Here is a 987,590-nt window from a genome sequence, read left to right as displayed (position 1 = left end):
GATGGTCATCAGTGAAGGACTACCACACGTTTGTTTGGGCACCAGCTCCCGCCAACTATGAACCGCAAACCGAGGTCAACTGTTGTGCTCAATTCCATGGTACTCGTTTACTCTCCATCAAATCCCACAATTAGACAATACATAAATCTATGAACGGATGGATGCATTTGAAATCTGCTACTAACATTGAGGTAGAAATGCAGACCTACCACATTACAATATTTACCTGACATCTCATTTGGTAAATTAGGACAATCTCATGAGATTACGATACAAAGAAAGCGCTGTATGAAAAGTTCTGCATTCATTTTAAGTTTTGAGGCAGTTGACACAACCCATGCTATGAATATTGCTAAATAGTTTTTTAAATCAGCTGAAAAATAAATACATGTAATTGCTGCTGTACATTTGACCTTTTATGGTTTCATATTGCTGTTTAAAAAAAAAAGAAAAAAAGAAAATCAACACATTTCTTTATTCAGACTTAATATCCAGAAAAGGGTGAATTCAACTTGTCGACCTTCAGGAGGTTTTATCATAATTTAGACTGTGACAAAAGCAGGGCTTGTTTTCTTTCAATTGAGACACAACAGAGAACTACTTCCATTACACAAATACATTGAAACAATATTTACTTAAAAGTTTACACATACAAACATAAAGGGCTGTCTGATTGATGTTAAATTAGACTTAAATCTTGTCAGGGGAATTAAGGTTACATTATGTAGATGTGGCCAGATGTGCAGTGAATGGCTGAATTGAAACATTTGAAAGCTATTGTCTTTTTTTTTTGTGTGTGTGTGTGATTGAAATCCTATCTGTTAAAATTTCGGATTCAAATAATGTAAGATTGTAGATCTTCTCGTAAGCGGGTCAAATTTGTATTAATCTGTTGAGTCTCTGTTGGTGGTTGAATGCCTTTCTTCAGGCAGGACGGTGGGTAATGACAGTGGCCAAGACAATGGCGTGGGGTCCACCCAGTCTTGTCAGTGGCCGCCGTTGAGCATGATTCAGTGTGAACGGCGCAGGTACAGCAGATGAGGAGCTGACCTCTGCAGAAGTGATTAATCGCAAACCTGAGCATATTGTCATTGTTACTTTTGATTGAAAGAGTAACAGAAGCGAAGAAACTCCCAAGGAAATTGTATGATGTTACTCATCGATGAGAGTCATTTAAAAAGATGTTGCCCCAAATGTGACCCATGTTAGCGCAGTGAATAACAATACAGCTCGTAAATTTGGTGCGTGATTGCCTTGTCTGCTTTTTTTTTTTTTTTTTTGCCTTGTCTGCTTTCCCATCCGCATCCCAATTGGTGCATGTGTGTTGTTGCAGGGAATATGCGTAAATTATTCCTCATTAATGTGTTGTAGATTTATATTAGTTCAGCTTTCTTTATGGTCTGTAGTTACTTCAGCTGGCGGGACACTGGTCACATTTACACACATTTAATTCTGTAAAAAAAGAAGGAAATAAAATAAAAGGAAGATACAGAAAACCTGAAATTAGTGTTGATGGACAGACACACTACAGAGCTATGGCTAGCTAAATATAGTAGTGATAAAACATGTGGCACAAAATTGGTTTAGTTCTATGTGTCACGATTGATAGTAGTAGCAACGTGACAAGATTTCCCCAAAAAGTCTGCCAAAATGTTGAGTCACGTTGGAATGGCCACTTCAACCCGAGTAGGCCTACAACGCGCCAAGATTTTAACCTGGTACCTCAGGGATTGTATTCGCGCATTAGCGCTAGCCATGTTTTTAAAACGAAACCTGTTTTGCATTCAAATATACCATTTGTGTAATTCTTCTTGTTTGTTTAGTTTTACAGCAAATTACAAATTGGGGTATCATTTTACAGCTTAAATGACGCTTAAGGAACGGCGGCAGGATTACATACGATAGCTTCCTACGCAAGCAACATAGTGCATTCGGGGTACTTTCAGAACGTAGGAAACTTGTAAACGCACCGCGGCGTTTTGCACAGTAATCGTTGAGAGAAGCCAACATTGAAATCACTATTATCGTTTCAGGCGCTGCCATTTTACAAGAGTAGTCTTGATATTTACCCTGCTGAAGCACGCAACGTATGAATGATGATACTAGAAAACAAGTCAAAGGAAGGTGGAGACATGTTTACAAATCTTGTCGCAACAGACCAGTAGAATAGTAGATTCCTGATATTGCTGCAAACTGCCACTATAGATTTTTGGTGCTTGCAGGTATTTTTAAACACTACTTCATCATAGCTAACGTTCTCCAGTTTTAGATTTTTTTTTTTCATTAACAGGTAACATATCGTACATAAAATTTCAGGCTTTAGGGTATTTCAAAATGATGTAAATTGTCATTACTCACTTATGAAATCAAATTTAACAGCTGAATCATAAATTGTGCTGTCACAAAGATAACAATGCTCATTTTGATCATTTAGAAGCTCTCAGTATGATCGTTCCTCAGTTCCTCTCAACTGCAGAACCACACCGTGACCATAATAATAAAAAAAAATCAATTAATATGCCTCTGCATGATGCAGTACATTTACCACTATTGAAACAAAAACAAAAAAAGCCGATACTCTAGTTAGCATGTAACATGCATCTGCAAATTGTTAAATTAATATGAGAGGGATATTTTAAATTGTTCATCATTAGTTGAAAATGTTTAACTCTTTGACTGCCAAAAACGTTAAATAACGTTTAGTAAAATCCTACGGAGGAGTGCCAAAGACGTTAAAAGATGTTTTCTTTTTCAAAACAGAGGTGAAACTAACCATTTTCTATTGTTGATTACTGAAAAACGGAATAAGGTAGAAACAAACTTTTTGTTCTGATGAAGGATGAGAGTCCAATCTTTCATTTGGTAGTATGTGTGTTTCCATAGTCCAAACACATAATTTTCTATGGACCTTGAAAGATCAGTCAAAAATGCTTAAATCGGCTGGCACCCACGGCATCCCTTTTCTGAAAACGTCTGGCAGTCAAAGAGTTAAATACAGATGTTGTGGTCAATATCCTGACGTAAACAAACTTTTTTAACCCCTATCAACTCCTTTTTAGCATCCTACCTTCCCAACCTTAGTGCCCAAGAGTATGAATTTGTATACGTCGACGCCAAAGGGGAAGTTTGCTCCAGAAGCTCTAAATTTACATTTTGCGCCCCCAAACCCCTGGAGGATCTGGTGACCCTTGAAGAAGAGCCACATGGGGGGGAAGAAGCCACAGACATTCTGCTGGTTGTACCTCATGCTGAAGTACTAAAGGTAAAGAAATAATATGAGCGGAGTAGTGAACAGAATCAATGTTTTTGAGTGACATCTTCTTTCCTTTTCCCTCGTCAGAGCCGACTGCAGGAATGTTTGCGAGAGCAGGCTGAGCTGCTGCAGATGCAAGAGGTAGCAAATGAGGAAAAGGAGAAAGAGAGGGAAGACTTCAACAGAGAGAGGGTTGCCTGGAGCAGAATTCACAGAGAGCTCGATACCGGCATCAGCAGGCTGCACGAAGAACTGAAGAGGAGCCAGGAAAAGATGATGGAGATGGCCAGACGGCAGACGGTATATTCATAGGCTGGATGCCATATCTAATATCATCCAATACAATAGATCTATGCCTTTCTTTTTTTATTATAATCTCAATCAGAGAGGTATTCACTATGTTTTTTAATTTAATATGTTTGTAGTTTGCTGTGGTGTAGGTTAATGCACTGTATTATACTAAGAACTGTTTCTAATATTTTTGGTTACCTCCTTTTTTTAAATTATGTATGTGCTGAGATACATTAATGATGCCTTTGGTCACTTAGGAGGAAATGTCTGTGGGGGAATGTCTTGCACAAGAAAAAAGTGCTTTATTGGAAGTGAGAGAAGCCAACAAAGTGCAAATTCAACAACTGGAAGAGGACATCCAAATAGTGACACAAAGAGCTTTGGAACGAGAGACAGAGTTGGAAAGGTGAGTTGCTATTTTTACTTAAAAAAAAAAAGATTCTTTACCCAGGTATAAATCATTTTAAATGTGTGCAGGCTAAAGGAGAGAGCTAAAAGGACAGCAGCCCAGTTGAAAGAAGAGGAGATTGACAGAAAGATACTGCAGGTGCTTTCTCACGGAAATACTACAATTAGTGTGTCTTTTTTGTTTTTCTCACATTTCTCCCCTGTATGATCTCCGCTTAGACCAAGCTGGAGCAGACGGAGGGTGATCTTCGAAGTTTTTCCAAAGAGTTCCATGATTTGAGGAACTCCCTGGCCCAGAGAGACACCAGTGTGCTGCAACTCCAGAACACCATCAGTACCCTCACGCAGAAACTAACTACAGCCCACAGGAAAGAGGTCTGTGGAAATCAAAATGGGCACAATTGATAGCAAGCACTTTATGAAAAAATAAAGATACACCTCAGCAGTAATTACTCCGCATGCTGCGCCAGCGCACAAACCAAGGTCTTGAAATGCATGGCCTGTACAGAACTTTCACCTCATCTCCCTTTGGGTTGTCCAGAAGGATGAGAAGACCAACTCCATAGTAAATTTTGTGGCAAACATTTAACATATTTATTAGGGGTGTGCCCAAAAAATTGCTTCTCATAAGAATCGCGATTCTCATTTAGTACGATTCAGAATCGATTTTAAATGTCCCAAAATCGATTTTATTTAAATTATTTTATACTGTCTTCCCTTTGTTTGTGTGTGCCTTTATTGGGAGCGCTGTTCATGTTGTACCCGATTTGGCCACTTAAGGGCAGTGTGGTTCCACGCGGTCTGATACACTGTTAAGTTGTAGCCACATTAGAGAGTAGAAGGAAAAAGTCACGATCAAGTTATTCTATATAAAGTTATTATATATATTATATATTAAAAAAAAAAATTCAGCGTGGAGCTGTTCTTTTGAGTGATAAAAGGGCCGCGAGTAGCATGCTACTTAGTCAGACTGGAGTAGATCATTAAGATTTTTTGAAAATCTATAAATTGAACCAAAAATCATTGTCTGACTAATCATTTTGAAGCAAAAATCAACCCTAATCGAAAATCGATTCTGAATCGAATTGCACACCCAAAAATCGAGATTGAATCGAATCGTGAGACAGTCAAAGATTCCCACCCCTAATATTTATGCCATATTCCGCACATCTCACTCAAAACTTTTATTCCAAGTCACAACTGGAATTTCGTATCAAACCACTCCCAAGATAGCATTTGGTTATATATGTTTTTGTTGTCAGACATTGAACGAGGCAATGCTGAGTGAGATGAGGAGCCTGCAGGAGCGTCTGGATGCAAGTGAGCGCGCCATGGACATCCTGAAGAGCAATCTAAGTGCAATGGCTGCCGAAAGAGATCGCGGGCAGGCTGAACTGCATCAGGCCCGTCTTCAAGCTGCCCAGCTTACCTTGCAACTTGCAGATTCCAGTCTGACTCTGAGAGAAGGCAGGGCTCAATGGGCTCAGGAAAAACAAAGTCTGCAGCACACCTTCGAGGTACGGTGATTGAGAATAATTCTTTTGGGGTCTCTTGTTGTTTAATGTTATGATGGGTGTGTGCCGCCCCGACAGAAGGAGCATGAGCAACTAGAAAGCCTTACTGCCGAGATGCAGACGATAGAGGAAAAGCTTCAGGAGGAGAGGACAGAGAGAGTGAAGCTTGAGGTCGAACTTGGGAGAGAAAAGGATTGCAACAGGGTGAGAAAGATCACAAAGTCAACTAACACACTCATTCAGAAGAACACTCAGCACTCAACATGTGTCACCTGGGAATTTTCTTCTTACCGGTTCCACACAATTGCGTTGTTGAAGTTTAAGACAATACAATTAAGTTAATGTTCGGTCAACACAAACATAATACAATCCTGTGGAAATAGTTTACAAGATAATATTCATTGAAGTCAACACTTAATTTTACCAAGTGCATATAAAAGGAGGACACATAAATAAAATATAATCAAATACAAAGACAAGATTATCATAGGCATCCAAACAGCAATGCATTTTCCCTTTTTTAAATTTTTTTTTTTTATTATTAAATTTCTTTTTGGAGAGCTCAATATTGTTCATTCATTCATTTTACTGATTTGACATGTCATCATCATTGCTCTCTCTTTTTTTATTTTTTATTTTATTTTTATTTTTTTTGTATGTGCGTGTGTGCGTGCGTGTGTATTTGTTAGTTCACCTAAAACCTATTAAAAAAATCCCATACCATTCACCTAAACCAGTGGTGTCCAAACTCGGTCCTCGGGGGCCGGTAGTCCCGCAGGTTTTGGAGGTTTCCCTGCTCCAACGCACCTGTTTCAATCAACAGGATTGTTATCAGGCTTAGTAGAGCTTGCTGATGAGCTTCAGCTGTGTTGGAGGAGAGAAATATCCAAAACCTGCGGGACTACCGGCCCCCGAGGACCGAGTTTGGACACCACTGACCTAAACCGAACACTTCCAGCCAGAGTCGTGAGGCCGTCAGGAGACCCGAGGAAGGACCAAAGAAAAGAAAAGAAAGCAATGCATTTTCCATAGCGTTGGAGCCTATCCGATTCCGAGCTGCCTTTGGGCAAGAAGTTAGGTACATCAGTCATCTAAACATGTGAAAATTGTTATTTAACAGAAATGGGTTGCATGTTTTAAACTTCTGATCCTGCATCACATAGAAACATTTATTTCGCATAACTTTCAAAAGAAACATTTGCAGTCATTCAGACTAGCTTCATTGGTTTGTGTACTGTGACTAAAATGTTTTAAGGAGTCTGTAAGAATTTTCACAAAGTTGTAAAACACAGGTGTCAAACTCAAGGTCCCGGGGGCCAGATACGGCCCACCACATCATTTTATGTGGCCCGCGAAATCGAATCAAACATGTCAACTTCCACGACGCTTGCTAAAATCTGTACCTAAATTTCAAATTGTCATATGTAATAAATAACATTGCGATATTGCAAGCATTTGCTTGTTACCAAACCGTTTATTACAGTAACTGGACCAACAGTTGAGCAAACTATTATTCTTGACTTCTGATTTCAATCCAACAATTTGTTGTGTACTGCATATGTAATAATATGAGGAGGTACATTTATATGGTTTCACATGGCCTTATGCGGCCTGTGACAAAAATGAGTACCATCCATGATGTGGGGGTAAAATATCCATGTTGATTTTTCAAAACCGTCGACGGGATGTTGCACACAATTTGTCGGGTTTCGGGGTGTTAGTGTTGAACCAAAAGGTAGACCTAAGCACAAAGAAGCAGGGAGGCAAAACTGTATCTCTCTCTCTCTCTCTCTCTCTCTCTCTCATATATATATATACTGTATATATATATATATATATATATATATATATATATATATATATATATATATATATACACACACACACAAATCGGAACAAAAAGGTGTGGGAAAAATACTTAATTAACAAAGTCCAACAAAAAAGAAGTTCAAATTATTGAACGAAAATGGGGAATGGCCTCACCACGACAGTAAACGTGACATGACTAACGAACAGACACAGCCTGTAACGAGCTGGTTGGTAAGCAATAAAAACGGGGCTGATGAGAACAGGTGGGGATGAAAACCTGATGAGAAGACAAGACTTGGAAAAAGGGACACAAGCAAACATGACATAACATGAGAAAGAATAAAAAATATGTCCAAGACAAAGTCAACAAAAACTGACTATGACACACACACACACACAAAAAACAAATAATCTCACGTTATTGAAAACATTATGCAAGCGAAATCATCTGACTTGCCCTGTATTCTTTATGGCATCTGCAGGTCCAACTAAGTGAACTGCGCAGGGAACTCCAAGAGCTGAAGGCCAGCCTGAGGGTTGCCCAGAAGGAGAAGGAGCACCTGTGTTGTGAGAAAAAAGTAACGAGCAGTCCAGTTGCCACAGTTGTTGAATATCCTTAATGCACCGTTTATGTTCTCTTTGTAATCAGCTGATAAGCTCCAGAGGCGACTTAATGGCTTGTATGGATTAACAAATAAATAGCGGTTGTTTTTCCCCTTCTTGAGACTAGTACTCCCATTAAACTGCTACTTCATTCAACTGCAGTCATTATCAGCTTTAAATTTAGTCCAGGTAACAGTTCGTATCACTCTCTAGTTCCCAGTAGCGATATTATTGCTATTAATAAACCAATCGATTATTGAATTGGGGCGATTACAGAGACAAGCGTACTGTTCTTGCTAACGTCCCAGTTGTCGGGCATCTTTGGTCCGTTGTTGTCTTTTCAGTCGTTATTGTGCGGCGTAAAACGTTTATGGCGTAATATAAATCAGCGCTTTTCAGGGCAGTCAGTGCTGCTGTTAAAACGCCTGCAGAGTTTTGTCGTTAGCTAACCGCTATCGCTTTGGCCCGCCACTTTGGACGGCGTCGACGGCCAATGTTTTTAAAAACGCCGGTCCGGTTTATGTAAACGCTCATCATGTGCCACAATGGCAGTTGTCGGGAACATAAAATAAATCTCTCCAATGGAATAATGTTTGACGTGTAGTAGTAGTTGTAAAGCGCGTGTTTACATAACAGCAAACGGCGGCGTATTGTGTAGCGTGCGTGTCCACTTTATGTGGCAGACATATGGGGGTTATGAGAGCACTAGCGACTGAAGCTGTGATTACGGAAGGCCCGCCCCGCTGTGTGCAATGATGGCTGTATTCCCCACCACAGGACTTGATGGACTACATCTGTCAGTTGGAGCAAAAGATGGGAACAGCAGCCAGTGCCAAGTGGAGCGCTCCCCCCGCCGCTTCCACAGGTGAATGAAGCCACATTAATCTACCCAACACCCTGCAGATGGGAACAGTAAAAGTGTTAACTTTCATTCAGCGACAACACTAAATAGCCTTCCAGATTGCCTGACTCGGGCGGCGCTCTGTGCTTGTGTTCCTTGTCATCTGTAGGCCGCGCTGACGACGCCTTGTCAGACTCGTCGGAGGATAACGACCCGGAGGCCTCGCAGCCTTTCGGACCGACGAGACCTCTGGGAAAGTACAGCTTGTACACCACCCCTCCGCCCTCCCCGCGAGAGCTGGAGATGAGCGGCGTTGTTATCAGCCAGCCAGCTCCTCTCTCCTTGTCTCACGAGCCCAGATCCTCTTCTCTGGCACTCGGCTCGGATTCGGTGAGACCCGAAAGCTGAGCGGCAGTTATGTGTGATAATGAAAATGGCATATGCCACTACACCTGCCAACGCAGCCAGCAGATCATTGAATAAAGATGTCAACCCAGTGAGGCAATTATGTGTGAGTTAGTTTGTTAATAACTGTGTGTGTGTACGTGTGCATGTGTGTGTGTGTGTAGGAGGAAGAACCTGATCCACTTAAATGTGTAAGAAGACACAGCTATGGAGAAGAATTGGCACAGCTTTCTGATACCACGGACACAATGCTAAGGTGAAACACACGCACAATGCATTAAAATGTCCAGAAATGACATTTGATGCCAATTTCATACGTAAAAGTTCACGTACTAAAGTATACCGCTTCATTTCAGTGGCTTGTATACTTACTTTGGTTTTAGTACCTCCCAAAAAATAGAGCGTGAATAAAACTAATAGCAATAAGGTCAAATAACTTGCAAATTGTGTGCAAGTGTTATTTGTTGTTTGTAGACATAGCTGCTCAGCTAGATAATAGGCTGTATGATAATACATAAAATAAACCATGTGTGCAACAGAAACTTTAAATCTCTTCCTAGTTTGCCTCCAGGCCGAGGTTGTAAATAACCTGCACTGAGCAGACCTCGCAGGAATGTATCAAATAGAATAGAACAGAACCGTGAAGAACAGTTTTAGCAGCTCTCTCATAATTATAAAAGATCTTTAATGAACAAGCCGTGTCGATTGCCGGCTAGTTTAACGTGGTTTTAAAAAGTCAAGGTTTCAATTACTGCTTTTCTTTGTTTTTCTGTTTGAGGGGACTTCAGGCAACAGCAATATGATTGGCTGCTTGCAGAGATCACATAATGAGTTGCTTTTTTGATGTTAATGATGAAAGGCCAGCCACTGTTTTTTTCCCCTCTACTTGACTGAGCAGAGAGGGGAGTGGTGAGCAGTTGTAGGGAGAGGAAGGAGACGACAAGAGAAACTGCTAATTCCAGCATTCTTACGGATGCCTGTGCTATGTCGATAACTTTTCGCTCTAAAAAAAAAAAAATAACTTACCAATAAGAAGAATTTAAACAGAAACAATGGTAATATTTATCACTTAACATGGTACACAGTTCGTAACTCATTTGCTCCCCAAAACGTATAAATACGTTCCATTTTAAATGTTCTAAGTGTCCCAAAGACGCATTTATACGTTTTAAGGTTGTTTTTATGCTAGAGCATACAGAAGGCTTTGATGCAGCCTCTGAACTGTAGAGTAAGGTTGAAGAAAAAGAAAAAAAACTGACAGCCGATGGCAGCAGAGCAAAAGAGATCAACCAGGACCATTTTTAAAATTGTTTAAAAAACAAACTAGATTTGTGGATAATGATGAAACTTAGCTATATTCTAATGCTAATTGCTGCAAAACGGAAACGGATAGAAATATACTTTTTTTTCCTGATGAAATAAGAGACTTTAATCTTTCTTTTGGTAGATTTCATGTTTTTATATCAATAGAACACAATATTCTGTGGGCATAACATTATAAAACAAACATATTAGATGCAGAAACAATAAAGCAACAAATTATATGAATAAAACTATAGTATTATCAATTGTAAGTATAGGTTTAGAAATGAACAGCATAATGAATGTAAAAAGTTATCTTGGGCTATGATCACACTACAGCTCAATTTAGATTTTTTTTTTGGATGATATGTGACGTGTATCAGATTTTATACAGACTTTGTTTTATTTATTTATTTTTTAAATCTGTTGTGACCTATATGTTACCAAAGCCCAACATGTACTCTGGTGCGGGCAGGGGAGCAAAAATTGGACATTTGTGGTGATGGTAGTAATTCAGCCACACAGACGGTTCATTAATAATGCACAGCAATGACGTCGCCATAATTAGGGCGAGCTGCATCATATCCCCAAAATGTTTCTACCTCCTCCCAACTCGCTCCTTTATCAATATGTTAAGATGAATCCCTACACGTGGGATCCTATTTACTTCCGTAAACACTGTGCCATGTGACGTGGTGCGCATGAGTGTCACATCACGGACGCATTTCCTTTACATTAGAAGCCGTATTTGTTTTTGTAAAGTGAACCAGTAGTAAAAAGAGCGTATTTTTACAAAAAATCATTTTGCCCTGCAGTGTGAACGGAGCCTTAACTCTTTGACTGCTAGACGTTTTCAGAAAAGGGATGCCGTGGATGCCAGCCGATTTAAGCATTTTGACTGATCTTTCAAGGTCCACAGAAAATTATGTATTTGGACTATGGAAACACACATACTACCAAATGAAAGATTGGACTCTCATCTTTCATCAGAAAAAAAAAGTTTGTTTCTACCTTATTCCGTTTTTCAGTAATCAACAATAGAAAGTGGTTAGTTTCACCTCTGTTTTGAAAAAAACGTCTTTTAACGTCTTTGGCACTCCTCCATAGGATTTAACATTTTCAACTAATGATGAACAATTTAAAATATCCCTCTCATATTAATTTAACAATTTGCAGATGCATGTTACATGCTAACTAGTGTATCGGCTTTTTTTGTTTTTTATTCAATAGTGGTAAATGTACTGCATCATGCAGAGGCATATTAATTGATTTTTTTTATTATTATGGTCACGGTGTGGTTCTGCAGTTGAGTTCACCTCTGTTTTGAAACAAACGTCTTTTAACGTCTTTGGCACTCCTCCATAGGATTTTACTAAACGTTATTTAACGTTTTTTGGCAGTCAAAGAGTTAAAGAGATACTTGACTCATTGAGCCAGTTAATATTTTGTTCAGAATGAATTTGGTAACTTCATTCATTTTCTTGTACAATTAATACCTTAAAATAGATGAAGATGACATAACCTGTGCTGAGGAAGTGGGTAATGACCAATTATGGCTCAGTTTGCTGACCAAACCCAGAAAACAGGTGAGCCACGATTGGACATTACCTACTTCCTCAGCACAGGTGATGTCATCTTCAGTCGACAACAAGTGGAAAAATTAATTTTTAAAGTTATTAAAATTATCAAATTAAAACTGGGCAAAATATTAACTTTTTACTGCTGAAAATGGCTCAATGAGTCAAGTATCCCTTTAATTTCGAAATAAGATCGTGACAGCTCTAATTGATCCAGTGAGAATTGTGTTTTTGGTGAACCAGCTGACTAACTACTTTGAAAGACTCAAATTAAAACTATGCTTTTAAACATATAGATATTCCCCTATGCAGTGGACATTTAAGATGTATAGTAAAAAACTACACTCCCTTTTAAATGCCGGGTTTTTGCGATATCAAAAAATGTGACCAACGCAAATAATTTCAAAACTTTTCCCACCATTTTAACTCGTATAAGTAATGTGGTTGCACGTGTGTGCATATCATCTTATAACTGGGGGTGTGGTTGCATTCAGAATTAACCAGTCACATTCAAACTCAGGTTAAATGGGAGTTAGCACACACTTGCCATGATTTAAAGTGCCTCTAATTAACCCCAAATTAAGTTCAGATGTTGTGTTTTAGTGGGCTTTTCATGTCATTGTGGTCTTCCCATCTTACAGCACAAGACAGAGTCTGCAGAGAGCTCTCATTGTTCAACTTCATGAGTTAGTTACAAAAGAATCCCAAGACATTAAATATCCTGTGGAACACAGTACAACCAGTTCAGGGTGTACCCCGCCTACTGCCCGAAGCCAGCTGGGATAGGCTCCAGCACCCCCGCGACCCTAGTGAGGAAAAGCGGCCAAGAAAATGGATGGATGGATGGATGGAACACAGTAAAAACAGTCATCATCAAGTGGAGAAAAGATGGCGTAACAGTGACATCACCATTGACAGAACATGGGCCCTTAGTCAAAGTGGAGGGAATTATGAATAGTTTCAAATAACAGTGTTGGCACAAAGCCTTACGGTCTCAGGATGTCAGGAAAAGCTTAGTAGAACATCTCAACTTTATTTGGGCATAATCAGAGGCACTTGAAATGGTGGCAGGCACCGAACAGCACTTTTTGTATCTAACAATGCTGCAGCGATTTACATCACAACTGAGATTGTTGTACGTTACGATTACTCACTCACCAGCCTCCACACTCTTGCATTGTTGGAGGTGTTTGATGTCGCCAGTTATGCGAGTATTTAGGTGTTATAGGCTCTAAAGCGGAAATGGCTGAGAAAACATACAGTATACTGTCTGAAGTCGAAAAGCTTCAAGGTCATCCTGCGTTGGCCTCCCAGTCGAAGGCCAAGGTCAGACACAAACGCTACAAATGGAGCACAATTGAAGATTTAAAGTGAAGGAATTTAGATTTGCATTATTGACGCCATATTAAAATGAACAGTTCTTTTGAACAAGCCTACAAATTTGCCCCCTGTCACGGTGGCTGATTTAAACATGAGCAATGCATCACACTTTATGAGCCCGCCACTTGATTTGTGTGTACAACCTCACTCTGCAAAGTAATTAGTGAACCCAGCCAGCGGGAAGATGCAGCCGAGTAAAAAGTAACATATTTCTCCTTGAAATATAGCGAAGCAAAAGAATAAAGAATCCCAAAATGATGGAATTAAGTGCCTCCACTAAATTGTACCTCACACATCTGGCCTCACACAAAAAAATGACTTCTCCAATGAATCCTGAGCTCACTAATGCACACAGACAAAACGCCAGCAATTATTTATGGTGACAGGGTGAGTATGGCCGGAAGATGAAAGTTTTGAATATGTGCTCGTAAAAGAAGTTGAGGCGGGGGGTGAGACAGTAGGGAGGGGGGCTTGGGAGGGCCGAGATGGGAGGACAAGGGGACAGATAAGTTGACAGCAGGCCGTAGCAATGATTTACCTGCGGGGGTGTAGCGCCGTCACGGGCCAATTTTCAGCATCATTAAAGCCCTCGCTCTCCCTCTCAGGCACTCCCTCCGTCTAACCTTTTGCAACCACACTGTGCGTTTCTCTCACTTTTGCACACTCTGCTCTGTGTCCCCACCCCACCCCCCGCCCCTTCCCACCAGTGATCTGTCCAACATGTCGTCATGGTAACCAGCGGAGCGGACATCCCACACGTGAGAAGCAGCAGCTCCTTTTTTGTTCTTCCATTATTTCTCCACAGACTCAATGTGGATATGCAATCTTTCTCATTTTTTTTGTTCTCTTTTGGGGGGGGGGGAGAAAAAAACAGATCAAGCCGACGTTTACGATAGGCATAAGATGCTGGCCCAGGTGGACGGAGCGTGCGTTTAGGCTCCGCTTCGCAGGTTGTAGCCGAATGCTTCCAGTTGAATCATTGCTACGTCGAGAGCTTTACGGCGGATGTTATGTCGTTTTTATGACATTTGTGATTAGGAGTCATGACAGGCACCGTAATTATGATGTTTTGTGCAGGGCCGGGCCCCGCTGAAAATCATGGCAAAGCTCCCTCGCAAGCATTAAATTCTCCCCATCGCAGCTTTGAATGCGATTCATGACAGCATAAAGCATTGATACAGCACCGTGCTGGAATTATTTTGCAGTAAGCCAACGCTATGATGTTATATTGCTCCTCCATTTACTCCTGGACTAAGATTTTAAAATGCACTTTCTTAGACACGTTAGCAGGTGATGAGCACGCAGTAAAAATTTAGAGTCGCCGAGGTGCTTAAAGATGTTTTTGCAATCAAACGCTCGTTGAACAGATTGAAGTTGACAGAAACTTTGTATGAATAATATTCTAACTTAGATGCCTTCGTTTTAGACCAGCTGAACTAGCATTTACTTGCCGCTCGCAGGAAGGCTTTAATACATTCTTCTGCTCTTAATTCACATTCACACAGCTCTAAATTTGTGCATAAATAATTGAAGAGCAGTCTTATGAAAGAAAATCTTTATAGATACCGATATCATCACGTGCTGTCAGTTTGTATCCTGAGGCCTGTGGCAAGATACTGCCGAGTAGAAATTGCTGCCTAGTAAAAATTGCTGCCTATCTTTATATCAATACTGTATGCATTTTTTTAGATTTTCTATTTGTAATATAGTCCAGTTGTTCTGCAGTTAAGCTCAATTTGGCTGATTTCAAAGAAGTTGCCACACTTGGCGATGAAACCTTGATAAGTTTATGTGCTAATTTTGCACCTTATTTTTACTGTAATAAGGTTTTTAAAGTAACTTTTTTTAAGTTAATGCACGGATTAGGGATGGGTAGATTGAATCATTATTCAACTCACTGATTTTTTAGAATTTGGTTGAGTGTGTGGAATTGTTGATGAGCCACATCTTGAAGCAATCCGCTATTTGTGGAACGTCACGTGACCAAATCTGGAAAACAGGTTAGCGGCTTCCTGTTTATGCTGCAATAACTAGCATAACCTCAGGCTGATGGTTTGAAGCTGAACTTGCTTGCTAAAATTTAGTTTTCTTTACGACACTGTTGTCTTTGGACAAAAGTTAAATACATGTATATCATTTATTTATACAAATAAATATGTAAACACAAAGCCTAAACATCTGATATTGTCATCTTGTGCAAATCAAGACATTTGAAGTTCCTACAGGTGTGTTGTCCTGGTGTCCTTCTATAGGGTTCCGCCATGCCGAAAGGAACAGCTTCACCTTTTTTTGCTAAAAGCAAAAGTTTGTTGTACATAAACCGAATTGGGGCAATGGGGAAATGCAATACCTGGCTGCAACCAGCAGAGGTGCTGTTCAGACTCAAGTAATTTGTCTAAAAAAAAAGAAGTTTTTTTTAATTGTCCTTTCTGAGAAAAATGAGCTACATTGCACACTCTAGCTATTGAAACAGGAGTTCAGCACATTCAGAGAGAAATTCCAACTGATCAAGTAATTGAGCATTACTTTCCCCCTTTGTCAACCAAAGAAATGTAGCTAAATGCCCATCCCTAATATGTATACCTAAAGTGCATTTTAATCTTTATCTTGATCCTGACATGTTGTGTTTACTTATGTCTACACTATTTTTTTTTGACTTTGTCAAGATTTTATATCAAGATCTGTTTTATTGTAAGGGAAGAATGTCAGTTTATTGAAGTGAAGCTAGAAGGGAAATGGATTAATAATGTGCAAAAGAAATGGATTTTAATGTTTAATCTTCTTTCTGTGGGATTATTGAAAAAGTCGTAACTGAGCAGGTTTAGTAGGCCAATCTCTCACTGTCCGTGTGTTATTCTGGTGTTCATCCTTTGTTTGAAATGGTTTTAAAAGCACACTACATGTATCTTGTTATGTGTTTATAATGCAACTTTTAAAGTTTTTTAAACTATTTCTTGGCGGTCACTACAGAAGGCCGTCACATCGCAATAAAGCACCAATAGTTAGGGTTTGTTTTGGAATTTGTGTTCATGCCGCCATGTATTTTCTTTCTATCAGCCATGTAACAGGTTTTGGGCTGGGGTTCTTGTATAATAAAACGGTTTATGTATCCATTATTGGGCGTAATGTGTCTTATTCTGGCCAAAGATCATGGCAATATTTGGATCCTGGCGTGACATTTCACCGGCAATTAACTGTGCCATTTCTTCAGCGCTGCTACATTCCCTTCTGGCTCATTGTCTGCTTCAAACACACTTCTCATTCAAGGTGTGTGTGTGTGTGTCTGTGTGTGGGGGTTCTCCCTTGGCCCCCTCCCTGAGGCTCCACCACCTTCCCCTCTCAGGGCCGAGCTGCTCCTCATCGTCATCTTCATCCTCACGCCTCGCTGCTCCACTTGACGGTCGCCTCCTTTTTTTTTTTTTTTGAATTTCTTCTCAAGCACACTCCCTTCGTCTTGAGTGTGGGGTGACGATAGCTAATTATAAAATCAATGATGCCGGGCTGCCTAGTTTACAGCCCCCTCTAAAACCTTAACTGGGAAATCACTGTGGGATTGATGACTCCCTCACTCTTTATCTCTTTTAATTAGAAATGTAAAAGATATGAAAGAGCCAGAGGCCAGAACACATCTCCGAGTTTTTTATGATCCCGCCTCCTCCTGCCCAAATCACCTCTTCCCTCTACCTGGGCCTTGTTTATTTCCTCTTACTTCATTTTCCTCCCTGCTGGCACACCCTCCATCCTCACGCTCCTCGCCAGCCGCTTCTCCATCACTTGTTCCATTACCCTTTCTTTAAGATGGCCCACACACACACACACACACACACGCACACGGGGGAAGGCGTTAAATTTATGGTCTTTGCACTTGAGAGCGTTCCTCACCTTCCCCTCACCTCTCCTCTCTTTTCCCTTGACTGAGCCGCAACCCTCGCCGCGTTCGCCGCATGTGTAACAAATGAGGAGCACGTCCTTTCTGTCTGCTCTGACCCAAGCAGGAGCTGTAAAATGATGTCGCGTCACACGTAACGACCCCTGCTGCCACATGAGTGCAGTCGACATATTGTATGACTCACACGTCTCTGTCTTGTATACGGCGTTGCTTCGGTCCGTGTCTTCATATCGCATCAAGTTGCGGTCACACCTTCGGTCTGGGACTTTATTGGGGTCAAAGGTCAAAACATTCCTCTCGTAATATTTGACTTCAGTGAGCTTTATCAGTCAACTACTTATCTGATATTGCTTGTGGTTGATTTTGTTCTATTACCAACCAATGGGATAAACTAAGCAAAATTTGGAGGCCAGTAATATGTAAAAATAATAAACCAACAGGGACTAATCTATGGAATCACTTGTGAAAAAATATCAAATTGACCAAATTTGGATGTGGATGCCTCTTCCCCCCGAGAAATGATTTCACCAAGAATATGCTAACGTAAACACTGCTGTAGCCAAAAACATTCAAGTTTTAAGTGTCAAAAATGTTTGGGCCAAACAATGGCAATATAATGTAAGATAACATGAAAGTGATTGGACAGTTCCCACCAAACTGAGATGAAAATGTATAATCCCTACTTCACAGCCAACCATGTTACTTAACTCATTCACTGCCACTAGTAACAAGTAAACTTGTCGTCAATTACGCTTTTTCAACGAGATGGGAGGAGGCGTGTCTGACGCTACTCCACTGTGAATGTCAAACTTGGAAACAACTTAACTGATGCACAACCACCAGTAGATGGCATCGATGCCCCATTTTAGACATGAGATTAGTGCTGTTTGAGTCCACGGGGAAAAACAGCTACATTTTGTGCAGTCTATGTGTTTACTACTGCTGATTATAAAATTGTATTGATTATTACTATTATTGTTATTATTATTATTATTATTATTACTACTATTACAATAACGCGACATAAAGAAAACACACCATGACGTTACACGTACTTCCGGAGCCACCAGTAGAGAAATCCTCTATGTCGTTTGACCAAAACAGAGCGAGTAAGAAAAACTAATTATATAAAAAAATAAAACTAGTTACGGCAACGAAGCCTAATTTATGGCTTCGTTGCCATAACTAGTTTGAACGCATGAAGTATGCGTTGAAAAGAAGATGTGTCAGGATAGGAAGTCAGAAAGGCTGAGGGGGAAAAAACGACACCTACACTAATGCTTTTAGTGGTAAAAGACTTCACAGCAGAGCTGCAGAGCCATGACGCAAAGATCGAGACAGACAAGGTTATTAATAATGTAACATTTTCTTGCTAATTTGCATTTTCATTTATTTACATTTGGCGAGTATTTATTATTTATATATTATATTTATTACTATTGCTTACCAATTACGTAACCACAAAGCTCGATGTAATGCCTGCTGACAATACAGTACATCCGACATACCCTTATAAATTTTTGCAATACAGTACAACGTACATTAAAAAATGTCACATTCTCAGATGTCTTGAAAAGGTGAGCATTTTACTTCATTCTACATTAGTTAACATTGTGTTAAAATAGGGGAAGTTTTCACTGGGCTAAGTCCTTGGAACGTACTGTTGAACGTATTGGTAAAACGTAGGCTAAATGCTAAAAACGTTTTAAAAAATTTGTCATAATGTCTCGGTGTATTGACTTGGGCCTGCACAATTTTGGCATTATGGGAAAAAAAGCTATGTTTTTAGCATTTGGCCTACATTTTACCATTACAGTACGTTGGATTTGAATGACTTTATCAATACGCTCGAATGACTTTGCAGTACATTCAAATGACATATGCCTGTCCTAACTGTTTAGTCCACATTGTCATTTCCACGCTTTCATATAAGTAAATATACATATAAAGTATACTATATTATACTTCAATTATTTATTTCTTCTCAATGCCAAATGTGTATGAAACTTTTCCTTTCATCAGGTCATCATCATCACATATTCACTGTACAGTATTGTGATTCGGTCACTGGCAAAATTTAGAAAGTTCCTCCACTTATTTCATTGACCCTTATGTCACAATGTTTGCTGGCCAAGCATCACTGTTATCACTAAGGTCCTATGAAGCTTAACACATTTGATGTTACAGTAGATGAGGGGGCCGCATGGTGCCCAGGTGGTTTGCGAGGTCCCGGATTTGAATCTCGGCCAAGGCCTTCAGTGTTCTCCCTCTGCCTGTGAGGGTTTCCCCCTCATACTCCGGCTTACTCCTCTTCCAAAAACAAACATGTCAGGTTCATTAAATATGACAAATTAATTGGGACAGCGGGGCGGCCATTTAAACAGCGTGACAACATGGACGTTCATTATGCAGCCTCCTAATCGGGCAGCTTATGACACCTCTTAATTAACCTTTTCTATGCCCAGTGCACAAAGTATTGGCCCAATACTTGTCCAAATAATCTTGAGCTTGTGGATGACCTACATGACTACATTCTAATGCTCTTTGCCCTTCACAATCAAATTAACATCCTTTTTCCCCACTTCGACTTCACATAATCAAGTATGGCTGAGCTGGGTGCCTGTGTGCGCATGCCTCTTTTGAAAGCACCCCCCTTTCGGTTACCGTGGCAACCCCCTACCAGAGGCTTGGTATATGAGGCCATTTGATTGTTCCTTGTAAAATAGTGTATAATGTATGGGCCTTATTTTAATTTGAGTCTGGCATTATTGATCTGTCTTTAATGATAGTTAATTAAAGCAATCATATAATTGATAGAATCTCATCTCTGTTTATCACCCTGCGCTATCTATTAATAAAATCAAGGTGAGGTGTTTGTATCTGAATGGCACACTGGGGCGGGGGGGAAGGGGGGGGATAAAAAATAAAAATAAAAAAGATGTTTACTACGAGTATAGCTGCTTCGCTCCTTTGAGAATTTATGAGAATATCAAAATAAACGGATCTGATCAGCTGAGGTATGCATTGTAAACTTTGTGCTAAACGCATAAATCATGATTATTGACGTGACATTTACACAGGCCATCACAAAGGGTTCTTTTATTCATTTGCTTGTTTCTGATGTGCTTTGGACAAACATTTAAAAGGTGCTATTGTGACAAACGTGATACTGTTTAACTTTAAGGCCCTGATGGCCTATAATTTGTCACAGATTGGGTGTCAGATCTCAGAGGACTCTGCTATCTTATCTCATAAAAACAAACAAGACGCTGTCTTCGACAAGATTAAGTATCACTTGGGCATCTCCGGGCTCCAAAATCAATAAAATTTGGGACATTTCCCGGCCGAGGGTTGACTATTCAGATTTACAATTTACTTCGTCGACTATATATCTCATACATACACATATCTCCCCTTTTATTTGCACGTTTGACCTTTTCCACAAGTGTTGCCTGTGCTGTGCTGCGATGCACACCTATTCCAGGAGCTTCTCTATTGCATGTTGTCCTTAAATTCATGTCATAAATTACCAAAGACAAGTTTAGCTTACAGCTAGCAGAGCACTCCATCTTTGAGGAAAAAAAACTATAGTGGAGCCAAACATGAGTAAACCTGCAATGAGGTCCTATTAATGCTAGCAGCTGCCTTCCTTCCAAGTGCACTGTGAACAAGCATTAAGAGCAGACCTTTATCTGATGTCCTTGTTCACCAGGAGCTTGTGATTTATGAGCCACTGCACCCACTTCTCCACATGACCTTAGCACCCATGCATCTCTTTTTTCCCCCCTCCTCACACAGCCACAAGGGCGAGTCACGGTGCACGACTTCCCTCTAGTGGCGAAACTTGCTAATTTCTGCTCGAATTCCCTCAGTGACGGGATGACTAGATTTAGGTGGGGGAAATGTGCTCGCACGCTGCTGTGCATGAGTAAAAGTACAGATACTGGTGAAAAATGTATAAATCATTTGCGCAAGTAAAATTAACAAGTAGACTCTGTGATATATTTTTAAAACGACAGCTTTATTTGTTTATATATTATTATTATTATTAATATTATTATTATGCCCCATTTTAGACATGATATTAGCACTGTTTGAGTCCACGGGGGAAAACAGTTACATTTTGTGCAGCCTATGTTTTTACTACTGCTGATTATAAAATTGTATTTATTATTATTACATTTTGTGCAGCCTATGTTTTTACTACTGCTGATTATAAAATTGTATTTATTATTATTATGATTATTATGATGATTATTATTATTATTATTATTACAATAACGTGACACAAAGAAAACACACCTTCTCACCATGACGTCACACGTACTTTCGGAGCCATCTCAAATGGCGCCACCAGTAGAGAAATCCTCCATGACGTTTGACCAAAACAGAGCGAGTAAGAAAAACTCGTCTCCGTAACTGTAGTTTGAACGTGTGAAGTTTCCGTTGAAAAGAAGATGTGTCAGGATAGGAAGTTAATTCCTTGGAAGCGAAACGGACCGCTCACTGTAATGTACATTTTAATAAGTAAGTTGATGATGCAATTGTGGCTAGCTAGCAGGCTAACCATTTTGTTTATCTAAAACTCAATTAAAAATGTTTTATGGACCTGTAACTTAAGAAAACGCCTTCCACAAACCTACTAGAAGAGGTTTGGGTTGGTTCCAAGGCAGTCTTGAAATCTCTGCAACCATTTACAACTTGGACTCCATTTATCCTACTCATGCACAGGTTACAATGAATTGATTTTTATTTCTGTATTTTATCTTTAAAGGAAAAAGTGGTATATCTGGCAGTGCAACGTGAAACACAACAGGCTTTTGTCATCAGTTTCTGTTAAGGTAAGCAGCTAATAGTAAATGGTCTTATATGTTACTGCTTCTTTCTTCTTTTCTTTTTTAACCAAGAGTTTTTAGTCTACTTTTATGCTATGAATGCATGTTTCCATAGCTTTGGTAACATTGTGAATTGACAAAAAACAAACAAACAAACGAAACGATAAATTAGCCAATGATGCCTTGTATGGTATGTTTTATTTATTTATTTATTGTTAGATTGAATGCCAGAAACCAGTGGGGTTTTTTTAAGTTGGCACAATCAGCATTTTTTTTTTTAAATATCTTGCTTTTCTGAATCTGTTTTGTTGTTGTTAATTATTGCATTCCATGTTACTGCTTGCTGTCCCTTTAGCTTGATAAAACCACAAGATTTCACTCGATCAAGATTTAGATCTTTTGCTTCTCTATTTACATCTCTTATAATTCACATAGGTTGACAAAAGTAACAAGCCTATTTTGACAAAGTAAGTAGTAGTAGTAATAGTACAGATATATGTTTACAAATGTAGGGAGTCAAGTAAAACATCATTGGAAACATAGATAAGTTAAGTACAGATATCAGAAAAAAACTATCTTCTGGTACGGTAATGAAGTACTGTATTTGTAATTTAACGTTTTACCACCATTGCGATCAGGGACCATTTAGTGCATAGAGGGTTCGCTAATATAATGCAACAATTTGACTAATGTTTATTATGATTTATATGTTGTATTAAATGTTTTTTGGGGGGGGGGGGGTGTCATATTAGTAACCAGTCCAGAGTGTACTCAGCCTCTTGCACAATATAATATGAAATGTGTTATAGAAATGCATTGGTGGATTTTGGTGGTTAGTCAGATCAAATTCTGTCAGCGATTGCCCAGAAACAGCCGATTCATCCTCCCTTATACTGTACTTGATGCTGAAGCTTCAGCTGAAGAGCTGAAGCAGTAGTCCCAAAATGCATTCCTATTTCAAAGCTGTGACATGCTAGCATCAGACAGATTATGTATATATATATTATCCACAATAATTTTGTGTAATTCAATGTTTAGTATTTTTTTGAATGAAATTATGTTTGACTTTTTAATGAAAAAAAAGGTATCCATAAATCTCACAAAAGTAGTTTATTGTGCCTCTTACTGTTTATATGGCTTTTCTTTGTATAACAAGAGTTGACATAAACAATGGGTACACAACACATTGGCCATGTTGAAAAAGTAGAATGATGAAAATAGCATCATCTCAAGTGTTCTGCCTGCATCAACATTACGTTAACATGGTAACAGCCCAGCAGAGAGTCAACACACAAAGACACTTTAGTGTGTGACAGCACCGTAACAGCGGACATCCTATGGCTGAAAACACGCTCACGCACAGTTAGCCCAAAGTCATTCATGACCCCCCTACATTTTGAGTGAATTGAAATTAAATTTTTATTTGGTGAATGGTGAAGACATTTTCATGATTTTTTTTTTTTTTTACATTTTCAATATATTCATAACCCTAATCTTAAGATAAATGTGTGGAAACAATACTTTACAGCACCTTTCTAAATGATCCAGATAACTGCTAGCATAATCTACAACTATTCTAAACAGTGATTCTCAGCAGAGCTTCAGCCAGTGGTATGCAAAGCCTACTACCAATATCTATATTGGCTAAGTTTGTCTCCTTTGGGTATCCGTAGCAGAAAGATGGCGGCGAAACATGTCAGCCTTCTGTAAGGTGGGGCACGACCCATGTAATATAATTAATTATTATATTTAAAAAATGTATGTTGTGATAGTAGTAGCTATTTTTTCATACTATTGAACTTAATAGTAGCTTTTTAAAATGAACATTGAAAAAAAAAATGCTACACGTCCTTTTAAGTTCAAAAGATTTTCAAACATTTATGAGGATAAAGTTTAATTGTAATTTTATGTGCAATGCATTTTTATTGAATAATTATTAAAACAGTTTTGTTTAGTTTTTTACGATGTTTGAGCGCAATCTTCCAAGTTCTTACTGTTAATAATGTTACATTGGCTGATGGCAATTGAGTTATTGGGTTAAAAATTTGAGAATCACTGATCCAGTGGGATGCATGAGAAGAAAACGGATGTGAATATTTGGAAGTTTAAAAAACAATTTCACTACTTTCAAAGATAAATGCATTTAAAAATTCACATAAACTCAAAATGCAGCTTACGTACGAATCATTTTGGGCTTAACTGTACACACGCACGCATGCACACGCCCACACACACAACTGAAAATGAGGAGACCCGCCCACATTCACGTTATGGGTCCTCTCGTCTCATCGTCGCTACAGTTCATATTGCTTGAAAGAGAAGAAGAAAAGTAAAATTCTGTATATCAGCTGCTTTTCCCACCACTAATTGCCAAATGAGACATTTTGGCAATATAGAAATATAGAAATGATTCATAAAAACACATACTCCTACACATTTAAAGAGAAGTGAGGATATACACAAGAAATGATATCATGATGGCTTTTTGGGATGAGAAGGCAGCGTGTTGCATGGATGCCGGCCTGAGCGGAGGTGACGATGCCCATGGGCACGCCGGCATCCACGCTACCTGCTCAGACTTCTATGTCTCCTTCTATGTACACGCAAAAGGGGTTGAGCTGATCAAAACGGCGTCAAGAATACACATAAATATTGCCTGTTCCTAGTGCTTGCAAGCAGCTAGTGTTTGGTCCTCACCGAAAAGCCCTGAGTCTTATTCCAAAATATCTTCCGTAAGAATTTTCCTGCTTTCCACTTGCATATGTGTGTTCGATTGCTGCGCTCATGTATTTTTTTTTTGTTTGTTTGTTTGTTTATTTCTCCCTCCATGTCTACTGACATCATTGGAAAGAATCCGAGGTTGATTGTATTGCCGGTTGAACATGCCAATGCGTTAGTCTTGTACAAAAGTGCTACATGTACGATCAGGTGTAAATCTGTAACAGCTGAAAGAGGAGCGTGTGTACGAATTGTGGACCTGCCAGTAGTCAAACTCCCCCCCACCCCTCAAAATTTGAACTTTCCCTAACTTTGGCACAACATTGAATTCAAAAGTGGCAGCCTGAAAGAGCCAAGCAAAACAAATCGCCGCCAATTTGTCAAACAACAGAGTCGTGATTATTCACTGCAACGTGACAACAGTTCTCACGGTTTGATTATCACTGTCGGCCACAGTGAGTCCCTCTTCCCCTTTCCTGCTCTGTTAAAAAAAAAAACACCAAAAAAAGCCTGTTGAACTGTTACGGAAGACCCAGACTGCATTTTGCTTTCCCTCTGAATATCCTCTCAGGAAAGCTCTTGAAAAATAATAAACAAGGAGTGTTTATATATATATATATATATATATATATATATATATATATATATATATATATATATATATATATATATATATAAAACAAATAAAGACATAACTATAAAGGTAAATATATATATATATATATGGACTTTCATAAATTGAGAAAGAAAAACAATAGTCAAGCAATAACCACAAAAACAAAGGTTAACATAATGTGATTTGGTTTTGCCTTGTACTCGCGTTTGTTTTGAGAAATGTGCTTTGTCCTCTAAAGATTGGAACAACAATAGTTGAGACATGAGAGCTTCGCTTCGTTTTGTCATGTAACATCCCCCTTGGCCTTGACAGGAGTTTGCACGTGTGTGTGTGTGTGTGTATGAGTGTGTGTGTGTTTTACTGTCATCTCTCCTTTGCTTGATGTGTCTGGAGTTCATTTGTCATGGAGCATGTGGGCCACAGTTTAATGCTTCTGAACTCATAAGGCTCCACTGTGGAGGACATCAGGATGTGGGGGAGGGGGGCGAAGGTGGGTGAGAAGGCCAGCTTTTTATTGAGGTGGGAGATGGAGTGAGGTGATCTGTGTGTGTTTGTGTGTATGTGTGTGTGTGTATGTCATCAATCAGTGCATGTGTATGAAATGGGCTGTTCACTGAGCCTTCCCTACAAGGCCTTTCCTGGTGCCGTCTAAATCGATGGCATCCAGAACCCCCCACTGCTCCCCGTCGCTGTCCGAGCCCCTGTCTCTCTCTTCATCGCCCACGTCGTCATCGTCGTCGTCCTCCTCTTCCTCCTCCGGCGACGGCTCGCTGCCGTTCTCCGTAGCCCAGCTGTCATCCTCGTCCTCGGCCTCCTGCTTCACAAGGGTGGGGGGCAGAGGTGGCTGCGGGGGCGGCGGCGGGCTGTCGTTGCGCTCCGTTTGGTCCTCGAAAGCCTCCGGGTTCTCCAGCATCTCCCTGATCAGAGGAGGCATCGGGCCTGGGATTTCCATCTTCAGAGTGATGGCTCTCTCCGCACCTAAAAAAATATGGTGGTGTCATGTCAGTGCATATCATGATTTAACATGGGTCAGCTTTATTATGCGATATAGTTCAGTTCATCTTTGATACGATAAACCTTGATCTCGCTTCTGTTACTCGTTGATGTACAACTGTTTTTATAAATAAAGTAGCTAGCTAGCTATTTGTAATAGTGGTTAGCCTAGGCCTTCCTTTGTGCAGTTGGCATGTTGTGGATTCTCTCCAGGTAGACTAGCTTCCTCCCACATTCCCAAAACATTTATTGACAATCTGAATTGTCCAAATGTGTGAATGTGAGTGTTGAATGTATGTTTGTTTATTTGTGTCCTGTGATTGGCTGGTGACCTGTCCAGGGTGTAACTGTACTCTTGGCCAAAGTCAGCTGGGATTTGCTCCAGCTCACCTGTGACCCTAATGAGGATAAACTGTTTTTTTAAAAAAAAAAAAGGATCACGGATGGATTTTTAATGAGTTTGGAGAATCTCACTGTCTTCTGATTGTTCATCCATTGTTGTAGCAGTTGTTTCATAGAAGGAATGTAGGTCAATTTCCCATAGCTGACGACATGTTGCCTCTTATTTAGGCTGTAAGCTAGTAAAAGCTAGATAAACAGCATCTCTGTTGGTTGCAGCCAAGCCAAGTAAAGTGGGGCACTCCCTTTTGTCTCAGTTAATCAATTCCAGACAATAAATGCATTCCAAACAATCAATTGATTATTATCCCTTGGTGTGTGAGAGAGAGAGAGAGAGAGAGAGAGAGAGAGAGAGAGAGAGAGAGAGAGAGAGAGAGAGAGAGAGAGAGAGAGAGAGAGAGAGAGAGAGAGAGAGAGAGAGAGAGAGAGAGAGAGAGAGAGAGAGAGAGAGAGAGAGAGAGAGAGAGAGAGAGAGAGAGAGAGAGAGAGAGAGAGAGAGAGAGAGAGAGAGAGAGAAGTCCTCCACTATTGAACAAGGATGCAACAGTAAGCAAAGGACAACGATGGAGGACATACTGTAGAAGCCATTATTATTATGGCTGCTGTTCATCAGGTTGACCTCTAGGTGTCGCTTTTGTCGCATCAACAGTTTTGAGATGCTTGAGGTGAAATGTGTTCATTGTATTGGTGATTGTTTTATTATGAAGACTGGTTTCAGGCTCTTGAATGAGATAAGCAGTAAACAATACATAATTGTCAAAGTTGAATCTTTTTCACTAGACAAGAGCCACCCTTCGGGAAACATATTTCTTTGTTTTGCTATTGTCATCTCGATAGAAGAATATGTATCTGATCAAATACAAGCTGCCTTTACCCTTGGTGCTGATGCCCCTGAGGTCCGTAATCTTCATGAGCATGCGGGGGAACATGTGGGGCTTGTTGGGGCGACGGCGGCGGGCGTAAATCTTTAAAGCCTCAAGCAAAGGCTCTTGCAGCTTATCTACTTTCTGGGGCTCCTCCAGATCCATACGATCTGATGAAGAATGTAGAGAGCACTCCTTAAAAGTATGTACTTTACCATACAGGTCGTCAATAATAAGATGCGCACAAATCCCCTTGCTCAGACAGTGCCAATGACAAATCAGGTTGCAGTACCTCCACAAATGAGGCAGATGGCGCTGAGGAGGCCGGTTTCAGTGTCATCCATCTCCAAAGGTAAAAGCTGGCCAGCAAAGGCGAACACCAAGTCGGTCAACGGTCCAAAACCAGCGTTGTGCATCTGAGTTCGGTTTAGAGTCAGGCCATCAGAGAAGGTCATCGTGTCCTGGTCTGGTGTGTAGCGTGTGCAGATCCTCAGCATCTGTGGAGGGGTGGGTAGGGGTAGCACTTGTTACTTACTGTAATTATTAATTGACTTAAAGTTCAACAAAATATTGTCAGAAGAAAAAAGTGACGCCTTATTTGTGTCAATTTAGTCTCATAACCAATACACATCAAGGTCAATATAGAACAGGCAAGTCCTCTTGAATTACCTAAGATGTCCACCAGGTGCCAGTATTTTTTGTCAAATCATTTCTAAGGCAAGATGGGGGGGGGGACTCACCAGAATGTCCAGGCAGGCAGACTTAAGAAGGGTGATCTGGTCAGCGATGGTGAGGGTGGTGAAACCAGGCAGCCGTTTGGCGAATTCCACAATTTTGATGATGCATTTTGTGGAGAGCTCACTGAACTTGTCCCATAGACCCAGATCAAGCTGGACACGGTGGTCTGAGCTGGAGTTCTGAACACACACACAAAGCACAGACGAATGAGCGTCCTGCCTGCGGAGGCGGTGGGCAACCCTGTTTGCATCGAGCGTGTTTCCGAGCCCTCACAGCCCATTTACATTTTACATCCATCAACGAGGCGAAATCTATTTACATGTTGCATCAATCATTGGAGGAGGCCTCACAGATGGCTAAATGGGGAACTGAATTAGTTAAGCCACCACAACGTTGGGAAAGCTACGGTGAATTTATGGATTTAAATGCAACTTAGGAACTGTTGATAACGCTCGAAAAAGAAAAAAGAAAAAAAGAAGGTCAGGGGTACATCAGCGTGTGCGTGCGTGCGTGCGTGCGTGCGTGCGTGCGTGCGTGCGTGCGTGCGTGCGTGCGTGCGTGCGTGCGTGCGTGCGACTTACGGTGGTGTATTTGCCCAGTTGGCCCAGTGACGGGAAGGTTTCTTGATGAGCTTTGCTGACTTTATTGACCAACTCCTCAAGCTCTCCGCTGAGCTCATAGCTCTCTGGGAGCACCACCTCCTCCTTCACATCCTTCTTCTTCTTGTTTCTGTCATTGCGTACCGCTAAATGGAGGGGAGGGGCGGTGTAGAAAAGAAAACAATTTTCCTCGTGAAAGCAGCAAAGAGTTCTCTTGTGATCACATGTGACAAGACTCATGCTTTGTGTTGTTTTTACCAGCATCACGACTCACTAACAACTGAGGTTGCCCTTAACAGTATTAACATATTTCCTTTAGCACTGCTTGGTCGTTGACTATCTCCATTTTATCGCCACTCTCTTCCTTGTCCATCTCTCTATCAATTTGATAGGCCAGTCTACTCTCTCTCTCCTCTCCCTCCTCCCATTCTTTCCTTCCTCTCAGGATATCCAGTAATAGCAGAGGCACAATGTGATCCCGGTCTTAACGTACATCCCACGCAAAACATTACACCCACGTGCGTGTCCCAGGGGTTGTGCGCGGGGCGACAAACTGCTATTTGCACCCAGACGTCCACCCCGACTTCTGAAAAGGGCATCAGACCGATACCACTGTTACATTAAATTCCCACCAAAAATGACAGATAATATGAAAGAAATACCTATATATTCCAATAAAAAAAAATGAAATTAATGGCAATTTTCTGTTCCTCTAATTTTTAATTTCTAGTTCTTGATCTTCAATTTAAGTATTTTGAACAGAGACTAAAACTCAAGGAGTAGTATGTTTTATTTTACACTTTTGTTTCAATCCTAAATTCAGAGTGAGTTGTTTGTGTTTTCTTTTGGACTTAAATTTTCTATTGCAGAGTAATTATGTTCTCCCTTTTGTCATGACTAACAAAATATATTTATTTAAATGATCTGTCATGGGTTTAATAGAAATGTTATGTATCAAATTTAGTAGTAGCATTGGCATCAGTGAGTACTCATACTGGTACTGGTCTGAAAAAAAATGTTATGAAACATCCCTAATAAAAAAACAACTGCAATATTGCAGGGCATGGACGGTGAAACTATGAAACAATGAGATAAAATTTGTCGCTATTCTTTTGTTTGTCATGCTGTTTTTGTTGGTAAAGCAAACTGTAGAATGGGGAGCTGAACTGTACCACCCGTTGGCTTAAATCAGTCATCTTGTGCATGAAAATATAATGAAATGTAGTCAAATGCCCATCCCTCTTTCAGAGTCAAATCATCAACTCCTGATGTGTTTGTGACTTAGTATATGAACTGGAATTGTAGCACTCACCTTCCTTGGACATGCCGACCTCAAAGCACTTCTGCAGCCTGCAATACTGGCAGCGGTTGCGTGTGACCTTGTTAATCTGACAGTTCTTGTCTCGGTGGCAGGTGTACACCATGTTCTTCTGGATACTGCGACGGAAGAAACCCTAAAGCATTGGGAGGGGCCGAGACAAAAGGGGAGATGACAAGAGAGATGTTCTCCATTATAGTCAAGCCATCAAATTATGTGACATTTTAATTGCAAGCCACCCTCTATTTTTAAACTTTGCAGTTCTACGCCCTGTCTTTCTTTGCAATTTCATTTCCTCAGGTAATAGAAGCCTGAGCAATTTTCCAAATGCTAGAGAGCAGAGTAGTGTTACTACAGGGGGATCTTCTCACCTTGCAACCCTCACAGGAGCTGACCCCATAGTGATACCCTGAGGACTTGTCCTGGCACACAAAGCAGGGCTTGTAGATACGAGGTGGGGGAGGTGGAGATGGAGAACTGGGTACCATCTCCTCTGAGCTGGTGCTCTGGGTCTCCACCGCTACAGAAGAGGGGTGGGGGGAGGAAGAAAAAGAGCAGAACACATGAGCATGTGATATGTCACAAACCATTGTCCTGCGGCGGTGATGTGCTCGTTGGGGTACATGAAGCATGATGACTGTTTAGAATTGCTTTCAAGGATGAAATGACAGCCAGTGGCATTTCTCTTCTCTGTGATTGATTTGTTTTGATTTGTGAACCCAGCAACAGATGTTGAGTCGTAGATATAATGGATGGATGCATGGATGGATTATTTTTACCTCCACCCAGTGGTTATGTAGAAAATCTATACTGTCAATATTTGTAATGATAATGAATTATATTTTAATGAACCCATATTGGTTTGCAATGTGTATGCAATGTGAGAAACGTTAATGCCAAACTTACTCACATCCCAAACTGATCTAGATTGTCTATTTAATAGCAATTTAAGTATAACATGAAACGTCCCGTTAATGTGTCAATAATAAAGATTTCACCCTAAAGATATGAAGATACAGATATGATTTCAAAAATTAAAGAAGGACATGTATACACTTCTCAACTCAAAGAAACAAAATGAATGTTGTATAATATATCCCAAATTAACTTTGTAAGAAGCTTATTTTAAAGTCCCTCTGTGAAACATACAAAAGTTGTATTCTTACATACAAATATTGGACAGTACACAGAGATGAATAAAATATGAACTACAGTACCGGACTTAATTTCGGAAGCCAATTACAATCCTGAGTAATTGTGAGGACAATATGACTGCTTGACATTTGAGTCAGAACAGTTTTTCTGTTTTGCCGTTGATTGACAGATCATCAGATAAGGCCAGGTGACAGAATGAGTCAAAACTGGCTGCTCATCATTCCACAGACTGACATTTGCTCATGAGTACATCTAACACACACACACACACACACACACAGCTGGCAGTGTATATTGTATGTGCTAAAAGTGACACCAGCACCACAATTGTGACATCAGTAATGTGACCTCAAGTCATACGCTGTATTTGTTACGCTAGATTAAACTTGAGTATTTTATACCAATGGGTCTGATACGGGCCAAATATACATGGATCTTAAGTTCCTCTGCAACATGTGCTGACGCACATACAGCACTAGGCCCTCTTCACACATGCAACTCTTTCAACTTTCCCCATTAGTCACCCTTAAACTTCAACCCCCCCTTCAACTTGGTATCCCGCCACCCCCTGACACACAAACCCTATTTTTCTCTTGTTTCCTGGCCCTAAATTCCTCGGTGCAGCCCTGCCAGGTTTTAATAGAGGCCTCGGCTCGTAAGGCGGCCTATAAAGGCGGTCCCATAGCCTGGCTGGAGGCCCCGGCCAGGCTGGCCTTCACTTTATTGGGACTCGGTCACCTTGGGCAGCTATTCACTCACACCAGCTGTAGCTCCCCACCCGTAAAAAAAGCCAATAATAAAATGAAAACAGGGAGGCTCTAAAATTCGTACTTTTACTACACCCACCTCCCCCCAGTACCCTCAATGGACAGCTCAGAGGGCTAGCCTAAACTTAACCTACAACCCCCCCTACTCCCACCCCCTTGTTCCCCCTCTCTCACACCCAAGTCTGCAGCGAAAACCACCAGCTTGGATTTTTACAAGGGAGAGAAGACTTCAAAAAGAAGAAAGAGGGACATAAATGGAGGAATTTGATTGGGAAGAGAAAAAGGGGGAGGGGGCAGGGGAGAGAGGTCACAGTGAAGGAAAGTCTTGTTCAAGACCAAACTGACCAATAGCACCACTTGTATGGTGGCCAACGACGAGCTCATTGATGACTCGAACAGAAATATGTCAGACATTTTTCATCTCGTCGGCTGCAGCTCAAACATCTGTTATTCATATAATTGGACTGTTCCAATTGAACTTTTAGGAATCCGCTTGTAATTTTGTTCCTCAAAGCATTACGTTGCTGGAGGTCAAAAATATTTTCCATTGTTTTACACAGCAAGCTCAAAGCCAAATGTTGAAAACTTTGGTGGCAGTCCTCATCATCTTGGCGGGAGTGTCAGAAAAAAGCGGGGGTCGAGGAGAGAGCAGCAACCCTCTGAACGTGCCATGAACCTCTGTGTTTATGCAATAATAACAGCAGCAAATGAGGCTTCTGCATGAGTGCTGACAAGCGTGTAGAAAAAGGACCAGCCATATGTGCTGTAACGCATATCATCAACATCATCAAAAGCCAGCCAAAGAGAGACCATCTTGGAGAGCGCTTTTTGGATGGTGGACACTTGGGCCCAACCGATAATGGATATTTTTAGGCTGATGCTGATTTTTGACAGAAAAAAAATATATATACCGATTGCTGTTTAAATCGGCTAATTAAAATATATAAATATAATTTATATAATAATTAGAATAATAAATTGAATTTTGAATCGCTACTGCCACCTGTGACCGAAAAATGAAACTGCATTTTCTCTACTTTACGTACACAATGCACATACGACATCACATCAGCTGTCATGGGGCGGGAAATTCCAACTTGAATTCAGTCAAATAAAATGGTTATTGTAAGGATATTTGGGGGCAAATTGTTACAAAATGCAGCTTTAAACAACATTTTATGAATCTCTTCTCATATGTGTTTTTGTATAACCATTATTTGTGTCATATTTAACAAATTGATCTTTGATTTGTTGCACTATTTTTAGTATTTTAAACAAACCGTGACTTTAGGTTTTGTGTCAACAAAAAATAAAAAGACTGGAAAAAAAACTTGCATGGCTTACCCAAGCCTTGCTTTTAAGACTTAATATTTTTGTTTTGAAGGACAAGTAAATAGAATGACCTTACCGACAAATTTCATGATATATTCAGTATTTAGTGATAAAAGGTTATGTATATTAAACAATGAGACCAGTGTCACTTGTGTACAACTGTTGTTAAGTGGTTAGAGTACATAAAGGTAAAAATAAGTGGCAAACAAACAAGGGCCATAATCGTCCAATCTAATCAACTGGGGGATTAATTGGCCGGGTGCGAAGGCAACAAGTTTGAAGGTGGCTTCTCAGGAGTTCACAACTCTTGGACTTCTGACTTCTGACCTCATTCAGTTTGCGCTGGTCAATTCACCCACAACCACTTGGCGCCACAGTAAGAGGACCCATTCAGGCAGCTGCTATGAGCCCCTTTCGCCGGTCTCCTCAACTCAGCTCATCACTGTTTAGAAAACAAAGCCCTGTGAAATGAGAGGCCCTTCTTATCAGCGCTCCGATGCCTAGGGCACCATTTGCATGACAATCCGCCTGCAGAAGCCTGTGAGCCGATGATGGACGGATGAGATGAGAGGATGAGAGGATAGGTGGGTGGCTTCTGTTGTTTAGGAAAGGGATGGGAGGCAAAAAAAAAGAGGGCCAGTTGACTTATCAGTAGCCACTGTTGGTTTTCTGCCAGGTATCAACTTGCTAATCCTTTCTCTCATTGCGGCCCAACTGCAGTGACCAGGCTTAATGCATACACGCACAACCTGATACTATCAGTGGCTACAAACACCAGGAACAAACTAACAAACAAGCAATCCACCTGGACTACATTGCACTTAAGTACTTGACACTGGGTGGGAATGAGTGGAATCATTAGCCTCATTATACGGAAATATGAACTGACAGAAATAGCATTTTAGTTGGAGGTGACCTCACAAAGGTCAATTATTTTAAATTCTGGGTCGTGTCAGTCGATCTACTTTAGGTTGGACGTATATAATAGCAGAGGGAAAAGGGCAGCGTTCAGGAAGAGGAGCGTGTGGAGTTTCTGGTAACACTGAAGGCGCCTGTTGTTCACTAACTGGAACTGGGAGTGTTTCTTAAGTATGCGAGCAAAAGCGTGACTATGCGGCTCGTGCTTGGTGTTGCAACAGCCTGCTTTTAACTGTGTAGCATATGACAGTCTGGCAGCGTAACAAGTACTCTTTCACAATAGGCCTGTAGATCTTGTCTATGTGACTCGTCAGTGGGAGTGAATCTTTGATGGGATGCTGCTACGTAAGTGCAACGCTGGCATACCTGGCTGAACAGCGTGAGAACAATGTTCCATATCGTGTGTGAGTGATTGGCACGCACGGTCCTGTTTGAAGGTGTTCCTGCTCTCGTGGGTTTATGTGCACAAGGCACGCTCACAGCCGCCTCCACGTTTGATTTGTAAAAGACAGACTGTTCCTAACATTGTACCAGTGCGCTCCACTGTTCCCCATTAAAATATTCTGTGTGTGAGGGCCTCATTATGTTCATGTTTTTGCTGTTCGTGTGACGGCGAGCGTGGGCATGTGGGGCCTTTGTCTCCATCTTTACCTTCATTAAACAGGCTGCAAAGCTTGCGTGTTCCTGACGCAATTTGCTGAGCGCTAAAATATTGTGCGAGGCTTGGCGGCGACGCGTGAGAGAGGGGCACAAAGTAGGGCTCTCTGTTCAAAGAGGGGTGTTTTACTGGGCAGGCAGAAGGGGCAGAAGGGGAGCAGATTGAGCGGGAGGAGGATAAACAGTGGGTTGGAGGACTTGCTGGCACCTTTGTGGGTGTTCTTGGCTCTCTACCTCAGTACACACCGAGTGGCACAGCAGCAGATCTGCACCAAGAGCTGGGACTTAAAAAAAAAAATTTAAAAAAGAGGAAAAGAAAGTACCACACCCTTGTCGTAGTGCCACTTTCCTCTTTGTCTTTCAACCCACGTCTTCCTGCCATCCCTCTGAGGCCTCTGCTGCAAGGTCCAGCATACAACACACTCATTTCCTTCCCCTTTTTTTGGAACCAGTTTTTTCCTGAGGATCTCCGTCACTGCTTTTGTGGCTGTGTCTATGTCCCGCTTACATTTCCCACCGCTCACATCATTCCACTGTTTCGCTCAAGGTCTGTTGCACACAGTTGAGTCACCTGCAAGCTTTCATGTAAGAAGTCTATCAAGAGTCCATTGTGTGACTTACACAAGGCTTAGGTCCTGGACAAGAGCACACACAATGCAACCTGCCCACAATAGGATAAGAAATGGTTTGTATACTATAGTGTTGCAGTCAAAAGCCAGGAGAGAGGAATTTGTGTGTTGACAAGGAGGAGGTAATACTTTCATTAAAGGTGCTGAGCAGTAGACAAGGTTGTCAACAGCTGTCGTAAACCTCATTACCTGCGACACACCCTAAACTCCGCCTAGCTGATTTGTGAAATCAGTCAAATAGATCCATGGACAAAAGTATGAGGCAACTTGGTGTTCTCTAAGCTGGCCAGTAGTTGTAGGAAAAAACACACGCAGACACATCCATCCAGGAATTGACACCAGTCTGTTAGAATCAGCAGAAAGTCAAGAAACGAGAGAGACAGGCATGTGAACGGATGATGCAAACATATAATCTGAGAACAGATTTTGTAAAACGTTTTAGTGTTTGCTCACAGGTGCCGTAGTGGCTGCAGAGGAAATCTTGGACTTTTGTGTACAACATGGCGTACAAACACACACACACACACGCTGCCCTGATAAAAGTGCACAAAGGCATAGCAAGAAAGGCAGCATGTCGAATAAGACGATCTCCTCAGGGCACATTTCGTTAGCCTAATAGCATAGTTGCTAAAGTCGTATTTGAACATTTTCGAAAACTTTTTTTAAAATTTATTGCTGATATTGTAAGAATAAGTTTAAAAAAAACATGGGTAATTATGCTGACGCAAACAATAAAAAAAAAAAAAGTGGCATTATCCTTGCAGTCAGCTCACACTCTCAAAAGACACTTTCTTCTTTACAACACCTCATAAAAGAGCCTTTTGATATTTTCTTGATGGAGTCAGCCAAGCCGACATTTGGCAACAAGCCTCCCCTTTTCCTGCAACACACAACCCTGTCAAACACACACGCACGTTGGCTTCAAACGCCAAACGGTCTGTCCCCAATGAACCCAGTAAAAAGGTTTCCTTCAAATGTCCTTGAGCAAGGAGACATCTTTAAAAAAGAGTTAGGGAGGGACAATATGGAGCATATGTAATTAAAATCAAAAGGATTTTAGACACTGGATTTTCATGGCAAACGCGGGCAAAAGAAAACAGTCAAGTGCAGTTGTGTGGAAAATATGTGGCCTCCCATCCCTGTGGTGAGCTCCAGCTGATTGTTCATCTGCCCACCAGAAGAGAATGGAGCACAGCTTTAGTTCACTGACTGGAGAGTGAACCCAAACCTGGCAATATGGCTTAGCCTTGGGCCATTGATCATGTCAAGAACACAGGAACAAGCGACGGGCAGGCAAGGAAGCCGGCAGCAAGCGGAGGAAGCAGGCGGGCGAGACAAGGAGAGAAGAGAGTCATCGAGGGAAGCCCACAGCCTTTGATCCTCTGGTTGTTTCTCGTCCTTACAGACTTCCTCTCACCATCTGTAGCCCTGGCTCTCACCTGTCTGTCTCTGGCAAGGTCTCCAGTACTCATTCAATGGCTATTGCTTCCTCTCCACAACAATAGAAACCTACAAAAGTAGAAGTACCACGGCCGTGGCTGCAGCCTTGCTCTGTCAGAGGAAGTGAGGGGAGAGGAGGTTAATGTAAACAACAACAGTAGTACTCACTCCCACCCATTAGGGAAGCGCTGTAGACCAAAATGAGCAAATGAAAGCCTTAAATGGGACCAGACTAGAACAGAGCTCATTCCCAATGTGATTGGACTTGTATACGGTTTTACAAAAATAAAGCGATCAAAAAACTGGACAAAAGCTCTGAGAAACTTGTTGTAATGTATGAATCAATCAGAAGCTGGGCTTAGTACACTAAAACATTTAGGAAAATTCTGTACTACATTTTCAGTTTCGCCATGACTATGCCCAAATGCAGCAAGCGCACAAAACTGAGTTACAAAGAATCTGAGAGTTTTGACCTCAAACCCATCACCGTGCTGAACTAACAACAGAGATTAGGAGTCTGACACTCCCCTTGTCCAATATAAGTGACATCTGACTTCACAAAAATCTTGTGGAAAGTCTTCCTGGAAAGCCAAAGTTTTTTTGACTGCCAAACTCTTTCCCTATCTACTTCCTGTGTCACAATATATTTCCCAGTAGTGTGCAACTACCAATCTAGCTTCAAGTATAATAACGTGAAAAGCAACAATTTAATCAAGCCAAGCTGAGGAGGAAGAATGGCAAACGAGAGAGCGCCCAACAACTGTGGCTTTCCGGTGCTTAAATGATTTGCCATCCGTGTCACTGTGGGGACTTCTGAAACTAAAACAACGGGCACAAACCAACCTCAAACTTGCTCATGGGCGTATGACTACAGTAATGTGTGAGTTATTCTGAGAAGTTGTTTTCTGGCAACAGATTGCCTAGCTGTGGCTTAGAAGCAACAACCTTCAATGTAATTTTTAGAGGGGCTCATGGTGGAACATTTTGCAATGTGAGAATATGTCGCAAAGAAAAGTAAATTTTTAGTCTGTTCTCTGTTTATAAGGAGAATAGCTGAATCCACGTCACTCCCGTGTGTGATGCTAGTGCAAGAGCAACATCCAAGAATAAAAAAAAAAAGCACTATATACACACTCTGAGAAACTTGCCCATGAGAGTGTACCTTGCAGTCATTGAGCATTCTTGAAGAAAGCATAAATCATCCCCAGCAGCGCCTCACTGCTTTGCTGGATGACTTCCTGTCTGTCAATATAGCAGGCTTCTTCTCCCAGTGTTTTTTGGCATACATGCTCAAACTTTGGAGCTAGAGTTGACACGTCCTGGCCTACAGACAGCAGGACTACAGTGACGATAAAGCATCTAGAGAGCACCTACCTGCTTCTGAATGTGCCATGTGTGCATAGTGAGAATGTGCTTTTTGTGGAAGATATGTACCCAGTTTCCACTGACACCTGGTTAATGTCAGAATCTGCCGAGAGATTAGGAAAGATGTTGGGCAGTGGCTGCAGGGGTAGCCTGATTAAATGAGTTTATAATGCATTCACAAAATGTGCAAAAGAGACCAGCATTGGGAAAGCTGCAGTGAAATGAAAGGAAATATAATCGCTGTGGCAGGGAAAACCTTATATCCAAAGTAAATAAATACAAATCTGACTATAACAGAACCCGAGACTAAAATAAACATGGACATTTCCACATCTGTGCACAAGCTATTTGCAGAGTTCACAGTGAGGCAAAAAAATGTGTGGTCCTGGTTCGAAGATATGACAGTAGGTTAGGGAGAAATCTGATGACTGAGCAGCTGTAAGATGTGAACATGTTCTCTAGTTTCCTGCTTTGAGCAGAACACACACAAAGGCTTATTTATCCTTAGGGTGCCCATTCACATTCGTAGCATTAAAAAAATTAAGCTCAGTGTACATTAGCAGCCTGCACACCTTCGCCCTCACTTACAGGTAAACAAATACCCCAAAAAATAGGACTTGTGACAGTTGCAGAATCCGTCTTCTACCACGTCGTCTACCAATTCCTTCATCACCATTCGCCCATAAGCCCCGACAATAGTTGTACAACATCAGCCGCCCACCATTCCCTGCCAAAAAACTGCTGCACAAACACAGGCCATTCACACAGGGAGAACAGTGAAGCTCGTCTGGCTTCGGAGGCCCGTCTTGGCCTCGGCTTCTCATAACAGTCAGCCCCTAGCAACGCTGGAGCCAAGCTGTCAGTCAATAACATGGTGATAACAGGGCTGCTCTCTTCACACATGGCTCCGAGGTGATACACGCATGCTCCTATATACACTGTACACACATCTATCTCAAAATGTTGCGGGCTTGCCGTTGTATACACACAAATGTGCACACGCACACACACACACAAAGACTGCCAATTGCCCACACCTAAAAGCGAGGGATTCTGTTCTCAGTAAACAGCAACAATAGCAGCAGCCAGATATGAAGTATGCAAACTATTGTGAAAAGTCCACATTTTGCACTATGCTGATATGCGAGGCTGTTGGCTTGGATTGCTGAGTTTCATGTTTTGTTAGCTTTGCTCAGATTTTTTCAACTTGCTTGTAGGCAAGCACTCGGTGTGAAATACTGCAAAGAGATTTTAATAAGATGGACGGGAAGGTTCTGTGATTCAGTGTTACGTGACATATTCAGTCTGTGCATGGTTGATGAGTTTTATTTACAGCCGTGTGACTGACGCCGCTGAGGAGGGCTATAAACTGCCATTAGGGCCGCAACAGATTCCAACACGGGGTTGTGGAATCCAGCCTGGCACATTGACTGTCTCTGGATTGGACGCAGCAGTGTAGGTGCCCAAACAGGCACATAAACACTGCAGTCATTGACATATAGGAGATTGCATATAGAATCCAACCACGCAAGCCTGGTATCGCCGCCTGCCATTTGTCTATAAGCAGAATAGCGCATGAAAAAGCTTGTGGAGAAAGCAACTGGAAAGACTAAATGTGTTTATTTATAGGCAGTGTTGTTTATTTGTCAGTTGGTGGGATACCGCAACACAAGCATGTCTACTGAAAAACGCTTCTTGTGAGCACTCACTGACCGCAACATTAGGTACCCTGACACAGTGGACAACATATTAGAAAACTTCCATTCTCCACCCCTGCAAATGGATGACATGGTTTGTTATTAGATTATGCAGGTGTGCTTAAAGCGGAAGTCAACCATAAGCATTTCTTGACAATAATATGTTACATGTGACCTCTCTCGTCCAAACATGACATTCTGATTAATATTACATTTGTGGAATATGAGTTATGTAGCAAAATCCAGCCGTTTTTATCCATCTCAGGGGGCAGCCATTTTGCCACTTGCTGTCGAGTGAAAATGACATCACAGCTGCTCACAGCGAGGTCTCAGGTAACAACCAATCACAGCGCAGTTTTCGAAAATAGGTGAACTGTGATTGGCCATTGCCTGAGCCCTGAGCAACTGAGATCTCATCTTCAGTCGACAGCAAGTGGCAAAATGGCTGCCCTCTGAGATGGATAAAAATGTCTGGATTTTGCTACTGTACATAACTCATATTTCACAAATGTAATATTAACCAGAATACCGTATTTAGACAAGTGGGGCTGTATAGAACATATTATTATCAATAATTTTTTGAGGGGGTTGACTTCCCCTTTAATTAATGATGTATCTATTGTGATGTAAGACATTTAACTATGCAATTGTGGGTATAATATCCCCATGCTCAGTCTGTTTGATAAGAAATACTATTTACTTACACAGCAAAAAGCAGTATGCAAAATAAGATTTGTGCTGGCGCCAACCCAATGGCGTGTTATGCTGAGTGTCAAATTACAGAATAATTAAGGATCGGGGGCTTGGAACATGTCACTCTAAACAACACTGAAGTTGTGGGAATGCTCTGGTTTACATAGCTTGTGTGCTTTGTTGGAGCATAATAGTTTACTGAAACAAGTAAGAGTCCGCCCCACTCTCATATCCATTGCAACCCAATGACCTTGGAGTAGCTGACTACTTAACCCTTTTAACTTTAGCACATTCATTTGACATTATCTTGAAAGGATCAACAGGGTTTATGTATATAGCAGCACGGACAAGTCCTCATTAGAAGCGCAAGCTTTGTAGCACAAGTCTCCTGCATGCTCTCCCCCGTGCATACACCCCCACCCAGCAACACCGCCACGAGAAAGATAGCACTATCTATCCTTCGTCCGGGCCCCCCAGGCATTCTAATCTTTTAATTGAATCTTTTGTAATTATAATGAAATAACTGTGGACTTCCATCAGGGGGGAAATGATCTGGGCCAGAATGTAGCAGTGGTCAGAGGTACAGTAGCTCTTATTTTTCTTGCCATTTCTGTTCAAATTTACAGGCATTCCAATCAGCTTGTGTTTGAACGGCGCATTAAGGGAAAACAAAGAAGTGTGTTCTCACACAGTTGACGGATCTGTTAGCATCTCATTAGTTTCTTCAGAGTATCACTTGCAAGCATCATGCTTGAGATCCAAATAAATGTGAGGATCCAGGGGTATGTTTTGGTGGAAGAGAATCACATCCCCTTGTTGTGACCCTGGAGAACTGCGAAACGTAATTGCCTCATTCTTCTAAGCAAATGAACATTGACAGAGAGGCGATTGGTCTGCTCGGGCTCCCTCAAATGGCTTCCCTGGCAGTTGACTAATTCAGTTCTCATTGACGTATGACTAAATCAGTGTCCATTATCTTTACGTGTAAGGCAGCTCAGATGTAGTAGCAGCCCCATGGCATAAGGCACTTAAGGGCATTACACAAGTCAAGCTGGTTGAAAGGGTCCCCTTTTCAGCACGCTCACAAGGCTGCCACACATGGAGCAGAACTGACATTGGCCAGGCCGCAGCCCCTGACTAACCTCTGACATTGAGGTCTCTCTCTGGTGAACAAAAAACAGGAAAACTGACCACACACTTTTAAATCCTCCGATTGTTCCGAGGCTGACAGCCAACAGTAGTGACACTTATCACCTCCAGAGATTTACCACCAACACAATAGCATGCACTCATTTTGTTGCCAGATTTAGGGAGGATACATTTTTTTTATGGCACTTTGTGTCCCCTCAAATAGAATACATTTTCAAATTGAACTGTACTTTATTCCAATTACTTAAACAAAATGACACCAATGTTTGACTACTAATTAATTCTGCAACTCTTTACAAACCATGCGGTTATTTTGGTGTGTGCTACCATGAAGCAGGCAGGTTTTTGTGCAGGGCAGCTGGACCGTCTAATGAGATATCAGCCTCAAACATCAATTCATCAACCTCATTGATGAGGACAATGAGGAGCAACTGCTTCGGTAAAGAGAGGCATTATGGCTCCTCGTGTAGGGATAGGGTAGCCTTGTTTACAAAGGTTATTGGTCTTGAAACAGTACACCACAGCAGCCTCCACTTTGCTCTGCTCTGCTAGACTCCACTCCCTTCCCCTCGGGCCACTTTCTCAGGACTTTTTTTTTTCCCCCCTCTCTTTGATTTTCTGGAACAAAGCACGAATGAAAAAATTTACTTCTGGAATCCAGAGGTCTAATATTTGAGTGTGTGCATATGTGTGAATGGGTAAAGGGGGAGGGGTCATAGATGCCTGATTGATTAAATAAACAAATCTCATCTTGTTATCATCAGGACTCCCCTCACTAAGCAGAGCAGGCCGTGCTGGCTGGAGTCCCCCCTGGCCTCTGACTTCACTGACAGGGCATCTGTCTTCATTAAAGCTGAGCCAGTGTGCATGACAGCCACTGAAACGCTGGTGTCTTCACGATTAATGAAGACAGATGACTCAACAGCACCCCCCCAACCCAACAACCCCAGGCAGTGAAAAGGAACAAAAAGCAGGAGAGTGGACAAACAGAAATAAATGAAAAATGATCAGAGGCCAATTCTGTTTACCCAACTGTCCCGTCTCTAAGATTTGTTTCCACTGTCGCGTCTCGCTTTTTGCTTGCTTCACACTTCTTCCACCATATCATGCAGATAGAGATGCTCACTCCGTTTCAAATCTGGCATGTTCTCTCACACAGCACCAGTGGCCCCCTGGAAGTGCATAGAAATGGGCCACAGTTTTGTCTGTCCACAGCTGGGCCAGTTGTTGAAATTGGAGGGGCGAGATGAGACGATTGAGAGAAGAAGGAAAAAAAATCTTCCAGTGCGCATTCCGCATTTCTGATTTATTCATCCATTTGCCCGTTAAATAATTCATCTACTTATTAATTCATGGCTTCATGTTAGACTCTAGAGGAATATCATTATCCATCTAGTATCCAAAAGCGTAAACAAACCTTCGACCTTTCGACGCTGCGGCAGCCTACGTTCAACTTTTATCATCTGTTATATTGAGCAGGCTTCATTTGTCATTAACATTTCATGAGAACCACACCAGAACCCTTCTTTCTGGTGTCGAGCCCACATGACGAAATGTGGATTAAGGCCAGGCAAGCACGCAAAGACACTCACTCTCACACACATACACACACACACACACACTGAGCATATCATATCATAGCACAGAGTTTCTCTCAGATGGCTGAGCAGCTCAAACCAGCTGTGGGCTGAGGGGTGTGGGAAGAGGAGGAGAGGAGACTGTCTGTCCCAGTCTCTTCCTGTGCTGCTCGCTAGCCCCTGACAGCAGCCCCCTTGGCCGAGCCCTGAGGGGTAAACAAGCCAGCTCTGAAAGAGAGCGAACTAGGGAGTGTGTGTGTGTTTGAGAGAAAGCGTGAGAGAGAGAGGAACGGTTGTGTCATGTGAGAAAGCCAGACAGGATGCCACTTACACTGAACGCTGGCACTGCCTGTCCAAGCGAAGGGGTCCAGCCCCGCGAAGAAGGGGCTCGCCTTCCGCAGCATGCATGTGCCACGGCTGGTGACATCATAGAGCTGGCGGGGGCCCATTCCCAACGCCTCCATGCAGTCGAACATGGCACCCCCCACCCCTCAGGAAAAATCTCTTTACAAGCCCTCAGTCTCGTCTGCACTGCTCACGTCAGCGGGTGCAACAAACTGCAGCAACAGCTCATGGAAATGCCGCCGTTCCGTTCTTGCCTTGAGTTCCACTCTTCCCCTCTCAGCTGGAATGCAGATCTAGTTCCTGCCTGACCGAGCGACGCTGGGCTGGGCTGGGCTGAGCTGAGCGTGACTCTCGTGTCTCCCCCTGCCTGTCCTGCCTGAGCTGCTCCCCGTCTGCTGTAACAGACCTAAATAACAGCCTCTCGCAGCCCTCCCTGAGACCCAGACACTGCGGAGTGAACCAACTGCCTCTGCGTGACGCTCACAGAGAGGGGAGGAGAGAGAGCTAGAATGTCAGAGAGGGAGGGGAGAGCTGGAGAGGAGGATCAGCAGAGCCTGCACAAGAGGAAGAGATGATCTGGTTAAATGGACAAAACTTTATTCCCATTCTTTCTTTCTTTTTTGCCGTTTTGCCTAACCACTTTTGTGTTACGTATTTCAAACCCCAAACACAAACAAACATAGCCCACCCCCTCCTCCTTCATTCAAACCTGGTCCCTGTCCTGTCTTGATCGCACCTCCCCCAGTTGGCCCTGCAGTAAACATGAGCCCCCTCCACTCCCTCCTCTGAGCCCCCGTCTCTAATCATAACCATATTAAACTCTAGCCACTAGCCTGGTGTGTACGTGAGTGTGTGAGAAAGAGAAAGACAGAGTAAAGTGGGGAAGGGGGGGTGCATTGTGCTGAGGTTGAACCCAGAAACCAGATGCCAGGGCAAGTCCCTCCCTCCTCGTAGTTTTCCGAGAGAACAGAGGATGGGTAGCTCTCTGGAAGTGTTTTAACAGTGATGAATGAGAGTTGCCTTGCTCAATCCCTGCAGTGCATTTACACAGACAAATAGCGCTGATACACAAACACACCATGTGCTGGACACACTTCTCACAGGTTCACTTAACCCCGCTCCTAGATGCACACGTGATGGATTCCTTCAGGTGAACTGATTTTTGAGAAGCCCGTTTTTCCACTCGAGGCATTATTGCACATTCAGTCTCTACTCATTTTCCCCCATTTAGCTCCACCAATTACATTTAAACAGCACAGCCATGCCCTTGCGGGGCTAATTCATCAAAAGCAAATCAATAGGTGCTCCGCTGACCATAAATAAGGCCAGTCCTAACTGTTGCTCAGCAGACAGATAGACTCTGGTGGTGCTAAAGCAAATAGCCTTATACAATGGGAGATATATGATAATACAATGGCTTCAGTCTGTGAGCTCTTCACATTCATCTCCCCCTGTCAGATCAGTACAAGTGGTACAGCCCAGCAGGCAAAAAAGACACAATTTCCTGTCAATCTGTGCTGCTGGCTAGGCTCTCCATAAACACACAGTGCATTTTGCCCCCTCCTCTTCCTCCTCCCCAGTCTAACGCTTCACTCCTTTTCCTGTTTCATGAAAGAAAAATCACTTTCACATCTTGACTAATTTGGATTGAGCTGCTTATTGACGTGAAACTTTTCCTTAAAGGGACTACACCGTGGTATTTTAAGCCCTTCCACAGTTAACTTTAGGCATATAATGATGAAATCTTACCTTTGACACAATCGCGATGTCATTTCTTATAAAATATGAGTTATATATCGGTGGCTATTTTTCTTACCCGCAAGTCAAACGCTCGGTTCAGTAAAACCCCGCCTCTCTCCTTGTGGCTGCCGCGTCCCTCTCATGACGTTGTCCGAGCCGGCTGCTTCGCTCAACACCCACGAAACATACAGATACCGTAGGTTTTAAGCCAATTTTAAAAATTGACTCTAAATTTCACGGGCTGCTCGATCGCTGCATTTGGTCACGCAAGCCATCAATTCTTGAATAAACATTTGAAACAAAACGGGTCCTTGCCGCAAGAAATCGTGGAAGAGGAGGGGATCAGAGAGGTTAGAGGAAAGGAGAAGGGGGGAAAAAAAAGCACCACAGCGGGTCACGAACCCGCGCCCTGTTGCGTATGGCGCACTATCCACTACACCATCCATTCATTTAAATTCATCAGCGCAAATGTTTTACTTGTAGTTTACACTAGTGTCAGCCAATGGATTTTATGACAGCCAATTGTCATTTCTTTGCATTCTGGCATTGCAAATGTGAAGAATAATTGATTGCTTTGAATTGATTTGGACAGAATGTTTATTGATAAAGGCTACTTTTTGTCATTATCCCATGGAGGGATGTCTCAGAGAAAGTGGGCGTGCGTTTAGTCCGCAGAGGCGGTGCGGGGTTGGGGCCGCGCGCAATGACGTCAAACCGTGCCAACAGCTCGTTTTCTCAGGTTGGGAGGGGCTAGTGCTTGGAGAGCAGAATAACCTAGAATTTCTCATACAGGGGCGAATGGAGCAAAACACGATTTTGGTCATGTTTTTGGTGAGGAATTAGCATTTTAACATGGCTAAAAGCTCCAAAAAAATAGATTTTTAATGTTGCAGTCCCTTTAAGTAGAGAACACTTGTCTTTTTCCAGGTTGAGTAGTAGAGTAGTCCACGTGCGTTGACACACGCACACACAGGGTCACACGTTCTTTGTTGCAACAAACAGTAAACAACATCAGTAGTTTTTTTGGGTTCCTCATACAGTTGTCAGGTCATAAAGAGGAAGCTTAACAGCAACAATAGGACAGTAAGGTTAGATAACAAAGCATTATCTATCAAAGATGCCTCTGACAATTTGTTGTCAAAATGTTTCTTCTTTTGTTTTTCTCTGCACAATACCGGGTTTTGCTCTGGATGTGTTTCAAGATGAAATAATCACAACCACAAGTCACATATTTATGATTCACAAGCTCTGCTCTCACATATCTTTCATCTCCTTCCTGCCTTTTTTCGTATAGCAGCTCATTTCACAGCATCCTGGAAAATAAGGCTAACTAATCCCTTGGTGTTCACATGTTCACTGTAATATCAGCGTTTGCCAGGACTGTGCTCCAGACCGATGAGCTGCAACGCAACCAATTTATAATACAGCACAGAGGGCCAAATCTTGAAACTCTTGTTTTTGGAGATTAATGGGCCATAGTCTTCTCTTCTGGTTTTACCATTGGACTGTGCTCGAGAATAGAATACAAACGCCTAAAGCCAGGTTGTCCACTTATGAGCCCACCGCACATAGAGCCGAGAGTCCTGCCAGCGTTTGAGAGGCTTTTGTGGAGTGAGTTTAGACATCTAATCTACACATACTCACACATTCTGCTGCTGACCTAGGCCTGTCCCTGCCTCCCCGCCCTCCTCCCCTTCCTTCCCGGCCAGAGAGATTGAACTCGAGAAGAAACCCCCCCTGGGCCACTAACTTTCCCCCCCCAAAAAAAACGTATCTTGCCCTGGTTCCTCACTTTCTGGCTCACAAGTCTCTCCATCGCTCTCTGTTGCTTCCCCCTCTGCGCATACCCCCGCCGTTTCAACAAGTTCCCCATAGCCAGTTTTCCCTGACTGCATGATTTGTTTTGGTTGACAAAGTTCTACGCTTTTGCTTTGAATTCGGGGAATGTTTCGAAGTTGTGAGACGGTCTCTGTGTTGGGAGGGAAAATGCCAGCTTTTGTTCACTCTGCCTCTTGTGATATGATTTTCTAACAATCACGTGTGACTTCTCCATCTATACACCCCACAAGGAAGCCAACAGTGGCCATAAAGTATACACCTGTGTTGGAGTCCAAGAAAATCAGGCTTTACTACTGTCTGGCGCGCTGATGCCGATTACAGATAAGACGTATGCAACACATTGTTGCCACTTCCTCAGTATACAATCATTGAGGTTCCAGCCAAACAGTCAACAACACAGTGGTGTGTGAGGCAATAAAAGATGGCTTATTTTTAAACTGCAAATGCAGCACGCTGCCTCTGCGAGAGGAGGAATGCAACACTTTTTCCACTACTGAAGCATGTGTGCAGTGTGTGGACATGCCGAAACAGATTGGCGGTGATGATAGAGACAGTGAACACCAGTCCAGAGCGCCGTCACAGCCAGATTCAAGTTACACGCATGGATTCCCAAACACATTCTAATGACCAATTTTAAAGGTGTCGCTTAGCTGATCAGAGAAAACCGTGTAATCCTACATAGTAAATTCTGTAGAATAAATTTTGAGGTTTTTTAGTCACACTCTAATTAGAGTAAAATTTACACTTGGAAGAGAGTTATTTTTATTTTTATTGAAGACTCAAGGGGTGAAGAACAAACCCACAACTTCAGATTGGGAGACAGCCAATCTACTCCCCGAGCCACGCAGCTCCTGCGATGTTTTTGGTCTCCTCTTGGATTTAAGTAAACAGTAGTCGTGGCATAGCTCAGGTGGTAGAGTGGCAGTCTCCCAAGTTGAAGGTTGTGAGTTTGTTCCTCAACCCGTGTGTAACTTAAAAAAAAAAAGAATAATGATAATAATAAACTAGTAAAATTTAGTCAAAATCTCTCCTCGAAAAAATTACTTAGAATTTCTGAGTGAAAAATCTTTAATAGTTTTTTTTCATGTGATAGCAAATTTCTTTCGTACACACTAAAAATACTTTTTGAGTCAAATTTACTCTGAATATTTTACTCTTTTTCCAAGTGTAAATTTTACTCTATTTAGAGTGGGACAAAATAGGCCTTGGTCAGACTGGCAGCCCAAATCAGATTTTTAGCCCATTCAGATTGAATGTGGATGGCTCTTTTGTAGTCTGAACAGTCACAAAGCACATAAAATCCATGGGAATTTTGCAGGACGGATTGAAACCACATGCGGGAGGTAGTTTCATATCCGATTTGGACAGGATGCGTCTCAGTCTGATCAGCTCGAAACACTCAGAACGGATTTGATTGTCCTGACGTCACTCTACGCGTGCAAAACCCAATGCGCCCGCGCTGTCAATATCCAATCGGTTCGCTGCCTGGCTGTTTCCTCGCATACTCGGCAGTCAATCGCCTTGACGGCTCCACTGCCCCGTCGGCTCCTGTCATGCTCACCCGGAAATACACTGACAGTTTACGTTACTTGCGCTGAAGCCTGTCTTGCTACCCCATCAGATCTTCACATGCGCAACCGGAAATAGCGAAATAGTGCTATACTCGTAGCCATAGATATATGGTAGTTAAAAAAAAAAGAAAGAAAAATAAAAGAAAATCGCTTAAAGGTGCATTGTGCTGTTTAAAAAGGTAATATTAAAGCTTTTTTCTACATCATGCATGCTCCACCAACGCCCAGATGAGTACAAAGAGCCATGACTGTTTTACTCTGACTGCACCTATCAGCTTATATCTTCCCTTTATAGTAGAGTGTGCGGACCTGCACCCTCCACAGTTTCTTTAGCGAGGGGTGTGGAGGAGTTTTTCTTACCTCATTTAAAGTCATGTTTTGCTTTGTCATCTGTGGCTGTCGCTTTAAGATTGTGCACATACTCGCATGCGCACCGTGAATGAGACTGACACAGATGCTGCAGTTAAGGTTTGGGCCAGAGGTGGTAGTCGCGAGTAAAAAAGTGACAAACTGCACAAAGATCCTTAAACGCGCTTGCGAGGAACAGGAAGTACAGAGCGGTAAACAGCGTCGCATGATGTCAAACACTACACGCGCTGGGCATCGCCTCCGTTCGACGTTGTTGCTACAGCAACCAGTTGGACAAATGCTAAAAACAGCCCTAAAAATCGGATTTGAGGAGGAATCTGATTTTCCTGCAGTCTGAACACAGCCATAGATTCAGTTCAGAGTAAAATCTAGAATTTTCTGTGTCGTGTTCCTCGTCACATCCATCAAGCAGCAGCCAGTTCCACACATGTTGAGCTTTCACACAACATGTAATCTTTTTCAGTCATCTAACTCTTACACAATATATCTCTGAGAGAAATACAATACGTCAGTGAGCAGGGAAATGGTCAGAAAGATGCATGTGAGTTATGAGAGAGTGTCAGTGGCGGCTATGTTCATCTCTGTTCACATGCTCGCCCCCCAAAGGCTTAACACAGTGCTACTTTTCACAACATTATCAGTCCTGGACATCTTTCAGCAGCCTTTTTCTCTCTGTGTGGCTCCACTATCATGACATTTTGCTACTCGTGTTGTGTGGATGACAAAAAAAAAAAAAAAAGTATTTTAGCAGCTTGGCCCCAAAAAACAATTCTGTCTATTTCATATACAGCATGACGGACGGGCAGGCTTGCATCACGGTGCACGCCCACGATTTCCTCTCCCAGTTTTCATAGTAGCCTCTTTATCTACATAAGTCATCTTGTCAGGGCTGCAGCACAATTTGTAGCCTCTCCTTTAGCAGCAACCTCAGCTGACTTTCCTTTCCTCTCCTCTCCTCCTCCAAAGCAGGCATAAGCGCTCAAAAAGTTTCTGCAAGTTTCCAGGACTTAGGGCGATTGGCTCAAACTTGAAAAAGGGGATAACAAGAGGAAATCCAAGGGGAAGGCTGCTGAGAAAGCGAGAGGAGAGAGAAGCGAGCGAGGGAACTTGAGAGTGCATAAGCCACCAGGGTTTAGTTGGATATCATTGGAGAAGCAGATCTCGCATGGACTATCCATTTCACAAAAACCTCCTGAGTGCTTAAATTGTCAGGAAAACAAAGGGGGTCTTTCTGTCCAATCCTGCTTTATTTGGTGAATCATGACCGGCATCGGTTAAAACCAAAAAGGAGCAACGTGGGGGGAATTTCTTTCCAAAAAGGAGCCTCAGTAAGCTGCCATGCTATGACTGGTGGCGGCCCGGGGAGATGAAAGTGTGGATGTCAGATGATGCCGAATTGTTTATGAAAGGCGAGGCGGCTGCAGCGTCACTGATAGATCAAGGACAAGCAGCGCTGCACAAGCTGTCACCAGCACAAGAGCACACAAATGGACCAGGGCTAGCATGGCTAATTCCCTGTGTAGATCATGGCCGCCAGAGCAGGGATGACAGGAGGCAGATGGCTCTTTTATTTCTGATGAGGTTTTGGCACTCATAACATTTAATTGGGTGCGCCGCAATTAGCAGAAAGTCATGACTTTCAGTGCTTGCGTGCAGTTGGTGAATAGAGGTCACAGTTACTTAAATATATTGTCAATTTTCAAGCAGTTTATACCTGCACAGTTTGGTTACCTATCGTCACAGTCAATTATAGTGTATGCTGTTCTTCACTGTTCGCAGGCCAGCCCGTTCTTATCCCCTGCGAATAGCGAGGGTCCACTGTACTGTAGTGGTCGATAAATAAGCTTGTTATTAGGGCTGGGTATCTATTCTAATTTCATCATTCGATTTGATTTTGATTCAAAAGAATTCAGTTCGATTCGATTTTTATTTTTTTCTGATTCGATTAACTTCAATTCAATCTGCCATTACATATCAAGGAAGTTTAAAAAAATAATAATAATAATTAACTCCACAAACATTAAATTCCAAATTACATTTTGTGGAGCAGTAACTGGTTAAATTATTTAGTTTATTCATTAAAAGTAACACATGTTCTATTCACTTGTTACATGGATGGATGAGATGAAAATTTTTCATAATTCAAATTCAATAATTGTAAATATAAATTAAAAAGATTCTGAATTGCCATAAAATGCAATCAGTCTGGTATTTCATTAATGTAAGAAAATACTTTTAAATTCATGTGAATAGTAAATGTCAAGGAAACAGTAAGCTACAAAAAATAATGATTTAAAAAAAAAAATCTTTAATTTAATAAAAATTTTAAATTCTATTTTCTTAAGAATGTATGCGAAAAATAGATGTATAAAATAATCGATTAATGGTTTTATTAATCGATATCACGCTCAAAAAGGAAAATCGACTCGATATTAATTATTAGATTTTTTTAAAACCCAGCTCTATTTATTATGAAAATGAACAGTTAACGATTGGGGGGAAAAAAGATGTCATTGATTAGTCAAAGTCGACTTGACTGTCATCATCTTAGTGTCGACTCTAGACTATGTCAAGTCATTCAAACCCCATACTACACTAACACTAGCTTCATTAGGTAGTAATAGTAGTCTTTGCTTCCTACCTTCCTCCATTTTCAGCATAATTCTTCCGATACGGCCACTATCATTTTTATTATTATTATTATGCTGTCCCTCATCATGTCCATCCTCGTCACAAAGAGAATCTCGACATCTTCAACTCTGCCGCCTCCACTTGTCTCCTGTCTTCTGGCCATTGCTACTGTCGCCAAACCTTACAGCATGGTTGGTCTCATTAATGCCGTACTGTATAAATCTTTCCTTTCACTTTAGAATTCCTACATCAAAGTCGCGCTCAATTCACTAGTAGTCAGAGCCTGATCGTGTGTTCTGCAGCAGTTTTTTTTATCAAAAAGTGAGGCGACAATACCTTTGTAAATTCAGGAATAGCACAGGGCAGGTTGGGTCATCTTGGCTTATGAGGGAAGTGAGAGGTAGTAAAGTTGAGCTCGTGCTCATGCACAACTAAATGTTGCCTGTTAAGTATATGTGTGCTCACATAATCAGAAAAATATGCTTTCACGCAAATCAAAATTAATGTTCTTGACGGCTACCTTGGGCAAGGCTGAAACCCGGCACTTCAATCTTTATTCAAATAAATAAAGCGCTACAATGTGCTGTTTGTGCTGTGCTGACCCCCACCCCATCAAAGGACGCTTCACTCAGATATTCAACATCCTTTCCTGCTGTCCTTCGCCGCAGTTTCAATGTACATTCTCTCACAAACCACATTCCCTACAAAAATGGCTTTTATATAACTCCCTAAGCTCCATATGCCAACAAGAAGTCTGAATGTTTGTTTCCGAGGAATGTAAGGAGTGTTTTGAATTATGTCACTTTTCCTTTTCACAGCCATTGTGACTGAAGATTGTGTAGGCGCAAGTATGTTCTTCATGCATGAATTCATGCCTGGCAGCGACGACAGTGTATGTTAATGCCTGTGCATCTGTGTGGGTGTGAGCTTTTCCAATCTATATGTGACATACATTAAAACGTAACTCAAGACGGCTGTTCCTCTCGTCTCCACAAGAGGCAGAAGTGAGCAGATGCGGGGAGTTCTTAGCACAAGTTCCAACAAGCCGTTCATTCCAGTCCATGAATACAATGCTTTTAATTTCATTCCACCACCTTCCAGTTCTCGCATCTGAGCCTCACATTTTCATGTCACGTCAGCAGACATATAACTTGACATGAGGCTTTGAACAGTCAGTCAGAGACCTCAGCATTCGGTCTTGGCCATGTGGGCTGAAGGAAATGACCGAACAGCTTCTCAAAACATCCCTGTGGCTGACTGGGAGGCAAGGGCTCCGGCCCCGATTGGCGAAAGCTTAGAGAGGTGTTTCACTGGCTCAGTGGCGATGTTATCACATAGTAAGTGGCCTTAATGGGCTTCCAACTGTTTGTTTGAAGGACTCACATAATGACAGGGATCAACTGATACTGGTCTCCACTACAGCACACTGAGAAGAGATTCCTCTCATGGATGAACAAACTTCTTTCCCGGCTATTAAGCGCATTTGGACGAATCACTCTCCTGTGACGTCCAGCACGATTGTATGACCCACAGGTCATTTCAAAATGATGCCAAGCCATCACTCTCTACACGTGCAAACACAGGCCGGCCACGACATCCCTCCTCTGCTGTCGCTTGCCACCTCTGTGCCAAACAGGTATTTCCAAAGACACACTGGTGCCAAAAGAGTGCAACGGCGGGAGGTGCTCCGACCTGTTGGCACAGCGCTCAACAATAGAAGGTGTCGCCTGGGTAATTATACAGAGAGCTATGAAACTGGGCAAGAATGCAGCGCTATTTGCTACAAACACAAATATCTACAGCTCTACTCTCTTTATGTTTCTCAGTCTGGCCCACAGAGGCTCCTGACAACAATGAGCAGGCTTGTTAAAGCGACTCCTGGAGAAGAAGTGGAAGGAGAAGAAAAACAGGGTCTGAGGAATGTCCAAACGGGGCCTTTTGTTCTGTGTACGAACATTTTGTAAGCAATGGCGGTGCTATTAGTAAACGAGTCACTAATGTTGTATGATTAACATAATAGTGATCATTGAGTGGCACAAGAGTGACAATGTTGGTCAAAACTGTCGCTTCGTCACAGCCTAGGTCAAGTAGAGTTTGTTAAATCTAGCGCATATGATCGTATTGTGCATGTTTCTTCCGAAATATATTTTATGTACATGCATATTTCCAGAGAGGATCAGGTATACACTATAAGAAAAAAACTGAGTAAGAAGTTTTAAAGTACTTTTTTATATCATAAAGTTATTATCAAACTTCACAAACGTAATCATCTGTAATGAGCCGCCGCTGTTTTTCGCTTGAGAAATGTCATCTATTCATTGGGTAATAATTAGGTACTTTATTGTTTGTGAAACTTATCAACGCTTAACAGGCCTTGTCAGGACAAGTTCGTTTACACTTGTTACATCACAACTTCCTTCTTCCTCCTTAATCATAATGTTACACATTTGTTGACAAAATTGGGACGTTATTTTCAACATTCTATCACTTATGCTATTTTTTGGTGTGTTTATTTTCATTGGAGCGCTATCACTCGTTCTACGAAATACAGACCCCGTCTCATTACTTACAGTGAACGTGATTAATTTACTGCAAAAGGTCATGAATTATTTTTCATTCCATAACACTCACTTGTTGTGCTCTAGAACAGTAATTATAATCTATTTATTGTTGCGACACATCCCGGTTAACAATAATAATAATGATGATGATTAAAAACTGCACGGTGATTGAATGGTGAACACAATTGCCACACAGTTCTGAGGTTTGATGTTCGAATCTCTTCGACCATCGTTCTGTGTGGAGTTTGCATGTTCCCTTGCTTGTGTGGCTTTTCTCTGGATACTCAAAATTCCTCACTCAATCCAAAAACATGCATGCTAGGTTTATTGAAAACTCAAAATTGTCTTCAAGTGTGAATGTGAGTGACTACATTTACATGCAGTCAATATTCGGGGTAAGTGTCAAAATGCTAATTTCGGAAACATTTGGGATAAAACGTTTACATACGTAGGCCGATAGAATTACTCCCGTATACAACACATACCCCGATCTAAACCGTGACATACGGACAACGTTGTTTTTAACTTTTTATGGTGAATATATTCTTGACACTCACCAAAATAATAAAGTGGGTTTCCTCCTCGCTCCAAAAGTGTGCTGCTGTGCTTGCGTCTGAGTTTCTCCATGTCTGTTTACCTCTGCTTGTGTATTTCCGGTGGGTTGCGTGCCAGACGCATGGACTTATATACTTACAAATATGTGTGTATATATACACATTGTGGCATTTTCTCCATAGGGACAGTAAATGACATGAAAATGTCACGGAGAAATCAATGTATCTATGTTAGGCTCGTTTAGCGAGTGGCAACGTAAGATGGCCGCCTCGCATACTAGTTCCTGTACTGTAGCCAAAAAATTCCTTGCAAATAGAGCCTGCACAGAACACAAAAGGCATGATTTGTGTATTATACAAGTATTTGGGTTAGAAAAGGGATAGCCCAAGGGTCTTCTTGGGGATTTGGAAAACCCGAATAAGAGCATATTAGCTAGTTAGTTAGTTAGCATATAGTTTTTGCACGTTTACATGGCCATTCAGTACTCGAATACTGGCAATAATGGGGTTTTGAAAGGGTTGTTGACTGCATGTAAACATAGTCATTGAGAATGTTTGTTTGTCTACATTTGCCCTGCAATTGGTTGCCAACTAGCCCAGGCTGCTCTCAGCTGGGATAGGCTCCAGTTCACCTGCAACCCAAACTGACATAAGCAGTATAGTGAATGAAAATAAGCACGATTTAAAAAAAATAATAATAAGAATAATAGCTACAAGCAGACCACAAATCACTTTAAGATGTAATAAATAGTACAAAATTACTACACTAGTTCATCAGCCAAGACATGTATACATCTCTGCCTGTACAGAAGCTAATTGTCACAATGAGCCTGACTTAAACTTTAACCCTGGCTTTGTTGAAGCTCGGCTCGAGGGCTCAGTCTTTGCCCCCTTTACCCTTGTGAGCGACAGTCCCTCCACGCGGCATGGATGTGTGAGCACAAGCCTTCACGTATGAACCTCCGGCGCGTGTTCTTGCTTGTGCTTTGATACTTGTTTTTTGTTTGATGCCACTATTGAAACACCAAAAAGACTCCATCTGTCAGTGCACTGGGATTTCATTCTGCATCAAGGGGGGGGCAGCTTTAGTTTTTGGATGAAAGACGTGCTGTGTGAGTCCAGGGGAGAGAGTGGGAAGGAAGAGTGTCTCTGCTCATGTGTATGCATCTGCTTATGTGTATGTTTTCCTAGCAGGGTGTGTGCTCTTGGATTCCACCACACTGGGACATCACCCCCAGGTGCTCGCTCTCTCTCTCTCTCTCTCTCTCTCTCTCTCTCTCTCTCTCTCTCTCTCTCTCTCTCTCTCTCTCTCTCTCTCTCTCTCTCTCTCTCTCTCTCTCTCTCTCTCTCTCTCTCTCTCTCTCTCTCTCTCTCTCTCTCTCTCTCTCTCTCGTTATGTGAAAATACCTAGAGGATTAGGTGGGCAGCGTCTACAAAGTGTGTGTGGGGGGGGGCAAGGTAGTGATTGACGGCTGAAAGACTGGAGAGTTGCTCAGGCATGCTGTGGTTAAGGGGGGGCGGTATGCACACACAAGCAGGGTTGGTTTGGCTTGGCGGGGGGTACTCAGCTGTTGCCACCCACACCCATTATAGCACCTCCACTCCACCAACACCTGCCACCTCTTTCAGTCTGCACAAGGATAAGATTTTAAATCTCTTGTGCTCACCTTTACCTCTACACAAAACTATACGCTGCTTCTCTGATGTCCTTTTCTCGAAACACAATCCCAAACTGCAAGTATTGCAGCAGATGTGTCATAGTCCTCAGACTTGATTTGAAATAACTACCATGACTTCAGCATTTCGGCGGGGAGTGATCTACTCTCTTCCATGACATAAAAACACTCTTGATTGCCAACAATCTCCTCTTTGTGCTGGATCTCCCATACATCATCATCAGCCCATCCTGACACTCCAGAGGACAGCAGTGCCTCCTGTGGACACGATTGAAAGTACAACCCAGAAGCATGCATTCGGAACTTGAGAATGACAGCCTCCCAACAAAAGCGAATGGTTCTAATTTTAATTTCCCTTATGCTAATCTTTAAAAAAGCAGCTAGATTAGTCAGAGGCTCCTCTTTCAACATTTGTTGCATATTCTTGAATATTTGTTGGTGCTCGGGGCACTCATCTCCTCACACTGGAAGAATGTTGTTTTGTCTCTAATTGCAGACTTGTGGCTTGACTGCCCTAAAAGCCCTACAAGCTTGCACACATACAGATGCAGAGCTTGCGCACATAACCGCACCATATACAAACCTCTATAAGGGGCTGCGTAACCACTGTGTTGATTAAAGTGGATTTTTTCCTTATGGTTTCGCTGTGGGATATTTTTTACACTGCGTGTCCTATATCACAAGCTGATCGTCCAGTTTTCCGTGTCTACAAAATTACATGTAATGAAGTCCATTTTAAGTAACCATATTTTCCACTTTGCAGTGGATGTCTAAATTGCTAAATGAGTGTGGGCCATATACTGTATGTAGTCAGGGCTGGAATGGAAAATGACACATGAGGGGAAGAACAAGTCAAACATGTTCACTAATGCGAAGGACTTACAGAGTGCAGCCATCTCTTTGGGCAGGTCGGCACCAAATCTCCCGAAAAGGCTACTGTTGGCCAGCAGGTCAAAGGGAGAGTGGCTTCTCATGGAGTTGAAGGCGAAGGGGTAGACAGCAGGTGGGAAGCCTGTCATGTGGCCCACCTGCTGTTCCCTGTTGGTAGCCATGGCGACGACGCACCAGCAGGCCCACTGGCGGATGGGAACGCGCTCACCAGTCACCCCTGGAAATCCCCGCTAAAGTTTTGTGTCCTCCCGAAGGCTCTCAGGATGTGGGAGAATGGATGAGTAAGGACGTAGGGTTCTTGTTTAGTGGGGGAACAACAAACTCCTCTTGAGTGGAAACATCCAGTTTCTGGGGAAGAAAAGAAAGACAGACTTGTTATTTCTCATTTCACCGCATAAAACACAAGGATAAATCCATTTGATTGGCATGAACATTATACATAAGTGGTTTCTGCTGGGACCACAAACATGTTTAACCTCGCGTCAACTCCGAGACCCTTGAGCCATCCTCGCTGTGGGACGTCGAAAAGTTTATCCACAGTTATAATGCAAGAAGGATGTGCAAAATATGAACAGGTAAGAGGAAAAAGAAAGAAGGAAGAAAGGCAAGCAAAAGAGAAAAAGATGTGTGAGAAGAAGAGTAAGCCAGAGGAAAATCCAGAAAAATTGGGACTGGGTGAGGGGAAAATAAGATAAGAGACGGTTGGAAAAAGTTGTAACAGAAAAGCAGGGGGAGGGAGGAGGGGGGGTGGGGTAGAAAAAGAGAGCACTCTTGTTCCTTCAGTATTGAAGAGCTTCCAGACTTGTGCACTGATTCCAGGCTATGCCATATGATTTAAATCACCAGAACTCTGCTATAAAGAGCTCCTCTGTTCCTGCTGCCAGCCTAGCACAGCAGCCTGCCTCCCTCTCCCTCTGACGCTTCCCCCCTAGACCAGAGGCCCAGACACGGGGTCCATGGGGGTGGCGGGAGAGAGAAAATGAGATCCACTGATTGCTAACTGCTGCTGTCACTTCCAACAAGCTTGTGTTGAAGTAAGGCTCTCACCCCACAAAGTCATTTTGGCTCAAATCCCCCGCAGCCCACTCGTCACTTTGACGCCGCACAGTAGGCACGGACAAGGAAGCAGTCATGCACTGCTGTTGATTGTTAATACAGGAGGGTAAAACGCCAGAGAAAAGCCTCCCCATTTTCTTTTTCATGTTTTTGCAGACCGCTCCCTGAGTGTGACTTTATGAGTGGGTGGTGTGATGAGCTTGTTTTTACAAATGTGGCTTTGAAAAGCGGCAGGGCCAAAGAATTTGGTACTGCCGCAGTAAAATTTGTAGAGTAAATTTTAATCTAAAAACAATATTTTTGGTCCTACTCTAAACAGAGTAAAATTCACACTTGGAAGAGAGTATAATAATTCAGATATTATATTTAATATTCAAACAACATTTTTGTGTGTACGAGAGAATTTGCCATGCCATCCCATGAAAAAAAATTATTAAAGATTTTTCACTCAGAAATTCAAAGTAAAATTTGCAAGGAGAGATTTTGACTAAATTGTACTAGTTTATTTATAATAATAATAAAGTCACTCAAGGGTTGAGGAACAAACCCACAACTTCAGGTTGGGAGACAGCCAATCTACTCCCTGAGCCACGCCGCTCCTACTACTAGTGTTAGTATATCGTAGCCTGGCAAGCCACACCCACTTTCTTGAAAGAGAAAGTGGGTCTGGACAGGCATCCATAGACATTCGGCACCATTCGAAAACAGGCCGGCCAATCAAATATAACATAACATAAGTCATTCACTACTGTCTCTCTTTGGCTGACTTGGCTCATCTTTCAGTGTTTGCAGCGTTTGTATTGCCGTCACAAACTATTGCTACCGACATCAACAGCATAACTTCGTCCTGAAATCATGTTCAATTGCCAATTACGGGCACAAAAAAAAAGTTAATTACGCTGACATTGTACTGTACACGTTCAGTGGCAGCTACAGCATTTAGCGGCTAGCAGCGCTCAAGTGTCCCATCAAGCCATCGGAATACTTTTCAAAGGCAGTTTAATAGACATAAATGACAGCCTGACGGAGTTGCCGTTCATACTGATGACTTTTTAACAAACCAGGCTTGCTCAAATATGCTCTTTTGGCCGGCAAAATCGCTACTGTGGTTGTGATGTCATTGTCTCATGACCAAAATCTATGGGGAGAGATGTGTCTAAAATCTCACTATGTTTCCAGAGAGGAAAATAGTGTGCTGCTAAGCACAGCTTAAATTTAAGTTTAAAAACAACAACAACGTTTATTGTATGACAACCAGTTGGTCATTCTTTGTTAAGGGGAAATGTGTTTTTATAATTCTTGTTTAACCAAACAAAAATATATCTTTTTAATTTTGATCCGAAGACCCCATTATTCCATAGAATTTTCAGTAGACTATCCGTATAAATATTCCATAGCTGCAACCCTATCAAAATATAACAGATGAACAGTGGCAAAGTCTGGGCACTGGGGGGCACTGTGAGGCGGCGCCATGCCCTGATGAGAAAACAGGCAGGGAGCTTTCCAAGACGCTTATATGTATACCGCAAAGTCTGAAATACATAGTACATACACATGCAATCACGCACTTGGAAAGAAAAAAATACATGTGTTAAAACACACACACACACATCTCTCACCCTTGCATCTTTTCCAGAGCTCTGGCTCGATCCCGTTGCTCTCTTTCTTTCAACAGAGCCAGTTAATTACACCCTACTGCTGCAGGCAGCTTCAAACCACCACTAATTTAGAGTTCCATTACAGTAAACTGTTCCACATGTGCATTGAGGGCCCAGGCAGGCTCGGGTGACCACGTTTCAGGAAGGAGCAGCCGTCGATAGGCACCAACCCCCATCCTGCCAACATAGCCATACTTCCATCTTTCTTTTCATTTTTTTTTTTATTTGCTTTTGTAGCCTCAAGTCCCTCTTCATAATCATGGTCCTATGGCCAATCCACACTGCCATCTCCATCCATCAGTACAACAGAACAGCTTGTACTGGGTCCCCGTAGGTCAGTGGGTCCAGTCATTAGCAAACAAACAAAAAGATGGCAGACGACTTCGTGGCGGGCCTAAAGAGAGAGGACGTATAGTGCGGGACGGAAAATCAAAAGTGTGCATGATGTGTTTGGCCCATTTTGGGTAACTGCCTCATGCACTCTTCAAAGAAAGCAAAATCTGCCAGTTCTGAGAGAAGAGAGTAGGATAGAGGCTTTTGTATTCTCACAGGAGTAAACAAGAGTGTATTGATCCATCTATTCATCCAGTATTGCCGCCATGAATACAAAGGAGCGCTAAGCTACTGAAGCTACTCAGAGAATGCAAACTTAGCACAATTACCCACAGATGGAAAGGGCCTAATAAAGAAAGAGGGAAGGAGCGGAGAGGCAGCCTTTTAAAATAGAACACAGCAGGCTTACTCTCCTCCCTAAACACAATAATGAATTAATAAAAACAAAAAAAGATGGCGCCAGTGTTTTTTAATGAGCCACATCAGTCCAGAAACTTTTTAAAGAGTCATGTGTGTTTTATTACAGGGTCCTGTGGTAGGCTCGCTTCGCCACTGGGTCTGGGTCTATAAGGGGATTGGGGGGGAATTTGGAGTGACCTCATCCCCTGTTAGCCAGGGCCAAATGGGCATAGAGGCCCTCCCCACTTCCCCTGAGCCTGGGGGGGGGCACACAGGAGGCAGCAGGCGGGCGAGGAGGACCACCAGGGCCGGGCTATGGGAGGGTTCTAGGCTACAGCGGGGACTTTCCCGACCATCCCGACCGGGACAGGCGCACTGAAGCAGAGTGTCCGACCTCACATTGCGCGCCGGTGTGCTGCAGCAGACATGCTGATTACACTTTATAGATTATCCACAGAGTTTATCAAGACGCTGCGTGTAGCAAATGAATCAAGTTAGTAGTTTGAAGATGGCTCAACAAGACGAGGCATGTTTTGACAGAATGAGACTCAGTGTTCTGATGCGTTTTGGTTGTGACCAAAAAAACAACAAAGAATTGCAAAATAATAAAAGTGAAAAGAGCACTGATCTCTGCTATTGTCAAACAATAAGATAGTGAAGTGAAAAAAAAATCTTTACAATAATACTTTATGTTCTGTGCTGCCTCATTAGTGTAAACAGTCTGCTTAATATTGTGTTTGTGGAATATGAATTATACATCATCATCCACTTGTTTTTATCCACCTGGTGGCAGCCATTTTGCCACTTGCTGTTGGCTGGAAATGACATCACAGTTGCTCAGGCTCAGGTATCGACCAATCACGGCTCACCCGTTTTCTGAGTTTGCTCATGTGACATTCCCAAGCAGAGCTGTGATTAGTTACCTGAGCCATGAGATGTCATTTTCAGTCAATAGCAAGTGGTAAAATGGCCGCTCCCTGGGATGAATAAAAATGGGTGGATTTTGCAGCTCAATTCAATAGAACATATTATTATTAAGAAAATTTAGGGGTCAACTTCCCCTTTAATAAAAGCCACAGTAAGTTCTGTTGTAAAGATGTCGTAGTCAATATTTTTTCCTCCACTCCTGCAGGGGGCGGCAATGTGCAGTACAAAGTGTTTAATAACTTTTAAAGAATTTGAGGAGAAGAAATTGTGTCTGTTGCATGTCCATAGATCAGAGCCTATAAATGAGCTGCAGCGATCTTACTGGTTTTATTCTTAACAAAGACAGACTCCAACCCCTGTACACTAAATTCTTACTCAAAATGGAAATAATAGTTGTTGTAGCCTTAGTGTTGACTGAATTTCCTTGATGAATTAAAAAATATTTTTTTGTAATGGGATGGAAGGTCAAAAACTCGAAAATTGTCAGAATTGAATGAAGTGTGAATGAATGTGACTGTCCGGGTTGTAGCCCAACCTCTTGCCCAAAGTCATCTGGACTCCATAAGCAGTACATGAACTGTTTGAATGGAATAGAAAAACCTCTCTCGGTTTGATGCCAGTGGTGTACTGAGCAGAGGAGTTGTGCAATAACGGAGGTCTGCGTGGATGTCGCTGCTGATGTCATATTCTTCGTCAGACCACAAACTAGTTGAGACTGAATCACCTCTTCTGGTTGAAGCTTCAATTTAATTCCACGGTTTTACGCAGAATTATCAACGATCAATCAAGTGATTCTTATACCCAGCCCACAATTGGGAAAAACCTGTCAGCACTAGGGTATATACACATAAATCTGTATGTTTGTAGTATGAGATAATTCATAATCCACACTCAGAAAAGCATTACTGTATAGTAATTATTTGCAACTTTGGAAGGAGTGTACATTTACTTTTTCTTCCCACTGGAAATTTGACACTGAATTTTTTTGTGACCTTCTCCTTCCTGCCATGACGGAGTTGAGGATACTTATTGGTTTTCATTTGTCTGCCAGCAAGCTTGACAGACTTCACAGGTTTTCTTTGAGTATCCTGAACTCTATAAAAGTCTACAATGTGCAATTTTAAGAGGGCTATTTATTTTTTTCTTTCAGATAAAAATGTGTGTCAAAACCTTTAGTGGAACAGTTGACTTCACAGCCTCCAGATAAATGAAAAGTACCTTGTATCCTGGCAGGAAAACCTTGGCAGATTCTTAAATGTTTTTTTAAACCTCGGACTTGCCCACTCATGCTCATTTTTCAACAGTAAGCTAAGCATGTCTTCCAGGCACAGTCATCTAATTGTCAACATCACAATGATTTATGCTCCATAACTTTGTAAAGGAAGTGACTGGAAACACACAAGGTTATGTTTTAAGGTCTGGGTCACAGGTAAGGTCAAAATACTACATCAGTAAAACAATTCTTTGAATCAGGTGCAAAATAACAACTTAGAAGTGATGTTGTTGCAGGCGACATTTTGTCTGTGGAAAGCGTACCCGAAACACATTACTGCTCAATGCTGAGCTGACAGTTTGGCGTCTTTCAACAAGTGTGTGGCTAATGGCTCTGAGACAGACACTCAGTGACAGACGACTTGGTGTGTCCAAACACACCTGCATTCCATCACCTCAAACTTGTTTGACATCTGCCTGCTCTTGGCATCACACAAACACATATTTGCTTACACGCAACAATGCAAAGTAGCACTTGGGTGTAATTATTTGACGTTTAAAGAACAGCTTGTTCCCCAGGAGTGCGAATGGGATTTAATTATAGTAATAATTTACACAGGAAACCAACCTACGACAGATACATTTAAAACCGTCGAAATTAGGGATGTTCGATACCACTTTTTTTCAGATCGATACCAATACGTATAATCAACTCTTGGGTAGTCACTGATACCGATACCAAGTATCGAGACTTTTGATACATCAACTTAACCCCCCCAAAAAAAACAATGAAAGATAATTTTAAAGAAAGACCTAGATGTATCAAAATAGCATTTTTCCTTAAAATTACATAAGACCAAGTAACGTCCTAATACTGATGCTTGGTAGTGATACTCCGCCCATCCCTAACTAAAATGATCAATTAACAATATGTTGTATACGTTGCACATACATTGCTTTTAGATCAGACTAGCGACTAGACGACAACTAGTAATCAATTATCAAATTACTTATTTTGATAATCGATTCATCATTTATAGATCTTGTTTAATTTAAAATAGTCCAAATCCTCAGAAAATAAAAAAAATAAATACTTTTGCAAACACGTTTTTACTTTGGAAAACAATGATATGACATGTTACAGCCCAAACTAGTAATTCATTTTTCATTTTCTGCACTCTCAAAATAAAATCAAGCCCTGATTTTAATAATTAAAATATATGTGTGTGTGGTGTTGTTTTTTTGCCTGATTCATTGATTAGTCCACAAAATAATCAACAGAAAAGTCGATTATTAAAATAATCCTTAGTTGCACCCCTAATTGCTTCTTTTGCATAGTGGCACTAAAAGGGCTAAGTTGAGTTGCACAGCGGAGAGAAGATTATGGAAAGAGTTTGAACTCAGCGAGACATAAAACACTTTCTTAAAAGATGAAGTCATCCTCACAATTTTCTCTTTCCATGATGTGGTAGAGAACTCTGGCGTACTAAGGCACACTCTCCAACTTTGGGTCCAGCAAAACAAGAACACGCACACACCACAACAGGAAAAGACAGATGATGGAATCCAATTTTCAGACATAAATACAACCAGAGCGGCAGAAAATCACTCAAGAAAAAAACAAACAGCCTCTCCTTTTTCATTTAGGGGAGAGAGCAAGAGAGTATGGTGGTGTTTGTATTCCTCAGCTCAGAGAGAAAACAAGTCTTCCTCTGCATGAAGACGACTTCCATGTCTGATTGTAGCCCCAGGAACCACAGCAACACAAAGCGGGCCCAAACAAACACATGCAAAACACACAACAAAGCGCTAGCAGACGTCTTAATAAACGCTCAGCCTATCTGAGCATGCAAATAGGCACAAAGACACCTGTAAAAATAACTATAGGGGATGACTTTCAAATTGTTTCCTTGTTAATTATAGTGCTGTGGCGGAAAGATAACGTCCCTGCACATCCCCTCAAAAAAAAAAAAAAACACACACACCTGTGTAAACTACCCATCCATTGGGTTATAATGGCGAAAAACAACAGGTATCAACAAAGGTCAAGAATGGCAGCCGGTATTATAATGTGAGCTGCTAGCTGAGTTGCACAGATGAATAAATAAAACTAATTTCTGTACAAATCTACAATCAACAAAAATGTGATTTTAACCTGGACAACGCTTCATTGATGACCTTACTTCTCCTTCCACGCCAGAGGTCTCCTCCTCCGAGTCCAACTGGCACGCTTCCGCACGCGTCTTCACTTAGCCATGCTGTTACTTTTCCTCTCTTTTTTTACTATCCCTCACACTTACGTCAGGTCCACCGGGGGGAGATAAAACTGCAGATGGCAGGTGCGGCGCTCGCGAGCCGCCACTGCGCTGAAGCTACACGGACATGCGAAACAAGTAAAAACATGCCGTGACAACAGGCGCCGGGATCTCTCTGATACGCACGGCGGTAGCAAGTGGAACCTGTTAACTGAGGCAGTACGCCCGAGAATCGGGAGGTGCGATTCCCTGACAATGAATGAACCTCCAAGTCGACTAAGAGCAGAGCCGCACGCACACAAGTCAAAAGGAGCCCGTGCTACTAAAATGTGGAAAACAAAACTGGTCTTTTCCAAGTTTCCAGCATGTTCGTTATAATAAAAAAGGTCAAGGACCGGTGACTCCTCTAGTGAATAGACATCAAACACATGCAGGCGTGTACACACTAACACACGCACATATGCTAATAATAAAGAGCTCCACAGGCGCTGGGTAACAGCCACTAATAAGCACATGTGTGCGTGGAGGAACATGCAGGCACACTCACGTCCTCAAGTACATTTTCATATCAATATGCTGTCTCGTCCATGAATCCTAATGAAAGAAATGTGTATGAGGATATTTTCGCGTTTGCTCATGGAGATCCAGTTTGATTGAGGCAAGTGCGAAAGTATCTCTGTCTTCAATTAAAGAACCACCGCCGCAAAAAAAAAAAAAAAAAACCTCTTGCTGCTAACAAAGGCAGGCTGAGGGAAAATAAAAATAAACACGGGCACAAGTTTTCAGGCTTTTCAAACTTTTTGCGTGTGAACTACTCACTGATTCTGGTGCGGACAAGGTAGGCGGACAGATGAATGACTTGAGGGAAGGGTCCGATGCGCGGCGCTAGCCTGGAGGGGGAAAAAACGGAGACAAGATGTGTGCACGTTCATCAGAGTCCTTCTGACAGCACCAGCAGGGCAGCAGCCAGACTCGCTCTCTCCCCCTCCCTCTCTCTCTCTCTCTCTCTCTCTCTCTCTCTCCCTCCCCAAATCAATCTCTCACTCCTCTCTTCACACTCACTCTCACTCGCTGGGAAATAGGGTTTATACTGTCTGATTCATAACGTCGTCCCGACACTTCAAATATACAGCACATTTTTTCACAAGCCACAAAATGTCTGCAGGGGGAAAAAAGGGCCCATAGAGCTTAAGTTTCTGTTTTTAATTCTCTCTCTTCTTTGTCTCTCGGCTGGGCACTTTTTCTTTCCTTTATCTGCTCCGCTACTAAGTTGTTTACCTACTAACAATTTGTGCATGTCGAGGGAAGGAGAGCTGCGTTGTCATGTGACATCGTAATCAGTGATTTTGCAGCTCTTGAAGAAGATACTACAATATCTTGAGCACCACAGATTATCCATGTTGTTAAATTTTGATCTGACCCAGGTTAAATTTTTTTTCCTTAAGCAACATAATCCAATCATTTTTATCCATCTCAGGTGGCGGCCATTTTGCCACTCTCAGGTCTCAGGTAACGACTAATCACTGTTCATCTGTTTTTCTGAGCTTGGTCATGTGACTTTCACAAGCTGAGACATGATTGGTCGTTACCTGAGCCCTGAGCAACCGTGATGCCATTTTTAGTCCACAGCAAGTGGCAAAATGGCCGCTCCATGAGATGGATAAAAACGGGTGGATTTTGCTGTTTAATTCATATTCCACAAACAGAATGCTATGTTTAGACTAGTGGGGCTGCATAGAACATATTCTTGTGAAAAAATGTTTTTGGTTGAGCTCCTCTTTAAGAAGTAGTCACTCCTGTCTCGAGTGATTCACCTTCATCAAACCTTATGCCAAATTTCAGCCCTACCTGTTTTCATAGTGGCAATATTTACCGTTTCCCCAAACCACTACTACCAAGACCATAGCAGAGCAGATGTGACTCAATACTAAAGAAACTCTGGGAACTTAATGGGGAAGTAAACTGAAAGCATTCTGCTCTTATTGAGGATAAATTAAATCCAGAATGTGTCTTTCAAAGCATTTTTGGGGATATACAACATCTGTCCACATCCTGCCAAACATTGCGCAGTTGAAAATGTCTTATAGCTCAAGGTGGCTTTTGTGAAACTGAATGGCCTCAAGTAAAATGGTGGCACGACAGTTTAAGGGGAAGTTGTGTATGATGGCAGAGTTCAGCAGTGACAAGTTTGGGTGTGCCCCTGAGCGTGCCCCCTCTTAGCCATATGAGATCATATGTTTCAGATCTGTTTATGTGTTTGTGGTTCTGGGCGTGTGCTTGGCTTTTCTGAATGTAATGTTTCTCAAGTTGTTTTGCTTATGAGAAGCACCTCACAACTAGGAGGAGACGAGAGGACACACCTTAGCTGGCACCTCAACAGGAACTTTTACTAAGCGCAGGTCAACTTTTCCCCAGAGTGCAAGCGAATGTTATTTAAAATGTATTCTTCTTGCAACTGTCAAGCTAGTGATGGGAACTCAGCCACCATTCACGAGCAAAATGTTTGTGAGTGTGTTTTCTTTGCTTGTATTGCATTTACGTTAAGAAACTGAATACTATTCCCCTCAATTCCATTATTATACGTAATGCAGCAACAGCAACAACTATGTAACCTCGCAACTAGTTGTGTAGTCATCAAATGCTAACCTGTGGACTGCTGACACTTATATTAACTTATTCCCAGCAGGCTATTCTGTTCCGTTTTTAGCATTTCTCTTGGCTGCACTGCTTCCAATAAATTTATGTAGAAGTGGATGTTAGACTTTTTCGTCCAATCAGATTTCAGACTCTTGCCTTGGGCCTTTACGGTCACTAGTGCTGGCGGTTGATTAGAAATGGGATTGTTTTTTAACTCCCTCACTGTCATGGCTATTTAGATTTGTCAAGTGGAATCCCAGCATTTACTGACACCGACAAATCTGTTTGTCAAGTACATTTTCAACAGGTAGGAGTGGAAGAGGGTCTTGGCATCCCTGTAGTTACATCGATTTGGATTTGAGATCAGCACAGCTTTTAGAAGAGTAGAAAATAAAGACTACGTGGTGAATCTCAGCTTGTCCACTTTAGGCAACCCCTAAGACTCGCATTTTTTACTTGGGCCCACCGGCCCTGCCCGGCTCCTGCCTAACAATGTAGTTCTGCCATTGATGGATGATGTTTCAGCTTGTCATCTATATTCGAACTGGATTAACGGACTGGTTCCTCTAAATTGTGGGCCAGTCTTTTGGGGTAAAATGCAGGAAAATAACACTGCATCCGCCCAAAAGAAGCCAGCCCACCGGGCATCTGCCCTGCATGCCGGATGGCCAGTCCAGCCCTATATGGGAGGAGCGTGAGGGGCTTTTATTGTGAAGAATGTGCCTGAAATCTGACATTTAAGCAAAATTAGGACATCTTGATATGAATCTCTAAACTCTACAAACAGAAGTCAGCTGTTAAAGCTGAACCTTCAGAGGGTTGCCAATAGACTGGCATGAATAGGATGGAAATTTTAGCCATTGCAAACGAGTACGTAGTTACAATACTGTACTGTACTTGAATTGCCAATGTTATGTAAACAACTTATTCTAATTATAGTGAGTAGTGTGAAGTGCGGAGCTTTAAAAAAATAAGTTTATGCATGCATGACTTGTAAAGCCTCATGGAATATGATGCCCCACAGTCATATTGTCCCTACATAACAGTCTCACAGATCTATGAAAACTTTCCAGATCGGGCTAGGCAAAAAAAAAAATCTTTTTAAGTGCTTGTTTTCCCCCTTCAAGAAAAAAAAAACCCGCAAATGAGAACGACATACATCATTTAAAACTTTGAGAATGTCACTCTGTAAAAATAAGCCTTAATAATTTCAATAAAGCGTTTGAAATCTGAGTGTGCTGGCTCAGTAAAGGAATAATGTATGCTCGCTCTTTCATCCTTTTTTTATGTACAGTTAGATATGCTCATACAAAATGTGCGTACATGACTGAATAAGCAGTCAGAGGCGCGCTGCTGCTTTTCTTTTTTTTCAGAAAGCTAATATTCAGGAAGCGCCCATCTTAACCACTCTGCAAAAAGCACCTCCACAGATCCTTATCTCGTTTACATTTGATTCATGTGTTGCTTATGAGGCCACTGAAGCTAAAAGAAATCCCTTAACTGTTTATATAGCGGCGCTAAATCAGCAATTGCGTAACGTGGAACAAGAAGGTAAATACCTCCGTGGGACCTTTAAAGACTAACTGTATCAGTCGTTCGAGTGATGTGAATTTCAAGTCAGTGTGATAGCATCGAGCTGACTGAAAGCATACACAAGTGACTGAATGTGCAGTCAAGTGCATGAGGATGGTGTCAGTGTGCAGGCTGGGCCGTGGCCCTTATTAAATTGCGACAGAGGGAGGGAATTGTGTGTGTGTGTGTTACAGCATGCACTTGAATGTGCGTTGGTGTCTGGAGCGTGGATGAGTGTGCGCAGGCAGTAGCAGCAAGAGGGTCAGAGGTTACTAGTGTTTGTGTTTCAGTGTCAGTGAAGTGTGCTTCAGGCAGAGATTTATGATCATTGTGTCTGGGAGGCTAGAGAATGGGGGATAATGAAGACAGATCAGGGTGCTATCTGGCTCTCTGGGCACCACTGGAAACATGGCCTATTGCCCCCTCCATTCGTGTGTCATTAACTTCAACCAGTGACATCACAACGCGCCGCCCTGACATCAAACCTAACACGACTGCGACGATCTCGATTCCTTACAAGAAGTCATCCGGCAAACGCGGGCGTTGTTAGGCGCGAAGCGCTGCAGCTCCTCTGGATGTGTTTATGAAGGTATGAAATATTCATAAGAGCCGGTCGTGTGTTTCCACTTAAGATTCAACATATTTGCATTCACCGAAGCAATGTAGCTGAGGCCCCGGGGCTTGCAGGCTGAGGAAAAGGAGCAAAGGCAGAAGAGGAAAGAGCAAAGAGTGATGACAGAGGAGGCAAGAAAGGGAGGAAGTGAGGTCAGTTGGTTTTACGGGGAAAATGGTTGACAAAAAGACGACAGACGGTACAGTGAGCGCGAGAGAAAGAGGTGCGAAATAGGACAGAGTGGGGGCTGATGCGATTGGCGTTGGTGGTGTGGCGAGGATGCAAGAATGGAACGGGTTCCTGTGGTGGCAGGTTTTAATCAGTAACAAGCTGCCTGCATTGAGATCACTGTTTCCCCATGTTAATGTTATTGATGACATGTCAATTTTGGTAGTGCCGCGAGACGTAAAGCGCATTTGGCTCACCTCTATCAGGGTTTCCATTAAAAAGCATTTTAAAAAAGCATTAAATGGAATTCGATAAAATGAAGGCCTTAAATGACATTAAGAAACATGAAATATCATGTCAAGAAGCTTTAAATGTTTAAATACAATTGTTTATGCTTTATTTTACATACAATGTTGTGCAAAAGAGTCACCATAACCCAATCTAGCAAAAATAAAAGTGATAAAAATATATGTATTTTGTAAGGACAGGTGACTTAATTTTGATTTATAATGAACAAAATGTCCTGGGGTCCACGAGTTGCTTCACGTTCTATATCCCTGAATTTGAAACGAAAAATGTACTGCTCCTGTCACCAATGTCCAACATGAAACACTAATGCCACCCAGTGGAAGAAAATTACCTCAACACTAATCTATGACTCAACGTATCACACTCCTTTTAACTGTAACTTCATGAATTACTTACTATAAAATTACTGTGTCAATTAACCAAAAGATGGAACCACGTTTGTATTTGGTAGCCATATTTGTCCACTTTCATGTTAATTAACAAGAGTATGTAAAACTTGAAAATAATATTTTATTGTACATTTAGAACAGATATAATGAGCAATTCATTTACAATTAATCATGAGTTAACTATGGACAGAATCATACAATTAATCACGATTAAAATGATATTCTATTGACAGCCCTAATCAGTATTATGCATATTGTCACTGCTATGCGAAAAACACTTATGTCCATTTGTGTGTGTTGGGGGTGGGGGGGGGGGGTGTTTTGTTTTTGTTTTCCATTTTTATGTTTTTGGGATGAAACTGAATGGGCACATATTTAAAAATAAATAAATTGCACACAAGTGTTTTTCACAAAACAGTGACGATATGTATGTATGTATGTATGTATGTATGTATATTTGTGCATGTGTATATACAGTATGGCATGGGCATTCAATTATGTGTTTTAAGTTGCATTAAAAATAGCATTAAAAAGCATTAAATTTGATTTGATGATACCTGCACAAACCCTTATACACTTACAAACACTTTCTTGGTTGTAGAATGAAACACACATTCGCAGAAATGAAGGAGCTCATTCATCCTCGCCTGGCAAACTCTGCTCATTTATGGTCCAACTACCTTGAAGTCCACTGTGGAATACGCACCGGAAAATGACTTACTCATTGCAAAGGAGAAATGTAAGTGTTAAGGGCCAGGACAGGTTTTTACCACAATGAACTATTGGAGCAAAAACAAATGAGCACAAAGTTTGGAAGAAAATGCCTCTTTTAGTACACTGGAAACTGCAGGGGGAAAAGGGGGGGACTGGAGTGTGCATAATTTTGGGGTGCATTCAGAGGTTGCGGACACAGCTACCAGTGTGTGTGCCAGCAAATGAGCGCTCTCGCCTCTTCCCCAACATGTGTATCCAATGAAAGGTGAACGTCTCTCCTGTCTATACTTTCCTCAAAAATCAGCCATGATGTCACCATGAACCCATCTTGAACCCACCTCTGTCAAAAAGCATTACTCCAGCCCTCCCTTTCCCTCAGCTTCATTTTCTGTTCCACCTCTCCCTCCTTCACGCTCTGCTCCTGCCTCGCAAATTCTTCACTGAGCTTCCATTCTTTCCCTTTTCCTCCTTTTTCAGATTTCCGTATTTTCGGCGTTTCCCCTCTCCGTGTCTGTCCGCGTCTCGCCTCGCTCGCTCCTCTTTCAAAAAGTTTGCATGCATATTTTTGGCAAGTGTGGTTAATTTAATCACCCAATAAACAGTGGTCGTTTGCCAAAAATGCCAGGATGTTCTGATTACCATAAACATTGTTTAAGCTGTGGTTTGACCCCCCCAAAAAATGCTCACGAGTGCATGAAGGGAAGCCAAACAAAATAAAAGTAGCAAAAGTAAGGGATAAAGGGAGAATGCAAATGTAAGAAGGAACAGAAGAAGTAGAGAGAGAGGGAAAGAGGGGTGGTGGGGGCAGCGAGAAGGCAGCCAGAGATCCACATATGGAAGTGATTCTGTAATTACTGCAAATCTGTGAGCTCAAAGGGAAAGGTCTTCTTTTCCATGCCTCTTTCCCTGCGCATAAAACTGCCCTTGTGAAAAAGCTGGCCACTCTACACTGCTGCAGCAGAAAATGCATTTACTTTTGGCGCGTGTGGTTCATATATAAACATGTAGTATTTTCGAATTTGAGTCTGCTTTTAGCCACAAGAAGAAAGCGCGGTTGATTATGCATGGGCTTACTTTTCTGTTTTCATTGCTAACTGGCTCTGCTTTTTTCTTTTTCTTTTTCTTTTTTGGGGTGATCTCAATCAGCTACCCTGCCAGCTAATCTAAAACAAACTGGAAGGTTCTGCGTGGAATAAATTTAAATCTCTCATCGGCCACGCAACGAGCTGTCATTACTCACATAAAGACCACATTCAACAAGTTGCAAGAGGGAGGGGCGCCGAGGGGCTGGGTGGCAGGCAGACAGACAAGGGGACGGTGATGAAGGTTGGCTTTGGAGCCCTGGGGCGAAGCTGCGCTTTGCAGGTGTGTTTCAGCTACTTGTGCTCCACTCCGAGCCCGGGAAACACTCGGTGCAACCTGTAATTACGCTGTGCTGTGCCGGAACGTGTTCTCTTGATGAGTGCGCACATCTGACACATTTATAAAACGGTAAACACACACTCAGCTTGCAATGGCGTCACTTTTTTTTTCTCCGTGGCACGTCTAATTAACGAGGCAATAATTTATGTGGTATGCAAAGCCTACCTTTTCTTCCGCCTGCAGCTGCGTGCCGTGTGTCGGTTTCAAGTACATTCCCCACAAGTTAGAGATTCGGGCGAGTGACTGACAGGCAGACCGACAGACAGCAGCAGACTTGACTGTGAAGGAGACGACAAGCAAAGTCACGGTTAATCTTCACAGGAGTCTCCTTCCGCAGACGCGTCAAGAGAAGCTGACACCATTTGCTCACAGATCAACGTTGGAGTCATTTGTCAGGTTTACCTCGACGGTTGCCATTGCCAATCCGTCAACGAGTCCCGAGCAGATTAGGGGCGTCGATGGGAGCCAACGAGTGCGCACATTCCTGGCACGGTGACTCCGCCTAGCGGCGAGAGAGAGCGCTGCAGAATGTACACTGATGCACACATTGCTTTCAAAAGTTAGAAACTAAAATTAGTTATAAACTTAACACATCGATTTAATTTGACCTTTGAATGCACATGTCCAACTGCTCAATGTTTCAATACTTTTTTGCACAATGTTAAGAACAATTAAATACAATTGAGAGTTCCTAAACTGAAACTAGATTTCATGTTTAACTAAAACTAAGTATAATTATAGCAAAAATATCCATCCTTTTAATATTTGTTAAATAGTGTTGTACTTCAGCTTTTGTGGTTTATTTGAAATGTATTCAGTCGTTTGGGAATTGTATTGTACCTTACTTATTACAGTAAATGATAATTGGTGACCTTTTTTTATACAAATACCGATACTCCATATATTTAAAAAACAAAACAAAAACACTATAAAACTAAACTAAAATGAAGCATTTTTGAAAAATAAAAACTGTATAACTAGCAAACCCGCTCTAAAAGCTAATTAAAAGTATTTTAATTTTAAAAAAAAATGTCAAAATGAAATAAAAACTCCTGACCCTGAACAGGGTAAGCAGCATAAATGGTCGGAAAATCAAAATTAATCCGGCAGAGCATGTGGGTGTGAACGACAAGGTCAGTGGATGACGTAAATAATTGCAGAAAAGATGGCAAGACTGCCTGGTTGTTTTCAAGTAATTTAGCAAAACATAATGGCAAGTGGTTGCTGTCTGACGAGCACATCTCCCTCACAGTTCTGAGGTTGTGAGTTCAAATCCAGGCCCCAGTCTTCCTGTGTGACGTTTGCATTTCTCACACATGCAAAAAGATGCATGGTAAATTGTTTTTGAATGTGAATGGATGTTTGTCTATTTATACCCTGTGATTGGCTGTCGACCAGTTCAGGGTGTATCCCGCCTCTCGCCCACAGTTAGCTGGCAGAGACTCCAGCACACCTGTGACCTAGTGAGGATAAGTGAGCGGTCCAGAGAATGGACGGGAGGGTAATAGGAAGCTTGCCATTCATTTTGACAGTCAAAAAAGCATGCCTGTGCCATTAATCATAGCAACAAAAAAGTAAATTAATTAGCCAATTCCTCAGTGAATGTCAATAAGGCAAGCATTATGTGTCTCTTCCAAGAAATGTAGGATGTTTGCAAAAAGATGTCAGGTTCCAAAAGAAAGACTGACAAAACAAAAATGTCACATAACAATCCTAGTGCAGGAGAGAGAGAAATAACAAAAATTTATGAGCAGAGCTCATCGAGTTTTATATCCGAAACCAACAAGTGCTGTACACATTCTGCTGCAGCTAGCGTTATCTCCTTTGAGCTCACATCGTTTACATTTTCCTTGACTCCCAGAAAAGATTTTAAAATTCTGCTAATGATCTGTAAATCACTGAATGTTTGGGGCCTGAATACTTTAAATAAATGCTATAAACCCAGTAAAGCACTGAGGTCTGCAGACTCAGGTAAGTGGAATCCAGGTTTCAAAGCAAACATGGTGAAGCGGCATTTGGCTGTTATGCTGCATGCAAAGGGGGAACTCAACCCCCCCTTCCCCGAAAAATTCTTGACAATGTTATGTTCTATGCAACTTCACGAGTCTAAATATGGTATTCTGGTTAATATTGCGTTAGTGGAATATGAGTTAAGCCGCTAAATGCAGCAGTTTTTATCTATATCAGAAGGTGGCCATTTTGCCACTTGCTGTCGACTGAAAATTACATCACGGTTGCTCAGAGTTCAGGTAACAACCAATTACAGCTCAGCTTCAGAAAACAGGTTAGCTGTTATTGAGTCCTGAGCAACTGTGATGTCATCTTCAATCAACAGCAAGTGCCAAAATGGTTGCCTCCTGAGATGGAAGGCTAAAAAGCAAAAAATAAATAAAAATAATACCTTACTTAAAAAAACAACAACAGCTGGATTTTGCTTTATAACTCATCTTCCACAAATGTAATATTAATCAGAATGTCATGTGAGGTCACATTTTATATATTACTGTCAATAAATGCTTAAGGTTGATTCTCCTTTAAGCACTTATAAAAATCAATTTCACTGTATGAGCTTTTAGTCATTTTAGAAAGCTACTTTTTAATTTCTTGTTTTTAAATGTTTTTAAGCATTTTGTTTGCAAATGTGTTTACATTTTGTCAATGTATGTTCTTAATACTGTTTTTGTTTTCTTTGCTCTGCCTTTGAATATATCTGTTTTGTTTGTGAATGATTTTAGGTGTTGTGCTTTTGAATCACATTGTGTATTAAGTGTCCTGCTATAACTAAAGCTGCCTTGCCTTATAAGTCGTATTTTATTCTATTTGTCTGTAGGCCTACACTTTGTCCAAATACTTCTGACAGACTGAAAATTGAGTTACTCTGCATAAACTCTTATGTATTTTTTATTGATTTTTTTGGGAAAGCTTAAAGCTGAAAGTCAACAACCTCAACCATACATATATTGCAGTAGCGTTTACCGTTTAACAGCAAAAATTGTATCAAATGTAGGTCATTATAGCTATAGCCAATTGCGTGTCATAGTAACCTCTAAACGTGGAACGAACTTATCATGTTTGGCACCTCTTCGTGTTTACCGCCTCGAGCTGTTCAGGGGAAGTCACGGTGAGCCACGCCCATTATCCATGTGCTTCATCCTCTCGGCTCCAATGCCCTGTGCGTCACACGCTCGGCGTTTTGCATAAAATGTGTATCAGTGGGGCAGCACATGGAGAGCGCACATGTTGCCTGGCTTTACTGAACACACCGCGCGGTCGAACAAAGCACGTCGAACTCCTCTCCGTGTCACAGCCCCCACCAATGAAAACGCACCGAAACGTGCGCGAGGAACCGAGAAGGGGAGGGAGGGGATGAAAGAGAGGGAGGGAGAGAGAGAGAGGACCGGGCGAGGTACAAAGCGTGAGCCAGATCACACCCACGCGTACACACAAGTTGGGGGCGCTCACATTTCCTACTCACCTGCAAACGTGACGGATGTGGGTGTTTGTATCAGTGGGTGTGTGTGTCACGCGCATGACGAGCGGATGTGTTGACTCCACTTTCTTGGAAGACACGAGAATGGTTTGATCCTCCCTCTTGCGCATCCAGGTTAGCTCCAAGAAGCCGCTCGAAGTGCATGTTCACAACTCGCATTAGAGACTCAGACAAGGCTGCACGCAATTAACAGCCGGAAATCACTCGCGCCCACTGGACACTCTTCCATCGCGTGCAGTATTTTTGCTCCACTGAGCAGGTGTTTTGGGACTTTTTCATCTTTTTTTTTGGTTTTAGTTTTTTGACCAGACGCCTGCTTTTAACTGATTTGAAACTTTACTTTCAACATCTCCAAAGAAATGGACAACAGCCCTGGTGGTGGTAAGTGAATTTTAAAAAATCATTATATTATATGGATTTTGATTGTCTATCAACATTTACAAGTGCCAGATGCGTTAGTAAATTTCAACCATCAAACATGAAAAGTGACTACGTGACCCGATTTGAGAGTTGCAAATGTGTCCAAAATACTCATTTAATTGTCACAGTATGCTCCACACGACACAGTGATGCTGTCCACTTCCTGCTGAGCTCCATGAAAACAAACTCACGTGCAGTTGAAGGGCTGTCACTGCTATTGGCACGGTTCTCATGACCTGCCAGTGACACTCGCGTGCAAAGTTGCATTATCAACAAACAAACAAGCAAGCAAATGTTGGCACAGAGAAGTGAGTTTGTTTCCATTGTCAAAGCCAACCTAAAAGTTAACGGCATGGGACTGCCCTCACTTAAGTGGCATTGGGCAGCGCTTTGTCGAGGTCAGCCCAAGTGCACGTCCTCCGCTTTGCTCTTCCTTCCTAATTGTTGGTGAATCATTAATAGTGTTGTGCAGTCACGTTCCTGTACAGGTGACCTTTAAGGTGATACATATAGTAGCCTACTGTACATAAAACACTCAGTTGGTTACGGCTGCTTTGTTTATGCATATTGATGAATGTGGGTTAGTGTTTTGACATTTGAGTGAGTGTCGGATTGATCAAGCACAGTGAAGATGCACAGTAGACTGTGAAAGCATTACCTACCTATATTGACATATATGCGAAGTTGAAGCATACCACTCAGGTCACCTTCTGACAGATAGCTAAAATGACTTGACAGCCTTCAAATGCAAAGTCTAGTGTGGTTAGAAAAGGTTGAACCAAAAGCTGACTTTTTCCTTTTCACATTTTGGCTTTACAGATATAATAGCTCCCATTTGCGAGGTATTGCAGCCACATTTTTAGAAACAGCTCTCAGTCTGATGCAATGCAGTTCAGTGCAGCTTTCGTGAACTTAATGAAATGAATAAATGAATGAGTGTGCTAAAATAGGGCTTTTTAAATGTAGTATTTTCTGTACTCACATTGGAAGGTGGTTTGTCAAGACAGCCCATTACATTACAAAGTGACACCAACCTTTTAGAAACGGACAGCTAGCGATGGGTGAGTACAGATGGTATCAGTAATGGGTTATTAGGAAAAATTAATTGCAATTATTTTCACACAATTTTATGGAAAAATACTAAATTGGGGTATTAAGTCTTTATCTAAAATGAGCTTTCATTGTTTTGTGAGGGAACATTTTATTTATCAAAGTACTATCGGTACTTGTTATTGGTACCGGTGACTACTCAAGAGTCCCGTACTCGTACTAATAATGGTCTGGAAAAAAAGTAGTATCTATCAACCATCCCTACTGAAAGCTACTTCTTGGGTACCGATTAAGGTGAAGAGCTACCAGTTTGATACACACTTCTGAAAAAGCAAATTTTTCTCAAATTGCCTTTAATAATAATAATTATTATTATTATTAATTATTATTATTATATAATTATTATTATAATAATAATAATATAATAATAATAATTATTATTATTATTATACAGCACTATGCATTTTGTACTTTGTATGTTGCTTGTATGTAATTTTAACTTGTTCCGTTATTTTATTCTCAGGGGACTACAAATGGAAACTAGCATAGTGCTAAATATGGTGCAGCCATCTTTTTAATGTTACAGAACATTGTCCTTTTAATAAACTAAACTGGAACTGAATAATCATGCAAACTGTTGTATCCCATTTAATAATTATAATTTATATGAAGACAGTGATCATGTTAACAAATTCTCACAATAATTAGGAAACAGGTGAATATCAATATGTAACACTATATTTCACATTTTAAAATGACTACTTCTACAAAATTCGTAGGAAATCACAATGTTCCATTCCTGGTTAGCTTCTTTTTTTTTTTAATGCCCAAGGGCTACTCATGTGGTCCCTGGGGGGCTACCAGGTGTCCGCAGTGTCGTGCATTATGGCATGTATGGGGATCAAATCCAGATCTGTGATTTTCAACAATGTTGCTATTTAGGACATGCAACAAAGCATCCTGTGCAAATAGATGCACATATTTAAATTGAACAAAAACAAACATGTAGTGCCTGTACATGTCAATTAAAAAAAAAAAAAAAATTAAATAAAGGAGGGGGGGGGGGACTCCTCTTAATTAGTATAAATCAGACGACCTCTAACAAAAATGCCTCGATAGACCACCCGGAAGCCAACATGCTGCCCCAGTTTGATTGTCTCTGTCATCATTATACCCTCGTTAAACCCTCACAAATCTCTGCCTCCTGACTGGAGAGAAGTTGTTGCATGTTCCTTTTGAAAACTCCAGTTAAAAAAAAAAAAAAACTCACGTGGCAACCCTCGCAGAGCCGCGTGCAACGCGTGAGCTGCTAAAGCCCCGCCCACCGCTCGCTGCCCGTTCCGAGCTCTCACGGGCGCTGTGTTGTTGTTGCCGCCTCCGGAGTTTGGTCAGTGGGTCAGCGATTTCATGCATTCAAGTGCAGTGTTTGTTTAGTTTTTTCCCCTCCCTACTTCATTCAGTCACGTTTTCCCGCCTCATGCGCCTTCTGCGTGTGTCGAAAGTCAAGTGCTAGCCCCGCCCCCTCGTGCACAGGAGGCTGAGTCGATGTTGTCTCTTGTTGTCAGTGCAGCATCTGTCCCCGTGTCATCGTTTCAGGGCAAATATCCGATTAGGGCGCGTTTGCCGCTGGAACGTGACTGTGTTTTGAAACCAAACGGATTTCCTCTGACATAGATAGCAGCATAAGGAGAAGGAAAAAAGGGGGGGGGGGGGGGGTTGACTGCAGGCTCAAACGGATGTTTTTAATCCAGGTGAATTGAAGTGGAGATTGCTGTATGAGGGGACAAAAATAGCCAATGTCTGACCCTCAAAGTAAAATCTATAATTATTGGACAGCGTTTCCCAACCTTTATTGAGCCGAGCCACATATAGTAATTTTACCCCTAAATTTACATTTACAGAATTTGGAAGATTGTTTTCAAGAATACATATGTAATCAGGCAAAACACATTTCTTTCACTTGAAATGGTAAATTTCAGAATAGTACAATCATTAAACATACAGTAGCATTAAAGAAAATTAGATGATCCCATTTACTTATCAGTCTTATTTTCCCCCAAATTTGACAAATTCTGTCCGGGTATGTAAACTGATTACAACTGTTAAGTGATACCTCGACTGAAGAGTTTAATTTGTTCTGTGGCCAAGCTCTTAACTCAATTTACTAATATAGTAGAACCTCAAGTTACAAACTATAATTGGTTTGGTTTGATGAGCCTGTTTGTAACCTGAAAATGAATGGCAACATTTGGAAATGCAGTTTTATCGTACCTTCTGCCATCTAGTGGAAGAGCATGTCATTGTTTCTGTCTGTCACTGTACATCGCTGGCATAGATATACAAAGATAAGTAGACTTGGTTAAATTCCTTCAGCTGATCTGTAACAACACAATGGGTAGAAAACACTGCTCTAAATTGTTTCCAGTGAGGTGTGTTCAACGGGTACAAAAGTATTAACCTGAAAAGGCACTCGATACCGAAATTTAAGATTCTAAGATGACTTGTATTTTCAACTGCGGCTGCCATAAGGGGAATTGAACCAGCACCCGCTAACAATCCACAACTGCCTCACATATTCATTACTATTTCACAAAAGTAAAACTAGGCTGCATGTATAAGCAGGCTGCTGAGAAGACATCTCACAGAATTAATTAGGTTAGTGTGAGGCTCGCAGGAAAGAGGCAGATGCACGAATAAGCAGATCAAATCAATTTCATTCTCACATTATACGGATTATATTGTGTGTTGGAATTATTATTTTTTTCCAATTATATGACAAGCACAGCAACATTTATGAATTTCCATGTTATTTATCAACTCCAAAAAAGATTCACCGTCCCTTATAATGAGCCAGAAGTAGGGTGATGCAGCATCAGTTTGGAGAGAGGCTTGAGGCAGGTTCCTGTGATATTGACCTACTTACTCACTTTGAGTTCATGTGTTCGCTGCAAACACCCAAGGAGTCCTTATAACATCAGTAGCGCACGTTTCCAATGGCCCGTATCATTTCGTTTTACATAACAATATGCATATTGCTAGGGAACCATTATTCGGCTTTGTCACATGCCACATTAACAAGCGCCTTTCTCTGCGTGACTGCAAAAGTAGGCAATAAGGGGGGAAAGAGAGAAGGGCATGTACCCGTGAAGTTCTTCCCCGCTCACGTTGTTTCTCTGCCTGACTCCAGTCACAGGCAGATTAGCGCATGCACGGGTAAGTTTAAGATTGGCATTGAAGCCTCATTGTCTCTTCAATTAATGCTGTCTACAGTGACCCAAATTCAAAGTGGCTTGTGCCAAGTGACAGTGTGCAAGTCAATCCCATTTGGCCGGCGTGGGAAATCCCAAAGTGGATGAAGGGAAACGGTGGGAAAAGCGATCGTTGCGTAAACAATTCAGCAGGCATACGAATGCATCATGAAAGATGACTTTCTTGTATTTGCGTTTACCCAATATTTCTTCTTTTTTTTTGTTCCGTTCAGAACGAACACAATGTATTTTTAATTATGATTCATATTTATTGAAAAATTACATAGGGACTTTTACAAGGCCAAAAATACATGTTTTGCAAATTTGACAGAGAAGAGTGTTGTTTATGATTAGCAAGTTTATAAAACAAGGTGTCCAAAAATATATTCATTAAAAGCCTCCATCGGCTGGGATATGGCAGGTCTTTTTTTACGCCACAACAATGAGGCACTCTAAAGCTGCCATGCCAGCGGACCATCCGAAGAGAAGATGTATTTTCAAGATGAAGGCATAGCAAGCTATAAAAAAAAAAGATGACTTTCTTGTATTTGCGTTTACCCAATATTTCTTCTTTTTTTTTTGTTCCGTTCAGAACGAACACAATGCATTTTAGATTATGATTCATATTTATTGAAAAATTACATAGGGACTTTTACGAGGCCAAAAATACATGTTTTGCAAATTTGACAGAGAAGAGTGTTGTTTATGATTAGCAAGTTTATAAAACAAGGTGTCCAAAAATATATTCATTAAAAGCCTCCATCGGCTGGGATATGGCAGGTCTTTTTTACGCCACAACGATGAGGCACTCTAAAGCTGCCATGCCAGCGGACCATCCGAAGAGAAGATGTATTTTCAAGATGAAGGCATAGCAAGCTATATAAAAAAAAAGATGACTTTCTTGTATTTGCGTTTACCCAATATTTCTTCTTTTTGTTTTTGTTCCGTTCAGAACGAACACAATGTATTTTAAATTATGATTAATATTTATTGAAAAATTACATAGGGACTTTTACAAGGCCAAAAATACATGTTTTGCAAATTTGACAGAGAAGAGTGTTGTTTATGATTAGCAAGTTTATAAAACAAGGTGTCCAAAAATATATTCATTAAAAGCCTCCATCGGCTGGGATATGGCAGGTATTTTTTACGCCACAACGATGAGGCACTCTAAAGCTGCCATGCCAGCGGACCATCCGAAGAGAAGATGTATTTTCAAGATGAAGGCATAGCAAGCTATAAAAAAAAAAGATGACTTTCTTGTATTTGCGTTTACCCAGTATTTCTTCTTTTTTTTTTTTGTTCCGTTCAGAACGAACACAATGCATTTTAAATTATGATTCATATTTATTGAAAAATTACATAGGGACTTTTACAAGGCCAAAAATACATGTTTTGCAAATTTGACAGAGAAGAGTGTTGTTTATGATTAGCAAGTTTATAAAACAAGGTGTCAAAAAATATATTCACTTAAAGCCTCCATCGGCTGGGATATGGCAGGTCCTTTTTACGCCACAACAATGAGGCACTCTAAAGCTGCCATGCTAGCGGACTATCCGAAGGGAAGATAGATAGCTAAACCAGGGTGGAGGGGCCATGTTGGACTCCAAAGTGGGTCACAATAGGCAACTGAAAACGGTGTAGTAGTTCCCAGTTTGCAAGGTCTTGAATGCGTATTCAAAATATCCGATGGCCACTAGCCCACTTGGCTGTAGGGTTCGTTCATAAACATTTACCGCACATGTGAACCCTCAGGTGGACAGGCCATGTGTTGGGGGCGAGGCGAGGGGCTGGCCTTGGGCTCAGCCTGTCTTGTATGTAAGTCGTGGAAGAGGTGAGGTTCAGGCCGGCCGTTTGTTGGGTCTGGCTGGCATGAGTCAACAAATCCAGCAACACGTGCTGGCTGAGGGATTATCTCAGCGTTTCAGCTCAACAAATACCTTGTGCACTTACACCAATACAGGAGGGGTGGTCCTTGACATTATGTCCACTTGAACATGACATATAGTAAGTGCGAGTACCATAATTCAGAACTGTGTAAATTATTGCAGAGTTGTAAAAATTTGCAGTTACACGTGCAGCCCACCCTATAATTCCATTTTATTGCCTTTATCAGATGGAATATTGAGCACATGCAAGCAAATCGCTCAGTTATTTTGTTGTGTTGCATTCCAACCCACACAGTTGCTTCTCCTATGCACAAAAAAAAAAAAAGACTAACTGTTGGCGGTGCATTATAACAGCAATGTTTGAAAGCCCTGACTTGGATATTGTCGGTCATCTCAACACGAGACCACGGATTTGTTTCAAGCTGAAACCGTGTCAGGAGTTGCACGCATGTGAGGCGGCAGTCAGGTGTCATGCGGCTTGCCGGCACTGGGCGCGGTGCCAGGGGAGAGCGAGCGCGGCTATTATTGGAGCGGAGGAGGCAGCGGAGCCGGCAGACACGTGAGTGCGTGTCTCAGCTCATCCACAACGCATGACTAGAAGTGGGGGGGGCAGGAAAGAGAAAACTCAAATGCAAGTACAGTTGAACGGGAAAAACAACATTCTGAATTGTGTGCGCACCAGCATCATACTGTATTGTTAGTAGTGGTATTGTGTATATATATATATATTTTTTTTTTTTAATAAACATGCGTCTGGTGTTTCCGGGGAATGTGATTGCGGTTTGCCTGCTGTCTTCCCGTGCCACCAGTTGTATTTTTAAGTGTGCACGTTTTGTCAGGTTGAGCGCCCCATTCCGCCTTTTACACTCAGGACGAAGCTTCTCACGAAGCCTTTCCCTGTTGCCCACCGAGCTTGTGCAACGTTACATGACAATATGACATCACGTCTTGTCGTGTAGGTGAACAATTTCCTTTCTTGGAAATTAGGCAAAGGACAAAGTGCACTCATGCAGTGTTTCTCAGCGTTTATTTATTTATTTATATTATTATTATTATTATTTTTACCAAGGCACACTTTTGCACACAAAACACTACTGTATACTGAAATGATGATCTCTCTGTTTACTCACAATTGCTTAGTAGGCCTGTTTAGTTGAACACAAACCTAGTATATTAATTACAACAGGTGAATTGATAGGCAGGTTCATTGAACTTTCCACCATCTAATGAAGGAGCGTTTCATTATTCTGCCTGTCACTATACATTGCCAGATGAAAAAGGATGCATTATTTTTAGTTAATAAATAATAATCACAGTAAGCTCAATTGTAATTTTTTTCACGGCAAACCAATGGGCTGCAAATCATTGGTTAGGAATCATTTTACTAAATGTACCCAATTGGGATCCAATAGTACTTTTTAACCAGTTAAATTCAGCAAAAAGACATACTTTAACATTACAGTCCAAACATCCATTATTTGTAGAACTTTTTTTTTTGCTGTTGATGCCTCAAAAGGGAAAAGCTGCCATTTCCATTCTCTTCACATATCAGCTACCTGACTGTGAGTGCATCTGCCTAGCGACGCTCTTGTTTGGTAATGTACCACAAATGTTGGTAACTACTGCAGCAAGCCATTTTATAAACAAGTTGAACCAAAATTGTGATTTGCGGAACAGTCTCCAAAAATATCATTTTGTGAGGTTAATGACGCAAATTAACTAACCCGGTCCACTCTTTACCTCATTTGCAGGAGTCATCCTCTATGCAAGCTCCTCCGGAAGCTGCAGCCCCAGCCCGGGGAGCCCCTCCAGTGGGTACCAGACGCAATCGCCTTCCTCGCACTCGCAGCCATCCTCGCCAGAGGAAGTTACCTTCACAGAGATCGGTGCCCTAAAAGAGGGGGCAGCCGGGTCAACCACTCCAACCTCAAAACTCGTGTTCCAGTTCCCCGAGGTCTATCGTGGCTCTCCTGCAGCAGCTACTCCTCCTCAGCACACCTATGCACATCCGATTGCTGGAAAAAGGCCGTGCGGTTTCCATGGAACTTTCACTAGTATGTATTTTTCAATGTTCTGATTGACATTTTATTTGGGGAAGAAAAATATAGCAGATTAGCAATACCATCAATATTGGGCTGATACCCAGCCTTATTGCAAGGTATCAATACCCTCGGCGGTGGACTATACCAGCTTTGACTGCCCGCTTGTGGCCGTTTTATGATCAAAAACTAAAAATTAGACAAATAGAAAGTTGCCATCTTGCAATTTTAACTCATTCACTGCCATTGACGCCTAATTTTTAATAATCTTTTTTTTTTTTTTAATCATGAGTTGTTAACGAGTGAAGTCACGCGATTAATCACAATTAATTTTAATCACCTGACACCCCTAATTTTTAATAATCTTTTCTTCTTTTTTTTTAAAAAAGAAAAGATTTTAAAAAAGATCATAAAAAATTAGGGGCGTCAGGCGATTAAGAATTTGTAATCGTAATTAATCGCATGGTTTCACTAGTTAACTCACGATTAATCGGAAATTTTATATCTGTTCCAAATGTACAATAAAAAAATTCTAGGTTTTCATACTCTTGTTAACAAAAGTGGAAAAAAATGTTAAACTAATTGAAATAGTTCAAATTAATTTTTGACGTCTATAGCGCCAATGCAGTGAATGAGTTAAGGAAAAATGCTATATTGTGATTATTGCTGTCAAGCGATTCAATTTTTAGTCGCATAATGCTACATAATTAATTGCGATTCATCGCATTTTCCTACTTGTGCTTCTACTATATTCTCCAAAGCTTGTAACAGATATTTACTTTTGGAGTTAATGTCAAATCACAAAACCGACACAGCTTTATAGGCATCTTTTGTCTCATAGAAACAGTTCTCCAAAATTCCAAGTTTAGTTTTGCCCACAAGCAGCAAGCACACTCTATCATGGTGACGTTTATAGGCCGCGACAGGAAGTAAATATAATTGAGTTTTTTTTTTTTTTTACACTTTAAAGAATTTTAATCAATCTCCAGAGTCAATGTTTTAATTTTGAGAGCCCTGATTGCGAGATATAGGAATGACCGTCTTTTTGTCCTTCCGCAGAAAATGGTGGAATGGTCCTACTGTGTAAGGTCTGCGGAGACATCGCGTCTGGTTTCCACTACGGTGTCCATGCATGTGAAGGATGCAAGGTAAGCCCTTTGAACAGAGGAATTTAGCCGAGTTTTCCACTTTTGTTTTATAGATGTTTCACGCGGTACCTTCTCGTTTTAGGGTTTTTTCCGTCGCAGCATCCAGCAGAACATCAACTACAAGATGTGCGTGAAGAACGAGACCTGCCTGATCATGCGCATGAACCGCAATCGGTGCCAGCACTGTCGCTTCAAGAAGTGCCTGTCTGTTGGCATGTCACGAGACGGTGAGACATCTTGACACATTTTAATGCCAAAGTGCCTCTTGTGAAGTTTGGCCATGGTGCTCCGATTAGCCAACACGGCGGGGAAATGGCCGAGATATGCGACCGAGTCAAAAATATAACACGGGAAGTTCTTTGAGGTGTTGTACCTGCTTTGCCCTGAATCCTGGTCCTCACTCGACGAGTAGATTCGTCAGTGGCAGTAAACTGTTAGATTCCAGTTGATGACTATAAACGACCACACTGTGAATGAGTTAAAAGTTGTGAAATATCTTTCTATGACCCCTGAACCGTATCCTCCAACAATACTCGCGGATGGATGCTCCTGTTTAGCACAGCACCTCCTCCTCCATGTACCCCACCGCGCTCCCTCATCCCTCCTCCACCCCCCTGTCAGCCAATGATTTATGAGTACAGGAGCCTTGAAATCCCCGAAGCTATTTATCATCCAGGAAAGTTGCTGTTAACACAGGATTTATTTTAAGAAATTGGAACAGGGTCGACTTGATTACCTCGCGTATGCTCGTAAAACATCATTGGGGATAGGGAAACAATTAAGCCCGAGATGCAGAAAGCTGTTCGATGTGCGACAGTGTTTTTATCACATCTCCTTGATTGCTGCACACTGATTGATCACTCATCACAGCAAATTTGAAAAACAACCAGGCTGACCCAGAAAAATACCAAATTGAGCTCATAATGTTCTTGTACGTGTGACCTAGTTGCTGTAGTTTGCCAGCTTTTCTTCTTCTTGCTAGTTTTTGTTTATTTCCACCTCTAGTATGGAGACCACAAGTGTCACACTCAATGCCCAGGACCACATCCGTTTTTTTTAACTTTCGTGGTTCTTGCTCAAATCTTTACCAACTTTAATTTTTTTTGTTACAACCCCAATTTTTCTAGTAACGTGGTCCGCTACAAAAATGATCGTAACACCCCTCCCTTGCCCATACTGTTATTTTTTGCATGTGTCTGACACTCAAGGTGCAGGAACAGTTGAGTGGCAAAACGCAACAAAAATGTCGGTAAAAGCAGTTAGCCTGACCCTTTTAATGTGGCATCTTTTTTTTTTACGACTCCAGGACCGCAACCTAAAAACCCACTTTTACTCTGTTTCAACCATTACAAAAACAGGAAAACCACATGCAACTGCCTACATCGCTAGACCGCCCCGATTTCGCAGGCAGGCGGGCACCAAGCCTTACAACTTCATATGCAAATATAAGTCAGCACGCCATGATGAAAGGTTTTTTTTCCCCTCTATGCTGGTTCTATATTGCAGGAAGTAAGAAAATGAGTGTGTATTTGGTAAACAGCAACAGTCCAGTAAATCATCTCACCCGCGTGATTTTTTATTTTTTTTTGTGCCGAGGCATTTCCAGCACAAGGTCAAAAGTTTTGCCATTTCAAAACTTTGGTGTTACCTCGCGTAACCCAGACACACGCAAACACTCTTACTTTCCTTCCATTTTTTTTTCTATGAGGCCGCGTCTGTCCCTTTAGAGCCCAACTCTTCTCATCTTTCTGCTCGCAAGCTCAGTACCAGTGACATCACGCTCACGTTGCTCCACTGCCCTACTTACAACAGAGGGAGAGGTGGATGGAGGAGAGAATGAGGCAGATGCGAGCGGGGAGTCTATAAATAGCTTCTCCAGCTGATGGTTACCGTGGGAAGAGGGAAGGGGAGACGAATGAGGAGAAGGAAGTTTGCATCTTGCAACACGCATGATCCTCTGCGAAAGCCTGCAACACTTCTGTCCGTTCCTATTACATCATGTATTTTGAGTTTTTGTGCACAGTAAATTCTGTAAATTTGACTCTATTTAGAGTGGGATTAAATAGACTCAGTTTAGATTCAAATTTACACTTGGAAGAGAGTAAAATAAAAGTCACTCAAGGTTTGAGGAACAAACTCACGACCTTCAGCTTGGGAGCTTAGCCACTCTACCACCTGAGCTGTGCCACTCCTACTGTTTGCTAATATCCAAAAAGAGACCAATTTTTTTTAAATATTCCAGCTGAGACGAGCGATACACAAAGTAAGAGCTGCGTGGCTCAGGGAGTAGATTCTGAAGTTGTGGTAAAAAATGTACTCTACTGAATTTACTGTGTAGCCAATAGAAATAAACCATGAGTCCAAATTCTGACCAATTCACTTCCTGTGTTTCCCGCAGCTGTACGTTTTGGCCGCATCCCTAAAAGAGAGAAGCAGCGACTTCTGGATGAGATGCAGAGCTACATGAACAGCCTAAATGAGTCTGCTGCCATGGACATGGACGCGGCGGCCGCGAAAGATGCGCCCCCCAGCCAAGAAGACTCCAAGGAGGCCATCGGGGCCATCTCCCGAGCCTACCAGGACATCTTCAGCGGCAGCAGCCAGGAGAGGACGGCCAAGAGGGCTAAAATCAGCCCCGCCAACAACGCCGCTTCTCAAGATTGTCATTTCCGGCAGATTTCAGGACAAGCCAACTCCGTGCACAGTTACAATTATTGCCCAATTGCTCCTGAAGACAACCAAGTGACTTTCCACAACATGAACAATAATCGCTACACATATGTCGTGTCAACAAATCCAAATCATCAACCAAGTGTTGACGCTCCTCAAAGAGGGTCTATCAATTATTCGTGCAAGACAGAGAGTGCCACTCCTCAACCCTCCTGCCCATGGAAGTTAGCTCCGGGAGCTAAAGTGTTGGTAAGTAAAGGGGAAAAAAAGCAACATTTCTGCGTTCTCTCAGCTAATTCAAAACTCATTTATTTAATTTCTATTTCTCTCCCTCAGGCCTGTCCTCTGAACGCATGCCCGGTATCTGGGGCAGAGCGCAGCAGTCAGGAGATTTGGGAGTCCTTTTCTCAGTGTTTCACTCCTGCTGTCAAGGAGGTGGTCGAGTTCGCCAAAGGCATCCCAGGATTTCAAGAGCTTAGCCAACAGGACCAAGTCATGCTGCTTAAATCAGGCACCTTCCAGGTAGCACATTCATCATAGCTATACTCTCGAGCCATATGTTGACCTGAATCCAAAATGCAGAAGTTGCAGAAATAAACAGAATCTTTTTTTTTTGGGGGGTGTTCTTAGGTTCTGATGGTGAGGTTCTGCACCTTGTTCAATGCTGCAGAGCGTACGGTGACCTTCCTGAATGGTCAAACGTACCCCTTGTCCACCCTACGCGCTTTGGGCATGGGCTCCCTACTCGATGCGATGTTCGACTTCAGTGAGAAGCTGGCCTCCATGGGGTTAGAGCCTGACGAAATGGCCCTCTTCATGGCTGTGGTGTTGGTCTCAGCAGGTGCGAAATGTTCACAACATGATTATGCTAATCGAATACTGTAGCCACTTACAGTGGCGCCTTGAGATACAAGTGACTTGACTTACATGGCTTTTGAGATACGGTACAAACCATCGTTTGGCTGATTAATTTTTTCACTTGTGAGCAAAAAAAATGGAAATATGAGCACTGTATGGTGAAAGTGAACTCGAAGCTGCAGATTATGTTTTTTAAACAACCACACAACTGCCATTAATTCTGCTAGCTTAATGCTAACACTTAATGGGACATTCCATAGACGGGCTAATGAATAGCATTTCTGTGGTGGCATTATAACACTTTCAGGATATTCTATTTAAATTAAATGATTTTTACAGTGTATTTACAGTCCTTAAAATAAATCTGTGAATGTCAAATTAATTGAATTAAATCAAGTAAAATGTATGAATATAGGCTGGGCAAATATACAGCACCTTGAGTTTATTGGCCTGTTTACATTAAATTTGAAGTAATTCAAATGGATGGAAATTTCATATGCAATTCAAATATATAAATTTTAAGAATTAGCATTAAAAATTCCTGTGAGTGTGCGTGACTGTTTACTGCCACCTGGATTGAAACGCAATTCATTAATCATGATGCACAAACTGTTTAATTATTTACATTCCATGTATTATTTATTTATTACTGTATGTTTTTATAAAGCACAATATAAGAGTGCTATTTTACTTAAACACATCACAAAAATATTTGCTTTTTTTTTTGGCGAAGGCATGAATGGATTAATGCCATTTCCATTTATGTCAATGGGGAAAGAGGATTTGCAATATGAGTGTTTTGCATTACGAGCGTAATCACAGATCAAAGATGTTATTTCATGGCACCATTGTCTAATATTTGATAGGCCACATTCTCACACCAGCATCCTCTTATCTCCTCAGATCGTTACGGCATCTCAGACATGCTCGCTGTCGAGCAGCTCCAGGAGGGTCTTATCCGAGCTCTGCGGTCACTGATCAGCCGGCGCCATCCAAATGACAGCTCGCTCTTCTCCAAACTTCTCCTGCGACTTCCAGACCTCCGCACCCTCAACAATCTGCACTCCGATAAACTTTTGGCCTTTCGCATCGACCCTTGAGCGAACGAGCTCAGCATCATGCATCCACAACACACTTTACCTTCCAAAAGTGGGACTTTCCTTGTGAGAGGGGAACAAAGGAATGGTGCAATCCAATGAGTGTTCTGTTTTGTTTTGAATGAAAAAGGTAGCTTTTTTTTTTTTGTCCAGGTTCCCTCTCCTCTTTTGGGATACATGAACATGCTCACACAAAGTGATGTGTGCACACAAACCGCAACACCTCTTTAGAATAAAAAATAAAATGAAATGAAAATATTCCAGTATCAATGTAACTCATTGTGTAAAGTTGATAACACACTGTTGAACAAATCATTTTTAGGTTAAGTATTTATAACTAGTTTAGGTAAGACTTACACAGGCCATCTCTGAACAGATAACTGTCATATATCCATGATCTTAGGGACCATTTGTGATAACATGTTATGAGTCAGTTTGTTTTGAAGAGAAAGGGAATGTGTATATAAATACATAGCATAACCGGGGGGGAAAAATAGTGTATCACTGTTTCACCATCCACATTAATACTGGAATGAGACCATCCATATATTGTTACCTGTACACGACATTGTATATGCAAAATGTATCTAAAGGCATTTCAAATTATTCCACATAAGCATTGCATTGACAACAGTATCCAAAATGCCTAAAGTTATGGAAAGTGTCTGTGCATGTTTTGTAGTTCTATTGATTATTTTTCTTGGTGTTTATATGATGTTTGTCCAAATGCGACTGAACAGATATAATAGATGGGAGTTTGGTTAAAAAAAAAAAGAAATAAGAATGTTCTGCTGACCTTCCAGTACAAGGTGGTGGTTTTGGGGTAGGGGGCTTTGCACAGGAGAACACGTAGTAGGGATTCTAGACGGACCTTTTACACACTGCCTGCATTGAGATGATGTAACCAACCAGCATAATCCCTGGAATCACCAGCACTCACTCCACATGCACCCTGCGCCTGCCCCCAATGTTTGTCATACAAACTACAGAGATATTTTAGTGTGGAAGATCTTATTTGATTGGTCGTCTCACTGATTGCTTGATTGATCATGGCTGATTGAGCACTTGTACAGTTTGTAAATCTTTGTTCTTTAATAGAAACAATATAAACCTCAGATTGTGTATTAATATGCTTTTGTGTCATTTGTTTAATTCAACATCCATCCATTTTTGATGTAGGTCTACTCAATGACCCGTAGCCTTTCCCAGATGACTTTGGTACAACCTTGACTGGTCGCCAGCCAATCACTAGACACATATAGACAACCATTCACACTCTATTCAGTCTTCCAAGAACCTGACAAGCATCGTTTTTAATCATAAGAAATATAAAATAAGTCATTGCTTAAAAAATGTAGTCTTTAAATTTATTTACATTGAATGTGGGAGTCGCAACCTAAAACAATGTTGTCTACATTGCGCAATAAATATGCAAATGTCCTTTTTATTAAGACAAGAGGACAAAAACTTTACTTTAATGAAAAGCTAACTCATTTCCTTGCACGTAGTACGACTGCCTCCTAGTGGCGAAATACGAGACCCGGAAGTAAACGTTCTCTTGTTAAAAGGCAACGGCATACTTTTTTGCATTCAACACTTCCACTGCTAGTTTATTATGCTTAATGACATAAGCTGCGCTTTCGTGTCAAAACAATGGAACCGTCTCACAGCTGGGTAAGACATATTACTACATTAGTTAAGAATAAAAAAACGAGTGAGTTACCGTAGTAGCAAGTTAGCTCGGATGCTAGCGTCAGCTAAACAACAACAACACGCGACACAATCGAATTAACGACGCATGTTATATCCGTGATGTACTGACTGTTATAATACAGATGATATGCTGAAATGTAATTGTGAACTCTACTGTTTATATAAACGTAGCCATTTATCTCCTCAACAGATGCTGACAATAAAAAATAAAGGAGTGGTAAACGTCCAAAGAAAGCAGGTTTGAAGTCTTTGACGTCATGTTGGTGACGGCGTACCTTGCCATAATTGTCCTGCTTGCCCTGTGTGCTGGCCTGGAGCTGACAGCACGTCGTCTCAGCCCGCCTCAACCGACTCAGACGGCCGCAGCCAACCCAGCCTTCCGCCGCTTCCAGAGCATCTTCCTCCGGGCCTACCTCCTGGCCCTGTGGGCAGACTGGCTCCAGGGTCCTTACCTGTATAAGCTGTACCGCCACTACAGCTTTCTGGAGTCTCAAATCGCCATCATTTATGTGTGCGGCTTGGCCTCTTGTGTGCTTTTTGCTCCTTTTTCAGGCTGGCTCCCCCAAGTCCTGGGCCATAGACAGACTTGTCTACTCTTCTGTCTGTCTTACTCTGCTTGCTGTCTCACCAAGCTATCCCGAGACTATTTTGTTCTGATCCTCGGCCGCATCCTGGGCGGTCTGTCCACATCCCTGCTCTCCACCACATTTGAGGCCTGGTATGTGCACCGGCATGTTGACGTCCACGATTTCCCTAAGGAGTGGATTCCTAGCACCTTCAGCAAAGCTGCCACGTGGAATCATGGGCTCGCTGTGGGAGCTGGCCTGGTGGCGAACTTGCTCGCTGAGTGGCTCCACCTGGGCCCGGTGGCTCCCTTTCTTCTGGCTGTCCCCTGTTTGGGATGCTGTGCCTGGGTGGTGTTGACCGACTGGGGGAAGGAAGAAGCAGAAGAAGGACCCAAAGGTGACAAACAGACGCCACTCCTCGGAGATTTGACTCGTATGTCCGCAAAGGCCCGGTTCTCACGCAGCTGCCTTGATGGACTCCGATGTTTGCTGTCAGACAGGAGGGTCATGCTCTTGGGTGGCGTGCAGGCTCTATTTGAAAGTGTCCTCTACATATTTGTTTTCCTGTGGACCCCAGTACTGGACCCGCATGGACCTCCCTTAGGCATCGTATTTTCCTGTCTAATGGCCGCCTCAATGGTTGGCTCCTTAATGTACCGCCTGGCCACTTCCACGCACTACCACCTACAGCCCGGCCACGTCCTCTGCTTGGCTGTTTTGATGGCGTTTTTCTCGTTCTTCATGCTGACTTTTTCAACCACGCCAGGCCAGCCGAGACCTCACGAATCCTTTTTCGCCTTCCTCCTGCTGGAGCTGGCCTGTGGCCTCTACTTTCCTGCCGTCAGCTTCCTTCAGGCCAGGGTGATTCCAGAGGAGAAGCGAGCTGGAGTGCTGGCCTGGTTCCGCCTACCTCTGCTTCTGCTGGCCTGTATTGGGCTGCTGGCGCTCCATGGCGAGGTGTCGGGCACAGGCGGCGGGGAAGGGGGCGGCGGTACCAGACACATGTTTGGAGGCTGCGCTGTCATGATGCTGGCAGCGTTGATGGCTGTGGTCAGTTTGTTCACGCTGGGAAGAAATGACTCGGACCTCAGGCTGGAGGGAGCCAGAGGAGAAGGCGAAATGGACTGAAGGTCAACAAATAAATTATATGTCAAATGTAATTAGGTACTTTTTTTTTCTTTTTTACCTGAATGACAATGTCATATCTGACCGCAAACTCCTAATGCAAGATCTGAATCATTTTTATTTAATTAATTTACAAGGTATAGTATGTGTGTTGACATGAATCAGAATACAGAAATCTGTATGTAAGCATCAATATTTTCTTTTTGTTACATTTTCAAAGCATTTAAACAGCAACACTCAGTGAGCCGACCTACTTGACAGTTCTTTTTTTTTAAGGAAGACTTTTTGAAGTTTGTAAATGTTTTAATGATAGCAATATGAAATGGGTGTAATTGACAGCAAATTAAATGGTGTGCAACTAGTTCTGAGGTTTGAAAAACAAGTGCATTAATTTGATATGAGGTCTCAAAAGTCAAATATAAACATTGCAAAATGCAGTAAAGTATATAGCAAAACGGACTCGCATAATGTTGCATGATTTATGTAATGGTTATTAACACCAAAGGTTATCTTTAATGTGGGGTAGATTTACAATAAACACTTTTGATGGACCTTGATTATCATAATTAATGCACACTGAAATTGGTTGGTCGGTTAACACAATACAAAATAGTATTCAGTGCTCAACCTTAATGAATTAAAACGTGAATTTCTAGTAAAGCTGAATTTTAGAAAATTTAACAGGTGAGTTGCAATCCAAATTTTACGTGTTCTATAAATTAAGCTTCCCTGGTCAAATACTGCGTTTATATCACTGTTTTACTAAGCAAAAAACTGTTAAAATAAAAAACAACATGCTGAGGCCATTTGTCGTGAGAGGCAGTATAGATAATGCCATCCACATTTTATTTGTGCGTAATATTTGCTTCGTATTACCAGATTAAAATGCTATTCTCGGTTTAGAATAGTTGTGACGTCGCATAATACGTTTGACAGGTAGAACTTTCCATCGACACATGCACACAGATGTCTCCTACACAGACAGTCCATTTGTCTCATACGGGGAAGGGATTGGGTCCCACTTCCAGCATCGTGTATCCTGCAACTTCCCCTGGATGCTGCGAGAACATGCCTTCGTGGGTGAGGGAGGGGCAGAGCAGAGTTGCGCGCAGTGCACTGCAATAAAAGAGGCAGCGTTGTCCGCTCGTCCATCTGGCACTCCAGTCCAAGTGGCGTAGATCAACCGTAGCGTTCCGGCCAGAATCATGACGCAGGACAAGGTAGGAGCTCCATCGTTAGCCCAAGATTACGTAACACACGCGTCTTTTAATCTTCATCACACAGCGCCACATGGGAAATGTCGCTAATTCGAGCCTTATTTGATTAACGGTGGCATGTAATAATTGATGATTCATTTGATTGTTGTTCAGTGTATCGGAACAAGTCGTTCATTTAGGTTACCATTATAATACGTCATTATTAACTTAATTGCTCTCTAGCCTACCATGTGACCGTGGCCCGTGAACATCGCCACAACTTTAGGGACAATAGCTGTATCATTCTTAATTTTAATTTAAACATCGTGTTTATTATATAAACGCAATGCATCATACGGAGAACTCATTTCTAGTAGTTTGATTTAGCTAATTTACCTACGGCAATGAAGAACAGATCAGATCTCGATGTAACACATGTGGATAGATATGCTAACATATTGTGTCTACACAATTTATTCTATTTAGGATTTTTTCTAATTCTATTTAGAGTGGGACCAAATAGTACTGCGCCCCTCTGGTGCCAGGATATGATTTTTTTTGTTGATTTATTTTGTTTGGGGGGGGGGGGGGCTAATCTGTACCCACCGTTTACTAATCTGTTCCCATAGTTTAGTAATCTGTACCCATAGTTTAGCAATCTGTACCTGCAGTTTACTAATCTGACCACAGTTTAGCAATATGTACCCACAGTTTACTTATCTATTCCCACAGTTTACTAATTTGTGCCCACAGTTTAGTAATCTGTACCCACAGTTTAGTAATCTGTACCCACAGTTTAGCAATCTGTACCCACCGTTTACTAATCTGTTCCCACAGTTTAGTAATCTGTACCCATAGTTAAGCAATCTGTACCTGCACTTTACTAATCTGTGCCCACAGTTTAGCAATCTGTACCCACAGTTTACTTATCTATTCCCACAGTTTACTAATTTGTGCCCACAGTTTAGTCATTTGTACCCACAGTTTAGTAATCTGTAGCCACAGTCTACTCCTCTGTACCCACAGTTTACTTATCTATTCTCACAGTTTACTAATTTATGACCACAGTTTAGTAATCTGTGCCCAGAGTTTAGCAATCTGTGCCCACAGTTTAGTAATCTGTACCCACAATTTAGCAATCTGTAGCCACAGTTTACTAATCTATTCCCACAGTTTACTAATCTGTTCCCACCGTTTAGCACGTCAATAACAAACAAAGTTTAGCACGTCAATAACAAACAAAGAAGAACACTCAAACATATAGATACAAGTTTGATTTATTTGCGAAAACTATTGTTGACCAGTCGACTAGCAAAATACAGTAATTGTCTGTGGCAGCCTGGTGTACGGATTAGAGTCGGTGGTACTGAAGAAACGACAGGAAGCAGAACTGGTAGTTGCGGAAATTAAGATGCTAGTTAAAGATTTCTTGATGGGTGACCAGGAGGGATAGGATTAGAAATGTGCTCATCCATACATGCTCTGCAATTGGCTGGGAACCAGCCCAGGTTGTACCCCACCTCTCACCCGTCACCCGAATGAAGGCAGGAGCTAAAATCGATGGATGGTTGAGCCCATCATGTGGTTCAGACTGTGTTGGAAAATATACAGAAGATATTTTAAGACATGCCCGTCAAGTACTTGTACTTGTGTTATTGATTTCATTTCAAGCCTGTTAACTAAACATTTTGTTTTCAGACCACCCTCGCTAACAAGCAGCAGGCATCAGTGTCACCTGCTCCTCCCAGCTATGAGGAAGCCACTGCAGGTTGTTTGGAGCTGAATTTGCTCAGATACATTGGGATCTCTCTGAAACTGATAATTATAATCATGTTTTTTTTTTTTTTTTTTTTCTCTTATTTTGCAGATGTCCCAAAGATGCTGGCCAGTGAGTGCATTATGTATTGTCTTTGGTTATCTTTGAGTTTTGTCAGGGTGGGTGGCCAACATACAATACGACTCTCGAGACACATATAGTAAAGAATCTGTGTATTTTAGTCAAACGAAATGTAGATGCTAATGCTGATAAGGGAGGGTGTGAAGGAGGGCATACTAATAGTTAAGCACATTTTCATTATGGTTAGTTTGGATTTTCAAGATTTGCAAAATTTTGCAAATAGCTAAATTGCATTGCTGTGTCTAATATTGTGACTGCTACGAGAAGCCATTTGTTGGGTGGCTTTTTGTGATGGGGCGGCCTATATTTTTGTGGTCATCAGAGATTACATATAAATCGTTGTCCTCTTCATATAATGGATTACAGGCACCAGCGAGCTTTGCTACAATGATGGGGAGATGTTAACAGAGTTTACCTGGGATGATCGGAACATCCGGAGGGTCTTCATACGTAAGGTATCATGAGCTTTTATGTTTGGGGTTATTTAAGACAGTGATAGATGACTCTTTTGAAAAGCAGAATAATGTGTGTTCATTTGGTTGTAGGTGTACACCATCCTGTTGATCCAGCTCTTGGTAACTCTCGCTATTGTGTCTCTTTTCACTTTCTGGTGAGACGGCCTTTTTCTCTTACATTAAGTTCCAAAACACCATATTTCACACCCTTAATTTTTATTTTTTTTATTTTAGCAATCCCATTAAGGACTACATTCAAACAAACCCGGGGTGGTACTGGGCCTCTTAGTGAGTACAGCCAGCCGAGTTACATTCTTAGCTTCATCTAACATTAACTGCCATTGACGGCTGTAGACGTCAAATATTCATTTGAACTATTTCTAGTAGTTTAACATTTTTTCCACTTTTGTTAACAGGAGTATGAAAACCTAGAAACAATTGTTATTGTACATTTACAACAGATATAAACTGTGTGATTAATCGTGAGTTAACTATTGAAGTCATGCAGTTAATTACCATCCAAAAATTTAATCGCCTGACACTATTTAAAAAAAAAGAAGAAAAAAAAAGATTATTAAAAATTAGGTACGTCGGGCGATTCAATTTTTTAATCGTAATTAATCGCATGACTTCACTAGTTAACTCACTATTAATCACAAATTTTATATCACTATATCAAACAAAAAAAATCACTTTCGTTAACAATAAAAACCTATATTTTTTTTAATTATATATTTAGAACATATATAAAATTTGTGATTAATAGTGAGTTAACTAGTGAAGTCATGCGATTAATTACGATTAAAAAAAATAATCGCCTGACGTCCCTAATTTTTAATAATCTTTTCTTTTTTTAATCTTGTTCGGCGATTTAAATTTTTGATGGTAATTAACTGCATGACTTCAATAGTTAACTCACGATTAATCACAAATTTTATATCGGTTGTAAATGTACAATAACATTTTTTTTCTAGGTTTCCATACTCTTGTTAAAAAAAGTGGAAAAAATGTTAAACTATTAAAAATAATTCAAATGAATTTTTAACGTCTATAGCCGTCAATGGCAGTGAATGAGTATAACATTGTTTTTGTGTTACAGCGGGGTGTTCTTTGTTACATATTTGACTCTGTCTTGCTGCTCTGGACTGAGGTAAAGTGTCACATGAACAACAACACCGAAAACAAATCTTACATTCATCATGACGTCATAAACCCCATTCGCTCACTCCTACAGGAGACAGTTTCCATGGAACCTCATTCTGCTTGCCATCTTTGTAAGTACAAAACATTTTCCACATATTTCATTCTATAAGTAAACTGCTTGTCACCGCAATACAAAATGAAGTTTACATAATTGCAATGTAATAAAAATAAATAGTAAAGCATGTCAATGTACACTCCAGACACAGTGGTAACCGCCCATCTCATATTATTAACTATAGAACTGAAGTAAATAATATAACGTATAATAAATCTGACAATATCAAATCTTGAGATTACATGTGTAAAGGCAGACTTTTTGCTTTAACTCCTGTATCAGATCTCATTGAATTGTGTAAGTGTACCTATATTGTGTTCTAATGTTTTATGGCTGTTGCTGCTGTCGCGACAATGACATAAGACGTTTTGTCTTGTGTTCTGTTACAGACCCTCTCGCTCTCGTACATGACTGGGATGCTGTCCAGGTACAATTTGTTTGTAGATGGACGATTATTTCCCCCTTACATTATCATCGAAGAAAACCCTTTCCGACGCTGTGAAAGTACCCTTGAATGCACCATTTTGCTTGCCTAGCATTAGCAACTAGCAAGTGTGTAGGGTATGTTATTCAGGTTATTCTGTTGCCCCTTAGGCTGTTTAATGACACCCCCGTTGGAGGTAACGGTAAAACTAAACACATGACCATAAGAATTACATCTACTATATATTTAATTTGTATTTGTTTTTAAAACAGCTAAATGCTAAAAGCAAAAGAGAGGATCAAAGGCTAACAGGAAGTTAGCATCGACTTCGGGAGTGTTTTTCCTTCAATTAACGAACATTCACGCACAAATGCTGTGGGAACACATACCCACATGTAAGATAACACTACGCAAAGGCACAAATTCTTCCCAATGTGTTTTTTAAATAGAATTCAATCAGAGTCCAGTCCATGAACTTTCTTCTGTACTCACTTTAAGTGTGTACATCATGGATGCACGGCACCACACTGCCCCCAAGAGGCCAAAACGCACAGGAACAATCAGTATTTGTTCTAACTGTTTTTTCAGTTGCTATTATTTTTGTTTATTATATTCTTATTTCCCTTTCTTATTGTTTTATTTTGTCATTGTCCTTACAAGTTATATTTAAAGTTGATATTTCAATAATTCAAAGACTTTATTTTCTCAAAATTCAGGGATGCAAACATCTAAGGATATATTTTTAAATAATTGGCCATTTAATCGGTAATTGGTATTTTTTATGTTAAAAATCGGCATCGGCCTAAAAAAAATGCATATCGGTCGCCGGTCGGGCTCTAATGCACTTTGACTTGGCAACAACCATATTTTGCTGCTTGTTCAAAAAGCTTCTACAACACCAAGTCGGTGATCATGTGTCTGGGCATCACCGCCGCGGTCTGTCTCCTTGTCACGATCCTGAGTTTCCAAACTAAGGTGACATTTTGACCTTTGCTCCCTTTTGCTTTGCATTTGATACAACACATGACACAGCATAGAGTGAAAACATGCCCTCTCCATCCAGATTGACGTGACATCATACCAAGGCGTGCTTCTTATCTTCTGTATGGTCTTGTTCATCTCTGGGCTGGTGCTTGCTGTTGTCCTTCCCTTTCATTATGTAAGTCACATTCCTTTTATGGACAGTGCAGCATTACAAAAGCAGTAACTTCTTCATCCAATCAAATATTTTAAAGTCTTGAATAAACCACAATCCTAATGCGTAATTGATGTGATTTTAGGTACCCTGGTTGCATACCACCTATGCTGTTTTGGGAGCCATATTGTTCACCATGGTAAGTTTCCAGTGTCAGATCAAAGAGGAGATTATGTGATTACAGCCCGAATTTACTTGTATGTGTATTGTATTGCCTTTGCAGTTCTTGGCATTTGACACCCAACTCCTCATAGGCAACAAGCGGTACACGGTGAGCCCAGAAGACTACATCTTCGCCACTCTCAGCATATACCTAGACATCATCTACATCTTCTCTTTCTTACTCCAAATCTTTGGAACAAGACGGGAGTAAGACATCAACCTTAAGGGAGTATTAATAATAGTAAATATTGGTCGGTAGGTAGCAAAAGCTTTTTCTGTAAATGTGGTGACAAATCCTTGAGTTGTAACTCCAACATTTGTTATTGCCGGATATACATATTACTGTGAAACGTGTATAGTGGACTACTGTATGTACACATCTGTCAGCATGACGTTAGTATGTTATGCAGTGCTTCAATCAAATAACCAGAACATTCTGCATACTGTATTAACACACAAAATAGATCTAATTAACTCATTCACTCCCGTTCTTTTTCACTGAAGCAACCACCTTCGCTCCCAGCTGTTTTACTGGATTTTGACGGATTTGGCAAGGCCCGCAGAATTATGTCTGTTATGTTTCTATTGCTAGAAAAACATGGAACATACTAAAAGAAAGATTAGAGTCTCTCTTTTCATCAGTAAAAAAAAAAAAAAGCTTCTATCAGATAACATTTTGCAGCAATTAGCATTAGAACATAACTAAGTTTCATCGAAATTTACATTCCTGGTAAATGAGCTTTTTTCAACCTGGCTTTGGCTGATCTCTTATACTCTGCTGCCACCTGCTGGCCGTTATTTTTTATTTATTTATTTTATTTTTAACATAACTACCATTGCCATAAGCCACCTCTTCATGTAAAAGCCTTCTGTATGCTCTTGCATATGAAAAAGTAAAAAAATCCAACGTATAAATACGTTTTGGGGAATGAAGGACAAAGTATTAAAAAACATATTTACACGTTTTTGGGTTTGAATGAGTTAATGATGTGCAGCATTTGCAGTACACCATGCATGACAAAAATACCTTTGCGGATGTATATTGCCATTTTGTTATCAGATTAAGGTTATTGTAAAAGTTTTATTTTGATTTTGACTGATGGATTATGTTTGTTTCGTAAGAAACACCTACATTGTTAATGTGGATCAAATGTTGTTACATGATTACAATCATGTTAAAATGTAATTGAGCAATTTGTGTAGGCAATTTTACAACCTTTTTGCATTCTGATTTGTTGTTTGGGTAGCATGTTATTTGAGTGGTTAGCACATCTGCCTCACACTTCTGTTGCTAGTTTGAATCTGGGCTCCGGCTTCCCTGTGCGGAGGTTGCATGTTCACACTGCGCTTGTGTGTTGTTGTTTTTTCGGGTACTCCGGTTCCTTCCACATTCCAAAAACAGATCAGGTGTGTCCAAACTTTTTCATCGGAAGTTCACATACAGAAAAATGGAAGAATGTGAGGGCCGCTTTGAAATCCTTTGACATTAATAGAGATTTTGGTGTTGCCTGGGTGGGCAATCTCGGTCCTCGAGGGCCGGAGTCCTGCAGGTTTTGGAGGTTTCTCACTTCCAACCAGGGTTATTCTAGTTTGGGAATTTTTCATTTTAGTTAGTTTTTATTTCTTTTTGAGTTTTGGTTTTTAAATTTAGTTAGTTTTCAAGGTGGTTCTGTTAGTTTTTATTAGTTTTAGGTATTTTATAAATGCTTAGTTTTAGTTTCAGTATTAGTTTTAGCTTTTTAAATTTTATTTATGTGTATTACTTGTGCGTAATATTTAAAAAACACCATGGGAGCAACGTCATCTGAAGGTGCTTTTCTATTGGCTGCTGCTAGATGACGTCACTTTTGTGTAACTGACACACTTTCAAATATCCTTATTGCGGTTAATATACAAAATAAATCTACTTAAAATCACATTTAAAATCATCCCCAAAGGCTCATGCATTACATTTATTACCAAAGACTAAAACGAAGGACATTTTTGCTATAATTATAGTTATAGAGTTACATTCTCAGCTTCATCTAACATTAACTCATTCGCTGCCATTGACGACTATAGACGTCAAATATTCATTTGAACAATTTTTATTAGTTTAAATTTTTTTCCACTTTTGTTAACAAGAGTAGGAAAACCTAGAATTATTATTATTTTTGTACATTTACAAAAGATATAAAATGTGTGATTAATCGTGAGTTAACTATTGAAGTCATGCAGTTAATTGCCATCAAAAATTTTAATCGCCTGACACAATTTAAAAAAAAGAAAGAAAGAAAGAAAAGATTATTAAAAATTAGGGACATCAGGTGATTAAAATTTTTAATCGTAATTAATCGCATGACTTCGCTAGTTAACTCACTATTAATCACAAATTTTATATCACTATATCACACAAAAAAAAATTCACTTTCGTTAACAATAAAAAACTATTTTTTTATTGTACATTTAGAACATATATAAAATTTGTGATTAATAGTGAGTTAACTACTGAAGTCATGCGATTAATTACGATTAAAAATTTTAATCGCCTGACGTCCCTAATTTTTAATAATCTTTTCTTTTCTTTTTTTAAATCTTGTTAGGCGATTTAAATTTTTGATGGTAATTAACTGCATGACTTTAATAGTTAACTCACGATTAATCACAAATTTTATATCGGTTGTAAATGTACAATAACATTTAAAATCATCCCCAAAGGCTCATGCATTACATTTATTACCAAAGACTAAAACGAAGGACATTTTTGCTATAATTATTAGTTATAGTTAGTTTTGTAAATGTAGTTTCAGTTAGTTTTCGTTTTCTTAAAAGCATTTTTGTTTTTATTTTATTTAGTTAACGGAATTGTTTTTTTTAAGTTTTAGTTTTTTCGTTAGTTTTAGTTAACTAAAATAACTTTGCTTTCAACACAAGCTGATTCCAATCAACAGGATCGTTATCAGGCTTATGCAGAGCGTGCTAATGAGCTGATGTTGGAAAAGGACAACATGCAAGACCTGCAGGACTCCGGCCCTCAATGCCCACCTCTGATCTAGACTAAATCCACTCCTGCAGTGGACAGCGACCAAATCTCTACATTCGTAAAAAAACTGTTACTTGAGGATCATTAATGTTCATAAATCTGACCTTGACAGAGCAGAAAGTGGAAGAAACTATTTTTGCTTAAATTTTATTTTATTTTTTACTATATATCGCGGGCCGCAAATGGCCCCCAGGCCGTAGTTTGGTCATCCGGTTTCACTGGAGGTGTGATAAGCAGACACTTGTTTGTCTGTGTGTGATCAGGCGACCAATCCAAGTTGTACCCTGCCCGTTTGCCAAAATCAGCTGGGATTGACTCCAGCCCGCCTCCGACCTTAGTGAGGTTAATAAGGGTAAGCAGTAAAGCACTATAGAAAATGAATGGATGGATAGATTTGTTGTTATCTGATCACGAGATTCTTACAATAGTGCCATTGACAAAGGCCTGATCTTGAGGAGGGCTAATAGTATATATTTTAGCTTTATTTTCTATGACAGAACTATATACTGTATTTTAGAATGGCCTGTACAGTGAAAGAATATTTATTTTTGAAAGTCAAATGAAGTGGCCTTGGAATTCATGTTAAATGCACAATAAAGTGTGACCACTGCATTTCAATCTAGTACAACTGTTCATTATTAAAGGTTTAAAAGTGTACAGGGGTGGACTGACCTTTGGGACTTTCTTTTATTATTATTTTTTTTTTTTTGCGCCCCTAATCCTACGTGTTTTGCAATACACACAGACAGATTTTAAGAAAATATATGTACATCTTACTAATTTATAAATACAAGCCGAGACGCCGAGTTATCGCCTAATACAGGTTTACCTGTCAAAATGTAAACAAAGAAGCAAACTCGGAGCAATGTGATTTTTGGTGGGGGGGGGGGGTCAAAATATTTTTCCGTTCCGTCTTCAATTCCGCTTATCTGGGGTCGGGTCGCGGGGGCAGCAGCTTTAGCAGGGAAGCCCAGACTTCCCTCTCCCCAGCCACTTCAGCCAGCTCCTCCGACGGGACCCCAAGGCGTTCCCAGGTCAGCCGAGAGACGTTGTCTCTCCAGGGTGTCCTGGGTCGTCCCCGGGGCCTCCCGCTGGTAGGACATGCCCGGAACACCTCCCCAGGGAGGCGTCCAGGAGGCATCCGAACCAGATGCCTGAGCCACCTCAACTGGTTCCTCTCAACGTGGAGGAGTAGCGGCTCGACGCTGAGTCCCTCCCGGATGACCGAGCTTCTCACCCTATCTCTAAGGGAGAGCCCGGCTACCCTGCGGAGGAAACTCATTTAGGCCGCTTGTATCCGGGATTCGAATCCCCTGTCAAAATATTTTTAAAAATATTTGTGACTTTTATTGAATACTGCTGTTATTGGTTAATTGTATGCTCTGTTCATTGCATATTTAGTTTGGAAGATTTTGTCATGGTTATCTCATATGACGTATGTTTGACACTTTTTTTATGCTTGTCATTATAATTTGCACTATGCATATATGTGATTTGACTACCTTAGCTACTATTGCATTCAACTGCACAATAATTGTATTTATTACATTACATTTCCCCTTTAGATTGAATGTGCCTTACTTATTTTTGCATGTACCACTTGGTTACATCCCGTTTCTGTATTTTGTTTTCTGAGCTTCTAAATAACCAATTTCTGATGTTAAACTTTTTGAAAAGTAGTTCACAATTTAAAACAGGCCACTGACGTGTACTGCTTGAGTTCACAACCGTTTGCCACTTTGATTTTTCGTTTTAAATTTAGTTTCACAGTTAAATAGGCCCTACGTGGTTTCGTAGGGTCTATTAACTCACTGGAATTACATTAACAACAACAAAACAGAATATTGATTACCAGCCAATGTGCTGTGCTTCTTTACTGTGTGCTGCTAAAAAAAATCACTTAATTGATCCGTAAATTATTTATGTAGGCTACTGTAAACTAGATAATGTATTTTTGTTCTACTAATTTGTGTGGCTCAATATAGATTGGGAAACTTGGGAAACACTACTGGGACTTCGTGTGCCCCCTCCCTCCAGTTACGGCTATCTGTTTACAAAAATAGTTTGTTTTTCCACGTAGTCGAAAGAAAAAATGTCACGATCGACGCCGGTAACTGTGACGTCAAAATCAAAAGCTCACTTCCGGATCCGCACCCGCCAGTAATATGGCGACATAGTCATTTACACGTCGTCCAGCTATCCAATCGAATCTTCCAATAGTGGAACGCACCGTTCAGCCATGTTGTGGTTTTGAATGAGGAAGAAGCGGGAGATAGTAGTCTTCAACGAGTTTTTTCGCCAAATAACGTGTCGTTAAGGATACTAAACGGCTTCGTGTGAGACACAACACCATAACGTGCATTCCGAATGCAGTTATTGCCACCTCTCGCCTCCCTGTAGTAATTTACACATAGTTCTGTAAATTAGCCGCGTTGCTAACAACGTTGGCTAGCAAGCTCGTTAGCATTGCTAGCAACTAGGCTAGCGAAGTGTCCGTTAGCTAACTATCGGTCAGTGGAAACTTTCGCCCCGTTTAAAACCGTCTCGCTCGAATGACTCGCGCTAGGTTCATTTGTGTTGGCTCCAAAGACCGCTAGACGGCACTCGAAGCTTTTTATTTCTAAACCGGTGGCGTGATTTAGCAAACTTAAAACCATGCTGAATAAATTGTACGAATGGGTAGAGTCGAGCGTTGCCAGTCTTCGCAATGGTGTTCCAGCAGTGGAACCGTCTCATACTGACCAGCCACTTGGAGATGATGACATTCGATTGAGACGGAAAAGACGGATTGACTGGTAAGTGTTATTTGATCACTAGGTCACTTCGTTCATCGGTCATTCTGTTGTCTAATTACCTGCATCACTCTTTTTAAGCGACAAAGACGGACATGTAGGCGACCAACATGAACTGACAGCTAAAAGATCTCGAATGGGTAATTTGGATCACCGCATTAGCCATTATCAGCATTGTTGTTTTGTTTTTCAACTCCACTAACACTCTTGCTTTTGTGTTAGGAGATCTGATTGACACTGTCAAGATCGCAGCTGAAGGACTAAAGAATCGTAGCTCCACTGTGGCGACATGGATGAAGAACAGTGTGAGTCCCACCTTGACAAACATACTGCCTGCAGCCTCTGGTCACCCTCTTGAACTTCAGTCACAGCCATCAACATCAGCAGCAAGATGGACACCTCTTTCTGTAAGTCAAGAATTTAGGGTGCACACAAGTAGCCTGGGCTGGGCAATCAATCAAGTTCATTTGTCCGGACAATTAAAGTAGTAGTTCAATGTGAGTCCCATCTAACATGGCTGTTATCAGGGTGGAGCTAGGTTACAATTTAAGCACAATCACCAAATTTGAAACCTTGCTGCTTTTTTTTTTTCATAGAGCTTGACCAATATGGGATTTTTGGGGCCATGGGACTAAGAAAAAGTTCCACATACACAGGATATATACTTGTCAGTATATGGACACACATTCTCATTAATACCTGAAATAAAATTAAAGTTAAAGAACTACTGTTTACATTAAGCTTGTGCGGGCCGTATTTCTGAGGGTTTCTATAAAGGGGTCACAATGAACAATCACTTAATGCAAGTCCATCAAAACCAACATTTTATACTGTCTTATTTTCTCAAGAACTCAGAAGTAAGATCCCCGGATTGGACTTTTGCTGCTCCTGCTACAACTTTGGAATGGAAAATGCCCAAATCAGGTGAGTTTATTTCCCAATGTGTTGCATTTGGTTTTTTAAGCTTTGTTTGGAAAGTATATTTTTTTGTCATGTTCAACTATGCACCTACTAACCCTACAGTGGCTATTTATTAACTAGTTTGTTTGGGTATGTAAAGTTTGTAGGCGACATGTGCACATGAGTCCAACACATCAGGAAGTCCCAAAAATAAATGGGCACCCATGCAGCTCGCCGCCTACCATCACACCAAAATTGCCCCCCTCTGCTCGGCTCGGCAGACCCATAAACATCAGAAAGTACAGCACAGCGAGGTATGAGAAACATTTGCCGTAGCTGATAGTATGTATAAGCTCTCGCATTTGGTTAGATACATGTATTCTTTTTGTTTAGCGTGCTTAGTGGAGGGTCCACAACAAGCAGCTCCTGCACCAGCATGTATGACAAGACATTTCCAATCAAAGTACCACAGAGGCCGTCACGCAGAACTTCAGCGGGTCACGTGCACCAGGCCAAAGCCCGTTGCACAGCACAGGAGGTGAGACGTTACATCAACATTCCATTCTAGTCACTTGTTGGTGATGTTGTTTCAAGGTCTGTTGGCTCATCACATTTTGTCCAGTCTGTTCATTTAGAGGAGAAGGAAGCATACAGGCAGCTTCTGACCATGGTCTCGGGCAGTCAGTCTTGTCTTTTCAACGGCCACTCGCATTCCATCGCGAGGTCACAGAGAGATTTGTACGTATGCATGCGCCAATACTTTTTGTCACCTATCAACATGTCAAACCCAGAACTGAAACGTGCTCAACCCGAAACGACACAATTGCGTAACTTAATGGTCAACAACGGATTAAGTGCTCACATTTTAAAGAATTAACATGGATTTGTTGGTTATAATTAGTCTTGTGTATATACCTCCACAGTTATATAGTTGATAAATGTTTCCAGTATATATAAAAAAAGAAAGAAGTCATCCTTTTTACATTCTCATCAGCACCAGCTTCCTGAGCCCCAGCCGGAGACTGCTACACTTCTCTTCATTCGCCAGTTCAGCAGCAGGGGATACATCCGAAGAACCCAGCAGCCCCCCCAGCTCCAGGGGGGCGTCCAGCCCGAGTTCCAGTAACCTTCCCAGCCCGGTGGCCGCTGACCTCAGCTCCAGTCAACCATCCCCATCCGCTGTGCTGGACACCTGTTCTCAGGATACTCAATCATCAGGTAAATTGGCATCAGTCTTGTTTTGACTTTCAATTGAATTGTTCAATACATTTGACATTGACTCTCTTTTGCCTTACAGGCCATGATGGCGATTCTGTTATTATTGTAAATGAGCAAAAGAGTACAAAGCAAGATGCCACAAGGTTTGGATTTATTTCAATATGAATAAACTGAAATGAAATGATACACAAGATGTCTTACACATCATTGTTAAAGCTGCTAATTTTATGTCCACTGTCGTTTCTTATTATGAATGTATTATACGAATAATCACACTTGTCTAATTAAAGGCTTAAAATCCGGTCACATGTAATGTTGTTGGAAATGACAACATTCTCTTTTCTTCCCAGCATGCCATGTTTCCAAGCTGAGTTGTGGATTAAAGAATTGTAAGTAAATAAGTTATGTTTTATTTGTGGTCAATATGCTTCTTTTAGACATTTGAAAAATTGTTTATCGCATCCTGTGACTTTAGAACAAGTATTTATGACTCTCGGGCAAGAGAAAGGCGAAGACAGATCGATGAGCAGGAGGCTTTGACTGCCCAGCTGCTGCGACAGGTGATTACATAACACAGTGTCAGACTGCTGTTCACTCAGGTTGCTAGTCGGCCATTTTGGATGTCACCTACTTGTGTTGCCATTGGCTTTTAGCGCCTATCTGAAGGAGGCCAACGCAGCACGGATGTGGAGGTTCATGTTCGAGTTCCTTTGGAGAAGGAGATTCCTTTGACTCTAGTTATAGAAGAGTGCAAGTCTTTGGACGATAAGCCAGAATTCCCAGAACTCACAGAGGTATGATTACCTGCACGTTGTAGTGTGTGTGTGTGTATGTACAGTACATGTATCAAATTAACGCTTTGAAAATAAAAACTCTAATCTAAGTTTCAAATGCCTATTATTGTCATTTTTTTTTTAGACTTGTTTACTGCCTTACTTGAGCTTTTTGCTCTTTTCCGCTCAGGAAATGGAGGCACAAGTGGACAGGGTGTTAAGAGACGGGTGTCCTGATGAAGTCTTCAGTGAGGGTTTCGGTCTCAGCCTGACACGCAAAGATCTGCGGACTCTCGGCGGCCTCAGCTGGCTAAACGATGAGGTGAGCTCAGACTGGACTGAACAACACGCCGAGGCGTTTGTTACCAAAAGAATGTTTTCAATCAGAATGTCCGCCCTTTTTTCGTGTGCATCCGAGTCACTTGATTTTAATCTATCCATACAAATGACATTTAAATATCTCATCTTAAATAACTAAAATCTAGAAAAGTAAAAGTAAACTTAGTGCAGTAACAAAATTCTTAGGAATAAGAAAAAAGAGAAATATGATTTTTTAAGTCTCATCATGTATTCAGTAATTCCTTTTTGTAATAAACTTAAATAACTAAAATCTAGAAAAGTAAAAGTAAACTTAGTGCAGTAACAAAATTCTTAGGAATAAGAAAAAAGAGAAATATGATTTTTTAAGTCTCATCATGTATTCAGTAATTCCTTTTTGTAATAAAACAGACAAATTGTTGTGTAGTTGGAGATGCCCAACTATTCTCTCCCAAATCTGCAAAGAAAGTACTCCGGACATCTACAACTAAATTGATCGTCTTGGCTCAACAGTTTTACTTTGAATAAAAACAAAACATTTAATAATATAATATTAAATAAATAGATGAAATGTTACATGTGGACTGGAGCTATCCTTCGATGTTGGATTGGTCCAGTAAAATCGTAACTTCCTTGTCTATCCTTTTCTCAGGTGATCAATTTTTACATGAATCTGCTGGTGGAGCGAAGCAAGAGCCCCAAGCTGCCTTCCGTCAACACGTTCAGCACCTTCTTCTATCCCAAACTGCGCAGCAGCGGCTACACCGCCGTCCGCCGCTGGACCAAAAAGATGGACATCTTTTCCAAAGACATCCTGTTGGTTCCTGTCCACCTGAGAATGCACTGGTGCCTCTCTGTAAGTCTTACTAGAATCTTAACCCCCCCACTAAGGTTCGTTGGGCACGTTGGAAGCGTCATTCAACTCTTTTTCTCAGGTGGTGGATTTCCGTAAAAAGGCTGTCACGTATTTTGACTCTATGGGAGGAAACAATGATGAAGCATGCAAACTGTTGTTGTAAGTTCAACAAGTATACTGTTGAAGGGAGATACTTTTTCTTCTTCTGCATATTGACTTTTTTTTTTTTTTTAATGCTATTGAGTGTCAAGACTAATCCAGTGTATTGTCTCCAGTGATTACCTGCAACAAGAAAGCAGAGACAAAAAGGGCAAAAAACTGGATACTACAGGCTGGACTTTACACAGCAAAAAGCGCAATGTAAGTTCTGCATGTAGTCAGGTTGAGACCAATAAGTGTACTTTCCAGGACCGAGACATTTGTTTGTTTGTCTTTTTAACTGATGCTTATGGGGAATTTTTCTTCAACTGTCAAATTTCCCAAGTGAATTGAAAGCGTGTTACCAGTTTGTCCACCAGGTGTCACTGTAGGCCAATGTGTCTCTTCCTGGTAGTTAAACTCCAATACACCAGGTGGCAGTAAGACACCTCTGCTGGTTTACATGCACTGGGGGGAAAGCAAGCACAGCTGCTTCAAATCCAGTGTCACCACAATGGCCCTGTTTGTTTGATTTACTAAATTTTTACATGTGTAAATCATTGGGAGAGACATCGACAGGGAAGAGGAAATCAACGCGAGAGTGTAGTGTTTGAATAACAACTTTAAACCTAATTGATAATTAATACTTTATTCTTTAATAGTATCATAATCATATCATAATCAATAATAAATCTGCTCTTCCTATGCTAGTTGTGAACTTCTTTTGAGCTGATGACAACATTTCAAAATTGCATATTTTTCATTCATGTTACCTGTTTGAGCTACAGTGCGAAGCCTTTTTAATCAAACAATAATGCAGTTAATAAAGAGTCCATCTGCAGAGGTTACCATAAGGAGTGGAAATTTTCTAGCAAGTTTTCATGACCAGGAGTTGCATCGACAGTATTATCATTTATGTTCATCCTTTGCCCTCACAGGAAATCCCACAGCAGATGAACGGCAGTGACTGCGGAATGTTCACATGCAAATATGCAGATTACATTACCAAAGACAAGCCCATCACGTTCACACAGGTATGTGCTAGCATTGTTGTGCGGAAGCATCATGACAGCGAGCCAGTTCTGAATATATTCGCCGTTGTCTTCGCAGAAGCAGATGCCATATTTCAGGAGGAGGATGGTTTGGGAGATAGTGAATCGGAAGCTGTTATGAAAATTTTGCAGGACACGTTTTTAGACTTCTTGCCAAAAGCATTGCAACACCAGCCCATCGGATCAGGGACCGAACCTGCAACTCTGTATCTTCAGAGGGCTCTCAGAATTTGGCCTACAGGATGCTGCTGGAGCACCAAGCACTGCCACCCCGTCCTCCACCAGGGTTCAAGTTATGTTTAGGTCTAAGAAAGAAAAAAAAAGCTTAGTCTTTTCAAGCTATGACAGCCTTTATCATGGAACTCATGTTTGAGTTCTGCCATTTCAAAAAACAAAAAAAAAAGATCTTCACATAATGACATTTCTTGTCTGATTAGCAGTGAATACATTTGATACAAGTAAGTTCAATATTGATATGTGATGTGGATAAAAGATTCCCGCACAATTGACTGTCTTAATGAGAGATCAGGTGCATAACTCCTCAGGCCCACTTTGGGGTTTTATTGTGACTGTTGGCTCACACATGGAGCATTCAAATAGTACCTCAAATGCTGCAGGTTTTGTCAGCAAAGTCAATCTCGTTCACCACCTTCAGTTACAGCGTTGAATTTGAAGCAGGCACATTTTTTGTGGGAGAGAAGTGTGTGTATGTTATGCTTCTGGCCAGCAAAATGGGTCAAAAATTTTGTATTGGGCCGCAAATGTATGTTATTTGCTTCTTGTAATATGCATATTTACATTAAACAATATAATTATTTTTGTAATTTGATTAAAATGCACAGAGGTTTTTGAATTGCCTTGGAGGATGACTTGGAATTCTGCTTTGGTTTGCTGTTGACCAGCATGTGAACAAGTACAGTATCTGCTTTCGTCTTAATATCCACATGAAAAAGGAAGGGTAAAAACGTAATTTCCTCACTCATGAGTCTTGCTAAAAGATTGTAAATTAAGGTTCAAAATCTATTTTATGTGTGAGTCAACAGATTTTTGGTATAAATAAATATATTTCAAACTTTGTATATATTTTAAATGTCATCTTGGAACTTTTTTGTACTTCCTATTTTTATGTAAGAAGTCTCTTGTAATAAATTCTCATGTATGGTTCTTAAGTCTGAAGCATTTTTTTTTTTTTACAAGCTTGGGGACAAATGGAATACATGTACCGCCGTTACGTAGTCAGATTCCCCCCAAAATGTAACTAATCCCTTACAGTTACAGTACAGGAAAAATATGTAATCAGATTACAGGTACATTTCTTTAAAATGGGGATTACAATTTCTACGACGAGAGAGAGAGAGAGAGAGAGAGAGAGAGAGAGAGAGAGAGAGAGAGAGAGAGAGCGAGCGCGTGCACGCCCGCCCGCGCGAGTGGGACCGTTGCTAGATGTCGGGTAGGTGGGGACAAATGAACTGACTAGTCGTGTCCTCCACACGAGGGCAGTTTGAAAAAGCTTCACGGACGGGAGGAGGAAATGCGACCGCTATTCACTGGAATTTACTGGGAGCGAAAGTTTGAGCTGAGAGTCCAGCGGCATGCTACGCGCTGTAGCTTCTTGCTAGCTAGCCCGCTAGCCTACAACCATAACGTGAGTTACACCTTACAAACAAATCTTCCTCCCACCAATTCACTATTTAAACACCATACACAACATATACACGGTTAAACTTGTGACTGGGATAAAAGTTAATTTTGCAGTTGATGTCACACATTGTCAACCTCATTGGACGACTATCTATCTATCTATGCTTTCAGTGACAGTTCGAAATCAGCAAATGGACATCAATCAACCAACCAACCAACCATCTATAGCCTACATGGTTTTTAATCACACAAGGATTTTTGCTATTTGCAGGCTGCCCGGGTCTCTAATACCCCCGCAAATAGCAAGGGCACATTGTATAGAATATATATTGTGGTGATATTTATTTTTATTTTGTCTTCATGAGCATACTCTGTATTGGAGTAATCCAAAATCATGTTAAATTAATTTAATGTTATGGTAGTTGGATTACGTTACTAACTACATTTTTTAGCAGGTAACTTGTAACTGTAATGGAATACATTTTAAAAGTAACCCTCCCAACCATTACAGTATATCATATACACAAGAACCCGTTCATGTGTCCTGGCAGAACTAGAGGAAATTAAATCCAAATGTGGCCCAGAGAGATGACACTGCTACAAAAATGAGATTGAAATTAGACACATTGACACGCATGGCTGAAAACATATGCCTCCTTGGTGGAGGTCAACATTTATTTTACAAAAGGACAGTTCGTCAAAGTCAATAGCTGTTGGGGTTCTCCCAAGGGGCGGATGGAAAGAGCGGCATCATGGCACAAACACAAATTGAAATGTGAACTGACCCCAATATTTGACGTGGCAAAAGATTCCTAAAAGCGGAGCCATCCAAAATTAGCAGCAACCATTCATTAGTCCCAGTGAACCACCTCAACATTTTGAAAATCACACACAAAAAAATGGAATGACTGTACATAAAGCGGCAATAAAATGCTCCAAATGTGATATTGCTAAAAAAAATTAATAATAATAATAATTCCAAGTGGTTCTACATAACCAACAACATGACCGTTACAAGCCAGCCAATCAAATCCATCGTTCCGGTGGATCTAAGGCATTACCGCGATGTGGAATTTGGCTCTGAAAGCAAGCGGGAGCAGCTTCATGGTTCACGGAGATGACTTCAATTGCCCCTTTGTTGTGATTGGCCAGTCTGCGTGTCCGGGGTGTGGCTTAGCAAAAGGTCAATTACAGGACGAGAAAAACAACACAGCACACAAGACATGAGTGACCTTAGTGAAACAAAACTGCCAATAGTGGATGGTAAAAGACCCGACGTCATCCAGGTCCGAGCATTTCAACAACAACAACAACCCCATCACAAGTTCCCTTTTTTATGCAGCCTCTATTTGTCATTGTACTAAACGTGCCCTTCTAGGCTCACTGTGAGGTCATCTTTTTTTTTTTTTTTTTTTGGAGGTGTAGGTATTGCATTTGTAAGGACAATAAATTAATTGCATAGATCGTCAGACCTTGGACTGGATTAGCAAAGTTTGGACGGCATACAGGATATTGACACAGTACCAGCTGTGAACAGCCTACGAAAACTGCTTATTGCCTGTAAGCCCTTATACAAAACTGAATCTGTGTGGATGAGGTAAGTTTGTTTGTAGCATCTAAACCTTAACGCTACATTTACGCTAAGTTCACAGTAGCCGCGGCAGCAACATGCACGAAACAGGACAGTCATATGGAGAAGAGAAGCGCAAACTTACTCAACATAAATCTTTTATTTATTTATTTTCTGATAAACTCTATTATAAACTGGTGTCTACTGATGCTGTCTACATCCTGGCATTTTAGTGCATATTTGTTGAAAGCTTTAATTGTTGTGTGTTTGGCGCCATCTAAAGGTTAAACACTGGGATAAACACAATTTGGCTGTTTGTCATCTCATAACAATGAGAAATCAGTTGTTGTTGTTTTAAGTCTAAAATCTACATTTTGGGCAAACGTGGCTGCCGGGAACTTAGCGTAAATGTATAGACAAAACAAAGAATTGATTCCAGATCAGGAGTCGTGCTTATGTTTGTAACAGACACAATAGAAACATCTGGAGAAAAAAAAAGACACGTTAAAGCCTCTTGACATTGAATGTACACAGAAAGACAGAAAATCAAAAAAGAATGTGTGCAAACATACCAAAAATATGGAAACAATTGATGCGTGCAACACACTATCAAAAATCAAAATCAAAGTTTCTTTGAAAATAGGACACATCTGAAAAGCATCATAAATGAATAAAAGAGAAAACATTTAAATAATATAAAAATAGCACACACACACAAAAAGCAGTCACATAAAAAAATGCCACAAGAAGTCAGAGCGATGCTTTGTACAATTGATGTCTATCTTTTTGCTATGGATTTGGACAGTTTGGCATAAAAACAAGTGGAGGATTGGAGATGTCAGCCCTTTTAAAAAAAAAATATATATATTTTTTTTAATTAAAGCATCCGGGTGTAGAAAATGCACTCGTCGTGACGTGCAGGCAGACTTTTAAAATATTCCAAGAAGCGCGGCATGACTGTACGACGGAAATCAACATGATTACTACATCAACGCTTCTCGGTACGAGCAAAGATATTCGCTGGAATGATTTCAATCGATGTTGCTTTTCTCTCGGTAATCAAGCACCGTGTTTACAGGGATTGTCTGATTGTCTGAAGCGTTGTCAAAATGCTTGCATCTGGAAATGACTCGAAGGCAACACCCCCCTCTCTCTTCTGCTTAGCTTTCACAACGGAATACGCTGCCATCGTATCATTTTACCCCCCCCCCCCCCCAAAAAAAATTGAGGAGCTAGCTGTCAAAATTATGAGTGAATGGCTCTTTAAATGACTCAAGTTGCTTTGTGTTTACAAACATTCAGCGCAAAAGAAGCAAGAATCACACCAAAATAACACAAATATGTACAACAAAAAGAGACGTGAAAAGTCTTATCATCGTAGCTCCCCATAGACAAAACAAATCATGTTTGCTTGAAATGTGTGTTTAACAAAATACACTTGCCTACTTCTTTCTCTCAGGCGCCTTTTTTTCGCCTGACATTCACCATTTTTTTTGCCCGACCGGAGTAAAAGTGTAGCTCAGGAAAAAAAAAGAAAAAAAGTGTCCTTTTTTGTGTAACAGTCCATGCTCTTCAAAAGAGAGATCTAAAAACACAAAAGGTTACTTTTAGAGAAGTAAAGTTAAAAAAAAAACAACAAAAAAAGTATGCATGTTGCCAATATGCCGACTCACTGTTGTCTTCACTTGGTAGGCTGGTAGGAGTAGCTTGTGTGTTCAGTGGGCGTCTCTATCGCAACAGGTTGGACGGCACTTTCCTGACATGGGGGAAGTCAACGTGAGGGACTGTAGTAGCATACTGGACACTTGTTGTATGTTAGACTCTCAATGGCTGCTTACCTCAACTGAGATGTTGGTGGGAGGCACTTGGGTGTACTGGGGGACGTACGTCCCTTGCATAGATGTGTTTGCAGGCATGTACTGAAAAACAATTGCCACGTACAGGACGTTACAGGAGAAGACAGGACAGCATCGCTGCTAACTTTAAAAAGGGATGTCAACATTAAACATTTCTTGATAATAATATGTCATATGTGACCTCACTAGTCTAAACATGACATTCTGATTAATATTACATTTGTGGAATATGAGTTTTGCAGCGAAATCCAGCCATTTTTATCCGTCTCAGGGGGCGGCCATTTTGCTACTTGTTGTCAACTGCAGATGACATCACAGTTGTTCAGGCAACGAGCAATGACAGCTCACCTGTTTTCTGAATCTGAGCTATGATTGCTTGTTAACTGAGCAACTGTGATGTCATTTTCACTCGACAGCAAGTGGCAAAATGGCCGCCTTCTGATAGTGATAAAAACTGCTGCATTTAGCGGCTTAACTCATATTCCGCTAACGCAATATTAACCAGAATACCGTATCTAGACTAGTGAAGCTGCATAGAACATAACATTGTCAATAATTTTTCGGGGAAGGGTGAGTTACCCCTTTGCATGCAGCATAACAGCCAAATGCCGCTTTACCATGTTTGCTTTGAAACCTGGATTCCACTGACCTGCTGTATTTTGCTGCTTAAGTCATAGTCCATTGGTTGATTTGTTTGATAAACACATTTTGATAAATTAATCAATTAAATAATAAGAATGAAATTGATGCATTAAACCCTGTTCAGAACACCCCTAATATATATATATATATATATATATATATATATATATATATATATATACTGTATATAATGTATTCATTTATTTAAATTAAACTACTTTTCATACACCGTATCTTTTGAGTAGAGCTGTCAAACGATTACATTTTTAAATCAGATTAATCACATCTTAGAATTTTGATTAATCATAATGAATCACTTAATTAAAAAGGCTTTTATCAACATTTCTTTGCCCGCCAAATTTAAAGAGCATCTGTAATGTGGTAATTATTTTTACATTTAATGTTATAAGGACGTCTTCCACATTTTTTGATCCACTGCACGCTCTCATCCTCTTTTTCGAATCAGTTAATTACTTGCATAATTTAAAATGAAAAAATGACTCCAATATTTTAACTAGAACAAATATTCTGAATGTTATACGCAAACTTTTTATTAAATGCTTTACTGTAGTTATGTTTATTATTTATAACACAACCTGCACTACCTTAACTTATTTGTTCCCAAAAACGTATAAATACGTTCTATTTGAAATGTTTTAAGTGTCCCCAAAGACGTATTTATACCTGTTCTATGTTTTTTTTTTAATGCTAGAGCATACATAAGGCTTTGATGCAGCCTCTCAACTGCAGAGAACAGTTGAAGAAATGGCTTAAAAAACGGCCAGCAGGTGGCAGCAGAGCAAAAGAGATCAACCAGGGCCAGGTTGAAAAAAGCTCATTTACCCACAGTTCTAAAGAGATTTGTGAATAATGATGAAGCTTAGCTATATTCTAATGTTAATTGTTGCAAAGCGGAAACAAATAGAAATAAACTTAAAATCCAGTAAAACAGTTGGGAGCAAAGGGGGGTTGCTTTAGTGAAAATGGCTGGGAGTGAATGAGTTAAACATAAACATGCGTTGTCAAGCTAAATGATCATCAGGCGGTCAAAATTATTAGTGTGATTAATCTGTGTTAACACATAATTAATGCGATCATTTTTGTGATTAATCAATGAGTTAACGCTTAAACTTTGACAGCCCTAATTTTGAGTCCATTTCGTTTTTGCAACCACATCTACGATTACCTCCGTTTTAAAAACCACACGGAATTTACACACAAAAGCAGATTGGTGGAACAATGTGCAGATTACTGACTGTGCCGCTGCTGCCCAAAGAGAGGTGGCTGAGCTGCTGTGCTAGGGGCCCCATCAAGGACGTGGGCTGGATGGACATGGTGTGGTCCATCCCTGGCGTCAGGACCGCTCCCTTTTGAGAGAACGGCAAAAAATGTCTTTTCACTGACCCCGCCCCCAAAAAAAGTGCGCCATCGGATTGGCGATGCTCACCGTCGGCGGCATGATGTATGATTGGTGGTGGAGCCAGGAAGGGTTGTGTACCTGGCAAGGACCGCAAACGGAACCGTTGAGCCACATTGGAATTTAGTCGCATACATTTTGTGCACTCGCGTGTACCTGATAGGTGGACACGGGCGAATGCATGTAAGGAGAAAGCGAGGCGGGCCCGATCATCCGGTTGGGGGCGATGCTGTAAGGAGACGAGTAGAACCTGGAGGGATGAGAACGCTTGCAGTCAGACACCACAAAGTCGCGTGTCCGTGCACACGCTTGCTTACTGACCCGTTGGGCAGGCCTGTGCTGGGGTCGTACGTGAGGGTCATTCCACCCTGAAGGGATAGACATCGATTTTTTTGTTTTCAAAATTAGGCTCTTCATTTCTTAACATTAATTTAGAAATAGCCTAAACCAAAAGTTTAGCATACAAAGTCACACTTAAGAAAAAGGAACTCACAGTCTCTCCATCTCTGGTCCAGCTTCCTCCATTTTGCAGATATTTTCCTTGACTCTGGCGCTTCTTCTGGCCTCCATCAGCAAATTTACATAATAAAGGCTCTGGTGGAACTGAATCAAGACATTGAAGAATGCTTTATTTGAAGACATTCTGAATATGCACTTCTATAAATGTATAAAACCCCATTACAATATAAACAGTGCCAAATTATTCTGGAGTTTATTGCAAACTGTAGGACGTTCTCTTTTTGTTGATTGTTTCCTTTTTTTTGTTTTTGTAGTGTTTTCATGCCAAATATTTACTGCAATTATGACATTACTTCTGCGCTGGCATAAAATAGCAATAAAGAAAAAGATGGCTTTTTCTAATTATTGTCAGGGATTTTTCGCCAAAAAATGACAAATAGATTTCATCAATATCTTAGACAAAACATCTTTTGCCAGAGCAAAAGTCACTTCAACTCAAAATTTGTTCGAGGTATGAAAAGATATAAAAAAATTTAATTTGCAATTCATCAGTTTTTCAGCAGTTGCGTGTAGCCACAGTTTTGGTTGTTTCTGAATTGTGTGTGTAATAAGTGACCACTAGATGTCGCTATATCATAGCATGTAGCCAAAGCGCATGAATTCTGTAGAACGCAAATTACGGTGGCTCAGAGAGACCGCACTTCGCAAGACAACCAACAATTCCTTTTTTGCGTGAGCGAACGAGCATCTCTGAGCGACCCCCGAAAGACCGAGCGAGCCCGATTTAGCCGGAACAGCTAACAAGAGCTGCTAGCGGGAGAAGCTAGTAGTAGTTCAAAAAAAAAATCTTGCACCTGCAGGCCCACCCGTGGAAGGTAAGCGACGCTCGACCCGTTGGGTCAGACACTTGATGCAAGCATCATCAGGGCTAACTACGTTCGCAAAGTTGTCCTTTGGGCATCGGTAGCAGGAAGATGGCGGCGAAACATGCCAGCCTTTTGAAAGGGTGAGGCTCCATCCATGTAGACATACCAATGCAAGAAAAATGAAGTACATATTTTTCACATATTACTGAATATACAGTTGTGCGTTTTTAAATGGAATGTATTAGTTCACCACTAGATGGCGCAAAATATTACACTGTCAGTTGAACATTTAGTACCGTCAACACGTTGGTTGTTATTTTACTGATATCCTAGCGCAACCCTGGTCCTCGAGAGCCACTGTCCTGCCTGTTTTCCATGTCTCCCTCTATCAACACACCTGATAGATGAACAAGATCCTTATCAGACTTCTACAGAGCTTTCTTATTAGCTGATCATTTAGAGTCGGCTGTGTTTGAGGAGAGAGACATGGAAAACAGGCAGGTCCCCAAACGGCCCATGACTAATCTACTACTCCTCTTTATAAAATACCCCCCCCCCAAAAAAAAAAGCCCCCCCCCCCCTTTCTGTTTCTGTGTATAATACGTTCCGCCAATCTGCTGTTATCTTTTATTATCAGAATGAATAATATAAGTAAATAAAATGTCAGAACTTACCAATAAAGTGTAACTGCCTCTAAATCCAGTTTCAAAACTATGCTCTTTTGCCATACATACGATTTAAGGTTAAAAGCATTTTTAAAATCACGTTTTCCAAAATCTTGTTTTTAGTAACTTTAGTAAGCAATGTTTTTTTTCTTTAATGTGCTTTTAAATATCTATCACTGTTTGCAATCTCTAGATACTGGTGAACTTCTGTTAAATGTGAAATTTAATTTTTTTATTATTTTATTATTATTGTTATTTTTATTTTTTTTTTATCATTAAGTGCTTTCTTTTTTTAAAATGCAATTCACGGGAAATTACGGTCAATCAAGGTCAATCAGAAAATCTGTTACCTGAAACTCCGGGTGGAGTCTTGATATATTTTCCATTGAAATGCTGGATGATGGCCTCACATTTCTCTGTTGACTCCATTCTGCAAAAGAAATGAATAGATTGATGGATAAATGGTGAAAAAATGGAAATGATGAACCAACGTTGACTCCATGCTGTGCTGACATTACGTAGGAAAAAAATATAGATAGATAGATTTTTTTTGTAAATAATTTTGTAGGAATAAATAATTAATATTTAGGTTTTTTTTAACCCGACATAATGTAATATCCCGAGTTTGTACCTGGCAAAGCCCACTCCTCTGCTGATTCCATTCATGTCCCGAAGGATGCGTGTAGAAATAGCTTGGCTGAAGGGCTTGAGCATGTTCTCCAGCTCCAGCTCATCCATGGAGAGCGGCAGGTTGGAAATGTACAAATTGGTGGGGTCCTGCTCCTGTTGCTGAAGACAGCGATGCCAAATAAGGATTAAGAAATGGTGTCACAATCACGGCCTTGACAGTAATACTCTGTGAAAGCTGCCAGGGAAGCAAACGTTAGGCTCGGAATTTCCTAATTTGAACAGGAAAATTGATATCACTTGTACATCTCCAAGCTTGTGTGGGATAAACCATCAAAAGACAGGATACAGAATGTCCCTTTAAGAGGTTGGGCCTATTGAGATGGCATGTGACTGTTTGGGTGTGACGTGTGGAAGCATTTAAAAATCAGCATTGAACAGCACAGGATCCAGTCATGTGATACAAGCGCAAAATGAGTGTTCCTTTTGTGCTCTCGCTCAGTTGAAAATCAACTTTGGACAAAGAGCTTTGGAAATGGCCTGACAAGCATCTAAACGGAATTTAGTCTGCTTTTTATGACCAAATTAGCGATGCGCTTGTTTTGATTTAGCTGAAGGAAGTTCTGGTTCACCCACTTGTTAATTTGCTCGATCGTGTGTCATCTGCATGATAACAAACATTGGTGTTCTGATACATTTGACCCAAAGGTAACATATACAGACTGGACAAAAAGGGTCCAAGGACTGACCCTTGAGGGACACCACATTTGACCAGACTCCAAAAATCTAAATAAAATAAATTTGAACAATGGAAAAGTGAGGAGAAAAATAAAATCACTGCACACAGCTTTGCTATTGCTAAATTCTGACAGGGAAATAAAAACCAAAACTAACAAAAAATGCTAAATTAGCTAATGATAACAAGTGAAAAAAATTTTTTTTCACATTAGATGTGAAAGAAGGCGAGAAGCTGGCGGTTTTGAGGCTTGCACAAGACACAACACATTTGCCACAAATTGGGCGAATATCTTGCTTCTCAGAATCAGTTGCATCATTGTCATGCTACCAGGTTAACTTTCCCTCTCTCTATTTACATTTTTTTTAACCTGATGAAGTTGAAAACTGTAACAAGCCTGTTTTGCTAAAGAAATAAACAGAAAGTACAGATGTCTGTTTCAAATGCAGGGAGTAAAAGAAAAAATATGAAGTAAAGTACGTATGGATAGCAGGGGTGTGCCAAAAAATCGATTCTCATAAGAATCACGATTCTCATTTAGTACGATTCAGAATAGATTTTAAATGTTTCAAAATCGATTTTATTTATTATTTATTATTTGATACTGTCTTGCCTTTGTCTGTGTGTGCCTTTATTTGGAGCGCTGTTCATGTTGTACCCGGTTTGGCCACTGAGGGGCAGTGTGGTTCCACGCGGTCTAATACACTGTTCAGTCTTAGCCACATTAGAGAGTAGAAGGAAAAAGTCACAATCACATTATTCCAATAAAAGTTGTTATTTTTTTCAGCGTGGAGCCGTTCTTTTGAGTGATAAAAGTGCCGCGAGTAGTAGACGAGAGTAGACCATTACAATTCCTTGCACATCTATAAGATTGAAGCAAAAATCATTGTCAATCAAATCATTTAGAATCAAAAATCGTTCTTAATCGAAAATCGATTCTGAATCGAATCGCAGACCCAAAAATCTGAATCGAATCGAATCGTGAGACATTCAAAAATTCCCACCCCTAATGGATTGTACCTGAAAATATAATCAAGTATTTTCACTTCGTCACGTCCCACCACGGCATAAAAGCATGCCCTTGAGATGACGTGTGATTATCCTGACCTTGAGCACCGACCCTAAACTGAAAGCACCTTCATTTTCTTGCCGTAATTACACCGAAACTTTAAATAATGAGAAAATAAACCTACTTCACGATATGTTCGCTCATCAAAGCAGCACAATATCATTAAAAATAAAGTGCGCAGCCCTTTACCCACGATGCATATTCATGATCTCACACTGTAGATGGGATTAAAACTTGTAAACGCAGTGTGAATTAATTTCCATTCCATTAGCAATGCACGCGTGACAGCTGTGACCTGCGGTGAAGGTGAGCCCCCCCCACCCCACCCCCTTCACTCCCCCCTTCGCCACCATGACAGCCAATGCAGGGGATCGAGAGCCGCGCCGTGGCTTTCAAGCGCCAATGAGTCCGAGAGTAATCTGACGCAAACATAAGCCCGCTTGTAAACCCACCGTGAAGGGGTGAGTGAAAATCAAGTTATTTTGCGAGCGGGAAGAAGCCGTATGAATGTCAGTGATCCAGCTTAACGGCAGATCGGCTTTCCCATGGTGTGTATGTGAATGTGGGAGACTGTTATAATCTGTTTGGGGTAAGGCCATTGAAATATATGTGTGGTTCTCTACCTCTCTTCCTCTGTGTGCGTGTGCGTGTGTGTGTGTGTGTGTGTGCGCATATGTGTGTGTGTTGGACGGCTGGGCACTGGGCCCTGCTGACTGGGGAGCTGCTCAGACACTGAGTCAGATGCCACCAGGGAGAACAGGCAGCTCCTTTGTACTGGGAAACGTTCCCTGTAGCGCCGCCACCACTATGAAGCATGACACACACATACACACACACACACACACACACACGTCATACACAATTATACCTGTGTGCATTCACGGAGTGTTGTTTGTGCGCTCATGTATTCTACTGTGCATTAACACCCATAAATACACCCACCGGTTGAAGCGTGTGGACGCCCATGCACGTCAACGTAAACACACGTGCACGCGCATGCACACATGAGCAGGGGCCCTAATTGGCTTTTTTGTTTGTGCAGCACGGCTCGTATGTGACAGAAGGGAAAAACAGGAAGGAGCCACGTTGCGGCTTGGGAGATCGCTGCGTTGGTGCTCAAAAGTTTTGGGACACTTGTGAGGTCATCGTCACGCTATATGGGAGGGGGAGGGACCAAACACACAACAGCGAAAGCAAAGTTTACAATTGCATATATTCATCATTTAAACCAGAGGTGGGCATCGAGGGCCGAAGTCCTGCAGGTTTTGCATGTTGCCCTTCTCCAACACAGCTGATATATGATCAGCTCATCAGCAAGCTCTGCATAAGCCTGATAACGATCCTGTTGATTGGAATCAGCTTATGTTGGAAGTGAGAAACCTCCAAAACCTGCAGGACTCCAGCCCTCGAGGACCGAGATTGCCCACGTCTGAATTTTAAACCATAAACATACTGTAACAAGCTAGGGGTGGGAATTGCCTCGTACCTGGCGATTCGATCCGTATCACGATGCATAGGTCACAATTCGATTAGATACCAATTAATCATGATATGAATCTATAAGTCGATCATTGCGATTTTTTTCCCTTCAAAATTTAGAAAATACTCATCAATAGTGATAGACAAATGAAGCTTCATGAAACACTTGTGATATTGTTTGACTCCTCTAGATGGCACTCTTGGTTTAAATGGGCCAGCTAGCTAGCTAGCTAAACAGCTAACCAGACAGACAGACAAAATTAAGCTTTATGAAGCACCTGTGATATTTTTTGACTCCTCTAGATGGCACTCTTATTTAAAGATGCTAGCTGGCTAAACAGCTAACTAGACAGACAGACAGATGAAGCTTTTTGAAGCACCTGTGATATTGTGTAACTCCTCTAGATGGCACTCTTGGTTTAAAGGTGCTAGCTAGCTAAACAGCTAACCAGACAGACAGACAAATTAAGCTTTATGAAGCACCTGTGATATTATGTGACTCCTCTAGATGGCACTCTTGATTTAAAGGTGGTAGCTAGATTGATAGCTAAGCAGCTAAACAGACAGACGGACAAATGAAGCTTCATGAAACACTTGTGATATTGTTTGACTCCTCTAGATGGCACTCTTGGTTTAAATGGGCCAGCTAGCTAGCTAGCTAAACAGCTAACCAGACAGACAAAATGAAGCTTTATGAAGCACATGTGATATTTTTTTGACTCCTCTAGATGGCACTCTTATTTAAAGATGCTAGCTGGCTAAACAGCTAACTAGACAGACAGACAGATGAAGCTTTTTGAAGCACCTGTGATATTGTGTAACTCCTCTAGATGGCACTCTTGGTTTAAAGGTGCTAGCTAGCTAAACAGCTAACCAGACAGACAGACAAATTAAGCTTCATGAAGCACCTGTGATATTATGTGACTCCTCTAGATGGCACTCTTGATTTAAAGGTGGTAGCTAGATTGATAGCTAAGCAGCTAAACAGACAGACGGACAAATGAAGCTTCATGAAACACTTGTGATATTGTTTGACTCCTCTAGATGGCACTCTTGGTTTAAATGTGCCAGCTAGCTAGCTAGCTAAACAGCTAACCAGACAGACAGACAAAATGAAGCTTTATGAAGCACCTGTGATATTTTTTGACTCCTCTAGATGGCACTCTTATTTAAAGATGCTAGCTGGCTAAACAGCTAACTAGACAGTCAGACAGATGAAGCTTTATGAAGCACCTGTGATATTGTGTAACTCCTCTAGATGGCACTCTTGGTTTAAAGGTGCTAGCTAGTTAAACAGCTAACCAGACAGACAGACAAATTAAGCTTTATGAAGCACCTGTGATATTATGTGACTCCTCTAGATGGCACTCTTGATTTAAAGGTGGTAGCTAGATTGATAGCTAAGCAGCTAAACAGACAGACGGACAAATGAAGCTTCATGAAACACTTGTGATATTGTTTGACTCCTCTAGATGGCACTCTTGGTTTAAATGGGCCAGCTAGCTAGCTAGCTAAACAGCTAACCAGACAGACAAAATGAAGCTTTATGAAGCACCTGGGATATTTTTTGACTCCTCTAGATGGCACTCTTATTTAAAGATGCTAGCTGGCTAAACAGCTAACTAGACAGACAGACAGATGAAGCTTTATGAAGCACCTGTGATATTGTGTAACTCCTCTAGATGGCACTCTTGGTTTAAAGGTGCTAGCTAGCTAGATAGCTAGCTAAACAGCTAACCAGACAGACAGACAAATTAAGCTTTATGAAGCACCTGTGATATTATGTGACTCCTTTAGATGGCACTCTTGATTTAAAGGTGCTAGCTAGCTAGATAGCTAAACAGCTAACCAGACAGACGGACAAATGAAGCTTCATGAAAAACCTGTGATATTTTTGACTCCTCTAGATTCCGATTGATTGTGAATGGGCGGTGTTAGCAGGCTATGATGTCGAGACTTAATTAAATGAAGATGATGGATTAAAAGTACAACTGAAAGGAAGCCATCAGGTGCCCAGTTTAGAAAAAGGAACGAAGAGGAGAAACAGAAAAGGTAGGCCGATTTCTATGAGTGCATGATGTGAGTGACAGCTGGCAATCGGCTATTTATTAGCCTCTTGCTAATATGTTGCTCAGCCACAAAACTCGACTGCATTTTTCATTTGGTATTTAGTTTTGCTAGACTAGCAACTATTAGAATTGAGGCATCATGTGATGGAACTAATTTCACCTATAGGCAACCTAGTTGAGTGTGTAGTTGACATACATCTGGCTGATGTTGACTTACTTGCCAACTTCTAACATACTTTGACATGACATTTTGTAAGCTACATGTGATGTAGATGTTTAAATAATTTCTAGTTTGTTATTATTAATCTTATTATAAAAGGTAGATGAGGTCCACTATGTGACAGGGGCGTCTCTCTGGGTTTGTCATCAGCATCAATCAAACAGTTGTACAACATATTTTGTATGATGATGTCATTGATGATTTTGCATCAAAGAAGGCTAGAAAAGTCAAGTTTTCGATTGCACTTCACACTTGTTAACGTTAATGCCAGTTCTAAACTGGGTGAAAAACCCAGGTTCATAAATAGTTAACTGCAGGAATATACAATATATATTGTTCTATGTTCCCTATTATTGTTATTATTATTAAGCTTTCTTCAGGAATTTCTCGAGCATGTGCAATTTCTTGTATTTTATATTTATTGATAATTTTTTTCTTTGTTCTAGTTACGTTTTTGTATTATGATTATATGCAATGAAATAATGCGTTGGTAGCGGGATTTGGTGGCAAGTCCATTTTTGGTGGGGGTGTGGGGGATCGGTGGTTTGGGGGGGTGCAACATTATGTGGGGTTGGGGGTGGGGGGATGTTTATATGTGTGTGTGTGTGTGTGGTGGGGGGTGCGCTCAGTGATTGCATATCACTGTCGGTCAGACTGTGTGACATTGATAAGTTCCTGAGAGTTTTTGCGAAGGGAAATAGGAGACTGTTGTTGTAGGGTGGAATGGAGAGAAAAGAGAGTGGAGCAGAGTGATAGAAATGAAAGAGGAGTGGAGAGGAGTGAGCCAAGGGAAATGAAAGTGTGAGAGGAATGAAAGAGTGGAGAGAACTGTAAAAAATACAAAAATAAAAAGCTGAAAAAATAAAAGAAAACATTAAATGTTTGTATCTGTTTTGTTTTGTAAATTTGTTTGAGAAGTATTTATTTAAGACTGCTTTTCAGTGTTGTAAATATTTATTATAGTGTGTGAAGTCTTACTTAAGGTGAAAATTTGTTTGAGAATTAGGCCATCCAGTTAAGATATATGCATTTTTGTTGCTTGATAAAATCTGGATGAAGGATATTTTATTTTTATTTTTAAGTTTTCCCCCCTTGAGGGATTGCCACCTTATTGTGGTTCGTGTGCCTCAGTGACCGTCAGAGCTATACCAGCAGGCGCTTAGTCTTAGTCAGGCGCGACACCCAAGTTGTCCAGGCCTGACTAAGTGCAATTCACTTCTCTACGTTGGGGCTGGACACATCGCTAACACCCCAATTCAATCAAAAAACGGTTTTACTGTAAGCACAGGGAGAAAAAGTTCTGGCGCGTGATGTGTACATATGATGCCCTTTTTACATTTTTAACTGCCCCCTCAGATAAGCCTGCTTACAACCGTCCCTGCGTGGCCTTTTGTTTTTTTGTACTGTATCTATTGTGTCATCAAACACAGTAGATCGCAATTATCTACCAAGTATCGTTTTTAATATCTATAACAGACAGTGCTACAGCCGTAAAAAGGTCGCGTTGAGTGAGTTCTGTAACAAAATACGGACAAACTGTTACAGTTGGCAGCTCTGCATATCCTGATTGTCCCTCAGACCAGAAGTACATCAATTCATCTTCCTTGACACATGCTTTCATACTTATTACGCTCCTAACAACCCTGGGGGAGGACATTTTCTGCGTCCCAGCACACAAAGCAAGGCCGACAAAGACAACCATTTAGACGAGCTTGGTGTGGAAGAACTTGACCTGATCAGAACCCCATCAAACACTCTCAGTGACCTCTCATGTCACGGATCATTTCTGCCATAATGTGACAACTGCAACTTTATGTTCTTTCATTTTCAATCACCAAACCAAATATTTTTCGTATATTCAGTATAGCTACCATTTAAAATGAGTGATGGACATTTCTATGGGTCTGTTTAACTATTGACTGCACGTGGTGATGAATACCATGGAGGTATCCAGTGGAGCTCGTACCTTGGCCATCTGAGCCTGCACGCCCACCGCCTTCAGCGCCGTCACGGCCTTCTGAGCCGAAGCTGGACTGTCAAAGTCAACAAAGCCGTAGCCTGCGAAAACACAATATGAAATACATTCAGTAACCATCTATAGCGTTGGTTATTCTTATAATTTATAGTGATGGGAAGCGGGAGTGTGACTATGCAGAGGGTGACAAACTCCATAAACGCTTATTAGCAATGTATAGTGAGTACGAAGGAAACTTTCTTCAATTAGGACAAACTGCCTAACAGAGTAAACACATCGACAATAAACCTTATTAACTCTTTCACTGCCACTGACGTTTAAAGACATCAAGTAAAAACCTACGCTTCACTGCCAATGACGTCAAAAGACGTCATCCAATGATTTTTTTTTTTTTTTTGAAACGGGTAGAGGAAACCCTTCCGCATGTCTGGTGAAAGTTTCAAGTCTGTCTGTTGTGCCTAATGACTATTTTTGGCCCCTAGAGGGCAGCGATGACTCTCTTTTGACAAGATCGGGTGGGCGTCAGTAGAGGCGGAGCTAGAGCGTCGAGCAGGAGATGAGAATGGAAGACAAAGGAAAAATGGCGGCCGGTCGCGAGGAGCTCACGCCCGAGACGTTTTTTTTTCAAAGACCAAAAGCATCGCTGAAAAAGCACATTGTTGACGACGATGATCATCATCGATGATGAAGATGAGGGTGGTGACTTCGTGGTTGAGAAGCATTGACGCGGCAGTAGAAGACGTTAGCTGGAGCTAGATGGAGGAGGGAACGGGCAATGGCGAGCGTTTGCAAGCAGCTCTACACTTACAAGACGAAAGGCATCGACCAACGCTAAAATAGTACATTGATGACGACGGTGATCATCCTCGATGATGATGAAGGTGAATCCGAGCTTGACGGCAAAATTGGAACCGCTGACGCGGCGGCTATGACGGTGTCGTAACGCGGAACGCAACCGAGCACGCACAGGCGGACGTTCGATCGGACGACGGAGAGTGCCCCGAGTCCAATGCATATTCATCGGAGGAAGTGTGTACAGTCTGCTACTTGCTTTTTATTCCCCGGAAAAAAAGGCCATCAAGAAAGTGTAACGTTTGCACGCAAAACGGACCAATGTGAAAGTGAAAGTAAACTGTTGTGCGCGTCCTGGCGTCTCCTTGCACGCAGGAGAGCGTTACAAAAGGAAAAACTGTATTTGAAACATCCACATAATTGTAAGTAGTACCACAGTTGCACACATTTGTAAATAGTTTGCGAAATTGTTTTGTCAAATTGTTACACTGTTGAATGGAAATAAACGTATTTTGCAATCAAAAAACACTTTTTCATTGTTGGTGAAAGCGTTTTACAGAAGTAAAGCACTATTTAGGTGTTTGTGGCATCATTCATGGACAAAAAGAAGTGTACAATTCACTAGAGTGCATGAAATAACATCGTTTCACAAAAAGCTCTTTTTCCCCGTTTTTTGTTTCAAAAGAGAGAATTTCGGTGAAAGTAACCATTTTCTATTGTTGATTACTGAAGAACGGAACAAGGTAGAAACAAACTTTTTTTTCTGATGAAAGCTGAGAGTCCAATCTTTCATTTGGTAGTATGTGTGTTTCCATAGTCCAAACACAACATTTTCTGTGGACCTTGAAAGATCACTCAAAATGCTTAAATCGGCTGGCAGTGGGGACAACCCGTTTCTGAAAACGTCTGGCAGTGAAAGAGTTAAACATATCATTCACCGACTTTGTTCCTGCATAATGTTTTTGTTCATATTATTCACGTAGCTTGGATGACCTCTGAGTAACCCGCAGCCTGGGAAGGACAGTACATATTTGAACATGAAAGCTTTTGTGAAAATTCACTAAAAAATACTGTTAATTATGACAATGCAACTATTAGATGTAAGAAATGCTTCTTCTTCTTTTCTTTTTTTTTGTGCTCCATTTTCACCTTTGCACTTGTTGGTTGTCTTGTCCAGTATAGCCTTCGTGGATACAATTTTCCCATAGCTGCGAAAAACAAGAAACAGGAAGCATTATTTAATTAGATCAAATGCTTGCATGATAAAAGGGCCCACAGTATCTCTGTAGGCTTGTGCATGCCGTGTAATATGATACGGGCTGTCCTGCGCAATGTTGGCTCTCAGCCACATTCTCATTCCGCTCGGCAAGCTCACTCCGGGCAGCTTCACGCAGCCTTCACTCGCTGCTATCCATCCACACTGCGCCACTGACACATTTCATGTCCACTCGAAATTCATTTCATCATTAAGGATGTAGGCTACGGCTGTAAATATCTCACAGAGTGTTAAATTCTTTAACCAAAACTAAACAAAAATATTTTCGTCAACACACTTTTTTTTTTACCGGATGAAAACCAGAGTTAGACTAGACTAAAACCCTCATTAATAAACAACAACTGGGACTAAATCAGCATGTATTTTCATTGACTAATGAAGACGAGACGAAAATGCACTTCACTTCATAAAAACTGGACTAAAATATATGGACATTTTATTTCATGAACAAAGAAGAGACGAAAATTGTATAATTTTGTAAAATCCTGTCTCTGTCATGTCATGTGACACGCCCACTTTCAAATCTGCAGCATAGCGAGTGCAACATGGACAAACACATGATTCAGGGTGAAAGGTAAAAAAAAAAAAAAGAGTAAATTATACCAACGTAACATTAATCCAACTGCTATAACGTTCCAACAATAATGTTAATCTGACTGCTAACTAATACTGGCTAACTAGCTTGTAGCCATAGTAGCCACTTGTTGATATGCTGCAAATGCATGAAGTCATCAAAAAGATGAGATTTTTTTTTATTTGAAATAGTTTTAGATCCGAAATGTTCAACATTATGACTAAAAAAAAATAGACGGGCAAAATGATTGCCTTGACTAAAACTAGATGAATAAAATTATGTTTAAAATAAAGACTAAAATGCTAGATTTATAGTCGACTAAAACTTGACAAAATAAAAACAGGATGAGGTTGACTTGATGCATGATTGCAACTGGACTAAAACTGAGACTAAATTTAAAAATGTCTAATAAAATTAACACTAGATTGTGGCAAATCGGATAGGAAGTAAGGAAATGCAGTCAAATGTCTATTCATGTGTCAATGAGAAATTCATTGTTATCGTCCACTGGTTGCTTAAGTGCCCATCTGTATTATTTATATGACCTCCTGCAAGACATGACTATTTCATGCTTTCTTTTCCAACTCCAAGCCAAACCCAGCGACTGCAAAACAACAACGTCGCGCCTTCCATCTCCTCGAGCCATGCAAATGCTTTAGATGAGTCGAAAGGATTTATGATGGCAGCTCTCTGCCCGCTGACTGAATTGCGTTCCACGTGATGGCAGGGCAGGAGACTCAGCCATGTGTGAGGATCGAGAGTATCCAGGGATGAGCCCGATGTCCATCCGCGGTCAACAACCAGCGATGGACCCGAGCCACAGAGCAAGCAGCACCCGGGGATACAACTGCAGGCCAACCCCCATCCACTCCCTCTCATCTGCCGACACAGTACAAGTGGGGGAGGGGCGCTGTACTCTGATTGTATGCTGAAACTTTAGCAAAGTGAGTCTAATTCCATATATGCCGCAACTCCATGCATGTTCTGCTATAGTCGTAATAATGAATATACTATATTCCTTCCAGTAAATGTCATCGGAAACACAATCCTCTTTGAGCAGAGTCAACGTAAGGCCCTAATGTGCTGTGCTAAAAGGCAAATTTCATGCAGTGATTTTATCAGGCTGTGTAAAAGCAGAAATATGAGAACCACCCCCGCAGAACTGAACACCACCTGACCCACAAAGTCACTCCAAGCCCTCTGATTCTCTCCATCCACGTACCCCCCCCCCCCCACTCCCCTTCATGCCATTGCCGTGTTTGTCTTTCCCTTTCCCCTGGGCTCGCCGTTTCCTGTAGGGTTGGGCAGCCTCATGTGAGCCATATCTTCCAGACAGCTGTAAAATAGCAGACCTCTCCCTCCCTTTTCCCTCCTTTTCTCTCACTCTACTCCTCGCTCACATTTTCTCCGCTCCGCTGGCTCTCATCACCAGGCTCCAGTCCTCAATTAAGCTCGCATGGATCATTCATCTCTGCCATACTTGTTTTAATGACTTCCACTAGAGCTCTAACAAACATGTCCGATTGACTGGTTTATACCGCTGTTTGATGTCAGAGCGCTTTTTAAAAACTCCCAGAACATCATGTGGCATTTAAAAGAAGGGCAGACGATATCAAGCAACTCATACAAGAAATCATCACACTGAGCGAGACATAAGTTGTTGGAAAGTTTGTGCACAGCTGCAGCAAACTGAGTGGCCTTTTTCCCCCCGCACAACATTACGGGAATGAACTTTTCCATGCCAGAAATGACTGCAACAGTGAATTTCATCATTCATACTTATTTCACCTTGAACTGGATTTTTCCATCCAAACACATTGAGACCTCCGGCTATGCATTCAGCCATCGCTCTCTTCTCTGTTCCTAATAACCTCTGCTCCTCTAATCAACTTTATGTGGGCACACAAAGAGATTTATAGGGCGCACATTTATGGATAAATTTGAAATCTTTGGGTAAACAGTTTATTGGGTGACTTACGGCTGACAGAGTTTGACCAGATCATGGTCTGTGGTTCCGGGGTGGAGGCCACGGATGTAAAGGTTGGTTTTGCTCAGCTGCTCCCCGCCATTATTGCTGCTGTTGCTGCCATTGCTGATGGTGCTGGTGTTGCCGCTGTTGCTGTTCGGGCTTGGAGGAGCCATCTGATGATTGGAGGGAGATGCATACGTCTGCTGGAAAAGACATTTAGGCATTTAGGTGGTGCAGTTGGATTTATGGCCCTTCGCTTCATGCACAATATTGCTTCCCGTTCAGTGCATACAAGGCGACATAGAAACAACGCTGGATGGAAGACCCAGAGGTTGGCTTGAAAAGTCATCCAATTTTTGACCAGAAGCTCATTTAAAAAACACAAACATTCTATTTTTAACATGTTTTGTGTTTAGTTGGTGCAGTTGGATTTATGACCCTTTGCTGATGCACAATATTGCTTCCCGTTCAGTGCATACACTAACCAACAGTGGCTGGTAATCCCAAGGTTGGCCTGGAAAGTCATCCAATTTTGACTGGAAGCACGTTAAAAACACAAAAAATATATTTTAACATGTTTTGTGCTTAGGTGGTACAGTTGGATTTATGAACCTTCGCTCATAAACGGTATTACCTCCCGATATAAGGCGATATAGAAAACCCAAGTTTGACTTGAAAAATCATCCAATTGGCAAACCAGCACATTACTGCCACCAACTGATATTGTCCTTGCACTGCAAGGAATCCAATGTGACTTGTTGGTGGTCGGATGTTGTGAAGTGGTGGGAGTCTGAAGCGCACTTGTGTCTCCATTTTTTTGCTCGTGCATGCTCATATCTCAAGACAAGCAACGGCTTGTACCGCTAAAAAAAAGTCAAGGTACTTGTATCCCAAGAGATAATTGTATACATTTGTCAATTTCAATGTCAGAGTATAGTATCTCTCTCTTGTTAAAACTGTGTAATGTACACACAATAAAAACAAAACAACGGAAATAAAAATTCATCCTTTTGGGATACATAAAAGCTGCGATAAGTGAGATCACATTTCTACTCTACTTGCTTTCCTGCCCCGCCTCTAAATGTTAAACTGAATTTAAAATCCCTTCCACTCCCTTAACCAAGCAAGCACAAAACGACCAAGTATAATATCGTGAAAAATTAAGTGAATTAAATACGCTGAAACCACTCCATTAAGAATTTTTCTGAAGCCTACACATCCCCATACTGTATGTTTGAGGTGCGACACTATAGGACGATATCTGCTTAATGCTCCCGCTAGCTGGAATATTTCCCTCCGAGTCGTCGCAGGTCTTTCCACGTCCTAACGAGATGAGCTAGTCACCAGCTAGCTCGCATGCTAACAGGCTTCTTGGTGTTAGACACTTAACATAAAGTCATCTATTTATTGAACACACTCATGACATTTGAGCATAATACTTGCATTACGGTAGTCTGACTATCACATAATACACAACTTTTGGGAATTTTAAATTTAAAAAACACGGAGCTGTTCTGTAAATTGTGGCATCGCGAGAAGATGCAGTTTTGGGGTGTATGCACAGTTAGCTAGCTAGCTAAACTGCACGCTGTAGCGGTACAACTCAACGCAATTGTGGAGGGCGATCGTACTGGGTGCTGTTTTAGCCGACCTCAAAATATCAGGAAACCTGAAATGATGAAAACATCTAACACTATATATCCACAATTCAGTACTATTCCTCAGTCTCAAGCAGTCAGTCCACGGTTTCGTCGATTATCGTCAAACATGTACAATGTATCTCTAGAAACAAATACATGTGGTGGTTCTCAGAAACTGTCAAAGCAGAATGGGTGGACCGTAGAACGTTCACATACCAGCCTTACATATCTGTGTGCGGGGGACTCCATTAACATCAATAAGAGTAGCTTTAAATCAGCCCCCCCCTCTTTTTTTTTAATAATAAAGCAATACACTCAGGCTTAGACCCTTGTGTGAGGAGAATGATCCTGATTCCCGCCTGAAATTACTCTCAACTGCAGATTTCAATAAATGGGAGGCTTTTGCCCTGTTCTTGGTTCAATCATTGTTAGTAATATCAATTAAAATGACTTTATTTCAAGCCTCGAGGATCAAAGACATTTGGTTGAGCGGAAGAGTGACCACTAAAACTTAATAGTGCCCGTGGGATTTAAATGTGCATCATTTATTATGGTGATTTATACCTAATCAAACTTGTCCTAAAATGTAAAAATAATAATGGCTGCATTATTCAAACTGTCTGGAGTTCATTTCTGCTCTCACACTTTCATGTGGTGGGTAGTAGATGATTTTATTGTGACAATTATTTGTAAAAGTTCCAATGGAAACTGCTTGCTCTGAAGTCTGTGGATGCATACAAAGAATTCAGGACAGTGTTCCTGAAAACAAACATTTTGACGGAGGGTTGCGCATTAGACTTGTGACTGACTGGTGACCAGTCTGGGGTGTCATCTGCCTTTTACTAACACAGAACAACCAAAAACCATTCATCTAAACAACTAAACGATTTTTGCTACAATTGTACTGATCCTCCTGCTTCATGCTTTATTTACTGTACTATATACACAAGGTAGATCAAGATGCTTTACATATTCAAAAGAATCCATACACAATTTTTTTTAGGCCTTTAAAAGCAACGGGGATGTTAATAATTTAAGACATTTAAAAGCAAAGTACAGATTAAGAAATAAAAAAAAGTAGTTTACCCAAATTACTAAAATAACTGGCAGGTCAGTCATGCCTTTTTAAAAGCTTCTGGTGGTCTTGCTAAAGTGCATTATTATTGCCATGTCCTGTTACTGTTCTTTTAGACCAATAGTTGCAAATTAACTGCAGTGCTTGGCCTGGGTTCTGCCCCAGTGTGACAGTGCCGGAGGAGGAGGACGGACTGTTTGATTAGTCAGGGTCAGCAGGGCTGGCCTGGGAACAATGGGAGAGCTTGTTGGACACCACAAGGACCAGCATCTTGTGAACAGAGACAGAGACTTGGCAACAGACAGACAAGCTAATTCCGACTCTCCATTTGTCACTGCTACAAATGTGAATAAATGGCTCATCCCCCCCATTTCAAACTCCCAAACTAAAATTGATCGTCATCTATTGATGAAAAACAAGGTTGTTAATTCATACTCTACAGATGAAATATAAAAATGTTACAAATAAATTATAGATAGATAGATAGATAGATAGTAGGGGTGTTAAAAAACTCGATTCGGCAATATATCGCAATATTACAGTGCACAATTCTTGAATCGATATTTAAACATAATTTTTTAATGGGAATATTCAACAAAACCTCTTACTTAGGGTTAGGGTTCACACGTTAAGCATGGAAGAATGTTATATTAATGAAACAATAAGCCTTAATATTTTATTTCAATGCTGTTCAAACATGAAACAGATTGCAACAGATTGTTTGTTAACTGCAGTGGCTCACGGTTATAAGCCTGACGTTTCAGATAAATAAATAAATATTCATACAAATCTTACAGTGTACATGTGCAAGTTTACTGATTAGTATTTTCTAAATTTGAGTGAAGTTTTTGTTGTTGTTGCAATAATCAACTTATAGATTCGTATCAGGATTAATCGTGTCGAATCGTGACTTTTGAATCGTGATACGGATCGAATCGCCAGGTACGAGGCAATTCACACCCCGGATGGATGGATGGATGGATAGATAGATAGAACGCAGTATACAGTACAGTTGGGGAGTCATGAATTTATAATAGTGTGCAAGTTGCATTGTGTATGTTAAAATACATTACCCTGATATTGGCTGGCAGTTCAATTGACACCAACCTTGTATTAAATTATTTTTTGTTAACAAAACCTCGAGGTACAGTTGAAGGAGTTATGGTGAAAAAAGTATAGAAGAGTAGCACTTTGCATCCACTTTAGCATATTAAAGTAGAACTTGGATGGAACATTGAGCACGTCATAATTTTTCAAATAAACTGACAGATTAGGTTTTATCGATGTTCGCATTCTAGAAGGAACGTTTTACGTATCTGATGTCTTATTTCACAATACAGTACTAATCCCCTTATTTTTGTTATCCCAAAGCTTGTCTCAATTCGCCTCCCCCCCCCCCCCTTATTTTTTTTTTGACCAGCCTGAAAAAAAAATCCCACAACCCATTCATCTCTGTCCTCCCGTTTCATCTCCCTCTCGCTTCTTTAGCATCAATGGCGCACTGTTTGTATTAGCACAATCGCAGCTCCTTGCAGTGCTTTCTGTTGCTTCACGCCGACTATCAGGTGGGACGCACCTGCAGGCCCCGCGGAGATTCAATCTGATGCCTGGCAAGTGAGGCTCGTCTAATAGGGATCGGGGCTTGTTAGCGCTAAAGTGCTAATCCCCCTCATGTGCTCTCCAGTCAGAAGGTAGTGTCTCATTAAAAGTGCTCCTTGTCAGAAAAGCTTGTCAGTGAGTCGCATCCAAATCTGCCTCGGTGGTCACACCTGAGCCCAGCTGTAAAGAGTTTCCCACCCATGTAAGGTTGGACCCAAAAAGTTTCTGTAGTGCAAGTCGAGCGAGTCGTCATATTATGCTAGTTTGTCCGAGTTCCCTGTTCCGCTGGCCTGCTCTTTTCCTCTATCACATTTGCCATCTCGGAGCATTTTCTCCGTTCCGGCGCAATCCAAAAATGTTTTGTTTCTGTTCCTGTCCTGCTGGGGGTGAACGTGATGCTTTTAAGATTAGGGCTCAAGCTGTCAATCGTAAATTCATTCAGGCGTTTTTTCAACAACTACAAGAGACCTCACTGTGCACACACACACACACACACGCACACACATTCACGTAAAACAGCTGCCATCTAAAGTGATAAAGGGCCAGTCCGCCATTCCCATAGCAATAAGGGTTTATCCAGGTATTAGTTGCAGAGGGACAAAAGCAGCACCTTCAAATATTTTTCCTACATTCTAAATGATCTGCAGAGGTATAAATGATGTGGATGCAAAAGACGGGTGTGTAAGGGGTTACCCACAGATGACGCAGGGACTTTCATATCCAAGACTGGATGTATTTTATGAGCCAGGTTGCATCTGCCGTACAAACCTGCAGTGTGACTGACACTGAAGATCTTAGAATAAACATGAGATCTTTGAGTTTGCCATTTTATATATATATATATATATATATATATATATATATATATATATATATATATATATATATATATATATATATATGCTCACTTTTGACTGACACCGTCAGATTGGTATTAATTCAACAAAAGGCTGATTACAATTTGCCCCTTTAATGTATCATAGTTACCATAAATTCTGAAGATTAACACACACTCATGTATATTACCCCCGCCTTAAAAAAAAGAAAATCTCTTTGTACTGTATTTTAATTATGTATTATACAGTCCTCAGAATTGCTGGAACCCACGCTCAAAATGTGAAGTATTACCCACATCGTCATTTAATAGATTGTGATTTCTTTTACTCTGACTTTCGACTGTCATAATTTTCACTGCTCAAGAATCAGTGTGTTTTTTTTACTGAAACGGGTCGAGGCAAGGAACAAGGAAATGGCCGTAAATAAAAACAAATATGTCCCACCCGATAGACTGACAGCTAGCGAGGTGGCCGTATTAGGCGTCGAGGTGTTAGCGGTATGTGTAAAGTGTGGTGTTACGCAACTCCATGCTCACAAAGTATAATAATGATGATGATGAAAATATTGTGTATATATATATATATATATATATATATATATATATATATATATATATATATATATATATATATATATAATAACAATGCATTCAACAAATTGATTTCTAAAATGATTCCGAGGCTTCAATGCTTGCTGTTGATATATTTATGAATGATATGACGACATCCACCACAAATTCACAAAAATCGTGTTAGACAATTGGTCTGCCTTGCCAAATTTAGACATAGTCCGAGGCATAAGTAGCGAATGACTTTCAGCCACCCAATTGTCAGATGGGCCGGGCGCATTGGCAAAGGACACGCCCACACTACGTCGGAAGTCCCAGCATGGCATAGAGCAGTCGGACAAATTCCCAAACAAGTGAGTGAGGCTTACGCATTTCCACGTTGGCCAAAAATACAGCCTTAGTTGTTTACATGCTGACAGGAAGTTAACATCTCACACCAAAGTCATAAATATTGTACATACCCACCCCAACAACCACAATAATAAATTTACTGATAAAATAATACTTCTCATACTGCTTTCTACTTTGTGCACCTATAATAGTACAATGAAGAAGAAGTTGTCAAAGATTTCACTAGCAATTTTTTTGTAGCAAAATAAATACTTTAGCATCTTACCGGTTTTGCAAAGGAAATCTTAAAAGGCACAGTGGAGAAAATCATAGCGCAAAGTGACGTAATCTTGTGATAGGCCGTTGCAAAATACAAAAAAAAAAGTGGATCCTTGGTGTCCAAGTATTTAAGTTCTATTTAAAAACAAATCAGCAGGAAAGTGGGCGCACGCTCTAAAAGTCAATTTTACACAATCTTCCAGCATCCTGAGGAAGAACAATCTCAGAGAAATAATCATATCCTCTTCACATGAGCTAGAGTACAGAGGAAATAAAGGTATGGGAAAAGCAGGGGGGGGGGGGGGGGGAGAAAAATGTGTGGAAGTTAATAGAAAGCAGAGGAAAAGGGGGGAGAAATCTTTTAATCCTTTTCTGGTCTCCGCCCTCTCCTCGGAGTCAAAGACACAAACCAGGAGTTAGCACTTGAAGCTGGCTTTACAAGGCCTGCCTCTGTGTGACTTTGGCGCTCTGACAATGTAAAATGTGTCCAAATAAAGTGGTGCATGTCTTCTTTCAAGGAAGATGTTTGCAGAACCTCTCTTGAAGGAAGCATATTGTCTAAATCCAGGATTCCACAGATTCCAAGCTATTAAAAGTGCGCAATCTGACTCCCAGCCACCCGTGAGGCCGGGATGGGAATAACACACAGGGAGAGAGTGTAGGGAAGGTGTTTGATTTCAGCATTGTTCAAGCCTTAGTATAGAACATGATGTATATTTGCACATATTCAATCACAGCTTTGGGCTTCAAGCTTAATTTCTAGATTGTTCCATCGCATATGCAGCCATATAGCATCTAATTGTTCTAAAATATATGCCGCCATCTGTAGTTCCATTAATACCACAATGGAAAGAGATCTAGTTCTACAGTTTATATAGCGGCTTTAAAAATAGATTACATTATGTCAACTCATGAATAATTCATTTCAGCCATCCAGTCAATCATTGTTGGAGTTTATATCGGTCCGCCTCTAATCTTGTTGCACTGAAATCGATCTTGTCCATATGACCCAATGTAAGGCGACGTATGAACTTTTCTTTTATACAGCCTGTGTGCGTGCAAAGCCCCTCTCGGTTATTATTAAGGGAATTGAAGGGGTGGGGCATGTCGCTAGGCATAAAAAAAGCAAAGAAAAAAAACTTTGCCAACTTGTGATTAATGACATGAAAACGTCATCCAAGCTCGGCAATACATAAATGTATGAATGAAAATAGTATTTTGAATCAGAAGTACCGGCCCTTTTGATGTTGTTGAAACGAGCACAGTTCTTATTCTTGTGCGCAGTAAAGGAAGGGCGAGCACAAGCGAACAGAATCAAAAGCAACAACCTCACATCTTCAATGTTATATTTACGACCGCGCCGTGTAAAATTCATCGGAAAATATTCCACGCAGCCAGGCGTGTTGTCGAAAGTAGGGTCGCCCGTGGTTCACTTCTCTCAAGGACACTGCAGCTTCGCGCGGCCCCGAACTGGCGCCGAGCTCGCAACGAGATGTCTGACCGGCATTACGACAGCAAAGCGAGTGACGGGAGCAAAGTTTACCTTCTTGATGCTTTTGCCCGGGTAGCCGTTGTACGCGTTCACTCCTCCGGTCCTGGGCGGCACAGAGAGCAGCATTTTGACGCGGCGCCGTGGGCGGTGGAGCGGAGAGCCGAGAGCAGCCAGCAAGCTGACGTCAGCCGGGGAAAGTGAGCCAGGAGCGGCGCTGCTGATTGGAGTCGCCTCTTTTTCCCGGCACTCGGACGCTCACCGCACTCCACATGCACGGCTGGGATAGCTCGCGGACTCTCACGACGGTGCGTGCGCAGGACACCCCCCCACCACTCCCCTGTTCAATCACCACAAAATATTCAATACATACAGTATACTGTATATGGGTCATTACATAGTTGGAGGACAGCCCCCCCCCCCCCGTCACATTTAAAATAAACCATTTACGAAAACCGAAACATGCTGTGTAAATTATAGTAATCCTTACACAAATTGGAATTTGTAAAAGTGATTCCTTGAATATTAATAGAATACAAAAGAACTCTGGAGGACCCACTAAAATGGCTCTTCTATATGATTTTGTTGATCAAGCTAACTTTTGGTGATATGATGCTTAGTTTGCACATCTGCTTCACGGTTCAGAGGTCAGTCAGGTCAGTAACCTCGGGTGTTCTGTGTGCGGAGCTTGCGATGACTTTGCCCAGGTACTCTGGTTCCATCCCACATACCAAAAGCATTTGGCTTTAGCTATTTGAAGAATCCTTAATAAATATGCTCTGAAGTTGTGGCTCTCAACACCCAAGCCTCTTACTAAAACTTTTTAAGCCATATAGAGGAGGAGAAAAAAAATAAACTTTTGTTTTTTATTTACCTGTACTAGAATAAAGTGCAATTTCACATCCACTACAGTAGGTGGCAGTGGCGCTCATTGTCAGAGTGTGCATGGAGTATCAGCTCCTCTGCAGAGGTGTAGGCCTATACTTACAACAATTTTAAAGACAAATGACATTATAGTCACGTTGTATGTATCCTTCTTCCCGGGGGGAAGTAACAAAAAAAATATTGAGAATCACTGCCATAGTGTAACAATAGGGTAAGTATTTTTTTAAGTGTTCTCATACATAACGGAGTGTGTCATTGAAACCAGCGTAACATTGTTGCTCATATTAGCCTATCACAAAAAATATATATTTTTTAATGATTTTGTTCTTGACCAGTTAGCATATATTAGCTAACACAGCAAGCATGTACTCTTGAGAAAAAACACTTAACAGTGCCATTAATTTGCAACCCTGTTACTTGCGGCCAGGGCTGGACTGACCATCTGGCATTGAGGGCAGATGCCCGGTGGGCCAGTCTCTTTTGGGGACAATGTAGTGCTTTTTAATCCTAAATATTATCCCTAAAGACTGGCCCCCAATTAAGAGGGACCAGTCCATTAATCCAAAAAACATCTGTGGCAGAACTACATGTTAAGTAGGAGTTGGGTTTAGCCAGTGGGCCTAAGTCAAAATGCCAGGGCCGATTTTTTTTGTGCCAGTCCAGCCCTGCTTGCGATAATGGTACAGTAATAGAGTATTACTCAAATTAGCATTCAAATACAATTTTACATCATTTATTTAATTGCAAATGACAATATTTATTCAGCAATGGTGTCCGAGTACTGTATCTGTATAGGTTTGGGCCTAACATGGCAAAATATGTGCCACCCCCCACCCCCCCAAAAAAAAAAACTATCCCAAAAAATGTGTACCATTGAATACTAAACTGGACAAATTAACTTATTATGATGGTCAATTATCTTGTTTTTCTTGAAAACATAAGCGCAAATATAAAATATATGGTCACATTTTCAAAGATTGTCCTCTAATTATGAAATACCCAAAATAAATGAAAGTACTTTTATTATAATTGGTATGATTGAAGTTAATCTATAACTTGAAGTATACATTGTACCTGAGAGTTACTTTTTTTCCTTAAAAAAATGAAGTTCCAGTAATCCCCTCATGGCTCACTATTCACAAATAAATATAGTGTCTCTCTATATGATGCTACATCACCATGATTCAAACCACAAGCCTCAGAAGCGTCAGGTGGATGTGCTAACTGTGCTGCCTCAGTTGAATGAAAGAGGCCTGGAAAAAAAAAGAATACAGCTTGTGATCACCAGATGATTTTCAACATTTTTTAATTTATTTTTTAGGTCAATGGAAGATGCTCAGGCTAGAAGCAATTATTTTCTCAGGTCATTTTAAAATGTTTCATTTTACAACGATTCTGAAGAGGAGTGGTTGCTTGCAGATCACAATCACATTTGGCGAAAGTATGGTTTACTCCTTAGTTCCATTGTCCACAGTTTTTTTTTTTTTAACAATTAGTCTAAATGAGCCATGCACAGAAAATGGCCGTGCATCAGGCACACACAATACTCTGAGAGTGAATATTGTAATAGGCCTACGAAGGAATCTGCACACCAATAAATCATCTATGACTACGTGTCTGGAAAGACTGCATGTTAAAAATCCATATGACATCTGGCCACAATGTACTGTTTGTTAGAAGCCATTTGAGTTCAAACTTTGAGTTCATTCAAGGTATTTGCATTCTATGTAAATATATTCATCATTCTTTACACTAAGCCAAGTGAACTAATAACATAAAAAAATTACATTTTTGAGTGTGGGAAGAATAATAACAAACCAAGTTACATGAAAGGTATGAGAAACTGATATTTAAACGAAATGTAAAACCAACTATATGATCACCGAGGAATCCTATAATGTTGCATATAAAACTGGCTTTGACACCAGTGCCTCATACACAATTCCACTGAAGCAAAGTCACGTGAGGAAAATGCAGTATATCACCAGGGACAACCTTAAATCAAGGCTCTCCTGGAGTCAGATTATAGCCGCATCTTTCTTATCATGTATGCTATACGTATGGGGGAGTTTGCATTAAAACTGCTAGCAAGATTAGAATGTAGCCTCACTTCATTAGCTCCCCCACCACCCCACAGTCTCTGACCAAAGCCAGATGTGCATGAGCATGATTCTCAAACATTGCCGTGCAATTATGAAAGGTCATAGTTGATAGTCACAGAGAATGCATGTCCAGTGTCAGCAAAATAGCAGTGCTAGCAATAATAAGTTAGCAAATAGCACTCTTAGCAAGGCTGCAAGATTGCTAGCATGATTTATTTATAACGGAGAGTGTAACAATAAACATGATACATTTTAAGTAGTAGTTTTTCTTGGAAAAATGTACAATCAATTAAAAATCAACAAAGGGTGATAACATGAGTTGCAGAAGAGAAATGGAGCTAAATGCGCGTAGCTTCTGAATCTTCTCAGCTGACTGAGGTCTCTTCACTTTTTCCTGTTAGTCTTGAGGGATGAGCATAAAAAAAAAATATTGTGCCATAGTTTCAGGAAAACTCCTTAAATCCAAATTTGTTTTTTGTTTTTTAAATCACAAACTCCTCTTTTTGCTTCAACAAATTTACTTTCCAAGTTCAGTTGGAAAAGCCGAGAAAATTTAAGTCAACAGATCAAAAAACAAATTTTTTTTTTTTTTTAGATGAGCATAAGTTGCTTGGCAACTAAATCCCCTGACCCTTTTTTGCCTTGTCTTGCGTAGCATGACTGATAAGCCCTCAAGTGAATAAACATATGCAAGTGTTCATTCAGCCATCCATCCAGCCACTGTGTTCTTTTGAGCTCATTTGCATAATTTCTCTGGTGCTGTGAACCTCAGCTGTACAGAGAAGTAGAGGACAGGCCTGCATGTGCGCGCGGTGATCTACATGCACGGGGGATTTCAACTAGATTTCATCATGACGGTCTAGTCAGAAAACTGGGCGAGGCGCGGCAGAATTGATAATCTCTCTGTCTCTCTCTCTCTATCCCTGTGTCTCCCACACACACACGCTCAATGTCAAAACTTCAATGCATTTGCATAAAAACAATATTATTCTGCAGGCCGTTATTAGCCGCAGACGGGTATTGACGCCGTTTTGCCAGGAAGGTTTTGCCCATTGCAATGAGGTCATTCAGACTTGTTCAGTCGCTCTGTTTCAATCTATGCTGTGTTTTGATATGAGCATTCAGCCAGATGGGCTATGAGCTCCGCAACAGCTCAAGGACAGTTTGGGGAGGGGTTCACAGTCTGCAGAATCCCTGAGCCAGCCAACCCCCAAACACACACACACACACACACTGAATAGCGGGGCCTTCCAGGTGGTACTGGGATCAGATGCATGTACTTTACAGTACAATACTGTGCAAAGTTCTTAACCTAAAACCAGATTGGCTTTATAGTTTTATTGACCTTTTCGCGGCAGTCATTTGTTAAAAATAGCTAATACTGGAGCAGGAATTCTCTAGGCTGCCATGCCTTTTAAATTTGATAATACATTAGTCATCAGTCTCAGGAATGCTTCTCACAGACATTACGCACTAGGAGTACAGGCATGTAGATGATGAACATGTGTGTGTGTGCGTGCAATTTTTTTCCCCACCTTCTCTCGATGGTGTGTGCGCACTCATAGCTGACAACGAGGCACTCTAAAGTGGCCACGCCATCATAATAAGGGAAGATGCATTTTTCGGTTTATAAGCATAGCTAGCTAGCTATTTTTATATATATAACTTGTTTCGAATGAAATCTCTGAATACACTTTACAGAGTCTTTATAGCAATCAAAATTTGATTTGATTAAGATGTTGGAAGACGAACAATCCACTGTTTGTCTGTTCTGGTCAAATAGCGTCAATGCCACACAACACCTGCTAGTGTCTACCAAGCCAGACAGATGAGAAAATGTCAAGTTGATCTTAGCTAGTGGATAGGGAATGCTTGCCAGGGAGTTGTGTATGGGGGAGGGTTGCAGAGGTGGAATGGGGGAGGGCCATGGTGGAAGGGGGCGGCGGTTGGGAGAACACAGGCTGCCGGTACATGCTCGGCATTCCTCAGGTGTTGTCAGCATAGCTCGCTCAGTAATTGCCTGGCTCTGAAAACACACTTCACTAGCAAACTGAAAGGTGCGAGGGGGGACACAAGGCGGGTGGTAGTCAATATATAATTAGATTTAGGCATAATGCGAAGCAGATTGATTCTTTTTTTTTTTTTTTTAAAGAACGAGCATGCCAGAGTGGTATCTGTTGAGTAATGACACAAATAACGGCATGTGGTGCAGCTCCAGATGCAGATTGTGGCTGAAAGTCAGGAGCTTGATTTATGCTGCAATCCATCCAAAGATTGGGGAGCTCGGCTAACGAGTGAAGCCAAGCAGCAGACCCGGTGTGGTGGTCAGGCATCCTTCACAGAATTGATCATCTAAGATCTCTATTGATTTGCATATACAATATACTGGGCCAGATGTCGTCACTTTCATCCTTGACACCACAATCACAGAAGAAGCAGGTTCTTCCTGTCTGGGAAGGCTTCTTAACCCCCCCCCCCCCCCTCCTTGGCTGGCTGACTGGATGAAAGATGGGGGATTGTGTGCAGATGTGGCTGGAGAGAGGCCAGCCCTTCTGCCCTGAGAGAACATGTGGTCTGGGAGTGTTTACGCTGGCGCTCTTTCAAGCCTTCTCCCGCACAGCATGCTGGCGTCGGGCTCCATATGACAGAGGACACTCTCAGGTTGCGGTGACACCAGCAATTGTTGATTCGCTGTGTTGACATGGAGGAGCAACAACAACGTCAACAAAACCCATTGCGACCTGAAATAACCCCTAAAAGTGGTGTAAAAAAAACAGTTCCTTAAAATACATGCCCTATTACCACAACTATCCGTGTGTTGTGTGGACAAAATCTTCTGGGATTCTTCAAATAAAATAACACTTAGTCGCCCCCCCCCCCCCCCTCTACAGATTCCCCACATACTTAACATTCTGCTTTGTGATTTAGGCCCAGAGTAAAGAGCAGTGAACAGAAAAAGAGTCAAAGAGGCATGTTCGCTTCAGTGGCACTGAGCCTCCTAATGTCAATTTGTCTCAAACACTCACCTGTTGTTTTGGCGGCCGCTCTTAAATGCAAGTGAGAACCAGGGGCACTTTCTGAACAAAAATAAATTTAGAACCTCTCTAAGGTCCTCTCACACTTCCCTTGCATATTTATTCATTAAAATAAAGTAAAAACATATCACATCATATCACATATCACGGAATGGCTGCATGGATACAAACGACCCCCGCCCCCTTCCCCAATAAAAAAGTATTTTGTGGTTGTGTTTTTTAAACGAGCACATCAACACGCGAACTGACTTCTCTCACTCATGTAAGTATTTAGCGCCCCCTGCAGGTTGGGATTATTCAACATAGAGACGCAATTGACTTTTGAAATATATTTCAATGAACGAATACATACAAATTTGGTAATTTGTCACATCCTTCCAACAATATTTATACCATTTGTAAATAAGAAACTGTATGATAGTTGAATGGGGACAGTCTTACAATCAACTGAATAAGTGTTTTACTGCAGATTAAACGCTCATATCTATTAATGATATAAGAGGATAAATTCTGCAGTGTGTGTGGGTAATACACACCCTCTCTTAGGCGTCACTGGGTTATACAATTTGCAATATAAAATACATTATGTCATAAATGTATTTTCTTTTAACAAATAAGAAGCAATGCGTGAAATGCTGTCACAATGCCGTAAAATTTCTTCTTTTAATACATTAAATCTTCTCATATCAGCTTTAGGTGCTACTAGTAATTCAGCATAGCAATAAACGTTTCATGGAAGTAAAAATGTGTGTGGGGAAAAAAAAACGTTTTTTCCTGAGCCACAAAATTCACACTGTTCGTTTAAATGTTATATTGTTAATTTTTTAAGAAAAGAACGATCAAAGTTCAACGCTTCAAAAAATGTTCATTTTTCATCTCAATGCGGTTAATGAATTGACCATTTAGATTGAATTGACCGTTATATGTCCATTTATTCACCAACAGAGGGCGCCATTTGTCATGAAAAGCAGAGCTCCGGTCAATGGCCTTCACCCAACGACTTTCTCTTTACACTTATGAATTACTGTTCAGTAGTGTGCCAATACGTGGGTAAAAATTTGTGAAACGAAACATAAATAATAATAATAATCATAGTTGTAGGCTACAAAATTCCCCATAAATGCCATAATGATACAGTTTTATTGGAAAATGGTGAACACACATGTATAGGCGTGAGGCTTATACAGTAAATAAATCTCTTCCCGAAATAAGCCCCCTCCCCACTCCCACGGTCCCACCTCGACTGTTGGCTAAAAAAGCACAAGAAAAGGGAGGTGTGCTAGCGCATGCGCATACGCCCTCCGCCGCTCACTTCTCCGTTTTTTTGTGTGGAACCAAGCTGATTACGTCACGGGCTCGTCCACGGTGCTCGGAACTGGACATTTAGCATCCACTCATGCGGTTGCACGTTTGAGGAGACCCTTTTGGCGCTCCGGGGACGAAAGCGCCTTTTATTTTGGCATCTTTGTGTTTGCCCCTCATTTCATTTGCGGAATCCTGTGAGGGGAGCCGGTGTGCTCGCGTGTTTGAGTGTGTGCTCGCGAGCTTGGAGAGGTGGTGGCATGGTGGTGAGTGTGTGCTGAGAGGAGCCACACTGTGCATCATGTTTGAAAGCTGAGCGCCCTTTCCAATTTTTTACATGACAGTACTGCTGCAGCGCTTCGTCTAACCTGAGAGGCTTCTCCACTTATTCCTCCCCCGAAGTAGAAAAAGAGGAGGCGTGCTGGACCGAGGGTGCAGAGGAACCAAGTCACGATCCCACCCGGATCATCGGAGCTGTGGCTCGGATGAGGTGCTCGATTGGACTAATTTGGGTTTAGAGATCCAGTCGAGTCCCCCCCCCCCCCCCCACAACCACTCCGCCTCCACTGCTCCTTTTCCCAATAGCAGTGCCGTCGAGGCATTGCTCAGGAGATGGCGATGAGCTGGCTCTATCTGGGATTTCTACTCAGCCTGGGGGTCATCGCTCCTAACGGTGCAGCCGAAGGTAAGTCGCCTGTTGGCTGCTCCAGCACTGTCATACTCCTACGAAAGCGTGACCACTTTGTTCTGTTCACATCTAAACGCAGGCCTGTGCGGTCTACAAGCACACGTAAAGCGATAACAGCACGGCGGCATACAGTACATGCAACCTCCTTGGAATGCTAAGATCGATTCATTCATCATTTGAAAGTGGTGCAAAAAAAGCAAGCATTTGGCCTAGATCTGATTTGATTCAAGGGCCTGCTTGCCTACCTTGTAAAGCAAAGCAGACCATGAGGCAATTCACAAAATGAGCTGGGAGCTTTTTTTTTTGACAGCATTCACATACAAGGGAGCACAATCAAACATATCCTCATGTTTTGTTTTGGTCTCCCCTCCTTTTAATGTAGCTACACTGTGTGTTCCTTATGAATGATTAGTCACTCTACCTGAGGTTGTGATTCCTCCGAGGTGCCTCTGACAGCACAGTATGCCATAAAATAATGACCCTGCATCCTCCTTGACTTGACTAATGAGATTTTAACAGCATCGACCTGTTGAACCGCTCAGCTTGCCGGCATGCATCGGGCCACAATCTAATGTAATTATGGGCAGTCCTCTACAGTGTGTTATTTACCGCACACAACTTGGATGCATGATTGTTTGGATTGCAAAGGAAGAGTGTGCTTCATTTAGAGGAGTCAGTGTGGAATGTATGCATTTATTGTCACATTGCATATGTCCTCCAAAGACAGATACCTCATTTCTGTGTCATTATATAAGCGAAATGATGTACAGTACAGTACCGGGGGAAGTTTTTTTTTTTTTTTTTTCAAAGTGCAAGCCACAGCTGGGGTTAGTGAAGTCACATACTGTAGCTCCTCCCTGCTCCTCCATCAGTAGTATGTAACATCTGGGCACAGGAATACCATTAATCCAACTTAGATGTGACTGCTGAGAGGGGGAGGGACCAGCTGAAAAGTGAAATAAACCTCAGATGGGGGGGGGATTTGTTGAAACGGACACGTGGTTACATCACACGGGGGAAACGGGCCTGGCAATGATATGGAAGTTATATATTTGTTCCCAGAGCACATTTGATTTGAATTTGAGTTTGAAATAGTCCAAAGACCAAAGAGAAGTAGTCTAGAGTCCAAATGATAAACCACAGGGGGCACAGCTGTATTTTATGAATGAGAGGGGATTAGCGAGAGGAAGGTCAAAAAGTCAGAACGGTTCAATGCTGAACAGACGGCTTTTTACTTGTGGCGGCGCTTTCACGGTTGTAAAAGTGTTGCCTTTAGAACGGTTCTGGCCAGAAAATGTGCTGCGTAAAGTCAAGCCCTGGACTGACAGTCTTGTGTGTGATGGTGGAATGGAATCCCTCAAACTTAGATGTTTTCCTTACTGTAGTCTGTAGACTCGAACAGTTAAATATGTTGTCCTTAATCAGTTAAAATGCTCACCTCATTTCGCCGCATTTGATGTATCTAAACGGGATTATTTTTCCCTGTGCTGTAAATAAATGGACTGTCTTAAAATATGAAGTGGCATTACTGTAAAATAAATATAAGTGGCCACATAAAACAAACCTTCAAATCATTCGCGATTCGTGGCTGTGCTGCCGCAGTAGATCACATTACAAATCGAGCTTCTGATAAGGTCGGCCTCAGTGTTTGTTAATGAAACTTCTGATTGATAAGGTTGACATTGGAGAGCGTTGTCGAAGACCGCTTTGAGGCCTTTTGTGTCATTTTTTTGTGTCCTAATTGGAGGTACTAATTCAGGATTTCCATCCAAGGTGGCATTATAATTAGTGAACTTGCATAAGTGACCTCAGCAGCATTTAGGAGCGGCACAATGCCTGTGGTGAAAAGGGTGAATGTGGGTCAGGGGCTAAAGACTTTGAAATTCTTGAGCAGCCTACATTGTGTTTGCCTCACCCTTGTAATTGCGCCTGGCCTTGTAGAACTGCAAATATCTGCTGGTAAAAATTCAGCAGATGATATCGAGGGCTGCAGTGATTATTCAAATAACTCGAATAATTCAATTATAAAAATAAAAAAAAAGGTTGAAGCAAAATCTTGGACCCAAAGCTTTTCAGGGATCATTTTGGTACATGGATGAAACAAGTTGGAACAATGGTGGCAAGACAGGAGAAGTTGGACATCATTTCACACTTAAGAAAAGAAGAGTGACATGTGTACCAAAACAACATGTTAGCGATTGCCAACACAAAAGGTCAAGTATCAGTGTTAGCTAATTTAATATAGCCTACCATCGATGGTTAAAATACATTGTAATCCCTCTGCAAGTGGTCAAAAATAGACACAGCTGTCAGTTTACTTTCAATTGCTTTACTGAACATATCGACGGCTTCTTAAAATAATCTCCTTTCAGATTTTTCAAGAAACACAAAAATTAAACTATTTGCATTATGAGGAAATGATTTTGGCATTTCATTTTTTGTTGTTGCAAAAAAAAGACAATTATTTTAAGAGGCTGACGATATGGTAAAAAATGCAAACAAACAGATAGTAAGGCTATTCATATACGAGCTGCTGATGGTCACAGGTCACACCGAGACAAGCTAACTCTACATTGTAAGTCGCTGACACCCATGTCACTCACAAGGCCAGGCCCCGCTTTTTAAAGCCGTGCAGACTCAAAAGTACAGATACTACAGTAGCGTGTAATGTTAACCCCAAGTGAGCAAAATATCACCTAATCGACAACTCACTTACATGGTACCGTGTCTAATAATAAACCAGATAATCAATAGAATGTTGCTGTTTTCCATTCTGTGAAAAAATAATTGCTCAAGACGAAGGTGCTGAAATTAGCCTGCTTCTACTTCCTTCACTTCCTTCAACTGTGACCCAAAAAAATCAGATTAGCATCAATGTTGCATAGTTTATGAGTGAGGCCTGTGAGCCTGCAGATGAAAGCGCGTTTGTTGATTCCTAATTGCCGGGGTGTGGTGTAATTGGTGTTTTCTGTTCACCACATCAGTGTTTACCCTCATCCCTAAAAGGAAAAGATTGTCTTCTATAACCGAGTAGAGTGATTCATGGCCATAGTCGTTCTCTTGATGACGTCCTGCTTTATTATTCCTTTCATTAATTTAACAATTGAGAGTGTGAAGAGATGTGCCTTTACAGACGTGACATCAACTCATTTGCTCCCAAAAACGTATAAATATGTTCTATTTTTAATGTTTTAAGTGTCCCAAAGATGTATCTATACGTTTTTTTATGTTTGTATTTTATTTTTTATGCCAGAGCATACAGAAGGCTTTGATGCAGCCCCTCAACTGCAGAGAACGGTTGAGAAAATGGTAGTTATTACAAAAACAGACAGCAGGTAGCAGAGAGATCAACCAGGGCCATGTTGAAAAAAATAGCTAATTTACCAACAGTTCTAAACAGATACGTGAATAATGATGAAACTTAGGTATATTTTATTGCTAATTGCTGCAAATCATTTGGTAGGTTGCGTGTTTTTATAGCTATAGAACACAATATTCTGTGGGCCTTGCAAAATCAGTCAAAATCCAGCAAGACAGCCGGGAGCGAAGGGGGTTGCGTCAGTGAAAATGGCTGGGAGTGAATGAGTTAATGTCACACTTCTTGAATGGAGTACAGTGCACAGTCTTGTTCAAATGTAGCAGGAGGCTGTGATGTTTTCCTGACACCTGGAGCAGCTGTGAGTGGTGCTTTGCGGCTCAACATCACTAATAGTGAACTCCTCACCCGATGCCTCCAGCTGACCACCCAGAGTTTGGTTTAGTGCCGTAATGGGTTAGATTGGTTGAGGCTCTTGCTACAAACCATCAACTCCATGTTTGTAATCTAATCTAATCTAATCTAATCTAATCTAATCTAATCTATCTATCTATCTATCTATCTATCTATCTATCTATCTATCTATCTATCTATCTATCTATCTATCTATCTATCTATCTATCTATCTATCTATCTATCGCGCTCTCTATTCTCTCGCTCTATCTCTCTCGCTCTATCTCCCATCCATCCATCTACCCATCTATGTATACTCAACAAAAATATAATCATGACATTTTTGCTTTTGTTGAAAGACAAGGTTTGTGAACAATATTTGAGAGAAACGGCAATCTTGTACATGTGGAAGAAGTTCTAAATATTTGAGGTCATCTCATAAAAAAATGGCAGCAAAAACAAAAGTGTTGCGTTCATATTTAGTTTTTATGTATGGAGATGCGCTTTGGAGCAAGCTATGCTAACCCATCGTAGTGCACTGGCGGCCACTGGCTCTTAGTCACGCATGTACGTTCCCGTGTTCCAGCAACCCGGGGGGTGTCGGCCGATGCCAATACCGTACCGATACCGCACTGTTTGAAAAAAATATTTTGTTGTTTTTTTAATTCTAAAGAACTGCATAGGATGTAAAATCATTGGTAAGGCTCTGCTTAAAATCCTTTGTGAAACAGGAAATGCATGCACCGAACCCCTATGATCACACATCAGTCAGTGTGTGCTGCGTTCAAATTTCTATACTAATATAGGGAGCGCACGGTTGGGGGGGAGCAGGAGTGGGGGTGCGAGTGTTGGAACGCTGGCCGGAAACGGCGCTGATGTGTAAAACCCGGAAGTCGGAAGTCCGTGGCATCGACCCCATTGGTAAATGGCATCGACCTGTTTTTGGTTTGTACTCGCCGATACCGAAGCAAGCGTTTTAATGCAGTATCGGGGTCCCTCCAATACTGGTATCGGTATTGGCACAACACTGCTTTGCTGTAATGAAATATAACTGTATTTTTAAGTTTAAAGCGTTTTTTTTTTTAAAAAGCTTAGCAAACTATTAGAGTGCTCTTATTCTTAACAAAAACAAAAATGACATTTCCATTTTTTTCACTTTGGAAAGATGATTTGAGTTACGAGTGGTCACATAGCAAAATAAACCTGTATCTCAAGTCACCGCTGTAACTATATGTATTTTGCCTCAATATGACTTTGAAGTATGAGTATTTCCTTTAAGAGCTAACGAGAGAATGTTTTACGAAGTGCCACAGCATTAATGACCAAAACATGAGGACAACATTGAACAATGTTTTTATTGAAGTCCTTGTAGCGCTTGCTGGCTTGGCTCGTGTTCAACTTCAATAAAGCTTAAGAGATTGCCTCTGTCTGCAGTGAGAATGTTGAGTAATTCGCCCCATTGGGCTTCATACTCTTCAGCTGCTACACATATTAATACTCTGTAACTTCACTTTTGTATTCCATAATATATCCCAAAGGCCTTGACTGTGCTCCATCTGAATTATTAATGCGGCACAAAAATTCAGGAATAACAACTTCCATCTGCCCTCTTCTCCCCTCATGTTATTCCTTAGAATGCAAATGGTCCTGCTTTGGGATCCAGCTCAAGTGTGTGCAGCTACACCACTTTTACATTTGACCTTGAGGGGTCTAATTACATGACGCTGCTGCTAAGACGAATCCATTTCCTCAAAAGAGGAAAAGGACACAATTCAATGTGTGCCCGGGTTTCGATATCGCCATATAAAACAAATTCATCAAGACCGATTTATATGGCAAGCCCTTTGAGCATTTATTCCATATCCTTGATATCAGACAGTAGTGTTTCTTAACTAGCGCAGTCTTCGTCAGAACTAGGTGGACATTCAGCCATACTAGTTCTGCGCTTTGTCGTACTACTTGTACAAAAACACTGACATGTCACTCATTTTCTGCAACTTGTGCCACTTTTATCCAACTAGTGCTGACGCAAGTCTAACTAGTGACACATACAAGCATGCATGTCGTGCCAAACTCACAGCTAGTCAGCTTTTTTATGCACTAGTTGCCCACTCAACCAAACAAGTAATGTTCAAAGTCTTACTAGTTAACTAGTAAGGCACAAAAGCTCTAACATGTTTACTAGTTGACCGTGAATAGTTCTAACATGTTAACTAGTTACCTCTGATTTCCTGCACTAGCTAACTAGTGAGAGCTGAAATACCTTGTTAACTAGTGAATGACAAAACACTGACATGTTAACTAGTGAAAGCCTCTTAAAGTCTACATGTTGAACTAGTGACACTCAAACACTTTTACAAGTTGACTAGTGAGCATGTCGGCATCCACTAGTTGTACTAGTGAACGTTTTGGACCTCACTAGTTGAACTAGTTCAGTTAAAATGTCTCACTAGTGTAACTAGTGGATATTTGGGGCATCACTAGTAAAACATTTGCGTGTCACTAGTTCAACATGTAGACTTCAAGAGCCATTCACTAGTTAACTTGTCAGTGTTTTGTCTTTCACTAGTTAAAACTAGTGGGTGTTTCAGCTCTCACAACCTAACTAGTGCAAGGAAATCATAAGACATGTCACTAGTGAGAATAATTCACATTTGACTAATTAACACGTTGCTGAAAATGAGCGACTAGTCAGGGTTTCTGTGCAACTAGTATGACAAAGTGCATAGCCAGTGTGGCTAATTGTCCAACTAGTGCTAACAAAGACTGAACTAGTGAGAAACACTACTGTCTGATATCAAGGATATGGAATAAATGCTGAAAGGGCTTGCCATAGATTTATCCGATTCCTTTCAGGATGTCAACTTTTCACTGCAGCATCAGCAACTTTTAACAGCAGTCCAACAAACACAGCTCAATAATATTGCTGATCCCAAAAATGATCTGCGGTAATACCTTGAACCTACATAAAGTTTGTTTTGAGAAGAGTAACTTTCGGTTTAGTTTTTCGCCCGAATCCACCCAGGATGTGTTCAGGCAGCATAGTGTGCGTAGAAGACCTGCGATTTGGAAGCGCCCGAAGCCAGAGAAGTAATCCTTGTATTGACACACACAAAGAAGAGGAAAATCTCATAAAACACGAGTCGAATATAAACTTTTGCCTAGCGGGCTTGATTAAAACGCATCTCCTATCATCCAGCAGGCAACACGGCAATGTGCACTATGTAGAGGGTGTCTCAAAAATCCATTTTCAGAACCGCTTATTCCTCATGAGGGTCGCGGGGGGTGCTGGAGCCTATCCCAGCTTTCTTTGGGTACACCCTGAACGGGTTGCCAGCCAATCGCAGCAGAGTATAATGAGTTAAATACAATCAATTTACATGATGTATTTTTTCAATGGAATAAAATTAGTTTTCTGTTATTTGTCGTACATGCAGAACAATAGCAATTTTTGAAAAAGTGTGTGTGTGTGTGTGGGGGGGGGGGGGGTAGTACAATGGGGGCGGACACTTGGTTTTTGCTTGTTTTGCAGCTTGGACATCAACCTTTCATTTCAATCCAACTATAAATCTATTTGTCTGTACAGTAACACACTGCCTTTTTTTTTCCCACACGTGACATCAATTAGAAGGTGCCAGAATGTCCCTGCAGTGAATTTGTTGTGCAGTGATGGCCATATTGAGAGCGACATATTGAGGGAAAATGGGTCAGTGTTGGGCCCAGCTGGTGATGGTGACTGGAGGCCTCTCCATTGCTTGGATCACCATTTCCTCCTGTTCCGTCCCACAGGCTTCCGTTCAGCCTTCAAGATTGTTTGGACAATTTTTTCGGCCCGCACATTAAAATCAACACCACCTGAGGTTCCTCCTTGCTTATAAAGACACGGGTACCAAAGTATTTCCTTTTTCTCCTCAAGACTCCCAGTCGGGATGTAACTGTCAGAGCAGGACTTGTGTACGTTCATGCATTTGCTCACTCGCTCGTGTTTAATGCTTTTTGCCACGAACAGCGCTTGCGGGCAATTCAGTGTGCACTGTTTGGACAGCGCAGTGCTCCACTGGCCCTGCATGAGGAAACTCAGAATCCAACCAAATCCGCCAGCTTGAGCCAGAACCGCATACCAGGAAGTCTTGTGCGTAGTTCATACAAATGAATCATACAGTACGATGTATAAATGAGTATTTGTGCAGCAAAGGCTTCAAATAGATCTCAGAAGGCTAGAACTTTTATTTTTATTTTTTGGTGTGTTCGTTTGTATTTTGATGCAGACCCTGAAAACGACTAATTTGGAATTGGGTGTGAGTTTAATAGGATAATGAAGAAACTGTTTAGTAATGCTTCAATAGTGTCCGCGCCGTCCCCGCCCGCCTAAAAATCGCAAAGTTAGCAACTTCTACAGGAGGGTGTTAAGCTTTGATTGCGATCAGTAACTTGGTGTTTTGAGATTCTGTGGAAAATTAGTCAACAATTTTACAAGTAACATTTTAGCATAGTCAGCAAAAAGTTCCAAGTAACCATTCTTAATGGTTAAACAATAAAGCTTTTTGCCTTATTATTACTTATAGCTTTGTTAGAAATAAAGTTTTTAAATACGCGATTCACATTTTGGACCACATATTCATTGGAATTTCCAAAATGCAATATGTTTGCGTCCTGAAACGTTCAAATCCCAACAGCACACTGTCCTGTTAAGTACACATTGTTGCAGATAAGATAGTTTTTTCTGAAAATGGTTGAGAAACAGCGTTTTTTGGGGGGTTATTGTGCACTCAAATCAAAACGAATTAAGTAACAAACTAGCTATAGACTGGCATACGTGCTCCAATTGTGAAATCTTCATAAAAGGTTCTGAATGACTAAACTATTTAGATTCAGAACCCCATCAATGTTTTCCAAATCAAATATGCTTGAGGTAACTCATGTCAGTGTGTAGTTCTTTTGTGTAAAGTTTCCAAACTTAGTTGTTTTTATTGACTACTGTAGAGTAATGACCTTTTCCATCCACATTTCTTGGTAAGAACCTTTTAATTCTATTAATCTTCTTAGTTTAATCCTTATTTGTTTGCTGCCATGTACCCAGATTGCCTTTCATTTCCTATTTTGTTGAACTCGGATAGCTTACCATTTTTAGCTCTTCTAGCATTCTGGCAATTTACTCTGGAATAAAAGGGAATTTCTGGCTGAATCACGAAATCATATCTCAGTGTGAAATATTTCGGTGAAAGAGCTCCGTCCGGTTGAGGCTGCCCGTCTTTTCCCTCCCTAGTCGCTCACCCCTCCTCAGCCATAATATCCAATTAGGCTTAAAGGTTCTCTCCTCTGTCAAAATGTCAGGCTGTGCTGGAAAGCAATGGCTAAATTAGAAGCCACAATGTTTTATTTACAGTTTTATGCCTACTCTTGGGGAACAAAGGGCTCAGTCCAATCACTTTATACCGAAGATTGCGAAAGAATGCCTAATTCACACAACAGCCTGTCAGCGGGTTCGATGCTTTTATTTATTTGAGCTCAGGAGTCAGTCAGTTGGATTCAGGCCATGGCTAGCAAGCCTCCCTCTCATTCCTGCATGGAGTCCTCGAAACAGATTCAATCAACAATGGCGGATTTGCTGACATCTCGTACAGCATCATTTACCAATCTGGCAATAATCTTTGACTGACCTTATTATACCACGAAACATGTTCAAATCCAGTTTTAACGGAAGTTACCATGTTTGATGTAAACATGTTTTCTTGTCCCTTGAATGTACAGGGTGTCCATAAAGTCTCTTTACCATTTCAAAAATGTATTAAAAATGCAATTGATTAGATATTTTATTTAGATTTGTTCTATTGTATTCAGCGTTTATTCAAGTTTTTTTTTTTATCACACTGCATTTGTGTGTTTCAGGGATCCTGTTTGTCAAAGGTCAAAGGTCGCCCACTCCTTCCTTTATCTAACACTGTCCCCGTCTCCATAAATTTCTTGTGGCATGCACGAATTGACGGACGTGATGGTGGATTTCTTCCATACTTAGTTCCGTAGTTTCGCTGAGTCTGCCTATCCGATTTTGTTTCAATAAACCATGAGACACGTTGCGCCTTCTCTTGAGGGGTAGCCATTTTGTAGGGGTTCATTCAACATCACCTCTTTGTCAAACAGGATCCCTGAAACACACAAATGCAGTGTGATAAAAAAAAACTTTAATAAACACTGAATACAATAGAACTAATCTGAATAAAATAGCTAATCAATTGCATTTTTAATATTTTTTTTAAATGGTAAAGAGACTTTATGGACACCCTGTACTTTAAGACCAGGGTTTAAACCCCTTGAGCAAGGCAGCTAGAAAGAGACGTGATTGCAATGATACACTAGCTTCATGCTTTCTTGTGATTTAATTCCCATCCCATTTGGTCCCGCCCCCAACCCCCCCCCCCCCACCACCAACACCTCTCTGCCTGCCAAGCACGTAGGGTAGGCAAGTCATCCAGGGCGAGGGAGGGCTTCCGTGCCTGCTGAGAATCACAATGAGACCTTTGCTACTGTCCTTTCCAGAGCATTACTGCAGTACAGTCGTGCAAAATAACTCCTTCGACTTGAAATTGGGCCATTTGTGATGTTTTCCTAACACACTATTTCAGTATTTTGTTTAGAAGTTTCCCTTCTTTTCCTTCCTTTTTAAAGTAAAACGGTTTGCTCAGGTAAAATGAATATAATATAAAATCATATCTAGTAAATTAGTCCGTTCTAACTGCTAACATTTTAGTGTATGGTTCATGCAATTTGTATTGTGATGGATGATGATGATTCTGATTGGATGATGGAACTGCCTGTTAGCCTATAAAAGAACAACTCTAGATCACAATTGCTGTTTCACTGGAGCAAACAGAACGGAACGGCGAAAGTGAGGGCTTGCAGAAGGAATCATAACTTGGCAATGTGTCGCCTGCAGAGTTCATGCGCAAAGACGTAACCCAACTCACCTATGGGGACCGCTCGTCAGATGTCATCGGGTTCAAGAGAACCATTTTTTCATTTCTTCCTATATTGTTGAAAACACCCAAACAGATGTGGAGCTCTACAAATTGCCGGGCTGACAGATTGACAGGTTGAATGAAGAAAACAAAATGGCGGCTCAGTCAAGATATTTTCATGCATCATTTAGTCAGCCTGTCACTGTAGCTTGATTAGGGACATTTTTTGACATTTTTTGACAAATTATGTCTGTTTATTGCCATCAAAATTTTTGGTCAGTAAATTCCCCATAATGTTTTAGAACATTTTGATTGATCTTTCAAGACCCACGCAACATTTTATGACGTTTTATGTCATTGTTGTACTTCCATGCATCCATCCATTTTCCAAACCGTTTATCCTCACTAGGGTAGCGGCTCGCGGGCGTACTATAGCCTTCTTTATGTAATTGCATATTGTGTCCAGCAGGGGGCTTTCATATTGGGCATTGCAGGGGAAAAAAAAAGACTCAGTCAGGCAGTGTTGAAGCTTCAGAATCACACGTTTATTGTCAGTTTTTTTGTTAGATGTTAAAGCAGTCTTCAAAAGCATGAATGGACTTAAGTGGATGACTACCAACTTGGACAAAATACAGTAGATGCGCATAAGCCAAGACTAACAGCGTGTTAGTGTTAACACGGTTTGTGTGAGGTGCCTAAATCTATCTGACTTGTTGCCACTTTTGTCCCTCATAATAGTTAAGGCAATGCAGCGTTATTGTCATACACAAAGCAACTCATTGTGCTTCATACCAGGCAACAAACATCTTTCACTTAAAAGCTGTACCGGTCTCTAAACCAAATCGCTGCAATGCTGCCGTCTACAGGGATCTGTTAGTTTATAATGGTTTACAAACCTGAATTTTTATAGACAAGTTGGTCAAATCTAACCTTGGCAGCAAACCGAATTCTCGCGGTATTTGTTCACAAACACTACGAGAATACATCTTTTACTGCTCCCGCTGACACCTTCACAACCGACCGTTTTTTAGGTCGGACCAATCAGGCGTTGTTTAGGGTGGGACGTACAGCTGTGACAAAACCACGCCGGGGGAAACAAACAAACCTAACACGGACGAATGGACGCTGCAATTAATTCTCGCAGAATTACTCACCGTTTCCTTGTTGAATGTTGAACAGCGAGAGGCGCTATTTGGGAAAGATGTTCATGCTTTTTTTTCTTCCCCCCCTAAGACGAGACCGAAGACGACGTTTTCATCCGTTTTCCGTGATTGGTCAAAACAAACGTGCACAAGATGTCGCATCGTCCAATCAGCAGTATTGTACAGCAAGTCCCCTCCTTTCCTGAACGGATCTAGCGAGCGAAGTTACAGATTGATAATGTGAAGAACTCCCTTGAATGAATCACAATTATCAATCTGGCTTGTTGAGGTCAGGGCAAATCCCTCTTCTACACCGTTCCACCCATTTGAAAAACCTACTTGACAAATATATTCGTCAGTGGCACTAATGGTTGAATTCCAATTGACAAATACAAAAGTGCATACCAGTGAATGAGGTTAGTGAATAGTTTTCTCTAATGGCTTTAAAAAATGGGCCGAGTGAGCTCTTATTGGTTGAGTCTGAAGGGAAGGGCGTCCAGTTTGGTCCAGTGCGCAAGGCCTTTCTCCATTGACCCTAAAGCCCCGAGTCATTAGAATGTTTCACAAGGCATCAGGCCTGCCTGCCTTGCCGCTGCTTGTACTTTGCAGAAAGCTGTAAAGCCTTCCTGTGCGTTGCCGCTGCTGACTAATGTAGCTAGCGCTTTTCCAGCCTCCCTTAAAGCATGTCAGCAATGGCGAACTGCTGATGGATCACGAGCGTTGCCACGGAGACGCTTCATGGTGGTACACCGCAACAATCTCTTGCTGACCGAAAGCCCAACTTTTATCGTCTGCCGCAGGACAAATAGATAAATCGACTCTTGATTACATAACTCTGTGTTGTGACATTCCAAATATCCTCTGTGGCAAAAGTTGAATAACACTTAAAAGTAGTAAAAACAAACAAACACAAAATTAAAAGGCACCGCTGTTGATTGAAAACTTGCTGAAGTGAGTGTGACTTTGAGATTTGTCTTTAATTTTCACAACTGACTTTTCAATGCAGTGGCTGAGAGAGTTTGAAACTATTGCATGTTAAACATCCAATTTTACACAGTCGTTTTCTTAATCGGTTGATAAATCAGTTTCCTTTTAAAACAATTATAATCCAATGGTAGACCAACCCAATTTCAAGTCATTTGTTTTCTTCACAGCTCCCAAAGCCGACAACCAAACCAGGACCTGCAGTCCTAAGCAGTTTGTGTGTAAGGACCAGACAACCTGCATTTCCAAAGGCTGGCGCTGTGACGGGGAGAAGGACTGTCCAGATGGCTCAGACGAGTCCCCAGACATATGTAAGTTTCACAAAAGTATTTTTCTTACAGCATATCATAAGACTTACACATACATAAAAATATTAGCGTCGATGTCGATGGGTTTCCATGTGTAAAGCAGAGCTTTGCAGTCTATTGTATGCCAACTGTGACTTTTGACTTAATGTGTGATTTAGGGTTAACTTCTTTCTTGTAAATTCATGTTTGATATAACGTTCACGCACCACAAGTGTGCCCTACAAGACGTTTTCCTTACATGAAAGTGGCAGATGTAAATATTACCTTATAGGATATTTCACCTCTAAATGAATTAGACGACTCGAGTGTTGTTCATTAAGCTGAATATATAAGAGACATGTTTTGCCCTTTCCAGGAAGTACATGGGCTCGCAGTGTGTGCTAAGGCTGCTCTGCTGAATTATAGTGCTAATTATGCAGCCTTGTTTTGTCAAAGTGTTCAGGGATGTGTCTGCTCTTGTCTGGACTCTTGCTGGATCCTTGACAATCTTGTACTAGCCTCTCACATGTGTTGGCATCTCTGTCCTGCCTCCGTAAATTGTGCAAGGTGAAGTCTGCGTTTTGTTTACATGTGGGCTTTTATTGCAAGTTTACTGTCAGCATGTGCCACGCCTTAAAACTGTCATGCCACAAGCACTTTCTCAATACTCTGACATGTAGAGACAGGCAGATGACACCTAGCTTTAAGGGTCTTGTTATTTTGGGTGAGAACACTTTTAAAAGATTTCATATGTGCTAACTTTGCTAAAACATTCCGTAATGAAAAAAAAAACTTCATAAAATAATAATGGTCAGTTTTTAATTGGCGAATTGACACGGTCAGAGATGTATATTATTCTTGTTGTTTGCACTATTGGTGTACAACTGCACTGCATTTTGACATTTAGCAACATTAGCGTGGAAGGCTAAACTATTATCACATTTATTTTCATTAATTTTTCACTCATCACCCTGTCATAAGAGAAATGTTTCTAAATATGATTATACATCTTGAAGATAATTGCTGAAAACATGCAAATGCTTAGAGCTAAAGTACTGAAATGTGGAGATGCGTTAAACTGTTTTCCAGCATTTCACTTTTCATATTTTATATTTTTTGGGGTGTGGCCAAAACACTGCCACTTGAAGCACTTTGGAGACTGGCCCGAGTTGATCTTTCCCCACGATATAAGAGCTTGAGCGCCTTTGTTCGCTTCACTGGTTGTCTGGCGCTATTGTGACATGCAGTTAGCTAGCTCGCTATCGCTACAACCCAGAAATGCATCTTGCCCTTTGAGCAACTTGTTGCCGGCTGTGAGTGCTCACATATCACAGAAAAAGGGTGGAAGAGCAAGATAAAAAATAAAATAAAAAAAAAGAAGTCTAACATGACAGCCAACGTTTTAGGATAAGGGCTTCTCGTGGCGTGGTCGCTATATAGCGTCTCGATGTGACGAAAACGCCTCAGTGGGATATATTCCAGCCACCAGAGGCTTGAAGTGGATATATTTATTATGTGTAGGCATAAGAAAAATGCTAGACAAAACTGCATTCATTTTTCCATGTCTGTGGTATTTGAATGACAGTTGACAGTTGAGCCGGGCCTGGTTTCTGGGAGAATGGCTTGAGTTTTTGTTTTTAATTTTGAAGACTCATTTTATAAACTTGCCAATATTTTTAATCTTTCAAATTTGGTATATTGTTAACATCAAATTGAGAAAATATGGGCGTATTTATTTTAACAGGGACTTAAAAATGTTCAGCTACTTTGTAAATATAATTGACAGAATGGTCCATTCAAGTACTATGTTGCTGTGGTGTGACACACTCCAAACTTTAAGGTCTTCAAAAATTCTGTTGATAAAACAAGCACGGGCAATTAATTTCTTCTCCTTTTCTGCTAAGCAAATGATCTGAATGAGTTTTCTGAGGTGCTTATGTAATGTGGTGACAGACAGTAGTGTTATTAATCTTCTGCATGATGAGCTGTCGAGCAGCGTTTCACCGCACCATCAATATACGTTCTGCTCAATTAGCCTCTTCCCATGCGCTCGATTCTGCTTGCCACTTTGCTTTTAGTTGGTGTGCTTCTCAATTCACAAGACATCCATAATAATTAAATACATCTTCTTACTGAAATTGATGCATTTTTTTCTTCTCTTTGAACAAGCTTGGCCTAAGAAGTCCCCTAAAAACCTTAAACCTAGTTGTTGAGATGATCTGTCCATTTAATGTGAGCAGGAAAGGAAAGTACTACATTTGAATGAGTCTGTGACAACATCAATGGAGACGAGAGTTTGGAGGAAAAGGTTATTTTAAGTCCTGCTGTGACTCAGAGGAATGGAAAAGTATCATTCTTTTCTTCCGGGATTTGCCATTTACAGTCTTGATTTCTTCTTTGCGGGGAACACATCAGAACAGGAAATCTGAAGTCTGCTCCGAACTCACTCATTGAGGTTGTAAGGATTATCGTTATCTATATGGGACAGGACTGATCTACAGTATACAATAGAGGGTCATCTGGAGACTTTTAATTTGAAAGGACAAGGGGTCATCTGCTCAGGCTCTTAAACCTTTTTACTTTATAACAAATACAAATTAAAAAAAAATCCCAAAACAAACATTTCCTCTAAACTTGAGCTCAATGTTTGTGTGTTTCCATTCACATGTAATTACTGTTCACTACAACTACAATTAAAAGATTATCTCCTGTTCAAAGTTAATTCCTAACTACAGGCCCAAAAGAAGGCCAAAGTTATAAAGCAAAGATTTAGCTTCCTCTTCCTTTCCTCAATGCCCTGTTATTGTTATAGAGCTTTGTATGAATCAGGCCTTTGTGCTGTTATTATTATTTTTTGTGAATAGCATGTAAACATATTAAGTTTGATGATCTAATTTGATCATTTAATTAGATGTAGCCCCCTTCACTCAATTCGGTTCTGTACAGGTTGACTGTGACACTCACCGTTCAACCTGGTGGCCAAATTTGCATTGGAGTTGAACTGGTGATGGCTACTAAAATATACAAATGGGATCTTCAAATACTTTCCAACTCAAGTATATGACTCTGCCTAGGTTACAGAGAGGCCACGCTAGCTATATGACTATTTTTGTGCTGTTCTATGAGCTTAAATACTTCCGTGCAAAATTTATAGCACCCTACATTGACGTATAGCATTTTAAAACACTTGAATCACAGCTGCATGAAATTATGAATGAATAGTTCCGTTTGTCGGGTACCAATCGTTGGCGCGCTTGTTGGAGCTCATTTATAATCCACAAGGAAAAGTTTGAATACTCACAGATTCCTTGAGATCCGATTATCGTTAGTTCAAACCTTCTGCAGTGCAGTTTGCTAACATAGCCGCGGAAATCCTCGAGTCCTGAGCACTTCTAGCAGCGCCACGAAGCACACTTTATCCCGAAGCACACTATCAACAAGATTCACAAGCCTTTATGAACTCACTGTCTTTACAAACGTCCACAAATTCACCTCTCCTGGGTTTATACTCACTCAGAAGCTTGTTGCAAAACACTCTTTCCCGCACACGCGCTTCAGCTTGTTCCCACGTTGAGCTAAGCAGCAGCTAACTGCTCATAGCAGAGCTTTGTTTGAGGTTATGACTCGGCACAATTAACGGACATTCATTTTACGCGACGGATTCTCTCATGTCATCTCAATAAGTAAAATAAACGGTTAAAAGCACGGCAATTGCCGTAGTTGAACCAGTAACACTTAACTGTAAACACACACTATTTATCTCTCGTACATCGAATTCTATTTTTCTTTCCCTCTCGTTCTTTTAGGTTACACCTCAACAGTCATCTGATTGGCTGTCCATCGTTATAGCTTAAACAAATGCACACGTAAAAAAAAAAAAACGAGGTGAACTTTACAATGTAAACAATCAAAGAAAAAATAGCAGAGTGCTACATAGGAAACTATAACTACCAATTATTTCCAGTATTATCACCTTTAGGGTCAAGTGTACATATGCAAACCATGCTATATACGTCTCAACAGGAGCTTTGTTATATGCAGTACTTTACATTTACAGTAATTAACCCTGGAGAACCCACGGGGTCAAATTTGGCCCTTATAAATTCTGCAACAAATAAAACAAAAAAATTATATTGTTCAATGTAGCTTTGTGTTTGATTGCTTATTTTCTTAAATTCTAAATAGTTTACTGACAGTTTTTGTTATTCTGATTTTTTGAAATGATACCCCAAAATCCCAAAAGGGTCAAATTTCGCCCTAATCCTTAATTAGGGAATAAATCGTTAAAATAAGTAAGCATTTTTTACATATGATATTATCATTTTAACCCTGGAGAACCCACGGGGTCAAATTTGGCCCCTATAAATTCTGCTACTCAAATAACAAAGACCTTTTTTTTTTTTTTTTACAAATTTAACTTCCAAAGTCCAGAGTGCCACTTCTGACCCCTGCATGGGGCCATCTAGTGGATGAATATTGCACTTACATGAGCCAGAGTGGTGGTGACAAGATGGCTGGCAACATGCTGTTTTGTTGAGCTGGAAATCAATCCAAACAAAACCATCTTCTCAGCAAACCATCAGATTTTTTTTTTGTTAATCTATTTCATATCATGTTGCAGAATGCCTAGGAGTATGTTATATATATATATTTTGATAAATTAGCAACTCTGAGCTAGTTAAAAAAAAAGGGTTAAAATTGAAAAAACATATATTTTGGTGTTCAGTGAACTTATAGCAGTCATTTAATGTATAATTCATAATTTTCCAAAGAAGAAAAGGGTTCTTGGGTTCTCCAGGGTTAAAAGTGAAAAGCCAATCTTCCTCATCGTCATGCAGCAGTGTATGGTTAAAACTTGGCAATGTTAGGTGTCATTTAGTTTTAGTTGTCGTACCTGCCACTGCAAGCCACCTGTTTTGTTTACGATGACGACAGCGAGCAAAACTGCCACAACGGCGGCGTGTGTTTTTGTCTGCAGTGGCTCTTTTGACGCGCACCTCTTGATACCCACGCAGCAAGAAAGTGTTCTCGCCAGCATCACACTGTCTGAACATCTAATTGCCTGTCATTTCCCAACCATTCATGTGTGCTGTAATTACCTCTGAGGCAATGAAAGACACCGCGGCGGGTTTTTAACATGACATCACCGAGCCGTCAGCGATGCCGAGCGAGAGCTCATCGACGGACGCTGTGAATGTAGTGGTCGGGTTTGGGCTGATTGTGGTCAGCTGTAACAGCCTCGTGTTGACAACACCTCGAGGGAAGCGATAAACGCTTCCCTCTTCGACAGGTGGAACCACGTTGTCCTCTGGCAGGGGCAGCTCTCATGCTCCCTCGCAGCTTGCCTTCAATTGGTTTCACTTACAGTCAGCCTAAGGGTGCAGGAAGCGGTTAACAAGCATGCCCGGGGCGGGGGTTTATGCACTGTACTTTACTGTGAACCTGCTCTGCGCTGGATTGACACTTTTTAAGCACTCTGGGCTGCTTGTGTTAACTTGGTGTTTTCTCCTGCAGACAAAGTGAAGTGTTGGGGATAGATTAAGGCTTCTTTTGAAATGAATGTGGGTTTTTCTGTGAGGTGTGGGTTTATACAGTAGCATTTAAACAAGTATAGGGATTGTAAACATGACACTGGGTTACATTTCTGCCCCCCCCTGTATTAATCCTACAAAGGTCATTTTGAAGTTTATAGAGTTTTCCAATGCACAGTACTTACAAGATATTGCATCTCTGACATTACATTTTACATTATTGGCAGCAACTACAGTTGTTTTTTCAAGCCTTTTCCTATTTTTTTCATGATGTTGTCAAAATTAAAAATGCTGTGTCAGAGCTTTAATTTCTTTTTTTTTTTTTTAACTCAGTTGGAGTCCTTTCAGTAAAAAAAAAAAAAAAAAAAAGCACCGGCTCTATGTCTTCAACCCAAGTCTGCATGCAATTATGATTCTTGCGTGAACCGCATTCATTGTGGTGGAGCAGATGTTTGAGTAAGCCTTAGCATGTTTCCCCGTCAGGAGAAGTTCTTGCCGTGAAGGAATCCCTTTCAACATCAAAAAACGTTATGCAACAGTTGTCTGCTTCTAACGTTTTAGCTCCCAGTTTAGCATAAAAATTACCTTATCGAGGATTCCTGAGCAAGGTGGCGAAAATTGTTACAATCATGCAAATTTACTTGTTGTTGGAAATGAAAAGCAACTCCTATCATACTGTTAAGTTGTCATTAAAGTGGCCCCCAGAGCTCATAATAGTGACAGAAAAAAATATTATTAATCGTCTACTTGATGCTGGCAAGTCATTTGAGGGGATTTCTGCTGGAATGTAGACCTTCATAAATTGGGCGAGATGTTTTTAATATTAAACTGACAATCTGAACCGTATGAGACCACTCAAACAGTCTTCCCCTTTTGTTAAACCTTGTCGTTTACCCACCTGTATACATGCAAGCTGGCGCTTCTCGGCGGTTTGTGGCCGGGGCTAGGAGGAAAGATGGACTTATCGTCGCCACGCAGCTGCTTGAGGCGGTCGTGGCCCACACGCAGTTATCTGTGCTTTTCTTCCCTTTTTGCGTCTCGCCGGCCTTTCCCGGCCAACCGAGGCAGGACGAGATGACTGCAGAAGGCGGTCGGCCGGGAAGGAGTCACGGAGCCATGTGGAGAGGGGGATGATTCTACAGAAAAGGGCTTTGTGTAGCAGAAAATGAGCAGATTAGCTTGTAGGCCGTGAGGGAGAATTTGGATGGTTTTATGTGCTTTTAAACCTTCTTCTATAGCGGGCATCCTTTTACAGTTAAGTTAGTTGGGGGAATCCTTTTACAACCTGTAATCACAGTCATGTAACTGTACATGCTATATGGGGGGGGGACACTCTGCCTCCACAGAGGAAGGAGCAAAGCCCTGTAAATCCGCCCCGGTCTGCGACCCTGAGGCCTCCTCATCTTCACCGACCCATCAACATAACGAGGGAGAGAGAGCGCACAGGACTTTCTCACGCCACTCAGGCAACACTTCCCCTTTGCCGCTGTCTCCTCTTCTTTTTTCCTTCTTTTTGATGTGCCCCCCACACACACTTCAGTGTTCTTCTTGGCCTGTCAAAAAGGCGCAGAAACTCGGCTCCCGGTTCCTCCTATCTGCTTCCCAGTCTTTCCTCTCTTGCCCAATCAGCTTCCCCCTGATGGAGTCTTGCTTGGCTGGGCTTCCAGCTTCCTCTTTGTAAGTTACTCTGGTGAGATGCACTTTCTTTTGGGTAACTTTCATCAGTGAATCCCCAACAAGACTGTACATCTGCCCAGTTAAAAGAATGACCATGCGTAATCCTTCTTATCCATGTATGTATACATTTGACGTCACCTAATTCAATCAAATTTGATGAAAATAAGTCAAGCGCATTTTGATAGCCCCTTACGTACATTGTTACAATTCCATAGCTGCATTGCTAACAGTTAGCAGTTAATGACTATGTTTAAAATCAGTTAATATTCGGGTTAAGGTCACAATTCCGGTTTCTGAAACAATCAAGGTAACACGTTTACATGCGTGGCGGACAGAGTTACTCCTGTATGCATGCTCATTTGTGCTCGATTGGAATACCCCGTTCGGTAATATAATAACATAATTATGTCAAAAACGTAATTTCCGCTTTTTACTTACTATACCAGGGATGTGATTTTTCCGCTAATTCGCGGAATTCCGCTTTATTTTATCTCCCCCCCCCCCCCAAAAAAAAAATCCGTATTTTTTTTTAATTTTTTTTTTAGTAGTTCATTGTGTATGCACATGACTCCGACAGATAACATCTTCTGCTATAACAAAGACATTTGTGGTATGCTCTAATATGAGTTACTTTTCATTTGGTCATGATACAATTATTTGTTCATGAAATTTGAACTCTTCAACATTATTTATGTGTTAACTTAGTAATCACATTAGTTAGATATGATGATATTCTCAGTGATAGTTTTTAAAAGCAAAGGCAGTCCAATGTTTTTGAATGTGACTGATTTTGAGTTGACTAAAACTGCCATTTTATATGGGATAGTTCAATATACATTGAAAATTTATGCTGTTGTTTTGTCTATTTCTTTGTCATGTGAGTGCATTGAAAGTGCCAGCGGCCCCCAGACCCCCGGCTAAATTTTCAGATAATTTCACTTTGGTCAAATCACATCCCTGACTATACTTTCATTTGTTTTCTTCTCTCTTTTTATGTGTATGTGCGTGCGAGTGTGTGTGTATTCATTAGTTCACCTAAAACCTATTAAAAAAAAATCCCATACCGTTCACCTAAACCGAACACTTCCAGCCAGAGTCGTGAGGCCGTCAGGAGACCCGAGGAAGGACCAAAGAACTCACTATACTTTCAATAAAAGACATATTTATGTCACTCGTCACACTAAATAAAGTAGTCGGTTACCTCCTCGCTTCAGAAGTGTGGTTCTTTGCTGCGGGCGTCATGTTTGTTGACATCGGCGTTGAGTATTTCCCGCGGGTTACACGCCAGAAGCATGGACTTATATTCTTGTATTTATTGTATGTGTATATAGGCACAAACTGTGGCATTTTCGCCGTACAGCCAGAAAATACCGTGGAAACTGAGCTGAGAAATCAATGTATTCGAGGGAGGGTCCTTTAGCGAGTAGGACGGCGCTGCACAGTTGTTACTACAAAGACCAGGATTCCTTGCGAATACAAATAAGCGAAGAAGAGGAAAAGGAGACGAAGAAGAGGTTGTGTGAGCATGCGCACGACAAAAAGCAATGCCCTCGTTGATTCGAGGTATTCCGTTCATATGAACCAGCATTCCGGTTATGAAAGGAGTAAGATGCTCTGTAATAGTATCGGCAGCATAAAAACAACAACAATGATAACGTCCTTTGGTCTCTTGAGGTCTCCCTGATTTGTTGGAATTTGGATGTTTCTGGGGTTGGTGAAGGACTCTGGTTGGCGGCCTGGTGGGTGGAGTCTGGTCGGTGCTGGATTTCACTTTCCTTTCTTTTCTTTGGTCCTTCCTCGGGTCCCCTGACGGCCTCACGACTCTGGCTGGAAGTGTTCGGTTTAGGTGAACGGTATGGGATTTTTTAATAGGTTTTAGGTGAACTAATGAACACACACACACGCACGCACACACATACTCACCCACATACCGAGAAAAAAAAGAAAAAAAAAAGCAATAATGAAGACATGTCAAATCGGTAAAATTACCGAATGAACACTACTGAGCTCTCCAGAAAAAAAAAATGAAGGGAGTAAGTTATGTTTGATTTGAAAGTAAACTTAAACCGAGAGTATGCTGTAGCTGGGGTGCCAACGAGGAACTACGATATAGCAGGACTTCAATGTACTCGTATACAATATTAACACATCTTTTATTTTGTATTGATACAGGCAATGAAAGTGTTGGTTTAAACGGCATAAGACTTCTTCAGCCACAGTGTGTGTACAGTAAACCTTTCCTAGCTAGCATTCAATGAGGATAAAACATATGTAGGGTGACGTGAGGTTTTGTGGTTGTCTTTCTCGTGAAGCCGCTGCTCCTTTCAGTTTCAATTTGACAGCACAATGATGTAATCGACATAATACGCCTATATAGCAGTTGTAACATGTCTTTATTGCTGACTGTTAGAAGGAATGTACCCTTGTGTCCCCTGTTCCCAAATAGCAAAAAAAAAAAAAACTGGACTGGCTTCGAGTGTGTTCACATTTTCACATTTATTTATTTATTTTTTTAAAAAAAAAATTCTGGAGAGCTCAGTATTGTTCATTCGGTAATTTTACCATCATCATTGCGCTCCCTTTTTTTTTTTTCACATTATACATTTAAATGACAATCACTTCCTTTTATGAAGACAATGGATTTGGACCTTTGGAAGCTGTGGGCGCTCTTTGAATGCAAATCCAGCAAAGTTGTTTCCATGCTGCTCAGATTGTTGTCATGATTAATCCACTAAGTGTTTTTGGAGCAAAAACCCTCCATAAACATTCAGCACTGGTTCCCCGCACTGTGAAGTCCTGTCCTGTGCGCCGCCTCGAATGTCACAACCGTATGCATGCTGCTCAAAAAGAAGACTCCCGCGGTGGGGAGAGTCACTCGGTGGGAAGGCCCGCGTGTCACCCAGCCTAACATTTTCATTCAAGCTGACAGTAGACTTTATGGGAGTCAATCAGGGGCTGCCATGGAAGCGGAGAGACGGGAACAAAAGCACGCGTTTATGCTCAAGAACAAAAGATCAACAGGGGATCCAAGGAAAGGTCATTGCATAACTGAGGGGCAGGGGGAGGTGCTCTAGAGGTTCACACCCTCTGTGTGAAAAGGCATTTTCTCTGATTATTATACACATTTAGATTTTACCCATTAGACTTGTGCAATACCGGTTTCAATACAGTGGACCAGATCTTCTAGAGTATGATTCTCTCTAAAAGAGGACTTCGCTAACTCAAATCCTTTTAAACAAATGTTCAACGACGATGCTAGATGCATGCTACTGGGGGGGTAAGTTCAGCCTCATGCAAATCCACAGGTATATATTTTTTTAAGCCAAGAAGAACTTTTTACTCCAGGCAAGATGAAAGGAAATTGCTATATTGAAAAAGGAGTTTGCTGTTTTAAAACCGCTAGCAAGATTTTAATGTCCTCACTTTGTTTACTAATCCCTTCGCCCCCTTCGAGTCTCTGACCAAAGCCATGCCCCTCACTGTTGTCGGTTCTCAGACATGGCCATTCATAATGGCATTGGATTATGAAATTGTGTCGTTCGTGATAAATAGCCACAGAGAATGCTCTTCAGGTTCTCCAAAATAGCAGCACTACATTAGCAATGCTAAATTAGCATTAGCACTGTAAACATGTAAATGTCGTTAGGCACGACTGCTACGTTGGAATTGACCGATTCAAAATTGTTCTTTTTTTATTTGGAATGTATAATCAATTGAAACTCAAATGTGAGATGTGAGAAACATACCCGTGCAGCAGAGATGTTCCTAATTCTGCGTCCTCAACTACTTTATCTGCTAGCCCTGTTCTTAGCAAACGAGGAGTGAGCATTTTTTTACCCATATACCAAAGTTGGATATTCTGCCGTAGTTTCAGCAAAGCTCCTGTAGGCAAAGCTAACCGGTCAGTGAGAGGTTGTGGGCTTGTGCCGGTTATCGGCTACAAGTGTGCTTGCAAGTGCATGGCAATTTTTTTTTTTTACACCTTGTAACTAAGTCACGCCCTCTGTCTCCGATTGGGTATTTTTCCTCAAATGCGATCGTTTCTTTAAAAAGCTAATTAAATGTACAAGATGGGGTCAGACGGTTAACATTATTTTACTCAGGGACTATTAACTTTAAACAATTTGCTGACCAAATCCAGAGAACAGGTAAGCCGCGATTGGTCGTTACCTATTTCCTCAGCTGGCGTGACGTCAGCTTCAATCGACAGCATGTGGGAAAATTTGTTTTTTTTAAAGTATTAATTGTACATGAAAAATAATAAATTTCTAATTAATTCTGGATAAAATATTAACTCTTTACTGTAAGTATCCCTTTAAATAGAATGTGCTCCTCTTACATCAGATAATTTTGTGGTTTGTCCCATTGCGATGTGTAGTGCAGCTCATACAATGTCATTAACTCAGCAGAAGCCACCAAAGAGCCTTCGCAGGGGGTTCAGTTCCAAAGTGCAAGTGCATTCCTGGTAGTGCAGTTCATGTGGAGTTGGCCATTTATTGAATGGAAATCAGGCTGGCTTAGAGGCTGAGGCAGCGAGCTGCTAATATGCTAGCATCCCCCAAGACGGCAGAGCTGCTCATCTGCTCAGACTCTCTAAGACGGACGGATGTACAACTACAATAACAACTTTTTTTTTTTTTTTTATCTGGCAGACCAGAAAGTAACAATGATGAAATTAGAAAAGGACCAAAAAAGGATGAAAATTTGAAAGGGACTTGATACTGTTGACATACCTGTGTAGATACGGAATCATCTAGGAGAGTTGGCTATGGAATTTTTCACCCGGTTGTTTGAAAAATGAGTTCTAAAGGGTCAGAAAATGCCTGAGGAATGGCGGAAAAGTGTGTGGTTCACATTTTTAAGAGCAAAAGTGATGTGCACAGTTGTGGGAAATATTGATTAATCAAGTTAAAGGGGAAGTCAATGCCCCAATTTTTTTCTCCAATAATATGTTCTATGCAGCCCCACTAGTCTAAATGTGTAATTCTGTTTAATATTGTGTTAGTGGAATATGAGTTAAGCAGCAAAATCCAGACGTTTTCATCCATCTCATAGGGCGGCCATTTTGCCACTTGCTGTCGACTGAAGATGACATCAATGTTACTTATGTCTCAGGTAACAACCAATCACAGCACAGCTTCAGAAAGCAGGTGAGCTTGTGATTGGTCGTTGCCTGCATGAGCCCTGAGCAACATTTATGTCATCTTCAGTCGACAGCAAGTGGCAAAATGGAGATGGATAAAAACGGCTGGATTTTGCCTCGGAACTCAAATTCCACAAATGTAATATTAATCAGAATGTTATGTTTAGACTAAGTGAGGTCACACATAACAGATTATTGGCAATAAATGTTTAAGGTTGACTTCCACTTTATTGAGGCACACAATGAAGTTTTGGGAAAGAAATAAGACAGGATGAATAAGAGGGGTGGAGGAGGAAGAGTGAAAAGATAGCGAGGGCGGAGGACTTTAAATACTTGGAGTCAACAGTCAAGAGTCAAGAGTGTGGTTAAAGAGGTGAAGAAGTGATAGACGAGTCTCTGCTGGCATGAAGGGGAACATTTTGAGGTCATGATGTCAGACAGCGGCACAGGTGACGGAAATGAAGATGCTGAGGTTTTCTTTGAGTGCCACCAGGATGGATAGGATTAGAAATGAGCTCATCAGAGGGGACAGCCAAGGTTAGAGGTTCGGGGGAAAAAGTTACACAGAGCAGATTTAGATGGTTTGGACACGTCCAGAAGAAAAAGTGTGAGTATATTGCTTGATGGGATGAGTATGGATCTGCCGGGAAAGAGAGCGAGAGGAGGACCCAAGAGAAGTTTGATATTTGTAGTGAGGAAAGACATGGACACGGGAATGTTTTTTTATTTTTATTTTATTTTTTTATTTTTATTTTATTTTTTTTACTAATGTGACACTTTTTCTATGCTGCAAAAAAATAAATAAAATACTAATATTTTGGCTACATTAGGCCCTATCGCCCCGCCGGGCTGGTCCCATATGCCCGCCGGGGTCCCGGTGGGGTGGATGGGGGTTTGGTGGGCTGGGTGCGCCTCCTGCGCCCACCCGGTTTGGGGGAGGGGCTCCGCTGTTCGCTCCTCTTAACTCACTGCACTAGTTTTGCACAATACACTTTTATAGACATATAGGGCACATAACACACTTGGGGGGGCTTTGTCGGGTGGAAACACCGTCTTCGCCCTACAACTCCCCTCCAATTTTATAAATAAAATACTAATATTTTGGCTACATTAGGCCCTATCGCCCCGCCGGGCTGGTCCCATATGCCCGCCGGGGTCCCGGTGGGGTGGATGGGGGTTTGGTGGGCCGGGTGCGCCTCCCGTGCCCGCCCGGTTTGGGGGGGGGGGGCTCCGCTGGTCGCTCCTCTTAACTCACTGCACTAGTTTTGCACAATACACTTTTATAGACATATAGGGCACATAACACACTTGGGGGGGGGGCTTTGTCGGGTGGAAACACCGTCTTCGCCCTACAACTCCCCTCCAATTTTATAAATAAAATACTAATAGTTTGGCTACATTAGGCACCATCAAATGATGTTCAAAATGTAAAATGCTTTATTTATTTATTTATTTATTCATTCATTCATTTTAAATGATATATACAGAGCTGTTAGATGAGACAGTTCCGTTTAAAGGGGTACAAAGCATGACAATGATCTGCTTTCTGGGTTGCGCATCTGTTCAACATTGTAATATTTTCGGCGTTGGCTGTTTGAGAATCACAAGGTAGCATTTTAAGAAACTGTGATCTTCGGATTTCAGCACCAGCACCCGCCGCATAACCCACGGAACTCGCATCGTTTTCTTCCGAAGGAGGTGAACTGCACCTTGGTTGCTCCAGCGTTTTGGTAAAATGGGTCAGCAGATGTAGGAAACAGAGAGAAAGACGAGGGAGGAGGAGGCGGAGGAAGAAAAAAAACAGCCAAAGCAAACTGTTTGTTCTGCAGTGTGGGCTGAGAAATGGAGAGAAGTGTGGGAGACATTGAGGCAAAGAGACCACAATCTACTGTATATTCCAAACTGGCAATGTTCGAAATAAATAAATAAATAAAAATGTTCCTCATGAGCTTTTTTGGGAAACATTAAACAATTTAGGTAGAAACCAATATATCTTTTGTGCACTTTTGCCTGGTACAAAGTCAAGTTTTGTCTTTGACCACAATCCGTTCCACGATGCTGGTTTAACTTCAATTTATTCGACTGTTAAAAATTATATTTGGCGTGATTTAATCTAGAATCCATACATGTAAACACACAGTTTTAAAACTGAACATTGTACTTGTTTTCCAGGCTTGCACAACCGTGTGAACAAGTGTCCCGTCAATGAGCACGGCTGCTTGGACGTGGACGTTTGCCTCCACATGAGCAAACTGTGCGACGGAGTCCCCGACTGCTCCGATGGCTGGGATGAGGGTCCTCACTGCAGAGGTAATTCACACTTTTTTTTTTTGCTGGGGATGAAAAAAAAAGAAAACTGCTTATTGTCGTAGTGTTCTCAGAGGCAAGAGTTGCTGCCTGCTTGTCTTCCCATTCAAAATTGTAATCTCTATCCTGTAATCGCCTCTATTAGGCCCCTTAATGAGCTGGCCTGCCTTGGCTTCTTTTGAATGCAAGGAAGTTCTTATTTCTGGGGGGAAAAGTCATTAATTTATCAATCAGCTTAGTGCTTCACTGTGTGTGTGTGTTTTTTTTTTAAAGTTAAGCATTCAGGCAACTGAAGAAGAATCCCATCCAAACCCCCTCTATTAATTACAGACAATAGAAGAATGGAGGCTTCAACATATTGTGTCCATATTGTCTTTGTTGCAGTTTAAGAACCAAAAATTGGTTGTCTCTGTATTACATTCTGATTTGTTTTGTCTCGGGTTCACCCTGCAGTTGTGAAGTCTCTTTTCAAACATTTTTGCTATAAACAAACAGCAACGGTACAAATTCAAACACAAGTGATAATCACAGCTCACCTCATGTCTTGAAATACTCAATACAGGCTATTTTGCGTTTTTTAAGAAACATTTTCACATTCTTTACTGTCACTCAAATGTACGAAGAAGTTGACCGTAGTAAAATGTAAAAACAATGACAACAGATGTGGCCATAGTCGAAGTCTTACTGTTTTGAATGCGAGTCTGCTTACTTGCGGTGTATATTGACCTTCTTTTTGTGGCGTTGCAAAAGCCAAAGGAAAAGTATCACACGCCCAGAGTGATACTGTGATGCTGTGGCTTCACGCGAAATGTTTACATCTCACGTGTATTCCAAAAATAATGATGATTCACTTTTTTTATACATATTTTCCAGGAACATTTTGGTCAAATTCTGATATGCTGTAGACTATTCATAAATTCACCAATTCACTTTTTTTTCTTCTGTGGAACCGATCTCCAGCTATTCTTATTTGATGGTATATTTAGGGTTTTAAAGTGCTATTAACTCATTCACTGCCAGCTGTTTTCAGAGCAGATTTATTTATTTTGCCAACTGCTCTTGAGTATTTTGACTAATCTTTCAAAAGTCACAGAATATTGTGTTACCCACCAAAAACAGTTTATCTTCTTTTACCAGAAAAAAGTTTGTTTCTAGTTTTTTCTGTTCTTTATTAATCATCCGTAGACTATTGGTTAGGTCACCAAAAACACTGATTTGACCAAAAAGGCAAAAATAAGCTTTTTGGTGAAAAGAAGCACATCAAGCAGAACAGGCACTTTGAGGCTAATATATTTTTGTGTCTCTTTTGTGACACATCAGAGTATAAAACAACAAAAATAAGACTGAGGGCTTTTGATGGAAAACAAGTTATTTACAGATAGATATTTATAAAGCGTGAGCAACATTGACTCACCACATGGCTTAAGTCAGATGCTTTTTTTTTTTTACACGGCATTCCTCATTCGCTCCATGAACTGTCATCTTTTCTCATAATTGTGATGATGATCTATTAGCTTTTGTGACACTCAGTCTGTTATTACCATACATAAACATACTATGGTCAAATCTTTTTTTTTTTTCTTTTTTCTGGAGAGCTCAGTATTGTTCATTCGGTAATTTTACCGATTTGACATGTCATCATCATTGCTCTCTTTTTTTTTTTGTATGTGCGTGCGTGCGAGTGTGTGTGTGTGTATTCATTAGTTCACCTAAAACCTATTAAAAAAATCCCATACCGTTCACCTAAACCGAACACTTCCAGCCAGAGTCGTGAGGCCGTCGGGAGACCCGAGGAAGGACCAAAGAAAGGAAAGTGACTATGGTCAAATCTGATGTGCATAAACTTCCAAGACTTTAAACATGTTGGCATTTCTAGCCCTCATAATTTCATCCTCAACTCTTAAAAAAAATAAAAAATAAATAAATAAATAAAGTGTCGTACCGCTGCCATCTGCAAGGCTCTGTCTGTCATTACAGTTTTTAAAAAACGTCTTCGTTACGGACAAGCTTGGCGAGACCGTCCTCCATTCCTACCATGGGAACACGTACTTCACGCTGATAGACGTCAATGGCAGCGATCAGTTGGATTCCAGTTAATGACTATAGACGTCATAGCACTATTGATGTCCATGGCCAGTGACTGAGATAATATAGTAAATTATAAAGGATTTTAAACGGGGCATCAATAACCATTATCATTATTTTCTTTCTTTTTTTTCTTTTTTTTTTTCCTGGAAAGCTCAGTATTGTTCATTCGGTAATTTTACCGATTTGACATGTCATCATCATTGCGCTCTCTTTTTTTTTTTTTTTTTTTGTATGTGCGTGCGTGCGAGTGTGTGTGTATTCATTAGTTCACCTAAAACCTATTTAAAAAATCCCATACCATTCACCTAAACCGAACACTTCCAGCCAGAGTCGTGAGGCCGTCAGGAGACCCGAGGAAGGACCAAAGAAAGGAAAGTGAAATCCAGCACCCCCCATTATTTTCTGTAAAACAAAGGAAAGGAACCGTTTTTGTTTTGGACAATATCTGATCAAGTTAGCTTAACGATTCAAAATGCTAATATTCTAGATGTTCTACATTGGAGATCGCTGATTGATTCTATCAGCCAATCACAGTAAGGCATGTCTCCCTTTTGTGAGTACACAAGTCATCAGTAAAGCAGCAGTCAACTCGACCTATGTGCCACTAGTATTGCATGCGCGCACCCCCACGTGCACCCAAACATGCACTCTCACATGGTCACATTCTTGCAAACACACACCCAAACACACCCATTTCCCCCCACACACACACCAGCAGTGTGTCCAGAACCCATTTCAGGGAAAGTTCTGGTCCTTCACAACCATCCTAGTGTTTGCTTGTACAAACTGGCGGCTTGTGCTAGCGTACGCCGCGGCTGATGTCTGAAAGCGCACTTTGTCACTCACCATGTCCACGTAATTCTGTCCCAAGTTGTTGACACGAGCGGTCAAGTAAAGCAACTTTATCTCGCTCCATTAATGTGTTTTAGATTTCTATTAGGAATTTATTATTAAATAATGACAGACCGTCAGAAGAGATCATTGCTTTTAGTGTTCATAATTATTTGTGACATTTTTGTTTGGGGAGTATGGACACTTACGGAATAAAATTCCTGATCATGGTCTTTGGCACTTCTGCGGTTTTCTTGTCTCATGGCCGATAGTGGTGTGCCTTCATTGATCTGCAGGCCGGCTTTTGTGCATTGACTGTCATTTTGAGGGTGATGGGGCCTCTCCAGGGGGCAAAGGTCGTGTTCCTCAGAAGTGACTGATTTATGGCAAAAAGAAAAAAATGGGGTCATGACAGTACTCCTGAAAGCTTTCCCCTTTTTTTGCTTGTTCCCTCAAAGGGAGCCCTTATTATCGCCACGCAATTGTTTATGCATGCGGTGGGATGTCTTTGTCCTTCATGTCTCAGTAAATGCGGAATGAGAGCCGCTCATAGTCAACTTGACTTGGCCTGCGGAAAGGGCCACATTTTCATCTTTATTCATGAGCGGGTTTTGACCCGAACGGTTTTATTGGCTGCGGTCTTGCATGACAAGACCTGTTATGTCTTTAACTGCCAGGCTTTGGCCATCACTGTATGCGGGGGGGGGGGTGGGGTGGGGGGGGGATACAGTGCTTTCAAACTCACAAAGGAAGTGGGAGCAAGTGAAGCGTTAACAAGCAGAGCTCCACAAAATGTTTGTTGCCTTTTGGATGTTTGTGTTTAAAGTCTAAAAGTGGTTGCACTGTTTGTGGTTCTGATAGACATTGTTTGCTCATTACTCAAGCTGCCGCTCCGATTGCGTTTGTCATTGATGCCTTTGCCCTCTTGACTCCACATCCACAAAGTCCAGCAAATACACTTTTGCGCGGAATTAGCCCCCATGTCAAACTTATGTCCGGACAAAAGCGTATGAACTCAACTTAAAGGCATTTCGTGCTCCCAAAGGGGGTTTCATAGGCTTGAGGTTCCCACGAAACCTGAAGCATACGATTGTCTAAAATGTGCTTGTAAAACAAATACTTTAAATTCAAGGCTTATTAAGCGATCAAATCTAACCCCTAACTGATTAAATATAAAGACTTGTGTTTCAATACTTTTGCCTATTTTATTTACCCGACTATACACATTAGCTACATGTTGCCTGGGGGTTTTGTACCTCAGACAGACAATGAGAATCCATGCTTGATTTGTTTGTATTAAGGAGATTTGATAAAAATAAATAAAGAAAATAATAATAAAAAAATAAATACTTTCCTTTCTCTTCTTTGGTCCTTCCTCGGGTCTCCCGACGGCCTCACGACTCTGGCTGGAAGTGTTTGGTTTAGGTGAACGGTATGGGATTTTTTTTTAATAGGTTTTAGGTGAACTAATGAATACACGCACGCACGCACGCACGCACGCACGCACGCACGCACGCACGCACATACACATTCTCACCCACATACAAAAAAAATAAATAAAGGAGAGCAATGATGATGACATGTCAAATCGGTAAAATTACCGAATGAACAATACTGAGCTCCCCCCAAAAAATAAAAATAAAAATAATTTAAAAAATAATAATAATAAAAAAATAAAAATTTAAAAATTAAACATATTTTTTTAGTAGGAGCTCTCTCTTAATTCTTTTATTTACTAAAAAAAAATAAAAAAATACTATATGAAATAACAGAAAAACCTCATTATTCATGGGCACATTTGACACTGTTTGTATAGTTCTATGTGACACTATCGGGAAGATGCAACAGGTAGAGTACATCGGAGGACACGTGCAGACTTGTTTCCAGACGGTGAAGGTACAAAGGGAGGAATGTCCTGGGAAGAAGCGTCCTACCAATGTCACACGCTGGCGTGGCCGCTTTACACAGTTGAGTTCAGTTACAGCTGCGGGATAAGACTGGAAACTTGAAAAAACTTTTTTCATTGTTGTTTTGATTTTTGCCCGTAATTTAAACAATTGTTTGTAATATTAAATGAAATATTCAAATTTAGTTTTATTTAAATGTATTTTTACTTAAACTCCTCATACATGAAAAGAAAAGCAACTAAACCCCACATAGGCTAAGAAGGTGGCGACGGACTAAAACTCCCCATTGGAAGACATTCTAATCTACATGTCAACATGGTCTCATTGCAGCTCCCAACTGAAAAGAACACAACACAAACATGTCCTGTGCTTGTCAAACATGTCCGATAAAGATGTTTTCATTCTGACCGCAGCCTCTTTTCACGTTATCCCACTCGTGTAGGGGAGATAAGTGAGGAACGCTGGACGGGAATTTACACAAACTTGGCAAGAATGATGTGAGAGCTTTAAAGGTCAAGGTCACTGCGACCTCACATCTGTCCTATTCTCCTGAACATGACATCAGCTAAAAATTTAAAGGCAATTTGTCTTTTCAAGATAGAGCCTGTAAAAATATATTTGATGTTTTTGAAACTGGATGTATTTGGTTTGAACTGAACACCAGAAACAACCTACTAAGTGTTAACTTTGGGGAGCACCAACGCGGAAGTAGACAAAAATGAGTGACTTGAATATTAACCATTAGCATTAGCATTGGCATTAGCATTAGCATCGGCCAGGATTGACTCGTCCCCTCCATGAATTATATTGACACCATTTTTAATGGTCTACAGTGTAAAAAATAAAGAAGTATTTGTTCCCCTGCTGATTGTGAAAGTTTTCATACTAAGAAAAAAATGAAGAGTCTCAGATTTTTATGGCGACTTTATTTGAACAGTGATAAAAAGAATATCAGGGATTTTTTTTTTTACATGGAATAAAAAATAATAATATATATTTTGCATTTCATTGAGGGGAAATAAGTATTTGACCCCCTGGCAAAAAAATGATTTAATACTTGTATATGTATTGTAAATGTTTCTTGTAGTTGTTTACTCGGTTGGCAGACACATCAGGAGTCATTTTAGTCCACTCTTTTCTGCATATCATCTCCAAAAGCTGGCGTTTTTTTGCGACTGGTGTTTGGAAACTTGAAGCTCCGCCTCTTTCCACAGATTTTCTATAGAATTAAGGTCAGGAGACTGGCTAGGCCATGCCATGACCTTGATGGCACTCTTCTGGAGCCACTGTTGTTTTTCTTGGCTTATACATTTTGGATTGGTGTCATGCCGGAAGAACCATCCACAAGCCATTTTCAGGGTGTTGGCGCAGGCAAGGGATTGTCAGCCATGATTTTGCGATACATGAATCCAGTGTTTACAAAATCTATTCTTAGAAAAACAAACAAAAAAAAACATAAAACACAAACAAAATGTAATTTTTGTATGCATGTAAAATATGGACAATAATCCGCATGATTATTCTTTTATTATGAGTTGAGTTGAGGCCAAAGAGCTTGATTTTGGTCTCATCTGACCGCAGCATCTACTCCCAGTCTCGCTCAAAATCATGAATATGTTCGTTGGCAAAGTTGACCCTGCGGGCCTGCAGGTTCTGCAGGATTTTAAATGATTGTGTGTGTGTATTACCAGCTGTCTTCAAATCATTAACCAGGTCCACCCATGTTACCTCTAACTGACCTCTAACCTTTCTCCTGATCTTTGAGAGCCCACGAGGGGACATCTTGCGTGGAGCCCTCAGCCAAGATGGATTGACAGTCATGTTGTACTACTTTCCACTTTAGCTTCTTACTTATGGTTTTGTTGCTGCGAAGTCAACAGTTTGATCAGTTTTGAAATCTTTTGACAGCTCTTTTTGGCCTGTCACGGAGTCTGTCGGCGCGGGGCTTTTTATACAGGTGATCATCTGGGATGGGTGTTTCTCATGCAGGTAATGACTTGGAGCCAACATTGCTCATAGTTGTTATAGGGGATATAGGGGATGTATAGTCATAGGGGTCAAATACTTATTTCCTTCAATGAAATGCAAGTTATTTTGTATTTCTTATTTCATGTTTTTTTTCTTCAAAAATCTTCCTGATATTCTTTCTATCACTGTTAAAATGAAGCTGTTCATTTATTTTTTTAGTATGGGGGATCAAATACTTATTTCCTCCACTGTTGTATTTTTTGTTTTTTTTGTGTTGTTTTAATATTCTGTCCCATTGGTAAATAATTTGTCAGTTTTTTTTTTAATCCACATTTGGAAGAGTCCGTCAAAAGGATAAATGGCATTGTTGGCACGCTTGTTTGGATTTTGTTGAAGAAATGAAATATTTTTCTTCCGCGTGTTCGTTGTTTTTCAGGTAGAGAGAATGTTGGTTATCCGAATACAGGCTGGAGATCGGTGAACAGTCCCTTCAAATGTTTTATTTTACAGAATATTCCGGACACAAGCGAGTTCCCAGCAATGGTGGCAACCTCTCACAAGTGTGTCGATTACAGACACTTACAAGCTTTTTATACTATCTTGAAGGGCGGTTCCAAAAAGCCCACCTGGAGTTCACCGTACATGAGATAAGACTTTAAACACATCATTGATTACAGACACTTGGCAGAAATTGCGACATCACTCACAAAGACACATCCACAGATAAAAGTTCTACTGAGGAAATAAATAAATTAAAACAGTTATGTCTAAATCTGGGCAGAAGACCCTCTTCAATTTGAAGGCCTCTTTCTCTGTCTGTGTAATTCCTTTGCTTCCTTCATTGACCTGCGGTCCAAAGTCTGCTGCTGCTGTTTGCTTGGAGGTGGAAGGTTCCGACACGCCTCCTCATCCTGAAGCTCTTCGGGTGCCACTCTTCAATTCTCTTGGCATCTTTTGTTTTCTTATACATTCACGTCAGTAAAATCCTGATGTGATTGCACAGCTTATGACCAGGGGAAAGTTCTTGACTCACTTGTTTCATTACCTAAAGTAAGCATTTTTTACATACGATATTATCATTTTAAACCTGGAGAACCCACGGGGTCAAATTTGGCCCCTATAAATTCTGCTACTCAAATAATAGCAGAGCTTTGTTTGAAGTTATGACTCTGCGACGGATTCTCTCATGTCATCTCAATAAGTAAAATAAACGGTTAAAAGCACGGCAATTGCCTTAGTTGAACCAGTAACACTTAACTGTAAACACACACTATTTATCTCTCGTATTTCGAATTCTCGTTTTCTTTCCCTCTCGTTCTTTTAGGTTACACCTCAACAGTCATCTGATTGGCTGTCCATCGGTATAGCTTAAACAAATGCACACGGAAAAAAAAAACCCGAGGTGAACTTTACAATGTAAACAATCAAAGAAAAAATAGCAGAGTGTTTCATACATAGGAAACTATAACTACCAATTATTTCCAGTATTATCACCTTTTAGGGTCAAGTGTACATATGCAAAACATGCTATATACTGTACGTCTCAACAGGAGCTTTGTTATATGCAGTACTTCACATTTACAGTAATTAACCCTGGAGAACCCATGGGGTCAAATTTGGCCCCAAAAATTGTGCTACTCAAATAACAAAGAACTTTTTTTTATTTTACAAATTTAACTTCAAAAGTCCAGAGTGCCACTTCTGACCCCTGCATGGGGCCATCTAGTGGATGAATATTGCAATTACATGAGCCAGAGTGGTGACAAGATGGCTAAAATGCAACAAATAAAACAAAAAAATGATGTTGTTCAATGTAGCTGTGTATTTGATTGATTATTTTCTTAAATTCTAAATAGTTTACTGGCAGTTTTTGTTATTCTGATTTTTCGAAATGATACCCCGAAATCCCAAAAGGGTCAAATTTCGCCCTAATCCTTAATTAGGGAATAAAGGGTTAAAATAAGTAAGCATTTTTTACATACGATATTATCATTTTAACCCTGGAGAACCCACGGGGTCAAATTTGGCCCCTATAAATTCTGCTACTCTAAAAACAAAGACCTTTTTTCTTTTTTTTTTACAAATTTAACTTCAAAAGTCCAGAGTGCCACTTCTGACCCCTGCATGGGGCCATCTAGTGGATGAATATTGCACTTACATGAGCCAGAGTGGTGGTGACAAGATGGCTAAAATGCAACAAATAAAACAAAAAAATGATATTGTTCAATGTAGCTGTGTATTTGATTGATTATTTTCTTAAATTCTAAATAGTTTACTGACAGTTTTTGTTATTCTGATTTTTCGAAATGATACCCCGAAATCCCAAAAGGGTCAAATTTCGCCCTAATCCTTAATTAGGGAATAAAGGGTTAAAATAAGTAAGCATTTTTTACATACGATATTATCATTTTAACCCTGGAGAACCCACGGGGTCAAATTTGGCCCCTATAAATTCTGCTACTCAAATAACAGACCTTTTTTTTCTTACAAATTTAACTTCAAAAGTCCAGAGTGCCACTTCTGACCCCTGCATGGGGCCATCTAGTGGATGAATATTGCAATTACATGAGCCAGAGTGGTGTTGACAAGATGGATAAAATGCAACAAATAAAACAAAAAAATGATATTGTTCAATGAAGCTGTGTATTTGATTGATTATTTTCTTAAATTCTAAATAGTTTACTGACAGTTTTTGTTATTCTGATTTTTCTAAATGATACCCCGAAATCCCAAAAGGGTCAAATTTCGCCCTAATCCTAAATTAGGGAATAAAGGGTTAAAATTGAAAAAACATATATTTTGGTGTTCAGTGAACTTATAGCAGTCATTTAATGTATAATTCATAATTTTCCAAGGAAGAAAAGGCTTCTTGGGTTCTCCAGGGTTAAGATGACATTGCTTTCGCTGACCAACATTATAGATTGACGAGTTGGACAATTTTTTTCCATATTTTGACATTTAAGCAGGTGCCTAACGGAGGGGAAAAAAATACAACATGGTCAACGTCTTTGGGGGCTCTTTTTGCCTTCCAATGGCCCCCGGGGGTCTTCCACACTGTGAGACCCGGTGAATGGATTGGATATGGGCCACCCATTTTTGCTGGGGGACTCTTCCTTTCAGCGGGGTCGCAACAAAAGGGCTATTGTGGCCCCGCTGCGCTGCTGGCTTTAAATAATGAAAGCGCCTTCATCGGCCGAAGCCGTCTCAACTGCAGCAGTGTGGAGATTGCTTAGCTGGATTCGCACTGTACAGTATCATATTATTGTGGAAGGGAATGCTTAGTTATTCATTTCATTCACTCGGTTGTTGTTGTTTTTCCTCCAAGAACGTTGAATTTGAGACGGGCAATGTATAAACGCCGATTATTGCGCCCGCATGCATAAGAATGAGAGGAGGAGAAGATCTGAATGAAATAAAGAAATAAATTCACCTGGTAGCGAGACTTGGGGATGATTCAGGAAAAGCTGGTGCCAGCTCGAACCTTGAACTTTTTTTATCCGCACCATTCTTATGACGATCGTTATTTTCAGTTCACTTCCTGCAGCAATTCTGAATCGTTTCTTTATCGCATTATGACTCCAATGTCCGTCTCCCCCCACCCCCCCCCCCCACGGCCCCACCCCCGTTTCTTTTATGCTTGTGGATATTCTCCCTCATCCGGGTCATTTCTTTCTCAGGGCATTGAATGGAGGGCAAGTGGACTGCCGTGTTTGTCTTCGGCGTTCCGCCTCTCTTTGTCTTCGATGTCATTTTAATGACTCTACTTGCTCATGCTATGACGTGAGGAGTAGGAAAATTTGTCTGTGCTGATTCCTAGCACACACTTTTAAATCATTCATGAATAAGAAATGTATTTACTGTATGTGTTTTATTCACAAATACTAATAAAGCTGTTGATAATAGAGGCCTAAATTAAATACTAGAAAAATTCCCGCGGAAATTTTGAATGGGACTGCTGACTCTTGTAAATGAGCTGAATAGTTTAAAATTTAAACCACTGCATCGCTCAAGAAAAGTGGAAGTTAACCATAATCAACGTCAACTAAAAGTATCTCACTGTCCCTTTAAGAAAAATGCACTTTCACGCACACACATTTGACTTAGAGACGTCACGCACCCAACATTCCATTGAGATTGTATGAGAGACGCACACCTGGAACAAAAGCCTCTCACGGCTTAACAGTTCAGGATACAGATTCAAGAAATAGCTCGTTAGAACGGCAAGGGTTTGGGGAACACGAGCATGTTCTCATTTTTTTAATCGGATGAAAAATGACCAAATGAGAGCAGGTTGAAAACTTATGATTTATCAGAAATGAAGAGGAAAAAGGAGGCGAATTTAACATGGAAGAGATAGGCGAGTTAGTCCGACTTCTCCTCGCTTAAAGTGAAAATAAAGGTACTAAATGACACCTTAGCCAAATAAAAGTTAGTTTGTCTGAAAGAAGAGACTTGTCACTACAAAATGTGAGAATTTGATGTCTAGTGAGCAAAGATTGTGGCCATGGTGACGAGTTGAAGTGAAACTTTTGCAAATAGAAGTAGACTTTTTTTGTTCCCGCCACGCAAAGCCTAATTGCTCAACAGAGTGTGTTAGAAGCCTATTTCACTCACTGTCTTTGAACCCGCACAGGGGAGAGAGCTTTCATTCCTTAAAAAAGATTTCGACACTGAGCTAAAGATGGGAAAAATTGCTACAAAATGAGCTAAAATTCATATCGGTCGGTTAACGTATGCGCGTGCAGCGTGTCTTGGAAAAAGGTGCTTGATCTGTAATTTGTTCCCCCTTTCTCCATTCATTTCCTATGGGACGTTTTTTTGGGAGTTTTTTGGGCATTGCGTCGCCATGGTAAGTCGGAATTCCTAGAAAAATAATGCCGCACCGAGTCAGATCGAGCCGCATCGTTTGATACCTCATTCGTGCCGGTGCGATCTACGGCACGGGCCGCATTCTTACGCTCAGCAGTCCCATAATAAGTGGAATCTTTCACCTTCACGTTCTTCAATTTCCTCCAAGTTAATCTCTGGGCTTCATGTGCTGTTTTTCTGAACTTTTTGGAAACGACTCACACAGTCCGGATCACTGGGCCGTCCTATATGGGCCTGCGTTAGGAAAAATTCCCAAAGCTGAATTTAATCTACTGTACCATTCACACTTCATTGACGCTTGCTCCAAATTCCCTTTTAGGAAAGCTTCCCCTATATATATATATATATATATTTTATTATTTTTTTTATTTTTTTTCACTGTACATGAAAACATGAAACACAGATGGAGCAATGACCTCAAACGCTTCATTTTGCCTTCTTTTTGTCGTTGAGGAAATTGTGGCCGTCGTGTAACCTCGCAGTGTTTTCTGTGCTCTGTATGTTTTAGAAAACGCGCCGGCCTGCGCCTTGTTTCGGTGCCAGCATCAATGCGCGGTGACTCACGACGGGCCCAAGTGTTACTGCAGCAATGGCTATGAGGTGGCTGCAAATGGAAAGTCATGTCAAGGTGAGTGGCCATTTTGGTTTTGCTGCTAATGCTTTTCTAATGGCCAAGAATGTCTTCATCATATTTAAAAAAAAATAAAAAAATAAAAATCTAATTATGAACTGTAAATCTTTTTAAAATGGTTTAATAGTCTGAAATGGCAAAATGGAAATTGTTTCAGGGAAAAGGGAATGCGTATTTTTTAGAACTAAAATTTTTCTTACTAATAATTTAGAATGTGCCGATGTCGATAACCGATAAGTAAGCCGATATTTGTTTGCAAAATTAACTTGAATACAAATATACTTTCGAGTCCTACTAGAAGAACAAATACATCAAAACATTGTGTAAAGCACCACGAAGCTGAATTTTATTAATATCTCTGCTTCAAAGACAACCAGTAAGTAATTTTGAGTTTGCCAAAACAAAACAGTCATGTTTTAAAAAATGCAACAAAAAACTGTGAGGGTAACATTTTGGGGAGACAAATCTTGAGCCACAACCACAACAGATGGGCCAACGCGGCAAGTCGATTATTATTGGCGGATTTCTTTATTATCTGGTTTACCCGTTTGACGTCAAATTGGTCGATATTTGACGATAATTATCGGCTGATTTCTTCATTACCTGGTTTATCCGTTTGACGTCAAATTGGTCCATATTTGACGATAATTATCGGCGGATTTCTTTATTATCTGGTTTGTCCGTTTTTAACGTCAAATTAGTCGATATTTGACGATAATTATCGGCTGATTTCTTCATTATCTGGTTTATCCGTTTGACGTCAAATTGGTCGATATTTGACGATAATTATCGGCGGATTTCTTTATTATCTGGTTTATCCGTTTGACGTCAAATTGGTCGATATTTGACGATAATTATCGGCGGATTTCTTTATTATCTGGTTTATCCGTTTTTAACGTCAAATTGGTCGATATTGACGATAATTATCGGCGGATTTCTTTATTATCTGGTTTATCCGTTTGACGTCAAATTGGTCGATATTTGACGATAATTATCGGCGGATTTCTTTATTATCTGGTTCATCCGTTTGACGTCAAATTGGTCGATATTTGATGTCAAATTGGTCGATATTTGACGATAATTATCGGCGGATTTCTTTATTATCTGGTTTATCCGTTTTTAACGTCAAATTGGTCGATATTTGACGATAATTATCGGCGGATTTCTTTATTATCTGGTTTATCCGTTTGACGTCAAATTGGTCGATATTTGACGATAATTATCGGCGGATTTCTTTATTATCTGGTTTATCCGTTTTTAACGTCAAATTGGTCGATATTTGACGATAATTATCGGCTGATTTCTTCATTATCTGGTTTATCCGTTTGACGTCAAATTGGTCGATATTTGACGATAATTATCGGCGGATTTCTTCATTATCTGGTTTATCCGTTTGACGTCAAATTGGTCGATAAATGCCGATAATTAATGGCCACCGATATTATCGCGCATCCCTAATTACCACCATTTTAATCGCATATGTAAAATAAAAAAACATTGAAAAAAAAAATCTATTTTCAACACAAGTCAACACATTTCGGTGTGAAACAATGACATTTAGGTTATTTCTATTGCTGTCAAATGTCGAAGGGTGCCAAACTTGACACAAAATATTTATACAGGTTAAGCACGGCCTGTTTGTCTTTAACGTCATGACCATCACATTCTTCTCCTGGTAGATTTCAATGAGTGCAGTGTGTATGGAACATGCAGTCAGACGTGCAAAAACACGGAGGGCTCCTACCAATGCAGCTGCGTGGAGGGCTACCTGCTGCAGCCGGACAACCGCTCCTGCAAAGCCAAAAATGGTGAGACCTGCTATTTATCTTCACACATTGATCCCCCCCGCCCCCTCCCTCCGTCTCACGGCCGTTGCGTTCCCCTCACCACCCCCAGAGCCGGTAGATCGTCTCCCGATGCTCTTGATAGCGAATCTGCACGACATCCGCTGCACTTCGCTGAGCGGCTCCACGTCGCGGCTGCCCTCCATCGCCACCAAGCAGACCATGGCCATGGACTTCATTTATGCCGAGGAGACCGTCTGCTGGATCGACGTGGGGGAAACGCCGGCGGCCACGCAGCTGAAATGCGCCAGCATTCCCGGCCTCAAGACCGTCACCGACGTCCGCACCATTAACATTTCCATCACCCTGCATCGTGAGTAGCGCTGTTGACACAACAGGGAAATATTTGGGTTACTCGTTATTGTGATTTTTTTTTTATTCTCCACACTTTTTTTTGCCGTGAAACAACTCCCACATAATGCTTGCTTCAAAAATTCATGCCTCCCGGATTATATATCATCTGATTCCACATTACTTGCAGTATTCACACACTTTAACGTTAAATATCAACTTTCCCCCCATTCTTTTTTAATGGGACTGACATTGAACAAGTACTACTTTCCACGCCCACTTCCATGCATACAGCTGATCAGCATTGCCAGGTGGCGCAGTTGGTAAAGTGCATTGTCCAGTTACCAGGAGGTTGCAGGTTCTAAACCCACCTTCAAACTGTACATTGCAAATATATACATAGCCATTAAGTGATATAAATGTATACCAACTGACTACCATATCAAGAAATGCACTGCAAAAGGGAAAATTTGAGAAAAAAATAGAGTAAAATTAAAAAAATTATTAATTCAAATAAGCAAAATGATCTGCCAACAGGACAAGAAAATCTTACTTAAATTTACCTGTAAGAAAATACTAGGTTTCACATCAACCACAGCGCTCTTGAAAATAGTATTTTTAGACTAAAAACAAGTAATAATAACATTGATTAAAATATATTCACATTAATTTGGCCAACTTGATTTTAATGTCAAGCATGGAGGTACAAGGTTCCATTTAAATAAATAATTAAAAAATATATATATATATTTTTAAATGGTATGACCAAGGCAGGGATTGAACCCACAACCTCCGAGACTTAGGGTAGACTCTACCACTAGACCACTGAGCTAGTACTATATTGGCCGGAAAGAAGAAAAACGATCTTAGTAAATACTGTATATCGACACCACAAAGTGATGATTTTTACAAGAAAAAAATGCTTACAATAAAGTACTATATTGAATTTTTGTCTGATTATTTTCACCCTTATTTTATTACTAGATTATGCAAAATCCTAAAATAAGAAATTCAATTTATGAAACCCCAGTTCAGGGCCTTAAAACAAGACTGCTTGATCAAATAAGATCATTAAGTAATAAGTATCTTAAAACAAACACAATGATATTTATTGCCTGTAAAAATAACTTGTCAAATCAAAGATCATTTAGGTTAAATGTAAGAATTGACATCTTACTTAAGATTTTCGTTTTTTTGCAGTGTGGATTATAATTTCACTAAAATGATTAAATGCATGTTAGCTTTTAGCATCAGATAAATACGTCATTAGCCACAAATTTGAACAAGTCACGTTAGCTCAGTGCTTAGCGCATTTGTCTTACACCACAGAGAACCCGGGTTCCAACCCCGCTTGGACCATATTTTAGTACATTTGATGGTTCGATACCAACTAACTATCATAACAGGAAATGGATTAGAATTTCTCTGAAATGATTAAATCCCACCTTTGACAAATTCAAGTTCAAATTTCCTTTTTAATCATTTTGTTATTCAACTACAATTAAAAAATTGTAATTTTCACATATTTTTTTATTATTATTATTATTTTTTATTTTTTTCCTGGAGAAAAACGACAATCAAAAATGAGTAATTTTTACATCATTTATCTTTCAATTGACTTTATTTTTATTTTTTTATTTTTGTTTTTTTAATTATTATTATTTTTCCTGGAGAAAAAAATATATAAAAAAATTGACATTATAAGCACATGCATTCAAATCTTTTGGGCATTCCCGCACAATTTCTGCAGAAATTTGCACTTTAATTTTTTGTTTTCAGGCTTTTGAAGCCTTAAAAAGTCTCAAATTAAATGTGATTAATCTCGATCATTAATCATTTAAAGAGCAACATATTTTCTACTTGTTCACACGCACAAACCTTCTGAACATTTATTTGACAGAGGCTAAAAATTTTAAATTTAAATATAAAAATTAAAAAGTTTGGACTTTATGAACCTAAATGTTGTCTACACTCCCAGTAATAAATTCATCTTGTGATATGAAATACGAAGTTTTGTCACCACAGCCGAGAGCATCAACGGAAAATAGAAAACGCCCCAAACGATGTCATCGGTTGACGTTGTCAGCCTGTGTACGTAAAAGATGGTCAACTTTCTATTTTTACCCGAAAAACAAATCTCAGATGCTCATCGCAGCACTGATGCACCAAACGCAATATGCTGACGTTGCTTAATTTTTCTTGACAGTTGGTCTTTGAAAAGCGGGGATGCGAATTGCCGCGTCGCTGACTTCTGGTTTTCTGTGCCAGCATGTCGCCGAGCATTAATTTTTCAAATATGCAACTTTGTGATCCTTCATACACAGTATGTTGTTGTGTTGCTGAAATGAAGAATGTCTGCTGTTTCAGTCCAATGTCCCGTATTTTTCTTCTTCTTCAATTGATCGAATGGTATTAGCTATTGGATTTTCTCTTAATCCTGGAGAACCCAAGAAGCCTTTTCTCCTTTGGAAAATTATGAATTATACATTAAATGACTGCTATAAGTTCACTGAACACCAAAATATTTTTCAATTTTAACCCTTTTTTTTTAACTAGCTCAGAGTTGCTAATTTATCAAAATATATATAGAAAATACTCCTAGGCATTTTGCAACATGATATGAAATAGATTAACAAAAAATAAATAAATTTTACCATCTGATGGTTTGCTGAGAAGATGGTTTTGTTTGGATTGATTTCCAGCTCAACAAAACAGCATGTTGCCAGCCATCTTGTCACCACCACTCTGGCTCATGTAAGTGCAATATTCATCCACTAGATGGCCCCATGCAGGGGTCAGAAGTGGCACTCTGGACTTTTGAAGTTAAATTTGTAAAAAAAAAAAAAGGTCTTTGTTATTTGAGTAGCAGAATTTATAGGGGCCAAATTTGACCCCGTGGGTTCTCCAGGGTTAAAATGATAATATCGTATGTAAAAAAATGCTTACTTATTTTAACCCTTTATTCCCTAATTAAGGATTAGGGCGAAATTTGACCCTTTTGGGATTACGGGGTATCATTTCGAAAAATCAGAATAACAAAAACTGTCAGTAAACTGTTTAGAATTTAAGAAAATAAGCAATCAAATACAAAGCTACATTGAACAATATATATTTTTTGTTTTATTTGTTGCATTTTAGCCATCTTGTCACCACCACTCTGGCTCATGTAAGTGCAATATTCATCCACTAGATGGCCCCATGCAGGGGTCAGAAGTGGCACTCTGGACTTTTGAAGTTAAATTTGTAAAAAAAAGAAAGAAGAAAAAGGTCTTTGTTATTTGAGTAGCAGAATTTTTGGGGCCAAATTTGACCCCGTGGGTTCTCCAGGGTTAAATGACAGACAATTCTTTCATTTACTGCTGGATATGTAGCATCGCTATTGCTCTCATTAAGTAACATTTACGATGTCATTGCGGTGGTAAAACAAGAATGGAACATACTAAAGGTCACATCATGCAATCTCAGTACAAATTGTGAAACTATTTTCAGGTTACAACATTTTTTAATGATCTATTAGCTACATGTGTGTTGCACGTCAATAAACATGGTGGCTATGGATTATTACTGTATTTTATGTAGTTTTATTTGTTGCATTTTAGCCATCTTGTCACCGCCACTCTGGCTCATGTAAGTGCAATATTCATCCACTAGATGGCCCCATGCAGGGGTCAGAAGTGGCACTCTGGACTTTTGAAGTTAAATTTGTAAAAAAAAAAGAAGAAAAAAAAGGTCTTTGTTATTTGAGTAGCAGAATTTATAGGGGCCAAATTTGACCCCGTGGGTTCTCCAGGGTTAAAAAGCCCCATTTGCTTTCCTTCCATTCCATTCCAATGTCCTAAAAAGGTCATGGAGACGACGCCGCAAAATGTCGTTGCTCTCCATTTTTCCCGCACTCGCAAACTGTGTAAAAGCAGCATGTGTGTGCGTAACGCTCCATTGAAATTGGATGTGCACGGGAAACAAGTGGATGCAGTGGGCATGTCCACCCCGGGACCCGAGCCCTGTGTCATGTTTTAGAGGTGATTTGACTCCTATCCACCTTCAGTGGAACTTGAGAAGCTCGCTGTGCTCTCATGCGTTGCTTTCTGAGAAATGATTTGAGGGGTTCCTGGTAGCTCGGGGGGGGGGGGGGGGGGGGTCCATCCGAGGGGACAGAAGCAATTGCCGGAAATGATGACTTTCTGCCGTTTGTCTGAACAAGCGTTACATCCCCGAAGCTGTTTTAAGTCCTGTCCAGTCGGGTCATACATCATGCACGGGCTGACCCAAATACCTTTGAGTCGCCGGCGCAGTACTTGGTAACATATTACCTTTTATTTTATCTTCATGAGCAACTCTAAAATGATGACATTTTGTGTAAGCAAAATCAGCTTTTGATTGGAGCAGCTACAAAACAAGCCAATGAATTGACCAGAACGTCAAAATATAGTCATGTGACTTTTTCCTCCTTGTAGACGTATTGTACATCTTGCATCACCACTGAAAACAATAGTTTCATTTATTAGATTTGTTTGACATTTGGAAGAACACACCCTAATTGATTCTGGAGAATAAGCTAATATTAACTCATTCATTGCCATTGACGGCTATAGACGTCAAAAAATCATTTGAACTATTTCTATTAGTTTCACCTTTTTTTTCCACTTTTGTTAACAAGAGTAGTTAATTACGATTAAAGATTGTAATTGCCTGACGCCCCTAATTTTTAATAATATTTTCTTTTAAATCGTTTTAGGCTATTTTTGATGGTAATTACCTGCTTGACTTCAATAGTCAACTCACAAATTTTATATCTTTTTTAAATGTATAATAAAAAAAATTAACAAAAGTGGAAAAAAAAAAGTTAAACTAATAGAAATAGTTCAAATAATTTTTTTAACTATTTCTATTAGTTTCACCTTTTTTTTCCACTTTTGTTAGCAAGAGTATGAAAACCTTAATTTTTTTTATTGTACATTTAGAACAGATATAAAATCTGTGATTAATCGTGAGTTAACTAGTGAAGACATGCGATTAATTACGATTAAAGATTGTAATCGCCTGACGCCCCTAATTTTTAATAATATTTTCTTTTAAATCGTTTTAGGCTATTTTTGATGGTAATTACCTGCTTGACTTCAATAGTCAACTCACAAATTTTATATATTTTTTTAAATGTATAATAAAAAAAATTTAACAAAAGTGGAAAAAAAAAAGTTAAACTAATAGAAATAGTTCAAATAATTTTTTGAACTATATCTATTAGTTTCACCTTTTTTTTCCACTTTTGTTAACAAGAGTATGAAAACCTAGAATTTTTTTTATTGTACATTTAGAACAGATATAAAATGTGTGATTAATCGTGAGTTAACTAGTGAAGTCATGCGATTAATTACGATTAAAGATTGTAATCGCCTGACGCCCCTAATTTTTAATAATATTTTCTTTTAAATCGTTTTAGGCTATTTTTGATGGTAATTACCTGCTTGACTTCAATAGTCAACTCACAAATTTTATATCTTTTTTAAATGTATAATAAAAAAAATTAACAAAAGTGGAAAAAAAAAAGTTAAACTAATAGAAATAGTTCAAAGAATTTTTTGAACTATTTCTATTAGTTTCACCTTTTTTTTCCACTTTTGTTAACAAGAGTATGAAAACCTAGAATTTTTTTTATTGTACATTTAGAGCAGATATAAAATGTGTGATTAATCGTGAGTTAACTAGTGAAGTCATGCGATTAATTACGATTAAAGATTGTAATCGCCTGACTCCCCTAATTTTTAATAATATTTTCTTTTAAATCGTTTTAGGCTATTTTTGATGGTAATTACCTGCTTGACTTCAACAGTCAACTCAAAAATTTTATATATTTTTTTAAATGTATAATAAAAAAATTAACAAAAGTGGAAAAAAAAGTTAAACTAATAGAAATAGTTCAAATAATTTTTTGAACTATTTCTATTAGTTTCACCTTTTTTTTCCACTTTTGTTAACAAGAGTATGAAAACCTTAATTTTTTTTATTGTACATTTAGAGCAGATATAAAATGTGTGATTAATCGTGAGTTAACTAGTGAAGTCATGCGATTAATTACGATTAAAGATTGTAATCGCCTGACTCCCCTAATTTTTAATAATATTTTCTTTTAAATCGTTTTAGGCTATTTTTGATGGTAATTACCTGCTTGACTTCAACAGTCAACTCACAAATTTTATATCTTTTTTTAAATGTATAATAAAAAAATTAACAAAAGTGGAAAAAAAAGTTAAACTAATAGAAATAGTTCAAATAATTTTTTGAACTATTTCTATTAGTTTCACCTTTTTTTTCCACTTTTGTTAACAAGAATATGAAAACCTTAATTTTTTTTATTGTACATTTAGAACAGATATAAAATGTGTGATTAATCGTGAGTTAACTAGTGAAGACATGCGATTAATTACGATTAAAGATTGTAATCGCCTGACGCCCCTAATTTTTAATAATATTTTCTTTTAAATCGTTTTAGGCTATTTTTGATGGTAATTACCTGCTTGACTTCAATAGTCAACTCACAAATTTTATATATTTTTTTAAATGTATAATAAATTTTTTTTAACAAAAGTGGAAAAAAAAAAGGTAAACTAATAGAAATAGTTCAAATAATTTTTTGAACTATATCTATTAGTTTCACCTTTTTTTTCCACTTTTGTTAACAAGAGTATGAAAACCTAGAATTTTTTTTATTGTACATTTAGAACAGATATAAAATGTGTGATTAATCGTGAGTTAACTAGTGAAGTCATGCGATTAATTACGATTAAAGATTGTAATCGCCTGACACCCCTAATTTTTAATAATATTTTCTTTTAAATCGTTTTAGGCTATTTTTGATGGTAATTACCTGCTTGACTTCAATAGTCAACTCACAAATTTTATATCTTTTTTTAAATGTATAATAAAAAAAATTAACAAAAGTGGGGGAAAAAAAAGTTAAACTAATAGAAATAGTTCAAATAATTTTTTGAACTATTTCTATTAGTTTCACCTTTTTTTCCCACTTTTGTTAACAAGAGTATGAAAACCTAGAATTTTTTTTATTGTACATTTAGAACAGATATAAAATGTGTGATTAATCGTTAGTTAACTAGTGAAGTCATGCGATTAATTACGATTAAAGATTGTAATCGCCTGGCGCCCCTAATTTTTAATAATATTTTCTTTTAAATCGTTTTAGGCTATTTTTGATGGTAATTACCTGCATGACTTCAATAGTCAACTCACAAATTTTATATCTTTTTTAAATGTATAATAAAAAAAATTAACAAAAGTGGAAAAAAAAGTTAAACTAATAGAAATAGTTCAAATAATTTTTTGAACTATTTCTATTAGTTTCACCTTTTTTTTCCACTTTTGTTAACAAGAGTATGAAAACCTTAATTTTTTTATTGTACATTTAGAACAGATATAAAATGTGTGATTAATCGTGAGTTAACTAGTAAAGTCATGCGATTAATTATGATTAAAGATTGGAATCGCCTGGCGCCCCTAATTTTTAATAATATTTTCTTTTAAATCGTTTTAGGCTATTTTTGATGGTAATTACCTGCATGACTTCAACAGTCAACTCATAAATTTTATATCTGTTCTAAATGTATAATAATAATAAAAAAAAATCTAGGTTTTCATACTCTTGTTAACAAAAGTGGAAAAAAAAAGTTAAACTAATAGAAATAGTTCAAATAATTTTTTGAACGTCAATAGCCGTCAATGGCAGCGAATGAGTTAAAATGTGCTGTATGTCAGGACCAGCATAGCAAAATTCATTTGCATCAGCCAGCTCAACACGATGAATCCCATTTTGAAATTCAACTTTTATTTATGGGAGTGATTCGGTGGTGAGTCGCTGAGCCAGGATACGAACTATAGAATATGGATGGCACTACGAATATAACAATTGCTTCGAACTGCATGAATGGAACCAAAGTGGAAATCTACTGCCATGTGAAATTGAACCAATTAGGTCGTTATGGAATCTGCTGACTCATATTTACATGCCACGCTGATAACCACTTCCGTGTGTTTAGAGGGATGTGGTTACGATGAAGCTCTGGAGGTTGGCAGTTTGAAGCAACGTTCACACACACACACACACACATACACACACACACACTCACACACACACACACACACACACACACACACAAGGTGATTTATTGCCTCGGAGAGCACGACAGATGACTAGACGGAAGGTTCCAGATGTAGCGTGCTCTGACTGCATGTCTGGGAAGATAAAAGGGGAGAGCGAAGCCCGGCCCATCCCGTCCCGTCCTCCCCACCATGCGAGCCCAAGCCCACAGCAGGCCCCCGTCACTTCACCCCGCGTCCCGCTGTTCATCATTTAGTCACTAGTCCTCTCTTCTTGCCCTTTGGTTCGAAGGCAAACGCCATCTTAAGTGCATCCTGTGTCGGTATGCTTGAGTTCTGGTGATTGAATGGGTTTGAATTTGCACACAGTTAGAAAAGCCGCCCGATGGATTGTAGTGGCGCTCCCAAGCTTAAGTTTAAAACATCAACACTTGAGACAAAAAAAAAGTTTCTTCGGACTCTACAGCTGTCAAAGTGAATCAATTAATCAACAAGTAATCGTTGATCAAATTAATCGACAACTATTTTAGTAATCAAGTCATTGTTTGGAGTCATTTTTTTTAAATTCAAAATTGTCCAAATCCTCTGATTTCAGCATAGCAACAGTAATTATTCACTGATTTCTAGGGGTGTTCGAGAAAAAAAAATCGATTTGGCGATATATCGCGATATTACAGCGCGCAATTCTCAAATCGATTCGATATGCGGCCGAATCGATTTTTAAGCATCAATTTTTCATGGGAATATTCAACAAAATGTCTTATTTAGGGTTAGGATTCACACATTAAGCATGGAAGAATGTTATTGTAATGCAACATTAAGCCTTAATATTTGATTTCAGTGCTGTTCAGACATGAAACAGCCTGCAACCTGTTTGTGAAAAGACAGAATTTTCAGATAAATCAAAACATTTTCATACAAATCTTAGTGTACATGTACAAGTTTACTGATTAGTATTTACTAAATTTGAGTAAAAAAAAAAAAAAAGCACAATATTCAATTTATAGATTCGTACCGGGATTAATCGGAATCGAATCGTGACCGATGAATCGTGATACGAATCGTGATACGAATCGAATCGCCAGGTACTAGGCAATTCAAACCCCCACTAATTTCTGTAGTCCTTGATGAAAGAAGACTGATTATCTTCTGTGTTTAATCAAAATAAGACAAACATCCCTTTTTAATTTGGAAAACAATGACCGAACCGGTAACATAGCACAACATCAATCCCCGATTTCTTAATCGCTATAAGAATGCAAAGTATGATATAAACACCAAGCACTGGTTAATAAACAGTAATCAGGGAGAAAAATGCTCTTTTAATACACTTCAATGCAAAATTGATTAGTCGATTAATCGATTGAATAATCAGTAGATTAGTCGATTCTTAAAAATAGTGACAGCACTAGAAGAAAGATATCACAAGACGACAGTATATTCACTTTCCGGAATTTTATGTAAGCATCTAATCAATGCAGTACAGTGTTTATTTCTTTTATTTTTTTTTAGAGTAGGCTTCAAATTGATACTGTTGGACGTCTCATTATCCCGCTTAACTTAATGTCAACCCTTTTCTGTCAAACTTTGTGTTTGTGTTTTAAAACATCTTGTACTGTTTTGTTCTTCCTCCCCTTTGGTATTTTGTTGATGATTTCTTTTATTGGCTTGTATGTTTTCACTTACCTCCCTTTTGTACTGGAAGGCCGCCTTTGTAGACAGCCCTGAATTATTTCTGGCTCGGAGGCGCGCCAGAATTTCCCATGTTCTCTTCAACAAATCCATTTGGGCTTCTCTCCAGATGACGCGCCGTTATGCCAGCCCGCCATTATTTCTATTCTCGCGTGCTGAAGGTCCCAGTTGGGACTCGCCACTTGAAGCTATGCATGATTTCGAATTGGGGCGGAGGGTGGGGGGGGGGGGATTTTGTACATTAGGCCCAGATGGTGCATTGTATGTACTGCGATGTGGAGCTCGCAATGTGCTGCTGTTTAATTCCGCTTTGAGATGCTGACTGCAGCATTCCTGCGTCGAAGGACGGATGTCAAAATTGTTCTTTGCTCGTGAGTCTTGTGTGATGTGCAGCGCTTTGAAAGTAAGTGCGTGGCGGCAGCTGTAAAAACATGAAGTCAAAAATTTCTCCCGCTCGCTGTGGGGGGATTTTCGTGTCGATTCGCGCAATTTTAGCTGAGGCATAAGTTTGCATGCAAGGTTCCTCTTTCTTGCAAGGTTAGGTTAGTTTTTTTTTTAAGATCCTTTTTGAAAGAAGCTGTTGTTATTTTCGGTCACTTGATGTTCTTAGTGATCCGTGTCATGCACGGCTTATTTGAACAGGGTCGGATCCTCCATCAAACAAAAAGAATGAAGAACTATCTGACATAATGTCACTTCAACGGACTTTCATTCGTTTATCACAATATTTGAGTCAGGCATCCTGTTGATTATCTAGTTGACTCGCATAACATGCCATTGTCCTGTGTCAATTTTGCTTCACAAACTGTCATCATTAACTCATTCGCTGCCATTGACGGCTATCGACGTCAAAAATTATTTTGAACTATTTCAATTAGTTAAACTTTTTTTTTTCCACTTTTGCTAACAAGAGTATGAAAACCTAGAATTGTTTTTATTGTACATTTAGAGCAGATATAAAATTTGTGATTATCATGTAATTAGTTACAATTAAAAAATGTAATCGCCTGACGCCCCTAATTTAAAAAAAAAAGGGGGCGTCAGACTATTACAATTTTTAATCGTAATTAATCGCATGACTTCAATAGTAATCACAAATTTTATATCTAATATAAATGTACAATAAACTTTTTTTCTAGGTTTTCATAAAAAAATTAATGAAATGAATTTTTTTTAAACCAATAGAAATAGTTCACATGAACTTTTGACGTCTATAGTCGTCAATGGCAGTGAATGAGTTAAATGCTATAGGTGCAGTACTGCACACATTAAATAGCTTTTATTTGTGGATGTCTGAGGGAAATTCTACTCTTAATATGTCATAGGCTGCAAAACTTTGAGACATCCTGTTCTAGTGTAGACCAAGTGAGCGTTATTGTAATCTCTTTTTTATAGGATTGAAGGAGAAACAACTTTTTGTATGTGCTGCAGGAACGGCAATAATCCAAATTCCGACCACATTCCTCAATGCCAGCTAGCTCAGGATTAAGGGTAAAAATAGGAAATGCTTTGCTCAGCTTAAATCATAATCTTTGATTAATTGGAAATGTTATTCTTTCAAGAAAGTACATAGCAGAAGGAAACTTTTGACTTAAGCATTATTACAGAAGTTTGATTTGTGATAAAAACAAAAAAAAAGTGTTTCTCTCTTTATGAATGTAACTTGCTTGATTAACAATCAATTTCTTCCATTGATGGACACAATATAGTTACAGGTAGGGGTGTGAATTGCCTAGTACCTGGCGATTCGATTCGTATCACGATTTGATTCGATACCGATTAATCCCGATTCGAATCTATAAATTGATTATTACGATTTTTTATTTTTTTATTTTTTTACTCAAATTTAGAAAATACTAATCAGTACATGTACACTGTAAGATTTGTATGAAAATGTATTTATTTATTTAAAAAAATCTGGTTTATAACAAACAGGTTGCAGTCCGTTTCATGTTTGAACAGCATTTAAATAAAATATTAAGGCTTAATGCTCCATGAATATAACATTCTTCCATGCTTAATGTGTGAATCCTAACCCAAAATAAAACGTTTTGTTGAATATTCCCATAAAATAATTGATTTGTAAAAATCGATTTGTAAAAAACGATTCGGCCACATATCGAATCGATTCGAGAATTGCGCGCTGTAATATCGCGATATATTGCCGAATCGATTTTTATTTTTTTTTCTAACACCCCTACTTACAGGTAGTGATTACAATTGCGGAACCAACACGCAACGTGACAGGTTGTGCCGCTTGGAACGTTAATGACTTTAACTTGAGTTCTTGGTGTTTCTGTGCGTCTTCTTTTTTTCACCCTTCAGACGTGGAACAGATGGCGATCGACTGGCTGACGGGAAACTTCTACTTTGTGGATGATGTGGACGACTGGGTGTTTGTCTGCAACAAGAACGGCCAGACGTGCGTGACGCTGCTGGACCAAGAACTGTACAACCCGAAAGGCATCGCCTTGGACCCGGCGATGGGGTGCGTGACCTGACGTTACCTCGAAATTACCCTTTTAGCAACACATTGAAGAAAATGCTGTTGTATTAGGAGCAGTGTGCTGATCCAATTTGTTTTTGAACTCAAGTTCCCTTTTTAAAAAGTGTCACTTCCTAATTGTGATCCTTCTGAAAATGATTCATTTCCTTCTCTTCCTCTTTTCTCATCTTGCAGAAAAGTCTTCTTTACAGATTATGGATCCACACCCAGAGTGGAGCGTTGTGACATGGATGGTCAGAACCGCACAAAGCTGGTGGACAGTAAAATCGTCTTCCCCCACGGCATCACTCTGGACCTGGTCAACCGGCTGGTGTACTGGGCCGATGCCTACCTGGACTACATTGAAGTGGTGGACTATGAGGGCAAGAACAGACACACCATCATTCAGGGCCTTCTGGTGAGATTTGAATGATAAATTGTGTGGAGCTTTAACAAGCACAAATAACAAACACTTATTAAAAAAAAAAGAAGTCTCAGCATTTGATAGAACTACAACACACATTAGGCACAATTTGGTCTGAACCAATCAGATAAAGGGCATGGCCACCCTCTAATTGGTAGTGGATTTCACTTTCCTCTCCTTTCTTTGGTCCTTCCTCGGGTCTCCTGACGGCCTCACGACTCTGGCTGGAAGTGTTCGGTTTAGGTGAACGGTATGGGATTTTTTTAATAGGTTTTAGGTGAACTAATGAATACACACTCACCCACATACAAAATAAAAAAAATAATAATAAAAAAAAAAAGAGAGCAATGATGATGACATGTCAAATCGGTAAAATTACCGAATGAACAATACTGAGCTCTCCAGAAAAAAAAAGAAAGAAAGAAAATAATGATAATGGTTATTGATGCCCCGTTTAAAATCCTTTATAATTTACTTTATTATCTCAGTCACTGGCCATGGACATCAATAGTGCTATGACGTCTATAGTCGTCAACTGGAGTCTAACTGATCGCTGCCATTGACGTCTATCAGCGTGAAGTACGTGTTCCCATGGTAGGAATGGAGGACGTCCTCGCCAAGCTTGTCCGTAACGAAGACGTTTTTTAAAAACTGTAATGACGGACAGAGCCTTGCAGATGGCAGCGTTACGACACTTTATTTATTTTTATTTTATTTATTTTTTTAAGAGTTGAGGATGAAATTATGAGGGCTAGAAATGCCAACACGTTTAAAGTCTTGGAAGTTTATGCACATCAGATTTGACCATAGTCACTTTCCTTTCTTTGGTCCTTCCTCGGGTCTCCTGACGGCCTCACGACTCTGGCTGGAAGTGTTCGGTTTAGGTGAACGGTATGGGATTTTTTAATAGGTTTTAGGTGAACTAATGAATACACACACACACACATACAAAATAAAAAAATAATAATAATAAAAAAAAAAGAGAGAGCAATGATGATGACATGTCAAATCGGTAAAATTACCGAATGAACAATACTGAGCTCTCCAGGAAAAAAAAAAAAAGTAGTGGTCTACATGTTTGCGCGCATGTATTTGAAGATGAAAAAATTCCATTGAGGAGCTCGGCGAGAGAAGCAAGAAATGTTTAAAGGGAAATGAAACTATTGCTCATTGAGGCGTCGACTAAAAGACGATGTGGCGTCATTGACACGTGACATAAAAAGAAGCGTCTGCTTGGCTCAATTATGACCACAAATATCCATGACAATGTTTCAAGTGGGATCAAATTCAACTCAAAAATTAACATTTGGTACTCTTCACAACTTTGCAGACACGGCGACGCCCCCACCCCCCGTGGGCCCCGTCCGTCCCCGAGTGGCTCATAAATATGGAAAAAGCATTGATGTGTTGCTAATGAATGACGTTCAAAACATTTTTATTTTGTTGATGTGGCCAAAATGCATTTGACAAAATGATAGCCTAAATGTTAGTAACAGGTGCTTGCTTTGACATTGTTAACTAACTGAAAACTTAATTATTATTATATTTCCTGTTGAGGCATTAGTAACTCTCTATAACTCAAATGTGCCATATTTTATATTTATGAACGATCCTGAGTGTTTTATTTATATATTTTCTTTAATTAAGATATTGCATTTATTGTTCTACAGTTTGCGATATTCTTGAGAATGAAACAATACAAACAACAACAATTATAACGTCCTTTGGTCTCTTGAGGTCTCCCTGATTTGTTGGAATTTGGATGTTTCAGGGGTTGGTGAAGTACTCTGGTTGGTGGCCTGGTGGGTGGTGGGTGGTCGGTGCTTGATTTCACTTTCCTTTCTTTTCTTTGATCCTTCCTCTGGTCTCCTGACGGCCTCACGGCTCTGGCTGGGTTCTGAAGTGTTCGGTTTAGGTGAACGGTATGGGATTTTTTTAATAGGTTTTAGCTGAACTAATGAGTACACACTCGCATGCACGCGCACATACACCTACACATACTCACCCACATACAAAATAAAAATTAATAAAAAAAACAAAAAACAATGATAACGTTCATCATGATAGTTTCTTGGAAAGTACATAAAAAAAAAGAAGACTTATTGATTTTTTTCAAAAATTGAGTTATTGATTTTTTTTTTTTCAGGAAAGCTCAGTATTGTTCATTCGATTTGACATCATCATTGCTCTCCTTTTTTTATTTTTTTATTTAAAAAAAAAAAGAAAAATTATTTTATATATGTATATATATAGAAAAGAGTGTTATTGATTGACACATGCCCGTCAGATATGGAATGGAAATAGCTGCAGCTGATGAGATGATAAGAACGATTAACTTCTTAAATGTTAAGTTCCCAACAGTCAAGTCAGAGCAATTTTGCACCATTATTTTTGAGTAAGTCAATCTGTCTTGCGGAATTGTGCTTCAAATAAAGCATTTTTTTGATGACCAGATTGTTAGTTAATCATTTACCAGTCAATACTGACTAAAAAGACTGCAAGTGATTTTTTTTTTTTTTTTAAGAGTGAACCTAAAACTGCTGTGTTGAATGCAATCCAGTTGAAAATTTGGGTGCAACCTAACTGTTTAGTCACGAGCCCTGAATGTCTGTCTGTCGCACTCACTCCATTTACTGATGAATTAAAAGTAAAACCCTCATTTAATTGCACCAAATGCCCGTTTGTATCCTCATAATACAGTATTTCAACTCATCACGTTTTCAGACCTGTGGTTCTGGTTTTGTCTCTACTCTACTAATGTGAGAAGTCCTTTTTATTGCTTTGATTGATACAACTTAAGAATGTGATTTTCTTGGCTAATGCCTCTCTAAACATATTAGTCTGGCTCTAGTGACGCTCATCTCAAACCCGTAGTCGTGTAATGGTCTTAATGAAATCAGGACTGAAGTGGAGGGAGAGAGGAAAGGAGGCAGTGTGTGTTGTGCGCGCCTTTGTCTTTGCTACATTGTGGGGCCCATACAGGCGTGATTTTCCTGGTTTAACTACCGTTTTAGGGACCGACTTGAAATTGTGGGGTTTGAATCGGGTTATGGTTGAGGTTAGGGTAAGGAATGAGGGGTAGGCAATCATTTTGGATGGTTGGGGGAAGGGGCTAGGAAATGCATCATGTCAATGAGATGTCCCCATGATGACACAAAGATGTGTGTGTGTGTGTTATTAAGAGAGGCCGGAACTTTTGGAGAACTTTTCAATTTACCTTGGTAAAATTCAGTTTGCGCGTTTTTCCACCAACAAAAATTTCCGATGTAATTAAATTCCCCAGGTGGCATCCGAGTACTAGCAGCAGGGTCTTGCTGAAACAAGCTGGAACTTTGAGCGGACGGGCTTATGGAGGACCAAAACTGCCCAAATTAAAAATAAATGATGAAATAAATAAATACATGACTAAAAGTCAAAATAAAAACGGATACCAAAAATTATTTTCAAAAATTAAATAAATATAAATGGAAATAAAATAACAACAATATATATATATGCATAAATAAATAAATACAAGTAAAAAAAATAATAAAAAATAAAAACGAGATTCAAAAAAAAATAATATAAAAATAAATGTCCAAATAAATACACAAATAAATATATTAATAGAATTAAATATCAATTAATAAATAGCATTTCATCCTTGCAGAACGTCTGCAGCATGAAAAAAATAAATGTAAGAGCAGAGTCTTTTTATTGATTGATTGATATTTAATTCTATTTGTATATTTATTTTTGACATTTGTTTTTATGTTTATTTTTTGAATCTCGTTTTTTGTTTTTGTATAGATTTTTACTTTTATCTATGGATATATATATATATATATATATTATAATATTTATTTTTGGGGATTAAATTTTTGAATTATATTTTTTAATATCTGTTTTTATTTTCACTTTTAGTCATTTATTTATTTTGTCAATTATTTATTTACAATTTTGGCAATTTTGGTCCTCCATATGCACTGACCAAGGTATATTTACATCGGCTGGGCTCATCAAACTCATACGTCATCCAACTCGTTTGAATTAATTACCGAGAACTCTAAAGACGCCGTGGAAACACAAATGATAAATTCCCTGCGGAACTTTTACAACCAAGAACTTCCTTTACCCACAACTCAAAGATCCCGGGCTTGACAGATCTGCATAGAAACAAACTCTTGCCAGAGGGAAGACGTCCGCTAAAACCAAAAAGTTCAAATGAATCCCCAGATTTCGTTGAAATAAATACAAATTGGTGGCCCTGTTTTTGCACATCAAATTTGTGTGATTCTTGTTTCCTTTCATGAAGTGCTTTCTATCACCGCCTTTCAGATTGAGCACCTGTACGGGCTGACTGTCTTTGAGAACTACCTGTACGCCACCAACTCCGACGAAGGCAACCTTAACCCCAAGACAAGCGTGATCCGAGTGAACCGCTTCAACAGTTCCGACTTCCAGGTGGTGACGCGGGTTGACCGTGGCGCTGCGCTGCACGTATACCATCAGAGACGCCAACCTCGAGGTATCCAGTCTATAATCCACTTTTTTTTTTTTCAATGTTATATCTACAGTACGTTATGTATATAACTGTACTGTTTGGGCAGTGCGTAGCCATGCATGTGCCTTGGATCCGTTTGGAAAAGCTGGAGGTTGTTCCGACATCTGTTTACTGGGCAACAGTCACAAGACGCGCACCTGCCGCTGCCGTTTTGGCTTCAGCCTGGGCAATGATGGCAAGTCTTGCAAAAGTGAGTAAAAAAATCTCCACTTGAGGTGCATCCCTTCTGGCTGTTTCCATTTCGCTAACGGTGGCACATTTTCTTTCTTCTCTAGAACCAGACCACGAGTTGTTCTTGGTATATGGTAAGGGTCGCCCTGGAATCATCAGGGGCATGGATATGAATGCAAAAGTACCGGATGAGTACATGATCCCCATCGAGAACCTCATGAACCCTCGAGCTTTGGATTTTCACGCCGCCAGTGAATTCATCTACTTTGCCGATGCTACCAGCTACATTATTGGTCGGCAGAAGATAGACGGGTCAGAGAGAGACACCATACTGAAAGACGGTAAGAATTTTAATCAATCAATCAATTTAATGATAATGCATATATTTATGGAGACTGGGGTCAAGTTGTATTTTGCAATTTTGAAAATGTGCAGAATTTCACAAAGTTCCTTCATGTTAAAGGTTAGATAGTAGGGGTGTGCAAAAAACAACCACGATTCTTATTTAGTACGATTCAGAATCGATTTTGAATGTCTCAAAATCGATTTTATTTAAATTATTTTATACTGTCTTCCCTTTGTTTGTGTGTGCCTTTATTGGGAGCGCTATTCATGTTGTACTCGATTTGGCCACTTAGGGGCAGTGTGTTTTCACGCGGTCTGATACACTGTTAAGTTGTACCCACATTAGAGAGTAGAAGGAAAAAGTCACGATCAAGTTATTCCAATAAAAGTTTGTTTTTTTTGCAGTGTGGAGCCGTTCTTTTGAGTGCTAAAAGTGCCACGAGTAGCGCGCTAATTAGCATTAGCGAGTCAGACTGGAGTAGATCATTACGATTCTTTGCACATCTATAAATTTGAGCAAAAATCACTGTCAATCATATCATTTTGAATCGAAAGTCGATTCTGAATCGAATCCCAGACCCAGAAATCTGAATCGAATTGAATCGTGAGACAGTCAAAGATTCCCACCCCTATTAGATAGCTCTTAATATGAAAAGAAAAATGCACTGAGCTGTCACCATTGTCTTACAAATGCAAGTATGCCATCTTGTGGCAGAAAAATGACTTCAACACAAATCCATATCACACTCATTTTTTTTACAGTACAGTACATATTTTTAATTTTAATTCAATTTTATGAGTTATGAAATTACTGTATCAATGACCAAAAGATGCAGCTAATATTTCTATTAGTTTAACACCCCCCCTCCACCACACACACTTTTAAGTTAACAAGAGTATGAAAACTTAGAAAACAATATTTTACTCTACATTTTATTGTATATTTAGAACAGATAAAAATGTACTATTGAAGTTGTGCGATTAATTACGATTAAAAATTGTGATCACCTGACACCTTTACTTTAAATATTACTGTATAAGTTCATGAAAAGAGGCTGTAGCGATCATAGCCACACTATACACCAATTCTCAATCAATACAGGAACTATTTAATAATCCTACCATCACCTGTTTGCTGCAGGAACGCTTTAGAATGATGTTTTTTTTTTTAAATTTGAGTTAACAAAGCTATTTTCTCTCCATATCTCAGGTATCCACACAGTGGAGGGGCTGGCAGTAGACTGGATGGGAGGTAACCTCTACTGGACAGATGACGGGCCGAAGAAAACCATCAGCGTTGCCAGACTGGAAAAGGCTTCTCAGACTCGCAAGACGCTGATCGAGGGCAAGATGAGCCACCCTCGTGCCATTGTGGTGGATCCCCTACATGGGTGAGCCACTTGTTTGGGAAAAACTCTGTCAAATGAATTCTGAGATTTCTTTCTAACTGTATTCGACTGCACATTTTAGAAGATAATTGCTTGAAATGAAACAAAAAAAATGCGATGATTGTATAGTTTGTTCCTGCAATCACATGGCTCACATCGATTTTTCTTCAAAGAGCACCGATATGACGGACTGCCAGCTTTATCTGGCTTTTGACTGAAATGATCTCCCACCATCTTCCAGGTGGATGTACTGGACCGACTGGGAGGAGGATCCCACCGAGAGCAATCGAGGCAAGATCAAGAAAGCTTGGATGGACGGATCCAATCATCAAGTTTTCCTGACCAGCAAGACGGTGCTGTGGCCTAACGGCTTGAGTCTGGACATTCCGCAGGGTATTTTATACTGGGTCGACGCTTATTACGACCGCATCGAGATGGTTTACCTCAACACGACTGAACGGAAGGTTGGTTTTCTTTTTTCCTCAATTTTATCCATGGTATGACGATGTGAGCGATCCACCTGTGGTTCCTCGTTAAACAGGTGGTGTACGAGGGCCAGGAGCTGAATCACGCCTTTGGTTTGTGTCACTATAAACAATTCCTCTTTTGGAATGAATATCGTGGAGGAAGCATCTACAAACTGGACCAAGTCACAAAGACAGTCACGCTACTCCGGAATGAGAGGCCGCCTATCTTTGAAATCCGGGTGTATGACGCGCACCAGCAGCAAGGTTACCGCAACATTCAGGACTCGGTATTCATTTCACACCGACTGATGGTACTCATGGCCAATTTCTGTCCTTTTCTTGTAAAGGCACCAATTTATGCAGAGCTATGAACGGGGGATGCAGCAGTCTGTGCCTTGCCATCCCGAATGGCAGGTCGTGTGGCTGTGCTGACGATCAAATCCTGGATGGGGATAACATCACCTGCAAAGGTGAGACGGCACAGAGGGCTAGTGGTTACCGTTGTGGTCTCACTTCAATGGGGTTCCGGGTTCAATACCAATTACTTGCATGTCAGCTTTTCTGTGATTTTTAGGGGTGTCAGGCACTTACATTTTTTTAATCGTAATTAATCGCGTGACTTCAATAATTAATCAACAATTAATCGCACATTTTATATCTGTTCTAAAAAAAAATTAAAAATTCCCAAGTTTTCATACTCTTGTTAATTTGTGGACTGATTTTGGAACTGACCTGAAAAGATGTCAGTCACTTGCTGAATTAAAAAAAAAAATGTTTAAAAGCAAAGTAAAAAAAAAAAAACTTACATCAGCTAGTGGTTATCGTTGTGGTCTCACTTCAATGGGGTTCCGGGTTCAATACCAATTACTTGCATGTCAGCTTTTCTGTGATTTTTAGGGGTGTCAGGCACTTACATTTTTTTAATCGTAATTAATCGCGCGACTTCAATAATTAATCAACAATTAATCGCACATTTTATATCTGTTCTAAAAAAAAAAAAAAATTCCCAAGTTTTCATACTCTTGTTAATTTGTGGACTGATTTTGGAACTGACCTGAAAAGATGTCAGTCACTTGCTGAATTAAAAAAAAATGTTAAAAGCAAAGTAAAAAAATAAAAATAAAAAATACTTACATCAGCTAGTGGTTACCGTTGTGGTCTCACTTCAATGGGGTTCCGGGTTCAATACCAATTACTTGCATGTCAGCTTTTCTGTGATTTTTAGGGGTGTCAGGCACCTACATTTTTTTAATCGTAATTAATCGCGCGACTTCAATAATTAATCAACAATTAATCGCACATTTTATATCTGTTCTAAAAAAAAAAAAAATTCCCAAGTTTTCATACTCTTGTTAATTTGTGGACTGATTTTGGAACTGACCTGAAAAGATGTCAGTCACTTGCTGAATTAAAAAAAAAATGTTTAAAAGCAAAGTAAAAAAAATAAAATAAAAAAATACTTACATCAGCTAGTGGTTACCGTTGTGGTCTCACTTCAATGGGGTTCCGGGTTCAATATCAATTACTTGCATGTCAGCTTTTCTGTGATTTTTAGGGGTGTCAGGCACTTACATTTTTTTAATCGTAATTAATCGCGTGACTTCAATAATTAATCAACAATTAATCGCACATTTTATATCTGTTCTAAAAAAAATAATAATAATTCCCAAGTTTTCATACTCTTGTTAATTTGTGGACTGATTTTGGAACTGACCTGAAAAGATGTCAGTCACTTGCTGAATTTTTATTTTAATTTTTTTAAAGCAAAGTAAATAAAATAAAAAAAACTTACATCAGATATGAGCTGTTAAAATTGTATACATGCTGTAATTTCTTTGGATTTATCGGTATGAGTGTAATGAAAATTGTATATGTGAGTATGAGGATATGATTTATAAATGTATTATGGTATATGCCTATGAATTTCATGCACATATGTCGCTGGCAAATGTGCGTATGTTGTATATATGATTAGGTTTATACATTTCCTTTTGTTTAAATACATTAACCTTATCATTTTATTAACATAAAACGAATAAGGGGTAGGACTAGATACGTTTTTCACTTCCTCCTACCCCTTTTGAACATATAAACTCTTTTCTTTCTTCCTATTCTTGTTTTCTTTTTGACGTCAACTTACATTTTAGACTTGAAATGTCTTTTCTTTGTGTTTATATGTTCAATAAAACCATAAACCAAACATAAAAGTGGAAAAAATGTTAACTAATAGAAATATGGCTGCATCTTTTGGTCATTGATACATTCATTTCATAATTTATAATTTACTTAAAATTAAAAAGATGTAATGTATTTTAAAGATGAGTGTGAATTTGATTTGTGCTGAGGTCATTTTTCTGCCACTATACGGCATAATTGCATTTGTAAGACATGAATGCATTTTTCTTTTCATATTAAGAGCTATCTAATCTTTAACATGAACGTGTCTGCTGTGTTGCCACTGGAATTCCTCCAAATAAGGGCCGGGCAATAATTTTAAAAATTTGTGGCGTTAAAGGAACTTTAAATTCACGCAAAATGAATGCACTAATTCTGACACCCCTAGTAACTTAAGTTAGAAATTGCAGCAAAGATAGACTACAAAACTAAACTGTTGACAATCTGTAGGATTGTGACAACTGCATGTATGAAATTGAACAAAGAAAAACTGTGCAAGTTGATTAACTCATTCACTGCCATTGACGCCTATAAACGTCAAAAATCCATTTGAACTATTTCTATGTTTCCACTTTTGTTAACAAGAGTATGAAAACCTAGACATTTTTTTTATAATCTTTTTTTGTTGTTTAAAAAATTTAAATTAAAAAATTAGGGTCATTTTCAATTGTAATTAATCACATGACTTCAATAGTTAACTCACGATTAATCACAAATTTTATATCTGTTCTAAATGTACTATAATTTTTTTTCTAGGTTTTCATACTCTTGTTAACAAAAGTGGAAAAACGTTTTAAACTAATATGAATAGTTCAAATGAATTTTTGACATCTATAGCCGTCAATGCCAGTGAATGAGTTAATTGTTGTCAGTGCCTACATTCTTTTAGTAATTCAATAATCTAGATTTTCAACAAAAGTGGAAAAAATGTTTAACTAATAGAAATAGTTCAAATGAATTTTTGACGTTTATAGCCATCAACGGCAGTGAATGAATAAAAAAAATTAAATAAAATTTTATTAAAAAATCGGGGCGTCGGGCGATTGAAGTTTTTAATCGTAATTAATTGCATGACTTCACTAGTTAACTCGCGATTAATCACAAATTTTATGTAGAATAGTTCAAATGAATTTTTGACGTCTATAGCCGTCAATGGCAGTGAATGAGTTAAGGCCCACCTATTCATAACATAAGTGCAAAATATACATTTTAAAAACCCTGCTTTGGGTCGGGTTTTCAAAATAAGAGATTTTTTAAGCAAGAGAAGTTTACAATAAATCTTTTTTCTTATTTATTTTTGACTCGCTGTGCAACATCTCCCTTTTTATACGCCAAATCATCCGAGAGAGGCTCATGCTCTCAACACAGGTTGAGTTCTATAGAATTGGAACGGTTTGTTGGCATTTTCAAGCTCAACGTGGACTTTTAATGGAAAATGAATCACTCGGCAGGGGTGGAGTCTGTTAAAGCGTTCTAGACTTCGCTTTCCACCCACAAACGATACACTACACAATATAGTTTTACAGTATAACTGCCAGATCTGTGGGAGGGGATCTTCAAATGTTATTGCATCTTTAAAATGAACAAAACCCGACCTATCCGCCAGTAGGCCGTTGTGAGGAACTCTGGTCTCAATGGCCCATCTGTTTCTGCTCCTACCCCTGATCCCGTCCTGCAGCCAACCCCTCCTACGTGCCCCCGCCGCAGTGCCAGCCCGGGGAGTTTGCCTGCAAGAACAACCGCTGCATCCAAGAGCGCTGGAAGTGTGACGGGGACAACGATTGTCTGGACAACAGTGACGAGGCCTCCGAGCTTTGCCGTAAGTGTTCCGTGCCTCCGTCGCGGTTGCTCGGCAACGCAGAAATAAACACACTGTTGTTGCTAATGCAAAGCCAGCGAGCGCTAGCTGGCGCTTCCAAAATTGTTTCCTTCAAGCAGCTTGATGTGGATAGAATGTCATTGGCAACTTTTCATCTCATTAGGAAGCATGTATCTGCCTTGCACGTTTTTGTCAAATTTCACAATAAAATGTCATATCGGAAACTGCCTTATGACCAAATTTAGTCTGTTTCTTCAATACTATTGGTCAAACATTACAAATTACTGACCATGCAAAGTTAATGCATTTTTCGGTTGGTTTTGCTTCAAAATTCTCCCTGACTCCAGCAATTTTTCTTTTTCACACAAAAATATTTATCAATATACATGACTCACAAATTGAGCTGTCCAGTTAAATATCTGGATGAACCTAAGATGCACTACAATCTTTACAGGTGAATTTTTTTGATGTCAAAAAAAAAATTAAATCATTTTTTTGTTTCTTTTCTATATTTTTTACACAACTTGCTAAAGCTCAACATATACATTCACATATTTTGCCATTTAGCTTCTTGATAGAGAACAAGTTGTGCAAAAAGTCATGACATTGGACATGTCATTCAAAAAATTTCAAAAGGTCAAATTGACCTGTAACGGTTCATTTTAGTTTCATCCTGAAATTTCAGATCCTTAACTTTTCATGAGTAGTAAATCTGGAAACAAAACCAATCAACTCATTCCCGTCTGGTTGTACTCATTGTGCTCCTGATGTCTCCCACAAGACCAGCACACCTGTCCGGCAGACCGATTTAAATGCGAGAATAACCGCTGCATCCCTCTGCGCTGGCTTTGTGACGGCGACAACGACTGCGGCAATGATGAGGACGAATCAAACACCACATGTTCTGGTATGCTTCAAGTCTGTACCACCTTTCATTTGTATTCTCTGTCAACGGCTGTTTAAGTCAAAGTTTATTTTGGAAAAATGAGGGACTATATTAATATAGAAAAATGTCAATACACAATATTTCATGACTAATTTCCACTTTAGTCCCTTGACTAGTGGATGGACCCTGAATAAATAAAAGCAATGCTACATAAGCAAAGAGAATCACAACAAGTTGGCTGAATTAACCCTGGAGAACCCACGGGGTCAAATTTGGCCCGTATAAATTCTGCTACTCAAATAACAAAGACCTTTTTATTTTTATTTTTATTTTTACAAATTTAACTTCAAAAGTCCAGAGTGCCACTTCTGACCCCTGCGTGGGGCCATCTAGTGGATGAATATTGCACTTACATGAGCCAGAGTGGCGGTGACAAGATGGCTAAAATGCAACAAATAAAACAAAAAAATTGTATTGTTCAATCTAGATGTGTATTTGATTGATTATTTTCTTAAATTCTAAATAGTTTACTGACAGTTTTTGTTATTGTGATTTTTCGAAATGATACCCCTAAATCCCAAAGGGTCAAATTTCGCCCTAATCCTAAATTAGGGAATAAATTGAAAAAAACATTGAAAAAACATATATTTTGGTGTTCAGTGAATTTATAGCAGTCATTTAATGTATAATTCATAATTATCCAAAGAAGAAAAGGGTTCTTGGGTTCTCCAGGGTTAAAGTGCATTGTGTTATGTCATCAGATAAGGTAGACAGCAGTTTATGTGAGGTTATGGTCAAAAATTTGATTATCCACTAAATGTAAATAGTACTTTAGGTGTTTCAACAATGAGCTAAGTGTTGAGAGATCAGTTACAATACATTCTATGAATGATGTTGTTGGCTGTATTGCGGGAGTTTTGAACCAGGGGTGTGAAAAACATGGATTAGCCAGCTTTTAAATGTAATGTATTAGGCCAGGCCAGTGCTTTTCATACTTTTGGGGTAACAAGGGCTTACAATGGAAAAATTTATACCAAGCTCCAACTCATAAGCCTAAAACCGACTAAACATAACGACCACATATATTCTTAAGTGCCAAAGGAATTAAAAACGTGCCCATTTCTGAGAAAAAAAATGTTTCAATAACAAATCTGAAGTTTTTAGAGGGAAAAAAAGTTAGAATGTTATGAGAATAGCTGTATTTTTTTTCCAAGGAAAAAAAGAAAGAAAGACGCGTCTACGTGGCGGCCATGTTGGGGAGGTTGATGCTCCCATCTAATGCAATGCATGGATCTTGAAATGAAGTCCTAACTTCATTTTTTCATGAGGTTTACTCCCCCCCCCCCCCCCCCACGCCAATTCGCCAAAGACTGAGACCTCCTAGCAAGCTCAAGCATTGACAGCCGAAAATGTTAGCAAGAGAAAACATACGTGCACATTATTCATAAGAAGTGAAAAAACTGCTTTGCGGTCATAAGCTTCAGCTTGCGCACTTCCACTTGTCTGGGGGCCTCAGTTTGAGAAACACAGAATTAGTGTATATCTGGGTTTTTTTTTTTACCAGGAGCATTTTTGTGTTTCGCTTCATTTCTCATGCCCTGCGTGCACGTTGCGACACACGCTGAAACATGTTTGACACTTTGTCACCTGGCAGCACGCACATGCCCTCCAAATCAGTACCCTTGCGCCAGCGGTCGTTGCATCCCCATCTCCTGGACATGTGACCTAGATGACGACTGCGGAGACCGCTCAGACGAACCCGACTCATGTGGTGCGTTATTTTACCGCCTCACAACGTTGTCATGTTGAATAACTCAGAGACGAGTCACTCATTTATTTTTATTTTTATTTTTTCTGGAGAAATTACCGAATGAACAATACTGAGCTCTCCAGGAAAAAAAAAAAAAAAAACGAGTCATTCGTTTCTAACCCGCCCCTCTTCTTACCTTGTCTCCAGCCTATCCCACATGTTTCCCTCTCACCCAGTTCACCTGCGCTAATGGCCGCTGCATCAACATCAACTGGCGTTGTGATAATGGTAAGCAATAACACATCTCACAACTCCTTTTTTTATTTATTTGAAGATAACCCATTTTTATAATGGATACTCATGTTTTGTGTGTGTTCTTCTGCACAGACAACGACTGTGGGGATAACAGCGATGAAGCCGGCTGCAGTCATTCCTGCTCCAGTGTGCAGTTTAAATGCAACAGTGGTCGCTGTATCCCGGAATATTGGACTTGCGATGGCGATAATGACTGCGGAGACTACAGTGATGAGACGCATGCCAACTGCACCAATCAAGGTGAACAACATTATTATATGCTGGTTGTTTTCACATCATGTTTCCAAATGTTTCCTGTTTGAATCGTTTTAGAAGAATATTTAGTGAATGTTACCATGAAGTGAGCGGCCTCACAGGCAAAGCAGAAAATAACTTTTTTTAAAGTGAGTGTTTCGCTGTCATGCTTGTTGGAGATGATGGCCAAAAGTCCTGTGGATGACTCAGCTGGAGTGTTATTTTGGTAGCATGCTCTTCCTGTTATTTAAAAAAAAAACAGTTGACATTGAGGTTGAGGTTTTTGTGAACGTTTGTGTGACAGAGTGTTTAAAGACTGCTTGTCATTTATAAAAGATTCATCCTGACGGCCTCACGGCTCTGGCTGGGTTCTGAAGTGTTCGGTTTAGGTGAACGGTATGGGATTTTTCAATAGGTTTTAGGTGAACTAATGAATACACACTCACACGCACGCACGCACAAAAAAATAAAAAATAATAAATAAATAATAAAAGATTAATTCAATAAACGGGAAACTTTTGCTTGCACTTGACAAATAATAAATCACATTTAAAGATATGTTCTATGTGACTACACTCGTCTAAACATGACATTCGGATTAATTATTGTGTTTGTGGAATACAGCCAAAGTTTTTAATCCATTTGCTGTTGTGTAAAGGCTAGGGCTCAGATAACAACCAATCAGGGCTCACCTGTTTTCTGGGTTTGGTCATGTGACATACGCAAGTTGAGCTCTTTGGCACTGTGAAGTAATTTAAAACAACCTTGTTGGGTCAAATTGACTCAATTTTGTTTTGTATCAAAACAACAAAACAATCCATTGTTGGGTTAAATTGACCCAAGTCGTGGGTCGATCCATTTTTTTAAATTTTTTTTTTTTACCAAAATTGGGTTATTTTTGACCCAGCAATTTTAAGTGTGCAAGATGGACAAAAATTAGTGTTTTTTTGCTTAATTCATATTTCATGAATATAATATTCATCACAATGCTGTGTTTGGACTATGAGGGCCGCATAAAGCTTATTGTAAAAAAAAAAAAAATAATAATAAAAAATGTAGACTTGTCTTCCTATTTAAAATGTGTGTCATACAATGGTGAGTGTTTTGACTGTGGAACAAGCTCTCTGGTCAAAATGACAATTTGTTGTTTGCTTTGTTATAAAACCGACCAAATCAAAGTTCACCCAACGCCACAGAATGGATTGCGATCCAACTTGGTGCAGTTTGTGTGTTTCTGTGTGCGCCTGGAAGGCTGTCACATTCAAGAGATTCATCTTCCTTCACGCCACATTTCCCCTCTAATTGGCCTCGAGTTTCGCTTTATCGTTTTCGGCAAAACCTCTTAGTAGTGTCTGTTAAGGATGTGGTTATGTTCTGAGGTTAGCTAATAATTAGACTGTTTTGTGGTGCGCAAATGACACAGATGTTTAACATTTTCAAATCTCCATTGGCCGTTTTTGGAAGATCGGGTCTCTCTGGTTAACCACCGTGACAGCATTATAGAAGAGCGCACACCGCTGTGCACTGTGTGTGTGTTCTGCTGTTTAATGTGCTGCTTGATCCATGCAGAATCCCAGCCAAGTGCTGTCAAATCCCAGCATGCAGTAAACAAGGCTCAGCATGACCTGTTGGCTTAATGAGCAATCTGCGCGCTGTATGTTTGCAGCCCCGCCCCCTGATGTCATTACCAGAAATGAAAAAGCAATACCAGCCCCCCCCCCAGTCTACTTTACTGATCTGCTCTTCTGAGAGGCCCAAGGTGGCCTGCTATGCTGTGATATGTGCCAAATGCTGACCTTTGTATGAGGGGCAGGCATTGTGTCGCCACCTCAGAAGTGCCCTTTGTCCTCTTGTGACATCATTCACAGAACTGTGTACTTTTGTTGTTTGACTTGGCACGGCGTCGGGTCGTTGGCCGCATCGTATCAACACAATAATTAATGGCTGTCCTCTGTCCTTGCCAAGTGCATCCGCTCTGTGGGTCTGTCCTGTAACGTCTTCTTCAGTGTTGACACAAAAACGAAAACACTGCCAGATATGAACTTAACAAACAAATAAATAATTACTAGAAAGTGATGGATGGAGCTGCTTCACTCGTTATGATTGCAAAATCTGATTGCCACAATGTGATCATAGAAATACAAACATAGCAGCCCCCATTTTTTTTATTTTATTGCTGTAAATAGTTCAACTTTGATGTTTGTTAGGCAGACTTGCGTTTTGACACTTTGGCTAATTTAAGTCACCCCCTCCCCCACCCCTCCCACTCGTCTGCGCAGCTACTCGTCCCCCAGGTGGCTGCCATGTGGATGAGTTCCAGTGTCGCATGGACGGCTTGTGCATCCCCATGCGGTGGCGCTGCGACGGTGACACAGACTGCATGGACTTAAGTGATGAGAACAACTGCGAGGGTGTCACTCACATGTGCGACCCAACTGTCAAGTTCAGTTGCAGGGATTCAGGTGAGGAAGCTCTGAACTTGTTTTACACTTGAATTTTTTGGGGGATGATGTTCATCTTGATAGCAATAAAGCTTGTTCATATCATGCCAATCCAAAGGCATTACCTTCCTTAAAGCAAATCTAAAGGAGTTTTTAGTATGGAAAATTTGGGAGAGTACCGCGAGAGCAAAATGATGATGGAATTGGAAGTGTTAGTGGAAGAGTTACAGAGAATGAATTCATCACTCCCATCACTGCAAACCTGAAAAACTGCTCTAGGAGAGGCTAGTAAAAATGATAACCGTGCGCTGAAATGTCACAATTAATGCAGAGTTCAACCGAGCTTTCTCATATGACTCCTTCTTGTGACTGGCTCCATTTAGCCTGCACCTCACTGATTTAAACCTACCATTCATCTTAGGTTTGATAAATAACATAGTGCGGGTCAAATTAATCTATTTGTCTCTTTTTTTTTTTCTGGAGAGCTGGGTACTGTTCATTCTGTAATTTTACCGATTTGACATGTCATCATCATTGCTCTTTTTTATTTTTATTTTTTTTATTTAAAAAAAAATCTATTTGTCTCTATTCCTCCCAGAACGTGGAAAATGAACTGTGTAGCAATTTTTTGTCACCATTTTTGTGCAAATCAGGCCAGATAGATTTGCAACGGAGATTAGTTGTAGACGGAGGCTGAAGGTTGCCATTTTGTGATCTCGTCAGCTCGCTGTATCAGCAAGGCCTGGGTGTGCGACGGCGATAGTGACTGCGAGGACAACTCGGATGAGGTCAACTGTGACGCGCTGGTGTGCAAGTTGTCTCACCACGTGTGCGCCACCAACGACTCCATCTGTCTTCCTGCCGAGAAGCTGTGCGACGGCACTGACGATTGTCCAGATGGCTCTGATGAAAAGCTTTGTGGTATGTCACCTTTGCACATATGAAGGGACACATGAGTAGTCAGTACTTAATTATTTTAGAGTGGGGAATTGAATAACTTTTGCTCAGAAAACAAATGAAAGCTATCTGCTGGTCACCGCTTCATTTCAAAGTATTGAAGTATACACAGACGATCAGTTTCTTTCACTCATCTTCGATAAAAACACTGCATTAAAAACCACGTTTGTCGTGCAGACTTGTGTTCGCTGGACAACGGCGGCTGTAGTCACAACTGTAGCATCATTCCGGGCGAAGGCTTCATGTGTTCCTGTCCGTTGGGCATGGAGCTCGGAGCAGACAACAAAACCTGCCAGATTCAGAGCTTCTGTGCCAAACACCTCAAATGTAGCCAAAAATGCGAGCAGGAAAAATCGAGTGTCAAGTGCTCCTGTTATGAGGGCTGGGAACTGGAGTCTGACATGGAGAGCTGCAAAAGCACCGGTGAGGACAAATAGTCTCAACTAAGGCTGAAACTAATAATAACAATTGTTAAAACACTATTATTTGGCTCTCTTGTACACTTTCATTTTCATTAGATCCCTTCAAGCCTTTCATCATATTTTCCAACCGTCATGAGATCAGAAAGATTGAGCTTCACAAGGGGGAGTTCAGTGTCCTGGTACCAGGCCTTAGGAACACAATTGCTTTGGACTTTCACCTGAGCCAAAACACATTATACTGGACGGATGTCGTAGAGGACAAGATCTACCGTGGGAAACTGTCGGACAACGGAGGTGAGTTGGCAACAAAAGTCAATACAAAATGTTTACATTAGGATTCTTGCATTGCAGTATTTTTTACGAAAGGCCAAAAAGGGCCACTCTAAAAAAAGAATGACACTCCGAGAATGAATTTTGTAAGATTACAATCATAACTGTGCTTGGTTTTGTTGTAGACCTTGTTAGGTTTCACAAACCATGACATGCTTTGGCACATCAACACCAACTCTAGACTTCAATGAAAAAAAGAAACTACAGAGTCTGAAAAAATAGCCTGTTTTGTTGGGTTGAGGGAAAAAAAACACGTGAGCGGGAGCATTACACGTGTACAAATAAAGAGGGAAATTTGTTTGACACGTTTTTATGCCGGATGTCCTTCTTGTTGCAACCCACCCATTTTTTTATTTTTATATATAGTTTTCCGCTCATCCGGGCTTAGTGGCTTGGCTGTGCCTGGTCATCTGCCTGAAGTGTAGAAGCCTTTACCACATTGCAGTCCAATTTCAATATATACTGTGTAGTAAATAAACACCAGGGCAGAAAACAGTATCTTTGTTTATCCACGTTTCCATCGTGAGAAATGATCAATGGATCATATGTTATGATTTAATTGGTTTCCCATTTGGACAAAATCGATTGTGATCAAAGCATAGCATAGCATAGCATAGCATAGCACAGCACAGCACAACACAGCACAACAGAACATATAACAACACAACTAATAATGGAGATGATGAATCCTTGCGGTTTTTGTTTTATTCTCCTACCAAGTAAACAACAATGAAAACCTTTATGGAGGAAAAATGCTTGACTGGGTATTTTAACCTCCCCCCCCCCTCCCAAAAAAAAGAAAAAGACAAATCAGAATACAGTGTCAGCAGAGGTGGTCTGTGACCCAGAACTAATCTCCTAAGTCATGACTGGCCTTTCCTCCTCTAGAAGTCCAGGTTTCCTTGCCAATCAAGGTTGCGTTCCCAGCACAGCACTCGGGGGGCACACGGAAGGCTTTGTCTCTTCCCATTTGTCTCAGCGCTGTCTGTGCGTGACTGCAGCCTGCAGCACTGATCTAGCGTAGGAGGCACAACTCCCAACTCTTCCAGTTCCCAGTCGGCTCCAATAGCGTTGTATCGCCACTTCTCCCCAAGCTATTTAATATTTTTTTACAGTACTGCTGCCAGATGAACATACAAACACGTCGAAGATCGCCAACAACTGCAGTATTCCTTTGAGCAAACCCGGTGGAGTTGTAATTGCAGTGCCACTTGAAGGGCCTGTGAAGAACTCGCCTAATCGCCCTCAGCCAGAGATGATTATACATTCTGGCTTCGCACTTAGTTTGCATGAGAGCCAGTTGTTTCTGGGAAATAATAAAAGAGGGCAGTCTGGCATTGAAGGCTGGTTTTCTTAAAAGTTTGGCTGTGTGGTGGGGAAGATATTGTGTTGGGCAAAGCCGCGCTGACAAACACCGCAGCAGTGCGTGCCGTTCTTCGCTGATGGATTCCATAAGCGTTAGGAATTCTAAACAAGTCATCGTGTGATCTGCTTCGAAATGAAACATAAAATATGTTCTCTCATCTGGAATCAAGGTCATACTCTTTGTGTAAATGAGAATCAGTACAGGCATCAAAATTTATGGTACAAAAAGGAAATGAGCCGGTGATTAAATAAAAATTTTCTCATTGTGTGCTGTGTAGCTCTGACTACTTTTGAAGTAGTTATCCAGTATGGGCTGGCAACTCCCGAAGGCCTAGCGGTAGACTGGATTGCAGAAAACATCTACTGGGTGGAGAGCAACTTGGACCAGATTGAGGTGGCCAAACTGAATGGGACCATGCGAACAACGCTGCTGGCCGGGGAGGTCGAGCACCCCCGAGCTATCGCCCTGGACCCACGTGACGGGTAAAGACGGCTATATTGGGCTGAAGATTCATCCCCATTGCTGTATTTCACCATATAGGTGACAGTCCATACTCACGTGTATCTTGTGTGTTGTCAGTATTCTATTTTGGACAGACTGGGATGCCAGCCTGCCCAGGATCGAGGCAGCGTCTATGAGCGGCGAGGGCAGACGCACCATCCACAAGGAGACTGGCAGCGGCGGCTGGCCCAATGGACTCACTGTTGATTATATGGAGAGACGCATTGTCTGGATCGATGCCAGGTATTGTTGACCTCTTTTACTCATACAGGTCATATCACACACTCACAGATACAAATACCATCGTAAATAAGGGTAGAAATCTTGGGACACACGTCTTAGTCAATATCTTAATCAGAGGTTCAGTTCCCAGACCTCCTAAATGCCACCTGAATATCAAAGGGGCGATTGCAGGGCTAAAACTGCTAGCAAGATTTGAATGTAGCCTCACTTTTCTAATCCTTCTCCCCCTCTTGAGTCTGTGACCAAAGTGAGTAATCGTGATAGTTGCAGAGAACACATAGCCAGCTTCAATAAAATAGCAGTGCTTGCAATGTAAAGCTAGCATTAGCACTCTAAACAACAGCATTAGCCATAGCTTTTTCATTACTAGCATGACTCGTCATAATGGAGTGTTCCTGTATTTTCAGGTGTCCGAATGTTTTTGTCCATAATGCCAATTAATCCACATTTGTTTTCTTCCTCTTGTAGATCAGACGCTATCTACTCTGCCATGTATTAAAGCTCTAAAGCTAGCATTAGTACTCTAAATAGCATTAGCCATAGCTGTTACATTGCTAGCATGACTCGTCATAATGTAGTGTTCCTGTATTTCCAGGTGTCCAAATACTTTTGTCCATAATGCTAATTAATCCACATTTGTTTTCTTCCTCTTATAGATCAGACGCTATCTACTCTGCCATGTATTAAAGCTCTAAAGCTAGCATTAGCACTCTAAACAACAACATTAACCATAGCTTTTTCATTACTAGCATGACTCGTCATAATGGAGTGTTCCTGGATTTTCAGGTGTCCAAATGCTTTTGTCCATAATGCCAATTAATCCACATTTGTTTTCTTCCTCTTATAGATCAGACGCTATCTACTCTGCCATGTATGACGGCTCTGGGCTCATTGAGGTGTTGCGGGGTCACGAGTACTTGTCCCACCCATTTGCTGTCACCATGTATGGAGGTGAAGTTTACTGGACTGACTGGAGGACCAACACTCTGGCCAAAGCCAACAAATGGACAGGGCACAACGTCACTGTGGTCCAACGTACCAACACACAACCTTTTGACTTGCAGGTCTATCACCCGTCGAGGCAACCCCAGGGTAGGTTGTTCACTCACTCATTTATTTTTTTGCTCCCTTTGTGCAAATCTATTGGCAGTGTAACATATTGAACAAAAAAGGATGCAATGATTCAGATACCAGTATTCGTATCACTGCTGACACTATAAATCTGAATTTGCGGGAAATGTGGCATATCAAGAATTAAGTGACAATGTGAGGAATTATCACTTCGGTAGGATTGTTGATTGACAGTTTTAACAAATTTTCCTTGACATGTGATACAATTATTTTTTTTTCACAGCTCCGAACCCATGTGCCACCACTGACGGCACAGGCCCTTGCTCCCACCTTTGTCTCATCAACTTTAACCAAACGTTTTCCTGTGCCTGTCCTCATCTCATGAAGCTGCAAGCTGACAAACGCACCTGTGTTGGTAAATTCAACTTCATTTGATACGCGCATTTCTGAAATAACCAATTTGCTTTACCTAAAGTGATTTATTATTGTTAATGAATGATATTTATCTATGTGGAGAACTTGACCATGTTAATGATTTCGCACAATAATTATCAACAATGACTTGCAACATGTCTTAGTTGTACTGTCATTGTCTCCAAACAGCATTCCTGGTGTTCTTAGTCATTTCAAACTTTGCAATATCCATCCAAATGTAATCTAGTAGTCATTGTGTGTTCATATTTGTGTTGCAGAGTCCCGCAAGTTCCTTCTGTATGCTCGTCAGATCGAGATCCGGGGCGTGGACATCGACAACCCCTACTACAATTACATCATCTCCTTCACCGTGCCCGACATCGACAATGTGACAGCGGTGGACTACGATGCGGTGGAGCATCGAATCTACTGGTCGGATGTCCGAACGCAGACCATTAAAAGAGCGTTCATCAATGGCACTGGCGTGGAAACTGTTGTCTCTGCTGGTAAGACATCTAACGGGAATGTCTACAATTGCAGGTTGATTACATTTCCAATGTCTCTTTGTGTGGTAGCTCTAACATTTTGTGTGATTGTGACATTCATTAGACCTTCCGAATGCTCATGGGCTAGCAGTCGACTGGGTGTCCAGGAACCTTTTCTGGACCAGCTACGATGCCAATAAGAAGCAGATCAATGTGGCCAGACTGGATGGTTCTTTTAAGAATGCTGTCATCCAGGGTTTAGACAAGCCCCATTGTCTGGTGCTGCATCCTCAATTAGGGTGGGTCTTGTTTTTGTTGCTGTTGTACTAGTTCACCTCGTTTGTGTCTAAGTTTGAAAAGTTTTTGAAGTTCACAACATGAGCAAATCTAAGAGAACACATCGTTTGGATAGCATACAAGTCAAGTCTAGCTAGCTCTTAACTCATTCACTGCCATTGACGGTTATAGACGTCAAATATTCATTTGAACTATTTCTATTAGTTTAACATTTTTTTCCACTTTTGTTAACAAGAGTATGAAAACCTAGAATTTTTTGGGGCACATTTAGAACAGATATAAAATTTGTGATTAATTGCGAGTTAACTCATGAAGTCATGCAATTAATTACGATTAAAAAATGTAATTGCCTGGCGCTCCTAATTTTTTAATAATCTTTTATTTTCTTTTTTTTAATGGCGATTAAATTTTTTAATTGTAATTAATCGCATGACTTCAATAGTTAACTCACAATTAATCATAAATTGTATATCTGTTCTACATGTACAATCAAAAAATTCTAGGTTTTCATACTCTTGTTAACAAAAGTGGAAAAAATGTTAAACTAATAGAAATAGTTAAAATACATTTTCGACATCAATAGCCGTCAATGGCAGTGAATGAGTTAAAGAACATGCAACATATAACCTGATTTTGATCATTATTCAATGTATGAGCACTACTTGACTCAATAAAACGAGGAATCTATTTCGAGTGTTTCTCTTTTGCCAAGTTCAAAACAGTCATTGCATATAATTGGCAGTAAAAAAAATTTTTTTTTTTTTATATTTCTTTATATACTCAAGTTGTATCAATTTTTCCGCTCCTGCCCACAGAAAGTTGTACTGGACTGATGGCGACAACATAAGCATGTCCAACATGGATGGCACAAACCGCACTACACTATTCATCGACCAGAAAGGACCAGTTGGTGAGGAGCTGTATAACATAAAACCTGCATTTCACCCTAAAATAAATGAATGGATTCAGCATATCAGATATGCGAGTACATTAGTGTCTAATTAATATTTCCACCCAGGCCTATCAATCGACTACGACAAAGAGCAGCTGTACTGGATCAGCTCTGCAAACGGCACCATTAATCGCTGTCAGCTGGACGGATCTAAACTGGAAATCCTGGATGGGGCTAAAGGCAAACTTAACAAGGCCACCGCATTGGCTATAATGGGTAAGATCATAGTTCGAAAAGCCTTTGTCGCCTTTTTCACCTCATAACAAGATCAATGATCTCCCTCTCGGTAGGAGACAAGCTGTGGTGGGCAGACCAGGCGACTGATCAGATTGGAACATGCGACAAGAAGGACGGAGGCAACTGGAAGGTTTTAAGGAATAACACGTCTCCTATGATGCATATGACCATCTACGATGAAGACGTACAGAAAGGTAAGCCAGCCTTCCGTGTCACATCGTGGCTTGTCATTATAAACTACAATTGTACCAAACCCAGGAGATTACAGCTTTAATACGCATTCACGAGATTCTAGAAGTCACACACACTTTACAACTCGCATGAAGGCATGTTTATTTCACAATTAGGGCCAAAAAGTTCAATCTTGGTTTCATCAGAATGTAGTGCATTTTTCGAAATGTATTTGGGAGCTGTCAAGTGTGTTTTTGCAAAATGTGGCCTGGCTTGGAGGATTTTTGTAAAATAAGGCATCCATTTTGCCACCCTACCTCACTGGCCAAACATATGAGATTTTTGTGATACACTTAGTTGCGCTCACGAGACATGAACTTGCGCATGTGATGTCAAAAATATAACATTGTAAGATACATACTTTTGTGACACTCATTTCATTTCTGGTGATCATTGTTAATGCAGAATGTTTGGTGTCAATTAAATGTCAGAAAATGTATTAAATTAAGTTATGCTCATTGAGTGTACAATAAATCCCAGCTTCTTCATGGATCAGCGCTTTTCAAGAATTCACACATTCTCATTTTTTCTTTTCCTCATCTATAAATAGGAGGGAAATCAATTGCTCGTGTTTTTTCGCTATTTGTGGCCGGGCTCGGTCCCTATCCACTGCAAATTGTTTTTTTTGGCGGGGTGGGGGGCATATTTTACGCGTTGGAAAATTAATGTAATATAATTTGCTCCTCTGTCATCTTTTTTTCCCCCTTCAGCAAGTGTCAATCTGTGTAGTAACAACAATGGAGACTGTTCCCAGTTGTGTCTGCCCACATCGCCAACCAGCAGGGCCTGCATGTGCACTGCCGGTTACAGCCTCAAGACGGGACAGCAGTCGTGTGAAGGTAACACAAGCTGCCTTTCATCGCAAGGGCTTTTTAGTAGGGGGGGAGTATGTTGCCAAATCTAAATAAACTCTCTCTCTTTCTTTCTTTCTTTCTTTTCTTTCTGAACAGGCATGGGCTCTTTCCTACTTTATTCGGTCCATGAGGGAATCCGAGGAATTCCACTTGACCCGGCCGACAAATCTGACGCCTTGGTGCCAGTGTCGGGCACCTCCCTGGCTGTCGGCATCGACTTCCACGCTGGTGAGCGGCACTAGTGAGACGCACCGTTAATCAAGATGGCCTCACTGTAATGATACTAGCTCTGCCACTCTCCCGATGAAGCATCAATAGGTAGCATACTGGTCTTTTTTCAGAGAACGACACCATCTACTGGGTAGACATGGGCCTGAGCACCATCAGCAGGGCCAAGAGAGATCAAACGTGGAGAGAAGACGTGGTCACCAATGGCATCGGCAGAGTGGAGGGCATTACTGTTGACTGGATTGCAGGTCTGCTTGTGTACATTTTGCACCATTTTACATGCAGCGGACAATGTTGTCATCGGCAGCTGACTAACTGAAAAAGAACAGGCAACAATTTATTTTTTATTTTTTATTTTTATTTTTTTATTTTTTTTTATTTATTTTTTTTTATTTTTTATAATTTTTTCCTGGAGAGTTCAGTATTGTTCATTCGGTAATTTTACCGATTTGACATGTCATCATCATTGCTCTCTTTTTTTTCTTTTTTTTTGTATGTGTGTGTGTGCGTGCGTGCGAGTGTGTGTGTATTCATTAGTTCAACAATTTATTTTATCCAAAAAATAAATAACGGGAAACTTGGATTTTGAAGAAACATTTTGAAATCCACATTGAAACATCTATGTTTTGTTGTAATCAAATGTCTTAATAACAAAGCATGTGTTTTTTATATTTTGATAAAATAATCTATACGGACAAATTGCTCTTATAGGAAACATTTACTGGACCGACCAGGGCTTTGACGTAATTGAGGTGGCCAGGCTGAACGGTTCTTTCCGCTATGTGGTCGTTTCCCAGGGCCTGGATAAGCCCAGGGCCATCACTGTCCACCCAGTGAAAGGGTAAGGCTTGCTTGCCAACTGCTTACTTTTGTGTTGCTTCAAGCAAATTGCTCCAAATGTGTGACTCTTTTAGATACAGTGAAGCAAGAATATCAAGGATCTTCTGTTCTGTTTTGTTAAGGTATCTGTTCTGGACAGAATGGGGTCAGTACCCTCGTATAGAGCGCTCTCGACTGGATGGCTCTGAGAGGTTGGTCCTGGTCAACGTAAGCATCAGTTGGCCCAATGGAATCTCCATTGACTACACGGTAGGGAGGTTTTTGACTCATTTCTCCCATTAGTCTTTTTTTTTTTTTTCCAGGAGAGCTCAGTATTGTTCATTCGATTTGACATCATCATTGCTCTCCTTTTTTAAATAAATAAATAAATTTAAAAAAAATAAGTTTTTTTTTCTTTCTCTTTTTTTTTTTTAAATATATATACATATATATACATATAAACTCACATATATATACTTTTTTTTTGTATGTGGGTGAGCATGTGCATGTGCGTGCGTGCGTGCGTGTGCGTGCGTGCGTGCGTGTGTGTATTCATCAGTTCACCTAAAGCCCATTAAAAAAAAAATCCCATACTAATAATATAATATAATAATAGATTGCCAAATGTAGAAACATCAATGTAAGTTATCACGATGTAGTGGCTCTCGCTAACAGACAGAATTAAGTAACCAGAATTAGGTTAAAAAATTCTATATACGTAGACCATGTTTCTATAAATTTTGATATTTGGTTTTTATTTGAGGCAGATATTTTTTCCATTAAAATGTGATTTCTGAGGAGGTTAGACCATTGGTCGATATTCAGAGTTTGTTTATTTTTCCAGTTAACAAGAATTGTTTTTTTAGCGATAGTAAGGGCTACAAGTGTAGATTGAAATTGTTTATGTGGTAAGTCAGTTGTTGTTAGGTCACCTAGCAAACACAAGTTTGGAGATAAAGGTATCCTACAGTCCAAAATAGCGGAAAGTTTTTCTAAGACTTTAGTCCAGAAATACATAACCGGAGTACATAACCATAAAGCATGAACATAAGTGTCTGTGGTGTTTTGTAAACATTGGAGACAAATGTCGGAGTCTGAGAGTCCCATTAGTCATTAAAGACGTGTCTTATTTGTTTATCTTGACACAAGCTGTTGTATGGGGTCTACATGTGTAGGAGGGGCTGTTGTATTGGTGCGATGCCAGGACAGACAAGATTGAGCGCATCAACCTGGAGACTGGGGAGAATAGAGAATTGGTGCTGGCCAACAACAACATGGATATGTTTGCAGTTTCTGTTTTTGAGGGATACATCTACTGGAGTGACAGGTCAGACTATAAAATTGATTACAGAAGTCAGAACTGGTTACTGATTATAAATATTCGTCTGTATTGTAATAATGACTTCAACTACTTTGTCAGTCCAGCATGCTTGATTTTTTTTTTTTTTAATGTTAATTGAGAGTATCATTGGATTTTGCACAGGACTCATGCGAATGGCTCAATTAAAAGAGGCAGTAAAGACAACGCCACAGATGCAGTCCAACTCAGGACTGGGATTGGTGTACAACTAAAAGACATTAAAGTTTTTAACAGGGCCAGGCAGCAAGGTAAGAAAACTTTATTTTCATTACATAACATTCGCTTCCCATAAATAGTAAGACATATTCAGCTTTCGGGTAAAATTTCAAGTTGAAGCTAAAATTCATTATAATCATTACAGGTGAATTCACTTTGTTTTTCTGTCAACTTTTGAGTGCACGTGACATGCCCAACTGTTTGATGTTTCAGTACACAGGCGCTGAACATCACAATTGAAAACAGGTGTTTGGGCCAATAATTGACCTATATATTATCAAAGACATCTACATCTATGCCTTTCAGTGACTCTTCCAGTCAGTCAGTCAATCAATCAATCTTTAATGTTGTCTTAGTCTCATGATGTCAAAATGTGAACAGCACGACGAAGAGGACTTTTAACTTTGCTCATTGTTCTCCCCAGGCACTAACATCTGCAAACATAACAACGGCGATTGTGAACAACTTTGCCTTTACCGCGGCAACGGGCTTCACACGTGCGCCTGCGCTCACGGCATGCTGGCCGAGGACAACCGCAGCTGCCGCGATTACGACGGCTACCTCCTCTACTCGGAGCGCACCATCCTGAAGAGCATCCACCTGTCCGACGAGACCAATTTAAACGCGCCCATAAAGCCGTTTGAAGACCCGGACCACATGAAGAACGTCATCGCCCTGAGCTTTGACTACCACGGAGGCGGCGGCAAAGGATCCAACCGCATTTTCTTCAGCGACATTCACTTTGGAAATATCCAGCAGATCAATGACGACGGCACGGACCGCAAGATTGTGGTGGATAGTAAGTATGGAGTCATTTGGCAAAAAAATAAAAAATCTCGAGGAGTTCACCTAGTGGCCACAACCTCAATCACACTCACAATGTAACTTGATCAAAGGGTAACCCGCCCAAAATTTTCCAAAACGTCCATTTAATCATAGTCAAGTCAACATAATAAATTATTATGTTCTATGTGGCCCTAGTCTAAAAATTATTCAGATTGATTTTGTATTTGTGGAATATGAGCTAATCAGCAAAATTCACCCGTTTTTATCCATCTCAGGTGGCGGCCATTTTGCCACTTGTCAACTGAAAATCAAATCACAGTTGCTACGCGCTCATGTAACGACCAATCACGGCTCATTTGTTGTTTGAAGCTGAGCTGTGATTGGTCGCTGGCTGAGTCCTAAGCAATAATGTTATCGTCAAAAAAATGTAAAAGACAAAAAAGAACTGACAATTGTCATTTGTCAAAATTGTAGCATTAGGAGGTTATAAGCTTTTTCTGTCCAAAAACATACATTTTAATATAGAATTCTTTATTTGACAGCAGCTTCACAATTCTTACAATGAACTTGTGAGTTTTTAGAGTTTCAATTTCTTTGCATGCTGTCAAGAATAGCCTCCCAGGGTTGCTGTTTGAATGTGAACTGACTCTCATCCTCATAGATCCGACAGTTGATGGCTTCAAGATTTTACAGTTTTTTTTTTTTTGCATTCATTATTTTGAAGAGGGGAAAAAATTGCATAGTAACTTGGAATACAGTGAGTCAGTTTAAACTTCAGAGCTCGTGTCCAACTCAAAGGTCTGCACCATGTCCCCGCCCATCATCATGTGAGGACAAGCAGTCAGAGAGTTTTTGCAAAAGGTCCATCGTTCTCTCCCCAACTTCAGCAACTCTCTTCTGAACTTCTGAGACATAAATCCATACAGCACGGGGTTTACCACCGCGACCGAGGATGCCAGCAATCGGGCCAAAATGGCGATTGTATTGTAGCCCTTGGAGCCCTGAATGGTTCCTCCGATAAAGGAGAACATGAGAGCGTAGGACGGCAGCCAGAGGAGCGTGAAGACCAGGACCAAGAGAGCTGATGTGTGAGTGACCTGGCTCTGATAGCGCTCCAGCTGAGGGGCATTTCCGAACAGCCGCGCGTGTCGAAGAAAGCAGTAGATCTTTGCATACATCAGCACGATTATTCCCAGTGGTAGCGCAAAGCCAAAGAAGAAGAGGCTGATGCTGTAGACAAGCTGGCTGAAGTTGGAGAGAACGGCAAAGCAGTACACAGCCCTGGATGTTGTAACCGTGCGGAAGGCAAACTGCGGCGCCGCCAAGGCTGAGGCGGGAAGCCACAGAAGCGCCACCGTCACCTTGACCCGCCGGTGCATTCTGGAGCGGTACGTCCAGGTGGGGTGCACCACCGTCAGGTAGCGAGTCACAGCCAGCGCCGCCAAGGTAAATACGGACGCAGATGAGCAGGCTACGCCGAGGAAGCTGACACTTTTGCACAGGAAGCTCCCGAAAGGCCAAAATCCCAACGTGATGGCCGACGTGTGGAAGGGCAGGCAGAGAAGCAGTAGCAAGTCAGCCGCGCTCAGGGCTAGCAGCAGGGTGTCGGTACCATGCGGGGGGTGGTGGTCTTTCCGCCTGCGCCCCGTTAGGGTGGTGATAACCAGGATTTGTCCTACCAGGCCAGTCACCAGTATTAAAGCATCCAGAATGGGCACTACCACCTTAATCACAGCTTCCTCTTCTCTGTTCCTTTGTCCCAGTTCACTGTTGTTTACATACGGCCCCGACATCTCCATGTGTTCCCAATTCAAGTCAATTAACTCATTAATCTAATAGCCTGTTAATGCTAAGCATCAGAGTGAGACTTTCACACAGCATCAGGGGAATCACAATGGCCTGGCTCCATTAAGGCAACCTACCCTCTCGTAATGATAGCAATTAGTAAAGCACATCTACTGCTCACTTCTTCATTAAAAATGTCACATCAGCTGTTGCTGCTTGACAACCATTTTCCAGAGCACTCACTAAAAGCTGCCGAATGCCCAGTTTTGCTATAAAACATAAAAGCATGACCTTAAAGAGCAGTCATCAGCATGTTCTTCATAATCCCTTGGAGCACTTTTTGTCAGAGATTTCCCACACAGGAGTACTTACTCCATGTCCGGATTGATTTCTTGGCACCAGGCAACAATGGTCAAATTCATTCCGAGATTTGCTAACGGTCCTTCCACTTTAAAGGCAGTCAATTCCACTTGATGCTAAGTGCTCACTGCGGCAGGAGGCACCTTGTCCACTTAGAGGCTCCTGGCAGGCGTGTAGCATGTAGACTCCGCTGGCAAAAAAAGAACTGTGATACAACGAGCGCCCATCAATGTATTCATAAAGAATAATGATCCTGAAAGTAATAATAGTAACAAAAGCCTGTTAATTCTCCATACTATGCGATCCCTATGCCTGCTGAGAGTGCTAATGCGCTTCAAGCAGGTTTCTCCCACTGTTTGCACAGTATCCATGGTACGAGCTAAGCAAGGGGAGTGTTGCTATAATATCCCCACCTTATATAACACCGTTGACAACTTATTTGATCTTTTTTTGCTTTTCCTGATTCTAAGCAATTGTTAGCTTGTACAAGCAAGGGGGATAAAACGAGTGATTATCTGTGCGTTTAGTTTGTTAACCTGCCTTTTAAAGTAGATGCATTCGTTCAACTTGGTATTCACCGACAGATTTGTCTTCCATTTAGATAATCTACGGCTCTGTCATTCATCACAAATGTCTCAAAAGGCTTTATTGACTTTCTGCAGAGCGCAAACAGCAGCTTGGAGTGTTCGTCTCTTTATGGTGATGTTGAGTGGTCATGAAGGTTGTAACAAACAAATAGATGCACGCATTGGAGCCGATAGGATGAAATATTAGAGTGAATTTCCATGTTGTGTGAAAAGTGGGCACGGTGTTTTTGAAATCTTCAGGAAGGATCCGACTTGAACAGCTGCACTGTCTTGGCCTCCCCCAAGGCTCACTTGTCAAGCTGTTCCATGTCAGTTCTCTTCCCAACCATGAATGAGGGGGATCCACAGCGAGCTGTATTTGTATGTGCAGGCAGTCAGCCATGAAGTGTCAGGACGACACACGCGCTTTAAACTCACGCCAGGAACAGCAGTTGTTGTGCGCACATGCACTGTGCTGTGTCCTTTCCCCCTTTTTAAAATGATGGCAATTTCTTTTCAGAATTTGGGAAAATACCTGCTGTATGCAACTCTGATTGTTTAATTGACGGCTTTCTCAAAGCATGACCGTTAAAGCAGCTTGGAAAAATAAAGACTATGGTCAAATATTAGCTATTATACACATTCAGCTGATTAAAACTAAATAAATAGATTTTCAGCTCCTACATTAAGAGTCTATGGCAAGAACAAAATAGGTTCTATTTTGAGGTTCACTGTCCCGCATGTTGAAAACCCCTACCATAGATTACTAGAATGTAAAAAAAACTAAAGTAAGTCCAAAGTTATCCACAAAACCTCCTTCACAAACTTTGCAGAAGTAACAAATGAAACAATGTATCCTTCTCTCCTTTCTTGACAGGACTCAATTGTGATTCTTACTGACTGGCTTGACAGTTCGACACCGTCTTGGAAATGTTCTTTAAATCCCACTTCCTCCTTCTCTTCCACAGATGTCGGTTCTGTCGAGGGCCTGGCGTACCACCGCGGTTGGGATACGCTCTATTGGACCAGTTACACAACCTCCACCATCACTCGCCACACTGTGGACCAGAGCCGCTCTGTGGCCTATAACCGCAACACTGTGGTCACCATGTCTGGAGAGGACCACCCCAGAGCCTTTGTGCTGGACGAGTGTCAGGAGTGAGTCATTAAGATCGAAACGCGGCCGGGCTGGGCCCAGTTCCAGCTACTTTTTCACTCTGCATTCTTCTCACCAAGCCATTTGTTTCACTCCACTCAGCCGTTACTTTTCTTCCATGGCCTGTTTTGGCAAGGCTCGCCGCAGATAATATTATCACGGTGTTTGTTTTTGTGTTTCTCACCACAGTCTCATGTTCTGGACAAACTGGAACGAGCAGACTCCCAGCATCATGAGGGCTTCCCTGAATGGCGCCAATGTGCTGGCAATCATCGGCAGTGATATTAAAACTCCCAACGGTCTCGCTATAGATCACCGAGCAGAGAAGCTCTACTTCTCTGACGCCACCCTGGACAAGATAGAACGCTGTGAATACGACGGGAGCAGCCGATATGTAAGGACTCTTTCTGGTGGAAGTCAAAAAGAGACGATGATTTTTCTTAATACGTTGAGGATGTGATCATTAAATATAATTCAGACTATATATAATATATAATAATATAGTTCAGACTTGGATCTATTACTGGAGTCCAGGTTTTGAAGCAAACATGGTGAAACAGCATTTAACTGTTATGCTGCACACAAATTAAATAAGTTGCCAGTGGAAGTGAAGTCAGTAAATGTTTTTAAATTTGGGTAAAATATATGCTTTTTTTTTTGTCATTCCTTTGAATAAGATGTATTAGACATTTTTAAAATCAATTTCACTCTACGTATTTTTACTAATTTCAGAAAGCTACCTTATATATCTCTGCTTTTCCTTTTAAAGTCTTTAAAAATATTTGGTTGTAAATGTGCTTCAATGTTTTCAATGTACAGAAATTTCTGGACTATAAGGCGCACCTGACTATAAGCCGCGCTAGCTAAATTTGGGGAGTTTGTTATACATATAAGCCGCACCTGACTGTAAGCCATGTCAGGTGTTTTAATGTTACCGCACCGGGTTCCCGCTACTTTCTTTACCATAATGAGGGCGCAAATTTTCTCGCTCTCGTTCTGTCTCTCCGACTGTATTTGGGCTCATTTGATTTGTTTTGCTCTGCCTGACGCTCTTGCGCTTCCTTTATAGGGCGCCCCCTTGTGATCTGATGGATAAGCCGCACCTTTGTATTAGCTGCAGGGTCGAATGCAAGTGAAAAAAGTAGCGGCTTACAGTCCAGAAATTACTATGTACTTTTAGTCATTTTAATAGGCTACATTTGTTCCCTTTGTTTTTCAAATTACTTCAGTTGTGTTTGTTGTGATTTATTGTGTGAAGCACGTTGAGTTGGCTTATGTATGAAATGTGCTGTATAAAAAAACATTGCTTTGCCTTATTTGGACCGACACCTCAACTGTTCTCCCTTATAGGTTTTGCTGAAGAATGAGCCGGTGCATCCGTTTGGCCTGGCCGTGTACGGAGACTTCATTTTCTGGACAGATTGGGTGAGGAGGGCGGTGCTTAGAGCGGACAAGTACACAGGTGGCGACATGAAAGTGCTGCGGGCCGACATCCCCCAGCAGCCAATGGGAATTGTTGCAGTGGCCAATGACACCAACAGCTGTGAGTTGCCTTCACCGCTGTTCATTTTCCGTAATTGATTCGCTCGCTTACATTCTTTGAGATGGTTTTCCCTCCGCTGAGTCATCAATAGAATTCTCACTCTAACAAAACTCCCCCCTCGTTTGTCACGCATCCATCAGGTGAGTTTTCTCCTTGCCGCACAAATAACGGAGGCTGCCAAGACCTGTGTCTGCCCACATCTGATGGGAGGGTCAACTGCAGCTGTCGTGGAGACAGACGACTTCTGGAAGACAACACCTGTTCTTGTAAGAAGGAGAAAAGAAAATGCATTTTATTGAGAAGACAAATGTGGTTTTAATGATGAAACTCCATGCATGTTTGCACCTCGCCAGCACTGAACATGTCTTGCGGGAGTGTGGATGACTTTGAGTGTGGAAACGGGGATTGCATCAACTACAGCCTGACCTGTGACGGCATGGCCCACTGCAAGGACAAGTCTGATGAGAAGCAGTCCTACTGTGGTGAGGATGTGTGCAATTTATGGAACTCTAACATCTCATATAGTATGTTTGTTATGGTCAAGTCCAAAAACGTCAGAGCAGCTTTCTGAGGAGGAGATTTATAATTCACTAAATAATCAACAGAGACGTTTTCAGGTTTAACAGTAGGGCTCTGGTTTTATTTACATTTGCAATTCTCTGTGCTTGACTTCAAACACTGAGCAAATAAAAAGAAAAATTTATTGACATTTTGAAATATTCATTTTCTTGTTTTGTTGGCTGCCTTAAAAAAACGGATTTCTCCATTATTGCACAAATAAATCTTTCACTTCCATACTATACAGTAGTGCTGCTGTAATGTGATCTACTAGCTTGAATGCAATGAGTTGATAAATAGCTATAAGCTTAGCGCAGAAAGAGAAATAGAAAAGATCAGCTTAATAGCCTTTTTTTTTCCTTCCCAGCCAATCGAATTTGTAAGAGGGGCTACAGACGCTGCATGAATGGTCGCTGCATTGGCCACCAGTTCTGGTGTGACGGCACAGACGACTGTGGCGACCACTCTGATGAAATGCCTTGCAACAGTAAGTCATCCCTGCTTCCATCATTATATTTTATTTTTATTTTATTTTTTTATACAATGCTATTGTTACTGTGTGATCCTGTGAGAGTCGCACACATGTCTGAGCTGCTATTCTAAATACACTGACTTCAGATGAAAAGATAGAGATTGGTTTGCTAGGCTGTTTTGATAAATTCATGAATTGCTTTGGAACTGGTTCAAGTAAAAGGAAGTTGATCTGTACTTATATTATGCTCACTTCTACGATTTCAACCTTGTAGTGACCCTGTGCAAAGTAGGCGAATTCCAGTGCAAAGATGGCAGCTGTATCTCCAACTTCAGCCGCTGTGACCAAGTGGTCAACTGCGAGGATGCCAGCGATGAAATGAACTGCCGTAAGACCGCTTAAAAAAGATGCTTGAGATCAAATGAAGGTTGGCGAAAACGTCTTTGGTTTGTCCTCAGAACCTACCGACTGCTCCCGTTTCTTCCGCCTGGGAGTGAAAGGCGCTTCTTTCCAGAGCTGTGAGAAAACCACTCTGTGTTATCTGTCCTCGTGGGTGTGTGACGGCAACAATGACTGCGGGGACTTCTCTGATGAGAGGAACTGCCCGGGTGCGGCGCTCGGCCTGCTTTTATGCCTCCAGTCTGTTTAGAAGCATTCAAGCCAACTTCTGATTTCTTTGTCTGGTCTTACAGATAAGCGCAAGCTTAAATGTCCAGTGAACTTCTTTGCTTGCCCCAGTGGCCGCTGCATCCCGATGAGCTGGACTTGTGATAAAGAAAATGACTGTGAGAATGGAGCTGACGAGACGCACTGCGGTCAGTCTGATGTTAATTCAAAGTGTCCTTAAACTTAATAGCATGAGAACATACAGCACCGCATTTATCAAGTTCTGCATTTACAAAGCTAGTAATTTGTGTGCATTTGCATCATATTTAGAGTTGTGACATTTGTAACAGAGGTGCAACATTTGGGGAATTTGGCACAAATGAGAAACTGTGTTGTCCTTTGCAGACAAATTTTGTCCATCCACCCAGTTTGAATGTGGAAACCACCGCTGCATTTCCAGCCATTGGGTGTGCGATGGTGCCGATGATTGTGGTGATGGATCGGACGAGGATGACAAATGCAGTAAGTGATGCATGTCACTCAATGTGAACCATTTTGTTTTGTTATACGCAGACATCCTTGTAATATAATACAATGTCATTTCAACAGATTTATTTGTCAATAGAACTTTATCAAATTATTTTTTTGGGGGGGGGAATAATTAATTATTTAATTGAAGGTCCAAAACATGAATGTCAAGTTAAATATTCTTCATCCTCCGAGCCCAACCTCTTCAAAAACTCTTCATTCATCAAATAAGTAGATAGTGTATGTCACTACATGAACGTAACACTTAACAACAGTTGTCTGGCAATTTTTGTCCATAATATCAAATAATCCTTTCATTATTATGCTAAAATATATTTTACAGGAAGTTATCTATTAAGAGCCAGCCTTCAATTAGGCCTTCTATACATTCCTGTTACAGTAATTTCTGGACTATAAGCCGCTACTTTTTTCACTTGCATTCGACCCTGCGGCTAATACAAAAGGGGGCGTACAATAAAGGAAGCACAAGAGCGTTGGGCAGAGCAAAACAAACCAAGTGAACCCAAATACAGTAGGACGAGACAATTTGCGCCCTCATGGAAAAGAAAGTAGCGGGAACCCTTATATACCGGTGCGGTAATATTAAAACACCTGCGGCTTACAGTCGGGTGCGCCTTATAGTCCAGAAATTATTGTAATTGCCATTAAGAATTTCTGACTTTGAAAATAGAAACAAAAATATTGCAAACCTCGCCATTACATAATATCCTTCACATTTTCCATGAACCCAGAATCCAAAACCTGCAGTCCCGAAGCCTTCCAGTGTCCCGGCTCGCACATGTGTGTGCCACAGCGCTGGAAGTGTGATGGAGACAAGGACTGTCCTGATGGAGCTGACGAGAGTGTCAAAGCCGGATGCCGTGAGTCGGACATGTGCATTATAGACAGTTTGTCTTCATGATCTTGGATTCAATTCCTTGAAACTTTCCATCAATGTATTCTTTTCCGCTTGCAGTGTACACCAACAACACTTGTGACGACAATGAATTCATGTGCCAGAATAGACTGTGTATTCCCAAGCACTTTGTGTGCGATCATGACATTGACTGCGCTGATGGCTCAGATGAGTCTCCTGAATGTGGTGAGTGTGTTTAGTCTATGGCCAGAAACTTGATACAGAAAACATCACCCACTACGGTTGGGAATATTGAAGCCACTTTGTTTTCTTTTGCAGAATATCCAACATGCGGTCCTGATGAGTTCCGCTGTGCCAATGGCCGCTGCCTCAATCAAAAGAAATGGGAGTGTGATGGAGAGTTTGACTGTCAGGATCATTCTGATGAAGCGCCCAAGAACCCGCGGTGCACCGACTCAGGTTGGAATTGTCGCTAGAAAAAAAATTACCTCTATTTACGTACTATTTTTAGTATACGAACAGTCTTGGCATGGATTAACGGATGGATTTACCGTATTTTCCGGACTATAAGTATACTTTTTTTTATAGTTTGCCTGTTCCTGCAACTTATACACGAAAAAAAAAAAAAATACTTGGGGGTAGGGGGTGGGAGTTCTATAATTTTGCAGACAGCCACAAGAGGGCACTCTAGGCTTATACTATAATATACTATATATATACTTAATACGGCTTATATTCCATTGCGACTTATGTATGTTTTTTTTCTACCTAATTATGCATTTTTAGCCTAGTGCGATTTATACTCCGGAGCGACTTGTAGTCCGGAAAATACGGAATGTTGTGCTTCTTCTTCTGCCTCGTAACCTTCGTTGGCAACATGTATAATACATTGCTATAAACTGGGAAATAGTTTTTTTTCCTCCGCGGCAGAATGCGGAAAGCCGTTGCATATTTAGGCGGAACTTCCGCCTCTACGTCCTCAATCATCCAATCACGAATGATTGATTTAGTAGTTTAATAGAATTCCAAAAATCTTTTTTATTTTCATTGGAAAATACCATCTACATTACGTGTGTTATTTATTAAACTAGCGAAGAAACGAACGGTTAATGTTGCACAGGTCAAAATCGTTGCCCGCGCATGTTTTTGCTAAACAACGCACAATTGTATGCATTTGGTGCACCTCCACGTGCAGAAATGTGAACAAACGTCTACAAATATGCATTTCTCACGTGCACCTCTACCACAGTATCGCCCTTTCCTATGTCCATTGCGCATCAGACGGCGCCATTTGTGTTTGTGATTGTAGAGAGGAAGTGTAACGAATCGGCCTTCATGTGCCGCAACGGAAATTGTTTGAACGAGACTCTGCTGTGCGACCGCAACGACGACTGCGGCGACGGCTCCGACGAACTCAACTGCTTCATCAACGAGTGTCTCAACAGTAAACTGAGCGGCTGCTCGCAACTCTGCGATGACCTTAAGATCGGATACAAGGTAAGCAAGCCACTGCAGTGTTTTTTTTTTCTTGTTGTTTTCTTATAGTAAATACAAGCAAACACTGATTGGCCAAGTATACAGTTTATGCTCAGTATATCAATTACTGTAAACTGCGGCACCTTGACCCAGCTGAGTGACCAAACACTATTTAATGTACGCACTTCCCTGACAAGTGGGGCGCAAATGTTGGGAACTGACTTCAGGCATGTGCTTGTGTAAGACCATGTTTTGGCTCTCCATTCTGAAAGTAGGAGGTGCGTAAAGAACAGCTTGAACTAAGCATGAACTTTTGTGTTTGTAGTAGCGAGGCTGCGGTCAGAGCTTCTTTTGAAAATCATTAAGCGTATGTGCCTGCTCCCTAGCGATGGGCCAGCATGAATCAGCATGTAAATTCTGTGTTTACACATGTAGGAGATTTGTAATGTGAACTGGGTGCCCTTTGTTATTGACTTAATGACTTTGGTTAAATATCAAACTTGGAATGTGCTTGTATTGACACAAGCTTACAGTCCTTAGCCTTTCTTGTGTCATTACCATCAAAAACATATTCACCAAATAATTAATCCATACATCCATTTTCTTAACCGCTTGTCCTGATAAGGGTCGCGGGGGGGGCGCTGGAGCCTATCCCAGCTGGCTTCGGGCAGTAGGCGGGCTACACCTGGTTGCCAACCAATCGCAGGGCACTCAGAGACAAACAACCATCCACACTCACAATCACACCTATGGACAATTTGGAGTGTTCAATTGACCTCACATGCATGCATGTCTTTGGAATGTGGGAAGAAACCGGAGTACCCGGAGAAAACCCACGCAAGCACGGGGAGAACATGCAAACTCCACCCAGGAAGGCCGAAGCCCGTAGACGTGCTAACCAGTCATCCACCCAAATAAAAATTCACTTTCTTAAAATGTGGCCAGAGTGAATAATTTTGCTCTTAGCTGTATGTATGGCGCTTTTTATTGGTGGTGGAAATTGTTGTGTAATTCTTTACATTCTGTTTAATTAGTATTACATTTATATTTTTAAGTATAGTACTGAAACGTGCTTTTTTTTTGTTGTTGTTATGGAAAGGGTTAAAACTCCATAACCCGCTGACTGTCACCGGTAAGAGTGAGAGGGGACTTCTAGAGCCACCTCTTTGAAATTAATTGCCTCCAATTAACTAATTGCTTCCGATGAGACCAACCCCCCCCCCCCCCAAAGAGAAGGGGAAGGATTATCAATTATCTACAAAGGAGGAGGATGCCTTTTTGCGCCCTTAATTAGTGTGCAATGTCCATTAAAAAAAATGTTGCCAGCAGATACTAGTTAGCCCCAAGGATAGCATGAGTAGGCCACTGGTCTGTTCTAAAAATAGCTCACCAGTGGTAGGACACTGTGATTCACCAAAATTTTGAACTAAAGAAGAATGTTAAGATATATTAAAACTTAACATGATACATATCTGTTCTGTAGCAAATATTCTATATTTTGTTTAAAAATAAAATAAAAATGTTGTTTTTAATTAGCCAACTATAAAAATATAATAAAAAAGTCATTTTGGAGCTATACTCTTAAGACTTTCATATTTTTGCTCACATTATCTAATATTGGCCCATCACTCGTCACAAGTATATAAGTGAGGCTTCGTAATGTGTTTTTTTCTAACATGCTGACGTCTCTTGTGCGCTTGGCACATTCAGTGCAGGTGCCATCCTGGTTTCCAGCTGAAGCGTGACGGGAAGACGTGCGTGGATGTGGACGAGTGCACCACCACTTACCCTTGCACTCAGCGCTGTATCAACACACACGGCAGCTTCCACTGTCTCTGCGTGGATGGCTTTGAAATCAGCCCCAATGATCCCAACATCTGCAAATCCACGTCAGGTACGGCACCCAGTTGGCAATTAAAAACATGTTATTGGGTTGCTTACAGTCTCCTTACATGCTGAAAATGTTCCTCTTGTTTTGTGTGTGCAGAGGAGGAGGCCTATTTGATCTTTGCTAACCGATACTACTTGAGAAAGCTCAACCTGGATGGTTCCAACTACACTCTTATCAAACAGGTAGAGGAGAAAAAAACACATTGTTATTTTCTTTCTTTTTTTTTTTTTTTCTGGAGAGCTCAGTATTGTTCATTCAGTAATTTTACCGATTTGACATGTCATCATCATTGCTCTCTTTTTTTTTCTTCTTTTTTTTTATATTTTCTTTTGTATGTGCATGTGTGTTATTTTCTTTCTTAGCCTCTGTGAACGCATACTCGCCTCTGTTTTAGGGTCTAAATAATGCCGTGGCACTGGACTTCCACTATGCAGAACAGATGATCTACTGGACTGATGTCACCACTCAGGGCAGCATGATCCGACGAATGCGCATGAACGGCAGCAACTTGGAGGTCAGGAAATATATGTAAAAAGAAACCTGAGTTTTGGGCGATGCACGTGCGGTAAACATTGGCGTATTTATCACAGGTTTTGCACCGGACCTCTCTGAGTAACCCGGACGGCGTGGCTGTGGATTGGGTTGGCAGCAACTTGTATTGGTGTGACAAAGGTCGGGACACCATCGAAGTGTCCAAACTTAACGGAGCCTACAGGACGGTGCTGGTCAACAGCGGGCTGAGAGAACCTCGCGCCGTGGCCGTGGATGTGCGCTACGGGTGAGAACCAATGCGTGGTATTTATGCTTTGAAGGACGTGTTTATTTACATTTTTAAAAAAAATGATGTTTTTATTTCTAGCTACCTGTACTGGTCTGACTGGGGCGACAACCCCCATATTGGAAGAATCGGCATGGATGGCACCAACAGAAGTGTGCTGATAGAGGATAAGATCACATGGCCCAATGGTCTGACCTTGGACTTTATCAACGACCGCATTTACTGGGCAGACGCCCGGGAGGATTACATTGAGTTTGCCAGTCTGGATGGCACCAGCAGACACACAGGTTGTTTATCTTTCTGCACTTATGACATTTTGGACCATTTACAGGATAGGAAATAAGTCATGTGAATGTTTAAAAAAGTAGAACATTTCACAAAGTAACATGCTGCCAAATTTTGCACAACTTTAACCCTGGAGAACCCAAGAACCCTTTTCTTCTTTGGAAAATTATGAATTATACATTAAATGACTGCTATAAATTCACTGAACACCAAAATATATGTTTTTTCAATGTTTTTTTCAATTTATTCCCTAATTTAGGATTAGGGCGAAATTTGAGATTGGGATTTAGGGGTATCATTTCGAAAAATCTGAATAACAAAAACTGTCAGTAAACTATTTAGAATTTAAGAAAATAATCAATCAAATACACAGCTAGATTGAACAATATCATTTTTTAGTTTTATTTGTTGCATTTTAGCCATCTTGTCACCACCACTCTGGCTCATGTAAGTGCAATATTCATCCACTAGATGGCCCCATGCAGGGGTCAGAAGTGGCACTCTGGACTTTTGAAGTTAAATTTGTAAAAAAAAAGAAAAAAAAAAGGTCTTTGTTATTTGAGTAACAGAATTTATAGAGGCCAAATTTGACCCCGTGGGTTCTCCAGGGTTAAATGACAGACAATTCTTTCATTTACTGCTGGATATGTAGCATCGCTATTGCTCTCATTAAGTAACATTTACGATGTCATTGCGGTGGTAAAACAAGGATGGAACATACTAAAGGTCACATCATGCAATCTCAGTACAAATTGTGAAACTATTCCTAGGTTACAACATTTTTTAATGAGCTATTAGCCACATGTGTGTTGCACATCAATAAACATGGTGGCTATGGATTATTAATGTATTTTACAACCGAAGCGAATTGTGTGTGTGTGTGTGTGTGTGTGTGTGACGTGTTTGGGCCAAACACAGAAAGCAAACGCATGCTATGCCGAGAGTATCGGAGCAGAAAGAGCACATTTAGAGTGTAAAACCTAATCGGGTGTATCGAAAATTGCATAACGCTTTAGATATAGCGTTGGTCGTTTTGCTGCGCACCCACTCAGCTTTTATTTAATAGTAACACAGCCTCCTTATCTGCTCAGCCACATTGCAGCTGCAACATTAAAATGTCAAATCCCTGGAATTATTTAGTATTGACAATTCAAGTCCTCAATGAATTTCTAACCTATTTAATTGAACATACCCAATCCAATCTGAGATTAGGTAACAATATTTGGCCAATATTATATAATGGTAAAGCACTTGTGAACTGTGAAATGTGTTTTTGTCCTGTGGCAGTTCTTAGCCAAGACATCCCACACATCTTTGCCATGACATTGTTTGAAGAGTATATCTACTGGACCGACTGGGAGACCAAATCCATCAACAGAGCTCACAAGACTCTGGGGACCAACAAGACCACCCTTATCAGCACCCTGCACCGGCCCATGGATGTCCACATTTACCATCCCTATCGCCAGCCACAGGGTGAGAGACTCGGTATAGAGCAGTGCTTCACAATTGTTTTTTGTTACACCTACCGAGAGAGAAAAAAATATTTTTCAATATTTCAACCGCTGTGACTACAAATATTATCATTTTTCTACAAAATTGTTGTAAGTGCAGCTCTGCAGTGGAGCTAACACTCCTTGCTCACTGCCACCTACTGGAGTGGATGTGAAATTACATTTTATTCTAGTATGGAAAAAAAAAGAAAGAAAAGTTTTATAAATTAAATGTCATAATCATTGGAAGACATTCAGGGATATAGCAGAAAATCTTTAGCGGTATCGAGCATTTCTTCAATGTGATGTGTTCGCCAGTGAGCGGCCACCCGTGCCAGACGAACAACGGCGGCTGCAGTAACCTGTGCCTGGTCTCTCCCGGAGGGGGCTACAAATGCGCATGTCCCACCAACTTCTACCTCGCCAACGACAAGCGTACGTGCATGTCGAACTGCACAGCCAGCCAGGTGATGGGAACTTCGCAAACATCCTCGTCGTCACCATGATGTGCTTTTTTGTTAATTTTCCCTTTTTTTTGTTTTGTAGTTTGTTTGCAAGAACGACAAGTGCATTCCATTCTGGTGGAAATGTGACACAGAGGACGATTGTGGCGATCGCTCGGACGAACCCGCTGACTGTTGTGAGTGTCGATTTTACAACTGTGTTGGAATTGTTAGGTTCAAGCAAGGGGTCAGCAACCTTTCCTGTCAAAAGAGCCATTGAGAACACTTAAATAAGCAAAAATGTGCCTGCAGCCACAAAACATTTGAATATTGTGTGTTTGTATTATTCTAATGTACTGAAGGCCCTAAGAGCTAATTAGATCTGCACCACAATAGAAAATAATGACAGCAGCATCCAATATGTACAGACTCATTTTTTTCATTCATTCATTTTTAATTTTTTTTTTGTTTTATTTTTTGTGTGTAATTTTTCAGACTTCATTTTTCATAATTTTTTGGACATTTCTGCTTTTCTGTCAAATGTCTAACATTTTTGGCAATTTTATGGATATATGGTCAGATTTTCTGTCTTTTTTGCAATCAATTTTTAGACATTTTTGGCAATTTTATGGATCTATGGTCATTTTTTGACATATTTTCTGTCTTTTTTGCTATCGATTTTCTGACATTTTTGGCAATTTTATGGATCTATGGTCATTTTTTGACATATTTTCTGTCTTTTTTGCTATCAATTTTCTGACATTTTTTGGATGTATGGTCATATTTTGACATATTTTCTGTCTTTTTTGCTATCAATTTTCTGACATTTTTGGCAATTTTGTAGACATTTTATGGTACTTTTCTGCTTTTCTTTTGTTCTGTGACAGTTTATAGTTTGTTCAATTCCCATTTTGGGCAATTTCGTGGATGTTTCATGGTCATTTTTTAAAACTTTTTTAAATCTACCTTTCGTCTCTCTTTTTGGACAATTTTAAAATTTTGATTTTTTGGGGGGAATATTGAATTATTCTTTAAAAATATATATATAAATATTTAATTAATTTAAATAATATTTTATCTAAAAATAACTATGTAAAAAAAAAAAATCTACAATTTTATTTAGTTTTTTTCTAGATCAACAGGGACCAACAGATGAGGGGCCAAGGAGCCACATGTTGCAGACCCCTGAGTTTGAGTCATAATTTGTTCTTGCTTTGATTACAGCCGAGTTCAAGTGCCGACCGGGCCAGTTCCAGTGCGGCACAGGCATCTGCACCAACCCTGCGTACATATGTGATGGAGACAACGACTGTCAGGATAATTCAGATGAGGCCAACTGCGGTACAGCTCATATTCTGACTTAGAATATTATCGTTCCAACGACATTTCACATATGCTGATTGTGTATTTGTGTAACTACACCGCAGATATTCATGTTTGCCTGCCCAGCCAGTTCAAATGTTCCCACCCAAGTCGCTGCATCCCAGGAATCTTCCGCTGTAACGGCCAAGACAACTGCGGAGAGGGCGAGGACGAGAAGGACTGCCGTGAGTGTTTTTCACTTTCCCCCCCCCGCTCGAATGCTTCATTTCTCACCATCATAAAATATTTGCTGGCTTCTCTCTGCAGCTGAGGTCACTTGCGCACCCACCCAGTTCCAGTGTGCCATCACCAAACGTTGCATTCCTCGCGTCTGGGTGTGCGACCGTGACAACGACTGCGTGGACGGATCTGATGAACCCGCCAATTGCAGTAAGCACAAGAACTATTTGGTTCCTGCATATTTAACTCTAAACTCTCCTTCTAGTGTCGCAACATTTTTGTCCTCAATCTGCTGGACAGACTTCTTTGCTTGTTCCATAGGTGGCAGTTTAGAATTAATATTTAACAAATAACATGACAAGAAATTTAATAATAATAATAATAATAATTAAAGCATCTGAATCACCAGGGATGCTCATAAAATTAATATTACAGGGGCCTGCACTATGGATTGTGAAGCCAACTGGGCAGATTAGATTGACATGGCAACACAGAAAGGCTGAAATCCGATTGGACCAAAATAAAATAACCAGACGTGCACATGCAGGAACAAGTGCAGCCAAGAGAAACGCTGCAAATGAATAGAATAGACATCGATGACATTGAACAAATATTCAAATTTAGGTTGTAAATATAAAATCATTAAAACATGACATACTTGGTTCATCTCCAGAACTCGTAGCCGTCTCCAGCCATGCAATCTTTAGTGAAAGCACTCTCATAATGTTCCCAACTCCAGCCCAGATGACATGCGGCGTGGACGAGTTCCGTTGCAAAGACTCCGGACGCTGCATCCCGGCTCGCTGGAAGTGCGACGGTGAAGATGACTGCGGCGATGCCTCCGACGAACCCAAGGAGGAGTGCGGTGAGTTGCGACACGTGCCAAATATTTTGTCTCCGGGCGTGTCACGATGCCCGTTTGTCCCGTTTGCTCAGCCGAGAGGACGTGTGAGCCGTACCAGTTCCGGTGCAAAAACAACCGCTGCGTCCCGGGCCGCTGGCAGTGCGACTACGACAACGACTGCGGCGACAACTCGGATGAAGACAAATGCGGTTGGTGTCGCGTCTCGCCTCTGCCCTCGAACCCTCGACTCCCTTTGCGCTATCGTGTTTACTGTGTCGACAACATCCAGTCGCTGTCACGGCAAATGCATTTCATCTCATCTGATGTCTGTTTCATTTCATACTGTCCTGTTGGCATGAACAAGAGGTGAGTCTCTTCCACGTTCACAAGTCAAACATTTCAGTTTTCCTGTCAGTTCCCTGTCATGCTTTTGTGAGCCCTGTTGTGAGAGTCTGCAAGGAGACTTGGATTTAGTCATTGTGCGTCGTATGCTTTCCGTCTGTCACTGTCACTTGTGTAATTGATGCAAAAATTACTTAAATTGACCTCTTACAAAGATGTCATAGAGGTATTAATTTAGCAATGTGTCTGTTTTTGTAGTTACCGAGACCGACAGCTGTTTCTAATATCAATATTGTTTTCGATCTAGTTGTGCCGAGCTCCTTTCATTCTCTCCCCTGACCAACTTCTGTCGTGTCTTGGTGCAGTAGTGGGCAAACTCGGGTCCTCGGGGGCCCGAGTCCTGCAGGTTTTGAGTGTTTCCCTGCTCCAACGCAGCTGATTCCAATCAACCGGATCGTTTATCAGGCTTATGCAGAGCTTGCTGATGAGCTGATCATATATCAGCTGTGTTGGAGAAGGGAAACATCCAAAGCCGGCAGGACTCCGGCCCTCGAGGACCGAGTGTGCCCACCCCTGTCTTGGTGGAACGCAAGACGCATAAGTAGTAGGGATAGACCGATTATCGGCCGGGCCGATTATCAGTGCCGATATTTGGTATTTTGACGAATATTGGCATTATTTTCAAGTCAGAAGGCCGATAAAGCTGCTATATCACTGAGCGGCGAATTCTTGTGAACTTAGTCAATTTTGGGCTTTCGTCAGGGTTGGTAAAATGTTGCAAAAGGTTGCAAAGATGTGAACAGACATTTTTCTTATTCTAAAGAAATGTTCAGACAAATTTTCACTGTTTGCGAACATCTTTGGAAAACTTTTAAGAACCCTAACGGAAACCCAAAATTTACTAAGTTCGCAAGCATTCGGCTCTCATTGATCTTAACAGATGAATTTAAAACTGGGAACTTTTTATTTATGTATCTATTTAAAATTTCACTTCATGAGAGATGCTGCCACGGCTGGGAATTCCCTGTACTTTTAGTTTTTGTTCAAAATTTAAACAAAAATAAGTGAAAGTTTAAATTTTTTTTTTTTTCAAACATAGCTGTTTTTTCTCTCCATATGTTTAAGTTAAAAGAAAAAATACATTTAACAAATATGCTCAATGGCATTTCAGTTTGTTTGTTTTTTACATTAACTCATTCACTGCCATTGACGGGTATAGACGTCAAAAATTCATTTGAACTATTTCTATTAATTTAACATTTTTTCCACTTTTGTTAACAAGAGTATGAAAACCTAGAAAAAAATTATTGTTCTATTAGAACGGATATAAAATTTGTGATTAATCGTGAGTTAACTATTGAAGTCATGCAATTGATTACAATTTTAAAAAAAATATCGCCTGACGCGATAAAAAAAAAAAGAGAAAAGATTATAAAAAAAATTAGGGGCGTCAGGCGATTAAAAATTTGAATCATAATTAATCGCATGACTTCACTAGTTAACTTACGATTATTCACAAATTTTTATATCTGTTCTAAATGTCCAATAAGGATTTCATACTCTTGTAAACAAAAGTGGGGGAAAAAAAATTCAACTAATAGAAATAATTCAAATGATTTTTTGACGTCTATAGCCGTCAATGGCAGTGAATGAGTTAATATTTGATGTTTTACTGCAATGAAATATCAGCTCCAAATATCGTTTATCGGCCTGCTTGACTTGTAATAATCGGTATCGGCCCCGGAAAAGACACATCGGTCTATCACTAATAAGTCGCTTGTCACCAACATGAGCCGTGTTTCGCCTTTTCCGCGCAGTGCCTCGGCAATGTTCCGAAAGCGAGTTCGCCTGCACCAACGGCCGCTGCATCTCCGGGCGGTGGAAGTGCGACGGAGACCACGACTGCGCCGATGGATCCGATGAGGTGGCTTGAATTCTTGTGTTCCGTTTTTAATTCACCAGGATCAAGTCTGACCCGAGTTTCTTTTTCCTCTAGGATGGCTGCGAACTCAAATGTGACAACGACCAGTTCCAGTGTAAGAATGGACACTGTATTCCGATTCGCTGGCGGTGTGACGCTGACCCAGACTGCATGGATGGCAGCGATGAGGAGAACTGCGATATTGCTGGTGAGCGCACAATTATTTTATTTTTTGCTGCTCTTTTCTTGTTTCGGAGCTCACATTCTATCCGATTGAGTTGTATCCATTTTGACGGAGCTAAAGCGCGAGTCACTTCCTGTTCTCTCAGCTGGACGTCACTGTCCGTTGGATGAATTCCAGTGCAACAACACGCTGTGCAAACCTCTCGCCTGGAAGTGCGACGGAGAGGATGACTGTGGGGACAACTCTGACGAGAGTCCGGAAGAATGCAGTGAGTGCCTGCGTTCGAATCTCACAAGTCATTCAGAAGCCATCATAAAGTTTTAATGGGATTTTCATTATGTAGCAGGCACAAACCCATAGATTGGCATTATTGTTTTTATTAATAATAAGTGTTTTCTCAACCTTTATAGAGCCATGGCAAATATTTGACATAGCTCTCACAGCACACCATCAACAATTTCCCAACATTTTTTTTATACTGAATGATGCTAATTGACTCATAAATTCACTTGCTTGGTGTGGGAAGTTATTGTGTTGTATGAACGACAACAGATTGATGCAAAGATTATCGTACATTCTGCCATCTAGTGGAAGGCATTTAATTGTTCTGCCTGTCTATGTAGCTGTCATAAGCAGGTTAAAAAACATACTGTCAATTATTTGTAGTGACTAAATATTTTTTAGACCAATTGATGGAATTTAAATAAGTTGTCGTGTCCTTTTTTTCTTTTCTTTGAGAGCTCAGTATTGTTCATTCGGTAATTTTACCGATTTGACATGTGAAAGAGGCAAATTATTTGTCCTCTTTTGCGTGTTCCAAAAATTTGAAGACAGATTTCTTGTAAGAAAAAACACCTTGCAAGGATGATTTATTAAACAGAGAATTCTCCGGTCACCGCAACAACACTGAACATCACGTAATGGTGACCCCGACGTGATTAATAATGTATAACACATGTCATCATCATTGCTCTCTCTTTTTTTCTTCTTTTTTTTTGTATGTGCGGGTGTGTGTGATTGTGTACTCAATAATTCACCTAAAACCTATTAAAAATCCCATACCATTTACCTAAACCGAATACTTCAGAATCCAGCTAGAGTCGTGAGGTTGTCAGGAGACCCGAGGAAGGATCAAAGAAAGGAAAGTGAAATCCAGCACCGGCCAGACCTTACCTACTACCCACCAACCAGAGTCTTTCACCAACCTCAGAAACATCTAAATTCCAACAAATTAGGGAGACCTCAAGAGACCAAAGGAAAGACTGAGGAAATGAAGGAAGGACAGACGAAGCAGAGTGAGATCCACAGACATCAGCCTCCACCGATTCAACGACCAGAAGAAGAAGCAGATTGTGTTTGAATTTCGGTAGATGCTGGTGTGGTGGATCTGGCATGCCTCTTGTCATGTTTTAATGAGATTCAATACAAGAGTTGTCGTGATGATCTCTCATGACACACTAAGTGGGGGAGAATCACTACTTTATACGAATAATATAGCATATGCAGTGAGAATCACGGGCACAAACATAGAACCCAAAAAAACAAAACAAAAGTAAACCCCGAAGCATTTATTTACCAATTGAATCACTGTTGTACTGTCTATTAAATAAGAAATACATTTTGGAAAGAGAGAGAGAAGTTCAGACTGCTGAATCAATATCCTCATCGCTCAATTCAACCCCTTTTAATCAAACTTGTCCCCGTGTGATGCATAGGGAAGTTCCAGTGTCCTCCCACCAGAGCGTTCCGCTGCCAAAATGACCGCGTATGTCTTCAGATGTCAAAGAGATGTGACGGCATCAATCACTGCGGCGACAAATCGGACGAGCTGAATTGTGGTAAGCGGCTCAGTAGCTTGAAAACCAACCCAGCTACTTCCACGCCGCTAATGTTTTGAGACAATTTGCTGAGTCGTTTGTGTGTGTGTGTGTGTGTGTGTGTGTGTGTGTGTGTGTGTGTGTGTGTGTCTGTGTGTGTGTGTCTGTGTGTGTGTGTGTGTGTCTGTGTGTGTGTGTGTGTGCGCGCGCGCACACTTCCCACAGAAGTCCATCCAGCTGTTCCTGCTTGCGAGAAAGACGAGTTCTTGTGTGCAAATGGGAAATGCATCAGCTCCACTTTGAGATGCAACGTCTTTAATGACTGCGAGGACTACGGCTCGGATGAGATCAACTGCAAAACAGGTTCAATTTGAGAGTTAATTGTCGGGGTGTGACCAAAAAAATCGATTCTCGTTTAGTACGATTCAGAATCTATTTTAAATGTCCCAAAATCGATTTTATTTAAATTATTTTATACTGTCTTGCCTTTGTCTGTGTGTGCCTTCATTTGGAGCGCTGTTCAAGTTGTACCTGGTTTGGCCACTGAGGGGCAGTGTGGTTCCACGCGGTCTAATACACTGTTAAGTTGTAGCCACATTAGAGAGTAGAAGGAAAAAGTCACAATCAAGTTATTGCAATAAAAGGGTTTTTTTTTTCAGCGTGGAGCCATTCTTTTGAGCGATAAAAGTGCCGCGAGTAGCGCGCTAATTAGCATTAGCGAGTCAGACTGGAGTAGATCATTACAATTCCTTGCACATCTATAGATTGAAACAAAAATCATTGTCAGCCAAATCATTTTGAATCCAAAATCGTTCTTGATCGAAAATCTATTCTGAATTGAATCGCAGACCCAAAAATCGGAATCGAATCTTGAGACATTAAAGACTCCCACCCCTAGTTAATTGAGAGAAATGTGGGTCCTTTAGATCTGAATTCATCTTACCAGTACATTTTGGACAAATGTACTCCTCAAACTTTTTGGGGAAAGTTTGGCATCGTAAAAGCGTGCTTGAATGAGGTTGGTCGAGGTTGCTAACAAATCAGCGTGTGCGTCAACAGAAACCAAGCTGAACGACTGCAGGAGTAACAGGACTCAGTGCGGCGATGGGGACGAGGCCCACTGCGTCACCAACGGCACCGACGCCTTCTGCTCGTGTAAACCGGGCTTCCGCAAAATCGGATATCGCACGTGCGGAGGTAAACGTGGACACAAAAGCTTTCAAGACAATTATTTTGATAGCCTGATTTTATTTAACGACTTGGATTCGTTCCTGTTTTTTAGACAAGAATGAGTGTCTTCAGTTTGGGGCGTGTTCCCACATCTGCAACAACACGAAGGGCTCTTACAAATGCAGCTGTTACAAGTACTTCACAAGGATCAATGACACCTGCAAAGCCGACAGTGAGCACCAACATACGTTTCCTTGAAAGCCTTTATGCAGCTGTTCAGTCCGATAGTGCTTGCTGAGGTATCCTTTGTGTATAAGAGGCGGCATTATAGTCAATCGTATCGCCTCATATTCGTGCAACACCTTCGCATATAGTAATCTCGCACCTGTTTGTGGTTTGCTAGTCACATTTTGGGGGGGAAACCTATACTTAGTTATTTGCTGAAAATTTGGAACAATCATACGCAAACTCATTTTTGGTGGCTGACACGCCTACTTCTGTACAAAAGCATTACAGCTATTCATTTTTAACAAAACTGGCTAACTCAAATGTATTTAACTTATACGACGGCGTATTAGGGCCACGTATAAATTTTATTTAATTTTTTTGGAGGGCGGGGGCAATATTCCGAGAAAAAAACTCGCAAATTTAACACTTTATAAACTCGTAAATTTGCAAGTTTAGAAAGTGACAAATTTGACACTTTATACGGTGGCAGATTTGCGAGAGAAAAAAATCTCAAAAATTTACAAGAAATACGCGTAGCGTACTACTCGTACTTTCGTTCGGGTTTCCAAATAAGGAGATAGTAATTGCTTTAGCAGAGATTAACCATATGATGTTAAGCATTCGCTCTTTGAAGCGTGTACGGCCACTGGCCAGCGACAAAGACGCCTCGTTTTGCGAAGGTCCACACCCGGACAATCAAGCGTTTAAGTTAATTTGTTAAAATGTATATTTACTTGTACATTTATGTTTCCAGAATTATTATTTAAACATTCATACATTTTGGTATTTTTTTGTACAAGTATCTAAATTGATGTGTCGAATCTGCCGCTCTCCATCATTCATTAGCATTTACCTATGGTATGCTAGCATCTGATTGGATAGTGTTGGTCAGCTGATATGGGATCAGGAAGTGTTGTAGCTCTGACTGCGGTGAATGACGAGTAAAGTTTTCATTTAAGAATGAATCCGTCTCCATCCTGCCTTTTCATTTTATTAACAGTGTCCCATTAACCACCATCGAATCCTCAGATGATTAGAATGTAGTGTAGCTACGTGTATTTCTCGTACGTTTTTTTCTCGCAAATCTGCCATTATATAAAGTGGCAAATTTGCACACTCTTTAAACCCGGAAATTTGCCACTTTATGAAGTGGCAAATTTGCGAGAAAAAAACTTTTTAAAGTGGCAGATTTGCCACTTTTTAAACTTGCAAATTTGCCACTTTATAAAGTCGCAAATTTGTTAGAATTTTTTTTGTAAATTTGCGAGTTTATAAAGTGACTAATATGCAAGTTTTTTTCTCGGAATATTGCCCCCACCCTCTAAAAAATATATATATATATATATTTATACGTGCCCCTAATACGTCGTAAACCTAACTATTTTCTCTCATTAAAAAAAAAAAAAAAAAAAGATCAAGAATTTCAATCTTGATGTGGCATAATGCCACACGGCTCCCGCAGAAGGAAGAGGTGGAGTTTACAACACTTCTCCAATAGTTCAAATGCCCAAGAGATTTAATATATTTGTTCTCGAGCTATTACAAAAACTTTAAATGGATTATTGTGCAAAAATAACGAACAATCGATTTTGTAAAAAAAAAAAAAATCTACAATTAACCATATTTAGACATACAGGATTTCTACCTGACAGTGATGATAAACACAATATGGTCTTCTGTCCTGCAGACATGAACAGCACTCAGCAGGTTCTCTACATCGCCGACGACAACGAAATCCGCAGCCTGGATCCCGGCATGCCCAACTGGCGCTACGAGCAAACCTTCCAAGGGGACGCTAGCGTGCGGATTGATGCGATGGACCTGCACGTGAAGACCAACCGCATCTTCTGGACTAACTGGCACACGGGCCGCATCTCCTCCTACGAACTTCCCGGCCAGTCTACTTTGTCGTCCAACTCTCACCGTAACAGACGGCAAAGTGCGGGCAGGATCACCAACCTGCAGGTACGGGGGGGGGGGGGGAGCTTGAAATCTCTTTTTTTTTGAAGAATTATTTACCATCTGCCACGTAGCTGCTAGTTGTGAAGCAATTTGAGTTAGCGGGCTCCTCTCTCCTAAATTTTTTTGCTCGCCGTCAAAAGAAACCTCTCTCATATCCTCCAGATTAAAGAGCTGAAGATGCCTCGAGGAATAGCTGTGGACTGGGTCGCCGGTAACCTGTACTGGACCGACTCGGGTCGAGATGTCATTGAGGTGGCTCAGATGTCAGGCCAGCATTGCAAGACGCTCATCTCTGGCATGATAGACGAACCATACGCCATCGTCGTGGATCCACAGAGAGGGTACAACATTAACTTGATCGTGTTTTTGTTCACTGAGGCTTAAGATTTTCATTTGTTTCAGCACCATGTACTGGGCAGATTGGGGGAACCATCCAAAAATTGAGACGGCTGCCATGGATGGAACGCTGAGACAGACTCTTGTCCATGAGAACATCCAGTGGCCGACAGGTCAAATTTATTAATGCTCCAAATACGCAATGTATACTGTATACTACAATGTCTTTTGACTCCCCAGGTTTGGCAGTGGATTACTTCAACGAGCGTCTTTACTGGGCGGATGCAAAGCTATCGGTCATTGGAAGCGTTCGTCTAGATGGCTCCGATCCCGTCATAGCTGTCTCTGGCATCAAAAACAGTTGAGTTCTTTCATTTGAAAAAAAGCAGTAACTTATGACACAGGGTTGGGAGGGTTACTTTTAAAATGTAATCCGTTACAGTTACAAGCTACCTGCTAAAAAAATGGCGTTAGTAACGTAATCAAATTACCATAATATTAAAGTCATGTAACTGGATTACTTTTGGATTACTCCAATATAATAAAATAAAAATAAATATCACCACAATATATATTCTATACAATGTGCCCTTGCCATTTGCGGGTGATAGGGACCCGGGCAGCCTACAAATAGCAAAAAGCTGTTTTCGAACTGTCACTGAAAGCAACCACACCTGATAGATGGATGAATGGATGGATAGATAGATAGGTAGTTTAGCCGTGTATATGTTGTGTATGATGTTTAAATAGTGAATTGGTGGGAGGAAGATTTGTTTGTAAGGTGTAACTCACATTATGGTTGTAGGCTAGCGGGCTAGCTAACAAGAAGCTACAGCGCGTAGCATGCCGCTGGACTCTCATCTTAAACTTTTGCGCCGAGTAAATTCCAGTGAATAGCGGTCGTCATTCCCTCCTCCCGTCCGTGAAGCTTTTTCAAACTGCCCGCGTGTGGAGGACACGACTAGTCAGTTCGTTTGTCCCCACCTACCCGACATGTAGCAACGGTCCCACTCGCACGGACGCGCACGCACTCTCTCTCTCGCTTTCTCTCCCTCTTTCACACTCTCTCTCATTGTAGAAATTGTAATCCCTCAAAGTAATCCCCATTTGTAATAAATGTACCTGTAATCTGATGACATGTTTTTTCCTGTAACTGTAAGGGAATAGTTACTTTTTTTGTAATCTGATTACATAACGGCGGTACATGTATTCCGTTACTCCCCAAGCCTTGCTTTTGACATTAATAAACAACTAGCAGTCAAATAAAAGTGTGCCTATATTAACATTGTTTGCTCTTTGTTGACTTCCAGACCTGGCCCATCCGTTTAGCATTGATATCTTTGAGGACTACATCTATGGAGTCACGCTAGTCAATAACTTTGTTTTCCGGGTGGACAAGTTTGGAAAAGGGCCCATGGAGACTCTCACTACAGGCATCAACCACGCTACTGACATCGTCTTGTACCACCGATACAAGCAGCCAGAAAGTAAGTTGTGGAATCCGTATTTTATTTGGCATACTGTGCCAACATTGAAGGCCATCAGCACTTTGGTATTGATCAACTTGACCAATAAAAAGAAAAGAAAATCCATCTACGTCCACCCCCGTCACTTGTTGTGTTTGCACTTCTGTCTCTCTGCATTACAGTGACCAACCCATGTGACAGGAAGAAATGCGAGTGGCTGTGTCTGCTCAGCCCCAGCGGACCGGTTTGCACCTGCCCCAACAACTACATTGCCGACAACGGCACGTGTGTGGAGAGGTCCGGCCCAACCCAGTCGCCGTTCTGTAAGTCTGCTTTTATCTACTGGCTATAGATGCTCACGTAACTACTCACAATGGCCTCTAAATGCTGTGTGTCCGTTCTCCACAGCTCCCCCATCGGGACCGTGTGACATTCAGTGTCAGAATGGAGGGAGCTGCTTCCTCAACGCCCGACATATGGCCAAATGTCGCTGCCAGCCCAGCTACACCGGAGAAAGGTGCGAAATCAACCAGTGCAGGGACTACTGCAAGAACGGCGGCACCTGCACCGCGTCTCATACAGGTGAATGGACAGACAGTCAAGAGTTCACTAAAAGGTCACAATTCTCACCCTCCGATTGGTCTGCAGAACCCCCCCACTGCTATCAATAATCACCAAATCAGTTTTCTTTCTTTCAACAATTCATCATGCTAAACATGACTTTTCCTTCCATCAGTAATAATAGATTACTTGCATTCTTTGGTAATCGTTACAAGTGATATGTTCGTCTCAGGTGCGCCGACATGCAGGTGTCCAAAAGGCTTCACGGGGCCCACCTGCAACCGTCACACTTGTCAGAACTACTGCCAGAATGGAGGCAACTGTTCGGTCAACTCGGGCAATCAGCCAACCTGCAGCTGCCCGACAGAGTACCACGGAGATCAATGCCAGTACAGTAAGTGGATATACCAGACATTCACGCTATATAAATGATTTGGCACCTATTATTATTATTACCTTTTCACAGGCAAATGTGAAGGTTATTGTGAAAATGACGGAACATGCTTGCAAACCTCAAACGGCACCAAAGTGTGTCAGTGCTCCAGTCAGTACATCGGACACCAGTGTGAGCTGGACAAATGTGTCTTCTGTGGCACGGGTCGGTGTTTGACATCCTCCTCGGGAGAAGTCTCCTGCAGGTAAACACACGCTGCAGCCCAGACATATTAAATGTGTAAATATTGGTTAAAAGTCTCCATCCGGCTGACCGGCGCCACACGGGCCAACTTCAGGCCCTCTTTGTCAATTTATTGGTCCACAAATGCTAACCACAATTTGTCCTAGACCTGTTTTCAAAACTAGCCTTACAATTAACAATAATATTCAAATGCTAGGGCCAATTGTAATATGATGGGATCCTTATTGGGGTTCCCACACTGAATGTAAGGTAAGGGTACACAAGTTGAAATGTCTGCTAGCATAACTGGTAGCTCAGCTTGTGGCAGATCTCGTCTCAACTCAATTTTTTTTTGTATAGTGCTTTAAGAACAACTGCAGCTCCAACAAAGACTTAAATACAACTAGTATTGTCACTATCGAATCTCTCTAAAATGGATTACCTTATCAATTTTTTCATCGAATAATCAAGTAATCGCCCCTCCCCCGTTGTAATAATCCACTAACGTTGGACGTAAATTGAATTGAGAATTATCTACATATGCCTCATTAAACACGAACAAAATTAGCCTATGCTAAAGGTTAGCAATCACGATTAGCATTAGCGTGTAAGCGATTACTATTTCACAAACATTACCATTTAGTTCACGCATACATCATTATATCTACATTACACATATAATAGTGTCTTAAAAGTCCCTTCAGAGATGATGCTTCAACAGTATTCCATGAGTAAACAAGGGTAGAGGTAGCTGTTAGCTACATGATGTCAATAACTTCCTGTTACTGTCTTCTTCTGGGTTTCGGCGTGACTGCCCTCTACTGGATAAGTGATGAACATCTAAAACCGAATGGCAGGTTATATTTTGGAATAATTACAGCTCAATGTGCTTTTTGGAAGTTCAGATGAGAACTTCCTTTCCTGTGTTTTGGGGAAGCTCAATGCGCTGTATTGTCTTTAATTTAAAAAAAAAAAAACAGTGAGTACTAAGTGTAACAGCCACTATTCAGCAACTAGATGGTGCACTAAGCCCAAAAATGGTTCGGAGCCGGTAGAACATTTCAACCTATTTTTCAACCTAAGTCAACATATCCGACTTGTTGGACTCAAACATACTGTATTTTCACCCCTCGTCAAAATAGAATTATTATCTTTGTAAAGGCGATTTCCCCCCAAAAAAACGCATTTATTTAGTGACTCTTTGTTTGTGTACGTGTATGTGTGTAGCTGCCCCAATGGTCAGACGCAACCCAGCTGCTATACCTGCTTGGACTACTGCTCCAATGGACAATGTACAGTTGACACTCGTACGCTATTGCCTCAGTGCAAGTAAGATAAGACACTCTCTCCAAACATGTCTTTCTTCTGTTATGTATAAACTATACCAAAAATAGCACATAAACATGCACACGCAAACAAAGTCGCTGTGTCTCACGGTGTGTCCAGGTGTCCCGAAGCATGGAGAGGTTACAGGTGTGAAATTGTGTCTTCCGTGGATTCCTCTGCATCCAGCGGAAGTGAGTCATGCACTTCTATGTCTTTTCTTGATAAAAACTTGCACTTTGGCCGAATTTGCTGACATTTATTGCTCTCTCAGATACGGCCTCAGTGGTGGTCCCCGTGCTTCTACTGCTCTTACTGGCACTGCTGGTGGTTGGCGCCATCGTGTGGTACAAGCGGAGAATGCGAGGGTAGGCTTTGTCAATATTTTTGTTGTTGCGTTTTTAATCTTTTCTTCTTTCCATCTCCATCAACCATCTCTTTCCTTTCTCCCAGGTCTCTATGGCCGGGCAAATTTCGCTCTCAGTGCTCGCGGTAACTTTACACTGTAATGATGTAACCCTGTAAAGTTGACAGGGTTACATCATTCACTGGTTCAGACTTTGTTAACCTCACCCCCTCCCTTATATCACGATGGGTCATGCTGGACATCCATCCATCCCTCTCAACATTCTGTTATGACTTTGTCTGTCCTTGCCTGCCTTTTGCTTCCCAAGAAACCTAAAGGTGCATTTCAACCACAGGAACTTTACTGTTGAGCTAGGAACTTTTTTTTTTTAGGAAATTTTGGGTAATTTATACGAAGACTCCAAAAAAGCCCAGGCATATTCAAGGATAAAAACTCATTTTGTGCTACATAATTATTTTATTGTAAATAAAATGCAATCTGCCTTGCTGCTTTGTATCAACGTCATGGTGCTTTCTACTGCCACCTACCTCAGTGCAGTGATAGTGCAGGCACTTGTGCTGTATCATCAGCCAATTTACTGTTGCGCAAATGGTCGCCACAGTGGGCCCACAGGAGCAAAGAACCAAAAGATCCTGGAATTTGAAATAGTTGAAATGCATCTTAAGAGTCTGTTGACTCCTACTGAGAGTGTTTGTTTTTTTGCATCTCCATACTGTTCCCTGTTGTACATGTTAAGTTTATGCTGTGTGCTTGCTTGGTGAAGTATTTAACTGTCTCTCAATGAACAATAATGGCGTCTAAACTGCCCAGCATTCTCTCCAATGCTGTAGTGTTAATCACATGGGCCTTTTGACAAAAAAAAGAAGCTCATTTGATCAACTTTGTGTCTCAATTTTGTGGATTAAGTTACTTCCTGCTTGATTTTTTTTTTTTTTGTACGAATATGTTGCTTCTTCAGTTTTTTTATCATCCGTTATGTTTGTTTCAGTGCCAAGGGCTTCCAGCACCACAGAATGACGAACGGCGCCATGAATGTCGAGATCGGTAATCCTGCCTATAAAATCTACGAGGGAGACCCTGACGATGACGCTGGGGAGCTCCTGGATTCAGACTTTGCTTTGGACCCGGAGAAAGTAAGAAGAATGCAATATATCTAATATAATATGTAAGCAACTATGCACTCTAAAAACAGTTGGGTCAAAAGTAACCCAATTATGGATTAAAAATGGACCGATCCACTTTGAGTCAATTTGACCCAACTTCATTGGTTGTTTTATACAAAATGACCCAATTTTTTTTACCCATGTTAAGGATCTGACCAATATTTATGAGTTGTTTTACACTAAAAGACCAATTTCTTGACTCAAAGTTGGGTCAAATTGACCCAAGTAAAGGATCGGTCCACATTTTGACCCAACTGTTTTTAGAGTGTGTCATTTCACAACACAGAGAAAACTAGACTATAGGGTTTGAGCAACCAGGGGAGGGATGAGAGAACAATGGGTTCGACAGCCATAAATCTGTAACAGTTACTATGACAGCAGCAACAATAATAAAATCACTTGTATAAAAATAAAAGTTCAAATGTATGAAACAGTGTTGAATAAAATAATCAATCAATTTCAAACAATTACAGTGCTTAAATAATGATGTAACCGAACAGAGGTATTTGAAAGAGTATTACAAAAATGTTCTTAAAATAGACTAATATAAAGTTTAATAAGTTATTAAAACTATGGAAAAGTGTGCCAAAGCACTAAATTAGATACCTTAACTCAAACATTATTTTAACCACTAGGGAGCCCCCTAGTGGTTATAGGGCTCTAAAACACTATAACCACTAGGGAGCCCCCTAGTGGTTATAGGGCTCTATGCAGGTTCTTTCTTCTTTTCTGTCTGGCCTAAATTAGTTTAGCTGCTACTCAAGTGGCCCACCTATATACACAGTGCATATAAAAACACAGTGCATATAAAAAGTCTACACACCCCTGTTAAATTGCCAGATTTCTTTTTTTTTTTTTTTTATTAAAATTTCAAATGAACTTTTTCCACCTATTTGACCTTTAATCTGTGCAACTTTCATCAGAGGAAGTAAAAACAAACCACTGAAATAATGTGGTTGAGCACGATTTGATCTTACCAGGGGTGTGTTGACTTTTTATATCCACTGTAGAATTGACCTCTATGCCCATTTGCCTTAAACGGTCTTGTCTGCGCTCCGCAGCCCACCAACTTCACCAACCCCGTGTACGCCAGCCTCTACATGGGCGCCCACAACAGCAACAACTCCCTGGCCAGCACCGACGAAAAGAAGGAACTCCTTTCCCAGGGCGACGAGAGCATGAGCGACCCCCTGGCGTAGAGCCTCCCCACCCCCTGAACTGTGCCGGCAATCGCCCTGCCCAGCCAGTGCTGAGCCCAAAAGCTCCCTCATCTTATGCCTTTCCCACCTGCAAAGAAAAACAGCGTACGAAATCGGGAATACTGTATAAAATGTATAAAATGAAGGACTACTTTTTTAAGTGATTGCAGTATTATATTTTGTTCTTTGACAACAACAAAAGATCATCTGGTGACGCAAAAGGAACCATTTTATAGACATTTACTCTTTGATTTGACATTTCTGCTCACCTCCCCGCAGCTCTCCCTTCTCTCTCATGCATTTAGCCACTACCTCTGTGCATAAGTAAACGAAAGCGATACAAATTGCAGTGGAATATTTTTTTCCATTATTTTTATATGAATTGCAAAACCGAGCAAAGGAAAGAATATTGTTCCATCTCAGAAAACATTTCCACCCAATTAAGTCCTTGTGTTGTGGATAAACGGGCGTCCGTGTCACTTTCAGGTCCAGCAATGAGATGTTTTTGTTTTTCCAGCTGAACTCAACATGTACCCGTGGAGGTCTTGCTACATTCAAGTGATTGTCTTTTGCCTCCTTGCACAGACAAAAGTTCTATATATTTGCATATAGATGATATATATACACGCAAACCTATTAACAAAGTGTCTTGAAAGTATACCCAGGAACATCAGTAACAAATAGCAGTCTGTACTTTATAACAATTTTCAAGTCCTTTACAGCGTATGAGCGTGTGAGTGAGTGATGATGATGATGATGAAGATTGTAACGTTCCAGAATGAGACATCTGGGATGGACACTGTGGCCTTGGATTACTGTAGGAGGCTAATTATGTTCTAGAAGGTGACAGCAGATTTACCATATGTTAAGTTTAAAAAAAAAAGAAAAAAAAAAGAAGACTGACAAATAATTAGAAGAGAATTGTTGAATTTAGCTTTTATTCCTTCTTTGTTGACCGCAACTGTACTTTGAGGAAATGCCAGGGTTATCATTGGATGGTACGTATCTTTATGGGAGACTATTTCTTTTCATTATGTGTAATTACATGGTTGTGTGATTTAGGTTAATTCTCACAGTTAAGTGCATTCCCAGGACGGAGACTGATAAGCTTCCTGATAAGCATTCCTTTGTTAAAGCCTTCGCCTTGCTGCTAATGCTAACCATCTGTTTGTCTCAAGAATGTTCTTCTCGCTGTGTCGCACTGTTAGCCGTTCTGCTTTAACTGAGCTTGTGGGCCCTAACCTGCCATATAACTGCATGGTGCTCACATTCACTCATACACACACACACACACACACATACGCGCACACACAGACAGTACATTCAGAGGAAAGCGGGTTTACCCCTCCACGTTTTAACAGTGTTTTCTTTTTTTAACATCTGACCACGTTAATTAGAACAATCATCATTCAGTTGGAGAAATGTATTTGCTGGCAAAAACCCACATGGATTTGTGTGGTTCTGATTGTTTTTATGATTCTATTTCTTTTTGATATAAGAAATTAAATGGATTTTTATAGTAGAAATGTACAGTGGCTCATGTCTGTCATTTGAAGCCAGGGATGGTGGCGGTACTTGGGCAGTGACAGTAATTTCCCACCACTGCCCTGAAAGATTAACCTTGCCCTGCAAGATTAATTCTCGTGGTATTTGTGAGTTCACAAATTCCTGAGAATACATTTTGTACCGATCCCACTGATCTGAATACAGTACTGTATATGACTGGATAGATAGCCGATAGCCAACACACGCCCGTGCAAGCCATTGAAGTCACAGGGCATCCATCTTGCTCCTCCCATCTCGCGAGCAGACTCCTGTATAAACTATACGGTATACGTACGGTACAGATTAGTCTAGGGGCAAGGGATGGTCACTGTTTTTTTTTTAACAAGTAAAAAATTAATTAATTAATTAACAAGAGGATAGTACGTACTGCTTTGAAGACCCCCTTTTTCTTTTATCGCTTAGTTCCTTCCTTATATTAGATTTGGCAGAGGCATCTTTTGCTGAATTACAGTTTTAATTCTTTACTAAAAAATATACAAGTTTCATGTATTTAAGGCAAGTTGTCAAATGAACATCATAAATATGCCGTTTCTTCTTCTACTACTGCTACTAAGTACTGTTTCAAATGTTCTCCAATTTCGATACTGTAAATGTATAGGATCGCATGCTGAGAAACGTTTCTTGGCAGGAGCAATATGGCGGCCTCGCGGCTTCAAAAGTCTTGGCCTATCGGCTATCTAGTCATATATTCAGATCAGTGACAGATCCGTACACTTTTTGTACGGACCAATCACAAAGCGGTTGTGTTTGGGGGCGGGATATGCAACTGTGACAAAACCAGAAAGCACCGAGGCCATGGGAAACAAAACCTTTTGATTGTTTGTATTAAATTGTCAATTAAAAAAATGAAAAGAAACAAACCTAAAACGTACGCTGCAATTATTTATGTTCTCGCAGAATTACTCACCGTTTCCTTGTTGAATGTTGAACAGCGAGAGGTGTTTTATTTTAAATCCGTTGCCGTGATTGGTCAAAACAACAGTTAGTTAGACGTGCACTTTTCCCGAACAAATCATTGTGGAGCAGTCCCAGATTAATATAGTGGAGAACTCCCTTGAGTGATTCACAATTATCAATCTGGCTATTGCCAGTTTACTTGTGTGTGTGGGGTGGGAAATTATCCAATGTCACCCAAATATTGTTTTCTATGTAGTAGTGACAGGCAAGACAAACAAATGTGCTTCTATTGAAAGACAAAAAAAAAAAAGAAAGACAAAAGGTCATTCATACAAAAATAATCTTTTACAAAAACACACAGGTTTTACATCATTTTTTATTACACAGAAAAGATCATTTTTCTAGTAAATGTCTCAATTTGATTGTACATTAATTAATAGGAAGTCATCTTTATATATTGTCATAGGAATTAGTGTAAAAATGGTCACTCCATCTCCACTGAGATTAGGAAAAAAATGAAAACATCCTTCGTCCGTCAGCACGCTGGCTAACAGCAGTCCACCAGCAATCTTCTTCATGCACGCGTCTCTTCTAAAGTGTCACTTGGTGTGGCAGAAAGTGTTGTCAAGTTCAGACAAGGCACGCGTCTGATAGATGCACTTTTGCATATTGATTCAGTATCATAAGGCTACTATTATAGTACAAGGCAGTAGAAATACATTCTTAAAAGGTGTAAAATACCATACAAATATTAAGACATAACACTGTTTCCACCAAAGGCACATATGAAGCAAAACATGAAACTTGTTTTTTGGTTTTACATTGGTCCAGATATATGCATACGATAGCCAATAAGAACTGACGTGACGTGGCTTCCAGTGAGGGAAACCCCCGAATGTCTCATGCAATATCGCTGTAGTAAGCACTTGCTATTTTTATAAGCAAAAAAAAATATCCCAACTGTTGCCTTGACGTCCATGTTGGTGTGCAGTTAGCAAGATTCCGCTGCTGTGTTCTGCTTCCTCTCACTGGCCGACTCAAACAGAGCGAGGAAAGTCCAGAAGTGAATGATCCTTTGTGCTTCACTTCCATTAAAGTGGCTGTAAAAAGGCCTTCATAAATAAATAAATTACCCAGCTAAAACAAGGCCTCTGTCCTGACACCCCCCTTTTTCTTTTCAGTCTTTGTGATGTGCAGCCCCAGGGTCGAGACGGACCGTTGGCCACACGGCCAGGAGGGTTATAGCAAAGGAAAGGGGAGGGGGGAGGGGGGGAGGTTGAGTGGTTTAGGGTCTCTTCCAACCGTTCCGGATCAAGGCATCAGCTCGCAGGTAAGGCTGGTTTCTCAGATCTGTGAGTACGCATGAAGAGAGGGAGGGGTGGGCGGACAAATGTTAGACGACACACGGGTTCAAATGTACAACAGAGAAATAATATTCACATATAGGCTGTTGCTTGTGGATTGTTTGCTGCACGAGTGAATTACGGCAAATTCCCAAAGCCTTGGATGTCAACAGACTGTGTGTGAGGTCCGTCGAAATACAAAGCTTTGAGGAATTGAACCGAAGCAAAAAGTCAAAACGGTGACAATCATGATTGCGTTTCGAGTACAACGGTCAACAGGCTCTTTATTAGGCACAACACAATTCAGATATTACTTTCTGTAAATAGATTTTCTGATATTTTTTGTGGACACCCATTAGCACCAACTATTTTTTTCAATTGAACAAACTATTTTTTTTATACTATTAGAAACACGTCTCAATATAATGATACTGTACACTAATACAATTTATACACTATTGATAACCTAATAGCTAAAAATATGATTTTTGTGAAAGTAAAAAAAAGTGTAATAATATAATATAAAATATAATATAAAATAATACATTAAAAAAAGGAAAAAAAATATTAAAACATGACAAGAGGCATGCCACATCCACCACACCAGCATCTACCGAAATTCAAACACAATCTGCTTCTTCTTCTGGTCGTTGAATCGGTGGAGGCTGATGTCTGTGGATCTCACTCTGCTTCGTCTGTCCTTCCTTCCTTTCCTCAGTTTCTCTTTTGGTCTCTTGAGGTCTCCCTAATTTGTTGGAATTTAGATGTTTTTGGGGTTGGCAACCCGGTGGGTTGTAGGTAATGTCTGGTCGGTGCTGGATTTCACTTTCCTTTCTTTTCTTTGATCCTTCCTCGGGTCTCCTGACAACGTCACAACTCTAGCTGGATTCTAAAGTATTCGGTTTAGGTTAACGGTATCGGACTTTTAATAGGTTTTAGGTGAATTAATGAGCATACACTCACACACACGCACATAAAAAAAATAAAAAAAAAGAGCGCAATGATGACATGTCGAATCGGTAAGATTACCGAATGAACAATACTGAGCTCTCTCAGGAAGAAATAATCTCATTAAAACGTTCAGGTGTACCTAATGTTGTGTCCAGTGGTCGTATTTGTATGTTGTGCCATTAGAGCCTGTTGACCGCCGGCAACAATTAACACAAAACGTGGTTTGATGACAGAGAGTTGACTGAACGCTGGACGACATGCAACATAAAGAGAGTGAATGAGGATGATGATGGAGAACGGAATGGGGGTGCACTGATTCTGAAAATGGCCATTTCTGTGCCATATACTGTCTTAATATATTTGTTTGTTTGTGTTATGCAATATGAGGTTGATTGTTTGCACGAGGCTGAAGCAGCTGACAGCGGCACACACATCGGGCAGGGACAGCTTTCAGCCGGGCTACCTTCCTTACCCTTGCTTAGGAAATACTGTCAAAAATCTTCTTTTCGGCTGGAAGGGGAGATGACAAACAATGGGTGGTTGAGGAAGGAAGAGTCACGTTAGCGGGAAAACCCAGCACCAAACATGTTAGTTAGTCTCATGGAACAAAGCATTGTGGGTAAAAACCTAGCCAAACCTCTTCATGATGTTAACGTAACGCACAGCCATTTACGTTCCATGCGGGAAGCTTCCACTCAGTACTTCCTGAGGGGAAGTGTTATCTTTGCTTGTACTTGTAGCGTATCAGCATATTTTGTATTTTGTTGACGCTCCCTAAAGAGGTTTGGCTGACTCTCATCACCAGATAAAGAGCCTTTCATGTCAAACACAAACAAAATGACGGCCCAAGTTAGTGCACACTGGCTGTGGGGATGGAGTGATGGGGATCATGCTGCATGCAAAGTGGAGATGGGGGGGGGGGGTTGCATACGAGAGACACCTGGACAACCTTGGCGTTAAAGGGGGAGGGGCTAGCAGTTGGCGTCGTCGCAGAGGTTGGCTTCACAGAAGAACCGTGAGCCGCGTTTAGCCGTGCGGGCTGTGAAAGGCACGCTCTTCAGTACTGAGGGGGAGGGGGGAGGAGAGGGGGTGGGGGGAGAGAACATTTCTTTATCAGCGGGGAGGGCCAAATACTGGAACACATTCACACGGCATTAAGGAGATGGTCATGACAGCTGCATGTTGGCTGGATGGAGGTTGCAAAACTTTTCCTTCAGTGAAGTGAAACGTCGGTTATTAATTCCAGCGTCACTTGTTTACATTTGAAGCATTGATTAAAAGAAAACAACAGTTAGTGTATGCGTTAACCCTGAGGCTCCGCTTCAACATCCTGTGAAGAGTTTACATCTGTAGTGGTAAAAAAAAAAAAAAAAAGTCTACACACCCCTGTTGTATTGTTAATTCTTTGTTATTAAATAAAAAAAAATGAGAGCAAGATAATCATTTCAAAACTTTTCCCACCACTAACAACTTGTATAACACAACTGAAAAATAACTGGAACAAACAGCTGAAAATATGTGGTTGCAAAAGTGTGCACACCCTCTTATATGGGGACGTGGCAGTGTTCAGAATTAACCAATCACATGCAAACTCATGTTAAATAGGATTCTGCACAAACATGCACACAGATGTTCTAGTAGGCTTTAATAATATTTATTTATTTTTCCTTTTTAGCAGAAGCCTGACGGTTTTGTGCTAACTTTGCTATTTGGAACTGTTCATAATTCCATTCATTCCCTTCACCTTGACTAAGGCTTGCCTTAGTGATGTGCAGTGTTGTGTGTCAAACAATGGCTCAAGAAATGTTTCATTGGTTTCCTAACATATTTATCCACAAGTGGTTCAAGTTTGAATCATCTGAAAGGAAAAATAGCTAATAAGCTAAGGCTTCCGTATTGTTTTTTCGTCCATTTTAGGACGTCTAATTCTTGTGCCAAATTCTCTCCACTTGATGACTGTTTTCACTGTGTTCTATGGTATCTTAATGCCAATCTTAATCTCAATCGTAATGAATTCCAAATGATTGTTTAGCCTTTAAACAACGGGATCCATCTGATGCCACAAAAATCAAGATGGTTGAATAAATACAGTACCATGAAACAATCTGAACTTTATTTTGGGTTAATGGACGGCAGTTGTGTGCCGACTCCCATTTTACATGAGTTGAAATGCGATTGGTTAATTCTGAACACTGCCGCATTCCATTTATAAAAGTTGGGGCCAGGCTAATGTTTTTAATGTGCTACCAGAGCTAGCACAGTAGTTAGGGTGTGCACACTTGTGCAACCACAATATCTCAGCTGTTTATCTTTATTAACCCCTCTAAAATAAACACAATAATGGTGGAAAGAGTTTCAAATGGATTTATCTTTATCAGGAAAACCTGACATTTGAATAGAGGTGTGTAGACTTTTTCTATTTGCTTTATGTTCTGCAATTTAACACTCAATGTCCATAACATTCAGTATACCTGCACAATCCATTTTGGTGAATCATCCTGAGAGCTGTGTATAATATTTTCTTATGACTCTGATGTAGCTAAATGAAGCCATCAAAGTATCAGAATTGGCTATATTAAAAAAAAAAAAATGAACGAATCATTTCTGACAATGCTTTTGTTTGTAGCTCATTGTGAAGATGTGCCTAATGGGAGTGTCTATTCAATGTGGGCAACTTTTTCTTTTTTTTTTTTATAAAAGTGTGAAGAACACAAAAGCACACAAAGAAGCTTCTCTGTAATGGAATAGCTTGGCTAGTAGCAGTTATTGTTTTGCTTCCTGTTTTTGCTCATAACATCCAGCAAAAAAACGACTACTGCAGATTTCTGTCCCTCACCTGATTACCTTATTTCCCCTATTTTTGTTACTAGCTTGCACATGAAAAAAAAAGTCCTGAGGTCTTTTAACCAATCAGCATGAATAACTAACATATTGTAAATAAGGATGAGTTTGTAGCCTATCATATAGGACACTCCTTGATATTCTCAACCCTGGAGAACCCACGGGGTCAAATTTGGCCCCTATAAATTCTGCTACTCAAATAACAAAGACCTTTTTTTTTTCTTTTCTTTTTTTTACAAATTTAACTTCAAAGGTCCAGAGTGCCACTTCTGACCCCTGCATGGGGCCATCTAGTGGATGAATATTGCACTTACATGAGCCAGAGTGGTGGTGACAAGATGGCTGTCAACATGCTGTTTTGTTGAGCTGGAAATCAATCCAAACAAAACCATCTTCTCAGCAAACCATCAGATGGTAAAATTGTGTTTTTTTTGTTAAACTATTTCATATCATGTTGCAGAATGCCTAGGAGTATGTTATATATATATATATTTTGATAAATTAGCAACTTTGAGCTAGTTCAAAAAACAAGGGTTAAAATTGAAAAAAATATGTTTTTGGTGTTCAGTGAATTTATAGCAGTCATTTAATGTATAATTCATAATTTTCCAAAGAAGAAAAGGGTTCTCCAGGGTTAAAGTGAAAGTGAGGCTTTCACATTATATGTTTTCTAAATTTCAATGTTGAATGCAACGCTCATCAGTCTTTTTAGGTAAACCAATTGAGTAAATAAATCCCTCAGCAGTTAACCACTCCCACTTCTCAAACTGCTTGGTTGCACACGTGAGAACTTTGCCAGACGGCACGTCACGGAATACCCGCTACGTGTTGGATTCCAGATGTGAGGGCGAGTGCACCACATAGCACAAGGTGCATTTCAAAGGAGCCGAACAGCGAATGACCACGGTGGTCCCGGGCCGGCGACGGGACCTCGGAGGGGTGCAGTCTGGCCCACCTGTGATGATGTCTTCAATGGTGCCGTCTTTGCCCTCGTACACGGGCCGGTGGTCTTTGGCCTGCCGCTTGCGCAGCTCTGCGATCAGCTCCTGTTGCTGGTGCCGCTTCTTTTGGGCCTGAACCTGAAACGCAGCCGGCAGAAAGCGTTTGGAGCGTTTCCGTCTGCCTTTTTGGACACGGCGCAATGCTTCATTTAGCAGCGCACATACAAAAAATAAAAATAAAAAATAAAAAAATAAACAAATAAAAAAAATAAACAAATAAAAAAAATAAAAAAATAAAAAACTTAAAAAAAAATAAAAAATAAAAAATAAAAAATAAAGGAGAGCAATGATGATGACATGTCAAATCGGTAAAATTACCGAATGAACAATACTGAGCTCTCCAGAAAAGAAATTAATTAATTAATTAATTAAAAAAAAAAAATTAAAAAAAAGTTTTTTTAAAAAGCAGCGCACCTTCGGGTCGTGCTGTTTAGCCTCTTGAGCCAGTAACTTTTCTCTCATGGCTTCCTCCTGCTTTTTCCTTTGTTCGTTGTCCCCCACCGCATCCTGATGAGATGAGGAAAAAAAAAAATCAGCTATCAGCAACAAGAAAGTCAAATAAAAGTCAATGCGGTCGTGGGGCTTTAATTGGAACAGGAAATAAACAAAGCACCTCTTCGAAAGGTCAAATCTTCTAACTCTTATCGCGTTGCCTTACCTAACCTTTGTGGAAAATTGTTATTGGGTCAAGGCCAGGTGAAAAAGTGCTTCCTTTCCTACACTACACGTTTCTTAACTGGTGTCATCGCAGGACAACCAATATCTGAACTGGTGATGACCGTATGTCTCTACTATTTGTTTTTTATGTCCTTTTCCTTTCTCACTCAAACATCTGCATTTTAAAATCGGACATGTTTACAGCTGTTTTTGTTCATCTTAAAATTGTTATGTTCGCATGGCTATTATTCTGTCCGATTGTATTCTTGGGGTATGTTTCTTTATACAGTATATGTATATCGTTTTTTGTACTGTTTTGTGACTTTCCAAAATGAAACCCTTTCATAGAGTGGGTAAACTTCGTCGGTTGCCAAAAAGGATTATTACGGAAGCGTATTGCATTCACTTGAAAAAAAAAAAAACAACTCCTGTTTTACTGACTAATTTATTGGGGGGAGCTTTGTTTTTTTTTTTTTTTTTTTTTTAAATTTTTCTGTTTTTCTGAATATTTTTTTCTGTTCTACTGAATGTTTTTCTGTCCAAAAAACATTCCAAAAAACAAGCTGAAAAAAATTATTCAGAAAAACAGGAGGAAAAATTACTGTGAAAAACAGGCGGGGGAGGTTATTCAGAAAAACAGAAAAATTAATTATTCAAAAAAACTGAATTTAAAAATGTTCCGAAAAACAGCTGATGTTCTGTTTTTCTGAATTATTTTTATTTTTTTACCTCTGAACTCCAAGTGACTTGTTGCAGACTCGCTAATAGCGGAAGCGGACACTTTCCCGCATACCTCCATATGCAATAAGATGGTCGTGTTTACTTACTGGCTCTCAATAAAGGAATGAATGTGTATATTGTAATGTGGTTTGTTCTCTAATCTCTGAGGGAAATCCCCTTTAAAAAATTCTCAGAAAAGCAGAAAAAAAATATTCAGAAAAATAATTATTTTATAAAACAGGGAAACATTACTTAAAAAAACTGAAAAAAAATATTCAGAAAAACAAGATTTTTTTTTTTTAGAAACAGAAAAAAATATTTAAAAAAACAAAGCTCCCCCCAAAAATTAGTCAGAAAAAAATGACTTTTTTTTTTTAAGTAAATGCAATACGCTTCCATAGATTATGGCTAACATCCTTTCGTCAATGGCCGGTCAGTTTCATTTTGACTTATGTTTTTGTTGTTGTTTTTTCGTAAGATAAGCGGTTCAGAAAATGGATAGATGGATGGATAGTTTTAATTAAACTAATTATTTTTAGAGTGGGTTTGTTAATTTTAATTAATTTATTTTTCATTTTTGCACCCCCCTCAGATAAATAAATAAATACTGTAACCCTTAAAAAACAGGGGGGGGGGGGGTTGTCTGTACTTGTGTATAATACCCCCAATTTGCTGGTACCCTTTATTAGTGTGATTCACACTGTGTGAATAATATAAATGAATGAAGATTCAAAACATACAAATAAAATGTAAATGCTTTTAAAACTATGCTCTTTTCCCATGACTATGATTTAAGTCTTTCCAAGTATTTTTAAATCCAGTTTTTGAAAATACTGTACACTGTAATTTTATTTCTTTACTTTGACCCCTGTATAATGCACGGTGGCACAAAGCAAAAAGTGGAATCCAAAGAGGCCCAAACCTTATGGATCTTCCCTCTTAATTGAAGACAAGAAAAGACAATTGCTTTATCAGACCCCTGTACACACAAGCCCTTGTGCTGCACATTTCCGTAAGCAGATGCCATAAATCTGGAGTGAGAACAATCTCAGGAAGTGTGCTGTGTGGCGGGGCAGCGCAAAGCCGTGCACGAGTGCAGGGGAGGCGTGGACGAGAGGGAAGAAGCCGTCTAAACACTGCAGCTGCAGCTCAACAGTCAGACCCAGCTGGCCTTTCCTGTTATTTGGCCTCAGACTGAGCGCCACGTCCTGTGGCACCGGGGCGGCCAAAATTCTGCCCCGTCTGTCCGGGGAACTTCCTGAAATCTGCATTGTGTGAGTGCAGGGGGGTTAAGACAGATGCTGCATGTGTGTGCTGTCACCTTGTAGGCCTTGATAAAGCGCACAAACACGGGGAAGAACACTGACGGTGGAGTCGTCTTGGCGCTCTCTCCAAAGTAGTTCACCACATTATTAAAGGCTTCCTGGAAGACGAATGACAACAGTGTCAGCCATGGATCAATATGAGCATCCAGTCATGTTTAGTTGTGTGTAAGGTTGGATTTACACTACATTGGCGATACAATTTCAATTGTTTTGCTCCTAACTCATTTGCTCCCAAAAACGTATAAAATATTTTCTATTTTAAGTGCCCCAAAGACGTATTTATACGTTGTTTATGTTTTTGTTTTTTTTATGCTAGAGCATACAGCAGCCTCTCAACTTGCAAAGAACGGTTGAAGAAATGGTAGTTATTACACAAACGGCCAGCAGCTGGCAGCAGAGCAAAATAGATCAACCAGGGCCATGTTGAAAAAAAGCTATTTTACTTCCTGTTCTAAATAGATTTGTGAATAATGATGAAATTTAGCTATATTCTAATGCTAATTGCTGCATAACGGAAACAGATAGAAACATTTTCTTTTCTTGTTGAAAGAAGAGACTCTAATCTTTTTTTTTTTTGGTAGGTTCCATGTTTTTATAGCAATAGAACACAATATTCTGTGGACCTTGCAAAATCAGTCAAAATCCAGTAAAACAGCCGGGAGTGAAGGGGATTGCTTCAGTGAAAATGGCTGGGAGTGAATGAGCTAAGTGGCACAATTGGTATGTGTAATGGCAGCGGAAACAGATAAAACAATGCATGAAATGGGACATTGTCAGAACCAGGACTCTTTTAAACAGGAACAAAAAATATATTATTATCTACCACTATGTCTGCAGTTTAAATGGACGTTATTAGATCTATCATGTCAAAAAAACATGCCTAAAAGAAAATTACAGCATTACAGATCCTTTTTAATGTAAATGAATGTCGTCTGTGTTGTCGTTGCCTGATATTGACACTTGATTTTTTTTTTTTAAGTGTAAATCCAGCCTATGTATGGAGGTTGCTAAGCAATTTTTTGTGTCAGAGGTTTCTTGCTATCGAGGGCAGCGTCTCCTACCTCTGCTGTCTTGGCATCCCTTTGCAGCTTATCCAGCTGGGCGTCACTCGCCTGGACAAAGCCCTTAAGGACCGAGTGGTCATGAAGACTACATTCTCTCCGGATCAGCTCCATGCCTTTTCCCAGCTCTCGCACATCCAGCAGAACATTTTCCAGCGACACTTTGTGCACAGTCAAGGAAATAAGTCACATCTAAAAAAAATTCACTGGCATGATAAAATAAGTGAAGCCATTCTAAAACTTTAGATAGGGTAGTGGAGGGCAACTGGCAGACCGCGACCACATTGTGAGTCACCACTTGATGAATTTTGAAAAAAAAAAGTTTTGGGGGGGGAAAAAAGTTTTTGAATTTAAAAAAAAAAAGGTTTTGGGGGGAAAAAAGGTTTTCAAAAATTTTCTTTGCAAACCCCCCAAAAATTATTATTATTAAAAATACTGATAAACATTCAATAAACTGTATGTTTTCCATGAAAAATGGGAGTTAATGGGGAAAAGAATCCTAGAGTAACTGGAAAAAACTAAACAAATTCTAATTATAATTTTTTTTATTAAAAAAATCAGTGAATATGCATCGACTCTAGCTTTAAGATGTAATACTACCACACGCCACTAGATGGCATACATGGCTTTTATAGTTCTACACTACACGAGTAGGGCTGATTATTTTTGCGGATTTAGAATGATACAGCAGTTCCCACACGCCCTTCCAGCATTTAGTGAGTCACCACTTGATGAATATTGAAAAAAAAAGTTTTGGGGGGGAAAAAAGGTTTTGGGAGGAAAAAAGGTTCTCAAAAATTTTCTTTGCAAACCCCCCAAAAATTATTATTATTAAAAATACTGATAAACATTCAATAAACTGTATGTTTTCCATGAAAAATGGGAGTTAATGGGGAAAAGAATCCTAGAGTAACTGGAAAAAACTAAACAAATTCTAATTATAATTTTTTTTATTAAAAAAATCAGTGAATATGCATCGACTCTAGCTTTAAGATGTAATACTACCACACGCCACTAGATGGCATACATGGCTTTTATAGTTCTACACTACACGAGTAGGGCTGATTATTTTTGCGGATTTAGAATGATACAGCAGTTCCCACACGCCCTTCCAGCATTTAGTGAGTCACCACTTGATGAATATTGAAAAAAAAAGTTTTGGGGGGGAAAAAAGTTTTTGAATTAAAAAAAAAAAAAGGTTTTGGGAGGAAAAAAGGTTCTCAAAAATTTTCTTTGCAAACCCCCCAAAAATTATTATTATTAAAAATACTGATAAACATTCAATAAACTGTATGTTTTCCATGAAAAATGGGAGTTAATGGGGAAAAGAATCCTAGAGTAACTGGAAAAAACTAAACAAATTCTAATTATAATTTTTTTTATTAAAAAAATCAGTGAATATGCATCGACTCTAGCTTTAAGATGTAATACTACCACACGCCACTAGATGGCATACATGGCTTTTACAGTTCTACACTACACGAGTAGGGCTGATTATTTTTGCGGATTTAGAATGATACAGCAGTTCCCACACGCCCTTCCAGCATTTAGTGAGTCACCCCTTGATGAATAAAAAAAAAAAAAAGTTTTGGGGGGGAAAAAGTTTTTGAATTAAAAAAAAAGGTTTTGGGGGGAAAAAAGTTTTTCAAAAATTTTCTTTGCAAACCCCCCAAAAATTATTCTTATTAAAAATACTGATAAACATTCAATAAACTGTATGTTTTCCATGAAAAATGGGAGTTAATGGGGAAAAAAATCCTAGAGTAACTGGAAAAAAATTAAACAAATTATAATTATAATTTTTTTTTATTTAAAAAATCTGTGAATATGCAAATTTGCAGCTGCCGAACTACGAATATGCATCAACTCTAGCTTTAAGATGTAATACTACCACACGCCACTAGATGGCACACATGGCTTTTACGGTTCTACACTACAACACGAGTAGGGCTGATTATTTTTGCGTATTTATGTAGGAATGATATGTAGGACAAACATACAGCAGTTCCCACACGCCCTTCCAGCATTTAAATTGACCATCCCTGAAGTAGGATTTTGCCGTTGATATGCAACTTCCGATCTACATGTTTGTTAAAACAACAACAACAAACAACTTGCTGTCTTTCTCATCCCATCACAACTGTTTGTTTTGACCGAATATGCCCTCACCTGCTGCGGCTTTATCCACAAAGTGCAGTTCATTGTAGAAGTTGGCCAACTCCACATATTTCTCCTTCACAATGAGAGCTATGTAGTGGAGCAGCGTCATTTTCCTGTCTGTAGATTTGGTGTCCAACAGCTGTGCCGCAAAAGAAAGGAATCAAAGCCATCCCGCAAGCGTAAACTGCGTAGGAAGATGATGAATGAGCGCAAGTGCCCATAAATGTTTGCTGTGTTACTCACCAGATCAAGACTTTGCAGTTTGAAGCCATAAACGCACCCTCGCTTGCTGCTATTCATATAGTTGCCCAAGGCTAAGATGATCTGAAAGTCCATCAGAGGAGTTAACGCACATTCCCGTTCGCAGCGACTCCAAAATAATAGAAAACAAACCTCGAGCATTCTTTTTAACTTTGGCGCGGATTTGACCGAGCCAGAAGCGGCGATGATGGCGTTGAGTTGCGGCGTGAGCATGCTGACGTTGTCGGCGAAGTTCCCGACGAAGGTGATGATGTTCATCCTCTGCGTCAGCCTCTCGATCTTGCTGAACAACAGCATGAAGCGATCCTCCTCGGCCAGCTGGTCCAGGGGACGCCGCTCCCGCTCGTACTGACGGAGCACCTTCACCTCGGCTTCCGTGGGCAGGAAGCGCATCAGACACTCCACAAAGTCCACCGGTAAGGCCTTCAAGTCAAATCTAGGCAGGAATTAGGATATGGTGTTGGTTGTAATGGTAGAAAAGTCAAGCAATTTCGCTGTAATGCAGTACAATTTCAGTGAAAAATATTCTACTCATTACAATGTGATGCAACATTTTTTTCTCTTTGTTTTAAATCTATTTCATACATTGATTAAAAGCAAATATTGTGTTACGGTCCCAGTAAAGTGACAATAAAAACGTTGTCTATATTTGATACACAGAGTGAAAGCCCCGCTCAATTTTTTATTACATACTTCTATACTACGACCTAGAAAACTCAATGCTACTTTGTCTGTCTACAAATAATATAATTAAATGATTTAGCCTTAAAGCCTAGAATAGAATATATCCCACCAGGTTGTCATGGAGATTTTCCATGCCATGACAACGAGGCACTCTAACCCTAGTCTAGTGCAAAGCTAGCTAGCTTGCTAGCTAACCGCATAGTAAAAGTGCGCTTGATTACAGCTAAAATGCAAACATGTCAGAAATTTCTTCAAACACATATAATGTATTTGGAAACTAGGGGTGTCAAAATTAGTGTGTTCATTTTGAGTTAATTTAAAGTTCCTTTAACTCATTCACTGCCACTGACGGCTATAGACGTCAAAAATTTATTTAAACTATTTCTATTAGTTTAACATTTTTTCCCACTTTTGTTAACAAGAGTATGAAAACCTAGAAAAATATTATTTTTTAACCGCCTGATGCCCTAACTTTTAATAATCTTTTCTTTTTTTTTCTTTTTTAAATGGCAACAGGCGATTAACATTTTTTATTGTAATTAATCGTGACTTCAATAGTTAACTCAAAATTAATAACCAACGTAATATCTGTTCTAAATGTACAATTAACATTTTTTCTAGGTTTTCATACTTTTGTTAACAAAAGTGGAAAAAATGTTAAACTAATAGAAATAGTTCAAATGTATTGTTGACGCATATAGCCGTCAATGGCAGTGAATGAGTTAATGGCACTATTTTTTTTTTAATGCGCAATTAATGACGGCCCCTTACTTAGAAAGCGTATACTGAAGGAATTCCAGTCACAACGTAGCAAACATGTCCACGTCAAAATTTAGCAAGAATAAATTTAATCATGCATTTATATGTGGAGAGTGGGGTCAAGTTGTATTTTACAATTTAAAAAATGTGCATAATTTCACAAGTTCCTTCATGTTACAAATTAGATAGCTCTTAATTTGAAAACAAAAATGCACTGAGCTGTCGCCAATGTCTTACAAATGCAATTATGCCATCTAGTGGCAGAAAAATGACGTAAACACTCGTTTTTTACAGTACACTACATATTTAATTTTAACTCAAGTTTATGAATCATTATGAAGTTACTCAATCAATGACTAAAAGATGCAACCATGTTTCTATTAGTTTAACATTTTTGCCACTTTTAAGTTAAGAGTATGAAAACTTAAAACATATTTAGATTATAGATAGATAGATTTTTTTTATTGTACATTTAGAACAGATAAAAATTTGTGATTAATCTTGAGTTAACTATTGAAGTCATGCGATTAATTACAATTTAAAAATTTCACACCTGACACCCCTATTGGAAACAAATCTCTGAATTCACTTAACAGGCTCTTTATAAGAACAAAAATAAATAAATGATTGAATACTTCTCTATTGCTTTGCAGATCTCTTCTGTGGTCTTGTTGGCCTTCCTCAGTGTGATGGCCAAGTTCTTGGAGCGATTGGCGTCCAGCAGCGTTACTTTGTTTGCCGCCTTCTGAGCGACTTTGCTCTTTGTGCACGACAGATCCACAATAGGACCCTGTGCACGCGTTTTAAACAGCTCCTCGAACCTCTCCAAATCCAGTTCCTGTACACAAGTGATCATTCACAAATTTAACTCCACCCTCTGAATTGAAAGACACAAGAAATTAATTTGACGGGACATGAGTCGCTTGAGATACCTCTAGCACCCGTTCATCATCAATCTCATTAAAAACGGTGCCGTTAATTTGATTGGGCTTTAAGGCGGTCCAGTTAAATACAGGCAGGCGGAACTTTGTCTTGATGGGCTTCTTGATTCTAATAGCTGCAAGAAAGTACAAACGTATTGAGTTTGGCTCCACTAGTTGCGGTAAAGAGGAGTAGCAAGTGTTCTTACCTGAGAGACCAACACTCAGGATGACCGAAGGAGAAGCTTCAGGCAGAGGAGGAGCGAGAGGAGGCAGAGGAGGGGGCGGTGGCGGTGGAGTGGGCGCACTAAGGTCTGCAGTAAATGAGGTTTAAGAACAGGTGGAACATTTAGTACAACATTTATTTTTACTAGTGCTATCAAACGATTCATTAAAAAAAAATAATAATAATAATAATCACACAATTTTCTGTAATTAATTGCGATTAATCACGATTATTCAAATTTTTCTACTTTTACTTCTATCTTTTCCTTCAAACAGATATAGTGGTACCTCTGAGTTTGAACATAATTCGTTCCTGCGAAGTGTTCAAAGTCCGAATTGTTCAACCTCCGAAACATTTTTTCCCATAGGAAATAATGTAAATGCAATTAATCCGTTCCCAAGCTCCAAAAACAGAAAATTCCTATTTTAATTACTATTTATGTTTTTTACATTTACAGTACAGTACAGTATTTAAACAATAAAAAAAAATACCTTACCTTACCTGTTGTGGGGTGATGGCATCAGATGACGATAAATGCTATGTTAATGCTAGCTTTAGTTCAGTGCTGAGTTTGTGTATTTTACATTGGGCATTTTGTTAGACTACTAAGCGGTCCTTGCGTGCATTGTTTCAAATCCAAATGCACTCGCGAGTATGGAGCACCTCCGGGAGTATTTATGATCTGACTGGAAATGAGCAGTGCATCGTCTCAACTGTCTCAACGTGAGCATTCGGCATCGCTCGGCTTCACTCGTTTACCTGTTTTCAAGGTACGTTCGGTTTAGCTCGCTTTGCTTGGGTGTTCGAACTCCGAAAATGAGTTCAAACTCCCGAGGCATTTTTTTACTCCGATTTTTGGGTTGAAGTCCGAATTGTACGAGTTCCGAAACTCTGAGGTTCCACTGTATTTACTTGAGTAAAATCTTGGAATAAATGTAAAATAATCAAATAGAAAGAAGAAGAAGACTGTTCTAAAAGCTGTCTTTGACCTTTGAATAGAATACTTCTCCAAAAAATACAACTATATGAATTTGGCTCTGCAGAGTGCACATATTACTTTTAGAGTTCTCCAACAAGCAAGTTAATCAGAAAGTAAATCCACAAACCCAATTCCCAAAAAGTTGGGACACTATACAAGTTGTGAATAAAAACTGAATGCAATTATGTGGAAGTGCCAAATTTCCATATTTTGTTCAGAATAGAACATAGATGAACAGGTCAAAAGTTTAAACTGAGAAAATGCATCATTTTAAGGGAAGAATATGTTGATTGTAAATTTCATGGTGCCAAAAAATCTCAAAAAAGTTGGGACTGGTAGCAATAGAGGCTGGAAAAGTCCATTGCAAAAACAGCTGGAAGACCAATTACCACTAATGAGGTCCATTGACAACTTGATTGGAGTATAAAAAAAGCTTCTCGCAGTGGCAGTGTCTCTCACAATTTGCATAGTGTCCCAACTTTTTGGGAATTGGGTTTGTATCTATAGTCACTGTTTTTTCATCTTCCCGCCAGTCGCTCCTGCAAGTTTGGCTGCACACCGAGCGAGTTAATAATAATAAAAAAAAAAAGCTTTAATGATTTAAAATGTATTTCCAGAGTTAACTAAAAGAAGCCCACCCTTCTCATAAACATGTGAAAAAAGTTGCGCGTCTGCTCACTTGTGGTAGAAGGAAGTGGCGGAGGCGGTGGAGGTGGCGGAGGCGGTGGGGGTGGAGCTTCACTGGCCGGGGGCAAGCTGGGATCGAGCACCCCCGGTTCCGAAATCGCCGAGACGGAACCCAAAGGTAGCGTCCCGATGCCAAGGCCGACGCCCGCCGCGCCCCCGACGCCGAGCGGCTCGATGGCGATGTCGCCGTCGGGTTTCTTGTGCAGGCGGATGGTGCCTTGCTGCTCCAGCTCCAGCAGCCGCCTCTCGATGTTGAAGTGCCTCTGGAAGGCGGCGTCCTTCTCCTTGAGCACCCTCCGCAGGGTGTTGACCTGCGTGTTGGTCGACTCGTACGTCTCCTGAGCGGTCACAGGGGGGCGACGTAGAGCGCAGGATGATGACTTCACAAGCTGAAAAAACATCCTGCTTCCTGCCTGCCTCATTTGCTATCATACTGATTTAGTGAAATGCTTCTGAAAATGATCGACGCCACTTGAGCCTTTTAACCCGTGAGTATTAATCTTCCGTCAATATGACCTCGAGCTTACCCGTATCGCTTGAAGATCTTTATCCTTGTGGAGGAGCATCTTCTCCAAGTCAGCCACTTTCATCATCGTTTCATTCTCAACTTCCAGAAGCTTCTCGGTCACCTGGGAAAAAATACACGGAGGCCATCGCGATCAGAGGAGGTGAATTCCACATCGGCAGCAGCAGCAGCTGCAGCATCATCGATCCCTCCCACGCTCCCGTTGAGCATCATCAATGAGAAATATGATCCAGCCGGCCGATGCAGCAAGCGTGTGACGCAGCTTTTATTTTGAATATGAAAAGACTGCACATGTTGCGCTGGAATTCGTCCTCCTTCATCATTCCTCCCCCCCTGAGAGAAGAGTTTGTTATGAAATTCCTCCAATGATGTCAGGGCTGCCCACGTTCTTTTCCATGTGTAGACGGACTTTACAAGGCAGCGTGGGATGCAAAGATGGAAGGAGCCGGCATGAGAACAACATCGGGATTGTTAAGTGAAAAAAAAAAAGAAAAAAGAAAAAAAAAAAGGGATTGTTACGTGGATCACATTTTCCAAACTTCTCCACCCCGTGATTACGCGAAACCACTTATAAAGCCAAAACACTGTGCGTTAAAATTATAGCGTTGGAGCAGTTATGTTATTGTATACTGTACGCGCACACACAGACGAAATGATGCAAAATCGTTGGTGGTCTCGAGCGGGTGGTGCACTTACATGAGACAGGTGCTCCTCTAGTTCCTCCACCTTTTCCAGTGCCGCATTCTTGGTCTCGGCATCTTCCAGCAGACCACCCACGTCGAACACGTTGTCCAGGTAGGCCTGGATCTGCACCGACAACTTGTCACTCTCGGTGTGTTTACATCTCTGAGGGTGGTAAAGCACATCGCATGGTTCGTGATGCCGAACATCGTCTCCACGTGATCTCAACTGGTTCACCTCCAGATAGTCGTCCAGTCCCAGCTTGGTGAATTCGAACTGCAGGTGGACTCTGAAGTTCATGTCCTCCACTGAGTGGACCACAATGTTGATGAACTGCATGCAAGCAACCTGCGTCCCCGGATAAAGACACGTTTAGATGCGAGCCGCGGGAACATTAAAAGAATGCACAGCGGCTTTTACCATAAAGTCGATGTTTCCCTCCTCGCTGCGGAAGAAATCCATCAGGCGCTCAAAACGATGCTTCTCCTTACAGACCTAAAAAAAAAAAAAATGTTACCATTCTAATATAAAATGATTTGTATTCTAATAGTGGTTTGTTGTCATATGACACTGAACATGAGCCACATATACAATTCTATATATAGAAAAGCTGCATCCTTTAATTATTTGCTCTATGCATTGTAGATTGTATTTCTATCAACACAATTCAATTTGAATATTTTTTTTTGCTTAAGTAATTAGTTGGTGAAAGCAATTTTACCTTAATTTGCCTTAACTCCTTCACTGCCATTGACGCCTATAGACGTCAAAAATTCATTTGAACTATTACTATTAGTTTAACTTTTTTTTTCACTTTTGTTAACAAGAGTATGAAAACCTAGATTTTTTTTATTGCACTTTTAGAACAGATATAAAATGTGTTATTAATCGTGAGTTAACTAGTGACGTCATGCGATTAATTAAAAATGTAAAAAATTTAATCACCTGATGCCCCTAATTTTTAATAATATTTTCTTTTCTTTTTTTTATCGTGAGTTAACTAGTAAAGTCATGTGATTAATTACAATTGAAATTTTAATCACCTGACGCCCCTAATTTTTAATAATCTTTTCTTCTTAAAAAAAAGATTTAAAAAAGAAAAGATTATTAAAAATCAGGCGATTAAAATTTGTCATCGTAATTAATCCCATGCCTCCACTAGTTAACTCACGATTTTATATCTGTTCTAAATATACAATTAAAAAAATATATAGGTCTGCATACTCTTGTTAACAAAAGTGGAAAAAAAAGTTAAACTAATAGAAATAGTTAATATAATTTTTTGACGTCTATAGCCGTCAATGGCAGTGAATGAGTTAATGTCTACTTATCATCATCATCAATCAACACATTAAAACATTTTAACATCAATTACCCATCTGAGAAGCTGAGAAGCGTTTTAAAATAATTTATTCTTATCCTCACCAGTCACAGCAAGGCAAAAATAAGAATAAATAAGGGGCACAAATCATCTGACCAAAAATACCCAGAGAAAAGCACAAACAAACAATGGCATGTTTTCCCAGTAAATTCTTTTGCTATTTTTTTTTAGGGCTTAATCAAATAAAAATGAACGGCCATTATGAACTACCAGTGGATGGCTTCTTTAAAATGCTCAGAAAAAATGACTTTTGCAAAATACCGCAATAAGTGGGCTCATTCTCTCTTTCTGCCATTTTCCCCTTGTTTTGGTATTTCGATGTCTGAGCAGGAAGACGCTCAGACAGAGTTAGGAGTTCCTAGGCTGTCACCAGGGAGTCGATCCTGATTATTGTTCAAGGTTGTCTCACATCTGGTGTCCTAATGAGATGAATGACCTCTAACAGGTCGCCACTGATCTTCCCTTCCACCCTCTGCGGAGGTGACAACTCCCAGAGCTTCTCAACTTTCATCCCTCCATGCTGGCCCTGCAGTCCTCCGCGCATCTTAGCTCTATGCGGGGCCATTCACTAGCCTTTTCTTAAAATGATCAACCGATGTGTAAGAACAGATTACTCAAAGACACAATACAGCCAGGTCATTTTAAACATCAAAATAAACGTTGACTTAAATGGTATATGGCTACGTTTGCTGTTTTAAGTCTATTTCCTTTGCATTACAACAACAGGACTCTGAACTTTTTGACTGAAACGAATAATAAGATAGCTCAAATTGCATGGAGTCTGGCTTTGGGCACCTCTTTGAAGTTGTCAAACGCTGACAGGATGATCTCGTGACCTCCTCGAACGAGGCAGACGGCAGCCAGCAGCTCAAGGACCAATGCTTTTGTCCTGAAAGAGGGAGGTGGGGGCACCCAGTAGGACAGCACAGAAATGTCAAAAACAAGCACTGAACTCACTTTCAAATTTGTAAAGCAGGAAAGTTCACTCTAGCTCATTCACTGCCAATGACGGCTATAGACGTCAAAATGTCATTTTATCGTATTTTTCACAATGTAAGGCGCACATTCAATGAATGGCCTATTTAAAAAGAAGACGCACTGTTGGTTTGTGAGAAAATTAAAAGCTTTTAGGTGCGCCTTAAAATGTGGAAAATACGTAACTATTTCTATTAGTTTAACATTTTTTCCCCACTTTTGTTAACAAGAGTATGAAAATCTAGGGGGGGGGGGGATTTTTACATTTAGAACAGATCAAAATGTGTTCCATGTTCTCCCGTACATTACATTCCGAGAAAAAACTCGTAAATTTGCCATTTTATAAAATGTCAAATTTGCGCGAAATATTTTTTTGTTAATTTGCCACTTTATAAAGCAGGAAATTTGCTAATTTAAAGTGAGAAAAAAACTCATAAACCTGCGAGTTCATAAAGTAGCAAATTTGCGGAAAAAAAACCATTATATTATAAATTTATAAAGTGGAAAATTTGCCACTTTATAAAGTGAGAAATAAAACTTGTAAAGTGGCAAATTTTATATCTGTTCTAAATGTATAACAAAACAATTCTAGGTTTTTATACTCTTAACAAAACTGGAAGAAAAAAAAGTTAAACTAATAGAAATAGTTCAAATTCATTTTGACGTCTATAGCCGTCAATGGCATTGAGTGAGCTAGACTACAGGAATAAATGTGTGTCAATCTCATAAGTGGTGTATGATTGCAAGCCGAGTGTTGATCTTGTGAAGTGATCAACCGCTGACTGACGTTTCAGCACTAATCTCCTTTTAGTCAACATTCCACTAACTGTCTGCATGGACGCCTCTCATTCCCAACTTCAGAGAACAAGTGAGCAGCATGGAGAAAGGGAGGCATATCATATGAACAGCTTGCTGAATTTCCCCCCAGGGGCAAATCTAGGAACTAGCAACTGAACTTGTAAAGCATACAGTCCAATGCACATAACAAATGAGCAAAATCCTTAATTATAAAAACACTATCTGTAAATTGATATTTGCCATAAATAGTGGAACATTTTTCACCTTGGAAAACAACAATTTGTCACAACATAAAATCATTAAATTATAATGTAGTCAATATTACACATTGTTGTTCACTACTGACCATATTAATTGACTAACTCTTGTAACAAGTTCAACCTTTACAGCGAAGTGCTTTGCCGGATTCTTTTTGTCCTACTTTTTTTTTTTGACAGACACAATTTGGATTACTAATAAACTTGTTAACTTGTCACTTGTGTCATAAAATGAACATTTTTCCAATTTGATTCCAAATGAGCAAGATAACGTCGTAGTGAGGACTCGGGCTGCTCAATTATGAAGAAAATAATAATCACAATTAATTTGTTAATAATTGAAAGCACAATTTGGACGATCATTTGCTTTTTGGTGCAAAACAAGAAAATGTTTAAACGTAAAAAATATTAAGACAAATACATTTCTTTGAAACACTATAATTATTAGGGGTGGGAATCTTTGAATGTCTCACGATTTGATTCAATTCAGAATAGATTTTCGATTAAGACTGATTTTTTATTCAAAATGATTTGATTGACAATGATTTTTGCTTCAATTTGTAGATGTTCAAGGAATTGTAATGATCTACTCCAGTCTGACTCGCTAATGCTAATCAGCGCGCTACTCGCGGCACTTTTATCACTCAAACGAACGGCTGCACACTGCAAAAAAACAACTTTTATTGCAATAACTTGATTGTGACTTTTTCCTTCTATTCTCCAATGTGGCTACAGTTTAACAGTGTATTATACTGCGTGGAACCACACTGCCCCTAAGTGGCCAAATCGGGTACAACACGAACAGCGCTCCAAATAAAGGCACAAACAGACAAAGGCAAGACAGTATAAAATAATTTAAATAAAATCGATTTTGGGACATTTCAAATAGATTTTGAATCGTACTAAATGAGAATCACGATTCTTATGAGAATCGATTTTTGGGCACACCCCTAATAATTATGCATGTTTCTTTTGGACCAAACAAGATTTATTAAATTAGTTATATTAAAATAAATTTAAAAAAAAAATGTGCAAAAACTTACATTTAAAAAATTCAAAATTAGTATTAATATTATACTGTATAAGATTATGCCAATTTTGTAATTATGGAGTGTACTAATTGAAATTGTAATTAAATTGTGATTAATTGCGCAGCCCTAGTGATTGCCAATTGTGACATTCCGCCAGCTGTTGCAGTGCATTGTGGAACTTGTAGTAAAATAATTCAAATTAAAGATGTGAAAAAATATTGTGTTGTCAAATTACCAATGCAGCATGAAATGATAATAAAATACAGTTTCAGGGATGCTGTAATTGAAATAAAAATGATCTAAATGTGCCTTTGCTTTCTTTTATTATACGAGCCAGCCCAGCATTAAAGGTGATGCCTACACATCAGTTCTTACCGTGAGCTCTTATTGTTCAAACTGAGAGCAATTTCATTGACCGCATGAGCATGAGACATGACCATATTGAAGCCGTACTGCATGAAAAGGAGAGAGACAGACAACAGGATGTGGTGAGACAAAAACGGGCCATCAATGCAACACATCACAGACACAGGAAGCATACACGTGTCACGACCGATAAATATATCACGATGCATGTACGAGCCTTCGGGTCGCTGAGCAACACTGTTTTGATACCTGGTAGTTCATAATGGCTCTCAAGCACATGATGCACACATGCACGTCATCCTTCTGGCTGACAAGTCGGGAGTTCTTGATGGTTTTGCTGCTGGAGACGGAGCCGTAACTGCAACACATGGTGAAAGTTATCACACGGCCACGACGCAGCGCTTCAAATATGCTTTTTCATAGCGCCGCTTGGCTGATTTATTCCTCCGCGTTTATTTGCCGGTCACATGACGCTTGTGTGTGTCACGTGCCGAGAGGCGTGAGCGAGAATGAGGTCTGGCAGAATTAAAAGTCAGAGATGGTTTTTGAGGTTAGCAGTGCATGATGGGAGATGCCTGCTTTTCTCGCCACTGTCAACGGGCAATTATGTAACTGACTCGTACAGTCAACATGTGCACATTACATTAGTAGCTTATGCATTCCGCGGGCGGGTTCAGTTTCATTTCACTTTTTTGAATTCTTTACTGCGCATATATTATAATTAAAAGTCATTTCGTTAGGCACATATGATCATTCTGAACAAAATCCACTCTTTTTCTTTCAAATTCAATAAGGCTAAGTTCTGATTAGAAAGAGAATACATCATCAAAATGTTATGATTTATAGGGGCTAAATAAAAACAGCTACTGTCCACCATGCAAATAACAATAATGATATTATAAAAAAATATTTACATTATAGAGATACTTTTCTGACATTCAATGCAATTCAAATCGAAATCTTTATTTCATTCTTTTCAAAAAATGAAAGGAGACAGAAAGAAGTGAAACTTGCACCTGCCCCTGATCAAAAAAGAAAATAAATGAAATAAAATAAAAATGGTCAATAAGATAAGAATATTTCTGTTTCTAAAGGGAGGATAACACCCCTGAAATTGGATGTCATTGTTTGAGTCATACCTAATGTTATCCCAGTGAGTGTAATCATTCATTACAGTATGTATATATATATATTTTTTGTCCCAAACATAATTTTAAAGAGGAAGTCAACATTAAACTCTTGACAATAATATGTTATATGTGACCTCACTAGTCTAAAGACGACATTCTGATTAATATTACATTTGTGGGAACATGAGTTATGAAGCAAAATATAGCCATTTGTATCCATCTCAGGGGGCGGCCATTTTGCCACTTGCTGTCGACTTAAAATGACATCACAGTTACTCAGGTCTCAGGTAACAACCAATCACAGCTCAGCTTCAGAAAACAGATGAGCTGTGATTGGTCGCTGCCTGAGCCCTGAGCAACAGTGATGTCATCTTCAGTTGACAGCAAGTGGCAAAATGGCCGCCTCTTGAGATGGATACAAATGGCTATATTTTGCTTCATAACTCATTTTCCACCAATGTAATAATAATCTGAATGGCCGCCTTCTGATATTGATTTAAAAAAAAAAAGGCAATATTAACCAGAATACCGTATTTAGACTAGTGGGGCTGCATCGAACATATTATTGTCAATAATTTTGGGGGGAGTTGAGGAATAAGCGGTTAAGAAAATGGATGGATGGATGGATGGACTTTCCCTTTAATAATAATTTGAATTTATATTTTAATGCTCTATCTGGACCTTTTAACAGTGATGCAAGACTCATGTAAGCAACTAATCGCGTTTAGCCTTCCCATAGCCCAGATAGCACCAGCACAACAAACTAGCATGCTGATGCTAACAGCGCACGTTAGCTTAGCAGGGCAAGTTATTAACAGGTAATAGCAGACAGAAGCCAGCTCAGCGATACATACCGGAGGACAGACTGGCGGGCCGACCGCACCAGCGTGTTGCAGAAGGGCTGAGTGCTCATATGATGCAAATCCTCTATGGACCTGCTCCAAGATTTTGCCTTGTCCATGAAGCCATCCTCCCCATTCTCCAGCCCATCAAAATCCAACCTGGGCCATACGCACACAGGCAGACACAAAAGCGCAGCGGGGGTATAGAGACCAGATGCGGGGGGGGCAGGTTAGGTGAGCGAGGCAGAAAGGGGGGTTATCACAAGAACATTATACGGCTGCATGAGAAAGCTCAGCAAAGACAATTTTGTCTTATTTGGGTAAAGCTTAACAATACACATAACAGCATTGGGACAAAATCTTGGGACACACGGCTTAACCAATTAGTTCATCAGTTAGTGTGTTGACCAGAGAAACTCGGGGCCTCTTCGGATTTTGGCTTTTGCTTAGAAGCTTTCTTGTCCTTTCTTATCTGAGTGAGATGGCCTAAAAGTACTTAGAGCAGACCTTATCAAATAGGGGGGTTGCGTGTGACCCCAAGGTAAGATTTTTTTTCTTATTTTTTTCCCCAATAGAGTGTAATTGCACATCCACTCCAGTAGGTGGCAGTGGAACTTTCATTGTCAGAATGCCAAAGGAGTATTGGCTCTTCTGCAGAGGTGTATTTTCAACAATTTTATAGACATTTTTTTTTTTTTGGGGGGGGGGGGGGGGGTCCTGGAAATATTTGTATTCTTCCTGGGGGAGTGAAACCAAAAAAATGACAGAAAAGTACTGACTCAGAGGAAAGGTTGCTTATATTCTAAAAATGCCTCAGTTCCTTCATTCTATAGGTTAGTCCTAACCAACCTTAGCAAGTGACTCATAATTGTTTACGGCAGCAATATTTGAAGCAACAGGCCACTGATGAAGTTAGCCAACTCTACATGGAAATGCTCACATAAAGAAGCAAAAGAAACCACCTCGAAATAATAAGCAGCAAATCATAAGTTACAGTTATTCTACACATCAATAACTCACAATGTTGATATTAGACAACATAACTTAATTCATAAGAAAACAAAAACGACTTCACATTTAGGAAAGACTACTCGGACCAGATTTTTGGCGACAACCTGATATGATGAAATAAGTATGACGATCACACATGGATTAAAGGAGCACGTATTCTTAAGTCTTTCTTCAGAAAATGGAAGATTCGCGCTACTGATTTACGTCAGCAATACTCGCCATTGCGCTATGACGGCAGTCGAATTCATTAGAAATGGTGTTGATGACGTTTTCCAAATAGATTCAGAAAAGGTGCTATAAAGGTTTATTTTTTATTTTTATTATTATTATTTTTTTTTTTTATAAAGGACTTTCCAAAGAGGCCCTTATAGTGATTTGGACAATTCTATGAATATGGCCCAGCCAACAAAGCGAGTCCATACTGTATAAGGGCATGATTGAATGAGCTTAGTGTGGCGGGAAAATGAACTATAACAATGATTGTATCCAATCATCATTTTCCCATGAAGAGAAGAGGAAAGAGAAATTTTCCAATTGGTGTACTGACCAGGTGTCCCAATACTTGTGTCCAAGTATGCAACAAGGTAAACAAACACATCCAAAAGAATGCAATGAGCCCACAGCACTTTTTTTTTTTTTGATGCACAAGCAGCTCATTAGGCCCTGCGGGACGTAACGTGCTTACTCAGCGGCTGCAGCCCAACCCAGTTAGTTCCTTTTAGGAAAAGTTCATGGCAAAAATCAGCAGGCGTGGCCGTGTGTAAAAATACTCACATGACAGCACACTGGGCAAAGGAGAGGTACTCCACCAAGACGTCAAGACCTCTGTTCTCATCGTTGAGGAACTCCCTGACCCACCTATGACGTGGGGGGGACACAGAAGTCAAGAGTGCAACCTTATTAAATGGAAAGCAGAGACAAACACTAAAAGTGGACAGTAAGAAAAATTGCATGCAAACTTTTGAGTCTCTTCTTGTCACTCTCCAGTTAAATAAGGATAAATAGGGTTTAAATGTGATTATGTGGTCATTTCCAGCAACAGCAATTCCTCTTGTGGTCCTAATGTATTATCCTTTGAGTTAGCTCTGAAGGGGGTCCCCCCTTCCCTGACAGGAAGACCTTGGCAAAGATGGAACAGAAAGCAAACTAGGACAAGGCCTCTGATTTCCAGCCAATTCAACTCACGTTTTTATGGAAACTCAAAACAAAGAAATGATCAGTAGAGGGTGGAAAATGTGATGGAATACGTTTCTTCTTCAAACACAAGCATTTCGTGTAAAAAAAAACGTCCTAAAATAGAAATAAATGTCTCTTATTGGAATGATTGCTGGGGATGGACGGGAAAGCAAGCAGGAGTGTCGGAAGGAAGCCGGGCGAGGAAAAGGGAAAGGGAGGTGAGGGATGGAACAGAGGAAACGAACAAAGCTGTTTAGGTGGAGGGGGAAGAGGAGGGTGGTGGTGGTTGGGGGAGGGGGGGGGGGAGCAGGCGGGCACGATCATTGGTTTCCTGTCTACAAACTCCCCCCTTCTTTGCCTCTGACCCTGTCTTCGCACACCAGCTCTCGCCCCACCCGGCAACGGCTCGCTCACATTTTCTTAGCCAAGTCAGGAATAAGACTCAGACACGGCAATAAAGCACACAAGCGCCCATCCACACGCTCGCCATTCTCCTTCCTGAAAGCGATCCCACCTTATTCCTCTTCTGGGAAACGCATTGAAAGCATTTTTTTTTCTTTTAGTCAGACAAGCGCTCTGGAAAACTTGAAGCCATCTTTCTGCTCCTGGAATCTCAGCAGCAAATCTACGTTGCAAAGGGGCAATGGCGCACCAGATGGCACTGTTATTCCTAATTGCATAATATTTTGAGTAAATACAGAGCAGCCTCACAATCCTTAACAAGAAATGCGGATTGAATAAAAAGCCACAGTGCTTTAATGTCTGCAGAAGCGAGTCAATTAGAGAAACCCAGAGTTCAAAGCAAACATGGCGATGCAGCATTTAGCTGTTATGCTGCAGATAAATAAAATAAGATGCCAACAAAAGTTAAATTAGTTTGTGTAAACACTTTCTAATCCAGGTTAAATATGTTGCCCCCCCCCCCATATGTTTGAGTAAAGCACTTTTATTTTCTTACTTTACTTTTATATGTTTATAGCCATTTGTTAATGTGTTACACCATTCACTGCCATTGACGGCTATAGACGTCAAAAATTCATTTAAGCTATTTCTATTAGTTTACCATATTTTTTCACTTTTGTTAACAAGAGTATGAAAACCTAGGGAAACAAAATATTGTACATTTAGAACAGATATAAAATTTGTGATTAATCGTGAGTTAACTAGTGAAGTCATGCGATTAATTACAATTTAAAAAAATGATCGCTTGACGCCCCTAATATATATATATATATATATATATATAAATATTTTTTTCTTTTTTTTAATCGTGTCAGGCGATTATTTTTTTTAATTGTAATTAATCGCATGACTTCACTAGTTAACTCCCGATTAATCGCAAATTTTTATATCTGTTCAAAATGTACCAAAAAAAATTCTAGGTTTCCATACTCTTGTTAACAAAAGTAGAAAAAAATGGTAAACTAATAGAAATAGTTCAAATGAATTTTGGACGTCTATAGCCGTCAATGCCAGTGAATGAGTTAATTGTTGTCAGTGCCTACATTCTTTTAGTAATTTTGGTAAGCTACTTTTATTTTATTTTTTCCTATTTTGCTTCTGAATGTCATTAAGCTGTTGTTTGTAAATGCTTTCAGAGTGTTGTCTCTTTGCTTGTGTGAAGCACATTGAGTTGCCTTGTATATGAAATGTTATATAAATAAAGATCATAACTCTTTTTAACGCTTGATCTCAAATCATTTTTCTGCATTGGAATGCCAATAATATGTTCCAAAAATAGAATTTAATATTGCGTTCTATAAAAATATATAGTAATAACATAAAAAAAAAAAAGTTTGTGCGTCATTATTCATTTGTTGTGGCTACTGGTATGCACGACAAAAACAAAGAAGAGATTTACAACTATTATAAATGACCCAGTAATTTTCACAAATAGTAGTCGTTCTTTGAAGAAGATGAGCAACTTGGTGGGCATATTGTTTACGACCCATCATTGACAGATGCCCACCAGATACTGCAGCGCATCATTTTAACAAGGTAAAACTGTAACTAAAATGGTTGAATATTTGTAATGTAATGACATCATAATAGACGATGACTGAAGTATAGGTGTAAAATGTCTAAACTTGCAAATATCCTCGTGTGTGCTTTTTTACTTTCAAAGGTTCACCAGCCAGTCTTCCTGTCCTTCTGGCATACACAACAAAGCTTCCTGTTCAACACTTCATGGGGGAGTGGACGCGGCAACACAATGGCTACCATCTGGGCATTCTGAGGATCGGCCTTATGAAGTAGAGCTGCAGAGCTTGGCAACTTCAAACAATGGGAGGGAGATCCGGGCACCAGAGAGAGAGCAAACAAAGGTCTATTCCTCACCAGGGGAAACAATACTAGGCTTTCCTTGAGCCTTATACAGTAATAAACAGATGCAGAGCAGGAAAATGGACACGTACCCAATGTGGTTTGTCCTCAAAGATATCTCCAGCTCTCTTAATACTTTGGTAGACTCTTGTACCCTCCTGCGGAACTTCTGAGAGACACAATGAAAGCAGAGTGTTAATTTATGTAGACTTTTAGGTAGCCGATTGGATGATTTGTTGTTAGAAGAGTTCCCAACCTTTCTGGTGACAGCGGGGTCTAAGTAGCCTCGTATTTTCTGGATGTAAGTGTGAGGTGGATTCTTCACTTGAAACCTTTCCTGCGTGTCAAACAGGATTAATGTATGCGATTTTATTTGTTCATTAAGTTGAGTCTACTGAAGCCGTGTGTATGTGGTAAGTCCAATGTACCTGGTCACAAATCAGGTCCCACTTCTTCTCATTGTCATACTGCCTGAGGAGCCGGGCTTTGTCCGGAGGCAGGTTCATAGAATTCTGAAAAAATATACAGTGCACATAAAAATGTTAGCGAGTTAACGCGTCTGGCACATCGACGTAGGTTTAACTTCAATGAGTGACAAAGATCTCAAAACACTTGAACACATTCAAAAACATCTGGAGAGATGTACTCAAAACAATAACTATGGATGAGGGAATTATGAACAATTACAGTATAATTTGGAAGATTAGAAGATTTATTTAACCCTGACTCAATAATGACATGGAAATCGGTTAACCAATTTATTTTGAGTCTTAAAAAAACTGAAAATTGAATTCTACTGCTCTTGCCCTTTATCGACTTTATCTTAAATTACCAAATATAATACACAGCATGATATTTAATCTAACTGGCTACATTATTGTTTTAAAATGTGATGGCTGTTGTGCCATGAATGAGCTATTGGGTTGACGAAAATGCATGGAACATTTTTGAGTTCATGTTAAATCTAACTCAAAACATACCAGTAAAGTCAAATATGTGTGTTATTTTTAAAATTCTTAATGGTTTAGTGGGTGGCGGGAACTTTATAGCCCAGCGCTATCAACGTCAGAGCCCAGTTTAAATTTGGGGGACTTTCATGATGATCTCACTTCCTGTGTTGACATTCAACATCCTTCCACAGGAGACGGCCTTCAGTTTCAGTGCGTCTCAGTATTGAGGCCACGCTTGCCCTTTAACCACCACAACCACAATCAGAACCAAGAGCCGTCATCTAATCCTGCAGTTAAACAAAAAAAACACCACACATACCAAGGTAGAAAGTTTTCTAATATTCAACTCCAACCGCTCCCATTTGTGTTTGAAGACATACTATAAATATGTTTTACGTCCTCATGACGATTGTTAGGGACTAGGCTCCCTTTTTTTTTTGTACTATATAATAGTATAGTAAAATCAGAGCTCGGACTTGCACCCAAATTCCTGTTCCCTATATCGTGTTGCCAGCCGCAAACGTGTTCTGATTGGATTCAAATCTTCCACTTCAAGCTAACAAATATGTTTGTTTGTTTGTTTTTAATGGCTTACCTTAAGGTAAAGGTGGTGGCAATGCACCAAAAGTATTTGCCAACTGTTAAAGTAGAAGAAAAAGAAGATGAAGAAGAAGGAGTAATGGCAAGTTTGGCAACTAATTTGTGACATATACAACTAGCTATCTAGCTAGCTAGCTAGTTTAGCATGCAGCATATACCACAACAGCAATTTAGTTTTTACAGCATCTAAAGATGCAATAATTAGTATTCTACCTTTGGCCACAATGACCCAAGAAGTAGAGGTAAACCATTTTAAACTAAAAAGAAAAACTCTTCTGTAGTTAGAAGCTGAAGATTCAAATTCAAGCGAAACTCGTTCGCTGCCGTCTTCATGATTGTGGATGCAAATCTGAGCTCTACTGGTCTTGGATTTTATAAAATAAATGTCACCAAAAAAAATACGACATAGTCCACCACGACTTGTGTTTTTTTTCTTTTTTTCTTCGTGCTACTTTTTTAAAGGAACAATTTATATTCCGGAGCGACTAATAGTCTGAAAAATACAGTACCGGTAATTCAACTTGTAAACAGGATGTAACGTGATTGCCTAAGAAGAAACTTTCATGTTTGTTTGCACTGGTATCTTTTTTTTACATCTACATCAACAGTGCCCTCGAGAGTAAAAAAAAAACACAAACCACCTGTCAACTTGACTCTTAACCCGTGACCATCAAACACAGCCTCGGGTCTCAAGCGCAACAAACTGATATGTGAATCCACAATGTCCACGTAGCTGGTCAATAAGTGTGAATGCATATGGAAAAACACATGTTCCCATGACAGATACGGGAATATCCCATGAGAGCATTTTCAGCTGATTTTTCCCGCATTGCCCGCTCATGAATCACGTTGTCTGCAGTGAACCAAAAACACATGAGTGCATCGCTTTTGCTTTCACATACACTCACAGGTTACTTCATTTGGTACACTTGCACAGCTAATGAAAAAAATGTATATATATAAAAAATAAAAAATAAATTAAAAAAAGGAGAGCAATGATGATGACATGTCAAATCGGTAAAATTACCGAATGAACAATACTGAGCTCTCCAGGAATTTCTTTTTTAAAAAAAATGTAATGCTCAGTTTTGGAGATACGGTATACATTTGGAAATATGATTATTATTCTGGTTGTAATTTCCAATGCTTTAGTGCATCATACTGAATAATGTTTCTATACGTTTTATAAAGCTACGGAAGAGCATCAATCAAAAACAGTATTAACATTGAAAAGACACATTTTAAACATTGATCAATCATCATGGATAAGATAACATTCCTGCTTAGTACACACTGTAGTGTCAATAGATAGTAATAGTAAAAACAGCTCAAAATTACTTTCATCTATAAACAGTTCAAGCTAAAAAACCGCTGGAAGCTACCAATGAGGCAAATGCGCAGATGTTGATAAATTGAGTTTAACAAAAGCCACACAGGAGAAAAAAAGAGAAGCAACATGCATACCAGATGTCCAGAATTACAGCAGGAATGTGTGGTGTTTATACAACTAAATTTGATCACAACTTGCTTGTCTAGTCTGCCCCACTCCTCCTTTTTTTAGGCCTTCTGGGAAACATATTACCTACGACTATCTCAGCATCTTGCGCATTTGTCTTCATCAATATCTAAGAGCATCAATAACATCAAGCAGATTTCATTTGCCATTATTGACATCATCAGCAATATTTTGGAGAACAAAAACAAACACTGCGCAGATACATGACACATTTGTACTAAGTGGATTTATTTAATGCCACCCAGATTATGTAACACAAGACTGATCAACGAAAAACAAAAATCGATTAAATCCAGATATCAGCCCCAGCATCTGTGCAGGCCTGGAACTGAGCTGTTTGTCTTGTTTTCTTAGCCAGTCATGCATACTAAAAGCACAGGCAAAGAGACAGAGGCCTTTTTTTTTTGTACTTGCTTAATACTGAATAAGTGAAAAGAATTAGAGCAGACACACACAATCGATTGGGCAAAACAACATCTCATACACTCTTACTGGATTTGATGAACAAATCAATTGGGCGTGTAGAAACATCGTGTCTGCAAGTGGGTGACCAAGAAACATAAAACACTCTGATGGCCTTTCTTACACCGTGTCAGTTGGCGCCTGAGGCGCAGATGTGTGTCAAGTTAAACACCTGAAATGGGCGGAAAATAACAATAACAAATTTAAGAAGGTAAGATGACGAGGTCAAAAAGCAGAGCGGATATTTCCTGGAGGACCTGATAAATGTCATTTCAGCCAAGTAACTGAATTTAGCTAACTTCATTTTGCTTTCTCCTGCAGCAATACAATTCTGCACTTCCTGTGTTTATAAGAAGCTAAAAAAGAAGCAAGGGAACGAGCAGATGTGCTTTATTTATTACTTGGCCCATTTTAGAGGTAAAATACTACAGTAATGTGAAAAATGTTTGTTATGCACTACCCACGTATTCTCCCCCGACGAGGCCCTTCTGCTCTGACCTGACTCCATTCAATGCAAAGCTTTGTTTTGATTTGGTGCCGTGCCATTCCCATCCTTTGACATTTGAGACATTTTTTTTCTCCTTATACAAAATGGCTAACAATAGATGGTGGGCAGGGTCGCGGTTTGCCCCCAGTACTGTTCAGACGAAAATCCAAGCACAATACGCAACCTGATGAACTGGTTGGATTAGCGACAGTATCTTCTTCCATCTCTGGGGCTCATGCTTTTTTCAGTAGGAGAAAAAGGATACCAAGTACTGAATAAGCACAAGAGTGCAAAAGTCTAAGGTCATCAAAATATTTGTTGTTTTGGCACTGCTAACCATATATAATTATTTTTCCAGCTCTTTATTAGTAAAATACATTTGGAGAGTGCACAAAAAGTAGAACATCTTAAAATTATATTTGCTAGTATTTCATGTCATTGTGTATTAACTCATTCACTGCCATTGACGGCTATAAAAGTCCACAATTCATTTTAACTATTCTACATAAAATTTGTGATTAATTGCGAGTTAACTAGTGAAGTCATGCAATTAATTACGATTAAAAACTTTAATCGCCTGACGCCCCGAATTTTTTATAATATTTTCTTTTCTTTTTTTTTATTCATTCACTGCCTTTGATGGCTATAAACGTCAAAAATTCATTTGAACTATTTCTATTAGTTTAACATTTGTTTCCACTTTTGTTAACAAGAGTATGGAAACCTAGATTTTTTTTTATTGTTAGAACATATAGAATTTGTGATTAATCGTGAGTTAACTAGTGAAGTCATGTGATTCATTACAATTTTAAAATGGTATCGCCTTTTGCCCCTAATGTATATATATATATATTTTTTTTTTTTTAATGGATTAATGGCAGTGAATGAGTTAATATATAAGGTACAGTACATACTTATTGTATAGCATGCCATGCTGTAACAGTGATTGGACATGACAATGTTGTTAATGATGATCTAGTTTGGAATCAACCTGTGCATGGCGTTTAGCATTGTTTGTTAGCATTAAGCTAAGCAGACTTTGCTAAGAGCTATGTTTTTGTTTTAAATGCACAACATGCAACTCACTTTGTTTTATGTAACTTCACTAACTATAACTTCAACTAGGAGTGGCAATAATCAGCTTGCTTTTTTTTTTTTTTTTTACTATATGCCAAACTGCTGCTTGCTATGTAGTGAATTGAGCTTTTTTCCCAAGAAGTCAAAGAAAAAATAATCAATCGAATGACAACGTATATCAAAAAAAATCCTAAAACAGGTTTCGTATCTCAAAGCGCTGATGTAGTAGAATTGCTTATAAAGGAATTGTTGTTCAAAGTTGGCTGGTGCAGAGCCAAATAGCGGATTGTTGTTATTGGCACTTACATCACCTACAGTAAAAGCAACGTGAGTAGTAAAATAATGACATCAGACAACTCCGACTGATTAAACGTGATGACACACCAGAATTCATCTCAATGGGAAAGGGCGATGACAAAAGATATCAAGTCATGCTAAGTGCAGGCGTATGGAAAACAGGGGGGAAAGTTAGGTTTAAAATGTCAAGCAGTTGATGGGGTTCAGGTTGTGGGGATGGGGGTAGAGTTCAGGTCTGCAATCACGCTCAGACCCCCACACATAAGGGGAGCAGGTGGGGGTGTAAGCGCTGGCGCACAAATGGCGACTCAATTGGGCGAGTCAAACTGCCCTGAACTGGACGGCTTCCTAATCCGATCTGATTTATGACATTGCCTGAGCCGACTTTATGACCTTCAAATCCCGCTGGAGGAGCCTAGAGAGACGACTGGAAAAGAGGGATAGATGTTTTCCTACAGGATCTTTCTCTCCTTTACACTTGGATAAGGGAGAATGTCATCAACGTATGCCAAACTAAACCAAGCTCTCTTCTACAGTCTATCCTACTGAAGATTTAAGTGCCAGTGGATATCATACAGAAAGTTGTTTAGACCAAAATCTGTCTTTTCTTTTCAACTGTGTTTTCATATGGATAAAAATAGTCAGCTAAATACCAGGACAACTACTGAAGGTTTTTTTTTTTTCTTAAAACTTCCAGTTTCTTTTTCATTTTTCTTACCAAACCGCATGTCCACCAACAATATTGCTCAGATTGCGTACAAATAGTTGAGTCTTCTGTTGTCATCCTATTTCTGAAAATGTGGGGGGATATAATTTAGTGGTGGATGCACGACTCGTTTGCAGTCTGTATATGCACCCCCCTGCTCTGGAAGGAGTCGCAGAGTCTCCAGACGTCTTCAATAACCCACACCCCCGAAAACAAAAAACAAAACAAAACAAAACTACTTCTGCTTCTAAAATGTCAAAGATTGCATGCGCGCCCCCTGAGATAATTCAATAAGGGATTGAAAGGAGCCGTTTCCACTGATGGAAGTCGGCTGTGTTCACTCCCACAACGGTGTAAACGCTGGCGCACATCTACAGAAAAATGTCAGTGACCTTTTAGGACACTTGGGAATTGTTTTAGATTGTTTTATTGCTCCATTAGCCTTGTGTAAAAATGCCCCCTTCGTGTATTTATTTCCACGCCCATAATGGCTCTTAATATATTTTTACAGTGTGTTGCTGTAGTGTTTCCTTTTTCCTCACAGACTAGACATAGTTGTCATCAGCTTAGAGGGAAAAGAGTGGGCGGCCTCACAGTTCACGATCAGAGCAGCTCAGACACGGACGGACCCAGACGGCCCGCTTTACCCCCAAACAAATCACAGCGTCTGCTCATCAGGGTGGGTCCGGAAGCACGGGCTCTACTGGAGATGGATCAAGGACCTCAGATAAAGACAACCGTGCATTAGCATTAGCTCAGCTAGCATCTCTATTACAGAGATGTGGTCTTTTTTTATTTTTATTGCAAGCATTCACAAAAGAGAACAACAACACAAGAGCTTTCTCTTGTAAAGCATAATTAAGAAAAACTAACAGACCTATTACAACTCCTGATTGATTTGTTAATTGATTAAAAAAATGTGTATCAAACATCCTTAAAAAGTGTAAATAGCCTGTGAGGCCAGAAAAAAAAAAGCCAAGCTAATGCCAACCAGGAAGTGGAGCCAACAAGGGGACAAAGAAAACAGGTTAAATATGGGGTCTATTAACTGAACATATTTTAAGCTTTCAAAATAAGACAAAATAGAATAAAATAAAATAATATGCCAGGGTTGCCTGGATGTAGTTCAGCTGGAGTGCGTTTGTGGGAAATGAAAGTCGGACAAAGGAAAGAAACATAAATAGCAGCATACGCCTACAGAAACACACCAAACCAAAGCGTGAGCGGTGACATCATCTGTTCAGGATGACATCACACGTATGAAATAATTGACCCCTACCATAAACATCATGCTGGCTTTTTATTAATGAATCTCAGTGACATTGTTTAACGTTCTTTTTTCCTCTCTGTGAAAACACAATGGAGCTGCTTGGGCTTCCTGAACATGGCAGGAAATCAAAAAGTGACCTAAATGACTTTTGTCAGGTTTGTTCTAAAGCTGCGGCCTGTAATGTGACCGCTTGCGTCTTCGTGCATCAAACAGAACAATGTGTAAATGAATTGTGGGTGTTTTTTCCACGAGAGTGTGAGAAAACATTTCCCGCTTTTCTTTGAGCAGACATCCGATCAGGCTATCGCGCTTTGGATTGGTAATCTGAACTAGGTGGTCACAACAAAGCAGGAATTTTAAACAAAGATGCTCGAAGAATGTAACCAAACAAAGATGATGCTCCTGAGGGTTTTTCTATTATGCCTCTTGATGTTTGTTTGCAAACAAAACACTGGAATACTCACGAGCTTATTGAGCAATCTTTTAACAGTTCACAGCAGGTTTGTCATTTATATGAAAATACGGTTTGCACAAAATAGTCAACTTTACTACTCGACAATGTTTTTAGCGTGATGTCGACTAGTCGCTAATCACGTGTTTTTGCAGAGCCACTTGCAGCATCAGATGAGTGCGCTGAATAAAATGTGTCCACCTTAACTGATTTAAATTGTCTTCTATTTTTTTGAATGTGCAGCTTCAGTAAAGAACTTCATAACTTTTTTGGCCACCACCTATCAAAGTGGAAAGAACGGAATTATTTGACCGCACACTAAGAGGTCTGTGATTATTTGTATTGTCCACTCATTTGCTACGATGCTTATTTTGATTAGGGTAGCGGATGTACTGGGAAAAACACTGCAAATTCATTCATTCCATTCTATTTAATGATTTACATGTGTTAGATAAGGTGTGTGAATGAAAACAGCAGTATTAAACTAAAAACAGTTGTCAGTGAAAACAGAGAAAAATGCACTTGTGTTAAGTGTCATCCTGACATTCGACATTCCAGAAAAGTGGGAATAACACAGTGGAACACCGCTCAAATTCCTACTTGCAAACTTGTTAGTCTGGGAACACTTGATTGATAACGATCCTATAATGACCAATTACAAGAAGTACCTTGTGTTTGATTTAATGATGAACTAGTCAATCAGTAGCTAAGCCTCTCAAACGCTCATCAGTGGACAAATGGTTCGAAAGGATCTTTTCCTAATAAGCGTTACAACGCCAGTTAGCAAGTGTGAAATCCCCCAAAGACGACACCGTTTACAGCTGCAGGGCCGCTTTTCTTTCACTTTCTTCTCGCATATCAGCCTCCTCACGTTCCCTCCTCATCACATTTGATTTCACCACCAAATGGACCTTAACACTTTCTGGCCTCTCACGGCAACACAAAGTGGGTTAAATGGCATATTTGTCTCTTCAAGCTAGAGACTGTAATCATCACAAGGCCTTCTTGAAGGCCGAGTGATAAAGAACCAAATATCGTGAGCTGACAGTCCAGACAGAGCCAGATGTTCATGGCGCTCTGAATGCACTCTAAGCGAACCTGAAAGGCAGTTTAGTGAGAGGCCTTTAATCAACTGGCATCCAAAACCATGGAAAAATCAAGAAACATGAACAGAAGCGTAAGGGATTGAGTTAAAAATAACTGCAGGGATCGCTCATGAATCAGAGAAAGGAAGTATTCCTTCATTCCTGTGAGGCCGACATCCTGTTTGTTCTCCTCTGTGCGTCCATGCGGGGCCGAGGGAAGCCCCCGCCGACGGACGATATTCACCAGGAATGACAAGAATGCAGGTACATGAACGCCTCAATTACTCATGTCGGCCATGCTCTTTGACAAGCTGCCCATGCAGTTACAAAAAAAAAAAAAAAAAGGTCAGCCAGAGAGAAGGAGCAACAAATGTGTGTCTTGGGATAGAAGCCCAATAATTCGAAGAGGAGATCAAAAAGTAAAGATTTGACAACTTTCTGAAACTGGGAGAAATAAGTAGTAAAACTAAAACAAATCAAACGTGGTCCAAAAATCAAAAATCTATTGGCTTTTTAAAAGAGTAATATTTACTTGAAAAACCTAGTAAAGTTTTATTTCAGCGTTTCGAGTACATTTGACCAGTTTATTTAAAAACTAAAAGGTACTGAAGGGCTGAGGAACAAACCCACAACCTTAAGGTTGTGAGACGACCACTCTACCACCAGAGCCATGCCGCTCCTGCTGTGTTAGTAGCCTATATTGTTGGTGTCAGGAGGAATCCTTGGCCTTGCAGGGGGGGGGGGGGGGGGGGGGGTTGTGCTTGCTCTGTCCTGGCTGGGGTCGACGGCTCCCCTCTTTGGTTGAGGTTTTCATGCATGCCAGATCCACCACACCAGCATCTATCGAAATTCAAACACAATTTGCTTCTTCCTCTGGTCGTTGAATCGATGGAGGCTGATGTCTGTGGATCTCACTCTGCTTCATCTATTCTTCCTTCCTTTCCTCAGTCTTTCCTTTGGTCTCTTGAGGTCTCCCTAATTTGTTGGAATTTAGATGTTTCTGGGGTTGGTGAAAGATTCTGGTTGGTAACCCGGTGGGTAGTAGGTAAGGTCTGGTCGGTGCTGGATTTCACTTTCCTTTCTTCGCTTTGATCCTTCCTCTGGTCTCCTGACAACCTCACGACTCTAGCTGCATTCTGAAGTATTCGGTGAGCGGTATGGGATTTTTTTTTATAGGTTTTAGGTGAATTAATGAGTACACACTCACACGCGCGCACACATGCACACACATACTCACGCACATACAAAAAAAAAGAAAAAAAAGAGAGCAATGATGATAATGACATGTCGAATCGGTAAGATTACTGAATGAACAATACTGAGCTCTCTCTCTAAAAAAAAAAAAAAGGAATCCTTGTACTTCCAAAAGACCTGTTTTCGGTCTCATTTTGGACACACCAGCAATGCAGTATAGTGGCTAACAGCAAGAGTGGCATAGCTCAGGTGTTAGCGTGGCTGTCCCATAAGATGAAAGTTATGAGTTCCTCAACACTTGAATACATTTGTAAAATGTACTAAAATTTTACTTTAAATTTTTGACTGAAAAAAACTTTCTTAGTTGTTTTTTTATTTTTGTAAATATTACTCTGTTCGTTTTGTTTTGTTTTACAGTGCACATTGGGAGAAAAAGTGTACAGGAACACAAAGGGCACCGGGGGGATGAGGCCCCTTTACTGAAACAACACCGACTGACAGAGTCCCCATTGTACTGAGGAGGAAACCATTTCTCTAACCGACTGCCTTGCAGTTTGCAGAAGCATTAGAGCAGTTTGACACCCTTCACATATGCGCGCACACACACGCCATCTTTCAATTAGAGACTTGAATCATGTCAAGCATGCGAGTTCGTCTGTGTTCCTGCACGATGCGACTGAGCCTGCACACAAAGCCACACATGTTGTAAGATAATTGCAGACATGTTGTATCTGCTCAGTCGCGCACTTTAACTTGACCTCTGCTTTCCAAATAACTGCAAGGACAGAATTACAGAAGCACTAAAACTGCCCATAAAATGTGGCCCACTTGGGGAACGGCAGCCCGAGGGTGCGCACAGCCAGGTGGACGGCTAAAAGCCAAAGTTAACTGCATTCACCCAAGTCCCATAATCCCCCTTTTCCTCCGAGGACGCGGCGGTGGGTGCAGGCGCCAGATGTACGCACAGACAGAAAAGAGGTGCGTGAAGTTGGGAAAAAAAGATGAACGGCAATAAATAACACTAATCTACGTTTATGCTCACTAAACACTTCTCGCATCTTGATTTCATTAGTTCCACTTATCAGACGCCGCGGCTTTCTTCGGATTTGAAGAAGCAGCGAGTGAGTCACTCCGTCAATGTTGAACCTCCTCATGTGGATTGTGAATGATGCAACTTGATGTCAGCGACTGTGCTGGCACTGGAGTAGTGTGACCAATCAGTTAGGATGCTCTCTATAGCAGAAACTAAAGCGTTCCCATGTAGCTCCCTCGGCAAACAATTGAAGACGTGTGTGCTGCTTAAAAAAAAAGAAGGGGGAAAAAAGAAAACGTTGGTAAAGTCATTACCACTGAGAACAGTGGCAGGCGGCCATGCAGTTCAAAGGGAAAATTTCCCTCTCCGAGTTCTCCTGCAGTTTCAGTCCCGACTAGACCGCAGGAATCCAGCGGTGGACGGCACGGTGAAAGAGGATCCGATGCCAGACGCGCACCTTTGAAAGTGCCACCCACTCCTCTCACATCGTTTTCATAAGCGCCGACTCATATGGAGAAGCTTATTTTTGAGCTCTGGGAATGTGGAGGTAGGAAACACTGACTGGGTGAATGAGCCATAAGATTGTGTTTCAATTGAGGAAGTGAGTAAGAGTTACCAACATATTGGAAAAACTAAGAATACTACTGAGCTATAGCCACAACTAGGGATGGGCATGCTCGTTGATTAATTGATTGTTGTTTTGTTGTACTTTGAAGAAACTGAGGCAAAATGGAGTAGTGTCTCACTTAGTTTATGGTAAAAGTTGAAAAACACTATGGTTGGGTTATCAGAACATCTCCAGTCCTAAAAGATTTACAGTTGTAGAATAGACTGAAAAATTCTGCTACTGGTCTTTAAAATCACTGAATGGTTTATCATGAACACATTCAAGAAATGCTAATTGAAAGTTCTGAGGTCTGCAGACTAGGGTCAGTTTGTGGAGCCCAGAGTGCAAAGCAAACATGGTGAAGCAGCATCTAGCTGTTATGCTGCACGCAAATGGAATAAGATGCCAACAGAAGTTAAGTGAGCCCCAAGTGTAAATACTTTTAAATCCAGGTTAATATATATATAAACATAGATATATATATATATATATATATATATATATATATATATATACGCATATTGAATCGATTCGAGAATTATATATATATATATAATTCTCGAATCGATTCGATATGCGGCCGAATTGATTTTTAAACATAATTTTTTTTTATGGGAATATTTAACAAAACGTCTTACTTAGGGTTAGGATTCACACATTAAGCATGGAAAAATGTTATATTAATGGAACATTAACCCTTAATATTTTATTTCAGTGCTGTTCAAACATGCAACCTGTTTGTTAAATACAGTGGCTCAGTTATAAGCCTGAATTTTCAGATAAATAAATAAATGTTTATACAAATCTTACAGTGTACATGTACAAGTTTACTGATTAGTATTTTAAAATTTTGAGTAAAAAGACAAATAAAAAAATCGCAATAATCAATTTATAGATTTGTATCTGGATTAATCGGTATCGAATCTAATCGGGACCTATGAATCGTGATACGAATTGAATCGCCAGGTACTAGGCAATTCATACCCCTAATATATATCTATATAAATATATATAAATATATGTCTACAAAATGCTTCCCATGGATGACAGCTTGAGCTTGAACAACAGGGAGAAAGAATCACATGAAACCAGGTTTGGTGATTGGGGAAGTTGCTTCCAACACACTGATGATTTTCTTGGCCAGGAAGTGTCAGATGCTCCGGGCAGTGTGAGCAGTCTGTCCTGCCACTACTACACAAATCGCCGCAATCCTTCCATTAATCATTTATACCGCACATCTTTGCAGCTATGGAGGTGTACAATTTCATGCTGATCCAAATAAGTTTTGTTCAAATGGATTGTTGTTAGTTTACTTGTAGTTATACCTAATGAAGTGGCCAGTGAGTGGCGATGGAAGAAGACATTGCAAATCAATGGATGGAAAATGCCAAGCAGCTGTTTCCAGCCACAGAAGACAGAAAGTGAGGGGTGAGAAGAATAGTGAAGACAACAAGTATTCAGCTTGGCTTGCATTTGATTTGCAGGAATCCAACTCCTCCTCCGCCGGGGTCCTGCTAGAGTCATCAGGGCAGCAGCAATATTACTACAGCAAGCGAAGACTGCTGCACACATGACATCATTCTGGTCTGCTGTCGTCCCCCTGGGAGAGCCGTGCGCTTTTGTCCAGGAGGATGGGCAGTCACAGTGGACGCACACACACATCCATTTACTCCCGTTCACACCAGAAGACCGTCATGCAACAGGCAGCGGTCCAGCAGAGGGGGAATACAGCCAATGTCAAAATACCCTTTTTTGAACTCAGTGCAGCCGCTTTGATGGCAGCTACGAAAACATACAGCAGGAAGCAATCTGCCTAATTTAGAATATTTTGGTGGAAGTATAAAAATAAAAGCACCAAACCCATTGCCAGATGAAAGAAGAGCGACCTTGTCTTCCTGAAAAGCCTCAATTGATGTATCTTTATCTCACAGGCCACCATTGTTTGATAAGACGACTAAAATATACAAGCTTGTTATGCTTTCCCACCAAGTGGAGGAAATGTCGCTATACTAGGGAGCAGGGCGGAGAACTTGTGACAGAATCACAACATAAATGTTGAGTCTACTGTCGCCTTGCCGAGAAATCTTCACTGTGTGGCTGCACATAATAACAGTGACAGACTTGGACTTGTGAGCGTACGTGCACTTTGGTGATAAATGTGAGGATTTCAAGATTTGTTTGCCGGCGACGCCATGACTACGGACGGACGTCAAACCATCAGTCACATGTATAAGAAAAGTACAGTAATGAAAATGACTCAAGTGGTGAGTCTTGCTGTGTTGTAATGTGTCTGACGCTTTTGACAAATTTGGACAAGCTGGTGTTTAATGGATTCTTGAAGAGTAAAATCTTGCTTATAAATGTCACTCAAAGTGATGTCATTATTTTATTCTTAGAAAAGGTATGTCATTGTTTAATGGTCTCCTATTCCTGACGATGTAAAGGTGTTGGTTTCTTTACATCAAAGCTGCAACATCAACACAGGTAGACTTTATGAGGACATTCAAATTCTATGACATATAAAAGGCAGCCAGTCAACTAAAAAAAAAAAAAAAAGTTTACCCTACAGAGAAGGGAAACTCTGTGGAAATTTCTTCACTTTGTCATCAACAGTAGAACAATCAAAACAAAAACACAAGAAGAACCAAAAGTGGAAAGTCTTTTCATGTTGTAAAAGCCCCCAAAACTTCACACTGGATGACAGTCACTTGACAGTAGAAGTGGGTGTTGACTGGAAGCTCATCATTACAAGAGCTCAACTTCTGTGTGATGAACGTGTTTGTATGTGAGAGAGAGAGAGAGAGAAAGGGCGAGCGAGAGGGAGAATGTTGTTTTTACATGTTTAGCCTGCAGTACCCACACAGAATGCGTTTAATACAATCACATCCCCACAACCCTCCCATTTGTGCCGCGCTGCGTTCACGGTTTCAGCCAAATGCTGAGTTGTCTGACTTTTTGGGGGAGACAAAAGAACCACAGGAGAGGAGGGGGTATCAGAGGCGGTATAAGGGGCGGGCCACCGCAGGTCTCATTTCAAATACAAATTGTTTATAATTAAAAAAACGAAAAAAAGTTTTATTAGCCAACGTTTTATCTTTCTTTTAGGTGCAATAAAGGGCTCGTGAGAGATCACACGTGGGGTGAACTACAAAGTTTTTACACATTCAACGTAGCTCAGTGTCATTTTGATACCAATATGAAATGGTTTAAATTTTTTTTAAAAAAAAGACAAGAAAAAGGCAAAACTTACCAAAACGATAGCGAACTTCTCCTCCAGCTCGGTGGGGTCCGGCATGGGCACCTTCAGTGGCATAATATGATGCTTCATCTCCGACTGGCCGTCCACACTTTCAATATTACCCATTTTTGTTGTCCCAGCAGTGTCGTATTCTCTTTATTAGACACTTTGCAAAACTGTTTTAAATTAATCCAAGCCACACAAAAAGTATTCCAGTGATGTGATCAACGTAATAATCCAAAAGATCCACTTCTCCCATGTAAAAACTGACAGTGCAGTAGTCTCGTTTTACAAAGTCCAAATGCCATTTATTCACGCGTTTGCAGTCCACTCTTCTTTGGTACTGTTTTCTGTTCCGGGCCCAAGTTTCCGCTTTTCCTTCCACGGCTGTTTCGCGTCTAACTTTCAAAATCGCAAGCAGCACTTGAGAAGTTGCTGCTTGACTTTCTTTCTTGGCTACGACGTGTTTCCATTCATTATTGTTGTGTGATCCTGATTAGGCTCCACAAAGTAGGTGGGGCTTCTTGTGTCGGACACACCGCAAGCTGCCAGTGCGAGAATGGCTATTGGTCCAAACACATGTCAATCACGCCCTCACCCTGCCCACGCCTCTCACATCTGTAGCCACAGTCCCCAAAGCAGCGCTGGAAGCAGCTGGTCCAAGATAGGTAGCAGATTGGCTCCACCTTGAGGTAACATACGGTTATTGCAGTTAAACGTTGCTTAGGCACTCGTTGCCGTTGAATACAGTAAACCCCCGGTATTCGCGAAGAAACTTCATACCACAAACCATTATCCCTAAAACACTTGAATATCAATGGAATCAACTCATCTTTAGTATATTTTTTTCTCCAAGTGAAATAATTGTAAAATAAATTTTTATTATAAAAAAAAAAGTTTGAATTTCAGAAAATCCTCCTATTTCCTCAGTTCGATAAAGTCCTTAAAAATCCTCATCTTTCCAGTAATTGACAAGAACATTAATTAACATTTAATATTGTTTACCATTTTGTCCGTCATCACATCTTGATGTTGGGAAATATATATTTTTGCTTTATTGCAGCCTCCTCAGCTGACACCGACAGCATTGCTTCATTTTCATCACAATGCGCCAACACGTTTTTTGCTAACTACTCACTGAATCATTTCAGAACATGCACAGTAAGAAGATGGAATAGATGCGGATCGATAGCATGAAAAGGGAGGATTGAACACTCGCACTCCAAACAATTATGATAGATTAACCGTTTTGATATGTTTTAAGCATGTGAAGTGAAACAACAGTTGAAACATTAATCTTTATTAAAAACTCATTCACTGCCATTGACGGCTTTCGACGTCAAAAATTCATTTGAACTATTTTGATTAGTTTCAAATTTTTGTTCCACTTTTGTTAACAAGAGTTTGAAAACCTAGATTTTTTTTATTGTATATTTAGAACAGATATAAAATTTGTGATTAATCGCGAATGACTATTGAAGTCATGCGATTAATTACAATTAAAAATGTTAATCATCTGACACCTCCTCATTTTTAATAATCTTTTCTTTTTTTTAATTAGGGGCATCAGGCGATTTTTTTTTTTTTTTTTTATTGTAATCAATCACATGACTTCACTAGCTAACTCACGATCAATCACAAATTTTATATCTGTTCTAAATATACAATATTTTTTTCTAGGTTTTCATACTCTTGTTTTAAAAAAGTGGGAAAATATGTTAAAGTAATGGAAATAGTTCAAATGAATTTTTTTACGTCTATAGCCGTCAATGGCAGTGAATGAGTTAATTATCTATCGATCCATCCTCAAAATTTCAGGCCCTAATGTTAAGTCCGCCCTTGATATTACGTTCCCATTAACAGTAACTGGCCACACATGATTTGATTACAAATAATAATGGCCAGTGTATGTCGGCGCTTCACAAGCTCTTTACTTACACAGCCCCAAAACACACTGAGGTGATTCTACTACTTAATAGTGGGACATTTGGAATTCATTTTGACTAAAATGAAAAGACAAACAAACCAATCATGGGAATGCAAACTTTATTCAACAACTTCAAAGCTGATATTCTATTTTGTAAATTAAGTTCTAAAAATACAGCAGTTTTTAATGTCACCATTAAGACAGTTTTCTTTTCCAAATGCACATGAGTGTCAAGAGGGTCTTCGTGATAAAGTGACAGCCGTGCAACACAAAAAGTCCGACTACGACTTCCTACTCTATTTTCTAATTTCTTGCAGTGAAAACAGCTGCTTTGTGTGATAAACAAAGCGAAGACCTAGCATGAGAAATGCAAGAGAGCAAGCATGCCATGAGGTTGAAGTACCGTCAAAGTGTCATCTCCATAAAAGCACAGTGATTGAGACTGCTTACAGTTCCATAGCTCTGTCGTCAAAGGTAGATACCAGGTTCTCATTTTTGTAATACTTCAATTTATAAAAGCAACAATCATCACAAAACTCCGGCTAAAGCATATAAAACTTCATTTGGAAGATCGTTGTGAAACGCTGATAAACCATTCAAAGTTGTGTAATACTTAAGGCAACAATATAAACACACAAACAAAGCAATATCAGCATCTGTATTAAGATTGTAAAAAAACAAAATTGGAATCTCTTTCAGTCAAGTTGGAGGCTATAAATTTGTACAACATTGCCATACCTTTGGATGTTAAGCCTTTTTAAGAATACAATTATAATAGGACTTTTACAGGCTTATATAGGATCTTTTCATATAATTGTATGTAACATACAAACTGGTCATTTGTGCAACATAGTTGCATTATTAAACATCTATTCAGCCAAATATTCTACTGAAGAATGTGTCTAAGACAGCAAGGGTGCGAAACCATATAGCTGACAAGCTAGCATCTCCTCATAAATACTGATGGATTGCTGTTTTATGAAGCAGATGTTTTCTCGTTTTTTTTTCTTCTTCTTCTTCAGCAAAGTTGGAAAATGCCATTAAAGCCGAATATACACGCACAATTCACAGAACACACAAGCAACACTAAATGTTAAATAGGACCGAAGATCAGCAATTCCTTCTTCTAGGTCGACTCTGGTACCAAATCATACCTGCAAAAAAAAGAGAAAAACTTGCTGACTGGTTGGCATATATTTGAACAGTCCTCATTGCATCAAGCAGTTTCAATGTTTACCATTGTGTGACACCAGTCTTCAGGTCCATTTGGTCCAGGTCCAGCTGCAGCTGCAGGCAATGAGGCACTTGTTGAGAAAAAACTTTCAAATATGCTAGCTTTGTGTATGTTGTTTGTTCATATGTATTTTCAAATGTAAACTAGGAATGCACATATTATATGCCCTAGGGAGTGGAGTATTTTGACACCGTCACAGAGGTGACAGTGGGATTTGCTTAACTACTTTAACAGTACTTATTGTCACTGCCAGGTGGAAAACTCACGTGTCCAAATTTGGTGACTCCCCCTAACCATCCACCACCACAACTCAACACTATTGGTCTTTTCTAGGGGCGCAATAATACGTGTATCTGTGTAGAATTGTTCGATATGACTGATAAGAACACACAGAAGATTGGTGATTTATCAAATTAATTTTCGATTTTCAAGGTGCCTTTTTATTTTGACATATATTGTATATATGGTTCTAACTTCTAAGTATGAACAGCAGAAAATGAGGCAGGTATTGCTATACCATACTTAAAGCTATACCATATTTGAAAATTGTACTTTTCGGTCGAAACAAAAATGTTGGTAATTTCAATAAACCACAAATTAAATAAAATTTACTGGGGGGGGCTTGTAACGTAAAAAAATATTGAACCAAACAGTGAATTTTGTGTATCGTTGTACTGTTTTCTCCCATGTTACAATATTAAATGATAATTAACTCATTCACTGCCATTGACGACTATAGACGTAAAAAATTCATGTGAACTATTTCTATTAGTTTAACTTTTTTTTTCTTCATTTCATTAAATGTTTTATGAAAACCTAGATTATTTTATTGTACATTTATAACATATAAAATTATCATGGGATTAATTAAGAGTAAACGCCCCTTATTTATTTTATTTTTTTAATTAGGCCCATCAGGTGATTCCAATTTTTAATTGGAATTAATCACATGACTTCACTTGTTAACTAACGATTAATCACAAATTTTATATCTGTTCTAAATTTACAATATTTTTTTTCTAGGTTTTCATACTCTTGTTAGCAAAAGTGGGTGAAAAAATGTTAAACTCATAGAAATAGTTAAAATGAATTTTTGACGTCTATAGCTGTCAATGGCAGTGAATGAGTAAAAAAAAAAAGAAGTGAGGTTAGATGCATTTGAGACCTGTTTTGTCAAACTCAATGGTATACCACTAAGTTTGTTGTGGTATAGCTATGGCTGTTAATTACTATGTTTTACTGCAGAATGCAGTTGATGATAGCACTGCTTACTTTGCCAATAAGCTCCCTCTCTCTGCTCATGAAGGAGACGCTGTTTTTCACAGACAGGTCCAGCTTCCTCTGCGCTGACTCCTCCAAAGAGAGGTCAAAGTCAAACCTACAGAAAAGGAGAAGGCACAAGTGGCATCACTGAAAGGACGCATACTGTATTATAAAAGGAAAAAAAACTTTTTTCAGTGATGTAACACCTGTGAAATATTTTTTCAGCCAAGTACCTTCTAACCAGCGCAAAGCATTTTTGATTGAAGAAAAAAGAAAAAGAAAAAAAGAAAACCCAGTGCTGTATCTGATTTATTATTTAACTTTGGAACTCTATTTGTATTTATGTGGTCTCTTGATTTATTTGGAAATAAAAAAAATTGAATAAAAATAAATACATAAATAATTTAATTATATACAATAAAACATAAAATGTCATCTTTTGGAATTTTAAATAAAGTTTTCAAGTGATTGACGGGTGATTCTAGGTAGCATATGAAAAGTTGGGTCGAACCATTCTGGCGTGGGGGGAATGCTGGGTTTTTAGGACACTGAAATTCAATTGCTTATTGAATATAAAATTCATTTTATTAAGTTATATATGTTTTAGAAATATTTATATATACTTTTTTAAAACCGAGTAGTTTCAACAGCACTGATACAAGTCAAATCCTGTCATTCTTTATCCTTCGCCTTATTTTGACATTTTTACTAAATAGCAATTTTCACAGAAACGGCGAATTACAGCTAATACAAGCAAAACCCAAATCAAATAAATGGGGGGAAAAAATCCAGTCTTACTGGAATGTCTGCTTCACAAAATTGTTTAAAAACAAGATGGCATAGGACTGCATAACTCGACAACCTTATAGATTTACTTTGAAGAACATAAAAAAAAAAAAAGTCAGCAGGCCACAGAACAGAAAATGACACCTGTTTAAAACTGTGAATAAAATACACACACAATATGTTTGCTTTAATGTCTCACCTCTCGTTAAATTCTGGGTTGAGGTCCCTCTTCTTGGTGGCAGTTCTCCTCTTAGTGGTTGCTTTCTTGTCAGGCAGCAGCATGAAAGTAACATAAGGGTCGGCTCCATCTTTGGAGCAGGCTATCAGGGCTCTGCAGGTGTGTACACAAAATTTTTACAAACGGTTCTCAGTGGAAAATAGCGGTGAAATATCACACGTGGGAATAGAAAGTGAGACCTGCAAGCGTGGACGGTGATGAAAAGTCTGCTCTCCTCTGTGGAGTATGCGATGGTGAGCTTCACTTGGCTTGAAATATTTGTGGTATCGCTGCCCCTTAAGACCACAAATAACATGTTGAGTAATGTATCTATTAGGGGTGGGAATCTTTGATTGTCTCACGATTCGATTCCGATTTTTGGGCCTGCGATTCGATTCAGAATCGATTTTCGATTGAAAACGCTCTTTGATTCAAAATGATTTGATTGACAATGATTTTTGCTTCAATCTATAGATGTGCAAGGAATCGTAATGATCTACTCCAGTCTGACTCGCTAATGCTAATTAGCGCGCTACACGCGGCACTTTTATCACTCAAAAGAACGGCTCCTCACTGAAAAAAGAACTTTTATTGGAAAAACTTGATCGTGACTTTTTCCTTCTACTCTCTAATGTGGCGACAACCAAACAGTGTATTAGATTGCGTGGAACCACACTGCCCCTCAGTGGCCAAACTGGGTACAACATGAACAGCGCTCTAAATAAAGGCACACACAGACAAAGACAAGACAGTATAAAATAATTTAAATAAAATCGATTTTGGGACATTTAAAATCGATTCTGAATCGTACTAAATGAGAATCGATTTTTTGGGCACACCCCTAGTATCAATCATTACCAACGGTATGTATTGATCATCGGTGATTTAATTCTAATCAAATAGCCTACAATACGATTCACAATGGAGCAATGATTACTCACATAGTGAAGCCAGTTCGGTGCCTTAGGTCCAGATGGGAGGGATCCCATCTGGGAATGCCCACGACGTCTCCGGGGCTGTCATTATCCCCTGGGGCCCTGCGGCATACCGCCAACTGAGTGTCCAAGATCTGCAATAATAGAAGACAACAACACAATAGCACATGTTGCTTTTGCATTTGAGCAAACAAGCAACTGCCGTATCATGTTACAATGACTATTTACAGTATCTCATTTACAGTACAAGCTATATGATAGCCAGTGTTTTGTCATCCCTTGTAATCACCATTGTTTGAAATAAAAATAGATATGATGACAAATAAATATGTGCAAACTTGCAAAAATAATCATCACCTAAAATAGAACATTGTGTACAAGTGAAACTATATGCAGGCAGCATTGACAGCACCTTGAGCGTCACCCTCAGCAGGATCTGGCTCTCGGGCAGAGCTCCATCCAAGGCAAGCCAGCGGTCCAGCACCAAATTCGGCTCAGCCATCACCTCTCTGAGAGCGAGGGTCAAAGAACCAAGAGCCTGGCCCCAACTATGAGAGAGCTAATGGGAAACACACACAAATTCATTGGCTGCTGCAGTTAAAAAAAAAAAAAAAATTTAACTGTAATGTACCAGAATTGTACTTTTTATTTTACAGTTTATGTCCTGTATTTTAAAAATACCATTTGATTTTCCCCAAATAAACTCTGATTTTGCATGTAAAATGTAAATTAACATGAAATCACTGTAACTGTAAAAACACACAATATTTCTGTGCTTTTACAAAAAAAAACTCCATTAAAAATCGTTAAAAAACGTTCACAAATGTATTGTAATTTTTGTCATTTATTGTTATTTAAGGGAATAAAATGTCAAATTCAACTTTAAAACCCTAAAAAAGAAAGAAAAAACATTTATATTTACTGAGAAATTAACTGTAAAAATTTTACCATCATTTCTTTGTGAATTCACAAATAAAAAAAAAAATTCTGTAATGACCTATAGATGGTAGCATTCATTGTATTATCATTTGTTTTAAAAGGATATCTAATGAGATATTCACTATAAAAAAATAAAAAGTAAAAAAAAACGGTAATTTTCCGGCAGCTGGGGTGCCAGAAAAATACCACGAAATAACATAAAATTACTTTCTCGTAAAAACACAGGTTTGTTTTTCCATAATTAATATACAGTTTTTAACTGTAATTTTAACAAGATTGAGAGGGATGAATAATAACCAAAGCAAACAATTGGACTTACGAATGCTTCCTCTGCTGAGGCATCAGCACTACCAAGTATACATTTCATGAGATCTAAAATTGTTGTGTATCTTTGAGCAAAATGCTAAACTCCTAATGCTGTGTCATTAGAAGGTGAATGACGAGTCAACATGTAAAATGGTTTGAGAGCCTTGGACAAATGCTATATAAATGAATTACCCTAACAGTAAACTGTTGCAATTTTAAACCCAATATCTAGTTTTTCAACAGTTATTGGCCATGTTTTGAAAGATTAATCACTTTTTATTGGTCATATACTGTTATATTACATACAATCTTGTTAAAATTACAGTTAAAAACTGTACTTTAATTAAGGAAAAAAAATGTGTTTTGAGAAAGTAATTTTCTGTTATTTCACAGTATTTTTCTGGCGCACCAGCTGCCGGAAAATTACCCATTTTTTTAACGATTCTTAGTTTTTTTACAGTGTGCCTCATCCGTAGAAAAAGCCGATGACTCTCACCTTCATTGTGAGCGTTTCATCTCTGGGATCTCGAACCAAGAAATTAAATGCTTCATCCCATCGAGGCGATGTGGAGCGCTCACAGACCTTAGCAAAAAGTTTGACAGGCCTCAGGACATGTCAGGGTGCATTCACACACACATTGTCTTACCTTAGTTCGGTGGGATACGTTCTTTAGAAAAACCTCCGCTCCAATTTTTGGCTCTTTTCCATTTTTCTTCAACTGAAATTCAGAAAAGTGTTAAAAAAAATTTTTTTTTTTAAAAGGCAGGCGTGCAAGTGCAAGCAGATATATTTTATGAAAATAAAAAATGTTAAATAAATTAATTTCAAATAAATAAGAATTAATTACAATTTAGAAATTCCCCACTATTAGCATTATTCTCTTCACTTGTAACACTTTATATTCCCTAATATGCTTATTGTTACGTGCCTTAAAACATGCTGATGTCCAGTCAGTCAACCTTTCCCCACTTTGTGGTCTTTTCTTTTTTTTTTTTTTTCTGGAGAGCTCAGTATTGTTCATTCGATTTGACATGTCATCATTGCTCTCCTTTTTTTTATATATATATATATATATATATATATATATATATATATATATATATATATATATATTTTTTTTATTATTATTATTATTTTTTTTTTTGTATGTGGGTGAGTATGTGTATGTGCGTGTTCCCACTTTGTGGTCTTACCGGCAGGCCGTGAGCACGCTCCACATAAACAAAGAGCACGGCTGCCGACGGCACCGCTTTGTTCTGGAATAACTGCTGTGACTGGTACTGCAGAATCTTAATAAAAGTGGGAGAAAAAAAAGAGAGATTCATTCAGAGTGAAGAAAAATACTCCAGGGATTCCCTATGGGTGATATTTAATTTTATTTTCAGCCAAACCTGTTCCAGTCTGGGTAGGTCAGACACCCTTGGCAGCCATTCTAGCAGCAGGTGAACTCGACCGGACTTGACGTCATTCAAAGTGTACCACTGCAACAACATCGGCATGAATCAACCATAAAAAATAAAAAAAACAGCTTCAAATCGATTCTGCAACATGTCGCATACCGTATCGATGAACTGTGCACTGATGATATCACGTAAATTCAGTTTGAACCTGCAAAGAGATGACTCGGTTGTGTGCTGTGCAAGATAGCGTTTCGATTTGTAAAGTGAGGACTCACCTTCCCAGAAAGTCATCCTGATCGATGTCCTTATCAAATAATTCAAACTGGATCTCTTGGCCAGGAAGCTGCGTCAGAATCACCTGAGAATCACGTGAACATTGTATGACGTTTGTTGTGAGCCACCCAAGCACACACACACAATAAATACATTTAAAATAAAACAGACAAAACCTCATAGAGTTCATTCCAGATTGGATTGAGGTTCTCTTTGATGGTGTGGCTGCGGAAGGTCATACCAGCCACACGGATCTTGACATAAGGGTCACTCTTCCCTTTGACCATGCCCCCCATGAAGTTGTCCTTGGCTATCAGATTTTGGGCCTCCAGTAGATGCATTCGAAGCACGCCCTGTGGATAAAGCAGGCATTGTTCACTATCTGACAATTCTTCATTTCCTGCAACTAAATGCTTACCCTGGAGAACCCACGGGGTCAAATTTGGCCCCTTTAAATTCTGCTACTCAAATAACAAAGACCTTTTTTTTTTTGGGGGGCTTTCACTCTGAGGTAGTTTTATTTTACATTTCTTGTCCAACATGGTTTACAAAGGTTCAATTTCCATAAAAAATATATTCCCAACTGAAACCATTAACCGTTTTAAAACATGTTACCTTTACGGGCTATGATTTTAAGTCAATCATTCAATCAACCAAAACCTTAAAAAATAAAAACACACAGAGACAGAAGTCTCATTTTCAAGGCTTTCTTCGTTAGCAACAAGTTATGTCACAAGTATTATAGTATGTATACACGTACACAAAAATGAAATAAGATTTTAGACTAGACTACAAGATTACCATAAGTAGCAATATTTCAAATTATTGAACACGTAACAAACATAACATCGTTCGTATATAATGTTAAAATGTGAGTGACTCGCTAAGGAGGTCTCAAGTGTTGTTTAACAACCACATGTCGACTGAACCAATCGGGTCAGGCGCACAAACCGAGACCTCGTTTGTCACCGGTCAGGTGATTTTCTTTTATTTTGTATGGCCACTTTTGCTCGAGACGCTCCCAAGACTCAAATCATTTGGCCCTTGTAGTCACAACCAATGGTTGACCTCCATTTTTTTCCCCAGCATATTTTCCTAAAAATATTTTTTTTATCTAACCCTGGAGAACCCACGGGGTCAAATTTGGCCCCTATAAATTCTGCTACTCAAATAACAAAGACCTTTTTTTTTTTTTTTACAAATTTAACTTCAAAAGTCCAGAGTGCCACTTCTGACCCCTGCATGGAGCCATCTAGTGGATGAATATTGCACTTACATGAGCCAGAGTGGTGGTGACAAGATGGCTGGCAACATGCTGTTTTGTTGAGCTGGAAATCAATCCAAACAAAACCATCTTCTCAGCAAACCATCAGATGGTAAAATTGTGTTTTTTTTGTTAATCTATTTCATATCATGTTGCAGAATGCCTAGGCGTATGTTTTATATATATATTTTGATAAATTAGCAACTCTGAGCTAGTTCAAAAAAAGGGTTACAATTGAAAAAACATATATTTTGGTGTTCAGTGAACTTATAGCAGTCATTTAATGTATAATTCATAATTTTCTAACGAACAAAAGGGTTCTTGGGTTCTCCAGGGTTAAAATGACCATTTTTGTTCCAAATCTGTTTTGATGACTACCTCAGTTGCAAACTCAGGGTCGGGTGTGGTGTGCTGCGGGCGTGACGGTGGAGGTTTCGCTAACCCGCCGGGCCCCATCGGGTTGAGCTGTGCTGTGATCCCCCCGTGACCAGGACCTGAACCTGGAGTTAATGGGCGGGGCGAAGGTGTGGTGGGTGTTGCATCATCGCTAAGCCACAGAACCTAGAGGCATACAAAAGATTGTCAGTAGCAAGAAGAGTTAAGAAAAGTTGCCGTGAAGTCAAATGCATTTTGACTACACATACTCACCCACATACAAAAAAAAAAAAGAGAGCAATGATGATGACAGGCCAAATCGGTAAAATTACCGAATGAACAATACTGAGCTCTCCAGAAAAAAAAAAAAAAATGCATTTGTCAGATAAACACGGTCCAATTTGAAGCTTCATGATGCAAGAAAGAGGCAATAGACTACAACATGGATAATATAAGCCTCTTGCAATGCTTTCTACATTTTGAAAAAATGCTTGACAGTTTGGAGGAATATTTTTCACCCTGCAAAGCCTTCTAAACAACCATGAATTTAGAAAATTGGATATGCATAGATGTACCAAAAAGATATGTAATAGTGGCAATATTATTACAAATACTATTTAACTGCCCTGCTGTATTTTCAATAGAGCAGGGTTTGAATTTGTGCGATTACCTACAGTGCAACATGAGCTTTTGTGCAAATAACCAACCCTCAGAACAATTTTGATGTAGATGCGGCTAGCAGAACCCGAATTCTCCAACTGGAACCACTGGTCCATGGTGAGTTCAGGGGACACCAGGAGGCGTGCCAGGGGGATGGTCAGACTGCCCAGTGAGAACGCTCGGTCGTCATCCTTAACCTGATTTGACACACAGCAGGAACAGCATGAGAAGCTACGCTAACACTTCCATGTTGTTGAGGGACAAGAAACAGAGAGAAGGGGGAAAAAAATCAATATAGGTGGAGTGATGAAAGTCAATCATCGAAACACTTACTTGAATGTCGATATCTTGTTTGCGAGGATCCTGAATGAAGAAGGTAAATGCATCCTCCCACACAGGGTTGCTGCAACCGTAACACGTCTGTAGAGGAAACGCGTCAAATATCATTTCGCTAGCAAGTTGATTTTCTGTTACAATCAGGGTTGGGAGGGTTACTTTTAAAATGTATTCCGTTACAGTTACAAGTTACCTGCTAAAAAATGTAGTTAGTAACGTAATCCAAGTACCATGATATTAAAGTAACATAACTTGATTACTTTGAATTACTTTTGGATTACTCCAATACAGAGTATGCTCATGAAGACAAAATAAAAATAAATATGACCACAATCTATATTCTATACAATGTGCCCTTGCTATTTGCGGGGGTGATAGGGACCCGGGCAGCCTGCAAATAACAATAATGCTAGCGTAATTAAAAAGCATGTAGGCTACTGATTGATTGACTGACTGATTGATTGATTGATAGATAGAAAGATTGATTGATTGATGTCCATATGCTGTTTTCGAACTGTCACTGAAAGCATAGATAGATAGATAGATAGATAGATAGATAGATAGATAGATATCCAATGAAAAATGAACTTTTATCCCAGTCACAAGTTTAGCCGTGTATATGTTGTGTATGATGTTTGAATAGTGAATTGGTGGGAGGAAGATTTGTTTGTAAGGTGTAACTCACATTATGGTTTTAGGCTAGCGGGCTAGCTAGCAAGAAGCTACAGCGCGTAGCATGCTGCTGGACTCTCAGCTCAAACGTTCACTCCGAGTAAGTTCCAGTCAATACCGGTCGCCATTTCCTCCTCTCGTCCGTAAAGCTTTTTCAAACTGCTCGCGTGTGGAGGACACGACTAGTCAGTTAATTTGTCCCCACCTACCCGACATGTAGCAACGGTCCCACTTGCGCGGGCGTGCGTGCACGCGTTCTCTCTCTCTCTCTCATCATAGAAATTGTAATCCTCATTTTTATTAAATGTACCTGTAATCTGAATACACGTTTTTTCCTGTAACTGTAAGGGAATACAGTAAAAAAAAAAAAAAAGTAATCTGATTATGTAACGGCGGTACATGTATTCCGTTACTCCCCAAGCCTGGTTACAATAAACACTTTCAATCACCTTGCTCTCTCTAGTTGTATCCTGAATGGAAATTTGCACCATTGGACTTGGGTCCTTATTGCCTTTTCGCATCTGAAACATGATCAAATCATATGACAATGTGCATATGTTAAAAAATACAGCATAAAAGAGAGAACCATCTTACAGGCAGCTCATGAGCTTGATCGAGATAGATAGCCAAGATGGCAGCTGATGGTGGATCTGCGGTTTTGCTGGTCAGGTTCTGGTTTCTCTGGGTCACCTGGAGGACAAAGAAGAAGAAAGGAGACACAAGAAAGATAAGTTAAAATTTCCATTCATGTTAAGTGTTGGTTGACAGCTCCCGGGTGAGTTCAACTATTTGTGGTCCCCAACCACCAGGTCGCGGACTGAGACCTGTACATGGGATATTGGGTACTGACTGGGCCACACAGAACCCAAAAAATATTTTATTGGTCTATCAGCCAGCAAGAAGTTTTATTTTGAAAATAAAAAGTGGGGATCCCCATGGACGAAGGGGCCCGATGTGCAGTGCGTCATCTGTGTTATGGGAGCGGCAAACCTGTTTGATATGGACGGAAAAACTAAATACTAAACTAGAATATTTAAAAATGTATTGTTAAATCTGAATAAGACAGTTGCTCCATCAACAGATCTACAAGTAAAAAAAATTTTTTTTTAAAGACTATAATTTAGCATTGAGCGTTGTGTACATTGGGTGAAATACAACAGAGAAAAAGACGAATGAATACAGTACTTTAAATAAATATACAGTATGAGAACGCTATAAATAAAAACCTGTAAACACCTGCTGGAATGTGATTATTTTATATATGGCATTACCTGTGCTGAGGAAGTAGATAACGAGTCTAACGACCAATCATGGCTCAGTTTTCCTGACCAAATCCAGAGAACAGGTGAGCCATGATTGGTCGTTACCTATTTCCTCAGCACATGTGATGTCATCTTCAATCGACAACAAGTGGAAACATTAGTTTTTAAAAGTATTAATTGTACAAGAAAAATAAGGAAGTTATCAAATTCATTCTGGACAAAATCTCTTTTTACTGCTGAAAATAGCTCAATGACTAAAGTATCCCTTTAAGCACTAATGTTCCTGGGTCATTTGGATCTGCTATGCAAAAGTGCCAGAAACAAAAATAAATTACAATGAACATTTATTTTTATTTTTTTACAATAATATGTTATATGCAACCCCATTAGTATAAATATGGTATTTTGGTTAATATTATGTTAGTGGGATACGAGTTAAGCAGCAAAATCGTTTTATTTTGTCCGAAGGCGGCCATTTTGCCACTTGCTGTCGAGTGAAAATGACATCACAGTTGCTCAGAGAACAACCAATCACAGCTCACCTTCAGAAAACAGCTGAGCGGTGATTGATCGTTGCCTGACCTTGAGCAACTGTGAACTGTGAAAGCAAGTGGCAAAATGGCCGCCTCCGGGATGGATGAAACGGGCTGGATTTTGCTTCATAACCCATATTCCACAAATGTAATATTAATCAGAATGTCATGTCACATATGCCTAATTATTGTCATGAAATGTTTAAAAGGTTGACTTCTCTTTTAAAATATGCCAATATGATGAAATGAACATGCTTTGAACTGCACTTTAGGATTTAATACTACCATGACTATTCAGTGTCTCCAGTAAAAAAAATATTTAATTTTGAATAAAGTCAAACAAGACTCCAATGCTGTATGATAATTTCGTTTCACCTCAGTCAACCTGTCAGCAGAAGACAGCAGAGACAGCCACTCCAGTCGGAGGTGAACGCTGCCGGAGGGGACATCGCTCAGATTGAACCACTGTACACAAAAACATCCCAGTCACATAAACACAACACATATTTGTGTCCTTTCATCACAAATTCCAATCCCAAAGAGGGTGCCAGAGAGGGTCACAAGAATTTACATGTGACCCTCGTCTGGCGTCACATGCTAACAGGATTACAAAAGTCTTGCTCGGCCTTTTTTTTTTTTAAAAGTGTAAGCACTTGAAGTACGAGCAAGACAAAAACAAACCAAATTGGACGCTAAAGCCATTAGGAGCAACTTACGTCATCCACAACTCTGGCTTGTTTCACGATATCAAGATCCACCTTCACTCTGAAAGAGACACGAGAAGCTGGATGAAACGGACGAGACCGGATTGACCGATTGACCATCAAACATGCGACGTGATGTGAGACACATAAATTACATGAGAATGAGTAAGATACCTGCCCAGGAAGTCATCCTGGTCTGGGTCTTTGTCAAAGACTTCCACTTCCAACTCCTGACCAGGAACTTCATGGACAATCACCTGACACACGCGCAGTCACATCAATGGACAACACACACACACACACACACAGTAAACACTGAGCAACACATCACAACAAGACAACACAATCACAATGGCCACAAAAAAAATGCTACTGTACTCAATTTCATAATTTAGAGTGAGTTTTGGTTGAACTTTTAAGTGGCACAAATGTTTGTCCCCAACCAAGGGAGAAGACAAACATACCCATGAGAGAAACGTTTCCGCAAAGACTTGCTTATCACAGAAGTTGCGATTTCCTGCTTCAAGTAAAGATCAAATCTCCACGAAAGTGTTTATCTCTGAAAGCGTGCGCAGTGCAAAGTCAGAAACTTACTGAATCATTCACTAGAAGAAGTCAAAGCAGCACCAAATAAACCGTTATGCCGACTCATACGTTCGATGAAGTACAGCACTCGGTTACCACGGTAACGCCACCTATCTCATGTCGTGGGCGTATTTGGAAGAGAATAAGTACAATATTTAAATTTTAATCAAAGTATTTTTAGTGTGGACAAGTGAATTTGAGTATCCCATGAAAAAAAATAGTAAATATTTTGCAAGGAGAGATTTTGACAAAATTTTACTAGTTTTCTTTTTTTTTAAGTCACTCAAGGGTTGAGGAACAACAAACCCGCAACTTCAGGTTGGGAGACTGAAAAATCAAGCTGTTCTACTGAATGCACTGAAACCACACCCCAATCAACTGTCAACGATCGAGCAAATACCACTACTACGACCTGATAAAGTGGATGCTACCATCGTCTAGCTAGCATCTTCCTTGTAGGCTACACAGGCAATTTTGTAGAGTAGATTTTACTCAACAAAAAAAAAAAGGCTATTTGGTCCCACTCTAAACAGAGTAAAATTTAAACATGGAAGAGGATAAGTACAGTAATTAAATTTTAATCAATTTATTTTTAGTCTGGACAAGAGAATTTGCCTATCCCATGAAAAAAAACTAGTAAAGATTTTGCAAGGATAGACAAAATTTTACTTTTTTTTTTTTTGTAAAGTCACTCAAGGGTTGAGGAACAACAAACCCGCAACTTCAGACAGCCAATCTACTTCCTGAGCCATGCCACCCCTACTGTGTTTTAATTAGTATGTCGCTTGTGTCAGCTGGAATATTCGTACCTCATCGTTTTTTGGTCTCCTTTTGGATGTTAGCAAAAAGTAGGCAAAAGGAGTGACATAGCTCAAGTGGTAGAGTGGCTGTTTCCCAAGCTGAAGGTTGTGTGTTCATTCCTCAACCCTTGTGTAACTTTTTAAAATAATAAATAAACTAATAAAATGTATTAAAAGAAAAAAGTCATTCTAAAATAAAAAAAATAAAAATTGATAGGTTTTTGTCATGGGATAGGCAATTACACTATAAAAATACTTTGAGCAAAATTGAATCTGATTATTTTACTCTCTTCCAAGTGTAAATTTGACTCTGTTTAGAGTAGGACCAAATAAACTCTTTTTAGGGTCAAATGTACTCTACAATCGTATCATATATATATCATGAAATCGCGATATTAAACCTGCCACAATATTGTCATCATCATGCCACGATATTAAAAGCAGCACACATCTGTTAAAAAAACAAAGTCAGCTTGATTTCCTTTTGTGCAGTTCTAGCACCCTCTGGCGGCTAGTTTTTTTTTGTGCAGTTTAATTTTCACAAGGCATGTTTTGGCCCTTCTATGTTTAAAATCCACGTTTGTGAACCGAGTCAATATGTGGATAGTAATAATAATAAGTGCCTCAATATTAAGTGGTATTAGAGATTGTAGGTTGATTATACGCATTGTTGTTATGTAAAAAAGCACAATATTTTCATAAAAACACACCACTCTCACCTCATACATTTCCCTCCACTGTGGGTTGAGGTTGCTGTCCACATGATGTGAGGTAAAGATTTGTGTTCCCACACGAAGCACAGCATACGGGTCTGACTTGCCATCAATCAGGCCCTTGATGACGGTGTCCTTAGCGGTCAGATCCTCGGCCTCCAGCAGGTGTATACGCACAACTCCCTAATATTTGCAGACAGGTGCAGAAAGGCATCAATTCCAGTCTGCCGCGTGGCATTCAGGTTATGCGTTTTCTGGAATTGCGTCAGTTCCCCAGGCCATGTATGACAGAGACGGTTACCCTTGGGAGAGGGGAGCGGAGCTGCGCAACCTGCAGGTCGGCCACCAGGGGAACGGTGAGACGGTTGGGGAGGACCAGCTGGGAGGCTATTGCATCCATTATCATAGTGTCCGACATGGCACTGCAATGAATGCAAGGATGATGTTGGGGACACACGGGGAAGGGACACACGGACAAAACAGGAAGCGTCTACAGCGCTGCAAACAGTGACGGCTTTCAAAATCGTAGCCAACACTCGCTGGCTGTACACAGTGACAATGCAATTTTGAAACTGACATGTTATTTATCACCATAACAGTGTTGCCAAAATTGCATTTTCACTCATTTGAATTTTGAAAAATGAGCTTGTGTCATTTTTGACGGTTCCACTCCCATTTATTTATTTATTTTAATCACATTCATACGGAAGTGTATTGCATTTACTTGAAAAAAAAAAAGTCCTGTTTTTCTGACAAATTTTTGGGGGGAGCTTTGTTTTTTGAGTATTATTACATTATTAGTATTATTGTTTTGTTTGATTTTTTCCCCTGTTTTTTTATTTTTTATTTATTTTATTTTATTTTTTAAATATATTTTCCTCTGTTTTTCTGAATATTTTTGTTCCTGTTTTTCAGAGTAATTTTCTCTTGTTTTATAAAAAAAATTTTTTTAAAGGGGTTTTTCCTCAGAGATTAGAGAACAAACCACAATACAGTATAAACATTCATTCCTTTATTGAGAGCCAGTAAGTAACCATGACCATCTTATTGCATATGCAAAATTTTATTGCATAAAAAAAATATTTAAAAAAACTGAAAAAAAAATATACTTTTTTTTTTTTTTTCAGTTTTTTTAAATATTTTTTTTTCTGCTCCCCACAACCCCCCACCCCACGTTACTGTTTTTCTCAGTAATTTCTCCTCCTGGTTTTCTGAATAATTTTTTCCAGCCTGTTTTTCGGAATATTTTTTTATGGAAAAAAAATTCTGAAAAACAGAAAAAAAAAAAAACCTCAATAAAACAAAGTTCCCCCAAAAAATTGTCTTCAAAACAGGAGTTGTTTTTTTTGTTTCCAAGTGAATGCAATATGCTTCCGTACATTTAGGATGAATTTACATTGTTTAAAGACAATGAATTATGGGGCCTTCAAATGAATGAAGTCTTAAAATGAGGTGGGTTATAAAGACAAAAATATTATTGCAACAAGTTGCAACATGCAAGGCTGGCATCAAACCAAATTCTGCAATGATTTAAATGCCAAAATACAGTGAATAACATATTTACTTGAATATGTCTCAAACAACTGCAAAATAATACTTGTTTTTTACTAACACCATGAGCGGTATTAATAATATTAATAATATTAGTAAATGTTGTTCATTATTGCTGTTATGTAGTAGTGCACTGCATCAAAATGAATAATATTTTAATATTTTGGTTACGTCAATAAGTAGCACGAAGGAGGCAAAAATATTAACTCATTCACTGCCATTGACGGCTATAGACGTCAAAAATTAAAATTTTATCTTTTTTTTCCACTTTTGTTAACAATAGTATGGAAACCTAGAAAAAAATATTGTACATTTAGAGCAGATATCACTATTGAAGTCATGTGATTAATTACAATTTAAAAATTTAATCGCCTGACGCGACTTACAGATTATTAAAAAATCGATTAATTTTTTTTTATAGTAATTAATCGCATGACTTCACTAGTTAACTCACAATTAATCACTTATTTTATATCTGTTCTAAATGTACAATAAAAAAATATAGGTTTTCATACGCTTGTTGACAAAAGTAGAAACAAATGTTAAACTAATAGAAATAGTTCAAATGAATTTTTGACATCTAGAGCCATCAATGGCAGTGAATGAGTTAAAAAAAAAAAAATCTCACTTTGATGCAATTGATTGTGGATCTCTCCATTGCAGCATATTTGCAACTTTGCTGTGCAGTGCAGGGTGAAACGTGAAATTGTCAACTCACTTCAATCCAGGAATATCCAATAGGTTGGTCAGGCCAGTCCAGTTGATGTCCAGTTTCTATCACACAATGAGAGTTGAGAAACCATATGCAAATGAGAAGCAGTTAACATTTCCCTATGACACACACCCAAAGCTAGGACAGACCAATCACAGTGCAGCAACACTCTAACACTCTAACATTTCACCATGTTCCTATTTTGGACTTAAAGTGTTTTTGCGCATTTTCATGGTTAAAGGTTGCGCTTGTGACAAGTGATACACATTTTACAGAGTTTTTCTGTTTCCAAAAAATAAACACACACTTTTATTTGTTCCAAGGTGAGAAATCTGTAAAATAATGCTGACTTGAGTGAAAGTTAGCCGAAGTGAAACTCACCGGTCGGCGGATAAAGAACATGGTGATGGCTCCAACTAGCGGAATGTCTCCAATCAGAGGCTCAAGGATCACACGAAGCTTGCCATTGAGCTTTGGAGGAAAGCACTGGGATCATTCACTGAACTACAACGTCGGTGTGAGAAAATGTTATGCTGCACAGTGGTGCCTTGAGATATGAGTGACACAAACATGGCCCAACAGTTAGCGGGCTGCTTCAGTGCACTGGTGTACTCGTTTAGTGAAACTCTTTGTTTGGCTTCATAATTGTATTATACTGCCCCCGGTGGCCAAGTCACGCAACCCAAAAGGAGCTGCAATTAATTTATTGCAAATTATTTTTACATTCTATTCGATTATACTATGACTCTATGTTTTTGTTAAGTACAATATTATAGAATGTTATTATATTTATTAAAAATATTTATTTTATAGGGAGACTGGAATTTACTTCAATGAGGAAATATGATTTGAGATACGGGAATGGTCATCTCAAGGCACCACTGTATGTCCATACCTGAATTCCTTTGACGCCAGCTTTGCAGAAGTACTTTTTGATTTCTACGTTGATCTCGGTGTCACCAGCATAGCTGCAGGAAGACGCGTGTTTAAATAAGGAAAGCAGCTGATGTGATGAGATTATGAGACTGTTTTGTCTTAAATAAACACGCAAGGACAAACTTCTTGAGCTGAAGGACCATCTCACTGTCTGACTAGACAGACTGGTTTCATACACAAAATTACCTGAGGTACAAATCCAACATGACTTGTCTCCTATCGTGTTCTGTGTGAGCCTTCACGCCGACTACTTTTAAAGCCTGTGAACACAACAGCTGCGATTACACACACCAAAGGCAAACAGGCATTTTTCTGGTCAACAACTGCTCATTTTTTAAGATGCATGGGGGCCAAGCCGATACCTTGTCCCCTAGATTGACTTTGGTGAAGCTGAGGGTTTGCAGATGAATACTGGAGGCTCGGATGGTTGGGGCGATGGTCTCCAGAAGTAACTTTTCCAGAAACTGGCCTATGAAGGGCCACGCTTGCTGCAGGATCTACACAAAGAAGGTTTATTGATTAAAGCTAAATATAAAAGCACGGAAGCGTATTGCATTCACTTGGGGGGAAAAAAAGTCCTGTTTTTCTGACTAATTTTTGGGGGGGGAGCTTTGTTTTTTGGAGTATTTTTTTCTGTTTATTGATTTTTTTCTGTTTTATTGAATATTTTTTCTCAGTTTTTTTTTGTTTTTTTCTGTTAAAAAATTTTTCCTCTGTTTTTCTGAATATTTTTTTTTCAGTTTTTCTGAGTAATTGTTCCCTGTTTTATAAAATAATTATTTTTCTGTTTTTCTGAATATTTTTTTTGAAAGGATTTTCCCTCAGAGATTAGAGAACAAACCACAATACAGTATACACATTCATTCCTTTAGTGAGAGCCAGTAAGTAAACATGACCATCTTATTGCATATGGAGCTATGCGGGAAAGTGTCTGCTTCTGCTATTAGCGAGTCTGCAACAAGTCACTTGGAGTTCAGTGGTAAAAAAAAATATTAAAAAATTTACTCTGAAAAACAGAACACCAGCTCTGTTTTTCAGAGTACATTTTTTAAATAATAATAATATTTTAATATTTTTTTTCTGTTTTCTTGAATTTTTTTTTCCTGTTTTTTAAAATATTTTTTTGCCCTGTTTTTCTGAGTATTTTTTCCTCCTGTTTTTCTGAAGAAAAAAATTCAGACTGTTTTTCTGAATTTTTTTGTCAGAAAAAAATAGAATAGAAAATAACAAAATTTCTTTGAGCTAAAATCCCCTTAAAAGAAAAGTCAACCGCAAACATTTATTGACAATAATAAGTTATATTTTGACATGATATTTTGATTAATATTGCATTTGTGGAATATGAGTAATGCAGCAAAATCTGGTCCATCTCAGGGGGCGGCCATTTTGCCACTTGCTGCTGACTTAAGATGACATCACAGTTGCTCAGGGCTCAGGCAACGGCCAATCACCACTCAGCTGTTTTCTGAAGCTGAACTGTGAGTGGTGGTTACCTGAGACCTGAGCAACTTTGATGTAATTTTCACTTGATAGCAAGTGGCAAAATGGCCGCCTTTTGATATTGATCAAAACGGCTGGATCCTTAAGTCATATTCCACTAACGCAATATTAACCAGAATATTGTATTGAAACTAGCAAGGCTGCATAGAACTTATTATTGTCTCAACGAATATTTCCTGATTAAATAAAAGTAAGATGAATCTTCTTCTTTTTTTTTCCTTTCGGCTTTTCTCTTCATACTACATGTACGATACGATACGATACGATACGATATACTTTTATTTTCCCCGTGGGGAACTTTTTCCTGGACTCCGTCCAGCTGCAGTTTACAGTAAGGAAAAAACAACAGAATAGAAAGAGATGAAATCAAAATTAAATAAGAAGTGCAGCAGTAGTTTACAGTAAGAAAAACAACAGAATAGAGAGATAATTAAAATAAATAAATAATAAATAAAATAAATATATAAAAAATAAATAATACACACACACTCCTATATATATATATTGCACCACTTAGTTAATGTCGGTTATTAAATAATTTGATGGATGTCGGCAGGAATGAGTTCTTGAACAAAGCAACTATCCACCCACACATCACAGCAAAGGGCAAAAGTGTGGTAAACACAAGCTGGTTGTTTCCGTTGCAGCTGCAAAAAAAAAAAAGCATCGCAGCGAAAACAACCTAAATGCTGCTCTCAATCATCACTAATTCAGTTTTGTTATTTAACAAATTCAATGAAAAACATATGCAGATTTTCAGGTTTCCACCTTCAACTCACAACACGAAAACAACGTTCATTTTCTAAAAAGCTCCCATCCAACACGCCGGTGTTGTTAACGTCAGCATTTGGGTGTGAAGTGTAGCGTGAGGCCACCGTAGGGCTTTAACGCTCCGCTGACCTGCACCTCCAAACTCCTCATGAGCCCGCATGGTGACGCGTTCAGGCTTACAGTGTGTCACACGGCCACCGAAAATCATGAGTGTGATCATGCGGCACAGATCAAAACTGCGAGACAATATCTTCATCTGCAGAACTGTAGAACGTTCAAGCTACGAAGAAGAAAAATCTGCACTATTGAAAAACAAATTCAACCAATTACTCTCAAGACAATGTAGGCCTCTGACATTAAAGTTCATCATATTTTTCCTTCCACAAGGACATTCGCAGTATTAGTATTCACATCCACATTTTGCCTTTGTTGATGTGAGGTTTGCGCACTGGCAGAAAGGCTGAGATATCGTTCCAGCCACTTTCCCTGCAGCTTAATTACACAAGTGAATAGTCGGCGCTGCGCTGATGGAGAGGGTGCAAAAGGAAGCGGGGGTCATCTCAAGTCCACAAAAGCATTCTTTACTGAGTAGGTGCAAAATGTTCAAAATATTCAAGTGAATTATGAAACATTAAGAATTGTTTGTCCAGAATATCTATGGCCTATATACTGTATGCCCTAAACTGGTCGCCATAAATAAATAAATAAATAAAAACTGACCTTGTTCAGCCACTCTGCTTTTTCCACATCTGGGAAGTTGACCTGTAAAGAATTAACAAAGGTCAGACAGGAAGCGTGAAATGATCAGCAGCTTATATAGTAGAATCATTGGGAACAACATATTAATTCCTCAGCATAGTTGTTTTGAATACAGCAAAAACTCCAAAGTCGGTCCAACCGACATTTTAGGGAACAAAGATCATATTATTTGAGACTTAGCATCTAAAACGATTAACTGCACGTGTTTTGCTTTGTATTTGGCTATTTATGCTTTTTTTTTTTTTTGTGGACATCAGTGAGGGTAAAGAGGAAAAAGTTGATGATGAGCCTTGGAAATGGAAATTTAAGGTACTGTGACAAAGTATCACATGCATTTTTGGCCTAGCTGCTCATTTTGTGTTTGGCTAAAGCAACAATAAGTAAACATAAAAAAAGTAGACCTGAATACTTATATGAATTTAATGATGAGAATATAATTTGTTGTTTACTGTATTGTTGTCTTATTGATAAAATGGTACGGTATGTGACGTATGTCCAATATGAATGTGCATCGGCCTCTTTTTTGTTTTGATGGCCGATATATTAAAAACTGTTATTTTTACTCCGACGGGCGCTTTTTTCCTCCGTCTGCTCTGAGTCAGCGGCTGTTGACTCCCTCCGCCCACAGCACCATCTGATTGGTTGCTCGTGCAGTGCTAACAGCCAATAAGCAGCAATTAGCATCTATAAGCCCGTGAGCTAACTGTTAGCTTGCGGGCTATTAGTTTAGCTCGCGGGCTAACCTAATAGCCTAAGATATATTCTAATGCTAATTGCTGCAAAACGAAAACAGATACAAATAGTTTTTTTCCTGATGAAAGAAGACTCTAATCTTTCTTTTTGTAGGTTCCATGTTTTTATAGCAATAGAACACAATATTCTGTGGGCCTTGCAAAATCAGTCAAAATCCAGTAAAACAGCCAGGAGCGAAGGGGATTGCTTCTGTGAAAATGGCTGGGAGTGAATGAGTTAAGCAGTCAAGTGCTGGAGTTTTTATTATTGTTTTATTAATAAAAATTGACACCAACTTTTTTTTCTGCTAATGTATATCGGCTTCAAATATCGGTTATTGACCTCCCTGACTACCGATAATCGGTATCGGTCCTGAAAAAAAAGCATAGTATCTCTATTTGAAAATGTTAAAATGCTACTTAAAAACATTGGCTGTCTCGTAAATAAAGGTTTCATAAGGTTGATGGTTAATTTTCATTAGAAATTCGAAGCAACTGGACTCTAATATAATTAAACTTCTCTTTTCCTGAATGTTGAATGCTAATTCTGATGCAATTTGTCAAGTGACAATGGCATGAGAATGAAAGAGAAATGGCAGGAACTGCAGCCAAAAACACACTCCGAAAGCAGTAGATCACACTGAAGGCGACAATGGATTTTGCACCCCTGACACTTGATGTTTTACAGCTTGGGAACATGTGTACCCTTTTGGGCCCTGGAAAAGGTCCAAGCAGCTACTTCAGATTTCAGTAATTAGCTCTCGTGGGTGTGTTAGTGGCAATTGCACCTTTCTCAGCTCACACTGTGCGTCTGAGATCATTCGATTGTCTTTTTCTCTCTAACACACACACACACATATACAGTAGCTTATCCTCTCACGCTTTCTTTCCAGATATGGTGGTCCTGGTCCACCGCTCATAAGTTCATGAGCTACTCCATGCATTTTTTTCTTCATGTGTAATCTCCAAATGTCTCTTTTCCCACTGGCGTCAAATCCTATTCAGTTGGGAATAGACGAATTAACTAGGCACTGCATACTTAAAAATGTGCTAGTCAAGGGAGGAGGCTAAATTAAAACAAACTTGCTCTGAGGTCTTATTAAGAGGTAATAATAAGCACCCAATAAGCGATACACAGTGGGCACCTCAGGCTGACTTTGACACGCGAAACTGCGGAGAATGGCCACGCGGTGGGAGTTGACTTCATAGTCCTTACCCAGGGAGGCAGATCCCGTTTGAGTCGGAAGATCTTCTCCGTCGTGAACTCCATCTCGTTTTCCAAGAGGTACATGGCCGCGTTGAGCCTCCTCGCTTTATCCTGTCGGCTGTGCTTCCATCCCATGTAGACGACGAGCCCGACCAGGACCACGGTGATACCGAGGCCGTAATATCCAGCCAGGTAGACGGGCACGAGCGCGCCCAGGCATTTGGCGAAGGACCACAGGGCGCCCACCGCGCGTTCTCCTGCGGGAGCTTGTTCCGGGGGCGAGGTCCGAGCCGCCCCCGCTGTGCCTCCTCTCATGCCCGCCTGTGCCTCCTCTTCCGCGGATGGCATCGCACGCACGACCCGTTACTTCTCCGCTTTTGACTTCAGCTCGCACCGCCCCTTCTTTATTTATTTTTTTCTTACCCTCCGCTTATTCGAGTTATCTCACAACGTGGACAGATGGCCGCTTGCGAGGCAGCTTGCGCGGATTAAATCATGATGAGCTTCCGCTCTTCATTCTCTCTCGCCTCGGTTCCGCAGAGCACCAAAAAAACGACCAATTCGCGTTCGGTGGACGTGTCTTCTGCAGGCAGCGGCGAGCTTTTGAGGGCGGGCTCTCCGCTCCCAGCCCTCTTGCGCGTCAAAATCGGCGGATTGACGCTAAATCCCGCAATTAACTCACATGCGCCAGCGTGGCCCTCATGCGCAGCAAGGACCATCAAACAAATATACGCGTCAAAATGATCACGCACGCACGCGCACGCACACACGCCTCAGCATCTCGCCATGCAACGACGGGCCCGTAATATCTTTACATAACGGGCACGGGAGCTGCATGCTTGCTTGCATGCACAAGTGATCATCTACTGCGGCAGCCTGCTGAGCACGATAACAGGTTGATAATAGAGCGGCCGACAAACTTCATGTACTGCACACGCAAGCGACACTCCCTTACCAAGAAAATGACTTGATATGTGTCAGAGAGGTGTTATGGTAAAATGACCCATATGCCATTAAAATCCAACTTTTGCCCGCACTGCTTTATTATGCCTAGTATAGGTCAAAATGAGTCTGTGAGTTTGTCATTTGCATGCAAAAGACACAATTAATTTGAGTGTCGTGATATAGACTTTCATTATTCACGTGTTTGCCCACTTCATATATGCTTGCACGAAACGGCCACTGAATTGGGGGGGAAATGGCTGAAACATGATAACGCACTTGTATCTTGTGCAAAGCCAAAACTTGGCATCTCAGAGGAGTTGCAGTTGGCGTGGCTGCTTTCGAGTGCCTCGTTGTCACACATTGGAAAAGCCGGTGGGATTTATTTATTAAATTGAAAGTCAGAGGAGGTATTTTATTGACATTTGAGCAAGGCATGATTTCAGCACTTTCAACAAACATGTCCACATTTTCAAGGGAGCAGGGAAAATGGCCCAATTTTTTTATTACAATTTTGAAGCCTTGTTGTATATGTTAAGTGATTTTTTTTTACCATTTGAATTTGGCAGGGTTGTTATCGGCTGGGGCTGGGTTGGGGTGGATGGGGGGCGGGGTTGTCGTGGGGGGGGGGGGTGTTTGGATGTTTCTGGGGTTGGTGAAGGACTCTGGTTGGTGGCCCGGTGGGTGGTGTCTGGTCGGTGCTGGATTTCACTTTCCTTTCTTTTCTTTGGTCCTTCCTCGGGTCTCCTGACAGCCTCACGGCTCTGGCTGGGTTCTGAAGTGTTTGGTTTAGGTGAACGGTATGGGATTTTTAAATAGGTTTTAGGTGAACTAATACACACACGCACATACAAAATAAAAATTAATTAAAAAAATAAATATATATATATTTTATTTTTTTTTTTTAAAAAAAGAGAGCAATGATGATGACATGTCAAATCGGTAAAATTACAGAATGAACAATACTGAGCTCTCCAGAAAAAAAGGAGAGAGAAAAAAAGAAGATATAATACCAAAAGATAAGAATTTGCAGGATTCGGTTTGGAGAAACAAACATGCAAAAGTCGAGGGAAAATAAACCGCACACGCCAAAGGTAGAGAAAAAAAAGGTAGCTGATACTTATCCAATCAAGATCCTTGAGCGGAAACTCCAGTGTGCACAGATGTTTGTTTTTTTTGTCTTTGTTATAACATTTTTGCTGTGTCATTCAAATATGAGGGCTTCTTGTGCAAGTTGGACGAACACAAGCACTCACATGGTGACCTGTCAGCTGAGGAACAATAACCTCACAGACGCGAGAACCAGAAGCTGCAGTCACGGGTGTTTTGATCACTTGTTTAGTTTTTTTTTTTTTAAAGATATTTTGACATCACATAAATGCAGGGGCGGCATGGTGGTGAGCATGCCTGCCTCACACTTGATTCTTAATTCGAAACTCAGTTTAGACCCGGGGGTCAATCCTGATGGGGTCAAGCAGCAGCCTATATAAAATTGATGTCCGGATAGTGTATCGCGGATCATCAATCATTTTTGTAAATACTGAGAAGTCCATCTTGTGTGTACTGTACACGCAAATTATTTTGTAAACTCCTCCTAGGGCCTCTGGACAAAAGGTTGTGACATTCCCACAGCCATGCAAGTCATGGGATGTGGATCACATCAGAATTTTTTTTCTATTAAAATTAGAAATTGACCAGTGCCCTCCGAGAGCTGCAATCCATCACATCGTTTTTTTCGGTGGGAATGGTAGTGAGTTTCTATTGGATACATGTCAGTCTATTTGTCTTTGATTTCTCTCAAAATAAAAACATCCTCATCGATTTGGAAAATAACCATTCTGACGTGCATTAACCAGCACTGTTAAATTCAGCCCATAGCAGCTGAAAAGAGCCATCAGTAAAAAAAAAAAAAATTTTTAATGCTCACCACTGGTTTTAAAATTGTTACATTTTCAAACCATAAGACTCAATGGTGTAGGATAAGTGGATAAGAAGAAAAAAAACACTTAATCAATTAGGCTCATTTCTTTGTGACTGCTTCTGCCATGATTCAATATTCCACATTACTTATTTTACCGGTTATGAGCCATTCAGATATTTGAGAGTCCCAAGTACATTGTGGCAAGGGATAATCCCTCGGAACATGTTGACATAATTGTCAGTAAATTTACAACGGCCACCGACCAAAAGCCAAAATTCCCCGTCTACAAATCCCGATGTATAAAAGTTTGACAGCAGTGCTTGCATCAAAGACTCTTAAGGATACTAATTGGACATGATAAATAATTAAGTCATCCTATTAATTCAAAATAACTACTTACTGCTGAAAATGCCCAAGTCAAGAATCCCTTTAAGTACCAATGGAAATATGACCAAAACAGTACAAACTCATTGAATTGTTTTTACACCCAAACCTTTAATCAACATAGAAAAGCTTGAACGATTAACCAAGGTTGAGAGCGCAAACAAGAGCCGAGAAAAGTCCATCAACCTGCAGGTGTTCACTCAAGTCTGAGAAGGACACGTTGATTGCTCTCATGACTTCTACATGAAGGCGCTCCTGCTGCATCCATCGTCCGTCTACCGGCAAATTACGAGTGCACAGTTGGCTTCCAGGGGACGGATCACTTGGATCTCTGCCTCATCTTTCTCCTTTTGCGCTTCAGTCTATTATGCAATATCATGTATCAAGATTACTTATTGGAAAGGGGTAAAAACATAAGGAAAAGAAGTGACTAACCAACCAGCATAACTTCAATTGCTCACCTGCGCATGCGCTTCTTTCTCCACTGCCAAAGACGAAAACATTTGTAAATGTGAAAATAGCCACGTATACGGTGAACAATGATTCACATCAAATTGCAAAGAAAATCCACAAGAATATATTTCAACTTCATTAAATACGTTGCTATATATTCTTCTTTACACTAATTTCGAAAACTACGGTAGCAAGCTAACAAACGTTAGCGCCACCAAGATTGTGATTTTGTCATATTGAGGGGAAAAATAGCATACCTTTGCTCGCATAGCGAATGGGTCAGTCTGAAAAGAGTGGGGTACAAGGCAAAAATCAGTTAGATTTTATTTCTAATAAAGGGATTACCTCGGATTCTGGCGTCAACATACTATAGTACATACCGACCAGGGTAAGGCCGCCTCAGCACTGACGTCATAAAACAAGCGTCATAAACACGAGGCTGAAACGTCACTGAAGAGTGGTGCAATCTGGGAAATTGAGTTCAGTATTTCTGATAACGGCGTATTAACTTGGTGATGGTGTTGTCGTGTTTCTTTTGCACTTTTAATAAATATAGTAATAGACATGTTACATTTAGCTAACAATCCACATTGGATACCTCATAAAACAAGCCAAAAACAGATCGACATCAAATCAAAATTAGGAATTCAGCAGCATTTTAAATGATTCACTTTCATAAGCACAGCTATTTAAACAGCATTCAAAAATGTAATGTAAAAATTTACTTTGTCTCCTATTGCATCCAGATGACCTAAAAAAACAACAACCCGATATATTCATGTAGCTATGGACAGTTCAGAACATCCGTCCATTTATGTTATTTCAGTAAGTCAAAGCTTCCATTTACATGGTGAAAAAAAATGGCGTATTGCTTTTCCCAGTGGAGTAGATTGTTATATTAGTCAAAAGACATTTCATCACATTTTGAAATCAAAGTAATCCTCACAAATCAAATTACAACGGTCCAAAGGTAAATCGATGTGATCATTTAGTCTTATTTTTAAAAGAGGCCCCCTGGGTATAATTGAAGCAAAATATTTTTGTTGCATCCTGGAGTGATCAATTATCCTTGTTGAACTCGTACAGCTCCAAAAAACTCTATATGGTATCGACTCAGCTTTTATTTCAGGAAATACTTACAATGTGAGTTGGGTGGCTTTACACATGTAAGCTAGAAGTTTTTTTTTTTTTATATACTAAGAGTACACAAGGAATCACAAATCAAATGAAAAAAATGCAGTCTGGAGTGTCTTTGTGACGAGATGGCCATCAGTTCACTCACTTAAGGTGAGAGCGAATGATTCCAGAAACGCTGTAGCCAGAATCTGGGCACAATCGTCTGACACCATTCCCTTACTGTTCATATCTTTCAAGAGAGTCGTTAAGCTCTTCACCTTCGTCCTCAAACGTCGCGTTTTCTGATTTGTAACCTTAAGTTTTTTCTGCAGGCTTAGGATTGTATCCATGGCAGTGTTAAGCTTCCACTTCACCTTTTGGGGGCTGATGTCAAGGCAGTAGTTGTGATCTAGTGATATGATTAATGTAGAGGCTTTAATTTGTGACATTGGTGCAGCTGTGACGTCTGGTTCAGGAGTTAGGTGTGTGTTGGCCGGTGGTTTCCGTTCCGTCAATTTCTGTAATAAAAAAAAGGGACAAATTAGCAGTACTAAATGCTTAGAGTAGCCCTAAACATTTGACTGCAACTACACCGATTCTAAGCACTTTTTTTTTTTTTTTTTTTACAAAATGGTTTGAATTTTTAACAAAATTCGCAGTTTAATGATGCAGCGTTTTATGATGTCACGTTTATTCATTTATTTTTTTAACACTTATTGGAGCATTCACAAACCCTCAACCCTCAGTCAGTCAGGGAAGAGCTAACTAAACGTGAAGGAAGTGGTCAAAACAGCCATTTTGACATCAATTTTTTGCTGATTAAAGGGTCATAGAGCCACAGAAGCACGTCCAGCGTGTTCAGGGGTCCTGAAAATAGGGGAGTCCATGCTAGCTCTGAATGTCTAGGCCACTGGCTGCAAAAGTTGTGGTCAAAAACAAAGAAATAGATAAAAATGAGTGGGATGAGTGCAGTACCACATGTCCCCAAAAGATGGAGCACTCCCTGGATGGTTGAGGTTCGTGTTTGGATTCAGTCAGTTTCAAATTTTTGAAGTTCAATTAAGTGTTAAAACAATAAGTGTGCCGTCTGTCATAAGACTCGCATCATTGTCCAATAGAAATGGTTTCAATTTGAGTCAGAAACGCCACACTGTACTGTAAAAATAAATAAATAAATCAACTAAAAACGCAGAATCCCGCAATTTTTTGCAGATTTTCTATCCGCAAAGTAGTCAGTTTTTAAAATGGCACATTTTTCATATAAATTATGACCCAGAAGAATTTATATTCTGGGATTTCAAATAAATTAATAGACCAAAAATGGCAAAACTGAATGAATACGCTTCTCAAATATCTTTTCTCAGAGAAACGGACTTCTTTTGAAAACCAAGCTACCATTCTTGATAACTAAATGGACCGATTATCGGTGAGACAGTTTACATTGTTTTTCAAAAGTCAAGGTTTCAATAACTGCTAATACTGGCTGTCACTGGTCATGTGCTCTTCTCTTTTTTGGGAGGACGTCAAAGCAGAGTACAATATGATTGGCTGCTTGCAGAGTTTAGTAAACAAGCCACCTCTTTGAAATGATCTGCCTCCAATTAAGTTTTTTTCCCCGCCTTCTCAGTGCACAAACAGCAATGAGCCTGGAGGAGGAGGAGCAAGACAAAGATGAGACTGCAAACATTGTTGCATTGTCCTAAAAAAGAAAAAAAAAACATCAGGCACTAGTTAGCCCCAAGGACAACATGAGTAGCTGTTCAAAAAAACTAGCTCACCAGGGATGGGACACTTGACTCACTGAGATAAAGATTATTTAAACAATAATATTTCTTTAAAAATGCTGTTTTTATCCACCCAAAATATATATTTTTAATTAATTAATAAATAAAATGCTTATTTCATTTCAGAGCTGGAATTTTAATACCGTGACACCTCGTTATTTTTGCTAACTGTTGTCATATTGTCAGAATATATCAACCCAGAATGGCTAGTGCACACAATTTTGGGATTGACAAACACAGGATAAATCGCATATTGACAATTCCAAACATTTCTGATATTTCCGCAATGCAAATGCTTCCTTTACACGGTGTAAACTAACATCATATTGTATTGCTTTTACTTTTGCATGTGACTACCACACAAACCAGGCAGATTTTTAAAGTAGTCAAACGACATTTCATCACATTTTGAAATCAAAATAATCCTCACAACAATTCAAAGTCCAATGCTTTTCAATGAGCGGTGTTTCACCGAGTTGACCACCATTTTTGATTTGTGACATTTTGATAAACTTTGAATACCAACCTTTTGGAAACGTGCGGGAAATCTAAAGATGCTAGGTATCACGCCTTGCTTGATCCGCGTTGTCTGGCCACTTCGGTCAAAGTCGGCGTCCAGGAAATGGTCGCTACAGATTAATGTGACACCGGGTTTCGCTGTGAAGTTCTTCCTCCTCAAAGCCTGGACCCATTCTTTGCACATCTTTTCATCCTTTGGGAATCTGTTGAGAAACACTCCAAACTTTAGACGCACACCGGGACAGACCACGCAGACCTGCGGATTTTTAATTGGAGGGGAGCGGGGGGCATTTTTAATTAAATTCTTACCGATGAAACGTGCACCCACTGCCTTTCCCAGATTTATTGGCACAATTGTACGCCACACACTGTGGCATTTTCGCCGTGGAGACTATAATAGTATAAATAACGTCAAAACGCGGCGCAGATACGTCTGTATTCGACGAGGCGCGTTTAGCTACTGGCAACGCAAAATGACTGCCGGCGCATTTCCGGTGTCGTAGTTCTCTTATATTTCCGACAGTGTATACGCTATTTTGCGTACTACTGCCCCCCTCAGCTATATGCCTCAATTACAACTTTAAGGACTTCAGTTTTCGCAATTGTCCAGGTTATTTTTAGACATCAGTGTGATTTAATGTGCACGTATTCAGCGATTTAGAGCTATTAATTATTATATACATGTTACGTTTATCCAACAAGCCACATTGGTGACCTCATATAAACATATTTAAAGTAGTAAAAAAAAAAGAGAAGATAATATCGTCAGTGTCAAATTTCTATAATAGGATGATGCGCCGTAAAACAAAACACGTCAATAGACCCAGGTCATATTAAGATTAGGAATTTAAATTCTGTGGTGGCCATGGCTCAGGAGGTAGAACCGGTCGTCCAATAACCGAAAGGGTGGCTGTTCGATCCCCGCTCTCCCCATGTGTCGTTCTGTCCTTGGGCAAGACACTTTACGTTGCCTCCAGTGCCACTCAGACTGATGATTGAAAGGTGCGAATGTTTGGTGGTGGTCGGAGGGGCCGTAGGCGCACACAGGCAGCCACGCATTAGTTACTTAAGTAGCTCACTGCCTACAGTGTGAATGTGTGAGTGAATGATGTATCCATTGTAATGCTTCTTTTGAGTGTCCAGAAAGGCACTAAATAAATCTGATGCATAGAATAGGAATTTAGCAGCAATTCAAATCAGCTTTTTAAAGTGTAGTGAATTTACTTTGTCCCACATTGCATCCAGAATATAAAAAAAAAAAACACCAGATACGTACAAGACCTTCCATTTCAAAATAACATTGGTTGAATGACCAGACTTTATTAAAGAAAAATTATATATATATATATATATATATATATATATATATATTTTTTTTTTACTTTAATAAATATAAATATAATTCAAAATGACCCACAGTCCAAAACATACACAAATTATGTCAGGTGGCTTTTTATTGATTGTTCCAAAAATAGTTTCTGAAACTGTGCTTTGTTTTTACAAAAGCATCCATATTTGGACTTCTTATGTAAACACAGACTGTCAGACCTGCTGGAGGCACAAAACTGACTGTAGAACCTGTACAAGGTTGGAGAATGCAGAGTTGAGAAAATATATATTTTCCCTTATCTGTTAAATTGATACTTGTCAATATTGCCCACCAAGTATCCTTGACGCCTTGAAGTGTATAGAAAGACGGAGCAGCACAATATTATGCTTACTGTTGGGTGTCATAACTATAACTCGGGCGACAGTAGTTCCATCAGGATTTAACATTCCGACAACAAAATGACCGCACAATTCCATTTTTTTGCCTTGCTTTAGGTCAATGAGGCTATCACACTGACACCATTTTGAGCATTCTTCCTCCTCGGCATCGCAGTCAAAGTCATTTTATTTGACAATATCCTTTCATGCGGCAAAAGTGGGATGAGGCTCGAGGGCAAGTGGCTAAACGTTCCAGTGAGAATTTGCTCTGTATGAGTTGTGCCCACTGTTGCAGACTCAAATTCTCTCGCAAAGACAATACGATTTACTTGGTGTGTGTGTGTGTGTGTGTGTGTGTGTGTGTAGTAAAATCAAAAAATTTAAGAGCAGCCTCATCCCAGACTGACATCTGTTGGATTTCAGAGGTGTCACCGGGCCTCTAGGGCCTCCGACAGCCGGGACAAGCGAATATGACGTCTGTTCCTAGGTTGCATCACAAATTATTCAATGGTGATACATATTCTGCAGCTTCCGTCTCCGTTGACTGTCCTGTCGCGTTCTCCACAGTCTTTGAGGCCTTGATGGAAGGACGAGAAAGTGTCTTTCGGTCAAAATGAGAGGCACACCAATGACAAAACTCCATCCATCTTCCGAACCGCTTATCTCACCTTCTTTTTCTTCTTCTTCTGCGCCTTACGACTTGCTGAGCTTTGAAGCAAAGTCTTAACGAACAAGAAAAAAAAAAAAAACGCCTTTGATGACCTCATAAGGACCAGGACACGGTACATCAACATTTAATGGCTGTGAAAATGCCAAGTCGGCTCTACGAGGGTCCATTAAGTCAGACGCGGTCGTCTCTGGCAGAGGATGCGGTATCACATTCATCAAACGCTTCTTACCTTCAACTCCGCGTCCTCCACCTCGCTCTCCGACTTGTACAGCTCGGGTTCATAGAGGCTGTTTGTGATCCGCAGTGGTCCGTTGGCCATGAGCATCACGGTGAACTTGAACTGAGCTACAAACTCACCTGCACACAAAGAGGGGCTGAGCGAGGTTATATAATCATAAGAAGGGCAAACAAGATGGCGACTCACCTTCCTTCTCCTGGAGAACGTTGAACGGCTGCAGCAGCTCGTGTTTGGTGCACTCCACCACGCCCAGCCTGGCTTTGCCCTCATCTTCAAACGCTCTGAGGCGATAAAGAAGAGCAAAAAGTGGAAAATCACATGTAGGACTTGGACAGGGTGGACTTTGGCAAAAAAAAACAAAAAAACATTTTCTAAGTATGCCTGGATCATATTTAGCGTTAGAAAATCTTTAATGATTTGAGATACAAGGTGTTTTAAGCTACTAGCATGGTCCTGGAGCAAATCAATTTCATATCTCAAAGGCACCTTCCGAAGTTAAATACAATTTTAATTTTCAGGAAAATATGCTGGGGGAAAAAATGGAGGACAACCACATTGGTTGTGACTACAAGGGCCAAATGGTTTGAGTCTTGGGAGCGTCTCGAGCAAAAGTGGCCGCACAAAATTAACCCTGGACAACCCAAGAACCCTTTTCTTAATTATGAATTATACATTAAATGACTGTTATAAGTTCACTGAACACCAAAATATATATATTTTTTCAATTTTAACCCTTTTTTTTTTAACTAGCTCAGAGTTGCTAATTTATCTATATATATATATATATATAGATATATCTATATCTATATATATATCTATATATATATCTATATATATATATATATATATAGATATATATATAGATATATCTATATCTATATATATCTATATAGATATATCTATATCTATATATATATATATATATATATATATATAAAACATACTCCTAGGCATTCTGCAACATGATATGAAATAGATTGACAAAAAAAACACAATTTTACCATCTGATGGTTTGCTGAGAAGATGGTTTTGTTTGGATTGATTTCCAGCTCAACAAAACAGCATGTTGCCAGCCATCTTGTCACCACCACTCTGGCTCATGTAAGTGCAATATTCATCCACTAGATGGCCCCATGCAGGGGTCAGAAGTGGCACTCTGGACTTTTGAAGTTAAATTTGTAAAAAAAAAAAAAAAAAAAAAAAAAAAGGTCTTTGTTATTTGAGTAGCATAATTTATAGGGGCCAAATTTTGACCACGTGGGTTCTCCAGGGTTAAATAAAAAAATAATTTTCAGGAAAATATGCTGGGGAAAAAAATGGAGGTCAACCATTGATTGTGACTACAAGGGCCAAATGATTTGTGTCTTGGGAGCGTCTCGAGCAAAAGTGGCCGTACAAAATTAAAGAAAATCCCCTGACCGGTGACAAACGAGGTCTCGGTTTGTGCGCCTGACCCGATTGGTTCAGTCGACATATGATTGTTAAACACCACTTGAAACCTCGCGGCATTTTGTCAGCATTAGGAGTGAGCTTTAAGTTAGTTAGCGAGTCACTCACATTTTCATTAACATTATATACGAACGATGTTATGTTTGTTACATGTTCAATAATTTGCACGAGGCGCCTGATGCTAAAATTGAAATATTGCTACTTATGGTAATCTTGCCACTGTTTAGTCTACAATCTTATTTCATTTTTGTATACGTGTATACATACTATAATACTTGTGACGTAACTTGTTGCTAACGAATAAAGCCTTGAAAATGAGACTTCTGTCTCTATGTGTTTTTATTTTTTAAGGTTTTGGTTGATTGAATGATTGACTTAAAATCATAGCCCGTACAGGTAACATGTTTTAAAACGGTTAATGGTTTCAGCTGGGAACATATTTTTATGGAAATTGAACCTTTGTAAACTATGTTGGACAAGAAATGTAAATAAAACTACCTCAGAGTGAAAGCCATTTTGTCGAACCGTCTCTCCATCTCACTGAAGAACGTCCGAGAGGTCTTCATCTTTAACCCGTACACCTTGTTGGGGTCTCGTTTGTAAACGGTGGTCCTTAGACCGCCATCTTTTGCCTGCAACACAAAAAGCATTGTTTTATAACACATTGTTTCTTTTAAAACGGCTGGTAAAAAAACAAAAAAAATGGATTTTTGTCTCACCTTGCCCTCTCCAGTGCTGATGAGCACATCCACTGCATACACTTCATGCATATCAAACTCGGCCTTCTCGTGGTCCTTCCTATGACACACAAAGACATTCGCTAGGGGAGAGCAGGGGGGAAAGAACACTCACGAGGTTCAAGGACAATAAAAGCAGCGAAGTTTAGTTCAGCACGACAGACCCGCTGTTGGCAAAATTGGGAATGGCGTCAAAATGACTGCCGAGCAAAATAAGAGATAATTTTAAGAATGAAAAACGCCACCAACTTTATCACAATCCCACAGTAAAACCCCACGTGGATGATGGTCCAAACCCTACTCTGGTGAGCTGTACAATGATTGGCGCATCAAGGTATAGCTTCTTCCCCAGTGGTGAGCTCACCTTTGCTGGTCCGTTGGGTTTTGGATGATAGTTTTCTCTCCGTCGATGACGTGCTGTTTCAGCTGATGGGACAGCAGGCCTGTGAACAAGCATGTCCAACTATTAACTCATTAACTGACGGCTATAAACGTCAGAAATTCTTTTTAACTATTTCTATTAGTTTAACTTTTTTTCCCACTTTTGTTTACAAGAGTATGAAAACCGAGAATTTTTTTATTGTACATTTAGAACAAATATAAAATTTGTGATTAATCGTGAGTTAACTCATGAAGTCATGCGATTAATTACAATTAAAAACTTTAATCGCCTGATGCCCCCAATTTTTAATAATTTTTTCTTTCTTTCTTTTTTAATTCATTCACTGCCGTTGACGGCTATAAACGTCAAAAATTATTTTGAACTATTTCTATTAGTTTAACATTTTTTTCCAATTTTGTTTACAAGAGTATGAAAACCTAGAAAAAATGTATTGTTCATTTAGAACAGATATAAAATTTGTGATTAATCGCGAGTTAACTACTGAAGTCATGCAATTAATTACAATTAAAAACTTTAATCACCTGATGCCCCGAATTTTTTATATTTTCTTTTTTTTTTATTGATTCACTGCCGTTGACGACTATAAACGTCAAAAAATTATTTTACCTATTTCTATTCGTTTAACTTTTTTCCCCCACTTTTGTTAACAAGAGTATGAAAACCTAGAATTTGTTATTGTACATTTAGAACAGATATAAAATTTGTGATTAATTGTGAGTTAACTAGTGAAGTCATGCAATTTATTACAATTAAAAACTTTAATCACCCGATGTCCCGAATTTTTAATAATATTTTCTTTTCTTTTTTTTTATTGATTCACTGCCGTTGACGGCTATAAACGTCAAATTATTTTGAACTATTTCTATTAGTTTCAACTTTTGTTTACAAGAGTATGAAAACCTAGATTTTTTTATTGTACATTTAGAACAGATATAACATTTGTGATTAATCGTGAGTTAACTAGTGAAGTCATGCAATTTATTACAATTAAAAACTTTAATCACCCGATGGCCCGAATTTTTAATATTTTCTTTTCTTTTCTTTTTTTATTGATTCACTGCCGTTGACGGCTATAAACGTCAAAAATTATTTTGAACTATTTCTATTAGTTTCAACTTTTGTTTACAAGAATATGAAAACCTAGATTTTTTTATTGTACATTTAGAACAGATATAAAATTTGTGATTAATCGTGAGTTAACTAGTTAAGTCATGCCATTAATTACAATTTACAAAATCACCTCTTGCCCCTAATTTTTAATAATCTTTTTTTTATATGAATTTATGGCAGTGAATGAGTTAATTATGCACATACAATTCAGAAAGCAGAAAAGACACCCAGACACTCACCTTCAATCGGCGAACAATTAAATGACTTTGCGATCTTGTTCCACGCCTCTGTCACCTGCGTGTTCTGAGAAGGCGGCGTGAGAGTGATTAGACCAAGCGGAAGCCGCGCAACTGCCGGTCATATCAGAAGTGACGTGCGAGAATGTCACCTTGTTTCCTGGCTTGACAAGGCGCAGAGCAGCCTCAGCGCACAGATGAGCTGCGATCATCACGTCAGCCTTGCGGCCTGTCAGGGGCTTTTCCTGCAGACAGTGATCGATTGCATGGTAGTAAAATAGTGTCAAAAGCACCATTTTGTAAAGTAATACAAAAATATATATAAAAACATTTTTTTTTACCTTGGTCACACCAACAACAAAGCTGTGAGCCACGTTGGAGATAAAGCCATCCACGTGCACGCCAAGATCACTAAACAGGTATGCAAAATGGCCAATATCTTAATATGAATGCCAACATCTCTGTAGCATGTAGTTTAGACCAGGAGTGTTAAACCTACGGCCCGCGGGCAACAACCGGCCCATCAGGGGGTCCACTCTGGTCCGCTACTGAAACTAAACTCCAGTTTTTCACTAAAATTAACTGTTGTTGCTAATTTTGTCCACTGGCTGCCACGCTGGCAACCACTTAAATGATATTCCGAAATTTGGCTCGCTCTTCGGATTTGATGCAAAAATTGTGTGCTCGTTAATGTTAAGAAGCTCGGATTACTCTGCAATAAGATAATAATAAATGGCAATTAATGTGCACGTGTAATTATTTGCACACACACAAAAAAACTGGACATTAGGGGTGTGCCCCCCCCCCCCAAAAAAATCTACTTTCATAAGAATCGCGATTCTCATTTAGTATGATTCAGAATCGATTTTAAATGTCCCCAAATCGTTTTATTTAAATTATTTTATACTGACTTGCCTTTGTCTGTGTGTGCCTTTATTTGGAGCGCTGTCCATGTTGTAGCCGGTTTGGCCACTGAGGGGCAGTGTGGTTCCACACAGTCTAATACACTGTTAAGTTGTAGCCACATTAGAGAGTAGAAGGAAAGTCACGATCAAGTTATTCCAATTAAAGTTTTTTTTTTCAGCGTGGGGCCGTTCTTTTGAGTGATAAAAATGCCGCGAGTAGCGCTCTAATTAGCATTAGCGAGTCAGACTGGAGTAGATCATTACAATTGCTTGCACATCTATAGATTGAAGCAAAAATCATTGTCAATCATATCATTTTGAATCAAAAATCGTTCCTAATCGAAAATCGATTTTGAATCGAATCGAGAGACATTCAAAGATTCACACCCCTACGGGACGTATTTTTGACCAGTCATTACTTACATAAAGGTCTGACCCACTTGAGATCAAATTTGGAAGAAAGTGGACCCTAAATTAAAATGAGTTTCACACCCCTGGTTTAGACTCTCCAGCAGCTTACACTTTGACGAGGTCCTCGTCCTTAAGAACAACATCGGGGTCACTCTTCAGCGGAGAGTGATGGCACACGCAGTTATTCACCGACACGCACGTCGGAAAGGCGATACCTGGGAAAGGGGGAGGTGTTTGAATTTCTCAATACCCGGACACCCATAAAGCAACTCATACCTTTCTTCATCTCTTTCTCCTTCTTGAAGATTTTCCCACTTTCTGTCATGATGAAGGCATCTCCTTTTTCACAAAGGCTGAGCACCGAAACGCCAGCCATAGCTGCCTCAACCACCATCTTCAGGGCCTCTGCGAGATTGGCAAAAGCCATAGAATTAAATTAAATGGATTGTTCAGTTCGAAATTAAAAACATTTCAATGTGACCAAGCCCATTTTGATATTTGAATGGTGTGTCAATATTTTGGCGTCCGTGTTCCTGTACCACAACTTGTGCCCTCCCACCCTTTTATTATTATTACAATACAATTATTATCCTTTACAGACAACTGTGCTCTGAGACTGAAGGTTCGAATTGTAAAGCAGCCTTCAACCAAGATCGGAATTTGTCTGCAATTGTGGATATATTTCTCTCAATTTGTGTGAGTGGAATTAAAGCCAAAACATAATTTTTATGAGGGTAATTAAAGGCGAAACATAGCTTACAGTTTTGTTTGGAACACAAACATTATTTATTTTGCCATGACCGGCAACTCTCCTGCGAGCGTTATTTTGCCATGAACAGCTCTGATTGGTCAATCACGGGAGCGAAGAATTCTTGACCTGCCGTAAATTGGCTATTTTACCGTGAATACTTATAGACATTTACAAGCGTATATGTTACAAGTTAAGGTCGCTGCGCAGTCGCACTATGTACACCGTCTTGTCGAAATGGACATTGCACCTCGTGAGCACGTAACCGAGAAGTTAGCATCACAAAGTCAAGTTAACTTAAGTCCCTACAGTGACTGAACGGCACCGGCTTGCGCATGCGCGTGGAGTGAGTGTTGGTATGTCGTCAGGTTCTGTTAAAGAATGCAAAACGTTGCAAAGACCAGAACCTCACAAACCATTTTTATGCTTGCTTTTCTTATCGGCATCAGCCGCATCAAAATATAAATGTTCAAAATGTCTTTGCCTGCGTCGCTCAATGAGATACCAACTTAATTCCACTTGCTCTGAAGGGCTATTAATGACAACTCTGAGCCTCTGTAATGTAAAACCCTTCATAAATGTCATTGGGACCTGTGTGTTTCAGAAACTACAAAAAAAAATAACACCATGTCATGAATCAATTACATCTAGTATAGTGGGCTGGCAATGCACAAGGGGGATAGGCTAATCACGGTAAAATTGCCGATTTACGGCAGGCCAAGAATTCCTTGCTCCGGAGATTGACCAATCACAGCCGGTCACGGCAATATAGCCAACGCTTTCAATTAATTAGTATCTGAGCAAAGCACATTTAATAAAAACGTATCCGTGACAAGTTTATCATTTTTTTCCTGAGTATGTGCCATTTACAACCTGATTTGACCAAGATATTTATTTATAAAAAACAACAGAATGGCAATGGATCTTGCCTTTTCCACTCATCTCGACAGGCTTACGTACAAGTCTTGCAATGTTAGCTACAAACAGTATGTTATATAATGTCTCTTTTGAAGATTACACGTTTACATTTGTATACTTTGTCTAGCACCACCTAGCTTGCGTTACTCCGCCATTTAGCAGCAAAGCTAGTTGCTAATGAGACAGCAGCATGGCGACAAACGACTCGTCACGTTACAAGAAAAGCTCCAGCAAAATATATCGAATTTGGTCCAGTTCGGTGTGGTTTTGACGACGGGGCAACTTTGGGGACAAGAGATCACCGCCTTTGTTGCGGCTCATGGCACAACAGCTGCCACACACGGCTGGCGACTAGCTGCATGCCTCTGCTAGCTAACACCAGAAGAATCCATTCGTGAGCTGCTGTCACATTGAACTCTCCGTAACTACTTACGGTTAGCGATCTCGGCTCCCATTTTATACTTGGTAACCACTAAGTCATCGGCGACGGTCTGCTCCGGTTTCTCTTCATCCCCAGACATGTTGGCAGTATGTCCAAGAAGTCAGAGTAACTTTCTTTTTTCCCCAAACGATCCTCCCGGTGAGTGTCTGGGAGTCGCACGAGCAGGAGGGCCCACGCTGTGCACGGCTGCGCGCATGCGCGCTTGCAAGCTGCCAACCTTACGACCAAGATCCCGCCCTTGCCAAAGATGCGTTCAACTCAAGTCAAGATAGTAAACGTCATGCCGCTGAAGTGTAGTTTACTAGTTTCCATACGCTCAACGATCAACCTCGCTGGGAGGCTCATGTTAATACGTTTGTGAGCATCGTCCTCTCAACGGAGTTGTAGCCATCAAGTTGTTTTTCTTTATGACGGATGTGTATACACACTGGAGGGAAGGAAGGAAGGAAGGAAGGAAGGAAGGAAGGACATGTTAATAAAGGAAGCATGGAATGGGAGGTATTAATTAAAGGGTGAAAACGTGATCAAAGAAAGAAGGAAGGAAGGAAGGAAGGAAGGAAGGAAATAAGCATGCAGTGACATCTTCACTTTTGATTAAAAATATTGGTAGCTCTTATCAATGTGTTTTAGTTTGAAGTACACTAATACTATAAATTTGCTATATTACATTAAACAATGCACATAATGTATATCAAGGGTATCAAAGGCTCTAATATTAGTACAAAGCTCAGTCTGAATGTAAAATTTCACCTTGAATTGTGTTAACCACTTTTCTCAGATGTAATGGGTTCATTTATTTTAACAAATTACATTGAATTAGGATTTTGTAAAGAAATCAAAGGACTGATCATTTTCTGGAAGCAAATATGTAGGATTTATTGAACAAACATGGAAAAAAGTCATTGACATACTGTACAGTGATCAATGAAACAAACTTACTTCAAAATAATGGCAAATATCCATCTTCATACAGTAAGGTACAAACATTCCAATATTATCAGCAAAATCATTCGTGCTTGCTCTTCAGCCTGTTCAATGTCATCATTTTATGCAATATTACAGAGTGAAATGAGACTTGACTTTTATTCCACTATTTGATGCTTTAATGGAAAACATCACAAAGCACACACTGGAGAGCAACGCACTTTCAGTAACTGCAGCATTTGAAGCGTGCGCGTCCCCGGCCTCATTATTAGGTACGTACAGCATCTGGCTTGAGGAACAGTCTGCTGTGCCAGTAGTCGGGGTTGTCAAATGATGAGCTGCTGCCAGGCTCGCCCATGCCTGCGCACACCTTGATGTATCCCCCGATCCCCGCGCACCTGCCGTTGCCTGCCTCCCCCTTCACTGGGAGGTTCTGGTAGTCCGCCTGCTCCCACCCGCTGGGTATTTCTTCAAATGTAGCCATATCCTCATACTCGCTCTCACCTTCATCCGTGACCACATCTGGCTTGCGCGAACTACCGACATCCCCCTGAAGTGTTTGTTGTTTATTTGTGTGATGGCACTCCTGTGCCTCTCCTAATTGACCCTCCTCTTCCTCACATGTTTCATCTGGTTCTGTTGCAGATGTTTCATGCCTCTCCGGCGGTGACGTCTCTTCCTCTGTGGAGTCAGAGCGTCTAATGTCCATGTATTCGTACCTGCCTTTCCCCTGAGGCGCCTGTACACGGTCCCCCACAGCCTGAATCGGCTTCTCGATACCAAAGTGATGTTTCTCTTTGGAGTCTGCCAGGTCGTCCCCACGGCTCTCATTGACCTGCTGATCTTCTGTTGCTGGAACCAGTGTCAAGGTGTCCTCATGGGCAGGTAGTAGAGTGACAACAATAGGAGGAGGTGGCGTTTTATAAGCCAGTGATGGATTATCACCTTGTGAGGAGTTTTTTATTGTTGTTTGTTTGTGGTTCATCACCTCATACTCCAGGGCCAAATTTTTCACCTTGCTTAATCGTGGAGTGACTTTACAAGCTGTGAGGCATGAAAAAAGCGAGTCATTCTCATTTATGCGAATCAAATCATGTGCATCCCTCACATTTTGTATTTTACCTCTTTCTGGAGTGCTAGGTGATCCAGGAAGGACGTAACCATAGTGGTCCGCCTCCTCCTCGTCCTCCTCCTTCTCGCCGGATGTCCACACCTTGTATGAAGACGGACTTGATGCTGTGGAGAGCTTTCTGTGCCTGCTGCTGGATACATGAGGGGCAGCCCTTTCAGAGCCAAGCCCGGTCCTGTGTGGAGCGCCGGTCCTGAGGCCTTCGTCACGGGGGTCTGCCTCCCTGCTGCTCCCTCTGACTTCTGACCTTTCTGGCAACGTTCGCACCGAGCTCCGGCGGGACCTTTGGAAGCGCAACTGTAAAAGAAGGGAGAGATCGATGCAAATCTTGAAGGCAAAATCAAAATACACACATTTTGTCATGATACTGGAGTAGAAAAAAAAGTTATGTCAATAAGGATGGCAGTAAAGTCATAGTTTCACACAATTATTAGAAATAAAATCCTGAATAATAAACCTGAATCTCTTATCCAGATAGGCACCAACAGATCATGGGTTCTTTCTAACATGTCAACTTTGTAAAGAAATACTTTAAGAACTTTTCAACCCTCATAAAATATTTCCATAACTCTTCTGATTAAAAAACAATTTAAAGCTAGGCTTGAATGGCACCTTTGTCATGGCCCGAGGGGGTCTGTATCAATTTAGAGAGTGGCAGGAAAAACACAAAAAAACTACAAATATGTAATGTTTTACAGCATATGTCACTTCCCCCTTTCCCAATTCGTTACAAAGACAGAAGTCGATTTTAACGTATACATGCGATTGCAGCTGTCATGGCAGAAGCTACAAAACAACGGAAAAGTTTTGAGGATGTGATCGTCCCTCGGGCAAAACACTACCGCTTTTGTCCATATGGTGCCGCCATAATCAACAAAAAAAAGCTGATTGGCTTTGAACATTTAGTACTGTATACTGAAAGTAATGAAGTAACTAAGTAAGTAAGCATAAAATTCATAAAAAAAATAGTTTAATTAAAAGTGGAGAGAGACACAGAGAGAGAGAAAATCCTGCCAAACTACACAGATACAAATTCTCACTTTTAGATGAGATAAAATGGCAAATAAACACGTTGCACCAATAATCCTATAGTTTTCCATGTAAAGGCCAATATTTAGTTTTGTTATTTGAATATGTTAGCCCATATCATTTACAAAACATATTTAAACACCAAATACTGAGTGTGTGATGTTTAGTTAAAAAGTGTGTGCATGCATCCAACCTGACGGACGCTTTCTGCGGGACTTGGAGTCATCGGCAGGTATCCAACCGGTCCGGCATGAATGGCACCGCTCTACAATTTAATAAGGAACGTGCTTAACTTTTAACGGCTAATAACAGAGTCCACAATAAAATATGTTCAAATACCCTATAAGAATTAATCCTCGAACGGGAGAGACTCCATGAGGGAGAATGTTGCAGAGGAGGTGTGGCGAAACCTTCCTCCAGTGCGTCCTCATCTTCGTCCACCAAATCTGGGTCAAGCAGCCCTCGCTCGGAATCTCTGCGATGGACATCCCGCGACGTGTTGTCCTCTCCTTCCAGCTGCAGAAGAAACAAAGTCCAAATTTGGGGGTTTTATCGACTTAATCAAATGATGATCGTCTCACCTTGATGACGAGGTATCTGGGTGGGTCTCTTGCCATGCGTGTAAAGTCGCTTGCCAGTTCTTTGAAGGTGGGCCGTATATTTTCATCAATCATCCAACCTGAACAGGAAGCAGGTCAGTTTCACTTCCTGTGTGCATAATTGTATGCAGTTTTGTGGCACTCACATTTCACCATGACCATGTAAACGTCGATGGTGCAGATGTGAGGTTGTGACAGACGTTCGCCCTTCTCCAGCAGACACGGCACCTCCTGGGCCTGTGCCGACCCGTAAGGCTCGGCCCCAAAAGACATCATCTCCCACACTGTCACTCCTGTATGAAAGAGTTAGAAAAATATGTTTTTTGTTTGTTTGTTTTTTGAGAAAGTGGTGAGCCACATTGAACTCCCTCTAATGTGAAAATAAACATGTCTTCTGATGATATATCTTATACATTTGGCACACCACAGAGAAGACTGTTGTTGACAACAAGGCTAAATTTGAATGATTAAAAAAAATCATTTTTGATGTTACACGTGTCAGTGTATAAAACCTCCACTATCCTAAACCAACAATAAAGGGTTTGAAGCAAACAACAAAATAACACTTTTTTTCCCCCAGTGCAAACAACTGTCTTGCATAAAAAATTTGCATTCAAGGACGTAACTGTTGAACAAAAAAACAACATAAAGTCCCAATTTTGTGTATTTTTTCCTCTCTCACAAAAATCAGCTAACTCCAAATTGTAATATTATTGAGGTACTATGGCTATCTTGCATATAATTCAAAATCTGAAAAAAAAAAAAAAAAAATATATATATATATATATATATATATATATTAGGCCTACTCACGTTGCAGTATAGAGCAGTATAATAAGATAAGTATAAGCACAACTAAGCCCTGCCTGCCATCTAGTGGTGATTGGTAATATTACAACTTAAAAAGTACACACAAACCTGAATGTTCCCAGTTCATCACCCACTGATTTGCATATTCAGGTATTTTTTCCTCACATTTAGGATTTTTCAAATTTTTTTTGCGGGAGTTTTGGTTACGTTTCGCTCCGTTTTCACTGTGAAACTGTATACTGATTGTTAACGAGCTTTTTGCGAATAATTTTTGGGTTTGTAATAAAATAATTTGAGCTAACTCAGTGTGTGCCTGCAGGCTGCCAGTTGCCCATCCTTGATAGCATCTTTCTTATGCCTATTGTCACATACTGTAACAAAACCTCTGGTGACTGGACAGGACAACAAGGCGCTCTAAAGCGACCACGCTGGCCTGCTCTGGTCCACACACTAGCTGTCAAGTCAGACTTCCCCCAAAACATATTCCACCCTCCTCACTCTTCTGCCAGCCTCTGCATGTGTATGCGTGTGCAAGCTCGCGCACTTGACAACAAGCGTATAGCATTAGCTACAAATGCTGTGACGCCCGTACATTAGAGATTGTTTTTCATTCGCCTATATTGGGTCCCCTTTCAAATAAAAATGAAATGAAATGAAACGAAACGAAGTGGCCTTGCCAGCAAACTATCTAATGAGAAGATGCATTTTCAGGATGTAGCCATAGCTAGCCAGCGAACTGTCTACTGCAAATTAACTTTCCAGGGTCTTACCATAACTCCACACATCACTTTGATGAGTGTATCTTCTAAACAAAATGCTTTCAAGAGCCATCCATTTGATCGGAGTCTGCACAAGGAAATAAATATTAGCCAGTGTGATGCAGTTACCAGACATCAAAATGGCAACAACCTTGGCGTTAGTGTAGATGTATTTCTTGTCATCAGGATAAAGGAGATCTGCTACGGCGTAGTCCGAGATCTGGACCTGGTAGTTGTTCTTCAGTAGGATGTTGCGTGCTGCCAGGTTCCTGTGCACCACACAGTGTTCCTCCAGGTAGTACATACCCTGACACGAAAACATGTCATCATTGTGCACTCAGGCCAGCTACGGTATGTGGACCCGTGAGAACTTACTTTTGCAATTTGCACACACCAGTTGAGCAGGCGTTGGGGGCCCAGGCTGTTCCTGTGCTGTCTGATGTGCTCCAGTAAGGAGCCTAAAGAACTGAGCTGGGTGACCAGCTGCAGGCTGGACCCCGGACAGATGCCCAAAAGTCTCACAATGTAGGGGTGGTCCAGGCTGCCCATGGAGAGCATGTGCTGTAGGCGGAGATACCACGCGTTTGACGCCAACAGTGAATTTTAATTTTGCCAGCAATGCCAAAACAATTCCTGACATCTGATTCTCACATCAGTTATCTCGGTGAAGGTCTGACGGCCCGAGCTGTCCTGGATAGTCTTGATGGCCACCGGGATCTTCACGGTCTCTCCATCTGGAGTCCAAAATCCCTTTAAAAAGCAAAAGTGCAGCTGCAATAATACACTCTGCATTCATCACCTGTTACTCCAAAAGACAAGCAGATGATTGATACCCTGTTCACTGTGCCAAAGACACCAGAACCGAGGACTTTGAGCTTTTTCAGCTCTGATGGCTTCAGGATGTGGGCGTGAACCTTGGTTCCCTTCTCCCCGGGACCCAGTGGCTCAAAACTCTGCCAAGACACAAGAAGAATCCCCGCATGAGTGTATATTTATCGATGCAAAAGGCACCTAATGGCCCCTCGTGGGGCTGACTCACCTCTCCGCTCTCTAGGTACCTCCTCATGGCTCTCTTGCGGCGAATGGCCAGGCCTCGGTGGTACAGCACGCCCAAGAAAAACAACACCAGGCAGAATATCAAGCCAGCTGGCACACCTAAGGCGATGCTTGTGATCTGGCCACTTCAGAGCGAAGGAGAGCGTGAGATGATAGGGTGGAAACATGGGGCAAAAAGGTCAGAAATAGCGCAAAGTAAAGTTGGATCGTGATGTCAGGATTCGGTTCATGTGGCAGTAGCAACAAGGAGACCAGATATGATAAAACACATGTTCTTGTGGGTATCACACAGCTGCAGAATACAACTCAAAGTCGTTCACTTTATGTATATTTTGACATAGAAGCATCTATTTTGACATAAGAACGTCCAATACAATAACATTTTGGTTATCTATTTGAGTAGATTAAAAATATTGGACACAGCCCCTATGAGCTTCCTGCCATGACAACACTTCATGACGTTTGACACATTTGCAGTATTGATGCTTTATTTATAAGTACTATCTGTCATTGTGCAATGAAAAGGAAGTATACAGTAGCTCCATATACTAGTGTTCATTTTTATTAGATATTTTAAAATTTAGTCTCAGTTTAACTATGAGTCAACCTCATCCCGTTTTTATTTAGTCAACTTTCAGTCGACTATAATTCTAGCATTTTAGTCTTTATTTTAGTCCGAGGAAACATAATTTTACTAGTCTAATTTTTGTCAGCAAAAAACTGTCACCGTTTTAGTCTAGTTTTAGTCAGGACAATCATTTTAGTCCTGTATATTTTTTGACATTTTATATCTAAAACTACTTCACATAAAATGTTCTCTCATCTTTTTGATGAAAAACAACTTCACACACAATTACAGTATATCAACAAGTGGCTACTAAGGCTCCATGCTACAAGCTAGTAAGTTAGCCAGCATTAGTTAGCGGTCGGATTTACATTATTGTTGGAACCTTAGTTGTTGGATTAATGTTATAACTATAATTTACTTATTTTTTCTCCTGTCTGTCCAATGTGTTTGTGCATGTTGCACTCGCTAACTGCAGATTTGAAAGGGTGTGTGTCACTTTAGGAGAGACAGGATTTTACAAAATCATATAATTTTCGTCTCGTCTTTGTTCATGAACTACAATGTCCATAGATTTTAGTACAGTTTTTATTAAGTGAAGTGCATTTTTGTCTCGTTTTCATTAGTTGACAAAAATGCATACGAATTAAGTCCCACTTATTGTTTATTAATGAGGATTTTAGTTTAGTCTAGTTTTCATCCTGTAAAAATGTGTGTTGACGAAAATATTTTTGTTTAGTTTTTGTTAACGTAATTAACACTACCATATACAATATGTTCCGGCCGATGGAGAAACCCACCTGCTCGCAGCCAGTCTGACAGTCTCCAAACAATCACTGAGTCCTGGGCCTGAGCATCTAAAACATATATGCATATATACATTTAATTTATATTGCACACAAGGAGGGTTACAAAAAAAAAAAAAAAACTCAGTGCATCCAGTCTCACCCTTGTGTGCAATTATGGTGACACGGTTCACAGTGACCTTCATTGTTGGGATATTTGAAGATGAGCCCCCTCTGCCCATCGTTCACTCCAGCAGGGCAAGACGACATGCAGTGTGGACCATCGCGAAGGTTGGCGCATGCCGCACATTCATAAGCACCCTGAGAGAAAGAGAGGTGGAAAAGTGACAAAAAAGTGCAAAAAAAAAAAAAAAGACTGTATAGAATGAATATGTGGGGAAATTTCCAGAAGAGTGGTTTGAAATCACTGCCACTAGAATTAGATTTGCAACTTATGTCTGTTTATTTGTTTTTGCCTCCTTCGGCTTTTTGTTATTTTTGGCAGAGATGAAAAGTATCATGATAACCATAGAGCCATAAATTGACCCTCCTAAGTCATATGAGAACCAGTTGTGGCTGCTCATACAATGTTTATCAATGAATGAATGAATGAATTAATTAATTAATTAATTAGCCACAATTTTTTTTTTTAGACTGTGCTAATATAAATACGCTTAACATAACAGTTATTAATTTTAGCAATACCTATGAAACGCCAGTAGATGGCACTATCCATTGACTTTTACTTTAGCATGGTTAACATATTTTAAAAATATTATAACAGTTAATGTTACTTTAAAACATGGCATTCACATTCTATGAAGGCGTGTTTGTTAGAGAATAGAACAAAATCAGAGATGGGAAAAGTACTCACATTCTCTAATTGTAAAGTAAAGTAAAGTAAAGTACAATTAATTGTGTAAAAAACAACTTTGGTAAAAGTAAAAGTACAAAAGTACAGTCTCTGAAGAAAAAAACATTTTTACCGTATGTTCCTTCTACGTCAATTTGAAAGATATTAGCTAATGGAGCAAAATGGGAATTGACTCTGACTTTATACCAAGTTCAAATTATCCTCTGTGGCGTCGGAGCGCATCGCCCTCGTATTTATAGGTTGTTCTAATTTAGCCAATTGCACGTCATGTGATCGCTTGTCGTAGAGCCAATCACAAGCTTCGATGCATGGGCCAGGAGACATTGACTTGACTGAGTATTTGTACTTCGTTACTTCCCAAAATTTTGGTTTTGCTGCCACGGAACAGATCGGATGTTTCACTGTGAAGAAGGTTTGATGCAAAAATGGATATTGAAGTGCCTACCGGCCCTGTGCAGCTGGCCTTTCCATGCATATGTTTACACTCTGAATGGCATGCAACACATTCTCCGTCAGCCCTCGCAAATTCTCTTGAAGATCTGAGGCCACAAATGTCAAAATTAGACAGTTATGGTTAGGTTAAACATTATTTATCTATTTATTTTTATTAATTGTCTGTCATTGTCTAAACATTTGAATGCATACTTTTTGCAGAACATGATTTTTGTCTAACTAGGAGCTGAATGGCAAAATTCACACCAGGTGCAAAAACTACTGAACCATTAACAGTTGGAAATGTTGCAAGTTTAAGAAAGGTCAAATTAAGTTCACATTATAAGGCTATAGCGCATTTTAGGTTCATCATAAATATTCACCTTAAAGGAAGTATACAGTACTGACCCAGTATAAAAATGACAACTGTCCACACATGTGCCATTTCGGCTGTAGTTCCTACAAGAGAGACATTGGTCGGGTCCCGGGCCCCAGCAACCGGAGCTTGAACACAACGGGTCACACACGTGGCCCTCAGCAACTGTAACAATTAAGCCAAAGAATAAAAAATGCACAAACATTTGGTTCAAATTAAAAAAAATAATCAAGCAGGATAGAAGAAGATAGTGAGACGCATGCAGCCAACCTCACCGCATTCTGCCAGTGGCCTGTTGCTGCTGATGCTGTTGACTCGGACCCGACGCCCTCTGAACAGCTTGGCCCAGTTGACAGTGTGGTGGTAACACAGCTTGGCGTTCTGACTGACGTACACGCTGCCGTCGCTGATCTCTCGGAGAGAGCGCAGACCCAGCGAGGTGAGGGTGGAGATGCGCATCACCATCAGGGAAAAACGCCTGCGATGGAAACATTTTGAAGATACGAAATTTTGGGTGACTGTTTTGTGGATTTTCATAAGAATTCTGTAGAGTATACTCTAATACAAAAAATATAAGCTACATTATACATGAAGTAGCTTCGCAGGTTTTTTTTAATTCCAAAGTTAAAAGATTTTGGTGTGAGTCTGAGCTGTACTTGTAAATGTGACTTATCGTCCCGAAAATATGGTATATTATATTATTCATATTGTTCATACACTCAATTGCATGCATCACAAGTTGTGTTTTCCTGACCACAAATTAAGCTGTATTAGGTGTTACACACACATGATAAAACCCACAGAAACAGCACCGAGACATGAAAACATTTCATCTAAACAGGACTTACTTGTAAAGTGACCTCCCTTGAATGGTGGTGAGACTCGAAAAAACAGACAAATCACTGAGCTCTTTTGGCCACGACTGAATGTTTAGGATATCTGGTAATCAAACACAGATAAGTAAGTTTGAACCACATCAGAGATAGTTTTGTTTATACACACCTCAGCATGTTGCTCTTAACATGATGGAAAGCACTTAGTCAAAGCAGTGCATTTTAAGAGACACTGTACCTGTTATCTCTCTAACGGTGCGGAACACTTCCAGCTTTTTAGCATCCAGAGCTGGGATCTTCTTAAAGTCATCTCTGAGGAAGACAAACAGAAACAACAAAAGATCCCCCATCATTTGAAATACATACTATATCTTTTGTGACACCTGGTCGCCTACGCCCACTCAGAGTCAAAGTATTCCTGATATAAACATATACTTGCACTGCGCCCATGAAACACATTGGGACATACCCAAGAATGCCCGTGACCAAGAAATGAAGACTTCCTTGGATTTTGGTACAGTTGATGAAGCTGTCAATGTTACTGGAGTCCACGGTCTGCCTGTGTTCTGCACCTGTGCCTTCACATACTGTCAAGATAAAGGGCAGCACAATTACAAGATTACCACGTTTTTTGTTCGCCAGGTAAAATCTGAATATTTAGTCGAACCTTTAGGGCAGAGTCCAGAGCAGGGCTCACAGCGTCTGTGCCCCTCTCTCTCCACCTCCATCTTGTCTGGAGGACAGACCCTCACACAGGAGCTACCGTCCACCACAAAATGAGCTGCAACAAGCAGCAGTATTTGACACACAAAAAAAGTAAGACAAAATAACACAAATGATTTGATTTGTACGAATACCACAGTGCACTCACCGGGGCACTGAGACACACAAATGGATCCATATTGATATTTGGCATTGGGGTTGGTCTCCATCTGAAAAGTCTGCTTGTTATAGATGAGAGCTTGTGGACATTGAGGCACGCAGGCTCCAGAGTCGTTGAAATGGCGACATGCCTATGCACACACAAATATACGCTTACTGGAAACTTTTTCCCCCACACACAATCTAATGATTGAATTATCAGGGTTGACATGAGAATTTATTATTATTATTATTATTTTAATTGTTGCAGTCTGGAATGGATACATACTGTTATGTGTGAGGATCGAATTTCTCCTTTTTTCATAATACTTTATTTGTATATAGTAGGCGAAAGATTACTTCTGGCTGACATAAAGTGATGGATTACTGACGAATTGAACTTGAAACAATGGCAAAGCCTTGTTGTGTTTTAGATGTACGTGTACCCCAAAATGTTTATGTATTTTTCAATTTCCTTCAAAAGAAAAATAAATCTGTATTGACATTTAAAGTATGAATAAAATGTTTGGTTATGTTGTCTTTGAGTAATGTAGCAAAAACATTCTAGCATGTTAGCTACATCTATTTTTGTCGCGTCACAGTTACGTCTCTTCGTTGGAAAAATTTTACCTGAAAAAATTGTTTTCGACTGACATTTCCACAGGAGTCAGAAAAGAAGGCTAAAATAATCATCCAACCCACTAATCCTGTTTTCTCAATCGCCCTGCCTTTATCAATGATATGTAAGGTTTTGTTTACTAGTGTTGCCATCTCAGATCACTGAGGCTTTTGCAACCCGGGATCTTCCACACTGAAGTCGTTAGTGCCATAGTATTTTGGCTTCCTTCAAATTAAAGTAAATGGATTTAGATTGGAGGCTTGGGCTGAACACTTGGACTGTCATGTCGCATGTCATGTTTGTTTTTAACGGCTATTATGTCTTCATTAACTGGGTAAGATGTAGAACAGAAACAGTCAAGCCACAAAGCAAAACCTGGCTACAATTAGGATGTGATGAATTGAAATATTTAACCCTAATTAACTCATTATAGTCCCAATAGTGACTACGAGACTTACAAAACAGTCCACATCCAGAGGGCCCGTGCATCCAGCTGCACACTCAATGTGACAGCAATCCCTGGGGCTCGTCCCGAAACAACGACCATTACACTGCGGAGCGCACACCGTCTTGGTCACTGAAACACAAAGGAGCCAAGAATTGACACGCGGTCAGTAACAACCGTGTGTTCGGCCTTTTCATATGAATTCCATCCCCTTATGAGCTGAAAAGTGCAGTGGAAAGGGGAGGAAACACTAAAGGTCACCAACATGGCTAAAAAGAGAATGGGAGCAATTGTGCACTCACAGATCTGACACTGCTTCTCATTTGGCCCCCAGCAATAATCCCCACAAGATTTGTGGCATGGCCCTGAGACAACGAAAAGGACACAAGGACAATCACTACCACGCAATGCATGCCAATGAAACCAGTTAATTTAATTTGGTAAAAAAGAGCTGTCCAAACCTTTCTCTCCATTGTAGTAGATGTCAATAGAAGCATTGCTGTCCCTGATTATATCTCGCCAGTAAACCCATGGACTATAACTCAAGTATTTATTATTAATAATCTGCACTCCTCCTTCCAAAATCTCTGAAAAAAAAAAGATCAGACTGGTTAACTTTTAGCATGTTTTCATCTGTGCAAAAAGTTGTATTGAGTGTTGGGCAAAGTTTGAACCACATCATACACCCGCACCGTTCTGAAATCTGATTGTTAAATTATCAAGGGTCTTGTAATATCGAGACTGTTTCTGTCACATTAAGTTAGTTCATTTTTTTCTTAAAAAAAAAAACAATAAGAGACATTTAAATATTCAGTTTGTATTTATTATTTATGTTTTAATTTATCTCATAACTGATATTTTAATTGATTTATTGTAAATAAAATATTTTTAAAAATACCGGTATATACATTACTATATATAAAAGAAGATATATAATAGTAAAATAAAGAATTTCACAAATACTTTTAACATTGTGGTTAAATTACTTAAACTAAAAAAAAAAATCACAATGTATTATTAATTGTAAAATAAATTTACATATTTTGCATACACATATTAATTTCTATTTATTTAAATTTCAAAATAATTCACAAATGACCTGTCCATCCTCTTTAAATCTGTATAGCATAATGAGCATATGAGATCAATTCATTGACAATCAGTATGACATCCAAAATTATTGATCGAATGAAATGACAAGTCATTGTCCTCATTGAAATGTATTAAATGTAATTTTAAAATAACTATGTTCCATTTGGAGTCAGTACTTCATTTTTCGCCATGCACGTGTCATTTCCTGTTGTCACCTGTCAAATTTGCAAGGCCGAGCTGCCGCAGGCCATGTGATCCCTCCTTGGGGTAGTTGAAAAAAACAGAAAGGGCAAAGCGCCTTTCGTAAAGGCTACTTCCTCTGATGACCCGCAGTTGCTCTAGAGGAATTTCCTGAAAGTGATTCATGGCGATGAGCACGTAGCCAGTCACCTCACGGATTGTCTGCACGCAGGTAGAAGAGGCTCATGAAACAAGACAGCTTGATTTACAGCAGGCCTACTGTCTTTTGGGCATAGTCAGCGGAAGGACAAACAGTGGCGAACCAGGAAAAGAGTAGCGACCACTGTCCAATTCTATCTGATGCATCTCCACTTTGCAAGCCAATAGAGGTGGGCATTGTTTTCTAACCTTAAGGAAAGAGAAGTCCCAGTTGCTCTCAATCTGCGTGACTTCCAGGTTTCCCATGATGATTTCACAGCTGTCGTAGCGCTCCTTGATCAGGTTGTATTGATTCTCCTGAGAGCCTGTGGAGCTCAGTCCATTCTGGGTACCAAGACACACCACTAAAACACATACAGAAAGCAGAAACATAAACACATGCGTTACAGCAGCAATCAGTGCTGCACACCTGAGCAGTCAGTGCTTTGTTATGCCTTGCTCAAGGGCACAGAGATCTCGCACAGTCAACCCCAAATCCCATATTTTCTCCATCTTCAAACCTCTGATCTTTAAGCCATGTTTTTATTATTACACTTCCAACAAAACATGCACACACACTGTTCGGTGTCCCGCAAGGTTCAATTTTCAGTCCCCTCCTTTTTTCCCCCCATTTACTTCTGCCGCTGAGTCACATAGCATATCACTTGTACGTGGACAACTTGCAACTGTGGTGGTTGTGGTGAAGAAGGAGCTGAACCGAAAGGCAAAGTTCTCGATTTACTGGTTGATCTACGTTCCTGCCCTCACCTATGGCCACGAGCTGTGGGTCATGACCGAAAGAACAAGAACCCGGATACAAGCGTCCGAAATGAGTTTCCTCCGCAGGGTAGCCGGGCTCTCCCTTAGAGATAGGGTGAGAAGCTCGGTCATCCGGGAGGGACTCAGCATCGAGCCGCTACTCCTCCACGTTGAGAGGAACCAGTTGAGGTGGCTCGGGCATCTGGTTCGGATGCCTCCTGGACGCCTCCCTGGGGAGGTGTTCCGGGCATGTCCTACCGGCGGGAGGCCCCGGGGACGACCCAGGACACGCTGGAGAGGCTACGTCTCTCGGCTGGCCTGGGAACGCCTTGGGATCCCGTCGGAGGAGCTGGGTGAAGTGGCTGGGGAGAGGAAGTCTGGGCTTCCCTGCTAAAGCTGCTGCCCCCGCGACCCGACCCCGGATAAGCGGAATTGAAGACAGACAACTTGCAACTGTAGATTTCCTCTTTCATTCCACCAGATGAGATTCACAATCTCCTGACTTCAAACAATCTACAGTACTTTACTTACAAGTGTGGGACCCATTTATGTGTCGAACAAACGAATGTATGAGTGCAGTGGTCTGGATGCTATGCTCCTGCAGTATTTTGTTGTGACTTCCGAACGATGTGCAGAAGAGTAAAAACAGTCTATAGGCCATCACTTGGACACAAACAAAGTTGTCCAGGCCTCAGGCTGACGGAATTGAGGACTCAGGGTCGAGGAGAAATGGCTTCTCTCATACAAAGTTCTCATTGTGATGAAGCTATAAATGTGCACAGTGTCTTTCTCTCTCCCTCTGTCTCTCTCAGTGTAGTGACAGTACTTCAGTGTGTGCGCACAGGGTTCTATACAGTATATGTGCGGCTGAGATGAGGGGCTGTGTTGCTGAGATCATAGCAAAAGACAATGGCTCGTGTGTGTGTGTGTGTCGTCTCTTCTGGCAGTGCGAAGGGAAATATCATGGACGGAAGAGGACACATGCAAACCATCGTATAGCGACCAGCAATAATCAGAAAAAAAAACATACAGAAATGGCATCAGTCAACAAAAGCAACAACTCCTGTCATCATGGAAGGGATAGGTTTGAACATTCATGCTACAATCGGCTGTATTTTTTCTTTGAGCAGCGGTGCTTCTCAACAGACAGTATATTGATTGGCTTATTGTAATAAAATCCCCATTGACACTTATGCAAATACACTCACGAATTAATATGTTGGGAGTTGGGAGGCGTGGCTAAAACAATCTGCAAGGAGCACAGTATGTCTCAATACAGAAATACTTAATTAACCTTTTCCATTCTGTATATTAGTAAAATAAAGAAAATCAAACCTTGCTGTATTGCATGTTGTGTGGTTAAAAAGAACAAGTTGCCCTCGGAAATTCCCTACAGGGTCCATTCATCACTAGCAGTTTATAAAGGTCACTTTTAAAGCATGCATTAATGCGCTTGATTAACACGGAGTAATAACAGCACAAGGAAGCTCTTAAGGAGAGCACAAAAGGGCTACGACAACTCTGGCCAAGAAAAAATAATGAAATAAAGGTTGTTAGTTCGTAAAACAGCTCACTTACCATCATGCGTTTGAGTTAGTGTTGCTTGTAGACTCCACAGCAATGTCACACACACTGAAATGACCAGCCACTGGTTCATGTTGATACTGAACCTATTAACTAAAGTATCACCATATCACATAAATCTAAGTAAACCTAATGTTTACTTGTGCTGAGTCTTGACTTCATCCAATTTTCCGTCCCTCTATCTCCTCAGGGGAAGTTTTTGTTAACGGTCGAATGTGTAAAAACTCCAGCTAAACGCGCCAATTTAGCAGATGAAAACAGCCAACAAGTGGCATTTTATTTTGAGCAGGAACTTCCCTCCCAGAAGGGCTGTTGTGATTGGCCAGGGGATTGGATTTTTCCCACCAATCAGATGTTGGTCCGTCTTTTTTGTTGTTGTTTCATTTATTGACTCCAAGGACAAAGACAGCCCTGTGACTGAATATTCAGCATGTGTAAAATTAATAAATGCAAAAATAATTGTAATTTATGATAACTGTCCTTGTACAATGGGCAAAATGTCAAACTCAAACAAAAAGAAGTGTTTTAGACTGCGTTTTCTGATCAGCAGTGTATATTTAAAACAAATAGAGTGCAAAGTGAAACCTTTGTGTGTGTCAGCGTAAGCGCTATGAACCCTGCGCATCCCTTTAAAGCACAGATGTGTCTCATGCCAGCCTGCCCTTGTCCAAGCACTGCTGCAGTGCACTGAGTGACTACTCTGTTCCCCCTTGTAAAAAGCAGTATTGTCCCTCTTGCAGCATGCTTCTTAATCACCTCTTTGATGCGCATGGAGCAGCCGGGCCACAATGCTCGCATTGTCACATGGTCAACTACTCAGCCCCATAACAGGCTTAATTTGTGAAAATAGCCTCAAAGTAGTCAAGATTCCTTAACGTGACACAGTGAGTGAAACAACTCACTGATGAGCGAACCTGAGTAACTTTTACTGACATTTTGTGAATCATGCTGGCTCACCCTCATTGTTGCTAAATTTAAACTCCCTGTAAGGTGAAAATAAATGTCTTCTAAATTTACCACACAGCATAGAAAATAGTGTTGTCATCAACCCTCTCAAATTTGAGTGATTAAAAAATGAGCAAGTATTTTTTTTTTTTTTAAAGGAAGCTTTAAAATGGTAAAAAATCAAGTTGTTGATTGCTACTGATTGCGGGAAACCACGCCCTACTGAAAAATTGTACTTTGTCTAGCAACTTTCATATGCTAACACTCCTTTCATATTTGGGGCGTGAAAATATATTTACTTAAAGTCTCTGGTGAACTGGAATATAGCCCACCAGAGTCATCACAGAGCATTCTGCGTTGAGAGGCGCTAGCCTCTAGCTAACTTACATGCTAACAGGCTTCTTGGGCTCCTCTTGGCCGGCGGCCGGGCGACCAAATCGTCACCTTCTCGCTTGGGAATTTAAATAATGACACCAATATGTTTTGTAAATTGTAGCATCCTAAATTTTGGCATATTTGACTACATGCATTCCCCCTGATGCAAACAAAATTCCTCAAGATTTTATATTTTGGGGGAGGGGCCACTCATGCCGGCCACACAAAAGCATTGGGCGCGATTTCAGCCACGCCTCTCGAAAAATCATAAAAACATCAGAAAGGTATTCATTAAACTACATTTATTATCACCATCAAAAGAAGTGTAAAATATTTTGGAGATGGTAAATCTTTGTCATAATCTCAAGAGATGACTTTGTGAACGTACAAATGAATGCTTTACAATAATGTGCGAAGTTAAATTACTGTAAACAAACAACATCTAAAAATCCTCCCATGTAATGCTGGAATCTGATTCTTTGTACAGATGAAACCAAGGACAACTTATCCCGGAATGATGGCTAGAAAAAAATGTGGCGAGGAAAGGAGTGCTGCTCGCAAGAGTACCAAGAAGTATTGTGAGGTGTTAGATCGTTAAGCCCTGCTCACATTCACACAAATGCTACTTCATTGCTCATTGGTGCTTGGAAGCTTTTGTGTTTGAGCTTGTCAATTTTTTTGCCACACTGGCCTTCTATAATTGTTGTATGTTGTGTTCTGATTAAAAAAAAAAAAGACTGTAAAATAGTTACATAGTGTCATTATAGCGCCACTAAAATAATTTTAAAATGTGACACTATCAGAGAGGTTATTATGGATGTAGTACGCAGTAAAGAGAAGAACAATCTTATATTGTGGCGTTTTATTTTTTAAATATTTCAGTGGCTTGTTAAGCTTCATGAGACTCCTCTGTCAATGTCTGTCCAAAGTGAGCATACAATGTCAATATTATCTTTGTGTGAAAAGTCAGTACTGTCCAGCAGGAGGAGACAAAGTCTCAAGATCTCCAGGATCAAGTTGAAACCCCGGCTTCACGTGCTACAAGCCCCTGACAGCCACATTAAAACCGTAGCAGCCACAATGCCCGCAAAGCAACACGACTTAATGAGATGCAAAAAAAAAAAGAAACAACTTTTTAAGACAATAAAAATCAACTACTCTCATACAAAATACCTGCATGCTTATTTGTTGTCTGGTCGTCTCTGCGTCTTTTATGATTTTCTCCACTTTGTGCCACGGTGTCAGCCAGTCTCCCTGGTGGCCCCTTCCAAGGCGAGCTGTGGGGGTGACTGCCGTGGCCTTTTGCAGTTATGTCTCCCTTCAAAGATTGATGAATTGATTGTGGAGCTGCTGCCAGTGTGTCTGTGCCCTGGGCGAAGGCGTCCCGGTTACGGGTGGGAATCCCAGCTATGGCATATACCCTGGGGCGACTATTGTAGCTATCCTGCAGGGGGCCGGAGAGCTGGTGGCCCCGGGAGCAGCTCTGACTCACATACTGCTGTCACACCCCTGGAGACACAGTGGTACTAACTCTCCCATACACGGACCTTCGATGAGACTCGATTAAGTGCAGCTATATGTTGTGCCAAACTCCGCTTCATGGAAAAGCAAAATAACTGTTCCTCTATGTTTTTGCATATCCCATTTTTAGTTCATATTTTGTATAGTTTAAAGTCAATGCACTTTGCACTCTAGTGTTTTTAGTCTTTTTCACTTGCTATTTGGCATTGTCTACAAAAGTAATATTATGACACACGTTCAGTGGTTGATTAGATTTTTTTTTTTTTACAACTTTGTGGGAAGAGTTTGGGGAAGGTCCCTGGCATGGTGGTGGAATAACTTAAAAACCCTATGACCTTATCCCATCAAACACCTTTGGAATAAACAAGAAAAGAGCCAGTCTCTCTGGTCCATCACCAGCCCTTGCATTTTTGTAGTTTTTCCATACATTTCATGCTATCTGCTAGATACACAGCAAATCAGTCAGTGTTAAATACCCAGCGTTCGATCAAATATACAGTAAGCAGTGTTATTTTAACACGCTTAGGATAAAAAGTTACAGTCTTGAGTAAATTTCCTTGTGTTGAGGTGGATGTTGGGTGTAACCTGAATGGGGTAGATGCCACGGACTTCCGACTTCCGGGTTTTGCACATCAGCGCCGTTTCTGGCCACTTCCGGCCGCGTTCCAACACTCGCACCCCACCCCTGCACCCCCCAACCACCCATCGCCGGGAGCGAGCAGGGGCGTCTCAGCTCTCTGAAATGCTTCAGACAACTGAGACAGACACACTACACACCCGCACCCAGGAACGCGGAACTGAGGGGCACAAAGGCTGTGCGGAAGCATAAGTACTGGGACGCGGCCCACACGTCGCAAACCGGAACCGGAAACAAAGCTGATGTGTAAAAACCCGGAAGTCTCTATCCATCCAAACTATCCAAATGAGCAACAGTCAGCGATAACAAGTGAGACAAAGACATGTTCATTCTCTTTATTGACCAGGCGATTTAAGGACAGAAGTATTATAATTAATTAATGTAACTGAACACTTCAGTCTATGTTGTCATTCTTCACAATTCATAAACATATTTTCTTATTTCGTCAAGGTAAAGTCTGCCTGTTTTAGTTTTTTTTAAAGACATGAGACATATTTAGATGGCCAAACCTGTTTGTTAAGTCAAACTCAACCAATGGCCATTTAAGCATGTAATGTAAACAATGCTTGCGCAAAAAACAATAATGTAGTAGAGAGCACCTCACACGTGCACACATATACACACACTCAATCAGTAATGATGCTGGGACATCAACAAAATGTTCAAATTGATCAAAATTCCCTTGATATACGTTTCATAATCATATACAAAAGCATGCGGTTGCATATTAGAAGGTAGTTGGGTCTTGTACCGTATTAAAATGCCTCATCGTGCTCCTCCGCCTGTTTTTTTTTAATGATGTAAAGCTGTAAAAGTTAGCAAATTAAGAATAAAACTAAACCAAATTCTCCATCAATTGGAAAAGGAACATTTATAAATACAGTACATACATGTATATTATAATAGTGTGGGATTTTTTGTGTGCAAGATGGTACTACAAGAGCCAAACACAAAAAAAAAAACTGACTGTTTGGCTGATTCGGGATCAAGCGATGACAATTGCTTTGACAGATATAACGCAGCTGCTTTTACAATGTAGTTAAAAAGTAAACATTCAATCAATGTCCATCAGCGGCTACACCAGCCAATAGCAGCATGCCGTCTGAGATGCCTGGCGCTGGCTCCACCTCCTCATTCTGACACTTGCAATCAGTACAGCGGCAACATTTCACCGACGCATACGCATTAATAGAACCCTTATCGAGCCAGGGCAAGTGGACCAAGCACACATCTTTATTTACAGCAGCGAGCCATGGCTCCCATAAGCCCACAAGCCTGCTTTGTCTGTATTAACATGCAGCATGGGAAGCAGTAACATACATTTGAGCTCGTCTTCTTTCACTGCTTCCATTAGCAAACAAGTAATATATTGTATTATATAACTAAACTTCAAATCTGCTTCAGAATAAATAAACTCTGAAAAAAGTTTATCACTAGAAATTTATCAAGTGTGTTATGAGGTAAATGAACGCATCTGTAGTCTTTAAAAAAAAAGAAAAAAAAAAGAAAAATAGATATTTTAAGCTAAAGTAAAATATTTATTTTTATTCTGATGCACTGCATTGTTTGGCCAAATAATGATGAACATGTGACTACAGTGGTTTTCAACTTGCTAGTCCCACAATGCTAATATAACATTTGCTATCATTTACATCTAGTAAAGTTAGGTAACATTACTCTGCCAAAATAAGTTTAAACCATGACAAAATCATAAAAAAAGCAAAGGAGGGACAATACACGTGCCAGTTCAGTAACATTATACAGTATATGATTCACATTGTACATCCCAATTTATGTATCCAGTGTATAGAAAGCAAAACATTTAGGTCACATCGGTTTGCACATGATCAAAACTCTCACAGCAGATCCAAGCAAGTCAATAAATCAAATAAATAATCAAGTAGAAGAATGAGAGAGAAGTTTGTTTTTGGGGGGAAAGGCCGTTGAGTCACCTGGAAGGGGCTTCTCAGCACTGCCTCTCCATGGAAACTCAATGCATCCAAAAGAAGTACTACCTGGAGCTGGCACTTCCCCGCTTCCCTCTCACTTTTTGTTCTTCAGCTGATTGGCCAGCCAGTCCAGGCCCTCGTAAAGGCCGTCACCGCTGGTGGCGCAGGTGGCCTGAATGTACCAGTTGCGGTGGCGCAGGGAGTGCAGGCCCAGCTTGTCCGTGATCTCCGCCGCATTCATGGCATTGGGCAGGTCCTGAAAAACAAAATGGCAGCAGAAGGTGCGTCAGGCATTTCATTCGGTGACGTAGCAGATGAAGACGCCCAACCGACTCCATACCTGCTTGTTGGCGAAGACGAGAAGAACAGCGTCCCGCAGCTCGTCCTCAGCCAACATCCTCATGAGTTCCTCTCGAGCTTCGTTCACACGCTCGCGGTCATTGCTGTCCACCACAAAGATCAAGCCTGCGCGGAGAAGACGAGAGCACTCTCATAATGCAACAATAAGGAAAAGTGGAATGTCCAACGCAAGCATTCCAAGATGCTAGTTGACCTCTGATTAATTTGGATGTTTTGTTGGTGTTGTCAAACCTTTAAACCTTTAAAACCTTTGGAAAGGGTCTCAAAATGAGATTTTGGTGTCACTCACAAATATTGGATGTAGTGCAATTCGCTACCAGTCAAACATATGGAAACACTAGTTTGCCTGTCTTCTTAATGTGTAACTGTATTTTTTGTTTTTTAACCTTTGTATGTTTTGTTTTGCTTGTTTTTAAGAGTGGAATAAATTGAATTGAATTGGATACATTTATCAAACCAACAGGAACTCTGTTTCATAAGAAATGAATGGTTATATGTAAAGAAGGGGGAAAAAAACAAAAACAAAAAAAACAACCACTTTTTTCCAGGTTCATACTGTGCCCACCAGGCCATATATATATATATATATATATATATATATATATATATATATATATATATATATATATATATATATATATAAATATATTGTATTTGTATATATATTGTATATTCCCTCACCATCTGCCAGATATGGTCTTACTGAGCTTTCTATTATTGTAATTCCAATTTAAATCGTTTAGATTAAAGATCTCTGTTCAATTGTTTACATGTAAGGTGATCGATTTGGATCTGCCGGTTACAATCACCCACTACATTACAACCGAACAGTTGGTTTACAGTCGTGTGACACGCGCAGATCAATGTAAACATCACGTGATTCAGTTGCCTATTCAACACAATAATTGGATTGTTTTCCACTTTTATTAAAACAAGCAATGGTTTGATAACAACAAGTTAAGTAGGCCTAGTTGAAAACAAGGTCTCCCATCACAAACAAGCTCTGGTAGGAAGCCGCCATTTTCAAGCCAAGATGTCAGTTGTGGGTCAAATGTCATCACACTTCGCACACATGCTAAAAGACCACTGATTCAGTTACTGATTAATCCTCGGTCCAATTCTGTCATTACAGCTAGCTAGCTATGTCTCTATCTTGAAAATGCAGAACAGCTCAGTGTTGTTATTTAAAATCCACGTGATGAGGTGACACCACAGACCGGCTTCCCGCCAGTCTGCCAACCCAGAGGAAGCCTGTTAGCTTGCGTGCTAGCTGGCGGCTAGCACATGCCACATCTCTTCCTGACCAGGTGGGATACTGTATATTCCAGGCAGAGGCTTTTATGAGATATATATTTTTTAGCTAGTACATGTAGAATGTGTAAAATCCATGAAATAGCATCTATTTCTCAGCAGGCCGTGGTTTCACATATAGCGCATACAATAGCATTTTTAGCATTCAAATTTGATAACCACAATCTTCACAAGACATTTATTTTTCACTTCAAAGGGATTTTAAGCACTAAATGTTCTTCATTGCTGAATTTTATTAATTGTCAGTCTTGTGACTAATACATTTGTGGGCTGTGTTCAGCTGTAGAGTAATGACCTAATCTAAAATATGAGTCAGACATGACAGTGTGCACACAGCAACATCGGAGAACCAACGTGGCCACTTACCCTGAGTGTTTTGGAAGTAGTGCCTCCACAAGGGACGAATCTTGTCCTGGCCGCCCACGTCCCACACGGTGAAGCTGATGTTCTTGTACTCCACAGTCTCAACGTTGAAACCTGAACAAAAGGAAATGATAAAGGAATCACACAGGCTGAATTCGGCGTTAGATGTTTTTTCACAGTTTCTCGCCTCACACACCAATTGTGGGAATGGTGGTGACGATCTCGCCCAGCTTCAGCTTGTAAAGGATGGTGGTTTTCCCAGCGGCGTCCAGCCCCACCATGAGAATCCTCATCTCCTTTTTCCCTATCAGGCTCTTCAACAGGTTTCCAAATATGTTGCCCATGATGACGACCGGTGGCTCGCTCCTCAGCTGCAACAGAACTATGAAACCAGGAACCAGAAACCTGTTTAAGACAACGTGTAGCATGCACGATAGAAAAGAAAAACAAACAGTAAACCGCACGTTTAGAATGTCTAGACCGCACAAGAAAACATGTGGCGGGGACACTGCGGCTTTTAGAAAAACAGCTCTGAGCATTATTACCCTGTTACGGCAGAGCCACCTCAGAAGAAAGCCAGTAAAAGTTCTTCACACCTCGGAAGGCGGTGGAGCTGCAAAATGCTTTGCGCACCAGCAGCTTGGTGGAGAAAGCAGTCACAATGCTTCATTTTTTTCTCATTTTAATGTGAAGTGACTTTCATGTGGTGCCAAATAACCACTTTTAAGCTACTGGCTTTCACAAATGCAGCGATAGTCTCTATGATTAAAGACATGCACAGCAAGCAGATGGAACGTTTGAATTTGTCACATTTGAAGCCTTAATACCAGTATTGTATCCAAATAACCTTTGCAACAAATACAGTATGAAATTTATATTAATAGTTTATTCATTTGTCATTGGGCCTGATGTGCATATTGTGCTGCTCATTGGCCATCTGGAGGCAGTATAAACCAGACGGATACAATGTACTGGAGACTCAGCTCCTTTCTCAGCTTCTCAGTACAGCAGTATTAGTTGCTCTTTGCAGAGGATAAATAATTTATGCCGGTTAGAATTGTTATATTATCTTGTGCCTGTGGCATATACTAAAAATAGCATTTGACACAGCTTGCAACACTATTTTATTTTTTTTTTAAAGTATTATGTTCCTGGATCTTTTCTTGGGTTTATTGTCCTGAAGTGCTCCTGCACACCTGCTGGTAACTAGGCATATCCTATTCGCGTTTGGTCTTGGCTGTATTTCTGTTTAACTACACCAAATCCCTGAAAGCTACTTCTAAAAATAAAACCCCTTATTTTATATCCAAAATATTAGGGCTTCCTTACAGTGTAATTTCACTGTGTTTAATATTAAATTAAATATACAGCACGTACACAGAGGATAGATAAATAAATATGCCAGAGTCAAAACTATTTAGATCGTGCGGCATGGTATGAGTAAATGCGTGGATTAAAGAGAACTCAATGCGGTCTCGAAATAGTCCAATAAAAATCCCATTTAAAACAAAACATGAATTAAGCATTATTATGATCAGCGTGTTTGGTTCCATTGCAGTTTGCTGCATTATGCTGCAGTCACTTCTGATACGTGTACCTCATCAATTGGCTGGCGAGAGATCATGATGTTGTTGTTGTTGTTGATGATGATGACAATGAAGCAGGCGCCGTGTTCGAAAGGCACACATTAAAAGCCCACCATTCCTGATTTAATAAAATAATATGATGTACCCACGAATGTGTGTGTGCTGCAATCGCCGCAGAGAGTCACGACTGGAGCACACCGGTCGGCCTGATGTCGTCGATTAAAAAACGTCAATTCAGTTATATTTATTTAAAACAGAACATCGGGGACAGAATTGTCAGGTCTACTCGACTAAACGATGGCGCATTTTGCCGCTGGCATTTCATTTCCACTTACCCGTCAACGGGAGGCTGCCAGCTGGATGGAAGCGAGAGTCAGGCTAGTCGCAAACCTCGCGATGACACATCCACGTAATCTCGCGGTATTTGGGTAGTCGCGCGTGCATGCATTAATGCAGCAGTACAACGAAGATTCAGTTTGTCTCTTCTTAAACGGAATAGCACATTACTAAGTTTTTCCCCCCATTGAATTTGACACATTTCTTCAGTTTTGTACACACGGAACAGCATTTTTGTAGGTGTGCTTTACGACAGGGAACCAAACCATTGTGACACAAACAAAGAATCTAAAAGCAAACTTTCTTGAATAATTAACACAGTGATCGTCTTAATAAATAAGTCAAACGTAACAGGATGCTTTGTGACTCCTCCTGCCATGGTGTCACAGAATAGGCGTTGTACCATAAGAGTGTATTGAAGTCCTCTCACTTAATCAAGTAACAAAGTAAAAGTACACATATTTACTGTTCTTAATTTGAATTAGTTACTTTATTATTTAACTGCACTGTACGTGAGTACAGTATTTCTTTTTTTTTCTCTGTACAAGCATTATTATGTGAGTTCAATGGATACTTGACTCAATGAGACATTTTCAACAGCAAGAAGATAATATTTTGCCTGTAATTAATATGAGAAATGTATTATTTTTCATAATACCTTCAAAATACATTTTTCCACTTGTCGATTGAAGATGGCATCACCCATGCTCGGGAAACAGGTAAGGACCAATCATGGCTCAGTTTGCTGGGCAAACCCAGAAAACAGGTGAGCCGTGTCAACCCATCTATTGGCCACGATTGTGTGTGAGATCATCTCTAGCCAATTGGTGAAAGCCACAAACGCCGTCTTTTTCTTGACAAATGTTTAGCGCTCTTGCACTTTTTCAAAAATGGATGCTAGTAAACGGTGACACGAGTCTTTGTCTTTCTCACCTAAATTGTTGCAGCCAAACACAGCACAGTATTTTTTTTTTTTTATGTTGGCTATATCAAACATTTATTTAAACACTCAGTAAGCAGCACTACAACAAAACAACATGGAGACCTTTATCATGACAAGTTCGGAAAAATACCATCAATGTAATTGGTGAATAGATGTTCCTCATGACAATGCATGCATTTGATGTTAAAAGCCATTTACAGTAGGTACTCATATGGAACAAAACAGTAACAGTTAGAGTTAATCTTCAATGTGCTCAAACAAATACCAAACAGGAACATTAAATCCAAGCCTGCTTGGAGCCCATCGCTGCGGCCTCGGTGACGCTTTTGTGCAGCGCTCGATGTGTTTATCAATCCGGTGGTTGAAGGCACAGGAATAAAGCGGGGAGCAGATGTTTGCAGCTGCACACCAGATTACGGGGTGGAGCGGCTGGTGGGGGCTCACGGCGGGTTTTTTTGCGTGAGCCGAGAGTTTTGGTGAGGGTTACAGGGGGGTTACGGCGGGCTCGGGTGGCGGAGGTGGGGTGGCTAGTTATGACTTAAAGGAACCTCTCCTCTGAAGTATCTGCCAGCGTGCACCCCAGCAAACACAATCACAAGTCTGGTCGGTTCTGCTAGCTGAACTAATGAGGGCTTGCATGTTGAGGGCAGGGTGCTTTGATGTTCTGGGTAGCTGCTTCCTTGTGTTTTCTCTGCCGCTCTCCTTCCCAGTTTCGTCCCACATCAAAAATGAAAGGGGAGTTGAGAAGCAGATGTTGTGAGGCTTGTATTTATAAAGCGCGCACGTATTCATCCCTTCTCCATAGCCCCCGTTTGTCCTTTACTCCTGTGCTACAGCATGGATCTACTGTATCTCTATCTTCATATCCAGCTTAACGCACTAAATCGCCTCACTTTAGACATAAAATCATGATGTCAATCACTGCGGGTCACTTTTATATCTCTCGACGTCCTCTCCGGTTGCCTCTCTTTAATTTCAATCCAGTCTGGTTGTCATTATTCGGCCGCTGTCAATGAGGGTTTTTTTTTTCTTTTTTTTTTTTTTGCATGGGGGAGAGAAAACAATTCCAGTCCGTCCACCAACCTCTGTCTGACACATGGGAGAAACGGTGACAGGAAATTCCGCGTTTCAGCAGCTCCGGGGTGAAAGGATGAATAAATGCAAACCAGCAATTCAGACCCTTATCGTTTCATACCAGTCGTTGTCTCTCTTCCTCCTCACTAAAAACCAAACAAGCAGAGGAGTCAATTCAGCCACCGGCACTGCCATTCCTCAGTAGTCAAATGCTATTTACCCAAGTCTGAACTAAAACGACATAATTGGCATTAAATCCAGCGGCAGAAGAGGTTTTCCGTGCAGACATCGGAGATATTACAAATGATCCCGGCCAGGTGCTGACATTAGCATTTTGCTGAAAGTGCATGACAGAGAAAAGCAGGTCGTCAAGAGTACAGGGTCAAAGCTCATCTGTGCACAAGGATGCCTGTTGGGTTGTTGTGTGTTGTGGTTAGTGTGTCTCACACAAGTTTGGGGTTCCAGTCTCTTTTTTCTTTTTCTTTTTTTTGAGAGAGCTCAGTATTGTTCATTCGGTAATTTTACCGATTCGACATGTCATCATCATTGCTCTCTCTTTTATTATTTTTTATTTTTTTAGAATATGTTGCGTGCATGTGAGTGTGTACTCATTAGTTCCCCTAAAACCTATTAAAAACCCCGTACCGTTCACTTAAACCGAATACTTCAGAATCCAGCTAGAGTCGTGAGGTTGTTAGGAGACCAGAGGAAGGATCAAAGAAAAGAAAGGAAAGTGAAATCCAGTCTCTATTCAGCTATTCTCTGTTCATAGGTTTAGGAAAAGAGCATTGTTTTTAACCAGGACTTAAAAGCATTTACATTTTATTGGTATGTTTTGAATCTTTATTTATTCATATTATTCACTCTGATACTAAGAGATACCAGCAAGTCGGACTGTATTACACACAAGTAGAATACAGAGAAGAAGAAGTAAAAGCTTTTTAAGGGTGATTTTGAGGGGTGGGAGTGTATCATACATGGGTGCATGTTGCTCACGGGATTTTCAGGTAGCATAAGCATAAAAAAGCTTATGTCGCTTCATGTCACAAAAATGCAGTCAATCGTGTGGACATCTCTACTTACATCAACCTCTGAAAATATCAGAATGATCGCCTCAATATTTTCCATTTTAGAGACAAAGCGTTTTCCTCATTAGGTGACATAAGCTTCTGTAGTGAGCGCCAATCAGAAATATTGCTGTGATCGTTGTCATATTTACAGAGGTTGAGTTTAAGATGCCAACATCGATTTTGGTGTTTACTGTCACTGGCACAATCACAGTACCACAAGTGAGGGACGTATTACATTGTTATCGGCAACTAAAGAGGCATTTGAACCCACTTCATAAAAGAAACCACAGGCGCTAAAAACCTTTTGGACATTAATTTTCTTTTCCATTTTTTTGTCTTTATTTCTGTTACAGACACAGCCTTGAGCCGGATGGCCTGATTTGTACGATCGTCCACCATATTGGATGTGGCCATTGTATTAGCCATAAAATCAGTTAATTATATTCACAATGACATAATACAATCCAAAGCAATGGTTCGGTATGAGTCAGTGTTGTTATTTAAAATCCACGTGACGAGGTGACGCCACAGACCGGCTTCCCGTCAGTCTGCCAACCCAGCAAGGAGCAAGTGCAAATCACTTCACTTTGCCACATCCAATACGGCTGTGACGTCAACGTACTCAAGGTGTGGTCTATGTGTATGGACTGTAAATGTTGTGTCTGGTAATACTTGCCAGAAGTTGTCGCAAAGAGCGCCAATCAAGACTATTTGACTGGAAGCAGCAAGAGTACAGTAAGATAAAAAATATGGAGCAAAGTAAGTTCTTAAAGGGGAAGTTAACCCCCCCCCAAAAAAAAAAATAAACATGACAATAACATGTTCTATGCAGCACCACTAGTCTAAGTACGGCATTTCGGTCAATATTGCGTTAGTGAAATATGAGTTAAGTCGCAAAATCCAACAGTTTTTATCCATCTCAGGAGGCGGCCATTTTGCCACTTACTGTCGACTGAATATGACATCACAGTTGCTCAGGGCTCAGGCAACGACCAATCACAGCTCACCTGTTTTCTGAAGCTGTTTCTGCATAACTCATATTCCACAAATGTAATATTAATAATAATTAGTAATATAATTAAGAATGTCATGTTTAGACTAATGAGATCGCATATAACATATTATTGTCAAGAAATGTTTCCTGTTTCCTGTTTTTCACCTAAAATCAGCTGGGATAGGCTCCAGCTCACCTGTGATCCTAATTGGGATAAAAATAAAATGGACAGGTGGATATTGCTACTTGCCACATTGGCAAGTAGCTTACAGCGTCTCAGCGACATGTTGTAGAGAATTTATGAACTCTAGTCTAAATAGATTATCCTCCACTGATGCAGTAAAGTCTGTTCTGTGCTTTCCTGGTGCTTCTCTCCAGTAGTAGTAAAAGTTAAGTCAACAATATACTGCAGGCATTAAAAGCCCCTCTCACAGTATAAAGTGGCAATAAATAAAAAGTGGTACTAAAGTGGATCATCTCACGAGTGCAGAGTGGGAAAAGCTCAAGTCAGGATTTCTAAGCAAACAGTCACACAATTGACATCAGCATTGCTGGCACTAGCAACATGTAGCAATTGCTCTATGACGGAATTTATTCAAAATGCATCAGCTTTCCAATCTCTGTTTGAGAGTATCGCAGCAAAGTCCTACATGTGTTCTTCTATATCTGTGTAAAGTCAAACTGATCCATCATTTGCATAATCTAACTTGTATTTGGGGGGGGGGGGATGAAACTGGAAAAAAAAGAAAAAGTTTTGTTGTGTGTCCAAAGCCACAGGTGCAACTGGAAATTAAAGAGCATTAGAAGAGACTAATTACAACCAAGCAGTTCTGGTCATGAGCCCTCGGCCAATGACAACACAGTAATAATATTAATAAAAATAGATTTACAAATATACATTTAGAACTAAAATACATCGATGAGATGAGGCAGCAGGACGAAAAGGAAAGCATCCGAGCACACCGTGACACAAGTTGCCTCTTCAGTCTCGGACTTGGCCTTGTGACAATACACACCAGATGATGAGCATCTCCCAAATTGTCCAGTACGTTTGTACACCAGCAAAAAACAATCACATGAAAAACAGCAGAGGATAAAATGAAGCGTTAAGGCAATCTAGATTGGACCGGTGCAGATCTACTTGCACACGCTGACCCATTCTGTGACGCGACACTCCTCGCACAGAACGTAGCAGCACCAGTGAAACCTGCAGTTGCAGCGCTGGCTGTGGGTCTGTTTCAGTATGTTGTGTCCTCGGCCGCAGCACAGCGAGCCGCAGCTGTCCGTGCCGTGGCTCGTTTTGTTACAGATGCGGCCGTGCGTGCCCAAAGAGTCTACGGCCGCGTCACGCTCGCAAAAGTCGGGGGACTTCTCGAAGTACACCAACTCGCGGGACAAGCTGCCACCGCGACTTCTGTTCAGGCTCCCCGACCTCCTGCGGCCAGCGTTTCCAATTCGGGGATTGAAAACTCCATTGTTCTTGTTCTGGGAGTTGACCAAGACGGCCGAAAGGAATTTTTCCTTGAGTATTGAACCCACGAGCCGGAACTCTGGTGAAACGTGCCAACAGGTCTTGAACTGGCAGCTTCCTGACGTGCCGTGACACTTGCACCTCCTCTTCATGTTGTCTGCTACTATCTGTGTGTGGAAAGAGGAATAATACGAGCAGATCAGACATGGATATGGCATGACAAGGCTCGAAATACCAGTAAGCAGTTTGCGAGGCAAAATTAGCATTCTGTGCCTCATTAAACATATTGAATAGCAAAACTGACAATCAATTACTGAGATGTCGCAAAATGCTTTGCTGTGCCGTTCACGTCACCCACCAGTTGAGGCACAGCTTGGTGCTACGTGCGCTATACCGGCTAGCTTGCAATTAGCTTCAGCTGGCTAATGCTGCGGCTGAACACGTTGTAGTCACACCTAAATCATTGCCTCAAATAATGATGGGAAATATGCTGTATTTCTGACAAGTATCGTTCTGACGAAGAAAAAAGCCATGCTAATTGCTAAGCTAACCAAAGATTGACATATTGTAGCTACAGCATTTAACAGGAATTACTGGTAGATAACTGTTTGGGCGATAAAGTCCACTTTTCATAAACGTCTGGCTGAAACAGCACGTGGAGATTCGGAGAACATTCAACAGCAACATAGCAGGCAAATTAACAAATGTCTGGACTTTGGAGAGAAAATCTGCTCATTAAACAGAATAAGAACTGGAAATTAATTATGGTATCCTATGACCTACTTCAGCCAGGAGGACTAGCATATAAGATAAAAAAAATAGTAATAAAGTATAAAATATTTATTACATCAGGAATATTATTCGTTTGTTTCCACAATGTTTTCCAGTCTCCATATTATTGTCTTCTTGATTAAATGCATAACTGACATAGAGTTCAGTTAATATTTGACTTGCTATGCAGTGAGCTAAACTGTGAAGCTAACTTAGCTAATAGCTTACATACATCTGTGGGTTTCATTCATGACAGATGAAGGCAGATGTTGTATGCGTACATGTCTTTATCTTTTGTGTTGCAAATTCAGATTAATGCCATTGTCTGTCTCAATTTTATTTAAAAAAAACTTGCATCCAAATGTAATCATCTTTGTAATACTCGCTTAATGAGGTGGCTTCAACACTCGTTTGGTAGCACACTAGCGGCTAGTTTTGCTAGGTGTGAGGTGCACGACACAAAAAACGTAACTTTCATAAACAAAAGGCACACTATATTGAAACTTTAGATTTTCACACGTAAATAGTATGACTTTTCAAGTCATGTCGTTCAAGCCTTTCAGAAGTTTTAGCCAAGTCCTAAAATCGACAACTCGAGTCTGATTCAAGTCAAGTCATGTGACTTGAGTCCTCCACCTCTGCCAGTGGCTCACCAAAGCCAAATTAAACCCTGGTCCGAACTCAGTCAATCGCGGGGAGATTGTTTTATCTTATTATCGTTTATTCATCCAGGTAAGGCAATTGAGAATCGATTCTCACTTGCATTACAGACAGCACAGTAAAACGAAAATATGTGATGTTACATAGCTAATCTGCTATGCTTACCATGACGCCCAACTTTGATTTATTATTTATGTCCATACCGTGTATGAGAGCACTAAACTTACATGAAGAACAATGTGCGCTCACCTGTCGTCCCACTCGGTTGTTATGTATCCTCATACGAGCGTGGATGTCTCTCGGCGATCCCCGGGAGTCCAGCCACTCCCTGGAGAAACGCTCCCCAAAACGCAAGTCACGGTTGCAGCCCCTCCACTCCCAAGTCTCCTGCATGGAGGTGAGTTCATCCGGAAAAGGCTTGAACCGCGCAGAGTGGTGGGCGGGGAGTAGGTCGGCGGGCAAGCCGCCTTTCTGCAGCGTCTGCAACTGCAGCTGCGTGAGCTTCAATCGGAGCTTGTCATCGTTCTGGCGACGCTTGCCCTCACAGCCACATCCCCCCAGCTTGCCCATGCTGCAGGCTGAGGCCACCGAGTGTGCCACACCCGCTGCTAACAAGGCTAGTGAGAAGGCGCTCTCACGAAAACCTTGTGGAAACACACATCGTACACAATGTAAGATGTGGCAGTGAACATAATCCAAGTTACAACTTAGAGAATCACACGTATTTGAAACAACTACATGACTTTGCCTTGAAGTCTGCTAGCTTAATGCTAACACATAATGGGAAACGCCACAGCATCTGGATGTGTTATAACATTTTAAGCAGGAACACATGTAGCCAGTCAATATAACATTACTCACACTATTATTACAGCAGCTTAATGGTGACCAAATTGTGAGCATCAAAAAGAGCCCAACAAATTATAATCATGATGCACTAACTGTTTAATTAATCTTTGCATTCTGTTTTTTTTGATTATTTTTTTAAAATAAAGTAAGTACCGGATTAACATAATTTGCATTCATTTCAATAGGGAATGGTGATTTGTGATACGAGTGTTTTGAGTTACAAGCGTGGTCACAGAATGAATTAAAGCAGTGCTTCTCAATGATTTTTTTGTTATACCTTCCGAGGAACAACAAAATATTACCCCCCCCCCCCCCCCCACACACACACACATCTATCATTTGTCTATATAATTGTTGTAAGTACGCCTCTGCAGAGGAGCTAATACTCATGTACATTATGTCAATGAGGAAACCACTGCCACCTACTGTAGTGGATGTGCATTTTTTCTTTATTCTATCTGGTACAGAAAAGAAAGAAAAAGTTTAAAAGCTTTGTTTTTGTATTTTTTTCTGTTTTATTGGGGGGGAAATCCCTATTTTTTAAAGTTTTTTTCCTGTTTTAAAAAAAATATTTTCCTGAATATTTTTTTTCTGAGTAATTTTTCCCTGTTTTATAAAATAATTATTTTTCTGTTTTTCTGAATACTAAAAAAAAAAAAAAAAGGTTTTCCTTCAGAGATTAGAGAACAAACCACAATACAGTATACACATTCATTCCTTTATTGAGAGCCAGTAAGTAAACATGACCATCTTATTGCATATGGAGCTATGCGGGAAAGTGTCCGCTTCTGCTATTAGCGAGTTTGCAACAAGTCACTTGGAGTTCAGAGGTAAAAAAATAAAATTTACCCCGAAAAACAGAACACCAACTCTGTTTTTTGGGAAAAAAAATGTCTTCCGTTTTTTAGAATTTTTCTTTTTTTACAGAAAAAAATATTCAGCAAAACAGAATTTTTTTTTCAGAAAAACAGAAAATTAAAAAAAAAATACTCAAAACAAATAAAAAACAATTTTTTTTAAAATAATAATAGAAAAACAGGAGTTGTTGTTTTTCAAGTGAATGCAATACGCTTCCATAAAACTGTTACACAAAATGTTTTTTTTTTTTTTTTACAAGTGAATTTTCACATTTTGCAAGTAGCCCTATATTGTTGAATGTATCTCAGGCAGTAAACGTGGGTTCACTGTAAATCCATTACAAATTGTCACTTGTTGCGTACGTCTCTCACCTCTGTTGAGAATGTTGCTGTGGTGCAACAGTTTGCCGAAGCTCTCCAGCGAGGAGCAGTTCCACCGTTGGTCCCGCAGCTGGTGCTGACACTCGTGGATGGCCACCTGGATGCCCTGCAGAGCGGAGGCCGTCACGTCGGGTCGACGCACGCACATCCTCATCTGACGCTTACTGAGGCCCGCCAGGCGCAGGCACACCGAGTTGGGGGTTAGCACCGGATCTCCTGCCACCTTCAGGCTGAGGATGTCATTACACAGGACCCTGCGGGGCGCACAAGCACGTCGAGTAAGCTTGTATAATGTGAAAATAATGGTGAGTGAAAGTGCATTCAGAAATAATATATATATATATATATATATATATATATATATATATATATATATATATATAGACAGATAGATAGATAGATAGATTTTGAGTATAGCCTAAATTTAATTTAAGTTTTTTTTGCATAAATAACTCGTTGTGTGTGTTTGTGTGTGTCACAAATTTCTGTGACGTTTTTGATCAAAACAGAAACTTAAAGACTTTAAAAAAAAACTTGAAACACTCTTAAATTCCAAACATAAATGTGTCTTAAAGCCGACAGTCGAAACATAATTTGCATAGCTCTCAAGTGCACTTACGTCAACGCAGGTAGTAATAACAATGCTGCCGCCAAAATCGGGCACCGGTCCAAGCGGAGTTTGTTTGGTAGTTCCATTTTCTGTCGCGCCGTGACATTAAATCACTGGTGAAGTTATCCCGTGTTTATAAAGACAATTGATCGTTTTAAGAGATGAGGATTTATTATCAATGCGGCGCCGCCAAACGACAGGAGAGTGAAGATAGAGTAGAAGAGCTGAAGCAGACTGGAGCAGGAGGACGAGCAGGAGGAGGGGGTGGGGGGCGTGGGGGGGGGTAAAGAGGAGGCCCCACAGGCGGCTGTTTGCAAAATATTGGCCACTATTGAAGTTGGACTGTCAGATTATTATGTCATTACATGCTCTGTAAAATAACCTTTTGGGGATATGAAACAATACTAGTAGTGCGGATTCAAATGAGTAACCACATATTTGTGTTTCATAACATAAATTCCGGATTCCAGGTCAACAAACAGGATGGGAAACACTACCACTTATCTGAATAACGTGAAGATTTTTATATATATATATATATATATGGCCCTGCAAAATAGAAGTGACTGACCCATCCATAGCTTCGATCAGTTCCAGCTACATTTTTGTGCACGAAGAGAGGGAGCATCCATCCATCCATTATCTGAAACACTTATCCTCACAATAAGATTAAAATTTATATTACCTTCCAATTAGCGTCAATTTAAATTCCCTGTGAAAGATAAAAAAGCTTTTCGTTTTAGTATTTGGCTTAGACATTACTTGAAGATATAGGCCTACACAGTCAATTAATCTTCATGTCTGTATCCCAACCTTTAGTTGCCGTGCTGAAATAACTTTTCTTTTTATTTGTTGCAATTTTGACGTCACGTTTCCCTCCCATACTACGTTCATTTCTGTTTATTGTTGCATTTCGAACTTGAGTTGCACTAACTAGGTTTTGAGTTTCTGAAGATTTTTTTTTACACAAGTGTGGGGAAAAAAATACAACCATTAAACATGTTTACTACCATAACAAAAAAACAAAAAAAAAATGTTGCCGTTATGGTATGACTTCTTATGTCCGCGCGTAAAAGTTTCTCTCCATTTTTACGCACAAGCTCCGCTCCCCAAGTCATTCAAATCTATAACAATCAAACTCCCTGCAAGAATGGACGTGGACATACTTTGTCCATGAAAGAGTGAAGAAGAGTCATTGATGGATGTGGAATGAAGAAGAGGGGAGGGGTGGTGGGCGAAGTTGCCACTGTACGAGGGAGGCAGCAGCAGGCAGGCGGCTCCTCGCAGACAATGCACCCCTACGCACCCCGCACCCCCAACCACCTCCATCAGAGCGACAACTTCACTTTGTCATCCCTAAGTCTTTATTTCACAAAAAAAAAAATGCATACATTAGGGGAATAATGTAGTTCGGTGGCATTAGCGATTCATTCACACGTGACCGTGATGCATCACTGGATGCGTGGATTTCTTTCAAAACAAACACGTGTCTATGCAACGAGCCAGTTTGACCTGAGACTGATGATAAAAGTGTGAACCATTTAAAGGTAAAAGTTTGATGTGAATTTGGAAAAACAATACAGAATAGACACTGGGAATGCACAACATTAAGTTACCCCCCCCCCCCCCCCCCAAACACGACTCGCATAGTGACACCAAATTCAACTAATCTCCTTCCATTCCCTAAGCTGCAGCAATGAAAAGTGCATTAGCATTCTGCTTTGGCGTGTATATCTAAGTGGCTTAAAAAGTGATTTGAAGTTGATTTGTATATAAAAGGCTCCCCCTTTATCCGGATTGGAGCTAATCTGCTCGGTGTCGCATGACTGCTCCAGGAAGCCCCATTTGGGCACCTTCATATATGGGATCGCGCTATAAATGTAGGCTGGCTGTCGTCAAAGCCTCTTTACAAAAGCCCACTTCCTTTTGACTGTCATCACAGAGATTATTCTACTTCTCTGCGGCACTAATATGGAAGTATGTAAATTGGCAGATAAGTGTCACGCGCGCGTGCGCAAGTACGCGCGCACGCACCGAATTTGGGGACACAGGACATTGAGATGAGTGAAGGAACGGGCTTTACGCGTGCGTCGAGGGAGGTCTGCAAGCCAGATGCTGGAATGACTTATTCACGTCAAACATGCGTTAGAAAAGAAAAAAAAAGTCCAACAGTCGAGCAGGTTGCACATAAACGACCCCTTTTTGTGACACCGTGCGCGTAAACTCATTTACAACCTCATCACACGAAGGTGCGGGTGCATTCATTCGATTAAAGCCGACCCAAAACGAAAGAGAGGGGAGAGTGCGCGTGCATGTACAAATGTCAGAGAGGAGGAGATGCGGTAAGGGAGTTGGCGAATCCAACCACTCGGGTTAAAAAGGGCTTCCTTTTTTTTTTTATCCCCTCCCAAGGCTCATATTGCGCTGAATGTCTGAATGCACCGTGACACCAGCTCTGGAGCACCGGACGCTTCCTTCTCGACAAGCCTGCGAGGAACACATGGGAAAATATTCCATCTGTGGATTGGATGATGCACCATGAGATGCCGCAAATAATATGCGCGACGCTACGGATTGCCCTGACCCCGCTTCTCCACCCCCCACCCCCACCCCACCCCTACTCATCTGTCTTTTCTGCACAGTTGTGTTTCCTTATTCATTGTGCGCCCTATGAAGAGCATTAACTATCCCTCCCTCCAATCCTATTGAAAAGGCTCCGAGGAAGAGGGAGAAAAAACACAGAGGGAGATGTGAGCGGCAAATCCCTTTTTTATTCCCCCTCGTAGCACTCAATAAGAGAAGAATGTGTTGCCTATCTGCTGTCACCGCCGAGGGGATCAAGTCTGCGGGACTGTCCCACGCGTTCCATGCACCGCGCAGAGCATCACTCGGAGGGACACAGTGAGGAGGAGTGCAGCATCCTCGCATGCGTGGACACTTCAACATCACCCTGCAAATCTGTCTCCTCTCGACAGCTCGCACTCAATTCACTTTTGGACGGGTGAGTTGATGCACCTTGCAGAAAGGTGCAGATAAGATCTGTTTTAATTTGCATCATTATGCTGTGTGCAATATAATGGAGTGGTGGGGGGGGAAAAAAAAAATATTTTTCCAAGGTGAGCGAGAGCGCGATGAGGAGTTTGGCGCTTCTGCTGGGGGTTAAAGCAGCGTGCATCCTGCTGGTGTCGTCGCTCTCCGGCACTGGGGCAGTCAACAACAGTGGCCGCTGGTGGTGAGTGCATGTCCACTTTATAGTTCTGTGCGTGGACGGGGGGAAAAAAAAGGAAAAGAAAGAAAGTAATTTGACGGTGGTTTGAGCAAGGGAAGACCCCGAGCTGCAGCGTTTTATTGCAGGCTCCAATAACGTGTTAGTTTTGGCACCATTTACTAAATTAAACCATGTTTACAAACTCCTCCATGTGATATCTAAACTAGTTCACTTATTATTAAATCTGAGAATTTACTGACATTATTGCATCTATAATGATGTCGTTTTCGTCTCACATTCTGACATTAAAAAAACGTTTATGTTAAATTGGTAGATCAAATCCCAGAAGAAAAATCCCACAAGAAGACTTTGTTATCCGGCTCATCAGATAAACAGTATTTTGACACAAAATATGCTTTGAGGTTAAGTTTGAGTTTTCTTTTCAAAGATTTTTTTTTATGTGCCTGTTTCAATGTTCATTAATTGTGGGTTGGGCAGCTTTTGAAAAAAAAAGATTTAAACCATTTTGGAAGCGGTCCTGCTGTTTTTATGCACAAAAAAACATTAAGTTCTAGAATCAATAAAATGACAGCTGACATTCCAGAAACACATGAGGCTTCAAAACAGCAAACACTCTCCTTTAAAAAATAAAATTAAAAAAAATAAAGAAATATAATACTAGGTCATTTTCTTATATTGCCTACAAATGTGATGTAAGACATAGGCAAAATGAGTCAAAATGAAAAGGGAAAAACATGAACAAAATAGTACATATATATATATATATATATATATATATATAGGGGGTGTTAAAAAAATCGATTTGGCAATATTTCGCGATATTACAGCGCACAATTCTCGTATCAATTCAATATGCAGCCAAATCGATTTTAAAGTTCCATTTTTGATGGAAATATTTAACAAAATGTCTTAATTAGAGTTAGGGTTCACACTTTAAGCATGGAAGAATGCTATATAAATGGAACATTAAGCCTTAAAATTTGATTGGTTTGTTTGTTAAATACGGTGGACCACAGTTTATAAGCCTTAAGTACATTTTCATACAAATCTTACAGTGTACATGTACAAGTTTATTGATTAGTATTTTTTTAAATTTGAGTAAAAAAAAAAATCACAATAATTGACTTATAGATTTGCATCGGGATTAATCGGTATCGAATCGAATCGTGACCTATGAATCGTTATACAGATCGAATCGCAAGCTACTAGGCAATTCACACCCCTAATATATATATATATATATATATATATATATTCATTCCAAGAGTATTGAATATTGAGTACATAATATCAATGTGTGAAATTTGTCACGTTTTGGCATTACATTGTGGTAGGAATGAGAACCCAAGTGCAGGGAAGTGTAGTAGTCATAAGGGATGCAAAAGGTGATGCAGATTTCGCCAAAAAAAACAAAACAATTGATTTTGAATTAATTTAAAAATAACAAAAAGGCAAATGAGGTACTATAATACTAAAAGTACAAAATAACAGGCTAAAAAAACTGACTAAGACTTGACATGACTCGGATTGTGGCAGTAACAAACATGAAACCAGAAGCGACAAAACAATGACCTAATAAGGAATGAACGATAGCAGGGAACTATAAGGCCCTGTTTCACACGGAAGCAAAACCGGCTTCGTTCCTCAAAAAATCTTGTACAGACAGAAACGTTTCAAGACATGCGAGTGTCCAAAAGAAAACGCTGAGGACGTTTAACGGCTGTAATGTATATGCCAAGTCTGGAGTGGCGCTGTAGCGCAGCCACAGGGAGTTAACAGAAAGCATAGAAGAAGAATCAGCAAAAAAGAGGAACCACTGATCGGAATATATTACTGGATAGCCGATAGGCCAAGACTTTTGAAGCCGCGAGGCCGCCATATAGCCAATATTTAGTAGAAACAGCATGATTTATGATGTTTTCAATTTGTTAAACATAAACAAGAGGACTTCAGACATTTTACAACTTGCCTTAAATATATGTATAAATTTTATGCTTAATGAGGAATGAGCCCGGTTATAAAAGTGATCAGTTTCAAGCTCCGAAATGGTGCGGACATGTGGACAAACTCTCCATCGTTAACAGGCTTATGTAGCGCTTGCTGATGAGCTTATCATGTATCAGCTGTGCTGGAGAGGGGAAACATCCAAAACCTGCACGATTCCGGCCCCGGAGGACCGAGTTTTGCCCATCCCTGGCTTAGAGTGTCACACAGTGTCATCGGCAGGGTTCCACAGAGATACTGAGAGACTGGTAGAGATGGGAAATCCAGATCCAGAAAGTAAATCCCTGCTACAGTTTGGTTTTTGCCACATTTGCTTACCGAGCAGGTTGAGTAGAAGCACTAAACTGTGCCAGGGTTTTTTTACTTTCGGGACCTGGATTTTCGATATCTCTGAAGACTAGAAGAGTCACAGAAAGGCATCAAATTGGATGTCCAAGACATTTTTCCTTGATCAAGGACCTGTTGTGAGTTTTGCCGATTAAGCTCATTGATAAACATGAAGTTGTGGAAAATGATTGAAACGGAGAACATTTGTATTAAGTTCAACTAGAAACGTTATATTGTATTTTATGTTTGTCCTAAAATTTCACCTGAAAGCAAAATATCAGTTCAAATGGACTTTTGACGTCTATAGCCGTCAATGGCACTGAATGAGCTGAGAGAAACCTCATGTATGATAATTCTGATGCTCAGTTTGACACTTGATTTGAGTTGTCTTTATCTTTGCGCCAGGGGCATTGTCAACGTAGCTTCCTCATCGAACCTTCTCACCAACTCCAAGAATGTGCAGTTGGTCCTGGACCCGAGCCTGGCCCTACTGAGTCGTCGGCAGCGTCGACTGATTCGGCAGAATCCTGGCATCTTGCACGCCATCACTGCTGGACTGCACACAGCCATAAAAGAATGCAAGTGGCAGTTCCGCAACCGCCGCTGGAACTGCCCGACCACCCACAGCCCGGCGATATTTGGCAAGATTGTCAACCGTGGTGAGTTCCCTCCTGGCGATCTTTGGAAGAGTTTGGGGTGGATGAAACAGAATCCCTTGTTCATATTAATATGGCCCTTTTATGAAATATTTCACTGATGAAAGGGATTTGGATGGGAGCAAAGTGATCCTATGGTTAGCACAATGAGGGTTCTGGGTTTGAATCTCAGGTCAGGCTTTCCTGTGTGCATGTGGTCGAAGTAGGCTTTTCCAATGAAGTCTTGCTGTTGTTTCTTCAGGTTGCAGAGAGACAGCCTTCGTGTTTGCTATCACCAGCGCGGGCGTGACTCATGCGGTGGCTCGATCATGCTCAGAAGGGGCCATTGAATCGTGCACATGCGATTACCGGCGCAGAGGTCCCGGCGGGCCAGATTGGCATTGGGGGGGCTGCAGCGACAACGTCGATTTCGGCCGGATGTTCACTCGTGAATTTGTGGACTCCAGTGAGAGAGGGCGAGATCTGCGCTACCTCACCAACCTGCACAATAACCAGGCCGGCAGAATGGTATGGATGGAAATGGTCAAAGGGTTTCTTGTGGGGAGGCTTCCTGCCAATCGTGACTTTGGTTTCCTCTCATTGCAGACGGTGTCCACAGAAATGCGTCAGGAGTGCAAGTGTCACGGCATGTCAGGCTCCTGCACCGTGCGGACCTGTTGGATGCGCCTCCCGAGCTTCCGCAACGTGGGAGACTTCCTCAAGGACCGCTTCGATGGGGCATCCCGGGTCATTTACGCCAACAAAGGCAGCAATCGCGCGTCCCACAGAGCAGACCCGCGCCACCTGGAACCAGAAAACCCAGCTCACAAACCCCCCTCCGCCATGGACTTGGTCTATTTTGAGAAATCGCCAAACTTCTGCACGTACAATGGCAAAACTGGCACTTTGGGAACTTTGGGTAGAACTTGCAACAGCTCTTCTCCAGGTCTGGATGGATGTGAGCTGCTATGTTGTGGACGTGGATTTGAAAGCCGGGCCGAGAGTGTCACGGAGCGGTGCAACTGCACGTTCCACTGGTGCTGTCACGTCAGCTGCCTGAACTGCACTAGTACTCGAACATTACACCAGTGTCTTTGATAAATGGGGGTGGCGGAGGGTGTTTAGTTAGGCCTGTGAGACGCAGAACTTGTTAGAAGTGAAGTAGCTGGCAGAGAAAGTCACAAAAACTGTACACGGGTGGATGCTAGGGGTAAACTGACAGGGAACTTTATCAACCCAAAAATTCAATCATTGGACAAAAGCACAAACGTACAAACAGGGTATGGAAGACTTAATATGCTTGCTTCTTGCATTTAATACTCAAAAATGTTCAAAAAGAGAAAAGGGGTGGCGGGTTAATATTGTTAGTCCGTTAAAAACTAGACAGTACTTTACATGTTTACATGTACTCAAAGGGTTGTGAAAAGTGTTTTTTCCGCAAATGTTTCAGTTATTTTACTTAAATGGCTGCATCCAAATTTAAAATTCCTCAACCATATCGGCCTGTCCTATTTAGATTTCATATGGAGTAGCACTTACTCCTCAACTCTGATCTGATCGGCCCGCAACGTGGTCCAAATACTGAATGACTGGGCCAGGTAAGCGCCAAGGAAAACAGAACCTGACCAAATCTTATGAAGGCAAAGTGATTCGAATGTATTATGGCTACACTGAGAATAATGCAATAACAGGACGTAGTTGGAACACGCTGAAAATTTTAAAATAAATGTGACCCTGCATAATCTCAGCATGTTTAAACTGCCAAATAGCCACAAAAAAAACAAAGCAGACCAGATTAAAACCACAAGGACTGAGAGGTGTTTTGTTTTGAAGAATTGATCCCACATCATACTGTGCATCAGCTAAGAGAACCAAAATGTTGTAAATATCAAAATATATGAATATATTTATAACAAAGTCATTGCTGAATGATGTTTCTGCACCTGTCAATGCTGGACAAAATGTCATTACTTTCATTATTTTGTATTATTGTGATTATTTACTTGAGTAATGTAGTTGAGACAGAACTTTTACGAAGACATTACCACTTATTGTATTTTGCCATGCACTGAATACACGCCTGTTTTTATCAGTGTAAATATAAAAATATTTATTTCGAAGGGTTTTTATACTGCGATAGCAAGATGTGAGAAGCTATGCTCTTTAGGGAATACAAGTGATAGCTGGCAGTTGTTTTTGTATTGTATGATAGAACAATAAAGTCTATATTTTTCAAGTAAGTCCTGAATGTGTCCAAATTACGTTTTGGTGTTTTTTTGTTGTCGTCTTTTTTTTTTCTTTAATGCTCAACCAAGTGAGCATCTAAGTCCATCCCTGGGTGTCCTGAGCTTAATCCTATTATCAGCAGCGAAGCTCACAAAACATCCTTGCATCTGTGCTCTCCACTGAAAAAGGCCCATCTTATCCAGCCACATACACCGTAACCCCGTTGAGCACCGGCTTTTACGGCATTGAAATTAATCTTTTTTTTTTTACTTCATTTTTGTGCAGAAATCAAAATAATAACAATGGCGTGAAGCAAGAGTTCCCTCCAACCCTTGGCAAGGCGATTAACCACATGATTTTTTTTCTTTTTTTTTCCTTAGAGCTCAGTATTGTTCATTCGATTTGACATCATCATTGCTCTTCTTTTTTTAAAAAAACAAATAAATTAAAAAAAATTAATAAATGTTTTTTTTTTTTTAAATATATATACATATATATACATACATATACACACACATATATATATATATATATATATATTTTTTTTTTTTTGGGATGTGGGTGAGTATGTGTATGTGCGTGTGTGTGTGCGTGCGTGCGAGCGAGCGTGTGTGTATTCATCAGTTCACCTAAAGCCCATTAAAAAAAAATCCCATACTAATAATATAATATAATAATAAATTGCCAAATGCAGAAACATCAATGTAAGTTATCACGATGTAGTGGCTCTCGCTAACAGACAGAATTAAGTAACCAGAATTAGGTTAAAAAATTCTATATACGTAGACCATGTTTCTATAAATTTTGATATTTGGCTTTTATTTGAGGCAGATATTTTTTCCATTAAAATGTGATTTATGAGGAGGTTAGACCATTGGCTGATATTCAGAGTTTGTTTATTTTTCCAGTTAACAAGAATTGTTTTTACTTTAGTTGAGCATAACCACATGATTTTGGAAAGCGTAGCACTTTCTCCTTCACAGCAAGGAGCAGACACAGGGTCACATGCATAACAGAACAAGTGGTTGTTTTGTGAAGAAGTGCACATAAATAGTTTAGATTCTGTATATGGCTACAGGTGAGAGCATCACAAATATAGACATAATTGGTTTTGATATGACATATTTGATATGACTATTTCTCAAGATGGTGTTTGTAATAAGAAAGATGGGGGGATTTTAAGAAAGAAGAGTTCAAATGGCAGGCATGAGAGTCGGAGGGTGAGAGAGTGTAGGAGGGTGTGTGGGGGCGCTGGGGCGATGCCTGTGGGAGTGCTAAGGAGTCAGTGATAATTAGCTCAATTAGTGACAAAGGCAGTGTAATAAATACCGACTTAGTGTCTGGGTCCCTGCTGGCCTCTCCGTGCGCAGCCTGCGATGCGGCCCTGGCCTGATGGACAATTCATTAAACTGACAAAATACCCCACCGTCCAGGCGTGACGCAGCGAGTTAGCACCCTACAGGCCCGGCTCATTGTTCTAATTGTCTGGGCTGGAGTCACTTTGTGGCCGCCTCCTACTTCACCCACCCCGCCTTTACACTCAAGCCTTCAGAAAGCCAATGGAGCTAATGCCCCTACCTTACTGTGTGAGTAGGTGATCGGCAGGTTTAAGGGAAAAAAACAAAACAAGTGAGAGTTCCTCGGGGTGGGGGAGGCGTTGGGATTAGCGGATGGAGGTTGCCCGGGAGTGCTGGGAGCAGCTCCGATCGGAATGCAGGAGAGATGAGTCCAGAAGCTCGGATGCGGGACAAAGCGAGAGTTAATAAGGAAAGATTGAAGGGGCTGGCGACAATGGGCCGCCACCCGAGTCGAGATGAAATTGCTTCCGAGGATTATTGGGAGAGGGTGTGAGCGTTGTCGGCTTTTTGTGTGCGTGTGTGTGTTTGGTTGAGCATTTGTGTGTTTGTGCTGCAGTGTGTGTACAGAGGCAGGGGGAGAGCTGGATTGATGGCTGCCCCTCTGGTTGGGGAGCAGGGGACCAGTGGAGGCTAACCGGCTGTTCCCACAGTCTGTTCTACTGCAGCCACCTTTGACACACGGGCCTGCCAGGCGGCGAGCAGGCAGTCGTGGTGAGACGGCCGGCGTCCAAAACAACAAAACTGTCACTGGACGACCAGAGGGGAAGTGCGGGCCGGGGATCAGCGCGTGAGTAGGCAAAAAAAAACAAATGAAGAAATGCTCCCCAAAAATGCTGCTTTTGGTTTGAATTAATGAAAATAAGTGGACTTAGGAAGTGACAGAGTTCCAGCCATTGAGTGTGACACTTTTATATCTAAAGGTGTTTATGACTCACAGCTGATGATACAGCACAGCAGTTTCACATAAAAAATCCCTCTCTGAATCACGGAAGCCTGTTTGCCTATTGGGTGGAGTAACCTCCAATTTAAAGGGCGTACGAATTGAGAGAATGCAGAATTTGGTTTGGGTCGCTTCACTGAACGGTGGCCTGTTCGGAGCTCAACGTGGATGTGAAAGACAGTGGCGGCAAAAACGGGTAGAAAGTGAAATCACATTTTGGTCATGGATCAGGCTTTTGATATGACTGACACCCGAGTATTAATGGAGGAATTGTCTGGAGCCATTAAATGACAGAAGATACGTTAATTGGATGGATGGATGGATGACAGATTGGTGGATGGGTGGGTGTGTGAATTGATGGATGAACGGATGGGTGGATGGATGGATGGGTGAACAGCTTGATGGATGGATGGATGGTTGGATAACAGATTGGTCAACAGGTGGTTTGGTGGGTGGGTAGGAAGGACGGATTCCCCAGATGTCTCTGGGGTTGGTGAAGGACTCTGGTTGGTGGCCTGGTGGGTGGTGTCTGATCGGTGCTGGATTTCCCTTTCCTTTCTTTGGTCCTTCCTCGGGTCTCCTGACGGCCTCACGACTCTGGCTGGAAGTGTTCGGTTTAGGTGAACGGTTTGGGATTTTTTTAATAGGTTTTGAGTGAACTAATGAATACACACACAAACTCGCACGCACGCACACACACTCACCCACATACAAAAAAAAAAGAGAGAGCAATGATGATGACATGTCAAATCGCTAAAATTACCGAATGAACAATACTGAGCTCTCCAGAGGAAAAAAAGAATGGATGGATTCCTGGATGGATGAGTTATCAGTGGATGGATGAGAGATGGATGAGTGTGAGGATAAATGGGTGGACAAGCGGTGGCTGTGTGGACTGCTGGAATAAATGTTTAAACAGATATCAGATGGATAATGGATTGACAGCTGTATGAAGGGTGGATGGATGCATGGTTGAATGAGATTGGTGGATGGATGGATGGATGGATGAGTGAGTGAATGATTGAAAGGATGTATGATGCATAGATGTAGGTACCGATGGGGAAGATAGGTGGATACATAGATAAATAACAGACATAAATCCATAAAATTAGATAGAACAGATACATGTACTGTATATCCAAAATAAATGTGTGTACATACTTGATGTGCGCGTCGTCTTCCTCTGTTCGTGTGTGTGTGGGCGTGCGTGTACGTGGAGGCAGCAGCTGCAAGGCAGACCCAGTCCAGTAGAATGGTCCCCTAGCAACTGACCTTTTGGGCAGATGGCAGTTCCAGAGTGAGAGCCGCGCAGCATCACAATGGCCGTGGCCTCCTAACATCTCCATCACTTCATCATCCGGCGACCTGCCACAAGCGACCACACAGGAGAGGGAGCGTCGCCACTCAGGGGGCATTTACGCTCCAGCTTCAAGAGCACCACACAATCCGTGCACCCGTCCATTTGGCTTCAACCGCTCCAAGTGTGGCCGGGCCAAGCAAGAGGGGAAAAGAGCGCCGATTGAGAAGGGATGTAAGCCCACTCCACCGCTATTGCTGTCTGCAAACTTCCAGACACTGTCAGACCGCAGCTTTTCCATTGTGAGGGTTTGCACACAGAGTGAATCAGACTCGGAATGTGGATGGAGCACTCAAGCACGTTGAGCAATCCGTACGATGTCTGTGGTCTGACTCGGTGCCCCCGTGGCGCGAGTTTGAGAACAAGCCGTGTCGTGAAAGTGGGAGAGAATTGACATGTATTTTTGTGTGTGTCGTGTCTACATAACCGATCTCCATCATTTGATTTGTAGCTGGCCCATGTTGTTGACAAGGCCAGGACCACAACATGCCTTACTTGAGTCAACAACACAGCACCAAACCATGATCCCTAAACTGTTGAACAATGCAGGGAACAAAAAGATTTTTTGGTTTTAATTAAGAGCTGTGTTTTACAGGAGGAGTGGGCGAAGGCTCAGCACTGACACAGCAGTGGAGGAATGTTTATATGCAGCACTTTGGGAGCCGAGTGGCTTGCAGGAACTATGACACATTCTTGTGTCACTGGTTCTTCAGCTCGTAGATGCACAACTACACTCGCACGTTCACAAGGAACGCACCTATTCCGCAATTTAGCACCTCAGCGATGCATCAGTACGCCCAAAATGGACTCACTCAAAGTGACTTACTGAAACATTAGAGCCCTTGTGTGCTAAACTTGAGATGGTAGAGCTAGATGATGGATGACTGGATAAGTGGCTGGACAGACAGAGATTGAATAGATGGATTATATATAGCTAGATAGCTAGATAGTAGGGGTGTGCGAAAAAATATATTCTCATAAGAATCACGATTCTCATTTAGTATGATTCAGAGTCGATTTTAAATGTCCCAAAATCAATTTTATTTTAATTATTGTATACTGTCTTGCCCTTGTTTGTGTGTGCCTTTATTGGGAGCACTGTTCATGTTGTACACGATTTGGCCACTTTGGGGCAGTGTGGTTCCGCTCGTTCTGATACACTGTTAAGTTCAAGTCATGATCAAGTTATTCCAATAAAAGTTTTTTTTTTTTTTTTTGCAATGTAGGATGTTAAGATGCTTCTTTGTATACATTCCTGAAGGGTTTTGTATGAATAGTCGTTATTTTGAGTGATAAAAGTGCCACGAGTAGCGCGCTAATTAGCATTAGCCAGTCAGACTTTAGTAGATCAAGACAATTCTTTGCATATCTATAAATTGAAACAGAAATCATTGTCAATCAAATATTTTTAACCTAAAATCGTTCTGAATCGATAATCGATTCTGAATCGAATCGCAGGCCCAAAAATCGGAATCGAATCGTGAGACAGTCAAAGATTCACAGCCCTACTAGACAGACAGACAGACAGACAGACAGACAGATAGATAGATAGATAGATAGATGATAGATGGATAGATGGATATGGATAGATAGATAGATTCAGACATACAGACACACATCCACTCACTCTCACTCACACACTCACATGAACAAACGTGTGGGAAGCGAACCCACGCCACTAGCACCGGGTGACATTACTTACCATGTGTGTCACAGTGTGTGCGCACCATGTCCCACATCAACAACATGGGCATCCTTGACCTCAAATGGCCAAGCTGAGCATGTTTGTGTGTGCTTGCATGTGGCTGCACGCATGCTTCCTGCAGCAGTGGGTCCCATCCATTATCCACCCCATCTGGCAGCCAAAGACAGTAAAGAAGACATTTCTTCTGGCAAGTCCTCTTTTAAGGCCATGCAGTGACAGGGGACAAGCAACCACAGGAGCCACACATCTTCCCAAGTGCACGCATGCCGGGAATGGCTTGCATAACACAACTACGCCATTCTTGCATTCTCCCAATCACTAAAACACGCATATTTTCTTGGTGTCACATTGTCAAATGTACACTGCTTTCTCCCACCCGCTTTTGTCTTGTGTAATAGACACACACAGGCTTTTATCGCTAATGGCTTCCAGAGCCACAGAGATGCTAAAAGCTCTGCCAGCTGTGTTTCAATACACACTGCACCATTGAAAAAATAAAATAAAAAGTTCATTCTTGTCCGGCCCCTGAATTTTCATCTTGGTTTAATATACATTGCTGAGGCCACAAATGTTCAAATGCGCACATTTAGCCAATTTAAATGTACACTGCAGTGCAAACTTAAACACATGGCTCATTAGAGAGCACTACTTGGACTGGCAACACAATTTGATTCAATAAACAAATGTTCTCTACATTTGCAGCAATGCATAATTGGTAGGATGATACAGCCTTGAAGTAGTTGTACCACCAAACGTCTGTCAAGCATTATTTTCTTACATCATTATTTTAAAGAAATGTCAAAAAGATGACAAGACTTAATGTCTATCAACCAGAGGGTAAGTAATATAACTGTTTTTCAAATACAGTACACATACAAACACCATATCCACGATTTGAACGATAACTATTTCGAGATTTCCCCATGACCCTTCAGAGACCAACAGGTACATGTTACTGTGGGAAACTGTGCAAATGTGGTGGAAACGCACTACATGAGTCAACTGTTAATAAGCAGTTTGGGGAAGTAACAAAGCACCAATATATTTCTACTGTACTTAAAGGCAGTTTGTAAGTGTCTATTATTGTTATTATTATTATTATCGTTATTATTATTATTGAACTGTACAGATTTGCACTATAACCCACTGTTGGCATGGTGTCAAAAAGTCTTAAATGTCATTTAAAAAATGTTAGAAACGCTAGTTAAGTATGCTTCAGTACAAAGCTGAAAAGAAACGAAGGCAGGATTTTGTTTTTGATAAATTGACAGTTTATACTAGTGTCCTTCAATGAGAAAGGAGTTGTTCAAAGAGCTGTGTAAACTTGACTTGATTGTCATCTAGTGGTCAAAAGCAGGCACTACACATAAAGTTGACCAAAAGTTGTACATACAAGGAGAGGAACCCGAAAATATTATACTAGTAGAACTAGCTACAACACAAGGCAAGGACGGGATTTGAACCTGGTTGACTTACAGCATGACGCTCGTAAACCAGAGCAAGACGATGATACGTGTTTATCGCTACCCTGCCCTAATTTACATCTCAACAGGTAAATTAATTTAAATATATTTGGTGGCAATTCAGACATGACAATTGAGGGACTATGTGTTAATGGACTTTTCTGTTGCTCATCTTAATAGCACAGACATGGACATGTTCTTTTGACCCGGAAACACAACTGCCCAAGCTGACGTTAGCTAGGAGGCTAGACATTATGTTAAATTACTCAAAGATAATTCAACTCAGCATTAGCAAACATTTTACATACCTTTTAAGAAAATTTCTTCCTCAAACCTTTTTCCGTCCCTCTTGTGTCACAGTCACAAAAGCTGTGTAGTAGTAGGAATGTGCTCCTTTCATTTGTTGTAGATAGCATTACTTCGTAGTCGTCCTAATTATGGGCAGTGTGGACACTAATAAAGTTATCAGTTTTGAACTAGACATTTTAATGAATACTGTCCTTGGTAAAGATAGTTTAACACAAACTTTATCCATCTTCTTGGTTAGCTCATCGGGAAGCAGAATCGGTGTATTTTACATATTACTCCAACTTATTTTACATTTAATTTCAGAATTTTTTATTTTTTTACTGCTATCGTGTTCATCAACTACACAGCAGAATTAAACAGTCAAGCACCATGAGTTGACTTGAGGCAATGTAATGTAATGGAAGCCATGTAAAACAGAGCAAAAAACAAATAACGTTGGAACTTTAAGCATAACTAATATATAAACAAATACATTTACAGCTAATGTGGGCGAAGCATGGCGTCAAATTGATGATAATTCCAAGGATTTGTGCCAACTTAAAATTTCCTTCCTTTGTTAAATTGCATCAACATGTCGTTTGAATACTGTTTGCCAACCCATGTTTTTTCTCACAGCTTCCCTTTTAGCATTGAATCGTTCTAGATGGAGATTGTTTGAATCAGCTTCTGCTTTTAACTGCCAAGGCACCAACTTTGTCACAGCTGTAAACAAATAAACAAATCAAACAAGGTTAAAGTTAGCCTCTGATTTCCTTTAACCCACTAGTGCAGAGGTGGGCATCGAGGGCCGGAGTCCTGCAGTTTTGCATGTTGCCCTTCTCCAACACAGCTGATATATGATCAGCTCATCAGCAAGCTCTGCATAAGCCTGATAACGATCCTGCTGATTGGAATCAGCTTGTGTTGGAAGTGAGAAACCTCCAAAACCTGCAGGACTCCGGCCCTCGAGGACCGAGATTGCCCACCTCTGCACTAGTGTAACATATGTGGTTTGAGCATGTGCCCCAAGCATGTCATTTTTATCGTAATTCTTTTTAATAAAAATAAAAATATCCATCCATCCTTTCATATTTCTTAATGCTAACCCTTACCAAAGTGGGACGGGGTATAGATTTATTACCCTGGACTGGCCACCTCTCACCCAAAGTTAGCTTTAACAGCCTCCAGCTCACCCGCAACAGAAAATGGATGGATGAGTTAAATGGAGCGCCAACAGGAGTTTCTGACCAGCGGCTCATACAACAAAGACTTCTGTGGCTTTACTACTGAAACACAGCATACGTAAAAAACAAAATAAAAAACATCCAGTCGGGGGGAATCTGTGTGTACTGTACACATGAACACAAGCACATGTCTTTGCTACATTTCAACCAATGTACAACTGAGTGTACGTGATTAGTACCCGACCCCTCCCTTTCCATTTTTTTTTCATTTTAATACAAAAAACATATTTAAATAGGCTCTGCACTTAAGATTCCCTTCTTTGCATGATCAGAAACTAAAACCGAAACAATGAATCAAATGGAACTAAGAATAACCTAGCAGAGAGTAAATTAGAGACACGGAAGTGAAGGCACGCAAATGAGTTGTGCAATTGCAGAGGTGAGGATTGTTCATCAGTGTTAATTGATCACGTTTATTTATTGTTAACAGCTTCCAAGTATGACCTCCCAGTGTAGCCGAAGGATCAGCACGCCAGTCATGAAGTTGGCATGAGGCACCACCCATTTCCAGGTCATTTCACTCTTGATACATCTGAACTTTGATGTGGAAAAAGAATGCACACTGGGTATAATTCTTCACTATATTTGGTTTTGCTTCACTAGCAACGATTGTTAAAGTTATTTAATTACTACCAGCTTTTTCCCAGTGAATATAAAATCCATGCATGAGGAAAGCAATCACAATCACTTTAACAATAAACCTAACTTTATTAACAGTAAAAAGTTTGCAGAATAGCGAGGGCAACACATTTGCAACTGCAGAAACATCTCAGAAAGCAACAGGACTTTTTGAAGTGATGAGGCAGTTAAACATGTTGAACTTTGAGGTAAATTGTTTTTGTCATGAAATATCACTCACAAAATATCATAAAGCAACAACGGACTCCACGCAAGGAGACACACCCATGCCTCGTTTTTCACTTAACTTCACACTTGAAAAAACTGTTCACAATTCAGGTGAAAGCAGGGTAGTGACAAGCACACATGCTGTGTTTCGTTTCACACACATTTCTCCATTTTAGCTTCTTTTTCTTTTTTTTCTTTTTTTGGTCAAACCATCTCATTACATTCTGCATTAAAAAAAAAAAAGAAGTTCAACTATTTAAGCAGCAAACCCACAATAGCAAGTCGAGAATACTGATTTTGGTCTCATTCGTGTTTGCAAAATCAACATGAACAGAAAGGTCACTGTACTGTAGCAATAAGGTATTCGGGTGCTAGAAAGAAGCAGGAGGTAACATCTCTCATCCACATGAGGAATATGCTGGATAAGATTTGGAATATAGCTGATTAAATACACCAAGGCTGAAACAAGCAACACTAATGGATAGACTACTGCAAGTGAAACTCAACATAACCCAAGTTTTACTTTAATACAATTACCTCGATGCCAATTAGGATCTCCGTACTCTCCGCCTCAAGTGCCATAACATAAGAGCTTTATCTGAAATTATAGTCAATCCTCAGTCATAAAACTGAAGCAAACTTGAGTGTAATAACTTGTGCAACGTGATGGGAATCTGAGAAAGGCAAATTATATGACCATCGTTGTGAGGATTCAGCAGTTATTTCAGTGCAAGAGAAAGAGCACAACAAAGTAAAGCCATCAAGTGCTTGGGCAAAGACTTGTCATATACAAGCAGGGAGTCTACAGGTGCAGTCCTGTAGATTTAGAAGCACCCCCGGGCTAGCTTGGTCAGGGTGTTCCTTGTAAACCTCATGGCTCATGGTCTGATCTGCACCAGTATTTCAAGGCTCACTTTAAGATCCAAAATCCTACACAAGCTACTGTACCGTCACAGTTTCGCTTTGTTTTAGGGAATCCCCGCAGTCTAACTGGTTCCGGACCCAGTTTCTGACTTTAAACACTGTAAACAAGTTAGAGTTAAGGCAGTCTTTTACAGCTTTTATCCTATGACAAAAAGCTCACCCCAATTCCAGAGGCACAACACTTTCAGTGCACATGAAGCCCACACACCTCACTAACTAAATGCCCTCCTGCACCACTAAACAGAGCTCTTAGTGCGTACTTAGACACACCAAACACAATTCTTCAAATGTAAACAACGGGGCCTTCTTTTCCTACTTGTGCACACAACCATTTCATGGAGCAACTTAAATCAAGGAGAAGGTGGCTAGTCAAGATTGCTCAGCACCTGTTCCCTTCATTCTTTTTCTTTTTTTTCTTTTTTTTTTTAGTTTGGAGGAAATCCTCCAAGAAGGCACTTTTAAAGCAAAATCACATTTTGCCAGATGATTCAATAGGCGAGTGCAATCAATCATGATACATAATTTTCCACAGTAAACTTTTAAACGCTGCTCTTGGAAGATTCTTCACCCGCGTGACGCGTCCGCTTCAGTTGAATAAACCGGGTTTACATGGAGCCTTGTATTCCGATTAGAATGACATTAAATGCCCAAACCGAAAGAAATTGCTTCATATAAACACCTGAATCGTAATAAACCGAATGGGATTTAATTTGGATTCACAGGGGTGGTGTATTCCTTTTTTTCCAATCTGATTGGAAATCATGCATTCATTCTGTCTTGATGTAAATGCACAGTGATATCGTTAATATCAATCAATCAGAGCTGGTCTGAGACGACGGGAACGTTTGTTATTATCAAGCTGTCGCTTTAATAAAAGTGCAAATCGATTACAACTACTGTGCTAAATAGACAACTGACCCCAATCTTGTAATTTTACATTGATTTGTGCATCACATATCTGAAAAATTAATGTTCTAAATAATGTAGTGGCATATGTAAACGTCTGACCAAATCTCGGAATGACAAAACAGCCAGCATGTAAACCCGGTTGTAGATAATACAACGACAAATTCTTAATTTTACACTGGGGATTTAAAGCATGATCTGGTGCAGAGCAAACATGAGCCCACAAAATTTCCAGCCACTCCTCTCACCCCTTCCCGCTCTCCTTTTAGGCCAGTTGGTGCTCTCCTCGACTCATGTGCGAGGAAAACTCGTAGCGGTCCCGGCTGCAGTGGCCGCAGATGTTGCACTCAAAGGGCTGGTGGAAGCCATGACATCCCATGTGGATGGTGAACATAACGTGATCCAGGAAGAGGATGCGGCAGTGGCGGCAGTGGAAATAGCGCATGGGCTGGCCGTCCCTGTCCAACACCTGCACTTTCTCCCTGGAAGGGCTTGGTGAGCCAGTGCTCTTCTTAACTGGAGTGGCAGGTGAAGGACACATTCTGTCCCACTCTGAGTCCATCTCTTTAGCCTGGCCAAGGCTGGAGGCGGAAAGGCTGTAGGGCAGTGCTAGGGTTTGGTAGTGGAGGTGCTGGTTGTTGTTGGAGGTACGTGTGTGGACTGCGGCCCTTGTGCTGAGGTCTTCTGCTGTGCTCTCGGTGTCTGTCGAGTCGGGACATCCATTGGGTGAGGTTGTGTGGCTATGAACTGAAGGGTGACCTTCGCACCCTTCACCTGCTTCTTGACCAGACAGGCCAAGAGGCATCATTGAGAGTACACCCGGGGCTCCTGGAGGAGGCACATTGCTGTTAGTGGAGCCCATAATTGTGTGCAGCTCAGATGAGAAGGCCGGATGAAGCACACCGTTCCCTCGTTTGCTCCTGGAATTTTGCAGAGGTGTCCCACTCAAACCAGTGGAGTTTTCTGCTGGCTGGGGGTTCAGATGATCCCCTTCCCTCTCAGAACCAGAGGACAAGTCACAAGGGACTTCAAGCAGGTCAAGATGGATGTGCTTTTCAGCTGGGAACACCAAATACCAGTAATAGTCAGTGGACTGTTTTTCGCAATGGGCTCTATATTGGCTGGCAGCGCAGCCGCACTTGAGCGTAAAAACTGGAGTATCCTAATTTTTGTGCCAACGCAAGCCTTGATGTGCTTGTTTGTAAATTTGGTTCCTCTCTCTGCGCTATGATGGGCATTCCAGAGGACCGAAGGCATTTCCTTTTGATATGCGCCTGACAATTTGGTGGCTGAAAGTAGAATAACACCTGCTTGAACCACGTCTAACTATTGGCACAGGTAGTGTAATGTGATGTTGGTCAATTTGATTAAAGTGCAGGCAGAGAGATTCCGAGCTCAACCGACTTGTGCTAGTGAATGTCGTATTTCATTCATAAATATAACCGGTGTTAATTTTGACAAGAAATTTTAATTTTGTTTTAGTTAATTAATTAATTCATTAAAGTTTGGGTCATAATTTAGTCATCTGGTTGTATTTTAGTTTTAATCCAATTTTAGTTGAGGAAAATAAAGAGCAATTTTAGTCGACAAAATAAAGAGCAAATTTAGTCGATGTTTTCGTTCAGCATACATTTCAGCTTTTATACAGAAAATTATAACACACCTATTTGTAACTGTAGTTTAACACGCAAGGACACATTTAACACAACAACAGTGTCTTTATTCAACTTTGTTTTAATGAACTATGTTGAACTGACAATAATATGCCGTCTTAAAACTTAGTTTTACCCTACATTTTAAAAAAAGTGCATATTTCACCTGAGATTAATGTTACAGTTGCACAATGAATGTAAAGGCTATAACCGTTTCTGAGTGCTTCTTTTCTACAACCCGCATTCAATTAATTCTTCTGATTGGATTTTGTGAGTTTTCGGAAGTGTTGTTTTCATTTTAGTCATTCATTAAATTGTCAGTCAATTTGAACTATCATCATCGTTTCAAAAGAATGGCTTCTATTTTATTTTTTGTTTCATTTTTGTCTGGAAAAAAAATTGGGACCCTCTGAACCATTGCAAAAGTCAATTAATTGAACACATTGTTATTAGCATCTTTATTATATAATTTCCAAATCATCTCAAATACTGGCCATGGCACAGCTATTGTCACATACAGAGCAGAGTCGTACGGTCAGGGCTCTAAGTATCCATTTCACAGATCTTTATTCTTCTTCTATGGTCAAGGTCTATCAGCTTTCAGACAGATTTTGTGAGTGTTTTTTTTTTTTTTTACAGTAATGAAGCCACTGTGCGCATCCCCATTTTGCAGATTAAGGAATAGCTGCAGAATAAGCGGCTTTAAAACCAATGATTTAGTAGTTGCAGACAACTGCACCACTATCGGACGGGGCACTACAAAACACTGAAACAATGCACGGCGATTAAGAATGAGATATTTATGATGCCTGCTTATTCTTGGTCATTAAATTTGAGAGTGTTTGAAAAGCGTATCGCAGATACTGTATATTGTTAGGCAGATTAACTTCTTATACTTGTAGCTACAGCAGTTTGTTATAAAACATTGCCAGCAAAATTAAAGTTGCTTCAATGGTGATGGAACTGGAATTGCTCCAAATATAATTGCATGATATCTGATACATATTTAAAAGGGCACTGCACAAATATTGACTGTTTGGAAGGAAAAAAGAAAACTTACCGAGAAACTTCTGTGGCGTTGACCTCTTGCGCTTGGTGATACTAACAGCTAACCTATCCACAAATTGTGGTTTCTCATTGGACATGTCGAGGGTGGGTTTAGCCACTGTCTCCATACTTAAAAACTGATCATCTGCAAACCAAAAGCATAACGACTGTCTTTGCACAAACATCCATGACTAATAGAATGAATTTACATCGTACACTAACTACCGCAGAGGGATTTTATGGTTGTTATGTCTTACCCTGCTGTACTGTCTTTGAGTTGGCTGCTGCTTTCTGGTCCTGGCTCTTGAGAAAACTGTGGCAACGGTCAAAATGATCTTCCAATGTGCTCTGTTGTTTGTAGCTGCGACTACAGTAGATGCACTTGAAAGGCTTTCCACCCAGTGGCGAAGAAACTGCAATTATGAAGTCCCAAGTCAAGGGTATTATTTTGGAAAAATTAAAATTATTTCAGTGACTGCCTCAAGATAAAATCAAAATAGATTAGATTAAATTTAAGTTATCTTACTGATTGTTTTTCATCATTTAAAATGTGTATAAATGAATTCCCCCATTTACAAACAATTAGTGTTTAACCTGCCATCGCATACATTATAGTTGTATACTGCAAAGTGACATAAATTCCCCAAATCCAGTTCGTAAGAAGCCTTGCTCTGAAAATAAAAAAATGAGAACACATGTTTAAGTGTTGATAATTTGGAAGCAAATTTCCTGTGTTCACAAATGGCTAACTTTCATATTTTGTTGTGTTCTTTGCAGTAAATTCTAGTGAATAATAACCATCGTCTACCATTTACTGTTTGCTAATCAGCATATTGTTTGTTATTAAAATGAGGAAAAAGCAGAAATTCTGCCTTTCTAAATAATGCTCAATTTCCGAACATTCATTGAAATACTCTGAAATTTGACATGTTAATTTCTCCACATCGTATTATAAACTGTGTCAAATGTTTTGATTGATTGATTTGTATCAGGGACAGTACTTATTAATAAAAATTTCAGTAAATATGCCAGAATTAGCCAAAAGGCTATTTTTCATCTGCAGTCCCGAGACAGATCATAAATGTCACCCTAGTAAAATAAAATAATAAACTGCGCAACAATAACAATACATTCACGAAAATACTATTAAGATGTTAAAGATTTGATTATCTCCAGTAGATAAATATATAGATCTTATAGGTTAGATATCTAAAATAAAATTCTAAATATCAGAAGTAGCTCTCGGTTATAATGCAGTGCAGTACGACACTATTGCAAACCATGAACACAAAAATAAGCATGTCGAAAAATTCATATTTATCTGCAGTCACAGTGTCTATCGAAAGCGAACATTTCAGTATCTTTATGTTTCTACAGCTGTTGTATTTGTCTGTCTTTACAATGTCCACACAGCTATTTCTCCCCCATTTACCTGCATGAGTACGTAGATGTCCAGCGAGGGCGTCCCTCCTCCGGCAAGCATAGTTGCAAATGGGGCATTTGAAAGGTTTTTCTCCAGAATGCAACTTGATGTGACGTAGCAAGTTGCCTTTTTGGGTGAAGGAAGCTCCACACTGGTTACACTGGAAAGGCCTCTCGCCTAACAACAAACACACGGAGGCGTGAAAACCCTCAGACCCAAATCTCCTTTTCATCATAATCGCTAACTGTTTGGCTAGGATCTCGTCACCTGTATGGCTGCGCTTGTGCACCATCAGCACATTGGGTCCAATGCAGATGATCCCGCACACATCGCATTGGAGCTTTCCACTTGGAAGTCGGATGGTTCCAGGCGAAGCACTTTTGGAAACTGCCGACTCACCGTAAAGATTTCCTTGTTCAAGCCCAGCATGGTCTGCGCTCCCTTCTTCGATCAGCTCTATTCTCTCATCCCCACTTCTATCTCCAACAGGCCCTCTGTCGTTTGGCTGTGGTGATTTATCTTCACTGCACACCTCCACCTTGATGGAGTTTTCTGGGAAGGGAAAATAAAATTGATCTTTCTAATCAAAACAGCCTGTGTGGGAAAGTTGAAAACTAACCCGCAAAGGAGCAACGAGTTAAGGACTGTTGATTGTTTGGGCCGTAAAAGTCCTGCTCTGTTGATGACTCTTGGCCATTGCCTGAAGGAGACAATAAAGTAAGTCTGCTGTCTGTGCACATAATGGACTGCGTGTTTACATTCTTATATAAAGACATTACCTGATGCATGAGAGCATCCATTGCAGTTATCAGCATTCATACTTTCACCAGATGCCTGCATCTACACAATGGAAGAAAAAAAGGCATTGTTTAATGGCACAAATCGACCATTGCAACATAGGTCAAGATTCAGAATGCTGCTGCTGGAGTTATTGCTAGTATTAGGAAACTGGACCACACCACATTGGTAATAAAATCTCTACACGGGCTAGCTTGTGAGTCAAGGAATAGATTGTAAAGCTTACAATTTCAAAGCTCTAAATGGCCTTGCTCCTCGAACACCTTAGAGCTGCTCAAACTGTCAGTATTTGAAAATTATATTGTTCATTTCTACTTTTTCACAGTGGCGGTTTTCATGCCATTCAACGAGGTTGTGAGGGAACAGACCTTTCGCTAAATTTATGGACCCTTAATCCCAGTAGGATGCCCCTTGGCGACATAGTACATGCTACAAACACATCTGAATTTGTTTGTTTTTTGTTGGGGAAGGGGGTGGGTGTTGATATCGATGCCCCGCCCAGCACCCCCGTCTTTTTCACAAGTCTACATATATCTTGTTTTCCCCATCTTGTTTTCATTTCCTAATCCATGCGTTTTGTGACCTTACTTTCATTTCATCATTTCATTTCATCTTTTTTTTTTTTTTGCTGTTGTGTTGGTATTTTATCTTGATTTTTGTCTTTGTGTTTAATCTTTCTTGTGACCGTTCTATTTTATTCATTTATTTATTTGCCTTATACGTGCTATACAATTAAACTTACCTAGCTGAGCAGTTCCATATCAGAAGTGTGATCAACTTGTGATAATGATTGCGTTCCCATTATTATGTGAGTGTTGTACAGGGTGTCCATAAAATCTCTTTACCATTTAAAAAATGTATTAAAAATGCAATTGATTAGATATTTTATTCAGATTTGTTCTATTGTATTCAGTGTTTAAAAAAACGCACACAGTGTTTATCATTACTGACCTTAAGCAAAGGATTACTGATGCCTTTGCCACAATTCATGAGGCTATGCTACAGCGAACATGGCAAGAAATCGAGTACCGTCTTGATGTGCTTCGTGCAACTAATGGTGCCCATGTAGAAGTGTATTAAAAGAGGTAAAAAAAAAAAACTTTAATAAACGCTGAATACAATAGAACAAATCTAAATAAAATATCTAATCAATTGCATTTTTAATAAATTTTTGAAATGGTAAAGAGACTTTATGGACACCCTGTATTTCCAATTTGACAGAAATGGATCAGAATCTGTATGAACCAAGTTTAACCAAGCACATTTGGTAACAAATCTAACCAAACATGGAAAATTCCTTTCAACTTATTTTGACAATATTTCTTGAATGTTTTCAACCTTGTTGGAAATGTCGTTATATTATGTGAGGTAGTGTTATCATAATTTACGGCGATGGAAAACGCCGCACCCTGTCCACAAATAAACGTAGGGCTGCGGTGGTGCGAGGCGGATTTAAAAAAAAAAAAAAGAAAAAAGGAACGTGAATATGCCGCCTCTGGCCGCTTGACGAGCAACAGGCGCGGATGCAGACGCGCCAGTCACACCAGGGCACGGCAGGGTGGGGGGTGGGGGGGACGCACTCCAGCGCCGACTCTTGACTGACAATCGTTCATATCGGCGGGAGGGGACCGTGCGGTTTATATTCCCGAATAACTACCTGGCCTCCGCATACATATTCGGCCACTTGTTTGAGCCACTCCGTGCGTTGCGTTGTTACGTATGGCGACAAACACCGCGACTGGACGCGGCAAAAAACGACGGCGTGTCACATGATTCACATTGTACGGCCCCATGCACGCGTGCGGCTGTCATCCAGCATCGAGCACATAGCGCTGCCATGCAATGTTTCTTCAATGTTTCACGCGCGCCGTTGCTATGGCAGCAGAACACACGACGAATGGCATTCACCCGCGTTCAACTCCCGCGGAAAAAAAATTACTTGCAAATAATAGTCGATGGAGGCTTTTCTAGTGTAAGCGAACGCCAAAATTCGTTCACAAAGCGCCTCCTCACCTGGTCACCGCTCCTTCTTTCCCTCCTTATGTCTGGATAGCGGTTTGTTTTCAAAGCGACAGCAGCATCGCTTGGATTTTTTTATTTTTTTTTTACCTGAGAACCCCAAACAACTTCCGGGCTGCAGATTGCCGAATGCATCGATTCGCATAATATGTGGATGCAAATTGATTAGTAGCCCTTAATATCATGACAAACACTCTCGGAGAGTCTGATTATTTTACTGCTGATTGGCTTTTTTGTTTATGATTGATGTTTTTCTGGCTTTATTTTATTAGTAGTACTACATCATAAACTAATACATCATACTAATATTCATTCCAACATTAAAAAAAATACAAAGCGTTGCACCTGTAATAATAGATTGCAGATAAGACAAGATAGAACACAGCAATGCATACAATTATTCAGTACTGTCAGACATTGGTGGAATAAAATAGTCCAAGGGTGGATATAAGTAGAGCGCCACAAGAGGGCAGCAAACTACTGTTTTCTCAAAAGACCCACTGGACAAGTCACTAATGCAAAGGCACTAATGCAACTGCAAGTGAAATGTTTTAATATGTTGCAGGCCTTATTAAGAAATTGAATGAGAAGGAATGAGACGTGGTTGCTTTTAGTATATTGAGTATCTACATTGCCTGTGCAAAGCTGTTTGAATTGATTGAATTAGTTCCTATTCCAAATGACAGCTCAAGACAACCAAATGACAATTCAGACTGCAATATAATATTGTTTGACAAGTTAAAGAGTGTCCTGTAAGAATGGCAAGCTGACTCATTTTTTTACTCAAGTTATTGAGGCCAGGCTGTCACGCTCAGGAACTATCTGAAGCGGCCGGGCTTGTGGCGCCGTAGAAGAACCTCATACGCTTCGTGGATCTTCACAAATGTGGCCTCAGCGTCCTTGCTGGGGTTGTGGTCTGGGTGCCAAGTCTTGGCAAGCTCCCGAAAGCCACGAGTTATCTCTTCAAGAGAAGCCTGTTCTCCCATTGATAAAATCTGAAACATACATATATGACAATAAAGATTTAAAATAATATTTTGAAGTTAGAAAATCTAGGAAGCCAACCGATGCATTGAAATAGATTTTGCTTAACGGTCATGGTTCCATTGTATAATGACAAAAACAGCTAATAATATCACAACAATTGACCGTAGGAACAATATGTATGAATATTAATTGCCCTACAAAGAGATTTTTCAGTACAGTATAACCTTTCCTAAAGCAATGCTATAATAACCCACCTTCAGCGCCTCTTTTTCCCGCTCAGTGTAGTCTTTGAGGAGTATTTCCAGCATCTTCTTCCAGGCCTCTTCATAATAGCCTCCTCCAGTCAAGACACACATGAATCGATATGGCATTAAAAGAATGTACTCCACCACACTTCTGAGCCAAGGGAGGAACCAAAAGATATCCAGCAGTGCTGCCACACAGTCAGACACATAATACAATGTGGCAGTGGTATTATGGAAGACACAATATGCCAATGGAGCAGAGAAGGCCAGCCAAGCAAGACCCAGCCTGCAAAGTCGTGGACCTAAAAGTGCAAAACAAATTAAACATAAACATTACAGCAATGATTTAAAATGAGGAAATATTTTTGTCCTACCAAGTTCCTGTGTGCTCCCTGTTGCCGGTGTTTTTTTGTACTTGCGATGCTGCGTGGCAGCGACACTGGCTGCCAGGCTAATGGGCAGAGGGGATAAAGTGCTGCCATAGAATATCGGGGAGGTTATGAGACTAGCTGTGAGCGTTTTTTGGAGATCAGAGGTCTGTTGGCCAACAGTGGACACCAGATGCACCCCTGCACCCACACATAAAGGCAGAACAATCATGTAGAAGAAATTGAGGGAGCTCAGTCCAATCAGTGCCGCAGTGCCAAAGTAGATGCCAACACACACCTGGCCAGCGACTCGAACTGGGTTTACGGGTGGAGTGAGCATGTTGGAGGATGTTTTCTTCTCCGTCTCGGCGTCTTGATTGGCCTCGCCCACATACGTTGGAATACGTATGAACTCTCGGATCCAGCCGATGCCGAAACCTCCCAGGGTTAGCATCCATAACAGAGCATGGCTGTCCCTCCCTAAATATAAATGGTGAAGGCCAAACAGACCACCCCCTGCCCACAGGGCGTAGGCAACCATGACACTTTTAACCATCTCGTGACCCCTGATCACCGCTGGTACAGGTGAGAATTAGACATGCTCAGTTGAGTGCCTGTGGGAAGGAGACACATTAGTTTATTTTTCAAGTCTAAACCTTTTTTTATGAAAACAGTTTTGCTTAATGCAATGATTGCTGCATAATTTGTCAGCAATTTATATTAGTGATGTTTGTTAATTTAAAAGTGTATACTCTGAACTGTTGTGTAAAAGTAATATACAGTAGTGTCCTGAGATGGAGATTTAAATGCCATTAGTTACAGTGGACTCTGTAATATTAAGCTTTATGAATACATGCAGTAATTACATAATTAAGTAGAATGTAAAGAATTAAACAGTGTGTGTGTGTGTGTGTGTGTGTGTGTGTATACTGTATATATATATATATATATATATATATATATATATATATATATATATATATATATGTGTGTGTATACAACACTGGCACACTTTTGCCGTTCAATGAGATACGGGCTTTAAAGGATTATAACACCATGACATAGATGCTATTCATTAGCCCGTCTATGCAATGTTCCAGTGTTTGTTAGCATTAAGCTAAACAGATTCAAGGCAAAGCTATGCAGTTGTTTCTAATACACAGGATACTGTATATATAGTCTTGTAGACGGGAGCTTTGATTTAACGGACCAAGATTTAACAGATATAAAATAGCGTCCGTCCAGTCCACTCAAAATGCCCCCTTTTAAAGTAATTAAAAGTCGGTTAGTTCCAGAACCGGTCACTGTTATTTACTTGCGCTGTGGCGTAATTAACAAGTACCAGTATCTTAAATTTTTGCTCGCAACTTAAGTCAAAACAAAAATTCCGCAGAACCATGGCTCATATGTCGAAAAGTCAGGTCACTCGTATCTCAAGGCACCACTGTACAATTAAAAAAAGGAGGTTAGTTGTATGTTGTTGTATTTTCACTAATTAAATATTCAGTAGTCTAAACACAGAAGCAAGACGTTTAACAAAAAGAAACCAAAACAAACAAACAAAAAAACATTTTGATTGCATCAATGTAGCTACTGTTTTGTTTTGTTTTTTACTAATGTTAGCGATACGTTTTATATAGGCCTACTTGCCAATGATGTTTTCTTTAGCTTTTACTTACTGAGTCCAAATCTTGAAATCCTTGAGATGAGCAATTCTTTTCTGTCCTTCGACAGTTGAAGTTGCTGCATGTTGTTGCAACAGAATGGACTTTGGATCATGACAATGAAATTCAGCACGTGATACACATCAACATTTATGGCCCCTGATCAACCCAGTAGATAAGAAACTTACTCTCAGTAAGTACTAGTAGTAGTGCGTTCTAAAAAGTAATGCAATTACAGTAAATGGTTATTTGTTGCTGTATCACATCATAGAGTAATGTCTTATGTAAGAATAAGGGGTTCGGAAAATGGATGGATGGATATTATTGCTCACAGTACTATTAACTGATATTAATTACACCTATTGCAATCTTAGTAACACGTTAAAATGTGTTTTATCCTTTACAGATTCACTGAAAACTTTTAAAATACAGTATTCAATAATTCTATTCCCATCGTTGGCTGACTTTTCCGCTCCTATTTCATCTTTTTTTTATTTTTTTTTTAAGCAGCGCAGGTTGAAAAAAGGACCAAGCCTATTTTAAACTTATTGAATCAAATTTATTAAATGGACCATCACTTAAAGGGAAATTAAATTTACGCAACGCCAAATCTCATACATGCAGGCATGCAAGGAAAGATCAGAGTGAAACCTATTTGCCATTTTCACATTTTGCCCTAAGCGGCGTTTCAGCTTTCAAGTTTCAACCGTGACCTTTTGGTTCCAAATACCAAGTCACAAATGGGCTATTGTCACCCCTGTAAAGTAAAAAAAAAATGTTGTCTTTGCAACATTGTGGGGCCCATACACGCGTGTTTTTTCAGGTTTAAGTACCATTGTGGGGACCGACTTGGAATTGAGAGGACATTTTGGTGGTCCCCACACGTTTAGACCTCTTTTTGAGGGTCAAGACTTGGCGTAGGCATTCATTTTTGATGGTTGGGGTTAGGGGAAGGGCTAGGAATTGCATTATGTCAATGAGATGTCCCCACGATTATACAAAGACAAGTGTGTGTGCACCCGCGCGTGCGTGCGTGCGTGTGCTGAACCAAACTAAAGCCTTGAGATGGCATGTTTAGAATGAAGTCAGCCACATAATTATCCGCATTTTCTGTGACGACAATGAGGCGTTCCATGATGAGGATGATTGACAACTACCTGTTGCACGCTCCTCTCCTTAGCCCCGCCCCTCAGTCCCGCCCCCTGGTTTTTAAGTGAGTGGAGTAGCATCGTGCTAATAGTAGCACACTCATCCGGGGCTGCTCCGCTTTCCAACCACGGCATTCTTGAGAAGATGCCCCGTCTTTTAACATTTTGACGACCCCCAACTGTACGGCTTCTGAACCCGACATTTTCTTTGTTATGGTGTGGGAGGATGGAAACGGACGACGTGTCGGCGAGGGAGCAACTTTTTCACAACCGTGTCCGGGAGACCATCGTAAGTGCTGCGTTACTTTCATTATGATGCCCACAAACAAACAATGCCATGTCACACATGAATTTACACTGTACTTAAAGCCTTTTGGAATCGTACAACTACTTAGTTTATAAACGGTTATTTTAATAATCAACTCTACCAAGCGCATAGTTTTTTTTTTTTACTGCACGGATGCAGCTGGTAGAGAGGAAGTGGGGTGGCCCCATCACCTCCTGCTTTTTGACAATACTTATTTTTCGTTCTTTTCCTGTTGGTTCTCTGCTAGACATGTTTTCACTTGTATCATGTGCTGATAATTTGATCCACAGTTACATCAGGACGGATGCATGTACAAAAAGGCACAACTTGATCTACACTTTTACAGTGAATCCCAACCATTGTCACTTAGATTATTTCTAGTAAATAAATTAATAGCTCTCATCACCTGTCTCTATGCAAGCACTAAATAAGGAAGACAGGAAGAAAAAATGCTTTACAATAAATTGCTGGAGGTATAATTAACCTGTTGCCCTACATACAACAGAATAAATAATGTCTTCCTGTTTTGTGTTCAACTAAATATGTGCCTTGACTCAATAAGGTTGAGTAAATACTGCGGCACTACATGTGTTTCAGCAAGTGTCTTGTACGGTCACTGTGATCTGCTAACATTCAGTCAGTTTGGCCCAACTTGTGGAACGCATTTCTTTTTTAAATTAAAAAAGCTGCCTCTTCAGTTGACATTTAAAAAGCAGCTGAAAATCAATTTGCTTCGACTGGCATTCCAGTAAAATTAGATTTGTTGTTGATTTTAAAAAATGAAATAAATTGAATTGATTTGGTTATTTTCTTGCATAGCGTAAAATATTGTGAATCAATATCACAGTATATGAGTCATGATGATGTGTATTTTTATTTATGTGACACACTCTGTGAGTCCTCTTTGAGAAAATTTCTACAGTGTATAAAATAAATTTAATTGCTAAATTAATTTAGCAATGGTGAAGCAGTGTACTTCCCAGCATGCTTTGTAGTGGTGTTATGATACCAAAATTTTGATTTCAATACGATACCCGCGTAAAGTATCTCAATACAGGTACTGAAACAACACCATGGCAAATACTTAAAACATCAGTAAAAAAGGGGTGTACCTTGCAGCTGAACAACTTCATAAAAAAAATTGTATTAATTTGGTTCCCAGCCGATGGTGAACTGGTTGGGATGAAAATCAGCGCCACCAAATCTAAGACCAAGGGTCTAGTACCCTCTCCAGGTTGAGGATGAGACCCTGCCCCAAGTCGAGGCATTGGTAAGTATCCCCAAGACCTCCAAGTATCTTGGGGTCTTGTTTACGAGTGAGGATAGGATAGAGTGGGAGATCGACAGGTGGATCAGTGTCGCGTGGGCAGCTCTGTCGTGGTGGTCTTGATTTACCGGTTGATCTACGTTCCTAGTCCTACCGTTGCTAGTGGTCCCGAAATGAGGATGGTGACTGAAAGAACAAGATCCCAGATACAAGTGGTCAAAATGAGTTTCCTCCGCAGGGTGTTGGGGTTCTCCCTTAGAGAATAGAGTGAGAAGTTCGGTTGTCCGCAAGGAGCATGGAGTAGAGCCGGTTTGGGATGCTCGTGAGAATAAAGCAAGGTGAAGAGCATCAGCAACTGTGTCATCCTTGACCACATAGGACAGTGGTGTCCAAACTCGGTCCCCGAGGGCCGGAGTCCTGCAGGTTTTGGATGTTTCTCTTCTCCAACACACCTGAAAATCATCAGCAAGCTCTGCATAAGCCTGATAACGATCCTGTTCATTGGAACAACAGGTGCGTTGGAGCAGGGAAACATCCAAAACCTTGTAGGACTCCGGCCCTCGGGGACCGAGTTTGGACAGCGCTGACATAGGAGGATGTTACACTATGCAACAACGGCTCCAAGTCCAATTGTACCTGTAGTTGAATATAAGCAGAAACTGTGTTAGTGGTCACAAAAGGAGTGCTTCTTATTTGGATAAATTGTGTCGAAACTTATTGATCATTAAAAGGAGACTGACCCACAACGTGGCGGACACTCAAAGTAATAAATGGGTCAGAGTCCGAGCATGACGTCACCAAAGTGAGAACATCTACTTTGATTTGTGATATAATTTACTCTGGAAATGACATGACGTACATTTTAGTTTGCTGCATTGACACTTGACAGTGGTGAAAATGTAAGATTGTTTCCTTGCAATTCTTCAAATAGCCTTGAACATAGTTGAACACATTTGGAGATATGATATCTACAAGGTTGTACTTTACTCAGCTTCTCAACACTTAGTTAAAGCCACTGTGGTGATGTAAACAGTTGTAGTGGTCAGAGCATACATACATTAATCGTCAAGTCTTTTGGATGTAGCATTTGAACTGCACCTTGAACTACACTTCCAAATTAATTTGTCAGTGCAATATGATGTTGTATGACGGTAAATAATTTGTGCTCTGTGAATTACCACCATTTTGAGTCACAAACAATATAATAGTGGCACTTATTCCCGGAAGTGAATGTCCATTTTAACTTTGTTATGAATAGATTGAATTAATTTAGATGTGGTTGGCTGAGGCTCTTGTTTCCTCACAGCGACAAGTTTTGAAGCTGAACCTGCCAGCTGGCCGGCTTTTCCATGTCGAGTTGCATATTTTCCACATTCCTGACTAAGATTCCAGAACAGCAGAGATAACTGTCCATTTTGAATGGTTCTTTGAACCGTAATTGTAATTAGTTACCCTTTTGTCAAATATTAACACACTCTTAAGCCAACAGTAGTAGCAAGGATAACTGTTTCATGGTTGAATGGTTGACTCGAGTGTAAAAAAAAAAAATGCTGAACATATAGCATGGCCCACCCACTCAGTAGAATGCAGACCCCCCTGTTTGTGTCAAAGCCAGAGTTTCACACCCAAGCCCACCTAGTCTAGTCATAATTGAGTACAGCATGGAGTGCTCAGACTAGTTAAAATAATAATAATCTATACTTATGGTGGTGAAAGATGGTTCACTTGCCAGTTAACCCAGGCCGCACGTTGCCACCACAAAAATAATGCAAAACAATCTAATTGAACTCTGCCTCCTTGGCAGAGGTACAGTAATTAACGTTCCAAAGACAATGTAAGTAATATATTTAAATCGATTCCGGAGCCACCCATAGTCCCACACTCTGTACCTGGAGAGAGATCAAGGATGTTTGATGAGTAAAAGTCACAATAATGATCTGGCAGCTGACATCATTCATGTTCCCCACAACAGGATATTTTGGTGACGATGACTTTGAAGTAGGGATGGGAAATAAAAACCGGCTCAGAGGATTTGTTTGTTTGCTTGCTAGATGATTACACGACTCGATTCCTCTTCACATGTCACTGGTGTCGTGCGGAATCCTTGTACCTCCAAAATCATCACTTTTCAGTGGACCCTAAAAACATCACATTTGTTTAACCCTTAACATTGCATCATTTGGTTTGGAACTTTTCCAAATAAGGCACTATGGTATTGTATGATATTATATCATTTATAACTTGAGCAATTTTATGAGTTAGATAGCTTTTGGGTTAGCAGCCTGAGGTTTTAGCCTGCTGGTTAGCCATGTTTGACCTAAAGGATTGTATTTTTTCCACTGAAATAGTAAGCAAAATCATATATCTGTTGAGAAGAGCTCAGGCACTAACTACTTTGGGGGATTACTGAGTTTATCAACCACAGCAAATAGAGTACACATATTGTTGAGGCTTTTACTACGGTTGTTTTTTGACCACCACACATTTCACAGACATTTCCTTTGTTTTCATTTGTCTCTTTTCAAATGTGGGTCACCGTCATGCCTCTCAAAGTCAAGGGAGGGGGTCCAACCCCCAAACCAAGATTATATGTACTATACAGTTACATTGTAAAACTGTACAGATAAACTGTTACAATGATATGGTTAGAGCTGGCCATTTTTTTTTTATTTTATAGTTTGGATTATGATGCTTTAATGATTCCCACAAAAAAAAGAGTGTAAAAAGTTTGTTCTTGAGTGTGTTGCATTGACGGTACTATGTTTAATCCTGGTATTGCACCACAAACAGTTTTTACCCCTTTGAAGATGTCACGCTATTTCTCGAGTCAAATCCTTTTGCTTTTTTGTTCAATTCTTTATGAGATTAGATGCGGTGAGTCATCACACTGTCTTTTTCCCACCACTTCTGTCTTAAAAGTCTTTGACTGTGTTATGTTTCTATTTGGAAAATGTAAAGCAGCAATAGTTCAAGTACTCAAGTCAATTAATTTTCCTTATGTTTCCTTTATATCTACTGTTTAATACTACCATACCAGTACTATTTTTTTCATTAAGCTAATTAAAATGTAATGAAATCGTAATGCCATACTTATTTTTTCAAGTCAATAGAATTTTTTTATTTTGTACTGTAAACGGATAGTTAGATGAGTACAGACATTTAGTCACGCAAAGTACTGTTGTGTGAAACTGTATCTGCCATACCAAGTGACATCAATCGTGACATTTATGTGGAAACTTGTTCAGTTTTATGGCATGCTTACAGTATGCTGCAGCTACTTGAAGTGTTGTCTATTATATTCTTGTTGTGAAACACTACATTAAACTCATTCACTGCCATTGACAGCATTAGACATCAAAAATTCATTTGAACTATTTCTATTAGTTAAACATTTTTTCCATTTTTGTTGACAAGAGTATGAAAGCCTAGATTTTTTTAGTACATTTAGAACTAATGTAAAATTTGTTATTAATCATGAGTTAACTAGTGAAGTCATGCGAATATTTACAATTACAAATTGTAATCGCCTGCTGGCCCTAATTTTTAATCTTTAATAAATATATATATATATTTTTTTTTTTAAGAAAATATTATTAAAAAATTAGGGGCGTCAGGCGATTACAATTTCTAATCGCATGACTTCACTAGTTAACTCACGAATCACAAATTTTAATCTGTTCTAATACTATAAAAAAAATCTAGGTTTTCATACTCCTGTTAACAAAAGTGGGAAAAAATGTTAAACTAATAGAAATAGTTCAAATGAATTTTTTACGTCTATAGCCGTCAATGGCAGTGAATGAGTTAATGTTCACACAGGCATGATTGTAATGTATCTCTAAAGTTCATCTTAGGCTTGTTTGCTGTGAGGTCGCTTCCTTCTTATTAAGCAAGATCAACACCGGTGAGAAGCAAATTTAGAAATCCAGTTGAGCGTGTTCAAACACTGTTCAGGACAGGTGATTCTTTTGGCCTGGTTGTGGAACCAACACTTCTGTGTACATCATTCTGGGGCAAAAATGTTGAGATCCATCACCAAACAGAGCATGAACAATAGATTTGGCCTACATATTTGACAGCCTTATGTCAAACAATGATATCTGCTGGCAGCTCTTCATTACTTGGTATATCACCCACATTTCACTCTTAATCTCCCCTTTACACTGTCACCCATTTAGAACTCTTTGTTTTAATGAGGTGATAATCTTCTGGCTCCATCTGTCTGTCCATGCGTTTCCTAATGTAGATCTATTTTGTTTTAAATCTGATTTGTTTTTGTATAAAAGTAAATTTTCTCGAATAAGAGCCTGTCTGTCTGAGCCTCTTTTTGTTTCTCTTGTGGATAATGTTGGCGTCAGAACCTCGTATACATTGCCTGAATCAGGCTTGAGTTGCGTATAAATCAGCTGTGTACTAAACTCTGCAACAGGGTCTGTTGACTAACCTTTTTCCCTTTCTATGATGAATGTGCCTCAAATGTCATATCTTTCTGTGTCTTGTGCAGATCTGCGTACTCCTGTTTACGTGCCTCTACATAGTGTCCTACCTCATACTTGCACGCTTCAAGAAGACTGCAGAGTTTGTCACCGGTAAGGAAAGCTGTCTTTTTGTCTCATTGGGCAGTATGTTATAAGGGTTAGGGTTAGAAAAAAAAATGCCTCGGAGTTTGAACTTATTTTCTGAGTTCGAACAGCCAAAACAAGCTAAGCCGAACCTTGAAAATCGAGTGAAGCCGAGCAATGCCGAATGCTCACGTTGCGGTAGTTGAGACGATGCACTGCTCATTTCCAGTCAGATCGTGAATACTCCCGGAGGTGCTCCATACTCGCGAGTGCACTTTGATTTTTCCACAATTTTCTTTGCCATGGGCCCAAAGAAAGACAACAGTGCCAGTGGCAGCAAAGAAAAACATACAGTGCTGCGAACCACAGTGGAATTAGGAAGGAGATTATCGCTCAATTGTAACTACCACGACTACTTCTGTAAATACTGGCACGAGGACCCCCCCTTAGCTGTTCAACAACGTGCCTGACATTAAACAACGCACGCAAAGACCGCTTAGTAGTCTAACAATATGCCCAATGTAAAATACATAAACTCAGCAGTGAACTAACGCAATCATTAACATAGCATTTATCATCCACTGATGCCATCACAATACCACAAAAAAGGTAAGGTATTTTTTTACAGTTTAAATACTGTACAAGGTGTAAATGTAAAAAAAAAAAAAAAAACATAAATAGAAAGTAAAATAGGAATTTTCTGTTTTGGGAGCTTGGGAACGGATTAATTGCATTTACATTATTTGCTATGGGAAAAAATGTTTCAGAGGTTGAACAATTCGGACTTTGAACACTTCGCAGGAACGAATTATGTTCAAACTCCGAGGTACCACTGTATTTACTGTGGTGAAAGGTGATGGAGTCTCATTTCAAACATTCATCAGACACAAAACATTAAAACCACAATAATACAGGTTATTCCCTTCCGACAGTTTACAGTGTTAAATATAATTATTTATAGGACTTTGCAATGTTTGCATGAATGTATATTTAAGCCATGGCATGTATACGCAGTACCGTGGTTTAAAGTGTGGAGCGAATACTGACAGTACAGAAGGTGTGTTTGGTGTCATGCAGCCATGACTGCAGGCGATTTTCCCTGTGGATCAAGAAGGGGTGGTGAAGAATGTTGTTCCAAGACAAACACAAAGTTGGCGCTTTTGACTTGTAGCTTCAGGCTCCTTTTACACTGGCAAAAGCATCTTGACATCTTTTCAACACGCAAAACACACAGTTGAAGACTTTTGTCCAGCGTTCGTTGGTGTTTCCGTGTCATGATAGTCAGAGATGATCGTCGATAGTCTTGTGGATGAACACAGGCGTTAGTTCTTTGAAGTGTTGTTATGCACCGTTACCAGTTTAATTTTGTTGTTTCTACTTGTTGTTTGACATGATTCTCAGCCAATATTGTGTGTTTGAGTTCCATCTGTTGTGTAGTTTGACAAGAGAGTGCAGAGCACAAAGTGAAGCAGTAGACTTGGGTGACCAGACTCCCCGTTTGTCCCGGGACAATCCCTTTTCGCCAACCCCGTTGCTTTGTCTGGATATTATGCAGGGCCCGTCTCATTTTTTGCCATCCATATGCATGTCAATCACACAGTTGTCATAATGATTCATATGATAAACCTATTAAAAGGGAGTTTAACTGTTAATTATTTCCTATTACTTCCAAATGTAAAAAGTTTGCATTCTCATTCATACACATTTTATTGGGAGAAGTGTTCGGCATACTGGAACTACAACTACTTTGTGCTCCCGTGTCAAAAGAATCATTGGAAATGTATTTCTACTGCTGAGGTCGCTGGAGAGCGCCAACACCAGCTAAAATTTTCTAGCGGCATGTTTCCAATGCAAGGTAAACTACACAGTTGGCTCCCAATAGCTGCAAAAATTGGATAACGATAACTTGTTTAGCGCTGTTGAACGTTGTTGTTGTTGTCCCAATTGACGATAATTGACTAGCGATTGAATTTGTTGTGTAGGCCCTATTTCATTTTCAACTACATTGTAGCGTCACAGTTTCTAATTTTGAAAATCTGGTCACCCTATGTAGACGGATTTGTTAGCGTCTAATGCTAGCTTATGAACTTGTCACTTGTGAGAAAATGGTAGAGTGTTTGTGTGTTTGAACATTTTACATTTACACAATAAATTAGTAGAGAAACAGGTTGTAAATCTGTTCTTTTTAGTTCTTTGAAGGTAAACTTTCTCACGTGTAAGATGAACTGTATAATTTTTAAAAAATGGATTGACTAGGATGCACTCTATGTTTGCGACTTTCCGTGTTAGGTTTTGTTGTCAAAAGTGCAAAAATCCTGTTTACATTTCTTTGGGCTTACGGAGCTGGCGGTTACGTAAGCAATTCAATAACTTGCCTTCATTGAAAGCAGCTGTAGGATGTCCAACAGGCCAAGTTTCTTTGCTTTGCTGTGGCTGGGTGGACTTCATTACGTTTTGTGGATAACGAACTGCCAGTGCACATGTGCATGCGGAGCAGTATAGCCCTGCAGCTAAAAAGCACTTGAGCAATGCAATCTCTTAAACTATGCTCTTCTCAAGTTGCCGGTAGAATTGCGGAGCCAAGAATTTGTTTTTGTTCCACAGACGTATGGCTGGTCATACAAGATTTTAATTGCTGTCGTTCCATGATGTCAAACATAAGGGATTTTATGCAGAAATGTTTTTTTTCTGAAGAGATGGCATTCTCAGTGACTCATTATTTGTTTTTTTGAATTTGTTAATCCCTTTTACTGGAGACTCCTATCATACTTGTACAGAATGTTCCAAAACCCCTCCCTCACGCCCCTTCCTGAGGCCAGTGACAACTTTAGCTTGTTTCATTCCCACTGCAAAAACTAAAATCTTAAGTAAGATATAATTTCATTGTGCTTGTTTTAAGATACTTATTACTTAATTATCTTATTTGATCTAGCAGTCTTGGCAGTGAGTGTTAACCGCCAGTTTTAAGTACTGTGAGGATTAAAACAAACATTTCCCACATTTTAAGATGACAACTAACCAACATCAAAGGCCCAGAACTGGGGATTCATGAGTTTTCTTAGTTTAAGATTTTGCATAATCTAGTAATAAGATAAATGGGGAAAAAACACAAGTACAAAAATAGACGAGTGCAATATGGTTCATTTTGTTATATTTACTAAACTCATTTTTTTCCTTTTTTTAGTACCAGCTCAGTGGTCTAGTTGTAGAGTGCCTACCCTCAGACTTGAAGGTTGTGGGTTCAATTCCTGGCTAAGTCATGACAAAGAAAATGGGACCTGTTGCCTCCCTGCTTGACACTCAGGCTAAGTTATCCAAGTGTTAAAAAAAGAAAGTAGAAAATAGTTCTATTTATCACAGCTTGAAAAAAGTCGACATTACTTGTTTTCAGTCTGAAAATACTATTTTCAAGACCGCAGTGGTTGATATGGGCCTAGTATTATTTTCTTATTTTTCAAAATCTTACAGGTAAATTTAAGTAACAATTTCTTGTTCTGTTGGCAGGTAATTTTGCTTATTTGAAGTAATAATTTTCTTATTTTACTATTTTTTTTCTTACATTTTCTACAGTCCTTTTTGCAGTGCCCGTATAGACCGCTGCTACTATAGCTTCCCCCATACCTCTGCTATGCATACATGAGGTTGGAGTTTACACGCACACATCCTTCATATTTTGAATTCACCAATAAGGATTCATGTGTCTTCTGTAGTTACATTTACAATGATCTCTTTTAACTCAATAACAAGGTTTTGTTAACGAAAAATCAATGAAAGGTGTCACTCTGCTCTCTTTCAGATGATATTGAGGATGCTACCGTCAACAAAATTGCGTAAGTGAAAAGCTTGTAATGATTAACTGACTTGAGGCAATCTGTTCTCACTCACTCATGTTGATTGGTGTCCGTGTGAGTGAACAGAGACGCATGCGGCGTAGTTGTCTATAAGTTTATTGCCTTGACGAGTGTGCATGCTGTTGATTGTGATAGGAACAGTCCAGTATCCCTTTGCCCTTTGTCCCTACACGCTGGCACTGTCGTCTTACCTCTGCGGACCACCTTAGACTTTTACCTTTGCTGCTCTGCCAGATTAGTGTAAAAACAAACAAACAAACAAACAAAAATGTGGCTTAAGAGTATTACTTTAGTCTAACTGTCCTTGTTTCCTCTTCCAGGCTGTGGTTGTGTACATTCACGCTGTCAGTTGCAGTGTGTGCGGTGCTGCTTCTCCCCATCTCGATTCTGTCCAATGAGGTGCTGCTCACTTTCCCACAGAGCTACTACATGCAATGGCTCAATGGTTCACTTATTCACGGTGTGTTTTCATATTCATTTTTTTGTTTTTACATTCCAAAGCATCACAAACTGTTTGCATGAACTTTTTAGTCTCATAGTGAAGCTTGTCTGACATTGTTTTATTTTAATATAGTGTACACTAGGGGTGTGAATTGCCTAGTACCTAGCGATTTGATTTGTATCATTAATCATAGGTCACGATTCGATTAGATACCAATTAATCCCGATACGAATCTATAAATTGATTATTGCGATATTTATTTATTTTACTCAAATTTGGAAAATACTAATCAGTAAACTTGTACATGTACACTGTAAGATTTGTATGAAAATGTATTTATTTATTTAAAAATTCTGGCTTATAACTGAGCCACTGCATTTAACAAACAGGCTGCAGTCTGTTTCATGTTTGAACAGCACTGAAATAAAATATTAAGGCTTAATGTTCCATTAATATAACATTCTTCCATGCTTAATGTGTGAATCCTAACCCTAAGTTAAGACGTTTTGTTGAATATTCCTGTAAAAAATTATGTTTAAAAAATAATTTTTTTCCAACACCCCTAGTGTACACTGTACTGCACCCCAAAAGCCAAAATGTTTCTTTTCATTTCTGTAATCATGATGCATGACTAGTTAAACGAAGAGAGAAATTGTGCCTCTCAGTGGTCTACTGTGGAATTGCATGCACTGAAATCTAATATTTGCAAACATTTGTCCTCCTTGTTTGACAGGTTTGTGGAACCTAGTTTTCCTTTTCTCTAATTTGTCCTTGGTCTTCCTGATGCCATTTGCCTACTTCTTCACCGAGTCTGAGGGATTTGTAGGATCCAAAAAGGTAATCGTGCACACTTAATGTCATCTGTGCTCGAATATGCTCATTTGCATCTGTTTTGTTTATGTGTAGGGAGTAATGGCGCGAGTATATGAAGCAGTTGTCCTGCTGTTGCTGTTAGCTCTCCTGGTGTTGGGCATTGTGTGGGTGGCATCAGCTCTTCTCCACGACAACTTGGCCAGGAAGAGCCTCTATGGTGAGTCTCCTGCAGAATGTTAAAACTGTACCTATTTGGTCTGTGACAACATTTTACACAAGTGCGTACTTCTAAATTGCAGACCTCTGGGAGTATTACCTTCCCTACTTGTACTCTGGTATCTCTCTTTTTGGAGTTCTACTGCTCCTGTGTAGGTGTCACTCATAATTGATTTGAGATTTTAAAACTGCTGTTGATATTTGAACACATTGTCTGTGGCTTTGCGCTCCTCAGTGTGCACACCTTTTGGGTTGTCTCGGATGTTCAGCGTAACAGGCAGCCTGTTGGTCAAACCTCGGGTGAGTGACAATGCCATACATACATTGAGCCAGACTATATATTCAATGAGGCTACACTCTAAAAACAGTTGGGTCAAAAATAACCCAATGAGTAAAAAAATTAATACATTTGACTGATCCACTACTTGGGTCAATATGACCCAACTTTCTGGATTGTTTTGCAAAAACAACCCCCAAAATTGGGTAATTTTGAACAAAACAAATCCTTTTTTTCCCCAGAAAGTTGGGTCAAATTGACCCTTCTTGGCCCGAATTGGGTTATTGACTGTTTTTAGAGTGTACATATTGGTTATTTAGAAGTGAATGGTAAAAATGTCCAGTGTCACTTTTGATGACTGTTTTTACTCTTTTTTTCTTCTTCTTCTTTTTTCTTTTTTAAATATGCAGTAAAGTCAGTCTTCCCACAATTATTATCCTGAAAAAGAGACTATGGAAAAATAATAAGTTAAATGTGTGATCTAAAAAAAAAAAAAATGTATACTGGTAGCCAGGCTAAAGGATCATGTCATATCATCACTGTGATTTATTTTATTTAATTTTATTTAATTTTTTATTTTTTTGTCCACAGTCCAGCTTTGAATGTTTACTTATTTGCGGATTTTTCTGATCTCCCTCAGCTGTTTGAAGATGTTGATGATGCCCTCAGCTGCACCACAATGGAGGAGGACTCTCTCTCCAGGAAACTAAAGTGTAAGTCACGTATGAACCTTCTTTTTGTTTGTTGTTTTGTTGTTGTTGTTTTTAACTTTCAATGTGATGTTTTGTCTGTTTGAAGATGGCAGTTCTCAGTCCTGCTGGGTCAAGCTGAACATTGAGGCAATGAAGAAAGAGCACCAAGCGATCCGAACGAAACGTATCGCCTTGGGTGCGTTTCATCTCTCCAACTTTGTGCACAACGTCCAGTCATTGTTTTCTAAACTTATTTCTTCTTTCGGTCTTTACAGAAATGCGCAGGAAAGCTTCGCCATGGCAGAGAAACTTGGGTTATCCACTGGCCATGCTAATGCTCCTCGCCCTCACTGTAATTATTCATGATGTTCTCCCAGTCGGATTAAAGCCATTCTTTCATGCAGCCAATGGGACCCTTGGTAATGTTTTTGTGTCTTCAGGTGTTGTGTGTGCTGATGGTCTGTTTCAATGTGCTGGAGTTGCTCCTGGATGAGACGGCCATGCCCCGAGGAATGGAGGTAAGGATTTAGTGAGATGTTTTGCAGGAAGTGGTGTATGTCTGGTGATGACAGCTGCTCTTTGTGCATTCAGGACCCGCACCTTGGGAGGGCCTCCTTCTCAATGTTCGGTTCACTGGGTGCAGCAGTTCAAGTAGTCCTTATACTGTATCCTTTCATGCAATGACAATTTGTTTTGCCAAAGTGTAAACCGCAGGCTGTTATGTGTTATGAAACTTGTGGGCCTGTCACTCATGAAAAACTATACATTTCTGTGTTGGCCTTAATAATGACTGACAGCTATTTAATGGTGTCATCAGTTGTTGGATTCTATAGCTCTCCACTCTTCACCGGCTTGGTGCCTCGTGCACAGGACACTAACCTCACACAGGTAGCTCTAGTTTTTTGTGTGTGTTATATATCGCTGTTTATATTGAATGAACACCTGAAACTATTAACGTGAGAAGATGCCCAAAATGCGTGTAACAACTATGTACAGGTGTGGCCTCTATAGAGTGCCTCGTTGTCTGCCTCGAGTGTGCGCACATCAGACAGAAAAATATGGAAGATCGAGGTTGTTTGGGTCGTTTTTCATATTTTATTTTAAAAAGTCTTGCTTTTGACAAGCCTACATGTGGACATTGACTACGTGCGTAAGTGGATTTTTGGGGTCCAAACACGTACTTAACTCATTCACTGCCATTGACGGCTATAGACGTCAAAAATTCATTTGAACTATTTCTATTAGTTTAAAAAAAAAATTCCACTTTTGTTAACAAGAGTATAAGAACCTAGAAAAAAATTATTGTACATTTAGAACAGATATAAAATTTGTGATTAATCGTGAGTTAACTATTGAAGTCATGCAATTAATTACAATTAAAAAATGTAATCGCCTGACGCGATTTAAAAAAAAAAAGAAGAGAGAAAATCTTATTAAATATTAGGGGCGTCTGGCGATTAAAAAAATTGTGTCGTAATTAATCGCATGACTTCACTAGTTAAAATGAATCACAATTGTTATATCTGTTCTAAATGTACAATAAAAAAAATGTCTAGGTTTTCATACTCTTGTTAACAAAAGTGGAAACAAAGGTTAAACTAATAGAAATAGTTCAAATTAATTTTTGACGTCGGTAGCCGTCAATGGCAGTGAATGAGTTAAATGTAGGCATATAAAATATGATGGACAAATTAGCATCCATTTTTCCAGGGCGTAGTAGAGGTATTTGATTGGCATTTGATTTGGGCGCGTTCAGTACACACGTCCACAGCGTTTGTGGTGATTTATTTTGTTCTCACCATTTTGAAGCCTCATTTCATATACTTGTCTTTTTTTTAATTCGTGCAAATTCATTAGGTGTTAACAACACTGTTGTCTGCAGTATGTCAAATTTAAATGGAATTTTATTTTCACCTCACAGGGACTTTAAATAAGACGCATGTAAATGACCTCCATGTTACTCCATTGATCAACATGGCAGTTATTTTCCATATTTATACCTACTTTTTTTTATATATATATACGCACGTAAGTCTGCATCATGGATTGCAAACAACCAACTGGATTTGTCACTTTTACAGCCAGCCCAATTCCACATTACATGCCTTTTCATCTTTTGACAATCACACAAACAGCCCATGTGCATGTAAAACGTGTAAAAAAGAAAAAAGTTTTTAAGCTGTATTTATTTATTTCCTTTAGATGATCGCCAACTGTGTGTCTCTTCTCATCCTGAGCTCAGCCCTTCCAGTTTTTTCACGTACACTTGGTAAGCGAGTGAAAGAAACACAGGGATACTCAGCACCTGTAGTTTTAATAATGGCCACATGGGGGCGTTTGTAGCCTTTGCTACTGTGTGAAGCCAAACTTGAGTGTTTGAGACGGTGAGGTTTTATGATTTTCTTGTGGTCTTAGGGATCACGCGCTTCGATCTGCTGGGAGACTTTGGCCGCTATAACTGGCTTGGGAACTTCTACGTTGTGTTTCTATACAACATGCTGTTTGCTGGCCTCACCTCCGCCTCTCTAATCAAGACGGTAACGTGGGCGGTGCAGAGGGAACTCATCCGCGCGTTTGGTGGGTATTCTTTCATTTGTGTCAAAATGACAGCACGTCCGAATGGCCTGAGCGGTTTGAGCTAAAGTGGACTGCACTTGGTTAGCCGTCAGAGTTTCCCAGCATCGGCCCCGTTTCCCTGTGGGCTGGCCGCTTTTCCTCAGATAGAAAGAATACAATTCATACAGGAAAGTGTAAAAGGACAGGAGGAGAGTCAGATCCCCTTGGGGGACCTTCAGGCCCACCGCCCTCGACCCCCTCACAGCGCACACACCCTCGAACCCTCCACCCAACACAAACAAGCCCTCAAAGCAAGCGCGCACACACACACATGCACAGTCCCCCTTCCTTAGAGTTCAGATAGCATCTCTGCGCTAAGGCCACCTCACGTATTCTTTCCCATTGCCTCCCAGCTCACTTTTGTTCCATGATTAATTGACTCTGGTTTCAGCTAAACCACTATTTTCCCTGCTTTTGGCGCTCCACCCTACAATTGTGCACAATTTAATTTCATTCTCTTCCTTTGCAGGTCTCCACCGACTCCCCTTAACTGTCTCGCGCTCCACTGTCCCGTTCAGACTCCTCCTGGCAAGTGGACTGTCCAAAATCCAGTGACTTTTACCTTTTGTCGTCTTGTTTTGTTTTTTAAAAAAAAAAAAAAAAAGGATTGAGCCAAATACGCACCCTGTGGATTGTGCGGCGCAGTCCCGTCGTCATGGCGACATGGCTTGTACTGAGCAAAGGGATGAGGGTAGTAATAAGTCCACTACGTGCGCAGTGGGCGCTCCTCTCAGATGTTCGATGACCAAAATCTCAAGGCATGCGCTTTCATAATGAGCCTTAGGGCGGGTCCAACCTGAGACGTGGTCCAAACGTGTATCAAAGCCATATTACGTGGGGCAGTGAAGCCCCCAAAGAGGAGCCAAGGTGTGATGGCTTCTAAAAATGTGCAAGTCAGCAAAGCTATTTACAAGTGTTAAGCTGCAGCTCTGAGATAATTTCCTCTTCCTGCGCCAGATTGATTGAGTGCTCTCGCTCTTTTTTCTCTCTGACTTTACTCTTGAAGGGTGTTCCACTATTTTGAGAGTGTAAATCTGACTTCCATGTGGTGCAGCCCGGACTGATCTACAGTTGGTCAGCGAGGGGGGAAGTTCCACAGAGAAAATGGGACGACGGTACCATTTGTAGGCTGTGAGGAATGAAGAGTCTGAGCTCCTTAACAACTTTTATTTGGATAAATTTTATTTTATTTTTTTTTGTTTTGTTAGATGAGCAAGTTTACAAAGTCAACCTCTGACTTACAAAATTGCACAAAAGTAAAAGCTTTACACTTTCTTATGCATTGATGGCCAAGTGAAACCCCTTTTGGGGGAACATGTGACATTGACCAACCATACTGTGAATTATGCTATTTTGTAGGGAAGTGCAATATGTAAAGCACCGTAACTTATAAAAGTGATTTTATACTGTGTTCATCTCAGCTGGCTCACTTTTTTTTTGTGTGTGTGTGTGTGCGTGTGATTGTGTTTAGTAGGTGTGGTTGTTTCTCATGAAGCCAGTTTAAACTTTTGGATAACTACAATTGTGTCTTGATCAGCAGTAAATGGACAAAGGGTGATCCTCTTGTCATATTTGTTCTCTTTTTCCGCTGTATCAGCAGGTTATTACAAGTTGATGTGACCAGCAGGGGGCAGTGTATCTCAAGTTCAACCCCCTGTAGTTTGCAGTCTTGCTGCCCTTTCTGATTTTCTTAGTTTTTTTTTCTTTTACATGGATGGCTCTGAGGGTTCTCTTTTCTTTGTATTTTTATTTCTTCTTTTTATTTTTTATCAGCAGGTAGACTAGAAGCGGAGGTGCTTCCATATAAACAAATGTCAAGTTACACTAGCCAATTTTTTTTTTCTTCAAGTGCCAAAGATATTTTATTGGTTTCTGGGTAGTTGTTGCCTGATGAGTCCGAAAATGTAATGCGTTTCTTTGAATTGTCTCTAGGTTTTGAGATGTTATTATTTGACGATTGATAAGGAGATATCAAAAATGCTTGTTATTTATTCTAAAGCCTGTTAGTACAGCATAAAAGTCACACATGAACTGCTGAAAAAATTCTGTAAATATTTTTGGGGTATGTTTGATTAATGTGCTTTGACAGAAATGTATTTTGCTCATTACTAAAAGTAGTGCTTGTGCTCATGACATCAATCTGTTTCTTGCTAATATTAGCTGATTTTCAGAATTTTTGCTTGATTTTCACATGAATCATGATTTCCATCCAGAAGGCTCTCTGCAATAACGATTGCCGTCTTTCAGGATCTTGCCTCAAAAGTGAAAGAATACTGTATAGGACATGTAGTGAAAAAAATTTGCATAAATACCAATGGAAATTTGCATATTTTAACAGATTTTTCTTTTGAACAAAAAAATATGTAATATCTCAAAAACTAGAGCCATGTCGGTCATTTTCAGATTCAGCGACATCAAAATATCTGTTTGAAACTTTCTTGGCACCGAAATTTATGTTGACCATTATTGATTGTGATACAGCTGGGGCACAGAATCTTTAGAGTTCTTCTCAAAGATTGCCAAATAAATGCGTTTTAACAGCAAAAAAAAAACACAATAAAAATGGTCACGTTTTCAATGTGGGTTTCGGTTGCCTTTTGCTGCACACGCTGTAACAAAAGCATTTGTCTGATCTGTGGTGGCTACTTGTGACCTCCGCCTTTCTGGTTACACTTCTTTTAATCAGCTAAAGAAGAAAGCCTTATTTTGGACTATCTTTCAGCAATGTCCAACCACGACGCCACTCTCACTGTAGCCCACGCTTTCCCTTCTTCGATGCAAGTGGCAGATAAAAAAAAAAAAAATACAACTTGAATCGGCAGCACTGACATTCTCTCCTTCACGTTTCCACCATCCGCCCACCGCCTTTCTGCATCACCCATTGTCCATTTCCTCATCCCATTTTTCTGAAGTCAGTTCAAGAAAAGGCCGACTCCTGATTAATTTCTCTCACTTGATTTTTGTTTGCATTTCTTGTTTTGTTTCGTTGGATGTCTTAATCACGCTTATTTTCTTTAGGGTTTGTTTTGCATTGTGTTTCTTCTGCACAAAGGAAATGAACTCAAACGTTGATATTGTGTTTGAGCACATCTGGTGGCTGGTTGAGCTCTGAGGAAGTTCCAGATATAAAGGTGTGTTGAGAGACAGGCTAGTGCACTTTTACTCAGCCCAATTTTCATCAATTGTAGTAATAAAATAATAGAATGTAAGAATTAAACAGTTAATAAATAATGATAAATTCACTGCAGCTCCTTCTGATGTGTGCGAATTGGCCACTACACAACAGTGAAATAATGTCACGCAGTCAAAGAAACATTTCACTTAAGGCTGGGTGTCAACTTTGTCAACACTATTTCCTGAGTTAATTATATGTATTTGAATTCACAAATGATTTACATTTGATTAAATTCAATCCAATATTGATTAAAATTCAAATATGGAACATCAATTCTGTTTAAATCTCAAGCACATGATTAAAAAAAACACACACACACAAACATTAAATTATGAGGAAACAGTTATGGGTCAAATGATTTAGTAATTTTTTTTAATGAATGTAACACGTGTTTAAAAACATTTACATCAGCTAGGATGAGATGAAATTATTTTCATATTTAATTCAATAATTGTAAACATTTAAACAATTCTCTTGAAGTGCAATAAGTCAGGCATTTTGTAAATTTAAGAAAATATTTTGAAATTCCTGTGAACAGTATATTTCAAGAAAACAGAAAGATACCAGGAAAAAACCTTTAGGCCTTTAAAATTCTGTTTTCTCATGAATTTATGGAAAAAATACATTAAAATAAGCGATTTATGGTTTTATGAATCATTATAGGGCTTTTTTCCCCTTTTTTCTGTGACTGTAATCTCTAGTAATATTATAATTTTTTTGCAGAAGATAAAGAATATGTAACTGAATATTGTTACACCATCTACTTCATTACTACTTACTTGCCTACTGTCTGGCTATTAAATTTTGTGTTCAAATCTGTTTGTTAAAAGTTTTACAACGCTGCCATATAAATGGCATATACGTTTGCTCGTCCATGGAGTTTCCCATTAAGAGTTAGCCTTAAGCTAACGGACTTAAATGCAAAGTGGTTGTTGTGAATACACAATTCTCTGTATTTTGTACAGTAAACATGATCAATCAATCAATTAATTCATCATTTATTTATTTCATTTGTAAAAGAAAAAATACATTATATAACAATGTTCAAATTCAAAGTCAAGTAAAAGAAATAAAATGGGTAATTGTGCTTTTATACTTAAATACTTGAAAAATATACAAATAGACTGAGAAGATTTTGTTTTACAATCCAGATTGTTCCATAGGCTGACACGTTGAGTTGAAATACATCTTTCTTTTTATTTTGTTCTATATTTAGTTTTGGAAAAAATGTCTTCCTCTTAATTTATACTCACTTTCCCTTTTTTTGTGCTTTTTTAAAAATAAATTTAGTTTGTATATTAACTAGTAAAATTTCATGATGGGCTTTATACAATATTTTAAGGCGGTTTAACTCCATCAATTCATTATTTTTTATTTATTTATTTTTTTTATAAATAATGGGTTAGCGTGGTCTCTGTATCCACAACCACAAACAACATGAATAGCACGTTTCTGTAAAAGAAAGCTGGACTACCAAACAAACATTACCTGGGACTCGAAGTATCGAAGGTTTGTTCACTAACTGTATCACGTTCACTGGCATCATACAAATCTCCTCTTAACTCAAAGCAAAAAAATGGACGAATGATGGCTCGTATCTCGAAAAATGTAGAAGTCGGACAAAATGTTAGCCACTTTTTCCGTAATTCTTCGCTAAGCTAAGGCCGCCTTCAACTAAGAAATTAATTAATGTTTGTCATGTGAATACATGACTGTTGGTTGACGTTTTACTGCTGGTCTTGATTTAGTTCAACTTGGAGTATCCCTTTCCCTGCGGCAAGAATATTAAGTGTACTTAGTGGCGCAATCAAAGGGTTACAGCAGTCCTATTGGGTGACACACGACATTAGACTGGTTGTCAGGCGTATCTTGGACAAGGCAGCATACAGGCTGCTTGTAATGGGATGAGATATGTTATCTTTATTGTCAAAACATAGGAATGGAGGGTGGGGGGGGGGGCAGATTAGCTTTCCTGACAGTGTGTCGTTTGAACTGTATGCCAAAATGAATTAGACGCCGTTGCACCCTCGTTTGTGTGCTCGCAAATGACCGAAGCACTCACAGGAAAAAGGCGAGACTTGCTGGCTAATCAACTGATAATGGCACTCGCACTCTCGGACCAGCATCCTGCGTGCACGCTCGTGGCACGCTTGCTTCACACGGGCTGGCCTGTGCTGGGATGTTTTGACAGTTTGCTTTTGTTTTTCGGGCAGGTGAAAGATTTGTGAATGGTTTTGGAAGTATGTGAGCAGATGCTAAATTTGAGAGTGGGGGCGGATGTTGGGTCGGGTTCACAAAACAAGGTAGAGCGTCATATTGAGCGACGTCAAGTGCGTGCTTAACTTTCTGCATAGTTGACAAGCATTCCCAATTAAAAACGCTCAACCAAAGTAACGCGAAACTCACTTTTGTGTGTGCACCGCCCTGCCTCTTCCTGCGCTGATAACATAGTGAGAGATGCCGGTGGGCAGAAAGAAAGGATGGGTGTTGGAGCAGTGTCAGATCCTTGACTTTTCTTTCCCCCCGACCCTTCGGGCGGCCTCCATCTGAGGAAGTGGAACCTGCGCAACGTCTATTTAGCTCCGAGAGACAAGACAAACACTTGAGATGTCAAAGCCAGCATTGTTCCAACGCATACAACAGGTCCATCCAATGGAGTGTTTTAAATATGAAGGGAAAATGGTGGGACAATTACACATGACATGCCAGGAAAGCTCAAATAATGTCTATACTGTACATTGTTCTGAAACAGTTATGCTGTCGTCACATGTAGTGATGGAAAGTGTCACGATATTATCACGATGTTGTGGGGAGGTTAACGAGAGAAAAAAAATGCATTTAATGCTGTAAAAACAAAACTCATATATATATAAAAAAAATTAAAAAAAAAAAAGCTCATTGTGTTTTTGTACATAACAGCGGTGACAAAGAAATAGAGTTGGTCAGTCATTTTATTGTCATGTGATCCTGTTGGCTCAGAACAGTGGCGCAAGGCATCATGGTCTATGTAGTTCACAACGAGTGAATGTGTTCTGTCATGTTTTTGAATTTGTGGAGGAACTCGAGTTTCGTTCCCCTTCATCTTGCAATTACCGTGGGTCTTAAACATAAACGGCCACAAAATGCCTAATTAAAATTACCTGCAATAATAAACTAAACAGAGGGTGCTTGAACTGCACAAATAGAAAAAAACATCAACATAGTTTTAACTGATGTGCTGCTATTAATATCATAGCATGACAACAGTCTACAACAATAATACTTATTTAATTTTTAATATGGTGATATCCCTAGTCACATATGGGGGGAACGTAATAGTTACTGTCTCAATTTGGAAAGAAAGCTACATCTAAGTCAGTGACACTTTAAACAAATAAGATCTCATTGTCACACAAACTGCAGAGTTAACAAATAGGCTTGGGTAATTATATATATATATATATATATATATATATATATATATATATATATATATATATATATATATATATATATATATTTTATATATATATATATATATATATATATATATATATATATATATATATATATATATATTTTATATATATATATATATATATATATATATATTTATATATATAAAGAAGCAAAACATTTTTGCTAAGTTGCTAGGCAGATTTTGTACAGCCAAATTAGAAGAAAATGTTTCATTTTGTAAGCAAATCACTACACTCTAAAAACAGTTTGATCAACAACAACAAAAACTAACTATGGGTCAAAAATGGACCGATGCCCTACTTGGGTCGATTTGACCCAACTTTGAGACAAGAAATGTGTCTTTCATTGTAAAAGAACTCATAAATATTGGCTCATTTTGTATAAAACAACCCAGAAAGATGGGTCAAATTGACCCATAAAGAGGATTGGTCCATTTTTTATCCATACTTGGGTTATGTTTGACCCAACTTTTTTTAGAGTGTACATTGTGTTAAAGTAAACACATTACACATTTACTTCACAATTTAAAATAGTCTCTAAATGTTTTGTTTTTTTGTTAAAATGCTATAAACAGAGGATAAAGATTTTTGTTTTGTGTTGTTTTTTTTGTTTTGTTTTTTTGCTGCTTTGTATTGCCTGAGTGAAGAGGAGAAAAATGGAGCACTTAGGGTACTGTAATGTAAAATTCCTATGGTTAACTTCCAATGGAATCTTATGGGAAAGTCTCTACCCATATTTTTACACTGGGTATGATTTTGACAATTGGTTCAGACTTCAACCCCAAAAAACAAGAAATTGCCATTGCATCTCCCCAAAACTATTTAAAGACAGTAACGACAAGGTGCTATGAGGAGCCAACCAATTGAGGAGAGATGTCATTTTCATTCATGTGGCTTTTGCAGGAAGCTCAAGCAGTCACCAAGTCATGTACTCCCATCCTGAAACGGGGGAGTAAAAAGTTCAGACGATGCAGAGAGCGGCAACATGGGGGAGGCAGAAGGACTGGGCGCCAAAATTAAAACAACAACGATTAACCACAATTTTATTTCCATCGCCAGCCCACAGATGCTTTCTTGCTTCCTTTTCTCCCTTTCATGTAACATTCTCAATTTGCTGTGATGAAACATGTCGACACGGTGAAGATGTAAACGTTACTTTTTTTTTTGTTGTCGTCTGAGTCATGCCCTGCGTTTGTCATGGAGGCCGATATCTCTCATCTGTGCTGCCTGCGCCAGACGTGTGCTCGGCCTTGTTTATTCATTAAGACAGGAAAATGCCGCTTCACCCTGCCACCCCTCCCTACAACATCCTGGGATCTTCTGGAACCTTCCCCAGCGAGGATGCTTGTCTGCAACCTTTGGTGACCTTCGAAAAATCACGGCAGCCAATGCACGAGAAATTAAGTTGTTGTTAACAGACGGATAGCTCAAGAGAGATAATCAGGGTTGGGGAATCCAGGTCCAGGAAGTAACCTTGAAACAGTTTGGCTTTAGCAACAGGCGCTTCTTACTCAATAGATGGAGACCAGCTAGTTTACCTGCCAGTTGACTAGAAGCACCCGTGGCTAAAGACAAATTGTTTCAGTTTTTTTTTATTTTGTGGATTCCCCAAACCTGTGGATCACGTAGTAATGCAGATGTAGCTTGTTGGCATAGTTATTTATTAGTAAATGATGGCAAAGGATGTGATCCAGCACTTGGCTGAACCAGCACATGCTAACCGGATGCTAACAGATGCTAACTAGCAGATGCTAACTAGCAGATGCTTCTTCAAAGTTGAGGTTGATTTTTATCTGTTGAGAGGTCAAACTTCCTAAACTTTTAAAGGGTTGAAATCTCTGATGATGTCCTTACCTGCGGTTGGAATTGACTTCCAGTTGAGTGAAAATTGGGGTCAAGGACCAAAACTTTAAACCTATTTTTCTCAAAACTTGGGATTTCAATCTGGCTCCATTAAAATGGCTGTAACTATGCTAATTTTTTAGGTACGTCCATGTATTATAGATAATTTTAAAGGGAATTAACTGTAGAATTTGAATATATGAATATAAAAAATATATTTTTGTTGTGCTGTCAGAGTTAAAGCGTTAACTAATTTATTAATCACAAAAAAATATTGCATTAATCATGTAATAACGCAGATTAATCACTTTATTAATTTTGACTGCAGATGATCCTTTAGCTGACAGTGGATGGTTACAAGTAAAGACAGCCCAGGTTGTGTTTGAGCAATAAACATAATGTAATAAACATTAAAATAAAGCATTTATTAAATGTTTGCATATGATATTCAAAATATTTGATCATGTCAAAACTATTGGGGTCATTTTTTCCCACCATTTTAAATTATGCAAGTAATTAACTGATTAGAAAAAGAGGAGGATGAGCGTGTACAATGGATACATTTTTTTGAAGATGTCCTCATAACAATAAATGTTGAAAAAATTAACACATAACAGGTGCTCTTTAAATTTCATGGGCAAAAAATGTTTTAAAAATTCTAAAATGTGATTAATCTGATTAAAAATGTAATCGTTTGACAGCTCAAATTTTTTTTGACAATGAGGACCCTTTGCCAGAGCAATGTAAGGCAGTGAATAAGTTAAAAACACATTACAATTTTTTTTTGTATTTTTTATTTTTTTTTAGGGCGGAGGCTGGAACGGATTAATTACATTTCCATTCATTTCAATAGGGAAAGATAATTTGATACATACAAATTCAACTCATGCGGTATCCGGTTGCAAATGTCAGATGAGTCTTGGGACTGCAAATGATTGCATTCTCCTCCTTTATGGCATTTTTATCAGACACATTTAATGGATCTCTATTCTAGCTATTGTTCTGAGATGGATAAAAATAAAGATGTTGTTTTTGCGTGTTTTCAGCAGAAAGGTCTTGGGGGCAGTAGCTCGGTTCCTCAAACACGGGAAGTAAGAGAGACTTTTCGGGGTGTCAAGGCTGGACACTTGTTTTCTCTGCGTGACCTTCACTTTCAAGTCCTATTAATAACACACACTTGATTTTTTCTCCCCCCCACCCCGAAACATTTGACCTGTTTTTCCTGGTTATTGATTGATGAGCCAAAAGTGCATTTGAACTGCTACACCTCATTTGTCTTCGCAGTTGGATGCGAGCAAAGTAGCCAGAGTGTCCTGATCTGATACGTCTGAAATGTGAAGTGAGAGAGGATAACGTGGGTGGAGTGGTGTCATTGTGTTAACACAAGCAGACTAATCATATGTCCTTTCAAAGTTTGAATTGGAGGCGTGTGCTGTCCTGGCGCAGTGGGAGCGCGCAGAGAGGAAGGGAGGGCAATCTGCTCCGGACTCTAATAAGACCCAATGGCTGCTGCAAGGTGGCCAGGAGTGCCGCAGCTCAACTGGGCCAAGAAGAGGAGGAAGACGAAAGAGGATGACAGCATGACGGTCGGACTTTAGTGCGCCAGAGGTGGATTTGTGCGGGGGGAACCACGGAGGAGCAAAAAGCTGTCGTGACAGGACAGGTACAAGATGAAGACGACTTTAAGTCTGCAGGTGGCTTTAAATCAGCTAATATGCATGAGTACAATCTTTCTAAAGAACCCTGTGGAAATATCATTTTAGAAGCTGATGATTTTGTGCTTTTCAGTTTGAACTAAGCCAAAAGGATGTCCTAACACTAATTGACTTTCTGATGCTCAAGCTGTCAGTGTTTTGGAATGGACCAAGTTTTGACCCCCACCTGAACAATCCGGCCTCCCCAATGAAGCAGCCCACCCGGCTCGGCCTGCTAGCCCTGTGGACCTGCCTGTGCCTGGCCGAGGGATGCGGGCCGGGCCCGGGCTACGGCGTCCGCTCCAGGCCCAGGAAACTCTCACCCATGCGCTACAAGCAGTTTTTTCCCAACTTCTCCGAGAACAACCTGGGGGCCAGCGGGAGGGCCGAGGGCAAGATCACCAGGAACTCGGAGCATTTCAATGAACTGGTGTGCAACTACAACCCAGATATTGTCTTCAAAGATGAAGAGAACACCAATGCGGACCGCTTCATGACTAAGGTAGGACTGATGTGGTGTTTGCTTCCCAGTGAGACCTCAAAGAGATGTTGGCACTCCTACTGTACTGTATACTGCTTTACACCAATCAAATAAATCACGCACCTTCATTCATTGTTTGCTGTTTGACCTTGCCCAGCTAGAGCAAACAAATTTCCCCTCCCTCTTCTTAAGATAAGAAAAACAAATTGAGCACTCCCTCATAAGAGGCCGAAAACACCATTCAGAAACATGCAACACCATTTAATCTTTAACCCTGGCCAACCCACGGGGTCAAATTTGACCCCTATAAATTCTGCTACTCAAATAACAAAGACCTTTTTTTTCTTTTCTTTTTTTTTACAAATTTAACTTCAAAAGTCCAGAGTGCCACTTCTGACCCCTGCATGGGGCCATCTAGTGGATGAATATTGCACTTACATGAGTCAGAGTGGTGGTGACAAGATGGCTGGCAACATGCTGTTTTGTTGAGCTGGAAATCAATCCAAACAAAACCATCTTCTCAGCAAACCATCAGATGGTGAAATTGTGTTTTTTTTGTTAATCTATTTCATATCATGTTGCAGAATGCCTAGGAGTATGTTTTATATATATATTTTGATAAATTAGCAACTCTGAGCTAGTTAAAAAAAGGTTACAATTGAAAAAACATATTTTGGTGTTCAGTGAACTTATAGCAGTCATTTAATGTATAATTCATAATTTTCCAAAGAAGAAAAGGGTTCTTGGGTTCTCCAGGGTTATAATCAAACACCTCATTATTGGGAATACTGCTAACAGGTGCGCCAAATAACCCAATATGGGCTTTTGAGCCCAAACTGGATTTCCCACGCATCCGCACATGCAATGCTTCCCACTCTAGTGATGCTGTGCCTTTTTTTTTCTTTTTTTTTTTTACTTGTTTAGGCTATAAATCTGTGCGATGAATATCAGTGGTTGTGATGTGTGCCCTTCTCATGCCCACTTTTGTGCGTGTCAATGTGTGCGTGCCCCTCTTTTGCCCAAATGTGAAAGACGCTCATTGTGCGTCACTCGGAGAGAGGTCGCCTATACGAAATTCCCGCCTGCTGAAGTAATGGCACCGTTGGAAAAGCCACTATTGTAGTTGTGACAATGAAACGCCTCTCTTCAATGGCATTGGGAGGAAAATGTATCGAGTTTGCTTTCTGTCCCTCTCTTTCTCACCCTTTACTGTCACATTCCAAAGCGCATGCCAATACATTTTCCCATCTGCCCTGCGCATATAGTGGCGCTCTCTCCCATGCTCGGATCAGCTTCTCACATAGCTTTTTTTCTGTCAAAGTCTCTTTCCTTAGCTTCTAGACAAATGTTGTTCGGTCACTTAAAGGCCACAAGGCCTCGAAGGCCCACGGAGTCACAATTCTGATCAAATGAAACTGCAGCTGGCAAAGACAGAGAATGGCCTTGATTATTCTGTCACCCTGTCGAAAAAAGGCTAAGGAATGCGGTAAACTTGCTACTGTAGCCGTTTTCTCATATCCTGATTTTGAGGAGGGAGAGGAGGATTTTTACGTGCCAGCAGACAAACGATTATAAGGAGAGATCGTGTTGAAATGGGTACGATAGAGTCCAATTCTCCATGGTCACACTTGAAAGCAGGAATGGGCGCAATTCTCTAAGGTCAAGTCCCAGACTTTAATTCCAAGTCCAAGTCCCTGATCACGAGTCCACACACAGTCGTTTAGAGTAAGGAGAGAAAATGAGAGCAGGCCACAACAGAGACTCACAAGGTTTAAGTCCCAAAAAAAGAGTCCTAGTCAAGTCTCGAGTCTTTAGTGGACGAGTCGAGTCGCAAGTCTAAAAAAAGAATAGTGACTTAAGTCTCTCGTGAGTTTGAATCCAAGTCTCGAGTCCCCATCAATGCTTGAAAATGCTGAGGTGTGTAATAGACTCACATATGTGACATGTTGATAAATAATAACAAGTGTATAGGACTTTTGTTCTTGAGTGGTCTCCAAACACGCATATCCACTATACACAGTACAGAAAATCATAATCAGACCATATTTGTAATGATCTTATTTAGCGGAAACAAACAAAAAGCAAACCAATTACAGGTGTGCACACACTGTGCGTGCGTGTGTGTAGGAGTGCAACAAATGTTTCATTTAACACATTTATGGTTCCTCGTATGGTTTAGTAGGCTAGCACTATAAAAGCAACAAAGTGAAATGAATACCTAAGATAGAACATATTTTCATATTACTTTTTTAATTAAGAAATTAAAATATGTAATACAAAATACTAGATTCGTTGCTCCAATACATGTAAAGGAAACCATAAGTTTCAGTACAGTTCAATACAGTAGTAATTTCACAGCAGCTTCAGTAACAGTTAAGAAACGTCTTAGCGCCCTCTAGTGTACAAAAGGAGGAACTCCATATTATCTTTGATACGATTTCATTGACTCTTTGCGGTGTTTGTGTTTCCCTATCTTTCACTGGACCAAGGCAGCCATTTTAATTTATAATCTCTTGACAAACACAAACGAAAAGTCACAAAATGAATGAATATTGATGATCTATAGTCTCAATTGACTCACAAATTTACTTATAGTACAGTATAGTATACAGTAGTGTGGATTCTGTGGAATGTGGACCTGTTTAGGAGGCTGATATACTCGCAGGAAGCCATGGCAGTAGACAGCTTTATTGTACCTATAGTACTTTTAATATATATATTTTTAAAGGGGGGGGGGGCAAATTAAATGAAATTTGATAAGCATTCATGGTTTACTAGTGTGCCACTGCCACACAATGTTGGGAATAAATTGTTATCGAGCAGGAGTGGGCCAACTTTTAAGCTCAAGGGCCACGTTTGCGTTTTCACAACAGAGAACCAGAGCCAGGTCATTCCTAGATGGAAAATAAAATAAAACTTGTATGCATTATTCATCATTTCATTTGAATAGTTAACTACATAGATGAAATACAAACAAAAATGTTAAAAGAACTGTATGTAGGCTAAAATATGTATAATATATATGCTGATGATTTTGACTCTGAATTTATATTGGTTCTTATTCTAGCGCTGCAAGGAATGTTTGAACAGGCTGGCGATCGCAGTGATGAACCAGTGGCCAGGGGTACACCTGCGGGTGACGGAGGCCTGGGACGAGGACGGTCACCACCCGGCGGGATCTCTGCACTATGAAGGTCGAGCTGTGGACATCACGACCGACGACAGAGACACGGACAAATACGGATTACTCGCTCAGCTGGCTGTGGAGGCGGGCTTTGACTGGGTCCACTACGAGTCCAAATATCACATCCACTGCTCTGTAAAAGCTGGTAAGATCACGTCTGTGTTGAAAATGTTGTTTTTAACCCTGGAGAATCCAAGAACCCTTTTCTCCTTTGGAAAATTATGAATTATACTTTAAATGACTGCTATAAGTTCACTGAACACCAAAATATATGTTTTTTTTTTTCAATTTTAACCCTTTTTTTTAACTAGCTCAGAGTTGCTAATTTATCAAAATATATATATAAAACATACTCCTAGGCATTCTGCAACATGATATGAAATAGATTAACAAAAAAAAACACAATTTTACCATCTGATGGTTTGCTGAGAAGATGGTTTTGTTTGGATTGATTTCCAGCTCAACAAAACAGCATGTTGCCAGCCATCTTGTCACCACCACTCTGGCTCATGTAAGTGCAATATTCATCCACTAGATGGCCCTATGCAGGGGTCAGGAGTGGCACTCTGGACTTTTGAAGTTAAATTTGTAAAAGAAAAAAAAAAGGTCTTTGTTATTTGAGTAGCAGAATTTGTAGGGGCCAAATTTGACCCCGTGGGTTCTCCAGGGTTAAGTCGAATGTGTCCGTGAATTCACCTAGGACTTGGTAATACAATCCCCCTTAGATGATCTGCCCTTCATGATCGACTTTTCGGCCTTTTTCCAGAAGATTTTCATTCAACTCATGTCATGTTCTTTTGTTTCTTTCTGCAGATCACTCAGTTGCGGTGGAAAAAGGAGGCTGTTTCCCAGGCTGGGCCCGGGTGACTGTTGCTGGAGGGAGTCAGAAGAGCATGTCATCCCTAACTCCTGGGGACAAAGTGATGGCCATGTCTATGACAGGTCAAATAGTATTCAGCCCGGTCCTGCTTTTTCTACACCGGGATCAGGAAGCCCGGGTCACTGTTCTGTCTCTGGAGACAGAAGATGGCCATCGATTGGCCGTCACTCCACATCACCTGGTATTCTTAGACCCCGACTGCACTCTTGACTATAGTAAATACCAAGCTCGATTCGCCAGTAGAACCAGAGTCCAGAACTGCGTTTTGATCCACAGAGCAGACGGTCAGATACATCCGTCTCGAATCAGTTCCGTTTTAGCGCAAGAGACCACGGGAGCGTATGCACCGTTGACAGAAGATGGAACTTTGTTTGTGGACGGGGTGCTCGCGTCCAGCTACGCGCTAGTGGAGGGGCACGTGCTGGCACATTGGGCATTTGGACCCCTGCGACTCATCTCCTCATTTGAGCGCCTATTTCGGGGGGGACGCGCCGCACAAGAGCAGACGACTTGCACTGACACGACCTCGCTTCGTCGTAACACGGGTTTCTATGTGAGCAATAGTTCTCAAGTCAGGCATCAAGATGTGGATGGAGCTCAGAGAATGGAAATGAAAGAGATACTCAATTGTCAGACATCGAACGTGCACTGGTATGCTCGAGTTTTGTACAGTGTGGGATCTATCATTTTAGACTCCAATTCTTTTCATCCTTAAAGTTGTAGGTTTTTTTACAGCATGATAACTAACTATTTTTCTTTACTTGTTTGTGCACTGATATGTAATTATTCTTTTGAATATGGACATTTTTTCACATGCATTCGATTTTTTGTCAAATCAATAGATTTTATATTTTTGTACCATCTGAAATGTAATATATGCACCGGATATATTTTTTGTCTTCACATTTTGTCATCAAACATTAAAATGTAATTTAACGAGGTAATAATGTTTTCTGTTGTGGCAAATCATATCTGTGCGCCTTCCTTCTTCTTTTGTGATAGTTTGCAATCTAGCTTAGCTTAACGGCGCATACCGCCACCGACTGACGTTGTCCTTCACCTGCAAGGGGACCAACACAAGGTAAGGTAGCTTTATAGCACATTTCATACACAAGGCAATTCAATGTGCATCACAAGGATAGAACGCGTAAAACCATTTAAAAACACGAGAGCTGACCACGTTCAGAAAAAGAAAAAAAAGTGAATTGATGGTGGCTAGATGTTGTGAAGTGTGCTGCCGCCATCTAGTGGTTGGGGTCTGACACATGCGCATCTCAAAATGTGCTTGTAAAAAAAGAAAAGGTAAATAAGGCTCGTGTCTTAAAAAAGCTCATAAGTCAAGGCATTCGTATCTCAAGGCACCACTATAGGCCTACATCAAATTTTAATAGTTTATTTCTCAGAAGATTTGCTTACATTCTTAAGTGTTTAATTCAGTATTTATTTAGGCTATTGTACTTAACATTTTTCAGGTATCTGTACTGGAGTAATTTTTTCTTTAACTTTTACTGCCTACTTTTGACAACAGATAGCTGTACTTTCTGCTAATTACTTTGTCAAAACAACAATGCCACTTGTATTAACCTCTGTGGTTGATGATGATAAAAATTGAAAATAGATTGAGGGAAACGGCTGAGAGTTTGATTGTTTGAAATATTGGGGATTTACAGTAATAGATTTAAGGGATATACTGTAAACTATGGAGCATTTATGACAAAAATCATTTCAAAGAATGCATCTTTGTTTATCTATGCCAGCGATCTGTACTGACAGGCAGAACAATTTAAATGCTCTTCCACTGGATAGCATGAGGTTCAATTAACCTGTGTATCTGTTGCCATTCATACAACAGAATTACTTATCATCAGTGGAGATTACAATATGCGATACGTGCCGAGCCTCAATAAAGGTTGGGAAACGCTGTCTAGGCCATGTTGTATAATGCTTCCTTCTTGCAGCTACCACGCTTTCAAATCTGAGCTTTTAATTAGCAGAATTGATGTAATGATAAGCAGTACTTTACATGGACTGTACAATTTCATTTGTAGTTGAAAAATGACTTTTACTAAGTGCATGAGAATCAGAAAAACACTTGTCTGTGCAGAACCTAATCTCGTGCAGATACTGTAGATGAGGTTACATTGTACATACTGACATGACTGACAAATGACTCCACTTTCAAGCGGCGCACATGCCACACTAAAAATAATGCACTGAAAAACCAATAGAGTAAGCTAAATGAAAGCATACCTAACCTAAAAAAAAAACATGAAAGACCCAAATTATGTCCACATCCTCCTGTTCCATGCTCTGTTGTAAACATCTGGGGAGGTATTCTAAGGGATTATCCTTGAGATGCAGGAGGCAGATGGGAAGGGAGTCACTCTGCTGGCCGACGAATGGGAGGAAACGGGCGCCCTTAATACCACCCTCTATTTACAGCCATTGGCCAATCAGCCTGTCTCGCCCCCCTAAAAAAAAATCTAATCCAATTTTGCTAAAGCTGAATGGGGAGTTAACTAATCCTAGTAACAACCTATTTTCAAAATGAAAACCTGCACACATCATGCACTGATGTATCATGTATGAATTCCACTGCTTTAATAGGAATGACAGTACCACACCGGCGGTGGCCTTCTCAGACCATTTTTACAATTCTGTTTGAGACTGCAAAATTCTTTATGAACAAATTCAGATGATAAATGGTCACCATTTACAGGCTGTACAGATTAAAGATTTTTAAATCCCATTTGTCAGATATTAGGGTCACACAGAGGTCAGTGGCAGGGTCAAAATGCAAATCAATCACCCCCTGCAGCAGGTGCTGATGACTGGTCAGTTGCTCAGTCCACGTACAGAATGCAATACACCAGTAATCCCTATTGCCTTTACAGCAATATCACTTATCAGTATTATTAGCAAAGTCGTCTGTAGTCCAGATCAAATAATAAAAACGACAAACCAACATGCAAATGTCTATACAACCAAATATATAAAGCCAAACTAATCTCAAAATTAGGGAGCATTAATTTTGCTGTCAAGGGTGTAACATACTTATTTGACTTCATAATTGTAGTTTTATTTGATGTTGATTCCAGCCAAGCCGCCCCCCCCCCCCACCCCCCAACCCCAACATGCAACCGAGTAGGATCGTTGTAACTAAATCATGTTTACGGCGAATTAATTATCCACAGTTAAATTTGACGGTTAAAAAAAAAGATACTAGGTCATTCATGCCAACAGACCGCTGCATCCGTCGCACGAAGATAGTCCTGCTCCTGCAATTATAACAACCTAATGAAAATGGCTTCCATGCTTTGGAAAATGTAATGACCTCCAGTACTATCGAGTGTTAATATCCTCCATGTTTCCGCGCTGTGCTTGCCAACAACAAGCACACTCATGTACAGCGTTGTGCAGGAAATGATAAACAAAGCACAACAGCAGTTTAATTTTAGACGCCCTAACGTTGACACATTGAACACTTGTTTCGCACGATTTGGTGATTTTAGAGCGATGGTGAATGTTCTGCTTCTGGCACAGTTTGGTCATACGTATATGTGCAAAAAAAAAAAAAGATTTTCATGCAAAGTTAAGTGACAAGTATGTATGTTACCGAATAAAATACAACAGGCCAAAATTGTGTTTATTTACACTATTCAGTGGAAAGCTGCGACCTCGCGAGAAGAATTCCACAACACGACAGCGGCTAGTTAGCATTGAAGCTACATCCACAAGCCCGGAAAGAAAACATTGAACGGGACCGAAGTACTGTTGGTACGAGTAGCGGTGACTCTTGACTCTCCCGATTAATATGTGCCTAGGAGTACCAAAACAAGCCGAAGCGGCGGTTCGCTCGCTAACCCCAGCGGTTTCCGAGTAGTTGTGTAAAGTGTACACAGAACCACAGTAGTCAGTACTGGGCGAGCTCGGCAGCCTTCCGCCCGTGTGCACTTCCCCCACCTTCTCTCTCTCTATCTCTCTCTCTTGCTCCAGCCGGCTAGCCGCAGCGTTAGTCCGGTACATAAAATGAAGCGACCAGAAGCATTACGGGAAGCTGCCGTGGGGCTCTTTGGATTTTGCTGATGTATGAAGAGACGGTTTTGGTTTTGTAAGGTCAGTGGCGTCAATTGTGACTTTTCTCAACTTCCCATGCCAGGTGTAAATAGAGACACACTAACCCTGACCTTAGACCGGGTAATGTTGGCTCCGCTATCGGTAGCATTTAGCTGTTAGCTTGAAGCAGATGACGCTGTCTACTTGCTGGAGAACTAGCAGTGTTACCTGGGCGCTAACTTCGGCTTGGTTAATTTTCCGTGACGACGGCCCCCAGGTTGTTTTAGTCGAGGTTAACAGTCGTCATTTCCTGACGTGTATGTAGTTATATATGCGACTAAGCGTAGTTTTCGCAGTTTGGGCTCTGCGGGACACTTAGCTGCTACGTCACCATCGCTAGTTGTTGGATTTTCCGTTTCAGTCCGTCGCTAGGGATATGGACTAGGCTATTTGCTGGACTTGCGCGAATCCATCAAATCGGTGTTTACATTGAGTAATGATTGATATGTCTGTATTTATCAAGCTGTATTATGCTTTTTTCTGGAACGAAAACACGATTCAGAGGTTGTTTGTGATTATCATCACAATTGTAGCATATACTATCACTGACTGTGAAAGTTATTTTCTTATTACTTTCCGTATCAACCTTGCTAACCGGGACGCTATTTTGCCATCACTCGCCACTTTCGCAAGACACTATCGAATGTATTTTGAAACAAAAGCCCGTTTAGCTCGTTAATTAACTAGCTATATAGTTCATGGTTATGTGCTGTCGTTATTGTGGAGTGTTTCGACATGTCACATTTATTTCGAAGATATCGCCTCACTCCGCTCTTCCGCCAAATTTACTCTATTGTTCACCTTTATATGTTTGACCAAATAGCGTTAATTAAAATCGAGCTAATGTGTTGTGTTTGTTTTCCGTTTAGTTTAAACCCCGCTACTGAAATGCGCACGATTGTGTTATGTGTATGTGTGTAGAGGTGATTCTTCCTTAGTTAAGAGTGTAAAGCATTCAATGATGCTTGTATCTCCTATGCATGACCAACACGTGAAAGGCATTCGTCCGTCCCAGACTACTCTTCTAACTCCCTAACAAAACGCGCTATGTATGTGTGTGTGTGTGTGTGTGTGGAAATGGCAACAAGATTTTCACTTCGAGACGGATATACTGTTTGTTCTGTAACTTAGCTTGTATTGCATCTAAGTTACAGAACACTATATATAGTAGTATTGGCGTGGCTGCAACTCGCACGATCGTTCAGTTTATTTTCTGACATCGGGAGATTAACATTAACGAGGACGCATTGGGGACGCTGCCATGTTATCATAACGCTGAAACGAAGCTCCGTGCAAAAAGTCGCTTTCCGTCGACATCGACGGTACGCCGAACGCAAGATCGCCGGAGAAACACGACGTACGCCGCGACTCCGTGTTATTTGTTGTGTTGCAGAAACAATGGCGAGGCCGTCGTTTGATTTACTGTACTGTACTTTAGTCGACGGCGTGAAGCTCTGAGCGGAACTCAAGTGAGAGCAACTCTGGTTCCGCACGACAACAACAGCGCTGCAACAGGAAGTTTTCAACGCGGAAGTTGTGTTTTCTTTGTGTATCTTCGTTATGGTTGATTATGAATAAACAAACATAAAATAAATATAAAATTAGTTAATAATTACTTGTTACTACACTTTATCATATTTTTGTGTTGTCATCTAACCGGTTTGGAATATGCACTGCTGGGTTAATAAGCACTTCTGTGTTAATTCCGGTGTGTCTGGTGTATCAGCTTCCTGCATCACTCGTGCTAATTTGCTTAATTTACAAGCATACTCGATTGCCATATTGCTTATGTTAGTCAATGACTGACTGCAAGGCACATAACTTTTGGACAAACCTGGAGGCTTTCTATGTTTAAAGACATGGAGGGTGGCTGGTATGAAGTGATTAAGTATTTTTGTTGTTGGGGAAAAGGCTTGTTGTTTAACAATGATTGTAATAAACATTTACATTTTTATATATCCTTATGGGAATTAATCTATTGTGTTTACTTTGTTTTTATTGTCTCTTATCTTGCTGTCAATTTAGTCACTGCAATAGACTTGTTGTTTGAGCACCATATGGTGTAGAAAGTGCTATATAAGATCTGTCCATTCGCCATTAACCATTTAGGTCACAGTTAAATGATTTCAGGCTGTTAGCATACTTAATACTAGTGGTATTGCACTATTATAAGCCATTTGTATTTTGACATTACAGATCTCTGTCAAAGAGGTCAAAGTCAGTTTGGGGGGATGGACGAGCAGAAATCCACCTGCGATGAAAGCGACTCTGAGCCAACAGGTAATTGCTGAACGTATTCTGTACCCAAACATTATGTAAGTGTGGAGTAAAAATTTCTTAGATTGACAACTAATATTTTGCACTGTCAACTATTACTTACTTTGTGATTTTTAAAATAACGTTCACCACTATAATTCTCATGATAAATACTATATAATAGGATAAATAAAATGGACAATATAATTTTTTCCTGACTCAATACTCATCTACATGCGTGTGTGTTTACTTGCATCACCAGCATTCAGTCGCGCTTGCTTTTCCTCTCCGGTCAGTCATCTTGTTCACTGCTGTTGGAGGAGAAGTTGCATGCACACATTCTGATGGTGTAGTTGTACAATTGCAGAAAGTTGAGCCATATGAATTGAAGTAGTTCTAAACAAACCCTGATGACACAGGATCCGTGTGGGTTGGAACATTTTGGATTCAAGACAGATTAATGCTTTTGTCACATTTGTACTGTGTGAAGATAGTCACAACACAACAAACCTCAAAGTCAATTTAAAATACAATCATACCACACAATTTCTTCATCTGTGAAGAAAAAAAACACGGTATATAACACGTGCCCGTTTGGCACACGTTAATTCGCATACTCACTTTTTTTTTTCTCGACTTTTTTTGTTCGTTTTGTTTAAGGTGGTGTTTTGTTTGTGGTAAATGTATATTGAATGTTTATCAATGTTTCTTGAATAATTTTTTGGTCCATGAAAAAATTCCCTCCGCCCATTGTATTTAACTGGCCGTCAATTATACATGGATTTTTGCTTTTTGCAAGTCGGCCCTGGTGACTATCCCCTGCAAATAGTGGGGGTCGAATGTATTCTATTTATTGTTCTACATTAAATGCCAGTGCTCAATTTATTGAGAATTGAAAAGGATGTACTTGAATTATTATATGATGAATCAGCGGCATTAAAGAACAAAGCTTAAATAATGATTCCTCCTCACCGTGATAGTTTCTGGGAAATATATCATCCTTAACAATTTGTTATTATGACAGGCCTATTCACCACAGTTTAAATGTATTTTTTTAGCTGATGATAAGGCTCCTGCTTGTCAACTTGCTTGCTCTGAAGGAGAGCCCCAAGTTCTCCCTGCTGCTGAGGATGAGTCCCGTCCAACTGCCGCCTCTTCAAGTACACCGATGTACGTTCTTGTTTACTTTTCCCATTCAGAGCAGCTTACTGTTGACAATATTGAACACCGAATCTTTGCTTGTGTTTTGAACAGAGAGAGCGTGAGGGCTTGTGCTCTTTGCAACTGCGTGGAGCGCAGCCTTCATGGCCAACGGGAACTCCGACACTTTGTGTCGACTTCAGAACTGCCAACCCTCCAGACATCTGCTTCTCAGCTGCCCCAGCCTGGAAATGATGAATTGTCTTCCATTGGATTTTCGGACACCCCCTGTCTAGCGTCGCTATTTGATGACTCAGGTTAATTTCCAGACAACAGTTACTATTTAAAATCTCAAGATGATCCCTTTTAGGAAATACAGGACACTGACGTGAATCGAAGTTTTCCTGAAGATTTGATTACCCTATTGATGCTGTTTGGAATGCAGGGGGTTGTTGGGTTCATCACTGGTGTGCGGTGTGGTCAGAAGGAGTAAAGCAAATGGATGACGACGGGTTGGAGAACGTGGACAATTCTGTTATCTCAGGGACACAGCGCGTAAGTGCACTGTCTATAATGTGGATTAAATGTCATCAGATGTTGGGAATAAAAAAAAAAAGTTTTCTTCAAGAAATGTCACACTTAATGACATGTGGCTTTGGTTTGTTACAGCTTTGTGAATACTGCAAAAGGCTGGGTGCAACCATTCGATGCCATGCTGAGGGCTGTTCAACCTTTTACCACTTCCCCTGTGCAGCAGCGAGTGGATCCTTCCAATCCATGAAGCAGTTGGTCCTTCTCTGTCCTCAGCACATAGAGAAAGCAGAAGAGTTAGGTAAGATAAAACACATCTTCACACGGTTGCTAACACACTTACGTCATTCATTCTTGGACAAATAAGTACAAAATGTTTTCAACTTTAGAAGAAGTTCCTCATCTTATCAGATATTGGTATTGATCATGACCAGATTCATTATTCTGTTTTCTAGTTAAACTCCTGCTAGTATCACTTTTTACGTACTCAAGATATTTGATTTAAAAGGTTTAGGAAATCAGTACAGAAAATGCACTATTTAAACTTTTTATTCATAGCCATTTAATGCAGGGTACAATGCATGCAAGATGTTTGCAATATAAAAATTGTACATTTTGAGTAATTTGTGGATAAAAAGCAGCAGTTTGAAAATATGCATCTCCTAAGTAACATGATATTGATTTAAGTATATTGCCTCACTTTCCTGTAAATAAGTACACACTTCCCCCTAACAAGTTCAGATATAGGAGAATTAGAAATTAGGGGTTCAGTTAAATGAACGATGTAGTTTGCACACCAGTGCTGTCGACATTGTTTTAGCTGCCAGCATGAACACCACGTCGCTTTAAGATTAACCAAAATGGACTCGTATGATGATATGTTTCTATATTTTGACTTTCACAGCAGGGGAAGAGTCTTGGTGTGCTGTGTGTGACTCAGCAGGGGAACTCACAGACTTGCTGTTCTGTACGGGTTGTGGCCTACATTATCACGCGGCCTGTTTAGAGATTGGGGCCACGCCCATACAGCGGGCAGGATGGCAATGCCCGGAGTGTAAAGTGTGCCAGACCTGCAGGTAGGTTCAACCCAGTCACTGAATTTGCATGCAGTCAAATACTTGCTTAATATGCTACATGCCATGTGTGTGTATTTTTGGAAATACTGTTTTTATTCTTCAGACAACCAGGTGAAGACTCCAAAATGTTAGTATGTGATGCCTGCGATAAGGGCTACCACACCTTCTGTCTGCAGCCAGCCATGGATTCTCTCCCCACAGATCCATGGAAATGCAGAGTAAGTCATATTCATCCTCTTTTAAAGATGAACCCTTCTTGGAATTCATGTTCCTTTCTTGAAAAAGCATTTTCCAGTTAAGTTCACAGGCTACTCTGATCAAGTGTTTTTCTCTCCATTCTGTGAATCATGTCAGAGGTGTCGTGTATGTATGGAGTGCGGCATTCGAGGACTGGGGTTGCCAGGCTCGGCGCAGTGGTTTGACAACTACGCTGTGTGTGAGGCGTGTCAGCGTCAGCGCAGCTCCATGTGTGGCGTATGCGGCAAAGCTGCACACCCATCTGTGGCTCTTCAGTGCTGTACCCTGTGCCACAGGTTTCTTCAATGATCACACTCATACTGCCCATCTGCGGGTTTTGCTCACGGGTGTCCTCATTGTAAAATATTGTATAATCTGTTATTGTCTTAGGTGGGTGCACAGAGAGTGTGAGCTCCCTGAGCTCAAGAGCATTTGCCTGCTTTGTAAGGAGGACCGACGTCATCAAGAGCGCCTCACCGAAGCACACACAGCAGAGACTCAAACAGCAGAGGTAGCAGATGAGACTGACGGGCAGATACAGTTGGTGGAGATGACGATCCAAACGGAGGCTGAAACGACGACGGAAGAGCAGACAAACGTAATAAAAGGCCAGGGAGGCACATCAGATATGGGGTTGGTAGACGCTCCTGCTGAAGAACAGACACCCATGGATCTAGGTCAGTCTGTGCCCACCACAACTTGACTTGTCACAATACCAAAATTCTGTCTTTGATACTGTGCTTGTATGAAGTAACTGCATACCTTGGTACTGAAACGATACAATGACAAAGACTTGACATCAGTAAAAGCAGACAAATAATAGATGGCAAAACAGGGAGTGTATTCCACAGGGAGCTTAAAGTTCTTTGTATTTTTATTAATTCAAAATGTTAGGCAGTGAAGGATATAAGCATATATTCCCTCTTGATAAAATCAAATAGCTATTCAATTAATATGAAATTATTCTCATCACTAGCCTGGTTTAAATAAAAACATATATTCCGATTAGAATGCATCCGAACGGCCAAACGGAATTGAAATGCTCCGTATAAACACCTCAATCGTAATGAAAAGGCTAAATCTGAATGAAATTTCATTTGGAATCACAGGTATATTATATTCCTTTCGTCAATCTGAACTCCATCTTGATAAATCATGTGATCGACGTCCGTGCTTCCTGCGCCTGCCGCGGGGCTGATCCGATTAAACGGGGGAGCGTATAAACGGCAAATCGTAATGGATCACGTCACATGTAAACAGGTGACCAGAGATCTTCATTCGGAATGTCTTAAAAGTCTCCATGTAAACCTGGCTATCGCTGGGACATGCAGCCTTGTTTAAAATATAAAAATGGCTCCACAGATTTTTTTTTTCACAGAACGTTGGTGTGAGAACCTGCTGACTGGTACATTTCTCAATTCACTTTTCTGACTCATTGTTTGGAAAGTTCATAATAGTCTCAGTAGAAATAGAAAAGTATGGCGAGTTTATCACACTCGTTTGATTTATATTTAAAGGAAAGTTTTTGAAATACAGTTGATCTCGCTTGTTACCCTGTTCCTCTTTGAATTTGTGATATAATTTAGGATGCTGGTCAGCAAGGTGTTTAGTCATTTTGAAGGTATTCTCTAGTGCTGTAGTCCAAGTAGCTTTATAACACAACCTGTAGACAGGCTTGGCCACGTCTGTTGGCTTGCACCGGCTGTGAGCCATGTAGGCAAAATAATTCCAGAAAGCGCATGCCTTTTGTTTCCGTGTGAGGAATGCACAGTCCGCAGGAGCATGAAAGTTTGTAGCCATTTCTTGTCTTTTTATTTAATTTTTCCGTCTTGCACACGTGGCAAAAAAGGTGCCGCCCATTTTCATCACAGAGGCATTTTTCTTTTTAAGAAATCATGGTACCACATAATTTTCTGCATTTGGATGCAGACCAGTCCAAGGTTTACGCAGCCTTTTACCCCAAGTTAGTTGGGATAAGCTCCAGCACACCCATGACCTTAGTGAGGATAAGAGGCATTGAAGATGGACCGCAGTACTTTACAGGTGCAATCTCAATCCACAAAGGCAGCACAATTCTGAGACAAAGGATTCAAAGAAATAGAATTGGTATTGGAATATAGAAAACTGTTTCATATTTGTGTGAGAACATGCCAGTTAGGCCTGGCTGGTCACGGTCACACACAAAACTAATTAGGCAAATTTTGCCCTTTCTTGATTGAGGACAACAAACGCCAAATTATTTGGTGATTTTAGATTATTATATGAAATGATCATGAGGTCATTGCTTTTTCTTCTGTTTTATTTATTACATCACCTATTCTCGATGGTGGTAAACAGAATCATGTGTGGTGTGTTGTGTTGAGTTTACAGATAAAAAAAAATATATGCTTGTGTGTACCAAGTCTTAACCAGTTCTCTCTTTAGGTGCGGAGGCTATCATTGTTGGGACAATGGATGTAAGTGACAAATTCTCAAAGGAAAAGCTGAAGATAGAAAAAGAAGACTGCATTTCAAAGTGGTCTGCTGCAACATTTAAGTCTTTGGGTAAGAACAACCAACTCTTGACATACTGTACATACTGTATTTGTACGTGGACAAAAAGCATGTTGTAGTTGATGAAAGATTTGTAAGTGATTAAAGTAATAACCTGCATTCCTTAACCCTAGCTGAAGAGTGCTCGACCAGACAGGCTGCCCCTTGTCTACCTGCTGATGAAAGGAGAGCAGAAGAGGCAGTCAGCCAAGTGATCCAAGCTGACTCGCAGAATTCTGCTGCTGAGAGGTGGTCTCAAAATCCTGAAGTAGAAGAAACACTGGAGGGCCCTGAAAATATGGAGGTGGAGAAGCAGGAGACTCTTCTTTCTGTGGATAAGCCTCTATCAGGAGCGTTAATAACAGCTGGTTCCTGTGGCTTCCAAAGCGCAGAATCATTCAGTAAGACTCTGTCTAAGTTGTCACCCTCTCGAGTATCTGTAGAGAAAGCGGAGCATGTACACCGGTCTGATGAGCGGAACACAAGTCCATCATACCAGGCGCGCCATTCGTCTTCTCGTCTTTTACCACCAGACACACAAGACGAACCCTCTACTGTCAACATGGAAGAGAGGCTACTACCTCACTCTGAAGAAGAGGAGGATGAAGAAGACGACGATGACCAAATGAGAAGAGAAGGACACGTTGTGGACATAAAAGAGGAGCCACAGGAGGCCGAGATTAAGCCTGAATTGCTGCTGGATGAAATGTCCAATATCAGCCACGGAGATGAAAGTAGCAGTGGTTTCCTGGGCTCTCCTGGTGAAGCGGATCCTCACTTTTCTATGGAGCTTGGCCGCTCTGAAACTGATGACTCGCTTCCCTTTGAACCGCTTGGAAGTAACACGGAAAAGGTGAGGCGCAGGGGATCCCCTGGCCGCTCAAGGGTCAAACAGGTCAGTGGTCTGTCTTTAACACCTTTCGTTGAGTTTGACAATTTGAGAAAAACCTGACTTACTGTCCATTTATCAGGGTCGAAGCAATAGTTTCCCCGGGAAGCGTAGACCACGAGGAGGCGGTGGAGGGCGAGGGCGTGGTGGCAGGTCTCGCCTCAAAGCCATGGCCTCTTGCATTGATGCCTTTTTGGTGAGTCAAGTTTTGCATTGGGCTATAGAAAGAATGAAAGAATAGCGCTGTCATTATTATTGCTTTCTTTTTCTTCTTCTCACAGCTAAGCATGACCACAGACTCTGGAATAACTAAGGAGGAGGAGGAGGAGGAAGATGACACCATGCAGAACACAGTGGTTCTCTTTTCAAACACTGACAAATTTGTGTTGCTCCAGGTATAGCACCTTCATTTTAAACACATTTATTTGTATTTTTATGTATTTGTCATTTTTAAATGTAACGCCCCCCCCCCCCCCCCTTCTGCTGTGTGTTTCAGGATATGTGTGTGGTTTGCGGCAGCTTTGGAAAGGGTGCGGAGGGGCAGTTATTGGCCTGTGCGCAGTGTGCTCAATGTTACCATCCTTACTGTGTGAACAGCAAAGTAAATGCAATGTTACTCTTTTATTATGTATTTGTTCCATTGCCATAAACCCAAGTCATTTCTGAGTCAAGATAAACTAAACTTGATATCTTCTGTAGATCACAAAGACAATGCTGCGCAAGGGCTGGCGCTGTTTGGAATGTATTGTGTGCGAAGTATGTGGGAAGGCTTCGGACCCTTCCCGTCTGCTGCTGTGCGATGACTGTGACGTCAGCTATCATACCTACTGCTTGGACCCGCCCCTGCACACTGTGCCCAAGGGAGGTTGGAAATGCAAATGGTAAAGAAGAAAACATCTTTGAAAGCTTTGTTCATCCTTGTAACTTTGAATGGGGTCAAATGTAAATGAATTCCTGAAAATTTGCATATTATGTAAAACATTCATCAGGCATTGCATTAGCTATTCAGGGGCCTGGCTCTCATTTTACTGGCTTCTCCAGCAAAAGACAAATTGTTACCTACTCACATTGGTCTACTAAATTTTTTTGAATTTAGATTTTAGGATTAATTGTCAATGTGTTATTCTCTACTTTGCAGGTGTGTTTGCTGTGTGCAATGCGGTTCCAACTCGCCAGGTTTCCACTGTGAGTGGCAGAACAACTACACTCACTGTGGCCCCTGTGCCAGCCTCGTCACCTGTCCAGTATGCAGAGAGAACTTCATGGAGGAGGAGCTGCTCCTGCAATGTCAGCACTGCGATCGGTGGGTGGTGCTCATGAGAACTACATACATGAATAAAATCAAATGAAACATTTATTAGTTGGCCACTAATGATGTGTTTCAGGGAATATATATCTTGTATGATATCCATCATGAATTACTTAATGCAGTGTCTGATTTATTCAGAATGTCATATATCACTGTTTTATTCTGTGTATCTATGAAGATGGGTGCATGCGGTCTGTGAAAGTTTATATACTGAAGATGAAGTGGAACAAGCGTCTGATGAGGGCTTTGCATGCACATCATGCAGCCCATATGTTCCCAAACCTATCGGTGAGTCAGAACCATACATAAATGACAAAATATTCATGGAATGTTGCCGTATGAAATTAATACATGTTTTTCTTCACTATAGTTGAGTCAGCCTTTATGGCTTCAATAAGGATCAAAGAGCCAGGTTAGCAAAATTTGCGTCGTTGTTGTTGTTGTTGTTTTGCATTCTATGCTCAATTGTCATTTTTTTCACTTTTTACAACATGAACTTTACAGAGCCGCAGTTCTATCGATTAGAGGGTGTTTGGCTGACAGAATCGGGAATGTCCCTGCTGCGTACCATCTCCATGTCTCCCTTGCTCAAGAGACGGCAGCGTCGCTCTCGTCTTGGCGCTTTGTGTTGCGAAGGGGGCCCTGATGCAATGGATGTGAGGGAGGAAGGAGAAGGGGAGGAGGGAAAAGGTTGGCACATTTTCTGCTCATATATGAGCTTCTGACTAGCCATATATAATTTTGTGGTAAATACACTGCTGTTTTCAAACTCAATTTTGTTTTATCTAGTCTGTGGGGAGTCTATGGATTGTGACGCTAAGATGGAGAATCCTGGAAGCCCTGACAGAGAAGGCGGTGTTGATGGAGGCACAGATGGCATGGCTGAATGTGATGTTCTCAAAGAAGGGGTTGACGATACGGAAGATGGTAAAAAAAGGAAACGGAAACCTTACAGGCCTGGTAAGCTCACAATTTACAAAAAAACATATTTAGCAAAATTCTTTCAAGTATTTGTAGATATTATTATGAACTCCCTGCCTTAGGAATTGGAGGCTTCATGGTGCGACAAAGGAAGTGTCACACACGGTTGAAGAAAGAGTTTTTTGCACAGCTGGCTGGAGAGTCAACTTTAGATGGACACCCAATCGAGAGAACCATTGAAGAAGGTCAGTAACAAGATGGTTAATGATTTTTTTTATGTAAACAATATGTATTATGGTTTTTGCCCACAATTTAAAACCGTTACTTGGTTTCATAATATCATATGTGTAATGCAAACACACATGTCATGTCAAATACACAAAGGATTTTAACCCTAATATTTTTTAAGCTTCTTATAAAAATGTGTGAGCTAACCTTGCATGCTTCACTGCGTAACCAATGCAAAGTACGACTTTCGTTACCATTACGGTCAAGGGTGGCGCTAGGGTTTTAAATGAGGAACGTGACATCTATCTGCACAAGTGGAGTCTGGCATGGGTGAAAAATAGTGTGAATGACCACTAAGTACATTGACAGCATATTCACTTGCGGAGTTAATGCTTCATATACTACACTTGTCAATTAGTGCACTACTCCATGCATGTGGCACATTCAGTTAATACATCATCAAACACAAACGCTCAACCCCTACTAATTAAGCCCCACCGTTAACAGTGGGGTGGAAATAAAGAATTGCTCACTCACAGATTACAAAAGATTTTCTTGGTTTACTTTCACATGAAGAAACCCACACAAGAGACCTAATTATTTGTATACAAAAGCAATTTTCCATAATACATCTCTGTTAACATTTCACTTTTTGTGTTTGATTGAGGAGGTGAAAAAAATCCATAACAAATTGGCTACTCGTGTTATTAATCATAGGACACCGCAGTCCATCATCTATAGTACTATTATCCCACTTAGCAGCTTTTCAGGGTGAAATTGTACATGAAGGCCATAGTGATAGGTCAATAAAAACATGTTAACACATAACGCTACAACGTGTCAGAGTTTTAAAAAATATTGTGTGTCTGTGTCTCTTTCTAGCGTTGTGAAATTTTTTAATTGTGAAAATGTTTTAATTGTTACTGTGCGTAGGACCCCATCCTGACACAGATAACATCATGGACCCTAAACCATTGGAGGGCGAGGAACAAGCTAAGAAACGTCGGGGACGAAAGAAGAGCAAGCTTGAAGACATGTTTCCAGCTTATCTCCAGGTTTGTTATTATGTCTCAAGTTAAAATTTATGAGATAATTTCCTAGTATAGTAACCATATATGGAATATTTGCTTTTTGATGCAGGAAGCTTTCTTTGGAAAGACACTTATAGACTTGAGTAAGAAGGTTGTAATGACAACCCCTGGGCAGAGGCCAGCCGCATGCATTCTTCAACCCTCATTACCAGCACCATCGGCATTCAAAACTACTTCCCTAGAAAGTAAGAAAAACGAATTGAACTTGGACACATAATATAGTTAGAAACAAGTTAACTGTTTGTAGATAAGCATTCATGTGTAACTTTTAAAACTCCTTGTTAGCTGAGGCCAAGGATCGTATGGTGCATCATCTCAAGCAAGAGGGGGGTGAGGCCCCCCAAGCTCAGGGAGAAGGTACCGTTTAGTAACTGGAAACTTCTACAAATGTTTTGTTTTGAATGTAATTGTATTGTCAACATACATGTTTCAGGAGCCTCTACACCATCCTCAACACTGAAGAATCAAGGGTCAACCGATCCTCATGACTTTGATGCAGAAAAAAGCGAAGGTAGTAATTGTATGATGCTTTGGATTTAACTGGGGGGGAAAGCAAATGTTTCAGAGATGTTGAACTTTTTCCTTCCATGGTGTTGTCCCTCCGTGTCAGGTCTTCCACAAGGAGTAGAGAATCAGGATTCCGAGCAGTTTTTCAGGAAGGTTTTAGGAGTGTCAGAAGGCTCCACCTTGGAGGGTATGAAGCCCATCGCAGAGGGCAATAAGGGAGAACTCAATTGTAGCGCTCTGCCACAGAGAGCTCTCCTCTCAGGTGTGTTGAATGGGATCCCTAAGGTTGATCCTATTTTCATCTCATTGGCGTGGAACACTGATTAAGTGAAGTTTTATATGGTGTTGATATTGAAATGCATATCTTGTAGGGTCTCTGCCTTCATCTGGAGTTATGGAAGCTTTCCCTGCCCTTTCTCAGTCACCGTTCTTTGACATGCGGTAGGAAGTGCTACATTTCTTATTTAGCGTTTCATAGATTATCTTAATTCTGATATGGACAATGCATGTATTTTTGTATTTTTTTTGTGTTTAATTTTTTATTATGAAGATGGATTGCTTCAGTTGATGAATCGTGTTATCCTTCATCTTTTTAAATTGTGTTCAGAGAAAAAGGTGGGATGTTTAGTCCAAATGGTGGCGAGGAGAGTCCCTGGGCTACTCCATCCACCCCAGCGACTCCTTCCTCCCCACCAACCCCTACTGAGGCAGAAGGTGATGGGCTATCCTACAACCAGCGCAGTCTCCAGCGATGGGAGAAAGATGAGGAGCTGGGAGAACTATCAACAATTTCTCCTGTGCTTTATGCCAATAGCAACTTTCCCACTCTCAAACAGGACTACCCAGGTGTGTGGAAGGCGATTATCATTTGATAAACATTGTTAAATTTGAGCTCTGTTACATATTATACATATGTTGCATGTTTTGCCCTTTCCCAGACTGGGCAAGTCGCTGTAAGCAAATCATGAAGATCTGGAGAAAAGTATCAGCAGCTGACAAGGCTCCCTATCTGGTAGGACCTATTTAGTGCCTGGACTCGCCATATTCAGTTAGCTCATTCAAACATATAGAGTTGTCGGTACACTGGCCATTGACACAGCGTACCAACCCCAAGGAAATAACAAATAATTTCAAGGTCCAGGTGTGGCGCCGTCTACCCTGGTCGACAGCAGAAACAAGGATGCTGTTTTGTCGCATTTTAAATCAATCTGCATCGTGTGTCGCTCCAGCAGCAAGTAAACAAACATTCTTTCCCTCTGTCGTCCTTCCACATCACCCATCCGCATATGCGCGGCTCTTATTGGTTACAACGTGCATTGACACATTTTGACTTGAACGGGAAAATAATGAATCGGTGTTCGTTTACAACAGCTAATCCGCAACCAATCCTAGTTATATTACATTTTATATTAATTATTGGAGCCTGAAACAACTGGAACAAAATGTTGAGTCTATAACTGAGTGGATAAAAATACTTATTTATAATAGACAATGAATAGCGTTTAATATTAACTTTTTCCCCCCTCCCATAGCAAAAGGCCAAAGACAACCGAGCAGCTCAGAGGATCAACAAGGCACAGAGGGTGAGTGAAAACTTCTTGTAGTCATAGCAAGTGAAAGTTACAGAAATTGCAATTATGTTTCTTTTCTCATTTCTCCTTTTCTGATCTCATAGCAGGCAGAGAGTCAGGTGTGCAGGCCTGTTAAGACAGAGCCAGTGCGTATTAAAGGGGAAAGACCCAGTTTACACCTCCAGATCCCACCACCTTCCGGGTCTACGTCCATCTCGTCTCAGCCAAGCTCGGCAGAAAGTCAATTTCCTTTTCCCCCAGATTCAGGATCCTCCTCTGTGTTTTTCTCAGATGGTATTGCAAAAACACCAGGATCAGCTGAAATTCGTACAGATCCTTTTGCCAAGCTACCCCCTCAGTCACCCCGTTCTCACTCCCACCCACCCACTCCTTTATCCTATGCTGGGGCTAGCCCCATACAGGCCTCCTCCTCAGGTTATTCAGCTTCCGGCCCACAGGGTCCTCCTCAGGGACGGCCAGCTAGTCTTGGCCCCTTTGACATGCAACCAGGGACTTCAGGAGCCACCAGACGGGCTCAGCAGGTTGACCCCTATTTCAGATCACAGTTACAGCATCAACAGGGTCATTTATCACAATCTCAGCAAGGCTCTCAAGAGTCCCTTACGCCTCTACAAAGTCCTCATTCAAGAAGTGCTGGGATTGGGATTGAGTCCCCCATTTTCTCGCCACCTCATAACACGCACTACGGAGACCCTCAAAGAACTCTGCAGACAGAATATGGTTCATCCCCAATACCCTCAGTTGCATCCTCACCTGCAAGCCAGTATAGGGCTGATATGAGTGCACCTTCTCCTCGCTCCACTTCCGTCGGAAGACCTGACCATCCCACTGGCTCCCCTGGGATGCTTGAGTCTGGGGATAGATTATTTAAGGCACCTTTGACACCACGAATGCACCAAGGCGATGGTGGTGTTCTTCATCCTGGAACCTCCCCGAGCCACCCCTCTGAAGGGTACAGGCAGTCTCCCTCTCACAGTTTTTCTGACCACCACATTCAGTCTCCGCTAGCTCCCAAGTTGCAGTCAGGTGATGGTTGTTCTCTTGGACCCCAGAGACACCCTGTAACACAACAGGAATTGTGCTCGCGAGTTTCCTCTAGTCCACAATCCCAGGGCAGTTGTCAATCTCCCCACACTCCTGGAGGGCTCTCCAATGATGCCTATTCTGCACAGTCTCCTATAACCCCACGTTTCCAGTCTCCAGATCACTGTTCTCAGCCTCCTTCAAGGCCACATTCTAGAGACCCTTTCATGACTATCCACAAACCACCTCGCCCCACGTCTGCTGCGCCAGATGGAACGCCGAGCTTCAAAAGCTCACCTAATTCAAATCAGTCACCTCAATTGCATTCCAGCGGTAGTCCCATCAGGGATCCTCTTTCTTGCAAACCCTCAGCACCCCCTCTTCCATTCGGCCCTAGCACAGGAACCGTTCAGATATCCCAACAGCAGGCACCAAGTCAGCCACAGCAACACCAGCCGCAAACACAGCCGACTGCTGTTGCAGACAACTACACTTCTAGACTTATACCTCCTTCTGCATCTCAAGAACTGGCAGCTGTCCGCCCTCAAGATGCACCTCATCAGCCATCCTTGTCGGTCACTCAAGAAATGCCTGATGTGTCCGCAGTGCAAGACCCTGCGCTGGTGGGCTTAAGTCCCACTGAGCTGGAGAAGCACAAACAGGTATTAAAATATTGGCCAAAGAATAATCGTTAGATGCTCCTGCAATTTTTGTTTTTAACTCATGTGTTTGTGTTTGTAGCGTCAGAGGTTGAGGGAATTTCTAATCAGACAACAAATGCAACGCAACACCATGAGACAAGAAAAGGAGGCAGCTGCAGCCGCTGCGGGCAATCTGCAATCTCCTGGATGGCCAGGAGCAGAGATGGGTGCATTTCAACAAGATAAGATCCACAGAGCACCACCACCTTATCCACAGGTATAGTGAAACCCCTGCTAGTCACAGTTGAAAGGATGAACCACTGTGGCAATTTTTTTTGGTCTTTTGTTCTCTGAGCTTTTCAAATTACTCAAACTCGTTTCACTCCTAATATACTGTAGGTTTTAACACTGTTAAATTAATCTCCTTCTTACAATTTTTTTTTACTATGGAATCGACTTCTTTGTCACTGTTTAAACAATATTTGCTTTTTCTTTTGCCATAAAGTATTTCTTACACTTACACAAATAGTCCACCTCAATTGCATAGAAATTCTAAGTTTGTGAATATAATAGAAAATTAAATAAGTCAGTTATGAGTTCAGTGCAGTAATGGCTTGTGGGAAGAAACTGTCTCTATGAGTCTTGTGCGTTCTGGTAGCTCTTTCCAGAGTGCAGCAGAACAAAGTGGTAGTGGCCTAGGTGGGTGTTAATCACCTGTGACAAGCAGTTTGACAATGACGAAAGTTGAACATACTGTATTTACTGTTGTGTTCTTGAATTAGGATCGTGTTGCTGTTAATACTGGTGCTGCTCAGGCCTCTGCTATGGGAAAGATCCCCGTGAATGCCAGTGGCATGAGCGACAAGCTCATTTGCCCATCATCTGCAGGAACCCCTGCTATCATGGATCCTAGTACACTCAGGTATGCCTACAAGCTGTCACTTAGTCAGCTACTAAAAATGATCAAAACTATTGACTGCAATGTCTATGGGCTACCTTTCTAACGGCTGTATTAGGTTAATATGAAAATGGGTATGAGTAACTTTACAATAACTATTCCATTGACAGTTTGTCCTTGTGTGTAAACCTTCTCTAAGTTGGTCCATTTAATTTCCCATTTTTTCCTTCATCTTTGTCCTTTAGGCCATCAGGGCCCACCAAGCCTCAGGGCATGTTTCCCCGTCCACCGTTCCCTCCTCAGTGGCATACTCCAGGACCAAGGAGATTCCCCCACCCTGGCATGGAAGTTATGGCCATAAGGCACAATCTCACTTCTGCTGTCAACATCCAGGGTATGGAAGGTATGGGTCACCCTCACCCCATGATACCAGGGCTTCGAGGAGAGAATTTGCAACCAATGGGCCAAGGACCTCCTGCACAGTTTATTGAATTAAGACACAACTCACAGAGGCTACCACTTAGACCCCAGTTTATGCCTCGTGGACCTCAGCCCAGACAGCGTCTCTTTGTCCCACAAGAGATGCCAGCACCTTATGTTCAGCAGCATCCCATAGCACATGCCAGTGCTATTCCATCTGATGGGGTAATCAACTCACAATTAAAATTACAGCAGAGTGAAATATCAGCTTTATTACCTCAGCAGCCTCAGGCAGGAGCTTCGACTCCCAATACTCCTGGCACTGGACATCGTCAGCTTCCACACTCAAGTCTAGTCGCAGAACAAAACCAAGCTGCTGTGATCGAACACAATGAGGCACTACCAGAGCCTGAACTGGAGGGCCTTGGGGATGCTCCTGGGGATGGAGGTGTGGAGGATGAAGAGGATTTAGCGCTGGACTTGGACCCAGACAAAGGAGACGATGAGCTGGGAAACCTGGACAACCTGGAAACCAATGATCCACATCTTGATGACTTACTTAATAGTGATGAATTTGACCTGCTGGCTTACACTGATCCTGAACTAGACCAGGGAGACCCCAAAGATGTCTTCTCAGACCAGCTGCGTTTAGTTGAAGCAGAAAGTGAAACGCCTTCATCAGTTTCTGGATCTGCACTTGTTAAAGCGGAAGAAAAACCCAAGTTGGAGTCTGGACAGAAGTCTCTCTCAACAACACCATCCTCACCGTGCAGGTCATCCACCCAAATGGCGCCCTCCCCTAACACAGCTAGTAACTCCAAGGTGAAAGTAGAAACGCTCACGCCACAACTCCTGTCAGGACAGAATGTTGTAAAAGATGAAATGGTAGAGGCTGTCTCTTTGCTTCTGAGTGGGAACACAACTTCGGCACAGCAAGAACACCAGCCAGCCTCTCTCAGTTCTGTTCGTTTAGGGGGACTTCCATATCCACTGCAAGGCCAGGACGGGCCCTTGCCTTTTCCTACAAATGCTGAGAATGCAGATATTGATGATGATGCACTTGACCTGCCTGATGTTGGAGGACAGCATTCTGCTGCCGTAGATTTGGCAAAGGTAGAAAGCTCATTAGATGGCGAGCTGCCTCTTTTGATACAAGATCTTCTGGAACATGAGAAGAAGGAGCAACAGAAGCAGCAACAGCAGCAACAGCTTAGCTCCCTTCACCAGGGAGGCATGGCGCCTCATTTTCCTTGCGTTCCAAGTCAGCAGTCAAACCCGCAAGCACCGCAGTTGATGCTGCCACAGCACCACCGTCCACCATCTCAAGCAGTGATGGCCCAGCCCGGTATGGTGCCACGTGCTCCACACATGCTGCAGCATCAACAACGGCTCTTGGGACCTGCAATGGCACCGTCACCTCACATGGCCATGAGCCAGCAGCAAGCCATGGTGAGAATGGCGCAACCAGGAATGCACGCAGGTCTCAATCATCCACCTCAGCAACCTGTGGTGAAGCAGTCACCTGTGGCCAACAATTTCTTCCCAGACAAAGGTAACCACTTTGGCTTTTTTCTGTAAATATTCTACAACACTATTTTTTCCACATGACACCAACAGATACTGCTTTGCTCTTGTATTGCAGATTTAGACAAATTTGCTACTGATGACATAATGGATCCAATTGCCAAGGCAAAGATGGTGGCTCTAAAGGGTATCAAAAGAGTGTTAGCACAGGACCCAATGGTTGGGCCCCCTGGCATCAACAGGTAATGCCTTGTGTCCTGTCTTTGTTTTTCTACAGTTATAGAAACCTGGGCCTGGGACTAGGGCTGGGCAATAAATGAAATTAATTTGATACATTGTCGTTTTAAAAATCGAATTGTTGAAAATTTGCTAAATTGTGAAATCGAATTTTGTCTTCTGGATTATTAAAATATGTTGTTCTTATGTTCTGTTACATTCAAATGTTTTTGTGAGTTGCAATTTTGCACAAGTGGCAAAACAATACCTACTACTACTTAATTAATTGTGGCATTTAAGCACAAAGTATGAATGTTAAATGTATGTTTAAACTAATTTCGAATCAGTATACATTATTGTTCTTAACATTTTGCACAGGAATTACTTTTGAATAAATGAAACCTTTAAATAAATGTTTGTTGGGTTTATTAGATTAAAATCATCCTGAATGATTGCAAAAATCGAGATTTTATTTTTTGGCCATATCGCCCAGCCCTAGTTTTGACTACTCAACAAAGTTCTGTGCTTGATAGACAATTAATCTAAGTGTTTATATTTTGATATCATCGTAGCAATGTTGCCATCTCTGTATGTTTTGTTTTCTTTTCAGGCAACAGGTTTCTCTACTTGCTCAAAGACTGTCATCTGGCACAGATCCAGATCAGATTTCATCAGGGCCTCCAAAAGTATGCTCTTACATTTGGCAAAGGGATATATTTAATATAATGTCATTTTACACGACCAATTAAATGTATTTGTGTTCAGGAGGGAGAAACCAGTGATCCCACCCAGTCAAGACCGAACCCTCCTCAGTTTGTTCAAGGAGTCATCAGTATGTACTGCACTGATAACAAATGCATTAGTTAATACATAAAGCTCTTACCTTGTTGTTGCTATCTAACTTAATTTTCTGGTTACAGATAATTCAGAACAGCACCAGTATGAGGAATGGCTAGTTCACACTCAGCAATTACTCCAAATGCAGTTAAAGTTTTTGGAAGAACAAATTGGAGTGCATCGAAAATCACGTAAGGCACTTTGTGCTAAGCAGCGCACTGCGAAGAAAGCTGGCAGAGAGTTTGCTGAGTCAGATGCTGAGAAACTCAAGTTGGTCACAGAAGAGCAGAGCAAAATTCAGAAACAGCTTGACCAGGTATGTGGATTTAAAAATGTCTCCCATTCATCCATGTATGTCCTAAACAGGATATTATCATGGTCACGGTAGCGATTAAAACCTAAAAGTCAGCTCAGGAAAATGATCTTTGGCTTAAAAAAAAAAAGTATAAATATCTGGTTTGCTCTAGGTCAGGGGTTAAAGTTCTCCGTCGTAGAGAATTCTGTCATTTTGAAAATGAAACAGCGGTCCACTCCATAAACAAGTCCCCATAGGGACTGTACGTTTGTTGTTTAAGATCCTATCACTTAACTGACAATGCTTTCACGCATTGACTTTATTAATACCACCTTAAAAATTCTTGAAAAAGTATTGAATTTTAATATCTGGTTGAGGTCTTAAATTTCATGATGTGTGCACCTTCTCCGTGGAGAAGCAGCAAGCCATATTAGGAGAATTTGGCGGAACTGTCTGTCCATAGAGTGCAGGGTGGCATTGCGGACGAGACATTTCGAGAGTAGAGTCCTCCACACACTATACTGCCAATTTGAATGTAGGAGGGGAAAGGCGATGTTTTAATCGCTATTCACTGTTTGCATTTAAATAGGTGTCAATTACACATGGATTTTCGTTGTTTGTGGTCCTGGCCGGTCTCTACCCCTGCAAATAGTTGGGGTCCACTGTTACTGTCCAAGTTACATTATTTTAATAGTATAGTGATTTGATTCCATTAATAACTAAGTAACGAGAAACTGTATCGGAAGAATACAATTTAAAAGTAAGCCTCCCAACCCTGCTTATATAGCATAATTTGACCCTGTATAGATAGATATTTTATTATACATTGATACTGTCTTTTAAAGTCTCCTTGATTTTTATCTCTCAAAATGCATCAAATTGATGTTTTCAAGTATGTATTAAGTATTTTAATTTTTTTGCATTCCCAATTACCCTCCTAGAGCGGTCGTATACTTGTCACATTTTTAATCCCTGATTAATGCCTAAACATTATTTTTTAAAGAATCAGTATGCGCCCTACTGCCCTGCAAAATTTGTGTTAATTGACCGCAGTCAATTTAAACATTTTTTTTTCCAGTCAAATTATTAATATTTTTGCTTTAACCCTTGCTCTAGGTACGGAAGCAACAAAAGGAGCACACTAATCTCATTGCTGAGTATCGAAGCAAGCAGCAGCAGCAACAGCAGCAGCAAGGTCCGGGTCTCCTGGCTCCTGGACATTCTGCACAGGGAACCCCACCTCACATGTTTCCCAAGTTACCTGGCCAGATGGTGATGGGCCAACAGGGAAGTCCAGTCATTAGCCAACATCCTGGTATGGTTCCCCAAGGTGGAATGCCCGTCCGGATGCCACAAGGTCAGCCTTTCATGGGAAGAGCTCAACCTCAACTTCCGGCAGCTCTTGGAGCCAACGGTGCTCGGCCCACATGCCCTCCTGGTGCTCCAACAGGATTCTTCCCACAGGGACCTCCCGGAATGCAGGCTGCTGACCCCAGGCTTCTCCAAGAAAGACAGCTTCAGCATAGGATGCACATGGCAAAGTTACAACAGCAACAGCAAGTGATGATGGGCCAGCAGCAACACAGAACACAACAGTCAGGCCTAATAACTCAGCCACAGCCTGGTTTGATGGGAAACCCACTTGTTTCCCAGCAGCAAGCAAATCTTCAACAGGAGATGTTAGCCAATCAGGTGAATCAGCAGGCTCAGGTTTCACAAGTAATGGGTGCAGGCCAATCTGTGGCTCCACCGCCACAGAACTTTAGTGTTGGCCAGCCCAATAACCAGGCTCAAACCATGGTGGCATCTCAACCTGGGTTGACTGAGAACCAGCCAGTTACACAACAGCAGCAGCAGCAGCAAAGGGCTCCTATGATGGGTCAGCAGGGAATTATTGTATCTCCAGGCCATCCTGCCCTCAGGGGTCCCCAGGCACAGCTGACTCAACAACAACAACATAACATTATGGCACAACGTGTGCTTTCTTCTCAACAGCAACAACAGCAGCAGCAGCAAAAACAACAGAATGCCACAAAAACGTTTACCCAACTTCAGCAGCAATCGATGACACAACAAAGGCAGCCAACGCCATTAATTCAATCCAGCCAAGAGCAAGGAAGGCTTTCCCAACCGTCTACGCCGCAAATGGGTTCATCCCCTTCAACAGGCAGTACAACACCTCAACCATTAGGAGCTACAGATAGTCAAACGGCAGAGACTAAAGAGGGGGACATTCTAAGCCCAGGTACACGAACGCCGTCACAGCATAGTGGATCCTCCACTCCAAATCCTATGACTCAGGTAGGCTCTGCAAATGATCAGCAACCTGATTTGGGGCGACAACCATTTCTTCAGCAGCACCAAGACCAGTCTTATATGATGCAGCAACAACCATCTATTTGTGATCAACAAACCAGTTTGGTTGTGAATCAACAGACAAGTGTGGTTCAGCAACAGCCACAACAACTGCCAACTGCTCTACAGAGACAAGATTCGGGTAGTACTGACAAGCCCACTTTGATGGTGATTAAAGAAGAAGGGAAACCTGTGGATTTCTTAGCCTATCAGCATCAACAACAACGGCTACAAACAGTTCAGAATGTGCAGCAATCTCAAGATCCCAACATCCAGAAACAGAATATTGGCCAGCCACAGTCTGTTTTAATTAATCATCCTCAACAGCAAACACTCATTGCACAGCAGCAAAAACAGCAGGCAATGATGGGCATGATCAGAGCTCAGCAGCAAGGCATGATGGCACAGAGGCCTGGGATTCCACCTGCACCTATACGTACCCCTATCAACCTCCAGGTGCAGGCCATCATTGCTCAAAATCCACAGCTGCGCAATCTTCCCCCAAATCAACAACTACAACACATCCAAGCTATGATTGCCCAGAGACAGCTCCATCAGGGATCAATGTTGCGAATGCCAATGGGTCAAGGACAACAAAGTCAATTAAGACATCACACGTTACCAGCACAGGTGCCACATGCTGGAAAGCAAATGCCAAGAATGGAAGGGCAACATATACCATATGGTGCCATGGGGAAGCCTGGAGGTATGTGCACACAGCAACAGAGTGGTTCTCCTCAGTTTCAGCAGGGAATGATGGTCCCAGGTCAGCCACAGCCACAAATGGGAGAGGCAATACAACATCCTGTTATGAGAGGACAGTTACCTGTGCCACGGTCTCCCATGATCAGGCCCACATCACCACGTCAGTTGCTACCTACGCACCCTGGTGATATCAGACACCCGCTGAACCAAGCCGTAGGGATGCGGCCACCTACTCCGAACCAGCAACAGGCGTTAATCCCATCTGCAGCAGTTCGCATGCAGGGATCCCCTTCTCATGCATATTCTCCAAGAGGTTCTTTTGTCATGAGCCCAACCCACCCCACCTCCCCGCACCCATCCCATGTCTCTTCACCTTCGTTAGCTGACAATAGACCTGGGAGGGGAAGTCCATACACTCAAGTCAAGGCATCGCCACTCAGGTCACCAGGAGCCAAGACTCAACTTGACTGTTCAGGGCTGAAAATAGAATCGCAGACATCGGTCATGGAAACATCTCCTACAACCCCACTGATTCCAAATGGTCCTCAGACAGGATCGAATGTCCGGCAACAGTCACTACAAGTTTCAGAAAGTCACGCTCCTCACCCACCGCGTGGCTTTACAGAAGGGGATCTATGCAAGTTGACGCTGCACAACATTAAACAGGAGCCAAGGGAGGTACACTGTGATGGTGGAGGAGAAGACACTTCTAGTGCTATAAAGCGAGAAGTGACAACTGACATAGTTTCTTCTGGGAGCAACTCCACATTTATTAATGCAGATGATGCCAGATCTGAGACTGGACAACAATTGCTCCAAAAACTCTTGAGAACAAAGAACCTTCAGCTTGCTGCCCAGAGGCCCTCTGATGGCATCCACAATGAGATCAATGGCCACATCAACAGCAAACTAGCAATGCTGGAACAAAAACTTCAAGGGACTCCTCGAAATATGGAGGTACGTTTTCTTTTACTTGTGGGCTATGATTTTTTTTTTCTCTGAGTAATTCTATGGGGTTAAAATGTATTGTTTTCTTGACACTCAGGATTTGCAGTCTATAAGTAAAAGGGCTCCAGTACAAAAGCCAAAGCGCACCAATAAAGCACCTGGAGACCGCGGGCTTAACGCACGGAAGAAGAATAAGAAGGAAGAAGTTGGAAAAAGTGCTGAAGTGCTCATAAAACAACTAAAACAGGTACATGGATGAATAAAATACACATACATTACTCAAATGATTGATTCCTTAATGGTTGCTAATCGTGGTTTACTTTCCAGGGTCTGTCTCTGCTGCCCCTGATGGAACCGTCCATCACAGCTAGCTTGGATCTGTTTGCTCCTTTTGGGAGTAGCCCAGCCAATGGAAAAGCCCAACTCAAAGGATCCTTTGGAAATGCAATGCTTGACAATATCCCAGACTACTATTCTCAGTTACTCACCAAGGTAAAGCCAAGCTTGACTCTGTGCCCTCAGTCATCCTGTTTTGTTGTCTGTTCAAGGGGATTTGTTTGCCTTCGCAGAGCAACCTCAGCAACCCACCAACACCTCCATCTTCACTGCCACCAACACCTCCGCCTTCTGTACAGCACAAGCTGCTCAATGGAGTGACTCCTGGGGAGGAACTCTCTCAGGGTCAGAAAAATACAAATTTAAAAAGCAAACCAATAGGTAAAAAACAGCTCCATCTAATTAATACTTATGTTGTGTAATTGTCCAAAATCTCTACTTCTAAATGTTCTCAAATTGTCTGTGCAGAAGCAGTTACTGAGGAGACAAAGAGTGTAGACATTCTTGCGGCGCTTCCCACTCCACCACATAACCAGAATGAGGACATCAGGTACAGCAGGGGTTCTTTAACGCTTTGTCACTCATTCCTTTGCTCTGAAGCAAGACAAATTTGGATGTCTTTTTTTGACAGGATGGAGAGCGATGATGAGGATGCCCCAGAAAGCATCATTCCGGCATCCTCTCCAGAGAGCAACGTTGGAGAGGAAACTCCAAGATTCCCTCACCTGCGGGAGCCAAAGGAAGAGGAGACAGAGAGAGCAATTTCCCCCGTAATTCCCCTCATTCCTCGCACGGCTATCCCAGGTAGAAACAGGCATTATTAGGCTCAAATGTGTTCACCATAAAAATATTTTGAGTATTTTACCATATAACGGATCAAGTTTCAGTGTACTTGTAACTGCAATTTCATAATGATTTTTAAAATGTAAAATCTAACATGCCAGAAATAAAATATCATATGTACTCCTACGCTAGCTTTTTCAGAGAGCAAACCTTTTGAAGCAGCTGATGGAAGAGTGGTTTCCATATCCAATCACTGGGATAAGGCCAAAAGTAACGAGGTGGCTGTTACCTTTACATTGTCCTCTATGGCTGCCAAGGTATTAAACTACAAGATTATTGCATGCTATTCTGTCTAGTTCCTACATGCATATTTGACTGAAGACTAACCTGATGTTTTCCCAGAAACTTAACCATGTGATGATGGCAATGGCCCAGCTGCTCAAGATAAGGATGCCAGGTTCATACGAGGTGACCTTCCCTTCCCAGAACCCTGACATGTCTGGAGGGAATGATCCTGGGAAAGGACCTGTGCAGTCAGGTATGCGCTTAGAAAGATTTCCCATGCTTTCCTCCTCTATAAATAAGAATTGGTGTAAAATAATTTCATGTTACTGCAGTTAACTCTCGTCTTCCAGACCCATCCGCCATTTGTAAAAAATCTCAATAATAGCCGGGATTACATGGAGCCTTGTTTTCCCATTAGAATGAAACTGATTGACCAAATTGCAATAAAAAGGCCGTATCTGAACTTCATAATAATAATGCATCGGATTTATACAGCGCTTTTCTTGACACTCAAAGACGCTTCACAATGGAACGGATACATTATTCATGCACTCACACATTCACACTGCGGTGGCGGTAAGCTACTTAAGTAGCCACAGCTGCCCTGGGGCAGGCTGACGGAAGCGAGGCTGCCAATGTGCGCCTACGGCCCCTCCAACCACCACCAAACATTCGCACCTTCCATACACCAGTGTGAGTAGCACTGGAGGCAATGTGTGTCAATTGACTTGCCCAAGGACACAACGACACATGACGAACAGCCAACCTTCTGGTTACTGAACGACCGTCTCTACACCCTGAGCCACGGCCGCCACAATAATTTCATTCAGAATCGCAGGTGTAATATATTCCATTTGCCAATCCGAACAAACGTCATGTAAACAATTAATTTAGAATAGGCAGGCTGCGTCCGGTTTGCACATACTCTGTCATGACATAAATGCGTAGTGACGTCGTCTGTAACGCACTTGAAAACAGCAGCATCCTAACAGAGCTTGTCTGAAACAAGAGAACTTAAAAAAAAAAGGGCAACCGGGCCGGGATGTGAATGCCGAACCGCAATACAGAGGGGGAACACAATTGTTATGCTAACTGTAACAAAGAGAGGAAGTCAAGCATAGTTGTTAATTATCTTATGTACAACTAACCGTGTCTTCCAGGTGCTCTGTGTCTAAAGGACAATGCCTCATCCAGCCAGGAAGAGTGGTTAAGACAATTTGACGTGTCTCTGCCTGGCTGCACATTAAAGAAACAAGTGGACATTCTGGCACTGATCAAACAGGTCAGTTCAAAGTCTTGTTGATGTTTTGTTCAGTTATATGTTTCATTTCTTAAGCATCATGTGTTCATTTTCTTTCAGGAATTCCCAGATAATGAAGACAAAACAGTCCAGCACTGTTACACCACCAATGTAAATGACTTGGATGTGCGCCACCTTCCGCTTATACCAGTGGAGGAATCCCCGCCTCCATCACCATCCCCGCCTCCTCCTTCCTCCCCAGCTCCCGTTCCAACTAATGAGGCAGAACCTTCCAAAAAGTCCGACCTCCCATCCCCCTTACCTGCCACTCCGACCACTGTCCAGATCAAAATGGAGTTTGATCAGGATGGCGGTCCTCCTGTAGAACGAGTTGACTTGGCTGTGTCGACCGTTGCTGCTCCAGAGACGGCCTCAGACCCAGCGTTTAACCCTGCGGGTCCTGATCCCGCCGCTCCCCCAGAAGATCACTTAACTCTTCCTGCCACGAAGGAGGAATCGGCCAGCGATCCTCTCATCACCCATTCTCCCATCCCGCTGGATTCCTCTCTCAAGGCCATAAAACAACGCAGGCCTCTCTCTCCTGATGAGGTCTTGCTCCCCAATGTGAAAAAATGGAAGGGAATTCGCTGGAAGCGCCTGCAGATTGTCATCTCCATACGTAAAGGTGGCTCTAAGAAGGAAAGCAGCCGTGAGGTGTCTGAGCTGATGGAGCGTCTCCGCATTACTCTGCGACCTGAGAGGTTGCCGCGGGATAAACGCAAATGCTGTTTCTGCCACGAGGAGGGTGACGGCGCCACGGACGGGCCTGCCCGCTTGCTCAACATCGACGTAGACCTGTGGGTGCACCTTAACTGTGCCCTGTGGTCTACTGAGGTGTATGAGACGCAAGGGGGTGCGCTTATCAATGTGGAGGTGGCACTGCGCCGCGGATTGCGCACGCTGTGCGCGTGTTGCCAGAAAACCGGCGCGACCAACAGCTGCAACCGACTGCGCTGCCCAAATGTCTACCACTTTGCCTGCGCCATTCGTGCCCGCTGCATGTTCTTCAAAGACAAAACCATGCTGTGCACTCAGCACAAGCTGAAGGGCCCCAGCGAGGACGAACTCTGCTCTTTCGCCGTTTTACGGCGGGTTTACATCGAGCGTGACGAGGTCAAGCAGATAGCGAGCATCTTGCAGCGAGGGGACCGCGTCCACCTTTTCCGCGTTGGCGGTCTCATCTTTCACGCCGTCGGTCAGCTGCTTCCTTCCCAAATGGCCATTTTCCACTCGCCGACGGCCATTTTCCCTGTCGGCTATGAGGCCACTCGCATCTACTGGAGCACACGCGTGCCCAACAAGCGTTGTCGCTACCGGTGTCGCATCAGCGAGGATGACGGCCTCCCCTTGTTCGAGGTGCGAGTTCTGGAACATGGCATGGAGGATTTGCATTACCGTGACATGACTCCACAGGGTAAGACTTTGAGATGTAGACTCTTTGTGCTTATTTTGTCTCATTGTCTTCATTCCGGCAATGACTGAATGTTTGACACCGTTTGTTGTTAGGAATCTGGGAACAGGTGGTCCACAAGGTTGCCAAACTCCGAAACGATTCGTCCATGTTGAAGCTGTTCACTGAACATGTTAAAGGAGAGGAGATGTTTGGCCTCACCATTCATGCTGTCATGCGCATCACTGAGTCGGTAAGAGAAAAATACTTGACTTTACAGACTAGTTGTTAAGACATCTGCCTCGCAGTTCTTAGGTTCTGGGTTCAAATCTCAGTTCCATCTTGTGTGGCGTTTGCATGGTCTCCGCCGTGCTTGCATGTTCCCCCCCCCCCCCCCCCCTTGTTACTGCATGTTCATTTAATTTAAGATTCTAAATTGTGTGTGAGTGTGAAAGGTTGTTTGTCTATTTTGTGTCCTTTGCCTGGCGACCAGTCGAGGTTATACGTCACCCCAAAGTCAGGTGGTATTAAGGTTTCGGCGAGTCTAATGAGGATATAGAACATGGATTGATCAATGGGTGTATAATGACCAAATTGGGCACAAGCTAAAGGACATGGGAAATTTAACATGATTATCTCACATTTGTTGTATTTTAGTTGCCTGGAGTGGAGAACTGCCAGAACTACCAGTTCCGATATGGTCGTCACCCACTGATGGAACTCCCGCTCATGATTAATCCCACTGGTTGTGCTCGCTCAGAGCCCAAAGTCCCCACACAGTGCAAGAGGTAAGGCAAAATATTTATTGAAACATTAGCAAACAATAACATTCATTCTTTTGTCTTTCTTGTAGCATGTATACCATGACTTTAAAATTGCCTTAGTGTACAGTATTCAGTGTTTCATGGCGACACTTAAGGCCCAATAACTCCGTAGCTGTTTTTGGAGGACTCACAAGAAAGTCCTTTTATCTTCCTTTTATGCATTTTGTGACGAATCGTTCTGGTTCTTTAAGCTGTGCATTCAATGTTGAGTCAATTTATTGTCAAGCCATTTGGGTGAGTAGCTTTTGAAAGTAGCAATTTTATTGTATGTTCAATTTGGTTATATGTTCCCACCAGAAACCTTTTTTCAGATCATGTTTATAGTGTTAGCTCTATTTCATTAGGTAAGGGCTGTAATGAGTTAATGAGAATACCTCTCATTGAGAATATTTCTCAAGCTATTGCTATAGGCAACATCAGTTATTAATTGCACTGATTAAAAGTAATAATAATAAATCCTAGAATCACAACAGCCAGTGAGGTCGGTGGGCTGGGGGGGAAAAAAAGCAACAACCTTGGAAAACCAGAGCATTTTTGCACAAATTGTGTGCATTTCTTTGTGTACTGTATATTGTACTTTACTCATTTTTATTGAACCACAAAAATATGTCGAGATTGACTGACTCGGTATGCAATAGGCCTTAGGTTTGTTGAAAACTCTAAATTGTCAATAGGTTGTTTGTCTACTGTATATTAGGCATTGGCTGATAGTAGATTTAATAGACGGTATGAGAACTGTAACAAAAATATTGTGGTATCATGTATTAAAATTACAGCTGTAAAATAATCCCTTTTTCAAATATTTAGGTAAAAAAAAAATCCCCCAATGAACGTAATCTATTTTAATTTTTCAACAAAATATTGAGTATTTGGCACGTTAAGAAACGTGTACCATGTTAAGTTTAAAAAAAGAAAGGAAATGACTAATCTAAAATTACAGATGTATAAATGGATTTTCCCATCTTTCTTTTCTGTGCATCAGCTGACCATTTTGCTTTCCCATCTGTCCTCAGGCCTCACACCTTGAACAGCACCAGCGTGTCCAAGGCCTACCAGAGCACCTTCACCTGCGAGATGAACACGCCATACAGCAAGCAGTTTGTGCACTCCAAGTCGTCGCAGTACCGGCGCCTGAAGACCGAGTGGAAGAACAACGTGTACTTGGCTCGATCTCGCATTCAGGGCCTGGGTCTGTACGCTGCGAAAGATCTCGAGAAGCACACCATGGTCATCGAGTACATCGGCACAGTCATACGCAATGAGGTGGCAAACCGCCGGGAGAAGATCTACGAGTTACAGGTATGTAGGCCCGATATTGTGAGTCCACGAAAAAAGCCCTTTGGCTTGTCCACTTTGAGCCTTTTATTATCTTTGTCCTAGAACCGTGGTATCTACATGTTCCGCATCAACAATGAGCAGGTGATTGACGCCACTCTGACTGGCGGCCCAGCTCGGTAAGCAATTCTGAGTACTGGTGGAATGATCAAAATAATGAGCTAGTTATTTTAAGTGACATTTTTTTGTTACAGTCAACTCCATGTCTGCTAGCTTAATGCTAACCTGTAATGCAAAACGCCAAAGATGGGCTAACGAAGCAGCAACACGCAAACAAACAGTGCATGTAACAATACTCAAGTGGGTGTAGTTCCCCAACAGATCCAACAGATGGCACTGTGGAGAACAAAGCTGATCAAATCTTATGTGTCAGTGAATGAACTGCAAAATTGTATCAGCATTTTACCAGCGTGAATGACCTTTCATGTAGCATGTAGCCTTCCTCCAGGTTGCTTTATATTCACCTTCTGTTCTCCACCACAGCTACGTCAACCACTCATGCGCACCCAACTGTGTCGCCGAGGTTGTGACGTTTGACAAAGAGGACAAGATCATCATCATCTCCAGTCGCAGGATTCCCAAAGGAGAAGAGGTATGCTGCGCTTGTAGTTTCAATCGCTTACATGCAACTGGTGCCTCGGAACCTGTTATGGGTGGGTCGCGGACAGGTAGGAAAAATCACGAGGGGGTCTCGGTTTACCACGAGGCGCGTACTACTACATGGACCCTAAGATGGATAACAAGGCTGTAGCATATATGCTAATCAACAATATTTATGGAGCACTTTAATACAGCCACCGATAAGATAGAACACAGGGGCAAAGCTTTATTAACTAATGCACTCAAAGCTGTTTTCACTGAAGCAACCCCCTTTGCTCCCGGCTTCTTCTTTTTTTTTTTTACTGGATTTTGACCGATTTTGCAAGGCCCAAAGAATATTGTGTTCTATTGCTCCGGAAAATACATCTTGCTCCCGCTGATACGTTTGCAGCCGACCTTTTTTCGGTCTGACCAATCAGGCGTTGTTTAGGGCGGGACAAAGCCAATAATAAGCGCTGATGAGAGGTAGGGACAAACGAGCCAAACAGACGAATGGACGCTGCAATTAATTCAGTTCTTGCAGAATTACTTATCGTCTCCTTGTTGAATTTGAACAGCGAGAGGCGCTTCGTGCATTTTTATCTGGTAAAAATGTCCGTTGTTTGTTTCAGTTTTGCAGCGATTACCATTAGAATGCTGCCACCTGCGGGTCGTTTTTTGTAATAACTACAGAGGCTGCATCAAAGCCTTCTGGATGCTCTAGCATTAAAAACAACAACAACATAAAAATCGTATAAATCCGTTTTTGGGACCATGGCAGTATTTAAAATAGTATTTAAAACGTTTTTGGGAGCAAATGAGTTAAGAGCAAGGACCACCATGTTCGTGGACATACTTGATGTGTGACAATTTTTATGATGTAAATACGTACGGGCCGGAGATTGGCGTAGATGGAGATGACGAATGGCGTTGTGCGTGCAATGAAGCCGTCACTGCAGATCGCGGCTCGTGACCACCCGTGTTTGTACTTTGCAGCTGACCTACGACTACCAGTTTGACTTTGAGGACGACCAGCACAAGATCCCGTGCCACTGCGGAGCCTGGAATTGCCGAAAGTGGATGAACTGAGACTGAGGAAGGAAGGAAGGAAGGCGGAGCTTCGCCTCCTTTCTGCGCCAAAGCCTATATTTTTGTTTTGTTTGTTTTTGTTTTGTTTTTGTTTTTAAACTTGACTTAGCCAGTGCATAAGCTGCTCTCACCCAAGTGGAGGAAGGCTGGCCTCCATTTTGGGACGACTCCGAGTGACAGTTGAGCGTGTAGCCAAAGGTTTGACGAGCATTAATCAACACACCACCTCCACCTCCTCCTCGATGGTGGACACGACAGCAACAGGGCGGGCCTTTACATTTTTTTTCCCCTAATCACATTTTTTGCTTGGCCAAAGCCCTTTTTAAAAAAAAATATATATAAGAACGGGAGCAATCATGTCGACAAGCACCATGCATTAACAAAAACAAAAGAAGCCATTTTAATATACTACGAATGAACTCTACTCATGCATTTTTCTTGTTTTAAGTCGGACCTACAGTACTTCCTGTCCCACCTCTGATCACCCCGCCCGTGACAAAAAGGCACTTTCCCCCCCCCCACACCCATGGAATCATCAATGAAGACAACGCGGACGTTGGCTAGCGAGACAATCTTGGTTGAAAAGAACTTTTAGCGACTCCGGAGGCGCCCCGTGCTTTTCTTGAACAGTCCTAAAAGGCTTGTTGGACCCCGGTCTACCTCATTGATTTAAGCGGGAAGTGACTGCTTTGTATATAAAGAAGAAAAAAAAGACAAAAAAAAAAAAGAAGACAAAACTGTTAACTGCTACTGTGGAATTAAAAAGGGGGGATGGGAGGGGCTGTTTTTTTGGACAAGCAGGGAATCTTAAGCAGCAGGTTTGCTCTGTCTACTCTATGCTGATGATCATTTACAATACGGAGCCAACCTGAAGATGATGATAATTAATCATGACTTATTTATACAGAGGAACTATATGAGCATTTTTGATAAGCATTCAGACAAAAAAAAAAAAAAAAGGCAATCAAAGCTCAGCGTCACATCCCGTTTGCCACCGAATCATCCTGATATCCTTCTCGGTTTCTTCTTCTTTTTTCGCCAGCGGACGCATGACTACTAAAATGTCCATTTTTAATCACGCTCACGTCCTCTTTGTCGGATTTAGTGGACAAAACGTTTTACTGTAGTAGGTCTTCCTTTTGCCCGAGTGCAGCCTGCAGTGTTTCTACTTCCCAGGTGCGTGTGCGTGTGCGTGCGAGTGTGTGTGTGTGCTTTTCTAGCGCCGGTACTGTCCTCCAGGCTGAACTGATGGCAGGGAAAGACTTCATTGGATAAAAGGGCATTTGTTTCCTCGTCTACCTGAGAGTTAAAAGGAAAGGAAAAAAAAAAGTCTTTACTTTAAAGGGAGCTTTACTGAAACTTCCCACACTGCTATATTCCTCCTTCCCCGGACAAAAACAAAAAAAAAACAAAACCTAACACCTCACAGGATGAAAAGAAAAATGCAAACTTGTACAAATGTATATAACGGTTTATGCATTCGGGGCCTCTGGACCCAGCAAGCCCCTTTGTAATCAATAAAGTGTAGAGAAATAAAATGGAAGAAGAAAAAAAAAAAAATCAACCACTGGATATCATTTTGACAAAGCTGTACATACGTATAAATATATGTAAAATGGCAAACTAATATCTTTATGTATATGAACCAGAGTGTTTTTTGCATTAACCTGTTTTTCTATTAGTGTTTTTGCTATAAGCTCTCAGAGGCAAGTTTGTTGAAATCAAACAATGTGGTGAGAGGAGAAGCCGAGGCGATGACAAAAAAGGATTTGTGCGTTGAATGCACATTACACAGCGGTGCATAGCATTTGTATTTATGTAATAAGTTTCTTTTTTTCTCTCTCTTTTTTTTTTGTATTTATGCTTACCAAATCGTGTCCCTTCTTTGCCTCCAATTGGATGAATATACTCATGAATGGAAGCTTTTGTTAGTGTCATGCTTCTTTTTGTATCTTCCCTCTAGAAGTGAATGTGTTGTGAAATGGTTACTTGGCCTCATGTGTGGAATAATCCCAAAATCAACCCCAGACTTAACCTGGTAATGAATTGCACTCTCTCATAAATCTATACTGTATATCTATATATCTAGCTATCTATATATAATGGAGAAGTTTGCTCAAGTGGTAGATATTGATCAAGTATCCCAAGCGGTGATTCAACTTGTGTTATTTGCTATGTTTCTATTTCAAGGGAAGACCATAATGAGACCTAACGCCTCTCACTGGATTTTTAGCCTGAGACATTTTAAACTTTTCTGAAATTTTTATTTAAATTTTCTTCATATCTTATAATTTAAAAAGTTCACTCAAATTGAAGTTTTGTTTTTAACCTCACCTACTTTTTTTTTTTTTTTTTTTTTTAAAGATGTTGCATCTGTACAGCAGATATACTTTTAGGGACGACAAATAAATATATTGATTTTTATTGTAAGTGGCATGTTTTGTATGAATATTCTTTTGAATTGTACATATTTTTTTCAAGAAGCCAGAGGTTTCTTGGTATATACAGCTTCCTACTCCTTCCCCCATGCCCTGTCATTTGTCTGCTTTTGTTTCTTGTAAACAGAAATAAAAATGCATTTTAAATACGCGCACTCTTCTTTTTTCATTCCTTCGATAGTTTTAACATACTAGACTATACTAATGTATTTTGATTAGTGCGAAGAGGTTTGGGTAAATATGTCGGGAAGTTGAAACGCTAAAACAGCCCACGTGGATTAGTTTGATTTTAATATTTAGTTGGTTCTGATGATGTGATACAGAAGTTGAATAACAGTCATTGCAGTAGCTTGTGATGTATGCAAATAAAAGCAAATTCAGTCACGTGGCCTGTTTTATACTAGTTACTTGTTCATTTTAAATGCTTAATTTCAAGTAAAAATGCATTTGTTACATTTGTTTGGACCGATATGATCTCAAAAACAGCTCATAAAAGTTGAATTTAAAAACTGATCAATAGATTTTCCAAAGGCTTTCTTGCAACAAAAAAAAAGGCACTAGTATTGGTACGGACAAAAATGGTGCTTTTGGCATTCCATGTTTTCTTTGTTGCTTTAGTCGCTTCAAATTCAAAACGAAAGCACAGTTAGAGCGAGATGGATGGATGAGCAGTTATGTGTGGATGAATTCATTCATTGAAGGACATGTGAAATACAGAACTTGCTTAGTTGCATGAGGTTGGCTGTTTTCTAACTGTCCCTGAAAGCAACACGTCCCATAGCTAGAGCTCGATCGCTAGCTAGCTAATCGAATGGGTTCGACCTGGGTTACTTTAAAAATGTATTCTGATACAGTTACTAGTTACATGTAAAAAATAAAATAAAATAATAAAAAAAAGTGTACATATATATGTGATGTAATTAAGTAAAATCTAAAGTAACTTGCATACTTTTAAACTTTATTACAGTACTCAATACCAAACACTGCATGTTGAAACACTCCAAACAATAACCATAAATTTACTTTGTATCCTGAATACTTAACATAATATAATAATGTAAAAAAATAAAATAAATGAAGCCAGCTCCTTAAGAAAAAAATGAATTTATTGTATATCACCTATATACAGTAATCCTGAAAACATTTGCACGACATGGATTTTTATATCTTGAAATATTACACATGGACAGGATGTCTCATAGCCGTGTATCCATGGCAACAAAACAAAACATGGACAGGGCCGTTGTACTTTTTGTGTCTCCCATAACTCCCCGGCTGCATGCACGACGGACACAAACAAACATGGACACATATTCCTGATCAACACCTCGGCATGGCCAAGGCCAACAAAATGAATGAAAAACATGCAGATTCACTTTGGCAGCCATTCCAGGAACTACTTATGACATCATGCTTCTGCTTTGCAATCAAACAGGGTCCAGAATTCCAGGTTGCAACAAAAAAAATATTCCAGTGTCAATTGAGAGGATGTGTTTGGAATCAATCACATCTGCGTTGTTGAGCCCTGAAAACACCTCGCTTGGCAATCCCAACCATGAAAATAAAGGAAATTAGCTGCAGCAAACATGGGATCAGTAGTACCAACAAATGAAGAAAACGATAGAAAATCCAGCAGATTCATTTTGTTTTGTTAAAAAAAAAAAAAAAAAAGTACCATCACTGTTCACATTGGTGCTTACGGGTGGGGGAGTGTTATTTAATTTGAAGAGAAAAACAAAAAGGTACCCATCATCAGTAGTGTCAAAAGTCACAAAAGAAAACAATTCATGACGCAAACACACAATATATAGATATATATATATTAAAAAGAATAAAAACATTTGATACGCCTCTTGGCCCGACGCGCCGATGTCATCGCGCCATTTGGGCGGCGCGGCGGTCGGTCGTCTCACAGTGTTCGTCCACATCAAGTCAAAAGTCACAAATAAATTAAAAAACGTTTTGCATTGCCAGTCCAGTGATTGCCTGCAGGTTGCACAGAGGAAGCTACACACAGTCACATTTGTTTGTTTGTTTTTTCATCTTGAGTGAGTGATGGAAGCAATGACAGGATGTGTTTGTAGTCCTTTCACATTGGACTACAAACATGGCCTCCGCCTTCTTCAAACATTCACAGCCGTACGTGGTTGGGACCATTTTGGAGTGATTCATTCCTCTCTTACAAAACACAAAAGAAAAATAAATTCATGAAAACTGTACACTAGTAGTTCCTGCCATCTGGAAGACAAAAACAAACGTGAGATGATATTAACAGTGGTAGTGCTGCGGCCCATGACGACGGGAAGGGGTTCGAGGGTGGAGACACGAGGACGTCGGACAGGGTTGGTGGGTCTCAGTAGTTTTGGCTAAAAAGGTGAGGTAGGCCTTGGCTTGAAAACTGGCAGGGCTTCTTTCACATCTTGATGTCCTCCTCCACGCTGAGCTGCGACAGCGTCTTCTTGATGCGCAGCGCCGTCAGACGCGCCGCGCCGTTGGCGTACCAGCACTCGCGCATGATCTTGCCCATCACGCGCAGCGACTGCACAACACACACACGCACACGCACGATGCAGGGACACACTTAGCAACTCTTCCAAAATGTAACCATATCGAACAAAAGTATTGGGACACACCTACACGTAAATACGGGATACACTTTTATGTCAAGTCATTTTTCCCCACTGAAATGTATAGAAATCAGTTCCAACCTCTCAAAAGTTTTTGTAATGTGTGAAAAACTGCACTATGGTATTGTATTGTATTGTATTGACAGAATTAAATAGAATGAGACATAATTAAAGTTTCCCACCAGGGGGCAGTATAAGACAGATAGATGGCTAAACGGTAACAGTAAGGGCTTTTTATATGCACTTCTCATTGGGGTAGCATTAGCATTAAGCTAGCAGACTAACAGCTCGGCAATGTGATTTGTTTCACCCGTGCCAAAGATACTGTATTCTTTATTTATGCTGCTATTTTTCATATTGTATTTACAAAGTAAACAAGTGTTTAGAAGGGTGGGAACCTCTGTGGCGGCTGCATTATGGCTCAGTAGAAGAGTAACTCGCCCCCAAAAAGAAAAACTTAAAAAAAAAAAAATTTTTAAACGTCCTTTACTTCGCTGGTGGCTGTGGAAAAAAAGAAAAGTAAAAAAGAAAAGAAAATGTCGGATAACTCGCATCAAGGCACCATTTTACTAGTCCAGGGAATTTAGAAAAAAAATACATCTTTTATTCTCTGGGGGGAAAAAAAACAACTTTATTCCTTAAACCTTTTTTTCATAATGGTGACTATATGTTAGCTATTCACTTAAAAAAAAAAAAAAAAAAAACACACGCCATCATGTACTGCAAATTATTTTTGCAGACCCCAATTAGACAACATTCCCCCTCAGCCAAGGGGTTGTTAGCCGCAAAATAAATAAATAAATAATTATATATATATTTAAAGCTACTTTTTTGGGGTCTCCTAACATTTACCATGCTAATTCCACACACATTCATGTGATCACCAAATTAGGAAATATGGAATTGATCCATTATTCATATTCTATATAGTTTATTTCAATACTTTTGTTATTTACTATAAAAAGTGGATTATTGCATTTGTCCTCATTGTAGCTGCATTTGAAAATGACATATCTCCGCAAAGCTGTAAATTGACTTCCATCTTTGTAACAAATGGCCAGTCAGCAAATTTGTAGTTTTTGTGTGTGGCCGTGTTCCTGCCATCCTCCTCAAAGTTGCTTAGTGCCAGTAAAAATGATACAGACCCCCTCAGGCCATGGCAAAGGTACCACTTAACTACTTTTAAGTCGATAGTTCATCAGTAGAGTTATGAAAATATCTTATTAAGGTTGAAAAGTTCCTTAGAGTCCCAAAAAAATCCAAACTGAGCTCAGAGTGTAAATGCAGCCGTATATGGATCGGGTGTTACCTCGTAGCTCTGCCACCAGTTGGGCACGTTGGGCCGCAGCTTCTGGTCACAGACCACCTTCCTCATCTCCTCAATGGAGGGGTCAGAGGGCACCAGGTCATAGTAGGGCAGCTGGTACTCCTCATGGATACCTGCCAGACAAGCAGGAGGGAAGCGGTCGGTAAGCATTTCCAGCTCGTCACTTCCGAGGAGTTCGGTGCGCTCTCTCACCTCCCGCGTTGCAGCGGCGTGCGATCTCCCAGTACACCAGACCCAGAGCGTAAATGTCGGCGCACTTGAAGGAATCAAAATGCTTCATGTTGATGCTTTCGTCTAACACTTCTGGAGCCATGTACCTGTGAAGACGCACAGTCAGCACATCATCATGTCACGTTGAGGAAAATTATACGGCCGGCTGATGATCTTTCTTAGTCATAAATATTTATTAATATAAAAAAAAAAATCTATGTGTTGGAGCTTCTTTAGTCCAAAGCCCCTCCTATCTGATTTGCACTGTTTAAACTAACAACATATTCTGCCCTCCCTGAGTACAGAAAAAGAGTCCAATGTTGCCATTTTCAAGCCGTTCATTACACTCTAGTTGAAGTTCACTGTAAAACTAAACAAAAACAACTACACTTGGTGCTCTCAATTACAAATCACACTTGTTTTTGTTTAGTTCCTGAACATACAGTAGCTAGCTTCAAGCTAAGACACAATGGAAAACGCCATTGACACGCTAATGAAAATTAGCGTGCTACCTGCGGCACTCAAATTCCTTAAAACAACAGAAATTCATACGCAAACGCTGAAAAAATAATTTAGATTAACCAAGCTTGATTGCAACTTTCTTCTTCTACTCCTAAAAGTGAGGCGCCACACTGCCCCCAAATGGCTAAGATGTGTACAGCGCTCCCAAGAGATGTTTTTAGCGACTGATCCCTTTCGCAAACAATTTTTTCAAAATCGTGGCAATCAACTTGAGAGGAATCATTTTCACTTAGAGAAGCTCGAGACAATAAGAATACAAAACAGAAGAAGACGCCCGGGTGCGAGAATGCAGCAAGGCTTTACCTTTTCGTGCCCACGCGCTGGTTTGGAGCGATATCAATCGTGTCGGTGATGGACTCGTGGCGGACGGCCAGGCCGAGGTCAGCGATGGCGCACATGCCGTTTTTCTTCACCAGGATGTTCTTGGACTTGAGGTCACGGTGCGCGATGCCAGGCTTACCTGCGAGGAGGCGCACCGGAAATTTTTGCGTGGGCGGCTTTGGTGACGTTGCCGCGCGCGACGGAGCTGCGTTCTCACCCTGAGTGCCGAGGATCTCCATGTGCAGATGTGCCAGACCGCTGGCGGCCGACAGCGCCAGCTTGATCATGCCCTCGATGGTGACCGAGTAGCGGTTCAGGTAGTCGAAAAGGGAGCCGTGCTCGTGATAGTCTGACACCAGCCACAGCTGAGTCCATGTGCCGTTGTCTGAAGGAGAACGCATGTAAATGAATTTACGTCTTTCATCGACGCAAAAATTATCAAAATGTTATTTTTGAAGTCTTTCCCCGGTTAACGTGTAGCTTTTAGTGTCACCTTTATTGTCTGCCGCGATGAATCCCAGGATGTTTTCATGGCGCAACATGATTGTCTGGTAGATCTCGGCCTCTCGAAACCAGGAGCGCTCCTCTCTGGATGAGAAGATTTTCACCGCCACGTCCCCTCCGCGCCATTTCCCCCGCCAGACTTCACCGAAGCGGCCTTTTCCTATGATTTCCTGCAGGACGATGGTCCTGGCCACCGTCCGCTGCACAAACAGGGGCAGGCCTGTAGGGGGCAGTAGACGACAAATGTAAACAGTTTTGGGACAGGAAGGGGGGCATCAACAGCAGAGCAGCTACTAAAACATCAAGCGTGTTTGAAAGCTGCCCGAGCGCAACATGATCTCATGCGTGTTCCCGTCATAGACATGTTTGCACACATTCCGAGTGGATTACTCTGGAACCACAAGGTATTTTCACTATTATCACTTGGACCGCAGATAAAATAATTGCCGCCATGCAAAGTTTCCAGACTTGTAAAATCCCTGCGACTACCACAAATAATTCTAAGTGTTTAAGATTATGATAAGACTTCACTGATCCGTGGCTCCAAAGTCTTGTGTGAGGTCACCGTGACCAGCAGTTAATCTTCCGAGGATAAAAGCACAAGAAGCTGATGATTAAAACATTTCCTGAAATTTGTACTACAGGTGAATAAAGTCAGGCAGAATGATGATTCTTATGTGCCCATCTGCCCCTCAAATCGGTCCCTTTTCATACAATTCGGTTTTAGTCAGACCTTCTGGAACGAAAACCAAGGTCCCAATGTACTTGTTTTCAAAAGATGCTTTGTGTTGATTTTTTATAAAAGTGGGTTGTGCCCTAAAGCAGTGGTCCCCAACCACCGGGCCGCGGCCCGGTACCGGGCCGTGGGTCATTTGGTACCGAAAGAAAAAAAATTGCATTATTTTTATTTTTTTTTCGAAAATGATGTTTTATTTTGAAAAGTGACCGGATTCTGTCTGTTACATCCGTCTCACTTGACAACTCTGTTGTTGGTGCGACGTTACGGACACCGTTAATAAAGTTGCACATGATGACACAGTCGATTTACGTTCATTATTATTATAGAGAAAATACCACAGTTTTTTTCTTGTCATTTTATTTTGTCTTTATCAGCTAAACCTTTAGATTGGGCCGTGAAAATATTGTCAGACATTAAACCGGTCCGTGGTACAGAAAAGGTTGGGGACCACTGCCCTAAAGGGATTATTATTAGCCATTACTAGCCATTTTTGGAATTAACTCATTCACTGCCATTGACGATTATAAACGTTAAAAAAATATATCATTTTAACCATTTCTATTAGTTAAATTTTTTTTTTATACTTTCGTTAACAAGAGTATGAAAACCTAGAATTTTTTTAATTGTACATTTAGAATAAATATAAAATGTGTGATTAATCGTGAGTTAACTATTAAAGACAGGCGATTAACTACGATTAAAAATTTTAATCGCCTGACGCCCCAAATTTTTAATAATCATCTCGTCAGGCGATTACAATTTTTAATTGTAATTAATTGCATGACTTTACTAGTTAACTCACAATTAATCACAAATTTTATATCTGTTATAAATGTAGAATAAAACATTTTTTCTAGGTTTTCATACTCTTCAATGGCAGTGAATGAGTTAAAAAAAAAAAAGTATTTAATTATTTGATATTATCATTTACAATTAGTACTTTTAAAAATGCATTCTGCAACTTGCTGTTGACTGAAAACGACTTCACAGGTAACAGCCAGTCAAAGCTCACCTGTTTTCTGGCTTTGGTCATGTGACCTTCTCAAACTGAAACATGATTGGTCGTTACCTGAGGCCTGAGAACATATGATGTCATTTTCAGTCGACGGCAAGTTGCAAAATGTGTTTTTAAAAAAGGTACTAATCGTACATGAGAAATGATGAAAATATCAAATTCATTATAGAGAAAATATTAACTTTTTTCCTGCCAAAAATGGCTTAATAAGTAAAGTGCTTCAAACATGAGCCGAAATCAGAGCTGATATGTCAGTAAGTATGCATGTGATTACCAGAGCCTGATCCGGAGGTAGACATGTCATAGATGAGGTCCTGCAGGGTCTTGTCCTTCGCCAAGTACAGATGGTCACAAGACGGGTCTTCCACTTCCAAGCGCTGCCGGTGACTGTAGGCCCTCTGATGATACTGGAACAGGAACACGGCCACCATGAGCAGCACACAGAGCAAAAAAACGGGCCCCGCTATGACCGCCACCAGCTCCACGGGGCCCCAGGAGCCGCCCGAGCCCGAGATGTCCTCCTTGGTGGGCACTGGGGGTACAGAAATTAAATCTTGTCAATACGGTAGGTTGGTAATGTTGATTTGTTGATTTGACAGCGCCTTACCGGGGACTTTGAGGTCAATACTGTTGCAGTAGTCGACATAGCAGCAATGAGTGTTGCGTAGACCCTCGGCGCTCAGACAGAAGAAGGGTTGCCCGGGCGGTTCCAGGTTGTCCCTGTTGATGCAGATGCGCACATGTTGCTCCTTTCCCTGGCTGGTGTACGTGGAGGCCATGCAGGCGCCATCCGTCTCGCACTCGAAGCCCGTCTTCTCGCAGGTGGTGCAGTTGCAATGAAGAGCTGAAGGGAGGGGGAAAAAAAAAACAGTTAAGAAAACAAGACATGAAATATAAATTTGGATTAACGTACACCCCTTATGGAGTGGGTAAAGCTATTGCTGTAGTGAGACTGTGTTCTTATTTTATTACTACAATGATTTTAAAATGAGTAGTTCAGTCTCTTGTATTGTCACATCTTGAATACGGTTCAGTTGTTGGTCTGCTGGAAATAAAACTGGCTTCAGATTGCTCAAAATAAGCGTTCAAATGTCTTCCTCTACTCGTCCTGGCCTCCGCTTCAAGATAAGTTACACTAGGCCTATCATCTTTTCATGTTTTTAAAGAAAGTGATCCTGACCGGTATACATATTCTAATTTTTGACACACTCATATTGCATTCGACATCCTCAGCGCAAATTTAACTATTAATCGGCCTAGAACTAGTTTTTTTTTTTTTTTTAAACAAAAGTCCATTTTTTAAAGGCCATTTCAACTTTGGAGCAGGATTTACCCAATTTAGGTGTTTAAAAAAAAAAAACAAAAAAAAAACATTCAAATCAAATCCATTTATTTATTTGAAACTTTTTTCTTTTGCAACTTGAACTTCTTTTTTTTCCTTGCAGTTTTTTTTATTTGTTCTAGACACTGAGTGTGCAATCAATGTTTTTGGTTCTAATGTAATGTTTTTTTTTTTTGTAACGTTCACATGTATTGCGATTTGTATCTGGTACCCCAGGAAGAATAGCAACCACTGCGGTGGAAGCTAATGGGGATCCCCAATAACAAACAAGACCATGACGATAAAATACCGCAATGACTCATATGGGGAAGACTGTGACGTCTCTAAAAAAATAAAAATAAATTTAAAAAAAAAAGAGTACATACAGTGGCTAGAGAGGAAGAACATAGCTATACAGTGTGAACTATAAAATTGAGTAAAAAGAAATACAAGACTGCTCTGACAAAATGAACGGTGCAGACAATTCCAGTGATACGTTCGCACCCTCGCTTACTTCTCTACTCATTTTGTTAAGCGAGTGAATCATAGAAAGAAGACTTCTTTGGTCGCTACATTTAAGTACACTTTAAGTGCTATGACCATTCAGTAGTTTGCATTGTTCGTTTGTGGGGTCACGTCTCCTAATTGTCCAGCAGAGGGAAAGCGAATCCTCTGATCCCAAGCGGATGTAAAGATTCCAGCTGGAGTCATTTGTGTGACGTCAGACACACAGAGCAGGTCTTAAGTAGCGGCACCCAGACGGCCCTGAAATCAGAGCCTTCACTGCGGATGGACCCAAAGAGGCCGGGTGGAGACCGACCTGCCCGCAGGAGAGACAAACTGAAACCCAACCAGGGGTGAGAGGCCAGAGGGCTCCTGCCAAATCCCCAAAGTGGCATTCGGCTTCGTTTCTTGGCCGTCTTTAGATCTCACTGACACGAGAGGTCCCAGAATTTCTATATTTAATCTTTATGAGACAAAAAAAAAAAGACACGAAATTCTAAAAGTTTACAACCCCCATTTTTATTTCCTCATAGGTTTTACAAGGAGTCACAAGTTGACCTGTGCTGTACAAAAATAACTGCTTGTGATCCAAGAGGGCGGTAAGGTTGTAGAGATTGTCTCTCTGGAGGACAAACGTACTAGTGGAAAAATAAAAGTGAGGTCAGAGCCAAAAGGTCTGCACTTATTAACCGGTCGTAGTGACGGAGCTCAAGAACAAATGGCGATTTTGACACATTTTCATTTAGCTTTAAGTCAGCCCTAACAGGCCTCTACCAATGTTTGATGCTAGCTAACATATGAGCTAGCTACCAAGTAACGGAATCAAATCCTTGCAACAACGCTGTGTAGTCCAGGAGTGACATGTCACAGTTGTGTCACACACCAGCAACTAATCCTTTAATGGAAACGAAGAGTGGACCTCTCAGGACGTCGACTGTGGACCACAAAGCTTTAATAAGCCAAGACCAGAGGAATTCTTTATCTTTATTCTTTTTCAGAGAAGCGTGACAGTCAGTTCAAGCTTCAACAAAGTCTGGCACAGAGAGAGAGAAGAAAAAAAAAAAAAAGATTTAAGCGTGGCCAGCTTCCACTAATCTTCTGTCTTATCCGGAGGGTCTCTCTTTGACCAGAGACGCTCTCACAACTTCCCTGTTACAAGTGTGGAGGAGCAGACTACAGTTTTCGCCCTCTTTGGGACTATCTTGCAACATATAACAAATTGGGGATGCATGAATTGCACAACTGCAACGTCACAAATGCGGCTGCAACGCAGATGAGGCTTCATCCTGTGTGGGAGTTTTTTTACTATGTGATGAATCTCACACGGCAAGATTTTTTTTAAAAATAGTCAGCAGACTTCCAAACTGTAAGAAGACCACACGCAAGACAATATTTTAATTTGGATTTCACACTGTCCTTCCTCGCCGCCTTGTTTTTAGATTGGCTGCACATCACTGTCAACCGGCTGCTCGTTTGTCTTCTGGACAAACCACACACGGTGGTGGGAAGACAGACCAAAACAATCCAACATGTTGAATATGCCAGATTTTAGATGGGAGCGGCCTACACGACCTTCCGAGTGGCCAAAGTCAGCCTGAACACACCACACATGGCAGGAATATTATTGGCACGGCCTTACGATTGTTGGGAGGGGAAATTCGGTGCTAAAATTCAAATTCTCCTGCCATGTGAACCGGGCTTAAGCTTGTTTAGTGGAAAGGAGGAGCACTAAGCAGGACTGCAGGAATATTTCTGCTGCACCTTGTTAGGTAGAAGGTTAACAGGAAGAGGCTTGAATCTTGGCAAATTGACAAAAGGAATTACTGGCAGAGGTAAAGCAAATTGAGTCATATAAAACAATAAAGTTCAGGAAAAGGGACAAATCCTGCTTCAGCTCAATCAGCATGAAGGTATTGATTATCTTACAAGGATAAAAGGGGCCACGAGAATGTCATCAAATGGTATCGCCTTTCCGGTTTGTAGTGCCCTGTGTTTATTGGGGGGGGTGCCCAAAAAAAGAAAAGAAATCGATTCTCATTAGAATCGCGATTCTCATTTAGTACGATTCAGAATCGATTTTAAATAATAAATATTATTTTATACTGTCTTGCCTTTGTGTGTGCCATTATTTGGAGTGCTGTTCATGTTGTACCCGGTTTGGCCACTGAGGGGCAGTGTGGTTCCACGCGGTCTAATACACTGTTAAGTTGTAGCCACATTAGAGAGTAGAAGGAAAAAGCCACAATCAAGTTATTCCAATCAAAGTTGTTTTTTTGCAGTGTGGAGCCGTTCTTTTGAGTGATAAAAGTGATGCGAGTAGCGCGCTAATTAGCATTAGCGAGTCAGACTGGAGTAGATCATTACAATTCCTTGCACATCTATAGATTGAAGCAAAAATCAAATCATTTTGAATCAAAAATCACTCTTAATCGAAAATCGATTCTGAATAAAAATCGCAGACCCAAAAATCGAAATCGAATCATGAGACATTCAAAGATTCCCACCCCTAGTGTTTATATATATATATATATATATTTCTTTATTTTATTTTTTTAAAAAGGAGGTTTGAGCTAACATGTGCAGACATTTAATGCCTCAGGTCCTTCACTGATGGTTTGTGGTCAACCAAAAGTTTGTTTTGTGGGAGTTTGCACTCTCAAGGGATGTACCGGCGTGGAGAAAACACAGACATTGGTGCTAAAAGGCAACCAAAAACCCCAAATTACTAAGCACTCACACCACAGCCGCACAATAGATTTAAAGCAGAATGAATAACATCACAAAAGCAACTCGTGGCCTGATGTGCGCCACTGGTATTTTTGCTGAACTCTGCTGTTGCATGCGCGTTATTGTTGGACTTTTACACTAGTGCTTTGTGCGGAGATTAAGACGACCTGAGGAGGGATTGGAGCGGCCCCGCGTGAACAAAGAGCCAGGGCAGGAGAGAAGGGGGATGGGTGCCATGGAGCGGACCGCCGTGGTGAACAGCAACCACCCTAATATTGGGAGGGCCAGACAGGACGAGAGAGGGGCGGGGGGCTGGGCCGGACAATATAAAAGGGGCGGGGGAGTAATGAGCCGGACTTTCAGGGCCCCCAGCTGCGATCGAGGCCCGCCCAAGAGACCAGCTGTGAGCGTCATTAAAACTCAGTCTAGACTTTGACTTACTGGAGGGCGGGGGCAAGTAACAGGAACAGCGAAGTTAAAAAGGAGAGAACACAGTGGGGCCGTGTTTGTCAAGTTCCTATCATTCCGAGCATGCTGAGGCAGGAAATGACAGTTGTAGTGAGGAAGGGATTAATAAAACATTATTGCCCAAACTAGTTCTGCCCCAACTTGGGACCAGACAGCAAACCACAACATAGTTCCATTCATCTTAACAACACACAATACACTCTGTTGACTCCATTGTAAGGATATCGACGCGACTGCGTTCATGTGCCGTTCGGAGGATCTTGTGTGAGCGGTCGAGTCAAATCGAAGACACCGAGCGCGCAGCACCATTAACCAAATGTACTGGCTGAAATTCGATCGCTACAGAAACCAGACAGAGTTGATCAAGACAAACAGCCGCCACCAGACACACAAAACACACACACGCGCACAAATGCGTCTGAATCAATGCTCCAGGAAAGAGGAAAGTCATTACCTTTGTCTGCAACTCGGGAGTCAAATTCCTGATCAGATTCCAAAGTCAAGTCCCGGGACTGCAGCACACAACTATCATTACTACTTCATTATTGTGGCTATTCTTGTGTCGTTTGCAGCTATTTGTATCAACATAGCTGTATCAATACTCGCACTGTTTGACATTTAAATGTATCTAAAACATCCGGGGTTTTTTTTCCCATTTGGCCGTCTGCTCCATGCGACTCCTTTTTTGGATGAAGGCTCGCGTTTCAGTGTGCGAGAAAAACACAGATGCCCTGAGCATCTGGTCACAATTCCCGAACACGTTTACATGCTCATTTGTGCTCGATTGGTATGCCCCGTTCGGAACGCGACGCGCGGACAACGTAATTACGTAAAAAAAAAAAGGTCATTTCCGCTTTTAACTTACCATACGTTCAATAAAAGACGTATTTATGTCACTCACCCCGCTAAATAAAGTAGTCGGTTTTCTCCTCGCTCCAGAAGTGTGGGTCTTTGCTGCGGGCGCCATGTTTGTTGACATTGGCTGAAGTATTTCCCGCGGGTTGCACGCCAGAAGCACGGACTTATATACTTGTATTTACTGTACTTACTTTACTGTATTTATTTATTTTCAGGGGCTCCTTCAGTGAGTAGGACGGAATTGCCATACAAGTCGTGACTACATAAACCAAGATTCCTTGTCAATCAAATAAGTGAAGAAGAAGATGAAGAAGAAAATGGCGAGCATGCACACAGCGAAAAAGAACACCCCGATCGATAAAAGGTATTCATTCTGAATGAGTTTATATGAGCAAGAATTTTGGTTATGAAAGGAGTAACCCATGGGTTTTTCAAAACACGGTTTTTTGCAAACTTAGTCTCGGTCACTTTTTTTCCTCTCTTTCCAAGCTCAAGTAGGTCATCAAGGGGACACGTTTTGAAGATGTGGACCGTGACGACGGAGGTGGCGGATGATCCCGGAAGAATCCTGACAGAAAGCATGGAAGAAAAGACTGGCAACGTGCAGTAGACTCAAGGGGGAAGTAGCTTGGATTCTTTTTGTGGCGCCAGTCCTGGAACTTTTATGACACGCCCTAATAAATCGCAGTGTGACTGGCACGTGACATGATGAATTTGAGATTATACAAAGCAAACTACTGTACAGTAATAAGGCAAAATAATGTAAAATGATGGACGTGAAATCTTTAAGCCTCACTGGTTGATTTTTTTAAATTGAAGTCAATCAGTAAGTCATTTTGTTTGTTATGAGGACACTTTTAAACAATATTCAGAACTGCCAGCGCCACGGATGAACCGGTATGTTTTCCTCACAGCGTCATAATCGGAAGACTTCAATGCAGCCTTAAATCAAAGTTGGCACAATATTGACAACAGTTTCTGCCAATCCATGAAAGGAACGCAGAATGAAATGTATGGTATGCTGCTCACCACTCAAGTTGAACATTGAAATCTACAACCCTGAAAGCCGTCATACCTCCGCCCATCGCAAAGGTCTCCACCCGTGAGAACGGGTGCTTGCGGATGTGGTTTTGTACTGAACAAAAAGCCGTTTGACGCAGGTGGATATTCCACATGAGTCCGTAAAATCATATAGTGATGTCGTCGAGAAAAATGTGTCTCGCGTCTGCATTTCAGCAGCAGCCATGAAAACCGATTGAACAGCTCCACAAAAAAAAAAAAAAAAAAAAAAAGAGAATTGCAGGTGCCAAATTAAGCCCTCCAGACATGAACTCCCATTGCTACTGGATCTATCTGGTCAATGTTCTGCATTGGAATTAATGGCATGGAGCAGAGGCTGCTTGTGAGTGAAATTGTGGGTCCTGCGGTGATAGTATCCCCTTGTGGTGCAGTATCAGTAATAGTGGCGCCGGGTCAGTCACAGTGCACGCCGTCTGCTGCACCAATTAGGGCCCAGACCCTCCGGGCCCAACGGAGGTCATTATTGACACTAGACCACCTCAGACTTAACCGAAATCTGTGGAGCTCACTTGCAATGTCAATGGGAAATACTAACTACAAAAAAAAAAGATGGATTGAAAGAATGCAGTCATGTAAACATTTAAGCAGGAAGGCATCAACACTGGCTGTAGAAAATCATTATGCCCAATAAGCTTCCAGTTTTCCTCAAACATGACCTTGTTGTAATAAAAAAGCAACTTTTACTCCGATTTAACTCAATTATGTGTCATTTGCATTAAAAAAAGAAGAAGAAAAGAAGATATTCTGCACTCAGGGTGTGAATCGCCTCGTACCTTGCGATTCGATCTGCATCACGATTCATAGGTCCCGATTCGATGCGATTAATCTTGATACGTATCCATACGTCAATTATTGCGATTTTTTTAAACTAAAATTGAGAAAATACTAATCAGTAAATAGGGGTGTGAATTGCCTTGTACCTGGCGATTCAATACCGATTAATCCCGATACGAATCTATAAATTGATTATTGCGATTTTTTTCTCAAATTTAGAAAATACTAATCAGTAAACTGTAAGATTTGTATGAAATTGTATTTATTTATCTGAAACTTCAGGCTTATAACTGAGCCACTGCATTTAACAAACAGGTTGGAATCTGTTTCATGTTTGAACAGCATTGAAATAAAATATTAAGGCTTAATGTTCTATTAATATAAAATTATTCCATGCTTTAAGTGTGAAACCTAACCCTAAGTAAGACATTTTGTTGAATATTTCCATCAAAAATTGATCTTTAAAAATCAAATACGAGAATTGTGTGCCGTAATATCGTGATATATATATTCTATTTAGATGCACATAAAAAAACTAGAGCAACTAGGGCAAACGCAGTTAAAAATGATAAATGCTTCAAATCAAACCTTCCTGCAGTGTGCTACGAATAAAGGTAATTCCGTTCAAACGATGTTTGCAAGACATTTTTGAACGTCGTGGACAAACACTGAACACTCAAGTACCAAATTAGTTTTTAAATGAATTAGTTTTACATGTAAACTGCGTCACTATTTTTATACAAATATATTCTGTTGAAAAAAAAAATCACCAATTATACATAGAAAATGACCTCTGAATGGTGAAGAGACGTAAAAAAAAAAGTGTGGATATTTGAGGATCGCGTGGACGCCACAATAAGTTATTAGCTTTTCGCTTCACCAAATAGGAAATGCCTGAAGCTGAACCGTGTGCCTTACAAATCTTGCTGACTCACAAGTTGACTAAGAATACGCACACCAAAAAATTGCATGCGAAAAAAAAAAATGCAACCATCATTTTTATTGTATGGCTGTTACCAATTACTGTAAGTCATTGCTGAATAAACAAAAGTGTTTTTTCTTAAAACATGATTTAAAGTGAAATCATTGAACTTCTGGTTCTACTTTCCAAAGTAGTTCCAGTGAAAGCAAAGTTAAGTAGAATTGTAAATCGTCTGAGGTACCTCTCAGATTAAAAATGTAATGTATTGTTACATTATAGACGGCTTCGATTTTATTAATTTTATATTAAAAAACATTCATATTTGTCAGTTTACTGGTAACAAGTTATTCAACTGTTTCTGAAAACGATGCATTTTAAGGGTTTAAAAGGGCTCGTTTACACGGGAGTGCTTAGTTTTGAATTCATCTTCAATTTTCCATCCAGACAGACGTTACATTTGAAAGGCTTTCCGACGCTTACTGTTTCTCCACGTGTGTCACTTCCTGTTCTTGCACATGCGCTGACTCGCCAGCTAACAGCCAATCACAGTGAGCCAATGTGACGGTCCGACACCGATTCAACTTGTTAAACTGCGTCAACGGCTGCGACAGTTACGACACCCGGCCACTTCCCAATATCCGACTCTAAAAGGGAGTATATTACACATTCAAATATACAGAACTTGCATTACAATTTTATATCAAGACATTTAAATGTATACTGTGATGTGAATTTTAGGCCATATTTTTTTCACCTAGCCTTAGTCATGCGCATAGGCTTCCTTGGATCAAAGTTTTTACAATAATAAAGACAGTCCCGAGGCCACTACGAAGAACTAGATTTCCCCCATTTGCCTATGCCACGCCCCTCTTGCCCTTTAGTTTAGCATATCACGCTGTTACACACACAAGCCAGGTAAATCAAACAACTCCCGCCTTGTGCTTTTCTGAAGTTACGCACACACAAAATTCTTTAGACCGCTTGCGGCAGGAAGTCATTACCAAGTGGACCCATATGAAACGCATTTAAAAGTGGAAATACAACTCTGATAAAGCACATGGGATATTTGAGACACTCCCCACCGCCGGGCTGCGCGGCTGACAGCGCTGAGATCACATTGCAAGTGTTGAGTGGCACACAAGTCGGACCGTGTCACGCGAGCATGCAACAAGCATAACTCGCTCCTAATCTGAATGAAGTCAACAACACGTGACTTGTCAAACAAAGCAGTCAGTGAAAAAAAAAATATTGGCCCCAAAAAACAAAACAAAAAACAGCACTCTCACCACAGCCATGGAATCTGCTTGAACAGAGTGATTTTCAGGTTGGTCTGGTTTCGGGTCTTGTATTGCATAATCCTTCAGAGAGTGCTCAGAACCACACCGACTTGTGGGCCCCTTTCACTAAAGACCTTGCCAGCTGGACAAACCAATCACGCCAAAGCCCCCTTCCCCCAACACGCATTCACCCACTTTTGTCTGTGCAGGCCACACACACAACCCCCCCCCCCCCCCCCACCATCACACATCACTGTCAATGTTGGAGTGCCCGCGTCAAATAAACACTGTGACATCATTCCTGCAGAATGTGCACAAACTGAGCAGGCATGTTGAACTGCACCCCTGGCCGAGGGTGCTTTGACGAATTCATTGGTTTCGATCAGCCGTTTCCAAACTTCAGGTCGATATTAACGCATTCACTGCCATTGACGGCTATAGACGTCAAAAATTAATTTGAACTATTTCTATTAGGTTACCATTTTTTTCCCCACTTTTGTTAACAAGAGTATGAAAATCTAGATTTATTTTTATTTTTTAAATACAGGTATAACGTGTGATTAATCGCGAGTTAACTATTGAAGTCATGTGATTAATTGCAATTAAAAATGTTAATCGCCTGACGCGACTTGGATTATTAAAAATTCGGGGCATCAGGTGCTTACATTTTTTTTTTTATCGGAATTAATCGTATGACTTCACTAGTTAACTCACAATTAATCACACATTTTATATCTGTTCTAAATGTACAATAAAAAAATATAGGTCTATAGCCGTCAATGGCAGTGAATGAGTTCAAAACGGGGTCTGGGTCAGGTTTCATTGCTGTAAATGGTCAAGCAAGTACATTTTCCTGACAAAACAAAAAGTTTTGAAATGATTGTTATTTTAATTAAAGTAATAACTAATTGAGAGAGTCAGAAACATTACAACCACCTCAATGATGTAGAGCAGTTGTACTACTGCAAGTCGCCATCTATGTGTAGTTTCCTTAAACAAAATAAAAACAAAAAACGGGGAATGAAGCACTTTCAAACGCCTCTAAAATTCAAGAAAAAAAAAAACTTGTTGATTGCTAAAGCACATGTCCTATTGTCCACATGTCTCGTTTGCACTATTTAAGTCAGGTTTTAGGGCAAGTGACGTCATGTCACGTCACAGTAGTTTTGACACATCCATTTGGAGAACCAATGGGAATTTCGGCCCGTACAAATTTGCTGGTGGATATTTTAACCGAATTTTGCAAGCCAATCAGAATAGTAGATGGAATGAAAGTGTTGAGGAGATATGGTGAGAAATAATCACTTAACACTATTTTACTCTACCTTGAAGTCAGGTGACAGAATTTCTATAGACGATCTATAGTCCAAAAAAAGATAACCCCCTCCCCAAACAAAAAAACACATTTTCTGTGTTTTTCCCCAATGTATTGGTGCATCATGGTATTCCGGTCGAAGTGACTATTCCAGCCAAACTCATCATTCTGACACAGTCATTTTTCCAGAATCTAGTCACGTCTGCCATCTCTGATTCACTGAACTCAGTGAACACATCGCAAATCCCCGGCATCCAACTTCATCATGCAGACCGCTCACTGAGCTATCGGGGGGGTAAACAAAAGGCGGCGGAATATGCTTCTACATCAACTAAAAATATTGTACTGATGTGACGGAGCTCAATAAACACCGGCGCCCGGACTTGGAGTCTCTTTTTTTGAACTTGAAGGCGTTCTACTCGATGCTGGCCGGTGTTTACATCCCACATGCTAACACGAATGCCATGCGACCAACGCTGGCTGCAGCAACTGCTCATTTTAAATTGTGTGACAATTCTCTGCATTGTCTGCACAATCACTTGTTGCCGTACTTCTGCACAAATGGCAGCCTTACATGATGTAAAGACTTTGTATTTATGCATTACGTCCTAAATGTTCTTTTCGTTACGCACTAGTATTAACTCAAACTACCAGAGGCAAATTCCTTGTCTGTTTTTACATACTTGACCATAAAGATTATTTTGATTTTGATGACAAAGCAGTAAATATTACAGTTACATTAGTCATATCTTACAGCGTATTCAATAGTTATGAGTTTGCTTTTCTAATCCTCCTTCATGATGTTGATACAGGCAAAATGCTAGATGCCTAAAATGCTCATTTCATGACTGTAATGTCTACATGAATAATAACATAAAAGGGGATGATAAAATACAATATGATAGAAACAGGTTGTTGCTTCAAAGTGGAGAAGGTGACAATGATTTGAAGATAAAGATATCAGCACATGAGGTTTCAATATTACCTTTATCAGTTTAGTGGCAAGTTGCCAAGTATGGCGTTGCACAACCAATAAATTGTGAAAACTTTCTTCTGACTTGTCTGCAGTGGTTGGAATCTACTATACTTGGCATTTTTCAGGTACTTCAATACTTTTTTTCCCAGACAAATTTGTACTTTTACTCCTTACATTTGGAAACAGATCGGCACGTTCTGCTCATTTAGTCAGAATAGGCTTCTTACTTTTTCAACCTTCACAGATGACCACAAGATTTTTTTTTTTTTATCCAAAATTTCTACTGTCACATCCACTATGGCGGCCGTGGCTCAGGGTGTAGAGACGGTCGTTCAGTAACCAGAAGGTCAGCTGTTCGATCCCCGCTCTCCCCCAAGTCGTGTGTCGTCGTGTCCTTGGGCAAGGCACTTCACACACTGGTGTATGGAAGGTGCGAATGTTTGGTGGTGGTCGGAGGGGCCGTAGGCGCACACTGGCAGCCACACTTCCGTCAGCCTGCCCTAGGGCAGCGGTGGCTACTTAAGTAGTTTACCGCCACCACAGTGTGAATGCATGAATAATGCATCGATTTGTCTGTAAAGTGTCTTTGAGTGTCTAGAAAAGCGCTATATAATTCTGATACATTATTATCTATTATGGCGGAGAGACTGATGTACAAGTTCAGAGTTCAAGTTGCTGTCTATGACATAAATGATAACGCAACAGTGTCAGGGGCACATGGCCGAATAAAAAGAATAATCGATGTTGTTGGCAACAATAATGAATGGTGTTGAATGTGAAGTTGTCTGCTTAATTTTTTTTCAAAGTGACGTGACTTCAGATTCAATAAGCAATTTCTAAAACCAAGTTACTTCTCAACAGCAACAAAGTATTGATCAGCATTTCACATTTCAGAGTTTGTATTGTTTACTTCAGTAAATAAGCGGAATCAGTACTTTTATCTCTGCTTTTTTTTGGGGGGGGGGGGAGCGCGGTGAGCAGGCTGCCATCATCAGCAAGCAGAAGGCCAGACCGAGACCTGAGAAGCGCCCCTAAAGACCCCCACTTGCCACATTTCCATCACAATACAGCCAGACTTGAACTGTGACTCCTGTCTGGGGTTTGTGAATACACGGCGGTCGTCAGCCCATGCCAGCATTCACACAGCGGGCGAGAGACCTTTTCACTCCTTTTGCAAACGGACACCAATGCAATCGCTGCCAGTGTTTACTCCCAAACAACACATTTCAGGCACTTAAGTAGGTTAGGCCTCCATTCTGAGAGCCCCTTTTCCCCCCTTAAAGCACATTGAGGACGTTTAACGAGGGAGCTAAGCACAACACACAAACACTGATAAGCCAGTGAGATTGTTTAATAAAGAAAGAAAAATGTGAACTAAACGTCAACTTGACGGACATGTATTACGTCACGCGTCCATGAACGCGCGTGTAAATAAATATTATTTTGCAAGTGGACGCTCCGACGTAAACAAGCAGCACGATGTTGTTGTCCAATTAGCACTCTGGAAGGTGTCGGCAAACGAGCAAACATATTTCCGGTCAACAGCCTTTTAATTATTTTTTTTTTAGGTCAACACTAGCTCGACGTTGTTAGCCAAATCCCCTCGAGTGCACAGCGGCGGCGCCATGGCGAGGAGCGAACGACAACAGATAAAACACGCACATGCGCGCGCACAAAGCGAGCGAGACAAAAGCCGAAAATGTGCGCGGCTCGGCGCAAACTTACCGTTCCCGACAGCCAGCAGCCCGAGCAGGGCCAGCAACGCTCGGCCGGTGTGTTTCACAGCCATTGCTTGCACATTCCCATCGCTTCGCACGCTAAACACGAGAAAAGTAGACTGGATGCAACACAACACAACCACAGTCCGACCGCACTCGCCACACACACTCCACTCCACTCCACTCCACTCCACTCCAATACACGCACACACACAAGCACAGAAGCACACCGCGAGCCAGCCGCGTGACGTATTTAAAGGGGCAGTGCCAGGTTTAAAGGGGAGGTCCGTGTGTCCTCCTCCGAGGTCAACAGCAGCAGTACGACCGCTGCTCATATAACATGCTGGAAATTAGATTAGATTATTTATTCATATAAATTACGATTCTTTGCCCCCCACCACCCCACACAGACTCCTGATGAAAAGATCGTATGTTCATGCAGTTGGTGTGTGTTTGGGATTGCATAAAAGCTGCTGAACTCATTTTCCCTTTGAGGACGGCGAGGGGGCGGGCAATGGCCGGGAAGGAACCCTAAAAATAATGCGTGTGCCGATATGGATAAAGGTGCTATCGTTTTCATGTGAATATATTACTTATGCAGGAATGTTCATTTTTCATTTTCTTACATTTTGTTGGTAATATTAATTTGAAAAAACGGCAGTATGGTGGACTGACTAGCGCTCGGCATAGTTCTGCTCCAATGCACAGTCCAAAAATATGCAAGGTTCTTGAATTAAATCAAAAACTATATAAATTGGCCGTGTGTGTTAATTTGTTTGTCTTTATAGTTCAACACCGCCCACTGCCAGCATTGCCTGGACACACAGTTTGAGCAAGATACCCCAAACTGCTCGCTGGGCGCTTAAGCAACCCTCTGCATCACCTTTGCTGTTTCTACTGCTTTGATGGGGCAAATGCACAGATCAAGTTTTTGTGTAGTATGCGAGTGTACACGAAAAATAAATATGATTCTATTCAAGTTTATTGTTTTCTGTATGCAGAGGGACTCATACCATGATCCTCCGTGTCCAAAACCTATGCAAGTCCTCGACTACTTATGGGCGACCTACTGCCACCCACATTACGTTTTGGTGGACATCTGACTACTATTAAAATGGTAATTAAATTTGCATTATTGACTTAATTACAGATGACTTTGAGTAAAATGCAGACTACACTTTGGTCAGTCAGGAACCAGGGTAGATGAATGCTAATGCAAAGATGGATTGATTTATTAGCAGAGATCTTACCTTTAAAATTGTCATGTTTACAATACAAATCACAGGGGAAGCCAATGCCAATTTTATTTGTTTTAAGTATTCAGAAATTATAACCTTGTTCCTTCAAAAACAACATCCAATGTTTTTTGGTTGTTTTGACAGAGAATAATAAAAAAAAAATCATATAAATACAGATCATACTCTTGAGAGAAAAAGATCAAATGGTGAAACAAATGTGACCAATGTAAATCCTCTTATTTAGAAATCATACCGTATTTCATCAGAAATGCATTCCTTTCATACATTATTCAGTGATTCGTAGTTTACTACAGAGTCCAGACTGAGCCCCCAGGAGAATACTTGATTTTTATTTATTTATTTTAAGTTTAGCATCTAATTGTTCAACCCCATTTATTGTTGCTTAAAAATGTATAATCTTTTCATTATGCTTTAATTGGGTCATTTATATTGAATATTTATTTAAAAACAATGGCAAACTGGATAAGACAAAAAACTGTGGCAAATACATCAGACATGTATTTTAGTGTAACGTATCTTTTTTTTTTTATTATTACTTTTGATAACTGAAGCCTGCAGTATTCAATCTAAAAACAGTTGGGTCAAAAATAACCCAATTATGTGTCAAAAATGGACCGATACACTACTTGGGTGGATTTGACACAACTATGAGTCAAGAAATGGGTCTTTCAGCGTAAAACAACTCGTAAATATTGGTCAGATCCTTTACTTGGTTAAAAAAAAATGGGTCATTTTGTATGAAACAAAACAGAAAGTTGGGTCAAATTGACCCATAATGTGGATCGGTCCATTTTTTTTATCCATAATTTGGTTATTTTTTAACCAATTGTTTTTAGAGTGTTGGGAAAGCCTGACCGGCAGAGGCTTGATGTGGCCTCCTTGCCTCAGGTCTCGAGACATCCGTTTATGTCCATTCCACCTCTGTGACTGATCATCGATTCTGCAACTTTGGACCACTAACCAGATGTGTAATCTAGCTTCCATCAGCAGTCTCCTGATCCAATTCCGGGGGACCAATTTGGATGGATAACACCCACCACCCCCATAATTGTTCCATCTCCTTTTTCAGCATAAACGTTGAAAATATGGTCTTTGGGTACACTAGCACAAGAAACTCATAAGGCGGAAGTTTTATAACGGAGTTCAGGTGAGTAAAAACTTGGAATGCTCATGAGTGTGTGGTCAAGCATAAGTGTGTTGATTTTCTGTCCACTGTAACGTGTCTTATGTCTACAACAAATCTCTCCACACTTCTGCGGGAGAAGCAAAACACATGAGAGGGAAAGAGAGGCAGAAATGAACTCAGAGGCGGCCAGTCAGACCTTTCTGATTCTCCAACAACCCCTCCTGCGGTGTTAAAAATAACCAGCTCTTCATCTGACTGACCAGACAGCCTGGGGTTTGAGGGACTATTATCTCTCTGCCGCACACTCACGCGCACTTGCACCCCTATAAATATGTAGAGTAGACAATGCGATGGAAATTGTTTGTGCTGACCCGAGGGTAGTTTTTGTTGCAGTTTAATTTTAACTTACCATTTATTACCCATGTGATTCACTTCAAATCAAATTAGCTGCTTCATGCTTCAATGTGATCATGTTTTCTCTTCAAATTGTTTTGTCCAAATGGCATAGAGTGGAAATAAGGAAATATCTAATTATAAAACTAAACATTTGAGAGTATTCAAGTGCGTGGAGAAATAGACGCAAACAGGTATATGACTTGCTCGAAATGGTTATTTATGACACTTTAATCTTGTAGGACAGTGGTGGGCAAACTCGTGCCGGAGTCTTGCAAGTTTCGGACGTTTCCTTTCTCCAACAGATGGTAAATGACCAGCTCATCAGCGAGCTCTGCATAAGCCTGATAACGACCCTGATGATTGGAATCAGCTTGTGTTGGAAGAGGGAAACCTCCAAAAATTGCAGGACTCCGGCCCTCGAGGACCAAGTTTGCCCACCCCTGCTGTAGGATAAATTACTCATTTTAAAAACAACCTCTCCGCCACCACTCAAACAAACATTGACATTCTATTTTAATTGTGTGGCATTTAGGCTTTTTAACTACAACTTTCCCTTTCGTTTTAAAATGTAACATCATTGAGAGAAAATGTGAATATTTACGTTAATATAATAGCTACATACATAATCACGTCCCTCCAATGCTTGTGATCAGTTGAGTCTTAACTCCCCACAGTGATCTACACAATTATACGTTAGTGACCTCAAGTGGTCAACAAGAGAATTACAATAGATTCAAGCCTATAAAATGAAGATTTGCAACACTTGAAAAATACAGTTTTATTCGCAAAACATAATAAAAAAATGTAAATGGTACATTTTTGGCAAGAAGCAATCTACACCAATATTTTATAACAAATGGTGATATTTATACAGTATATCCAAAACTACATACTCAATGTGTCTGTGCAGCTAAAAAAGAAAAAAAAGAAGTGCTTATAGAACAGGCATTGTGCTATGTTAAGCATAGTAATTCTTATTTATCGCAAAAGTATTTCTGTGTGTCTGTTCTTAGGATTTTGGGAACTTTGGTCATGAGGAAGATAAATAGCCTTTGGTGCAAAACAGTCTAGACACTACTGCTGAAAATGATATTGTTTCAATAAAATGCAGTGTGTGAGCCATTAATTGAAAATATGCAAATGATAGTCACCACCGTGGTTGCGGGAATGTGGCAAAAAATCCCTTCGAGCTTCTTCGGTCTGCATGTTGCTGACTACAGTCTAGATGTCCTGTTTGAGTTTCTTGACGCTGAAGTCACTGTCGTGGTCCAGTTTGGAGAGGGTCTTCTTCACACGCAGTGCTGTGAGGCGTGCTGGTGGGTTCTGGAACCAACACTCCTTCATGATCTTCACTATGGACGACATGATCTGGATACACGCAGAGAAATGTACAGCTGAATGCCACTGCTACCGTGTGCTTTATTAAGGTTAACTGTCACATCTCCTCTCTGTCTTTTTGCCTGTGTTTTGCCCAACTTAGGAGTTTTTTTTTTTTTAAGATATAAGCTGTCGTTTTTTCATTTTTTCTCCCTTTGACTTGCAAGCAAAAATGTGACATTTGAGTGCTGTATGATGCAGTGAACTCAACAGCTCACTTCACAAAAAAAACAGCAGTTTGGCACAGTAAACAAAAAAATTGTTAATGCTGCTCCTTAGTTAAAATAGTGAAAAACTAAAAAAAAGTATTTATAACAATTAAAAAAACCTAGCTTTTGCATTCAACTCAAACCTTATGGGAAACACCATAGATGGGCTGATAAACGTCCTCTACGTGCCGTTATTATATTTTAACGAACCAATGTTGAAAGACAAACATTATAACAGTACTGACAGGCATATATTATTTACCCATTGCGAAAACCGACTAAAATTACTGCAGATTGCTGAGCCACAGTTCAACTGAATTAAACTTTTCTTCGTTTGTCTGCATGATTGTATTATAATGCCACCTGGTGCAATGAATTAATCATGCCAAAATGTGTAATTCTTTATGGTTCATTTGTTTATGTTATTAGTATGTGTTTTCCTTGTTAACTCATTCACTGCCATTGACGGCTGTCGACGTCAAAAATTCATTTGAACTATTTCTATTAGTTTAACATTTTTTCCCACTTTTGTTAACAAGAGTAAAACCTAGGGAAAAAAATATTGTACATTTAGAACAGATATAAAATTTATGATTAATCGTGAGTTAACTAGTGAAGTCATGCGATTAATTATGATTGAAAAATTTAATCGCCTTGAAAAACGAAAAGATTATTAAAAAAAACTTTTGGAGAAGAAAAGATTATTAAAAATTAGGGGCGTCAGTTGATTAAAAATTTTTCGGAATTAATCGCATGACTTCACTAGTTAACTCATGATTAATCACAAATTTTATATCTGTTCTAAATGTATAATATTTTTCTTCTAGGTTTTCATACTCTTGTTAACAAAAGTGGAAAAAATGTTAAACTAATAGAAATAGTTCAAATGAATTTTTGACGTCTATAGTCGTCAATGGCAGTGAATGAGTTAAAAAAAACACGAACTTTTTTTTTTGGAGGGAGGATGTAACAGATAAACGTTTTTTCCATTATTTCAATCGGGATGGATGATTTAAGATGAGTGTTTTGAGTTATGAGTGGTCATGGAGCAAATTAAACTTGTATCTCAAGGCACCACTGTACCTTCAACACAACAGGGTGGGAAGAGTCATTTACACAGTCATTGTTCTGCATATATTATGCATACATATAAATATGGATATATATACACACGCTACCTCAGACATCACCAAATTTATGGCTTACACAGAACATCAACATGGGGCAAATGTTGAAAATTCCTGGCATAAACCTGTGGTGGGATAATTTCTGTGTGAAAGTGAATTGTTGCTGGCTGACAAGTATCCGTCGTTGTAATAAAAACAATGTAAGTGAAGAGCGCAATCTGAGAGGTGATGTGTAATGCGTGTTCATGGCCTACTGGGTGCGAGTGCAGCCGGTTGTGCAAGCTGGGCCTCTGCTGGTCCACACAGACCACTTTTTTCATCTCTTCAAAGCTGGGATCGGACGGCACCAGGTCAAAGAAGGGAGGACGGTACTCTTCCACAATCCCTGAAAAAAAGAAGAATGTTTTCAACTGCGCAACTTCTTTTCCGAGAAATATTGCAACACGTTTCTTGAGGCGAGTGGGAAACTGGGCAAACTGGAATGCGTCATATTGTAAGACTCATTATCATCGTTATGAGAAGACAACTTGTGAACCTCCTATATCCATTTTTTTTTTTGTAATCTCTGCACGCGTTTGGAAAACGTGTATGTCTCTGGAATAGCAGCCCTTGATGAGTTGAGTTATGGTGGGAGCACGTTTGATTACACAAGAAGACGGGAAAAGATAGAAACTCCCAGGCGACTATGCTGGGATTAGGGAACTGCACACACAAAATGGTATGGATGTGTGTCGGCATCTAGCACAGTGAGTGTGTACGTGTGCTTGTGGCTATGCGCATGTATCCATCTGCATGCTGGCACTTTGGCGTCTGGTGTATGTACAAGCGAGTGCTGACACTAGATAAGACTGTTTATAATTACTGTAGTGCTAATCATGAGAGAGGATAGTCGAGACAGACACAGACAAGGGAAACAGCCGAGTGCTGAGAGACATGGGACTAACTGCCTCTAATGTACATGCAAGCAGCCAGACATGTCTGACAAAACACACAGTACACAGTGTATTGTTTTCATTCTGTACATAAAGTCACACACTGGTTGAATACAGATTTCTTTTGGCTCCAGAATAAACTGTTCCCACCCAATCATACCGTACAAGCAATGTTCAGGCCACTGTTTGACAATTTCTAAAGACATACAAGAAGTGGTGTAGCGGTCCCTGGAGAAGCGGGTATATTCTAAATTGTATTTACTTTTTTTTGAAAAACAAAACAAACAAAAAACGCCCTGTTTTAGAAACGGCGACATGTGAGGGAAAAGCCATCATTTGTAATTACGCATAATAATAAAATGATCACGAATGAATTAGGAGCAGTTTGTAATGTAAAATGTATTTATTGTGAGATAAACATGAATAAGTTATCTACTATAAAAATAAACTACATCATATAAGTTAGTTAGGGCTATATACAGTATACAATAACTTGGTTAAAATGAGGTAAGGGGGCGGGGCTTCATAGACACTGAGATAATCTCTGGTCCGGATATTTATTACAGTTTCATTCATTTTACATTGCAGTCTGGCATAACACTTTTTGCAAACTGGGTTAATTATACAATTACTGAAACAATTACGGGGGTTCCCTACATCAGTGGTTCTCAAATCGGGGGTACGTGTACCCCTGTGGGTACGGGAAAACACATCAGGGGGCACATGGTATTTTAAAATATATTTAAAAAGTAGCATACGTGCAAGAAACCATCTTGTTAACTGCTTTTATTTAAAGTTAACTGAATTATTTGTTTTGATGGAACCAACCTGTAGCATGATTCAAAAAGAGGACTTGTAATGGTGATAATTATTGCACAATTATTTATTTACCATAAAAAAAAAATTGCTTTTTTATTATTATTATTTTTACGAATACATAGTGCAACTGTGGCTAAAGGTATAACCAGTTCCCAAATTAAAACCAGACACAAGAGGCCACAGCACTGTTTTGTTTTGTTTTGTTCATTCAAAATGCTTAGCGCTGGTCGGGGGTACTAAGTTGAAAAAATATTTTGCAGGTGTACATCACTGAAAAAAGGTTGAGAATGACATGATCCTAATCTAGCTAGTTTAGGGCTACATTGCTAACTTTAGGATAACGTTACATTTTTTAACATTAGCCTAGCCAAAATGCACAGGTTAATCATAATGTCCTCCTCTGTACAGTGATATTGACAAGTACTTTAAAACTGACCTGTGAATGATGTTTTCATTGTATGTACAGTATGTCCGGATAGCCTGCATGTCGTCACTCACTGGAAAGATTGTATTTATTTCTGTCTCACTCAAATTTACGATCATCGCGCAGGAGACGGAGCGACCTGTCAATCAACTAGAGTGGCATTGGTACCCATGCGTTGGCAATTAAGTCCTCCGCATGACCCGCCCTACTCATTTTCTGATAAGGTGGATAACAATGTGAATAAAGGATGCTCAAGTTCTTATATAAGTGGGCACGGAGTGACTTTGACAAGACTCCAAAGTGCGTCACTTGGTGTCATTTTAGCCACGAAAAAAATCAGGAAAACTCAAATGATGAGTAAAAAAGTTTTATGCTTGTTTTTATGTACAGTATGTATGTTTATATATATATATATTTTTTCCACAAGGACTCAAAACCTTCTTTGTTAAAAAAAAGCTTTCCCTGATTAATTTTAGTTTTGAGTTTTGTTTTTAGTCTTGACTTTTTACTCATCTTATCGACTGTTTTTTTTTACTGTGTGCTTTTAATGCTTTTATTGCTGCCTGTGCTGTGCACTTTGAGATTTATTTTTTAAATGTAAAATGCATTACAAATAAAAATCTATTATTATTATTATTATTATTATTATTATTATTATGCTATAGCTTCACAATTGAGTACAATAAAGTAAAAAAAAAAATCATTGGTTAAATTTCAAATTGTTTGACAGTCAAACTAACTTTGGAGGTTCTACTGTAGATACACTACAAAGCTGTTAGTGTGGTTACCATTGACGATTGTTCTGCGGGAAATTTCCCAGAAGACCAAGCCCAGGGCCCAGATGTCAGTTTGCTTGTAGGACTCAAAAACGTCCATTCGTATGCTCTCATCCAGCACCTCAGGCGCCATGTAGCGCTTGGTCCCTACACGAGGGTTGTGGCCCACATCCAAATAGTCATTGGATTGAGAGTGGATCACAGCCAGACCTAACAGAGGAGTAAAACCGGGCAGATCGTTTACAAGTCATGCTGATAAACTGTGAGGAGCGGTGGTGCCGAATCCTCACCGAGGTCAGCGATGCAGCACTGTCCGTTCCTCTTCACCAGGATGTTCCTGCTCTTCAAATCTCGGTGGGCGATGGCGGGTTTGCCCTGGGAGCTGACGATCTCGGTGTGGAGGTGGACCAGGCCACAGGCCACAGACAGGCACATCGTCAGGCAGCTCTCGGGCTCCAAGATGCTATACTGCAGGAAGTCGTAGAGTGAACCCAGCTCGTGAAAGTGAGTGATGAGCCACAGCTGGGTGCTGGAATTCTTGGATGTCATATCAGAGGCTATGAAACCTGAAGTGGGAATAGAAGACAGCTGTTAGAAGTTGGCCTTTTGCCTGATGCTCCACATCTGCTGGCATCAAATCTAGAGCAGTACCCAGTATGTTGTCGTGCCGAAGCTGCACAGTATTATAGATCTCGGTCTCTCTGAACCAGGACTGCTCGTCTCTGGAGGAGAAGATCTTGACTGCTACGCTCTCCTCCACCCAAGTTCCCCGCCACACTTCCCCATACCTGCCTTTACCTGGTATGTCAACAATGAGAGATGTGTTAGATACAAGAATGGCAGAAAGTAGGTGATTAGAATTTTGACTGACCAACACATTCGACTAGCGAAATCTGCCTGGCCATAGTCCTTTGGACCAGATACGGAAGGCCAGTCCCACTCCCTGATGTACAGTACTCATCAAATAAACCCTAGAAAAAAAACACACACAGCCCATACTCAAACTCTGGACTATGTTAAAACGGTACCACTTTAAGCATCAAATCTCTTACACCATAAGTAGGGTCTTCTCCGTTTGGGACCTTGAGCATGGTGACATCATGGTCATCTGCATTTTTGAGGCGGAAGTGCGCACGCCGGAAGCGCAGGAAAATCAGCATGCCGCACAAACTGGCAGCCATTAATAAGAGCAATAGAGCCACAGTGATCCACAGCTCTGGACGGGGCTGCTGTGGCGGTATTGTGGTCGTCTCGCCATCTGCACGCACAAAGGCCATATTTCAGTTGCTGTTGTCACTTTGCGCTGTCAGTAAACTGCAGCTGCTAACATGTTATCATTTAGAAATTATTCTAGAAAAAAATACAAATATTATATTTGTATTATGGTGTCAAAATTAGTGCATTAATTTTGAGTTAATGACTGCCCCTTACTTGCCTTTAGTGGGGGGGATTCTCGTCCCAACGCAGCAGATACTTCCATGTCAAAATTTAGCAGTAATACATTTAATAATAACGCATAGATTTGTGGAGATTTGGCTCAAGTTATATTTTTAAAATGTGTTACTTTGTGTTAAAGACTAGATAGATCTTAATATGAAAAGAAAAATGCACTGGGATGTCACCAACATCTTACAAATGTAATAATGCCATCTAGTGGCAGAAAAATGACCTAAACACAAATCAATATCACACTAGTTTTTTTACAGTACAGTACAGCTTTTTAATTTTAACCAAATTTTATGAATTATTATGAAATTACTGTATCAATGATTAAAATACGCAGCCGATTAAAAAATTGAAAATTTGAATCGCCTGACATGACTCGCCTAGTTATAAAATGACGTAACATTAATCCAACGGCTATAATGTTCCAACAATAATGTTAATCCGACCGCTAACTAATGCTGGCTAACTTACTAGTTCATAGCATGGAGCCATAGTAGCCACTTGCTGATATACTGTAATTGTGTGTTAAGTTGTTTTTTATCAAAAAGATGAGAGAAAATTGTCTGTGAAATAATTTTAGATCCGAAATGTTCAACATAATTTGCTGACCAAAAAATATTACGGGGTAAAAAAATGAATGCCCAGTTTTTGTTGACTAAAACTAGATGAATAAAATTGTTTTCTTAGACTAAAATAAAAACTAAAATACTAAATTTAGTCAGGTAAAAATGGACTAAATAAAAACAGGATGAGGTTGACTAACTATGATAAAAACTAACAAGTGTGATTGAAACTGGACTAAAACTGAGACTAAATTTAAAAATAGTGGATAAAATTAAAATTACACTAGTACCCAGTGCTCCAGTCCAGACTAACACTTGTTTTTTTTTACAGTACAGAACATCTTTTTTTGTTAATTTTAACTAAATGTTAAGATTTATTATGAAATTACTGTATCAATGACTAAAAGATGCAGCCATATTTCTATTAGTTTAAAACTTAGGAAAAAAATGTGTACATATTATCGTACATTCACAACAGATGTACAATTTATTGAATTCATGCGATTAATTATGATTAAAAAAAAAAAAAAATGAATCGCCTGACACCACTAATATAAACATTAAAATAAGGTTTCAAAGTGTAAAGTACTGACTGATGTTTGGAGGCGGCGTTGCAAAGGCATTGCATAGGTTCTCTTTGCAGCAGTAGACATGGAGGCGGTCAAAGGAGGTGAAGCACTGCTCCCTGTAGTTGTTGTTAGAGAAGCAACCCTTCTCCTCACGGCCGTACACCCACAAGTAGAAGCAGATGTCCCCCCTACATGTGTCATTCACACATGTGCCTTTTTCGTTCTCGCACGTACACAGCAGCTTCCCGTCATCCTCTGAATCTGAAAAGGATGAAGCGATAAAACGTGTGTGGTTATTTCTTATAGAGTCATACCAATTTCTGGAGAAGTATAATTTGGCAGGTTTCTCATGAAACATACCGCATTCAACAACTTTGCATTACTTTGAATTGGGTTACTTTTTTTTTTTTGCCCACCAGGAGGCAGAGGAGCAGTTCAAGATGAGCACAACGGAAGACCAGAAAGTTGTGGATTCAAATTTGTGTTTGGGTCTTTCTGTGTGGAGTTTTCGTGTTTTCTTTTCATTCTCCTTACTCTTACAAAAACATGTAACAAAAGTGTCTATGTGTCCTTCCTGTGACTGGCAAGTTCATCGAGGCTCACCCTAAATTGGAGGGGATGGACTACAGCTTTCATGTGATACTGAATACGATATATGTAATAGAAAATGGACTGACTTGAAAATGAATAGTTTACAGCATCTGTAACTGCATAGATAGTAGTTGTTTGGCGAGCCAATCACATAATTTATTTATGATATCAATTTGTATCTCTAGGCAATGTCATTTCACTTACATCATACACAGAACAAGACCACATGCTATTTTTTTTTTTTTGGTAACCAATGACTTCAATTGCCATAATAAAATGCAGGTTATTTTTTAAGATGATTTGAGATTAACCCAAAATGTGTTGCTTAGTAACCTAATGGTTTGAAATGTAACCAGATTAGCATGTGTGTAAACAACAGGCCTCATCTCAATACTAAAATTTTGGTTACGTAGACACAGGACACAACATTGTGCTATGCACAGATTTATCATTCACTCACCTGCATGGTCAGTAGACATCAACAGCAACAGTCCAACTAGTACCACTGTGCCAAAAGAGCCTTCCATTCTGTGGACCAGATGCAGAGTAAATAAACACAGCTAATATATATATATAAAAAAAAAAGAGACACAATTATAAATGCTATTTTCTTGACATTTCAGCTGCACTGTTAATGATATCTAAAGTGGTGTCCAAAGCCACAGAGGAAGCAATGAGGTCCAAAACAACGGTCAGTGGGCCCAGCCTGTCTGCCTGTGTTCTAATTGCTCTAGATGGGGGGAAAGCGGGACTTGGGGGGGGGGGGGGGTGGCTGTAACAGCACTCCAGAGTGTTTGTATAAGTGGGCTGAGACTGCATGTGGCGCTGTGCTACCCAGACACCAGGCCTGTTGACTCCTCAGCTGCCCTGCTTGCAGAGTAAATATTGATGGGGATGCTTCCTGCCATTGAGTGGCCCCGCCCGGCTGGCCGGCGAGACTCTGGCTGCTCATTGTTTAGGGCCGCATTGCCAGAGGTCACGCAAGGAGCACGGCCTGCATACAATGCGGAAGCATGCTGTAGTTGGGTGAGTGTTCACATGCTACAAGTGTCAATAGGCTACATAACATCGGCTAAAAGTTGAGATTTTCTCATGAACTTCATGTTCATTGTATTAAGTAGAACAGTGGTTCTCAAATGGGGGTAGGTGTAGCCCTGGGGGAACCTGAAGGCACTCCAGGGGGTACAGGAGATGTTAAAATATATTTCAAAAGTATTTGTAAATCTTTCAGAAAAATATAAGTTCATAAAATACATTTTGTATTCAGTAGGGTACTCAATTTCAGTGTCCTAAAACCCAGCATCAACCCCATACCAGAATGGTTCGACCCAGCTTGTCATATGTCGCCAAGAATCACCTGTCAATCACTTGAAAACTTTATTTAAAATTTAGTTGAGAGCTTTGTCTGTTTTGAGAGCTTTACTATAGCCCCAAGGAGGACGCTTAATAATTTGTATGTGCACAAATCTTTATTTATAATTAAATAAATTCTTTCTTTCTTTTTTTTTGTTATATATTTTTTATTTCCAAATAATTCAAGAGACCAAATAAATTCAAAGAGAGTTCCAAAGTAAAAATAAATAAATAAATAAATCCAACAAGGATGGCACCACACTCAGTTTTATGTCTTTTTCTTGTTGTTTTCAATCAGAAATGCTTTGTGCTGGTTAGGCGGTACTTGTCTGAAAAAATATTTCACAGAAAAAAAGGTTGAGAGACACTGAAGTAGATAATATGCTGTTAGAAATGCATACTGGTCAAGTTTATACACTTAAAAAATAATTAATTAACAACATGCAGACGATGCACATGCAGATATAAAAATATATAAGCTTGCTGACAAGTTCAACATTTTTTGTTGTTGCTAATGTTAGCATTTTATCAGGACATGATGGACCTTCATTAAGCAATTTAATTCAGTTAGCTGACTGGGTACTGTTTAACAAATATAATTTCAGAAATATTTTATTTTTGTTTACTCCTCCAACACACTTGATTCAAATGATCAGGATGATTATCAGGCTTCTGCAGAGCTGGTTGATGAGCAGATAATATTTATCATGTGTGTTGTAAGAGGGAAACATCTAAAACATACTGGATAGGGGCCCTCGAGAACCGGTGTTGATGACCCCTGGTATATAGACTACAAATGAAAGTCATCTGGGCAATGACTGAGATGCTTTTAGTCTTATTGCACATGTGTAAACTAAAATGGTTTCAAAATGACTGTATCATTGCTTAAATTAGACATTTTAACAGAAATGTAAAACTATTTGTTTCTTGTTATGCAGAATCCCACTTGTGAGGTGCATTTTCACATTATTGTATTGGGATAACTATCCATTCATCCTATACACACAGTGGAACTTATCATCATTAGGGTTGCGGGTAAACTGGAGTCTTACCCAGCTGACTTTGGATGAGAGGCGGGATTCACCTGGTACTGGTGACCATGCAATAACAGGGCACAAATAGACAAACATTTACACTCAATTTCACAAATCAGAAACTTTTAGAGGCTCCAATTAACCTATAGCATGTTTTTTGAAATTCCTGAGAAAGACAAGCATGTGTAAAACATTCAAACTACATACAGGACGTTTGGAGCAGAGATCCCAAACCCAACCTCAGAAATGTGAGATGGATGTTCTAAGCACTCATTTACCATGCTGCTTAGGCCAACTATTTAGCGCAAATTTGGTCTCCGTGGGCCTATTTTTACCTGAAGGCTAGCAGTGATGATTAAATCAGTGATTACCTGATTTCTGAAGCTCATGCATTACCTCATAACTGAGTCCCTGATGGACACCATTTCCACCTGACACGAAAATCTGATAAATGCCTAACAAACTATCTTTAGACTTGCCACCCCGCCCGCCACCACCCCCTCCAAATCCGGTTAAGATCCTCCTGCAGTCCATTCTTAAACCACAAGCCGTATTTGACCATTGGGTAGCATTTCCTGAATTGTGTTGGCAGCAAGTCAGTGCTGGTAAATCAGTAAGCCTAGAATAAACACAACTCCACCCGCTCATATTCTCAGTGGAGGGGCACAGCTGGCTTTCATTTATTTAACTATCACTTCATCATAATCGGGTCTTCCATCGTAGGTTGGTCTGACGTTCGACTCCAGCATGCTTCCTCTCTCAGCCCCATTCTGTCCAAAGCTACACCCCTGTGACCCAAGGGGAAAAGATCCATTGTCATCTCTTCCTCCCATCGACAGTTTAGACTCAGGGAGGCAGATCTCTCATTCCATCTGGATGACTGTGCGGTTCTAGTGGTGGATGGTGGGGGCATGCCACAGAACATCGGCCTCTATGAGCCCCTGAACTGGGCCTCACTGCACAAAATAAAAACCTCTCTGTGAAATAACCCAAATACATTTAATTGCACACCTGTAATAAACACTTATCCAATGACTACACCATTCTACTCAGATGCTCACAATGGGTTATTTGTTTATAATGTTACTGGAATGACTCAGTGTGTCTTCATCTAGCAGACAAAACAAGGCTTGGCAGGCGTCAAGGCTCACTTAATGTCTGCATGCTCTCACATGCACGAGTGCTATGGAATTGAGCAAAGAAAGGCACTGATCTAGACTTAATTTCAGTTGAGTCTGATGTGGAGACTTGAACATTGGTGGATGAATGGCTATATCACATCCAAGGTTCGAATCCGTGCTCTGACTTTCCCTTGTGGAGTTTGGAGGTTACTGTATGTTCTCCACATGCTTGCATGGGTTTTGTCTGGATATTCTAGATTCTATATGAATTCCAAAAACGTGAATGCTTACTTCCAAGACTCCAAATTGTTAATATGTGTGAATGTGAGTGGCAATGCTTGCTTGCCTATGAGTGTCATGTGATTGGCTAGCGACCACTCTAAAGGACGTGCTCTACCACTGCCCGCAATGAGCTGGGACACACCCACAACCTGAGTGAGGACATATGTCCAGCCAGCACATCTGGGGATTCCAAAACTTCGGATCGTCATACTAATACAAGAACCACTAAAATGTAAATTTTGTGAATACAAGTGAAACAATAATATGATCATGGCTCAGTCTAAGAAGCTTTGTTATACAGTAAATTACACGGGGGCAAATCATGGTAATATAATAAAGTTTCTGTCGAATGTATAATACATGTTAAAATACTAAAGACATTAAATGAATGAGGGGGCGAGTCCAATCTTTATACTGATACTATTTCACTGCAGTCACTTTGACAGGAATCGCAATGCCAATGGCACTCTGATGTGAACTGCTAGTTTATTATAACATGGTGTGATTTCTTTCTTTGCATGAAATGTCTTTTAAATACGCTAATTGGTAAGTAGCTATACAAAAATAGTGCGTGCATGGAAACTTTGTCAAAACAATCTCCCTGTAGTTGATCATTTGATGTCACCTGTTAGTACTCGGAAACACACGTTACTTATGGTTCGGTATCAAAAACATTTAATTCATAAAATAAATAACATAATTCATCCGCCACAAGTCAACAAAACGCTTTTGACGCCATTACCTGTTATCAGCTCTCCTTTTAACGTGATGCATATGAACACCGCACGTCTTCCACGTCCATTTCAAGTGCCTTCAGTTTAAAACACTAACGTGTCCATTACTTGTGCGACTCACTTTCCTCCGCGAAAAGCTCAACTGAAGATGTTTGATCCAAAGTCAACTGGCATCCTTGTTTGGCGTTTGTGGACAAAGTTGCCCCTCAAAAGCTGCGTTTTTAAGTGGTCCATAAATGCGACAGACGTGAAAATAATCGAAGACGAAGCAGTGTGAGATTATCTATTCTCGGATCTCGTTCCAAATCTGCGATGACACACAAACCAGCAGCCCGGATCCAGACTGCTTCCACCCTGTAAGGGCTGCTCAAATAAATTCTGTCCCATGAAGGGAGGCCTTTTGTTGATGTCTTTGACCGTGATCAAAAGGCAAGATAATTTTTTTTTTTTTTCAAAGTACAGTTTTGTCCCACCCCTCATTGTCCCGCTCAGCTCAACTCTGCTCTGCCTGGAATGTTCTCATAGCGGTTTTCCTGTTGCTAAACCTCTCATTTTCCCTTTCCCCTGTGGACTGAGTCTGCTCTGCACATTGGCAGGAATGTGCTTCAAAGACCCCTCAATGATACAATAACACTTGGTGTGGGGGCAAAAACACCCTTGCGATTCGTTTTGTTGATTTCAAACTGCGTCAGTCACCGTTTCCCCAAAGAGAAAAAAAGATGATAGTTCTAAGCAATATGTTATCTTTCTCTCAATGGAAAATCTAACACATAAGTTTCAACCCATTGAAGATAATTAGTCATAGTTTCAAGATGCAGTCTGTAAGTGAAGTGCAAAAAAGTGCATCTAGGTAAGTACACACACATTCGTGCACATGCACAGGGGTGTCAAACTGATTTTTGTCGAGAGCCAAATTGTAGTTATGGTTTCCCTTCATTGGCCGTTTCTGTGAAACCATATGTTTAATTATCTCATATTATTGCAGGATAAATCAGACGTCAAGTAATGGTTTGTTAAACTATTAAGTTACTGTAAGAGGGGGATCGGTAACCAGAAAATGCTTAAAATATCTCAATGTTATTATGTATTACATATGACAATTAGAAATTTTGGTACAGATTTTAACAAGCATCATGGAAGTTGACAATATGCTTGATTTTTGTTTAGTGGGCCACATAAAATGATGCGGCGGGCCAGATCTGGCTGCCAGGCTTTGAGTTTGATACCTGTGAGTATTGCATTGTTAAGCAACTCTGGCTTGATAATAAGGACCAAGACACATGTCATGCCATTGTGAGCTTTAGCTTTTCTTTATTATTATTTTAGTTCTGTTGTTGTTGATTTTTTTGCATTCAACAACATTCTGGTGAGTTTAGATTGAGTCAGAGATGTAGTTTGTCTTATTTGCAACGTTATAGGTTTCAAAATCAGATACAGCTCCGTTATATTGCTCACTCTGCTGATGTAAATAATCTGGATCCCACGCGTGGGACCAGGGAATTATTGTATGTCTCTACTATATCCACAACACACAAGCTAGTTTTATTGGGATGACATAATGTTGTGTGTTTATAAAAGTAGCTTAGATTTCAACATGGCATCTCTTTCCTCAATTTGGAGAGTTTATTGGCCTTATCGTACATCTTCTTGACGGGTCATGGACCCATTTTGTCATGGACAGCTAGTAAATAATGACATGTAATCATATTTTTGATGTGGTACAGATGTGTGCCGAGTCTCCACATGGAACATATTAGTACAGTGTTCCCCCACGTATTTACTAACCGGTAATCGCTACTTGAGGTAAACATTGACTTTCCGCAAAGAAACGTCCCTCTTATGGCAAAACACAACAAACAAAATGGCAAAATACAGGCTGGTGTGGGGGTGGGGTGTCAGGCGTGGTGGTTGTCACTAAATCACCACCACAGTTTAACAGAAGCCCAGAGGTGTTGATTGTGAAGGATTTTATGTGTATACGTCCAGTCTTTATGAAGTGTTTACGTAACACCCCACCATCCAAAATTTGACATAAGCTGTGCTTCATACCCCCACCACTAGATGGTGCCAGCAAATTTCACATCATCCAGCCGGCTGCCAATAGACCTCACAGAAGTAGAACAAGAAAAAACACATTTGAGGGTCAATACATTTGGTACACTGGTGTTTTGCGTTCACATTTTCCGTGTTTGCTGGTTTATTGAGTATTTCTATAGTGTACACTACTGCAATTTTTCATTTGACTATGGCATTCCCATTCATTTCAAATGGGAAGATGATTTTGACGACATATTGCTTTGGCACCATCTTGTGACGCCCTGGTGCCAAGATAGTATGTTGATATCAGTTGAGGATCTTCATTTCGTGCTTTGTCACCATCTTACAGCATCAATAGCAATGATAAACCTTTTGTGGGTCCCTTTTTTACTTTCCTATTCATTGTAGGGCTTGGTCCCTATCCCCCACAAATAGCACGGGAACACTGTACCTACCTCACACTCTAGTTTCTTGTCAACAAATACAGTGCAGCTCAGCCTCTTGCAACTGGGCATCTTGGCTATGCTTGCAAATTTGCAATAATAGGGAAATGCAGATCATTGGTCATTTAAAAAATATCTTTGGAAAAGAAAAACTTTGGATGAAGTTTTGTTTGGTCTTGTAATTAGTAAATAAACTCCTTGATTGCCTCAGTTGTGTTGGTGACGGCAGCGTCAGAAGGTCAGTGCCACATATGTTGTCCTCAGTCGTCGAAACCCCGCCCCTCTTGTGCTTGGCCTACGTCATCTCTGCTTTAGGACTGCAGACACTCGCTGCCGTGCAAATAAGAGTACACTGACCTTGTACAGTATTTTACACAGACATTAATCTGTCTTCACTTCACCTCAGTAAAATACTCTTAGTTTAGTCTGAGAGTATAACTTCAGATGTATATTTGTAACTTTAGTCATATTTCTAAAGGTACTGTCACTGCCACTGGGCTAATTGTGCCCTTCTTGGCCCAGATCACGCCTTACTTACTCATCTAATGTGTTCCTTCAATGCACTTCGGGGATGTATTTATTGCAGCGCTGACCTTAAGTCAGCTAGTTCCCTTGGCAAAGAGGAAGTGAGACATTATACTAATAATAATCTTACATGATGCAACAGTCTTAAAATGACCACATCAACAGCATCAATGTCTTTGCTTTTTAGCTTCTGTTGCACATTGAGAAGAATATAGCTACAATCAGCCAATCAAAAATAAATTGTTATGTAATGATCCCACTCATCAGATTAAAAGGTTTCTGAGGTCCATAGTTCAAGAGTCGTTGCACGCCACTTGAGTGAGTGCATTAATGGTGCCTTAAGATAGCTCAGTGAAACTTAATTGTCAGGGTTTAGTGGGAACGGAAAGCGGCCTTTTCAAAAACTGTTTAATGGGAGGATAGAATTGTTCAAAATGTTTTGCTGAAATGAAATTCAGGGAGACTTAATTGATCTAGCTTCCTGGGGTGTTTAAGAAATGTAATAAAAGTCCTGCCATGAGGACATAAAGACAAAGGGTAGATGCTACAATACATGTTGCAAACAGAGAGAAAGCTACAATAGTTCCTGTCTTTTTCTTCAACTTAATATCCTGTATACAGTATGTTGAAAATAGCTTCCCATATCTTTTGATATTAAAAAATGCTGAATAGCATCGTTAGGTGCCAATATGGTGAGTTTTCTTCCCAATAGAGACAGACATCTCGTGATAATTTATCTGAATACGCCCCCCTGTGGCAAGAAAGTAGCGGTGCAGCGTTAATGGACTACGACAGCGTGGAGGGCTAAAACTAGCGTTTATCCGTCAACTTGCCGCTCAAATTGACAGTCACTTTGATGAAATGGACATGATATACATGCGCGAGGTAGACAGGTTCGATTGGCGATGAAGAGTCAGGAGTGCTTTTTTTTTTCAACTCGGTGATGCTACTCCATAGAATTACCTCGTCTCTTACGGCGGTGAGTGCTTTCAATTAAGATCATACAAAGGCTTTGCAAGTTTGTACAATCCAGATTTATTTCTCCTTTATGTGTGGTCAAAATGCCTTTGAAGTTAGCAGTTTCATGCAAATCTTGCAGTGTTATTTAGGTACGTTAGCAACTTAGCAGCTGCTAATTGGGCCTCGACCGCCGTCATTTATGGCTTAAATAGTCTTCTTTATGGCGCCGGTCAGTTATTTAATCTATTAAACTTAAGCAGCACAAACGAACGAAACAAATGATTTCCCCCACATTTTGCGTGTGGTAACCGTTAGCTTCTGCTGATTCAACTACCATGTAAAAGTGCTCTATTTGGCTATGCATTGATTCCTCTTTTAGTAGCCTGGAGAATGCTCAATCCTTTTTTTTGCCTCTTCTCGTTGTGGCAGCTGGTCCAAAAGTGTGACGTTTGCCGTTTACTCAAATTGGCAAACGCGTTTTCCATGCTGCCAAAATGGCTGCGCTAGCGCCCTTTTTGGGACTCGTGACGTCAACGTCCGAATCTCTATGCGTAAGACTTTTGATATGAAACTTGTTTAAAGTTAAATGTAGCACTGAATTGCGAAGAGATTGCTTTAAACTGTTTTTCAACAGTTTTTATAATGTTTTTGGGCAGGGCTAACACATCGTCACATACTTGACTGTCAATAGGGTGAAGCCAGAGGGCAGCCATTTTACGTTGCCACTTTTCTGACAACTTCTGTTATTTATTCGCTGAAAAAACTGTTATCATGATGTGTTTTACGCTAGGATCTCTATATAGAGTCATGAAAGCCTCACAAAGAGCAAACTTCACTGCATTGACCATTCACATTATATTATCTCAATAAGAAATAAGAAATTGCTAAAACCTAATTAAATGGAAGACTCAGCATGTTTTTTGTAATCCAATCCATACTGCACGATTAACTCCAGCAGCTCATACAAACATTGTGTCAAAATTGTCTTCAAAAGAATCAACAATCATCTGCGGTAAAATTCAACATGGGTCATGTTTTGTCTTTATTTTTTTGACCCCTAGATATTCTCTCTTGCTCTCTTTCCATTTCCTTTTGCTTCTCCCTCTTTTTCTCCTCCTTGGCCTCCTTATACTTCCAAACAGGAGGCTCCAGGTATCCCTTCTGCCTTTTCTTCTTCTTCTCTTTCTTCGGAGCAGGCTCGCCAGATTTGGTCACTTCAATTTTTGGGACACAGCCTGTGGGGAAGATGCTGTTCCTGTGCGCCATGCTGCGGGGAATAAAGCCTCTCATGCCACCACCGGATGGCGAGCTATCCCTGCGCTCTGCCTCCTGGCAGCAGGAGGTCAGGGATACCGAGGCAACTGATGTAGCGCTGGGAGAAGAGGAGGTGGGAGAACCGTTGCTGTGAGACACTGTGGATTCCTCCAGCTCTTTGCTACTGTGCCTTTCAAGCAGTTCAGGAAGAGCAAAGCGTCGCCTGCCAATTTCTGGTGGGCTGCTGGGACACAGTGGATGGCAAGCAGTGGCTATGAGGGGGCTGTGGATGCCTGTGGTCATACGCACCATGTGGTCCATGACTCCGTTGTCTTGGGGGTCCTGAGGGAAGCTGAACGCGAAGCTGTCCTTCATGCGCTGTCGTAGTTTCTGACCTGTTGTTTTGGTGGCTGTGGCCTTTGTCACCAGCTGTTTGAGCTCCGGCCACTCAGGTGTGTATCTGTCACAAAATTGTTCGGCGACCGGATGAGCTTGCAGATAGCGTATTCTGTTCATTGTCTCAAATCTTCCTGTCTTCAAGACCCAATCCTTCAAACCACGAGCTTGAACATGGTCCATTGCATTCATATCAGCACCTGTGCATGACAAAAGATGGAATGCATCAAGTCGAATATTAGCGCCCGCTTGTTTACTAGTGTCACGACATATAACGGGAGTCAATTGCTGCTTCACCACAGTGGCCAGTGGTTACCACCCTTTCTGACGTTTGTGGTGTAAATGTTGCCTTTGCCCTTCCTGTGGGGAGTTGACATGTTGCTTTTGTGGGTTTTCTCAGGGCAATGCGTCTTCTTCCTCTTACAGTCCCAAAATCTAAATTGTTCATAAGTGTGAGTGGTTGTTTGTCCATGGTGTACCCTGCTGCCCAAGTTTGGTCCTATCCAGCCTGTTTTCCATGATCCTCTCCACTAACACACCTGATTCATGATCAGGATCGTTATCAGTAGGATTGTGCCAAAAAATCGATTCTCATAAGAATCATGGTTCTCATTTAGTATGATTCAGAATCGATTTGAAATGTCCCAAAATCGGTTTTATTTCAATTATTTTATACTGTCTTGCCCTTTTTTGTGTGTGCCTTTATTGGGAGCACTTTTCATGTTGTACACGATTTGGCCACATAGGGACAATGTGGTTCCACTTGTTCTGATACACTGTTAAGTTGTAGCCGCATAGAAGCAAAAAGTCATGATCAAGTTATTCCCCAAAAAGTTTTTTTTTTTTTTTGCAGTGTAGGATGTTAAGATGCTACTCTGTATACGTTCCTGAAGCGTTTTGTATGAATAGTCGTTCTTTTGAGTGATAAAAGTGCCACGAATAGTGCGCTAATTAGCATTAGCAGGTCAGACTTGAGTAGATCATGACAATTATTTGTATATCTATAAATTGAAGCAGAAATCATTGTCAATCATATAATTTTTGATCTAAAACCGTCCTTAATCGATTCTGAATCGAATCGCAGACCCAAAAATCGGAATCGAATCAAATTGTGAGACAGTCAGAGATTCCCAGGCCTAGTTATTAGGCTTCTGCAAAGCTTGCTGATGAGCTGATCATTAGATTCAGCTGCGCTGAAGGATGGAGACATGGAAAACAGGCTGGATAGGGGCTCTTGAGGACCGGATTTAGGCACCACAGACATACAGGCAAATTACCCCACCATGTGGCCACTTTTGGAACTCAATCCATTCCGTGGATGAGCACCACTCTGACTATATAAACAGCTAGACTGGAAATATGCTAACATCTGTAATTCAGTTTTGACTAGTCAGAAATATCTCACACACATTGAGCTATGTTTTTCCTGTAAACATTTCTCATTTCAGACGTCATTTTGCTTAGGAGAAGTGATGTCACTTTTTCCATTCATGTAAATTTCATTACAGATATCTACAATTCAGATTCAGATTATAATAGTTCATCAACAGTGTTGTCAGACGCAAAACTTTGCTTGTCCCGTAATGCCGTAAATGGAATGCATGCATGCGCGCAAGACAAAGGCCATGCTGCAACTTACCGTGCATGAGTAGAGCCGACACGCTGTCCTCTCTGCCCTGCAGGCCTGCTTTGATGAGGGCGGTGAAGCCACGAGGATCCCTGACCTCAGTGTCCACACCAGAGTAGTAGTTCAGCATGAAGTTTAGAATAGTGGTGAAGCCTGGATAAAGAAAACATTCAACTGGATGGAGGCTTGATTCCTGGGTGAGTGGTCTCTTAATTGTGGTGGAACATACCAGCCTGGGCTGCAATCATGAGGGCAGAGTTGCCATCATTGTCTTGGTGGTTTACGTCTATTAGAGGGCATACATGTAGCGTGGTGACGATGTCCACAAACCCTTTGCTCACAGCCACCATTAGTCCACTCTGATGGGCAACAAATATGGGGTATATGCCACGGAGGAGGCGAGACTTCCGACTTTCGGGTTTTCACACATCGGCTTTTGTTTCCGTTTCCAGTTTGCGACGTGTGGGCCGCGTCCCAGTTCTTGCGCTTCCGCCTTTGTGCCCCTCGGTTGCGCGTTCCCGTCGACGGGTGCGAGTGTTTAGTGTGTCTGTCTCAGTGTCCGAAGCATTTCAGAGAGCCCATCGGCGGAAACGTGCGGTTGGGGGGCGCAGGGGCGGGGGTGCGGGTGTTGGAACGCGGCCAGCAGTGGCCGGAAACGGCGCTGATGTGTGAAACCCGGACGTCAGAAGTCCGTGGCATCTACCTCATACACAAGCTATAAATACCTTATACTGTCCATTATTACTGTATATCATTTTTATTTAGGCGTTTATTGACATAGAATTAGAAGAAGTCATTTAAGATTATTTATTAGATAATAAGAGACAAAATATATATGGGCCATTCCACCAAACCGCTGCCATTTGCAGCACCAGGAAATACAATATATGAATGAACGATAAAATTAAGTGTAAAAATATTTTTGTGGAGTACTGTCCTGCATATTGATGTATGCGATTTTATATTTAAAGAATTGTACTGGAAAATTTGCATTTGTTGCCTCTCTCTGCTTCATAAAAGTAGACTTTAACCACAAAATAATAATAATAATAATAATACAATTTTGTTTAACTTGACACTTTAGTCATGCCCCTGGGCTTCCTGTTACCCTTACACATGACCCCTTCAGAAAAAAAAAATTACCCGAGTCACATGGTCCAGAAGTTGCCTTATGTGGATCTATTGCAGGCCTTTGGAAGGCCAAAATAAAGTTCACTTTATTATTATCTTATTTTTTTTTTAAATATATGTTTATAAATACAGATTTGTCAACATTCTATTAGCATGAATGCAATGTGGTTATATTTCATGTATCATCTAACTATACTAAAGTAAAAACTCACTCCTGTTACTTTCAGTCATGTTACTCAAATTTGGAGCTTCAGTAAACAGTAATAAAATAATGACTTAAACATGCCTGAGATGGACTAACACACATTTTGAGAAGCTTAATATTTATATAATTAGATTTAGAGTTTGAATAATTTTAACAAAGTTACAACAGGCAGCAATTTGGTGGGATGGCCCCCATGAGTTAAGGGGCAGTCAAAGCGTCCATTATAAAAGCTGTATGAAATGTTTACTGTTTAGTGACTGATGTACATTGCGTTGATTAAAAGTTGAGCATTATTATATTTGTAATAAAAGTTATTGTATCAGATTTAATTGCATTGTTTCTCACCCTGCCATTAATGTCCAACTCCATGGCCTCTTCCTTGGTAACACCTCTCTCTAGTATCCTTCGCAGGGAGATGGGATCATTCCGAGCGCATGCCTCATATAGCGTTTTAGGAGGCTCTGCATACTTGTCATCTCTTTCAAAGTTAGGAAGCACTGAATCATCAGAGAGGACACTTCCAGAGTCGGACTCATCCAGGTTCATCTCAGAATCCTCAGATGGGCCAGCACCCAAATGGGGGTCATCACATGTAGAGGCCATGAGCCCCGCCTCCCGCCGCCCAGCCCCGTCTGCTGGGATCACACCTGAGCGCTTTGTCTCTTGTGTTCCATTATCATCTGCAACAGAAAGAAATTTTAACAGGACGACACTTGTGCAGCTTTTATCAGATGGGTTCCTTCAAAGCAGCCAGAGAAAGCACATCTTCTGACACAGGATCACATTTTCCATTTTTCCATAATATCAGTGATATCATCCATCCATCTATTTTCCAAACCGCTTATCTTCACGAGGGTCGCGGGCATGTTGGAGCCTATCCCAGCTGTCAACGGGTGGTAGGCGGGGTACACCCTCAACTGGTTGCCAGCCAATCGCAGGGCACACACGTCAGTGATTTGAGCCCCTTGAAATAAACACCTATTTGGCTTTAATCATAGAGCCTCTTTGTCGCTAACGTGTTGCAGGTCACCTGAGAGGGCTTGACCAAGGCCTAAAGAGGATGAGGCGCTTCACCCCACTCCAACTCCGCTTATCTGTAAGTCCGATTTACTTGATGTATAAGCTGTCTGTCCAACATGCTTTTTGCCAGCGTTGTTCAACTCGCCCGGACCAAGGTTGTTTTAGTTATGAAAACTGACAAAATAACTAAAATTGAAAAGACATTTTTGTTAAACTAAAATAAAAATGAAAAATACTTTAAAAATAAATAAATAACTGAAACTACATTTTACCTTTACAAAACTTAACTATAATTAATGCGAAATAAATTTGTTTTCACCTTTTGTTAATTCATTTCATACACAAGCCTGTGGGGTTCATTTTAAATGTATTTATTTTGATATTAACAGTCGTTTGGGACTTGAGGCCATTTGCTCAGAAGCAATGTCATCGGCAGCCAATGAAAAAGCACCACCAGGTGATGTTGCTTTTAGGTGACAGCAGTGCTTGTGGCCATATGGCTTGTTTCTGTCACTTAACTCAGTCCGAAACCCAAATTCTAGGTAACATGGTCTCAGATGGAAAGCAAGACCATCTTAGCTTTATTTTTAAGATGTTAAGGGAGGGTTGTGATGGATCTAACCTGAGAAGCAGTATTATGCACTGCGCTTATTGTACTTCAAACTTTTGGACTGTTTTACAGTACCTGTATTTGATTTGCATATGGTTGTTTTTTTAAATATTTTTGTTGGGTTTTAACTATACACAATACATACCGTGATATATATATATATTTTAAATCTTGCACACTAAAATACACAAAAGAAACAAAAAACAACTAATAAAAACTCAACTAAAATTAAGTAAAACTAAAAAAAAAAAAAAAACTCAAAAAAAGTTACTACTATACATAAAAAAATAAAATTAAGTATAATGAAAATTCCCAAACTATTATCAAATAACTCTGGCCAAGACTTGTGAGATGAAAGAGGAGCACTACTGCAAAACTGGAATGAGGGTCTGGTAGGATGTAAAGCTCTCAAAATAAACTACTTTCTTTTTTCCATCGCTAAATCAGAAAATAATAAACTTCTCAAAATATACTATGGCCCATCTCCAATCCTTGGAAATAATTCGGTTGAATGGCCTATTTAGCAAACATTTTGGAACCAGAGGTTGTTTCTCAGGATTTTAGTCTCCTCTAGCTTCAAAGATTTTAAAACCAGACAGAACACCCACAAGCAATTTGGCTTGTGAAGCTTCATCAAAGATACTCCAACAGATTTGGTGGGGAACTGTGAGTCAGATCGTCCAGCCCTCAGCCATGCTGCTAAGTGACATGTGGCAGGTCTGCTGGTGACTCCTCTCGGCAGCCTGACGGCCCTGAGGGGTGAGTCAGGGCGATTTCACATCGTGATCGGCTTTGATATTTGGGATTGTCATGGGACCCTCAACCTTTATCTGCACCCCTGGGTCAAGCTACAGTCAAGAAGTTGTCCTTCAGTGTTCGCTAGCATTTGTTTGGTTGGAGGAGCAGGCAATAAAGATGATGCCAATCTTTGAGTGAAGCATATGTTAAGCGGGGTTATGATAGTTTTGGAATTTTCATTGCAGTTCGTTTTAATTTCATTTTGAGATTTTTTATTTATTTATTTAAATTTAGTTTTAATTCGTTTTCAGAGCCGGTTTGTTAGTTTTTATTAGCTTTAGTTTTTTTAATGTTTTTTTTTTTAGTGTTAGTTTTCATTTGAAAAAAGTATGTATTGTGTGCAAGATTATTATAAACATCACAGTAAATATTGTTTAGTAAAAAGTCAACAAAAATATTATTTTAAAAATATTTTAAAAACAACAATCTGCAAATCAAATACAGCCACTGCACATCATGTGACATCATTTTGTGGTGCTTTATTATTGGCTGCGGCCAGTAGTTGATGTCGCTGAATGACCACAACTCCCAGACGACTGTTTAACCTTCTTTCTTCCGGCTAAAGGCCATGCTGCACTCTAAAAACAGTTGCGTCAAAAGTAACCCAATTATGGATAAAAAATTGACTGATCCACTTTATGTGTTGTTTTATACAAAATGACCCAATTTTTTGGGGACCCAAGTAAAGGATCTAACCAATATTTATGAGTGATATTTAAGACCCATTTCTTGACTCAAAGTTGGGTCAAATTGACCCAAGTAGAGGATCGGTCCTATTTTGATCCATAGCTGGGTTATTTTTTACCCAACTGTTTTTAGAGTGTGTAATACTGAAATAAATGCACTTAAAATCACATGTAAAATTAACTCAAAGGCTTGTGTACTGCATTAAATTAATTGCCAAAGAAACATTTTCGTTATTATTACAATTCATTTTTGTTAGTTTCTTGAGCGTAAAATGCAGTTTTAATACCCCATTCTGAGATCTGCGCTGTTTTGTCACTGTAATGTCACTTTAAGTCATATTTGTTGCCGTCACTGTAAGTACACTTTTGAGTAGACACTTTAAAATAATACACTTTAAATGCATTATGTTTAATTCAATTTTTATTTCTCTTTTATCCTTATTTATATTCAACCTTAGCATTTTCAGTTGCTGGTTGTGGTTGCTGTTTTCCTTTTTCTTATAATACTTTTTTCCCCCTGCATAAGCCGTGCAACGACATTACATTCTGTATACTTATTACAGTTAATTAGAATGACAATAAAGTAAGTCTAAAGTCTATATGTGGACACAACTGAAATCATGTTTCTTCTTTTATTAACGTGAGGAAGCAAAAAATAATAAAACCCTTCTGCATATCACCAAATGGGCTTATATCCGTTTTGACAGTTGATGTAACACAAGTACTTCTTCTTCTTTCTTTTTTGAAGATAGTATGATAATTGATAATGCCTTAACAAATATGATATGTAGATCAAATTTCCACCTGCTGGCAGTTTGATATCTTGTTAAACCTTTCAGCTCCTTTTTTTTTCTGACTACCATTTATTTTGTTTTTGGCACTTTTTCTGTCGGACAAGCAAAACTTATTTTGCACAAACATCTATATTTTTTTCTTTCAATTTATCTTCAGCTGTGGCTTCAACTTCCTGTACCATTCTGCTTCACCTCACCACTTTTCAAGCTTCCTTTAACTTCCAAACTTGACTCCATGCCTCTGATGCACAAATCAAAGTTATTCTCCCTGATATCAAGTAAAACATGTTGGACATGCGATATTCTCACCAATAGCGAGTCCTCTTCGCTTCCTTCTGTGCTGATGGCTGAAAGCATCTTGTTGCTTTTGACTCTTCTCTTTTTAAGAAACTGCGGTTTAAGTTCCCCAAACTGTTTGTGGCTGAAGTCTGCCCCCTCCCTCCATCTTTTGTAATGGCCAGCTTGGTTGTCTTTCTTCCTTGCAGGTCCCAACATAGACTGTGCAGTCCTAAATTAGGCAGCATGCTCTCTTCTTCTCATCCCGATTACAGAAGATTGAGGGATTAAGCAAACAAAACAGACAGTGGCAACCCTTGCTCCCCTCACAGTCTGCTGAGGTAGTCTAGCAACTCCACCCCCATCACTCCCCTCGTTCTTGCTCTCGCTCATTTTTCTCACTTGTCTCCACATCTCTCTCAGTCCATCGACAGCCACCTCGGCCCGTCTGTTGTGTCATCAGAGCAAACCTCTCACTGTCCAATTTAACTGTGACTGAATCACAGGCACTTCCCAGTTCAACGTTGTCTTGGGAGTCACTAGTGTCTCGGTTCTGTTTTCCCATGCAAATTCCTTTGGTGGGACAAACAAACCCACTATTGGTTTTGCGCCAAAGGGCCGTGGGTGGTAATTGTTCCCATGACAGAGATGACACGCATACACAAACATACATGCAAACACATGGACTTTCTGTGGCACAAACACACACATGCACACACAAACTGGATAGGGAGGGTTGGAGTCAGGAAGGGCATCTGTCCTTAAAACCTGTAGGCCATGACTTCATATGCCGGCGTTGGACATAATCCTTGTTTCTCCCAAAAAACAACAAAAAAAGAAATTTAAAAAAAAAAGGCGCCGGTTTCTACCTGACAGTGACGATATAAAATAAAGGAAACTGTAAAAAACTGAGAAGAATAAGAAGAATGAATTCATTATTATAATGTGTGTGTGATTTGCAAAAAAATAATGAATGAATGCATAGATAAATAAATAAATCCAAAATTATTACTATTACTTCCAACAACAGTGCAATGGAACAAGCTATCAAACAAAATATAAACAAGTGGTTCCTTAACTACATTTAAAAAAAATACCATACCATCTGGCATTCTGGCTGGTTATGCTGTACAGGATTTCTATTTACTTAATCTTCCTTACAATCTGGCATTCTGGCTGGTTATACTGTACAGCATTTCTATTTACTTAATCTTATTTGGTAAATTTAAGTTATTGTGTACAATGCCACTGTGCTGCTGCTGCCTATACCCTGTGTTTGTGCTTTAAAAGGAACATGAATATTTTTACTGTATGTACATAGCTTGATGATGTATTATGCTTCTTTTTTTTCCAATGGAAAAGGCGTCAAAGGCATCAAATTTCCTCTTTTCATGTCTCCTAAAAATAACGTTGCCTTTAACATGGCTGGTTAGCATATCAGGCTTTGAAATAAACATGTTCTCAAGCTGTCACACCTTCAGATATCTTGTTTATTGTGCTGTAAACTGCTGATTTCTGTTTCGTCCAAAAGGTGATACCAACAGTTTAGTATACTTTGTGAATATAGTGAGTTGCAATTCTCACAGGAAACCACCTCGAGATTCATACATTTTTCAATGTGTGGTTTGGGCCATGATGTAGCCTTTTTATGATTCTGAGCTGCTAACTTAAATATAGACAAGAACATCACATTAACAAATTGATTCAAAGCATTAGGGCCTCAATCACATGCTGTCAAAAAAAAAAACATGTTAACAGATTAACCCTAATGTGTTATCTCGCGAACTTGCTCATGTTCCTGCCGCTGCGGTTGAGCAGCACTTCCGCTCTATTGGGAATCAAGTCTGCCTCCCCGAGGTCAAAAAGTGTAATGCAGCACTTTAGTGAATCTGCTCTTCTGTGGCAAATTACAATGATCTCGTCTCGCAAATTATAAACTCATTCTTTGCACGTAAGTACAAGTACATATATTTGTGTAAAAAAGAAGAAAAAAGACTTTGATAAAAGTAGAAGCATTGATTCAACGTCTGTATGTAAAAGTACTGCCTCTGGAAGCCTCTGGAAATGTGCTTAAGTACAAAAGCAATAATCGTTACTGTCAATCCTATATAATACATGTTTTGATAACTTGGTACAGCAACACAAAAACGTATACGCACAAAATAGTTGACCTTCTTTATTAACTTGCATCATACCTGAGAAGAAGAAGAAGAAAAAAAGCCTGGACACGTTCTTTGCTGCAAGCTAAATTCTGAAAGAATAATCAGGTCAAGCATCAGCACCTTGATACTTTTTAACAACTTTGTATCTGCTCAATTAATTTACAATGACAATAACTCAAAATATTCAGCTTGTGGTTTCTTTCTTTTCTTTTTCTTTTTTTCCTCGAGATTATGGGGATTTTTTGAAGGCCAGACGACAACAACGTACAGCATTCGTCACTAATCATGCATAAAACCTTCAAAATAAAACGTTCACAAACCTGAACTATAACAAAGTATTAATAGCACTTCCCACTATTGTCTGTTAGACACTCTTTGATGACGCCACTGATGATCGCAATAATTAAGTTGCTATCAAGCTATGTTTTGCAGAAATAATTGTGCGCTTATTGCGATGCTGCTGATCTAATAAATTACTGATGATTTGCTATTGAGAGGGGAAGTAATATCATTCAACAAGAGCAAAAACCTGGCAGACACAAACATTTACATCAAATGTATTAATAAACCTTTTATTTGACACTTATAGGACCAGCCATTTGGACCCCCCCGTCCCCCCCCCCCCCCCCCCCCGGTTTCCCATCCTTTAAGTGTGACTCCCTCGCCAGGCATGATTCCACCCAGCAGGGGGCAGTGTGAGAGAAGAAGACGTAGGAGAGAGGCTTGGGAAACACAGCACTAAGTTTAGCTTGCTTGGTGAGTGATTCTCTATACGGCCATGTGCTCAGCTAATATTAGACTGTTGGCACTTTGTCCAGGACTGTTACCAGCACTTAACTCGGACTTTTCCATGTAAAAGAATCCCTGCGTTTGGATCCTTAGGGAGCCAACTAAATGGGAGTTAGTCAGTAAGGACAAAGAACTACCCGTATTCATGATGGGCAAGGACATTTAGGGCAATTGAGGGAAAGTTATTACGATGAGAAGTAGATGTTTGTGCTAGGCTCAAAGACATGTGGTTATACTACTTGGAATAAAGCAGCAATTTGGGGCCCGTTCAGTCTGTACAGGGCATACCTACTGCAGCAACATGATCTGATCTAGCGGGGATCAGAACATTTTATTTCAATAGACCAAAGAGTAAAATATGAGCTTGTGTCTGGTTTTATTTGACTGCAATTGAGATTTATACTTAGGGAGAAGCTAATATTTATCACATCTCGCATCTGGGATGTTTCAAATATCAGAAGTCACAAGAATAACTTGACCTGAGACAGATGAGGGGACTCTCCTGAAAAATATAAAATAGCAGTAGAACAGCCTGGCCCAGAAAAAAAATAAGTTGAATCTTTCAGAAGCTCAAGCAAGAAGCATTTCAGCCTGGGGTTTACTATAGAAAAGCTGGTGCATGAAGTGAAATACACTATAATCTCGAAAAACATGAATTAATTATAGGTTGCGATCTATGTAGCTTAATGTAACATGTTTGTAGAGAATTTAGTGGCAGGTATGAACTTGAGTAAAACATCTAAATGCATAATTATTTTATTTGTTTGTTGGATTTAATAACAGCATAGACATTCTAGTAATACCCATAAAAATAGATGTAGCTTTCTTTTATCCTTGAATACAATTCAATTCAAAATACAACTATTGAACAAAACAATCAAAACAGACTCATCTTGACAGGCTTCTTTCTTATAGTCGTCTCATAGAAACAATTTTCTAAATTTGGGAGAGGATATTGGCCGCCACAGGAAATAACTGAGTTATTATTATTTTTTACGCTTTAAAGAATTTTAATTAATCTCCAAGGTTAACACTTTCATTTTGTTAGCCCTAAACAGAAATGTTTACGGTTGAATTCTTATTCTGAAATACAAACCCAATTCCCCCAAAATTCGGACACGATACAAATTGTGAATAAAAACTGAATGCAATTATGTGGAAGTGCCAAATTTTAATATTTTATTCAGAATAGAACATAGAGAACAGGTCAAAAGTTTAAACTGAGAAAATGTATTATTTTAAGGGAAAACTATGTTGATTATAAATTCCATGGTGTCAACAAATCTCCAAAAAGTTGGGACAAGGCCATTTTCACCACTCTGAGGCGGGATATCCCCTCTTCTTACAACAGTCTGCAAACGTCTGGGGATCGAGGAGACAAGTTCCTCAAGTTTAGAAATAGGAATGCTGTCCCATTTTTGTCTGACATGCGTCTCTCTAACTGTTCAACTGTCTTGGGCTTTCTTTGTTGCACCTTCCCCTTTATGATGCGCCAAATGTGCTCTAGAAGTGAAAGAAGTGGACTTCAGGCTGGCCATTTCAATACCCGAATCCTTTTCCTACACAGCCATGATGTTGTAATTGGTGCTGCATGTGGTCTGGCATTATCGTGTTGAGAAATGCGAGATCTTCTCTGAAAGTGATGATGCCTGGATGGGAGCATAAGTTGTTTTCCAACCTTTCTGCATTAACGATGCCTTTCCAGATGTGGAAGCTATCCATGCCACACGCACTCATGCAATCCTATACCATCACAGATGCAGGCTTATAAACTGAGTGCTGATAACAACTCGGGTTGTCCTTGTCCTCTTTCGTCAGTATGATATAGCGCCACAGTTTTCCACAAAGAACTTTGAATCGTGATTCGTCTGACCACAAAACAGGTTTCCACTTTGCCACACTCCATTTTAAATGACCCGTGGCTCAGAGAAACGCCTGCGCTTCTTGGTCTGCTTTAGAAATGGCTTCTTCTTTGTACTGTCGAGTTTCATCTGGCAACGGCGGCTGGCACGGTGGATTGTGTTCGCCCACAATGTTTTCTGGTATTACTGAGCCCTTTCTGTGATTTCCCTTACAGTAAGCATTCCTTGCCGTTTAAGGGCCCGAAGATCACGGGCATCCAGTGTGATTTTTTTGACCTTGACCCTTACACACAGAGATTGTTCCAGATTTCCTTAATCTTTGGATGATGATTACTTCAACCTTTTTGCAATTTTTCGCTGGTAAACACCTTTCTGAGGAGGAATTAGCGATTCTCTACCCATCTTCGCTTCTGAGAGACTCTGCCACTCCGAGAAGCTCTTTTTATACTCCAATCAAGTTGCCAATGAACGTCATTAGTGGTAACTGGTCTTCCAGCTGTTTTTTTTTTTAACACGTGCAATTGACTGAGCCTCTTATTGCTACCTGTCCCAACTTTTTTGAGATTTGAAATTTACAATCAACATATTTTTCCCTTAAAATGATACATTTTCTCAGTTTAAACTTTTGACCAGTCATTTATGTTCTATTCTGAACAAAATATTGAAATTTGGCACTTCCACAAAATTGCATTCAGTTTTTATCCACAATTTGTATAATGTCCCAACTTTTTGGGAATTGGGTTAGTATATGACTCATCATTTCCAAAGGATTTATTGGAAGTGTGTTGATTATCCTTCTTTAGAAACAACACTTTATTAACAACAGCAGAGAGAGTTGAATAACTCTGTTCTTCATGGACTGTGAGGATGGACTTTCTACAAATAAAGATTTAATTAACGTTCAAGCACAATGTCCACATTTCCAGAACACTTCTAAACAGATGGGCTTCACTCCAACTTTATTATTATTATTTTTTATTATTAATTAAGTAGCATCAAGAAATAGTAAGCAGCTCATCAACTCTCTAATCTTGTGGGCATTTTAAGGAGGTGATAGATCTTTGGTACAATTGATGATCGTCTCATAAATAGAAGTGCTTGAGGGACTGCGTGTTCATACCTTATTTGGGGCTGGCCCCTACAGCTTACACGCTCCATGTGTCACTGGCTGAGACTTGGACACATTTGTGGAGAGGGAGAGACGAGGTGGAGGTATTCTTCAAAGAAAAGCAAGAAGACATTATGATACTCAGCGAGGAATCCATGTCATGAATACGAGGAGGAGAAAAATAATGGAAGATGAAGGGAGGAGGGTTTGGGGGGTGGGGTGGGGGTGGTGATCTTGTGCAGCCAATGAAGAACTAGCCAGGAGGATTCCAGGGAGGGTGATGAGTCTCGGCTCACCAGTTGGACATTTAGACAAGGACAGGACAGTTTGTCAGCAAACTTGACAAGAGACTCCGGACGCAGAGGAAGACCGAGCAAGGAGGCCCGAATAAATCTTGTATGCGTGTTTGCACAGGAGCTTTTCATTACAAGCTGTACTTGGGCTCGCCTCACACATGTGCATGGTGGATGGAACAAGAGCTCCTGCGCAAGTGCACGTCCCCTGATCCTCATCCAGAAGCAATCATTCCTTCGCATGAAGTCTGCCGCTCACAGGCTCCGTACACTCCGAGACAGAAAAGCTGCAGGACGAGGAAGAGAAGGACAAAAGGCACACCGACGGAGTGCGACTTAGTGACTTGGATGCCAATCTAAGGTGGCAAGAATGAAAGCGCTTCAGAAGAATCAGGGACGCACTGACCAGATGTTGGGAGCCATGGCTGATATGCTTACTTCTGTGGCAATGCCCAACCAACAGTGGGTGAGTTTAATTGGTAACTTGTGCTGGAGCATGTGGCTGACATCTCCTTGAGTCTTTTGCGGGTACTTTGGTTTCTTCCCACAGTCCACAAACATGCGTATTTAAATATGTCTAAATAGCTTGTATATGTGGTTGTGAGTGTGAATAATATGTGCGCTACAATTGATAGGTGATCAGTGGGTATGATTCTGCCCCATTTGTGTATTTGACTGATTCATTTTTCATCATCTAATGAACTTTATTTGCCTTGACTTTTAAAATACCTGGAAATGTAATCATTTTATTATCAAGACTTTTCTTTGGTAATTGGAGGGTTTCATTGCATTATAGTGAAGCATCTGGCATTTGTCCATCCATTTTTTATAGTGTGTTCTCATCTGGGCCACTAGTAATCTAGTGCCTACCCCAGGTGACTTTAGGTGAGAGGCAAGATACATCTTGAACTGGTCGCCAGCCATTCGAAAGGCGCTTATCGACAAACAACCGTTCACACGAGCAGTCACTATGGACAATCTGGAGCAGGCATGGGCCGATATTAGATTCTGAAAGTATGATAAACATGAGCAAAAATATCACTGTAAAATATCACATAAAAATGGATTTGAGTAAATAAAAACAAAACAAAATCCCCCCCTCTGAGCATAATCTACACTAATTCATTTTAAAACGAAATATTGAATATTTGGTACACAAACATGTACCTGTACCATGTACATGTTAAGTTAAAATGAATGGATGAATACATAAATAAATAATATTATTCTTCTGTTCTAATTATTCTTAGTGAGTCACAGTGACCCATCACTGGTGAGCTATTTATTATTATTATTATTATTTTTTATTTAGAACAGACCCACGGGCTACTCGTGTTGTCCTTGGGGCTAACTAGTAACACTGGCACTGTGTTTTTTTTATTTTTAAGGACAATACACATTAAGCAATAAGAAAGGCATCTGTGGAACTGTTATGTGTCTCTTTCGTCTATCCTCCTCCTCCTTCCTTCTCAGATCGCAGAGGAGAATGAAAGTTAATTGGAGGCAAGTAATTTCAATCATTTACTCAACTCTGCAAGCAGCCAATCCAGTCCTAATTATTATTATTTTTTTTTGTTAAGAACAGACCCACAGGCTACTCATGTTGTCCTTGGGGCTAACTAGTAACACTGGCACTGTGTTTTTTTTATTTTTAAGGACAATACACATTAAGCAATAAGAAAGGCATCTGTGGAACTGTTATGTGCCTCTTTCGTCTATCCTCCTCCTCCTTCCTTCTCAGATCGCAGAGGAGAATGAAAGTTAATTGGAGGCAAGTAATTTCAATCATTTACTCAACTCTGCAAGCAGCCAATCCAGTCCTGCTTCGATATCCCCTGAAAAAGATCTTGTTACTAGCCAGTAGTAGCAGTTATTGAAACCATGACTTTTTTAAAACCCAGGTAAACCACAAACCGGTAATTTGCCCATGCCTAATCCAGAGTCTTTCATGAACCTGAAATATGGCGTGTGATGGAAAATTCCAAATATAGTTCTTTGCACTGTAAGGAGACATATTAATTCCAAATTCACTCGGTGAACAAAACAACATCAAAATGATTGCGAGGAATTAAATTACTATCCAGACAGACACAGTCTGGTATTGAATGTTTCTTTTAGATCAATGTTTAATTTAGTACAGTACTAAAACCTCATCTGCCATCAACCATCGCTAAAAAACATTGAGTTCTGGTGCTTTTAGGTTTTATAGACTGAAACCTCTGAAGACTGTGGCAAAGGAAGGCCCTCAACAATTTCCACTGAATTGTTGCTCATGGAGGAAAGCCATGCAGGGCATTATGGAAAAATACAAGCGCAAGAGTTTAGATTTTTGTGGTTTCGTGACCGTAATCACTCCGCACTATTAGCGAGACTTCCTCCAACAGAGCAGGGCTCCATCTGACAAAGGCATCTCTGTGTGCAGTTCGTGGAAGGCGCTGAGTCGGACCTCCCATCAAGCGAAGAGGAAAGGGGGCTAGTCCAAGGCCGGTGGGAACCCGAGGGTCAGGATTGGGAGCAGCCCAGAGAAAGAACAGGTAAGACCTGAAAGCTGCAGCAAGCGTGACGGAACCACCCCAACCCACAATGTTTAACCAAACATCGGCACTCACCTAACCAGTCAGAACCAACAAAACTTTTGAGCTCAACTTTGAGTCTTTATGGGACATGTCAAGGCTGTAAAAGATCGCCACTCAATCACTCGAGCTACACATATGACTTGCGCTCAGCTTGGCCAATGGTTGGATAACTGCCGTGTCAAGGGCACTTGATTTAGGCATGCTTGAATTTTGGATCTAAACAGGTTTGCGTTCCACCTGTGAATTTCTCATGGTGGTCAAGTGCAGTGTTAATGATCAGGCAGCGTCCTTTGTCCGGACTTACCCACTTTGGAAATATAAAAGGTGTCCCGCTGGGATTTCAAAATCATCAGTGGCTGTAACATCATAGGCTCAAAAGACTTAGAAGGAAATTAGACTACAGTGGTGCATTGAGTGCTGTCATTTAATTGCTTTGACTTGCAAGCAAAAATTCCAGATACAAGCGCTGTATGGTGGCACTGAACTCAACTCATCTCACTTCAATGGAAACAATTCTTCCAAAAAGAGTCTCCAAGTTGTTCGGTGCCATTCACAGTTTAAAACTAAACATAAAACAAAGAGAATTACATGTTGTGAATTTAAAACGATGCTTTAGGAAAGTCTGCTTAGCTTAATGCTAACAAACAATGCAAAACTCCATAGGCGGGCTAATGTATAACGTTTCAGTATTATAACACTTTCAGCGAGGGATATTTGAACTCAAAAAGTGGACAGACAATATTACCATATACACAAACATGTTTTTGTTGCACTGTCATTAATGTAGCTTAATGAGCTTAGTTGTGACTGCCTCTAAGTATATCTATATGTTTGTATTGTACTGCCCCCTGGTGTCCAAGGCACACACACCAGAAGCCGCACAACTTTAATTCTTTACATTCTTTTTATCTTTTTTATTTATTTTATCTTTTGCTGTAATTAAAGTCTGCACGTTTATTCTCACAAGCTCTGTTCTAGGTAATTTAGCATACATAAGAAACTGGTTACATTTGTAAGTTCAAGAAACATGTCGTTTGTCTTTTGCCACAACACCGTTGGTAGCACTTATTCGTGCACTTAATGCGCATGCCATTACTTTTTCCCTGAGTGCAGTGGAACAAAAGGGGCTTTGTCGGAGCATCTGAGTTGGGCTTGGATGGTGTGTGTATACACAGTATTTGAGTTCTGGTGGTGTGGACCATATGACTGGCCCACTAAAATGTTATGGAAATCAGTGTTTTGTGTAGCAAAGAGGTGTAAGGGAGGCGGGGTGTGGGGGACAGAGGAAGCGGTCAGCGATGCTTATCTCTAATGGCCTGACTTGGATGGGCTGGTAAAACCAGTCACATTTTTGTTTAGAAAAAAAGAAAAAGAAAGTTACAATAACTTATACAAGGTTACGTGAAATCAAGGTGAAGAAAAGGAAAATTTCCTATTCCACTTCCATCTTCATCTGCTTGAGTGTTTTTTTGCAAATTTCCCCCGGATAGGAAATTAGATGGAAAATGAGTGAAAGGCAAGGCAGGAAGACCTCCAGAACACAACAATTAAGAGGCAGACTTTCATTGCTGTTCACTTTACAGCTTCCAGTGCCATGTATTATTACAAGAATTTAGTGTGAAATTGTACAAAACAGTTCAGCCTGGACTGCAGCACACTTTAGCAAAATGCCTTGGATATGCCTAAAAAAAACGATTACATTGCGTTATCATATTTAATGATTACAAAAAAACGTTTTCTTCTAATCACAGTGCTTTGCACATGGAAGTCTCTAAATTGCCATGCCAACAGGATACCTAGAGTGGAAAGTTAATTATAAACTAATTAAATGTTTTGCTATAATGGATTAATGGCATTTCCATTTATTTATTCTACTGTTTATATAATGTAATGTGTCTGTAGCCCAAAGATGGCGGTACAGTTTAAACACCCTCACAAAATTTTATTTAGTTAAATTGGGATTTGCAGACTAAACCTATTTGTTGTACACATACTACTATCAGCAGCAAGAATACAACTTTTATTTATAAATATTTTCTTTTCCCTGTGAAAGCTTGGTCTCACGTACAAGGGTTACTGGTGCTTATAGATTCCTCGTCCATCAAGCATGAATCGTGGCACTGTGGACGTGCGATTGCGCTCTGATTTGGTTTGTCACGCCGAGGTCGGCGTATTGTTTCCATTTGCTTCTGTGTCTGTGGAAAAGGTGGAAAAAGAGAAGCCTCTGCCATGGTTTGTAGGGCCGTAAGGGCCATCTGTTACATGTTAGAAACAAGATGCCTTCACGTGGCTCGAGAGGAATCACAGGACAGCGCCAACCATCTAAATCTTTTTTTTTTTTAAATCTTGTTTTGCAATTACTGCCATTATTACACATCACTGTTGTTCTTGTAATCATTGGACTTTCTTCCCCTTCATTATCTGCTCTCACTCTTCCCTTTTCAATTGATGCTTATTTCTACATTTATTTTCCCATTGTCTTGGCCGCAGTTAAGTTTTTTTTGTACAATAAACTTTGCTGATGCTTGGTGGGACTGGGACAAACTTTTTCCTCTCTTTCATCCTCTTGTTTTTTTTTTTTTGCCTGATCTGATTGATAATGTCATTTTGTTGTATGTGGTGTATTTTCAAAAAGCCAGTTAATTGGGGGCATCATGAATGTCAACGTGTTATGGCCTTGCCAGGTTGCGGTTGTGTAGTTATGATGGGCTAAAATGAAGAGGAACATAAAAAAAAAGGAATGGTGAAGGCCATTACAGTTTTTCTTACTTGCTTTGCTTTTGCAGATCAAAATTGAAATTCTCAGAACTACTTTTTCAATTTTCATGTTGTGTCACTTGTGCACAAAAAGAAGGCAGCTTCTCATTTCTTTGAACAAGTTGCAAATGCCTTTGTACATGAATGCAAATGATTATGTACAATTCTCTGCTGTTTTCAACATTATGAATTGCTTATGTCATGTTGATCAAAATGTATTAGAAAGGGTCTCTGTTGAATTGGCTTACACCCCACAAAGTGTTGCCATTAGTTGATCGTTTAAATCTTAAGATGCAAAATGGCTGAACAAGTTATCATAACATGTTAGATCAACCAATGATCAATCAGTTTTCTGAAATAGCTCATAGCAAGTGAAGATAATTGTTCTGATGTGGATGAGAATTTGTGGCCTGAAGGAAGTAGGAAGACTGTACTGTAATTCACAGCGTGGCATGTACAATTTTCCCTAAGGAGATTGGCCCATGTTCACACTTTTTTTTTTAATCCGTTTTTTTGTTCCTTATCCAGACATGGGCATCGAGGGCCGGAGTCCTGCAGGTTTTGCATGTTGCCCTTCTCCAACACAGCTGCTCTGCATAAGCCTGATAACGATCCTGTTGATTGGAATCAGCTTGTGTTGGAAGTGAGAAACCTCCAAAACCTGCAGGACTCCGGCCCTCGAGGACCGAGATTGCCCACCTCTGTGTTATGCAGTGCTTTCTTTTTTTCCTTTCTAATGAGATGGTTTGCCAACCAATTACAGTGTAAACAGTAGACTTGAAAATGTGCTCAGTCTCTTGAAAATAATCTTCCACATAGCCCATGCAAAGGTATAACTTTCAGTTTTTGAATACAGAATTTGTCATCAAAACTTTAGCGTTAGTTTACATCGGAACACCCTCCTCTATATTGACAACATGACTATGCAATTTGACTGTCTTATCTGTATACAATGACACAAAAACTTGTTTTTCTGATGACACTGACATGTTCAGTGACACAAATATTTACTTTTGAGCGATGAACTAAGGATTTTGAGAAAGAAATCGGCTTTTGTAGGGGAAACATGATGTTTTGCTATTTGTACAAATTGTTTTGAGAAAAACTGTTTTACTTTAATTGCATCAGGAGAGAAGCAAAACAAAACATTTGGCTCTATTTATGTGAGTGACGTAAATTATGCGCAGAGGTGGGTTAGATCTGATGTTGGTATATTTGCAGATGAACACAGAGCTGTGGATCTACAGGAAGTGGGGCTACATCATTGTGGGAGTGGTCACAGCCAAGTTAAATCATGGCCAAACAGAGGGTTTGATGTTCAAATATACTTACGAATGACCCGTTGTCTACCCTGTGCCAGTGTTTGATGTGGTCTGAGCAGGTTGAGATTGACTTTTTTGCCACCGAATTGCCACTCTACCAGGCTCATCTCCAGGGCACGCCTTTGACTGTGCCAACTTACCAAAATTCTGACAAATATCAACGAGCCATCCGGATAACAGGATCCGCCGGCATTTGTGCCACAGCGCGGATGCACTGTCTATGAAAATAGAGCCCAGTGACTTTTTTGTCACGGCAACGTGTTTAGTGACTCCTATCACAAAAGGACGTTTTAAAGTTGGATGGGTTAAACACTGTCAATGAATTAAGCATAATGACAACAAGCATGTAAACAATGTGGACTTTCTGAAATGGGCCATCTCCAGCTAGCAACAGCTAGTATTTGGGGGTTCGCAACAATGAAACGTTGGTGCAGTGACGTATGTAAAAATAAAAATAAATAAATAAATAAAAATAAAAATAAAAATAAATCCCTATTTAAATGACCAATAATTAAAACGACAACGTAAAAGCAGTGCCTTAAGAGAATCTGTTCTAGGCTCATCTAGCATGACTGCTTTCAACATCTGCCACATACATACAACATGAACTTTCAGCACACTTGGAATAAATATGAGCCGGTAATGTGAGCAGAATATGCATGAAATCATTTATATCAAGATTTGCAGAGGCTGGAATAGTGCTTTTCCCAGAGGCCCCTGGGAATGAACTGTGTATGTGACCTTAAATGGGCAGAGATCAACCTGAAGCTGCATCACATAGCATTGGAAGGTCCGGAGGTGAAACCGATTTGTCTCATGCAGGATCACGCTGCACTTGTGTGTATGCAGTCATGATGAATTGTGTTAAGCCCCATTACATCCTACTGATTCTTTTTGCAGTCTTGATGACAATGTGGCTTAATATTTCATCAATGGACTCTCTTAAATCTGTCTTATGAACCCTTTGTCTGAAGCTTTGCTCTATCTGCCCTTTCTATTTGGCTTTGAACATGACTGGAGCCAACCATGAGGTCACCTAAGGTCAAGAACGCTGGACTATAACGTCACTCTCAGACTAGCGTCTACATTATGGATGTGTGTGAAGGATATTTGTGTGGCAATTTTGGCCAAAATATAAAAAAGCCTTGTGGAAGTGCCAGTGCATTAATATCGAATTTCCTCTCAGTGATCATAATTAACCCTGGAGAACCCACGGGGTCAAATTTGGCCTCTATAAATAGTGCTACTCAAATAACAAAGATCTTTTTTTTTTTTTTTTACAAATTTAACTTCAAAAGTCCAGAGGGCCACTTCTGACCCCTGCATGGGGCCATCTAGTGGATGAATATTGCACTTACATGAGCCAGAGTGGTGGTGACAAGATGGCTAGCAACATGCTGTTTTGTTGAGCTGGAAATCAATCCAAACAAAACCATCTTCTCAGCAAACCATCAGATGGTAAAATGGTGTTGTTTTTTTGTTAATCTATTTCATATCATGTTGCAGAATGCCTAGGAGTATGTTATATATATATATTTTGATAAATTAGCAACTCTGAGCTAGTTAAAAAAAAGGGTTAAAATTGAAAAAATATATATATTTTGGTGTTCAGTGAACTTATAGCAGTCATTTAATGTATAATTCATAATTTTCCAAAGAAGAAAAGGGTTCTTGGGTTCTCTTAAAATTCCATTTGAAAATTAATGTTGAGCTGTAGAATGCGGAGTTTGTGTTTTGAAATGACCATATAAACAATGAAAATCTTCTACACACTCTCTTACCAAGTGTAGATATTTTCCAGACTCTGATGTCTTGAGGCACAGAACTCTGCAGGTGGTACTCGTCTTTGAAGTGCAGATCTGCCGCTGCATTGTGGGGATGAGGTAGATAGGTGCAACACACCCAACTCACTCCCTACTACATGCCTACAACATCTGCTGCTGTTGTAATTGGGCAAAAACTGCAAGTCGTAAAGACCTCCAGGACAACAGAGACGGAAACATGACAGGGACTCCTGCTTCTAGGCGGGATGTCAGACAATATCCCCTCATGTCGGTATGTCCAGGATGCCGGTTTTCCTTAATTGGCTCTCAACTTAGAGATGAAGGAAGAGAGAAAAAAAAGAAGTAGAATGGACAAGGGAGTAGGAGACGTGGGGGTGGGGGGGGTGTGGGGGATCTAAGTGAGCATATTTTGGCAGGATTTCAACTGGCTGATGGACTGCAGAGAGGCTAATGTCAGTGGGGGGTTGGGGAATGACGCTGTGGATAAGCAACTGCATGCGTATCTGCTGAGCTGACACTCGTGCTATGACTATCATTTTCGTTTATTAAATAAAGCACACATGCAGAATATTATGCAACACATTGGAAACAATAGGACCCTTTAAATGTGTAGAAGAGTTTGGTGCATTTAAATGTTTTTTTTTTATTTTTAACCTCCTTGTGAAATGAAAATAAATGTCTTGTAAATTTGACATGCTATCACAATTGCATGGGATAGCCGGCGGCCGCTGATGCAACAGAATGTGCTCAGTTCTTATATAGTTGGGGTAGGGGGGGTGACACTGCCGCCTGTTTTAGCCATGTCCGAAAATTTAGAAACCAGTACGTCTCAGTATTTGCATGAATTTTCAGCATTTTTTTTCTACATGTATAATGTATTTAGAAGCTAATTTTTGAATTAACTATAGACAGGATTCCTGATTCCGCCTCTTGCATGTGATTGACTGTCTCCTGACCAAATAAATGTTACGTAACCTGATGGAAAAGGCAGCATTTAAAGCCACTTGTGGATGTGTAGGTTCATAAAGATTGCTCACACATGAATAAGCTTGCACCGCAGCTGAATCATCTGTTATGGATTGGGTTTTAGTGTTGTGTGTGTGTGTGTGTGTGTGTGTGTTTGTGTGGTGTGATGTGGGACATGCGGAAAGAGAAGGCGTGGGGGAGTCAAGGAGAGAGATAAAAGCAGGGAGACGAAAGGGTGTTAATGCGCTTCACCTCCCCCCTTTAAGATTATGAACATATTTTTCTATCTTTCTGTACCTGTATCTCCACTGACATTTTTTGATGATTGCCTCATGATGAATGACTGAAAAGGCCATTTCATTAGGTACCAAACAAGTCAGTTCCTTGTCAAAGTGTGTTTTGACTTGAAGCACTAATGATCAAGTAACCCTACACCGTACATGCAGTATTGATGTCTGTTATGCAACAGGTACTACTGCCCCCTACTGGGTGCCTTGTGCTATCATACTTTGCCAGCTTGTTAATTCAACGAAAATGGCATTCATGAGAACGAGAAGAAAAAACAACAACAACTACTATCACTATCTTGCCGTAGAGTTTTCATTGACTAACATTCAGGATATGCCGAACCTTGACCTCATTATAAGACAAGTGAAGATTTTCAACAGCACTCTTCGGTATTCCCTCTGGTAAATTAGCCCTTCAATCGGTAGTGCCTAAAGCATCCATTACAAGCAAAGAATTGAGAGATAATAGAACCAGGGAGGAAGGGGAGGTATCACTATTTGTTTGTTGAGGTAAAGCAGTGTCGTTCCCGGAGCCTTAGAATATACTGTATGTGGGTATTTATTATTGTCCGGTTTGCTGCTTCTTCTTTATTGGATCATTTTTAAATGAATGAATGGACATTTGAGTAATGAGCTTTGGAGTAAATCCTTTACATCATAATCTGAATAATATTTATTGGCAAAGTAGTAAAAATGCACAAGGGAATTTGTCTCTGGTGGTTTATATAACATAATGAACACTTAGGCTGGATTTCCACTGATCAGAAAAAAATAATAATGTCAAATAATATGTCATTGTTCATCTATCGGAACAATTGCCCCTGACAAGTATACTACTTGTAAATGACATTCTTTTCAACGGGGCCAGGTGGGGGAGAATCGGATTTTGCTCCACTGTAAATGTCAAACTTGGAAACAACTTAACTGATGAAACAACCACCAGAAGATGACATCATTGCCCCATTTTATACGAAATAAACATAGTTTGAGAGTCCTTGGGAGTAATGGCTGCATTTTGGTGCAAGCTACATTTTTCTACTGTCGATGATAAAAGAACGGGACAAGGCAGAAAGGAGAGATTGTATTCTGTCATTTGGCAGATTCGGTTTATACATAATTATTGAACATTATATCATGTGGTTATTCAAAATTTCTAAATGTTCTAAAATGGCTGGCAGTGAATGAATTCTCCACTGTAAGGCAGAAGGTACACAATTAACCTGTGTATGAATTTTTGTGGGCCTTGGTTTAGGTTGGGAATTTCTGTTCTGGTATACCATCTTGATGCCTTTGGTGCATTGGGATTTACAGCAGTTTTTTTGTTTTGTTTTGTTTTTAAGTTCTAAAATAGTGCATTTTTGTTGTAGATTAGGGATGGCACAATTACTGGTTTGATTGTTTACAGTGCTTTTAAAAAGTCAACGTTTCAATAAACATGAATACTGGGAGAGGGACTTCTAAGCAGTAAAAAATATCATTGGCTGTTGCAGAGTTGAGTAAAGAGCCACCCCTCTAAAGTTAATTGTCTCCAATTAATTTCCCCGGGCCTTCTCCGGGAGCAGAGAGGGGATGGGTGAGCAGTTATGCACAAAGGAAGAAGAGGAGGGAGCAAGACAAAAGACACTCTATGCAAAACACAGATGACTTTTTGCCCTAATTTGTTGGAATTTAGATGTTTCTGGGGTTGGTGAAAGATTCTGGTTGGTAACCCGGTGGGTGGTAGGTGTTGGTCGGTGCTGGATTTCACTTTTCTTTCTTTTCTTTGATCCTTCCTCGGGTCTCCTGACAACTTCATGACTCTAGCTGGATTCTGAAGTAGTCGGTTTAGGTGTACGGTATGGGATTTTTAATAGGTTTTAGGTGAATTAATGAGCACACGCTCACACCCACACACATATGCACACACACACCCGCACATGCACATACTCACGCACATACAAAAAATAAAAAATAAAAAAAGAGAAAAAAAAAGACAGAGAGCAATGATGACGACGTGTCGAATCGGTAAGATTACCGAATGAACAAGAAAAAGTATTAAAAAAAATAAATAAATAATTAGAATATAAAAGGGAAGCCTATTTGAGGTATCTACCAAATAAAATATATAAAAAAGACTTTTTGCCGAGTTGATTAATGTGCATTGTCCTGGACTCAGAAATTTTGTGCAAATTCATAATCCTATTTTTCAAGTAAGAATGCTTTGGATGTACAAACTGCATCTTGCGTGCTTTTCCATAGATCCAATAAATTGTTGTTCTATTGATGGTTTTTTTTTGCACTTATTTTATTTCAGTATTATCTCTACAAGGCTCCACTGTTTGGTACTTAGCGTAATGGTGACAAAAAGTGCTGATCAGACATTTTGCTAACATTTTTGAAGGTGAAAAAAACTTGATGTAGTAGCTTTTAGTCATTTGCTGTTAAGCTGGAAGTCAAAGAATGAAAGTGAAAGCCATCTTTTGAGTGAACTCCAGGGAAGCTCTCGCATAAAGCAGTGCCTTTTTTCATAAGCTTCTTAGCCAGATGATGCTCAAACTCATAGAACTCGAGTGGCTTTGCTGCCAGAGTGATCAGAGGAAGTTCTCGGCCTTGTCAGATTGCAGCCAGTATGCGTGATGCTTAGATGAGATCACACTCTGAGTCACACGATTCAGACAATTGAAATGTTTTTTTTTCTTCCTTTTTGCAGTCTCATTAACAGCCTTGTTTTTATGCTGCCATTTTGCGGGTTAAACAGTCAGTCCTTCTCCATTACTGCTTGCAAATTAACAAGACGACTTCATTAAATGAAAATATGATGAGTCACAATTCTCATAATAAAGTGCACACATGTAAACATGAAAACTATTGGCTTCATTTTGCATCACATGCATTATTCTTTGTATGCTGAACATATTGGGCCCTATTATTTAGCCTAGCGCAAAAAGCACAATCTAACTGCGTGCATGGGTGGATTTTTTTTTCTTTTGCTATTTTTCTTGACAAGTGCAGATAGAATACTGTTTTGCTCCAATGTGCCCTGTTGTGGCATGGAATGCAGCTGGCTCCCGGCCAATCGAAGTGGCTCCCCTTTTTCTCTTTAAAATCAGGGTGGTCTGTAGGCGCACATAGTGCTTGACATTACAGAAGCAAGAGTTGAGTTGTTGGGGGCTGCGCATGAGATTGGTGGACGCAAGTTGTGTTTATAAAGGTAAACTGCAAAATGCCTCCTTGCGGATGATGTTGTTGGCCACGCGTGAGACGTGGGCAATTGGAGACCGCCTTGCACCCTTGACTGTGCATCTGTGATTGTCTCACGCTGTTGTCATATTTATGAATGAAATACGATGACATCAACCACACACGGAGTACCGAATCTCTCTGCCTGTGCCTTGATCAAATCCACCAAAATTGAGATACACCACCTGCGCCACTAGATAGACCTGTTTTTTGCGAGTCTAAAATGTAGTCTACCTTTTGTAACCAAATAGCTAGTTGGTCTGCCTGCTTGGTCACACTAAATTAGACATGCCACAGCACATTTCTTTTGGCGAGATAATCCATCCAACTCACATCGACAGCATCGGCCGTGGTCAGAAATCTGGCGTCACGCACTGCAACATTTCTCCTGCAAATAGAGCAGGGCAGGTTGTTGATTGTCATCTATGGAATGTTCTCCCACTCCTCTTCAATGTCTGTGGAAAGTTGCTGGACTTTGGCAGGAAGTGGAATGCGCTGTCATGTGCGCTGATCCAGAGCATGGCGAACATGCGCAACGTGTGACATATCCGATGAGTATGTACAAAACCTTTCAAAAACTGGGATGTTTTCAGTTTCCCGGAATTGTGTACAGATCCTGAACACCACTTGCAACATTTGTTGAATTTGTGATAGAACAGCACATTTTAGAGTGGCCTTTTATTCTAAGGTGATAATCATGCTATGATTTGCCACATGGGCTCACCAACAAATATTTTGAAAATTTGAGAGAAATTTTGTCAGCATAGAAAATGTTTTAGCGTTTTGATATAAGCTCATGATAAAACTGTTAAATGTATAATTGTGTTCTTGTACGTCATCGTCATCCCAGACTGCACCTTGAAAGCAGATCTGACGTGTCTTGTTTGTCTCTTCTTTGTGCGTGGAGCACATCTGGGATTTGTTTTTTCTGTCCTAACACATTCGAGATTCACTCAACTTGATGATGAATTGTCAGGTCAAAAGACACACACACAAAGAATGCCAACATTGTGAAATTTGAGACCCCACTGCTCGCTCCACGGAATCACAAAGGGAAAAGAAAAGCTGTGTGTCGAACCCTTAGTCATGAGCGAACGCTGGCAATGCCCGGAAAGCCGGGAACCCGTTCAGTAAACCCAAAGCATTCTCATATGTCACTAAAAATGAACACCTACGACCTAACATGGCTTCTCCTCTGTTCGCAATATGAAATGTCAGCAGGGGTTTTGCTGTCCAGCAGAGACACTTTTCATCTGCAAATGTAAGAAGCCCCCGTAGACGGCATGAGAGCAGACGGAGGCGGCGTATAAGTGCGGAGCGAGAAGAAAGCAGAGGAAAAAACAGCTGAGAGGGAAAGAAGAGGTGGAGGCGGCGGTTGCGGTTTGTTGGTGGTGGGCGTTCAGGAAGAGAGAAAATTAGGGGAGTGGGAACCTTATCCTGGAATAGCCAGTGAGGAGATCTCGCAGACTCCACCCTCCATCCTCAACCCTCCCCTTACTCTCTCTCTGGGTCTCTTAGTTGAAGCAGTCTGTCATTTGACCAGGGCAGTTGACAGAGGCGAGCGCGCTACATCACAAGACAAGATAAAGCCGGACAGGAGGACAAAATGCTCAGTGGAATTTTCGCTCGGCTGTTCATCACTTCCTCACTGGATTTCTTTGCGGCGTCTTTTATGGACTAAGGAGGAGGCCAAAGTGATCTGCTTTTTGTTCCTGCCGGGATTTGAACTTTGAGGGGGCGGGAGCGGCGGGCCATGCCCACCTCTGCTCATGGTCCAACAGCATGAAAGGGGGCCACCATCACCATCGCCACCACCGAGGCTGCTGCGGCTGCCAACACTTGTTCCGGAAAGTCCTGACTAAGTGTGGCTGCTGCTATGCCCGAGTCAGAGGTCAGTGTCACACAAAGCTCCCCTCTCCTCCACATTTGCTTCTCGTCTCTACTTCTCATTCCTCTTCTGCCTGCGCCTCCCACTAAAGCAACAGGTGTGACACACACACACACACACACACACACTCCTCCGAGTGAGTGAAAAATGAGGTATTCCTCATATAAAGCGGCCGGAGAAGAAACAGGAAAGGAGGATGTGCATCACGCATTCTTGCACAAAAATCCAAGCGGGATGAGTGTGTTAATGTGAGGCCAAGTTACAAAGCGTCTTCCTGGCTGGAGAGTGCGTCAGTGGGGAATGCGCGGCACGTGGCTGGATGGAACACAAGGGGGGGAACATTCCATGGTACCCAAAACACCCCCCCACCCGAACCGTGCTGTAAGTTGTAATGAAGCAGTCCATTAAGCTGCATTGTGTTCCAAGTAAAAGCAGCGGGGTGCCGCCGAGTCATTGGACGCGAAAGTCAGAAGTCCGTGTCGCATCTTGCCACCATCGCACACATGTCATCGACAGCATTTGGAGCGATCGTATGTCAAAGTTAATAAAACAAAAGTGTCTGGTGGCAATATGTGCTGCGGTGTTCTCACCCTTTTACAAGCCTATATGGAAGGGATAAACGAGGAACCAACCCACGGAGGCCATGCACATATAGGGGGTCTGTGGGGGGTGCTCATAAAGAAGGCTTTAATATTATTGGCTGGCGTTTTTGGATAAATACCAGAAATTCCTCGAGTTTAATCTCTTATGTAATAGATATTTTACTTTTCCATAGCCTGTACCTCCCTACTGCACTTCTTACATGTTATCATAGCAAATGGGCTGCTATTTAGGTCATGATATGGAAGCACGTGGGGGATCGGACCGAAGGAGGATGTCAGATTTAAAAGAGGTCACAGTAAATAAAAACGCAATAGTTTACGTTTGGAAGCCTAAAACCTCATGATGTTGCTTTACAGGCAGGAACGTCTGGGTTGCTTCCATTCAAAATGTTCAGCAGCCTCTTTGTTTAACTATTCATGTGAGGCTGATGTATACAGACAGCTTATTTAGCATGTAAAGTACATTTTGATGTACAGGAGCTACCATTTGCTGTGGACATCATATCCAGTTTCCAGAGTAAAGTAGAATCTATAATTAGAATATAGCTTTATGGTTATTGTTGGAAGACAATAAAAGGTAGTTTAACAGCTCTCAGTTTAGCAACTTATTGGGAAAAAAACGATGTATATGTATACGCATATATGCAGGATGTCAATATTATAAACTATTGCACTTGCAATGTAAATAGAATATATATAAAAAACAGGGCAGTGTGTCAGTGTTATGTAAGGAAACGCAATATTATTATAATGTCGGAAACGATGTGACTGCCTTAATACAGTATGCCATGGTCAACTTTTGTCATTTTGCGGAAGAATGATTAAATGTTTTATGGCGCAATAAAATCTGAAAGATTTACAGTATAATCGTTCCAATTTATATCAAAAATATGACTTCATTCCAAACATGCGTCAGATCTTTCAGTATTTCATAAAAGATGATAAGTAAACATTCACTGCTGCACTGGCATGCAAGCTAATGCACTTCCTTTATGAAATTCGGAGTCTTCTTTTAATATCTCAACTTAGGCAAAGCCTAGTTTAATGGGAGGCACCGTGTCAAAATTGCAAGTAAACCTTGACTGAGACCAGCATTTTCCGATATGTTTTTTTTTTATTAAGGCCAATACAGATACCGATTAGTAGTCAAGGAGACCAATATCCGAAGTTTCAAGCTGATATTCATTTTCAGTAAAAGAGAAAATATTATTGTCAAAATTTAAAAAAAAAAAAGATATTTTTGTTATTTTAATCAAAAACACAAATAATTGACGGCTTTGTTTAAAAATTTGAACAAAAATTGAAGGGAGCTGCCAGAGTCAAGTTACAAACTAAGGAAATAAATAGTTCCTACTGGAGAAAAAGTTTTCCGAAATTTCAACAGAATTTCTTCATTTTATTATTATTATTATTTATTTATTTTTTTTCAAAATAAAAAGTGTAGGGAGTGTGTCAGCATAATAATTTTTTATAAAGTGGAAATTTAAATAAATCCATTGTCGAAAAGTTTCCTGATCTCACAGAGCGACAAATGCATGCGAATGTAGCTAATTTAAGGTTTTCATCAGGGTTCGTAAAAGGTTTCAAAAGATCTTCGCAGACAGTAAAAGTTGTCTGAATATGTTAGAAATGGTTTTGTGGAAAGTAAAACTTGTCTGTGAACATCTTACAAAATATGCTGAAAACCCTAAATTTCGCTTCGTTCGCAAGCATTCACCGCTCAGTGACATACCAGTTTTATCGGCCTTTAGATTCGTAAATGCCGATATTTGTCAAAATGCCAAATATCGGCACCTGACCCTAATATTTTCCCTTCTAAAAATCTCACAGTACATCACCAAACAAAAAATCAGTCATACAAAGTATATAAGCAGAAATAATGATGTCTCAATTTATTCTCAAATGTACTTTATTGGTGTGAAATTTGGGTCAGTTTAGTTGCAACTTCCTTCTATTATTCTAACTTATATGAACATAAACAGGTTGATGCTCAGGTTCACAGTACCTTCTGTCATCTGGTGGAAAAACATTTCATTGTTCAGCCTGTCACTATTTGACAGACGAACAAAAACACATTGTATTTTTTTGATAAATTATATATTTTTTTTTTGACCAATAAAGTGATATTGAATCATTTCCTGCAGTAGCTCTTAGGAGCTCTCAAGGAACGCTATTTAAAGAAAAAAAAAAGATTGTTTTTTTTTTAAACGTCATTTTAAAAAACAGATTTAAAACACATTAATATTTGTTGACTTTCATGCATGAGACTCTTTTGTTTGAGCTACGTGTGTTTTCAAAGTGCTGTATAAATAAAATTGACAATAGTTGGGCTTCATTGGTATAGTTGTATGGGCCATTTCTCTTTTTACTCTTTTGAATGCTGCAACAAAAATAGAGGCTTCTTCTTCTTATCAGCGTCTGTGCTTGTGTTGTGAAGTCGCTCATCTGCTTTGAGTTTGAGTGTGTTGCGAGTTCACAGATGCTGTGCAGCATCTCTGCTCTCATGACTTACCGTTTGCCTCTGCTTTCGGCGTGCACCCGTCTGTGGACCTTTCGTCTCAGACGTCGGCTATAAACTTTTTCTCCTGAGCAGTCATGGAATCTTTTTGTCTTGCATTTTTTGAAGGCCACTCTGGATAATCTATAAAATTGATGATGTGCGTGTAAATCCCCGTGGATTAGCTGTTACTGAAAGCATCGCGGCGGACCATCTGTCACCGCCGAGCATCCGGTGTGGAGAGATTTTAACATTTTGGAAAAAGCCAGTTTGTTGAGCATCAGCTTGATTTAAGATCTTATAAACAAATTATTTCGGTCTTTTAATTTATTGAGTTTGTATTACTCATACTACTTTACCCATGTTTCATTCATCTTGATTGGCTGTTAAGTACTCACTAGCATGCAAATCGCAGCAAGGTCAGTGTTATTTGTGTTGCGACAGATCTTTGGCAACAGTAAACAAAGGGTTTGAGCCTTATATTGATTAGTCTCGTTTTATGGGGGAGGGGTGTCATACAGTCTACCAATACCATTCGTTTATTATTTATTTTTTTAACAATAATAATAATAAAAAGCAATTGACAGGGACTCATCCCCTATTGGATGACACACGTGCACTTTGGTGTCACAATATGCAGGCTCTCATTCACACAGTTGTGTTCTCAGCATTTTAGCCCCCCCCCCCATAGGGCGTTTGGAATTCTTGTTGTTCCGAAACCCTCTCCTCTCGTAACCTACTCTTAATCTAATGATTTACGGGCTTGTTTCAAGTCCGCTCATGTCTTAAGCAGAGAGGGATGGCCGGGCTTCAACAGAACAAGCAAATCAATGCAGTAATTCTCGGTAGCCCACCTCTTGTTTTTCGCCAATGTGCACAGATGGTTAGAGATTGGAAAAACGGAGAAAATCCAAACATCGACAATTGAGCTGTGGGATCTTTTTTTAATTTTTAATTTTTTCTCTAGAGCTCAGTATTGTTCATTCAGTAATTTTACCGATTTGACATGATTTGAGCTGTGGGATCTTAATGCTGGATTTGATATTTGTTTCAAAATACATCATACTGTATATATTGCATAATGATGTGCATATCAGTCGGTCTGACTGACCAAATCAGGTCTGAAGCAAATGCTTTGTGCTTTCCTTATTTATACACGATCATGTTGAAAACGTGATTCGTCTTTGCATCCGAACTATTTCGCCGCATGCCTATTGGTAAATGTTTAGGACAACCCCCTTGTTATCCAAATTATGGCCGAAGCCAAGGCAATTATTCACAGAGGTGGGCGTGTCAATCAATTTTGAGTGTTCATCAACAGTCGGGACACCCGGTGGGTGGTGGGTGGTGTCTGGGTGGTGTCTGGTTGGTGCTGGATTTCACTTTCCTTTCCTTTCTTTGGTCCTTCCTCGGGTCTCCTGACTGCCTCACGACTCTGGCTGGAAGTGTTCGGTTTAGGTGAACGGTATGGGATTTTTTAATAGGTTTTAGGTGAACTAATGAACACACACTCGCACGCACGCACACATGCACACGCACATGCACATACACATTCTCACCCACAAACAAAATAAAAAATAAATAAAAAATAAAATAAAATAAATAAAAAATGTCAAATCCGTAAAATTACCGAATGAAAAAAAATAAAAATTAAAAAAATAAATAAACAGTCGGGACACCCTTCGGTCATCATCAATCTGTCAATATTTCAAGCCAAACGGAATTGTAATCAATAATCCGTCATTCGTCAATCCATCAGCAAAATGGGATGTCCGTTATTGACAGAATGCCGATTTTATTGACGGATTGACGATTCCATTGACTTCCAGCAATGCTTCGCTCGTCAATTTTTCAAAGTTTTCCCGGCAATCGGCAATCGCAACAAAATGGTTGTCCGTACCAGTAATACCCTGTTTTAAGTTAATACCCTGTTTTAAGTAATGTTTTAAAGGCAGTATTTTAAAACATAACTCCTGTTTGGAATCTGCTTCGATGATTTTCTTCCTTTACCAACTCGCCTTGGTGGGGAAGTCAACAGCTGTGTCTTCGTCCCACATTTGGCATCTCTTCCCAACTAATATTCCTGCTCATTTTCTTTTCTTCATTGTCTTGCTTTTTGCTTTGTGTTTCACCAAAACAGCTTGTGTGTTGACTGAGGCATGTAATAGGTTATCACAAGGACAGCCCCCAGCGTTACACACACATGGTGCGTGTGCGTGTGTGTGTGTGTGTGTGTGTGTACTCCAAATGATAACAACACAACATTTTATCTAAGGTTGCAGTATTAGCCGGCAAAGATTTTCAGCCTTGTGTAATCCTTGTGTAGAGACACTACCTCCCTGGTAGAGGTAATAATTCAGTAGCGCTAAGGCAAATGTAAAAATGAAATAAAAATGAAATAAAAATGAAATAAAAAAGAAATAAAAATGAAATAAAATATATCATTGTTGGAAGTGGTAACTTCCATCACGGGTTCATCACGTCGATATTATCAAAGCAAATTGATTATGTGGTTTATACAATACGGAAACATGATGATGAATTGCCTCTCTAATGGTTTGGTTCTTACCACGAGATCAGAAGAGGTTTTGCCTTCATTTTTTTCCATATGATTTTTGTTCAAAGCCCCTTTGCTTCTTCTGAGCGTCACACCTCTTTTTTTTTGTATTTGCTGGCATTTTAAAATAAAATAAAGGCACTTTGTCAGTGCCCTTGAGCAGAGTTTCTCCGCGTCTAAGCCTTAAGACGCTTGGCTATTTTTTAATGACAAATCGATTGTGCTTTGACAGAAAACAGCCCTGTTGGCAAAAGCGGGGGAAAATTGTGGCGACAAAAGCAGCGTGCCTTTTTATGTCTCAGCTGGAGAACCTGTTTTTCCCATCAGCTTATAAGGCAGACTTTAGACATTATGGAAAAAGCAACAAAAATAGCTGAATTGAAGGTATGCTGCTGCACTGCTGCGGCCCGACCTCGTGTTCTGAGATATTTTTAATCTTTGCCCCCGAGCCCACCCTGCACCTCGTCATCTCCCACCCGGCCGTCTCCATATGATTTGTTTCATTGCGTCACGTGCATGCAGACAGAGGACAGAGGGAAAGGACGAGGTGACCTGTGGCAACCCGGTGTTCCAGTCATCAATTCTGGCTGAGTGTTGCATGATTTGTCGGTTTGGAATTTGAAGAGCAAAAGTAGCATCGGGATCCTTGCATTAGTCTTCCCGTTTGGCCCCCTCCTCCTTCTCCTCCTCCTCTTCTTTCAGACTGTCCGGCATACAGCCAGTCAGCCGATTATTAATTATGTCCTCTCCCCTTTTCACAATGTTCACTGTCTCCCCTTTTTTTTCTCTTTTTTTTTTTGCTCAGCATTTGCTTTTGCTCTATTTGCCCAGATTTATTTCCACAGCTCCAATGCACCTCTCCTGCAACCTCCTTTTCTCTTCCCCATGGCTCTATTTGTAAATGTGTTAAAAGAGGCGAATGAGGGAACAAATTATGAAACACAGGAGTGCATTCCATACCTTGTTTAGAAAGAATTCTCCCACAGCACAAGAGCGCCAGAGCAGCCGCTTCTTTCACTTTTGACCCCACTTTGGCTCGCTGGATGTGTACGTCTTTTATTTGACTTGACATCATCCTTTTCAATGTATCCATTTTCCCTTTAACCCTCTTATCCGTTTATTTTGGAACAGTGTTGTAATATGATTTCCAACTGACTAAAGTTACAGCAACAAGTGATGATTTCTCAAGTAAATGCTCCTCTCCTCGCTTTTTCCTAGAAAAGGATTACAGTGCAGCTGCTTTTAAATGGCCTAACTGTTAGCTGTTGGGTTTTCTTTAAAAAAAAAAAGTTTTTTTAAAGGACTGAAGTTGTTAGGTGACAATCGTGAAAGGCAGCCAGAAACTAGAAAGACAATTGGGTGCAGTGGTGCAGAAGAACATTACGGCCATGTATTAAAAAAAAAAAAGTGAGAGACAAAATAGTTTTAACTCGTTACAACAATAAATGTAATATCACAGGAAAAAAATATTGTTAAAGCACAGCCCTTGTTAGGAATAAAGTGGTCGGACAATGGATGGATGGCTAATAATACCGTTGATGTCAAACCTAAGGGGAACAGTTTGAAACCAGTAATCATGTACTAATCAAATGTTAAATACTTTAATAGTGGAGTAAAATTTCAGCCTAAAAAAAATCTTTTAAAATTTCTACTTTAATCTCAAAGATTATCTTACTTTTTCCTGTCAATGGTGTCTTTATGTTTGTAATGTTAATCGAATAAATAAATAAGTTTAAAAAGTTAACTGGTTTGGATAGCAAAATCACTTTTGCATGTCATCTGCAAAAACCTTAGTTAGAGCACTGTACTGACATTACTTTAAGACTCCAAATGAAAGTCAAATGAGAGAACATCAGGTTGCCTTCAATGACTAGAGTTTGTAAATTCAGGTCATATTCAGTGTGGTCTGTGAGTGGCTCCTCCCACTGAAGGATTTTGTCTATTCGCGTGACATCCTAATGGCCAGAAGCAAAAGCGCTCTGCCTCAAGTACCGGGGATTTGAAGTGGAGCAGTCAAAGGCTGACAGGTGCAGAGGATTTAGAATTCGAAATGAAGCCATCTTTTGTGCTCACTTTATTGTTTTACAAAAAGCAACATCCACAGCTGTTTCTGTGTAAATATTGTTGATGCTAACTGTGAGACATAAAAGTGCCAAGTCCTGTGTTTGTGTGCCCACAAGGATAGGTTGTTTTCTCATCTTACCATTGTCTTAATCTTTTGTGTGGCTGTCCCTTGCTTTCTCCTTTTGGGTTTGGTTGCTATGGGGATGCGCGGCAAGTGAAGTGGAGAGCCATGGAAAAGGAATGACAATATTTGTCTGGAAAGCCCATCATGTCTGACTGAGAAGTGCGCTCGTAGCGGGGCACATCTGCGGGTCAGCGTTCCACGTGTGTGTCTGCACTGGTGGCCCCTCTCATGCTCAGTTCAGTTCTGCTGCACAAGGCATCCAAATTTGCTCGGAATGCTGACACTAATGGTTAGGGTTGACCCTGAGTTGAGTTCACTGCCACCATACAGTATACCACTCTTATTTTGCTCGCAAGTCAAATCAAAAAAGTACAGTAAACAAGGCAATGGCTGGAGGTTATTTCTGTTTTTATTGTTTACCATGGAAAAGCTAATTCTATCTGCACTACTAGCACCCTGGAATAGATTGTATTCAATTTGTGGGGTGGATGGGGGTTTGGTGGGCGGGTGCGACACCAGCCCCCGCCCGGTTGGGGGGCGCCCCGCTGGTCGCTCCTCTTAACTCACTGCACTAGTTTTGCACAATACACTTTTATAGACATATAGGGCACATAACACACTTTGGAGGTGGGTGGGGGTGGGGGGGTGGTGTAAACACCATCTTCGCCCTACAACTCCCCCTCCACAATGCACCACACAACTGTGTGTGTGTGTGTGTGGGGGGGGGGGGGGGCATCGGTTGGGGCAGACCGCAGTATAGGTCTCCCTGATTTGTTGGAATTTAGATGTCTCTGGGGTTGGTGAAGGACTCTGGTTGGTGGCCTGGTGGGTGGTGTCTGGTCGGTGCTGGATTTCACTTTCCTTTCTTTTCTTTGGTCCTTCCTCGGGTCTCCTGACGGCCTCACGACTCTGGCTGGAAGTGTTCGGTTTAGGTGAACGGTATGGGATTTTTCAATAGGATTTAGGTGAACTAATGAATACACACACACTCGCATACAATGATGCAATGATGATGACATGTCAAATCGGTAAAATTACCGAATGAACAATACTGAGCTCTCCAGGAAAAAAAAAAGAAAAAAGATTGTATTCAATTTCAGTGGTTAGGCCGACTTACTTAGGTTTTACTGTTAAGGTGCAAGTGCACTTCAAGTTCACAGATATGTGCAAAATTACACGCAATTGTAAGTGGATATCTGATAGCACCAGATGTGCGTAAGCGGGGGTCAAAGGCGTACGGTAGGCTGTACGTCCGCCTAGCCAAGTAGGCACCGCTTGGTCTCTGATCTCACCTCGCGCGCATCCTGACGACCGCGGTTGCCATTTGGAATCACAATGAGCCCGCTTGGATTTAATGGCAGTCTCGTTTGCCAACGTGTGAGTCATTCGTTTTCCCTCCTTTGGTGTGTGCCTGGATAATCATTATGATCATCAACGGGGAGTGCGTACGTGTGTGTATGTGTGCACTAACTACCAACTGCTCCCCTGACTTCCAAGTGCACAACTGAACAACATCTCCACAGCAGAGCACCCCTGAGTAGTGTGCTGGGGATCCCCACAGAAGAGTTGTGACACCAATAGTTAAATAATTCAAACCAACAGCAGAATGACAGAATCGGGACTTGATTTACACTTAGATGTTTATGTTTATGTTTAATTTTCAGACTAATGTTAGCGAAAATCAAGGGGTCGCCTCTGTCATTAGCGACATATAGCGAGTTTTAGCAATGCTTAGAGACATCGGTGTGTTTCTGAAAGACAGATGGTGACTATTTGGGACAGTATTCCCAAAATTAGCAACTATTTACCACTCCTTTGCTACTGTTTGGGAATCTTTGAGACATTTTGGCAACTCCTGCAGTAGTAGGCAAATCTAAAGCCCGTGTCCCGTTGAGGGACGAACGTTTGCAACACTAGCGAATGTTGAATTCACGTCAGGGTTCGTTCAAGATCACAGCGTAAACGTTCACTAAACAGTCTTTATGGTCTTGTTGCAAGGAACTTCGAACATGTTCAAAATGATGTGAAATTAAAATTTTTAGCGTCACAAATGTTTGCACCCCAGTGGGATACAGATCCAACCCAGGTGCGCAAACCTTTTGTAGAGACGGTCGTTCAGTAACCAGAAGGTCGGCTGTTTGATCCCCGCTGTCCCCAAGTCATTGTGGAGAGGTGTCCTTGGGCAAGGCACTTCACACACGTTGCCTCCAGTGTTACTCACACTGGTGTATGGAAGGTGTGAATGTTTGGTGGTGGTTGGAGGGGCCGTAGGCGCACACTGGCAGCCACGCTTCCGTCAGCTTACCCCACCACAGTGTGAATGTGTGAGTGCATGAATAATGTATCCATTCCATTGTAAAGCATCTTTGAGTGTCTAGAAAAGCGCTATATAAATCCGATGCATTATTATTATAATTCCCCAGAATTAAATTTTATGCTGTCCACAAATTTAACACTGTCCTAAAACTCATCCAATGGTGTTGTAAAACATAGGGTACTCCTCATTGCCTTTTCTTTGTGCCGTTTCCTCTTGCCTGCCACGATAATCAATATGGAGAATGGGTGCTGATGTCTCACGAGGAGGCAAATGCATGTGAACAAATTGGTTCATGTATACAGGAACCATGCTTATATCGTCTCTAGTGTTGTCGAAACAACAAACACTTGCCAGTGATAGTGAAACAGTGGATTCAAGAAAACCAGTTTGTGACAAGTAAAACTAAATCCTGAAGAAACTCACAATTCCCCATGTTCAAAAGCATTCGCCATTCAGTGAGATACGGTCTCTTCCCCAAAGAAAGATGTCAGTCAGAGGCGCAGGCAACATCTGGAATTGTCCCTACTGTGGACAGCGACGATGACGTAGATGGCGCAACCTTGGACACTAGAATGACACCTCTTAAGCTGCTTTGACTGGATGGGTTGAGTGGCTTCATAGACAGAACGACTCGTGCAAGTTGTTCTCTTCTGGACGTTCCTTTGTTCCTTTACACTGATTATCTTCTTCCTGTTACTTAACTGTGACCGTGCACTCCTGGAAGCATGGCCGTGTGTCTACTCCAAAAGTGGGTCAGTAGGAGGACAGGAAATCTCTGTTCCCTTGTCTGTCTCTGTGTCTCTGAGTTGCTTATACGCGCACACGCACACGCAGTCAGACACTCTTTCATATCTGCAAAGGAAAAGTTTGTTATTGCATAAACAAGCATATGGCCATGATTAAGATAAGAAATTGTTTGTTTTAGTAGATTTGAAAAGAACCTTGCACCTATTCTCTTTCATTTTAAAGACTGATTTGTAAGCCCCATTAAAGGTGTTAGCTTAGTCCATATCCACACGGAACCGGAGACAATTTATAAAATTCCTAGTTTCCATGTAGGCATGATTGGCTTTTGTCTACATTCCCTTACTTTTCTAAATCAATCATTTCTCTCTTCTAATTTTTTGTAAGTCTCTTCACCTTAATCTCGTTGCAGATTTCATTAACACATTGATAGTCGCCACAGAAGACGTCTTGTCATGATCATTTCAGTATGAGACTTCTCTTTTTAATTATTTAATTATTTAATTTTTTTCCTTTTTCCTGGAGAGCTCAGTATTATTCATTTGGTAATTTTACCGATTTGACATGTCATCATCATTCCTCTCTCTCTTTTTTTTTTTTTTTTGTATGTGTATGTGTGCGTGCGTGCATTCATTAGTTCACCTAAAACCTATTAAAAAATCCCATACCGTTCACCTAAACCGAACACTTCCAGCCAGAGTCGTGAGGCCGTCAGGAGACCCGAGGAAGGACCAAAGAAAAGAAAGGAAAGTGAAATCCACACACCGTAGTATGAGACTTCTCTTAAACTCCGCTTTATCTGCCAAGATGCTTTTGCCGGCATGTGCGGCTCTCAGCAGATTTGTGGCGGAGCAGTGCTTTGTACCCAAAGACGGAGTTATGTGTTGACATCCCAGGGGCACGACCCAGCCAATACTGCACTGCAGACAGATATGGAGTGCACAAGTGGCAGAGTATAAGTATTTAAAGGGGGAGGATATACAGCACTGGGGTGGAGGGCGGGCAAGATGAAGAAGGAGGAAAGAGGAAGGGTGGGAGTCAAGCGAGTAAAGTCAACTGCCGGTATGTATTATTCACAGATTCACATGAACAAAATGTAAACACACACGTATGCTATCAGAACAATAGTGCTAGGACACACAGTCATGATGGCTACAGGAAACGTCTGTTTCTAACTTTGTGGACACAGTTTGGGGAGGTTCCATTAGAGCCTGCTAGGATTCCATTTGAACTGCATCAAGTTCCCAAAACTTTAAATTATAGTAATGTACTAAAAACAATAGCAAAAGCTTAATCATCGAGTGACAGTGGCAGTACAAAGATCAAAGCTACCCAAAAAAGACAGTGATGTGATGTCATTAACGAGACACTGTAATATTACATTACAAAATAATGAGTATGGAAATGTGACAACTAAAATAAAATGTGACAAATCCTCATCCATTAAGCAGGACTGTAGTCAAGTTCACCTTATCGAGTCCAAGTCAAGTTCCAGTCAGAGTCCAAGTCAAAGCTGAGTCCACAAGGTCCGAACCCCAGTCCAAGTCTAGATGAGATCAAGAGTAAACATTAACTTCAATGCTTCTTTTTGTTCGAATTCATAAGAAAGAAAAATACTATTTTCACAATCACAAAATTAGAGCAATTGCATTATGAAACCACGAACCATGATATTTTCTTTCCTTGATATAAATAAAAAAAATGTGAAGACATGGAGCTTGCCTATTAACTCATTCACTGCCATTGACGGCTATAGACGTCAAAAATTCATTTGAACTATTTCTATTAGTTTAAAAATGTTTCTACTTTTGTTAATAAGAGTATGAAAACCTAGATTTTTTATTGTGCATTTGTACAAGTGAGTTAACTAGTGAAGTCATGCAATTTTTAATTTTTAATTACGATTAAACATTTTAATCGTAATTTAGACGCCCTGAATTTTTAATAATCTTTAAGTCGCGTCAGGCGATTAAATGTTTTAATTGTAATTAATCGCATGACTTCAATAGTTAACTCATGATTAATCACACATTTCATATCTGCTCTAAATGTACAACATTTTTTTTTCTAGGTTTTCATACTTCTGTTAACAAAAGTGGAAAAAAATATTAAACTAATAGAAATTGTTCAAATGAATTTTTGACGTCTATAGCAGTTAATGGCAGTGAATGAGTTAAAGGAAGAATATTGGAGGGTGACGACTTACCTCTTTTTGTGGTGTCTCTGGAAGTGTCGAACAAACTCTATGTGGTGCCTTATGTGTCCGAAATTGTCTAATTACAGAATCTGCAGGTTGCGTCATGTTTTTTTTTGTGTTTTTTTTTTTTAAGACGTATGAACGCCAGTTCTCAATTGTTGTTAAAACCCAAATTTAAAGCTCCGCTGTTGTCTGACATGACTAAAAGAAAACGACTGTGTGCTCTGGTACTCGCGTTTAGATGGCATACTGCCTGGTAGCCATGGTTACCGGGTGCCCAATGTCAATGCTGGTGTCTTTTGATAACTTTATTTCAAGTTTCTTGAAGAAGGGCATTCATTTTCGGGAATACAAACATAAGAAATACAGCATCGAAAAATATTTTGCAAGTCCAAGTTAAATGCCAAGGAGTCAAATCTGAGACAATGAAAAAAACATGCCGAGTCTGGACTTGAGTCAGAGTCCGGATTTAAGTACTACAGCTCTGCCAATAATCGATGCAAATCCTGCCTCAAAGGGTCCTGCACCTATCGAGAGTAGTAGCCCCTCAGAAGGGCAATAAATTAGACCGCAACTAAATCTAGACAATAGTTCCCATGGTCCAAACCCACTATTTTCTCCTCCCAATGTTTGTACTTTAAATAAAGTTCCTGCAATCAAAATAAGCCAAAAGTGTAATTTAGTGGGATTGGAGGTAGTGATACAAGTGAAAGTGGAAACATTCTAGAGCTGCAGAACAGAAGTACTCAAATGTCTTTTCCTTGCAAATGACAGCTAGCAATCTATGGAGTCCATCACAATACCGTTTGGGTGATACTAAGTGCCTTGTTGTCTCCCTTTCAGTCTGCACATCCTCCTTGCTGAGTGTCCATTTCCTCTGAGTGGGTGAAATGCAATATAGCGGTAGCGCCAGGGAATAAAGGAATAAAGTTGGCTGGGTGAGGCAGGACGGATAGAAATGTGATGTTGTGTTATACCGCTGCACCCCCACACTTGTAATCTGGAGGTGCCGTCATTGATTGGCAGTGGCTCGGCTGGATATGTTTACAGCTGTGATGAGTGTAAGACCATCTGCCGGCTGCCCACCCAGCTGCTTGGTGTGCGCAAGGCTGCCTTTGAGACGACAGAGACCTCCAAAGTGGAGTTGCTGTGAACAAGTATGCTCCATTACCGTCCACGCTTTTAGCCTGATTTGTCCGCTCAGCAGCTCTCAGACCGAGTGATCAATAATAAAGGAAAGTTGGATCAAACAAAGCCGGGGTGGGGGGGGGGGGGGTGCTCGCAGCCCATCCATCTACATCCAATCACTCAAAGCTGTTTTGTTTGTGTGAGTAGATGTTTGCTTGTGCTGTACTTTTCTTGTCGCAAAGCGCAACGGCTCTGATTTAGTGGATGGTTTGTGATTCTCTGGAGGATATTCAGCCAGATGTTTTGCCCCTCTTACATGACTGGGCAAGTTACTTGTTGATTCAATTTAGCACAATAATCTCTTACGCCACAAAGATCTTGTGAAAACGTGTTTTCCTTTGGGTTTCTGAAAAACAGACACAACAGTCAAAATGATCCCTGCTCACGTGGATTTACAAAAAAACACTTGACTTTTTAACGCATGCAATGTCACTAATTATTAATATCCGATCGTATGTTGTTCCAGGGCTTACCCCAACCTCAGAGAAGTAAGCGTGTCATGATTAGTGTTGCCAACTTGGCGACTCTCACTGAATCTGGTGACTTTCCATAACCTCTTGATGACTTTTTTTTGTCAAAAGCGACTTTTTTAAATTTAATTAACTCAATTTATGCCTCTCCCATAACATTATTCCTCTCTCCTACATATTCTATTTTGTCAATTATGCAAATTAAGCAATAATAATGTCCTTTAGTGACTTTTAGGACAGCCAATAGCTACTTTCCTTCCTGGGGATTTGGCAACACTGGTCATTATCTGTTTTTGTTGACTTTGTTCAGTTCAAATGTAGTTCCGTGCCCTGTTCATATCTCATCAACTCGTTAGATATTTGTTTCCACCTGTTCTCATCAGTCCTGTTTTTTTGTGTCTATCAATCAGCTTCCTGCAGCCACCCGTGTCAGTTAGCTTGCATTTAGCATTTATATTAAGCGTTCATATGTTTCCATCTTCTTTGCCTTTTTTTCCAAATAAACACTTTTTTTTAAAATATTCATCTGGCCTTGCCACCCTGCTTCCCTGCACGCTGAAAACAGTTGGGACAAAAATAACCAAATATGGGCCAAAAAAGGATTAATCCAACTTTGTAGGTTAATCATCCTAAAAGTTGGGTCAAATGAAGAACTCACCCCAAAACATTTAAATTTAGTTTTTTCTTTTTTGTAAAAAAAACAACCCTTTTTTGTTAAATGAAAATAAATAAATATAAATAAATCGCTTTTTGAGCTATATTAGGTTATCATTGACTTGGGTCAACTTGACTCAACTTTCCGGGCTGGTTTCGTACAAAACCCCTCAAAAATGGTCATATTGTACAAAGTAACCCAGAAAGCAAAACCCATTTTAACTCAAATTGAGTTGTTTTTTTTACTTTGTTTTGTCTTCCAGTTTTGCCACAACTCCACCACGAAAACCCACTTCTCTGACAAAATGTGTGTGTTATAAGTACAAACAAACCTCTGGTTGGTCATTCTTGTTTTGGTTGTGGTGTACACTGTAACAAACCTCTCTGAAGTGCAGATCTGCCGCTGCATGGTGGAGACAACTGCTGCTGCTGTAATTGGGCAAAAACTGCACTGCAACAAATTTATGTAAAAACAGTAAAAAATTACAGCATTTTCTTGTTTTTTAATTTTACAGTATTTAACTGTATGCCGCAATGTATTATGTGTAAAATAAAGTGCATTATTATTAACTGTTTCACTGCCAGACGTTTTCAGAAACGGGTTGTCCCCACTGCCAGCCGATTTAAGCATTTTGAGTGATCTTTCAAGGTCCACAGAAAATGTTGTGTTTGGACTATGGAAACATACATACTACCAAATGAAAGATTGGACTCTCAGCTTTCATCAGAAAAAAAAGTTTGTTTCTACCTTATTCCGTTCTTCAGTAATCAACAATAGAAAATGGTTACTTTCACCGAAATTCTCTGTTTTGAAACAAAAAACGGAGAAAAAGAGCTTTTTGTGAAACGATGTTATTTCATGCACTCTAGTGAATTGTACACTTCTTTTTGTCCATGAATGATGCCACAAACACCTAAATAGTGCTTTACTTCTGTAAAACGCTTTCACCAACAATGAAAAAGTGTTTTTTGATTGCAAAATACGTTTATTTCCATTCAACAGTGTAACAATTTGACAAAACAATTTCGCAAACTATTTACAAATGTGTGCAACTGTGGTACTACTTACAATTATGTGGATGTTTCAAATACAGTTTTTCCTTTTGTAACGCTCTCCTGCGTGCAAGGAGACGCCAGGACTCGCACAACAGTTTACTTTCACTTTCGCATTGGTCCGTTTTGCGTGCAAACGTTACACTTTCTTGACGGCCTTTTTTTCCGGGGAATAAAAAGCAAGTAGCAGACTGTACACACTTCCTCCGATGAATATGCATTGGACTCGGGGCACTCTCCGTCGTCCGATCGAACGTCCGCCTGTGCGTGCTCGGTTGCGTTCCGCGTTACGACACCGTCATAGCCGCCGCGTCAGCGGTTCCAATTTCGCCGTCAAGCTCGGATTCACCTTCATCATCATCGAGGATGATCACCGTCGTCATCAATGTACTATTTTAGCGTTGGTCGATGCCTTTCGTCTTGTAAGTGTAGAGCTGCTTGCAAACGCTCGCCATTGCCCGTTCCCTCCTCCATCTAGCTCCATCTAACGTCTTCTACTGCCGCGTCAATGCTTCCCAACCACGGAGTCACCACCCTCATCTTAATCTTCGATGATGATCATCGTCGTCAACAATGTGCTTTTTCAGCGATGCTTTTGGTCTTTGAAAAAAACGTCTCGGGCGTGAGCTCCTCGCGACCGGCCGCCATTTTTCCTTTGTCTTCCATTCTCATCTCCTGCTCGACGCTCTAGCTCCGCCTCTACTGACGCCCACCCGATCTTGTCAAAAGAGAGTCATCGCTGCCCTCTAGGGGCCAAAAATAGTCATTAGGCACAACAGACCGGCTGGAAACTTTCACCACAGCTCCGGAAGCCTTGCCCGCACCCGTTTCAAAAAAAAAAAAAAAATAAAATTGGATGACGTCTTTAAACGTCATTGGCAGTGCTCCGTAGGTTTTTACTTGACGTCTATAAACGTCAATGGCAGTGAAAGAGTTAAAAACAAAATACCGTAATTTGCTATATAAGTAGCGGTCAAATACTGTACAGTTTGTTTTGGCATGTATATATGTAGATTACATGTAAATACTGTAAAGATTGTCGGATTTTGGCGCTAGAACTCCTTAGAGGAGAAGGAGCAAATAGCGGACCCTGTATTGTCACCGGAGCAAGGACAAGAATTCAGCAAATTGGTGAGTAATATTTTAGTGCGATGGCAGTCTGCATCGTCTTCACATGGCATTTCTCAGATAAACAGGCAACGTTACAGCTAACATTCATTTATGCACTCGGCTGCAAAACGAGGATTGATTTTACAACGATGGCGGTATGGTGGATGACTGGTTAGCACTTCCGCCTCCCAGTGTTGAGGGCGTGAGAGCGAGTTCGGGCTTCCGGGGTAGAGTTTGCATGTTCTCCCCGTGCCTGCGTGGGTTTTCTCCGGGGTGCTCCGGTCTCCTGCCACATTCCAAAGACATGCATGGCCAGTTAATTGAGCACTGGGAATTGTTCCTAGGTGCGATTGTGAGTCTGGATGGTTGTTTGTCTTTGTGTCCCCTGCGATTGACTGGCAACCTGTTCAGGGTATACCCGGCCTACTGCCCGAAGACAGCTGGGATAGGCTCCAGCGACCCTTTTGAGGAATAAGCGGTTAAGAAAACGGATGCATGGATTTTACAACGACATACTGTATTTATTTAAATATCTTAAGTTACCAGTAAATTCCTGTAAATTAGAACATTAGTGAATTGCTGTTTTCTTTTTTCTTTTTTTAAGTAAATACAGTAACTGTAATTATATACATCAAATACTTGTTAAAATACAGTAAAATACTGTAATTGATTTTCACAGTAATTAAATGGGATTTTACAAAAATTAACTGACAACTTTTCTGCCAGTTATTTCTTGTATATTCTACAGTCAATTCATTACAGTGTACTCATGCATGCTTACAGTGAAAACAATGCATGCTCAAAGATGACAAGTTTCAACTTTTACACAGAAATCTTAACAGTGTCTCAAAAAATCTATTACTGTGTAATGAGAGTAATAAGATTAATGTTGTGAAATAAAAGTGACAAATGGGGAGCAGATTAGGCATGGCTAAGAAAACCAATCACTCATTTGATCGTTCAGTCGTTCCATTTGTGTGGAATTGATTCTTGATAAATCGTGTCATGAAGCACCTGAGGCAAATTTGTGTGCTTTTGATGCACTGTTAATTTAGTCTCAACTTTTTGGTTTCTAAAAAGGGAGCGTGATGTCGCATATGGCTTGAGGAGCTACATTAACTCTGGCACAACTCTTCTGAGCGGCATAACTGTACTAACTACGACACTGGCATTAAAACAGATAAGACTGGGGAGTTGGGTTAGGCTTGACAACTGAGTTAAATAATTCATGTGTGCCGAATCCAAAATTGTTCTTAGTTTTTCCTCAATCACCTCACGTTTTTTAGCTATAGCGTACCTGTAAAAATAAATAAATAAATAAAACGAATAGTGGAATAGTTACATGCTTACTTACTACAGTCTTACTACAGTGGAATTTAGCTAATCTGGATGGTAAACTGTGGTGGAAAAATTGATGTGGTAGAAAAAAAATCACTACCACTTTGAAATCAGCATGCCAACTTTAGTTTTAAGCAGCAAAAAAAATCAAACTCAACATGTATATTTTTTCAAATTGTTCCCCAGTGTAATTGATAGTTATTTTCTCCTATTGCTGATCGAGGAAATGTGGTCAAAATGCCCAACCCTAGACTAAACATTTGCCTCTTGAGGTGGTCGCCACAGCAACAGTCTACATATGAAAATAAGAAAAATGAGACCAGTTTGATGCTACCCTGCCGCTTCATAACTGTCACAAGCGCAATAGTTAAGCTGCATTAACTAAATTACTGTGGGTACGCTTTGCTTTGAAGCTCTATTATCACAATGAATAGCACTAGGCAGTATCAGCACACAACAGGGTCGAGGAAGCGTGGGAAGCCCCCCAATTTCCACAGTGTGGGTATATCATGTAAAATAACCAAACCAGAAATGTTGCTTTGAGGGGGAGTTTGTCATTTTCCTTTGTGCTTTCCTGTTGCTGTGACTAAAAGCTTCCACAGATTTCATCATGGTACCTAGTTGAAGGTTTCATAACCATACCGAGATTGAGCTTTGTCGGGTCAGCTGGGAAACTGCAGTTGCCATGGTGACAGATGTTGATGTGATGAATCCGGCCCATTATGTGCACACACTTTATTTAAATCTGTACTGTTGTTTCATTCTGCTGAAGAGCTTCACATGTTTTCTCCACTCTGTGTCAATGGCTCGTTAAAACAAGTGTCAGCTCCCTTCACCTTCTCTGCTCTTTGGATAAGCTCACTCCACTGATATCTGGAGCTGTTTAGGAACAGTGTTGCTGGCTATGTCTGTGTAATGGGACCCTTCACCTCAGATTGGATGAAGCCATGCAGGGAAGTCTGGGAAACACAAACTTCAGAAATTGGCTCTTGTCGTCTCTGCTCTGCTGGACACTCGTTGCTCTACTGCCTTTTTTTTTTTCTCTGGAGAGCTCAGTACTGTTCATTCGGTAATTTTACCGATTTGACATGTCATCATCATTGCTCTCTCTTTTTTTTTTCAATGTATATTTTTTTTAATTAATTTTTATTTTGTATGTGGGTGAGTATGTGTATGTGCATGTGCGTGCGTGCGTGCGTGCGTGTGAGTGTGTATTCATTAGTTCACCTAAAACCTATTAAAAAATCCCATACAGTTCACCTAAACCGAACACTTCAGAACCCAGCCAGAGCCGTGAGGCCGTCAGGAGACCTGAGGAAGGACCAAAGAAAAGAAAGGAAAGTGAAAGTGGGCCAAGTATTTTTTACATAACTCTTTGACTGCCAGACGTTTTCAGAAAAGGGATGCCGTGGGTGCCAGCCGATTTTAAGCATTTTGACTGATCTTTCAAGGTCCACAGAAAATTATGTGTTTGGACTATGGAAACACACATACTACCAAATGAAAGATTAAACTGTCATCTTTCATCAGAAAAAAAAGTTTGTTTCTACCTTATTCCGTTTTTGAGTAATCAACAATAGAAAATGGTTAGTTTCACCTCTGTTTTGAAAAAAAACAAAAACGTCTTTTAACGTCTTTGGCACTCCTCCATAGGATTTTACTAAACGTTATTTAACGTTTTTGGCAGTCAAAGAGATAATGATTACTGTAAAATCCCATGAATAATACTTATTACTTTGCCAAAAAAGTGTATTATGAATGGGGCTTCTTAGGAAACAAACAAAAAAATTATCATTGTTTAGACATTTACCAGTACTTAGACAGTACCTAGGAGTTGTAAAAAAGAAAAAAAAAGAAAAAAGAATCCCTTTATGGCATATTTTATACACAATGCTTTCACTACTGAAATTAAAAGTACACCATTTAAAAACAGAAACATGGTTAAAGAGATTTAAAAGCAGAGAAAAAATATAGCTTATTAAAATTACCTAAAAGAGAGTACAGTACAAGAATCAGACTTTAGCGAGCAAGATTTTAAACAAGATTTTAAAAATACTTTGGAAGACTTTTAATTATAGATATGAGGACTGAGCATAGTGGATGTAAAATCATTTTCACTTTATTGGCAAGTTTTTAATCTTTATTCATTCACTCTGATAATAAAGAATGCCAGCGAATTGGGGGGGGGACGTATCTAAAAAAAACATATTTTTAATGGTAATTTTTTTTGGGGTGCCTATTATATACAAGTGTGTGTTATTCACGGCATTTTACGAACAAGTGTGGAAAGCTTGTTATTTTAAATAGAAGGGATTACAGTAATCCACGTATATTTCTCATTTGACGCTACCAATAGCGTTTACTGTAACAAATACATAGAAAATTCCATCCATCCATTTTCTATACAATCAGAGCACATAGAGAGAAAGACAATCATTCACACTCACATTCACCTGGTCACTGAGTGTGAACTGTTTCTGTCATTTGCATATTGTGTCCATACCACGCACATGCTCACCAACTACTTGATCCGAAAGTCTACTCGAATAACTCTACTTGGAATTTGAGTTAAGCGAGTACGGTGTCTCCATTGGTCACATTAAGTGTACGTTCAGCTTTATCAAGCACTAACATTCCTGAATTTTTTTTACTTTGCATTTTCAAAAGGACAATGTGTTTGAGACTGAAAAGATAATAGGCAAAAGTTTCATCTGCTTGCAAAAATTCTTGAAAAACCTCCTTCAGAAACAGCTGGAAAGTGTTTCTCCGTCTGTAGGAAAGGAGTGATGAAGGGTCAAAACTCAGGTCAGGGCCAATAAGATTGATGTGCAGCATGGTTGGACACACATGGAGGAAGAGCTGATTACACTGGAGTTGAGGAAGGCAGTTGGGTTTGGAGGGAATGGGGCAGGATGGACTTGGGGGACAAGACAAACAAAAAAAAAAACAGTCCTAAGAAAACATCCTTTTTTTGGTTGGAATGAATCAAAGTACAGTAGCTGTGTGCTTCCCCGATGACCTCAGGGTCACTTCCTTTGTACGTCTGACATCATAATGTCTCCTGAGTGTTTTGGTCATCACACTGCATGTCTTCTGCAAAATTCTTCTACCTTTCATGCGATGACACGATTGGATTGAAACTAAAAATGCTCCGCTTCCTGTAAACAGAGAGTCAGCTCACAGGAGAACAGCTGTGTCTTCGGGGGGGGGGAGGCTATTTTTATATATCCACTCTTTGTTTTTATTTCTCCCTCACTTCCAGTCCTCCGGCCACCTCCTAGCGACCTGCGCCAGTGCCCTCATTTTTGCTTCAGTGGGCATTTACAAAATGCTCATACTGACGCTCCACGATTTATTGATTTACTGATTTACTGATTCATGTGAACATGGAGAGTAAGTTTGCGTGATGATTACGATGTACCTTTATTTCCTCCTAGAGCCCCGTGTGTAGCTATAACTTCTGCTTTCTTGGCTCTTTCTACAGACTCGTATTCGGCGCCAGGCAGCGAGGGTAGCATCTCGACCTCCGTGGCGTCCCTGCCTCCGCTGGCTTCAAGCAGCTCGGCCCCCAGCTCGCCCGGCTCCAAGCGCTCTGTAAGCACCCTGAAGAAATGGCTGACAAACCCCGTTCGCAAGCTCAGTGCCGGGGCCTCGGCCAAAGGGGAGCGTCAGATTCGCAAACTGGAGGGGAAGCCGCCTCCTCTTCCGTCCCACAGTCAAAGCCAAGATCTGGGCGGCTCCCTGAGGCCTGATGAGCCTCTTACCATCTTGCCTGTCACTCACACAGAACTGGTGAGCAGGAGATTATTATTTTTTGGGATGTTCATGATGCTTTTGTTGAATCTATGCTTGACATAAGTAAAGATGCAGTCTTTAACTAAAAAACAGAAATGTATAGTGAAATGTAATTATGGACTAATGGCAACGGATGTGTGGGTCTTTCAGCTCATTCTCATGAAAATTAATTTGGACATTTACAGAGAGTGAAGGAGAGCACTGTCCATATTCATGGTTTTTCCTTTACCATTAGCCATGCTGACTGAAGTTAAATGAATTTGTTGTGAAAAGATTGTAGACATAGTGTATATCAAAAAGCTGAGCTTGGCTCCCAAATTATAATGTGATTAATTATGCAGGACTTGTCGGTCTCTGTGTGAAATATTTTGATGCTGATTGCTGTGCTTTGCGAAAAGGTCAATTGACATTTGATATTTACTGTGCAAACGAGCTCAACTTTTCTTTTGTATTAGCTTAATGATTGTAGGGTTTTTTTCTACCATTTTAGGTGACATTAATCAACATATTACATATACATTAAGGCACTGGTTCTTAACCTGGGTTTGATTCGGTCAGTGAGTCTCAGGGGCTCGGCGGAGGTCAAGGCACACACTCGCCTCATATGATTTGTGATGATACTCCCTGCTTGGCCATTATTGGCTGCAGGTGACCACGCAGGGAATTTGGTAAATGGTACTTCATTAATAAAGCACTTTTGGACCTTACAAGGTCAACTTTATATTCAACTACTCATTCACCTATTGATGATGCAGCATCAGGAGCACCTGGGGGTGCAGTATCTTGCACAAGAATACTTCGACATGGCCACAATCTCTGGGTTGAGAGACAACCACTCTACCACTGAGCCACACCTTTCCCATTCAGTGTGTTCATTAGTCGACTTTTGACAGTTGTGATGGTACGTTGTGATTTGTTATTATAATCCCTTCATACTAGCTAAGTCGAGCAAAAAAAGAAAGTGGTCGGACGAATATGTGCAATTTGAATTGACATGTATAAGTGAACGTATGGCGTTCCACAGGGCTCAATTCTGGGGCCTCTGCTGTTTTCATTTTATCTGCTGCCCCTTGGATTGCATCTTAAGAAAACAGTTGTTTTAAAGTGCTCTTTAAATATGGAGTTGAGCTGAGTGATGGGCGTCAGGGTCCAAACTGCACCATTTCCCTTAAGCTGCATTTGTTTTTCAATATATGGTTCAGTGAATACGCATAGCGTTTTAGTACCTCCAACAAGGTTAAGAACCACTGCATTAAAACACGTATAGTAATGAAACCATTTTATGATTATGACTAAATTCATTGTGGCTTCTAAAGTCCTGTAACACTCTTTTTTCTGACCCATTTATGTGTGTTTGCACACAGCAGGAGTGGAAAGATGGCCTGGCTAGCCCTGAGGATCTGTCGCCGGCGACACTCCAGTCCCCCGGTTACATAACCGATTCACTGATTGGCTGCACGTCTCTGCCTCACACGCAGGTCTGTCTCCGTAAAATACTCCACCTTGTAACACCTTGTCGTAAAATCAAAGCAGAAGTTGCGTAAGTGGCCTCTTTGTCGATGAAGTGCCGCGAAATGAGGAGCATGAGTTAAATTGCATTTCAGCAAACAGTTGTAGACTACATTTGAAATGGGCTCTATTCTGAGTGAGGACCCAGACATAATTGCTCTTTGTCGCCATGGCCCTCTAGTAAAATGTGTAGTGACTAACGCTATTGCTGGTGGCAGAGCTCATTTATGAAGCGAAAAACAAACACATTAAGGATGGCATTTGATAAGAATTTTAACATTCTGATTCCATTATCCTCATAAAAACATAAATTATCAATAATGGCATACTTATACACAACAAATAATAAAATAAGCCCTAATGCCAATATAAAGTCCATTTAAAGGTGGTCATGCGTAAGTGCATTTATTAAGGAGGTTATATGCATTTAACTGCTTGTGGATAGAAACTATGCAGGAGTCTAGTATTTGTGCATGCGCCGATGTCCTGTATCTTCTTCCAGAAGGGAGGGAGGTACACAGTTTGTAGCCAGGGTGTATATCCAGAGTGCACATATGATCTGTAATGTAGCCTTCAGGGGAAAGTAGGCAAATTAGTTCTCAAAATGTGTTCAGACCAAAAAGCTAAGAGTTTTTAGGCTCAACGGGTACAACAACTTTAAACACTGAGATTGAGAACATTTAAAGGCGAGCTTCTGATTTTCATCATTTGTGCCAGGATATCATAATAATGATAATTTAATACATTTTATTCGTAAAGCACTTTACATTTGAAATCAAACCTCAAAGTGCTGCAGTGGGTAAAACATAAAACACAACAATAAAACCACTATATTAAAAAGCAGCAAACAGTAGAACCAATTAAAAGACAGTAAATAAATATATCAGCCCTGTTTTAATTCATTAGGTATAGATTTTTATTTTTTATTTTTTTCCCCACTGGATAAGTTTCCCAATATATGGCACATTGGTTATAACCGTTTGGTAATCTTTACAGTACACAGCTGTGGACTCTTTTTCTCCTAGTGCAGAAGAAGGTCTAATCTGTCCAAAATGGTTTCTACTCTTACACTGTACTGTATTTGGCGCCCAGCCACATGGGGGACGACTCCGCCTAGTCAATGTCACAATGTGTGACCCGATGTTCAAAACTGGTTTCAACTAGATATGTGTGCAATATGCATCAAGAATAAAGGTAACAACAACACAATAGCCTAGCTCAGGGGTGGGCAAACTTTTTGACTTGCGGGCCACAATGGGTTTGAAATTTTGACAAACGGGCCGGACCAGGAGCATTTGGACCTCATAGCACAGTAAAAACACACAGATAAATGTACAACCCAATTTACTTATAGTGTGCACTAAGGACTGCGTTTTTCAAATGTGCAAAATCCACTTATTTAAAACAGCTTTTCCAATAGCTTCATTTTTATTGTTTTAGCTCAACTTTTGCTGTGTTTTTATGCTTTGTAAAGTGACCTTGGGTGTTCTGAAAGGTGCTGTTTTTAAATGAAATGTATTATTATTATTATTATGATTATTATAAAATAGCCCTAATCCAGGTAGTATGTTTGCCTCAATGAATATGCAAGATGCGGCATTTACACACTATTTGGCAAAGTGGGAGGAGAAATGTAAATAGATTATAATAGCACATACACTGTGATCTGTCAAACCTGGTGACTGCATCTATTATTAATAGATTTCAATTCAAGGCGTAAAGTTAAAGAATTTTTTTCCATTGGCCCACCCATTTTTAACCCGGGCCCCACAGTACGTGTGACACATGCGGCTGCATGATAGCCGCTGCTGCCTGTCACGCGCTGAGGACAAAGCGCGTACATCCAATCCGTCTCTGACCACTTTTCCATCTCCGTGGGGGACGCAGAGCACACGGTGTTTGTGCAGCAGCTCAAAAAGAAGCCAAAAGCCAACGAGGAAACGCTCATAGAAGTGCTCGACGCACGCCCCGGGGATGTCTTCACCAATATCAACAGTCTCCTGCATGCGCGCTCCTCACCTCACCCATGACAACATGTAGAAAGACTATCTTCAGCTGTCAAAAGGATCAAAACACGCAACAGTGCCACAATGTTGACTGATAGACTGAACTCTTTGTCCCTGCTTTCTTTCAAAAAAGAATTGACCGATTCTCTGGACTATCAGGACATTATTGCTGTGTTCAACACAAAACCCTGCCGTCTCCTGCTGTAAATGTCCAAATCCAAATCCAATAAGATAAGATAAGATCCACTGATTGTCACACCCATCTAAGTGGGGTGAAATTTGTTCTCCGCATTTGACCCATCCCCTGAGGGAGCGGTGAGCAGCAACAGCGCCGCGCTCGGGAATCATGTGGTGATCTAACCTCCCAATTCCAACCCTTAATGCTGAGTGTCAAGCAGAGTGACAATCGGTCCCATTTTTATAGTCTTTGGTATGACCCGGCCGGGAATTGAACCCACGACCTCCCAGTCTCAGGGCGGACACTCTAACCACTCGGACACTGAGCTGAAAAAAAAATAATAATAATTTTTTTTTTCTAGCCTTATTGGATAAGTTCGGCGGGCCGGATTGAAACACATAACGGGCCGTATTTGGCCCGCAGGCCGGGGTTTGCCCATGTCTGGCCTAGCTCATGTTATCTACATTATCTCCTTCTGTTCCAAAGAGGCCTAATCTAACATGCTCGATCCAAAATTAATTTAGGCATAAACCAAAGAATTCTTCTGTAAAAAAAAGAAAATTTGACCTGTTTTTGCAAAATATCCTCGCTGTTTCATCATTCTACCCTTGACGCCAGCCCAATCAAGGCTGAGAAAGATTTTGCTATAAGCGGCCCACGCTGTCGGCCAAGGTTTTTTTTTAAGATGATCGATAAGCAGAATCATCAGTCAAGCAAATAAATAATTACTGGGAATCAGTTCTCAAAAGGTAACCAGTTTTCGATTTCCTTCCCTACTCGTTGACCACATGGAGTAATGTTAGGGTGCGACCTGTGTGATGCATGACTCAAATTCAGAATTCACAAAGAACGCTGCATGCTTAAACAAAAAAAGAATGCTTTCATGTCTCCATCAAAAATGCCAGCAGCTCTGTTAGGTTTTCACTTTGGATCATAGATGAGTCGACAGTGCCTGCATACAGCCAGCAGAAAAAAAAAAGAAAAAGATCTGAGCCCTGGAGGCAAAACATGTTGTAATTTGTGTCTCAGCAACACATCAAAAGGCCCTAATAAGATTACATCAGGAGGGTGAGGTCAGTGCTTTGGTCTGCCAATCTTAAAAAGAGAAGGAGAGAGGTGGAGGTAGATTCAATTATGTGTTGGATCAGTTATTTTACAGCTGTGCTTTTTGTCTCATCCTCTCCTCCGGCAGACCGTACATGCAGCATGAATGCATTGTTGCTTTTCCTCTTTTCAACACACTATTGTCTCTAATCTAATCCCTTCACGTCCCCTCACACACACACACACACACACACACACTCACACACACACAAACGCACACACACACACACACACACACACACATACACACTGCTCAGAAAGTGTGTGGTGTGTAATGCTTATTGTTTCTCAGTCAATGGAACATTTTGCTATTGCGCTGTTAAGCAACAAAAACCCTTCAAAAGGAAGTTGGCGCAACAGATGACTCATTTTGAATGGTTTTCCTGAGGAACAGGCTGTACAGTCATTTTGACCCACATTAGCACACAACAAAATATATAATGCTTTACCGAGAGGAAATAAACGGTACTGTTATTGGGAGATACGGTCAAAGCCGTCTTTGGCGTGCGAAGGATGCCGACAACAAAGCGTTTCAAATGCCTTTTTCCAGACTCTGACATAATGAGAGCATGTGAAACAAACGGCTCTTTAACAGGATCGTCTTCCAAGCCAAATGATCGGTGCTACCACCAACCGTCACTAATAGAGATATTTGAATGACTTCATCGTATCTGGACCGCATGCTTGATAAATGGTAGAAAAACACAGAATGAAGAAAGACCGCATATAACCAACACCAGCCAGCCATAACAGTGATGATTTTAGTTATTTTGTTAAAGTACAACTTGAGGAGGAAATCTTTGTTTCCACATTAACTTTAAACTTTGATAGGGAGGGGGGGTAAAGGTTGGTCTCACAGTATCGTAGAGATACAACGTTCCTTATTTATGGTCTTCCTGGCTGAAAAACAAAACATGCACCCAAGGGAGACGGGGCTTATTCTTCCTGTGGGCTTCGCCACAGCACATCTGGATGTGATCAGGGAGCCAGGACGACCTGTCAGGCTGCGTGAAGCTCTCCTGGTGGGGCAAAACCAGCCAGGGGAGTCGTGGTCTCCGTGGAGCCTCTCTGTCTCCTGCTGCGCACTTCTCCTCTTGCTCGCTCTTGCACACACACTTTTCACAAGAAACCCGTATGTGGCATAAGGCGAGGAAAAGAAAAAACAATGTCCTGTCCTTAGTTTCCTCTTCCGACTCATATTTCTGTCTCTATTTATTTCTGAGGGATTACTTGTATATTTCTGGGGTGTGTGCGTGCAAGTTTGCGTGTGGTGTGTTTAAGTTTGGGAGGTTCTGCTTGACTTGGAAGATGGTTCACATGGATTTTGGTGAAGACGGACAGCTGTAGATTTAGGTTTATAATGTCAGAGAAACATCCTGTAAATACGGCAATGTCTAAAAATAGAGGAATCATTTTGTAATAGGATTATTTCTGTCATAGAGAAATATGTTATAAAAACAAGCAGTATTGATTTAGCACAAATTTGCATATCTTACATACACACTCTTAGACAGGAAATGTCAATTCCTCAATTCCAGGAAAAAAGCATGAGCACAGTCGATTCGTTCAAAGCGACTTTGTGTCAACTCTTTATACATTTACAGCCAAAGAAGAACATGTTGCATCATAAAATCAAAACATACAATACTCGTGATGCATTGCATATGGGCGCGAGTGGCCAGATGGTAAACAGAAAAATAACATTTATGAGGTCATAAATCACCATTGCACAGCTCGGTTGTAATTATTTGGCTCATCTTCCTAAGTCAAAACTCAATCAAGTCCCTCTACGGCTTCATTTGTCAGCTCCACTACTAACTTTTCATGCTTATCGCCTCATCTTCTGCCTTCCATCTCTCCCAAGTGATGTTGACTGATCTATAACAGCGACTATCTCCGTCAGATCTTCTTATCGTTCAATTCCTCATGTGTCGCTGCTGGCTCACGTCACCTTAGCAACCTGCGTCATTATCGCGCACCGCCCGCTCTTTATCGCCGCTCATGAACATTATTTGCCACATGATGCCGCAATAATGGTGTGCCACCTTTGATTTACACTTCTGATTGTCTTCCTGTGGCTGCCTCCTCAGGACACTCTGGACACTCAGTCCACCTCTGTCGTACCAGATGACAGCGGCTCCATCCTAATGGACGACACCTCCAGTCAGTGGTCTTCAGCAGCTGAGACCGAAGAGGAACGGAGGAGCGCGCTAGAGAAAAGCTTGTAGGTTTTCTATTCAACATCCCTCAGTATGTTCGGTGCCTCGCCTTTTGTGTCACAGTTCACTACAAATATTTCCTCTCTCAAAATGATTTCTTTATTTTGCCTTTTTAGCAAAAAACTGTTTTTTTTTTAGTGTACTGGATAATCTGACTTATTTCAAAGTAATCAGCCCTGGAGAACCCACGGGGTCAAATTTGCCCCCTATAAATTCTGCTACTCAAATAACAAAGACCTTTTTTTTTTTTTCATACAAATTTAACTTAAAAAGTCCAGAGTGCCACTTCTGACCCCTGCATGGGGCCATCTAGTGGATGAATATTGCACTTACATGAGCCAGAGTGGTGGTGACAAGATGGCTGGCAACATGCTGTTTTGTTGAGCTGGAAATCAATTCAAACAAAACCATCTTCTCAGCAAACCATCAGATGGTAAAATTGTGTTTTTTTTTGTTAATCTATTTCATATCATGTTGCAGAATGCCTAGGAGTATGTTTTATACATATATTTTGACAAATTAGCAACACTGAGCTAGTTAAAAAAAAAAGGGTTAAAATTGAAAAAACATACATTTTGGTGTTCAGTGAACTTTAGCAGTCATTTAATGTATAATTCATAATTTTCCAAAGAAAAAAAGGGTTCTTGGGTTCTCCAGGGTTAAAAAATGTATTCGCCTAACACTGATACTCCTGATATTACAACTTTATTCATTTACCAGTATTTTTTTCCACATAGCATTTTGTCTTTTCACTGTGGCTCAGATGCTCCGTTATGAAACCAACTGTGGAATTATTAACTTCAAGCAACTGATATCAGAATTAAATCACTCCTCTAGTTAGATAAGAAATGTAATCTCTAAGTACGTTTTAAAGACACAATAAATCACGTATTTTTAAAGAAATCTATACTGATTTTATAATTGTGTCGTGAATTGAAGTCATTGTGATAATTGAAGTGAGTGTCGAATGATGTTTTTGGGAAGTACATTTTGTCTGCACAGATGCTTAACTTCTAATTGAAGCAATGCATTCAAGCCGTTTTCCGGTCAGCCAAGTAGTTCAGTGTAACAGACCGTGTTGAATGCAGTGCTGAGATCCAATAAAATTCAAGCAGAGCGGAGTCTCTGTGCAATGTTGTGGTAAAGTTTTGACTGGAAAGACTCACTTCATCATGCCAAGGATGTGTTTAGCAGTGTCCTTGCCGGGATTTACTTAAAAGGGCTGATTTTGGTCATGTTTGAGGTATTACTCATGTTTGAGGTATCTATTGGTGATGAAATAGCAACAGCAGTTTCTGTTGATTGTTTGCAGAGGATAAAATACTTTGAGGTAACTTTATTTTTATGCCATACATGGTAATTAGTTCATTCATTCATGAATTTTCTTTGCTTCCATTTTGTAACAAAATGTGTTCTTTTGAGCGCCCTTACCGTGTTATGCTCTTCAATTTTTCTGAGTTCCCAGAATGGATCAAGATAAGACCCGCATCAATACACAGCAATTTTTACATGTTCGCAAGATCTGAACATGATTTACAGTAGTTCTAAATGAATAACATTCTGCTTTCCAGGACTGTTGCATAAGTTTACTCTTTAGTTAGCGCAGCACACGACCTGGCCAAAGCGATTCGAGGTTCTGGCACTGTGAAAATGAACTCAAGACATGCACGTGACATTTATCTCTTTTCAGGTACGTACTGAGGGAGCTTATTGAGACGGAGAAGCATTATGTAGCAGACCTGGGCCTCATAGTGGAGGTAAAGCTAAAAGAACTCCAAATCCTTATCATCACAATTTTGGCATTTTTCTCCAGCCGGCGCTGTCTCCAGTTTGAAACAGATTTGAGGAATTATGAGCTTGGGGGGAGCATCAAGGCAGCGCCTCTTCTGCTGCCTCAGATAGCTTCAAATACTTTTGGTTCATACAGAGGTTGTCGTCTTCGGAAAGTACAGCATCATGTGGGAAGAAATATGCTGATGTGTTATTGCTGCAGGGTTTTTTTTTTTTATCACATGTTCACATATATGTAACTTTAGATGAATTTTGCATGAAAAAGAAATGCACGCTACTTTTGCCATGACAAGCGTTTTAGTTTTAATTTGAGTTCAATTTTCTGGTTAACTTAACCGGTAATTAGGGTTAGGGTTAGGGGGTGAGAGTTAGTGTAGGATCATTTTGCTCACAAACTTGACTGGTGTATGGTAAAGTTAACTGTTGGGGTTTGGTGGCCAGGAGTTAAAAAGTACTGTCACATAATTATAGTGAAAATGTGAGCTAACATTAGCATTTGTGTCGTTCTCTTGCAGGGCTACATGGCCACAATGAACTCGAAAGGTATACCGGAGGACATGAAGGGAAAAGACAAGATTGTTTTTGGGAACATTCACCAAATATTTGACTGGCATAAAGAGTAAGCTCTCAATTTTCTTTCCTCCCGCCTGCTGCGTCGCGTTAAGTGGAAGACAAAGGAACAATGGCTCAGGAATGATTACATGCATGTGTGTATGTTTGTGTTTCCTCTGTAGTTACTTCCTGGGAGAGCTGGAGAAGTGTGTGGCAGAGCCAGAGCGACTGGGTCAGCTTTTCATTAAACACGTGAGTATTGCTGAAGCCTACACACACACACACACACAACACACAACACATACAGTGGGTAAATAGAGCTAAGAATGCATACAGGGAGTGTGTTGATAATAAAGTGGTACCCCAAGAGTTTGAGCCGCCAGCGCACCTCACTAGAGCTTATTTCAGCCAGCATCAATGGATTAACTCTGTGCGCTTTGGATTTATGAGGCACTTTTTAGTGAAATCAAGTAGTGAGGTAAGAAGGAGAATATCCAGCAGATGTTATCTTGAAGTTACCATACGACGGTTGCTTTTATTTTGGTGAGTTTGTGCTTCCTGTTTTTGTTCCATTGACGTTGACTTGATAGGACTGTCAGATTGAGCTTCATGAATGATGAATTGACTCGTACACTCTCGTTGTGATTATGCCTGCATTTCCATCCATTTATTTTCTTCTGCTTATCTGAGTCGGGTTACGAGGCAACAAACTTCCCTCTCCCCAGCCACTTCGTCCAGCTCTTCTGGGTGAATCCCAAAGCATTTCCACCCCAGCTGGGTGACAGTTTGTCCACCGTATCCTCGGACTTCATTAACTCTTTGACTGCCAGACGTTTTCAGAAAAGGGATGCCGTGGGTGCCTGCCGATTTAAGCATTTTTGACTGATCTTTCAAGGTCCACAGAAAATTATGTGTTTGGACTATGGAAGCACACATACTACCAAATGAAAGATTGGACCCTCATCTTTCATCAGAAAAAAAAGTTTGTTTCTACCTTATTCCGTTTTTCAGTAATCAACAATAGAAAATGGTTAGTTTCACCTGTTTTGAAAAAAAAAAACGTCTTTTAACGTCTTTGGCACTCCTCCATAGGATTTTACTAAACATTATTTAACGTTTTTGGCAGTCAAAGAGTTAAGGCTTCTTATCGGAGGCGTCCAGGCGTCATTTTAACCAGATGCCCGAGCCACCTTCTCTGGCTCTTTTTTTTTCTTTCTTTTTTTTCTCTCGCTCCTCTTGATGCAGAGGAACAGTGGCTCTACTCTGATCCCCTCCTGCATAACAGGGCTCCTCACCCTATTGCTAAGGGAGAGCCCAGACACCTGTGATCTTTGTTCTTTTGGTCATGATCCACAGTTGGTGACCATAAGTGAGAGTAGGAACATAGATCGACAAGTAAATCTTTACCTGTCTTAGCTCCTTCTTCACATGACTTATATATTAGGCATTCCATGTAGATGTTCACTTCCACTCAATGAATTATTAATAAAAAATGTCCAATATAAAAGGGCCCAAAAAACAGCAACTGAAACGTATTCCCTATCTTTGCTGTAAGTTAGAAATTTATTTTGTGTTGCATAAAAGAGTTTGGACTGCTATAGAGTCACGGGCAAACGCTGAGTTCCAAAATTAGATTTGTTTGTATTGGTTAAGTGGTAACACATGTCGACAGGACACTGACACTGATTAATTCGGCTCTGTCTGATGATGAAGTCGCTTCTCCGTAACACTTGAAACAAACCGACGAGGCTCAGTAGGTGAGAAAATCGACTTGCGGTTCGAGTACAGAAACTAAATCTGAGCCTGGTGTCACGCTGTGAAAACAAGCAAGAGGCGAGCTAATCAAAAGCAGAGGGGTCCAGTCTGCTTTCTGTGAGAACTACGTCACCAAAATGCAGCATGTGTGCATGCACAAACGCTCATCGTAGCATACTTAGAAATGGAAAAAACAATCCTGGTCATTGCCGTGTTGCAAGATGTCCATATTCAGGTGGAGCAGCTCAGCGGTTTCTAAGTAACAAAGCTTGTTGCTAGGTACAGCCTGATGCTGTCGACGGGCTCTAAAAAGGCTCCGGTTACACACGAGCTAACCTAAGTAAATTATACATAACCTACACGCTCCATTAGGACTCTCAGGACAACCCCACCTCCAAAAGTCAATTAGTCACAGAAGAGCGGCTGCTATTTGCTTCATTTCTCAGAAAGAAATCACTATCATAAAGATTCCTTTCATCCAACAGTCTTTTTTTTTTGCAAGTTTTACATACTATATATCATTTCAGCATTTGCAATTCAGTCGAATAATTTCTCTCCTATTACAGTAAAGCATTGGGAAACGCATTAGTTTCACTTTCAGACACGTTTGAATCAAGTTTGACCCAATACTCCGTTTGTTTGCCCTGTAGGAGAGGCGTCTGCATATGTATGTGGTGTACTGTCAGAACAAACCCAAGTCCGAGCACATTGTCTCAGAGTACATTGAAACCTACTTTGAGGTGAGTAGCTCACACTCTTTTAACAGACTATTGTGTTTAGGTTAGGGTTACCTCCGGCAATGTCGCCATTAATGCCTCAGATTTGGTGGCAATTAAAAGTGTAATGTTTCCCTTAGGAAAAGGTGTCACTTCACTTTCAGTTTATGTAAAAAAAGAAGAAGAACAGCTTTAATAAAGAATGCGTAACCTGAAGATGATTAACAGTGCATGTTAATGCTGAATATGAGTCGGTTTACTTCACCTGCATTCTCAAACAGGAATAGTAAAAAAAAATGATTCTTGTGTTTGCTAAGTGGACACAAAAAAAAAATCAATGTAGATATACTAATTTGTCTTTAATACAGAGATGTATTTTACTACTGAATTTTATTGTAAAAAAAAAAAAAAAAGAAAAGAAAAAGAAAAATAAGAAGACACAATATACTTCAAAATTGTGTTTTCAAATAGCAACTAAAGCTAAGAGAGTGTGTGTTTGTGTGTGTGTGTGTGTGTGTGGGGGGGGGGGGGGGTCGTCTGGATCCAGACCATTCAACTTCAATGATAAACTAAAAGCTTCACTCGTTACATTTAATACATTGCACCTATGACTGTCTGTGACACAAGACAATGTGATAACTAAAAATAAAACTGAACACAATCCCTTTCTGCTGTGTTTACGTGTCACATTCAAGGGTGTCACTGTGGTTGTGTCCACTTTATTTTTGTTGCTTCCAGGAGTTGCGTCAGCAGCTGGGTCACAGGCTGCAGCTCAACGACCTGCTCATCAAACCTGTCCAGAGGATCATGAAGTACCAGCTGCTGCTCAAGGTGAACAGAAAGCCAGTTTCAATGTATCCTCACAAGTTTCTTACAGTTTAAGCCGTTCGTCCACACCGATCACTTTTGAAACCGGGCTCCAGAGTGGAAAAATTTCAATAACTTGAATCACCCGCCATTGTCACTTCTCCTGTGTTCGTCTTTTTCATGTTGTTTCGATACATGCAAAGCCATGTTTGTTATTGTAGATTGCAATAAAGTTAGGAAAAAAAAGTGCCTTCGCTGATTCTTCTTCTACGCGTTCCGTTAATTCCCTGTAGCTGCGCTACAGCGCCACTCCAGACTTGGCATACACATTACAGCCGTTACAAACGTCCTCAGCGTCTTCTTTTGGACACACGCAAGTCTTGAAATGCTTCTGTGTGTACGAGATTTGTTTGAGGAACCAAGCCGGCTTTGCTTCCGTTTGGACGGGGTCTAAGTCAGATACAGCGTGGTGGCCCTAACTCTTTGACTGCCAAAAACGTTAAATAACGTTTAGTAAAATCCTAGGGAGGAGTGCCAAAGACGTTAAAAGACGTTTGTTTCAAAACAGAGGTGAAACTAACCATTTTCTATTGTTGATTACTGAAAAACGGAATAAGGTAGAAACAAACTTTTTTTTCTGATGAAAGATGAGAGTCCAATCTTTCATTTGGTAGTATGTGTGTTTCCATAGTCCAAACACATCATTTTCTGCGGACCTTGAAAGATCAGTCAAAAATGCTTAAATCGGCTGGCACCCACGGCATCCCTTTTCTGAAAACGTTTGGCAGTCAAAGAGTTAATAAGGTGTCTAGTGAGTGCACATATAAAGAGCATGGACTTTTAGTGAACTTCCTTTTAGTTCTGATATGATTTTTTTTTGCTAAAAAAACGTGTACTTATCAAACAAATGGTGCATTTAGAACTCATGAAAGTTGGTCCGGATGCCATCACCTCTGAGTGGCAAAGCTGGAATGTTCTGGTGACCATGCTGTGTTTGTTTGAGCAGGACTTCCTGAAGTATTACACCAAAGCTGGGATGGACACAGAGGAATTGGAGGTGAGTGTTCTGCTCTATAAAGCTTTAAGGTTGTGTTTTGTTTTTACTTTCAGCTCTTTTATTTTTGCATATTAAACAGAAAGCAGTAGATGTGATGTGCTTTGTGCCAAAACGTTGCAATGACATGATGAATGTGGGCCGACTCCAAGGCTTCGAGGTAAGTCCCAAGGATTTGGATTGCAAGTCAAAAGGCAAAAAAAACACAGTGCTTGTGCTAACTATAGCACAACCGCTTCCTCTTTTTGTTGTGTTTCTGTTGTGGAATGGGTACAAGGGGAAGATCACAGCCCAGGGGAAGCTGCTCCAGCAGGACACCTTCACCGTTACTGAGCAGGACAGTGGCTTCCTGTCCCGAGCCAAGGAAAGACGGATCTTCCTGTTTGAGCAGCTGGTCATTTTTAGCGAGCCCATTGACAGGAAGAAGGGCTTCTCACTTCCTGGGTACATCTTTAAAAGCAGCATCAAGGTAAGTGCTTGCATGAGAAACAACTCTTCATTCAGTAGGTTCAGTCAAGTCAACTTTATTTATCTATAGCTCTTAATTACAAACTAGTCTCTAAGTATGGAGGACCAAAAATAAAAAATAAGTAAATAAAAGTGAAAATAAATACGAATATATAAAATGTATAGTTCACAAATATAATTATAAATGGAAATAAAAACAACTATAATAATAATATCAATAAAAGTACAAAATACACTTAAATTTAAAACGAGATTAAAAAAATAAAACTAAATATAAAAATAAATGTGGAAATAAATACATGAACAAATATATAAACAGAATTAAGGATCAATCAATGAATAAAAATGATCTGCTCTCATATTTATTTATTTCATGCTGTAGACTCTGTCAGTTTGAAATGCGTCATCAAAATAAACCAGCCCAAAAAACACTTAGGACCGGGTCCGATAATTTAAAGATTTCCGTGACACATTTCATGTTGACAGCATGCTGCAGCATAAAAAAAAAAATATATGAGTTTTTATTGGTTGATAATTAATTCTATTTATATATTTATTTTTGTAATTAATTTCCACATTTATTTTTGTATTTATTTTTTGAATGTCGTTTTTATTTTGGTATTTTTGCTATATATATATATATATATATATATATATATATATATATAGTGGGACCTCAGAGATATATATAACATATACAGTATATATATATATATATATATATATATATATATATGTATATATATATATATATATATATATATATACATATATAGTTTTTATTTCCATTTTTAAATTCACTTTTTTAAATTTATGTATTTATTTATTATTCTGGCATTTTTGGTCCTCCATATCTAAGGGCTTCAGAAGCCCACAAAAATCAGTGACATCCCTTGGTCTAAACACTCCATCGGGGACAGAGAAAACTCAGAAAACACATTTAGGAAAAATGGTAAATGGGCTGAACCTAGTTGATTCCATAAAAGTCAACATGGCGGAGTTCTGACATGGGCTGTGTTCCAGGTGAGCTGCTTGGGGGTGGAGCCCGCTGTGGAAGGTGATGACGCACGTTTTGTGTTGACTTCGCGCAATCCTGATGGGAGCGTAGTGCGCTTCCAGTTGCTGGCCTCCTGCCCGGAGACGTGCCGAGCCTGGGTCAACGACGTTCTTCAGATCTTAGAGACACAACGCAACTTCCTCAACGGTGAGCCTCACACGCCTACACTCATAATTATGTTTTAGCTCTGGTGTAATTCACTTTCTATGAGCAATAATGCATCATGGGAGCAGGGAAATTACTTTCAAGAAGTTTCTTTAAGTGTGTGGCGTCAGTCAAATGGAAACTCACAGAAAAAGCCCAGAACTTTTATTACCGTAAAATCCCATGTATAATACGCCCACAAAAATTACCCTTAAAAAGCCATTTGAAATATTTTTGCTTGTTTTTCTTTCAGCCTTACAGTCACCTATTGAGTACCAGCGGCGAGAAAGCAAGTCCAATAGTTTGGGTCGCTGCATGAGACCGCCCGTGTCCACCACCAGTGCCCTGAGACCTCACTCCTCCGCTTCCATTGACCGCCACAGGCTGCCCTCCCTCCATTCTCATAACACATCCCTGCCCGCCCTTCATCTCCCCAGTCAAGGCCTGGCTCGAGGACCCAGTGAAACCTACTTACTGCAGGATGTAGGTTACCTCACCTGTGTTTAACATAAAGTCATTTTTATTCTGACCTTGATTCCCTCTTGAACACAATATTTTGCATTTGCAGCCTGTTCTGGTCCGGCCGTGCCCTCCTGACTCCATTTCTCCATCGCACGTTCAGCTGACCTTATCTGATTCGCCCGCCGTTTCAAATGGGCTGTGCACACCATCCACACAAACTGTACAGGTAGGGCCATATTCTCCTGTTCACACTACCCTCCCCCCAAAAAAAGTAAAGTTTAGGGAAGAGATTAAAGCAGTGGTTATTAACTTTGTTGGAGGTACTGAACACTTCTTTGTTGAGAAATATGATTTTCATTTTTTTTCAAAAAGTTACTGTTTACGGGTGAACAAAATGAACAGGGAGAGTAGCCTTTTCATTGGGTCTGCCTCTCTTCACCTTGAATTCAGAAAGCATTGTGTTCTTGTATTCCCATCTCCATGCAGCTTAAGGAAGCGTTCCTTTAGTTTTGCTAGGGGGAGCAGATACATTGAAAACAGCAGATGCCCTAAAATTGAACCCTGTGGAACACCATACGTTCCATTATACACGTGAATTCATATTGCACATATTCGTCCGACCATTTATTTTTTTTGCTCGACATAGTTAGGATTAAGTGATTACAATAACAAAGCAATCACACGACATACCATCACAACAGTCACAAGTCGACTACTGAACGCATCAAATTCCCTGCATCACAGATCATCTGCAGCCAATGATGACCAAGCGGGTCATATGAGTCGATTGTGTGCCTTGACCTCCGCCCATCCCCTGAGACTGACTCACTGAACCTCTGGGGTTCGATCGAACCCAGGTTAAGAACCACTGGCGAGATCAAGTTGTCTTTGAGCAAGGCACCCTCCCCATTTCCCAGCTCAAAAGGTGCAACATTGTTTGCGTTTTGCCCCTTTAAAGCTGACATCTCTCCTTGCATGATTGTCATTGGGTTGCATGTGAGGTTGTGCAACACACAATATCCAGCAGAGTGAGAGTTGAATCTCCCCTTAAGGGATTCTAATCAGTATAATAAATTGAAATGTCTTAACAGTGGGATGGCAATGTGTTTATGCATGTAAACTAACGGAACAAATCAGGGACTCCTAATTATTATTTTTTAAACTCCTAAGAAATCCCCCCCGTTGGGTGACAAGGAAACTAAATACGAGTACTACTTGCACTTTGTATTCAATGTATGGCTATTTATATTGCACTTCTTCAATTCACTGCAAAATGTCTCTGAAAACACTTTTCAAACCACAGTCCCATTCTCCATATTATGAAACCCTATTTAAACACACCCACCTGGGCGGAAAGACATTTTGAACACAACCCAGCCACGATGGATACAGAGAGAGAAAAGTGGGGTTGAGAGAGCAATGCACATAAACATTGTGGCAATAATGATAGAAAGATATGCAATAGTTCGAGACAGAAAAAGTAAGCGGCGCATAAACAACATATTTCAGTACTCGAGCAGCAGAATGGCGGAGCAGCTGGTGAGTCTTTAGAGACTTTTCGCAGCAGCCTGACCATATCCTGAATATCAATTTTTAATCATGTTACCAATACAAAGTAGGGAAACATTTTTTTTTTAATCGAATTTCAAACTTTCTGTTGTTGAGTATTACTTTACCATCAGCAACTCTGTAGGGCTCGGGTGTAACAGGGTTAGTTGTCCACCGTGTTCTTGTTTGACTCAACCTGGAATGGCTTAGTACATCAAACAACAAACAGGAAGCAGGCTGAGCCTGCCAGGAAGTGGGTAAGCGATGCCTATCAAAAGCAGATAATTGTTTCCCATATGTGGCCTTGGGTGAATGGGAGGAACTTCACACTGAGGCTGCACACATTGCGGTGCTTTCTTTCACATCTACATAAATATGAACTATTTTATAAACAGGGAATGGCAATAAAGGTTTCACTTGCGTTGAAAAGTTAACTCATTCACTGCCGTTGACGGCTATAGACGTCAAAAATTCATTTTAACTATTTTTATTAGTTTAACATTTTTTCCCACTTTTGTGAACAAGAGTTTGAAAACCTACAATTTTTTCATTGTATTAAAACAGGTATAAAAATTGGGATTAATCGTGAGTTAACTAGTGAAGTCATGCGATTAATTATGATTAAAAATTGTCATCGCCTGATGCCCCTAATTTTTAATCATCTTTTCTTTAGAAAAAAAAGTGTTTTTTTTTTTAGATAATTTTTTTTAATCGTAATTAATTGCATGACTTCACTAGTTAACTCACGATTAATCACAAATTTTACATCTGTTCTAAATGTACCAAAAAAATTCCTAGGTTTTCATACTCTGTTACATAGAAATAGTTCAAATGAATTTTTGACGTCTATAGCCGTCAATGGCAGCGAATGAGTTAATGATAACTTCAATAAATGGTATTGAAGTTTAGATTGTGACATATGTTCCCTATTCCGCGCAGAGAGTAGGCGACGGCTACCGGAGGGGTCAAGCGGATTCTGGAAACCAGGCTCCATTTTCGGGTCCCTCAGCTGGACGACGCCCGAGCAACTTAGCCCAGCTTGCCGAAGATGACCTATGAACTCTGATGGTTTCTGTCTCGTCAAACAGAAGGACTGCATGAAGACTAGAAGACACGTCTGTTGTTGTTCTAGAACTGACACCGGGGCTTGGGAATCTTGAAGGAACTTATGAAGGAACTTTAGGCATCACCTGTAAATGACTCTTTCTTAAAAAAAAAAAATTAAAAAAAGGATGTGAGGTGACAAGCTCTGGCCACTTTGTGTGCACATGAACACAAATCACCGTGCAGGATTCCGCTGGGCACTCAAATGAAAGACAATCACTTTTACTGCTTTTTACTTGTTTGAGAGTTTGTAGAAGGGGCTGTGGGAGTTGGTTTGACTATCAAATGTTCATTCCTAATTGGGGAGGTCACTGGATTGTGCCTTTCAGTTCGTAAGCACCAAATGTATGGACATTTTTTTCTCTTTTTTTTTTTGTGCAAGGATGTGCATGGGCTCTTCCTTCCAAATACGACACAATGACAGTAATACACCTGGTGGCTCCCTCTGCTGACTCCGTTGACAGAAGCAGGAAATACTTTTATTGTGAATATTACACCAATTCAAGAGTCAATGAGAGAAAGACTTGCTCTCTATGTTCGCAACAGCTCCCATTAGGTGCATGTGCCTATTTTTGTTTTCCGGTCTCCAAGTAATATTTTCATTTTTTAAAGACAGGGTTCGGCACCAGAAGGCCAAGTGTGAGCGGTGAAGAGCACAGACCATCTATACTAGTATACTCTGAAGACACATTTTTGCTTTCATTACGCTTTTGCTGGACAGGCAGAGAACTCTGGAGGACGCCAAGCGTCGGACACTGCAGGCTGTGTGTTTATTTGGTGTATCGTTATTTTATTGATTTTCTATTATTTTAAACTTCACTCCAAAGCTGAGAAGTGACTTTTATTTTTATTACTTTAGGACAGATACGTGACTGTGATGTCCAAGAATAAAAAAAGAAAGAAAAGAAAAACAAAACAACTGTAATCAGTTATTTGCTCACTTGTTTTTCCTCTGCGTTTATACAATATCTTAATATCTGTGCTTCTTCTTCCTTTTTTTTTTTTTTTTTTACTTCTTATTTGATCAAAATTATATCTTGAATGTTTGAGATTTTGGGGTCTTATAAGGCCGAAGGGAAAATGTAAAAGCGGCACATGAGGAATGTGAACCAGGGAGCAACGACGACGGTATCAGATTGGGAGAATGAAGATACTCCCCATCCTAGTCTAATTTAAGAAAGGTTTTTGATGACGTGGGATATAAGAATGAGTACAGTAATCATGAATGCGTTATATTATAAATCTAAAAACACCAGCTTTAGTGTAAGGTAATTATCATGAACTCATTTAGACTTTTTTTTTGTTACCAATGAAGTAATCAAAATGGGTATTGTACATTTTTCAAACATTTATTTTCACTTCCGTACTTAAGTAATTTTTTTTGTCTGTACTTTTAGTTTTTCTCAAGAGCAGATGATTGGTGCGTCCCTACTGTGAGTACTTGAACCAACTCATTTAGTCTAAATGTGTTGAAGCTGAGAGCTGGTCGAGTTGTTAAATGCGGGGGAAAAAAAGTCAACAGAGCCCCCTTGAGGTGGTCTTAGGTTGTATGAATGGAAGAAACACCCAGGTAAAGTTGTCTCTTCTGTCAAGATCCCTTTTTCTTTTTGGCCAGTAGAGGACGACACAGTACTTCCTCTCCAAATATACAGTACAGTATCAAAGGGGTAAGCCTTTTTTAAAACCCTAATCCTAACATCTATATCTACCTACCCGTCCATCCAGTTTTTGGACGGTATTATAATGTGATTTTTATTAACCTCCACTTTTTAGGAAATAATACAAATTTTGCAATGTACAGTATTTTGTTCTGTTTTGATACAATATTGTATCCAAAATATTGATATACTGTAGCTTCGACTGCTGTCTCGTTTCAAAGCATGCAGCCTTCCTGACAGTCCAAGCATTTGGTGCCTGAAATGGGGACTCACCAAACCGCCTCGTCTTAATCAATACGTCAACACAATTACAAACACCATCAATTAAAATCCAAAATGCAATGTGACTGTATACCCTTCGCCAGACCTCAGGCCCAATTTATTTGTTTATTACCGTACAGGCAGTACTTTGATACTTTGCTCCGTATATTTTGATGAGCTATCGCTACTGTACTGTACTCACACAACATGGCCGCTCCCATTCAATAGTGTCCTTATCTATAACCACTGGCAAGTATTACCATAGCATTTCTTTACAATACATGTACAGTACATAGACCCCACTTTGAGTACATTAACGCCGCAGCCGTATTGGATGTGGCAAAATGAAGCTATTTGCGAAGGCGTCTCATTCACCTGCGCCTTTGAGATATTGTATATCATCAAGCCAGATCACGTGGATCACCACCACGTTGGCCGCATCCTCTGCATGCCCTTCGTTTAAATCCCTAGTTTGAAACCCTGATATTGAACCCTATCCATAGTTGGAAACCCGATTTTGCAATATTAACCCAGTTTTAAAACTCAAATTTCAAAACCTAACCCTGGTTTCAAACCCTAATTTGAAATCATAACCATATTTTTAAACCATCATTTGATACCCCAACCCTTGTTTAAAACCCAATAGTGAAACTCTAACCCTAGTTTATAACCTTTATTTTTAATTCAGAATGTAAGTTTAAAACCCTAATTTCAAACAATTTGAAACTAACCGTAACCCGAAGCCTCATTAAAAATGAATGCAAAGCTCCTAACCCTAGCACAATGCTAACCCTGTCAAACAGCCCTACAAATAGCCCACTTCCTGTTCGCGATGAATTGGGGCACATCCACGGGCTCCCCTGAACGCGCTGGTGTTGGTCCCGTGACACTACGACCTTCCGTTCCTGAAATAAACCCACTTCCGTCCTCCCAGCTGTTTGCTTGTTGCGTCAGAACTCCAGGTCCCATCCCGACTCCTCATCAGGGGGCGGGCCCTCTGCGTCTTGGGGGAAGTGGTCAAAGTTGCTGCTATCCAGCGGGCCGTCCACCTGAAGGCAAAAAAAGCACATACATGCCTTTGAGTACAGCCTGAAAGCAGCACAGTACTGATGACAGTGTCAAACGAACACGTCAATTCAACATGAATTCGACGATGGCAGGATTTCAAAACACTTTTGGTGGCAGTGTGACTAAAAGGCATGTGGGGAGAAAACATTTTTGACGGTGGTATAATTCAATAGGACTGATGGCAGTGTGAAAGCAATAGGAAATCCATAACTTGCTGTCAACGGCAAGACAACAGCGTCGACTTTACTCGTGGGCAACTCAAGCCAGCTAGCATAGATGCTAATTTGGCTGCTCCTACTGAAGACGGGAATTTACAACTTGAGTCACCCTGGTCAGCATTTGAAACAGGACACGAAATAAGTTCTTAATGTTCCTCTCCAGTTCAGCAGTTTTTGGGCCGTTTTGTTCAACAGAGCCCTTCGCACTGGATCACAGGATGTGCTTATTTTGTTATTTCTTGTTGGGTTAGGTTAGTGGATTTTTAAACATGCATTGATTGGTCCTTTGGCCATTACGGGGGCGTGAATTGAACACGCTCGCCTTTGATGCCGCCCGCCCACGCTAGCCGGCACTCACCCTTGGCGTAAAGGGGCAGTCCATGGTTCCCTGGCGGAGGCCATCCCAATTAAAGCCTTCAAACCACCTGATCGGCGGAGAAAGAGGAGGAGACGTTGCTATGACAACAATGATCATCATGAAAGACGCGTCGTGTAACTCACTTGTGCTTCTGGATGTCCTTCACGCCATTCTTCTGGTTCCCGAGACGTTCCGAGGGATTGTCCCTGTCACACGCACGTGAACACACACACTTTCACAACCACTGTGGCGGCCATCTTTAGCATTCAATATCAATTTCAAAGCATTCTGTGTATCTTCAAAGAGCGCAAGATATTTTCTCCATTTTAGATTGCTCAATAATTCATAAAAAATGACAACTACGGGTGTGGATGGACCAAATGTATAAATTCTTGAAAATATATTACATTTGCCAAATTTAGTAAGTAAATACCTGTTACAAGGTTTGAAGGGAAAAAGTAGAAGCAAAAGTAAAAAATGTGATTAATTGCCATTACCAATAACAATAGGGCAGCCAACTGCACTATTGGTATTGAAATTAGAAAAAGTCAAATGGTAGAGCTGATGACATCTGTGTTCACCACTTTTATTGAACACTCAATTTTTTTAAAAATAAATAAATAAATTTAAATATATATATATATATATATATATATATATATATATATATATATTGTATAGACATATATACTGTCTAGACATGCTTGTGCCTTTCAGAGCACCTTGGAGATGATAACTGAATGTTCAATGATGTTCCACTCCACTGGCAGCTCAAATTTGGAAGTGGGAACACGTACTCTAATCGACACTAACACAGCAGCAGTAAAGTCATAATGACAGTAAGCATTTGCGCGTAAAACCCTTGCTCAGTCGTCCAATTTAATGCCACCGCAAACTACCAGGTGAAGCGCCATTTGTAACCTCGCCTCTGTTTGCTAATAAACCCAGAGGGTTAAATACTTTTAGGTTTTCTGGCTCTCAAAGTGGATCTTTGCCGGGCCACAACCTGCAGAGTCTCTTGATGAGGTTGGCGGCACTCTTGGCAATCTTTTTAGGGAATTCCACCATGTCGATGCCCCTCAGGATGATGTTGTACGTCTTCATCGGGTCCGAGCCGGAAAACGGCGGACTGTGGGACCGGGAAGTAAATGACGTGTTGGAGCTAACGCCGTAACCATGCTAACGGCAGAGATGTTGTCACACTGACCTTCCACTGAGAAGCTCAAAGACCAGAATCCCCAGGGACCAGCAGTCGGCTGAGGTGTCGTGACCTTTGTTCAGAATGATCTCCGGGGCCACGTACTCGGGAGTCCCGCAGAAGGTCCATGTCTTCTTCCCCAGGCCCACCTTCTTAGCAAAGCCAAAATCCACCTAACAGCCAAACATGGCGTCAGTCCCCGTCAGCGTCACCAAGCCCTTGTTGAGACTCACCAGCTTGGCGTAGCCTCTGTGGTCCAGGATGATATTCTCCGGCTTGAGGTCTCGGTAGATGATCCCCTTACAGTGGAGTTCCGCCAGAGCCTCAATGACGCACGCCGTGTAGAACCTTGTGGTCCCGTCGTCAAACGAGCCCCTGGTGGCACACAAAGAAAGTGACACGGTGCTCTTTGGGATGTGATGTTGATGATAAACACACGTCCACTTTCTCAGATTTTCACTTTGGAATTTTAGGCAACTAGCTGGCATTTTGATAACTTTCCTTTCAAGTTTAAATAATACACTTTATTTATACTGAAACAGACCAGGCTAATGTTGAGATTCTTCTGCCTAGATTTAGTCATAACTGTTTTCATTTACTTATTTCCTCAGTAGAACTTTTATCTATGGATGTGTCTTTGTAAGTGCTGTCACAATTTATGCTCATGTCATCATGTCTAAAGGACCTCGTCTGTTTCCACATCAATGGGCCAGTGTCTGGGGTTGAATTTAATGTGTATTGGATGATATGCTGTAAAAAGTCTTATCTACTTCCGGCTGTCGTCATGTGTATTGAACTCAGGGCTGGGGGCTATTTTCTGAGGTCTTTTCAAGATTGTATAAGAATGCTGGGAGTCCGCTGAAAAAGACACACTTGCGAGGAGCAGCTGTGCTTTTGTAAACCCGCTTGTGTCCAGAATATTCTGTAAAATAAATCCTTCGAAGGACCTGTTCACCGATCTCCAGTCTGTATTCAGAAAATCAACAATCTCTCCACCCGAACAACAACGAACACGAGGAAGATAAAGATAGTCTTCTAACACTAACCAAACCAGGCTTAGACAGGTGATCAGCACTCACTTGCTTCAGAGTTAAATAAAGACAACTATTGCAATGTTGCAATTTTTCTATATCGTCAACCTCCTGACTTTCAAAGAACGTAAAGTCTTTCACCCAAAAAAAAACACGGTTGAGAGGTCCTTGACAGAGCTTGGGCTCGCATGACGGACATGGACGGCGACACTCACCTGTCTCGTAAGACTGTCCACAGCTCTCCGCCAAGACAAACCTCCAACAGCATGTACAAATATTTGGGGTCCCGGAAGGTCCGATACAACCTGCAGCAGGTGCGTGACACAAACGTTGACACTGAGCTTAAGTCAGTTTTGCAAGTGCTACAACTGAGTGAAGATTCGCCAAGAAAGTAGGAAAATTGCCCCTCTCGTCGCATCCTCGGGGGAAATACGCTTTCATTGGCATCCCTTCCTCCAAGCTAACAGCTACTATGGATGCTAATCACATGAAAAGAAGCACAGAGATTTTAGATCAAGATTAGAAATACATTGAAATGAATAATTATCAGAAAGCATTTTGTCAGTGTTGTTTTTGTTTGATAGTTTGAGGTTTCATGCTTTTTGGTCACAAACCGATCTTTTTGGTGAAAGCAAACCTAATCCTAAAGAATTGGAAACACAAAAATTCCGGTGTGTTGGAGATCCCAAACCTGTAGGAATCCGGCTCACCCCTGGTCTCCAGTATCTCAGCTTCTACTTGATTACGCCGTGGAAATGTCGGCGTGACTTAACCATGACAAGCAAGCTCCAAAATAATGATGATGTGAGCGTGTCGTGATCGTGTCACCTGATGATGAAGGGGCTGCGGACGTCCATCATGATGCGGCGTTCCGACAGGATGTGTTCCTGTTGCCTGGTGTCCAGGATGTGGCGCTTCTTCAACACTTTGAGGGCGAACGAGCGGCTGGTGTCGCTCTTCAGTTGCACCTGAAAGGCGTCACGGCCGCACGTTACCGTATCTCGCGCATTAGCACGATGCAAACGGCGCACGTGCCCACCAGCTCCACGCGGCTGAAGCCCCCCATGCCCAAGGTGCAGACCACACGGAAGTCGTCAAGCGTTACGTTGGAGAAGAAGTCGTCCTCCACCTGTCGCCTGCACGCACGTGTCATCTCACCATTAGTTCAACATGCTAGCCGCTAGCTAGTTAGCAATGTCCGGCGCTCACTCACTTGGCTTGGACTTGGTCGTCATCGCTCCGCTTGTTGTCGACTTCCTCCAGGCCGCTGATCAGCTGCTTGAAGGACCTGCGGGGGGGGAGTGGTGTGAAAGCGATGCGCCTCGGATGGTGCCGTTGAAGACGACACGAAACCCGACACGCATCTGACGCGCCTCGGATTACAGCGTTGTCTTTTGACATCTATTGAACATACACCAAACAAAGGAAAATCAACACGTGATATTGAATTGGCGGAGCGGCACGGCTCAGGTGGAAGAGTAATCGTCAACCCGAAGGTTGGGGTTGCACCCTGAAAGAGGCTAATAATTTGTCCTCTTTTGCGTGTTCCAAAAGACTTGAAGACAGATTTTTTTTGTAAGAAAAAACACCTTGCAAGGATGATTTATTTTACAGAGAATTCTCCGGTCACTGGCAACAATTTACATCACGTAAAAAGGTGGAATTAAAGAGTGCCGAATGTCCCCCTCTCTTGGGAGAGAGGGCTTCTTATAGTATCGAGCTTGGAAAGTGAAACGCCTTTTAAAACACGTTATACAACAGATTTGCAGCTGTGCCGATCTCCAGACAAAATACACTCCCAGGGCACCTTTTCCCAAAACAACATCTCACAAACAAATTGAGTGGCCGTGAGTGATGATGCCAACAGAGTCAGTGTGTGTGGGTGTTCTCTCAAAGCAGATTCTGTTCTCACGAACAAAATGTGTGTGCGCAACACTGAGAAGGAATTTTAGACCAAACAAGGTGTACCAGCTTAGGTTAAGGTCAAATTATACTGGGTTCAACACTATTTCACTTACTTTACACATCTATAAAACATTTCAACATGGTTAATATATGAAATAAAGAATTAAAATGTTAATAATGTCTAACAACCCTTAGACCGAGTAACATGTCCAAGTGTCCTTGAGATACCAAATGTCAAGCAAATGTCCACGTTCAATCAGAGTAGGAAGAAGTTTCAGGTCCTAGTGCCAGCACCTGTTTCCTCACAGCGTAAATGGTAAATCACAAATGAGAATTCCCTGTTTTAAATTGCCTGTGCCTAATTGACATGAATTAACCAATGAATGATGACGTTGATGTTTTTAAAAGCCACGTGTTAGCCACTTTTCTTTTGTCAAAATCGTGAAAACAAAGGAGCTGTCTCGGACATCAGAAGTGCAATTATTCACAAACACAAGACCTCCAAAAGGTATAGAACCATTTCCAAAGATTTTGGTAGCCCTGTTCAGCAGTGTGTAATGTTATTAAGAAGTTGACGAGCATGGAACTGTCAAGAACCTTCAAAACGCCTTTGTGTGTCTTTGATGGGGTGTGAAACGGACAAAGAGACATGCACGGCTACTCACTCTCTGTCCACCACCAGACAGGTGACGGCGCCCTCTGCTGTCACGCTGGACGTGCGCACGTCTTCCCTGCGAGACAGCCAAAGGCGGCAAGTTGGAAGGCGGCACCACGCGGACAGCACCGCCCGTCGGCCATTGTTGCTTCACCCTTTCAGCGCCTGCTCGCCAAACCAGTCGCCCTTGGACAGCGTCTGCACCGCCACCTGCTCGCCACTGGAGGCGCTCTGCTGCCACACGTTCACCTGCACAGCCAGGTTGGAATGCTTTGCTTTGGCAAATACTGGGATTTTTTTCTACAGTTATAGCACGGGTAGAGCATAGTGGTGCAACGGATCATCATTGATCTGTGATCGGTTCAGATCAGGCTCCACGGTTAGGATCACGCTCGATCTGATTGGTTGATATGGGGGGGGGGGTGCAATGTGCGCATTCAGAAGAAAGCAACATGATCAGTCCACTCCACATTCATTATAATAGCAGCACCAGAGGAAGTTGAAAACCCTTGAGGATCACGTAAGTCGCATGTATGGGAGCATGGACCTTTTTCACACTTCCACATTTTGTGGCCGGAAATACATAATCGTTGCATTTTGCGACTTCCAGTGTGGCTCACAGCGACTGTAACAACGACGCAGGCGAAAAATAAAAGCCGCTGTATCGTACTGGGATGCTCTTCCTGCGTTTTTAAACTTTATTAAAGTAGCCTTACCTTTCATTTCATTTGTTTCCCTGCGACACAAAACTAAAGCAGAAGTGGATTTTAGCGATTCGGCGGGAGGAAGGACCACATTTTATAATCAGGAAAGGAACTAGTCAGTAGCATTTCACATCTGAGGATTTTGTGTTGTGGTTCAAATCAGACGCGTGGAACCCGAGACGGTTCCAAGCCATTTCCCTTGGAAAAACTTTACACCGCCAAGGGAATCTATGTTTGATCGATGCTGCAAGCAAACGAGCCCTCACCGAAAACTTAGGTCAGTACATAATGGGATTATGACACACGTGCAAAAACAGGAAGTGGGCGGTGCTCACCTGACCCTCGCTGATGATGAAGAAGGTGTCTCCTGTGGCGCCCTGCCGGATGATGTAATCGCCGTTGTTGTAGTGAGTCTGACGCAAGCACAAACAGACACATAAAGAGTCACATGAGCAGAAACGACCTCCCTTCAACGCACACGCGTCGGACGGGTCTGGACTCGCCTCCTCCAGAACATCAGCCAGCTTGCTGAGAACATCCTCGGGAAGGCCTTGGAAAGACGGAACGCTGGCAACGGCAGGGAGGCGGGGCGTCGATATGACATCATGCTGTGATATCATGGCGGCAAGTCTACCTTCGCAGGAAGTCCGTGTACTGGGAATGTTTGATGAGGCCGGTCCTCATCATGATGGTCTGGAAGCCCTGACGATCGATGGCCCACAGCTTGATGTCGCTCAGCGCTGCACGCACGCACGCGCACACACACAGTATGAGGAGGAGCATGTCTGGACTGGTCTGTAGCGCTAGATTTAGGGGGCCATGTTGTGCGTACCCGTCACCGTGGCGGTGCGCGTGCAGTTGTACAAGATGGCGAGCTCGCCAAATACTTTCCCGGGGCCGATGGTGCACACCTTTTTGCCACCTTTGCTCACCTCCACCACGCCCTCTGATGACACAAGTGGAAAGACGTACACTGGACGTGACTTTGGGCCTTTCGCTGTCAGGGTTTGTCGGGCGGGCTTTTTACGGCAAGAATGGCAGAACGTTCAGTAAAGTCCCTCCCCCGCCTGGCGCTGAAAGCTGATTGGTCATTTGCAAAAGATTCATAAGTGAGTGACAGACTTTGCAGACACACGCGTCTGCGCTCAAATGAACTGAAGGCCTTCAAAAGACCGAGTCTGTGAATTTGGACACAGCAAGCTTATCACCGCCAATAGGCGGCGTGAACTGACAGCACTTCCTGTGCCGAAAAAAGAAAGAAGGAATCGACGGCAGAAGCAAAAGGTGCGTGCGGCAAACCCTCAAGAACGTAGACGCTGGATCCGTCGTCGCCCTCCTGGATGACGCGGCATCCTTTGTCCAGGCTGGTGGGCCGCATGCAGTCCAGGATGGTGAGGATCTGGACCGGCGGGAGCAAAAAGCACGCAGACGTCAAAGTCAGGACAAAATGGACGCTGGCGAGTTTCTCACCTGTCCGTGTTCCAGGTGCTTCATGAAGTCGTTGTCCATCAGCGCCCTCTGGATCAACTCACTGGACCTGCAGCACGCAAATATGCCAACACGCTTTCGCTCCAATGAGTGGGATTCTCTGGGGCTGCCTTAGAAATCCCTCCCCGTCCACTAGATACTGAGTTAGCCATTTTGTCAAAATCCCTACACTGCGGAACTTTTGGACTAATTTTTGGCTGCAAATTTTATCCAGGTTTTCGTACCCCAAAAAATTAAAGGATTTTAAAGGCAACAAGGGCGTACTTACAAGTGAGGCCAACATCGGCCTAACATCTTGTCCCAAGTCAGACCTTCAAAATAAAAGCACATCGTTTCAGCACACTGACTTGACTTGGGCTATACTTGGGCCAACACAGCTGATTCAATGGATCAGCTCATCAGCAAGCTCTGCACAAACCTGATGAGTCTGATCATTTGATTCAGCTGTGTTGGCGGAGAGAAACCTCTGCAGCCCTCGACCACCGCAGTTGCTCATTCCTGGTGGCCTCTTTGACAGCCACACTCAAGCACAAAATAGTTTGAGCCACGTTTGGTCACATTGTGATTATACTGCTTTTATTTTGACAGGACTTGTCCAAATCCAAAAAGATTTGTTATTGCTTCGCTTGCTCTTCTAAGCTTGTTATTGCCTCGGGTTGTTAAATTTGTGCAATACGTCTTGCGTCTCTTACAGGAAGTTCCTGCACGATACAACTCAATATAGTTCTCGTAATACAGAGCGAAAATGGCTAGACCCAGACTGTGAATGGTTCCTGATACAGCCCGGGTGGGGGTCTCACTCTTTGCTCTTGCAGTAGCTGGTGAGCGTGACGTCAGTGAGCCGGGCGGGATCCACAGCGGCGGGTTCTGCAGAGATGGCCTGTCTCTTGGTACGCTGAGGCTCGTCCAGTGACGCCGCCGTCTTTGCCGGACCGCCACCTGTAGGATGGCAAAAAAACACAACCTCAGCCGGAGTGGACCTCCACAGTGCGGCCCCTAAGCAGAACATTTTGGATCAGACTGACGCGAGCCTGACTACTATCTATTAGGGGTGTAAATTGCCTAGTAATCACGATTCATAAGTCACGATTCGATACCGATTAATCCCGATACGAATCTATAAATTGATTATTGCGATTTTTTTTTTTTAAATACTCAAATTTAGAAAATACTCATCACTAAATTTGTACATGTACACAGTAAGATTTGTATGAAAATGTATTTATTTATCTGAAAATTCAGCCTTATAACTGAGCCACTACATTTAACAAACAGTTGCAGTCTGTTTCATGTCTGAACAGCACTGAAATAAAATATTAAGGCTTAATGTTCCATTAATATAACATTCTTCCATGCTTCATGTGTGAATGCTAACCCTAAGTAAGACGTTTTGCTGAATATTCCCATCAAAAATTTATTTTTAAAAATCGATTCGGCCGCTTTTCGAATCGATTCGAGAATTGCGCGCTGTAATATCACGATATATTGCCGAATTGATTTTTTCTAACACCCCTACTATCTATTATTTATTTCTTTGCTCGTGAGTTGGCTCGTTCATTGGCGTCATGATTGGTGTGTGCTATAAGGCCCAAAGGTTGGCGAGACCGCAAGGCAAAGAATCTGGAAAGTCTTCTTTCAAAAGAACAAAAAGACAAATAAGATATGCGGATATAATAAAAAATAATAACAAAATTCCAAAAACAATATTCAAAGCACACAACAACGAAAAAGACTCGACTCGACAAACACGAACAATGAGCCGACAAAGACAGAAAGAAACCAGCAAACTTAATCTAAGCCAACTGACAACCAGACAACAAGGAACATCTGGACAAGACATGATTGGCCCAGGCCAGCGAGATGATTGGAAGACATAAACGACCTAACAAACAGGACCAGAAGCACAAAAAAACAAAAACAAATACAAATCTCTACAAAAGGCCACAGCATGACAATTGCTTAGTTAGCTGTTCCCTTCACGCTTTCTTTGCGAGTCATGAAAAGCTGTGAGGATGTTTTCTAGGGATGGCAAAATCGAAAATGTGTTTTGGTACGTACCGGAACACAGGCGGAACTTGTGATTCGAATCGCGTTCCCAAATCTGTCTCAGAATCAGGATGTCACGTGATAGTTGCCTTTGGCGTTTTTTTACGCCTCCAAACGTCACATTGTTTCAGCAAGTCAACGTGAACCCTTTTCTAAAATTAAATAAAATCCGACCATTGCACTATATTAAAATGTCTTGAAACAAATCCAACCTAAGTATACTTTGTATGTAAAATTGCCCTGGATGCTGATTCATAATAAATAATAATAAATAATACAAATTTAATAAATACATAATAAAATGTCAATAGGCGGTAGGTTCAGTGTTAACGCACTTGCACAATGTGTTGAAAATAGTTCGATATGCAGGTAACCCCGGTTCAAATCCCTCTCCGGACAGCTTGTTTTTGCAGGTCATTCATTCATTTTTCCTCTCTATTACTTTCTGTCAAAACTTAAGATGCCCTGTTGCAAAAAAACTCAACAAATGTAGCCTACAGGTTTTTGATTAAATGTGATAGTACTGGGGGTTTCATCAGAGCATTTAAGTCATGTGGAGAGGCAAAATTAAAAACAAACCAAGTATCCGCAAACAAAAAGCTCATTTGTACTTCTATACTTATTTTGACGCGGTGGGGGTTATTCAGTTTTTGTTTCCCATAATATTATTTCTCTCCCTTATGGCGTCCATTACAATTACAGTATAGGCCGATTGCCAGTTGTGTAAATCAGGTGATGACAGAGAGCAAATAGTTAGTTTCCTTACTGGGGAGCTAGCAACACTGCTCTACTGTTTGATTGTAATATTTTACAAATGGCCACCAGCTGTCGTTGTGGGGAGATGTTTCGAACGTTCCAAAAGATCGATTCCTTTTGTGAATCAATTGTTTCAAATAATTTGATCGTTTCAAAGTTCCATTTGTGCCATCCCTAGTGTTTTCATGTAGAATTGCATTTGGTTAGCTTGAATCTCTGAAGGCTTCCGCACCTGCATCGGAGGCCTCGACGGCAGCGTCGTCAACGCCCGGCGCCGAGCTGCCATGACGGTCCAGCTCTGCCCGCAGATGTCCAATCAGGAGCTCTTTGGCGTCCAGTTCCGACTCCAGCTCGTCGATCAGCTCGTCTCGCTCTATCAGCTCCTGGATCTTCAGCTGCAGTGCCACCTGCAGGTCACGCAGCAAACCGCCGCCACCACCCTTTGTCGCCGGCATTGTCGAGTGGACGTGCACTGGACTACAAAAAAAAGCTATATGAGTTATTAACCGTTCCAATTATATACAACCAACCAACAATCAAATATTTATCAAATGAAACACTCTTAAATTCGACCACTTAGTACTGCAACTCAAAACAGCACAAATAATGTACAAAGCACACAATATACGCAACTTTGCCACAGTATCCAGAAGCTGTTCGAGATCAGAGAGGTTTACTGTTAGAAGGGGCACAAGTCATTTTCAACAATCCAAGATAAGAACAAACATAACGCAAATTTGTGTTTTTCTAAAACATATTAATTTATGGAACGAGTAAATACAATTAATAAAGTGTGAATCACTTACTGTGTTCAAAAAGAGGTTTCAAACTATGCTGGTATAAACTAAACACGAGCATAAACTTGTTTTTATTTTTTATTTATTATTGAAAGAATAAGTCTATTAACGTAGTATGTGGTAGGACTGCATACGTTCTTGTACTTCCTACTTTCTTTGAGCATGTAAACTGCGTTGAACTACGGCATCTATTGATGAAGCTTTTCTTTTTTTAAATTTTTCTTTTTCATATCTTGTAATATTTATATATAATCAATCTTAAGTTAAGATCAATGTTCACACAATATTAACAAACACACGACAAAATCACTGATATTTGCGGCCCAAAATAAGTGTGAAGAATTCGGAGACAAATCTCTACTCGTTAGCACTGAAGCCGCCTGTGGGTGTGGGGCACACAAAGTGCAACTGCTTGTGTGTGTGTGTCAACAAACAGCTGCCTAGCCTTACCCCCGCTCGTGTACTCGTCTTCAATGAAAATTTGTAAAGACTTTGTGTCGGCGTATCCACGGATAAGCTGCTCGCTGCTGACGCTTCGACCAACAGCAGACGCCACACGTGTGCGCGCACAGCAGATTTTGACAGCGCCTACTCAGCAAAAATAAATAAACAAAAAACAAGTCAAGAATCTGCCACAAATCTCGTGTCGATGAGCAGCAAGCACGACGATCTAGACTTTTAATTCATGCACTCCTATATGACTCATAATTTATATTTGCATTATACATTGCATTCTATAATGACGATTACTCTCAAACGCGCCATAATCGAAATCCCTCCGAATGCTTTTAATTTGTGTGCACCATTTTCCCTCCCTACCGCTGGTAGGCAGCCGCGCGAAATGACATGCCCAAATTACTCCAATGGCGAGGACGAAGAAGTCCTCGCAATGCAAACAACATGGCGGCGCCCGAAAGCGACGAGCAAGCAAGCAAGCTGGAATTGTATCCTTCCATTTCAATCTTCTCAATGACATTGAAGTGTCCAGCGTTTTGTTTGTGTTCAACTACGCGCGACTGATAGTTAGCAGCAAAGTCGATCAAATGGGGGAATGGTCTGAAAACGTGCAGTCCTACATATGAGAGCAAACATTTGGACGGAACATGCTGGACGGGGAATTTAGCCAATAATTAAAGATTCTGTCAGACGTGGCAAGGGCACAAAGGGTACCTTTCGGAAATGTTGTGTTTGTATGCCCCCAACCAGAGCCCTGCGGTCATGTGACCAATTGCTGTTAACCTGCTCTGTGTCCGCATGCAGGGTTAAAAACTAGAGTTGCCAGCCAGGGCGTTTGCGGTCGCTGCACCCAAACTTTGGAATAAGAACCCCCCGAACAATCCGCTCTGCCTCATCTATTGAGTGCTTCAAGTCACTTTTAAAAACACATTTATTTATGCTGGCGTTTAAACTGGACACCTAAATCTAATCGTTTTAATCTCATTTTTTTGTTTATTGTGTTTAACTTTGTGCTATTTTAATGTATAGTTTTAGTAGTAGTTTATTGCGTTTTATATCCATTTTAGCTAATCTGGATATCTCCATTTTATTGTTGTTTTTTTGCATTTTTTCTTTCCTATTTTATCATAGTGTTTTTAATATGTGAAGCATTTTGGGCAGTGTTACTATATTTAAATGTGCTATAAGCCTTTACCTTGACCTACAAAAGTGCTGTTGTGCTATTTCCGGAGAAGTACAGATGATACTTTTCTGGTTTGTAAAGGAAAAAAATGGTAATCTAACACCTGCACTAAGTAACCCAAGAAAAAAACTGTACTTGTTTATCTTCTTAGGATTCGACTGAGAAAGGGGGAGGAGGAAAAAATCAGGTTACATGTTCTTGTTTTTAATGTTCCATTAGTTTTATAATAATAATACATCATATATATATAAACACAGTACGCCGCTTTTCTGGACCTAATGCTTACTGGTAACTCGAAATAAATGCATTGTGTGTGTGTTTTAAACGTAAGTAGCTGTCTTTTTTTCTTCCTGTTTGCTATTCGCTGAGGTTGAAAAAGTGTTGAAATGTTCTTATGCAGCCAGTACACACGCAAAGGTGCCAGCAGGGGATTTCACACGTACTCCCAACCTTCTCCGAGATGTTGCTGGTGGCGTTGATCTGCACAACTTTCCTTGATGCTCCCTTCCGCAGCTCTCTGGACGTTCCCTTCCCCTCTGCACGCCAGGCTGCCATCGCTCTGCGCTCACTGAGCCCCGACCGCGAGCCCCGGCGAGGAGGCGTCCACAAGCGGCTGACGCTCGCCGGAAGCTTCCTAAATGTGTGAGTAACTTTTGTCCAGGCCACTTTGCGTGCAGCCGCCGGTGACCTCCATGCGCTTTGTGTGACCTTTTCAGGAAGTGGTGTGCTGACGAAGCTCGCGTCCTGCGTGTGTCCGTCAACTCCTTCCTGGATCACCTCGGCCTGGTCTTGGAGACCATGCGCGCCTTTCCCGCCGACGAGTGCGTCGCCGAGGATCTTCAAGCTTCAATCTGTCTCCAAGAGCCCGCCTCCTTTCAAAACTCATTCAAAACTCATGTGGGCAAGGAGAGCCACCGTTTATTGGACGGGCCAAACGGTCATCAGGCAGAATGTTAAGGTGCGCAAGGAGCTGCTGTAGGCCACAATGCACAGCCAGATGACGTCACTCACGAAATCCTTTCTTGCTTTGGGGTGCAGAACACAAGTGTGTATTTTTTTTTGGGGGGGGGGTGCGAGGGATTCACCACATTTTAATGGGCAACACTGATTGGCTATCCTACGACGATCCTATACATTTACAGCATCAAGATTGGAGAACATTTGAGACATTTTACAACTTGCCTAAAATACATGTATAAATTATATGCTTGCTGCTGTTTACAGGAGGAAACTTGTATACTTTTTTATTAAAGAATCATACCTGTAATTCAACAAAAGATGCCTCTGCCAAATCTAATATTGGGGTCTAAGTTACTGAGCGATAAAAGAAAGAGGGGGTCTTCAAAGCAGCAGATACCGTCTACTTGTTATGAATTAGTCACCCTCCATCTGTCAGGTGAAAATTTCACGCCCAACATTCGCTAGATTCTAGCAAACAACCCTGTGTCACTTAAAAACTTCAACAGCACCCTCCCTCTCCCCCCTAGCTGAGCCAAACATCAGCCTCAACGACACTCCTCTCAAACCAAACTTCTGTAGAGCGCCAACCAATCATCACCTCCCTCTACTCTGCATATAATGGACAATGCAACAACACGTCCAACTGACTCATTAACTCATTCACTCCCATTGACGGCTATTGACGTCAAAAATTAATTTGAACCATTTCTATTAGTTTAACATTGTTGCCACTTTAGTTAACAAGAGTATGAAAACCTAGATTTTTTTAATTGTACATTTAGAACAGATATAAAATTTATGATTAATTGTGCGTTAACTATTGAAGTCATGCGATTAATTACAATTAAAAAATTTAATCGCCTGACGTGATTAAAGAAAAGAAAAGATTATAAAATTAGGAGCGTCAGATTTTTTTTTAATCGTAATTAATTGCATTACTTTGCATTACTAGGCTTTGATTGACACCCCATGGAATGTCTTAATGAGTTCATATATCGGCGTTGTCTCTTAAGTATTTATGTGATTGGGGGTGTCCTTATCATTTTGTTGAATGGTGATACTGCGCTTATATTGGTTGCTTTAGGGGTCTATCGGGAGGTAAGTATAGTACCTAAATATTTGTGGGAAGAATGTGATTCATCTGTTTTCCGTTCTCCACCAACGGGGAGCAGATTACAGAGAGTGCATTATGTCTTGTGAATTTTGTCTGGTAGATAGTTTCTTTCACTTCTCGCCTCCCTGGTGTTGGCCGTCGGCCCCGTTGTGGGTCCAGGCCTCGACCGCCGACTTTGGTCTGTCCGAATTGAGTGAGGGACACCCTTTGGCTGCCCTCGGCTTCGTTCCTAGTGGTCATAAACGGCCTTTGTTTACTGTTGGCTTTCCGTCTGGCCCTCGGTCCCTTCTATTTCTGTGGCTGACAGTGCGCTTTTGGTGCCCGCTGGTGGCTGCTTTGTTTTCATATAAAATATAAATATATATATATAAAATATCAACAACAACAAAATAGAAATAGAAACAAGACCACTAAAAATGAATAAAGCAGTTCACTCAAAAACCATCCAATCTTGATCTAATTATTGATTAGTCCGCTAGAGGGAGCCACCCTACTACAGCAAAAACTCAGTTAACTGGCAAAACATTACAAATACCTGTTAATACTGAGAAAAAAAAACTTTTAAACAGTATGTTTCACATATATTGTCCTTTATTTATCTTTTTTTTTTTTTTTTAAACAAAAACAGACCGCTAAAAATCAATGTGTGCTTACAAGACAACATGCAATATTCACTCAGAAACAATACTGGCAAAACTATTTCGCGGTGTCTTGATAACCGTCCTTTCAGCGGAGGGGGAAGGTGGGAAATACCCGGGAGTAACCCTCTTCAACCTAACCCTAGTTTGAAACCCTAATTTCAAACCCTAACCCCATACGTTGTTGGTAAACCCAATTTGAAGCCATAACCGTATCTTAAAACCCTAATTTGAAACATTGAAAACTGAGGTCACACATTTTAACAGTTTAATTTTCAACCTTTAATTTTGAAGCCAATGCTTGAAACCATGACCATGCTTTGAAGCCCTATTCACTCTGAAACCCTAATTGTAACCCTTAATTCTAGTTTGACTCCCTACTTTGAAATTCTAACCATAGTTTGTAACGCCAATTAGAACCCCGAAGCATAGTTTAAAACCTTAATTAGAAACCCCAACCATAATTTGATATGGAGCCACAACACTGACAATAAGATTTGGTGTTGGAAAAAAAAACGTCATTGTGGAAAAAACTGCATTGACATTGAAACAAGTATTGGCATTGGAAAAGGTTGTATTGAAAAATAAAATGCAGACATTAAAAAAGCACAATTATTTCTTTAAGCATGTTTTTTTCCGTATTATGATGTCTTTTTCAATGCCAATCTGCAGATTTTTATTTATTTTTTAACAATCTCTTTTTTTCCCGAGTGTCGCAGGCTTTCAGCTTCAACTCTCTGGTTTTCTCAGTTTCAACTTATTGGCAGTGTTTTAACGAGGAGGGAAGGGGCGGGGCTTTGAGCGCGAGAACGCCTCCCAGCTTTTCAGGAGAGGAGAGAGGAGAGCGCACCCTCTGTTGGCTAAAGGCAATACCTGAAATCCCTGTGGCAGATAGTCAGAGACTTATGGATACAAGTTCACCAGGAACTCCTAAACCGCCTGAAAGTCTGTGTTTTTTCTACATATAACCTTGTGGCGTTTCTGTAGTACACCACTTAGCACGTTAGCACGTTTGCTAAATTAGCATGACACGATGCATAAAGTAATTTCAAATATGGTGGTTTTAACGCCACAAGGTTATATGTAGAAACAAACACAGACTTACAGGCGGTTTTGGAGTTCCTGGTGAACTTGTATCTACAGTATGAATCTCTGACAATTTGCTAAAGGCAATTTAGGTGTTGCCTTTAGCCGACAGAGGGCGCGCTCTCCTCTCTCCTCTCCTGAAAAGCTGGAAGGCGTTCTCGCGCTCAAAGCCCCGCCCCCTCCCGTCCACGTTAAAACACTGCCAATAAGTTGAACCTGAAATGAGAGATCTGAAACTGAAAACCAGAGTTCAAGCTGAAACCAAGCTCAACCCCCCCCCCCCCCCCACAAAAAAATAGAGTGTAAAAAAAAATCTGCGAATTGGCATTGAAAAAGGCATCATAATACAAAAAAACATGCTTAAAGTAAATAGTGTTTTTTTTTTGTCTGTACTTTATTTTTCAACACAACCTTTTACAATGCCAATACTTGTTTCAATGTCAACGCAGCTTTTTCCACAATGACAATTTTTTTTTCAATACCAAATCTTATTGTCAGTGTTGTGGCTCCATAGTTTAAAACCCTAATTTGGATCCTAATTTTAAACCACCACATCGTAACATCCTACTTTGAAACCACAACCCTAATTTAGACACCTTATTTGAAACCATAATCATAATTTGAAACCATAATTTGGGCCTGTTCTAAAAATAGTGCACCCGGTGGTGGGACATTATTTTCTATGAACGCTGAACAAGTGAACATTTGAAATTGAGACTTATGGGAAACACGTATACTGTATTGACAATGATGTATTTCGTAATTGTTGTGAGAAATCATTAACATGATCAATGGCTTCACATAAACAAATATCATTGATTAATAATAATAATAATAATAATAACAATATGATTAAAGTTTATTTGAGTACATTTGTTTGCATTTGTGCATCAAACTGATGGCACTTTCCTATAGTAAATCCATCATATTACAGTAATTTGAGTTAGAATTTTGATCAATTTCTTTCAACACATTTTTTCTTGCTCCGACTGAAATGCCAATTGGATGTTTTGGTTTTATATCAGCGTATTTGCTGAAGGCATATTTTCTTATTTAACAGTGTTGTACAAAACAACTGTGTGCCTTCCGTTTCATAGATAATTAAATTTATTGTACATTATTGTCTTTCATAATCACACTTGTCACACAATGAATGTATTGTGACATCTACTTTTGAGTCATTTTTGAGTCTCCATAATAAACCTTGACATCGTGTGCTATGCTCGAGACCCCCTTGCTATGAATACAGGCAAGGCTCTGACACCCCCCCCCCCTCCCCTTCCCCAATCCTTGAAGAAGGTTCAAACAGACTTCAAAACAAAGAGAAGGAACCCCTGGATGAGCAGACATCTGGTTGGCCGCTCTCCGCATAAAGGCCCATTCTGGGCCGTAAAGCAGAGCCTATCGTAACACGACTGTGATATACGGCCGCGGGTTGCGGAGGGGGGTCGAGGGGTATTAACTTTCACAAGGGTGCAAAATCAAAGGGAGTTTCTGTCACCACCGAGGGGGTCTCGGCAACAGGGGTCCCATTCACAGGGAATTCCTCGCCAGTTCCCTCTGTGGCATCTGTTGACTCAATCTTCTCCGTGGAGAGGGAAAAAAACAGCCATTAAAAGGCCACACGACTGTGAACTTGATTGCAGAAGGCGCGATAAACAACCCATCAATGGGATGAGTATTTATTTGGAGGTGTGAGGGTCTTTGAACAGCCCACCATGTTGGTCTTCCTTCACGCCAGCAGCACAATGGGGCAGCTTCGGGGATCAAATAATCATTTACATGTACATAAAATGCTAGGCTTTTTGTGAGCGCTGTAGGGGATTCACACATTTAGTGAATGAGAAAGTTCAAAGTTCAAGCCATTTTCATTGCTATTTACATTCAAATTACTTGTGAAGTTGTGAGAAAGTGACATTAACGAAGTGTGCGTCGTTTCAACACGGAGATGTTTATTAAAATTCACATGCAGCCATTAACCCGAGAACAGTTTGCATTTATACATAATTTACAGTCACATTGGAATGTTCCACATACAATTTGTCAATCGGGAAATTAAAAAATGTGTTTTAAATTTCGAAAAAAAAGAGCAAGGATTAAAATCTAATTGTTCAAATCAACTGCTTGGAATTTTTTATCCACTCACCCTGGTCTTTCTTATATGGCTTACCTTTAATTGCACAAAGGTGTGCTCATTTCAATATATAATATAAGATAACCTATCCCCCCCCGCCCATTTTCACTAAAATAAATTTAGAACAAGCATATCATCACCTGCAAAATTGTTTTTGTCCGCCTGCTTAAGATGTACGGGGGCGCCAGTGTGCAAACCTATCGCGTCAAGTTTTGATTTGAAATTTTGGAAAAACGGACAGCAGACGTTACTCTCTCTTGATGTTGGTGAGCAGAGGGTCCGAACCCTGCAACGGCTGCCCGGACCTGCTCTTCCTGGTCTGGTGCGTCTTGACGTGTTTGGAGAGGTGGTCGCTCCTCATGAACCTCTTGCCGCACTGCTGGCACCCGAATCGTTTCTCGCCGGTGTGCGTGCGCAGGTGCCTCTGCAGCTCGTCCGACCGCGTGAAGCTTTTGCCGCAGAACAGCCAGTTGCAGATGAAGGGCCTCTCGCCGGCGTGCCAGCGCAGGTGGGCCTTCAGGTGCGAGGTCTTCTTGTACACTTTGCCGCACTCGGGGATGTGGCAGATGTGCAGTCTCTTCTTGCCGAACTCCAATCCGCCGCCGCCGCTGGCTTGGCAGTTGGGGCACTTGCAGCGCCTGCAGCGGCGAGTGGAGCTGAGCAGGCCCTTGGAGGTGCCCTGGAGGAGGGCGGCTATCTGCGGCTGGTGGCCCAACACCAACTGCCTGCCCAGGGCGAAGGGATGGTTCGAGGGCGTGGTGTTGGTTTGGGGTAGGCTCCACCATTGCTGCCCTTCCTCCCCGTGGCCTCCCGGCAGGTGATGCCTGGCCGAGGAGTTCTGGAGGAAGCTGGGGAAGTTTTGCCCCACGCTGCTGTGTTGCGGGTAGTAGGAGCCGTTGGGCTGCGGCTGCGAGGACAACACTTTGACGGGGGACAGTTCGAATGAGTACGATGAGGCAGGCTCAGCCGGAGGGGTGAGAGGAAGCTCGTGGTGAGGATGATGATGATGGTGGTGGTGGTGGGGGTGATGGTGATGGTGGTGCCCCAGGCCAGACTGCACGTGTCCAGGAAACGGCACCTTGGGCACAGTGAAGGTCATTTGGTGCGTGGTGAGGGCTGTGCTGGGCGCCATTTCGTTGCTCCACAGCTGGAACATCCCAGAAGCGGAGCTGACGGTGCCCTCGTAGGGGAACTGGGAGACCTCGGAGCCTGTGGTGCCGCCCACCTGCCAGGCCTGGCTGCAGGTGGTGGCCAGGAAGGACAGGGCGTTGGGGGGGCCCTCTGGAGAGGAGCTGGGTGTGCGGTCCTGTTTTGGAGTAACAACACACACACACACACACAAAATGTCTATCAATACAAAATGTATTACAAAGTAGACTGATATGTTTTTTAAAAAACTTTTTCAGGGTCGATACTAATTATTAATAGTCAAGGAGACTGATAATTATTTTATTATTGTTACTAAAAGGGACAATATTGGCCTCAAAATAAAAAATAAAAAATAAAACAATACAAACTCCAACTCTTAACGTTGTTGAAATGTTAGGTAAATGTGTATTTAACAGCTTTTAAGATTCACAAAATGTTATGTTTTTGTTAGTCAATACACATCTTTGTTTTAAAATGTATGCAAACAGTTCAGGAACTTCCCAGGTCCATTAGCATGTCTTAAAAAGAGTTAAATAAAAACTTAAGAAGTACTCCGCATTGTCTTCTACAGTACATACATTTTCCCAAAATGTCAAAATAGGCCTATCTGAAATGTTAAATTTGTTTAAATTTCAAACAAAAACACAAGGTGCAAAGAGTTCCCAGGATCAGCAGTATCTTTTATAAAGTTAACTGGAAATTTAAGTAAATAGTTCCCTGAAGTTAACACAGTTTTTATTGATCTATTATCAACTGCCTGATTCTTCAAAACGGGCGATGCTGCAGTTGTCAAAATGCTGAATATCAGCACCGATAATCGGACTGGCCTATTAAGGATAGTAAGAGTAAATAATGCCATAATAATGACGTGATCGATTTGATTAAACTCATTAGTCAACACAGATAAATCATTCTAGCAGTCACTTATTCAATAAGTAGAATACATACAATTATGCTGAAGTGGTTGATCTAAAAAGGACATAAGTGGCTAAGAATGTCTTAATTTCGACTAGTGAGCAAAAACAACTAAAACACTTTAATATAACTATAGCTTTAATGTAGTCAATTTAATTCACCCTCCTTTTCTGAAGACATTGACTTAAAATTGTGAAAGGTGATAAATGAACCAACTTACTAGTATTATTACAAATAATAAAATATTTGGTTGGTTCAAGTCAACCACACCAAGTTAGTGCGATAGCGTTAATGTTAGGTTAAACACAAAAATATGATTCAGAACTGTGTGCAACTACCTCACAAGGAACTCAATTCACCAGTAATAATCACTGAATCACGAAGTTAGAAACAATTATAAAGTTGATTGAAATAAAAACATTGTATACGAAATGTGACCGTGCGCTGTTATTTTTAAAACAGGAATACTTCAACATAGAATTGTATTGAAGCATGTATTGTCTGTACAAAAAAAAAAATACCTGTAAAAAGGTGTGCAAAAAGTTGTCAGTCCTTTGTATGGTGAGCGCAGCCATGTGTCCTCGCGTCCCTTCTTCTCCACGCAAGTGCAACGCGAACGTCCACGCGCGAGATGAAAGTACAACCAAATGACGCTCACTTGCCTCCCGCACCCTTGGCCAAAATCACTCTGGGGCAATCCCGCCGCATTCAAAACAAAGTCCACGCGGGTGTCTGTTGAAAGATGGTTGCGGTGGTCCAGAGCGTGGGACGTGGGAAGATGCGCGCAAATCCGTGCGATCAACTCCTGAGGAGCCTGAGCCGCTGCTCGTCTTTATAGAGGCAAAAGAACCGCTCAACGGGGTCTCCAGTATGATGCAGGAGAGCGAGTCAATGGAGGGGGGGTGAAGGGCAGATGAAGGGGTGGGCCACTCGTAATTTCACTCCATTTCAACCAAAAGAAGACCCCAACAACTGACTCCTCCCCACTATTGATAAGAGCACAACCGGTGAGGGACGCCCCCACCAACTACCGTCCTTTCTATGTTTATAAACTTTTTAAAACTAACTTAATTTATGTTTTTTATTTATTACACTCGTAATCACTTGTTTGTAGTGTTGAACAAGAAGCTTCAAAAATGTAATTCTAATATTGGGATACATCCTAAAACGTATGTGTTTATTTTTAGAACATGAACACTAAGTTTACATACAGTATAAGAAAAAAAAAACGATACTTTACTAATGAGTCAATTGAATAGTTGCACATATGTTGTTTTCTGAGTTTGGTCATGTTATGTTCACAAGCTAAACCGTGATTAGCACACCCGAGCCATGACCAAATGTGATGTGATTTTCATTTAACAGTAAGTGGCAAAATGGCCGCCCCTTGAGATGGATACAAACGGGTGGATTTTGCACATTTATCTCAGAATGCCGTGTTTAGAACATTTTATTGTGAAATATTTCACATAGCAGAAGCAGAAGTTTCACTTGAACTGACTATGGCCGTTTCTCAATATGAAAAACGAAAAAGTACGGTCTCGTGAACTCGTGAGGTGTAGCATCTTCTTGCTACAGGCCAAGTAGGGCAGGCCCCCAAGCCACCAGGGGGCGCCCAAGTTCTATGTGTAGGCTTACTTTACTCGAATATTTTTTATTCTGGTGACTTTTTACTTTTACTTCTTACTTTTCAAACGCAAATATCTGTACTTTTTACTTCTTACATTTTTGAAAATAGGATCGTTACGTTTGGGGTGCATGACAACACAACGTAAGACACGCGAGTCAACGATTACACGCATGTTTGTCAATATGGAGGAAAATGACCTCCCTAACGCTGCCAGTTTTTAAGCGTCTCACAAGGAATGGATCAGGACGTGGTGATCGTGTTCACTAGAAGACTTAATAATATTTACAAGGCGTGTGAGCTGCCAGTCATCCCAACTGCTAAAGTTTTATCATCTGGGAGCTAGTAGCATAGCAGTGGGCTAATGTAAGTAAATGCTTTACTATCTTGTCACCCACACTTTTGCTAAACTTGTCACTGGGAATAATAATAATAATAATAATAATAATAAAGAAAAAAAACATTTCTGTTTGACACACGTATCATTTGCTAGGTAAAAAAGAAAAAAAAAGTTCAAAATTCTAAAACCATTCTATACAAACAACAACAACAAAAAATGCACCAGAAATACATTGTATATCGAATGCTGAAAGCCAGTTGGGCATTCTGCCACTCATTCTAATGTTTGCTCGCATCTTTTCTCAAAACATAGAAAACCAGCTTCTGTTTAAATTTATTATGTTTTTGGGGTAGTTTTTATTTTTGAATATGGTCCCAACCCTGTCATTGTTTATACATAATTCTAGTAGATACTAGTGTTATTTTTAAACCAAGTAGCTAGTTCCCCTTGAATGCGCTAGCTACTAGCGCTAGCATGTTACAACATAAGCAACAACATTGTTGATTCATCACTTATTTTTGTACACTTTAACAACAATTTCAACTTTTGGGCTGCTGGGAAAGGAAAAGACCTTAAGGAGGGTATTTGGAGAGATGTCAAAATCAAACATCTTGACCGCAAATCTATTTTTAGCCAGAGCTAGCCACGGCTAGCGGCTCACATATATCACAATCGCATTATGGTAAAAGCATTTTTACCATCTTACAATGACACTTACCTTCATCAAAATGGACAGAACACACTTTGGTAGACTTTGTCGGTAGGAAATCCATTCGATGTGTCTTTGTAATTCCGGACACTTCTTTGCCATTCTCATTCGACATTCCATGGACCGGCACACAATGTGGGGCAAATGGCGGCATGTGAATACATTTTAAAAGTTTCATTTCACATCTTTGTTCATCCAATTTTGCACCCATGAACGGCACACCTGTGTACCATTGTGAAGCGGTTCGTGAAAATCCGGAATTAATGAACAAATGAATGAATCAAAGTAACTTGTAGTTAGCAACACGAGCGCGCCCCAGCATTTGGTTGCGTTGTCTTGCTGGTCGTTTGCCCCACGAAAGGCCTGCTGGCTTGATAGATGGGGTCGGTGACGTCATGGGAATACTATGTATAATAATTGACATTACATTTTGGCAGGGCAGTTGGACTTAATTAGAAACCTAAGTAAGGATAAGAGTAATCTGACTGAATGAATGGATGATTTTTCATATGCCAGTGGCAAGCTTTTTAAGGGTCAATGAAAGTGGACGAAAGGTTAAAATGTGTCACAATGAATTGTATTGTTTAATGCCTTGCATTACGTTTTACAACAAAAACTATCAATAGTCACTGGAACTGTTACTCTCCAAACGCTGGTTGTTCAGTAACTTTTAGCAACTCTACACCGAGGACCCAAAACCTGCTTAGTCTGTTAAATAAAAAAAACATCTCACATACATAACAGCAGCTCAGTCAAAACTTATTTTTAACTCGAGAGCTATCGCTTCAACACCACCGTGGGAATTTGAATAATAATAAGACTCAGAACACAGCAGTATCTGACGCACATTTTTAAATGGGAAAGTGTGAGATTAGGTTTCCAGTCAACATAATAAACATCAACACTGATCTGTAATTAACTGATTCAAACCTTTTTGCTATATGAAATTTTAACACCACCAAATTGTTCTGACATAACAGACTAAGAAAGCAAGTCAAGCCAACATCTGGTCATCACGATCATTAGCTTTCATGTTTACTGTTGAATTTGGCCCTCTGAATTGTCAACTTTATGTGGAATAGAAGAATATATACTTGTCACACACACGCACACACACTTCCCCTCACCAAGCTAATTGATATAACTCAATCAAAGCGAGTTCTCACCAGTAGGTGACACATCAAATAGGCCGCCCTGTGTGACATTCTCACATTTGAGAGTTCAAGTGGAGGCCGCTTCAGATGTGCTCCATTAAATGCAGATTGAGGCTTAATCTCATTCTGTAAGTCTGCTCACCATTACAATGTTAAGAGTTTAAATCCAGGCTGGGAACCCGCTTCTCATGTAAATTCGTTGCTCGGCACTTATCTGCTGCTCCTTGTTCCGCCGACTGCAATCCCTAAATAAACACACCTCAAGGAGAAGGCAGCTAAACTCGTATTACAATAACATTAAAACAAGTGATAACACAGTTTTGTAATTTTGCAGATCTGATTTTGCACACGCAGCATCGGTACAATCGAGATGAATATTATGCTCCAATGCCTCACGTTAGTTTGTAAGAATTGCATTGCACAACAAAAAAGTTATAAATGAGATTTAGGTTTTTACTTTTTGGGAGGTTTTGGTGGTAAGAGCGGAGCAGTTTATGCCCTTGGATCTTTCATCTAATTAATGATTTCGACTTGATAAGAGAGGATACAATATGAAATGTAATGTAACGTAAAGTAATATAATGTAATGTAACATAATATAATACAGTAGATAGGGAAAGATGACATGAGTGTGTCTTGGAGGCAGAGGTACCGCATGCTACGTCTCGGCTTTATTACGGAGCAGAAGTTGTTAATTACCCCGACTCTTATTTCCTGTCCCCTCTCATCAACCCCCTCCTCCTCCCCAAATATCCCCCGCCACCCTCCCATGCACCCCCCCGCCCGCACCCCCAGCGCGCTGCCTCCCAGATGAGTGGCTTTGAAGTGCAAAGTACTCTCTCCTCACTTTGAACTGTGAAAACAATGCTCATGTGGCTCTGCTTACCTTCCCCATGTTAGCTCATTTAAATAGACCTGGATACGGCTTACGCCGTTTTCAAGGGAAAACTCATTTCCAGAGAAATAGGTCCCTGTGTTCATTAAACAGCTGCTGAGATGGCCACTAATCAGGCCCGCGCCGTCACACATTTGGCGTCTGCTCTGACTGACTGCAGGGCGGCCGCACGCTGCCACGGTAAAACGCTGATGCTCCTTTTTAAGAGGAGATTAGTTTATCTTCATGAAAAAATGCTGTTAAAATCACCAAATCCCAAGCCGTGTATTTGGTACATGGGCCTTTAGTAGGGATTTACCTTTCTTTTTGATATAGGGTAACCAACTGCTAAAAAGCCAAAGGGGGGGGGGCAAGGGTTATGTTTCTGAGGGACAATGTGGGACACTCCTCAGCGATGCATTTTTTTACCCATTTCTAGCACATATATCAGGGCTGTAGACTAATATTTTTTGTGAGGATCCCCTAACTTGAAATTTTAGGAGCACAGGAAGAAAATTTAGGGGCGCACGCATAAATATTCACATTTCATAGCATTTTTTATTATATTACTGATAAATACTACAGTGTTTTTGATGTATGTTTTTTGTACCTACACATCATAACACCATAAATATACATTTACATCTTAAATACAAAAAATGTCAAGGTAATGTTTATTATAAAAAAAAATTCACACTCCACTGCACATCAACAAAAGAATGTGCAGTGGCGGCTCGTAAGTTTTGTTATGATTTCATATTAAGCATTTTTATACTGTACAACTGCATTCATGGCTATAATTCATACTAAAATCATTAAAAGAAGCTCATTAAATTTGAACAATTAGAGTAATATTAACAAAATTATTACAATACTGTACTGACATTCATGTAATGCACTAGCTCATTTCGAATGTTTTGTTTACTTATTGCCATCCCCAAACAGTGCCACTGATCGTGTGAAGACATAATTTTCCAGATTAAAAATATATCACTCACCACCTGAATGTGACTTGGGATGCCGTATCACGAGTGAAATGTTTACAAAGGTTTCAGTGTCTTGAGATGTTGCTGTGCGTTGTCCTCAGACCAGCTATGACTCATCTTTAGCACGCAGATGTTGCCCATGTATTATTGGACGGGCTAGCTGAAGATAGCAACTTGAGGCTAACAAACAATCCCGTGTGATGGTCGCGTTTTTGCGTCATCACAACATCCTAGTTATGTCGGTGTAGCTTCAATGAGAACATTCTTTTGATTCAAAGTGATGAGCAGAAGTGGGTCAACAACAAAAAAAGCAACTATGGGGCTTCAGCGGTTCTGTGGTTTACAACAGTCCGGCGGCCGTGAAGGGGACTTTTTGTGAACTACTCACAGACTGACTACCATGGAAAGTTCGTGGCTACGCCTTGTTGTTGTCAAGGTTACGGCTGACAGTATCGCGCCAAAATCTCATTAAAGTTTTATTATTATTATTATTATTATTATTATTATTATTATTATTATTATTATTATTATTATTATTATTATTTACGGAAGCGTATTGCATTCACTTGAAAAAAAAACCTGTTTTTTTGAGTATTTTTTATTTTTATTTTCTGTTTTTCGGAATTTTTTTTTTCTGTCAAAAAAATATTCCGTAAAACAGGCTGATTTTTTTTTTTTTGCTATTTGCTATTGAAAGTTGGCTGCAGCAACCAATCAGAGGATGGGAAAAAGGCCCTGTGAGGATGAATTTAAAAAAAAAACGTGATTGGTTCATCGCTAATATATTTTATTACGTTACTAATTCTGAAATCTGATTGGACAAAAATAACAGACAACCACATAGAATGGAAGCTCCTACAGAACACTACAAAACGAGCAGAATCGACTTTTGGGAATAAATTAAAACAACTTCATGGAACAAATATTCAAATTATGGTTGTAAATGTAGGTCAGCGCTTCTGATAGCTTTGCTCGTCCAGATGGCTCACCGCTGCCAAATCCAATTCATAGAGCTCTATCTTTCAATATCAAAGCAAGAACCCCGTTGATTTGAAAGGATTTCTGAGTCAAGATAGGGGAGGTCAAAAGTGTATGTTGCTTGCCGCCATCTTTACACTTCATTGTGTTGTGTCAAAGCTCTGACACCGCTGATGTGATAGTGATCTCAAACACAACACACAGTCCTTCTTGTCACTCTACTGACCAAGTGGTACCGGGATGACAGAGCCAGAACTCGCAAGAGAATGAATTAAAATCAAATGTTTGAGACAGCTGCCAACTTTTCAACCAGTTAAATCACTTTCTCTCTTCATTGTTTCTATTTAAAAGGTCACATTTGTTTGATTTTTGTTTGGGCATACATTTGTAATGACTATACCAGGTTTTCAGTTTTGTGCACCTCATGTACAAAAAGTTTGTAAATCCATGCCATGTTGAAATGACTTAAGTAATAATGAGTAGCAATCCTAAACTGTACCCAAAATGTGCTTCATCTACTGGCAGTCGGCCTGTCTTCCTGTGTGAAGTACCTGTGAAAGCCACGTTTTTTGGGGGTTTTGTATTGCCTAATTTCATAATTTTTGAAAGTGCGTGTCTATTGTGATATTGAAAGGTTTATGTATCTAAAAAAAATACAAATAAATCTAAAACGCTACTATAAAGGTGTTGCTTTGGCGTGAGAATTGCTGAGTAATTTATGAATTAATGTCACAAAAGGTGAAAACATATTCAACTTATTCTGTTTTCATTACATCTTATATCATACAGATATTGACATTTTGGTCAATAGCACTGTATTCTCCTTTTTTTAGACTATGAGACAGACAAGGCACATGCATAAAGAAAACTATGGGAGCTTGCTGACAGGGTGGACATTTAATTTAATGAGCACATGGTGGACCTTTGCAACATTCAGTTAGCAAGCTGACTGTGTAGCGTGGACTCAATTTAAAAAAAAAGATATAAAAACAGCTTAAAATATTTTTTGATTCTTTTTTATTTTGGGTTCCACCCATTTTATGTGTGTGTGTGTGTGTGTGTGGTCTTGTTTTTGTACATAGTGGGGGCCAACATTTCAGGATTTCACAGAGTTGTAGGGCCCACCTGTCCATGTGGGGCCATTTTGCTGGGCCCCACAAGTTTAGACATCTTTTTGAGGGTCAAGACTTGGTTTTAGAGTTTAGGTTTGAATTGGTTTATGGTTGAGGTTAGGGTAAGGAATAGGGGTAGGCAATCATCTTTGATGGTTGGGGTTAGGGGAAGGGGCTAGGAAATGCATTATGTCAATGAGATGGCCCCACAAAGATACTAAAACAAACCTGTGTGTGTGTGTGCGCGTGTAAAATGTATATTGCATTTTCATCAGAGCTTATTTTTATGAAGAATTAGTTAAACAATTTTATAATAATAATGTTCATAATAATAATCATAATAATAATAAATATATTTGTTATTAAGAGTCCAATGAACAGTTTAACAAATATGTCAAATTTCCATAACACCTTTTTTTTCTCTTTTTTAATTAAAGGAGCATAACGCAAGTTACCGAGATTTGCAAACCCCTGGCAAAAAGCGTAATGAAAGCCAGCGATGTGCACGCGGCCAAAGGCGTGCGCGAGTTCTCGGGTACGAGCAAACCTACAAGTTAATTAAACAAACGTCATCACGCCAACCCTCGAACATAAACAATAAAACACAAGTCGGCTTTCCTGGACGCTGACAGTTTGTTTTCAGCATGCAACGTCTCAGCACTCAGGCATTCACTACGAGGCAAAATGCGTGAGTGCGGAGACATTAGTTAGCGTCCGTGCGGTAGTTTTATTCTGCATTGCTCATCATGAATAGACCCTATTGTAAATTTGTGGCAAAGTCTTAACTTTTTATCACAAAGTAAGCAAGCTGTGGGTCCCGTTTCATCCCCAGAGTAGCTCTTAGGTCCCTCCACCTAACGAACGCTTCTCCTATATTTATCTGTGTCCTCCTGCTCTGAATATTTTTTTTGCCCTTTTTGTTGCGCTAGACAGGACTTTCTTCTTCTTTGTCTTGTGTGAAGTCTCTACAAGTGATTAAGAGGTATCGGGCGCAGGCCTCTTCAAATCCATCTTGAATTAGCTGTCCGTGAAGTTGCGTGAACATTCGCGAGAGCTAACGGGGACAATAGCGAGAGGGCGTGACATCACCTTAAACCTTAAGTTTTGTGCCCGAAACCCTCATTATTATTTGACTCTACAAGAAAATAGGGGCAACAACAATTGTGCCACAATAGTGACTCTTGTCCATTATAATATCTATAAAAAAAAAATGTGTGGGCAAAAAATATGGTTATTTTAACACTCCAACTTGGGTGATGCACCTTTAAATAAATTGGAATTTTAATATGACAGAGTGGACAAGTTGACATTAATATCATTTGATGAAATTGTATAAATGGTTACATCTTCTACTTCATTTTTCTGCTTCTGCCAGCACTGAAGAAAGAAAATTCAGGTCTTACTGTAACAAAAAACATTAATACGTTAACCCATAATGACAGGGTGGACAACAATTTTAAGGAAACATACATGCAAACGTTTCAGTATGTTTTTAAAGTAGAATACAGCATCAACATCAAAATGACTCGTTTGATCTACTAACTTGATGTGGACAATAAAACAATTTTTGTAGCATTTTAACCAGTTATTACACATGCGGTAGCTAGCAAAACAGTGAGTGGGACAATTATATACATAACAAGAAAATACATTTTAAGAGCTATATCATTGTACTGGTATGTGTGCAAATGTCATGCTACTTATAACAAGACTTTCTTCTGCTGCATTTTCACAGTGAGTGATTCTGCATGATAAAGACACCAAAGGCACTTTATACAGTAGTGATATTGACCCTTTTGTTTTGTTTGTATTGTTGTGATAATAACGTCACAACTACGTGATAATTAATATATTGAAATGATAATAAAAATCACAATATCTTAAAAGCCGTTTGAAAGTGTATACTGTCGACTTGCACTTTTGGCGGAGACAAACGATCTGAATTAAATGAATTAAAAAAAATAACATCCTTTATAAGGGCAATGACAAGCACATTTCTCAAATTAATATTTGCTTTCAAGATTCAAAGACGTTAAATGTCAGAGCGGATTCATCTGTAAGTATAATATACTTTACAGTAAAATCTACCTCACTGTCAAGTTTTTGCAAACTCTTCAAACTCGGAAGAAAACGCCGAATATTCAAGTGGCTAGTCAAGCTGTTTTTATCATGCCTGCAGGCAGTTTTAAGTTTTAAAAGCCTCATCACTAAATTGTCCCAGCTGTCTTGACCATCTGCACTAGAAAAGGACGAGATCCACACAGGAGAGCGGCCTTTGTGCTGGTGGCCACGTCAAAGAGGCCATTTTACAGCACGCCGCCGACTCAACGGCCCTCATGTGACAAATGTGGCCTAATGGATGAGACGGACAGCATGCTGCTAAGTGGAGTGTTGCACCCTCGACCATTGAGCTCCAGGACAGCACAAGCTGGTCCGTAATTAGCATGACACTCCGTTCCATGGCGATGAGGAGCAACATCAACAGCTGGACTTTACAATGCAACAATTTGATGCCTCATCAGGAGTCTGTTTCCTGCTTCCTATTCAGATCAAAGTGTGTGTGCGTGCACGTGTGTGTTTCTGTTTGAGATTTGCCGTACAGACATTGATCTTGAATGAGCTTTTAGAAGGCACAGAGCAATCAATACAAAAGAGAAACAGAGTGTCTTGAGTGTTTTGAGATACGAGCCATCGTTCGGCCAATTTATTTTTGCTTTGACTTGCAAGCAAAAATGTGACATATGAACGCTTAAGTTCAAAGTTAGGGTGGCAGTGAACTCAAGTCACTTTACAACAAGCAGCAGTCTGACAAATAATGAACAATTATTTTGACTTCAAGCTGTTTAATTCAATACTAAGCAAAAAATAACGGATTAAAGGTTTAATTCGTTTACATTTTATTTAATGACGTAATTACGGTATTAAAGTACATTATTAGTATGTTTCTTAATTAAAAATGTATAACAAAAATATTTTTGGGGAGGCTGGAATAAATTAATGGCATTTAAATTCATTTTAATGCTTTGCAATGTTGTCGTTATTAAAAATAACATTAGTTTAATGAAATAATAATCATTTTAAAAATGCTTTACACTCTTCCCCTAAAATTGAATGTAATGAATGAGATCAACTCCAGCGCACACAAAATGAATAAATTAGTGAATATAATGGTTTAAAATGGCAGTTTCTATAACATGAGTGAATCATGTCAATCAAAATAAATCACAAAAGTCTTAGAAGTATGCCAAACTGTTTTTGACCTTCAAAGGCTACCATACCCAGGTGCATCATTGGGAACTCGGGACCTAGCAAACTAGCCTAGCGACACAATTGAGAGTGCAAATTAAACAGCATGCCATTGAAATCTGTTTTCTGATTAAACAAATTTGCTTCAAACAAACATAAACTTGATTCGAAATGAGTAAATGGGCAGCAACTGAAAAGACACAAACCTTCTTTCTGGGACTGTTACATTTGCCACTTCAAAACAAAACAAAACAAAACAAAAAAACAGTGTCTGAATGAAAGGACTTTACACTTTTATATGGCTTGAAGAAAATAAACATGGGGAAAAACCTGCGACTATCTCAAGTAGTATTTTTAGGTGACAATTTGACAAATGAGGGTCTAAATACGACCATAACGCAGATCCATGTCCTGCAAACCTATTGCCATGCCACCCATCTCTTGATGGCTTGAAACCGCTCTTTCACTAATTACCTAAAGTCCCCATGCTCCCAATTATTTTCCATGTTGTGGTGTATTATTCTGCCAAATGCCTTTTTCTTTCTAAGAAGAGGAAAGACACACTTTTTTTTTTTTTTTTGCTTCTGATTACATACACCACAAATGTTTCAACATTGAGAATATCATTTCATTCCCTATATAAAAAAACAACCCTCAAACCATCACATCAATGAATAATAGATTTTTTTTCTCTCAAAAAAAAAAGATTAATTACATTTGGCTCCTAAGATTCACATACTTTGGAAGAATAATGAATTCTGTACTTGGCGGGTATTTGGGTTGAGAATTAGAGCTTGTGTCTCAACTCATCACAGTAAATGTTCACTTTGTTGGCTTGCCCAATAAAACAAACTTCCAGTGGGCGCATAATGATATGATTTAAATAATACTTTATTTCATACTTAGGACGGGAGAATAAATGTAACCTTGCCAGCAAGATGAATTCTCGCGGTATTTGTGAGTTCACAAACTCCGGAGAATACATTTGGTACCGCTCCCGTTGATACGTTTGCTGCCGATCTTTTCTCAATCGGACCAATCAGGCGGCGTTCAGGCAAGAGGAAACCAATAATGGCGAGGGGAAACAAACAAACCTAACACGACGAATGGATGCTGCAATTAATTCTGTTCTCGCGGAATTAATCACCGTTTCCTTGTTGAATTTGAACAGTGAGAGGTGTTTCGTGCTTTTTTATCTGGTTTATCTATCAGTAAACTTGTACATGTACACTGTAAGATTTGTATGAAAAATGATTTATTTATCTGAAAATTCTGGCTTATAACAAACAGGTTGCCGTCTATTTCATGTTTGAACAGCACTGAAATCAAATATTAAGGCTTAATGTTGCATTAATATAACATTCTTCCATGCTTAATGTGTGAATCCTAACCCTAAGTAAGACGTTTTGTTAAATATTCCAAATAAAAAAATTGATGTTTAAAAATCGATTCGGCCGCATATCGAATCGATTTAATATCGCGATATATTGCCAAATCGATTTTTTCTAACACCCCTAGTATTTGGGTTTCGGACAGTTTTTAATTTTCGTTGTTCAATAATGTGTTCAAAACCTACTGTATTCATTATGTGGTAGGGTTAGGGTTATGGTTAAGGTTAGGTTTAACAAGGTTGAAAATCCGTGTGGGCAGAGTCAAAGGTCAAAGGTCCACCTGACTTTGAGGCTTACTCCATTGGGCTGCTGCCTCTGGTGTCCATGCGTTGGCCACCAGGAGGCGATAAAATACAGACATGATATGTGCATGGATCAGTTCAAAACTCCTCCAATAGCCACAGTAATATTAGTCATTCTTTACAGAGTATAAAAAAATGCTTGCATGTGAGTATTGTTAGAACTCAGTTTGTTTCGTTAGTTAGTTATAGGACAGCACCAGAAGTTCAAATACCCAAGTCAGTTATGGGAAGCACTTGTGCAATGTGAGTTCTTTCAAGTTGTTTCCACTTCTAAGCATGTGAGAGGCACAAACTACAATGAGTCTCTCATTTCTTGTCCATTAACATGCCCCCCCCCCAAAAAAAAAATCTCCAGTCAGGCAGACAGGTCCCATCTCCGTTTGTCAAAGGAAACTTTTATCAATATCAAGAGCGCTTGAAGTTTGTTTGCATTTTGTTTTCCAGCACTCTTAACAACTTCAGAAGTCAGATCACAGGAGTATCTGATCAAAGCGCTTCATGGTTAGTTCTGGAAACACAGGAGTGCTACGCTACGCTTTGATACTCCACATCAATATTTCAATTCAACAATCACTTGACATGCACCCATACTCCCAGAGACGGAAGACGAAAGGGAAGTGAGTGAACACAGCAAAAAGAAACGGATTGAAGATTTGGTTGCCTTCTTCGCCTTCTCTTAAGCAAAAAACCACCAGAGATATCGTTCGCAACGCACATTTCAAAACTCGTTGTCGTCCATCCTCAAATCGTAAGTTGATGCTTGTGTCACAAAAATGAAATCGACATTTTGACGCAAATCCAAGATTTGCCGATCACCCCACAAAAGCAACATGGTGAATGTTGAAAGTGTGAGCAGAGCATATGTTTCATGTTTTATCAAAGGCGAGTAGCGCAGGGGCTCGACTGCGATAAAGACGAACACGGTCCATCTGGCGCATGTCACTTTCATGCTGCTTCATAATCATTTCATCATCTCGACAGGATACGACACGCGTCTGAAGGCTTCGGCACGTTTGATGTGGAAGAGTGCGAGTACACTTGTAGTCCGTCAACTTGCGACGAGCTGATAAATGTTTTAATAAACCAATGATAAAAGTAAATATTTTTCTTGTGAAATATTCAGATTCACTTGTTGAATGAGTGTGTAAAAAGATGTGGCACTCTAATTTGCATACAATGCAAATTTCTAACACTAACCCCATCCTAGCAGCTACCCTAATAGGATAAACGGGACTGAAAACGTATGAATTTGTGAATAATTCACTCCACAATCCAAATGTTTGGCATCATTAAAACTTTTATTAATTATACGACTGAATATTTTGAGTAACATTTTATCATACAGGTATCAACATCTTTAATTATTATGACATAAAAGTATTTTTTTTAATATCAAGAAAAACTCAATCAATTCTAAAGGCCTTGATAGGTGAGATCAAATGTCAAATCATTCTTCTTCTTTTTTTCCCTGACATTTCAGTTGCCGTCAATTATACCTGGGTTATCCTCGACTATAGAGTAGATATAAAAGTTTTAAGTTATATAAAAGTTGTTCAATTAGCTATATGGCTCAATCTTCTTTTTTTTTTAGAGCTCAGTATTGTTCATTCGGTAATTTTACCGATTTGACATGTCATCATCATTGCTCTCTTTTTTATTTTATTTATTTATTTTATTTTTTTATCGCTCAATCTTCTTATTGAATCGATGATCGGTTATTGTTTTTTTTTTTCAAAGTTGCTAATTGCTGATTGGCTGAAAGATCCTGATCATGTAAAGTCTCGTGTTAACTAACTTATGAAATGGTCACTCGATGCTTGCTATATTTACAGTATACACCACATGAATAAAAACTTATATTGTGATAATAAAGTAAGGTATTTTCTATGTACTCATCCTTTCCTGGCTTTTAACTCATCATTATTCCAAAGGAAAAAGGGCACAAAAATACTTAAAGGTTATGAAAAGTCATTCAAATTAAGCAATTTCATGACACATTAACCTTAATTATTAAAAATGGATCTTGTCAATACTGGCCCAGCATTTTACTTGGTATTGGATGGATCGCACAAGATCACACGCCGCAAGACTGCGGCTTGTGTTGTTGCTTCTTTTCTACGCGCTCTAAATCTATGTTAATCCATTTTCCCCAGTCTGGCATTCAAAATTGATGACAACTAATTTATCGAGAAAAAGCCGAATTGTTTATTCATAGCGTTTGCTGTGTAAATTCCCTAAAAAGATGAATTCCCAACAATTGCTTGTCGTTGCAATGCCACATGGAATGAATAATAAAAAAGCAAACACTGAGACAAAAGGGGGGAAAAAAACAAACAACGGGATTATCAATCATAAAGCGCCTCTGAACACAGTTAGACAAAGACGAACAAAGGCAAATAATTAGCTGTAACGCTTGACGATATCGTTTACAGCCATCAAGTTAATGTGGGTATTGTAGCATCCGGGGAGCGCTGCCAATTCATCTTATAGCTTTGTTCTTTGGCGCTGGGCGACGGGAGCACCTGTCATTGGGATTCAATCTGCTCTCACATTAAGTGGATGCAAGCAGGAGTTACCAGAAAATGACTTTGTTTATTTTTTATTATTATCACCAACAAGATAGCATTTGTTTGACCTGTGAGAGAAACCAAAAATGTGCAAGCAGTTTATTGACCTCCACCATTCAACAGGAAGAAATAAAAAGAAACATGGGTGGATATTAAAGCATTACTAAAGAAAATTCAATAAATTAAAATGTGTTCAGTGCTTTTGATTAAAATGAAGGACACATTACATTGGAAATAAATATAAATACAGAACATATTTAAGTGGTGACCAACAAAAACTAACTCAAATTTAAAAAACTATTTTGTTAACGAAATAAAATAAAAATGGAATGCTTTTTAAGAAACAAAAACTAACTGAAACTACATTTTATGTTTACCAAACTAACTATAAGCATGAGCCTTTTGGGGTTGATTTAAATGGGATTTTTTTGTGATTTTATTTAAATATTAACTGGAATAAAGACGTTTGAAAGTGTGTCACACAGAGGTGACTTTTTTTTATTTTACATTTCATTTTAAATATTGCACACAAATAATATACATTTAAAAAAACAAAAACTAAAACTAATACTGAAACAAACTAAAACTAACCTTTATTTTTTTATATCTCTAACTAATAAAAACAGAACCCCCCTGAAAACTAATTATCCATCCATCCATTTTTGTGACCGCTTATTCCTCACAAGGGTCGCAGGGTGCTGGAGCCTATCCCAGCTGCCTTCGGGCAGTAGGCGGGGTACACCCTGAACTGATTGCCAGCCAATCCAGGGAATACTAATTAAAATACTAACAAAAAAACAAAACAAAATAAAAACTAACTAAAATGTAAATCCCAAAACTATAATAACCCTGGTGGTGACCCGACAGGAAGCTCTTACCCGCATTTACAACCTAAATTCTAAAATTTGTTGAATTGAATTGTAGTAATGTATTCTCAATTATCTGTTGTTTTGGGGGTGGCGTGGATTAGTGGAGGTTGTGGCTTCAATCCATGTGATTGTGACCACATCGAAGTATCCTTGAGCAAAAATACTGAGCCCCCAGTTGCTCCTAATGTTGCGTCATCAGTAGGTGAATGAGTAGTCGGCTTTGTAAGGTGGAAAAGCGCTAGTGTTTCTTGTGGCATTAAAGCTGCAATATGGAACTTTTTCCCCAAAAATATTTACAGTGGCCTTTTTATTTGACCATTTATGACTGAAACATCTTCTAATTAGTGGATTTGGTGGCGGAGTAGTTACCGTCATTTGCCTTCAGTGCAGCTTGGTGTGAGTTTGCTTCCCCATATATGTTTGTGAGTGCACCAAAAAAAAAGTGCACTTTCATTTTCGTCCACAGGTGGCAGTAGCGATTCGAAATCGAATATTCTACATTCAGTAGCTTCAAGACTTTTTCAGCCTCTGTGTGCTGTCATGTCAATCAAATCTGGCCAGAGGCCTCACAAGCGAGGTGTAGCATAAAAAAAAAGTGGATTTGACGCCATACCGCATACGTTCCCTACTCGTAATGCTGATTATCACGCTATTGAAATTATTCCAAAGCAATTATGACACAGCTGACAGGGGGGGGCAGTCCATTATTGCACTCAACACTTTTCCTGATTTATCAGTGCAACTATCGGGACAACTCGCATTTTCAAGATGGCCACGCTAGTGAAACCACTAGTATAAATTATTTTTCACCATTCATATAATATTGATAAAATTTACAGATGATTGGAAGCAACTAACATTTGAGGAAAACCACAATTTCGGCAAAAACAAGCCCAGAATAAGTAATCATTGTCATATAAGTCACCAAATGCATTATGCAAAATGAATAAAGTTGATATAATGTATAATATATAAATGCATTGCTTACCTTGGTGCATGCAAAGGTATGCCTGTGGATGTTTTGATTTTTTAAGGATTAAAATGAGTATGTTGCTGGATCGTGCCATTTGTAATTTTGGGCAAGAGGGAGTGTTCCATTGAGAAAAAGAATGACTCGAACCGCAAAAGAATTATTCCTGTAAAAAAAAAAATGTTCATACTAGTACTCATCAAAATGTAATTAAGCCATTTCATTGTGTGCTGGAAACTGTATTTTTTGTTTATTTCCTTCCCTTTGGTCTGTAGCCATTTTAATACAAAACAGAGAAACTACTTGTATCCAAAGTTGACAGTGCTCCACTTTGGCATATGTTTTCTGGAAATCAGGTGTGGATTAGCCAACTCAACAAACACTGATCCAAATAATACTCCTCATCCTTGTGCGTTAACGCTTGTTTGGGGTACCAAGAGAGAGAAATGAGATAAAGGGCCAAACCTGAAACGTCATAAATATTACATGTGACGCCCCAACATGCCATCTGGGTAGGGGGCCTAAATTCGGCATGCTAACAGGATCTCATGGCAGGACTCCAGGCATGCAAAGCAGGCGCCGAGCTACAAGGGCGACATAGGCGGAGGACTGCCACCCAGCCAGCGCGGCGCTCAATTTATTTGTAAACGCCGGCCTGTGATGCCACTATGCGTTAAGCCCCTCCGTCAGCTCAGGCTGCGTAATGTGAGGGGAAGTGTCATCCTGTCAGCGCTGTGCCAGGGATCAGCCTGCTGTTTATGTCTGTGTGTGCCGCGAACCCAGCCGAGCTCCGCGGAGGAGGGGAGCAAATGACACACCGACTCTTTCATCTAATCCTTGCGGTGCACCTCACTAAGTTTAATTGATGACTACTGATCAAATACTTATTTAGAGGAAAGAAGAAAAAAAATATTGAAATTGTTATATTCCTCTTCAACGGGCAAAAGGAATTCTTAATGTGCCTACCTGATGTTTTGAGATCTTAAACTTATATATTCCTACACATCTGCCACAGATATACGTTGCAATAGTCGCCGCATTCCTTGACAATTAGTTTGTAAACTTCATCAGGCAAAGTTGAAGAGAGAGAAGCGTTCTACTTCCAGCAGGCCGCGCGTCAAACGTCATTCAGACAAACGGAGAGTGACAGAGCGAGCTTCCCGGCGTCACGCTCGGGTTCCTCCCTGGGACTCGGATGGCGCGCTCGTCCCACAGCTGAACAGAAGGCTGCGCTTTGCAAAACAAACCAACAAACAGGCAACCTGAAGAGTGTGATGAAAGAGTAAACAACACGGCACGGCTAACACGGCCCGCGAGCGCGACACCTCCCAAGTAGGTTAACAATTTGACATGTCTGAAGTAAAAAAGTGCACATCAGGCTAGCATGGTGACCCAAATGTAACCTTCAGGATGTTGGATACTCAACCTCGGGCCGGCGCGCTAATTGAAAGCGCTTCATCATCAAGAAAAACGATTGGGAGTCAATCTATTGATGTTGCTGAACTAATTGTAAAGCAGGGGATTCACAAGCAGATGTTGCATTTCAAAGCAGTTGTGCGCGAGGAGACAGGTTATGATTTATGCTAAAATGTGTGGCTTCAAAGCGCCAAACGAGCCTTCTAAACAAATTGAACAAGTCAAGCGCTATTCACCTAGGACCGGGAGGGGGCCCGGCGCATGCAGATCAGAGGCGCAAGGCTGCTGCTTGTAATATCACTCACTGGAAGGAAGGTCCCACTGGGGGTGGGGGTGGGGGTGGGGTGGGGGGGGGGGGGCAGCACATGGAGGCTAACACAGAGGAGCGCTACCTGCACTGAGAGGAATTATGTACGAATGCAGCTGCAACACCTGTGCAGACACTAACCCCCCACCAATCCACCCGCTGCTTGAGCATCACCCACACATCAAGTGGTGGTGGGGGGGGGGGCACCTTGAGACTTGACATCCTTTCTTTTGGATGGCAAGATGATTTGGGAGGAGATGGAAGAGTTGGTAGAAGGTTTGTTGCCTGTGTCAACACACTGACGCAATTTTTGGAAACAAACGAAGCGGGCTACTTGTTGGTGGAGATTGGATGATGGGGTGGTAGGTGGGGCGTGAGGTTGGGGGGGCGGGGCGGGCGGGCGGGCGGCCGTTCAAATGTGTTTATCTCAGTTGTCTTCGACATCGCACAGGGCGTGTCAAGAGATGTCAAAAACAAATAACTTCCAGAGAATCTTTTTGTAAGATTACATTTCTACAACTTGCTATGTTTACTTACAGAAGCAATAATGAGGAGAAAGAAAGAAAATTGTAGATGCTCATTGCTCACAACATTTGGTATACGGGTATCAAATACGATCCAACGCAAGAAATAAAATGTTTAAAAATGTCTGAACAAATCCTGCTTTTTTTTTTTCAAGCAACTATAATATGATTGCAATATTTTTGCAAAGACTAACAATAAATATCATGAGATAAATGAAGACGATAATCAATATTTAAAAAGAAATTTGGCAATGATACATCAAAATATGCACAGTATGTAAGTCAAGTCGAAATATTTTTTTTTCTTTGAGGAGCAGTTAGTTTTGCAAATCAATTACTTCATTTAAGGAGCAACTTTCTTATTTAGCGCAGATTATTATCATTTTGCATGTTAATCCCAGGGACACGAAGGCAAGTGGTTACAAAAAGAATATGACAATATAACAAATAAAAAATTCTAATAATTAGAATTTTTTTATTTCTTAATACCACGCTGTGTATATTCTTGTCTAGACGCAAAGCTAAATTGATTAAGAAAAAAGATCATATCTACTGTAATATAATTTGAGATATTATTTCATTCATTCATTTCTTTTCCAATCCGCTTATAAATGTACACTCTAGAAACAGTTGGGTCAAAAATGGACCGACCCTCTACTTGGGTCTATTTGACCCAACTTTGAGTCAAGAATTTGCCCTTTAGTGCAAAACAACTCAAAAATATTGCTCAGATCCTCTACTTGGGCCAAAAAATTGGGTCATTTTATAACCCAGAAAGTTTGGTCAAATTTACCCATAAAGTGGATCGGTCCTTTTTTGATCCATAATTGGGTTACTTTTAAACAGTTTTTAGAGTGTACGGTATTTTTATTCTTATAGGCCAATCTTCCAGGCTTGGTAGTAAGCGGACTTAATAAGTCATTCCCGTTTCTGGTTCTGTTTGGCCAGATATTGGCAAGATATTCTCCGCTTTAACATGGTTCCAACCAGATGTCTGTAAAAAGTGGAATTGACCACCCTTGATTTCAGCGTAAACGCACTAGTCTGTATAAGGTTATCTTAGCAATTAGCATGGCTTCTCCGTCGTTAATCGTCATTGCGGCAACTTTAACGTGTGTATATCCAGCCCAGCGAAGCTTTTTGGGAAAGTCGCCGTACTTCGGAAAAACTTCCAAATCTGTGATTCTTTGTTTTGCTATTTAATGTCATGACAAAATCCAAATTTTGACCCACAAACTGTGATGTGAAACTGCTTACTTCAAGCCTTGTAAGTGATCTGCACATCAACCTCGCAAGTAAAATGAGTGAAAAAAAAAATCATTTCCATAATTTAATAGTGTGATGAAATAGTGATGTTAAAAAAGTCTGAAATCATTTCATAAAGATTCAAACGGCAACCGTATCAATACCTGATGTTAGCGTAGTCTGGATTCTACAGCAATGTCGATTACAACCAGAGAAAAAATATATTGTTAAATGAATTGCCCTATATAAGTGTCAATCAAATTATATAAAATATTGATATTTTTTGCATAATACCAGTATTATTGATATGTCCCTAATGTTAAGGTCATTGATCTTATAGATTCATTAAATTAAGGTCTGAGTATAAATTTCCTGTGCTTGCTGTTTGAAAATAAGCAAAAGGTTGACAATATCTGTATGACAAGCTGAATTTGACGTTACAGAAGCTGTTGCCACACATGTAACAAGATCCACCGCATATATGGCCTCCTCTCACAAGTCATTTTTCCGTCTGTTTTCTCCCATTTGATGAAGCCTAAATTGGGATGGGAGAAAGGAATCGCTAAATTTTTAATTAACTTCATAACATCTGCACTTGTGCTTTGAGAGAGCAGCGAGCTTTCCTTTTAACCTATTCCAGCACATTTGCACACCAAGGTAAATCTTGATGCTGGCACTCTTACAGAAAGGAAGGGGGAAAAAAATCAAAAATGTTAATGAACTCTCACTTGTGTGTGTGCGTGTGTGTGTGTCAGATCAAAGAAACAGAATTATTCAACTTTTTGCCATTGCTTGATCTTCCAAAAAAAAGGAAGAAAAAGTAGGGAGGATCAAGATGGATGAATTTTATTCTTCAGTTGTTCTTCAGTTTTTTTCCCTTTACCTTCTATGATGCACTTCTAAACTGACATTCAGCACATTGGAGGCCAATGTGGAGTTTGTAGATTGTTATTGTTAAATGTGTATTTGATAATACTATTTTAATTCACTTTAACACAGTTTGAACATTAACTCATTCACTGCCATTGACGGCTATAGACGTCAGAAATTAATTTGAACTATGAGTTTCAAATTTTTTCCCACTTTTGTTAACAAGAGTATTAAAACCTAAAAAAAAATGTATTGTACATTTAGAACAGATATAATTTTTTTAATAATTTTGAGTTAACTAGTAAAGTCATGTGATTAATTACAATTAAAAATTGTAATCGCCTGATGCCCCTAAATAAAAAAGAAAAGAAAAGATTTGGGGCGTCAAATGATTTTTTAAATTTTGATTTAAGAAAAATCAATTGTAATTAATCAATTAATCACAAATGTTATATCTGTTATAAATGCACAATAAAAAAAATCTAGCTTTTCATACTCTTGTTAACAAAAGTGGAAAAAAATGTGAAACTAATATAGTTCAAATGAATTTTTGTCGTCTATAGCCGTCAGTGGCAGTGAATGTGTACCGCCTTTGTGTCCTACGAACCCACCAGACAGAACTGAAATGAAAAAGTAAAAAATAATAGTTTAAACGGTTTTCAAAGCCAATCCACCCCGAGTGTGTATGTGTGTGTGGTTGCCAACTCGCCATAAAGCGTGCAGAGAAAAAGTTCCCACGCAATTTATGGGATTTATCAATTTGGACTCATACATGACGACGTATGTAAATTTATGCACAGCTCTGAGCATGCGTACACACAAAACCTTGTAGCAGAATAGCGAGACAACAGATGGAATGGTTTTACAGACATCACCAGGCTGAATTGATTTCCAAAAATAGTATGAGCAATAGATGAATTGCACCCACATTTCAAAAAAGTACATCACACAATTTCGGATACATGAGCAGGAAATGTTGTCATTCAATACATTCTCAAATAATTTGAGATATAAAAGTGGCCTGGAGGAATTATGTTGCGTATGACAGGTGTCCGCACATTTAATAAATACAGATATTTTTTTTGTACTTATACACAATCAAATTTCAGTCATACGCACTTAGAACCTGTTGTACGCACTCTTGGATGAATGAGGTCCCTGAAAGGGGAACGAATCAACGCGACTAACTGCGTCTAAGGTATGTAAAAAAAACACGCATATAAGTGACCATTTATCTTGTCCATTTTATTCATCAAGCCATAAATTAACATGATAATGATCATGACAGGCCTACTTGGCCAATGAAGCATCAATCCATTATTTCCTTACAGCACTTTTCCTCATGAGAGTGGCAGGTGAACTGGAGTCTATCCCATCAGATCTAATTGGCAAGAGATGGGGTACGCCCCGGACTGGTCGCCAGTCAATCATAGGCAAATCAATGTCTTCATTTAACATAACGTGTTTTTGGAATGTGTCAAGAAGCCAACAAAAATCCAAGTATGGGGAAAACATCCACATTTTGTAGTTTGAGAATTACTGGTTACTGTATAGAGGCTGTTCAATTTGGCTGAATTGACCGAGCATGTCACTAAAGTCACATCCGGAACAGTGCTCCCATGTAAATGGTTTTTACTGTATGGACAGATGTGAAACAAATTAATTTGTCATTGCCATTAAATCAAATGAGCATGATTTGGGTTTATTTTGATTGGATCAATAATCTGTTACCATCTCTCTAGCTGTGAAACCTGAGAAGCAGGCCAGCCATCTTTATGAATGCCAGAATGTGGATTATATCGCCTCACAACCGCCGAAACTCCTCGAAGTCACATGACACAAAGCAGTTTGGAGGTATTTTCTTGCACTTGATCTACTGCTCTCGTCCACAAGAGGGCACTGCCTCCATGTTGGATTTTACCGGCTGTCATCACTCACGAACGTAAACTAAATAAATCTCAAATCTTTTGTGGTAAAAACAATATCAAAGTTACAAAATGTGTTTTTTCTTTCTTTCTTTAGTATTTGATTCGTAAGCAAAACACAAGTTAGTACACGGTGGAGAAACAGTTGTTACAAAGCAAAGCAATGAGACATTTCTCAGTTGGTCAAACAGCTACAGCGGGATTCTGATCCAATTTTTACGGCCCCCTTCAAGTTTCTTGGCTGCCGCTTGGAAATTCAAAGCATCCCGTCACAGGTTGTCTATTGTGTGAATGTCTGCAGACTGATTAGACCATTCTACGACCTGCGTAGGCTCCTTTTTGAGCCACAGGAGGTTTTCAATTTACCTACCATTTTCTTGGTGACCTTAGGTCCCAATTGCCCTCAGATCATTAACACGTTCCTGCCGTATACTTTGTGGCTGCTCCCTGACCTTTCTCTTATCATCCTCACTCCTTGAGGCAAGATCTCGCATGGATCTCCACACTGAGGGCAATTGACGGTCATTTTGTTTGTTTTCCACTTTCAAATAATGACAGCAATTCAGCAATAATTGTCACCGTCTGGCTTCTCACTAAGCCTTTTTCTGATGGTTTTGTAACCAATTCTGGCCTTATGTGACCTTCAGTATGGGTCCTTGACATATCATCTTATTTCTATATTTAATAAGTGTTTGCAAAGTGAAATTCTTGAGGTTATTTATTTAGTTGAGTGACACAATAATAAAAAGTAGTAAATTTATCAAAATGGGTGCTGATGCTGATCTTGCCACACTGAAAAATATCTACCTTTTTATATCCTTCAGCGTGCAATTTTTCATTGGTGTTGTTGTAGACAAGCCCAGGAGAGCTTCAACACGGCCCAGTGAAGTGGGTGTGTGTATATAGGGGGTTCTCCAGGCTTTGTCTGCCTGTTCATTGGGGCCATCAGATAACAGGCAGGACAATGGCGCTCCATTCTGAGGGCTCTCTAAAATGAGCAGGAAGCAGCGGTGAGCGCCTACGCCGAGGCTTCTGGGGACTCCCAGGGGTCCGCTCAGCCCTGACAGAGCACGCCAATGTTGAATGGCTGCAGACACTGAGAGGAAATGAGAAGCTATTGGCCACCCAGCTGGAGCCATGGACCCCCTTTGATGCGGCGCTTGAGAAGTATGGGCCAGTTACAAGAGAAAGGTCCAAAAGCCTGTATCTCACTGAGCGGCGCATGTAGCGAGTGTTGGCATTTCGTCAGGTTTCTAAGGCGAGCCCTTTGAGTATTTATTCCATATCCTTGATATCAGACAGGAGTGTTTCTCACTAGTTCGGTCGTTGTCAGCACTAGTTGGACAATTAGCCACACTGGCTATGCACTTCGTCATACTAGTTGCACAGACACTCTGACTAATCACTCATTTTCAGCAACGTGTTAATTAGTCAAACGTGAATTCTTCTCACCAGTGACATGTGTCCGATGATTTCCTTGCACTAGTTAGGTTGTGAGAGCTGAAACACCCACTAGTTAACTAGTGAAAGACAAAACACTGACAAGTTAACTAGTGAACGACTCTTGAAGTCTACATGTTGAACTAGTGACACGCAAATGTTTTACTAGTTAACAAGTGATGCCCTAGTTTCACTAGTGAGACATTTTGACTGAACTAGTTCAACTAAGTTCAAAGGTCGAAAAGCCTGTATCTCACTGAGTGGCACATGAAGCGAGTGTTGGCATTTCGTCAGGTTTCTAAGGCGAGCCCTTTGAGTATTTATTCCATATCCTTGATATCAGACAGTAGTGTTTCTCACTAGTTCGGTCGTTGTCAGCACTAGTTGGACAATTAGCCACACTGGCTATGCACTTCGTCATACTAGTTGCACAGACACTCTGACTAATCACTCATTTTCAGCAACGTGTTAATTAGTCAAACGTGAATTCTTCTCACCAGTGACATGTGTCCGATGATTTCCTTGCACTAGTTAGGTTGTGAGAGCTGAAACACCCACTAGTTCCCTAGTGAAAGACAAAACACTGACAAGCTAACTAGTGAACGGCTCTTGAAGTCTACATGTTGAACTAGTGACACGTAGATGTTTTACTAATTAACAAGTGATGCCCTAGTTGCACTAGTGAGACATTTTGACTGAACTAATTCAACTAGTGAGATCCAAAACATTCACTAGTAGAACAAGTGGATGCCAACATGCTCACTAGTTAACTAGTAAAAGTGTTTGAGTGTCACTAGTTCAACATGTAGACTTTAAGAGGCTAGTTAACATGTCAGTGTTTTGTCATTCACTAGTTAACAAGTAGGTATTTCAGCTCTCACTAGTTAGCTAGGGCAGGAAATCAGAGGTAACTAGTTAACATGTTAGAACAATTCACGGTCAACTAGTAAACATGTTAGAGCTTTTGTGCCTTACTAGTTAACTAGTAATACTTTTAACATTACTTGTTTGGTCCAGTGGGCAACTAGTGCATAAAAAAGCTGACTAGCTGCGAGTTTGGCACTACATGCATGCTTGTATGTGTCACTAGTTACAGTAGACTTGTGTCAGCACTAGTTGGATAAAAGTGGCACAAGTTGCAGAAAATGAGTGACATGTCAGTGTTTTTGTACAAGTAGTACGACAAAGCGCAGAACTAGTATGGCTGAATGTCCAACTAGTTCTGACAAAGACTGCACTAGTTGAGAAACACTACTGTCTGATATTAAGGATATGGAATGAATGCTCAAAGGGCTTGCCATAGGTTTCGTTCATGACTGCAGACCCTCGTAAAGCATTTTCATGCACGCAAATAGCTTTTCTTGTCGACATGACATTTTGGCAGTGGCGTGCTGTCAGGGCCTTGAAGGCCTTCTCTGCTGGCTTGAACATAATTCAAAAGCCCTGACCTGCACTTAATACTTGGTATCAATTTGTAAAATATTGTATATATTTATTTCCAGCAGTCTTTTGTCTTTTCTTCATTATATAGCCTTTGTCTTGGCTGTGAATCTTGCAGTCGTTGGGGTTTTCTTTGTTTTTTGTTCAATCGGATTTCAGTTTCCATGTGTTGCTATATCAGTGTAAGGTTCCCGATGCCTTCAGACTCAAGATTGCAGGCCCCGTACAACTGAAACGATTCGATCAAAAGTTTATTTTTATTTTTTTAAAGAATCTGAACCAATCAGATTCCAAGTTGAATACACAGAAAATAAACAGAGCTATCTCAAAGGCGTTGGATACGGCAGTATTTTTCTGTTCTCTGATTGGTTTAGTGCTACTCGAATGAGATTTCATTACGTGAAGCAGTGAGAGGACAACTATACATGATGGAAAATGTATTTATTTATTTTCATGGCGGAAAAAACTTTTGTCGGACAATGCCGGTAAAGAATTTATTTGCCACTTTCACAGTGTCAACAACTGTATCTCTTTGATCCTATAAACACTGCTAGTGAAAAGAGGATGGAGTTCGCCAATAAATAAGCATCTCTTGTGAATATGATGTATTTTATGGAAACCAGTAAAAAGAATCCCCCGCGCACTGACAAGACCTCACTTAAAGTCTTGTCAGTGTGCGGGGGATTCTTTTTCCTGGTTTCCATACACAAGCTCTTGCTGCCCACCAGTACCTGACGATTTTATATTTAATGTTTTTTTTTTTTTTTTTTTTTTAATGCTTAGACCTGTTATGAGATAAACAATTGTGAACTGTGTTACACTGGTTGTGGCGAGATTTGGAGTCGTATGGAGCCGGATGGACAGATGACGTAATGGATGATAAACAATTGGCAGTGGTTATTTTGCCATGATTGGAAACTCTCCTACCAGCGTTATTTTGCCATGAACGCTTCTGACTGGTCATTTGCCGTACACCGTCTTGTCGAGACGGACCCGTCTCGTGATCACTTAGCTTAGCAGTTAGCATGCAAAGTTGCCGGTCATGGCAAAACAACCACTTCGTAAATAGTCTGACTGAAAGATTTTGTCACCAGGCTACAGCTTCCTGTGCCATTCCGCTACCGTGTTACTAACTGTATATTCATAGGACAGAATTTCAGATGATTTATGTTTTTGTTGTTACTGGCAAAATTTTCTACTGATCCAAATACCAGTACTTTCGCCTATTAAGGGCAGGGGTTTGGTGTTGAGTGTGGGCCTAGGTGTGATAGTCTTATTTAAAAAAATAAATAAAGAAAAAAAGAGAGAGCAATGATGATGACATGTCAAATCGGTAAAATTACCGAATGAACAATACTGAGCTCTCCAGAAAAAAAAAAAAATAAAACAATTTTTTTTTTTTTTTTAAATATTAAAATATTAAAAAAGGAAGTGACACATCCTTAAAAGCTGTCTACATGGAGCAGTCCTGTACATGTGTTGCATTCAAATGGAGGAGAGCAGCACTCGGTAGGATGATAGACAGAAACAGCTCATGTTTATTTCTCGCCAGAGACATCAAGTATGATAGAGCAGCAAAGTAGGGAAGGAACGTTAGTATAGGAAAGCAATTCAAGAAAGCATGGCAATACGTTGCAAAGATGTTTGACAGACCATTGCAAACCATTTTAATGCTCTACTACTTTGGCTGCTCTATCATACTTGATGTCTCTGGCGAGAAATAAACATGAGCTGTTTCTGTCTATCATCCTTCCGAGTGCTGCTCTCCTCCATTTGAATGCAACACATGTACAGGACTGCTCCATGTAGACAGCTTTTAAGGATGTGCCACTTCCTTTTTTAATATTTTAATATTTGATATTTTTTTAGATTTTGTTTTATTATTATTATTTTTTTCTGGAGAGCTCAGTATTGTTCATTCGGTAATTTTACCGATTTGACATGCCATCATCATTGCTCTCTCTTTTTTCTTTCTTTATTTTTTTATATATATATATTTTTTTATTTTGTGGGTGAGTGTGTGTATGTGCATGTGCGTGTGTGTGTGCGTGTGAGTGTGTAGTCATTAGTTCAACTAGAACCTATTAAATAATCCCATACCGTTCACCTAAACACTTCAGAAGCCAACCAGAGCCGTGAGGCCGTCAGGAGACCCGAGGAAGGACCAAAGAAAAGAAAGGAAAGTGATGTGTCACTTCCTAGTGCATTCATCAGCATTGTGCAGCTCAAGTACACAACATTGACATAACCTTGAAACACATTGTGAGACTCCGCTGCTGCATTGTCCGCGACACTGTAGTTATGTAAGACATTGATTACTCTTTGTGTTTTTGCAGATTTTCATAACACTGGACATGTAAATGCACTGAAATTGAGTCACTCTTCAATAAGACACATTGCATGTGCAGTAGTCAAAACATGCTAGTTTGATTAATATTGCGTTAGTGAAGAACTAAACAGTATAATTAGGCTAATTGATTGATTCATTGATTCCCTAGAATCATTTCAAGCATTTTTATCATGCCTTTTGAATGTACATGTACTGTACCTTTAAAATGGTCTTGTATCAGATTATATTTTTGTGATTGCAGCTTACGTTTAGATTTTTTAATAAGTTGTTCTCTAATCAGCTTGTCATTGGAATAAATAAAAGTTATAACAGCGAGTGGATTTAGTCACGTTTCACTATAATGACTTGAGTATTTGGTCGTTTGCGTGAGACTCTGTTGGAGTGGATCCTTGAGAGCCATTAGTGCAGCTACTTTCACCTCACACAGAGTTCAGAGTGGTGGTTCATGTGTTGTTCTTATTGCCCCAAACATCAAGGAGATACTAAACGTACAAATTCAAAGGTTGGAGTATTTTAATTTTATACAACTACATCATGGAAACGAGGTGAATTTGTGTTTCCAACAAGGTTACAATAGCTTTCCTATCCATGCCTCCATTCCACAATCCCTCCTTGGCTATACGTAAAAGATTTGCAACATCTAATTAGAATTAAATGTTTTTTTCTCATATAAATAATTCTAAATAATTAATAAATAATTATAAGATATAAGAATTAATTAGAATATGAAAATAAATTATTATTATTATTATTTATTTAAAAAAAAAATGAAAATAGGCCCAATGGAGCTTTTTTATATGCTACACAGTGGCTACATGATGTGGTCCAAAATGTTTGTGCTTTGGCCGAGCATAAAATTTTCTGGCAGTAGTTTTGAATAAAAAATTATACAAACACATACAGTATGAAGAAACAACAAGCTCAAATGTTCCCTTGAATTTAACGATACTCACAGAAACATTGTTCATTAGCAGCTGTTTGACAAGAAAAAATATTATTATATTTATTTATTTATAATATAATATATTTCCTTTTTTAAATGCAAACATCTGCTAACAATTATATTTAATTATATAATTATAATATATAAGAATTAATTATAATATAAAAATAAATTATTATTATTATTATTATTATTAATCTAAAAAAAAATGAAAATAGGCCCAATGGAGCTTTTTTATATGCTACACAGTGGCTACATGATGTGGTCCAAAATGTTTGTGCTTTGGCCGAGCATAAAATTTTCTGGCAGTAGTTTTGAATAAAAAATTATACAAACACATACAGTATGAAGAAACAACAAGCTCAAATGTTCCCTTGAATTTAACGATACTCACAGAAACATTGTTCATTAGCAGCTGTTTGACAAGAAAAAATATTATTATATTTATTTATTTATAATATAATATATTTCCTTTTTTAAATGCAAACATCTGCTAACAATTATATTTAATTATATAATTATAATATATAAGAATTAATTATAATATAAAAATAAATTATTATTATTATTATTATTATTAATCTAAAAAAAAATGAAAATAGGCCCAATGGAGCTTTTTTATATGCTACACAGTGGCTACATGATGTGGTCCAAAATGTTTGTGCTTTGGCCGAGCATAAAATTTTCTGGCAGTAGTTTTGAATAAACAATTATACAAACACATACAGTATGAAGAAACAACAAGCTCAAAGGTTCCCTTGAATTTAACGATACTCACAGAAACATTGTTCATTAGCAGCTGTTTGACAAGAAAAAATATAAAAAATTTAAATTATAAAATTTGTAATAACTACTTTCTTTTTTTAAATGCAAACATCTGCTAACAAGGGCGCAAAACAAAATGACCAAACAATTTTTCAAATTACAAAATTATGTTATGGATGGTCACATGTTGCTAGGCAGAATCTGTAGAATCTGCATTTGTCAATGTTGACTTTTGTTTTAAAACCATTTTCAGTACCACGTAGCGGGGACATGTCTGGGACCATTAGTCAACACAAGTCCCATAAAGATATATATAACCATTCATACACACACACACACACACCATCTCTGAACTAAACTGAATCCATGCTGCCTCCACCGAGGGCAGGTGAGTGACCTACTCCACCATTGACTTGAGCAAAATGATCCGTCATTAACTTCTGATTCAGAATATCATTGTCTAAGTGAAAATGTCGCAGTCCGTGGTGGTAATTCCCTCTGGAGCTTGCTTGTGCCATGTGGTGCAGTACCTTCACGTCCGTGCTCCCGCATGGAAGGGAACTACGTGTGGCATCACTGCACACCCTCCACATGGTACGTGCACCGCGCCAGGTGGAGAACATGAAGACGTGAACTCGGAACTGTGCTCGTGATCACTGCCAGGCTCACTTTCCGGCCTGCACAATGCCAACACTCACACACAATTACATCTGAGGCCAGACAACAAAGGTTAAAAAAAAGGGGGAAAAAAGATTTTTGGGTTTTATGCTGCTGTATGTTGCTCTGAAATTAAGAGCCTATGCAAACAATAGATGCATTGTATCACTTTATAGGAAATTAGAAATGAAACACTGTACTACTTCATTCCATTGTAATGTTCAACCCTTGGCCATAGAACAGATGACTTTTTTGTTTTTGTTTTACTTGTGACATATTTTTAAGAGTCCATAGACAAGTTTCCACCAAGTGGTGCAGTTCGGTTCAGTGCATGCTATTTTACAACATAGCAATGAATAAGAATTGAGCCACACCAGACAATTATTGGTCAATGCACCATTCATAATTGTCCTACTCAAAAAATTGTATAATTTTGGAGAAATAGCAGAAAAATGTACCTCATTGTGTATTTTTATCGATGCCATTATTGTTTGCCTTGCCCTTGAGATTGAGCCCCTCATGTTTGAAAATGGAGGAGATGCATATGTTCGAGTACATCCCAGCGAGCATAAAAATTTGGGGGTATTTTTATGATAAACTTTAATATTAAATATTATTTAATTATTATTTTATACCACTGTGCCGGTATAAAATTAAAGCGGAAATATTCAGAACTGACGCATGTTGATGCACACACACCGAAATGTAACCAGCTCCGTGGTGAGTGAAATGACACAATCACATGCACACAAATTTGTCAATACGTTGGAATTTGCACTATTTGGATCTGGCTTGTGTCCACAAAGTGGGCTCAAACCGGCAGAGGAGAAAATGACATCAACCAACAATCAACAGTTTGCTAACCTGTGGACAGCCAGTGAGCCATTTATGTTTCTCGGAAGCCCTGGCTTGAAAGTGACGGACGAAATTCTTCCCCGTTTTTGTGATGACTACTTCAGGAGTAGAACGACCACTTGAAATTATATTCTTGTTTTCCTCAAAAGTTCTCCGGGAAAACGGCACTCATAGTGACTCGGCGATGAACTGAACCACTGACTGACCGCAGAACAAGTCAAGTAAACTAATTATGCGCATGCGTGTTGTCAGTTAAGCTGCTTTACTGCCATTTTTTTTTGCCATTTAAAAGGCGCACGTACAGAAACAACCTCTCGGAACTAACACAACTTGATTCCTCATTGCGCATGCGCGAAACAAGCTGTCGACTTTTCAGCTCTCCGTGAGGAAAACAGGACACAATACACAGGAATTTAAGACCAAAAACAGTAGAACTATTGTATCATAGACGATACTTGATTTTATTGAAGGACTTAGGCATGCACTGCATTAATTCATTCACTGCCATTGACAGCAATAGATGCCAAAAAATAAATTTTTAGCTATTTCTATTAGTTTAACATTTTTTCCATTTTTGTAAACAAGAGTATGAAAGCCTAGATTTTTTTTGTACATTTAGAATAGATATAAAAATTTTGATTAATCGTGAGTTAACTAGTGCAGTCATGCGATTAATTATGATTACAAATTTAAATCGCCTAATGCTCCTATTTTTTTTTTTAATAATCTTTTCTTTAAATTTTTTCTTTTAATTTTCAATAATCTTAATTAAAATTAATTAATTAAAATTAAGATGATTAAAAATTAGGGGCATCAGGCGATAATTAATCGTAATTAATCGCATGACTTCACTAGTTAAGTCACGATTAATCACAAATTTTATATCTGTTCTAATACAATAAAATAAATCTAGGTTTTCATACTCTTGTTAACAAAAGTGGGAAAAAATGTTAAACTAATAGAAATAGTTTAAATTATTTTTTGACGTATATAGCCGTCAATGGCAGTGAATTAGTTAATAGCTTATTATGATCACTCGCCTCTGATTCAACTACTGTCAACACTAATATATCCCTAAAGGGGAATAATCTGACTGTTTGTACTTTTTCAGTCAGTACTATTTATCATCTTACATTACATTTGAATATTTCATTGTCAAAATAATGGCAGCCCACAAGCCCCGATAAAGAAATAATCGACTTTTCAAAGCACATCAAAGGGCTGTTGAACTTCTGTCCTCGGTTCTTAAGCCTGACAGAAACTTTGTGTGGTGTGGCTGACAAATTACAGCAAATTCAAGAGGCGACAGGAAGATCATTTTTTTTCCAATTTGGCAAGAGACAAGACTCATGAAGCCAAACAATGCACAGTAAATAGCTCAACAGCATGAGGAGAGCGACTGATGGACAGATAGGAGCAGTCAGCGGAAAGGGATGGGAGAGGTAAGGAGACAGCGACACAAGCAGCACTCAGCCTCCGAGACAAGGTCATTTCCAACATGCCAGAGGGGGGCCGGGACAAGCATCCCATAAAGCAGATAAAGAACAATTCCAGGAACAACTGGACTGGAGCCTCTCCTTGGATGAGAAGAATAGAAAAAGCAGCCCGCACTCGGCATGAAGAGGACGGCGTGTACTTCAATACGGCAAGAAAAGCAAAGTCACAAAGTTATTTGCCAAATAGAACACTTGCCATCAAAGTGTTTGTGCCACAAATCGGACAAAAAATGTTCTTTTAGCGTACAATCAGTGATTGTTATATGTGAACTTAATAGCTAAAACTGAGCAATTTAAGTTTGTCTTTCTGTACAGCTTGTATAACAATGTAAATTTACTGCAATTTCCCAAAAACTCATGGGCAACAAAAGTGAGTACAGCCCCCAAGTGAAAATGTCCAAACTGGGCCCAATTAACAATTTCCCTCAGCTGTGTCATATTTGTTTTTTTGTTTTTTGTTTGTTTGTTTATTGAACATATAAAGAAGTAGCAGAAAAATAACATTTAAAAATAAAGAAAAAACAATTAGACAACAATTTTACATGTTCAAAAGGGAGTAGGAAGAAAACTTAACTAGTCCTACACCTTATTCCTTGTATGTTTTGACTCATTTCCTTATTGATACAATATTAGGTTAAAATATTTCAATGAAGAAAAAAATAAAATAAAATGTATAAACCTGCTTGTGTATACAACTGCAGTTTGACAAATGTCAAATGTCAAAAATGTACAACATTTGCCAGCAGCATGTGTACATGAAATTCATAGACATATATATATATCACATATACAATTTTCATTACACTCATACTGATACATCGAAAAAATTTACATTTCTGCAATTTTACCACCTCATGTCTGATTTAAATAATTTTCTTGAACTTCACTTTCACACATTTGTTTTTAAACTCAGCAATGCGATTCGTTAGTGTGATGGGGCCAAGTATGTTCAATACTGTTCTTATAGCACTCACATTAAATTAGAATTAGAATTAGAATGAGAAGACTTCTCCAGAAAAAAAAAAGAAAAAAAAAAGAATGAGAAGACTTCATTGTCATTGTACAGCAACATTATGGCCAGTACTCCGCAGCCCGTTGACACATAAACAATGAAGAGGCAAATAGACAATATTTAAAAGTAAAACAACACAACACTAAAGTGAAATACTTCACCACATTGTAAAAGTAGTTTCTTTCTTTCTTTATATATATATATAAAAAAGATAACTGGATAAATAAATAGAGGCAGGTCATTGAAAGGTCAATATGGACCCACATAGGTCATGGGTATAGAAGTACAAATCTTACATGTGACACTCTAAGATGGGCTGTCATTGAAATATTTGTAAATTAAACCTGTGACAGTTAACTCATTCACCGCCATTGACGGCTATAGACGTCAACAATTAATTTGAACTATTTCTATTAGTTTAACATTTTTTTTTCACTTTTGTTAACAAGAGTATGAAAACCTAGATTTTTTTAATTGTACATTTAGAGCAGATATCAAATTTTGCGATTAATTGTGAGTTAACTAGTGAAGTCATGCAATTAATTACAATTAAAATTTAATCGCCTGAAGCCCTTAATTTTAAATAATCTTTTCTTTTTTTAATCGCATCAGGCGATTAAATCTTTTTATTGTAATTAATTGCATGACTTCAATAGTTAACTCACAATTAATCACAAATGTTATAAATGCTCTAAATGTACAATATTTTTTTTTAGGTTTTCATACTCTTGTTAACAAAAGTGGGGAAAAAAATGTTAAACTAATTGAAATAGTTCAAATTAATTATAGCTGTCAATGGCAGTGAATGAGTTAATAGGTTTCTTTATGGAACAACAACAACAACAACCCCACTGCTATTATTAAACAGGCAGGCCAAAAAATATTTGGATGCAGGGTCACTCACTTACTAAACATGTACTTTGCCAAAGAATGATTGTACCCTTTTAAACTATTTGCATTCAATGATTGGCATGATTGACTTCTGGTATATTCACAATGCTGTTATTTAAATGTAATGTTCAAAATGTTTTCTGTGCTGTGAAGGAGCAAAAAATAGTTTATTCTTGTTTGGGGCTAACATTCCGTAACCTTTTCCATTCAGCTCATTGTTCCTTTTACCACTGATTAACATCTTGTTTAAACAGCTCGCAGACACACTGCACTGTTGGTACTGTAAGTTCATAAATCCTCCAGTGCTGATCAACACAATGGCCTACATTCCTGAAATTTAAAGGAAGTGCCTTATATCAGTGCATCTCTACACTTCTAGGGACATCAACATTCTAGGAATATGGCACGTGAAAAAAGCAATATGTTGTTCCAATGTGTCGCCTCTTGTCACGCATCACTGGGACGCTCATCAAGCTGACTCCTGCAGTGTCTTTTGCAATGTTTTCTTTTTTACAACTTAAGCTCTGGTTTAAATCCACAACAGTCATTAAAAGTAAACATCGGGGTAAAATTGCTTGACCAACCCCCTGAATTGTCGCTCTATGTGGGATGATGAGCACACTCTCTTCCAACCGGGCAGATGAGGTGACTCACCGCCCAAATAGGAAGTGGCTGAATGTTCATAACATTAGCGCCTGCATGATGACGTCATGCAATAGAGGTCTCCCACTGTACCTCCTCAGAGTGTAGTCAATTCCGTGTTGAACAAGCCAGAGGACCGTGGCACGCTCACCATCCACCAAGTTGGGACACGACGATGAGCTAATTAACTCATTCACTGCCATTGATGGCTATAGACGTCAAAAATGAATTTGAACTATTTCTATTAGTTTAACATTTTTCCCACTTTTGTTAACAAGAATATGAAAACCTAGATTTTTTTTTATTGTATTAGAACAGATATAAAATTTGTGATTAATCATGAGTTAACTATTGAAGTCATGCCATTAATTACGATTAAAAATGGTAATCGCCTGACGCCCCTAATTTTTAACAATCTTTTCTTAAAAAAAAAAAAAAAGATTATTAAAAATTGGAAAAAAATAATTACAATTATTTTATTTATTTATTTTTTTTAAAGAAAAGATTATTAAAATTAACTCATTCACTGCCATTGATGGCTATAGACGTCAAAAATGAATTTGAACTATTTCTATTAGTTTAACATTTTTCCCACTTTTGTTAACAAGAATATGAAAACCTAGATTTTTTTTTTATTGTATTAGAACAGATATAAAATTTGTGATTAATCATGAGTTAACTATTGAAGTCATGCCATTAATTACGATTAAAAATGGTAATCGCCTGAAGCCCCTAATTTTTAACAATCTTTTCTTAAAAAAACCCAAAAAGATTATTAAAAATTGGAAAAAAATAATTACAATTATTTTATTTTATTTTTTTTTTAAAGAAAAGATTATTAAAAATTAGGGGCGTCAGGTGATTAAATTTTTTAATTGTAATTAATCGAATGACTTCACTAGTTAACTCACGATTAATTACAAATTTTATATCTGTTCTAAATGTACAAAAAAAAATCTAGGTTTTCATACTCTTGTTAACAAAAGTGGGAAAAAATGTTAAACTAATAGAAATAGTTTAGAATTTATGACGTCTATAACCGTCAATGGCAGTGAATGAGTTAAAAACCAAAACTATCTTTAATGATGTAATACTTGATAATATTTCATACAAATTGCAGTAATTCTCAACAAAATGGAAATTCATTTATACTCCACACACAGCTCCGGTTTCAATTGATCCTATTCCTATTGAATGTTTATCCAGAACTCCCTTGCGCTCGCTCCAGTCTGACAAAGAACAGCGGTCCAAACCATGGCACATAACCTCTGATCAGCGTCAAGGTGTGGTTTGATCCATGAACCAGCCTGACATGTGTGATTGAGTTTCACAGGGGTCTCATGGGTACCAGACCCTTTCCTTGAGGCTGCACAATTTAAAGAGATATCCATCCTTCTCGGAAATGAACTCCTCGCTAACAGACGTGGTTTGAGGTTACACCTCACCTCGGCTCCACCGACAATACTACTTTGATGTCTTTGGACATGTCATGGCGACATACATTGAACGAGTCCTCTGAGCTTGCGCCATGTTGTGTGTGTGTTTTTTTACTACAGGGGATCTTGGGACTTGGGACACCCCAACAGCTTGGAATATGAAAATACTGTTTGTGGCTAGCATCTCACCTGTGATGGATCTATGTATATAGGCATTTAAAATGAGGAGAAAAGCACGTCTTTATCAGTCAAATTAACAGTTGGGGGAATCCTCATCTCAACCACTTACATGTCGCCCGGTATGTTATACTGGTGCCTATACGAGGTGACACCTATGGACAATTTAGACACACATCAAACTCAAGTCCCGGGGGTAAGATCAGGGCTGTCACATCACATTATGTGGGCCATTAAAGCAAATTAAGTGTGTCTAGTTCATGTTTCTTGTCTCAGTGTTTTATTATTTTCATTGGGGCAGAAAAAAATTGACCTAAAATTGCAATTATTCTTCACTAACAGATATTTGAATTTTCCTCCATCAAATCTCTTGTTAAAGGTCCCTGCCCTTTCCCTGTGTTCACACATTATTTTTTATTATTATTATTTCAAGATCTATGCATTTCATCCATTGTGTATGATAGCCAATAAATTATTGTTTTATTATTTATTTAGTTTATTTATTATTATTATTTAATCAATATTCAAGTATCCACTGACTCAACTCAAATTCATGTGATGCTGCATCGTGACAGCCAGTGCATCCTGGAGTTAAAAAGGAAAGAAAAAAAGAACCGTGAATATGTGGTGGTCCGCCGTATTTTCATGGCATAATTTTCCTTGACTTCTGATTTCAAATACATTTTTTTGTTATCAATATATTCATCCATCCATTCTCTGCACTGCTAAACCTTAATTGCAGGTAGGCCTACATTTGTACATCCGAGGTGACAGTTATGATTTTACATTCTTAATGGTAAATACTACAATGTGGCCTGAGTTTGATGCCCTAGAGCCTTTCATGAATCTAATATGGTTTGGGAATGTGGGAGAAAGCATAAAAAAACACTATGTAGGAAGGAACCACTTTTGCATCATTGTCAACTGATGTAGCCTATTTAATGTCAGTACAGTGTTGTACATTTGAAATCAGTTGGGCAATAGGACCCAGAGGATTTGGCCGCCTGACAACCTTATGACAACCTGCAGCAGCTCACCTTTTGTGTGTGTGTGTGTGTCTCCAACCTCCACTTGAGAAAAAGTCAAGAGTGAAAAAAAAAAGTGAGCGTGTCATTGCCTGGCAGGAAATCGTCTAGGCAGCAGGGGCTGACTTTGCTATAAAAGTCATGAAGCAATCCACGCGTGTGCGCCCTCATTAGACGGGACACGAGCGGTCATCTGGTTACCTCGTCATTTCCCCCGCCCCGACCCCGGCACCCACCTGCTGCACTTTCAGGACAACATGAGCGCTTCGGTGGCCGTGTACCGGAGCATCTTCACCGAGGACCGCTTCAAACAGGCCTACGGGTCCGAGGAGGACAACACCAGTGGAAATCTGCGGCTGTGGGACAAGCTTGCCGGGAGGTGCAGGTGTTCACGGCGGGCCTGCCTCCACCTGCTCCGTCAGAGAGTTCCCATTTTCAACTGGCTGCCCAGATACAGCTTTAAGAAATGCTTTTTAGGAGACACTATCGCGGGGCTGACTGTTGGCGTTCTTCACATCCCACAAGGTCAGTCATCATACGTCACCAACGTTCAATAAGACGCTTATTGTCATGCGAATAAAAAAAGACGTTTTCAACAAAAAATCTTTTTCAGATAATATAAAAAAGATACAGTAGAAAAAAAATGTTACAGAAAATAAAGAATACATTTTTTTAAAGTCAGAAGAGTAGCCTACTTGGCACATACAGTATTAAAAGTACACAGTAAAGTCTAAATTTAACTCCCATAGTGTTAAATTTAACACTTTCCCTGAGTTGATATAGTTCTCACCAGTTCCGAGTTCAATTTGCATTTCCAAAAGTGTAAAAATTTAACTCACTGGTAGAGTGAAATTACAACACCTATAGTGTTATTATTTGACACATAAAAGTGAACTTTTTACACTTTAAAGTGATATCTACTTTCACCTATCAGTGTTATTTTTTCACATTATCAGTGTCATTTTTTAACACTTAAAAGTGTTATTTACTTTAATCTTTAGGCATTAATTTCTCACAGTTTTGTTGTTACTTTTAACCACGAAGTGTTATATTCATTCCTTCAATTCCCTTAATTTCTAACAGTTTTAGTGTTACTTCTTGACAAGTTTTTATTTTCCAACCCAAATGGAGAAAGTGGGACTCGAACCTAGTACCTAGCACTTGGCAACAACACCAACAAGTACGCCACGAGATCGTACATGTTCGTTGCCGCAAAATGTTTTCTTGTAGGCCTGGTTCCCGCACGTCTCATGGTAAATACGAATTGCCGGTATGACAAAATATCCACTTCGTTTTTAGTTTTACAGAAAAATAATGAACATAAATTACACTAATCATGAAAATCCAGAAACCTTTTGTTTTATGTCTCACATGCTTTTTCTACGTTAACTCATGAACAAAATAATTTAAGAACTCATTCATCCTTAATTTATTAAACCGAATAATCCAGATCTAGAGTTGTCTTTAAAATCCAGGGACGTAACTGCCTTGCATGAGAAAAGAGCCCGGATGCATAAGGTAACTCAGGCTGGAGTCAATTAGTTTGTCTCGCTGAAATAACACCACCCACAGAGCTTTTTCTTGTCTGTGAGTGTTCAAATAACAGCCAAATCAACACCCAGTAACTCAAAATAATTAACACTAGATTTTTAACTCAATTTAACACTACAGAATTTGCTGTGTAGCAATATTTGCCTACTTGAATTACTATTACTGTTAATAGTAGAAGCACTGTTATATAAAAAGGCTAAATACATTTTTGAAATTATGTTGTGACTAGTTATATAGTTTACATCCGTTTTCTACATAACTTTTCCTCATAGGGTCACGTGTGAGTGGAAGCCTCATCCCAGCTGACTTTGGGTAAAAACTGGAATGGTTTTCAGCCAATCCCAGTTGCCAAATAATAATAATAATTTTAAAAAAGATAATTTGCACCGAAGGACAGTTTTGAGTCTTCAGTGAACCTAACACACACGTTTTTAGAAACGTGAGAGGAACCCATCTTTTAACCATCAACCTCAGAATTTTGAGGCAGACATGCTAGCCACTTGACCATCGTCCTGTCATGGTTAATCGTATTTTTGTTTTTTTCAATGCAGTAATTTATTATATTTTTTGTATGTGTTATATACTGGACTAGTGGTTAGCTCGTCCACCTCACAGTTATGAAGTTTGGGCTTTCAATCATGAAAGTTAGATGAACTGAAGACTCTCAATTTAGTGTGAATTTGTCAATGCTGATGTCTATGTGTGCCGGCTCCTGCTATTGGCTGGCGACCAGTCCGTGTTGTACCAGGATAGGCTCTCGCTCACTTGTGAGTCGTGACCTTAATGGATGAATACATTTTATATTCCTTTTTTTTTTTTCAGGAGAGCTCAGTATTGTTCATTCGATTTGACATCATCATTGCTCTCCTTTTTTTTAAAAAACAAATAAATTAAAACAATTTAATAAATGTTTTTTTTTTTTTTAAATATATATACATATATATACATATACACACATATATATATATATATATTTTTTTTTTGTATGTGGGTGAGTATGTGTATGTGCGTGTGTGTGTGCGTGCGTGCGTGCGAGCGCGTGTGTATTCATCAGTTCACCTAAAGCCCATTAAAAAAAATCCCATACTAATAATATAATATAATAATAAATTGCCAAATGCAGAAACATCAATGTGAGTTATCACGATGATTTTTTTATTCAAAGCAATAACACTACTACTACTGCAACAACTTATTGTTGCACATATTTATAATTACATTAAAATAATATTGAAATGTGGTTTAGTTCTTTACTAGAAATGAATCATATTAAGTGTTTCGTTTTTAAAGGACTTTTTGGGAGGGATATTCTGCAAATAAAAACTTGAATTTGAATTGTTCTCTCCAACACAGGGATGGCTTTTGCACTACTCACATCTGTAGCACCGATATTTGGTCTGTACACATCCTTCTTCCCTGTGGTCCTCTATATGATTTTTGGAACCGGTCGCCATGTCTCCACAGGTACAGTACATTTTCAAAGTAAAAATACTTATTAGCCATATTGTGTCACCGTCACTGAGGTCAAGGACTTCTCGCAGGTACGTTTGCTGTGGTGAGTCTCATGACTGGCTCTGTCGTGGAGCAACTGGTCCCCAGACCTCTGCAGTTGAACTCCAGCTCGCCTGAAGGGGCCGATTTTGAGCTCCAGAAGATCAGCGTGGCCTCAGCTGTAGCACTTCTCTCGGGAATTATCATGGTAAGGCGGTGTGAGGAAGAATTGTCTGTGGATCATCATAATCCAAGTGGATTATTATTATTATTATTATTATTATTGTTTTGTGTTCCAGCTCTGTATGTTTGGACTTCAATTGGGCTTCCTCTCCACCTATCTGTCAGAGCCAATTGTTAAAGCTTTCACCAGCGGCGCTGCCTTCCATGTCACCAGCTCACAGCTGCAAAGCATGCTGGGGCTTCGCCTCACCCGATACACGGGGACTTTCTCTCTCTTCAAGGTGATCAGAGCTTTTTACAGTGAGACACTGGTAGTCAGTAAGGGCAAATAAAGGGCAGTGGCTCCTTCTAGAATGCTCAAAGATATTGGGGTGTTAATGTACCCTCTACTTCAAGTGATACAGAATAACAACATTGGGAGAAAGTTGGGGAAATACCAGATTTTGCCCTTCGGGCATTATAAATGTGTTCTAGATTGTGATTGGCTGCCGCTCAGCAATTTCTGTGTTCAGACTTTGGGGTCCGTGATGGAGAACCTGCCTCAGACGAACACGGCGGAATTGCTGATCTCCTTGGTGTGTTTGGCGGTGCTGGTCCCAGTGAAAGAGATCAATACGCGCTACCGGCAGCGCCTGCGTACGCCCATCCCGGTGGAGATCCTCACGGTCAGTTGCCGTTAGTTTCATAGTGTTCAGGTGTCCGATCTTAAAAGTTCACTTCATATGTTTGTTTTTTGCTTCTTCTTTCTTGCGTGCTTCATGTTTCTTGCTAAATGGGTTTGTTACTTTCATTTTGCCAGAAAATTGGCACCACATTTGCAACATTTCTTTAACTCATTCACTCCCAGGCATTTTCACTGAAGCAATCCCCTTCACTCCCAGCTGTTTTACTGGATTTTGACAGATTTTGCAAGGCCCACAGAATATTGTGTTCTATTGCTATAAAAACATGGAACCTACCAAAAGAAAGATTAGAGTCTCTCATCAGGAAAAAAATATATTTCTATCTATTTCTGTTTTGCAGCAATTAGCATTAGAACATAGCCAAGTTTCATCATTATTCCCAAATCTATTTAGAAATGTGAGTAATAGAGCTTTTTTCAACAATGCCCTGGTTCGTCTCTTTTGCTCTGCTGCCACCTGCTGGCCGCTTATGTAATAACTACAATTTCTTCAACCAATCTTTGCAGTTGAGAGGTCGCATCAAAGCCTTCTGTATGCTCTAGCATAACAAAAACAAAAAAAAATGTATAAATACAAGATGTTGGGACACTTAAAACATTTAAAATAGAATGTATTTATACGTTTTTGGGAGCAAATTAGTTTAATTTTAGCAAATATTTTAATACAGTCATTGTTTTCACTAAAGCCCTTGAAATGAATTGAATGATAGCGTTGAATGCTTGAAAGTATTTTGTTGCCACTATTTTTCAATTGGAAGTCATATGTAATGTAAGTGAGCAACTGCACTCGTCACAGAGGCTATTTACAAAGTACTAAGGTTGAATATACAAGCATAAACTAAACTGCAAAGCTCTATTGTCATTCGTTGTGTAATGGATGATAAATAAAAGACAGTCAATAGACGGAATTGACAGGACAAAAATATGAATAGTAAGAGAGTTGTCCTTTGTACAGTATGTAACCCAAAACATATTTTTTCTTCTGCAAGATTTAAAAATTGTAAATAATAATAAATAATTTGTAAACAGGGAATTAACTATTTTTGTGTGTGTTTCTGTAGGTGATTATTGCCACCGGTGTGGCCTATGCTTTCTCTCTGGACTCCATTTATGACATTGAGATTGTTGGCCACATTCCAGCAGGGTAATTGTTCAGTCGTACAAATCACTAGCAGCACCAACAATGTTGTTAAACTTGTATCTTCCCCCCCCCCCCCTAGATTCCCAAGGCCGCAGTTGCCTGCCCTTCACACATTTCCTGACATTGCTGGGGACACCATCGCCATCACGTTTGTTGGCTACGCTGTGTCTGTCTCACTGGCAATGATCTATGCTGACAAGCATCGATATTCCATCCATCCGAACCAGGTGAAGCCTGGAAATATTTTCTGAAGCTTCTTACCAGTCTTCTAACTTGAAAGCTTGTTTTTACAGGAGCTGCTGGCTCATGGTATCTCCAACACAGTGTCTTCCTTTTTCACATGTTTCCCAAGTTCTGCCACCCTTGCCACCACAAACATACTGGAAAGTGCCGGGGGATTCACACAGGTAGGTTATAAATAGGACTAAAATTCATGTCACGGTATAAATTGAATCCCTTCACGGTAACGTAATATAAACACAAGTGTAAATCTTATAATGTAAGTATTTTTGGAAGGATTATATAGTCGCTTAGCAAAGCTAAGTTGATGAAAAATGTATACATTAAAAAAGCAATTGTCTATAACTGTGTGTTATTATTGTTATTCAAAAAGTTTTTTTTTTTTAAAGTTCCTTTTACATATCTCACATCCATTAAGGTCCAGAGCTGTCTCGGCAGCTCAGAATTTTAACTCCCTGGTAGTGCTCTCTGGAGGGTGTGGGTTCGATTCTTCATCTTATGACTGTTAACATACAGTATGCATGTCAGTTTTTGCCAATTCATATTTACCACATTGGTTCATAGAAGAAATGTTCCTATTTAAAAATTTGAGCAGAGAAAAAGCATGAAAATGTTACGGATGCGTATTGCATTCACTTGAAAAAAAAAAACAACTCCTGTTTTTCTGACTCATTTTTTGGGGGAGTATTTTTTTTTTCATTTTCTATTTTTTGGAACATTTTTTTCTGTTTTCTGTTTCAGATTTTTTTTCTTCTTCCGAAAAACAGGCTAAAAAAATATTTTAAAAAAGCAGGGGGGAAATTTTTCAGAAAAACAGAGCTGGTGTTCTGTTTTTTGGAGTTTTTTTCCTTCTTTTTTTTACCTCTGAACTTCAAGTGACTTGTTGCAGACTCGCTAATAGCGGAAGCAGACACTTTCCCGCATACCTCCATATGCAATAAGATGGTCACGTTTACTTACTGGCTCTCAATAAAGGAATGAATGTGTATACTATATTGCGGTTTGTTCTCTAATCTCTGAGTAAAAATCCTTTTAAAAATATTTAAAAAAAAATATTCAGAAAACAGAAAAAATGTTTAAAAAAACTGAAAAATAAATATTTTTTAAAACAGGGAAAAAATTCCTCAGAAAAACAGAAACAAAATTATTCAGAAAAACAGAGGATTTAAAAAGAAAAAAAATAGGGGGAAAAATTCAATAAAACAGAAAAAAATCTCAAAAAAACAAAGCTCCCCCCAAAAATTTGTCAGAAAAACAGGACTTTTTTTTTCCAAGTGAATGCAATACGCTTCCGTAAAATTTATTATTATTATTATTATAATTATTATTATTTTTGTTGTTATCATTATAGCACATCACCTTGGTTACGTTTGGACTTTCAGTTAATGATGTATGTTGTGTGTTTGTTTTTGCAGTTCTCCGGCTTGTTTACCAGTCTCGTTGTACTAATTGTTCTGCTGCTTATCGGACCCCTGTTCCATTTCCTACCTAAGGTGTGTTGATGTGCACTATCAAAGGCGAAAGTGCACAGACAAACTTCACATCGTTGTGCTTTGTTTGTTTGTCCACAGGCAGTCCTGGCATGCATCAACGTGACCAGCCTGAGGCAAATGTTCCTGCAGTTCCAGGACTTACCGGAACTGTGGAGGATCAGCAAAATTGACTTTGTAAGGCCGCAGAAGGGTGAAGGACTAAAAGTTATTGGATCTATTCTGGAATGTAATCCCCAGGCATGACAAGACTCCCGTGAGCGGGGATTGAAGATGGCTAATTAGTTCCCTTGTTACCATTCGATCAGCAACTGATTTCAAATGCACAGCTAATTGGTCTTTTTTTTTATTATTTTGGATTGAAGGGTCGGTCATCTTAGAGTTAAGAAACATGAACAAAATCTGCCCAAAACTTCCTATTACTCTGGCGTCTAATGATGCAAAATGTGTGAAGGTATTATTTAAGAATGAATATTGAATGTATGCAGATAGTTTGGGTGGTGACCTGGCTGTCTGTTGTGGTTCTCAACGTGGATCTTGGCTTAGCCATCGGGGTGGTGTTCTCAATGATGACTGTAATCTGCCGCACGCAAAGGTATGTTTTTTTTTTTCATCATTAATATTAATACCTTCTCAAATTTTTTGGGGAAATTTTCTGCACATCGTAATCTTATAACATCCAATCAAAGAGCCTTTTTTTTCTTCGTTGGTGGAAGTCTGTATTCTTTACACTGACATTAAGCAGCACTTTTGTATTGGCTCTTTTTTTTTTTAGATTTAGTTGCGCCTGATGTACATAGTTATGTGGCTGGATAATAAAATGATTAAGCTTACTTAATGTCTGTCAGGCATGTTGATTGCATCCTCTGAACCATGGTTCATTCATCAGGGCTGGTTGCTCCGTGCTCGGCCGGGCCAGCAACACAGAAATTTACAGACCTCTGGAGAATCATAGTAAGGTGAGAGGATGCCAAAATACCGGAACTTTCATCTTAAAGTCCCTGTAACGCGAAAATGGATATCTTGTCTTCGAAATTTGACACACCACAGAGATGAGTGTTGTTAACAACCCTGACAAATTTCAATGATTGAAACAAATCAGCAAGACATCAATTATCTTCAAATATGTGTTTTGTATTTAGAAACAAATCTTTGAATTCACTTTACAGGGATTTTAAGCATAAATCCAGGCCGATGTTTTGTTTTATGATATTTCAGTCAACAGTATGTATATATATTTTAGAAAGTAAATGTTTTCTTTTGTTCCGGTCAGTGTTACGAGGTGCCAGGGATGAAGATCCTGACCTACAACGGGCCTGTTTACTATGGAAACCGGAGCTTCTTTAGGGCGGAGATGAGTCGGCTGTTGGACCTGACGCCGGAGAGGATCCGCAGTCGAGAAAAGGCCAGAAAAGCTCTGGAGAAGCGTGAAAGAGAGACCAATGTCAACACAGTGGTACGTCTTGCTGCACTCAGCCAATCTCCACAGTCAAAAATGTACACTGAAACGGGGAGTTTCCAATAAAAATAATAATAAAAACAAATAGAGAATTTTAGGATTTGACCGTAGTACATGAGTCATCTTTGAATCTCAGTTTTTTTTTTTTTTTTTGGTGTGTGTGTGTGTGTGTGTGTGTGTGTGTGTGTGTGTGCAAAAAAAAAAAATAAAATAAAAATAAAAAATATATATATATAAAAAAAGGGAGAACAATGATGATGACATGTCAAATGATCAATACTGAGCTCTCCCCCAAAAAAAAAAATAAATAAAAAAAAAAAAATCTTTGAATCTCTGGCCACATCTCGTGCCGCTAATTTGATGTACAAGAAACAACGACGGCTGTGGAAAAGGGGGCAGCCATTTTAAGCACACTTCATCTCCCCCCAAAAATAACACTTACAATATAAAACAATACCATTTAGTGTTATAGTAACACTACATTACGGATAAGGTGGTGCCTCACTAGGGTACAAGGTAACAGGACAGCACATTTATCATGTACCTGTATTTTTGTACCTGATTTATTGTTTTTTTTTGTGTTTTTTTTGTTGTTTTGTTTTTGGGGCGGGGGGGGGGGGGGGTTGCAACATGCTGAAACTGTGTAATGTAGGGTAATTTCACATTTCTGGCTTTTGTCATTCTTTAGGATAGAGGCATTGCAAATGCATCTTTTTCTTCAGAAAATGAATTCTTTCAATCTGGTAAGTTGTGACATTCAGTACACTATGCATGCCACAGACCTGGGGCGGGGTTGGGTCGCACTATGTTTATGTTTAATGACCTTGTCTAGTCAAGTCTTTCCATAAGTACATTTGCATACAGATCCATGTTCACTAATGTACAGTATATGTGTGAAATTCTGCTATGTTTTCATTTTAAAGATCTGATCACAGGATTCAATTGTGACATTCCTGTACATTTTTGGGTTGTTGTCTGTAGAAACACCCGAGCATGAGGTCCAGGCTGTACTGATTGACTGCAGTAGCGTAATATTTGTTGATGTTGCAGGAGCGAGACTCTTTACTCAGGTTAGTGTGCAAAAGCAACATAAACGACTCTTGGCGATGTCATAAGCCAACAAATGATTCGTGTTGATTTGCAGATGTGCATTGAATGCCAGAAAGTTGGAGTTCATGTGTTTTTGTCCAGTTGTAATGGTAAGACATTTTTGCATGATTTGTTTTCATAAATGTTATTACTGAGTTTACATGAGATAACTTTGCATCATAGAAAATCATTTCTGATTTTGACCTTTGTTCTCCCAGAGGGTGTTTTAAAGATCCTCACATCAAGCGGCCTCATGAACTACATGAACCCTCAGCATATTTTCGTCACTGTACATGATGCTGTGATGTACATTCAGCAGCAAAAGGTACAATACAAAGCAGCATCATCCACATATTGGATTTAAACGTGTTTTAAATGCTTAAACTATTGCCGTTCGTTGTAGGAAAAACATTCAGACAACACCACGACTGTTTGGGTGTGAGACGGACGCGCAGTGACGAAGGCTCCTGTTCCTCATTTTGGTGTTTAGGAAAGAAATAGAACAATCAATGGGTGCATGTTACATGTAGTTGTGTTTCTAAGAAGCAGTAGCCTGTTGTAGCATTTTTTTGAGGCTTTTCCAGTGTTACCTATTTTATATAAGCAAAGCATTGTCATGCCATTTATGCTGGATTTTTAATAGAATATTATTTGTTTGCAATCCAACGACAAATATACAGAAAAGTGCACTGAACTGTTAAGATACTTTGTATATTTATATATTTTATACGTGCTTGAATATGAGCATGAGTACAGGACATGTCATGAAATACTTTTTGGTATTGGTCTGCAACTGTCCGCCAGTGGCTGTTTTTAAAACAATTTAAAACAAATATATCGCTATTCAAGGATTATGAGACTATGTTTTATTAAAAGAAGTGATGGGTTTCTTTACCAATATATAGTCTTTGTTTTTGTGTGTGTTTTCTAACATTTTATTACAGGTTGGGAATGTGAAGAATGCCAGGCTCTTGGTTAATAACACGAGACAAGATGAAAAGTTGATGAAAAACAGACAGACTACTTCACCACAATATCCGGATGATTGTTACACAGAAAGCCGGGGGGGGGGGGGGGGGGGGGCAAGCTGTGCAGTGCTTCCATTGTAGGAAACATTTCGATCAAGGCAATTTATTGAAAAGGCTACCTAAACATTACCTTTTTGATATGCTGCCCTCTAGCGGTCAAAATAGATATGTCCTCACACAGCATTTAACCTTGACTTAATAATATAACTATCAAACCAGGACAGAAAAGACAAAAACCTAATTATGTTCTTGCTTGATGTTAGACAGCCAAGTTCTTTTTTTCCGTGCATATTTCAAAGAAGCCTCTAGACATTGTACCCTGTGGATTTTCCCTTTTAAGCTCAAGGAGTGTTTCACTAATTGGCTGGAAGTAGACCACTCCTATTAGAGCTTGGTACACAAGGTTCTGGCCAACTATTTTCTCGCCAGATTCTACGGGCAGACCTACTAACCAGCTCTACATTTTAAACAAACCACTGCAAACACACGAACATGCTCATTTGTTTGCTCTGTATCAGACTTTTATTTCCATAGAAATAACGTTCAAAAAATACAAGTGAAGTTCAATACCAGTAAAATCAAATCTGGATTACAATTACATTTGAGTAAAAACACTCAATTTGGCTTTTTTTCATAGAGCCCTTTTTTAAAAAAAAAAATGACTGTAATAAAGTGTTGTGCTTAAGATTACACATACAAAACACAATTAAAAAGTGACAAAATAGCAGAAAATAAAAAAACGTATGTCAAATAAATTATGACACATATATGACTGCTAATTTTAAAGTAAATCTTTGTAAAGGAGAAGAATCTGTCTCCATCCTGTGGCCACAAGTTGAAAGAACAAGAAGCTCATCCTTCCCACTGAAGGGTCACAATGCAGTGTTTATTCCAATCAAATCAAATTCACATCAGGTTATCAAAAGAAACTTTACACGTAGACAAAACAGAGCCTCAGCTGAGCACAGTCAAAGTGTATTTGCAAAATACTGTACGGCGTCTGCTTAGTGGGTACCAACGGTTGATACAACCAAACAAATACCCTCACAAACATGCTTGCTTGTTCAGTGGATGGGGTAAAATCAGTGTGTAGTTTTAGTGGTACAATACATATGACTCCTCCCTCAAATAATATTAATCACAGAATACAATATGGTAATTTTACTTTACTTTGAACGATCCTGCGTGATTTTTTTCAACTTCATTCAAAGTATAGAAAACACATATTGCAACAAAACATGCTACTGAACTTAATTCGAATGGCATTGCTGTGCCGAGGCCTCTTCAAATGACAAAGGAAAAATGCTGTAGCCTGGTATTAGTAGGAGCAATACAAGTGTGTCAGTGAGCGGTTTCCTGATTTACACCACCATCATAATAAATAAAGTGACTTTTTAAGATGCTCTTTGAGTGCCATGAAGCAAGAAAGGTGCTCGATAAATCAACACAATTTAATGGAATGTTGTAAACTTGCCCAAACAACTTTTAAGCTAGAAAAGGTATGCAGAAATGCAACCCTGAGGACTTTCAACATTTATCTTAACACTTAAGAGCTGATGCTCACAGCAATACATTTGAACTATAACTGAAAATTATTGTCAGTTGAAGATTGAAAGAGACTTTTTTTTTCTCACAAGTTTCAAATATTGGAGCTCAGCTCGTCATAAAATAATATTCCTTCACAATGAAATAATCAAGGTAAAATTAGTTTGAAAATAGTAATCTTGTTTTTAAGAAAATTCATTCTGGAATATCTTGCCTTTCAAACCCATATTCTATTTACACAATACTTCACTAATATCCATTCCTCTGCTTTTAAATCCAGATTAAAATCCATGTCCCCTCAAGGTTTTTCAAAACATTTTCAAAATCATGTTCAAAACCTTGTACTTACATGGTACGTTCCTTTAGTAATTTTATGAAGCTACTTTTTTTTTTATTTACTTGGCTTTTAAATGTCTTCAACTCATCTTTTTGTGAATGCTTTTAAATGTTGTACTTTTAAGCATGTGAAGCACATTGAGTTACCTTGTGTGTGAAATGTGCTTTATAAATGAAGCCGCCTTGCCTAAAAAAAAAAAAAATGTAAATGAGCAATAAGTAAATGTACCATCTACAGAAAGGTATTCCCTGCATAATTCATCAACTGTACAGTTAACTCATCAAAATATTAAAAAAAAGTTATATACAGTCATGCATTATACTTGCTACTAATGTTTACCAGTGGCATTTCTCTGATAACATTTAGCCGTGCTTAAGGAAGATAAGAGTGTGCAACAGCCCTGAGCTTCCTGGCAGTGACCATGCCATGATAAAAAAACAACAGCAATATGACAGTGACGATCAAATTACACCCAAGTGTCCAGCACTTAAGCACATTTGCCTTAATAGCTGGTTTTCTTTGCTCACATTAGAGGTTAGCACATTCTGGCAACATGACAGAAAATAGAACTCAATGGCTTCCCTTTGTCTATGCGCTTGCCAAGTTAATGTACATTAATAGTAGGGTGATAGTAATTCGATGTATTTCACTGTATGAGCCACACATATAAACCACGCGGTGGCAAAATAGTCAATGGTTCAACAAGGCCGGTCCGTCTGTGGAACTTTAGTCAGTAGTCATGCCCCAGGCAGAACCACACAAATATGTCTTTAGAAAATAAATGTTGCTTATAAGGTGATGTCTGTTAGAGAAACAGGACACGAACTTTACTGTAATACCAACATGATACATTTCCACTTAATAAATCAACATGATTTGGCAGAAAAATAAATAAATACAATATGCACTCAAACATAATCTCATTGCTATTATTGTTATTATTATTATTATTATTATTATTATTATACTATAATATAATATATATAATCTTACTGCCTGGTCATGCATTTGAACCTGTTTGTGAAATAAAAGACTTCATCATGAATGTGGTTTTCATCATTGCTGTTGGAGTACCGAAACTTTGTATAGGCCTTTTCGGATTCGGTTTCACTCCATGGAAGTTTGATCTTTGACGCGTGGTTTATGATGACATCACTGCAGGAGCCAATGTGGAGAGAGCCCAGCCCGTCAATGAAGAACTCTGTGGGGAGCAAAAGAACATTTTGTTTTAGGAAATGTTCTTTCCCTCTAGTTTTCTTACACACTTTAATCAAAAAGCAGAAAAAAAAAATACTCACTGAACGTTAGCAACATTAGCTTCATTAGCGACAATCATCTAATTTGGCGCTCACCCAAACGCAAATTTTAAAAGCAGGGAGGGATTTGTAACTGAATCCTCTCCAGCTGAATGAGAGGATAGCCACAATGGTGGCTCAGGACAGTTTTCATCAAAGTACAAGGACTAAACAGCATTGAAATCAGTGAAATCCGTAAACAACAGATCAGCGGATCTGCAACAGCCAGTTTATGTTGTCACTGTGCGCATTCAACGGTTTTGGGTTGACTTTATACCTAGTTTTGCACAAGTGCTGGCCAGTGAACGCAACTAAGCTCACTTTGCAGCAAGGAGCAGTTTAGCAGATTGAAGGTCTTCAAAAACGAATTTTCAAGCTGTTCATTGACACCCTGAGTTGAAGTTTACAGTCAAACTAAGCATGAAACAAAAATAATACACATTGTGTATAAAACAATCACATTGATTTGCCTTAGGAAAGCTTAGCTTATTGCTAACAATGCAAAACACCATAGATGAGCTAACTAATAGCATCTGTGTTTTTTAGTGTTATAATCCCTTTAGCATTGGATGCTTGAATGCAAACAATGGAGCAACATATGAACAAAGAAAATATACCAATAGACGGGCATAAATTCTTTATCTTCTGTGAGAACAACTACCATTACTGTGGCTAGATGGGACTGTGTTACCTTTTCCATTCAAAGCATGCATACCAGACACAGAGTGGCACAATGTCCATTAAATGAAGTAAGAAATGTGGCGAAACATTTAATTATTATTATTATAATTTTAAACATATTATCTAATTATGCCATTGTTGTTGTTGTATTCAAATAAAATATAATAATACCAAGTTAATAACTATTTTTCCCAACTAAAAAACACATTACAATTTTATTTTATTGCTTATTGGGCAGACTAAAACCGATTAAAGGCCTTTCCATTCATTTAACTAATTCACTGCCATTGACGGTTATAGACGTCAAATATTAATTTTAACTATTTCTATTAGTTTAACATTTTTTTTTCCACTTTTGTTAACAAGAGTATGAAAACCTAGAAAAAAATTGATTGTACATTTAGAACAGATCTAAAATTTGAAGTAAAAAAAAATGTATTGCCTGATTTTTAAATGTAATTAATTATTGACTTCAATAGTTAACTCACGATTAATCATAATTTAATATATGTTCTAAATGTACAATAACAATTTTTTTTTTTAGGTTTTCATATTCTTGATAACAAAAGTGGAAAAAATGTTAAACTAATAGAAATAGTTCAAATGAATTTTTAACGTCAATAGCAGTGAATGAGTTAAACGGGTAACATGATTTGAGATACATACGCATATACAAGTGTTTTTGAATTGTGAATGTGGACACAGAACAAATTCTACTCATATCTCAAAGCAGCACAGTATTTGTTTTGTTAAAGGCAGACATCATTTTATGCAGCTCAACCATTCATGGGCACAGGTGCTACTCACCTAAATGGCCGCGGCGAGCCAGGCGGGGGTTAAAGCCCACCTGCTGCACTTTATCAGTTCTCGCCATGAAGAAGTTGATGACAGCATCAGCAACTACACAATTGGGAAATCCCTCAATGGCATGATGATAGCCACGCCTGATATGTAAACAGTCACCATCTCCTCCACCCGCTTCCAATGAAAAGGTGTGACGGAATGTTGAAGTCCAGCCTGTTACCTCCCGAACCGCACCCCCAACCTGTAGCATTTTAAATGGTAAACATACGGAACAACAAAAAAGCTCAATGGTCAGTGCAAGCATAGATTTAGGATAGAAATTAAGAAATCCACCAAAGATGTCAGCAGGAAACTAGACGGCATTAGCATAATACGACAGTTGCCCAAAAATTCAACCATTGTGGATTTACATGATGTGGATAAATACCAATCTACACAAAGAAAAAATACCCGAAATATAAACCGTGTCCTTAAATTGAGATGTGTCACTCAAACAGACTTCCTGGACACCAATGTGTTACTTTTCTAATTTCATAGGGATTTGGCGCCATCTTGTTGTGTCTTACAGCATTTCAGAAAGCATAAAAACTATTAAATTGTAGCGAGATCACTGAAAAGGGATACAGCCACCTAGCAATGCTTTGTTTTTTGTTTTTTTCGAAGTTTAAAGAAATATGGTGTCTTGAAGTGCGGCATTTATTAATATGAATAACACATTGCGCTGTTATTTGATACCTATCAAATGATACCACACAAAAGCCACAATTTGAGGTAATACAATAATTTTGTTTTCATTCAGTCAACCTCATGCTCATGTGCAGCAACTGTTCGTTGTCTAACAGGAAGTCACAACAAAGGTGATGTTATCACAGCTCTACAGCATTCTTTGCATTTTGCAAATAAAAACGACAATGCCACTTTTTGTTTGTTGCCGCCTCATGTTTAGAGAACACGAAAAAACAAGTATATCATAAATGAGTCAATCCATTCATCATTTTGTCAAATAGGAATGATAAAGAAGGGAAGTTTCAGTCTAAGTCTGGTTGTTGAAAGATATTGTGTGTTGTCTTAAAAATGTAACACTGCTTTATGCAGATTCTTTAGACTAAACACGGTTTCTTATTAATATTGCATTTGTAGATTTGGAATTACCTGTAAGATGTGAAATGCGGCAACTCAAGACACCACATTTCTTTAAAGTTAGAAAAAAAGTATTTATCCATCCATTGTGGATTTGGAATGATACGCAGGAAAAACATATAGCCTAAATCAGGGGTGCTCAAGTTTGGTCCTCGAGAGCCCCTATCCAGCCTGTTTTCTATGTTTCCCTCCTGCAGCACAGCTGAATCTAATGATCAGCTAATCAGCAAGAAGCCTGATAATGATCCTGATCATGAATCAGGTGTGTTAGTGGAGAGAAACCTGAAAAACAGGCTGAATAAGGGCTCTCGAGGACCGAACTTGAGCACCCCTGACCTAAATAATATTAAAATAATATTAACAATTTGAGTGACTTGATTTTGCGAAAAAAAATTACAAAATGAGTTCTTGCACTTAATGTTGGTTTCTTTTTCAGCAGTTTTGTGCCATCCTTAAACGGGCATTTTTTTTTTCCTTAGGAAAAAAAATACAATATGTGGTTATTTTGTTGTTTGCTTCAAACTCTTTGTTGCTGGGTCAGGATAGTGGATCTTTTTTGAAAAATAGCGGCCCCCTCGCTAGGATTTAAGTTGCCCATCCTTGTTCGAGAGCAGAGGTGGGCAATCTCGGTCCTCGAGGGCCGGAGTCACGCAAGTTTTGGAGGTTTCTCACTTCCAACACAAGCTGATTCCTATTAACAGGATCATTATCAGGCTTATGCAGAGTTTTCTGATGAGCTGATCATATATCAGCTGTGCTGGAGAAGGGCAACATGCAAAACCTGCAGGACTCCAGCCCTCGATGCCCACCGCTGTTCTAGAGTCTGCTTCAAAAAAAAAAAAAAGTTTCCGGAGGTCTCTTATTTTCTTGCATTCATCTTACCAGATCCAGACTGGTCCTCTCAAGAATGTCCACCATCTTCTCCAACTTGGTGTCTGCTTTGAAGATGAAATCATCATCCACCCAAAGCACATATTTGGTGATCACCTGAGACACTGCCAAATTTCGCCCAGCAAACCAACCCTGATGATCAAACAAGGACTCATAATTGGCAGCATTTACCTATCACGACATGCTATACTTAGATATTTACTGTACCTTTCCAAATGGCATAATAAACTGCTCAATGTGTGGTCCAGTCACTTGCTGAGGGTGCTCATTATCATCTGCTATCACTATGGTGACCGTTGGATAATATTGCCGTATGCTGTCGATGAGATCTTTGAGTTTGTCGTAGCGTAGAAAGGTCTTTGTCACGATGGTAACAAGAGCGCTAATATTGGTCTCTTGGGAGGAAACACAAAAACATTGATTACGTTTCTAAAGATGAGGTGAAAAATGTAAATGAATCAAACAAAACAGTGGAAAATGCTCAAAAACCTTTTGGATAGCCGGAGTTGTAAAGTCTCGGGATGGCAGGATGTCCGATTTTTATGGTGAAAAATGAGCTGTGGCCTTTGGTTGCAAATTGAACTGTGGAGATGAAACACAACTGCCATAAAACCAGTTCCCACATTTTGTTTACACACAATTTCCATTCTTTGAACAGGTTTCATTGCACTTCCTCATCACTACCATCTTTACTGTTTGCAAAAGGAGTACAATGTAAGTCGGCATGTGGTGGCACACCCACATACAGAGATGTATTTCAGGTCATATCAAACCATCAAACCACGAGCAAGGAGCAGCAGCAGACCAGTGTGAGAGTGCAGAAGGAAGTACATTGACAATTAAATTTTGATCTCAATTTACTCACAAATGTACAGTGTAAAATTTAATCTAAAGCTATTTTGAAGTGTTTGCCTTCTGCTATCCAGTGGAAGAGCTTCAATTTTTGTACTTGTCAACACGTCCCTGGCATAAATACAGAGGATACAAAAAGTCTACACACCCCCATTCAAATGTCAAGTTATGTGATATTAAGAAAAAGCGGCCAAGGTTATTAATTTCACAGCTTTTTTACACTATCAATGTGACCTTTAATCTGTTTAATGCAATTAAAAAATACATCTTTTCGATAAGGGAAGTAAAAATAAACAGTGATGATGTGGTTGCATAAGTTTGCACACCCTCCTGTGTTCATATAACCAATCACATTTTTTTTTTTTCCCCTGAAAGCTCAGTATTGTTCATTCGGTAATCTTAACGATTCGACATGTCATCATCATTTCTCTCTCTCCTTTTTTCTCTTTTTCTTTTTTTGTATGTGCGTGAGTATGCGCATGCGCGCGTGTGTGTGTGCATGTGTGCGTGCGTGTGAGAGTGTACTCATTAATTCACCTAAAACCTATTAAAAATCCCACACCGTTCACCTAAACCGGATACTTCAGAATCCAGCTAGAGTCGCGAGGTTGTCAGGAGACCCGAGGAAGGATCAAAGAAAAGAAAGAAAAGTGAAATCCAGCACCGACCAGACATCACCTACTACCCACCGGGTTACCAACCAGAATCTTTCACCAACCCCAGAAACATCTAAATTGCAACAATTTAGGGAGACCTCAAGAGAGCAAAGGAAAGACTGAGGAAAGGACGGAAGGACAGACGAAGCAGAGTGAGATCCACAGACATCAGCCTCCATCGATTCAACGACCAGAGGAAGAAGCAGATTGTAAATGTGTAACCAATCACATTTAAACCCATGTTAAAAGAGAATCTGCCACCATTTTAAGTGGTTCTTATTAACCCCAAATAAAATTCTGTAGTTATATTCTTCATTTTTTTTAAGCTTGAAGATTTTGCGCTAACACTGACTAGCTTCTGTACTGTTTACATGTCCCTCCAACTCCAGCTGAAGAAAAACAGCCCCTTAGCGTGATGCCGCCGCCACCATGCTACATGTTTGAACCAAACATACTTTTTGGAATTTTAGCTAAAAAGTTCTAAATTGGTTTAATCTGAACATAATACTCTTCCCCACATGTAAAAGAGGAGGAGAAATGTCTAGAAGTAAGTTTTTGCAAAATGTAGCCGGGTTTGAACTCCTCAAAACACAGACATATAGAGGTAACATTGTTGTCACATGCACCAAAGAGCCGGTACGTGCCAAATAGTCCTGAAACTCCTTCAATGTTGCCATCGGCCTCTTGGCAAGCTTCCCTGACCAGTTTTCTTATCGTCCTTTCCTCAGTTTTGGAGGGATGTGCAGTTCTTAGTAATGCCACTCTTGTACTATAATTTCTCCACTTGATGATGATTGTTAGTAAACTGTTAGTATAAATATATATAATAGGCCAAAGTCCTTTTATTGTCTTTCTGATATATATATATATATATATATATATATATTCTTTTTTTTTTGCTCACTGCTTGAAAGTGCTAGCGAGTATTTGTTGCCCGTATCTTAGCATCCCTCTCGTTTTGTGAGCAAGGGTCAACAGGATTTAAAGAGGGCCAAAGTCCTTTTATTGTCTTTCTGATACGTTCACATGAGCGAGCAAGGGTGCTAGTTGTTACTATTTTCTATCACACGTCATCCTCAGGCCAAAAGCTGATCATTAACTCTCTAGCCTTGAGTTGAGCAAGGTCTCTTCTCGATCTCCTCTGGGGCAGTGCAAATACGACAGATGTAAATTAGAGTCAAATCAGTATAGCTATTTGACCAACAAGGTTTGTTTATATTTGTTTAGAAAGTCTGTTTGACTGAAATATATGGCATTATTCACATGTGAGACAACTGCACCTGTGTCTGCGGTCCTGGGATGGAAAACAGTGTTTGTATAGGTGATAAACTGGAGCTGTCTGTTCAGAGCCGAGAGAAAGGCACTTGAGAGGACCATGTGCGTCTTTCCTTCTCCTTTAACCGAAACCCTCTCCACTGTAGCAGCCACATCAAAAGTCCCCAGTGTGGCGTTCAAATATACCTGCAATGCCATTTCAAGGAAGTGGGGGGAAAAACACTGATCATTTTTGACAGCTTACATTCACTTTCAATCACCAATGTGGCTAAATTTACCGTATGGTTTGATGTTGCTTCTTCAATAAGACCCAAACCTAAAGTAAGAAAAAAAAATATTCAAACAAAGAAATGATACAAGTCTGTACCTGTAAATAAGAGGTGTTTGATGAACATGAGGTCAGATTCCACAATAAGCTCTTTCAAGCATGTTTTTGCGAATAGAGGACTATAAGTGAGAATTACAAAGTAACATACGATATGATGTGATATTTTGCCAACGAAAACATGTTGTTTACAGTAATTATGCCAAAACCGATAGAGTGTGAAGAAAATGTATCCACTAGACATAACACGAGCTATGTAACTTAGCAAGTCAAATTTCTTTTTGCAGAGCCAATTATCCAATGGCAAAAAAATAAAGTGAACACAGAAATACACTTTTTCAGACTGACATCAATACAGAGATTTATTTTCCTTAAATAATTTGCTCAGACTCATTTGATCAAAAATCCATCTACAGTATCGATAATCTATGTGAAAGATATGAGGTTGAAGGTTTATTTAAACAAAATCAGCTTTACCTGGTATAATGATTGTGTCGAGGGGTCGCACTGCTACACCCTGGGAGGGAAACTGAAGGGGACTGTTAGCCTCGTTTACAATCAGCACATCTGCAGGACTGGAGGACCTTCATACATATAGTAATGTGTTAGTCATTATAGAAAACTCAACTTGTGTCTGACTTTCAAATGAGTAAACATCAAACAATTGGCCATTAGTAAGGTCATTGAAAGCAGGAATGCTGCATTTTTAGTCAATCTCAAGTTTGTGATGCATTTTGGTTTTGGTTTCATTTCAACAGTAATGTCATGTTTGAAATGGATGCATGCTTGATGAGGCTTGTTAGAAAAAAAAATCCAAGTTTTGCTAAGTGATCGTGCAAATATTCAGCTCTCTACTTTCCATGAGAATGAATGATGATTAGCTTAATCACTGCAAACCGTTTTCCAAGTAGAGTTCCCCGTATGTCCAGCTGTTTTAGATTAACTGATTTTTCAAGACCCACAGAACATTTATTATGTTCTGTGACAATATAAGCACCACACCTACCAAAATAATCGGTGGGTTCTCTTCTTTCATCAGAAAAAAAAAATCAAGGAAAACTGCATACAAACGCGTTTTTGACGTTGCGACGTCACTTCGTTGAATGCCGCCTTGGCTCAACTAACTCCCTTGATGAATCCGAGTCAATACTCACGGAAGGTCCATTAATCCGTGACTGATGACAACCAAGATAAGACTGGAGGAGGTGCTGTCACGTATGTACTGTAAGTATTCTCCTGCAGTATCTCAGCCAGATCCCAGGTCAGGTTATATCTTTCTTCCGTTTAAATAAATAATAATAAATAATCAATTTTGGATGACAGAACTTAACTAATGGGTGCGAGTGAAGGCCTGTCAATGACGTGACGTCACATCTGCCCCAAACATGGTGATGAGTATTAAAATTACCAGACGAATTAGTTTGGCAAATACACGACTAGACACAAAAATGGGAATACTAAGTATTTATCAAACTTTACAATGTATGCTCTGTTTCCCCATCAATACCTCAAAATGTACACTTTAAATACGGGGATCTGTTTGTCACTAAAGTAGCTTAATTTCACAGACAAGCTGGGTAAGACCCTCTTCCATGCCTACCTGTTGAAAAATGTACTTGACAAACATGTACGTCGCTGGCAGTGAAGGGTTGGATTTCAGTTTGACCAATATAAACATGTACACCAGTGAATGAGTTAAATGAATGAGTTATGTCATGTAACGTAATCATTTGTTGTTTGATAGAAAATGTAATCTCATAAATGTATGGGAAGAGGTTATCCAAAGCTAAGAACCATCATGACAAAAATAGGACTTTACCTCATTTGAACAGTGTTGTATTCTCGAGCTCTGCGATGTTTCACACCCTCAGGGTCGGGATGTGAGTGCAAAAATTTCAGGTCCAGGTTGTGGGCCTTTACACGTGGGAAGAGCAAGTTGGAGAAAGGCAGATGAAAAGTCTCCTTATCCGCCACGCAGACACACGTATTTCTTGCCAAGCGACTGCATCGGAAAACAAATGTGAGATGAGGAGAATCATCCACTGCAGTGTAGAATTAACTTACTAAAACTTACCCTGCTACATCCTCTTTTATATTATAAGGAATGTCATTATAGTCATTAAAGAGGTCTTGGATTTTCTCCATGATGGCTGTCTCCATTTTACTGGTCCTTGCTGGCCGTAGGTCAACTCCTGATCCACTTCCTGGGCTCCATGTTTTTAACAGCGTAACCAACAGGAAACCACTGATCACAAGTAGTCCAATACATTTCTTATAGGAGACACGCATCTGGAAGGAAGAGAACAGCACACCGTATGTTGTTAAAAGTACATATTATTGCTGTCAGGTTGAATCCTCACATCTCCGAAATCATACAAAAAAAGTATATTATCAATGCTATGTGAAAATACTTATGTCTATTTTTTCCCCAATGTTTACATTTTTACGTTTTTGGGATGTCTGCATTCAGTTTTATCCCAAAAGCATAAAAAAAGACAACAAAAAAAGTCACCTAGCAGACAGGACATGGAAGTCGAGTCTTAATGTACACAAATGCAAATTAAAGGAGACAGCAGGACTGGATGAAGAACACAAAAATACAAAGTAACTACAGAGAGCAAGCTCTAGCTAGGGCTACGCTCAATTTAATTTTATTTAATTTTAAGGAAATTGTATGGTTTGTGTTGTAGTCAACAGTCATATATACTGTTCTTGCCAGACCAGTTAATTAGCACTAAAGTTTAACTATGAGTAGACACATTTCTTAAACAAACGTAGATTACATCTACTGTAATTATTGTCGCATGTCAATCAACATGCTACTCGTGTGTTGTGCTACTATGTGACAAGTATATTGTCTGATGTATTGTCTATAGCGTCATTTTAATCTGAGCTACACACTCAGCCATTTTAACATTTCCAGCTAACGGGGGCAGGATATAGGCCTGTATGTTGCCGATATCCGAAATTCGCTTCTGCCAAATCAAAAAGAACATCATAGATATTGTATCCACAAGTACATTCTTCCTATCCACATGTATTATTTCAGATATCTGCTAAATCACTTTTGCCGTTCATGGAGTTACAGATATGTACAATTCCGTTAGAGATGACTGTAAAAAATCCCATACATAACAAGAATGGTAAAAGTGATGTCATCTATAGTAGGTGAAATAGCGTTGCAGATATTTAGGAAAAGTGTATGTAGTGCTACATTACTAGTCCATTTTTGTGAGGGTTAAAACACCCTGAAATTAAATTCTAGCATCCCAGATTTTTTTAAATGTATGTCCACAAGCTAAATTATTTTTTAAACCATACAGTAGTATATGGTTGAAATGTTTTTGTTTTTTTTTTAACAACAGAAATACAGCACCCCCGTTTTTGCTTGGTGGTTTGCTCCACCCAATCCCTCCCACGTCTCTACAACTCAGCAACATGTGCTGATGTTCATGGCTAATGAGGCCAGGACTCTCGAGTTGGATATAAAAATATGAACCCAAAATTATAAGGTTAGCCTATAGTTCAATTTTGACCTTAATTAAAAATATTTTATCCCCTACGTTTTTAATTATGTTTCAATCAAGTACACACTGTTAGACAATGTGATAGCAAGAAAAACAAACACATGTTTAATATAAGTTCAAGGCATGCTGCTCTCTCTCTCTCTCTTTTATTTTTTATTTTATTTTATTATTTTTTTTTAAATCGGAAACATGTAGTCTTACTGTAACGATTTCCGGATAACCCGGATAGCGGATGCCACAAACGCAGAGAAACAAAGGTTATGATTGACAAATGTATTCTTACACAGTGGGGAGCAACAACACAAAGCGCTGGAACGAAGCCAGGAGAAAAACTATTAACAAAAGTCGCATTAACAAAAATACATCCGAGGGCTATAAAACCGCACGACGCGAATAAACAGAATAACAAATTCAAACGAGCTATACAAAGCGGAGAAACTAAAGGCGACGTGGGAAAAACTACACGTGGAGATCAATCACTCAAGCTTAAAGCTGAGGAAACCAAAAAAATACGGAGAAAGAGGACTCAACGCGTGGATACCAAAACACTCAGGCAGAAAGCCGAGGAGACAATAACTTAAAACTACGGATCAAAAGGATTCACGTGAAAACTGGAAACGAAGAATGAAAACTAGAACAGGGATAGTGTGACGTCACGCGTCGTGCGTCCACCATATTATTTGGATTTCCTAGCAGAGACGCGGGCCGGCTCCGCTCCAGGTGGAATGAGAGAAGCTAGCTGTTGTGTCATGTGCATTTGTTTATGTTAAGACAAGGTGCTATTAGCATATTAGGATTGAGAGATCAAGTGGAGAAAATAGATGATTATCTAAGCATTCAAAGTTTACAGAAAATTAAAATTCTGTTATTACATTTAAAATGTAATAATACCAAAGCTCCAAAGTGAGTCCTAAGTCCATTTTTGGTATTTGTAGTCGTCAGTAAATAGGCTGATTTATTCGAGAGGAAAAAAAGCATACTTTTTGCATGTTGAAGTGCTGTATCAAAATTATATTTCTTAAAGTGACAGTATGGAATCTTTAGCTGTTACAGTGTGGTCACGGAGCAGAGTTGAGTCTGTCGGCGTGTGGAATGGAGGTCCCAAAATGCAGGGAGGCAGGAGAACCACAGCAGGAGTGCGGGCGAGACTGGCGTGCTTTATTTTACAACAAACACTAACCAGGGTACTGGTTAGTATTAACATAAACAAGGAACTGAAACGGTACACAAATCAAAATGACAGCCAGCACTCCGGGGTTGACCGTGACAAGCGGCAATGATCCCACACGGTCTGATCACCACCCGGGAACTAAATACACCCACACTAATTGGGTAACTAGCCACACCTGGGGCCAGGCACAAGTGGCTGAGGGCCCGGATTGGTCAACCCGCGGAAGGGCGGGAACCCACTCAGGGCCCTCAACCAAAGCCAGATCTTCCCAGACATGACATTAGCGTCATCTACTGGTGAACTAATAATTCATTCAATATTGATTTCAATGATATGCAAAAAAATGTGTTCTATGACATCAACGTACATTTTTTTATATAATCGTAGGTCTAATAATCAGTAATTATATGACGTGTCGCCGCCATCTTCCTGCTACAGATGCCCAAAGGACAACTTCACGAACGTATAGTTAGCCCTGGCGGTGCTTGCATTTAGTGTCGGACCCAATGGGTCAATCGCCGCTTACCTTCCACAACTGGGGGCTGCAGGTGGTCGACGCTAAGTCCCGTGATTCGGGCTCCCGTTGCTTGTCACCTTTTGCTTTGCTCTCTCAATCTTGTACTAACTTTAAAAAAAATAAATAAAATAGCTTCTCCCATTAGCTGCTCTTGTTAGCCACTCCAGCCTATTGCTCCGACTAACTCCTGCTAGCCGCTCTTGTACTGCTCCGACTCAATCCGGCTCATTCGGTCGTTCGGTGTCACTCGCCAGTGTTCACACCGGTTTCCAGGTCGTTGTCCTTGTCGAGATATTCCTTCGCTCACGCAAACTAAGAATTGCTGGTAGGCTTGTGAAGTGTGTTCTCTCTGAGCCCCTAAAGTGTGTGTGCTTTGCTACGATATAGCGAAATCTAGTGGTCAAGTATTACACACTATCACTTTAATTAGTTGTTTTAACTCCTCCAGGAATCAGAAGGGTTACAATATGTGTATTACAAATCCAATTTATTCTCTTTTGCTGTGGCTACATTTAAATAACTTATCAGATCTGCAACACATATTAAATGTTAAGGAGTCTTTCCATAGCAAGCAGATAGTACAGATATCTGTCATTTCATCTAGTTACAACTAAGTTCTAGATACCTTGAATGAAAATCCCAACTGCTCAAATTACCTGCAGTGAAAAAAAAAGATTTTGCCGATCTATTTAAAGGACTCTCAAACTTAACTTTTACATGTTTAACCCACTTTTCATACTACTTTCTTTTTATTCATGTTACTTGCATCCCTGGCACATAATTTTAAAAATAATAATAATTAAAAACACACACACGCACACAAAACAAAAAAAAACATGAGTTTTGATTTTCCTTTTAGAAGTCTTTCGAGTGTTCGTTGTAAAATCGCAGGTTTTATGAGTCGCGTGTACAGGCGCAGTCTTACCGTTTGGCAGCAGCTGGATAACTTCGTCCGGTCTTGTGATCTGACTTGAGAGCGCAGAGGCGTGGGTGCGTGCCTGCAGCAGGTCACTAAAATGCTCTGCAAGCGTGTGGCTGCTTGTGGGTGGGGCTCCCGCGTCACAGGCAACCGCGGAAGTCGCTGCAGCGTGTTACTGATTGGGGATAAAACATGCAAACGCGAAGCGCTTCCAAGAGTTCCAAGAGCTTCCAAGAGTTTGAGGAAGGGAGCATGGGCGTTTATAGAATGTCAGACCCCATAAAAACAAAAACAGTACGATGAATAATCACAGATATTGATTGTTAAATAATTTACACATTAAAACGATTAATAACTTAACCACCAACATTAAAAGCAAACTTCACATACATTGTCTGTGTTCAATAAATCTCTGGTGCATCCATGTGGCGTAACCGCGAAGTGCTTCCAAGAGTTCCTAGAGCTTCCAAGAGTTTGAGGGAGGGAGCATGGGCGTTTATAGAATGTCAGACCCCATAAAAACAAAAACAGTACGATGAATAATCACAGATATTGATTGTTAAATAATTTACACATTAAAACGAATAATAACTTAACCACCAACATTAAAAGCAAACTTCACATACTTTGTCTTAAAAAAACTTGAAATGTGCAGTTTCAAGAATGATTATATGTTAAAGAAATTTTGAAAAAGTAATACAATTGCAATTTTTCCCTCTCAAAATTGTGATTGCGATTCAATATGTGATTATTTATTTTTCATGGCCCTTTCTTTTTTTTCAACAAACACAAGCAGTAAATTAATCTGTCTAGCAATATCAAATTTATTATTTATTGGTTTTATAATGTAGTCTTATGCTCAAATAAAGACAAGTATGACTTAACATGAAAGAGTACGATGGCTGAAATTAAGATGATTTTTTTCAGAATTGTAGCCTTTGCAATTTGAAAATTGTATTACATTGTGATGTTGATCAGTGTTTGATTATTTGTTCAATGATTGTAAAGCAAGAACTTCAAAACTGCTGTCACCAGTGTAATAACTTGGTTAGTTCATTTTGTTATTGGTGTCTATTGACAACGCAGTGCCCATGAGCTTGCCTCGAAAAAATAATGTGACCAAACCCAAAAAACAGGTGAGCCATGACGTTCCCAGGGCCCATGGGCGCTGTGATGTCAATTTCAGTTGACAGCAGGTGGCAGTACAGGACAAAATGGCCACCTCCTGAGATGGATAAAAATTATATTTTTCTGCTTAGTTCATATTCCCCAAACACAAATTAATGGCATTGACTGTTTAGACTATAGTGGGGGCACATCATTTTTGACTTGACTTCTGCTATTTTGCCAAAGCTGCAGGAGAAATGTTAGTCATAAGAAAGGCTACAAGCATTTGACTATTTTGTCATAACATACTTTTGATTCAAATCCATTAGCTGGTTGGAACAATAATTATGATTATTTACAATTATTTCAGAGCAAATCTTGACAATCATCCTGACTTTCCCGGAAATCCAAATGACCTTGGTTTCAGGCAGCTGATGTCAGCATACAGCTCCCAGCACAGGAAGAAGAAAAAGTGAAACCCTTGCCAAGTAACTCGTATCTGCTGGTGATTCAGGCCGATCCATATGAATACTGCATGCTGTGGAATTTCCCTCCCAACCTAACATGCCCTTTGGGGAAAAATATGCTACATTGCGTTGTGGTACAGTAATGAATGGTGAGAACCCCCCCCCACACACACACACACACACGTCATGACGCAACAGCCAATTATGTCAACAGCTCATTGGCAAGTGTTCTTTTAACGCAGTTTTTCATTTTTATTTTTACTTTTATTATTATTATTATTATTATTATTATTATTATTATTATTATTATTATTATTATTTTAAACTTGTATTAGGTATAGCCTACCAATTGTTTATTTTGAAGAGTAGACTGGATGCAACTATTAAAAAAACAAAAACAAGTGTAGGCTTTCAGTTTTACTCTAAACATACATTAGTGGTGGATATTTGATTTGCTTGGCTTTCCTAGGGTGACATCTAGTGGTCAAGAACGTTAGAACACCATTCCAATGCTTTCATCTTTAGTATCTGCGGTTAAACTAAAATGAAGCGATTAAAAAGAAACAAACATAAATCTCCAAAGGATGGTTCGCCCGGGGCGCAAATCAAGCCAGCCAGGACCGCTTCTATATCCCAGGATGGCACCCAGGAAGTTTTATTAGGAGCTGCTGTTGCATTTCAAGCTTGCTTCATCATTGTAGTGAATACCTCCCATTTTTAGATGAAGTGATTGATTGTTTTTCCTCGGGCGTTTCACAATATGAGAGCAGCGGGGGGTGGGGGAAGACCAGATTCTTTCACAGATCTTTATTACTAAGTCATAATGACTGTTAAATTGTTTTTATTTTTTAAATGACAAAAAAATTGTGTTTGTATTTTTGTATAAAATATAAATTAAGTGTTGTAAAATCAACCAAACAAATCAACTCAAGACACTAGACAGGGTTAGCATGGACAGTTATTAATCAGAAAGACATCCTAAGTGTAGACTGTCTACATTAGAATGGGACATGTTGTGTCAACATTCAGTTTAAAGCATGAACCTGTTGGTGGTTGAAAAGCCTTTATTATCATTCATATGCATCTGTGCTGCAAAACAAGTCATTTATTCGTTTATTAACAAGGTTGTAGGCTATTTATTTAACTGTTGAAGTTGTGCCCTCAATCGTACATGGAACAATATATGAATTTGCTGTCACATCAGTGATAACAAATGTATTGAACATGGGAGTATCTGATGCATTTCAATTGTGCACCTGACCCGCACCTTTAGAACTCAAACAGTGAAACAGAGACGTGTTTATTTTTAAGTAGATGATTGCAGGGGACACAATACCTTGTCAACAAAGGGATAATTGGTCAATTTATTGTTGATGATGCAACTAAATCAATTTGCAATTCCTATGAGACAGATCTATTACTGATTCTGTCACCCATTGAATCGCCAGTTTATTTATCCTGCCAAACCAGAAGAACAGACGAAAAGACACAAATTGGTTTTGGTCGTTAAATTATGATTCTAACACAATCTGCAAACAGAAGGCATACAGTCTGTTGTCATTTTCAAATGATGTTGTGTGGAGACAATTAAAAATAATAATCATAAAAAAAACACATACACAAATAAAAGAAAATGATGCATGACGAGCATATGCAAATAGTTGGTTGTCATTCTACATATATCCAATATTATGTCAATTCTTAAATGACCATCTTTACCATGCACTCCTCTCTCTCTCCTCTCCTCCAACAAGTCAAAACAAAAGCCTCTCTATTCACCTTTCTAAAGTGCTTATCCTCATTAGGATCAACCAAAAATACTCTTAACTTAAATGACAAGTGATATATTAATATCAATACAGTCGCAGATAAATGTGTTGTGGCTGTACGTAAATTATCTTTTCTTTTTTTATCTAAGTAATTTCCACAGAATGTACTCAAATAATATAAAGCCTAAAACACAAACGTATTGTATGACAACGTGCCAATAGACAGCAAGCTAGTGACTAGCTCAAGATGCTAACGTAGCAGTTTGTATTTTCACTCGAGACAGTCCTCCGACTTGTTTCACTCAGTGGTCCACTGCACAAACTGATGAACTTAAATTCACCATACTTTCCCTCACTGCCTAGTGGTAGTCATTCTATTTCTCTATATTATTATTTAAAAATGGTATGCTTTTGTGTTCGCAGGCCATTGTGAGAACATGCTACTAACGTCATCAAGAAGTCATACCATCCATCCACACACACACATGTATATATATATACACACATATATATATATTATATATATATATATATATATATATAATATAATATATATATATACAGTATATATATATATATATATATATATATATATATATACATACATACATACATATACATACAGTATATACACATACATACATATATGTGCGTGTGTGTTATGAGATTTTGATTTACTCGCAGCAACTTTGATTTCAATCAAGATTTTCTCTGGAGTTTTGCTTGAATACCTTTGACATCATCATTATGTAGATTTAAATCTGAGCACAAAGTGGCATATTACTGGCACATGCTATCACTTTGCATGCCTGTTAGACATGTGCCTCATTTCATGCATTTTAGTGAAACATTACAAGGCATTTTACATTTTAAATCATGTCAGAGATAGAATGTGACCAGTGACCCACAAATGAGTGAAGGACTCATATTGGATGCCCCTCATCAAGTCACATCATTAGCAATGCGTGATGGGGACACAAAAAAAATTCATAAAATCTATCCTCAAACTGATGTCCCATGGAGCATTATTTTCAAATTGTAAAGGTTACTGCGATTTTATTTAAAAAAATATATATATTTAGGTTTACTAATGTTACAACATTAACTCATTCACTGCCATTGACGGCTATAGACGTCAAAAAATCATTTTAACTATTTCTATTAGTTTATTTTTTCCCCACTTTTGTTAACAAGAGTATGAATTTGAATTTTAGAACAGATATACCATTTGTGATTAATCGTGTTAACTAGTGAAGTCATGCGATTAATTATGAATAAAAAATTTAATCACCTGACACCCCTAATTTTTTAATAATCTTTTCTTTTTTTAAAAAAAAAGAAAGAAAAGAAAATATAATAAAAAAATAAAAATAGTAATTAAAATTAAAATTGCAATTTTTTTTAAACAACAAAAGATTATTAAAAATTAGGGGCGTCAGGCAATTAATTTCCCCCCCGTAATTAATCGAATGACTTCACTAGTTAACTCATGATTAATCACAAATTTTATATCAGTTCTTAATGTACAATATTTTTTTAGGTTTTCATGCTCTTGTTAACAAAAGTGGAAACAAATTTAAACTAACAGAAATAGTTCAAATACATTTTTGACAGCTATAGCCATCAATGGCAATGAATGAGTTTAAAAAAATGTTTTAAATATTGTGTTTCTCATCAATGTGCCTTAAAACCCACAGTCAGTAGGAAAGAAAAATAACTGTATGAGGCCGTGTACTTTCATCTGGGAACACTTAAGGCCCAAATTAACAAATCATTATTGAATCCTTGTCGATCTCTTTTATGAGCGCAAACATACTTGGTTATTGAGTATTCATCATCACAATAAAAGAATATGTATAAAAGTACGTTTATTTTGAACTTTTGAATCAATAATAAAGAAGAATCCATGTTCTTTTTCATTGGCCACTTGGCAGCTTTATAATGTGATTCATGTTCTCCGTCGGGCGACTCCTTCATCATGTGGATTTTGTTTCTGTCACAGCCCCTGAAGAAACCTGCAGCAAAACACACCAGGCAGTTTTAATAACTATTATGAGATTGTCTTTTTTTCTTTGACATTTCAAAGCAATAGTCACATAATGTTCTCAAATGGTCGAATGGTGTGTTTATTGCCCACAAGCTTGAGTGAGCAGAGGCTCTGTTTGAAATGGTTTTATCTTCAACCAAGTTGAACCACATATCTGCCCCAAAGTGAGCTAAGATAAGGCTCCAGCTCACCTGCGACCCCATTGGGAAAAGCACAAAAGAAAACAGATGGCTGGATTGATGGATGAATGGTTTTATCTTCCGATATAGAAAACTTCCGTGAATGATGGTGCACAATCTGTGAGCCCATTGAAAGAGAGAAAAAAAATCCTCACCTCAGCCTACACTTGTTCACAAATATCCCTCTCCTCTCGGGGTATGCTCTCCTCCAGGGACCGGTGTCTGGATAGAAAACAGAGAAGTGTACCTAATATAATTTCTTCTTTCTTTCTAAAGTCAGATGGCACACTCACCGGGCTCAGAATTCCTTCTTCCCATCAATCCAACAAAGATGTCATGCATTTCCCCTAAAAAAACAACAACAACAAAATTACATATGAGTTTCTGTCTTCAATAGCCCACACTCTTAAAATAAAAATTGCTTACTTTTTTGCGGATGTTGCACAGCGTTTGCATCTGAAAGGATTAGTAAAATGAGGTGTTTCATTTAAACACGGGTAATGAAAAAACAAAACAGAAACAAAAAACTCACCGGCAGCATCTCTTCTGCCCATCAAACCCACAAAACTGTCATAATCCAAATCGCTATACCTCCTCATGAGGTTCACTTTGGGGTTATTTAAACCAAGAGTTTCCTGCTGAGAAAGACCAATCAGAGCAAATCAACCAATGCACGGAAAATGCACGGAAAATGTCAAAACAAAGCTTACAAGTGAAGTTGGCTTGCGTGACTCGGGATCGTCGCATCTGGACTGACTGCATCGAAGTTTGACGAGGAGGAGCAGAAACGCCAGTAAAAAACTTCTTCTCATTTTCCCAGCAACGCCTGGAAAATATCACGTTTATCTTTCAGTGTTTTCTCCCCCCCCTGTTAAGGTCAATTTAATGCTGCCAGCAATCAGGTGCACTTGGAGCGCATTTGGCGCGTAAAATGCGCACGAAACGTTGACAAACATTTCCCAAACAAAAAATGCCCTCCTGCCAATATCATCCTAATTTGTCCTACCTGTTGTTCGGAATCGGAGAGAAGTTGCTCAAGTGCCGAGTGCAGAGTGATCTGCTCCGATAAATGGGGGGCGTCTACCCTTTGGGGGCCAATAAATATACCTGCGTAAACGCCAATGAGCAAGTGGAACGTAGGTGGAGAATATGGTCTTATATCATGCTGGGCTGAAAAGGATTCTAGCCAGCTCATTGATGGGTTCTCCCCCACCTCCTACCACGCGCGTACGCACGCGCGCACGCGCCACACAGCCATCATCGCAAAGCCCACACACATTTGTGGACGGGTAATTAAGGCACAAGAACATTATAATCATGAAAAAGACAATTTTCTTGTCTTCCCTGACATGTATCCATCTCATTGGGGCGATGCTCGTGTGCTCCCTTTTGGTGCCCTTTTCCACTCCAACAAACAGTGGACATGGTCGCTGTCAAGATCCTAATCTTTTTAGGAAGTCATTACAAAGATAGCAGCTGCTTCTGCATGTCACTATGCAAGATGGTGATGAATGTGACAAGGTGGGCCACACAGCTGCGCTTGGGGATGACTTGCCCTGCAACACTGATTTTGGGCGTATGAACAAATGCAAACCGTAATTACAACAAAGTTGGGATGCTGTGTAAAATGTAGCCTAAATAAAAACAGAGTATGATGATTTGCAAATCCATCTCGACCTATTCAACCGAATACTGTACAAAGGCAATATATTTAATGTTGAATATGTTAAACTTCGTTTTTAGAGGTGTCAAAATGAATGAATGAATTAAGTTATTGACAACTAATTGATTACCAAAGTGATAGCTATTTTAATAATTGAGGCAATTGTTTAGAAACATTGTTTAATTTAAAATTCTCCAAATTCTCTGATTTCAGCCTGACAATATTCTCGGATTTCTGTAGTCTTTCATAAAAGCAATTTGATTATCCTTTGAGTGTATAGGCTAATCAAAAGTAAAAACATTAGCAAACATCTGCTTTTACTTTGGAAAACAATGACCAAACCAGTAACTGGATCTGTTTCAAAAAGGTTGCTAAGCACATGAATTCCTCTTGTGTGAAATTGCTTAATTGTTATTTAGTTGTAGTTTTTTTTAATCAGTTAATCTATACCAAAATAATATCGACGATTGCTTAATAATCAGTATTGGGAATAAAATGTTTTTGTAATACATATGTGAAATAACATTTTAATAGATGATTCGATTAATTATTCAATTAATCAATGGCATAATCGATAGAAGAATCAATTTATTTTTTCCCCGATATATATATATATTTATTGGGACAGTGACATGTTTCGTCCTTTTACTGAATCTTTCCTTTTAACAAATCTCAATAACTCCTTGAGACCTGAGGACACAAATGCCTCCATTGCAGTATTTTGTGCTTCATAATGTGCCACTTTTTCAAAGGGAGAAAGCTCTGGACTGACTAACCCTAACCCAGTCTAATACTCACACTCTTTTGCTGAAAAGTCATACTATTGTCACATATGCACAATGTGGCTTGGCAAATGCGGACTTTTAAACTTCACTCTGATAACAATCCGGACGGTACTTTTCTTCAGGTCCGTCCTGGCCCGGCGAGACCAGCGGGAAATTTTCTGCTTGGCCGCCAGCGGGCGCTATTCCTATAGGGCCGCAAGTTCCTTTCCAAAGCAGCAATTAAAGTGCTTTTGGCAGACTTAGCCAGGCCCAGAGTGACAAACTTGGAGCGACCTGCTTTTGCCCGCTCGTTCTGCTTTTCTTCTTCGACCCGGAGGACACTGCAACCATGATTTCTAAAAACAATTTGACATGTGGACTCATCAGACCACAGCAAAATTTTGTGTCAGTCCATCTCAGATGAGCAGGGGCTCAGAGAAGCCGGCATAGTTTTTGGGTGTTGTTATATGGTTCACCTGCTCATTATGTAAATCCGGTTTAGCCATTTCCCCTTTTCGTTTGTCCTACAGAGTTTGTGTTTGTTTAAAGCTCCTACACTGTACAATCAGATTTCATTCTAGCACTAAACCTACCATTTATCTTGCAATTACACAAGCAATTACTCTTGTCGTGACAGCTCAAAATGAAAAGCAACTCACTGGTACAAAACATTCAGTAGGATATACAAAGTACAATAGAAAACCTCAGCTGTGTGTTTTTTTTTTAAATATTTTATAATCCTCTAGAAGTGGACAACAAAGTGTCACATCACAAAAGGTTACCCACCATTCCTATGATTTAGTGATGACTTCCACTTTCCATATTTGTCCTGTTGCTGCATGTCGTAACTCGTAACAAGGGGATGGCAGCAGTGCAGGGGTGGGGCCGGCGATGGGAGATCTGACAGAAGTGGGGAAGTCATTAACTGTGCTTTTACATTATTGATGTGTGTTTTTGTCACTCTTGCTAATCAAAGCGGAATACGCTAAAGCTAGGGGCTGTTTTTCCACAGCATGCCAAAGAGGCTTTCCTCGGACGGATCCTGGGCCGTCACATACAGAACCTTCAGCGAAATGACATGATCCAATCTCTACAGTTTAATATTATGCCCACTTGAAGTTTGAATCGCGCTAATATTTGTTCAACCAGAGTTTCACTACAACTTGGTGAAAACGACGGAGCCGAGAGTCAACCTCAAAACAGTCATGATCACCATTCTGCCATCAGCCCAATCATTCCTGATCAACCCATGATTGATACGTTTTAAGGCCTAAATACACCAATCCGACGTCAGCCAAATGTGACCGGCCCAGACGTTGGCACGTCACGTGGAAAAATGACAAAAATGCACACCACACCGACTCGACTATTACATACCTTTAGCGCATGCGCGTGAAAAAAATCCCCCTCCATACCATCGGCGGCCGTAGTCATTATTCATAAAGGCAACCGGAAATCTCTTTACGGGTGCGGTATATAAAAACTTAAATAATGCATAATAATGCATACTTTTACTAATTACAAACAGTTGTTATGCTTCTCAAGTATAAAAGTAAATTCTACCTCCTAAATCCAGTCGCATTCCAATGTCATGCCATAGTTTGGCTTTCATACCTTTGTCAACATACCATTTAACGGTAATATCATACAATGCCGGTCTCTCTTGAACCAAAAACACAAAGTCATCTTCCCGATCTTCTGTCCAGGCAAACTTTGTACATTCAAATGTGGAGGGTAAAGCAGGTTGACGATGCCCAAAATGAACAGAAAAAAAATGATTGTGTTTATGCATTTGAATTCTTCTGTTGCGCACACGTCTGTCAGTAGAGTGGGGGCTTTAGGACCCAGATGCGGGAAGGCAGAGCAAGGAGGCAGAGGTGCAGTCCAAAAAAGAGGTTTTAATTTCTAATCAAAAAGCTAACTTCAAAGTGCAAAATAAACGGAACTAACAAAACATGAAGCTAAACATGGCAAAACAACTTAGGCAAAACTAACAGCATGACATGGATCCTGATAAGGCAAAAAGGTCAGCGTGACGTGGCGACTGACTTACGACAGTGGCAACAATGAACCGACACAGACAGGGGGGAGACAACCGACTAAGTACACCAACACTAATGACATAACAAGACACACCTGGCTGAGGGCACTGATTGGATGACACATGAGGGTAATGGGGAAAGGTGGACACAATCAGGGATCAGGGTTGACAAAGACACCAAACAAGGAAGGGCAAGTGACCTGAAACGAGAGGAGTCAGACTTTTCACAATAAAACAGGAAATGACAAGACAAGGGGAAAACACAAGGAAAACAGAAGCTAAACATGACAGGGAGTAAACAAGACTGAAAATAAACATGACACACGCCCATTTCCTTATTTTTGCGCAAGCGAGGCAAGAGGCGCCCGTTGGTCTTCGCCAAAGTCATAAAAATACAGTATATACAATAACTATAATAATGTTTTACAACAAGGCTGAGCTATATTTATACTTTAAAAAAGTACTTGTGGATGGATTTGGAATGATTGTGGTTTTTAAAAAAAAAAATCACATCAAATCGCCTGGTCGTGTGTTCGTTCCTATTCATTTGAATGGGATGCTCGCGCTGCAGTTGAATGAATGAGGCTGAGCGCTCCATTCAGAAATAGCTTCGCGAGCCCAATCAAGATCGCAATATTTCATCCATGGTGGTCTATCTGAAATCATAAATATGGTTCAATGTTAGCGCGACTTCCGTGCGGTGCGGTGGGGTTGTGGTAGCGGGCCGTACGGTACAAATTTTAATTTAATTTACTCCATCCCCCCCCAAAAAAAAAAGAACTAACTAAATAAATAAATAATAAAAAGAGGTTGGCTGCTTGAAAAGTAGATCTTGGCGCAAAAATGTGTGGGCACGCCTGGTCCAGGCTTTCCATCAGTACTGTTTATCCGCGTTCGTCACTTCCTCTTCCTGATTCGCTAGCGAACAGCCAATCACAGTGATCAAATGCCCCAACGCCGATTCAACGTGTCAAATTTGCTGGAAACGCCCCCACCGACGTATCCCAACTTGATCCGACTTTACGGCAGTAATAATAATTTATACACTGATCAGACGGCCCAATGTTGTCCGACTCCCGACGTGGGATTTGGTGTATCTAGGCCTTTAGTGCACGCCTGATTTCTTCTGAGAGGTGACTGGATAATTTCACCCACGATGAAGGCCAGCAGGATATTCATGCCTTGACCAGTAACAGCGGGATATCCCATCCCATGGCAGTTAGTAGAACTGACGAGAACGGAGGTTGAGACAAAAGCTCTCCAACATGCTGAGCTCAATGAATATAAATGCGCATGAGGACGTGCGAGTCGATGCATGAAGCTTGTGTCACACTGTCTTTTCTCTCTTCAAACGCAAATCGTCGTCACAAGTGGTGGGAAAAAGGCTTTTTAAAGGGGTAATTATCATTGTGCGTTTTGTGGGCCACAAAGAGAACTTGTACACATTTAATGAGCAAATGGAGATGCCTTGATATATGAATTCTCAAACTATCTTTCCCACATTTAATAATATAAACTTCCTCCTAAACTAAAACAACAAAAACCTTTATAATGTGCTTTCTAACAAGAAAATTAGCACTCTATAATATTGTACCATATAAAAACATAGTTGTGACTGCATGAAATGAAATGTAAAAAAAAATAAAATAATGTTTCAATTCAATAGGCATTGTGCTAATCCCTCTGGAGTGTGCACCTTGGCCACCTGGGGGCAGTATAATACAGACAAACTGATATACTGTATATAGAGATGGCCCAAAACGTTATAAGTCACAATTTGGCAAATTTCATATTTTTCCCAAAAATCTATTCTATTGGTCAGTCCACACGTGTGGTTGACATTTTTACAAATTATTGACCAATCTCAAGTGTTGAAAATGGCTTGCTCTCTTTGATGACGCAATGTTAATGGTTGAACAAATATGCAATTTTTGGGGTCTGAATATGCATGTGTGCATAAGAGAAAAGCTAGTGCAATGGAAATAAATTAAATCTTCACTGCATCTTTAAACCAAGGTCACCATCTAGAGGAGTAAAAAAAAAAAGTATCGCAAGTTGTTCATGAAGCTTCCTTTTCCCATCACTAGTGTTTTGCATTGTATGTTAGCATTAGCATTGTTAGCATTGAAACAAAGCCCTGTGGTTGTTTTAAATACACAAAGTGTTCCCTTTGTTTTATGCTTCGCATGACAGTAAACTTCAAGATGGAGTGGCAATAAACAGTTTAAAGCCTCTTTTCGGAAAATCATCCATAAAATAAACGGGCTCATATTTTGGGAAAAACTTGCAAGTCAAATCACTTGGATCCCAAAGCGCCACTGAGTGCGTCATGCCATGTCATGTCATGTAACTGTAAGCAGATAAAACACCGGAAGACATACTCAAGTGTTGCACTTTGTTCTGGGTCAACGTAAACACGTGGAAGGGCCCACGCCGTTTTGCGCCTTTGAAGGCGAGCAGGAGATAAGAGCCCGCAGTACCGTCACGCTGTCTCGGCTGGAGCTGCCAATCATCTGTTTATTCACGCTGCCGTGGCCTGAGAGGGAGAATATCAAGTGAGTTCCAGCCTGGACTTGACAGGGCAGAGTGACGCCACAGCTCCAGAGGGAGGTGTTAGGGAAAAAAAAAAAAAGAACGTGTGACCAGAGAGAAGCTAGGAAAGTGTGCGAGAGTGATGTGGACATTGTGATTCCGCAATGATGTGTGAAAAATGGTCCATTTTCACTGTATTTGTTTGACATCGCATGCGCATCTTTTGAGTTCCGAAGTCCAAAGGGGATTGTACATGTGTGAAGGGAAAAGCAGTTGTTGACACTCACAGGCCATCCCTGCTGTTTGCTCTTGCTTGTGGCGACATGCGGACTAAAATAAGAAGATTAAAATGATATCAAGCCCCATCAGATCTCAAGACGTACCTGTCAATAATTGAGTTAATGGGCTCACATCTTTTTGGTGGGATATAGCGTTGATGCATCTTCATCCTTTTCTGGGAGGTAAGGGTAATGATTTTGATGGATACCTCTTTAGTTTCTCCCTTGGCTTTGACTGGTTATTTCCATCTAAATGTTAATTTGAAGGCTGTTTTCCTTCTTCTTTATTTTCGGGGAGGACGATGTGCATTTGATGTGAAACTGTGAGATGGGTTGACCCAAATGGTGTCTTGTTTTAAAGCACTCCCAAGTGTTGTTTTCACACATTTGAGTCTTCCTAAAGGGTCTTGGAGAAAATAAGACACCCTGCATCTGCTTGCACTATTGAATCGCTCTATCTTGTTTCGCTCTACATTTCCATAGAAGCGTTTTGGCCGGGTTTTATTCTTTTTTTTTTTTAACTCATTCACTGCCATTGACGGTTTTAGACGTCGTAAATTAATTTTAACTATTTCTATTAGTTTAACATTTTTCCCCCCACTTTTTTTTCAACAAGAGTATGAAAATCTAGAATTTTTTGGGACATTTAGAACAGATATAAACTTTGTGATTAATCGTGAGTTAACTAGTGAAGTCATGCGATTAATTACGATTAAAATCCTGACGCCCCTAATTTTTAAGAATCTTTTCTTTTTTTAGAGAAAAAAAATTAGAATCTCTTTTTTTTTTTAAAGAAAAGATTATAAAAAATTAGGGGCATCAGTCGATTACAATTTGTAATCATAATTAATCGCATGACTTCACTAGTTAACTCACTCACATATTTTACATCTGTTCTAATACAATAAAAAACATTCTTGGTTTTCATAACACATAACAAAAGTGGGAAAAATGTTAAACTTATAGAAATATTTTAAATGATTTTTTGACGTCTATAGCCGTCAATGGCAGTGATTGAGTTAAGCTAAAGTGCCATACAAGTATAAAATTTAATTGACCAACAACAAGCTAAGCAGTCAGTAGCTAGCTAGCTAACATCGAAATCTACATCTTTACTCAGTGGTCTTTTTTGTCAAACAGTGCAAACATATGTACTCAAATGCATGACACCAGGCACAGAAGAATCTAATCAAGTTACAGTGGATCTTTCGCCTCAAGTCAGCTTGGATAAGCTCCAGGTCATCCTCAACCCTGAATTATTAAAAAAAAAAAAAAAAAAAAAAAAAACTGATATGGACGTCGTCTCCTCTATTTGTTCTGTGTTTTGCTGACATGCGATGGGTCCCCTCACTCCGGATTTATTTCATCTGCTGCTTGGTTTGGCTGCTGTCAAATTATCATACACATGCTTTGTGTTTTGCATTCTCTTTGAATAGGTGTCGGAGGCACCACCATGGGAGGACTTTCTCATCTCTTGCGCATCATCATCATCAGTGAAGAAAAAGGCAAGGGATATATTTCATTGAAGAATTATCACATCAATATTGTGAGTGCAAGAGCAAAGCAACGCTCTCTACAATTTAATCATGAAAACAAATCTAGTGTAATACTACAAACGCTTCCTGATGAAAGATGGAGCAGAGTGATAGAAATAGTCCGCCTGGTTAATCTCTCTCTAAAACACTAAACGGCACTCGCAAGGAAGGTGGAGTTGCAGCAGATTGGTTTCATCTTTTAGGATGGGCAATACCTCATTAGCATCATGCGACTGACAGTGGCAAAGATTGAGGTCATAACACTTGGATATTAAAGTGACCGGCGCATACTCTCGTGTGCCACCTCCCTGCCGCTCATCATTGCTCCCAAAATGACATCAAGTGAGGAAATCAAGTGATTAAATGTGATGTTGAAGCTGCCGATGTATTTTCTTTCACTACTACTGCAGTAAAATTTGGTGCTTGGCATAATTAGAATACTGTCATATAGATGCAGTGTGCCTTGAGATACGAGTTTAATTAATCACATCACCACGCTCATAAATGAAAACACACATATCTTAAATCCTCTTTCCCCAGTGAAATGAATGGAAGTATCATTAATCCGTTCCAGCCTTCTCCCCAAAAAATGATAAAATGTGTTTGCAATGTGTTTTTAATGACAAAATAGCATTTGATATTTTTTACACTTTATAAAACATGCGGGAAAGCATAATTACTTTGTTGTTGTTGTTGTTGTTGTTGCTTCAATTCATGGTCACTGTGCTGGTTCTTGTGGTGTGCATGCCTTGGCCACCTGGCGGTAGTACGATACAGCTGTACGGAGACAACTCCTCATTAAGCTGTATTAATATTAGCTGTTCTTTGCAGAGGATAAAGAATATTGACATCTGTTTTCTCTCAAAAATTTTTGCTCCACTGCTAGTACTTAATTATCCGTTCCTTAAAACACGGCAACATTAGTGTTGCAGGCTAGCAGGCTTTAAGGCAGTTTTTTTTTTAATCCACTACGTTTAATTCTCTTTTTTAAGTTTAGTTTGATAGTAAACGTCAACTTGGAGTGGCACTAAACACTTTAAAGCCACTTTTGAAGCTTTTTTCCTACAATTTACCAAGCACATACACTGCTCATATCTCAGATTTTACTTTCCAAAGTCAAAGCAGGAAAAAAAAAAAGCCTTAATGACGGCTTGTAAAGTGAAATACTCACAAGTCAAGTCACTGGGTAACTCAAGGCATCCCTGTGCAGTAGAAAATATACAATCACAACAGTTTACATTTCATATAGTAAAAGAAAAAAAACACAAATCAATCAAATAACCTGAAGTCTTACTGTAATGCCTACTTAAACAAGCATTTTAAGTGTTTTTTATTACTATAATTTTTTAATAAATATCCACTGAACCCTGACTTGGACACATATTTAAAGCCACAATTTGAAAACAAATCTTTACATTTTTTTCAGGTGTGCAAAGTAACATTTTCATCCGCTGGAAATAACTCATTTCCACAATAAACGGATGTAATTTCCTTCGGGAGCTGAAGAAATTGCATTGTTCAAAAACTACCGGTACAAACATGATCAGTAGGTTGAAATGTTGGATGCATAACAAAGTTTGAGTGCTACTAATTCCAAAGGAGAATTTCTCTTGCGTGAAGGTGGGACAATAAAAATGCATTTGGATGTCCGCTGGCCTTGTAGCCACGTGTTTGTCTCCGTACAAAAGAGACCAAGCCAATGAAAGCCATTATTCACGGAGCATTCAAGTTTGCAACCTACCTTCAAGTAACAACTGTTATTGCTTTGGTGATATAAAGAGTCAACTTTTGCTCTGGTGTCACATCTCCACAGAGTCCTGTTTTCCTCAGAAACAAAAACAGCAGCAGCAGTGAATGGGAAGGACACACTTTGTGCGTTTGATTAACAGTTGAACTACCCAGTAGCATTGCAAAGGCTCATATCGGAAACAAAGGGCTATTAAGGTTACTTCTAGTATCAGTTAGAGCAGGTGATGCAATAATTAGAAGAGAAAGCCACGCCAATGAATCATCCTGCAGGACGATTTGTGCAATATTGCATGATGGATGACATGCTTGCAACCCTCACTTTAGCAATGTTGCTCTTTGTTTTCATTGTCAAGTCAACAGCGTATGAGGTTATTATTTATGACACCTTTTAAATGTTTTTTTCAAGGTGACATTTTTAGTCAAGACAAGACGTGCAGCTTATTGTGCAATTACATTTCACGGACACTATTAGACAAGTCTGAATAACACTTGCCAAGGTAACACAGAGCACTCAATAACCTGCGGCAGCTGCCTGGTGAAGTTTCCTCCTGGTGCGGCTTCAGGGGCCTTTTTAAAATCATTTGATCAATAATGGCAAAGATATTCCCTACTGAATTTCATTTTAAAACATAATTAACTCTTTCACTGCCACTGACGTTTAAAGACGTCAAGTAAAAACCTACGGATCACTGCCAATGACGTCAAAAGACGTCATCCAATGATTTTTTTTTTTTTTTTTTGAAACGGGTAGAGGAAACCCTTCCGCATGTCTGGTGAAAGTTTCCAGTCTGTCTGTTGTGCCTAATGACTATTTTTGGCCCCTAGAGGGCAGCGATGACTCTCTTTTGACAAGATCGGGTGGGCGTCAGTAGAGGCGGAGCTAGAGTGTCGAGCAGGAGATGAGAATGGAAGACAAAGGAAAAATGGCGGCCGGTCGCGAGGAGCTCATGCCCGAGACGTTTTTTTCAAAGACCAAAAGCATCGCTGACTGTTGAATGGAAATAAACGTATTTTGCAATCAAAAAACACTTTTTCATTGTTGGTGAAAGCGTTTTACAGAAGTAAAGCACTATTTAGGTGTTTGTGGCATCATTCATGGACAAAAAGAAGTGTAGAATTCACTAGAGTGCATGAAATAACATCGTTTCACAAAAAGCTCTTTTTCTCCGCTTTTTGTTTCAAAACAGAGCATTTCGGTGAAACTAACCATTTTCTATTGTTGATTACTGAAGAACGGAATAAGGTAGAAACAATGAGAGTTCAATCTTTCATTTGGTAGTATGTGTGTTTCCATAGTCCAAACACAACATTTTCTGTGGACCTTGAAAGATCACTCAAAATGCTTAAATCGGCTGGCAGTGGGGACAACCCGTTTCTGAAAACGTCTGGCAGTGAAAGAGTTAATAATTAATAAATTATTACAAAACTTTGAAATTATTGAAAGGCATTTCTAGAACGATATTGCACACTTACAATAGCTTCAAAGTTGCAAAACGTGAAATAATAAATAAATCGTAATTCCGGCAGACAGCAAGTGAACTTCCGCAGAGCTTGAAGCGCCCGGAACTTGACAGCCGGCATGTAATGCCTGCCAGCTCGGGGCGCTGGAATGTTGCGCCACACCATGGTTCTATCCATAGCCATCTATGGTTTTATCTACTGCATTGAAGAGGAACTATTGCACAAGTCAAACGTTGAAGAAGAGTCAGTGCACCTACAGACACATCATTTTTCAACACATATGAGCGAAACAATTGCTGTTAAATATATACTATGATGTTTTAACTGCTCATATAAAAATAGATACATATATATTTTGAAACAATTCCTTTTTTATGAATATTAAGACTTTTTGCAAAATAAATTTAGAGAGAAACTTCTCTAATACGTGTAAGAAAAAATTTGTTTGGGTTGTAGTTTTTCTAGATAAAACATGCATATTTCTCCCTCTGATCACCACAGGAGCACTTTCAGTATGATAAAAAAAAAATCTTATAAGGGTGCCTGTGCAATGGCGACCATATCCTTTGAGACAAATGAGTTTAACCTTGCATACAGTGTGTGTCTTGTGTGCAATCGACTATTCAACTTGTGTTTACTCTCACTTCTGCTCATCGTTGCATTTCTTCTGTTTCCTATTGCCTATTGTATGGAGACCAGCCAGTTTGACTGTCATCTGTGGCGCTACGGCAAGATAAAAAATAAAATAAAAAAATAAAATAAAATAAAAAAATAAAAATAAAAAATAAAAAATACAAATACAAAAAATAAATAAATAAAATAAAATAAAAAATATATATATATATATACATATACATATATATATATATATATATATATATATATAAATAAATAAATAAATAAATAAATAAATAAATAAATAAAAATAGAGCCTCACCAAGTCTCTCTGCTGCGCCAAGTTTACACACAGACACCGGCACAAACACTCAGATGACTGATAGCCCTGGGTTGCACTCTGTAAATGACAAGCGCCATCCATAACAGGCAGGCCGGGGCTGGTAAAAGTGATTATGTGCATAGCGATCGGCGTCCCGGCAAACACAGCTGGCACCACGTCTGTCATGCTCGACATGAAGGTAAATTGCTTAGTGTGTGTAAAATTATACATTGCGTTTTAGCTTTCTTGACATAGCGTTTTCGGAGACAACACACACACACAGGGATGGGCTTCATCTTTATTTCCCCACGCCATCCTGAAGCAACTGTGACCCAGCCGGAGGACGTCAGGACGGAAAAGGATGATAAAAGCCGATAAGATACCAGGAAGAACACTAAAGTCTGTTGTGAGACATTATAAACTCGTTATACTTCTCTATCTCATGATGACACGCATCATAATTCATTACAAATCTGCTATGCCTTAGATAATGAGATCTCTATCTGTCAGCATTACGTGATTATTATAATGATTTGTTAATCATAACTCAGTGTTTGAAGGCAAGTGGACTGAGTTGATGTGAGTATAGTAACATCCTTGCCACTTTATTAGCATATTAACTCATTCACTGCCATTGACAGTCATAGACGTCAAATATTCGTTTTATCTATTTCTATTAGTTTAACATTTTCCCCCCACTTTTGTTAACAAGAGTATGAAAACCTAGATTTTTTTTATTGTATATTTAGAACACATATAAAATTTGTGATTAATCGTGAGTTAACTCATGAAGTCATGCAATTAATTACAATTAAAAATAAATAAATAATCGCCTGATTTTTAAATGTAATTAATTATTGACTTCAATAGTTAACTCACGATTAATCATAAATTTTATATCTGTTCTAAATTAACAATACCATTTTTTTCTAGGTTTTCATACTCTTGTTAACAAAAGTGGAAAAAATGTTAAACTAATGGAAATAGTTCAAATGAATTTTTCTCTAATTAATTGTTAGTTAATTGTCAACATGTTTTTAGGATGCTGACCGAACCCTAACTATATATATATATATATATATATAATTATTATCATTATTATTATTATTAATTAGCGAAATGTATTTATTTGAATGAATTTGCTTCTGTTTTGACTGGATTTAAAAAGTAAATTGACTCTTGCTGTTGTATACTATATATGGTTGGTGCCAAATTAAGAAGTCAAAGACAGCTTTTTCTTTCACAGCACAATATATTTAATTGACAAAACTAGAAATGAAAGGTGATGATAACGATGTTTAATTACAGTGTGTGAAAGTGAATCGGATGTTTAAAAAAAGACGAAACGGTGACGTCAGAGGACAAGTCACAACACGATATTCCTAAATTACGTGATTCGTCTCCTTCCATCAGCAACTCATTATCTAATTAAAGGTGGCAACCCTTCCTTCACATTCCATCCATCCAGTTTTCACCAACCGCCAGGCTGCAGGCTTTAAAGTGCACTTATTGTGGGGGATTTAAATAGAACCTAAAGACATCTGTGACTCACCCTGCTTTTAGGAAGGACGTGATGCAGTACAGTCAGACAGGGGGGCCGCAGCTTGATGAATATAATCTGAACAAATAGGTACACAAGGTTCATTTAAAGTGTATTTTTTCTCATCTGGGCCTCATTTTCAAGCAACAGTAATGTTGCAATTGATAATATAACTCATAATATAACTGCAATTGTACCCAGTCAAATGAAACTCAAGCAAAAGCAAATAAAAGTGAGCAAAGTGAGGAAGTCGACCTGCGATCTGTACGGTATTGCATGTCTTAAACAAGCGTAATTATTTAAGACACACACACACAGGAAGCCATGACTTATTCTGTTGTATGAATGCCAACAGGTGGCAAAGCAGGTTAGTTGACGAGCATTTAAGTTTATATTTAAATAAAGTTAAATTATCATTACAAATTGAAATGAATGCACATGCCATTCTATTTTTATTTTAACATTTAACTCCTTGACTGCCAGACATTTTCAGAAAAGGGATGCCGTGGGTGCCAGCTGATTTTAAGCATTTTGACTGATCTTTCAAGGTCCATAGAAAATTATGTGTTTGGACTATGGAAACACACATACTACCAAAAAAAGATTGGACTCTCATCTTTCATCAGAAAAAAAAAGTTTGTTTCTACCTTATTCCGTTTTTCAGTAATCCACAATAGAAAATGGTTAGTTTCACCTCTGTTTTGAAACAAACGTCTTTTAACGTCTTTGGCACTCCTCCATAGGATTTTACTAAACGTTATTTAACGTTTTTGGCAGTCAAAGAGTTAATTCTCATACACATCTTCTTTGTAACTCAAATTAGACATACACATAAAAAAATAGATACAAAAAAAAATACATACAATATGAAATAAAAATAAATAATAATTTGATTTGTATCTTTGTTATATAAAACTCTTAAAACATTTACCACAAAAAATTGGAGCTCATTTGAATAGGTCCCCTTTAATCCGGTATTTAAATTTTCATTATCAGGAAGAAAACATTCATTTTCCCCAAGGAAACAAATTGTACCATTTAATATTTATTATATTATGAAATGACTGAGAATATTTACTTAGCATCTTGGAAGTGAAATATTAAACATTTTGCAAAGCCTAGTTGGGAAACACTGTTTGAAACCATGATCCTCGTGTAGTGCAATAATCCAAATATTGCTCTTTTACCCACAATTGTATTCATTAACTTCTTCCGTGACTATTTATATCCTGTTGTAAATATGTTGCATTCAATATGTTTGTATTTATATATTGTAAGATGTTATATGTCTAATCATTTCTGATTGTCCTACAGCACACCTGACGACCACAATAGTTGGAACCACTCCAAGTTAAGCTATTTGAAGCTATTTTAGTAGCAAGAGTCATGCTAACACAAAATGAGCAGCGTCCAAGCTAATATTATTATTATTATGGATCACTAGGTAACCCATCAGCCCATTCTGACCATTTCTGAGACGATTCCTTCCCTGTTGATTACACACGCCTATCATTTGTTCATGTCAGCATATTTATCAGACCCCCAAAGCAAACACTCAATTCCAATTTCGCCACTAATATGCCCTTGTCCGCCTCAGGAGTTGTGCCTACCTGCTTGGTCGTGCGGGATTTGTTCGCTCCACCAGACCACCATCAATCTGCTGACTTCCGCTCCATCAATAGACAACAGGATTTTTCTAAAAAGACACATGTAAATAATAAAACTAATGTTGGCTGAATTCCATTTAGCTGCCAGCGTATTACGCTTGATGGTTCTCGATCACTGTCGATGTTTATTGGGCACATTAACACAATGGTGCCAACGTTTTGTTGTTAGTTATGCCAGGAGGAGTAAATGGCTGTTTCCTGGCTAACATGGCTGACATTTAATGAAAGTGTCTGCTCTGTATGGTTGCCATTATGACAGCTAAGCATGCCAAACGGTATAATAGGCATAGCCCCGCTATGTAAAAGGTATTGCACATACAGAATAGCTCTCAGTTTGTGTTCCTGCCACAACAGCACTGTGATCATAGATATAAGTGCAATGCAAACATCTGTGCTGACTGGACAGGTGGTTGCTATGCAGTGTTGTATTCATTGCTATGACTGTCTCAACACTGTAAAACTTAATGAAGCGAGGAATACATCTTAAGAAAAAAAAAAATCAAAATCAAACGTCACTAATGAAACAATATTGTTGCATGCGCAAACGATGCATGCTGTGCTGTAATTAATATTTTGGTGAGAAGCTAAATTTCTTCAATTTGAAGTCCTCTCAAAGGCTTTACAGTTTATTTTTCTAGACAATAAGATTTGTGTTTACCTTTCTCAAAGAAAAAACGGTGTGCATGGGTATGAATGTAAATCAGCCAGTAAAATGAGAGCTTCATTGAAAGGCCGAAATTATAGATACTGCAACATGTATATTAGCTTTGCACACAATTAAGCAAAAATTCGCAAAAAGTAATAAACGTGTTGGATTTATTGTAGTTTTATGGTGCTAAACTTTTGCACTTAACAGCAGAAAGAGGCAGGCCTGCCATCTTGGCCCTGAAGACCTCTAACATGGTGATTAGGGATTGCAGAAAAGAGAAATTCAGATTCCATTTGTCTTTGAATGGAATCTGAAGAGGTCGGTATACTATAGTACTTCGGTCTAAGTGGAAATCTGCACCTGGAGAAAACGAAATGTACTTTTGGTGTTTCTCACTAGACTTTTGTATGTGAAGATAAGAGTTTGATCTTTGTCATGAACTACAAAGCAAGAATATGATTGTACGTCTAGTACTTTTGATGCATAAACTTTCCCCCCCAAAAAACAATGACAGATCATTTTAAAGAAAGACATATATATCCCAAAATGAAATAACATGAAATTAATGGCAATTTGTTCTTCTAAATTCTATTTCCTGAATACCAATACCCTGAAATAAGGCCTGGTATCGGTCCTAAACTATGGGTAGTAATGGCAAAATGAAGCTTCATGAAACACTTGTAGCATTTTTTTTTTTTTTTACTCCTCTAGATGGCCTTGGTTTAAAAATGTAGAGGAAATGTAATCCATTTCTATTGCTCTATTCTCTTTATCTTGAAACAAATAGGAGTGAAAAACAAAACATAACTACATATCGCAAGTGGTTCATGAAGCTTCATTTTCCCTTCACTAGGTATTGGTACTGGCCCATCCTTACAGTAGTTGATTTGTATGTTAATCATCTGTAGGGTTATTGTTGTGGGTGAGGGAACAGGACATCTTGTAATCAAGCAGAAAGCATTATGCAAATACAAGAAAGTACAAAATGGAAAATGACGGGGTTGACGTTTTAATGCAGAAGGTGAGTTAACCCTTCGCACTCGTAATTCAGACTAGGAAAAAAAAATCCACACAAACAATCCATTACATATTCAATTGTTTGAGCCAAACAACTTGCGACAGCATGCAAGTATCACAAATATTTCGATATGATCAGCATGAGATATTTCTTTTGGAGTCCCAGCTGAAGTTAATTCAGACGCGTGCATTCAATCTGTGTGCACGTACATGAGCTGGCGTTATGAGGAGCTTCCATGAAGAGATAATTAGTCCGCAGTCTGCCGTCTTGGAGGATGAAGAGAGAACGCTCAGAGCTCCACAAGACGAGCGATTTGGCTTACTGTTTATGCTAATATAACTATTAGTGCATTCTCATCAAATAAGAATATTGCCATTGTACTTTTAGGAATACAATAAGGTCCTCGGGTCCCCTGACGGTCTCACGGCTCTGGCTGGGTTCTGACGTGTTTGGTTTAGGTCAACGGTATGGGATTTTTTAATAGGTTTTAGGTGAACTAATAAATACACACGCACGCACACACGCACATGCACATACACGTATTCAAAATAATAATAATAATAATAATAATTTAAAAAAAAAAGAGAGAGCAATGATGATGACATGTCAAATCGGTAAAACTACAGAATGAACAATATTGTGCTCTCCAGAAGAAAAAAAGAAGAAGAAGAAAAAAAAAAAGCAATACAATAAGGTTGTGTTGTACAAAGGCACGTCTCTTTTTTTTTGGGAGAGCTCAGTATTGTTCATTCGGTAATTTTACCGATTTGACATGTCATCATCATTGCTCTCCTTTATTTTTATTTTTATTTATTTTATTGTATTTTATTTCTCTAAAAGGAAGTGCTTTTATGCTTGACTCTTTCTGCTGGGTGTCACGGTTCATGTGATCTAGCCATGTGAGTAAACTGTTTCCTTATTCCTCAGAGGTCAAGGTAGCTAAGCGTTTCATGAAGAAGCTTTTCAGTCAGGGGACTAGTGAAAGGGCAGAATAACGCAGTGGGCAATCGACAGAATAAAAGGTATTGGCTGAAAGTTCAGCGCAGTACAATGAAAGAACAAATCAGGAGGACAGAGGTTTCATTAAATATTGAATGACACACGCTTCGCTGTAGAATCAACGGAAAGCAAGGATAGCTCTGCTCCCCAATAATATGCTGTCCTCTGCAGGGAAATTAAGTCAAAAGCATTCTCACAACAAACAAACAAACATCCCACTTCAGGGTTGCACAAAATAACTCCAGTTCTTGCAGGTAATCTCAGTATAGTGCGGGGTTTATTTAGGTAAACCTTGAGCCAGCATCGAAAAAAATGTCTGAAATGTCTCAGTAGTTTGTGGAGACGGATGACAGAAGGCGGGCAGTTAAGTTGTTGGCATGGCAGCGGCTGGAGACAAGAAGCGCAATTGTGAGCGAATGGGCTTGGTGGTGGAGTGGGTGGTCATGGCCAATTGGCCTTGAGTGCAACACAGGCAATGACGGCAGGGAATATAATCAACTTTTTCCAAGGAGTCAAAGGGGTAGCTGTGTGTTGATTGCAAATGTAGAATGAATGCTGGAATGGATTATACTAAAGTTGAGTCAAGTTAGAAAGAGACTTTTAAAATGTTGGACGATGATGGCTCACAGCTGCTGCAGTTCACTTGGCTCCCAGATAATGTGGAACTGCAGTACATGCATTTTCTGTTGACAGAGCAGTGAACAAATATTCTCTCATTTCTCTTTAATGATTAAAACCCTGGAGAACCCACGGGGTCAAATTTGGCCCCTATAAATTCTGCTACTCAAATAACAAAGACCGTTTTTTTTTTTTACAAATTTAACTTCAAAAGTCCAGAGTGCCACTTCTGACCCCTGCATGGTGCCATCTAGTGGATGAATATTGCACTTACATGAGCCAGAGTGGTGGTGACAAGATGGCTGGCAACATGCTGTTTTGTTGAGCTGGAAATCAATCCAAACAAAACCATCTTCTCAGCAAACCATCAGATGGTAAAATTGTGTTTTTGTTGTTGTTAATCTATTTCATATCATGTTGCAGAATGCCTAGGAGTATGTTTTATATATATATTTTGATAAATTAGCAACTCTGAGCTAGTTCAAAAAACAAGGGTTAAAATTGAAAAAACGTATATTTTGGTGTTCAGTGAACTTATAGCAGTCATTTAATGTATAATTCATAATTTTCCAAAGAAGAAAAGGGTTCTTGGGTTCTCCAGGGTTAATGATTAAGATCTTAATATCTGTATGTCCAAAAACTCGGTGGTGTTTTTAAGATCCAAAATAATTGGGGAACCTGTTTTACTTAAACTCCCATCGTTAGGCACAGTCTAGTGTTTGCAAGCATATATTCCCGTGAGCCAAAAGAGCTGATAATTCCTTGGGATGTTTTGTATGCAAATCATCTCGAAAAGATGGTAGCCTATTAAGAGGACTAGGAAGGAACAGTGTGAATTCATGGAAGAATTGCATAATAGTGTGTGCGTGTGTGTGTGTGTGTGAGTGTGTTGTAGAAGAGGTTCAGCAAGTAACTTGGTACATTTGTCAGATTTCACTGTGACTGTGGAGGCCATTTGAGTCAAGTGATTCACCATCATGTACCAGAAATCAAGTTTGGATTGCATGGATCATTATCCTGGATAGAAGTATAGTCTCATGTTCATTCTTGATTCTTGATTTGAGTTGTTTACACCATCTGAAATGGAGACTCAGAGCAGAAAGATATTTCAGTTCTTATCGTGTCCAATTTCAGTGAGCTCATAAGAAACCAAGTCTCAATTTAGTGTTCTAAGCAAGAGGTCAAGGGCGTCACTCGCTAGAGTCTTTGCCTTCTTCACTCTTTGATTATGCTATTCAAAGACAGACAGTTTTCTGGGTATTTTCGCTGGTATATTGACTATTTTCAAAAATATTAAATGATCATATATATATATATATACAGTATATATATATATATATATATATCGCTGGGTATATTGACTATTTTCAAAAATATTAAATGATCATATATATATATATATATACATATATATATATATATATATATATATATACCAAAAGTATACAGGAATGAGGCAGCGAATGAGTGGCACAGTCAGTACAATATGGCCATCTTATGGCCATACCATGTATTGTTTGTAAGGATCCTGAAAACGGCATTCAGATATCTGCTCAGGAATGCTTGAAAAGAGCCAGCATGAAAGCTTGCCATTATGGAGAACAATGCTGCTTCTCATTAAACTGGACAACAGGATGTCTGTTTCTCAAAGAGAGCACTGTCACTGGAAAAAAAAAAAGTACTCCATTTTCTCTTGCACATGATTAATAAAATGTTGTAAACTAATGTAATCCCTCCCCCTTTCCTTATATAATTAAATGATATAATCCATATTTGATTTAAGTAACCCAAAAGTTTTTTTCAGTGTATATCTCAAAATCAGACAGCTTCTTTCAGATTAAGCATTTTTCCCCCAACATATGTGGCCAATTGGCTCAGCAATTTTCCCACATTCTGTGGCTTTTGAAAAAAAAAAAAAAATCTTTGTTGTCTTGTGTTTCAGGTTACGACTAAAACTAAACTAACGGTTGTCAGAGGTCTTGTAAAATATGTTTGCTGATCATTTCCAGAGTCAAAGATAGACAGATGCATCCCACACTACACACAAAAACTCTCCACTTTTTTGAATAATGATTTATTGACATTTTCTTTTCTCCAACATGGTTTCTCTTTATACCAACATTATTTACCTTAAAGTGTATTTTTCATTTTTAAATTACATTTATAATGATTTACTCACATACACACAAATTCAATGTCATCTTATTGCAATAAACAAGAGTAGCCAGAATGAGTCAGGTATTGCTACAGTTCATCATACAAACTCTTTGTCCGTCTGACAATGAAATTCAAAAATAACTTTATTGGCGAGACAAAGTTACATCATAGCCTCTCTGTCTCTCTTATCTGCCCGTGCAGGAGAGACGGAGGGCAGAATAAGGCTAAGGCTAGTAGCCTAAACACAGCTAACATGAAACACCTGCTCTGAAAATAAGAATCTAATCTTTTTTTCTCCTTTTTTTCCATTGGTGACTAATGAACACGAGTCATGATGATTGCTTCAAATGTCTTGTTTGCAGTCCACTGGATCAAGTGATGGAACAGCTCCCAAATGTGCAGGTTTCTTTCTTCCAGTATTGTGTTAGGCCACTTTTGAACTCCATGTGGCATCCGACAGAAGGTTAGCGAGCAGGTCCCAGCGCACACGAGAACACATACAGTACACAAGACCCTGGAATTGTTCCTTACTCGCCAAAATTCATAAAGAACACATTTGCTTCGGCAACAAAAAGAGCACGACGGTGGACACTGACGACAAGGCCCGCCTCCTCTTGAAGTTGATGATCTTCAAGAGTTTTACACTCAGGAAAACAACAGGACTAACTACTGCCAGTGTTGTGAGCTTTTGTCTCAAGACCTCTGGTGCTGTACCCTGTTCCCAAAGCGGAGATTACCCAAGCAAATAATAATAATAATAAAAAGGCCCTTTAATATGAAGGGTCACTCCCCTAAGCCCACCTTTGTTTCTCTTTCTCTCACAGTCCAGTTTCGGAACCCTGAGAAGGGTTTACGATCCTTACGGGAAAAAAAAAGTATGCGTGCTCCCAGTTTACATGTATGACTCCAAACGACATGTCACAAAGCTGACAAAAAGGAAAAAAAATGCTCATTGCATTGCAATATTCAAACAAAAAAGGTAAGACATTAGAACTCATTGCTTCTCAATGAAAGGGCACAGTGTAAATCTCAATAGCTCAGTTGCGGCATTGCTCACTTTTGGGTCAACACATAACATCTCCTCTCCCTCTTTCAAGGTCCTTAAATCTTTTCCAGCTTACAAAATATAATCATTTCTTTGTTATTGTTGCTCATATTAATACACGGGATGAAGTAAAAGCAAACAGTGGGGATTAAACAAAAGTGCTTAGCAGTCTTTGTGAAGGAAAACAAATCATGGTGCATTTCATGGCTTTCAGTTTCTGGAAGAAAACAAGTGTCTGTTTTGCATTTGACCTTGCTGCGGTTCTGGTACGACTGTCACCCAGACTCAAGATCATCGCTCTGGTCATGTATTTGGCTTTCATCTAGTCTTGCCTACTTTCTTTTTAACTCTGATTTTTAATATTAATGTGTTCACTCTTATGAAAGGGGAGATGAGGCGAGGTGAGAGAGAAAGGGTCAGGTTTGGGGGAGGGCAGCACATTGAGATTGACTTTGCAGATGCAAATGTAGTGCAGGCAGAAATAACTTGGTTACATAAGCAAGTTCCAGCTCACTACCCACTGTGTGAAGATGGGGTTTGATGAGAGGTGAGTAAAACATCTTGTGAGCTCTTGCCAAGAGATCATGGTGTAAATACAGCAGTTACACTACAGCAGAACCTCTGAAGTTAAATATCTCTAAATATATTTTTGGGGAGTTTTAACCATCATTGTGTTAGACGTAACGTCGACCATCTTGCTCAATCTCCGCTCTGTTTTGTGTTTCAAATGTTTAGATTGGTATCTGTAATGGCTAAAGTACTCATAAGTACAGAAATCAAAAGTAATTGTGTCTGGCTGCTGCTGCTGTGCACAATTAAACACGATTCATTTTCCTACCCATTACATACACACATTTTAACTTTGCCAAGCAGATGCTAACATAACTAACATGAAGCTGAAAGCATAATGGCATGAAAATGACCAGGAAAACTTGTCAGCAAATGGCACATTTTTACTTGGCCCAAACTTCACGCAACCTCCAAAGGAAGCAGCCACGGTTGCCTGTCTACAAACACAATTCCAGCAGTACTAAAAATCACCACTAGGTGACAGTGTAGCCTTGTGGACACCTTCGTGTTCTCTCCATTACTGCAGCGAAGGATTAGGAGTTCTCGTTTCTAGCCTGATTACAAAATGGTTATCTTCTCTTTTCGCTTGTATATCAATAAGGAATGCTGTGTGGAGTTAATACATGTTTTTTTTGTTTGTTTTGTTTTTAATAATGGTGATAGTTTCAGCATTTAACAACACATAGGCTACAAAAAGTTAGCTGTAGCTCAATATTGGGCTTTAAAGTGAAATTTCAGGATAAACATTCTCAAATATAGGGGTGGGACCTCCTCCGGTGGCGCGGTGCGACGTCCGGGGGTCGCATGTGACCACAAGGAACTTTTTTGTTTTTTTTTGTTTTCGCCGTATTAAGAAAAAAAAGTGTAATTGCACATCCGCTACAGTAAGTAACAGGTGCGCTCTCATTGTCATTGCGCAAGGAGTATTAGCTCCTCCGCAGAGGCGTACTTAAGCAATTTACTTAAGTATTTTCTTCACCCTGGGGAAGGCGCAACAAAATAATAATTGAGAAGCACGTCAATCCCCAAATCACTACTTTTTTTGTGAATAGTAAATGTTATTTAAAAAATTGGAACAATTTGGAAGTCTACTTGTACCAAATATTTTCCAATTTGAAGGTTCCACCGTACGTCCCAAACTGCTCTGGTTTCTACCCTTTGTGAAGTGGGCCCTGTAGAAATGCTTTTGTTGTCACAATCTATTATAGAAATACAGATGTGTCCAAGGTCATCCCATCCAACACTTTTGTCACCTCAGCTTCTCATGCCAAGAGGAATTGCAGGGGTGTGTGCATTATTACTAGCAACCACCCTTATACTCGGTTTGGCGCAAACAAAAAGGTCAACTATTTCGGCAAAGCTACCAACAACAAAAAAAAGTTTTTAAGTGCACAGGATGAGAAGAGCACATTTTATCTTGTTGACAAGAGAGAAGCATGGTTTAACGATACATGTGGTTTTGATGGTGCACGTGTTTCTTTTGTGGCTATTCAGGCAACCATGACTGATTGGGCCACAGTGCAAGGAAGCAAAGGGAGGGGAACCAGGAAGGTTAGGGATGTACCAGGGAGTTCAATGCATAATGAACAATTATCTCTTCGCTGCGTATTTCAACTGCAAGTCACACAGAACTCTCAGAAATGGAGGAAGAGTTTCAGGTAAAGGGAAATAAGAGAGACTGCTCCTCCCTCATTGTTTTTTCTCAGTACATATTTAAATAAGTTTGGATCAGTTGCTGTCTGTGGATCATGTTTGTGTCTTCACAGTGTGCTTTTGGAGTGGCTGATCCTGACCGGGCCCAAGTCAGCGGGTAATGTGTCAGTAAGGGGAGAATAGGATGGGCCCGTGGGCGGTGCGGATGGGCCCCGGAGCGGGTCTCAAGATGGCGTGGCTGAGGTGTGGTCCTTGCAGAAGGTGATGATGCGGGTGATGATGCGGGTGATGATGCGCTGGAGCTGCTGCGCGGAGAGCCAACGGGTTTGTGGAAGCGGCCGCAGCCATGGCCGCGGCGACCGCTAAGGGGCTGGGGAGCAGGCCGGCCCCCAACGCTTTGGTGAGACCCTTGGAGAATGTCAGAGAAGACTAAACACCACAAGGAGGCACATGAACAGATGTAGGGCAGAGAAAGAGAGACATGAAAAAGATTAAATGATTACTTCCAGACTATGAATATTAAAGCTGCCTTTTTTTTTTTTAGCGTTACAGTTAAACTGTGCTAAGACTCAACAAAACGCAGTCTTCTTAAGTGTGGACATCTTGCAGAAGTGTCAAGTTTGGGTCTACAAATGTGCTAACTGGAGAAACTTGAAAGGTTACCGTCAGATCAACCCCCCTGTGCTTCTTGTGCCGGCTGAGGAGGGGGTTGGGCTTGCCTGCCATGCCGTCCCGGTGCCTTCGACTTGATATGTGCTGAAACAAGTTAACGCAAAGCAAAAACACATTTACTTTGAATAGTGTATGAAGAAGCAGAACAAGTAGCTAGTACTGAAAGAATAAGTGTGTGGTGCTTTAAGATTTAAGTGGCCCGACTTAAGAGTTTTTCATGATTCGAGCCGTTGTTCGGCCATTGCGAGCTAAAATTTGAGATCCAAGCTGAACTCCACTTAATTGCCTTCACAAAAAAGCAGTAATTTACATGATTTTGAGGGGGAGGCTGCATTGGATTTCCATCCACCTCGATTGGGAAAGATAATTTAAGATACAGTACACGTGTTCTGAAATTAAACTTATATTTTAAGGCACCACTGTATGTTACACTACGACACAAGTCTTGAGATACTGTACATCTGGCATCAATCAATCGATCAATCAATCAATCAATCATGCTCTTTATTTCCCCCTGAATCTTATTAACTGTATTATTAACTATAAATACAAATGACGTACTGCATACTGTGATCCAGGCTCAACTTCATATTGTTGGTAATGGGGTAACAATACAAAATAACCCAACTATGGGTCAAAAATGGACCGATCCTCGACTTGGACCCAACTTTGAGTTAAGAAATGGGTGTTTTATTGTAAAACAACTCATAAATATTGGTCAGATCCTTTACGGGTACAAAAAAAAAAGGTAATTTTGTATAGAACAACCTGGAAAGTTGGGTCAAATTGACCCATAAAGTGGATCGGTCCATTTTCGATCTTGTGATCCAGGCTCAACTTCATATTGTTGGTAATGGGGTAACAATACAAAATAACCCAACTATGGGTCAAAAATGGACCGATCCTCGACTTGGACCCAACTTTGAGTTAAGAAATGGGTGTTTTATTGTAAAACAACTCATAAATATTGGTCAGATCCTTTACGGGTACAAAAAAAAAAAGGTAATTTTGTATAGAACAACCTGGAAAGTTGGGTCAAATTGACCCATAAAGTGGATCGGTCCATTTTCGATCTTGTGATCCAGGCTCAACTTCATATTGTTGGTAATGGGGTAACAATACAAAATAACCCAACTATGGGTCAAAAATGGACCGATCCTCGACTTGGACCCAACTTTGAGTTAAGAAATGGGTGTTTTATTGTAAAACAACTCATAAATATTGGTCAGATCCTTTACGGGTACAAAAAAAAAAGGTAATTTTGTATAGAACAACCTGGAAAGTTGGGTCAAATTGACCCATAAAGTGGATCGGTCCATTTTCGATCTTGTGATCCAGGCTCAACTTCATATTGTTGGTAATGGGGTAACAATACAAAATAACCCAACTATGGGTCAAAAATGGACCGATCCTCGACTTGGACCCAACTTTGAGTTAAGAAATGGGTGTTTTATTGTAAAACAACTCATAAATATTGGTCAGATCCTTTACGGGTACAAAAAAAAAAAGGTAATTTTGTATAGAACAACCTGGAAAGTTGGGTCAAATTGACCCATAAAGTGGATCGGTCCATTTTCGATCTTGTGATCCAGGCTCAACTTCATATTGTTGGTAATGGGGTAACAATACAAAATAACCCAACTATGGGTCAAAAATGGACCGATCCTCGACTTGGACCCAACTTTGAGTTAAGAAATGGGTGTTTTATTGTAAAACAACTCATAAATATTGGTCAGATCCTTTACGGGTACAAAAAAAAAAGGTAATTTTGTATAGAACAACCTGGAAAGTTGGGTCAAATTGACCCATAAAGTGGATCGGTCCATTTTTTATCTATAATTGGGTTACTTTTGACCCAACTGAGTGTAGAGTTTCCATTTAAAAACCTCTTCCACATACCTGTTTGAGTTGCAGTTCAGAATTGACCCGCACATTGCAGATCTCACAGTGGAAGGTTCTTTCCTGAGTGTTGGGGTCCACGGGGCCACTTCCCTGCTCCCCACTGGGCTTGGGACCCAAGCGTGGATATGCCTTGATGGGGCCCAGCCCACTTCGAGCCTCCAAAATAGTTTTGTGTTTGGTACCTGCACACACACACACACACACAAGCACACATCAGTAATATTACAAACTGTTTCTTTTGAATGTTCACAAGTGGCATGAACGAAGGAAACTGCATAGGCACTATTTCTCTTGATCTCATAGCTCAAAGTGTGTTGCAAATGTAGTACCAAACATGTCACCTAAAGAACACGATTCATACAGCTGCGCAGCAGGTGAGCCCCAAGAGATGAACTGAAGTTTATCATCCATGTGAGTTCTATTACAATTGTTGATTGATGTTCAACTGGGTGGAGAAGGGGGAGGTTCATGTATACAAAATGCCACATGTGTCCCATGTGTGACATTATTGCATCCTTTGAAGTCATATCTTTTTTAGTTTATTGCATCTCAGTGTGGGCTGTGGCGTCTGGATGAAGGCCTTTGGTGTTTGTATTCAGCATCAAGCCATTATGGTGCCGTAGTTGGCATCTTTTAGGATTATGATTGGATATGTAAATATGACAATAATAGTCAACAATTCCACCAAGTGCTTATCTGCATATAAAGACATATAAGCCATATGACTTAAATACAATAAACATGCGGATGTAAAAACAGATTAAAGACCTTATGAGCGCCATTGTTTAAACGAGTGGCTACCCAACACAATTGCAACATGTAGTTAGCTGGCTTGCTATGTCTTCACCAGAAAAATGCATCTTTCCTTTGTACAGTATAATCTCCATGGTGTTTTCGATATTTAGAGCGCCTTGTGGTTGGCCTTGAGTGCACACATCACGCTGAGAAAGACGGAAAGTGCGTGGAGGGTGGAAACAAACAAAAAAGTCTGACTTGAGTGCCTCGTTGTCACGGTGTGTAAAAGCCCCATGACCTCCGAGTGAGAAATTGTTTATATTCCAGCCATCGGAGGCTTTAATCGGCTATATTTTTGCCGATCAAAATGTTATGTGTAAGCATGGAAAAAATGCTAGTGTTGTTTGCTTGACAGCTGACAGTTGAGTTGGGAGTGGTTTCAATGCATTCAGAGGACACGCCCACAGTGTTAGATATTGGAGAGAGATTTTGAAGCCTCATTTTATGCAACTCTTTTTTTTTATCATCATTCAAATTCAGCAGGGTTTCTAATAGCCCTCTTTTAAGACATACTATATACAAGACATTTGTTTTTCACTCTATAGGGACTTCAATTCTGTGGTGCAAACTTTTGATGGTGTCCGATAAACGATTGACATACAATCACATCAATCAAATTATGCCTGATGGACTACAAACATGAAATATGCAGCAAATCAGAGATATGTTGATTACAAACTAGGCTAAATGTTTGCCTTATGCCTGCATTTAAAAGTTATATTGCTACTGGGAATATACAGTGTCATGTTGTTGACTCTTTGAAGAGTGTCAGTGTCGATCACTCGATCATGTTCGCGTCATCCTCCCACATCAGCAGCTTACATCCCCCACCCCCTCCCTGCTATGCCCCCTTGCCCTTGAAGGAAAGCCATTGGCTCAGACATGACTCTCTCAAATCCCTTTGAACAGAGTTAAGGTTACAGAATGATGGAGGAGGAGGGGGGGGGGGGGGTTGCTGCTTTTACTCAAGGGCAGAAATGTTCTCTTGGGGTGTCTCTTCTTGTATTTCTTCTATTTTGGTCAGAAAACGGATAGCGCAGCGGATTTGTTGTCTTTGTAAGATTGACTCATACGTGTAAACCAACACATCCAAGCACGGCCACAAGCACATTTCTGTAAATAAAAACTTTGCCAATGTGTTGGCCGAAATGTTTGACAGCATTACACGCACTTTCTTTCCTGTCGCTCTTCGATTCCCTTCTGTGCGCTTTCTCTATGTCAGTGCTGCACATGTCTTTATTTTTAGATCCTGCAAATATGCACAGTTTTGTGTTGGAAAATGAGCACGGGTCATTGATTCCAGAACTCATTTAGAGGGGGCTGGACTTCATAATCTAGTGTCGTTTATTTTTTATTTTTTTTTAGAATTTGTTCCTTTTATACTCAGACCAATGTCATTCAAATTGACTGTTGAATGTAAATGTCTGTATTTGAATGCTCAAGTGGCAAGTATTTATTAAAGTGTGTCACTAGCCTTTTATTTTATTGCATATATCAAGGTAGAAAAAAATCCTAATACATGACAGTCGAAAACAAGTGAACAACAACAAAAGGCGTAGAAAGCTGCCTCTCCAAAACCTAAAAGGAATACCGTATAACCCAGTTTAATGTCTGTGGCTGTCCTAAATAAAAAAGTGGAGTCAACTTAATTTTAGGATAAACACAAACCCACAAGTGCATGTGATGCGTAGTACTAACCGGCAGATTTAATAGATACAAAGTGTTCCCTCAGTGGGAAAAAAAAAAGGTCACATGGAGGGCAAGGAGGATTAAAACAGGCAGAGGCTGAGAAAGTGACGTTTTACTGCACGGAGAAAAGCTCTATGTTTTTCTTACACATAAATAAACATCTTTAGCGCAACCATTTTAAGCAGAAGGCCTTGGGCTACGGAGACGAGCTGCATGTAGCCAAGGACGAGAGGAAATATTCTTCTTCATCTTTAGTCGTCTACTCTATCATATAGTGTTCTGTTTCCAAGCCTTTATTGAGCCAAGGGACCCATTTTACATAAGAAAGATCTCACGCCATAGCATCAAATAAAATGAACTATCACAAAGATAATGAAATGATGATGATTTAGATTCCGTTTACTCACAAATCGACTTACTTATTGTGAAATGTGGGAATGTTTAATTGTTCATGACATGGTAGAGTCTACATTTAATGCACCTTTTACCATCTACATCACTCTGTGCCATCTGCAGAGGTTATGTAGCTTCAATAATACTATGGCAAAAAAACAAAACAAAAAACATGAATCACAGCACAATATGCAGTCAAGTTTATAGGAAAGTAGTGTTGTAACCGGATTGTGAGTGTAGGAGGTCCAATGGAAATTATGAATGGTTAGTTTTACCATTATAACATTAACTCATTCTCTCCCAGCCATTTTCACTAAAGCGACCGCCAACCCCCTTCCACCCCTTTTGCTCCCTTTACTGGATTTTGACAGATTTTGCCAGGCCTACAGAATATTGTGTTCTATTGCTATAAAAACATGGAACCTACCAAAAAAAAGATTAGAGTCTCTTCTTTCATCAGGAAAAATATATATTTCTATCTGTTTCCGTTTTGCAGCAATTAGCATTAGAATATAGCTAAGTTTCATCATTATTCACAAACCAAAACACTTGGGAAAAGGGCTTGTTGCAACATGGCCCTGGTGGATCTCTTATACTCTGCTGCCACTTACTGGGCGTTTTTTTGTAATAACTAGCCTTGCTTTAAGCGGCCTCTGCAGGTGAGAGGCTGCATCAAAACTTTCTGTATGCTCTAGCTTAAAAAAAAAAATGTATTAATATGTTTTTGGGGAACATGGCAATAATTAAAATAGTTTTTTAATACGTTTTTGGGAGCAAATGAGTTAATAGTAAAATATGTCAAGTGCCTTTATTTTAGGTTTCATTTTATATTTATGTTAAGTGAAGTATAGAAATATTGTCTTTAATTTATTTTTATTTTTTTAACAAGTGGCCCATTTATGAAAAGTGGATCCATAAAAGACTCTTTTTTTTATATATAATTATGGCATATTATTTTTAAAATAAAACAAACTTTATTCTTAAATGTCACTGTTAAAAATGCACTTCCAATTCAGTGGCAAAACCGGGTGTTATTTTTATGTTCAGCAGCGTTGCTAGTATCTGCTGAACGTAACTATTACAGTAAAGTAGCTTGTAATCAAACTTAGTTACTTTTTAAAGCAAGTAATAAATAAAGTAACCAAGTTACTTTTTTAAAGTAACTGTGACAACACTAGGTGACACAATCATGTGTGAGAATGTAACATAGGATGTTAGAAGATATTGAGGTCTTAGTTACACCGAGGTAGCATTTCCATTGATCAGTACCCTAGAATCTGGAACCTTCACCAGGTCATCCTCGGGTCTGGACCATCACCCAAATCAAGTTGAACCATTGAATTTCAAGACTTTTGTATGCGTGCTTGTGAGATACAAAACCCACCTTTGTTGTGAGCCTCTAGTTGTGACAAGGAATTGACCGCCACCTTGCACAAGGAGCAATAAAGCAGCTTCTTTGCCTTGTCCTCCTCTGTCTCCGGGCAGGATGGGCTGCCGGAGGCCGGGGGGCCCGTGGCTCCCGAGACCTCTGAGTTGGGGATACTGTTGCTGCTGCCTGGCGATGAGGAAGAAGTGGAGTCCGTGGGAGGGGGCTGGGTGGGACATACAGCGGATAAGTCACTGGGTGGGGTAGGTGGGGTGGTCTGGGGCGGAAAAGGTCCCGTGGCAAGCAGGGGCCCGTTTAACAGAGGCTGTGTTTCATCTGCAGAGAAAGAAAAAAAAAACATTAAATACAGTGTTGAGGCGTTATTAATGTTCTTGTTAAAAAGTAAACATTACATGAAAGTGCTTTCATTGGGCTCGGTGTGCTCAAGTGAAACAACAAGGCCAACCTTGTGGAGATCAAACAAACCAGAGTAAAGCACTTGCAGGTGCAAGTCAAATAGTTTCATTTCCGACTGCACATGGCAAAAATAATGAAAAACATTTTGTACATTTGACATCAAGAAGATGAGAGCACATATTTCCGGCAGTCACACGAATGCCTTTTGTTGGGAGGTGTATGTTTTACTTGATTGGAATGTTTATTTGAGGTAGAAAGCCGATACTGCAGCTTGTCCACTTTGGTTCTTTCCCACGCAGCTGTTACTTTTGGCCGTGCTGAAGCTAAGGCATGGCACACACTTTGTCAAAGGCCAAATTGTAATGAAGTGAGACGTCCGTTAACTTTGACCCCCCCCCCCCCCTTTACTGTACTTGACATTTCTACTTGTTTTTGTTATCTTTCTTTTATATTCTCTAGATGTTTGCAACCCTGTTAAAATCATTGTGTACACGCAACACATGTTTTAGATCATCCTTACGCCACGCTTGTGGTATTCACCATGGGTGTTGTCAGAATAAGACGCCCTAAATTTGGGTGGGTTACTCACCCCCACCCCCAATGAGGAGGGACCATTAAGGCCAAATTCCCCTGGAACTAGAGCCAAATTCAGCACCACGGTAAAGCCCCTGACCTTATTATGGCATTAAAAGGCTATTATGAGATATTTGTGGTAAGAAAACAAATACTAATTTAAACCACTCAATTGCCTCTTAAAGATTGCCGCTTGCTTTGTCATGACAGGCCATAGAGTACTCGCATATTTATGTTCCATGAGATCATTTTGGAGTTATGTAAAAGGAAACTACATCCACACTTTCATTACATCACATCAGATGAACATGCCATCATGAAAGCTTTCCATTCCAGCGCCTTCCAAAATCGCAATTTTCTCGTTTCCACACAGGTTTGGTCGATTCCAGCTGCAGAGCTGCTGCCTGCAGGGTAGTGTCAAACAGATGTTCTTTTGGAGAGAGCTTATTCCTCACTCCGATTTGGTAGAAATAGAGCCCTCTCATTTGTCCCATGCTGTGAGCCAGTGTTTGACAGTCTTTACATGGCAAATATGAGCAGGCTGCTTGCAAATCTTAACAGTGGTTGCAATGCAAGTCGCTGAAGGCGGAAGATTGAGTAGATTTTAATGTAAATTGAGTGCACATTATACACGCACACACCCAAATACTAATCCGTAAAATGTGATCTGAATTAAAGTTGGGATGACTATGATAAAGGATCCATGGCACTGTGCCATACCAAACCTCCACAGATCTGGTCAAGCTCATACCACAGCTGAATGCCCCCTCGGCTATAAACCAGGTCATCCAAAGGCTAAACTCCTCTAAGCAACACTAACACAAATCCTTTTTTTGTCACGGCCATTGGCTATGGGGATTATCTCAAGATTGGCTAATTGTGAGAATTTGTCTGTCAATGACAGCATGTTCTCCAGAAAGCACCAAAAGCACCAATTAAAGCCGGACAAGTGACCTTCCTTCCTGATAGTCTGCCTCAACTCCAAACAGCAGAAATATTCACTAAGGGGGGTGGGTGTGGAGGTCAGCTAACTCAGTCCAGATGCTTTATAGCAGTCTGGAGTGTCTGCATAAGTAATCCATGTCAGGAAATTAAAGTTATGTATCAAATGCTGTTGTCTTGTTGGTAAAGTCGTGGGAGTTTTCAGAGAACCTTTTTGGTTGAACCAAAGGAATGTTGGTTGTTTGCTGACAGTTAAAAAATTGAGCCGGATGCCTTAAGTGTAACATCATCTATCGCAGTTTTTTGGAAATGCCAAAACATTGGGATTATCAAATTATGAATAGGACAGCTCCAACCACCAGCACACACACTTTATTGAACATGGAAAGTCAGATCCAACTCTATTGTAGTAAACAGAACTCAAAGTTAAGTGTGTGTGTGTGTGTGTGTTGGGGGGGGGTATTAAATGTATGTGTGTGTGTGTGTGTTGGGGGGGGGGGGGGGTAAATGTATGTGTGTGTGTGTGGGGGGGGGGGGGGTAAATGTTGTGCTTCAGTAGCCTACTGTAAAATGTTAAAGGCCCTATAGTGAAAATAAATATTATCTAATTTGATACTAATTTGATAACACAGAGATGTCTAAATGTTAACCCTGAATGATCAAATAAACTCCAAATATAAAAAATGAGGCTTAAAATTTGTGAAAAATCCAGCCATTCTCTCCACATTAAACACTGTTGGAGACTGAAGGAATATTCGATTACTATATTAAGTGTAATCTTTGCGTGTCCAAATAATTGTATTCAGGATCTGATGAAGAAGTTTTCTTGCAAGAATTTATTTAGAAGCTTCTAAAGACACTGTTAGGACATCCACATCTGAATGCGACGTAGACCCCCCAAGAGTGTGACAATTTACAGAACATCGACTCATTTATACTCAAAAGATAAAAGGTTCCTCCTCCCGGCTCTTGATTGAACAAAGGGCAGACATGTCATCTCCTAGATTGAACAAAGGTGTAAGGTTGATGGTAAACAGACATCTTTATACAGTTCCCCTTCTTGATTGGGGGAACAGACGTAATCAAAATCTGACCCCAGACCTTCAGTCCCTAAGTGACAAGAGACTCTGACAACATCATGCACATTGCCCCTCCAACAGCATTTGAGGGTACAAAGATCAAATAAAGTTCACAAAATCACCATCCCACTGTGTTCTTTTAAACACTCATGATTATATCACATTGATATGCCTATAAGTAAATTCAAAAACAGTAAAACATTAAATTGAAAATGTTAAATGTCTTCAAGACCCATCATTTTTATACCTACACTTCCCTGCAAGTTTGAGCTGCACATGGCACAGGAGACGCTAACCAGCAGCTAGCTTGTGAGCTAACTGGGGTGCCTGTGCCAAGAGGGTAGTAGATCTGGACGACGGGCTCTTCCGTGTTGTTGTGTCAGTGTGTGGTGGGTCCACATAACAGAAACGCTTTAGCGAAAGTGAACCGTTTATTAAACACGGCAGCACACGTCTTTCAGCCTGTGGCTCGCACTACATGCTATGCATTTGAGCGCGTACTTCTTGCTAGTTGTATGGTATAACTGCAATTCTTTGTGCTCCTACATACCGTGGTAGCCTGAATAACACAAAATACACGATTGTGAATTCAAATTAGTACTTTAAGCTCTCATGTAAATTGTGGCATCCAGGGAAGAAGCATTTTTGGGACGTGCGTAGTCATAGCTAGCGAGCCAGCTGCAGCTGTTTTGGTAAAAATTGCCCTAAGTACTTACAACTAAGTAAATTGCAATCACGTCAGATAACTGTCATGTTTATTTTCAGTCTTGTTTAGTCCCTGTCATGTTTAGCCTCTGTTTTCCTTGTGTGTTTCCCTTGTCGTGTCATTTCCTGTTTTATTGTGAAAAGTCTGACTCCTCTCGTTTCAGGTCACTTGCCTTTCCTTGTGTGGTGTCTGTGTCAACCCTGATTGTGTCCACCTTTCCCCATTACCCTCATGTGTCATCCAATCAGTGCCCTCAGCCAGGTGTGTCTTGTTATGTCATTAGTGTTGGTGTATTTAGTTGGTTGTCTCCCCCCTGTCTGTGTCGGTTCATTGTTGCCACTGTCGTAAGTCTTTCGCCACGCCACGTCACGTCACGCTGACCTTTTTACCTTATCAGGATCCATGTCATGTTGTTAGTCTCGCCTTAGTTGTTTTGTCATGTTTAGCTTCATCTTTTGTTAGTTCAGTTTATTTTGTATTTTGAAGTTAGTTTTTTTTTATTAGAAATTAAAACCTCTTTTTGGACTGCACCTCTGCCTCCTTGCTCTGCCTTCCCGCATCTGGGTCCTAAAGCCCCCACCTTACTGACAATAACCACTGATGTGAATGAACGCACTCAATTCTTATACAGTGGGGGAGCGGTGACTAATGCCAAAGTCCATAATTGGGTACTACGTAGTCCTCAGTCTTTGCTCGTGTTCAGTCATTACCATGCAAAATTACTCTCTTAATGTAATGTTGCACCATAAGAGAGGCGTCTGCAATTGACACTTCACTAAGACCCTCCACCATAGTTATTGTGACTCACTACTTGTCGGACACACTTTTAACACTGCATTCCTGCTGCTTTATATAAAAAAGAATCACTTTGTTACTGTAGTAGCTGGTTAAGCTTGTTAGCAGCAAGGCTATTATAGATCACTTAATTGTTTATGATGGATGAGCTCTGAAACTCAATGCCCATCCTGAGAGAGCTGATCCTCATTCAAAATGCAGGCAGGTGCCCTTCATCCAGGTATATCTGTATCTTTCAAACAAGGGCATTTTAAATCACACGTATGTTTAATCGATTGTTGATTTTGTAAAACATTACTAGATACAATAAGAAAAAATGTGTCTGTCCTGTGATGAGATGATTTTATCCCAACAACCACTAGAATGAAAACCTTATCAACACTGTATAACTCAATACTATAGTCAGGCCATTGTCACGCAACCCGAGCGGTCACGTTAAAGTCATCTGTTTAATTGACCTTGTGTGTGTGTGTGTGTGTGCGCGCGCGCGTGTGTGTGTACCCGTAAGGGTGTGTGGACTAAAGGGTGCAACAATAACAAGGCCCAACATCAGAGTGGGTGTGTCAGAGAGCAGCGAGAGGAAGAAGCTTCAGCTGCCTCTTCATCACCGACAGTCAAACCCTCAGCCCACCACACCGAATCCCTCAACCCAAAGCATCTCCTCTCCAGAAGATCAACAGCATGCAAAAAATGACTCCATAAATCTCCTTGTTTTCTCCCTTAGAACTAGAAGTGTCTTGCAGTACTCAACTGCTAGCTATACGGTACACATTGAATACATTAGTTGATATGACTCAAAAGTATGAGGTCTTATATATATATATATAATATAAACAAACCAATTGTATTCAAAAACCGTACCGCTCTTCTTTGCATTTTACATAAAACACAGTTACAGCGCGTTGTTCTTGGCCCAGTGGGATGAACCGAACTGAAACCACACGCAGATACATTCACATGCATCAAACAGGCCAAACAGGAAGACACAAGGTTTAGGGTCACAAGAAGTAGATTCTTTCACATGTTTCTACTTTGTGATGCCAATAATAGCAGGCTTTTCTGGCTCACCATGCTGGAATTCTCTTTGATGGCGATTTCCAATCCCTCTGAGGGAACCAAACGGACCTCTCGCTATTCTGGGATTGGTAACACAACAATCTTCACTTGCAATTTTTTTTGGTGGGTCAAAAAAGAGTCAAACACGGTTAAAAGTTCACGTTTTTGTAGTATAAAATATAGCAACGTTTTGGCCTTCATCCATTTCGGTCTTGATCCGACCCTCACGTTTGCTGTGCAGCCTCCACTCACTAAAGGTGGAAATGTCTGGTAAACAATAAGCCACATGCAGGAACCTTTGTAAATGTCACCATAACATGGCAGCGCTGTCGCCTGGTGCATGATCCAAGGACAAGCGGTGACGCTGAGGGAATGGAAAATGCAACATGCAGAAAGGAACAGACAGGAGACACGCAGCCTCGAGGTTAAAGCTAGATACACAAAGATGAGCTGAGCTGAGCTGAGCTGATGGATGAAGTGATTCTGAGAAAACGAACACAACTGAAGGGGAGAAGCTTGGATCATGACTCTTGCTCCTGTCCCAACTATTGCTAATGTTTGTTCAATGGTGCCATTTTAATTGTCAGGCAAGCTACTTTCACTCTCATTGCTGCTATTTATAAGTTGTTGGTTTTACTGTTAATTTTTATTTATTTATTATTATTTTATTTTTTTAAATGTTAACAAAATAAAATAAAAATGAGAATACTATGAGAATAAAATATAAGCAACTGAAACTACTTTTTATGTTTATAAATCACTAATAATTAGAGCAAAAATGTCCTTTGTCTTCATCTTTTTCAATGAGCATTCAGGGTTCTTTTTATTTTTTATAATTTTTTTAATTATTTTTTAAATTTTTTAATTTTAAATTTTTCTTTTTCAGTTACATTATAACAATCTGGAGTTCAATAAAAATAAAAGCAGAAGTTTGACCTTTAAGACAAATGATGTCAAACAACACATTACAACTGATGATAATTTTAATAGGCATACTTTTCATTTACTTTTTCTTTAAATTATTTTTTCAATATAGTTCCATAGATTAAAGAAAGAAAGTTGTTAGCATTTTGGTTTTAATTGGTCTTTTTAACATCCGGCGCTAAATAAAGAGGAACAAAACAAAAATAAACTACAAATAAATAACAGTTACAAGCCAAATAAATCAGATTTAATGCTTAATACCTGATGTTGAATGTTGTCGAACGGTGTATCAACAATGGCTGAAAAGCCATCCAATGGCAGTAAGGTCAAAGATATAAGGAGGCGAGACTTAAACAAAAAACAGTCATAGTGAGAGAAGTATTCAGTAAGTGAGTAAATGGATTAGCCTAGCTGTAAATGCTAAGAAGCAAACAATAGCCTATTACTAAAATGTTATTAGTAATGCCTTACATCATTACGTTACAGCATTAAAAAAAGATAGTTACAGTAAATGTGTTGGTGTAATAGCGCATTCCGTCCAACACTGCTCACAAAACATGAAGTATTTGCTCAAAACAAGCATGCACTCCACTACTTGAGGAGATGCCAAGGGAATGCCCCGCTGCTCGTGTTTAAAACATGTTTACATTTAACAGATGGAGAACATAGCTGTGTTTCTAGACTTAATTAAAGCAAGATATTATTTCTGGCACACGTATGATTTGTGCGCTTTGAACACCCTGTTACAAATGGTGGCCAGACTACAACCGAAAAGCAAGGAAAAGCCTTCTCAGATTTTTGCTATTGTAGACAAAGAGTAAGTAAAACAGCACCTCTGGTTGAATGTAATCTGACTGGTAGGAGTGTTGTGATCATTTCCAGCTGGAAATGTTTATCAGAAAGTAAAGACTCTGGAATTGCACCACTGTTTTCTTCACTTTAACAGTAATACACTTATGGGTTAGACCCGATAGGCTGATCAGCTGTGGGAGTGGTCAATCATGGCTAATTATACCTCAAGCTGTAATGTACAAGTCGCACACGAGAGCGCAACATAGTGAAAGCATATCTGCACTGTAAAGTGGGCACTTGGAGACTGCCCTCCCCCCATGCCCCAATTGTTCATGTGCCCCCCCCCCCCCAGCCCCCTCATAGCTATACCAACACCGTCACCACAGATTCATCATCAGTTTGCCTCAGCAACACTGACTTTGCATTTAATATTCTTGACAATTTCCCATTTCATTTTCCAAGCAAAGATAAGCACCAGTGCCATTTCTGTGTAAAGCATTTTCTGCTCCGTCACCTTGTTTGCCGGTCTCGCTATCAGAGTCAGCGCCCGGGGCTCCTGGGGGAGACGGAGAGGTGGTGGGGGTCACAGTCTGAGGCTTGTCGCCATTTTGACAGCGACTCTTCGATGTCTCGATGCCTTTGACTCTCCTGGCATGGCGGTTTCCTTTGTAGTGGGCTTCAGCTTGGTTCTGTATAGCAAAACAAAACAAACGTGGAAGGTGAACACATGTAGAAAGAAAGAAAAAAAAGAAAGAAAGATTGCTGTGTTTTCATCTCAGATGCTACATTAACTCTTTGACTGCCAGACGTTTTCAGAAACGGGATGTCGCCAGTGCCAGCTAATTTAAGCATTTTGACTGATCTTTCAAGGTCCACAGAAAATGTTGTGTTTGGACTATAAAACACACATACTACCAAATGAAAGATTGAACTCTCAACTTTCATCAGAAAAAGTTTGTTTCTACCTTATTCCGTTCTTCAGTAATCAACAATAGAAAATGGTTAGTTTCACCGAAATGCTCTGTTTTGAAACAAAAAGCGGAGAAAAAGAGCTTTTTGTGAAACGATGTTATTTCATGCACTCTGGTGAATTCTACACTTCTTTTTGTTCATGAATGATGCCACAAACACCTAAATAGTGCTTTACTTCTGTAAAACACTATCACCAACAATGAAAAAGTGTTTTTTGGTTGCAAAATACGTTTTTTCCATTCAACAGTGTAACAATTTGACAAAACAATTTCGCAAACTATTTACAAATGTGTGCAACTGTGGTACTATTTACAATTATGTGGACATTTCAAATACAGTTTTTCTTTTTGTAACACTGCCCTGCGTGCAAGGAGAGGGAGCAGGATTTGCACAACAGAGTAGTTTCACTTCGATTGTCCGTTTCGCGTGCAGACGTTACACTTTCTTGACGGCCTTTTTTTCCGGGGAATAGCAAGTAGCAGACTGTACCCACTCCTCCGATGAATATGCATTGGACTCGGGGCACTCTTCGTCGTCCGATTGAACGTCCGCCTGAGCGTGCTCGGTTGTGCTCCGCATTTTCCGGTCTGTGCATCGCTAGCCCGTGAACCTTTATGACGTCGTCATAGCCGCCGCGTCAGCGCTTCCAACTTCGGCGTCAACCTCGGAGTCACCATCATCATCATCGATGATGATCATCGTCGTCATCAATGTGCTCTTTAGCGTTGGTCGATGCCTTTCGTCTTTGAAAAAAATTCCCAAGTGTGAGCTGCTTGCAACCGGTCGCCATTGTTCGCTTCTTCAGCCATCTAGCTCCGCCTCACGTCTTCTACTGCCGCGTCAATGCTTCCAACCTCGGAGTCACCATCATCATCATCGATGATGATCATCGTCGTCATCAATGTGCTCTTTAGCGTTGGTCGATGCCTTTCGTCTTTGAAAAAAATTCCCAAGCGTGAGCTGCTTGCAACCGGTCGCCATGTTCTCTTCCCTTCCCCAGCCATTGTCCCCTCTAGCTCCGCCTCACGTCTTCTACTGACGCCTACCCAATCTTGTCAAAAGAGAGTCATTGCTGCCATCTAGGGGCCAAAAATAGTCATTAGGCTAACTAGATCTGCTTGAAACTTTCACCACAGCTGGCCAAGGCTCTCCTCCACCCGTTTCCCCCAAAAAAAAATAAAAAATTGGAGAACGTCTTTTAACGTCCTTGGCGGCCCTCCGTAGGTTTTTACTAAACGTCACTTAACGTTTTTGGCAGTCAAAGAGTTAATGTATTATTAATTAAGGCATATTGTACAGTAAACATTTTTAATATGGCACCATGGTACAAATTGTTATATATGACTGTTATAGGCTCAAGTGAACTTAATATGCAATATATAAATTTTACAAGGAGAGCTTTGAGTACATTTTATCAGTTCATTAAAAAATTTAAATAAATAAAAAAATAAAAATTACTCAAGCGTTGAGGCATGAGTTCAAGATCTCCAGCCACTCTACCACCTGAGCCATGCCACTAAGCTGTTTGCCATTATACGGCATTGCAGGTGTGTCCAAAATGAGACCAAAAACAGGTCCCTTGGAGTTAAAAGTATTCCGCCTGACACCATCAATATACAAATACACAGCAGGAATGGCATGGCTCAGGAGTGGCATGGCTCAGGTGGTAGAGTGGCTGTCACTCAACCTGTTTGTTCCTCAACACTTGAGTAGCTTTGGTCAAATGTAGTCAAAACTCTCCTGGTAACATTTACTTTGAATTTCTGAGTGAAAAAGGTGAAAAAAAAAAGTTTTTTTTTTCAAGTGAACACAATTATGATAATGGCCTGAAACAAAAATACAGATAAATCGGAACACTTGTATTGTATCTTGGTACAACTATTAACCAGTAAGTATGCAGGCACATGCATGTTATTCTATACACACAGCGGGACTGTGCCACAGACGACAGGCTGGTTTACAGTGACACATGAGATGGATTACAAGCATGGGACCAAAACCTGCAGAGACACTTGAGACAATGTTGTCCCCCTTTGTTCTTCACTCATCACTTATTTGTAATTTCTCTTTCAGTGTTTTCCAATTAAATGTCTCCGAACAGGTATACGCACACACTTGAGAATCATCAGTGCAAAGTTCTCAGATAGATCGTCTGCAAGTCTAAACTTTCTGACAGTTACTGGCTCCGGCTTTCGTTATTACCCGACTGATAATGTCAGTGGGAGTTAAAGTGTGGGTCACTGAGATGCTGTTGTACTGGTAGGTCCATAAACTTCTCCCAGCCCCTTTCCCAAACAATGCTTGTTATTACACAGCATTTAATCAATGGGTTGCAGGCTTTTATGGTTCCCAAAGAGACAAAGACACCACTTATCGTAGGGGATCACAACCCCGCATACTTGGGTGTCGAGTGAAAAGCACCTAGCAGAAGATGGACCTAATATAACCTATGAGTGAGGATGTTTTCAGAGAGAATAAAATCTTCCTGTAATAAAAGAGATAATGTTTTTGAGATTTATTGCAGGAAGTAATCTCTTTTTGAAATACTCGTCACAAGCTAATGTGTTTGCACGGAGAGTAAACAAGCAAGGTGAACCATTCATCAGGAGGCGTCAGGGGAGTCTTTGTTTGGGTATCTGCTGAGAGGTATGCGAGGCCGGCAACAACATGGCGGATGAGACGCCAGGTTGCTATACTGAGCTGTTGCCAGGCGGTCGGAAGTGCGTGATAAAAGAACACAAATACAAAGTAAGTTGCTATAGGACCTTTTCACATCTCCACCTACCACCTGTTTATTTTATCTTTACTTTATTGTCCCCCATCATCAAGGTTTAAGTGACAAAAAAATAATAATAATAAAAAAATAAAGGAGAGTAATGATGTCAAATCGGTAAAATTACCGAATGAACAATACTGAGCTCTCCAGAAAAAAAAAAAGGTTTAAGTGACTCAACAATTAAAAACACAAATTTTAGAGTAGTGCTTGTGTGAGGAGATGTGCGGGGTAGTAAAGTTGTATCAAGAGGCAACTCATGAAGATGATTTTTTTTTTAAGTGGTTGTTTTACAGTCAGCTCCCCCCCCCCTGAGTTCTTGACGGGCATCTGACAGCTGCCACAAGTGCTGAAAGGCTTGGAGAATTTATCTGGCACTTAGGCCATTGACCACGGGCTTAAGGGACGGATGGAGCAGCTTGATAAAGGCGGTGATAGGTGGGCGTGCCCGCTCGTGTTTGTTTGCTGTATGACAAGCATAATCTGGCACTGCAAAGCCAAGGCAGTGGCTGGACTGATTTAGAAGATCATGTTTTTCTTCTGTATCACTCGTGGGTCCTTTGTAACTGTACCCTGTGCGGGTTGGGGTTCACTGACATTATGTAGAGTCAGATTTTCAAATTTATGAGCCAAACAGTGTCGTGGCAGCCTGACATTAAAAATGGGCACACAAAATATATCAACATTCTTTTCACACGCGTAATATTTGGACATAAGTGTTGCATTTCCAGAACATATTAGCCATCACAATTTCTTACTTATTAAAGAGGCTACATAATAAACTGCTCAGTGGTTTGCAAAAAAAACACATTTCAGTAGGCCAATTTTAAGAATTATTTGCGGTTAGCTATTATGTTGCTTTTGGAGCAAACATACTGTTGCTGATTTCACAGCTGGCTTGATCCCAAAGACACAAGACGCGTGACCAGTTGGCTGGGTCATACGTCAAGGTGTTTGTAAAGACTTTAACAACGATGCTGATTGAATCATTGTCCTGTCCAAATCGTCAGTCAATAATCGATTGCGTGAAATAAACTTTCACAGGTGGTTTTAATAGTTTTGTTTAAATGTGTTTTCGCCAAAATATCAGATGGAATCCTGGGAAATTGCTTGCTCCAAACAACGGCAGTAGCCAGGTGTGTTCAGTTTATCTAACGGGAGCTTATTTTGTTGCAGTGCAATCAGTCACATGCAAATGAACTGTGGTGATTTATGAGGGTTATTTTCTAACTAACTTTGTTGACACTCAAGAAAAAGGGAAAGCTGATTATTCCTTCCGCGGCGACAGTGAGAGTCATCACATCTGTAGAATGTTTCATTTGACAGCCTGTTATGCTCTCTCAACCGATTTTTTTTCCGTGCAGACATCAGGCCACAGGACATATTTTTTTCTCAGGTGACATATCAAGGACACCCTGTGGCATTGAAGGCCACCATTTTGGGCCCATGTCAGAGGTAGTTTTGATTTTCCACATACTGAGATTCCATCACATGGCTAAAAACAGAACATTAAAGCTTAAAATTGGCAATTCACAAAGAGGCTGTGTCAGACTGTCCTTTTCTAAGGCGTGTAAATTGGGTAAATAAAGCAATAACTGCACATCAGTTCAAGCAGTTGTCATACATACTGTAAACATGTAATTATGTGTAAATATGTAAAAATGTCATACTTTTGTCACGGATTACATCATGTTGCTGCTCTAAAAGCTGACTGCAGTATCACCGTTCATTCTACTGTTCCCCCCACCCCCAAATTTTTCTCCTTGCTACCCTATGGTACGTTGATAACTGAAATGCTAATGAGTCTTGACTCACACAATTGCTAATTTCTTCAGAAACAACATTGCCGTCACATCGGCTTGTACAGCTTAACAGGGTGGTCATGACTGCCGCAATATGACCTAAACATAGAATAATTATGGTGTCTAGTGTAGATCTCTTTGGCAGGGTCTCCGCATGCGTAATAGAATGACACTGATGTCTGTCTGTCTCCGCATGCGTAATAGAATGACACTGATGTCTGTCTGTCCGCTCTTATGTTCTCGCTTCAGTGGGCAGAGTACTGTCTGCCAATATGTGACAAACAGATTAATACAAATACTGACAATGGAGTGCATATGAGAGGTGTATAGACAAATTGGTTTGGAAAGGTGACGAGAGACGGGGAAATTGCCACGCCAGTTAGTGAGGTATTGCGCAACCTGAGGTGAGGTTGCTCACTAGCTCGCTTTGCCTCTTGCCTATGAATTTGAACAGAAGAGATGCAAATTCAGCCAATTCGATGATGAAATCATAGACATTGTTGGATTTAATGGGTGGGTTGGTAAAAAAGCTCAGACCAGACAACTAAATTTGACGCAGGTGAAGCTCTGCCCCACCTACCTGTTAGAGTAGTCGTAAGAATGGGCAAACTTACAGGTCAAGAGAGAGAGACAGGTGTGGACAGAGGTGTGGAAAGTAGGAGACATGACCTCTTGGATAATGGTGGGTATAAGAGCAGCTAGAAAGGTATTTGGCGCTGCATGGGGAGGCTGCCATCAAGGCTTTCTTAAGCTCTCCTGCTCAGCCAACAGGATCAACTACCAGACAGCTGAGTGTCAGTGGGGGGGGTCTGCATGCTCAAAATAAAAGGAGTCTATACTGGGACCCCCCAAACAAGAAAAGTGACAAGCTGATTGGGTCTTCAGCGTAATTTAAACCTTTTTTTTTAAAACAGAAAAAAAAAAGCGCCTTTCTGGACAGTCAAGGTCACCTTACAACAACAGTTAAAACATACAAATACAATGGCAAGAACAACGATAGGTTAAAAAAAAAAGTTCAATAAAAAATTAACAAAAGACGAAGCAGTTATAGTCAGAGAGAGTAGGCTTGTCTAAACAGATGAGTTTTGAGAATGTTATTTAATAGTGTTGCCATTTCTGTTTGGGCTTGCTATGGTAGTGGACCCAAGTGCATGGAATGCAATCAAAAGGTGATTTAATTCAAATAAAAGGCCAAGTACAAAGGCATACAAAAATATTAAGACAAAGTCTAAATCAACAAGGGTCCAATTCCAAACAAACAGAGTGAAAACTAAAACTTGGCAAAGGACTTTGGGTTCAACACAAACAGCAACAACGACATGGCGTGGACTTGGACATGAACAGTGAGCCAACAAGGACTGAAAGAAAGCAGGCAACTAAAGAAACATACTAACGAGACAACAAGAGACACCTGGACAAGACACACATGGCTGACGGAGCTGATTGGATGACACAAGGGACAAGGGTGAGAAGCGCAGGTGGACATGATAAAATTTGACCAGACATTGACAAAGGGAGACACAAGGAAAACATGACAAATCAAACAAAACAAACAAAACCAAACAAAACACAAACCATGACAATTTTCATATAAAAACACAGGACGTGTGTGTTTATTCTTGGCGTATTACCACCCCACCATCAGAACTGATGAAATTTACTTATTTAAATAAATGTAATGTGTTTTGATATTTGGCGGCAATAATAATAATAATAATAATAATAATAATAATAAAAAAAACTTGAATAACATTCCTTCACATTGAAATTTAATGACTTTTGCTAAAGTGAACCAAAACACACAAAGATGACATTTTTTGAAAATGTCATTCTATGACAGATGCTACAAAGTTTGTGTCCACTGAGGTTCATGTGAAATTTGACCAACATCTAGTCAAATGGATTTTAGATTTACCAGTGACTGTGAAACGAAGCAAAATGGCAAGAATGGTGTCAATCTTACTCTGTGTTTGGTGTGTTTCTAATTTTTTTATTTCAGAATGCTAACAGCATTAGCGAGAGGGACTGTCCAGAGAACTGTCTGTGTTCTATCACATTTGCACCTGTTCTTGCAGAACCAGGTATTATTTGGTCTTTAAAGGGAAATCGTTAAATGGGGAATCTCCAAACAGTATAAAAATTCAAAACATGTACTGCATGTGATATTAATTTCATGGGACAGTCACGGTGCGCACACGGGAGTTTGCAACAGTCCAAAGAACTGTCTGTGTGTTACCCACCACAGTTTTCACAGTTCATTGTGGCAGCATTGTCTGTATGTATGCATATATAATCACTGTTTTTTGTTGTTGTTTTTTTTAGGTTGTTGTCTTGTGAATGTACCCTGAGAATAAATTTGATTTAAATGGGCCAATAATCTCAAACAAGGATCAAAGCTGGAGCACAGCAGCCACATTATGTATTTATTATGCAGATGACTCAAACGAGAAACTGTGATGTGACAGCGAGGCTGCAGCTGCTGATAAGAAAAAAATATAGACAGACTATACTATAGTCACTATAGAATAGGACAATAAACAAGTACTATTGGAAGTGGGAAGGCAACGGCAGAGGGTGGTGGCGGTGAAGGAGAAAGGAAGCAAATAAATGGATCCTTATCAGACTAATTCTGCTGCAGCAGTTGTGACATTGTGAAAGAGTCTGTGATGTCACTAATGCAGCACCCCATGCACCTACAAAACAGTTGCTTATAAACCCCACGGATCCTCCCCAACATGCCTGCCATGTCCTTGGCGAATGTGCTTTAGCAGTGGAAGACAATTTTTAAGCATTTCCATGCTGGAAATAATGCAGACAGAGAGAGAGAGAGGGCGAGAGAGAGAGAGAGAGAGAGAGAGAGAGAGAGAGAGAGAGAGAGAGAGAGAGAGAGAGAGAGATGCACTGTACTGTAAGAGAAAGATGCTGAGGCCCAGAGAGAAAAATCAAAGGTGAAAAATTGTGAGCATTCCCTTCAACGAATTATGATACCTAAATAAGGATTTTTAAATAAATAAAGACATCATTCATATGCGAGAAAACAGCTTTTTGAATAGCTGTCCACTGTAGTGGCCACTGCCCCTGAAAGGGATCAAATGAAAACAACATGGGACAAAATTGGACTCTTAGAAAACATGGCCAGTAACATTACATCCTACATTCCTTTGTGTTGCCTTTATGATTCTGTGCAAAACAATCTATTCATAAATGATACCTAAAAAACATTCAACTGAATGTCATGGAAAATGTGAACAAAATGGTGATCTCAGTTGGACGTGCAGACGATAATCTACCGCAACTTTGACATTGCTGACATTCTGCAGCGAACGCTCATGACAGCCTCGATGCGCGTGCGTGTCTTACGTGTGCATCTTTTATATGCCAAGTAGCCTCACAAGAATAAAAATGATGGGCTACAGTTTGTTGAGTGACTTGCTGGTGTGATTTGTTGACACTATAAGTACCTGATATCATTCACAGGGTTACAAGGATTCATCAAATGGTAAATGGGCTTTCATTAGTAGATAGAATTTGCTTGTACAGTTGCTGCAGCGCAATGTTGGGCTTACATTCACAATTTTGCAGTTGAGACAAACCCTCTACCTTTTGAGTCAAGCCGCTGTCACGAGATAAATAAATACTTTATGGCAAATACTTTCTTTCCAAAGAAAGGCAGAATGATTCAACAAAATAGCTACTCACAAAAGATAACACATTCCAGTTGTTTTGTTCCTGTGCTTATTGAGTGTTCGAATAGATACATTTGATTGCAGACATAAAAATGGTGAATTACTATGCCGTGTTTACCTGCAAAAATGCAGGTGGGAGGGAACAAAAAGTTTCATTTCACCCTTTATCTGCACCAGTTTGGAATCAGGATGAGAAGACGAATACTTTTTCAAGGAAAAGATGGCTTGTGGCTTTCTTTAAATATACATTTTTAACACATAGCAACATTGAAAATGCATGCTTCATAGTGTATGTATGTAGAGTACAGTAGATCTCAATTTTTAATGCTTACATTTTAGTTCAGTCCTCTTAAGTAACATGGAGCTACAAAACATATACAAACAAAACATATAACTTATGTTAGAGGCTAATGCTAATGTTTGAGCTAAAGTCAGTGCAGCTGTCCACGATTATAGTTATTAAGGTCGGTTTCAGTCTTAGTCTCGGTTTCATTTCAATTTATATTCGCACAGTTAAGTGGTGAGTGATGTTCGATGTCAATACTCTTTCAACTTTTTACCACACCTTTTAGCATATCTAAGAAGGTTGGGAATTTTGAAAAGAGCTGATGTCAGCTGATTAGGGCGCCAGTAAAAACAAACAAAACAAAAAAAAAGTACAAATAAACACGAGTCATTCTACTAGTGTTTACACTTCAAGCCTAACTTGTCCTCTTGATTGTGACCTCCGACATGGTAGACAAACAAACACTGATCACATGACTGAAAACTGTTCTGGCACTATAATTAGGCTATTAATAGAAAATGCAAACGTATTGGAAGTTTTACCTCTTACAAAACGTTTGGATGTTTGGAGAAGGCCATGTTTTTGTCCAGCATGACTTTGTTCCAGTGCACAAAGCAAAGTGCCTGCTTGGGTGGGTTTGCTATGTAGGAAATTGAGTGGTCTTTGTTGAATGGGAAAAAAAAAAAAATCCCCACTGAAACACTTCAACATCCTTAGAAAGTGTTGCCAGATGATTGAAAGCTATTGGGTGGCTAAATACTTTATTTTCTTTCACCTTCACCACTTCATATTTTGGTCCATATTGTATATGTTTTTTGTGTACCCTCATTCCTGACAAACGAGAAACAAGTATCCAATCACATAAACATTCCCAGATAAATACCGGTTCAGTTTGAAGATCTAAGCAGAGCAGGTTCAAAGATTATAACCTTGTAGCTGCTTAACCACATAGAAGCCATGATTGCAGACTGAGCAAGTATATTTAGCACTGGTCCACTCCTTAGTGTGGTCTGTGTGCATCTGACCAAAAAGTCTGCACCACAGTGTTTTTAACATCACAGCCTACACATTGGGCATTGGGAATGACTTGGCACTATTCCACAGCGAAGGCTTCCGTGTCATCAGTCACAAGTTTAGGGTGCTCTTTGTCTCCTGTTGAGAAGTGGGCAGCGGTTCAAACTCGGAATCACATTTCCACATTTGCAGGATTTTAATAAAACCTTGTCAGAGTTGATGCTCGAGCGAAAATCGACTTGTAAACAACCTATTACTCATCCTTGACCTCTGTGCCAGATCTTTCAGCTTTGTCCCGCATTCTTTATTGCGTCCTTTGATGCTACAGTACTTTGAAACAAATTCAATTCCATCTGGGTCAAAAGTGCCAAAACGAGGCAGGGAAGTGCACCACAGTGTCCGTGAAAATATCCGCTTACTGGTGAGAAAACAAAGCAGAAAACCTCGTTTTCTAATTATAAATGTTGTGTATAGTACCTCTGAGTTGAAGCGGATCTGACAGACGTTACAGGAAATAACCGGCCGCTTGGTCTTGACCAGTGGAACTCCGAAGGTGTGGTTGATCACGGCCTTCTGGACTGGGTCCATCTGCCATGGAACGATGTGGGAAGTATGGAAAAAGGAGGGAGAGAAAAGAAATGAAAACATTTGTGGACTTTGGTTTAGACAGTGAAGTTTTTTGTTTCTTAGCTAGTCTTAATGAGTCCAAGCTGCACAGGCCATAATGTTCCTGCCTCACCTTGCGTTAAATGCATAAATTTCTTTAACATTAGCGCACTCGAGTAGGATCCACTACAAGAGCTGCTTGATCCAGACTCCACTATTTGGGTTAAAATATCCTTTATTTTGTATCAGGGACAGTAAACATTTATAAACAGTTCAGTAAATATACCAGAGTTAGCCAGAAGGCTATTTTTCCATCTGCAGTCCCTACACAGATACTCAATGTCATCCTAAAAGAATAAAAATAAAATGGAAAACAATAACATCAAGCTAAAATTACATGTTTAAATATCTATGCTTTAAGGTTATAACACTGCAACCATATTGCTATTTCTTACACTGTATACAGTTTCCCATTATGTGTGGACTTAAGGCCAAGATATATGTTGTTTTTTTAAACAATGTTTATTTTTAGTAAAATGTCAATTAGCATTAGCAATAAGCAGCTGGAAGCGTCTTTTTTTATTTTATTTAAGAAGAAATATAAGCGAAGTGCGCATCTCGGCAGCGTGGTGCATTATGGGTAGGCCGGCTGGTAGCCTGCTACCAACTTGTCATTGAAAATTAGTCGAGTCTGACGGGGGCTGCGCTGATTTGGACCATTTCAAGCTGATGTTTTTTATTGAATCTATTTTAAACATGAATAGCGTGTCATTATTGACTGCCCTCTGCCGGGACACGACATTTAAGCCTATTTAAATGCTTATTTTTTGACTGAATGTGTGCACTTTACCGGGATTTGGACCAAGGACACAACATCGGGACGCGATCAAGAGACGGGTAGGAGCTTTCTTCACTGAAGGGGTCAATTGGGGCTAAAGGCAGGTTCTTAAATGACTGTCACCCCATTTGGTTACACGTACGTCCACTAGCAAGCTTTGTGAAATTTACGTCTGTTCCATCGCTTTTGGGATATTGACAAAATAAATGTATTTAAAAAAATATATATATATTTTTTTGCCTTTTACAGTCTGTTTGGATCTTTCTTTTCTGTCTGGAAATTGAGAAGAGTGAACGGAGGTTTACAGGCGTACACTTCCGTCTTCTCGAGCATTGCAATGGTGTTTTTTTTGCCGATAAACTCCATAAGAACAGTAAATAACGGCACCAAGAGCACCTGTCGTTTTGTCACTTAAGGCTGAAAGTCGTGCTTGCAAGCTTTAAGGTGTGCAGTTACGCACACACTTTCAGCACTGCCATTCAAATGACGGCTTTGTTTGGTAGCAAGTTTGTTTTTTTTTACTTGATTTTCACGCATGCGCAATTCGCTTATTCTTTAACATCCTGCCAAACAGCTCATTGTTGTGTATTATTAAACGAATGACTTCCTGACAGTATCAATGAAAATTGAACATTTTTGATAGAAGGAGATCGGTTCAGGCAGCAGCATCCTACTGCACTTGCTGCAACCAAGACAACTTGGTGGTTGCGATCCCCTAAGTTTGTGGTTGTACGTTGTTACTGTGTGACCTTTCTGCAGCTGCTCCATCAATCAACAGCATGCTGTTAAGCACCTCATATATATTTAACTATCTCGGGTTAGGTACTTTAAAGTCATCCTAAACACTAAAGGACTCTCGCTGGGGTGAATTCATTTAGCATTCATTGCAAAATGGCAACAAGTCAATGATGTGGGTTTCCACCACAGACTGGTCGGCACTTTGTTTGCAGCAATAGCAGACTGTTTTAAAAAAAAAATAATACACGTAAAATGGTGTGGCACTCTTTGTGTATATGTAGGAGGAGGAGGAAAACCAAAGTCATATCCTAAAGAGAAAAAAAAATGCAATTGGTGTTATGCATTCTAAAAAATCATAAGACATTGACATAATATTCCAGAAAGTCTTCCAAATGTGATGCAAGCGTGCTGCTTTGGGAAGGTTCACAGACAAGAAATTACTCAATTTGGCCCATCGCCAGGCTTTCCCTTAAGTCATCTCACGCCCACTGTCACACTCATCTATTATAAAGATATCCTCAAGCTGAGAATTTCCTCTTACACTGAAAGTATAAACAACGCGAATCTCTGTACGACTTAAGTTACTGTGAAACAAGTTGAAGTGCATGCGGAGGAGGTCTTAGATGGTAATCTGGGTGATAGCAAGGCATGGAAATGCACATCTGGATAAGCATCAGGAGTAGATGAAAAACATGAACAGGGATGTATATAGATGAACTGATGGGAAATGGGAGAAAGACTAAACCATAAATGACGCCATGGCTGGGCATCCTATCGCAAAAAAACATAACATCATGCACTCTTATCTCATGTGAATTTTCCAATGCAGCATGAATGCTGTTCTGTTCTTCATTTCCCCAGAAACTGACTTGAGTGGAATAGAGTAGTAATAGTAATAGTACTATATACCACAGCGATAAGGTGCATAATATAAACACTGAATTGCCAAATTGCAGCCTTTGTGATTTGAAATTTGTATTCATTGCAATGTTGACTTGAATTTGATTGATTGTTCAGCCCCAGTTTCCAGACCGTAAACATATCAATACAGTAGGCCTATAGTACGTATTTTGATCCTGTATGTGTATACTGAAAGAGTCCAGTCTTATACATTGCACTCCACATTTTCCAGCAAGCCTCCAAACTAGTGTCAGATGTTACCTGCACTATTATGAGCAGCACGGTGCAGGTGTGTGTTACATGCTGTACAAGGGCGTCAGCGCTATGACCGGCCGTTGCCCCTCTGGAGAGCGTTCAACATGAGCTGAGGTAACCGTGCACATGAATTATGGGCTTCAATCCAGTTCCCTGGGTGGAGGTCAGATACGATCCATCCAGTCGATTCAGCTGTTAAAAACACTGCGCAGCTGCCAAGAGGCCTTTGTGTGTCAGGGGGGAGTTCACACAGAAACCAATTCAAACTCCCTCTAAAGCTCAGGCAAGTAAACAGTCTGTGATTATGTCAGCTGGTTCTTGAGAGTGTGAAGATCCAAAAGCTTTGATGTCAACAAGGCCCACATGCATTGTATTTACAGTAGTGCCTTCAGATATGAGCTCGCAACTCAAAATAGTCACATCACAAATCCTCTTTCCCCTTTGAAATTAATTGAAATGCCAGTACAGTAATCTGTTCCAGTATTTCAGTAAGTCAAAGCAAATCATCTAGAGTCTTAAAAAACTAGTTTTGAACTCATTTGAACATACTGTAGATATCTGTATTGTCTACTACTAGCTCTAGATGCGGGCATTCAAAAATTACCCATTTAACCCCGAGGCGTTATTGTGACCATTTTTTGGCTTTTTGTTGGTTCTGACCAAGCCATTTCAAAATAAAATACTGCCCACGGGCTAATCGAAAAAAAACACATCGGCTACTGTACGGGTAAGGAGTATTTTCAGCTGTTGTCATTAGCTAATTTAGCATTTTACACTAGCCAGTTCTGAATGTTAGAAAAGCTATGGCAACACATTGTTTGGATCCCATAGAAGCCAATGCTAAGCAAAGCTGGCACTTAAGTTTAATTTTTTGAAATTTCAATGCTCCAAGGGCTATTGACAGTCAAAATAATATTTTACTTTACTTTTGTACCATAAGTACATTTCAGAATCTGTACTTATTTTTCTACTTTTACTTAAGGAGTAAATCAGTAGGTTTACTTTTTTTTTTTTTTTTAATTTATTTTATTTTTTTATTATTATTATTATTATTATTATTATTTATTTATTTATTTATTTATTTTTATTTTTATTTTTATTTTTATTTTTATTTTTATTTTTATTTTTATTTTTATTTTTATTTTTATTTTTATTTTTATTTTTAGTTTGTTTATTTTTAATCTGGGTCTTTTTTATATACAAGTATCTCTACTTCTATTGAAGAACAGACTTGTGAGTACTTTTGCCATCTCAACCTAACAAGATGAGGTAGACAGCCCACACGAAGGCTCTATTTTCGTAGAGAGGCACCCATGCGCTCGGTGTAAACAAACGAGCGCATCTTCATTTTCGTGCTAGGGCAAGTCTAGTACGCTCCTACTGTATACCACAGCAACAAGGTGCATAATGAAAATTGTAACAGGGATATATATATATTGAAATAGTAAAAAGAAAAAAAGAGCAATATGGTGTAACAAACAACCAGTAAAGCTATGACAATACTGAATGTCTAATAATTAAACAAGTTGACCTGACACCATACTCAAGTATAAACATTATAAACAGCCATCTATCCACCTTCTATAATGTAGATATTGTTTATCCCTGCTGACCTCAAGCAAAAGGCAGGTTAAACCCTGGACTGGTCGCCAACCAATCACAGGGCAGAAAATCCTTCACACTCACATTTGCACCATCACTGTGACAGAACTGAACTGCACCACAGTCAGTCAAGTGAACCGGTACACTGTATGTGACCCATGTCATGAACATAAAACAATTTGTATATTTGTGTGTGGTAGAATTTTTCTCGTAACATTGCAAGTACATATTATATCATGTTCCCCTTTGAAATGATACCCTATCTATAAGAAACATCCATTTGTGGACTGCATTACATCAGTGAGTCTATAGTGCACTCAAAATGTGCCATGGCTAAACAGCTTTTCTACTGTTGCTATTAACTCTCCTGTTGACAATCTGTAGCCTGCTTGTAGAGTGCGGCAGCATTCATCACTGGAAAAATCAGGCTTGTCATCATCGAAGGAAACATCAGACGTCCTCAGTCTTGGATGCAACTTCATCCTCCCAGTTGGCAACGCTTGCCCTTTACAGAGTGGTGTTTATCATAGACGACCCCCACCCGATTTGGGAGTAGAAAGAATGGAGCGGCCTGCCAACAGTCCTGACCCGAAGCCGACAAGTAGGATCCGTTTGGGTGTTCTGTTCACGCCTGAGCAAGTGTCACAAGCACATTGAAGGAGTGGAATGCCATCCCACAGAAGCATGTGACCAGGCTGCTGTGCCTGTTTAGAAAGTTGCTGTTTTTTCTGCAGGCTAAGCTCCTAACTGCTCATTAAAGAAAACCGCATGTGTCTTGTATATGTCATTGTAACCCAAAAGGAATTAAAAACTCCTCCCGAAGAGCCTTTCTCAAGTTCCAAAAAAATGACTTTTGTCATATCTTGCAGTCTTGTTTCCTGTCTTGTCTTGCTATCTTGCACTTCTTTCCAGTTCACTTCCCTGCTGTGTTTGATCACTTTGAGACAGCACACTGTTTTCATCATGTCAAACTTGAGCAGCAAAGAATGCTCCCAGTGGCACCAGTCTGCCACTCGCAGTGTAATCTGCACTGAAGTGGATGTAATGCAGCCTTTGAAGCACAAGTTGTGCTTGACTGGAGGCCAGATTAAGACACAGCGGGGTGAAAGAAGAAGAAGAAGGGGAAAAAAACATTCCCAAGGAGCTGTGTACTCACCTTCTTGTCCTCATCGTCTGTAGAAGCTTGGAGCTGCATCTCCCCTGGCGTGTGTGTGCTGTTGTCACAGGTGTGTGTTTGGGTCTCACAGTGTGTGAGACTGAAAATGAGTGATGCACTTTCTTCTCTCATTCAGCTGCCCGCTTACTTTTCAAAGATGAAAACAAACTTTAAAGGACGAGTGGTGCATTGCGGCCGACAGTGTCTCGGGTTGTCCTTTTTGACCTTTTGGAGATGTAGGGATGCTCTCTCCAAACTCCGCAAGTGTTTCCACACCTTGTGTCTAGCGTCCTCCTCCTCTTGCTCTCAGCTTTCTTTCACCATGCCCTAATGCTTGCCATGGTGAGTCCCTCAAGCTGCACTGCAGTGTCTCCTCCCCTTCTCCTTCTCTCTCCCCTCCTTCTCATGCATATTTGCTCTCTGGATGTGCTTGAAGGATTAGGAGAGCGTTCCACTTACCCCCCTGCTTGCCAATGTCCAGCCAATCTAAAACAACCATGCAAAGCTGAAACATTTGCTTTGCTCACCAACTTGGGCTTAGCAAGACTGATTATATTCTGTACATGGTGTTTGTAAAGTTTCAACTCAAAAATTCAACACTCATCAAGATGTACACAGTCATCAGCGTGCATAGACTCCAATAGCTACAAAGAAAAGTCAGCAGGTTCAAGAGCCTTTTGCTAAACTGGATCCAGAGGTCCGGAATGCGCTACCTAATGAGAGCAGCTACTGCTGTAGAATTTTTTAAATATCATCTAGTATGCAACAAGAGACCTGCCTCACCACCTGCCATTTAGATTCTGGCCTGATGACATAGGTGGTGATGTCATCGGTGGTCCTGTGAATCCCCTTGAGACAACCTTTGTCTCTTTAGAAGTAAACTTGGGCTGACTTGAATCACGTTATAAAATATTATTTTATCCGACGTAACTCTTGGTTAGCCTCTTGGTCACCTGCTTTCTGAAGCTGAGCTGCGATTGGTTGTTACCCGAGACCAGAGCAACATTGATGTCATCTTCAGTCGACAGCAAGTGGCAAAAATGGCCACCCCCTGAGATGGATAAAAACGGGGGGATTTTGCTACTTAACTCATATTAACCAGCATACCAAATTTAAACCAGTGGGGCTGCATAGAATATATTATTGTCAAATGTTGGTGTTGATTTCCCCTTTAAGTCAAAATTGACACCACATGCCTTATAAAGCTGTAGGACAATATTATTTGCAACTGAAAAGTATTTTGTTTAGACTGATTAAAAAACAACAACAACGAGATATAGTTGACAATATGCAACATTACGAGAATATGTAATAATGTAAGGATAAATGCATATTTGCATTAATATGAAGACTGTCAAGTAAAACTCAAGTCTGCTAAATAAAGCGATGATCGCTGGTGTATTGGCACATCACAGCCATCAGTAATTAGCAGTTTTATGTGTCTGTGCAAATATTGCTGACAAAGGATTACAGACTACTAATGATTATTTTGCTGGATTGGTTCAATTATTAACCAGAAATGAAAATCAAATATTCAGTGACATCACTTGATTAAAATACGCCACTTCTCTAGAGAGAAATGGCGCCTGCTGGACTCAGACATTTGTCTTTATGTTCCTGTGTGAGTTTTGACATCGTCTTTTCAAAATGACGACTTTAGTCATGTCAAGATTACGACATTTTCACCTATCATCAGGACTTTAATTATCATATTACTACTTTTCTCTTGTTATTTAAATACTTTTTATCATTTACTCCTTCATATTGATCAGTGAAGAACGGTTGCCTACAGTAATGACAATGCATTATGTGATAATAATAATAATAATAATAAGAATACAATGGATAGAAAAACATGTTGGTATATCATTCTGAATATAATAAAGAAACATGTATTATGATGTAGTTTGACATTTTCAGTGGGGTAAAAACTGAATGTATGACATCACCAATTATTCTGCAAAGTTGATCATGTTGATGTTTGCCTGATAAGACAGTACAATTGCCATTTCCTGACCTTTCCTCTACCTCAGAAGAAGCGTGAGCATGTGGTCTATATTGGGACCAACACATACTATACTGTAAACCGGCCCCATCACTGTCCAAAACCCCATTGGCAGTGACGGGCAAGTGGAGTACAAATCATATTACAGCACCATTAAAGCTGTCTATATAGAGGTGACATAGGAGAGGCCATTCCTCTGTTATACAAACTCAGCAAGATCAATTCTGAAGGGACAAAGAGTGACTCGCTGCAAGCTAAATCCGCAAGGATGCTTCTTAATGTTGTGGCTGCAATAATAGTGAATTTCCAGTGAAATATTAAATATATACAGAAAGCAGAAAGACTCCCGGAAGCTTTTAAGACACTTAAACGCTAATCAGCATTTCTCCTTCATTCATACAGACGCAGCGAAAATGGAAGAGTGTTGAATTATTCTTCCACATCAAGCTGCAAGCACACACTCTCTGACTTGAAGAAGAACCCGGGCCATCTGGAGGTAATAAATTCCTTTTTGTCATAACATCATACTACTTCAAAGTTGTTGTTTTTTAAAAAAAATGTATTTTCTAAACAGTTTGTATCATTGCACACATTCTGAGACAGTGCATCCTAAAATCGGGGAGATCCAGCCTTCAAATTCCCTCAACTAAGGTAGGTTTCAGTCTCATCCATCCATCGCTCTAAAAACAGTTGGGTCAAAAACAACCCAAATATGGGTCAAAAATGGACCGATCCTCTACTAGGGTCAATTTGACCCAACTTTGAGTTAAGAAATGTGTCTTTTAGTGTAAAACAACTCATAAATATTGGTCAGATCCTCCATCCATCCATCCATCCATGCATCTCCCCACCAATCCCTTCTCTATTTCCTGTTTAGCGTCACAGGAAGTCTTAGCTAACTGAAAGCCGACTACATGCTGGACTGGTCACCACCAGTCAATCACAAGGCACACACAGAGAACAACCATTCGCACTGATTTTCACACTGTCAATCAATAGGAACTGGACAGACGCTTGATGGATGGAAGACAGGCGAGTGAACCACTAAACTATCAGGGCCAGTCTTCTCCATTACAGTGCTGTAAAATGAGATATGAAAGCTGAATCTAAATGAACTGTATGGAGGTGTTATTTGCTGCAAGGTCAAACTTGTTTCCTTGCCTCTCCTGTGGCCCCCTCTCCTGGCCGCAGGTTCATATAACATTGAGTACAGGGTGATTTTGACGACTCAATTGATGGATAACAGCCGGTTTACAACGGTTTAACCCTGGAGAACCCACGGGGTCAAATTTGGACCCTATAAATTCTGCTACTCAAATAAAAAAGACCTTTATTTTTTTTCCAGCAGTGATTTTGTCCCTGTGTTCTTGTTTCCATTGGCCAAAGTGTGTTTGTACATTCAAAATCCAGTTTTAAAATTATAATGTTCAATGTAGATGTGTATTTGATTGATTATTTTCTTAAATTCTAAATAGTTTACTGACAGTTTTCGTTATTCAGATTTTTCGAAATGATACCCCTAAATCCCAAAAGGGTCAAATTTCGCCCTAATCCTAAATTAGGGAATAAAGGGTTAAAATTGAAAAAAACATATATTTTGGTGTTCAGTAAACTTAAAGCAGTCATTTAATGTATAATTCATAATTTCCCAAAGAAGAAAAGGGTTCTTGGGTTCTCCAGGGTTAAAAATGGGTTAGTTAACACATATTGCTCATAATAGCTTGTTGTCTCAAGCAATATTGAGCTAAAAGTGATGTAAAGTGATGAAGAGGCATTACATTTAAAAGTCACAAGAGAATAAAAACAGTAATGCATCTTGAGTTACAGGTAAAAATATGTCTTAAGAAAGTACTGATATTTTTAAAAATAATAAAGTCCAATCATTTCATATTATTTTCAACCTTTATTCTACAACCATCCGTCCATGCCTGAATGACTTGGACAGTTTGTGACCTTTAGACAATCTCCAATCATTTTAACCATCTCAGTAAGAGTATTGGCACTCTTTAGAGTACATGTCAGCAGAAAAAATAAATAAATTAAAAAAGAATAAAAATAAAAATAATAATAACAACAACAAAAAAATAATAAAAAAAATAAATAAAAAATAAGCCCTGCGATTGACTGGCAACCAGTTCAGGGTGTACCCCGCCTACTGCCCGGAGCCAGCTGGGATAGGCTCCAGCGCCCCCCGCGACCCTTGTGAGGACTAAGCGGTAAAGAAAATGGATGGATGGAAATAAAAAAATAAAATAAAAAAATATATAAAAAAATAAAAATATAAAAAATAAAAAAAGGAGTACATGTCATCAAATAGGAGCTACTGTACTCGTCAAAATTAAATACTGCAGCTACATACAGGTTACAGCGTTCTTTATGCCTCGTACAATCAAGGTGGTGACGGTTCGGTTGAATGCTTATCAGGCAGAGACATAGCCTGACAACATTCCCCACGGAGAACAAAGCTTAGTGGTTTAACATATTGATGAGAAATGTGTTGACATTCTCAAATGCAGTTTGGAGGAGCAACATTATGCTGAATTGATGAAGTGTTGAATGCCGCCACGCTCTGCTGTGAATTATGAACATCTTTTCAAGGCCTGAGGGGAGAAGGAAAGTTCCACCCTGTCATAATAAACACAGAATCAAACAAACTGTGCTATTTGAAGTACAAAGCTCTGGAGCTACCGTTCATTTATCAGCCTTGACTCATACAAGCAGAACTCCTAAATGTCACCGTAGCGCCCCCAAAATACCACTGTCGGTAGTAATGACGTCTAAGTTTGTTTTCAAACAATATATGTGGTTGGCTCTTGCTCCTGTGTATTCTCCTATGAGCAAGGTTAATGTACTGTACTAACAAAAAGACAAAGACGCAACATGTTGATGTGAGGCAGCCATTTCGTAAATTAAAAGACACACACGGGCGGTGATACAACAGCACTGACCATAAAAAGCGTTCTGTAAGCAATAACAGTAACACTAGCGAGTCCATTTCAATGCAATTACGTTTCCACAGTACATTTAATCCTTCCAGTAATAACACCGCACTGTGGTAATGACTTGGTGTCATTCAAAGTAGTCTCAATTTCTCTTTCACTTCTTACCGTGCTGAAGTTGTGGAAGAGGCTGATGCTGTGTGGTGGAGGAGGAGGAGGAGGAGGGGCCTCCATGGGGAACTGCAGGAAGGGCTTCATGTCCAGGTGCGGCTGGATCATTGTTGGGGTCCGCAAGAATGCTGGCATCGCTGCCCCGGCACGATTTATACCTCCTGCACACAGAAATGATATCATATTCAAAACATTTACATTGACTTCCCTACAAAAGTACATCACTGGATTAATGTATTCTACAACTTTACTTGTGTCGCTTTAAGACAGCTTTCAAATGAGAAACGCTAACCAGCGGAGTAACAGAGTGAAATGACAACATGGTTGACATCTTTATCAACATCCTGTACAATATTTCTTAGTTAATGGTGAATTGTGGAAACATTTCATTTGAACATCTTTGAAAAGCACCCAAAGAACGCCCCTTAACAAATTATTTTCCAAATTGAAATGCTTTTTTTTGTGATCTTGTCTGTACAGCATTTATGACATTCATACCATGTATTCACTTGCCCCATAGTTCCACTAGATTAATTAAAAACAAAAAAAATCAACACATTTTTGTCATAGTTTTAGGTCGATGGTAGTCAACAGTAACTAGTTACTAATAACGCATTACTGTAACTTAGTTACTTTTTTACAATAACTAATACTCTAACACATTACTTTTTAAATACAGTAACTCAGTTACTGTTACAATAAGGTGCGTTAGTCAGATACTTAAGAAACTATTTAATTGAATAATTTTATTGTGCGACACTCGTGAGGATAAGCGGTTCAGATTCAAATTTTGAATGGATGGCTGCTGTGTACTCTACTACTTCCCGTTTACAATGGATTGCCCCTGCCGTACTAACGAAGAAGACGCATTGTGGGCGGGTATCGGATTTGGCAGTCATGGAGAATCAACGCTAAGACTAGTTTTTTCAATGTGGAAATACGCTTCTTACTTTACTTTAGTTGAGCATAAAGGAACAGTGTACGTTCTTTTTTTTTTAAGTAACTGAACAGTCACTTTTAATTAGTAACACATTTCTTTTTTGTTTAAGTAATTGTCAGAGTAATTGAGTTACTTTTAAAATGAAGTAACTAGTACCTGTAACTAGTTACTTTTTTTTTTGTAACGAGCACAACCCTTGTAGTCACTTTTCTGTACCCTAGCCTGTTGCTGTCAAGCATTATGACAGCCACATCCCCGGATGAAAAACTGGCCAATCACAGCGCAGCACAGAACAACCAGTCGGACTATAAAAAGCCAGAATTTCAACTAAACATCCATCTTTGTGTTTGTGGAACACATTTTCTCACTGGTATGTATAAAATGTTGCTTGGGTTGCCTTTGAGTAATTAACTCTTTGACTGCCAGACGTTTTCAGAAACGGGATGTCGCCAGTGCCAGCCGATTTAAGCATTTTGACTGATCTTTCAAGGTCCACAGAAAATGTTGTGTTTGGACTATGGAAACACACATACTACCAAATGAAAGATTGAACTCTCATTGTTTCTACCTTATTCCGTTCTTCAGTAATCAACAATAGAAAATGGTTAGTTTCACCGAAATGCTCTGTTTTGAAACAAAAAGCGGAGAAAAAGAGCTTTTTGTGAAACGATGTTATTTCATGCACTCTGGTGAATTCTACACTTCTTTTTGTCCATGAATGATGCCACAAACACCTAAATAGTGCTTTACTTCTGTAATACACCACCACCAACAATGAAAAAGTGTTTTGGGGTTGCAAAATACGTTTATTTCCATTCAACAGTGTAACAATTTGACAAAACAATTTCGCAAACTATTTACAAATGTGTGCAACTGTGGTACTATTTACAATTATGTGGATGTTTCAAATACAGTTTTTCTTTTTGTAACGCTCCCATGCGTGCAAGGAGACGCAGCAGGATTTGCACAACAGATTAGTTTCACTTGCGATGGCTCCTTTCGCGTGCAGACGTTACACTTTCTTGACGGCCTTTCCCAATTCCCAAGTGTGAGCTGCTTGCAACCGCCACTGTTCGCTTCCTCAGCCATCTAGCTCCGCCTCACGTCTTCTACTGCCGCGTCAACGCTTCCAACCTCGGAGTCACCATCATCATCATCGATGATGATCATCGTCGTCATCAATGTGCTCTTTAGCGTTGGTCGATACCTTTCGTCTTTGAAAAAATTCCCAAGTGTTCGCTTCCTCAGCCATCTAGCTCCGCCTCACGTCTTCTACTGCCGCGTCAACGCTTCCAACCTCGGAGTCACCATCATCATCATCGATGATGATCATTGTCGTCATCAATGTGCTCTTTAGCGTTGGTCGATGGTTTTCGTCTTTGAAAAAAAAATGCTCGAGCGTGAGCTGCTTGCAAACCGGTCGCCATTTTCGCTTCCCATCCCCAGCCATTGTCCCCTCTAGCTCCGCCTCACGTCTTCTACTGACGCCCACCCAATCTTGTCAAAAGAGAGTCATCGCTGCCCTCTAGGGGCCAAAAATAGTCATTAGGCTCACTAGACCTGCTTCAAACTTTCACCACAGCTGGGCAAGGCTTTACTCCACCCGTTTCCCCCAAAAAAATTTTAAAAATGGGTGGACGTCTTTTAACGTCTTTGGCGCTCCTCCGTAGGTTTTTGCAGAACGTCATTTAACGTCTTTGGCAGTAAAAGAGTTAATCAAATATTTTTGCTAAATCGGTGGCTTGTCATTGTCTAGGCCCTAATTCAGCATCAAAAGAGCATGTCTGTGTCATTAATCTGAGCAACACAAAAGTCAAATAATTAGCCAATCCCTCACTGATAGCGTTAATGATTTCTAAATTTCCCCTATTTTGAATACACGTACCTGTTAAAATGTAAATTATGGCCAGTATCAGCAATTCACCTTATGTAACATCTTACAGCTGTAGAGACTAAGACTAAAACCATTATTGTAACTCTTCACTGTATTTTAAATGCCTCTGCCTTGGTCAAGGTTAATTGTTCATGTTTTTATTTTATTTTTGTAACCAGTGATGCCATTGAATACCTCTCAGGTATGGTGAAAAGAAGGTCTAGTGGCCTTTGTAGGTTTAGTGTAAAATTAAGAAATTAAAATGAACACACACCTATGCAACCCTCTAGTGTTTAATTTCCCTAAAACTACATACAAAGCGAACATCATAATACTTGGCTCCCAGTGCTCGTCATCTCTACTCTTCTTTTCTTGTCTCCTCTTTAACCTCTGTCAAGGATGATAGTGATGGGGCCCACACAGCAAAACTCAGCCTCAGCAAACTCTCGGATTAAGCCTTTTAATATCCGCCGCCGGATTGCGCTGGCGTTCAAATTCCCTCCATGACTTAAAGCTTTCGCTGCTCTCCTTTTGGGGGTTGCTCCGAGCTACAACATATTCTCTCACTCTCGCTCTTGCATGCCTTTTCTCCCTCTTGCCCTCAGAGATTTTTCATCTACCTGCCTCTGCGCTCGCAAGATGTAATTTGAGGCTTTTTCGACACCCCCTGCATTTTCATCAAGCTTTAAGTCAGCCGAATGGGATGAGAGGAAGTAATGCGGCTTCTGCGTGGATGATGTTAACTGATGCACTCGACAAAGTGTGGATTAGAGAGAGTGACTTTGTCAGACTGCGCGAAAGTGCTGTCAAGTACAGATTGCCTTCTGCTGCGCATCTGTCGGCCTTGAGGTGGGGAGGACTGCATCATTACATCTACTTAAGCACTTTGAACACTAAAAACACGGCCACATTAACAACACTTCTGCAGAAATGAACACACTCACGTGCTCTGTTTAGGGAAATGGACATTAGTAAGTTAAATCAAAATTAAAACAAATATTTCCTTCTTTTTTTTTTTCTGGAGAGCTCAGTATTGTTCATTCGATAATTTTACCGATTTGACATGTCATCATCATTGCTCTCTTTTTTTATTTTTATTTTTTTGTATGTGGATGAGAATGTGTATGTGCGTGTGTGCGTGCGTGCGTGTGAGTGTGTGTGTATTCATTAGTTCACCTAAAACCTATTAAAAAACAACAAAATGAAAACAAATATTTCCATTGTAACCTCTATGTAGGTATAGGTTGTTGTTTTTTTCTTGAATATACTGTGAGTAAGCTTTACAAACTGTCCCTAATCTAATTGGCTCAATGGCAAGCACAAATATATTTTATATGTATTATATCAAGTATATGATACATGTAAAACAAATGTGTTGATTTTAAAAATGTAGTCAGTACAAATTGGTAGCATTAAAATATTCTGGAAAAAGGAAATACTAAATGTCAGCAAATCTCATGAAACTTAATTTAAGTACTTTCCGATTTATTGTGAAGTGGGAGGTCTCGGCGATTGATGATGGCAGATCCTCCTCAGGTCTTGCACCATAAACAATTTTAACAAATATTTGGCTGCTTGCCTGCATTTATCATAACACAATGGAGGGCCCTGTTTTTATTTTTTTTCATAGCTTACATTCCTGTCTGTGACTCCTCGTGCAATTGTATGCAAACATGACTGTGAAGCATCAACACGTAGATAAATAATACAACATTATTCACAGGCATATTTTCTTTATCATCCGTAAAGAAAGACCAATATTACAGCTTGCTGAGGATCTGTGACCATCAACTTTTACTTGTACTGTACATCCGTGAGCCAAAACACACACACCAGAAGGAGAATGTCCATTGAATTGAAGCACAATGGTTCTTTAAATTGCATTTCATTATGCCATGACTGTTTGTTTTTATAAAGTACAACATGGGTCTGTTTTTAATGACTAAAAAACTTTTTTTTTTTGTTTGTTTGTTTTTTGCGTTTCTATTTATTTCATCAGGGGAAGTGTTTTGAGTTGAGAGAATGGACACAGAACAAACTTGTATCTCAAGGCACCACTGTATATCAATATATACTATTGTTATCTTCCACAACACAATACGGTATCAAGACGCCAACAGTCGGTATCAGTACTCTGGCTTGCCAACATCCAGCTAATTAAAGTTTCATTGTCAATGTCAATGTGTGAATTTTAGCATGACCTAACATTGCCTATAAAATCCAACAAATATATATAGCAATTTATTGCTATTTTTTTTTGTGTGTGTTTTGGCGGGGGGAAAACACGGAGTCTCACAACAGCATGTACCGTAGAGTAGACTATTGATTCTTTGTGCTATTAAACCAAGAGTGGACAGCCTTGGAAGATGAACATTATTTTTTTTAAATACGTAGATGTCTGATCAATTAAAGTTACACTTTCTATTGTACCACCATATAATTATGATTTTTGCAGAATTTCATATAAATGTAAAAACATACATCAAACCGTGGGCCTGCTGTTTTCCAACTGTGTAATTTACCTCATTCATTCATTCATTCAAATCTCTTTAGGGACCTCTTCAAAGTTAATTAATCACCTAAAAATTGCTGCATGGCGCATGCATTAGTTGGCTTGTGTGACCTCTGATGTGTCTTTTTTTTTTGCAATGAATTTAAGACAGACTCTGTTACATTGTAGACTTTCGATTTAACAATGCTTAACATTTGAAAACAGAATCTCAGCTACTAATTTCTTACAGCTAACTGAAGATGTAGTTGCCAATGATGAATGAAAGTTACAGTACTTTTTTTTTCTGAAGAGGAGGCTGCTGCATGGTGCAGTATAGAGTGCATCGATATGGAGGCAAGCAATAAGGGCTCAAATTAGAGAGGAGGTATAAGAGCGAGAGCTAAGGGAAAGCAAATTAGTTTCTCATCTGGAATTATTTGCCAGCCTGTTTCAATAGGCCTTGCTGTAGTATGTACACGCGTACACACTCATTTTACATTGTTGAATTATTTGGATGAAAATAACTTAGTAATGGTGCGGTTCCTCTTTATGCGCCTCAAAATAGAACACCAGCTTAATATAGTAGCTTATATAAGCAACGTGGCTTAATATGGTTAAGCGTATGTCAGTTAGAGAGAGGCGCTTATGCAGAAGAATCTTGGGCAAATCAAATTGGAGTTTATTTTTTTCACGCTTTTTTTTTGTGTGTGTGTTTTTTATTGCGCAACTGCTGATATAGGCCAAAATAGCTTTTTTTCCCCATCTGGAGATGAGCTAACAGGCCTTTCAGTTTGTGTCGCACAGCCTGCTTGCTTCCCCACAGGGTGCTGGGTGCATTTTTTTTGGGGGGGGGGGGGGGGGGGGCAATGGGCACAAGGCAAGTAGGCATGCAGACACACATTTGCTGGAAAAAAAAGAGGTGCCAAGTTGCCAAGAAGCGGGCACCTGTCCACCTCACGGTGCGAGGAGGTGAGTTCAGGGCGACAGACGTTGTAACAACGTTTGATGCTGGCATATTGCCGACAGAAAGGCCGATGAGATTTGAGAACAACCCCCACCTCGGATTTGCATGATAAAAGGGAGGCAAATAAATATCATTTTGGTCTTTCTTCAAGTTCTTTGCCAAGTAGCAGCTTTAGTGATGAACCGTGAAGCATGCATAATTTATGGTATCAACTGGAGATTTCTGCTGGGTTTGGATCCAACGAAAAGCTGCCCCTACACAATGCATACATTAGTGGGAGTCAGTTAAAAGATATAAAGCAGTTGCTTTGGGAACACCTTGAGCATTAGGTGCCCTGTTTTTCTTCCAAACAAATGATCTATTATTATACCAAGATGCGCTAAGATAATAAAATAATAATAATAATAAACATCTTTCTCTACTGAAATGATTGGAAATGCCAGTTATCCATACAAGCACCACCCTTCCCCCCAAAAAATCTTGATAACTTTATTTTTTTTTTTTAATGAAATAACACTTTACACCTTTGCCACCCGAGGGCAATATAATACAGACACAAGAATATATATGGAAAGAGTCCCAACTCCTTAGTAAACTGCCCTAATATCACTTTTTTTTTGCAGAGGATAAAGAATATATGAGTGTCATTATGTTGCATGTCTAGATGCATCGTTTGTGTTCAAATGTTACAACACATAGACGTGATTTGTTAACCCGTCTATAGCGTTTTGGATTGTTTGCTAGCATTAAGCTAAGCAGATGTGTTTTAGTTAAATATTTATATCATTGTTTTTTTTAAATGCTTAATTTGACAGTAAGCTTCAATTGGAAGTAAAATCAAACAGCTTGAAGCTTCTTTTTTTAAGAATTGGTCACTATGTGCCAACTTGCTGCCTGTGAGTTTAAACCACCACCATACAGGGTTGTATCTCAATTTTTTTTATTTTGGTCACTCGTATGTCAAGGCACTGCTGTCTTTCAGACACTCCTACAACAACCTTTGTGCCATGTCCATGCGCAACCACGTACTGCGACTTTGATAGAGACGTAACATCCATCAAAGCATATATTTTACTAAGAAAATACAATATTAAAGAAATTGCATTTTGATGATTCAGTATCATGTATTTTAGTTCTACTGTATTACGTTTGCACGTCCAGGTGGTTTGTTCTCTTAACATGCTTTTCAATCCTCACTGATGCACCCGGTGCGTACACACCTGCGCTCTGGTCGACAGAAAATAGCCAATTTATTTCAGCAATGGTAGTTTTCAGACATATTGCATGGGACGGGAAAAAAGGAACAAATGTGGCCCCTGTGCTATTGCGATTGGCCATCAAATCCCGGGCCCTGCGGGTCACACGGCTGCCGGTCACGTGAGCACGGATGCCATTACACACAGAGCTTTAGATGCACTGGAGGCAGTAGACGATGATAGAGGATGAGCAAGTCAAGAAAAAGGCATTCCTGTTACTTTCTTTTTGGATTTAGACCCACGTCGAAGATGACGCAAATAATTCCGTAACCAGTCCCACGGCTTCATTTTTAAAATCTCAAATTACAAATCAATATGACGTCGACCAGGCTGACCTTGTCAAATATCGTCCGAAATATTAATTATTCCTGCCTAGATAAGGTGAAAACTGAAAACCATCTCGGCTTGGACTCACTCCAGTTAAAAAAAGATGGCATCGAATGGAATAATGATGACCTGCTGCAGCTACTGCGTTCGTCCCTCAGATCCATTCTGAGGTGTCAGCTTTTATCAAGTCAAACTTAAATGTATTCATTCACTCCGTTGCAGAGTGGGTGAAGCTTTTTTCCCCTTCAAGCCAAGAATCCTGCCTCGCTAATAGCTGGAAGTGACCACTAGAGGGCACTGCTCTCTGTGGGTCCTTGTGAGTTCTTCAAATCGTTGCTGAAATCATCACTAGAATAAATAAATAAATAGTGTGGAAGCACTCAAGATGTATCAGTACCATCTTTTTTTTTTTTTAATCCTGTACGCTAATTAAAGTTCCCTGTGAAAGCTGACAAAATATAGCTTTGATAGAGAGATAAAGATCTATTTGATTGTGTTGCCTGGGATTGTTGCTGATATGCTTTAATGTGAGGATTATTCAGGGGCTGCTGGGAAGGCTTAGACATGTTTCATTTCCACAAATACCATCAGAGGTCGCATGTAAGGTATGTGTGAATGCGGCAGCGTGTGTGTCAGCCAGGGTGTGTCAGAAAGGTCACAGGGGCTTAGTTACTGTGAAACCATCCAGCAATCTCCACTTAAATATGAGTCGCGACATGCACAGCACACATCGGAGAAGAGCACACAGTTATGAAGTGTGTCTTAAATGCCCCTCTCAGGTCCTTTTAGATCATTTCCAAACTACCAATTTGCACAACAATAATTCTACTAATGCCACTGCGTTATAAAATAAAGTGCAGACTGCAGTAAAAATCTTAAAGGTCATTTTGGGTTGTGAAAAGAAAACACCTAAACATTCCCTTCGCAGATCACAGCTTTTCTTCCAAAATGGGAATATCACAAAACCCACAAAACATAGGGAAATTATTTAATTTTAAGCCAGGTTAAACCTTGAATTTATGGGGTATGTGTAATGAAAGGGTTGATGCAATAGTAATAATAACATACTGGTTGGATTAATATGACAGTTGCAAGCTCCCCCAAAAGCCACCAGAAAGATCTCACTTTGATCTCCCCCGAGTCGCTGAATCAAGGCACGGAGGGTTTAATTGCCCGTCTGTTACTTTACAAGACATGCAGGAATTTTCTAACAACCGATGAAGAAAGAGTGAAGCTAAGAAATGATGCAAAAATAATGGAATGACTGTGACCTTTCTCACCTCACCAAACCACAATGTCTTGAACACACACACACAAACGCACACACAGTTGGGTTTACATATCTAGTGGGGACATCTCATTTACATAATGCATATAGACCCTTCCCCTAACCTCAACCATAATCCAATGCAAAGCTAAACTCTAAAACCAAGTTTTGACCTTCAAAAAGAGGTTTAGACTCATGAGGACCACCAAAATGTCCCCACAAGGACACGTGGGCCCCACAACTCTGTGAAATCCCAAAATGTTGGCCCCACTATAACAAAAACACGACCACGCACACACACACACACACACACACAAGGGTTTGTTTTACTATCTTTGTGAGGCCATCTCATTGTCATAATGCATTTCCTAGCACTTTCCCCTAACCCCAACCATAAAAAATGATTGCCTACCCCTATTCCTTACCCTAAACTAAAAAATAACCCAATTCAAAGCTAAACTCTAAAACCAAGTTTTGACCCTCAAAAAGAGTTTTGGACTCATGGGGACCACCAAAATGTCCCCACAAGGACACGTGGGCCCCACAACTCTGTGAAATCCCGAAATGTTGGACCCACTATAACAAAACACGACCACGCACACACACACACACACACACACACACACAAGGGTTTGTTTTACTATCTTTGAGGGGCCATCTCATTGTCATAATGCATTTCCTAGCACTTTCCCCTAACCCCAACCATAAAAAATGATTGCCTACCCCTATTCCTTACCCTAACCTAAAAAATAACCCAATTCAAAGCTAAACTCTAAAACTAAGTTTTGACCTTCAAAAAGAGGTTTGGACTCATGGGGACCACCAAAATGTCCCCACAAGGACACGTGGGCCCCACAACTCTGTGAAATCTCAAAATGTTGGCCCCACTATAACAAAAACACGACCACGCACACACACACACACACACAAGGGTTTGTTTTACTATCTTTGTGAGGCCATCTCATTGTCATAATGCATTTCCTAGCACTTTCCCCTAACCCCAACCATAAAAAATGATTGCCTACCCCTATTCCTTACCCTAACCTAAAAAATAACCCAATTCAAAGCTAAACTCTAAAACCAAGTTTTGACCTTCAAAAAGAGGTTTGGACTCATGGGGACCACCAAAATGTTCCCACAAGGACACGTGGGCCCCACAACTCTGTGAAATCCCGAAATGTTGGCCCCACTATAACAAAAACACGACCACGCACACACACACACACACACACAAGGGTTTGTTTTACTATCTTTGTGAGGCCATCTCATTGTCATAATGCATTTCCTAGCACTTTCCCCTAACCCCAACCATAAAAAATGATTGCCTACCCCTATTCCTTACCCTAACCTAAAAAATAACCCAATTCAAAGCTAAACTCTAAAACCAAGTTTTGACCTTCAAAAAGAGGTTTGGACTCATGGGGACCACCAAAATGTCCCCACAAGGACACGTGGGCCCCACAACTCTGTGAAATCTCGAAATGTTGGCCCCACTATAACAAAAACACGACCACACACACACACACACGCAAGGGTTTGTTTTACTATCTTTGTGGGGCCATCTCATTGTCATAATGCATTTCCTAGCCCCTTCCCCTAACCCCAACCATCAAAAATTATTGCCTACCCCTATTCCTTACCCTAACCTAAAAAATAACCCGATTCAAACCTAAACTCTAAAACCAAGTCTTGATCCTCAAAAAGAGGTCTAAACTTGTGGGGCCACATGGACGGGTGGGCCCCACAACATTATGAAATCCCGGAATGTTGGCCCCACTATGTAAGAAAAACAAGACCACACAATACACACACGCAAGGGCCAATGCACGTGAGCCACAGATGCACACCGCTTAATCCTTGAGATAAATCTCTTGCCGGCTCCTGGGCTGGCAGCAAATGAGACTCTGGAAGTGCTCGGCTTTTGTACTTGTGACTTGAGGGATCGCGTGTGTGTGTGTGTGTCTCAGGGGTTTCAGGTGAGAAGTTGTATCTGGGCCGCATGTCACAACACGCGCTCACCCATTCAGCACAGGATTCATATACCTAATGAAAATATGCTCGAATTGGCTCAGTCCCATTACATTCCCTCATGATATTTATCTCCAAGCGTGATAAAAACACAACATGTAATCAAGGCTGAACCGCAGACCTGGCATAAAATCATTTTGTCGTGCAAAAAGGCTGGGCTCTGGTGTTGTAGTGTTTATGTGGTGACAGAGAGTGTTTGTGCTGGTTTGAGGTCAGTAATGACAGACAAATAGCTGCCAGGGCTAATGGGAGAGGACGGCCAGTGATGACGGGGACATAGAATTCACCGTGCTTCATGTGTAGCAATTGTAAAGTGAACACATGGCTAATGCTGCACTGTTTATCACAACAACAATACAATAAAAGTAGAACATTAATGCACTCTTGTTTGATGACCCTCCTTAGGGTACTCTCTCAGATTAATCTTTCAAACAAAAAAACTCTCTGGATACATTATTAAGTAAACCAGCACGGTGTATTTTTCATTATTGACACTGTCAGAGAGGGATTACCATTCCAAATTTCACCATTAAATTGTTTCAAAGAGTCATTAAATATAAATATGCATGAAGGAATCGGTTTTACTTTACAGTCTTTGAGACCAGAAAATATCAACGCAACCGTTCAGCCACATCCAGTGACAGTGGCACGACCATCTCTTACAAACACAGCACTTCACATTTCCCAACTTTTATTAATAATTCAACCTTATAAGATGCCTACACTTAATTGTTGAATATGCTCGTAGCATATTGGTAGTAGTTGATTATACAAAAAATTAGGGATGCACGATAATCATCGGCAATTATCGACCAATTTGACATCATACAGATAAACTAAGGATGCACGATAATGCTATTTTCAACAGATGCAGAAAAAACAATAATTTAGAAAGTGCCGATGTCGATAACCGATAAGTAAGCCGATATTTGTTTGCAAAATTAACTTGAATTCAAATATACTTTCGAATCCTACTATAAGTCTAACATGTACAAATACATTGCAAACTCAAAATGAGTTATTGGTTGTCTTTGAATGAGGGAGATCAATAAAATTCAGCTTCATGGTGTTTTACACAATGTTTTGATGTATTTGTACATGTTAGACTTATAGTAGGACTCCAAAGTATATCTGAATTCAAGTTAATTTTGCAAACAATTACAGGCTTATTTATTGGTTATCGACATCTGCACTTTCTAAATTATTGGTTTACCGGTATCGGTTAAAAATAGCATTCTTACAAAAAATGTACAAGACTTTACACATTTTCAGAATAGGAATTCTTCACATTAAGAGATCTTGTGTATATAATATTATGGTAGATGAGCGATGATGATATGTTGATTAATACAAAAGTACATAAATACTTAAACGGATTACATTTATGATTCGGAATTAAAGTAAGTTTATTTGTCCTTTGCGCTGTAAAAACACAACCTTACCCTAAGTCTAACCATACTGAGCAATTAAATTTATGCTAGTCTTCCTCCACTCACATAAAGAATACAAAATATAGGTTGTAACGGTATACTGTATTTGTAAAATTTATTTTATATAACAAATGATTACTATAAATAAATAAAATAAATAAAATAAAATAAAAAATATATTAAATATATATATATACAAAAAAAAAGAATATATATATATATATATATTATTATTATTATTTTATATATATATATATATATATATATATATATATATATATATTCCTTCACAGGTAAATGCTTATCCATTGACTGGGGGCCAGACAGGTTTGTAACAGGATGACAGAGGTATCCTAAAGACATGCTTGAATGTGACGAACTGAAGGCAACACATGAGACAATGATGGATGAACTGCTGGAATTTGGTTCAAGAAGAAGGGGAGCATTGCTTTGTTGTGTCTGCTGTAAGACAGTGATCCAGTGCGCTGCGAGGGGATTGGACTTGATGACTTGGATGGGGAAAGAAAATGGGGGAGTGGACTCAGGGGGGGGAGAACAAGGTGACACAAAAGCGGCCCCATCTTCCTGCCACCTGCCCTCTATTGTTCTTTGTTTTCCACCAGGTAGCTCCCACAGTCACCCCACCCCCACCATAAAATGCTTCTCTTGTGGTCACACACCCTGCCGGAACAATAGCCAGCAACTTTATTCCCAGGAACCTGCGCCCTCAGGTGTGGAATTCTATCAGGTGGACCAGCCCAAATGCGCTTTGGTGGACGGTGACAAAGGCAACAGATTCTCTCCTAGATTAGACCCCCAGCCCTGAAGGAAAGGACGGGACAAGGGTGGGCTGCTGCAATGCGGGTGATGACGGCATTTAAAAGCGCACACCTGTGCTCTTTGACCAGCACTAACAACAACATGCTGATGCCCAGTCTTTGCCAGTCCATTTCATTGACCTTCATCCTCCAAGGAGGTTCGAGGGCAGCATGCTATCAGCCTAATCGAGTGTGTGTGTGTTTGGTGGGGGAGGCTGGATTTGTATTGTCTATGAATATAGAGTAGCCTAACAAACAAGCATGTTCTCTAACATAACGCTCACTGCGCATCCCTGGGTGACCAAAACGGAGCCCAATCTTTTTAAGTGCCGGGGGGAGTGGGGGGGGGGGGTATCCACTGTAATGTCACTTGTCATTGCAGGCACCACAAATGACACTTCTGTTCAAATCAGCATCCATCCAATGTGAACAGGAGGTAGCAAAGCAGGTGTGTGTGTGAGCTTGAACTCTAAAAACTGTTGGGTCAAAAATAACCCAACTTTGGGTCAAAAATGGACCGATCCTCTACTTGGGTTAATTTGACCCAACTTTGAGTCAAGAAATGGGTTTGTTAGGGTAAAGCAACTCGTAAATATTGGTCAGATCCTTTACTTGGGTCAAAAAAATTGGGTCATTTTGTATAAAAAAAAAAAAAAACAGAAATATGGGTCAAATTGACCCATAAAGTGGATTGTTCCATTGTTGATTCATAATTGGGTCACTTTCGACCCAACTGTTTTTAGAGTGTGAGATGTTCTTTTGAAAAGTCAATGCTAAAATATTGATTTAAAATTGTAAATTGAATCTTTCTTGAAGCCACTCTTTCCATTTTGCCGTCTCCTTTATCAAAGCAAAAGTTGGTGAATGTTCACTTCAGACACCCTCTGCACACCCCCACTTAGCATATTTTTCCATGAGAGCAGGGAATGCATCATTCAACAAGCTGTGGTTGTTTCTGGCTGGAATAAATCTCAGTCCTGCAGCGCAACTGTGCATGAGATCACACCAAATGTTGTTAATAAGTGATGATAAAAAAACAAAAATGAACAAGTACCAAACACATCCACCAGTGGTAAGCGTTTCTAACAAAGTAGACCGTGGATGAAAAGCATGCTGCAGATTTTCAAAGCAGTTTGTTAATGAGCATTGATGATGATGATGATATCAAATGCGGAATGTGGCACAATCTGCTTGTTAAATGCGACTTTGAATGTGATCAGAGAGGAACCCGTGTAAAGCAAATTAATGATCTGTCAAAAAATATCTTGAGGTTTGGGGCACCCTTACTCACCTTATATACAAAATACGTAATGTGTTCAAACACCAAGTCCATTAGTTAGCCCATCTATGGCGTTTTGCATTGTTTGTTAGCATTATACTAAACGGATTTGATTTAGTCTTTAAGTTTGTTTTATGTTTACTCATATCTTTCTGTGTCTCGGCTTTATTTATATGGAACTTTTAATACAAAAGGTGCTTTACATAGTTAAAAAAAACAAACATTTAAAAGCATTCGCATACAAAAGAAGTAAGCACCATGCAGTGGACCAAAACACATGTAAAATCATGATAGTACTGTAAAATCAAATTATGTCCATTATCTCCAGAAAAATCTAATTATGTGCATCCCTTTTACACATAATGAGAATCATCATTCAGCCCATACAAATATTGTCATATTCGTAATCAATAGTAACTTTGGATAGCATCACACCTGACACGAATGCTTCATTGCAGACACAGAACATAGATTAGATGGATTATACAAGACATGTCAAGCATGAAGCAGATGATAACTGCCGATTCATGTAGGCCGATTTGCATATACTATTTGACCTCTAGGAGAAATAGGCACACTTCTTAGACCAGCCTTCAGGTTGAATTTGACCTGTCTCCTTTCATGTGTGTTTTAAATCCCTCATTATTCGCAAAGTACTTGTCTTCTCTCTGGCTTTCTAAAGGGTTAACAATTTTCCCTAGACAATAACCCTTTTTAATTTGAGATTTTTTCCAATTTCCTATTTTTCTTTTGTCTTTTCCTCTCACTTGTAAGTAAGCATATTTTAACCCTGGAGAACCCAAGAACCCTTTTCTTCTTTGGAAAATTATGAATTATACATTAAATCACTGCTATAAGTTCACTGAACACCAAAATATATGTTTTTTCAATTTTAACCTTTTTTTTTTAACTAGCTCAGAGTTGCTAATTTATCAAAATATATATATAAAACATACTTCTAGGCATTCTGCAACATGATATGAAATAGGTTAACAAAAAATACACAATTTTACCATCTGATGGTTTGCTGAGAAGATGGTTTTGTTTGGATTGATTTCCAGCTCAACAAAACAGCATGTTGCCAGCCATCTTGTCACCACCACTCTGGCTCATGTAAGTGCAATATTCATCCACTAGATGGCCCCATGCAGGGGTCAGAAGTGGCACTCTGGACTTTTGAAGTTAAATTTGTAAAAAAAAAAAAAGAAAAAACAAAGGTCTTTGTTATTTGAGTAGCAAAATTTATAGGGGCCAAATTTGACCCGGTGGGTTCTCCAGGGTTTTTAGAGAGGAAATACAGAATCCCCCAACATTTTAATGCACTTAGACTGCTGCTGCTGAAGTATTTACAAACGAGAGTGGAATATATTAATGGGACCTGAGTGTGTTCATGTCATCCTACAATTGCATATAAATACACAATAGTTTTGACTTCAATATTTAAATTGGTCTTGCTGCTCCTCAACCCCATGTCACCATCCCGAGGACCAGAAGAAGAAAAGAAGGGAAATGAGGTTGTTCATAGAATAAGTCCAGCGCTGTGGCTACTTAGGTGCCGCATGCCACCGCGGCACAGCCTCATTGTTATTATGATTTTGTTCATAATGAGCAGCGCGTCGCTCCCCACTGCCATACAAAGCCTTGATTGAATCTGGCGTTCTATTAGCATGTTAAAGAGGCCCGGCTTCATCTGTGAGCTGCTGACTGACAGTGGCCATCATCTCTGTAATTGTGTCTCACACTGGAGCCAATCCTGTAGCCAATGAGAGCCACGTGGAGCGAGCAAGAAGAGGGAGTTGGAAAAAGGTAGAGAGGGGATTAGGATTTAAAAAGGGATTCACAGAGGAGGGAAAGAAAATTAGCCACGTTTCTGTATGTCTGTGTGGTTTCAAAGCTCTATAGGTTGCTGGGAATAATCACTTTGAATAGGTTTGAAGCTTATTCTTTTGACATTTATGAAAGCAGTGTTTTGTTGAAGAAGCCCTGCTTATTTGCTTAGCCATACTTCATTGCAGCACAAAAACACAGGCCTTGATAGAGCTATACGTTTTGAAATATATATATATATTATGATGGTTTGTTATGGGCGGGATGCAATTTCGAGACACAAACTTTTTAAAAGAGGAGCATGCAATTTTCAGGGGAAATTTTTCTTGTCATTTTCGTTGAAACTGTCAGTATGAAATTATTAAATAATCTGTGACACCTGAGGCTTCAGGATCTTTGGTGAAATTTTGGCAGAATATCCAGTATCTACTTCAGGAATTATTTAAATTAGTGAAAATGTGTGAAGTGAAGCACTTACAATCCCCTTTAAAAATATTTACATGTTTTCTATCCATCCATTTTCCTAACCGCTTATTCCTCACTAGGGTCGCGGGGGTGCTGGAGCCTATCCCAACTGGCTTCGGGCAGTAGGCGGGGTAAACCCTGAACTGGTTGCCAGCCACTCCAGGGCACACACAGACGAACAACCATTCACAATCACAATCACACCTAGGGACAATTTAGAGTGTTTAATTAACCTACCATGCATGTCTTTGGAATGTGGGAGGAAACCGGAGTACCCGGAGAAAACCCATACAGGCACGGGTAGAACATGCAAACTCCACCCAGGAAGGCCGAAGCCCGGACTCGATCGCACGTCCTCTGCACTGCGAGGCGGACGTGCGAACCAGTCAGCCGCCGTGCCGCCTATTTACATGTTTTGTTTCTAAGAAATTGTGTTGTTGTTAATTTCATTTAGTACGGCATTTAACTTTAATATATCATTGGCTATTACAATAACAACATATTGCAAATGTTAATGATTTTAGTGAACTACTTTCCAGAAAATCAAACATTAACTATAAATTGCCATAGTGTTATAGATTAAATAAAAGGTCAGCTGCTTAAAAAATGAAAACATAAAAAATGTCCTCATACGCTTTGACATCTTCCAGAAGATGTGTTTTGCCCAAGTAATCAATAACATTATTTGCCAGGCAATATGTGCTTGAGCACACAAGTAGGCGGGACTTAGACACCCAGTGACGAGTCATATGTGCCGACTGATTAAAGGGAATGCTGGACAGTTTTAGTTCCTCGTCGATGCTTTTTGTATGACCAACAAGTGGATATTAGATCTTTAATTTATTCTATAGTAAAGTCATCCTAGCATGCCTTAATAGCAATCCTTCCCAAACAGGAGGGCAAGCCCCACTAGCAGGGGTGTGATACCAAGGGCACTGCATGTGACCCCGGGGAACTTTTTTTTTTTCTGTACTAGAATAAAGTGTAATTACACATCCACTACGGTAGGAGGCAGTGGTGTTGTCATAGTCAGAGAGTGCACAAGGAGCATTAGCTCCTCTGCAGAGGCTTACTTACAGAAATTTTGTAGACTAATACTATTTACAGATGCAGGGGAGATTTGCGGATGGAGTGCACACAATATTTTCTTCCTCCTGGGGGGTGGGGCGTACTAAAAAAATAATTGTGACGCACTGCTTCATGGATATGCTTGGACTCAAACTCTTCCCACAAATTTAGCGCAATGTTACAAAATCTAAGTTGTACAATCAACATTCTGGGTGAACTAATTGTTCCCTCTCAGAAGTGTACTTACTTTTATTCACATATAGCTCAAGTGGGACTATCTCCTCTTCCTCACCTAAAACTGCAATGTCCTTGCTTACGCTGCTTTTTCTCCTTCTGCCACCTATTGGCTGTCTTCCCTGCAGTAAATGTTAATTGAATCAACAACGTGATGGTAGAAAAGATGGTTATACACATGCAATACATCCAAAATGGGCCAGTACTCCTTCCCCTTACTCTCTGTCTGTGTCTTTCTTGATGCTCTCTGTTCTCTTTTGGGCCGTGGTGACATGCTTGTAGTCCCGCAATTTTGTCATCTTTGTGTAGGAGGACAGCCTTCTGAGCCCAGTAGTGTGTGCGCGTTTGCGTCCGTGCATGTGTGTGTGTGTGCGCGCGTGCACTGTGATGTGCAGAGCTAGCACATTTTCAATCCTGAGCCGCATGCGTGGCAATGAAAGATAGGCCTATTTACGACACAAGAGCAGCTTCCTTTTCCCCAAAATATCACGAAATATTGGTGCACACATTCATACACTCAGTGCAGCAAAAAAGTGAGATTATTTACAGAATGTGTCCACTGTCTTTGAAAATGAAATGTGCATTTATAAAACAGCCTATTGCACAAGTATTGACTTTGTAACAATGGTTGTGTTGGTGCTCACGGCGCAGATTGTGCAGATAGCTTTAACCCACCGACTGCATTATCCCCCTTATCACAGATAATACTACAAGCCATAAGAAAAGGTAGTTTACCAGAAATGGTTCTGCTGAAATGCGGTACATCCCTCTGATGCGCTTCAGATTCAGCAAACAGGACGCCGCAGAGTCTTGAGATGCAATTCACATGACATTCACATTATGTGTGCATGTGAAAGGACAGCAAAAATGATGACGTGCCAAAAAATGTTGTTTTCTGTATTTTTCTGATGTCAAAGAACAAACAAATGTGATGTGGTTGTAGCAGCCTAGAAAACAAAAAATATTTCAGTATTATTAGGTCACTTTATTTAGCTTGAAACGATTTATATTTCGCTTGACTAGCGCAGATAGAACTGTACTTTTTGACTCCTGGCCAGTCGAAAAGGCTCCCTTCATTCTCGTTAAAATCAGGGCGGTTGAAGCGCACAAGATCTGCAAGATCTACCAGTGGCGATGATGTAGTCGGTCGCACATGTGACATGGGAAATTGAAGACTCGCTCGCGCCCACGACCGTGTGTCTGTGCGTGACAGCTCATTTGAGATAAGAATGATTTGAGTTGCGAACATGGCATGAATTAAACTTATATTTCAAGGCACCATTGTATTGTTTAAAATTACAGAGATCCACTCAAAGGTCAGACTATTCAAGTTTAAAATGTGTCTATAGTTCTTCAAGGTTACCATTATCTCACTTTTCTTTAGCGTAAATTATACAATATAATCTGCCATAGCTCCGCTCAAAAGGTATGATTGAACACGCATTATGTATGTTCGCATGTAAGGCCTGCTGACATGTGATGGAATGTCACGGAGTGCGTGTTCATCTCCTCCCTCCGCAGATGCCCAAGGAGCCGACAGATGTGACAGCGACAACAAACCATCATGTAGCCTTTGCTGCGTGTTGCGCACACGCCCACTCCCCGTGCGTTCTTTCTCCTTCAACTCTGCTATGATGTGAGTCTCAGACTGCGGCAGTGCGGGGCAGTGAGACGGAAAAAACAGTGATTGTCGCTGACAAAAATAGAGGAGCTTGGTGAGTGGGGGAGGGGGGTGGAGTCAAAGGATGACAATGCAAGGGCATGAAGAGAATTGAAGAAAGGAATGAAAGACAAGGAGCAGTAAAGCGTTGGGGATATATGGAGTCTCCACCCAAGAGTGCCCATGCTTCAGATTTTAAGTTGAGGTGTGATGTAGGTGGGAGCCATAAAAAGTCACACCTTGTTCTGCACCATGCGCACGCAGCAACCCAGCTGTCCGACTCCCTCTCACCATGGGGGCCGATAGGGACATGCATCATTCATGAGCAGCAGTCTATTTGGCTGCATCGTTGCCCTCACATCGCTGCCAATAACATTCCCTGCCACTGGATTCACCTTTACTCAGCCCTCAGGGCACTACAGCAATGTTTTTTTTTTCTTTTTCTTTTTTTTTCGCAAAATTGAAGTACAGTACATAGATGATTGATGTATTTGTATTGTGTAATATATTATTGCACAAGTTTAATCTATTGTGATTTATTAATTGAAATCTAGGAAAAATATTTCTGCCACTCAGCAATGAAAAATAAAGACCACCTCATTGATGTAATTATGTAGACTGTAATTATCCAAAATAATGTGGCATATTTCATCCCCAGCATCCCTTTGCCTGCCCAGCTCATGTCGCAGCCTGCCTGCCTGCCTGCCTGCTTGCCTCCCTGCCTTGAAGGTCACCCTCCCTGCAGCTATGGATTACACAGGCGCACACTCAGGCAGAATATGATACTGCCCTTCAGAAGAGGTCTCTGGGTTGCGTTGGGAAGGATAACCCTGGAACTTCTGGACGCCGTTCTACTTTGTGTTTATTTTGTTAAAATATTTTTGTAGAAGATCAATAATTGAGCACGCAATTGAACATTTGAATTGAACGCTAATAAGGCCAGCCACACACTGACAAAACTGGACAACACATCAACAAACTTGCCGCAAAAAAAGAAGAAGTCTTAAACGCTTCTTATCGGTCTTGTATAGTCACCTATATTATTGTATTGAACCACAAACAACATGGCAAAATGGCTGATGGAGTTTTATCCTTACACCCATTGATAATTCAGAGTGGGAAAAGGGCAAGAAGAAAAAAACAATGGTAGATTAAGAGCCACATACTGTATGCATGGCTCCTCCGTGAGCCGGCACCTTACCGTGGTGGAGGAATTTGTGTGTCCCAATGATCTTAGGAGCTATTTGTCTGGGGCTCTATGACCCGGGAAGGGTCACCCATGGCAAACAGGTCCTAGATAAGGGGCCAGACAAAGCACGGCTCAAAGACCCCTTAAGACAGAGGTGGGCAATCTCGGTCCTCGAGGGCCGGAGTCCTGCAGGTTTTGTAGGTTTCTCACTTCCAACACAAGCTGATTCCAATCAACAGGATCGTTATCAGGCTCATGCAGAGCTTGCTAATGAGCTGATCATATATCAGCTGTGTTGGAGAAGGGCAACACGCAAAACCTGCAGGACTGCGGCCCTCGATGCCCACCTCTGCCTTAAGATGAACACAATATGTGGACAGACGTTTCCCTTGCCCGGGCGTGGGTCACCGGGGCCCCCCTTTGGAGCCAGGCCTGGATATGGGGCTCGTTGACGAGTGCCTGATGGCCTGGCCTGCTTCTAAGGGGCCCGGCCGGGGCGCAGCCCGAAGAGGCAACGTGGGTCCCCCCTTCCCATGGACTCATCACAGGTGGGAGGGTCCTTAGTCGGAAAAGGGTGGCGCGCTCTCTCCGGGTCGGGGTGGAGATCCTGCCACAAGTGGAGGAGTTCAAGTAGCTTAGGGTCTTGTTCACAAGTGAGGGCAGGAGGGAGGCGGATCGGTGCAGTATCTGCAGTGATGTGTATCGGTCTGTGGTGGTGAAGAATTGAGCTGAGCCAAAAGGCGAGCTCTTGATTTACCGGTCGATCTACGGTCTACGTTCCTACCCTCACCTGTGGTCACGAACAAGATCCCCGATATATGAGTTTTCTCCGTAGGGTGTCCGGGCTCTCCCTTAGAGATAGGGTGAAACGCTCGGTCATCCGGGAGGGACTCAGGGTCGAGCCGCTGCTCCTCCGCGTGGAGAGGAGCCAGTTGAGGTGGCTCGGGCATCTGGTTCGGATGCATCCTTGGACGCCTCCCTGGGGAGGTGTTCTGGGCATGTCCCACCGGCGGGAGGCCCCAGGGACGACCCAGGACACGATGGCCTCGGCTGGGCTGGGAACGCCTTGGGATCCAGTCGGAGGAGCGGGTTGAAGTGGCTGGGGACAGGGAAGTCTGGGATTCCCTCCTAAAGCTGCTGCCCCTGCGACCTGACCCCGATTAAGTGGTAGTAAATGAATGGATGAATATTGTATGCATTTAGGACAATAAAGGGGCATATTTCAATCCTGCCACCAGGTTTCAAGGTGGTCATCACGCATCATTTTAAAAATTCTCTCAGATTCATCCAAAGATATTTTTAATGCAGATGGATACACACCAGCAGACTATCCAAAGGAACAAATAATTTTCTATAGGTGTAGGCATGGCTAGCTAGCTAACTGCACATCTAGGGTGACCAGATTTTCAAAATGCAAAAACGGGACACTACAATTTTGCTGAAAATCAAATCGATTTTTTTTTTTTTACCAGGAATAAATAAATGTAATCATTAGTTGATCTGATTTTGTTATTACTTTAGGTAATGCTAAATCTATCTTGGTTGGCAGTTTAACAGCTGTAAATAAGTCCTCAACACATTATCCAACATTTTTTTTCTCGGTCCCGTCAGCTATTGGAAACTGTGCCGTTTACCTCACCCATTGTAACATATGAAATATACCGCCAAGAAAAACTCAGCTTGCGTTGGGTCTGACAGGCAACAGCAGCATTAGGCTAGTAGGACTACATTTCCCATGATTCTTAGACATGGAAGCAGGAAGTAGTTTTAGTTCCAGTATGATGAAAACATGCTTGCTAGCAATTTAACATTACATTCCTTTTTAATTGGTTTATCATCAACTGTGTGATTAGCATGCACATGACCCAAACAGCCGGCTTGCTAACTGGACTACAGCGATGTTTAAATGTTGTCGTTCTTTCAGTAGTTTGTCCACTTTGCTCTGCGAATGTATTTAGCTGTTCTTTTGTAAAAGCGTTTTGGTGCCGTGCTTTTTTCTTTGTGAAGCACAATGAGTTTTTTGTATGAATTGTACTATATAAATAAAGTTGCCTCGCTTTGTCTGTCCTCTAAACTCATTCTCATGAGCATCCCAAACACAGCAACAGAGCTGTCATGTGCTATCGCTTGTGCAGTTAAGTGGTGGAACACACACAAAAACAAACAAATAAAAATCTACCCCAAAACAAAAAAACATGAAAAACCCTGACACACTTTGTTCATCCTTTAGATGCTGACTTAGATGAAGCCATACAAGATTAGTTTTTTGTTTGCTTGCATTAACTTAAAGGGCATATTTTTACAAAACAACTTTGTAGGACTTTGTAGGATACAAAAACCGTACAAATGGTGCGCTGGGGGGGTCAGTTTTCTTCTGAATGGGACAGGAGCCATTTGATGACAACTCGCTAGAGTCAGGCCAGTTTTTAGAGGTCAGAGAGGTTGAAAAAAATATATTCATACACTTACACACATATACTGTAGCAGCTCATGTAGTCCTTTGCAGGCTTGGCCATCCCTGCTGTGACCTTAATTTGTTGTGTCTTGAGTAGGCGTGCCAAACGGGCAGCTGATGCTCCCCAAAGGGACACACTGACAGGACGTGTGAGCATTACGTGCATGTCTCTGTGCATATGTGGGATGAGATCTGAAGAGGAGGGGCAGAAACGACAAGACGCATGTACTGTATTTATATAAATGTACAGTACATGTGAATATGATTGTGCAGCTGGTGTAAGGATGGACAGAAGGAAAAGGGAGAATCTTGGGCCGTGAGCGCTGGATCTTGGGCAATTGATGAAAGCAAAAAAACACAAGCTATCTCCCTGCTGGCTAATCCTCTAAATGAAGATTTGTGGCGGTGCCTGGCTGGTGATTACTGGCCAAGCATACAAAAAAACCTCATCAGGGCTATTGTAAATGCAATTCCTCATTTAAAAACAAGCCATCACAGGCTCAAATGAGAAAATTAGGTAGCTGTCATCATCGTCTTGTTTGCCTGTGTTCCATGTTCCTGTCTTGTCTTGCTCATTAGGTTTTCGAAGATGAATTATGAAGATGAAGAAGGCGGGAGAACTTGTGTGAGAGTGAATGAATGCTGGCGGCATTCATTCACTCTCACACAAGTTCGATTAGATCCAGCATTATGCTGGATTTAAGACCATTGAAATTAGTTAATATCTGAAAAGAGATGTGTCATGGACTTATTGTGCAAATATACGGGTTTCACACAACTTGCAAAGGCTTACTTTCCCCCCAATGAACCTCGTGTGCCAGAGGAGACAAATTCTAATAATGAGTCTGACTCATTTCAGGCAGTAAATTTTGCTTTGAGAATGAGAGGTTGCATGAGTTCACCTGCCTGGGAGACAAATTTCATGAAATGCAAATTTAGCTGTCGATAGAACATGTGGGGGACACTGCTAGCCGAAACATGAACTTATATTTTTCTTATGTTTAAGCTGTGTAACTTATTGTTTAGTAGTTTGGTAGTTTCTGGATTTATTGTCAAAGTAGGCTATTTCTCAGGAATACAGTGTGCATCCTTAAACGCTTTGCTAAGTTAGGGACCGCAGTAAAAAACAACAACAAAAAACTGATGGTCAGTTTAGGAATGTTATTGCTCATATAATTTTGGTTTAGTGAACTATTGGTAATGTAAAATATAACAAACCACTCTTATGATGCGGTTTAGTTCTACACCACTGTAAACAACAATATTAAAAATATAATTGAATTCTCTGACTTTGCCATTGAAAACTCTCAAGTATAGCTCAGACCAAAAAGAAGAGCAGAAAAGAAGAAGAACTATGTGCTTTATGTATACTGTAATAGCGTATCCAATATGCATTACTGTCCTCAACCCCAACCTTCATAACATTATTCAAATATAAATTATATGTGACATTTGTGTACTGTACAGCATATACAACTTCCAACTGCATCAATATGCTAATGCCGGGCAATGCTTCTTTCAATACTTTGTGAATTGTGCAGCCAGCATATTGTATTATGTTTTATGTGTTAGTTTACGTTCAAGAATCCCATAAAAGTGGCTTTAAACTACTCTGACGTTTGGAAAATGCAGCAATAGAAAAGTCATCTTCTCCCACATGACAACACCAGCAATGCAGTGCTCCCACACACACACATGCACATTGAGAAAATGGATGGCCTCAGCTCCCACTTTGGCCCTGACAGCCTTCTAATCTGCACCTCTGGCATCTCCCTCCCTCCCCTGCCCCTCCCTTCCCTTCCCTCCGGCCTCAGGCAGGGGCAGGGCAGAGTGTGGGGCAGGTCGTGGCAAAGCCCTTCTCCGCCCTCTTCCACTGTCTCTTTAAGAGACTTGGAGACAAGCTCGCATGGAGACAGGTGTGCATACCAGACGCCTGCACTGCACCCTGCATTGACTTTTCATTGAACTAAATGGCTAAATAACTCTAGTGGTCTAGATGACACAAAGGGGCTACTTTGGACTCAAGCTATTGCCATCTTTTCTTTTTTAAATCACAGCGCCATTACCGACACCATTTCCAGATTTAGTCGGCAGCGTCAGCGTGGAGATTCTGGCTATTTTGAGAATGTTCCCATAACATTCGGGATTAAGAGCTAAACAGTAGCTCAGGGCTTCTTAGAAGTAAAAGAAGCTACTACACTGTGTTTGCATGGTTATCGCATGGTTATAAGAAAGATCGTTAAGCCAAACAGTGCAAAAAAGGCAAAAGCACATGGACGCAAAAAGAATGTGCCATGGGAAAGCACCATTCCTCTCCATAGTCTTTCTCCTTCTGAGGTCGCAGAGAATATGTTCGACCATGATTTTACCGTCATTAATTGTCTGCTGGATTACACAATTGCGTGCAAACAACACAAAGAATCAACTCAAACAGTTCCTTTTGTTTGGGCGTTTGTCTTACGAAGGAAAAGAAAATAGCCTTTTGGATGGTCGGGTACACAGATTGAGGTGACATTCCCGGCAGTGTGTCATGGATAAAGCTCATATCGGCCAGATTCCATGAGTCAGATGATACAAGAGAAGTTTAGGCTGTTTGTGTGTGCGTTGCGGAAAAGAATCTGTTTCTTCCCGTAGGCCAGCTTTAACTGAAAGACTATCATCTGGCCCCTCTCTATCATCTTACTCTCTGCTCATTTCCTCGCTGCCTTTATCCACTCGCCCCTTACGTTTCTCTCCCACAAACTCCCATGGATTCCCATGCGGCTTCCTCTCCAGACATGGCAACCACCATCACCATCTTGACCTTGCTGCGTCTCAAGGAGAATTGATTTCTCTTTGGGTCTTTGTGCGAAACCGGATCTCAACAGCACTCAGAGGATTTTCCTCTAATTCCTCCAATACCTAATTCTTTTTCATGAAGACACTTTTCACTGCATTATATCAGCCCGCCTTTCTCGCGGGCTACCCCTCATCATCTTCAGGTTGCACAGAAATAGAGCAGCCATGAGTAATGCATCATCTTTGCCTGCCAAACGTTTGCTTTGCTCAACCGTTTTATGCTTGGCTGCTGCTGCTTGGGGAATTGTTATTAATGCCCCCTCCCACACTGCAACTGAATTAGTTGATCAATAAAACACTCAGAGCTTTTACTTTTCATGAGCATGATCGGTACTGACAAAATATTCTGCTTTTAACGATTGAAATCAACACAAAAGTGAATTTCCCAAAAGGACTCATTTGATTAGTGAGACCCTTTTGAATGTAGCATTGCTTTCTAGTGCAACTACACTGTATACAGTTGGTACAGTGAATGGAAAATAACCATGGTTTGATATGTCCTCATGTAACCTCTTATATAAGGATATGTTGTTGTCCTGAACTGTTGTACAAGTCCAGGTGCCCAACCATCTGGGCACAAGGGCGGAATCAACCTGGGAACTCTTAAGTTGAATGCCTTGTTTATACTACAGTCCTCCCTGCTTCGGAAACATGTTTTCGAGGGTGCCTGGGAGAGGGCTTGGCCAGCCCGGTTTCTCACGCTCACCCCTTTTTGTTAACGAATAAAAGACGGAGCGGCACACGGTGTGGGTAGAGTCAGCTGAGGGAAGCGTACGTTCGCCCAGCCGTTTTGCAGCTCGTTCTACCCGGACCGTCGGCTCTCCGGTCTAGTGTCAAGGTAAGCGCTGATGAGGATTATATTATGCTGCTTAGCATTGAAGTGCGTTGATTGCTGTTTGCGGGGAATAAAGGGCACATTTGTTCTAGCGCAGTATATCAGTCTCTGTGTATTCATTGTTGCCGCCGATCACTCACGATCCTGCATAAAAATATAAAAGTGAAGTAGTGTTTTCCACAAAACATACAGTAAATTCAATTTTCTAAACCAGATTCAGAAGCTTAAGTGTAACACAGACGAATATTCATGTACATATCTAAAATTCTAGTCTGTTGAAAACTGTTGAAAGAAAAGGAAAAATTTGCAGCTCCTAGATGATCAATATCATCACGTTACCATGTCGGAATTGGCAACGAACGTTTTCCAACACAGTGCCAGAGAAGAAGCTACCTGCCAAACACTGCAGGGTCATTATGAATCATCTGTGCCTATTTCCACTGTGATCACACTGCCTGTTGGAGCATAGCGAACATTGCGCAGGCTTCAACTCCCAGGTGTCCTCTAGCCTGAGGATTCCTCAGTGAAAGCACTAATGTGACACCATAATCGCACACAGGTGCATGTTGGCTTCACGGAGCAGCGGCACTACTCCGGAGGCAGGTGTGCAGTGCTGGTGCGTGCGTGTCACTCATTCACCTTACATGTCGTTGTTGTCTTTGACAGAGGGCGCTGCGTGAAACAGAGAAGAAATGAACTTTCCTCATCTCGGCAATGTTTAACACAACATTGCACATACAACAAGGATGCACTCAGGCACAGTGGGATTCCTCTCCAACAGTCATTTGAGTCTCTTACACACTGGATTGACACTCCAGGTTGAACCTACTACAGTAGTGGACAAAACTACTCAACTACACTACTTCCAATCAGCCATTTTACAGATTACTTTGACTTGTTGTCACAGGCCAATAACACTCTCGAGCAGCAATATCCAAAGCAACCCAAGGCAGGTTTAATTGTAGAGCACAATTTGCACAGAAGGCAATTCAAATCACTTTACAGCAATTATAATCATTACGCATAGCTAAATGGAGCGGACTGGAAGGGTCCCCGGGTCAGGCCAGATTAAGTGGAGGCCTGACTCGGCCCATCCTCAACGTCCAACAGCTTAATATAAACTTTGGAGTAAAAACAGACCAAATTCTTCTTGTATGAAAATTTGGCTAAGCTTCGCTAATAGCTAAAATTCCTAAGAGAAATCAAAGTCCAAAAGGAAAAAGAGGTTGTAGTCCAAGCTGGGCTGAGTAGAAGACTGCAAAAAAAAATTAAAGAAAAGATACCACAAGGCCTGTCTCACATCTTCTGGAAGACTGTTCTATATTTTAGCAGCATAAAACTGAAACACAGCCTCATCATGTTCAGTCCCTGACACTAGGCACCTGGAGGTGCCCACTCCCTGAGGTTTTCAGGGCACAAGAAGATTCAGTTGGCTCTGACATGGTAGAAATGTACGCTAGACCATGAAGAGACTAGCACACAAGCAGAGCTGTTTTTGCTAGCTTTGGCTAGTCCAATTGCCGTTAGTCTTAAAATATTCATGCCAGTGGGACTGCGGGACCGTTATGCTATGGAATACAAAAAAACACTGACTAATTGAAGGGAAAAACATCCACATGGCTCCGACTAATTTCAACAATTACATTCAGGGGATTAGTGAATTGTATTTTCAGATATTTGTTTTTATGTTTTCGTGATGATCTTTCAAAATATGTTCGTATGCTAAACAGGTCTGTGGCTCAACGAAGTTTGGAAACCTCTGTGCTGTGATGGAAATTTAGCAATGTCATCAATAATTGACTTTAACTCAACTTTCAACACAATGCGTGCTGTCTTTAAAAAAATAAGGATAAAAAAATCGCCTTTGAACCCCCAATTGACATCCTGCTTGGCACAAGAAGATCAAGATGAGTGGATACGGTGTCTTGCTGACCTCAGAGGTGACCTCAGGTTGGGTGAATGAAAAAAGGCCAAGTGCTGCTGCATCTTCATCTACAAACACTGACATTCTCTCTCTCTCTCTCTCTCTCTCTCTCTCTCTCTCTCTCTCTCTCTCTCTCTCTCTCTCTCTCTCTCTCTCTCTCTCTCTCTCTCTCTCTCTCTCTCTCTCTCTCTCTCTCTCTCTCTCATTGACATGATGCACGGCAAGCGGTGACCTTTGAGAGTGGGCATGCCATTTTAATATTAAATATTATTTAATTATTATTTTATACCACTGTGTAGATATGCAATTAAAGCGGAAATATTCAGGACTGACGCAGGCTGATGCACATACACTGTAATGTAACATCTAACCCTAACCCAAACCCTAACCTAACCCTTCTCCGCAAAAATGGCACTCAGTGTGACTTGTGACTCGGCGATGAGCTGAACAGACTGTTTACCGCAGAATATTTCAAATAAACCCATTATGCGCATGCGCGCTATGGCAGATAAGCTGCGTCACTGAGAGCTTTTTTGCTATTCAACATAACATATAACACGCACGTACCGGTAAAAGCCTCTAAAAACTGAAACAACTTGGTATCTAATTGCGCATGCACGAAACAAGCTGTCGGCTTTTCAGCTTTTCCGTGACAAAAACAGGACAAACTACACAATAATTTAAGACCAAAGCAGTAGAACTAAGGTATTGTATAGTAGAGGACACTGACAGATCAATATTTTCAATGATTTTATTGAAGGGCTTGGGCATGCACTGCATTTATATCTTATATTGGCCGCCATTCCTTACCCTAACCTCAACCATAACCCAATTCAAACCTAAACTCTAAAACCAAGTCTTGACCCTCAAAAAGAGGTCTGAACTTGTGGGGACCACCAAAACGTCCCCACAATTTCAAGTCTGTCCCCACAATGGTAGTTAACCTGGAAACAAAAGCACTCACTCACACACACACACACACATGCAGGTCTCTCTCAAATGCGTTAAGTGTCATATCAATCTTGCATCCAAGGTCACTCACATGACACGGACCTCATTTCGATTATGATGATGTAAGGTGAAGTAGTATGCATGAATGCACGCTTCTCCATTTGTGCATTGGTGTCTTAAGACATCCCAAATATTGCAGTTTACCTGATTCCATGACCACACTCATATCTTTGAACACTCGTATCTCAAATGATCTTTCCCTATTGAATGACAATGCCATTGATCCATTACAGCCCCAATTTAAAAACAAACAGAAAAGTGTTTGTTTATAAGAAAAATAGCACTCTAATAGTTTACCTTAAACAAAAACTTACAAGAACGAAATTGCATAATAGAATGTAAATATGTTTTTGTCACAGCTGTGCTGCTCTTTCTAATGTTCTACCTTGGTCACCCGTGTACAGCATAATTCAGACACAGCGTAGCGACATGTCTTGATGCACCGTTTGCATTCAAACATATGTGTTCACTGCACCTGTTATTTTTCACGTCATCAAGGTGAGTGATTTCAGTTTAGTTGTGTTTAATTTTGCCTTATTATACAACAGTCAATTTTTTAAAAATGAATAAAAGAATAATTTCAGAAAAAATCTAAACGATAAGATAACAAAAAAAAAGAGAGGGTGAGAACAAAGTTGTATTAAAGTCATAATTTGAAGAAGAAATAATAACATGGTTAACAAATGTTTACTAAAAAACTTTTTTAGATGATTTTTTAGACTTATTTGCATGTCTGCCCTCGTTTTTTCTTACACATCAAGATCCCTAAATAACAATAATGTAATATGTAATAGTAATTAAGTTTCGTAATATATTTGAATTATGGGTAGGTTCAGCAACAGGTGGATTTTTTTTTAAAAGACCATAGCTATAAATTACACCACGTGGTAAAATCCATATTATGCAAGCTTTTATAGGTCATATTAAAAACTAAAAGTAAATAAAATATCACAAAAACCTGATGTGTTATGGAAAAAAAGTAAAGTTTTTTTTTATCTTTTATCAGCGTCAAAAATACAAATAGAGACACATAAAGCTATCTGTGATTAAAATTTGCTGTTGACCAGTGTTATAGAATACTATTTTTATTTAAGGTGTGGTCCACATTACATTCATTTTTATGTTTTAATGGCAGTCCAAATGTGGTTTGGAAACCAGATTGGTGCATAAATGAGGACAATGAAAAAAAATTGATTTGAAGAATTGTGGTCAGTTGGACATTCCACTATTTTAGCCAAATTTTTTTATCTTCTTGTTCAGAAATCCCAAGTGGCCATTGTTCTAAAGCCTCTTTGTTATATCTTGGATATGCAAAGAACCCCAAAGGGATGAAGTGTTCCTGCATGCATATCAAATGTCTGACTCGTTAAGACGTTATAATTACTGTGTCACTTTGACATAAACATGAGGACCTGAACAGTTGAGAAAATGGGGCAGAAGTGCTGATCTGGTTAAAAAACATATTCTCTCCCGCATGTGTCATTTTAAGTTGACCTCCAGCAGCCAGTTGAACGCATGCAGGGAGAGAGGTGATGGACGTGTGAATGAGCGAATTAAATGATTATTATCTGTAAAGACAGGTCAAAAGAGAGGAAGGTTTAATGAAGACAGATTAGGCAGCCAAATACGAGTCAGCTGCGGTTAGATGAAACATCCACGCACGGTGACTCAGGCCAATGAAGTCAAAAAAGTGCAACATCCCCAAAACATTTCTCGCTTGTCAAATGCTCATTGCTCAATGATTCTTCATAAAAGAGGCTTCAAGCCCAGTTGAAGTTTACTGTCAGATTAAACCCAAAACAAAAAGAATGAAGCCCTTTTCACACTGCATTTAGCACTAGCAGGCTGCAGCGCGCTGTCGTCACACTAATTCCTTGTGTATGTGGGGGGCGGAGACCATGGAATAGTGTTGCCAGGTAGCATGGAGCAGCAGGGCGGGTCAAGAGGACTTCTGCCATGGTGGCAAGGTGCCTCAAATGGATAAATGTTCCAACCGAGAGTGTCACGTTGTGACGTCAGACAAGCGCCTCCAGTTGGACTGGAGCTGGCGGAGTTATTTAGTCATATTTTGGTGGACTTATTTACAAGTAAGTAAGAGCATAATTAAAGTATCCAAGTTCCTACCAATTCGATTTTTCTGCTGCTCGTGTCCTCCTCCTCCTTCTCCGCCTTCTTGAAATGAGTCAAGTCAAGTCATTCTTTTGCAACAATGAAAGATACATCGTGTCGAGGTGCGGCAAAATCTCCCATTTTTACTTCCTGGAATGCTGCTAAATCAGCACTTCCAAAAAAAGGGCATGCTGGAAATCGGTAATTTCCTCTTCACACTCAGCAAGTGCAGTGTGAAAAGGGCTTTATATAGTACTTCAAACAATCACAGAACTTTGCCTTCCATTAGCTTAATATTACCACACAACGTAAAACACTCCATATGGGCTAATTAATAATATCGACAGTTGTGATGTGTATAACCCTTTACGCAAATAATATTTTAAAACAAACGTTGCATTAACAGTTAGACAGATAATATATAACAACAGTTAGAAATTGATTGAGATTAGAGTAGTTGTGAAAGTCTTCATTTGTGTTTCATGACTGTATTATACTGCCCCCGGTGGCTAAGTTGCTCACATTTCTTTGCCAGAACGCACAATCCTTCCGTCAAATGGGACCGAATGGCACAAAACTGAGCTGCAATAGATTGACTTCATGATGCCCTTGAGACTGTCATATTTCAAGATTGCCACCAAGAGCTTGGACTACCTTCACTATTCTCCGAAAGTGAGTCTTAAGTGCAAAATAAACAGGGCACAGGGGGAATTATAGAACAGGGTGTCTGCTCAAGGTCATTCAAAACAAACAGCACGGGCCTACTAGCAACACAGACATGGCTGGTGATGTAGACTGTAAACACAAGCATTCTCTCTCTACACAAACCGCACACTTTTTTCCCCCATCTGACTTTATTCATGTTCTATCAGCACTCGTCACAGAAATGCATATGAAACATTACAGATTTGTATTAGATAACTGAATGTGATGACAGAACATCCACATCAGCCTGCCTCATTCTTGCAAAGGTCATTACAATGACATTGCCCTTTTCAGCAAGGATGAAAGCCAGAAATGTCAATGTCAAACGTTCCCCAGCCACATCTTAACATGTACAGTAAGTGTAATAGCATCAACATGGTGGGCAATGGAAATCATACACAGCACATGCATAACTGCTTATCTTGACAGCTTCATTTCAGGTGCAATCTACAGACCATTAAATGTGATGAAAAGCACACTGATTTGAGATCCGAAAATTGTGCAGGCAGCAAACTGAAACCGACAGCCCTCAACGTGAACGTGAAGGCTATGGAGTGCACTGCACAACATTGTGCTCTGTGTTTTGCTTCTGCTTCGGCACCAGCCGTCGCTCGCCTGATTAAGTTTGTCACTTTTTGCAGCTGAGCGTTAATACTTCTGTTTAAACACGCGAGCCAAAGATAATTTAGAAAAGCTGCCGCCAGCTGCAACCAGATCAAGACATTGCTTGTTTGTTAAGTAGTTGTTTGATTGTTCATGCAGCTGCAGACGCTGGCAAAAACACAAACAATAATGTTGTAAACTCTCCCAAAATTACAAACAAGTGAAACTAAACTTAAGCCCACGTGAAGCTGTTCTTTTCAAAGTCTGCATGACTCGCTATTATCATTCGAGACGCCTGCTTGAAAAACATGTCTGCCCAGAGAGCACAAGGGCAGAGCTTGAATCAGTCCAGGCATGTGTTAACACATAGTGGCGTCTCCGGCAGTGCACATAGCAACGCAATTAACACACACACACACACACACACACACATACATATACACACTATCTGGCACAATCATACACATATTAATATGCTTGCAGGTGCTGGCGGGCACTACGTTGCTAGTTAAATGCATAAGCATGTCCTTCCTAGCCTATACACATCATGCATGATTGCTCATATGGACTTACAGTGGCAAGCTCCCATCCTCTGCGTGAATGCACAAGGCAGCTATGTGGAGCACACAGGATCCCACTCTCAGACATGGCCACTGTGAGACCAGAATACTAAATAAGAAAGTGCTGGCTGAGTCAGAACACAGCAAGACTGCATAATAACTCACTTTGCAGCAAGCATACAACTGAATATTTTTCAACATAATGTGTGGAATCCCTGAAATGAATTGAGGACTGTCAGATGCATCACAAGATGACATCAGTTGCCCCAAATCATGCAAATACTTCCCCAAGTAGCTGTAGACTTCAGCGTTATCTGATTGGATGTTATTGTGTGATACTATGACATCATTGCCACATTATTCCTTTTCTGTTCTTCCCTTGACTGCCAAGTAGAAAAGGTCTCCACTTCAGACCCACTTCAGACCCACTTCAGACCCTTTTTGGTTTGAGGTCCACATATGAAAAAATAGAACGATGCAAGTGCCAATTTAAAATACTTTATTAAACACGCTAAAATCAATCAAGCCAGCACTTGAATATTGTTTATATTTTCTAGTTTATTTGATAAACCGCTACATGGCAGCTTTCTCTTAAAGATGATAAGGCAAATAGTTCAGGATTTCTCAAGATTTTGGGGAGGGTCGACGGCCCTGGATTGCACCAGACTAGATCCACCCCTTCACTGAAGAGCAACTGAATCCTATCTCCACACTCAAAACCTAAAACTGTAGTAAACTGACCATTTTTAAAATAGTTTCTTGAGGACCATTAATGTAATGTCATCATAAATCGGAACTTGCCAGAGCAGAAAGTGGAAGAAAAGTCATAAATATTTTTTGGGGAATCTTTGCATATTAATTAAGAAAATATCTGCAGTACATTAACCAATTTATGGGTAATAGTGGCGCCTATTCTGCATTTATTTATTTATATATTAAACTAGCCTTAGTCAAATGCCATTTTTAGTCAAAGCTGTGGGCCGCTTAAAAATGGATGGTGGGCCACAAATGGTTCGCAGGCCTTAGTTTGGACACCATGCCAAGTGTCTAGAGTGAGAAAACTCAAAAGAAGATAAAATGGTGAGTTTCATGAATTATTTGTTGACCTAAAACTATCTTCAACTCCTCCGCCTGGTCATGTGACCAAACATCCCATAATCATACAGTTCAGCGCTAAACAAGTTGACCTTCCCTGTCATCACTCGCACCTGCCATATTAATGGCACACTATTATGATAATTACACACCCTTGCCGCGATTTAAAGGTTTATCCCGCCGGTCTGTGTTGACAGATGTGGAATAAACACCACGCGGCGTATTCTGTACTACTAATGAAGAGCCGCAAGCTTAGCAAAGGAATTAGTGATCCGACAAATGATTGACCTACCAAGCAGAAAAAGAAAATCTGCAAACTCACCCAAAATCATGCTGTGTGCTGGCTGAGGGTCGCCAACGGCCCCGTTTCAAGGTCCTCGGGACAAATAGCTCCAAAGTCCTTGGTCAGAGTTCCCCCTTGGCACTCCAGCAGGAGGCAAGTCAGAGAGGCTGATGTGAGGAGAGATAACTGCTGCTGCACATGCCGTCCGGTATGCCTGCCCTCTCCAGGTGAAAAGCTAGGTGTGTGTATACGAGAGAGCGTGCAAGAGAGAGAAAGAGAGAGAGAGAGAGCACGTGCGTGTGTGTGAGTGTGTAGAAGAGGGGGGGGGGCAGGGGTCCAGTGTTCCTGCAGCTGTGGCTCAGGTAAGCTTGAGGACACTATAGAGGGGGTTAGTTGCAAAGGGGAGCAAAGGGGGAGAGAGAGAGAGGAGAGACAGGAGGAGGCGGGGGAACTGAAAGTGAGGTAACCAATCAGAGGGGGAGACTACAGAGCCAAGATTTTCTTCTTCTCCTCCATAGAAGCCAGGAGGGATTGCGGTGATCTCCAAGAAAACAGCTGACAACTTCTTCCCAACTATCTTTTCATTTTAGACGCTTCAGCTGGTGAGAAAAGAGCACACGAACAAACACGCACATTCTATGTGTAAAGCACACACTCGCTCTGCCGCTTGTTTTTGGGGTTGGGTATAACCTAGAGGCACCTTGCATGCCTTCACTCTGATTGGTGGCAGCCACCGCCAATGGGAGCCGCGGCATATGCTTGTCATCATGCAGAGTGGAAGTCATGAAGGAGAGGACGAGCCTGACCGAGAACGCTATCTCCTCCCACCACACTTTCTCACATTCATTTCCCACAATCCACACACATCACCTCCCTGCAGGCTCTCCGATTGTCACATCTGTTTACTGCAATCGTTGTCCACCGGCCCTCTCCTCTCCGTGTCCTTTCACTTGGTGTGTCTGCGGACTTGCCAAAGGATTAACCTTTTCTCTATTTAAATCTTTGCTTCTACCGTTTCTCTTAACCTACTCAGGCAAGGTTACCTATCCAGGCAAGAAGGGGGGAGGATGGCCACACCAAAAAAAAAAGGACAGATGAAATGGAAGGCGACAGAGCAGTGGAAGAAATAAGAAGGAGGGGGCAGAGATTAGACTAAATACGAGGCGACAGAGGGATGAAGAGATGTGGAATGACAGGAAGAGACGATGCAGAGTGCAGACAGTCACGGCAGAAAGGCAGCAGAAAATGAGACATTGTGCAACAGAATACAGGCTTTGCCTAATTGAAGAGCCTCTCAGCAGTACCCTTCGCACCAACAACCACCGCCACTCCAACAACAGGGCAATGCTCTGTCTTCACAATGAAGAGGAATCGCAGGCTAAAGTATGGGGAGGGGAACCTTTTGAAAAGCACACTGGCGCAATGTTACTGCAAAGCCCGGCGCTTTAGAGAAGAAGGCTTAACAAAGCTGTCAAAAAATTAATCCCCCGGAGCGTGCATGCTTGGAAACGCAAAGATACAAACACGTGAGCCCGGGGCTATAGAAAACGCCGCCTGATGTTCACAGCGCCTCCTCTCGTCGCACGCGCTCCCTGGATGGCTTCTCGATCAACCCTCGTCATGCTCGCAGGTGCAGCCGATGAGTCATTGCAGGTGCTGGAGTGAATACCGACAAGGTTTCGCAACATCTTCACCCGTTTGCAAACACCGACAACTAACAAACTCACAAAAAGCAACTACTGAACATAAACATTGATAGCTTGTCTCCATATGTGTAGTTGAGCATAAAAAAAAAGGCTTAATACACTTCTTAATGGACGACGTTGAATAAACACACAGATTTAATAGGCCAAGGAAGCAATGTGATTTCTCCCAGGCAAAGGTCATGTTAACAATGGAACGGTCGTGATTGGAAAAAAATGAAGGCAAAGTGTAATATACTGGAATATCATTGTAGTGGTGCAACGAGATACGAGTTAAATATTTTCTTTGTAACTTAAAAATGTCATGGAACGCTTTGAGGTAAGAACTTGAAGAATCCAAGTGGGATATATCCAACTTCCCACCTTCCTCGATTGCAGCACAAATTTCTTTTTTTTCCCATTTTTTTTCTGGAGAGCTCAGTATTGTTCATTCGGTAATTTTACCGATTTGACATGTCATCATCATTGCTCTTTTTTTTTTATGTGGGTGAGTATGTGCGTGCGTGTGAGTGTGTGTGTATTCATTAGTTCACCTAAAACCTATTAAAAAATCCCATACCGTTCACCTAAACCGAGCACTTCCAGCCAGAGTCGTCAGGCCGTCAGGAGACCCGAGGAAGGACCAAAGAAAAGAAAGGAAAGTGAAATCCCGCACCGATTTGACATGTCAACATCATTGCTCTCGCTGTCTTTTTTATTTATTTATTTATTTATTTTATTTTGTATGTGCATGTGCATGTGTGTGTGTGTGTGTGTGCATGTGCATGTGCGTGTGTGTGTGTGTGTGTGTGTGCATGTGTGCGTGCGTGTGAGTGTGTATTCATTAGTTCACCTAAAACCTATTAAAAAATCCCAAACCGTTCACCTAAACCGAACACTTCCAGCCAGAGTCGTGAGGCCGCCAGGAGACCCGAGGAAGGACCAAAGAAAAGAAAGGAAAGTGAAAACCAGCACCGACCAGATACCACCCACCAGGCCACCAACCAGAATCCCTCACCAACCCCAGAAACATCTAAATTCCAACAAATCAGGGAGACCAAAGGAGAGACTGAGGAAGCACAAATTTCTAACTTCTGTTTAGTCTTTTGCTGCATTCGAGGATGGTTGGAAGACGGACTTTTCCGACATCAAACCAGGAAGTTTGTACGGGAACACCCCCTTCAACTCGGAAATCCCACTTACGAAGTCGGGGGGCTTCACCGACCCACTACAAGCGACATCACTCTACAATGGCGACCCCTTTGGAAACGCAAACCGTGAATTGCTAAAGACAATTTACTTGAGTATAAAACTAGACGTAACACAACGTACGTGATGGTATGCCGCTATCTCCCAGGATGAAATTATACGGCGAACTACTGAACTCTATGGAATGCTTATGAAATAAGATACAAACAATAAATGAAGCAAAATTGTGAGAAGGCAAGTTTGCTGGAGGTTAAAATGAGTTTTTAGGATCCAAATAAAAAACTATTTTAGCGCTATCCGCTATTTTGGTTGTTTACTTTCATCTCGACCTCTTTCAGGTCGGAACTGGGAAAAGTCAGATGGGATCAATCCTAATTCCGGCCATTCTCAAATTCAGCATTTGTTGGATTGTTTGCATTTGCTCAGTCTCTGTCATTTGTCCTGTCCTTTGCCCTGGGGACTTTAGTGTGTTTTGGTTGTTACCTTATGTCTGCTTTATGATATTTTGTTAGTTTTGATTCCGAGTTCCTTGTTTGCATTTTGTTTTTTTCTTTTGGAAATGAATTCCTTTTTTATTTTACATCCTCAAAATCTGCCTTGCCTCCCTGCTTCCTGGATTTGGGTCCTCAACCCCACACGCCCCTGTAACAAAAACACGTCTATCTCAAATCATCATTCGCCAGTTAAGTGAAATTAATGGAAATTCCATTTATCCGCTCTGTCGCCCTAAAATGTTCAACTAAGTTTTTAAGTAAAAAAAAAGCACTCTATAATATTGAACTTTATAAAAATATTATAGTGGAATATGTGTATCATGTTTAAACCATTTCAGATATTTCTGGTGTGCGTGACTTCGCCAACGGGGATAACATAATACAGTCATAGACACAAACAAAGAAAAATTAAAGGCCCTTTTTTTTGGGGGGGGGGGGAATTGTTCACTGCTGCTTATTGAGAAATGAGTTGAGTTCACTGACATCAATCACCATGTGCAAGCAACAAAATCGGATCTGGAAAAACTGGAGGAATTATTTCTTCCTTTTTTTTTTTAGTTCTGTGATGTACAGCACTGCAATAATAACGTTGGTTAAATGTGCAAGTATTTCCATAATAACAAAGCATCAGATTTATATAGCGCTTTCCTAGACACTCAAAGACACTTCACAGTGGAATGGATACATTATTCATGCACTCACACTGCGGTGGCAGTAAACTACTTTAGTAGCCACAGCTGCCCTGGGGCAGGTTGATGGAAGAGTGGCTGCTAGTGTGCGCCTACTGCCCCTCCCACCACCACCAAACATTCGCACCATACAAACACCAGAGTGAGCACTGGAGGGAATGCGTGTGAAGTGTCTTGCCCGAGGACACGACGACACATGATTTGGGGAGAGCGGGGATCAAACAGCCGACCTTCTGGTTACTGAACGACCGTCTCTACACCCTGAGCCACAGCCGTCCGTCACAAATGAGTGCGTTTTGAGATGATCTGAGATCAAACTGTCAGACTGTTCAAATGTAGCAATACAAGAGTTCAGTCAAGTACAGTGCCAAAGCAATATTTTTATATTGACCTAGCTTTGGCCTGAACTAAAAAAAAAAAACAATAAAAGGATTCACAAGGTTTGGAAATGTCAAACCGCAAGTATGTGGTGCTTCACAGTTATATCAACGCAATGATTCAAACATGTCTCAATCTGCATTCCTTTCTCCATTGTGATAATTAGCCGTCTGTTTACTTTACAATCGACTGAGTTAGAAGTAATGCAGTATGTTGAAAGCAATTGCTCAAGCACCCACTGAAAATATTCCCTTTTGAAGATCGGAACAAGCAAAAGCAGTCAAAGTGATCAATACTGTCATGTGTGAAGGTCTCTCCGGGAGCTTGCGTGTCAGCACAAAAGTTGCGATAGAGTTTCCTCATTAGTTGTGTTGCTATCAATAATTCAGAGACGCGTCCTTGTCTGCGTTCAATGGTCCGAGTGCTAATGTGCTGTCGGGCCAACGGGGGCCCCGGGTCCAGTGCCACTTTAATGGATGTCATGATGAGAAGGTGAAATCGGAGCATGAAGATCCGGTGTCACCAGTGAACAAGAGCAGTGAGAAGCCATGGGGCGGGGAGACGGCGGTGGGCTGCAGGTCTCCGGGGGAGAGGACAGATGGTTTCATTGGACAAGTATAGTATGCAAGCACAGGAGCAAGGTGAGGAAATTGGCAATTAGTGCAGGTCTGCAAGCATTTGCAAGTGGTTGAAAAGAACTTTTTCTGGCAACAACGTGTTGACCTCTGTTTCCTGTCACCTCGTGGGAGACACGTTCTATGAATAATAAATCGGCATTTTCCGACCTGGGTAGTCTTCTGGGATTAATGTCACAATAGTGTGATGATGATGACAAATGTTTTTTTGGTATCATTTTAGAAATACTGCAATCCCCCCCCCCCCCCCCCCCCCCTCCATCTCGGGGGTTATATTCCAGAGCACCCCAGCAATAAGTGAAATCCACCGTATAGAAATATCCTATTTAAATCCCTTCTGGACGTGTTTCAAGCGCATTTACCGCACTGATTTTTTTCATCTGTAAACACATTCAAAATAACACAAACACACTTGAACATCAAATATTGAGAGAGCACAAGAATAGTGGATAACAGAAAAATCTTCTACAAATAGTGTTAACAGTGTACCGATTCCTGTGTTTATAATAAACAAATCTATTTTTGTCCAAACTAACAAATTTATAATTTTCTAATAAAATCTTCAGTTTAGGTGAAGGGTATGGGATTTTAAAAAGGTTTCAGGTGAATTAATGAGAACAAACTCACATGCACACGCACAAAAATGAACCGAATGAACAATACTGAGCTCTTTCTAAAAAAAGAAGAAAAAAGCTACATTTCTCTTTTAATTGTACTTTTACACCCTTTTTTTGCCATTTACTATTCATTTTGTGTGACGCTAAACCATTTGCACTATTACAGCATTTTTTTTTAAAAAAAAATTATTTTTCTGCAGAGAATATTGTTTTTTGTTTTTATTTTTTTATGTCTACAGTCGCAAGGAACTTCGCCCCAGCACGTAGCCAATGGGAGGCGGGACTTCAGCGTAGGTGTGTGGCTTACAGAAGTCCGAAGTCCCGCCTCCTCCGTGGCATGTACCTCGTTGGCAGCCTTTGTTGAGCGAGGTGGAGGAGTTTCAGGTGTTTGTCTACATTCAAACTTCAGCTGCTGCAGCCAATGTGAGTGACATCATGCACGCTGTGATGCCGGTATCACAATTTCAGGATCCTGTCGACCCTCATTGGAGACTTCCTCTCTTATGTGAACTATGTAATAAGAGGCAAGAAAGTTCTTTGTGTATATTTTCATATAAAAAAATATTATTAATTTATTTGGGTTTCACGTTTCGACTTTGTACAGCACTTCGTTACAGCTGTGTGTGTTTTTTTAAGAGCTCTATAAATATTTTTGTGTTGAGGTTATGTGCACGTACATTAGGTCCAGAGGTGTGAAAATGGCTAGAGCCAAACTGTGGCAAGGTTTTTACTTTCAGGTCCTGTGATCAGGACTGACCATGTATCAACATTCATTCACACTTTAAAAGACAGTTTCTCTTTTTTTGCTCAAGTAACTTTAGTTGCAACACCAAGACTTAACCATTACTTACCAAAGGAACTTAAAAGTGATGTGATATACAGTAATTGCTTTTAATCCTGTAGCGATCATTTCACTGTGGCTGCACCAAAATTGTGCGGGCACACTCAAAAAAAGTCTTTTTCCCTGCTGATGGATGATTAACTAAGCTTTGCTGCCCTCTAGCGGCCAAACAAAGTCAACATTTCAGTCATTTCAACGCATACGGCGAACCCATCATGTTCCTGTATCTTTGGCCTTTGTGGAAAGTTCCTAAAAGGAAGAAATGATCTAATGTGATGCTTAAACTTGAAACAATACAGCAGTCATGGAAGTATTATGCTGGTTCCATGACAGACCAATTGCAAGAAATCTGTGATAAACGTTTGTTGCCAGACTAGATGAACAGACTAGAAACGCTCAATCACAGGAACATCCAGCAAGCTATGAATACATAAAACCTAAGCGAGTGAACAAGTGAACATCAAATTCCTCCATCAATCTGCAGTGTAATTCATACTCCACATTCTTTCCTGAATGAGAGATGGGGGGCACTCAGTAAATCTCCAATTACTACAAACTATTGAAATATGTACAAGTCAAATGCAGACAAGTCAAAAAAAAAAGGACTGTCTGAAACATGGCTGACAGAAAACACCCCAGCATGCACCTATACTATACAAAACTATTTAGAAGAGATAGACCACATAAAAAAGGAGGAGGTGTGTTGTTATATGTCAAAAATAATATAGAATGCAAACAGATTAAGATTCCACAAAGTGGCCTGGAATGCGTGGGTGCTACGATCTCCTGAAATGTCCCTTAACGTTATAGTATTATATAGGCCACCCAATGAGAAGGAAGTATTCTTTGACATGTTAAAGGATGTACTCAAAGCATGTAGCAACAAGGAAACTATTATAATGGGTGACTTCAACCTAAATTGGTTAGATAAAACACGCTCCAGCAAGATAAGACACCTTGCTAAACAGTTGAATCGAACTCAAATGATAAAGAATCCAACTAGAATAACCAGCTCTACAAATTATTATTAGATCGTATTAATAAAACTTATCATCTAATAACAGGTTTATCAGACCATAACCTAACGTTAGTTTTAAGGATAGAAATCAAAATAGAGAAAAAAACTTTTATATCATTTATTGCGAAGCGTGACATGGAGCTCTAGGACACTGAAATAAAAACTACTGTCCAAAATAATCTACTTAGTGGCCAAGACACCGAGCAGGCTTGTAGTGCACTTAAAAATGCAATCACTCAAATTCTTTCCAAATTCACAAAAACACAGCAGCAAAATTTTAAAAGCAAGAGAACCTTACCATGGCTCAGTGAGAGGTTACGGCTTCTAATGAAGGATAGAGATGCTGCTCTTAAAAAGTACCTCAAGTCAAGGTTAGGGACTGATTGGCTGATCTACAAAAGCCTCAGAAACAAAGTTATAGGACAGCTCAGAAGAGCAAAAGCTGACTTCTTTCTGGAAATAATAAAACAAGCCAAAGGGAATAGTAAAAGGATATGGAAGTGCATTGACAATTTATCTGAGAGATAACGGCAGACTGGAAATGGCCCCGTAGAACTTAACCTAAATTCCTGCAACAATGATGTGCTCACACCTATAATACAAATCACTACAAAGGACAGCCTAACGGTTGCAAACATGTTTAATGACTATTTCCTGACCTCGGTCCTAAAGCTGAGCAAACCTACAAATACAGAGCTGCACTTTAACATCAACCGCAGCGTCCCCCAGGAGCATTCCAGCCAACTCTGGCGGCCGCACTAGACTTGGAATGCTTGAATGGAGATAAGGTCATCAAAACCATCTCATCTCTTTCAAATTCAAAAGCTAAAAACTCATGGGGACTTGACCTGCTTGTATTAAATAACTATAAAGATGTCTTTTCAGGACCAATAACACACATAATTAATCAATCGTTAAGAGCAAGTGTGTTTGCTTCCTCCCTTAAATCTGCAATTGTAACACCTATTTTTAAATCAGGAAACAGGAAGGATATCAAGAACTATAGACCTATCAGTATATCAGCTGATTAAGCACCTTTACAATGGAAACATTTAAGTGGGTCGAAAAAAAAAGACAGAACTGCGCGTGTACTGCAGTACAGGTGAGCTACTTTTTCTCCCGTTGCGCCTTCCCTTTTATTTATTTTTATTTGTAAGAGCCCCTTGAACGCTTCCACTTTTTCACCGGCATCCCAGTGGCTGTGCTAAATACTTTAGCTAATGCTAGTAGTACTGCTATCAACAGTTTTGAGCACGGAAACACTAACCGCTATCTCCAGGTGGCGGCAGACCTGTACAGGACGCTGTGTGTGACTTTGCAGTCCGTTCCCAAAGTCGATTAGCTGGTGCGAACAAATGTATTTATTTATTTTTAAACGTTGGTGAATATGCAAATGTGACGATTTTAAGTGCGCCGCACCTTGTCTCGCCACACGCATCCGTAACCGCCTGTGCAAACTACAATGACTATAAGGTGCAATCGCACCGCCAGAAAATGCTCAACCCTCGTTTGGTGTTTAATGTACCATTAGCCAACATGTCTGCGGTGTGGGCACATTTCAATTTATATTGTGCTTGGTTAAAATGGCAGTGCTAAATAAATATTTTATAATAATATTATAATTGTACTTAATTCCAATAAATGCAATGATAGTAAAAATTTGTATTTTTTTTTTTTTCGCCATTTCGGTTTTCAACCAAGCATTTTCATTTCGGTGCATCCCTAATCTTATTTCATGGGGACTACAGATGGAAACTAGCATTGTGCTAAATCTGGTGCAGTCATCTTCTTAATGTTACTGCACACTGTCCTTTTAATAAACTCAAACTCAAAAGGCAACTTGTGCTCCAGTCATATATCAAGAACCTGCGGCGGAAAACTGTATACTGCTCGTTTGTCTTTCTTCTTCATGTGTGATGTGATGTAAAGGTTTGATGTTGATAGTGTGTGCACTGAGGTCATATATCATGGTTTCGGGTGTCTCCTGGCACTGTGGTGGTGAATTTAGAGCCTGCCTCCTACGGTCAAAGGTGAGAGGGGGCCAGGCGAGCAGCGGCAAGCAGCATAGTTGCCTCATCATGTGCAAGTACACTAAAAAAAAATAGGGACTGATATTTACTTGAAAAAAATTGTTGAATCCACTCACAGTAAATTTCACAAGGCGTGTTTAATTATAATTTTTGAGTTAAAAAAAAAGAAGTAAATATCACTTCTTTTTTCCCAGTGTATGACATCATGTGTGTGCATGTGTGTGTGGGGCTCTTTCTGTTTAAAGCACTGCCTTCCTACTGTACAATTCTGGCTGTTGATACATCATTGGACAAAACAAACGTCAATTAAGTCCTCCTCACAGTTCTGACGTTCAAGGTTTCAATCTCGGCTCCTGTGTGGAGTTTACATGTTTACGCGTTCTCCTTGTGCCTTCATGCCTTTTTGCAAGTTGCTCCGGTTTCCTCCCACATTCCAAAAACATGCATGTTTGGTCTATTGAAGACCCTAAATCAGGGGTGGGGGTGGACATGCACAGTGATTGTTTCCCTGCTAAAGTCACATGTGCCACATTCGAGGTTTTCGCTGTTGCTGGGATGAAAATAACTCATATATACAAATAAATAAATAATTAGCGTAAGGCATTACAGTTTGTGAACTGTAATGTATTGTTAAATAAAGTTGAGTTGCGTAAAACTAAAGATTTAGCTTGCCCTATTATTCTCTCAAACACAGATTTTGTCATGGTAAGCTTTTTTAAGATTTTGCATTAAAGTCCCTGTACAGTGAAAATAAATATGTCTTCTAAATCTGATACCCCACACAGCAAATTTAGAGGATAAAAAAAATATGCCAAATATTTGAAAGAGGTTTCAAAATCGTGAAAATCATACTTACAAGCTTTGTGTGCTAAATTCACTTCACAGGATCTTTAAAGATAACAGTTCAGTTGGCCTACACTACGACAAAAGGGCTCACCTTGAATTGGCCCGAGCCTGCATGCACGTTTGACATTGGAGTCTATCAGCTTGCAGTCATGACAGATAATCAGCACTCTGCATTTAGACCATTGATTGTATGTGCAGGAAACATCCACAGGTACAGTTTGTTCCCAGTGGTAATGATGGCCATGATCATACACATGCAAAGTTGGTATTATTGTTTTATAGAGTATGGAATGCAAGGTTTGAAAAATCAATGTGTGCGTGTATACTCTAGTGAGTGTGTGGTCTATGCAGATAAGAAGAATGTTGAAGTTGACTGTCACACTCCAACACCTTCATGACATTTTTGCGCCCACACTGGAGAACAGGGCATCTTTCTTTTGCAAGGCCATTCGGATCACATGTTTGTATCAAATTCTATTCTGTTTTGTCCATTCAACTAATGTCAACAATTGGCTGGATGGGAGTCTAAAAAATCAAGGCATTCCTCACCATGGTGATGTTGCATATTCACGTCATGGATCTTACAATCCACAAACATCTCACCCACGGTACTTAATGTCTAGACATACACACACATATTTCTTATCAATGCATTTTTATGTTCCCAGCTCTTCAGAAGATTACGGTGATTTTTTGATTTCTCGACAATTCCCAACCTAAGTGCTGTAAGAGATGATCAGGGGCGTTACGAGAAATGGTCCAATTTCACTTAATTTGACCAAAAATCATAATTTATTAATTACAACTCTCTCTTTGGTCCTCTATCTATGCCAGCAATTTACAGTGACAGGCACAACAATTAAGTGTTTGTCCATTAGATGGTAGAAGGTACCAGCATGTATCCTTCTTTTGTCATTTTTACAACAGAATCAATAATAGCTTTGTAGTCAACCAAACAGACAAGTTCATCCTTATTTCCATTTTCATAATTTTTGTTTGCAGGTGTGCTGTGGGGTTTATTTATATATATTTTTTAAAGTAACATGAGTGCCCTTGGCTTAATAAAATCTGGGAAGCTATACACACTGCATTGTCCTTACCTTAATCTTATTACATGACCCTGGAAACATAAATATGTGTCATGATGACATCACCACAATCTAGAATAATTAACACAGATAGTTTTCAAGTCCAGGCAGTTAGATATTTTACATTCATGAACTAAAGCCAATATATTTCTTGCCCTTCATTTGAGAAAAAAAAAAGAGATAAAAAAGTGACAATGTATGGCAGCATTCAGCATCAGTTACAATTCAAGCAGATTTTAGTAGGGCAAAGACTTCCTTTCCTACCTGCACCCCACATTGCTTTTCCCTCTGCTGCACTTCCTGAGTGAGTCAAATCTCCCGCACAGTCGAGTCACACTGAGACGCACCTAACTCCTCCGTGGAAGTGTTTCTTGCATAGAACTAGTCAACACACGCACCACAGGGATCTTGTTATCATTCTTTTGAAAATAGTTTAAGGCCAGCACAAGGGGAGTACAGTACTGTATATCCACCTACGATGGCAATGTAAAGGACGTGGTGGTGCGGAGACAGACACCTCAAACATATTGACGCTATCACCTCCCCTCCCTCACTCCCTCACTCACTTGCTTGCTCCCCCTTGCTTTTTTGCAGCACTGTGTGAAAAAAAATCTACAGCAGGCTAGATGAAGAAGAAAGGAGCAGGCTGAGAGTGCAGCAGGGTGGCCACTGGCCAGGAGGAGAGAAAGTGTCAAATGTCAATGAAGTCATGAGGAGTAAGAGTGAAGTCGGATGATTGGCTGTGCAGCACATTTCTTCAAGTTCATGGGTGGTTCGTGTATAAATTAATTAAGAGGCACATATATTTAATGCAACAAAGAACCAAGGTGAAAATAATTAAAATTCAAATGCTTATTAAACAGTAAATGTCAGTAACAGTAATGCAAACAATCGTAATGTTGATGGTATGCGTGAATACTAAGTGACAATATTAACACATGCTGGAAATCAAAGTTACAGTTAAAGTTAAAGTCGAAGCTCACCCTCCTGCATTGCCAGTTTTATTCACATTTCAGCACCAAGATGCCATTGAGTAATGTCATTTATGCATGACAGAGGAATGTAAGTTATGGACCACCGGTTTTTGTTCCTCCCAATGAGAAAACAAACAAACAAACAAAAAAACACGCACGCCACAAATAACATATTGTACGAACACCTTTGTGTCTATATTATACTTTTAAATATAGTCATCTGAACACTTTCAGAACAAATATATACAGAAAGTAACAAGCATGACTCAGCATTCGCAGTCATGCTTGCACAAATTACTGAACATACATTTAGTGACTTTACTACTCTTAATTGCCAATAGGGGGAGCCATAGTCCTTTGCTTCCCATATACGTCATTTAAATGTTTTCGAGCTCCCTCTGTATCTTTTTGACCGCTTTATAGGTGACGAAAGACACTGAATGGATGAATGAATAAATAAATAAATAAATAAATAGATAGTGTGTCACATGTACTGTATGCAATCAATATACAGGGCCCAAAAAAAACAATCGTGAAAGAAACGACTTTACTGAACCTCATCAGATCATGGCCACGCCCACTCAATCAGCGTTAACTGAAAACTCCTGCAAAGGTTGGGAAAGGGCATTTCAGGAGTTTACATGTAGTTTCTCTCACTCCGTCCGATGACCTGTTCTTAAAGGGCCAGGCTTGCCCTGTAACACACGTATTTGTCTAGTGTGGACTAAATCAACTGCAGGCCTACTGGTAGAAAAATGTCCAGCATAGAAGTCATCAAGAATAGGTTTGAGTCCTATGACACCATGTACAATCACGACTCACGTGTGCACACCTTTGCCAACTGGCCCTTTCAAGAAGGTTGTAACTGCACACCTGATAAGGTAAACTCTCAATTTGTCACTTGAAGTGAAATTGTACCACAAATGTAAACTCAAAGTTAGTCATGCCAATAACGTGTTGTCTAGGATGGGGGGGTGACACTGGTTGTCATACTTTATATATGGCTAGAACAGCATGTGATTTGCAGTCAAACAGGTGCCAAATTTGGTTTCACTCCAAAAAGAGGTCGTGTGCCTGAACACATTTTGTGATTAATTGGCTGGGGAAATCTGGATTATACAATCCCATCCCACATAGCATTCAAATCTAATTAGTGTTGTTACTGCAATCCACACTTTGTACAATTATAAAATGTTCTGCTCTTAATATATACTATTATATTTATAATTGTCGCGGGAAAGCATCTAGGATTATTACTGTAAATTGTGCACCATACCTGCCCTTCTACCACACATTTGGACAAACTGTGACATCTAGTGGATGTTTTTATGTGGTGCATGTCGAACAGCCCATGTTATTATACATTGGCTGAATTGCTGTTTAGTGTAAATACTGCACCTTTTTGTGTGCAGATGGCCGATGCTGGATTAGTGCACTGTCCTGCTGACAACGAGCCTGATGTTGTTTGCTGTTTCTTTTGTCTCCTTGAGTTGGAGGGATGGGTGCCTGATGATGACCCCTGGTGTGTATAACTTCAAATTCTATGGGATTGTTCTCAATACTGACCAGCAACATTATGATCACCTTTTTATTTTATTTTTTATTTTGAACATGTATATAAAGAAAAAACAAACTGATTGTAAAAGTACATGCGTAAAGTCAAAATGTATATATATGTATATATATAAAAAACAAACAACATTCAAGCAACGAAAGCAACATAAGAAAGCTCCACAGTGTTTCACCCAGTCATGAGCTACACATACATGTTCGAAAAGGAGTAGGAAGAAGCATAAACTTATGAGGTCCTACCCCTTTTAACATGTGTTACACAATAAATAGTAGGCATGTATAGTAAACAACAAAAACTGCTAGTATACAGCTAATATCTTAATTATTAATAACAAACAAGGGTTATTATAGTCATTATTAACAGTGAACATATTAAATTAAACAGTGTGTCTTGTGTATAGATTGTCATACTTTTACATATACATATATATTTTTTCCTTATCAATAGCAACAATACTACTAATAATACAATAATAATAACATCAACCAATGTTAGTTTTCATTGAAAAACACTTCGTCCCTATACATTTCAAAAATTTAGATTTTTATATTTCCTTTTAAACTGGTCTATGTTTTCACATTGTTGTAAATTAGTACTCGGCCTGTTCCAAATTTTCCCTCCACACAGAAACTCTTCAATGTTGTTGTAGAATACTTTGTCTTTCAGTTATGAATTCCCCTCAAACCTTAACCTCCCTGTCTCTCTGAAAACATATTTTCAATATTGCCCGGCAGTAAATTATGTCTAGCTTTATACACCAATTGTACAGTATTGAGTTTCACAAGATGAAAGAATTTTACAGTTTTGGATTGTAAAAACTGTGTATTGGTGTGGTGGAGATATCCTACATTATGGACTGCTCTTATAGCTCTTTTTTTTGCAACAGAAACAGAGGTTCTAATGTTTTGTAAGTGATTCCCCAAACGTCTGAACAATAATTTAAATTTGATAGTACTAGAGAGCAGTACAGAATATGTAATGATTTCTAGTTGAGAATTTTTTTTTGTCAGAATGGAGATGCTTTTAGAGAGTTTGGATCCAATATATTTAATGTGTTTCCAGCAGATTTTATTAACGGGTTTAAAAAACAAAAACATTTTGTCATTTGTAGAAACGGTCAGTATGACTTGACAGTAGGACATGTAAATATCTGTAGAAAAGAATCGTCCGTCTCTGTCCTCCATCTTGTGTCTTTAATTTGTTAACAAGGCTGGATATCGATTCTAATTTCCTGAATAAATTCAATTTTGATTCACAAGAGTTCAGTTTGATTCGTTTGAGATTTTTCCCGATTCTATTCACTTTGATGCGATGTCAATTAATTATGGAATATCAATTCTTCTTAAATGTCAAGGAAATGATAAAAACTCTACAAACATTAATTTCCAAATTCAATTTTGCGGAGGCAGTAACTGGATAATTATGTACTTTATTAATAGAAGTAACATGTTATAATCACTTAGTGTTGACATCAGCAAGAATAAAATGAGAATATTTCCATAATTCAAATGTAGTAATTGTAAATATAAATTAAAAAGTTTCTGAATTGTCTTAAAGTGCAATAAATCAGATCCTTCATAAATGTAAGAAAATACTTTTAAATTAATGTGAATAGTAAATTTCAAGAAAACGGTAACAAGGGAAAAATGATCCTTTAAAATTGTATTTTCTTAAAAATTTGAGAAAAGGCGATATTAGAAATAATCCCTTCATGGTTTTATGAATCGATATCGGGCTTGAAGGAAATCCAATCTTTTGATTAAAATAAATAAAAAATTAAACTCATCCCTGTTTGTTATTAATAAATTGTATTTGTACATTTACCTATACTTGCATTTATTTTGTTTTATTTCACTTATCTTAACTGCATGTCTGATTTCTGTTCCATGTACAGCACTTTGTATGCAGCAATGGTTGTTTTAAAGTGCTTTATAAATAAGGCGGAATTAATCTGATGCACAAGGAACCACCACACCTGAGGAAAAACAACTAATCAGAGACAGAATGCACGATTTGCGAGGTGCCAAACATTTGACGCCCATTTTTTGGGGTGAGAAACTAGGTGGGTTTCTATCCCCTTAGTTTAATTTGAATTTTCAAGAATTGCAAAAATAAACCTGAATCAAAATGCTTAATATTGGCAATCGTTTTTACACTTGTGGTAGATTTTCCAGCGTATCGATAAAAGGAAAATAATTTTGTCTATGGAAACAGGTTTTGAGAATAAACGAACATGAATCTTTTGTTGACAGTCAGCAGCGAGATGCTCTCAAATGACGTCATCTCTTAGAGCATAAGTTGCATGTTTGTTTGGCCAGGGTAGTTGCACTTGAGATTTTAGTGGTTTTACTGTGCAATGCGTTGGTGTCTTCAGATATACTGTATGAAATAACATGACTTTTTTTTCCTTTTAACTTTGCAGGCATGAGCACATAAAACGCTCCCCGACTTGTGCATTTCTCCTCCTGAAGAAAGAATTCACCGAGCTTACAGTGTCCGAGTTGTTCCACTTGGAGAAAGAGAGGGTCAAGGCCTTTATTGTGAGTGATTGTGACTATTAAGTATGGTACGGTCCTGACATTGTTTAATGGCTTTTTCTTCCTCGTAGAAGAAAGTTAGCAGTATGAAAATGGCAGAATTTCGGGATGGATTGGACAAGGCCCAAAAAAGCATTCAATCAAAATTGCATCCGGATTGACCGTGGTCAGAATGTGATTTTTTTATTTTTTATCTTATGTATCTATTTGTCATGTTTTATCTGTTTCTAATATCAATAAAGTTATGCAGTTGCAGTATTACAATGCTTTTGAACTTAAAGTTTACATATGTCACAAACTATTGGAGCTCCCTAACTCAACAAAAACTTCACAAAAGCAATCCAAAATGAAAGCACACATTGAGTTAGATTACAATGTAGTCTATATTCCCTCCTTTCAAACGCATACTTAGCATATTCGTAAACGTGTAGCCATCTCCAACATCCCTTTTCAAACCTTGACCCTGGACAGATGGCCTGAAGCCCCTCCCTTTCAATACCAACTGTTGCCTCAGTAACATCTGTTACAGGCCTATACGGAAAGAGAGTGTGTACACTGAGAGGGCCCGTCTCAAGTCGACACTCTCCTAACCCTGGGAGGAGCGCTGACATTTAGGCTAATTGGAAATGAGAAGTGTGATCAAGTTGACGTTGGCACATTAATCATTATGATCCACCATTCAATATAGCACGTTCGATGGTCTTGGATTTTTTTTGAGGGGGGGGGGGGTTTAAAGGTGTCTTTTAAATGAGTCTGTGGGTTTCATTTTGTTGAGTGAAGCCGGTTGGCGAGATGGGATTAAGCTTGATGCTATATCTCTTCTCTGAACCTTCACTCGTCTGGATTAACGTCGAATGTAACACTCTGGCCACTCAGCCCAGATCAACTGCTTAATTCGTTTATCCGCTTGCTCCTGAGCAAATTCAGGAGGAAACTTTTGTTTCTTTAAAAAAAAAAAAAAAAAAAAAAAAAGTCAAACTAGTCTACTCTTAACTCATTCACTGCCATTGACGGCTATAAACGTCAAAAATTCTTTTGAACTATTTCCATTAGTTTAACATTTTTTCCCACTTTTGTTAACAAGAGTATGAAAGCCTAGATATTAGATATTGTATTAGAACAGATATAAAATTTGTGATTAATCGTGAGTTAACTAGTGAAGTCATGCGATTAAAAAATTACCTGGCGCCCCTAATTTTTAATAATCTTTTCTTTAAAAAAAAGAAAAAGATTATTAAAAATTAAACAAAATGTTTTGTTTAAAAAAAAGAAAAGATTATTTAAAATGAGGGGCATCAAGCCATTCATATTTGTAATCGTAATTAATCGCATGACTTCACTAGTTAACTCACAATTAATCACAAATTTTATATGTAACAGAAATAGTTAAAATGATTTTTTTAAAGTGAATGAGTTAAATCTTGCATTTAAAATTGTTCATGGAATATTTGTAGTGATGGGGAAAATGTAGCTTCATGAAGCATGTGTGATGCTTTTTGACTCTAGATAGAACTCTTGGATTAAAGACGCAGTGGAATGCAATCAATTGCCATTGCATGAGCCTTTTTGCCTTTAAATCAAAAGCACCATCTAGAGAAGTAAAAATAAAAATAAATTGTGAGTGCTTCATTTTCCCATGGAACAATGCTCCCTTCGCTTGTGAAAGAAAAATGTCCCTGTCATAAAGCAAAAAGAGCACAAGGCTGTTTGGACATATTGGTAGCTCACAATTGTGGAATTCACATGCATGGAGCATGCAATACGTGTTGACTATCATTAGGAATGCGACACTAATCACCGTGTGACAAACTGTTCATGTGCGCGCTCATGGCGTGAGTTCTAGGCAGCACAGATGTTGAGCGACGGTCTTATCTGGGCATGGGAATGGTGCAAACGGGTTAATTCGTTCGGATAATCACTGATCCTCAGACCCATGTATATCCGGAGTTTGCAGTTAATTTTTTTTTGGAACCATCTTCTGTTATTTGTGGAAAAAACTAATTTGCAAGTGCAGCAAAATATTGTTTACACAAGTTAATTGTACCTTCTGCCGTCTAATGGAAGAGCATTTAATTAACACTGTATTGTTTCGTCAACAGTTTCTGTGAAAAGCAAACATGCCAAACAAAAAAACATCAAACTAGCTGTACGCTTAGTTACAGTACATTCATGCAGCAGGGGGCTAATTCCTCATCTCATCACAAATATAGCAGCTGTGTTGCAATACATTTGTGATTGACAGTCAGCAGGGAACTTTTTTTTGTTTGTTTTTAAGTAATTGCACATCCAATGCAATAGGTGGCAGTGGCATTCTCATTGTCAGAGAGTACGGAAGTATTAGCTCACCTGAAGAGGTGTAAAGTTCCAACAATTTTATAGACAAATGATACATACTATTTATAGTCGTGTTTTGAGAGTTAGGGGAGGGGCCAAAATACTTCTTCCTTTTTTGGGGGGCTGAGATGGGAGGGGCGTAACGAAAAATACTTCAGAAGCATTGGATTAAAGACATACAGTTAATTGACATGTTTTGATATAAGATTTAAATAGTGCATTTTAATAGAGAAAAATAAGAATGTTTGATTTGATTCTATAATTGTTATTTTATATATACTTCTTTAAGTGACTGAATCAGTATATGGTACTGAAATTTCATCTGCACATCTTTACTTATGTCTCTTTTGTAGCATCTTGGACATATATTTAATTAGTGGCAATGTAAATTATAATTCTACGGCTCAAAGGCCCCTAAAATACTTTCAGTTGTTTGTGGCATTGTAGGGCCTAAAGTGTTTTTTTTCCATGGGGCCCCTGGTAGCACCTTTGTCTTAGATATTTGTCATTTTGTTTCTACTGATTACTACAACCATCATAATGCACCAAATGTATTGACAGAATGAAGACGTTATGCAAAATATAGCTATCTGATGTTTCATTTGGTGATGGTCGGTCTCAGATCAAGCAAGGGCACACTGCACAATTTGTGTTTAGTGCCTTGCACTCTAAAGAGTTTGCTGTCTGCAGCCATTTATTTTCAACAAAATAAATGTCGTATTTTTCTCTCAACTTGCTCTCCTCTTCATATGCAAAAGCATGCACTTTGCATTGCACCACTGAACAGAACCTTGCACGTCCTGCACAATTAATTACAAGCCATAAATGTGATTTAATAATACTCACTGTGCACACATTAAACAGACAGAGCTTTTAGTTCTTCCTGTTATAATTGATATAGTGACAAAAGAGATTGCACAAATGGTTCGGAGAGTCGTTTTTTCCCCCCTTTTCTAATTTATCAGCTAAACAAACTGTAAACAATAATAAGTGCAGCAGATGGACAAACGGACAGATGTTGCGAGCCGAAAGTTTACAACCTGGGTCTTCCATCAGGCCCATCTGTTGCTGCTGAACCTGGTACCTCCCTCTACCCTCCTCCACCGCCTGTGTCTTCCTATTCTCTCATCAGCATCTATCACTGCACCCTTCTCCCACCGAGCGGCCCCATTTAACCTCCTGCCTGACCTGCTTGAACCCTTGCGAGACAATTAGCCGCTTATTATCACATGTGAGCACAAGCTCAATTATCTTGCAATGTTACATTCTCTGCCCTCCAATACTGTTTCCCTTTTGATATCGATTATATATATACCAATGTCTAAAATGGAAGATAATAAATACTCTGAGAATACTTTGAACAAAATTCAGACATGTTTTGGTACCACCTTACAATAGGAATGCAATTTTTTTTTTTATTGCTCTAAGTACCACATTCATGACCAAGATTAAAATATAGTAGTTTTGTAGGCCTATGTTTTTTTTCCCAAAGTGAGACAGAGTTTCTAGCTCTAATAAGTAGGCCTATAGTTATTATTGTTGTAAGCCACTGTAACATTAATCACAGTTTGAACATGAACATCTCACTTAGTAAATGTAGTAACATGAAAAGCCGTTGAATAATGATACCGTAAAATCCCGTGAATAACACCCACCTAAATCACTCATAAAAAGTTTTTTTCTCTCCCCGTACTTGTGTACAATACAGCCCCCCGATTTGCATGTATTCTTTATTGCTGAATAATATTAATGACTAAAGATTCAAGATGTATCAATAAAGTATAAATGCTTTTAAATCCAGGTTCAAAATGATAGTTTTTAAAAATAAAGAGAGAAACCCTTGACAGTGGCAAACGTCAAAGATAACCCCACCACCCCCCCACCCCAAAGTGTTATTCATGGCACTTCAATTACTGTAATGGATTGCACATGAAAATTAGACAAAACCTAGATATACACGAATGTACCTAAATGCAATTAAAAAACGCAATTAAAGCCACATGTATTGTGCTAAAAGTTAAATACAACTGACCAATACTTCGGCAAATAATATTTTGCATACCACTAGAGGGAGGCTGCATACCATGTGTGGTACTTGACCTGAACTATTCATAGATATTAAAGTAAAAGATGGCTCACTATTTGGCAAGTTACTATCACACGTTTGTGTTTTTGATCCTCTTCTCACCATTAACTTCTAATTTAGATAAATGTACGCACGTTAAAGCATAGAGCTAAAAAAGCAAATGTAGCGTGGTGCAGAATGCAGTTTGTTCCTACACATTTAATTTTTGTGGGTTTTTGAGTTTCTGTAAAACACAAAATATAATGCATTTAATGCATAGCGTTCACATACACGGCTGTATCCACATTACGTGTGGCTCTTCTTGGCTTTAGAATCAATATTTGTTATCAAGTATCCAAAAACAAAATAATAAATCAGTAGCAAGACCGTACGTCGTGCTCCCTCGCCATTACACAGTAACTTTGTCATCCATTTTAACTACCAAGTCACGTTTGGTATAATTAACATCCTTCTAAACAATATTCACATCAATATGAAACACAAAACGATTAACATAAGCATCCATCAATATATGATATTCTAGCAACCTTCTCTTACCTGTAAAACACACAAAATAATGCATTTAATGCACGTCGTTCACACGCACGGCTGTCTCCACGTTTCGTGTGGCTCTTCTTCGAAGATCCCCTTAAAACATGCACACAAAATAGCTAACGCTGCCCTCTGCTGGTCAGCATTAGTAATTACAATTTATTTATAGAATACCACATTTTTCTCCTTTTCCTCAACTATTAAGCAATAACACAAGATGACCACCCTCTCAACATGGCCTGCCCTACAAAATAAATTAACCTAAAAAAAATACTTGTGGGAACAATATTTTGAATTTATTAAAACGTTTGAATATAGCTAGACACCACAAATACTCTGCTGTGCTAATCTTTAGAACATAAAATGAAATTAATTACTTTTTTGACCCTGATTTATGAGCAAAAGGTAATTTAGTACTACTATTTTCACCGCCACCAGAATATTCAGCAGATTATATGGAGGATTCTTGTTTGGGTTCTTCTCCCCCTCCTTTTTTTTTTTTAAAAGTTATCCCACATCCCCTGCACTTGTTCAGGCTCTCAGACACCCTGGCCCTCCTACCTTGGCTGTTTTTGTGCCCTGTTCCAAAAGGGACCTCCATCTGTCCCCACACTCGGCCTATTGTGAAGTCCCAAAGCCCAGCAACTTCCACAAAGCAGTGGGCGGGCAAAGGGGGGCCAGGGTAAACACGACAGCATCCAGATCCCATTAGAAGCTCTTTAACTTCCACACGCTAATACTGTGAGAGAACCCTGGGTTTAGAAGGCCCACCCCGTATCCTCTTGCATCCACCCAAACGTAATGAGTCTGCTTCAAGATGCTGGATTATCCACGAGCTAGCAAATGTCTTTCTATTCAGGAATAATACATTTAAAAAGACAAAGTGAAATCAGACAGTCCAAGAATGTACAAATAAATGAGTTCCTCTCCATAACTCGGTCACTACCATCTCCACCACCTGCTCTTAAGGCTTCTCCATTTCAGGGTTCTCCACCTCAAAACCTGGGACCTGACATCCCAGTGTGTGCGTGTATGTGCGTGTGCCCCAAGAGGAGGGAGGGGATCACTGTGTTCGGCCCAGCTTAAAGGCTGAGGGATTACTGGCACACAGACACTGATTAAAGCCTTCCAACCTCCTATGGCCCCATTAATACAATCTTAATCACAATGCTTTATCCCTCAATCTAGATCCTATGGATCAGGGCCTTTTCATTTCAGTGGCCAGCCACTGTTGTTTGGTCCGTGGATTAGGTATACATAGCACACAGAAACTAAAATAGAACCAGAGATGATGGCTAGCAAGCATTGTGCCAAACCTCAGAAATAGTTGAGATTCATATTGTTTGTAATATAGAATGTTACAACTGGAGTTGGAAGTTCTGAGAGCAGATATCTGAAATGACCCCTCCCAGTCACAGGTCACACTTTGCTGTCACCACAGCTGAGGGGGCATTGGAAAGCTTGTTTTCCCTTCTCATTAGGACACACTTCAGCCTGTATTGTAAAATACAGTCATCAAGCCATAATGATCTGGAGGACTACCTGGACAGTAAAATGAACATTAGGCTATATTGGATTTGTGTGTGAAATAAGTTTGTAGCCAGACTTTAGGCTTCTTGAAAACACAAAAATGGGTAGTTGCAATCACTAGGTTTTGCCAAACTTACGCCCTGGGGCGTGCGTGGTGAACAGTGGCTCATTTGCATGAGATGGAACCACCCATTAAAACCAAGTGATTCCAAGTGTCCTCTCATTTTTTATCCTATCCCAAAATAAATTTTATTAAGACACTTGAAAACTGTTTTGAATAGTGGCAAAAATGTATCATGGAACGTTTTATTTAGTTTACCTTATTACTGAAAGATGATTGTTCTATTGAACACGTTTTGCATATGGACAGTATCAAACAATTTGAGTGGGGCCGTTGCAACTGCTGCCATTCATCTTTCTTTTTATGCATTTTTCATTTGTTTGTAATTGGCAATATTTGCACTATCGTAGACTGAGCGAACTTTCACTCGTCCTTTTATCTTTAATGCTCACAATATTATGCTACCACTATCTGCCGGAAACTGTATACTCTGATTTGATCTATTTAATGTATGCCAAAAAGGTTGAGGACACATCTGTGGAGCCTTTCTGTGCCACATGTGGAAGAAGGCCTGTCTGCTCTAAAATTAATTTCCTACTTTGTGTTCTACACAATAAAACAAACTATGGCCCGGGGGGCATTTGTGGCCCACCGTCCTTTTTTTCTTTTCTTTTTTGTGTGACCGGCAGCATACATTAAAAATAACTTTTGACATTGCCTGCAATTCTTTCTCTTTTTTTAATGTGGACTACCACTTCTACTAATAATAAACTTTTTCTAGATATGCAGAGACACAAATAAATGTATAGCTAAAATAGTAACAAAATTTCTATTCAATATTTCTCCTCATTAACAGTCCCCAAATATGGTCAGCTTTTTGGTCTATTTTAGTGGGGATGCAGAATTGGGGGCCACCCCAAAAACCTGGGTTACGTAAACCTAAACTATTTGTCATATCGCCTGTAAGTATAACCATGTACAATTGCTTGCTTAATTGAAAAGGGGGAAAATTCTCCTACCATCTTTCTATTTTTCTATTTGTGGCCCTTTAAAAGAAAAGTTGAACTGACCTGAATGATGTGTGTGTCCAAATTCACAAGGCTGGGTCCTCCCAAAGTGTGCAGGGGTGCAGGTACATAGCGAAGGCCAAACAAGGAGGAAGGTCACAACAATACAACAACCTTGGTCTGGTCTAATTATGTGACAAAGAGGCCTAATCTAATAAACACATGCAATGACAATGCAGACATAAGTCATCCTTACTAAAATCACATTACTCAGTGACAAAGTATTCACATCCAGAAAGATGAAAGACATCTCAATTGTCTTGTAATCTCATATGCAGGATTTATTGACGTGGATTATTCCCATGAACCTGCTCATGCTGTACATTCGGATTTAGGGGAATAATCCACACTCGCTGCCCCAACCGCCGGCAAAACAGCACAAAGAGGGTGTGCGCCAGCAAACTCTGTCAGTACTTTCTCACAGGCCAAACGTCTGCCTGTGTGTAAAGCTATGTGTCACTTCTATATGCCAAGGCTGACACACAGGAGCAGAGAGGACAAACTTGTGAATGAAGAGCAAGGACCCCAGTCACCTCTTCTGCCCTCGACCTCCCTTTCCCCTTCAACTTTTTTTCCCTCAGCACACTGATCCCCTTTTCTCTCTGCCATCCCGCTCGCATGCTCTCACTCTCCTCTTTCTCCTTTCCCAAATTGGCCCAGCTGTCCATCACCGCCCCCCCCCCCCCCCCCCTGCAGTTCCCCCAGCTGTCTGCCCTCCCCAAACGAGCCAACCCCACAACAATACGGGTCACAGGTCAAGAGAAAGAACAGGCTGCACTCACAATAGACCAGTGGCGCCCTGTAAAACAATAATTCCCTTTTTCTCCTCCAGCCTTTCACCCCTGTTGCCTGAACTGGAAAAGACAAACCTTTGGAGAGGTATCTGAAGAGGGAGAACATTCTTTTGGACAACAGCCTCTGAGGCACCTTCCCATTCAACAATTGCCTGAAGGACCACCAGGATAAACACTGTCGTACACACCGAGCTCTTGCTCTGAGCGCTGTGTCGCTGCACTCCGCCACCCTGTTCTTTGTTCATCTCAAGAGCCATCAAGTCTCTCACCGTGCTCATTAAAGTCAAAACGCAGCCTTTTGACATTAGAGGAGTGATATAAATGTACGAGGAACTCAGCCAGATGATACGCAGCTTGAGCATGCTGCATACTGTATTAAAGCCCCTAATTTGGTCTGTTTGGATGGCATTATATCCAGCATGTAAACATGTTTGTAGTTTTTTTCCCCCCTTTTTTTTTTGTCCAGAGGATGAAAAATGTATTTTTGCCCTACAGTGTTTTGGCATGAGTTAGATGGGAAACTGGGACATGTGGGAGAGACTGAGAGAAAGCCTGTGCCACATTCACCTGTTCCACTAGTGCTGTTTCCCATGGCCCACAACGGGGTCTCACATGACCTAGTAGAGATCACAGAAGAAGACTGTGAAGCAAATTGTGCTTGCTCGCATATCCTGCAACAGATTTATTGATGGGGACTTCATTTTACAAAACAAAAAATGTATGGTGAGAACCAACTTTTAAAATTTGGGAAACATGATGAAATGCAGGAAAACAGATTTCTGGTTTTGTTAATACGGGGAAAAAAAATAGAAGTTTAGTTTTCTTGTTTTGAAAATGTAGCGAATTTTTAGATTATTGTAATTTATTTATTAGTGTCATAGCAAAATGATAAAATATTTTATCAACAAGATGTAATGTTGGTCCTTTTGGGATTAAATGTGATTTTTTAACAGTAGTGAAAATAGGTTTGTGAAGGAATTTCACTAGGGATGGGCAAGTAGTAGTACCGATAGCAGGTACCGTTATCTGGCGACACCAGGCCTTGTTTCAAGGTATCGGCCATTGATGATCAGGAATTAGAAGAAGGGAAAATTGCTATTAATTTCATGCAATTTTACAGAAAAATGCTAGACTGGGAAAGGTCTTTCTATAAAATTATGTGTTATTGTTTTTTTATGTGTCAAACGTGCTAATAATATCAGTACTGGATATTGGTAACGGTGACTACTCACTACTTGTACTGGTAGAAGATTTGATACTTTTTGTAGGAAGAAAATTACACACAAGGGGCAAACAAAATTTTACTATGGAACTGTCAAATAATTCTGTATAAGAATATTTATTCAATTAAGTGCGAAACAGCAAAATATTTACAACAATGATAACAAAAAATAGTGACATCCAATGAACAATTACCTGAAAGACCTCAAATAAATAACTTAAATACAGTACAGCTGCCAGGTACTGTCTGATAACAAACCAAGAAAAACATTAGACAAAACAAAACCAAAGTAACAGTGCTGAGAGAATACAGTGTCGTTTTTTTAACAAGACAAGATCAAAATAAATATTAAATACAAATATAAATAAATCATTGCTTCTCTGATGCCGAGGCGGTCAATGGCTACAGGCCTCAGAATTTAAGACGGATGGAAAGTTTGAATTTGTTTGATGCCCTTTGTTCAATTCCAACAGTGGTGATCATCCAAAAATCAACCTCAAATCATAACAAAGCCAAAAATAAATAAAATTTCAAAGGTATCAGGTAGATGGATGTGAAGTGACGAGTGTCTCTATCACAACACCAAAATGCAAACCACTGCGGTCTCTACGCAGTCAGTGTGTGCAGCCGTCTGCTTGTGTCTTTTTACATGGTCCCCATCTGAGAGGCCAGCAGATGAGAGGAAGTGAAGGAGTCAAAGGCCACATCCAGGGGCAGCTCATAACGAGACGCCTGAAAGAGCGGGTGACCTTGATGACCCCCAGGTAGGCCAGCAGTTGTGGACGTGGAGTAATGGTGGGATGCCAGGTAATGGTGGCTCGTGTAGTTCCTGTCAGATTCTGGGGGCGAAGGCTCCTGCTTGAGGGCAAAGTTGCCGCTGATGCTGAGGGGGGGAGTGAGGGGCCCATCGTACGGCGGTGTGCCGCTGCTGCACTCGTTAGCGGAGTTATCGAAAGCCTGCCCCTTGAATCCCTTCATGTGGAGGAGGTGGGATGCCTCCAGGGAGCCATAAGGGGGGCTGGGGAGGCCCGGGGATGGGTAACTGAGGGGATGGCTGGCCTGAACCCCCGCACCGCCCAACCCTGGGCCTCCGCATTTCTCCTCCAGCTTGTTGATGAGCAGCGGCGTGGGTCCCAGCTGCAGGCAGCCGGCCACGAGGTTGCTGGTGGGCTGTGACAGACCTTTACACAGCATCTCCATGAAGCCGTGGCTCTCCGGAGACTGCCCGTTCTCCAACACCTCTGACAGTGCCCAGATGTAGTTGTGGGCCAGCCGTAACGTTTCAATCTTTGAGAGCTTCTGTGTTTTGGAGTAGCAGGGCATCACTCTGCGCAAACTGTCCAGCGCGTCGTTCAGTCCGTGCATGCGTGAGCGTTCCCTGGCGTTGGCCTTCATGCGGCGGGCGCGGAACCTCTCCTGGCGAGCTTTGGTCATCTTCTTCTTCTTGGGGCCCCTTCTTTTGGGAGCCATTTCTCCATTGGGTCCAGTAACCTCCTCATCCTCCTCCTCTTCCTCTTCCATGTCCTCACTGCCCAGCTCGGAGCAGGAGTGTCTGCCTCCTTCGATCAGGACGTGGTGCCCCCTCATCTCGGGGCTTTCCTCGCCATCCTGAGAGCTGCCGTCTTCATCCAGCCAAGCGAGGGAGCCCACCAGATCACTCACGTCGCCACTCTTTCTAAATGGCTTGGTCATCATTTTGGTCTGAGGGAACACAGGACAGTGCACAGAATCAATCCATGAGTCCTAAACAACTTCAGAGACCCAATTTCAGCACCGCAATGTGAACAGCTCACTCATCCCAATAAGGTAATGTCTGAAAATCTGTCCTATTTTAGATGTTTAGCATTGTAATATAGTGAGTTGTGCTTTAAAATAATGAGATTATGGATTGTTCCCTTGTGTTGTGCTGTAGGGACGCTGTCAATCTAGGACACGACAGGATTTACCCAGCAAATAAAGCCCAAAGATTAAACGGGACAACATGAAAATCAACAAACATATACACATCAACCACTTTCTGGAAAATAGCTCTATTATCATTTTTTTTTTAAAGAATTGGCTAAATTACTAATCATGGCATTTATTATTATTATTATTATTATTATTATTATTATTATTATTATTATTATTATTTAATGCAAATATTACAGAAGAAAATGGGTGTGAAGTGTAATAGTACACCAAATTGTATTAATGGCATAATGGCATTTATTAATTTAATCCAAACTGCAGATATTTAAAATGGCATTTTGCATTTATTGATGCCCTATTTTTTTTATTTTATGCAAAAATTATTTGCACCAAAATATATATATTGCAGGCTAGCTGTCTTTAAAATAAACTTGGAGGTAAAGCAAATCAAGTGGAACTCACCTGTTCACGCTGTGTTCAAGTAAAAAAAAAGAATATGAATAACTGAAAAAGAAAGTCCAAAGTCTGTACGTTTGTCTCGTATATGCCACTGTCCCAAACTCAGTTGGCCGTTGGGGCGCATGGAGACTTCATCCCAAAATGACTCGAGCGTGCTGGGATTTTTGCCTTAAACTCATAAGCCCCTCCCTCCCGCGCCACACCCTCAGCCCATTCAAACACGCGTGGCAGTCTCGTGGCCAGAAGTTTTACAACATTCGTGAGGGGATGAGCGAGAGCACGCCCCGGTGCATGCGTAATGACTGTTTTATATGGGGCTCCACAAAGCCAGGCACAGGGGGAGAGAGAATGGCGCTTTGAGAAGGAGAATTACGCACGGGACAGCGACTCACAAATGCCGAACGTGACCATTGAGAAATATAAACTTGGATCGCATGAAAAATAGGAACTGGCAGCTTATATTGTTCAAATGGCGTTTCTCATACGATCTGTTATAGGCTAAATAATACAACTGAAATGCACATTTTACAACATCACATTTAAGTTTTTTTTCTCTTCACTATTTGCATATGAAACGAATTAAAAGAAAACACTTTAAATTTAAAAAAAAAAACACGTCAACAAAATGGATTCTGTTTTCACAACAGAGAGATTGTCATTCATCACATGCACGCTTACAAATGCATTGTTTAAAATACAATATTAATTTAAAGACTTTGACCTATAGTCCACATGCGGACAAATCGTTTTAATTCCGCGTACGCCATTTTAATCGATTGTCTATCTCATCATTAGTCGGTTGGATTAGGAATTTTCCACTTAATTAGGCACACAGTGTACGGCTGCTTGTGGCTGACTGAAGAGACGCTCCTCCATGCGCGCGTATTTAAGTGTTTCTGACAGCTTGGTGCGCGGAGAGCAGGTGTGTGCGTAATGTGCTCCGCCGTTTGATTGTTTTCTTCCACGTTAGTTAGCGTCATATTCCGCTTCTCATTATTAGAAATTCGGTTGGCGCGACAATGAACAGCCCAGGTATAAATTGACAAATAAATAAGTCTGTGTGTGAAGCCTCTTTTTTTTTTTTTACTTGATGAATTTAATTTTGAAGTTTGCGCTTGACAAAAGTTTTGCCCCGATAAAATCCTGCACTGCAAGGCTATGACAGTAAACGTCCATGTTGTTTTTACACTCTCCATATTGAAGAGTTTTCACAGTTTGTGGTGGCATAATAAAGGCCCGGCGGCCCCGTGCGTGGCGAGCCTCAGCCCAGTGGGAGTTCACATTGTCCTCTCGGGGGTCTCGCGCCTCGCACGTGCCCCCACATTGATCCCTTTGTGCACGAGACCAGGGGGGTGGGGGGCAACAGGGGGGGTCTCAACTTTTCCAAGTGCACTTTGCGGGGCCACGCATGCTAGAAGTTTGCATGCATGCACCGCTTGCGCTTGGGCCAACTTGAAGAAGCGGGATCACGTGGCACGTCCGCAACGTCGTGCGGGAGCGGGTGCTCGCCCAACGATTTATTGAACAGAGGCTGACAGATGGCTGCATTTCGGAGGCGTCGGGGTGTGTTGGGCTGGGGCTGGGGGGTGGGGGCATCTGTTGCTTGGATGCTCACGCGTCACTCGCTTGCCCGTGGATGATGTCTCGTGCTGAAACAGCATTTTATACATCCACTAACGGCCCTAATCACTCTGGCAATGAAGGCATGTGGACAAAGGAAGACGCCATTTGTGTGTGTGTGTGTGTGTGTGTGTGTGTGTGTCTTGTTTTGTACATAGTGGGGCCAACATTCTGGAATTTGTAAGTCAGATCAGTCATATCTCAAGGCACCAATGTTGTATTGTGTACATTAGGTGTTGAGCTGCTTAGCCAACTAGTTGATGAGTCGACTTGACATGAAAACTTTTATTCGACTAATCTCACATCAGATATTTTTGGCATCTTGTCATACAGTTGATCAATTTAAAGAAGATGTTCAACTTGCCAATCTGCTGCAGTTTCCGGACAACTTTGCAGAGTAGCAAAACCGACACAGTCTTCATACATCTATAATAAATTGTTTTCCCTTCTGCTATCAGGAAAATGTTATCGGAGTTTGAGGTGCAAAACTGCCAGATTCTTAATTTTTACCCGACCGCCATAAGACTGCTAAATAGAAAACGAAAGGGACATGTGCAATATTAAATGAGTTAAAACTCTCCCAAAAGTGTCAAGTGTAAATAGTATTGTTATTTTGAATTTAAGTTTTTGTTTTTTTATTCTGTGTTTTTATTTCGGGCTGTGTGTATTTTTGACATTTCGTTCGGTGACAACATCTGGGATGTTATGTTTGCTGAATGACAATAAATCTGGTTTGATCTTCAATGGTCACAGAGTATGAAAATAAGAAGATTGTGAATTGCATTTTTCTTGAAATTAGAAAAACATGTCGATAGAAGATTGTGTGTTTCCATCACAAAATGTCTTTATTACTTTTAACCCTAACTGCCCCAGAGGCCAATATGAAGAACTGACATGGATATGCCAGTGCTGAAAACTTAGCTGGCAAAGGCCCTTGAATACTAAAAGGAATAGGAAGTCCTACAGACACACTTGAGGCAATTACTCCAAAAGCACCTTAAGCAATCACTGCTCTGTATGAAATACATATCTTATATTACAAAAAAAGGAAATTGTCACATAATGATAGGGCATTGCATTACAGTGAGATTGCATGTGAAGACTACTGTAGGCAATGTGTGCAAGCACTCCCCAGGTACATGCGCCCCTCTTTCCCTATATAGTACAGTACCCTCCCATATGTCCCATGGGTGAGCGTGGCCTCCATCACACCTGCAGCCTACACAGGGAATTGGAATCTCGTCATCTCCCACAATCCCCACTCTTCTCCCAAATGAATATCAGTCTAACGGAAAGGGAATTGCATCCTGCTCCCATTTGTACTAACACAGAAAGCCAACCTTCTGGAAGAGGTCATGCCGGGTGCAAGCATCTGATCTGGGAAAAAAAAAAACGTAAATTATTACATTATTTTTCAGTATTATTTAATCGTTTGCAGGACATTTCAATACAGGACAAGCCGCTTAACTGTATTGCAAATCATCTTTCCCCATTGAAATGGAGGGAAATGCCATTAATCCATACCAGCCTACACCCCCCCATCCCCAAAAAACATTTTGGTAATGTGCTTTTTCCTAAAGAAAACAGCACTTTATAATGTTATACATTATATAAAATTATAGCAATAGCAATTAAAGGGATACTTCACTCATTGAGCCATTTTCAGGTTCAAAAAGTTAATATTTTGTCCAGAATGATCATTATTTGTCTTGTACAGTAAATGCTTTTAAAACTATCTGTACCACTTGAGCCGTGATTGGTCGTTACCTATACTGCCTCAGCGCAGGTGATATCATCTTCAGTCAACAGCAAGTCGAAAATTAGTTTTTTAAAGCATTAATTGTACAAGAAAAATAATGAAGTTCTCAAATTCATACTGGACAAAATATCCCCTTTAAGTTTGTGCATAATTTTTTTTTTTATAATTGGGATTGTGCAGCTCCTGCTGGTGTGTACACCTTGGTGAAGTATATTACAGACATGGAGTTGGAGGAGATGGTCACAACATCTCAGTAAGCTGCAATAATATCAGCCATTCTTCTCAGAGGATAAAGAATATATTGTTATATTGTCTGTCCACATGTGATGTCCAAATCTTCTTTTTATTCTTCTTTTCATTTCGGCTTTTCCCTTTAGGGGTGTGCCACAGCGAATTAGTTGGATTGCATTCTTTGCTCTTAAATATCTGTTGCTTAAATGGTTATAGCTATTTTTTTCCAGTGTTTGTTATCATTAAGCTATGCAGACTTTCTAAATGCAGTATAAAGCTATGTGTTTGTTTTGAATACACTACTCGTAATTGCCATTGTTTTAAGTTTAGTTTAATGGCAAAATTTAACTGTGTCATTAAATATCTTGAAGCCTCTTTTTGGAATAACTGTTGACTCTCTGCCGAACCGCTGTTTGTTGTGAAGTGAGTTGATTTCCCTGCCACCATGAAGAGCTTTTGCTCCCATGTCATAGAACAAAATAACCCAAATGACAGCAAGTCGGTAATTGGTTTTCAGAAATTCTATCTATTTTTATTATCATTCTACTCTTGATTTGTTGTTTTTAAAGATAGTCAAAACAGGGTGAGTCCCGTACCAGCTATTTAGGTTCTGTTGTTGCTAATAATGAGGATAACCCCCTTCCTTAGAAAAAAAAATCACTGCCACAAGTGAGTTGTCTCTCACTCCTGTCCCCAGGGGCTCAGAGTGAAATGGGAGGGATCCTTGCTCTGTGCTGACAGATGGGTCCTTGTTCCTGTCTTTTTCTTCATCTCCCTCTTTTGCTAAAACACAGTCACACTCACACACACCAAGACTGCACCAATACAATGGGAATTAAAGCTCTCCACACACATGCTCCCTGCACTGCTGCTGAAAGCTGAACCCCTTGTAGACATCATAAAAGATGGAGTGAGCGGGGTGGGCCCTGCTAAGGGGTGGGCTGCGTGGCGTAGTGTGAGGAAGTCTGTGTGATGCAAGCGCATGGTTTTGCAGTGAGTATGAAAGATTTGTAAACAGTGATGAAAAAAGTTGCACATTGTAATTTGGGAATAGTATTGTATATACACAGTCATTAGAAGTCATTGTGTACAGTTTTCTTAATTTGCTGTTCAGTGAGGAGGAAGTTTAAAAACACACAAGCCCAAAACTCTTCTCTTTTTTTTTCATGAATTCCACCATAGAAAGTTAAACCAAAACACAAAGTCTGTCGATTGATCTGCTAATAGCAAAGTGCAGCTCCTGAAGATATCAATTGTATATACAACATATGCGATATGCAACTCTATCACGTTAATGAGATCCTTCAACGCGTGTTTTGGTAAGATCCTGGTATGATTCGGGGCAATATGAGCAGATTGTTTGCAGCTTATTCCATCTTCCTTTGAGCTAATGGATTTGGAAAACATTCCAGTCGCGCAGATAGCAACAGAATGGGAATCTGGCTTGAGGGCAATTCTCACTAAGTGGGGAGAGAGCCATTAAACAAAGGTGCCTGTGGTTTCATATTCAGGATACTTTACAACCTCCGTCCCAGGACATCAACAGTGTTTTTGGGTGTGCTGTTGGAGGGGGGGGGGAGAGGGGGAGGAAGATCCATCTGCCACGCTACCGGTCCTGAGGGAGACGGGCATATCCCAGGGGTGTTTTGGAGAGAGAGGGGCTGAAAGGATTACACCCAACCACTAATCAACGGCGATAATCTGCGGGCCCCCATACAAAATCCCATCCAAACAACAATTTGGAACAAAACATAATAGCTGGGTGAATTTGTGCTGTACGATCGAACAAATATATAGGTATACATACTGTATATGCAGGTGATGTTAAATAGGGAGACTCAGTCCACTGTGGTGTGATTGGCAAGGAGCCATAGTGTGCCTGTGATCAGGTGCGAGTATCCCACAAGTGGCCTCGTCTGATTCCCAGTGTGACCATTATGCAAATACAGCAACACAACAAGCCTGCAACATAAATTAGACTAACCGACAAAAGCACTTGACTAATACATTCACATCGTCTTGTAGAGTACGTTAAAGTTTTTATGCCAATATCCAAAAATGCTTAAACATTCTGATAAGCAATTTAAGTAGTCCTTTTCAACAGTAGATTTCATGCTACGGGACTAGCGAAACCTTTTTCACTGACTTTGTCACAGCAGGGGGGTACTAAGGTGCATATGCTTCGCTTTTGTCTTGGCACAAAGCGGGATATCACTTTGCAACTTGTTTCACGCTCCCTTGGCAGGTTGGTTTTGATGTCTGGGCCTCACGGAAGGGGTCCGAGGCTGTTTGCGGTGGCTTTAAAGCTCTACCGGCCTATCCAAGAAGATGCTTAATAATGATGCCAGTCCTCCGGGGCATAGGGAACTGGAGCACCCTGGCTTGCAACTACGCTACCTCCTGCAGTATGCCCATTGGCTAGCCTGCCACTAAGCTCCCGATCCTATTGCTTCATTGTTTAGCAGGCCCCGCACTGCCAATATTAAGCCCGGCTAATGTGATCTAGAGGCAGCTGGAGCAGCCCCGATTATTACCATGACACAGCCAACTGAGGGGTGTAATATCATTAAAAATAAATCAGGTGGTTTGGAGATTTGCTTGAGCGGGGGGTGGGGGTGAGGGGGTTTTTGAATGGCATTAGGTGGGAAAACTGCCATAATTTCATTAGCCACTGGGAATAGCTCAGAGGATCTGTTGAAACGTTTCCTTCAAGTTACAGTAATTTAATTTATCTTTGCACTCAATGCAGAATGAATAAAGAGGAATTTGTGATGGTGCCTTTACAAATGAACTGTAAAAGAGTATGACCATTTTATGTTGACATTCATGTAGGTCTGCACCTAAATATCGAACCGGATTAAAATTCAATTTGCCAATTAAAACCGGGTGGCAATCTATCTGAAAGCAGGCATACTGTAGCGTTATTGATGCTGATATTAGCTTCTTGTGTTGGATTATTGAGATGATAGAAAAACCATGAGGCTGCTCTGCTAATCTTCTTAAAGTGCTTGACACTGAGCTGTCTGCTCGGCAGAGTCGTCACAATCAGATGGCCAATGAATAGACATCAATGCAGCAATACAGCTAATCTATACTCTGACCAATTTGTCTATACATTTTTTTCATAGTGGCTTTTTCTATGTGAGCTTTTGTTTGTTTTACTATTGCTGTTGTTTATTTTTGCACAGTCCATTATAATAAGGTCACAAGTGACATTAGTTAGTCTCACAACGTGGCTTTTTCTGTCGCCTTTGTTTGGTGTTCAGAACACATAAATAAGGTGATTTCAAGGCCCATTGAGTGTGCGATTGATTGTGCCTCAAAGAGATAGATAGAATGCTCAGCTGGAAGTTTGTGCTTGAAGCACAACAGTGAACTCTAGCGGTAACATTTCAAACTGCAATGTTTGCTCAATGTATAGCCTACACTACAACAGTGTTCTCCTTCCTTTATTTTGTCAAGGCACATATTTTACCTTAGAAAAAGTCGTAGGCACATCACCAAACAGAAATATCACAAAAAGGGGATGCACATATTAAATAACATACCTTCCACCATCAAATGGAATGCCATAAAATTTTTCTCACTGTCACTATATGTCATTGGCATGGCTAGTTGAAAAATGATGTCCTAAATAAATATTATTTTAACCAAATAAGTGAAACTGGATGATTTTCCGCCGGATGCCTGCTGATTGCTAACCAGAGACGTACAGGTCCCATAATTCGGCCTGAGAATTTGAGATGGAGAGGCCCCATCACAGTGTCGTCACAGTCACTGTTCTAAACAGATATAAAATTTGTGATTAATCGTGAATTAACTATTGAAGTCATGCGATTAATTACAGTTAAAAAATTTAATCGTCTGACGCCCCTAATTTTTAATAATCTTTTCTTCTTCTTTTTTTTTATTAGCGGCATCAGGTGATTAATTTTTTTAATTGTAATTAATCACATGACTTCACTAGTTAACTCAAGATTAATCAGGAATTTTATATCTGTTCTAAATGTACAATAAAAAAAATTCTAGGTTTTCATACTCTTGTTAACAAAAGTGGGAAAAAAATGTGAAACTAAAATAATTAGTTCTCCTGGATTTTTGACGTGTATAGTCGGCACTGGCAGTGAATGAGTTAAACAGTCTTCCTACTCTCCTTTGAACCTGTATACTATGCTAAAGGGTGAAGTGTGGACCCAAATGCAGGGAACCAGTGAGGAAGGTGTGCTCAAAAAATAAAAAATAAAAAGGACAAAGTGCATGAAGGAACAAAGTCCTAACGACACAGACATAGAAAGCTTCTATTCCTAGCCTGCTCCTTATTCCAAACCTACGCTTTGCCTCACTCCCTCTCGTTCTCTTTCACATGTGCCATGTATCCACCCCTGCAGCCTCTGAGCATCACATGCATCATCATCTGCTCTTTCCATCAACCCATTTCTCCATTGCACTGACATATTTTAGTCAGTTGCTCCCATCATACAGTCCAGAGCAGGTAAAGAATGGCTCCCAAAAGAGAACCCTTCGTTAAGAAATCAATTTCACCAGTGGCCCAGCCTCAGCCCATGGGTCCCCCTTTTCCTTGCTTGCCTGCAGTTCCGGCAGCACCAAAAATAATGCCAGAGCAGAAACCTAGGATGCTGCGACCATCGGATTCACCATTTGACCCCAGTATTTTGGAGGTGAGTGACCTTAATCATACGCCTATCCTTTATGTAATTATTCCGTATAGTAGGCTCTGCGCAGAAAGAATCAGTATTTTGTTGTCTGATGATGTTGAAACAACCTAAGGTGATTATTTGCAATCTAGCACATGATGGATAAAAATGGGCAGCTAAGCTAAAATAAGAACTAGGCCACTAAGAGTGATGCCATCAGTGTCTTTTGAGACTGTTTCTGTCACAGCACATGCATGATCATTTTACCAGACACGCAAGTGTAATATTATTTCTTTATTTTACAATTACATAGAATAATGTAAGAGTTAACAAATACAGTTACTGCCTTAGAAATATGAATCTGATTATTCCATTTGGAAAACTTGCAGCATACTGCATTCTATGCTGTGTTCCCCCTGAATGGGCCTTTAAATGGATTTTGTTTTGTTAATGTACCCGCCTTTCCGTCAACATATTGCGCTTTGTTTTTCTGCTCAAGCCATGTCTAATCAAAATATTGCTATGGTGCCATATAGTGACATTTTTGTGCCAATAAGTATGTTTAAGTGAGGGGAGAACAAAGCCATAGAGTTGGTAACAGCTTTGCTGCCACCTTCTGGAATTTATAGGCAATTATGAATTACTTTTACTATCACGCAGCAGTGCCAGCAGGGGGAACACTGCACTTTAGTTCTTATTCTGCCTGCTGTCTAAGTGGCAACGGCACAATGGTTTCAAATACAATTGAACTGTACTTGGGCAGTGATTCTGTGTATGTGTTCCATGAGTAATGTTATGTCCTCAAAACTACATGGTGTGAGAATACAGCATAAAGTATGCGCATAAGAGGCAAAGACATCCATTTCGCCTCAACCTCATGTTAAACTGTGTCAATATGTCTATCATTTTGCATGGCTATCACCTACATTGCAAATTCATTTCATCCATCCATACGTACTTCCACTTCCATTGCCATTTACCATCATTAGTACCACAGCCATGTGAGACTGATACCCAGCCAATTGCAGGGCATTTAAACAACAACAACAACAATTCATGGTTGTAGACAACTTAAGAGTCTTCAATGAACCAAACTTGTTTTTGGAACTTGAAGTAAATCACAAAAGCCGCAGGAAAAAAGAAAGCAAGAAAGCAAAGATGTAAACGCCACTTAGGAAGGCCGGAGCAAAGATTCAAACCCTGAACCGAGGAATTATAAGGCAGGCATAACCGCACATAACCAAGCTGCGCAATACAAACTAATTTGTGGAATTACAAATACTCACTATATCCCAACCATAACATCACAGCATATTAACTCTTTTACCGCCAAAAACGGTAAACGACGTTTACTAAAATCCAAATGAATGCTGTCAAAAACGTTAATTGACGTTTACTACGTTTTTTTTCTCAAAGGGAAGTGCAACGTCTGTGCGCTGTCATTGGGGTTGTAAAATCCCACAACAGCCACTAACTATGGCCAGCAGATGGCAGCATTGTATCTCTTTTCAATGGGCTCCCGGTAGTATGAAATTACACTGAAACATGACAAATCTGATGAAATAGAACGTTTTCAAGGATGACGTGAATGATCAAAGCCTTTGTCACATTAAATCTAATTCACAGAGTGTCACTAAGCAAAAAATATTTGGGTCAAAGTCACTGTTGTGCAGAAAATGTATCTTTTCAAAAAAAGCTTGTTTTCTCCTTATCTTTTCAATTTTCGTTTAATGTCACTCAAATTACCTATTTTCAAATGGTGATTACTAAAGAACGGAAAAGGGTAGAGACATACGTTTTTTCTAATCAAAGAATAGAACGCGATATTTCATGTGGTACCCACCGTGTTTATGTAAATGCTCGAAATCGACTGGCACTGTCGGTGTTGTTTTTTGGATAACGTGTGGCAGCAAAAGAGTTAATGGGCTTGAGAGAGCAGTGTTCCACATGGAATTATCCACTTTCAGTTGGGTACTAACTATTTATTTACTTTTAATATTGTGTATAAAGTTGTTTTATCTATGCCAGTGATGTACAGTGACAAGCAGAACAATTGAGTATTTTTCCACTAGATGTCAGAAGGTTCAATAAACTTAAGCCCTACTTGTGTATCCACCACCTCTTGCCATTCATACAACAGAGTAAGTGATGACACAAGAGATTACAGCTCTTTTTCGCATTGTGACTATTCTAATAAATATGTACCTTGATTCGATAAAGTTGGAGAAACACTATAATCCCCCACCTAGCCTTGTCCTCACTGGAACCCCCTGTTACTCTCAATTATTCAAAGTGAATGTTATTAAGTCACTGCTGTTATTTGACAGTTTAACAACACTAATCAGGGGGGAAATGAAGAGACAAATCACATAATTCAAATTAATATAGTGTGAAAAACCGTGCAATGCTGTATCTCCACAATTCAGTACTACATTACGGAGCCCCAATCTTAATATATATATATATATATACATTGTACGAGTCGAGTCACTCCAACCCCACGACGTCATGTGATGATGTCATGACGTAGCGTAAAGAGCCTTTTTTCTTGTCTTTTCTTTTTTTCTTCACCCCGCCCATCGAGCCCAGCCGTCACTTCTGAGTCAACTAGTGCTAGTAGTCAGTGTCACATTCTTTTCTCTGCCTACTCGGACACACCTCAGTCGTTTCCAACATGGTGAGTTTTCTCTCCATTCGACGTAAATAACATAACCATGTTAAGCAATTATTGATTCAGATGTAGTTTAATGATCGATGCAATCGTTTTGGTTAAGTGCTTTCGCTTCAAAATGTCGTTGTGCTGGCTGGTTGCTACCGGAAGTGCAACTTTTTCGAAGCTAATGTTAGCTTGTAGGTTCTACGAATGTAGGGCTTCTCGCAAAAATACCACATAATGAACGTATATAAATATCATGCTAAACATGTTTGTAACAGTACGTCTTAGTAAAGTATAGGGGACGGATAAGTTTTAAAACGTTAGTAAAACGGAGCTAACATTGCTAGCGTCGTTCCAAATCCAGTGCGATTTTCATCTCGATGTTTTCATCGTCTCTTAACAGTCTGACTTCTCGGACGATCAAATTCAGGGTGAGTACTCCGCATTTGCATTTTTATTTATTTATTTTACACCACGCTTCTATGTGCATGCTGTCATCGTGGCTTCTTTCAGAAGGCACTCTACCCCTTTCGTCATTATCACCCTGCTTTTTGTCTTCCTCTTGTCACAGTAGACTCGCTTTTAATACCTACTCTTGTTTCCTTCGCACAGTTTCATCCCTTTGCACTTGCAACTGCTTGTTTTTTTACAGATTGAGTTTAACCCGGAACAGATTCAGGGTAAGTCGGTAGAGGGCCGCTTTAGGACTAAAAGTGTTGGCTAATAATTTGGGATTGTGTCGGCCGGGTTTGGTTTGCATGTTAACATATAGCGGATTTTGTTGTTGATGTGAATGAGATGCTTTGAGCCGTTTGCTACGTTCAAGTCGTTGACATGTTCCATAAAACATTACTGAAGTTGCTAGCTGTGTATTGTGGTCAGTCTTGCAATTGCAGTGTTGTAATGCCAAACATAGTCATGTGCAGTCTCTTGTCGCTCCTGTTTGTGTCAGGTTAGGTTACCATAAACTTTGGCTCATCAATTCCAAGACGGTCATTCTCTAGTCTAGTGCTTCCCCTTTTTTGGTGCTGCACACAGCACAGTAATGCACTGTATGTTTAATCACCGTTGACATAATAGGCGGTGTTCCTTCTTGCACTCTCCTCCTCCTCTCCTCCACTCCTCCATTACCAAATATGGTGCTGGGGAAAAGTTGTCTAATGCCAGAAGGGAAGAGGCGCATTCCTTTGAACAAAAAAAAAAAAAGAAGCTCACAAACACTGCCTAACTGACTTGGCTCTGTTTTTGCAGGTATGTTTCACCAGTTTGTGGCTCATGTATCATACTGTCATGAATTAGTATAATATTAATCCTTTTGGTAAAACCTTTGACTTTGACAAAACGAGTTAAACCAAAACTGAATACATTGGACCCAGCTTCATGTTACTTTACACTCTAAAATATTGATGACAAACAATTATGCCAGGAGTTTTGCCGACTCCAGTAAAGTAACACGCTTAACCAAACAAGTGTTCTGTACTCATTGATTAAATCTTCTTTGCTACAATTGTATTCATATCAGTTGAACAGATAAGAAGAGCTGATATACAATATTGGCTTGTTGCCTAGTTAAGTAAGGTTAGTGTTTAATGCCTCCCACTTGTAGGAAGTGATAATAAAGTAAATTTTTGATGTTGTTAGACTTGTACACAAACTGAAATGTTTGTTGGACTATAATTTGTACACTTTTAAGGGATGTGTTATTGTTCTTGTGTCAACGAAATGGTTGGTACCCCACTGTTAACTCTTTCACTGCCAGACGTTTTCAGAAACGGGTTGTCCCCAGTGCCAGCCGATTTAAGCATTTTGAGTGATCTTTCAAGGTCCACAGAAAATGTTGTGTTTGGACTATGGAAACACACATACTACCAAATGAAAGATTTGACTCTCAGCTTTCATCAGAAAAAAAAGTTTGTTTCTACCTTATTCCGTTCTTCAATAATCAACAATAGAAAATGGTTACTTTCACCGAAATTCTCTTTTGAAACAAAAAACGGAGAAAAAGAGCTTTTTGTGAAACGATGTTATTTCATGCACTCTAGTGAATTGTACACTTCTTTTTGTCCATGAATGATGCCACAAACACCTAAATAGTGCTTTACTTCTGTAAAACGCTTTCACCAACAATGAAAAAGTGTTTTTTGATTGCAAAATACGTTTATTTCCATTCAACAGTGTAACAATTTGACAAAACAATTTCTCAAACTATTTACAAATGTGTGCAACTGTGGTACTACTTACAATTATGTGGATGTTTCAAATACAGTTTTTCCTTTTGTAACGCTCTCCTGCGTGCAAGGAGACGCCAGGACTTTACTTTCACTTTCACATTGGTCCGTTTTGCGTGCAAACGTTACACTTTCTTGACGGCCTTTTTTTCCGGGGAATAAAAAGCAAGTAGCAGACTGTACACACTTCCTCCGATGAATATGCATTGGACTCGGGGCACTCTCCGTCGTCCGATCGAACGTCCGCCTGTGCGTGCTCGGTTGCGCTCCGCGTTACGACATAGCCGCCGCATCAGCGGTTCCAATTTCGCCGTCAAGCTCGGATTCACCTTCATCATCATCGAGGATGATCACCGTCGTCATCAATGTACTATTTTAGCGTTGGTCGATGCCTTTCGTCTTGTAAGTGTAGAGCTGCTTGCAAACGCTCGCCATTGCCCGTTCCCTCCTCCATCTAGCTCCATCTAACGTCTTCTACTGCCGCGTCAATGCTTCTCAACCACAGAGTCACCACCCTCATCTTCATCATCGATGATGATCATCGTCGTCAACTGTGCTTTTTCAGCGATGCTTTTGGTCTTTGAAAAAAACGTCTCGGGCGTGAGCTCCTCGCGACCGGCCGCCATTTTTCCTTTGTCTTCCATTCTCATCTCCTGCTCGACGCTCTAGCTCCGCCTCTACTGACGCCCACCCGATCTTGTCAAAAAAGAGTCATCGCTGCCCTCTAGGGGCCAAAAATAGTCATTAGGCACAACAGACAGACTTGAAACGTTCACCAGACATGCGGAAGGGTTTCCTCTACCCGTTTCAAAAAAAAAATAAAAAAATCATTGGATGACGTCTTTTGACGTCATTGGCAGTGAAGCGTAGGTTTTTACTTGACGTCTTTAAACGTCAGTGGCAGTGAAAGAGTTAATGAGAGAAAATGAGAACTGTAAAATTTCTGATGCCTCTTGGGCAGATTGGGGGGGGTTACATCGCTAAGCTTTTTACCTGGTTAAAATAAGTACAGTGTGTTTGGTAAAAAAAAAAGTCACTGAAATAACTGAAACTGGCAAAACTAAGATGGTAAAAATTTGCTGGAAAATAACCAATGAAAATCAGCTATTGCTTTTGAAACAGGCCTAGACTGAAATGATGGTATGGTACGACTGTAGTGAAAAAATATTTTCGCTACAAGGTTTTTCCTCTAAGTAGCAACGCATGCATCCTCAAACTTGTACTCTATTAGTCTGCTTATTTAAAAGATGACAAAAGGATGATTACGTGGATACGGTGTGTGCCGCATGGAACATGGACCAGAGAAAGCAAAGGAGTTGTGACGGGTGATAACAGAAATTTGAGAAGCAAGCGGTTTATAGTTTAAGGTCCACAGGGTTGTCAATATGGCCGACCCCCTCGGACATGACCATGATGGCAAGAGGAAAATGGATGACAAAGAGATTCCTAATAAAATTGCTGACCCTAGGGCCTAGAACAGGGGTGGGCACACTCGGTCCTCGAGGGCCGGAGCCCCGCAGGTTTTGGATGTTTCCCTTCTCCAACACAGCTGATATATGCTCAACTCATCAGCAAGCTCTGCATAAGCCTGATAACGACCCTGTTGATTGGAATCAGCTGCGTTGGATCAGGTAAACATCCAAAACCTGCGGGGCTCCGGCCCCCGAGGACCGAGTTTGCCCACCTACAAGAATGAGAATGATTCATTGTCTGATTGAAGTTATTTCCGTGATTATTGTGAGGTTTTCATTGCATACGTACGTGTATCACCAATTTTGTCCGAATGTTCTTCCATGGGCTATCAAAACGCCGTGCATGGCTGTCTGCAAGATAGTGCTTAAAACAATAACTCTCGTTTGTCTTTCTGCTCATATACTTAAAAAAAAAAAAGTTATACTGTTTTACCCCCTTCAAGAAGAAATTCAATTCAGAGCTAGCTGTGTGTGTTTTCACGTTGTTGACAATTTATTGTTGCTTCGATGTTCTAGTAATGTGGAAGCTTTTCTCATACAACAGAGCTGATAAAAGTATTGTCTATTATTTTTGCTGCTCTTTAACAAGATGTGCACCCGTGGGTCATTTCAGTTTTCAAAGCTTACAATGCTGATATTTGTCTGCTTTATATCTTCAGTCTGCATGCTGACATTGTCATAATCTAGTTTTCATTCACCGTTCTTTTTCCCACCCAATCATCTCTTCCAACCCATCCATGCATGTCTCCCCTTTTTTTATTTGAATTTCTTCTTCCTTTTATGTGTTTTGTCTTTTATTTTGCAGAGTTTAAGGAGGCGTTCCTGCTGTTCGACAGAACAGGAGAAGGAATGATCTGTTACAACCAGTGTGGGGATGTCATGCGCTCCCTGGGACAGAACCCCGTCACTGCGGATGTCCTCAAGGTCCTGGGAAACCCCAAAGCTGAGGGTGAGGCTTGTATACAAGTCCCTCCCGTGTCACCTTGGAAGAGACCGAATTGACATTGCGAGTTCTCCTTGTGTTGTCAGAAATGAACACCAAGATGCTGGACTTCGAGAGGTTCTTGCCCATGCTCCAGACCATCGCTAAAAATAAAGATCAGGGCTCCATGGAAGACTTTGTGGAGGGACTTCGCGTCTTTGACAAGGAAGGCAACGGCACAGTAATGGGCGCAGAGCTGCGTCATGTCCTCACCACACTAGGTAAGGCGCACAGATGCCTGTGTTACACTCGGAAAATGTCAGAACAGAATTTCAAAATCTATTGCTTGTAATGGGCTCTTTGCACAAATCCACTACTTCCTGAACTCAGTACCACTGCTTCATTTCCTGTCTTTCATGATTGGACAAACTGATTACGACGACAATGGCCAGACACACCTGGATTAATCAGTTTGTCCAATCATGAAAGACAGGAAATGAAGGAGTGGTACTGAGTTCAGGAAGTAGTGGATTTGTGCAAAGAGCCCATTATTCTGCATAACATCATTCATATGCAGAGTTACTATGTACAGTGAAATACGTGTTCAATTCATTCCGTGGCCACACTTGTATCTCAAATCTTTCCCCATTAACTCATTCACTGCCAATGACGGCTATAGACGTAAAAAATTCATTTTAACTATTTCTATTAGTTAAAAAAAAATCCACTTTTGCTAACGAGTAATTTATTGTAAATTTAGAACAGAAATAAAATTTGTGATTAATCGTTAGTTAACTAGTGAAGCCATGTGATTAATTACAATTAAAAATTTGAATCGCCTGACGGGCCTAATTAAGAAAATAAATAAATAAGGGGCATTTAATCATAATTAATTGCATGAAATTTTTTTATCTGTTATAAATGTACAATTTAAAAAAATCTAGCTTTTCATAGTTGGCATGAATTTTTGACGTCTATAGTCTTCAATGGCAGTGAATGAGTTAAAATGAATGGAAATGCTATTGCACACCGACCCCCCAAAACATGTTTCAATGTGTTAAAAAAAAAAAGTTTGTAATTTTGCACACATGACATAGTTATGACATAATTAGAGTGTAAAAAACAAACAAACACTTTTTGCCACATTTTGCTTAAATTCAATGGGAAGATTGGGGCTGCTCCTTCTGGTCTGCGCACATTGGCCACCTGGGGGCACTATAATTCAGGCATGGATGCACACGGAGCAGGTCAGAACTCCTCTGTAAGCGGCAGTCATTTTTTGCTCTTTGCAGCGGATAAAGAATGAATACCTGTGAGTATTATGTCTGTGTTGTTCCACTGTTGGTGTTCAAATATTCATTGCTTAAAATTTTATAAAACAGTGACACAAAGCCCCCTTTTTTTTGCACTTTGCGTTGTTTAACATTATGCTTAAAAAAAGTTTCTCTGTATTTATATAAGATATCAATTTGCATCTATTTATATTCACCACAAATGTGTGAAGATAAATATTTTCTTTTGACTTTTCAGGTGAGAAAATGACAGAGGAAGAAGTGGAAACTCTTCTGGCAGGACACGAAGACGCAAACGGCTGCATCAATTACGAAGGTGAGATTGAGTGGTGAAAATGGCCACAAAATTTAGGTTAGGAAGGACGACATTTCAAGAAGCAAATGTGGTAATTGCCCATATTGTAGTATATATATTAGGGGTGGGAATCTTTGAATGTCTCACAATTTGATTTGATTCCGATTTTTGGGTGTGCGATTCACCTTGTATGATGTAGACCTCTCAAAAGTGTGTAACTGTTCTTCCTCCACAGCGTTTGTGCGTCACATCATGTCAGGCTGAGGGCCGGTACGGGCACTTGGGTATACCACCAGGTGGCACGAGCAAGCTTTGCTGCTTCCTAGCTTATTAATAATAATAATAATAATCCACTCACAATAGGCCTCCCTAACACTCACAGAGTGTAGATGGTGTCGGTTCAAAGTAGATTGAACCTGTCGGTGTCTGGGGAAAGCCGTGTGGTCCTTCTGCGTTAGTGCTGAGGTTCTGGCCCAATTTGTAGCCTCCTTGCTGTTCTGTTCCTCCGGCAGCCGTCTGACTTGCCCCCCAAGGCTGCAGCATGCCCGCCTGCATGTGTCCGGGCCCCCCTTCAGCTTTCTGGTGGGTGGCGGACACACAGGTGAAGTGGCTTGTCATTCATGGGAAGCTTGTTGCCCACTGTCAGCTCGTCGCTGCTGGTGGCTGTGGAGATTACACGGCGGCTTCTCATTTGCATGTCAGCGGCGGCGGCGCTCTTAAACAGCTTTTCTCCTCTGCGGGTGTTTTGAACTGTAGGTGTTGCTCTTTCCACAGAAACACACATCTAGGCAAGTTGGCTTCCCTTAAGCGGGTCGGCGGTTGGATTATTTCTTTGGGAGAATGGAGCAGTTAGCACCTTTTTCTACTAATCAGTCTACTTGCAAAGAGTCCCACTCACGCTAATCGATTTCCCTGTGCTGACGAAACCTGAATTTGTAGCTGTGCGCTCCCTTGATCTTCTCCCTTCTTTGCATCTGGGCTGGAGGAAAGAAAGCACCGAGCGCAGACGGCTTCTCTAACCAGCTCTTGTTGGATTGTAGACGCGGCCAAATGCTTTGGCTGATTAAAGAATAGACGATTACCTCCCCTCCTTTTTTCCTCCTTCAGTGTCCTCTTGAACATTTCCTTTTTGTTGTGGGCTCAACATGGAGGAGCACCCATGTACACATGCACTTCTGAATTGTTTTCTCTCTCATCTCTCCTCACAGAATTGGTCAGGATGGTCATGAACGGCTGAAGATGAAAAGAATCACACTTTTATTTTTTTCCCCTTTTACCCTGTCACGATTCCTCTTTTTGCAGTGAGCTTTCTACATCCCACAAGGATTTGTCTCAAGACAAGACCTCGGCTGACATACTGTACATGACCAATATGAATGCATTCATTAAGGAGTCTTAAAGCTTGCTTTGACACATTCCAAGATGCATCACCTGAAATGTTTTTTTCCTTCTTTTTTTTTTTTTAACCATTGTACACCCAATATTGTAATAACTACTGCTATCATTGTCAATTTTTGATGGGAATTTAGTATTTATACATACACGATAATAGTTTGATCTACTGTAATAATGGTGAATAATTTGGCTCAAAACCACATGGCTTGCTTTGTCATGGTAGCAATAAGTCATACCAAAAAAAGCAGAACAGTATACATACCGGCACAATATTTGACATTTTTCCCAAGCTTTTGATTCTACCATCTCTTGCATTTGAATAAAGGCTCCTCAAATATTTGGATGTGTTTGTTTTAGCATTTAGAACGCATTGAAATGACACGTATGTAGTGTTGTTCGAATGACACAAGAGGGCAGTGTTGCTGTTTGTAGTGTACACTTGCCTGCGTTATGTGGTAATGGTGCTTAAACATTACATTCACAGTGAATAACAGTGATTTAGTTGTTTGTAATTAACGGGCTGGAAAAGTAGTTTTGCGAACAATTAAAGGCAATTAGTTTGAAATGAACATAACATCAAAACAAGTTATAGGCTAGGGTAGGCTATTAACTGGGTTAGCCTGATTACCGTGCCGTGTATTTCCAAAAAAACAGTCAGATAAATCAAACTCAAGTACATTTAGCTCAAATGTAGTGAATTCCAATTGTTTTATCAACTATTTTAATAACTATTAGCAATAAGATAATTACCTTGTGTGATCGTGTTGAGAACGTCTTGGCTCTTAAACCAAGAAAACCATACAGCTTATTATTATTTGTGACTTCGTGACCTTTTTTGTGTCAGTGCACAAGCAGCTGCAACTATTTTCATTATACAGCTCGGAGAATGCACGTGCGCGCCTGTGCGCGTGACGTGATGTAGGTTTGCCACTAATTACTAGATGCGTGTGTTCGTGCGCGCACGCGTCCGATCGATGGAAGTCAGGCCTATTGATTATTTTAATCCTCCTATTTGCCAGTGTGTGATCTACACGGCGGGGCATCGGACAGGGGAATCACTAATGGGCCTCGCAGCCCGTCTCAAAACATCTCCTCGGACTCCGACCTCCTCTGAACTTTGAACCCGCCTTTAGCAGAGACTGAGCGAACCCGCCGAGACGTCCAATATGATCTCCGTGCTCATGGGCAAAATCCTGATCGTGTACTCTACATACAAGTCCAAGATGCTATCAGCTTTTTTGTATAATTACAAGTAGCCTACCTCTCACCACATCAATAATCTAATGGGCTGTCAGCACAAATCAGCTGTTATCGATGACGTGTACGGTGCTCGCATTACCTCCGTCTAAATGTGGCCCTAGCAGGATATTCAGATTCAGAAAAAAACAATTCCAGCCCGGCAATTATGCAAACTTTAGCTGAAAGAATGAAGATAAGATGTTGATAGAAAATAATAAAAAAAAATAAGGAATTTAATTAAATCGGATTTCTGTAATTTTCATGCCATAATGCACTTGTAATTAGTCAAATTTAGGATGTTGTCCACTCTGACATAGTAAACTATCAATTGATGCTCGACCAATGTTTATTTATATTCTAACAACACATGCATTGTAACTAGGGGTGTGACAAAAAATCGATTCTCATTTAGTACGAATCAGAATGGATTTTAAATGTCCCAAAAACGATTTTATTTAAATTATTTTATACTGCCTTGCCTTTGTCTGTGTGTGCCTTTATTTGGAGCGCTGTTCATGTTGTACCCATTTTGGCCACTTCGGGGCAGTATGGTTCTACACGGTCTGATAAGTTGTAGCCACATTAGAGAGTAGAAGGAAAAAGTCATGATCAAGTTATTCCAATAAAAGAACCGTTCTTTTGAGTGATAAAAGTGCCGCGAATAGCGCGCTAATTAGCATTAGCGAGTCAGACTGGAGTAGATCATTACGATTCCTTGCACATCTATAGATTGAAGCAAAAATCATTGTCAATCAAATCATTTTGAATCAAAAATCGTTCATAATCGAACATCGATTCTGAATCGGATCGCAGACCCAAAAACTTGAATCGAATCGTGAGACATTCAAAGATTCCCACCCCTAATTGTAACATCTGCTTAATACAATAAATATGAACTTGACTCAGAAATAATTTCATTCAAAATGCCACTCAATAAAAGACATGTGCATTTAGATTGATATTTTTGAAAATCGATAAGACAACATGTTTATTATTGTGGATTTAGTTTACAGTTATTCTTTTTTGTTTGTTTGCCTGGTGGCTTACATAACAAAAAAATACATTTAAATGCTGTGCCAGTTAGAAATGTGCATTATTAGGTTTACAATGGCAGATTTTTGTTTTCTGGTCATCTGATTCTCTAGGTGTACCTATTGTTTAGGCCAGTGAGTGACGCTTTAGTTACAAAGACCAATTCCAGTGGTTCCAAGTTTGTACATTGAAATGGGTTGAATAAAAAAAGTGAACACATGCATTTAAATTATTGATGAATGAGTGGTGTGCAGAAAATTGTGAATTTAAGGAAAGGATCAAATTGACAGCATCCCTTAATAAGCGTCCACTCATTTATCAGACCCAATTTAGCTTTTGCACAATTGATTGTGATCGTGTTCCATCTAAAAAGGCATACACAGGCTGGATTTTGCAGATCCTGAGTATATTATAAAGTGAGATCAATATAATGGTGTTAGTGTTTGTGTTTTAAGACATATTGGAAATCCATGTTGAAGCATGAAGGCAGTGGCTGTGGTCTCCGCTTGTTAAGTCCACCGGGGCACGCTGTATATTGGATGCTGCAGTCAGATGGAGCGGTGGTGCAGAGCGGACGTGTATGACAATTGCATGTACGCGCATGTACAACGGTAACACACCACACAAATGATGTAGGCATAGATGATTTGTTTAATAGTCATTGTTTACCCAGCCTCTTCAACATACTGCACGTAGCAGACAGACAATGAGATTCCGACATACTCCTTAAAAAATGATTATGAAAAAAATAACAAAGATATCACAGTATGATGCCGTTTACATTTAATTTGGGTTAAAACTGTTTGTCCCTTCTGCCTTTCCTTATTTATCAACTGTATCCATTCACACACATGAACAATATTGGTAATAACACACTGAATTGTCATCACACACACACACACACAATTGCACATTGTAAAAGGTGATTATCCCCCCCATTCTGACAATATAAAATTAATTCAACCCTTTTTGGCTTGTCGAACGCAACAGGGGTTTACTTTCTAAAAATGGTTTTAATTTCCCTTAAACATAACAACATAAAAGCACATCTACGGCTGCATAAGGTGCACCTGCACAAGGAAATCAACACAATAGTTTGTGATTACAAATATAATAATACTGTATATTATGTTTGATTGACTGTGTTAAAGGTATTATTTAACATGCTTTTGCCTTTATGAGTCACAGCAGAGAAATGCATCGACAATAATAAGCATATTGTTGAATTAATACATTTTCAAAAGTGTCAATCATAACTTAGCACTGTATTATAATCCTTGTTTGGGCATAATTGTGATATACTTATTGTATTGGGTCTTGTTCAGGTGTGTATTTTTGCACCAATATTTAACTCATTCACTGCCATTGACGGCTTTAGACGTCAAAAATTCATTTGAACTATTTCTGTCAGTTTAACATTTTTTACATTTTTTTCCACTTTTAACAAGAGTATAAAAAACTTTAAATTAAATTTAGAACAGATATAACATTTTTGATTAATCGTGAGTTAACTATTGAAGTAATGTGATTAATTACAATTTTGACGACCTAATTTCAAATAATCTTTTCTTTTCTTTTTTTAAATAATCTTTTTTTCAAAAACCAAATTTTTAATAATCTTTTCATTTTTAAAATAATATTTTTTCAATAAAAGAAAACATTATTAAAATTAGGGCGTCAAAATGTTTTATTGTAATCATTCGCATGACTTCAATAGTTCGCTCATGATTAATCACAAATTTTATACCTGGTCTAAATGTACAATATATATTTTTTATTACTCTTGTTAACAAAAGTAGGGGGGGGGGGGGAATCTTAAACTAATAGAAATAGTTCACATGAATTTTGGACGTCTATAGCCGTCAATGGCAGTGAATGAGTTAACAGAGAGCAGAAATGTTGAATTAAATACTTCGCAGGTCAGTACAAAGAACATGATTTTCTTTATGAACACAATTATTGCATAACAAACAATCCGAGCAATGGTGTTGTTTTGATACGCATTTCAAGTTCATATGTATCACATTAGAATGTTTTGTATATTTTAGAGCCACAAAGGAGGTTGTTAAATGTCCCCCATATAAATCAACGCCATTGTAATTTTCCCTTTTCTATCCCCCAACCACTCATTTATTATGATTATATTGATGTTTGTGCGCGTGTGTTTGCATGTGTGCATAGGTCTCCATGCATGTGTGTTGAGTTGTGTGTCTCTTCTGTATGACAAGTCTACTCTTCTGTCCCCGTGATTATTGTCAGTCTGGGTAGATGAGGAATCCGGAGAAGGTGCTGTACTTGTTTGTGTTGCCCCCGTGGACCTTCCCGCCATCTAGCTGCACACACACCTCGTCGCCAACATCCAAGTGCAAGATCACGCTGTTGGACGCGTAGTCGTAATTCTGATCGGCATCCTGAGCGATGGCGCTGGCTCGTACCTGTCACTCCGCAAAGGACACACGTATTAAGCAGTTAGATTTCGGATATAACCGAGCACACGTGCGAATGAATTCAGCACTTTTTTTTTCCTTTTCTGGAGAGCTCAGTATTGTTCATTCGGTAATTTTACCGATTTGACATGTCATCATCATTGCTCTCTCTTTTAAAAAAAAATAAATTAAAAAAATATATATATATATATTTTGTATGTGGGTGAGTACGTGTATGTGCTTGTGTGCGTGTGTGCGTGCGTGCATGTGAGTGTGTATTCATTAGTTCACCTAAAACCTATTAAAAGTCCCATACCGTTCACCTAAACCGAATACCTCAGAATCCAGCTAGAGTCGTGAGGTTGTCAGGAGACCCGAGGAAGGATCAAAGAAAAGAAAGGAAAGTGAAATCCAGCACCGACCAGACATCACCTACTACCGTACAACAATCATAATGCAATTGAAAGAGCTTTAGTTCAAGAGGTTTGCACCAAAATATTACTTTTACACTGCCTCCATTTTCATATATATATATATATATATATATATATATATATATATATATATATATATATATATATATATATATATATATATATATATATATATTCGATATGCGGCCGAATCGATTTCATACCGTTCACCTAAACCGAACACTTCCAGCCAGTCGTGAGGCCGTCAGGAGACCCGAGGAAGGACCAAAGAAAATAAAGGAAAGTGAAATCCAGCACCGATTTGACATGTCATCATCATTGCTCTCGCTCTCTTATTTTTATTTATTTATTTATTTTATTTTGAATGTGGGTGAGTATGTATTCATTAGTTCACCTAAAACCTATTAAAAATCCCATACCGTTCACCTAAACCGAACACTTCCAGCCAGAGTCGTGAGGCCGTCAGGAGACCCGAGGAAGAACCAAAGAAAAGAAAGGAAAGTGAAATCCAGCACCGACCAGACACCACCCACCGGGCCACCAACCAGAGTCCTTCACCAACCCCAGGAACATCTAAATTCATCACTTTTTCAACAGCTCCGTGCGCTCAGCGGCTTCTCAAAATGAACCGTACGTCAATCTTCCGTCCCCTTTTTGCTCACGTTCAATTATTGATGACTCATACCTAAGTATGACAATGTCGCTTTTTAGGATCGACGGTCACGGCGTATAAACAGATGGAAAGCTCGGTGACCTGTGACCCCACCAGAGATGGACAGAACACAGACGGTCTTTTTTTGTATTGATCTGCTATGGTAGGGGGGTTGGGGGGGAGGGGTATGATTAGGATTTGGAGATAAGCGACATCGCCCAAGATAACAAGAGCGGAGGAGAGCAGCAGCATCAATAGCGCAGCTGCTATTGACCCGTTGCTTACAGTATGATCCTCGATATGCATGATATTGAGTGGTCGGTACCAAAAGCCAGACAGCTTCCCATTTGCATGCCGTGTGCGAGCTTGGGGCTTATTGACCCAGAGGCAGTGGATCTTTACTTGTTTGCTAACACATTTAATTGGGTTTACTCGTTCTTGATGTTTAAGTACACATGCCTCGATTGACGGGGAAACAGGATTTCTGTTAGTGTGCTTTATGGGTAACAGCAAAAATGCTGTTGCTTTCCATGTGGAGAAAGTTATGAGGATAGGCCATCACTAGCACACAATTTGAAGAGGGCTGACAAAATCTCTTTTGGAACATTTCCCACACTGGTTTCAAACTGAACACTTATTCTCTCAATTATTGTCTTTACTGACACTCGGTGATCTACATCCATACAAAGTACATGTTTCTCTGTCTTTGTCTCTCAGGAACGCTGTTGTCCTTAAAACGTTTTACACGGATACTAAGTTAATCCAACAGCAATTTGAAACGGTTCATTAGTCTTTGTAGCGTTCTTTCCGAGCTTAGCGCAAAATTGTATTGCGTATTGCGCTTCCAAAGTGTCCCAGACTCAGATTTATTGTCATTCAGAAAATGATGCCATGTCAAAAAATGTACATCACGAAATGAAAACACAGAATAAAAAGTTAGACAGTTGAATGGAAAATAACCATGGTTTGATATGTCCTCATGTAACCTCTTATATAAGGCTGAACTGTTGGCAGAATCGAGCCTGGGAACTCTTTCAGTTGAATGCCTTGTTTATACTGCAGTCCTCCCTATTTCAAAAACATGTTTTCGAGGCAGGACACCTGCAGTCCTCCCTATTTCTGAAACATGTTTTCGAAGCAGGACACGACTCATAGAAAGGGTGCCTGGAAGAGGGCTTGGCCAGCCCGGCTTCTCACGCTCATCCCTACTTGTTAACGAATAAAAGACGGAGCGGCGCGCGGTTTGGGTAGAGTCAGCTGAGGGAAGCGTACATTCGCCCAGCCGTTTTGCAGCTCGTTCTACCCGGACCGTCGGCTCTCCGGTCTAGTGTCAAGGTAAGCGCTGATGATGATTATATTATGCTGCTTAGCGTTGAAGTGTGTTGATTGCTGTTAGCGGGGAATAATGGACACAATTATTCTAGCACAGTATATCAGTCTCTGTGTATTCATTGTTGCCGCCGATCACTCACGATCCTGCATAAAAACATAAAAGTGAAGTAGTGTTTCCCACAAAACAACAGTAAATAAAATAAAACTGTAAATTCAAAAACTGACCTAAAAAAATGTACACTTACACTTGGGGCAGGAGATTTGAACCATTCTTTCTGTTATTTATTGATTTATTTATTTAGTTTTTAATGATCCTATTCTAGTTCAGCCCCTGCAGTGACATCACATGCTGTGCTGTGATGGCTTGATTACAATTTCAGCTTTCCGGCACCCTCATATTTGTCAGTGGAGACTTCAATCTGGTTTCTCGCTCTCATTACAAACAACCTCACACGTAGCCTGTGCAAGAGGGCGTAAAACTAGTTTTATTTATTGCATTTTATGTTTGATCTAGCAGAACTTTGTTGCAACTGTAGTACTCTATAAGAGTTGAGTTGAGTCTATAGGTGTGAATGTGAGGGCTTGTATGTCTATGTGTGCCCTGTGATCGTCTGACTACTTATGCATAGTAGGCCCCTTCTCTCACCCAAGCTCAGCTGAGATCCTAATGAGTAGTGCAGATGGAAAATATCTTATCAACCGATGACAAGAAAATGAAGAGCGATACAAATTAAGTTAAGACTTTGACAAAACGAAGTGCCTCTGGGTAGCCGTGCATAGCATTTAAAAGCGCAAGGCACCATAAGTATCACATACTCTAATAGCGATATGTGACGGCAAGAGATGGAAGTAAGAGTTCCACCAAACTATTATCATTGCGACAGTCTGCACAGAAAAGTGTGAATCAGGAAAATGATTTAAGTAATAAAACTAAAGAGGCTAAATGTCGAGTGGAGCAAGTGAAGGCTGGCCTGACCACAATGCTGCATTTGTAGGCCCATGGCAAAATACTGTATGACTCGAGCTACAGGATATCAAATTGGGTCAATTTTTTTTTCTTTTTGTTGTTGTTTTTTTGTTTTTTTCCGGGAGAACTCAGTATTGTTCATTCGGTAATTTTACCGATTTCTCTCTCTCTCTTTTTTAAATTTATTTATGTATTTATTTTTAAAATTTTGTATGTGGGTGAGTACGTGCTTGTGCATGTGTGTGTGTACTCATTAGTTCACCTAAAACCTATTAAAAATCCCATACCGTTCACCCAAACCGAATACTTCAGAAACCAGTTAACTCTTTGACTGCCAGACGTTTTCAGAAAAGGGATGCCGTGGGTGCCAGCCGATTTAAGCATTTTGACTGATCTTTCAAGATCCACAGAAAATTATGTGTTTGGACTATGGAAACACACATACTACCAAATGAAAGATTGGACTCTCATCTTTCATCAGAAAAAATAAGTATATTTGTTTCTACCTTATTCCGTTTTTCAGTAATCAACAATAGAAAATGGTTAGTTTCACCTCTGTTTTGAGAAACAAACGTCTTTTAACGTCTTTGGCACTCCTCCATAGGATTTTACTAAACGTTATTTAACGTTTTTTGGCAGTCAAAGAGCTAGAGTCGTGAGGTTGTCAGGAGACCCGAGGAAGGATCAAAGAAAGGAAAGTGAAATCCAGCACCGACCAGACATTACCTACTACCCACCGGGTTACCAACCAGGGTCTTTCACCAAATCCAGAAACATTTAAATTCCAACAAATTAGGGAGACCTCAAGAGACCAAAAGAGAGACTAAGGAAAGGAAGGAAGCAAATTGGGTCTTATTTGGAGTTTGAAAGAGGATGAGCCCAAGGCACAGTGTGTTGGTTAGTGAGGTTATTATAGTTAATGAAAAAAAACAAAATATCTAAAACTGATTTAATTAGGGTTTTTTTGTTTTTGTTTTTAAACAATAAGCGGTTCGGAAAATGGATGGATGGATGGATGGAAAGTAAAAATGAAAGAAAAGCGAAAACTAAATTAAATTACAGTTCAACATTTAGAAAAATAACTAAAGCTGACTATATAGATAAAGTGTCCTTTGTTGTCATTTAATTTAAAATATGAGTTTTCGGGGTTATCTACTGTGCTACTGTATACTGCTACTGTACAGAAGAAGAAAGGTCAAACAATGGTTTGGGAATTGTAGTTTACTTTATTACGCAATGCTAATTGTAACCTTTTATTTTTATCTTGCACTTGGACACATACTCCTTATACATATAAAAATGAAACTAATACAAATTAAACTAAAACATGAAATCTAACAAACCTGCTTTAAAAACGTATTTTTTATTTTTTTTTAAACGCAGAAACTAACCGTAATGCTAAATCCCAAACTATTATATTCCTGGTGGTCGAATGAAAAAGTGTTTGAATTCATGAAACCATTGCATCTCAAACGTCTCCTCAATAATTCTGGTGTAGAAGCCGCAGTCACTGGACATATGTCAGCAATCAGCGGCCTTATGTCTAGCTGAGTGTTCGTCTGCGTAGGGACCATTCAATCTCTGTCACCACGCAGACGAACCGTACACATCTCCATGGCAGCTGTGGAGTATAATCTGCAACCAAACTACAACCAAAACTCTACATGCAATTTGATGGTAGTACGTGAGTGAAAGGATATGTTCAAAAACTATTTAGCACCAATAATTTTATTTTTAAGAAACCAAGCCACCTGAAACTACGGCTGGAAATAAGCCATCCTATCAATGTAGCAGCTGTGGCCAATGCCGGCTTGTTTATAGTGCTCATGCTACTTTAGTAATGCTGCCGCTACTATTTTGATGAAACTCGATATATATTTGCTGTAACCATTTATCTGGACTACCCACTTTTATAATCACATCCCATTGTGAATTTCCAAAGCCAGGCAGGAAATAGTGAAGTGAGGCTACATGAACTCACTCGCTGCCATTGACGGCTATAGACGTCAAAAATTAATTTGAACTATTTCTATTAGTTTAACATTTGTTTCCACTTTTGTTAACAAGAGTATGAAAACCTAGATTTTTTTTTATTGTACATTTAGAACAGATATAACATTTGTGTTTAATCGTGAGTTAACTAGTGAAGTCATGCGATTCAATTACGATTAAAAAATTTCATCACCTAACGCCCCTAATTTTTAATAATCTTTTCTTTTTTTAAATCCCGTCAGGCGATTAAAATGTTTAATTGTAATTAATTGCATGACTTCAATAGTTCATATTATATCTGTTCTAAATGTACAATATTCTTTTCTAGATTTTCATACTCTTGTTAATAAAAGTGGGGACAAAATGTTAAACTAATAGAAATAGTTCAAATGAATTTTTGACGTCTATAGCCGTCAATGGCAGTGAATGAGTTAATATATAGGAAAAGCTTGTTTATTTTTGCTTATTTTGTATTGTAGGACATTGTACCTAAAAATACAAAAACGAGCCAATACAAAGTGAGTGAATATATTTAAACAGGCACTATAATCCTCAGGAATTCGTCCAGCAATCCATTTACTCAGCCATGAATAAAGGTTAAATTGTTGTTGTGCTTGACGTGTTTCGTGACAGCCAATATCACATTTGCATCTTTGGCTGCGCCTGACACTGATGCTTTGGTGGTGACATCCTATCAATGTCAGGCATATGTCATCCTGCTCATTATTTTTGGCCAAGCGGCGGCAGACAGGGAACACTTTCACCCCATTAAACTGCAGCAGATTCTTATCTCTTAGTGTGGGAATTCTTTACAGCAAAAAAAAGAAAGGTAAAAAAAGGATTTTCACCAATATGCAAGAAATGAATTGATGCTTCCGCTGGAGTTGTTGTGTTTGTAGCAATAACACAATGAATACACCACACAGTCCGAGAGCATGGGGGGGTGGGAATTAAAACAGGAAGTCAACAGAGGTGTTTGATATGAATGCAGTAGAGTATGCAGACTGATCTAGCACACTGTTGATCCCCAAGCAAGGTGTGGGCTACAAATCAAGCGGCAAGAACCCCTAGGGCTCGCCATTGGCAGTCTCCGCCCTTTCATTAAAAGCTCACCTGGGACTACTCCGAAACCACAGTTGCATAGTCGTTTTGTATACAAGCAGAGCCTCTTGAGTTGAAAGAAAGCAAAGTGTAGAAAAAGAACAAGGGTCTGGGGGGAGGGGGGAGGAGGAGGGGGGGGTCCAGCATCACGGACTGATCAAGCAAGGCTATTTTGTGAGACCAGAGAGATGCGAGGGCTATATGAAGTCTTGTTTTCATCTGTGGCGCTGCGCTCCACGGGTAATAAAACTGACAGGATTCATTCACTGTGATATACTGACCTCTTAGAGCCAAGACAATAGAAAAGTAGCTGTTAAACTCACCGAAGGGACCGCAACACATAGGAAGACGGTTAAGGAAGGGCTGGAGAGTGGGCTTCACTTGACCATGTGTGTGCGTGTGCGCAAATTGATTATTTATTGAACAGATTGTCCTTCTCCGTTGGGAGCCGAAGGATTACGCCAAGTGTCTGTAGCATGAACCATATCCCAGATTGCTATTACCTGCCACTCGGTGTTATGCTTCATAATGGACAGCAAGATTGTCTTGGTCGTAGATGCCCGGCAAGAGAGGAACTCTTGTGAATAGTACGTGCAACTCGGGTGGCGTTTCCACTCATAGAAGAAGAGATCTTGGACCTTATTTTTAAGGCTAATTAGATTTCACCTGTAACATATTCATGTGGCTATTTTTGGCCAAGGTTTTCCTGGTTAGATGTCCTACCTGACTCCAACTCAACTGCTAATCTAGGTTTGGCCCTTCATGAGGTTGGGTTAGCGAATAGCCAGTTGGTCACTCATTCCAAGTACTAACTAAGTCTGATCCTGCTTAGCTTCCAAGATCAGACATGATTGGGCCCTTTCTGAGTAGTATGATCCTTTCTCTTTTTTTTTTCTTTTTTTCTGGAGAGCTCAGTATTGTTCATTCGGTAATTTTACCGATTTGACATGTCATCATCATTGCTCTTTTTTTTTTTTTATTAAAAAAATATATATACAGTATATTTTGTATGTGGGTGAGTATGTGTGTGTGTGTGTGCGTGCGTGCGTGCGTGTGAGTGTGTGTGTATTCATTAGTTCACCTAAAACCTATTAAAAAATCCCATACCATTCACCTAAACCGAACACTTCCAGTCAGAGTCGTGAGGCCGTCAGGAGACCCGAGGAAGGATCAAAGAAAAGAAAGGAAAGTGAAATCCAGCACCGACCAGACACCACCCACCACCCACCGGGCCACCAATCAGAGTCCTTCACCAACCCCAGAAACGTCTAAATTCCAACAAATCAGGGAGACCTCAAGAGACCAAAGGAGAGACTGAGGAAAGGAAGGAAGGACAGATGAAGTATGATCCTTTCTCAATTGTTATTTTTAAATAATATTTTTATATTGTTTCTCCGAGCAGCCCAGTAGACTAGTGGTTAGATTCTAACCACTAAGCGTTCTACTGTTATAACATGCCAGTTTTCTCCAGCTCCTTCCTCCCCCATCACAAAATAATGCATGTGAGGTTCATGGAAAAGTCAATCATGTGCTTAGTTATGCTATAATTAATTACACACAATGGTAGAAGCCTTAACAAAAATTGTATCGAATAATTTATTATTATGCCTTTACTTAATCACTGTACTAGAGTGAATAAATTAGACACCTGGGTAATCATATGGAGTGCACGTTAACACGTGTTTTCTTATTCAGTTCTCGTCAATAACCTGCTATGGTAGGCTTTTGTGAATTTCTTTGCTCATACAAAAAAATAAAATACAATTAGGTCAGACTGCAGTACTGGATTCCGTTCATTGTCTTAAGATCCCCAGCCTCAAATTTTATCCTCAGGTTGCCTATCCAACTGTCTTGTATGGAGCTAAAGCTACTTTGTGTATTTCGTGTGCACGTACCTAGTTCATCGCCACAAATGACTATTTCCTGGCCTCAAATTAGCATTTTTGTTTGTGCATTGTTGGCCACAATTGAATCCCCCACTGCTTGAATAAAAAAAAAAAGGTCATTTTAAATTAAATTTGGCAGATGAGTCTGCGTTGGTTACTTCTTTGCTTTAGAAACTAGTCCCTCCCAGATTCAGGAAAAAACAATGCTACATTCCCCACAATATCATTTCCTGGATAAGAAGAGAGAACCTTTTCCTGAACTGACTGCTGCCCTCATGGGAAAACCTCCTGTTTTCCTCTCTTTTTTTTCAGGCAGAATTTGTATTAAAATCCTTAAATGTCATAAACATGTCATTTCGAACAGTCGTCACAGCTCGCATAGCTTATGACGGCTTGACATCAACATGATCATTTCATTGCCTGGCAGGTTGATTGTCACGTCACCAACATGCCGGCTACTGAAGCAAGACCCATCCATGCTCTTCAATCACAAATCCCCAGACCCTCAATCCCTGTCAGGCTGCAATGATTTGTGAAAGTTAGATTGAGGTGTGAGCATGTCGGGCTCACAGAGTGGGGATTTAGGGAATGTAATAGATATTGGATCTATGGGAATCCCATGGAAGCCCCGCCGCAGTCAGCACATCCTCCTAAGATGCGGGCATCACATTACCAACCTTTTGTAACACACACACACACACACACACACACACACACACACACACACGCTGTCCTCGCGAGACCTTAGTAGCATTTTGTTCAGAGTAGTGCTCTGTGATTAATAATAACTAAACAAATATTTATTTTCTGCAGTGTTCTCTGAGTGATTTTATTGAATAATGGCACAATAAAGCACATTACATTTGGGCTTGTAAGGGCTCATAATAGTATATTCTGGAGCACTGGTTGATAATTCCTCTTAAATAATATTGGAAATAGAAATAATCCGTTCCAGAGCCAAACTGTCATCATCATAAAAAAAAGTTCCAGGCCTGGTGTCACAAAAAATGCATTTCAAATCGAACTTTTTCAAGTTTACCCCAACAACCTTCTCCTGCCTTCTGTGCCACTTTCTGTCGCCACACACTCCTAGAAGGATTCATCCAGGATCCTCCATAGCTCAGTCATCACGGCCATCTTGATGTCATCCATGTCTTCAAAACACATTCCCTTGATGACCCCCTTGAACTAGTCAAAGAGTGGGGGGAAACTTACACAAGATCTGTGGCAAGAACTGACAGTAGACGATGCCCCTCACATACGCTCAACATGACTTTGATTTTGGAATTCTAACTATGTTGCTTTCTTCGGTCTTGGCGGTGTCGAAGTCTTCAGCTGAAGGCTTTGGTATTTGGTCTGTGGGTCGTACTGGAAGATCCATGACCCATCAATGATGATGACTCTCCCTAGCAAGTCTGGTCTCATCATCACTCATTCTGCTGATTGATTACCTGACACAAAAAGCATGCGGGAAAAAAAAGTTGAATGGCTGCAGAGAGCTAAGGGGACAATTATATACTCGGCGATTAAATTGAAGGGTGAAAACTCTGACTTTTGGCTTTTGTGACACTAGTCTGAATTTTATTTTCTATACATTTTGTGCTTATAATTTCCGGGTTGTTCCAATGACGGCAGCAGTTTGGACTATGGGGATAAAATGCTCAAAAGATTGCGATTTTCTTTTCGACTATCCAGTAAAAGTGCAAAACGCAGAACTCTTTTCTGTCTACCTGTGGCCGACCTTGACGACCTGTCAAGCCGAGACGTGCCGAGCGTGCGTCGCTTGGTCATCGTGCCCGAACCCGTCCTGGCCTTCGCTGCCAGCCTCCCCGATGCCTCGTCTAGCGGCCCACTGTCTCCACACCTCCGTGAAGTCATCCATCTTCTTCTGCATCACCCCCTTATTCCCGTCAACTCCCTTTTTTTTTTTTTTTCGTTTTCCCTCTCATATACTCCGAGTGGACATCTCAGCTTGTGCTTGTCATGTCAAGGTGCTTGTATTTCATTCATTCTCACTTGTGTGTCTGTCATGGTATGAAGGTTAGAATGCAAATGGTATTGCAGGGGGTGGGGGGTGAAGAGGATTTTGTGGTGGTCAGGCAACAAATAAAATCCAAGCACATTTGCCGGTAAAAAAAAAAAAAAAGACTAACAAACTATAAGGCGTTTGATTTTACACTTTGCAATCCAACCTGGTGACCATTTTTTAAACCCTAGCCGCCACCCCAGGCACACAGCAGCCTGTGGGCTTTACTATCACCAAATATGATCAAGTACTTTGCAGCTTTGACTGCCTCTCATACCCCTCTTTCTTTCCCCACGAGCTGCTCGCTTTCTGTCAAGCCCTGTTAGGCAAGCGCTCTATTAACGGAACTGTTTAAAGAGGCCACGTGACGGGTGTCAGACGGACCTCGGTGCAGTTAAATAATTGAGTTGAATGAAAATATAATTAATGGAGAATCAATGAACAAGTGGGTGTGGGGAATTTACAGTGGGAAACTATAGTGCAGGATCTAATCTAAAATGGTTCAATTATTTAGCAGGTGAAGATGACTTGAATGACAATATAGGACATTAGATAGGCCACTCGACGTATATTTGCTCATGTGCTCAAGTGCTTTTCCTTTCAAAAAGATGATGAGGAGAAATGATTTCCAACATTTCTATTATCTGCAATGGTCAGACTCACAAAACAGTTATGAGCACATACCGGCGTTTCAATCATGACTTTTTTGATTTCAGGGGAGATTTGAGTAAATGCGCTTGCATGACTAATGCTTTCCTGAATTTTGAGTTTTCTTTTTTCTTTTTCTTTTCTTTTTCTTTTTTTCTGAATTTGGAGTCTTCTAACGACATTATAGTGAGATATCCTGCCTCTTATTCTCCTCCCTCGCACACACCCTACACCCCACCACGCACTCATCCCTCTCTATCTTTAATTAGTGTCTGGGGAATGCACGAGTGGATGAGTGGACTGTCAATTTTGCATTAATTATTAATTTAGCCGAGGTGCCAACTGACTGGACGGCGTCGTGATGGACGTTCCTGCGATGCTCTTTTGCACTTCTGTTTAGCCGATAATCAAGCTCGATGTGTGATCCTCTCTAATTAGACTGTTCCTTTTGGTGACGGCTGCGTTCTGCCACTTGTCGTTTAGCCAACGCACACGCACAAATGCAAATACAGGTGACAGGCAGGCAACTTCAGACTCTATGAATCCCCCTTTAATGAGGGGAAAAGATTGCTCATTCAATTCTCGTCTGTCATATGGCCAATTGCTACGTGAAGTGTGCTCTGAATGTGAGGAGTTCAATGTTGTTGCTGAACATGGGTCACTAGTACAGAGTATGTAGTAAACACATCTATTAGGTCACTGATAGTGTACGCGTGCCTTTTGTACGGGCAGCATTGGAATGATTCCAGCTCAATGGCGGTAGTCACTGTGTCAATTTGAGTCAGTGAGAGTGCGAATGTTCCTCTGTCTCTATATGTGTCCTCTGATTGACTGGTGTAATTGATCAATTCACATTTGATTTTCTATACCCGCCTCCGGTGTGTTTTTGTACCTTCAATAGTGAATCGCAACCGCCTTTGTTTAATTAGAACACATAAGAAGTGACAGCTATGAAAAGTGGAGGTGTGAAGTTGATTGCATGCATTTACACATGCGTTTACTCCGCCCACCATCAACATCACCTTGGAAACCTCACTGATAGGCCACAGCTTGCTTTTTTTTTTCTTTCGTTCTTTCTTTCTTTCTTTCTTTCTTATTGGAAAACCCAATCAAAACCGCAACACATGGACAACGTCATTACGCAAATAGACGTATTTTGGGCTTTTAATTTTCTACAGTCAATAAAAGACATTATATTCATTTCACTCTCCATGCTAAATAAAGTAGTCCAAAAGTGTGGTTCTTTGCTGCGTTTACCCTCTGCTTGAGTATTTCTGGTGGGTTGCGCACCAGAAACATGGACTTATTTATACACACGTATGTGTGTATAGATACACACAGCGGCATTTTCGCCGTAGAGACCAAAAATAACGTGAAAAAGCTGCAGAGGAATCAATGTTTTCAGGTGAGACTTGTTTAATAAGTGGGATGGCGCTGCGCATTCCAGTCATTCCTACACTCCAGTCCAAAGACCAAGATTCCATGTGAATAGAGCATGTGCATAAGACAAACCAATGCACCATTCAATCGAGGCATTCCAAATGTGTTTATATGAACAAATATTCGGGTTAGAAAAGGGGTAGCTCAGAGGTCTTTTTCAGGTTTTTAAAAAACAGAATAAGCGCATATTCAGGTTTTATGCGGGTGTTTACATGGTCTTTCAAAACCCGAACAGTGCCAAAATTTGGGTTTTAAAAGGGTTATTGACTCCATGTAAACGTACACTGCGTCTTCCTGGATGTTTTGCGTATGAGAAGGTTTAAAAATCCAGCTTTGGCCAGACCTCCAAAATGCTTTCATCTCTACAGGTCGAAATATCCGACCTCTTTCATAAGATAATAAACTGCACAAGTAATTTTGTCTTTTCAGTATTTGTTTTTAAGTATTCCATATCAGACAAAATATGTTTTACGCTGGCAACCTATCATGAGTATAGGCTGCCTCTTGCACACAATCAGCTGGGATAAGCTCTGCCTTCTTCGTAACCCTGAACAGTGGTCGATGAATGGATTGATTGTCCACATGCTTCTACAAAGCCACAAGCACACATTTACTCACCAGTCCGTTCTTCTTCAGGTCCGCCCACATGCTGGTGCCGTCACCCCCTCTCATCAGCACATGATAGGTGAAGAAATATATGCCAGGCAGTGGGCAGGTGAATTTGCCAGTGCTGGGCTCGTAGTAGTTGCCCACATTGGTTACCACGTCATCAAACTTCAGCACTTCGCTCCCCTCATGCTGCTTGCGGAGCCCTGCATAAAAGGCAATTTTGGGAGTGTAGAGGGAGGGAGAATAGCCGCCAGGGCCCGGACCCGGGGGACCTTGCGGTCCAGGCTTGCCTGGCTCCCCAGGGGGCCCTCGTGCTCCTGGGGCGCCAGGGATCCCCGGAGGTCCCCGGATGCCAGACCTGATCTTCTTCCCAGAGTAATCCTGGGGTGGCGGAGACACCGCTGTTAATTCCTGGCCTGGCTGAGAGGTGGCGTAGGGATCACAGACCATCCTGCAGCTTCCGAGCATTTCATAATGGCTCCCTTCGCTTCCCGCGCTTCCTCCTTTGGTTGTGTGGACCAGCAGGGGAATGGCCACGAGTAGAATTAAAACCATGGCTACTCCTACGGCGGCGCCAATCACACGCTTCCTGCGGCTGAGGCGCGAAGCGGCCAGTGTCAGAAAGTCCTCCTCCCCTTTGACTGGAATGGTGCCCGCCAGGGTGAAGCCTCTCAGGGAACCAGTATGATGTGAAAAGGTGGACAAGGATGTGAGCAAGGGGGAGGGAAGTGTGTAAGTGGGACAAGTGTAGTGAGAGATGAGGGAGGCCGAATGGCAGACAGCCAGAGGAACACAAGCAGATGAAAAGCTCCAAGAAAAATGATGAGGGCGTCCAGGGGCGATTAAAAAAATAAAAATAAAAAATCTAAAAGTCTGTGATTAGAAATATAAGAAAGATGAAGCTTTACCACTGCGGAGTTTAAAATTATAAATATTTTGGCCAAACAAAAAATACTACCAAAAACATAGTTTAATAGAAGAATTTTGATTTGATTTGAATCTCAAACCTCTTCATGTATTTGCATCAAAGACAAATCATAGTTGGCACTTAATATGAAGGAGTGCTGCCAAATTCACCTTAACAGGGACGGGCTGTGCACGTTCTATTTTTTTTCTTCGATGTTCACACAAACAGTTGTCATTCAAGAAGCCCCTATAAAGAAACACGCTTGGGCATGTGACAAAAGTTGAGCGAAAATCTTCTTCTTGACATCATCATCTTGTTTGTGCTGTCCAACAGAGCTTTGGAACGCTCCCTCCTCTTGTGTCTACTGGCTATCTGCGCTGGAGGGAGAAAATGAGACAGAATTGAAACTAAACTGTACAAAAATATGAGTAAAATACTTAATTTATTATAACACGTTTCTAAACATATTTTGAATCATACAACCACGTGATCATGTTTTTCATGAGCAATAACAGAGTGATAGCATAAATATTTCAACACATTAAATGAAGTGAAATCCATCGAAGGAGTAACTTCATCTGTTTACTTGCACATCTGAGTAAAGGTAAAAGGCTACTTACCGTCGCTCCTTAGGAATCCCGGAGTGTATTTAATACAACAAATCCTATGAGCATCAGTCCTCTCTTCGGTGGGAAATGTGGCATGCAAGGATTTCAATTAGCACCAAATCTTTGTGTGTGTGTGTCCAGGTAGGTGAGGGACATTGAAATCAGAATGACGTCAGAGTCATCGGAGCCCTGCATAAAAGCTTCTTTTTTTGGGGGGGGGGTTCAATTGTTTATAGCTCCAAAATAGCAAATTTGCTGCTGCAGATGTCCACTGTATCACTGGACTGCTGTACGTTTGGAGACACACCTGTTAGAGCTCTCTCTCTCTCTCTCTCTCTCTCTCTCTCTCTCTCTCTCTCTCTCTCTCTCGCTCTCTCTCTCTCTCTCTCCCCTCCCCCCTTCCTCACTTTGCTAATAAATGGTATCCAAAGTCTGGCCCGGGGGCCATTTGCTGCTCAGAGTCTGTTTATTTGTTTTTTTATTGGTGCACAGTACATTCTAGAAATAAAATTAAACAGTATAACAACGTTATAAAGTTGAATTTGGGCTGGAAATGAAATGGGGGAAACACATAATAATTTTTAAAATATTTTTATTAAATGTAAAATATCAGTTCACAAAATTAATTCATTCTGAATTTGAATGAATGGAAGTAGAATTGAACTGAAAAGATGTCAGTTACTTGCTGAATTAAAATTACTTACATCAGACATGAGCTGTTAAAATTGTATACATGCTGTAATTTCTTTAGATGTATCAGAATGAGTGTAATGAAAATTGTATATGTGAGTAAGAGGATATGATTTATAAATGTATTATGGTATATGCCTATGAATTTCATGTACATATGTTGCTGGCAAATGTGCGTATGTTAAAGTGCACTTGTATATATGATTTGATTTATACATTTCTTTTTGTTGAAATACATTAACCTTATTATGTTATCAACATAAAACGAATAAGGGGTAGGACTAGATACATTTTTAACTTCCTCCTACCCCTTTTGAACTTCCTATTCTTGTTTTTCTTTTCTTTTTTACTTCAACTTATATTTTAAACTTGTAATGTGTTTTGTGTTTTCTTTATGTTTATATGTCTAATAAAACCATAAACCAACCAAAAATAAAATAATTAATAAGTTCCAGTGCCCGAACCATTTGTTTTAATTGATCTAGTTAAAAATAAATAGGTGGAAAAAATGAAAACACCCTTTGTTTATGTTTTTTTTTTTGTTTTTAATTTTGTTTTTTTGGCCCACACCATATTCTTAAATTAGAATTACAAAGTATTAGAACATAACCAGACTGAGGGCTAATTGATGATCAATTGATATAGAAAAAATGTCTCACAATGTGCTGCAATAATTTTCTGGGGTTGAAATTTTAAATTCTGATATATTCACAGGTCACTGCTTTCTAAGTGCTTTATTTCGTAATACCCAAATCAGACTTTGAATTTCTATCACTTATCATGCGTTGCTGCTTCTCATCCCTGTCTGCTCACATTTATTAATTTTTTCATTTGTTTATTTTTTTTTTTTAATTAAAGCGCTTTACTTTCGCAAAGTGTGTGACAAAGGGTGCTAAAACAAAGGCAGATGTTTTCATCTTGTGCGTACAGGCAAGGACAGAGGCAGCTGACAATGGATCCTTTGTCGTGATTTGTGAGTAACGGAGGACAGACTAAATGTTCCCCTGACCGCGCGTGCACGTGTGCGCGCGTGCGTGCGTGTCCGCGTGAGAGCGTATGTTTGTGCTGCATAGCCTCATTAGTGAGACACTCTGTCCAACACTTTGTGCTGTACCTTTGACTCACACAAACACACATAATACTTACAGTCTAGGTGTACTCATGGAACAAGACTTACGAAGAATTTGCAGTCTTGTAATATAGTACAAAGTGAAATTCCAAATATCTTAACAGAAAATAACATTGTGTAATATTACTTTAGCACAAGTCGTAAAAAATATCAAATGTACTTAATTGGAAGGAGAATGTTTTTTTTTTTAAGTGAGCATAGAGAATTTTGATCAGGTTTCTATTCATCCATCAATCCATTTTCCAAATCGCCTTTACCATTTTATTTTGTTTTCTTTATTTTACTTCAGAGGTATACGGTAGTTAAAGATGAGCGTGTAGACTAATGAGCAAGGTTGGCCTGGCATGATGTTGGCATCTGCTGGCCTCAAGGCAGACTACCTTTGCACCCACATAAAGACTTCCTGATTACTTGCATCTCATTTTCATTACCAACGCCCTAACCGGTATCACTACTTCAGCAAAACGTTTCACGCTTGTGTGGTAAAGTGAAAAAGACCCAAAGTAGAAGAGGGTGAAAAATGGAAATGCATTTGGTCGTGATAACAACTGTAGAGGTACAGAAGCATCCGTGAGAGGTGACTGTGTTTTTTTTTTTTGTTTTTTTACTAAGTTCTTCACCGGAATTCTAGAGTGTGAGAAGATGCCTGAGGGGCGAAGATGAAGTGTGATAGTGCCCATTTTTAAGAACAAGTGTGATGTGCCGAGTCATGGTATCTACAGAGCAGCCCGCTGTCCCCGCTGCAAGAGCCTCCTCCACAGGGTCACTTACATGGACTCATGCGGGGCCGAACGGAAGCCCTAATCCAGGGTAGGTACTCCACTGGCCACGAAAAGCTCCCAGTCAGGCTCCAGCACTGACTGAACTTTTTAATTAGTATAATATACCTTACCATTCGTATCCATTGCAACAACGACATGCATTCTCGGCTAAGGACTCTTCCACCAAAAAATTTTTAATAATCCTATACCTATTTTCTTTCCTCTCACTGTTAGCCTTTTCAAATGCTCACTCAAACCATCTATCCACGCATTCATGTTTTCCTCTTTCCTCGTTGATTGTTAAACATCTTTGAATTATAATCACCTTTTAAAAAAGTACAAATACAAATCATTGAATTTGACGGCGAACCAGCAGGAAAGTGTTGGCCAGTCTGTGGCGGATCTAAAAAGGTCAGTTGTACTCAGCACCGTGTCACATTCACTATTGATAATCTTTCATCTCAGGAACATCTCGGGCTGATTTGAACTCATATCATTTCCTGAGTATCCCGTATCGCCCATCTGACAGCCTCAATCGTGGCTTTAAAGTTTAATGGCGACGCAGTGGGAGCAATGCGGACAGGTCTACATACAGTATTGATAGCTCCTCCTCCTCCGTCCCTCTCATATATGGTGACCACTAATAACAAATGTAGGGATCATGGAAACTGATTCCTGCAGACGTGGCGGGGTGGATAATCACTATCTCTCCCCCAAATTGGGCCAGATTAAGCTGGAAATTGGAGGTTGGTCTTTTGCATTGGAAATTGTTGATGGACACAAGGTGGACTTCCCAGTTATGGGCTCAGTTCATTTTTTTTTCTCCTGGAGAACTCAGTATTGTTCATTCTGCAATTTGACCGATTTGGCATGTCATCATCATTGCTCTCTTTTTTTTTAATTTATTATTTTATTTATTTTGTATGTGGGTGAGTATGTGCGTGTGTGCGTGCGTGCATTCATTAGTTCACCTAAAACCTATTAAAAAATCCCATACCGTTCACCTAAACCGAACACTTCCAGCCAGAGTCGTAAGGCCGTCAGGAGACCCGAGGAAGGACCAAAGGCTCAGTTCATTTGAACTCCCAGCTAGAGTGTTGTGGCACACTAGTGGGATGTTCTGTGAAAAGTATCCAATTTAACTTAATTTGTCTGACTATTATTATTCATTATTAAATGGCAGAAGGTTAAATAAACCCATTTCTAAAACAGAATAATAAATAAGTCGTGGCTTCATGCGAGTACATCACTCAGGCCCACATTTCACACCGAGCAGGTCCATTGGTGAGTAAATTAAGAAAAGCTCATCGTTATTTCAGTTTTCATTCTTTTTGTGACATTTTTGTCTGGTGATGTGGCATGAGGTTTTTCTTTTTTTCTTTTCTTTTTTTTTTCTTTCTTTTTTTTGAGAGCTCAGTATTGTTCATTCGGTAATTGTACCGATTTGACATGTCATCATCATTGCTCTTTTTTTTTTTTTGGGCAAAAAAAGAATAATTAAGCATGAGATTTTTCGAATGTAAAATGGTTGGTCCAGGTCGAGCCAAAATACTCCATACCGTATGTGCTGTGCAGCAGGGGCCACATCATCATTGCCAACTCAGGCAATATGCTCACAATTGGATTTTTAAAGCCTGTTAAAATATTACTGAGGTGATTAATATTGAAATATGCGCATGTCTCTCAACCGTCTGTCTCCATTTCTGCTCCCTCTCCACTCTGACTTCATTTCAATAATATTCATTGTGTTGACATAATGCGTCATTGCTATTGCTTTATTACGAGGCCGGCTGCTGCACGAGGCTCTATTGTCACCATAAACAAAATACAGTCACAGGAGGATAAGTAGTGTCCCGCTCCAGTTGTTAGCCAGTTTAATGATTAATTTCACGTATTAAGATGTAGAAAGTAAATCTCTGTCTTTTTGTGCATATGCATCATTTTTGTTCTTGCTACTCTATCCTCCGTGTAAACAAATAAAAGGAGAAACAGGAACTTATTTATGGCCACATTAGTCACGTTATATTTCTCCTCTGCTACCGCCGCTTAGTCCGCAAGGTTTCCGATACTAATTCTTCAAATCAACCGACCACAGCAACATTAAATAACTCCACGCTTTCGATGCGTAACATTTAGGAATTGCACTGCACAAAATAAATCATTTGTTTCTTGCAAGCATGCAGACTAACGGTCTCTGTTGAGCGGGGTAGCTATATATCTTTTTTTTTTTTCTGGAGAAGCTAAATATGTGATGCAGGTATATTTGTCCATCACACAATAACATAGAAAGAGAGGACCAATACATATTGATCATCGACTGTGATGTGACTCCTGGGAGTGGCAGCGCTCACATGCTCCACAGTTAACGTTGACAGGAACTCGGCTATCAAATTGCTGTTCCTTGCCATGTAGATCACCCACTTGGAAATCAATTTAGAAGTCATTATGGAGGGATGGAGTGGCGTTATGGGGTTAGTCTAATGCCGGGTAATCTGCAGGAAGTGTACACAGGAGGAAACACACCAGTGCTGCTCTTATCTGGTTAAGGAGAAAATGAGCTGAGCTCCTGCTGAAGAAATATCACGTGAGTCCATATCAGGACCAGAAGTCTTCGGACAAAGGCCGTCTTTTGCCTTGATACATGCTTGCTTTAGGCAAACAAAAACACGACATTTACCATATTGGAATCATATGTATGTAATGCATCATACTTGTATTCTCAGGCATTTAATGCTGTAGTAAATTAGCATTATTTTCAATACTTGGATGAAATATTTTGCATTTAATTACCGCTTGAAATCTGAGGCCCATGAACGTCACCAAATTTGGTGTCCTCTCAGTCTACCATTACGTAGGTAAAGATATAGATCCACTTAAAAAAAAAAAAAAAAAGTGTCCTCCACAAGCTAGAAATATAACCCATAATATGCCCTCTTGTCACTCCTGCAGACAAATTCACTCATCCGTGTTTATCTATAAAACAGTGATTATCAAAACCCCACATGATCTTTGCTTTTTCCAACAGTTTAACCTACCACTCCTTTCCCAAAGTCCACACTACTTTTGGGATATTTTATTTTACATTTGTGGCCCCAAACAATAACACAACATATTGGAACACTCTGCAAAATAATAAGAAAACTTGCCTCATTCATCCCATTATTGTTTAAAAAGTTAGTCAGGAGTATATGATCGTTGCACCTGTTTTTATCCTCTTTTGAAGCTTGAGTTCACCATGTGCTATAACATAATGTATTTTGTAACGATATCACACCTTACAATTTGTTGTCTTTTTGTATGAGCTTTTACTGTGCTTTGTTTTACTCTGCTGTCAGCTGCCAAGTTGGCATTGTAAATGAGAATCTGTTCTCAATTGCCTTACCTAGGGAAATAAAGATGAATAAAATGAATAAATCTCAAGCCAATACAGCATGCTTTTTCACTTAGTGGAGACACAAGTGAAGATGAAAGCAAGTAGCAAGTGGAGGTGGCTGCATTGAAGCCCATATCTATATATATATATATATATATATATATATATATAGGTGTGAATTGCCTAGTACCTGGCCATTCAATTCAGATCACGATTGATAGGTCATGATTCGATTCGGTACAGATTAATCCCGATACGAATCTATAAATTGATTATTGCGATTTTTTTTTACTCAAATTTAGAAAATACTAATCAGTAAACTTGTACATGTACACTGTAAGATTTGTATGAAAATGTATTTATTTATCTGAAAATTCAGGGGTATAACCGAGACACTGCATTTAACAAACAGGTTGCGGTCTGTTTGATGTTTGAACAGCACTGAAATATTAAGGCTTAATGTTCCATTAATATAACATTCTTCCATGCCTAATGTGTGGATCCTAACACCTAAGTAAGACTTTTGTTGAATATTAAAAAAAATATATGTTTAAAAATCGATTCGGCCGCTTATCGAATATATATATATATATATATATATATATATGAAAAGTAATATTTTGGTGCAAACCTCTTGAACTAAAGCTATTTCAATTGCATTATGATTGTTGTACGGTAGTAGGTGATGTCTGGTCGGTGCTGGATTTCACTTTTCTTTATTTTCTTTGATCCTTCCTCGGGTCTCCTGACAACCTCACGACTCTAGCTGGATTCTGAAGTATTCCGTTTAGGTGAACGATATGGGACTTTTAATAGGTTTTAGGTGAATTAATGAGCACACACTCACACGCATGCACACATGCACACATGCACACACACACACACACGTATCATTTGTTTCTTGCAAGCATGCAGACTAACGGTCTCTGTTGAGCGGGGTAGCTATATATCTTTCTTCTTTTTTTTCTGGAGAAGCTTATATATCTGATGCAGGTATATTTGTCCATCACACAATAACATAGAAAGAGAGGACCAATACATATTGATCATCGACTGTGATGCACGTGCACATACTCACGCACATACAAAAAAAAAAAGAAAAAGAAGAAGAAGAAAAGAGAGAGAGAGCAATGATGATGACATGTCGAATTGGTAAGATTAACGAAAGAACAATGCTGAGCTTTCTCTTAAGAAGAAGAAAAAGAAAAGAAAAAATGATTGTTGTACGATATTTCCCCTCCATCATGTTTACAAAGTACAAACATTTTAAAAACTCATAAAATCACTTAGTTTGGCTCTCAACTGGCTTCTCACTGAGATGTGACTCAGGCGTGTATGGTAAATGATGTAAGTGTGCATATAAACAAAGTATGTGGCATGTAGCATGTGTTCATGATTTTCCTCCCTGACTTTCCCAGCATGTGTACTCACACAGTAAGTGCACAATTGTAAGCAGCACGTGCAAAGGTGTGCACTTGTACATCCTGGTGCTGTGCTGTTCCATTAAGCTCTGATTATGGGGCCTGATGCAGAGTGGCAGTGTTTAGATTGAGTTGCACAGCCACTCTAATTCTCGCTATTAATAACAAGCCTCCGTACTGCTGTCCTGAACCACATTTATTAATCACAATTTGTCATCTGTCCAACGCTCCGCCCTCTGCTTCTCTCTTTACATGTTGTCCTCCCTCCCCTGAGCTGTGTTCTCCTCCTCCACCTCCCCCTCCTCTTTTCCAACAGAGCCCGTCTCACAGCTCACAGAGATGGTCCAGCATACCGAAGGATTCTCTCATTCCTCACACTTACTGCGCTACCTGCTTGGATGAATTCCCATGCAACCTTCTCGGACCTTGATGATGGCGTACACTCTAAAAATAGAATTGTTGAACCAATTTAAGATGACAAGATTTGATTTTTTTTAAGTTGGTCAACAATTCAATTTGTAATCTGCTGTTCTATCGCTCCATGGCTTGAACAAAAATCACATTGCCCCTCCAGAATCTGAGGTTTGATTTCCCGATGCACCCTCATCTCCAGATTATTATATTAATACGAGGAATGGGCAACTACCGCCAGCCATATTTTAAGGTACTCGTGGAGGCCACCAATACCAGCCACTGATACTTAAGGCAAATCAAATCTGACATTGAGTACGTCCTCCTTGGCAGTAGTTGGCGCTCTACAGCAGCAGTTTGACACATCGGCAAATTTCGTCTGAAAGAAAGGTCCTTGTTCTCAATTTTTTTGTCATTGTGTTAAGTTAAATTTTATATACTCTGTAACGGTGTGTACTCAAAAGAGTGAATACTTGTACCGGTATCAGTCTGGAAGAAACATGGTATCAAACAACCCTAATTAGTACATTCCTGATCAGGACATAAGTATATGATTCACCACCAAAAATAAGATAAAATAGCTGTGCGGCCCAGAACCACATGGTTAGGGCAAAGGTCAGGGAACTGCTTTACTAAATGATTAGCTATTCAATCTGACTCAGTGCAGTGATCCTTTTTGTAATGCTTTGATTAGCTTTTGAGCTTATTTGTCCTGTGAGCATTATTTTATGGGATATTTTATTGCGGTATCATTGCATAATTGCTGAAAATAGTACCATACTAACAATCACATCTCAGTTGAATGGCCCTTGACCCTGCTCAAAGAGATGAGTTATGAATCGGCCACTCCCTGAGGTGCGATTCTGCCACTACCATATTCAAGATGCATTTATGCACATCACATTGACACATTAGCAACTACCAGTCTCAGTATTGAGATACTACTAACAAAGAAGTTTTTTTTTTCTTTTTTTTTTTACAAATTTAACGTCAAAAGTCCAGAGTGCCACTTCTGACCCCTGCATGGGGCCATCTAGTGGATGAATATTGCACTTACATGAGCCAGAGTGGTGGTGACAAGATGGCTGGCAACATGCTCATGTTTTGTTGAGCTGGAAATCAATCCAAACAAAACCATCTTCTCAGCAAACCATCAGATGGTAAAATTGTGTTTTTTTTGTTAATCTATTTCATATCATGTTGCAGAATGCCTAGGAGTATGTTTTATATATATATTTTTGATAAATTAGCAACTCTGAGCTAGTTAAAAAAAAAAGGGTTAAAATTGAAAAAAACATGTATTTTGGTGTTCAGTGAACTTATAGCAGTCATTTAATGTATAATTCATAATTTTCCAAAGAAGAAAAGGGTTCCTGGGTTCTCCAGGTGTAGATGACCTCCACATTAATGTGCACCTCTAGCGCAACATATTTACTCCGTGAACTATGGCCCAGGCTTTCTTTGACTGGGTACATTTTTATTTTTAATTGGACCAGCTGCTGATTTATAATTTCATGGATGGGGGGAGGGGGGGCATGATGCACCTCCGAATCCAGCATTATAATGTACACTTTTCAAATTACCGCTCACCTCCTCTAAGTCCGAAGTAAGTTTGGTCCTTCAAGTGTTGGTGGGGAAACGGAGGCGATTTTCATGTGCAAATGTCAGTCAGTCCTCTCACAGAAATCACAAGCCCATCTCCTCCAGAGATGGGGGGGGGGGAGGGTTGAAACACAGCTTGAATAATTTAGCAGCTCTGTGCCACCGTGCTTTGGGGTCGCAACCTTCCAAAGTGATGACAGAAAGATGTTGGCTGAATCCCCCTCCTCAGTCCCTCCGTGCACTTCCATTACCACTTATTTGCCGTCCCTGATTCGCAGCAGACAAAGCAGACGGCCACACAGGAGAAGGAAAATCACTGGTGTTGAATAAATGGCGCCATAAAGCAGAACACAAGCAAACAATGACTTTTTTTTATTGTGTCACCCACCCACACCCAACTGGTGGTAATCCCTTTTTGTGCCCCGCTGTGAAATGAGCACACACTGCACAGGTGATCAGAAATGGACAAAAGGGAGATTTACAGACGGAAAGGTTGAGAAGTGACACGCAGCAGGAACATGTGTCAGGCTGCTCGCCCCACTCATGTATGAAAGCTACGTAGGAAGGCTAGATATTGAAAGACTTATCTGAATATGTCCAACAACTATCGCGGATAACAGAGAGTCATGAAGGAGCCATAGAAATCAATTTGTTCTTACATTCAGACCACCACACATTTTAATCACTCAGATAGAGATCCACAGTGCAGAGCGGTCATCAGTCGTGCACGCTGCTCCTCTGACAGCAACAAGACGAGAATGAATGGACTGTCCAGCTCGCCGCACCGAGACACGTGTTGTAAGAGAAGCCATATTTTGTCAGTCATGGTCGAGTCTGACATTCTTGTTGAATATATGAAAAGTAGATGGCCACACAATGGTTATTTAGTGAATCAAATAAGCTTTGATAAGCTTTTTTTTTTTTTAAATAGAACAAATGTATATAGCAAGATTCCCAAACAATAGTGTGTAGTCTAATGTGACGATCCTAAGCGGGATTCCTGAAGTATCACTGATTGTCACACCCACCTAAGTGGGGCGAAATTCATTCTCCGCATCTGACTCATCCCCTGAGGAAGCGGTGAGCAGCAGCAGGGGCCGCGCTCGGGAATCATTTACTGATCTAACCCCCCAATTCCAACTCATAATGCTAGTGTCAAGCAGGGAGGCAAATGGGTCCCATTTTTATAGTCTTTGGTATGACTCGGCCAGGGATTGAACCCATGACCTCACAATCACACGGTAGACACTACCACATTTCCATTTTGAAACACTATATTATTTATAATATATTGTAATCACTTATTATAATAAATACATTTAGAATACAATAAATTGATGCAATAAATATATTTCAAAGTGATCTATCTAGACTTATTATCTATTGTAACCAATTTCATTGGTTGTTGGCTAACCAATAAAATTGGTATGCCCGTAATCACCAGGAATGGTCAAAGTCTGACTAATCTATTGGTTAATCAAGCCAATATGATCTTAACCTACTAGATTGGTAGTTGTTTTTGTTTACCATTACATTTTTAGAGTGTAGGTTGTGGCCAGCAGGGATGGCGCTTACACCGGGGCTAGGGGGTGCTATATAGCCCCCTCAGAAATTTGCGTAGCCACAATTAAACCCCTCGCTAGGCGGGAAAATAGATCCCATTATAAAAGCTGTAACAACTGAGTGCGGTTGTAATGAATAATGTGACACATTGATTTTGTCAGTAATAGTGAGTAACATTGTGTCATGTTGATGACTGTTTTGTGGAAAACACTACTTCACTTTTATATTTTTATGCAGGATCGTGAGTGGTCGGCAGCAACAATGAATACACAGAGACTGATATGCTTTGCTAGAATAACTGTGCCTTTAATTCCCCACAAACAGCAATCAACACTTGCACTGTGCTAGAATAATCGTACGTTTTATTCCGCGCAAACAGTAATCAACACCTGTGCTGTGCTAGAATAATTGTACCTTTTATTCCCCGCAAACAGCAATAATCACAACTCGCTTTGCTAGAATAATGGTGTCTTTTATTCCCCGCAAACAGCAATCAATACACTACAACGTTAAGCAGCATAATATGATCATCATCAGCGCTTACCTTGACACTAGACCGGAGAGCCTACGGTCCGGGTAGAACGAGCTGCAAAACGGCTGGGCAATCGTACGTGTTCCACAGCTGACTCTGTCCGGACCGTGTGTGCCGCTCCGTTTTTTATTCGTTAGCGCGGGAAACCCGGCTAGCCAAGCCCTTTCTCAGGCACTTTCGAAAACATGTTTTGCAAAGCAGGGAAAACTGTAGTATAAACAAGGTATTCACTCCCAGGCTGATTCCGCCCTTTATTTACAAATTGTTGGGCACCTGGATTCATACAACAGTTCAGGACAACAACATATCCTTATATAAGAGGTTACATGAGGACATATCAAACCATGGTTATTTTCCCTTCAACGACTTTATGTGTTTTACAGAAGAAAGATAATATAGCGACACTATCAGTGGTTAAACTACATCCAAAAGAGTGTATAGTGTGCTCATAGGGATGCATTTATTTTTGACCTCATGCCACAGCAATGCATGACAAGGGCAAGCGGAGCAAAAGGAGGACATGAAAGATCCCTCTGAATTATAGAGCCTGATTGTTTGGTGAGTTATGGTAGCTGGCTGTCGGGGGCAGCGTGATAAATAGTGCTGAGTGGGAATTACACTTTCTCATTTCCTTGCTGTCTATTTATCTACGTTCTCGTGCCGGACCACCCCTTCTCATCTTTCTCCCTTTTTTTGTCCTTGTAGTAAGTGCTGAGACTGACCGTTTAGGGGTGTCCTAAAAAGACCCTGTATAGAAAGAAAAGAATGGTTTGTAAATCATGGTTATGCTTTCTTTCAGTTGATTCACACACAGAGGGCTGCATTGCCTACATTCATTGTAGTTCATCTTGTAGCTCTCAAGTGAGCAGACTTGTAGTGGCGTCCTGACTTGGGAAAAAACTCCGGGGGTTGGGGGGCCGGGGGGGGCAGGAAACAGGCCGATATAACCTGATCATGCGACTGCCGCTCCAGCCTTGCCGCTCGTGTGCTTTTCTCTGTCAGAGCAAATAGTGTTAAGATGAAGGCTTCCACATATTGTGAGTGTGAAGTCCCCATCCAACTGCCTCCAAGGCAGTTGGATGGAGAGAGGCGGATAGGAAGATTAAGTAAGATGAAACGCCAGAGGGAATGTTTCGCATCAAAAGTTGTCTCACAGAAACTGGTGGGGAAAAGAACAAAGAGTCTTCTAATAATAAACAATATTTAACCCTGGAGAACCCACGGGGTCAAATTTGGCCCCTGTAAATTCTGCTACTCAAATAATAAAGTTTTTTTTTTTTTTTTTTACAAATTTAACTTCAAAAGTCCAGAGTGCCACTTCTGACCCCTGCATGGGGCCATCTAGTGGATGAATATTGCACTTACATGAGCCAGGGTGGTGGTGACAAGATGGCTGGCAACATGCTGTTTTGCTGAGCTGGAAATCAAAACAAAACCATCTTCTCAGCAAACCATCAGATGGTAAAATTGTGTTTTTTTTGTTAATCTATTTCATATCATGTTGCAGAATGCCTAGAAGTATGTTTTATATATATATATTGAGAAATTAGCAACTCTGAGCTAGTTAAAAAAAAGGGTTAAAATTGAAAAAACATGTATTTTGGTGTTCAGTGAACTTATAGTCATTAAAGGGTTAAAGGTCATTGGATGAATGTTGTTCTTATTCGAATCTATCCAGCCTCGATTCCTCGACAGGTGTTTATTGTTTTTATTTTTTTTAAATATCTGTGTTCAAAATGTCACTGACGTTGCAATCAGTGATTCACTCACCTAACTTCCATGCACCGAGAAGTCATTTGGGGAAAACTCCATCTCCCAGCTTCCCTGAACATGATAAGCATTATGTATAAAATACATGCTTGAATATTTCCAAAAGGCCCAAATAAATTTGGGGCAGTAAAGCTTGCGATCGCCATACAGAAACAATCTGTCTTCTCAAGTGAATCTCAATTTCAATTTTTGGCATTCCACCATCAGCCCAGCTCCCCAAATGAATAAATGGTTGAGTTTCACAATGACCAAGTGTGACCCCAGCCTATGTGGTGGCGACTATCCTTTGGAATGAAATGCTTGGAGATTGCCCTCATGTCAGTCTTCAAGAAGAAACAATAAAGCTTCCCCAAAACTTTTATTCTGCACTCTATTTTATAGGTTATGCCTTTCCTTGAGGGCTTTGTTTCATGGTGCAAACACCAGGAGAACCATTCCCTCAATTCCTCCTGACATTCGCCGTTGCATAATGTTTCTGACTGACTGATCAGGTATCAGAGATGGACTTCTTTGTGTAAATGCAGTCTGAATAATTCATACAAGACTGTCAGTGAGGGGGACAGAGAGAGAGATGGGGTGGGGGCTGGGGGTGGGGGGTTGCATTTTAGAAATCAGCCCGCTAGGCCCCTGATCATGAATAATTGATCTGAACTGATTAAAGTTTGCCATGATTACCCCTCACCTCCTTGACAGCTAGAATGCCACACCTGTGTTTACTGCCTCTTTTATCCCCAAACGCCCAATCACATTTTCAACCAACAACGTATGATTGTGTTTTGTCGCTGAATTTAAGGCTAGATTTACACTACGCAACTGTCAATTCCGACACAAGATGTGAATGGAGACTGCCAAAGTGACTGTAATGTCAACAGACAGATGGCATCTACCAGGCATTGCGAGCCTGATGTCATCTGCCTCTTTTCAAATAACAAAAGCAACTAAACAAAGTACAATTTCTGCAGAAATTGTGTGGGAATGCTAAAAATGCTAAGATTTTAATGCATGTGCTTAAATCATTTCAGTGAAATTATAATCCATTTCCTGATATGATAATCAGTTGGTATCGAACCATCAAATAAAATAAATTGTGGTCCAAGCGTGGTTTGAACTCAGGTTCTCCGTGGGGGAAGGTAATTGCTCTGAGCACTGGGCTAACTTGACTTGTTTAAATTCATGGCTAATGGCGTATTTATTCTGAAAAGTGTCATCTGAAGATGAAAGCTAACATGCATTTAATAATTTCAGTGTAATTATAATGGATTTCTTGATATGGTAGTCAGTTGGTATGCATGTAAATATATCACTTAGCATAATGGCTATGTATATATTTGCAATGTACAGTTGAAGGTGGGATTCAAACCTGTGAACTCCTGGTTATTGGACAATGCACTTTACCAACTGTGCCACTAAGCAGTATCAGACAGGTGGTAGTGATGATCAGTTGTATGTATGGAAGTGGATGTTGAAAGTGGGACTTGAAAAAATGTCAATGTCTGTCCCATTGAAAATGAATGGGGAAATGTTGATATTTAGGCCCCGTCCAGACGGAAGCAAAGCCGGCTTCATTCCTCAAACAAATCTTGTACACACAGAAGCATTTCAAGACTTGCGTGTGTCCAAAAGAAGATGCCAAGGACGTTTAACGTCTGTAATGTATATGCCAAGTCTGGAGCGGCGCTGTAGCGCAGCCACAGAAAGCGTAGAAGAAGAATCAGCGAAGAAGACGAACCCTTTTTTTCTAACTTTATTGCAATCTACAGAACAAAATGGCTTTGCATGTATCAAAACAACTTGAAAAAGACGAACACAGGAGAAGTGACAATGGCGGGTGATTCAAGTACAACACCGCTTGTTGAACGTGGGAATAAAGAAGCTAAATATTTTGCTGCAAAAGCTAGCTAGCAAGCTAAGGAGGTTGCGCAAAACGACTACGACACGGCTTTCCGCCATTGTTGTTGACAGACTGACGTTTTGCGCGAGAATTGGCGCCTACGTCATCAATCTGCGACAATACGTCGTCATCGAGCTACGCCCATTACGTCATCGCTGGAGGAGTATCCTGCATATGGTGTCCAGATGGACGCGTACGGGGCGCGTTTTGAAATCTTTCCACTCTGGAGCCGGCTTTCAAAAGTGATCGGTTTCAAGCTCCGAAACCGCACCGTCATGTGGACGAACGGCCCAAACGGTAAGAAACTTGTGAGGATACATTGAAACTGGCGTTCGTGTGGACGGGGGCCTTAATGTTCATTTGTGCGAATACTGTATTTAATGTGAAATCAGACAATATATACCCCAGGAGGTGAGAATTATTTAAGCAAGTTGAAATTTGAATGGAGTAATTCGGAAGTCTCATGTGGGAGACAAAAAAGTGTGGAGAATAAAAATCACAATAACATATAAACACAAATATACATTAATACAGATCAATGTTTTCTAACATTTATTGCGCTTAATTGGATCTTCTACCTACTAATGGAAGCACTTATTTTTTCTACCAGGCAGTGGCACTCTAAGACTTTTATCCTGCCCTTCTCAAATAGGCGGACGCGGTGCGATGACATGGCGCGTGTGACCTCAGTTAACATGTTTTGTTTATGATTTTTTTTTTTTTTTTGCCGTACTAGAATAAAGTGTAATTGCACATCGATTACAGTAAGTGGCAGTGGTGCTCTCCTTTTCAGAGAGTGTACTTCTCTGCAGAGGTGTACTTAAATCAATTTTATAGATAAATGACACTATTAATAGTCGTGCCAGAGAGTTGGTGGAGTGCAAAACATTTCCTTCTTCCCTTTGGGGGTGCGTAACAAAAAATTATTGAGAAGCACTGCTTTTATCGATAGTTAAACAAAGACGCATTATTTGTGGTAAATAAATAATAATTATCAGACCCATAAAGTGTGAATGGATCATTTCCTGCAGCTTGCCTTCATTCAAAATAATGGGGCAAAAATCAATTAAACTAAACTTTTTTTGTCCCATTTAAAACACTCCCAGATTCTGCCCTATACTTGCTGATTCTGTCACAGAGACCCTTATTCATGCCCTCAACACTTCTTATATGGACTGCTACAATGAAGTCTGGCAAGGTCCTGGACAGGCGGCAGTTTGTCCGACTCCCAATCACAAGCAAATAGCAAAGGTTTAAAACATTATTATTAACTAAACACGAGACATTTGCCGTGAGCAATATTTTTGTTTCATTCCCTGCGATGGCTACCCTGTGTTTACATGTACGGTAGTTATTTTTGTACATTGTGGAATGTGCATGTATGTGGGCTCTTTCATGTAAAAATTTTAAAAAAAAAAGTTGGATGCAGGCATGAAATTGGAATTGTGCTTTTAGGTCTCAAAGACACTTCCATTCTACATTTGTATCACTGTGTTTGAAGAACAAAATTAATAGTATTCACGTTTATTGAATATCAAATACAACAAATACTATAAGATCCCAAGCTTGAAATTAGAACATTCAAGTCTATTTTACTTACACCATTTGCTCTCGGATAGTCGACCCGATTAACAATCAGCCATAGAATGATTTTCAACTGCAACATGCTGTAACACTCGCAGACTCTGTGAGCTCCCAGCAGAGCCGTCTTGATCGGCTTATCTCTTTTCTCTATGTCTGCACATCTGCACATCAGATAATGCTCATCCACTGAGAGCCCCCCCCCCCCCCCCCCTCATTCAGGACTGGGACCACTTTTCTCCACTCTTAACCTTCAAAGTCCGGCAAGGATTCCATCTTTGATCTGTGCTCCAAAGCCGAGGAGAGAAACGTCTGACGGAGACGAGCGGAGACGCACGGAACGGGAGGGAAGAGTGACAGCTCATGACATGACTACAAGCTGTGACCTTTAGAGCGACCACACAAGCATGACGAGGCGAGCTCAAGGTGACAGCAGCACGGGTTCCTTTGGAAGACGACAACAAGGCTTTGTTTGTTTGTGATTTAGCAGTCATGGTGGAGGAGTAGTGATGGAGATTATAAAGACACGGGTGATCGATAGCACGCGGTGTTACACTGGATGGATAGTGAAATAGACGACCAATTTTGTGAGTTTTGTGAACGGCTGGTCCATTTTCAGGTCGCTCGCCCCCGCCCGTGAAAAATATTTATCAGCACATGTCGCAGGTGTCCGTGCACAGTTCCCACGGTGACGAAGGACGGATAATATCAGTCGTCTCGTTCCCCAGGGACATACAAACATACATAGAAAGCATAACGATTGGGAAAAAGAGCAAGCAAATTACAATAACCATGCATTAACTAAAAAAATTAAATCTCTTGCTAGCACTAATATTATTTGCCTACATGTGTTGTTTCACTGTGTTTGAATATCCATTGCTTATATCACCACCCCATTGGTGAAATCTGTTAGCCCATCTATGACGTTTTGCATTGTTTGTTAGCATTGAGCTAAACTGTAGTTCCTATGACAAAGTTGTGTGGTTGTTTTAAGTAAAGAATGTGTAGTTCACTTTTGTTTTATTTTTTAGTTTGTTTGGAAATTCCAATTGTTGTGACAAATGAGTTGAGTTCACTGCCAACAGCACTCGAATCTCATATTTATATCTCATAAAACACTTAATATGTATAGTCTGTGTGAAAATGTTGATACACATATGTATACATAATACATATATTGCAAATTGAAACTTTTAATTATTAGGTAATCAAATATTTGACATTTTAGTCATTAAAATGTAATGTAAATGTGCTAATCACATACCCACATTTACCATGATATTTACTACTGCCTGTCTGACCACATATCGAAAAACAAGACTTTTCCATCAATTATTTTATACATGTTGTTAAATCACCGCACACGCTTTTGTCATATGGGACATCCTCCCTGTTGAGCTGCCGGTTTGGGGAGATTGGAGGAATGACGTGTCCATTTGTGTTCCTGAAGGTTTTCAAGGGGCCGGGCGCTCTGAGCATCCTGTCAGCTTAGGGGAAAAGAGTCCCTGCTAGCATCACACACGGCTGGTCAGGGCCTCACTAGCAGACCGTGTGTCTAACCCCACCACCACCGGCAGCATCCGCAGAGCCTTCACAAGAGACGAGAGGAATACTAAGAGAGCAGGCATAGATTTTCTGCTACGAGGCGGAGGAAGAGAGGGGAGGCTGTTTGAGGGTGCCGGGGTTGACTGCCCACGTCAAACCCACCTCCTTCTCTCTCACCCCTCACCCCATCTCCTTCTCCCCCCTCTCATCTGTCTGACTCTGGAGGGACCCTCTGTTTGTCAGCCAGGCAGTGGACCATCACCCTCCCACACCACCACTTCCCGCTTCTTTCCCTTTCTTCTCCATTTCACTCTCCACTTCCTTACTCCGCTCGCCTCTGTTAAGCAGTTTCTTCATATGAAAGGCAACAGATAAAGTCAATATTGACCAGAGATTGACAGGTAGGTGTGGATTGTGATTAGCTACATAGCTAAAATGCTAAAAATGCTACAGTAAATTAAAACACTTTACAAAACTCACACTCACACAAAATGATTATATAAACTAAGTATCTTCAGTTACCATACTTAAATGTTCTAAGCTTCATTACTAGAACATTTTAAGGGAATCTGTTACCTTGACTTTATTTTTTTTTTTTTTAACCATGGTTTTCTTTTGTTTTATTTCACACGGTGCTGACGTTTGTTTTCGTTGTTCATGTGTGTGCTCATCAGGAAATATAATGTTTGGAAAAGTACAATTCTGATGGCTTATTGGAATTTCATTACCCCTCATGTTCTTGTGTATGATGGAGAGAGTAAAAAATCTGGAATCCTGTGCACACATTTTTGACAACTGTCAAAAGATAAAAGCCAATTTTCTAAACCAGTCCATGGTAGTGAATCACGTTTTCTCTCACTGAAGCACACATTTTGTACTGTGACACACTTGTGATGCATGACTTAGCCTGGGCGACAGGAAGTATAATTCAATCACATAGACACGATGGCAAAATTGTTTGTGCTCATCCCTTAATGTAAGAAAAACCCACAATGGTCACAGAAATAACTTGTATCTAGAGTATCTAATAATAGTGCAGAAGCGTATTGCATTCATTTGAAAAAAGAAAAAAGTCCCGTTTTTCTGACAAATTTTTGGGGGGAGTATTTTTTTCTGTTTTATGGAATATTTTCCCCCTGTTTTTTTGTATTTTTTTTTTTCGTTTTAAAAAATATATATATATTCCTGTTTTTCTAAATATTTTTTTTCAGTTTTTCTGAGTAATTTTTTACCTGTTTTAGTTTTTCAGAATATTTTTTTAAAGGGTTTTCCCTCAGAGATTAGAGAACAAATCACAATACAGTATACACATTCATTCTTTCATTGAGAGCCAGTAAGTAAATAAGATCATTTTATTGCATATGGAGGTATGCGGGAAAGTGTCCGCTTCCGCTATTAGCGAGTCTGCAACAAGTCACTTTACTCCCAAAAAACAGAACACTAGCTCTGTTTTTTGGAGAGAAAAAAAAAATCTATTCTTTTGAATAAGTTTTTCTGCAAAAAAAAAATTCAGCCTGTTTTTCTGAATTTTTTTGGGGACAGAAAAAAATATTCGGTAAAACAGAATATTACAAAAAAATACTCAAAAAAAAATCACCCAAAAAATTTGTCAGAAAAACAGGAGGTTTTTTTCTCAAGTGAATGCAATATGCTTCCATATAACAGCAATAATAAATGAATAAAAAGTATGAAAATTAACCAATGAAAATTGGACATTGCTTTTGAATTGTGGCTATACAGACTTATTTAAAACCTAATGAAATAGGCCTTACACAAAAATAATTGTTCCCCTAGAAAAGATTAAACATAATTTGACCATAGTGACATGTTCAACCAAGGTATCAGTGTAAATCCGTCCCAGGCTGATCGTCCATCCGTCCATCCATCCATTTTCTCAACCGTGTGATTTGAGATTAAAACATGTCAGGCTTCTCTTTGGGGCTCTGTGTGGCCAGTAGGGGGATTTGCTGAGTTTGCCAAATATTGCAATACTTCAAAGATTTGCCTTCAAGTTTGCAAACCAGTTGTCTACTTTGATTTCCTTAATCATTGTGAGTTGCAATCTAACAACCAACGAGTCTAACATATACTGTAGCTTTACAAAGGTATTCATAATGAAAGAATAGAACATGAAATTAATTTATAGGAGTATATGAATGACTAATAATCACTATTAGTGGCGGTGATAGGAGGCTCCAAAATAAAAAATTTCCTTAGGGCCCCAAAGTCAAATTTGAGCATGTGATCTACTAATTTTGACTGTATGAGTAACATCATCCCATTTGACCTGATTTTACCTTCTTTTGTATTGCTTTCTTTTTCTTTTCTTTTTTGCCTGACTGCTTCATTTGGAGCTCCAACTCCACATGTGCCCAGACTACAGCAAGCACTTTGGACTCTATTGATTTTTGCCACAGTGAGATGACAATTTTGGTCTGAGTCGGCCGTGTTTGTGTCTGCTTTTGGCCACAGGGAGCGAGACAACATTCAGAAAGAGACAGAAGACGAAGGTTATCTGTAACACAAACGCATTCATGCTCTATGCTCATCCTTGAGGATGTGGCATTGTTTGGGTCTGTGAAAGCACCGTGAGGCAGCCAGTTCCTTTTGGTGCACTGCTGAGCTGCTGTAGAGGATCGCGGTGAATACTGCAAAGATGGTGAGTCAAAGGGAGGAAGTGTCTACGGACACAATCGATCACGCCTGCAGATGTAGCCTGAGGCTGCGGCAGCTGGATCAAAAACTGCCCCAACATGGGAATCAGTAGGTATAATACCTGTAGAAGGTGATGGCTACTCAACGCTATACCAAACCAAAAAAATTGGTTTGAAGACATTTTCTCCCTCATATCTTTGTTTTGGCGTATAGTCTGCTACTTAGCTTGTATGTTCTTATTCTTTTAGGCAGCTGACAAAAACTAGTGTCGTACAACATTACTATATGCATCTGCTTCTGCATCAACTTTATTTTGTCCGCAGATTGAACTACAGCAGACCCAGTTCACATCCTTTTAAGACCCTGAACAATTATGTCAGAGATTTGTTTCTAAATAGATGTTATACATTGTACATATTTGAAGTGGAACAGTTAGCTAGCTAGCTAGCTAGTGTTGAAGAAAAGGATCTTTTCTTCGCGTGTTCGTTTTCTTTCGGGTAGTGAGAATTTTGGTTATCCGAATGCAGGCTGGAGATCGATGAAGAGTCACTTCGAAGCTTTTATTTCTTCAGAATATTCCGGGCACAAGCAAGTTCCCAGACAATGGCTGCAGCCTCTCGCAAGTGCGAAGTTACAGCGGACTCACAACATTCTTATACTATCTTGAAGGGCGGTACCACAAAACCCCCAAGCCCCCAGCCCCCAGCCCACCCGGAGTTCACCAGACATGAGATAAGACTTTTACAGACATCATTCAATACACATTGACTTCAAACACAGACAAATGGTCTATTGTTGTGGAAATAGAGGAGGCCCTACAGACATGACGGCACGAGCAGAAATTGCGACAGCACTCACAAAGACACATCCACAGATAAAAGTTCTACTGAGGAAAGAAATAAATTAAAACAGTTATGACTAAATCTGGGCAGAAGACCCTCTTCACTAGTTAGCTAGATTAAGTAAATGAAGAAGCATCAGGACACACCCACGGCATTTTTTTTTCTGAGATTTTTCACTATTTTGAAGACTTGTTTTATATGCTTAACACTTTCTTTCTTTTTTTTACCATTCAATTTTGGCTGGGTTGTTAATGGCACTCTTCTCTCTGGTGTGTACATTTTACAATACATTTATTTTCACTTCACAGGGACTTTAAGGATTCTGCACATTGCTTCCTATACTGTATGAAGCAGTTCTGGTGTCAGTGTCAGTCCATTGTAAAGTCTACCAAGACTTGTGAAACCAGATGAAGGACGTTTTAAAAGCAGAGCACACGTAACATCATCTTATAGCAAAAAACAAGCGCCCATTCTTGCCTGTAGCTGTTTATCCACCTTTCAGTGCATGTCACTTTTCATTGTTTTCAGCTGTCTTCCTGTCTGACCCGTGTCCTCTCTTGAAAGATGCATGTGGATTTCTGGCAGTTGGCTCCTTCATTTTCTGATCAACACGCCATGATTCAATGCATGAACAGCCTGTGGAGGTTTCTTTGAGGCTTGTGCCGATAAGTTTAAACCTGTGATTCCCACGGAACATAGTTTACATTGGCATATCAACAAACAAAATTGTCACAAAAGCAAGTGTATTGAAATAATGCTGATCGAGTCTTGATTTGCACACAAATTTACTCCGTGTGTTTGTAGCATCACTTAACAGGTTTGACGATTGGCATCAGATTGATACATGTTGATACATATTTACCTTCTGCCTTTCAGATTTGTTATGGAATAAATGCATCTTATTTGTTATGAATAAGAAATGTGCATGCCTACTGTAAGGGGTAAGGAACCTTGGACAAAACGTAATGGTAAAAGATAAAATAAAAAGCAGATATAAGCACTAAATTTGAGTTAATTAGTGTAAATCCAACATATGATCCTTATCCTTGTCTACTCTTTTGCGGAGGTCTTATTTTTCTACAGCATGGCTGAGGTAGAAGAAAGCGAAGGGTGGGGGTTAGTGGTGGCCGCTTGCCCCCCTGCGTTTGCGTCCGTCAAATGTCACGGCCACTCTCAGCTTTCATGTTCTGTTTGTCCAAGTCTCCTGCTCCAGCATCTCCATTTCCTCACTGGAGATCCGTGTCCCTCAGAGGCAGGAGTTACTCTCTCCTCTGTATCTACATTTCATCTCAGCTCAGCGTCGCCGGGCCTAGATCTCACCTTCTTGTCACGGGCCCCTCACCAGACCCCCCCCCCCCCCCCACACACACACACACACACACACACACACCTCCCCGCCCCTGCACGTCCTCAGCTGGTTGACAGGCAGCTGTCCATGCAGATAAAGCAGGAGAGGACACACACTGTACTCTGAGTTAACATCACTGCCTCCTTTTCTCACACCCTTGAAACAACAACTTCTTTAGTAGCTACTTTTTTCTGGAGGAATCCTGCTAACTATAAAAGAGGAGAAGAAATTGGATTGAATTTAACTTTTTGACATCAGACATATCCTCAATAGCAATCAGAAAATGGTCCAATATTTTCATTCAAAATAATAACCATCTAACCAAAAGTAACTATTGATTTTAATAAAATTGGTTAAGCAAGATGAATCTATTTAATCTAATTAGCAAAATATTTGTTTTGTTTTAATACTTAATGTCTTTTTTTTTTTTTTTTACAGAAGAGCTCAGTATTGTTCATTCGATTTGACATCATCATTGCTCTCCTTTTTTTTTTTTTTTTTTTTTTTTTTTTAAAATAACAAATCAATTAAAAAAAATTTAATAAATGTTTTTTTTTTTTTTTTTTTTTAAATACATATACATATATATATACATATACACACATATATATATATATATATATATATATATATATATATATATATATATATATACACATATATATACTTTTTTTTTGTATGTAATACTTAATGTCTTAACAACATTAAAAATAATAACTATAGGGATACAAGCGTTTTGCATATACTCCTGTGTTTGCTGGACTATAACCATCTATAGATTTAACATGAGCATGCCCCGTCGCATAGCAATGACAGTAATGGAATATATAAAATTAACCAGGTTTACAAAATATTTTGTTTGATTTCAGTGGACATTGTGCTACTCCTTCCATTTGTAAATTATAATTGATTTTAACTATTATTAAAACAGGGCCCCTGGTCTGCCAACTATTCATTATTCTAGTCTTAAAACAATTTTTTTTAAGTAAAACGGCACACTTCACTCATTTGACGAGGTAGGCAGTCCCACCTACTTCAAATTGTTATTTTACTTACTTCACACAACAATGATGTGTTATTGGCGTTCCAGTCCTCTCGTTTTACTTTCACTTGCCACAATTTCCTCCTTTGTGGGTCTCTAGGGAACCCATGCATCATAACGCCATGCTGAGCAACAAGGCATGATTGAAATATGTAAGTGATAAGAACAATAGAAACACCCACGCTTCTGGAAACGCCTATTGCAATACATAACGAAATTGTAGCAGCAGAGTAACCATGTGACCAGCAGTTGCCCAAACTCTATCTACGGCCGATACATGGATGTCAACTCCAGTGACATTAAAGCAGCTTAATGCCTCTTTATTGAAGAATTGTTTTTTTTTACTGCCAAACGGATGCATGTTGTGAAATAAATTGAGTTGATTTCGCTGCCCTCGTACAGCACTCGTAACTCAAATTTTTGCTTGCAAGTCAATGCAAAAAAAAATCAGCCTAATGGCGGCATATATACAGGGTGTCCATAAAGTCTCTTTACCATTTCAAAAATTTATTAAAAATGCAATTGATTAGATATTTTATTTAGATTTGTTCTATTGTATTCAGCGTTTATTAAAGTTTTTTTACCTCTTTTAATACACTTCTACATGGGCACCATTAGTTGCACGAAGCACATCAAGACGGTACTCGATTTCTTGCCATGTTAGCTGTAGCATAGCCTCATCAATTGTGGCAATGGCATCAGTAATCCTTTGCTTAAGGTCAGTAATGATAAACACTGTGTGTTTTTTTTAAACACTGAATACAATAGAACAAATCTGAATAAAATATCTAATCAATTGCATTTTTAATAAATGTTTTAAATGGTAAAGAGACTTTATGAACACCCTGTATATCTCATTAATCAAGTCGCTTGCATCTCAAGGCATTTAAGGCGTTTTGGGGATAGAAAATAACACTGAGTTTATAAACTCTCCTTAAAAAAAAACATAAATAGAAAAAAAAGGCGATTAAGCTGTAAATATACCACAAGCTATCATTTGAAAACTGTTTATTATTTCAAACTCATCTTACAACATTACCCTTAAGAAAAAAAGGTTTCCACATAATTGAAAAAAAAAGACGGAATTTTACATGTCAATGTATACGGTAGAGTACGGGAAAAAAACGCACTGTTAAATTTGTTTTGTTACATGCTACTGCTCCCAATATAGTTGATCTCATGTTGGCTCACTTTTGTTTGGTAGAGGCAAACTTTCGAGACTAATGTGTAAATAGTAGAGAAGAGTCGGCGAGAAGTCAAACCTGTTTGGTTACCACGGGAAAGAAAATGTCAGTCACATGGGCCCAAAACAGGCCAGAGGCTGATGAAGACAAATGTGCAAACACATGTTGGCAGAATTGCTTTTTGGTGGAGTGTGATCGGCTACACTCAACAGGGCGGAACCCCGAGTTGTGATTTATAGTTTTTTTTTGCGCTGCCCGTGGACCACCACTGTCTGCTGCCTCCCATGACTGCCATTACCATGGGTGTCCATTAGAATCTCTCCTCCTGCTGCCCTCAGTAGGAGGGGAGGGGAGACGAATGAGACGAGACGAGGGTGAGAATATCCAAGAGATAGTCTTGTTATTCAAACAGCATTGTCTAGAAAAGCATGATATAAAAGAAGAGAGGGGGCCAAAAAGACGCTGCAGATGATATGATAAAGGTCAAAAGGAACCATTGTAAAAGGTTGAGGGCTGTGAAGAATAAGGACAGAGAAGGACTTCTTCCCATAGGTCATGCATGACTTCATCAGAAATTTTGCAATAAAAAGAGTTGTTTTGCTCCTGGTATAAAAGCAAGAGTAAGAAATATTGCATTTTAAACAGGGGGTTTTGCTTCTTCTTTTTTTAATGTCATTTAGTCACTTGGTGAATACAATTACGTCACGTGTAAGTCACATTATTATTACACACATTATTATTATTTTTCCACATTGTTGCTCTAATGCAATTTGGCTTTATGTATTATTATTATTATTATTATTATTATTATTATTATTATTATTATTATTATTAGCATTATTATTATTATTATTATTTATTTATTTATTTGCATTTTTTTGTGAGATACAACGACAGCTTCTTTCTTGTTGCAAAGAACCAGTCCTGGCAGCCGAACCATTGTCCACCAAGACCCCGATCTCGTTTGCTTTGCCAGGAGCCTTATGCTGTAGCATCTCCTAGTGGCAGACTGCCAACATGTAAATTAAGTCATGGCTTCAATCCATACTTTTCATGTAATGTACTGATATAACCTGAGGTTGTTTGGGTGGTGCTTTGCATTGCTTTGCAGTGAATCGATTAGAGGACATTTTAATTGGGTTGTTACTGCTTGATGCAAGTATGCACAGCACGCTGCTCTTCAACTTGCACTGGTCTGCATTAATCTTGTTTTCTCTCTCTCAAAAAGATAATTAAATAGTTTCATTCATTTTCTTTTTTACAGAGCTCTGAACTGTTCTGAAATTATGCAAACTAAATTGCATCTACATTCAAGTAGACAATACTTGCAATTAAAAGACAATTATTTTATAGCCTTTTATATTTAATCCCTAAAAAAATCGTTTTTTAACAGGGGGGAAAACATGTCTGTGTGCATTGGATGGGTGATTTTTGTTTTCTTCTTCACTGATCCTAATATGTAAGTAATGAAGTGACCGGCTTCCCTGTACATTACTGTAGACATCATGTGGTCTAACCATATATATTTCATGTAGAAGAGACTTATTTCTTTCATCTTTTTGTGTGGTGGGGGGTGGCAATGTGGATGATGACTGAAGGGGCACAGAGATGATTGAGGCGAGACAGAGGATGTCTTGTGCCATTCAACACTAATATCTAGGCTTACTAGAGAAATAACAGTGCCTGCAATTGATCTCTGTGACCACAAGCTCAAGTGGCTCAGGCTGAATTTGCCATCCATTGATTCCTTTGGCTTATTAAGGGTATCTGAAAATACAGGAAAAATATAAAAACAGGATTACTTGGAAATGGAGGTATTGATTTGGTCAATGAGTCAGGGCTTAAATTTCACATTCCACCAGAGAAGCAGGATTTCATTTATATGCAGTATTGACTTGAATTTATAGGAAAATACTTGATGAGTTTCAAAACGCCTCAGTCATGCTTTTAACGACTGGCAATAACCTTCAGTAGAAGAGACATACAATGAAAAGAAAAGAAACTGCACGAATGATACAAATATCAATGAAAACCTACTCAAATCATTCTTGGCATGTACATAAAATCCTAAAAGTGGATTTGGTCGATTAATGATAAGGGGATTCAAGAGAATATCAGCAATTGATGGTCTTATGTAAATTATGTATAATCATCAATCAAGTTAAATCTTTAAATATTCATTAATTAATTATGACTTAAACAAAAAGACAATATAACAATTGTTATATTGTTGTTGTTTTTTTAATTTGCTTATTTCACTAAATTGGCATTTTGCTAAATGTTCCTATTTTACACAGTGATCTCAACTCAACTGTATTTATTTATTTATTTATACGTTTTACAAGTATCTCAACAGCAGTAATAGCATTTTTTTTTTATATAAAGTGGTATAAAACCAGACTTTGAGTGACTAGTTTCAATGATAAGTAAACTAACTTAAATTAAATGTACTGTACTGTAAGTTGTTAAAAATTTAAAAAATTAAAAAATTTAAAGGGGGGGGGGGGTATTTTAACCACTAGGTGGCAGTGTCGCCGTGTGCGATGACAAACCGAAACAAAGAAGTAGGGGAATTTAGCACCTGACAAGCTAAGTTAGCTTCTCGAGTGTTCCCGGATATATTACATTAATTGTACTCTATTGTATATTGAATTTGCGGCGTGATATACGGCGTTAGGTTGAGTGCCGGTGAGAGGATGTCGTTTTTGTGGACTTTTGTCGTAGCTGCGGCGGTCTTCGTCCTGCTGCTGGATGCTGCTACTGTTGCAAATGCGAAGGTAAGACGGGCGTCCATCCTGGGAGGGAAAAACAGTCAGGGAAATTATTATACAATATTCATGAACACTAATATACATTATACCCATAACATTAGGTATTATTGCACAAACTATTTACAGCATTAAGCCAAAATGATACGACATGCTTTATTTAATGTACAGTTTTTGCTAAACCACGTCATAAAGTCAGACCACTTCAACTTGGGTTCTGTTTTTGTGTTGTTGTTGTTTTTTTTTCGTTTTACTGCAATGACAGAATTTTGAAGACGTTCGCTGCAAGTGCATCTGCCCGCCTTATAGAAACATCACTGGCCACGTCTACAACAGAAATTTCACCCAGAAGGATTGGTAAGTGTTTGTTCTTTGTACCCTTGTTCTGTCTCAGTTGGCGATTCATAATCTGTTAAATTTCGTTGTTTGTTTTTAGCAACTGCCTTCATGTGGTGGAGCCCATGCCGGTGCCTGGCCGTGATGTTGAAGCTTACTGCCTGTTGTGTGAGTGCAAGTACGAGGAGCGGAGTAGCAACACCATCAGGGTAGGACAGTGCTTCCTGATAGGACCTCACATCTCATCAATAATTATTTTGCTGTCTCAGTTATTATTGTATTCATCTGTCAGTTGTTTTTTTTTTTTTTTAACCTTTCTGACCTTATGGCTGAATCTTAACCTTAAGAATCACTTATGTCACAGGTGACGATCATCATCTACCTGTCTGTGGTGGGGGCACTGCTGCTGTACATGCTCTTCCTCCTGTTGGTGGATCCTCTCATTCGCAAGCACGATGCCTACACCCAACCTCTGCACAACGAGGAGGACTCTGAGGTATATCAAATATTATATATGTGCATTTAATTCCGCTCAAGATAGCCATTCTTTTTACCTTCCCATGAATCTCCACTTCTCCACATGCTCTATTCTTGTCTGGCTGTGCGCAGGAGATGCGTCCGCAGGTGGGCAGCAGCCAGGCCAGAGGAAACACAGTGCTGGAACGGGTGGAGGGGGCACAGCAACGTTGGAAGAAGCAGGTCCAGGAGCAGCGCAAGACTGTGTTTGACCGCCACAAGATGCTTAGTTAAACCCAGCGTCTCAGATCCTGAAGGGTTTAGAGCAGGTATCTTCTCTGTCACCAGCTGCACTTTTTCATTGCTCTTCACTCCCACATTTTCACTGCTTTGCATTCCATGCCTTGATTCAAAAATGTATCAATTAGTATAACACTGATCATGATGCTTCTCACTGCTTATTTTTGAAGACTAAAACCGTAATACACCCGTGGCTAACACTTAGTGTTATTATCAACTACTGCATGTGCAAGTATTTGACAATAATATTACCATCAATTTATATTCAAAATTTAAATTATCTTTCGCAACCAAAATGACATTTCCGAGTGCAATGCAAACACCACCTAGCCACCACCAAGCTGTACCAATACAGTAAAAAAAAAAAATACAGTATTTTGTTATTGTATTTTATAGTAATATTAAACTACTATACAATTTGATAATGGCTGAGAAGGGAAATGTGGAGAGTCGCTGTCCCCCAAATGCCCATGAGCAGTCAATGATAATTGCCAACAGCCTCTAAATATCCACACACTCCTTTATCACCTGTTTGCTCGCTTTGTATTGTAGTAAGATTATACAGCTATGGTGGCCAGGCAATCAACCACTTCCTTGACACTTGTGCCATGTTTGTGTTTCAATGAGGGGAAAAAAAATATACAATCGTATATATTTGCCAATAACAACTCCATAGATCAGCAATTTAGCATGCTAGTAAATATGTGCTTCCGTGTCTCCAACCGAGATTGCGTTGCGAGGGTTTTGGCGCCATCTTGTGGCATTTTAGGGTGTTCCAAAAAGAGTCTATAAAACATTGAGTACCGGTAGTTAATTGTTTTTTAGTGACTAGTGAAGGAAAGGTTTCCCAGAAACAAAACACCAACAAGTGATTTTGTGAGTTGCTGATTGGTGGTTTCTCATTGCGTACTAATACTCTTTACTTATTTGCAACTGGACCAATCACAAAGTTCTGCCGGCCTATTTCAACCATTTGCCTGTGTAACACACATGAACATTCTAAACTGTTTTTCGTCATAGTTTTCATATTGTGGTTTAAAAAAAAAAAAAAAAAAAAGAGTTGTTTGTGCCATGAAGCATTGTGTTAAGGTGTAAGAGAATCTTTTTCATAATTTATTGCTGTTCATAGTTGCACATACTTTTAATGTGTGCTGTTTGTTATTGTCTGTGTGATACACGGAAATCCAGATCATAATTGGGCACTCAATGTATGTCATTAAATAAGTAGTAAATTATACAAATTACATTTGTTGTAGTGATAACCCTGATTGTTCTCACTGATTTATTTTTCATCAGTTTATTTATCATGAATGTATGTACTCCGTATGACTCATTTGAATGTTCTTGCCCTGCTGTTTTATTTGTCTGTATATTTGTTTTGATGCAAAATAAGAATACGCTGGTTAAACAATTTTGGGTGTGTTTGTGTTCCTAATTTGCTCATACTAAATATTTCCACCAGAGGGCGATAGACAACATGACAGAGCACTTTCTTTTCCCCACGTGGTGCTCTCGTCAAATAATCAGTTCAGATATGTTATTCTTGAAAATTTATGTCAACTTAAACCACTTGGTATGACACATTTTTACCCGTTACCAATTTAATTTCGAACACACTGACGCAATTTGGTCGATTTCTGCGTACAAACAAGGTAGAACAAATGTGTTTCAACACTAATTTGTATTTATTTATTTATTTTTATTGGTAAACTATTTTTTAGAAGTCAAACACTGTCCCTAAAGGAAACATGGTGAGCACATTTTAACACTGAGGAAGAAAACTTGGGCAGTGTGAGCCCTGCCTTGACACCCCCTTGATTTCATCTCCTCCCTTCTTCCACATTCTACCCCCCAAACTTTTTTACCATCCCCAAGCATGGCTCGCCGCTGGTTCACAGTCTAAAATTAAACACCAGCAGGGCCAACTGCGCTTCCAGACACTTGGCCAGCAGGTTTTCCTGTCAGAGGTCCTCAGCCAGGAGCGGCCTGTGGCTCTGATGGAGGGACAGAGAGGAGCATAAACGGGATTATCAAATCCGGACCGTGCAGCTCTTCACCACCAGGAGTTCCGCTCCACACCGGGTTGGGATTATACAATCAGTGGACATATTTCTCCGGGATTAAGACGTGTTGAGAGTCTCCAGGATGGCAGCAAACTCGGACGCGGCCAAGCCGGTCATCATGAATGAAGAGGAGCTGAAGAGGAAGCAGCGGGAGAAGCTGAAAAAGTTACAGGCCACGGGGGGCAACCCAAGACCTGCCAGATCCCTCTTCCTCTTCACTCTTAAAAACCCCTTCCGCAAGGCCTGCATCAACATTGTGGAGTGGAAGTATCCTTTATATTGTGCTAATATTATTATTATTATTTATTAAGCCGAAGAGTCAGAGGTCATGGCGTGCGAGGTGGTCAAACGACTCCGCAACTTGATAAAGCTGCGATTAAGATGCTTTACACCAGCTGCATGCTATGATATCAATGCGTTGGCCACGTCTCCTTTATCTCAGTTGATTTTAGTCTGACGTGCAAAGACTTTTGTTATTCACTGGCAGCTTGCGTCAAAGTCACTTTTGCTCTCTGTTTAAAATTCATTTGAACTATTTTTATTAGTTTAACATTTGTTTCCACTTTTGTTAACAAGAGTATGAAAACCTTTTTTTTATTATTGTACATTTAGAACAGATATAAAATTTGTGATTAATTGTGAGTTAACTTGTGAAGTCATGCAATTTAAAAATTTAATCGCCTGGCGCTCCTAATTTTTAATAATCTTTTCTTTTTAAATCGCATCAGGTGGTAATTTTTTTAATTGTAATTAATCAAATGACTTCAATAGTTGACTCACGATTAATCATTCATTTTATAGCTGTTCTAAATGTACAGTACAATAAAAAAAAAATCTAGGTTTTTATACTCTTAACAAAAGTGGATAAAATGTTAATCTAATAAAAATAGTTCATATAATTTTTTTTACGTCAATGGCAGTGAATGAGTTAATGTGGAAATGACGCTCAAATGCTTCCATTATGTGAGGCTTGGTGCACCGTCAGACAGCCGGCTGCTGAGTGATGTTATGCGGCCCCTGCAGGGAGTTTCCTGCTTTTATTTTAGCCACATGCCCATTCCTGGTTTAGACATGTCGAACATCCAGAACAGAATTAGCTGACACTAATTGCTGTTTTTACAGCCGACACCTTTACTGTTAAAAACTTGCTGATAAATTGTCGTTTCAAGTTAAAAGATCCCTAGTTAACAATTTAGGGCTTATTACTGTATATGCAATATTTTTGCATTATTTGGGAAAGTTAACACAGAAAGAAAGGGCCAACACAGATTGTAAACATTGACCCTGTTATGGAATTGTAAAATTTCCCACCACGTTCCATTGCCATTTGTCGCCACATGCTCAACCGAGTCATGGGCACTTTTTATTGCACAAGTATAATCACATTGGTATGTCACCCTGCAGCACATGTCAGCCACAGGTGGAGGAGCAACTTTGCATTTAAAAAAACAACAACTTTGAACTATCGCGGAAAAAAGATCATACAGCGTAGTGAACGTATGACAAGTATAGCAAAAAAGCCCTACTCATTTTCACACGTGTGTGTTTCGCTGCTTTGGACATATTATTGGGCACTGCAGCTGTCCTGCTGCATCACAGGGGAGACATGATGCTGAGCTGGCAGGGGAATTCTCTTACTGAGCCCCCTATGGGTGGGAATGAGATGACAGGGAGACGGATATTCTGTTTTACTGTGGAGCAGGGACTACCGACTCATGATGGAGCACATCAAAACGAGAGAGATTTACACACTATTCACCAGCCACATGGTACTTTGCTGCTCGACCTGCCCTGCGGGACACCACAACACTCATCTTTAATCATTTTGTTAATGCCTTATATGGCAGCGCAATACATTTCTACAAGACAGACATGGCATGTCAGTATACCCGTAGCAAATATAATCTGTTCTTATTTGTTTTGGGATCAAGTGGAATTCCCATCATCCTTGAGTAATAATCCTGAGCTGAATCTTCATCCAGAACCTTTGAGATCATCATTTTATTGACCATCTTTGCAAACTGTATAGCCCTGGCCGTGTTCTTGCCCATGCCTGAAGAAGATAGTAATAACACCAATACCAGCTTGGTAAGTAAGAGTGATATGTCAGTCGGGACTCAAATGTAATTAAAGTCCACACACTAACATCAATGCACAGTGCTTTGGATGTACATTTGTTCGCAATATCCCATATATACAATATATACACAACCTTTGTGGATTACTGTGACCTGGATGACTAAGAATCTACTCAGACATAAAGAAAAAAAACATTTTTAACAAGCACGTTGCTAATTACTTTTTAATTGATATTGTGAAAGTCATTTTAGGAGGATAAATAAACTATTCCTGTATTTATTATGTTGTCTCTCAATAGTAGATAGGATGTTGATTTGTGTTCAAATATCAGTTACTTAACGGGCAGTCTTGTGCTTGTTACCAAAATTTAAAAAAAGTAACTAGTTACAGTTACTACTACATTTTAAAAATAACTCAATTACTCTGATAATTACTTAAACAAAAAAGTAATGCGTTAGTAAGTAACTCTTAAAAAAAAAAAAAAGAACATACACTGTTCCTCTATGCTCAGCTATAGTAAAGTAAGGAGCATATTTTTACATTGAAAAAACTCGTCTTGTGCTCGCCTTGACTCTCCATGACTGCCGAATCCGACACTCGCCCGCAATGCGTCCTCTGCGTTAGCAAGGCAGCAGCAATCCATTGTAAACAGGAAGTAGTACCGTACACAGCAGCCATCCATTCATTATTTGGTTCTGAACGCTTATCCTCACGAGTGTCGCACAATTAAATGATTAAATAATTTATCAAGTAACTGACTAACGCACCATTTTATAACTAACTGAGTTAGGCTACTGTATTTTAAAAAGTAATGTGTTAGAGTGTTATTGTAAAAAGTAACTAAATTACAGTAGCGCGTTACTAGTAACTAGTTACTGCCCAACACTGTTAACGGGTTATATAGATACTTTTCATTCATATATAGCGTTTTGCATTGTGTGTTAACATTTAGCTAGCTAGCTTGTGTGGTTGTTCGACATACAGTATTCAATTTACAATTCTCTTTATGTTAAATTTGGAATTAATCTTAAACTAGGATTGGCAATAAATGGATTGAAGTCCCTTAATTTTTTAAGAATTATTCAGTACCTAACAAACTTCTGCTTGTTTTAAAGCGAGTTGAGCGGAGTTAAATTCACTGTCCATGCAGCGCTCATATCACCAATTCAAAGCAAAAAATGGTCTGAGCAATGGCTCGTGATATGTCGGGTTACTCGTACCTCAAGGCAACGTTACTTCCCACCAATGACAACATTGCCAGTTGATTCTATTGTCAAATCACACTGTAGCTGTATGTTGACAGTGCATTGCTGTGTGTAAATCTTCAATGTTGACAGCAGTGTTACGCTATCGATGAGGCACAGCTCAAGACTTGTGTTCCATGGAAAGCAAGCAAAGGTGTCAACACATGGATCTCACAGCCAGCAATCGCTTGCCATTTCTGACACTCACTGGATCATATCACAATACATAAATTACTTTATACTAATCTTGGATTTATAATGGATTGACCCATTTGGCCAAACTAATTGACTCAGAAGTCTCCTTCCAAATCATCCTTCCTCCAAAGTGAGGGATGTAACAAGAGCTACTTCACTAGATGTGCTTGGTCTGAGTAGATCTGCATGCACAAACCAAAATGACTCAGGAGAACTATAAAAATAGCTTCTAACATGGATGTGTGGTGAGGTTACACAAACGGTGTGTCAACCTCATTTAAAAATGGACAATATATATAGTACTGTATAATGTTTTTAGCAAGCATGGCATCTGAGGATTGCTGCCATTTTCTAGCTTCGGTTAAAAAATAATATGTTATCATATTAATATTATACAAACAGTTCAAATTCATTTATCTCATTGACTTGTTTAATAACCAGGTGCCAATCAAGGCAGCTACTGAAATAAGTGAAAACAATTACAATACTTAATAATACAATACTTTCAGTTGTTTTCGTAGTAGAATATTCTGCTCGTAAACATATTAGACAAGTTTCATGTGAATTTTCACTCTTAATTGAATTAGGAAGACATTTGTTATTAAACCTGCGGTAACCATTTAATTATATTCACTGTGAACTCTCCTTACTCCATTAATGTGACAGATTATGTGTGGACGATAACACTTAACTCAGAGCAAATTCATCAAAATCGACATCTACGTAACACCGTGGTGTTTGTGTCTGGACCCTCCTTAGATACGTCAAAGCAGTCGCCATATTGTGGCAGTCATTAGTCGTCCTGTCAAACAGAACAAGACAGTGTGACAGCGATGTGCTCTCGAAAGGAATATAGTACATAATCATGGAGAGGATATGGGGGAAAAGTCAGCAAATTGAATAGCAACAATGCAGCACAGTCTCTTTTGAGAGCAGTTTGTTATAGATAAAAAAAAAAAACAATTTTAAACTGAAGTTATTTACACGTTAGATTAAATTTTGGGTTAAAAATGTTTTATTTGTGCATGCAGTAATGACATATTTAAATATCTATGACAACGACGGCTCAAACGGATGCGTTTATTTCTTATTTAAACCATTTAAAAAAATATATATATATTTTTTTAAAAAAAAACATTGGAAAGGGGCTGTATACACAGCTACAGTAGTGTTCTCATTTTAGCCATCTAATGGAATCTCAGTTGGGGGAAAACTGAAACTACCACTGACATGAGCCCAAATGCTGGTCATCAATCGCATAATGTGTCCTCGATGTGCCCCCTGGGGAAAAATATGCTCCACGATCCAATGTCTGGACAGACAAACTGGTTGAGGTTGAGAGAGGACACACTCTTGTTTTTCTATGATTCTGACTGGAGAATGAATTCTTCTGCTGCTGTTACGAGCCTCACAGACACCTCAGAAGGAATTACCCGCCTTCCTTCCTGAGAGTGAGAAAAGTTAATTACAAAAGTTAGTCAAATAACCTGAACCTCAAATAATCAGTTTGCTAGCGTCACATGACCAAACCTAGAAAAGAGGTGAGTTGTGATTGGTCATTACGTGTGTAAAGATATTAATTGTACATGAAATATAATGAAGTCATAAATAATGAAGTCATCACATTAATTATAGAAAAAATATTATCTTCATATAGCTGAAAATTGCTAAGTGAGTCAAGTATTCCAAGATTTAAATTTTTTTTAAAAATAAATAAATAAATAAATAAATAAATGGATCTGGTGCCAGATCACCACTAGGGGTCGATCTGTTCACGTGCCAGAATAATAATATCTATAGCTTGCTGTTAAATTGCTAGAACCAGAAGATCATTTCATATTATTTCTTTCTGCAGGAGAGTCTGGAGTACATCTTCTTGGTCATCTTCACGTTAGAGTGCTTTCTGAAGATAGTTGCATATGGGTTTGTGTTCCACGAAGGTGCATATCTACGGAACTGCTGGAACATATTGGATTTTGTCATCGTCTTCATGGGGTAAGCGGCTATATTTGACGGACTGTAGAGTGAGTGACGTCATCAAAACAACAGACTCACTGCGTGGCTGATGTCCTCCTCCAGTCTCGTCACCTTTGCCTTGGATACCATCAACACGATAGCAGGGGTGCCAATGGAGAAAGGAGGGGGCTTTGACATGAAGGCACTGAGAGCCTTCAGGGTTCTGCGTCCCCTACGTCTTGTCTCTGGAGTCCCCAGTAAGAAACTGTTCTCTCCGGAAAGTTTATTACATTTGACTCTATATGAGGAGAATCTTCTCTTACTTTTTTTTTTTTTTTTTTTTACATCTAGGCCTGCAGGTGGTGATGAACTCCATCCTCAAAGCCATGCTTCCTCTGCTGCACATCGCCCTGCTGGTCTTCTTATTGGTCACCATTTACGCCATCATGGGACTGGAGCTCTTCAAGGGCAAAATGCATAAAACCTGCTACTACACGGGCACAAGTACATGGATATGCATGCCTGGATTGTTCAGCAGGTCGTATGATGATGACTTAACGCAATGATTCTTCCGCTTGTTGGTCTGCAGACATATACTCAACAGCAGAGGGAGAGATGCCCGCACCCTGTGCTCAGGCTGGCAATGGACGACGCTGCATGATTAACGGCTCCGAGTGTCGGCCGGCCTGGGAAGGTCCCAATAATGGCATCACCCACTTTGACAACATCGGCTTCGCCATGCTTACAGTCTACCAGTGTATCACGATGGAGGGATGGACTAAAGTTCTCTACTGGGTCAGTGATGCCTCCTATGATATGTTTTAATCCACTACAACAGTGTTTACTACTCTTTGTTGACTGGGCCTGGTTTTAGTCACGCCCAAAAATCAGGAAAGCTAAAACAGTGAAAATCTGCTAAATGCCAATAGGCCTATTTCAACAATTAAATATGACTTCTCGACAGAGTATATCTCTGATTTTTTTTAGGGTCTTAAAGTGAATTGGTTAACATCCTCTAATGATACACTAATGCGTCCGCCACAATGTTTGGGAATCACTGCACTGTAGTCTAGTTGTAAATATGTGATGATGTCTTTCAGATCAACGATGCCATAGGAAATGAATGGCCTTGGGTCTACTTTGTTCCTCTCATTCTTGTGGGCTCCTTCTTTGTGCTCAATTTGGTTCTGGGCGTGCTCAGTGGGTACGCTGACTCAGCTCTATACAGTAACTTCTCGACATGATTCCGATTAAAAATGTTTGCTCTCTGCTCAGAGAGTTTACCAAAGAGCGGGAAAAAGCCAGGTCCCGAGGAGAGTTCCAGAAGTTGCGGGAGCGTCAGCAGCTGGATGAGGATCTGCATGGCTACATGGAGTGGATCACCCACGCTGAGGTCTTGGATGCTGACAGAGAGGGTAAAGGTCAGTGTAAAAACAAGAACATCATAATGAATTGAATGAAAATGACCTGTAAATTTGTGTGTAACTGTTTTGTATACAACACGCAGTATGCTTTATTTATGTACTATAGGCCTTTCCATAGTAAAAGAGACGCCTCACAGAACTGGTAACATTGAATAAAAAAAAATATATTAACATGCATATTATGTAAATTATACGCCTTCGTAAGTCGAAACACCAGAACACCAGTTCTGTTTTGTTTTTTTAATCTACTGCATCCCCGGTGATTCATGGAAACCCCTGCTTATTTGCTTCTTCTTTTTTACCAATTTTACATCACTTATTTGCATTATTTGAAATAAACCAACTGTTATGGTAAATAAAATATGCATTAGTTATTCACACATTTTTGCAATTCAGTCTGTCTGTCTGTCTATCTATCTATCTATCTATCTGTCTGTCTGTCTGTCTGTCTGTCTGTCTATCTATCTATCTATCTATCTATCTATCTATCTATCTATCTATCTATCTATCTATCTATCTATCCATCCATCCATCCATCCAGCTCGCTAGCTAGCTACATCCAGCTCGCTAGCTAGCTACATTCAGCTCGCTAGCTAGCTACATTCAGCTAGCTAGCTATCTACTACTACTAGCTAATTCTAATTTATTCCCTTGCCAGGTCTGCTGCCTCTGACGAGTGGGGATTCTGACACTGACAGCCTGTACGACCTGGAGGGCAAGAGTCGAGTGGTGTACTACTAGTGAGTGTGCTCCTCTGACTGTGCACGTATTGATGTGCAACAGTAACTCACATTGTTTTCATTTTTAGTCGCTTGGCTCGCCGTTGGAACCGCTTCTTCAGGATGAAGTGTCTGGTTTATGTGAAAACCAGATCATTTTACTGGCTGGTGATGTTCCTTGTCCTCCTCAACACACTGACCATAGCGACAGAGCACCACCACCAGCCCGCTACGCTCACTACAGTTCAAGGTTCAATAATCAGGACTATGAAATTTTACACAAATGTCACCTCCCATCTTGATTCATTTTCTTCTCTCTCCTGTCTGGCACCAGATGTGGCAAGCCGTGTCCTCCTGGTGCTCTTTGTCATTGAGATGTTTGTGAAAATGTACGCTCTGGGTCCCAGGGCGTATTTCATGTCGCTGTTCAACCGATTTGATTTCTTCGTGGTGCTTTGTGGCATTCTGGAGATGATCATGTTGTCGGTGGGAGAGGTGACCCCACTGGGCTTCTCTGTACTCAGGTGTATTCGGCTTCTGAGGATCCTTAAAGTCACAAAGTGAGTCATGCAAACCAAAAAGTTGTACTGCCTCATGATGCATATGATACTTCCCTGTATTTTTATCTATCCACCCACCCATCCATGTAAATTACTGTACTTTACTACTTGTACTGTATTTTTATTGTTTTGCTAAATTTTATTGCGCTACAGTGTTTTTGCACCATTCTTTATTTTTACCAGGAGGAAAAAAGGAAATTCTAAAGAATCTAGATGATGACAATTTATATTGAAGCGTCAGTTTTGTTTTGTTTTTTAAATCTTAACAATTTTCATTTCACTTTCAATTATAACATATGTGTTTTAGCCACATAATCTAATTTCTTTCTTCAGTTTTTGGACCCCCAAAAAACACTACAATAAGTATTCTTAAATAAATAAATAAATAACAGAACTTTTAAAAGGTATAATTTGACCTCACTTTTGATCAATATTATTCAGTTACGTTATTGCCAACGTCAAAAATCTGTTTGAGTTACTTGATCAGATTGAATGTGATAAAGCGATACTATGACATCATGGCTTTTCCAGCTTGCCTTCATTGCAGAAAAAGTTATTTAAAAAAAAAAAAATCACTGTTGTGTATATTTACATTCGGCGACTGGAATCCAACCGTTTACTGCCATTGACGTTTTTATTCGTCAAGTACTTCTTTCAATGATGGTTGAGGGTTTCACCCGTCTTGGTGTTGAAATTGTGGTATGTAAACCACAGTAATGGCTAGCAGAGAGTGGCATTTCATTATTCTAGATTTGAGATCTGCAAAGATTTTCAGTAGATTGGTAAAGATTAGGGGTGATTTTAGACATTTTGATCAATAGACAATTTTAGGCACCTCACACTCGAAAAGAGTATGTAATGGTTTGGTATAGAAAGAGTTTTTGAGAAGAAGTCTTGAAATATCAGTCTAAATGCTGTAAAATGTCTGAAAATATAGGGAACTGTTTTGCAAATGGCGGACATTGAATGAATATTTAATAATAAATATTTTTACTAGCCCCCTTTTTTTTTATATTTCCTATTGAGTAATGGTCTCCTTTGCACAAATCCACTACTTCCGGTACTCAATACCACTCCTTCATTTCCTGTCTTTCATGATTGCCCATAGTGCTTCTCATAATCAAAAATATTTTTTTCATACATTACAATAAGGTTACAGTGAACGTTGGTGCGAATAGGACATAACAGTGGTCTATCATTTTGTCTAATTCCTGCAGGTATTGGACCTCACTGAGTAACCTTGTAGCCTCCCTGCTCAACTCTGTCCGCTCCATCGCCTCCCTGCTCCTCCTCCTTTTCCTCTTCATCGTCATCTTTTCACTGCTTGGCATGCAAGTGTTTGGGGGCAAATTCAACTTTCCTGACAACAGACCCAGACGAAGCAACTTTGACAACTTCCCTCAGGCCCTCATTAGTGTTTTCCAGGTGAGATGTTTCCAGAGACCTCAATGCATCAAGTCCAACATATTATGTTCTATCTGTATCTCAGATCTTAACAGGGGAGGAATGGACTGCCATTATGAACAATGGCATTATGGCCTATGGCGGACCAGTTATCCCTGGCATTCTGGTTGCCCTCTATTTCATTGTCCTCTTTGTCTGTGGAAACTGTATCCTATCATGAACTCACTGTGAGGAGATATGTGAACATGGCAATGAACGGTAAGATTTTTGCTTTCCTGAACTCGGTCTAACCAGACATTCTTCTCAACGTCTTCTTGGCCATCGCAGTCGACAACCTTGCAGAGGCTGAGAGTCTGACCTCGGCTCAGAAAGAAAAGGCCGAGGAGAAGTTGAGGAGGAAATTGCTACGGTGACTCAATAATTGGCATGGCAAATAAAGTGCGGATGATCACCTGCACTCAATCATCGCATCTGAACTTCCTGTCTGTAGCTCCAAAATGCCTGACAAGACAGATGAGGAGAGGGAGAGGATCTCCAAGAAACTTGCTGAGCAGAGAGCCAAGATGGAGGGCATGCCAACGACAGCCAAGGTTCATCAACATACAAACACACAAATTAACTTCATGTAGCAGCAATAATCACATGTAGTTATTTGTGAACATGTTCTTTTCATCAGCTCAAAATTGATGAGTTTGAGTCCAATGTCAATGAAGTGAAAGATCCTTTCCCACCTGCAGACTTCCCCGGTAAGCTCAAGTATTTCAATGTTATTCTTCTCGGAAACGTTTTTAAAACGACAGCTGATTTGGGCAGTATATTAAAACATCATTGCAGAGTTTACATCAGAAAAATGTTGACTTCTACCATCAAGGTGACGATGAGGAGGAGGAGCCTGAAATCCCCATCAGCCCTCGGCCGCGACCCATGGCCGACCTGCAGTTAAAGGAGGAAGCTGTTCCGTTGCCCGAAGCCAGCTCCTTTTTCATCTTCGGCCCACAAAACAAGTCGGTAGCAGACATACTGTATTTGCCGAACTCCCAGTTTGCCATCTCGTTGTGCACGTTTGATCATGTGTGTGCTCTCATTCAATTCACTGGTGACCAGGTTCCGTAAACTGTGCTACAAGATCATCAACGCATCCTCTTTTACGAATCTTATCCTGCTGTTCATCCTGCTGTCCTCTATCTCCCTGGCAGCCGAGGACCCCATTGATCCCAATTCCTATAGAAACCAGGTGCCAATATGTTCTAATGTTAAAACGTTGCTCTAATCTGTCCAACAAAAATGAACCAACTTTCATGGTTTCTACATCTTGTCCCACAGATTTTGGCGTATGCTGACATTGTCTTCACTACCGTGTTCACCATTGAGATTGTACTGAAGGTAAATGAGAATGGCAAACATAAATAGCTAAAACAGGCTTGGCTTAATTTATGAACGAATGGAAGGAGACAAGCAGGGATGGATAGAATAATTGATTCAAAGGTATATAGTGGATGGATGGATGGATGGACGGACCGATGGACGGACAAACAAACATGTAGGCGGATGGATGGATGGATGGACGGACAGAAGGCGGGACTGACGGATGGACAGACGTGTGAGTGGACAGATGGATGGACATGTGGCTGGACGGATGGATAGATGGACGGACAGAAAGCGGGACTGACGGATGGACAGACGTGTGAGTGGACAGATGGATAGACATGATAATGGACGGGCGGACATGTAAGTGGAAAGATGGATGGACATGTGGACGGATGGATGGGTGGGTGGACGGATAGAAAACGGGACTGACGGATGGACAGATGTGTGAGTGGACAGATGGACGGACATGAGGATGGACGGACGGGCATGAGTGGACAGATGAATGGACGTGTGGATGGATGGATGGATTTGTGGACAGAAAGATGGACGGATGGACAGACAGACAGATGATGGACATGTGGATGGATGGTGGATTTGTGGACAGAAAGATGGACAGACGGACAAACTGATGGATGGATGCATTGGATGGATGGACGGAATTGTGGAAGTTCGTCAAATGGCATCATGACTGGATGTACGAATGAATGGAATAATGCTTGAATTAAGAAGCAATTTGGTGGGTGGATTCATGAATGAAATTGAATAAATGGAAGGATGGTGATTTCTTGGGTGGATTCACAGATGATGGGATGAGTAAAGTATGATTTGATGGATGATGGCTGGGTGGTGGACGGCTGGAATCATAGATAATATGATCTCAATTCCATCTTGTGCAGTATTTCCTTCAAATGAGTGTTGAGTTGTAGTTTTGTGCCCTTTAATTGCAATGTCTTGTACGATTGACCTCTATGACAGATGACAGTTTATGGAGCATTCATGCACGAGGGCTCATTCTGTCGCAACTCCTTCAACATCCTGGATCTGATTGTGGTTGGAGTCTCACTGCTCTCAATGGGCATGGAGTGAGTAACCTTTCGGAAATGCCGCATCAGCAATGGCATGTCGTTAGTTTGACCCATTTTGACTTGGGCTAGCAATATGTGGAATTGAATGTGTCATTTGTTGTTGTATTCAGGTCGAGCGCTATCTCTGTGGTGAAGATTCTCAGGGTGCTGAGGGTACTGAGGCCTCTCAGGGCTATCAATCGAGCGAAAGGCTTAAAGGTTTGCACATACTGTAGCAACAGCTCAGTCTCCACTGGAGATACTTAGCATTTGTCTCCATGTGCAGCATGTGGTCCAGTGTGTGTTTGTGGCCATCAAAACCATCGGAAACATCGTCTTGGTGACCATGCTGCTAAATTTCATGTTCGCCTGCATAGGAGTGCAACTTTTCAAGGTTGGTGACAATGGCCACTATTACATGCTAAATATTTAGCAACATACAACACGTATCATTTTCCTCCTGTTGTCTTTACGATAGGGGAAGTTCTATAGCTGCACGGACCCGTCCAAAATAACAGAAGAGGAATGCCAGTAAGGCAAATCATCTTATAGCTTTAGAAATGCACGCAATTGCTGTTTAATGGTAAAGGTTGACGGCATATCTGCTCTCAGGGGATTCTTCGTGAAGCACATCGAGAATTCTCTGCAGGATGAAGTGCTGGCCAAACGGGAATGGCTGAACAATGACTTCAACTTTGACAATGTGCTCTACGGCATGCTGGCGCTCTTTACCGTTTCCACATTTGAGGGCTGGCCAAAGTGAGTTTTCGCACTAAGACGCTCCCCAACTTACGAACGAGTTACGTTCCGAGCGATCGTTCGTAAGGTGAATTTGTTCGTAAGTTGCTTCAGTGCTATATTTTGTATTATAATTTATGTTTAAAGAGAATACGTACAGTACTGTACTACGTATGTTAGAGAGAGAGAGCGAGAGACACACACACAGTATGTACATGTACGTAATAAGATAAATAAAATGAAGTTTAACTTACTTTTGGAAGATGTACTCGATGCTTAAGGATTTGATGGAGGAGGAGGAAGAGGAGGATTTTATATCATGAGAGGTTCTTCGTCGTCACTGGAATGGGCTTCAAAAGTTACTTCCTCCTCCGTAACTTCAATGTAGGAAAAAGTTGAGGGTCGCGGAGAAGAAGATGAGGGTTGATGAGTATCTTCCTTGGAGGATTTACTAGAAACTGGCCAAAAAAAGCGATCTAACGACGATTGCACAGTTTTCTTCTTCTTTCATCATAAATGATGCGGTAGCACTGTATGGCATCATTCAATTGATTTGCAACCTTTGTGCAACGTTCAATATTTGGGTCTTGCTGCTCCAAGAGTGCGATGGCTTTATCTATGAGCGACAGGCGTTTCTTCTTCTTCCTCCTCCTCGACACGTTGCTGAGCCTCCAATGCTGGGTGAGCTCTCACAGCGCCAAGCGTCGGTATTAGCGGCGGAAAGAAGCACTACAGTACTCAGAAAAAGGTGCGCAATTAAAAAATCGAACTTACAGCATCTCTTTCCGAACATTTTTTGACATGCGCGCATGCGCGCAGACATGTTCGTGTGTACCGTTGTTCATAACTCGAATGTTCGTAAGTAGGGGAGCGTCTGTATATGTGCTGTGGATGATATTTACAGTATCTTTATTATTTTTTTAATTTATTATTTTTTTTCTCTGGAGAGCTCAGTATTGTTCATTCGTTAATTTTACCGATTTGACATGTCATCATCATTGCTCTCCTTTTTTTTTTTGGGGTAAGTGTATGTGCCTGTGTGCGTGCGTGCGTGCGTGCGTGCGTGCGTGCGTGCGTGCGTGCGTGCGTGCGTGCGTGCGTGCGTGCGAGTGTGTGTGTATTCATTAGTTCACCTAAAACCTATTAAAAAATCCCATACCGTTCACCTAAACCGAACACTTCCAGCCAGAGTCTTGAGGCCGTCAGGAGACCCGAGGAAGGACCAAATAATCTTTCTTTGATATTTACAGTATCTAATGGCAACGATTCGGTGCATTGGGCCTACAACTTCTAACACTTACTTCTTCTCAGACTCTTGTATAGAGCCATAGACTCCGACGAAGAAGACATGGGGCCCGTCTTCAACAACCGTGTGGACGTCTCCATCTTCTTCATCATCTACATCATCCTCATCGCCTTCTTCATGATGAACATCTTTGTGGGCTTTGTCATCGTCACCTTCCAGGAGCAAGGCGAGCAAGAGTACAAGGACTGCGAGCTGGACAAGAACCAGGTGCAGCGAGACTCATTCCGACTAGACTTGTGTGATGGTCCTAACATTCTTTCAACCTATCTGTTGCCTTTAGCGGCAGTGTGTCCAGTACGCCTTGAAGGCTCGACCGCTGAGGTGCTACATCCCCAAAAACCCGTACCAATACCGGGTTTGGTATATCGTCACCTCCTGCTATTTTGAGTACCTCATGTTCTTCCTCATTATGCTCAACACTTTGTGTCTGGGGATGCAGGTAGGTCACTTAAGTTTGTATTGCACAACTAGAAACAGAAATGAGAAGTAGGCAACAGTCAGTGCTTCTCATTATGAGAGTACTTGTTTTGCGAAATCAAAAGTTGATTTAATTGATGTACTACTTACTGCATGTGGGACAGCCTTCTGGAAGGAATGCTCGCTGATCTCATTCATTTTAAAGGAACAACAAAATGTGGGACACTCCACATCGTTATTTGTGAATTCATTAGCAATAATGTGCTATACATAAAAACAAAAACAACAGATGTCAGTGGTAACAAATATTGAATCCGATAAAGTTTTTGTTTAAGTAGTTGATTCATTTATTTGAAAGGTTAAATCAAGTTTATTGGTTCTCTTGGGAGCTTTCAGCACTGGAAATAATTCATAACTTTTACCACATTTTGAGTAAAAAAAAAAAAGCATCCTTTTTTCCTTATTAAAACAAATGGAAAAATAGTTATACAAACTATTTCTTTAAACTTATTTCTGATTTCAAAACTATATCATCTAGCAACCAATTCTCTATGTGTGCATGTGTAATGATGAGGTGATTATTTGTTTGTGTGCTTTCATGCCACTGTCTTGTGACATTTCCATCTAAATGACACCAAAAAATTCCAACATTTTCCAGACCAGCTGTATTGACTATTTTCTGTGACAAAATGTTATTTCAGTCATTTCGGTTTCTCTCTACCCTTTACGCAACAGCACTTTGACCAGTCCGAACACGTGACCAAGTTGTCGGACATTCTCAACTTGATCTTCACTGTGCTCTTCACCGTGGAGATGATTCTCAAGCTCATGGCCTTCAAAGCAAAGGTCAGGTTTGTTCCGGGAAGTGAGAGACGGCCCGATCCGATCCGGGTTGCACGCAATCATTTGCGCTCCGCCGTGCGTCTGCGCAGGGTTACTTCGGAGACCCCTGGAACGTGTTTGACTTCATCATCGTCATCGGCAGCGTTGTTGATGTCATCCTGAGTGAAGTGGACGTGAGTAAATGCAACTCCATGCTTCCCTTATATGACACGTAATATTTCAGGTGTTGAATAAGAGCTTCCCAGGCAAATGTTTACATTACGTTGAAAATGACATGTATGTATTCAATGCTCTGACCCAGACACGTATTACCGTGGCCCAGATTGGTGCCAGCACAACTAGTTCACAGAATATGGTCAGTAATGTCGTTGGCCATTGCTACCACCGCCACCGCCATCTTCCAGAGAAGCATTTCTGCCTGTCACCTGCCACCAAACACTGTCATTATTCCCACAAATCTCCTCCATTTGGAATGCCCATGTGTGCCTATTAAAGTGAGCACAGCGCTGTTTTTTGTTTTTGTTTTGACCTACCACTGTGCTGATGTTGCAGAACGGCAATTTCCACAGGTTGCAGATTTTCACCGCCTTCTCCTCACGCTTTTGAGCAGATTCTGACACCGCAGTGCCACGCACGCCTTTTCTCGCTTTTTCGACACCCTTTCCTCGTGTGCTCCTTTTTTGCTTTGTTGTCTTTTCCTGGCGACGCAACCGCGCTCCACATGATGTCTTTACTTGTCATCTGTCTTATCATTCACAGAACGCCCTCGTTGCCAGCGGAGGACTGTACTGTCTCCAAGGCTGTGCTGTAAATATCTCATCACTGCTGCATGAGTATGCTGTGCTGTGGAAAGCACTCCTCTTGTCTTGTATGCTCTCTACTAACACAACACAATCGTATTGATCGATTTTGAGATTTGGAAACAAATAGCAGAATCTTACAAAGAACTCCAAAGTGCACAGGCAGCCAGCCAGCTGGACTTAACGACCGCACCAATTTGCCTAACCAGTGAATACAGTAGTAGCCCAATGTTGGCTTTACAAAACTCACTTCATCTCTACTGAACCTTCAGTTGTCATGTTTTGCTTTTGTGCCACTTTAGTTTCATCAAATCCGGTATATTGTTTTAATCATGTTTTTGTTTTTGTCATTTTCAAGCGTTTGATTTCCGTTAAAGAATGCAATAATATAACTTTGACCCCCCCAAAAAATGTGTGTACATTGTGCATGAGACAGGTTGTAGATATCCCTCAGGCTGTGAGTAGGGTTGCACAATTACAGGAAATGGGGAATGTTACCTGAGAATACATGTATATTTTTCGGAAATAATGGGAATTTACGAAATTTTATTAGAAAACATATCTTAATCTTTCTATTTAATGTAGGCTATAGTCTTACATCTTATAGTCATAATCCATCTATCCATTTCCCATTTCTGCATCACTGAATAAAAAAGAAAAATGTTATAAGATATATTTGCAAAAGGTGAACATATTTTTCCACTGTCATGTTAACAGTAATATTAAAATCTATTCTTTAATCATACATTTACAACAAATGTATAATGTGTATTAATTTGCTATTAATTGTGCATTAACAATGGAAATCAAGTGATTAATCAGAACACAGTCAGCCATACTTTTGGTCAGTTCACACACGTGAGTGTCATTTTTATGAATTATTGACCAATCTAAAGTGTTAACGATGGCTTGCTGTCTTTGATGAGGCAATATTAATGGTTGAACAAAATTTTGGGGTCTCCTGAAAAGTGATGATTTCGGAAATACAAGCATTTGGGCCGACACCAGTGATATACTATATATACTGTTTGTTTATGAAAAAAACTAATTGTTGCGTTTGTACATGTTACGGTTTTGATTATTCCTATTAATTAGGATTAATTCTTGTGGACAGTGTCCAACTTGTCCAAACGAGTATTACAAAAATGTTATAGTAACAAAAATTCTCCAGGTAAAGTTTCAAAAAAAAATCCCAAGCCTTTCCAACATGAGCAGTGAGCAACCAAGACGTCAAATATAGAAACCTTTATACATACTGTGAGATCCTTTGCAATAGTGATGCATGACCTCATGACCTATAGCCCTTCTTGTGTTTCATTTCATGCACTTTGGCTCTCTGTAAAATCATGTCTCTTCCTACATTTTACAGGACACGAATCCCATGCAAGAAATTGCGGTAAGCAACCGTTCAACCTTCATCGTTCCATATCGCTTTCTCTCACGTTTCTTATGTTTATCAAAATATTCTTGTTCCCAGGCCTCGGAAAATGCCTCGGTTTCTATCACATTTTTCCGACTCTTCCGTGTCATGCGCCTGGTGAAACTGCTGAACCGCTCTGAGGGCATCCGGAACCTGCTGTGGACCTTCATCAAGTCTTTCCAGGTGCCTCGGCCTCACGCTGCCGACATCCTGTGACCAACCAACTAAACCGTTGTCTTGTTTCTGTCTTCAGGCTCTTCCCCACGTGGCTTTGCTCATCATCATGCTCTTCTTCATCTATGCCGTTATTGGGATGCAGGTACGGTTTTAGGTCCAACATTTACGCAGCATCAACTGTGAACAACTGGTATTATAAAAATGTTTTAGATTTTTGGAAAGATCGCCTTAGTGGACGGCACCGAAATCAACCGCAACAATAACTTCCAGACGTTCCCTCAGGCGGTCCTCATGTTATTCCGGTGAGTTCTCGCTTATAGTCCAACACTTGCGCAACTGGAAAACCAAGTCAAGATCCCTCTGTGGTCAATCTGCAGATGTGCTACTGGAGAAGGTTGGGAAGAAGTCATGATGGCTTCAATGTACGGGAAGAAGTGCGACCCCAAATCGGACTTTCAGCCTGGAGAAGAGTTCACCTGCGGCTCCAACTTTGCCGTCTTCTACTTCCTCAGTTTCTACTGTCTCTGTGCCTTCCTGGTCAGCGCCTACATTTGCAATTAATTAGCATGTTGTTTCACAGGATAGCGTTCAACAATAAATGTGGCCACATTCTGCAGATCCTCAACCTGTTTGTCGCCGTCATCATGGACAATTTTGACTACCTGACGCGTGATTGGTCGCTGCTCGGTCCGCACCACCTTGATGAGTTTAAGAAGATTTGGGCTGAATATGACCCCGAGGCCACGTAAGCCATGTTGACATACACTATTCACAAAAAGTTATCACCATTTGGCTTTTGGGGTGAAATTTCAGGATGAACCTTAACCCTGGAGAACCCAAGAAACTTTTTCTTCTTTGGAAAATTAGGAATTATACATTAAATGACTGCTATAAGTTCACTGAACACCAAAATATATGTTTTTTTTTTAACCCTTAATTCCCTAATTTAGGATTAGGGCAAAATTTGACCCTTTTGGGATTTAAGGGTATCATTTTGAAAAATCTGAATAACAAAAACTGTCAGTAAACTATTTAGAATTTAAGAAAATAATCAATCAAATATAGCTACCTTGAACAATATATATTTTTTGTTTTATTTGTTGCATTTTAGAACTGGATTTTGAATGTACAAACACACTTTGGCCAATGGAAACAAGAATACAGGGACAAAATCACTGCTGGAAAAAAAAAAAGGTCTTTGTTATTTGAGTAGCAGAATTTATAGGGGCCAAATTTGACCCTGTGGGTTCTCCAGGGTTAAATGCATTTGTTTGACCGTCTCTAAACTTTTAATCGAACGTGTCCAACTTTTCATTCATGTTTCAGTGCATTTGTGTTTGTGTGATCGCATAGAGGCCGAATTAAACATCTCGATGTGGTGACGCTGCTGAGACGCATCCAGCCTCCTCTTGGCTTCGGCAAGTTCTGCCCTCATCGTGCAGCCTGCAAGGTATGCTAACGGACAACATTACTCAGCATAAAGGTGATGGCAGAAAATAAATACTAACGTAAGGTCTTTAAATGTTCTTAAAAAGTCTGAAATAGGACTTCTTTATGTGCGTAGTTGTAATACATTGGAAGTCAATTACCATATGAAAATTCTGACATTACTGTAACTGTCCAATGCAAAATGATTAATAAAAAGTCAAATACATTCCCAATTATGATGATGTGATCAACTTACCTTCAATTTAAAGTCTTTGAAATTTGTGTGAATCATTTTGTGACAAAATCAAACTTGGGGCCCACTGGTTGCATTTGACAATGCAATTAATCAATATAGTAGTGTTGTCTGTAGATGGCCGGAGTCGAGAACTCAGTCACTAACTACGCAGCTGTTTTAAATAGTACATTTCATTAAGACATTCATTTGTTTTAATAACGTCTAAAATTACAATATAGAGTCAAAATCTTATTGCATTGCCGGGACATCGGTTTGGACTCCGTGTTAGGGTTACAGTAGAATAATTTTGTTTTTTTTATGATATTTTATTTTTATTTCGTTTTGGCTTTTGGTTTTTAATTTCTTTTTTGAGCATTATTGTGAGAGTTTATTAGTTGTTTGTTTATTAGGCTTTCTTTTAGTTTAGTTTTTATTAGTTTTAGTATTGGTTTTATCATTAGTATTTTTTTAATATGGAGTATTTGTTGAATGCAATATTTAAAATTTTAAAAAGTCAGTAAGTATTGTGTAATTAAACTACAATTCCTAAATGGCTGTTCAACATTCTTTCTTCTACATTTAAAATGAACCCCGAAAGTTCATGTGTAATCTATTAATTGACAAAAACGATTAGAAAAACATTTTCAGTTTTTCACTATAATTATAGTTAGTTTTACAAACGTTAAGTGTAGTTTCAGTTAGTCTTCTTTTTTTTAAAAGCATTTTCGTTTTTATTTGAACATTTTTCTTTTTTTAGTTGAAGTGTTAGTTTTTTTTATTAGATTTTGTTAACTATTCTGTAAAAATCTTGTTCTGTATCGACTGATAATCAAAATCAAATAATTCCACTCGTACTCAGGTACAAAACAAAGGTGACCAGGATATTACTATTATAAACAATTACATTTTGCTGATTGGTAAATATGGTTACATGGATACAAAACAAGGCCAAAACCTTTGTGTTTCTTTGTGTCGGCAGCGCTTGGTTGGCATGAATATGCCACTCAACAGTGATGGCACCGTCACCTTCAATGCCACCCTCTTTTCCCTGGTCAGGACAGCACTTAAGATCAAAACAGAAGGTGGAGCTCATTGTTACTTTTCGCAACCACAGTCATCTGTGTCGACATGGATCAATTGTTTTCTTCCGAGCAGGAAACTTCGAGCAGGCCAACGAGGAGCTTCGAGCGATCATCAAGGCCATCTGGAAGCGCACAAGCATGAAGTTGTTGGATCAGGTCATCCCTCCAATTGGCGGTAAGTGCGCCAATGACATCCAAACCCCGTGACCTTTCCAAAGACTGACCGCGTCTTGATTTCCAGATGATGAGGTCACCGTGGGAAAATTCTACGCCACTTTCCTACTCCAGGATCATTTACGAAAGTTCCTGAAGCGCCAGGAAGAGTACTACGGATACCGGCCAAGCAAGAAGAGCGCCTCCGGCCCTGAGATCCAGGTAAGTAAGCTCTTTCCCTTGAAAGCAGTTCAAACGGATCTAGAATATTCTTTTTACGTCATGCCTCCGCTTATTTATCCTGCAGGCGGGTCTCAGGAGTATTGAGGATGAAGTGACTGCAGAAATGCACAGGGCTATTTCTGGAGACCTGCATAATGAGGAAGAAATGGACAGAGCCATGGAGGAGGCTGGAGAGGAGCACATTTACCAGGTGGGAGAAAATATTGCGATATCTGGATGGTACACCTACAGGAAGCACAACTAGTAGGGGTGTGAATTGCCTAGTACCTGGCGATTCGATTCGTATCACGATTCATAGGTCACGATTCGATTTGATGCCGATTAATCCCGATACAAATCTATAAACTGATTATTGCAAATCAGTAAACTTGTACATGTTCACTGTAAGATTTGTATGAAAATGTATTTATTTATCTGAAAATTCAGTCTTATAACTGAGCCACTGCATTTAACAAACAGGTTGTTTCATGTTTGAACAGCACTGAAATAAAATATTAAGGCTTAAAGTTCCATTAACATAACATTCTTCCATGCTTAATGTGTGAATCCTAACTCTTAAGTAAGATGTTTTGCTGAATATTTCCATAAAAAATTGATGTTTAAAAATCCATTCGGCCGCATATTGAATCGATGCGAGAATTGCGTGCTGTAATATCGCGATTTATTGCGGAATCGATTTTTTCTAACACCCCTAACAACTAGGGACAAAAAAAAGGAAATTTCAGCAAAAACTGCTTTAACTCTTTCGGGAAGATTTATACTGACCCCTGAACATGACAAAAAAAAAAAATGAATTCCCCAAGGTTTTGCTACAAATTAAAAAGCCTGGAATTGTCCAAAATGTTTGAAAAATCCAATGCTGAATGTATCATAGTGAACTTTGATTGATAATGTCTATGTTGTATTTCCAGCGTACACACGGCTTGTTTGGGAATCGGGTAGAGCCGTTCTCTGCCGAGACCGCCAACGTTCCGCCTCCACATATGACCAACCAGAGGCCCCTCAAATTCTTGGACAACCAGCCCGAGTCGGCGCTCGTCTCCCCTGCCGTGGAGCCCATCACAGACTTTCTACCCACACCGGCCCCCAAAAGCAACACCAACAACAACGCCTTTGCAGAGTGAGCGACATCCATCCTCAGATGAGTCACACTGACTGCGGACATACTGTAGCTGATGAGAAGCATCTTGCTGTGTTTCAGGTTGACATTGCAAAGAGAGGGCAGTCCTGAAGAGTCTGACAATCCCAATGAGGATGCAGAGCCAGGTATGGTCCACAAACAAACAGTCTGCAGATTTCATCATCTGCATTTGCTGCAAGTACAGACAGTAAATAAGGTTATTTTTTGTTTCAAAAAAGGTGATTTTATTTTTGTTTGTTTTTTTGTTTTGGCTTATCTTTTTTTCTTGCTGTTAGAAGTCCATTTACAGCAGTTTTTTTTTCCTCAGGAGCCCAGTGGATTTTTTCAAATGTCAGAAGCCTGTTTTTTTTATACTAGTGGAAAAGATCTTGACAAACTAAAAAAGAAAAAATCCACTGGCAAAAACGGGCTTCTGACAGTAAATAAATGAGTAAGTAAATAAACAAATAAATATTTAGAAAAAATCCACTAGTTAAAAATCTTCTTCATAGAGTAAAAAATAAATAAAAAGGGTAAAAAAAAAAAAACCTTTCTTTCCACTGCCGGGAAATTTTGCCATTCATCTATCTAAGTGTTAGAGGACAGAAAGTTGTGCAAAAAGTACTGAGATATTGAACAGTTGGACATGCATTCGAAAGATTACAGAAAGTCAAATTGAGTTCACTTGTAAACTTTATAGCGCATTTTCGATTCACCCTGAAGTTTTACTCCACAGCTGAATAACCCTAAGCAGTAGTTGTTTTGTGGAAAACACTACTTCACTTTTATATTTTTATGCAGGATCGTGAGTGATCGGCGGCAACAATGAATACACAGAGACTGATATACTGTAATTGTGTCCTTTATTCCCCGCAAACAATCAACACAACAATCAACACACTTCAACGCTAAGCAGCATAATATAATTATCATCAGCGCTTACCTTGACACTAGACCGGAGAGCCGACGGTCCGGGTAGAACGAGCAGCTTAACGGCTGGGCGAACGTACGCTTCCCTCAGCTGACTCTACCCAAACCGCGCGCCGGGCTGGCCAAGCCCTCTCCCACTCACCCTTTCTATGAGTCGTGTCCTGCTTCGAAAACATGTTTCTGAAATAGGGAGGACTGCAGGTGTCCTGCTTCGAAAACATGTTTTCGAAACAGGGAGGACTGCAGTATAAACAAGGTAAGAGTTCCCAGGCTCGATTCCGCCAACAGTTCAGCCTTATATAAGAGGTTACATGAGGACATATCAAACCATGGTTATTTTCCATTCAGTAGTGTAAATAGACGTGAAATAAAATTTGGTATTCTCACCCGTTTAGACAACCTTCACTCTTGGGACTTCACTGTGAGAACAGACAGAACACAGGTAACATGGCCGACCCATGTATGCAGCATTGAGTACATGAGCATCTGAAAAGAAAAGAAAAACCTCTTCCTCCACAGTTCCCCTACGAACAGAGGCTCAGTGAGAGTCCAAATTCTGCTGATCACGAAGTAAGTGGCGAAAAGCTCTTCATTCACCGTCGTCAGTCATCCGTAAATCAACCGCTTTTGAGAGAAAATCTCCCCTATTCTCTCCCAGGCCAAGAACGAGATGTCCGACGACGCACACACGACAATCGAGGACCTCGAGGGCGCGGCTCGGGCTATCCTCAAGAAGAAGCGACGCATCCCCGCGCCTCCTGCTGAGCCGCCGCAGCAGACGGAGCGGCCCGACCCGGCTGTGAGGAGGAAGAGACGTCCTGTTCCCACAACTCCCTCCGTTCGTGGTCAGCACAGGGCGGAACAGTTTGAGGCCGACTCAAACGTTTAGAGACACCACGCACATGTTATCGGGATTTTTTTTTTTAAAGGTGGCTCCATCCTGGCAAGTTGGCCGCGGGCTTCAAGTCAAATGTGGATGAAACACTCTTATGAGACTAACCGACTTCTTAATTAAAGCGGAAGTTATTATTTTCGTAGAACTTGAAGTGGTCACGACCATGCCCAATGACTCAATCAAGTCTTTATCTGCTGCATTAATTTGCCTCCGTTGGTTTTAATGGCCACCAACCCAAGTGCCAGTGATTAAACAACCTGGATGAGAAAATCAGGTTTAATACAGAAACTGATCACATTATTTAAAAAATATATATATATTCTGCTCTTTCAACAACAATTCTCTTGAGTGACATTGTCAGAGAGGTTAATTATTGTGCTTGTAGTTTGAAGCATCATACTGTACTCACCTCCCTGTAAACAATTTAAAAAAGTTCTAAACCAGCGATGTCCAAACTTTTTACTCACAAATCAAAGGATGCAAGGGCCACTTTAGACTTTTATTTATTAAACACGTCAAAATCGGTCAATCAAGGAATTGTAAATTAGTTATATACTACAGTTACTTTGAAAAAAGATTGTATTGCAAACTGTAATGAGGCAAATAGTTTAGATTTTTTGTTTAAAATGTATTCCATTAAAATAGATTCACTCCTGCACTAAACAGCAGCTAAATCCTATATTTAGAACCATAACAAGAGCAATCTATAGTAATTCGACTTTTTTTTTTGTTAAACCATTTTTTTAGATCATTAAATTGATAGGTTCACAATTCGTACATTGACACAGAGCAGAAGACGGGGAAAAAAAACATTATTATGTTTCTAAAAATGAATTATCCATTCTTTACAAAGAGAACTGTTACTATTTGACTCGTTAAATTGTATCTTTATAACTACAGAAGCTCTACTGAATATGACATGGAGTTTTTTTTATATGCCGCGGACCGCTGAAAAAGGGACGGTGGGCCACAAATGGCCCCCAGGCCATAGTTTGGACACCCCTGTTCTAACCATACGGCGGAGCCTTTAAAGTGTAATATAATCTTTTTAGTTACACTGGTTGGCTTCCAAGTTTTTGCACAACAGATCATGTAACGTGAATTCATTATTTTCAATATCATTCAAGTTGTTTTCTTTCATTTCTTTGGTCATTTTAATGCTCGTCATTAAACATGACTGCACGCAGTTGATAGTCATGATGCTTATCAGATTGTATTGCACATATCATAACCTTTCCCATGCTGCAGTGCAGTAAGTTCCACTTGTTCACTGGCTACTGATATCACTTAGAAAGTTGCTGAAATCACAAGACAGTTTTCAACTCCAAGTTTTGTTGACTTAAAGGCAGTTTTCCTGAATGTTTTTGGTAAAATCCCAAATTGTGCTATTGTATTGTTTATTTGTTATCTCTCTGACAAATTCAAAGAAGGCATCATTATCTGGGTAAATGCACTTTTTTGTATACTGTCTTGACATTAACTCATTCACTGCCGTTGACGGCTATAGTCGTCAAAAATTTATTTGAACTATTTCTATTAGTTTCACATTTTTTTGAATGTGACAATCTAGAATTTTTTTATTGTACATTTAGAACAGATATAAAATTTGTGATTAATTGTGAGTTAATTATTGAAGTCATGCGATTAATTGCAATAAAAAAAAATTAATTGTCTGACGCCCCTAATTTTTAATAAGCTTTCCTAGGGGGTGATTATTTTTTTTAAATTGTAATTAATCACATGACTTCACTAGTTAACTCAAGATTAATCAAAAATATTATATCTGTTCTAAATGTACAATTTTTTTCTAGGTTTTCATACTCTTGTTAACAAAAGTGGAAAAAAGGGAAACTAATAGACATAGTTCAAATGAATTTTTTACATCTATAGCCGTCAATGGCAGTGAATGAGTTAAGTTATGAGTTGCCACTCTTGCTGCTGTTGAATGAGAAACAAGTTCACTTTGGGGAACTGAAGACAAATGCTGTACAATACCAATTAAAGGGTGTGCTCTTTCTTTGGTGAAGAAATACTTTCTGAGTGTTTGTATGTTAATAGCGGAGTTTTTAAATTTTTTTACACACACTTGGCTGTCAGCAGACTTGTAGATTATTTTATTGTAGGCTAAATTAAAAAAAATATATATAAACTATCCAAATATAGAATTAGCCCATATTCTGGTTAGGCACGCACATTAATACGTGTACACTTGTCTACAAATGCATTTAAGCAACATTATTTCTGGCATTAGCTCCAAGCTCAAATAATGACACATTTCGCTGCGTCATATATTTTTTTGTACAAATGCATTTTTTTGCACCATCAGGCATTTGTTGAGGCACTGTATAACTCAAATGTTTGTCTTCATTTTTATTGAGGGATAATTATTCTGGTTTTAACAAATTGGGGCAGAAATCATCCCCAACTTTATATGATCCATTTTCTATGACAACGCAACACTTGATGAGTGACTGTTGTGAACACAAATCCCAGCTACATTTGTGGCAGGATATATTCTATTTTTGTGTACCTAATAAGTTGTCGCGGCTGTGAGTTTGCTTGGACACGGATGCCCCCTGCAGAAGTTTCTCCTTGTAAAGTGAGACCCTCTTTAAATAGTCTTGATCAGCAGCGTAAATTCTGCTTATGGAATGGAATGTCCTGCCGTGTTAATGAGAGCTCATATGAAACCAAGACATGTCATGAAGCTGCAGTGCACTTGAAGTAAAGACAATCTCGATAAAACATGGATTTGTAAAGTAAAAGCGACAGGATTTTAAATAATTCAATTTTTATTCATAGAAAGCAAAGCATTTAATAAAAAGACACCAGAGGGAGAATTACCTCACTCGCATGGAGCTTTCAATTTGCCTAATGGACATTAGGAATATGGCTCGGGGAATATAAACACATTGCTGTTGTTGATAGCATTTTGAATATTTTTTTACTTTTTGTTTTGTATCGACTGTTGGGCTCCATCATTCTATTGTAACACCACTGTGTTGATTAAGCATCACAACCAAAAGTACAAAATGTCTCTGAGGACTTGACATCACACCTCAGATGATATACAAATTCAAAAACTCTGTGGATGAATTATTCGGATCAATTCTATTCATTCCCAGGCGAATCTAATGAATACTCAGATGGACAAAGTTGGAGTCATTTGTGTACATACAATCTGGTTGTAAGTGTCTACAGGACAACCATCAACTAACACACTACTGCAAAAAAAATAACATTTCCTATCATAGCATATCCAAACATAACATTAAAAATAGCGAAAGGAAATAACATGAGACCTAAAAGATACAAGACTTTCAGCTACCAAACAAAATGAAGGAATGAACGTTTTTTTTGGAGTTTCTAGTGACAGGAAAGTTCGTCCTACTCGTTGGGATTCGGGTTGGCGTCAGGATACTGGGAGAGGTCAAAGGTGAGCACTTTGCTGATTACGCAGTCACCTTGCTGCGGGCGAGAAGGTAAGAAGGGTCACAAGATGAACGGGATTTTGACCTTGGGCTTGATAATCAATTACTTGATCGCCAAGAATGATGTTAATTGTGTGAAAATGTTATATCGCATATTTTTAAAGGGGCTGTTTTTTTAAAATGAGTTTCACAAGTTAAGCAGGCAGATTTACATGATTACAGAAAAGCTACACACCTCCGGATAAACCCCGATGAGCGAGTCTGCTTTGGTGTAAAACTCCTCCTTCAGGGAGATGACGATGGCCTGGAAGTTCTGCACCGACTGGTCTTTGATATAATTAGCCACCTTGGAGGGCAACAGAGGATCATTTGCGATGATGATGACGATGATGATCACAAAGCAATTGCGGACTTGAGGACAAACCTTGCCGATGTTTGTGTTGTCGAGCGCGGCGTCAATCTCGTCGAGCACGAAGAAGGGGGCGGGTTTGTAGCTGAGGCGAGTGGGAGAAAGGTTAGTGAAGGAATAGTTTGTGCTCACAGGTCACAGGTCAAGGCTCCCGTGTTTGTCTCACCTGTGAATAGCAAAGAGCAGCGCCAATGCCGCCACAGTCTTTTCTCCTCCAGACAGGTTATCCATGGGTCGGAAGCGCTTTCCAGGAGCTACGCAGTTATAGTTGATGCCGTCCAAGTACGGCTCCTCTGGATTTTCGGGACCGAGGAAAGCCTACAATGGGAACGGGTATTGGTGACTGGGATGACAAACGGGATGGAACCCAAGTCTGGAAATATACAGTGAGACTATGGGCCGATTACCAGTTTGGCGTTTACCACTGATATGTAATTATGCTGTGCTTTGACAATTTTTTTGGTCTCTTCGCCGATGAAAGGCATCAGAATCTGCACGATGTGGTGACGTGGGCCTCATAGCATGTCCTGGAATTTTATTCGAGCGTTTATGAATGCAGATTTGTGGGAGTTATTAAATAAGTGACGCAATTGAAAACGGTACGGGAGTGACATACTGTTAAGAAATATGTTTGTAGACAACGAGGATCTTGAAAATTTTGACGGCTTTGTAACGGAATGGACGACAAATAATTATCCCCCGAGGTTATCACAACTGCGCTCCAGTGTTGAAGCTAAATATATTTGGAGTTATACATCCGCAGATGCAACATTTGTTTGTTTGATTTAAAAATATATATATATTGAAGGTTTATAATAATAACGCCACAGGTGTAAGCTCTAAAATGTTTTTGGAATTATGTTTCTATCTGCTTCAAGAGCTGAAATATCAATTATTTTTAATATTGTTTAATTTCCAGGAAAACTTCAGGTTTTCTGGGGTGACTCAAAAGCCACCCATAGGTTTTAGAGGCATGTTTTGGCGCTTTAGGCTTTAATGGGTTCATGTGACTTGGACTTAATTTTTTTTTACCTAGACAACCTCCTTTTTGTATTTGTTGTTTCCAACTTGGCAGCAGTCTGGACCATAGCAAATATCAAGTGCGACTCCAAAATACCTGAGCGCTGCTGTTGCGCGAGAGGGCCTTGTAGATCTCGTCGATGTTGGTGGCCACGGACTCAAAGCAGGTATTGAAGCGATCGAAGCGTTCCTTCTTGATCTGCTCAAAGGCCTGTTTGGCCTTCTTGGCCCTCTTGCGAGCAGCCTCAAACTCTGAGGGCAAAAACACGACCGTCATCATCACACATCCACACTTAGCACCTCGCTCGAATTCCGCTGGCAGCTCTGACCGTCGCTGGTCTCTTGGAACTTGTCCCTGACGCTCTCCAGCTTCTCCATGGCCTTCATGTTGGGGGCGCTGATCCTCTGCAGGATGCTCTGCTGCTCGTTCAGACGCTGCTGCAGCGTGTTCGTCTCCGCCTTGAACTCGTCCTCTAACAAGGTATCCTGCGGGGAAGAGGGATTTCAAAACTCTTTTATACAGTTGAAGGGAAAATAACCATGGTTTGATATGTCCTTGTGTAACCTCTTATATAAGGATATGTTGTTGTCCTGAACTGTTTTACGAATCCAGGTGCCCAACATTTTGTAAATAAAGGGCGGAATCAGCCTGGGAGTGAATACCTTGTTTATACTACAGTTTTCCCTGCTTTGCAAAACATGTTTTTGAAAGTGTCTGAGAAAGGGCTTGGCTAGCTTGGTTTCCCACGCTAACGAATTAAAGACGGAGCGGCACACGGTCCGGTCAGAGTCAGCTGTGGAATATGTACGATTGCCCAGCCCTTTTGTAGCTCGTTCTACCCGGACCGTGGGCTCTCCGGTCTAGTGTCAAGGTAAGCGTTGATGATGATCATATTATGCTGCTTAACATTGTAGTGTATTGATTGCTGTTTGCGGGGAATAAAAGCCACCATTATTCTAGCAAAGCGAGTTGTGATTATTGCTGTTTGCGGGGAATAAAAGGTACAATTATTCTAGCACAGCACAGGTGTTGATTACTGTTTGCGGGGAATAAAACGTACGATTATTCTAGCACAGTCCAGGTGTAGATTGCTGTTTGCGGGGAATAAAAGGCACAATTATTCTAGCACAGTAAATCAGTCTATGTGTATTCATTGTTACCGCCGATCACGATCCTGCATAAAAATATAAAGGTGAAGTAGTGTTTTCCACAAAACAACAGTACAAATACATAACTGTAAAGGTTATCAGGACCCAAGCAGCGATCGCTGCAAAGTCCTTACTGTTTTTGTAGGAATTATTATCATTATTAATATTCTTACCTTCAGATCTTCAGTCAGGTTGCTGTAGTCGATTTCAATGAGCGCCTCTTTAGCCAGAACGCTGCTGGACGTCCTCTGGCTGCTAGACTCGTCGTTCTGGGAGCTCCCCTAAATAGACGGACAACAATCGGTTGCAGTTGTCCGCTCATTCCAAAACGTTAACGCACATGCTCTTCCGTACCTCCCCCTGGCTGATGTCGTCCATGGTCCCCGAGCGAAGAGGCAACCTGATGTCCTGCATTTTGCAAGCCTGCAGCAGGTTGTGACGGTCGCTGCGCTTCTGCTCCAGTTTGGTCTCGATGGCCGTCACTTCTTTCTGAAGTTGCGTCAACTCCCTGCGAAGCGCCGACAACAGCCCTTGTAGCAGACAGACGCCTTCTTCGAAGGGAAAACTTTTTGGGAAGGAACTTACTTGTTGGCGCCGCCCAGTTTCTTGCGGATCTCCTCCATCTCGTGGTTCTTGTCGTTGACTTCGGACTTCTTGGTGAGGTGCTGATTCTTCAGGTCTTGCAGCTGAGCCATTGTCTCATCGATGATCTTCATGTGCCTGTGCTCCTCCTGACGGAAAAAGAACACAAAAACGCGAGTGAGCAAAAAGAAAAAGGGAGAAAAGAATGCTCTTCACGTCCGTACTTTCTTGAGGCGTTCAATTTCAGCCTCATCCTTCTTGACGGTCTGCTCCCACATCATGACCTTCTCCTGGTCCTCCTTCAGCTGGTTTTTCTCATAGTCCACCTGAATTCCTAGACGGGTCTTCTGGGTCTCAAACTCAAGACTGGGAAAATATAACATGCAAGATCAGTTCTCACTGCATTTTAGTGGTAACTCTGACAGTGCCGGCCGATTTCGAGCATTTCAACTCATCTTTCAAGGCAAACTGAATATTGTGTACTCTACATAAACATGGTGGGTACCAAATAGAAAAAAAGTGTGTTTCTACCTTATTCCGTTCTTTTAGTAATCACTGTTTGAAAATAGGTAATTTGAGTGACTTCTTTTGAAAATTTAAAAGATAAGGAGCTTTTTGTGAAAAGATACATTTTCTGCACAACAGCGACTTTAACACTCATATTTTTTTGTTCAGTGACGCTATGCGAATAACATTTAATGTACAAAGGCTTTGATCATTCACCTCATCTTTGAAAACATTCTATTTCATCAGATTCGTCATGTTTTAGTTGAATTCCATACTAACGGGAGCCCATTGAAAAGAGCTACAATGCAAAGAGCTAAAAATTGAGATTATGATATGGTTGCAGTCAACTCAAGTCGCTTCAAAACAAGCAGCCGTTTGACAGCTAGTGAGCATTTCTTTAACCTCTGCGACGAACGATGAATATTAAGGAAGCTTACTGAGGATTGTCTACATATATCTGTATTATACTGCCCCCATGTGGCCAAAGGCATGCACACCAGAAGGAGCAGCACAATGTCCACTGAATTGAAGCAAAAAATAATAATTCAAAAACAACTTTACATTCCATTTAATGTTCGTTACTGTATGTTTTGCGAAGTGCAATATTATAGAAAATTACCTTTATTTTATTTTTTAAGAATTTGGACAAGATTAACTCATTCACTGCCATTGACGACTTTAGACGTCAAAAATTCATTTGAACTATTTCTATTAGTTTAACATTTTTTACACTTTTAACAAGAGTATGAAAACCTAGAAAAAAAGTTGTTATTGTATATTTAGAACAGATATAAAATTTGTGATTAATCGTGAGTTTACTATTGAAGTAATGTGATTAATAACAATTTTAAAAAATTATCGCATGATGACCTAATTTCTAATCATCTTTTCTTTTTTTAAATAATATTTTTTCAAAAACTTAATTTTTAATCATCTTTTCGTTTTTAAATTCATCTTTTTTCAAAAAAAGAAAAGATTATTAAAATTAGGGCGTCAGGTGGTTACATTTTTTAATTGTAATTAATCGCATGACTTCAATAGTTAACTCATGATTTAATCACAAATTTTATATCTGGTCTAAATGTACAATATTTTTTTTCTTACGCGTGTTAACAAAAGTGGAAAAAAATGTTAAACTAATAGACATAGTTCAAATAAATTTTTGACGTCTAGAGCCGTCAATGGCAGTGAATGACTTAATAGAGTTTCTATCCATGTCAATGGGGAAAGACGACAAAATAGTCATTCAACTTGTATCTCAAGGCTCCATTGCATGAACTCACCGCTTCTTGGCAATCTCATTCTGCCTCTTCACCTTCTCCTCCTCAAACTCTCTGATGTTCCTCACGCCAATCTCCTTGCAGAACTCAACAAACACCTCATCCTCCACCTGAAAAGCATGCAGAAACGTTACCGCCCCGGCACATGATTCATAACGCAGAAAGAATGTTTCATGCTTGAGGCTCACCAAGTTCATGCGGTCCCTGAGGTCTGTGATTTCTCGCTCGCGCGAATGTATGATCCTCTTGATGTCGTTGATGCGAGGGCCAAAGTTTGCTAGTTCACTCTCCAACTTGGATTTCTCCTGCAAGGCGCAAAATGTGTTTAAAAGGAAAAAGAAGAGGAAGAGGAAGAGGAAGAGGGAGGAAGGAAAAACAAACGTACCTGCATGTTTAGAGAGAGGTGGCGGGTTTTGGTCTGCTCCAGGTCACTCTGGGAATACTTCAGTCTCATCTGCAGCCCGTGTGCCTGCGACTGGACCTGACGCAGCTCCGCCTCTTTTCTTTTGGCCTTCATTTGCTCCTATAAAGCACAGCATTGATAGCAGGGTTTCTGCAGGTAGCAGCAAAGCTAATTTAATGCAACTAATTTCATGCCCACGTCGTACTGCATATACACACACGTTTTTCATACTATTTAACATAAAAGTGGACAAATATGGTTAGCAAATACATATGTGGTTGTATCTTTTAGTTCATTGATACAGTATTTTTTTATAGTACGTAATTCATCGTTATTTGAAGTTAAAAATATATATCAAACTGTTTGAAGGAGTGTGAAACATTGAAAAAGATTCGAGTTGAGGTAATTTTCTGCCACTAGGTGGCATTAGAATTTCATGTTGGACGTTTGTGACAGGAACAGTACATTTTGCTTTTCAAATCCAGAGCAACTCAGGGCCTCCAGGCCATTTTGTACAAAGTCAATTACAACCACTCACCAGTCCCCACAAATACATATATTGTATTATCACATTTATTATTGCTAAATTGCGTTAGAGTGACTCCTTTGGACAACATAGTATGTAAAATAAAGCACGAACAACAATGTTTTTACATCAATTGTATTTCGTTTTTTAATGCCTCTAGACAATGTATTCAATGCTTTTTAATGCTATTTAAGGCGCTCAATTGAGCAAAATTCATTTAATGACTTTTAATAGATTTTAATGACCCGTGAAAATCCTGGATAGGACATGGGGTTGTTTTGCCTTATTGTAGTTTTGACTTTTGGTAAGATCACTACACTGGACTACAAGGAGTGCCTAAACGTTCTGCTTTCGGGATGGAATGGCTCAAAGCAATGTTCAACATTTAACAGCCACATTTAGCCAACATTTAACCATATCAAACAAAGTTACTGTATTTTTTCTTTTGTATTCATTTGTATTATATGATTTAAGAAATGCTAAACAACAAAATGTATGTAAAATACTGTACAGAAATGTTTGCTCGAGTTTGTGGTGGCAAGTGATCATAAAGGCACCGTTCTCTGCCTCAATTTGAGCCAGAAAACCCTTTTTGTGAAAATGAAGGAAACACAAAGTAGAGACGAACCAAACCTTGAGCTCATCAGTAAGTTTCTCCTTCTTCTCTTTGAGCTTGTCCACCGCTTTTTCATCCCAGCGTCTGGCCTTGGCCTTCAGGTCGCTGGCTCCTCCAGAGATGACTCCAGATTTCTGGAAAAGGGTTCCGTCCAGGGCGACGGTCTAGATGTGTGAAGACAAACAGAGGTTGGGAAGTGAGACAAAATTGGGTACAATCGCAACAATAAAAACAAGAGTGTGTGTATCTGTTCTTAGAACTCCCCAAAGTTTGTACAATTCCAAAGTTACAATTTTAACCAGCTTTTGAATTGAATCAGTGTAGAACCGTTACTGCAGGGGTGCTCAAGTTCGGTCCTCGAGAGCCCCTATCCAGCCTATTTTTCATGTTTCTCTCCACTAACACACCTGATTCATTATCAGGCTTCTGCAAAGCCTGCTAATTAGCTGATCATTAGATTCAGCTGTGCTGCAGGAGGGAAACATGGAAAACAGGCAGGATAGGGGTTCTCGAAGACCGAAATTGAGCACCCCTGCGTTACTGTATAGCTTGTGGACGGTACCTTGTGCCTGTAAGGGCCTCCAAAAGCGATCCTTCTGGCGTCCTCCACATTGTCACACACCAGAGCATTACCGCATGCGTACTGCAGAGCTTTCTTGATGTGAGGAGGCTCGTAGCGGATCACGTCAATCACCAGCTTGGCTCCTCGCAGCTCTCGGAGTTTCTCATCAGTTGGCTTCACCTGTGATTAGAGAAGGCAGCACAAAGACTAAATTAAGATAAGTACAAATGTTTTGTTGCTATCTTCCAATGACGAGGATGAAATAAGTTTTGAACCTATGCTCATAATCTTTTCTGTGCCCTGTACCCCGAGAACGCTTTTGATATGTCGATTTTAGGGGTGTTAATTGCCAAGTACCCGGCGATTCAATTCGTATCACGATTCATAGGTCACGATTCTATAGCGATTAATACGAATCTATAAATTGATTATTGCGATTTTTTTTTTTAACTCAAATTTAAAAAATACTAATTAGTAAACTTGTACACTGTAAGATTTGTATGGAAATTTATTTATTTATCTGAAAATTCAGGCTCATAACTGAGCCACTGCATTTAACAAACAGGTTGCAGTCTGTTTCATGTTTGAACAGCACTGAAATAAAAATATTAAGGCTTAATGTTCCATTAATAGAACATTCTTCCATGCTTAATGTGTGAATCCTAACCCTAAGTAAGACGTTTTGTTGAATATTCTCATAAAAATCGATTAGGCCGCATATCGAATCGATTCGAGAATTGTGCACTGTAATATCGTGATATATTGCCGAATCGATTTTTTCTAACACCCCTAATCGATTTATATAGGATATTTTTTTTAGTTAGCAGAAATCTCAAATCTCTTCACTTACACCTCTGTAAAATAAGTGATATGTTTTACTACTATTTTAGGGTGTCTGGTATCTCTGTACTTCAATTTTTGGGGTTATTTATTGTTTAGAAACATAACTAAGAACAAAACCAATCCCGTTGGTATACAATCACGGAAATCGCCATTCACCTCCAAGTAGTCGAGCGGCAGGAAGGTCTCAGGCTCCCCTCTCTGCTCCTTGATGTACTGGATACAATCTCTGCCCGTCTTCTCGGAATCGACGATGATGGCATCCATGTTCTTACCCAAAACTTTAGTCACGGCAATCTGATATTTCTTCTGAGTGGGCTGGCACAAGTCAATTAAGCGGCCATACTGCGGAAAGAATAAAGCCATATGTCTTCAATATTAGTCGTGTAAAAACGCATTGACAGGAATGACTGAAGGGGATTCCTCACCACAGAGCCAGGGTAAAGTCGTTTAATGCTCTCCATGATTTCAGCCTTACGTTGCTGTCGACTATTCTCCTGCCTGTCGATCCTGGCGTCGCCGAGCTGCTCCATAACCTTGGTGAAAAACACAATAGCGAATGGGACATTTGAAGACGCAATGATGTGTGACAGTGTGTGTGTACTACTACTGTACCTACCTGATTCAGTTCCATGTTGATCTCATCAATCCTCCTCTTGGCTAATTCCACTTCCTCAGTAAGTTCCTCCTCCATGCGTTTCTGCTCATCCAGTGACTGCCTGAGTAGCAACAGTAGAAACAAGGGTGAGAATGAGATAACACGATTCCAACAGCTTTTTACAGTGCAGTGTAGCAGACCTGCTGGTGGTGATGTAATCCTCCAACTTCTCAATGCGCTTCTGGTTCTCCTCAATCTCGCGAATCTTTTGTTTTATTTTAGCCTGCAAGAGACGGGCCATTTGTAGCTGCTTGCGTTGGAATGTTGCACATTTTCCACCAGCGCCTTCATTACCTCTGTCTCCACTTTCTTCCTCTCCTCCAAGTCAAGGCGGTCCTGGTCAGCTTTCTGGTCACGGTTGAACTTCTCTAGCTCCTGGGCCAGTGTGGCTGCACGTTTACTGGCCTCCTCCTTTAGTCGATGGTACTGCTTGACCTAGAGCAATGATGATGACATGTCAAATCGGTAAAATTACCGAATGAACAATACTGAGCTCTTAAAAAAACAACAACATAATAATAAATAAAAAACATAAAAATAATAAAAATAAAAAAGGAAAGAAAAAAGGTACTTCTTGACCTAAAGGTGAAATTCACATGTTTATTTCATTTTCTTTCTTTTTTTTTTTTTTTCCCATTACATCTGTTCAATTTATAGACATGTCTAAATCATTTTTTTTTTCAGATCTAACACCATAATGACTTCAGTATACACAATTTGTGATATTCCTGTTTGGTGGTGTGCTGCTCAAAGATGCGAAGCGTTATATTCTAATACAGGGATGTGATTTGACCAAAGTGAAATTATCTGAAAATTTAGCCGGTGGTCTGGGGGCCGCTGGCACCCAGCTAGGTCCAGGGCAGTGCCCAGTGGGGGGGGGGGGAGCATGAACAAATAATTATATCATGACCAAATGAAAAGTAACTCATATTAGAGCATACCACAAATGTCTTTGTTATAGCAGAAGATGTTATCTGTCGGAGTCATGTGCATACACAATGAACTACTAAAAAAATTTTTTTTTAAAAAAAATCTATTTTTTGGGGGGGGGGGGGGGGCAAAAAAGCGGAATTCCGCGAATTAGCGGAAAAATCACATCCCTGCTAATATGAATACACTGCATGCAACATTCAAGCCTCTGGTACCTGGTTCTCCTCCAGGGTAAGGTCCTGGCCCTGACTCTGCGCCTCCTCCTCCATGCGCTCCTCAAAATCTTGCTTTGCGAGCTCCACCGCTTGCATCTCCTTGTCAAGTTCGTCCATGTCTGCCTTGCGCTTCTTGTACATCTTCTGGGCATTCTGCAATGATTTTCGGGCAGCCTCAAGCTTCTTGATCTTGTGTGAGGTGTTCTCTTTCGCCTTGATGTACTGTGGCCTTTTCTGGTTTAGCTCAGAGTCCTTCTCTCTGGGGGCAGTAATCGAGCAATCGGCAGGTTAAAAGTCATACATGAAACCTACGTTGAGACTGCAACAGCATGGTAACTCACTTGATCTCTTTCTCGATTGTCTGCTGCTCCCTCATCAGTCTCCCAAGCTCCTTCTTCTTGTCTTTCAGCTCCTCCTCCACGTGGTCCATCCTCTTGCGGTCCTTGTCGATCTCTTTGTTGCGCTGACCCAGCTCTTTGTTCAACTTCTCGATCTCCATCTCGTTGTGGTAGAGCTTGAAGAGCTGCAACTGAACACTGGCCCTCGCCACTTCATCCTTCAGTCGCTGGTAGCGCTCAGCCTGGATGAAAGACGGAGGGCAGAGACAAAGGCGGCAAGTTATTTTCAATGTGTTCTAAAGAAATACACAATACAAAAATAAAGAAAACTACAAGCAAATAAATATACAGTTTATGTCCTGCACATATACACGTTGTGTTCAACCGACTCACCTCCTCTTTCTCCTGCTTGGCCTCCTTGCGCTCAGCTGCAATGTTCTTCTTGCGATGGTAGTTGAACTGTGTGTCCTCCTCTGCTTTCACCATCTCCTTCTTCCTTCGGTCATACTCCTGAGCCAACTCCCCTGAGCGTGAGATCTCCTCAAACAAAGCTGTGCGCTCCTTTGGGTTCTTCATTGCAATAGACTCCACGGCTCCCTGGAGAAACAATCACAACACTGAATGTAAAACACACATTCATTTATTAAATGACTTTTCTCTTTTCAAATAAAAAATCTTTTCCCCACAGAACATGTATCCAATTCTCTGACAGACCACAAGTTTGATGGTTTTCCGACCCATTGGAAGGCGACAAATATATTCCTCATAGATGCTCTGGCTCACCTGGAAAACCAAGAAGTTTCGAGCCTTGATGAGAATACCGAGTTTTTCTAGCTGCTCACTGTAATCCGGCAAGCCCACTACTTTGCTGTTGATGCGGTATTCAGAGGAGGAACCTAGCATATAAATAATAAAGAAATGATTTTCAATGTCTACAAGTTGCTCAAGAAAATTAAAAATTAGTATCAGACAAAACTGAAGACCAGAACAAAGTGTGGTCATTTAAGAGACCTCCAAAGGACGTTCCTACCAATGATCATCCTGGTGAAGGTGCGTTCCTCTCCATCATTCTCCTGATAGACCATACTGACAAAAGCTCTGTTGGCAGCTGGCTTCCCAACAGGTGCCCCATGGATCAGATCCTTCAGAGTCTTTACGCGCAAGTTACTGGTCTTCTCCGCCAACACAAAGCTGATGGCATCCATAAGATTTGATTTTCCTGCAGAAACGTTTAAATTGTTACATGTATTGGCAAGTAGTGATTTTAAAATACACACATAAAACAACTGCACATTAAAAACAATAAAACATGGATTATATCATTATTACGTTGTAGAATTTAGTGTCTAAGAAGTGTACACGCGTACGCGAGACACGCCCATGACATGTCAACTATTGCTGCAGAATATACATCATAGAAAGACGTAAGGTCGATACATTTGCTGCACATTAGTTCTGCTTGGGATGCAACGAGTGTCAGCACTTTGCATCAGCCAACATACCAGATCCATTGGGGCCGATGATCGCCGTAAATTTATGAAATGGTCCGATGATTTGCCGTCCTTTGTATGACTTGAAGTTTTCGATTTCTATGAGTTTTAGGTAGCCCATTGTGGTTGTAATTTAGCCGTCGCAAATTATGCAGCTCACGTAAAAAAAAACTAACAAAACAATCAAGAAGGGCCAGCTTTGGCTAATGCTAGCAAGCGATGTCTACTGGACGAAAACAAAAGCATGCATGCAAACAAATAAACCTCTCTGCTCAATCTGATGCCCGACGATACGACCACTTCAACGTGGTATGCATCTAGCTGTTAATCATTGCAATTCAGTCATAATCTTGAAAAATCGTACACGATGCTGCGGTGACAACAATGCGCCATTTTACAATCCAACAGGAAGAGCTTTGAGCGCGAGAGTTGTAACCTCGCAGTTTCTCGCGAGATCGAATATGATGTTTTGGCTGTGTCTCTTCTTCTTTTCGTAAAATTAACACAATCGAGGTCACAATGAGTAGGTAAATACTGGTATTGTTTTACATATCATCATCTTTATTACAATTACTAAAACATTGGATATTTTTTGTCAAAGCCTTTAGGTAGGTGTTACCATGGATACCGAAGGCCACAAACACAGTAGAGTTACCGCTAGCGACTGTTTTGTGATTCTTTTGAAAAAAATTTCATCGTATGGGGTGAGTGCCGTTCTAAATATCTACATTGTTAATTCAGTGTCACTTTTCAATTTGAACAGGCGGTCAACATTATGATATACTGACTTTACAACTTAATTTGGTTAAGTGTCGGGTGATTAAACTTGCAGTAGCCTACACTAAATACTATACAGTGCAATAAACCTTTCCCTTCCATTTTCTGTATGTAGTCCCAATGATAATCTATTTTGTTGCTTTTACCCCCTAATATGTTGCCACAAACAATGTGTTATTAATAAACTGTACCACTTGATTAGGAGCACAATCATGCACAATCAAATAAGATTGCAAACTAAAGAGAGAATTGTTTCTAGTATTGTGGATGCCTTAATTGATCACATATATAGCTACATGGTAAATACAGTATTTTAAATGCAGTGCCCATCTACACAACCTTGTTACAGAGCATTATTTAAAGTTAATGCATTTTTTTTAATACAATGCTTATGCTATGGTTCACTTGCAGATGCACCAAATGTTATAGCCTGTGAGTTTAATTTTCCTTATATAGCTATAAACAAACAATGTTGTGTCCCCTCCTTACAGACTTTAAAAAAAGAGAGAATGTACAAAGTAGATTTCCCTGTTGATCAATCCATTGAGACTGCTGTGGAGCGGAGACAGGCTGTCGAGGCTGCGCGCAAGGCTCGCATTTTCAATACAAGGCTGCGTGTGATGGGCCTTGACCTGGATGCACTCAACAAACAGACCCAGGAGAAAAAGCACCGCGAAGAAATGGAGCGAGAAAGGGACAAAGCTTTTGGTAAAAGATATAAAATGACAAGATGACATGGAGACTAAATGAAATAATATTTCTGTATATGTGCATGTTGCAGATAGGCTGAGACTGAAGCATGATGAAGTGCTGTTGCAAAGAGACATAGAGGAAAGGAACGTGCGAGAAGCTTTGCACACTGGCCTGACTCAGTATTGGAACATCCAGCAGCGAGTGGAAGACTCGCGTGATGCCGATCTCAAGTGTGGCCTGAGGGGGGCATTCAGGATCACTGTTCCAGAGGCTGAGCTAGGGCCTTCCAGCATGCAGATCTTTCAGGTAGACTGTGCCCGATGGGTGGAAACAAAAACCTTGCTGATATCGATCCAAAGTTATTTGTGTGTTCCAAAGGGAGAAGATATTGAATGTGCACAGCGAAAGAGAGAACAAATGAAGCAAACAGAAAGAGATCTGTTGGCACAAAAGGTCCAACAAGAGAGAAGGTGGTCGGAGGACAAACATAGAGGTTAGTCGAGTAGGTATTGTATCTGCACCATACAATGACAATAAATAATACAATAAAATGATTTTCCTAAAGGCACCTACTACGTACAAACACACACAATAATCACAAATTAGCATCATTCTTTCCTGCACAATCGCTCACTCCCACACACAGCCTTGGTTGCCAGGTGCCATTTATGGACAAGCTTCACAGGGATCCATTATCTGTGTGAGTGGGTGAACAGGTGTTGATTTGCAACACGTGTGTGTCGCAGAGATGCTCGCAGAGAAAGAGCTGTTGCAACAGGACCTCAGCTGGAGACAGCGACACAATGCTGAGGAAGAAGGCAGAAAAGCCGCCCGGGTCGCTCTTGACCACTACAATCAAGCACAGGTTGGCACAATACACACACACACATACACACGCAATCTGTTCTTATTTAAATCGAAGATGTCAGTTCATTGCTCATAAACTCAGTTTATGTGCGTTGACTACATTTACTACTACATTTGTTTGCCTGAATGCGCACAGCTGAATCCTCCATGGGGGGGGGGGGGGGGGGGGGGGGGGTTGGGGTGATATAATGATTATTAATCGTCCCTCTCTTGTATCATTGTATTTTTTTCATGGAAGGTACTAGGCTAGCCAGTAAGTCCCGTATAGACAACTATTGCACAAGGTGCATCAACAAATGTAACTGAATGAGGAAGTTTTTCAGGAGAACATGCTAGAACCATACGTCTCATACTGTTGATGTCACTTAGGGTAAATTGGCAATGTAAACAGTCCAATACACCTGATTTATATTGAACATAATAATAAGCAAATCTGATGTGATTTACTAACAAGTCACTAACTCATAACTGGTTGGGCCTGAACGATGGAGTTTTGCCGCAAGCTTTTTGTGCCATAAACCCCCCCCCCCCCCCCAACTCATGGTTGAGCTGCATAAGGATCACAGGGACTTTAACAGCCTCCTGTGAGATCCTGTAGTTTGAATTTTGACACAATGTAGATTACAATATACAGTACATGATAACTTTTTTCCGTCTAAATTCTGCAACAGTAGTGATAAGCCATAAAATAACTTTGTAAAAAGTCAGTTTGATGAGCTCCAGAGTGACTTTACTGCCAACAGAAATGAAGGGTCATCTCACACTTTGTTTATAATTTATATATCTTTTTTAAATACATTATAACTTCTACTCTTAAAAATGGTGCCTAAAAAGTCTTTAAATCAGTGATTCCCTCTTAATCTGGGTTTGACTGTTGTGATGGTACACCATGTGATTTCTTTATTATTTTAATCCCTTAATACTAACTATTTCGGGGAAAAAAGTGACCGGACAAATATGTGCAATATGAATTCACATGTATAACGGAACGTAGGATGTTCCACAGGGTTCAATGCTGGGGCCTCCTCTGTTTTCATTATGTCAGCTGCCCCTGGGTTTCATTTTAAGAAAACAGCTGTGGTTGCTTTGAAGTGCTCTATAAATATAGGCCTATTGAGTAGATTTGGGTGATGGGAGTCTGCTTATGAACTGCATGATTTGCAATGCAAAGTTGAGCTATTCTAGTCTGCACAACAAGCTATCTAGCAAAACTAAAGGACCACTTCCTTAAGCTGCATGGAGATGGGAAATACACAGTTTGCTGAATTCAAGGTGAAGAGAGGTACTCTCCCTGTTCATTATATTCACCAGTAAACCCTATACCTATGTCTTGATTTTGGAAAAAAAAAAATCTTATTTTCATGAAAGAAGGATCCTCCAAAAAGGTTAAGAACCACTTCTCTAAATATACCATTGTCTTAATTCTAAGCATCACAATCCATAAAAGAACTACGCGAAAGACGAGGCCTGACAGCATTTGGCTCCCTGCAGGCTACAGAGCAGGCTGAAAGACTGAAGGAGGCACATCGGAGCGAGGAGAGGGAGAATCTTGCTGAGAAATGGCACACATTGACGTCCGCCATGATGACGGAGGGTTGGGATGCGGCCGTGAACCAGCTGCAGGAAAGGAAGCCTGCTGGGACTGACAGTTGGAAGGGGATGAGCCCCGAGCAGCTGAGCGCCATCTACAGGGAAAGGGAGGCGCAATGCATTGAGAGACAGGTAGATGATGGTCCCTTATTTTTTTCTCTCTCTCTCTCTCCAATGGGCCTATTAGGTGGTATTTGCAGCATGTTAGCTGGTAGAGCAGATTTTAACACAGATCTCCTGACTATGAGGCAGACACTGTGCTGCCACTTGCAGTCCACAAAGATGAAGGCATATAACAATTGTGATTTATGGGGATCTGAAGTGTCTCATTCAGCAACTGACTGATTCATTGACTGATTAAGTGCTGCCTCAAAGCAGTAATGACCTGACAGCCAATCTTTGTCATCTATGATAAGAGATGGCGTGATATTGAGAAGAACCGGGATGCAGTCTGGAACTCCCAGCTCCTAAAGGCATCCGGAGAAGCCCGGGAAGAGGAAAGGAGAACGTCCAAACTCAGGAGAGCAAAGCGGATCCAGGCAGACCAGTTCAACATGCAGCTGTCCAAAGAGCAACAAGCACAGTGAGTGGCTAACACAAATAGCAAATCAAATCCAAAATGTGGAGAATGTTATATTTTGTGTATTTCTGTTTTCTTACATTCAGTCAGCATTATTTGGACAAGGAGCTGTACACCAACAAACCCACTCAGGAATACTTCCGCCAATTTAACACCACCTCTCGCTGATGCGGACATGTGACATGGTAAAACAAACTGATCCAATGATCATTTATCTCAACATGACACATCAGTACTGACAAATAAGGCACAGTATAGATTGTTCCACATACTTTATTATCCGGTCATATATCCCGTTACATTGGTAGATTGATGATGCAATTACACTTTTATTGGCCCCATGGAGAATTGTATGTGGGCCACCTAGTTCCAAGTTGTGTTGGTCATGTACCACAGTACCACAATGAGGCACATTTACATACCGGCAGTGAAATACACTCCCCGACGCTCCTCAGCCCACCCTTCGCAATCATGACTCTTTCCAAAAAGGTTTGTGACCTGTTCTGCAAACATTTTTTTGTTTTTGTTTTTGTAACTAAAAAAAAAAAAGGAGCGGAGGGCTCAACATAAGAACAATAACAGGCACAGCCCTACCCTTTGACACATGAAAAGCAAAAGAATTGGCAATTGAGAGTGTGTGTGTGTGTGTGTGCGTGTGTGCGTGTGTGCGTGTGTGCGCGCGCGCGCAGACTTCCTCATTCAAAGCTAACATTTGCCAGAACAAAGACAAGCACAGATGTTTAGCAGCAAATACAATATTGGCTTATTTTGTGTCATACAGTATACATCCCTACGTGAAAACACCTTTCTCTTTCTGTCCTGAGTGTGTTTGTGTGTGTTTGTGTGTATGTAATGTATGTAATGTATGTATGTGTGTATGTGTCAACTAACCAACAACATGAAGATGCTTTAGCGGCGCCCCTTGACTCGTCAGATATCCTTTATGGCTGGCATGGTCATGTGACATTTGTCTCGTGGCCAGCTTTTATATGACGAGAGGCGTTACATCAGCTGTACATGCTCCCTGTGGTGCTGCATTCTACTTTTCATGACGGAATCAGACCGAAAAAAAAAGAAAAGAGTTCACTGCAGTGCATTGCCAGTTGGCATGAAACTAAACATTCATTGGGATGTAAATATTAACAAACAATTTACAAATTTCCATAAAAATTGCAAACATCTACAGACAATTTTTATTTACCTTCTTTTAATTTGCTGAACAACCAAAATTTACTGCAATAATATGCCAATAACAAAAGCAACATTACAAAGAAGAAAAGTGACACTTGCTTTAAGATTTTAAAACCTGCTGATTTTTAAAGCGGGTGTGGTTGGGTTCATCATAGCATTCTTCTACGGGATGTATTTACATTTTCTTAACTGAGGAAAAGGTCCTGCTCAGTGTACCTGGGATATGTTGAGGTCAGTAGCGAGTAAAGTAAAACCCAAGGTTATTCATACCCTGGCCAAGTTGTGAATTGAAGTGCATTATTGTTTGTTTATGTTTTTCTTTATATGCCAGATCGCATCAGACTACTATGAATTTGGAACACTGGATATGCCTGTATTGAAGAAAATTACAGTAATTATTGGGGAGTTTTGTAAAAATGTAAAAATAGCTTCTTTAAAAAAAAAAAAGAGAGAAATAAATAAAAATATTTCTAACAGGTTTTTACGTTTTTTTAAATTGTTTTTTTTTTATATTTGATGTATCATTATCATCTAAAAATTCACCAAATTATTAATCACTTTTACTCAAAATGTTGTCAGGGTATGAATAATTTACGGATTGAATAGTAATGTCAGCACTAAAAAAAATACATTCTCTGGATGTGATGTAAATACCAACTATTTGCCTTTATTATATGCAGATTGCCAATCTTTAACTGCATGTATGAGTGTATGGTGGTTACCCGCAAGACTCCACCCCCTTTATCTGCAAGTGCTGCTCCTCAAACAAAATACGGAGCGTGACAGTGTAGAAGGAGACAAAGACAAGATACATAAAGCAACATATTAGTCTTGACACAAAATTTACAATATCATCTCCAATCATAACATTACACTTGATGATGGAGTAATGACATCAATCTGGTGCTCTATGCAAAACCCAGCAGGCACAGGAACTCGAAAGGACCAGGAGCTATAATACTGTAATATGGCTAAATAGATACATGTAGATGCAATGCAAATATATACACCAGATGCTACTCGGCATTTTCACAGCAAGTTCCCATTTATGCATTGTTAGTGTGTTAGTAATGGTATGAAACCTGACTTCAAAGCTCTCGGTCAAAAGATGTAAATTCCATGAAATATGTCAAAAAAGAGAAGTCAGAGCAATATGTATTTGAAAATGTGATTAGATCATATAAATGGTATGCAACATTAAGATAATCATAAAAAAAAAATCACTGGCACTTACATTGTGTGAAATTATTTTAAAAAACACGATAAATTACGAAGATGTAGCACAACAGCTGTGTCCCATCACGCTTCCCTTTCTGTCTGCAGCTGCTCATGCAGCCCCCTTTGATCATTTCTACTGCAAAACATTCTGTTTTTCATTTTTTTAAAGCGATTTTGAGGTAAGAAATAAAGAAGATAGATTAAAGTTAATCATTTACGTTATACACTAGACAGATGAAGAAGGATCAGCGAGAGTTAAAAGATTTCTTCATGTCAGGGTTAGTCGGATTTACTGTATGTCACATTGTCCAATACTTTGGACATGCCTTTGGTCAAAACAGTCCAGTCCATCAGATGACATCACCAGCATCTGAAATGTCATTACATTGATTGTGTCTTAGTCATCAAACTACTCAGCAGGGAACAGGAGCGTACGGGCACGTATGTGTTGACATGTTTTGGTCTGACGGTCCTCCATGGATGCGTGGAGGTTAATCGAGGATGGTGACTTGGTTGGGCAGGCCATTGGTGGCGGAGGAAATGGTGGTGGGGTTAAGCGGGGAGTTATCCGGCACCTCTGCGCCCTCACTGGGCCGGCTGAACTGGCTGGCCAGCGACTCATCCAGGTTGATCTCGGTGGTCAACACGCTGCTGCCGTTGAAGTTCAGGTTGTCCTCGCTGCACAGCTTGCTCTCCTCGCACAATGACGGCTGGCTGGCGGTGCGCTTCTCCTCCAGGTCGCTGCGAGAGGAAGATCAGTGAATGGGGATTGTAGAGTTGATACTTTAATCAAAGACAATAGCACATGCTGCACATGTAAGATGAAACCGTCAACCGTGAAATGCTGCAGATAGGCCAATACAGTATTTGGGATTGGGATTCAAAACCATAGCATACCTTTCAAGAGATCTGCAAAGCAGGGGCAGGCATTAGGAAGAAAAGAGGAAAATAATGGCAACAGAAAGGGTTAAGGAAGTCTAACAGTGCAGAGGGAATCGGGATAGAATCACGAGTCCAGAACATGAGGATCAACAGACACATAACGTGACCAACCTGTACTCTCCAAATGTCTCATCCTTCATTGGCCTGGCTTCTGAGTCCATCGGACCTTCCTCTTTGTCTTTAACTAAAAGGAAGAGAAATGGTTGGACTTTATTAACTTAATGGTCTCTTTTCAAGAAGAAAAGTGGTCTCAGGGGACGGGAGTTTAATGTTTATCCGCTAAGTGCTACAACTACTGTATTGCACTTCGCTGCAGTCAGATAGCGCTGCTTGACACGATATGGAGAATATCCAGAAAAATACATCACATATATTGCAGGGAAACCAAGTCAAGCCAAGGATACAAAAAAACAGTACATTTGAGGCAACCACCACACTAAATGTAACAATATTCTAAGAATAAAGAATACGGACACTTGCCTGAATACTTTCCTCCTTTGTTCCTCCGGACAAAGCAAAGGATGAGCAGTATGAGCAAAAGTAGCACGATGGCGCTTACCAGGCCAATGAACCAGCCCTGGGTTGCCATGCTGGGCTGCATCTCAGTAACTCCTTGAAAGAAGAATGATGTTTGTTATCACAATGATGGCAATACACAAGAAGAGGGAAAGCTTCAGAAGAAGCGACATCCAAACAAGACAGCGCATTATAATTTCTAACGGGGTGGCACCTCACCAGGGAACTGAAAAATGCACCAAACAAATAATCTCATGAAGCCAACACTTGAAACCACTTCAATAGCAATGCGGCAAACTACAAGGGGTCCTTTGTGGAATAAATTTTATATTTAAACACGGGAAACCCAGAGGAGCAACAGATAAGATGAAAGAAGACGCTGTAATACACTATTCGAGTACCTGCTCCCTCTGTGTCAATCTCCGTCTGAAAGAAGGTGACGTTGCTGTGGATGAAGTGCAGATGGTAATGAGAACCAGGTCTTAGGCCCTGGAGCTGGTAGAAGGACTGTGAGGAGTCCACCTTCTCTGTCTTCTTCCATTTATCAGCATCTGTACAGACATAATTTATCTCAAGATACACCTCTAAAAGGTCATTATTTAGAAACCACTATTAAGTTAATTGGGTGATGAGATGCTCTACCATTCTTTTTGAAGTATTGGATCTGGAATCTAACATTCCTATGCCTCTTCCTAGTCACCCAGCTGATATTAGCAAAGTTATCGCCAGGAAACACGCTGATGTTGGCAGGAGGCACTGAGAAACATTCATGCAAGGGGAATAGAATTTGTGAGTCACTGATGCTGGAATGTGACAGCTATGTGAGGTAAAAAATAGTAATATGTGTACCTCCATCCAGAGTGGTGGCACCTTCCCTCATGATGGGTTCTCCATCTCCAGCGGCAGTGCGCCCCCTCAGGTAGAAGCGGTAGTGGCTATGGCGATCTAGGCCCTTCAGGGTGAAGTGGCTGATTGTGGGATCATCTATTTTCTCCACCTGCATTGGGCTGTCGTCACTCTCCACAACTGAGCATGGACGAGAAGATAGCCAATCAGTGTAAGGATGAGTTGAAATTGAATGGTGATGCTGATTTGACTGCTCTTTAGAAGATAGGAGTTAGGTATCAGGTTAGGCTTAATCAAGGATGTAGACCTGGCTGGGCAGGCCATTGGTGGCTTTTACGGTTCAGGGTCAAAATACGTTGTAACCTATCCCAGTTGGCTTCAAAAGAAAATCATGTGTAATAGAGGGAATATAAATAATGCTCACTTTGTTGGTACTGCAAGTGGTATCCAATAAGAATCCCATTGGGTTGACTTGGTGGTGTCCATCGCAGCCTCATTTCCGTCTCAGATGGACTTTCTAACGCCAGAGATGTTGGCGCATGTGGAACTAAACAAACAACATAGATGATCAAATCGGCTTTTATATTGCACTCAATTATCACAAATTTCTCCAAGATTTCTTACAATTATTTTTGACACCGTTGCCATTGTGTTCGATTCATCCCCGTCATGTCTTTCCCCTTCCCCGCATCTGCCTCCAGTGAGTGTCTCAACCCACCCTTCCAATCTGCCTCTTCCCTTTCTCACCTCCCTCATCAGTCTCGAAGGACACCATCTCCGATGGCGGCCCATCTCCTTTGCTGTTGAACACGCTGACAGTCAAGCTGTAGTGGGAGTACGGTCGGAGATCGCCAATCATTTTCCTCTCCTCGTTGGCCCCAGTCTCTACAACAGTTGTCGTTGGCTCTCTTGCCCTTCGAGTTTTGTGGTGACCCCGGGGGCCGGACCTAGTCAAGTGAATCTGGAGCCAGAAAACATTTTTTAAACATATATTTTCATACAGTTTTTTATCTATCCATCCATTTTCTTCTGCTTATACAAGGCAGTACAGTGGTACCTTGGCTCACGAACTTAATTGGTTCCGACAGAGAGTATGTGAGCCGAAAAGTTTGTCTTCCAAACAAGTATTTCCCATAGGAAACCATTGAAATGAGAATAATCCGTTCCCAGGTCCCCATAAAACACAATTTTCTACTAAAAAAGCCTTAAAACTACACAAAATATACCTTATTTTATGTATAATAAATGTGCTATTGTATTGTAATTAAAGAAATACACTGTACTGTATAATAAAGTGTTTCTATTTGCAAAACTTGCAACTTGCCTTTGTGATGATACAGTAGTTGAAGGCTTGATGGAATGGAGTGGGAGGAGGAGGGAGGGAGGGAGTTACTGTTTGGAAGGAGAGTCCTCCGGTGTGGCTTCTCTTCTTTGCTTCTCTTTATCCTTGTTGCTGACTAAAAACCTCTTAATTGACACCTGTTGCTTTCTGAGTTGTAAGGTCTTATGAAACTGAGGCATCACATTATCATTCATCATGTTGATGATTCTCATAGCCACAGTCTTTTCTGAATGGTACTGTTCGATAAAAGCCTACACATCACTCCACTTAGTTAACATGGTCTTGATGCTCTCACTTCTCCTCCTCGTCCTCACATGACAACTCCTGAATGGCTTCCTTCTGCTTGTCCTCTTGAAGGCGAATCAAATCCTCTGACACCCTTAGCCACACACGCACCCTTAATAGCTTCCTTGTTCTTAAGGATGGTAGCAATGGTAGACTTAGCGTACTGGTAGTGGGACGCTAAGTCACACAAACGCGCACCTCGTTCGTGTTTGGCAATGATCTCCTTCTTCTGCTCGACCGTAATTTTCTTCAATGTCTTCTTAGGCTTAACACTAGCCTGTGGTGGGGTCTTTTTCGGTCCCATGGTAGCAAAAGTACACTTCAAAAGTACTCCAAAATGATCCAAAATGTCTACCGAACACAAATCACGTCCGCACTCAAACAAAGGGGGCGACGAACTGGGACGCCGTGAGCGTGCGTCAGCTTCTCGTGATTTCTCGTGTCGCGTGATTTGGTTCGTCCGCCGAAAACTAGTTCGTCAGCCGAGACAAAATGCTCGCGAATTTAATGTTCGCGAGGCGAAAAGTTTGTGAGCTGAAGCATTCGTGAGCCGAGGTACCACTGTACTTCCACCAAGGGGACACTGATATGTTCCGAGACCTGGGAGGGTGACGAGGTCTGTCTTGGGGTCTCCTCCCGGTAACATCTTACTAGGGCTGTACTCTGAGCTATCTTGTCCTGTCACTCACTACCCAAAGTGTGTAACCATAAGTGATTGTAGGAATGTGGATCAAACCAAAACATTTTGCAGTGATCAAATTGCTACACAACACATAATCCAACCTCATTCGGAAACAAGACCCCAAGTTATTTCCCCAAGACCCCAAGTTATTTCCCCTCTATCCTCACCTCCTGAAGCAGGGCATTGCTCCTAACCTGGAGGGCAAAATTCACCCATTTTTGGACTGAAGACCATGACCTCTGATTTGACCGACCAATTGAGCTGGACAGCGATATATTTCTTTCTGTTAAGATTTAGATTGGTACCTTGTAGCCGAGCAGGTGTCCTCTGACCGTGTCTCTGGCTATTGCAGCCCAGGTCACCCTGATAGCAGTGCTGTTCAGTATAGCAATGCCCACATTCATGGGGGCCTCCAGTGGAACTAAGGCATAAAAGCAAAATATATGGACACAGCGTAACATGCAAATATTGCTAGTGGGTTAGAGAAATGATTGATCTTACAATTCTCGCCTGAGTAGCCAATGACAGGATCAGGCTCAGGTCCCTCCCCCTTTTCATTGACAGCCTGCACTTTGATCTCGAATGCGGAGAAGTTGCCGATCCCATTGAGAACTAATGGCGGCGCAATTGTGAAGTTGGGGTGCCAGTCGGGCCCGCTGCCCACCACCCGCCTCCACAGGACACGATACTTGAAGTCAGGTCCATTGAAGTCCCGTTTGTCCATTTCCTGTCATAAGAGGAATACTGACCTATGAGGCATGAAAACCTTTGAAAACAAGTCGATGCTGATTCATGCAATTGCACATCTCTTACCTCCCAGGTAATGACGAGCGTATCTGGGTCAGTGGACTCACTCCTGACATCTTCAGGGTTATTGTCTGGTGCTATGGTCATAAAACTCTAGATTAAACCATGAAAATACAAATGCGTAGCCATAAACGCTACTACTACTACTACTAATAATAATAATAATAATAATAATAATAATAGCTCTAACCTTCAGCAGCTGTATTGTGGATTTCAGACGGATTGCTCGGAGCACTCTTGCCCACATCGTTGATGGCAATGACACGGAAACGGTATGACATGTAGGGCCACAGAGAGAGAACGGCGCGGTCTTTGTTCCCTGATACTCTGCTCAATTCTTCCCAACCTCGTTCATTTGAAACCTGATCCTCAAACTCAATCACATACTCTGCATAGATACACATTAAAGAGAAAGATGTAGGTTTTAATGGAGCCCTACGGAAACATCTAGGATGTGGGTGAAGTCTTTGCGAAAGGTCAATCATCTCAACATGCCTGCATCAATACTAACCTATCACAGGGCTGTTGTGTTCATCTCCAGGAGTCCAACTGAGAGTGATTGTACGCCTTCTAGGTTGTGTAAGCTGCAGAAGAGTAGGAGGGTCCGGACGATCTGTAGATAATAAAATGTCCTGTCATCATAACTATCTATTGAGATTTTTTTCTCTATTACAGTTTTCAAACAGCTTTTTATGTTCATTTGATTATACAGTGGTGGTGAGCTCACCATGTAGCGTGAGTGTGCCAGTTGCTTCGGCCATGTCCAAATTCGTGATAACCTGACACGTGTAGTTTCCCTCATCTTCAGGTTTGGTGTTAGAAATGATCAAGTCCGGTCCTTCAAATGTGTATCTAAAAGACGGAAAGTTAGGAATTAATATATTATTCACATGAAGCTGTCATACATACTTGTACTGTGTATCCAGGAGTAGACAGATAGATTTTGCCTCATATATTGTTGCTAATATTGTTTTATTTATGAAACAAAGGATTTTAGTAGAGATGTCTAACTTCAGATCATTGCCAGATGCAAACAGCTTGTGGTTGTTCTTTCTCCACTGAATAAGTGGAGAGGCCAGTTTGGGGTCCACAAGAGAGAGACAGGTGAAGATGGTAGTCTGTCCAGGCTGCACCTTCAGAGCCTGCGGCGGTGACAGGATCACTGTTCTGTCTTTGGGAGAAAAGTAACAAAATGTTGAGTTGTGGTACCAGTGTGTGTGCATGTGTGTGTGCTTGTGTGCCACTCACTAAGGACCTCCAACTCTGCACTGATGGACAGGTTGGTGTTTTGCACAGAGCATGTGTAAAAGCCCTCATCATCATGTGTGACATTGAAGATTTCTAGAGCCCCAGTGGTAAGAGGGTTAATTCTGGAATCTGCCAGAAGGGAGGAGACACTGCCACTGTGCCTGGAAAAAACACATCCACACACAATTCTTGAAAATGTGTAGTTTTACTAAGGACGTGAAGGTTGGAAAAGGTCATATCATGTATGGGTATACTGGCTGCAGTGGCACCTACGGGTATATGTGCTATCCATTGCTTGGTCGACAATTGCTACGTCTTGCAGGAGTGGTACAGAGAGAAAACGCCTCATTTCAAGAAATTATATGAATAATGATGGCGGCATGATGATCTAGTGGTTAGCTATCTGTCTCAGGGCTCTGGGGTTGGGTGTTCAAATCTAAGCCCGCACCTTCCTGTGTAGACTTGACATGTTCTCAACATGCTTGTACGGGTTTTCTCCAGCAACAGGTTAAGTGAACACTTACATTTCCGATAGGTATGATTATTTGTCCATATGTGTCCTGTGATTGTCCGGCGGCCAGTCCAGGGTGTGACACGCATTTCGTCTAAAGTCAGATGGGATAGGCTCCAGCTCACCCGAATGAGGAGAAGCGGTACCGAAAATGGACGTATGTATGAATGACAACGAGGGTTTGCCATCTTGGATGAGCGCCGGCATTAATCACACTCTAGATGTGACCGTGTTTGGCTGCTAATGAAATGCATCGTACGCTATCAAAAACTGTGAGATGAAAAGACAGGAGAGCAGCTCAGTGCTTGATTGTCTCACCATGTGACTTTTGGTTTAGGAGAGCCAAAGCTGTCACACTCCAGCAAAACTTTCTGGCCTTCAGTAACTGTGTAAGTGTTGCTATCCTCAGTTAGGATCTGTGGAGGCAGCTCTGAAACAACAAATGGAGATAAGAAATAAATATACAGGATATCATGTGGACACTTGATTAACTCATTCATTGATCAATTAGGGGTTTACTGGACTGATGAGTTGTCACAGAATGTTTCATCATTTTGGACAATTGTATTGTTTTTTTTTGTTGTTGGTTTTGTTCATTTTTCCTTTCGGACAATCATTGTGACAGTTTCAACATAAACGTTTACAACATATATTCATTACACCCGAAACAAAAAAAGGCTGATGGGATGAAGCCGAAGCTTATTAATTCCCGTCCCCAGAATGCATTTAAGATGCAGTTATCAAGATGTTGATTCATTCATTGTTATAAGACACAAAACACTGTAAAAAAATATGGTAAGATTTAGGGGAAAGCCCTCTTCGGTTTCCAGTGCATACAGGAATAAGTTTGGTCATGTGAAAGAACTACAGTAAATGAGAGACTTGAATCACTATTAGTCTTTTTTTCCCCACACAAGTGCATACTTCTACTTCTAGTTAAATACTGAATGTCAGTACTTTTGCCACCTGTGCTATTAGTAGTACTATATAACGGGAATCTCCTACCAATGACATAAACGTTGGTGTTGGATAGTATGGCTCCATGCTTGTTTGAGGCCTTGCACTGGTAGATGGCTGTGTCTCCAAAATTGACATCCTTTAGGATAAGAGAGCCGCTCGGTGTCAGAGTGCGTCTGCTGTCTTTGTCAGTCGCTGTTTGGAATAAGAAAACACACAGAGGCTGAGCACGTAACCATGTGCAAAGTGCTTTACGATGTATGTGCGTGCATTTGTTTGTATACTGACATGAGAGAGGGATCCCGTTGATGGTCCAAGTGATGATTGGAGTCGGGATGCCTTCTGCCTGGCAGTCAAGTCTGACATTTTCACCGGGAGCGTATAACATACTGATTGGCTCTTTGGTCCAGTAGGGAGCAGCTAGCGAATCAAATAATAAATCACGTTTGTTTTTCAAACTTTAAATGGTGTTGAATAAACATAATTGAAACAGTGTAGACTAAGTAAGTCAAGTGAAGGAAATGAAAAAAGTCCATCCCTCGCAAATGGACATAAAGACAAACAACCATAAGCAGAGAAAAGGTAAATCACGCAGCTGAAAGTGACACAAAATTAAGTACTTGTCTGCTCAACAGGTTCATTTATCACCTCTTTTTGATTTGTGATTGTATACCCCACAAAATAAAACTTCATACCAATAACATTTAGTGTTGTGTTACTGTAACACTCCATTAGTAGCTTGGCAAATTATTTACAGCGCTAATGCTATCATAGAATTGCTAGCGCTGCAGTTTTGCTGAAGCTGGATATCCTTTCTCTATTATAATTCATCACAACGATGCCCTTTAATAATCACATGACATTATGAATGGCCATAGGTGTGAGTTTTTGGCTTAGGGAATAGTGCCGTGAGGCTATACATTCAAATATTTCATCAGTTTTAACACTGTAAAAAAAAAAAAAAACACCTTTAATTGTTGAAGATTTAAATGTGACTTTGCTTACTTTGTATTGATCCCTTTTTCATGATTAGATATTAATTGACTATTTTTAGGGTGTGTGGGAGGAGTGAGGTGTTCCATCTGGGTCAGGATTTTAGGGTAGTGGGGGCTTACATTTATTTACTGCCGGTTGTGTGTGCGTTTGACGTACCTTCCACTGCCACAGTGTACGTGTGTACGGTCTTCCCTTGGGAATTCTCAGCAAGACACTGATACTCGCCGGCATCACTCTCTGAGATATTGGTGAAGCGTAGACGGCGGTCAAACATTTCTTTGGCAGTCCGAGTTTCGGACAACTCCCCGTCCTTCCTCACCCACAATACTTTGGGAGTTGGACTGAGGGGAAAGAATGGAGAGGTGATTAAAAATGAGAGGAAGTCAAAGGAGATGCAAGAAGCAAAGTTGGCAGTACAGTGCAAAGGTAATGGTAGTGGGAGTGTAGGGAGGTAAGAGAAAAAGTTAAGAAGGTCGATTTAAAAGGCGTGTTTCCAGCCTTCATATATAAGCATAAAGCACATACAGTATGCATACACTTAGACACTCACTAGCCTTGGACGATGCACTCGAGCTCGATGGTCTGGCCCCTGAGTGCATGATAAGTGCTGTGGCTTCCAGTAGGTCTCATCATGTGGGGCCTTCTATTCCGCAACACTGAGTTGGCTGAAGCACAAACATTCACACGCAACACACCCAAGTGTCATTCTCTAAATGCTGTTGACCTCCGAAGCCCTTGCACCGCAGCGGCACGGACCGCTCTGTTTACATGTGCGGGTTTCTCTGCTCTGCTTGAGCTACAGATGTTGGCAGACACCTCCCAGTGTGAAAGAGGTGATGCCCCCACGCCTTGTTGCATCTGCTAGGTTACATTCAATGATTGGGTCCACTTATTGGGTCAATGACAGTGATTTGGAATTCATTTGTGCACACATTTTAGGTACAATAGGGTACTTTTTTTGATAGAAGATGCTAAAGTTGAAAGTCGAAATTGGGTTAAGGTTTTTGATCTTTGGTTGATCTTGTCAACTTGAGTGAAACTTACAGGGGTTGACGGTCAGAGTGACGGGTTCCTTTGCCAGAATGGTGCGAGTTGCCAGATACTGGACATTGCAGGTGTAGTCATCCCTGCTATCCGTGGTTTTCAGGTGGGCAAAATACAGGTTACCATCCTTGCCCACCACCACCCGCTCACTCAGTTGGATGTGACGGAGCTCTGCAAGGAGAGATGAGACCACAGTATGAGACTTACGTATACACTTGTAAGAATAGGTTTCTTTGTCAAGAATAAACAATTGAGAACTGATTACTTTCAGGACATTTTTTCAAAATTTTATAAGTGGGGGCATTTGCTTGTAAACATTGTTAATACTTCACGGAAGAGCAAAAATGAAGAAAATAAACAGCAGGAATGAACAGTATAAAATAAAAGTCCATTATGGTACACACTCCATAGCCATAATATTCTGCTGAATTGTCGAGGGATTGTCAACAGAACAAGTCGATAGAAATGAAATCAACGGGTAGTATACTCACTCCAGTCCATCCAGTGAATGATGGGCTCCATGGAGCTCTGTGGGGGGTTGCACTTCAGAACAATACTGCTTCCTTCTTCAGACTTCACATGGACTTTTTTCTCTTTCTGCTGGGATGGTGGAGCTGAAGGGGGCCAAGGAAGAGGAAATGCTTACTCATGAGAAGAGAAGTGCCACACTCTTGAATATATAAACAACCATCTTTATTTTATGTGTAAAGTTGTTCCTTGACATAAGAATTGAATTAGTTCCTTGACCACATATGTAACGCAAAACATTTGTATCTCAAATGACCTTTGTCCACTGAAATGAATGGAAATGCCATTAATCCGTTCCAGCCTTTCAAATGAAAATCAACAAAAAAATGTTCTAATGTGCTTTTTGAAAGAAAAAATAACACTCTATAATGTTGTACTTTCAACACGCAGTGATGAGATATTTAAATGAAATGTAAATAATTTGTTTCAATCTTATTTTTAGCTTTAATTCAAAGGACAATGTGGTATGTGTGTGCCTTGGCCACCTTGTGACAATATGACACAGGCATAGTGGCACATATAAAGAGGAATTTCACAACTCAGTAAGTTGCAGTGATTTTTCACAAAGGATAATGATGATAATAATAATAATAAAATAAAAAAATAGGTCTTACTTATATTCCTGAGTATTGTTATCTGTCCACATTTGAAATCCTTTGCTAAAAGGATTGTGACAACGCAACACAGATGCTATTCTTTAGCCCATCTATGGTATTTTGCTTTGCATATTAGCAATAAGCTAAAATGACTTTATTATAAGCTATATGGTTGTTTTAAAGACACAATGTGTAATTATATTTACACATTACTGGGCATGACATGACTTTAAACAACTTGAATCCTCTTTTTTGTGGAATTGTTCATCAGCTGTCAAACAGTTGCTTGTAGTGAATTGAGTTGAGTTCACTGCCACCATGCAGCACTTGTATCTCAAATTTTTGCTCTCATGTCAAAGCAAAAAATCAGACAACCAACCGCTAGTTTTTGGACAAAAGTTGTCTGGTCATCTGTATCTGAAGCAACAACTCTTTCATGTCGCCATCACCTTGGCAACAAGACTTGACACATCATTTACAAGGAGTGGGGAGGAGTACATAGACGAAAGTGCCTCGTTTGTCGTGAGGAAGTGGAACAATGTGATTTGGGAGTTGTTCGTGCTATATTTGCTTCGTGCCTCCCCTCTGCTCATCGCACATAACCCCACGGGAGCCACTGAAGAGGGCTTTGCATGACATCAGCTCACGAGTGTTTCTGGGGAAACGGTTGTCAGGGAAACTGTGAGTGAAGGAGGGCGCCCTGGAGAGATCCAGCCACATAGGTGGATGGATAACACAAAGGTCCTCTTCGCATTACACTTGTCCAGGGGCTTGCATATGTGTGCGTCTGATTTTTTATTTTTTTTTGTGCTGATTATCATGTTCTTGCATGTTAATTATGTTCTAGGTGACGGTGCCCTGCTGTCCCAGTGTGAGTCTTCATTTAGTAACAAATGAGCTGTTTAGAAAGCAGGACAACTCAACATCATACGGCTCTGCTATTGCCTCTAAACAGACAATTAGCTTGCGCGAGCTCGTTTGGAGAAGCGCTCAAACATCCCTTATATATTTCACATATATCAGGCTTGTGTAGTACTAATTTGACATATTACATCAATTAAATAATACCTCTTCAGTTTGTGCTGTTCATTTGCATCTATTCATGCAAGCATAATTGAAATGTCTTGTATTTTGTATGGTTTTGTAATTTCCAATTTCAGATCTTTTAAAGTGTGCTATGTTAACAAGATCAAATTGTACCTTTAGGCTTTACAATGGCTACATTTGACCAATTGAAACCAAAACTTTTTTTAAAAATGTCTTTAATTTGAGCTAAATCAAACAATTTGCGTTCAATGGCTCTTGTTTTAGAATCAAAACTTTTGTTGTTGTTGTTTTTTGTTTTATATGATTTCTACCAGAATACAAAATCCAATTTTGGGGCAAAGGAGCAATTTCATGTCATATTCTTAGTTTATGAAACAAGCGTTTAATGGTTTACTGCACTCCATTGAAGCAAGTGAATGAAGCAATTTTGATTTCAATTAGTGGAAAGAGACTCTGCTAACCATATAGAAGAATTCACTGACAGCAATGTAAGGAGAAAAAAAAGTGGTTCTGATTTATTTATTTATTTTCATTTTCGAGCTTGTTTTCCAACCTGGGCATTGAGCAAATAAACTAAAATTTGATGGGAAACAAACGAATGGACAAGCCTACTTTATTTTAATGAAAATAACTGATATTAAAAACTTTATGCCGTAAAAGAAGCCGAAAAGATCAATTAAAATTTACAGACTATGTCTGTACTGCACATAGAAAAAATGGCTACAGACAAGCTGAAAGGGTAATAATAAAAATCCAACAAGGCCTAAGTATTTAAATCTATTTTGTATTAACTGGTCAGTAAGTATTTTGTGATAATCTCGGTTGGCTCCTCACCATCAGTGTTGAGCGTGGCCTCATTGGAGACGGCCGTGCCAAGCTCGTTGGATGCGTAGCACACGTATTTGCCTTGGTACTGCTTCAGGGAGTCCACAGTGTTGCTGAGCGTGTAGAAGGCGAAGGATCCGGAACGCTCAGTCACCTTGAGTTCTGGGTCAGTACCTGGGTCGAATTCCTCGCCGTCCTTCGTCCATCGGAAACTGCCCAAAAATAAAATCATAAAACATTTTTGACTTGAATAACTACATGTCCTTATGTGACTAAATTCGAGGACGGAAATAAATTTAATCCCTGATGGGACTCTCGAGCTTATTAAGTCTAATTGTGATATTCATCCTTTACTTGGCAACCACTGCAGTCTTCCACTTGGGAAGATTGCTTTGCCACATTTGTCCTTTGTTGATGACAGAATTGTGACAGAGAGCTGCTTTCCTCTCATGATGGACTAATCAACACGGAGACTGAAAGTCACCCTGAGTCTAGATCAGTGTGTGTGTGCTAGCAACAAGAGGGAGAGAGTGTGTGATAGTGAGTGAGAGAGTGAGACTGCATGACAGTGAGTGGGAGAGACAGATTGAGTTAGTGTGAGAGTAAGTGACAGTCAAAGGGCAGTAGAGAGTGAGAGTGAGTGAGTAAATGAATGAGAGAGAGTGAGAATGTGAGATTAGATGAGATGAGACGGTGTAAGAGTGAATGAGAGCAAGTGAGAGAGTGTGAGAATATAAGCGAGTGTGATGAAGTGAGAGGAAGAGTGTGGGAGAGCGACAGACAGTCTGGGAGAGCGAGAGACAGTCTGAGAGAGAGAAAGACAGTATGTGACAAATGAGAGGGAATGTGGGAGAGAGAGAGACATTCTTGTGTGAGAGAAAGACAGAGTGAGTGATTGAGAGAGAATGAGAGCGTAGAGTGAATGAGAGAAGAGTGTGTAAATTAGAGTGAGAGAGCAAAAGAGTGAATAAGGGAGTGTGACCAAGTGAGATTGAGTGCGACCGAGTGAGTAATTGACCGAGTGAGTGAGTGAGAGAGAATGACAGCGTAGAGTGAATGAAAGAAGAGTGAGAGAGCAAAAGAGTGAATGAGGGAGTTTGAACAAGTGAGAGATTGAGAGTGGGGGAGAGAGAGACATTCTTCAAGAGTGAGTGAGTGACCGAGTGAGTGAGTGAGTGAGTGAGTGAGTGAGTGAGTGTCCATACGTACATGGGCAGCGGGTTGCCAGAGGCTTCGCACGTCAAGACAAGATCTTCCACGCTGAAGATGGTGACGGACTCGGGCTGTGTGATGATAACAGGAGGCCTCTTCACTGCAAGGATCAAAAACACACAGGTTGTAATGATGACATGTTGATGAACGCACCTGAGATCACACATTAATCCTTTCTGTGATCGTGCTCCTAACTCAAAACACCACACACATTGAGCTCGATTACTTTACCAAATTACTAGTTATTCATATTTTCTCAACCAGTTATCGAATATTCTGTCTGGAGGTAACATGAACTTGTATTTGAATTAACTTGATTTTAAAAGCATTTAATGTGTATTGTATTATGTTAATACCTATTTATAAATTAGGAACCATCATCATATGGGAGTGCTGCAGTATTTTATTTATTTCATTACGCGTGCATTAACTGGCGCTTTGATGCATATTACCCCAGAGGAATGCATGCGTCCTTATGACCAGAAGGCGCAGAGACACCAATCATTTTTAGGTTAACAGCTGCCAATAGCTATATATTCAATCAATAGGACCAGGGAAGAGTCCCAAGAGAAGGAGTAATGTAGGCTGAGGATGAAATTGCTTGAGATGAGAGGAAATGGATGCAATATAATTCAAGAGGGATGTGAAGGGGGGATTTTAGAGGACCATCGTGAGAGGAAGCTCATCTTTGCCTGCCACTGTTGTCTATTCACAGACTTTACCATGGATATTTATTTATTTTTTAAATAATCTACACACCACTTTTCAGATGCTAGCTTTTTATGATCTTAAAAAAAAGAGACCAAGATAAATCATTTCAAAACGTATTTAGCTATTGAACTTAATTGGAAAAAGTGTTGTTGTTTTTTTCAAATAAAAAATAAAAGATTTACTAACTAACTAATGTTAGGAGTATTGTCCTCGTAAAGGAAGCAATTTGCACTGGTGCAGGTGTATCGATTTTAAAGTAGCCAGTGGGTAAATAATTGAGTCTGTATCTGGAATGGGTTTCAAGAAGTGACTTGACAGCAGCAAGAGAGAGCTTAAGTCAGGTAAAGGAAAGTAAGATGTAGAGCGAGCCACAAAAGGATAAAGGGGTTGCCGTGGCAGCCGAGCAGAACGATGCACAGCGATGATGCGGCAACCGACAGAGACAGAAAATCGACAAAAGGTTCAGCAGACGAAGACGGTGAGAGCGTGAGGGAATGCAATGAAAGCTAATGAGCCCCTTCTTGATCAAATTAAAGTTCAGGCTTGGGGCTGTGCAGAGGATGGTGGCGCTTTTATTTCCCCGTGCTGCCCACGTGACCACAAACACACACACAGAAAATGTCTCAACATCCACACAGACACACAAACACAACAACAAATGCTGGATTCACTAAAGTGCAGCAAAGTGTAAACACCCCCCACCACCATTTTTTTTCCTTTTCTTTTTTTAACTGACCACTGAATGGAAAATAACCCCACCGGCATAACAAAGGTGTTTACACGCAGCTTTGCCAGCACCGACATGACCAAATATCGGTCAGTAACATTAAAAGCACTTACGGTCACTTATGTGGTCTTTTGTTGTCCACAGTGAAGTCAAGAGAGCAGGCGTGAGAAGAAAACGTTTTAGTTAGAGTACTCAAGAGAGACTTAAATATCTAGATGTTAGATAGACAGCTGTCATTTCACATGCTGCGGTAAAACTGTAAATAGAAGGAAATATACAGATCAGGAATAGGAAAAGAAACATACAATACACAGAAACATTCCAATTATCAGTAAGGCATCTTTCTGAAACTTGATTTTGTTCTTCAGTTGTTTAATTATTTTTTCTTTTTACCTTTTGCTAAGGCTTGGCCTAATGACTGGCCAATCACAGCGAAGGACAAGACATTAGCTTAATTGATTTATTAATTCTAATGGTATTAGATTTTAGGATTTTAACAAACTTCACATTTAGTGAGTGTTTTATAATGGTTTGACTCCGGAACATATGACTTCCATTAAAATTGATTTAAATGGGGAAATATGGTGGTGCCTTGAGATGCAACAGCACAACGCTAATGCTACTGGTTAGCCTGTCTAGGGGGCGTTTTACATTGTTTGTTAGCATTAGGCTAACCTGACATACTGTGTGTAAAACGAAGTGATAAGGTTATTTAAAATAAACATACTCTTAATTTTGTGTTTAGTTTAACTGTAAACCTCAACTGGGAATGGCAATAATTAGATGGAAGCCTGTCTTTTTTTTCTTTTTTTTTTAGTATTGTTCACCACTTGCTTTACTGCTGATTGTTGTGAAGTGAGTTGAGTTCACTGCCATCATGCAGCAATCATATCTCGTATTTTTGCTCACAGGTCAAAGCAAAACATTTGCCGGGCAGCTCTCAAAGCACCACTGAATTTTGTTTTGTAATGATTGTAAATGTGAGCTATTGTCACAGAACAAATTTTCAGGTTTCAGCAACCCTATTAAACGCAATTGAAGAAATAATATTGGTGGATTTATAGCTTTTTATCAGCATTCACGATATATGTGCGTTCCTGAGCTTGTTTGCTCACATATCTGTGTGGGTGGTGAAGGACAGTGACTCACTTTCGATAAAGAACCACAACAAATGCAGTTACTGGAATGCTTTATTTTCCTCTTTCTGCTTTGACACATTGCCAGAGCAGCAGAACCTACACCCGCAATTTACTTGCTAGACCATCCTCTTTTCTTCTAATAGACGTATAGTGTACTTCATTTAGCAGGGATTCCCAAACCATGGGGTTGCTGAAGCACACTCGGAACATAATCGAATAATTATTATTAGTGCTGTCAAGCGATGAACATTTTTAAGCTAATTAATCACACACATTACCATAATTAATTGTGATTAATCAGCAATTTGTTAAATACCATATTTAAACATTTGTTTACTTGATTATGAGCTGAGTTGTGTTGCATTTTACCCCCCCCCCCCAATAAAAAAGTTCTGTTTGTATGATTACATTTGCCTTCCAATATGCTTTCATTTGGCAAAAAGCAGAGATGGGCAACTGGGACCCAGCACTCTGAGTAGCCCCCATTCAAAACATTTCTTACAAAAAAAAAAAAAAAGCTAAAATATTCAACGCACAGTATGTTTTCCAGGAAAAATGGGGCGAAATGGGAAAAAAACATGAACTAAAAAAATATGCGAGAAAAAAAAACTGACAATAAAAAAGATGTGGATATGTGCAAATCCACAGTTGACAAAGTTGTAATATCTCCAATCACCACTAGATGGTAGACATATCTTAGTTGTGCTTGGGTCTTACACTGCCCTACACTAGAGGCCTAATTATTTTTTTTAGAATGATATTCAAGAAACGCATAGTCATCAATAATATTAACATTTTGAGTAAGAGGATTTTTGTGGGGAAAATGTACATAGTTGTTGCACTTGTTGGTTTGGTTTCTTGTTCAGTTTTGTGCCATCTTTGAGTGCTAATTTTTATGCAGGAGAGCCCTTTCCACTGGAAAAAAATACAATGGGTGGTTATTTTGTTGTATGTGATTAGGAAGTGTGCACTGATGAAAAACTGCGGCCCCCTAAGCATTTAAATTGCTCATCCCTGGCATGGCGGAAGAGGAAAGCTTAGAATCAAAAGGGTCAAATCGCCGTTGTTTTTCCTCAAGTAATCCCATTGTTGATTAAATTACTCCTCAATCAGATGCTGGTTTGCTCAGAGCAACCAGATCAATAGTGGGACTAATAAATTCTCCATGACAGGATCCATTAGAACGTAATTAGACGCACAACCGGATGAGGAAGAAAAAGGAGTTCCAATTTTGAGCACAATAATCCAGCCTTGACGAGTAACAGCTCAGTCTGCTCACGGTGAAAGATAATTATTTACACATTTGATGAGTCAACATCATTTAATTAACACAAAAATTGGGGTGAATTCTCAAGCATCCGTCTTGCAAAATGACATCATGGTGTACTCACAGTTGGAGGGAATGTGTATGGTTGCTTGGCTGGGCTGAACTGCGAGGGAGAGGAGGGAGAGGAAGCCGAGGAGGACGAGGAGCAGGAGGCCCGAGCACCGCCTCCTACTGCCAACCTGCTGTCGCTGCACGTGAGCCATCGCTCACTGTCCCATCCAAGTAAGTCCTCACACACACACACGCGCACCCACGCACACTACTGGAGGCCTCGTCGTTTGGCTTGCCTTTGCGCCCCTCGTGCCCTCCCGCTGGTCTTCTTTCTGCCACATAAAAGAGAATGGAGGTTAGGTGGGGGGTTAGCGGGGGCCATGTGTCACAATGGGGGAAACATGAGCGTGCACCATGTGGTCGGACCTATGGACAGACTGAGACTCGGAGTGAAAACACCAATGAAGAGATGACTGTAACAATAGACTTGATCGCCATTTCATTAATTACCAGTACATGTCCAGTGGCACATACGGATGAACTGGACAGATAGACAAAAAAAAAAAAGAGACGGACATATGTGTACATACAGTACACAAATAATGAATGAATGATTAATGATCATTAAAGGAACATGAGTCCTCCTGGTGGTGGTGGTGTTGCAAAGTTGGAAGATTGTCAATCAAAACTTAACATTATTATTGGTATTTTTTAATATCCGACCTCATTTGTGCAAGTATAGGCTACTTGATGAAGTGACCCAGTGACTATATGCTGCAGGTGACTTTGTTTACAGGTTAAAGAGTGCAATTTCAGGATAATGTCTGGTTTGGATATCATAATATTCATAAATATTCATTTATAATCACCAAATGACTGTGAAATGAAGTAGATTCCAGATGAATCATATAATATTTCAAAAATAGTGTAATTATTGTATTGCTTGGTTTCACATTAAACTTGAAGGACTATTTACAACAAATTTTACATTCACATTAATGTTTTATTGTGCTAAAATGTTCTGGAAAAAAAATAAGTTGTGCTAAAATGTTCTGGAAATTGAAAACATAATCAATATTAAAGCGCATTCAGATTTTTTTTTCTACAAACAGTGTACATGTTCGAAGATAATTCCTAAAAAGGAAGAAAAAAGGCTGAGAATTATGGATATGGATATTGTAGGGATGAAGCTATTTTTCACAACTTATGTCAAATTTGGCATGGTTGCTATTCATCTCAAATGTGTTCTTACTTTAAATGGACTTTAAGAATCTTTCAGATTATAATAAACTATACTATTGAGTGTACTTTTTTCCATTCTATGCCTTTTCCCCCAATGTCCCTTCTTCATGTCTTGTCCGTTCGCCTGGTTTCCATCTCCACCTGTTTTTGTCAACTCTGTTCCTTGCGTCAACCAATCACCTCCCTCTAGGCCTCATGTCTATGTGTGCGTTTTGCCTTGTCAATTTGTATTTCACACCCTAGATTCTTTCATTGAGAGTCTGTGTCGATTCAGTGTTGTCAAATGTCACGAGCCTTTAGCACATCATGTGATACTTTGAATCTTGTTTTTTTTTTTTTGTTTGTTTTTTTACATTGTTATTTTGATTCTAAAATACTTTTTGGGAGATTATCCCTGTTCACCTGCCTTTATTTTGGGTCCACTCTTGTCTACAAATCTGACCAACCATAGGTGGGTTTCCATCCACCTATTTTTATTCGAATTTTCAAGAATGCCGAAAAATAAACTGAATGGAAACGCTAGAAATACGAAGAAAGGCCCAAAATTCGCAACAAAAAATTAAGTTTTTAGACTTGGCAGGGGTGGTTTTTGAAGCGTATCGAAAAAAAGAAAATGCGCATTTTGGCGCAAGCCCGGACATATTTTTTCTTTTCTTTTATTTTTTTTCTTTTTCCTTTACTGTTATTGTGAGATTGTTGTATACTGTGATGATGTTTGTTTGCTTAATGTTTGCCATGTTTGGCTTTTGATTTCAATTTGATAAATAAAGCATTAAAAAAAAAAAGACTACAAGACCGGATATACGTCGCACGTTTTGACTGAGCTACGTCGCACGCACGTTTGTAGTCACAATAAATGGCGGATGATAAAGTAAGATATGTTTGGGGAGACAAAGAAACACGATTATTTTTATAATTCATTAAAGAAAAAAACATTAATGCAATTTTAGATGGCTTTATTAACATCAGCTCTCAGTGTAACGACACAATTAACTTACATGCGGAAGGGAAGCCAACAAGACAAACTACTTCCGTTCAGTCCGTCAAAACCAACATTCCCACCTGGAACTCCCCATTGTCCCAAAGTTCCGTCACTACAACGTCATCTCGCGGCGCATATTCGTAAAAGAAGAGCGGATGGAAACGGCCGTAAGTCGCATGTCCGTTTTGCACTGACTTATGACATTATCTTTTTGTGATGAAATTGCTTCCTTGGACTTCTCACTTCACTGCTTGATAGCTCACCCGCTCCCTCCACTCAAAAAGATGCTCTAAATTATACCATGTGATGTGACTTGTGTCGACCATAAAAGCTGATCAAGATTTGTAAAGCTATAATCTTGTAATAAATCTCTCCTGCGTCCGGTCCAGAATCCACCTATTGAGGACCTCAACTGTATTAATGGCTTCCTGTCTGGCAAACCACCCCTGCTAGGATCCTATCCATCCTCCATCTGTACATTGGAGCCGGTCCTAGCCGTATCCTCCCCCTTCGTGGCACCACGAGGGGCAGCCTGCTGATTGTTTGCAACACTCCATATCACACACAAGGAGCTGTTAGCACATACCACCATTACCACCTTCAAAAGGAAGAGACAAAAGAAATCCGTGATAAAAGCGCAAGGACGCTTATTTGGCAGTCGCGCACTTGTCGCTGTTGGAGTTCCTGTTCCTGTTGGAGAGCCGCACGTTGGCACTGCCACAAGAGTGCACCATGACCTTGGAGAGTGGGGGGAGGTCGCTCAAGAGAGGGATGGAAAATGATGAAGAGGACTGGAGGCTGTTTGACTGCTGGGCTAATTACAGTTCATCAATGTGAAGATTTCAGTGTCACACAGTGGAGTGCAAAGCACAGAGACGGAGGCGGGGCTGCCTCAATTGTCAACATCAGTGGACCTAAATGAGGTGAAATGGACGACCAAGCAAGAGCTGAAGCCTTAATGGGGCCGTTTGAATCGGCAGCATTAGGATTAAATGAGCCATTGAAGTGGCTGGCCTGCCTTGTGGAAGGATGCCACAAAAGAACGGCAGGATATTTAAGTGCAAAAGTGGAGAAGAGGGCGAAGTGGAATCGAGGAAGAGGATGGAGAAGGAATGACATAAAGGCTGACATCTGTGACACTAATCCCATCCATCCTCTCGTACAGACACACGCACACACACACACACACACACACACACATTGTGCACTTGCAATTGGAAAAGCTTCCAATCAGTATGTGCTCTCATTTGTTCACTTTTTCCTGCGGCAGCTTGAAAGCTCCACACCTAGCATCTATAAGATATGACGCTAACTTTTTTTTTTAATAGAGCACATATAATGCCAAACGTATCATATTAAATACAATACATTTTGAGCTCTCTATTTCATGAGTATATTATTTTTCCCACTAAAACCATGACGTATATGATCCGACACATGCATTGCACGGATAATCCATTAGAGGGCAGTATCACCCAGCTGATGGCTTTTCCAGTGACCTTGCAAAGTTGCCCCAATTGAGAAAGGAGAGAGTCTATACTTATTGTAGTGGAAAATGTTCTTTCTGATTTGTTATGATATTTTTGACAGTTATAAATGTACGAATTTAAAGCATTGTGACCGGATGTATCAAATATGACACAAACCAAAAGTCATATGTGGAAGTTGATTTAAAAAAATATTATTTTTTGTTTGTTTAAAAGGACCAATACATACTCTATATACAAAGAATTGGAATTTTCTCTCATATATTTCATAGTTCAGGCTTTATAGGGCTAAAGACAACCTCAAATAGAACAAAGTGCTGTAGTTAAAATCAAACATAGAGACAACAAGCCCATTAGAACAGTGTTGCCACCTCCCCCAGTAACGAAAGTAGCTATTAGAAGTTGCAAAAGGACATCTTTGCCTAATTTACATAATTGGTAATATGCATGTAAATTGTAGCTGGCAACCAGTCTAGGCTGAGCCCGTTTCTCGCCCAAACTCAGCTAGGATAGGATTTAACTCACCCGCGACCCAAATGAGGATAAGCGCAATAGAAAATGGCTTGATGGGATCTAATCTAAAAGTAGGCAGTGATTATAGATTTAAAGCCAATCCTGGAGCTGCAAATGTACCCAGATCAATAATGGAGGGTTGTTTTTTTTTTTAGCCTATGCGCAAGTAAAATATGTATGATTATAAAAATAATGCAAGCACGCAGTGTGACGAAACAATTGTCTTGTACCAACTGCGTGTGTGCATTAGAGTTCAAATACACAATCCAAGCCAGCAGAAGGTGGATACATGCACCCAAACACGCGCGAGACAAGCTGCTGCTACAATGTGCTGCGTGACATGCAACATCTGCCTCATTTCACCTCAGACACCCGCACAATCCCGCTCCCGTTAGCTGCTCCATTGGGCAGGTTCAAAGGTCACGCCTGCCACCGCTGTGATGACCCATCAGCATGTTTCCTGAGTGCTTTTAAACACTATTATCACAGCTGGAATGTCAAGGGTGCCATCAGAAGCCAGTCAGTCATGGGGGTTTGGGTGGGGGTTTTTATGGATCCGGCAGTGCGCAGATGAGATTTGAGGGTGTGGTTGCTTTTTCTATCACATTTCCTAACGGCATTTTTCCACTCGTACCAACAAGGTGTGTCGATTAATTGTTTTCTGGAGGGGGGAAAAAAGGAAGACGACGCCTGTGGGAGAAAATCCCTATATTAATTAAATATTAATTAAACAAAACTCAGCATCAATATTTAAAATGGATGCATAATTGATTTAGTTAAAAAAAACAATTTTTTCAAATATCTTCCATTCTGACGACCTTAGCAAAAAAAAACTGTTGTAATTGTACTCTTTTTCTCTTCTAGGTCACTACATGGACATGATGATATTTTCAGATAAATATAAATTATACATACTGAATTGTGAGGTTTCTGTGTGGTATAGTGACATTATGTTAAAATGGGTTACAATATGCTGAATTGTTTTCCAGTTTTCCTAATTTTAGGCGTTGCCTGCCTGGCTAAATGGGCACCATGTGACACTTTGGAGACTGGCACTTGTGATTCTTTCCCCAGTAAAACCTAAATGTCTTTGTCCACAGCTCGGTAGTTCAATAATGTCTCCACTCGAAAAATACATCTTCCCTTCGGATAATCTGTGGCCGTTTAAAAGCGGCTCGTTTTCGGCAGGGACTGCGCACACGCCAGGGACAAGGCGGAGGAGTCGGGGGGGGGGGGGAGTCTGACTTGACAGCTAGTGTGTGGACAGGTGCTTCCTGCTGGCATCGCTGCGATAGAGCGCCTCGTTGTAAGCGGTTGTAAGCAAAATCAGTGATCGGCTGTAATGCCTTAATTTTCCCAATCGATCAATGGCGTCAATGATCGACTCCGCGAAATAAGACATTGCATGCTATATTTAGTGATTATCAACATTTTGGGGGTTTGTTTATTTAAATTTATTTATTTTCCATGCATTTCAATTGCCGTCATTTATACGTGGGTTTTCACTAAATATACACATTTTTTTAAATACATATATTGCTCCATCTTCTGATTTGAATCAGTGATCGATTATCGTTTGGGTTTTTTCAGACTTGTTTATTACTGATTACCGAAAATTCATGATTGTGCAAAGCCTAGTTTGAGCAGATACTGTATATATTTTGTGGCTCAAAGGTGTAATTATTTGTAGGCATAAGAAAGATGCTAGATGAAATATTATCGTTTTTTCCAACACAACCACAGCATATGAGAGCGGAAGTAACGACTTGGAATTCCACCATTTTGAAGCCTCATTTTACGAACTTTCGGATTTTTGTCGTCATTCATATTTGGCAGATTCTTTGTGGTGTGTTAGTCTCTATTTCATTTTTGCATATTGCATTTTCTAGTGGAAATGTGACGTCCACGTTCAATCAATTCATTTTCTTGTTATGTCCGGGGTGTTGTGGAGTGTCACTCTTCAGTTTCAATGCTCCTTTGTGGACATTTATCACCAATTAGGAATTGAGTCTGTTTTTATTTTGCAAAAGCTTGTAATTGGCATCGAGTAGACGTGTTGGGCGTCACAAAGGTGCTTCCAGCTAATTAAGACTCTTTCATCTGAGGAGGAGGGCGGCATGCGCCTCACAAGATCAAAACAGATGAGCTCATGTTGTCAACTAAACATGCACATGAATGATTTCTCCTGCTGGCTGTTTTATGTGCAGGTGAGGAGACGAGCGTGTATTGCAGTAACACAGTGAGTCATCAAAATCGATTCCGGGAAGCTTCGCCATTTTGATGTACTGCCGTTTGTGCGCGTCAAAGCAAACGTTGTGTGTGAGGCCGCGTGTGCTGTCATGCCTCCTGTTCAAATTTTAATCACCTCAAGCTGTGAAGATGTGTACAGGGAGAAGATGCGGAATGGAAGAGCGGAGAAAAATAAATGAGAACATGTCTGCCCGCCCCTCATCTTCTTCCCCGAGGTTCTGTCTGTCGAGAGCAACGTGGGAAAGAGCAGCTGATTTGGACGTCAACAAAGAAATTCTTCATTTGACGAATGGAGTTTTACGGGGCCTCGCAGTCAGATATTATGAGGGTCACTGGGTGGTAAAAAGCAAGGAGGGGAAACAAGGTGATGCTGGGGGGGGTGGGTGGTGTCAACAGCACCAGTAGACTGAATTATTCATATAAATCCGCTTCCTGTAATGCAATTTGCCCTAATTTCACCCAAATCCATAATTCATCTGCACCCCTTGCCATGTGCATTTGGTTTGGGCCCAGACTGAGTCTGTCCATCCATACCTGCCATTTTCGCCCCTCAACCCCAACCGCCTCCCCACCCCCCTCTCTCCCTGGCAGCATCATACTTAATGCATGAGCCTGTTGCAGTGAGACGAGTGTGAGTGGCGCTGGCAGAAAAATATCACATATCACTTAGAATAACACCGCCCGGCTACCTGCTTCAGCTGTTTTACCACTCATTTCTGTCTGCAGTCATTTGCCATGTTGAAGATTATGTCCCCCCCCCCCCGGGAGCCTTTTTAATGTTTCATCAAAGCCTTTCCAGCAGCCGTGCAAGCGTTGAGAAACAATGAGGATCCATTTTCCTGTCTGCTTTTGAAGCCATTTCTTCTTCTCACCTCTCGCGTCCCGACGCTAAAAGCTTTCTTCCATTCCCTTCTCTCTGTCAATTGAATAAACTGCTAGCAAAGCACTCTGGTGAGGCCAATATGCAATCCAGCTGATTAATTCAATATCTGCAACTTTAATGGAAACCGGGTTTATAGCACAGTGGGAATGCAATCACTCCCTCATGGTTGCTAGATTGTGTTTCAAGGCTAATGATCCACGGTCATCACCTAATGGAAATTTACCAGCTAGAAAGAAGGATGCCGATCTGAAGCTACATTCGTCAATACTGTCATTTGCATATCAGCACAAGAGCTAGCGACCTGGAAAAATGGCTGCGACTTTGTTTAGCATCTTGCTTATGCTTGAATAGAACTTCACATTTCAGCCACAAAAATGTATCCACTTAAAGACTCTGGTGGCAGGAATACATCCCAGTGGTGGCTTTTCCACATCGTGACAATGAGGCGCTCTAAAGCAGCCACACCAGCCTATAGCCCTCTGCTCACTATTCTGCCTTTCTCCACGTGATATCCGCACACTCACAGCCAACAATGAGGCGCTCTATAGCATCCGACAGGAAGATGCATTTTTGGGGTGTAGCCAGGCATAGCTAGCTAGCTAGCTGCATGTCGCAGGATGACTCCTGATGTGAACCAAGACACACCTTGTTAGACAATGTTAGTGGGGTGACTTATGCATTAGGCCACATTTTGAAACAGCTTTAACCCTGGAGAACCCACGGGGTCAAATTTGGCCCCTATAAATTCTGCTACTCAAATAACAAAGACCTTTATTTTTTTTTCCAGCAGTGATTTTGTCCCTGTGTTCTTGTTTCCATTGACCAAAGTGTGTTTGTACATTCAAAATCCAGTTCTAAAATGCAACAAATAAAACAAAAAAATTATATTGTTCAATGTAGTTGTGTATTTGATTGATTATTTTCTTAAATTCTAAATAGTTTACTGACAGTTTTTGTTATTCTGATTTTTCGAAATGATACCCCTAAATCCCAAAAGGGTCAAATTTCGCCCTAATCCTAAATTAGGGAATAAAGGGTTAAAATTGAAAAAACATATTTTGGTGTTCAGTGAACTTATAGCAGTCATTTAATGTATAATTCATAATTTTCCAAAGAAGAAAAGGGTTCTTGGGTTCTCCAGGGTTGAAAAAATATCAGGAAAAGTAAAAAAAACAAGAAGACTATATCACCACAGCAGAGTACTACATAATTTTCTGATTCCGCCCCCCATACTAGAATAAAATGTAATTGCACATCCACTAGAGTAGGTGGCAGTAGCTCTCAAAAGTGTGTAAGGAATATTAGATCATAAACTTACAACAATATTATAGAGAAATTATACTATTTATAGTTGCAGCAAGAGTTGGGGGGGGGGGGGGGGGTCTAGATGGAGTCTAGCAAAAAATAATTGTGAAGCACATTCCTGAGTTCACTTGACAGTGTCTCTAAAGACCCCGCCCGAGCCCACACATTTCATTGAGCTTACCGATAAATACCGTAGAAAGAAAACAAAGGTTGTCAGAGGAGCCACAAGGGCAAACGCCTACTCAGGCTCTATTGTGGTTTCCATGACAACACCGTCTCCATGCAGCATCCCTTCACCCCTCCCAGCCTCCCTTCTTGTACATCAGTAATTCAAACACGGACACTAACAGGAATGCGTTATCGCTTACATATGCGCATGCACGTTCACCTGCTCATTCATCTGTTGCCAGCATCGTCTGGCTTTATTCATATTAAATACAGAGAAGGAACATAAAGACATTCACAGCAAGTATTTAAGGTAATCAAAAATGTATGAGTCGAAACTGTTTTCAGATTTATCCAAGCAAACATAAGCAAGGCGTTCCCAAAGACTTCCGAATATGAAGAATTGTCTCCAACTGTTAAAAGAACAGGGCTGATGTGATTTATTTATATACTGTTTGTTCCCTAAAGAGAGAGTGGTAGAATAAAAGAGAAGGTGAATAATTCAAGGAGGATGGAGTGGACTCATAAACACGTCCATAAAGATGCAGATAGAGAGGTTGAATGGAGAGACTCGAACAAAAGAAAAGCAGCGCCAGCATGGGATCACAATTGAAAATTGATGAACCTACAAAACATTTGAAAAATTCGTAGCGGGAGGAAAAACGATGACAAATAATTAGAATGCTGGGAAGCAAACAGGAGAGATGTGGTAATGGGATCAGTGGCCAGTACACGCTGTGGGGTGTCACTCTTATGTAAGCGTGGATCGGTGTGTTTGTCGCGTGTATCAGTGAAGATCAGCACATGCTAATCTTTCCTTCCAGCCTCTCCTCCCAATTCTACTTGTGTATGTTAGCTGCTCCTCACTGTGGAAAGTAGAAAGTAATGAAAGTAGATTCATTAAAAAAAAAATAAAAAATCGATGCAATCCAGTTCGCTCTTGGTCATGATTTCAGTGCTTTTGTTACTTGTGTTATATTACTGAGTAGAAACTCAGCCATTCATTTCCCATAATCGATGCGCCACGCCATGTTCTCGTGGCTCAGTCTGTCTTTGTTTCTCGTTGAGTGAGCATCGCCCAGCGCGTTCATCCGAAGCATTTCGTTAGTTGCGCAAAAAAGGGTTCAACAGAGGGCAAGGCGTATTCCACAATGTAAGCTGCAAGGCTATATAACGAGGCTCCCGGTTTGCTCAGCAACACTCGGGGCAACATCAGCATTACAGCACATCCTGTCAGGCTTTTCAAATTAAAAGCATATTCAACACCCATTGCGGCTTATCTAGCAGTCACACTCAATAAACAAGTACAACATTGTTTGCAAGCAATTCGTATAAAGATGTAATTGTGAACCCATTGAGTACAAACTATAGAAACTAGACTGATGGCTGTTATAAGGAGGATATTATGGATAATTGACTTTTTAATCGTCACATGCTCCTCCCCCAATCGCCATGGCAATGAAAGCCATAGTCGGCACTGACCCCACCGAGGGGGTCAGGGTGGGAAGTAGCTCATTTGCATTGAGATAACCACCCTTCAAAACAGGCTCCTTTCAAATTCACATAACGATAATTCTTCATTTGGATGAAACATGCTTTTAATAAGACATCGAACAATTTAGAAATGCACAACATACTACATCAAGTTTAGAAGATGCTGATGACGATGTATTTAATTTGCCAGTCCATACTACAGTAAGTACATTTGGATGAAATGCCGGTGCAAAACTAAGACTAAAATTGAAAAATCATATTTGTTAATGAAATAAAATAAAAATGCTTTTAAAAAAAAAAATGGAAACTAACTGGAAATATAACTAACATTCATAAAACTAACTAAAGCTAGCTATAATGAAAATGTTCTTGGCATTCGTGTTTGTCCATTATCATACACGAGCATTCACAATACATTTTAGATGTAGTATTTATTTTGGTATTGCTGTACAGAAGAATGAAACAGTTGTATGAGAACTGTAGTTTATTGCACAAATTTAATCACCTTTTGTCCTGTACTTGACAAAGAGGCAAGGCCGCTTTATTTATACCGCACATTTTGTACACGACTCAACTCAGTATGCTTCACAGAAGCAAAATATATATATATAAAAAAACTAATACTAAAACTAATGAAAATTAGACTAAAACAAAGCTTTTAAAATAATAATAATAACAATTTAAAAAATGCTCTAAAAGCTAAGGAAAACTAATTGAATTTAAATAACAAAAGTAAAAACTAAATAATTATATTCAGACATTCTTGGCCTCACGCCCGCGTGCCGCCATAATTTGCTTCATTAGCATCAACGCCATTCAGATTGTGCGCCTGTAGCACAATGCTAATAACATGACACACCCTTGGTGTCATGCAATAAGATGGGGACAAATGCGCGCGCACACACACACAAACCCTCACCGAGCACATCCGCATATCATTATTCACAGCAGGAACATGCAAAGATGAGGACGTGAAGCTTTAAAATGTGGCCGGCGGTTTAGCGTCCTGTTGTGGGGCAATGATGACTTTATGAAATGACAAGGAGGAGCTACCAGGAGTCACCTTCTCAAGTCTCCTGCTGTGTCTGACAATTCCTGCCTTCCTTGTCTCTCACCAATTGGCTTATGTCTTATTTGAATACCTTTCGGGCCCACATACTCCCCAAGAGTCAGTGCAAAGCTTTGTGTTTTGTTTGTGCTACTGCAGGAATCAATGTGGAGCCAAACTCAAAGAAGCTGACGTTACATGAGCGCCGTCTTGAAACTGGATCCATCAGTTTGGTTGACGGACAACATCAACAACATGGGCGTGGCCCCAGGCACTAACAACTCAATATATGATGCTGTGAAGGGCAGTACGTGCACGAGGCTGCATCAAGAGAAAGGGTGGGGGAGGGGTGCGGCTGTGCAGGTGCTTTTGCAGTCGCTCATGCTGCAGCCAGACAGCAAGAGGAGGGAGTGGTCCCTGGAGCCGTGTGATAAGTAGCCCATATAGCGTTGGAGGACAGCTCATGTGACATGCAAGGACGTGTCGCACGGCAAATACCCTGACAAAGGGGGGAGGAGTGTATATGCGACCTATGACCTCCCACACAACAGGTAACGTGTCTGATGAGTCCCTTATAGCAGCTGTTCTCAAATTGGAGTGTGGAAGCTGCAATTTGGACGCCACATTTATATATTTATATATATATATATATATATATATATATATAATATATATATATAATATATATATATAATATATATAAATATATATATATATAATATATAATATATATATAAATATATATATATAATATATAATATATATATATATATATATAATATATATAAATATATATATATATATATATATATATATATATAAAAATATATATATATATATATATATATATATATATAACAGATGTAAAAAATATTATTCAAAAATTAAACACAAAAAATTTATATAAATGAAATAAAATATATTATAAATAAAAACAAGAAATATAAATAAATTAATTCATTAATTAACTTTTTTTTAAAAAGTAAAAAATAAATACAAAATTAAAAAACGAGATAAAAACATAATAAACATTAACAATGTGGAAATAAATATAAAAATAAATATATAAGTAGAATTAAATGTCCATCAATAAATAAAAACGCTCCGCTCTCATATTTATTTATTTCATGCTGCAGACGCTGTCAGCATGAAAAGAGTCATGAAATGTGAGAGGGCGGTCCTAAGTGTGTCTTGGGTTGAACTATTCACCTATTGGTTGATCGACATGTCAGTCTACATCTTATCATCTACATATTTTTTTTATTTTAGCATTTTTGGTCCTCCATAAACCGTCATGTGGGGCCCGGCACACTAATAAAATAAACATTATAACTCATCTACTCCTCCCTAGCTGAGCTTTGGGCTAAAATTTGACTTTGACATCATCTTAACAAGTTTATCATATAAAGCCTATAATTAACAGACACACATATGCCTTGCATACATTATGGGTGGAACAAGTAGCAGTACATGAACAGAAATATCAGGTCGCTCATCCAACCATGGCACTCAAATGCCAACAATTTGTCCTATCTGGGAACATTTGTCTTTTGAGACTCAATGCCGCGCTTCAGGCAAATGAGCTGCTGGCAATGCAAGGTCACACATCATGCTAGTTTCCAACACATTTGCATGGACCGGCCCCAGTGGCCAAACAGTTCCAGGAACCGTTTTTATAGCTTCACACTAGGAGGCTGGTTGAGGACACAAGAAAGTCACGTGGAGATGAGGAAAGAACGCACCGGAACAAAAAAAAAAAGACATCTGTCATGCTTGTGGCGGAACACACGCAGCATAAACAACACCCTGTTTAGTTCATCAAAGAACGAAAAGACAAGCAAATGCAACAACAAGAGAGTTTGCGATCACACAAGCAAATACAGGTGGGACGTGCAGGTGATGTTGCTGCATTCGCTAAATGATGAACTAAGGCAGACTGGATTGTAGGCAATCCCATTAACTTAGTCCGAAGTTGCAAATGCAGCAATTCCCCTTAAGTGCACCTCACCTAATGAAACATAACATATTGCAGGGGAGAAGGCAGTAGCTGGGCCTTTTTGCTGATAAGCATCCAGAGAGTGGAAACAGAGTGCAGGCAACGTGGCTACAAAAACAACAAGGAAAGTAAACTGCATATCATTAACAAAGCAGAGTTGTTTTGGAAGGAGATTCTTTTCATTAGTTTTCATTTTAAACTTCACAAGAAATGTTGTTGGGCTCGTTTGGGGGAATTTAGGTTCCCTGTGCAAAGCACAAGGTCCACGAAAGCATGCTTGAATGACCCTCGTGTTCAACATCAGGGACAGTTAAATTGGGATGCTTCCCCATTTGGGACCCTGTGGTAAAAAAATAAAAAAAAAAAAGAAGAAAAAGGATACTTCCTGATCGCCACTTTAACGCAGTAATTTCAAACAGCTCTTCGCTGAAAAACTATTCACATATTATTTTTTAATATTTTTTTCCCCCCGGTAAACCCCTAAGATGCCACAAAGATGGCAAGAGTTATGCTTAAAAATTGTGATGTATGTAAAGCTGCATTATAATAATAAATGAAAACAACGAAATATCTAAAGTTGAAATTGAAAAAAAAAAACATTTACATTACCAAAATAAATAAAAAGAGTGATTTAAAAGGGAAAACTAACAAAAATTACATTGTACTTAATATCAAATAAAAGCTTTCAAGCTTCACTTTAAATATATTTATGTAGTTTTTGTTAAACTAATCCCAAACTATTATAACCCCGTTGTAAACACATTGCAGTTCCGTTACATTTTCTCTAAATCAGATCATCTGAAAGCCTTTTATTTTGAAGGGTAATGTTATAAGAGGATTTCCAATGATATTAAAGTGTTTTGGGATCATATCTTGTGGTCTCCATACAGTTGCCAATTAACTCATTCACTGCCATCGACAGCTATAGACGTCAAAATTCATTGTAACTATTTCTTATTAATTTAACATATTTTTCCATTTTTGTTAACAAGAGTATGAAAACCTAGATTTTTTTTTGTACATTTAGAACAGATATAAAATTTTTGATTAATCGTGAGTTAACTAGTGAAGTCATGCGATTAATTACAATTACACATTTTTATTGCCCGATGCCCCTAATTTTTAATGATCTTTTCTTTTTCTTTTTTATATATATTTTTAAATTTTTAATAATCTTTTTTTTTTTAATAAGGAAAAGATTATTAAAAATTAGGGGCGTCAGGCGATTAAAATTTTTAATCGTAATTAATCGCATGACTTTACTAGTTAACTCACGATTAATCACATATTTTATATCTGTTCTAATACAATTTTTTAAAATTCTAGGTTTTCATACTCTTGTTAACAAAAGTGGGGAAAAAAATGTTAAAACTAAGTTTAAATGAATTTTTGACGTCTATAGCCGTCAATGGCAGTGAATGAGTTAACATAGGCAACTATAAACATTTTTAACTGGTTGTTGAATACTTACTGAATTTTCTACAGTCATGTTGGACATTTAGTGTATGATTTCTGAGGGCTCCTTCAGTCAGCATTTTGTTCCACATTCATTTGCTGTGATACTTTTATCCAAATGCATTCCCTTCACTGTCAAGTTAAGATAATCTCTTTAAAAATATATATAATTCTTCCCCCCAAAAGAACGCTTACTGTTGCTTCAGATGCTCATCTGTTGCAACAGCATCAAATGAGCTCATACGGTGTAAATCTCAACATCTGTTGATGTCAACATTGAATCCTTTTAGAGCGAGGAGCGATGCTTTTTCCCACAGCAGCAGACTGCTGATTGTTTGGCTAATTGACTTTGCATGAAGAGTTCGTTTGAAGGGATTTGCCTGTCATTCAAATAAGCCACCGAGAGGTTTGTATTGAGGGACGGGCATGAGTGCCTGTTCATTCATATTACCTATTCGTGTTACCTCAAAGTTGGTTTGCTGACAAAGGTCGAATACACGATCAAAAATGGTTTTGACTGTAGAACGTGGCTATATGATTAGCATATTTACCTTTCCTTTTTTGTCTTAAATTCCTTTCAAATTTGAGAGCACATTAGTAGTCTATGTCTACATATTATGCCGCATATAAACATACAATGTAAATGTTATACAATTTTTAGTATTATTATTATGTTTTAGCATTCTCTATTTACAACTTGCAAGTTGCAAATTACAATGACAACTTGAAAAGACTACTTATAATATATGTACAGCGGTACCTCGGAGTTTGAACATAAATCGTTCCTGCGAAGTGTTCAAAGTCCAAATTGTTCAACCTCCAAAACATTTTTTCCCATAGGAAATAATGTAAATGCAATTAATCCGTTCCCAAGCTCTTAATTTTGGTTAAAGTTCCAATTGTACGAGTTCCGAGACGTTGAAACTCAGAGGTTCTACTGTATAGGAATAAGGATGTGTATATAGTAAAATCGTTGCAATTATTATTATTGTTGCATTATTGTACTGTATTGTAATAATTATATGGTGTTATAAGGAAAGGCTAGAAGTAAATCAGTTTTACTTGTTCTTAATCCTTTTTGAAAAAGTACAATCTAATTTTGTTAACAAAATTATTTTCATTAGTGTAATTTTGTCTCGTTGTTTTCCTGTCAAAATTAAGCATTCATTCATTCATTCTTGTTGGGTGTGCAATATTAGCCTTTATCATGACATCATTATATAGCAAATTATAATGTAAATGTAAATGTAAATGTAAATTATAATATGTAAATATAGACTATATTTATTACTTAGCACATACCAACATGCATAATCTTTATCTTCATTTTTCTTTTTTGGTTTAAAACTATTATGACACAAACGCTGGATGAAATTCTTTGGATACGTTTGTCTACTTTTGAGTTTAGGGTGTGAACTGATGAATGGGGGCTGCGTGCTGTCCACAGATGCATGCAGGCATGGTGTGGAAATCTGTCAAAGTGCCATGCAAGGTGTCAATACATGCGCTCCCGATCCCTCGTCTCACCCTGCTGTCACCATGACAACCTCTTGATTCCTACTGCTAAATATTTCTCTCCCCTCCCCCGTCCACATCTCTCTCTCTCTCTCTCTCTCACCCGCTCTCTCTCTCTCTCTCTCTCTCTCTCTCTCTCTCTCACCTTCATCTGCTTCATCTCCACCTCTGAGGCAGGTCTCCCCCGTTCTTGAAAGACGCTCTACTTCCTGTGAGTCTTTTCCTACAACGTGTTCCTTTTTATTTTCCGCTTTTGTTCTCCCTCGTGTCTCCCAATGAAACGAGCTGAAGTTTGTTGCTATTCTTGACTGAGTTTGCTTGTCTTGGTAATTTGGGAGCAATGTCTTTTTTTTTCTCCTTCTGTTAATCAAGAATTTTTATTTTTTTTAAATCACAAATTTGCTCTCGACTGATTGCCTTGCACTTTTAAAATTATTAATTGACTTATTTCTCCCCTCCAGCCGAACCGTTTTCCATGCTTAACGGTCCTTCCCGACAGAAGCTTATGGATCACATTCCTCCTTGCACTTTGTAATTAAACGTGGCCTTCCTGTCCAGTTCCATCTTGCAATCAAGAGAAGCTGTCCAGGGGAATCAGCAGCCTCGAACCCTTAAGTGGCTTACTAACTCCCGTCGCATCTGTTATCATTATCATCAGGAACCTATCTCTGTCTCTAATTGAATCCAATTATTACCAATCGAGTCCGCAGCTGAGATGGAAAGAGGAAGCGAGGCCGCGTTTCCCATGAAAGGCTGCGCCGTTATCTGAGGCGCGCAGACCCCCGTCTCGACTGCAGACCCGTGTCTGCAAATCCTTCGCTTAAGCCACCCCCCCCCCCCCCCCCAACCCCCGTAGCCATGGCAAAGAGATCAAGAACATGACATTTTCCGGAACGTGCGGCAATTTCTCGCCAATACCAAATAGAATGAGCAGACAACTGCTTCTGTGCGCATCATCTACGATCTTAACTGACATTTAGAATATATTTAGATTTTCAATACAGACTATTATTAATATGATAAAAGGCAAACGAGCAAAGCAAGAACATGTTGACTACAGATCTGCACGGGGGTTTTCCAACATCATTACATCACTTCCGAGATGTGGATGTCGAAAGCCGTGTACTCGCTGTCCCAAACTAGAGCGGAAAGGCCACAAGGGAGCCGATGTTGACCTTTTCCTGAGGCCACTTGAGGAGGTTTTCAGAGAATCACTTGCCAATAAGGCCTGGCAGGCCAAGACTACAGTATGCACACACCAGTTGGCCACAAGCTGTCTTGGCTTAGCTTTGTGCGTGTGTGTGTGTGTGTGTGTGCGTGTGTGTGTGTGTGTGTGTGTGTGTGTGTGTGTGTGTGTGTGTGTGTGTGTGTGTGTGTGTGCGTATCGCTATCCGTCTCATGAAAAAACAATCCATGTATATGTTTCACCAGCAAGAGGTGAAAATGTGATGATATGGATCCCATGTGTGAGTGTTTCTCATTTTTAAAACAGATTTAAAAATAATTAAAAGACGTTTTAAAGACATTGCAAGTGTATTTGAACACAAAATATTTAAAAGAAAATGAGCTCTTCCACATCATTAGAGTACGTGTATTTTTGATTCAAAATGATTTGACTGACAATGATTTTTGCTTCAATCTATAGATGTGCAAGGAATCGTAATGATCTGCTCCAGTCTGACTCGCTAATGCTAATTAGCACGCTACTCGCGGCACTTTTATCACTCAAAAGAACGGCTCCACGCTGAAAAAAAACAATCTTTTATTGAAATAACTTGATCGTGACTTTTTCCTTCTACTCTCTAATGCAGCGAAGACTTAACAGTGTATTAGACCGCGTGGAACCACACTGCCCCTCAGTGGCCAAACCGGGTACAACATGAACAGCGCTCCAAATTAAGGCACACACAAGGCAAGACAATATAAAATAATGTAAATAAAATCGATTGTGGGACATTGAAACATTGATTCTGAATCGTACTAAATAAGAATCGCGATTCTTTTGAGAATAATTTTTTTGCCACACCCCTAGTGTACATGCGTGGCGATTTTGGGTCTGTGTGTGTGTTTGGGCGAAATATATGGATGCCAGCAGCTCACGTGCTCACTAACTGTTTTACTGTTCTCTTGGTGTTTAATAAGACACACATGTGGCTCACCTTTCCCACATGCGAGGGCATTACAGGAAGTATGCGGTGCTGGAGAAGAAATGCACGAGTGCAAATGATGAACTGTGATAAAGCAGGGGAACGCTTTGATAGTATGTCAACAAATTCCATGTGAGAGTAAACAAACCTGTGTGGACAAAAGTATTGGGCTTTTCCAAACTTTTTTTTTTTTAATTCCTCATTTAGGACAATAAAATGTACTTTCAGAAATTGTAGTTTGTGGAAAACGATGGAAACGTATTTTTGAGTTGTAACTGTCCTCAGTTCACTGAATCTGCAAAACCTTTTCAGACGGGTGCTTGATTTTATTTGCTAACTTTGAAAAATTCGTTCCGCTTGCCAAGGCAGCCGATCATACATTCAAGACTTGAGCTCTGTCTTCTCTTTCGGGAGCTTTGGTTTGGTTTGGCCTGAGATTGAAGACGGACAGGATACATTGTGGCCGTCTCCGACTGTGCATGTCCCAAGACTTGAATCCCGATAACGTCAATCATTTCCGATGCCGTTTCCTATGTAGGCCACCAAGACAGCAGCCAAACAAAACATTGGGCTGCATGCCAACCAACACCTCAGTAATGTCTTTTATTACAAGTAAAAATGGGGACAGCACTATTGTGACAACTGTGGAGGCAGATGAGGCCCAAAGGCAGGTGACGCGTGACAGCCGATAGCTACAGCCCTGTCGCTTGCATATTTTGTGGCTTGTTGTCCCCCAATGGACAGAAGCATAAATAAAACACAAGACTGTCTGGACCGTCAGTTTTGATGGGGACGTGCATATGATTTAAATGCAATGATGCATTTCAGGACTGAAGTCATCTCGGGGCATCTCCTACAGAAATACAACTTGACGTTAGGTCCACTAATATTGACTTGCTGGTAGGTTTTTATGATTTTTGCCTTTTTACAACATCACTGAAATAAATTGATTTGATTCTTGGGACAGATGAAACCAAGGACAAGAAAAGTATGGAGAAGGAAAATAAGACTTGAATGGTAAATCCAAACTCACTCAATGATGTCCCTTGGGTATGGAGGACCAAAACGGCCAAAATTCAAAATAAATAAATGACCAAATAAATAAAATCACTGAAAGTGAAAATAAAAACGGATACAAAAAAAAAACATAATTCAAAAATTAAATCCCCAAAAATATTTAAATGGAAATATATATATATTTATTTATTTATTTTTGTATTTAATTATATATTTTTTAATATCCGTTTTTATTTTCACTTTGTTTTTTAAAAAATATATATTTTGGAGAGCTCAGTATTGTTCATTCGGTAATTTTACAGATTTGACATGTCATCATCATTGCTCTCTTTTTTTTTTTTGTATGTGTATGTGCGTGCGTGTGTTATTTTCACTTTTAGTCATTTATTTAGAATTTTGGCAGTTTTGATCCTCCATACTTGCACCAAAAATATGCACCAATATGAAATCATAACAGGGCGAAAAGCTTGTGCATGACATCTCAAAGTTTCCCATTCTTGTTGAAAGATAACTAGCATCTTTATTCCCCGTTGTTGTCAAAACCTTATCCCGACATTTAATGACATGCGCCACGCCCCAAACAAGTGTCAAGGCCTCGTGGAAGCCATCTTTTCAATGTGCACCTCTTTGTGTTACCCCCCCCCCCCCCCCCCCCACAAACCCTCCCTCCTTCTCCCCCAGCCAACATGACATGTGCGCCTGAATAAATCTCTTTCACCCTCTTGTTGATCCGGTGTTTCCTCTTGGGAACGCCACCTTTCATCTTTGACTCGTATTAACAAGGAGCCTCACCGCCGCCCCGGTCTGCTTATCTGCGCCCGCGGCGTCAATCAGTCTCCCCTTCCCGCCACAGATCAAATGATTAGCGAGCGTCACCTTACAGAGAGGCACAAGTGCGACTGGATCCAAAACACAGATTTTCAAGCTTGACTACTAAATATAGATGGTAATGATGCAGCTCGGGCTCGGCATGGGCTTCCATGTCGTGCCAATTAGCCTGGCTCGTTCCAAACAGCGCAGAAAAACAACATGCAGATTTGAACAAGAGGCTAGCATGGTGGAGAGAGAGCATTCAGCAATAAAAAATTTTTTTTAAAAAAGAGTGAACGAAGAGAGGGATGTACAGTGCTGGAGGTTACAAATCAGGTGTGTCCAAACTATAGTCAGGGGGCATTTTAGGCAATTTGGCAGAGGGTGAACGATACTTTGAAAAGTTGTTAATTGCTACTCAATAGTTGACGTACAACAAAGAGAATGATAAAAAACCACCACAGAGCTCTGCTTTAGCTTAATGCTAATAAGCAATAATATAATGACGACCCTCGAGGACCGAGTTTGGACACCACTGAATAATTATATATACACCGAATCTGCCAAATGACAGAACAGACTCCCTCCTTTCTGCATTTTCTCGTTCTTTTATAATCAACTGTAGAAAAAAGTAGTACTACTCCCATGGGCTCTCTGTGTTTGTTTCATATAAAATGGGGCAATGGTGCCATCTACTGGTGGTTATGCATCAATGAAGTTGTTACCAAGTTTGACATTAACAGTGGAGCATCATCAGATTACCCCCCCCATCTAGCCCTGTTGAAAAAAAGCAATTGAAATGTAAACATTAATGATTAATATATTACAGCAGCTAATTAAGTCAGTTATGAAACTTCTTTGCGTCCTGTCTCTATGTCTGCATTATACTGCCCCAAGGTGGCCAAGGTGTGCACACCAGAAGGAGCAGCACAATGTCCATTAATTTAAAGCAAAATTGGATTTCTATTTACTGCTTTTTATATAGCGCTTTAACTACACCATATAGTGCCCAAAATGCTTTACAATGCCTCACATTCACACACAATCACACACCAATGGCCGACAGCTGCCACGCGGGGCACTTCCAAGTCCATTGGGAGCAAATCGGGGTTCATCGTCTTGCTCAAAGGACACTTCGACATGGTCACCAGGGATGAGGATCAAACCCACAACCTCATGGATGGAAGACGACCACTCAACCACTGAGCCATGCCGCCACATATAATTAATATTCTTCGTATTGAAAACACATTGCAAAAATTTGTGTTTTTGGGGGGAGGCTGGAACAGATTCAAGACATTTCCATTCATTTGAATAGGGAAAGATTATTTGATATAGGCGCGGTCAAGGAACAAATTAAACTCGCCTTTTAAGGCATAACTGTACTAACGTTTTTTTTTTTTGCCGCACAGTAAAAAGAAGTAGCACCGAGCAATGAAATTCTTACTTTGCAGTACGCCTTCATGTATACCAAAGTTGAGGGGAAAAAGCAATTTGAAGAAAAATGGGAAATGGGGGATAGAGCAATTTAAAAACACAATGCAGATTTGTTTTTTGGGGGTTTTTTTTACAGCACATTGTATTCGAGCAGCTAGCAAAGCACAAGAAGAGGCAAGGAAGAACAAGAAATCCGTTTTCATCTCTCAACTCGCTTGTTTTCCAGTACAGATCGCTGGTTTTGCTTGTGAATGCGCATGTGTGATTCTGCTGCTGCTCAGTAGGGGCGGACGTTTTCTAGTGTAACAGAGGAAAATCCGGATAAATCCTTCACTTTTAGCTTTATCGCTGAGCTGCTTTTAAATAAATATTCTTCACATCTATCAATCAAAAGCGAGCATTATACTGTAGCTTCATTTAGCTTTTGTGTTGGATTTCATGAAGCGTGCGAGCTACATCAAATCAACAAATTCAACCTTTTACTTTTAATCTTCCCCTTAGGCAGTTCATCCTTCCTGCCATTTCTTTGCATCTTGACATTTTCTCTATATGCAGCCAAATCCTGCCGCTCCAAAATCTTTGTCTCCATGCCTGTAATGTGATAGCAGTGTGTAATGGGATGGCACGAGAGGTGAGATTAAATTAGGCCCGTGTATGGGGATTACAACCCACTCAAACCCTGATCTCCTCCCACTGTGTGTAATCCAAGCCTAATGAATGTATGAGGTCTGACGCAGCGCAACACGGAGAGCGTACTTGAGGACGCCACGTCAGCAAACGTGCGTCGCGCCTCATTCATCGAAATATCGCGCCGTTATCCAGAAGAGAACAAAATCAATGCGCTTTAATCATGTAAACACTGCAAATAAATAAGCGCGTCCATGAACTGCAATCCATTTTACAGTACACATGCAGCTATGGTGGTTTCCATTATTTGTTAGCATTAAGCTAAACAAGCGTTTGTCAATAGACAACGCGTAATTTTTTTTATTATTATTTTTTTTTATATATTTTTTATTATTATTATTTTTATTATTATTTTTTTATTATTTTTATTTTTTATTTTTATTTTTTTATGAAGAAGAATTGGCCACTGTCATCTGCCAAACTGCTGCTTGTGGTGAAGTGAGTTGAGTAGGAGGATACAGTATGTAAAAAAATATACTGAATATACACAAATATATAATGTCAACAAAAGTACTTTACCTCCAAGTGTTGTTGCGCTGCTGCGCCTCTCTGCAAAGTAGAATGTGGACCACACTTGGGGGGGGGGGAGAAGAAAAAAAACAGACGTTAGGCTACATCTTCGTAATGTCACAAAATTAAGTTGGAATCCTTATACGGGAATAAAATCTAAATCTAACAAGTAAATAACAAAATTCATCTACATATATATTTTCTATCCCTGAAAGGAAATGTAGTTTTCAATGTACTTTACACAATGTTGTGTTTTTTTTTTAAGATGTGTTTTTTGAAATTGTAAATTTATGATTTGCCTTGTAATGAGGCGTAATATTAATTTATTTGTATGTATTTATATGTAACTGCAAGTTGTTGACCACTCTTTTGTGTTTCTTACTTCTGATATGGAAAGTGAGTAATTTTGTGTATATATACATGTACTGTACACATATACACATACATAAAGTCAAAATGATTAATTTGAAAACGTTACATTGGGAATATTCCATTTGAACATTGTAATGACGCTTCCAGCCAAGCAACAGTGCTGACATCCATCCTACAAACCCGCCCTCCCCCCGCCCACCCCGCCTCTCCCAAGTCACATTAAAAATGCAGCTGAAATCTCAGCAACAAATCAATATGTCAGAAAAACAAACGCTACCGCAACCCATTAATGAACAGTTTGAGCAAAGTAATTAAAGTTGCAAGCGGGACTCCCTCATCGTTGTTTACAAAATATGCACCAATGGTAAGAGAATAAAATCAAGAAGTGGCAACCTACCAGGATAAAAGCAGTAATAACTGTTGACAAATGGCTTGTTAGCACTGGACAAAAATATTTATTTATTTTTTTTGCGTGTTACACTGGATGTTCTTCAATTACGTGAATGGACAAGTTTTGCCTATTTTTATTAGGAAATCTGTCCCCCCAAAATTTACATTTTTCTTGAGTGCATCAACCTGGCAACCCACCAGTATGTTATAATGTAGATTGTAGGGACTGCTTCTTAAGCAAGGATCATGAAGAGACATCAGAAAATTGTTAGATTTGGATTCGAAAATTATGTTTTGACTGAGACCCTAGATCAGGGGGTGCTCAAGTTCGGTCCTCGAAAGCCCCTATCCAGCCTGTTTTCCATGTTTCTCTCCACTAACACACCTGATTCATGATCAGGATCGTTATTAGGCTTCTGCAAAGCTTGCTGATTAGCTGATCATTAGATTCAGCTGTGCTGCAGGAGGGAAACATGGAAAACAGGCTGGATAGGGGCTCTCGAAGACCGAACTTGAGTACCCCTGCCCCAGGGACATAACACCATTTTTTTGGGAAACTTTTTGGTGTGCATGTTTTTGCCCTCTATGACCCTTTAAGGCTCTGTATGGTTTTTGATAGAAACAGGAGTAATGGCAAATTTTGTAACTCAAAGAGACAACAACTATCATGTGGTTTAGCCCTTAACCACAAAAGAGCCACCACAACGTGCAGAATCTCAAATCAACTTTCCCCATTGAAATGAATGGAAATGCCATTAATCTGTTCCAGCCTCTCTCTTTTTAATTTGTGGTTTTATATCAAAAGAAAAAGCACTCACTAATATTTGTATTTCGCTTCATAAAAACAAAAAGGTAATGACATATGAATAGAATTTAACCGTTTTTGCAACTTTTTTTTGCTTCAATTCACTGGACATTGTGCTGTTCTTTCTGGTGTGCACACCATGAGGGCACTACAATACAGACATACTGTTAAGATATACAGTACATGGAGCTGTTGATGTTTTATGGCCTTTGTTGAACAAACGTCCCCAATTGTTGCTTGAAACTAAAAGAGAACAATTTGCTGCTGCTACGTGGAAAAACGAAGATGGCTCACAGAAGGATCTTGGCCATCAACAGATGATTACGGAGGCTGTCAGGAAACACAGCAAACAGACGTTCAATTTAGAGGATAATTCGCCTCGTTGACGACGATTACAACGCTTTCTTTCATGGCGCTGCAGATGAAGACACGCCGCAGGGGATTTTTCTGCCACTGAGACAAAGAAACTTCTGTCACAGAGACAAAAATAAAACATGCCAGCAAAAAGGTCATGTATGGCGTTTCATGTCCATGCTTTTTTCATTACACGCGTTTTATTCTCATGTTTTTAATTTCAATTTCTATTTTCTAAAAAAAAAAAAAAAAAAAATTATCCTTCATTGAAATGTATTTTAAAGTTTTTTTGTAAGGGATTATTTGGTAATAGTGTTCATTTACATAATTATTAATTGTTGTAGTTTTTGTAATATTTTTTCTTATTATTCTTAGTCCAAACAGGCAAAGTCAAAGGATTTTATTCAGATTTATGAAGAACTGCAAAAAATGTTAGTCATTTGAAGATAAAGCCACAAAAGACAAAGAGTTCATCATTAGATGGTGGTTGAAATGAGGTCGAGTGCAAAGCTGATCTTTGTTGCTGACTAAAAAAAAATAAAGAATTCATCGAGGTCAAAAGGCTTTCCTCGGGTCGAATTCATTTCTTTACAATCATCTCTGATTATTGCCTTTTGCAGTGATTATTTTCTCGACTGGGCTCGAGAAATATTTGCAGAGAGGTTTGCAATTTGAACTGGCTATAAAGAAAATAGTCGCCCCCGTGGGCTTTACCACAATTTGTCCTCACTTCTGGAAGCGCTCATGAGATCATACGCTCTGACAAATTCAATTAATTTCCATACGTGACGCTTGGATTGAAATCCCTTCGTTCTTAACCCCCCAAAAAAAAACAATTAAAAGAAATGGATGTGTTTATTATATATATACTATAGACGTCAAAGATCCATTTTTACCAGGCTGGCAGTAAATGTGTTATAAGGAAAACAGAACTCTTTGTACTTTAACAAAATAGCAACAATAAATAGAATAAAAAGCATTAAACAGTTTGTGCATCGTAATTCATTACTGACGTGTGTCTTTGTCAGCTGGGGGCAGTATAATGCAAACATTTGTAGTTTCGGATATACATGGAGTAGGCTGTAATGTTAGTCGTTTTCGCAGAGGATAAAGAATGTATGTCTGTGAGTTGTGTTTTATTGCCTGTATACATGTGTTCCACTATCGTGTTCAAATAGTAGTTAAGGGTTAAAACAATGAGACACTGATGCTATTTGTTATCCTGTCAATGGCAATTTGCATTGTTTGTTAGCATTAAGCTAAAGCAAGGTTATGTGGTTGTTTGGAATTCCCGTGTCATTTATGTCGTTTCATGTTGAGCGTTTTTACCCCCCAAAATTTGCTCACAAGTCAAAGCAAACGACTACATTAGGTCACTCATATTTCAAGGCACCACTGTATTCCAATTTTCTGGGAGTGTACTGGTTTATGATTGGGGGTGAGGGAAAAAAAATGGTTCCTTTCTATCAGATACGCAACGGCTTTTATCACGCCGTCATCCTTGCACTCACTTTTCAATCAATCCTTTCCATCTTTAGCTCCGCTTCCCTCGCTGCGAATTCAATTCTCCTCATTTGCAGGCCTCCTTCCCGCCTGCTCAAAGCTCATATATAATCTTTGTGAGGCGGGAGGCCGGTCTGTCAATCCACCTGACCCGGCGCTCCCTAAATCACCGCAACGTATTCTGCTGCAAGCCCCCTGACAGGGACGTCGACACACAATCCCTCCCCCACCACCCCCCGACCCCAACTTGACACCCAGGAGGTCGACCCCCATCTCCAGCGTCGGAAGCAAACGGCAGCCGTCGAAGGGAGGGGTGCGAGTTGACAGCCTGCTGAAGGTGCGCGGTTAATGTGTGCGGCATCACAAAGACGGCAACGAGAGGGCGGGCCAATTGTATATCATCCAGGAAGGAGGCTGAAAGTGTCATTTTTGACACTTGAGTCTGTACATCTTAACCTTTGTGTTCGCTATTCTCTCCTTTGCAGTCCGCCCAGGGAGGATGTGTGAGAAAATTGTGGTCGCGTTGATGCTTGCCAGAGGCAAATCCACAGTGTAAACTGAAGCGGTGGCAAGCATATAGCGGAATAATTAAATGCTTTAGGCCCTCAAACTTTTACCAACCAACATTAAAATATCTCAGTAAAAGTTATATATATTTAGTTATATTTACCTTGAAAGTAAAAAAATAAAAAATAAAATATAAGAGATTATTTTGTTTACCACACTTGAGAATCACTGCTTTAGGAAAAAAATGAGCTTGAGAAACAAAACAAACAAAAAAAAAATAATTATTAGGTCTCAAGCCAATTAGTTACACATTCCAAAGTCACTTTCAATTTGCATAGTGTTGTGTTAGAGAACGGCAAAAATAAGTGGACAATTCCGAGCTTACGTCACAAATCAAAATGGCGGTCCTACTCGAGGAAACCAACTCTCCGCTCATTGAAAATCATTGAGCGTCGGGTATTGAAAAATTTTAACTATTATAACAATTTGCCTGCAGAGTCAAAAAAATGAACGTACAAACAACCACCTTATTACGTTATAAAAAATGAAAGCATCGACATCGCATGTGTACACATTTTAGTTCTTAGGTCACCTGAATATTGTACGTTGTGCTATGCATGATGTAAAAGTAAATGTTACGCACTACTGCTGACGATCATGTTAATGTGACATTTCTGACCACTCCCTCACGTGTTACGTTCATTCTCACAACCGAACGTGTTAACAAGTAGGGCCTACCATTTGTCCCTTAAAGGCCACCGTACGGGCTGAACCTAATATCGACTAGCCTGCATGTTTGATTAGACATATTTTGGATTAAAATGACAACAACAACACAAATCTAATTAGTGTTAATTTTGACAATACATTTTTATCAAGTTTTAGTCATAATTTAGTCATCTGTATTTTCGTTTTTTAGTCTACGAAAATAAAGAGCAATCTGCCCATGCAGCTCCTCCATTAAGTGGAGGAGAAAGTGTCCCGAGGCTAAAGCAGGTGAAAACAAACCGCTCCTTCCTCCTCCTACACACTTACTGAAACACCAAAGGCGTTTGAATGGACGCCAGCCTCTGCCTGACATTTGCACCCGAGCAACAATCATGCAAGAGAAGTTTGATTCGTCATCGAACAAACTCTTAGTTTGAGTTTGACACTAAACTTTCATCCGAGTGCTACTAAAAAAATATTTAGATTTAGACTCTTGATGAATAGATTATTATTCATATCTATTTTTGAACATGCTGAAAGATTTATTCATTTTTCTTTTCTTTTTTTAAATTTACTTTCTTCTTGCTTTCTATTATAATTAGTAATTACCTTCTGTGATGTTTATGTGCTCAATCAATCAATGTTGTGACCTCGCTCTATATCATGGCCTTTAGCTGAGACCCCCCCCCACCCCTGAAGTACTTTACATATTCAAGTTAACATCATTTGTACATGCTTTTCTCACTAACATGCATTTTTTTTGTTTATAAAAAAAACATTTTAATTAACACAAAACAATTGTATTCAATGCAATTAATGTGTGAAAAAGTGCTTCCTTGAGATACGAGCGAGCTAAATTTCTTCCTTCACCAAACTTGTCATTCTTATTTCAAATCACCTTTCCCTATTGAAAGTGAATGGAAATACCATTAATGTGTTCCAGTCTCCAAAAAAAGATATTTTTGATAAGGAAATGAGGACATGATAAAAAAAAAACATGCAGTGAAAACAATTAAATAGAATGTAAAGAATTATACTGCGTAAATAACTTTTTTTTTTTTTTTAATTAATTGTGACTGTGAGGCTCCTTCTGGTATGTGCAACTTGGCCACCTGGGGGCAGTACAATAGAGATAAACAGTATTTAAATACATGGAGATGTAGGAGGAGACGGTCACAATGCCTCAGTGAGCTGTAATAATATTAGATGAGTATATATATATATATATATATATATATATATATATATATATATATATATATATTAATTCTTTGGAACTTTCTAGGAGAAAATCTTTCAACTCCTCTGTAAAATAGAAAAAAAATATTGCTACTTAAGCAGTGGCATGCAGGAGAGGATGGCAGCAGGCATGCATATGTAATGTATCTCTATATGGCATAAGGCCAGGTAAGTGCCTGATTTTCATGCGCGCACACACATACACCTTAGGCGGATGTCAGCGCTGGCTGCCCCACCCTAATTTTCACATCCTGTCACATCTCTATCTTTCCTTGTGCCTGCATCTCTGTAGCCACCTCTGATTTTAACCTGACTTCTCCCCCCCCACCCTCGTCTCGTTCCCAGGAGAACATTATTAACCCGAAAGCTTCACCTGAATGAAAACTGTTGCAATTATGGCTCGTCCTTATCAACAAACCACTCAGAAATGTACAAATATGCAATTGCAAAATGGCAGCATGTTGAGACCCTGTTGCATGCAAACAACATGGAAAAGGAAATCTTGCATGGAGCCACAGGTCCCCAACAGAATTTGCACATCATCATCATCATCATCACTGCAACCTCAGTGGATGTGAGCTGTGTTAAAACTTGACAGATGTGTTGACATGACATTTGATTCATAATTGAAACATTCCTACAGAGACAATGCAACATAAAATATACACGACTCATATTTTGCCAAAAGGTGTGATGCAGCTTCAGTCAACTCATCAGACCACCTCTCTCTTTTTTTTTCTCTCCAACACACAAAATACGCTCTTACCTCCTTCACGGACACTTCTTTGCTCTCAGGCGTCCTCGAGTGGATCTGTTGCCGCCTGGTGTGGTGATTGTGTGCACCGTTGTGCTGTGCTGATGCTGCAGTGATGGAAAAAGGGAGAGAGAGGAAAAAAAAAAACACACCCTCCTCCGGCCGCGCTCGCTCCCTCCCCCTCATTGGCTGCCTCTCTGAGGTGACATCAGCCCTCGTCTGAGCCTCCGCTCCCCTCCTCGCTTTCAGCTCGCTTTCAGCTTGCCCTAGTCAGTGTGCGGAACCCTGATCATTGCTCTCTATCGCAAACACACGCACACGCGTCTGTCCTCTAGTCCCCTCCTCATCCTTGTATACAGTCAGGATTAGTATCCAGCTGCTCTTATTCCTGCTCTCGCATCCGTCAAAGAAGTAGCACATGCTGACAAATTAGCACACTCACTCTCCCCCTGGAGCTAATATATGAGCCCCCCCCCCCCCAAAAAAAAGGGGGGGGGGTGTTATTAATCCTCGCACTCTACTTCACAAGCTCTTTTATTTACGCGTCTTTTGGTTTATGATTATTATTAATTAAAGACACGTCTGGCAATGAACGTTACGCAACGGCACTGAATGAAAATGTGAGAGGAACAAAAACAAAAAGCGGATGATAAAGATCTCCTGATTTGACCCGGTTTCGCGCAACTGCAAAATGAATGGGCGACATTATGCACACCTGCACAGTGTGATGTAAATTCGATGTGGGATTTGATTCAGGAAAAGCGTGAAACAAGTGAAAACCCAATTACAGCGAGACAAAGACCAAGGTAAGGAATCAGCACAGCAATATACAGTAGACGCAGTCCACCGTGCGTGTGTGCGTGCACGCCATCAACCAGCATGCCCATCTGCTGCCAGCCGTGACCACACTTGTGCCAGGCAAAGCAGACAAAAGCTGCAGCGGGAGAGAGACGTTTTCATGGGAATAATGATTGATGGCGGGGGTCTTAAAAAGGTGAGAACATCAATCCCCCCCCCTGAGTTCAACGAATCTGGGTCAAAACCATGAAAGTTAAATAAAGTGAATTTAAAAGGGCTATCGTGTAAAATGTTAGAACACAGTGGCACACGTTTATCTCATCCTACATGACAAGTTGAGTTTGTCAACAGGAAGTGGAGAAAGTCATCAAGATTTCGCAGGGAGTCATTTCATCCGTTCTGGCCACACTCCAAAAACAAACCAGCATCCTGTACAGAATAGAAAAGGATAACATTTGCACCTAGTTACATGTTGAAAATGCACATTTGGAGTCCCAATACGACGAGGAGGCATTTCCCCCCCCCCCGCTCGACTGGAAAGCTTTTATCCACCTATTCTATTCCGTCGGCCTTGCCAAAGCTCTCTGCTCATTTCCTTCGTTCATTCCTCCCGCATGGAGTGAATGAGATGGAAGTGATATACGAAGAGGGAGAGCAAGCGAAGGCAGCGAATGAACAAGTCAGGAGGCGAAGGGGAATCAGACGGAGTCAGCAAAAGGCAGACGGAGACAATTCCATCAGTTTAAGAGCAGGAGGGGGCGGAGGCAATATAGTAAATGGCTGCAGTGTGGAAGGGGAAAGTCGGGAGAGATAAGAACGGAAATTGATAAGGGGTTGTTTGTGAAAAGGTGAAACACACCTACTGCGTACCGTATACGGTCAGCCTGGAAAATATTGATATCGCAATAGATGGAATCTATCGAGCCTCATGCTGGATGACATCCGACTGCTGCATTTACTGATGATGACTAATCAGTCGAGTTAAAATTTTGAACATGCTTGGGAGTAAAAAAAAAAAAAAAAGTAGTATAATAAAATTTTTTAAAAAAAAAGGGTAAAACATAAATGGTACGTCCATGTATCTTATTTATTTTGATGTCCAAATAGACCAGATACTCATTTAGGATTTGGATTATATGACCCATTTGAAAAACGTTAAGGATTTAGATTATAAAATAGTAAAGTAATTCAACGAATTACATGATTGTGGATTATACAATATGGTGTGGGGGGTGATGGTAGAGGAGTGAGCGACCTGATTTACAAACTTTTGAGAGACGACCTGTTGATTTTTTTTTTGTTTTAACCTGAGAGCAAAAATTTGAGATCCAAGCACTTAATGGTGACACTGAACTTAACTCGCAACAAACAGCTTGGCACGCACACACAGTGAACAAGGAAAAAAAGAGGCTTCAAGATGCTAACAGGCGTATATCCTTTATCCCCTGCAAAAATTATTCCTTTTGCTTACTGAGGAGTTGCGACCATCTCTATGTAAAACGTATACCAGCATGCCTGCATTATATTGCCCCCATGTGGCCAACACGCACACACCAGGAGCTGCACAATCACAATAAAGGATGCACAAACTGTTAATGTTTTTACATAACACTGACCAACAGATTTTGAGTTTTTAATCAGAGATGCAAGTCTATTTTAATTATTTGCACTTTTTGCTTTTTTTTCCCTAGCACATAAGGTTTTAATAATGATAATACATTTAGTTATATTTATGAATTAATGGTAGTGTTGAGCAACAGGTGGATTTTTTTCTGGAATGTCAGCTATAAATTACAATGCATGGTAAATTTGTTATCGTGCAACTTTTATAAGAAACTTAAAAAGAAAAAATTAAAATCTCATAAACCTAATGCATTAGAAATAAGTAAAGATGATTCTTGTTTTAAAAAATGTGTTAAAATAGCTACATACAAAACCATCTCTGGTTAAAATTTGCTGTTGGCCAGTCTTATTAGTTTGTTTTTTTATTTTGAAATAAAATATTATAAAATTCTAGTATTAAAAAAAAACATGACAAAAACTTAATGGATGCTGGAACGGATTAATGGCACTTCCATTCATTTCATTGAGGAAAGATGATTTTAGATGATTATTTTGACGACGGCTCCCCCCTGTTGCCTTTGCTAAGCAGGCGTCTTAAAGCCGCAAGCTAACAGCAGATTGAAGATTGCAGCATGCAAGCAGCAGACAAAGAAGAAGCAAAGCACAAGAAATGCAAATGAAGTTTGCTGTCTGTCCATCCGCTTGCATGCCGTTATGCTGCTGGAGTTGCATCGATCCATTTACAGTCATTACGAGGCCACAAGGTCATCCGAGCGTCTCCAACCCAGCGTTAATCACTCACTAATTGAAGGGAAATGACTCTGATTGAGTTTCCCACCCAGTGTTGGCTGGCTTCACTCTGCAGCCAACATCCACTTAAGCGTGTTAACTGTCGTGTAAATAGTTCAACTTGTGCTCCTCCGGTTCGGAAAAATAAAAGCGATCACGTTGAATAGAAGGGCAAGGAAACATTTTTTTTTATTACTGCGCTCAAGTGTGTTCTTTAGGTATCAACATTCTGCATTTGACTATTGTTCTGATGACTTTTCAATTTTACTCCAAAATTTGCAAACATCTGTACTTCTTACTCCTAACTTTTGTCAAAAAGCTGGACATTTTTCAAATGCCACCTATGTGATGACACGACAGACAGATAGATACCAGTTACCGATAGCACTAGTACATAACCACCCCAGAAAAGACCTAAGGATTTTATACCTCTGAATCTTTTAAATAAGACGAATAATGAATTAAAAATAAGAAAAAGATTGTTCCCACCCCTAGTGTATAGTGTCAAACGTCAGCATCTGATCATCTGGATCTAATCTAGTGGATTGCCCCTTTTAAAATGCAATAATGAGACTACTGTGGCTTGTGAGGAAGTCATAGATGTTGTGCACTGCAGTAGAAAATAATCCGGCAAGCATAGATGTAACGAAGAATGTGACCTTTACAGGAAGCAGACTGTCATTTCTGCTTTGACTCATCAGGTGAGGGGCGAAAAAAAAACCCGGGAGGCAATCTCATCCACGGGTGCTTCTCTAATCCACTCGTACAACAAATGCAGATGTCTACCTCCATTTCCTGTCAGGGCACAAGAAGCTCAAGTAGGTGACGAATGATGACAGGGTACTTGCAGGCCTCCGCCGGGGATGCCGTGCATTATAGTTAGAACATCTATCATGAATAAAACAGAGAGGATTAAGAAAACACAAACAAGCAAGCCATCTTTCACTCAATTGTTAACAGCATTGGAGTGGATTACAGAGATTTGTATTATTATTCAGCAGGCCTCACCTTTTTCCTTGGAGTAGAGTCAAGACACTCAAAATGAGTGGGTGATGAATTCTGCAAAGTAAGGTTCAATTCAAGTGTGTTTCTTCAGTGGCGAACAGCTCTCAGACTAATTAGAGTAATGAATGGATTTTGTCCCTTTGCCCTCAACTTTTTTTTTTGCCAGCATGCTGAAAAAAAACGTTTCCACTGTAGGAGCGCAGTAATATTGTGATTTAGTGTGTGCTCAGCCGCAGTAAAATATATAAGGCTATTTGGCTCACACACAAAGCAATTCATCATGAACTCCACCAGTGTTCATACCTGCCCCACAGAAAAAAAACGTGGAAATAAAGTTGCTAATAAGACACATTGTTTGTACTACTGCGCTGAATTGTCATTACAGCAAGGACAAAGTGTGTCATATTTATTGATCGTCGATATGGAGTAAAAGCATTTTAACAAATTTAATTGTTCACCAGTGGTAAAAATGTGTTAATTGGACATGATTTAGAAATGCACACCTGTCTATTAGTCACAGTTGACAGTGTGTCAGAGCACAGAGCAAAGGAATTGTGTGTAGATCATCACCCAGGACACAAATTTCTGCTGCTTTAATATCCCAATGACCAAATGGCCAGACAGAAGTAACTCCTTTGTTAGAGACAGCTTAAAAGTGCATTGTCGCAATGCAGACGCAAATTGGAATGTTAAAACAACTATATTTTCACCCACACGTCTTAAGAACCGTGTAATGGACAGGAGGCACCACTGTGGCACCATTTTCCTGTAGAGTGAAATAATGATGAGGGGTTCAGGCTTCGGCGTGAAGTCAGGCGCGTGCACGTTCGCTCTTTCGCTCCGCGGAAGTGCTGGGAAGGCAGAAGTGTTTGGGAGTGTTTCTACGAGACCGTGGAAAAAATACAAGTGTGTGTGACAGCAGATATAAAGGTGTCAAAATTATAATAAACCAAGACTGCAGTGCGACCCTCAGTCTCCCGGTGGCTCCTTTTGTTCGACAATCGGGCATGTTTGGCGACATGCAACGGGAGTTTGTCCACGAAGGTG

General features: G+C 40.1%; 41 protein-coding genes, 3 long non-coding RNA genes and 1 pseudogene across 91 annotated transcripts in view; 21 read left to right on the top strand and 24 right to left on the bottom strand.

Moving 5' to 3' along the window:
- calcoco1a (calcium binding and coiled-coil domain 1a) overlaps positions 1-16,499 on the top strand; it is a 17,734-nt gene extending 1,235 nt beyond the window's left edge. Inside the window, exons 3-15 of one of the 2 annotated variants that reach the window (XM_077573372.1) lie at positions 1-99; positions 3,060-3,262; positions 3,341-3,553; positions 3,802-3,950; positions 4,022-4,091; positions 4,172-4,327; positions 5,215-5,469; positions 5,545-5,670; positions 7,758-7,853; positions 8,656-8,743; positions 8,889-9,109; positions 9,289-9,380; positions 14,091-16,499. The exon at positions 1-99 is cut by the window's left edge and continues 4 nt beyond it. In XM_077573372.1, the coding sequence (XP_077429498.1) occupies positions 1-99; positions 3,060-3,262; positions 3,341-3,553; positions 3,802-3,950; positions 4,022-4,091; positions 4,172-4,327; positions 5,215-5,469; positions 5,545-5,670; positions 7,758-7,853; positions 8,656-8,743; positions 8,889-9,109; positions 9,289-9,380; positions 14,091-14,118 (1,796 nt within the window). In that variant the 3' untranslated portion in view covers positions 14,119-16,499. The other variant, XM_077573364.1, reaches the window with a different exon arrangement.
- Positions 16,500-21,623: 5,124 nt separating this feature from the next.
- On the top strand, positions 21,624-72,873 carry LOC144056341 (uncharacterized). The gene is made up of 3 exons (XR_013295036.1): positions 21,624-21,799; positions 22,047-22,113; positions 72,037-72,873. It is a non-coding gene; the product is annotated as an uncharacterized LOC144056341 (long non-coding RNA).
- Positions 23,203-74,026, bottom strand: rarga (retinoic acid receptor gamma a). 4 transcript variants are annotated; one of them, XM_077573051.1, is made up of 11 exons: positions 73,974-74,026; positions 73,737-73,849; positions 66,567-66,637; positions 57,900-58,255; positions 30,723-30,871; positions 30,346-30,487; positions 29,016-29,179; positions 28,437-28,613; positions 27,989-28,193; positions 27,708-27,866; positions 23,203-26,419 (listed from the first exon to the last, which is right to left on the bottom strand). In XM_077573051.1, the coding sequence occupies exons 4-11, from the start codon at positions 58,066-58,068 to the stop codon at positions 26,052-26,054; spliced, it is 1,533 nt and encodes a 510-aa protein (XP_077429177.1). In that variant the 5' UTR covers positions 58,069-58,255; positions 66,567-66,637; positions 73,737-73,849; positions 73,974-74,026; the 3' UTR covers positions 23,203-26,051. The 4 variants fall into 4 exon arrangements, with proteins under 4 accessions (XP_077429177.1, XP_077429188.1, XP_077429198.1 ...); XM_077573062.1 differs by lacking the exon at positions 73,974-74,026 and having other exon boundaries at positions 73,737-73,943; XM_077573072.1 differs by lacking the exons at positions 73,737-73,849; positions 73,974-74,026 and adding an exon at positions 70,474-70,498.
- A 2,946-nt stretch (positions 74,027-76,972) lies between these two features.
- On the top strand, positions 76,973-92,608 carry nr1d4a (nuclear receptor subfamily 1, group D, member 4a). Its single transcript, XM_077573037.1, has 8 exons — positions 76,973-77,442; positions 85,420-85,722; positions 86,767-86,855; positions 86,938-87,082; positions 89,254-89,774; positions 89,862-90,047; positions 90,156-90,366; positions 91,287-92,608. The coding sequence occupies exons 1-8, from the start codon at positions 77,421-77,423 to the stop codon at positions 91,481-91,483; spliced, it is 1,674 nt and encodes a 557-aa protein (XP_077429163.1). The 5' UTR covers positions 76,973-77,420; the 3' UTR covers positions 91,484-92,608.
- A 391-nt stretch (positions 92,609-92,999) lies between these two features.
- On the top strand, positions 93,000-95,686 carry slc61a1 (solute carrier family 61 member 1). Its single transcript, XM_077579399.1, has 2 exons — positions 93,000-93,154; positions 93,384-95,686. The coding sequence occupies exon 2, from the start codon at positions 93,451-93,453 to the stop codon at positions 94,885-94,887; it is 1,437 nt and encodes a 478-aa protein (XP_077435525.1). The 5' UTR covers positions 93,000-93,154; positions 93,384-93,450; the 3' UTR covers positions 94,888-95,686.
- A 106-nt stretch (positions 95,687-95,792) lies between these two features.
- LOC144060166 (protein lifeguard 2-like) lies at positions 95,793-105,157 on the top strand. The gene is made up of 13 exons (XM_077579411.1): positions 95,793-96,104; positions 97,779-97,848; positions 97,948-97,968; positions 98,344-98,432; positions 98,523-98,587; positions 98,667-98,720; positions 99,532-99,582; positions 99,667-99,706; positions 100,080-100,117; positions 101,002-101,089; positions 101,178-101,273; positions 101,395-101,448; positions 101,533-105,157. The coding sequence occupies exons 1-13, from the start codon at positions 96,090-96,092 to the stop codon at positions 101,680-101,682; spliced, it is 831 nt and encodes a 276-aa protein (XP_077435537.1). The 5' UTR covers positions 95,793-96,089; the 3' UTR covers positions 101,683-105,157.
- Positions 105,158-106,650: 1,493 nt separating this feature from the next.
- On the top strand, positions 106,651-113,709 carry senp1 (SUMO specific peptidase 1). Its single transcript, XM_077551168.1, has 18 exons — positions 106,651-107,288; positions 107,367-107,425; positions 107,508-107,692; positions 108,134-108,209; positions 108,346-108,499; positions 108,579-108,723; positions 108,808-108,923; positions 109,180-109,403; positions 109,483-109,546; positions 109,754-109,792; positions 109,879-109,963; positions 110,057-110,197; positions 110,367-110,498; positions 111,147-111,350; positions 111,430-111,509; positions 111,626-111,710; positions 112,427-112,522; positions 112,599-113,709. Exons 1-18 carry the CDS (start codon positions 107,149-107,151, stop codon positions 112,659-112,661), a joined length of 2,088 nt encoding a protein of 695 aa, XP_077407294.1. The 5' UTR covers positions 106,651-107,148; the 3' UTR covers positions 112,662-113,709.
- A 3,268-nt stretch (positions 113,710-116,977) lies between these two features.
- On the bottom strand, positions 116,978-142,549 carry LOC144035691 (RNA-binding motif, single-stranded-interacting protein 2-like). Its single transcript, XM_077545627.1, has 14 exons — positions 142,314-142,549; positions 134,452-134,645; positions 131,773-131,831; positions 129,823-129,914; positions 122,288-122,445; positions 122,007-122,086; positions 120,160-120,269; positions 119,988-120,034; positions 119,823-119,916; positions 119,697-119,747; positions 119,506-119,616; positions 117,590-117,670; positions 117,425-117,507; positions 116,978-117,336 (listed from the first exon to the last, which is right to left on the bottom strand). The coding sequence occupies exons 1-13, from the start codon at positions 142,386-142,388 to the stop codon at positions 117,433-117,435; spliced, it is 1,227 nt and encodes a 408-aa protein (XP_077401753.1). The 5' UTR covers positions 142,389-142,549; the 3' UTR covers positions 116,978-117,336; positions 117,425-117,432.
- LOC144035699 (uncharacterized) lies at positions 127,308-135,431 on the top strand. Its single transcript, XR_013288478.1, has 4 exons — positions 127,308-127,384; positions 127,475-127,619; positions 133,201-133,417; positions 133,499-135,431. It is a non-coding gene; the product is annotated as an uncharacterized LOC144035699 (long non-coding RNA).
- Positions 142,550-149,616: 7,067 nt separating the features above from the next.
- Positions 149,617-266,837, top strand: LOC144056253 (low-density lipoprotein receptor-related protein 1-like). 2 transcript variants are annotated; one of them, XM_077572848.1, is made up of 90 exons: positions 149,617-150,268; positions 163,233-163,373; positions 177,873-178,010; positions 190,179-190,298; positions 191,981-192,109; positions 192,198-192,458; positions 204,563-204,725; positions 204,918-205,140; positions 209,464-209,653; positions 209,736-209,879; positions 209,965-210,201; positions 211,416-211,596; positions 211,835-212,057; positions 212,135-212,324; positions 212,408-212,530; positions 215,914-216,054; positions 216,836-216,961; positions 218,595-218,711; positions 218,898-218,978; positions 219,078-219,245; positions 221,519-221,701; positions 222,404-222,601; positions 222,815-223,060; positions 223,156-223,353; positions 225,033-225,237; positions 225,335-225,499; positions 226,347-226,591; positions 226,854-226,985; positions 227,263-227,490; positions 227,594-227,768; positions 228,582-228,676; positions 228,785-228,934; positions 229,009-229,149; positions 229,897-230,025; positions 230,137-230,268; positions 230,382-230,516; positions 230,980-231,109; positions 231,231-231,357; positions 232,263-232,414; positions 232,571-232,695; positions 233,088-233,462; positions 237,129-237,318; positions 237,506-237,710; positions 238,667-238,859; positions 239,000-239,125; positions 239,213-239,341; positions 239,785-239,904; positions 240,164-240,277; positions 240,348-240,497; positions 240,582-240,704; positions 240,901-241,017; positions 241,776-241,904; positions 242,000-242,125; positions 242,219-242,359; positions 243,210-243,397; positions 245,087-245,270; positions 245,364-245,449; positions 245,662-245,781; positions 245,858-246,045; positions 246,127-246,332; positions 247,618-247,806; positions 248,142-248,290; positions 248,370-248,463; positions 249,491-249,607; positions 249,694-249,813; positions 249,896-250,018; positions 250,548-250,673; positions 250,745-250,861; positions 252,812-252,918; positions 252,991-253,123; positions 253,245-253,367; positions 254,815-254,937; positions 255,142-255,279; positions 255,976-256,113; positions 256,199-256,318; positions 258,002-258,279; positions 258,439-258,617; positions 258,679-258,785; positions 258,853-258,972; positions 259,923-260,099; positions 260,261-260,401; positions 260,487-260,660; positions 260,872-261,033; positions 261,106-261,277; positions 262,483-262,584; positions 262,702-262,772; positions 262,853-262,946; positions 263,032-263,070; positions 263,934-264,078; positions 265,170-266,837. In XM_077572848.1, the coding sequence occupies exons 1-90, from the start codon at positions 150,196-150,198 to the stop codon at positions 265,305-265,307; spliced, it is 13,686 nt and encodes a 4,561-aa protein (XP_077428974.1). In that variant the 5' UTR covers positions 149,617-150,195; the 3' UTR covers positions 265,308-266,837. The 2 variants fall into 2 exon arrangements, with proteins under 2 accessions (XP_077428974.1, XP_077428983.1); XM_077572857.1 differs by lacking the exon at positions 263,032-263,070.
- Positions 234,217-235,248, bottom strand: LOC144056497 (galanin receptor type 1). The gene has a single exon (XM_077573386.1). It carries the CDS (start codon positions 235,246-235,248, stop codon positions 234,217-234,219), a length of 1,032 nt encoding a protein of 343 aa, XP_077429512.1.
- A 1,291-nt stretch (positions 266,838-268,128) lies between the features above and the next one.
- Positions 268,129-312,279, bottom strand: fmnl3 (formin-like 3). Of its 6 annotated transcripts, XM_077579229.1 has the most exons (26): positions 311,827-312,279; positions 297,270-297,353; positions 297,098-297,178; positions 296,934-297,010; positions 294,118-294,201; positions 292,345-292,491; positions 290,610-290,718; positions 290,370-290,446; positions 287,729-287,822; positions 285,973-286,047; positions 285,790-285,900; positions 285,568-285,717; positions 284,873-284,974; positions 284,338-284,683; positions 282,663-282,767; positions 282,466-282,590; positions 282,169-282,371; positions 280,223-280,526; positions 280,073-280,153; positions 279,839-279,968; positions 277,670-277,830; positions 276,605-276,706; positions 274,321-274,413; positions 273,861-273,984; positions 271,014-271,127; positions 268,129-269,120 (listed from the first exon to the last, which is right to left on the bottom strand). In XM_077579229.1, exons 1-25 carry the CDS (start codon positions 311,938-311,940, stop codon positions 271,036-271,038), a joined length of 3,171 nt encoding a protein of 1,056 aa, XP_077435355.1. In that variant the 5' UTR covers positions 311,941-312,279; the 3' UTR covers positions 268,129-269,120; positions 271,014-271,035. The 6 variants fall into 6 exon arrangements, with proteins under 6 accessions (XP_077435355.1, XP_077435333.1, XP_077435324.1 ...); XM_077579207.1 differs by having other exon boundaries at positions 271,005-271,127; positions 296,934-297,178; XM_077579198.1 differs by having other exon boundaries at positions 296,934-297,178.
- Positions 312,280-313,843: 1,564 nt separating this feature from the next.
- esyt1a (extended synaptotagmin-like protein 1a) lies at positions 313,844-338,003 on the bottom strand. Its single transcript, XM_077581329.1, has 31 exons — positions 337,176-338,003; positions 335,190-335,231; positions 332,561-332,695; positions 332,385-332,458; positions 332,158-332,230; positions 331,644-331,733; positions 331,269-331,324; positions 329,301-329,421; positions 329,006-329,182; positions 327,076-327,158; positions 326,914-326,962; positions 326,573-326,662; positions 324,997-325,092; positions 324,852-324,923; positions 323,728-323,814; positions 323,442-323,591; positions 322,738-322,920; positions 321,272-321,448; positions 321,098-321,180; positions 320,982-321,030; positions 320,814-320,903; positions 320,616-320,711; positions 320,069-320,140; positions 319,918-320,004; positions 318,589-318,735; positions 318,183-318,310; positions 317,442-317,537; positions 317,224-317,355; positions 316,248-316,353; positions 314,979-315,028; positions 313,844-314,895 (listed from the first exon to the last, which is right to left on the bottom strand). Exons 1-31 carry the CDS (start codon positions 337,512-337,514, stop codon positions 314,868-314,870), a joined length of 3,258 nt encoding a protein of 1,085 aa, XP_077437455.1. The 5' UTR covers positions 337,515-338,003; the 3' UTR covers positions 313,844-314,867.
- Positions 338,004-340,504: 2,501 nt separating this feature from the next.
- On the bottom strand, positions 340,505-344,779 carry LOC144040879 (THAP domain-containing protein 2-like). Its single transcript, XM_077555241.1, has 6 exons — positions 344,595-344,779; positions 344,293-344,488; positions 341,247-342,500; positions 341,124-341,150; positions 340,875-340,897; positions 340,505-340,775 (listed from the first exon to the last, which is right to left on the bottom strand). The coding sequence occupies exons 1-3, from the start codon at positions 344,660-344,662 to the stop codon at positions 342,141-342,143; spliced, it is 624 nt and encodes a 207-aa protein (XP_077411367.1). The 5' UTR covers positions 344,663-344,779; the 3' UTR covers positions 340,505-340,775; positions 340,875-340,897; positions 341,124-341,150; positions 341,247-342,140.
- Positions 344,780-345,721: 942 nt separating this feature from the next.
- LOC144056226 (proliferation-associated protein 2G4-like) lies at positions 345,722-354,626 on the bottom strand. The gene is made up of 13 exons (XM_077572791.1): positions 354,251-354,626; positions 352,428-352,556; positions 352,261-352,366; positions 351,177-351,246; positions 350,988-351,080; positions 350,839-350,902; positions 349,451-349,529; positions 349,069-349,147; positions 348,848-348,981; positions 347,087-347,181; positions 346,892-347,019; positions 346,661-346,714; positions 345,722-346,569 (listed from the first exon to the last, which is right to left on the bottom strand). The coding sequence occupies exons 1-13, from the start codon at positions 354,336-354,338 to the stop codon at positions 346,486-346,488; spliced, it is 1,203 nt and encodes a 400-aa protein (XP_077428917.1). The 5' UTR covers positions 354,339-354,626; the 3' UTR covers positions 345,722-346,485.
- Positions 354,426-358,339, top strand: LOC144056244 (uncharacterized). The gene is made up of 2 exons (XR_013295026.1): positions 354,426-355,455; positions 355,829-358,339. It is a non-coding gene; the product is annotated as an uncharacterized LOC144056244 (long non-coding RNA).
- On the bottom strand, positions 355,123-371,642 carry erbb3b (erb-b2 receptor tyrosine kinase 3b). 5 transcript variants are annotated; one of them, XM_077572772.1, is made up of 28 exons: positions 370,162-370,380; positions 368,035-368,189; positions 367,662-367,848; positions 366,816-366,941; positions 366,657-366,719; positions 366,368-366,486; positions 365,301-365,442; positions 365,097-365,210; positions 364,899-365,016; positions 364,668-364,741; positions 364,445-364,535; positions 363,872-364,074; positions 363,629-363,761; positions 363,234-363,327; positions 362,078-362,235; positions 361,930-361,986; positions 360,548-360,689; positions 360,342-360,461; positions 360,160-360,258; positions 359,884-360,069; positions 359,660-359,815; positions 359,521-359,596; positions 358,087-358,233; positions 357,923-358,020; positions 357,681-357,857; positions 357,535-357,606; positions 356,306-356,609; positions 355,123-356,227 (listed from the first exon to the last, which is right to left on the bottom strand). In XM_077572772.1, the coding sequence occupies exons 1-28, from the start codon at positions 370,238-370,240 to the stop codon at positions 355,452-355,454; spliced, it is 4,266 nt and encodes a 1,421-aa protein (XP_077428898.1). In that variant the 5' UTR covers positions 370,241-370,380; the 3' UTR covers positions 355,123-355,451. The 5 variants fall into 5 exon arrangements, with proteins under 5 accessions (XP_077428898.1, XP_077428891.1, XP_077428883.1 ...); XM_077572765.1 differs by having other exon boundaries at positions 359,521-359,815; XM_077572757.1 differs by having other exon boundaries at positions 355,123-356,609.
- Positions 371,643-373,965: 2,323 nt separating this feature from the next.
- arf3a (ADP-ribosylation factor 3a) lies at positions 373,966-379,624 on the bottom strand. Of its 2 annotated transcripts, none has more exons than XM_077572813.1 (5): positions 379,550-379,624; positions 377,825-378,033; positions 377,632-377,742; positions 375,935-376,059; positions 373,966-375,850 (listed from the first exon to the last, which is right to left on the bottom strand). In XM_077572813.1, exons 2-5 carry the CDS (start codon positions 377,970-377,972, stop codon positions 375,689-375,691), a joined length of 546 nt encoding a protein of 181 aa, XP_077428939.1. In that variant the 5' UTR covers positions 377,973-378,033; positions 379,550-379,624; the 3' UTR covers positions 373,966-375,688. The 2 variants fall into 2 exon arrangements, with proteins under 2 accessions (XP_077428939.1, XP_077428929.1); XM_077572803.1 differs by having other exon boundaries at positions 377,825-378,010; positions 379,550-379,621.
- A 4,366-nt stretch (positions 379,625-383,990) lies between these two features.
- Positions 383,991-389,409, bottom strand: wnt10b (wingless-type MMTV integration site family, member 10b). The gene is made up of 4 exons (XM_077583010.1): positions 389,240-389,409; positions 388,612-388,874; positions 386,783-387,177; positions 383,991-385,269 (listed from the first exon to the last, which is right to left on the bottom strand). Exons 1-4 carry the CDS (start codon positions 389,314-389,316, stop codon positions 384,769-384,771), a joined length of 1,236 nt encoding a protein of 411 aa, XP_077439136.1. The 5' UTR covers positions 389,317-389,409; the 3' UTR covers positions 383,991-384,768.
- A 2,622-nt stretch (positions 389,410-392,031) lies between these two features.
- On the top strand, positions 392,032-397,539 carry wnt1 (wingless-type MMTV integration site family, member 1). Of its 2 annotated transcripts, XM_077583011.1 has the most exons (5): positions 392,032-392,231; positions 392,347-392,462; positions 395,196-395,449; positions 395,688-395,953; positions 396,032-397,539. In XM_077583011.1, exons 1-5 carry the CDS (start codon positions 392,157-392,159, stop codon positions 396,521-396,523), a joined length of 1,203 nt encoding a protein of 400 aa, XP_077439137.1. In that variant the 5' UTR covers positions 392,032-392,156; the 3' UTR covers positions 396,524-397,539. The 2 variants fall into 2 exon arrangements, with proteins under 2 accessions (XP_077439137.1, XP_077439138.1); XM_077583012.1 differs by having other exon boundaries at positions 392,106-392,462.
- A 9,278-nt stretch (positions 397,540-406,817) lies between these two features.
- Positions 406,818-415,680, bottom strand: ikzf4 (IKAROS family zinc finger 4). Of its 2 annotated transcripts, XM_077583009.1 has the most exons (8): positions 415,616-415,680; positions 413,584-413,644; positions 413,424-413,504; positions 413,072-413,356; positions 412,814-412,981; positions 411,639-411,794; positions 411,395-411,526; positions 406,818-409,741 (listed from the first exon to the last, which is right to left on the bottom strand). In XM_077583009.1, the coding sequence occupies exons 2-8, from the start codon at positions 413,642-413,644 to the stop codon at positions 408,948-408,950; spliced, it is 1,677 nt and encodes a 558-aa protein (XP_077439135.1). In that variant the 5' UTR covers positions 415,616-415,680; the 3' UTR covers positions 406,818-408,947. The 2 variants fall into 2 exon arrangements, with proteins under 2 accessions (XP_077439135.1, XP_077439134.1); XM_077583008.1 differs by having other exon boundaries at positions 412,814-413,356.
- Positions 415,681-416,060: 380 nt separating this feature from the next.
- dnajc22 (DnaJ (Hsp40) homolog, subfamily C, member 22) lies at positions 416,061-418,957 on the bottom strand. Its single transcript, XM_077585148.1, has 4 exons — positions 418,901-418,957; positions 417,228-417,835; positions 416,863-417,155; positions 416,061-416,616 (listed from the first exon to the last, which is right to left on the bottom strand). The coding sequence occupies exons 2-4, from the start codon at positions 417,775-417,777 to the stop codon at positions 416,440-416,442; spliced, it is 1,020 nt and encodes a 339-aa protein (XP_077441274.1). The 5' UTR covers positions 417,778-417,835; positions 418,901-418,957; the 3' UTR covers positions 416,061-416,439.
- Positions 418,958-420,083: 1,126 nt separating this feature from the next.
- lmbr1l (limb development membrane protein 1-like) lies at positions 420,084-436,487 on the top strand. Of its 2 annotated transcripts, XM_077551098.1 has the most exons (17): positions 420,084-420,322; positions 426,112-426,196; positions 429,966-429,999; positions 430,341-430,480; positions 431,196-431,299; positions 431,369-431,492; positions 431,575-431,643; positions 431,727-431,791; positions 432,409-432,481; positions 432,567-432,656; positions 432,736-432,812; positions 432,901-432,978; positions 433,052-433,125; positions 433,258-433,348; positions 434,663-434,729; positions 434,876-435,037; positions 435,546-436,487. In XM_077551098.1, the coding sequence occupies exons 1-17, from the start codon at positions 420,260-420,262 to the stop codon at positions 435,629-435,631; spliced, it is 1,482 nt and encodes a 493-aa protein (XP_077407224.1). In that variant the 5' UTR covers positions 420,084-420,259; the 3' UTR covers positions 435,632-436,487. The 2 variants fall into 2 exon arrangements, with proteins under 2 accessions (XP_077407224.1, XP_077407232.1); XM_077551106.1 differs by lacking the exon at positions 431,575-431,643.
- An 8,389-nt stretch (positions 436,488-444,876) lies between these two features.
- Positions 444,877-450,731, top strand: dhh (desert hedgehog signaling molecule). Of its 4 annotated transcripts, none has more exons than XM_077553439.1 (5): positions 444,877-444,890; positions 444,965-445,245; positions 445,394-445,747; positions 448,794-449,055; positions 449,724-450,731. In XM_077553439.1, the coding sequence occupies exons 2-5, from the start codon at positions 445,222-445,224 to the stop codon at positions 450,503-450,505; spliced, it is 1,422 nt and encodes a 473-aa protein (XP_077409565.1). In that variant the 5' UTR covers positions 444,877-444,890; positions 444,965-445,221; the 3' UTR covers positions 450,506-450,731. The 4 variants fall into 4 exon arrangements, with proteins under 4 accessions (XP_077409565.1, XP_077409557.1, XP_077409583.1 ...); XM_077553431.1 differs by having other exon boundaries at positions 445,340-445,747; XM_077553457.1 differs by lacking the exon at positions 444,877-444,890 and having other exon boundaries at positions 444,965-445,214.
- A 2,998-nt stretch (positions 450,732-453,729) lies between these two features.
- Positions 453,730-488,587, top strand: kmt2d (lysine (K)-specific methyltransferase 2D). Of its 3 annotated transcripts, XM_077572722.1 has the most exons (56): positions 453,732-453,906; positions 456,103-456,186; positions 457,221-457,332; positions 457,417-457,619; positions 457,748-457,857; positions 457,972-458,134; positions 458,738-458,909; positions 459,013-459,127; positions 459,264-459,442; positions 459,537-459,823; positions 461,571-461,690; positions 461,813-462,079; positions 462,212-462,573; positions 462,650-462,763; positions 462,849-462,962; positions 463,064-463,168; positions 463,267-463,448; positions 463,706-463,870; positions 464,055-464,164; positions 464,247-464,288; positions 464,381-464,566; positions 464,666-464,836; positions 464,920-465,042; positions 465,959-466,080; positions 466,166-466,301; positions 466,402-466,473; positions 466,550-466,627; positions 466,727-466,885; positions 466,995-467,064; positions 467,231-467,469; positions 467,562-467,635; positions 468,156-468,206; positions 468,299-469,900; positions 469,980-470,156; positions 470,662-470,801; positions 471,023-472,749; positions 472,840-472,963; positions 473,548-473,623; positions 473,703-473,769; positions 473,858-474,090; positions 475,186-478,086; positions 478,175-478,324; positions 478,405-478,569; positions 478,647-478,794; positions 478,882-478,963; positions 479,045-479,217; positions 479,389-479,513; positions 479,599-479,734; positions 480,642-480,763; positions 480,842-482,195; positions 482,288-482,424; positions 482,829-482,959; positions 484,009-484,294; positions 484,376-484,449; positions 484,814-484,922; positions 485,906-488,587. In XM_077572722.1, exons 2-56 carry the CDS (start codon positions 456,138-456,140, stop codon positions 485,996-485,998), a joined length of 14,784 nt encoding a protein of 4,927 aa, XP_077428848.1. In that variant the 5' UTR covers positions 453,732-453,906; positions 456,103-456,137; the 3' UTR covers positions 485,999-488,587. The 3 variants fall into 3 exon arrangements, with proteins under 3 accessions (XP_077428838.1, XP_077428830.1, XP_077428848.1); XM_077572712.1 differs by having other exon boundaries at positions 453,730-453,906; positions 461,813-462,573; positions 468,302-469,900; XM_077572704.1 differs by having other exon boundaries at positions 453,731-453,906; positions 461,813-462,573.
- Positions 488,588-489,524: 937 nt separating this feature from the next.
- On the bottom strand, positions 489,525-509,876 carry acvr1ba (activin A receptor type 1Ba). Its single transcript, XM_077573674.1, has 9 exons — positions 509,649-509,876; positions 496,309-496,545; positions 495,976-496,233; positions 493,937-494,167; positions 493,661-493,828; positions 493,426-493,582; positions 492,583-492,707; positions 492,373-492,503; positions 489,525-490,975 (listed from the first exon to the last, which is right to left on the bottom strand). Exons 1-9 carry the CDS (start codon positions 509,710-509,712, stop codon positions 490,850-490,852), a joined length of 1,497 nt encoding a protein of 498 aa, XP_077429800.1. The 5' UTR covers positions 509,713-509,876; the 3' UTR covers positions 489,525-490,849.
- Positions 509,877-513,185: 3,309 nt separating this feature from the next.
- On the bottom strand, positions 513,186-526,196 carry acvrl1 (activin A receptor like type 1). Of its 3 annotated transcripts, none has more exons than XM_077575007.1 (11): positions 525,788-526,196; positions 523,661-523,698; positions 521,716-521,783; positions 520,689-520,925; positions 519,139-519,344; positions 518,958-519,057; positions 518,738-518,884; positions 518,377-518,652; positions 518,099-518,296; positions 515,390-515,520; positions 513,186-513,790 (listed from the first exon to the last, which is right to left on the bottom strand). In XM_077575007.1, exons 3-11 carry the CDS (start codon positions 521,780-521,782, stop codon positions 513,644-513,646), a joined length of 1,509 nt encoding a protein of 502 aa, XP_077431133.1. In that variant the 5' UTR covers position 521,783; positions 523,661-523,698; positions 525,788-526,196; the 3' UTR covers positions 513,186-513,643. The 3 variants fall into 3 exon arrangements, with proteins under 3 accessions (XP_077431133.1, XP_077431116.1, XP_077431124.1); XM_077574990.1 differs by lacking the exon at positions 525,788-526,196 and adding an exon at positions 524,014-524,046; XM_077574998.1 differs by lacking the exon at positions 523,661-523,698.
- A 416-nt stretch (positions 526,197-526,612) lies between these two features.
- Positions 526,613-601,651, top strand: arhgef25a (Rho guanine nucleotide exchange factor (GEF) 25a). Of its 7 annotated transcripts, none has more exons than XM_077572594.1 (19): positions 526,613-526,629; positions 533,077-533,218; positions 535,383-535,453; positions 547,178-547,289; positions 581,954-582,261; positions 583,629-583,742; positions 589,152-589,285; positions 590,971-591,037; positions 591,587-591,690; positions 591,806-591,875; positions 594,029-594,118; positions 594,833-594,925; positions 595,908-595,958; positions 596,038-596,115; positions 596,233-596,424; positions 597,447-597,627; positions 597,878-598,107; positions 598,193-598,312; positions 600,574-601,651. In XM_077572594.1, the coding sequence occupies exons 3-19, from the start codon at positions 535,418-535,420 to the stop codon at positions 600,691-600,693; spliced, it is 2,100 nt and encodes a 699-aa protein (XP_077428720.1). In that variant the 5' UTR covers positions 526,613-526,629; positions 533,077-533,218; positions 535,383-535,417; the 3' UTR covers positions 600,694-601,651. The 7 variants fall into 7 exon arrangements, with proteins under 7 accessions (XP_077428720.1, XP_077428728.1, XP_077428739.1 ...); XM_077572602.1 differs by lacking the exon at positions 526,613-526,629 and adding an exon at positions 529,656-529,763; XM_077572613.1 differs by lacking the exons at positions 526,613-526,629; positions 533,077-533,218 and having other exon boundaries at positions 534,543-535,453.
- ankrd33aa (ankyrin repeat domain 33Aa) lies at positions 527,479-538,858 on the bottom strand. Its single transcript, XM_077572660.1, has 5 exons — positions 538,575-538,858; positions 534,703-535,037; positions 533,251-533,380; positions 533,034-533,174; positions 527,479-531,594 (listed from the first exon to the last, which is right to left on the bottom strand). The coding sequence occupies exons 2-5, from the start codon at positions 534,958-534,960 to the stop codon at positions 530,774-530,776; spliced, it is 1,350 nt and encodes a 449-aa protein (XP_077428786.1). The 5' UTR covers positions 534,961-535,037; positions 538,575-538,858; the 3' UTR covers positions 527,479-530,773.
- Positions 597,207-615,643, bottom strand: LOC144056144 (cGMP-dependent protein kinase 1-like). Of its 2 annotated transcripts, XM_077572646.1 has the most exons (22): positions 615,332-615,643; positions 614,317-614,561; positions 612,083-612,221; positions 611,265-611,331; positions 611,094-611,193; positions 610,627-610,740; positions 610,429-610,534; positions 610,298-610,361; positions 610,130-610,207; positions 609,245-609,339; positions 609,101-609,166; positions 607,744-607,818; positions 607,570-607,666; positions 607,359-607,498; positions 606,746-606,835; positions 605,733-605,874; positions 605,509-605,672; positions 605,308-605,430; positions 604,445-604,507; positions 604,302-604,368; positions 603,578-603,706; positions 597,207-597,598 (listed from the first exon to the last, which is right to left on the bottom strand). In XM_077572646.1, the coding sequence occupies exons 2-21, from the start codon at positions 614,537-614,539 to the stop codon at positions 603,608-603,610; spliced, it is 2,112 nt and encodes a 703-aa protein (XP_077428772.1). In that variant the 5' UTR covers positions 614,540-614,561; positions 615,332-615,643; the 3' UTR covers positions 597,207-597,598; positions 603,578-603,607. The 2 variants fall into 2 exon arrangements, with proteins under 2 accessions (XP_077428772.1, XP_077428765.1); XM_077572639.1 differs by lacking the exon at positions 597,207-597,598 and having other exon boundaries at positions 602,741-603,706; positions 615,332-615,642.
- A 71-nt stretch (positions 615,644-615,714) lies between these two features.
- lage3 (L antigen family member 3) lies at positions 615,715-617,797 on the top strand. Of its 3 annotated transcripts, none has more exons than XM_077572683.1 (3): positions 615,715-615,825; positions 617,034-617,162; positions 617,237-617,797. In XM_077572683.1, the coding sequence occupies exons 1-3, from the start codon at positions 615,728-615,730 to the stop codon at positions 617,475-617,477; spliced, it is 468 nt and encodes a 155-aa protein (XP_077428809.1). In that variant the 5' UTR covers positions 615,715-615,727; the 3' UTR covers positions 617,478-617,797. The 3 variants fall into 3 exon arrangements, with proteins under 3 accessions (XP_077428809.1, XP_077428818.1, XP_077428801.1); XM_077572692.1 differs by having other exon boundaries at positions 615,760-616,707; positions 616,921-617,162; XM_077572675.1 differs by having other exon boundaries at positions 615,761-617,162.
- A 4,453-nt stretch (positions 617,798-622,250) lies between these two features.
- On the bottom strand, positions 622,251-625,305 carry sp5l (Sp5 transcription factor-like). Its single transcript, XM_077579356.1, has 2 exons — positions 625,038-625,305; positions 622,251-623,758 (listed from the first exon to the last, which is right to left on the bottom strand). The coding sequence occupies exons 1-2, from the start codon at positions 625,089-625,091 to the stop codon at positions 622,700-622,702; spliced, it is 1,113 nt and encodes a 370-aa protein (XP_077435482.1). The 5' UTR covers positions 625,092-625,305; the 3' UTR covers positions 622,251-622,699.
- A 37,833-nt stretch (positions 625,306-663,138) lies between these two features.
- On the top strand, positions 663,139-673,281 carry slc26a10 (solute carrier family 26 member 10). Its single transcript, XM_077575280.1, has 18 exons — positions 663,139-663,582; positions 665,962-666,072; positions 666,150-666,307; positions 666,399-666,563; positions 666,795-666,947; positions 668,026-668,108; positions 668,185-668,332; positions 668,399-668,512; positions 669,761-669,838; positions 669,917-670,012; positions 670,324-670,430; positions 670,725-670,794; positions 671,109-671,291; positions 671,983-672,037; positions 672,276-672,364; positions 672,439-672,493; positions 672,602-672,708; positions 672,787-673,281. The coding sequence occupies exons 1-18, from the start codon at positions 663,315-663,317 to the stop codon at positions 672,823-672,825; spliced, it is 2,079 nt and encodes a 692-aa protein (XP_077431406.1). The 5' UTR covers positions 663,139-663,314; the 3' UTR covers positions 672,826-673,281.
- A 982-nt stretch (positions 673,282-674,263) lies between these two features.
- Positions 674,264-689,686, bottom strand: b4galnt1a (beta-1,4-N-acetyl-galactosaminyl transferase 1a). Of its 2 annotated transcripts, none has more exons than XM_077551464.1 (11): positions 689,353-689,686; positions 685,287-685,501; positions 685,032-685,214; positions 683,690-683,796; positions 683,166-683,203; positions 682,893-683,073; positions 680,594-680,686; positions 680,312-680,499; positions 680,096-680,236; positions 678,077-678,314; positions 674,264-676,494 (listed from the first exon to the last, which is right to left on the bottom strand). In XM_077551464.1, exons 2-11 carry the CDS (start codon positions 685,499-685,501, stop codon positions 676,283-676,285), a joined length of 1,596 nt encoding a protein of 531 aa, XP_077407590.1. In that variant the 5' UTR covers positions 689,353-689,686; the 3' UTR covers positions 674,264-676,282. The 2 variants fall into 2 exon arrangements, with proteins under 2 accessions (XP_077407590.1, XP_077407598.1); XM_077551472.1 differs by lacking the exon at positions 689,353-689,686 and adding an exon at positions 688,437-688,566.
- Positions 689,687-694,540: 4,854 nt separating this feature from the next.
- On the bottom strand, positions 694,541-696,220 carry tac3a (tachykinin precursor 3a). 2 transcript variants are annotated; one of them, XM_077578800.1, is made up of 7 exons: positions 695,922-696,220; positions 695,626-695,741; positions 695,448-695,550; positions 695,342-695,371; positions 695,209-695,262; positions 695,071-695,137; positions 694,541-694,704 (listed from the first exon to the last, which is right to left on the bottom strand). In XM_077578800.1, exons 2-7 carry the CDS (start codon positions 695,725-695,727, stop codon positions 694,686-694,688), a joined length of 375 nt encoding a protein of 124 aa, XP_077434926.1. In that variant the 5' UTR covers positions 695,728-695,741; positions 695,922-696,220; the 3' UTR covers positions 694,541-694,685. The 2 variants fall into 2 exon arrangements, with proteins under 2 accessions (XP_077434926.1, XP_077434917.1); XM_077578791.1 differs by having other exon boundaries at positions 695,448-695,553; positions 695,922-696,216.
- A 20,223-nt stretch (positions 696,221-716,443) lies between these two features.
- znf385a (zinc finger protein 385A) lies at positions 716,444-791,874 on the bottom strand. Of its 2 annotated transcripts, XM_077543441.1 has the most exons (8): positions 791,209-791,874; positions 755,633-755,796; positions 744,903-745,013; positions 734,407-734,581; positions 726,627-726,944; positions 722,363-722,547; positions 720,455-720,547; positions 716,444-720,220 (listed from the first exon to the last, which is right to left on the bottom strand). In XM_077543441.1, exons 1-8 carry the CDS (start codon positions 791,216-791,218, stop codon positions 719,957-719,959), a joined length of 1,320 nt encoding a protein of 439 aa, XP_077399567.1. In that variant the 5' UTR covers positions 791,219-791,874; the 3' UTR covers positions 716,444-719,956. The 2 variants fall into 2 exon arrangements, with proteins under 2 accessions (XP_077399567.1, XP_077399576.1); XM_077543450.1 differs by lacking the exons at positions 755,633-755,796; positions 791,209-791,874 and adding an exon at positions 750,521-750,824.
- Positions 791,875-804,287: 12,413 nt separating this feature from the next.
- On the top strand, positions 804,288-808,002 carry birc5b (baculoviral IAP repeat containing 5b). Its single transcript, XM_077579702.1, has 4 exons — positions 804,288-804,551; positions 805,083-805,192; positions 807,666-807,783; positions 807,852-808,002. Exons 1-4 carry the CDS (start codon positions 804,426-804,428, stop codon positions 807,939-807,941), a joined length of 444 nt encoding a protein of 147 aa, XP_077435828.1. The 5' UTR covers positions 804,288-804,425; the 3' UTR covers positions 807,942-808,002.
- A 9,501-nt stretch (positions 808,003-817,503) lies between these two features.
- neurod4 (neuronal differentiation 4) lies at positions 817,504-819,932 on the bottom strand. Its single transcript, XM_077575218.1, has 2 exons — positions 819,779-819,932; positions 817,504-819,106 (listed from the first exon to the last, which is right to left on the bottom strand). The coding sequence occupies exon 2, from the start codon at positions 819,098-819,100 to the stop codon at positions 818,051-818,053; it is 1,050 nt and encodes a 349-aa protein (XP_077431344.1). The 5' UTR covers positions 819,101-819,106; positions 819,779-819,932; the 3' UTR covers positions 817,504-818,050.
- A 7,937-nt stretch (positions 819,933-827,869) lies between these two features.
- LOC144056078 (myosin light polypeptide 6) lies at positions 827,870-838,639 on the top strand. Of its 6 annotated transcripts, none has more exons than XM_077572489.1 (7): positions 828,005-828,064; positions 831,349-831,376; positions 835,202-835,345; positions 835,426-835,599; positions 836,849-836,926; positions 837,141-837,175; positions 838,114-838,639. In XM_077572489.1, exons 1-6 carry the CDS (start codon positions 828,020-828,022, stop codon positions 837,167-837,169), a joined length of 498 nt encoding a protein of 165 aa, XP_077428615.1. In that variant the 5' UTR covers positions 828,005-828,019; the 3' UTR covers positions 837,170-837,175; positions 838,114-838,639. The 6 variants fall into 6 exon arrangements, with proteins under 6 accessions (XP_077428608.1, XP_077428615.1, XP_077428632.1 ...); XM_077572506.1 differs by having other exon boundaries at positions 837,141-837,189; XM_077572498.1 differs by having other exon boundaries at positions 837,141-837,201.
- A 2,563-nt stretch (positions 838,640-841,202) lies between these two features.
- On the bottom strand, positions 841,203-856,788 carry c1ql4a (complement component 1, q subcomponent-like 4). The gene is made up of 2 exons (XM_077572469.1): positions 856,094-856,788; positions 841,203-843,006 (listed from the first exon to the last, which is right to left on the bottom strand). The coding sequence occupies exons 1-2, from the start codon at positions 856,637-856,639 to the stop codon at positions 842,827-842,829; spliced, it is 726 nt and encodes a 241-aa protein (XP_077428595.1). The 5' UTR covers positions 856,640-856,788; the 3' UTR covers positions 841,203-842,826.
- Positions 856,789-885,477: 28,689 nt separating this feature from the next.
- Positions 885,478-888,210, top strand: tmem9 (transmembrane protein 9). Its single transcript, XM_077551421.1, has 5 exons — positions 885,478-885,716; positions 885,973-886,064; positions 886,144-886,252; positions 886,408-886,539; positions 886,653-888,210. The coding sequence occupies exons 1-5, from the start codon at positions 885,636-885,638 to the stop codon at positions 886,791-886,793; spliced, it is 555 nt and encodes a 184-aa protein (XP_077407547.1). The 5' UTR covers positions 885,478-885,635; the 3' UTR covers positions 886,794-888,210.
- Positions 888,211-894,251: 6,041 nt separating this feature from the next.
- Positions 894,252-914,679, top strand: LOC144056068 (dihydropyridine-sensitive L-type skeletal muscle calcium channel subunit alpha-1-like; annotated as a pseudogene). The gene is made up of 41 exons (XR_013294989.1): positions 894,252-894,375; positions 894,460-894,593; positions 894,688-894,840; positions 894,926-895,131; positions 895,437-895,540; positions 895,612-895,757; positions 896,419-896,500; positions 896,569-896,729; positions 896,814-897,039; positions 898,257-898,464; positions 898,529-898,649; positions 898,738-898,852; positions 898,934-899,033; positions 899,120-899,189; positions 899,315-899,447; positions 899,548-899,677; positions 899,767-899,826; positions 900,787-900,893; positions 901,007-901,094; positions 901,162-901,269; positions 901,354-901,406; positions 901,488-901,634; positions 902,925-903,126; positions 903,200-903,358; positions 904,072-904,182; positions 904,269-904,352; positions 906,349-906,375; positions 906,457-906,582; positions 906,653-906,718; positions 906,787-906,878; positions 906,954-907,113; positions 907,194-907,321; positions 907,930-908,026; positions 909,219-909,496; positions 909,563-909,696; positions 909,782-909,907; positions 910,629-910,837; positions 910,919-910,983; positions 912,163-912,209; positions 912,287-912,337; positions 912,426-914,679. The product of XR_013294989.1 is annotated as a dihydropyridine-sensitive L-type skeletal muscle calcium channel subunit alpha-1-like (transcript).
- A 757-nt stretch (positions 914,680-915,436) lies between these two features.
- smc1a (structural maintenance of chromosomes 1A) lies at positions 915,437-928,045 on the bottom strand. Its single transcript, XM_077572404.1, has 26 exons — positions 927,631-928,045; positions 927,159-927,347; positions 926,912-927,024; positions 926,522-926,725; positions 926,132-926,370; positions 925,791-926,049; positions 924,940-925,080; positions 924,786-924,868; positions 924,607-924,706; positions 924,416-924,523; positions 924,147-924,332; positions 923,148-923,327; positions 922,603-922,749; positions 921,426-921,563; positions 921,229-921,345; positions 921,044-921,150; positions 919,478-919,619; positions 919,257-919,402; positions 919,026-919,179; positions 918,845-918,952; positions 917,852-918,008; positions 917,620-917,774; positions 916,669-916,820; positions 916,518-916,587; positions 916,329-916,439; positions 915,437-916,130 (listed from the first exon to the last, which is right to left on the bottom strand). The coding sequence occupies exons 1-26, from the start codon at positions 927,737-927,739 to the stop codon at positions 916,050-916,052; spliced, it is 3,696 nt and encodes a 1,231-aa protein (XP_077428530.1). The 5' UTR covers positions 927,740-928,045; the 3' UTR covers positions 915,437-916,049.
- Positions 928,037-947,476, top strand: ribc1 (RIB43A domain with coiled-coils 1). Of its 4 annotated transcripts, none has more exons than XM_077572443.1 (10): positions 928,047-928,145; positions 928,220-928,322; positions 928,887-929,103; positions 929,177-929,394; positions 929,467-929,581; positions 929,835-929,953; positions 931,447-931,677; positions 931,962-932,128; positions 932,212-932,310; positions 946,682-947,476. In XM_077572443.1, exons 2-9 carry the CDS (start codon positions 928,239-928,241, stop codon positions 932,291-932,293), a joined length of 1,233 nt encoding a protein of 410 aa, XP_077428569.1. In that variant the 5' UTR covers positions 928,047-928,145; positions 928,220-928,238; the 3' UTR covers positions 932,294-932,310; positions 946,682-947,476. The 4 variants fall into 4 exon arrangements, with proteins under 4 accessions (XP_077428551.1, XP_077428569.1, XP_077428561.1 ...); XM_077572435.1 differs by lacking the exon at positions 946,682-947,476 and adding an exon at positions 937,540-938,202; XM_077572425.1 differs by lacking the exon at positions 946,682-947,476 and having other exon boundaries at positions 928,037-928,141; positions 932,212-933,781.
- l1cama (L1 cell adhesion molecule, paralog a) lies at positions 932,381-982,800 on the bottom strand. 2 transcript variants are annotated; one of them, XM_077572386.1, is made up of 30 exons: positions 982,401-982,800; positions 975,766-975,819; positions 952,887-953,145; positions 950,470-950,484; positions 948,916-949,018; positions 947,716-947,918; positions 945,202-945,324; positions 944,711-944,881; positions 944,217-944,331; positions 943,823-944,007; positions 942,959-943,090; positions 942,719-942,865; positions 942,032-942,143; positions 941,203-941,363; positions 940,966-941,125; positions 940,682-940,806; positions 940,466-940,567; positions 940,145-940,342; positions 939,961-940,031; positions 939,649-939,874; positions 939,453-939,568; positions 937,586-937,799; positions 937,263-937,385; positions 936,842-937,018; positions 936,635-936,748; positions 936,394-936,543; positions 935,957-936,088; positions 935,588-935,660; positions 935,432-935,443; positions 932,381-935,275 (listed from the first exon to the last, which is right to left on the bottom strand). In XM_077572386.1, exons 3-30 carry the CDS (start codon positions 953,023-953,025, stop codon positions 935,026-935,028), a joined length of 3,849 nt encoding a protein of 1,282 aa, XP_077428512.1. In that variant the 5' UTR covers positions 953,026-953,145; positions 975,766-975,819; positions 982,401-982,800; the 3' UTR covers positions 932,381-935,025. The 2 variants fall into 2 exon arrangements, with proteins under 2 accessions (XP_077428512.1, XP_077428518.1); XM_077572392.1 differs by lacking the exon at positions 935,432-935,443.
- Between the last annotated feature and the right edge of the window lie 4,790 nt (positions 982,801-987,590).

This window comes from Vanacampus margaritifer, chromosome 1 (genome assembly GCF_051991255.1).
Source record: "Vanacampus margaritifer isolate UIUO_Vmar chromosome 1, RoL_Vmar_1.0, whole genome shotgun sequence".
Lineage (NCBI taxonomy): Eukaryota > Metazoa > Chordata > Actinopteri > Syngnathiformes > Syngnathidae > Vanacampus > Vanacampus margaritifer.
Note: the sequence above shows the minus strand (reverse complement) of the source record. Positions and strands in the feature narration are given on the sequence as shown.

Coding starts and splice junctions, on each gene's coding strand:
- tac3a (XM_077578791.1), bottom strand. CDS start 695,727: ATGAGAAGAAGTTTTTTACTGGCGTTTCTGCTCCTCCTCGTCAAACTT. Junction 695,554..695,625: donor CACGCAAGCCAACTTCACTT/GTAAGCTTTGTT, acceptor GGTCTTTCTCAG/CAGGAAACTCTTGGTTTAAA. Junction 695,372..695,447: donor GGGCAGAAGAGATGCTGCCG/GTGAGTTTTTTG, acceptor TAATCCTTTCAG/ATGCAAACGCTGTGCAACAT.
- nr1d4a (XM_077573037.1), top strand. CDS start 77,421: ATGGACAACAGCCCTGGTGGTG. Junction 77,443..85,419: donor GGACAACAGCCCTGGTGGTG/GTAAGTGAATTT, acceptor CCTCATTTGCAG/GAGTCATCCTCTATGCAAGC. Junction 85,723..86,766: donor TTTCCATGGAACTTTCACTA/GTATGTATTTTT, acceptor GTCCTTCCGCAG/AAAATGGTGGAATGGTCCTA.
- wnt1 (XM_077583011.1), top strand. CDS start 392,157: ATGCGTGGACACTTCAACATCACCCTGCAAATCTGTCTCCTCTCGACA. Junction 392,463..395,195: donor AACAACAGTGGCCGCTGGTG/GTGAGTGCATGT, acceptor TCTTTGCGCCAG/GGGCATTGTCAACGTAGCTT. Junction 395,954..396,031: donor ATAACCAGGCCGGCAGAATG/GTATGGATGGAA, acceptor CTCTCATTGCAG/ACGGTGTCCACAGAAATGCG.
- LOC144056497 (XM_077573386.1), bottom strand. CDS start 235,248: ATGGAGATGTCGGGGCCGTATGTAAACAACAGTGAACTGGGACAAAGG.
- fmnl3 (XM_077579207.1), bottom strand. CDS start 311,940: ATGGGTAATATTGAAAGTGTGGACGGCCAGTCGGAGATGAAGCATCAT. Junction 287,823..290,369: donor TTGAACAATAAGAGCTCACG/GTAAGAACTGAT, acceptor TCCCTCTTTCAG/GACAAAAGCATTGGTCCTTG. Junction 280,154..280,222: donor AGTTAAAAAGAATGCTCGAG/GTTTGTTTTCTA, acceptor ATGGACTTTCAG/ATCATCTTAGCCTTGGGCAA.
- birc5b (XM_077579702.1), top strand. CDS start 804,426: ATGTCCAGCATAGAAGTCATCAAGAATAGGTTTGAGTCCTATGACACC. Junction 805,193..807,665: donor GTGCCTGATGATGACCCCTG/GTGTGTATAACT, acceptor TTAACTTTGCAG/GCATGAGCACATAAAACGCT. Junction 807,784..807,851: donor AGAGGGTCAAGGCCTTTATT/GTGAGTGATTGT, acceptor TCTTCCTCGTAG/AAGAAAGTTAGCAGTATGAA.
- LOC144035691 (XM_077545627.1), bottom strand. CDS start 142,388: ATGCTGCTCTCTGTGCCGCCCAGGACCGGAGGAGTGAACGCGTACAAC. Junction 120,035..120,159: donor GGACCAGAGATGGAGAGACT/GTGAGTTCCTTT, acceptor CTATCCCTTCAG/GGTGGAATGACCCTCACGTA. Junction 117,671..119,505: donor CTTTGGGCAGCAGCGGCACA/GTCAGTAATCTG, acceptor ATTGTTTTTCAG/TACATGCCTGCAAACACATC.
- ikzf4 (XM_077583008.1), bottom strand. CDS start 413,644: ATGCAGGCATCTGGTGAAAGTATGAATGCTGATAACTGCAATGGATGC. Junction 411,795..412,813: donor ACATCTACGTACTCATGCAG/GTAAATGGGGGA, acceptor TCATAATTGCAG/TTTCTTCGCCACTGGGTGGA. Junction 411,527..411,638: donor CTCAAAGACAGTACAGCAGG/GTAAGACATAAC, acceptor TTTGGTTTGCAG/ATGATCAGTTTTTAAGTATG.
- acvr1ba (XM_077573674.1), bottom strand. CDS start 509,712: ATGGCTGTGAAACACACCGGCCGAGCGTTGCTGGCCCTGCTCGGGCTG. Junction 496,546..509,648: donor GCTGCTGGCTGTCGGGAACG/GTAAGTTTGCGC, acceptor CCCTCCCTTCAG/CTCTTCATTGCAACTGCACC. Junction 493,829..493,936: donor CATCGCGGCAGACAATAAAG/GTGACACTAAAA, acceptor GTTCTCCTTCAG/ACAACGGCACATGGACTCAG.
- sp5l (XM_077579356.1), bottom strand. CDS start 625,091: ATGGCTGCGCTCACCATACAAAGGACTGACAACTTTTTGCACACCTTT. Junction 623,759..625,037: donor TTTTGCACACCTTTTTACAG/GTATTTTTTTTT, acceptor ACTCCAAAACAG/GACCGCACACCCAGCTCCTC.
- b4galnt1a (XM_077551464.1), bottom strand. CDS start 685,501: ATGCGTGTCTCCTATAAGAAATGTATTGGACTACTTGTGATCAGTGGT. Junction 680,687..682,892: donor TCCCAGGACCGCAGACACAG/GTGCAGTTGTCT, acceptor TCATCTCCACAG/TTCAATTTGCAACCAAAGGC. Junction 676,495..678,076: donor GGCTCGCCGCGGCCATTTAG/GTGAGTAGCACC, acceptor TGCTCCCCACAG/AGTTCTTCATTGACGGGCTG.
- c1ql4a (XM_077572469.1), bottom strand. CDS start 856,639: ATGGTTTTAATTCTACTCGTGGCCATTCCCCTGCTGGTCCACACAACC. Junction 843,007..856,093: donor ACCTGAAGAAGAACGGACTG/GTGAGTAAATGT, acceptor GCGGAGTGACAG/GTACGAGCCAGCGCCATCGC.
- arf3a (XM_077572813.1), bottom strand. CDS start 377,972: ATGGGCAACATATTTGGAAACCTGTTGAAGAGCCTGATAGGGAAAAAG. Junction 376,060..377,631: donor CTACTTCCAAAACACTCAGG/GTAAGTGGCCAC, acceptor TTCTCCGCGCAG/GCTTGATCTTTGTGGTGGAC. Junction 375,851..375,934: donor TCGTCTTCGCCAACAAGCAG/GTATGGAGTCGG, acceptor TTTGTTTTTCAG/GACCTGCCCAATGCCATGAA.
- esyt1a (XM_077581329.1), bottom strand. CDS start 337,514: ATGCCATCCGCGGAAGAGGAGGCACAGGCGGGCATGAGAGGAGGCACA. Junction 335,232..337,175: donor AACGGGATCTGCCTCCCTGG/GTAAGGACTATG, acceptor AATTCTTTACAG/GTCAACTTCCCAGATGTGGA. Junction 321,181..321,271: donor TCTGGAATGAACTCTATGAG/GTTTTGTCTGTT, acceptor CGTGATTCTCAG/GTGATTCTGACGCAGCTTCC.
- dnajc22 (XM_077585148.1), bottom strand. CDS start 417,777: ATGGTTAAAAGTGTCATGGTTGCCTACGCCCTGTGGGCAGGGGGTGGT. Junction 417,156..417,227: donor AGGGAGCACACAGGAACTTG/GTAGGACAAAAA, acceptor TTGCACTTTTAG/GTCCACGACTTTGCAGGCTG. Junction 416,617..416,862: donor GGGAAAAAGAGGCGCTGAAG/GTGGGTTATTAT, acceptor TGTATGTTTCAG/ATTTTATCAATGGGAGAACA.
- tmem9 (XM_077551421.1), top strand. CDS start 885,636: ATGTCGTTTTTGTGGACTTTTGTCGTAGCTGCGGCGGTCTTCGTCCTG. Junction 886,065..886,143: donor AATTTCACCCAGAAGGATTG/GTAAGTGTTTGT, acceptor GTTTGTTTTTAG/CAACTGCCTTCATGTGGTGG. Junction 886,253..886,407: donor GGAGTAGCAACACCATCAGG/GTAGGACAGTGC, acceptor CTTATGTCACAG/GTGACGATCATCATCTACCT.
- LOC144056253 (XM_077572848.1), top strand. CDS start 150,196: ATGGCGATGAGCTGGCTCTATCTGGGATTTCTACTCAGCCTGGGGGTC. Junction 192,459..204,562: donor CATTTCCATCACCCTGCATC/GTGAGTAGCGCT, acceptor TTCACCCTTCAG/ACGTGGAACAGATGGCGATC. Junction 216,055..216,835: donor CGAGGCCTCCGAGCTTTGCC/GTAAGTGTTCCG, acceptor GTCTCCCACAAG/ACCAGCACACCTGTCCGGCA.
- ribc1 (XM_077572443.1), top strand. CDS start 928,239: ATGGATACCGAAGGCCACAAACACAGTAGAGTTACCGCTAGCGACTGT. Junction 929,582..929,834: donor GTCGGAGGACAAACATAGAG/GTTAGTCGAGTA, acceptor TGTGTGTCGCAG/AGATGCTCGCAGAGAAAGAG. Junction 929,954..931,446: donor ACCACTACAATCAAGCACAG/GTTGGCACAATA, acceptor GGCTCCCTGCAG/GCTACAGAGCAGGCTGAAAG.
- lmbr1l (XM_077551098.1), top strand. CDS start 420,260: ATGGAAACGGACGACGTGTCGGCGAGGGAGCAACTTTTTCACAACCGT. Junction 420,323..426,111: donor ACCGTGTCCGGGAGACCATC/GTAAGTGCTGCG, acceptor TGTCTTGTGCAG/ATCTGCGTACTCCTGTTTAC. Junction 432,979..433,051: donor CCATGCCCCGAGGAATGGAG/GTAAGGATTTAG, acceptor TTGTGCATTCAG/GACCCGCACCTTGGGAGGGC.
- kmt2d (XM_077572704.1), top strand. CDS start 456,138: ATGGACGAGCAGAAATCCACCTGCGATGAAAGCGACTCTGAGCCAACA. Junction 457,620..457,747: donor GTCGCTATTTGATGACTCAG/GTTAATTTCCAG, acceptor TTTGGAATGCAG/GGGGTTGTTGGGTTCATCAC. Junction 462,574..462,649: donor GCCGCTCAAGGGTCAAACAG/GTCAGTGGTCTG, acceptor TCCATTTATCAG/GGTCGAAGCAATAGTTTCCC.
- erbb3b (XM_077572749.1), bottom strand. CDS start 370,240: ATGAACCAGTGGCTGGTCATTTCAGTGTGTGTGACATTGCTGTGGAGT. Junction 361,987..362,077: donor CACCATAATTGCACACAAGG/GTGAGACTGGAT, acceptor TATATGTTTTAG/ATGCTCAGGCCCAGGACTCA. Junction 360,070..360,159: donor CCTTCACCGAGATAACTGAT/GTGAGAATCAGA, acceptor CTCCGCCTACAG/CACATGCTCTCCATGGGCAG.
- rarga (XM_077573051.1), bottom strand. CDS start 58,068: ATGGCTACCAACAGGGAACAGCAGGTGGGCCACATGACAGGCTTCCCA. Junction 30,488..30,722: donor GCTCCTGTGAGGGTTGCAAG/GTGAGAAGATCC, acceptor CCAATGCTTTAG/GGTTTCTTCCGTCGCAGTAT. Junction 29,180..30,345: donor GGTCGGCATGTCCAAGGAAG/GTGAGTGCTACA, acceptor CCCTCCATTTAG/CGGTACGCAATGACAGAAAC.
- lage3 (XM_077572675.1), top strand. CDS start 616,915: ATGCAGCCAGTACACACGCAAAGGTGCCAGCAGGGGATTTCACACGTA. Junction 617,163..617,236: donor GCCGGAAGCTTCCTAAATGT/GTGAGTAACTTT, acceptor TGACCTTTTCAG/GAAGTGGTGTGCTGACGAAG.
- wnt10b (XM_077583010.1), bottom strand. CDS start 389,316: ATGGAACTACCAAACAAACTCCGCTTGGACCGGTGCCCGATTTTGGCG. Junction 388,875..389,239: donor TTATTACTACCTGCGTTGAC/GTAAGTGCACTT, acceptor TGCGCCCCGCAG/GGTCCTGTGTAATGACATCC. Junction 387,178..388,611: donor CAGCAACATTCTCAACAGAG/GTGAGAGACGTA, acceptor TGTTTCCACAAG/GTTTTCGTGAGAGCGCCTTC.
- LOC144056078 (XM_077572482.1), top strand. CDS start 827,885: ATGGCTCCCAAAAGAGAACCCTTCGTTAAGAAATCAATTTCACCAGTG. Junction 835,346..835,425: donor GGGAAACCCCAAAGCTGAGG/GTGAGGCTTGTA, acceptor TTGTGTTGTCAG/AAATGAACACCAAGATGCTG. Junction 835,600..836,848: donor TCATGTCCTCACCACACTAG/GTAAGGCGCACA, acceptor TTGACTTTTCAG/GTGAGAAAATGACAGAGGAA.
- LOC144060166 (XM_077579411.1), top strand. Junction 99,583..99,666: donor TCTTGCTGCTCTGGACTGAG/GTAAAGTGTCAC, acceptor TCACTCCTACAG/GAGACAGTTTCCATGGAACC. Junction 99,707..100,079: donor TCATTCTGCTTGCCATCTTT/GTAAGTACAAAA, acceptor GTTCTGTTACAG/ACCCTCTCGCTCTCGTACAT.
- senp1 (XM_077551168.1), top strand. CDS start 107,149: ATGCTGAATAAATTGTACGAATGGGTAGAGTCGAGCGTTGCCAGTCTT. Junction 107,426..107,507: donor AGCTAAAAGATCTCGAATGG/GTAATTTGGATC, acceptor CTTTTGTGTTAG/GAGATCTGATTGACACTGTC. Junction 108,210..108,345: donor ATGGAAAATGCCCAAATCAG/GTGAGTTTATTT, acceptor GGGTATGTAAAG/TTTGTAGGCGACATGTGCAC.
- dhh (XM_077553431.1), top strand. CDS start 445,222: ATGAAGACGACTTTAAGTCTGCAG. Junction 445,246..445,339: donor AGACGACTTTAAGTCTGCAG/GTGGCTTTAAAT, acceptor TGTGCTTTTCAG/TTTGAACTAAGCCAAAAGGA. Junction 449,056..449,723: donor CCACTGCTCTGTAAAAGCTG/GTAAGATCACGT, acceptor TTCTTTCTGCAG/ATCACTCAGTTGCGGTGGAA.
- LOC144040879 (XM_077555241.1), bottom strand. CDS start 344,662: ATGCCACAGTGTGTGGCGTACAATTGTGCCAATAAATCTGGGAAAGGC. Junction 344,489..344,594: donor AGTGGGTGCACGTTTCATCG/GTAAGAATTTAA, acceptor GTTTCTCAACAG/ATTCCCAAAGGATGAAAAGA. Junction 342,501..344,292: donor TTCCCGCACGTTTCCAAAAG/GTTGGTATTCAA, acceptor TTTTTATTACAG/AAATTGACGGAACGGAAACC.
- smc1a (XM_077572404.1), bottom strand. CDS start 927,739: ATGGGCTACCTAAAACTCATAGAAATCGAAAACTTCAAGTCATACAAA. Junction 921,346..921,425: donor ACCTCTCTCTAAACATGCAG/GTACGTTTGTTT, acceptor TGCGCCTTGCAG/GAGAAATCCAAGTTGGAGAG. Junction 918,009..918,844: donor ACCTGACTGAAGATCTGAAG/GTAAGAATATTA, acceptor TCTTCCCCGCAG/GATACCTTGTTAGAGGACGA.
- LOC144056226 (XM_077572791.1), bottom strand. CDS start 354,338: ATGTCTGGGGATGAAGAGAAACCGGAGCAGACCGTCGCCGATGACTTA. Junction 351,247..352,260: donor GACGAGGACCTCGTCAAAGT/GTAAGCTGCTGG, acceptor ATACCTGTTTAG/TGATCTTGGCGTGCACGTGG. Junction 347,182..348,847: donor AAAATGGCTTTCACTCTGAG/GTAGTTTTATTT, acceptor TTATCGCCTCAG/AGCGTTTGAAGATGAGGGCA.
- znf385a (XM_077543441.1), bottom strand. Junction 734,582..744,902: donor AGATCCGCTTCAACTCAGAG/GTACTATACACA, acceptor TTTGCTATACAG/AACCAAGCTGAAGCCCACTA. Junction 720,221..720,454: donor ACAGGGGGGTTGATCTGACG/GTAACCTTTCAA, acceptor TGTGGTGTTTAG/TCTTCTCTGACATTCTCCAA.
- slc61a1 (XM_077579399.1), top strand. CDS start 93,451: ATGTTGGTGACGGCGTACCTTGCCATAATTGTCCTGCTTGCCCTGTGT.
- neurod4 (XM_077575218.1), bottom strand. CDS start 819,100: ATGATGACCAAGCCATTTAGAAAGAGTGGCGACGTGAGTGATCTGGTG.
- ankrd33aa (XM_077572660.1), bottom strand. CDS start 534,960: ATGGCCTCTACATGTGATGACCCCCATTTGGGTGCTGGCCCATCTGAG. Junction 533,175..533,250: donor CATGATTGCAGCCCAGGCTG/GTATGTTCCACC, acceptor TTCTTTATCCAG/GCTTCACCACTATTCTAAAC. Junction 531,595..533,033: donor GTCGGCTCTACTCATGCACG/GTAAGTTGCAGC, acceptor TGTCATGCACAG/GTGCTGATATGAATGCAATG.
- l1cama (XM_077572386.1), bottom strand. CDS start 953,025: ATGGCTCACGTGCAGCGACAGCAGGTTGGCAGTAGGAGGCGGTGCTCG. Junction 944,882..945,201: donor CATTCACTGGATGGACTGGA/GTGAGTATACTA, acceptor CTCTCCTTGCAG/AGCTCCGTCACATCCAACTG. Junction 937,386..937,585: donor CTTCGAGACTGATGAGGGAG/GTGAGAAAGGGA, acceptor TTGTTTGTTTAG/TTCCACATGCGCCAACATCT.
- acvrl1 (XM_077574990.1), bottom strand. Junction 520,926..521,715: donor GATGTCTACTGACCATGCAG/GTGAGTGAATGA, acceptor CATCCTTTTCAG/ATTCAGAGGATGACGGGAAG. Junction 513,791..515,389: donor ACCGGCTGCACTCGCACCCA/GTAGGCCATGAA, acceptor GCGTGTATCCAG/ATCATGTCGTCCATAGTGAA.
- slc26a10 (XM_077575280.1), top strand. CDS start 663,315: ATGAGCGCTTCGGTGGCCGTGTACCGGAGCATCTTCACCGAGGACCGC. Junction 666,948..668,025: donor TCCCGGTGGAGATCCTCACG/GTCAGTTGCCGT, acceptor GTGTTTCTGTAG/GTGATTATTGCCACCGGTGT. Junction 672,494..672,601: donor GTTTTTGTCCAGTTGTAATG/GTAAGACATTTT, acceptor TTGTTCTCCCAG/AGGGTGTTTTAAAGATCCTC.
- LOC144056144 (XM_077572646.1), bottom strand. CDS start 614,539: ATGCCGGCGACAAAGGGTGGTGGCGGCGGTTTGCTGCGTGACCTGCAG. Junction 611,332..612,082: donor AGCTACTGCAAGAGCAAAGA/GTGAGACCCCCA, acceptor TGCGTGCTGCAG/GTCCAGTGAGTTGATCCAGA. Junction 609,340..610,129: donor TCATCATCAGCGAGGGTCAG/GTGAGCACCGCC, acceptor CTGGCTGTGCAG/GTGAACGTGTGGCAGCAGAG.
- arhgef25a (XM_077572574.1), top strand. CDS start 545,126: ATGAAAGCGCTTCAGAAGAATCAGGGACGCACTGACCAGATGTTGGGA. Junction 589,286..590,970: donor AGCGCGCTAGAGAAAAGCTT/GTAGGTTTTCTA, acceptor ATCTCTTTTCAG/GTACGTACTGAGGGAGCTTA. Junction 594,119..594,832: donor ACATTGAAACCTACTTTGAG/GTGAGTAGCTCA, acceptor TGTTGCTTCCAG/GAGTTGCGTCAGCAGCTGGG.